At 37.6% G+C, this 1,153,433-nt stretch overlaps 9 protein-coding genes and 3 long non-coding RNA genes across 37 annotated transcripts; 5 read left to right on the top strand and 7 right to left on the bottom strand.

Moving 5' to 3' along the window:
• Positions 1 to 308,883: 308,883 nt before the first annotated feature.
• Positions 308,884 to 722,680, bottom strand: RYR2 (ryanodine receptor 2). Of its 13 annotated transcripts, none has more exons than XR_014317119.1 (107): positions 722,432 to 722,680; positions 711,849 to 711,905; positions 615,759 to 615,878; positions 588,641 to 588,745; positions 569,971 to 569,991; positions 562,014 to 562,028; positions 552,335 to 552,409; positions 551,530 to 551,608; positions 550,192 to 550,304; positions 537,873 to 537,972; positions 534,740 to 534,836; positions 525,892 to 525,966; positions 524,374 to 524,530; positions 519,661 to 519,825; positions 517,640 to 517,761; positions 514,573 to 514,756; positions 513,689 to 513,824; positions 507,364 to 507,459; positions 499,475 to 499,593; positions 498,701 to 498,834; positions 496,782 to 497,023; positions 493,944 to 494,136; positions 492,028 to 492,244; positions 490,184 to 490,288; positions 484,678 to 484,781; positions 477,475 to 477,558; positions 473,057 to 473,216; positions 463,056 to 463,203; positions 456,048 to 456,256; positions 453,865 to 454,039; positions 447,054 to 447,262; positions 445,829 to 446,181; positions 445,257 to 445,371; positions 444,288 to 444,448; positions 443,433 to 443,592; positions 443,074 to 443,160; positions 442,123 to 442,349; positions 440,345 to 441,143; positions 439,562 to 439,762; positions 439,333 to 439,438; positions 436,840 to 436,983; positions 433,779 to 434,052; positions 430,514 to 430,628; positions 429,803 to 429,935; positions 428,540 to 428,643; positions 427,571 to 427,706; positions 426,715 to 426,901; positions 426,123 to 426,228; positions 424,705 to 424,825; positions 423,834 to 424,003; positions 422,613 to 422,833; positions 422,043 to 422,133; positions 421,117 to 421,257; positions 419,364 to 419,527; positions 416,873 to 416,951; positions 416,128 to 416,217; positions 414,859 to 414,996; positions 413,533 to 413,610; positions 412,449 to 412,524; positions 406,884 to 407,010; positions 402,645 to 402,760; positions 401,812 to 401,876; positions 399,581 to 399,702; positions 396,380 to 396,429; positions 390,957 to 391,017; positions 389,752 to 389,990; positions 388,088 to 388,169; positions 386,425 to 386,555; positions 385,500 to 385,820; positions 384,144 to 384,384; positions 383,631 to 383,718; positions 381,892 to 381,984; positions 381,366 to 381,536; positions 380,014 to 380,073; positions 375,617 to 375,751; positions 373,621 to 373,655; positions 371,976 to 372,089; positions 370,247 to 370,343; positions 366,472 to 366,575; positions 365,800 to 365,851; positions 365,599 to 365,652; positions 354,206 to 354,305; positions 353,426 to 353,505; positions 351,310 to 351,386; positions 349,978 to 350,051; positions 340,046 to 340,126; positions 339,286 to 339,374; positions 337,756 to 337,884; positions 335,947 to 336,051; positions 333,870 to 333,951; positions 331,422 to 332,725; positions 330,942 to 331,006; positions 328,759 to 328,906; positions 327,279 to 327,365; positions 326,220 to 326,438; positions 325,581 to 325,711; positions 324,850 to 324,892; positions 322,974 to 323,107; positions 321,592 to 321,652; positions 320,069 to 320,215; positions 319,311 to 319,445; positions 317,010 to 317,166; positions 315,022 to 315,086; positions 313,855 to 313,955; positions 313,017 to 313,068; positions 309,965 to 312,213; positions 308,885 to 309,871 (listed from the first exon to the last, which is right to left on the bottom strand). XR_014317119.1 is itself a non-coding variant. In XM_082756060.1 (106 exons), exons 1-106 carry the CDS (start codon positions 722,477 to 722,479, stop codon positions 312,118 to 312,120), a joined length of 14,958 nt encoding a protein of 4,985 aa, XP_082612186.1. In that variant the 5' UTR covers positions 722,480 to 722,680; the 3' UTR covers positions 308,884 to 312,117. The 13 variants fall into 13 exon arrangements, 11 of the variants coding, with proteins under 11 accessions (XP_082612186.1, XP_082612188.1, XP_082612187.1 ...); XR_014317120.1 differs by having other exon boundaries at positions 309,989 to 312,213; XM_082756060.1 differs by having other exon boundaries at positions 308,884 to 312,213; positions 406,884 to 407,007.
• A 171-nt stretch (positions 722,681 to 722,851) lies between these two features.
• Positions 722,852 to 755,120, top strand: LOC309876727. Of its 2 annotated transcripts, none has more exons than XR_014317245.1 (5): positions 722,852 to 722,933; positions 725,571 to 725,666; positions 730,122 to 730,261; positions 753,593 to 753,688; positions 753,845 to 755,120. It is a non-coding gene; the product is annotated as an uncharacterized lncRNA (long non-coding RNA). The 2 variants fall into 2 exon arrangements; XR_014317246.1 differs by having other exon boundaries at positions 722,901 to 722,943.
• Positions 732,341 to 741,523, bottom strand: LOC309876728. Its single transcript, XR_014317247.1, has 3 exons — positions 741,422 to 741,523; positions 736,751 to 736,868; positions 732,341 to 732,381 (listed from the first exon to the last, which is right to left on the bottom strand). It is a non-coding gene; the product is annotated as an uncharacterized lncRNA (long non-coding RNA).
• On the bottom strand, positions 754,995 to 805,820 carry MTR (5-methyltetrahydrofolate-homocysteine methyltransferase). 7 transcript variants are annotated; one of them, XM_082757365.1, is made up of 33 exons: positions 805,559 to 805,820; positions 795,584 to 795,795; positions 793,592 to 793,681; positions 792,637 to 792,706; positions 791,507 to 791,599; positions 791,309 to 791,415; positions 789,981 to 790,040; positions 789,526 to 789,620; positions 786,081 to 786,181; positions 785,683 to 785,744; positions 784,840 to 784,907; positions 783,701 to 783,777; positions 782,501 to 782,613; positions 781,302 to 781,442; positions 780,459 to 780,644; positions 779,713 to 779,892; positions 778,613 to 778,729; positions 778,357 to 778,497; positions 775,330 to 775,419; positions 774,522 to 774,674; positions 773,819 to 773,926; positions 769,181 to 769,281; positions 767,681 to 767,748; positions 766,711 to 766,831; positions 764,903 to 764,984; positions 764,054 to 764,152; positions 763,177 to 763,252; positions 761,241 to 761,396; positions 760,374 to 760,570; positions 757,784 to 757,984; positions 756,406 to 756,598; positions 755,465 to 755,577; positions 754,995 to 755,338 (listed from the first exon to the last, which is right to left on the bottom strand). In XM_082757365.1, the coding sequence occupies exons 2-33, from the start codon at positions 795,779 to 795,781 to the stop codon at positions 755,252 to 755,254; spliced, it is 3,744 nt and encodes a 1,247-aa protein (XP_082613491.1). In that variant the 5' UTR covers positions 795,782 to 795,795; positions 805,559 to 805,820; the 3' UTR covers positions 754,995 to 755,251. The 7 variants fall into 7 exon arrangements, 4 of the variants coding, with proteins under 4 accessions (XP_082613491.1, XP_082613490.1, XP_082613492.1 ...); XM_082757364.1 differs by lacking the exon at positions 805,559 to 805,820 and adding an exon at positions 800,172 to 800,213; XR_014317242.1 differs by lacking the exons at positions 754,995 to 755,338; positions 755,465 to 755,577; positions 756,406 to 756,598; ... (3 more) ...; positions 764,903 to 764,984; positions 805,559 to 805,820 and adding an exon at positions 800,172 to 800,213.
• An 8,473-nt stretch (positions 805,821 to 814,293) lies between these two features.
• On the bottom strand, positions 814,294 to 884,399 carry ACTN2 (actinin alpha 2). The gene is made up of 21 exons (XM_082755799.1): positions 883,949 to 884,399; positions 861,793 to 861,907; positions 860,534 to 860,653; positions 853,937 to 854,023; positions 852,775 to 852,862; positions 850,658 to 850,736; positions 847,183 to 847,264; positions 843,715 to 843,800; positions 842,192 to 842,284; positions 840,893 to 841,123; positions 839,652 to 839,799; positions 837,848 to 837,998; positions 832,133 to 832,241; positions 831,165 to 831,305; positions 830,613 to 830,795; positions 828,742 to 828,876; positions 828,106 to 828,285; positions 827,016 to 827,162; positions 818,207 to 818,272; positions 817,047 to 817,205; positions 814,294 to 815,660 (listed from the first exon to the last, which is right to left on the bottom strand). The coding sequence occupies exons 1-21, from the start codon at positions 884,081 to 884,083 to the stop codon at positions 815,502 to 815,504; spliced, it is 2,694 nt and encodes an 897-aa protein (XP_082611925.1). The 5' UTR covers positions 884,084 to 884,399; the 3' UTR covers positions 814,294 to 815,501.
• Positions 884,400 to 899,360: 14,961 nt separating this feature from the next.
• On the top strand, positions 899,361 to 939,076 carry HEATR1 (HEAT repeat containing 1). The gene is made up of 45 exons (XM_082757190.1): positions 899,361 to 899,424; positions 899,552 to 899,720; positions 901,840 to 902,056; positions 903,007 to 903,148; positions 903,665 to 903,766; positions 904,350 to 904,490; positions 904,971 to 905,182; positions 906,388 to 906,521; positions 907,372 to 907,480; positions 907,855 to 907,965; positions 908,403 to 908,520; positions 909,719 to 909,826; positions 910,260 to 910,355; positions 911,452 to 911,540; positions 911,851 to 912,062; positions 912,338 to 912,459; positions 912,957 to 913,154; positions 914,343 to 914,526; positions 914,821 to 914,969; positions 917,802 to 917,994; positions 918,502 to 918,674; positions 919,500 to 919,667; positions 920,565 to 920,807; positions 921,533 to 921,664; positions 922,245 to 922,351; positions 923,447 to 923,590; positions 924,378 to 924,496; positions 924,780 to 924,901; positions 926,250 to 926,378; positions 926,825 to 927,055; positions 928,990 to 929,116; positions 929,968 to 930,134; positions 930,692 to 930,738; positions 931,174 to 931,297; positions 932,209 to 932,349; positions 932,564 to 932,853; positions 933,518 to 933,668; positions 933,982 to 934,140; positions 934,907 to 935,041; positions 935,257 to 935,361; positions 935,455 to 935,623; positions 936,356 to 936,510; positions 936,866 to 937,024; positions 937,725 to 937,833; positions 938,241 to 939,076. The coding sequence occupies exons 2-45, from the start codon at positions 899,579 to 899,581 to the stop codon at positions 938,327 to 938,329; spliced, it is 6,474 nt and encodes a 2,157-aa protein (XP_082613316.1). The 5' UTR covers positions 899,361 to 899,424; positions 899,552 to 899,578; the 3' UTR covers positions 938,330 to 939,076.
• Positions 939,077 to 939,203: 127 nt separating this feature from the next.
• On the bottom strand, positions 939,204 to 952,254 carry LGALS8 (galectin 8). 2 transcript variants are annotated; one of them, XM_082757192.1, is made up of 10 exons: positions 952,101 to 952,254; positions 949,728 to 949,865; positions 945,683 to 945,771; positions 944,750 to 944,960; positions 943,980 to 944,096; positions 942,595 to 942,651; positions 942,493 to 942,519; positions 941,391 to 941,479; positions 940,827 to 940,992; positions 939,204 to 940,475 (listed from the first exon to the last, which is right to left on the bottom strand). In XM_082757192.1, the coding sequence occupies exons 2-10, from the start codon at positions 949,767 to 949,769 to the stop codon at positions 940,326 to 940,328; spliced, it is 948 nt and encodes a 315-aa protein (XP_082613318.1). In that variant the 5' UTR covers positions 949,770 to 949,865; positions 952,101 to 952,254; the 3' UTR covers positions 939,204 to 940,325. The 2 variants fall into 2 exon arrangements, with proteins under 2 accessions (XP_082613318.1, XP_082613319.1); XM_082757193.1 differs by lacking the exon at positions 942,595 to 942,651.
• On the top strand, positions 940,391 to 942,486 carry LOC309876637. The gene is made up of 3 exons (XR_014317218.1): positions 940,391 to 940,521; positions 940,790 to 940,898; positions 941,425 to 942,486. It is a non-coding gene; the product is annotated as an uncharacterized lncRNA (long non-coding RNA).
• A 1,314-nt stretch (positions 952,255 to 953,568) lies between the features above and the next one.
• Positions 953,569 to 979,497, bottom strand: EDARADD (EDAR associated via death domain). 5 transcript variants are annotated; one of them, XM_082756766.1, is made up of 7 exons: positions 979,409 to 979,497; positions 978,786 to 978,896; positions 967,258 to 967,316; positions 965,514 to 965,553; positions 962,385 to 962,473; positions 959,301 to 959,346; positions 953,569 to 956,807 (listed from the first exon to the last, which is right to left on the bottom strand). In XM_082756766.1, the coding sequence occupies exons 3-7, from the start codon at positions 967,258 to 967,260 to the stop codon at positions 956,431 to 956,433; spliced, it is 555 nt and encodes a 184-aa protein (XP_082612892.1). In that variant the 5' UTR covers positions 967,261 to 967,316; positions 978,786 to 978,896; positions 979,409 to 979,497; the 3' UTR covers positions 953,569 to 956,430. The 5 variants fall into 5 exon arrangements, with proteins under 5 accessions (XP_082612892.1, XP_082612894.1, XP_082612893.1 ...); XM_082756768.1 differs by lacking the exon at positions 978,786 to 978,896 and having other exon boundaries at positions 979,409 to 979,495; XM_082756767.1 differs by lacking the exons at positions 978,786 to 978,896; positions 979,409 to 979,497 and adding an exon at positions 976,214 to 976,311 and having other exon boundaries at positions 967,258 to 967,319.
• A 360-nt stretch (positions 979,498 to 979,857) lies between these two features.
• ERO1B (endoplasmic reticulum oxidoreductase 1 beta) lies at positions 979,858 to 1,013,948 on the top strand. Its single transcript, XM_082758279.1, has 16 exons — positions 979,858 to 980,024; positions 984,014 to 984,133; positions 987,362 to 987,445; positions 989,725 to 989,766; positions 997,078 to 997,160; positions 999,014 to 999,087; positions 1,001,703 to 1,001,823; positions 1,001,909 to 1,001,955; positions 1,003,049 to 1,003,060; positions 1,004,950 to 1,004,976; positions 1,005,560 to 1,005,652; positions 1,005,815 to 1,006,061; positions 1,006,752 to 1,006,821; positions 1,008,008 to 1,008,094; positions 1,009,357 to 1,009,490; positions 1,010,366 to 1,013,948. Exons 1-16 carry the CDS (start codon positions 979,938 to 979,940, stop codon positions 1,010,424 to 1,010,426), a joined length of 1,389 nt encoding a protein of 462 aa, XP_082614405.1. The 5' UTR covers positions 979,858 to 979,937; the 3' UTR covers positions 1,010,427 to 1,013,948.
• Positions 1,013,949 to 1,016,178: 2,230 nt separating this feature from the next.
• Positions 1,016,179 to 1,040,746, bottom strand: GPR137B (G protein-coupled receptor 137B). The gene is made up of 7 exons (XM_082758280.1): positions 1,040,299 to 1,040,746; positions 1,031,509 to 1,031,558; positions 1,026,334 to 1,026,556; positions 1,022,462 to 1,022,615; positions 1,020,492 to 1,020,616; positions 1,017,833 to 1,017,957; positions 1,016,179 to 1,016,793 (listed from the first exon to the last, which is right to left on the bottom strand). Exons 1-7 carry the CDS (start codon positions 1,040,665 to 1,040,667, stop codon positions 1,016,682 to 1,016,684), a joined length of 1,158 nt encoding a protein of 385 aa, XP_082614406.1. The 5' UTR covers positions 1,040,668 to 1,040,746; the 3' UTR covers positions 1,016,179 to 1,016,681.
• A 21,202-nt stretch (positions 1,040,747 to 1,061,948) lies between these two features.
• Positions 1,061,949 to 1,105,998, top strand: NID1 (nidogen 1). Of its 2 annotated transcripts, XM_082755797.1 has the most exons (20): positions 1,061,949 to 1,062,239; positions 1,066,455 to 1,066,754; positions 1,067,909 to 1,068,138; positions 1,068,719 to 1,069,143; positions 1,070,173 to 1,070,322; positions 1,071,576 to 1,071,827; positions 1,072,919 to 1,073,119; positions 1,074,711 to 1,074,956; positions 1,075,854 to 1,075,997; positions 1,077,348 to 1,077,476; positions 1,080,701 to 1,080,844; positions 1,081,583 to 1,081,705; positions 1,089,030 to 1,089,254; positions 1,089,868 to 1,090,040; positions 1,092,008 to 1,092,134; positions 1,097,086 to 1,097,257; positions 1,098,392 to 1,098,549; positions 1,099,932 to 1,100,055; positions 1,101,218 to 1,101,330; positions 1,102,908 to 1,105,998. In XM_082755797.1, exons 1-20 carry the CDS (start codon positions 1,061,994 to 1,061,996, stop codon positions 1,103,027 to 1,103,029), a joined length of 3,804 nt encoding a protein of 1,267 aa, XP_082611923.1. In that variant the 5' UTR covers positions 1,061,949 to 1,061,993; the 3' UTR covers positions 1,103,030 to 1,105,998. The 2 variants fall into 2 exon arrangements, with proteins under 2 accessions (XP_082611923.1, XP_082611924.1); XM_082755798.1 differs by lacking the exon at positions 1,080,701 to 1,080,844.
• The last annotated feature ends 47,435 nt before the right edge of the window (positions 1,105,999 to 1,153,433 follow it).

Genomic DNA, 1,153,433 nt, shown 5'->3' with positions numbered 1-1,153,433 from the left:
TCATCGATAAATATATTAAAGAGGACCGGCCCCAGCACCGAGCCCTGGGGGACGCCACTAGTGACCAGCCTCCAACTGGATTTTACTCCATTCACCACAACTCTTTAGGCCCGGCTATCCAGCCAGTTTTTAACCCAACGAAGCTTATGCCAGCCCAAGCCAAGAGCAGCCAGTTTCTTGAGGAGAATGCTGTGGGAAACGGTGTCAAAAGCCTTGCTGAAGTCAAGGTAGACCACATCCACAGCCTTTCCCTCATCCACCAAGTGCGTCACTTTGTCATAGAAGGAGATCAGGTTCGTCAAGCAGGACCTGCCTTTCATAAACCCATGCTGACTGGGCCTGATCACCTGCTTGCCCTGCAAGTGCTGCATGATGACACTCAAGATAACCTGCTCCATGAGTTTCCCTGGCACTGAGGTCAAACTGACAGGCCTATAGTTTCCTGGGTCTGCCCTCCAGCCCTTCTTGTAGATGGGCATCACATTTGCTATCTGCCAGTCAACTGGGACCTCCCCTTATAGCCAGGACTGCCGATAAATGATGGAAAGTGGCTTGGCCAGCTCCTCCACCAGTTCTCTCAGTATCCTGGGTTGGATCCCATCCAGCCCCATTGACTTACGTATATCCAAGTGCCATAGCAGGTCGTTAACCATTTCCTCATGGATAGTGAGGGTCACATTCTGCTCCCATCCCCTTCAACCAGTTCAGGGTACTGGGTATCCAGAGAGCAACTGGTTTTGCCGCTAAACACTGAGGCAAAGAAGGCATTAAGCACTTCCACTTTTTCCTCATTTTTTGTAACTAAGTTCCCCCCCCACATCTAGTAAAGGGGGGGAACTTAGTGGCAAGTGGCTGCGAAATGGTGGTGGCATTTCCAATGGGTTTTGAGCACCAGCAGGCAGCCTTTCTCAGGCCTATGACTGCAGTCCAAGTTTTCAGACTGGCTTGAAAATTTCTGCTGCCTTCCATGTGTTAACTCTTATACATAGGGTACAGACAGCTATCTGAGTCTGAATAATTCAAGTACAGAAGAGGAGCAGTTCTCAGAGTTTAGTACTTGGCTTGATTTAGTACTTGGCTTGAGAACTGTAGGAAACTGAGTCTGTTATGCTGTGCTTCTGTTGTGTTTAGAGTTAGGAATTCAACTATAGCTTGGACAACAAGCAGTAAAGCTTGGCTGTGGTAGAAATACAAGAGAAAGAATTTCATTGAATGAGCTACTTTTGTTTTCTCATGGATTTAATTTATTAATTTTTTAGCCATATATCTACATATTTCTATACAAGCAGACAGAAAGAAAATATGGAAAAAGTTTTGCCAGTTCTGATTGCCTGCCCTCTTGCAAAGCTCTCAGCTTACTAGAAGCCAAGAAAGGCAAACTGATATAGGACAGCTAATCCTTTATATGTATATATGCATATATATATATAATGTTTATATATTTATATATATATATAAAATATATATGCATAAGGTCTTTTGGTAACAGGAATGTGACTAACTGATAGTTTCTGTAGTCTGGAATTGTACTGTTATGTACTTTTGTTACATTTTGTTACATTTGTTATGTACTTGTTATGTACCTTGGTTATGTATGATACTGCAATGAAATATCATATGTTGTCCAGTTCCGAAATCTACTGGCAATAAAACTCACAATCTGTGATATTGGTAAGAACCTTTTGTCAATTGATTAACAAGAAATCTCATGAATATCACAGCAGTTAGGAAGCATTAAGAGAATGTCAGCATTATATAATGTTCTCTTTGATTGAAACAGTTTGATACAGCCCTTTAACAGAAAAATGCATAGGCTTAAAAGTCATGGGCAACTGGCACTGTGAGAATCTGCTGCAAAGCCAAATAGCACAAAGGTGGCTAGCAGGAAACGATACATTGAAAGACGACTCTCATTCTTACTCATGCATAAGAGATGAGGAGAGAGAGTTACATAGGAAACTAACATTGTGAAGAAAATAACAGGAATAATGAATCAAAAAGGGGAAAGTAGAAAATAACTAAAAGCATCAACCTAGTGAAATACCTTCAGGATGAATTTTCACTAAGTGTAAAATGGGAAATAATAATAAATATAACTAGATGACATGGAAGTTTTAGCCTGAAAGCCATCCTACATCAAAAAGTAATTATTAAAAAAAATAAATAAATGCTGCATGTCTTCCTATGGCAATAAGCTGTGGCTATTTACACTTTCTTTCAATATTATGCTGAGATTTCTTTCTGAAGACCCCTTAACTCTTACTTGATTTAGCAAAATCTTTATTTTTGAGTATAGATCAGCAGGACCTACTTATCATTCAACTGTACTTAAACTGTACACAACTTTGGAAAAATGAGAAAAGAACATTCAACACTAGTTATTTATGGAAAAAAATCCTGTTATTTCAGGAACATTTTTCATTTACTTTTTCTGTTGATCATTGAAAGATTTGGTATCTTTCATTATTTCAGAGGTTGAAGGTGATGACAGCATAATGTCTCTGAACTCTCCATGGCATTAGATGGCACTATATCCATGTGGTTTATGTCCTGTCCATCTGACAAATAACTGGAGCTGTCTATCATGCTTCACAATTATATAACAGAGGTGGAGATAATTGACAGACAATTCTCTAATGTGGGTGCATTTTATAAGCCCTTATGGATCACAGAGAAATATATACTTCCTGATGGATCTGGTAAATGGTTTAAAATAGCATGAAGGATCAAATTTGGATTCTGCCACATGGTGAATACTAACTTATGTTGACACTGGTTTCTCAAGAAATGTCAGGATACTTCAATTTTGTCAGAATTATTTTCAAAGGCTTTTGGAAGATGATTTGGGAGAAATTACACCAAGTAAATCAAATTGGTATATAAAACTTATCTGAGCGTCTAACAGCTGCAATGCATTACAAAAACAATTTATGTTGAGGATGCAAAATCTTTACAATTATGTTGGCAGGGATAGAAAGACTTAGAATATATTACACTAATGTAAACTAGTCCCTATTGCATATGTTTCATTTCTTTTCCATAAGATACATCCTAATTAGCACAATTATTTGGATTGAAGCAAAACTTGCTTTTATCAACTACCAACTAATGTTTTATAAAGTATGCTACTGACCAATACCGTTTTCACATCAATATTCTTTCTTATTTTTCAGGTAGTCTTTTTATTTTTTGTTTGTTTGTTTGTTTGTTTGTTTTTGTTTGTTTGTTTTTTCACAAGAAAAAATACATTAAATTTGTGTGTGTGATAATAAAAATTTGGGGGTTTCATTCTAACCAATTTAGGTCATGGCTAAACCTGTTTTGTTTGCAGTTCTCCAGAAATAAAGTAAAGGGTTCAATATTATGGTTTAAACCGTAATATTATTAAAGGGTTTAACATTAAAATTATGGAAAGTAGCCAGTATACAAGATGTCTGCTTTAAGAATATGTTTCATAGCACTTAGTTATTCACAAAATAAAGACCTATCAATGTTAATTTCTTTGCTTATAATCTGAGATATTCATTAAATCATCTGCAGGAATGAGGTGAGGTATTCAAGTTAAATTCAAATATTGCTGGAAAGTTAATATTAGAAATACTGGCTAAGAATGTATTTTAAAAGGATCTTTAAATACTTTGAGTTTTTGCCCTCCACCTATGATTAGATGATAGTTTGTTGGTTCCTTTTTTTTTTTTTTTCCTTTTTTTTTTAAGTAGCTGCTTGTATTTCAGAAAAAAAAATACTGAAATTAAGAGGTAATTAACATCCTTATCTATTTAAAGAGACGTTTTTGTCAAGTATTTCTGTTATCACAGCTGTTACTGCTGGTATATGATAACAAGACCTGTTTCTGCAAACTGACACAAACACAGGATTTACTGAATTCACTGAAAAAGCAACATTAAATGGCTTTATGAATTATTTCTTTACATCTAGAGGAATCAATCACCACATAATTCAATTAGTATAATGATTTATATTGGTAGGTTTGAAGATTTATTAGTATTAATGATTAAACACATTTTTTTAAGTGTTAAATAAATCGCTGGAGGAAATTCTACTTTGTTATTTGGGACTTACTGAAATTTTGACAACAGTTCAATGGAATTCTTTACCCCTCTATTTACAATGGAAGTCTCAGTTTTACTACTACAATTCTGTGAAATAATAATTTGTCTAATAATTCCTCAGCTGTTCAGAAAGTAACATTTTGTGCATCTATAAACTCTTCAAATGCAGATAATTTTAGACCACCTGGTGGTGAAAAACAAAGAAAGAAAGAAAAAAAGAAACAAACAAACAAACAAACGAAAAAAAACAGATCCCCCCTTTCCCCCTGAAAGAAAACCCTCACAGGTTGTCTGAAAATGTGAGAGAAAGAATGAAAGACAGATTTTGTTTTGTAATCAGAAAAATAATTATTTCTTTAATGGAAAAAGAAAGGGGGAAAATATCACACTTACTGCCTTCACAGAGGTTCCTACACCCTCAAGCTGGGTGTTAATTTGATAGTGGACATAACTGAAGGATAAAAGCTACTGAAAATGGAGCTGTTTTTGATGGAAGAAGTTTTTGTTCCCAATGGCTAATCCATTTTAGAAATCCCTTGCCCTCATCTGTTCATCTTGCCCATTTCTTATTTTAGAGGTCTCTATTACTCAGTTGTTCCATGTGAGAAGCTACAAGGCATATCAAATTTTTTTTTTTAAGACCATTTTTTCGTAATGTCTAAAAATGTCTATTTATTAAAAAAAAACAAACAACAAAACAAAACAAAAGTTTTCATTTTATTTCATAGAAAACATGATTGTTACTGTCAAATTGAAGGCAGTTTTCAGTAGATGTATTCTCTGAGTCACTGGATTATTTTCATCAGTTTTACTTTGTATTAAGTAGATCAGTTATGTCAAAAGGTTAAAATAATATAGTTTCATCATGTAAGTTTTATGAAATGTTTCAATTAACAGTCTCTGAGACTCTCAGGAGAGTGTCAAAATAAAAAATACAGAGGAATAAAATAGAGCTCTATAGAAATGTGTTCGTATTCAAATGAAGAAATAGAAGAGGTAACATTGAAAATTAAGTTAATCTTTTGTTTCTCACTTTTTTTTTTTTTTTTTTTTTTTTTTTTTTTTTTTACCCCTTTCCCCGAATAGAAAAGAATTACAAGAAAATGTCTAGGTTTTCAGGAGTGGTGTGGAAAACAGTTGACAGGTCTCCTGGTAGCATTACCTGTTTCTCAATAGCTGTTGTTGTTTTTCACACCTGGCTTCTATTGATCTTGTGGGAATCACTGCCATCTTTGTTAAATGTGTTTCCAGTTTCAAGGTTGCAAAGAAAAAAAAAATCTAAATACATGAATAGGTTCAGAAAGGCTTGGGATGAGTCTCTGCATCTGTCTACAATACGTACACCTACTCACTTTTTTTTTTTTTTTTTTTCTGGAAAAGTTCCCAAAATTCAAAATTCAAGAACCATCAGGCTCCATGAATATTTGTGATTGCCAATTATTTAGAAAATTCTGGGATCTCGTTTCTACATTGTTAGTGTTTTGTTTTGTTTTGTTTTTCCATGTTTTTACATTTTAAATACATGAAAAACTTATTTTGAAATATTTACTTTACTTTAGCTTCTTATCCATGACATTTTAGAGAATCTGTTAGTCTAATCAATTCTTAAGTAATATTTGCTCCTTATTTTACTGTGAAAAGAAGAACTTTAGAAAGACTACATAAAAAGTAAAGATAGACAGTTTTCTGAACATCTGCCAATAATCCAGTTTCTAACAAGTAAAGTAACACTCAAGGAAAAAGAATGTTCTTCTAAAGGCATGTACTTGAAATAAATTCATATATGCCTGAGGATTTCTGGAGAAGATATAATCTGTCTGGTCCTCAAAAGTTTTGAATTTTAAAATACTTTTTGTTGCACAAAAGAGAAAGAATTTTTAAATATGCAGTCTGTGATCCTGCAGCTTCCTGAATGAGCTGTATTCTCCACAGAGACCTAACACATTTGTTAGAAAAAGGGTAGCCAGACAACCTTTCCTCCTCACATCCTCTCAGCTATTAGTCAGTGTGTAGACAGGTTCCTTCAGCAACTTATGTTTGACAGATCCTGCCAAGGTGTTTCTCTACCTATTGCAGCTGAGGACCACCAAACACATGCAACCTCTGCATTCAAATAAAATATCTGCTCTGTTGCAAAGAGGAAACCGGGAAGCTGGGCTCATACCTCCCCTTTTCTAAAATAGCTGAGTATTAAAAACATAACAAGGAGTGAGAGATTGTGTCTGAATTCCTTCACGTATACATGAGAACTTTCTTATTCTCCTATAACTCTTACAACACTACTTTCTCACCTTCTATCAAAATGTCACCACCGGTAACACAACAGATACACCACAGTTCTAAACACTTCTGCAGTTACTAACTTCTTAAAAAGTTCTGAATACCCTTCTGTAAGAAGTACATGGAGTTGCAAGCACATACACTTATCCTGTGTATGTGAGTCCCTTATTTGCACATACCTCCTTTTACACTTCCCTTCAAGCCAACTCATTTTTTGTTCCATAGACTTTGTTATTCCCTATTTCTCTTTAATTGAGCTGGCGGTCATCTTCCTCTTAAGCATGATCGGCTGGGAGCATAGCATTCTGCAGTCAGTTGGTATATGCCATTCACATCTACTATTCACACTCGTGTTACCCCTGATCATCCAGACATCTCTGCCATGGCTGGGCTCTGAAAGAACCCCCAAAATTGCCTCATCTTAAAAGAAAACATGAGGGCAGGGACAGTGATTTTTATTTTCCTCTTTGCTTGAATGGACCACTCTTGCCACTTTGTTACTACTGCTTTATCAACATTGATGCTTTCAGAGTAAGTTTTGTGGTTCAGTGACTTACTTCAAATGGGACGTTATAGTTTTTTTTCTGTTTTTCATTTACAATGTAGCCATTACTTAAGTTTTGGTTGCCACCAAATCATTCCACAAACATTAGAAAAGGGAATTCTGTCCTTTCTCTGCTTTTTAATTTATTTTCCAAATGAAAGATAGAGGGTTTCTTATTTTGATAATGGGAAGGGGAAAATGCAATTCTAAAAAATATTACTAAAAAAAAAAATCTATTTGGAAATATCAGCTTTTGTTATAAATGAGGTCTCAACTCAATCTGAATTTAGTAATATTTATAAAAGAAATATTCATAAAAAGTATAACAGCTATAAAAGGTATAAAAGGCAAGTAAAAAGAGCTGGATGTGTGGGGAGTCTTTGCTCCACCAACTCACACACACGAACATCAAACATTTTAAATATATAGAACATTGCTTTTACATACTAAACCCAAGTCTGCCTATACATAGGTACAATCAGGAAAGGTAAAAAACAATCCTTTAAGTTCCATGACTTAACAGTCTCAATTTTCCATTCCTTTTCTTGATTACAAACAGTCTCCATTTTCCATTCCTTTTCTTAATTATAAACAGCGGAGAATTCCAAGGCTAGTCGTGGGAGCAATATGTCTTGCTTTAAGTTGTTAAGCAACTCCGTCTTCAGGCCTTATGTATCCCGTTCTTCCCAGATTGAATAAAAGCACATCCATCTCCTTTTCAAGGCCAACCTAGAAATTCTGTGATTCTGTGATTCTGTGAATCAAAAGGCACATCCACGTCAACAGGGGGCGTAACAGCAAAGGCCTTCGATGGCTGTAGCAGCAGAGGGGCCCATGGCGTAGCAGTCAGATCAGTAAGGGAGCCCGCAGCTCCCTCACTATCTGGCAAACCACACGTTTGTGATTGTGGCTCCACATGGCTCTTCAAGGCCTCAGAGACCGCTCGCCAGGTGCCGAGCAATCCCACTGCAACCTTGTCATTTTTAGTTGCAGAGTCCCACACCTTGACCTCAATTTGGTCCCATATTTTAGGATCGTAAACTGTCCGATTGTTAATAAGGAGAATAAGCTGTAAGGTTACCAGGACAGTCTTTGTTTCTAAGCACGTATGATTCCCCATAATGCGCAACTGCTTACCAGTGAGGGGCAGCGGTGTGTGTGGCTCTGCTTCTCTCAGCTTGAGCTTCTCTCCAGCTCCGGTGCACCTGTTTCCAGAAACTTTCAGTACAAGCTTCTCTGAGCAGTTTGCTGAGTTTGGCCGAACGAGGTGATCAATGTGCCTGTTCCCGTCCTGGTCTCCATTCTGCTAGCCTGTTCCTTTTCATTCCTTCTTTCTGCTTCTTTATTGATGACGTAACTTCATCACATCGCGTTGCCTTTTTTTTTGTCTTGAGGGCAGGCTCCCCTCTTATACCCTTCACCCCACAGCAGTTCTTTTCAAAAACAACTTTTCATTGGTCAAACAACTTTGAATGTAACAACAGCAAACACCCAGAAACTTCCATGCCTTAATGGCTGGAGAACAAGCAACCCTGAGACTGCGTGGAGTCTCCTGAATCATCCTTCTTTGTTCCCTCTAAACTCTTCTACATTCTTGATGGCCTCATCATTAAGAGTCAACTGTTATCATTAACCATGGGGTTTGCCGACCCCCATGGCCACACTCCCACATCTCCCCCTTCTTTATTAATATCAACCATCTTCTCAACATGAATTACCACTCCATATATAACACTTCCCAGGTGCAACTTGCTTTTGTTAAACCTCATCTGGTTTCTTCCTGCCCAGCTCTCCAGCCTGTCCGGGTCTCGCTGAATGGCAGCACAGCCTTCTGGCATGCCAGCCACTCCTCCCAGCTTTGTATCATCAGTGTACTTACTGAGGGTGGACGCTGTTCCCTCATCAGAGTCGATGAAGCTGTCGAACAAGACGGGATCCAGCACCGACCCCTGAGCTTGTCACAGGTCTCCAACTGGTCTCTGCGCCACCGATCACCACCCTTTGAGCTCGGCCAGTCAGCCAGTTCTCAACCCACCTTACTGTCCATTCTTCTGTCCCATGCTTTGTCAGCTTTGTTAGCAGGATATCATTGGAGACAGTAGCAAGAACCTTTCATTTTTGTTGTGTTGTTGTTGCTTGGTTTTGGAGATTCACATCACATTCTGTGATAGAAAAGTTTAGCGCATCAGCATCCCACTGGGAAGACACAAAATGTACTCCCAAAGTCTTTCCCTGTCTCCTTAGTACTGGAGGTGCCTTAACAGGAGAGCAGTCATGGCTGGGCCCCTGCAACACTAGCAAATTCTATGAAAAGTTGCATTCGGCTGAAAAGTAAGTGAATGACATGAACATGATCTCAGTGTTTGAACTAATGAGTTAAATGTCCACTCCTGCAAAAATACTCCAAGAAATAATCCAATATGTTATGTGTAGTTAGGCAATCACAGCTGAAACTGCAACAAAGTGCCAATGTTGAGAAACAAACAACAAAGCCGTTTCCTTCTCTGACAGCGGAACACCTTGCTCAGGGAAGACCCCCATGTGTCGCCTTCAGAAAGCCTTAGACACCCTCCACCTCATGCTCCCATCAGCAGGTTGAAGAAAGTGAGAGGGAGCGGCTGACGGAAGACTGCTCTATCCAGAGTGTGGGGTCTACTGTGAAATTTTCAACTGAAATTGTGTCCATTTCTGAGGATTGTATTTCAAGGAACACACACACCAAGCAGAAAGCATCCAAGGAACCCAGGAAGCGATTCTAAGAACAACCCTTCTTAGGATCAGACTTTTAGAAAACATGGTCTCTAAGGAAAGATTAAACATTGGATGAATGGACTTTAAACATTGGATGAATTTAAACATTGGATGAATGGCTTTAATGTCAAGAGAAGGCAGAACCGAGATGTGGAGAAGGATGCTGCAAATAAAAAGCGAGCAAACTTCTCCCCAGGCCATAGATTTAGGACAAGGAAGAAAGGACTTCAGATGCAGAAAAGGGACTTTAGTTTAGGTGTTACAGTGTGGTGCTTTTACTCGGGTGGGCGGTCGAGTTCACCACGGCCGCTCTCTCACTCCCCCTCCTGAAAGGTAAAGGAAGAGAAAATACGATGCCAAGGGCTCAAGGGCTGAGATAAGGACGGGGAGATCACTCAGTAGGTATCGTGATGGGCAAAGCAGACTAAGAGGACAGAGACAGTAAGATTTTTCCCCCCCAATCCACCCTCTCCCACCTCCTCCCCCCGAGTGGCTCAGGGGAGCGGGGCAATGGGGGCTGAGGTCAGTCTGTAGTACTTTCTCTCCGCCGCTCCTTCTCGGTCACTCTCTGCCCCTGCTCCACTGGGGTCTCCTCCACGGGCTGCAGTGTGGAACCCTGCTCCACCGTGGCACACCATGGGCTGCAGGGGGACAGCCTGTTTCTCTGTGGTCCTCACCACAGGCTGCAGGCTCCGGCGCCTGGAGCACCTCTCCCCCTCCCTCTTCACAGACCTTGGTGTCTGCAAGGCTGTTTCTCATTCCTCCCTCTCTCCCAGCTGGTCTTCCACAGCATTATTTATTTATTTATTTATTTATTTATTTATTTATTTATTTATTTATTTATTTATTTTTGTTTCTTTTAACCATTCTAAAATCTGGCCTCACAGAGGTGCAAACAATAGCACTTCTTGGCCTGGCTGTGGCCAGCAGCGGGCCCTTCTCTAACACGGCGCAGTTTCTGGATTCTTCTCACAGAACCCACCCTGATGGCCCTCCCGTTACCAAAACCTTGACATGTAAACCCAGTACATGAGGCAAGAGAACTCGGAAATGGTTTGAAAGAGATTTATAGCAGCATCACAGAACATGGCACCTCCTAATACACAAAAGACAGCTCTACATGAAATGATCGTTTGGCAGATTGAAAACAAACAGAAGAATGTGCTTCTTCACACGTCAGGCATGAAGCTGTCGGTCTGGCTGCAGACATGGTAGGTGCCAAAAAGCGCCTCATTGTAGAAAACACCAAAAGCTGCACGATGCAGAACTCCTTAGCACTGACTAGAAGAAAACACCAAAAGCTGCACAATGAAAAACTTCTCAGGGCCTGGAATGAGAAAAAAAAAAAAAAAAAAAAAAAAAAAAACACACTAAATGCTAGAAGATGAAGCACTTCTCAGAGGCTGGAAGATGAAAACAACACCAAAAGCGGCATGATGAAGCTCTCATCAAAGAAAACATGGCGAAGAACCCCAAAGGCTGGATGGTGCAGAACTCCTCAGGGCCGAGTAGAAGAAAACACCGCAAGCTGCACGATGAACTCCTCAGGGCAGTAGTGAAGAAAACACCAAAATCTGCAAGATGACTCATTCCTCCGGAGTCCCAAAGTAAAGAGAACCCCAAAAGCTGCACGATGAAGAACTCCTCAGGGACCACAAGGTGAACAAAACACAAAAAGCTCCATGAAGAATTACTCCTCAAAAGCCACAGTGAAGAAAATGCAAAAAAGCTGAATGATGAAGCATTCCTCAGGGGAAACGTGGTGTGAAGAACCCCAAAAGCTGCACAATGAAGGCATCCTCAGTGGAAATGCAGTGAAGGAAACACAAAAAGCTGGACGCAGAAGCACTCCTCAAGTCGCAGTGAAGAAAACACCAAAAGCTGCTCAAGAAAGCACTCCACAGAGGCTGCAGTGGGAAACCACCAAAAGCTGAACGATGCCGAACTGCTCAGGGCTGCCGTGATAAGAACACCGAAAGCTGCACGATGACACCCTCCTGCAGGGTCATGCATTGAACACAACACCGAGAGCTGCACACAGGAGCACTCCTCAGGGGCCGCAAGCAGCCCAAAGGCTGCGCCTCGCCTGTGCGCCACCATTGCCTGAGTGCCACAGCCCCAGCACGCCCAGCACCATGTCACCCACCCTGCCCTGTGACACCTCTGCTCCATCATAGCCAGGCGCCACCCCACTGGCCACCTGCCTTGGCGCCTCTGGGCACAGCCAATAGCGAGCCCGCTGGCACTTGTTGCTAGGCAGCATGGAGCTGTGGCAGCCGATGGGTGCCAGGAGGCCACAGGGTGGGGCTGGCCTCCCAGGGCTGAGGCCTGGCGCGGTGCCTGGCAGGAGCGATGAGGCTTTCCTGACACCACCTCCAGCTCTGCCTCGCCTTGCCCCCGGCCCTCCAAGAGGCACGTTTTGGTGCTAGGAGCACACAAACTGCTCCAGCAAGGTTGTGGCAGCATTGTGCAGGGCACACTGACATTACCCATCAGTAAATCCCTCCTCTGTCCACGGTGACACAGAGTACACTGCCCGCTTAGCTGTGCTGCCCACAGACATGAAATTGGGTCCTCGGTGTCCTGAAAGGGTACAAACCAAAGCCAGTTCTGTTGACACAGCCCACAGGACTAAACTCGCCTAAACCATGCACCGTGAGAATGCCAGTCTCTTTCTTCCTCACCCAAACTGCTCATTGCCATGTAGCTTTTGCATCAGCTTCTTGCAGAACTGCATCTTCAGTGTTCATACAGCTCTGCAAAGCTTCCACTCTGCAAACTTCTGAGTCTGCGGACTGTGGAAGGATCAAGGCCCCACTATGCAACTCGCCATTCGATGTCGTCTTCAAAACCAGGGGTTCTTATTGATGCAAGCCAGGTCAAGAAAGACTGCATCTTCCTCTTTTCAATTGTTAGGGGTAATCCAAGTGTTAGAAGACTGTGGAAACATTGTATTAATGGAGCTGTTACTCCAATAGGTTAAACAGAAGATAGAGAAACCTAGGCATTGTGGGCCTCGTTTCACAGAATTGTAGGGGTTGGAAGGGACCTCCAAAGATCATTGGTTTAACTCCCCTGCCAAAGCAGGTTTCCTAGAGCAGGTTGCACAAGTAGGCATCCAGATGGGGCTTGAATATATGTAGAGAGTCCACAGCCTCCCTGGGAAGCCTGTTCCAGTGCTCCAGTACCCTCAAGGTGAAAAAGTTCTTTCGCGTAGTGGTACGGAACTTCCTGTGCTCCATTTTGTGGCCATTGCCCCTTGTCCTGTCCCCACCGACCACTGAAAAGCGGTTGGCCATATCCCTGTGTCTCCCACACCTCAGGTATTTATACACATTGATAAGATCCCCTCTCAGTCTTCTTTTCTCCAGGCTGAACAGAGCCAGGTCTCTCAGCCTTTCCTTCTAGGGGAGATGCTCCTGTATCCTGTCTGTGAGCTTCCGCTGGACTCTTTTCAGGAGATCCCTGTCTTTTTTGTACCGGGGAGCCCAGAACTGGACACAGTACTCCAGGTGAGGCCTGACCTGGGCAGAATAGAGGGGCAGCATCACCTCCCTCGACCTGCTGTCCACGCTCCTTTTAATGCACCCCAGGATCCCGTTGGCCTTCTTGGCCACCAGGGCACACTGCTGGCTCATGGCCAACCTGTCACCCACCAGGACCCCCAGGTCCTTCTCCACAGAGTTCCTCTCCAGCAGGTCATCCCCCAGCCTGTACTGATACATGCGGTTGTTCCTTCTGTTATAAATGGAGTCTCAACTCAATCTGAATTTAGTAATATTTATAAAAGGAATATTTATAAAAGATATAAAAGGCAAGTAAACAGCACTGGGTGTGCAGGGAGTCTACGCTCCACCAACACACACACACGAACATCAAACATTCTAAATATACAGAACACTGCTTCTACATACTAAACCCGAGTCTGCCTATACATACGTACAATCAGGAAAGGTAACAAACAAACCTTTAAGTTCCACGACTTACTAAACTTGAGTACGCCTATACATAGGTACAATCAGAAAAGGTAACGAACAATCCTTTAAATTCCATGACATAACAGTCTCAATTTTCCATTCCTTTTCTTGATTACAAACAAGTTTCCATTTTCCATTCCTTTTGAACAATATGTCTTGCTTTAAGTTGTTAAGCAACTCCGTCTTCAGGCCTTATGTATCCCGTTCTTCCCAGATTGAATAAAAGCACATCCATCTCCTTTTCAAGGCCAATGAGGCCTGAATCAAAAGGCACATCCAGGTCAACAGGGGGCGTAACAGCAAAGGCCTTCGATGGCTGTAGCAGCAGAGGGGCCCATGGCGTAGCAGTCAGATCAGTAAGGGAGCCCGCAGCTCCCTCACTATCTGGCAAACCACACGTTTGTGATTGTGGCTCCACATGGCTCTTCAAGGCCTCAGAGACCGCTCGCCAGGTGCCGAGCAATCCCACTGCAACCTTGTCATTTTTAGTTGCAGAGTCCCACACCTTGACCTCAATTTGGTCCCATATTTTAGGATCGTAAACTGTCCGATTGTTAATAAGGAGAATAAGCTGTAAGGTTACCAGGACAGTCTTTGTTTCTAAGCATGTATGATTCCCCATAATGAGCAACTGCTTACCAGTGACAGGCAGCTGTGTGAACAGGTCCGCTTCTCTCAGCTTGAGCTTCTCTCCAGCTCCAGTGCGCCTATTTCCAGCGACTTTCAGTACGAACTTCTCTGAGCAGTTTGCTGAGTTTGGCCGAACCTATCTTCATGAGGCAATCAATGTGCCTGTTCCCATCCTGGTCTCCGTTCTGCTAGCCTGTTCCTCTTCACTCCTTTTTCCTGCTTCTTTATTGATCATAACTTCATCACACATCCTGTTGCTTTCCTTTTTTTCCTTTTTTTTCTTTTTTTTTTTTTCCTTTTTTATCTTGAGGGCAGGCTCCCCTCTTATACCCTTCTCTCCACAGCAGTTCTTTTCAAAACAACTTTTCATTGGTCAAACAACTTTGAATGTAACAACAAGAGCAAACACCCAGAAACATCCATGCCTTAACAGCTGGAGAACAAGAGACCAACTGAAGAACAAGAAACCGGAGACTGCATGGAGTCTCCTGAATCACCCTTCTTTGTTCCCTCTAAACTCTTTTATATTCCTGATGGCCTCATCTTTAAGAGTCTAATGTTGTCTCAACCACAGGGCTTTCGAACCCCCATGGCCACATTCCCAAATCTCCCCCTTATTTATTAATATCAACCATTTTCTTGACACGAATTACCACTTCATATATAACAGTGTTGAATCACTGATTTCTCTTCATTTTTTGTGTCTGTCCAGTTTAACTACTAATCAAACTTCTTTTCACTTTTGATAGCTATCACAACAGTTACAAAATACTTTCCACCATTTCCACCAAAGGACATTTTCTGACTTGTAACATTCCACCATTACTGTAGCGGTGAGGAAAGAAATGGGAATTTTATCCCAAGGGATCCTATAACCCTAGCTTCTGTATGCCTTTCTGCCCTTCCAAGAGCTGTTTTCACCACTCTTCTGTCGACAACATGATGAACCTGGCAATGTTGGGCAGAGATTAGATGAACAGATTTTCTTGTAAAGATCCCTGGCTCATGTCAGGGGAATGGTTGGAGATGATCAGAGCTAGCATATTTTTAAAGCCATTAACCTCTGTCTACACTTGGGGACTGACTTCAAGGTAGCTAAACAAACATTTATTTCTTTAATTTTACTGTTTGGGGAAAGACATTTTTGAGTGCTATTTCCTTTTTTTTTTTTTTTTTTTTTCTTTTCCTCTAACCTTTAAAGTAAAAAATGGAGTGCAATGAACATTTTGAACTATGTATTAAAATAGTAAAGATTTTAAAGGGCACCTAACGAGTCAGTGGGAACACTGATATTTAAAAGACTTAAAAGTCACTTCCTTAAAAGAGTGAATAAAAATCCAAAGTTAGAATGTCTATATAATCAATAGCAATCCCCATATACCTTGGGCAGTGTGGTGGTTTTACGTGCTGGACAGCTAAACCCCACAACCGCTCTCTCACTCCCCCTCCTTTAGATGAGGAGGGGGAGAAGTAAAGCAAAGAACAACTCACAGGTTGAGATAAGGATAATTTAATTAAAGGGAAATAATAATAATAATTAAATAAAGATTATTATGAACTAAACAATTTAACTAAAGGGAAATAAAAAGGGAAAGCAGAAAGGGAGGGGGGAAAGGGGAAAATAAAAAGAAGGGAGGAAAACAAACAAAACAAATGAAGGCTATGTGGAAGTGCAGAGGAAAGAAATTACTCTCTACTTCCCACAAATGAGCAATGATTGACCACGTCCTTGAAACAGGGCCTAAACGCACATAGCCAGTGTTTGGGAGGAGGACCGTCATTTTCACAACGAGAGCCCACCCCTCCCCTCTTCTTCCTGTTTCCACCTTTTATTGCTGAGTGTGACATCACATGGTATGGAATATTCCCTTTGGTTGGTTTAGGTCAGCTGCCCTGTTGATGTTTCATTTCTCACTTTTTGCCCACCCCCTAGGAGGGTTAGAGAGAGGCGCAATGCTGTGCCAGCACTGTTCAGCAGTAGACACAACACTGGTGTGGTAACACTGCTGTTTCGACTACAAGTGCAGGGTACAGCACTGTATGGGCTGCTGCAGGGAAAGTTAACCATTCCAACCAGTCCCAGTACAGGCAGTGATGCACTTCTCTAACTGCAATAGTGTGAACAGTTTTAACTATGAACTTCCATAATCCCAAAATGTTATTTATGATATTAAATATAAAATTCTCACTGATTGTTACTTCTCAGAATTGCACCAAGTAATTAAAAAAAAAAAAAAAAGTAAATTCAAATATATCTACTAAATTATGCTTTCACAAATGTGTTCTTATGTTTCAAAACCAATATATGATGAAATGCTTAATTTGCATAAATATATAGATTTTTTTTTCCATAGAAAATAAAAAGGTATAGAGAAGATTGAGAAGAAACTTCCATTCTGCCTTCCCCCATGTGCTCTTTTAGTATGGTAACCGTAATAAAAACTTCAGCAGAACAAAGTTGTAATGCAGTTTGAGTCAAAAGTGAAATCCCCCACGGCTGTATCCTTCTGACCAGTATTAATGCATTTCACTCTGTACATTTGGCTGAATCTATGTAGCAAATTTAGTTAATTTTCTTTGAAAACACTCTCTTTCACTTGAGCAGTAAAACGGGGGTAAAGTCTGACATGTAATTGAGTCTGGCAAACATTCATTTTCACAAAGCTTAAACTGGTGAGCCAACAATTAAGAGATTTCCATCTGTCTACATCCTTCAAAATATTTTCAGATGATTCTGCATGGTACAATTTATAGATGCTGGAAATGTGATCTGTAGTTTTTGAGCACTCAATTTTATAAGTCAATTGCTTACTGGAATGGAAAAGAATTTTCTCATGTGTTTTTAACAGACCTCAGAATAAAAATAGTCACAAATACTGTTTAATACCACAAAAAACTTTGATCCCTGAAATATGTCCAAAGCTATTTCTTAAACTAAATATGCTCAGATGTCATTTGGCTGCAGCAGTAGGTGCAGTAGGGCATCTGCTATTCCTTCTCACCTAAATATTATTTTCTTGCCTTCACAGACTGTGAAATTATTTTGTTTGAAATTATAACATTATTATCAGTGTAAAACCATCTGATGCTTAGCAACACCAGCATCAAACAATTTCATGACCTAAATTGCTCCGTTTGTTGTCACTATAACTGCATCTCTTGAAAGACGTAGATATAGAAGAGCATTCTTTAATTCAATAAATCTATAGTCTTCTTTTTCATAGCAAAACTTAAAAGTAATGACTTTTTTTTTTTTTTTTTTTTTTTAAGCAACCAATATTTAAATTTTTTCCTTCCTGCCAATTCAACAGAAAATCTCTTGGGGACCCTATGTGATGAAACACCACAGGCAGCAGGGACCAAGAGCCTTCCCTGGTGCTGGCATTGATTGCTGCCTGGTGGCCAGGCTCTACGCCCACAGGGCAGAGCCCTTTCCATCTAGCTGCCACTTGGCTCAGCTGTTCTCTCACAGCTTTTTTTGATCCACAGGTAGAAAGAACAGAACAACTTGGCTTCAGTATTAGGTAGGGCATGTCTGACTGGTTTGAACTGTTAAAATAGTGGCTGGGTGGATGAGATGGTATTTACTGCATCCACTTGAATCTTAAAGTCAGTACTTTAAAGTCAGTACTTTACCTTCTAGGGCATCTAAGTAGTCTTTAAAAAGCATGCTGTAATTTTGGTGTTATGTAAACACAAGGATAATAAAAGCTGATAATCACAGAGCTTGTACGAAGCAAAATACCACAGGCACTAATATTCAGACTAGTTTTAAAATCATAAATATCGACATGGGAAAGGTACAAATAACATGTTAACTAAATTTGCAAATGAATTCTGACTGCCACATAGATTCAGATGTTTTTGTGGAGCCATAAATTAACATAGCCTGTTTAAGCTTTTGGAAAAGTCATTGTCTTTCCCTGTTAAGATGCAAAAGTAGGATAAACATGAGAGGGACCAAGAGCACTGTATCCAACAGAAGAAACCAGATTGCCATCCAGGTAGCCTGTTGTGCACTCTTGCGTAGAAATTGGACCATTATTATCAGTTTTGATCAAGGAAAATGGCTAAAAATCCAAATGCACATTGTTTTATTACTTTCTTTTGTGGGTCTTTTAAAATGTAAGCACATCAATTCAAGCCAAGAAGTGCATTGTGGTCCCAATGTGGTCCAATGGCTTAAAGAAGCTGTTAGATGTCCAAGGCCTAAATTGTGATCATAGTTTGTTAGTACACTTAGTTGGAGACAGCTCCAGGCCTCTGCCAAAGGTTGAGAAGGTCTCTTTTCTATTCCTTTATAATTTGTTTTCCCTCTCTTCTCTGGGACTGAGAAATGTCATGGTTTCCAGGCAGCAGCCTGCTCAAGGCTAGAGTGCACATGCATAAATGCAAACTTCTGGTCAGAACCCCAGTTTCAGCCCTAAGCATTTCCCTGCAGATTATTAAATCAGAAACCACTAGTCAGAAACTCTCTTGCTTTCCTAGGATTAATACAGGGAGGGAAGTCTTTCCCTTGTGTTTAAGGCACACCTCTGTGTGTGTATCCTTGTTGCCTAAAGGCAATCCAGCAGTGACAGAGCAGTACACAATTCACCTTGTCATAAAATTGCCATTTTGGACTCAGCTGCCAGAGGTGTTCCCTTGGGTCCTTACAGGCTGCTTCACTGAGACTATATCTGCTGCTCTGCCAAGCACATTTACACAGTATTTTTGTTCTCAGTCTTGTCAGTATTCACCTGCCACTTCACAAATCATCAAATGTTTACTCAGGTACTGCAAAAACAAATTATCATAATTAAATGTAAAGTCAGAGCATTTGTTCTTAACATGTATCAAGCCTGAAGTGTGATGCTTTGGTCTAAAACCTGAGAAAGCCTTGTATGTCTGGAAGCTAGTCATTCTTGCATTACATGAGTTGCTAGAGTAAACCATATTTCTTCCTATGAACTTTGCTCCACATAAGAGTCTTATTTTTGAATTTAAACTCTTAGGCCTCTTCAGAGTAGAGATTTAGTAGGTATCTGAAACTACCAAGTATTTGCCAGCCTCTTACTGTACAAGATCTAATCAAAATTAACATTTTACTATGCTATAATAGGCCTGGTTGCTTGAAACCGGATGCCCTTATCATACAATCATATAATGTCTTGGGTTGGAAGGGAACTCATAGATTCCAACCCACCTGACATAGGTAGGGATGCCATCCTGCCTGATCAGGTTGCTCAGGACCTCATCTAACCTGGTCTTAAACACCGCCAGGGATTGGACACCCACAACCTCTCCGGGCAACCTGTTCCAGTGCCTCACTACCCTCTGAATGAAGAATTTCTTCATAACATGTAATCTAAATCTCTCCTCTTTTAGTTTAAAACCATTTCCCCTTGTCCTGTCATTATCCAACTGAGCAAAGAGCTGCTCCCCATCTTTTTTTATAAGACTTCTTCAAGTACTGAAAGGTTGCAATGAAGTCTCCCGGGAGCCTTCTTTTCTGTAGGCTTAACATCGCCAGCTCTCTCAGCCTTTCTATGTAGGAGAGGTGCTCCAGCCACTTGATCATCTTTGTGGCCCCCCTCTGGACCCACTCTGACAGATCATCATCCTTGCCTTGTGAGCAATGTCCTTTCTGTGGCTCACATTTGGTTTATACAATGGAGCAGCTCGTGATACTTCAATGCAAACACATTCGCTTGAAACTGTTTTTTAAACTGTATTAAGGATTTTTATTTTTTTTAAGATATTCACCTGCGTAGGACCCATATGAAATGCGAGCTTAGAACTGCAGAATCAAATGCACACAAAATGAGGATATGTTTGAGGCATCCAGCAGTACTGTCAACCTGACCATGTTTTTTTCTCCTGTCTGAAATCTGTGCTTTGTTAATATTTTTTTCTAGTAAAATTTATAATTTCTAGTGTACAACACATTTAATATTGTTAAATTTTATTTTGATCCACATTTTTTTTTTTACTTTTTGTGTTCTTCTCTTCTTGTCAATTTGCATTCTAATTTTATTTGGTTCATCTTAAATTCTTTGTATAGAAGTACCAGTCAAACAATGAAAACCAATTGGCTATGAATATTCATTTTTATTGCTTTACAAGTTTATTTCAATATGCTTCATGGATCCTTTGTGTTTGTTTCCCGTGACCATTCATCTGACTCAATTTTATAGGCACAAATGTTTATGTAAAGAGAATTCTGAACTCACTTGAATGAGCACACATTAACAATGCACCCTGAATTTAAAAGCATGAGTGTCAGGAGAACTTGATCACTCATCCAAACAGGGAACAGAAACAAAATCCGAAGTCTGCTGAGAACGACAGACACAGAGAGGAGATAAAACAGCAAGCAAAAGGAAGTGAAAAAATAATGGTAGTTTAGGGCTGAAGGTAACTAATTTCATCTATAAGGGGGGGGTGGGGGGGGGTGGGGAAAAAGATTTAATACATAAAAACCTTATCTATAACAAAAAAACTGTCAGGCTAGTCTCCAGCTAAAAATTAGAATTTCAGGCTAGTAACAGTAACCACTTTTGTGGTAGGTGAAGTTCAAAGCTGACTTTTCAATTTCAGAAGATTTCAGCTATTGCCATTTCACCTTCTGGCTAGAGGTGGAGTACAGAAGCAGTGGGAGCACAGGCTGCAGTCATCCCTTCCAGGAGAAATTTGAGGTAATCTCCCAGCTGGGGATAGCTGCAAAGAGGGTCAGAGCAGAGAACAGTTGGTTCATCTTTTAAATATTTAGATCAGTAATACATGAGGACATTGATAAATATTTGGGAGTAGTCAGATGAGAAACAGAAAAAAAATCTTAGGGGACTGCTTTTTCCTCATATACTGAGGCAGCATCTCTTAATATGGTTGGGAGATGTTGAGTGAAACCAAAGGAGCTGGTCCCCTGATAGGTCTTAAATGAATTCTCTGCCATGACTTTACCTAGATAGACAAATCTGAGAAGTTCTTATAAGAAGGTGGTAAATAAAGAAGTCTTAAAGAATTGTATAATCATTTTCATTCTCTCATCTGAGAAATTTGTTACTAAATCTCTGTATTTCAGTTAGATCATTGCTGAAAGTTTTCTGTTTATACACAAAAAGCTTGTGGCAAAGATTATGTTTTTATGGAGAAGAATTATGTTTCAGTGACTGCTTATTTTCAGAGTTATTGAGTATTGATCTTTCCAGGACTTGGCTGTTAATAACCTAACCTAGGTTTCTCTTTATGCAATATTCTAATATAAAAAGCCAAGAGAAAAGTGTCAGTCTTCTCCCCTATGAAGACAGGCTGAGGGAGGTGGGGTTGTTCAGCCTGGAGAAGAGAAGGCTCTAAGAAGACCTTATAGGGGCCTTCCAGTTGCTAAAGGTGACCTACAGAAAGCTGGGGAGGGACTCTTTGTCAGGGAGTGTAGTGATAGGACAAGAAGTTTTAAACTAAGAAAGGGTAGATTTAGATTAGATATTAGCAAGAAATTCTTTACTATGAAGGTGGTGAGGCACTGGGAACAGGTTGCCCGGAGAAGTTGTGGATGCCCTATCCCCAGAAGTGTACAAGGCCAGGTTGGATGGTGCTTTGAGCAGCCTGGTCTGGTGGGAGGTGTTCCTGCACATGACAGGGGTGTTGGACTTAAACAACATTTAAGTCTCTTCCAACCCAAACCACTCTATGATTCTATGATTTTCTTATTCTGCTTCACTTAAGGTTAAAACACTGCTTCATTAGGAAGATAATTGCACTGAATAATGTATAAAATACCCTGCCCTTGTGATATGCAATGGATTTGCTAAAATAATTATCCTGAGAGAAAAAAAAAAAAAAAAAAAAGAGAGTGTATGGTTGAACAGAGAGAGAAGGGAAACTCAAATATCTCACAAAGAGCTATTAATTCAAGCTGGTAAGCCTTTCATTCAGACTTTAATACACTCATACAATGATAAGCCTGAATGGCAGAAGGGAGTAGCTTGGGACTTCTTAAGCCATTTAAATCATATTTGAAGTAATTTGTTTCAGAGATATGGAAAGTTTTTGTCAATTGCCATTTGGGTCATGAGAATTAAAAAAAAAAAAAAAAAAAAAAGGGAGAGAGAGAGAGAGAGAAGAAAAAAAAAAAAAAAAAAAAAGGAAAAGTATGAATGAAAAGGGTGGAGAGAAAAGAACAATTTCCCAGTCAGAAGAAATCAAATTTTATTACTGCAAGGTCCATTCCTGAGTCATAATTAAAATCTACCAAGCATATAATACGTGTGAAAACACTAAACTACTAAGTGCAGACATCATGGTGTATTTTCCACTTGCCATTATTAGATTAAGACAATTTTCATAGGAAATATAATGTGCATTAAATTACTTAGTGTCATTTTTACCTAAAAATAATAGTAGTGTATTACTGAGACTAATGTTAAATAGCTCATAAACATTAAGCAACATTCTCCCTGTCTTAATATTAGGTATTCCTCTTTTATTTTATACCATTTCTTTTACCATTATTTTCAGTGAAGAATATATGGAATAACAGAAAATCATGTATTCTGTTTCAATGTCTTTTGTAGCTGCAGAAGAAGTGACAGAGGAAGTATTAAAGGTATATGGACTTTTTCACGTCTGTGACCATAATCTGTATCATAAATAACTGCAATAAAACTGATAGTATTTGAGAAGTTTTGATTGTTTGTTTTATGTATGCAAAGCAATGATAATAATAGGCTTCATGAACAATTTATGCAGTTAATAGCACTAGTAGAAAAAGAAACTTCTAGTTTGAATTATCTAGTTTGAATGATATACATTTTTTGAATGTAAAAAAAATATATATTATATATATTATATTATTATATTATTATATTATGTATCATAATATAATGCATTACAGTCATTGAGGATTTCAGGGCATGAATTCAACTCTGGCCAGACACTAGAGTCCTGCAGCCTCCATATTCTGATGTTACTGACCAGGACAGAATACTTCATTATATTTCCCTTCTTCACTGAAGATTTCTGGTTTTGTTTTTGGTGGTGGTGGTGTTTGTTTGTTTGTTTGTTATTTTTATTTTTATTTGTTTTTGGCCTTTTAAGAAATTTACTGGTGAAAACAGGGCAACATTTCTGGTCCAGCCAGGCTTAAACATCACAGTAGTCATAATTATTAATCAGTACCACTTGAAGATATTTATCCACAGAGTCATTCCATTTTCTTTACTTGTGTGTTTTACATCTGCTGGAGGAAATTTTATGCATTTGTAGTTCAACCATAGATTGTAAGGCATGTGTATACTTGCTTTTAACGTTTCGCTTTTTTATCTTTTTTTTTTTATTATTATTTTCACTGTAATTCTGATGACTTAGGTGGAAGTTCTCCTGGCTGAAATAAGATGTTTTTAATCTAGTTTTATCTTGTTCACAGAGTGCTTCTGGGAAGGCAGCATATCATGCTCTTTTTGTATAAACAGCCATGTTCTTTGTACTTCTGCTTAGAAATTAAATTTATAAACTCAAATGCTTTGTTTTCTTAGATTGAAACAGGTCTAGCATGAGACAGCAACATATCAGCATTGCAAATAAATATGGCAATACTTAACTCAGTGGTTTTTCCTTGGAAGAGAATACAGCCACAAGATGTTTCTAGTGCATGGGAATTAAATCCTATGAATCATATGCACTCCATTACTCAGTAATCTTCAGGGATTACTCACTCTGGCACCAAACATGCTTGCTCTACTGGATGCATGTGATCTTCCACTGTCCTTTGGAGGATTCCCTGATTCAGCCCTTTCCAGCAGGCAGCTGGCCACTTCCTTTTCCCAGAACCCTGGGGAAGTTTACAATAGGTCCTCATTTGGCAGGAGAATGAACAGGAAAAGTTAAGTTAGAAGCAGTGCTCTACTGGGAATACTCAGTTTACCGAAAAGAGTAGTGAGTGACTGATAGCTGCCTTGTGGCTTACTCTGTGAAGGTTGTGTTGCTTTATTTGAAAGCTCTGCTTGGGAACTGTGCTTGGCAGAGTTTCTCATTGATTGCTGGTATCAAAGTCCGAACACTCCTGGAAGGTATTGCTGATGAGGCCAAACTGGCATAGCTGAGATAAAGAAAGGATAAAAAAAGAGCCACTGAAATTCAGTTTTATATGACATTTTCCCAAGGTCTTTTTTCTAGAGATCAAACTGTCAATAACAACAACACTGGGTGTCCCTGAGAGAAGTGAGGAAAGCTCCGATCAGTAGATCCTATGGGAGCAAATAATTAGATGCATTTCAACTTCACTCCAGGGATTTATGAGTTTCTGAGAAATTAAGGACAAAAATATGCAGCAGCTGAAAATGTCAGAAAGCAAATTTTTATTCTGTAGTAAATATAGTTCTTCCAACTTGAAGAACAAAAGCAGTAGATAATCCAGGAAACTGAAAGTGCCTGATGCAAGGAAAGGAGGTGCAGGTAATTCAGTGTCTCAGAGGCATGAGGTTAATTTTGGAGACCAGAGAAGGCAATGTTGAATGGCACTCATGAGCTAAAAGTTCAGCCATAGGCTGACCAGACTTGAAGAAACTTTGTGTCTTGCACTTACGTGTGAGGTGTAATTAGGCTTTTACATACTTAAAGAGAAAGCTGATCTTTTGTCCACATGTTAATAGGAAAAACAAAACAAACAAAAAGGAGAGATATGATATATATATTGTGGAAAATAATAATAGCAGTGGAAGGAGTTCTTTCGAAATAAAGTAATCTTGTCTTTTGACTCTTTGGTTACTCACAGAGAGGGAATTCTGACATCATGGCCTGGAAGACCAGCCCTGTCACTGACTGTATGCAAATTTTTACCAGATCCTAGGAGAGTAATTGATCAATGAAGAATGCAGAATAGAAGGAGGGAAGGTCTTCTGTGGGAGAAAAATATTTAGAATATCAGCTGCATCCTGAGTCATTTAAATCCCTTAAAAATATACCTTTCAGTGGCTGCGGCTACTCAGGAACTATACTGTGTAAAGCACATCTGACTTTCAGTCCACCATTCTCTAGTGTTTATAACACAGTGGTATAATGAGCTATATGTGCAAGAAGGAAAAGTGTGTGTGTGGGGCGGGAAGGATGTTGGTGTTCATTTCTCCACAAAGAAAAATTGATATACAAGCTAAAAGACAAACTGATTTGAATTCCATAGTAATACAGTACTGGATGCTAAAAATAAGGCTTTACAGCAACCCAATTACATTGCATCCCTTTTTATCTCTTACGCTCTTTCATACCATTTTCTGGAGAGCATATTTTTTAAACTGTCTTAAAATTAATTCAAAAAAGTCTGTCTCCAAATGAGTAAAATGACAGTACTTTGCCTAGAGGGGAAAAATCATGAAAATGATCTGTCAGTGAAGTTTAATCAAAATTAATATATTGAAACAAATGTTATATGACATCTGATATTTCTAAAATAATTGATTTTCATTTGTTAAATGTAACAGCTTCAGAATTATGATTCACTGCACTTTCCTTTATTATTTTTGAGGACCATGGCCTATACTTAATGGATGTCCATAAATGGCTACCACCAGATTTTAAATATATGATGTGGAAGGGAAAAGCCTCCAAGAAATGTTATATTTGATAGAATAGAGATGAAAAACTTAGTCAAACTATTCATTGGCTGTTTACTTTGAGTAACTTTTGGTACAATATGTGTCTGCAATTATATACTCAAATTCTGAGATATACAAAATTAATAATTTGTTACTGAAACTTTTCAGTGAGGTGACTAAAAAAAATAACCTAAGGATTAATAAGAATTAAACAGCTTTTCCCGAACTTGAGACTTCTGTACCTCTACTTTACGATTTGTTAAAAGCTGTTCAGAGTATGAGCAACCTCTCCTGATTATTAGCCACAAAGCCCTTAGCATCAGAGGAGGGAAGCCAGGGCACAGAGGGGACATAAGGCACATCATTCAAACTGACTTGTATGGAGGCATGTCTTGAGAGACTTCCTAGCTGTCAGCCTTTACCTCACTGATTTGGAAGAAAAAAAAATAAAAAAAGAAAAAAAAGTTGATGTGTACATTCTCCCCTTCTTCCTCATCTGAGCCATGTTTTCCAAAGCAAAAGTTGTGTGTATGCACAACCCAATCAGGAGTCTGGGTTAGGCTGGGCAATGAGCAGATGCAGTCCGCTAAGCCCATGCCAAAGAGGCAAGACCATGTTCCTGGTCCCCAGACCTATGCCCACATAGTAGGAGAGTTTCTCCCCACAACCAGACAGGGAGACTGCAAGGATGTGGTGCTCAGAGAACATTTTTAAAACCTATTGGGCTTAAATAAATTGGGGATAAATCTTATTGTGTTCTGAAGTGGGCATCAGATTTCTGCAAGTAAATGCTTAACATCTTACACTTGCTCACTCTTTTCTAATTAATGATAATTTTTACTGAGTTAAAAGTCCTGAAATTTCATTTTGGAAATCAGAGACCTACCACTATATCCTCACCTCTTCTTGTGACAGTTCATCAGTACAAATCAACTGGAAATGAAATTTAACTGTTACTTGTAAATATTGTAATATTTACAAATTATTTTTTGAGGTCTCATCTTTTCTCTTTCTTCTCTTCTCCACCACCCAGATCTTGTACTCCAGCATTTATTGCTCCTCAGGTGCAGGACCCAGCACTTGGCCTTGTTGAACTTCATGCAGTTGACCTCAGCCCATCGGTGCAGCCTATCCAGATCCTCCTGCAGAGCTTTCCTACCCTCAAGCAGATTGATACACGCACCGAACTTGGTGTCATCTGCGAACTTACTGAGGGTGCACTAGATGCCCTCGTCCAGATCATCGATGAAGATATTAAAGAGGACCGGCCCCAGCACCGAGCCCTGGGGGACGCCACTAGTGACTGGCCTCCAACTGGACTTGGCTCCATTCACCACAACTCTTTGGGCCCGGCTATCCAGCCAGTTTCTAACCCAACGAAGCATGCGCCAGTCCAAGCCAAGAGCAGCCAGTTTCTTGAGGAGAATGCTGTGGGAGACGGTGTCAAAAGCCTTGCTGAAGTCAAGGTAGACCACATCCACAGCCTTTCCCTCATCCACCCAGCGCGTCACTTTGTCATAGAAGGAGATCAGGTTCGTCAAGCAGGACCTGCCTTTCATAAACCCATGCTGACTGGGCCTGATCGCCTGCTTGCCCTGCAAGTGCTGTGTGATGACTCTCAGGAGGATCTGCTCCATGAGCTTTCCTGGCACTGAGGTCAAACTGACAGGCCTGTAGTTTCCCGGGTCTGCCCTCCGGCCCTTCTTGTAGATGGGCATCACATTTGCTAGCCGCCAGTCAACTGGGACCTCCCCCGATAGCCAGGACTGCTAATAAAGGATGGACAGTGGCTTGGCCAGCTCCTCTGCCAGTTCTCTCAGTACCCTTGGGTGGATCCCATCCGGCCCCATCGACTTGTGCACATCCAAGTGCCGTAGCAGGTCACCAACCAGTTCTTCATGGATAGTGAGGGCCACATCCTGCTCCCCAGCCCCTTCCACCAGCTCAGGGTACTGAGTATTCAGAGAACAACCGGTATTGCCGCTAAAGACTGAGGCGAAGAAGGCATTGAGCACCTCCGCCTTTTCCTCATCTCTTGTAACTAAGTTTCCCCCCGCATCCAGTAAAGGATGGAGATTCTCCTTAGTCCTCCTTTTTGTGTTGATGTATTTATAGAAACGTTTTTTGTTATCTTTAACGGCAGTAGCCAGATTGAGCTCCAGATGAGCTTTGGCCATTCTAATTTTGTCCCTGCACAGCCTCGCTACATCCTTAAAGTCCTCCCTAGTGGCCTGCCCACTTTTCCAAAGCTTATAAACCCTCTTTTTCCTCCTAAGATCAAGCCACAATTCTTTGTTGAGCCAGGCTGGTCTTCTTCCCCGCCAGCTCGTCTTTGGGCACGTGGGGACAGACCGTTCCTGCGCCATTAAGATTTCCCTCTTGAAGAGTACCCAGCCTTCCTCGACCCCTCTGCCCTTCAGAACCGCCTCCCAAGGGACTACATCAACTAGTGTCCTGAGCAGCTCAAAGTCAGCCCTCCGAAAGTCCAATACAGCGGTTTTACTGGTCCCCTTCCTGGCCTCTCCAAGAATAGTGAACTCCACCATTGCGTGGTCACTCTGCCCAAGACAGCTCCCAACAATCACATATTCCACCAGTCCTTCTCTGTTTGTGAAGAGAAGGTCTAGCGGGGCACTACCCCTGGTAGGTTCACTAACCAGCTGCGTCAGGAAGCTATCTTCCACGCTCTCCAGAAACCTCCTAGACTGCTTTCTCAGGGCTGTGTTGTGCTTCCAGGATATATCAGGGAAGTTGAAGTCCCCCACGAGTACAAGAGCTGACGATTTTGCAACTTCTGTCAGCTGCCTGTAGAATTCCTCATCCGTCTCCTCATCCTGGTTCGGCGGTCTATAGCAGACCCCGACCAGGACATTAGCCTTGTTGTCCCTGCCGATCCTAACCCAAAGGGACTCGACCTTGTCATTCCCAGCCTCGAGTTCTACAACCTCAAAAGACTCTCTAATATAGAGAGCCACACCACCACCCCTTTGTGCTGCCTGTCCCTTCTAAAAAGCTTATAGCCAGGCATTGCAGCACTCCAGTCATGAGACTGGTCCCACCACGTCTCCGTGATGGCAACCAAGTCGTAGCCTGCCTGCTGCACGATGGCTTCCAGCTCCTCCTGTTTGTTACCCATGCTGCATGCATTGGTGTAGATGCACTTCAGCTGGGCCATTGCCTTATCCTCCGGCCTTGCCATTGTTCCTCCTGGCACAGCCCCAACAATCCTAGCTTCAGCCCCATCCCCCTTCCTACCTAGTTTAAAGCCCTCTCAATGAGCCCTGCCAGCTCCTGGCCCAGGATCCTTTTTCCACTAAAAGATAGGGACCCGTCTGCGGCCACCAGGCCAGGTGCTGAGTAAAGTGCGCCATGATCGAAAAACCCAAGATTTCTGCGTTGGCACCAGCCCCGGAGCCACGTGTTTAACAGGTGGGTTTTCCGTGTCCTCTCTGTACCCCTCCCTGCCACCGTAGGGATGGACTAAAACACCACCTGCACTCCCGCTCCATCCACTAACCAACCCAGCCCCCTAAAGTCTCGTTTGATAGCCTTCAGGCTTCTCTCTTCAATGTTGTCACTGCCCGCCTGGACTATCAAAAGAGGGTAATAGTCAGAGGGGCGTACCAGGTTGGGAAACTTCCTGGCAACGTCCCTGATCCTGGCCCCAGGGAGGCAGCAGACTTCCCTACGCGTAGGGTCAGGCCGACAAATAGGGCCCTCTGTTCCCCTAAGAAGAGAATCTCCAACAACAATAACCCTCCTGTCTTTCTTGGTGGAGGCAGTCCTGAGGCGTGGAGTCGACCTCCTTGCCGTAGGCATCCTCCTGGGAACACTTGCTACCTCTTCCTCAGCTACTGGTCTGTCGAGCTCCAGGACCTCAAACCTATTGTGTAAGGGCACCTGGGAATGCGGGGCCGGAAGGGGAGGGCATCGCCTGCGATGTTGAGCAGGGACCTGTTTCCATTCCTCCTGAACTCCCAGATCCCCTCCCTCTGCCCCACGGCTACAGGGCAGGGGGTCCACCCCCATTTGAGGAGTCTCACCTCGGTACCTCCCCTTGAGACCCTGCAGAGAGTTACTCCACAAGTCTATCTCTCACTCACACTTCCTGATGGCCCTCAACCTCTCCACCTCCTCCTTGAGCTCCGCCACCATGCGGACCAGGTCATCCACCTGCTCGCACCTCACGCACGCAGTTTCTCTGCCTCCCGCCGATGGCAGCAACAGGCTCAGACACTCCCTGCATCCGGTGACCTGAACTGTGGCATTTTTTAACGGGTAGTTGGTCTGGGTGTGTACCAACTTCCTGGAGAGCGCACAGTGCCTGGTGGAGACCATTATCACCTAGCTAACGGCTGTCATTAAGGAGGTGTTCGTGTGGGCGGGGGGAGCGCTATGCCCTTCCTGCGCGAACTGCTGCGCTAACTGCCGCACCACTCCCTTCTGACGCGCCACGCCCTGTTTGCCCGCCCTGTTCGCCGGGCTCCCTAGGGGCAGCTTTTGAATGGCTGGGGAGGGGGCGCTGCTGGCTCCGCCTTCGCCTCGTCAGCCTCCCTCACGAGGGCTGCCGGGTCCTGGCGGCTCCCTCAAGTAGGCTCGATGCCGGAAAAATTAGCCCTGCCTGGCCCGATCCCCCGCTCCGCTGCAGAACGCGTCTGTCCCGGAGCCAATCGCCTCGGCAAATGGCCCTTATGTTATTACTCCCCTTTGGTAGGCCAGCTTAAATTCTTATGGACCCCTTCATCCATTTTTATAGCAGTATGTCCCTAAAAGAGATCACAGATCTCCAGTCTGAAGTCACTCAGACAAGTCAAGTGGAAATTTGCCATTGACTGTAGAAGAACCACAGCTCAAACAAAGGTAACGGGATTTGCAGTACATTTTGTTTTACACGTGATAGATTTAAAAATAAATCCCCTCATTCACCCTGCCTTCCTAGTATTTTCCCATCAGAAACAAACAATACATTTTAAAATGTATATGTATAGTTATTCTTGCCAATACACTCAAGTAGAAGGGGTCTCTAGAGTGACAGAGGTCATTCCCCTGTTATTTTAAACAACTATTTCTTTTTTTTTTTTTTCTCAACACCAATCACGTCTTCTCCTAAACCAGCCAGACTGCCCTTTCTCCTAACCTTCTCTGGATATTTTTTCAAAAATTCATTGCTACCATGTTTAGGGACCTTCTTTAAGATCTCATTTTGCATTTGCCTGGACCAGGTGGTACATTTAATGACTAATTTATTTTAAAACAGAATATCTTTCTATAATAGAAGGCTTGATACAATAGGATTTCTAATTATTTGGCAACTGAAAAGTGACTATTTTTATTGGAAGGCAATGTAAAGATTCAGCCTTTTTATTCCTCAGTTTAGTTTATTTTGGATTAATCAAATTAGCCTAAAGCATGGTGAAAATATAAGGCCCAGGAATAAACCAATATTGAAATCCACAGTTCCAGGTGCAAATAAACACTGAGGTGTACTCTGACTATAGCTTGTGTATGGACCCCTTCTGTGTTTTTTTTCAGAAAGTTTAGAAATACAGAATTCCTCTTTCTATCACATAAAGAATAGCATGATTAAAGATTTTTCATGGTACTATTTTCTTGACAACACGACTATCATAGAATCATAGAATCATTAAGGCTGGAAAAGACCTTCAAGATCATCTGGTTATGCAAAATTTTTAAACAGAAAACACTGTTTTAGCCCTCCCCAACATTGAAAAAGGACGTTCAAGAAGGCAAGGATGTTCAAGATGTCAAGAAGACATCTTAAAAAATGTCTTGTACTTATGCTTATGTACTTATTCTTATGCTCCTTTTAAAGTGATAAAGTGAGGAAAGACAAGAATTTCCTGTTTCAGCATCTTCATATTGCTAAGATAATTTCTATTACATGAGCAACCTGAATATTCATAAAAAACTGTTTATAGACAAATCACTATAGCAAGCTACACACATTGCTCATACTCATAAAACAGGTTATTTTAAGGCTAGGCTTCCTACACTCAAGGAAATCTCCAGATATTTCAAAGACTTTTCATCCAGCCTTCCTAGTCTGCTTTCAGTATTTGATTCCTGGGGCATTAGTTTTGACAGCAGATTTCCTCTCTTTACAGGTCTCTTCCATCTTCACAATGGATGTCAAGACAGATTGTCAGGAGAAGTTAAATTTAAAGGCTTTTCTATCTGCCAAGATTTAGTTGTTTTCTTTTTCTTCTATTATAGTTTGTTTGTCATTTTTGTTATAATAAAAAAAAAAAAAAAAAAAAAAGGAAAAAATCTATGATATTTTTATTGTTCTTATATTTTACTAGTGAGTTCAGGCTGGCTGGGCAGAATTGTCATTCAAGGGAGTTTTACTGGACAGGTAAGCAGAATGAGGATTATGTACATGCAGCTACAGTATTAAGCTGCTATATGTAGAAAATCTTATTCCTGTAGTTTTTTTTTTTTTTTTTTTTTTTTAATATTTCTCATTTAACATTTTTTTCTTGTGTTTGAAACTTCATGAGGAGTAGTCATGGTCAATAAGCGAGAAGGAAAAAATAAGGTCAGTGTGCAAAGAACCGAAAATGTGCCTAGTTCTTGTATTGTAAAAGTGATCTGTATAATTTCTGTACTAGAACTTCACTCTTAAGCATGAATTTCTGCCAAACCATGGGGACATTGCATGCCTCAGTAAATGACTTTAAACCATTCTGGAATGTTGCTAATTTTGTTATAACCAGGAGATTTCTAAGAAAAGCATATTGGTGCACATAGAGAACATAATCATTATCAAAACTACAAGTTTAGTTAAATGATGTTCCTTGTTAAAAAGCAAAGTAACCAATGTAACATTTTAATAGTAAAATGTCTTTATACAATTAAAAATTCACCCTTATTACCGGTCACAGTAAAGACAGTACAGGAGAGAGGTTTCAGAAATTCTAAAGAATTTGTCCAGCTTATCGTTTTTTCTCTATCTACTTTATAATCCATACTTGTACATCCAAATATTTCTTGGTCACAGTAAACCTTTGTTTATTCTGTTGGATTGAGAATTTTTGCCCAAACCACAGAGCACATATTAAAATTCACCTAACAAACATAATTTGTAATGTTTAAAACTTTCCATTTTATTTTACTATAGCACATTTTATGCCACAAAACACTTAAATAAAATTTTATAGAATGACATGTAACAGTAAACAATATTATCTCATCCACAGAGATGGTGCAGCCAGGAGAACTAGCTGTGTAACATGCCACATTCTAGAAATGATTCAGATGAACAGGAGAAAGTTCTGAATGAACACAGGTAACTTTACTCTTTGAAAATGGGCAAGAAAACTTTGCACAAAGAGAGATTGCAAGTGTCTGGTGGAAGAGCCTGAATTATAGATTGCATTTGTACATGTTATGATCCAGAAGCTATTTGGAATTACTCTTCTTTATATATATATTTATGTCTTATACTCTGACTTCAGAAAGCAATTAAGCACACAGATATGCCCATCCCTGACAGGTCTTTTAAGCCTTAAAGACACTGGGACAAATGTATTTGATTTATCTGTAGTGTGTCTTGTGTGATTTAATATTTCTCTTGCATCTCTGGCAGACCATGGACATGTTTGCTGAGCTAGGAATTTAAGTAGGAATATAGCACAGGAGTAGTCAGGGAAGAGATTTTATATGAGCAATTTTCAATGGCAGCCCTTAAAGAATGGGAAAATTATTCCTGGAATTATTGGATGAAGAAAATGTGATAGACAAAGAAAGAGAAGGAAAAAAAAAAAATATATATATATATATATATATATATATTTCAGTTTGGTTTTCCAGATTTGTTTGGTTTGGATCCCATGCTAGGCACAAGAAATATAATCACTTCTCAAGGTGAGAATAGCTCTATAAAATGCTTTCTTTCCCAACCTCCACATTCAAGGATCCCAAAGCTCATTTGGCATCTTCAGAGATAAAGAATGTCATTTTGAAAGACACTAAGGTTTCTCTCAGTTTAGTCAAATACTTTATTACCATTTCTGCACAAATATTATAGACTTATTTCTGAAGAATTAACATCATGTCAGTAAGGTTCATATGCACTGTTTCTGCTGAAAAATCTTTTTTTTTATTTTTTATTTTTTCTTCTCAGAGTGAACAAAGAAAATTAAGTGATGAGCGGAGCTCCCTCTGGATCCATCACATTCTCACAGGCATTTATCTGAATGTACTTAAACAAACTGAGAAAGTACAATGACAATTAAAATATGCTGGATGCCTATTTTTACTGCTATTTTACAGGAAGTAGAAAATAATGTGATACGACTACATTTATTTTTTTAAAATCCACTGAGAAATACCCTGAACTATGAAAATGAAATGGGAATTGCAGCAAGCAAAATTAGAAAGAATCAGATCTTATAATCAGAAGTATAATTACTACAGGGCATTTTATGACAGATCTCATTGTGTGACTTGGACAAAACAAATGGTTCAATTATTTTTGAACTTGATGGATGCCTAAGGAAATATGATATCTAAGCATTTGATATCTAAGATCTATCTAAGCATTTACAAAAGTTTTCAAAGGCTTGCATACCTTTAAAACATACTCCATACACCTAAATCAGTTGTCTTTTTGGTTTCTTGGTTGGTTGGTTGTTGGTTGTTTTTTTTTTTGGTTGGTTGGTTGGTTGTTTTTTTTTAATCATCAGGCTTAGGTATGGAACTTAATTCCAAGAAGCTAACCTGGAATAATTGTTTATAACTCTGGTGTGGATTTGTAAAGACCGAGTAATTGCCCTGTTTTAGATTAAACAGTTTTAAAAATGAAATTACAATGTCCGCACATGGAAGATATGTGCAGACATCTTAAAGATATACTGTTGAACTGAAGCAATTTGGTAGTGAGAATAAAAAACATTCTGGGAACTAGTAGGAAGTTGGTCTCTGTCCTTAGATGGATTTTGTTAGTTAATTGGATACTTCAAATTATGGTCTATCTAATTTCAAAATACAGAATGATGAAGAAAATGTCTTCCTCAGAGCAGCCACAACTAATTTTGTTCACCGAGATTAAATCCAAGTCTTAATTGACATGCCTGTTGGATGCCTATTTGCAGGTGGTGGTGTTATTGCTAAACTTATACCCATTTGTCTTATTAAGCCCATTTGTTTTTCCACAATGATTGTTTGTAGCACCAGTTCTCCAGGTCACATTCAGCATGTGTAGTGATTCCACTCGAGTGGGCAGCCGAGCTCCACCACAACTGCTCTCTCACTCCCCCTCCTCCTAAGAGGAACGGGGAGAAAATACAATGAAAAGGGCTCAAGGGTTGAGATAAGGACAAGGAGATCACGGAGTAATTTTTGTGATGGGCAAAACAGACTCAGCATAGGGAAACAGTAAGATTTATTGCTTATTACTAACAAGCTAGAGAAGTGAGAAACAAAGGAAAGAAACCAAAAGCACCTTCCCCCCCCATCCACCCTCATCCTCCTCTTCGCCCCCGAACAGCGCGGGGGAATGGAGGTTATGGTCTGTCTATAGCGCTTCTTCTCTGTTGCTCCTTCTTGGTCACTCTCAGTCCCCTGTGCTGTGGGGTCCCTCCCACAGGATGCAGTCCTTGATGAACTGATCTGGCGTGGGCTTCCCACAGGCAGCAGCTCTTCCAGAACTGCTCCAGATATGGGTCCATACCACGGGGTCCATCCCTCAGGAGAAAACTGCTCCAACCTGGGTCCCCCATGGGCAGCAGCTCCTGCCAGGTCACCTGCTCCTGCGTGGTCTCCTCTCCACGGGCTACAGGCCCGGAATCTGCTCCGGCAGGGGTCTTCCACAGGCGGCAGCCTCTGTTGGTGCAGGGCCACCTGCTCCACCGTGGTCTCCTCCATGGGCTGCGGTGTGGAACCCTGCTCCACCGTGGTACTCCACGGACTGCAGGGGGACATCCTGCTTCACCATGGTCCTCACCACAGGCCGCAGGGGACTTCTGCTCCGGCATCTGGAGCACCTCTCCCCCTCCTTCTTCACTGACCTTGGCGCCTGCAAGGCCGTTCCTCACTCCTCTCACTCTCCCAGCTGCTGTGCGTGGTACAGAGGTTTTTTTTGTTTGTTTGTTTGTTTTTTCTTGTTTTAAATATGCTCTCACAGAGGCGCAAAACAACATCGCTTATTGGCTTGGCTCTGGTCAGCAGTGGGGCCCTTACCAAACATAGGACAACTTGCAGATCCTTCTTACAGAAGCCATCCCTATGGCCCCCTGCTACCAAAACCTTACCACGTAAACCCACTACAGCATGTAATTTCAGGTCATGGTAATTCAAGAGGCAAAAGACTTACTTATTTCCCCAGAAGATAAATTGTGGGGAAAAATATCCTAAAATATTATGTTAATGCAAGTGGCCCTAGATCTGACCCAGACAATTCTGATACCTGTTAGATCCACATTCTGCTCACTGTTAGCTGATTCCCTCGGGAATTACACAGTCTGCCTTGTCAGCATTTTGTTTAGGATCAAGGTCTGGCTCAAACTTTTCTTTATTTTTCATAAATGGTTCTATTGTTTTCAGCAAGAGCATGGCCTCATTGTATGTTAGATAAATGTTATAAGGGTGAATATATCTGGGGGTCCTGATCTAAAAAAATAATAATAATAAAGATAACATAAATCTTTTCCCAGAGCCACAAATTCATGAATTTCTGTCTGGTTGTGGAAAACAAAAATAAAAAATTGTTGTACCGCATTTACACAATTCCTGAAAAATGACAGGACATTTTGCTGGCTGTGTTGGTACCATCAGTTGAAATAGATAGATAGATAGATAGATAGATAGATAGATAGATAGATAGATAGAATGAGGGAAGAGGAGCAAGTAAAATAATTTTAGATCTAACTATTTTTCCTTAAATCCAGGTGAAAATTAGTGTAATTTCAGTACAACCCTATCCATAATGACAAAGTTAATTACTTAGTTTACTGAGATGCAGATATCTTGTCCCAGAGTTTCCCATCTCACTGGCTGGCTTTGGTGTTTTCCAGACAAGACAAGCAATGGAGATCTTCTGGTTCTGAAGCATTGACTTCCTTTTCCTTTCTCTTTGATATCACCCAGTGTATTGATTGGTAGAATCCTAAAAATCACCTGAGCCAGGCAGGTCCTTGATTTTGCAGAAACAGTGCCAGAGATTTTAATTTTCAAGCTGCAACAATCCTAGACTTTTTGTGTAGGAAACCTATATCAAACCCTTTAATATATTTTTGGAATGTCAGTCTCTATGTTGTACTTGCTTTGATAAGACATTGTGTCCATTCCTTTTGCAGAGTACAGTCATAGTGAAAATTCAGGAGCTTGCGTTTCTTCTTTTCCCTTTTGAATAAAACACATCTTTAAGTCTATCAACTTGTAGGCTTACATTGCTTTAAGTAAGAGTAGACTAGAAATTTAAAACCATATGCTGGATCAGATTCCTTTCAAATAAGGTCAATGCATGGGTTAGTATTGTACTGAATTAGTATGTTATCCTGACCATTAGAATTAGAGTTTGCGTAAAACAATGGGTCAGGCAAATTATGAAAAATTGTCTCTTATTTGAAATAATATGTTCAATGGTGGAAAAAAATATTTATTACAGATGGTTATTCTTCCAGATGAAGAGAAAATTAAAAAAAAAAAAAAAAAAAAAAAAAAAAAAAAAGGAAGTTAAAATAAGGCTGGTTTTGTTGTTCTTTTTCTTGTTTTGTTTATTACAGTTCATATAGAAAAAGGGAGAGTTGAGATGGCTGTGTTAATCCTGATAATCAGAATCAATTTTAAAGTCATCTCCAAATCCATACACACAATCCATGAATACTGATTAAATCTGATCCTTGGCCTCAAATCTATACAGCCCAACAGGTGTGGCTGGTATGCTGGTCATCCTTCCACCTCCTCTCCTCACATCCCACTGCCCTCAGGTGTCCTGGTGAATTGGCTGAATACACAGCCTCACTTGGATGCAGCCGCATGGTTCCCCGTTCATGGTGTCTCAGTCTCCCATAGGCCTCTGTGCCACTGTACAGGGAGCAGTTAGCCTTGAGCCAGCCTCAAGCCTGCAGAGGGCATGTTGGAAAAGGCTGGCAGCCATACTGCAGTCTGGAAGGAGTGACGTGGCCAGGGAAGGAAGGATGGACTTAATATGCTCACTACCTGATGCAGCTAGTGCATTCATAGTGCTGTTTTTAACAGGCAGTTAAAATTGTGCAGTTCTTAAACTGGCATGCACTGACTCTGTCTTCCTCTGAGGTAATGTTTAGCTGAATGGGAATTCAACTATACTAATCCTGTAATTCATTATTCATCAACAGGAGTTAGGCATGCAATTCAGGATATTTGCCATCATGGGGAACTCTGCACAGACAACCTGGAAATGGGACCACAGGACTACACAGGAATCAATTTATTTCCACGCCCAATGGGTTCCCTAACCTGTAATAACATCAACATATAATTAAAATGAACATTATGCTGGAGAGAAATCATGTGATCTAACTTTTTTTTATTTTTTTTTATCATTGACTTCTGTTGCCAAGAATCATTATATTTGATCTGAATTTTGCAAATAATTTTCCTTTGTGTGTGCTTGTTATTATGCTGGTAATCTGCTTTGTTGTTAGAGTGGTTTACTAGTTGGGAACTAATGCAGTGATTTATATTTAAAAAAAATAATAATGTGTGATCAGTTTTTTATTTTCTCTACCAATAAAAATGCAGCTGTTTTCATGACCTTACTCTGAACAAAAAGTTATGACTATTTCTCAAACTTAGTACCTGTTCCTGTAAAAATGTTCCTCATTACAATGAACCTGACTCACAAGTCTTTCATTAGATATCCTACCTGGGCCATTAAAATTATGAATGTTTTCTTATTGTGTTTTAAAATGAATAATTCATATCCTTTGTTAGAACAAACTAGGATGATGAGTAACAGGGAATAAATACACTTATTTTATATATTTTACCATTTACTGGCCATGTGACTTGCTGCCTTATTTTTATTGGTTATGGTGGATTTTTAAAAATACATTGTGAGTATATAAATATATTAATAAATATGCATATATGCATAAGAGATATGTGTATCAAAGAGTTTTGGCATGTTCCTATATACATTTCCTTCCACACACCTACACACACACTTGTTCATGGCACTTTAAGACCTTAAAGGAAATAGCAAACTTGACAATACTTTTGATGAGGGAATAATTGCTTGGAGAAGCTCAACTCTTCTGTGTACTGCTGTTTTCCTGAACTGTGTCACAGCTATATGTATGATTTATATAAATATAAATATATATATATATGTATTTTTTTTTTCCTGCACATACAGTTGCAAATTGAGGTTTCAATTGAGGTTACTAACCTATTGCACACAATGGGTATGAAACATGAGGAACGTATCCTCATGTCTCCTGCTGAACCATGACTATAAGTTATCATGCTTCCTGGTAACTTATTATTAAAAATCAGCGAATACAAAACAGCAAATAATCCATTCAGGGCAGAGAGAAACTGTCCTGCTGTTACTGCTCAAAAATAAATGAATAAACAAATTAGACGTGTAAAAGGTAGAGAGGTTTGAACATGTTGCTGTCACCCAGGCCATCATCAGCTCAGCTCTCTGCTTTGAGATTGTCCCCATCTGCAAGTCCAAGGATCATCACCTAATAAGACATTTCCCAAGTAGAAAAATAACTAAAGTGCTTCTGTGTGTGGCAAACTATGACTTCTTGAGAGGGAAAACTTCACAGGCCACGTGCTTACGATAACCTTAGTCTGGTTCTTCATAATATTTACGGAAACTTAGCAGTTCAACCCTTTCAATTGACTTCAGTTATAATCAAACATTCAATTTTATTAAAGAAAAGGAATAATCACTGCAGGAAAAAAAAAAAAATCTTCATTTGAATCCTAATTTGTACTGCATTACACTACTTGTTGGAAATAAGAGGAGAGGTATGTCTCAGTCAGTTTAACTAACATCATTTATGGCCCACAGGACTGAGAGAAAAAAAATAAGTCCTGGAGGATATAATGGGGTATTAGGGTTTGATGAAACATCTGCTTCCAGCCAAGTTTCCTTGTAACACATCTTTAATTAGCGTGCCATTATTTGTAAATGTTGGCAAACATCCATAAAAAGCCAATTTTGTTTTAAGTTAATTAAGCAGAGATGCTGCTCCCAATGCCCTCATTTCAGAGTACACTGATGCCCATCCCGCTCTGCTCTTCTTCAGTATACCCTCTTATCCTGTGACGCTCATTTGTGAGTCCAGATGGCTTTGCCTTGTGGATAGCATCAAGGGGTGGCACTGTGTGGTCATCAGGAGTTGCCCCATCCCCTCTGTGCTGTCAGCCTCCATCTCCCTTCACACAGTCCTGCAGGAAAAGCAGCACCAGCAGCCTGCACTTCTTGCCTCAGTGTTGGTGAGAGGAGATGTGGCCTGCACTGTGTCCTCTCCCTCTTTCAACCAGTTTAGTCATGCTGCAAACCTTTTCTGTTAAAAGAAAGGATTAGCAGCTGAAGTACAAAGTGTATTTTACTTTTATCTGCTATATTTTCTGGTGGAGCACTCACAGTCCAGGAGATAGAGGGGCGTAGGCCTAGACCCAGCCTGGTGTTGTGGTTCATTCTTACTGAGGAGGCTGAAAGGGGACTGGGGCACACCATGTGTCAGTCACCTGTTTGTGAATACATCCCAGTGTCACACAAGACTAACAAAGAGTTATAGTCATACAGAGGTATGTCTAAACACTGCCATGTTTTCTCTGTATCTGTTCTTCAGCATGGAGAAACTGCTCAGCCAGAGGAGTGAGGCACAATTCCAATACTGCACCAGTGAGGCCCGGGTCTGACTGGAAACTAGACACTGTCTGGGTAACATGGCCTGCCTCTGTCTCTCTGCCTCTCACACTGCTCCATATTTTTTAATCTAGAAAATTGTAGTTGTGAAATTGAAAGTAATTGTGACAAAGTTTGTGGCTGTATGTGTTGGGTCTGTCTGAGCTGGAGTCACCTTTTCCCTGCAGCAGCCCACACAGTGCTGTACTCTGCACTCGTAGCTGGAACAGCACTGATATCACTCCAGTGTTGTGTCTATTGCTGTGTAGTGCTGGCATAGCATCAGGACTCCTTCCAAGCCCCCAAGAGCCAGCAGGCTGGGGGTGGGCAAGTGATGGGGAGGGGACATTGCCAGGGCAGCTGACCTAAACCAACCAAAGGGATATTCCATAACACCTGATGTCACACTCAGCAATAAAAGGGGGGGCTCTCGTGGGGGAGCGGGCTGTTCCTCCTGAACAACCACTACGCGTTTGAGGCCCTGCTTCCCAGGACGCGGCCGAACACCGCTCATTGATGGGAAGTAGAGAATAATTTTTTTTCCCTCTCTCTGTGCTTCCGTGTGGATTGATTGTTTCTTTTGTTTCTTTTTTTCCTCCCCATTCCCTTTCCCTTTAATTAAACCTTTCTCATCTCAAATCTTGAGTTCTCTGTGTTGTATTTTCTCCCCCTTCCTCTTTGAGGAAAGGGGGAGTGAGAGAGTGGTTGTGGTGGAGCTCGGCTGCCCACCTGAGTAAAACCACCACACTGGATTAAATACAGGCAGAAGAAATTTAAAAAGTTTAGCAGGTGATGAAAAAAATAGTTCATATTAGCTGATACCAAACTAGACAGGATAGGATGGAAGCAGCCAAATAAGAACTGCATGCTGCTGTTGATAAACAATCAAGATGTGAGATGTGAGATGTGAGAAATACCAGCATCTGCCTTATGAAATTATAGAATTCATGTATATTCATATGCATATGAGTTCATGTTTGTGTGTATGTACATGTATATGTGTATATATGTAGAGGTATCTACACATTCTATCTCCTTTTTGTCTTCAATGTCTCTATCTCTTTCATTTGGGAAACTGATGCTTCAGTGAAGAATTACATTAATCTCATATTATAACAAATAAAAATCATCTAGTAAGAATCATCCATCCTGCTGACTTTGACATAGATTTCTTGTTGTAACAGAAGTTATTCTTCTCCAGAACTTTTGCTGAATATGGTATTTTGCCATAGTAATAAACAAGTAAGAGGTGATAGGAACCATTCTTTGTTATCTTTGTATCTCTTTCTCCAATTTCCATTTGACAATCCAGTGATGTAGATGCAATATATAAGGTTAATGAAGATTTATTTTATTTGTTTTTAATGGCAATATTTGATAGCCTAATCTGTTCTGTTTGCAACTCTGTTGCATTTTCACTGGCTGATGCTCATTTCATACAAACCTTTTTTGCCATCCACATACAGAGAAAACAGAAGAGATGTTGCAGCCAGAACTCATTTTTGTAATTCACAATAGTTATTTAGCACAGATAATGCCTAGCTGTCTCTATAGATTCAACAGATAAATGAAGCTTTCTTCAGTGAAAGTGAAAACAAATCATGCCTTCCTAGCAGATAATTGATCTTTATTTCCTCTTAGTCTTACTTGCAGACAAAACAGACTTCTTCCAGGCTAACTGAGAGCTAAAATAAAGAGAGAGGTTTCTAGATATTTATCTTAACTGTGCAGTCTGAAGGACCTGAAGAAAAAAAGATAGGTATGTAGAACAAAGGTTAATATTAAAACAAAGTGTTGACATGGAGAATATGCATTTGCAGAGGGGTCCACAATGCATGAGTACAAGCAAAAAAAAAAAAAAAAAAAAATCTTTTCTGCTAAGAAAAGAGAAGAGCTGTTTTTTACTCCTAAGTTTGGTGAAGTCTTTGGTATCTGGTCTGAGTTACTATAACAGTAACTCTGCATGTGAATATCTAATATCTATCCTTCTATATATAGAAAAGTGGAAAAGTTGAATATGCTTGACTGTCTTGGATTTTCCCATAGTTGCTATTACAGATTTTCATTTGTACAAAAAAGTGCTTATGCCAGCAGGGAGGCCATACGATGGTAGTGGAGACTGATTAACACTTCTAAATGGGAACTTTTTAAAGATTATCAGAAAAGTATTAAGAATTGAGAAAAATAGCATACTTGCTGATGGTGCTGTGATATCTCCAAGAATAAGAAAACCTCCTCCACTGAAAGTGGCAGTCTTCTTCAAATCCTCTATCAGGAAGAAATGGTGTGGAAAACTCCATTTGCTTTTCAAAACAAACAGTTTTACTTCTATCCTGAGAGAACACTTCTACAGAGAATTATGAATTTAATGTAAACAGAGCATTATAACTGCAAAACAAGAATAACTTCTTGTGCTGAAACTACAGGAAAAGAAGGTATTAAAAAGTGTTTCATTTGTGTAACCAAATTGTATGTGAATTTTATTTTATTTTTTAGAGATAAATTCTGTTGAAAGTTTAAGAACTTGGATCAGAGAGTCTTTGCAAAGAATACTCAGATCTTTTAAATCCAAACCCATCATATCAGTAGTAAAATGCATAAACAGGGTATTTTAAACCTTGAAAATATTTGCATAATACTATAAATCATATGTACTAAACGGAAATATAAATGTAGGCATGTTATTCCGAGAATCACAGAATCACAGAATTTCTAGGTTGGAAGAGACCTCAAGATCATCGAATCCAACCTCTGACCTAACGCTAGCAGTCCCCACTAAACCATATCCCTAAGCTCTACATCTAAACGTCTTTAAGACTTGGGAACTGCAAAATTAATTACAGTAAGAAAAATGAAAGCAGTAAGTGGTAAAAAATGGGTGGGTTTTGTTTGTTTGTTAGCCTTTTTTGTTTGTTTTTGTTTTTGTTTTTGAAACTACCCTTAGTGTATTCATAGCAGCATATCTGAATGAATGAACAAAACTATAATAAAATATTATTCATATAGTGGACAATTATGAAAGCTAGGTTTTGCATTCCACTATATAATTTTTATGAAGGACTAAGTACTTTAACTTATTACCTTACAAATACTCCAGCAATGGTGTACTGTAGAAAAAGAAGAGAAAGAATATTTTCAACATGGCTATTTGGGGAGTGACATTGTAGAGAAGACCCCCTCTGTGGCTGATGATCTTCTGCTGTCACAGCTGGTTTCTACACAAGAGACAGTGGCCTACCTCCTTTAACCATAGCAAGGTAGACAGCAGGGAGAGCTGCAGCAATAGCTTTCTCCCCTCTCTCACCCCATGCAGATCCAGCAGATCTCCAGCTCACATTAGTATGCAACAGAACATCCTACCAATCTGTATTCACACAGGAAAGCATACTTCAGAGTTCAATTCCAGCACCTAGCTGAGAAAACCCAAGATCCCCTCTTTAATTTGCTGAGTTTTGTAAAATTTGTCCCCTGTCCTCTACAGTTTGGTTGTTAACATATGTCTGAAGGTTGTGGAAGGGGTCAGGAAACTGAGGTAACTCAGGGATAAATTGATGACAACTGAAAGGAAGACCAGAGAGAGCTGGAATAACACCTGAATATTTGAAGCCCAGTGACTGGGAAAGTAACAGGAAGTGCTAATTTCATTGGACTTCTAAGTACCGACCAACTGCTCAAGGGAACAAGAGACTCCCTAAAATAACACAGCAGTAAATTGAACAAGGATTGGTATCAGCCTTAAAATACCAATGTGTAGCTCTGTGGTGGAAACAATAGCTGTAAAATTAATACAAAAGAGTAGTTTTAAAACTTAAGGTAAATCGATTCTGGCAGGGACAGAAGAGATAGGAAACAAAAGTTAAATTATTGTAATATGAAAGAGGTAGAAATTAAACAGAATAAAATATAAATATGAATATTATACAGGATTTAAATTTAGTGCAGATGGAATTTGTGGTAACAAATCCAGGAGAACAGGCCCCAAACCTGTTCTTTACTTGGCTTTCTGTAGAACTATGAGCAGTAACAGGTTTTCCAGATAAAACATTACTACTTCTGTGGATGACCACAGGTACAATCATTTTTATCGAAATATTAGGTATTGATTGGACTTTACCTTACACAATGGACCAGTTGTGCTTCAGATTTTAGAAACCCATGTTTTAAAACCCTGGAAAGTCTCATTCTTTTAGCATGGGAGCTGATGCTGCCAGGATCAAGGTCAGAGCACAGTAAAGCTCAGTCAGGGCAGTGATCTTTAAAAAGTGCCTTCTTGAGTCACAGCCCAGTGAGCAGAGCAGCTTTGCTGCACTCCACCTTCTACATTGTAAGAGAAAGGCTCAGTTCCTTCCAGTCTTTTCTGCTTATCTTCCCTTACAGTGTATCTGAAAAGAACATACTGACAAATTTCATGGTGAAGATTTGAGAAAAGATTTATGGGCCATGAATATTACATAGTATTTTGCTAAGCAAATGGAATAACTAATAGTACAGCAAGTCATTGAAGCTTTAAATGGGCAATGGTTTGCATAAAGCAAATACATCTATCTCTTTGATAAAGAGACACTTCATAGAGTAATATTTTCCCTAATGCATACAAGAGTATGTATCCATATAAAACAAGGTAAATATTCAGTCTTTATTAAATCCAAGCTTCTCAGTTTTGTTCCTCTGTGTTTTGTTTTGTTTTGTTTTAATGTATTTGTTTTAATGAATAAACAGATAGGTATAGAGAAGTGTCACAGTATTCTTAACTGAAATTTGCCTTTTATATTTTGCTTTTACTTCCCTGTGTTGCATTTCCCCAAGCAGAAAAAAAATATGTACACACACACACACACACTTAAACTACAAAAATATCCCTCAGAGTGTTCTTTACAATGGTTTCTTGCTTTTGAGATTACTTTAGAGAATGATAGTTTGCAAATATATTAACAGTTAACATAAGTTCTCTTGTTATGATAACCATCGAGGGATCCATGCAGCTAATATTTCTAGTCATTTTCTAATATCCTGGGGGCAAAAAGAAAACTTTCCTTGGGGATCTATCAGAACAGAAGCCCAGATTAGTTGCACTGTGAGAATGACTTATCTTTCCAAGGCATGGTAACCTCAAGTCCTCATTCAGCTATTCTTAGCCTTTATGTTGAAGCTATCCTATACACTGATTGCCTGAGGAGAGATTTTGGAGAAGCATTGCAGGAGTATTGTAGACTTGGGTTTCTCCAAACTGATTTGATGATTTCTTGCTAAGAAACTTTAACACTTGCAAGTATTTCAACAGAATTAAAATTTCTAAATACTATGCATGAAAGATTGAGCAAAGTTGACTTTTCGTTTGCCAAAACTATGACTAGTTTAAAAATATATATACATATATATATACTATAGTGGTAATGTCCTTGCTCACTCATTATAACATTATGATATTAATGAGATTCTCAGCATGAATAAGGAAGTCAGATTCTGTCAAAACAATTGTATTTGTAAGACTTCGATGTCCCCAATTTCAATGTAGATTCTAAACAAGACATTATTCCAAAAAAAAAAAAAAAAAAGGAATTTATAAAATCACGAATGGTAAAGTACTTTAATATATGCAGGCTTCTTGTAAAAAGCCAGAAATGTAGGGTGGATTGGGTGAAGAAAAAAAAAATAGAGTGAGAACGAAAATAAATCATCTGAGTTGTAAGCATGGCTTATAATGACAGTAGGGTACTTGTAGTCAGGCTTACACAAAAACAAATATGATGGTGCTGAGAAACTTTGAATAACAGAAAGGTTTCTTGGATTATTTTCCAAAGTTAGCTGTAGATCATAATATTGTATATCAAACATTGTGATACTACGTGTTTTCCAGGAAAAAAAATAAAATATATATATATATATGTATATTTATATATATATATATATATATATATATATATAGTCTCTGAAAGGAAAGGATGGATTGTAATTTATATAAATGGGTCTTTTCAGTCACCTCCCCCTTATCAAATACGCAACATATTGATTTTAAAAATTACATGTAAAATTTGAAAAGAATTAAAGAATGAAAGATTACAGAGGAATGTGTCAGATAATTAGCAATTCACAGTGTTCTGAATTTTTTCACTATTTTAGTCTCACCAGATCAGAATATTTTTATTTTAGTCAATTCCAAGCACCAATGAAAGCTTATGGTTTATGCATTTGCATAATATGTGCACACTACAGTTGTCATGGTGGCACACTTAATTGATTCAGTTTTAGTAATGACAGTTAATTTTTATATTCACAGCACTATTGCCACTAATTTTTTTGCCTTATTGCTGAGAACTGAAGCATCTAGTTCATTTGGAGCGTTGGAAAAATCTTATTGCATACACAAGTATAAAATAATTGGCCTATTTGAATGCTAATTACATTTAAGAGTCTTACATCCCTTGATAGAGAAATTCAGCTTCTACCATGGATTGGGAATAAACTTACTGGGATGTGGCTGTGAGTACAAAGAAAGACATCAGCAAAGAAACAAAAGCCATTAACAGATGACAGGAGGCCAGAGAACTAAATAGATTCAGATACTATCAGTATAGTTTCATGGTCTGAAATGGGCTATAACAGAGATATGTTTGCTAATGTACTGCGATCCTGATCTTTTGCTATCTTCAAAGATCAGTAAGAAGTCATTGCAAAAAGGGTATAAACATGTAACAGTATGACAGATACACATCTTACTGTGTCTGGAGTTTAAAAGACAAATATGTTACTTCTGACTTTTCCCTCTTTTCTCATCAGTAAGCTGCTAGAACTTCACTTTGGTTGTTTTCTAATCTTGCTTATTTTTAGGCTCAAGAACTGATGCAGTTTATGCAGCAGTCAGGATGCTGGATGTTTTCTTGTTGAAGAAAGATCTTAGGGTATGCCTTTTAGTCTGATGAGCATCAGCTTGTCTGATATTTTTACTGTTTGTGAAAAACAATATTATTGCAGCAGCCAGTCTCTCAGCAATCACAGAGTACTATCCAAGCTGATGGAAGACTTTAAAAAAGACACCTGAAACTGTTCTCGCCTGTGGCCAAAAGCTTAGAAGAAAAAGTGAATCATTGTTGCAGCATGACCACAGTAAGCTCTGCAGCTAAATGAATTAATCCCCAATTCATTATTATTATTTTTTTTTTTTTCCAGATTTAATGGGAAATACATTTCCTGATCATAGCTGGGCAAGAGAGAAAAATTTCCAGTAAATATATCCAATGATATCTAGAATTCAGAGACCCTAGTTCTAAAGAACTAATCACTCTGAATCTTATGAATGCAAGAGATGATGCTTAGAATTGATACATGATGAGTTTTACTTAGTTCTAAATGAATAAGGTACTTGTGCCAGAAGAGATTCAGCAGGCTTGGGAAAGCAAAGGAGCACAGAGAAAGGTAGATAACTGTTTCTGAAGATGTTTGCTCCTGGAAAGACATCAGCAGAAGCAACATATCTTCAGAGAAGCACTGAGCATTCTCTTTGCTACTGTTTCCTCACCAGACCATTAATAATTGTTGCAATCCCTGACAATGTGATTTATCAGTGGATTAGGTAGTCACAAATGCTTATTTATGACTTATATGCAAACTTATATGAAAAAAAAAATGTAGAAAACAAGTGCAAGCAAAATTATTCTCAAGACTTGAATCTGCACAGAAAACTTGGTGTGAGAAATATAAATGGGTTAGGATAACTTCTTCAGTTACACTTTGACTAAAGGTAGGAGAGGGACAACAAGTGCCAAAAGAACCAAAATGGGAAATATTTTCAGTTAATAAAAATACAGGAGAAAATCTTCTGGAATACACAGCTGTCTCAAACAAACACTTGAGAACCTCAAGCTTGTGTCCTGTAACAGGTACTGTCTAGGCTATCATATTGTCTGGATTCATCCTCTCTCAGCCTCCCTTTTTTGGACAAATAACCTTTTTGTACTACTAGTTTAAATACCTTTTGACACAAGTACTTGAAATTAATCCTGCTAACTCTAATCACACAGCATAATATTCAGAATTGAAGGGGTTGGAAGGGACCTCGAAAGATCAGCAGGTCCAACTCCGCTGCCAAAGCAGGTTCCTTAGAGCAGGCTGCTTAGGTAGGTGTCCAGACAGGCCTTGAATATCTCCAGGGAAGGAGACTCCACAACTTCTCTGGGCAGCCTGTTCCAGTGCTCCATCACCCTCACCATGAATTTCTTTCACATGTTCGTGCGGAACTTCCTGTGCTCAGGTTGGCCAAATCCCTCTGTCTCCCACACCTCAGGTATTTATACACATTGATGAGATCCCCTCTCAGTCTTCTTTTCTCCAGGCTGAACAGACCCAGGTTTCTCAGCCTTTCTTCATAGGGAAGATGCTCCAGGCCCTGTATCATCTTTGTGGCCCTCCTTTGGACTCTTTCAAGGAGACCCCTGTCTTTTTTGTAATGGGGAGCCTAGGACTGGACACAGTAAACAGAAGTGTTTAAACAGAAGGACATCCCATAAGGTTTTTCATTAATTTTTGTCTGGAATAAACAATTTTATGTGTACTATAGAAGAATTTCCTTCCTATATGTACATAATATTTGGGGAATTATACTAAAAAACACAGATAGCCACAGAGAGGGGATAGGATATTGTGCTTTGACTGTGAGCGTATATAGATTTCTGTCTTTTCTGTCAAGTGCAGGAGCTAGTGACAGACAGAAGGGGACTAAAAGACCATCTCTGTCACAGACACAAAGGATTATTCTCCATGATCCTAGGCACTGCATTACAGAATCACAGAATTTTTAGGTTGGAAGAGACCTCAAGATCATCGAGTCCAACCTCTGACCTAACACTAACAGTCCCCACTAAACCATATCCCTAAGCTCTACATCTAAACGTCTTTTAAAGACTTCCAGGGATGGTGACTCCACCACTTCCCTGGGCAGCCTGTTCCAATGTCTAACAACCCTTTCAGTAAAGAAGTTCTTCCTAATATCCAACCTAAAACTCCCCTGGCGCAACTTAAGCCCATTCCCCCTCATCCTGTCACCAGGCATGTGGGAGAATAGACCAACGCCCACCTCGCTACAGCCTCCTTTAAGGTATCTGTAGAGAGCAATAAGATCACCCCTGAGCCTCCTTTTCTCCAGACTGAACAAGCCCAGCTCCCTCAGCCGCTCCTCGTAGGACTTGTTCTCCAGGCCCCTCACCAGCTTCGTCACCCTTCTCTGCACCTGCTCAAGCACCTCGATGTCCTTCTCGTAGCGAGGGGCCCAAAACTGAACACAGTACTCGAGGTGCGGCCTCACCAGAGCCAAGTACATTCTCCCTTACTGTCTTGTTGGCTTTTGTAGCTACAGCTGCAGTCAGGGACAGCTTAACAGTAACAAGGAGTAGTGTACTCTGCATCTATTTATTTATTTATTTATTTTTATACCAAGCTCCCTCTGGGAGCTATCTAGATCTATACCAACACTTATTTTAGGCAGAACTCAATCAATTAATTATATTAAGTACCTAGCGCAAGGTTTTCTTATTGCTCTGAGTAGACTAATCACTAATTCCTTTATTAGCTGCAAAGCTCATGATTTCCACAGTTTTTTCCAGGTCCACTGTTGACAAAAACCATGGTCTGGCAATACCCGAGGTGCAAACTTTAAAGCACTGCACCCTAAGAAAGCCCTAAGGGAAAGGTTCAGTTTGTATAGACAGCAGATGTTACAATTCTGTATCATATTTTCATCTCAGAGACACTGCAGGAGTGACTTCGTAGGTACTGAACTTACTGATCACATTGCTTAGGTTTTCATTTAGAATAGCTACAGTCAGGTACCATGGAGAAAGTAAATGCTGAAAACGAAACCTCCCCCCATCCCAGACACAGATATAGAGACTCGTGATATATTTTTTCTGTTACATTTGTTACTGCAAATCTGAACAAACTATTCTGAGTATTAGGATGAACTTGCTATACTCCCTACAACACTGGAAGACAGAAACTCTCTTGTATAAAATGTTTTTATTCTGTAAGAGAAAGAAACATCTGACCACTTTGCCTTCAACCACTGTGTCATTTAATTACCTGGAGGCAACCTGTTTGCAGACAGCAAAATAAAACAAGATTTGTGCTTTGGCAACAAAACAGCACACTGTCTCATGTGAAATGTAGGCATGTCTCATGGCAGTTTTCCCTAATGCTCTAGAAATCAGAAGAATTCCTAAATATAAATTATGCGGTACTTAGAATCAGTTTGATTCAAAATATTAATTACCTAATTTAAGAGCTGGATCCAAAAATGACTAAAGCCAGTGTGAGTTTACCCATTGAGATTAATCAGGTTTGAGTTAGATTCTAATGTAGCCTCTTTTAATAAATGGCGATTCTTTTTTTTTCTTATTCTTTTTGTTTTCTTCTCTTTATTTTTTTCCTCTGTTTTTTTTTTTTTTTTTTTTTTGTCCCCCACAGAAAAGACAGAAGACAACAATAAGAGAGTGAAGCGTGTAAAAGTAAAAATCTTGTGGTTTTGAGATTTTGTTTTCTTTGTATAATAAGTGACCCAGTTACTCATATATATATCCTTTAAAAAGCCAATGGCTATACAATGGCTATATATATTATATATTTTAATTATATATAACATATATAACCATATATTATATTATATTATATTATATTATATTATATTATATTATATTATATTATATTATATTATATTATATTATATTATATTATATTATATTATATTATATATTTTAATATATAATATTAATATATCATATAACTACACATTATAATATTATATATAATGTTATATTATATTACATATTAATAATATATTTATTAATGTATAATGATACGTATTATATATTATATATTTTACATATTAATTGTATAATATATAATTATATAACATAGTATGATATGATATGATATGATATGATATAATATAATATAATATATATAATTATATATAATATGTAATTATATATTATAATACCATTTAATATTAGAAAGCTTATCAGGGATTTGTAATTTGAGACATGATAGTTTTAAGAAGCATCTGTTACCTCAACAGATGGTAACAATGCAGTAATAATTAACTTTATTCATTAAAGTAATTGATTACCACCAACATTTCTTATGATAATTTGAAAAAAAAAATAATTAGTTGTCCTAATACAGAGTCACAATAATAATTTTAAAATGTCAGGAAAAGTGGCTATGCTATCCAAAAAGAGCATCTCCCTTGTCTCCATTAGTAATTCTAAAATATTGCACACCTGCTCCAAGTGTAAGTCTAACACCATCCCTCCCTTTATGTTTAAGAAATGTTTAGCATTGAAACAAGTGGAAATATATTGCAGTCTGAGAAGGCATAGGTGGCAAGGCCCCTCCTTTCCCTGGAGGAACTTCTGGGGTCTGTCTTTTCAGCAGCTTCTTCCATGCCAGACTGCAGCCTGGGAGGGCTCTGGATACACAGGGGGGTAACACAGAATGGCCTTAGTCCCTCTTCCGTTTTGGGGAAAGCAGCCAGCAAAGTGAGGGAAGAAGATGAGGGCACATTGTTTCCTTCTGTCTAGTGCTGATCATGCATTTCAAGTTGGTGAGAGTTTTTAGGAGATTTAGTTTAGAATTTCTTGAATTTTTAATCCTCATATCACTTAATTGGATAAATGTAGCTACATAACTTCTGGGGAGCGGGTGCTTCAACTGCACTGCATTTGTCCTAGCAGATAAAATAAGTCTCTGAACTTCATTTCTGATCTTATCTTTTCCCTTACATATTACCTCTTATACAAATTAATATCATTCTCTTGTGGTGATCCCAATTAACTTTGTTTAAGAGGCAACTGATAAGAAGAGCCTGTTTCTTTCCTATCAATTCCAGTGTTTAAACTTTCCTTTGGGTTAGGTTTTTAATTTCAGTTTGTCTTTTTTAACTTCTAGCAGCTGTCTCTTGTTTTACCTTTCTCCAAAGAAAGGCACACTAGTGAGTCTGAGCATTTACTGCTTGCTTCAATGTTGGACAGAGATAGTGCCTACATACCTAAAACTCCCCTCATACTGAAGGTAGGGTTTGGGGCTCTCAGACTGTAATATATTGCCAATTGTTTCAATGCTAAATGTCTCTTAAACCAGAGAACAATTTTGATGATGAATTTTTGATTGCTTTGGTTTTGACCAGCCTCTAAAAGAACATAGTAAATTGTTCTTCCTTAATGATCACTGGGATTGTCTAATAAATCTAATGGCTAAATAAAAAGTTTTCTCTAGCTCAGCCTTATAATTCTTACCTGAAACAAGCCACAGACAATTCTAATTAGAGAGACAGAGAAAAGAAAGAGAGGCAAAAAATACAAGACAAACTAGAAAAAATAAAATTAGGGTGTTAGAGGGTGTAGATTTATGCTAGAACATAAATATACATGTATTTTTACAAGGACAAAGAATTTAGATATTAATACAAATTATATTATTACATTGGCAAAGATAGAAAAATCAAGGGTCTTGGAGAAAGAAATCATATTACTGGGAATAGATGTATGCTATACAGAGACATAAAGATGGAGGAAACATTAATATTAAAAAATAAAGATTATTTGAAACAAATGAAGAGACCATTAGAAGAGTTACTTTGCTTTAATAAATCTTAGAAGAGGAAAAAAAAAGAAAAAGAAAAAGAAGTCAGGGCTTCATGTATTTTTAGGTGTTGCTATCCCAGACAAAACTGTGAAAATAAAACCAGAAGAATTAGGAGAAATGCCATTGAATTTTAATGCATGTAAGAAAATAGTTAAGTTAAATCTGCACGTATCATACTGTGGAGAAGAGCAGAAGGATATCTAAGACGAAGTCAGATAGCTCTGGAATTCCAAAACTCAGGTAAGAGAAGTTCAAATTTAGCATTAACCTTATAGAACATAAAATGAATCATAGAATGACTTAGGTTGGAAGGGACCTTAAAGATAATCTAACTCCAACCCCCCTGCCATAGACAGGGATGCCACCCACTAGATCAGGTTGGCCAAGGCCCCATCCATTCCAGCCTTGAACACCTCCAGTGATGGGGAATCTACAGTTTCTCTTGGCAAACTTTTCCAGTGCCTCACAGTCAAGATTTTTTTTTTCACCCTCACAGTGAAGAATTTTTTCCCAGTGTCTATTCTCTTTTAGTTTAAGACCATTCTCCCTTGTTCTATCATTATTTACACAAGTAAAGAGTCCTTCTCTTTTCTTTTTATAAGACCCATTCTTTGGCAGAAAAAAAAAAAAAAAAAAAAAGCAGGTTGTAAGAGTATTAGACAATATTGCATATTAAATGCATTTTTGAGTTAGTTCTAGTTCAGTTAATGTTTCTGGATACAAGTCACATTGTTGAAATAAGTTTAGTCAGTGTCATTTTTTCTAATGTCAGGACAATGTCTCACAAAATACCGTTTAAAGCTTTATCTACATTTATAAGGAATGCAGCAAGTTGTCAGAACAGACCTATAGTGACTTTTACCTTTCTTGGCATATGTATCCTTCCCAAGATTTGTGTAAGGAAAGAGGTACACACACTCTTAACTCAAAACAACCAAAAAGAGAAAAACAGTTTGATATTCCAACTAGAGATCTTTAGGAGAACTCTCATGAAATAAAAGAACTGCTACATTTTGGGACAAGATATTACAACATTAAGTAAATTCAGCAGCATGTTTACAGAACCTTCTTCCTAGCACCACACTGTTCGCCATGGTCCTCACTTCCCTACCTGGCTGGTAGAGATGCCTTGAATAGCTGTGGGAAGCCACCAAAGATGACAAGCACAGGGCTTTGCCTGCAAATTTTGTTTTGTTTTGTTTTGTTTCTTTTCAGGAGCTGTGGGACACTGCCTTTCTAGCTTGTTTGCCATTCCCACCGGTTATCATATACAGCTATCATACAGCCAAAGTGAGAGCTGCAGAAAATCAGCAGCTCTTTATCTCAAGAGCAGCAGAGACAGATGGGCCTCCCTGCCCAAGCTCTCTTTGTCATGAAGCTGACAGGGTAAATGGAACCACAGACCTGAGTCACACACTTCAGGTTTCCTTTTCCATAACCTAAAGTAAATCAGCTAAAAAGAAAGATTAAAAGCATTATTTGTTGATTATACACAAACACATACACTAAAACAGAGCTTTTGTTCCTCAGTGCATTTGCTTGGCAGAAAGGAGGGAACAAATATCACGTGCTCTTATTTCTCTCTTCCTATGTTTCTACTTTCCCACAAGTGGGACCAAACCCCTGCCTCTCCTTGTCTGTATAATGCAAAAAAGGAAAGCATTTTGGTTGAGTTGCCATCTACACTTTCCTTACATTTGCTTCACATGGGTGGGTGTAAGTCACTACTTAAGGCAATGGAGGATCAGGTGTCACTGTAGCACTTAAAGGAATGAACCTCTGAGATGATATTATGGTGTCGTACACCAAAACCATATCAGAAAGGTAGTGAATGTAGGCCTGAATGGAGTGGGTGTAATTCCACTCAAAATCTCATGCAATTAATAGGGCAAGATGCCTAAATTTGACACTGATTTATCTTAGAGGCATTAGCTTGCTTTAAGCCCAGTTTTGTTTGTTGCTTTTCTCTCTGTAATCACTCCTCCTCCTGTGTGACAATGTCTGTCAGGTTGGCTGCCCTGACAGTGAAGCGACAGCCTGCCAGTAAGGCAGCCGCAAGCAGTTAGATAGCCCTTTTGTCACTCTTGGCATCTGACTCAGAACAGTGCAGGCATTAGTTTTTTTGTGAGATTTCAGGAAGGTACAGAGTCCAAGCCTGACATATTCAATATGCCATCTCTCAGCCAAAATAGACAGAACAGGAGCTCTTTTCTAATGTACTGCTGCAAGGGAGTGATTATTTATTTATTTGTTTGTTTGTTTGTTTTCCAGCTGCAACTGTCTCCATAGAAGGGAAGTGGGTGCCAGGTTATTACTTAACACAGTTATTCTCTCTTCTCCTCAAAGTCAGAGCTAAACGTTTGGAAGAACTGACAGCTTGTGCTTTTGTTCTATTTTGGTTTAGATGGTTCTATAATGACCAAGAGAATTTGGCATTTCACTTAAAATTGCTTTTAAATGAAAACAAAAATCAAGGGTCAATCCATGTCTGTATGTTCAACATTTGATAAGAGACATGTAATTTTCTATGCAGTCCAGATGCATATACTCTGAGTGTGCAGTTGATCTTTCCATGCTTTTCAGTGTTGTCTCACTGGAGTGATAGCCCCACAGATTTTGTTAATGAAGGGAAAATAAATTACCCGTGATGAAGACTGGATTTGAGACTCTGCTTCTGTTTTTTCCCTGACTGACAAAACTTTCTAATTTCTGATGAATCTGGCTCATTTCACCATATTAACGTGAAATGAATTTATTATTTTGAATAAATAAGGTAAATGGCATCCTGAAAAGAACATTTGTTTTCTTGTTTCAGAAAGTGATTTTCTAAATATCTGACAGAGTGTTGGAATCCAGAACTAAAATATGATTTGATCTACATAATTTGTAGAGTCATCTGAAAACAAAACATAATAAAAAGTTTATTCTGCAACATTAATTTCATTTTCTAATTTTGAATAAACATTAAAAAACTAAGTAACTTTGATCTGAGTTAATTAAAATATTAAATACATATTCTCCTTCTCTATTACTAGAAGCAACAATTTATGAAAATATTTAAAATGTTTAAGATGAAAATTTTGCACCTTTAAAGCAATGGATTTCAGACAGTTCTTCCATACCTCAGATGCTTTTCTGGAAGATCTATAAGGACATATCTATACCTTTAAGATAATACAAAGGAAACAGATTTCTCTAGTGACCAGTACTAGTTGCATGACAAATTGACAGTAGGTAGCTTTTTCAGCAAGATGTTAGTGAAAGATTTCTCTATGGATCTGAAGTTAAATCTCAGGACTATAGAGAAAAATATATATTAATTCTACATTTAAAAATGCTTAGAAGTTTCTAACAAGCTAATTTGAAATGTTTCTAACTATGGCTAAGAAAATATATTAAAACTTTCAAAAACTTAAAAACATTATTAGTTTTACTCATATAAGCAATACCATCAGGAAGACACAAATTCTTTATAGCTTTGGCTTGTTAGCATTCTGGAACAGAAGTGAACAGAAGCTTGTGAGATGCTGTACAGCATTTTCACATGCCAGCCCTGATGACAGATATAAGAAATGGTCTGGTATCTCACTTGACTTCTGTCTTGTTTTCTTGAGTGCTTAACAAGCTGCTTTAAGAGGCAATATTTTCCAGGTTAGTGGTTTTGACCTTGCTTTTATCCCTTTCTTTTCTTCATTACTGCATGCAGTAATGAATGCAAACCCAAAAGCAGTCTGCATCCCTTCTATTGGATAAAGGTGAGTTTTTTTCAAACACATCCAAAATGCTTACAATAAATATATCCTAACAATTAAATGGGAGAATTAGTTTTTTATTAAGGCCACATGTGAAGTTCTTCTTAATGTGTCTGTCTGAGCAGAGGCTGAAGGGAGTCACCCTACATTTCCTCAGCTCATAAACTGTCTTCCTTTCTCAGGTATTTGCATTATTCTTGATTCTAGCTCCAGATTTCTAATTCTTAAATTGGCTTCTGGCTTTCCAGAATTTCATCCCAACAGGTGAGCTGGATTGTTCATGCCCTGATTCCTTAAGCATTCAGTGAACTACATCTGCAATGATGCCACAGGTAAAATTCACTTAAATGGAATTAAGGTTGTGTCCCCTGAGTTTGGCTCACAGATATATATATATATTATTTTTTTTTAGCAGCTAGTGGCACATAAATGTTAAATTACAAAATGCAACTAATGACTTCTAAGCACAAATGGATCAATATACCCAACATATGAAAAATATAGGAATAAAATTCTATATTAAGTTATTTCACAGGCAGAATCCAAACACTCCTTGAAATGTTTAAAATCTCTCTGGGTAAATGCTTAGCATGCATTTTTCCTAAACTTTATTGCTGTTTTTTTTAACTTTATAATAAACTTTACAATAAACTTTATTGTCTGTTTTTCCTTTTGTCAGTCTCATCAGCTCATTAGAGTGTTCTCTTACCCAGATGCCTGAACATAGCACTATAATCCCACTTTATAAAACTGAAAATGGCTTGGGAGCACACTTAGAGCATGCCACTTAAAATTGGATAAAAACTCCCTGCAATACAACAACTAGAAGTGGAATTTAATTGAGTCTGAATTTCAAATTTAATACATAAGAGCTGTTTTCAATACTAATGGACAGGCAAGAGTACAGAAGCATAAGAATACATGATAGGAGGGTCCCAGATAGGTTAGTTTCTTTAGCAGAACAAGTTCAGAAATCCAGAAGTGAAGTAATCTTGCTAGAAAAGCAAAATAACTTCCTTCTACCTGGTTTAGTTTTATTTGACTCTATTTCTTGCTGTCAACAGACAATCTTAGTTGGATCATTTTAACAGTTTAATAAAAAGCAGATTCAAAAATCTATGCGTTGTCCATGGTGATTATGGTAAAAAGAAGAGGAAAACAAAACAAAACAAAACAAAACAAAATGTCATATGACATGTTTTGCAAGTATTAGAGAATTATGGGCCAAACTGGCATATAGGAACTCTTATTCTCATCTCAGGTCCTTTTTTGTTCATAAACACATTTAAAATCATTTGATTTTTGCATCCTGAACCTGGTGGTGGTTATTTAATAGTAGTTGTATGTAAATGATTTAAAAAAAAAAAAAAAAAAGAACAAACAACAACAACAAAATACCTTAAGCAGGATAGTTACTTAGGAAAGTTAGTGAAGGCTTTTTTAGCTTCAGATAAAAAGACATATAGATTTTTTTTTACAAATACTGTATTTTTCTGGTCTCTTTAATTTAAGGAGTTTCTCAATGAAGGAAGCAATCTGAGTTTGGGACTTTTTTTTTTTTTTTTTTAGTAAATATAATACATTTTCTCTTTATACACAAAATATATCTTTATATGGTACTGATTAATCTATGGATATTTGTGATAATTTGCTATTTGCAACATGTTTTTAAGTGTTTGTGTGTATTAATGCATGTCAAGATTTGACTATATCTTTGAATTCATTTTATGATCAGTGTGTGCTAAATATTTTATTTATGAGGACATTTCCTTTAATTCACAGAAATATTCTCAGTACTAGCTTGATCCCTTGGATTTCTGTGAGCACAGTAAGCCAAAGATCTAAATAAACACTTAAGTTTAGCATCCCCTGCTGTTAAACAGTATGTCTGGATTTTACAAAGAGTTGAAAAAAAGATTTAAAGGATTCAATTTTTTGACTTTCTTTGACTAACTACTACTTGACATAACCACCCACGAGTTCTGTGAGACATGCAAATCCGTATTCTTTAACTTAGGCCCCTCTTTCTGACAACCTTCATGACAACAGCTTCCAGTCAGCTTATAGTAAAAAAAATGGTGACCTGGGCACCAGTCCTGTAAGCTTTTCTGCTGCCTAATTTAGCTTCAGGTTATGCTAGGCAACTGCTAAACTCAAATTGCTATTACGTTTTAGATCTGTGCTACCTTTAAGTACATCTGAACTCTACATCCCTCTTTCAAGTACTAAATGTTTTCAAGTTACCTACAAGTTGCATTTTGGATAACATGCATTCTTTAAGAATGTAACCCTTTTTCATCATCAGGCATCAGGTTTTCAGTTGTTTTTTTGTTTGTTTGTTTGTTTTTATCTTGGGTAGTGCTTTTAGGTGGTTGCTGAATAGTTCAAACAAGCAAATAATAGGTAATCATTATTCCTGCCAAAGTGAATGAAATTTTCAGGGCTCACAAACATTTTTTTGAACAACAATTGTCTAAATATTTCTGAGAAAAGAATAATGTGTCATCCTAAGTAGAGGTCTTATAGAAATTACTTCTTTTACTCATAAAAAACACACATACTATTTTTCTTGTCATAAACCAAAAATTGTCCCAATAGTATCTTGTGCTGAAAATGCTGAAAGTGCATAAAAATTATGTAAACCAGCACTTGAAACTTCTGTTCAAAAATCATGCACAACAGTCAGCATAATTCTAGCAGTAGGTGGAACCCAGCAAACAAAGGCCAGGAGCACAGCCGTAATGTTGTTGACAGAGAGATGAAAATATATGAAAATATATATGACTGTTTGGAACATAGAGTAGAAACATCTGGGTCAGTAATGAGCTTTGAGAAAGCTGAAGAAAAGATAGACATTGCTTTGTGTCGAGCCATGAAGATAGCTTGGATGCTCAGAAAAGGAAGCATAGAAAAACTGATATTCTGGTGAGACTGAGGAAAAAATGCTTTATTAATATATTAGCAGTCTTTTAGGTTGCAGGGATGGAATGCCAAATCTGGAAGTAAACGACTGCTCTGTCAGCAGTGATTTTTCTTCAACAACAGGTAATGGGGAAAAAAGGACTATCTTTGTGTCATCAGAGAGGGAGGAAAGCGTTACTCTAAGTGATCTGATTCCCAGACCAGAACTCTCCATTATGCTTCCTATGAAGGCTAAAATGATAGCCTTGAAAATGATATAAATTAGTTATTTTGGATGACTATTTAGTTGCTCTTTCTGAAGGACTCTCTGTGCTTCCTTGTGGAAGCAAGTAATATAGAATGACCTGCATATCATAATGACAGCAAGTCATTAGCTGGGACTCAGGGACAGTGACTTGTTCTTTAACAATTGAAAGTCACTTTTCTGGAATAAGCTAAGTCACAGAAATTTAGTGGTTTTTTGTTTGTTTCGTTTTTGTTTTGTTTTTGTTTTCACAGAATTTACGGATTAATTTCTAGTATATGAATTATATAACATCTGAAGTAACCATAGGGTCTTGATCTCAATAATAAGGAGGGTTTTTTATACAGTAGAAATACATTCAACTTTCCACCTCACTTTACCACTGAGATGCTATACTATGAATAAAATAGAAAACTAGGATGTAAACACAGCATTCCTGATCAACATCTTTCATGAGTTATGTCATCCAAAATTGGGCACTAAGCTTCAGATAAAGCTATACTTTATATATAAGTATATAAAATTACAACTTATATTACTAATTATACATTATATGTATATTAATAATTATACATAGTGTTTATCCATGTTTATCATGTTTGATTCATGCTCATGTTGTGATCCATTTTTCTCCAAAGACCTTTCCTGTTACACTGCTTTTTATAGCTTGTATTTATGCTACCAATTTTTCATGCTTAAAAAGAAAACTTTAAATTTGCCTTTACTGAATTGCATCTTAATTTTTTCAGGCCATTATTCTACCTTATTTCAGTTCTGCTCCTATAACCCATCCCATTCCAGTTTCATTTTTTTTAGTTACAGCAAGCACTACAAGAATCAGTAGACACTTGTAGAAACTTCAATAGTCAATACATTCTTCTCTTTGACAGCAGGCTAAGTTAAATGTTTCATAAACAACCTCTAATAGTGTCATCTAGACCACAAGCCCCTAGCTTGCTTATAAAAAATCTTCTGTGAAACAGTATCAAATTAAAATTTATAAAATTAACATCTGCTGCTGCTTCTCTACTCATGAATCCTATTCCTTTATTATAATAAGAAGTTAGATTTCTCTGATAGAATTTGTTCTCAGTGAATCCACATTGGCTGTTGATAATCTTTATTTCTTCTAGCTATTCACTCATTTCCATTATTTTTTTGGGAAATGAAATTTAGGTTGTTAATTTACAATAGTTTTTGCAGGTCATGTTTTTCTCTATGTTCTGGAGAAGTGTTATTTTGTTCCTTTTCAGTCACCCAAAGAGGACAACAGTATACGATTAGGGTCATTGTAGCAAACAATTTAAAAATCCCTGTGTTTTATTATTATTATTATTATTATTATTATTATTATTATTATTATTATTATTATTATTATTATTATTATTCCAGGCTAAAGCAATACTTTATAGTCATTAACAGATCATGCATTAGTCGCCCAATTGCAAGTGTTATTCATTTTTTGAAACCTGTGTTGCAATATCTGTTGACCTTCTTGATGCTATTTACCAATACATCTTTCTTTTTAGACGTAGCGTATTTTCCTACAGCATATAATGCACCACATGTTTCTTAAAAGCATTTCCTCTTCTTTCTTATATTACCCCTCCTATTGCCTGTGTTACACCTTTTATGTGGTTTGCTAGCTTTATCTTTTGCCCTGAACTCCCTGATTTTGTCCCTCCATACAATTACTTCATTTTCCCCTTGCAGCTGGCCTAGTTTCTACTTTCTTTAAACTTCGTTCTAGTTCTTGAGGTCCAAGAAGAACCCATTGTTTAACCAGGATTATAGCTCTCACTACAATTTTATCTTTCGTTTACGTTAATTTGTGGTTTGGTTTCTTTGTTTACTTAGATCTTTAGTGGCCTAAAATCCAGCATTTTGGAGATGTCAAAGCTAACATATGCAAAAATGATTTCTAATCAAATCATAGCAGTTACAATAATCACAGGAAATCATGATGCATAAAAGCATCATTTCCAAATCTTAATATATCAATCATAAAATTATTTAGCTAAATGATAAAGTTTTAATAGTATATCTCAAATCATTGTTATTAGCAGTATCACAGAATCACGGAATTGTCTAGGTTAGAAGAGACCTCAAGATCATCGAGTCCAACCTCTGACCTAACACTAACAAGTCCGCCACTAAACCATATCGCTAAGTTCAACATCTAAATGTCTTTTAAAGACCTCCAGGGATGGTGACTCCACCACTTCCCTGGGCAGCCCATTCCAATGCTTAACAACCCTCTCAGTAAAGTTCTTCCTAATATCCAACCTAAAACACCCCTGGCGCAACTCTAGCCCATTCCCCCTCATCCTGTCACCAGGCACATGGGAGAACAGACCAACCCCCACCTCTCTACAGCCTCCTTTAATGTACTTATAAAGAGCGATAAGGTTGGCCCTGAGCCTCCTTTTCTCCAGGCTGAACAAGCCCAGCTCCCTCAGCCGCTCCTCGTAGGACTTGTTCTCCAGGCCCCTCACCAGCTTCGTCGCCTTTCTCTGCACCCGCTCAAGCACCTCGATGTCCTTCTCGTAGCGAGGGGCCCAAAACTGAACACAGTACTTGAGATGCGGCCTCACCAGAGCCGATTACAGGGACACAATCACTTCTTATACAAGAATCACTGCTTCTTATACAAGCCAGGATGCTGTTGGCCTTCATTCACCTGAGCACACTGCTGGCTCATATTTAGCCGATTGTCAACCAATACTCCCAGGTCCTTCTCCTCCAGGCAGCTTTCCAACCACTCCTCTCCCAGCCTGTAGCTCTGCTTGGGATATATAAAAACATGGATATTATAAAGATGTGTAAGCACAATAAGTTCAGCCTTGCTATAAATTATCAATAGTACTATTTTCCTAACAAAATTTTTGGCATCTTCTTGGAATGGAATATATATTGCTACTCTCCAGAAAATATTCAATATTATCTCTGTTCAGAGGGATGTATTCCACAACTATGAATATCATTACAATATTACTCCTGCTATGAACAAGATGATATTTTGGAAGGGACTCTGAATCAATTATAAGACCTATATCACAATCATCATTTCATGTATTTTAATAAAGCCAGGAGTCTTTCCTTGTACCTTTTCCCAGGTACCTCAGTTGTAAAGCCCTGTATATTGGATTCTGAAGATAAATTGGCTAAATTTAAAATAATTAATCTATATTACGGATGACAGGAATTAAGATGTGGTAACCAAATCCAGGAAATTCTTTGGTTATTGCTATAGCTAATAAAGCATAACTTCAAAACAAACAAACAAACAAAAAAACCCCTTATGACTCTAGGACCTCTTAGTGGAACATTTTACTTATGTGCTAAATGCATTAACAAAAATAAGGTATAAATACTGTCAAGTCTTCAGATAAATATTGCCGCTGTACTCTTAGTACATGTATATTGCATTATAAGCAGTTAAAGGCTGCGTTACCAGAATCTGAATAACTTCCACAAAAATAAGGCATTTAATAAAAACTATTTTAGAAAGCTCTCAAAATTTGTCTTGTGGAAGTATTCTTGAAAGGATGTAATGTTTTGTACCAATTGTGATTTCAAGTAGCTGTCTATATACTTCCTGTTAATTCTGCCAAATTAAATTTTAATACTGGGTACTTTAAAATATAGTAAGCCTTGGTAAGCCACGACCCTTTCTTGCATCTCTTTCCACCTGCTAGAAAGGTAACAAATAAGTGAATGAAACAAGCAATGACAAAAACTACATTTTATCTGAACAACAGATATACTGAAGAAGTTGCACCAGAAGAGATTTAATTTTAGATGCATAGTTTAAAGAGATAGGGAAAGAAAAAATCCTAGTTGTGTGTTTTTTGCTTTCCTTTAAACTCTTAGGAAAGCTTGCAAAGGACTGGGGCAACTTTGAGACATTCCTGTGGAGTGAAGCTGGCTTCGGGTGGACGTGGGCAGCTGGCTTCAGTTCTCTGAAGATGGCAGATACAGAGCCAGTGCCAGATTAGTCAGACTGAGAGCTTGTATCCAAAGAAACATAAGGCATAATAGTCTAATATATGACATATAATCACAAATAACTACTGAAGGATCAGGGCCATTTGTAACATCCCCGTAAACTATGAGCTCCTTACTTGGAAGAGAATTGGAAGCAAACTAAGGGAAGAATGACTGTAGGTGCCAGAGAAAGTCTCAGGTACATCAGGATTGAATACAGCCCTCCAAAAACACCATCTTCATAGAAATTGCTCAACATACCTTTGGAATGTAAGGGCTAAATTACGGAATACACTGCCAGAAAAATATATGGGGGGGGGGGGGTCCTTTTGTCAGAGTACAGATACAAATAGGAAAACCATCCTTCAAAGAAAGGATGTGTGAGATGCCCAAATGCTGCATTCAGCTAAGTTCAGAAAACAAGCCGGTTGTTTTCTGAACTTAGAAAATCATTTGATATTCATGAGGAAACACATTTGTAAAGGAAGTATGTGTTGTAATTGCATTTCAGTATTCTTGTACAATATGTTAAAAAGAAAGGGCTGATTTTTAGATAAGATGTCAGAGGTTGTTGATGAAGCTCATCACTCTGAAATAAGAAAAGGTCACAGCAGTACTTCTATTTCATTTGGCTGTAAATCCCAGCACCTAAATTTCATTGAAATAGATCTATTCTTCTTTCTATTACCTATGGCTATATGGCACTTGCCACCTGAGACACTCCAAACAACCCCAACACTACAAGCTCATATTTGCTGCACCCCTGCACAGAGCAGACACATGGACATAGCTACTGGCTGAGGCAGTGCAGAATGGGTGAAGAGTTCATTGCCCAAGGTTCCATGGAAAGCCAAGTGTCATACTTTGTCTCCTTCTATGCTCTGAATGCACTCTCGTTTGCAGCTTTAATTTTCAGCTTTTAAAGTATGACTTATTCTCCAGCAAGCTTCTGAGACAGACCAAGATAGCTGAAGTGCTTTTTGTTACTAATCTTATCTTACTAGTCAAGACTACTCTTAGTCAGGCATTTTTATATTGGCTTTTTGCCTTTTTTTTTTTTTTTGGAAAAAGAAAAAAAAACTTTTATAAAACATGTGAATGTCATGAATGTCCAGTCTGGTACTCCACTTGGCACAGATATGAGTCTTATTTCTTTTCTCAGAGAAAATATGCAAAAAGATGCCCTTTGTATGACTAGGGGACAGAAAGAAGAATAAAGGAAAGAAGGAATTTCAATATGTAGGAGATAAATACAGCTACTCCTTGACCATCTCTTATTTTTTATTAAAAAAGAAAAATTGCCCTTCTTGCAGCTTGACAGGACTGGGATACAAGTGAAAGGAGATACTTTAGAAGTAAATGAAGGGAAGAGTGTAGGGTGTGATAGGCTGTCACTGAGATCTGTAATGGCAGAAGGAAATAAGCTATCAAGATTAGCATCAGGGAAGAAATTGGTGTCGCTGGTAGAAAAGGTATCCTTAGATTGCATTGTTACTGCCTGGCTGACAACAGCATCTTTACTGAACAAGATGTGTTAGCTTTAAGGAAATGACACTATTTAGCAACCACAGACAATCTGCCCAGATCAATTAGTTGAAATGCCAGTGAAGGTCTTTTACAGAGAAAGATGTATGAGAACCTAGTGATTCAATCAGTTAATACTCTCCACTTATTTGCTAGCTGCAAGCAGAGAATAAAATAGAGTTATAAGTATGCTAATGCAGGTAGTCATTTAGGCAAAATAATTGCTGGGCAATATTTTCTCCTTTGTGACCCCCATCTGGACAAAACTCCTTTATGGGTGAGTAGAGAAAGAGTGACTGTGAGCAATTGCATTCTGAACATTATAATTTATTTTCTATAAGCCATGTCATATTTTTTTTAATTAGTACTTTGGTCTTCTGAATGTGATAGAAGAGATCTAGTCACTAGATTGCATACAGCACCAACTGATAGAAAAAAAGAAACCAGCACTTGGCACCCACAGAAAACACTTGTGTGTGCTAAAAAGGAGGTGCTGAGGGAGAAGAAGAAAAAAAAAAAATGTTTGTCGTAAAGAACTTGAACTTACTTGACAGAAAAAGCAATCAGTGGGACTCTTTGTAATATCTTATTCATTACCCAATTTGAAATACCTTAGTCTGCATTCAGCTGAGAAATCTTGCATTTATAATAGATGACTGGTGATGCCCCTGATCATCAAGTACATTCAGCAAAGAGCCATAGGGCCAGAAGGAACTTTTGGTTCATCTATCTTTGTCATAATTATTCTCACCTGGCTGAGGCCTAATGTTTTTCCCACACTGAGTTATAGAAATTATATGAATTTCCATTGTACATGTTTACTTATTTGGAACAGTATCTCTGTATAGGACAATCAGTGTAGGACTAGCTTTGAAAGACAATGCATTTAACACAATTGTTGAACATGGTCTTTCCTGGTAACAGACTTCAGCCCAAGATCCTGTACTGGATATCTCATCCCTTGATCCTGCATATATTTGTCTTATAAAGCACTGAGATAAGCTTATCAAACTTAATAGAAAAACAGCTACTCCTTTCCACCCCGAACCTCTCTCCTTTGATAATCAGAAACCTTATACTCGTTAGCTTAGATTTATTCATGGTCAGACTTTGCTGGTTAGGTTTGTGGTGTTCTATCTCTAGTGACTTAAAAAATAAAAGTATTTTAAAGCTATCAGTTGTTTCCACAAAAAGGGATGGAAAACCAGGCTTGGGTGAATTGGGACAATGACCTTATCTAAAGGCTAAATGATTTCTATCTGGATTGTATTCATACGTATCTCCTCTCCTCATTTTATGCTCACACTTCTTTTTTTTCCAAATCTCTCAGTTCTGAAAATGAAGGAATGGATTGAAATTTTGCAATTACCTGAATATCTTTTTTTATTATATCAGAAATACAGCTCTCTAGAATTAAGTGTCACTGAGGTAAATCGTTGAGAGAATCTAAGGAAAATCATTTAGAGAAAGAAATGATCAAATAATTGTTTTAATAGACATTTTTTCTTAGGTGAAAAAAGAAAACAAACAAGCTGCATATTTAGATGGATAGACAAATAATGTTCTCTCGTTGGTATAATAAAGAGTGAGTAATGTGCCATTTTGGCTCAGCCATTGAACTAGAAAATTTAAAAGCAGATGGAAAATAGAGGAGCTAAAGCTACATAAATCAGTTGTGAAAGAAAAACTTTAAGATATTGCTATTAATCAAGACCACACAATACCTGAATCTGAAATATGATAGGGAGTTTTTTATTGAAATCTCCATATAAATTAACTATTAGCTGTTGCTGTTCCTTTAGTTCATCATGAGAAACATGACGTTATTTTCATTGTATTCAAACCTCAGTTATGAGCGTCTCTGATGTGAGCAATATTTACAGTTTATGCATTTATTGTCCTTTTCTAATTTGTACTTTTATTTAGAGTGATATGCAAGCTTGTGTCATTGTAAACATTCCAGCACAAGGTAAAATATATTTTCAGGCTGCTATGCAGAAGCATAATAATTATGAGCAATCTTTGTTCTTATAAAAATGTCCAATAATCTTGTGATGAATGATCCTCATTTCCTGATAACACAGCTCTTTTAAGGTCACCAAAATAACTTCAAATCTTCAGAAATGAAGGGTATAGCACTGACAAGTAGTAATAAAACCTACACATAGCCAAAAGTCATGATTTAGAGATCTTTGTGAAAGTGTCATAAACAGTGTTCTTGGTCTATAGAATGAAGATTTATCAGCATTTCCTATTCAGTGCATGTATATACAGTAACTGGAAAGTCAGCAACAACTGGAATATCCAGTAGGAGACTCGGCAGAACAATTTATGCTGATATAGCTTGTCTGTGAGTCATATAATACCAAGAAGGTGCCATTGCGTTATTGTACTTCAGAGTCTGAGAAATGGGTGAGATTGGGCTATGGCTGCATTCAGCACAGAAACAATGATATGATGCTTGAATACACGACAGCAGTGAAGCAACTGGTGGTGACAGCAGGGATTTTATAGACCCTTTTTCAGTTTGTCACTAAGGCTGGATTACAACATTTTGATTTTAGCAGTTAGATGTCCAAAACACTGTTCTGCTCTGCCTGGTCTTAGGAGTGATGTGATAAAAGTCTCACTGTTCTTTTTTCCGTTTAGGATTACACTGCTGAAATTAATCATATATGAAGCCTCAATTTAAATCAAGGCAGACCTAACATTGATTTTCTTGGTGAGTTTTAATATTTTTAAAAAATTTTTTTGAAGATCTTAAAATATTTTTTAAAAGGCCTGAGCTTTATTGTGAACAGATATACCTGTTCACAGTACAGCTGAAATCTAAAATGTACACTATAGCATGCCAATTTACCATCTGTATGGGCTGATTACTAATTCTGACCTCTAAGTAGGGCATATATCTGTTGAGGGTTGTGTCTGTCTTACATGATGTGCCTCTCTTCTAGCATACGTTACCAGGCCTAATTTCAGTGAATAATGGAACAGAGAGTGTGAGATGATCAATGGATGTGGACAGGGGACAGAAAAGGGAACACAAAAGCTGCTACATACCTAGAGGAGGTCTCACTCCACACACATCTGGGACATGGTCAGGACACAAAGCCTAGGAACTAGAAAGTTCTTAGCTGAATTTCTTCCTGCTCATTTGTCACACCTGAAAATGTGCTGCATAAATATTTTAAAGAGATCTTGCCTTTTTGTTAATTCTTGTATTGTTGTTATGAAAGTAACTTATACCTGTGAGTATAAGAATAAAATATAAGAAGATTACAATGCCAGTTGTTTTGAGCACTTCTGCTTTCAAGCATGAAATGAGTCAGAATCTAGAAAAGTTCATTTTTCCTAAAGGCAAACTGAGTAGATGAAAGCAGAAAGATGTTTGAAATGGGAATCATTATATGTGTTTTCTAGCCTCCAAGGAGTTGTTTTCATTAAAAACTTCTCTTTATAAAATCAGTATCACACTCAGTCTTATCTGTATCTATCTACAGTGGTGAAATTAGACACGTTACTTCAGTGGATGTTTGTCCTGTCAGCCTCAATACTATCCTGTTCAGGTGAAGAAAGGGGATGTTAATTATATTATATGAAGAATTACCATTATTCCCAATACTCATTTCCAGTGTAAATACTTTGACTATCACTTCATAATGTTTGTTACAGTTCATGCAATTTCTCAACAGCAGAGAAATTACACTTTTATGCTTTCAAGGACTGTCTCAGACATTAAACATTCCATTCCTTTTTTTTTTTTTGAGGGCAGGTGGGCAGGTGGGGGAAAGGACAAGTGTAATTGATATTTTACTCTGAATTACTGCCTAAAGTAAAAACTACTGACTAAAGTATTTGTTTGTAATCACAATTTAAGAGGTAACAAAATTGCAGCTTCTCTCTACATCCCAAAGAAATTTATTTTTATTTTTTTCCCTCTTTTTCTTCAGCTGACAAGCTGACAAAATTTTAACATGAGAGGTGGTGGCTAGCTGCTTTTTTTTTTTTTTTTTTTTTTTTTTCATTATTGTCTAGTGGTTAGGGTACATCTGTAAAGGTATCATGCTTGCTTTCCCAGTGGTGTAACCATTGGATTATTGTATTTGGGTTGTGAACCCAATTCTCTTTTGGGTTGTGAACCCAATTCTCTTTCTTTCATATAAGCAGTTGAGGAGTTTCTGTTAGTTATCTCTTAAAGATATCACCTTGAATAATGCATCAAATAGGTTTGTTTTCCCTGTGAGTGTGAATACTCAGTGCTTTCTGTGCCTTGCTAATGGAGAGATGAGTGGGGTCTGGAGACCATTCAGAGATGCCCAGCTCTCCCTGGGTCTAAGCCCTGGCCTTGCCCTCCTCACCAGTGCTGAGCTATAGATGGTCTGATCCCACTCAGCAGAGATGCTCCTGAAAGTCACCAAGAGACAGCAGCTCTTCCCTGTCTACTAAGTACCACTGAGGATAGTAAGCTGCTAGTAATTTGCTTTGATCTTGAACTCAGGCACACACTAAAATTCTCCATAACTGGTGCAAAGACTGCATGTCTGTGGTTACTTTGTCTTTTGGATGCATCATACACATAGTTGCCTGAAGTCTGCTAGACAGTATTTCCTTAGTGCTGAGGCTTTCATCGTTTTCATCCTTAACCTTCACACCTGCAACAGACTCCATCACAGGCCTGACATACCTCATGCTGTAAGGCCCCGTAATCACACTGTAGCTGGAAAGGTTTTGGCACAAAAGTGTCAGACCTTTGAAGGGACTGTGGTGGAGAACATAGAACAGAGCTCTTCTGACTGCCAGTCGTATACACCTGCCAGTCATATACACATAAGTGTCTGAATTCTCTTATAGCATAGAAATGTCATAAAAAATCAGTGTCCAAAACAAAGTGACAAAGGCCCTGGTGATATATTTGCATCCAGTAATATATTTTTAAAAATGCGTGTATATTTCTGTTCTATTAAAAAAAAAATCAAATATTTTAAGTGCTAACTTTTGCCATTGTCATTACCTCTATAGAAATGTCAAATATTTTAGTAGATACTCTCAAATTTGAAGTCAAGTAAAAGGGTGCTTAACTAGTCTAATTAGCTATAACATACAATATTCACATATGTCAGTAAATAGCCTGTGGATCATGACATCTTCAATTTTGTTTGTGTTAAGCATATACTTGTTATAACCCACTCCTTAAGTAGTATCTTTTGTCCCATAGTGAAGTTACCGATAATGACTGTCTGCAAATGACTGTCTGAGCCTGTAAATGACTGTCATCACATCAATTTTTGGTAGTGGTGTTTAAAATGGTCATAACGCTGTTCCTTCCTTATTACATGTCCTGTGGCATCAGAAGAAGTTAATTACAGCTCAGTATTGGACAACGTTACAGCAAAGCTACATTAAAACTACCCAGGAAGAATGTAGGTCACTGAGGGTACAGTGCCACCACATCTCGTTGGTTTCAGCACATCAGAAGAAATGCTTAGATACTTATTCCTGATTTCTTTGCTACAAATAAAAAAAATTGTATGCTTTTCTTAGTCTTGAAATTGTGAAAATTGGACCAGCAGTGAAAAAAATATATATATTGCATATTATTGCCATTCAGAGAATATTCTGAGAAGTAATCTAGAAAACAAAACAGAAACCTGTGTACTGAATATGCACATATGTTCTCCACAGATAATTGTCATCACTAGCTAATTTAATAGGTCTTCTAGCTAATTTAAATGTCTTCTTTCACCCATTCAACTGTTTTTTCCTCTTGATGTACAATTTTCTCTTTACCATAGAGTTCCAGCAGAAACACTCAACAGCTTTAAAGTATCTTCTGTGTTGTTTTTAATCTTACCCAAAGGAACAATCTACAAGGAAGCTTAGCTGACTTTGCAGGAGACCAGGAAGCAATAAAAACATATTTGCCAAGAAGTACTTGTGTCTTAAAAACTTGGTTTGACCCAGGTGCCTATACTACGGCTATTCTTAAGAGACCATGCAACCTTTAAAAACAGTGGCTGGATAAGTACTTCTAGCTGATGGACAAACGAAAGGGAATTTCAGAATTTTATCTACAGCTCTAAATAAGGTGAGCTGTTTAAGTGAAGTCATTATATACTCACTAGGGAAACACAAAGGAATCGGAATGCCAACAGTTTTGTGCAGAGAGATAAACACTACAGAGATAAAAAGAAAATTTTTTTGCCTTGATCACTTTCCCTTCCCCAATCAAAAAAAGGTATAGGAGAACTTGATTAAATAGAAAGTCTTGATTTAGGGCATATTTTGATTAGGAATTATATATTTGCATATTTTAACAAGATAATAAATAACTGCTTTAAGTAGAAAGATTACATATTTTTCAAACAGATGCTTTTTCTTTATTCCTCATTTACAAACTCTTCCAGACAGTTTGTTCCTGTTAAAGACATGATTAGGTAGACAGAGACATTCGGTCAGCAGGATATTCAAAATAAAATCTTGATCTTTGGTACTGTAGAAAGCAGCAGGTTCTATGTTATACAGAAACACACTGCAAGCAAACAATCTTTATTGGCAAGCAATCCATACCAAGCAGATAGGGCCCTATAGGGCAAAAGTACCATTTGAATGTAGATCTGGAACCTCACCTTCCACGGGTTAAAATCTGCTAGAAACAGAGGAAAAAGCGTTCAGCAATAGTTCTCACTTGTCCTGAGATAAAATATCCATGTATTTGGAGGAAAGTGAAGTACTACTGGACCATTACAAGAGAAACCTTGTTAGCCTTCATCTCAAAAGCTGCACTTGCACTAGTGAGGCCCTACAAAGTATATTTGTTTATAAGGTTATGGGACAGTGACAAAATACCAACTTCTATCTAAGTGTGACAGCTTTGTATTACGTAATTGCTTATGGTAATGAAGGCCTGGGATTGACCTTGATGTAATACTACTTTTAAAGTAGTATAGCTCATCTCCTGATTATTCAAGTTCTTATTTGACTTAGCAGTAGAAAATGATAGTCCAAACTTTTTTTCCATTACCACATCTTGAGAACTGACTCAGCTGACAAAGGCCTTCTACTCCAAAAAGTTCATAAGTCCCAGGTGAATTATTTTCCTTCAAATCCATTTCAAATGTTCTGCTCTTTGCTGTAAGGTGACTTCTCCATGAAGAAGATGGAAATGACATTTTGTTGACTGGTCTGAGTGTAAACACTTGTTTATTACTGATATTTTGAAGAGATTTGAAGCTTGAGTATGTAATCAGTGTGTGCTAATGAACTCTGTTGTCATATTTAGCTCTGTCTACTGGTGTTATGGCCTCCTATTGATGACATCCCAATAATTTTTTGGTTTGTTTATTTGTTTGTTTGGTCAGAAAAATTGTTTTAGAATTGAAGTCTAGAACCATCAGGAGACAAATACTAGCACCCACTCTGTAGGTGTCAGTACGTGTCCCTGTGCTTGGAGGAAGAGACAGGTGGCCTGCATTTGTGGGTGGGTGGATGGGAGGATCTTCCTCTGGCAGGTCTCTGTATGGCACAGGAGGAACTGCCTGGATCCTTGGGGTCACCCTGTCAATGTTCTTTCCATCACAGGACCTCAGCAAGGCAGCCCAAGAAGTTATTGTAATTAAATGTAAAAGTGTGAAACTGCTTAATGAAAACAAATATGTGATTTGGCAATCACCCATCAACTTTCAGGATTCTTGCCAGCTAGAATTTAATGTTTCTAGCAGATGATCTACCTGAACAAGCCTTGACTGCATATTTTCACAGACATGTTAATGGTATCACACCTTTTTTAATACAGCCCAACATACCTTTTGCTCTAAATGACAAGAGACTTCTGTGTTGTACTGAAGCAATACAAGTTGAGCAATACATTCCATTTAGGGCTTTATTGTGTCTTGTATATAGGTAGAGCAAAATATTTTACATGTACACACACATTCTTTAAAAAATTGTCTTTATTATAATTTAAGTACTAGAATTAATTTAATTCCCGGAAACTGAAGCAGTTTACAAGAATTATAATGAAATGAGTTAAACTGGAACTATTTTTTTTTTCCCTTCTGTTACACTAATGAAAATGCAGACCACATTCTTCTGATTTATTTTGTCTATGCACTTACATTTAACAGCCAAATAAATATTAATATAAAATGTTCACCTCACCACATACACACATCCTGTTCTCTGTGTTTATGAAAAGATGCAAAGGTCTTTTATAAAACTTGTGTTGAGACTGTAAACTAGGTCTCCTGTATTTTCACTACTTGTCAGAAGTTCAAATGTTAGGAATTCATAGGAAAATCATGAGAAAAAAAAAAAAATATATATATATATATATATATAGTCCATACTTGTGCCCATATACTGAATACCCTGAATACTGGATGAGAGTCTGCTCCCTGAATCTCTATGGGCACACAAAAACTGAAAAAATAGATGGAAGAAGATAGAGAAAAGAGAAATGATGGCCAGTGATTTCTGTACAACAAATGATTAAATAAAGATTTAGTCTGGTGAAGTAAATACTCCTTTTATAATGATTCTTTCTCACTTTTCTGATTTCTGTGGTCTGCTACTTTTGCATGCGTAGGAATATTATTTTAAAAACACAATCAATAATTAGATATCTCTTGATTGTTCCATACTCATTTATGGAGGTAAAAATTATTAAAACATGCAGTCCAAGAAAAAGATTTGGAATGTTGACACCATTTAAGAAAAGGAAAATGATTAATAATGTAAGCTACATTCCATAATTTTATTGGCATTCCATTATTTTATTATTAATTAGGATATGAAGAACTTGACTGAAACATTAAAAGTCTGTGACAAGTAAACCAAGGAAGACAGAAAGGACTTGAGCCCTCGACATGTGAACTTTATGGACCACCTCAGCAACCTTTCCTCTGCATGAATTTTGGCCTGAGGCAGCTGAGAACAGTTTGGGAGGAACAGCACAAGGCTTTTCCTTGAGGCTAAGAGCCTAAGGACAGCCACCAGTAAACACAGTGAATGGGGGTCTTTCTTGTTTGTAGGTAAAGAACATTTATTTCTATGGTTCCAATTCCCTCAGAACCATGGATGAGCCTTAGCTGTGTTACAATTACTCACTCAGATGTGGCCTGAGAAGCCCTCTCGGGAAAGACCTGCTGCTCCATCTGAAATTGCAGACTCTTTTGTATCCCACAAGTACTACAAGTTAAAAGGGCAGCATACAATGTTAAGTGAAAACAGAAAGAAACTAAGGTTGAGAGAACTCCTCTTTAAGATATCTCTAATCATACCTTGCTGTCAGACTGGACTTTTAGTCAAATCCACAAACAATTACTTTTATTTATCTTCATCCTTTCTTGAGGCCACTAAATGCTTCATGCTTTTTGCAGTGTTGGGGGAAGTTTCTACAGAATGTTATTATGTTAATTTTTCAGACGAAAGATTCCCACCCTAAAATTTAGGCTCAGACATCAGGCTATGGTAACCTTCTGTAAAAAATAGAAGAGATTAGGGAGAAGAGATCCTTCTCCTGTGAGGAGCAGAGATTTCTTCCTTTCCTTCCCACAGATTCATGGTATACAACAAAATCAAGAGCCTTATGAGTCTCCAGGGAGTTAATAAGACATAATACAATTGTATTATGTTAAAAACACACAAACAAAATAAATCATTTATGTGTTGACCATTAATTTATCTTGTGTAGTTTACCTGGAAAATGATCTTAGAAATTCAAGATTTGGTTAGTTCCATACTTTTTTTTTTTTTCTTTTATTTTTTTTCATAAAAAAAGCTCTTCATCTGCCACTCTTCAAATTGATATGATTTTTCAGATGTTATGCACAAGGACGCTTGTAATTAACACTAATGTTGATCTTGCAGATGTTTTTTTATAGTTCTTCCATTCAACAAAATGAGGGTAAGGAAACAAGGAAAAGTCTGTATGCAATAAGTAAAAAAGGAATAGCAAGATATGTAAGGAGAATTTTTTATCTCTTTACTAGATTAGCTGAGACAGAAGAAATCAGAAATTTGAGAGACAGAGGAGAACTTAAGGAAGGAAATATAGACGCCATGTTTTTCTGCTTTTTTTCTGTCTGTCATCTTTGGTACAGGAGGTATAATTTTCTCTACAAATGTTGCTCCTCTACACATGCTTTGATCTGTATGGTTACCATAGAACTACTTTCAAAAATAACAGTGGTTGACTGCTGTAATTTAGAGAAGAAAAGAAATTAGAAAAATAATTAAAAGTTCATTGTCTATATATATATATCCATCTTCTAAGGCTTGACTTATTTTTATGTTTAGAAGGAATTCTCTAAACTCTTACCTGAATGTAATCCCGGGTCTCCAATTGCACCAAAACACTTGTGTGTGTCTTTAGAGGTTATCTTTACTGATGTTCATATTCTTGAAAACTTAAGTGTTTTATAGTCATGCCTTAATCCCAGGTTTGTATATGATGGCAACATAAATTTTAATAAAGAAATTAAAAAACATAGGATTTACTAAGTGCTGAAAACATTTGCTGTGTTTTCTGTGATGCCTTATTTCATTTTTTACATTCTTGACTTCCATGTAAATCTTGCAGTATAAATGGAGCTTTAATAATTAGTTATTGCAAAATGCTATAACAGTAATTTAAAAATCACTCATATAAGAAAGCTAAATTGTAGTCTAAACATGTAGGAAAATCACTTTTGTGAATAAGATAATTACATTATTAGCCAAAGTTTCTTACTTACCAGTGAGAGATTTTTGAAATGTTTATATACTGGTTTGTTTTTTCCAGTAAGGCATTGAAAAAACTTTATAACAACAAATTATATAGTGTGTTAATATCTGCACTGAGATTTTTTTAAAGCAGAATATTATTCTAAGAATCGCTTCCTTGATCTGTCAGTTTTATTGTTCTTTCCTCAAAACCTTCTGTTCTCTAAACATTTACAGTGGCATGAGAAAAAAAAAAAAATATATATATATATTAATGATTTTTTCTGTATATCAAGTCAGGATTTATAACTGTATATCAAGGATTTATAACTGTATATCAAGTCAGGATATATAACAAGTCAGGATTTGTTTGGAGCTGGTGGAACATTTTTTCTCTTCCTTTTTTTTTCCCCCTCCAGTTTCTACAGTATTATATTATGTATAAAAGAGAGGTATTTTCTGATTCACCATTTTTTTTGAGTGTTAGTTTTAGAACTGAGTCTTTTTTTCCACAGTGCAACTTTCTAATAAGCAGGAAGTTTCACATTTTTCACAACAAGACATCAATATATGAGGGACTTCATTTATTTTTATTATATTTATTTTAAAAATGTTAAAGATCAAACACTCCATTCAGAGGTCCAACCAACCAGCACTCTGGTGCTATCAGAATCTTTCTTTCAAGCTAAGGTCTGATATTACTCTTTCTAGACTTTCTAGTCTTTGTGGCTGGCAAAAAGCTTTCAAACACCATTCCGTCACCATATGTTTCACTAATGATGAGACTGATAGACTGGGAAGCAAGTTGTGTGTTTCCCACCTATTTCAGAGGCTCATTGATTCTAAAGTCCAATTACAACCTAGTGACAGCATTGTTGTTGCCTTAGTGATGATTGCTCTAGGAGAGAATCCTGTTGCTCTGAGATGGTGATGGTGCTCTGAGAAGGACACTTGAGTGCCCTTGAAGCTTATTTTTCCCCCCAGATCAGAAAGTAAATTGAAGCATCATGGGACTTCTATTATAATATAAATAATATATTGTAATCTCAGTTTAATTACATGTCCATTCAATGCACATAGGTTATTTTGTAGGAAAACCTATACGTTTATTTTCCAGTCTTCTGTATTTTCAATATTCTTTTTGCAAGTCCTCTAGATTAAAAAAATAAATAAATAAATAAATAAAATAAAGTCTCATATTGATCTCTTTGCAAATAGAGATGAAAATATATACCTCGTATCTAAATATATGGTATTCAGGGCTATTATTCATAAATGTTAAAGGAGAAATCCTTTAGCTTTTGCACTGGTGAGGGAGCACTTGCTTTCCAAGATGCACTTTGCTGAAGAGACACAGTTTGATGTAGAAGTCTCCTGTATCACAGAAATGTTAAATTTTCTGCATAACAGGAAGGTAGAGAGTGCTTGGCTCCACTCCTGCTCTGGCTTCCCCTTCTGATGTTCTAAGCCTCCATTTCATCCATTCTATTACTGGAACATGAATAATCAGTTGCTTATGTTGAAATAGGTTTTCTGGAACCTGTAATCATCCTGATAGGTAAAATCAACTTGTTCCCCTTCAAACACATCAAGTGCTGTGAGCAGGATGGAGAAAATCTCACTGTTCAGCTAAATCACATCCCCAAAACAGGTCATTTGTAAATGAAAGTATGAATTGCTTCTGCTCATTAGAACCAGGTATTTTTTCTCACACATACATATAGACACAATCTTCTGTCACTGATAATTCCATTCCTGTTCCAAACAGCACTGGAAATTCAAACATAGGATGCAGGAACAGTACAGCCATAAATTAAGAAAATTGTCACTGAGTTTCCAACTCATAGTTCATCCAGTCCAATATCCCCTTTTTAGAGGTTAGTACTAAATAACTAATTATGCAGGTAAATATTACATTTACATTACATTTCTTTCATACCACATTACATTTCTTTCTAATCCTACTAGAGTTGCACCTAAGCCTTCAGGCTCGAGGCTTAATATATCTTTGAAAATGTTCTAATATTAACTATTTCATCTCAGGGTAATCTTGCCATCCATTCAGTGTGCCCTTTGGGAGACTAGATAAGCATTAGGCCTTAGCATCTCATCAGTTAAAACTCCCTGGTAAAACTGTTTACTGTAGGGGGACGCAACAAATAAACAAAACCGAAGAACCACTGTAACTCCTATCTGTTTTGCATTGTTCTACTTTTACTTTCTTTCTTCAATTTAAATCAACAGTCTCAGAAAAGAAAAATCAGTGAAAGACTCTTTTACACTGTGCTTCCTTTTCTCTTCTTAAGACTGCTAAAAGTCTTTTTTTTTTTAATTTTATTTTTTTATTATCAACAAGCACCATGTTGATATAGCTCCAGATTTGTCCCCTAAGTATATTGTCACTAGTATATCACATTTAATACATGATTCATAACTATTACAATGAGATTCATTGTACTTATCTACATAAGAACTCACTAACATCATCCTTACCAAATGTATAGCTATTATGTAGGAATAAATAAATTCAGGTGATTGCATAGTGAACACCAGAGATCTTTGACAGGAGTTCTATACCAATTCAAGTATTTTCCATTTGGAGTACTCTTGTTGGAATTGGAAACTATCTGAAAATCTTCAACTCATGTTGTTTTGCAAAATGTATTTGGACATGCCTAAGAATTTGGGGACAGACAAATTGATTGGTGTTGGATAGTTAAATTGTTGGTATTTTGATCACTGGAGTCTAATAGTAGCCTTGATAAGAGCCCCAAAAAATAAATTGTCAACATTTGTTTACATTTTAAAATGTCATAAGAGTAAACAGAGTCAATGTCATATTATTTAATGTATTTTAAGAGCATTTGAAACAGAAAATAAAATGCTGCAAGCATACTTTATTCAAAGGGCTTGCCTTCATTGTAGTAAGGATAAAGCTAGAGGAATGACTTTCAGTTTTTCAGTTGAATTAATATTAAGCAGCTTGAGATCAGAATAATTCCCCATGTATTTGAGGAATAACTTTGTCTGGACTGCATGACAATCAAAAAAAATCACAGAATCACAGATCACAGAATTTCTAGGTTGGAAGAGACCTCAAGATCATCGAGTCCAACCTCTGACCTAACGCTAACAGTCCCCACTAAACCATATCCCTAAGCTCTACATCTGAACATCTTTTGAAGACTTCCAGGGATGGTGACTCCACCACTTCCCTGGGCAGCCTGTTCCAATGCCTCACAACCCTTTCAGTAAAGAAGTTCTTCCTAACATCTAACCTAAAACTCCCCTGGCGCAACCTAAGCCCATTCCCCCTCGTCCCGTCACCAGGCACGTGGGAGAACAGACCAACCCCCACCTCGCTACAGCCTCCCTTGAGGTACCTATAGAGAGCGATAAGGTCGCCCCTGAGCCTCCTCTTCTCCAGGCTGAACAAGCCCAGCTCCCTCAGCCGCTCCTCGTAGGACTTCTTCTCCAGGCCCCTCACCAGCTTCATCGCCCTTCTCTGCACCTGCTCAAGCACCTCAATGTCCTTCTTGTAGCGAGGGGCCCAAAGCTGAACACAGTACTTGAGGTGCGGCCTCACCAGAGCTGAGTACAGGGGGACGATCACCTCCCTAGCCCTGCTGGTCACACTGTTTCTGATACAAGCCAGAATGCCGTTGGCCTTCTTGGCCACCTGAGCACACTGCTGGCTCATATTCAGCTGACTATCCACCATCACTCCCAGGTCCTTCTCTGCCTGGCAGCTCTCCAACCATTCCTCTCCCAGCCTGTAGCTCTGCTTGGGGTTATTGCGCCCCAGGTGCAGGACCCAGCACTTGGCCTTGTTGAACTTCATGCAGTTGACCTCAGCCCATCGGCGCAGCCGATCAACAGTTACCACATCTCAGCACTGTAAGAAAGAGAGAGACAAATTAGAATGACACAGAAGCCTGTATCTGAAAATATCAATCCTGAGTCAGGAAGAAGAAAATTTTAAAATAAAATAAAGTAAAATTAAATAAAGTAAAATAAAGTAAAATAAAATAAAGCAGTAGGACAGATGGAATGTAAGAAAGAGGAAAAAGAATTCTCAGTGGAAGCAATATGAAAGCAAATCTTTAAAGAGAAGGATGAATATCTCATCTTAGGTAGATATAGATCAAATGAATACCAAATTGACCTTATATCAGAGCAGAAGCATCAGAGCCAATGTTTGTAATCCACCCACAGTGTCTTAAATTCTACTGGCAAGAGCATCTGATGCTGGCTCTTTCCTTGCTACAGCCTGGTCAGTGATCAAAGCTTTCATTAAATCCCAGAAGAACACAAAACCCTTCATTTCCACACTTGTGTCATGCTGCCTCTCATCTTCACACCAAAGGGTGTTATGCCTAGGCAGCCAGCATCTCACAAGTTTGTAATAACATGAATAATCCTGCCCATTGTTTAGTCTCTAGACAGGCAGTGAGATGGATGTGATGGAAGAAGTAGAAACGTTGACAAGACCCCTCCAGATTCCAGTGGACAGTGACAGTAGGCAAGAAGGTTTGGGATTTCTTCAATTGCATAAAAGGTACAAAAAGGAAATAATACAGTTAATAATGATATAAGTAGATGCAGGTGAGCATTGCTAAATGTGATAGTGATCTTTGAATGCGTGTGTCTAAAACAGGTAAAAATTGCCAGTAAGTGTTCCAATGCACATAATAGCTGATAGGTGCTGCCTTCCTTTCTGGATTATTAGACACTCTAAAATATATAAATCTGGACATTCATTTTTTATTATGATTGGTATAGAGCTATATGTGTGTTTGATATAGAAAATTAAAAACAGAAGGAAAATACTCCAACTTCATTCTCTCCGTTCCATTGTTGTTTTTTCATAATTGTATGATTCAAGAAATGTTGAGTATCTGACATTTTTATTAAAAATGTATAATATGCAGAAATTATTAATTTGTTAAATAAATAGGGAAAAAAATGTTTACAACCAAAACTATGGAGGAAAAAAAGTGATTGAGGGAAAGAAAATCCACAAAACATGGCAAAAAATTGATTAGAAGAAAATAGTTTTGTTTTTAGAAATAAGTGGAAAGATGATGATTACAAGGCCAGCCAGCAACAGATAAAGGTCCCCAAACACTGAGTTTTGGTGTGGTTCTCCAGTAGACTTAAATGGTGTCATTCCTGACAGGAGCAGCGGAATGAGTGAAAGAGTGAACCACAGTTCTGAATGAACCTCAAACTATAGAACATGTATTGTCTGGCATGTAGCATGACTTTATAGGAACCAGAAAAAGAAGAGTGGACTTGGGAGTTTTGCCTTCAGTTTTCTTACATTTTGTGAGCTTTACTGAGCAAAAGAGAAGACACAACAAAACTGAGAGTGAAAAAAAATATATATATCTATATTGAAGACACAAATTCCACCACCCATATATCTAATCATTAATAAATTAGAAAACTTAGACTCTCAGTTTCAATTTATTTCTTCATGTAACAATATTCAGTGTAATGGGCCAAGCTTGAAAGCCAAACTCCAGTGCATGAGCAGTAAGTGGAATTCTCAGGAGGAACATGTAGGTGAAGTCCTACTCCTCTCCAAATTGGGTGAAACCCTTCCATCTGACTGGCATAAGTCATGCATTTCAAATAGTTCACCTGGTGTTAGTCAGCAACCTACCTCTGCCTCTACTTGATATTCTCTAGGGAAAATCTGCCTTACAAAGCAACTTATTGAAGCTAAATATCATCATCCACTTAAATCTACATAAATAATACAGGACATATAAAATAACTCAAAAGTGTCATTAACAGCGGCACGGAGGTTTGTGATTGAAGTTTCTGGCACCTCTGGAGGTTTCTCTTTGGAAAGTTTAAACAACTTGTTACATATTAAGACCATAGATTTTTCTTCTACTGCAGCAAGTTATTTGTCCTTTTACCCAGTGCACCCATAGCATTATTTTAGGTATGCTCCAAAGAGAAAGCTAGTTTTTATCATTAGGAGCATTTGGGACAAAAAAGAAGGCAGTTACAGGTGTTCAAGACAGGTTCAGTAAAAGATCATAGTAACAACATTTTCTTCTGTAAGTATTCTTCAACACCAGTTTCAAGTCATTCAGTGCTCCCTTATACCAAGGAATCTCAAGATGCTCAAAAAGACTTTTAATCTATTTCATAGGAGAGCTGTATGAAGCACTGACTGTTGAAAGGGAAGGAAAATTTCTGCACATTTGTTTCAAAGAGAATGAAAAAAATAAAACATCCTAACCATCTTTGTACTCAATAAATTCAAGACAAAGGTTGCAGTTTAGGAGAAAGTTAAATGGTTTGAAAAAATAAAAATAAAAAATAAAGATCTATGTCTAAAATCTTAACCACTTCTACAACAAAGTCCTTTCCTTTCAAATAAAGGTTTTTAACTTCTTTGGTGTAGCTCAGCTTTTCAAATTTGTCATAAGCGAAACACAAACTGAAAAGAAAGATATGGAAGGTTAGATCCATAATACCTACTACTCAGTTCTGTGTTCTCAAAAATTCAGCACAGGCACAGGAAAACACTTAGATTCTTATATTTTCTTTATGAATAGCATAAATCTATCAAGTAGAAATTACAGAACTGGTCACAGAGTGTAGAATTAATATTTTATTAGTAAAGATCAATAAGGGAGAAAGAATAAAAAGTAGAGATACCAAAATAAAATCATATATTTTGGAGGCCTCATCCATCAGAAAATTTGCACATGCTTAACATAATCAACATTTCTCTTCAAGAGAATAAACTGCTTCTGCAAGATCATATTACACAATTGTATACAAAGTCCAAAAAAAGTAGTTTCTTTCAGTGAGTCAATATGTATCCTAGATCAGCTGAGAGCAGAGGGTCAAATAAAGAGGTAAGGACACATAGTTAATGCAATTATGTACAATATTACACTTAATCCCATATATTCAATTGTTTTCATCCTATTAGGCAATTATTCATAATAAATTTTGACATGGAGTTTCACCGTCTCCTTTGAGTCAATGATTTATTGTATAAAATGTGTACACATTTTTAACTGTATTAAATCTAATATGCTGTTCCCATTCTACTTTTCTGTAAATATATACTATATATAGAATATATATAGTATATATTTATACTATATATTAATATAGTATACTATATATTAATATAGTATACTATATAAATAAAAAATATATAGTATATATATACACACATATATATTCTAGATATGTTTATATAGAATACATGTATATACAGATACATTTAAGTATGTGTGTGCACTTATATGTACAATATCCATACATATATTTCAAATATATATATTTCAAATGCTTTGCAGACACCACCTTCTTTCAAATAGCTCATGAAATCTCAGTGACTATCACTCTCTGCAAGTGCAAATTTTGGTGTGCAATGAATAATGTTCTGGTCTACCAGAAACTGGCAATACACTTTTCATGGTTTAGGGTAATATTCTATTTATAATATAAACAAACTCTCAAGTATATAAATATATTCTTGGAATTCTTGCCTACATGCTATGCATAATGATAATGAGAATAAGTAGATAGGTGGATGTGACCAGCCCTTCCCAGATATTTCACTCTAGTTGTTTTGATAGTTGCATAGCCAATAAATTCCCTGCTGGTAGTTTTTAGATCTAAGGCAGATGTCACAGCAAATGGATCAAAAGAAAAGAGAAATATTTGAATGTTATAACTAGGGTTTTACTTAATCATCCTAGTTTAACAGACTCATAGCTAACAAAAATATAATCAATTTACAAATTTGCACTGTATGTAAAATCTTTGTGTCAGAAACCCAGATAAAATAATATATATACATATAAAAATAGTTAATGATATCCCATAATTTCTGTATTATTTTCCATCAATGATCTCAGTGCTTTACAAATTAATCCTAGTTTCATCCTGTTCATTTTAAACTTCTCTTCTTCCCTACAGAAGCAAAGATCATGCTGAGCATTACACATACAACAGCAGAAGAACAAATGAAAACCCTGGATCCTTGCAGTCCAAGGCTCTGGTATGTGCTGTATCAATTTTATTCTTTTGTTTCCTGTTTACTAAGTACAGAGAAGTAACTTTCATATGCACATTTAAGCTTTCATTCTCATTCTTACAGATTCCTTATATAATGCTATTAATTGATCCAATTTTGAATTTACTTTAAATGTAACATATGGCCTTTCAAAGGCTACCAAAAACTAGCAAAGTGTTATAAAAAGTGGAAATGAGAATTCAAACTTTACTTTGCATAAGAAAAGTCTTATTTGATTATGAATATTATGCACTGAATTGTAGCTTCAAACATTACTTCACCTGTGGGAAATACAACAAATGTTGCTTTGAATAAATCCAGTTTTGTGAAAAAAAGCATCTTGTATGGGTTTTACTTTTTTTTTTTTTTTTTTCTTTTTTCTTTTTAATGCCAGTGTTACAGCATTTTTTCTTATCTTTTAAAGTACACAGTTCAAGTATATCCACAGCAAAGGACTTGTGCTTCCTTTTGTTTGCTTCAAGCTAAGCATGTCATTTACTATAGTTGGGTGCTCCTTTTTTTGTACTGTACAAAACAGTACTCTAATATTGCTACTTTTTCATAAGATATATATTTTTTTTAAGACAGAGTTTGTAGAAAGTGTAATATAAACATATGTTAGATATTTGGTTTTATTCTAATGGGGATAGATTTAAGAATTACATGTAGATAGCTTCGATAATTTCACTTATAAATGAACACTAGCACAGGTTGCCCAGAGAGGCTGTTGAGTCTCCCTCCTTGAAGATATTCAGAAACTGACTGGACATGGTCCTGGGCAACCTGCTTTCTGTGGCCTTGGTCTTAGAAGAGGGGCTGGACCGTCTCAAGAGATCTCTTTCTACCTCAGGCTTTCTGTGATACTATTTACTCTTGCACAGGTGTCCATGTGTGTTGAAAGTTTCCCTAGTACAGCAGACTCAGTGAGCAGCTTTCCTGTGGCTTTTACAAACGGTGTTGAGAACATTCCAAAAACATCAGCTGGAGGACAGCTGGAGGTAAAGATAATGAGAGCATCCATGTATAGTTTTTACTGCTGAAATCCTCAGTACAACATAAATCCAAAGCATTCATATTTTTCAAAGTGCACGTAATTATACTCTGGATGCTCCACTCATTATACTAGGAGCCTATTTTTGACATCCAGACACCTGATTTGATGATGTCAATACTCTTCTACAAGTTTAAACAGGGCTTCTTACCCTTCTGGAGTCTGTGCTTTCATGCAGCTAACATAAATATATTCCTTACAGTTGAGGAAGTTCCCCCCATGCCCTTTCCATTTAAGAGAATGGCTGAGCATGGAAAGGTTGTAGTAAATCATCCATGAAGCTAATCCATGAGGGATTAAGCCTTCTGTACTACAGTTTACCCTGACACAAAAATTAAGTGACCACTGGGCATGATAAACAGCAGCGTTTCCTGCAGGTTTGAAGGCAATGTACACATAGATGGAGACAGCCACATGATTAAATATTTATAACACAATAGTTCAGAGACCTCACTGAAAATTAAAGGCCTACTATGCTATGAACATGTGCAAATGTATATCTTCTGCTTTGAAATATCCAGTCTATGAAGAGTGCTTTTCTGATGACAGGTTTCAGATTTAAAATATGTATGAAATATGAAATGCAAAATATATCAGAAGCAAATGGCTAATGTTTTCTTGGAGGCTTTTTTGTAAGGATAATCTGCTCATATTAGGATACAGCTTTGTGCATATGTGCAAGCATGTCTTAATAGCTAACATTGCAGCTATAGTGAATAATGGTGAGTAAATCCTTAGAATTTAATGGAACTAGTCCAGACAGGTATTGTTTTAATCAGTAATAGAATTTGCCTGATCATATAAGGATTGTCCAATAAGACATGAGGTTTGCTGTACTGATCAACTCTGTAGATAAATAATTATGAAACATCTGTAAAATTATTGTCATCAAAAGAGCATGTAGCTCAGAGAATGTAGGGAGAGTGGAAATCCTAGATCACACAGCCTGTGCCTTGCATTGCTTTCCATCACACCTCTAGAATGAGGATCCTGGATCGCTCCTGACAGACATTTCTCTAACCTGTTCTTGAAAACCTCTGCTTACAAAGAATTTCCCCAGACACCCTTGTACATTTTCTTAATACCCAAACAAGACTTGATTTGAATGAACTTCAGCTTCATCAGTGAGAGCAATAACGACCTTCTGACACTCAATATAAGAGCATCTTAAACCAGAGTAAAATGAGAAATCTGAATGATAAAAATTCAAAAAGACTTTGTTATTAAGCTGTAGACAGAAATGTTAAACAGGAATAAAAGAAATTAATGATACAGCTGTATGATGCAGAAGCAGTAGTAAAATACACAGATGTGACAAGTGTGCTAGCAGTAGTAAGCTATCAAAAGTGAAAACAAAAATAATCTCCTTCTGAGGGCGTGAAAGGCAGGAGGCAAATGAAGAAATGACTTAGAGGAACGAAAACAAAACACAATCTCCACTTTACTCTCTTAAGGAAAGAATGTAGGTGCCATTTCTTTTCATACAGACATACGCTATTCTCATAGCACGTAGGTGTCTTTGCAGAGGGTTGGCTTCAGTCTTGATTGTCACGTATCTCAATGTGTAAGGGACTGAGTGAAAACCTAGGCTGTCTTGGCTCACTTTGTCTTTTTATTTTTTTGTCTTTTTTTTTTTTTTTTTTTTCCACAATAATCCAAAGACTACATTGGAAAACTTACCAGCAGAAAGGAGTCATAGAATCATAGAATATCTGAGTTGGTAGGGAGCCACAAGTCCAACTCCTGGGTCCCCAAAGGACACCCTCCTCCGCCTCCCCCCAGTAAATAAATAAATAAAAATCAGATCATGTGTCTGACAGCATTGTCCAAACACTGAGCTCTGGCAGGCTCGGTGGCAGACCAATTCCCTGGGAAGCCTGTTCCAGTTCCCAACCACCCTCTTGGTGAAAAAACTTTTCCTAATATCTACAGTCCTTAAATAGCATGAAATCATCAGAGTATATTCAGAGCCAGCTTTTTTTTTTTTTTTTTTTCCTGATGAGGAAAAATCCTCAGCATATTTCACATTCCAGTCTTTGCACTAAGAAAATGGATTATTTTTTTCTTTTCCTCACTTCTATTGATACATAAGATCATTGAAGGTCTACCATTTTGCTACTAAAATATTTACTATTAAATTAAATAGAAGGTACCTTCTTTGTATCAAGGGAAGGGAAGGGAAGGGAAGGGAAGGGAAGGGAAGGGAAGGGAAGGGAAGGGAAGGGAAGGGAAGGGAAGGGAAGGGAAGGGAAGGGAAGGGAAGGGAAGGGAAGGGAAGGGAAGGGAAGGGAAGGGAAGGGAAGGGAAGGGAAGGGAAGGGAAGGGAAGGGAAGGGAAGGGAAGGGAAGGGAAGGGAAGGGAAGGGAAGGGAAGGGAAGGGAAGGGAAGGGAAGAATTCAAAGCAGCTTCATTGGCTGTGCTGATTCATTCTTATATCAGTGACCTACCTGCAACTCCCAAACATTAAGTGTTTTTTAAGGTAAATTGAAAAATTAATATTAGTACTTTACAATGGAAGTAAACACATAAATTTCTACTTATATTAGACTGACGAATTCAGTTTTGCGATGTTTACATTAAAGATAGGTACTTCATATTTTGTCTTACATGATAAGTAAATACAATTCAAAAGGTTCTAATAGATGCTTTAAAATTTTGGCAGAGCAAGACTTTTGCAATATTAAGGTACAGAATTTCACAGAATCACAGAATATTTTAATATGTTAATATTACTGTATTTTAACAAGAATTGTAATTGTTGGCTAAGCAGCAAAAACCATCACAACTGAACTGACATATTGAAATATCTCCTTGAGCTTTTGTCTTCACAGCTTTTTTTTCCAAAATGAACAGCCTAGTTGGTAATCAAAATATTGCAAAGTAATGAGAGTATATTTTGTATATGGTGTTCATCCAATTTTTCCTATTATAGCATTAGTGTAATTAGTGCAGGTCTAGCTCTGTGTTTTCCCATGTTCTGAATGTAATCATTTATGCCATGGAAAACTCGAGTATAAAGACCTGACAAACTGAAGTACACATTTTATATGCCTAAAGGCCTGATTCACATTTAAGGTAAGGTTGCATTAAAGCACTCTGGCAAAATGAGGAACTTTAAAGGTGTTGGAGCCCTTTAATGCATTCACATTTTTCAGGCCTTTCACTTTGCCAGAGTAGATTAACCATGAAACAAAATTGCAGTCAGTTTAAAATATTGAACTTATGCAATTTTGTAAGACTAAATATTTTCTTCCAAACAATAAGCTCCTTTATCTTTTATTAAATTAAAAAGTGGTGAATATTTCCCTGATCATGCAGTTACTACCTTGGTTTTGTTGTTTTCTACTGAAGAATTTTTCATATATATTATGAAGGGATATTTCTTTTAAAGAAATGGACTACATAAAAAAGTGCGTTGTTGTTGTTGTTTTCCTCCCATTGTAACATTTGCATTGAAAATATGAGTTAAGACAGAAGCTTTGAAAATTGAATCTGAGGAGCACTTTGTGGTTTTCTGACAAGAGCTGACAGCAACGTGACACATAGTTCCTCATGTTTCCACCTGGCTCTAATTGATATATCCTTACTCATTATTTGCTTCTGGAAAAAAACTGCAACAAATTAGGCAATACACAGAGGAAAATATGAATCTCAGACCAAACATTTTAGAGCTCCAAAGAGAAAAAATTATCTTTGTAATATTTTTTTTCATTTAAATTATTGCTGTATGTGCTAAAAGATATCCATGCTACTGTTCAGATCACTATTAAAAAGATGATTTGGCTGACCAAGACAGGCTTTCATTCAACAGAGTTCTGAAAAATTTTGGAGAGCCTTCAGCTCCCACTTAGAAATATCTGAATGATTTTAGCACCTCATATGCTCAGTGTCTTTAAGGCTGATGTTTTTTTTAATAACAAAATTTAGTTCATCCATGAGGTCTATCTGAGAATTTAGGGCTGTGAACTTTAAAGCCTGAGCAGTGTTACCATCTAAGTTTCCTCAAGCTAGCTGGCAGCCTGCTGACTATATACACATTCTTCGGTTTCCATAGTAAAACCACATTTGTGGAGATGTCATTATCAAAGATGAGCTATATAATGAGATCAAAATGGAGAAGATAAACATAGCACTATATATCAAGATTAAGAGAATCACTGGAATGCTTTTTCATTTTACAGATTGTACATCTATAGTTGTCTAAAAAAATCCCCTTAACTGTTAGGTATAAGAGATCAGAGGCTATTAAAAAACATCGTAGTGTCTTAAATAGTCAATCTAGTCTTGTGATTGCTCTCTTTCTGGACTACCTCAGCTGAGCAAAACATTTCACAAACTGCCTTATAGCTATTTTAATCTCTATTTCTTTTCAAAATATTAGAAACAGTAAGAGAAATTAATTAATTTCTTTCATGAATGAGCAGTTCAGCTTCATTCTATTCCTGTTTGGAAAGAGATTGTCTGTCTTGGCAAATGATAACTTTCTGATATAAGATTTTAGAGTAATTTATGCAGTTTCAGATATAACAGGTGATGTAGCATATATTTTTTTCAGTTAGATCATTTAATGTCTTACAGTTTCTTGCTAACTCTATACATTGCTTTTCCAGTCCTCTCTGGTCAGAAAGTTTTAATTCTAGTGGGTAAACAAACAAACACATGCACACACACACAAAATAAAAATAAAAAATAATAATAATAATAAACAAACTGAATCATAAAGAGCTAAAGTAACCTGATTTCTTCATTGAGTTTCATATTGATAGATCCAAGGAAGATTTTGCAATATACTAGCAGTAAACTGGAATCCTGTTTATTTTACTGAATCCCAAAAGCGTGCAGTTAGCAATCTGGATAGACAATCTGAACTCAGGAATCTTCTGTCAGTTCTTCAAGGTTTTCAGTGCAACACAATCAGGAGGCAAAAAGGAGCAGAATGTTTTGCAACTGGAGCTTTAGAATTCATAAAAGAAAAGAAAAGAAAAGGTATTTAATGACAGTGTTATCTGCCTCCAGCTGGAGTGCTTCAATAGGTGGTTTGTTGTTTTTCTGTTGTTGTTGGTTGGTTGGTTGGTTTTTCACTCAGCTTGCATCTGCAACCATGTTCTGTTCATAGAAGCTTTTTTGCTTTGACAAGGAGCACTGTAAAGATTTCTTGTTACATTAAAATCATTTATTGTTTCTATTTTTTCCCTTTCTTTTGTTTTAACATGGTTCTTCTTAATCTCAGTAATTACATTATTCCATTTACAAAAGAGATAACACAGAGCATTCTCTTCATAAAGTTCTTCAAGCTTTTTTTCTACTGTAAACATCATAGAAGGTTGTTGCTCTCTGAGCAAGTGCATTTTTTATTTCCTTGAAGTCCTCTGCTATCCTTTTTTTTCTCTTTGTACTGTATTTCTAAACATGGCAAACAGTGCTGCTCGTCATTAGGATTTGTATTATGTAAACAAAATACATAGAAATTTATAAATTATTTCATTTAAAAAATCATATATACCTTGAAATAGTTATGTATACATGTTTTTAATGAATAAGTATATGAAAACACCTAAGTTTCAAAGTTTATTTATTTTTAATTTTTAACACAAAATACATTCCCATGGCATGTATGAGTCATATTTACATGGGTTTTCCTCTTTCCTTGCAAGTTGGAAAGATAATTTTGGAAGTAATGTTCATTAAAATATAGTTGATGAAATGATCTCAAACAGTATTTATTATTCAATCTAAGCCTCTTTAAATGAATCATTTTTTATTTATTCAATGCACTTAAGACTCATTCATGAATTATTCATTACCTGCAGTTGTATTTGAAATACCCATTTTAGGGCTTCTTCTATATAACTCAAAGGCCAACAGGTCCAAATGGCTTAAAATTCTCAGTGGTTTAAATATGAATGGCTTCAATTTTGCAAGACTGAGATCAGGTAAACTTCAGTAAAGTCTAGAGTTAATATTCATTTCATTTTTATAGTTTATGACAGCAAATCAAATAAGTCTGAAAATGGTATGCATGTCCATTCAAACAATTTTTAAATATAAAAGAAGACGTGTTCAGACTAATTTATAGCTTTTGTTGTTGTTGTTTGTTTTCTCCTGCAGTCTTCTTTCATTTTTTGTTCTTTTTCTATGTCATATTAGCAAGGGAGACATAGCAACAGAAATTAAAAAGGGGAAGGCCTGTCTCTATTAAGACTTTGTATCAGTGCCTCATAGTAGAGCATTTATCAGTGGAAGTATAACTAAGTTATAAATATCATTGCTAATACCAGCTGAAATAATAAAATAGAACTACTGCAAATGTCAAGGACAAGACAACCACAGAGCCCAGTTTTCCAATATCATTACACTGAAGAGCTAGCTGGCATACTTTTCTCAGTAGATTATTTAACTTAATTACCCCAAAGTTGCCAGTATGTAGGAGTGCCAGGACTAAGCAGCAGCAGTTTTACTCGTATCACATTTGAAAGTAGTTCTCCGTATGCCCAATATTCTTCCGTAACTGCTTCAAAAAAAAAAAAAAAAAAAAAAAAAAAAAAGAGTGGCTGTTTTTGGCTTTTTTTGTGTGTGTGCACGTGTGTTGTTTTTTGTTTGTTTGTTTGTTTGTTTTAATTTGTTTTGTTTGTTTGTTTTCAGAGGTGGTGTTTTTTTGTTTGTTTTTAATTACTCAGTGCAATTTCCACACTACAGAAAGGAGAACAGATTATAAGCTTCTAGATTAAAACCATTCTTTGACAGAATAGCTTTAACAACATTAACATCATTGAAAAAAAATAAATAAAATCAGACAGTCTTTTGTTCAATATTTTTAAACAACCTGGTAGAGTTGAGCTCTCTTAGGACCATGATGTTTCAGAAGCAAGGTTTCTTAACATGCTTACATCAACATAATTCACAGTGTTTATTTCATTGGAAAGCATATTTTGTATCCTGACTTAACCCATGATGTCTACACAGTTGAACCTATCTCTATAAGACATGCCATAGGAAGTCTTTCTCTAAGAATCTGACATGAGCATTGAACAAATAGTTAGATAACAACTTAGGAGTTGAAAACGGAGCAAAACAGATCCCATGTAATAAATAAGATATGTATTTAAAATGATGGTTAGGACAAATTTGTGTGAGTGATTCTGTGAATAACCAATCATATTCTACCAGATAATAGGCATGGAATATTATTTGTAATGTGAATAATCATGTTTTTGAACATGACACATGAAACTCTTTATCTGTAAATATTATTAGAAGATAGTTTTATCTGTATTGTCAGTTTTAACATCACTATATGTATTTTTTGTAGTTACACAGCATTGTCATGATCCGTAAAGATGAAAGATGTATTTGTCCAGTATTTCTCATGAACATCCAAGGAGACGCAATGTGGTTTCCAGCTTCCTGCTGTACTGCGGAGAAAGAACAGAAGGGGAGAAGTTAGTGATTTTACTAATGACTTATAACAGCAATAAATGCAGTTCTCTATTCACCTGTCAGTTCAGCTCTGAAAGCTAGTAGGTTAGTGGAGATGAGATACTGTTTCTGGAATTGAAATCTGCAAGCACAGAAATAAACGGGGCTCTTCTTCCTTCTCCTTACATTCTGTGTTGGAATTAAATCCAGAGAAAAACAAATTAGCTTTCCCTTAAAGACAATTAACAGAGAATTATAGAGCTCTGGCATATGCTTGTACACCATGGCTCTTGTTTTGCTTTAGAGGCTTTTCCTATAATGAAATAAATGTTTGTTTGTTTGTTTTTATTACTTTTCTTACAACGATATAATCCCTATGGGTGACAATATAAGAAAAACCTCTCTAGATAAATATCATGCTATATATGAAAGGTAGTATGCTATCTCAGAATATGCCAAGAAAAAAATAAAAGAAAAAAAAAGAAAAGAAAAGAAAAAAAAAAAAAAAAAAAAACGGAGCAAGGATTTACATTTCATTGGGAGAAAGAAGGTATGAAAGTTTCACAGAGAGCAATGGAAGTACTTTGCCTAACTCTTGCTTGTCAGACTTGCAACCTCCCGACCACATGATCTGTACTCTTTGATCCACAGCCAAAGTGATCTGACACGGCTGCATAAACTCAACTCAAACACCTGAGAAAACTGCTACCTTTCTGAAGAAGCTGTGAGAAAAGATATAGAGAGGAATCAAGTGAGAGAAGAAAGGTAAAACCACAGGCAAAGATAAGCCAGTCTATGCAAGACTGTCTGTCGCTCGGGGATTTGAGGGGTAAAGTGCTGCCATGAAGAGGTATCCAAAAATTAAAGAGAGACCTAGGGAGCTAGAAGGTGTTGTCAGCAAGCGTGGTGGTGAGCCCATGCCAAGCAGCATCAGCAACTGTGACCCTTCAGCACCTTGTTTGTGTTCCCGGGCTCACATAGGTTTGTTGGCGAAGCTACATGTTACATCTAGCTACTGGTAATAATGCTGGCTGTTAAATTTGTGCTTATCCTACTTGCAGTCTCTTTGTGTATGGTAGGTGTTGCCTCAGCAGAAGGATCAGAAGGAGATCCATGGGTTTTTGCCCATTCAAATGTCTTTCAAGCAGAAGAATGTGTTCTTGTAAAAGCTAACATTTTACTACATTTGAGTCAGGAAGATAATGCTCTGAACCATCCTCATTTCTTTATGAATGATTTACCCCCAAATAGTCCATATCATATTTATTCTGTGTTAGATGCCCCTCCTCCCCCTCCCCCCCCCCCCCAATTTTTTTTCCCTCTTTAAAAACAGGCTGGGAATGGCTGTATGAAGTTAAAGCTTTTAACACTAAGTATTGCTGGTTTTTTTTGCAAATACTGCTGAGTGCTGTTAGAGATGTTCCACTGAGTTTCAGTGGCTTCATTTAAGGTATTTGGAATCAGGAATTATTTACTGCTACCCACATTGATTTTTTTTATGGCATATAGAAATAGTGCTGGAGATGTATTTTCTCTGGCAAATCAGCAAAAATTCTGTGCAACAAAAGGTCCTCTGATTTTCACTTCAAATCATTGGTCAATTGTTTTCAAACTGTACATAATTTCATGTTACTGTAATATTTTTGCACATCCAAACCAATACAGGATGATTTTAGTCTTCTTCCTTTACCAATCATTACATGTGAGTGTTAGAAATTTACCATAATATCACTTACCAATATTTTTTTGCAAAGCTTAAAAAAAATTTAAATTTTTAGAATAGCATATAATTGGTTACCAAACTACTGTATTGAAATTGCTACATTCAGGAAGCATAATGTTGTACTGTGAACATTTTGGTGACCACAAGCACGTCTAAAAATGCCAGGATTGATAATCTCCTACCAGGAGACAGGACATTAAAAAAATCTTTGGATGCTCAATAAAGAAGTAACTCATGCTGCCTGCCTCTAATATAGTTACCTCAGTGAAAAAAAAACTAACAATGTTTACCAATGAAGCTACATTTCTTTCTTTGACAGTCTCATGACTGAAGCCCTCCCCAAGGGAATAGGAGATTTGCACTTAATTCCCTCAGATTTTCCTCCTATGATGTTCATCCCTTGCATGGAGGCATGCATCAGGAGCCAAACATTAACCTCCAAACTGAGCTCCTGTGCTTATGACCATTATTATAATATTGTGGAGAAGTGGCGGGGGAGAAGAGTAAGACTTTAAATCCTACGTCAAGTATTTTTGCAAATAAAAATCTTGTTAAAAAACAAGCAAGGATGTCAAAATACTAGTCTAAAAGGGTGTCTACTGGACCCCCCTTTAAAATAGCAAAATATGTGAAATATACCTAGAATAATACATGCCCATGAAATGTCTTTTGTTCCAGAGAAACCCAGAGTAACACCTGGCAAAAGGAATTGAGATGGATCTATTTATTTCAATATCTGATTGTCAATTTTAATTAATGTTGGAAAGAAACAACAAAATTTCCCTCAAGATTAATCTTGTCCCAACAGGGCAGAGGGCTGTCACAGTAATGAGAGGCACACAACTGAGTGGCACCTGGAAACCATGTAAAGCTTCCACCCAGCATCACAGGAAAAGGCTCCAGAGACAATGGCAAAAATTAATTTTTTGCCATCTTCTGTGCTCACTCTGCAATCAGTGAAGAGTGTGTTTGGATTGTTTCGTTGTGTTTTGTTTTGTCCATTCTTCCCTCTATTTACAAGCTGTAGTGTCAGGATACTGATATGCAGTCATCCTGCATAACTGACACTGAAATTATTTATCTTGAGATTTGAATAGGAAAATAAGAAAATTACTGGGACAGAACTGCTTAGATTGTATGTCCTTTGCCCAATAAATAGTAACAGATGCTCATCTGCAATAAAATAACTTAATTGTTGCATGATATAAAATATACTGGACCACAAGAAAATCTGAGAATTTTTCAGATTTTATTAGGACAATTATCTACATATTTTGCAAAATAAGAATACTCTAGAGAGCAATTTCAGTTACAAGAAATCTTGTAAATTATCACGAAAAAAAAAAAAATATTATGTGCTGTTTCCTCTTCTTTAATGCTTTTTACCCAGTCATAGGGAATTTTAAACAGCTTTTTTTTTTTTTTTTTTTTTTTTTTTTTTGTAAAATCACATAACATGTGGATTTAAATAGCCAATTTCAATATTTTCTGTAAGGTATTAATTGTTACTGAATTCAATAACAGTAACACTGACATTCTGAAGCTGTAAAATTCAGGACATGTTTTGCAGTGAAGGATTGTCAATCAGAGAAAGGAAACAAAGTACAGTGTTCCTAACATCTACCAAGGTTCCTAATTTAGCTGCCATGTTAACAATAGATTTAAAGAAAACTTATTCCCCCAGATTTCTCCTGAATTCTTTATACCTCTCTTGAATAAGATTATGTATTTTCTTCCATTTCCCTGTGCCAACATCCCATTTAGGAAGAGATGTTCATCTTTTTTTATACATGAAATAGTGATTTTTGAAGTGATATTAATGTAGAAATCATCAAATCCTTGCATTTTTATAATTCTTCCTAATAGATATTTATTTAAAGAAAAAATATAAAATAAAATAAAGTAAAATAAAATAAAATAAAATAAAATAAAACAAAACAAAACAAAACAAAACAAAATAAAAAAGTTCATTATTAGTTTGTTTCCAAACTCACATTTGTTGCAGGAAGTGTGCCACATGTGTAGCATGGAGGGAAGATGCACCATTGAAAAGTGCATATGCCCAACAATGGCAGCCCCCAGCAAGGATTTATTTCTCTAATCAGGACAGGAATTGGTTCTTGGTGAAAGGGCCCACATGCATATATACATAGCCCACAGTAATGAAGCCTTAATTTCAAGTGACAGAAGGAGATTTTGAGCATAGAATACATTGGGAATACATAATTTTAATTAATCTCCATTTAGATGCCTCTTGAAGCCAAGGTGACAACTTGTGGACCAGGAATGAGCCTTCCCTTGTGCCACCCTTGGCTGATCCCCTCGTCACTCATGCAAAGAGCAGGCGTCACACCTGGGAATAGCCCTCTCCATCCTGAACACTACACAGTACAGTTGAACAACCATCCAGCCGGAAGAGAGAAAGCATGGGGCAAATTGATAAATTCTTTCATTTTCCAGTCTGCTTTTCTTTGCTGTTTCACTGAGACAATGAACATGACAAACATTGTGCATTTAGGTGTTTGTAACCTGGGAGATTTTGTTAAGATTATAGAGCCCATAAAAGTAACATTTCTACCTACTACCAGCTCTAAGTGAATCTGTCACTACTCATTAAATCAGCTACTTACAGTCAACAAGCCCCTGCTCAGAAGTCCTCACTGGTTACAACCAGTATCAACTTCAAACTAATGTGGTAGAGCCAGCTAGGTAAACTTAGACTGGCACTGGTTACATGCTAGACCCTTTTCTAGCATGATATCCATACATTTTTAGAGGTTGTTCAACTGTTGCAGTAGCAGCCAAAGACTATGCTACAAAATGCTTTCTTCCTGGGACAGATTCTGTTTCTTTTCTAAGCTTCCACAGACATATATGTGCAACCAAATGTAGCCCTTAAACCATATACAAATAAAAATTCATATTAATTTGTTTCTATTTTGTGTGAATTTTAATTATCCTCATCTTCAAATGTCACAAGTTCTCCCCCACAACCAAAATAAAAACAGATTATTTGTTTTTGTTTTTGACAACTACACTAATTACTATGTGCTTTTTAGCAGCCAGAGACACCAGTTACCAGAGAAGTAAGAAGTTTTACATAATAGGTGTATTCAGATTTTTGTGTAGTACTAAAACCAGCTAAACATGCCAAAGCAAAGATCACAGAAGTGGAATGAAGTACTAGTGCTAGGAAGGGCAGTGATAGTATACTATCACTGGATCTCAGGCAAGCTGTCTGGCAAGTGCCTACTTGGTCAAGCCAGACAGTTTGGTTATGATTAATAGGACTATCAGGCCACAGAAAAGAATAAATCACTGCTACACCACTAGGCACTGAACTTGATGAAAAACAGATAAGCTTTTTGTCAGACAATAGGTATTTCTAGAAATCATCTGCTTTCTAGTAGAGCAAGCAAGCCACAGGTCAATACTTACAGTTCACAAGCTGCAGTAGCAAACTGAACATAAGTATATTTGTTTCAAGCCAGGGCAGATTTTGTAAACCAAAACAGTACTTTTCAGCTGAGACAATTCCCAGATGATTCAATGCTTTGTTTTATTTAGTTTATGCAGTAACCTGAGCTTACCCTTTTGGTTAGATCTTTGGAAACAGCAAACTAGCATTCCTGTGTGCCTTATATCAATGATGTGCAATATGATTAACATTGGAGAGCAGTGTACAGTCAGAAGTCAGGACGAGAGTGGGCATGTAGTTTTCTGAATGCCTCTGCAGCTCTGTGAAATCTTTCTTTGAATACATTGATGTTGGATACCAGGTGATATTTCCTTGATCTGATAAATCCAGGGTAATTAATTAATTAATTAATTAAATTTAAGTCCACCACAGTCAGCAACTGTAGATTCCAGTGTAAAAATCTAAATGCCTAGGAAAACCCATAGCTTTTCTCATTGAATTTTATGCTCTATTAAAATTTTGGGAGAGGTATGACTTCCCATCCATCCTGTCTTTTTTTCTTTTTCCCGTCCTAGCAGATCAGCTGGTGCTCTTCAGCTACTTTACTCCAAAGGACCTTCATGATATCACCTTGTCCCAGCAATGAAATAATGAATTCAAGTTCAATAGGGAATGCTACACAAGTGCTGTAGCTGTCTGAGTGTATAGCCTCTGCAGCCACTAGCAGCCACTTCTGCAGGCCTCTTCTGTTCTTCCTCTCTGGTTGTTCCTCCTTTTATTCTCTCCATAAATGAAATTTACTTATTTATTTTTAGCTCACACTGTAGATGCTATGAATCTCCACTCTTCACATCTAGAAAACTACAATGCTGGAGTTTAACAAAAAAAAAAAATCCTCTTGCTATCCATCTGTGACAGGCCAGCAAGAACCATTTATTACATGCATGCATGAAAGGGTTTTCCTAATGATAAAAGAACCTTGGGGGTAAGATAAGTCCTGTGTGCTGACCCCACCACACTTCTGCTTCAGAAGATTCAAATTTTTCCTTCTGCATTTTTAATGAGAGAGGTTAGGAAATTAATCAATAATTTATGATAAAAATATAATGGAATAAATCTCAGCCTCAGCAAAAGCGAAAATCTCAGGACATAAAGAATATTGATGTGTTGTATTTATGCAGAAAACAAATGGGATGAAAAGAAAAGCGAAAGGATACTTTCGAGTTAGTCAGCCACTGACACTTCCATATCACAGGTATATTTCTATCTGTTTAACTTGCATTTTCTGACTAGGTATGAGAACAGCATTGTTAATCTCAATGATCCCAGCCAAACTCTAACTATACAATAGCAAATTATTCCAAGATTGAAATTTATATGCTGTCTGTGTCAAAACTTAAATTTAAAGCTTATTTTCAGAACGGAGAAAGAAGAAATAAAATATTATTCTGTTACATATAAGTCAAACCTGTCTCACACACAATTCACTGTGTTGCTAATCTAAAACAAAGATCTCATACAAAGCATGTATTTTAACATTAACAGAATTAGGATGCTCAATAAGATCTGTCTTGTTTTTACATGTAGGAATCCTGTCTTTTTTCAAAAACTATAAGTTGACACAATTAATTAAAAAAAAATAATCATTTTAGGATTTACATCTGTACTTGAATAGCTAATAGGACAAAATAATAATAATAATAAAAAGATATAATATTATTTAAAGTGAAAAAGAAATAGGCTTTCACACTTCTGCTTTTCTTCTGAGACTGCAACTCTACTGCCACACACTGCCAAAGTGGAATGGTACTTTAGCAAATGCAGTAAATCGTGGCTGAATACAAGCAGCTACCTTCCCTCCTTCCATCCTTCCCCTTCCCCCCCCCCCCCTTTAAATTTCTGAAGAAGAAAGAAGAAATCACAGAGTCCAAGTAGTTAACAGTGCTGTGTGCTACCAGAGTAATGCCCCCCATGTTTCTGTTTCAGTAAATGTACTAACCAGATGTTATTTTCTCTTTGTTTTTCATGTTTCATAAACTATTCCTCCCTAGACTTTTGCCATAAGCCAGACAGGAGGAGTGACTCATATGTTCTGGGATTTAAAAGGTACATTCTGTAAGCATAGTTAGTGAGTCTTACCTGCCAAAAATAAAGTTCCCTGAAGTTTCTTCGGAGATGAGTTGTCCAGTCTCCCTTAATCCCCTAATCTTAATCATGGACTTGGTATTTACAAGTATATTTCTCCTTCATCTGTTTGGTTTTGAAATTCTTTTGAGTTGATGCCAAAGAGAAACTGCCGTATTTTGCCTGCCACCACCAAGGAAGTAAATGGGAAGGAAGTCAATGCCACAGCTATAAATTCTAACCCAGGAAAATCCAGAGATTAATTGAATGAATCCACATATGAAATAGGTGATGAAAAGAAGTGAAACAGTGGTTGTTCAGCATTACTGATTCTGGAGGAAGTACATTTTAAAAGCATTAAATACTATGGTGTCTGCATGCAGGTAATAACCCTTTCCTGCTGGCTCAGAAGCAAACAATCTCAGAATTTCATTTGTTGCAACACTGAGAAAGAGAAAACATTGGGCTTGACCCATCGTTTTTAATGTCCTCTTTCCTGAGCCTTGAAATTCCCCCTTTGAAATATGAAAAGAAAGCTTTCCTGTCATGCACTAGTGCAAAACACTCCAAAAGGTGTTAGCTGAGATAGCTGGGATATAATCGCTTCAGGGCATACTGCATTTCACCCTGTGTAAATTGGCACCCACTTCAGAGTATGAAGATCTGTTGTTTGGTTAGGCGTATGTCTGAGAAGAAACATGTAGCTCTGAGTACAGTCAACAGGGGACCACAAAAGGAATCTCTTAGCAAAGGAACATAAGAAGTATTTTTGCAGGATTGAAAGTAATAAATGTTTGCCATGGGAAAAAGGAAAAGTCATTTGAAGGACAGCATTATCATGTGTTAATTTTTCATCTAATTAGTTGAAAATGTGCTAGTTTTTTTTCACTTTCTTCTATACTGAGGAAAAATTACAATCATGAACAGAATGATTGTAGCAGCAATACATGTTTACACAGGTTCAGAAGGAGGAGAAAACAGAGATTATATGGACAAAAATAACAGCTTATAATTTTAGGATGAGGTCAGTGCAAATGTATTTCTCATGATGTTATATACCCAAATACTCTTTCCCTTAAAACAGACCTGACTACTAAATTGAGTTACAATAAAAGTTCAGCAACAGCAAATATTTTCCTAATTGAGCTCTGGTGGGTATTCACAGCTCATGGAAGGCTCACACATTCATTCACTTCCTTTTTTTTTTTTTTTTTTTTTTTTTTCCAATTAATGTTTCTTTTTTAGAAACTTGGATTGTTCATTTTTTTCCAGAATAGTTGCTTCTGTGTAGCAGGTTGTACAAAGATGCTGTTGTAGAAATCACCAGATTGCTTTGACTTGGTATCCTCTGGAAATCATGAAATGAGAGACACAAACAGGGAAGCATGTTGCTCTGGCAGACTCAGCTACAATCTCATTCCTTTGGACACCACATAGGATGACTCCACAAATGCTAAAACTGAAGTGTATTTTTTGCATGTGCGTATTGGGTTTAAATAGCAAGGGCTTGGTGACAGGGGAGCTGCAGGGGTGGCCTCTGTTAAAAAAGTCCAGAAGCTGCCCCATGTTAGATATGGGCCAGTTTCAGCTGGCTCCAAAAGAGATATGCTGATGGCCAGAGCTGAGCCAGTTCCCTGCACCTCTTGGAGGCAGGAGGTAAGGGAGGGTGGATTGGGGGGAGAGGTGTTTTTAATTTGCTTTTAGCTTCTCACTGTCTAGTCTGATAGTGATAGGCAACAAACCATATTAATATCCCTATGTTTGTCTGTTTTGCCAGTAATGATAATTGGTGAATAGTCCTTATCTCAACCCTTGAGCCCTTTCCATCATATCTTTGTCCTGCTTTTTTCATTGAGGACGGGGAGTGAGAGAGTGATTGTGGTGGAGTTTAGCTGCCCAGCAGGGTAAAACCACCACAATATGAGAAAACATTTGGCCACATCCCCTAAATTTCTCATAAGCAGACTTTAAAGGAAACAATCACAAATATGAATATGGATGTCTAGACATCCATGGGAAGACAACTTACCTGAATTTACGTTCATATTAGAATGTAAAAGCCCACTGAATTTACACATAAGCCCAAACTGGGTGTTTTTCTTGTGTAAATGTTGAATAGCTCCACTTCAGCAAATGGAAGATAATAGATTTACTTTTGTGAAAAGAACAGCATTTTTTATGCCTATTTATATTCAGGATACCATTTTGCAGTTTTCCCTGTAAGCTCAGACTCCGCCATGTGTCAGGTCTTTACTCAGAAGATGAATCCCGTCAACACTGGTTTCAGTTGGGTGGAAATCTGACATAATGAAATATGTAAACTGCCTCTGTTCACGTTTAGATTTGGATACTGTTCAAGTCATGGCATTTGTAAGTTTAAAAGTGTATGTCAAATGTGTAAAGATAGTAGTATAATCCAACCATTACTTAACATTTTGACAGTACCTCCAGTGTGAGAATTAATGCAGCTAAATAAACTACATTAATAAAAGCCAAGAGAGCAAGAACAAAGCTAAGAAAATGCAGCCTTATAGAAATTCTTCACTTTGTTGTGACACAGATTAATTTAGAATATATACCTTCTAGAAAGGGTCTTAAATTTAAGAGGAGTATTAAGTATATTTAAAAACTGTTATTTTCAATTATCTCACAAATACTCCTGGATTATTGCCACAGCATTTGGAAAACTCTCTGTAAAATATCAACTATATTCACACACAAAATGTCATGGGATTTCTGAAAACAGATGATATTCTGTATTTTTACTCTTGGTCCTTGGTTGTTTTTTCTGGCAAGAATTTAGACATTCCTTTACCATCAATTCATAGTAAAGATGAATATGACCTAAAATTTTGAGTGATGGAATAAAATCAAAATTAAGGACAAAGTGTTTTGTCTCTCATCATTAGCTCTCCTGAGAACACCATGAATTCCTCTAAAAGCAACAAGCTACATATTTTTCAAATGCACTGTAAAACATGCCTAAGATTGTCTTTTAGTGTCAGCTGCTTTGGAAGCATAAAGTACCATCAAGCAGAACTCTCCAATAACTCTGTTTTTGTCTTGTCCCATTCTGTCATGACCTTCCCCTACCTGAAAATACATCCCAGTTTCTGCCACAGAACAACCAACCATGTGCTAACTCTGCTGTGCCTCAATTCCACAGCTAAAGGACATAGGATATATTCACTGCTACTGGACTTTACCAAATAGCTTTGCTATGGTGTCTCAGCTCCTTTTCAGGTCAGCATGCTATTCATTCATATCACATTGCTTTGGGCTATCCCTCATTGCAGTGTAGAGACCTGGTTGGAGTAATCCAACACTGAGACAGATTATGACCTTTTTTTTTATTATTATTTTTTTAGCGTTTTCAACCAATTATCATTCATCATTCAAATTTGCTGAAGGGGGATAGTTAAAAAACAAGTAAAGGAGAATGAGAATGTTTGTTATATAAAATGATTTCCTTTACCTGTCAGATAGAGAGAAAAAGCAGACATTACACACCAAATTTAAAACTGTTACTTGGATGTGTTGTTTAAAATGTGGATTCTTCCTAGTACAGACAAATGATAAGCATAACCTTTTGCAACACTACAAGTATAACATGATGGGCAAGCACTGTAGGAGGTCTTCATTTCCTGACTTGTTTTGATTTCTAGAGCATTGTACAAGTGTCCCTTCATCAGCATTTTTATTTATCTATGGTTCCCTTACTAATTCTGGGGAATGTTCTAGTCTGTTCTCTAACAGGTTACATTATGCTTGCTTTGTTCTTCATAGAGCTGCCTGAAATCTGATTTTTTTTTTTCCAGCTATCTTTTCTTGTGCAATGATAATTAGTTGCCTGGCTTAGAAAGAAATAAAAAAAAAAAAAAAAAGCATGATTTCTCTCATCACTTTTTCCTCCTTGGAATCTTTGCCAAAGTGTGACTTTCCAGAAGTATGATACCCCCCAGACCCCATGAATTTGTGTCACTGTTTCCTAACAATTTCAGTATACATTAATAATAGTTCAAAAGTTCACTAAGCTATGTTGGTATTTTCACCTAGGCTAATTCAGATGGTCACAACACATAGTTACAGTACCTGAAAAACAGTGTTTTGTGATACAGCATATGTTTTATACATATTTAAAATAGCACGAACCCAGCCTGACCTGACACGTATTTGAAAATCTGCTGTAACTAATCCTAGTTTTCCACAGGTCTTTGCTGATTATTCTTAGTTCCACTACAATGTTTTAATGCAGTTCTTCATTTTAGATTATTTTCCTCATTTTGCTCTCTTTTCCTTCATTGTTGAATTTGTCAGTAAACTCTCCTCATAGGTAGCACTGCTAATACTAGCTGGCATCAATTTCCTGGTCCACAAGGCCTTACCATGCCTGTCGCTAATAATTCAACTGGTTTGGTTTGATAAGAAAACACTGTCAGCAAACAATGGAGCACTGCAATTGGATTCCACAGATACTGAAATTCTAACTTGTAAATAAATCTGCTAAACGAGTATACTTGCCTTTCTTCTTGTTTCCTTCTTGTATTTTAGGAAATAAGAGATGGCAAGAATGCTTGCAAAATCTGTGTTTCAGTCACTTATTAGGCTAATAACAATCTGAAATTTGCCATTGTTTTTATGGATATTTACACTACAGCACACAAACAGAATGGAAACAAACAATGTGACAAGGATGCTCAATGACTATGCAACCCAACTCAAATACTTGCAACTGTCGCTTCTCATTCAATTTGCAACCCACAAATTATTCTCCCAAAGGTAATCACCTCATTACTGATTTTGTGTGTGTGTGTGTGTGTGTGTGTTAGTGTGTGTGTGTGTGTGACTTCAGAGAGCTCTGGATCAGCTCATTACTGCTTGATAACAGTCAAGGCAAGCGGTAGAATTTATAAAGACTTCAGGTAGGAATTTAAGCAATTAACATTGTATTAGCAGCCTACAAATGTGATTGGAGAAGAATCCCCAAAGATATTCGTTGCTATCAAAATCAATTTTCTCTTTCTTTCAGCTGCATGCAGCTCTTTCTTTCAGCTGCATGTAATAACTTAACCAGAAAGAATGAGAATGAATGCCTTGGTCCCAGAAGGATAAGGTAGGTTGGCCTTTTCCTGTAACAAGGCAAAATGAAAGCACATTTACAACTCTTATATAACCTTCAGAAATGGGAACTTGACTTTCATCATTGTGGTGGTGACAGCTTATATTTGAAGTAGTCCCAGGACAATTTCTTTTTATCCTTCATATTCACAGCTAATCACAGGGAAAAGTTCCTGGCTATTCATTTTCAAATCATGCAATGACTCTGTAACAGTAAACATTCTTGTTAGAATGACTCCGAAAATATTTTTTTCATTCCGTAGAAAATGTTGAGTTACCAGCAGAAAACAATTGAAAGCTCATATATTTTTCTCTGTAACTCATAACTCATGGTACTTTGGTGCCAAACTACTGCCATAACCATTCTTCCCCATCTCTCTTGACAGGCCCATATGATATCTGCTACTGATCAATGTCATCTGCTAAAACAGTGACAACAACAGCAAAAGACCTAATATTTTTTTTACAAAGTTTTCTTCCTTTAATAATTTTGTCTAAATATATTTGGTACAAATTTTGCAGCTGCAAGTTAGGCTAATTCATTGACTTAATGGGGACCCATGTTTCAGGGCAATAACTAGATTCACCTTGAAGACCACTACTAGGTTTTAAGGTAAAGAAGTGGTTTCAAGAAGCTGGAAGTATTGCAAGCAGGGGGCAGGGGCAGAATTCTGTCCTATTTGCTTATATTCTTTGTCCCTGACAAAGGAGCCATTTGACAGCCTGCTGTTAAAATCTACTAACAGCCATTCATCCCCTAGAGAAAAGAGAAGGAAGGGCTGGAGCATTGGTCTGCTCTGGAAGCTGCAGTTATAGATGCAATCCTTTACATTCTCTTTTTGAAAACTTCAGAATATTTTGTTATAAATGAAGTCTCAACTCAATCTGAATTTAGTAATACTTATAAAAGGAATATTCATAAAAAGTATAAAAGGCAAGTATACAGCGCTGGGTGTGTGGGGAGTCTACGCTCCACCAACACACACACACGAACACATTCTAAATATACAGAACATTGCTTTACATAACAAACAATCCTTTAAGTTCCATAAGCATATATGATCCTGAAACATGGAACCAAAGTGATGTCAAGGTGTGGGACTCTGCAACTAGAAACAACAAGGTTGCTGTGGGATTGCTCGGCACCTGGCGAGCCGTCTCTGAGGCCTTAAAGAGCCATGTGGGACCACAGTCAGAAACGTTTGGCTTGCCCCAGATAGTGAGGGAGCTGCGGGCTCCTTTACTGATCCGACTGCTACGCCATGGGCCCTTCTGCTGCTACTGCCATCGCAGGCCTTTGCTGTTACGCCCCCTGCTGACCTGGACGTGCCTTTTGACCCAGGCCCTATTGACCTTGAAAAGTAGATGGATATGCTTTTTTTTCGATCTGGGAAGAACAGGATACATAAGGCCTGAAGACCGAGTTGCTTGACAACTTAAAGCGAGACATATAGTTCAAATGGAATGGAAAATGGAGACTCATTTGTAATCAAGAAAAGGAATGGAAAATGGAGACTGTTATGTCATGGAACTTAAAGGATTGTTTGTTACCTTTTCTGAATGTACATATGTATAGGCATAGTCGAGTTTAGTAAGCCATGGAACTTAAAGGATTGTTTGTTACCTTTCCTGATTGTACGTATGTATAGGCATACTTGGGTTTAGTATGTAAAACAATGTTCTGTATATTTAGAATGTTTGATGTTCGTGTGTGTGTGTTGGTGGAGCATAGACTCCCCGCACACCCAGCGCTGTTTACTTGCCTTTTATACCTTTTAGAAATATTTGTTTTATAAATATTACAAAATTCAGATTGAGTTGAGACCTCATTTGTAACATAGTCTATGGAATTATTTTCCCAGAAATGTTATGAGTACCTTTCTTTCTCTTTGGTTATCTATTTGGCTTGTTACACCACAGCCAGGTTAGGACTGCAAGCTTCTCACAGCAGCTATTTAGTGAAAGCACCATAGTGCTGTCACACTCCTTTCTGGATTCTTCCAAGGTTTTGAAATTAGCTTTGGGTCCTGCCCCCATCCATACCATGTGGTCATCCATACCATGTGGTCATGAGGCTTGAAAAGCCTCACTTTTCAAGTTGCTACTTCAGCAGATTTAATACGGGATTTCCTTGCCTAGAAGTAGAAAAGATATTTTACATCTTCAGATCCATAGAGTGGACAACTCTACTTTGGATTTTGATGCCTGAATTTCCTTTCACATGGGTTTAGTGACAGGGATTTTCATCTGCAGTTTCCACAATCTGAAATCAATTCTCTGAAAAACAAAATTTTCTGTGTCATATGTCTTCTTTATATTTTAATCAGATGAAAGTAAGGATATGTGGATTAAAAAAAAAAAAAAAAAAAAAAAAAAAAAAGAGAGATAGAGAGAAAGAGGAAAAAAAAAGAAAAAAAAAAAAACACCCAATGTAAACATGAAGTTGCACTGGTAGATCCATACCAGTAAAACCTTTCCTTAGCTTCATCCATGACTTACAACCAGACCTTCTTGTGGAGGTAAAAATTCTGGCTCATAGATCTCAAATAGGATTTTCAAGATCTATTCACAGGAGAAGTGCCTTTCTCTAAGGGATAAAATATAAATTTTGGTGTGCCATGTTTTTATTTGCCTTAAATTTCCTGATGAATCCGTAACAGTGAAACTCGAACAGCCTCATCTTCTCTAAAGAAGTAGTTCTGATTTACATAGACATTTTTCAGTTTTTTTTTTCTTTTTGGTACAGAAGATAAAGATAGGCTCACTGACAAGATTAGCATCAAAAGATTCCTCCTTTTGATACAGTTTCAAAAAGGTTTCTATCAAACAGGTATATTTTTTTCTCCAGTGCTTCCTAATTGTCTTGGCATTGTTGAAGAAGGGACACTGACAAGAAATATTACACATTCTCTGGGATGCAATTTTTTCCTGAAGAACCCCAAACAATGCATATTCCTTTAATTTTCAATATCCTGCAGTTGTTGCACTGATATTTCATAGTTTCCTGTCTTCTCCGCCTCTTGGGCATATGACACTGCACTATATCATAGTGCTGTCTAGTGATTTACTCAAAATCATGTGCAGAGAAGGTGTCATAAATCATCAAATGAAAGCAGAACACTGTCTCTGGGAAGAGTTGGGTTACCAAACAACAAGCACACAGTTTTGGGATAATCCTTTATGTTCCTTTCAAAAATATTACCAAGATCTTTAAGATGAAAGTTTCACAGAGTAAAACAACCGTTAGCATTTCATTCTGCCTGTGTTATGTTTTATTGCCATGTATTCCTGAAATAAATGCCAAGTATTCCTGAAATAAATGCAAAATGTTCTGCTTAACATTAAGCATTTTGTCAACTCATTCAAAAGCAGTTTTTTAAAAAATTTCCTATTATATTTTATGCATCTGTAATTTCTCTATTTGTCTTCTCTTTTGCAATTTACTGGTCTTATATTAAGATGTTGGTATAGAAATTCCTGGACAAACAAAAGTTGTCCTTTGACGTCACTTTCACTGCTGAGTGATAATGTACATACAAGGCATGAAAAGAAGCAGTAAGACACATCATTAGCTGCTTGTTATGCAAAAGAGACCCTTGGGTTCTTCACATCCAGACAAGAGAGGCTGGGCTGTAGACTAGGGCCAGGCTTGCTTGCTTGCTAGCTTGCTTCCTTTTCTTTCCTTCCTGTCATAGTTCCTTCTCATCAAGTTGTACGTATGACCGAACATTTTGATGCCAGGAAACTCCCACCTCAACTTCTCTAGAACTGAAGAAACAAGCTGACATTCACAGGTTCCTGTCCCGAAAGAGAGTGCTGTGGTGTCTGGAGCTGGAGAAGGTGCAGCCGTCGAGGATGTAAAGGCAGCAATAGAGCCAGACATGCAGGAGACAGACCAAAAAATGTGGATTGTGAATAGAGAACTGTCGAGCACCCAGGAAGATGTAAGGAAGATGTAAATGAAAATTAACCAGCAAGTGACTCTATTCAGTGAACAGATGTCACTTAGGAACTCTTCTAAGTCTGGTTCAGAAGCAGCCCAAAGAATAATTTGCAAGCTGTCACACATACTTCTATAATATAGGTGTGCTCTGGTAATTTATTTATTTTTTTTTTTTTGGGGGGGGACAAAAAAAACACCAAAACAAATAAACAAAAAGCTATTCAATACATATACAGTGAAGTACAATCAGATGATATTGTTTCTTTCATGGGAAAGAATACCAGCTAATGAAGTTAAAATCAGTCTAGCAGGGAAATTTTTAATCACAACTACAGTCTGGAAGTTTTAAACAACCTGAATTAGAAGTAACACCTATTTTTACCATGAAAAATAAACACAGAAATTCTACTAAAGGAAGAGACTTAATTTCTTTTGCATTTGAATAGAAATGACAGTTCAGTGACAGAAAGTAAGTGGAACAAAATCATTTGACTATGCAGCTGTTTGACTTACATGATTTCAGAGGTGATGCTTTCTGATTTAAAAAATGACAAATAGGAGCTGGCAGGTTTGGGTTGTTTGGATCCAGTTTTTTTTCTCACAGAGACCAGTGTCAGGCACAATTGAACTGTATGAAATGGGATTCTTGGCCAGCTTTTATGTTTGGTCAATTAAAACCTGGATAATGAAGAAAAGTCAATAGCCTCCCAGATATAATTTTATTAACATTGTATTTTTCATTGCAGCATATTATAAACTCTTACCTGAGTAGGCCTGGATACATTCTGTGAATTAAACAGGCATTAGACTGGAACATGGGTAAAGTTTTATTTTCAGAGCAGCATGTTTAGGAGAGTTTTTATATGAGCATATATATTTCTGCTTCTGTGCAAAAGTGTGTGCGAGAGATTTTTTTTTTAAATTATTCTGTGATATAATTACATAAAACTTCATAAAACTTCTTCCACTGCAAATATCTTTGCCAGTTTTAACACTAACCATTAATAGATCAAAAGTCTATGTAGCTTCAGAATCTTGCTACTAAAAAAAAGTAAAAAAAAATAAAATAAAATATTTTTTTAGTAAGAAGTGGAGATACGTTACTCATTTTGCCATTGCTTTGAAAGAGCTGTTAACAGTAAATAGAATAGAGGAAATAAATGATAATTGGGATAGATCTGCCTATATTTTGCTATTTCTCTTATTCTTTATTTGTAACACTAAAGGCAGTTTTATAGCAGCATTATCCTCCTTTCTTAATTTTTGTGTTCCTGCTTCTTCCTAATCTTTAATAATAAAATCCCCATCTGTAGGAAAAAAAAAAAAAAAAAAAAAAAAAAAAAAAGTGAAGAATGTAAGGTTAAAGGAAGAAGATAAAAATACTTTAAATAATGCTGTTATAATGCTGTTTACACTAAAAAAGTCTGCAATGATAATGAAAAATCTTTAGAGAAAATTCAGACTCATTTCAAAACCTGCATAAAGGCCTAATTACAACCATTACAACTATATGGTTACCATTGATCAAATCTGGGTGTATGTCACAACAATGGAGATAGGAGGCAGGGTTGGCTATTTTCCTTAAGGAAAAATCTCTCTTCGGTTTCTGCAGGTGGATTTTACATCAAAAGCAATGAATTTTCTGCCTGTAGCCTATAAAAGGAGCAGATATCATTTAACATGTTGATGCTTGGCTTTCTTCCTTTTTCCTTTAATGCTTTCAACCTGTATTCCTTTTTCAGTAATGCCATTGGGACTGACCTCCTCGCCTCTCTAAATTAAATTCTTCCACAGACCTTCAAATGCCAAAATGAAGAGAAACATGGAGCACTGCAGGGACAGGGGGCAGCACTCCTGAGGTCAGCAGCGTCTCTGGCTTTGGGCTACATCTACAGTTTGGCATCCCTGGAAACCCAAAGGAGTGTTTTGGCAGTAATATGGATGTGAATTTACAGCTAAAGAGATTAATTCCTTGACATCCTCTCTTCAAACTCAGGTGAAAGAGAAATTTCTGTGTCTAGAGTAGCAAGAGCTTCTGTGAAACCATAGCACTAACTGCAAAATTGTTTCATCACTGCTCAAAGGCCTGCAGTGAAGCATATTCACGTGACTTCTCTGTAATAGACCTTTGAGCAGGGACAGGATCAGCCTGTTTTAAGGTTTCTTTAATACTGCTTAGAGGAAATTCCACCATTTACCACATGGAAACTCTTGTGAAATGTCTGGAAGAGCTATAGAGCACAGGCTTGTGAATACTGGAAGGGAAACAAAGAGAAAAAAAGTAAGCTTTATTTAAGAGTTTCTGTTAGATCTCTTTAATATATTGAGGTAACAAATCTAGATAGTACCTCATCATCCAATATTCATAATGCCTGAATTCCACTGTTTAAGACTCCTCTTGGGCTGTGTATGCCACTGACTGTTGGTCTGTATCAGTGCTCACATCCTTCTTCTTGCCCCTTCCTGGATTTAACATGCATAGTTTCTCTCATTTCTTCAACTAAGACTGGTCTTGCAGTGCAAAACACACTAATGAGTCCTACCTTGCAACTTCTTTGTAGTTCCTTTTTTCCTGATTTGATAGCTCTTCTAAGTAATACAGATTATAGTAGCCGCCAATATTCAGCATGGTGAAGAGTATTCCGTGAGAGGGTCCCAGCCTTTACTCTACTATCAGAAATAGAGCCAGCCACTTCCAGTATTGTCAACAATCTTGTGAGTCTTGTTTATCCATTAAGATACACTGTGAAAAGAAGCATTTTTAGAGGAAGTTAAAAATAAAAAAATTTTAAAAATTGTTGTTCAGCAGCCCAACTACTGAAGTACTACATGGAATCATAGAATAAGAACTTGAGATATTTAAACAATATTGGTATATTTTTGGCATCTGAGTCATACAATTTCTTTGTCTGCTTGTCCTTTATGAAAATGAAAGATAACACCCCAACTACAACCCGTGGTCCATTGCTCTTGTATTCTTCCAGGATTCACAAGTGTTTTATTAGGGATATCAGAGGACACATTCCTGCCTATTCCCTTCCATATTGGTTATGACCCATCTGCCTATAAATTTGCCTAATACTTTTTGAAACTCAGATAATATTTTTCCTTTTTTTTGCCCTTCAGGTCAAAAAAATTTGGAAGTCCATTATTCACCATGAAAAAACACCTTGCTTTATATTAGCTATCTTAAGTTAACGATTATATTGCCTACTCCTTAGTTCTTTTACTGTGGGATTTGGTAAGCAGCAGGTCTGCATTTACCTTACCCGTTGCTTTCATGATTTTGAAAACAGAATCACAGAATGGTTGAGGTAGGAAGGGGCCTCCAAAGATCATCTAGTCCAACTCCCCTCCCAAACAGGACCACTTAGAGCACATTGCACAGGATGGCATCCAGGCAGGTTTTAAATATCTCCTGAGAAAGAGACTCCACAACCTCTCTGGACAAACCTCAAACAGGTTTTCATTCCATGGTGGAATTATTAATAATAATTAAAATATTGTTATTAAAATATACATTTTAAATATATAAAATGCATTTGAAATTTAATCAAGTTACCAGAAATGCTGAGGTCTCTCTGAAGAGCTGTGGCATGATATGTTTCTTAGGCCTTTTATTCTCTTTTTGACAGCTTTGTTCTCATACATACTAATATGATCAGGAGGGGTTCCTGCCTCATTCTGCATGTAATTCAGCAAGAAATCATGACTTTTGTTTCAACATTTTGTTCTGTTAATCAGATCAGAAATGAACTCAGAGATTCTTCAGCAGACAGAAAATCAAATTTCTTTTGGAGGTTTTATGTCTGAGGTCTGATACTCTGGATGTTTTCATAAGATAACTTCTCACAGGATAATCCTACATATAAATGCTTTATAGGGTCTCTACATAAAAGCAAACAATCTGAAAGCCTTATAAAATGAATTACCTAATTTATCTTTGAATTTGGAGAATCAGATAAAACTGAGGACACAATGAGCAGTGCTTTGACAGTTGAATGAGAAAGTGATGTCTTCCTTTTTGCATTCCAGAACCATTGGGTCTTTCTGTATGCACAAAGAATAATAGAATCATAGGATGACAGAATGGTTTGGGGTGGAAAGGACCTTAAGAGTTATCTAGTTCCCATATCCCTGCCATGAATAGGAACACCTCCCACTAGACCAGGTTGCTCAGAGCCTAATGCAACATGGCCTTGAACACTTCCAGGGATGGGGCATCCATATCTGGGCAACCTGTTCCAGTGCTCCACCACTCTCTGAGTGAAGAATTTCTTCCAAAGTTCTAATCTGCATCTCCCCTCTTTCAGTTTAAAGGCATTCTCCCTTGTTCTAACATTATCTGACTGAGAATATATTTGACTATCTGAATTAAAGCTTTTTATGTAATTGGTAGTGATAAATCCGTATAAATTTACCTTATCATTTCACAAGACTTCTTTTGTTGCTGGTTTTCCATTTGGTAAGTGATTTTATTGATTTTTTTTTCCCAAAATATTTTCTCTCTACCACATTTTTAGTATTGTCAGTATAATACAATTTAATCAGTGTCCCCCTTACTATTAGCGTCTGTCTCTGTAACTGCAGATACATTATAGTTTCAGGGGCTCTGCTTTTGTAATGCAAAATGTATTCAAGACTGCAGTGCAGTAAAAAGTACTTGGGACTTACCAATAAAAGACTAGCTTACATCTAAAATATGGATACGCATAATTATTTGGAGGAGAAAATTTCATGAAATGAAGGAGAAGATTTCATGAAATATTCTTGTAGAATGTGCTCTAGCCACTTAATCATATCCCAGAAATAAAATTGGTCTTGCTTAGGTCTCTTAGACCTTTGGTTACAGTAAACTACAATCTGCCCTTATGAACTTACAGACCTCGACACTTTATGCCTGATAACTTTGACTCTATAAGGCTTATGGTTTTACCATTCATACTGATCAAAGTGAGCCCAAGGAAATTTAGAATGACTGTCAACCTTTCCCTTTTTAATTTCACAACTTTTATATTCATCACATCTGACAAGAGACTCAAGTTTCATTGGGAAGAACAACACTTCAAACAACAAGCCACTTTTCATATACATTTACTGCAAAGAACGTAAAACACTTTCCTGGTAAATTCAGGTTAATATGTTTCATAACAGCTACAGAAAATTTCCTTTCACCAAATTTTCATTTCACTTTTAGGACAAAAAGAAAATCCTATTCAGTATTAGTATGCAGGTTGTAACTGTTTTTGGTTGGTTGGTTTGTTCCCTTTTTCCTTTCCTGTATAACATTTTAATATTTTTCTGCTTTGTCTTTAAGGTTCTTTTCTTTGCTGCTCACCCAAGGGCAAGCTTTTCCATATGAAGAATTGCAGTGTAACAAGCAGCTGTCAGAAAAGCAAAACAATCAAATAAGCAGACAAACAAAAGCATAGATACTTTTTGTTTCTTCCCCTTAAGCAGACGCTTGTTCTGTGTAAGAACATATCTTATGTCTTTTATCATATCATATCTTTTATCATGTTGCAGCTAATCCTGCCATGAGTATAACAGAGCACTGAGAGAGAAATTCTGTGAGGAATTTACCGCAGGTGCATAAATAACAAACTATCAGCTTAAAGCTTCAGGCAGATAAGTTTAATTACTACATTGTAGTTTATCTAAAGAATTTTGCACTTCATTCTGGCTGTAAGACTGACATATATTGACATAGCTAACCATAAGCCTTCAGTCACAATCCTATGAAGTAGGAGCACCTCACTTTCAAATATCCATGGTGTAATGGCTAAATACAGTTCAGGCTGTAGAAGCAGAAGTTTTTATTGGCTGTGATCTAGGCAATTAGTTCAGCTGTGATAGTTTTGTAAAAAATTGTTTCATTTTAGGCATCATTCAACAACTGAAACAGTATATTCTAGCACAAATTCCTTTTAGTAACATATACTAACTGTAATTAGTAGCTAGTAGTGACTACCTATCAGTGGTATTTTATCTTAAAATTGGGTCAAGTGTTGCTGGGGTAAAATAGACACATAACATTTTGACTTAATGATAGCTGATGGGGCTACTGCTTTCTTGTCAAAAAGAAAACTAAGGTCCCACTGTTACTGACTGCACAATGACACAGTGAGAGAAGACCTTTGCCAGCACCAAGTCCCATGCATCACGGAAGTATTTCTTAAGCCCTCAAAGTCTTATTATTATCTTCATTTCTTGAGTTAGCAAGTATGGACAAAGAGATTAGAATTCTATTCAGGAGATTTTAAATAATTTAATAAAAAGTCTTGTGAATCATAGGACATCAGGTTTCACAGTATGTCCTCAGTTGACCTTAATCCCTTCAACAAGGCTATAATTCACATTGTATGGAGGTAAAGTCATGTTTTGAATGGAATTGCTCCAATACAAGAACCCAGATATCTCAAATTCCAAACCAAAGACACTGGGAAGAATCAGTATGTTTAGTTGATCTTCTTCTTTAATTAGCAAACATAACAGCAAGAACTTTAATTAATTAGTTAACTAACTGCACCTCCCATTGCTGTAGTCAAATTAGTTTTGTCTGCTGGCACTTAGCACATAGCTGGATGTGTACTCTCAGGAACTTGCTTGGTTTGCATCTTAACTTGCTAGGAGGACCTTTATTTGTTCCAGAATAATTTTGCATAAACATTCCAAAATATTTTGCACAGTTTGACGTGCCTAATTCATGCACCAATGGATCTGCATTTTGTTTTTAGTTTGTTTCCTTCTTCCAGAAGTGCTTGGCTCATGGTTTTAAAAGTGGTATCTATAAATGGGGGGGGGGGGGGGAAGTTTTGGCTACTTTGCTTTTTTTTTGGTGATGGTCACTTAAACTGGTCACTTAAATTATGCAGCATTACTTTGTTTTCCTCAATAGATGATTAAAGCTTTTTATATACCTATAATGAATGAGTCACAGACAGAGAGATATGAATACCCATAAAGTTTGTAAAAAAAAAAAAAAAAAAAAAAAAAAGCTCCATGGATAGAAACAAAATCTTATTTATTTGCATGGCTGCTCACAGCAAAGGATAAGTGTTGCTCTTGTGTTCTCTGAACCCTGTTAAGTAATGCCCTCTTCATCACCAACTCACACAGGTGGGAATTTATCTTTTCTGTGCTCCCAACTTTCTGACCAAGTTCCTATACTTCTCAGCAAATTTTATTGATTTTTACATTGTATCAAAACATGTCTAACTCTGCAACCCCTCCTCTTCTAGAAGTTGCATCACTTTTTTGGAATGACTGAGGAAGGTCCAGATTTGACAGATTGTTTGTAACAAACACAAATTTTCTTTGTAGAAAATAAAAAAATCCGTTCTTTTCTAGAGCATCAAGGTGCTCTATTAACTTCGCATAAGTTCCTAATATCTGAAACTCTCCCTGTGACTTTCTTGGGTAGCAGACACAGCTAGAAGTCCTATGGTTTTGCAATAGCCACTTAGTAAATACTCCAAAGAAAATTTACATGGATCTCACAGATTAATGTTTATAAGCCCTTTGAGGAAAGAATTACTTAAATACACAAAAGCATTAGATGGGTAATTATATAAACATTAAATTACACGGCTATATTTAGTATCATCTAATCCTTATATAATAGGTGATTGAGCATTTGTTGCAATTATTTATATTATAAATGCAAAGAAGGTCTTTTTGTAAATAAACCTTTCTATGAAGTGAACACATGAAGAAAACTAATTCTCTTTGGTGAATGGGATCATTTAGCCTGAGGAACAGGTGTTCATCAAAATATTCACTTTATGTCTAACCACTATTGTTTTAGCCCCACTTGTGTTTGGTAAGCCATTGAAGTCAATGCTTCAATTTTCTCTTTCTTTCAATACTTTTCTATTTCTTTCAATATTTTCTCTTACTACCAGGGATTTTTCTTTCTTTCCCTCTATTACAAGGTTAATACTGTTTTTGACATACCTGTTAACAGATGTTGTCACACAAATTCATGTGTTGTGTGGGCCTTAGAAACAGCGGGAAACTCTACTCCTTTCTCCACAGTGGCATAGAGATCACCCAGAAACCAGCAGTTGCACCTGCATTGTCCAGCTCCAGCAAACCTTGGCCCTCTGAGACTAAGTATGACAGAGATGGAGACATATTCACCGAACCTTGGTGCCACACCTCCTCGAGCAGCCTGAACAAATTCTTGCCCAGAAAATCCCCACACCCACCCTACAGGGTAACAGACCCTGCACCACCAGAATCCCCCAACAAAAAGAATCTCCCATAAAGGCTTGCAACACTGGACACTAGCATGGAACAGGTATCTCTGTGCCTCTTTGCTCACACAGTAACTTGTTTCTGTCATATCTCCATCAGATTACCAGTGAAAGACCATTGTTTTCAGCAGTGGTTTCCCCTCCCCAACTTTAATGTGGTTTTCTGTGAAAACAGTCCATCAAGTTCAGTGCCACACCAGCAGCAAACTTATATCTAGAATGGGTTCCCCTGGGGCTTCTGTTTGTCGTTAACGTTTGGGAAGATCCCCATCCCCTGCCCTCAGACCCTATTTTGTGGAATCATTGTTCTCCTTAGGGATTGATATTATGTCTTCCTTCCAGGCGAAAGTTATAACTAAAGGTGAATGTGCTGGGATGTTATTCACAGAGCAAAATGATATTTATAATGTAATGTGGATAAATTTTCAAACTGTCAAAACTTTGAGAAGTTATATTACACATTTTTTAGGTGGATGAAATGAATTTTATCCTCTGGGAAACATTTCAGTGGAAAGAAATAACAGTTTCTATTATATTTTAGGAAAAAAAAAATAAAATCTGATGTTGAAAATAAGTTGAAACAACCACATTTGTATGAGCAACTTTTAAAAAATCTCTAATTGATAACTCATTAATATATTTTAAAAAATGAACTGGAAAAAATGCTTATAACTTGCTCAATAGGGAACATGTAAATAATAAATGATATGGGCTCAAAATAGATTCTTGAGAAACTCATTTATGGAAATCTCAAATAGATGGATTAAGCCATTATAACAAATTAAAAATGTAGAAAAGGTGAGATTAGAACTTCAAGCAGACTTCTAGGCAAGAGAGCTAATCTAAATACTCAATATAATTCTTCACAGATCATGAGTGAAACATAATAGCTCACTTTCAGACTTGTACACTCCAACACATTAATTGCAAAGGGCCCACTCAGGTAGGCTAATATTAATATAAATGAACATTAAAGGATGCTATTTTTAACTATGAAAGTGAATTAGCAGGAACCATTCAGCAGGCACCTCTGCCTCTCTAGTTTTCTATATCTTTACTATTTAGGACACATTCACCCAACATACATCCAAGTTCAGTAGGAGTTTCATTTGTCAAAATGCAAGACCAAATAATCACCAGGGTTTAGAAAAGAAAGACGGATTTGTCTTTTTTTATCTTCTTTATTTTGTCGGTCTGTATGTAAATGGTTAAGTAACATTGAAATGTTTTAAGTATTACACTTCAGACTTTGTTTCCAAATTATATAGATGATTATACTGAAGTGTATGAGGCTGTTTAAAGCATGTGCTGCAAGTGAAGTGAAAGTTACCTTTCAGGTAAATGACTCAAATTCAATTAATTTTAAGAAGAATCAAATGGAGTTACTTTGAGGCTGGTGTTCAGTAGTCATAGAAGAGAGGTGATATTTTTATTTCTGCACGTTCTAGGTGATAAAGCCTCAGTAAAGAGTGAGAAAGTGAGAAATGGAAGATTATATAACAAATGTGAACCCTCATTATATAAAGAATATCTTCCCTATTCATTTGTTTTTAATTCATTTGAAATTGGAGACAAATAGAAAAAGGGAGACAAAGATGGTAAGAGGTAATTTCAGGGCATAATGCAATAAAAGAAGAGAATAAATAAAATTGTTAACAAAATACTTTAGTTTTTGAATATTATTTTAAAATGATGTGAAAAGTTTGAAAATTAGTTTGAAAAGTATACAATTACTGGGATGAATTTGAATAAGTTATTAGGAAGAAGGGAATGAATTATATCAGGACTTCACACTTAATTTTCCTAACATCTGCAGAAGTCCTTAGACATATAGGGGTTTCTCTGCATCTGAAATGAAAGAATTCAGCTAGGGAAATTTCATACTTCCTTTTCAGGAGAGGGGAGAGAGATCCACATACAAAACAGTTTTCAATGTCTTTATATTTATGGATCTCTGTACTAAACAGGCAGGAATGGGTGTATGCTCTTGGTAGAGTTTGCATGTGTATAAAGCTTTTGTAGTCATATGGGATACTTAATAACATGAACTGAAAAAAAAAAAAAAAAAAAAAAAAGTAAAGAGATTGAGAAAAGCAAATAATGACAAATATCTACACTTCAGTGCAAATATGTCTTTGTTGGATGTTGGGGACTCTTGGATGTTCTTTAAAGACACGGGAAATAGAGCAATGTCTATTAAATAAAGGTCATCTATTGACAAAAGAAAAATATAGCTATTTTGCCTAAGGAAAAAAAATAATGACAGGCACAAGTCATTGGGTTGTATATGCAAAACATATGTAGGCATCACAAGCTGCTAATGAGTTACACTCTCTTTTCATCTTTCTTAACTAGCTATAATTACACTTTCCATGTAGAAGATCTGTGGTGTCCAGTCCTTCACATTTATTTTGCTTAAGGTTTTTCCATGAGGATTTCAAATCAAAAGGTCTGACGGAAGAAAATGCCAAGCCAAACTGAGTATGCAAGTAGCAGGTCTGTTGAATTTGAGGGGGAAGTAAGGAGAAAGAATATCACCACTGGCCCCCCTACTCCAGCTGTGACTTGTCTAAGGTCCAGTCTAGTGAACCTTCTCCAAATTTTTTTACTAGATTAGATGGAACTGCAGGAAAGATATGTAGTGTATGCCTTGTTTATGATCTCCAAGTACTGAGGCACTAGCTAGATAATTCTTCAGAGTTAAATAAATTCTGAGTGCACCTTTGAGACCCAGGTGCCCAGAGAGATAGATAGCTGAGCAACATCTGAATGCTTAAAACACTTTGTGGACATGACCTACTTAACACATTTTTGTTACCTTTGTATACATAAGGTAATGCTTTTGTTGACAAGGATTTGATTTTAGCACTTGTCTGAGAGCAAAAACTGACATCCTTTTTATAAGAAGGGTGCCAATGTCCCCTGTAACTGGATGAGCTGAATACTGTGCTCTCAGTACACCTCTCAAAATACCTGGGGGGATGCTCTTCTTTAGGCAGTGGTTCTGATCCCATGTGTATGCCTTTGCCTGGAACCTAAATGAAACCATTTTTCATCAGTGAGGAGGCTTTTTAACACCATGTTAGAGTTTCATAGTGAACTTTCATCAGTGAATGAGTAACTGATGTTTTATGTGGAGCTAGATACCTGCAACATATACATGTATATATGTCAAATACATTCCATTTTTATATCTAAGCAACAGCATTTCCTCATCGTCTGATGTAGTTAGTGTAAGACCTTGGTAACAGCTTTTTTTGTGTGTTTTTTGTTTGTTTGTTTGTTTGTTTGTTTTATTTTACTTCTTTTTTACTTTAAAGAGAGTAACTAGCAACAGTTATAAAAACAGAGAAATATATACACAACAGAAAAGTCAAAGAAAGAAATATAATGTCAGGGTCTTTGTTCTGTTTTCCTAAGAAAATATAGAGTTCTTGCCTGTCTCCCACCCCATAGGAAGTGGCCAAATTGTGTCTTGAAAAGAAGCCAGGCTGCAGAGCAAGGATCCCATACTGCATTATTGCCAACATGATTTTATTATGTTTACTTTTACAAAGATTGATTACTGGCTACAGAACAGAGAAGCAAGGGAAACACAGAATGGCTCTTCAGTCTTTTTACTTTCTGGTGCACTGGTGGACAGAAAAGTTGCTTGTTCTTCTTATTATATCCCTTTATCCCTTATTATAGCAGCTCCAGTTCTCACATCACATTGAATTTTGCAACTCTTCCCATTGATTTTAATTAAACCATTTTAGAGAAATGTTAAGGGAAAAAAAGGAGGAAGAAATGTATCTGATAGATATTTATCTTGTCATTTAATATAAGCAGAAGACACTGATATTTTATTAATCAATGGGGAGTTAAGAATTATATGCAGACCTGCATTTTCAAGGTCTGGAGACTGATATTCTGGAAGAATTTATCCCTCTAAGTGATTAATGAAATAGATAAATGTTCTCCAACCTTTGCACATGACTGTTTATATAATAGTTTATGAAGACTTTTATTACAGAAAGCAAGGAATTTAAGAATTATAACAATGAATTTTCTTCTTACTATATTTCCTTAAAGTAATTTTTCTTGCAACCACAGATGCAAAATCCATACATTTTGAAAAATAGGTATCTGGGGACTTCTTTTAGAAGAGGAAATAGGGAATATTCCCAGAGAAGTTGCTAGCTAACACTGAAAACACACGTGTTGGCATCCTACCAGTAATTTTCTCTCCAAACTAGTTAATGCTCTGGTCAAAATCTATCCATGTTCACCTCTACAGTTACCTGGCATTTTTTGCATGGCTTAAGTGGGAAGCTTGAAAAAATACCGCACTGAAAAACCTCTGCTCACTGGCATTTTTTGGACAAATACAAGTCAGAAATTTTTTGATTACTACTTTGTATAAAATCACTGTCATAAAGCACCACAAAAGGCCATGACCTAAAACCCCTCACACTTCATCCAGATGGAGTTTTCTGAGAAATTATATCAAGTATTTTTATCTGCTTTTGAGGGCAGATGACTAAAACAGAGAAGGGGGTTTTGGAAATTCATCTTTGGAACATACAAACGGATAATAGATGTAATATTTTGCTTAGTCATTTACACATGTAAAACAGGGCATATAGTATGTAAGAGCCATCATGCCCAGATAATACTAATTTGATTAATTTTGTTGTTCTCCACAGTTTTACAGTTCTTAAAAATGTTGTCGTTTAAAAATTAATTAAATAGTGCTAGGAAAGTGATTTTTCTTAACTTGTTTTTTTTTTTTTGTTAAGCGAGCAACATTTGCTGCATTCTTCCAGGTATAAACAAATGGGGAGGAAGTGAGGGATAGCAGATAAACCTCCAACTGTCATCTATTTCTGTATATCAAAAAGTCTCAAAAGCAAAATCAGAGCATAAGCTTCATAGAAACAAGACTAAGAAAATAGGAAGGATCATTCCTTTCATATCTACTCTTCAAGTAGATGTTCTGACAATTCCCTTCACTGTAAGTACTCCCCAGCCTATGCTCTCTCTGAGGTGAAAAGACCACAGATACTCTCACCAACATGGGAAAGAGAAAACAGGGCATTTTTCCCAGAAATATCATCCCCTTCTCAAGCTTCAGGAGGTACTTCTGAGGCTGTAATCGCAACCTGGTAGACAGTGATACTCTCTCCAGCACTGCACCTTTCAAATGTTAATTAACTGATTTTCATAAACTCTTTGTGAAGCAGGAGAAAGTTCTCTCTCTTTTTTTTTTTTTACAGAAGGAGAACTGAGGCACAGCAAGATGCGAGTGATTTGACTAGAGTAAATCTGTAGCATAGCCAGAAATTGAATCCAGACCTTTCAAATTTCAGAGCACCATCCTCAGAGCCTACAACTCCAGTCTGATTTTCTTGGAAATTTATCAGGCATTGTGCCTCTGGTAACCTTGCAGTGTTTCTGCTCTGGTTCACTGCCTCAAAAGCACAACTGAGTCATGAATTGCTATAGTAATTTCATTCAGAGCAAATTCTGTTTTCATGCTGTTTGCATAACTAATATCATGGCAATTTCTTCTCCAGAAAAATAGCAGGGCAGTTAGATTTCTCTTAAATTCACCTGTTAGTCAGCAAACCATCACCTGGTACTGTTAGGCAGTACAGTACTTTTTTGGAACTACTTGTCACAGAAGTTATATGAACACATACTTACAGAAATAATGTAAGTTGGGTAATATTTCCTGATGTTACTGCAAACTCTGCTTCCTAGATTTCCCAGTCTACTCAATGGTATTATATAACAGCAGTGATAAATTACACTGAACTGCACAGGTTCAGTGCCTAAAAACTACTAATGCCATTCTGTTAGTTCTCACATTTTATTTGCTTTTCAAGTTAAATGGAACACTTCATATTAAATTAAGTGCCTTATCTCATGGCCTTCCTTCCAAAAGAATAAATTAACAAATATCTTTTGACTTTTTTTTTTTTTTTTTTTTTTTTAAACAGCTCTTTCGGTTTTACAGTGGAAATTAAAATCACTATTTTCACAGAGACATTAGTAATGGCACAAAGCAGCCAAGTGGCAGAAGCAATGTGTTAAGAGCAATTCACTCACTAATTAAAATATGAAAACTGATCAAAAGGAGTAAACTATAAAACTGAACAGGAATCCTGCAGCAGGACTGCAGATAGAATATTGTTTGTGAGAGCAACATAAAGAGACGTTAACTTTTGAAGAGTAAAAACTCCAGGGTCTGGGGCTGTTGGAACTCACCTGGGTGATTAGAGAGAAACCTGCTGCAAACAAAGCTGAACCTGTAAGAAAAGGAGTTTTACAAGATGTTCTGAATAATCCTCTGCACACTCTGAACAACCTCTCTGAAAAAATATCTACAGACTTGTTGTCCAAAAATCTTTTTTTTTTTTTCCTGAACTCTGAGACACTACACATGACATTTAAACAGAGAAACAGCAAATGTAAAGGCATGTTTCCTTCTTCTAAACAAGCAATCCAGGAGATGATTTGCTATTCAGCTACAGCTATGGCACAGATATCACAACAAGAAGATATCCTTAAGATTCACATAAAGTTTTCTAACTTCATTTCCATTTATTTAGGAAATCAAAAAAATAAAAATAAAATCCAAGAAAGCATCCAGAGCTCATGCTTTAGCAAAGAGAAAGTAATAAAGTTAGAGAAAGAGAAAGTAACATAGGCATAGCAGACAACCTTGTCAAATCTGGACATCACATCCCCAGCACAACAAGGGCACTTAACTCATAGGGATTAGTGCCCAAGTCATTTTGAGTTGGTTATATACCATTTATTATTATAATAAATCTTTTATATAATTACAAAAACAATCTCATAGAAATCAAAATTTAGCCCAACATGACTCAAACAGCTTTTAAAGCTTTACTCCCCTTTCACTGTTCTTTTCTAACTTTTAAGTATAAAACACAGCATGTATAGTGTGCTGCTTTCAAATAATCAGTGCAACTTGAAGTATTTCAATACATTATTTTTTTTCCTGAAAGGGCAGAGCTTATTTCATATTTTTCTGTTATTTTATTTATCCCAATGATCATATTAATATGTTAGGATTTGTTCACCTCTTAGTTTAAATCAAAGAATAAAGATGCAGACAAGTGGAAGAGAAGCAAAGTTCTTTGCCCAGCAGATTCCTCCATGAGACTTTCACTGTAATTCTGTAATTCTTCTAGTAGGCCCAGCTGGCACTTTTTTTTTTTTTTCTTTTTTTAGGAAAAAAAATGTTATAGAACTGTTATAAAACTGAGGAAAGCTGAAACACACACTGAACACAGATAAATTTCAAGAAACACATTTTGTTTCCTCGTTCAAAGTACAAATATATTAACATGGCCTACTAAGGATTTTTTCTAATGCATTGAAAATGTTCTTGTGTCTACTGAAAAGTAAACTTGAAGATTAATGAGATTCAATCTAGAGCTTCATTCAAAACTTACAGAAGTTACTGAGATTTTTGGACTCATCTTTTCATTTCCAGCATCTTTAAAAAAAGCAAGTCCAGAGCAAGTCCAGATGCAAACACATGCCCACATTCTTATTTCCATTTTTGAAAACCCTGTTAAAAAGGCTGATAAGCCTTCAAAAGCTAAACAGTACTGTTTTGATTCAGTTTGATCCTAGTAAGCAGAAATCTGTACAATGATAAGTCCTGAAAATATTTTGGTGTTGTTCAATCAAAGACTTTGAAAACTTTTGAGACCTTTGGAAAATAGTTCCTGTCATGTCCAGCCAGAGCTTGAATGCTATGTCTAACTTTTGTCTCATTTATAAACTGGTATTTACAGAACAGTTGCATAAACAAAGCACTAATTATTTCAAGAAAAATAAAGATGGCATACATTGATTTCAAATCACTAGAAAAATGGCTTCTAAATCTAATTAAATATTATCCATGTAGGTATCCATGGGCATACTTACCCTTACACCTTAGTGGTTATTAGAAAGGAACATTTTTCTAAGAGATTCCTGTAAATGTTTCTTAGAGTATGAACTCTTTAGAGTAAAACTAGGCTCATTAAACCCACTATCCTGTGCTTACAACACAGTTAGCATCACTCTCCTTTTAATCTCCCTAGATGTGGGTTGCACTAATAAAGAAGACAGAGCAACGAGAAATTATTAAGCAGAATTCTGGTGATTTTCTGAATGCATTTATTCTTATAGTCCAGGTGAAGTCGAGCTTCTGAGTCACTGCTAGTATCACCAAGTTTGCTAAACAGAAGTTAATTATTATTTTTGCAATCACACTTGAACCCAGCTCTTTAAACCTGTTTATATGGCATTATTTTCAGAGATGAAAGAGCTATGAAAGCTGTCCACAATTATCACAACACAATGTTTTACTTTGCACCTCATGGCAGCTAGTACCTATTCTCACTCATTCCTTAACACTGGCATTAGGGATCCTGACTGTGACTTTAATTATAACTCTCTAACATCATCCAGGATATTGGCAGCTTCATTGATGGAGCAGTGCGCAACAGTTGCAAAATTGCTTCACAGAGCTCTAACAGTTTTTCCTCTTCAGTTGTTTTTATTATTCCTTAAACTACAGGTGACAAAAGGAAAAGATTCTGTGGCTGGCTCAGTTTACCAAATTTAAAATGAACACCACTTGGAGAAACATTTGAAAAGAAGAGCCAAGTACATACTTGAGGGTATAAAAGGAAATTTTAAGGGTGAAGGGTGCCATTTATTTTTCAATCTCATTCTTTTTAGGACTTCCTCACAATAGTTTCAGAGATTGTATACAGTTTTCTAAACTTTAGGATCAGGTACTAGAAAACTTCCCAAGACATCTGGAAATTAAGGAAAAGCCAGTAACAACCAAAAAGCTGTGTTTCTTCTGAAAGACCATCTTTAGGTAATGAAGAATCTGCATTCTGTAGTAGCTGAAAAGTCTGTTTAGTCTACAGGTGTAATTTCACTTAGCCTAGATTATAATTTACAATCTTATTACACAGGCATTTAGCAAGGAAAAATACTAAATAGCAGTAATATCAAAAATAACATTTCTAAAAATGTAATGCATGATTCCTTCTTTACAATTCATGACTCATTTCTTTGAAAAGAAGAGAAAAATTACATTTTGTTGCCACAACTATCCTTTTTACAATTCATATGGAAAAATTTAAGCTTGCAGAAAGCAAGCTGAGGAAAGTTTTCGTTCTGTGGCACAGCTGTATCTTCACAGCAAATTTATTTTTCTTCTTGATCTTCAAGTTACAGATCTCTTAACTCAGCTGCTGGCACTCCAGTTCACAACTTCTTTGAGCGTAATTTTGGATATGACACATAAAATTTGTTGTGTTATAATAACTTCAAGTCTATTTTATACTTTACTGTGTCAAATCACACATTCCATTATTCAGGAAAAGCATATAGTTTTATCTGGATACTCATACAAGAGCAAGCACAAATAATGCTTGTAATATTTTAGGGTCATGGCCCTCCTGTGTTCTAGAATTATCTTTAGTAATGCACCCTAACCAAACACCTAGTTCTTCAGACCATGGAAGACTGATGAATCAGTCCTTAAAAGCCACCAGTGTCCCTTTCTATGAAGCATTTAATGCAGAAAACCCTAGAAACATGGATGAAGTGGTAAACATATTCCTAGAATTCAAGAGAACATGCCGTGCAAAACCCAAAGGCTATAATGTTAGTTCACTCAAGCCCTGTTTTTGTACTTGTTATTTCAGCTTCTGTGCTACCACTAAGTTATGCGTGTTTTAAATTAATATTTTATTTTCTGAGCTGTCTGTTGGCACAATGCATGCAGTAGCTACTAGTAACATTACTTGACATGAGATAGTAGTGGTTGACAATGTAGTAACCTTAGCACATCTTGACAGAGGAAAAAGTGAAAGAATTTTCGGAAAATATTGCTATGAAAGCAGTAGTATAAAAAGATGTAATTGTATTTGAAAGATTAAAGGTAGAACGTAGTACTTCTCTTGAATGTCATCTGAAGTTGTCCTAATATTAATACTATCTCTCTACCAGTATTTATCATGTGATTAAAGGTTGTAAAATCAGGCTAGAATCCAACAAAAGGATAAAAAAGGATAAAAAAAGAAAAGTCAAAATAATCTAGAGATTATCCTCCTACTCAACATCTGCTGTGGTTGATACCATTCAAAAATGAGTAAATAATTATCTTGTCTCCTAGGAAGGATGACAGAAAGGGAGTGAGCCCATTTGACAAAGAAAATTAGGAATATATAGAGTCAGCACTGCCATTAGTTTAGAACTGACATAAATGGAGCAACCAGTTCCCTAAAGTATCCAATACCAAACAGCTACTAGGTTGACCACAACTGGTAGTTAGTAATTTAGATTTGTATTCAAATTCATCATATTAACTCCATCTGTTACCTTCTAGGTTCAAAAATATCCTGTTTTACTTATGCATATTCTCCTGTAGTTTTTTGAACCTTGGAACTGAATCTAGTGTTTAACAAATACATGCATATGTATCTATGATTCAAGCTGATGTTATAGCTCTAGGCTTGACATAAGAGTGAGTTGAGATCTGGGTTCACATAGGAGTTTTTGTCATATCACTATTTTAATGAAAATCCATGCAGATCTATTTTGTACCCTTCTGGTCTTCACCCCATCACAGGTTATTTTTCACCTTTAATACCCCATTATCATCACAGTTCTGTTTTGTCTATGGTGGTTATCCCACCTTTGGTCTCTCACCTCTAATTTTGTGCTATTTTCACTGGAGGCCTGTCCAGTTTCATCTTAGACACTAACTAACCAATGGGATTCAAACTCCACTCTTTCTTTTAATTTATTTTTATGTTGAAATCTGTAGGGATTCCTCTTCCCCAAAGCACAGAACCAAATCAACATCTGAACCTGTCTGTTGTCCTAGTACCTTCAGAAATGTACTTTATTTAAATATTGCTCTCTCTGATGGTGCCCACAACACCATCTTCCCCAGATTTTCATTCCCTTCTCATGACAACGACTTCTTTAGTGTGGCCTTTAGAAACATTTTTCTGTCTTATTGTTACTTTCTTTGGCAGAAAAAAAAACATCTCATTCTGTCCCCAACATTTTACATTGCATTTTTATCTGTCACCTTAGCCCGATCATCACAAAAAAATTTGTCCCCATCAAATTATGTACTGAAAGAAATTCTTAAATTTTACAATCACCAAAAGAAAATAGCAGACTAAGATATGTCTATGAGAAATAGACAAGCTAGACTTTTTTTTTTTTTTTTTTTTTTTTTTTTCCAGATTTTAAATTAAACTGTTTAGGAACTTGATTTTTATCTTGTTGCAACACATTGATGACTGCCAGGAAAGAGAATAGATAGAAAGATAATCAGCTGGACATACAGGGCAGAATATTTTGAATTTGAGCGATATCAAGCTCTATGTTACACTAGCAATCAGAGTTGGTTGTTGGGGGAGGGAAGAGGGAGGGCAGGTGGAACAGTAGGGGGCTCCGACAGAATAATCTTGTGAATTTAGGCAAGACAATTTAGGAGGCTGCTGTCCCATCTGTCCACCCCATCTTTCTGCCAAATGCCATTGCAATAACAGTAGCAGAAAAAAACACTTTTCCTGTTGACATGTGATCTTTAACCATCAACAAGGCTGAGATCACAGCAGTACAACACACTGGATTGCAATAAGGAAGGCACACAAACACATATGCGTCTTCCTTCCCTTCCAAAATGTCTGGTAAGCAGTGGTTAGGAGGAAGGTTACTAGAGGAAGAGAATTGTTTTAGGCCACAATAGGTGTCTTCTTTCTTGAACTTGACTTAAAATATCATGCCTTCCTTCTCTGTTCTCTGCTAGGCTCAAAGCATCAGTATGTTGTCTGAGTCAGAGGCAGGGATGAGTACAACTAATGAGAAGACCATGCATGCAGTTTCCCAGAATTGTTCACAGTCTGCTGTCCACTGATCTGTACTTAAACATTTTATTTAGGAAGATACAGCATTTTGTGTGCCAGCTTAGAGTGTATTCAGAGATATCTGACCTGAGATGACCCAGGCAAACCTGCACCCTGGCTGAGTCACAGTGTACAGCAATCTGCTGTCAGCCTCCCCAAAGCAAGCAGATACAAGATGCAGTCATCACCAGACTATTAGTACGTAAACTAATTATTTAAGTTATATCTTTTACACTACTTTAAAATGGTAATGACTTGTACACAGTGTTAATTAAACCTAATTTCTTCATGTGTTTGCAGTCATTAGTGCTCGTTGCTGTAGAATCCATTATTTATCTATTAAAACCCTTCTGTTTTTGCCATAGAGTAATTTCAGATGAAAGGTTAATTTTTGCATGTTTAAAGTTCAGAGAGGGAATGTAAGCACTGAAACACATTTCTCCAGTGAGGCAGTGAAGAAATAGCAAATTTTGTTGCATAGCAATGTCCTTTACTCTTTAGACTAGGAATAATATCATGGAATGGAATCCATTGCTCAAGTCATTCTTCTTAGATTATGTGACAAAATCTCCTCTGCACACCCACAGAAAAGCAAAGAGACAACTGAAAAATTTATTGGATGTTAAAGATTCTGATATGGAGCAAGTTTCTCCCTGCCCGACACTAATGTTCAGTTTTGTCTGTGGTCATTACCATCTCACTGAAAAGGATGTGGAAGGAGGGGGGCACCCAGGAAAACCTCAGAGGACACAGGTCCAGCCCTTTCTGTGCCTTTTGACAAGGTGAAGTAACTAAACATCCACCACCACAGGGACTCCTGTCACATAAAATTTCCTCTGGACATTGTCCTTCAGTTACTATCTCCCTGGCTCAACAGATACTTAACTAACCCATTTTCAGTGAAACAGTTTCCACTCAAGATTTCTGCCTCCAAACTTATTTGTCTCAAATTCCTACTCTGACATACCTCCTAGCACTACCAGTCACAGTAGCTACAGAAGATATTGAATTACCCTAGCACAATTAGGACAAACTCATGGGTTGGTTGAACCTGGTAGAAATACCTTGTGTGTTGTTGAGAGCCACAGGCTTCCCACACAGGGATGTAAGAGTGCGGGACAGACCAGTGAGCTGCATAAGGAAAGGTCCTTGGGGGGGGGGGGCGGTAGAGAGGAGAGAATGTGGTGGATCTGACTTCTAAGAACAGAAGCATTATGTTAACCTGACTAGCTCTTCATTTAACCCAGTGGAATAAGCAAATCACCGAGAATGTGAAAAGTGAACTGTCAAGGAAAGTAAATGAAGGTATCTGATAAATGTAATGTTAGAAGAAGTCGTTGCTGCAAAAAGCAAGTCGAGCAATGCAGCTGGAAAGTGAAGTATAGATTTGGTGGTGATTTTGAATAATGTGTTTCTTCTCCAAGCATGTGTCATTTTGAGAAGTCAAAGGGTGTGTTTACACTCAGGGTTCACCTTAGATTCATTTCCTTTGCATCACATGGCACTATCCTCATTCTGCATAGCTCCTCAAACAGGTTATGCAGTTCATATTATGAATTTGAAAACCAAAAGTAGATACTAATGTGTGTTAGTTACAATTGCTGGAATTTCTTTTAAAAGCATTTCTGTTGTTTTGTTTCTGTTTTTGTATTTTTTTTTTGTTTTGCTCTTGTTTATTTGTTTTTACTTTTTTAATTAGTAAAATAATGAACTTATGTAAAATTTCTTTCTTCTGCATTGGCGAATTCAAAAGCTTTTTGATAAATGATGGAAGGGAATACTTTTAATACTATTGCATTTCTACTTTTATCTAGTGCTGTTTACACTAAAGAGATTTTTATCTCTAGACATGCATATAACCTACTGTGTTTGATTTTCAGTGAGAAATTTAACATTACAAACAGTGTTTTGTATAAGGAATACTTAGCAACCATTTTACTTACATGTAATCTAATATATGGTGCCTGAAGATGTTGCAAGTGATTTCCTTGTATGTTTGCTCTGGTAGAAGATAGCAAAATGAAATACATGTTATTAAATACTTGCTATAAAAGTGTTAATAAAAAATACTGACAAATGAAAACCAGTCAAGCTGTCATGTTGTGACATTTCTTGTTGGGAAACATTTTCTTGATAAGGCATATGAGCTTTGACTCCTTTTATTTATCCACTTCTCTGCTTGTATCCATTTTTATGTTTCTATATTACCTATGTGAAAAATGTTCTGACAAATTACAGTTAAAAAAAAAAAAAAAAAGACAACAACAACAAAAAACTGCAAAGCGTCCTGAACCATCACCTTTGCCTAGAAACTGACGAATGTCATTACATTAGTTCTGTGAAATGGGGTTTATTTAAGATACTTAGCACATAGCAAAGATGTTAAATGGTGGATGGGAATCTGTTGTACAACATAGTTACATTTCTTATGAACTTCTGGAATACAGTTAAAGAACCACAACTAAGACAAATCCCGTCTCTGTCCCAAATTCACATGGAAATTAAAAATGAGCTACTCTGAGATTTCAAAACACAGTCTACATTCAATATTTGTGGTGTCAGATTTTTTTTTATCAACTAAATGAGAGGAAGAGGTCATTCTGATGCAGTATTCTGCTTGGATTTGTAACACTGAAATTTAAATATTCACCAAGTTTGAAACCAGCACAATTCCAGATACTCACTATCCCTGTCCAAAGGTTTAGAGCTTTCTCAGTTATTGTTCCAATTAAAAACCATCTTGGTTGTTTGAAATGGAAATCTTATATTTCAGTTTAAATTACACTTGTTCCTTCAAAATATTAACCTAAATAAAAATGATGAAAGAATTTCATAAAGCAAAGTAAAACAACTTGTATGGAGTTAAGCAGGTTATATCTATTTTTTTCCTAAGGAGCTGTTTCTTATTTTTCATTTTCCAAGGTCATGCTGTTCAAATAAAAGTAATATATCTCTAAAATTCAGTCATCTAGCAAAAAAAAAAAAAAATAGTACATACATCTCAGAGTGACAGGTAGATAAAAATATTAGAATCAATTTCAGTATTCTGATAAGTTATGATTAAGCGTAAGTAGCTGGTAATAGTAATCCATAACAACAATTTCAGTGTTCCTGGATTTCTAGTAAAAGAATGCCAGCGCTGACAGTTTTCCTTTGTTGTTCTTCAAAAAACAGATATCATCATTACTATTTACAACTTGAAAAGGCCAACTATAGCACATCAGTGACATCTTATTTCCTTCATCTTATGAATGTGCAGATTTCTAATCTGCACACAACACCAGTAGGTGTTGTCTCAAGAGGAAAACATCTTCAGAAAATGGTACATGTTAAATGGAAGGCATTACTAATATTGGTATCTTTGGAGTTCAAACTTATTTCTACAGCTATGTAAAAGAGCTTGGAAATAAGTAAGACATTTTTTGAATACTTATGTGTCTGTTAAGGTAGGAGTGAATATGCACAGCTGGAGGAAGATGCAAATAGCGCCAAAGAAATAGTTCCATTTAATAGTGGTTTGGGATGGCCAGACTGGTGGAACCTCTGTTCATAAGTGATGAAGGAAGGATGCAAGTTTAGTCTATTAACTACAGAACTATACACCCTAACCTGCTTTTTACTAAGTAGGATGATAGACTGTGCTTAGATGAACATTTACTGAACAGATAGCCTTCAAACTTTTATTCAGATATTTATGTGATGTTAATTCCCTACCATATTTCACTTTTGTATTTGTTGACCTGTATATCTTGACCTGTTATTAGTCAAGAGCTGCATACAGGAAGAGTAGTTTTAATTTTTGTGAGGGGCAGTAGATATAAATGTAAGATATAAATACAACTAGTTTAAGATTGAAGTGATCATAACTAACAACTGTTTTCTTCTATGTTGTTTAGGTTTGGTTACATGTGTTGTTTCAGCATTTTTTCAAACATGCTAACGTATATAAACACAAATAAATAAAATTCTGCAAATTCAAGTCAAACATGCATTTGTTTCCCCTCATATCACCCATACATATCTGTTGATCCATTGTGCAGAAGGAACACAACTTAAAGGAAAGTGTTGGAAAGATTTCCAAGATTTTCAGTAATTGTAATGATGATTAGCAGAAACACAGCAGGTGCATGGGAAAGTAGTCAGCACCATGGCTAGTGGGTCAGGCAACTGTGGGAATAGATTAATTTATCTTTGTATATGAATGCTATTTTTATGTTGTTTTTGGGAGGAGAGTATTTTATTTTAATTTTTTTTAGGAAGCCTCAAGTAAATCAGTAGGCATTCTACAGAATAAATATCACTTGAATAATGTCTTCAGCTGAGATTTTGCTCAGATAAAAATGCTACTGCTTTGTAGCCAGCCTGTGCATAAAATTGCATATCTTACAGCTAAGAAAGTTTTCTTGAGTGTCAGCTTTCTAAATTAGCTTTTACCTTATCTTTTTAAAAACAGTTCTAGTGTTACTAGGGGCACACAAGTCTGAGTGCCCAATTTTTGAAGAGTTAGAGAAGAGTGTAGGAACTAAGAGTAAGGCAACTACAGGAGTGAAGGAAGCCCTATACTTGAGGGATCATAGAATCATAGAATATTCTGAGTTGGAAGGGACCCATAAGGATCATCAAGTCCAACTCCTGGCACCGCACAGGTCTGCCCAAAAGTTTAGACCATGTGACTAAGTGCACAGTCCAATCGCTTTTTAAATTCAGACAGTCTTGGTGCAGTGACTATGTCCCTGGGGAGCCTGTTCCAGTGTACAACCACCCTCTGGGTGAAGAACCTCTTCCAGCCTAAACTTCCCCTGCCTCTGCTTAGCACGATAGAAGAGAAGAAACAATTTATATGCTGGAAACAAAATGGGAACTCCTCAACTGCAACCTCTTCAACATTGTTACTCTTCTATCGCCTAGGAACCACAAAAAACAGTACAGCCCTTTTCTCATTCACTTAATTCATGTCATCTACCGTTCAAACACTGTTAGATACCCACTTATTCCCACTCAGTCTCCAGCTCTCCTCTCATTGTTTTACAAATAGAAAACTAAAGTCTAAGTTGACAAAACTGAAATCACTTCTGCAGATCTTTGGGGTTTCTGTGACTGCTGAGAAAACAGTTCTGTAGTAGCAACAGAAAAATACAGCAAGCTACCTTTTCCCTATAATCCCTGTGGAATAGAGAAAATTATCTTTGAATCTCAAATTAAAAATAAATAAATAAATAAAAAGAACCTGGATAGACCATGAACTTAAAGTACTTCCTTTCTACCTAAAACATGCTTTACTACTCAAGTGCACATTGTCCTGGTTTCAGTTAGGACAGAGTTCAGTTAAGTTTTCTGTCTTAATAAACTGCCTTTGTCTCAACTCACGGGCTTCACTTTCCGATTTCTCTCCCCCATCCCAGAGAGGGAGAGGGGAGGGTGAGCGAACACTATAGCACAGGTTATTCATGACTGTGAAACATGTGCTGCAATCAAGCAAGCCAAACAGTCAAAGCCTCTTTGGTATGGAGGACGATGGCTGAAATATAGAGAGGCCTGGCAGATTGATTACATCACACTCCCTCAAACTGGCAACGGCAAGCGCCATGTGCTTACAATGGTGGAAGCAACCACCGGATGGCTGGAAACATATCCTGTGCCTCATGCCATCACCCGGAACACTATCCTGGGCCTTGAAAAGCAAGTCCTATGGCAACATGGCACCCCAGAAAGAATAGAGTCAGACCATGGAACTCATTTCTGAAACAACCTTATAGACACTTGGGCCAAAGAACATGGTATTGAGTGGGTGTATCACATCCCCTGTCATGCACCAGCATCCGGGAAAGTTGAACAATACAATGGACTGTTAAAGACTACATTGAAAGCAATGGGCGCTGGGACATTCAAAAATTGGGATACGCATGTGACAAAGGCCACCTGGTTAGTCAATACTAGGGGATGTGCCAACTGAGCTGGACCTGCCCAATCAAACCTGTTACGTACTATAGAAGGGGATAAAGTTCCTGTAGTGCATGTAAGAAATATGTTGGGTAAAACAGCCTGGGCTACTTCTGACTCAGGAAAAGGCAAACCCATTCGTGGAATTGCTTTTGCTCAGGGACCTGGATACACTTGGTGGGTGATGCAAAAGAACGGAGAGGTCTGGTGTGTTCCTCAAGGGGATTTAATACTGGGTGAGAATAGCCCATGAATTGAATTTTATCACGGCTGTATGGTGTTTAGCTGCCAGCTGGGTTAAACCACAACAACATTTATAAGTGTAGCAGTTCATTTAGTGTCAGAAAGACTAATTTTGTTTGTGTTTAGGCTGAAGTCCCTCATTCAGACATGCATATCCTCTAAATATCTCCTTATTAGTTAGCAGAGTGACTTAGACTTTTTCAAACAATATGAAATGATTGGATACTCCTGAAAGCTTTAACATCAAGAAATATTTTAATATAGAGTAGATTTTCTTTCAGTGTTCTTATTTCTTGAATTAGCACCCTCAGTAAGGGTCCTAACACGGTCCCCATAAAAACATAGGTATTGGTAAGACCAATTTTCCATTTTCCAGTGGAACAGTAAATAACTAGTAACAAAATCAGTATAACCACATAAATATGAAGCAGTCATTCAACTTAAACCCAAGGAAAGGGTTTTTTTATCCTTCTAGCAGAGAAAAGCTCTGATTTCCATTGTGTTTCAATAGGTATGTGTTGAACATCATTTGGCCAGCAATTCTCAGAACCTGTTTTCTGTGTATAAAGAGAACACAAAACATTATCAATAGATTTACAGAGCTCCCAGACATTTCATGTTTTAAACTTGCATGTACCTGCAGAAAAGCTCAGGGTCCATTGGTCTAACAGAAATACACCTCATTTCTGAGAAGTCAATTTCCAGTCTAACTTTTCTTCTAAAACACACCATATCCCCTGAATTTCTCTAGAAAAAGAAAAGGATAATGGAACTATATTTAAAATCCTTTATGGTTTCAGATTTGTTTTTGTTTTTAAACAAACCATGATTATACCACAGTTGATATTAAAATATTTTTATTGCATTGGACACTACGCGATACTGTCTCTGCCAACTGAATTGTCATCATTTCATTAAGATTTGACTCTTGCCATAATTCCTTCCTTTTCTTCTTGGGTTATTTATTAATAAATGTCCCAATATCTGTTGTCTTCAGGGATAATACAGACATAGAATCACTACTACAGCTGAGGTTGAAACAAGATCAAATTTAGCCTGTCAGCTGGCAAAAGTGTGTTTCAGGTCAGGTCTGAATTAGATCTAAAGTCACAATGGGAACACTTGTCTTTAAAAATAGCAAACCTTTTGTCTGGGTGTGTTTCAAATAAGCCATATTTTAGTTACAAGACACTGAAAAGTTATTTCTTGTCTACTTCTTAAACACATCTAAGTTTAACTCAGATGTGGAAAAAAGTTTAAGAAGTCTGAGTAACTTTTATATATTTTGGGTCATGAGTGCTAGAGAAGAGTGTAGGAATAAATTTAGAAAAGAACACAAACCTACTTATTATATTGGTTTAAACATTTAAAATAATAATAAAATACCTGAAGATAAATGAACACATTTGGATCATTTGTTTTTCCTTAACAGCTCACATTTTTCTGCATTGGTATTCTAGTTGACATTTTTATATTCTTAGGCTCATCAAAAGTAGGCCACCTTCCATTTCTTATCCTAAAGCACAAGCCAATAAAGCATCCATCAATCTAGATGTATTTTTTTCACTCTTAGTCCTCCAGCTCTAGAGACAGTGAAACATTCTCAAAGAGTCTTTTGAAATGAGAGGTGTTTTGTTCCATTTTCCTTTGGCCTTTCCTATTTGTACCCATGCAATTGTCCTTACAATTTGATTAAAGATCTCCAGATCGCTGTTGAAAGTATTAGGGAGGACATCAAAAGTCTTACAAAACTTAAGAGGTATGATGACATCTATTGTGATTCACAAAACCACAGGTTCAGCAGTGTCACAGCTGAATCGCTTTTCTCAGCACTTTTCTCACCTTAGCCATGTTGGCTCTTATATAGCTTTTTTAACTCCCATGTCCAGGCACTTATCAGTGATTTAATTATGTATTTGGTCATTTTCAGAGAATGGACAACAAGATGACTGGGACTTTAAGTTAAATGGAAAGATCATTCTTCATCTAAACACTTTTCTATGGTTAAACGTCACTGCTGACTAATAGTACAGTTTTCCAAACCTTTGGTAGTTAAACTTTGGAGGTGAAGAGTATTAGTCTTCTTTCCTACATGACATTATTATTCCTCTCACAGGTACATTATAGATGTACACACATATACATGTATATGATTTTATGTAGATTTTATGCAGATGAGTATAGTTGGAATGGTGAGTGAATACACTTATTTCCTGTGCAGAAATTCATGAAAAACTTGCAATTAAAGAAATAAAAAAAATAAAAATTCTAACAAAGGCTGTTTAGAATTCATTACAATATTCATATATTCTATCAGTGAGGTTCCCACAAGGGCTTACGCACTACTTGAAGTTTATTAATTGGTTAGAGATTGTTAGTTTTGCAAGGTATAAAGCCATGTTGCATTCTGTTTAGAGGTCTCTGAGCTTGGCTAAGTACTCCTGTGATTTATTTGACAAAACAACAAGTGTTCTCATACAACTTGAAGAGGTCTAGATTTTGGCCAGCAGACATTCCGCTGAATTAATTACTCTATGTATATTAAAATCACAGTAAAACATTTGTGATAGAATTTAAGATATGCAATTCCCTCCTTCCTTGTTTTCAGAAAACATCCTATGTTTCAATGAAAAAAAAAAAAAAAAAAAACTTTTTTCTAATAATTATGCCATTTTTTCCCCTGAGAATTAATGCACTTTTCCATCCCATTTTTGGAGTTTTGATTATACTTTTTTTTTGTGAGAAAAGTCATAGGATATACACCTCAAAGTTCTGACTAGAAAAGTGCATCAGCGATGGAATCAGAACTGGCTCCAGCATGTCTGCCAGGTTAAACAAAATCATTACTGTCCCATTGTACCATCCTCCTTGCAACATCACAGCTAAAGAAGAAACCTGCTCAAGAGACTTGAAAAGGCATGACTTACTGCTCAATGAAAGAAAATGAATTTCAAATATGTCATGAACCATGCTCTAAAACAACCAAAAAACTTCACCAATGAACTTCAGTCAAGTTTTTTCCAACAAAACCATATTGAAATCTGTTGTAATTCACAATACAGCACTTTTATTTGGCGTTAAGGAGTTTTACTGTGTGCTGAGGAACACAGTAAACAACCAGCAAAGCATTTTCACTGAGTTTAAACTAGAAATGATAACTCCATCTTAAAAAAGACTTGTGTATTAGACAAAGTTCTCACACAATGAGAAGTCATTTCCTTGACTAAATTAATTTCTGTAAGTATCAGTAGTATCTGTCATTTAGGCAGGTTCGTTGGTCAAACATTCGTAGGAACTTTGCATTAATCTTAAACTCCATAATCCTTTCAAATTTTCAGTGGCTCAGCAACTGAATTCATATTTGGTTGTGGCACTCACTGAATTCTTACTGAAAGGGGCTAGAGAAATCATGTTTTCGGTAAGGTTTCATTGTTCATCTTAAACATTGCAAATTATAATTTTAAAATACATTTAATAAAAATATTAATAATTTTGTTTCTATGTCTGTTTTTGCATTCAAATCACCATTTTTCACACAGCATATTGGCCATATCTTTAATTCTAAAATAGACTTATCTGAGAATATTTGTGTATTTACAGCTATAAAATAATAGTGATGTAGGATATCACGAATAAAATGACAATATGCAAGGGATTCTTGATGTACATAAAAAAGTAACTAAATATTTTACAGTAAAATATTTTAACTCCATAGGAACTTATATGACATCCTGTTAGAGCTGAAAGGATTTTATTACAAATTAGCTATTCAGATAAAAGAGCATTAGAATAGAAAATTAGAGTACTATAGACCTGGATGGTGTATTCCTAAGTTTCTGAAAGAAACTGATGTTTAGAAAGATTGATGATAGACTTATACTGGAAAACTGTGTATGGTCAAGCATGTAGCAGTATATATTAATAAATTTATTTTTAATTTGATTATAATTTTACTGCGATTTAGTCATTACCTTTGACTTCCATTTGATGGAGTCTGAATTTGTCTGACATTTTTCAGGATAAAAACTACACAGAAAATAATGGTGTGATAAACAATGTATTTTGTGTTACTTTAAAAATAGAAGCAAATAACAGTTCTTATAATCACATAACTGCTGCCTTAAAGGGTGGTTTTCATGCTCATACTTGTTAGGAGAGCCACTTTACAATCCTGTACCAGGTAAATGTGTTTCCAAGTACCCAAAATATTTTATCAAATATGCTTACTTTATTAGTTTGCAACATCAGGTAATCTAAGACCTCTGCATCAGTACTTTATATTAAATCACAGCTTCTGGGAGAACATTTCTTGCATTCAATTTGATATAAGAAAATTCTACCTGAAAGTGAGCATTGGTGAAGCTGGTCTTTCATGTCAATACATTTTATCCTGTGAAAGAAACACATTGTATATGCAAATTCTTTTCTTTGATGTGTATTATTATTTTTAAGCCTCCCCTTTCTGCCCCAAAATGGTCACTTAGAAAATAAATAAATAACAGGAAAACAAAGAGACAAAAAAAAAAAAAAAAAGCTAAAGCTAACAAAAAGAAAAATGCGTGTCTTGTTTCTGAAAAGATTTATACTACAAAAAGACAGTGTTTTATAAGGTTATTTAAATACTTACCCTAAAGCAACATCATCCCATTGTAAAATAGCATAGGCTTATAAACCATAAATTAGTTTTTAACAAGTGTCTTAACTGTGACTTGTAGAAAACAGAGGTTATAACAATATATACAATTTTGCAGTATATAAGCTACTGTTCTAAAATTGCAGATATTTTCCTGAAAAGTGCCAGAACATGGAAAATTCACTGTATACCTACCATTTAGGTGATAAAACTGAGTTCTTATTTAATGCAACCTAATGAAAATACTTCTACAGTTGAGGGTGAAAATTTAGCCTTTTCCATACCTAATGAAAGGATAGTTTGGATTCCAGAGATTGTTTTATTTTTAACCACAAGCTATGTTCTCCATAAAACAAAGCATAGGGTACCTCCCTCCCTATTAAAAATAAATAATCCCTAATTTTTGTAAACAAACAAAAAAAAATAAACTTTTATACAGATTTATGACAATGTAACCTTATTCAAAGTTATTCTAGACAAGAACACCTGCTAAAATGTCATGCAGCCGTGTTCCCAGTATTTTCCACTTTTATTGGTCTCCTAAAACTTTTTGCTTAGAAATTACCTCATGCAAGTTAATAGCTCCATTGATATCATTCTGTATCTAGAAAGTTAGACACGTCTATAATTTAATTTAAAGGTGCAACAAGTATTTGATAAGACCAAGACTCTGATATACAACTCCAGTGAATTAATAAACCTCCCTATTTCTAAATGAGCTTGTCTGAATGCTTAGATAAGGGCAAATTTCAGAGTAAAAACTCTTTCCAAAGAAGTATACTTTAAAGTACACTTTCACAACTGAATGATGAAAAGCTCATAAGGAAAAACAAACAAATAAAAACAGACCACAGTTCACAATAGTTTTGGCTGGCTGCCATTTACTTTTTCCTTATGTCCTGCAGGTGACAGAAGACTTGTAGACAAAGTGAACAGGCAGACTGAGATACTTCTCTAGTTGATCTCATTGTCTTTTATTACCTCAGGTGGAGCAGAAGATAAAGAACCACTCTTAGTAGCACTGGTGTCACAGCTGACTATGGCTCAACAAAAAAGCCTCTTGCACAGGTCCCTTGTGCTACTGAGTGAGAAGTGTGACCATCCCTGGAGGACACTATCAGCTACACTTTTCATTCAGTGCATCATCTTAAAATGTCTGCAATATTTTGTAGAACTGTGAAGAGCCAAACTTGCAGCATATGATGTTTTTCCATATAAAAATGCAAAATAAAGCTTTTAAATTAGAGATGAAAGAAAGTTGATGAAGAAAGTTGGTGAAACATACATGATTAAGGCAAGAGGAGAAAGGAAGAGGAAGTGGTTGTAGTGTCCAGGAGACCCAATTTCTTTCCCTAGTTACTGACTATAAAACTCATCATCAGGTTCACTGGAACATGATATAACAAAGAGAATATTTCAGAAAGCACATTATCATTTTCTGTTGCAGAGAGCAACTATAATTTTCAATGTCAGTGTGAGATAAACATTATTTAGAAGAAAAATGTATCATGCAGACTGCTTCCATGTCATTTTCTATCTCGTTTTCTCCTTATGGCTCTACTTTTCCTATGTAAGATATCCTACATTTTGGACCAGACCATAGATCAGACCATAGATCATTCTGGATTCCAGAAAACAAACAAAAAAACAAATATATTTCAAGATATTTCAATATCTTGAAATTGCCTTTCAAGATTTGTGAAAGTCAATGTCAATTGTCAATGTCAAAAGGGTTTCTACCTTATACCTAATCTAAGTCAACCCTCTTTTAGTTTAGAATCATTACTTCTCATCCTATCAATACACTCTCTGATAGTGCTGCCTCTCCAGTTTTCTCATACGTCCATCCCTTTTAGGTACTGGAAAGATGTTATAAGGTATCCCCAGAGCCTTCTCTTCTCCAGGCTGAACAACCCCAAAAACAATAGTTGGAGGGGATCTAAGACAGTATTTACAGAACAACTGTACTTCTGTAAACTTAAAAAATAATAAAACTGTCCTCTGTTATTGTTTAATTATTCCATATTGTACTAACTCTCCTGTTCAGCTATAATTTGTTTGCCTTGTCTTCCCTACTTGAGTCTGACATTGCTTTTTCTCTGTAGCACAGGACTTCACTATATATTCAGTGTTCACTATCAGCCATAGTTGCAATGGAGATATATTGAATATATAGTTGTTCACACATACATTTATCTTCATAAATCCTTTCGGATTACTCCACAGATCCACATACAAATAATTTATTGGAAACATTTACTCAACATTCACTGATCTTCCACTCAGTAATGCAAGACTTAAAACATAAAAGAAAACAAACACAACATTCTATACCTGTCCTGTGCACCAGTATGTCTTCTGCTCTATAGTCACCACTGTATCTTCTGGACTACAGCCAAATAGAGATCTACAAGGCAATAACTTTAAACAGTGTGTTCAGTGATTTGATGAGGTGACTCATTGAAGATGTTTGAGCATGAAGATGTTTGTCATTAGAAAATTACTGAGTACAAGTAATCTCACAAAATGGGAAAGTACTTCATTATTCACACCTGTTCTCTCACTTCTGTGAGCAGAGGTATCTAAACAGTAGAGTTTTTCTTTCATAAATGTAAGTGCTTGAAGATCAGAAGTTTGCCTTTACTAATCACCCACACCTCCTCATTACTTAGAAGACAGAGGACATGGTGGCTCATCTCAACACAGAGAGAGGAAATAATAGTCCCTTTCCTTTGGTTACATAGAGAGCATAGAGGAATTGGAGTCTGACTTCAGATGTCTTAATAATGTGTTTAAATTAGCCAGAATGAGGCTGGGCCATAAAGTCTTGGTTCATTGTGTGTCCAGAAGTACTGCAACCATGCAGATACAGCAACAAGCATGCCCCTGCCTACAGGCACTTACAGCAAAGATGCAGAAACACCTTCAAGAATCATCTGTACAAATACAAACAATTTAGCCATATCCCCTACATCAACCTGCAGGGAAATAGCAAATGTGCAGATTCACCAGGCGTTTTTAGGAAGACTTACTAGACTTACTAGAAGGAAGGTTCATTTAAAGCATAATAGCTACTGCTCCATACTGCTTTATCTCTACACTGTTGCTCTAGATGGAAAGAATGTGTAAGGCAGTTAATCTAGAATAAGTATATCAGAATAATTCCTTTATAGCTATTTAATATAGCTATAAATACAGTCTTCTAGCTTCTAGTTTTCACAAGGTCTCAAAATACCTTGATTCATGTTATTTATCCTCCTTGTCTCTTTTATATGTATGGAAGTTACCCACATGAACAGGTGAGAACTACTGCACTGTCTCTGCAAAGGCACTGAGGCTACAGCATACCTCCCTATTCAAATGACAGAAAAATAGAACTTTTTCAGAATTTGGTCCATTTCTGCAGGAATTTTTGTGTCCTCTTATCTTATCAGTTTTCATCTTAAAAAAGTAATGAAATAAATAGTCTTGCTCATATTTTGCCTTTTTTGAAAGGACATTTAGAGTTGATGGATTTTGTTGCCAGCTCTACCAAGTCATTTTGAGATGTTAATAGTGATATATTATTACAATAAGCAACAGATTCTGATAACTGCAATCATTTTGTTTCATCAGTGTTCATTTTCACTGTTAGTATCATAGCTCTAGTTCTACATCTAAGTATCAATGAATCCATTTAACTTCCTTTATATAGGTAATTCTCCTAGCTGAGGAATTAAAACTCAGTTTAAGAAAGAGCTTCAGAGACAGCAAGATTTGAGACCATGTAACATTCCATATCTGTTTCTTAACCTTTTCTTCTCTTTTCTTCTAAAAGAGGTGATAAGAATGTGTAACCTATATTCGACACTCCTGTAAATTTTCTGTGAATAAATTGGAATTGTGCAGAAACTGACTTCACAATCCCGTGAGATTTATTAATGATAATTACTCTTAATAAAATAGTATTCCTTGGGAAAGTATCACTGTGAAGACTATGTAATGATCTTACTGCTAAAGCTAGAAAAACAATATTCAAGCTCATGTGGGTTTTATTTTCAGATACATTTATTCAGTTTACAAGTATAAAAGCCAGTTAAAAGTCATGAGTGAATATAAGAAAACAGGTGTGAATTCATCCAGTCTACTTACAGCCTAATTTTATTCAAAAATTCTTAACCTAAAGTAACAGACAAGTCAATGGCTAAAATATGGGGGACATTGTGTGGGAATTTGTGTGTGTGTGTTTTCATTTTTTTCTTTCCAAAGTGCTTAGCATATGTCTAGGTTTCCACTGATTTGAACACATCCTCAGAGTTAAGTTCTTACTCGAGTGCTTCCCTGCACTGAAGCCAAACTGAGGGATATAAAAAACTAATAAAGTGGGAAACTCACAATAATTTGAAATCCATCTAACATGTACTCCTGGAGATTTTGTGAAGCTTTGGTTTAATACCTATGTATTTCTGACACCAATATGGTAGCACCACAGAACATATCTGTGAAAGGTAGGAAAATTAAAGTCTAAGACATGGATCCAGCAATTGAACTATAGTTTATTTCATGCCCCCAGAAAGCCAGATCTAATTTACATGAGCTAGAAAAATAAGAATAGAATGAATTAAAAGTTGAATATGAGACAAAAAGCATTAGAAAATGAGAGTATATGCCAATGATGTTATAATACAAGAAATCCCAGCTTCTTCAAAATGAATATTTTTCTGTGTTTCTTGGTCATCTAACCAAGTCATTTAACCAAGAAGAACCTAGTTGTGTCATAAATGATGGCTGATTTTTAAATATAGTGAATTTATGTTAGTTTATAATAATCTTGGTTTTGTGGCCTACCTTTTCATTCAAAATATTCAATTCTATCTGCTAGGAAAACTGCTGTGATTTGAAATTCTGTCTGTCCAATCTAAAAATATTGAAACAAAAGGAAGGCACATACATCTTCAGCCACTTTAATACCTACTTAAAAGAAATTTTTATTTCAAAACAATATGTTGTCATAATGCTGCTTTACGGTAGGCCAGACATCGTAGATGGCAGACACACTAAATATAATGGCTAGTCTGTGAAGCTTGTGCTTATAATTTAATATCAACATTTTACTTAAGTAGCTGGTCAGCTGCCACAATTAAAGTTTTATAATCTATTTCAATTCCATCCTCATTACGTACTTACTGCTTTCTGAAAGTCTCATCTCACATAGCAGAATTTCACAAATTCAGTTTCTTCTGAAATATTGGAGCTACACTCCAAAGTTGGAACTAAAACTTGTAAAACCTTAATGGACCCTCATGCTCAATAGTTTCTTTCTCAGAAAGCAACCAAAGCAGAGCAGTTGTGTTTCATCATGGGTATCATAAATTTATTTCAGTGAATTATTATTCTGTACTGCACAGGGATTTAGAAACACTCCACTCATCTTTACATAGCCCAGTGCAAAATAATTAAATAAATATTTTTTAAACATTTATTTCCTTACTTTCAAGATAATGGTGGACATCATGATGATAGTGGAACAGAAACATGTAAAAAGACTAAGGCAAGCAGGTTGTGAAAATGAGTAGATGAACAAGAACTAGAAATGGCATGGTATTTTTCCTCTTTTTACGGGGCTAAGAAGACATTTGGGGAGAATCTCTTTTTTTTTTTTTTTTGCAAGGTTAGCTTTAGCATCTCTGGTTGTACGTCTGCCTCACTGCTGCACTCTTACAACACTTAACCTTACCACATTCTTCTATGAATTAGGAAAAACCCTACTGATAATAGACAGAAAATAAGCTACTTCTCATGCAAACATTATAATCTACCACTGCTGTCTGTGCCACCAACTATGTGACAAGCCCTGTGGAGCAGCATCTGCTGCTTGAGACACAGGCTCAGAGTCCATCCTGCACTGCCCTGGCATGCAGCAGTCATTAGCAGCACCTGTGGCAACACCCATGGCTGTGTCATCTTCATAGCAACACTGAATAAAATACTCTAGGAGAGGAAAAAAAGCCACATAAGAACCACCATATGATTTTCACACTACCCAACATACACAGGTAAATGTGAACTGTGTGGGTAAATGAGCTACCCCTGGGGCTGTCTGAGACCTTTAGCGTCCATCTGTAAACGTGACTGGAGGCACAGATATGAAGTTAGTTTCTCTTATCTTTGTAAATTACCTCTGTATGCAAAATTCAGCATCACAAATACTTAGTAGCAATGCTTTTACCCAGCTTGGAGGAGCTCATTTATAACTGGCTTTTATACTTGTGAACTGAATAAATGTATCTGAAAATAAAACCCACATGAGCTTGAATATTGTTTTTCTAGCTTTAGCAGTAAGATCATTACATAGTCTTCACAGTGATACTTTCCCAAGGAATACTATTTTATTAAGAGTAATTATCATTAATAAATCTCACGGGATTGTGAAGTCAGTTTCTGCACAATTCCAATTTATTCACAGAAAATTTACAGGAGTGTCGAATATAGGTTACACATTCTTATCACCTCTTTTAGAAGAAAAGAGAAGAAAAGGTTAAGAAACAGATATGGTCTCAAATCTTGCTGTCTCTGAAGCTCTTTCTTAAACTGAGTTTTAATTCCTCAGCTAGGAGCTCATTTTGTTCCAGAAAACTACTCAAACATGATGCAAAGGAATAAGCATAAAGGAACAAAGTGGGATCACTTTGATTTAAATAGGTATCAACACCAAGTTAAAAAAACACCTTTGACTACAGAATAGTTATTGTAATAGTAAAAGACTGTTCCATAGTGATAGCAATTTATACAAGATTACTATATACCTTACAGCAATTTTATTCTTCCTGTAGATTCAAATGTACTGAAACAGTGCACAATTTTTTAGAAGTCCATGCATATAGAGTCCAGCTCAAAAGAAATGTAAGGTAATCATTTACAAGTATTTTAAACATAAAAAATACCTTCCTCACCACATACTTTCATCAAAATGTTTACAGATTTTTTTCTCTCCACAAAAATAGTGAGTCTTTTCTGCACATTGACTGTATTCAAAAAGGCTTTATGGCCATGTCACTTCCTGCAAATAAATTAAATTCTTGAGCAAGCCAAAAAAATGATTAGCATGAAATAAATATCATGCTGTTCTCTTGATTATAGGAAATCTGAGATAATTCATTTGAGAAGTCTCCCTGTGGGAGTTCAGCATCAAAAATATGTTGAATAGCAGTAAAACAAGATTCTTTTTTGTTCCCCCTAAATATATATCATACTTCCAAAATATATAAGTTTCTCTATCCCTTTTGGTAAGGCATCAAGAATATGTTACTGTACCTCTAAAATAATAATAATAAATGCATAAAAAAAAAAAAAAAAAAAAAAGATTGGCTTCCTTTGCCCTCTTTCTCTCTTGTACATTTTGACTAACCTAATTTAGCATCTGTAATTTATGAGCTTACAGCTTACACCGAAAGATGGAAATCAAGAAGTGTAGGAAAAGCTCCATGTGTCAAAGGTGAATTACACTGTACTGGTTCAGATTTATTCCTCTTCAGCCTTAGAACCAATGAACTCTCTCCATGAGCATCTGTATTTCCATTTTAATCAGAAAATGACCCAGAAGCAGATTCAGGGGCCAGATCTAAACCAGTGGTGTTCCAGGTCTGGTTTAGATTATTCGAATATTCTTGCTAGGCATGATAGCAGGCCTCTGGGATAGGGGAGTGCAGACACACAAAAACTTCCAGAGCTCCTGCTGAACCAGTGTTGAGCCTGGAATAAACAGCAAAAATTGTTGCCTGCCACAAGAACTTGGCTTTTTTATAATTACTTAGTCTGTAAGAGAATTTGTAAGAAAAACATCATAAGATCCTATGCAGTATTCTTTCTTTTTTCATTTTGTGTTATCTTTCTCATAGTCTTTATTGTGAGTTTTATTGTGAACTAGTGAGCAGTATTCAGACTCACGCAGAGAACATTTGTCCACCCCTCCTCCTCAGCTATGTAGCCCTTCTGTCTCTCCCTTGTATTTCAAGCAAAGCAATTTAACTTGAATATGTGAAGTGAGTGTCCATGAGACATAGGAGATCAAGAGGTTTTACAGCCCCATGGCTGAAAGAAACTTTGCTTTACTGGCAACTGAATACTTTCCTGTAGTAAGAGTCAAAGATGCTCTTTAGAAGAAGCTTAGACCTGTCTTTGGGAAGCCTTGAGTAAAGTTAAAAGGTATATGTAGGAGCCCATGTTTTTATGTGTTTTGGTGTCATTGCCTATGCATATAGTAAGTCTTTTTGTATACTAGTAATCTGCATGCACTTCCCAAGTGATCCCAAGTAGTTGTGACATATAAATGTTTTCATGTATACATATGTGTGATTTCTTTCCCCTATCGCCACTTCTAAGCTGTTTTTGAGGTAAGGCAATCTGAGCAGACCCAAGATCAACCTGAGGTTGGCACGCTAGAACTGCAATATTACTTTTTCCTCACCATCTGTTACTGTGATCCAAGGACAGAAATGATGAAGTTAAAGATTTTTTCTCACCATAAAATAAAATAAATCATACATTACATCATAAAAGCAACAACTTTCAGGCACCTTTCATGCTCTTCCTGAGGAAAAACACATTAACTTCATAGCAGCAAGGATACCAGGATATTCAAAAATTCAAAAAGAATAAACAGGTCCAATTTCCCTCCTTCCCTAACTTCTGTTCCAGATTCTGCAGCTGAGCCTGGTCCCCTGGTAACAACTCTAGCACAGATCAAGCTTACCAACAGGGATGTATGATTGGGAAAAAAAAAAAAATAATAAAAAAAAAAGGATAAAAATTAGACATGAGAACACAGCAGAGGTTTTCTTGAACTTATTGTAAAAAAGAAGCCAGAAAGAAAGAAAAGTCCCCACTAAACTGCCTGGAGAATAAACATACTACTATGCATTAATATTCTTCTATTTCAGTTTCTTCCCAATAAGATCTGGATGGCAGTGTGACAGGATGCAACAGAGGACATTATGTTTCTCTTTTTATTACAACCACTACATAGAAATTGGATGGTAAGATAGAAAAAGGAGATAGATATGACTATGAAGAACACAGCTATAAGAAAACAACTTTTGACATAAAACAATAACAATCCCCCCTTATTTATGGTATCAACAATGAATTATCCTTCAGTAATATTGTTACAACAATGGACAATATATCTTGCTTCAGTTATTCACATAATATATCATCTTTTGCTAAGAAATTAAAGTATTTAATAGGAAGTAAGAAAGATGAATAAATGTACTAAGTACAAAGAAAAAAATGCATTGAGCTAAAAAAAAAAAAAAATCAGTGAACTCCAATTCCAGGTGACTTAGATACATTAATTTAAAAGAATCTCAAAAAAAGAAAATACGTTAAAAAATAAAAAATAAATGAATCTAAGCCTTGCTGACACTAGATATTATCATAATGCTAAGCTAACTTGCATTCTATTATACAGATGTGATTATATGAATCATGCTGTGGTGTGGATGCTTTCTGTCCCTCAGACAAGTGGCAGTATTTATGCAATTAAGTGAAAGATAAATAGTAGAGGAGGATAACAAATATGAACTCTGATGGGCTTTATATTTAAAAGAATAAAAAATAAAATAAATAAATAAATAAATGAAAACATTTAAAGCTTTGCTTTAAAACATCCTAAACCCATTATTTCCACCATATTCTAAAATTACTAGTTACATGCTTCAGTTGTATATCCTGAATGTTTCTACAATTCATAGAAATGGCCCAGGTGATTCAAGGCAGGTGTAGCTGCTTGCCAACAGACAACTCACAGGTTACACCTGCACAGGTTTAAGAATAAGATGAATGCAAAAAAAAAAAAAAAAAAATTTCTTCTTCTCCTACTACTTCCACGTGTAGCTTCATGTCATTTTCTGGGCTAATCATAACCTCCTTTTGGTTTCAATCCACTTTTAACTTGGCTGTCAGTGAAATCAGCTCTAGGACCAGCTCCAAGACTGACAAATGTTTCCAGCAGCCTCGTTTGCCGTTGGCAGAAGAATTTCTTGAGTCAGGTTCACTCCAAAGCACTCACAGACTAGAACAGCTCTCATCTGGCACCCAAGATCTGAAATATTCAATGGGTGAATGGGTGGAACCACTTTTCCTTAGGAAACACTTCCTAAGGAAAAAATGACACCATTTGAGCTAATGAAAGAATTGCCAGGCTTTCTCTTTTAAACTTATGTTTATATAAAATATAAGTATATACACAGATAATAAGCTTTTCAGTATATCATATGCTTTCATTCTGTCTGTCTATGTAACTAAAAAATTATTTCAGCAGGAGTTTCAGAGGAAGGTGACAAAAATCTGTGGGAAGAAGATGGAAGCATATTTAAATTTAAGTATGAATATCTAACAAGATTTTTACTGGCAACTTATAATATTTGATAAGAAGGTATAGTTCAGCCATACTAGAAGGACTAAATACTTTGAAACTTACAATTTGAATAATATAAATGAAAGCCCCTCTTTTGGACATAACAGAAATGAATATACTGACCCTGAATTCACATTATTGTAATAGGGTTTGTGATACTGGTTTTCGGGGAAATGGTATTGTCCATTGTCATCCTTAATGTTCAGTCTGCTTATCTCTAGCATACTTTTTGTTTGGAAAAAAAAAAAAAAAGAAAAAGCAATTTTGATTTTTATGTTTTTTACCAAATAGCAGAAATGTTCTTACAGAGACAACAAACTGAATGCCTGCAAGTAAAACAAGAAGTGAGATTTAATGCACCATTGACATACTCCTCAGTTTAGCTCTTTCCTCCATTCCTGATGTAATAGCATCAGGTATATTTTAGATATCTTGCAACTTCACCAAGCTTCCAACATTAAGAGACTGCAAAGCCTACCCACAGCCTCTTCTTCTCCCTCCAACCTCCAACCCCACCAGGATGACTCTGATCAGGGCATGCAAGTGCAGTGCTGCCTGGGTGCACAAGGAGAGGAATACATGGACACTTTGAGACAAATTACAGAAATGTATTTTGAAATCCTTTGTCTGAAAATATACTCTCAGAAAACTGCAAAAGCTGAAAGTTCATGAGAAACAAACCCAAACATAATTTAAAGATGGATGAACAAAATTCATTGTAATCTAGTAATAGTAGAAATATTTTGGCTATGTTAATTCTACTATCCCAGGAAAAAAATAAAAAATAAATAAAAAATAATAATACACTGATGGCTCAGAAGTCAAATGGTCACCTGCCAGCCAGCCTGTTTTGCCACCACAACTGAATTTCTAGCTCTCCCAGCTCAATTGTTTCTAACAAAATGAGATTTATTTATTTATTTTAACTACATGAGGGAACTAATGGGGAAAAACATGAAGCAGGAAATAGGCAGGAATTTTTCAGCAGCCTTCACTGCTGCACATCAAGTGTTTTCTGTTTCTGCAGGAAATTAATGCCCCCCATTTAGTTGTCTCCCTTGAGAACTGCAACACTTGCTTTTCAGGAGCTCTGATAAGGTGATCTTCCAAAGTAAAATGCTCCTGTTGATGTTTCTCTGAAATGCATCAAAAGATAAACAAGCTCTCAGCTCATTTTCACCAGGGCTTAGTATAAAGTCCAACTTCTCTGTCTCCAGCTTCACTATGGGAAAACAAATAAATGGATCCCTCTTAGGCATGAATTTCTGCATACATTGGTACCATAAAAAATGAATTATAAAATGTGAACAAAAAAACTCATGAGTTGTGTACAGCAAAAGGGAACACTAATTTGCATACGTTATGTAGTAATGCCAGTAATAACTCCACTCTGTTTAGTTAAAAATAAGTCCTAATTTTAGATTTTACAAAGCTAATTAATAAGTCGCTGATCAACGCACAGCTGGAAACAAGATCAGCTGCCTTTCATAGCCTGTTTGCTGTGGTCAAGACACTCATTCAAACAAAAACATTTGCATTAATGGCAGTTACACAAGCAACCTCCCCATGGAACCTCTGAAAGCAATTTCTAATGTGTTTTGTTTGTTTTCCAAAGAACTGTTTTATTCCAGCTCTCTCAGGGAGAGCACTTATCAGCTTGTAACGATTTCTAAACATAAGGGCATTCTTTCACATCTGGAATTTGTCTCAGCACTGGTCAGAGATGAAGCCTAGCTAAGTCATATCTCACTCTTCGTAGAATCATAAAACCATAGAACAGCTCAGGTTGGAAGGGACCTTAAAGACCATCTAGTTCCAACCTCCATACTATAGGCAGGGATGTCACCCTCTAGGTCACGTTGCCAGGGTCTCATCCAACCTGGTCTTAAACACCTCCAGGGGAGGGGCATCCACAACTTTTGGTAACATATTCTAGTGCATCACCAGCCTCTGAGTGAAGAACTTCCTCCTAACCACTAATTTAAATCTTTTAGTTTAAAACCATTCCTCCTTGTTCTGACATTATCTGATTGAGAAGAAGGTCTCTCTACATCTTTTTTATAAACCTCCTTTAAATACTGAAAAGCCACAATGAGGGCACTCTGGAGCCTTCTTTTCTTTAGGCTGAATAGTATCAGCTCTCTCAGCCTTTCTTTGTAAAAGAGGTGCTTCAGCCCTCTGATCATCTTTGTAGCCTTCCTCTGGACCTATTCTAACAGGTCAACAATCTTCTTGTGCTGGGGGCCCCAGACCTGGATGCAGTACTCCAAGTGGGACCTCACAAGGGCAGAACAGGTCTCCCTCCACCTGCTGGCCACTCCTTTTTTGGTGCAACCCAGGACATATTTGGTCTTCTGGGCTGCAAGCACATACTGCTGATTTTCACTAATGAGTGAGTACAAAACAAAAAATAAAGCAAAGGATTTAATATTCTGGTCTGCTTGGCCATAAAAATGTCAACCTATATTAGGATCCTTGTTATCCTAGTGTCAACTACAAGAGAGAGAACTGGATTTTCTCAGTTAGTCAGTTTTACAGAATCTGATTTTTAATGGGATCACCTCTTCAATGTCCGTGGTAGATCTTATCTCATCAGGATGGTGCTGTGTACACTACAAAACTGGGTTTATGAACTTTGGAAGTGTCTCTGGAGGCTGAAATACAGAGCCTCATCTCCCACCACAGGAGGAGCAGCGGAGTGGCTGCTCCAATTTCCCTCTTGTACCAATTGTCCCTCTTCCTCTTTCAGTAGGAGCTCCACGAGTCAAAAACAAGGTGTGGGGCTTCACTGTGACCCTTCAAAACTATCATACCTATCAGTAAATCAAAATTTCAGGGACTGGCACACCACTACCATGTAAAACGTAGCACAGAAAGGGCAGAATGACAGCAGAGACTCCGTCCCAAAACAAATTTACCAATTGCAGAGATCAAACTGCTTGCTTTCTGGCAGTAAGTCATGCTTGATTTGCCTCTGGCCACTTGTAGAGAAGGTGAATGACAGCCCCAGGCTTTTCTTGTGGATGGACATTTGTTACAGCAATTATGTTCAAGAGTAGCTTCATTTTAAATAACTAGAAAAGCCTATGAAAAGTCAGTCTGGCATGTCAAATTGGCTGTAGAGGCTGGTGTCAGCTTTGTGATCCTAGACAAAGATTTTTGTATTTTTCCTTTAAAATTAATTATAATTTTTAAAAAATAAAAGCACATGCTGACCCACTTTCCTTTGTAAACTTCTGGCAGCTTTCCATTACTCCAACAACATGAAGCAGCTGTAAACTCTGATGGAGAACCAAACAGCCAGAGCATACTGATAAACCAAATTGCCAGTATTTTGCCATGTTTGTCTGCTCTCAGCAGTGTATTATTAACAATTTGCCAAGGCTTACCCAGTCATAAATACAGAATGCAATCATTCTGCATGTACTGTGGTATGTTTTAATCTTTGATCACATCTGTACCAGGCAAACTATTTTCTTTACTTCACAGGAGTCTTTGAACCTTATATTTGAATTCCACCACCTCCTATATAACTGTGTGATTACTGAAGAAGTATTTGACATTAACAAAATGAACAAAGGTTCAAAATCACAGTTTAGAGCACTTTTTAATTAGCGGGGTCAACGAGATCAATGTTTCAGTAACTTGACACTACTGCTGAAACATAAATATCTGGCAAACAGATTCCTTACATATTTGCATTTATATATACATACATGTATATATATAATCTTCTAAGTGCACATAATAAAACTAGCTTGTGGTTTTCAGAGCTTTCACGGAAATGACTGATGTCTACCTTAGTGGTCACCAAAAAGGGTAGATTATCCAATGTTTTATTCTGCCCAGGAAACATCCAACCTACTTTCATGTGCTCCACTTGTCCATCATTCATTTTGGATACATCTCCTATTCCTCTCTCCTTCTTTCAAGTTTCAGTTATCTACACTTACCTCATCCCTGTCCTTTCTTCCCAGCTCTTTCTGGGCTCTTCCTCTTCCCAGGGCCTCAGGGCCTCCCTTTTCCAGAAACACCAACTGTCTTTTAAGGGGCAGGATTTCATCTGTAATTCTGCTGGCCATTGTCTTCTCACTCAGTACTGTTAGTCCCTGACTGGCCCTGGCCTTCCTGCAGAAAGGAGACATCTCCCTGCCCCACTGAGTAACACTGTGGTTTCCAAATTAACAAGCAAAGAGGGATGTTTAAAAGGGATGTTAATTTTTAATGGGATTTAAGAGAAAAAATGTAACTCCTCAGAGCCACTTTGAAAATATGACCTTGGAACAGTCCAGTAGCTTGAATACACAAAGTTGTTTGACCAGAGTTTCTGGTACAGTCTTATGGCGCTCGACCTCTTCCTTACCCCTCTCTGTAAAGATGGTGTTTAATAATTTAGGGAAAGGCAATCTTACAAGCTCAAGAGATCCTGGCAGGTATTAGAAACAGATTATCTCTCAATTTTCTAACAGGAAAGCAAAGAGCCAAGTAAATGTTTAAAGATCTTAAACTTACTGAAACACACATACCCAGCACCTGCCAGAATAATGTGGGAGAATTTATCCAGGAGGGGTCATGATGGCCAGACATTTTCTTTACTGGCATGGCCCAGGGGGTTTGTGTTGCCAGCCATTTGACAGCTCAGCTGTGGAGCAGCTGGATCCCACCCTGACTTTGTACAGGACAGATGCAAATCACAAAGGAGGCCAAGCACAACTAAGAAATGGAATAATGAGAGTCACTTGCATAATTTCTGAGATAAATAAACCATGGTTTTGGCTAAGTGTGGGGACACTCACACCATTTGAGCATAACCAGCTGGGATCTAGAGACAGCACAGACATGGTTTGCAGTAGGTAACAGAAACCATTCCAGGTTTTTCTTAGCACAGGGGTTTCTCAATCCTCTGGATTTGCCCTCACAGATTTTTTGTAAATCGCTGTTCAAAATCATTGTTTTATGTTTCTTTGTTTGGTTGGTTTTAATTAGATTACCAAAGTATATCAGTTTCCAGTCATAGCACCTCCTCTACTAGACACTGGCACACAGAGAAAAGGGTGGGGGTCTCAGATCATTTTCTCCAGTAGGAACAAGGGTATTAAATCCCACCTAGACCTAGCTCGTTGTGTCACTGACTCAAATTAATTGTTCATCAAAAGCTGGCTATCTGGCATCTATGAGCAATATGTGGAAGTAGCTACTTTTTCACATTTAATCTTTCTAGAGAACACTACCTTGTTCATGGAAATAGTGAGTGGCATGTCCCACATTTTAAGAGTCTTTCCAGATCATATTTCCATTATACCATCAGCATTGGTATGGTATTGGTATTGGTACAACATTTCCTGTAGAGGAAAGAATTATTTTCACAATTAATACTAGAGTAGAAATAAAGAAGTAAAAGAAATTTAAAATGAACAAAAGCAAACAGTAATGCAAATTAAGGATATGTCTTCTCTCTCAGAAGAATCACGTTACCTTTCATCTACGTATCAGATAAACATCTTCCCCAATACCAGACTCATTGCTTGACAAAAATTTTCCAGTTCTTCAAACAAGGGTGAATTTCTTATAGTTCACAACCTATATCTAGTGGCTTGGATTTAGGACTAAATACATTTGATAATAAATAAATAAATAAATAAAGCATTGTAATAATTTCATTCTTTATGTCTCAATACACAGCAATCTGGTAAATTTCCATCCTTGGCGTATCCATGGTATCTGGCTAATGAATATCCAGTGCTTCCTCCCAGTTTTCTATTCAAATTTTAACTACTGATTTAATAAGTTTCATAATACAGTTTTTTTGTATATATCATACTACTTTCATGATGGGTCTGCTATCAGGAAAACCAAAGGTAACCCCAGTTTGTTCTATTATGCTTGGATTTGAGATGTGCAGTGACTCATTTGAGCATCCTTCCTCTTGATTATCATGCAAAATATTGTCTGCAGATACAGGAGAAGGCAGCACAGAGCTCTGAACATCTTCACAAATTTTTGGCTCAATTGTTTTCCTGAGATACACAAGCTAGAATTGTCAGGTGGGATGGGATCCTCACAAAGAGGAAAACAAAGTCTTTACAAGACCTTTAATGTGCAAAGGGTAAGGAAAATCATCTCACGTAAAGATGATGGTTACCTCAAATGTACTTGCAATTAATCATGGAGTGTTGCAATATTGTTTCTGCTCATGGTTATTGAGCCCCAAACCAAATAAATTAATGGATGCAAGATTAAGACTAAACATTTCTCACTCATGAGTGTCTTTGACTGTACCACAGTTAGCACCTTTCTGCGTCCAGCATCCAACAATGACACTTGGTGATGAATTTTGCAAAAAACGTTCAACATCAGCAAAAAGCCAACATGCATTCTGCCTGGGAGGGAACTATAGGAGAAGGGACAAGTAGCTTCAGCATGTAATGGCAGCTGGGAAACTGATGAATCTTTTCAGACCCATGACACTGTCCTCCTTCTTTTCTCCATTCATTCATATTCAAAATGGGAGTAACTTTGAACTGTCCACAAACATCAAAGAATCATTGCAAAATATTTTTCCACTCACTGCACACCAGGTGGATTGTATCTGCAGAATAAGACAGACAGAAAAGCAAGTGCCCTGGTGATTTAAGAGGGTGTGAAATACACGAAGTTTGAGAGAAACTCCCTAAATGTTCTGACAAAGAGCAGGAGTTGGAAACAGACTGCCTGGCTTGCCAAAGAACTGACAGTCCATCACAGAAGCAAAAAATACTTTAATGAACTAATAATTAATGACATAACTCTACCAAAAGCAGAAAGTATAAAACACAAATAATAATTCAAAAAGTGTTCAACAAATCCCAAGTGCAGTTAATGGGAAATTTTTATATTCTCTTCTCTAGCCCACAGCTTGAAAATTTGTTTTCTCTCTCTTTTTTTTTTTTTTTTTTTTTTTGTTTGTTTGTTTGTTTGTTTTCATTCTATAGATTTCACAGCCTTTTTTTCTCCTTTAATTCCTATCCCACTCCTAGGGGAACCTGTCTCTTATCTGCATAGTCTGGTTTTCAAGGCTGGTCTGCATTCCAGGTCACAATAGCTAAATTAAAAATGAATGTTTTTAATGAAAAATTAATGTTTTTAAACTAGTGATTTCCATATAACTATAAGGTTTATCTTCTTTTCATCCCTAAATTCTTGTAGTTTATGAGTATCACCATTTTGCCAACATAGACATGACTTTACACAGACTGAAACTTGTTATTGGCTCACACACTGAAACTTACAGTTAGGACAGAGCTGTAGTGCCCACTTATCACAACACAACACTCCCAAATCTATTTGTTCATGTGCAGGAAGAAAAAGGGAAGCTCACAGATGATGATACATCTGGTGGATTTAGACTGAACAAACAGCAGAGTAATTCATTTAAACAATCTCTAAGCTGCAGATGCATAGGTATTACACAGTAATTATATTTAATTTGATTCAGCCTGGTTTATCAGTTAATTACTCATAAATCCTTCAAAGAAGAGCAATTGCAGAGATATTATCAAAGCAAATAATTTCACAAATTTGTATTCTTTTTCTCTGATTATAGAATATATGGGATGAAACTACTAATCTGATGTCAATTAGCATAACCTCATTTAAATCAGTGGCCTTATGCTCATTTGCATCATTTGAGATTGGAGTAGCTTACATTTAGCAATGCATTAGAACCAGCTACGTGTGGACTAAAAACTTTTTTTTTTTTTTTTTTAATATAATTTCATTTTAGCATGTCTAAATCAGAACATTGCTTCCTGGGTGTATAGATCACAAATCATTATTGAAGCATATAATTGTATTCTTGAGGACAATTTAAACAAGAGTGCTTTTTTGGACACCTTAAAATATAATTGTTCCAGTTTATAAAGGCAATAAATTATAATTGCATTTGCTCTAGTGCCTGGGACTTTGTTAATATTTAGCAGTCATTGAGATATCTCTGCTCTTTTCAGCCTTTACTGATCTGAACTGAATGTTTATACATTGCACTGTATTGTTGGACAAAGCCTGCTGAAATGTTTCATACTTCTAACAAGGCATGCGCAGAATTTAGTAGTGATTATCCAAAAAGAATTTGATATCTTTGGGATAATCTCTTAATTCAGATACTTGCTCAGTGTTTCATATTTCCAAAATGGCTTTATCCTCCCAAGGTTTTTCCAAGAGAGAGGTTTGAGGGAAGTCCTGTGTACTGCAAGGAACATTCAGCACCAGTTTAACATATCAACGCTTTACTTTCCCCATTCAATTGATGGGCTTAAAGAAATACCACACACAGTACCAATAATGTTTGAGCCCAGAGTCATTAATGCTTTCTCCTGAAGAAAGTAGTCTCATTAATATTAAATAGAACTTCCTTTCTTTGCCCTCTGTGACAATGAGTAGTACAAATATAGACATGTTGCAGCAGGCATTTTATTCACCTTGTAAAATCACTATAGCTCAGACTATATTCCAGCAAGATATTTTTTTTCAAACCTAACCAAACTTCAAACCTAACCAAACTTCAAATTTCCAGCCCATGTGAAGATGTGTATTTCAACACTTGTTCTTTGCCTAGAAAACAAACAAACAAACGAACAAAAACATATTGAATAAACTTATCAATATCAATTATTTTCACAGAGTTAAATAATCCAACATTTCTGTTTAAATTATGCTGAAAATCTTCATTTCAAAAGTATTGAGCAAATGAAAGCTTCCAGTTCAATTCAGGGCTGATGAAAAACATTTTGTTTTAATTATGTTAAAATGTGTGACTTAAAATGCAAATTCCCTCATTAAACTCTGTCTTCATAATTGTGCTCATCTTGGAGCATATAACACAACTTTTTTCAGAGGGGAATTCTTCACTGCATCCTGGGCTGTTTAATCCTCCCCAGAGTTTAGCTCACATACACTCCCAAACAACACCATGGGAATTGCTAGGAAATACCATCCCATGTTAAGCATTTTCAATTAACTAACCAATTCAAAGTCTTAGGATCTGAGCTGAAATGAAACATTCTGGTTTATTTTCTCAGAGCACAAAAGCGAAGGCTTCAGCAAAACTGCTATTGTTTTATTTATGTATTTATTTTTTTATTTATTTTTTTATTTTTTTTGAGATAGAATGACACTCTTTACCTTCTTCTTATCTTTACTTGGAGATTAAATTACAAGGAGTGGATGTAACCATACTAAACATTTAAAAATGAATAAATATTTTCCTTTATTTTTCCCAATTCATTATCTTACAGAAGTGAAATGGAAAAGCAATGCCAGTCAGACATGTAATTTCATACAGAAGGTCTTGTATAAATGCTATACTGGAAAAATTGGATCTACATGTATAAGTTAAAGTTGCTTCTATTAACCATATTTTACAGTACCATACTATTTTTTTACAGCTAGTTTTAATTATTTTTTCTTTAAAAAATAACATAATTATCCTTTACTCTTTCATGAGTAGAAGGAAGTGTCCTGGAACACTAATGGATTTCAACACCTTCTATGAACACTGCAGATCAAACAGGTAAGTGGTTTGGTCATGAGAGTCATCTGCCTCCCTAAAAAAAAAATATTTTGTGACATATGGGAAATTAATTGTTATGGTCATACATACAAAGTACATACCAATACCCAGTGAGAGACTGCATCATATTCATCAACACTGCAAATGTCATTAACTAGCATCCTTACCATCACACTGAGCAGAATGAGTCCCATGGATGAAATGGTAGTAAATCTTTACCATGAGAGTTGAACACACTGTTGGTTTTTTGTTTGTTTGTTTGCTTGCTTTGCTTTTTTGTTTTGTTTTTACAGGGGAAAAAAATAAAAAGGATCCAACTCTAATGACTCTAATGTAAACAATCAGAGACTTTCAGGCTATTGTAAAACTTTACAGTTTCCTCTATATAGAGATAATTCTTGCAACACAAGCTGCTCATTCCAGTCATTCCTTAAAAACCTTGCTGGTGCAGGTGACTCTGTTGAATTTACAGTGAGCATAGCTTTTCCAGGACTTATGTGTCCCACAACATTCCAACAGTGCCATTACTCTAGGTATGTAACGTAAATTTGGTGTGTTCTTCAGCAACTGTAGCACATCCCAAATATGCCACATTCACAGAGTACATAGTATAAGTCCGGGATCCACTATTTATGGCATATCAAGAGATTAGCTGCTTGTGTACTGCTTCGGTAGATCACTAAAGTGTTACCAGATATCTTCATTTTTATAATGTGCCCTGTTGGCAGGTATGTTTACAGCAGCTGCAATTTTGTAATCCAACACGTCTTGCTGTCTTCATGCACTCTGACCAATATAGCTTCAAATGCTGTTTTGCACTCCTACCTAAGAAGCCCTCCTACATGCTGGTGCCACTAGCAGACATGTAATGTGCTGGATCTCCAGAGGCTTCAAGGATCTATTTTAGATAAGTAAACGGAAAGGAGTCAGATGAAGGTCCTGTGGAGCTGCAACTATTTCTGCATTCTGCTCAAACTAAAATTATCTAAATTCCAATGAGACTGCTACTATCAATCAGCAAGCAATTCTACATACTGATAAGTGATGCAATTCACCTTCTCAAATGGTGAAAAGGGATGATGTTTGTCTGTAGAGGTCATGCTGTTGTAGCAGTTGATACAATTTTTGACACTGATGATGAATAACATGCAGCATCAGCAAGAGTTATAAAGTGGAATGGAAGATCCTTGAAAACTGGTCAGTCCTAAAGCTCCATACTGCACTTGAAAGCTTTGATTTCTCTGATTAAGTCTTGACTAGCTAAAAAGCAATTGAATTATTTATTCTGTTTTCATTTATGTAATATCATCCATTAGCCTTTTGTTCACATATCTGTAATACTTCACCTCTATTTTGATACAGAGCACTCGGTGTCATGTTAATTCATTGTCATGAGACATTGTTGTTGTGATGTCTGGACCTCCCTTTTCACCAGGGTTTTCATCTGGCCTCTGAGGAAGATGAGAGTTTCAAGACAGTTTACAACACTCCTTAAGGAGCATTTTTTAATCTTGAAGAGGAAAATACTTTTCGACTCCATTATCACAGGTAGAAGCACTGTAGATGATACCTTCTTGATCAATCTGTTTAGATTCCTTTTAAGTATCTCGCTCTGTCTCAAGGAATGTGAGCAGTCTCTAACAAATAATCACTACTTCTAGAAATAGATTTTTTGCCTTCCAAATCTATTTTTCTGTGTTGTTGTTGTTTGCTTATTTTTTTCATCCAGAGATGCTGTAGTATCTATTCCTATATAAAGTAATACAAATTATTTTCAAATTATTTACAAATTTTCCTATATAAAGTAATACAAATAGGTTACTTTAAATAATTTTTTCCCTTAACAAATGCCATGTTTTATGAAATTGCTCAGATTGTTTTTATTTAAAATTAATTTAAATAAATTTCATTTATTTAAAATAAATTTACACATATTGTCAGGTTGTTAAAGCAATCTCAACCATTAACTTTTAAAATGAAAAAAAATAACTTTTTTTTTTGTACTGCAGTTTTCAATTTCTTACATGCAATAGGAGGAAATAACAGGTTTTTTTTTTTCCTAATCCCTCATATTTCTGAAAATAAGTAGATTTGGATGACATTTCAAATTACAAAAGAACCTGCAAATATGTTGAACATTTTCAGAGTTCTTGCTAGCTTTCCTGACAGAAAGAGAGAAAGGAAGAGAGAGGAAAAAACCAACCAAACAAACAAACAAAAAAAAAAAACACACTACCTTTTACACAGATTCATATTTTTATCCCTAATTAAATTGTAGTGGGTACAGAATAATCATGAATCAAAATGCTAAAGAAACAGACAAGTACAGAGCACAGCACTAGAATGAGGACAACACAAGAACTACATGGTAATTTTAAAAAGTCACCCTTCATTTAAATTTAGGTTCCTATTACTCTCTGGACCATGCCTGCAAATCTTTCACTAGCAGTAAAATTCAACATGATTGCTTTACACTCTAGAAACTACTCTTTCATACCTACGTCTCTGATGTTATGGGTCTTATTCTTAAACTATTGGCCTTAAACCCATTTTTTCATTTACTTAAAGTGTTGTGTTGGCATTATGATAAATTAATACTCCTGTGAAAATAACTGTACAAATTCCATAGGATAACATATTTTCTTACTGAATTTCCTCTTTAAGCATTGTCTGTAAGGCAGTGGTAGATTTTCTTTACTCTGCTAGTATCTTCTCAGTTATTTCAACAAGATAAATGAAGCCAGCTACATAAACACAAGGCTCCAAACACACCTTCCTGAGCCTCAGAGAAATTTCCTTTGGTTCAAGTCACTCTGCATTTCACTTTAGGCTCTGTCTGATGTAAAGCTGCCAGAGAAAAGTCCATTGATAGATAGGAGGATGTATAATACCATAAAACATCTTGGAGGAAAACATGCTGTCAAGAAACTGCTGGGAGCAGAGGCTTTATACCCTAAAAAGCTATGGCAGTCATGGGGTGGAGCTCTTTGAGGAGATTTAAGGCTGGTAAAGAGTATGGGTATCATATAAATTAATACCTGAAGGACCCCATGCAAACTGTAGGCTACCTTAGTTGACTCTGATCTCTACAATCTCCCTCTTTTCCCAGTGCAGGGTGAAATGGAGCCAAGTCTTCTATGAGCACCTACTTGATTGTCCTCAGGCCTTCCTTAGTCAAGCCAAAGGCTCCAGCACAAAGACATCAGTCCTTCTTCACCCTCTGAACCTCTCCACCTCTTTAGGTTTATTCTGTTCTTAGTGTTCAGCAAACGTTTGAAAATTTATAGAGCATTACATTTGTTAGGAAAAATTTACAGAGGTTTATTATCTGTGAATTAAGTATGTATATGCTGTACAAGAACAAGACTCCAAAAGTGTAAAGAAAAGACTAGAAATCCATCATTTGATAATCATATATGTTCTCCAAATGATTTGCCTAATATAGTCCATCTGATTGGCCTAATCTAGTCCATCTGTTGCAAAGCACTTTAACAGAGGAAATATATGGTGTAGCATATTGAAAGTATACAGTCTAATATTGTAATTGATAAAATCTATAATCCCTGCTACAGGTTAATATTCTGTTCTGATATTAAAAGTATTGAAATGCTCACTAACATTTAATAGAAAATAAATAAGGAGCAACCTATGGTGCACTGTTCCAATAATTTTGTTGTCTTTTGTAATTGAGATATATATAAAATATATATAAATATATGTATATATTAGATATGTATATATTTATTATGTATATTTATATATTTTATATATTATATAAAATATGTATTATTATATTATTATATAATATTATGTGTTTTATATATTTATATGTATTTATATATTATATATATTTATATGCTTATTATACATAAATATATATGTATATAAAAATGAGATATTTAAAATAATTGCTAGCTACACCTAGATACTACGTAGACTACTACCTAATCACTACTTACTGGTATCAATTAAACAAGCATCAAATGGTGAATTCTACAAAATTCTATTCATTTTATTTCTAAAGTATGCTTCTATGCTTCTAAGAAATGCATTATTTTGTGTGTGTGTGTGTGTGTCCCTTCATTTGTTTCACCCTTTCTCACCTCCTTGCACCAGGTAAGAAAAAAAAAATCCATGTTTGCAGAAGTTACAAGTAATCTTAATATATATTATCATCTATATATATTATCTTCTAGGCAGTTCCACTGAATTAGTGGAAAGTTTTTTAATGTGATGAGCAATGGGAGAACATTGCACCCGGTATTAAGCAGATGCAGCCTGGCAGAGGCCATATTCATATTCATATTCAACTTCATATTCATATCAGCTAAGCTTCTTCTCCTTGTGTATGCAGACTCAAGAATCTGGAAACACATATCAAATGCTTTTCTTAATATGAAACTCCACTTCGATCCCACTGAAGTAGAAGCTTATCTGATCCTTCTTGATCTGCATAACTAGTTTTCTCATGTGGCTTCCCGGCTCTGCAAACATCATCAGTGTTATCATTAGGAGCACAGCCTTTCTCACAGTACTTAGGAACTTGCTTTGCTAAAGTCAGGAAGGGAGGTGCTACAAAAATGGAAAATAGCACAAAATAGGGAAAGTGACTCACAATATATCTAGTTCTTAAAAGATCTTAGATGAAAGAATAGCAATATCACACACTTTCCAGTAACTGAATGAAACCTTTTCTTTAGACTCAAAAGGAATTTATTTCACATAAATTGGCACCCGACTCACCATGCAACAGTGCATCTGCATCTAATATGATCCACCTGATGTCTTTAATGTACTGTGAAAACATACACTTCTCTGTAGAATTTCCAGAGCTATTAAAGTAAATGAAAAAAAAAAAAAAAAAAAAGGAAACAAACAAAAAACGCTTGAGTCTTTCTTCCTGTCTTCCTGATTTTTCTCATGTTACAATGGATGTCTCATTTGGACCTAAGCAATGCAAGTTCAAAGCTACTACTTGGTCCTCTTGTTTTCACGGACAATTGTGTTGAAAGCAAAGGAGTTTTTGATTTATTTTGACTGATATATCAGCAAGGCTAGAATGCAAATAGAGCAGGTAGCTAGATATCATTAAGATGCAGTTAAATACAAAAGCTTCAGTTATATAGTTCCATATAAGTTCATTTCATAAATCTGAATCTATTGTGATTAGTTAACATTTTGTAACAGTATCATAAATTTTCCTGCATTATTTGTTCTAACTGAAATTATGTTCTCTCACCTGAATAATTCACGTGTAGACCTTGAGTTAAATCTGGATAAACCTCTAATGGGAAATTTCCAATGCATTGAAGTCAGGAAAATTCCTGTCACTGTTGCAACAACTTATATCCCATGCCTTCATAAGGAGGCTGATCCATGTAGCCAGCTGGAACAATGATTTCCAAGACTTTGCTCAGATCGCCTCCCTGAGAACAGATTTTTCTCCTTATCTACCCTGTTGTTTGCTCTTGCAAGCAACACAATACCCTAACTTTCACAAATTATTAAGGAATTTGATGTACTTCACAAGTTCTTTGATTTTGCTCTGAATAATTGCAAATTACTACTCTTATGCAATTTAGAACAGATTGCAAATCATTTAAGCATGTGCTTAATTTTAAGCCCAAGCCATTCCCTAAATCTAAAAGAACTACTGAGAGATATAAAATACCCGTTTGAGTGCCTTACACATTTGGGATTTGTGAAGCGCAGAGACATTGTATTTTTGCCTGGCAGGGATGCATAGGGACATACTCATGAGAGTTTGTAATCAACCCATTGACTTCAGTGAAATGGCTAATGCACTAAATTAGGCATCAGCTTGACTTCCTATGTTGAAATGAGGTCAGAGAAATTAAGAGAGATCTCTAGAGCATTTAATTAGAAACCTCCATCTCTAGCAGTGTAACTCTTACAATTAGCTGAGCTACAGTGAAAAAGTCAGAGGCCTTTATCTGTGCTATCCACAGAGGGAACAGAGAGATGGAAGTCTGAGATGTAATCAACAAGCATATGCAATGAACACACAGCTGCTTAGACTCAGGAAGGAAGAAACAGGAGGCCCAAGGATGTGTCTTTTAACTCCCACTCCTCTCAGTCAAAAGTACTTCTGACTCAAATGCAGAAATCAAGTGAACTGGAGATGCAGCCCTTGGAGTCCCATGGCCCCAGCCAGGACAGGTTCCTGACCGCTGCTGATCTCTCTGTAGTCATGCCTGGTACCAAAGAAGCAGACTTTTCTGGCTTCACCCACCTACAAACTCAGCCTGACACAGGAGAGGAAAGGTTTTTTGTGATGCTACTCAAAGCAGGGCCAGGTGACAATAAGATCTGTGTCTATGCAAGCCCTACCACTGCAGCACCTGGTCTGTTCCTAGGCTGCAACACACATGGATCTGCTGAAATGTGCCTATGCATTTTCCTGTGGTTAACTCAGCTGTATCTGTCAGAAAACTGCATAACTTATCAGCACTTTGAAACACCGCAAAATGTAGGAAACACAAAAGTGCCTGCACTTCACAAATTTCTCTGACAAATTCTATCAATCATTCTATTACCTAGGCCTTAAGGATTTGTTGCTAGATAAGAAAGAAAACATCCTACGGTAAAGAGATGAAGATAATGGAGAGAAATATTGCATTTTGTAGCTAAATTCAACTTTCTCTTGCGTAATAGACCTTCCTAAGTCCTTATGGGTTAGAATCAGGCCATGAAAGATATATACTTTCTCCTCTCTTCAGACCCTCTCTTTCAGTCATCAGGAAAGAGCTGCAGATCTGTTCCACCTACAGAGCTGCTCTTTAGTGCTTGGGATAGAGCCAGACTGGAGGAGAGGAGGGGCTGACACCTGCCACATCACCTGTAGAACTTGCTTCAGTGTTCACACCCCAGAGCCCCTCATTTGTTTTCCAGGTGGAGAGCAGAGGGAAGGGAAGGGGAGGGATTCACAGAGGGCCCAGACAGAAACAGGCTTACCAGAATCACTTCATCTTTTCTCTCAATTTTTACTAAACAAACAATTTCTAATACCATTTTTTTTTGCTTAATCAGTGCTATGGGAGTATAATTTTTGTCTGCAATGTCTTTAGATATTGGCACAATTTATAGTGTGGAAAACTAAAGAGTGGACAAGTACTCAAAAGTAACTGAAACCTGTGAAAAAACAGTAATTGTTACATATTTTCATACATATACATAACCATAATAATGAAGGACTGATTTCATATGCTTTGTCTTCAAAGTCACTTGCTTTGCTTAAATCAGAATCTGCAACAGAAGAAAACCAGCTACACTCGTTAACTCGTGACAGCATCATATGCACTTTGTGAAGGAGACCTGAAATTGTTTCTCTATCTTAAATAAATAAATAAAAGATTACATAAGTACAGGATAACATTTTATGACTAATAATAATAATAATGGCTATCTATTATGCTTTGCTTTTCACTAATAGGTATCAGCGTCTGACTTACTTTTCCTGTTTTCCAGAAGAGAAAATAAAGCACAAATGCGGAGTGACTGCCCAGGGTAATCCATCAGGCCGACACAGCTTTGGAAATGAAATCCTGGTTTCCCGAATCCCAGCCCAGTTTGCTGCCCTTAGCAGTAAACGATTGGATATTTGAATATCTTAACCACCAGAGGACAACTTCACCCAATCATTCACACTTCTGTGGAACCAAAGGCTCTCTGGAAAACACAAGTTATGTACAGTTAAGCAGTCTTTGCAGTGTCTGACACTCCCAGTGTTTGCAAAATAATTTTTAATAGAATTCAGTAATGAACTAGAGAGAGAGAAACAGCTGACCACTGTAATTATATTACATAGTAACAAAATTTACCACTCACAATAAATGCTTTCCTATATATTAATATATTTTTGAAGTTTTTACTTTTGAGATTAAGGTATCTAGCTATTCTTTTATAGGCAATATTTTAATTCAATAATAATACTTTAAGTGCAACAACAGATCCAAAAAATGAATCATCTGTGAGAAATACACAAATTAAATCATACATGGGAAAGGCAAGTCTGAGGCTGTTAGAGAAGAGGCTATAACAAGAACATGATTGTGAAGATAACATTTTTGAATCTTTTGGAAAAATCTCTCTCTTCTTCATGAAAAGACAACTTGTAGGCAGATGTTTCCACATTTTGAAAGGCTGAAAATTCAATTACTTTATAGAGTAGTTGCAAGATAACAAAATTATAATCACTGCCTGGACCATTAAATTTGGTAAAGGTGACTGAAATAATCTCAGGGGAACCAAGAGCTTGTTTAGAGCAGGGTTATTAAGAAGCAGTAATTAAGTAACACAGTGGGAGTGTAACTCTAAAGAGAAAACATGTAACAATGACAATTTTGTTACCCTTTTCAATTACTTGTGATTATGCACTTTAGCTTTCTGCAGTAGAAATCCACCACAATTTCTGATCCCCAGAAGCCTGAAACACTACACAGATGTCCTGAGATAGTGCCAGAGTGCCTTTGCTCATCATGAGACCAGCTGGCAAAGTCTGGTCATGTTCACCCTGTTAAACTTGGCCTGAAAGTAGGATGGCCATATCCAGACTGCCTATGGTTAATAGCTTCTCCAATATTCCCAAACTGTCACACAAATTACCTGGCAAACTTGCTAGTCAAACCTGCTAGTCAACCACAACTGTGCATTGGACTTTCTGAACAGTTTAACAGTGCAGACAGCTTACTTCTGCACTGTTACCTGTGCCCATGGCACAGTTGATTTACAAGTCAGGATGAAGCCAATAATGACCTCCTAGAAATAAATAAATAAATAAATAAATCTCTCAGATGCAATAGACAAAGGAAAGCCAGAAGAATGATGCATGGAGAAGGAAGATAGGGCCAAAATTTTTAAGATAGAAAACAGTAAGACAGCAGAACTGTGGCTAAACATAAGCAATGCAGGATGTTTTTTTTCAGAGCAAGAAGAGAAGATGTTACAATAATCAAGTTAGGAAAGGATGCGGGATGGAGCTAGCTGAGAGGATGGAGCAGCATCTGTATTTTAAAGCTATTAGGCAAAGGGAATCTCTGAAATTCAGAGCCAGTCCATGGCAAGGGCTCAGCAGAAGACAACACCAAGGTCCAGGCCTGCACAGGAGATGGAAGGATGGTTCTGGGAAGGGCTGAGTTGGTGTAATGTTTAGCTTTCACATATAGAGTGAAATTCATCTGTACATATTTAGATACCTGAGCAGCTGACAGAGAGCCTCACAGATGTGGAGAACCTGGCAGCCAGCATGGAAGCCACCAAATTAACTTCCAGGTCATCCAGGATATACATGCCTCAGTCAGAAAGGAGCTATAGATGTCAAAAGAGAAGCAGAGATGCTTAAAGAAGCTGCCTAGACACTCCACTAGCCCACAGAAAACTGATAATTATGCCATCCTACTGATCTCTTGCTGAGGCAGAGTGTTAGTACAGTACATTCAAGCTCAGGAAGCCATAGCAGGTGTTAAAATAATTCAGGCTGCTCTATTGGCAAAGGCAGCATTTGAGGTTAGAGGTTGTAGCTGCTGCAGTCCAGCAAAGTCTCTGACCATGGGAGCCATCAGGAGCCCTGAAAAGTATCTGAGCAATGGGCTTAGAGGAGTCCCTCCACCCGGTCATCATCATCTAACAGGGTGTGGGGGAAGGGAACAATCCCTATTGCAATAGTCTAGCCAGGAGGGTATGGTGACCAGAAAAGAGCTTACATAACGTTTAACTACTTTGTCTCATTTGTGGGACCAGCCAAACCAGAAAAATAAATAAATAAATAAATAAATAAAAATAAATAAAAATAACAAATCCCAAACCTGCAATTTCCGGGGAATCCAACTCTTACTAGTTCTAAATGAGTAAATTCAACAATGCCATCTTTTTGGTACATAATTATAGCTACTTTAGTGAATACCTCTTTTTGAACCAGGGGCCAAGTAGCACACTCCCAGACAACTCTTGAAGATGATCTTAGATTTGTCATAGGCCAAGGACCATTTCCATGAGGACATCTAGATACAGCCACTCTGTTTTGAATGATAAGATAATTTATAAGTACAGACATGGACAAAATGTGCCCATCATTTCCAGAGCCAGAGAATAGGTCCTGGGACTCTGCTGGTCCAGCTGTAGCTAAACTCAATGCCTGGAATGAATAAGAGTTTTGCTACCAGAAATTTTGCTGTGTTTCCCAACAGAAGTCTAAAGTACATAAACTGCATATTGGTGGCCAGAAGCATCATCTAGAAGTGTGAAGCAAGTAGAAAAGAGTCGTGATATGATGCATTCAGTTTGCCAACAGCTGACATTTTTTTTTTTTTTTTTTTGTTTTTTTCATGAATACTGTAATACATATGTAAACATTTATGGAAGAAAATGTTATGACATCAAGCTTTGCCTGGCAAAGCACAGTACAATTCAGAATGTGTTATACTGTCTTTCCCCAAACTGTCAGATAAACCCATGGACAGACAGTGTACTGGGGATTTCGTTTGTCAAAAAGAGTTGCTAGGAAAAAAAGATCAAGAAACTCCTGGAAGCTCTTTATGATATGGGGTGTTAAAACAAAACAGCAGGCTTAACAGCTGGATCCTATAAGGGTCTGAGCTGGCAGACAGCATATGACTCCAGTCTTGCTATTATCTTTTCCCTCAGCATGGAGATATAGCCCTCATGCTCTGCTGAACTAGAAGTAACTAAGGGGACTCAGTAATATTTGCTTTTAATACATGTCCCCTTATCTTGATACAGTTGTTTACTGGTTATAGCCACCAATAATGACAATAGTAACTATGGTCTGATGCTGTCAGAACTAAATAAATGTATTTACAAGTATGTATCACTGATGATAATATTTCTGAGGCTGGAAGGTGTTGCAGTGTATATGCACATGTAACATTTAGGATGCTGCTCCTGCTTGTCCTGTCTTTAAACCTCAAAGGGCTCTGCTCTCCCATAGCTATTTTCCATGCAGTTCAGTACCAATCACTCTGTTTTAGAAGAAAAAACAGACAACACTGTGCTTTCATGAACAACTCTGTGCTGCTCTGAAGCATTTCACAGTCTCTATATGCATGTACCTTCTGAAAGAAAAATATGTGTGCTTTTTTTCCCTAAAGAAACATAACCCAATCTGATAGGCAGACATTCAGATCCCATTGATTGCACCATTTCTTTGAGCTTATAAATATCTCCAGCTATGAAATTGGATATTGGTCTGAGCTTCTCTTCAGAAACTGGGTAAAAATAAGAATAACCTGAATTTTACAATAAATAATGTATCATTCATTACACTTCAGGGGGAAAAAAAAAAGTGACTGGTTCAAAAACCTCATGTGTATTGTATGCCTTGGTCTAAGAAAAACACTATTATTCATAGAGTGTTATGAAATAATGGTAATACAGAAGTATTACCATTGGTGGCCAAAGAGGGATTTTTATGGCTCCAAGGCTTATTTATAATATATATTATTTATTGTCCCTATAAAAAGCTTATACCATTACCTTGTCTGATTTTTCTCAAGGTCCAACATAACCATAAATATTTTCTACACTTTAATGTATGTTTGGGATGAAGTTCCTCAAATGAAAACACTACATTATTCTATCAGCATCCTTATGCTCTCCTTGTGCCATGCCTTCCTAGATTCCCCATTGTGCTTGTACTGGGGGGGGGGGGGGAGAAGAGGGAGGTGTTATCACCGAAGAGTGCTTCAGGGACATAAAAGTACAAGTATACTAAGGGAAGCAAATCAGAAGACATACTGGAACACAAGTGCCCACATATGAAAGGAAAAGGCAATGATAAAAAAGTCCTGTATTCTGATTTCATGATTTGATGGGATTTAGTCACCTCCATCTCAGGATACTATGTACCAAAAGATTCTCCTGGCCTTATGCAGGACAGGCTATTTAAGCCTCATTGTATATAATAAATAATAATAATAATAACAATAATAATAATTTCACACTTAAGCTACTTCATGGCTTAATATGTACTTAAATGCACACTGAAGTTTTTAAAGACACAATTCCCTGCTTCAATAACACTTTTTCAGGTGTGGGAGGATAGTACAATAACAATAATACAGAGTTGAAGTATGCTGGCCCAGATTATGTCCAGAATTACATTCCCTAAAAGCCTACTGGCAGGGAAGATAGGGTAAATAACTGTTCACCAGCTGGCAGAGTTTTTTCTTACTATCTGCATTCAAAGCAAAAGTTAGAATAAGGAATCTTAGGCCAACTAATTGCATAGCTGTTAACAGCTCAAGGGCAGCTCCTCTATTAGCCATAAATAAGAGTCAGAACTTTCCATGCATTGAACAGCTTTCTTGCTTAGAAAGGAGTAAAATCCATATACCAGTGTCACAGCAGATGAGCAGACCAACAAATCCATCCCAAGACACCAAAAAAAAAAAAAAAAAAAAAAAAAAAAAAAAAAAAAGTAATAAAAGAGAGAGGACAAAACAATCTAAATTCAGAAACTATGTAATCTCCTTTATGACTCACTGCTATCTTCACAAGCTTGTCTGTTTGTTTCTGGTTATTTATTTCTACTTATGAACAGATATAAGAAAAGCATGAAAATTGCCTGGGAAGAGAGGCCTGCAAAAGGCCAGGTGAGTCACTATGCTTCATTCTCCATGACCATAAGAAATAGTGTCATAGCTTTTAAGTCCATATGGATCAAGATGAGCATTCATTGCCCTCATGTACATAAATGCAACAAATGATATTCATCATCCCCAGCATCAGAGTCAAACCCTCAGTAATCGCAACACACTAAGGGAAGACAGATTCAGAGGCTGAAGTCTGAGTTGCTACCCACAAATGGACAACTCCTGAAGCTGCAAAGTGAGATGAACCATCACCCCCTCCCCCAGGCAGGAGAAAAAAAAATAAAAAAAGAAATCTAATAAAAGAAAATTTATGTGTTCCTGTAGACAGATAATTACTGCTGCTACTGATAGAGAATAAGAATCAATAACAGTGTAGGAACAAGCATTTCAGCATTACTGACAGAGTTGGATTTAGCATGAGCTACAGTCATTACCACCTAATCACTCTCAGCTGCAGAAGAATTATCCTGCAGTGATATTTCTTGGTGCTAGAGCACCCCAGTTTCTTTCTCTTCCTCACTGTTATCAGTCTTACACAGCACCTTGTACTGTAGAAACTCAATGTACTGATCAGAATTCTGACGTCTCTCAGGACTGAATACCAGTTGACATCATGACATCAATAATTACAAGAGATTAAACAGATATCTTCAGACCTAAAGGTGAGTCCCTGGGGGCACAGTCCAATGCGATGCAACAAAGGAAAGCGCATGCACTTCTCACTTACCAGCTGGCTGGTCTCTCCTGAGTTTTCTTACTTTCTGCTTTTCTGCTGGAGAGATTTGAGTACTCCAGGATGCCCCTGGAAGTATTCAGAGTTCCTGCTTTGAATTTCTCCTGGCTCTTCTGGGATATTTGGAGAGACCATCATGCCAGAGAGACTGTACTTTCTCATGAATGAAAATCAGAAGTAACCTACCAAAGCCTAAAGAGATCCAGGTATATTACAGCCGTGTATGGTTGTGGTGTCTTATCCTTCAGCTGGAGAACTCATGCAATTCCATGAACTCCAAGAATCACACCAGCAGTAGGCCAGTAGCATTGGATCTACACTTAAAATATTCTACACACAATATTAATAATAAAATTGTTTTTATTTCTACTTTCCGTGTTTTACTGCATACAGTCTGAGGGTATCCAAGTGGTTTGATTTTTGAATGCATGTATTGAAGTGGGAGGGCCACATTTTTAATGACTTTTAATTCCAGACCTTATTCATGCTGCAATCACAGCCTTAGTAGGATTACAGATGGTGTGGCACCTGTTTGCTGAGTTTGTACCTCAGAGTGTAATAACACTGGTGTCTTGATGCATTCTCACTCATACAGTACACTCTTTCTCAGAACTTCCAAAGAATACAACACATGTAATTCACCTTTAGTTTGTGCAAAATACCCTGAAAGATATGTAGCAAAGATATGCAAATATGGGAAGCAATGCAATGCTGCTGCTGTCTGAAAACAAATAAGCTACCACAATCTTTGTTAAATATTACCTTCTGTTTTGCAAAAATAAAATGTCTCCAGTTTGGGGGTTGCTATGTTGTTGTTGCTTGTTTGTTTGTTTTGAACAAACAACTGTCTCTGAAAATGAAATGTCTCCACAAGCATAAGCACAAAATTTCTTCTAAGTAATCATAGCTAACTTTTTATTAGAGCTTTTTCTCTTCTGCCACATGTGCCCATATACCTGACTCTGACCAGCAGCACTTGGGAGCTGGAGAGAAACACTCTCAAACACAAAAATTGCTTTTTCTTTCAACTCAAGTGGTTGTGATTTGCTTGAACAAAAAAGACTGTCCAGTTCAAAAATAAAAATAAAGAAACACCCAGACACCCTTAGGAGATTTAGAGGAGAGGAAAAGAGACTGCAAAGAAAAAAGTACTTTCTAATTTTAAGGCCCTGGGATTAAAAATAAAATAAAATAATAAAAACAGTTGCTGTGGAGTTGGGGAGGTCCCATTTTTCCCCAAGCACACTACCTGCTGGGTGCATATCCACAGGCATGTTGTCACATGCACTGTGGTGGCAGTTCACACCAGTTAAGATTGCTGCTCAGTCTTTCTGTCCTGAAGCAAAGCCAAGGGGTTCTGGTCTCATTAAGTTTTCCGAAGGATCTGAATTTAGGGATTCTTCAGGGACGGACTCAACCCAAGTTAAAGAAGAGAGGACTCCCAAACTAACACCTAGGCTGCAGCTGCATTGTTTGATGTAGGACTAAGCAATAAACTATAATCAGACTCCCCTTTTTGCATGGTTTCCTGACTAGAGATATGAGTGCACACACACTGTGGAAAAGTACTGGCAGTAAGTAGAACGTGACCAGAGAGCTCTGGGCTTCTGAGCCTGTAACAGCCTGGCCAAGACTGTGTCTGCATTGCCAATTAAACTTGCAATAGGCATGTGCCAGCACCTCTGCTATCAGCAGACGGTTAAATGTGTAAAAAGAGGTGAATCATCCCCAAATAACCTCTTCTTCCATCCAGGCAACTATCCAGGGAAGAAGAAAAAAAAAAAAAAAAAAAAAAAGAAGAGAAAGGATAAGGATAGTAGGCAGTGACAACATGGAGGTTAAATATAATTTAGATGCTACTTTCCATCCCAGTTCCTAAAAACATCCACAAAAAACCTAACACAATAAAACATTCAAATGTTTTATTGTTATACATCTCCCAAGGAAATTTACCCCTAAGACAGTTTAGTCTTTTATTCCCCCACACATAGAATATACATGTATGTAAGAAGTCAGGAGACACTGTAGAACTTATTTCCTTTTTTTTTTTCTTGACCCATTTTACTCACATATAGTCTTAGCTGACCACAGTCTTTGAAAATGCCTCAATGCTGTGATGACATACTGTAATACCAGTAGCATGATAGTCTTACGCTTCCTGGAGTCTTTGCTATGCCCATTAAGGGCAAAAGTTTAAGCACCTCACTTACAAAGGTCAGAGCCCAACTACACCAGACATCAGACTGATACTCTTCTAAATTCATAAAACTGAGACTATAAAAAAGAAGAAAGAAAAAAAGAAAAAAGTATTTTTATAGAGGATGTAAAGTAATAGTATTTACAGAAGACAATGACTGCTGGTGAATAATAAGCAGAAATACTACTAGAAGGAGAAATGTGGTGGGAGGGAGTGTTTTTCTGGGGGGAGAAGGGTCATCCTAGGTGGAATAGGTGACATGACAAAAGATGTAAGACTAGATTAAATGGACTGATGCATGTAAAATATATCAGACGAACAGCTTGTTTGAAATATCATGGTGAATCAGACCACAGTGAGACTATGTGTTCAGGTAGAAACAAAGGGCTGTAGTTAGTGAAAGGAGTGGATGAGAAAAGAGTAAAGACTTGGCAGGACAGGTGTTGGCAGCCAGCAGAATGAAGGCTGCTGACAGAGAAGGCATTTGCAGGCAGGACAAATGATTAGCATTAGGAAGACACTGAGGTATAAATCCATCACAGATTTTCCTTTACATTGTTTTGTATTCCTTCTTTGTAGCATTTGCATTTCATTTACAAAGCTTTTAAGACTTATCAATTCATCTTAGTGGTTTAGTTATTTCTCCCATGAGCGATATATTTCCAAACCTGGTTTATTTGATTTTTCCTGTTTTGCATAATGCATACTAAAGATGAGAAATGGCAGAAGAAGGGATGCTGCCTATAAAAGGAAAGGAGAAAGAGAAGAAAGAGAAAGAGAGACAGAGACAGAGACAGAGACAGAGACAGAGACAGAGACAGAGGAAGAGGAAGAGGAAGAGGAAGAGGAAGAGGAAGAGGAAGAGGAGATGGTGCAAATAGAAAAGGGAGGCAGTTAGTGTCATTGTAAACAGTGAAAAAGAGTGACACCTAGAAAATCTATTTATAACTGTTGTATAAAAGTCTACATGTTCTGAAGTATTTTCAAATAAAGTACCCACCTTTTGGAGAGAAACTCATGCTTAAAAAGCCATTCCATCTCATGTTGTAGAAAATATCAAGAGAGAAGCATGTTTTTTATAAAATATAAGGCCCAGCCTTTCAATTTCCAAGTCAAAGAGAGCAGTTCTCAGACTCTCCCAGTAGTGAAATCAGTCTACTCTTAGTCATTTCAGAACAATCAAAATCTGACTACTGGATAAAAATGCATTAGTAGACATTTATGAAAGTAAATCCAGACAAAAAATCTGTGAACAAATATATTATGTTTCCTTTGTATTCCTGACCACTGCACTTAAATCTCATATTAGTAACAAATACTCCAATTTATTATGTTAAATTTGAAGCTTTATTTTGGCTATCTGGGAAATAATATTTTATTTAACCTGTTTTAGGAACTAGACTCAGAAAGAGAGGAAGAATAGATTTTAACATACATGTTACTTTTCACAGTCCTATTGTCTTTGTCTAATATACAATGTTCTCTTTTCCTCATGTACTCTGAAGATTTTCTGAAGTCCAGACATCTATTTTCAGTTAATATTTTTGTTCCCACATGTAATAAACCTGTGAGTTGGACAAAAACAGATTTTTTTTGACAAATAATTCATTCACAGTTCATAAATAAATGTAATGATATAATTTGTGCTTAATTTAATTTTCTTTTCCACATGACAATTATTCTGCTAAGTATGGTCAAACCTAAGCAAAATTAGCTAATCTAAATGAAAGCAGAAAAACAACATGTTTACCTATTTTGTGTACATTAATAGATTCATGCTTAGCTGAAAGAAAGCTCACAAATACCTGAAAAACTTGAACATGAATGGCAAGGTTGAACTGTATCTACTTTAAAGTAGCGAGGTCTTCATAGGAAAAACTAATTACAAACTTTATATGGCCTTAGTGAGGGAGCTTAATGCAGTACAAGGAGTATAATTACAATTAAAAGTACAGAGTTAACAAATCTAGACTGTGCAGGATATAAAGGAAAATTCGAACAAGAAACAGTATGCTGCCACAGTATTTCCCACAGTGTGCTTGAACATTTCACATAAAAAGGACAAACAGCAGCAGGTAAAGAAGTACACAGGTCTGCAAGCTATAGGAGGAATGTTTTCCAGCTTTTAACAAAAACAAACAAACAAACAAAACAGTATGATGTATCTGGTTAATTGTGTATTTTGCAGATAGCCAATACTTTCTTCACATTTAGTCCTCTGACAAGTTAATGGAAGTTGTGAGCAACATTTGCTACCTGGTCTTTTTTTTACTGGATATCAAAACTGCCAAATCCACATTTAATCCATGTAGTACATGGATTCCCATACAATGAGTACACAGTGTTTTACTTCTCCTAAATTACGTTATAAATAACAGAGATAGTCTTGTTTGAGGATTTATTTTTTCAGGCAGAAAAATATTCACTTTGCATAAAATGGACTCACTCCTAATGCAATTTATCTACTGCCTTTGACAAGTCTGAGGCATTTGATCTAAGTGCCTACCCTTATTTTATTCACATGACAAAGTATACTGTGTCCATAACATCCTCTTTGTTTTTGTTGTTTGTCTTTTCCTTCAGAAAATGTGGAATATGAAAAAAGTGACACATCAATACAAAAAAAAAAAAAAGGAAGAGGATGAAAATTCAAGGAAGAAAATTAAAATCAGAAATTCCAGCAGGGAATAAAAGAAACACATTCTGTTTATCAACATTTTAGAGAAAATCATTTGCCAGTATCCTTTCCCAAACACTCAGTTCAAGTAGGGATCTATACAGTAATATAAACTGCATTTCCAGTTGGTCATGCAGGAAATTCTAATTGTTTTTAAGTATGAAGAAGGTTATTTGGGGAACAAAAAAACAATCCAGTATTTTGGGAATATTTGTTTTTCCAACTATGCCAAAAACAGTATTTGTACCTTTCTATTGGAGGTCTCTAAGGAAATATGGGATACCTACTCTTCTCCCCAGGAATTCCCCAGACTCTAACAGTTCCCAGGCTGCAAATGTCTTAGAAATTTTGCCTTTAACATATATGTTACATTTACAATGTCACTGCTACTTGACACATCTAGTGAATATCACGATATTTCTCTTTCTGACATCACTTGAAAGAGAATCATCTGTGATGCCATATATAAAAATGTTTATAAAATGGTCAAAATTCATTAAGCATGACTGAAAAGAATTTCATGATGTTTGCTTGCATTTATCCAAAAAAGGGAATGAAACACATGATTCTTCATGCTGGTCTAGTTTAAGAGATGCTCCTGAAGATTTCAGAGGAAGTTATGATATTGTACCATATCAAACAGGCTAGGTGTTACTTCCCTGTCACCATCACCTTGGGTACATTAGCATAAGGCATTTCAGTCTGCTCCTACCCAACCCTGGGAATATGAGCTGAGTTTAAACAAAACAAACAAACAAACAAACAAACAAAAAAAAAAAAAAAAAAAAAAAAGGAAGCTCTACCATTCTGAGTGTTTAAATTATCTGTATTACTCTCACAGACCCCCTATATCTTAACACAGTTGTTCCGTACAGTACATTTGACTTCTGTTAGATTTTCACTTAATTATTTGGAACAGGTTTTTCAGAGAACCTGTGGATTCCCCATCCCTGGAAGTATTCTAGGCCAGGCTGAATGGGGTTTGGGCAACCTGATCTAGTGGGATGTGTCTCTTCCCATGGTAGGGGGTTGGAAGTAGATGATCTTTAAAGACCCTTCCAACCCAAACCATTCTATGATTTCTTGACCATGAGAAGCTTTAGCATATTTGAAAATCTTCTGGATAACAGTTAGACTTGGGTCATGTAACAGAAATATTGTGAAAACTATTCTTTTAAAATTCTTTATGTTTTTAATGAAGAAAGATGTATCAGTTTGTTTACGTGATTGTTTACATGAAATGCTGACTGTTTCAGAGACAAAATTATTAACAAAAACAGCTGTTCCATAGTTGAGAACAAAAATAAAATAAAATTAAATTAAATTAAATTAAATTAAATTAAATTAAATTAAATTAAAATACTTATCCCAGATCAGTAATTGATTCCCTTCATAAGTCTTCCCCTTGTATTTTAGAAAAGTCAGACACAGGCTTCTTGCTCAACAGGAAGAAATGAGAGAAAGAAAGGGACTCCAGCATATATAGTATTGAATCATACTGAACTATTTACTACAGTGCTGACATATTCAAGGGTAAGAGTATGGGTGTTATTGTTATTTTTCTATCAGATTTATTAAATGACCTGCGGCATCTTAAAGTATTGTCACTTTCCCATCAGAAGGCAAGGTAGCCCAGTGATACAGTACTGCCAGTGCTAGCCCCTGGCCACAGGCATATACTGAGTTGCAAAAGCCTCAGTCCCAAGGCTTGTCGGCTTTCTCTGTCTGAGCTTGTGATCTGTCTGCAGCTTTGCTGCCATTTGCTTTAGCTGTAAAAACAATTATTCACCTGACAAGGTGGTTCCAAATAACTTGTCTGACTGTTTGTTTTGAAAGGTACAACCATAGTTTTTGTACAGATAACAGCAAAAAATAATTACCCTGTGCAAAATGAAGTATTTCTGACAGAAAGAGAAAATTGTATTGTGAGGAAACACAGGCCTGATGAGGCAGCAGAGGGCTCAAGAAGCAGAGAAACAGCATGAAGAGCACAAGTACAGGATGACTGAAGATATGGCACAGCCTAGCAATGGACAGTCACAGATGCAAATTCATCAGTGGACAGCTGAAGAAATGCAGACCTGAGAAAAACAGTTTTAGAGGGAAAAAAAAAAAAAAAAGAGAGAGAGAGAGACAGGGAGTAACATCTATAAAATTCATAATTTATAATAAAATCTAAACAACATAGATTTACAAAGCAATCATGAAAGAATAAGGTGTAAATGTACTTTAGAAAACATAAAAATGACCGCAAGCAGATCCGAGAGGGAGGAAGAGGAAATCATCAACTCAACACCTTTTTCCTCCCAGCAAGGTTTCAGGTTGCCATTGATTTGCCCTATCCCCCTTTACACACCCTGCCATCAACCTTGGGACACAAAGGGGCAATGGAAATGTGACCATAACACAAGGTAAATAGTTAGATACTAGGAAATATGTGCACAATAATTTAAACTGTTGTGGTCTGTAATGCACGATTACTTTAAATGTTTGTTTTCAACACAAAGATCAGTCTGGACCATAAGCTTATATCCAGGTTATTCCAACCTGGTCTTATGGAAAGCTCAAACTGAAACATTGATCCAAATCAACTGGCACCAAGAATTACAGACAACATCCTATGACTCAACCAGCCATAAACTTCACAGCTCAAGTCTTCACTCCAGCTACTTGAAGTCAGCATTTATGATCTTATGGATATTCACACCAAGCCTGATGAGTATTTGAGCTATTCTATATTTAAAAAAAATAATAATAAAAAAATACTATATCACTTGATAAATCAGTAAAATTATTATTATATTTGGGCTGTGTGTTAGCATGAAAAATAAGAATTCTCTTAATGTTACAGAATATTAGAAAATGTAAGGTTTGCATTGGATTGTATTAAGTAATCACAGATAAAAACTGTCATTTTTCTCTGGCAGAGCAGCCTAGCTTTGAAGGGAACATAAGCCATATGCATTTTCCCATTACCTTTTCAATCTCCTTTAGATAAAGCCTAAACTTTGTTTGCATACTATAATTGAATTGAAGACAAGTCCCTTTCTCATATCAAAACATGTATCTCCTGAGAATAATCAGTGAGCAACCAATTACAAAGATTAGTGTTAGCTCATCTGTTACATGAAATGACTCCTTACAGAAACCCACTGACAGGTACACAACACTCAAGATCAATACAATCTTTCCTGTTCCTCTCCCTCTAATTCCCAAGAGTGCCTAACAAGGACGGATGCTCATTGAAATTGGTTAGTAGAAAAGCCAACAGGATTCAGTTGTGTTCTTTCTTAACAATAATCTTTAGGAAAACAGATATTTCCACGGGGAAGCCTTAAAATACTAATCCTCTTACTACGGAGGAAAACCTCAAGGTCTCCTCTTCCAGCAAAAGTCACATTCACTCACTATTCAAGAAATGCCATCCAGGAATTTTCCTACTGCCTGAGCTTAAGACAACCAACCTGACATTAAAAATGCCAGTCTGGCCAAAAATCAAACCTCAAAAATTTTTTCCACCAGGACAGGGCACTGACAGATGTCTGCTGGCAGCCTACCCAACCAAGCACCGCATGCCCCATGCACACCTAGAGTCCTCACAGGTGGCTGCCAACCCCACACCTCTGATGTCAGGCAGGAGCACCGAGAGGCCCTTCTCACCCTCTCCCTGCAGCTGTGTAAGTATCTGTCATTACAAAGAGAGACTGCATAGCCCCCACCAGCCAGCTCTGAATGCCTTCCAGTTCAAAAAATAACTAATCAGATAACCATTAGGATGGCACAACATTTATACTTAAGAATTGCGTTATAAGCTTCACTGAAGGCTCTTTTGTTTGAGCATCAGGGCACAATTTTGGGCATGGGGCATATTTAGCAGTAAGCTCCAAGTAAGAGCCACAGGTTTGGTTACTTGAGAGATTTCAAGAATGCAAAGCTTGAATAAGAGTAATACCCCAGTAAGACTGAGGAACAGAAGTCCTAATGAGACATAGAGCAAAAAGACAGTGCATCAGGTACTCGTGTAGCAAGATTAACATTGCACAGATATCAATTAGGTCTTCTGCTTAACTATAGACACTTATATAAGCTTGAGAAGCTGTTAATATGATTAACACTTACTAATTTTTTTTAAGGCTGTTTGAGTTTCATAGTTACACGCGGCTTGTAAGTATGAGAGCTGCAGAAGCCAGAGCGGCTCTTTTGGTATCTAACCTTAGGTCTGTTTTCAGGCCTTATACAGAATTACACAGAATTACACAGAATTTCTAGGTTGGAAGAGACCTCAAGGTCATCGAGTCCAACCTCTGACCTAACGCTAACAGTCCCCACTAAACCATTTCCCTAAGCTCTCCATCTAAACGTCTTTTGAAGACTTCCAGGGATGGTGACTCCACCACTTCCCTGGGCAGCCTGTTCCAATGCCTCACAACCCTTTCAGTAAAGAAGTTCTTCCTAAAATCTAACCTAAAACTCCCCTGGCGCAACTTAAGCCCATTCCCCCTCATCCTGTCACCAGGCACTTGGGAGAACAGACCAACCCCCACCTCGCTACAGCCTCCCTTGAGGTACCTATAGAGAGCGATAAGGTTGCTCTTGAGCCTCCTCTTCTCCAGGCTGAACAAGCCCAGCTCCCTCAGCCGCTCCTCGTAGGACTTGTTCTCCAGGCCCCTCACCAGCTTTGTCACCCTTCTCTGCACCCGCTCAAGCACCTCCATGTCCTTCTTGTAGCGAGGGGCCCAAAACTGGACACAGTACTCGAGGTGCGGCCTCACCAGAGCTGAGTACAGGGGGATGATCACCTCCCTAGCCCTGCTGGTCACACTGTTCCTGATACAAGCCAGGATGCCGTTGGCCTTCTTGGCCACCTGAGCACACTGCTGGCTCATATTCAGCCGACTATCCACCATCACTCCCAGGTCCTTCTCTGCCAGGCAGCTCTCCAACCATTCCTCTCCCAGCCTGTAGCTCTGCTTGGGGTTATTGCGCCCCAGGTGCAGGACCCGGCACTTGGCCTTGTTAAACTTCATGCAGTTGACCTCAGCCCATCGGTGCAGCCTATCCAGATCCTCCTGCAGAGCTTTCCTACCCTCAAGAAGATTGACACACGCACCTAACTTGGTGTCATCTGCGAACTTACTGAGGGTGCACTCGATGTCCTCGTCCAGATCATCGATGAAGATATTAAAGAGGACCGGCCCCAGCACCGAGCCCTGGGGGACACCACTAGTGACTGGCCTCCAACTGGACTTGGCTCCATTCACCACGACTCTTTGGGCCCGGCTATCCAGCCAGTTTCTAACCCAACGAAGCGTGCGCCAGTCCAAGCCAAGAGCAGCCAGTTTCTTGAGAAGAATGCTGTGGGAGACGGTGTCAAAAGCCTTGCTGAAGTCAAGGTAGACCACATCCACAGCCTTTCCCTCGTCCACCCAGCGCGTCACTTTGTCATAGAAGGAGATCAAGTTCGTCAAGCAGGACCTGCCTTTCATAAACCCATGCTGACTGGGCCTGATCGCCTGCTTGCCCTGCAAGTGCTGCGTGATGACTCTCAGGAGGATCTGCTCCATGAGTTTCCCTGGCACTGAGGTCAAACTGACAGGCCTGTAGTTTCCCGGGTCTGCCCTCCAGCCCTTCTTGTAGATGGGCGTCACATTTGCTAGCCGCCAGTCAACTGGGACCTCCCCCGATCGCCAGGACTGCTGATAAATGATGGAAAGTGGCTTGGCCAGCTCCTCCGCCAGTTCTCTCAGTACCCTTGGGTGGATCCCATCCGGCCCCATCGACTTGTGCACATCCAAGTGCCGTAGCAGGTCACCAAACATTTCTTCATGGATAGTGAGGGCCACATCCTGCTCCCCATCCCCTTCCACCAGCTCAGGGTACTGAGTATCCAGAGAACAACCGGTATTGCCGCTAAAGACTGAGGCGAAGAAGGCATTGAGCACCTCCGCCTTTTCCTCATCTCTTGTAACTAAGTTTCCCCCCGCATCCAGTAAAGGATGGAGATTCTCCTTAGTCCTCCTTTTTGTGTTGATGTATTTATAGAAACGTTTTTTGTTATCTTTAATGGCAGTAGCCAGATTGAGCTCCAGATGAGCTTTGGCCATTCTAATTTTGTCCCTGCACAGCCTTGCTACATCCTTAAAGTCCTCCCTAGTGGCCTGCCCACTTTTCCAAAGATTATAAACCCTCTTTTTTCTCCTAAGATCAAGCCACAATTCTTTGTTGAGCCAGGCTGGTCTTCTTCCCCGCCAGCTCGTCTTTTTCCCCTAAAAGTTAGAGACCCGTCTGCGGCCATCAGGCCAGGTGCTGAGTAAAGTGCCCCATGATCGAAAAACCCAAGATTTCTGCGTTGGCACCAGCCCCGGAGCCACGTGTTTAACAGGTGGGCTTTCCGTGTCCTCTCTGTACCCCTCCCTGCCACCGTAGGGATGGATGAAAACACCACCTGCACTCCCGCTCCATCCACTAACCGACCCAGCCCCCTAAAGTCTCGTTTGATAGCCTTCAGGCTTCTCTCTTCAATGTTGTCACTGCCCGCCTGGACTATCAAAAGAGGATAATAATCAGAGGGGCGTACCAGGTTGGGAAGCTAAATTAAATAAGCCTTATTGCATTAAAGATCAGTGTGCATAACACATTCATCTGAAAACACATCAGTCCTAACACCAGAGATATTGCAGTCACAGTGATATATGATAAAAAACACCCACTCATTATAGATATACTGGTGCTTTTGTGTTGATGTCATTGCACATAGGCATTTGAAGAGAAATGCAATAGAAGCAGTGAAAATTTTAGAGCACATGAGGACTGCAGATTAATGGAGTTGTGCAAAGAACATGGAAAAAAACAATATAGCATTGTAAGCAGAGACAAATATTCACTGGACAGACTCTTTATTAAGATTTACAAAGACAGTTAAACATCTTCATATCCAAACAGTAGTTGGCGAATAGGTGATTTTAGATTATTTTTAGTATGTTTTAATAATCTCCATAACACTAATTCCATAATCTATAGCTTTAAATATTTAGACAATTCTGGATGAGAAGATTTATTGTATATAAGTTTTGTCATTCTTTTACAATTTAATTATTCATTTCTTTCTTACATCTAGGAACACTGCAATACAAACAATCCTGTGTTGTATCTATCCTATGATCAGATTCCCAAGGCATTTCCTATAGATGGGGATTTTGCCTGTATGATAGATGCCGCACTGCATATTGTTTAATAATCCCTCAATTTATGAAATGACCACTACAACATCGTTCAACTGTGCCTAAATAATTAGTGAACATTTTAGGAGTCAAATAAAACTTACAGAAGACTTTTTTACTCAAAAGTTTGTAACAGTTAAATTTAGATATCTTCTCCTTTCCAATGGCCTTTATCACCATATGAGCACATCTTAAAAATCTTGATCAGAAAGAAAATGTGCAAAGGTCATCCATGATGAAGATTAAATATGCTCAGTAAAATCCTTGGAATTAGTTTCCAAAGCTCAAATGACAGAAAATTCAATGAGGAGTAAAAATAGGAATAGCCTGATTTGTGGTCTGCATTTTAAGGTAAAAATAAAAGGTTCAGTTATAAGCCATACTGAGGGTTTGAGGTTTTTGTTTGTTTGTTTTGTTTGTTTGTTCATTTTTAATCAGGGCAGTCTTGAGCCCTCCACTTCATATCTTTCTGTTTCTTAACCAACGGAAAGAAAATAAAACAACTCAGACCCTGCAGTACAACATTTCATTTCAAATTGACTGTTGATTAACAAGCAGAATACATACACAAAACAGACCAAATGGGCACTACCCTTATTATAGTATTAACTATTTCCCCAGTCCAATTTATTTATACTGAATGAGAATCTATTGATCCTCAAGAGCTGATTAACATGTAAACAAATTAAATGATGAGTTAATTAAAGCAAACACTCTTAAGATTTCCAGATTGCAGTCCCAGGACTATCTAGAATATTCCAAGGGCAGATTTGCTAGTTACAAATTATCTATAAATACAGTTACAAATTTAAATAAAAGAGAGGTTTCCCCAAAGTACGAAAGAAAGAGAGAAAGAGAGAAAGAGAGAAAGGAAGAGAAAGGAAGAGAAAGAAAGAGAAAGGAAGAGAAAGGAAGAGAAAGGAAGAGAAAGGAAGAGAAAGGAAGAGAAAGGAAGAGAAAGGAAGAGAAAGGAAGGAAGGAAGGAAGGAAGGAAGGAAGGAAGGAAGGAAGGAAGGAAGGAAGGAAGGAAGGAAGGAAGGAAGGAAGGAAGGAAGGAAGGAAGGAAGGAAGGAAGATCCAAGTGCCAGATACATAACTGCCGATTATGATTAGTACTTCAAAATTCTGACATTCACCCAGCATTTTGTGTTATTTTAAAAAAAAAATAAACAAACAAAACAGAGCTTAATTAACATGTTTCTGGTTTCTCTAGCACAAAGTGAACCCTGGGGATTATAAAAGAGGAGCATAGTGCCCACCATCATAGAAACATACTGATAGCTATTTAAGAGGTTGCAGGATCTGGCCTAAGACTATTCCCAGAAACAAGTTTAAAATGATCCACGCCTCTGAAAGGAAGCAGCAGAGACAGCCAAATTTTCCTTGCCCCACCAGTTCTAGGGAAGGAAAGCAAAGGTTTCACCTCCAAATAGAGCAGGGTTTACCAGAAAGCATGCACTCCTTTTGGCATTTAGAGCTGCACTCACTTCCCATCATTGTAATTTCCCTCCCTCTCAATTTACAGAAGTCCTAATGAGCATTGGAGGCATTTGGTCACACTCTCTGTTCCATGGTTTCTTTCCAATGCAGTGTTATTTTTGTTACTTTGTTGTTTTTGTTTTGTTTTGTTTTAACTTACAGAAAGGTTTTTCTACATACTATGAAAGATAGAAGAACATTCTGAAATATAATCAAGGACAAGTTGTGTTGCTCTTATCATGCTCTCCAAAGAGCACAGTGCTGGATATCAAAGAGCAATGTGAACATAATTATTTTTAATACTACTAAAAAGTGAAGTGTTTTTCAGTTACCTGTATAAGAAGGAATGTTGGTTTTGTTTTAACTTTTAAAAGTGAATAATTTCAGAATGTAATGTACATTTCAAATTAAACACTTAAAATCTTACTGAGTTTCAGAATTGAAAAATTTCATCCAGGTTTCTTTCCTTCTGCCTACCCCAAAAATTAGATAAAGGCAAAGTGAAGCTCACAAAAACCAAGTATTTATTTCTTTATTAGGAAAATTCCACCTTCTCTCAATGCCATTGCTATTTTCCTTGGAAATCTCATTGTAAATGTCACATAAGTAGCTCTGCTCTGCTGAATGCTGAGCTCTGCAGTGTGGGCTGAACAGCTGAGAATCTTCCCCCACACAGACAGAGGCGTTGATGTCTCATATGCCTGTTTTCATCTGAACCTCCTTATTCCCTGCCTCTCCCTCTCTTGAGCCTTATTAGCAGAACTTTTAGATCAGTTTCAATACTACCTGCCAGAAAAGTTTCTGTATATGTATATTTCTTTATCATTCAGTCTGTCAAAAAAGGAGGCAACACTAAGAACTTCAAGGTTGATTTAAATATTCAAATACATAATGTTTGGAGAAGCTTAAAAGTAGGTAAGAATAGTTAGTTGTCTATGTCTGCTTTACATTTATCATTAAAACAGTGGGTAAGATCCTAAAAGAATAATTGTTGTGGGAAACAACAGAATTAGTCTGACTTAAACAACTAAGGGAAAAATCTTAAATGAGAAGAAAAATAAAAAAGTGTTTTTTTCTAAACAGAGTTATCAAGGAGGTTTCTTTTTGTCCATAGTTATTCAAAACTCTAACAGTAAAGTCTTTATGTATATGTTAACAGTTCTAAGGATATATAATTGGCTTCATTTTTCAGAGATCTCCTTCTAGCACCTCTAGTAAGCACTCAAACCAAAGTCTGGATGTCACACAAACACCACATCTTCCATACAAAAAGCCTGCTCAGAATTTTCCTTCCTAGACCTAACTCATTTCCATAAGTCACATAAATGGCATAAAATTACCAACAGATTTTAATTGTCCAATGCAGTGGCCAGCTGCAAAAAGTAGGAAATATGATTTCTGAAGTGGGTGCTCCACAGAAAAGTGCTGTCATAGAGCAGTTGGGTGCAATGGGTGATGTGTGTGATGGGTGGCAGGGAGTTGTGGTTGGGTGCACCTCAATGCACACAGCCTCTTGTGAGAAGGTTCAGAGGTCATCCATGCCTAAGTGCTCACACTGAATTGTCAAGACAGGAGAGAAAGATGATTCCAATTAGATATTCTATAGTAATAAATAAATAAATAAATATTTGGATGGCAGTAATGTCACCCCAAACCAAGTGCTTTTGCGTGCAGCAGTCACCTGTAAGGCATGTGAAGTCCCAAAGTAAATTCTCAAGCCACGGGCATGTAAGATTAAACCCTGTGGACAGGAATGCCAACCTACATTTCTCGAGAAAAAGTTACATGATGAACCAGCAGGCATCTCTAATAGTGACTGCAAAATCTTGCAGGCTTAACAAGAATGGACTTTTAACAGGGGGACATTTTGCAAATTGCAACAGCCTTGAATCTGTGCCATCTGTGTTTCAGCGCATGAATTCCACAACTTCCCTACCCCATTGTAAAATGACAAGATAAAATGCAAGTTACAGAACAAAGACACTAAATAATCAAAGAGGATGAATTATCCTTTGACCTCTTACGTTTTTTAATTAACCTGTATTGCTAATAGATGACTGGATTATCTCTCTGACAGTACATTATGACAGAAAACAACAATTGCTTTTCTCTATAAGTCACATCATGCGTACTCTGCAGTAACTTATGGCACCGAAGAATATTTCATACAAGAAAGCATTAATGCATTTGCAAATAAATCTTCGGGGATTCCTGGCTTCAGGTTAGAATAGCCTAACTGACCTAAATAAAATCATCAACATGGAAGTTTGATTTGTTTTGGTTCATTTCAGCAATCTAAACTCAGTAATTTGACCTTGCTCACTCCAATCTTAGGCCTCAATAAAAATATAAGAAAAGAATGCAGACAAAATCACTGCTACCACTAATCATGACAAAGATCCTAATCAGAAAAAGTTTGAAAGGCAGATGATTCCCAGCCTAGGGGCCATACGAATCATTAAGAGTTACTGGGCACAAATTTGTTCCTGTCCTGTGGTCGTAGCAACTCTGATCCAAACTACCGTTAGAAGATCCCTGTTTCTCACAGGGAAACATGATGAAGAGGGACATTTTAAAAATTATGTAGGAAACTTGAGAGCTGAAAATGTGAAAATCCAGAGGTAAATTTGCAAAGTGTAATTTAAAGAGGCAGGGTGCAAAGGCCTTCCAGAAAGGCAGACAGACATCAGGTGGCAAGAACATGTTCTCAGAGGACAATTCAAAGCCTGGCAAGTACTTCAGCATTGCTGTAGACAGCCAGGCTATTAACTCCATCAACCTCAGGACTATCACAGTGCAGTTAAATCTTGCTCTATACCAGCCTCTCTCTCCATGTAAACACAGAGGCAAACTCAAGCAGTCAGCATGGCACCAGTATGGTGCAAGCAGCTGCTGGGCTTCCCTGCTGCCAGCCTGCCCAGGTAAGAGCTGGACCAATACCCAGCCCCTGCTGCCTCTGTGCTGATTTGTGGCAAGCAGCTTCCCATCCATACCCACATAAATTTGTCCCTGAGGTTTCACCTGTGCAAAAGCACACTGGGCATTTTCCAGAGCACTCAGCACAAGTGCTACAAGCCCTGAACTACTGTGAGTATACACAGAGAGTTTAATCCCATGATTCTCTGAGCTTTCAAGCCTAGTCAGTAAATAGCAGAAAAATAGGTATTTTATTAATCTTTCTTTGCCATGAGCATACTGAACTGATCAACTGACACTTGTGACAACAATAAAGCTACAGAATTATAAGAACATATGTCCTGGCAATATAAATACAGACATATTGATGAATATTACAAAAAAGCAACCAAATCACATCCAACATATAATGTATCTAAAAATTACAAAGGAAAACACTTATAAGGATTGGACTGAAAGCAGGAAAGTACAAAAACATATTTAAAAAATTGTAATTTGGCAGAGAGAAGAAAGCATTCCCCTCTGGGCATTGTCTACCTGGCACCCAGCCTATGCCATTGCAGATGAGATCAGCTTAACTAATGTGCAGGTTTATGAATAGCTGATAAAATTTGTAATTGTACTGTTTATCATTTTGTTAATCATGTCAGAATCATTAGTTGCTCTTTTCCAAATGAGAGACCTTTTTCTCACAACATTTAAAAACTATTTTTAAATACTTTTAGGCCTAATTATAAATGATAGCCTAATAAATCAGTGTTGAAACTAACTGTAATTAATTCCAGCATCACAGATATGTGAAAATGCCATTTTTGCCTCAGGCTGGTCCTGGTGCCCACCAGCCACAACACAAGGGACTATACATAAACGAATTGCTTCATTACAAAAACTGCACTCTCTGGAAAGTTTGCAAAAGCCTTCTGGCATATATTATATAGAAGAGCATAGAGCTAATTAGTAGAAAAAAAAAAAAAAAGTGACATTATCTTTTCTGATATGGCAGGTCAGCCATTCGGAGGAGATGGATGTCTTGTGAGTTTTCCAAAACCAGTGCAGGACAGAGACAGATTTTCTGCAGTTCATATATTTTTGATTTTTTTTTTCTTAAGACATTAAAATTTCCTATTTCTGCCCTGAATTCATACATTCTATGCTCTATATTGAATTAAAAATATAAAATTACAGTAAACAGGGAAAAGAAGAGCAGAGTTATCTGAAAATAATTCAACAGCTATACAATAAGTAGGCTGAGCTTCTGAACTTGAGAACTATATAATCATTCTTCCAACAGACTTAGTGATAACAGTTCTGGGAAAAGGATGTACATCTTATCTGATATTAACCTTTATGCTGGCAATTTACCATAGACAGTAACTAGAGAGTGAGGTTTTTTTTTGTTTTTGTTTATAATATGCACAAATGTTTTAATACAGATTAAAATACAGATGGCCTTGAGTTAAATTTACCTCCCTATAATTCACAATTAAACAAAAACCTGTCCATAGTAAAACCACATCAGTGCTAGACATGCCCAGACAGAATTCCAAAGGGACAATGGAACTCTTGCAGGTCAGCTGAGGTGAACCTTACAGCAAGTTTTGTGACCCCTGCCATGCAATGACTTGGCATCAGTGAGCTTCCATAGGATATGCTCTGGGAACTACAGACACCAGCATGCACTACTGCAGTTCACAGAGCAACTTCAGTAACTACAGTGTGAGAATCTGTAAATGGGTTCTTGACAATACCAGACACTAAATTGAGATCTGAAAAGTTCTCCAACAGGAAGAATTATGGCCCAGTTAAGAGAGAGACATGAAGGGAAAAAATAGGGGGTCAGCATGGACTTGAATATACAAAAAACTAAAGGCATGTCAGCACAGACTTACAATGAGAATATTCTTGCTCTCCAGTTCACTGAAAACCATCAGTTTACAACACATGCATACCAGCAGAAGATATCGGGGGGGGTGAGGGGGGGTGGGAAGGAGGAGGGAGGTTGTTGCTTTTGGTTGGTTGGTTGGTTTTTGGTTGTTTTTGTTTAAATAAATCATTTTCTGAAATACTTATCCAAAAGTATTAAATTATTTTATTCCTGAGGCTTGTTCCATGACTGTGTTTTAGGAAGAAACATAAGTCTCTGGTCAAAATATACAGTTTATTATAGTGACAAACATCATAGTAGATATACTCTGAAAAATGGTCAGTTCATGCAGTCCATCCTTCCAGTATGCTAGAAAGCCAAAATAAATAAGTCAACAGCTTATTTCAAATAAAATAAAATAAAATAAAATAAAAATCAGTCACTAGTTGTACATCAGTCCCAGCAACATTTTCAAGTCAATGCAGACTAATACATTCGGTCTCCTGAAATCTTTTCCCAAGTTTCACACGGCTGCTTCACCGAATACATTTGTAGGGCTGTGAGAAAAGTGGTTTCTAAGTCCCCAAAGTGAGATATGTAACTTGATGGGGAGGGGATGCCTGCACATTCTGTAGTCTCCCTGTCACTGTCATTAGAAGGATTTTCAGTGTTAGCTTGAATTCACTCTTGTGAACTTCTTCACTCAAGGAATTCAGCAGTCTCTAGCAACTGCAAAGGACTTTAGTCCAAGCATTTTGACCTGCACTTTTCTATAAGACTCCAGAGTCTGGTTACCTATCTAGCAACGGATATCTACAACAAAGACACCCTGCCTTATGAAAATCTGTCCTTTTGTTCCTGCATAGCTCTAGAATTTAAGCTCATTTCAAGATGTGCTTCAGAACAATGATATGTTATCCTTTTTCTCATGAAATCATGGTGTTTATACCTATGATCAAAATTTAAAAAATTTTTTTCTTTTTTAATTTTTCAGAGTAACTACCAGATGAGCAAGTGTTTCACATCCCAGAAGTAATATTAACCGCTTTCCAAGGCTGCATTTTTTGTGTGTAAAGAAGGCTTTACATGAATATTGTTTTTCAGTTGAGCAGTAAATTTGCACATCATCACCATGATTTTTTTCCATGTAAAATGACTTCTACTGAAGAGCAAGATACAATAGAGGACTATTATAGAATGAAAGCTCTTATCCAAAAACACACCATGGAAAAGCAGGAGAGACAGAAAGAGGTATCATGTAAAAACATACATTAGTTCTTAGCATCTGACTGCAGAGCTGTATTTCTGCATGAAATAATCCTCATCTGGTTCAACTATTTTCTCAGGCAGAGGGGAGGGGACTTTAAGGAAATGCAAATTCTACAGAAGATATGCAAAGGCTGGGTAGAAGTGTTGTACTGAGCTAGGAGACATTCAGACATCACCAGAGGAACAGAAGTTGTGTTCCAGATGTCCTCATCAAGAAATTGGCCATGAAAATGTGGTCAGCCCTGCACAATCTGTCACCTACATAAAAAATCCCTCTGTGGCACCCCATAAAATTGCCCGGGTGACTGACACTCAGGACACAACAGGCCCTGATGTCCCTACCCCATGGGAGACCAAAAAACCCATCATCACATGAGCATCAGCTCATGACTTGCTTCACACTTCACCTTTCCACAAGCTCTGTGAGGCTCAGGAGTCCCACACTGTCTTTACACTCAAAAGTCTTACACCCACAACTAACATTTTCATGTCAATAAACTGTTGTTTGCTTAGAAATCAAAACAAAAATGCACTGAAAGTAAAATTGGTAAGTGACATAATGAAGATTTGTGGTAACAAATAAAAATGCTGAGAATATCTGAGAGGAAGAAAAAAAAAATCTGTTTTTGTCTCTGAGTAATATGTTTTCCTTTACTTTTGGCTTAATTTCATGTATCTTATTCTACAGACACTTTCCCCCTGTGTGGACAATCTATTGGTTCCAAAGGACCTTGAGAATCTCTAAGATGGTGATGTTATATCTACTATGCTAAGTGCCACAGAGGCACACAGAATTACCAAAAAGGGAAAAAAAAAAAAAAAAAAAAAAAAAAAAAAAAAAAAAAGGCTACCTGCAATTTAAATTAAAACAATTTTCAGTGTAAAATCTCTGTATTCCATTCCTAATGGTGTAATTTTAACTTTCTCCTGAAAAAAAGGAGTAGGGAATCATGCATTCATGCATTCTCAATATAGATCATATTCTCTACCTAGATCTTTCTTTCACCTGCTCCTTTCTTCAGTTGTATTTGCTGTTCTTTCTCCCAGGAGTCCTGGAGCTACAACTTTGGATTCTGGGGGAGTTAAATATTGCATAACAAGTTAAAACAATCTTTTTAAAAACAAAATGCATGTGAAATCATTAGGACCTCTGTGGGTCTGATTCTCTTCTCTGCTGACTCCAACTGAGCAACTTCTGCTGGTTCCAATGAAATCAGACGCCAGTAGACTATCTCTGTAGGAGATCTTGAGAAGTCATTACTTGGGATATGATTTATTTTTCCCTTGTATGGACTAAATAAAGAAACCTTCTTCCTGCAAATAATTTGCCTGCCTGTACTGAATACACAGGAATTGCCTGTTCCCCCTTGTGGGCTATTAATGTTTGTAATGCTGCCTATATCACAGTGTTTTCATTTGAATAGTACTGAGCTGAGCACAAGGGCTTAATGCTTGTCATAGTATCCCCAGCAGAACTTGACACCTATCCGTGCTTTATTTTTGTGCCTTTTGGCATTTGCAATCAATATTTGTCTTGTTTGTCAGCCTGCTGCCATCAAGTTCATTCATTACAAATCCACCCTGTAAAGAAACATTATGTGACAGGTTTTGCTGTAAGCCTTGCTTGACCTAATAGCAATCCAGCAAAACAGCAGAGCCAGTTTGCTGTAATTTAGATAGGAAGGATGATTCCCCTTCTAATTTAACAAACTTGAAAAAATTAAAATAACACTTTTTTTTTCCTGCTTCAGTTTTCTTTTCTTTCTAGTTCTCATGTACCAGCATGGAAGTGCAAAAACTGTTGCCTAGCTTCTACCTCATACTTTCTTATAAGGGCATTCAAGGAGCATACAACACTGCAAATTTCAAACTTATGACCAGACGTGTATTTGTCCCAAAGCCAAGAGGCACTCTTGTTTGACATTCACCCAACCATCAGATGTTGTTATCTAATGGGTACTCATCTCTCAATGGTAGCAACATGGTTAAGAGGAGGCATAAATACTGGGTCATACTGTCATAAACCACTGAAGAAAGAGGGCAGAACAGAGTCAGCCATCAGACAGATGAACTGCTTGTTCAGACTTGATTTGGCCCATGGACAGAGGTTGAACACCTTTTCTATCATTGTCTGTTCCCACCTTTTCAAGAAAAAAAGATTTATGTTCTCACACATAGCTCACACAAACAAGTTTTAGCCTTTCAGGTTGCCTCCTTAGACTGCTTGAAGAAAGTTTATATGGCTTCCCATCTGCACAGCTATGGGTTAATTGCCTCAGCACAGAGGATGACTCAACTGTTGAAAGTAAAACCATAAAAATGCACTAAATCCTAGGAAGAGAAAGAGGTAGAACTGCAATGGAAAATAATTTAGATACATTTTATTCCATGGAGCCAAATCTTTTGTGGACACAATAAAAAACTGTTAAATCTTTTCAGATATAAGTTACATCTTATAAGTTCCTTAAGAAGTTTACATGTATTCTTATAAAAATAAATAAATAAATAAACAAACACACTATCAGATCCTCACCTACTCTATATCATAACAGAACCAGGATACCACATCTGTCCTTGCTGTAATCTTACATCTTGAAAATCATGCATTCCATCTTCCTCTACCTTATACCCATACACTCAGAGCAGTAGCTGTCTCTCATGTCCTCTTGTTAGTCAGTCTGAATGTTTATCACTCTCACCTGCAAGGCATAACCGTGAATAATCTGTCAGCGAAACCTTTTAGACTAACAAAGCACTCCTGCCTCCAAAAGGTGAAATTTTGCTTTAATAACATGAAACAATACCAAAAGTATCAAAAAGTGATCAGTGGTTACAGAGTGAAAAACATTAGCATAGGTGAATTGGACATATAGCAAACTCAACAATGAATTATATCCCCTTCACCTTCTCCCTTCTTTTCCAGACAGGTGAAAAGATGAAGGACATACAACAAAACAACCTCTTCCTCTTGTAAGAACCAAAATACTCACAATGATGCAGCAAAACTGCAATTCACCCCTGTTAAAAAGCTGCAGAAGTTCATTGTTGTAGACAGAAAGAAAAAGCTAATCCTGAGGACTGGTAAAAACTGTGTATGAAACTGAGTGTACAATGGCTAGAAGCACACAGTAAGAACTTCTACTCTAAGCTTTGGCAATTAGAAATGATAAAAGCAGAAAATTAACTTTGTGTATAGTAGCAAAGCATAGTTAAAAAAAAACAACAACAACAACAACAACAACAACAAAACTTCAGTGTGATGCAGACTTCAAAAAATCAATTCCAGAAGCTATTTCCAATGGTAAAGGAAACCAAGTTTCCCTGGTGAGGGCTCTTCAAGGAAACAACTTACAATTCTTGTCACTTATGAACAGGAAAAAGGAACTGGGAATAGAAAACAAACAAGGCATGTGGAATGAAGAGATGGATAATGGATTTAAATTTTCCCTGAAAACTGGAAGTTTTTCCCATATGATGACATTCTGGTGTCATTTTTCAGTGGAATTTGTGAATGTGAAAAAGAAATAAAATAAGTTTCTGGTTTTATACATCTATGTATTTATTTATGGTTATATTGACCAATTCACAGAAGCAATTACATGTCTGTCATGTACAGTCTATGAGACAAAAGTGAACTGTGCTCACTGACCCTAAAGGTTCCCCCTGTTGTTGTGTTCCTATTGCCTACATCTGTTTTCTTCCACGTATTGTATCACAATGACCCTCAGTGACTACTGAGGTCATATCTGTCAAAAATCAGTTTGGTACAAACTGCTCTAATGTGGTGCCTTTTCTACACTAAGGAAATATTGAATATCCAATTGTATGAAGGTCTGGTGTCTTACCATTCACATTTTCTACTGCATCTAAAGTCAGAGATTTGGCATAACTATTGCTGATGCTAGTGAGCAATGTAGACATACTTAATTTACTCAGAATTTGGGGGAGTTTCTGGAAGGAAAATTAATGCATTCTGCAAGTGGTCTCCAGAACTGGTTGGAGCACACAGCTTCTGGGCCCTTCTTGACCTAAATGTAAGATAAACCCCAGCATACTCAGCTGATGAGGTATTGCTACATATGTCTAGAAGAAAATCTTTAGGCTCAGGGGAATGACAATAATAAATATGGGGTGTTAATAGAATTTGGGCCTGAATCAGGGGTCAGCTGAACAGAGGTTTAAATGTCTTATCTTGAATTTAGGCAGCTGAGCTGGGGTGCCCAAGGTTCGCAATAAAAAACTTTGTATGGACAGAAGATACTTTTTGCCCACAAGTACCTTAAAGTGGGTGGGAATTACTCAGTTCCACACTTCTGTAAATTGGCCAAAGCTCTTCCCATCTCTGCCACTTAGCCTCTTTTTGCTGCAGATTTGTCAAATGGGACACTGGAGACATGGAGGAACCTGAACCAGTTCACTCACTGCCAAGCATGCTGGAGTCAGGCGATAGCCATCCTGGTAAGTAGTTCATGCTGTTAATATACTGAAGGGATTAACTGTGTGGATTCTCACACTCAGGAGTGCTAGGCTTATACCATTAATTAAAAACATTCTTCACTAATGCATAGAGCCCATTACGGTTAAAATTTGAATATTTATTGATCACTGCAATACTTCTGTATTATTTTTATTGCTATTTTTTTCTTTGCAATTATACTCATTAGAGTTATAAAATAAGAATATGACTAAGTAAAACTAGTAACACCAATTCAGCTAATTAAAGTTTAAATTAGTGCTGTCTCCATGTCTTTTGCAGTTATTTATCGCTATAATACCTACAGCAATAAAATCATATTTAATCCATGAATCACACTGGATTATCTAGTAATAATCACAGCAATAAAGGAAAATGATACACAGTGGGAACTTGGTTCTCAGTAACAAACAAGCTATCAGCAATAAAATACTAATGAATAATACACTTCATTACAGCCAAAATATTGCTCCCCATCAAGAGTGCGATCAAATTATACAACATTACTGGCAATGGTATTAGAAAAGTCCAATAATGGATATGAAATTCCAAGTAAAAGGTTGACTCATTATCTGTATGTTGTTATTGCTGAAACATAACCATTTCACCTTTAGAAAGCAGAGCTCTATAACAGCAAGAACAAAAGTCTTCCCTGCATGCAGAAAGGCAAACATAAGCAAAACAGTAGATCATAAGAGTCAGTGTATCATGCTTTTTTTTTTCTCTTCCTTTCATATTTAATTTTTCCTTTAAACTTTGGGGAAAGTCATACTTCTTACAGATTTTTCCTCTCACAATAAAGGCCAGAAAACAAGCCTGCCAGAGATTATACTAATCATCTGGCAACAGAGCCACGTTCTATTTTGTTCATTCTCCAACTAGTCTAATTATTTAGAGGTTTGGGATGAACAATGTTCTACATGTAGCTTCAACTAGATAAGATGAAGGTATCCTGACACCTTATCTCCCACTTTATTGCCCGTAAGTTAGAGTATTTTCAACAAAGAAGAAATTTAAGCCTGTCAGGGCTGAAGTACCTGAATTACTGTGATCCCTCTCTAGCAGGTGAGATCAGTACCTGATTTCAACTGGATACTTCAAGAAACTTGCTGATTACTGCGTATAGTTTTCATTTCATCACTGGTCACCTAAGTCTCCCCATGCACAGCATGAAAGAATAAAACACTTCCACAAGAGTCTCTTTGGTACATCCTTTTGCATGATTTTCCTAGTGACTACTAGCTTTAGACAAATTCCTTACTAAGTATACACCTTAAGATCACCTTTCTGAAGGGCCTAATATTCCAGATGCATTACCCAGTCTAGGCAGTGAACTCCACATGAGCACATAAGGATTAGGCATCTTTCTTTTCTCCATTGAGAAAAAAGCTGCAATGGACCAAAAGACAAAATATAAGGCATTGCTTTCCAACCTGCTATAGCTGACATTTTATGACAAACTAAGAAATGAGCAATGTATCACTTTTTGGACAGCTAGCTAAGCTAGTGATGGAGTAAACTCTGTGCTTATAAGGAGGGTTTGACCTCAATTAATGAATTATACTTCAAGCCACTACAGAACACATCTCCCACTGTGAATTACCAAACTAATGAGATGCAAAAGTGACAAAAACTTAATTATCCCATGAGCTGTGACAATTTTAATGAGGCAAACTGAATACAGTGGAAAACGCAATATCACATTTCTTTCTCTTTTCCTTTGGGAATTACCTTTTTCAGGATTTGGCATGCGAGGAGTGATTCTGCAGATTGTTATACTATTGGGTTATATTCTCTAATCACAGTGTGCATTTGCAGGAAGTTAAATTCAGTGTAACAGAACATAAATGCTGCTCATTAGGAAAATGCCTACTCTGCCCTTCATGTGGGAGTTAAGACGAATTAGCACTGAAACTGCTATGTATATGAAATGCCATTACAGAGCACCTTGGACGCCTGCCCACTGAGGAAACCAGCCTTTGGAAAAGCCTAACTGCATTGACCAATCCACTGACCACAGAGGAACCAAATGTGGTGGCATTCCTTATGTTCTCCAGCTGTATGGAAAGACTTGGGTCATACACCAAACCACAAATTTATAGTTAGTTACATCCTGATTTCCCCTTATTCCTGATGAGTTAGACCAGTCTTTCAATGGGTTTTTGGATGCAGAGGAGATGCTTGTGGTGAAGACTGAATATCAATATACTGAAAAATTGTTACTCAGCATGCTTGGCTAAACCATTTTAATTACAACGTGTCAAGAAAATATGTGTTACTACAGAAAATGATTTATTTGGCAAAACTGAGACTATGTGTGTGAGCTTTGATAAAAGGAAGTTTATCAGGTTCAGCAATGGAAAACCAGGAGTGGATGAAGACAAGATTCAGATCTGTCAGTGAGTTTTTGCTGACTACTGGGACAAATGAGTCTGAATCCCTGCCACAGGTCACTCAAACCCCCCTCAAGACATACATCTGTCTCCTCATTCTAACTCTAGCTTGTGCCAATCTTTACTCAAGGTTTCTATTTTGTTTTTTAAACATGTATGTAAATATATATATATATATATATATCATGTGTTCCCCAGGAAAACAGAGTAGTTTTATGCTTCTTTCCTTTATCAGAAAATTAAAGCAATTTGTAACATAGATTTACTATCTCTGAAGATTTAACAAGCCTTTTGATTGCAGGTTTTCTTTGATATCATTTTTTAAACCTGATCATGTAGACACAATTTATACACAGAAATTTTAAGGTCAAACTCATTTGATCAGATGAATGAATTATTGCATACAAACCAAGAGAAAACTCAGTTGCTGACAGTCATCATTCTGATAGTGGATTTCAGCCCTGTCATCTTTGCTAATGGTTCTAGCAGTACATCACACAAGTGGGCTGATAAATGGCAGATGTTTAGATAAGTATTCCTCTCCTAGAATAAAAGCTTAGCCATTGAACTCAATTAGAAAGGAAAAAATATCCTTAAGTTTCACTCTGCAAAACATAGAAATAAAAATTAAAAATACATCTCATCTAAGGAAAAAGACTTAATTCATTGCTTGATTTCAGTTTTGTGACATTATTGTGGTTTTCCTTAACTATAAAAATAAGGTAATTTAAAAGGTAAAATCCTGAAAGAAAGAAATCAGAAAAATATCAATCAATAAAAATAAATATAATAATAATAATAATAATAATAATAATAATAATAATAATAATAATAATAATAATAATAATAAAGAAATCCAATTCCTTCCATTCAAGACAATCTTGTCTGAACCTTGTGAAACATACAAAGAAAAAGGGTACTTCATAAATTATTTTGCAGTTTCAAGTCAAAGAAGATGCACATCAAAGAGGAAGATCATCCTTAATCTTCACAAATAACTTTTTTAAGTCTGATTATTCATGCTAAAAAAAATCAGTACTTCTTTTGACCCTCCTGAAGCAATAGGGAGAAAGCTTAAAATATGCGCTTTATCAAGAAAGAATTAAAATGTAGTTTTCTTGATCAATTCTCAACTGCTGGGGAATCATAACTGTAACTTGCCAAGGGACATTTTAGAGAGAAATAAAATTGTTCATCAGAATGAAAAAGAAAATTAAAAAAGAAAAAAAGAAAATCATAGAATCTCACCACATTGTATTGTTTCAGAACCAGCAAGTAGGTGACCAGCACCAGCATCTTTCCTGTTACTTGTCCAACTTTCTGGGAAATAAAAACCAGCCCAAGAAGCTAATTGCCCAGAAAGCCAAGCAGCCCTGGTGACAGCTAAGCCAGGCCACCAAGCTGCTTTCTGGCCAGTGGTGCAGGTAGTCAGCAGTGCACAGAAGATGTGGCAGGCACAGGCTGGGCTGGTGCCCTCTGTGTCTGCAGAGGCCCATCCATCTTGAAGCAATGTGGCAGGGGAACACCAAAACTTTCCCATCTCAGTGAGGGGTATAATAAAGTCCAGGAAACAAGGATTGGCCCATCTTCCTGACTGGCTTTATCTGAAAGTTTGGAGAGAACTGAAAAATTGTCATGATGCAATTCAGTTTGGTCAGATTAGTGTTTTTCAGTGATCATTGCTGAAAGGAATTGTAAAGCATTGTAAGGAAAACATGCAGTTTGAGCAGGAAAAAAGGTCACCACAGGCTGCAGTGTTCATATAATACTTTACATAGTTTGGCAGAGATCATGTTCTACATCTGCTGCTTTAACAGTGTCTCTCTAAATGAAAAGAAATACTCCTGATCATGATCACTTGACCTCACTTTGTGATGTGAGTGACATGGTAAGGACCAGTCAGGAGGTACGTGTACTACCATGCCGATATGCATAAGGCAAGCTGGCCACTCTGCTTACTTGGCATCTGAGTTTCATCTTGTCATGAATGTCAGTTCTCAGCTTCCCTGGAAAAGACAAAGAGGGTGAGGAAGAAATAGGAGGGCAGAGGTGTTTATCAAGTAATTTCCTCTTTTTGCAACCCTGGAAGAAAAGCAAGACAAGTAAATTATTTTTACACTGGTGTTGACTGCTGGAGCTCTCCTCCACCCTCCTGAAGCCTTGTCTTTGCCAGGAGCAAAACATCTCCAGGATATATCTGCAGCCTGTCCTCTGGAAGAGCAGTCATGTTGAGCCATGAGAGAAGCAAGAAAGGAATTACAGATCTCTTAGAAATGAAGTCATAATTAATTTATCCCCAGAGTGGAATCTTTATGTTTAGATCACAGTTAGATATTTCAAACTTACAAATGTGATTAATGAAAGTGCAAGTACTCATCAAGCACACAGAAAGGGATAGATTTTGAGTTTATGTAAAAATACAGCATCACCTACAAAGAGACCTATCAGAAAATCTACTCTGAACACTGCACAAGGGCAATACACTAGTTTGTGATGATTATCTTATTTTGAAAAACATTTTTTGTACTATAAAGACCAAAAGTGGCATGCAAGTAATATTACTTTATAACAACAGTTTCTGTTTTATAGGTCCAAGCAGCCTTATTTATTTTCTCTCCCTTTAATCATGTGCTTTCTCTGTGTGAGATACAGACCATCTGCAGATCCTGCCTTTGAGATGTCAGGGGTTTGCAACTGTCTACTTCAGTGGGAGGTTTTTCTCAATTTGCATATGCTGGCATTGGCCTTTCATACAGCCTAAGTAAGTGAGTCCAATTAAGGAGCCTTGCTGTGATCATTAAACACTGGAATTGTTGCAAGTATTTGGGAAATGAGATATGAGGGCTTTCCAGCACGGAGCTTGTCTGAAATGAGAGAGAATATAGTGGCTGAACAGCTTATTTCTAAAAAGGAAAATTTGGTTTATATTTAAAAAATATATACTGAAACTTGATACTTTTTTTTTCTTTTGTCATTTGAAAGAAGTCACCTTTTTTGAAAGACTTTTTCAATGCAATGTGTATTTGTAACACATCGGGAACCAAATACTAGGGACATATTAAAATGAGCTTGACAATATTTTTTGTAAGGCCACTTAAATGCATTACCATATTCTCTAGCATAAAAATACATTTCTAGTGAACATCTAACCCTTGTTGCTATTTGAATTAAATATTCATTACAGCTACTGGGATTAATGACATATTATAAAGATTATTCAGCAATTGTAAGGATTAGATTTATGATATAAAGAAAAGAAATAAAGAAATATAAGATTTTTTCTTGATTGTTCAAGAAAACTAATCTCATGAATGTAATCCATGTTCTCCTGTGACCAGATATAAGTTGCGTTGCTATGGGAGCCATATTTTTACTGTATTTTCAGCACATAGACTCTCTTCAGAAAAAAAAACACAGCAAATTCACATCAAAAACTCTATCTGCACCATGTTTTGGGGCTTATGGAAGGGTATTTAAATTAATCATCAGATATTTAAGTAGATTTTACAGACAAGTTCCAGAGTCAATAAGGCTGTGAAGAATAAAAGATATGGCTATCATTTCTGCAAAAAAAAAAAAAAGCAGAATTTAAGGTATTTAAAGATACAAGACACACACACACACACACACACAAAAAAAAAAAAAAAAAAAAAAAAAAGCATAAGAATTTCAAGCAACACAGAGCTACTCTCAGGCTCCATGAAAGGGATCAATCCATCATGCACAGAATCATATAGAATAAACCTTGCTCAGATTTTAAATTAATTCTAATATTATGTCCTTCTCCATCTACCTACCTCTAGGTAAATAGCATATAAAACAGCATATACATCTATTCAAACTGCTTCTCCCAAGTGGCCATGTATCACCTCTTGTAATGACATCAATAGATCTCACGGAGGATAGTTAAAAATCTCCCTGATGTCACTGTGAGTGATTCACTCTACAGCAAGGATTGGTAGCCAGCTGCCAACTGGCTGCCAAGCTGCTGCTGATTGTTTTAACAGAATAGAAGAGAAAAGAACAGGTTTAGGAGAAATGGTTTAAATAATTCAAGTGTCATGAATACATTTGGCCAATTGGTGACAGTGTAACATATGCCACGTAATAACAGTAGATTGTGATTTGTTGTACAGTAATTGTGATTTGTTGTACAGATTGAGACCCTTGGGACAGTATCCTTGAGTCAGTTTCTGTACCACTTTGCTTTGATGGTACTGAAAGAAAAATTGCACAAAGTGCAGTATATCCTTTTATTGGAGAGTATTTCTAGCCAAGGTAATACTTCAGTAAGTCACTTCAGGTTTTCTGTGTATCTTAGGACATCCTCAAAGTAAATCTAACATAAGCCAAATAGACTCTGGTTATCACCATTCATTTGAGAATCCCAGAAAGCTTTGTGCAGGTGGATTTTGCTTTTAATCACCTGTTATAAGGTGCAAACTAAATGTGGAAATGTGCGCGTGATGTTCCCTCTGAGCCACACCACACTTTAGATACAGCACCCAGCTCTTGTTAAAAGCATAGCCATCACCCTGCTCTGTTCTAACCACTTGAGTTCCTCTCCCTTTCTCTAGACAAATGGCTTGAAGTGTTATCAAAATTATTTACTGGGGGAAATATTCTGTTCTTTCTCACAAAGTTGTGTAAGACACATCTGTGAACTCTGCGAAAGACCAATGTTGTCCTGTATGTCCAACACTGAGACATGATAGATGCTATCACACAGAATCACAGAATTTTCTAGGTTGGAAGAGACCTCAAGATCATCGAGTCCAACCTCTGACCTAACGCTAACAGTCCCCACTAAACCATTTCCCTAAGCTCTCCATCTAAACGTCTTTTGAAGACTTCCAGGGATGGTGACTCCACCACTTCCCTGGGCAGCCTGTTCCAGTGCCTCACAACCCTTTCAGTGAAGAAGTTCTTCCTAACATCTAACCTAAAACTCCCCTGGCTCAACTTAAGCCCATTCCCCCTCGTCCCGTCACCAGGCACGTGGGAGAACAGGCCAACCCCCACCTCGCTACAGCCGGAGCACAAAGCTCCAGATGTAAAATGGCTGACCTCTGGTCTGCAGACTACATGTATGCTTTAAAAACTTGCATCCAGTGGCTTTATGAGACAGAAATAACTTTTTTTATTTTTATTTTTTGGCCATGCTTTAACCTCTGCATGTGCATGAATCCCTTTTTAAAACCTTTTTCTGTCTTTTCTTGTTAAAATAAATAAATGTTTTGGTGCATTCAGCAGTGCACTGAGAAAATAGGAGATTCAAGTATAACAGATGTGTAAATGGTAAAAATGTGTAAATGGTAAAATCATCCAGAGAGGCAAAATCAACTTCCTATGATAAAAGTATTAACTTTGGTGTCATGCCACCACTTCAGCCTGCTCAGTCAAAGAACGTGAATATTTACCACCCTGAAAACTCCTACTTGAGACATATGAAAGGCAGAGCAGTGCTTAATTTCTAGCTCTGCCAACCAGTCAGCATTGTCAAAAACTGCTGTGTTTGTGGGTATAGCGACGCAGAGCCTGAGCTCAGTCAGGTGAACTCAAAATTAGGTGCTTTCAAAATGAGTTTACACATAAATCTTGACTGAATGACATTTTAAGCAAACAAGTCTTATTTATGAACTGGACTTAAGTATATGATCTAAGACAAGATATTCCTCCTTTGGGCAAGAATAAAAAATTAAATGAAAAACCCTTCCTCCTCTTTGATTTTGACAGGAGAGAGGCTTGTCTTTCAGCAGCAGAGGAGTATAGCCAGCTCCTGCAATGCCACAGTCAGGAACAGCACTCATCCAGGTCTGCTGTAACAGGGCAAAGAAAGAACAGGCATGGTTATTCAATGCCTTTATTTTTCAGGCTATATATTGCAACTGATACCAACTTCTAAGATGGTAGATAGCTAAACAACCCAGGCTAACTACAGGGAAGGATTTCAGCATCTTACACAAGAGAAGGAAGTAGCTACAGAAAATAAAATAAAATAAAAATAAAAATAAAAATAATAAAATATTTGCTGAGCTTGAGCACCAGAAACATTGTGAAGACTCATTCTGATCTCTGTCCTGGATAATTCACACTAGATGGGGCAAGAAGAGTGCTATATCTACCAAACCATGATCTGGAGCAGATTTTAAACACTTCCCTCTATCATTCATCTTATTCCCTTTATTTCACCACTCTTCAGCCATGCCAACATGAGAGAGATCTATTTGTGAGATTGCATTGAGAGATATGAGGGAACTGATCAAGATTAAAAATAACTTTTGCTCTTATTGCTCTACTGTGGATTTTCAGAGAAGTTCGCTGATCATGTTTTGATTTTATTTTTATTTAAAAGGTAGGCTACCCAGATATAAATTCAAGTAAAGCAATTCTACTCTCAAGTCAATATAAAATCAAAACACTTTAACAAATTGAACATATTGTTCTTGAAATTGACCTTATATAAATGTCAAGAAAGTAGCTGTCTCACTGTAAATTCCAATTAAAGAATTTGACTATCAGCTTAACACTGAGGCCAAAACTGTTATTCGATGTCTACACTGCAAACTTAGTACCAATTACAATACATCCTGTGTAGATTTCAATTCGCATGCAATAACTAACTTTTTCTTTCCTCTGTCCTGGCCTTCTGGTGATATTATGCTGTTCATTTTGACAAAAGGCTTGTGATAAACACAAGTCTGACAATTCTTACTTACTATAAATTATGGATGACAGCTTCAAGTCCTTAAGCTACAGTAAGCCCTCCAATTAATAAGTTTTTCAACTATGTGCAAGGCTTTTTAAAAATGAAAAATGATTCTAATGAACAACATCTTCTTTATGAAAGATCAATGTCAAAAGCAAGATCCTGTTCTGAGCTACAATGCTGAATGAGAATTATGACTTGCATATTTTGTTCAGTACATACCCTTCCACCCTTCTTTCCTTTCTTCCTTCCTCCTTCCCTCCACATATCAAGGTAGATTTGATCTAGTACATTTCAAATTAGTTCCATTCCATGACCAGGAATTTCTGACCTGATTGTGGGAGCTACACGATCATATCCCATAACAGAGAAGTGTGTGCTGCACTAGGCAGCACTCATCTGCCTAGAAATCCATATGTGCTCTAGTCATTTTCAGTCTAGTCCTACTTAATACATCAATTTAAGAAAAATAAAATAAAATAAAATAAAATAAAATAAATAAAATAAAATAAAATAAAATAAAATAAAATAAAATAAAATAAAATAAAATAAAATAAAATAAAATAAAATAAAATAAAAATACCTGTAAATGTGTGGTGTCCCAAAACAGAAAAGGTCATATTTAATTATTTTTTAACACATTCCTGTGGAAGATGTTGTAATCTCTGATCTGGAAAGAAGTAAAAGGCTACTCTTCACTCTGCATCCCCAAACAGTCACAGGCACTATGATTAGTCTCTGGGTTTCTCTGAATTAAATCCTGCATCCCTCTGCATTTTTCCAGGATAGTAATTCTAATGGAAAAAGTAGTCTTTAATGTGGTGGAAGCCTTTTTCAAATATGTGGGGGATAATAAAAGTCTATACAGCCAGACAGTAAGACTGGATGAGTTGATGGAGAAGTGAGATACAGAAAAATATATAGAAACAATATCAAGCTCAAGAACTCTAAGCTGGGTGAATATTAGGAGAGAAATACATTCACCTTAATCTTTGTTTGGTATCAAATTGTGGCTGATCTTGCATTCTTACATTATGTTCTCATTCAACGGGACTAGGCAATTAAATACTAGTTAAGATTTTGAATACAGCAGCATTGATCTCTATCACTTGGGAATGAGTCAGCAGAGTCTGTTATTCTTATATCAAGACAATGAAACAAACAAGGAAAACTATTTCATTAAAGAACTAATTCTGGCTTGCATTTTAATTGTATGTAGTGGTTCCCTTTAGAAGGTGAGCGCTGACAGAAGAGCAGAACGTTCTTATTCATCTTTCAGTGGTGCTATGAATGACTCTTTGGGGGAGGAAGTGAAATATATGATATATGCAGGGTGCTCTGCTTATTATTGTTACTGATGTTAAATCCTGGTACCTTGAGGAAAAACAGAGAGCAACATAATGCTTAGAAAAAAAAAAAAACAATCCCAAAGGTGACAAAGCAATTTCTGCTTCTGAAACTGTGATATTTTCAACAGAGTAGTTAGATAAACACAGAAGCAGCACACAGTTCTATCAGCCTTCAGGACCTGACATGACCTCTCCTGAGTCACACTAGTGCTTTTAAGATGTTTTAGCTGATTAATTTTAGTTCATTTTCTGGCCACAGGTTCAAAGAAGTGTTAAAAAAGTTTCAACTCCCCTGAGTGCCAAAGTCAGAATAGTATTAAGTCTGCAGTGAGACTTAGGTCAAGGTGAGAAATAAGAAAGGAGACAGATCAAATGACTGATGAAAGGACCAACAAGGACAAGGACAGTTTTCTCTTACATGTGCTATTCAGATTCTGTGGAGGAAATGGAGGGGCAGTGTCGTACAACATGAAGTAGGCTGCAGCTTCCTGAGTGGAAGGGCAAAGTACAGGTCCTGTAGGTTCAACAGTCCCAATTCTCTCAGACTTTCCTCTTTGTCAGATGCTCTAATCTCTTAATCATCTTTCTAACTTTCTGTTGGACTTACTCCAGTATATCTGTGTCTGTCTTGAACTGCAGAGCCCAGAAATTGACCTTGCACTCCAGATGCGTCTCACTAGCACTGAGCAGAAAGGAAGGATCATCTCCCTCATCCTGCTGGCAACACTTTTCCTAAACACAGTGCTGGATACCACTGGATGCCTTTGCCACAAGGGTACATTGCAGGCTCGTAATAACCTTGTTGACCACCAGGACCTCAAGTCCTTTTCTGCAGTTTCTTTCCACCCAGGCAGTGTGTACTGGTGCATGTGATTATTCCTGTCCCAATGCAGAACTGTGTTGAATTGTATGAGGTTCCTCTCAACCCATTTCTCTAACCTGCTGAGATCTCTTTGAATAGCAACACAACCATCTAGTGTATAAGCCACTCCTCCCGTATCATCTGCAAACTTGCTGAGGGTGCGCTCTGTCCCATTACCCACATCGTTGATGAAGATGCTGAATTGCCCTAGAATTCCTGGGGAATATTGCTAGGGCCTCCCAGCTTGTCTTCTTGCTGCTGATCACAGTTCTTTGAGCTCAGCAGTTAAGCCGGTTTTCAATCAACCTCACCGTCTATTTATCTAGGCCATACTTCATTCTTTTTTGTATGAGGATGTTAAGGAACACAGCATCAAAGACCTTGCTAAAGCCAGAATAAACAACATGCATCGCTCACCCTTCAATCAATAACTTTGTCATCTCATTGCTAGAAATCCATCAAGCTGGTCAGGTCAAGATTTCCCATTTTTAAATCCACGACCTTCCCAATGAACTCCTTATCTTCTGACTTTTAGATAAGATTATTTGCACTATTACTTTCCCAGGGTTTGAAGTGAAGCTGACAAGACTGCAGTTTCCCAGATTCTCCTTTTTTGCTCCTTCTGAAGACAGGAATGACTTTTACTTTCTTCCAGGTGTCAGTAACCTCCCCTGATCACTATGACCTTTCAAAGTAAAACAAGAGTGGCCTCATGATTGGCTAACTCGTTCAGCACTCATGGGTACAGTACATACAATCAGGTCACACAGACCTGTGCACATCCATTTTGTTTAAGTGCTATCTAACTTGATCTTCTTCCACCTATAGTAAGTTTTCCTTGCATCTTTTACTGCTGATATACTTCTGGAAGTCTTTCTTTTTGCCATTCACATCCTTCCTCAAATTCAACTGCAGATAGTTTTATCTCTATATGCTGACACAGGTACTCTTGGGTTACTTGTCCTTGCTTCTACATCTTGTATCTTTTTTTTTTTTTTTTTGTCTGATTTTGGTCAGGAGCTCACTGTTCACCCATGCAGGCCATCTTTACTGTTTATCTGCATATGGGGATAATTATTTTATTTTTTTTTTGAGTTTGGAGAAGTCATCCTTGAAAATCAACCCCTCTTGAGGGTTCTCTTGCACTAGTCTTTCTTTTACCATCTCCCTCCCATAAGATTTTTCTGAACGTGTCCCTGAAGAGGCCAAACTCTGCTTTCTTGAAGCCCGGTGTTATGGTCCTCTTTTTCACTCTTTTCCCTCCTCTCAGGATCCTGAATGTACCATTCCATGGTCACTAGACCCAAGGCCACTCACAGCCTTCAAATCCTTTGTTTTCAAGTGTGAGGTCAAGTAGAGCATCTTCCTTTATCCAATTCTGTGTCTCTGTTAGAAAGCGGTCCTCAGCACGCTACAGAAAAGTCCTGTTTTTTGTCCTGCTATGTTGCCCTTCCAATAGATATCAGGGTGGTTAAAGTTCATAATTTGACTGCCATATCTTCCAACTGTTCATTATGTATGAATTTAGGCCTTTTGTTAAGAGAGAGGTGTGTGCCAATTTGTTTTTATAACCGAGTCCTTTTCATTTTGATGATTTCTTTAAGCAGTTTCTCCCACTTAAAAATAATCATCATCATCATCATCATTATCATCTTCCTTCCAAACAAAACCCCTGATGTTAGTTCAGTATATGTTGGAATTAATTTAAAATTTGTTAGGATATAACCAATGAGTATATCTGTTGAGTTGCTCAGGTACGTATTTAGTCACACTAATTGTTTGTAGAGTTTTCTTCTTAAGGCATGACAGCTTCAAGAGGTTAAGCACATAGAAAAAGTAACTTTTGAGTGATTGCTTTTATATTCTCTGATAATTCTCTTTGACTGCTCTGAAGTCTGCATGAATATGACCCAAGAGATTGTTTGAAAATACGGTCAATACTGAAATTTAAATACTAGCAATTAATCTCTGCTGCCTCTTGGATGATACAGAAAACTAACCACATACAGATTTAAAATGTTTTCAATATTAGAATTCAAATATCAGTCAACATTGAAGCAGCAATACTTAGAATTTTCAATTATATTTTTACCAAGCCACTTAGCACTGCAAGTCTATCACATAAATATTTATATTACAGGAAATTGCTATTTTGTACTCCCTGTAAATCTATCTTGCTCCTAATTAAGGACAACCAAAACAGTTTATATATATATATATATATGTATGTATATATATGTATGTATATATATTACAGCTACCAGTCATTCTTCCAGGCTTCGAGGTGTGTTGACTGAGAAGGGATTTCTTGGATTATAATTTTGTACTTTATCATCTACTTGCCAATTAGACCTATAAAGCCTTCACTGGCCCTTAGTTGATGAAGCCTTCACTCAGCCTTAACATAATATTCATCATTCCTCACAACAAGAAGCCTTCTGCCCTCTGCTTCCCTGCACTGTCCCAAGGCTTTTCAGCAGCCAGAGCTTAGAGAGAGGTTCTAACCTCTCTCTAAGACACTAAGGCACTAACTCTGGTAGTCTTATGGCACTTGGAGAATTCAGATGAGAGAAAAACAAAATCAGCATATTAAGTAACAATTCTCTGGCTCCTCTGTTCCATCAAGAAAATATATGAGCTGTCCCTTCTTGTCTTATCTCAGATTTTTTATGGATTTAAAACCTAAATCACACTTACTTTACGCAAGTTACAGAACACAAAAAGAGTGAATGGAATGGAAGAATACAGTCTTGTTTGGATTCATGTTCCTCTTATATTACTTCTAGGCTTTGCCTTTTCCCTAGCTTTTACAAGATTCAAAAATAGAACTAAGTAAAATGAGCACTTACATTTATAGGACAGTCTGTCCTGCCCTTTTCAAGTAGCACATTTGGACTTAAATGTAAAGACTGGTCATTTACTGGTCATTATTCAATAGAAACCATGCATCACTTTCTTTATGTATTAGATTTATATGTACAGTTTAGTACTTTCCATTTGCAACAGGAATGCAGTTTTTTGTAGCCTGCTTAAAGATGTGAAAATGTGAGGTCAGCCAAAGTGTGTTATTTTACATAGTACTTGTATGCATTGAAGTCCAAGTAAACCTGGAGCATAAGGTCAACCTGAACATTGATCCTTGGATTTCTAATGTAAAACCCTAGTGTCAATCAGACAAATATGAGACAGAGCATATTTTGTTTGGACTCCAGTTGCCATCCCAGTCAGATGCAGGTATCTAATAAATCCTGAATGTCTGTATCTGGATGTTTGAATCTTAGCCAAACATTTTGACTCATAGAGAACTTCTCAAGTAACTCTAAACTTTATGTTTAGAAAACTCAACTTCATCCCTTGGTTCAACCCACTACAGCTGGATCTTTTATCGTTGTTTTTTTTTTTTTTTTTTTTTTAATAATTCAGAATTACAAAAATAAATAAAATAAAATATAAAATAAAATATAAAATAAAATATAAAATAAAATATAAAATAAAATATAAAATAAAATATAAAATAAAATATAAAATAAAATATAAAATAAAATATAAAATAAAATATAAAATAAAATATAAAATAAAATAAGAGAATTGCTTAAGGTTTTTAACTTCTTACCTGATATTGTGCAGATATTCAAGGGAAAAAGAATAAAAATATCTTTTCTTGATTGCTGTCTTCTATTTAGAGCCAAGTTTCTGGGAACAAAGCCACACTACTTTATTAGAAGAAGTCATACTCACCCCTTCCAGATTTCAGTTGGAATTTCTCCAGATCACAGCTAAGAACAAACTACGTGAGAGAGAACATGTCAGTTTTTCAAATGATCTTTGGGTGCAAAAAACCCCACAGCATAAATATGGCAAGAAAATAAAAACAGGGGTCTTTTTCACACTGCCATGACAGCTACTTTAACCAGTACATTTATTTTACTGTATCACAGATGAATCTTCTTGTCTCCTGAGTTCATACAGCAGTTTTATTTCCCTGAAGAAAATGAAAGCAGCAGATATATAAGATATCAGGAATTAAAAAAAAAAAAAAAAAAAAAAAAAAAAAAAGGATCCTTTTGCTTCTCAGGACAGAGAAACCACTGCAGAAGAAGAGTCTACAGATCAGCAAGTTAGGCTTGCTGGTCCCCATCATCATTCCAGATACACTTCGTTTCATAAACTGTACTCTCAGACCTTCATTTTCAAGTACATTCAATAAGCTCATAGCTGAAGACTAGAGCGGGAAGACTAGAAAGGAGGTAAACCAGCTCAAAATCCACACTTAAAATTAAAAAATGATTGTCTCACTTCAAGCCTTTCCCTCATTCCTGTTGATTTAAAGTTCGGAGCCGAAATTTCCTTAAGTGGTATATTCTTTATTGCAGTGCTGGATGCATGGGGGATCTTTCCACCTATCGTGCATGTTCGAAGTAACAAACTGTCTCATATTTATACAGCAAAACAATGAATATTCTATTAATGCCTATACATATTCATTACCTAAACCCACCTACTCTCACTTCATATGCTAATTAGCTTATCAGTCCTTGCGCTTGCGCAAAGCCTTCCAAGAATTGTGGGCCAGGGTCTTCGGGATGTGGGCAGTGGTCTTTGGGAGGAAGACCGTAGGTCTTCCTCATGATGCATTTTTCACCTTTTGCTTAAAAAATGCCAGGTAGGATGAATCAGTTGTTTTCCAAGCTGTAGAAACGCTGAGTTGGCTTTTGGTCTAACTGAGGGCCAGCAGATAATGGGATGTCTCAGACATAACAGAAGGTTGACTCAAGTTATCTCAAGGCTCAGCCTGACTGAGGGTCGACAGATAACGGGATGTTTCAATTAACAAGATGCTTCAACATAACAAAAGTTCGACAGATAGCAAGATGGCATCTGTTTTGTTCTCACTAATTTTTAACCACGAGTTTTATTCTATCCTAAAGTGAGTTTATACAATATTACTGTTTATTACACATCTTCACTGACACTAATTTTAAACCTTCGTTTCTAGAGTGGATTCAGGAAAGTCTCCTCAACTGACAGCAGAGTCAGGACAAAAACTACCAAAGCAGTACATGTATTTTGATGTGTTTATTTGACACCTAGGAGATTATATTTGATTCAGAATTTGTGTTTTCTGTTTTTTCTTGGCATGACAGAAACAACTGTGAGCCTACCTATCTATAAGTAGGTCACTGGCATACAGACAGTGCACGCAGCCCAGCGTTTTGTTGTTTTTACTTTGTTATTTTTTACACTAAAACTATGCTACTTCCACCTAGTTATATCAGTAAGAATACTTAAATTTTGTTCCTCAAAGTTAATCATATTCTTAGTTACAGACAGGTAGGTGGAGAAGTTATTGGAATAAAACACTTTGACATTCTGTTTGAAAATGATTGACATTTGTAGAGTTTAATTTAAAAGAAGCTTGAGCAAAATCAGAATAAAAACTAAGTCTATAACCCGTTATGTTGCGTATGCTTGCAGGACCATACATTTACTATAAGCAGAAATAATTGCAAATATGTCCCCAGATTATGAAAAAAAAAAAAAAAAAAAAAAAAAAAAGTACTTCTGCAGGAAGATAAACTGAATTTAAGCTAGACACAGACACAAAGTTAGAACAGTCATTATTTTGTTATACCTTTCAATAAGCAAAATGCACCCTTCCTTAAAAGTAGTAGTAGAAATAATAATAGTATTTCAGACATTGAGAGCATAATGCAATTCCCAAAGCATAAGATCTATCTGGTAATAACCAGCATCATTTAACTTCAGCACAGGCCTTACAGATAGGACAGAGGCTTTGGGAGAGGCACATACCCTGTCAGAGCAGAGTCTGGAGGACAAACAGGTTTAAAGACACTACAGTGGCATAAGATAATGTGTATAAGAAACTAAGTCCTACCATTCCACTTAGCGTAGCCAATTCATTAGGAACAGGTACTTAAAATATACTATCTTCTCTGTGCTTTGCAATAAATAATAAATGATATCGAAAGCCCATTACAAATGAATCAGTGACTTTCCATTGACCTGAAGAGACAGTGAGTAAGTCTCATAAAATGTTACAACAGGCAGTATTTGCTGTATTCTGACATTGTGTCTTTGATTTGTTAGCAGAATATAGTTATTTGTCTGTGTTGTCAGAAATGGTTATTTGTCTGTGTTTCAAGGAGTAATTTCTTCAGTTGAATAATGACTGAACAGCTTTCTACTGTAAAAGAAAGTAGTGTCCTCCAGTGAGGATGCTTTCATTGTCTTGAGAAATGAAAGAAAGTAGGCCAATTTTTTGCAGAAGGGATGGCATGGTAAAAAGAGATAGAGATAGATTATTCTACTACTACTTTTATTTCCCGTAGGTTCCTAGGACAAAATATACTTTAAATTATCTATCTGCCTGTTATATTATTTGGATCGTCAGAGTAAAAGATATCCATGGCTGCAGTGTCATAGACCAATCTTCTGAAAGAAGATTGTGGTTACGACCAATCTTCTGAAACCATTACCTTAGATGATGAGCTTCAAAGATGCACATAAAAGATAGTGAGGGCATATCAAAAATCTCTTTTTATCTAGCAGTTCAAAGAATACGCAGTCTTAATATTTATATTTGTCTTTTTGGACAAGAGTTTTGAAGACATGAGAATAGAAGATTGAAAAACATTGTTACCAGATCAGGTGATCAATTTATGTTAATGAACAAAGCAAATTGACCATATTTAGGTATTTTCACACCTGTGTAAGAATCTTTGACTGAATAAGGATCAGAAAGAACAGCTATTTCACTGTGTCATCATTTAGTATTCACATCTATAACAATAAGCTCTTCTTTGACTGACCTCCTTAAAAACCTTGGTTTTGTTTAATAATGGAAAAATCATTATATATTCCACATAGAAACTAATATAAATTGTGATTTATAAATGACCAGAAAAAGCTTTTTTCACAATAAATAAATAATTAATTTTAAAAACTAATTTTATAAAATATATGTAATAAGTTTTACTCTGGTGCAGTCATCTGCAAATATTATTTTCCTTAAAAGTTGAAAATGTATATATTAAGAAAGGAACCTCTATTAATAGCTCTAATTTTACTAAGAATAGACAACTTCAAACCATTTCTTAATCTAATATTTAAGTCATTGATTTGACAAATGAGTTTCATTGTGCAATGTTTTATAATCTCTGCTAGAACTAACTGGGATTTTCTGTCCTAGAAGAACTGTAATCGATTTTATGCACATACCTGAAAAATGTTTAATACAATTACCATAAGAAAGGCCAGAGAAGAGAAATCATCACCTGGGTTGTTTAATATTCATGAAAAGAAATCACAAAGCAACCTGGAAAACCATAACACCTTATTCAATGTTAGACTTCTGTTCCTTTAGGAACACGGGAATATTTTCTTGGCTGAAAATAAACATTGAAAGTGACCCAGTCAACAGCAGATATTTGAGAGGGAAAAATTGGTAGATGGTATTCTGAAGAAATTCTCTCTGTAAAAAAAAAAATATATATATATATAATAATAATTAAAAAAATCTTATTTCATGTTAACCCAATAAACAGTTTGTAATTAAAGCCTGAAGACTGAGGAATATCTTTTCTGGTTGTGTATTTTGTTCTCGTTACTAAAGCCATGCAATGTAATTATGGGTAATCCATATGAATGTCCATTTCATATTTTACCTTTTTTGAAACTTATTAGGTATGTGGGGTAAATGATATTTTTAGGGAAAAGCAATTGAACAGGTTAGTTATGCAGATCTAAAAAATATATCTTTTAATATTGTCAGTACTGTCATCCTGAAAGTTTATCACTACCAGATGATAGCCTTTTCTTTTTTTTTTCCACTCCTTTTCATCATTATAACTAGTTATCTGTGGATGTCCTCTACTCTTTAAACATTTCTTTTTTTACAAGAATGAAATTAAATATTTATTTAGAATAACATGTTCTTTTTCCAGGCAAGAAAATTATTTTGTTCTTTTTCTGAAAAAAAAAAAAAAAAAGAACAATAAATATACAACCGAGTCTAAGTGCTACTGACCAAGTGGCTGAGAGAGATCAAGCAGAAAGCATCACTGCAAACAGAGATAGACCTTTGATTTTCTAATTTCCTGTGATGCATAAGCTATTATTTTTTCACTGTACTCTCAGGAAAAACAGAAACTCTAGTGAGAAGGAATTTGCCTTTCCTCCCTCTCCTCATATTAATATTGAAGCATCAAATTGAAAAGTCAATACAGAATAACCCACTGGAAAAAAAAAAAAATCTTTTTTTTTTTTTTCCTGCTACTTGTATTGTAGTAAAATCCAAATTCTGAGGCAGATACAGTGTAGCAGATGAGAGAGGTAACATAGGGAAACTGTGTAGAAGTGACTTGCCTGTTCAGAGTCACAGAACATGACAATCATACCCACTTCCAGGGAAACACCACATCAGTAGAACAGGAACAAATGTTTATGCAGGAGGCGCGCGCACACACACACACACACCCTGCACTATCCCTTTCCTGATTCCAAGCCTTCACCCTGTAACAGGACTTTTCATATAAGTGAGGTTTACACTTCACCACACTAGTTATTAAATGAAATCTTCCCTTTTGGAATTCAGACTTGGTCTAGGTAACAGAGATAAGGTACACACAAACAGCCACACTTCAGTTTCAAAGCCCTCACTGCCACTTTAGCCTTTAGTTTGCACAACATGACAACCTGAATTACCATAGACTTCCCTATGGTAAACCTCAGGTCATTCCCTCCTAGGCTGTTTTCCCAACCCTCTTCCTTTTGGGAAGCTTCCTATATGCACACAGTCATCAGTGGAGGAATGAAAATTTAGGGAAAACACTGTGACTGACTTCCAGACTTTCTGTTAATCTGCTCCTGCTTGGCTAAAAGAGTTGTAAAAGGCAATACCTATGCAGAATTTCAGAGTTATAGATTAAACAAATCTCTCTTCAGGTAGAAGACTCTAGCTGAGGTGGCATCAGATGGCGCAATGGATTCCCAGTGGGAAGTGAATTTGCTTTTGCGTGTTTGTGTGTTTGTGTGTTTGTGTTCTGTACGACTTGCTAGGAGAGAAAAAGCAAACAAGAAAAATCAGTTTGAAGATCTGCAGTAATTAACAAAACTCAAATTTCAGAGGAGTTGTGTGGTTTTCCCTTACCTCGTTACATGCAAGCTTTCAGAGAGTAGTGACAACTGTGCACATCAGCAAAGTGATAGTTCATCAGTGAGCAGGGAATTCATTCTTTTTCACTTAAGACCAAGAAAGTCAAAGCAGAAGACTGAGAGGACCCAGGTACTTTTAATGGGAATAAGGCTAGCTAAGAAAATTTTGTTGCAAGAGCTCCTGTAGTGTCAGTGACTACCATTAAACACAAATATTTATGTAAAATGAAATGGTCAGTCCCTCACATATTTATACAGGAGGAAAACACATTATGAGTTGCTTAGTTTTCACAAGACAGACCTACCAAAATCGCTGTCACTGCTTCATGCTAATTGATTGATCTCTGCTGTTATCTTCATTCCAGCTTTATTTCCACAGTCAGCACGTTCCTTTTCAAAAATCTGTCACAGTTTGACAGCTTTTTAAACAAGAAACATATGTTTCAAAATTTCTTAAACAAAGGCAGCAGTTAACTAAAATAGACAATGTGAGGAGAACTGAAAGTAATGGTCTGTAATTGTCCAAGGCAGCTAAGAAACAATTAAAGAGCTTTGACCCCATGAAATTAAGTCATAATCCTTTCCCATTTTATATGCAGTGCTTCATCCACCATGATCAGATGCCACCACAATTCTAATCATTTATTCAAATCTTATCATGAGGCCATTCAAACCATATTTGAAGGTAAAAGAAAAAAAAATAAATAAAAAGAAAGCAAACTTATCCAAAAAGTCAGGTATATAAAGGTCATCTCAGTTTAAATACATGTACTCCTGTGATGACATGGACTTTAAAAGTAGTGTGCAATACCACAGTTCAACTTTGAAACTAAGTGCTAGTTTTATGGCTTTAAAGTCAGCAATGAAGTAGACACCTGTCATCATTGATCTGAAACAAAATTTAAGCTATAATCAACTCCAAAAACTGAGTTTTGTGTCTGATGATAGGTGAACACATAAAATTCAAATGTAAAGTGAGCCAAATTCAAATGAAAATGCTAGAAAATATTTCTAAATTCTGAATTAATTTTGGAAAAAAAAAAATTATGTCCCACAGTGTCATAAAAGAGGACTATACCAATACCAAGTTACTAAGATTAGGTAGCATTAAGTAAATTTTTGAATTACCCGTTTCCCTAAAAAAGAGTATTCTTGTTTACACTTACAAAGTATAAGGTAAAATTCCCTTCCATTATTATTTCTGGTCCACTGATCCTACACAAGCTGTCTTATTCTTTTCACAACACATTGATTCATATAAGCTATAAAAGAAACTTTGATGTTGTAGTGCATCATCAAAGGTCAAAAGAATGCTGGAAAGACTTTCTTTCATCTTCAAAATTTTAATATCCACAAAAGTGGTTCTTTCATATAACACAAAAGTGCAGTAAGTGCAATAAGCATCAGTATTTTGAACTGTGCAGGGGAAAAATAAACTGTTTTACCCTGCCAAGTCTCCCTGGCTATAAATGTTAGCATTTACCCCTCTAAATCAGAAGAGATTACTACTCCAAAATTAAGCCCATTTACTTCACAGTGTAGTAAATACATTGTGAAACAGTATGCATTGTTAAACTAGAGATTGACAGGAAGTGGTTGATACAGGACACAATAATTTAACAGATATATTAAAATAAATAGATAGATAGATAGATAAATCATTACATGGCAATAAAAAGCTCTCTGAGTGAAAGATCTGCTTCATTCCTGATTTTCTACCAAGTATCTGTTGTGTGTTTCAGTAACTGCATGCAAAAAACTTCAGGTCTCCAGAGTGCTGGCCTATTGCCTTTCTTACCCAGGAGAGGTTTTCTTTTTTAATTACTCAACCCTATCCTCATAATCCCTTGATGTGAGCTCAAAGTGTAATCTGCGTAGTTTCAGTTTTCAGTTAACATACGTTGAAGTGTTCTTCATAAAACCTCCAGTGAGCACCATTACATACTTCACCAAGAAAAAAAAAGTCTTCACAGAGTGCACCAGTGCTAACAAAACTGTTCTTTCTGACTCCATTGTCTCACAGCATGATGCCCTGGGGATGCGTTGCTTCCTATAAGGCTCAGCTGGGGTGAAAGCTATAGCTTAAAAGGTTCTTGAGAATGTTAACCACATATAGTAGCACAGGGGCATATTGTGGGCTTTTAAGCACTTTAACCACCTTTTTCCTTGCAGAGTCTTTTTCTTATCTGCATTTGGGCTCTCTATGGTCTGAAAATATCTGGCAAGATGTTTACTAGATGTTCTCTCCTGTTTAGGTGGAAGAACATTGAGGTAAATCACAAATAATTTCAAATCAGTGTGTGTGACACAGACATATCAAGCAACGTTGAATGAACTTCATGGAAAATAGAATCAGAATTTTATGCAGATTCTTCAGTAGAAATGAATATTTCTGTACGCACACACACAAATGAAGTAGGGGTGTACATATTTATACTACTCATCTTTTGACCACTTTCTTCTAATATTTGGTCTGCAAGGGGAAAAAAAAAAAAAAAAAAAAAAAAAAAAAAAAAAAGATTTCTATAGAGAGCAATTCATTCCAAAGACCTAAGTTTAGATCCTGCTCAGCTTCCCAATAGTAAAGATTTATTCTTTCTATTGACCATCTATGGGGACGGAGTGATTAGCCAGACTACTTAGACACTTAGCCAGCAAAAGGATGGTAGGTACAAACACACACAGATCATTTACATTGCTTTGTACATGCTGGATGACAGAGTCAAGGAGCACTGCAGAAACCTGAATGATCCTGAAAATGAGTGACAGAAAAACAGGATGTGATCATAAATTGACACTGTATAATAAACTCTTGCACTAAGAAAGGGAGACCTTAGAAGCTAGCTAGAAGATTTCCTAATAATCTCTTCCCCATTAATCACCCTTGTCATGCAAATTGAATCCGAGTTTATTCTTTCACCTGGGGAACTTCTTCTATGATATCATTGACATAAATAAGAAGGATTTATTGCTTGCAAGCAGACAAAGAAAATTCTAAAACCAAGATGATGCCTTATCAGGCTTTCCCTATTAATACAAACTTCTTATAGAAAGACTCAGTTCTAGAGCGAATTCTCTGAATGCACCTTAAATTAGGTTTCGTTTTATAAATTAGTAGGTCAAGAAACATGCAGGCCTGCCTGGACTAATGGCTGGTAGGACCAGTCCTGTATATTACTGCATGGAAATATTGGATATCAGCTCCCGTACTCTATCTTTGCCCTTGTTGCTACTAAAAATGTCACTTAACATATTTAAGTTGCTACAAAAAGAAAGCTGAAACAATGAAAATATTAAGAAATATTTTTAATTGTTAATTGTCAACAAATATGTTGACAAGGTTACCATCTAATTTATCACTGCAGTTATAAATGACTGGACCCTATCTATTTGCTGTATAGCAGGATATGAAGAATATAATTACTTTCTGCACTTAGTGTTTTCTGGAATTTTAAATTAATGACATAACTGGCAAAGGACTTTATGGCAAGCAGTTAAAACTTAGTTGGTTTACACTCTTTCAGTGAATACTTAGTTGATATATGACTATTAAACCCAAAGGAAAAAAAAAAAAGTGGGTTACAGCTTTATCAATGCTCAATTTAAATTGACTGCTTGATAGTTAGCACTTTCTTTTAATTATTATTATTATTTTGGAGGGCTTGTTTATTTATTTGTTACTGGAGAGATAGACTATTTTTTCTTACAGTTTATTGTCATCCAACTTCTCTAGCACATGTTGTCCCCATAGATTTCTGTGTGTCCCTTTAGAACTCAGAAAAATTCCCTATTCAGGAAGTACTGAAGATTTACTCTGCATTCACTGTGATCTTTCTACACTATTAAGTTCATGACAGCCACGTTTGAAAGAGAAAAACGTTGCACAGACTTCTGGCACAATAAAGAAGATGTGAAAAATCTAAAAGAGGAATGACTGGATAAGAGGCATCTTGGAGAATATTACTCAGTAGAGATTCTGACTTTGGCTTGGAGTTGCTAACTGCCATTATAAATGACAGGAGATCTGTCCCTTGCCAGTGAGAAACTTGAAGCCAAGTCTAGCACCTGAGCAAAAAGCTTCTGTCAGAAGATGGAAAAAGAAAGTGCTTGTAGCATTATTTCAGACTCTCCATGTTCAGAAGATCCTCACCAAACTACCATCAAAATAGAAAACAACAATGTGGTAAGAGTATAATTTTCTCAAAAAAAAAAAAAAAAAAAAAAAAAAAAAAAAAAATCAGTAACTCCTGGTCTCATTTTTCTACATCTCACATATGGCTTCACATTTGCACTTCACACACCTGGTTTGTCTGGTGAAAATCAGCTACTATGTCTACAAGTTTTCTTTCCCTTAAAAAACAAACAAACAAACCTCTCAGGTTTATTCTTTTGTGGAGGGAGAGCTGGACAGCCAAAAAAAAAAAGAAAAAAAGCAGTAGGGTATCATGCAAATCATACAAAGACCCTTTATCTCTAAATCTTATTCTCCTTCCTCACATTGCAGAACTTGCAGAACTTAGAAGAGACCCAAGCTAACATTGTGCCTTATTATTTATTTATATAAAGGTGACATATTTTTCCTTTAGCTTCATTTCTATATTTGAGCTTATAATATTTTAAGTCTCAGGATATTGGTTTAAAAAACACAGGTAAAACTTGACAGCAGAATATCTTTTTTTTTTTTCCTCCCTTCATTACTGTAAGGAATGTTTATGCATCTACATCAGATTCCAGAACCAAAATGCTTTCAGAGGAGGTGAATTTCAATTTCTGAAAAAGTACTTTTCCTGTAGCAGTTTATAATTTCTTTACATGCTCTGTAAAAATTTGCTTTCATGACTTGAGGAGTTCCTCCATTGCTACATGACTGGCTGATACAAAAATTGCACAGCTGTCTCATCTTCTGGAAGAATCTTTCCAATCACCTTTATGTTCTGTGGATTTTGTTCTGTTTTAACTCTTCATATGCCACTGCACATTCTGCCTTTTCTGCTACTAAGATTAGCAGTGATAATCTCTGAAATGGGATTGGGTTATAACTGCTGGACCAGTTTATCTGCTGGGAATAACATAGATTGCTGTAGACCAGTTTTCTCCCAGTGTAATCTCAGCATATCTCAGATCCTGCTAGACTAAAGCACAGAATACCTACCAGTGTAGACTCTCTTCTTTACGACGACCATGCAAAATACCTGCACTACCATGCTGATTATCTAAGATTTTAGTGCTTTTAGGCATTCAAATCACTCACTTCGGCTTTAAGGGAGCCTGAAAACTAAATCCCACAGCATGAAATACTGTAGAGGCACAAGACTTGGAGTACAGGCAACACATGTGAATATGTTCCTCTTCAATATACCATCAGTTTGCTTTCCTGTTTTATTTTACTCCATTATGAGAAAATGTTACTATAAAAATGAATTTTTCTTTCCTAAATACAGTCTGCTTCCTAGCTGTCACAAGAACCAATACTGTAGGCAAATACAGGATTTCTTTTCAGATCTTCAAAAATATTCCTGTCTGTAGGACATTAATCTCTTCATGACTGCAATTAAAAATGTGTCCAACACCACACAGATGTCAGCATACAAAATTTTCCTAAGCAGTGCTATAAGAACAATAGGTTTATCAACACCTCAGCTGTTTCTTTATGAGAATATTGATATAGTTTATTCAATTTGAGGTTAAGAATTTCACACAGAATAATTTTGCCAGATGGCTTATCCTTACTCAAATTATGAATTCAAAGTTTAATTATTCTAGGCTTTGTCATTCACAACACTTACAATTAGGTTTTCTGAAAACTCCTATTGTAGAACTCTGCTTTCAGGTGTTTGTCTTTGCCACATTTTAGTATTAAACCTGGATATCTTCCTTTAGATTAAAATTTTATGAAAAGTTTCAACAGAGATCATTTATGCATTTCTGAGGAAAGTAATGAAAAATAAATAAATTAAAAACTTTCACATTTTTACCTTTAATAATTTTACAGTCCCTCCCTCAGTTTCCCAATTAATTCATTCTCTTCTGCCAGTGGATGGCCTTCAATTATTTCTTCCATGTACCACTTCTTCTGTGTCTGTGTGAAGAAAGAGAGAGGACAGGTGTAAATATTAAAGCCAGGATGTCACAGAATGGGTCTTATTACAAAAATGAAAGAGAGCTTGCGTTTTTTCGTTGTTGTTTTTATCTGAAATACTGTGATTTTAATTCTATGTAAACTTTACCAGATCAAAGAGAAGCACACCTTTTATTAAATTTATATTTTATATTATAAATACTATTAACTGTTTGATTCTCTTCATCACTTCAAGCCATGTAATTTTTAAAGCTATGCATCCTCTCATTGAGAATGAGGGCATGCCAGGGATATCATTCATTTCTGGTTTACCTTCCTAGAGATTTCTTTCCCATCACAGCTGACAGTGTCACATACTATCAAATTTTCCATAGCTGTCTTTTAAACAGCTCTGCTTTTATAAAGACTGTTTTATTCCATAATTTACAAGATATGTTTTTACTTCGAGTTCCTGAATTGCTGTGTTGATATTTATTTCTATAAATTCTCACAGCCAGAATAAGTTGTTTTGGGACGGTGCAGATGAAACTGACAACTCAAAATGAGTTAGTTGTTCCAAGCACATACTAAATGGTACTTGGAATAGGACATTTATTTATTTATTTATTTATTTAAATCCAGGTAGATTTTATGTTTGCAGAAACTGCTTCTTTGGGATTTTTGTGTGTGAGAGACCATTATTTTAATACCAAAATCATATATACATTTTGTAATACTCAAAATTGCTCAAAAACTGCATAAAGAATTTTTTTAATGTAAATATATACAAATGTGTATTCAACTAAAGAAACTGTAGGTAGAGAGAGGTAAAATGTTCTTTTTTAGCCATATGAATTTTATTCATGGTGTACTTTTGCTCTAGTTCTGATTATTGTGCACTAACCAACTTTGAGTATTTAAAATCAATTAGACTAGGTGTTCAAGTCTTGGAGTCCTTCTGTACTTCGCACCTGCACTACAAAATGTGACTTTAGCTAACAAGTTTTAGATAAAGTCTCCTCACTGACTGACATAAGAAGTTTCTGCTTAGTGAACTAGAGAGAATAAAATGCATTGATATCCTTACAAAAGATTCTTTGTGAAGATTAAGGCACAGACATTTCCCATTCACTTATATTTTATCTTTTCTCAGCACCTTGTACAGCAAATTCATGCTCAGATTAAACTAAAGGCAAATTCATTATTTTGTTTATAGTGTCTTGTGCCTCAAGCTAGCCATCAACCTTATTTAAGCATTTGAGAACAACTCAGGGTCTTTTCTGTTCACAAAAGAACTTGTGAGTAGCAGACATTGCCTTTGATTTCTTTGTGTGTGTATTCATGTCCCTGTAGATCATGAGGGAGTCACCACTCTAATGCATAAATAGAATTAAATTAAATCTCTTCCTTACTAAATTATTTGGATTGTCTGACTGGTACAAATCTTGATACTCTGCTTCTCCATATTTGTAGTATGCATGGGTTCCTTTGGAGTACTGCCAAGCCATCCATAAAGGAACACGGATCCTTCATATTTATGCTGTTTCACAAAGACCCGAGGTCAGCCCCCAAGTGCCAGTTATCACCAGCTGTCTTTTAATTCACATCTGCTGAAGTTCAAGTTTCTAATTTCCATTAATTTTCAAAAAGAGAAAGGAACTTGGTTTTGGAAGAGAAGATTGTTTTCAATGAGAGAAAATTAGTCTTTTTGACTGCTCACTGTTTTGGATGTGTCTGGGCTGCCTGATATTTGCAGTAAGCATTCCCCAAGGGACCATAATCCCATAGCACATTCACTGGGGACACAAAAGTAAAAGCAGCAAGACTTAGAGCTGTTATATTAGCTGTTTCCTACTCTCATGCTCTTTCTGACACATGAACCTATTCTCTTACCCTAGACCCGAGGAAGAGAGTTAACACTAGCATAAATGGGCCTGAGTCTCACTTTTTCTTCTTCCAGAACACCAGTTTTGCTTTTGTTAGTAGAGCTACTGGCAATTTGCTCTTACTTGTGATAGGAACCATTATGATTTTCCAAAGAAATCTATCTTATATCTCATAGCTTTTTGGATACTAGTTGTCACAAAAAACATAGAATCATAGAGTAACCTGAGTTGGAATGGACACACAAGAATCAACAACTCCAACTGCTGGCTCCACACAGAACCACTCAAAAATCGAGCCATTTTTCTGAGAACATTGTCTCCTCAGTTTAACTTAAATAAGACAATAAATGAAATATATTTACTTGCTTTGAAACTGACACACTCCTCCATTCACTACATGAGCTTTTCTCTATACTGCCAGCTAATGAGTTTTATTTGCCTCTCAAGTCCCATACACAGAAGAATAAATCAAGATATATTTTTTTAATGCATAATTCAAAAGAACAAGAAGCAGTGATCAACCTGAATAGTAAAGGCTAATCATTATTTTAAAATACAGGCCAAATTTCTCAGTGAGTGTTTTCTCTGGTAATACCAAGGGGTTTCACTTACCTGTGATCTTTGCTCTGATTTCATTATGAGTTCTTCATGAATCTCATATGAAAATAGTAAGATAGAGTAAGAAGATATAAAGGCAGAAGGGCAAGGTGGAGAAGAAATTTGATCAGAAGTGAAAATGAAGAGACTATCTTGACTCTGGTAATCCAAAGAATTAGCTTGAGGGGGAACCTCCGTAATGCACTTGTCTTACAGCTGACTGGGTATTTTATGGAATATATTCAGGGACAGATCACCAGACTAGGAATAAAAAGACTTGGACTACAACAAAGCTAGAAATGAAATTTCAGTCTTGGGTTAATTCTGATATTACAACTTTTGCTTCATCCCGTACAGAAAGAAGTTTTCATTGTAAATCTATTTGGTAGTAGATTAACAGCCAGTTAGTGTTAGGCTGAAATGTTGTCTGGTACTGGCTAAACCATTTGCCTCAATTGTGTAAAACACTAAAAGCCATCCTTAAGTTTCACTGACATGTATTAAAATTTTACAGTCCTTCAGTGCCCTAATACAAACAGTTATACTTGCTTTCCTGAAGTATTGTGACACAATTTCAAAATATAGTCATTTGTGAAAACAGAAGAATAAATTAAATACTTTCATATTTTAAAATAAGAATTTTAATCAAAATATAACAGAATAGTAATGGGGGAATGTAAAAGAACATTTAAACCCAGAAGGGATACAGGTTTGTGTTGGACCTGTTATAAGTCTGATTGAAAAGGGAATGAGGGAGGGCTGAAATGGGAGAGGAGAAAAAATGAAAACTGGAAAGAAATGTGTTTAATTTTCATGTTGCAAAAACACACTATACTGTTCTTTAGTTCTCATTACTGAAGTTGTGAAAAAAAGAAAAAAAACCTTTTCTATCCTCATAGAGCTGTGCAGCCTATATTTTCGAGGGACAGGAGGGGAATCATCAGTGTGGGAAATGAATGAAATAGAGACTAGGTCAGGACAAATGCATAATCATAATAATCAGATGCTTCAGGGATCTAGATTATTTGGGGAGGGACTTCAACACACTTCAAAAAAGCAGACAGTACTGTGACACAGAAGAGGAGATGATGTCTTTCCCCTGAGTCTCAGAAAAGTAGCTAGAAAAATAATAGGCAGGAAATAAGGAAGACCAAAGTCAGAGAAGGGCAGATAGAAATTATACTGAAATGGGAAAAGAAGGAAATGGATCATGGATGTGAGATGCCTGCTAACTAGGGAAAGATCATCAGGGGATCATTTATTCAGTGCTGTTTTGTAGCATAAAAAAAATAATAAAGTCAAGCCAAAATAAAAACAAAAAGTGATCGACCAATGAGTCATATGAGTAGTGCAGAGTAAATAGCATACTATTTCAACATGACCAGGCAAGTATTACTGAGAAATCAGACAGAAGTCAGAGTCAGCACAAGAACATTTGCAGGAACTCCTAGGAGAGGGGATAAATGGAAACAGATATGTCCTGCTCTGAAAGCAAGAAGCTTGCATCAGTTCAGTAGCACTGTTGAAATATCTAGAGGTATGCAATGGAAGATATAAAAAGACACAAGTCTTGAAGTAATAAACCAAGTCACTGATCCATCTTTCAGCTTGATATAGATATATATATATATGTGTATGTATGTAAACATATAAATACTTACAAATATAAACAACTTAATCCCTTATAAATGATAATACTGTGCATGTACTGTGCATGTGCGTAATCAAGCTGCATCTAGATATTCGGTATGCTAAGTAATCATTCTCCTGCATCAGTCAATTAAAGAATTCCTAAGTTCACATTAACATAACATGCACTAACTTCACCCAAGGAACCACTACAGTGCATAACATTAATATGAAAGAATCTAATGGCTCCCCAAGTAGGCATTGTCAGTATATACCCAAAGGGGCCCATTGGAGCTGTTAAAGCACATTGTACCCGAAATCTGTGGATTAAATGCTTGTTTAATAGGCTTCAGCATGGGAGAACATAACAGGTACTGCCCATAATCTCAGTCATCCATGGGTAATGGGAGAAACTAATACACTTCCAGCAGGAATGACAAACCAGATTCAAACTGAGGGAAGCAGCACAGTCATTGTAGCAGTGCCATTAGAAGACCATAACGGGCACAAACATTCCTAGCACAATCTAAATGAGATAACTGGTTTTATTACTCCATAAACTCACAAAGTTATCACAGAGGGAAAAAATCACTTCTGAAAGTGATGGAGAACTTGACAGGAACCCCTATCCTTCTGCTCTATTTTTTTTTGGAATGTGACAACATTATGATTTCATGGGAGAATTTGTACTATTACTTCACATTTCCAAATGTGCAAGGTATTGTGATGGTAGAAGAGATCAAGCTGTATAATTTTCCCCAATACACATACATTTGCATTTGAAACTATGTACACTTTCACTCAGAAGCTCTTTAACTCACAATAATGGTACCAAATATCCATATTTGCCACAGAAAGGAGATGTTATTTCATGGCACATAGAAATGACACACATACTATCATTATCAATAATTTGAGCATCTCTGAAGTATTTAAAAAATTTTACTTTTTCTTGTGACTGTATGGACTCATTACTGCAAAAATAGACTGCACCATCTTATGTTGATGGAAGTACATAATTCTTCTGATACCATTCAGAGAATTGGCTTGAAAAGAAAAAAGGAAAAAAAAGGGGAGGAGGGAGGGAACAGCCCTTCTCCCCAGCAATACTTGGCCTTGATTAAATACACAGGTGATACAAAGCCTAAATAAATCTAACACAATATTGGTATAACTGATCTCAGTCTACTCTAGCAATCTCACTACTAGTAGAATCGTAGAAAATGTTCAAGTGTAATGACCCTGGTCTGGCAACAGCAGGAGAAAAAGACTGCAGAATCAAAAGCATGTTTCTAGAACTCTTTTTGCTCATGAGCTGACTCCTTCAACATTAGCTTTGCTTGTTGCCAAGGACCATGTTTTTAGAGTAATCTACTTAAGGTCTGCCAGCACAGCTATATGAGCTACATAGATAGAATTAATCTTGACTAAAAAGTGTTTTTGTCAACAATGATGTATACCAATCTAGAGAGACAAATACACTATCTCAAGAAAAAAATAGTTGAATCAAATGTTTGTAGTCATTTAAGCTGGAATTGGTGTTTCTTTCCAGAAGGCACTATTAGAAAACAATTTCTTCATTAAGTTCTAGATATCTGCTATTTAATTGCTCTTTTAGACCTTTGACAAGTGTACTTTGGGGAAAGTACTTTGTAGAGAAAGAGGGAACTAAAGAATTTAAGCCAATACACGTTAAATTATTATTTTGACTTCTTGAAATAGTGAAAGCAGTGGATTTATCTCGTTAGATTGATATAAATTATTGTCAGAAAAAGCACTTCTTGGTCAGAATTAATAAAGACCTTTTGTCTATCCCTGATCAAGGTTAAATACATTATAACAAGAAAAATAAAGGAAGATTCATCAGTAGGTTCTTTCCACAGATAATCTACCTTAGACATAAGCACAGCCATAGACTTCAAGCGATTTGCAAATGATAAACATTTTTAAATGTGCATAAATAACTTAGAAGTATGAGTCACATACTTAAAAGACAGTTAGGTGTCTTGGTCCCTCTGACTTCTGGTGAAACTCAGAATATATCTTTTTAAATTAGCAGTATTGAATACAAAAATATCACCTTGGTCAAGCTTAATTCTTCCATGCCTGGCTCTGCCTCTGATCAACACCTGTTTGCAGTCTGGGTACCCTTCATCAGAAATACTTAAGTGAAGCCCTAGTACCTGAAACCCTCTGAAAACCCCTGAAACCTGTCCTTTGCCCAGAAAGATATTGCAACCCCCCTACAAGTAATTATGTGCATATCAACACCTAGAAGTTTTTATAAGAAATACCCTAAGCTGTACCTGAGCAAAAGCCCGTGAGCACAGAGTGCCATGTAGATATGTTAGATGAAGTCTAAGAACAGGATAACCTTGTCCCAGCTATTCTGCATTATGTAAATATAGATATGGTACTGTTTTGACTACAATCCTATTCCAGGGCCATCTTGCATGTCTCTTATTCTGTTATTTGGATAAGCACTGAGAAACAAAACACTTTTAAACTTTCAAATAAAAATGTCACAAGATATGAGAATTTTTTTTTTAAATATATATATTATTGCAGAAAACAAAATGGCTGTCTGAGGCATACTTGACAACTTAGACATGTTCTGTAGCAGTTGAAAGGCACCTCAGCTGGATGGAGAGTTAGGACTTCATAAAAAAGAGAAGCAGCTTTATCTTATGACATAAGGAGAATCCCACAATAGCAACCTCCTCTCAGGGACTCAGAAAGGAGACAATTTCTTAAAAAGATTGCAAAGACTTCACAGTTGCAGAGATAAGAAGCCTCAGTTCTCTTCCCCTCTCAGCCTATCTCAGCCTACATAACTATCACATCTCCACTGGGATACCAGAAGCCAGGTTATCTGTTCAAAAGCAACTACTGAATTTTCTTCAGAAGCATTGTTTAATCTTTATTTTCTGCCTAAAAGCTAACACGTCAAGTCTATCACCACACAAAAACCTACCTGACATCAGTACCGAGACGGACTCCATACTAGCCAAAGGCACAAAAGTGAATGTGTAACTATCATTTCTCTCATGCTGTGAGCAAGGGTTATTTCTTTTGAACTTAAGGTCCCAGCTCAAGTCCTATTAGGGAAGCCAGCTTTACATGTAGTTGAGGCAGAGGTACAGCAAACCTACAGAGCTGCCACTGCTTCAAAGTCCCTAGCAGTTTCCAACATTCTCCCCAGACTAAGACCTGTGGCTATGCTAACACCTGGCTGCCTGTGCAACAGGAATAGGAGAACGCAAAGATAAAAGATAGATTTACCATGCATTGAAAATTGAATAGCTTTCAGAATTTAGGTTCTTTTTAAGGTCTGCAATAACACCAATGGCTCCAGCTCAGAAGAATTCCACTGTTACCAAGTGACAATACAGACATAACCTCATTTGAAAGGGTACAGAAAGAGAAACACAGTCTTTGTACACATATGCCAAGAACTACACAACTATTCTTATTTTACTTCCTCATTCTTTCCCCTGGAAAGAGAAGAGAAAAGGAAGGGAAAAGGAAGAGAAAAGGAAGGGAAAAGAAAGAGATGCTAACTTTCAATATTGATTAGATGCTCTTGCCTACCTTTTCCTGGTCAAAATTCCAAAACGTGGAAAATTTATTTTAGCCATTTTTGTTCTCTCCTCTCCACATTAAGAACTGAGAAGTGATGATATAAAACAAATAAATTACTGGAGAAAACAACAACAACAATAACAAGAGAAAATCTGAATCATTCTCTTTTTCATAATTACCCAGTTGCATGACAGGGAGTATCACAAATTGATTAAAATCATCAAACTTTCATCAATGGTAAACCTTGATCATTAGACATTGAGACCTCAAACCTCCATAAAATTATTTAAGACAAACAGCTAGAAATGCTTTAGGCAGACAAAAAAATGCACAGTTTAATCTTCAGCTCACCTGTAAAAGTTAAATGGCCTGAAATCATAGAATCATAGAATCATTAAGGTGGGAAAAGGCCTTCAAGATCATCTGGTCCTACCATCACCCTACCACCAGTATTACCCACTAAACCATGTCCCTAAGCACCAGGTCCAACCTTTCCTTGAACACTCCCAAAACTGAGTCATCAAACAGGAGCTTTGGGTGCGTGGGAGTAGAAATGTTGTTTTTGCAGAGTTACATTGTTTAGGGGAAAGGAATGTGGCATTGAGGTATGCTTACAGTGATAAGAAAGCTTAGCAGGTGACCTTGTAAAATCAGACTCCTTAGAATAATTAGGTGAAAATCACGGTGTTAAGTCAAGTCAAATAAGTGAAGAAACATTACCTCTTCAAGCAGTAAAAACGTCAAAATAAATCTGAAATTTAACAGGACGGCAACTGAAGGCCATTGTTTGTGAAGCATCAGATAGATTGTGAACCTGGATTACCCACTCAGTGGGGAAACAGGGGAGGGTCCTGTCATCAAAAGGTATATAAACTGTGTTTTGGAACTAGTAGGTGTGCTCTCCTGCTTGTGGGGTGCCTGCCATTGCAACTGTGAATAAATTACTACTTCACTGAGATCCTCCCCTGAGCCTGTTATTGGCTATGGAGTGTTTCTCACAGGTGTAAATACTTATGAAAAATATCAGGTGTTTCATCTGCAGTTTTCATCTTCTCCATGCTCAAAATGGACTGCTAATATTTTTTTCTTCTCATCTTTTGTCTCCATTTTGAATTTGCATTTATGTCTCTGTTGGCAAAATTCACTGTCTTATAAAATGTTTGTACAGTATGCACATGCTAGGGATATAATTGTTTTGGAGATTTGTGCAATAGTAAAACAGCCAAGGCTTGGGCTGAGGCAGGAGGGAGTTCAATCTAGTCCAGATATCCTGCTGTCCCCTTGCTAACTGGGCTCTGCAGGTACAGATTCACTAGGCTGGGATGTGAGGGAGATGATTTTAGCCTTCTGCTGATTTACCCTTTACCCATTACCCCACAGCTCCTTTCCCTTTAGCACAAATTGTCAACATTTGTATTCACAGCACAATCTTACAGCCTCTCACACAGGAGAAGCTCTGTGACTACTCAAGGGGAGCAGAAAAAGAAGGTAGATGGAGTTAAAGAGAAGTAAAGGGACAGTTTTCTTTATCACCAGTTCCCTTGACTATGTGTCCATTAAATAGAACTTTAATAAAACAGCCGAGTACTATACAATAGGGAAGTCTAGGCTTATCAGGGCTTAGATGCAGAGCTGAGGTTATGGGAAATGCCCCTGGCATGTCTGGGCTGGTGGTCTGCCTTACATAGTCCATGCACTAGCTGAGCAAACTCAGTCCTCAGAGTTACTCTGGAAATCCCCCTGTTCCTGCAATTCAGGAAACATTATATGGAGAAATACAACCCTCTTGTGTTGCTCAGTGCTAGAAGGCACTTGTTAATCAACTGTGAACCTTGCCAAATAGCATCTCTTTCCATCTGATTCAGAGGCACAATGAAGCAACAGAAGGATGTTTAAATCCCAATGAGAAAGCATTAAAAAGCTAATAATTTTTATTCTCTTTCTCTCTCTCTCTTTTTAAGTAGAGAATAAGTTGTGGTATAATTTTGAACCCTCTCTTACACAAAACAGAAAAAGCATGTGTAGATTTTTGCCTTAGTAAATGATTGTTACCACTGCCAAAATAGGGACATAACATAATGGCACCCAGACCAGCTGCGAGTGGAGATTTCTGTCCTAGTGTCTGGAAAACTGCCCTGCAAAAAGGGACCTGGGGATATTGGTCAATAGCCAGTTGAGCATGAGCCAGCAGTGTGCTCAGGTGGCCAAGAAGGTCAAGGGCATCATGGATTTTTTTATCAGATATATTGTGGCCAGAAGGACTAGGAAAGTGATTATCCCTCTGTAGTTGGCTCTGGTGAGGCCTCATCTTGAATACTGTGAAGCTGGTGAAGGGTCTAGAGAACAAGGCTTATAAGGAGTGCCTGAGGGAGAGCTGGGATTGCTTATCCTGGAGAATAGACTCAGGGGAGACCTTATCACACTCTACAATTACCTTAAAGAAGGCTATAGTGAGGTGAAGAGCCCTCTTTTCTCCCAAGCACCAAGAGATAAGACAAGAGAAAATGGCCTCAAGTTGCACCAGGGGAGGCTTAGGTTGGATTAGGAAACAATTCTTCACTGAAAGGGTCGTGATGTATTGGAACAGGCAGCCCAGGGAAGTAGTTGAGTCACCAACCCTGGAGGTCTTCAAAAAACATGTAGACATAGAGCTTAGTGATATGGTTTAGTGGTGGACTTGGTAGTGCTAGGTTAAAGGTTGGACTAGATGATGTTAGAGATCTTTTCCAACATAAATAATTCTATGATTCTATTATTCTATTTCATGACATCTTTTATGAAGATGTCATGAAATGCCTAGTAGAGAAATCTAATGGTACAAGCAAATGACAGTTAATTAAAACCAGCATCAAGAGAATCATGTCTCACTAAATGATGTCAGATGGTTGGTACTGAAGCATTTACAGAGAATCAATGGTGTTGCCCCAGCTATGAGATATAAGGCCCTGCTTCTCAACTGCCTTGTAGTTTGTAGGGCTGCTACTGCATGCACAAGGCAAACATGACAAAAAGCAAGTGTGACTTGATCACATTTTATAGTTATAAATGATCAAATATCTGACCCAAGAAGCCTGCCACCACTCCACTTCTGACATGACTGTGTTAAGTGTTTGTTCTGTCTCTGCTGGTTAATTGCAGAAAGAACAGCTTTGCTCTTGAGCACTCTGCCCAGTTGGCATCAGAAGCACAAAAGAGTACAGCAATGTTTGATGATTATCCAGAGACATCATGGCAAGGAGAGTGGAAAGAAAAATCCTGCTACAGTTATTCATCGTAATTGAGAACAGGTAATGAAAACCATATTAAATTCTCAAAGAAGGACAACAAGGCTGCCAGTTTGAAAAAATAAATAAATAAAATCAGAAAGCTCCAGATGGTTGTAACTTCACAGCACCGCATCAGCTATTTGTGACACATAGCCTGCATTAATGTCAAGCTGTCAGAAACACAGTTTGAAATGGCCAACCAGAATCATAAATGTTGTCCTTGAACATACACAGTGATGCGTCAAATATGACCTTAACATTTCCTCTCTTGAGACTGCAATATAGTATGTCAAAATACTGGCATCAAGGTATTTCCTAATTATTGATAAAGTGTTATTCAACCTGTATGCATCAGAAAAACTAACCTTAGTCACAGAATTTATACAATAAATACATACCTCACTATCAATTTTCTTTGTACTCATATTTAGACACTTGTTTTCCTACATATCCCTCTGGCCCACACAAGTTTAATCTATGGTCCTTCTTTTTTACATAGCTTTTCCTTTTTTTTTCACATTTACCTGTACTTTTTACAAAGAAGCAAACAAATGAAAAAAATATAACATTGTTCAAAGAAGTGCAAGACACAGCAACAGAAATTATGCCCAAAATATATTGTCTGAGGATATATGCCAAAGAGGTACCTACAAAATAATTCATCAATTCCTTTGATTCCAGAATGGATCTGCACCTTTAAGAAAATAGTCCATCACAACCCATGAGACAGCTCTGGGTTGTGTCAATCACAGCAGGGGGGTTTGTCAGGAATGATTACCCAAGGGACTAGACAAAAATAAATAAATAAATAAAATTGTCTTTCGATCAGCTTTAAAACAGCGTTTTCTCACATTCATCAAACGATGTAAACAAATAATAAACAATGTGAAATTCTGGTGTATGCCTATGGAATTTCTAAAATGTTTTTAGGATCTTGAAAGAGTGTCAAATAAATATGTTCAGAGAATGAAACTTCACTTAATTCTTCAACAGCAAAATTTTAGAATTAGTAACTCAGTAATATACCAACATGTCGAGGTAAAATGCCCTTAGAAAAAGGTGAAAGCCAGAAGACAGCACATTATCAGTTTCAAGCATTGGACTGTGCCAGGGAGCAGCCTTGGCTGACACTTCCCCACCTGGTTGATGACTGTCTTCCCAGCAGGAGCTTGCACTGGATTTGTGTGCACAGCAATGTCTGTTTCAGTCACTCACTAGCCAAGAAAAATATCTCTCTGTGTGCTTATAGCTGGGGTATGATCCTGTTTGCAAGCTTCCATATCAATGAAAAATGCCCAGATAAGTGTGATCTAAAGAGCTACAGGTTCTAATAGCAACAAATGAACAAAACTCCTCACTTTCAGAAGTCTTATATTTTGTTATACCATGCTATATCAAGGCTACATCCCATTTTTCCTCATATAAAAAGGACTGAATTTTACAGTGTGCTGAGTGGTCTGACTGCAACCCAATAAAGCACTCAAGGGAGTGCTAAGCTTGAATATATATATATATATATAATTAATATATAATGAATAATCTACAAGGGGACTATTTGCATATGCACAGAAAGTAGGTGATTAAGTGCATCTTTTGATGGAGGTGAGTTGGTGAGTTTTTTCACTGCAGACTTGAGTGCATGAAGTTTCTCATTAGTCTCATGAAACCTTTTAGCTTAGAAGGAATACAAAATATGAGAAAAAAAAAACTATAAAGTCTGAAGAAACACATGTAATATGTATTTTTTCTTAGAGCATCTACATCTAGCCACACCTCCATTTTAGTTTCAGTTCTGGTTGGCATCTCTGATACTATAGCAATACAAATACAAATATGGCAGAAATAGAAATTAAAAGAACAATAGCTGACATCAGTCAAATGGGAGTGCCATAGTCACTTGAACCCAAACAGCTAACATGAGGAGGATACAAAGTGTTTACAAAATATTTCCTACAGAAAAATCACTGTGGGGGCAGGATTCAAAATCACATGGTGCTTCCAAATGGGCTTTTTGCTCCACATACTAGAAGGAACACTGGAAGATATATAGGAAAGAATAAATCTGCTTCCATGGGGAATTGACTAGATGACCTGATAGGACATCTGTTTCTATCAGCATTTTGTTCGTTCATTATTTTGTTTCATGTGGCTGTTCTGAATCTTGTGCTGAGCCTAGAACCTGTAATTTACCTTGGGCTTTAAAACACACATACAGACAGACTAAAGAGCAAATCCTTTCAAAGTAATTGGCTCATTTCCAAAGACAACTCCTGGATTTTTAATTCAGTTACCTAAGCTTGTGGAGGACTGCAGCTATGCTACATTGAATGTTCACTGCTTAGCAGAAGAGCTGATGTTTTCTCCAGTCTAGCTTTCTGCAACATATTTGTCTATGTGCATGCAGGCATGCATGAATATATGTAAAAATTGAAAAAAATATATATATTTGTAACTTTAAAGCACTTTAATTGTAAATTTAAAATTCTATGACATTCTATGGCATTTTCTGCATATCCATATCAAATATCAAATCATATCAAAGCAAATATTTTGCCATCAGAAATGCAATATTTGAAAATCAAGAGTAGAGTATAAAAATAAAGGTGAAATATTAAACAGACTAAATTGTAAAGTACATACAGTCTTACTCTGTTAAGAAACATTAACAAATGGTAGCATCAAATAAATATCAACTAAATGAGAAAAATGTCTTTGTTATTCTTTAGCTGCTAGAATTCTTGCAGCTATAATGAAATAAATCTGGAGATTAGATGAAACACTAGCAAGGAAAAACTTTATAAGAATTGAAATGTTAAAGAATATATAAACTTTCAAAATTTCAGATGCTGTCCCTGAAATCTGGCTTCTGTCATTTTTGAACTGTTTTCCACATAGAACACCAGCAGTGTTTTACTGACATCCTATTCATGGTCTTTTACAAGTTAAATTTTTAGAGACGTCCTGCCTTGGAAATCCTACAGTATGTTCACCAGGCTCCTTTTCTATATTTTCCAGCAAGTTAATTTTTGGTGGAGACTGGATCTCTTTTCCTGTATCTGGTTCTTCTCTAAGTATGTGATGGGAATATATCTCCACTTCACTTTATACCTCTGGAATTTAAATTCGTCATCATTCTCCCCTCCATAATCTTTGAGGTCATTCATTAGTCACCTTCTAAACCAAGTGAGATGGTTTATAAAAGATAGATGCGTATTGACTTATCTATTATTGGTTGATTTACACTTTCCACCAGACTGTTAAATTATTGTTCCAATGTTATTATAACAGACTCAGAACTTTGTAGTTCCCTTTTCTTTGTCTCCACTGAATAAACTCAAGCTTCAATTACAACCACAGCAGTTAGAAAAAACAATGGAATTTTAACTGGCTCTTTTACCCATTATTAGGAGCATACATGTATTGTAACATCATGTTTTGTACTAGAGTTAAAATCTTCCTTCAAATAAAATGTATGAATGGAACAAATTTAAAATAAAAATAAAAATTTGAGGATTGTACTCAATTATTTTCAAGTCTCTGCTAGATCTTTTCACTACCATTATATTTGTCTAATGATGATTTCCAAATCAAAAATGATTAAAAAAAAAAACAAAACAAAACAAAACAAAACAAAAAAAACAACAACAAACAACATCTTCTATTGATTCAGTACATACATTTTAATGTAGTTTATTTATCTGATTATGAGGAACTACTGAAGCAATGATTATTTTGAGTGTGCTTAAGATACGTAACTAACATTTTTTTTTATACAATTTTTGTATACTTTCTGAAAAGTCTTTTACTTGAATCACAGACTTCTAGAGTTTGGTGAATTTTAAATGTTTCTAATCATGAATTCAAAGACAAATGTCTGTGTTCTCCTGCAGTAGTTTTTGATTATCTAGCACAGTCTAATTTATGCTTTAAGACATTCTGCTTAGACATAAATATTAGATTATGATGAAATCTCTACAAGGTCTCTAGAATACTAAAATTGCTTATTACAGATAAACAATCCCATGTTGTGAGATGGATTTTTAAAATGATTATATTTTTACTTTGGTTCTGTCACCTTATTTGCCTCTGACATTGAAGTAAATGTGTTGAGCCTGAACTGATTACATGCTGTTTTTATGTCAGTGCAACCTCACCAATCCAAAGTTACTGCAACCTTGCAGCAGCTTTGTTCTATTTCTGCAAAGCAAAATGGCTTCTAACCTTGTTTCAGTGTCTACTTTAGTAGGGTTTACAATTGGCTTGAATGAGAGAGCAGCACAAATACGCACACCAATGACACTGGTGGAGAGACTGCTGATTTACATCAATGTAAATGAAGAGCCATGTCCTTCTTGTTCAAGTATACATATGTAAATTGCTGTGGTATTTTCTTAATCCCTATTTTTAAACACAGTATAATTTTTCACTTTTTCCCTTCTTCACATGCTATAGGCTTTTCCAGTAATAACTTGAGATAGAAATCCTGGTTGCCTAAAATCAAAGTTAAGGGAACAGCTCCAGTTGAACTTACTAGAAATTTCCTCAGAAATGCAACAAACATTCACAAGAAACCTTGGAAATCTTCCCAAAATACCTACAGACATTGTCTTCCTGTAAGACTCCATAGAGTGTGGAAAGCAGAGAATTATTTAAGTTGTTAAATCTGATCTTAATTCTTGGATTGTTTGGATTGCAATTATGAGATATGATATCTAGTGAGCAGGTGACAGCATAAAAGAAAAACTAGAAATTCTGACTATAAAGATATCATTCATATATCTACATTTCATGACTGTCACCCCTGCAAAGTCAGTCAAATAAAGTCAAGGCATTCACATTTCCAGCTCATGAGTGAAGTAGTAATGAGTTCCTGAGGGTTCAGGTAAAAATTGCTTTCATTATACAAAAGGTTGAATTCATTCATTTTTACTTTCTTAGGCCTGTACTGGCTTTAGAGAGCTAGTAGAAATATGTTTTTTTAACCATGAACAGTTTTTGTTGTTGTTGTTGTTGTTGTTGTTGTTGTTTTTTGTCTGAAAAGGAGAAAGGTGACAAGATTTTCAAAGATCTGTTTAAATAAAATATATTTGTTTAATAGATAAAGTTTTGATTGTGATTGATCTTGAATACCAAGGGAAAACTTTTCATGAGAGATCAAGCTGTGTCTGTAAGATAGTTATATAGGGCAAGCAGAGATGAAAGGGAAGAGAGCAAAAGAGAGTCCTTACAACCTTACAATGTCTTGGAAGAAAATCCTAAACCCTAAAATAAAGATCTTACATGGCTTTTTTTCACATCAAACTGAGTGTAGGTGATACTAAAATTTAGGTAGAATGTCCTACAAAATGGATCATTGTGAACAAAAATAAGTGAGTAATGTTAAGAAAATGGAAGAAAATTTTCATTAAAAGGTAGCTACGGTGTTAGAACAAATATTTTTTTTGAGTGCTTTGGTCATTCAGTTCTCTGAACAGCTGTCCAAAACATGTTGATGATGTTGTATTAGTTGAATGTTTCCAGTTTAAGGACAAAAGGACTAGACGATCCTCAGAGACTGTTACTTTACCTTCAGTATTCACATATCAAGGTGTAGTCACATCAACATTTTTTTCTTAAAACAAGAAACACAATGAACTATGCTACACAGCTTTGTGCAGTTATTGAAGGTGCTTGTCATTCTTTCTGTTAATAGCTTAGATGCTGTGTAATACTCAGTTTTAAAAGCCTTTAAACAGAGAATATCCTCTTATTTTGAAGCATACTTGCACAATTTTCATTGTTTGAGTCAGTGTGCAAAAGTCACTAGGTATGTGCAAGTCCCAACTCAAGACACTGAAAATTATGAGTCTTACTTCAGTTGCTGCCCACAGAATAAAAAATAAAATATTAAAAAATTAAAAAAAATAATAAAAAAAAACTATGACACTTTCCTTAAAATCACACTTTCTTTAAAATTCTGAGAACTTCTATACACGTATACCTAACAGTTTATGATGGTCTAGGCTACCTTACTTTATTTATTTGCTAATTTATTTATTTTATTTTATAACTTTTCTGGTCAACTAGAAGACATTTTCAGATAATGTAATGAAATATAATAATGAAATAATATAATGAAATAATGAAATAATATATTAATGAAAAAGAAATAAAGTTCTCCAGATAAAAATATAATTCCAGTAATAAAATATAAAAATATAAGTCCAGTGCTTTACAAATTGGATGTATGTTAACAGAAATATCAGAAGATTTGGCAGCTCCGAAGTATTCACCAAAATTAGTAAAGTAACATAATGGAATTGTGCATTCATTTGTAAACAAGGCAACTGACCTGCAAATTTATGTATGTCATTAGGAGCTGTGATTCATGCTGCAGTTGAACAAATGAACTTTTAGCTAGTTCTATGTGAGATGGATCTTTTTGATAAATCAAATCCTGTAATCTGAAAATTAAAGCATGGTTTATTCATTGTGAACTATAGTCCCTAATGGTGGAAGCTGCTGCAGCCTAATTCACTTATATAGATCTATACCATTTTCCATAATAAAATACACTATTTGACATGTACAACATGACTGCAGCTTGATGTCAGTCGATAAAAGACAAAGCTACAAAGGCATTTGAGGCAGATTGGAGAAAATAATATGATTAGTATGAAACTATTCAAATACTTTCTCAGAGATCTAGATAGGCACAAAGTACACATGCAGAAATAAAGTACAGCAAAGTTAATGACTGCAGAGTAATAATCTGTACATTGACCTTGCTTCTATCATAGTAAATAATTCAAAATAAATAATCATAATCCCAGAGTAACAAAAGTAGAGAATGCTAGATGGCTAGTAACATCTGTTGCATGCCACTTTTTTTTTTACTTTTTTTTTTTTTAAAGTACAGTTCAGCTACAGTTCAACAAATGTCTTCAAATTAAACAGAAAAATGAATGCCAGATTGTGCTAGTTTGTAGGTTTGGCTTAGCAAAATTTTGTTAGCAAAATTTGGCTATTTTGCTAACAGCAACTATGTTAGATTCTGCTTGTCGTCTACCATACAGTGAGAGATATACATCTATTACCAAAAACAAACAAACAAAAAAAACAAAACTGAAACTATACATGTGAGAACAGTAGCCTTATAATAACCAACCAGAAAGATATACATTCCAGTTCCTACTTTTAATACACTTCCCTATTGTCTTTCTATAGAGTTGTTAGCTTGTCATCATAAAATGTTAAAGAAGAGAGGGGGAAAGTGAGGATGGGAAGGAATAAAGGCTAGGGGAAAAGATCTTTTCTATGGGTTTTGGAAATCAACCTACATTTTGATCATAACATGACTCAGAAAACATTTGTGATGTTATCTGTCTTGGAGATTAAAATTGTCTTTTGTTGATTAAATGCTGCTCTAGGGGTGCTGAAGTAACTGTGGCAGTAACATTAAACATTAAGTATATTATTTTTTCACAGCTTGCTCACAGAGTTTATGTTTTAAAACTGAAAATGAATGAATGAAAATGAAATGACTGTTTTAAAAATGAAGCATTTATAAACATATTCAATTGAGCTTGAAAACAAGTTTAGAAAGCTTATCCTCTTATGATAAGTATAATATAATGTACAGAAAATCCCCTCACTATTACATTTCATTAAAAAACAAGAAACCAGGGTGATTTCAGAGCTCACTGAGGATCCTTTGATTATGTAAGTAGTTTTCTTTTCTGCCTGTATGAATTTGCTCTTTTATGGTTCGATCATTGATATACTATGAAAGTCAAGATGCCCAATCAGATACATAATTCATTCATAATTCATATTTTCATAATTACTTCTGATGTATTTGTACATTATATCACATACTTCTGATATATTCGTAATTAATTCTGACATAAATACCATGTAACTCATGAACATGTTCAGAAAGATTTAAAATATCTATTCTGATGTCTGAACAATGAGCAATGTATAAAGGTATAAAACGCCCTTAAGCAACAAAGAAATTAAACTTTATTACATAATTCTTTTACTTCTCATGGAATTCTTTAAGGCTCTAATCTGGGGAGTCACATCGAAGGAAAACTACTGGTCATAACAGGAATCCAATTCACCATTGTATTAGTTTCTATTATTGTCATACACATTTAATTATTCCACAAACTTGGATTGCCTAATGATGTTTCCAGAAATGTTACAGTAATATATGACATATAAAATGGTTGTAGCATTAAGTTACAAAATCTATATACCAATTTCCCAAATTTCTTATTTTAGAATGCATTCAAATCCAGAATTTTGGATCAGAAATGGTGGAAATCAGAGATTTCCGTCATATGTAATACATAATAATGTTTTCTCAGAAGCTCCCCAGCTAGCATAGAATCAATACAAAACACAAAGATACTTAGTGCTACAACACTGAACATGGTGTGATTCACACACATTACAAACTCTTCTGAACAGGTTTCTATGAACTATTCCAGTACCAAACTGTGAGTTTAAAATCTTCATTTATTTTATTGCAGTTATATGAAGTTTTGCAATTTATGTGTTTGTCTAACAGGTGTTAGTGAATAGTTTGCTCACTGATATGAGTATGCTGCAAGGACTTCACATAAAATATAAAACATATGGAATCTAAGCTGTTCAGAAATTGTGAATGTTGGTATTTGCATGGTATAAGCATTATTCTAGAGTCCAAAACAAGGTTAGTAACACTTGAAGTTTCTGAACAATGAAAGTAAAATAAAATTTCACTTTTTGAAGGCTAAAAGCAAGGTTGTGAAAAGACCAAGCTGCCTGTGCCTTGGAAAGGAGAGCTGATATCAAAACCAGGGAGTTCATCCCAAAATGTTGGACTACCTCTTGCAGATGATATGGGAAAAACTGACAGCAGAAGCCATGGTCACAAACACCCTGATTCCTGCTTTACTAGCTCTCCAGACAACTACCAGAAGTTAGCTAGTTAAATTGATGGGAAAAAAATACATAAAATTTAAAATATATATAAATCTATTTTTCAATTCTGTGTGGCCATGCCATAGTAGGAAAGCTTATTTTACCAACTAATCTATTATGAGCAAGGTGGCCTTAATGTTTATTTGGATCTAAGTTACCAAAGAAGAGTATCAGAAATCATCCATATGACTATGGCTTATTTTCTGATGAAGAAAGGTCAACCAAGAAATGGGGCAAGGAAGATAACAAAAATGGCAGTTCATGAAATACCTATAGCTATACTGATTACATATACTGATATATTCCAAATGTGATTCTATTTGCAATAGCACCAGCTTTGTAAAGAAGAGGTGTAGTGTCAAAGCCAATAATCTCTTGATTTCTATTCCTTAAGAGGTCCATCTGACCACTGATGGAAAGGAGGAACTGTGCTCCAAGAGACTGCAATGTGAACCTCTCACTTCCATGGAGATCTGACATAGCAGAAGATTTCTCCACAATTAAGAATAAGAGATATGAAATCATTGCATGGGATGATACTAGCCAGTTCAAAAGTGCAGAGTTCTTCTGGCTAGACAAGGATGTGAAAAGGTATGCCCTCTGCTCAAATGCACACTTATACCAGCAAACAACCCTCAGTGAGAAGTACCGATTCTGCTGAAACTACAAATTTTCTTCCTGACTTGGCAGGAAAGACAGAAATAATTTATCCTAGAAGAGCTGAAACAGCAAAATGCAGCTCTACCCTTCCTCTCAAGCCAAGAGGAGAAAGAATAATGGACAGAACCATTAGTGTTGGCACATAATTGACCACATCCATTAAGGATGCTTTTGAAATCTCAGGCTACTGCCAGACCTCTGTATCCTTCTTTAGCCCTACTGCTATATTTACTTACTAAATAAGGCTCATCAGTCTCTTCATTCTTTTTAAAATAATTAGCTTTTTATGTTTGCTGATGTTCAAAACCAAAAATTAATATAAATCCCACAGTAGAAACATTAATCTGCAGCATTGCTTATAAAGTTTAGTTTAGAAATGTGTTAAGAACTTCCTGAAATTATTTTTATTTTTTGAATACCTAATAAAAAGACATTTTCAATGTGTAAAGAGTATTAATATGTTAATACATTAACAACAATAAAATCTGCTTAATAAACTATATCACTGGGTGTTAACAGCAAAGAAATTGTAGCAATTAAGCATATGTCTGTGGTATACAACTCTGCAATTTTCAATAAACTTTCAAGTACAATAATAAATATCTGTGAGTTACCATACCAAGGAGATCCTCAAATATCTTCTCACTTTTTCATTCAGCAAAATATTCTGTTCCATAGTTGCTACTGGGGATGCATCTCATATAACTAAAATCCAGACTGAAGCTGCTTCAGCAAACTAGAAGATGTGCACTTTCAACATCTCTTCAAATCCAGTACTGGGCTAGTACTTCTAACATATGTAGGTTGTTTCTAAGATTAACTTTCCCACCATCCCACTCACCCACTTTCATTCACCAGATTTCTTGAAATAACTCTTTGGGAAAGTATTTAGTAGAAGAATTGTCATGATTAAAGACAAGTTTACTGCTTAAAAAAAGAATAAATTATTATTATTATAATAAATAAATTTAAAATATAAATAATTATAATAATAATAACTATGCTTTTCATATACCTGTATTTCTTTGGACTTCAGTCCAAATCATTTCATGGAGCTAAAATGTAGTAATAATACTTACCAAAATAGGTTCCAGTCCTTGGGCAGAATTGTTCTCTGCTGTATTTTATTCACTGAACAGGATCTTGGTCTGGGGACACAGTTGCTTTTGTTTAAATGCATTGTATCTTTTCAGTATTTTAAACTCCCTAAAGGCATTCACATAATCCATCACCTGTCTGGACAGGAAGAAAAAATCCTTTCCTGAAAACTAAAGCACAAGCTCATGCTACTTAATTCTGGCAAAGAGAATGTGCTTTCTTCTACATGAATTAAATCACCATTTTAATGATTCCTTTGGATGGAGGAAGTGTTTTACTTCAGTACATTGTGGAAAATTACTGTTTCATATTAACAGCTTCATTGAGAAGACATGCTTGTAATTGTAATTTATAAATTTTATAGGTAGCTATGAATTTTGTTCATTGCTAGTTCTCTGCAGAGACTAGCTATGATGGTAACTAACATTTCTTGAGGGATGAGAATAGTGCTTGGGGAAATCAGAAAATGCTGGAAGTAAGGAGAATGAAGTAACGTTCTCTTTTATGCAAGGAAAAATTGAGCTACTAAGTAATTAGAAAGAGCTAAAAAGTAATTACTACAAAGTAACTGGTTATGATCACATGACAGATGACAGAGGTAGGGAGAGATGACAAATGGCTGGAATTTGAAACCTACATCTCAATAATGAAAAACACATGTCTTTTAAAGGATGATAGAGTGTACATGCCTTCAGAAATCCATCTCAGATGAACAGTGTTTACTAGGGATTGCAAGTAAAATATAGGGACACTTTATTGAAAACTGGCATTTGAGCCTTAATAAATTAAATAATCATCTTATCAAATTGAAAGTAACACTTTTTTCTTCTGGTTCAACTATCCTGTTCTCAAGTTTACCCCTTCTATTCCCAGTGTAGCAAAGAGCAGACAGCAGATTTTTCTTTCATGTAGGTCAAGGAACTGTATTTACAGTACATTCTGCTTACCTATTTATATATTTTCATTACTCATTCCCTTGTAAACTTTCATCTAAAACATTGCTTATAATTTTGTTCCACAAACCCCATTTTTAGCAAACTCATAGTTGACCATACTCAAAATAATGAGACTTTTGGTTTACCCAATACCAACAAAAATGATACACTCTTTCTCATTTCTCAGAATCATAAATGTGTCTTTGCATTAGCCAAGATAATTAGCAAATTTTTCATTTTCTATAACATGTAATCCCTGGACATGCCAGCAATGCTTCCAGTCTGAACCTCTTTCTGTTGGAAAATCCAAAATATTCTTGTTCTAACATGCCCATTACATTCCTCTAATTCAGACTCTGGATCTCAACACCCAGGCTTCTGCCTGGTGTTAATGGAAATGAACAGTTAGCTATTTTTTCTCTGTGTTGCTAAAGATACTTTCTTTTCAATGTCCTATTGATTTCAAGGACATGTTCCTCAACGAATCAGTCCCTCCTCCCACCCATCTGATCTCACTCTCAGGTCAAAGAGCTAAATTTCATCTGCATGTATTGCTTTTCTTCCAAATCCTAACAAGAAGATAGTGACTACTGTTGCCAGCTTTTCCATCTTAGACCACTTAGGAGCAGGAATTCAATTCATCATAATTCAGATGTTGTTGCAGGATCATTGCAAAACACTGTTGAAATAATTAATTTATATTACTCTACATTTAAAGTTGGTATAACCTTTGCTGAGCAGAGCACAGTGAGTCACTGCAGTGCAGACATGCTGAATTTTTATTCTGCCTTCCTTCAGCCACCAGTTTACCTACTCTAAACACTTTTCAGAACTGGAAGGTCTAGCTTTCCATGGAAGCATCACATACCTGTACTTGCCATCTTGTGCAGGCCTAAATGGAAAGTTATATATGGCTTTGGATGGCTACAGTAACAGATACAGTAACAGGTTCTGGCTTCTGTTTCTACCCACAACAAGCAGCTGGAGACATGCCTCATTGCTGGTGAACTGACTATGACCCTGTCCCCTCCACATATTGGAATTATTCTTACTCCAATGGGAGTGAGAATAAAACTTGGAGCTAGAGCTTCCAGCAAAGCTGTAATTAGGAATAATGTATTAGAAATGTTTTCTAATACATATATTCTAATAACTTTATTAAGAATAATTCTAGCCACTGCAAATTTGACAGCTTTAATGGATGCCTTGGATATGCTCATTTCCAGCATAAAAAAATGTAGCACTGAGCTGGATTTTGCTCCCTATCCTGGCCAGGGTGATCAGACAGTCTTTTACTTGTAACACGCCAAGAGTCTAAGGTTAGAAACAGAAACATATCCTCTTCTCCCCAGACAGCCATAACTGGAGCTCATTAGACTAGTGTGAGCAGGTCACATTTGTATTAGGTATCAGTTCTTCATTAAGATTAATAGATTCAAAAGCCAGAAGGGGACAATATTATCTTAAATGCTGACCTTACAAGTAATGCCTGGCCTTTCTCTGAATTCATCCCAGAGTCAATCAGCATGTTTTGACCTTAATTTTTAAAGTTCCAGTGACAAAGAATCCATCAAAAATGTATGTGAGCTTTTCCAATGGTTAAAATCACTTCTTAGCTAAATGCATTGTCTTAATTTGTTTCATTTCTGCTTCCACGTACTGGATTTTTTTAAACTTGTTTGTATACGTGACACCAGTGAGAATTCTCTCAACCACTTTTCCAAAATGGCCTGTGCATTCAGTGACCAAATAAGACAATCCCCCCTGAAAAGCCTCATATATTTAGGTCCTCTAGTAAGTCACTTTTAGGTATACTGTCTTTATTAGTTAGTATCATCATTAGTTAGTATCAGTTAGTATCAATCATTCATGCACTTTCTTGAAAACTCTCTCTCTCTCTCTTTTTTTTTTTCTTTTTTTCTTTTTTTCCTTTTTTTTCCTTTTTTTTTTTTTTTTTTTTTTTTTTTTTTTCCTGGAAATGGTAAAACCAGAGCTAAGAACAGAGTCTGGTAACTTAAACTGTAAAGAGAGCAGACTGTTCTGCTCTGCACTCTGTATACCTGGGTATGACACTTATCACACAGGCCCGCAAATCCATATGGTATTTTTACCATAATTGAAGTTAAGTTTATTTGCCAAACTTAGGCACGTGCTTTGCATGTAAAGAGTTATACAGGACCTTGTGACCAGAATGCAGGCGTGGTGCTAGGTGATGCCCTCAAATGTGACTTCAATCTTGCTTCCACAAGGAGGGAAACTATACTGGATAGAGTAGTGGTATGTTTGGGTATGTACATGATTCCAACTACAGACATGAGGTAAATCCACACCTAAGGAATACCTGGTTTCTTCTACATACAGTAGTGTCTTGTCAAAATTACCAAATAATAAATAAAAAATAAAATAATAATAAAAAAATGGTGGCAGTCAGCAGACTGACAACTGACAAATCTTTGATTAAAAGAAATGGGAAAAAAATGGAAGCATGGTTCTTCCCTCTCTCTAGAAATTGTGGTAAATGTTGATTTCTTCTGTAGTTAAAGTTTAATATGTATATATACTTTATGGTTTTAGGCTATTGGAGAAAAAGAGAAAAGTAGTCCTTGTAATCTGCAATGCATACAAGTAAAAGATATTTTTTATCAAGCCTAAATCAGTTTCTACCTTATGCTGCATTTACCCTTGTTCATCTCTGGAGTGTAATCCTACACAAGTTTTACAGCATGGTTACCCCTCCACCTTTAATATGGTTATTCATCTTTTCTACCAGGATAAGTCCAAAAGGAAATTTGTCTCTCATTCTGTTCACAAAACAGAAATAAATCACATTATAAACATTCCCACAATGTCTTATTCCTTCCAAGAGATTTATCATCTGAAAGATGATTTGATTTTCTACAGCAAATGACTAAGAGCAGAAATCTATAGGCACAACTATTGCCTCCTTCCTCGGGGCCAGTTTGTATTTCATACTCATTCAGATTCACAAAACAAGTCCAAAGGAAAAAACACCATTCTCCTTGCTGTGTAGGAGCTAATTACATCCACAGAATCTACAAGATACTATGAGGATAAAAGGTGGTATTTAAAAACAGTACTGATATTACTACATAAGAACCTTAAACTTTTGTTTTGTTTAAACATAAAACTCAAGTTTTATACTAGTTTATTCTAGTATTTCTTTGATGAAATAATGACATATAAGTTAGTACATAAAAAATGGTTTAACTTACATTAATTTTAGAAAGTGTGTCAAAATGAAAGTTTTTACATGTTTAGTATGTCTAATTTTTCTCTTTCAGAAAAATTAGGAGGTTGTTACTTTAGTATCCAAGCCTAGCTCAGTGTTACTTCACATGTTATGCAGCAGATAGAGCTGGTCTGCTGTATAACCATGCTGTATTTACTAAATAAAGCATTTAAATATTTACTAAATAAAGCGATATGCATTTTTATTATTATTATTACTAGCTATTGTGTATTTTCATACAAATATATTATTATGTTTCTTTTGAAGTTGGATGAGGGGATTGAGTGCACCCTCAGTAAATTCGCAGATGACACCAAGTTAGGTTCATGTGTTGATCTGCTCGAGGGTAGGAAGGCTCTGCAGAGGGATCTGGATAGGCTGGACCAATGGGCTGAGGTCAACTGTATGAAGTTCAACAAGGCCAAGTACTGGGTCCTGCACCAACCTGCAATAACCTGCAATAACCCCAAGCAGAGATACGGGCTGGGAGATGAGTGGTTGGAAAGCTGCCTGGCAGAGAAGGACCTGGTAGTATGGGATAGTCAGCTGAATATGAGCCAGCAGTGTGCTCAGGTGGCCAAGAAGGCCAACAGCATCCTGGCTTATATAAGAAGCATTTTGGCCAGCAGGTCTAGGGAAGTGATTGTCCCCCCATACTCGGTGTGGTGAGGCCGCACCTCAAGTACTGTGTCCAGTTTTGGGCCCCTTGCTACAAGAAGGACATCGAGGTGCTGGAGTGAGTCCAGAGAAGGGCGACCAAGCTGGTGAGGGGTCTGGAGAACAAGTCCTACGAGGAGCGGCTGAGGGAGCTGGGGTCATTCAGCCTGGAGAAAAGGAGGCTCAGGGGCGACCTTATCGCTCTTTATATGGGCTGTGAAGGAGAATGTTATTAAGAGAAACTTGACTGCCTGACATTGCAATAATACAAACAATGATTGCTCCAAGGAAAGGGCTTTCAATAACCATAATTTTTAATTGTATGATTACTCTACCATGAAAGTCTTCTTTTCAAGTAGCTGGGCATAGTCCACATTTCTTTTGCTTTGGCCATGCAGAGTGTAAGCTATATTTTATCAATGAACCCTATAGTAATCCATGTACCCACACGCTGTCAACGGAACTACTTCTGTTGTGGCTTTCTAGGGTCAAAACTTTTGCAAGGATGGGGCAGAAAGGATGGATCAGAGGACCAAATTCTTCCTTATTTTTGTAGCACGTTGATTGATGCACCTAAGGCGTTTCAAAACTGTGACTGAGTACTTGCATTCATCTTTGAATTAAATATTTTCAACAGATGTTTGAGGAGGCCTATTCAGTGAAGAAGCGGTGGGCAAGAAACTGGTATTAATACAAGAATTTCCAACTGGCTGTGAGGGATGATATTTGTCTGACAGTGATCATTATCTCAGTGATCTGGCATGGTTTATCATATTTTAAGTATTATCATACAGCATCCAATGGTAGTTTTTAATGGTACCATTTTTAGTGGTGCCATTTCCTTAATGGTAGTTGTGAATAATAAAGCAGGAGGGAAGACAGCTGAACACCTATGGTGGAAGCCATAGGTGTAGTCTGATTACCAAGATTATAGCTAGACCAGATGCCTTATTTGTCAACACGCATCATATCTACAACAAGCTCTGTCATTTTACCTAAAGCAGCAGAGGATAAACGATAGAGTGTTGTTCAGCAACGACAGCTGAGGATGTGTATTAAGAGTAATTAAAAAGAAACACATCTATACAATCCTTACCAGATTGGAGTTTTTCTTCTCTTTGTGTATGTAAAAGGACTTGAAGACACTTCGGCTAAAAGAGATGAAATCTTTAAGTATCAAACTTTACCATTGTTGCTCTTGTTAATTTTAAATATACAGCCAAAGCCCAGCTAAGTCTCCAGGATAAAAACATCTAGAAATTATTGCAGTATTTTATAAATTATTAACAAAAACAAATGTTACATTAATAAAATATCATCTGTAGGTAATAGACTAATTTTTTTTTTTTTTTTTTTTTTTTTGCACAATAATAACTTTTCACCTTTCTCATCTCCTTAATTTAATTATTGAGGAATCTCTTCATTGTACCAGGTTCACCAAAGGAATACTTTAATCCTGAGACAATTTCCTATCTTTCACATTGTAAAAAGATTTAAATGTCACTGGTCTCTTCTGAATAGCAATCCTACTACAGTTCTGTGTATCATTTGATGCTTCCATAATATTCAGCTAAAAAGGTTCTTGCCTGTATATTTCATTATATTTCTCCCTGCAAGCTTTTATTATCTCAGGGTTGTTCTCTTTATTTTCACTAATGATCCAAGAGTCTAAAAGGCAGATTTAGGAAAAAATATACTCCAAACTTAATAGCTATATTTTGTTTGCTTTGTTTTGGTTTGTTTGTTTGTTTTTACATACTTATACTCTGTTACAGGATTATATGTTACATTAACTGAGGTTAAATAAGGGCAGACAAATGATTCCTGAAATCAAACAGTTTCTTATATATTTCGTTTTCTATTGCTATGCTATATTGCTATATATTTCTGCTGCTTCACGAAGTTGTTTTGCCACCATAATAAATTTGGTTCAAAAGAGCAAAATATCTTCCAGAACTCTACTAAAATCACCAGTATTGTAAAACTGAAACTGATGATACCCAGGGTGAAGTATGCTTTTAGTAATTGCTCTGCACATGGATTGTAGAATGTGTCCATGTAGTTTACATGGACTTGTGATCCTTATTGCCTCACACTTGCGTTTGTGAAGGATACAACAAGCTGCAAAACATTATAGACTATAACATGGACTCTTTCCAGACTTTCAGCTGGTACTCTGATTGTGAATGGTGTACCTCTGTGTGCTGTTAAGAAGTCATACACCACCAGCATGATACCACCAGTAAGCCAGAAGAAATGCAAACACAAAGAGCAGCTCAGCAATGGGCAAAATACACTGGGACAAAAAGGGAGACATATGGTATATGCATCTTTGTTTTCTTTTATTATAGGTAAACTACATTATTATGAACAGTTTTCATAGAGTAAAAAATATTTCTGCAGAAGGATTTGAGCTATAAAAGATTAGCTTTAAAAGTTTCCCTTTTGCATTTAGAATGGTCCTCAAAACTAAATAGTTCTAAGCAACTATTTTAACTATTATTATTATAAAGTGTTTTCCTTCCCCATACATGACTCCTTGTTATCACCTCTATTAGTCTAATATATTCATACATTTTCATCTGCAACTGTGGTAGGAAGGCAAGTAATATTTAAATTAAGTCACTGTGCCATTTTTCCTTACAAAGCCTTTGAACTGAGAGCAACAACAAGTCAAATCCCCATAAGTTTTTCAAGTTCACACCCAAAGCAAGAACAAAGCCAGTCTCTCAGTTTAAAAAATGTGCTTGCACAAGCTAGATGTAATAACCCTGTAAATTTTTGGAAAATCATTTTTTTGATTTGATTACAAGCACCTTTCCCTCTCTGAATTTTCTTATCCCACTTATATATACTTAATTTCAAGAATCTGCATTGCAATGGAGAAACTGCTGGCAAAGGAACAATGCAGTAAATCATACTGCCATAATAGTATAAGCTACATTAAAATTCACAGTGCTTTTTTACAAGGATTTGTAGCAAAGATTTGAGTAACATAAATTCATATGTGTCTGAACTAAATTGGTCTTTATTGTACACTCATCCATTACTGCAGGGGAACAGAGAAGTGCTTAAATAATGCATAAGGATTCCACAACAGGTCAGCACAAAGAATGGATATCATGGTCAGTCAGCTCAACTCAGAAAAATGTCTAGAATTATCATTTTAAATAATAATTTAATTGAGATGACTAGACTGAACCCTATTCTTGAGTGAAAAGAAAAAGAAGAAAAAAAAGTCAATGGTCCTCAATAACATATCTAAAATCCAAATAGCCAATATAAGCAATATGAGTTGCATTAATACAGGCTTGAATTTTCATGAGAATAAATTTACCCTATTACTGTAATACATGCACAGTGCCTATAAGGTTTTTTACCCAGACACTGATTGAACTTGACTTTGCTTGCTTAGAAACTGATCACTAATTCAGCATTGTGAAAATGAAAGAAAATAGGAGAAGACACAAGGAGCAGTCTCATCAAGAAAGCTATATTGTGGTAACATCCTAGTGGTTTTGTGAATTTCATGTAACCCATGATTGTTCAATGCATTTCTCAACTTTTTCTTCCCATTCATTTTTCTTCTGCTTTGTTTTATTCTTTTCAGTTTCTCTTGCTAGCACTTATGGAATAATCTAATAGGAGACAGTTCTGCATGACAGGAGCACAAACTGCACAAAATTTAAATGCAGTCCTGATATAATACCATTCCACAGATTTCAGAAAACTTAGAGAGTCATGTTATACAATGACATTTACAGCTCTTTGCCAAAACATGAAGATCAATATACAAAGTATGGCTTCAAGTACAAATAATTGAAAATGAAGTACAGCACAGAAGTGAAGGTCAGAGGCACTACTGGAAGGCATATACAACTGCATCAAAGGAGCTTGCACAGCAATTAGAATCAGACAAGTGAGTAAGCTAGCTGTCTCCAATAAAGCAATACTTCATATAGGAAAGGAACATAACACGCTTTGTCTACACCATTCATCTAACCAGCATTGTAAATTGTCAGTGAGATCTTTCTTGACTTCTCAGTTTATGTCCTGAAGTGCGAAGTAAAATTTCCCTTATTTTATTCTGAATAATATTGCCAGTAATAAAAGTCTACCATTTTTTCAAAATCCACTGCAAGTATTATTTTGACGACCTGCAGTGGAAATATATTTTAGAGTTTGTGCATTGTGTGAAGAAGATATTACTTTGAAAGATGTTGTGTTTGTTACATGTATATCCACAACTTTGAAGTGTGTCCCTAAGATACATTTCACAGATATGGTTAAATTACATGCATTATACCACTTTTATCCTCTCAGTTCCTGCATCTGAAGCCAAAGTTCTCCAAGACACCTTTGATATTCCAAATTTTGGACAGCTTCAAAGACTGAAAATGTCTCTCTGCCATAGATTTTGACCATTCATTAATACCTATACATAATACTATATATATGTAAAGTGAAAAGGGGAAATAATTCATGTAATTCACATATACCTATTATTAAAGCTGCATGCCTACCTTAACTAGTTTCACACAGCAGAAAGCTGATGTTGCTACCATAACCCCTGTAAAAACATTGATATGATGCTAAGTTAAAACTGTTAACAGCAAATGTAGTCTTCTTTAAAGGTATGTAAAAACAGATTTTGCTGTTGAGTTTGTTGTTGCTAAGAAAAATGCAATACAGGTTTTTACCTTTTTGCGTCCTTCTTTAATGATTACACACTTCCACTGACATACCTTGAGAAGTGAAAATACAGAGTATTAATGGCCTACAAAATATGTAGGGTGACAGCCTTGAAAGAATCACCTCTCTTCCCTGCCCGAGGTCACAGATAAGGATGAGAGACTCTTCACTGAGATTTGCAAAAACCTGCCTACAATATCCATTTGCTTTTCAGTCAGACACATCTGCATTTAAAAAAAAAAAAAAAAAAAAAAAAAAAAAGCAATGGTAATTACGGTCCCTAATATTCTGCAATTTCTATGCAAATTAGACATAGGGTTTCAAGATGTTAGCTGAAAAAGGCCTAAAATTCTTTTAAATTACTAAGTTCCTGTGACACGTGTCATCCTCAATAATCATGAAGAAAACAGTTCCTCTGAAATTCTGCATTTTCACCCTTATTCAGTAGGGGAAATCTTGTTCCTTTTATCTTTTGCATGGTTTATTTCTCCCCCTCCCCATTTTTATTATTTTTTATTAATAAGTGACAACATATAATTAAACATTTCAAAAGCTTAATGCTTATTACTGTTTATAAGAAAAAAAAATGATTAAACAGTCCTCCAATTTCAGAAAGTTTTTAAGAAACTTTGTCTATAGAAACTAAAAAAATAAATAACCACTTACTATTAATATTTCTTACACATTTTGGAGAGACAAATTACATTTTTACACTTCCTATATACACAATTGCCCTTTCTTTAAGCCATTACACTGGGGAAAAGTAGATTTTTTTTCTGATGTCTGAGCAACATAAACAAGATGTTATTTCCACTTGGAAGAATAATAGTGTCTTTGAGTTAGAGTGAAGGGTATATAATAAAATGGATGGTAATTATGGGCTTGAATAGGTCAGGAGTAGCAGAATATTAATGCTTTTATGCTAGAAGTAATTTTTAAGCAGACGGCCATATCTGGAGGCACTCTCTATCACCGTTTCAATCTGTTGAAAGTGCATCTATCATCTGATAAAATTGTGATAATTCCACATGCATGTTTTTTCCCATTTACCCCATAGCAAAGAAGAGACAACTAGTAAATCACATAGAAACCCAGCAGTACTAATGTAACTCCTTAATAATTGCTGACAGTCTGAGGCATTGTTCAAAGGAGACCACACAGTTCTCCTTTGGCATTGAAGTCAGCTAAGTCACCTGCAACAAATATCCATTAATAATAATAATAAATAATAATAATAATTGTGGGAGCACCTGTTTCTAAGTTAGTTGGTGGTAGGATTTCAGAAGATTTAAGTGTAATTAAGTGTATTTCTGCTTTTAAGAAAGGTATTGATATTTCCTGGTTTGAACTGCAGGACATCAGATATATGGGACCAGGAATGCCCTGTAGTGACTTTGAACTCAAGCTGCAAATCAAACACTTAACTTACGTACTCGCAAATAGACTCTTCATCAAGCAAAGTGAGAATCATCAGTCCAACTTACCAAACTGTCTGAGAAAGCTCCACACTCAACACATGCAGGAAAGGTAACTCATACTTTGCGGTTATTGAAAAGTGTCCCACTTAACAGATATTTGTCTGGTACCAGGATACTGAAAATTAGCTTCGATAAAGGTTTGCCAAAGCTAACAATGAAAATGATGAAGGAAAGAAGCAACACCTCTTCCATTTTACCCAGCTCAACTTCTCCAGAAGACAGAAGAAGAATAAGAATATCTATATTCCTAGATATTCCTATAGTGTTTCAAAGCAGAAAACATCTTGAATAATCCTTTGCTGATAATCACAGAATTGTCTAGGTTGGAAGAGACCTCAAGAGACCTCAAAAGACCTCCCAGCCTGTATCTCTGCTTGGGGTTATTGTGCCCCAGGTGCAGGACCCGACACTTGGCCTTGTTGAACTTCATGGAGTTGACCTCAGCCCATCGGTCCAGCCTGTCCAGATCCTCCTGCAGAGCCTTCCTACCCTCGAGCAGATCGACACACGCATCTAACTTGGTGTCATCTGCGAACTTACTGAGGGTGCACTTGATGCCCCCATTCAAATCATCGATAAAGATATTAAAGAGGACTGGCCCCAGTACTGAGCCCTGGGAATGCCACTAGTGACTGGCCTCCAACTGGACTTGACTCCATTCACCACAACTCTTTGGGCCCGGCTATCCAGCCAGTTTCTAACCCAACGAAGCGTGCGCCAGTCCAAGCCAAGAGCAGCCAGTTTCTTGAGGAGAATGCTGTGGGAGACGGTGTCAAAAGCCTTGCTGAAGTCAAGGTAGACCACATCCACAGCCTTTCCCTCATTCACCAAGCGCGTCACTTTGTCATAGAAGGAGATCAGGTTCGTCAAGCAGGACCTGCCTTTCATAAACCCATGCTGACTGGGCCTGATCACCTGCTTGCCCTGTAAGTGCTGCGTGATGACACTCAAGATAATCTGCTCCATGAGTTTCCCTGGCACTCTACCAACCAGTGTCCTGAATAGTTCAAAGTCAGCCCTCCAGAAGTCCAATACAGTGGTTTTACTGGTCCCTTTCCTGGCTTCTCCAAGAATGGAGAACTATACCATTTCACGGTTACTCTGCCCAAGACAGTTTCCAACCACCACATCTCCCACCAGTCTCTGTTTGTGAAGAGGTCTAGTGGGGCACCTCCCATGGTAGGCTCACTAACCAGCTGCATCAGGAAGCTATCTATCACGCTCTCCAGAAACCTCCTAGACTGCTTTCTCTGCGCTATGTTGTGCTTCCAGTATATATCTGGGAAGTTGAAGTCCCCCACAAGAACAAGCACTGACAATTTCGCAACTTTTGTCAGCTGCCTGTAGAACTCCTCGTCAGTCTCATCCTGGTTCAATGGTCTATAACAGACCCCCACCAGGATGCTTGCCTTGTTGGCCTTCCTGCTGATCCTAACCCATAGGGACTCAACCTTATCATTCCCAGCCTCAAGTTCCACGACATCAAAACTCTCTCTGATATAGAAAGCCACACCACCACCCCTTCCATGCTGTCTGTCCCTTCTGAAGAGCCTATAGCCAGACATAGCAGCACTCCAGTCATGAGAGTAGTCCCACCACGTTTCCGTGATGGCAACCAAGTCATAGCCTGCCTGCCGCACGATGGCTTCCAGCTCCTCCTGTTTGTTACCCATGCTGCATGCATTGGTGTAGATGCACTTCAGTTGGGCCACTGCTTTCTCTCCCAGCCTTGCCATTGTTACCCCTGGCACAGCTCTAACAAGCCTTGTTTCAGCCCCATCTCCCTTCTCACCTAGTTTAAAGCCCTCACAGTGAGCCCCACCAGCTCCTGGCCCAGGATCCATTTTCCTTTTCCCCTTAGAGATAGGGACCTGTCTGCGGCCACCAGGCCGGATGCCGAGTAAAGTGCCCCATGGTCAAAAAAACACAAAATTTCTGTGTTGGCACCAGCCTCTGAGCCACGTGTTTATCAGGTGGGCTTTCCGTGTCCTCTCTGTTCCCCTCCCTGCCACGGTAAGGATAGATGAAAACACCACCTGTACTCCCGCTCCAGCCACTAACCGTCCCAGTCCCCTGAAGTCCCGTTTGATGGTCCTCTTCTCTCTTCAATGTCATCACTGCCAGCCTGGACTATTAAAAGAGGATAATAGTCAGAGGGGTGAACCAGGTTGGGAAGCTTTCTGGCAATGTCCCTGACCCTGGCTGTAGGGAGGCAGCAGACTTCCCTATGGGTAGGGTCAGGCCAACAAATAGGTCCCTCTGTTCCCCTGAGAAGGGAGTCGCCCACGAAAATCACCCTTCTTTCTGTCCTGGTAGAGGCAGTCCTGAGGTGTGGAGTTGACTTCCTCACCCTAGTCATCCTCCTGGGTAGACTTACTACCTCTTCCTCATCTACCGGTCTCTCAAACCTGTTGCGTAAGGGCACCTGGGAAGGTGGGGCCGGTGGGGGAGGGCATCACCTGTGATATCAAGCAGGGACCTGTCTCCATTCCTCCTCAACTCCTAGGTCCCCTGCCTCTGCCCAACAGCAACAGGGCAGGGCGTCCACCCCCATTTGGGGTGTCTCACCCCGGTGCCTGTCCTTCAGGCTGCGCAGGGAGTCGCTCCACAAGTCTATCTCACACTCACACTCTCTGATATCCCTCAACCTCTCGACCTCCTCCTTGAGTTCTGTCATGAGGTGGACCAGGTCATCCACCTGTTCGCACCTCACGCACACAGTCTCTTTGCCCCCTGCAGGTGGTAGCAACAGGCTCAGGCACTCCCTGTACCCGGAGACCTGAACTGCCGCAGTTTTGAGTGGGCAGCTTGTCTGGTTGTGTACAGACTTTCTGGAGAGCACACTGTGCCTGGTGTACACCATTTCAGCTGAGCTAGCAGTAGACTGCCATTAGAGGAGGTGTTCATATGGGCGGGGGGGAGTGCTCTGCCCTTCCTGCTCACTCTGCCTGTGCGAACTGCCGCGCCACTCCCTTCTGACGCGCCACACCCTGTTTGCCCATCCGTCCTGATCGCTCGCGCTCCCTAGGGGCAGCCTATGAACAGCCTGGGAGAGGGTGCTGCTGGCTCAACCTATGCCTCCTTCTCGTCTCATTCACCTCCCTCGAGAGGGCTGCCGGGTCCTGGTTGCTCCCTAGAGTGGGCTCAGTGCTGGAAAAACTAGCCCTGCCTATCTAAACCCCCGCTCCGCTGCAGAACGTGTCTGCCCCGGAGCCGATCGCCTCGGCAAGTGGCTGCGAAATGGCAGTGGTGTCCGATTTAAAAGGCCCGCCGCTGACGCTGTTGGCTCCGCCTTCACTGCTGGCTCCGCCTACTCCTCCTTCTCGCCATATTCACTTCCCTCACGAGGGCTGCCGGGTCGTGGTGGCTCCCTTGAGTGGGCTCAGTGCCGGAAAAATGAGCCCTGCCGGTCTGAACCCCCACTCCACTGCAGAACGCGTAACCTTAATGCTTACATGTAAGGTTATATCATTTCTTTTAATTAGCAATCCTAAAAGTTTTTTTCCACTTTTGTTTTTCAATGAGATGCTCTTTCCAGAAAAATATATAAAGTACACACTGATAAAATATCTGATTTCCAATACTCTTCTCTTAAAGAAAAATATCTGCAAGACTAAATTCTGTCCTTTGTTACAAATAGCAAGAACAGCTAATAAATAAATAAATAGCAAGAACAACAAAAAATAGCTGTTATTTCTGTATCAGCTTACTGTACTCATCAAGACAGTTTCAATATTTTAAGTATAAATAATAGGGAAAAACAGATATACCATCAATTCTGTCTCCCAGCACGAGTGCTGTCTACAGAGCTAAAGCTGAAGTCATAAGTAGAACTAAGGAAAAAACTTTCTCATGATAAGTAAATAGTATTATGAGCTGAAACGTTTAATTTCCCACAAGTTTAGTCTTATGCCACTTAAAATGTCTCTACTATCACAATAATGCAGCTTCTACACATATTATGTAGGTCTCCCTCCTATACAGGAACTCAGCCATCTCCCCTGCCCCTTACCCCACTCAGCAATACTTTCAGGTTCTTCTCATCTCCCCAAGTACCAGGAGCGAGAACCAGTAACCTCCTGGGCTGGCACCAGGCAGTATGCCTTACCCCAGTGCCAACTGAACAGAGCAGACCAGGGAAGACTGATAATCTCATTGTCTAGTCCTTTCCTCAATGTGCAGGTGAATTTTCATGGTTGAATTTACCTACCTGTTTTGACACATCTTGTGGAAGCTTGGAAGCTCTCTACCTCTTATTAAATGAAGCAAAGGAGGCTGGAGGGCCATTGAGCTTATTATTTAAGGAGCAACAGAGCCAGCCATCTAGCCTGGCAGACAGAGAGAGGTAAGCAAACAAATGGGCAGAAATCAAAAATAATAAAATAAAATACAATACAATGTAATACAATACAATACAATAAAATCCTTAGGAAAACAAGCTAAATACAAATTTAATTTGATAGACACTTAGATAGATACTTAGTTAGAAAAATAAGATGCAAAACATGAAATCAGATATCCCAAACAGTACAATTATTTAACCTGTCTGGTTTCTAGACAGCTACTACTCCTGGGAAGATATCCAGATCTCAACTAGCAAGGCAAAAAAAAAAACACAAATATACAGAAAACTTCATACTGTAACAATGCTGCCTGGACAGAGGTAACAACAACAAAACAGATAGGGAATTTTTCTTTTCATGACAATCTCTAAGCATGAAGAGGTGATACACTATCTATGCTGTTCATGCTTTATCTGACCTCTTAAAAAAAAATGCGCTCCAAGTCAAATCTGACTTACATTTTCCCATAAGGGTGGGGTACATAAGAAGCTTCATAAATTGACCATCTTCCACTGAGAAAATAAAACATACAAGGTCTGGAAACTGAATAACTATCTTTCAGACCTACAGTTTTTCAGAAAACCATAAAACTTTCCTCATTTCCAAAAAATAAGACTTTTTGAATTATTATAAATTTTCATCAGAAAATCTGGCAAAGGTAGGCAACAAGAAGAAGTGCATTGTTTGGAAGGCGAAAAGGTGATATTTGGTAATTATTTCATGTTCTAATTTTCAGTTCTAGTGGGAAAATGGTATTTTGAGGAATAAACTGAATTATTAAAAAGAGCATATTGATTCATCCTGCCAAAAAGACACAGCAATATTCATTTTTCATTAACAGCTTTTTTTTAATATACTGTGTGATATATCCCAACAAAGGTGTTTATCAAATCAGTGCCAATGTGGGGGAATTTAATAACACAAGCCTCTAGTATCTCAAAGATTACATCCATTTATTATCTAGTATCTCAGCCAATTTGAGTCTCAGTTCCCAAAACAATCTGCCTCCAGCTGTTACACAAATTTGTCCTTGTAAAACATTTTCATGGGTCCTGAAAATTTGTGAAAAATAAGTGAAAAATAGTGTTGTACCACAAGGATAGACACATTGAAGATAAGAGAAAAAAGCACATTTGTTAACACAGGTAAGGTAGGACATTCCTCAACAGCACTCTTATGCATATATTGATATCCTTTAGTTAAGCACATTCTCAAATTCCAATGACTTCTGCAGGTCTTATCATGCTACTTACAGTTAATCATTGCTAAAATATTTTTCAGAACACAAGTGTTTTTAATCAGATGCTATGGTGTTTTACCTGAATCAGGACTGTAGTGCCTCTACATGTTGTTAAACATTAAAGTAAATACTACTGGTCATGACTTTCCATTTTATGAATTTGAAGCTGTGGTAATCAAAATATCAAAAGAAATAATTTCTCCACACCCATCCCTTTCTGGCACTCCTTCTATCCCCAGGGGAAAAATAATAATAATAATAATAATAAAAATCTATAACTTCAAGTGCAGAATTAATGGCTACATGTTTTCAGCTGTTAGAAATTTCAGTAGGTTAAAGAGTTGGTCTAACCATCCGTTGCCAAGATGACTTTCTTTGCTGTTTCCATGCTTTTCTTTTATGTGCATGCATTTTAAAATCAACAGAGTAAATCAAGACTTGGACAGTTTCCCGTGTCTTTAGTTCTTTTATTCTCAACAAGAACTTGACTCAGGTCTTGCAATCCACGGCTATCAGCACTGGCTTTTGCAATAATTCCTGCCTTTGTACTGTTTTGATGTTGTTTTGAACCAATCAGGTTTGGGCATAAGAAGCTGAAGGGCTCCATGAAAGCTTCCTTTTAGGCCAAGTTCATGAGAAAGTAGACAAATTTCAAAAATTACACAATTTCCAGTCCCCTTTGAATGAATACTTTATGGTAGCACTTATGCAGTTGCTCCCTTACCAAACTGAACCTTTCATAGAGGACTTTGAGATTCTGCTGTCTCTACCTTCTGTACGTGCCACAGACTATTTCCCACAGAGCTCAGAAATTCCCCTTCAACTCTGATAACAGCAAGGTGGACCTCCCACCTTTTACATCATTTAGTTAAGAAGCTGATTCCTCTTAATTACAAGCATATCTAGGTTCACCTTTTAATTTGTATTTATTAAAGGGGAAATATATAAAAAGTTAAAATTAAAGCTGACCTTCTATTCTATTCTCTATAATAGAATTTTACTAATTGCAAATACATGCTGATTGCAGCTGGATATAGTCTCCTCCCTCCTTTATATCACACAGTGACACACTGAGTTCACCTTTTTTGCAGCTAGTTGAAGTGTCGATTTTGCACTTTGGGAGGAAGGGTAAAGGGACAAAAAATGTATGTGAAAAGATAGCTCACAGCATGGATTCCTCTTGCTGGCAAGAAAAAATCCCCCAGTCTCCACCAAAAAAAGAGGTCAACATACATATTAATCAAGCTGGGCTCACTGATGATATGGGCAACAGTAAAGGGACATTCAAAAAGGACATTCAAGAAGAGTATCAACAATGAAACAAACAAAAAAGTACCCCAAAAGTCAGTTATAAAGGTGACTGTGATGCGTTGATCTGCTTATGTTTTTGTGCTTATGTTCTGTTGTGGTCCTTGTTTTCACTACTTCTTTGCATTACCTATTGTAGTGCACTCCAATGTTCACATAGTGAGCAACTATAATGTGTTTTGTTTAATCATGTTGGTTCAATGTGCATGTGATGCTCCACGCATCATACTCAGACCTTGCTCCTTACACAGGAGTGTTCACCATGGGCTTTCCAGGGGTCATCCCATATGTCAATATTTTTGCTGCATTTGGAGATTTCAGCTGCAAAGGTACAATTATTTTGTGGGAATAAATCAACTCCATCTCTTAAGGTTTTCTGGCCTGGATTGGCTTTCCAAGGCCATTTTCAGCCAAATTTCACAACTCTTCTCCAAACCACTGCATTTTGGGTGGAAGGACATTTTCTATACCATCCTTTTCTGCAGTAACTAAAATAGTTTAAAAATATTTTCATAGACTGCCTTAGACTGTCACTTAGCTAGAAAGTTTCAGATAAACAGCTAGTCTTTTTAACTTATATACTTTAAAATAATACATGAATGGAATATGTGGAGTACATCTAAGGTTGCTTATTTCTTCTTGTAAGACTCTCTTTCTTTCTCTGAATTTTTGGTCATTAATAACTGTATTTCTTTCCAGAACTGTGGTTAATAGCTTATAAAAATGCTATTGCATTCCATTGTATTGTACTTTTCATCATTCAGTATGAAACCAGTCTCTTACCATGTGTTCAGCTGGTACATTTTTTGTCTTTCAGATTAAGTTTGAAATTAAATTCCAGCAAGTCCTGTTCATTTAAGAATGCATATAGGTATCTTAACTTTTAAAAGAAACATCCAGAGTCTCCTCCTGTATGGGACTTTACAGAACTTCATTTGCCCAGTGTTGAATGGTTTCCTTCTGTGGGAAAAATTTCTATAAAAGTGTTCTGGTTTAAGCATTTTTTTCTGAGCTTCTTTTTCATTTAAAAGTTGGAACTGAGGAATCAATATGTTGTTTGTCTGACTTTTTCCTGTTTATTATTATTAATTATTATTTAAAAAATTTATTCCCAGAGAGTTATGTCAAGCTGCTTCTCCCTTAGAGCAACTAAAATATTCTATTTCAGAAGCAATGACTTGTAGGTGGTATTGTTCATAAGACACTGCTTAGAGCTGGCCAAAATTTTATACAGAATCTTTTTCATCGGCACATGCTGTTATCAGAACAAGACTATTAGGATACCTATATTTCAACATAGATTTCAATAGTTTCTAGTCAAAATTTTCTCCCTATATATGCAGAAAACTTGCCCCAACAAACAAAAAAATGAAATGAAATGAAATGAAATGAAATGAAACAAAACAAAACAAAACAAAACAAAACAAAATAAAATAAAAAATTTCAGTACCATGATTGGGGCTGGGGTTTGCAACTGACTGTCATTTCAGTGGGTTTGCAGCTCTAGCTTGGCACAGACAGAGACTGGTCCTGGATTGCTCTCCTATTCCTCTCCAACATTATAGCCTGACAACATTAGAATGAGTGAACAAAACTTTTTGATCAAAAAAGGTGACAACAGGAAATATCAAAGAAATGATGCAAGGGTTGTATATCCATAGATGCATGCACCAGAAGAAAGCAACTAGTTGTTTCAACACAATTCAATGGCCTTAGTAAAAAATAGAACACTGAAATTAAATGGTACCAGAAATTCACTGGTGAATGACTGAGACTTTAATTGCTATGGCTATTCTGCGTTCAGTATATTCACTGTAACACCTACAAAGCCTTTAGCAATTGTATATATGTAATTGAAAACAAGTTTGTGATCCGGTGCTTTAACTATAACAGTTTAATAATATAACACTGCAATTTAAACATTTCTAAAAAGGATATAAGTACTTTTCCTTAAATACTGATGTTCTTAAGAAGAGTCCCATGGGTAGATATCCTGATATCCTGATAAATTAATGAGAAAATAGGAGACAGTTTTTTGCCTCAATATCTAAACATGATGCTCTGGTAGTTAATTACCATCAAATGCTTTACTGCTTTCCAGAAATTGGTATAAATCTTTTCCTACTGAAATCAATACCAAAGCCCTCCCTTGCCTGCAGGTGGTCAAGGCTTGGAACAAGTGAAAACGTGCAATCAGGTGGTTAGAAAGATTTGGGCTTTGAATACCCGTGGAGTAACTTTTGCTTTAGAATTAACTGAATTAAGGCATCATTTTAACACTCTGAACATGAGCATGAATGTTATGAATGTGTGTGTATGGGAAACAAGGTACTCATCTGTGTTAGCATTATCATCAAAAGATTCATATTAAATAGGATATAAAGTCTTGATACCACAAAGCCCTCTGCAAAGAAGCACCAATGTAACACTGACTGTACTTACTAAACATGAAACAATTTATATTGGTGCCTTTTAGTTCATGTCTTTGCATATGTTGTATGTCTGCACTGAGACTAGTTGCTATATGATATATGGCCCAGCATTAGATATTTAACATTTTCAAGAGGATATTTGAGTGTGGTTTTATGTTTGTTTGTTTGATTGGTTGGTTGGTTATTTTTTGTTTTTGCTTTTTGTTCTGGAAAAAACAAATAGTGACATTCAAAAAGCCTCGGTAAATATTCATTCACAATTTCTCTTTATACTAAATGACTATATCATATTGACAGAAATGCTGAGCTTACCTTAACTGGGGGAAATCAAAGAGATTACCACTGGATAAACGAGAAGAATATTGCATTCAAGAGGATATTTGGCTTTGCAAATCACAGCTTTGAATAGCCAGAATGCATGCATAAAAATATTGTATTTGCATACAAGAGGTAAATGACTCCTTTAGAGTCCTGTCATTTAATTAATGACAATGTCAACTAGTTCCTGCCTAAAGAAATAAAAAGTCAGTAATAACAGAAAATATAAGCTAGATTTGGTTGGAGACAGATGGGTTGAGAAAAGTCAGTGGTGGAAGGAAAATATTTAAAATATGAGGATTACTCTGAGACAGAAGGAACAAACCTTTGGATTTCTGTAAGTATTGATTAGAGATTTCAGACCATGAGAACAAAAACTATTTTTTCCACACTGATGCCAGCCTACCAAAGAAACTAAATAATAATAATAATAAAATTCTATTTTCATAAAAACTAATTAATATTTGGTTTTGAACAAATCACAGTGACCAGGTTATCTGCATTCCTAGCCAAAAAACTAGGGTGTGATAATATGGAACCTTTCTCCTAATCCTTTGGTTTTTTTTTCAGTTTTGGATTCTAAAACATAGAATGGCTTCCAGTAGTTGAATATGTGCCATTATTTCCACCCTGATACAAGCTGATACTGCATTCTAATCCTGAGATACAACAAGCAAATGATAACAATATTAACAGCCTAAATATACTTTTTATCTTGTTACAGTCATTTCCATTCCTAAATTTCCATATAATTCCCATCAAAATAGTTTCAGAGTGAATACCTGGATAACAGATTTTTGCTTCTGAAATTGATGTGTGCAGTTTTACTTTTGGAGCTTAAATAATACTGTTTCAAGTTGCTCTCTCTTTCTAGCATCTCATTATTTACAAGAACTATCAGACACTCAGGAGCTTACTACACATGCCTATCACATCAAAGATAAATTATTCAGTTCATTTCCTAAACTTCAGACAAATATTACCAGCACATTATATATGTGACTAGATACTTGTTCAACAACATGCAAATCTGAAGCCAAAGTTAAGGAAGGTCTCTAACATAGTAAGAAATTAGTATAGGCCTGAAAATTTCCAGACATTTAGGCTACTGCAGTATGACTATTGTGACCATGAGCAGAAAGGATGAAGAAGGATGTACACTACAAGTGGACTGAGGCACCAGCCTCACATGTGGGGCAGCCCCCACATTGTACAGCCACATGGTGCTGCTGGGTTCTGCTTTTGAACCACTGTTTTTCCTAGGCTTTGTGCAGCTTTAGTTCTAGGGAAATCAAACAACAACATATGCATTTAGTCGACAGATGTTTTTTCCTCAAACAGCTCTGCTCATTTTGCACCAGCAACTCAGGTTCATAAGAGTCCTGTTCCCTGCTGCCAGTCCAAGCTCCCTCTCTCGCCAAAGCCTGTGATTTGCTCGACTGAGACAGTGACAAGTCATTTTACTCTTACTTGTAAAGATACAAATGAGGCTGCCAGGTGACATGTCTTTTCAGGCAATCAGCTCCAAGAGTATCACATTTCAGAGGCCATCCTTACCTATTTGGACAGAGGGCTGAAGCCCTCTCAGCTGAGGATGCTCCTTTGCCACAGCAGAGGAGTTTCTCTCCAGGGTGTCATAACTGGACAGTGGACACTTATGGACAGACCTGTACAAGCCCTCCCCAGGAAAGACAGGTTTTCTTCCACCACCTTCAGCACCATCTGGGGAGAAAAGAAACACATCATGCAAAAAGCTTTCACGACCCTGTGAAGCACCAAAAAACTGCACTTGTTTTGGGAGGATTTTCTTTGATTTTTGTTTTTTTGGTGGTGATAAGGTGGTCTATGAGGGCAGGCCAATCTTACCCAGATAAGATCACACAGAAAGGTATAGTGCTGGTGCTGAAGACATAGAAAACATGGGTCTTAGCTGTAATTTCAGGGAAGCTGAGTATGAGAAGACACAGCACATACCTTTTCAGCCTCCTTTGCCCTTACAACTTAAGTGTTGTCATGCCATAGTGAAGTTGGACCAATTATTGCCCAAAGCTTTCTCCAACCTACTTCCACCATCGCCACATTTTCCTCTCTTCATTCACCTTCAGCTTGTTGCTACTTTTCAGTCTGTCTGAACTGAGGTTCTCACCTGGTCCATGTCCTTCTGCCCAGCACCTCCCCAAGATTACCAGCACAGGATAAAAGCCAGAACCTCAAAGCTATAGGCAGAAACATAAATGGTCACTGACAAGTCACAAAAGGAGTGTAACACTGAGAGCTGAGCAGAACTAATTTTAGGGCATAACAAAGAAGTCAAAGAACAAATATCCGAAGAGTTAGAAACAGCTTGTATGTGATGAAAATAAAAAGGAGATAAAAACAACAGTGGAACAGGAACCAGAAAAAAAAAAAAAAAAAAAAAAAAAAAAGTGTTTCTCTCAATTGAGGACACTGTGCTGATCAACACCAAGAAATACATGCCAGTAATCCTTAATTAAGATTTGGTAGAAAAACAAGAGTTGCTTTTCTGGTTTGTCACCCATCATATTTTGCCACTAGATGCAGAAACTGAATGTAAAAGTAACATCTTTTACTTTACAAACTAGGATAAATAAATTAGATTTTTAAAGAGGTGTGTATGCATGTCTGTGTTTTCTGCTTCAGCCTTAATACACAACACATTAATGGAGGCTGCAGCAATTAGGAATAACATGGATGCAACACTTTTGCTTACCTATTCCATATCCTCTAAGCAGCATTTCCACCAAATTCTATCACAGTTTAATCTCTGCCAATTAATATGTTAATGTTAGATAAATTCTCATTGCTAATCCATCTGCCTCTCTGTGCACACATTCTCAATGAAGACAAAGTCTCAATCTAGTTTATGCTTAATCTGTGGTCCTTTTATGAACCTTGTTCGCAAGCCATCTGCACATGTTCTCATGATTTGGCCCCGCTGGAATGAAGGGCATCATGGCAAGCATGGACCATCGTTAGATGACTGGTGTGGTGGATGACCCAGATGACAACAGGACCTGGGCAATGAAGTTAATGGAGGTGGGGAGAGAAGAAAGGGTGAGGCTCATGTGCACATGTAAGATGGGCATTTGGGACAGGAAGGGAACCTCCGATATAGAAATACAGCTGACTTCAATTTCAGATGCAAGGTAGGTGAAGGTACTGGCACAGCTTGAGGAATGAGATGTTACCTGCTTAATCCCTGCAAGGAAAATGAATCCTATACTAATAATTCTAGAAAAGTGTTGTGTTTTGTGTTTTTTATTAGTGTATTTTCTAGTTACGTAGTTTGCTCCAGGGCTTGGCTTAACTTTCCAAGCCAGTTCTATGTTAGCATACAACAGTGATCCACCTGCAAATACAGAATCACATTAATGTGTATCAGATTTGGCCAAAAGTGAATTTCATGCAAAGTACATTTGAAAATTTCCCAAAATGATAGGAAACAAAGAATTAAAAACCTTGAAACACCACATGATTAGACATGTACCATCATGTCTAAAGAAGAAACCTTTTAATTTCTGAAATTTATTTTCAGATATCCTTTTCTCACAAAAATATTTCCACTAGTCTTACTGTCATGCTTTGAGAGTATGGAACATGTTTACATTAGGTTTATCACTGTGTAACTAACAACATTTTCATTTGTCACAAGACTACTAATGTTTATACCCAGTTCAATATTAATTGCAGAAAATACTAGTATTATCCATATTGATATAACAGACCCTATAAAGACTCCTGTTATGAATCAAAAATAATTTCCCTCATGCTTTCTACATTACATTGCATTTTGCTTTGTTCTTTAATAGACTAAATTAAAAACAAAAATAATAAGATACAACAATTGGTTAATAGATCCCACTACCCGAATACCCTACCTTTTAAAAACTCATTGATAAGCAAACGCTTTACAACAGTTTTGTAATTCAAAAAGTGGTCAATTTTACACACTGACATCTGTCAAGCTGTTTTTTTCCCCACCATATTTTGTGTTTTTCCCCTACTACTAAAGTTAAAACAGAAAGATAAAACAGTCTGTTTCAACAACAGAAAGTGTTATGTAACCGAATTAACATCCTTGATGTTTTTTCACTTTATATTTTTGTATACAAACAAACAGGTAGGAGTGCTTGCATATCCAAAGGCAATTGCATCAGTACATCAGGAAGGAATGCCAGTTAAACTATTCAACCATTTTAATTTATATAAATATATATATATATATATATCTGTGATTGTCCCACTCTCGAAGAATAGTTCAAAATAGAACTGGAATTATCATTACTAGAAGAAGAAACCATTCACTGTCCCCTCCCTTGTACCATGAGACTTCATAAAGCCACAGCATAAACTGGTTGAACAGAGGCTAAAATAAGATTTGGCCACTGGGTTATTACAGCCCTGTTTATAAACAATAAATCCACAGAACAAAGGGAATTTAGTTCATCCAGAAAACCTTACAGTCAGGATATATGATCAGTAGCTCCACAAAGACTCAGAACAACTTCCTCAAAATGAAGTGTTTAATCTTTACAAGAGGAATAAAACATATAAAAGAAAATAGATTTAACACAACAAATGCTATAAATGTACTTAATTTACCTAATTTGGTTGGGTTTGTAAGCTAAGACTGATTGTGTCGAGTCTCTTTATCAGACTGTTCCCTCAAATTATACCTAACACACTTCTATCTCAACTCCTCTAAGACTTTCTTTCCCGTTAACATTTCTTTGCTCCAGATTTACAATCAGACTTATTTTCTCTTTTCACCTCCCAAGACCATAAGTCAAACCAGTTCACTGCTCCCAGTATAACGGTTTCAAAGACATCAAGCCCTAAACTAGAGAAGGTGCAAGCTGAAGAAGTGTTGAAAATATTAGACTTTAAGCAAAAACAAGAACTACTTTCTGTAACAGCAACTGTGGTTTCTGCAAAATGCTTGAGGACTTTTAAAATGTATATGTAAGCTGATTATTTTATTGAGTCTTAAATGTCATTTAACATTTACAAAGTCAGCTGTTACAAAGGTAAAATCAAATTTTAATTACACTTTAACAGAAGAGAGACTACAGTAGACCAGCTTTCTGCTATAGAAAAAAAATGTGTTCTTCCATCTGCTTAGCAGTGGTTTCTTCATCTCCATCCATGTGTATATGTCTAGTAGTTACGACATATAGCCATTTTATCTGTTGGGACCTCAAAACACAACCTAACCAAAAAAAAAAAAAAGACAACTGATCTGTCACATTAATATATCAGCAGAAAATTGTTCTTTTATGTGATTTGTAGCAGCTTCTCCAGTTTCCATGCAGCAGCATGCAATGGCAGAGACAAAGGAAATGGACAGCAATATTCTGTTGGGACCCAATGCAAAATCACCAAGTAGGCAAATCCTACAGTGAGAGCAAGTGTAGTGGAATTAAAAGTAATATCTATCAATTGAGACAAGTAGATCTTAAATACATCAATTACCTTGTTCTGCTAGTGGTTTTGTTAGTTTTGTTGTTGTTGTTGTTTTGTTTTGTTTTCAGGGTGCATGGTAACTGGAGTGTTAGAGTTTTCCTTTCCAAATCAGCATGTCTGCCACTTCATGTAATCATAAAGGTAATTCACCTAGCAGGCATTTTCCCAAAACAATCTCATTACAAACTGAAAAGGAGTGTAACCAGAATTGTAACTTAAATAATTTCAGTGCTCTAAAATAATTTCAAATACTTTGCACTTTTCTATAAATACAGTTCAGGGGTTAGACAACTAAGACTAGACAACTTAGACTACTTTTGGTCTCCTTTAGAAATTCTATATCTTCAAAAATGACTACTTCGTGTTAAATCTTCCTGAAGTAAGTATTCCTTTTTTAAGTAGAACTTCATAAAAACTGTGGTTTTTTTCTTTCTTTCTTTTGTTTTGGTTACATTTTAGCACAAACTTACAAAGTCTGGGCCAAAGTTACTCCTACTTAAACAGCACTAAATTCTGCAGAATTAGATGGAAAATGAGTTAAATTAATTGCAACCAAAAGGACAACTGATTCAGTTGTTGAACATATTTCTTACCTTTAATGTTGCCTAAAATTTCCAACATTCCTACATATGACATAGACATATGTAGACATATGACATAGATATTTTTTTCTTCCTTTTGAGTGGAATAATAATGGCCAGAAGTAGGTTGCCCAATGGTGGTTAGGGGTAATTCATTTTGGGGAGTTCAGAAATAAAGGACAAGTAGTCTCGTCATAACTCTAGGGTAAAATACAGTTTTATGTCAAATCTGATCTATTAAAATTTATTAACTTTAAAATCTATCTGAATAATAAAAATCCCAATGTCTTCCAAGGTGTGATAGTGCTTCTTAAAAGTATTAGCTTTAAGTTTATGCTAATATTTTTTGTTGGTGTATATATATATATATATTTGTTGCTTAAACCTGAGAATGTTTTAACAAATTTAACCATCAAGGATGTTTTTCTTCATGGAAAAGGTCTTGTAAACACAGGCTCACCAACATGGGGCCACTGAGGAAAATCAGTCCAAATGAACTAGAGGTGTTCTTTTGTAGGTGTTTATATACACTATGTTAAAGACTAATTCAGAATTAAACTGGCCATAATTAAATTTAGTGTACTTATTTTCAAAGTCAATTCAAGTGAGTAGCATCACAACCACTTGTATTCTGACTTGGATCATGTAGACAGGCATTCAACACCACTTAAATAATCCACTTGGAAAACTAATTAGGCTTAATTTTCCTGGGCATTCTGAAGTAAACATGTTCATAGATGTGTACTGACTATATCCCACCTCACTATTAGATATCAGAGTGAAAATACAAGAATGAAAATCTCTACACGATGTTCTATGACAGGCAAGAATTAGGGACTGATCATTGCAATCAAGATATTAACATCATGCCATGTTCATCCTGTTCTCCTTCAGGAAGACATTCAAAGATAATGGGACTAATTCTATCCATAGGCCAAGTAGGACAGCTTTTAAAATCAGCCAAACACTTAATGCAGAAAAATATTCACACCATCTCAGCTTATTCTGACGCTGCCACAGTGTCATAAGACCAGGGATCCTAGTACTACCTCAGTCACTGAGCAACAAGTGGAGCAGTGAATAACAGCAGTTTCCACAGAAAACTTCTATCATCCTTCCTTGATTTCAGATCTCTGTTCTTGCTCTGCCTCTTCCTTCTCCCTTGGTAGGAGGAGCTCAGCCTAAACATCTCATCCTTGGGGAGGCAACTTTTTGTTCACTTTATTGAGAAGTCTCAAGGAGACATTCTCATTCTCAAATAAGAATGATTTCTGTGGGTCAGCTCCTAGAATGAAAGTAAAGGCAGGTGTGAAAGAAAAGAACACAGCTAATGGTATCATCCATCATAATACAATCATAATACAATTGTCAGTGAAACTGCATTTTGCTAGCCTGAAGTTTATTGAACTCTTTCTTACTATTTCTTTGAGGGTCTTTGAACTAATCTGGTGTGGATTCACCTAGTATACAGGATCCAAATGCAAAATGATGAGCAAAGCTTGTATATAGCAAAATTCAGTTATGTCATTTAAACTTTCTAAAATCTAGTTTGGTGTTTGCTCATTATAACTATTATCCATCATGAACCTGGATTTCTCTAATAAGCATTCCTATGCTGCATTGTCCATTGTGCGTGTTACAGGATTGCTTATCCATTCATGGAATCCTGTAAATTTGAATGATGAGTGCAACAATTAGAAACTAATGGTCTCTTAAATAAACTATGGATTTAAAAATAATAATAATAATTAAATAAATCAGAAATAAAAGCCATCTACTTAAGTAAGTTAAGTTACAGCAGGAAAAAAGTTAAGTCAAGTTACAGCAGGAAAAATTGTGGAGATGGGCAAAACAATTTAATATGTCTATTATGACCTGAGGTAACAAGATTATGAAATCAAGCAGTACCAGAATGCAAGAAAATTGGTGTTTCCAAAAACGACATGGAAATAGGAAAGTGTTTTATTTTGTTTAGTGAAAGTTTGACAGTGCTATGAATCCTAAACTCATATTTTAGATGTCTTTATCCTCAGTGGTATTCTTACATACAAATTTAGGTACTATAAACTTATTAACCAGAGAGTTACAAATTACAGCAGTTCTAAATGTGAAGAATAAATAAGTATCTTTGTCCTGGTTTCAGTTAAGACAGAGTTAATTTTCCTCCTAGTATCTGGTAGGGTACTATGTTTTGGATTAGGATGAGAAGAGTGCTGATAACATGCTGATGTTTTAACTGTTGCAGAGCAGTGCTTACACCAAGCCAAAGATGTTCAGCTTCTCACTCTGTCCTGCCAGCAGGCAGGCTGGGGGTGCAGCAAGAGCTGGGAGGGGACAGATCCAGAACAGTTGACTCAAACTGGCCAAAGGGGTATTCCATACCATCTGATGTCATGCTAAACAATATATAGGGGTAGCTAGCTGGGGGAGGGGGGCTGGACTGCTCGGGGTTAGGCTGGGCATCAGTCAGCAGGTGGTGAGCAGTTGCATAGTGCATCATTTGTTTTGTACATTTTACTATTAGTAGTACTATCATCATCATTATTATTATTATTATTGTTATTATTATTATTATTATTTTTAATAAACTGTCTTCATCTCAACTCACAGGCTTCTCTTTCCCATTTCTCTCACCCATCCCAGAGAGGGAGGGGGGAGGGTGAGCAAATGGCTGTGTGGTGTTTAGCTGCCGGCCGGGTTAAACCACAACAGTCATTTTTGAGAAGCTGAAATGTCCTTGGCTTGGTGTAAGCACTGCTCTGCAACAATTAAAACATCAGCATGTTATCAGCACTCTTCTCATCCTAATCCAAAACATAGTACCCTACCAGATACTAGGAGGAAAATTAACTGTCTTAACTGAAACCAGGACAATCTTGAATAATAAAAGCAAAATATTTTTTTTTCTGATACCAGAGTGCAAATATAATTGATGAAACTGAATGCAGTAACAAAAGGCAGTGTGTATATAAATATATGTATATATACTTAAATACCCAAGTCATTAAAACATCTTTGGTGTTCCATAGGAAAACATTGTTACCCATCCTAGTGGTAGTTTGACTACAATGGGATGCATGCATTTGTTGCATTGGCTGCCATTTTGTTGCTTTTAGATTCCCTCAAACTGAAAAAGTCAGAGCTCAGCAGCCAGAAGAAAGAGTCACAAGTAGTCCAACTCAAAAGTTGGTCTTATTCATCAAAGTACAGGCTTCTTTCAAAATTTAATGTAATATTAATTTGTTTATCTATGGAAAAGGAGCACAAAATCTTTGGAGCTGGTACAGACCAAGAACTTTCTGCAACCAAACAAGCTAGCAATACACAGGCTTGTCACATTTTCAGAAGTGATGAGATGCCTCAGAAAACAGCATCCAAAAGGCACAGATCACAGTTGGAACAGACTTCAGAGTAAATGACACTTCATTATCATAAGTTATGGGCTTAAAAACTAACAGTAAATGAATTTGCTATATAAGAAAAACAGAACAAAACAAAACAATAATAATACTAAAGGCAGATGTAGATCATCATCATTTATACTATGTAACCAGTGTCAAAATGGAAGATGAAAGAAATGTTATATTCTATAAAGAACCAGAATTAAGAAATTGAAGTTATCCAGAACATAACAAGGCAGTTGTCCATAATGATTATAAGATTAAAGACAGAAAGTCAAGAAGGGAATGAGATTTTTCCACAGTATAATTAATTAAAATGGAAGAATAATTATTTCCATCACCCTGAAGAGATGGTAATTGAGTGCATGATATTTCACCAAAGAGAACACATCTGGGTATTCAGAAATTGGCTTATTACCAAACATAATAGGTAATGGCTACATTACATTATGCTACTAAATTTACAACTTTTATATAATAAAATGATTCAAAATGAAACGGATTCATACAGGAAAGTGTTTTAACATGGAATGTTTTAGCAAAACAGAATATCGTCAAAAATTTCAAGAAGCACTGGAGCAAGCACTGACAAGTGGCTGCATTAGAAAGAGTTAATTGATACCTTTTATTGACTAACTCGATCTATATGAAGATTAAAAAATATAAGACAGTCATTTTCACAGTTCTGAAAATTAAATATAGGGGCTCTAGTGTTAAATCAACCAAATTTTAGACTATTTTATACAGTCCAAGGCATTAATGGACAAATAAAACAAAAAGGACAAGTAAATACTTTAAAAGTAAAATATTAAAACTGTATTGGGGTGAGATGAGGGAGGAGAGTGACTGAGACCTGTTAGGAAAGAAAATCTTTTAAGAAAATTTGAGCACCCTTTGAAGAGTCTGGGTCATTTCTCTCAACTGACACCATAACTAGCAGCACCACTGTGAGTCCAGAGCTGGATCCTCACAACAGAACAAGCATAACAGGATGATGTTCATCTACAGCAGTCTACATACCCACATCTTAATTTCCTCATTGATCACAACAATGTTTGTTATCATCAGTAGAAAAACTACAGCCTTGAAAGACCATAATGGCTAATCTATAAGGATTAGGCACATATGTGATTGAATTTGCACATCAGGTTTAGATATGAATTCACCATCAGTGATGGTGGCAGGAGCACTTCCTGGGTCTGTGTGCTGCAGCAGGTGCTCAGCTAGGTGGGCAGCATTCATATAAGATTTTTTAAACAGTTTTTATGCTACCAGCAGAGTGTGAATCACAGTTAAACTGTTTCTAATGGATCAACCTTTGGGACAGGAATCCCAGTGGGATCTGGGATCTGGCTTTTAGAGCACATACAAGTAGTAGTAACACTGTCACCCAGTGAAGAATCAAATTATAGAATAATAATTTCAAACCTCTACAGGAGAAGCTATAACCTAGGAAAATGGTCTTTAGAAATCATTTTTCTAGGAAGACAATGAAATTTTGTTTTTAAAAATCTTAAAATGTTTTAAGAATCATTAACAAGTTTTCATCACCCCAATTGTGTTGGTACATTAAGTTCACAGATTAGAGTTCTTCATTTCTATCAATATGAAATATCAAATGCTATTTGAAGAAATACTAAATAAATATTTCACAGTGAACTAAAACTTATAACAATTTATCTAGGGAAAAAAAAAGAAAAAAAAAAAAAGTGCTATCCCAAATCCCATACCCATAGTGAAATACAGCTATTAATTTATGTGAGGAAAAAAAAAAAAAAAAGCTTTATAGAGTGCTTCCTCTGCAATGTAGCTTTATCAGTTGTATAACTACTATGTTTCCATGGAGACACTTTAAGACTTTAATGACTGAATTTTCTCATGTCCCAGACTAAAATAATTAACTCCAATCATGCCTTTAACTCTTTATCTTTAAAAATGTAATAACATGGGTTTCTAATGCTGAGATGCCTAACATGAAAGTCTTTTTTACATTAAAGATATACACTGTTTAGGTAGTGTGGAAATTAAATGCTAGATTCAGGAGCGCTCTTCAAGTAATGGCTTAAGGATCTTATTACACCAGAAATAGGAACATACATTTTTCTCCTATTGAGGTTAATAAAAGTTATGAATGTGAAATAGAAATTTGGATCTAGGCAGCATCAATTCACATAACACCAATGACATCAGAATGCCATAGGATCAATTAGAGGCAAAATAAGTAAATATGTTGATTAATGTACCACTACAACAATTTCAGTTGTGTAAGAACAAGATCAATATTAGATCTGAGGGTGATAGTTGACAGTAAGCTAAATATCAGTCAGCAGTGTACCCTGGCAGCCAAGAGGGCAAACTGCATTTTTGGGTGCATTAAATATAGCATTGCCAGACAATCAAAATAGATAATTCTCCCACTATATTTACCATTGTTGTGGCCTCATCTTGAATACTGTGCTGTTCTGGTCTCCACAGTATAAAAAGTATGTTAAGATACCTGAATGCATTCAGAATAGGGCAACAAAGCTGGTAAAAGGGCTGGAAAACATCCTTGATGTGGAGAGGCTGAGGATACTTGGGTTGTCCTTGGTTGCAGAATTTCCATTCAGGAAAAATCCCTTCAAGTGAAGCAACCTCTTAACTCCATATCAAGACCATGGCTCATGACAGACTCTCAGAAAATCTCCAGAAGTCTACTAATGGTAAAAAAAAAAAAAAAAAAAAAAAAAAAAAAAAAAAAAAAAAAAAAAAATCAGAATATCAGACTCTTTGAAAAAGATTCACATCGCTCCCTCATATCTAATTCATGATCTGCAGGAAGGTTAATACTAAATTTAGCAGCCTTCAAGCTGCATGGAATTTACTTTGCTTGTTTGACAGAACAGCAGAAATCAAAGGTGTACCTGCAAGTCAAAGCCTAGGTTCATTCCTAGGCAAGGAATTTATAACACTATATGTCTACTTTCTCCTATGTACCTTGGCCTTACTGAAGTCCGAATCAGGCTTAATTTGTTTTTAACTCTTTATTGAATTACAAAAAAATAAAAAGATTCAGTCAGAGGCTTGATAAACTTCTGTCCATTGAAAAAAAATATGTACCAGATATAAGGTAAAATGCACTCTAGTTGAAAACAGAATCAAGTAATTATTACCACTTTAGGTCTACTTTAAGAAAAACGTGATAGCATTTGTTATCTTCATTATTGCACGGCTTTCTTTGTTTTCTCAAGCACCCTGGAAATGATAGTGACTCACACTGTTTTGCAATGCTAAAATAAAATCTCGTCCAACATAACGTGATGAAAAGACACTGTTTTCAACAAAGTTCTAAGAGCTTATTTATAGCTATGGAACTAGATTTGCAACTTGATTACCTTCAGTTAGTTATTTACACCTTTTAAGTTAAAAGAAAAAAAACTGGGCCTATATGGAAAGACTTCTATTCGTTTTTCTCACTTGACAGAAAAAAAACAGTTATCTGAGAGCTAGACCAGCAAAGAGATTTGAGTATCTTTAGTGAGGGTCATGAAACCTAAATCAGATTTATATGCCCCACACAGCCATTCATTGGTTGCTTTATCCTGCAGTTACTTATGTGTCTGACTGTAAATACTAACATGTGGCAATACTACACAAATTAATGCTTTTCTCTTGCATCTGCCCAAGAAAAAAAAAATATATATATATATATATATATACACACACACACATATATTTATACACAAGGCATTTTTTCCTGGTCACAATCTCCTCCAAAGTATAATCTAGTATTTGAGGAAAAGTGGTTCTGGTCTATTTGAGTATTAGAGCATGAAAGGTCTTTTCAAGAGGATGACTAATACTAAACTTGAGATGTTTCCCTCTGTGAGTATATCACATTTTATACAAGTAGTATAGTACAAGCCTTACATAAATTCAACATATATATCAGGTTGCAACATTCTGTTGACAAGACACTTGTGCAAACAAGCAAATGCCACAGACAGAGGAGTGAGTGGATGAGATGTCTTGGTTCTTGCAGACACCTGAGCAGGTACAGAACTTAGTAGCTTAAATTTGGAATTGCACTACATAGTGATGAGCAAAAACAAGTGAGGTTGCTAGCAACTTTCATTCAAAAATACTGTTTACTTCTTGCATGAAAGGCCCCTTAGTCTAGGGAGGCACATGCAGACAAGAATACAACAGCCAATAATCAGAAAGAAAACAAGTGACAATAAAATCTGCTTCCAGATTTATTTTTTTTTTTTGATGCAACATTTCCTATACTAAAAGCATAGGAAATGGAGCCCCCATACTTTTTCTCCTCAGACACCTTAACAACTAGACGGCCCTAGCTTTTGCTTGCTCAAATTAATACCTAAGCATATGGAGCAAGGCTAAAATTCATTACACTGTATGATAAATTTTAAGCTATTAGATCACATGTGGACAGATATTATCTAGACAAACGAAAAACAACTAATAAAACACCTTACTTTAAATCCCCTCTGAATTAGAGAGAGAAGGATATCAGGAAAAATGGATAAACACCATCTCTTTCAGAAACATACACACAAATAAATAGTTCACAAAATCTATCCTTCTGCTATTTCCTTTGGAAAAAAAAAAATAGTTCAGTTGTAACACTAATTTGTATACACAGTAGAAGATGTATAAAAATAAGACATAAAAACACAGATTTTAGTTCATTTTGTGTTTGCCTCTTTGTTCTTCCTAAAGGAACATGAAGGTTTATAAGAAATAGCAAGTAGAGAAGAACGGCACCTTTTTATCATTTGTCTTCCAATTTTTCCCTTAACAAGGCAAGTTTGAAGCAAATTCACAGTAAGACCAGGAGACCTAAAACAAATCACCTAAGCTCTTTAAAATTACACTGAGAAGAATAGAGGAAAAAAAAAAATCTGCTTCTCTGATTTTATCATCAAGATATACAAGATTCCCAAGGCCCAGTAAAAGCCCAGCTGGTTTTAAAATGAAACATTTTTCTATTAGACATTGCTCTGCTCTTTGAAAATAATTGGCAGTGTGTGCAGAAGAATTATTGAAACTGAAATTAGCTATTTTTGATAGAACATCACATCTGTTTGTCTGTCATTCTGGTGATACACTGGGATTGTTGAATAATTTGTTTACAAACAGGGGAACAATCTGTGCTAAAAGTTTTGCAGATGAATAGCTACATCTGGAGCAGAGCAACACTGCATTGACTGTCTCAGAATATCCCAGACATACTGAAATACATCCTTTGCAGATCATTAGTCAACAAGATAGTTTGTCTTCATAGCTCTGTTATAGCTCAAGCTATAATTCACATGCTGACTCTAACTTCAATAACGGTGTTTTTCTTTTATTCTGTTTAAAACTAACAATTCCTGTAGCATTGTATATATATTTCCCAATCTCAGTTTCTACTATCAAGGCTGATTTTTGTGGAAATGTCTGCACATGGGTCTTTGGATGACCTTTGAAGGAAAAAAACTGACTGGAGGAAAATGCCTGACCAGAGAAGTGCTAGTGGGAGATATGAGCTTTAATAAGAAACCTCTGGCATAGATGGAGGAAAGCAAGCATCATCCAGACATGGGGCCTTCACTGCTGAGAGAAAAGAGCATTTATGTGTGGGAAGAAAAATGAAATAAAGCAGTAATTTCAATATATCCTTCCATGTCTAATCATTTCCTAATGTAATAATCTTAAGTGTTACAGCCCATCACTTAGTGTGTCCTCAACAGAAAAGTGTAAAAATATTTTATTATTTCTCCTTGATCCAAAACAGTTTCTTTAAATGGCAGAGCTATTGTTCCATGAAATTAGCAGCAACAGAACTCTTTTCAGCTAAAGTAAAGTTAAAATTAATCCAGGGCCCACTATGCACCTTTATGCATTTAAACAGATTTTGTTAAAATCATTTACCTAACTAGTAAATAGTAAAAATCAAATGATGTTCTGGCTCAATATTAGGAAGAGATACTGCACTCCATTTACTTTCAAATTCTTTTAAATACTGCAGACTTTTATATTTGGCTAAATGCTTTCAGAAATGCTGAAATTTCTACCTCATTCTGTTACCTATTTGCCTCAAGATTTTTGATCAAAAAGAAAGCACTCCTCCTTACAATTAGTCATCATATTCTGAGCTTCAGAGAAGAAATATATTACTATTTCTCTGAAGGTTAGTCAAACACGAAAATGAAAGCAACCTTCCACGCTCATCAAGGTCTCCTAAGGAGGATTCTGTATGGGGTAGGACAGATGGATGTAGGAAAATTCTTCAAGACTTAATTTCAGGAGGAAGTTGTATCACATTTAGAAACATCACTTAAACATATAAAATTCTAAACTTTATTATAAAGATAAATGAAGGTTATTCCTTCAAAAATAGCTTGGAAAAAAAAAAAAAAAAAAAAAAAACAAGAAGAAGAGATGACTGTAATAGGTACATTATTACTTTTATATGAACAAGTCCTTCTTTCAGTTTGTTTTCTTTAGTTTTTGAAATACCTGATAGTTTCCTAGCAAGAACTAGATGGAATTTGAAAGTAGAAAGTAATATATGGGGGTGAAAGTAGTTGATATCTATCAAAAATACTGTGGTAAAGGCATAAAAAAGTGAGCAGAAGTCAAACCCCAGAAAAGTTCCAAATCCCATGGTTTTACAGTACACCATTATTAGTCATCACAGTGTCTAAACACATTCTACCACAGGATATGGTTGGTTTTCTTTACTTCCATATGTCTAGCTACTGTGATTTTACTAATACATTTTTAAAAAGTCTGAGTCCAAGTTCTGTCACTATTGACAGGAATAAAACTTCTGAGCATGAAAGATTCACAAGACAGAAAAGGAAAGGAAAAGAAAAGAAACAAAGGGAGACACTCAAGTGTTCTGAGGATGTGACATTACAAGCTGCTTGATAAACAGGATCACATGAGTTGACAAGAAGAAAATGGCTAGATTCATGACCTGAAGCTTCCAGACTGACTTCGCACAATAAAACATGTACAATAAAAAAGGATTCCTGTCAAATAAAAATTGAGAGAAAACCTCTAAGTCTGTTGAGTAACTAAGTACTGACAAACTAGATGAGCCCTTGTAAGTGCTCAAATAGATAGATAAGCCCTTTCCCCTACTTTCCAAATACAAATATGTGTGAGGTAATGCCATAGATGCTAATGCTTAGCACTGTGCCACTAATCAGCATCCTCATTCCAGAGATGTCACCAGGAATTGGGAAAAAACATACGGTGAAATTTTTGTGCTAAGCTCATTTTGAACATCCAGGAGATCATTATCCTGGCATTGATTTATGCACAACATAAAGCAAGGGCAAAGAGAAGAGCAAACAGGTGTGAGAAAAAGAAAAAACAATACGTCATTCATGTATGTCAACTTGATTCACAGAAAGCGGTACAACTAAGGCAGTTATGAAAAAGTAATTTTACACAAACAACTGACAAGTCTTTCAAATAAAATCCAATAAATTCTCTGGTGGAAGAACATTGCTAGAATAACAGAAATGGAGGTGAAATCACAAACGCCCTGTAAAGTCTAAAAAAAACAAGGTGAAAAGTTTAAGTTACATGTAGGAAGAACACGGGTTTAGCAGTTACAGCTAATATGGATAAAGGTGAGGAAAGATTAGAATTTAACAGGCAGGATGATCTGGAAGACTGTATCCTCAATGAAGCTACTCTGAAGTTCACAAAATATTTTCAAGAACAGACGCCCAGTAGACAGGGCTGCAGGAAGTTACATAGGTAGATGAGGTAGTGCCAGACAGAGATCATCAAGACATCAGTGAGGAGGAGGATAGCTGACCAAAGTAACCTTAGCATAAAATTTGATACCAGAAGCATTGTAGAATTGTCAGCAGCAGAGGACAGAGCTGGAGGACGATTTCAATGGAGGTGGGTGCAGATAAGGAGTCAATCAAGCAGCCAGCCTGGTTTCTGCACATCATGAACACAAACCACAGTATTAACACTCATACAAGCCTTTCTCTTTTTACACAGCTGAAGCCCAAGAGGTTGTGTTCTAGCATCAGACTTTGAGCATCACAGAAGCTCTCTGGGTGCAGAACACTTGTGGAGCAAGTGGCTACATGGACCTTGCAGAAGCCATTCTCTTCATCAACCAGCACAGGCCTGGGAATGTGGAACTCGTCCGTTCTGTCACATTAAAAAAGGATGGGTCCAGCTTGCAGTGTGGACTTCCTAGTGAGTGTAAACTTTAACTCAAAGTTGTCCTTTGAGACTTTGAAGCAAGTAAGGTGATGCTTTATTCATGCAGTAAAATACCTCAAAACTACCATTTCTTTATCAAATAAAAATTAATAGATGGATAGGTAAAGAATAAGACACTTTTTTTTATTTTATTTTATATATTTATATTTTATTTACAAGAAAGAACTAGTAATAAGCTATTGTTACAGACTACTATAATAATTTTAGTGACATTACAGATAATTTTAGCAACATTATAAAACCACTGTTTGCTGTGAAAGAAATGAGATTTACCTCTAGCGCAAATATTGTGGAACTCTACTAAGACAGTTATTCTCCACACTGATGAAATACGCATCAACAAGATTTCATACACACATACATAAAATTGTTAAATGAGAACTATTAAATCAAAAATAAAGTGCTTATTTTTAATTTCAAAAATACTTCAACAGGATGGTAAAAAACTTGCTCTAGTAATACTTTTCTTTGGTGGTAATTAGCAAGAACAAACTGCTACATACCTTAGTAATTATACAGAAAGTAATTATTAGAAAGAAAGCCACAAAAAGTCAGATTCTTATTCAGATTTCTTCAGAAAGCCACTTTTCACCACTATGCCTTTGAAAAGATGATTTGCAGGGGTTTAAGTGCCCTGCCATGTGATTAGACTTAAATAGAGAGCATTTCATAGAATCATAGAATCATAGAATCATAGAATCATAGAATATCCTGAGTTGGAAGGGACCCTTAAGGATCATCAAGTCCAACTCTTGACACCGCACAGGTCTACCCAAAAGTTCAGACCATGTGCCTAAGTTCACAGTCCAATCTCTTCTTAAATTCAGACAGGCTCGGTGCAGTGACCACTTCCCTGGGGAGCCTGTTCCAGTGTGCAACCACCCTCTCTGTGAAGAACCCCCTCCTGACGTCCAGCCTAAATTTCCCCTGCCTCAGCTTAACCCCGTTCCCGCGGGTCCTGTCACTAGTGTTTATGGAGAAAAGGTCTCCTGCCTCTTGACAACCCCTTACGAGGAAGTTGTAGACTGTGATGAGGTCCCCCCTCAGCCTCCTCTTCTCCAGGCTGAACAGGCCCAGTGACCTCAGCCATTCCTCGTACGTCTTCCCCTCAAGGCCTTTCACCATCTTCGTAGCCCTCCTCTGGACACTTTCCAACAGTTTCATGTCCTTTTTATACTGTGGTGCCCAGAACTGCACACAGTACTCGAGGTGAGGCCGCACCAGCGCAGAGTAGAGCGGGACAATCACCTCCCTTGACCTACTAGCGATGCCGTGCTTGATGCACCCCAGGATACGATTGGCCCTCCTGGCTGCCAGGGCACACTGCTGGCTCATATTCAACTTGCTGTCTACCACGACCCCCAGATCCCTCTCTTCTAGGCTGCTCTCCAGCGTCTCATCGCCCAGTCTGTACATGCAGCCAGGGTTTCCCCGTCCCAGGTGCAGGACCCGGCACTTGCTCTTATTGAACTTCATGCGGTTGGTGATCGCCCAGCTCTCCAACCTGTCCAGATCCCTCTGCAAGGCCTTTACGCCCTCATTTGAGTCCACAACTCCTCCAAGTTTGGTGTCATCAGCAAACTTGCTCAAAATACCCTCTATTCCTACATCCAGATCGTTTATAAAAATATTGAAAAGTACCGGCCCTAAAATGGAGCCTTGAGGGACCCCACTGGTGACCGCCCGCCAGCCTGACGCAGCTCCATTTACCATAACCCTTTGGGCCCTGCCCGTTAGCCAATTGCTCACCCATCGTATGATGTTTTTATTTAGCTGTATGGTGGACATTTTGTCCAGTAGGATCCTATGGGAAACCGTGTCAAAAGCCTTGCTGAAGTCCAAAAAAATCACATCAGCTGGTTTCCCTTGGTCCACCATACGGGTGATCTTATCATAAAAGGAAATCAGGTTAGTTAGGCAGGACCTACCCTTCACAAACCCATGCTGGCTGGGACCAATGACTGCTTTGTCCCCCAGGTGCGCCTCAATAAGTCCGAGAACCAACTTCTCCATGATTTTACCAGGCACTGACGTGAGACTGACAGGCCTGTAATTGCTAGGGTCTTCTTTCTGACCCTTCTTGAAAATTGGCACAACATTTGCCAGCTTCCAGTCTACCGTGACCTCTCCAAATTCCCAGGATCGTTGAAAAATAATTGATAGAGGTTCCGCGATGACATCCGCCAGCTCTTTCAGCACCCGGGGATGAATCCCATCCGGACCCATGGACTTGTAGGGATCCAGGTGGAGTAGCAAATCCCGCACACGTTCAGGGTCAGTTGGGAGTTTGTCATCCCCACCGTCCCGGTCCTCCAGCTCAGGGCACCCTGGGTCCCGAAGCCCATCATCGGCATTGAAGACAGAGGCAAAGAAGGTGTTAAGCGTCTCTGCTTTGCCTATGTCATCGTCTGTGAGGAGACCTTCCCTATCAAGGAGCGGCCCTATGTATTCTTTAGTTCTCCTTTTTCCATTTACATATCTAAAAAAAACCTTTTTATTTTCTCTCACAGACACAGCCAGCTTCAACTTTAGCTGTGCTTTGGCCACTCGAACTTTCTCTCTACAAACACGAACAGCATCCCTGTATTCTTTCCATGATGCCTGGCCCTCCTTCCAGTAGCGAAACACTCTCTGTTTCCGCCTAATCTCCATTAGAACATTCCTGGTTAGCCACGCCGGCCTCCTGCCCCGCCTGCCTGACTTGCGATATTTTGGAATTGCCTTATCTTGTGCTTCTAGGAGGCATCGCTTAAAGAGTGACCAGCACTGGTGGACATCGAGGCCTTCAAGAGCAGTTTCCCAGGGGACCTTGCTGACTAGTTCCCTGAGCAGCCTGAAGTCCGCTTTCCCCATATCTAGGGATGAGGTTTTGGTGGCACTTTTCCTTCTGTCACCATAAATTTTGAACTCAACCACTTCATGGTCGCTATGACCGAGGCGGCCACCAATCACCACATCTCCCACCAGACCCTCTCTGTTTTCTAGCAACAGGTCTAGGAGGGCACCTTTCCTAGTTGGCTCCGTTAGCACCTGTACCAAGAAGTTATCATCTAGGTGCTTCATGAACCTTCTGGACTTGCTCGTGTCAGCCGTGTGGCACTCCCAGTTAACGTCCGGCAAGTTGAAGTCCCCCATAAGGACAAGGGGAGTTAATCTCGAGGCCTCTCTTAGTTCTGTAAAGAATAATTTATCGGCGCTATCATCCTGGCCAGGCGGTCTGTAATAGACTCCCACAACGACATCCCCTTTATTCGTTCGTCCCTTGATCCTTATCCAGAGGCTCTCAACTTTGCCATCGCCGACCTGAAGTTCCACACAGTCCAGCCCCTGCTTCACATACATCGCCACCCCACCACCTCGCCTACCCTGCCTGTCCCTCCTGAAGAGCCTGTAACCATCTATCGCAACACCCCAGTCACAGGACTCATCCCACCAGGTTTCGCTTATGCCGATGATGTCGTAGTTGCGGGACTGGGCCAGGACTTCTAGCTCATCTATTTTATTCCTCATACTGCGTGCGTTTGTGTAAAAGCACTTCAGGTGCGTCTCCTTACACTCAGCACCTTGTGGATCTGACCAAAGGACCCCACTGGCACACAGCCCCTCTGATTCTAGCGTACCATCCCTTAGGTCTTCACCGGCGCGCCTGGTTTTAGCCCCTTCCCCCTTCGACTCTAGTTTAAAGCCCTATCTATCAGCCCTGCCAACTCCTGACCTAAGATCCTTACCCCTCTCCGAGAGAGGCGCATCCCATCCGGTGCCATCAGGCCCGGTGTAGCGTAGACCTTCCCATGATCAAAGAAACCGAAATTCTGCCGGTCACACCAGTCTCGAAGCCACGAGTTTATGTGAACAGTACGTCTTTCAGCTTCGATCCCCCCTATCGGAGGGACAGAGGCAAACACCACCTGCGCCCCTGATCCTCTAAGTAGTCGCCCCAAATCCCTAAAGTCTCTTTTGATCGCCTTCGGACTTCTCGTTGCTACTTCATCGCTACCAGCCTGAAAGACCAGTAGCGGGTAGTAGTCAGTGGGCCGTACCAGGCGCTTGACTTTATTGGCAAAGTCTCTCACCCGAGCCCCAGGGAGGCAACAGACTTCTCTGCGGGTTGGGTCCGGTCAGCATATCGGTCCCTCTGTCCCTTTCAGAAGGGAGCCCCCCATAACAATAGCCCTTCTTTCTTTTTTGAAGGATGATGTGGCAATGCGACGTGTAGGTCGCATTGTCTTAGGCGCCCCCTCCAACTGGGACGGGTGTTTGTCTACTTTGTCATTTAGATTGTCTTGCTCTAGTCCTTCATATCGATTATTTAAGGGTAGATGAGAAGGTGAGGTGGGCAGAGAGAGGGCTCGCCTACCACCCCGAATAGGCACCTGCCTCCATTCCCCCCCTTGATCTAGGTCTCCTCCCGCTGCCTGGCCGGAGGAGGGAACCTCCGTCTTCTGCGTAACAGGAGACGCCTGTGCCGTGGCAGTCTCATGAGCCTGCCTCAGAGAGGGTAGAGCGCACCTCCACCAGTCAATTTCCCTCTCTGATTCCCTGATGCTCCTGAGCCTGTTCACCTCCTCCCGGAGCTCCGCTACCTGGTTGAGCAGTTCTTCAACCTGGGCACACCTCCCACAGGCATACCCACCACTGCTGTCGGAGACCGACAGAAGGCTGGGGCACACTCTGCAGCCCAGGACCTGGACGGCTGCGTGTTTCCCCGAGCCCTCCGTCTGAGTAGCCACACTGGCGACCGTGGCTGGAGATGCCTCACAAGATGCGGAGGCCACGGTTTTCTGCCTGGTCGATACCATGGTCAGGTTCTACGCAAGCAGGTTACAAGCACCGAAGGGAGAGGCAGCTGCAACAGAGCGACGATGGGCCCCCCGCTCGCCCTGCCCCCGCGAACTGCCGCGCAAACTGCCACGCCCTTCGACGTGCCACGTCCTGTTCGCCGCGCTCCTGGTCGCTCGTGCTCCCTAGGGGCAACTTTTAAACAGCCTGGGAGGGGGCGTTGCTGGCTCCGCCCTCGCCTCGTCAGCCTCCCTCGCGAGGACAGCCGGGTCCCGGCGGCTCCCCCGAGTGGCCTCGATGCCGGACAAAAAGCCCTGCCCGCCTCGGTCCCCTGCTCCGCTGCAGAACACGTCTGCCCCGGAGCCGATCGCCTCAGCAAATTTCCTTGGTTCCAAATACTTTCTCAATTTTTTGATGTCAGTTAAAAAATTAAAATTTGAAGCAAGAAAATTGAAACCACTCTTTTTAAAAACAATTATTTTTCAGGACAATTTATGTACTTTTCCTTTCTGAAATAAAAATAATATTTTTACTTAATTTTGTGGAGAAAAAACAAAACAAACAACAACAAAAAAAAAAAAACAGTGCTTTGACCAACTTAGGTTTATTTCTCTCCACATCTCCACAATCCTGCTTTATTCCATGTCATTATGTAAGCACACACTGAGATTCTTTTTGCTTGTGTGTAAAATGATTGCAAAAATAAATAAATAAAAAATGAGTGAATTAATGATCATTAAGAAAAAGCAAAAGAACTAATCAAGTAAATCCATGCTTTGGAAAGGTCTATACCAATATCAATGAACAGATCTAAAGTCTATTTTAAGCATATGCAGCTGAGATCCCATTTAATTGTACTACCCTAGCCTCTTCACACTTTGTAAAAGTGAAATTTTCCCAGCCCTTGCCCTTTCCAGACTCTTTATCCTTCTGGTCACTATGGAAACCAAAAGGTTTCTATGATTTTATTTTGTATTTTGTGATTTTGTGTGTTTTAAAAATATAGCCAGATAATTAAATGTGTAACAACCAATTTTTGTGTTGTGGGCAGAAAAAAAAGGGAGGGGGTAAGGGGAGTGAGAGAGAGAGAGAGAGAGAGTAAACCTTTATTATTCGGGGGGGGGGGGGGGGAGGAGAAAAAGGGGGGGAACAGTGCTCCTCCTAACTCTTTCTTTAGGCCTTTACTGTCCGTTTCTAACTTCTCTATGTGCTGTACAAGACAGGAGGTTCAGAGGTGCATTGCTTGTAGCTTGGTAGATAACGTTTTCTATTGTTTACTCTTCCTTGTTCATGCCTTGTCAGTTGACTATCTAGGTGCTTCCGGTTTTGTTGTTATTGTTTTGTTTTGTTTTTCCAAATTTCATATTCAATGCTCCCTTTTCATTTACACTTGCATTAAATGCACTTATATATAAGGAATTGAAACTCAAAAGATGGTATATCAAGATCAGATTCAGCAAAACTAAATATAAAGCATACATTTAGCCTACACCAAAACAAAAGTAAACTCTTTCCTGTCAACTTGCAGAGCTTTTAACGCATTCTGTTATAAAAGCAATCAAAAATCTCATCAAAGAGATGAGATAATCAGTCTGCTATGTCCCTTCTACATTTGACTCTCACATGATTTAACTGACTTCAATATGGCTTAATGAAAAAATAGTCAGAAGCCAAACAGCCCTGCCTGTATCACAGAGATGTCTGTCCTATAGTACTACTCTTCAGTTGCAGTGAGGACCCAGAGGATGTCAACTCCACTCTGAAGTAAACTTGCTGGGAAAATCTTGCCAAAGACCGGGGTCAAAGTGCCCAGCCCTACTCAGTAGGATGAATGCAAACTGTACCAACCTCATGTTGCTCCAGTCCTCCAAGGGTATCCTGACAGATCTTCCATTTTTCACATGTACAAATGGCAATATCTCTTCAGCATGTTACAGAATACAGCCAACAGAAAGCAAATGCCCATATCAGTTCCACAGCTACTGCAAAATATACAACTGAAGAATGAGTCAACATAAAAGTCCTTTTTTTTTTCTTCCATTTAAATAAAGATTGCTTTTTAAAGATGAATGTGCATTTATATCACCAAATTATATCCTTATCTTGCCAGTGGCTATACTCTTCACGCAAATTAAGCCAGGATTTGGCACAATTATAATCAATAATTAAATAGCAAAGATAATTATAGAGCCAATGGGGAATTTACAGAGAGGGTTTGTTACGTTATAAATTGATTTGCATGCGAACAGGAGTTTTATTATGAGGCCTGTGTAGCTTTCAGTAGCAGGCACCTGGAACATGGTCCATGGCTTTCTGCCACCAAATTCTCCCCCCAGAATTTGCACAATTCCAAAGCAGAATGCTTGTTAGGAGCTGAAGAAGGAAAAAACACATAAGTATCTTTACTAACAAGACCAGTTTGCAGCCATGTATCAATTTTAGCACCCCCCACGATGGACAGCAAAATGTAATGAAGCTGGTAAAGCAATGCCGCCTGTCTTTTATTTTGTCAGTGTAAGTCATTCATTCACTATTATCCTAGGTTGTAGATGCCACTTCTAATGAGGCTAATGAACTGTCCACTACATCCCTCTGACATATGCGATACAGCAGCATTAGGAAAAAGTAGATACAAAAAAATATTAAAGTAAATGAATCTGTATATCTGAAGAGTACGGCAGTCATAATGCTTCTTCCTCTTTTCACTACAGTATGTTTGCTGCAGTTTCAGATTTATTGCACATTTCAGATTTCAGTGGCAACATTTTCCAGTTTCTCATGTTATTACAAAATATGTTTTCTTTCCTTTGTAGGTTCTCACACCACATTCATCACTTTAGGATCCATGTGTTTGTATAAATAAGTAAATTACTATTCATTAAACAAAGATTGAATAACAGTGGTTATTAAACATTCTCCTAAACTACTTCTCCTGCTGTTAAAAATGTATTATTTTCAATGAATATTTTCATAAAGGATAAATTCTTGGTTGGTAACTCAGTTTCATTTCCCATAGTGCAGAACAGCAGTAAAAAGACTACTTAAAAGACGCGTAAACTCTGATATCATTGATTATGTGAAAATAAAAAGATAAATGAGCATGGGTATGTTACTATGAATGAAAGTCTTACTGAAATGGTGTAAATTGATTACAGCTGGAAAGCTATTCTGCTGAGAGGGCTGAAGTTCTTTGGTACATTGCTGAACACCACCATGACTTTTCCAGTCTGGCCTGCATCTGGCACTATAGGTATCCTCCCCTCGCTACTCCAGCAACACAGGATGGAGAGCAAAAAGACTAATTTCAAGCAGACCTCTGGTAGAGAAGCAAGCAGGCGTTGCAAGATAGTTCACTTTGTCCATCTGTCTATCAGTGATAAAACACTATATAAACTTTTACAATAAATTTTCACCTTTTACATAGGTGGCAATAGGGCAATTGGGCAAATTTGCCCAGGACTGCACTAAAATGAGCACATCTAAATTGTAAAGCTGAGATAACAATATATGAACATTACACAAAGAAAAAAAAATAAAAACCTTTGAAACAGCTGAGGAGAAACCTAATCAAGCTAGAGCCATCTCTGTTTAAAGGCAATAAATGACTAACATACATGTACAGACACACACACTAACCTAGCTTCTACTGAATTAAGTAGTGGTGTCTAATTTTTCTTCAGTTAGAATCAACGCATGATATATTACCTCTGACCACTGAAATAGAACTCTACTGGTATGTTTATGTTTATAAACTCACTGACAGATAAGGCATCCAAAGAGCCCTACGTCATATTCTCATTTCAAATTATTAGTTGACCTATTTTGTTACAGGAGAAACTTGACACTCTTTCACAGAAGAAATAAAATAATAATAAGATGGGTAAAATAAGCTTCTGCTTGATGAGAGCTGAGGATAAATAAAGTTAACAGAAGCTGATGACTTGACAAACATTCACTCTTTTGAGATTCTGAATATATATGTATAGCACTAGAAATGCAAAACACATGGGCATTTTAAGCCAGAGCAACACAATAAAAAGCATAGAAGAGAATAAACTCTACTATTATAGGATTGTGTTATGGACACAATCCATAACACAAATACTTTTCAGTTACTGCACACATGCAATAGAGTATAATACAGGAAAGTACCATATTTCCTGTATTATTTTTTTCCTGTTTTGAACCATCATTTACAACTGAATTAAAAACCTATGTTGAGACTACAAGTAATTTGTGGATAAACATATGGACTAAAGTGACCATAAAGCACAGACAGAAAAAAAAAATAAAACAAAGTAAAATAAAAATGTCCTTCTCCAGAGGATAGATCACATAATCTAAAGGAAGAGCTCTACAGGTGAAGCCAACTGAGACCACCTGACTCCTATCACCTCCATTAATAGCTAAAAGTTAAGCAATCTTAACTGGTACTGCCAACATGAATAATATTCAGAAAAATTCAGTTAAGTTCCAGGGATTGGACTCCTAGCTTTGGTGTGCAATATTGTAATCTGATTCCAGAAGAGTCTGAAATATTTGAATTACTGTTCCGTTAACATGTTCTGTTCTGTAGCTTGCCACTAAATTACATTTTGATCAGCTCCCACTGAATTCAATATATGCCTGGGGAAAAAACACCTAAAACCTTAAGTCACACTTTATCGAAATCAGATTTTATGCTGATATACATACCATATATACCTTTACATACCAAAATACATTTAAATTTTGTCCCTTATTTTGGCAATTTCTCATACTAATAACTTCGAAATTGGAATAATAATTATACATCTTTCAAATACTTTGATATTCTTAGACAAAAATCTTAATGGAAATAAAAATTCTTAACATTTCTTAACTCTCTTGCCACTGTAAGTATTTTTATTAGTACGACATATCCCCTTAGGAACAATCACCCCTATGTTTCATGGTACATCCAATTAATGCTTTTATTTAACTTACTCAAGCCTGTGAAAAGTATTTTAAGTGGATTCCACACTCACCTACTTGCTATCAACCATAAGGTAGCAAGGTATAATTAGCGTTTATTAAGTGTACATTAAACTTTTCAGAGAATAATTTTATGAGATCCCATAAGGTCATATACTTACTTCAGTCATTAATCTTTTCTTGGAATCTTTAATCAAGCAGTTCTGCCAGAGCCATTAAATAACGTTAGGCCTCGTCTCTTTAATTATTATACAGGCTTTTAGTTTTAAGAACTAAAAAACTATTCAGTGTTACTGAATAGTTTTGGCACGTGAAATTGCTCTGTTTCAAGGTCTGGATGACCCTTAGAATCAGGTTAGCCGAATAAATATAATGTAGATTTTAAAAATTATTTCTGAGTAGGAGCACTGTATGTATTACAATACGAAGGGTTTAGAATTACAATGAAGTACTCATGTCAAGAGGTCAGAAGATGTATACCACATTTCTAATTGATAAATAATAGAAATCAAACACGACATTTAAATTTGATAGACAAAGTTCATAGAGCAGAAGGGTATAAAATGTTTAGTAAAAGAGCCTCAAAATACAGACCAGAAGACTTTTAGGAAAACTTTTATTGGGACTGCTGCATGGCACTTACAAACGAAGCCAGAAAAAGTACATTTTTTATTTAGTTTAATGACACAACTATTCAGATAACATTTAACCTTTCAATTTATTAAGGATCCTCTTAAATTAATCCCAGATTCCTACAGTATACAATACAGTTATACAATATCTTGTCCTTTTTTAAGTACAGGATGTCCAAAGTAGCCCTTATTTCACATGAGGTGCTCAGTGAGAAATGACAACCTCTTTCTAATTATGGATCTGCAAGTGAAATATATAATTTACCTTATCACCTAATTGAACATTAGATTATGGCAAATGAACTGAACAAAGACAGAAAGATCCAAACTATGGCAAATAAATCTGTGATATATTTTTAAAGAAAAAAAAAAAAAGTAAAAGGTTTAAAAATTTGAGGTTTGTGGAAGAAACTAATATTAATAGTGATTTCTAAAAAGAAAATTCTTTCAAGAACTCATAATCAATCACTATGTTAAACTTGTTAACTTGTTCGTTTCCATGTCTGCCACACAATCTGAATGATTACTGCAATATATTCTTAGAAATGAACATTGACATTCATTTTTTCCAAGTGTAGGTGATAAATAGGCATCTCGTTATTAATGTTACTAGCGCATGCGTTCAGTTGTTAATGTTGCCGGTGCAAAATATAAAACATATTCACATTTTAAAATGCTAAGTGTGAAAGTAATGAAGAAAAATTAATCCACATGAATATTTTTAAAATAAAAATTATTTTTGTTGCCTCAGAAATCTGTTGCGATTTTTACAGCTGTCTACACCTGAATGTTAAGAAAAAATGCCAATTAAAAAAAAAAAAAAAAAAAGTTATTTTTGTTATTGTCTTTGGAATTCTGGATTAACTGACACCTAAGATGGAGAATCTACAAAACTGGAGAACCAGATGCTTAGGGAAGAAGTGGCCTCTATGAACATTTGAAGTACTTTAAATGTACTTTAGGCAGACCCACATAAAAACATTTTAATTTCCATCCACTCTACCATGGGCAATAAATCTAGAACAGCCATTGCAGATGTTTCCTCCAAACTTAGGATGATGTTTGCCATGCATTCTGTCAAAATAGACTCATTTTTATGCTGCGGTAATATATTGCTTCTGACAAGATGATAAGGATGCCATTTTGTACCAATCAGGCTGGTGGCTCACAGATTAACATTCAGGATCAACAGTCTCAGAAAGAAATGTGACGCTCAGCACTGAGGTATACACTCCATTTCTTTTCCCCAAGTATACTTTTCAACATTTTTAATTATTGTTGATTTGCTCTAATTACCAAATCATCAAGAAAAATTACTTAGCCAATGATCTTGACTTCATGTTGAAAACAAGAAACTTCAGGTAACAAAACAGCTACATTTGGTCACAACTGTGAAAAAAAGTAGGCAAAAGATACAAATTAAGTGAGATACCATATAGTTTACTGCTTGAAATGATAAAAGTATACAGGTCTTTAGGACAGCACTTGGATTTTGTAACCACTATATGAAGCACAGTAAAGTCTTTTAAGTTTCATACACTTACTTGAGTCAATGACTACAAGTATAAATACTATAGCAATCATGCTTACATATACACACAGACACACACAAAATTAGAGCAAAAAAAATCGTCCTCATAAGCAGTTTCTATTTTAATGTATTAAATAGTAATCTCACTAACACTGTGGGTAGGAGGAGGATTAACAGGGTAACTTCCCTTTGTCAAGCCTTCCATCTTGAATTTTCCTCTGGCACAAGAGGGCAAAGCTCCTCACTCTGATGTGCAAGAGGAGGTCAATACTTCTGCAATCTACCCCAGGTGGTATGGCCAAATCCCCTAGCCACATGGCTGGAGTGCTTCTGTCCACCTGCCAGGGACAGACTCCATCTCACACCATCCACAGCTCTGCTCTGACTGCAACAATAACATGCTGTGAAAGGAAGAACGGGTGAGGGTTACTCTCACACTAGGCTGCTGAGGAAATTTCACACTGCAAAAGGTAAATAGCTGGGGATAGAGAGTGTAAGGATGGAGTAGAAAGGGGAACATTGCTGGCAAGAATATTGATGAAGTCCTGAAGTCCTAGACCGCAGAATGTACTACCAATGAAGTCTTACACCAGACTACACTACCTGCAGTCTACGGTACTGCAGAGGTACCTCTGTGTCTTCCTGATATACACCTCCATGATGGAAATTTGGTAAAAGATGGTACTGTTGTGACTTACACATGGAAATTACAACATGCAATACTGGTGAGAGAGCCCAGAGAAGGCAGGCAGGCCTGGCACTTGGACATGTGCTTTATCCCATGGACAGTACTGTCTTTTCTGAACAGTCTGCTGTGTCTGCCACACTTGAACAGGGAATTCATCTGGTACCGTGAAATAACAGTCAAAATATCCATCAACTAAATATGCAAGAATTAATATGAATGAAAATATGAATGATGCGCATGTAAAACTAAACAAATTAAATAAGTAAAAAAAAAAAAAAAAAAAAAAAAAAAAAAAAACTGCCTTTCAAATGTCAGCTAAAATGTCTTTTCCTTTGGGTTCTCTAAGCAATGTAAGAGGAATTCAGATGGGTCCTCTAATATATGTCAATGGAAAGATCAACTTTGAAGAGAAAGTGTCATCAAAAGAGATGAATTCTTATTCATACCATACGTTTTGAAAACACATAATCAGTCCTTTTGAGGAAATTTGACTGATACTAAATGAAGCACCCTCTCCATGACAATGAAGTTCTCAGGGCAGCCAACACCTATAAATTGTAACCAAAATGTCCCCCAAAGGAACTATACAGAACCCAGGCAGTAAAGAAGAGCAATTTTTCTTTGTCTAAGATACACTCCGTAAGAAGCAAGAGCTGACTGTTCTCAGAGGTACAACCTCAAACAACACAGAAGGGTCACAGACAGTCCTTCACACTGCTCTTTAGCCATTCCCAAAAGGAAAAGGGAAAAGGGAAAAGGGAAAAGGGAAAAGGGAAAAGGGAAAAGGGAAAAGGGAAAAGGGAAAAGGGAAAAAGAAAAGGGAAAGGAAAAGAGAGAAAAAGAGAAGAAAAGGAAAAGAAAGGAAATCCCAGCTTCCAAGTTTCTTGTGGCAACTGGGATGGGTCATGGTGGAGCCAGCAGACAGGACACTAGTGACTAAAGTTCCCATGACAGTTGAGCCAGGTAGGGTATGGAGCTATTGGACTGAAAGCTGATATGCAAACATTTTACAGACCTCTGTGAAAGACTGATTACTTGAATAAAGAAAGATATTTTTGCAACATTTTAGAAGACTCAGAAGTTGAAGTATCTGGAAGGGACTCCAAAGGAACTGGCATTTGTTTTGGTAGTCAGCAATTATTCTATTGGAAATTATTTTTAAAATCATTATAAATGCAAAGGCAACACAGCTAAAAAACTTACATTTGTAGGATTGAGGGAATGACTATCATATAAGGTTTTAGATTTTAGAAAACGTGGTCATCAAATACTTTTAAGTCACGGATTCATAAATAAAAATATAGTCTTACCTTATCCTGGAAAACTGTGGTTTTGTAGAAGACAGAGATGTCATATTGTTCAAGTAGATATACATGTATTCATATTTTCATTAAAATGTTTCAATTAAAGGATTTAAACAAAATCAAACAGCATAACTAAGCCAAACAAATACTCTTTTGGTTATATCTGTAGATAAGTCTAGATAGAGCTATGCTAGAATTCTTCTAACAGTGCATATACTTCTGCTGCCCGTTCTGAGAAAGAAAGGAAAGGAAGGAAGGAAGGAAGGAAGGAAGGAAGGAAGGAAGGAAGGAAGGAAGGAAGGAAGGAAGGAAGGAAGGAAGGAAGGAAGGAAGGAAGGAAGGAAGGAAGGAAGGAAGGAAGGAAGGAAGGAAGGAAGGAAGAAAGAAAGAAAGAAAGAAAGAAAGAAAGAAAGAAAGAAAGAAAGAAAGAAAGAAAGAAAGAAAGAAAGAAAGAAAGAAAGAAAGAAGCTTTTCAAAACCCACAGTTAATGAGGTATGAAGAAATCATCTAGCAGAAAAAGATGTTAGGAATTCAGTGAACTTAGATTGTCAAAAGAAAATTGAGAGATGACTCTTTTGTGGCCATAAAAAACAGGATATGAAATGATGCTTTATATAAGCACAGAAAAAAATACTTTTGTGTTGTTCTTGACAAAGTAAGTAACATTACAAATAACGGTTTAATTTCTATAACTGAGGCTTACTAAGCATTGGAGTAAATAAGGCAAAGTCTGATTTCGTATTCTGCTACCTCCAGCTCAGAAAAATAAGGTTTCTGAGAGAGACATTTTCTTCAAACACAAGTTGTTATAAACAACTGTATAAAATATTCCAGTCTGTGTTATATGTTGGATTTATGCTCTCCTGTTTTTAAAAGCCTATGAAAGTGAATTTAACATTGTCAGGAAGTTCTTCTCATGGACTGAGGTCAGTGTAGTCATACAACTTTCCAAGTCCTCTGTCTCACAGCCTGCTCTCCTTTAAAGCTATCACTGGCCTCCTTAGCTATAAAAGGTTAGGGAAGGTTTCTGCACTTGCAGTCCTGCTTAAACAAAGACATGCAATTGCAGGACCCAGTGAATGCATTAACTAGTCAAGATGGTTAAAGATATTTTAAATATTTGATGAGGAGTGTATACAAAATACAAGGCTTTGAATCTGAATTTTATGATTTTCATGATCATGATTTATAATTTCTGTTATGATTTCATTTTTTTTTCCATCAGGAATGGGGATCTAAGTTCTATGTATAAGAGTTCAAATCTATTCCATACCAAAATATCTGAGTGTATTTTCCAAGAGTATTAAACGTATATTAAATAAGCTTTCATTGCTTTTATACTATATTGTCTTCAATATTCCTGAGTTAAATGAAGAAAATAAAATCAGATAATTTCTAGACTCTTGTTTGTTCTTCCTTACTTTTTCTCAAGTATGAAAGGAATGAAATAGAGGTAAATATGTTTAGTTGGTTTATATGTGAAGCTTCAAGTGAAAGTGCTATATAAATAACTTTACACACAATCAACATTAAAAGAGCAGGAACCATACCATACTCTGTTGGAGACATGCTTTTATTGCAGCTGTGATAACTGCATAACATCACAGAATGTGATAACATTCAAACTTAACTGGTTGTTTGAGGCTATAAGGAATTGAGAATGGTGTTGGATTTTAAATTCCTTTTAAATTTCAGTCTTTCAATCAATCTGTCGTATCTGATATGCATTACATTAATTAGAGTGGAGTGTAAGTTATTCTGAAGTTTTTGTTTAGTATCCACAGAGACTTCAGAAATTTAAAAAAAAAAAAAAATGGCAGAGAAGTATATTATAATGATTACAGTATTTTTATAGTATCTATACCAATTATATCCCCAAGTAATTCAAAGTTCAGGAGAAATTAAAAAAAAAAAAAAGTGAGAAAAAAGCAAATGTTCAGGTGGAAGTTTGGAGTGCCATGTTTCAAGAAGACAGCTGAATAGTCTTGTGATTGACAGAAGCTTCAGTGTAAAAGGCTTAATTACTAACCAAGCAAAAATGAATAAAGGAAAAAAGCTAGTATTTGAAACAATAAAAAATGATGGGAAAAGAAAGAATAAATGTGATGGGAATTCATGAAAATTCACTACAGGTTTTTCAAGAAAAGTAGGTTTCTGAATAGGAACCTTTTTTCCATTTTTGATAGTCAATACATTATTCTTAGAGCAAACAAGCAAAATTCTTAGAGTAATTTTCATGCACTGAAAATCATTAAACAGGAAAAAAATCATAAAATGTCTTTGCAGAACTTGTAAACAATATGAAAGTGTTTCTAATCAGGAAAAGAACAGAGAGAGACTTAGTAAGTACTGTGTAGATATTTAGACCACACAGCTGTATATTGCAATGATTTAGATATTTAGATTGTTGCTGACTTCTTCCATCAAGCTTTAGGTAACATTCATTTTCTGCCCTGCAGCAAAAGAGCTGCTTTTGTTGAGTGATCCATGTGGGATTCATAAATACATTAGTTTAAAATTACTACATCAGGTATGCTAGTGCTGTAATGTAACATAGCTGAGCACTTCACTGTGTAAATCCATTCTGTCCCTACAGATCAATAAGGCAAAGAACCTCATAAGCAGTCAACACTAATATTAGTCATGAGAGAGAAACAAAATTGGTTGCTCAAGAGGTATCATACAAAAAGGCTGTCAACTAAAACCTGAACACCAAAAACACACGTGCTTAGTGCTTATCAGTAACTTTGATCAAGACCTGACCAGGAGCTTCTGGCCCTCCGTATGCTGGGGCCCAAGGCATTTAAATATAAATAAGTAAATAAATTAATAGAAATCCTCTTGTTCATTTATATTTTCCTCACTCATCATTATTTTATATGATGCTGCTTTCCCCTCCCCTCCCCTGCAAAAAAAAAAAAAAAAAAAAAAAAAAATCTTTTCAAATAACGTTCATATTTTAATTTCAGTTTCTTTCTTCTCTCAGTTTTACTTCACACTTTTTTATCCCCCCACCATCAATATGATAGAGGATTGGGAAGATGTTGAAACAGCTTGAAAACTTTCCTTGAAAAACTGGTACAACATCTGGTTGTCTTATATTCTTGTTCTTCAAATTCAAAACAAAAACAAAAAAAAATGTTAGGAAAAGTATCTTTTTGTTGTAAGACAGAAAATTAACAAATAAGTCAACCCAGGAGAATTAATTCAGATCTGCAGTCCTTTGCAGTTTCAGAGTAGGAACAGTTATGCTTTATTTAACAAGCTGGTCTGTGTATATAGTAGCAGTAATAAATATGACAGTGACAAAACTAGAAACAGGCAAATATGATGCAGCTGCATTTACGCTCTATTAGATCTTTGGTTGGGTGTTTCTGAATACTATTACATGCCTACCATTTTTCACCAGAGAGCTGTTTTCTTCAGTAGCTGAGGAAGCATAAAATCTGCTTCACTTGTAAAGCATCAGCCCTGGTTGTCCTCTTATCCAATTTGCAAGAATCAGCAATTGTTTTTAAAATGAATTTCTTTCTGAAATGAGAGGAAAACTTAAATAATGAACAATTGTGTTATGTTCTGCTCTGTAGTGCTAAGGCATTCCTCACCTAATACACCCCATCCCTTTCACTGAGCTCCGAAACACCTACACATCAGGCTCGAGCAGGTCTTCCCCAAGCAGCTTATTGTCCTCAGGCAGCAGGCAGGGGTGCACTGCTGGCTCTCAGCCTGACCAGAAGTTCAAAATCAGGTGGTTCAAAAGTAAGGTTCAAAATCACCTTACTCCAGGGACTTGGAACCACCTGGACTGGACATAAGCAGGGACAAACATACAGGAAGTTCATAGAAGAACAAGAAAGAGAATCTAAATCTCCAGAGACTCAGGTCAGGGCCTAAATAAATATATTTCCCCAACTTGAACATTTTTATTAATGTTTTTATTAAATGCAGTATTGACTGAACTGCATCTTTGGAGGTTAAGCTCAACTGTTTAAAGAAAGATAAAACAAGCCCCACAGCAAATATTCTTTGCTTAAGATGCTACTGCCTTAACAGTAACCAGCAAATACTTCACATGGATGTGATGAAAATACATGTATGAGTGTCATATTTTCTTTCTTTTAATGGAAATATTAAATATCTGATGATTTCCTTTAAAAATAAATAAATAAATAAATAAATAAAAGGACAACAACAACAAAAAACGCACTACAACCCTGGTTTCTGTGTAAGTCCTAAAGCAAAAATCATGTTATTAAAAGGAGCAAGATTACTAAAAATATCCAGTTTCAAATTATATACACGTAATTTATTTATATTTTCATTATGATTATGAATCAGAGACACCTGGCTGTTCTTATGTTATTCTAGCCAGCATCACAGTGTAAAGAAGGAAGTTCTTTGTAGGAAGCATTCACAAAATTTATAGAGAAATCCTTCATTGTTCTTTCAGAAAATAAGGATGTCTCCCCTTATTTCTCACTACCTTAAAAGTTAGAGGTCTGTCCAAAGTACTGTCAGGTATGTGATAGTCTTCTGCTTTTCCAGCTTTATTCCAGCACCTGAACAACAGGGCTGGATTGGTTCAATGGCTTCAAGACATTATTTTGGTAATGAAGACTACAGTTCCCTGTGGATTAATCCTGGTAATAATTCTGTTTTACTTGTGCCTATTACAAGACAGTGAAGCTGAGAAAATCATGTTTATAACTGTAATTCCTCTGTATTATAACTGTAAATCCCCTGAAAGACTGTCAGTCTTCCTGCATTCCTGGAGATTGCACACAGTCATGCACATAACAGAGGCTAAATGTTTCTCAGGTTCCAGGACTGTGACTATGCAGGTCCTGAATTGCTTCATACATATCCATAAGGCATGCCACACAAATTGTGCTTGGTGATATATCTGCCCTCTACCAAATTCAACAATTTCAAAAATTGTTGCAAAACAACTATTTTCCTATTGTATTCTATTTTTATTTTGAAAGTGTCATTTAGGTGACATTTAGTGACACCTAGTTTTAGAGCAATTCATACCATTGTTTTAACGTATCTCAAAAGCTGAGCACATCAGGAGTAGGAAGGAAAAAAGATGCTGAAATTTTACTCCTACACTGAGTGTAACTTAATTAGAACAGAGAGGATTAATCATGAGAGTTTTAAAAGGTTATGTCTGAACTTAACTAGTCATAGAACTCTAAAGCTACACTTCTCTTCCATCTTCTGAAATGAGAATAAATGGGTTTATTTTTAAAGAAAATCTGTTAACATATATTTTTTTCTCTAGCTTGGGAGCTAACAATTGCCAATGTTGTTAAAAAAAATATGTATCTGTCTTTGTTTCATTCTTCTCCTGATTACTCAGCAGACTAGTTACCATGTACCATTACGAAGCATTCTCTTGAGGTGGAAGCAAACTAATATTTGAAATGAACTTATTTTGGAGTATCTCTGAAGAGAATACATATTGGAAAAAAACAACTACTAAATATACATTTTGCATGTTCTTTGGTATAGATGTTTACTCTACCTTATTGATTTCCAGATGATGGCACATGGCATTAATGCATTCATCTTCTTAATAGCAGTGCCAGTTCAAGCCTTTGCTGCCAGACTGAAAAACTTCATTTTATTTACTTCTCTAGTTTACCACTTTTTTTTTTTTTTTTTTTTTTTTTAATGCAAGGTGACACTGAGGAGCTGGTTGTAGGAGGACTGTGAACAGCTTCAGGTTGGCTCTGCTACAAAATATATATATTTTATATAAAAATATAATTTATATATATATATAATGTATATATGTATATATACAATATGTAAAAAAATAAATAAAATTACTATTTCTGTCCAAAAAACAGCTCTACACTTCCTAATAGCCTACTATCCTCATTTCACACTTTATCGGTGCTGTGTGGTACCTACTCCATGGATGCTATCTGAATATAACTCTTGTTGGATTTCCTATGAAAAACTGAACCATTTGCCTGTTAATAGTGATGAAGAAAAGAGATGAGTCTGACAGTTTCCCAAGTCAATGCACGTGTTCTGATACTGTAAAAAAAAAAAAAAAAAAAAAAAAAAAGTGAACACATCTACTTAAACAAAAAAACCCTTGGATTGCAACACTGAAGAAGCAATGGTATAAATGCTGTTTTTAATTCCTATGCCTCAAGTCATTTCAGCTTAAAGAACAAAAAAACGTGAGCAATGCTTACCCAGTCAGTACATATCTTCATAACTGCAGAAATTAAGAATAGCCTTGAGAAATACATTTTGTAGGTTTTAATCTCTTCATTTATATTTTCCATCGCTGCCACATTTTCTATCAATATGGCTTTTGACATGAACTGATTGATGTAATAGATGCAACAGCAGGATGGAAATTTCTGCTTCTCTGAGCTGCTATAAGTATCCAAGATAGGAAAAATTGTTTAAGCAATAAACCTCAGGTTAAAAAAAGAAAAAAAAAAAAAAAAAAAAAAAAAAAAAAAAAAACGTTTAAGGAAAAGTTATACAAGATATAGGAAACCACCATCTATCTATGACTATCATATAAGTAGCTCATCTGGTGAAGCATTCACCTGGTTCCCTCAAATGTTCTCTGTGTTGCACAAGACCTTCTGTTTGATTTCTTCTGCTTAGCAAAAGTATGACCAAATCTCCAAAGTAGCAGGAACATTCCTACACGGTGGGTGCAGCTGTATCACAGAAACTAGAAAACTAGAAATCAACTAAGCCAGTGAGATGACTTTCTTTCATGCTTTTGTGCTAGTAAAGTATTTTGTTCATGAGTGCAGAGTGGTTAAATAGCAGGATATTCTTCCTTTTCTTCAAACCCAGTATGCTATAAAAACATTAATGTTTTCCAGAGGTTAAAAGCAAGCACATTGTGTAAATCTCATACACTAACTGAATATTAATGAAAAATAAATAAATTCTATGTAATGAAACAGCTTGAGAGAACTTATGCAGTAGTAACTTACAGGGACGAGGGAGGGTCTGGATGCTGTGCTGTTCAAGCTGCAAGTGCAGAGCACAACACTGTATGGGCTGCTGTGGGGAAAGTTAACGCCATCCCAGCTAGACCCAGTACACTTTCCTCAGAAACTACTTGCAGATCATCTAGTAAGTAGTCAGCTGATGATATTTTCACCATTACCTACTCTATTCATGATATTATCCCACTGTAACCTTGAATTTCCCTGTCCATGTACAGAATGTACATTTCCCTGTCCAAGTCCTTTAATCAGGCTTTCAGCTCTTTAAGGCTAGAGACAATTGTTTTATTATGAAGTGGTATGGCAACTGACACCATAAGGCCTTCTGACCTGGTTTGGAACTTGAAGCTCACTTACAGCACAAAAATTATTTTTAAAATAAATCATGAAAACCTTAAAAATGAGTCTATGTGTGCCTACAACCAAAGAATTAATTTATAAAAATTCTGGTTTTCAATCTTTCTTATTTGCACAGCTATTTTCAGAAAAGTTTATTAGCCACATATTTCCCAGACATAGTTTAATATCTCAGAAAAATACTAACAGTTCTTAACAGTTCTTAAGTGTTTAACAGGAAACTAAAGTTTGATCACAACAGTGCAGAAACAGAGCTCATTGAAGGTTTCATAACGTGACGCCCATCTACAAGAAGGGCTGGAGGGCAGACCCGGGAAACTACAGGCCTGTCAGTTTGACCTCAGTGCCAGGGAAGCTCATGGAGCAGATCCTCTTGACAGTCATCACGCAGCACTTGCAGGGCAAGCAGGCGATCAGGCCCAGTCAGCATGGGTTTATGAAAGGCAGGTCCTGCTTGATGAACCTGATCTCCTTCTATGACAAAGTGACGCGCTTGGTGGATGAGGGAAAGGCTGTGGATGTGGTCTACCTTGACTTCAGCAAGGCTTTTGACACCGTCTCCCACAGCATTCTCCTCAAGAAACTGGCTGCTCTTGGCTTGGACTGGCGCACGCTTCGTTGGGTTAGAAACTGGCTGGATAGCCGGGCCCAAAGAGTCGTGGTGAATGGAGTCAAGTCCAGTTGGAGGCCAGTCACTAGTGGCATCCCCCAGGGCTCGGTGCTGGGGCCGGTCCTCTTTAATGTCTTCATCGATGATCTGGATGAGGGCATCGAGTGCACCCTCAGTAAGTTTGCGGATGACTCCAAGCTATGCACGTGTGTCGATCTGCTTGAGGGTAGAAAAGCTCTGCAGGAGGATCTGGATAGGCTGCACCGATGGGCTGAGGTCAACTGTATGAAATTCAACAAGGCCAAGTGTCGGGTCCTGCACTTGGGGTGCAACAACCCCAAGCAGAGCTACAGGCTGGGAGATGAGTGGTTGGAGAGCTGCCTGGCAGAGAAGGACCTGGGAGTGATGGTGGACAGTCGGCTGAATATGAGCCAGCAGTGTGCTCAGGTGGCCAAGAAGGCCAACGGCATCCTGCCTTGTATCAGAAACAGTGTGGCCAGCAGGTCTAGGGAGGTGATCATCCCCCTGTACTCGGCTCTGGTGAGGCCACACCTCGAGTACTGTGTTCAGTTTTGGGCCCCTCGCTACAAGAAGGACATCAAGGTGCTTGAGCAGGTGCAGAGAAGGGCGACGAAGCTGGTGAGGGGCCTGGAGAACAAGTCCTACGAGGAGCGGCTGAGGGAGCTGGGCTTGTTCAGCCTGGAGAAAAGGAGGATCTCTACAGATGTAGAGAGCGATAAGGTCACCCCTTAAAGGAGGCTGTAGTGAGGTGGGGGTTGGTCTGTTCTCCCACATGCCTGGTGACAGGATGAGGGGGAATGGGCTAAAGTTGCGCCAGGGGAGTTTTAGGTTGGATGTTAGGAAGAACTTCTTTACCGAAAGGGTTGTTAGGCATTGGAACAGGCTGCCCAGGGAAGTGGTGGAGTCACCATCCCTGGAAGTCTTTAAAAGATGTTTAGACGTAGAGCTTAGGGATATGGTTTAGTGGGGATTGTTAGCATTAGGTCAGAGGTTGGACTCGATGATCTTGAGGTCTCTTCCAACCTAGAAATTCTGTGATTCTGTGATAACTGAATTCCACTTCTCAACAGATAAAACTTTTTTTTTTTTTTCTTTTACTTCAGAACTTTCCATTCTCCCTGGCTTCTTTAGGGTTGTATTTTGTTGTTGGTCTTGTTGGTTTTGTTTTCAGAATGTGTTCAACTCATGCACAGTTTCCCTCTATTCCACCAGCACTGTGTAAGAAACAATTAATTAGAATATTCATACTCATGTCACATCTCAAAATTGTATGATCCAGCATTACAAAGCCAACTTTCAATGTTCTAAAAGTGATTAACATAAAAAAAAAAATACCTCTCCTAAAAGAGAGGTATTTGGTCTCTACAACTGAAAGTTCTACCAAGCAACACAGCAACTACATCTTGTATGCAAACTTGGAGCATTTACACCATGGATTGACAGTAAAGTCCTTTGAATTTTAAAGTTGTGTATTTTTGAGTTTTTTTCCTTTACATTTCAGAAATTTCAAAACTTTTTTTAGGTGAACTTTAGCTCAAGTCTTCCCATTCAGCACCCACACATAGAACTCCAAACCTTTTTAATAGTAAGTCTTCCCATGATCCTCTATATTACTAAAAAACTGTTCTGTTGGCATCAAAAGTAGTCTCACTTTTTGATGTCCATTTGCACAGCAGAATCTGATGCCATTTGGCTGTCAGCGGTCTATAAAAACTGCTGCGAAGGGTCTTCTTTACCATTTAACACAAAGATATTTTTACCTAAATGAGTATCCAAAGCAAAGAAAAATACTATTGTGAAGAAAACTAGATAAATTGCACGGAAATAGTTAAAATGGCATGAAGACTACAGAGAAAACTGTAATCCAGAAAAGACATTAATAGAACAACAACAACAAGACAAAAAATGATGCAGCTGCAAAATAAGCTCACATTAAAAGGACTTTTATGCTTAAATATCTTGTAAGTCTGCCATAAGTGACTGTAGGATGATTTAAATTGAATTCCTATTTGCAGTCACACCTCTATGGTTTATTATGGATTTAGAAAAGCTGAAAACTGAGAGAGACAACTAAATACACAAATAAAAGTGGCCGTGACTTAAGAAGGGTCTTAAGGAGCTACATTTATGAGGATAAATAGTAGATTTTACCAGAGAACATACCCACCTGTGCTCTATGTAAGACAGATGGCTTATCTTTTGACAGAAGATATTCACTACAGTGATACTTGTTTTGGCTAACGAGGAGCAAAAATTACTGTAGAAAATAAATATATATATATATAACAACATGAGAATACTGGTGATTATGTAAGCAAAAAGAAAAATTAGGCACCTCCGAATTTGCAGAATTTTTTTTCAAAGGAGTCAGAAAACCATTCAAGCAAATCATAAAGAAAAAGGTATTCATTAGTAAGAGTCCTGTAAAAGCAGTAACCTAAATACTCAACAACATCTTAAGTAGTATTTTAGAGGCCAAGATGGAAGGCAGTAGTTCTGTAGTAATATGTGGGCCAAGGGTATCACGGTGGCCTCCTGTTTTCTCTTTTCTGTGATTGTCTTAGCAAAAAACGCAGACTTAAGAATTCAGTTTTTTAGTAGAATGAAAGATGGAACAAAGTATTGGAAGAAGGTGTAATACATGTTTCTTCCTTAGCAATTCAGTTCTAAGTGGGATGATATATCAGTGGATAATTCAATTTCCACAAACTAACCACACCTCAAAATACTCTTTCATCTTACTTCACTTTACCATTGCCATTCATTTCTTGGGTTCTTTGCTGATATTAACACAAATAAACTAGGATCAACAGTTCTGGAGTTCTTATCAGCCCTCTTTATGCTTGACCTTCAGAAGTAAACAGCAACAAAGTCTGTGCATTACCTTCAATAAAGGGAAACAGTTCCACCTGTAAATTACACTTTTACTGACATCATCTGTAAATTCAGCTAAAAGCTTACAAAAATATATAATAACATATACAAATATATGTGCAAGTATAACCTTAAATAACCTGTGCATAAGCATTATAATTTATTTTTTTGGGTTGAAAATTGCAGTGTTTTCAAGCAACATACTATTAGCTGCTCTTTTTTTGATAAAGCAGTACAAATAGTGAATTGGTTGACTGTGTTCATATGCTCATACTGCTTATTTTAAGCATAATAAAACACACAAATTCCAAGAAGTTGCATTTGTTTCAGTAAGGTTAGCCATTTAAAATAAAAATTAAGAATTCTTTTTATTTTGTGTAATTCTAAAACAAATTAAACTGTAGTAGCTTGTATACCTCAGTCTGTATTACATAGTAAGTGATTTGCCTTACTAATAATATCCCATTAAAGGCAGACATCAGTGTCAGAAACAGTAAGAAACACAGGAAATACATAATTTTAAAATAGTCCCGTATGATATGTATTCATAGTTTTAATTTCAAAGTGAGTTTATTTTCTTGAATTGAATGTGTTAAGTATTAAAAAAAAAAAAAAAAAACAAAACAAAACAAACAAACAAACAAAAAAACCTCCCAGTAGCAACTTTTTGTGCAGTGAATCAAAGAAGAAAGTCAAGTTTCACGGTGTTTCAGAAACTCCACAGCCATTCCACAGGGGTCAGTACGACCAGGCTCTGAGGGTTTGCTGAAGCCAGTTTCCAGTCACTTTCAGCAGTGAACACTAATCCTGTAAGATTTAATGAACCAATTCTTAGTTGCAGGAAAAACTTTTGGGAAAGGTACTAATAAACTTCATTCAGTAAATGAAGATTTTTCATACCTACAATGAAACGTTTTGTCTCACCATATAATTGCTACGTATCACACTAAAAGAGTGGCTTCACACGTATTTATGACACTCCATACAGGATTTAACAGCACGGATGTCCCAGAATCCTTGTGATTTCTGAAGGCAACAAGGTGAAGTTAAGGCTATGGTTAAAGAAACATGTCACTTTTATATTTGCCCACAAAGTCCATTTGAAATTGCTTTCAAAATAAAGGGATCTTGAAACATCAGTCAGAATCTTTAGCTACCAATTTCTCAACAAAATGTGCAAGACTAAATGAATGTATGAGTGTTTGTCTTTGCCCCATCAGAAAACCATTCTCATGTCATATACCCAAAAAGAAATGTTACTGCAATCTCCAATTTCTAGCCCAAATACACCAAGCAAAAAAAAGGTGGATTCAAACCATCTACATTGTGTCAAACTGAAGAAACAAAGCTAGAATAAATAATCCAAACTGACCGGGGTTGTTTAATACAAATTGGTGCTGCTTTACCCTCTTTTTCCCACCATCACCGGCCTGACCAGCCTCTGGTCCAAATATTGTGGAATTTGGGACAACCGAAACCAGAATCCTCAACAGGATCCCAATTTCAGAGTATCATTATCCATAATCCACTGAACTGAAAGCCTAGCTTTGAATACTGTATACAGTATTTTTAAAGGATTATTCCCTTAGTTATTACTTTTCAAAGGTACAACCGAATACTGACATCAACTTTCTTTTGTGACAAAGATGTGGGCTGTAAGAAAATGAAACAGAGCAGCAGAAGAGCAAGAAGTCCTGTAAGGAGAAAACAAAAAATCCTTGAGCAACTTAATCCTTGCGCAACTTATACAGCAACTTAAGCCTGTTTTGACATGGGTACAATTAACTCAGGGATTAATAAAAAGACTCAATAAGAAACCTCAAATGCTCCCAAAAACACCTGATTTCCATTCTGAATCTCTCTTTTTATTTGTAAAGACTGGCATTACAATTGAAAAGGACTCAAAATGGAGTGACATACACATCATTGGTGTTTCATGATGCAACTGATGGGATCCCTGAATGGATATTGCTTCAGCTTTGATTTTAAAAAATAATTTAACAAGAAAATCTTCAACTCCACTATTGATCACAGGTGGCAGAAATGACAGAAAGGAAAAGAAAAGAAACCCAAACTGCTATCAAATTCATAACATATACATTGTTGGCTGATGACACTTGTTCCAGATGTACAATAAAGCCCACAACACTTTATTACTATGGAAATAATTATTGTGAATGTTTTTTTCATGTTGATCAACTTGCTTTTGAAGGTAGTTTCTTTGATTGTTTTAAACTTGCATAATAAACATGCAATGAAACATTTCTTGTTAAAGTGTTTTTTGCAGTCTTCTTGTCTTCATACAAAGATTTCATAAAGTTGCAGTGTTGTATCAGAGCATTACCAAAATAAGAGCAAAAGCTAAAGAGGAAGGTAAATGTGAAATAAACTTGATGAGAATGACCTAATCTTGTCCTGAGACACTCCAGTCTTAACAAAAAGATGTGCACAATCAAACTCCTTCCTCCCAAACCCACTAAAACCACAAAATAAATATTAACTTGGAAGAAAAAAAAAAAAAAAAAGAAAAAAAGAAAAAAATACAATGTCATCATGCACTCATCTTCTGCATAGCTCAACCCACATATAGTAAGGCACTATTTCCCCACAACTTAGTGTCCACAACAATCTTTTACAGTGCTCTGTGAACTACATATAGTTCCTTCCAGGATGATGAAATAAATAGACTGAATGAGTGTTGCTACCATGTCACCCCATGTGTGATTTTATAGACAAGGGCATCATCTGGCAGTTTCAGAAATAAGCTGTCTCAAGTCTCTTCTTATGTGAGCATGTTATGTATTGGGATTCATCTATTGTGTGTGCAAGTGGTTGGTTTGTTTTCCAGAGTTGCTGTTATTTTTCATTGTTCTTTACTCCATTGTTCTCAAAGCAAATACAGAAGAAAGTAAAAGCACAGTTGGGTCATTAAAAACAGAGCTTTGGTGCTCCATAAAGCACACAGCTTCGGGGATTTAAGAAGTCTATTGGATATTCCCAAAGGAGTTGGGAAATACATGGATGTATTTTCAAGTGGAAATCCTCATCTCTGCTTAGTTGAGCTGGTCTTCATACTGTTTTCGGAAGCAATCACCAGCAGGAAAAAACTCCCAGCACCGTTCTTGATACATTTTCCATACATAGGATTCCTGAAAGAAACAAAATTTAAATAACTTAAATTGATTCAATGAGAAAACATCAAGCATGACTTTTTTTTTTTAATCAGTTTAGAGTAGATTTTACATTTTTGTCACCTAGACAAAAAGCACTAGAAAAAACACACAAAAGATGACCAGATAGTTTAACTGTAATTTCACATCTAGAAGCACCGTAAAGCTCAACTAAAACTGGTATAAACATAAGCAGATTTTTTTCTGTCACAGAAATTTGACTGAATTTCAATATCAGTCATTTAAAAGCATCCATACACATAATGCATTAAAAAATGGATTTCAAAGGACCATTTAAAAAGCAAACAGAAAAGAAACCTCCTGTTAGAATTGTTTTCACAGGTTTCATTTCATATATATACACAAGTGCTTTCATATTGACTTATCTAGAAATGTAAAAATAGATCATATAATTGATGAATCATATTAAATGAGAGAGAGAAAAAAAAATCAACAGGGAAAGACAAGGAATGTTGCTTTCACAGAATGCTTAAATGTTCTGCTTCTCATTATTTTTGCTTATAGTCTGTATTTATATTTTTTGTGTAAGTAATACTTCAAGAATAACAGGTCAGATAACAAAATAGGAAACGTCAGAGAATTGATACTCAATCTAACATTAAACAACCAAAATCCTAAGAACTGTTTAGAATGACAATTAAGTTACTTACGATATAGGATATTATTTATTAGAATACTTAGTTTTGCCAAGACAGAATGATTTTTATTTTAGAACCAATCTCATTTAGTAGATGTTGGCATTCATAGAATTGTTCACATACCTGTCCTGTATGCTCTGTTTCATCTTTATTAATAAGATACATCAGGAAAAACCTACGATCAAATAAAGAGTTATTATGGATACAGTATCTGAAAGCACTATGCAACCCACAGATTGATGAGTATTTCTCAACATGTTGTGTACAAAAATGTGAGAAAATGTTGTTCATGTACTTTCAAGTTCCAGAATTATATTTATGATGATATTCCCAGACTTACAAAATATACTTTCCTCAAAATGTTAACATTCATTCATTGTTCAATGAATAGTATGCCAAAATGCAGAAGATTCAATGTGATTTACAATAAATGAGTACTTCGTTTAAATGAAGATTTTTCTAAGCTATTTGAAAATTGTAATAGACATTTTCATGCCCATAGACACTTAGACATAGAGAGTAGCCATTGATTATTTTTTTTTTTTTAATGAATACAAAATGCTGAATATCATTAAGAAATCAACAATGCTAACTAGCCACGTACCAGATTCCCAGTTTCCATATCCTAGCTCACACAAAATTGGTGTCTCACAACCAAATTGGAAACAACGTATTGAAGTTTGTTCATTCTCTGCTCCTACCTCCACAGAAATGATCTTGCCTCACAAAGTTCAGAACAGTTTTCCTAATAAATGGAAAGCTCAAGCTTTCTTTTTCATGGATTCTAGTCAAAAAAAAAAAAAAAAAAAAGTCTCCTTCTTTTTTTCATTCATTCAGGCAGCATGAATGCACATCAAAGCCAAATGGTACTGACTCATGCTTATGCAATAGAGCTAATCAGGTACTTGCAGAGGCTGCAGGGGTCATGAGTTACCAAGAAGTTCATTTTTACTGTACTTACAAATAATTGGCCAAGTTGTGCTCCTGCAGTGTGTGTGTTTCAAAGCCATGGGGCACTGTATCAAAGTAATCATTTCCTATTCCACAGATAAAGCACTTTGTCTAAAAGAAAAAACACACAACACTTCAACACTATATATAACCCTGCACCCCTTTGAGAACAGCCACCCTATAATGCAACAATTTTCTTCAAAATTGCAATGCATCAACTATAACATGCACTGAACATGGCTTTTCTTTTAATGATTGGGACTGGATGCTTCAGCCAAAACACTTGAATAGAAAATTAACTGCCATCAGAGCAGTTACTGTTCAATAAATAAATAAATAAATCTTCAAGACCTATAGGTGAATAGATATGAGGAGAAAGAATGGCATTGAACATATCAGTCAAAGCTGTCATTTACTCTTCCTTGAACATTAGAAGTAGTACTCATTGTAGCACATGGCAGTATTTACCTCAACTGCTTATTGCGTTCATTCAGCTGAAGTTGAATATGCTTTTAGACTAGATAACATAACACAGCAGTTCTTTCTCAACAGTCTTCTGAATTATTACATTCATACTTAAATGACAGAAGAGAAAACCAGCAAGTTTTCCAGCAAGTACTGGATACTCACACATAGATTAACCAAAGAAAATTACATCTGAGATGAAATGCATCATGACAGTTTTAATAAGTGTTAGAAAACTCTACCAAACAAATCTAAAATAGAGCAGAATATAAGTGCAGACAGTGTTTACGTCCGATGCAAGTAGCAGCTAGCACCTGCCTGTAGCGTGCCTCTTTCCCAGTACAGAGCAAAGAGCAGTAAACATTATCCTGAACCTGGATGCTAGCAGAGTATTCTCTTCATAAAAACTAAGACTAAATAGTCTAAATAGTCTAAAGTCTATTTAATTGTACTAACAGAACTACTTATTTAAGATCTTATAATGCAATAAATAAAACAACAACCAAAAAAAAACTTCTAAGTTACTTTTTCCATCAAATGAACTGAGATGTATGAGTATGATCTCATCCAGGACACTGTATGACATTGGATCCTCTACAGAACTGTGTTTTCCCTTCAATTTAAAAACTATTCACTGGCTGTACTACCCCTTTATTGAACTGGTTTTCTTTTGAGAAAACCTGAAAATGGTTTGGCAACTGGATGTTCTTACCTCCATGTCTTCTTTAACTTGTTCTTGCTGATCTCTTAACTCACCAAAAGCATCAATAATTAAACCTAGGGATCAAGTTAAAATAATAGTTAATGTTCAAGAACTGTGACAAAGATTTGGAAATCCAGAACAACTCTGACAAAGAATATTCAGTTGCAGTCTTGTGTAGAAATAGTAGAAAAGTGATATACCTTCCAACAAATGCAACAACATCCAGATATGTGAAGGAAAATGAGCAACTCAGACAGAACAGCTATCTGTAACATGGTTGTCAGTACCATTTGGAATTACAAAATATAGGATAAGCAGACTTCTGATTTATTTGCAGTATTATTTATTATCCTTAACTCAGCATATAAAGACGTTCCTGGATTTGCAGTAATGGAGGCTTTACCATAGTAAGAACACTACTGTACATTTAACAGTGTTCAGGTATGTATACACAGCAGATGCAAAGAGGCCCAGAGCTGTATGCATCTTCTTTCATTACGGTTGTCATTTAGCTTGAGGTTTGACTGTTAGAGCTCTACAAAAGCAAGGGGCCATTTCAGGGAAAAGATGGCTCAAGATTATAAATTCTTTATGATTCTCCCTTTGGTTACACTAATACAAGCATGGAATAACTCCACAATAACTCCACTAAAACTACTGTGCTGTAAAACCAATGAATACCAGATAAGAATTACTCTCAAGCTTGACAGCTAAGGCTTCTACTCTTTACCCAGTCACAAAAATAAGAAACAAGCAGTAGGAGATAAACTACTTAAGATTATGAAAAATTTTACATCCTCCCCAAATCCTTTAAAACAACTTGTTGCTTGAGTAGGAGTTATAAACAACGTAACAGAAGCTCAGAATTGCCTTCTAAACTTCCTTGTAGGAAGTGAGAAAACATTTTTATAGGCATAAATTTTTTGTTATTTTCCTGTTAGTTGACAAGAGGCAATAATAACAATTCTTTCTAATTATTTCTCTTGCTGATCATTTACGGGAGTCTTTTAGAGGGGACAATGAGAAGATAGAAATGGTAATGACATCAGTATTCTTGTGGCAAGTAGCTTTTTTGTTTCTACACTGATCCAATTGATCCAGTTAGAGCCTGCTGGTTATATGGAATCTAGGAACAGCAGCATATGGATAAAAGCCAGATGGATGTGATTTACTTTCTAAATCTGCTTTTTGATCTGTCCTGGTTGAATCTTGGGCATAAGGTAACTGTAGCACTGAGATCCTGTACTGGGTCTGGCTGGAATGTTAACTTTCCCTGCAGCAGCCCATACAGTGCTGTGCTCTGCACTTGTAGTTGGAACAGCAGTGTTATCACACCAGCATTGTGTCTACAGCTGAGCAGCACTGGCACAGCATCGGGCCTCTCTCTAACCCTCCTAGGGGGTGGGCAAAAAGTGAGAAGAGAAACATCACTAGGGCAGCTGACCTAAACCAACCAAAGGGATATTCCATACTATGTGATGTCACACTCAGCAATAAAAGGTGGAAACAGGAAGAAGAGGTGAGGGGTGGGCTCTCATTGTGAAAACTTCGGTCCTCCTCCCGAACACCGGCTACGTGCGTTGAGGCCTACGTGTTTCAAGGACATGGTCAATCATCGCTCATTTGTGGGAAGCGGAGAGTAATTTCTTTCCTCTGCACTTCCACATAGACTTCATTTGTTTTATTTGTTTGTTTTCCTCCTTTTTTATTTTATTTTCCCTTTCCCCCTCCCTTTTCCCCTTTCCCTTTTTATTTCCCTTTAGTTAAATTTTTTAGTTCATAATAATCTTTAATTATTATTATTATTTCCCTTTAATTAAGTTATCCTTATTCTCAACCCGTGAGTTGTTCTTTGCTTTACTTCTCCCACTCCTCATCCAAAAAGAGGGGGAGTGAGAGAGCGGTTGTGGGGTTTAGCTGCCCAGCACGGTAAAACCACCACAGATCCATGTACGGCTAAATAATGCTTTCAGTCACAGTGGACTACAAATATATACCTTGAATAATGGCAAGCAGGATGACAATCACAAAGAAGAAGAAAGTGATATCAAAGATAATCCGATAGATCTCATATTCATCTCCTGCTGGATCCTCTATTTCATCACCAATTCCTCCACCTGCACGTACTCCAACATACATGTGAAACATGTAGCACTAAAAAAAAAAAAAAAAAAGATACAAAAAAGTTTGTCTGCATCTACGAGTAAAAATATCCATTTTTGCAAATTCAGTAATAGGCAGACACTGGTCTAGCAGAAATACTATGTGAAGTCATCTCTTTCTCCTCCAGTTTACGGATACTTCCGAAAGGGCAGAAATGCTGCTGAGAATCTGAAACTGCAGCATTTCACGTTCTGTCTTTATGGCACAGTTCAAAAAAGATTAATGTTTGACTACCTTGAGCCTACCAGAAAACCGTGATTCAGGTCCAAATGTTTCAGCATACAATAATATGCTAGTAGAAAGTACCATTACCACCTAATCTATTTCCCGTTACTCTAGCTCAAAAGTGAATGACTTGCCCCATCTTTGATGTTTAAAAAAATAAATAAAAATAAAACAAAACACAACACAACAAATACAACCTTTGAGCATGTTTGTTCAGAGGACAGGCTAATGATGGAAACAGTCTACACCAATGCTGCAAAGGGGTACCATAAGTACAGTCATGTGGGGTGATGACAATGCAAAAATTCCAGTTTATCATATAATAGAGGATTATGCTATCAAACTCAGAGTCCTGGAGAAGATTGATTCTTTTTCTTTAAGGACTTTTGCTAACTACAGATACAATTCTCAGTGTATAAAAAGTAGCAGTGACAGTCACAATAGTCATTCCTAAAAGCTAACTATATGAAAGGCCCATTATTTTACTTCTATACTGCTCTTACTCCTATATCCCGTAAGTAAGAAATGTATAATAGTAACATACAATGCTGAATGACCAATGGCTGAGAAATGTAATATTTTTAGAGAAGTTTTTTATTTCACCATTAAAAGTCAATGTTATTTTTCAATTACCGAAAATAAAAATATATTATTAACACCTTTTTTTTTCCATATCACATTGCAAGTCTTACCATTTTTACAGACGACACTTAACATATAGCACATTGTGTATTATTCTATGTGTTATTTTAGCTCACTCCTTTATAATATTTTAGCCATTTTTCATGTATATTTTCATATAAAACAGATGGAATGACTCTTTGCTCAATCAGATGATGACAGGACAAGAGGGAATGGTTTAAACCAGCAGAGGGGAGATTTAGATTAGATATTAGGAGGAAGTTTTTCACTCAGAGGGCAGTGAGGCAATAGAACAGGTTGCCTAGAGAGGTTGTGGATGCCCCATCCCTGGAGGTGTTCAAGACGAGGTTAGATGAGGCCCTGAGCAACCTGATCTAGTGGGTGGCATCACTGCCTATGGCATGGGGGTTGGAACTAGATGATCTCTAAGGTCCCTTCCAACCCGAGCCATTCTAATATTCTATGTAAGTCAGAAGGTCTTAAGGAGGTCTCCAAGTCCAGATTCCTGCTCCATGTATAGTCCACTATAAGTTTAGACAAAGTTACTCAGGGCTTTATACAGTCAGGTTGTTAAATCCTCTCAAGGATGGAGGCTGCACAACCTCTCTGAGAAAGGTGTACCTTTGCCTGGTTCCTCAGGGTGAAAAAATAATTCCTTACATCCAGACAGAATACCTTCTTCCATTCTGTGGTCTCCCGCCATGCACTGCTGTAAAAATCACTGGCTCATTCTTCCCAATAACCTCTCTTTAGACACTGGGGAGCTGCTCTTAAGCTCCCCCCTTCTCGCCTCAAAGCCTTCTCTTCTCCAGGCCAAACAAGCCCGACTCACTTAGGCTCCTCCCAGGGAAAGTACTCCATCGCCTGACCATCTTAAGTGACTCTCCACTGACTATACTCCAGTTCACCAGTGTCTTTCTTGTACTGAAGGTCCCAAACTGGACAAAAATATAGACATGTTAGTCTATAACTGATTGAGCTCAGGTTCACGGCTTTTAGCTAGTTTACACTTTTGCAGAAATTATAGCAAAAAATATTACCACACTTCTCCTATTCCTTTAAAGAAGTGTTTGTGTATTATACGCAGAGTATATCTAGTTCTTAAGGACGTTCACTATATTTGTTCCTTTGCTTTCCCTTACGGTCTTTCTCTTGCAGGCTAATGATACAAATATATGAACAGGAATTACAAAAAGGACAGGGCAAAAACATAATAATTTAAGAAAACAAACAAACAAAAAAAAAATAGAAAGCAAACTAAGACTTACTGTTAACATATCATCACATTTCATGTCTGGCATATCACCATCTTCACTCTTGTTGTAGAACTTGCGAAAAAAATTGAATGCCACTACTGTGTACAAGTATACCACTACTGCCAGTAATCCCACTGTTAGGACAAGCTGGAAGACAAAATTATACATTTATAGCTGCCTTGTTGGAAGGTCTCCTAAGCAGACCAAGGATGTGTGTCGTCTTGTTGTTGTTGTTGTTTTTATCTTCAAAAAAGTGTTAAAAAGGTTCTTTGAAATAGGAAGACCATCAAAGAGGAGGAACACATTACAGGAAACACTGTTCATAGAACAAATTTAAATGGATGAAAAGCCTTCATTATTTTCTCTAGTTAAAATCAGAAGTGCAATGTCAGATTGTGTAACTTCTTACAGAAATGATTTCTTACTATCAGGGAGCTGAGGCTCTCAAACAGCCCTCCAAAAGAAAGAATAACTGGATCTCAGCTGGATCTTTCTTTAGAAGAATCTTGAAAAAAATCTGAACAGAAAGTTTATGGGCAACATAGTAACACAATAACAGCTAGAATCTAAATTTAATGTCATGCATTCTAGTGCCACGTTCTTATGATTATAAATCCTGCTGGCAAATTTTTGCACTAGCACAGCAGCTTTCAGTGGTCAGCTGAATTAAGTCAAGAAGTGCTCTTTCCTGTGCACTCTGTCAGTATAAAAAAAACAAACAAACAAACAAAAAAAAAACACCATAAAGGAAAAGAGGTAACAGTTGATACCTGTTTACCATTGTGGGTCACTGATGACAGGATAGTTCGTAACGTCTTGAACCCCATTGCAATGTCAAGAAGATGAGCAGCAAAGAAAAAATTGTTGTAATGGCCAAGGACTGACATGGTCATGTACCAAGCTAGGTAAAGGAAAGACTACAAGAAAACAAGCACATTACAAAATACATAAATAAATAAATAAACAAACTGAAAAAACTAAGGACTACTATGTCTAACTTAATTCACAACACTAAAGAAAAGCAGAAATTGCTTGAATGTGCTTTTTATTTAAACAGAAATTCATGAAGTTTTTCTTACATAAATTCTGCTTTTGAGAATTTTCTCTGTGCAAGAATATTAAATCTGCAAATGTAGATGTGTTCACATGAAATGTTCAAAATTGACACATCCTAAATTTCAATTTTGAAACAATTCCATTATTTGTTAATGTTTATTATATAAAATCTTCTGATTGGAATGATTTTTTTGTTTATGAATAATTACATTAAAATATTTATAACAATATGGTCAATAACAAACAAAAGGTCTTTGCAAGCAACAGAAGGAATTATATATTACTTCAAACTACTAAAACTACTACTTAAATATTTAATGCTATTTAAGTAGCTTATTATTACTAGAAATATTAATTTAATCTTTTCCTCTACAATTTAATTTATCTGACTTAAAGACAAGTACACACTTACAAGAACAAAATTAGAATTTCCTTTAGAAAAGACCTAATCCTGAATGAACTGACTCTCTACAGGTCATGCTTTCTGTGGACCTGGACAGTTATCGTCCCAAATTCAACCTTCAAGTTCCACCCTTTCTAACTGAAGTCAGTTTCCATTTTCATTCTCCAGCAGTCCTAGTTACAAAATCATTCTTCCCCTACCATATTTTCCACCAGAAAAAGAAGATGACTCAGGAAAGCCACAATTATAATACCACTTAGAATCATAAGATGAGCAATATCTTAAACTGAAGAATATTTTAACGACCTTGTCATTCCTTTTTTTTTTTTTAAGACTAACTTTTTAAAAATGAGTAAAATCATTAGCCTCATTCTGTGTCACATCCCGCTAAGAGTTTCAGTGATACAAATTACAGTAATTCTACACCCATTAACTATGCTGATCTGACTGTGTTCCAGGAGTATTTAAGTGACTGCAGATGTAAAGTTTAAGAACAACATGAAAAATGGCAACTAGAATTTATATAGACAGTTTCCCAATTTTACAGCACTTGCTTATTCCTCCTGAATAAATAACCGTATAAGAAAGGGGTTAAGGGGAGAAAACAGATCGAGGTTCTATAGCCTAGTACCCATGTAACTGGGAAAAGATTTGGTCAATCTCTTTTTAAACTTCTGAGAATTTCTTTATCTATCTATCTGTGTATCTAGTAAGCTACTTGTAATTCAGAATATTTCATATATGTTTGGACACCCTTCAGGCTAAGATGGATATTTTATCTTTTTTTTTTTTTAGAACATGAATGTATGTGTATACATATACTGACAGACTTACATTATCAGTGAAAACAACTCCTAATTTCCACATCTGATACTTAACATCAACAGAGTTTAGCCTGTAAAAGTAAAAAAATCACATTTTATATAAGAATGAAATAGGAAAATACACAACACGAGAGCCTATTGCATACTACAGGAAGTGTATTGTCACAGAAAATGAAGAGGTCACAGTTTATCTATTTCTCCCAAGCTGAAATATATCACAACCTTGTTCTAATTCACACTTTTACTCTGGAACGGACCTGTCTGAAACAAAAGCAGAAAAATAAATGTGTAAGTACTATTTTGGAGACATCAGACATGAAGCTGATCAATATCTACAGTGCAATCACCTATGTATAAGTCACATGAATTTTAGAATCAATGGAGAGAAATAGTGTTTTGAGAATTTGCACCCTGAAATACCAGTTCATCACCATTGGTTATATCATCACATCTTGAGTGATACAATTAGACGGCTTTAAAGACAGACAAAGTAAGGTGAAATGAATGTCTGAGCTTATGTCCTTTGTTCTTCCTCAAGAAAAAATGTAAATTGAAGAGGAAAGTGTATTAAAACCTTTTGCACGGTCAGGAATGACTCAGACCATGATAACTGGGTGATATTTACTGTCTGATCAGGATTGCATGGATGATATTTACAAAATACATACATTGAAGAGAAAACAAAACAAAACAAAAACTTGCAGTATAACAGATAATACTGTCTTCCAATATACTACATTCTTAACAAGAAGGTTACTTGTTCCAGGAGCTTTTGAAAACCTAGGTTATTGAATCTTGTGACAAGGAAAATGAAGACCTTTTAACATCTTTTACATTCTAGGCCAACTGTACCGATTCTTTATACACTTCACATTCATATCATTGCTTATCTTTTCACCAGACTATGGAAATGTCAGATCCTTCAGGATAAATCTATTTACATTTTTTTCTTCTTGAAAGGTGACAAATTTCTCTACCGCATAAGCATCCAACAGCAGCCCTTCTTAATATCCTCTAAATTACCACTACTATGGTTGCTGCAGACGCTTGAGCCTCAGTTGCCTCTTCCATTGACACTGACTGTACTAATGACAGCAGAACCAAGAACAGCAGCTAGGGAGGCAAAGGGACTGAGACGTAAGTTTGACTATGACACCTCTGATAAATAACTCTCATCTTTGTGTATTTCAGATTATTCTCTCAAATACACATGAATTGATTGATCATATATAGCCATTCATAAAAGAAAAGCCATACAGCAAAAAATTCAAAGCCAAATGACAGACCTTGAGTTCTTGATTTTAAACAAAATCAAAATAAATAAATAAATAAAACCACCACCAAACTAAACAAAAACAACAACAAACAAACAAACCAGAAGCAAATGCTTACACAGCAGATAAGGAGCTATCCTTCTTTGGTTTCTTCTTTTCTCGAGCATCACTAAAATCAAGAGCAGCTTTGTCCATTCCTAGTAACTCACTGATTCTGTCACGGCCATAAAACTCACCATATTTATCCATGACCTAAATTTAGGAGGAATAGTCAAGAGAGTCAGCTGGGTATAAGGTTTTTTATTTTCAGAGACAAGTTTAACATGCATGATTTTTTTAATCTGTTTGTTTCCATCTGCCTATCATACTGTTTTTTTCACCTTAATTTCAATCACTTTGACAGAGGCAATAGGGCTCATCAAGGATATGATGCTCTTACTCATTTAATGAAAATAGGAAGAGAAAGGCAACTCAGCAGAAGCAGAATAACTAAATCAATATTGTCACTGAAAAAAAAAAATGTTGAGCTCACACAAGCAGAGATGTTTTAAATATCCTATCTACATGAAAAAATCTGATAAAAGTAAAATTTCTTGAAGGTAGTATTCAACCCTTTCTAGTTAACAAACTAGAACAACAAAGTTTGCTGGTCAATAAAGTTATTTGGCTATGCATTTTGCCTAATCATCTCAATCTGTCCCATCATCTTATAAAGTAATTTTCTAACTCTTTCCTGGGTAAAGGACTCTCTATTCTGTGTGCATGTGTATGTGTGTATGATGGTGTGAAAGCAGTAACTGGATTCAAACCATAGGTTAGGGGGAACTATATGTCCATGGTGCGGTAGAATTGAATGTGTGTGTGTGAGTCTGTGGTCTCTAGCAAAGATCAAGCCAGACTAGCTGGCAAGGGGTTGAAGCTGTCTGGAACTAAGGAGGTGAGTGGGTCTCTTAAGAGTCAGCTTTAGGTGCCAGAGCACAGAGGAGTAAGCTATGGGACACGGGAAATCATCACACAGAATCACAGAATTTCTAGGTTGGAAGAGACCTCAAGATCGTCGAGTCCAACCTCTGACCTAACACTAACAGTCCCCACTAAACCATATCCCTAAGCTCTACATCTAAACGTCTTTTGAAGACTTCCAGGGATGGTGACTCCACCACTTCCCTGGGCAGCCTGTTCCAATGCCTAACAACCCTTTCGGTAAAGAAGTTCTTCCTAACATCCAACCTAAAACTCCCCTGGTGCAACTTTAGCCCATTCCCCCTCATCCCACCAGGCACGTGGGAGAACAGACCAACTCCTACCTCACTACAGCCTCCTTTAAGGTACCTGTAGAGAGCGATAAGGTCGCCCCTGAGCCTCCTTTTCTCCAGGCTGAACAAGCCCAGCTCCCTCAGCCGCTCCTCGTAGGACTTGTTCTCCAGGCCCCTCACCAGCTTTGTCACCCTTCTCTGGACTCGCTCGAGCACCTTGATGTCCTTCTTGTAGCGAGGGGCCCAAAACTGAACACAGTACTTGAGGTGCGGTCTCACCAGAGGGACAGGGGGACAATCACTTCCCTAGACCTGCTGGCCACACTGTTTCTGGTACAAGGCAGGATGCCGTTGGCCTTCTTGGCCACCTGAGCACACTGCTGGCTCATATTCAGCCGACTATCCACCATCACTCCCAGGTCCTTCTCTGCCAGGCAGCTTTCCAACCACTCATCTCCCAGCCTGTAGCTCTGCTTGGGGTTGTTGCACCCCAAGTGCAGGACCCGACACTTGGCCTTGTTGAATTTCATACAGTTGACCTCAGCCCATCAGTGCAGCCTATCCAGATCCTCCTGAAGAGCTTTCCTACCCTTGAGCAGATCAACACACGCACCTAACTTGGTGTCATCTGCAAACTTACTGAGGGTGCACTCGATGCCCTCATCCAGATCATCGATAAAGATATTGGAATTAATATCTATAAAGAATTTCATACATATTTCAAAAAATAAACCTTACCTTTCTTTTCACAAATTTGTCCCAATAGTTGTTTGGAAAAGACCTGAAAAACACAGATGAAAAAAGAGATTACATTTTAGATTATCATGAAGAGTACCTACTAAGATGCCATAAAAATTATATAATAATTTGTTTCTAAGAGGCTCTCTGTTGGTGCTATCTCCAGATAGTCTTTTGGGAAGTTATTGGAATGAAAGTTACCAATTGGCATTGAGCCTATCACATTCTCATGGCTGGGAAAGAGCAGCTGAGCTGATGTTTCTAGTGTTCCAAAGTATCATAGATCATATGATACCAAAGTATCATATCCAAAAGTTCCAAAGTATTAAAGGATCATATAATCCCAAAAGGCAGAGTTAAGGTTCCAAAGAAAAGCTTTCAAGAGACACTAAAAGGATACAAACCACTGTTCACTGTTGAACTGACAGCAATAAACAATCATCACTGCACTTGCTAAAAAAAAAAAAAAAAAAAAAAAAAAAAAAAAAAAAAAGTTCCTTGCAATCTTTTTTTAATATATGGAATATATGGAAAAAAAAAAAAAAAACCTGCAAATGAAGAAGATTAAAACTGATAACAAACACTTGACCAAAATATTTTGTATATCCTTTCTGGAAATATACTCCTCACAACTGTGTATTTCAGACAAGCTGGACCATCAAATGCGTAACTGTGCAGTCTGAAGCATAATTCCTTGCAAAGTTATAGAAACAGAGTAAGCACAAACTCACTGTGTGTTGATTACAAGTCTATCCCATTGCCCTTTAATATCGTCTTCTGAGGGCTGTTCGGTTATATACAGCCCATCAAATTCCAATTTCCTTGCTACTTCCTTTTCCCTCTTAAAAATAACCAGTGGAACCTGCAATTGAAAAAAAAAAAAAAAAAATCAATATATCAGAAATTAGTTAAAATGCTCTGAGATGTCTGAAAATCTATAAGAAAAGATGGTAGTTATGAAAAATTAAATACAAAAACTGAACACATATTAAATAATACTTCAAAAAAATAAAGGACTTGAAAACTGGCCAAGCTGACAAGATCAGTGTCAATACAGACAATCATCGTTCTAGCCATGTGAATGGGCACATTCACTGCTGGCAGTCACAAGAAGCGATACAGGTTATTGCTGTAACTGGCTGACACTGTAACTGTGGAAATACTGAACCTACAGTCCAATGCCAGACCAGGAAATCAGGCCCTGGCCTGTAACCTTCTGAATTCACAAATCACCGAATGGTGTTTCTTTACATGGTTCCTCAACCTGCTTAAGCAAAGTTGCTACAACTTGATTCCAATTTATACCAGTCAAAGGACAAAAATGTTCATAACTAGAAGAAAAAAAAAAAAAACAGTTCAGTTTTTCTTACTTTCAAACAATAATACCCTATGATGCAGAAGAAAGAGATGATTGTGTGTAATATGGCCAAAATCCGCAGCGTGGGCTCCATGTAGCCACTGCTTTCTTCTAGGACATAATGAACTGCAATGACCCTCTGGCTGTCACTCTCCAAGCTGTTCAACTTCATACTTTCTCCAGTAGACACCACAGGAACTTCCTTTTCTTCTGTCACAGCAGAGGTGGAGACCTGTTTAAATCACTTGAATCTTAATATTGCAGGTATATTCCTCTGACAGGAGTTTTACACCACTACAAGTGAAAACAACCCTACCAAGGACAACATAATCATGAGGAAATAACTTTCTGCAGAAAAATATCCACAGGGAATACCTCACACAGTACAATACCTCACCCTTTCACCATGCTACACCAATTTGCGATAGTGTGGATTTTCTTTTACTCTCTTCCCATTGCAAATTTGGGTCATACATATCACCTTGAATTCAAGAAAGAGCATAGACCTTCTGGAAGAAGCCCAGTCAACTCCTGACATTGCCATATGTAATCCTTATCAGCAGGACTCTTCCTGGAACTGATTCAAGTCTGGAAAATCTACTGTTGCATTAACTATAGCAAAGGCCTTGACAAAAATGGTAAGTGATATTCCAGCTAGTTTAAGATGATGCAACTTCCCCTTGCTGTACACATCTTCTCAGGGGAGCAGGATGGCACACAAAAAAAAAAAATAAATAAATATCTCAGCTGACATGTATTAGCTTAAGTTGCCACTGAAGGCTGGGCTTGGCTGAGTCTGTACAGGATAATGGAGCACAAAGGTAAACATTTCACTTTGCTGCATCTCTCACAGCACAGAACTTTGGAAATAGCTATTTGGAAGTCCATTATTACTTCTCAGAAACACATTAGTATCGCTGTTAGATCTCTGAAGTGGCAGACTGAAGAAGGCATTTAATCAGGTTAGGCATGTTAATCATAGGCATGTGAGGCTAGGCACTTTAATCATAGCACAGTGTCCACAAAACCTGAATGCTTTTCATAATGCAAATTAATATTGTGACAAGCTTACCTTATAGAAAAGAAGGATGAAGTTGATGGCAAAAGCAACAAACAATGCCAACATCCTCATGTTATAAAAGTTTCGAGCAAAATAGTTCTGAAAACAAAAATAAAATATAAATATTCCTTGCCTAATAATTATCATTCTTGAAATTAATTATTAAAAATTATTTTAGGAAATAAAATAACCTATATTGCATATTTAATAAATTATCTGAAATATGATGAATGTTTAATCCCAATCTGAAAAAAAATATTTATCCATACTTCACTACAGAACTTGTCACTATTTCAGGCAGATCATTTGATAAATAGAATATCAGACATGCTATTTTTCTTTAGTGGTCTCAAAGTCGGAAGATTGGAAAACTCTGCCTTAAATATTTTTTCATGTTTTCCTGCTTCTTTCTGATTTCAAAACCTTCAAAAATAACAGCGAAAGCACAGAAAATCTCAAGAAAAATCTTATTCCAGTGAGGAAATTCCTACCCAAACCTTATATACTAAGGTTAAAAGTACCCTATCTCTTCCTTACAATTCAGAAACTTTTCCAGCACCTAGTTTCAATGTTTTGTTTTAAATCTTACATGGAAATTCCTCCATTTTCAGCCCTAAACATAGAAGACTATTTGTGAGTTAGTATATGAGATTATTAGAAGAAAAATAAATAAAATTTGAATGGCTGCTACATGATACCCTGACACTGAGTTCAAAAGCAAAACTTAAGCAATTAGTTCCTTTATATTGTCATTGTCATTTTATTCTTTTGCTATGTTACTCATGGTAGATGTAGGCTGACCCTACACAATTATATCTACTAGATCTACAGCAAAAGCCTTTATCTTTTTGCTTTGGATTTCATTCCAGTCTCTCAGAATATGTATGCCTATATATATCTTAGCTAATAAAAACTTGGATTTTAAATAACTCTGCATCTTACTCAGAGCTACCATATGTTACTGAAACACAAATACATTTCTACAATTTTAGCTAGTCTTATTTTCCACATAATTTAAGAAATTTCTCAAATATGAACTTGCTCTTTCATGAAAATCTTAATAAAATGTTTAGATAGAGGAACTTGACTTTTCCCAAAGTGTCTCAGGAAAACAGAAATCCTACAACCTCACAAGCTGCTCTAAAAATTCTTGACTTAATAAATACTTACCTTCACACAAAAACACTAGGCTTTTTTTGCACTGATGGATAGAAATCTTTGAAGGTCTGAATTTTAGCCAATAATTACATTCCTTATTATGTTAATATATGTCTAATATATTATTTTTTGGATTTGTGTGTTTGTATTTTTGCTTGCTTGTTTCCTCCACTAAAAAATTCAATTAAACCTTTGCCTTTATGTCCTATTCATGGATGACTGTGGATTGAATGAGTCTTAGCAGATGCGAATTTGTCTTTTTCATTTTGATAGCATAATGTAATAGTATATATCCCTCCCAATGCACAAACACAGAGTGTAGAGAACAGCTTACCAGAAGCTTTTGTTGATATGCAATTATTTTCTTCCAGAAAGCCGATTCCTGAACTTCCGGTTCTCCATATCTATGAGTATGAAGCTGTCTTAATTTCTGTTTCCCTTTGTCTTCCTTGGCTTTCTCTTCTTTTTCTCCATCCTCTCCTCTTAGGATACAAATGAAGCCAAAATAATAAGTCAAGTTAATAAAATTGACAAAAAAATAATTAAACCACACCCTGCAAGAGGACATTGCAACTTTTCATGAGGCCGAAGTAGTCATAATTCATGAAGTGCACATGTATGAATAACAAGGATAGATATCCATCTTCAGCATAAAGCACTGGAAAGGGTGACAGTCTGGTTAAGTCTACTGATATTTGAACTTAATGATTTGTCAGCCTGAAGTGAGAATTGCTAAGTGGTAGAAGCAGGTAACCAAGAATCTCCCAAACTTTATACCTGCAACTCTGCTTCATAATTGTGCAGCTAACACTGCCAAATGTCTGTACAACTCTCTATATGTCTAAGGGCTCCCCTCCAACCTCATGCACTTGAACTATCTGGTTCAGATACACAAACTGCAGAACACTAGTTCTTCTTGTATTTACAAGCCAAGCCTTAAGTTTTAAATTCTGCATTTCTGTCCAGATGAGGACAACAAAAGCAACCCCTCTAGGAGAAGAGAGAAATATGAAAGCTTGACAGCATTTCAATCTGTGATAATCACCATGCTGCGTAATTACAGAAAGTCATAGCTAGTGGGCTGCCTTCTCCAAGCACAAAATCATAGGAACTGAGAATTATTTTGGAAGTTAATTTGACCTGACAGCCAGATACATGAAAGGATCACAGAAGCCCATTTGATGCCAAAACAGAGTGAGAAGCAACTTATTAGTTACATTATTAATTTCTCTTTATCTATCTACAAACAGAATAACTGATATCCTAAGTTGCTTCATAGTAGAATATACTCAACAAACTTTCACTTGAAAGTTTGTCTTACATTAGAAGTGGCTTCAGGGCAATGCCAGGCACTTCCACTCTTCACAGAGAATACTGGTATCACTGCAACTCACACAGTCAAGCAGAGCAATCAACAGTGAAGTGACCTTCAAAAGTCAGCAAGACTCTCCTTCACAAAGTTGTACTGGCTGCATTAGAAGTTTGCTGTACTAATTAGGAAGAAGAGTTTTTGTTACTGTGTTTTGTTACTGTGGCAAGTGTTATCTCCATATTGCTCTCCTGCAATGACAAACTTGAGACTAAGAGATCCACTTGAAATTTTATCAGTGATATATCAGCCACCATAAAAAATAGGGATGGAGAGTTTTTTTACTGGTTAAATCCAAGTCCTATGTTTTGCTTTTTTATTCTGAGCTAATATCATCAACATTTGATTTTACCATGTCTTAAAAAGACTGAAATGATTATTTATCAATGCTAATGATCCCCATAAAGACATGAGAGGACTCAGTAATTCTTTAAAACTGTAACAGAGTAATAAGGTTATGCAAAATCTAAATAACTCAAAACAGTTCTTATCAAATGGAAAGGGTGAAAGAGTCAGTCTCTACCACTGATAGATAATTAGTCTCTGTAACACAAGCGCTCTTACAATTTTTCCAAGACATTTTCTTCTCGTTTTCATACTTGCCAAAAAAACCTTAAACAAACAGATGAAATTAAGCCCAATGAAAACAGACCAACAAAAGACTTGATTCTCAGAAAACAATGATTTTGCAGATTCAAGATATATTAAAAAGTATACTCAATTCCATCAAAATTTTCAATGAACTCTAGAACCATTGCAGCTATGCCTCTGTAAATAAACTGCCTCTTGGATAAACATGTAAACTCCTAGGACTACCGTCTGAAACTGTTGTTCAGTGAGCTTTTAATACCTGTGGGGAAAGGCAGGAAGTTACATTATGAGTTCTGTGAATTCTAAAATAAACTAAATTGAAATTACGAAGGATGGAGCTGGAAGAGGGGAATTCATAAAATCTCTTAGTGATTTCATGGCATTTCCTTGCAAATGCCTACTGATGAGGAGGATGGATTAAATATATACATACACACACACACACCTTAATAGTGGAATGTGAATGAAAATAAAATTAAAGGAAAAGAAGTATAATAAAGCTGATATTTTAGTGAAACAAACTAATTTGCAGTACCACTAGTTAAAGTTATACATACTCTGCTTTTTCAGGTTCAGATTTTGTTTCCTCCTTCTCTTCCTTTTCATCTTCTTTCATTTGTTCCTACAGATAGTCAGATTAAGGGAAAAAAAAGTGTCTGAGTATTATTATGCAGAACAGAATTAGTTAAAAGGATACACAGACTGTGGAATATTACACTTTTTTCTTTTTTTTAGCTGTTGAAGCTCTGAGAGAAGATGATGCTTCAATATTTATTTATGAAGACACATTTTAGCACTAAATTAGAAGGAAACCAAACTACCACCTACTTAGAGAAGGCTGTGGGAATTGAAGTTTATGATATCAGAGAGGGTATGGTTTAGTGATTATGTGATTCCCTAAAATCATGTCACACACACACACACAAAAAAAAAACAAACACGCAAACATAGATGCAAGCTGTGTTTCAAGACAAAATAGTTAGCATATGAAAAAGATAAACATAGAGCATAAGCATAGAAATAAAAAGTGCAATTACCTGGATTTTTTCCTGTTCCTCAGGCATTGGAGCTAAGGAAGGAGTGCTCAGCAAATCGCTCAAACCAGCGTTTGGATTATGAGGGATCAATTTATACTGTCCACCTTCCCGTTTCAAATCCAAACCAAATATATCTGATAGTAGATCACTCTCATCTGATAAAGTTCTCAAATCTGTCAAGTCTTCTGCAGGCAATGCAGTTTCTGTGGGCTTCCTCTCCCCCTCTTCTCCTTCCCCACGCACCTCATCCTGCGTGGGATCTGGCATATTAGCTAATAGTTCAGCCACCTTGATCTTCTTTGCTCCTTCTACTAGGCTTCCTCCAAGCAGCAAACTGCATATGATGCGAAAGAAGCCACGGAAGACACTACAAGCAAAATGCAGTAAGCCCATCAAAATGCTCCAGTAGGAAGAAAACAAAGCCATAATCATGTCCTTCATGGTCATTTTCTTCACTTTTTTCATCTGTTTCTTCAGGCTTTTCATGCTAAGCATTTTCATAAGAGTCATTAAATTATACTTGAGAGCTACTAATGCTAACTTCATAGTTACAAGAGAGAAGAAACCCATTCCAGGATCCTGCTCCTCAGGCTTATCTTTCTCATTTTCCTCTTTATTAGCTGACCTTTCATTCAGATCTGACTCAGAAATCTGAGCAGCCAGTTGCATTTCAAAGATGGTATCCTCACAGAAATTAACAAAAAGCTCCATCTTTTCTTTCTCCCCACCTTCATTTACAACATCAAATATAAATTGTCTCTTTGACTCTTTTACCTGAGGTTTCTCCCACTGAGTCCGACTTGACTCACTTATTTCAAAATATACTCGTTCAATGCGCTTTGCACTACCCATGATTTCTATGCGTCCAAGGAAAGGCTGAAAGTAATTCAGCACACTCTCTGACAGTTCAAGAAAAGTTTGCAAGCGGGTATCATGGGGCATGTGTTCTGAGAGGTTGGTCAGGAGAACAGCAACATTGAAACCAATGTCTTTGGCAGGTTCATGGAACCGTTTCACAAACTCCTCGTAGTCCAGAGTCTCATTCTCATCAGTTTCAGCACAGGATAGCAGAAACTCAGTTTCAGACTGAGTGTAATGTTTATGGCTTTCCATTGCTTTGTGGAAATCCCTTTTTGAAATTATGCCTTTACCATCTGGGTCATACTCTTTGAATGCATCAGAGGAAGTCAAATCCTTCAGTTTTAAGAACATATCAAAGAACTTCAGAATCATCTCCACATTGTTGGACGATTCCACAAGCATATCAACCATCTGCTTGCCAATAGTTCCATTCACAACATTACCTAGATGTGATGACATGAAATTAGAAATATTGATGGCAGCAAGTATTTTGGCAACGTGTTTAATAATGACTAGTGAAATAATTATACAGTAAGATTGATAAACCACTGGCTCACATAGTTATATGAGGAAAACAGCTGTAAAATCAGGAATCTTTTACTAATAGCACTACCCTAAGACTTGGAAAAAGATGTAAGTGACTGAAATATTTGCCATTAAAGAAATAACTAACAAGCCACAGAGAGGTATATCTGTTATGTTTATTAAAGTACTAAACATGAGACAGTTTTTCAAAAGTGATAATGTAAATTTTACTGTAGTGCAACACAAACAGAGGATGAGTAGGTTCCTGATGGAGCACTGCCTAATACTAATACTAAGAATTACTTTGCTTCTCAGTTACCTCAGTTACCTCAGGTGAGCAAAGCAGCAGCCATCCATGCTACACTGTAATCCAGGTTGCATTTGCTGCCCTCCCAGATAATACATCTCTTTCTCTCTCTGCCCTCTCAAGATAATAAATGTGACGCAATACATGTAGGAAGCATAAAGGAAAATCTTTGGATCATCTATGCTTGTGTATTTCTGTCTTTCTACTATTGATAGTCTATTGTTAATCTGCCAATACGATACCAGAAAGAAGATACATAAATAGCATTATTTCTTGACAATGATCACATTCTCTGGGGAACCATAATTTCCAGTATTAGTCATAAGGAAACTTGAACCTACTCACTAAATAAATCAAAGCCTATTCTTCATGGCTAAGATCATTATAAAAACAAATGCAATATAAAAAAAAAATCTATTAATAAAACGATAGATAAATGTCTCAGTTCTTGGAATTTAGAATTTCAACCTAGAGTTAAAAACAAACAAACAAAAACTTCTCACTTAAGGCAAAAGATAGGCCATATTCACAGAAACAAAGTAAAACCTATGTCACAGCTGGATTTTATGCAATTCTGACATTCAGAAGTAACATAAATGATATCGACTGGACTGTATCAATCTTCCATGCAATTTAAGATCTCACAACTGATACATAAAAATCAAAAACCTAAAGGAAAATGGAACATTAAACACAAAGGTGAAAATGTTGCTAAAGCAATTGCAAAAGAGAATTTCAAATTACACTTTACCTACCTTCCAGCATAGACAGCAACATGACAACCATATCCTTTTGAAGATCCATTAATTCTTTCAGTAATTCAATTTGACTGGAATCCTAAAGAAATGAATACAATATATATAATATCTACTGATTTTTTTGACATTCATATATGTGCATGCAGATTTCACCCTGTAAAAATAAGATTTAAAATTTAAGAAGCTATTAGGATCATAACTGGTAACACAGCAATAAAGCAATAATAAGGTATGTCTGGCTCACAGATGATGCCTCTGTAAAGTTTCATGTCAGCTAAAGCAGTGTTGCTGTTAGTATAATCAAGTTCACAGCCTTGGAAAAAAATAATGGCAGCAGCACACAGAAGACAAAGTGTAACATGCTTCAAAGTGACTGATTTTTATTTATTTTTTTTGGGGGGGCGGGGGGAGAGATGGGACCGGGACTTTTGTTCTGGAAACTTCTGGTTTAAAACAAAGACCAAATACTTTCCTTAAGCAAACCCCAGGTATAGAAAGATGCCATATGACAACATATGACAACATAAATCCATTTAGCCACACTCAACACCTTTGAAAAATGGTATTTGAACACAGTGCAATTAGTATATTCTTGCAATAAGAATAAATTAATAAAACAGCCCAAGTGAGCTCTGGAAGGCCCGAAGAGTCTGAACTCCACACAAGAAAAAGGCACCATCTCAATTTATACACATCTCTATTTGGAGCAGACCACGTTTCTGTCATTACTCAAAACAGTCTAACTCCACTCACTACAATGAACTTTGTTGAGCAAAGCATTTTGGCTCTCTCCAAAGTGGCAGGGTATCATTATTTTCTAGATGTTATAGTTATAAGATTGTAAGAAACCACTCTGCACACAGCTGAGACTAAAATCTTGCCATTATTGTGAAAACAAATCTTACCAATGATCACATCAGATTTATTAATCAACAATTAATTTTATGTATTTTACTTCCTGTCTGTAACTACTTGTATACTAGTTTCCATCTTGCTTTAGTGATTTAGGAAGAAAGCGTAACAGTCACCACTGTGGCCTACCCAATCATTGATTGTTTTTTTCTATTCTGAAAATAACAAAGATGTTCCAAAATGACAATACATGGTACACGGGCTTACAAAGACACCTTAGGAAAAATTCATTGCATCACTTTGAAAATCAACTTTCACTATGATGCTATCTACTGGAAAGTGACACCTATTTATCAGTAACAAATAAGAACCAGAATGGTAGCAGAAAAGTCCACAGATCTAAGTAACTGACCTACTTCTACTGGTAAAGTCCCAAGGGTTGGTAGGAAAACCATTTAAGCAAGACTATCTCCATTTACGCAACACATTCAAAAATACTGACATGTACTTACATATACTTCATATACATTATAAGTAAATAAAAAATCAGGTCTAAAAACTTCATAGCCTTCAGAGTTTTATTACTTAACAACTAAAATGTTTTCAAGATTACGACACTTCTCTGAGAATGTTTAGTTATTTAAAAAAAATCAGGATTATTTTCTACTTTCGATTAAGATGTGTAATATAAGGATAACTGCAATTTTTTAAAAAGTTAAAAAGTTGAAAAACAGACTGCTTAAAGTTAGGATTCTTCCCATCTAACTTTAGCTCTAAAGAGCTGTCTGTGCTAGTTCTCTACACCATATTGTAAGGATAAATTACAATTCTTGTCTATTGAGAGTAGAAAGGGCTTAGATGTCTGCATTGAACTAGGCACCTGAACAGGGAAGAGAGATGCTACATAAAAAGCTTGTGCAAAATTGCAGAAAACATGGAGGCAGAACTTTGATATGAAACACAGGAAATGGATTGCTTTTCTCTGATTTCACGTTATATGATTCATTTTCAACTTCATCGAACCTTGTTATAAGCCTGGTGCTCATGAGCACTTTGACTCTGTAATTTATACCCTCAGCTTTGTTTTATTCTCTCAGCTCTGCCTCTTATTTTTCCTCATACCTCCATTATTAACTGTGGTAATTAGTTATTTAAACATACTAACAAGACACTTTATCATTATTATAAGTTAGCAACTTTACAAACAAAAACTAAAAGATACCTGGGACAGCTTCATCTGCATGTGGGCAAACACATGAAGAAAACCAACTACAGCATCCCATAGCCTGCTGTGTGCCAGACTTTGCTGATTCCCAGTACATGGCCCCTATTGATAAGTCAACAAGAGAAGAAAGGTAGGTTTTATTTGGAAGAAACTTAACAAAAGACAAGTATAAACAATAGAGAAGCATAGTAGGGGGTCTGTCCTTTAAAAACTGCCGTGAAAAGCTAAGCATATACAGATTTTTTTATCTTGCAACACCACTGACCATAAGCAATGCATATTTCTAATAGCCATTCTTTCTGTTTTAGCTGAGTCCCATTTCAGAACCATAAAAAGTACAGCTGTTTGCAACATTAAACTGCAAATGTTAGAGAGGTACAAAATCTTCAAACTGATTCTTCCCTACTTAATACAATAACTCAGGAATTAATTAATATGGGATTGATGCAAAATTGGTATAAGTGATAAGGGACTAAGATTCCTGATTTCTTTTTTTCCCAGTATATTCCACCTGTTCTAGAAAGCAGTGCTAAATAATATTATTCAAAAAATTCCAACTTCAAAAAAGCAGGATTACAAAATATTTTGAAACTTTAGAGAACAGTAAATAAAACAATTACTAGCTAACAATGCTATTTGTGACTTGCCAAATATGTTTACAACAAGCACATGTACACTCGTGACTATAAGCTGCCTTTACTCAGATTTACATGTTCCAATGCTATCACACTTGATCCTCATGAAATAAAATATTATTTTCATAATATACATTTCCAGTTGAAGGAGAACAGTATAATAGACATATAGTCTAACGGGATGCTCTCTAACCTGATTATTATATGTGGAAGCAAATTATAATATTTTTGATGGATTTACATGAGGAATTAATAAGAATTAAATTATGCCTAGTTCTTTAAATAGCATGAAAGAACTGCCATATTGTTATTTTGACAGAATTAATCCCATCTGTAAATAGAATTAAGGCTAATTACTATTTCATGAGGAATACTTCAGTTTTCAGATTCATTGTGCAAATTAATTATCAGTTTGGTATTCAAAAACTTCTAGTCTTATTTTGCAAAAGCAGCATAATAATGATAAAAACACTAAATTACATTCAACACTCCCCTTTACCAATTCTTAATCACACATTAAAAAATACATTAAAAGAATACAACCAAACCTGAAGAAATTTGCTTTCAAAAAAAAAAAAAAAAGAAAAAAAGAAAAGACTTGCTGTTTGTAGAAGACCACAAAGGCAATGGCAACAATTTTAAGATGGCAAAAGCCAAGCAGTTCAGAAATAAACTGAAGCTTTCTTGCAGGACTTGCATTATGAAGCGTATAATATAAACAAGTTACTTTTTTGAATACATTTTCAGATTAGTCATTCAGTGAACTACTCCATTTTTTATTTTCTGCAAGCAACCCAAAGCTGCCTTAGAACACAGAACATTTGATTTCTTCATTAGTCTCTCACTAGTCTTCTTTGAATCCTGCCAGTATGTCTTCTCATTTATCACTGTCTACCCCAAGTACATCTCTACAGTTATCAAATGTAACATGTGACTTGATCAGAATAAAACAAACTCTACCTACTATTCATACAACTAATGGATCAGGGAGTAGTGCCAGCTATACAAAACTTCTTTTTCTACATAAATAAATGCACTAAAATAATTTTGAAGTTTAAACGTACCTATATTATATCCCGATATATATTTTATCTAGCTGTACATTGTCTTTATTACAAAGGTATTATTCATTTTCTTTCAAATCCATAAAATTAGAAATAAACTAACTTACCTGGATATACTCTGTGAGAGTATTGAAAACCTGTTTTGCAACCTGGATGGCTTTGGAAAAATTCCGTTGTCCTTGCTCATCAATAACATCCTTCCCAGAATAATACCAATAGAAATCACTAATGGACTCCTAAAAACAGTTATGAGAAGCACGAAGAGATTATGTAATCAAAATTTCTCTAACCAGTTCTTCATCAAGATCAGAAACATATTAGCTAGGAATACAGTTCTGGAAAGTATTTATTTTATAAAGGTTCTTAAATGATCACAAAAATGTTTTAAACTCCATACAGGTTGTCAAGTGTTACTTCAAGAACTGTATTTTCATCTCACGGGAATCAACAGGAACAATAGTAAACTGAAATAATAAAATAAAATAAAATAAAATAAAATAAAATAAAATAAAATAAAATAAAATAAAATAAAATAAAATAAAATAAAATAAAATAAAATAAAATAAAAATACACAAACCTCCCCCATATACCTTAAAATCAAGATTAAAAAAAAAAAAAAAGATATATAGAGAGACAGACAGAGAGCTAGATCTGTTGGTATCTGCCATATTCTGCATTCTGAACAGGTCTCAATAGTATGGCAATGCTGCATGCTGCTCTTTATACTGTTTGCTTGACACCCAGTCAATAGCAGGAACAAATGTTGCTTTGTGTGCATGATTCTTCTTTCTGTCTTCCTCAAAGGAAACCTTATTAAAGTTTCAACAAAGTAAGCAATGGAATAGAAATTGTATTGTCCCTACAACTTCTACAGAATGTGTAAGGATAAATAGCAACATTGGTAACAACAGCAACTTAAAGAATACTGATTTTAATAGATTGGAATTCTTAGACACCATACATACATGACTAAAGAGAAAATTTAACTAGCTAAATAAAGATTAGACTATTCTTACACTTTACTGCATGCCATCACATGGCTGTGCATCTAGCTGACCAATGTTCAGACTGAATCAGAACATGGATGAAAAAACAGCTGTCTGAATCTCAAGCTGAACAATAGAAAACACTTTTCAGTCACAGGGTAGTCACAGTCAATTACTGGCTAGAGTTTTATGCACTTCCTTAGCATGTCTACTTTCTGCCTGTGCTGGTTGGTTAACAGACTTCACTGAATTTTTGTATACAGTGGTTGATATTAGCCTTTTACACTTCTGCCACTTTTACTCCCATAGGGCAGCATAACAACACTTTAAGAACTGTAACCAGTAGAGAATTACAGACTGTTTTTTCAACAAAATGGATTACAATGAACAAAATAAATGTAATCACAAATACATGTGCTTGTCTGATAAAGCTGAACATTTTATGATAAAGATGAAGTTCAACCTTGCTGTAAACAGAACTTTTATGATAGGAAATGACTTATTCCAGAAGGATATACCAGAGAAATTAAGAAACTCAGAGTTTCCACATAGAACAGTCTAACTTATGATTAAAATAAACTAAAAGTATAATGTTGCATAAATGAAAGTCATTATCATCATTTACTTGATTAGTACAGAAGTTAACCTACCTGAACTCTCAATAAGTAATCCACAGTGGAAATGATAATATTAACAGTTGTGTTGTTACCAGTCTGAGTTCTCAGATAATTTTGAAAATCTAAAAATTCAAATAAAAGTTCAATTTACATTTAAGTGCTAAAGACTTACAAAGTGATTCCTGCAAATTAATTCCAAGGAAAGTATAGCTTAAATAAATGCATTTTTTTTGTTGTTACTTTGTTTTTTCAAAAAAATGTCTTTAGCATGCCGTCTGCATTTTATTGCAGAGATCACATCAGTCCATCAGCAAACCATAAGCCCAAAATTTGATTATGTTTAATAATATGTATTATTATTATGTTTAATGATATACATTTTCCTAAGTGACAGTGAAATCAAGTCTCTTAATTATACAATTGCTGTTTACAAGGTCAGAAATATGTCCAACAACTAATACAATTTTTTCTTTTTTTTTTTCCCTCTCAGTAACTGACTCGAAGTCATAAGCCACATATATTTTCCTATATAGTTTACCTTTCCTAGTCAGGTCAAGACTGAAAACTCATCATTCTGGAAACCCATACCTTTTCTACAATGTTGGAACAGATTAAACAACCTGAGATTTTCATTACAAATAAATATTTTCCTTTCATGTCTAGTCCAGCAGCTACACTATCTTTCATAAAATTTTATAAACACTGCCAAACTTACAGCAGTGAATGTCTTTTATCTTTATAGTTATCTTTAAGTTACCACCACCTTGACTTAGCTGGAAGCCTGCCCACAAACCTGAGTTATGTCCTTCACAAAGTAGTTGAAGAAAGCGGAAGAGATCACAGGTAAACTCATCATCCTGCATCACCTTTTCTCCTGTAGAAAGGCCAGATGGAAGCACAGATTATCACAGGCTGCCAATTAACACCCCACACCCCCTGCAGAAAATCTCCATATTTAATTTTAAAAAAGAGAGAAAAGGAGAGAAAATTTATAGCCACCAATCTATCTGAAGCACATATGACTCATGCTTGGCAGATAGTTATGTTATTTAAAACAATTAAATGATAAAACTTAAATTTTGAGTTATAAATATGGCAGCATGAGCTTGGCAACATTTTAGAAATAATCCACAATTTACATTCTCCTTTAACTTTGCTGGGCATGAATGCTGCATTACATACAAAGGTTAGGATTAGATTAATTTGGTTCTAATTCATCACAAAACAAGGTAATTAAAAATACAGAGAGAGAATTAATTGAACAGTAATGAAAATCATTCCTCAAATAAATTATTAGTTTTTAACATATTTTATTTTAAAATAAATAGCTAAAAAAAAAAAAAAAGATATTTACAGCTATCTGCATTTTCAAGAATCTTTTAGGCTGACATTTCTGAGGATTTATCACCTGCTTACTGATGACACAAAATGTATGTTGGGCTTTCATCTCCCTTGACAAAATAAAGCATTAAACTTATAATGAACTAGAGTATATGCCAACGTGCTTTGCTGAATTAAACCCTTAAGTTCTTTTTTTTTTTTTTTTTTTTTTTTTTTGTGGACAGATAATATCCAGAAGTATGAAGCTTCAAATTATATTCTTGATTCTTCACTTTAAAAGAGTATGCTAAAAAGCCCTCTATTAAAACGTCACTTTTTCAATTATATCAATACATACAGTTAACTTTGTACACTGAACTGCAAAGATGACAAACAACCATTCACCGAGGAAAACAATCACAGTTGGAAAAAAAAAAAAAAGAACAGCTAATAAAATGACAATGGGAAAACAATATAGGTGTATGAAATAATTAAAGATCACCTAGTAAAAGCAAAGAAACTTCCATTTTAGGACTTTGGATAAATATTTAGAGTGCATATGGCAACAAAAATTGAAATTACAAAAACTTGTTTCTTTGAGAACATGCATCTTGTGACTATGTGGCCAAGTGTTATTTGTAGAAAGCATAAGGATAGGACAGAAAAATGTATCAAGATTGCAGAATAATTTGAAAGATTTTTTTTTTTCAATGGGAAGATATTTTAGACTGATACGCGAACTTCCAAATCTTATGTCTATAAAGACAGTATTTTCCAGTGCGTGAACAGAAGGAAACCAGAAGAGTATATAAACTAAAAACAAAACAAAACAAAGAAGCTTTAAAAAAGGTTATAGTCAATAATAATCACATTAAGAATTATTAGAATTGCTATATCAATCGATCACTAATTATAATGTATATTTATAAATTATTATATTACTATTACATTATCACAGCTGGAAGTTTCAATACAGTGGTAGGACTTGGAAGCAAAAGCATTTTCAAAACTAGTACAAATATTTTGAAAGTACATAATTGCACTCTTTCCTGTTACCATCAACAGGTAATGTTACTCAGAACACACATCACTCAAAAATATGCAAATACAACTTATTGTAAAATAGGGACATTAATTCTAATTCCAAATGTGTACTTATCATAGAATCATAAAATTCAGTGTTGGAAAATACCTCCAAGATCACCTGGTCCAACCATCATCCTACTACCAATGTCATCCACTAAACCATGTCCCTAAGCACCATGTCCAACCTTTCCTTAAAACAGAAAGGTCCCAGGAATGGTGATGCCACCACATCCCTGGGCAACCTCTTCCAATGCCTGACTACTGTTTCTGAGAAGAAATGTCTCCTCATTTCCAACCTGAACCTCCCCTGGCTCAACTTGAGGCCATTCCCTCTAGTCCTATCACTAGTTAACCTGTGTGAAGAGGCCAACTCCAAGCTCCCCACACCTTCCCTTTACGTAGTTGTAGACCAATAAGGTCTCCCTGGAGCCTCCTCTTCTCCACACTAAACAACCCCAGTGCCCTCAAGGCATTCCTGGTAGGACTTGTGTTGTAAATTACATTCTGTGACATTTTTTCTCTATCCCAGAAATAATACTATTTATATACTTTTTCATTCAGGTAAAACTGAAAACACCTTCAGCTAATTAGGAATGAAAAAGAAATTACTGTTTTTTACAGTACTGATTAATGTACACATATATATATGCCCAAAAATACAATGTGAGTGAATACAACCAAGAATACAATCAAGAGGTGCCTGTGCACTTAAAAGTATATTATTCAAAACGATATGCAGGTTCAGTCCTGCAAGATACTTTTGTATGTTGCTGGTCAAAGTCCAGAATATAGAATATCCCGCAGGATTATATTATATTTTTCTAACAGTAACTGAACTCTTGGCATGCTTAAAGTTACACTTGGTGTCATGCTTTGTTGATTGAAGTGAATAATTATATTTTGCAAAAACAAGCATTACAGAAAGCCAAATATTTTGTAGCGCCTGTACCATCACACATGCAATGCATGTAACTTGACTACTTAGATGGTAATGCTTTTAAATCACAACTCACACAGAAAATTTGTGAGGTACTACAGCTTGTGAAATCAAGCCCATAAAGGAACCAACCATGTATTTCTTGCATATCAAGTTATCACTAAGTAAAAGCCATTTGTATAGACTACAGCATAAGTTATAGTTTTGTATTTTAAAACCTCTCTTTTCCTTGCCATCATATCAATTAACGTTTCTCAGAACAAGGAAAACAAGTCTCACATTAAAATTATTACACAGATCATAGACTAATCTTCTGGCTTTTAGTACAATCACTGGAATTTAAAAATGTAATAAAATGAAGTCCTACTAGAAAGGTTGGAAGGGTTAATATTGGAAGGGTTTGGGAAGGTCTTTTATTAAGCTCTGCTACTGAGAAATCACAAAATGAATGCAAGTTATTGGACAATTCTGCAAAAATCAAATAGTGTTCAGTATACCATCACACATTAAGTGGAAAGACCTAATCATTTTGAAAATAATATTTATATATAAACTAAATAGTAATTAAACAAAACAAACAAAACATATACACAAAAAATATTTCAAACATCTTGGCCATACTAAGATTTAAAATAATGCTGGTTATTAATTTCTACAGCTGAAGAAAATCTGACAAAAAATAATGTTATTGTCAAGAATTTTATTTTTCAGATGCTACTTTGACAACAACAGGTGGTCCTGTTGGAAACTATAGAACTGAAGTGCAGATTCATTTCTTTCTATAAAATCTGAGAACAACCTTTGCTGCTGTGCACACAAATTCATGCCAGTACAAACAAACATTTATATAGATAATGTACTCACGAGTATGCACACTGTATACGATATGTCGGTTGTCATGACACCGTGCTCTTTAGCTTCTGTTGATATGATGTATATTTTGGCCTCTATTTGCTTAGACATACGTTATAATAGTTAAAATGCTGCCATTGCTCATGCTGTATGGAAATGGTATGGCTACACACATGAAGGATTTATGTGTGTAGTTTTTTGCAAAACTCATAGCTTGTGTTTGTGATGTATTGGAGGAACAGAAGTCTTGTAGAGGAAATGAAAATAAGATTGAATGAAAAATGAAATATATATCTTTTTCCTTGAAAGTGCATGTGTCCAAGTTTAATAATTCTCTCTTTTTTTTGGTTGTTGTTTGTTTGTGTTTATTTATCTCTAATATCCCTAATGGAAAATATCTGAAATCTATTTCTACTCAGAAATATTTGTCTAGCACTACATATCACAGAGATGTACACATATATTCATGATTCATTCATGATTCATTCATGATTCATTCATGAAGAGGGCTCCTTTTTGATGGCAGCTAAGCAAAAGGCAAATAACTCCGTTGTAAAACAACTGAATTTATTCTTATTATAAGACACTGGCAATACTGGGTTGGATTCTGCCTACTGCATGCCTTTCACTTTTCAAGAATCTGATTCAAATAAGAAAAGCACTTGTTTTCTCACTAAGTTATGCTTAACCATCTCTCTGAATTCAAACTGCTTAAATGCCTTCTATAAATGCAAACACTGATTCAAATACAGTTATAAAAAGGATTAAAACACCACTGCAATGTAGCCTACAGTGGATTATACTGAACTTAGAAAACTGTCTCAAGCATGACTATGTTAGTGAAGGACAAGAAATATTTATTGATTTCATGTTATTAATGGCTGAAAATAGCCCTGATATGTACACTTATTCTACCTATTTATTATAAAGCATGTACACCACTCTTAGTCAGTTAAATAACAAGTACTTTTAAGAACTACCATCAGATCAGATTTCATTCTAAAATTAAATTTTAATGAAGTAAGCCTTCTGAGAACTTATGGAGAAACAAAATAATGACATAATATTAAAAAAATAAAAAAATAAAAATAGAGCTTTACTAATAAAAAATCAGTTACTTATAGTATTACTGGGTAAACCAGCAACTTCCTGCTGGTGTATGAAAAAACTAGCTGAAAACTAACTACTGATGTTCAGCTGTGGAGAAATAAAACAAAAAAAATCCCCCCACTCTGGCTTAAAAAGTAGGTTTAAGTGTTAAAATTGTATTATTTCTACATGTGTGACCATGCAACACAAGATAGAACATGTGGGGTATATAGTTAAATTTTGTAACACCCATCTAAAAGATTATAACCTAGACATTCCCCAGCTTGTACTTAAAAGTCCAAATTGTTTTTAAATCATCATTCTCAGTATAATTTCTTGAATCTTTTATCATTGCACAATTACTGTTAAATTATGAATTTAATTCAAAACAAAAAGTGAGGTTTAAATTCCTAAGCTCCATTTGATTACATAAAATAACAACTCTGTTGAGGAAAGATGTATATCTTGCCAGTGTTAACTATGACTTCACTAAAGAAAATGGAATCTTTGCCATCAGTTAGTACTATGGTAGTGAACTACCAATTACTGTTTAAATGTCTTTTCCCTGTCTGAAACCTGGACTCTGAGGGAAGAAATCAATGAGACAAGTTCCATAAGTGACAAAGCACATGACAAAGACTGTCAGCTAAGGGGCAAAAAAAGATCTACTTCTCTCTTTAAATTTCTATTTCCATGTTATTATCTCAAAGATGTCTCTCAAATCCAGTATCAGTTAAATGCGGCTGAGTTTTTTTCTTCTGTGATTCTGGTTAAAATTGGGAGTCTAAAAATAGTTTAAAATTTCAAAATTTTATAGTCCAATACACTAACATTAAGGCTGTTGAAGACATAGTTTTCCAAGAGCAGTATGAACAGTCAATACAAATCCAATCAATGTGAAAGACCGGGACATTAAGTTTGCAGAGAAATGTTCTCTTTAAACAAACAAATGAACAAACAAACAAACAAACAAACAAAACACAGTAAAGTAACAGCATTTCCAGAAAATGGAACTGGAAGTCAGAATGAGTGAGAACTTTGATGCAAAATCTTCCTAATTTTATCAGCTGGCTTCTTCACTTGGAAACTTGGTCACCTTTCCACATAATACAAGCCAAAAATTGGGGATGAGTATGTCTTTTATAGAGAGTTACCTAGTTTAGTTATTTTACAAGTTCTTCAAATTAAAAACGTGGAGAAATACTTTTCATTACAATACTTAAAAGATTTGAAGGGTATTACTGTTTTGGGGAAGGATTTTTTTCTTGAATTATAGCTGAGCTTCAGGGATCTATCCTCATTCTTCTTTTCCTATCTGCAAAATTATCCTGATGTATTTAACCATATTTCACTGAAAACAGCATTTACTGCAAGCTTTTTCATAATGATGTAGAAGGAAGATAGTTTCAAACTATAAGTAATATAGTAAGTATAATATAATTATACTATAAGTATATTAGCAAGTAGGTTCATCGTGATTGTGAAATAAATATGGAAGAAAAATTTGGAAGAAAAATAATTCCATCTCAAAATGCACAGTGTTCTTTATGAAGTCTTTTGTGAAGTCTTAAAAAAAAATTCAAAATATCAGTCTGCCTAGCACTGATATAAACTCTGCCTAGCAAAGATAAGATTATCTAAGCAGAAACTTTTCACATGACATGATAAATAAAGCAAATCTTTTAAAAGAGAAAAACACTGCACTTTCAAGATTATTTTGACCCACAGTGAAATAGCAGAATATGGGTGTTAAATGAAAAAACATCACAAGATAATAAGCATCTCTATGTGTCTTTTGTTTTGAACCCTCTATTTTATTCGTTTTTTTTTTCTTTTTTTTTTTTTTTTTTTTTAAAGGAAACAGAACAATCAAAACAGAATACGTACAGAAGAAACAACATTGAATACATCACAAAAACAAGAAAGAAACATGTTTGCAAAAGAACCATCAATGTTTTTACCAGTGGGGGTTCCAGGGTTTGGAAAGGGAAGGTAGTACCAGTCAGAGGAAAATCAGGAAAAGGCGATTAAAATGTGGACAGCACAAAGAAACAGTTGGAATAGAACAATAAATCTCAAATCCATCTTGACTCAGTGCATGGCCTTCTGCCTATTGCCAAGGTTGACGTGGGACCAGAAACAACCTTTATTGTATAGCACTGCCCTTGATGAAAAGTTGACTTTACTCTCACAAGTGTCAACAGCAGCTTTTCTTCATTTTTGGCAAGAACAGTTTCAGACTTCCGGGTAGTAAAATCAGTTACAGTTATTTATTGATATGCTTCTGCATCAAATTCAGATGACATGAGAAACAGGCCACAGTGCACATTTTATTTGCATCGTGCCATTTGCTCAGGAATCAATAAAATGATCCTCATAGAGGAGTAATTAATTACTCTTAGAGTAAGTATCTCCCCTAAAAAAAAATTAATGGGAAAAAAAAAAAAACAAACAGTTCCATATCTACCATTGCTGCTTCCTTGGAAGTATTTTACATATTCATAGGTTATTCATAGGATTGCAAACAGACATACAATATCATGTATCCCATAAAGTTTAGGATACCTGAAAACTATTCACCACAGAGTTTCCCAAAAGACACACTGGCTGGGCTTTCATAATGCTATCAGGACTTAATACCAGTGACTATCCAACTCTTCTGTAAACTACTTTTCAATTAATTGAAAAAGGTGTGCTTCATAATATAAAATTTATTATTATTATTATTGAAGGTAGTATAATATCAAGAATAAAGTAACACTAACAAGAAAAAGTACAGCCTTTTTTGGTTTGGCTTTGTTTTGTTCTGTTTTCTTGAGTTTCCAATAACTGGATATTAATCTATAAAAAGGTTCTGTTAGTAAATATTATCCCTTTGCATCAAGAAATATTTGACACAGTATGATTACTGTATCTTGATATTGCTGCTGCTTGTCTGTAACAAAGAGAACTAAAACACATGATCTAAAGGTAGAATTCTGTTATCTAATAAATGAAAATTCCACTGAGAAAACAAACAAAAATCCAGATCCCCCACCAATCCACCTCAACATTTGGCTAATGAAAAGCCATCTGCTGTGTTTAAGTGTTTCTGCTGAATGGTATACACATTTTGTATTTTAAATTTTCAGTTCTCACAGTGATAACAACATCTCATGGCAACTGCTCCACCAAAACTTTCCTTTCTGGATTTTAGAGTACTGTAGAGGTATAGGAACCTTAGTACCTCAAGTAGCTTTCAGAGCAAGGAAGAGCCACCTGTAAACATTGATTCTTATAAATCAGAGAAGCACCACACTTTCTGGTATAAACTCCCAGACACATTAGATAAACCTAGCCAGTGGAAAGTTCTCTCCTCACTAACCACCCTCAAATCCTCACTGGATCCACCACTGATTTCCTGTGTTTGCACAAAACAATGCAGCAATAAAGCCACATTCAATGCACAACATAAATACTACAGGAGGAGTACAGCACAAAACTATGTATGTATAGGTAATTTTTTTTTTAAACATTCATCCATTGCAAATACTGGGCTTACTAAAATAAAAAGAAATAATAAAAAAAAGGAAACTAAAGAAAAAAGGAAAAAAAGTTTAAAAAAGCTTGCTGCTCTTACATCTAGTGTGCCAGTTACTGTGCAAATCCTGAGAAAAGGAGGAAGAACAGAGTGGGGAGAGTTGACATGAAAACCAAAAAGTTTGGAATACACAATTACAATAATAATAGTAAAGAACCAGTAGTTTATCAGTAATCTAATGGTGTTCAGGAGCTGTACAGTGCTGACACAAAGCTAACAGCAGGAAAAATAAAGAAAAGGCAGTTGTTTTTAATAATTACCACGCTCATGAGTGATGACTGAGGAAGGGAGGACATTTAGTTCAAAGAAAAGGAAACAGGAAAAAAAAAAAGGAAAAAAAGTTGAGAATTTTTTTTAGCAAACATAAAATATACTTAGTATTGGTTTTGGCAAAATTAGTTTTATACTAGAAGAGAAAGATCAAATAAACAGCAAAACAAAAAAATCCCTCAAATGAGGAAGCATAAAAATACTCTAACATAAGTAGAGTATGCAGTGTTCAAAGAATTATTTATATCTGCATTCAAGATCTGGCTTTTCTAGAAATACAGGCAGCTGGTTAAAATAAAAATGAATCTGTGTCTTGACAGTCCATCCTAAAATTCAGCATTATAAATAGATTTAAATATTTAGTAATTGAAGTATTGTCCAAAAGAGCAAAACATTGTGCAGGATAATTTTCAGTAAAACATCAAAGTAACAGCAAAAATCTTATATGCCAGATAATTTTATCAGTGTTCAATCCACAATCATGTAACCAAAATTTATCCAAATGGGTTCACTATATTTTGTTTACTCACATAAATCTAGCAGGATTTGATTTATAACTTAAACTGTGGGAGCACTTTTAGAGAAACAGCATATATTATCAGCCCTGAAGTAATCCAGTCAAATGTAATAGTTCATGGTTTTGATTTGAGACAAGCAGTTGAATAATCAAGAAATATGCCACATAAAAGAGCTACAGGCACAACAGCCGATGGGATACACAATGTTGCAGGTATGAATTATGAGTGCCAAAATGCAATGATGATTACGCAGTCAAGCTTTTTTACCTTGATTTTAAGATAAAAACATGTTAAAAGATTAGGTCACTGTAGGATTTAAACATAAAAATATACCATAAAAAATATTGAAGGTAAGTGGAGAAAATGTGCTTTGGTAGCTCAGTCAATCACGTAAGAATGAACCTAACAGTTCCAGACAATCACAGGAAGGGAGTCGCAGAACTTACTGTCAGACAGAAGAAAGAAACTGACAGTGAACTGACAACACAGAAGGTAGAAAGCTACATTGGCTCAAAGTCAAAAATGAAGTGTTTTTTTTTTTTGTTGTTTGTTTGTTTTTGTTTTTGTTTTTGTTTTTTTTTAATAATATTTCCCCACAGACAAACAGAAAAAGAGTGTTTCTAAGCAGCAGCTTTCCCAGCAGACTTTTTTTTCCAAACAACAGATACAGCTCTCTTGACCTCTAATATTTAACTTATTGCTTAACTAAATTTCTGGCTTTCATTCTAGCCAAGACAGTTTAAGAAATCAGGTGGGAGCTTTTAATTTCATTTTATGCTGAATCTAGCTGGGGACTTCTGAAATGTTTTACATGCATAAACACTGCTGTTTGTAACTAGAATCTGTTTTCAATTTTGCATGTAATATGGTCTTCACTTCTCCGGAATGTTGGGTAAGGTTCCTTTGAGACATTTCTGAAACTCAACACATGCTAGTAATTTACTACTGACAAGCATGGGCTTTGGTCAGCCAATTAGCTTCAGCCTCTCTATATATATTTAAAGGTTTCTTTCAGATTTGCTTCTACAAAACGTAGAAAAGTTCACAGATTATTTCTGTTAAATTGATATTACCTGATCCCTCTTCGGTCACCATGCCAAGGCCTTCTGCTTTGTTCTGACGTTCGAATGCATTTAGGTCAAGAACACTGCAATGAGAAAAAATTGTATTTGTGCAGTGATTAATGAAAAATGTGCAATATTTCAATTTGTGAAAGACAGAGAAAGATTTGTGATTTCATTTAAGTTTATAATCATACTAGTGTCAAGAAGATACATTTTAGTGGCTTAATATACCTGCCTGCTACAAGATTACAAAATTCAGTGCTACAGACTTAACCTGCTTTTTTGCCCTGCAAACGACAATAGAATTTAGCTCTTTATGATTGATCAAAAAAGTGAACGTATGTGTTTATGATATAAATACTAATTTTCTGGGTTATAAAGAGGCCACATGATTGACTGCTTTCATATTATAGTCAATTTTATCCCAAGCAGCAAGGTCCCTAAAAAACCTATGTCACTATCAGTTCCATTCAGTTTTCCTCCCTCCATGTTCTGAAAAACTGAAGATGCCATAGGGACATCTATGCTGAATTACCTGGACATAAAAAACATGTACCCTTACAGATTTCTATCTGTGAATCTGCATAGTTCTGCCTTTCATTGGTTAGGATGTCAACTTGCCATGGATAACTTTTGTTCATAAGCAAGAAAGTTTACAAAAGTCATATGAATGTTGATTAACTCCAACCTAGCTGAATTTAAAGTGAAACTTCGCTGAAGTCAGTGTTATGAAGAAAGGATATAGCATAGTACCATTGACATAACAGAAGGCTGAGCCTTTAGTCTCAGTCTAGTTTTATGGTTAAATAATGTATTAATGAACATATGCTTTACTCTTAGTGTATTTAAAGAGTTTACATATGATCAACATAAACTGTCAAGAAGCATGAATGGACAAACAAGTCACAGTACCTCCTCAGTTTATTAAATCATGGTTTTCCATTGTACTCTGCAATACTATTAATGCTTCTAACAAATTGTGTTTTCCCAAAATCTTTATGACTACTTAACATTGATCATTAACTTGCTCTCTGCAGTATTACCTCCAGAGTTACAAATTCAGTCCTGAAGAATGCTCCTAACTCTGGAGCTGTTTTCTGGCATATCTCAGAGTAGACACAAATGCCATAAACATTTCCAATAACCAAGGTAGATTGGTTATATGAAGATTTGCATACCATAAGCATCACTTTATCCAACCCAAACTCTAGCAAATTGCAGTGCCCTGGTGCTGTTTGCAAAAGATACGTAGCAATTTTCCAAAGTTTTTTTCCAAAAGTATACGTCCTGCGGAAGAAAACCTAAATACAAAATAAAGAATTTTGACAGATATTTTCTTACCTACAGGACTGCATAAGACCAGCAAGACTCTGAAAGAAACCCACATCTTTCTTATCCTTGAGGTAGTCAAGCATTTTCTGCAGTAAACACAGATTATATACTCAGAGAATTAATCTTTATAGCATTTGTTACTCTAATTTACTTAACGTTAAATAGATTCTAGATTACTAGTGAAGTCGGTGTTTTGAAATATCTCTAATATTTACAGGTTTCATAATAAAGCGTCGCTAAGAAAATTCCAGATATAAAAAAATGAAAAGAATATTTAAAGCTCATGCCTTGACAGAACATCAAGTTCATGTCCTTGACGGAAAAGGACATCTATTTTGGATACTCCTTCCTAAAACATGGGAAAGATAATAACTAAAGTCAACACAGTCAGCAGAATTTAGTGCTTCATATAAATATGATCTTGCCAATATTTGGCCACAAATTTCTATTGACTACTATTTCAGCACCAGATTGGACTTGATATGGCTTCAGCTTGTCATGGGTTATTTTAGCTACAATAGCATGTTAGTAGTCAGGGGAGTATTTTTAAAATTTGTTTTAGCTGTAGTGCAGTGTACATTACCTATCTGATAACAGATTGCAATAACAAGAAGTTATTCAGTGGAGTGAACTTAATGAAGATACATGATGATACTTTTTCATAGGTCCCACATATGAAAAAAAAATCACAGTGGTCAAAGATCAATCTGTGATCAATCTCAGGTGGAATGCTACAATAATTCACTTTGAGAATGATGTAGAATTAATTTTGCAAAAAAAAAAAAAAAAAAAAAAAAAACAAAGAGAATGGGAAAAATAGGTAATAGATAACCTCCAAAAAGAAAAAAGTACAAAAGCAGACAATGTATCATCATAACCCTTAAGATGATAGAAGAGGAACGCCCAGCACGATCAATGGCATACTGATTGCAGCATAGAACTCCAAATGATGATGAATTTTCAAAACCACTTCCACACATCTTCCTCTCCCCACACTACTCATCCCAAGGAAGACTGAGGAGTTCATCTTAGGCCCCAAAGAAAAATTGGAAAGGTGAGGAAAACATCAGAGAAAAGGTACAGAAATGAGGCAACTGTAAAACAGGAATTCTAGCTGAATTATTTGATGCTTTTATGTTACAAAGATGTAACTTAGACTACTGGAATTAGTATTATTGCAACCTAGTAATTGATTCCTGTATTCTTCTCTGAGTTGTTTGACAAATCATTAAAAAAAAAAAAATAAATTGTTGCATTACAAATTCATATTAAATAACTATATACAAATATCATATTTTTCATAAGTCATTTAAATATCATGACACCACAAAGAACTGTTCAAGTAGATACTTTTCTGAACAATATGTGGTTTTTCAGGTCACTTCCTGGAAACATAGCCTCTGAAAATAATATTATTTTCAGCTGCACTCAAATGCTTCATGGTTGCTTAACAGAGGACCTCATCTATTCCCAGTTGTCTGTATTCCTTCAAACCACCCTACAGCAATGTAGTAATGGCAGCTCTGAAACCTTTCATTTCAGGAATCTTCAACTAGTACAAAATGCTGAATGTAGTCTGTACGAGGCACTTCCCTTCATCAGTACAGAATGTTGTCAGAATACCAGAATTGTACTCTGTTTACCACATTTAATTACTTTAATTTTGCAAATCACGTTTAAGTTTTTATCACCATATATATATAAAAGCATTTAAGCTTTTATCACCAAAACTGCCTATGGCATAAGCCAAGGATTTATGTTGTGTAAAAATGTCTTGATGAAAACTGGGGCCATCAATTTTACTCTACTGGCTACAGGACAATGCCAATCTACCCAGAAATTATTTTCTCTCATAGAACAGGAGTTAACAATTTGACATACAGTTTCACCCTTCCAGCTGAGGTGCAAAACATTTCTTTTAGCCTTGTGTTCTGTAGATTAAATATGTGTACAGATAAAAAGTATATCCCTAGAAAACAAAGTATTTTGTGAACTTTCTTCTGATGATAAGATTATGAGTATAAATAGAACTTGAGACTTACTACATAATTCATTACAGTAATAAGGACCATGGTATAAAGTTGTATAGTAACTAGAATGGGTAAAAAATAGATGAGTACTTTACCTGTTGAACAGTAGAATTTCCTCCATTTAAGATGGCAATCCCTAGCTTTAGGGTAGCTGCAACCATTGGCCCCATCTCACCTTAAAATAATTAAAAATACTTTTAGATCATACTTTAATATAAGAATGTTCTATTAACTTATCCATGCAATCACTTAAATGGAAATTTATCAGGAGAGACCTTCCTGTTTCTCATGTAAAACATACTATTTTTCTTTCATGATATCTAGCTTGAGTTAATATCTTTATGAGTGCCTGTGACGTAGTGTAACTAACGTATACACTGCACACAAAACGTAAGACAAGAAGGAATAAGTGATCATAATACAAATGCTGTTTCATTCATAAGATCATCTAACTCTGGATTTAAGGCTGAGTGCACAATTTTAAGTTAGCCTTCACATATAACAATGTATTTCCTCTGCATGCCAGTCTAGACAATTATCTCCTATTTCATATGAAAATAACAATCTAAAGCATTTAGCTACATTATCTGAAGTTGGCTAACAGGAAGCTTTTAAATTGCTACTGTAGAAATAAAGCATAGAAGAGACAATGGAAGCAGCAAATTTTAGAGGAAGATGTCATCTAAGGGACAAAGCATCATTTAAACTTTATTATTACTCTGAATGAGCTGCCAATAATTTTTGAAACTTTGCACGCATTTTGAAAGCAAGCATTACTGTCAAACATTTGTAGATTTTGCACAATAAGAATTGCAATAATTTCAAAGATAGTAAGAAATTAGCTTTAGCGTGTGATCTACACAACAGGATATTACCTTTACTAGCACTGATTGTCTGAAGAACCATCTCAGCAGCACCTCGGTCATGCAGTCTGGCTTGCTGATACAGAAGTTTTTGCTTTTCCATTTCTTTTTCCTGAACAAAAATTCCAGTCATTTAAGATGAGGACTTCAGTTACTATCAATTCTCCAAAGGTTTTTGGTTTTCTCTTAGTATATGGGCTCTATGGCAACATCGTGGACCAATTTAATACAGACAATGCTACTGAACAGATATTTAACATGTTCATGTAATATTCTTCCCCTTCATATTTTTCTTTAATGTGCTTTTAGTAGTTTATCTGAAAAGAGTTATTTCAATTGTAAATTATTAGGTTAGTTCAAAGTCCATGTTCATTATATATATACTCCATATACCAAACTTGCACTTTTGTGCAACAGTTCACACTCTTAATAATCTTCTATAGCGTGACCGTAACTTCATACTGCTCAGTATGTGGCTCTTGACTTGCAAGTTGTTGCTGAATACCAGACTAACAGAAGCATCTCAATTTTTTTTCAAAACTCTTTATTACAATACAAATTGCCCACACTACCGAACGAATATTTGATAGAATGCACTGTGCTTTTATATTTTGCATTCTCTAGCGGCAACAAACAATACTGCATGGCACTGCTTGAGCAATGGTGAAGTTTATTTTTTATAATTTAAACTACTACTGAAAAAAATAAAGAAGAGCGTTAAGAGCAAACATAAAGGCACAGTTAATTCCAGATATGTTTGAACTTTCACAAAATTAATCCAAGTTTGCTGGAGAATTGAGGGTGACTAAGCAGTATAAGTTGAAAAATGGAAGTTGCATAGAGCCCTATGACAGTGAATCCATCAGATGGCGTGGTAAAAAGCTTACTCAAAAGGAACATGACACGATCAGTATCATGTCCATAAACACAACGCCCAAAACATGTATGACCTAAAAGCAGGAACAGCTGCAGCAGAAGTAGCCAGAATGACAGCTTTGCTGCCATAAACTTTCCATCCAAATTACAGAAAAAAGACATTGGAAGATGGAAGAGGTTTAAAAAATGAAGGCTTGCTAAATAGAGGGTATGAATAATAAAGAGAAAATAAAGAGGGGAAAAAGAGAAAAAGAGAAATGTGTGTTCAAATGAATGAAAAAGAAACCTTTAACTGAAAAGCAAACCAACACAGACATTTATGCTGTTACCAGAGAGTTCTCGCCGAGGCTGGCAAATTTGTTTCTTAAATCTTTGATAATATCGTGCTGCGGAAACAAAATTCATCAGGGTTTTTTTTTTCACACTATTAGCTCTCCTGTGGTTAAATTGTATCTTTCTTTTTTCCTTAAATAATGTGACAAATCTAGATGGAGGCATAAAAAAGGAAAAGAAAAAAAAATGGCAGCTTTGCTTTATATTTAGCCATGCTAAGGTTTGAAAGTTTTGCCTTCATGTTTAAACCTCTTCCTGGGAGTTCAACAAAAACAAAACAGACATACACACGTATGCGCGTGCGCGCACACACACACACACACACACCACCATAAAGTTGTGACATCACAGGTTTCATATACCTACAATAAAATATGTTCATTTGCTTCAGATGCCACTGAAAGTTGATCAATGTTTATCATTTAAAACTATTTCCTACCAGTAGTTACTTTTTTGTTTTAGACCCAATGATCTTTCAAGGTGTCTTTCATTGTAAGATCTGTTATTCACAAACCTACCAAGACCTATACTAATTTAATTATACAACATTTTTGATAAGTTCTTAAGAATGCTTATAGCAAGGATGTAGCTGCATAATCTACAGACTAACAAAGTTGGTATGCACAATTCTGGTAATGGTACTACAGAAGAACAGAAGAAACAGGTGTTGCCAATGGGTTAAAGTCAGAAGAGTGACATTTTCCGTGAGAAATCTAGCTGTCTATGTAACTAGTAGCAACATAGACCAAACCAAAACAAAAACCCACATACATTTCTTCTGAAAGCAATCATTCCTTTGGTGATAACTCCCAAAGAGCATGTTGCTTTCTTCAGCTTGACAATGCTTCCTCTCTGTTGCCTTCTCTATGCAACACATATACATGTTAGGCTGGCTTGGAAAGCAGAACAGTATGAATCCTGCTACATGGCACTACCGATGATTAGTGGATCACCCATAACAGAGAAAGTATGCTAAATTATTAGAGCTGCTAGCTGATCAAGGTATCCTTATTTCTGTTAAGGTGTGCTTACTGCTAATGGTTACCTGTGACAACAGGTTGGTTTTCTGCACTTTATTGTACTCGCCAGTTAATTTCAAGAAGCTATGTCAAAATAATTAGCCAGTGACTTGACTTCATAAAACTATCACAACAGGAAGTAAAAAATGTTTCATATGAACTGAAACATTTTAAGTAATTCAACATAAATAAATAAATAAATAAAACAAATAATAAAACCAAATCTATTGTTTCTTCAGTGCTTTTGGGGAAAAGCTGACCATTTAGAAATATATTTACAAATATTCCTACATTACAGATTTTCTCCAGCAAGCTGCTATGATGAAATCTTTTCATCATGCTCTGAAAGCAGAAACTCAAGTATTTTCTACATATACACATGTATATATGCTTATATATATATATATATATATAATAGCAAACAGCCATAGGCTAAAAACAGAAGTTTGGTAAAAGCAACGGAATTTTTTTAAGTACAGATGATTAAATATATGAATAAGGTAATAGGAAAATGTAGAATTTACTAAATTATTAGCAAACAGAATAATTATAGTTAATCTTAAAAGTGAATTTTATAATGAAAGTGTTCTTTGCTATTCTAAAGCCATTTCTCTGCTACCTGCTCTGCCTTCTTCTTCTACGTATTTTTCCATAGTCAAGGAATACTGATGTGCCTCAATACCAGACATATATAAACTTTCTATCATTTGATAATACTACCAAAATATAATTAAATAGAAATGTTTGAAAGTGCTGTCTAAACATCATCAATAAAAATGATAAAAAGGTTCATGAATTAACTACCACATTCTTAAAAACATGCAGTGAGTGACAGCCTGTAAGCAGTTTCTGAATTTCCTCAAAACTACATTTTGAATGCAATAATATTTCACAAGACACTGGTAGACTTCCTGTAGTAGGGTATTTATTAAACATTACTAAGTAAACATATGCTTCTATCTTCTTTATCTTAACTCAATCACTTCATAAATTCAAAAATACTCCTTCCATTCATCTTCATCACTGTTGGTGCTAAGCAAATGATGCTAAAAATAAAATGTAGGTAGGTAAAACATATGCCAAAAGAGCTGTTTTAATTTGATAACAAACATCTTTCTTGGGTATTAGCGTGTGATTTTGTAATGAGGTGAGATGAGAGGAAAGGAAATAATATTCATCTAACTGGTACTCGGGAAAAAAAAAGATAACTGAAGAGGAAAAAGGCATCTTATTCAAATCTTTAACAAATTGCAGACAAGATAGCAAAAAGCTATCATAGGCTTCACAGTATAACAGCTGAAAAGACGAAAAGACATAAGAATGATACCAATTATTCATAAACGTTATTTCTTGTATTCACACTAATATCCAGAGAAAGAAGTATTAGTGTTCTGTTGAGTCTCCCAGTAACAATTGCTTGGGAGAGGAAAAGATTGCTATATCATTAGCTTTTATGACATAACTATCTTACTCCATATCTATAGTCAGCACAAGAATCCATATGGTCACAAGGATTGTTTTTATCAACATAATAGTTCACATTTCCCACCTTGTGAACAATCTATATTCAAAACTTTAGTGTTACATTAGATATGTATTTTGTTTATTGGATACATGGTTATAAAAAAAAAGAGAGAGAGAGAGAGAGACAGAGAGAGTAAGATAAAATAACCAGCCAACCTGAAAATATACTGTACTAAATAAAACACTACTCTGTGTTAAAATAGCATTAAATCTGAGCTACAAATGCACAGTAATAAAGATATCCTGAAAACAAACCTTCACTACACATTTCATTTTGGTTAAAATATCTCCATTTCAGCTTGCAGCAATATCTTTACTGATGTCACTATGTTTACACTGTCATTCAATTATATCTTTTTCTCAAGTAACATTTGTTTCATACTTTACTGACGCCATATTCTTGCCATACTGATATGGAGATCACTCAACCTACTCACTCCTATTCAAGTAGATAGGAATTGACAATGTTACGAATCTATAAAAGGAAAAATATTGTATTTGGGGATTTTCAAATCTAGGCGTTCTCAGTTTTCATTTTTTTCTATGTTAACATAAAGCATAACTAAGAAACTACGCATTTTAAACTGTGTCACCCTTTCTTTGTTTAAAGTTGCACAACAAAGTTGACATATTTGGAATAGGTGAAATAGATGTTTAACTATCGCTATGATTATTTTTAATAAAAATTAATGGAATATTTAGAAGATTCTCCTATGACTTCAATTGAGTTCATTAGCTGGAGCAGAATATCTTACATAGAACAATGATTTGGCAAGATCATTATTTAATTACTGCATCAAAAATAATCAAAGAATCTGAAGAACCTCAATGTTATAAATGATCACTTAATCACTCTAATGTATTTGTTCTTCAAAGCACATCACTCTTTCACCCCAAGACTGCAAAAGGCCTTTATGGATGTCAACCAGCGCTACAGCACTGAAGTAACAAGTGTCAGAAGGAGTAGAAAGGCAGGGCAGATAAATGCCAGGGAGTGCTCTTGAAACACACCATGCTAATGCTGGTAATAAGCAGCTGAAACTATGTAGTGGGTAGAGATGCTGATAAACACAGAAGATGGAAAGCGGCCATAGGATATCATGAAAGACCTTAACAAACAGCCTTAACTAATCATTTATTTGTGTGCTCCCAAACTGAAACCCTGAGAAAATCATGGGTGTATTATCCACTTTGCAGAAAAGAGATTCCCTTGAAGACTTTTGCAATATACTCCCTGTAATAAATTGGAGGTGATGTTATTCATATACCCCAAAACAGCCAATAGGCCAGAAACTGAGAAATAGCCGACCTTATAACAAAGAATGTATTAACTGCTCTGACCCAAATTCAGCGATCCTATAAATGAGATGGTGGAGAATCCAAACACTGCAAACAAGTAGGAGCAAATGACAGGGGAAGGGTTTACTGTCTAGTGGTGGACACCACAAATTCTCTAACTGGATGAAAGAAATTCTTTTCTGCGTATAATCTCTGAGGAAAACAAACAAAACAAAACAAATGTGATTGATGGGAATGGTAGGTGTTAAGGAGGGAACACAGCAAGAAAACAAGAGAAAGAAGGTCCTGAAATAACAAATAGCACAATATCAACAACATAATCACCTACGAAAGAGCACAAGAAATCTACCCTTTTACAGCAACATGTAAAATTCGATCATATCTTACTTAACCACGTGTTTGTGCTTTTGCAGTAGATGTACAAATAACTTATCCTGTAGTTGTGGACAGTATAACCGCAATTTATAGAACTAGTGACATTGTGTGTAAATCCATTTGTGTTTTGAAGTATAAGGCAGGAAAGCTATTCACCCTTGCTATAGCAATTCCCTTGTCTGTCGGGCTGAAGGGAAACCATCTGAAGAGCATTCCTTCAGTAATCCGCAGTGCAGCTGGGCAACAGGCCTCAGCCAGGGTGCAAAACTCTTTTGTTCAGGACATGCTTTAAAAAGCCTCTGGTCCCCCAGCTGATGGAAAGAGCTTTAAAATACTCTGAATTAAAATTAAAATTTTAGCTTAAAAATACTCTGAATTTCAAGGTTTTATTGGAACTTTCTAAGGACACCACTCAGTAAGGCAATACATAAACAGCTCAGAGAGCATAGAAGTGTCCAAATGCTACCACAAGATTAACAGAAAAGAAGGCATTAGACACATGCTGACATCTTCATCAGTGGAAAGGCTATGGACAGATCTTCTAAATCGCCCTGCAGGGTCTCTACTTACATTTTACAAAACTTCATTCTAGCTGTCTAGCTGTCTTGTCCAAAGAAAAATTCTAAATGGATTTCTATTTAACTACTGCGTAATTGTCTATTGGACAACAGTGTTGGAAGCATTTTCAGATATCAATTTCACCTGTAATTTTGATATTAACACACACCATTTGGATGTGCTAAACTCAATTGCTATTAAATGCTACTAAATATTTTAAACAGTAGCAACTACCTGTGCTATCAAATATTACTGGACAAAATTTCATACTTCTGATTTTATCTATTTCACCTATGTGGTACCACAGAGTCTCATAACTCTGGACACTGGCTTCAAGAGACCTGCACTAACTAGCATCCAAAATTTAAGTGAAATTATGGGCAATCACAGAATGAGTATTTTCATTTTGTACCTTTCCTATGTACCTTTTTGTACCTTACCTATAAAGACAGTCTCTAACAAGAAGTCAAACTAAAGATTCATTTGAGGTGTTCCAACCACCAGTTACAAAAGAAAAATAGCTTTGTTAGACATCAGCAAGTTTCAGCATAATGGCTCCTTTACCTATTAAGAAAATCAGTAAAGAAACAATTCTCCACCAGAGAAGCATGTTCAGTCTTCAAGGAAATGTCTTGCAGCATAAAGGTATAAACTTATTCACAGTTCCCTGCCTACGGTTAAAGGGAGATTTAATGTAGCTCTTAATACAGATCTAAATTTGAACTCATTAGTTAAAGGTTCGCAAATGTATTCTCAGAAGAAATGCATACCAAAAAAAAAAAAATCAGAAATAGATTATGAATGTACAGTTTGTAAGTAAACACTACTCTTTCATTATTAGAATAGTTTTTGTGGATGATCTTTATTGAAGTCAGTTTCCGAAATCAGGGTGCAATTCTTAAGTACTTAAAACCAACATTTTATTTCACTTCACATTTTATTTCTATCCCTTTTGGCAGAGATGGGCATCTTTTTGCAGCTCCTCAGAGGCTGGGTTTTGACAAACTTTGCTCATAAAGATATTGGAAGTATTAAAGTAATAAATGAAAAGTTGTATTCATTTCATTAGGCCTTATGGGTAGGAAAAAATAAAGAGAAACATTTTTATACACTGGATTGGAATGTTTAATTTCTAAGAATTGATCATGGTGTCTGACCTTATTTCATATCACTCTTGAAAAGAAATAATCACTGTAAATACACAGTGTAAATACACTCCATTTATGCAGGCTTTGTGACAGTTAAAGGCAATAATGACCACCTCTGATGGGCTAGATCCTCAATTAAGAGCTTTCATTATTTGTAAGTATTGAAACTTGGAAGTATTTCTGGGCCTCAGATTAGTGACAGCACGTCACTTGTCATGTATCCTTTAAAAAAAAAACAATTAATCAATAAAAAGTTCTAAACAAAATTGTTACCAGTACTAGGGAGGATGATAATTGTCAAAGGAAGCTCTTTATTTTTTTTCACAGATTTAACTACTCAACTTTTAATAGATGAGCTAGGTTTGTTTTTGTGGTTTGTTGTTGGTTTTTTTTTGTTTTTTTTTTTTTGAGTCACATGTTTATAACATATTAGTATGCAGCAAACCAGTAGAATTGGTGACTCAAATGCAGAAACCAATTTACATTCAGCTAGCGAAACACTTTGATTGGAAAGAATTTCCTATCAGATATAATCAAGAGGGACACTGACATCCATTCTACAGAGAGTCCATTGAATAACTGTTAAATGGGATAGAAAGTTAACTTAAAGACAAAGAACAAGGAGCAAAGATAACCATAATTCAAAGCAAATACTAGCAGTCAAATGCAGACAGACACATGGTAATGTGCAGACAACTTTACTGTGGGTTTATACTGTGACCTCCCTACTGCCCACATAGTGAACCTGAAAGAGATTATTCATGCAAAAATGAGATTACACTGCATGAAGACTGAACATGAAAATTGCAGATCAAATGCACTCATCATCGTTATCACATTCTAAGCTTGCCCAAAGGTCTCAATTGTTCTGTTTGTGAAAGGATTCAGGACTTCAAACATCACACATTCTTAAAGCCTAGAGGAGCCATAGAGTTTTGTTTCCATTCAGAGTGAACAGTCAGTCTTTTTACATGCATACAGAGCATGGAATAAAAGAGAATTGCCTTCATCATTGTACTTCGAGATAAACAGTCAGAACACACAAAAGCACACACACCCCTGGTATATGCAGTCACATCTTTACAACTGTTCCCTGTCATGCACAAAGGAAGCAATGATTATTTATTGTTGTCTTTTACTCTTTGAAAACACTTCTCAGTCAGCAAAACAGAACAATTTTTATGGAGCATATAGCGGTTAGTACATGGTAACCAGCTAGGCAGAGTGATAGACAAGCAGCATTTGAATAGCTTAAGGGAAGAAACAAAGAAGATAGTATAATATTAGCTTGATTACATACTTGATTTGGGGGGTTTATAGAATGTATTTTGTGTTTGTGTCAATTATACCACCTTTTAAGCAATTCTTTGCAAATCTCATCTTCTAGGATAATGATTTTATAGTATGAAGGTGGGGTAAGAACTGATCTAACTTTTGAAGTAGTAAGAGTGAAGCTGATCCTGAAGTATATCTTCTCCTGCAGTTGTATGGGAACATCTTTATTTCATAAGTTGGATGCTAGTAAGTGCCAGAAAACCCAAAACTAAAACCATCTCAATCTTTTCAATAGAGATACCTACAGTTGTTCCCCATAATGGACTGAACTTTGAAACTACTGCTTGGAGTCTGACCATCAGCTAAATCTGCACATTTCCAATCTCAAGCAAGTCATTTCTACTGAGTCTGGCTTCCATTAGCCACCACACAAATAAATATATTTAAGCACCTCAGAACCAAAAATTAGCTACCCCACACACCACGTATCTCAAAACATCAACCTTGCAGCACTATCAGCAAGCAGGCAGTGTCAACAATGGGAACCAAGACTTCTATGAAATCAGCAGGTATGTAGGTGGATGCTCCAGCTATGGGCACCTTTCAGAAATGGAATGTGAGACTTTCACAGTGACACATGAAAGACTCTAAAAAATTAAGTCAACGATAATTAACACTGTGAAACTTCACAGCAATTGTCACTGGTGGTTTTTTTAGAGAAAGCATCGAACAAATAGGAATCACTTCAGGTACTGAGCTATGGAGTTTCGTTCAAGTACTATGACAGTGAAGGCTAATATCTGAGACCACTCCAAAGGATCTGAAATATAGATAAACTACAATATAACTGACGCTACCACTGTGACAACTACTGGAACAGTTCTGCTAGTATATCAGAAATGCATGCATATCTGCTAAGATGCAGAAAAAAAATCCCTTAAAAGACACCCGAATTAGTTAAATCATTCAATTTAAATTATAACCTGAAAGAAGATAACTTATGCACAAAAAGCAAGAATAGTAGAATAATATGAACAAGCCAAATGACACTCAGTTTTCCCCCAAATGGCAATGCATTTATGTATGAAATTCCATATAAATAATTCTTGGAGCCTTTAGTAAGAGTCTGTGTACAAGAGTTTGTTAGAGAGATGTTATGCTGGAACTAAAACATTAGAAATGTTTTCAAGACCCTTTAGATGAACTTATCCAAGACGTTGGGCCTAAAAGTCACAAAAATAGACCCAGACAAATACACACACACTTTTTTTTTTTTGTTTTACCTTGCTGCGTTGGGATCCTGTGACCTTAAGGAAGGGCAAGGACAAGAAGCAAAATAGGAATAAGAAAAAAAAGTCCAATTTTTTTTTTCTGCAGGTAAGTGTCTGACCAAATACATATACAAAATTGTCTTTTGAAAAGTTAATACATTATTTGAACAGAAGTTTCATAGCTACAGAAAAAAATAATAATGAAATACAAATGAGTAAAATCTCTCAAAAAATATGGTGGAATGCAGAACAAGAAACCCATTATAACTTAGGTAAGGAGCATTAATAAAAACCTTACTGATAACATTTTTCATTCATTTTAATTACTAATTATAAACTTTCATATTTGCAAGTGTAAGTCTTTTAATTATCTAACAAGCATCTGTGGGCTAACTGACAAAAGCTTATGGAAATAAATATGTTTTGATTAGATAATGTCATATATATTGTTCCAAAAATAAAACTTTACAAGGAGCACTGTAATTCGGATTCAAACTTAAGTATTTATCACGAAACAGAATTTTAAATATTAGGTATGTTAGTTGTAATTCAATTGGACTAGAACTTCTGAAGGACTGAAAAGAATTTGGTATTTTTTCTAATTTCTGTATAAGAAATTCCCAAATAAGAAATATATACATGAACAACTCAGTGCTATCTCACACGGCATCTAGAAAATATATGGAACATCTGATATGTACAAAACAATGAGAGTAATATTAAGCATACCTCAAAGCACTGGTCTAAAATCATAGCAGCACAGATATTTTTATATCAAATAAATCAGTATATTTAGACTTTTTTTTTTGAAAAATAATACAAGCATGCATTTCATGTTTCTGTGCTTTAGTAAATATACTAAATATACGTATTAATTGATTTGAAAATATAAGACAGTTTTTAATGCAGTAAATGTAACTACGTATCATCCTTAAAATTTTAACAAGCTAATTCTCTCACTGCCCCTCAGAATGACAAATTTCATGTGACTTTCACATTATTGATGGAAAAAGAGAGAAAGATCCCAGAGCAAATGCATAACAAGGACTTGCATCTCTTACTCTTGCAAAGCAATGCATGCATTTGTGTTTCCTTATGTAGAGACAATCACTAAAAAGTCAGCATTTAATGAACAATAAATACAGCTTTCTTATTCTCAATGTAATAAAAAGCTTAGCAGTGTTGATAAACAGAAGCTAACCTTTTATTAAGAAGTACTATACGTATATATGTTACTGTTAAGAAGTACTCACATATATATCTTCACATATATACGTGAACATAAAAATTCTGAATAAATTGCTAGTACGGAATGTGAATGGCTACTGCAAAAAATCAGCACAATTTCAGTATTTTAACCATGCAAATTAAAGTAGGACTTGATACTTTACAAGATACAGCCTGTTATCAGACTTGCAGAATAAAATGCTACCCAAGACATTTCTCTTCACCAACTAAAAAGTTAAAATCAATCAGATGAACATATAGCATATGTTAAAGTACTCTAAAAATAGTCTTATATTAGGTGACACAACTGTTCTTGTTTTACTGTGAATCTGATGACTCATATTTTGCCAATTCAGCTTCTGACATGCAGTTCACTGGCATAATAAGCTGCAGTAAGCCATGAACCAAGAAACATAAATGTCAGTTAGAAGCTATGAAAAATGTCTAGTATGACAAGAAAAAAAATCCATGAACAAAAAAAAAAAAAAGTACAATCTTACTTCAAAACTTTTCACTTCTTCTTCACCATCATCATCTTCTTCATCATGGCAACTCTGATACCATGCAAAAAAGAAAACATTTACTAATAAGCCCAGAGGAGGCTAAGGCTTAGTTTGTGTTACACAATTTCTCTTGATCTTCATTATTAACATTAATAAAACAGAAAAGATGTAAAAGATCTTTTACATTTAAAAAATTACCTTTGCCATAATGTCAGCATAAGCCATATAGAGAAAATCTTCCTCCAGTTTGCTGGGTAATGGAGAGAGGAAAGGGAAGAGACAGAAGATTAGAGCAATACAAGTAGAATTTGAGCTCCAAAATATTTTTAAGCACGTTAAAAATATTTTAAAGGATTTCTGCACTTATAATTAATTAGAAAAATCTTTTTTTGAAAATGAGGACTAGATTAACTAATACAGACTGAAAAGCAAAGCCAACTACAAACACAGTACACAGAAATAAAAAAATAAAAAGTTCAATCAAAGATAGCAAAGTTAATTTTTATTTTTTTCCTAGAAATATATTTAATAATTAGAATATCACTGTGAATAGGGAACACAGAAGACAGAGACATAGTAAGTCCTGAACACAGACAGGAATATAGCATCCAGGACTGTGACAAAGTGCATAGGCACGTCTTTGTGCCTCTAGAAAACTCATTAAATCTCATTATCAGTCATGTTAAAATGTCTTCACATACTACCACAGGCTAGAGAAGTTCCAGTGTAACTCAAACTCACCATGTTTACATATGCACAGGTTCTGGCCTAGCCTATGGAATCTGACTTAAACAGAGACATGGATATCTTCAAATACAGAAGTAATCTGAAAATCTGCATACACTCTGAAGTCTTTCACACTATCCCTACCATTTTTCAGTTAAGGCTGTTCGACTGAATAGCAGAATAAGTTGATGTAAAGGATCAACTCTTTTAAGGTTTTCATCTTCTTCTGTTGGTTCCTCTCCAGGTTTCTTTAGGGGAAAAAAAATGAAATAAAGATTACTTTTTTTAAAAGTACATTATATTATTTATTATGAAAAATGTTTTACTCTGTGCAATTTATTAAACTTTAAATACTCACATACATAATTCTTGACCTGGACAACCAGGAGGAAACAAATTCCAAGCAAAGTAAGTGATCCTGACTGAGTTTAACCTACACCATGAAGACTTACAAAGATGATACTATATGCAAACCTTTGGATCTCCTCTTCTCAACCCTCTTTTCTCAATTCTGAAAAGACCTTCAGTCTTCTACTCTCGTCATTCAGAATGAGTGGTAATCAGAAGCCATCCTTTCCTTAGGTAGCAAAAACAGTAGCCTGTTTCTCCCTATGTTAACAAGCCTCATCAGCTAAAAATTAAAATCCTTTGTTCCAAGTGCTATGCCAGGTATAATGTTCCCTGAGGAACATAATGTTCCCTGACGAGCATTATACAAACTTGAAGCTCACCAATAGCTTCAGCCAGAATGAGCCATGTCTACCAGTAATGGAGAACTTTAGAATATCAGAATATCAATACCAATAATTTATAAAAATATATCAATCAATAACTTAAACATACACATGAATAGGTTTTCTGTGTTTGTGTTTGTGTTTTTTTTTCATGTGGCTATTTTGCTTTCAGGTTTAGACAGCTGTGGTTAGTTCACTGCAAAAAGAAAATATACTCAGATAACAAGATACCAATCACTGAAGCAATGTTTTGAAAATAATCTACACAAAATTTGTCCTCTGACTTCTTGTCTTTTGCCAAAAGACATTTCAGATCATGAGTTTTTCATACTAGCTGTTCAAAAATTTCCTTCATCCAGACATATTTTTCTACAAAGTATCTTGTAATTCACAGAAAACTTGCTGCATAAGTTATGCACACTCTTCCTTCTCATTTTCACCTAGCAGTATACACTGAAATACTGATGAAAAGAATTGTATGCATTGTTAAAACTGCAGAAGTAATAATAACAATACTACTAATAAAATGCCAGATGTTATCTGTTATCAATAAGAAAGTGTTGGCCACATGACAGGTGTAAAGAGAATGGAGTTTTTTACCAAGAAAAAAGTGTTGTGCTAGCACCAAAAATGTTACTGTATGAATGTTCTTTGAATACGACATTGCATATATGGCCTGTGAAGTCCATTTTTTCAACTCAGTTGTAGCAAACATGACTGGTTGCAGCTGAGAATTCACTTCTACTTGACTTGTATGCATGTCTGTTTCACAAGCTAGTGTACTTCTACAATTTGAAGTGAAAATAGTTATGCTGGCTATGCAAGGTTCACTTCACATTTTTCAATATATGACAATATTTCCAATATAAATGCCAAGATCTGAACAAGGCAAATTATAACTGTAATCAGTAATAACGTTATTACTGCTGGGGGGGAGGAAGATGAGAAGCCTCCCCTGCTCTTCATTTCAATCTCATTGAAGATTTTTATCTTTTTCTTTAATTAAATGTATAGTAGTGCCACTTTTGTATAAAATCCTTATGGATAGAAAATTCAAGAAGCAAACCTGCTTTGGCCCAGTCCTATGCTTAAGAAGATGAAAGCACTCATCCTAAATCCCAGCAAATGCCCCACCACAGGCCTGGATCTGGCAAAGTCAGGAAGGAGAGAGTTTTCACTGAATTTCTTCCTTTAAACTATTTTCACTTAGCAGAAAAGAGAGTTCAAAATTCTCAGTTCCGAAAAAGTAATTACTAAGCCATAGTAATTATGGCTTAGTTACAATTATAATTGTAAACTACAATTATAATTGTAGTTTACTGACTACAGAGAGCTCATGGATATGAAGTCTTGGCTATAGTCTCTGAGCACTGGTTTGTTACAGTATTCTACTCAATACCTGAACAGTTCAGAAATGTCAGGCAATGCTTGAAGCACAGTCCAAGGCTTTTCCTTTCAAGTCTTCCAGATGAGATCTATCACCACAGCCTGGGCTATGATTCCATCTTGGTTGGCCAATAAGTCTTTAATTCCTTATTACACCTTGGTACATTTTCTCTAAGAGGGTCAGAGAACCTTCACCAGCAACATAATAAACACAACACAACAGTCTGAACCTACTGCACAGAGCTGAAGAGTTCACCCTCCAGAGGAGTGCTATAAAGCAGCAAGAATTTAATAGAAATCAATTTAAAAGAGATTTCTGATCACTCTTCTGAATGAAAGGTTTAATACATCCTCAAGAGAGGGCTGGAGACAAACTTATCTGTATTCTTGCAGAGTTACTGAATGTGATGTGAATGCCTGTGGTCCTTTATTAAAAGAAGATAGAGGAGCCAATCCAGTTTGTTTCTGTCTTCCCTAAAGCAGTTTTTCACAAGAAGTTCTACATAAACTTGGAAATGATGCAGCTTCATTGACAAAATATGGAGACAACCCTTTAAGTCAAAGTGTAATCAAATGGCTGTGCTGGGTTCTTCACACATACATGCACACACAAAGAGCTGTGCTGCTCCACATTCCATATACATACACACACACTCTAAACTGCTAAAACGTCAATATTTTCGCAAGGAACATGCATTATTTAAACATTTAAAATGTGCTGGGACATACTAAACTATCAGTTTAAAAGGTTGTACAAAAAGCATTTGTGTACAAGTCTCTTGCTTTTTCATAATGCTTAGACCACAATCAGGTTGTCACAAGAAATGAATTCTACATGTGTGCAGGCAGACAATGAATTTCCATAGTCTGTTTGTGTTGAAATTATTGCTACTGACACTTTTTTTGTTATTTTGATCCTTATTTTCAAAATAGTTCACAACTTGGGCAGTTGGTTTTATGCACAAACTTTGAACAGTTAAAAGCAAATTAACAATTATTGGTTTTGTTTTTTGTTTATTTGTTTTTCCTAATAACAATTTTCTATTTAGCTTTCTTTCCCTGTTGTAGAGAGCTGGCCCTCCTCCCTATAAAAAGTCTGTCTTGGTCCTCCAGGAAGGGAAACATTTCCTACTACAAATATTTTCTGACCTAGTTCTTGCTGAATCCTCATGAAAACCTCCTTTCTGAGAGATGATTATAAAGGTTGAGGACACAAGCCTTACCTGAAAATCAGTCCAAGGACTTATCAAGCTTATGACTAAAGTCTAAAATTTGACTGCTGGGAAAAATCCTCACTTCCCTGACCAACAGTACAAGAAGACCCTTCTGCACGGATAGTCCCAATGAATACCCTTTTCCTGTCTATTTCTGTGAGAGTGATTAATCTTAGACTAGAACCACTCTAGTTTCCCATTCTAACCTTTTGACTTAAATGGCTTTAATGTGGGTTACAATGTCTTCAAATACATAGAAGTTAACTGCAAAGAAAGAAGGGAATAAACCATTTTCCACAGGGCAGCTGCTGAAAGTTATGGCAATGACAGCAACTGGCATGTAATTTAGACAAAAAAGTTTTATAATATGGTTATTGAAGCCCTGAGGCAGATTGCCTAAGGGGATTTTGTAATCTCCGCTTTTTTCTGATTTTTAACAACTGTCAGAGTGACTTGATTATAGCTCACACCTTTTAGTAGAGATAGCTTAGATGATCTCTTATGTACCCCACAGTCTTATAGTTATGATTATATGTTAATGTTAATCCATAATACATTCCCACAACCCTTTGCACACAGACATACTGCTAAATCTTCTATCAGTTTGTCTTCAAAATAGTGTTCTTCTGTCTCAATCCATGATTTATCATAGCCTTGAAGAAAGAGATTGACAGCTCGATGCCTAAGAAAAAGAAAATTAAAAGAAAAGCTTTACATTTATAAGGAGAAAATCTGGTCAAATAGATTTCATTTAGTTTGGAGAAGTGCCCCTACATTACAGCTACTGCTTAAAAGGGAAGCTGAATTTCTACAGCAAAACGAGTCCAAAACATTCTATTAAAACTTATCTTTAGATTCAAATTCTCAAATTGAAACATCACTTTTTGATATGAGTTTCACAAATATTAACGTAATAATGATTTCAGTAACAAATAATAAGTAGAACTTTAAAGAAATTTAAACACTAGTGCAAGATAAAAGCATTTTACCACATTATTTAATTTTATTTTGAATAAGAAATGTTTTCATATAATTTTAATTTCAGTATGATAACAGCAATAGATAGCATTGTATTGTGCTCAAATAATTACATTTTTTGAATGTTCAGGATTAGACTCACACATTTCAAATTATAAACCAACTTTTTCCATGAAATTAAATATCTGGTGAGGCTAGGGGAGAGGGATTAAGCCAATGATGAGGTTTACAGTTTTGTGTGTTTTTTTGTTTAGTTGTTTTTGTTGTTGTTGTTTGTTTCATTAAGAATTCAATACAAAATAGACTGTGTGATAAATATGTCTCTATGAAGAATGTTATCATTATTCCTAATTCTTTAAAACAACTCTCAATTGCACATACTGAAAAGGAAGATAACTGGAATAACTGAATTATTAAATAATATAATTGAAATATATGGGATATTAGTTATGTGCAGGTGATCTATTTGTTATAAGTAAGAAGAGCTACAGATGTAAATATATTGGTTCTATTTTCAACTATCAAGACAGCCTCATTTCAGGATGGTATGACATCTCATGCCTTTGTGCTTAAACTCACCCTACTAACTGTTTTAACAGTAAAAATATGCATGCTTCTGAGAACAAAAGAGAATTATATTATGTTGAATATATCAGATACATGTTCTTGAAATTATTTTCAGCAACTGCATGAAAAAACAGATTCCTTTGCGTTTCTTGAATATTCTTTCCTTCCAAAATCTCAGGACTCACCTGGCTATAGATCCTAGCCTCCTTTAACCAGGAAAGAAGAAAAAGGTGTGAAGCTACAGTATATGCATAATTTCCTAGTAGAAAAAGAACACTCTGCTCTTATCAAAAGTGCAGAGTAAATAGACAAATTTTTAGACAAATAATGTCAATTTATTTCCTCTATATAGAAAATGTAGCATCAAATATTAAAGGTAACTCCCCAGTTCAAGAGCTATACCATATCTTAGGAAGACATTTATCTCCAAAGATGGTACATGACCCCAATATATCCATTTCTAAATTTATCTCCTGTGAAATATGTATACTTTTCAAAAAAGCAAACACACCAGAAAAAACAGGTGGAAAAATGTCAGAAGGAGAGAACCACAAATTTAAAAATGTATTTCTTATTTTTCTTCAGAACATATACTAGAAGAAAGTAATAAGATCTACTAAAAGAAACATACAGTGTACATTACTGCATAGTTTCCCAATTATTGGTTTGCATGTCATTCTTCATTCAGATCTCACCAAATAGAATTGTATGAGCAAAAACACACATTTGTATTCACATTTGTAAATGATAAAACAAATATAGCACTTACCTTGGTAGATTATATAATGGTGCCATTCTAAAGCAGGCAACCACTGCTCTTTTCCTCTGTTTAGACAGCAGCTTATGCCACACTGCTTTTTTGGACCGCTGAGGATGTTCAACCTGTTACATAAAATATATATGGAAAAATAAAGAATATGGCAAAGTCTCCACTGTCTGGGCATAGTAATAATAATAAAAATGTTAGATAACATAAATCAACTGGAAAGATAAGAGAAGAATAAGAAATGGAAAAACATGTTCCAGACAGAGTTCATTCAAGTGGTCAGTCAAATTGTAGAAATCCAATTTAAAAAAAAAAAAGTAAAACTAAAACAAAATTTCCCTTTCCTTTTATGGTATATTTATTTTCTTTGTTTACTTAATCCTACTTCTTAGGTCTTCCAGATGGAGTATTATTATCTTGAAACCATCTGCCAGGAAATCTTATATTTTATTACAAAGAATATCACTCACTCTTCCTTTGGTACACTACTCTTTGCATAGCGTTAAATTGTACACTTTCACAGAGGTGTACATGTACAGGCTCAGAGGGAGTCTTCCTAAATACTATTAAGTGCTTATTTGTAATATTTACCATGACCAGCTACAATGGAAACAAATTAACTTTAAAAGTGAGACACAGGCACAGACTCTTAGTTAGAACTAAATCTCTTCCACGAATCTAAATAGCTACAATGAACATAAGATATTCCAAAATATCTTATTCAGCTACATTTCATAATGTTGCAGATCTGCTTTCAGATTAATTCGCTTTCTGCCTCCTGGCTTTAAAGTAGCATGAGATAAGATTGGGTCTGCTTTATTCTCATATTCTTTCATTTTCCTTTGTTCTACCTTCTACCCTAGTTTCCATCAGAAAATCAGAAGTTATGGTCCAAAAGACCAACAGTACATAGCCTGACTGGCTGGGAACTTTGATTCCAGGCTGTGCTACAGATGATTCCTTTCACATGGTCTATTCACAGTTTTTGCAATTTACTTTACATCTGCTCCATAAAGTTTGATTTGATTTAAGTTACACTACTCCTGTAATGTTGGGATTGTTTGGGACAGGTTGGGGAAGAAGAGTGGTTTGTTTGTTTTTTCAGTGGTTTGTTTTACAGACTACTGGGCTAGTGGAATAATATCCTCTGTCTTCCAGCACCATCAAAAGAAATCTATGGAAGTTAGCATCCCTAATCTGAAAGATTCAGTGATTCTGGCTAGTATTAAAATAAAACATTTTGTCGTAGAATATGAAGTGATGATGATGTTTATGAACAATGAGTATTCAATCCACACATACATGTAGTTATCAAAGAGGACTTCAGCAGTTTATTGAAATACCAAAAATTACTCATAGTTAAACAATAAGCATTTAATTAAACTGACTAAAAATACCGCATTCAGTAAAATTGGAGAATTACACTTGTAAGATTAAATGGCAGTATTCTAAAACACGTTTTTTTTCAAAATATAAAACACAAGTGAAAAAATTTGTTATTGATGAGAAAAGATAGAAAAGTATTCACTGCAAACATATTTACAAACACAAAACAAAGTCAGTGCTAACAATTTAGAAGTCAGACAAATCCAAATGTGAAAGTTAGATAGTTAGTAATGTCTTCAAAAACAAACTCTCTATACTTTCCCAAAAGAAATAGCCTCGGCCTACACAAGCGGATCTCTGAAAATAATGCAAACAAATAAATTAGTTGTGCAAGGAAAGAAAATACAAACAAATAGCTGAAGTACTGATCCTTCCAAGTGCCATAGGGAAAGTGGCCAGAGTATTTGTATATGAAGAACAAAGAACTACTACAGTTTATCACAGAAGCAGTCCCAGTGATTATATATCCATTATTTCTAAAGACACAGAATTACCCATTCAGTGACAGAAGCAAACAGCAAAGCAAAACAAAACAAAACAACAAAAAAAAAAACTATACCTGAGCACTTGCCTATAGAAGAGAAGTGAAGCTGTGGGGCCAAATCCCAAAACAAAAAGTTTCCAAGTACACAGAATAAAAGTAGGCAGCATTTACCTCATTAAAACTATTGACATGAAACATCCATATGGTATTTTGAGGGAAATCCAGGGTATTCTTATTTTTTATTGAGGGTATTTTGAGGTTCGGTGAAATTGATTCTGGAACAGAACTCTTTCTCTAGTAGGCTAACATGATTGCCGTGCTTTTACTACACATTCTATCACTTTTTTATTTGATCTACATGCATTCAGTAGCAGGTAAACTTTAGTGACTTCCTCTTTTTCATCTTCTATTCAACTATGTAAATCTGCTGAATTTGCCAGTCTGCAAGGCTGGTAAACTATATAGAGAAGATGTGTGAGAAAAGAACAACTGGGATATATGTTATTACATATATATTACATCAATATACTGTATTGTATTGATGTATTTACATCAATATACAGTGTATGCAGGATACCAAGATTTCTGAGAGTCACTCAGCAAGCAAGCAAGTACCACAAAGTATATACAAGTACTTCCATATGTCCCTCAGATTCCTACTTGACTGAACCAGTTGCCTCTTCAAAGTATGGAAGCTTCCTTACATGAAAATCTGTGCCAAGCTTCTGAAATCAAAAAATCTAGTAAGAGAGCAAGACAGCCTTGAATTTTTAAGTATTCTTTCAAAAGGGAAAAAACAAAACAAAAAAAAGCAAATTTTATGTGCGATCACTTAACAGTCTATGGTGCAACCAGCAGTGCTTATCTCTGCCACTAGAAATGCCCTTAAGGTTAATATGCTGCTTCTTCAGTATAAAAAACAAAATTAAATTAAAATAAAATAAAAATTAAATTAAAATAAAATAAAAATAAAATAAAAATAATAAAATAAAATAAAATAAAATAAAATAAAATAAAATAAAATAAAATAAAATAAAATAAAATAAAATAAAATAAAATAAAATAGACTTGCAACCACAGAAAAATATCTGAAGTTAAAAATACAGTTCAGTAAGCAAAATGAGAAAATTAAACTTACTAAATAGTCTTTGATTTGTAGGATGTACTAACATAGAATTTTTTAAATGTCAAAATTTAGCAAATTATTTTGTCAATTGGAAATTCTTCTTACATTTTTTCTAATTGGTATACAGTGAATAGAGAAGTCATCTTTCAAGCCATCTCACTGTCCAGCTTCATATAGTTAAAGTGTGCAAATTCTAATCAGATATTCATGTAGCCAGTTTAAGTTTCTTTCTAATTCCATAATTCAAGTATCTCGAATAAAGAAAAAAGGTTGAGAAAATACATTTTTCAGGTTTTTTTGTTTGTTTGTTTGTTTGTTTGTTTGTTTTTTTAAATCACATTTCATGCTCCACGGACAATTTTTTGATCACTTCCTGGTAGATGCAGTGCACCAGAAGGATGCTAAAACATATGTATCACCAGTCCTTTTCCTCATAAATGATTGTTGGAGCTGCTGAAAAAGCATTATATGATTGATATGACCACAAGATATTGGATTAAAAACCAGAAAGGAAAGCATCTGAACAGTAGCCACCAAAAGGAAGAAAAAATAATATAAAGTTAAATTCAACAGATGAAAAGTACAACGGAGAGGCTGAATGCTTTTGTTTACAATAAGAGGCAATGTAATTGAGAAAATATGTCTCACCTGTTCCAGATGAAAAAGTACATTAGCTATATCAAGAACTCTTTCCACTGTCTTCTCTGGATCTGAGGAATCTTCATTCCTGTTTGGTAAATCTTTGTAAAGTGCCATCTGCCATCTAATGGCGGGATCCTCAAGCTGCAGGAGAAAGATTTCACGTGTAACCATGGCAAAATGTACCAAATGTAAGGATAAACAGTTTAATTAGTACAGAAACGGTTTCAAAGGACAACAGAGCATTTTATATTGCTAACCCGTACCTTTACGTGGCTAACCCATAAGGTGTCCACTATGTTGACTAGGAGAACACAGGCAAATAAGACTGATTTGTGCAAGGTTTGTTGAAAGCTTCCAGAGGACTGAAAGTATTACAATCATACAAAGAGCAAATGATCATGGGCCAACAAATGGCACTGGTACCAGTGATGAATATATTATCTGAGGAAAAGTAATGAATATGAGGTAGAAAGAGGCACAACTTTATACACTGACTTTAATTATTATTAAAACAAATAATAATGAAATTGTTGCTTTGTTATGTGTGATTACTTAGCTTTCAGTCATGGAAATTAGTCATGAAAATAAATCTTATCTACATCTGATTTTTTGGATTTAAGCTTTTTCAAAATATTAGAAAATCCTTATTTAACTGATTACTACCTAAAAAAATAAAGGTTAATTTATCAAAAAAAAAAAAAAAAAAAAAAAGTATTTTCTTATTAACCTACAAATTATAAAAAACAGTATGAAGCAAAACATTTTTCTCATTTTTCTCTTTACATTTAATTTTCTCCATTTTGGTGATTTGCGATTCTCAGTTTTACTATTATCCATGTCTTCTTTTTTTTTTTCTTTTTTCGGTTTATTTTGTCTCCCAGTGCTTCTCCTATTCAACACTGATGCAACACACATTGAAAGCACTATTTTTTGTGCCAATAGCACTAAAGACATTTGCAATGTGAAACCCATTTTACTGAGAGCTGTGACCAGTGATCTATTCCTGACTGTGCAATTTAAGTGACACTGGCCTGGATTCCCAGAGCATTTGGGAGCCTAAACCCCATGGATTTGAATAGGGCTTAAACTCAACACTTACTTTTCTAAAACATCTTTGTGAATCCAGATTTCATTTTGTGCCTAGAATGAGACAATAACGCTAATTCACCTCCATAACACATCTTAAAATACACGGTTTACTGAAGTTCCAGGAATAATTATAAACTTACACAGTCGCTCAATAATAGCTTATTATAACCTAGAAAGCCACAATTGGCAGGTTTTTCTTCCACCTTTCGGATTTTCCATTTCTTAACAACTGTCACATCCACAGTCTTTGTGTGAGTATTTGACTGGATCATCATGAATGGATAGTCCACAAAAGACTTTTTATGCACAGGCAGAGATGTCTTTTGATCAGAGGACTCCTCACATTCTATCAAAGTACAGCTTTTTTGTATAGGTAGTTTTCTAAGGGCATGAGTAGTTGACATTTCAAGGTGTGAATTAGCATGGCTGGAAGAAGATTTTGGTGACTTGAGCTTCATCCATGTCAAAATGAATGCAAGTTTCGTCATCAATTTCTTGAAATAAAAGGCTCGGTACTGAGTAACAGCATGCAGGCATGCAAGGAAAGGAAAGACAGAAACAGGGTGAAGACAAATGTAGACAACGGTAGACAAATGCATGAAATAGACGCTGAAACATTTATAGATAAAGATTAAGAAGGATGATTCTTAAACAGTGCAGTTTTCCAAAAACAAAAAATTGAGATAAATCACATATTAGCTCTAGCACAAATGACAGAACACAGTGTCTGTGAAACAAAAGTGGTCAACAGAAAACATCATTTAAAGAAAGAATATTGCTATGGTAATATTGCCGTGCCTGGAAGAAAATCAGACTTTTGATAAAGTGATAGCTTTCCTCTGTTTTGAAAGTCACCTTACACAAACACCATCACAACTAAGTTACATTATTAGCTGGTCACATTAAATAATAATTGAAGACCATTTGTTTTACATTGCTTTTATGTATAACTCCATTGGATAAAAAAGGGTGGTATATGCACAAAATACATTGGTATTATTTTTCCTAGCAGGAAGCATGATTTTTTGACTTTACCTGACATGTACTCGATGTACAGTCACATGATACAGTGACTAAATACTAATGACATCACAGAATCATAAAGTAACCAACTGTAAGTAACTACTAAAGTTAACATTAGACATAACTATAAATTATTAAATTTTAAATTTAGCTCTAATTTGAACTCTGAAATATGTCAGTAATAAATGATTCAAGAAAAGATATATTTCATCAGGAACAAACCACTCAGATAATAAGCCACATAAAGATAATATATGTAACAATAAAATGGAGTTTTGAAGTCTAAAGAATGCTCTATTTTGTCCACAGTTGAGTGCCTACTTTTCACATACAAGTCAAAATCGGAGCTTTTCATAACTAGTGAAGCTAGGATAACATTTCACAATAGTTATTTGTCTTGGTTAGCTAAATCATTCTAATCCATATTAGAATGTCAACTTCCTCTGGAAAATCAATTTACAATGAAGAAAATCCAGAGTCACTCCTGATAAGTTTACAACTTGAAAAAATCAATAAGTACCTTGGATTAGCTAAGATTATTGACTTCTTAATTATTAAGGCACTAGTAATTTCATCAGTTTAAGAAATTTAGAAATACTTTTACTCTCACATTATAAACAAAGGAGGCTGTATGTTGCTGAACAGCAGCCAATTTCTAATTAAATCAAAGGAAATTTCTCAAGAGGAAGCACAGGTAAAGTTATTAAGAAGTATCACTACTCCAAGGCAACAAACCAGTAACAGACAGAAACCTCTTAATAGCACTATGTACAATATAACCCTAAATAAACAAAATAGAAACTGAAGAGGAAACACTTAAAATAGGAGGACAAGTCCTACACAACAGCATGAAATGCCAGGAAGGACTTTACAACTGGGTCACTCATAAAATGGCAATATATACATACTGAAAATGTCAGAATAGAAATACCTATCTTTATCATGAAGTAAATATTGCTCAAGTTCACATATAAAATCACAATACATTTCAGGTTCAGGTGTTCATAGTGTGTGTCACTGCTTAAGTATACCCATATATGTTACCTATGAAACATACCATAGATCTTTATAAATGCTCCGTTCTTCCTAGTATGGAAGAATGCCTGTGTGGATTCTTTTGCTTTACAGTACACAATAATATTCACTATATATAGATAATTATTTCAAGCTCTTTTTTAGGATTTAACCAAATCTTTCATAGTCAGAGGTGAACTTTCCTATGTGTACTCCATTTAATTTAAAGCTATTGGACTTTGATTTGTAATATTTTATGAGGAAAAGCATTAAACATTAGCTTTGCAAAATGATGCATCTTCCTGTGAGCCTCAGAAACCCCAAGCTCCATATAATCTTGCGATAGAGAAAGCAGAAGATAGGAGAAAATCCTGGAAGAACTACCTCACATCCAAACCATTTAAACAAACAAACATATTGCCATGTACATTGCAGTGGAATCTAGACGTCTAGATGATTCTTAAATACTATTTCAGGGAAAAAAAAAAAAAAAAAAAAAAAAAGCCCGATATCCAACTCACTGTTTTTTTGTTTTTCCTTGTCATCAATTAATGACTACGGCAAATCCCTGATGTGAATCAAACTCTTCTGGGGGGGAAGTGTAGGGAGTAGGTAAAGGATAATGCTAGGTAAAGCAAAATCCATGGGTCTGATTGCTTTTTCCTTCAATACGTCATTTTATTCCACTTCCATATTCTGACCTCTTCTTTGCCATTATTCGAAGCATTAAAGAAAACAGTATGGTTACACTAGGCCAGTTCAGGACTTCTCCCCTAAGGCTATTCATCTGGCACTAACTTGAATTCAACTAAAAAAAAAAAAATCTATACTTCTTCCAAAATGCTTTCTTTTCTGTGGGCTGCAAAACAGGGACAAAATATAGCCAAGCAGTGATTTTCTACTTTAGAGTATACAAAAGTGGCAGGTTCCCTTTCCCTCTCACTTCAAACAGATATAAGTTAACACTGAGCATTTTTCAAATTCTACCTCAAACAATCAGAAGGTAGAGTTTAAACAGTGATAGACCACGCTCAGCTTCTTATTGATGGTGCTAATTGGCAGGGATTCAAAAGGTCACAGGATATTTTATATAATACATATATAAACACATTAAAAAAACTCATATTTAACCACTGAAATGAAAAAGTTACTTGACAGATGTGAAAAGGGGATTATGAGTTATCCTAAATAACTGATGCAGGCTATCATTATATGAAATGTGATAACAATGAATTCAACAGAAGAAAGGTCGTGTTTAAAAACTGCACATAAATTACCTTGCCCTGGAGATGAAGATTACTGCGTATGATGTCTCGTACTTCATCCTCAGTATCTTTCTGTCAACAAATTACAAATTATATAAATTAGGTATAGAAAGTAATTAAGAAAACGTATTGTTAATATAAATGTCAAGCTTGGGTTTGGTCCAGATGATGAATAAAACTGACAATGAGGAAGTGAATAAAATTTCTGTGGTAATATATCTTCTTGTGTGAGACCAAAGCTAGCCATATCCAAACTCATAGGAACGAGTTCTGGATACCAACATTCATATTTGTTCACATTAAGTCATTACACTGAATAAAGGTTTGAATTAAAATTATTACCTTACGGATATCTAAGTATATACCCATACAAACACACACGCATACTTTGACCAAATGAAATCAATACCATTAACAGAACTATTTCTTACTTTATAACACAACAGAGAGCATAGCCTTTTCTGATTTGATATCAGCTTCTTTCAGATAACTTTTATTATTTAAAAACATCCAGTTCAGTTGACAAAAGGTCAAATAGCCTGCTAGTTTGTACAAAGCTTCACAGCTTGATGAGGAAGTATATTCCAAATTACAATCACAATGTTGCACTGTGTGTTTATTCCTAGGGAATACTTTTAAAACAGTAAGAACGGGATCCCTACAGAAATTCTTGTACTCACATGGGAAAGATCAAAAAGAATTATTTATGCTACTTGACTGTGAACATAGGAAACAAGTAGTTCTTATATGCATTTCCTAATGAAAGTTTCATAAAATATAACAAACATAATTTAGCATTAAACATTAAGAGAGAGAAATAACTGTTTTTGGTTAAGAATGTCATCTCTATCCATTTACTGATCATTTAGAAAATAAATACGACCAAATTGAAACCTTTTTTTTGCCTTGAAAATGAGAACATGTAGATTGCTATTTACCACTGCCACCCATTGTGCCTTTATTCAACAGAATTATAGTCTTGACTATGAATAATAATTCTATATATTCCCACACTGCAACATTAAAATGAAAAAGATTATAGATCAAATAGAATTAATGTGAATGTTCCACTTCTAATGCTAGCCTTAAGTTTTCATTTTCCAGGCTGAAGACTGGAAAATAACAAGGTCAGACATTCCATCTGGGAAGTAGAAAGGCAGAAGAGTGAAGTCCAGCAACACTTCTAGGATACCGGAATATCTTCTGTTTAGCCCTGCTTATCACGAAATAAAGTTCAGCATTTCCTGAAATTAGCAGATTGCACAGTATGTGTGTCGTGCTGTAAGAACAAAATGGGAAAAAAAATCAAAGAAATTCATTAGTAAAATATTTATTCCTTCTAGAAGTGCAACAAGTGCACCTACCATGCTGAATCGGTTTTTGGCCAGTGCAATTAGTTCTTGATCTCCAGGGGCACAAATATTTAGGCCAATGGGAAGTAATCTCTTCAGTGCTGCCACAATGAGAGAGGTCTGCATAGAGTACCGGTCACCTTTCCGCTTCATCTTCTTCCTCTCTTGGTCAGAAACTGCTGCCTGCAGCATAAAGCAAAGATGGAAAATAAATTAAAAATGAAATTTAAAAAATATATATCCAATATTAAATAGATAGTAGCATTGTCTCTGGCTCGACAATTTCCTTACTGCCTATACAGCTGCATCACTATAAAACAGAATTGCCTTTTTATCATTGCCAGTATTTTGCATCAATATCTTGAGAATCCACTGTGCTTCTTAAATGACTACCTTTTGCTTTTTTTTCAACAGTGCTTTTTCTTCCCATAAAGGGTTAATAAATATAACAATAAATAAATAAATAGCCATTCTTCTCTGGAGTCTTCCCATCAGCTTCCCCTTTGCAAAGAGAAAAATATAAAAATATTTACACTACCTTGGACATCTTAGATTTGGTGTCACTGATAAGGAAAGACATGTTATTGATTTCATTTTGTACCACAAAGTTCTGCTCTTCCCTTTTGAAATTCTGAAACATAGAAAATCTTAGTCAAAAGTGCTTACAGTATATGAGGAATGTATCCAAACAGATCTTACATAAAAATGTAGATGAAATGGAAATTTATAAAATCCACAAAAATAACACAAGGACAGAAAAATAGAATGGATGATCAAACAGCCTTGAATTTCAGCTTTATTTATATTAACTGTCTCAGGATTTTTTTTTTTATTTTTTGTTTTCCTATACTATAGTTTCACGTTTCTCTGGTTATAGAATTACAGAATCATGGAATCATTAAGGCTGGAAAAGTCCTCTAAAACCATCTGGTCCAACCATCCCCTTACCACCACCATTACCGACTAAACCATGTCCCTAAGCACTACAGCCAACCTTTCCTTAAACACCCCCAAGAAAAGCAGCCATGATAAAATCTCCTCTACTTCACTATAAAAATATTGCCTTTACATATAAACCATGCATTTCATCTTTACCTTTATAAACCCCAGTATTATTTTGATACAAGTTTGAATAAAAGACTGATCTTATAAGTGTAACTTACAAGTTACACAAGTAACTTGATGATCTAGTGTCTATTTACTGTACAATGAGTTTTCTGCACATGGGAATGTTTATAATAAATCTTACAGTCCAACTGAAGCACAGCTACACAAATAAGAAGGTATCTTGTTCCCAAAACTTGAAAAAAATGAAGTTATGGCAGAAAAGAAATTTGGTATAGACACAGTCCATAACAAGATCCAATATCTGAAATTGTTTAGTTTCTCTCAATTTTGAGTTTTTCCTTCTTTTTGCTCTAGTATTTGCAGGAATCATACTTTACTTTCACTTTTGCACCATCAGTGATGGTGTCTGATTAAGGGGTCTTACTCCAGACCCCTTGGTTTTTGCATATGAACTACAGAAAACAGACTTGAGAACCAAGCATTCTATATTTAGTAGACGTGGAATTAAGAAGAAATCCTTAACTGGTAAAATTAATCAAATATGAAACAGTATCATCTTGGAAAAATATTTTATTTGGAGAACTACTTTAAGATGTATTTTATACTTCCTTGTTCTTAGAACATCAGCTTCCCTTACTAGCTTTCCTTCATGCAAGCCAGATACAGACCCAGGCTTAATATTTGAATTTTACACCTTTAACATTTATTAAAGAAATAAAAATCTGCACTGCAACACAAATTAAGTCACTATAAGTTGTGCTGTGCCTTTCCTTCAGAAAACTCTCATTCCACTAGTACTGTTGAGTACCTTTTCAAATGAATTTTTATTGTAATTGCCCTTGAGGCTCAAGTACACAGACTGCAATTTAGGAAAAAGTTTTTTCTTTAAATGAAACAACTAACATAGTGTTACTATGCTACAAAACACACAACTCCCACAACTAGGCAGACATTTTAAATGTTTTAAACGTCAAACATGAAAGTCATTAATCACAGAAGTGCAGAATCACAGGGGTTGGAAGAGACCTCTGGTGATCATCGAGTCCAACCCCCCTGCCAAAAGCAGGTTCCCTACAGTTGGTTGAGTTAATGCCTTCTCATCTGCAGTTTCACCTCTGTCAGGAAATATGTTTTCCCAAACACAGTCACTTAATAATTTTCCTGATTAAGAAAACTACCTTAAAATATATTTATCAAGGAATTACTTACATGGGACTTTGACCAGTAAATGAAGACTTCAGCCACCATGCGAAACAATTCCTCAGCTTCACTGTTGGGCTCTTTCAGCCATTTTGCCCTAAAATTCAGTAAAAGGGCAGAAATGCTGATTTCAAAAGTAGTTTTCAACATTTTACATGGATGAAAGCCAACAAAACCAACCACGCTTGTTTTTAATCCTTTCTAGTGGCAGTCACTTTTTGATGTCCTATTTCTAAACCCTTAAAATTACATTAATTGTTTTAATCACATTACCCTTTTACATTAATACTAGTTGTAATCCAATATATTTGGATTGGGCCTTTACTTTTTTTTTTCTGTTTGTTTTTCTTCTCCTCTTCTGAAAAAGGCTCCAGCTTCTCCTAAATTGCAAAGCATCAGTTTGATCAACTTTAAGATTGTCAGGTTGAGTAAAGGCTAATTCAGTGCTAGACGTACTAAGGGATAAGATATAGTATCGACAGGACGATTTTAAGATTTATTCACCTGTTCCTCTCCACATACCTGTTATAGTCCACAAATCTAATCAACAAAGGGTAGAAGGCATAGAGGTCCCGTGCCAAAGTGGTGAACTCATCTAGGATGAGCAGTTCAGCCTCCGACATGTCACCTCTGCCTTCTGCTCTTAGATGTTCTTCATCCGATACAACCACTGCTGCTTTTTTCTTTAGCTTATCCATCAGTGGCAGGAAGTGTGTCTTTAAGAGCTGTGGTTTCGCTTTGCTTATGATGGGCTGGGAAAACACTATTTAAGGCAATCAATATTATAATGTACACCTGGCCACAAAATACAAACAAAAAATTTTATCCTTATCCTCCAGCTTGTGTCTTATTTCTAGACTACAGAGTAAAATCCTGCCCCCATTGAAATCAGCATAAGTTTTGCCAAGAATTAAATGCGGTCAGGATTTCATAGTCAATTCACTTTGTAACTATGACGGCAGAAATCACAATTTAACAGATTAAGCTTGCAAGATCATAAACCTTGCCTCTTCACAGGCATTCTGGCAACATACTGGTATTTGCCTGCATAATTTATTGAGCAATGTGGAAGTTTTGTAATAGTATGTATGGGTGGATACATACATAGCTAAATTAGTGCTCACACAAGTTTTATGAGTCACTTTTTCCTCTTCTGCATGTTGTTTATCAACTTGACTGAAGTAGGACTGGCAAACAATCTCTAGATATTTGTGAACCTACACATATAACCTGTCTGTGTTTGTTACACACTTTAGTACAATGGAAGGCTTGTGCAGACAGAAATTAAACTGATTCAACCATCCACCAACCAGCCATTTGAGCCATCTGAAATTTGTTAGCCCAAGCTTTTTGCAAATCTACTCATAAAAATGAATATGTGAATTAGAACTTCATCTGGGCCATTACAGCAAAACCATTTGTAACATATCCATAGATTACAAAGAATTTTAGGTAATTACAATTTATCCATAGAACACTTTTCATTAACAGCCCTCAGTAGACTACAAATCCAGACTGCTATCGTAAAATAACTACTACAATAAGCATTGAAAAGTCATAAAAAAGCCTAAATGAAAGACTGAAATCACATTATTGTGATTTCACACGTATACAAAATATGTATGTGCATATTCTGGAGGAAAAAGAAATAGTTTAATGTACTTCTTAAATTATTTATTAAGAGATTAAAACACACCACTTATACTACTTTTCCTTTATGCTCAGCAGTTGTAGTTCATCAAATTTGTATTTAAAAACAAGAGTGATATTCTGCTCGACCTTTAACAGGAAAAAAGCAGAGTAATTCAGAGTGTATAAATGGATATATATTCTCAATATATTTACATGTTTATTCATCTATTTGCTTTTACATCTTACCTGCTAACCTCTTCATCCAGGCTCCTTCATCAATACCAAGGTTGTTATAGATGATTTTCAGTATGTTACCCAACAGAGTGTTCATGTGCTCTGATGTCAAGGCTGTACAACACATTTCAGCCTTGTCAGGATTGTTTTCTGGCCCATGCTCCCACCAGTGTGACATGTAGCTACATAGCATAGGCAGGATCACTTCCATTATATGTGGCATTTGTGTGTAACGAATGCCAGACTCTGCCAATTCCACAATTTCTTCCATTAGCTTCACCAAGGAAGGAATATTTGGGCAAACCTCTTCTACGCTAGTAGGCAAATTGAGAACTATTAAGAAAAAAAAAGTCCAAAAATCAATAAACAAAGTCATATATGGAAAATAATTATCTCCAGTTGCTATGCTGTCCCCTCTTTTTTTCTTTTTTTTTTTCTTTTTTTTTTGTTATTTACATTTATACACTTCTAATCAAAGGGGTAAACAAACAAACAACAACAGCAAAAAAAACATGTTTTCGCACCATTTAGTAAAAACTGGCTACAAACAAGCTTCAATAATAAAGCTTTCTATAATGGAAATAATTCCTTTGTGCAAGGTTCAACTATTAAAGAGTATTTCAGAATTTCTTCCAATATGAGCTTTGCAGTTGAGAAAATATTAATACAATGAAACATATCTCCACATGATTCTACATGATACCAAAGCAATATTTTGAGAACAGTATCTCAAAATTAAAACATTGGTATCTTTAAAAATGTAAAATAATCAGTTTTACCAGACCTCGCCCATTCATTTAGGAAAGAATTGTAATTAAGAGATTAAAAGAAAATTCTTGCACTATAATCTGCATGCAAAAATACACATTTACTAGGCAAGCAACATTTCTAGAGAAATCTGTTTTTTCATAAACATCATATGAGGTTCTAGAAATACCTGCTCTCTCTCTTGCATTCTTGGTATTGTAAATTGAGTAGATATTATGTTTGTTCAAATGAGTTTCCAAAAAAGCCACTGGAAAGGCACCTGAGAAGGCAGCCAAGCATTCTCCTAGTGCTGATCGTTGCCTGTGAATTAATAAACATCATTAAATACACAAATCTTTGATGAATACACTCTGGGGTAGTTGTAAATCAGCCTTTATTTTACTCTAAGATGTGCTCATCTCAAGCTAGTACTTTATTAGGATCATCAACACAAGAATAAGTAGTAGAAACTGAAGTGCCACAAACTCTAATAATATATGAATTAAATGTTATGACATAAAATGTCAAAGACAGCCTACTTAGTTGGAAGCAAATGAGGAACATTCATGGAAAACACAAAGTCATCATAATAATGGCTTCTGTTGCATTCCTTTCCTCTCAGCTTTACTGACGTTACAGTTTCTGCTATTGTTACTGAATAGACTGATGTATCAAGAGACCAAATATGACTATTATATTTGAATTACAAAAATTTCCTTTTTCTGAGACATAGTAATAAGCAGACGTTAGCCTGGAAAGAAAGCCAAGTCCTTCACAAAATGTTAAATTGCTAATACTGATTAATAACAATTTTTGCACAAAAATACTGCTCTCATCTCTTCGAACACATGCATCTCTTCAAACATATGACAGCATTTATTTGAGGCCCAAAATTTTTAAATGTGTCAAAATTTTAAAAAGCCCATTTCTATGAAGAAGCAGGTGATCACCTGTCACTTCACTTAGGTCCTTCATGTGACATTTAAAACTGTTAGTTTAGATTTCCAATCCAGCGGCCAGAGCAAATTTTAGGAATGTGACAAATGTTTAGCTAAGCAAGTTGAGCCATGCAGATGACAGAACTCCACGAACAAAGCAAACTGTCAAGTTAAAAAAGGCCTCCAAACTCACAGATCAAAAGATTCATCTTTGGTCTTAAGGTTTATCTCATTTTAGGAACTTATTTTCTTTCTTGATCTAGTTTGTTAACTTCATTTTATTAAATCTAACTTCTTTCTCAGTATTATTTTTCCCACTTGCTCCTCCTTCCTTTTTTTTTTTCTTTTCATTAGGTCATAATCTTTATTAGGTCATAATCTTTTCATTAGGTCATAATCCAGGTATATATCCATTACATACACATAAAAAAAGCATGCTATGTTGCTTTCCACTTGCAATGTTTGTAGGTAACCATACACAATAATTATCGATTATTACATATACCTTCTATGGGACTACCCACGGGGGCTGGAACTAGATGATCTTTAAGGTCCCTTCCAACTCAAGACATTCTATGATTCTATGAACATATTAGTAATAATTACAACCGTAGCCTAACTGAATAGCATATCTTTACAGTTCTCCAGCTGGATCTTAAATAAAGTCGTATCTATTGTCAGACTATTTTATCTGTAATTGTTGTTGAATTAATATATTTTGACAAGTGTATAATATAGCATTTTAAGTATAATACAATAAATGCCTCTGGATTCTGCTTAACACCTAAGCACCTTTTTTCTTTCAAGATACACTTCCAACAACCACCTCTTCCTATATTGCTTTCTGGACTGCATATTCATTAAAGTGAGTATAACTGCAAATAATAAATATAGAGGAACATTTCTTCTTCTTACCGTTCTACATAAATACTCTTGCTGGTTCCCAGAGCATACAAACTGGCCAATATTCTGTAACAGGAGACCTGAACATCTTCCACTAAAGAAAAGAAAATGATAGATATGAAGAAAATAACCTCATTACAATTCTTCTGACAATAACTACATAAATGACATCTATCAAAGACAATCAATAGCAACGTCTCTCTAATACAAAAATAATATTCTGACCCTTCAATGCCATACTTTTTAATCAAAACTTCTACTTGGTTCAATACTAAGTTATCAGCTAAGATTACAGTTGTACTTTATCGTATTTAACTAGTGCACTCACTTTCTGAAATTAATTGCATACCAACTCTTCAATGATACTGTCTAATGGCATAACCTAAGAATTTATTCATTTAATATCTATGTAAAATGTGTCAATGCAACATAGTCTGGCTCTTTACTGCAATGTGATTTTAGTTCTGTTCATCTCCTAGTTCAGTATTTAACAGTAATCTCAGGCACACAACCCACGTTTTTGATCACACCATGGAGTACCCTGTAAACATAGTACTACTCTCAGGTACAAGCACTAGGTCAAGATGCCTGCCATCACAGTAGTACAAATAAGATAATCTTACAAGTAGGCGATTCCAATTGGTAACTTTCTCAGTTTATGAATTCTAAAATTGAGAGTTTGACAACAACATGAGATATGTAGAATAGCTGATTAAGAATATCACATAAGGCTAATTATTCAGTTTCAAAACAGAATATTAGAGAATGAAAAATCACTGAATAAGTGATTTATAATGAAGCAGTGATATATTTAACACCACAGATGACTTCTTTCTGGATACTATCAAAGACTCTTGAATTTTACAGAAATAATTTAATGAGGAAAGTGCATGTTTACGTCTCAACACATTTAAGTCCATCAATATAAAAGCAAATTATTGCAAACAGTTCTCTAATAATTAAATAATTATTTTGGGGGATTCTAAAAAAAAAAAAAAAAAAAAAAAAAAAGTCTATTCTTCCAGATCCTTCTTTAGGTATTGCTATAGCTAGTTAGCTGTACAGAAGCAGAATAATTTAATACATCCTTTAATACTTTAATACATCCTTTAATAATTTAATAATCCTTTAATACAGACTGGACAACAGAATTCTTGTTGAGTTCCTAAACCACATACGATTAAAATTTTGTGTTGGAGAGTACAAAAGTTTTTCCTGAAAAGATTGGGCTTGGAAAAATAAATTACACAATCTGCTACAATCAGAATCTCTACAGAAATGAAGTCTCACATATATCTTAATATCTTATATCCCTTCTTCAGTACCTATTCTTTCAGTTCTTCAGAAACTCCTTACACTTTTCCTTGGGATCTAAGATGCAGCCACCCACATTCCCTGCTAACTGAAACCGAGTCAAGGGGCAGGTATCACAGTATACCCTACAGGGGTACAACCTCAGGTATAGGCAGGGCAAAGACAAATTAACTTAAATGAACTTTTCATACAGGAACAAAACCACAGTGAATCTACGCCACAGAAACCAAAACTGAGAAGACACAGCTGCTTTAGTATTTACAGAAAGTTCACTAAAACCTGCACACTAGAGAAATTATTAATGCTTACTCTTACTATATGACATTATGGATAGTAGCATGACATGTCTAAATAATACATACATATCAAATCTTCCCCAAACTGGTGCTGTCCAATATGCTCAAATAATGAAGATAGCACTGGCAGGAGAGCCACTGTGGTATAATTAATGATTTGTGTAACTCCCTTGGGCTGGTTTCTGCTGTGTGTAAACTGGCCTTGTTTCAGATTTTCCATTGTTTTCTCCAGATCCTCGGCAGCATTGTCCAAAAAAGCTCTCAGTGCCATCTTAACAGACTCCAGACCAGTTTTCATCACAGTCCTGTATATACCATGCAATGAGAATGAAAGAGAATACTCTATTAAACAAGCCTGGAATAAAGTCTAGTTTTGGCTTATATGAAGTATATAACAAAGATCTGAAGAAAATTCTTTCATCTTTGGGGATTATAAAATCTACTCACAGCAGAACAACCTAATGAAAAAAAAAAATGCTTTATAAGAAAATAAGGATATTGTATTTGGTACAATCATTGACAATTTGGTACAATCATTTGGTATTATCATTGACAAAATACAGATCATATTAAAGACAGGGATTAATTTGCCTTCAGAGGAAAAATAAAATGAAATAAATAAATAATGAGGAAGAATGAGAAGTCCTGCAATTCATCATTCTTGAAAAAGAGGAGCCAAATTGGGTTTTGGTTGGTTGGGGGATTTTTCTCTTTTTTTCTCTTTTTTTTTTTTTTTAAAGTCTTCTATAGACTTCACTGTGGCTTAAGTAGCCAACTCAACTTAGAAGTAGTACTGAATTCAACATAAAAGGTGTGAGTTTTTTTCCTCAAATTGGAAACAGAATTAACTTTGCAACAAAGACACTCTGAGACAGGTTCACTGCACCCTATATGCACTTAACTCCTGATTTATTTATTTTTTTATTAGACAGCATAAGCAAAAGAACAAAATATTTCTAATGCTATTGTGGTCTTGAGACTGTCATGTGATGAAAAGCAGATGAGAGTGAAGCCAGCAGTTCCTCGACACCACCACTCTGAACCAAAACTGAAAGCATAAGATAAAAATACTGTTTTTTTTCCAAAAAAAAAAAAAAAACAAAAAAAAAACTTATTTTGTAGCAGAAATTCTTTTCAGCACTATCTTTCTCAAGAACATCTTCCTTAAGTTTTGAAATATTGTAGCCTTACACAGGTTTTCCAAATCTGACTGGATACTGTTCTCTAATAAGTGATTTTCTTTGATCTTCAGAAAATATATTCAGTGTTACCTCGCATCCAAGGTCTGGCCCAGTATGTGAAGACAGTTGACTATTGATGTTGCATCATTTCCTAAATAGGAAGGAAAATTACCAACCAATTAAACTGAGCATTCTTTAAAGCATACCTACACTCTGCCAACCATCTCTGGTTTTAATGAAAGAGTAAATGACATTGCAGAAGAGTAATTCAACTTCTGTGTAATTTTGACAGTCATGTTAAAAAACATGCAGTTTGTTGTCTTAGCCTTGTTTGCACAAATGCACTGACAAGAGGCGGTAAAGCATCTCTCATCAAATAGCTGAGGCAATCAAGAAGGAAGCACTTAAATGTGGGGTTAATTAGAGCTACAGTGTATTGTCTGCTTTTTATTTTAAGTTTTATAAACTTTGTTTTCATTCATTCATGTTTATTTGAACATTTATTTCCCCCCTCTCAGTAAAATGAAAACTGTTTAATTTTCACAAGCTGCTCTTACATACAGTGTCATAAAGAAGTTTAGCTCCCTGATGTTACCAATAGTTTACAAGTACTCATACCAGGATCAAGTGTGGCACTTATGACATAATACCCATCTCCCATTGCAATGACTTTTTTTTCCACACTTAACGTATGTAAAAAGAGAACTTACACACACATCTTGTATGTACATGCACAGCATATGATGTTGCCATATATAAGTCACCTCTAAGTTCACTTTTTAAATCCAGGGCAAATTTAGGGCAAATACATTTCATCCACAGCTTATTTAATTGATTTTTAAAAAACATAAATTGCTGCAAAAATGAAAATAATTTTTCTTACTTCTTTATACTTCCAAAGTTTCTCAATCAAAAATAAATAAATAAAACAGACAATGCTTAAGACAGACTACTGAAAATACCATAGTCTGCATACAGGGTACTATGCTTTATTAATTGTAGATATTTCACTTGAAAATATCAGCAAACATAAAACTTAAAGTAGTGTGTTTCATTGAAATACAGATTTGAAAAGATAAATTGCAATAATGGAGTGGGAAGTTTATTGCAGCACTTTAAATGCTATTCTGTTACCAAAACTGGGGGGTGGGGGTACTGTTGCATTGCAAACACAGTAGATCAAACAAACCTGAACCACAGTTTCTGTGGCTGCCCCTGGCCATGCGGCCTCACCCTCTTTGCATTGGCACTTTTGTGGTAATGCAACGTAATGACCAGATGATGAAGCTGACATGGCCAAAATGAACCATACCAAAAAAAAAAAACCAAAAAACCAAAAAACAAAACTCCACACCTGCTCCTCACCTCCAAAGTTTTCCGTCAGCTCCTTTTTCTGTCAACCCCTATTTTTTCTCCATACTATTTTACTGTCTGGTGACATGAATGCCAGTGTTGGTGAAGAAGAGGGTGAAGAATCATGCTAATGAAAGCAGGGATGGAGTGAAACAATCAAGGCAACCCTGCCTTAGACTGTGGATTGAATTGTCACACAGTGAGTGTATGTGCAGATGCATATATGCTGAAAGCCGCTGTCTACTAAAGAGATGCTCACTCCATTTCCCTGAAAAGTAACCCTGGTGATCTATTTATACCATGTAGATATACGAGCCATATGTTTATGAGGAATCAGGTACTTTCTAAGGTGCAACCAGATGGAAGAGTAAGAATCTAATCCAGTTATTCTGAAAATGAGACAAGATTTAGGCATATCCCCATAGTAGATGCTGCAGTGTTTGTTTTTCCACTGATAATAAAATTTTCATAAATTCTGCTGAGATGTGAAAAATATGTTCTGAAGCAACATTAAAGTACAATGCAAGGTAAGCAATGTCTAAAAGGGCCAACTTCAGTGTCTCACCCCAAAAACAGATTTACATGACTACCTCAATTCAAGGAAGATCAGTAATAGTTATGAATCTGCACCTTATGTTTTTGTATTATTCAGCTTTAAGGTACGATAGCTTTAATGACTGCCCCATGTATTTAAAGTACTATACTTTTCATTTGGAATCATCTAGCTTAAATTTACTGGAAGTTTCTTTGATGACAGAAAACAACTTGCAATTGTGTAGTGATTTTTCAGGATAAATCATTTTGAGAGGTGGGTGTGCATAACTGAATTTTGCCAATTCTGACAGTACAGTGTTTCATGTATTCTGGAAGCTAGCATTGTATATGCAATTTAAAGATACACTTGCCACTTTTCATTTAATGAAAGGAAAAATGAGGCCAACCAGTTAATCCACTTTAAAAGAAACAGAAAAACATTTTTCTTAGTTCTAAATATACACTGAGTTTGGTAATCTGGAAAAACCTTGCTGTTCAACTGATATATCAGAGGAGAATTCGGAGAGCATAATAAATACAGCACACTTCATTCAAGTTTTGCCAGGTATATCACTATAACACTAAAAATGACTTTCAAAAATATCATGAAACTTCTTTCCTGTAATGTCTCCTCTTGTTTATAAATTCAGACAGAATTTCTTATAAAAATCTTTAAAAATGCTATTTGCTCTGAAATAGAGGTTTACGTTCAGTGGAAATTCTGTGTCTTGCTTTTGTTTGATGCCATGCATTTAGTTGTTTTCGCTATGATTCTAAAATATACAAAGAAGGGAAAAAAAAAAAAAAAAAAAAAAAAACTACAAAAAAGGTGTTCTGAATAATTTACTTTAAAATGCCACCAATACGATCTGTAAAAACTTTTAAATTGAACATTTCAAGACTCAGTTCGCTTCCAACCTGAGTACAGGAGTAAATTTCAGAAGTCCATGTTGTTTTTTTAAACTTGAGTCACAAAACCTGAAATTAGGGGGTTTCTAGTAAAACTGGTTTTATTACTATTGCCAATATTTCCGTGGATATACATATTTTAATTAAATAAAAATATCATTTTTATTAAAAATGTTAGTGATTTTCAGATGCCTGAAAGCTATACATAAGACACTGTGATTATAGAAATGAATATGTAGTATATAAAATTCCATTCCATCATGAAAAGAGAGCAGATAAGTACAATTCAACAGGATAAAAAGTTAAACAAGCTGTTCTTTAACGTAACTCTTCATACAACTAAATGTTAAAATAAAACAATGGAGACTGGACATATGCAAATGTTAAAACACAGAAGTTCAAGAGGTTTTAAGGTTAAACATACCCCAAGAGCTAACAGAAGTATTAGGTTGATGGGTGGAGCACTGTTCAGCATGTTTTACAAATGCAGTTGATGCCATGAACAGTACAACTGTATTTAGTTATCTGAAGTCCTCTTCTGATTAGTTTCTCTAAGTTCCCAAAATGAGTGAGCAAAAGCAGGCCACTCTTACTATTAGTCTTATTCAGCTAATTTTTGTTTCAGGTTAGGAGGCACTGCAATACTTATATGGAGATTTTGATAGATAGATATATATTTTTTTATTTCTTGCATACATGGAAAGAATGTCTTACCAGAGATTTAACAGCATAAAAAGTGAATCAAGCTAATCAGGCTCTCTAAAATTATTCACTAAGAACTTTAAAATCCAGCCAACTAATAATAATGACCATAAATCAATCTTATTGATGCAGAAATACAGCTCTCAAACAAACAGTAGATTATTGGGGTCAAAATCTACTTTCAAAATGTAAAGAAATAATAATGTCATGCTGAATAACAGACAATCTTAGATATCAGGTGCAATTAACTGCTTAAATTCACTCTAGAAGACTTTTATGTTTAATTTCCCGTTTTATCAAGACTTACATACAGCTTACACTACAGGACTTTTACTAATGACTTTCACACATGCAGCTGTATCCTCAGAAGTACCATTCAAATTCACAATAAATATAAAACACCTATCTGGAATGTCAATAAAATAGCAAACTCCACACCATCCCAAAAGACTATTATGAAGCAACTCTTGCTCATTTAAGGAACCTCCGAAATGCACAAATAATTAGGCTTCCGCTGTGTTCATAAAGGTTGTCCTCATGAGCATCTTCACCTCTTCTGCATGGGCCTTTGTATTGCTACAAGAAGTACAATTCTTTTGATAGGGTTTTCTAACATGAAATAATTAGCAGACAAGGTAAAGCAAGCTGTAAGGTGACTGACTTGAGTTAGTATGTTCACAGTAACAACCATGCTTTGGAGACCTTGACTCGTAGAAAAAATACAGTATACTTCCCTGTTGGCTTAAAGATTTTGTATTCTCTTAGTTACTGCACACTAGGAAACTTGAATTAAAAACTAAACCATAGATGTGGTGAATACTCATCTGAATCCAAGTGATCTAACTTGTACTACTTGAACCCAACCTAAGAACAGAAACTAAGTAAGCTGTGAGAGGTGGAACAGAAAACATCCCTTCTTTAGTACTCTAGAAGTTACATTGACTCAGATTTTGAACTTGAAATGTTACACATTTTAGAGAAGAAAAAAAAAAGAGAGAAAAAAAAAAAAAAAAAACAGATTCAAAGAGCAACAACTGCAAGTATTACAAAAAAAAAAAAAAAAAAAAAAGTATATGTGAACTACTTCATTCCTTGAAGAAATAACCTTGCTTGACACAAAAATCCACTCAGATCATCCCAAAACACAGTTAAAAGCAACAAATAACTTCCACTCTTTCTTCTCAGTTTAATTGTTTTCATGTTTCTGAACACTACAATGTTGCAGCAAATGAATTCCTTTTCTTCAAATTGAATGAAATATGTTGGAGTTGAGTTAGATGCATGTTCTCTTAATCAAATTCTAATCAGCTAATTACCAAATTAGATATGTTCATCGATGCTGGAGTTTGCAATACATCCATCATAGAAGCTATACATGTGTAGGATGTGCTATTTCCTATCATCATGGCTTAAGAAAAAATTTCAGACTAATGACTGTGCCACGCATTACATAGAGTGTTTAAACTTGACACAGATTTCAAATTGACTTAATTTATGTGATTTTCACGTGGTATAAGACAAATACCCAAACCCTGCTAGATTCACATAATAACAGAAAGTTTGTAGACATGCGTATGTGGAGTCAAGCATATCTGGGAATACTTAAGAATTCCACAGAACATTAATAAGCATTTCAGCCTACTGCATATTTTCCTAAATGATTTTCCAATACAATGTGTAGTTATGATACTCCATTTTTCCCAAATGAATTATAAAAAATAAAAAGATGTGTTTATAAATAACTCAGTGACATTTTTTGGTAGAATCATGAAATCCAGATGTTGGTTAAGACACACAAAAAACAAAACAACATCCCCCACCACCACCTGATTACTACAAAAGCTTTTTATTTCAACTAACAAATTATGTGATCTACCAGCCTAAACAATTAGTGGTCTGTGAAGACCATGCATTTCAGCCATGCAGCATGCAACAAAGCAGTACATAACACAATGCAAAAATGGCAAAGAAAACCAAGTGATGGCCATGCTAATATTTGTCAAGGGTCTTCTTACCAAACAGTGAAATCCTATGCCTGACAAGAACTCCAAGTTTGCAGAACAGGCTGAAGACAAAAGAAAAATAAAAGAGAAGAGAAGGAAAAAGAAAAAAAAGGGGGGGGAGGGGAGGGAGAAAAAAATAACAGCTGATATATGAGCAGGAAAAGCAACATGATGTCACGCAGAAAGAATCAATTATCTGAGCAGAATGTGGGACAGAGTACTAAAGAAAGAGTTTTTAAGTGCATATCCTTAACAAACATGGTTAAATAAGCACATATTATAATTAAAGAAACAAACAAGAAAAAATAAAAATAAAAGCAAAGCTAATTAATATAAAAGCGTCCTATATGAAAACCCACAGGGAAATTACCATTGAAGCTTTAAGAAGTAATATGTGGTCAGTGTGCTATTCAGGACATCACTGACAATTTGAAAACAAAAGGTAAGGAAATCAGATTAATTGAAGTGTTTGATGGTAGATCTTTAACTAATCCAATTTAGATCTTGTCTTAAACACAGTGAGAATTTCTTTTTAAATATGTTTTTTAAAACATGACAACATGAGAAACAATGTAACTCAACATGAAAAATAGCTTCTTATATGGTTTTAAACAAACAAAAATGAATACGATCAATGATTTCATTTCATATGTGTAAATTACTTTTTGTACTGATGAGCAGTGTTCCATTCAGAACAATGAAGAATTAAGTTTTGTGTTAGTTCCTAGAAGCAGGACCACACTGTCCTACCCAAATTGACCTGGCCTCCAAATTTAAGAGAGATTAGTTCAATCTTCATGACCAAATTCAGTCTGAGAATTTTCTACAACAGTGACATAAATTTTGGTGTTTTTTGTTGTGCTGCAAAAACCCGCATCTATTAAAATGACATGAACAATACTATGTCATTTTATTAAACTATTTAATTACTAGGCATATGGACCAGTTAACAATCTCTGATATAAAAGCAAAAGACACATAAGCATGTCTGCATAGTTCATGGATGAGATCTGAGCATGTTGTTCCATTGACAAATGAGAGCATGGTGCCAAATGGAAACATTTATGTCCAGAATTGGAACAGCCAGGTTAATGTGGTGTTGAATCTGCCTTATTAGCCAGTGCACAGTGATCCATTACAGCAACTGCTCTGTTTTAGAAAAGAGTCTGGTTGTACATCTTCAGGGATCTCTGTTCACTTATACCATGAAGCAGGCATATACACTTTATATTCTTTTATAAGGATCCTGGTTCATCCAGTCCAACAGGAAAAGTGGGTATATGGTACTGTCATATAAATGTTATATCCATTCCAATGAAGACATTAAGTAGCTCTCAATCTCTCTCTTCCTCTAACACACAAATGTTACTCAACTGACTGTAACATTCAGCAGATGCTATATTTTCACAAAGTCAGACTGAACCTATTATCTCCGCAGTCAATAGTGTAAATTCAGAGTAAAAAAAAAAAAAGTCCAAATGTCTAGTACTTAGACTCATGTCCAGAAATAATTCTACATAACTGCAGTAATACAAGGACTTGTAAGATGGTATAATGAAGAAGAAATGCAAAAATTCCAATCCGGACGATGTTTACAAATAAATGGAAGATAATGTCACACTATTTCAGGAAGAGGTCTGACCCATATGTTACCATAAAATTGACCTGAATTTAATACACTTGCTGAACACAAAATATTTATTGCATTTCTTGACAGTCACTGCATTAACAATATGCAGAATACTCTTCCATAGTTCAAAAAATGCAAGCTTATCTTCATCAGAAAAAGCAAGCAGACAGAAACTGCCTTTGGTTTGAAGAAAAGCCTACATAAGAGTCACACACAAACATATCTAAAGGGAAAACTCAACAGAAAATCCAAAATTTAACTTTGAAGAATTCTCTACAAATGAGGGAAAAAAATATGTTGGGAATCCCTTAAAATGGCTTCAGAAAATGGATCATATAATGCACTTTCCATTAGCTTGACACTCAAGAAATCAGCTGCACAACAGCACTGGCTATAGTTATCATTTATCCAGGTTTCCTTGCCTGTGTTTTATTGTCATTGGCTGCCTCTTCTAGAAGGCACACAACTCAATTGTTTGACAGCAGGTCTGATCATTTTGCTGGGCTAAAAATTCAGAAATCTCATGCATACTACTGGACAGCATATGTGTAGAAGTCCTGAATCCATGCAGCATGTATGCTGATATTTCCATGTTTGACATATTCTAGAAGTGTGGGATTTATTGATGAGGCTTTACTTAACAACTGCTAAAATACTGTTATCTAGGATATTACAGAAAGAAATACAGCAGCTCATAATGGAAAATAATCTAGATACATGCTCTTTGAAAGGATTTTTTCATTCTTTGAAGAAGACCAGTCAGCCAAACTGCCAGACCAAATCAGTCCATGAAATGACACAAGAGTCGAGGTCATTAGTTACTTATGCTCAATATTGCTGTTAGAAACTCTGCTCAGTATTCATACAATGGCTGTCTCCCTATAGCAGCAATTCTGTTTTGCCTGTTTTGGTACCTAGTAACAGCCATCCATGATACCTGTACTGTGCAGGCATGCAGTTGGTCTTGTTTTAAACTTGTAGTCCACATTACTAAATTGGAAACATGGGTTTCAATTCAATCAAAAGTGAGATTAAGTGAGAACATCTCTTGGAGAGATGGTCTAATAATGGATAACTTCAGAGAAAAGATCAAGGGGATATTTCTGTCATATTACTACCACTGTCACTATTTAGAAAACTGAAGAGCAGAAAGAATGCCACTCGTTTTATTTTTTACAGGAAGCAGCAATAATGATACTGTCTAAAACTCAGTTATTCATTTTTTTTTTCTTTTAAATATAAAATGTTGCAGGAATAATGGTTTCAGTATATACTTATTTCCAGCAGTGGTAGCTGATACACAATTACACATCTTGTGCAACACACAATGCAACAGATGAATTGTTGCACATAAATTAAGTTCCCTGCATGCAAAAAATCAGCACTGCTGACTTTAAAACATCATATAATTGTAACTCTGAACTCTCTTTTCCATTTTACACAATGAATTTTCTCAATGGGAAAAGGAAGTTAATGTTTGTGTTTGGAAAAAAATGCCTGAAACTTCTCACTTTCCAACAATAAACTGCATTGTTTAAAGACATACACATATGCATATAAATGAAAATTATTTTAAATTTTACCTGGTCACCATTTCCTTCTCCTTATTAGAGGCATGGCCTCCACTGCTGAGAGGTCTACTTGCTGCAGACAAGAAATACAGGCGATGATTTTTGAAATACTGATCAATCAAAGGGAGCACAACCTGCAATTACATCAGAAAGAAGTGGTTATCTCAGGGCTTTTTTTGCTATGTTCTGTATTATTTTTTGTAAGTCACAGCTACAGACAAGATTTCAAATGTGTATTCTGTTTCAAATTCCTAGTATTTTTTTTTTAGTGTTTGTCTAGTTCTTATAATTTTTTTCATTATTATTCAAAATACTTAAATTGTCATCAGTTAAGCCAGCAGTTTTTTAAATATATTTTTATTTATTATTTTTTTATATTACCTCTGGGACTTGACCTCTTTTTTTCTTTAGGAGTATAAACCAGAAAATATAATTTAACTTTATCTCACAATTTAATATTTGCCCAATACTACTTACCCAGAAACAACTATTGCTGTTCATGTCTTTCAACATAGGTAGGTTTGAGAATAATTCACCTAGAACTGCCAGCACACTAATGGCATTTAATGTTAATTGCTATCCAGAATTCAAAAAACACCTTCACTGACTTGTCCACAGAAGTTTTCTTATTTACTTCATGTGGTGACCATTACTCAGTACTGCTACAGGTTTCAGCCAGGAAGAGATCCAAAATAAACAGTCAACATGAATCTAAAATTGCTTCCTTTTGGGTGCATGATTCAAAAGAAGGTGACTAATTTCTGAGTCAACAAACTTGGCAAGTATTGCACTATGGAAGTACTTCAAGAGATTACAATTTATTGCAGATATATCAGGTTTAGAAAATGCTGCAAATGCCTACCTTTGCTTATTCACTAATGAATTGAAAAGGTGCTTTGAATATGCAAGCAACATACAAGCTTTTGAATGCCAAAGCTGTAAGTAGATTTTCTTAATTTGTAATACATAAATCCTTCTTGGCATAAGAAGGAGTACTGGGCTCATGGGAACCTCAAAAAGTTCAACAAGGGGAAATGCAAGGTCCCACATCTGCTGAGGAATAACTCCACATAGCGGGGGTTATATATAACCCTTTCACACAGTAAAGGCTGACCACCCTGAAAGCAGCTCTGCTGAGAAAAGCCTGGTGTCCTTGTGGACACCAAGCTGACCATGAGTCGGCAATGAGCCCTCACAGCAAAGAAAGCCAATAGCATCCTGGGCTGAATTAGGTGGAGAGTTGCCAGAAGGTCAAGACAGATGTTTCTTCCCCTCTACTCAGCACCAGTGAGGCCCCACCTGGAGTGTTGTGCCCTCCTGGGCTCATCTGTACAAGAAGGGCATGGACATACTGGAGAGAGTCCGGGGGGTGGGAGGGTACAAATATAATTAAAGGACTGCAGGATCTTTCATATGAGGAGGGGCTGAGGGAGCTGAGATTATTTAGCCTGGGGAAGAAATGGCCTAGGGGCATCTCATTGGTGTAAATAAATATCTAAAAGGAGGGTGTAAAGATGGAGCCAGATTTTTTCCATGACAGGACAAGAGACAAGGGGCACAAACTGAAACACAGGAAGTTCTGTCTGAACATATGAAAACACATTAAAAAAAAAAAAAAATGATGTTGACTGAGCACTGGCACAAGTTGCCCAGACAGATTGTGGAGTCTCCTTGGAGATCTTCAAAAGCCATCTGGACAAGGTCCTGGATAGCCTGATCTAGGTTTGAGCAGTGGGCTTGGATCAGATGACCTCCTTCATCTCTTTCATCCTCAACCATTCTGTGATTCTGTGATGAAGACATCAGTATTGTTTTAAAACAAGGAAAGAGTGACAAGGAAGTCACAAGGAAGGTGACACTGAAAGGTTCATGACTGTATTAATTCCAGTAGCTATTGCTCATATTTAGCTGCCTAAAGAGTGTGGAAGAGAGAAGTCTTCTGAACTAGACAAAACCAGTAAATAGAAAATGTAAGGAGGTTATGAATAACATCACCTGATTAATTTTATATCATGAAGAAAAGGAATAATGACAGTATGAATATAATCCTGTAGGTTTTTTTCATGTCTGTATTTCATCCCTACATTATTTTCAAGCTATTTTTATTGCTACTGCTTCCAATCGTCAAAATAATTATTTAACACAGAAAGCTGTATATATAACAAAAATAATCACATCCACTAACACTTCCTCACTTCAACTACTTACTAGGTTGACAAATAATGAGCAAAGATATACTGTACTTTGGCAAAAAACTTGATTTCTTGTTCATATGGAAAGTGCTCTCCTTTGCCTCTACTGCCACCATCTGCAGAGAGAAGAAAATTTAGCTCACTATTATATATCCCAATTACAGTCTATTCTGCGTTTTTCTTTAAAAGTGTACACTATAAATAAGTAATATTGTTGGTCTTCAGATGTAGATTTAAGATACCACACACAGGAGTTAGAAGCATTTTATGACACTCTTCTGAGAAGAAAAAAAAGAGTCATAGCAAATAAAATGTGCAAAGAAAAATTGTCCAAATAGTCACAGATGTGTAGACATCTCATAGTCTAAAGAGATATGGATACTTATTTGAGATGAAAATCTGATCCTACATGTGTATTTTTCTAGTTATAGGCAACACTTTTGGAAGACTGAACTCTGATTCTACTTTAACACCTTTCTCCTGTAGTTCCCAGGAGAAACAAAATTACCAAATTTTTAATGCATTGTTACAAACATGTTATGTCTGTAAATGCAAATTTTTTTTAAACAACAAATTTACTGGTTAGAACTACCCAAATGAAATTAAACTTGGTTCTCTTCCCCCAGTTGCTATAAAAGTCACATACTATTGAATAATCTGGTACACATAAACCATTTATCCTTTATTCATTACATTTTCATCTGAAGAATGAATATGAATGAAACTAGAATGAATGTGAAATACATAACTCTTTAAAATTCATCATCAACTACAGAAAGCTAAAGGAAAAACTCCTTGTTGAAGACATTTTTATTTTTGGAAACTTTCAGGTTGCTTTTATAATTTCAAACTTCTTAATAAAAGAAAATGAAGGAGTACTATACCAAACTCCAAAATATACTGATGGGCTTCATCCACGTATCTTATAAGTTGCTGAAGGAAACTGTAGGCAAAGCGTTTCTCAATGGAAGGTGTGTCCAATTCCAGGTCCTTAAATCCTCTGAAATAAGAAGCAAATCAATTTTTATGTGTGCAGAAGGAATCAGATTAGTTTTACCTCTCCTGATGCCATTTTCTCTGGTAATACTTAACTGCTTATTCACATAAGAATGGTTCAGTTTAAATTAAGCAGTACTCTTGCAATTATTTACATTTTGAGCCATTTGTTAAGGTGCAATTAAGATTTCCCAGATAGAAAGCTGGCAGAAAAGGTGACTACTCAGATTAATCCAGTATCATTTTAATTTCTTTCCCTTACCTGTAAGGTATTACCACCTTTTAATGTCCTCCATGGATTGATTTTTGACTGAGGGAGTTTTGAAACTACCAAGATACTTTGATTTAAACAAACAAGCCAGAAGTAAATCTAGTCTCCCTCATTATGACTCTTACCTAGAAGTCTGTTTGACTGAAGGCACACTGAATAGCTATGTAGCATTTATGAAAATTTTGGTGGGGGGGAGGAGGGGAACAGAGGGAAAAGAAGTGTTGGAATTGCAATTTGCTTTTCCCACTGTGTTCCATCATAATCTGATACGAAAAGCCTATCTTCTTTCAACTAATCAACTATTAATTTGCAGAGAGCAGTTTCATGATGTAGGCCATTGTCTCCTAGCAATAAACTGCTAATGACGTAAGTGGTTCTGCAGGACCACTCTAATGACTGAACTTAAGGAAGCTATTCTTTACCAGCAAGGTAGTTTGGCACTCCATTGTCAGAACCATGCACATTGCTATTTTGCATGTTAAAAAAGTAAACCTACCAAACATAACTGTCTTTATAGTCTCATTTCTGTTCTAATTAAGAACATTGCTGATGGTAGGGTTCAGAAAGAGAGATTCTACAACTAAAACTGCTTTCTCAGCTGATACTTTTCAGGGTATATATGGGGCTGAAAGAATTTGAGATAAGGACAATAATTGGGAAATATGGACTGGATATTGTTAGAGTGTAATAATTGTGTTGAAAGGTGGTGAAGTGACAAGGGGTGGAGTGTGTAAATTGTCCACCTTTGTTGGTGTTGTGATAATGTTATGTTGATTTTGGTGTGGAGAATTTTTTGTGGATATAAGTGAAATTTGTGATGATTGCAAGGAATGCTGATGAATATATTTTAAAGATAATTAATTCTAAGGTGGGAGCATATACTTCATTAAGGGTATTTGATTAAGGACACTCTCAGTGTAAAAGGTGGTAGTAAGAAGGAAGCCATAAACAGGAACACAAAATGTGGTAGAGAAGGAATAAGGGAGATAATGTCAAAAAAAAACCACTCTCCAGTTAGTCATTGATTGACCATTAGGAAACTAAAGACACAACTTTGGAGAAAGCCGCATGGATTTTGTAACTCTATTTGGGATATCCAAAGGAATCACTGGCACTATGAAAGCTAATGATGGAATGTGAAGGGGAGAGGGAATCAAGGACAATCAAAGCTGGAAATAGACAAAGAAGGAACAGTCACACAAACTGTGGCCAGTCAGTAACAGCCATTCAACTAAACACTCCACCTGATCACCACAGTCTGTCCTGTCTTATTAAATCCTTTCTTAACTATCCCTCTGTGTAACTCACCACATCATTCATACATGTGTGCTGCAAGGAGTAAGTGCCAGGTATTGGCAAGATCAGGAGGACTGAATATTAGGACAGACTGGGGTTCTAAGTGCCCAAGGGCCTGTGGCACCAGCAACTGGAGAGAATGAGGGTCTCAGCACCAATAGTTGGAAAGGAGATAGCTCTTGGTAATGTCTCTACAGGTCCTGCATACTTTGAGCCCAGAGTTCCAACTCAGAAGGGAACTGCTGTGAATGGATTTGGTGCTAGCAACTGGAGTCAGATGGTTGGTGGGTGTTCCTAGCCTGTGGTGTCTGCAACTGGAGTAAGTGGGAGTCTCAGCTCCCAGACACTGGGGCAGGAATGGTGTGTGTCCCAGAAACCAGTCAATGGTAGGAGGATAGTGTCAGTGAGGTGAGAGTGTCAGCAGCAGGGGCTGGAGTGGGACCGTGGGTCACAGCCTATGTGCCTGAGTGCTGGCTGCTTGGGAGGAGTTAAATGATTTTTTTTTCTTCTCTAAACCCAGGGTGCATGAGGGTGCACAAGTGCAATTCACTAGCACACTTCAGGCTGGACTAGACAGTGAGTAGAAGGCCTCATGTCTGAGCAGGTATATCAGATGGTCAGACGATTCAAGGGTAGCCACAAGTGTAAAGTATTTGTGAGAAATGTTCCTGAATCTAGGCATCAGTTCACTTATGAGCATCAAAATGGACTAGCTGGCAAGAAAGAGACCTCTGAAGTGCGTAAGAGAGCTCAACATCCAGGCAAAGGTATTGTACAGACAGAGGCTGTGCTGGTACTCAAAAGATCCATGAATGTGCACATGCTTGTAAACTTGGAGAGAAAGGGAAAGGAGGTGGAATGCTTTCACTACTGAACTTCAACCTTTACCATCTGAAGTGGGGGAGGGAGGCTTGACTGTCTATAATTGTTTTATATGTGAGTTGAAGGCAGCACTTTGTCTGTAGAAGTCTGTGCAGCTGGGCATGTTAGCATTCCTTGTGTGTGTGTAGGTAGCTCTTGGAATCATGCTTAAATTCACAGGCAAGTTACATTCCATAGATTCCCTAGTTACCAGTTCTGAAAATGATCTGGGCACCTAGACTTGGTTAAAGATGAAAGTTAAGGTTTGTAGGGTCATGGAATGAATTAGAATGGTCACAGTCAAATAAAAGACTGGACAGGAAGACATGTATAGCTGTAAGTCAAGTGGTAAGGGGACAAAGGAAAAACATGAAGCAGATGCTTGTTTGTTTAGACAGCACAGTAGACACAGGGGCAGCAGGTACATGGAGTTTATCTTGATAGAAGTATCTGCATTTTACTGGCACAGGAGGATGCAGATAAGGCAGGAACTACTAACCAGATGATCAGTGTGTCCAAGTTAAGAAGTACATTACCATCCCTCTTAGCCTTCCCCTCCTCTAAAAAACAAAAGCCACTTTTCACTTGTGTTTAAGTTAGACAGTAATAAAAAGGATTAGTCCAAAAGGAACATGTAACCTTGAATATAGATGAACAGTCTTTTTTTATTTTGACAGGGGACAAGAAAAATAAACTTTGCTGACATCCATCTTCATACATGCTAGTCCACTGAAGGCAAGTAAATTGTATTATTTTAGCTATCTTGAAAGACTCTACCTAGAATTATTACATATGCTGTGGGACTCTATAAATGGACTGAATTTCATATAAAATTTAAACAAAAGGAAGTGGGCAGATTTCAGGCAGATGTGCTAAGCTAATTAATTCACAATGATTATTTAAATCCATCTCTGTGCTTGTTTCATTCTCTTACTAATATTCATATAAATACAAATCTCAGATATGCTTTCAGTCTTTCCTAGTGATTCATATTTCCTAAGCCATACTGATGAGGCAGACATTAATTTAATTAAAATTTTATTCACAATGTATTTAGTAGGTAAATATATGTCCTATTAAAGCCAAAGGGAATCCTGCAGAGAATGTATGCTAACTGAATTATTCATGCTATTCTGATTATTACATTTATTCACTATTATTACATTTATGCTGCAGACTATATCAGGAAACCTTTTTAAAAACATTGTTTTCATTTCACTTTATTTCAGTAACACTACAAATCAACTCAGTTAAAGAAAGGAGTAGTAGATTTTAGAAATGAAACTTTCTGATCAACACAATTGTCTAGAGATTTCTACAAAGAGGTGTAGGTGTATGACATATGCCTTTAGCCTTAATAGTTCTATCACTTGTAGAACATCAACAAATTTACTAACAGTTGGATGTATGGAGACACAATGGAAAGAAGAGGTATGTTACAATGTTGAGAGGATATACAGAATACACATGCATTCTGAAGAACAATGCTTGCACTTTCTGCAAACCCTAAAAACCATAAAACACTTCTTCCTTACAATGTTCTATATAAAGAAGCTGATCCTTACCCTCAGGTACTGAAACCTTAATATGACCCTTTGGTTTTGTTTGTTTTTAACACAGGGGAAAAAAATAAAAATAAAAAACACTACCAAGGAGTATTAGAAACCTTCTGTGACACTAGTAGTAAACAGAAAATTACCTGGAGACAATATATCCATTAATCTGAAGAAATTTCAGAATATCCTGTGCTTTTTCTCTGTCCTTGGCTTTTTCTTTGGCTGTTAGAGTGTCATAAGGAACAAGAAGAGGGTGGTTGCCTCCTCCTACTATGGAATATAGAAAGAATTAAAACATAGTTACAGTATCTGTTGACACAGTAAGTCCTGATATGCAAAAGCACTATTGTAATAACACATAGCATGCAAGTACAGCACAGCACAGCATAGCAGTAAAACCTAGTCTGAAGTACCAACAACTCATTTTTTGACAAAATTGCCATTTTTTTGTAGCAATTGCCATTGCTACAAAATTTTCAGATATAAACCTTAGACAGGGCTGCATACATAGTTCTAACATGATCAGTTGCTGTAGATACCAGGAAAATATGTTGGACTTAAAAAAAAAAAAAAAAAAAAAAAAAAAAACAAACAGTTGAAGAAGGAAAAAGTGCTTAACTGTTATGAACATGCATTATCATTACAACTTGATTTAATGAAATTAAATATATTTCAATAAATAACACATCATTTCACAAATGAACAAAACCAAGATCTGTCATTCCAACAGAGTTCTGCTTTTATACATTCTGATGAAAGCAAAAATGGTTCATGTAATTTAGCAAGCTATATGTATATCTAAGACCTATGAAAATGATGTAGTTCAATTCAATAGTAATGAATTAAAGTACTAAAGTAAAGTAATGAAAACTAGAGTACATTTTTCAGACAACTGCCAGTCTCATTAAAAGAATATCGCAAAAACAGAGAGGTGAACAGAATAAATTGCACTTGTATCGTTTATAAAAGGTGGTTGTGGTAGCTTCACAGTGATAACTAGCTGAACCAACTGCACTGTTCTCTTTCTCCCCCTCCTCAAAGACAAAGCGGGAGAAAGTATCTTGGAAAAAAGGTCATAGGTTGCGATGTGAACAGTGAGAAACTAAAAGCAAAATAAAAACACCTTCTATTCGCCAGGGGAGTTTTAGGTTAGATGTTAGGAAGAACTTCTTTACTGAAAGGGTTGTTAGGCATTGGAACAGGCTGCCCAGGGAAGTGGTGGAGTCACCATCCCTGAAAGTCTTCAAAAGATGTTTAGATGTAGAGCTTAGGGATATGGTTTAGTGGAGGACTGTTAGTGTTAGGTCAGAGGTTGGACTCGATGAACTTGAGGTCTCTTCCAACCTAGAAGTTCTGTGTCTGTGTCTCTCTCCCCCCCCCTTCCCCCCACCCCCCTTTTTACCCTTTTCTACCTTCTCCCTGAGCAGTGCAGGGCAAAGGGGAATGGGGGCTGCAGTCAGATCCTAAGGCTTCATCATCTGCCACTCCTTCAGTCATTCTGCCCCTGCTCCAGTGTAGGGTCCCTCCCACAGGATGCCACTCCATCTCGAACTGAGCCTGCGTGGGCTGGTCCTGTCTGCTCATAGGCAGCAGGTCTTCAACAACTGCTCCAATATGGGTCTGTACCATGGGGTCCATCTGTCAGGAGCGAACTGCAGATCCCCCAGACCCCCTGCTCCTGCATGGGCTCCTCTCCACAGGCTGCAGCTCCGGCCCGGGGCCTGCTCCTGCGGGGGCTCTCCATGGGCCTCAGCCTCCTCCAGGCCACATTCACCTGCTCCACCAGGGGCTCCTCCACGGGCTGCAGCGTGGAGATCTGCTCCATGTGGGACCCATGGGCTGCAGGGGGACAGGCGGCTCTACCAGGGGCCTCTCCTTGCACAGGCCACGGGGGAACTGCTGCTCCAGTGCCTGGAGCACCTCCTGGCCTCCTTCATTGACTTTGCTGTCTGCAGGGCTGTTTCTCTCTACATTTTCTCACTCCTCACTCTCCCAGCTGCTGTTGCACAGCAGTATTTTCTTAAATACTTAAATCTGCGCTCCCAGAGGCACAGCCAGCGTTGCTCCCTGGCTCGGCTCTGGCCAGCAGTGGGTCCCTTTTGGAACCAGCTGGAGATGGCTCTGTAGAGCAGCTTCTAGGCTCTTCTCACAGAGGCCACCCCTACAACCCCCGCTACCAAAACCTTCCCTAAATCCAATACAGTGATTTATTGATATCTCTCTAAATGTAGATGGCTAACTTGGCAAGAACATAAAGTAGCTATTATTAATATAAATATCTTAGGAAAAACAAACATTATTAGGTCTTCAATTTCTCCCTCATCACAATACATGTATGTGATAATTGCTACAAAACCCCACAGAACGGTAAAGGTAATTATCAAACTTATCTAAGAAAAAAAATATATTACAGTAAGTCTGTAGTAATATTGTAAAAACAAAGGAAAAATTCCCTCAAGAAAATATTGGAGACCTATTCTTTGCTGATTTTGTAAGCAACATAAAATTTTCCATGAGTCCTGAGTCCTTTTCAGTAAATGAAAAATGATAACCTATTGGCAAGTAAATTCTGGGGGGAAGTATAGCCTTTTACATTGAGATTATTCTTACTTTGTTATCACAAATGTGATCTAATTCCACATAGTACAGCTGAAGACAGATATGTAGAAATCCATGCAAGCATATTAAGTATATATGTATCTGTGAAAGTTAGTAAGACTATAACAGATTGTGAATCATAATTAGTACACTTGAATATTCAAGAAGGGGGATGCACTTGTATTTTCAGTTAGCTAACATACTTCCACGAGAAGCCTTAAATGAAAAATATAAGCATTTTCTGCATTTTCCTACATAGTAAAGAGATACAAATCAACAAAATCTAATTGCTATGATAAAGCTACTCCTGTTTGCACTTTACAAATGTTGCAGTAAATGCAACTTATTTTCAGGAAAGCACACAAATGCTTTAAAAGCTCTTATCATCTAACACCACTAAATCTCTACTTGGTTCAACAGAGATAACAGGTATTATCAGACCTCCTCTTTAAGAAGATTAAACTGAGCCAACAATGTAATGAGCCAATAAGAGCTTAATACACTGAAAGCCTCAATTTTTCTTCATTGTTAACCACAGAGCTGTTCTTTTTTATTCTAAGTTATACACACTTGGAAAAGACTTGAAAAAGACCTCTTAAGATTCTCCTAATTTCCAACCTGAACTTTCCCCGGAGCAACTTGAGGCAATTCCCTCTAGTCCTACCACTAATTATCTGCAAGAAGACGGTTACCCACAGCTCCCCACACCTTCCTTTCAGGTAGTTGTAGAGAGCAGTAAGACCTCCCCCGAACTTCCTCTTCCCCAGACTAAACAACCCCAGTGCCCTCAGCTGCTCCTCATAAGACTTGTGTTCCAGACCCTTCATCAGTTTCATAGCCCTTCTCTGGAGACACTCCAGGGCCTTGATGTCTTTCTTGTAGTGAGGGGCCCAAAACTAAACACAATACTTGAGGACTTGAGGTACAACCTCACCAGAGCTGAGTACAGGGGGATGATCACCTCCCTGGTCCTGCTGACTACACTGTTCCTGATACAGGCCAGGATGCTGTTGGCCTTCTTGGTCACCTGGGCACATTTCTCGCTCATGTCAACAGCCTTTCCCTCATCCACTAGGAGGGTTACCTGGCCATAGAAGGAGATGAGTTTGGTCAGGCAAGACTTGCCTTTCACGAACCCACACTGGCTGGGCCTGATCCCCTGGTTGCGTGATTGCACTCAAGATGACACGTTCAATCACCTTTCCTGGCACTGAGGTCAGGCTGACAGGCCTGTAGTTCCCTGGATCCTCCTTATGACCCTTCTTATAAATTGGCATCACATTAGCAAGTCTCAAGTCATCTGAGACCTCTCCAGTTGACCATGACCACTGATAGATGATGGAAAGCATCTCAGCAATCACACCTGCCAGCTCTCTCAGCATCCTCAGGTGGATCCCATCTGGCCCCTCCAACACTTACATACTTCTATCTGCAAAATTTCTGTAAAATTCTAACTGTCACATTAGCTTGTTACAGAAAAGTTATTTTGAACTTCAACAGAAAGTAGTTTTAAATCTGGCTTGTGATGTAAACTATAATTTAATATATTATATTAATATGTAATGTAGTATATAGTATATATGTACATGTTGTATGTAATATAAATAAATAATATCATCAAATAACCTATTTTGACTCCCACTAGTGTTTTAAGTTTAAAGTACTCCACAATTAATTCTGTTTGGTAATGTCTGTATATGTTACCAAAAACATCCAGAATAAATACTCAATAAAAATTTCAAGAAACATTACAAAACTGAAGCTACTTGAAATCACCTGTTCCAATGACACTGAAGTTTGCCTACCTGCTCCCCCACTCTCAATGAAAAAAGCAAAAAAAAAATGGCATGAAAGGTCTCATCACTGAGAATTCTCATGTTTTCATTAGAGAACAGTGGCACATAATAAACTGGAAGACATCTTGCCAACATATTGAAAAAAAATTTTAGAAAAAAAAAGGATAATCCTCCTAAACATACTTGTATACAAAGTCCACACTACTGTTCTGTTCTTTAAAAATGTTTTAAAAGAACGTATTTCAAGACTAGAATATATGCATACACACACATACATGAGGAATAAAACACACTCTTGAAGGCTAGGTTTTGTTCAACTGATAAATGCATTTACATTTCACACCAAGAAATTTCTCAATCAAAAGCCTCTTCTTCATTTGTTATAGCTGCCTCTAGTCATTTCAGTGCTATCTTCCTTTGCATAACACTGTAAATGCTATACAGCACTCTCATTGAACTGCTGCTCAAAGGTAAATCTGTGTTCAGAGCTGCTAAGTATAGTAGATGCATTCAAATATTAGATATTAGATATAGATTCAAATATCCCAGAATTAGTCCATCCTGCAGCTACCTAACCTGAATAAAATTTAAAAGAAAAAGTCTATAAAATTAAAATAAAAACTGTAATAAGGGGAAATATAATTAAAGGTATGGAAATTTATACTGATTTATCAAAGAACCCTTTCAGGTGTAACTACTTTTTCATAAAACTTCAACTACTGTAATTTAGCTAGAAGCTTATGTATAAAAATGCAAGCACACAATAAAAGGAAAAAAAAAATGTGAAATTTGGTGTATAGTGTTAGACTTCAGACCTTTGGATAACACAAAACCCTAACTTCAGTCATTTTCAAATGAAAACTTGCAGTTTCTCCAAATATTATTTCCTCTCTGTGCAAATATAATGTAATGCACAGTGAAAAAATATCTTTAACACATAAATAAAGAAATGTATTTAACTCGGAAGGAACAAGAGTGGCACAATATATCACAAAAATCATCACTTAGATAAGCAGAGATCACAGATCATATTCAATTGTTTACATGGAATCAAGGATCTGCTCTAGGTTTACCCATTTGTCAATTCAAAACACCCTTTTAAATTTACCTGAAATAAAAAGGGACCTCAAATGGAACAGAGTTCAGAGACCACAGGGCAATAGTCTGACATAAAAGCTAGAAGGAAAATGTATTAAGGTATCTTCCTGTATTGCAATGGAATTGGTAAACTACTTCAGCAAGAGATGTTACACTCAATATTATAAAAGCTCAGGTAAACTTCTAGACACTAAAAATATCTAGAGTTTAAATTACCTTTTGCTTCAAGCTCCATTTTCTTTTTCTTTGCCCATATGTTATGGTAGTTTTCAGCCATCATCTCTGCCATAGCCTTAGGAAAATGGAGAGTTCAATGATATGTGCTGCAATGGCCAACTCCCAAGGAAGAATAAATTTCTAGTTGATATGAAATAACTTTTGTGTACTAGCAGTTTCCATACAATTACACTGTAAAGGTTCACCAAAACCAAGAGTTTTTATTAAGAATTATGATATAGCATTTGTTTAGGATGGGTATACATAGGCAGTAATTAGGGACCTGATGCTGTATAGAGAACTGTTAAAACAAAAAAGAAGGAACCACACAGAGAATGTCAGACAGGGACTTCATTCTCAAATCAAGGTGAGCAAGAACCTTGCTAAGGCTCTGACGGCCTTAGTAAACGAAACAAAGGACAGCAGACCGGAGGACTGTGCCAGAATTGTTGGTGGTGGACATAATAGTTAGTAACTACATGGATATTGCCTGGTAGATGTGGATACTCCTTTGTGTAACCACACGGTTAGAAGCACCAACCATTTTACCAGGGACTCCATAGATGCAGACAGTTTTTTAATGAGCAGGAAATTCTGCTCCAGTATGCACAACGAATAAGTATATTCTTATAAAAACTCTTTCAGACTGGTAATCTAGAAACTAAACCCCAAACTTACAAGATAAACCAGAAAAGCTCTCTCCAGCCTCCAACTAGTAAGAACTACTACTGCCTACTACTTCTAGCATGAGACAACTTTTTATACTCTCCCCTCCTGTCCTCCTGACTGTATACTGTATATTTGGAGCTACAGAATTTTCTAGGTTTCATTTTTCATTTCTTTCATGGACCTACAGTAATATACTTCTTTCAAGATAAGAGAAACTTTCAAGCCTTTCAACACGAACCATGTTTTTTTGAAATAACAGAGAATCAAAAAGTAGTGGTGAAAAAGACAAAAAAATAAAAATAAAACTGTATCAAAAGAAATAACAGAAACCACCAAACTTGTTTTCAATAAATTAGGAGAAAATAAAAAATTGCATGGTCAAAAATGTTAGGAATATTAACTATTCCTGACTTACATGTACATCTCTGGAGAGGGTGACATTGCTCATGTCAATTGCTCGAGGACTGTAACCATGGGCTGCATCTACTGAGATCTGAATGACAAACATGCAGAACAACGAAGTTGTTGGAGTTGTACACAAAGTATTTGATATGAAGAAGTTAACATTTACAAGATATTGAAAGTAATGAAAGTACTTAGGAAAAAAAGTGCCTTTAGGGGGCAAAAGGGCCCCCCCTATATAGCCCATCTGAAAATATAGAAAGGGTGGTAAACTTAAGCTACATGTAGGTAAAGGTCTACATTTTTTGTTCCCAAAGACAGAAGTCATCAGACACAAACCCCACACATGTAAATACAAGAAAACATGTTTTAAGATCTGAACTCACCGTGAGTAACGATGTACTAAAGTTATGATTACATCTCTGCATTTACTAGCAATTTTTATCCAAAGAAGATGGTCAAATCCTAGGTCATCTACTTTAAGGTGAATTCAGGCAATAATCAAGCTTACAATTTTTTTCTATTCGAGCCTATTTCTGTATGGAATCTACTGAATATGATACTTGTCTGTTTCCTGTCATCCTCCCAGCTCAGAGAATACCACCAATTTGTCATTCTTTTTTTTACTGAAAAATTTGTCACTGGCTTGGTCATTACATTGAAACAAAAGGTCAGAAAAGGATAATTACCAGAGAGATGCTGGATAGCAAGAAATTAATTTGTATATACACCTGTAACAGAACACATTGCCAGTATTGTTCTACGTTATCTTAACAGCATTTTGATTTAAGAAGGCAATCCTGATGGAAAAAGAAATACTTTTAACATTTTCTGAATTTTGGCCATCTACAGATGCTGCATTAACATTAATATTTGTATTCATTTTCTGTTTTTAAAAAGGACAAAACAAAAATAATTTGCATCTGTACCTTTATTTATTTCTTTACTTATTTACATTAGCTACCTAATTCCAAAAAACATATCTTAATACCCAATATTGATGTGTAATAACCTACCAGATGTAATAATTCAACTAACTTTAAATCAAGTAAAAAAACAAAATCATATTTCAATTTTGTATTTATATATATATATATATTTATTTATTTATTTATTTATTTATGTTTATTAGCTCCTTATTTTGAAACAAGGAAAGAAATTCCAGGTTCAGTGAACAGAAATCTAAACCAATCTTCAGTGTTGTACAATTGCTTGTAAAATATACTTTCATACATTTGGTATGTATTGGAGTATTATTTCATCACTTGTAAAATCAAAGAATGGAGAGCATGTTTTGCATGATTTTTTTTTGCAGTAAATTTACAATAAAGTTACTTACTTGACTGGTTTGAGATATGCGGCGTGTCCGATTATACAGTGCCATAGAATCTCCTTCCCGTGTCCTTTCAATCCGCCATCCCCATGCTAGCATGGTTTTCAGTGATTCTTTGATTGGCCATCGATAAATTTCTTTCTCCTAGAAAAATGCATAGGCAATAATTACATTGTTTTTCTTGTAGCTATACAGAGGAAAAAAAAAAATATATGTATATATATATATATACACACACAGACACACACACAGAGGAAGGGAGGTGTTGGGCTTCTGCTTAGTTACACTGAGATGCAAAGGATTATACTGAAATCACCCCTCATGAAAAAGAGATACTACAATGAAGCAAATAAATCATACAAGATATTTCAGAGTATATTTATCATTTCAGAGGTGGGCAAAATCGTGGCCCTACAGCAAGCTGACTTATCAGGGATAAATAAGAGTGCTAATGGCATGCTCAGATATGAACTCAAAGGTAGAGTGGTTAATTATAAGGAGTAATGTGGCATTTTCTCTGCTTTATGTAACAAAACAATACAATCATAGAATCATTAAAAAGTATACAGAGGAAGAAACCTCTGGAGATCATCTTGCTCAACCTTTTGTTAAAGTCAGATTACCTAACCAAATTCAGTTAGGTTATCTAGACATGCCATGTCATGTCTTGAATATTTCCAGCATATTACTTCCCTGGGCAACCTACTCCAGTGTTTAATCAGGGAGAAGGATTTCCAGAAAGCATTTCTGCTGAAGTAACTTAATCCCACTGCCTTGCCCTGTCACTGTGCATGCCTGTGAATAGAATAACTACATCTTCTCTGTAACTACTATTTAGGTATTAGGAGACTGAGACTAGACCCCCTTGAGCTTTCTTTTCTTTAAATTGAACAAACCCAGTTCCTTCAACCTTGCTTCATTTATCAAGTTTTCCAGTCTCCTAATCTAATCCTGGTGGACCTCTGCTGGAGGAGACCAAAGACAATCTAAGTCTTCACTGAGCATTCCTGGATGACCTTACTGTAAGAATATACCCAGTTTCACCATTCAGACATGAGAGAAAATAGATTGACTGACCCACCTATTGTATAATAAAGCCCTATTGTCTCTATCTGAGATTTTGAGGAAGGCAACTATCTCACACTAGCTGATGCACTCAAAAAAAAAAAAAAAAAGTTTTTTAAAAAAGTGATGTAAGTATTAGGCAATATTTTCACAATGAAAGATACAAACTTTCAATCTCCCAGGATGAACAAGTATGAATAAATTCCTCACCTTTTCAGAGAGTAATTTGTATTGTTTCATTAACGGTTGCACTTTTGCAGATTCAGAGTATGTTTCACCATATGTCCACCCATTGGCAAACTAAAAACAGTAACAAATACAGAGAAAAAAATAGGGAAGAGTGAAAAAGTTCTATTTTTATTTGTACAAAGGAACAGAACAATTATTCTGTAGGTCTGTTCTCTTAAATTTCCTCTCTACTATTTTCTCAGTATTTTCTCAACCAAAATTTATATCCACATACAATGAAATCAATTATAAGAATACCAACGTTTTTAAAAATTAGTGATTTCTTGAAACAACCATTTCAACATATTTAATTTTTATTGATTTCCTTTAGATATCTTTATAGAGCAGAATGCTGTGTTACAGTTGAGGAACAGTTTTTAATACTTGGCACCAGAAACTATCTAAAGGCATAACAATCCAAAGAGTATTTTCCATTAAAAATATAAATTTTAGGTCAATAAAACCTTAAACAATTACCAAGAATATTTAATTAAAAGTCAACAATAAAAATAATGAAATGCTGAAACACTATTTTGAAATATTCATGTGGACTTATAGAAGTCCCACCTCCAAAAAATGTGCTACAAGAAAATGTATATTTATATCTTACCTACATACCAATTTGGAACATAATGAAAAATAATAATATTCATAGTAAAATATGTCTAAGATTAAATGGATACAAATAAATAATCTGATTTAGCTGTAAGAGGAATACAGACTTTACCTTTTCCATTGACCATTTATCATGAGAATGTTCTGCATATTTGTTAATGAAATATTCTAGCTTTTCAGGGATCGTGATGCTGAAAGTGAATGAGAAAAAAAAAAATCCGTTATACCATACATGCTAAAATGTGAATTTTTGTTATGAAGAAAAATTAAATATATATATATATATATATACAACATATACATCCACTCAAAGCATCTTACTGTGCTGGTTTCCTCACTTGCAGTTTGCTCCAAGCCCCAGTTAGAGACAAAATCTGACCTATTTAATGGGTGCTTAATGAGAACCCCAGCTGTCATAAGACTTTCGACACACATGTGTAAGTAAAATTCAAAGATACCCTGTACTCATGCTTTTTGTCATTTATTTCTATTACTAGCATTCATTTTGAGATTTAAGATATAACTATGACCTGTAGCTTCAGAAATGGAGTAATTTAACTCACACAGTCCTCTACAAATTAAGTGTCCTAACAGTTCTTTTTGAAACACATCATGTACTTTACATATTCCTATAAACTTCATTATATACATGAATACTTTAATTTATGAAAACTCAGAAGTTATATACTCAAGGGTTTATTTTCCAACACCCCATTGAATAGCTTAAAAATATAAAAATCCCTACTGAAACCAGAAATAAAAAATACACTAGTCATTGGTTAAGAATGTTTAAGCAGTAAAAGAAAAGTCGCTGTCCTTATTTATCAAACAATCATAGACAGAAACCCCTTCCAAAAATATATTACATATCACTATTTATCTGCATTCTTACAAATGAAGGGGAATAACTGCTTCTTGATCACTTTTAAAATAGCAAACTCTTTCTCCCAGGACAAAGAATTTAGTCAGCAAGTGTTACAGTGCCATCTACTGCAAAGCTGAAGAGTGTGGTTTTTAATCTTCAGTCACAAAGAGAATCACAGAATTGCAGGGGTTGGAAGGGGCCTCCAGAGATCAGCAGGTCTAACCCCCCTGCCAAAGCAGGTTCCCTAGAGGCAGGTTGCACAGGTAGGCATCCAGATGTATCTTGTATATCTCCAGAGAAGGAGACTCCACAACCTCCCTGGGCAGCCTGTGCTCAGTCACCCTCACTGTAATGTAAAATAAAATGATGTCATGTATAGTCAAAGTAACAGTCTGCAAGAGCCTAATAAGGCTGACCAGAAAATATTCACCCATCAGTTCATTAATTTATTTTTTTGTTTGTTTGTTTGGAAGTGTGTATTTTAGAGGGAACTCTTCTGATAGTATAATAACTTGCATTTAGAAATTTCAGAAATACAGTAAGTGGACAAGGACAATTAGGTTATATTATTGATATTATATGAATAGAGTTTAGACTGGTAAGCAGTGGGATGCAGGACTGGCATGTAAAGGAGTATAGGACTGGCTGGAAATGATAATGATTAATGTAGTGCTTTCTTTGTCTTGAATCATCATGGAACTGTTGACTCCTAAGGAAATGAGATGACTGATGATTTTGGTGATGTTAAGTAACATTTTCTGATGTTTTGAATTCATACTTGCTATTTACAATTTTCCCCTGGAAGGATACTAGAAGAAGTCATCTTTGATTAATTAACAGATAGTGTAATACCCTCACTATATTTTGTTAAATCTTCATATATCTTAGATACATCTTAGACAAATTAATTTTAGTGGTGATTGATGTGGGTTCCACATTACAGTCTAGATAATGGCTTCTGCTACCATATTTCAATGTGCACATGTGTACAAACATACTGTATCGAAAGTATCAAACTACTGACAGCATTTTGTTTTCTGAACATTAACACAGACAGAAAGCTCACAAGGGCAATTGAAGCAAATGTTCTACAAGTAGTATTTTCAAGATACAGTGAACAACCACACCACTGTAAGACGCTATTCTATACAAAGGAGAATACGGACCCAACTGTAGTAAAATATGAGGACACAAAAATTCTTTTCTGATACGTGTTCTTTCTAACTAATGTACTTAAAAGAGCATGGTCAGAGTCTGACTGCCTTGAGAGAATGAAGTATTCCTACATCCACATTATTGGTAGTAAAAAGAGACTATATGAATGCACGATCATCATCATTTTCTGCAGGTACAGGCAAAAAAACTGTGTCTTAGCACATGTAAATAATGACAGGGATGATACAGAACTCTCTGCTTCTCCTGTACATAGGAACATGCTATGCTGTCTGTAGCAGATTTAGAAAGGTAACTGGAGAGCTCTATCTGAGGCTGAAAATGCACTAATGTTTATTATGTTTATTATTTGTTTATTATTTGTTATTATTTAATGCTTTTCATTATTTAAAATTAGCAATAAAAAAATAAAATATAAAGTTAAGGTCTCCATTTTATCTAAAAGATGAGAATTCAGAAGAGTCATGATTAAAAGGTCTAACTTCACATCATATCCAGCAACAGACTCCATCCTTCTTTTACACATTCATTATAAAAAACAGTCGCAACAAAAAGAATTCCTTACTTGGATGTATCAACAGGTTGAGGATTAAAGTTTCCTTCTGAATCCATTGAAGACTGTTTTTCCATCATATTTACATAATTTGATTCCATATAGTCTGGAGGTAAGGCCCCTGCAACTGCACTCAAACAAGGCAAAGCCAGTTTGAACAATTCTTGTTCATATTTCTGTGGACCACACAAGGGATATAAAATGAATAGTCAATGGAAGCTACTGACATCATTAGTAAAATTGATACAGCTACATGTGAGAACAAGCAGCCACAGAATGACTTTCTTAGTGCAAAATCGAATTTCTGTTCTGAAAATAAAGGAACATGACTGCACAGAACTTTAGTCTATACTAAAGATATAGCTAGGATCAAGCAAGCCTAGCTCTTGCTGAAGTAAATGGAAAAAGCAGTGATATTACTGGGAGCAACACTAGACATTTTTCAAATGTCTGGTAGGAGAATACAGCACAGGAACATTCATAGCATTTCCCAATACTTAGATTTGAAATGAAACTCATAAAAGTTTAAGCAAGTTGGTTAAAATATTCACAGAAAGAACAATAAATAAATATGAAGGGATACTATTAAACTTTTGTCCACCATAGGGTTGAGCCAAGGGTGATCTAACTACAGCTTATTAAACTAAGGAATATGAATTAGAATTAGCATAGGTCTTTTCCAACAGACCCACAAAGATGATTGAGTCCAGCGGCCTGACCACTTCAGTGCTAATGAAAAGTTAAAGCATACATGTATTATTGAGGGCATTATCCAAATGCCTCTTGAAGATTGACAAGCATGGGGCACATTACAAGAAAGCCTGTTCCAGTGTTACATAACCCTCATGGTAAAGACATTTTTCCTGATGTCCAGTCCTCCTCTGGTGAAGCTTGGAGCTATTCTTACTTCTCCTGTCATTGGTAACTAGGGATAAGACAGGAGAACCTCTCTCTTTGCTTCCCCTCCTCAGGAAGTCACAGAGAATAGTGAGATTGCGCCTCAGCCTCCTTTTCTCCAAACCCGATAAACAAAGTGTCCTCAGCCTCTCCTCATAGGACATGCCTTCCAGTCCTCTTATCAACTTGTTGCCCTCCTGCATTCAAGTATCTTAAAATCCATTTTATACTGCAGAGACCAGAACTGCACACAATATTCAAGGTGAGGTTGTATCAGTGCTAAATATAGCAGGAGAATTATCTCTTTTGACTAGCTTCTGGCTATGCTGTGTTTATGTTTAATGCATCCCAAAATGCAGTTTCTCCTCTTGGCTGCCAGGGCACACCACTGACTCGTGCTGAGCCTACTGTCAATCAACACCCCCAGTCCCTCTCTGCAGAGAGGGAGATGAGTGGCTGGAGAGCAGTCCTGGTTTTTACTTCACAAACTATACTTCCTTAAATCTCCATCTTTCAGCTATGTGCAGATGCTTGAATTTGCCTGTAGGTCTCTGAAATGTAGTTGACCTGTACAGATACACTTCAAGGTTACTTCATTATAAATATATATATATATAGAGAGAGAGAGAGAGAGAGAGAGAGAGAGGGCATTACATAAAGAGCAGACAAAAAGGTATACCTATGTTTAAGCTGAAGATAGAACAGGAAGATTTAAACTAGAAGTCTTCAATTTACTGAAGCCTGTATTTTTCTTTTAAGGTAGATAACACAGGGTTGATATAAGCTAGGTAAAAATAACAGATTACAAAAAAAAGAAGTTGCACAATAAAGCTCTTGTTAGCAGTAGACGGATAGTAATATGAATTACCTTTTGAGACAAAGCATCAAAAATACCCCAGAACAACTTCCTGGATAAATGAAGTTCTTCTTCTGAGGCAGCACCAAAATTACCCCATCCACCTGGCAAACAATAATACTTCCAGCATCTTTCATAATGATTCGTCAGCAACTAAAACAGAAGATATTTCAAAAGCAAATAAAATATAGCTGCCGGGGTTCTGCTGTTCTGGCACTCAACCTATACAGGCACTTCCAGAACAATTTCTAACTTTTATAAAGAAGGCATATTATGTGATTATTCTTTAAACTTGTGGTGGACATACCCACAGTACAAGCAGTTTTTACTTTTTAACAATACAAAAAACATGTGACAAAGGATCATTTTTCCCAACACCACCAGAACCCTGACAGCTCAGATGAAGACAAGAAGTCATTTCCATCAGTATGCTGCTATTCCAAACACTGCTGTTGGTTGGGTAAGATAACAGAATCATGATTTACACTAGTTCCCAATTACTCTTTACGTGTCTGGAAGCTATTCAACAGTAACTACCAGTGAGACCATCTCTTCTCTGAGCTGTGAAATGTGCAATCAACCTACCCTCCTGTCTTCTATTACAATTGGCAGCAAGCTTTATTCCCTACCTTTCTTTCATTACAGACATATTTATTCTTACATTGTTAAAAAACTACAGATTATCAGGGGGTCAAATGAAAAAAACATTATGAAAAAAAAAATTATGAAAAAAACATTAGACACGGACTTCATAATTCTATGTGGATGGATGCAAATTAAACTGATTTCCTGCCAAAAGTGGTAGTTTCTCTCTACCTCTCAGATTATTGCAGAGTGAAAGCAAGGTAACAAAGAAGACAGAGAATATTCTCCATGGAAGTATTTTCTGTTGTATTTTGTTACAAGGAATGTTACTGAAGATTAAAATGGCTATTTACCTTGAGAGGCATCTTTGCATGTTCATTTAATAGGGGAACATCAAATACCAATCTCCTCAGCAAATGCTGCATCATGGAAGGCCTCAGTTGCCTAAAAGCAGATAGAGGATTTCAATATGGTGTACCACCATAGTTGCATGTAAATAATTAATAAATACATTAAGGTAACCTGTCATTTCTACACCATTAAAATTCTTCAGATTCATAGAATCATTCAGGTTTGAAAAGATCTTTAAGATCATCTAGTCCAACCTTTAATATAAATCTTGAAGAGCTCCAGGGATGGTGACTCAACCACTTCCCTGGACAGCCCAAGTAATAAACAAAATTCATTAAGTAATTGTTTTAATTTTTTTAAAAATCTCAGTAATAGCAAAATAACCAAAGATATATAAGCAATTAATAAAGTAGCAAATTGAATACAACCATTGTACTTAAAATGTCACAAACATGGTTCAGCAAAAATTCTTAATTATGCTACTGATGGCACAGTTCTGCATTCTTGTACTATAATTATCATAGGTCACTTTATCTTTTCACATTCCTGTACAGCCAAGAGTATTTTCTTACCCACAAATAGACAGTAAACACTCTTCAATGGAATCTCGCTGAGCTTTGGTAAGAGAGCAGCCCTTTGATAGTCTGTACACCGTATGTAATAAGGAATCAATGAGGGAAGCATGGTGCTCTGTGCCAGCAAAAAGAGGAGCACATCTGGTCAACAGAGGCAAAACTGCTGTGCAAAGGTATCGATTCAGAGCCAAAGCCATATCCGTAGCACTTAAGGCAGCCTACAAATTAAAGGAGACAAAAATTATATTTGTCTTGTCAGTATTGTTACAAAATAAAGATTTTTTTTCTTTTGTAGCAGTTAAAGAGGGAATTTTTCAGAGCACACAAATGCAGATTTGAAACCTACTGGATGCTGAATGCCTAGTTTCCTTTTCTGCTTCTGTAGTCTTCTCACATATGGCACTTTTTATTGTTGTATGAATGACAATATGACAAAAATCATAAAGTTTGACACTAAATGTAGTCTCTCAAAAACAACAGTTTTCAGAATTATATTAAAGAATGTCAAAGTTCTTTAACAAAACACTCTGAAATCAGGTAGTGATACCAGTGAAGTTTGCATTAGCAAAGCTCAGTATGCTGCCATGTTAAAATCAAGCCCAAGTTCAAAGTGCAATAAATCCTCACCCACTCTTTCTTAAATAAAAACATAACTATTAAAAAAAAAGTTTATATAGAAAGTGAGATAGAGAAATCAAAATTCATGTCTTATCCCTCATATAAGCTAAGTCTGATCTTTCTGGACTAAGCCAACTAAGAAAAATTAGATGGAAAGAAGGCTAACAGGAAAAAAAAAAAAAAAAAGCAATTTTTAGAATGCATTAAAATAAAGTTTTTTTCTGAAAAATGAAGTGGGTGCTCCTAACAATTTTGTGGAGATGAACACTTTCTCTAAATCTCTGGGAAGAGGCTCTCAGTTACATATTTCGTTGGCAGCTAATTTGATTTTCATTCCACAGCAAAAGCTCGGAAGGTCTCCTGGGAAAAGACAATGGATCTTTTATGGATATGGTTATCAAAGGCGACTCTTTATGAAGTAAGCATCATGCTGAAGAATCCCTCTTATCTTCAAATATTCTTGAAGCTAAGAAGTAACAGACAGCTCAGCCAGCATTTGAAAAATGCAGAAGACAACATGAAAAAAATAAATAAATGTTTTCCTGAGGAGCAAAAAATGTTTCAGTGTTAATTCAAATAATAAAAGACTTAAACTCTTACTGTATCTAAAGAAGCAGCAGCACGGAGATCTGGCAGAAAGCCAACTTCAAGAAGGTGAAGAAGGAAATCCTGATCCTCAATTCCATAGACCCTGTCAAGGAACAAAACCATGGCTGCCTTGTGATCTGGGCAAAACCCCGCAGACATGTCAGGTTCCACCACAGTTCCATCTAAAAGATAAAAATAAAACTTCAATGACAAGGATCATCCTTCACCAGCAGATCAGGCAGCCACACTACTTCTTGTCAGAGGTTTTAGTCTGTTATATGCAACCATTTTCCCCATGATTTTATTACAGAAAAGCAACATATTTGTAGTTAACTGAAAAAGAGTGCATAAGGCAAATTCTACCCTGATAGATCCCAAAGTCCCTAGATCCCGAAGATCCCAAATTCCCATAGCTCCCACTACTGCAATGAATTCTGTGTAGGCAGAATTCTATGTATGCCACACCTATAACTTCACCATAGTTGCTGAAGAACAACTCTAGTGTCTTAGTAAGATCTGCTAGAAACAATTAATAGGGTTAGAACACCAAAAGCAAGGATTCCATTATTAAGAAAAGAGAATGTTTTTCTTTTTTAATATTTTAGAGGGAGAACAAAAAAAAAAAAAAAAAAAAAAAAAAAAAAAAAAACACAAAGAATGCATTTGCAGATTTCTTCTTAAAGTTTTGACAGATTTTAATAAAATTATATGAATGTGATTTACATCAGTGAATATAAGTGTACACAGAATTATAATGTATATTATAAATGGTTTAATTTCTAGAACATTTTGAAATATTGGGAGAAGTATAGTTATGAATATATGGTCAAATTACAGAACATAACAATTCAGTGGGGAAAAAACAGTACAATAACCATCTTACCTTTAGCTATGGTCGGCATGTGGAAAGGAATACTAATTACGCCCACCAAATCTTCTAGTGGAATCAAAGACCTTAGAATTGACCTGATTCTAATGGCTTCCCCTTTACCAGCATGGATCAACTAAGGAAAAAAATAAATAAAACATTACACAGGTCTTCTTTTTACCTTGTGTGTTCACATTCAGGAAACTTTGCAAAACATAGATACACAAGAATAACTGCTCTCAAACTCACATTATATTTGGTAACATAAATTTCATATAATCTATTTATTTGCTGTGTTCTGGATGCAAATATGCGAAGTCTAGAAATTCAGAGGTTTTGTTTCTAAATAATATTAAGCCCATTTTCAGAATAAAATGTTAGGTAAAATAGCTAAACAAAGCTTTACATGTAGAAAAAAGGAAAGGGGAAGAGGCAGGGGAGGGAAAGAGATAAGACGGGGAAGGGAGGGGAGGGGAGGAATAGACTGAGATTAAAAAAGCTTTTTTTCATTCCTGGTTGAACAACGACACTTTCAACTACCCCATTTTGTTTTGTTCTAAAAAGGCAGTGAATCAGATAGAAAACAAGATGATGCTTTTATTCAAACTAAACACTTACTCGTACATTGAACTTTATGTATGGCTAGCTCTGTCAAGTTATCCATCTCTGCATGAATCTTGTGCTGATCTGTACTGATTAACATTAATTAGGGGCGATTTTGAAGTGAAGTAAGAAACTGTGAATAAGTAAGTGTAATTTTTGAAGAACAGGAAGGTATTGTGATTTTTAAACTGAACAAATATTTTCAAATATTATTAGCTCTTAGGAAATAAGTGGTAAGTGCTCATTTTTTTATAGGGTCTAACTCTAGGTATCTAATACCTAAACCAGTGACATGTTACCTTTCTTTGAGCAGGTTTATCAATATGAATGAAGATTATGAAATATTGACATGAATATCCATGGACAACACTTATTCTTATGTTTTAAAAGAATTTCCTATAATATTTACACATTAATATGAAATTTAAACAGTCTCTAAATAAGTATACAAATAGAGTAAAACCATGGTTTTAAAAAACATTCTCTACACCATCAAAATAAACAGTAAAATTTGAGAAGTTTCATTGACACAGTATCACAATGGACAATCAAATAATATTTTAACAGAATATTGTTAAAAAACAAATTGCCACAGGAAACAGTAATAAGAAAAGGAATGGAGTAATTCCTTTGAAAAACAACTGAAGAGCTCACAGAAATTCTTGGAAATTAGCAAATGAACACATCATGTACATTGTGATACTACATAGACACAATACTGCTTTAATACCCGATAACATATGTTACTGTGAAAAAGCCAAACAGCAGAACACCAAACAATCAGAAAGACTATGGTTTTACTTTTCAATACATGAAGATGTAAAACTTACATGCATTTCAGGGGCACAACGTCCTAAGAGATCAATCAAAGCAGCATAAAAGGTCATGATTGCATTTCCCATATGAATAGTGTCATCTTCTTGTTCTTCCATTTCACTGTAATTTGTTAATTGTTAAAACATTTAAAAGACAAATGAAATAGAAAACAGTGTTTACATCAGCAATAAAGGATAAACTGCTCATGGATGCTATAGCTTATACATGGTGGCTTCATCATAACCAAAGGACTTTTGACAGACTAACACAGAATAAAATCTGTCCATAAGAGACTGCATTATTACATGACATGACATCTGCATTGTTACAATTTATCTGTCTCATTTTGAATCAGAGGACTGAAACTGAATGGACTAAGAACAAACAGAATTCTAAAGAGGATTTAATATCTAGAGAAAGTCACATAAATCGAAAGCACGGGGACAAAACTATTTGGCAGAAGACCAATCTCTATCTACCCTCCACAGAATCATTTGAAAAATCTAGTTGATAATTTATATGTTAAAATAAACAAGTAATTTCATGACTAGGATCATGAAACATAAATAAAAATGATGGTAAAGCAAGCAATTATACTGCACCTACAGAGTTTTACTAGATCCATTACTTGGCGAAGGTCCATCTCTTGTTGGATCTTCTGATATTTTTATTGCTTCCTCCATGGCAGCAAGTAGACCATTGCCTCCTTCTCCTCTTAGAGCTGGACCAAAACATTCTGGTCGACGAATAAGCAGCCTGACAACAACATTTGCATTCTCCTCCACACTCTCTCCTATCACAAAGAACAAATATCAAGATTTAAGTTTATGCCAAGGAGACTTCTGAAACATAATCAGAAAAAGTTACACTAAACTGCAGAGTGTATGCATAAGTAGATACTTTTAATTCCTAACCTGTTTAAATATCACAACAAAATTGTGTAAACACATAGACATATCCCTCTAGTTATTACTGTAATAAAAGTTATGAAATAGAATATGTGATTTAATTAAAAATTATGAAATACAACTGATTTGTATTTAAAAAAATCATATTCAAGTGGGAGTACTAATGAGGAGACCACCATAGCTGCTAAATACAGACTGGACTGCCTAAACCTTAATCGAATGGGTCTTTGGCTCTGTATCTAGCATGAGTTTTATCTTAAAAAGATTTAGGAGTCTTTGCTCCAAAAGTAGAATCTCAAAGGAGATGTGGCCATTTCAATGATTAAAGATGGATGGAAAAAGAGGGCATAGGCTCCTAGGAGCCTATATGATGTATGAAATAGGCATCTAAATTATTATGTGTATTGCTTAATTCTGCTCTTTCTGCTAACTGTTCTGTAAATTTATGGTATCCTATCAGGTTTGCTTGTAACAGTGTTTTAAATGTCCAATTTAATGCTGGTATTTATTCAAACACTAGAGAAAGTTAAAAACCTGAGAAGCTTCTACACTACCATTGCAGAATACAGCAAAACGAAGAAAATCCAAATATCGCTCTCCTTCAACTGGATTCCATCCAATGTCTGGATAGCCTTTAGAAATCAGCAAAGGGCAACTCTGCAATCCACAACCAGCCAAGTAGCGAACCACCTATCAAGCAAGATAAGAGTAAAAAAAAAAGATGCTTACTATGAAAAACAAGAGAAGTGAAGTTTCAAAGGGAAGCCTCCACATATATTGTCTTGGATTTGGCTTCCACATTCTATTATCCCTGACATAACCAAATCAAATTTTAGGTAAATCAAACTCACCTGCACTGGTACAAGAGATCCCAGTTGCAAGATCTAGCATTTGCTCTTGCTGAATTTTGTGAGGCTAGAGTATGATTCTACTGCTGTTTCTCCAGCTTTTTCAAGTTCCTTTGAACATGTGTTCAGGAGGGCACAAAGATGTGCCCTCCAGCACACTGACAGTTCCACACAATTTACTGACAACACACTCCATCCCATCATCCAAGTCATAAAGGAAAACATTAAACAGTACCCAATGGCACTGCATGAGAATGCAATAATTGTGGAGAATTTGTGTTGATGTAATGTGGTGAAGGGATGACAGGTGAAGCATTTGTAAATTGTCCACCTTTGTTTGTGCTGTGACATGATTTTGGTGTGGAGAACTCTTCTTGTTGATGTATGTAAACTTTGTGAAGGTGATGCGATTAATGTATTTTTTATAATAACTTGATTATTTATATAGTTGCATATTAAAAGTACGGCAGTGTAACTGTGCTATATTATACTTACATATATATCAGATATGTATATCAGATTCTGATAGTCTAAACTTTGGGGTTTAAAATTCCCATGCAGTTCTTATCTTGAATCTTCATTATTCCGTTCTACTTCTTGTGAGCCTGAACAAGACAAATCTTCCCCCTTTCTAGATGGTGTATTAAAAATATGCTTGATAAAATAGCTACAAACCTTCTCCAAATCAGGCTCCCTTAAAGCTAGTGCAAGTTCATTGTTATCCATCACAGATGCTGCTGCAACATCTAAAGGAGTTGATCCTCTCATAGAAGGAGAAGCTGTTAAAATAAAATTTAGTTTCAATAATAAATTCATAAAAACTAACAATTTTATAGCAAGTACAATAATAAAAATATTTGGATATTTTAATTATTTAAATTTGTTTAAAATTATTAGTTTTACTAAATTAATGATTTAATACAAATATTTTTACCACTCAGTTTATAATTATCATGAACTCTATGAAATTTGTCTTTAATAGGAAATCAAAACACAATTTAGAAGTTTAGGCTAGAAACAACCTGTCTAACACATTCCTATTCTCATCACATACCTTGTTTTAAGATCTCATTCTTTACAATATTCTTCACTGAGACAAATTTGCTTTCAGTTAAGGGGATTTTTTTAATGTCCAGAAGAATGGCATTTTATCAAATGTACTGAAATAGGAAATAACTTTCATTTTAAAAGATTAGATCATGAGTTGCTTATTTCTTTTAAAATGGCAGTCAATATAGCATCTGAAAAAGCAAAGATTTTCATACTAACACTCCAAATACATTTTACTTGGGCAGTTTCTCTCCAAAATGATTTTTGGTTTATGCTCCTGTCCCATATCTGTACATTAATAAGGACATTTTGATAATAATAATAATAAACCACTATGATGATTATATAAAATACATATTCTGAAATAAAACTACTATATATATATAGTAACACACCAGACTACCTAACATTTTAAGAAAATTAAGAAAGGTTCATCTCCGGGCATCTGGGCATATATATTCAAGCAAATGAGCTCTGTATACTGAATGGTCTACAGAAGAAAACAGTGGAGCAAGTCTCAGCAGTGAGAAAGAAGCCATAATAAAAGGCTGCCAACACTGATCTACCTCTGCATCAAAATCACAATTTTATTCTGTTTCACAAATAAACTACAAAAAAATTCTCCCTTAATGTACAGGCATACACCACAAAGTGTATACTAAATTACTTCAATTTAATGCTACTGTTATGATTTTGTCTGGAGTTAGCAATAGAGTTAATGATTTTATTTTTTTTTTCACTGGGTAAAGCAGAAACTTCAAGACAAGAACATGGAGGTATGCAGAAAAAAACTGGGGAGGGGTTAGGGGGAAAAGAAAGAGGGAAAAATGCAGAAAAATTTAAGACTTTGTTTTTTGTTTAGTCTCATAAGCCACATACATTACTTACCAAGGCCAACACTGCTATTTTCCAACAAATAGCTAAGATGATCAAACATAGCTTTTTGATTCTGCCTGCTGATGCGGCAAAAATAACATAGGAAACGACAGCAATTTGCCACCATTTTGGGGAAAGTGATTTCCTAAAAAGCAAATAAAAGCAAACTAAAGCTCAGGTTTAACAGGCTTAAAACTTGCAAAAAAAAAAAAATATCTGTAACAGCTGTTTAACATACTAATATTTACACATCATATTCATTGCATCTTGGTATCTGTTAGGTTTCACTCTGAATCCAACGGGGCTTTCTCAGCAAGTAAATAGCTCCTTAAGTTCCACATATTAAATTATAAGCTTGAAAACAAGAGCTGGGTTCACCCATAAATTCTAGATTCAAACATGAATGAATGCAAATATTCAGATTTGCAGTGTGATACTGCATCCGTTTTTGTTTCTAAAAAATCCTAAAAATCCCTTTAAAATCCAATAAGCATATGAACTGTTATTCGGATTTTTTTTTTCTTAATAGCATCTGGAATTATTATGCTAATTCTATCTTCTTCTGGAATGGAAAAATGGATTCTTCTAAAAAATTGATCAAATTCATAAATTAGTAAATGGTTGTGGTCTCTGTACCTCCAATGACTGCTCAGCACCTTACAGGACAAAGCTTTGAAAAGCTATATTTTATTTTTTCTGTCTTCTTACAGTAAATTGCTTTACCTTGGATTCTCCTCCACCAAGCACATTTACCATCACTTCCATGACAGTCTCATGCATGCCTAAAGCTCTCATGAGATTTGGATGTTGGTAAAATACTTTGTTATTCATGATGTCTCTAAAGGAAAACAATAAATAAATAAATAAATAAAATTGATTACAGTTTTATGACCAGTTTACCCATTATCTTATTTGCAAAGCTGATTTGCTGTGTAATTCTTTACCACCTAAGTGATTGATCATCATACAATGTGAAGAATTACATTGGGATCTTCTCTACGCTGAGTCTCTCTTGATATCACTCTGCTTAACCTCCCTGTCCCTCCTCTTCCCCACCCATTACAGCTGTTTTACCTTTTTTATGGACATCACAGAAGACCCTGACCTTTCTTTTCCCATATTAAAGTTATTGCCCTAACAAGACAATAACTAAGCAGAGTATAATGATCTTGTAACTTTATTCCAAATCTAAAAATATTTGATTTTGCTTTTGTCAGAAAAACTGCTGCATTAGGTTAAATTTCAATTCAACTAATCAATATTTTCTGAAAAAACATTCTTTACCAAATATTTTCAGCCTTGTGATATTTGACATCTGCTGTCAAGACCAAGAAAAAGTTATTGTAGAGGTGAGTACATAGATCCAGCTACTGTCATCAGGAACTTTAGTTACATAAATGTTAACTTTAGTTCATGAGTTACAGCTCAGAAGGACACTCTCTTCTACATATTTCAGCTGATTAGATTTGCATACTTGAAAGCTACTCCTGAGGATTAAAATGTCCTATTTTATACAGATGTGATATGTCCAATAAAAATGTGTATTTTAAAAAGTAATTACATTTCTAACAACTGTAGCTAGTCATGAAATCGCTTGCAACCCAGGAAAAAATGTGAAAACAATCAAGTCATGGGAGTAAAGGGCTAGCAAGTCACTACAGGAAATACTGTTGTCAACTGTTCAAATTTCACTGTATGTTTTTTATGACGTAAACCTTCTGCAATTAGGAAAACTTCAGCTTTATAAAAGATGTGAAGAGGACCAATTCATCATTGCATAAGCTACAAATCTACAACAATCAGTAGTACAACAGAATGTATACAGTACATCTGATGTAGCTGACAATATCAGTGTCTGATACCCAGTAACCCAGAAAGATTAACTGCTCCTTTTCCCCAAAGCCTCCAACTACCAAAGATGATAAAGGATGTGCCCTGCCTCCAAAAGCTACCCATGACACATAATCCTTCCTGCAATCACCACATGCTATAGAAAATGACCTCAATGGTGACATTCTGCCAAGTCATCCTAAATTCTTATTTGCCTCCAGCAGCTTTCTTTCATAGGAATAACAAAGTACAGAAAGTCAAAATACCAACCTCAGGGGCTGGCCAGCAATACTACGCTATTTGGGAAAGCACATCCACTTTCAGTGTTCTGTGTAACTGCTTTATGAAATGTGTGCATTATGAAATGTCACACTTCCAGAAAAACTCTTAACAGCATTTCTGAGGAAACTGAGTTTTTAAGCAGGAACAAGTGAATCTTCCATTTCTCAGCTGTAAGAAAGGAATGCTTTCCACCCACAGTAAAAAAACTGGCATTTCTAAATAGGTGCTGGAGCCCAGGTTAGTCTATAAAAGACACAAATGGCACAGCTGGGGAACCTACAAGATAAACAAGACTATGATAGAAGCTAGCAAGAAGGGTGTCAAGAACAGGCAGCAAGAACACTTGCTTAACAGAAAATACCTCTTTTTTCCTTACACCAGATTTTCACGTATCACTAGACTGTTACCATTAAATCAGCCTGACTCACAAAATCTTATCTTTTAACTCGTAGCATAAAATTATGCGGAAAAAAAAATGCTAACAAAAAGAAAGCAGAACATGAAATAAAAAACACTCTAAGTTTGGTTCCCCACCCCCTGCCCCAGGCACAACAATGCCAGAATTTAGTAATTACTCACTCATTTTAGTCTTAGCTTAAATGAAACATAACACAAATTTAAAATACGAAGGTGAATATAGAAATAACATTGTTTTCTGTCTGTTGATAGGTGACTTTCCCCTTCGCTAAAGCCTTAGTGTGAGTACACTGAATATTATAACAGCCATGAAAAATTTATTGAACCTGCTGGCAAGCTATGAAGTAGTTCATAATGGTATTGCAAAATTATTTATACGCATTATTTGGATATTTTAAATTTTCAGTAAGTGGGAAAAAAAAAAAAAAAAAAAAAAAAGGAAAAATATATTTTGCACAACAAAAGCTTCTCTTCCTGCATCCCTGGCATTCCTCATGTAACGCTAGCTCTTGTCATCACTATTGTTGATTGGGGATTTCTAAAACATCATAGCTGGTGTTTAATCTCACCAGATATCTCTCAGATGATAACATTCCTTTGAAAAAAAAAAATCCTCTTTGCTTCTAGAGCTGATCATGATTTCTTTACACCATTTTCTCCAACTGCACCTTCTATTATGCTATATTCTAGTCATATAATTAATGAAAGTAAAACTGGATGAACTACTTGATAGTTCAACGAGTACTGGTTACATTCAGTGCAACTGAAAGATGGCATATGTGCAGACACATGTTTATAAAACTCCATTTGCTGACAGCTAGAAGGGTTTGTATGTGTCAACAGCTGCCAGTTCCTGTATTCATATAAAAATGGACAGCAGCGTTGACAGAAATCTTTACAGCAATAGTATTTAAAACATGGCAACAAAATATATTTTTGTAGTATCTTTTAACTTTACATACGGACCTGAGGTTATAGCATGAAGCTGTGTTAGGGGAGGTTGAATATTAGGAAAAGGTTCTTCACTGAGAGGGTGATTGGGCACTGGAATAGGCTCTCAAGGGAAGTGGTCACAGCCTCGAGCCTGCTGGATTTCAAGTATTTGGACAACACTCTGACAACACTCTCAGCATGTGGTTTGATTTTGGGGTGGTTCTGTGTGTAGCCAGGAGTCAGACTTGATGATTCTTGTGGGTCCCTCCCAACTTGGGATACTCTGGGTCTATGTTTACAACTTTTCTCACAAGAAAAGCGTACAGATGTCACTTGCAACTCTCCAAAACAGGTTCATATAATGCTACAAATGCATACAATGCTTACAACTGAAGATACTATACAACTAGTACCAATGTCTGCATTTACACCCATATAGACTATTCACATTCAAACTTCATGCACAATTTTGATAACCATACAACAAATAACAAAAAATATCTGCACGTTCAGAGATGTTATTTACCCTAATCCACGAATCATAAGTTTCTCTTCCTCTTTTCCCATCCTGACACTGAGCAAGGAACGTATTTGGCCGAGGGATGCCAGAAGATTGATTGTGTCTTCCACAGACACACTATTTATAGTATAGGTCTTTGGCAGGGCTCGAACCAAGCCACCAATACCATCATACTGGCGATGAAGCAGTACAAACATGGCCCTGACTAACTCTGGGTCTTCTATTACTGATTCCTGGGCCCAGCGCACCATTGTGTCTGAAATCAACTGTTGAAGAGTAGCTGTGAAGAAAATACATAAATCACACAATTACCATTAATTACTCATATCTCTGCCAGTAGTTCCTCAGAATGCATTATGCAACATGCATTGTAATGAAATCAATTCTCAAGCACTTTTTCTTTAGTGTTCCTTTAGCAGACTGTCAAAGCAAAGCATAATCAGACACATAATCAGACATATAATCAGTATAATAAAAGCAGAAACATCTCAAAACATTTAAAATTAAAATACAGGAAATATATCTAATATCATAAAAAACTATGAAGACATAGAAGATGCTCACAAACTAGACGGACTTATTTCTACATATTATTTTTAAGATTTTTGCAGGAATTCAGCTCTCAGGGTTTTTCTTACATATTATGAAGTGAGAAAAAATGCGCTGTAGCATATATAAATGCTGTATTACTTATTTATGGGTCTAAGCTGTAATATTCCATTTTGTACATTACAAAATTTGAAATAAGAATTGGAATAAATGGAATAATAAATGGAATAAATGGAATAATTCAATTTATTCAATTACCAAACAACAAAGACCTTCAAAAGAAATAAATGAGAAGACTCCAATCAAATAAACGAGAAATCAGTGTTTGCATAATTTGAACTTATAGCTGATGTTCTGACTGGCAACAATTGCAAGGATTTGGGAAAGTTATGTACATTAAAACACAATAAATGTGTAACGACAGTTAAGATTTGAAACCATGCTTTAGAAAAAGTACTCAAGAACTAACTGTACGCAAAGTATTTGATGAGGACAAGTGAATGCTGTTCTTTTTCCTGCCTGAGGGAACTTCAACTGAGGTTTGCAAAACCTTGCCATATCAATCTGGGACCCTCTCAAGATATCCTGGTAGTTATACATTAGAAAATCCTGCCTTTAGTATTCACCTAGCTAATGAATCAATTTATATCCATGTCAAGAAGACAATAAAGGAAGTTTGATAATTCCTGCTAAAGTTCAACAAACTTCGTGACAAATATTCTGGGGTTAAGATGGTTTATGCAGGGCAAACATCAAAAATATTTTCAGATTAGAAATTTATGTTTTGAGTGTAACACGATTTTGAAATAAACTAGGTGTAATTTCAGTCTAAACTCAAACCATAGAAAAGTGAAAGTACTCAAAGAAAGATACTGACCAAGAAAGGACAGGAGTTTAAAGAAAAGACAGTATTTAACAAAGAAGCTTTTTGCTACAATGTAGTAATACAGAGTAAGGGGAAAACATAAAAAGGAGCACTGTATTTCATTATTGTTGTCCAAACACTGCACTATATATATATTTCCATTGTCATACCACATGGCATTTTTTAGAACAGAAACACTTAAAAAATAAGTAAAAGGGTGAAATTTGTTTGGGCTGATACTTCACAAGGTACTAGGACTGAAACAAATAATAACAAAAAGGGACATGGTATTAAGTTTCCTTTGTTCTTTGTGAAGAATCACATAAGCAGGCTGTTTTCTCCTGTTTCACTAAATGCAATACTATACCCCATTTGCCCATGGGTCTGGCTGTATCTTAGTTGCAATGTAGAACCCAAACAGTCTAGTCATCACTGTAATGACTTGTGTGGGCACTTATTGCCTCTGTTGAGTACAGAACTAGTTCCATATAATACTGTCTTTCTACTAAGACAGAAAAGAGACAAATAGGTTTTGTAGAGCTCTAAGCTTACTACAAGAAAAAAAAAAAAAAAAAAAAGAACTAAGATTCACCACCACATCCTGTATAAACCTAGCCTCTAATTATCTCTGTGATAATGAAATAGTTAAAATCTGCAATGCTAGAAAGCATATTTTTATGACAAAAATATTACTTCTTAACACTAAGCAAACACTAATAGCTGGCAGCTAACTGGTCTTCTCATTATATATGCCATGACGAAAACCTTCTCATCCCATAATGTTAATCACTTACATTATGCAACCAAGTTAAAAGTTCAGCCTCCCTAGGAATTCTGCGTAGTCATTGAAGGAAACCAAGTTTCTACCAAAGTCAGAACATATGAATTATATGTCCCAAAATTAGTTCCTGCTAGTAGGGTAGCCAAATATTCAACCAAAAAATCATTCCAGCTAGTAGCGTAGCAGCATCAGAAATTAAGGCATATGAAAGTGCCACCATAATAAAGGCAACATAAATAAATAAATAAAACAGAATTGACAAGTAGAAAAAGTAAAATTCCATAATCTTTTGGTCCCAAGTACAGAACTTGGATGGCACCAGTAATGATTCTTATCAAGATGGAAAGGAAGAATGTTTCAGAAAAATGACAGAGCAACAATCACACTCGTGGATTTCAGGTTGAGTGGGAAGTCTTTCTCCTTGCAAATTAGGACCCAATTGTGCAGTCTTCTTTCAGCTGGCAACCTTCATGCAAATACTGATTTGAAGCTGCTGCAGCTGGTTTTATGAGAAAATTCTCACAATCAGGACTTTGCTACAATTATTGTCTGCAATAACGCCACAAAAAGCAAGAAACATTTTGTAAAAAATATGACTATAAAAAAGGATCTATTGTGAAAAAGACAGTAGAAGTTTTCCACCACATTCACTGGAGAAGCAAATCTGTCTATCAAAAAATCTTCCTATCGTAAAATGTCATTCCAGCTGAGCTTGTTTTAAGTCAGAGCTATAAACTTTAAAATGTACAGATGTTTTACTAAAAATCCACCTAGTTTGGGGTGAGAATATACAAACAACTTCGTCCCCTGCTTTTTTTTGTTGTTGTTATTCGGAATTAGGATACAATATACTGTGATTTAATATTACTTACAGGATGTCTTAGCATCATCATCAACTGGCTTCTCAGCTTGCTTCTTCTTCAGATACGTAACTTTTTCCATAAGGTATAGGAGGCGACCCCTAATGGTTAAATCACTGCTTCCATCCAAGGTTCCATCTTCATCTAGCTCAATTCCTGAAAACAATAATATACACTAAATAGTAAAAGACTAAAATTAAACAAGTTGCAGCCTTATTTTTCATCATGTATGAACAAACAAACCGAACTATATTGTTCTGCTCTATTCTATCTTTTTTATTCTACGTTAAAAAAAAAAAAAAAAAAAAAAAAAAAAAACTTGATATGTAGCATGCTTAACCAGAAATCTGGGACAATTGCAGATCAGGTACATGTGCAAGGCAGGAAACTGCAGACAAAGGATCATGTAATCTTATTAACTTACTGTATAAATTGTGTAGTATGATACATAAAATACGTAGGTAAATATATTCCTGTGCTCAGATCTCTCAGTATGGATGTTTCCATGCTAACGCTGATTACTTCATGACTTGTTTCAGACATATGAAGCCCAGAACTATATATATAATGCCTACTGACACAGTAGAGCTCAAATCATAATAGCAAAGCATATAACATTTTTAGGTAAAACATAACATAGAAGTGAAAGAACTAAAATTACAATAATTTGTAATGACCATCAGAAGAGATCAGCCACCTTCATAATACAGTGACTGTTTCATGTGATGTACTATATAGCAAGTTCTAAAAGTTCAAAGAAAACATGAGAGACTTTACAGAACCTTACAGGTCTTGCTGACACTGAGTATGTGAAAGCTCTAGTCTCCCTGCTCAAAGCAGGTTCAACTAGAGCGGTTGCTCAGGACCACATTCATTCAGATCTTGAATATCTCCTAGGATGGAGGTTCCACAGCCTTTCTGGGTAACCTGTTCCTGAGTTCACATTACACTTACAGTAAAAAAATAAAGGTAAAAAAATAATAATAATAATAATAACTTCGGTTTACACAGAATTTTATTTCATGTCCGGTCTCTCTTCTGCTGTCACTGGATACCACTGCAAAAAGTCTGTCTCAGTCTTCTTTATTTCCCCTGCCCAATAGGCATTACATGCATTAATACAATCTCCTCCACGAGCCTTTTCCTTACATTAATTAACCCCAGCTCTCCCTTCTTCTCATTATGTGAAAGATACTCCAAAAATTTAACCGTCTTCATGGCCCCTCACTGGACCTGCTCCAGTGTGCCTCTGAATCTCTTATACAGAGGAGCCCACCTGTTGGCTGCAAGGGGCCTTCACTGCTACTCGTGTTTACCTTGTCCACCAGAATCTCCACGTCCTTTTCTGCAAAGCTGTTTTCCAGTTTGGCCATGTTTTCAATACACAGACTAATTAATTCTACTCAACTGTAATGTATCTTCTGAATATTATTTTTCTACTTGTATATTATGCAAATTACTAATTCTCCATATAGAAATGAAAAGAAACGGTGACAAAACTAGACCAAGTAAGTCAAAAAGAGTAGAATGATGCTTCAAGACTAAACAAATATGGAAAAAATCAACAGATAGATGAAGCCTCCTCTCCCTTCCAATGTTATTCCTAAATTCTTTAATTCATCTAAGTTTTTTGTCAACTAACAGTTTTCTTGGAATTTTCCATTTTTTTCTCCTTTTTTCATTTAAAATAAAGATACTTAATTTGAAGCATCTTAATGCACCTTTATGAAGTTTGTGAATGATACCAAATTGGGATGGAGCAGAAAACACATTCCAGGGCAAGAAGCTCAGCGGTCTACAGGAATAAGCTGGCAGAAAACTCACGACGTTCAGCAAGGAAAAATACTAAATGTGACAGTAACAGTTGGGTATGAAGTTGTTAAAAAGATTTGCAAAAGAACTCTGAGTGTCATGTTGGACAAAAAGCTTAGCATCAGTCAGCAGTGCGCTCTAGCAGCAAGGAGAGCTAAAAGTATCCTATATTTGCAGAAACAAAGGGAATTGATTATTCACCAGTACTCAGCATTCATGAGACAACATCCAGAATGGTACATGTAGGTTTGGGCTACCCAATACTAGAAACACTTGAAAAACTGCAGGGCATCCAACAAAGGCCCATCAAGATGGATAGTGGCTGGAACACTTGTTCTCTAAGGAGAAGAAGGAATTGGGCTTATTAGCCTGCAGAACAGAAGCTTTCTGGGGGACCTAACAAGAACCTGTGAGAAAGACATCAAGAAAATGCAGCTATGCTTTTTTCTGAGGTGAACAAAATACAACTGTCAAACTTAGGCAGGGTTCTAAACAGACTTAAGGAAAAAAAAAAAAAAAAAAAAAAAACAACTCTTTTTTACTGCAAGCTGCATATTTTTATTTGACAGTATTTACAGTTGACAGTGTAATCTCTAGACTATTTAGCTGCTTTTTATTTCCCTAAAATTATTTAGAAAGACAGCTTCTAATGCTAATGTAATTTAAGTAAAAATATTCAGTAACAGGACTTACCACAGTGTGTCATTAGGTCTTCGTGGAAATCCAAGAGCTGGTCCCGAATTTCTTCAGGACAAGGACAATCATTTTTATCATCCTTAAAGTTCAGCAGCATGTTAATCTTAAAAGAGAGAACACATAGGAAAGACAAATAACACTGATTTCTAAAGGAAAAATCTTGAAATCAAAAGAACTCTGCCACACATCAAGCAAAACAAAATGGTCCATTGTAAGCTGTACCTACCTGCTCCTGAGGTGGTGATCGAAATTCCTTTGTTTTTCTAGCTGTCAAGGCAGCAGACATGTTCAAGGCCTGCATCACCTCATTGTACCGGAAGCGCTGATTCTCTTGAAGCTTGGCCACAAAATCATCTGAAAATGCCACAATGGCTTCTATCCGGTGTCGTACCTGGCAATCACACAGGTACTGGAGTAGATGACACATCTGAGGAACGAGCAACACAGAAGTATGAAGAGTAGGCTAGCCAAGAAGACTCCTCTGCATATTAATGCAAATAAGGATAGATTCCTTACAGAAGCAGTCACTGCCAAACAAACTGAATGAAATCTTTAGTTTAGTCATTTTCATTTTTGTTCATATACCACAGTTTTCATTCATTGCAGTTTTCATTTACTACATCTGAAGTGATTGGCAATACATCCTACACCAGGAATCTCTCTGCAAGATATTTATGTGCCCTGGACATATAAGACTCCAATAAAAATTATGAGACAATGGATTTATTCATTGCTTCTATAGAATTTCTTTTCTGTCTGGATCCACAAACATGAAAAAATTTCATTGAGAAAGTGATTCTATTTCATGAAACGGCTGTTTGATCATCATGAACAAGTTTATGTCATCAGAAATACACTAAATCTTGTTGTTTCCTCCAAGGAAATTACTTCGCTATTAAACCACCATCAGACCTCTGTATTCCTTGACAGGGAAATTACCAGGTGAAGAAAAAGGGATCAAATGGGAACAAATAAATGGGAACAACCACTAACACAGCAATATTGTTACCTGTAGTTTAACAGGTTCAGGAAGTTTCATCTGAAGCAGTCCTTCCTTTGGCACCTGCTCCCCTCTGGTTTCTTCCTCTCCTTCTGACTTGAGCTCCTCCGAACTCAGCTCCTTCTCTGAGAAATCACTTTCATCCTCCTGGCTCATAGCTTCTTTGAAAACCCTGGGCTCAATCAACTGCAAGATGTGTTTCAGATCCCCATTGTGGAAGATTCCCATAATTAGTAGAGTGTAAAAGAGCTTGATGAGAGGGACAAACAGAAATTCTGTAGAACCTCCAACTGGATCCCTGACATGGAGGCTGCCCTCCTGAACAGCTTCAGTTAGCATCTCTATTGTTTTGGCTTTTAGGATTTCAAGAGGGAATTCAGGACTGAACTGAAAGCATTCACTGCTAATGCTTACAAAACTTGGCGAGGAAAACTGCATTCTTGGTCTCAAGGAAGTGCTAAGTCCTATACCAGGAAGGCCATGTTTTTTGTTTTCATCAGGAAACAAGGTAATACTCTTGGTCTCATCTGTCATTGGAACAATAAATTCATTATTCATCATTAACCTGGCAGTTGCATAAGTATTGAGATGGATGTCAATAAGTAAGTCATAATATCCTGCACGTAATAATCCTGGCATATATTTATTCTCAATAGCATATAGGAGCTGAGATTCATCCACATGGCTACACATAGCATGGGCCACTCGGTTGTTCCCTAAAGCACAAACAGCTGAATATAATCGGAGGGTATGGTAGTGAAATTTCAGCAGTTCTTCTTGTTCCGTCAGCTCTAAAATATCAATCGTTCTGCAGAGAAAGAAAAAAAAAAAAAATACAGTAAATTGTTTATCAGTGCGAAAACTTGCTTAAGAGAAGGAATTCAAAATTCTTCCTAAGGATAACATTGGCACAATATCATTTCTAGGGATGGACTTTTTCCTCTTCTCAACTGTCATGTGAGAAACTGTTAACCTAAGAATCAAGGACCAAGAACACAGTTTAATTAGACAAATGTTCAAGTTGCTCCTGAAGTTCAACTTCATCTACATTAAACGGGGAAAGATCAAACTAAATTACTTAAAAAAGAACAACTCTTCATACTACAAACAAGAATTTGGATAAGTGAAAATGATTGTTTTTAAACTAGTAAAAGTTGAGATATTTGTCATTTATTGTTTTTAGAATTGGGGTAGCAAAATGGAAACAGACTAACCAGTTAACCTGCAGAAGGTTAATTTGGGTGGGTTGCTTGGTTTTTTGTTTGTTTGGAACTCTTTCCAAGCATTTAAGTGATCTTAATTTCAGATTTAACATTGGACAAAATGCTGAGACATTTAAGTAACAAGGAAATCTCAAAGACACATTTTTCCAACTGTTTAAATTTAGGAAAATTAAAGTACTGGAATAATTAAATTGGTCACAAGTTTTTAAAAATATCAAAGAAAAACAGATCTTTGCCTACCTTGCAGATTATCTTTAATAATTTATAAACACACTTTACTTTTTTTTTTTTAATTCAAAACCTACATGTACTGTTACAGAGTTTGGAGAGAAACTAGGAGAGGTTGTAAACAAAATAAGAGGATGCAAATTTTTAAACACTGAAAAATAAAATTAGATTAAATTTTAGTATTAGCTAAACCAAAACATATTGCCTTTATTTACATGTGTTATAAATACAGAGATAAAACAGGACAGAGAAGGAGTTGGGTTTCTCTTACAAAAAAGTTTTATTATATAATCCCAATTTAGCCCTGATATACTTTTACACAAAAACAACATTAACCTGTTTTCTTCAGGAATGTGAAGGGCCATGAACTGCAAAGGATTCAGGCACTGTATCATCCAGCCTTGACGTTCACTGATCCGAGAGACATCAACCTTCAAGAAGTGGTTTGGCACTCTGCTCCAAAGCACATGAGTCAGAAACTGGACATGGAGACGTGGAGGACATTGAGACACTGGGTTTTTGTGTTCACTTTTGAATAATCCAGCAGACAATGGCATTACATTCTGGAGAATTCCAACAGAAGAGTCAATCAGTTTCCACATCTTTACCAACCAAGGAATATACAATATGATATTTCTCAATAATTATATTCAACACACAGCACAGTACAACAGAAAATTTTCAGTAGTTTGTACAATCAGCTGGTAACGATATTGGCAGATTAGCAGCAAGAGAGTATTTTCCACTTTTTTGTGGAAAAAAAGCTAAATTTGAAACAGAAACTTGAAAGCAATGTATGTTCTTCTTGGATCAGAGACCTGAACCTGTCTCTTCTTTTACCTCTTTTGATTTGTATGTCATCCATATTTCCAAAGCACAGAAAGCAATTACAGTTCAGTTTTATTGAGTTCATGGTTAAGTGGATCTCAAAACTCTTTTAAGACCCTAACCTAATCTGCAGAGAGATTTGCCTTGCTGACTTGTGATTTCTTTTCATCATGAAGGATGAGATTCAGAAACTTCAATGGGACTTGTAATATCCTCTGTCAATGCTAATCCGTTACAGCACTTTTCATCCAACGTACTGTATTTTAAATACATAAATTAATAATAGAAATAGCAATAGTGCAAACACTTGGAATAAGGAAAATGTTCCAATACCAATAACACATTGCGTGCAAAAATTAGCAAATGCATATATATATATATATATATATATATATATATATATATATATATCTGACACAACATAGTCCTAAACCTGCATAAAACACAACCATAATGTACCTTTATTCTACCCAATTCAAATTGGAAAACATTGGGGCTTGTAGCTTGAGCAAATACAGCAGGAAATAACTTCGTACTAGGTTCAACCTACATAAAAGAAGCAAAAATATTTAATCACCTAAGACAGCAAAACAGTATTACATTTAAAAAAATTTAAAAAAAAAATCTCTGTATAGAAAGCTAGTAAGTGCAAGCCTCTGAATAACACTTCAGAAAATACAAATAGGAGAGGGAAATTACTATTTTAGCAGTGACAATTACTTTTTCTTCCAATCTTGTAACAAACTTTCTAATAAAACGCAATCCAAGGACTCAGTTTTCCTCCTTCCCACTGGAAGGCATCATCAAAGAATACTCACCTGATAGTACGTGCCCAGTTCCTTGCCATTAGCTGTGAAGGTCAGCAGGCCACTGGCAGCATCAATTAAGCAACCAATCTCCAGACCATTATTATTACGTCCTTGTCCAGGGCTCATGCTCTCTCCTGCGCACACCATATAGCAGTTGCTGCGCTTTATACTGAATGTCAAAAGACAAATATATTTATGGATAGTGTGCAAACTTCATGTAGTGGCCTAAAAGAACATTGTACAACTGCAATCAACAGGGTCTTGTGGCTGGAAACAGTAGCATAATCATTGCCAAAATTCAATGAAACTTAGATTTCAGAATTGGAAAAAAAAAAAAATAATAATAAAAGACAAAATATTACAAGTTCAAATCTGTTCTAAAGTTCTGAGAGAGAAAATGAATTTTTTTCATGTTACTATTTTAAACTGCTTAGTGTTAAGCATAACAGAGTTTCTGACATGGATCACTACGTGAAATGGTGAGAGGTGCTGTTGCACTAATTCATGTCTGCTCAAAACCAAAAAAGTTCCAAAAATAATACAAGCTATTTTACTCTACTTTGTACCTGTTTAGAAATCAATAGTTACAGGAACATGGCCTGAATGACTGAAACTACATGAAAAAGCTGAACAATTCTTTTATTTCTCACTGTCTATTCATTAGATTAGACCATTAAACCTGTTTACAAGCAATAAGAGAAAATACTATAAAGGGACCACACTGCCCGTCCTCTTTCTTACTATAACTTTTTTTTTTTAAAATCAACTCAACTACATTAAATAGAATGGATTTGCAGTTTATAAATTATTAGTTGCCTTTGTGAATTATGAAATATGTAACATTTTAGGTAAATTGTAACTAACCTCTCATGAACCTTCCCCTTTTCATCTCCCAGTGTCACTGTGACTGTACGTACTCTCTCCAAGTCAAAGCTTGTGTCATACTGATGAAAGTCAGAGGTAATCCAGCCTACCCAGACATTAGCAGGTTCTTGGCCAGGAAATATTCTCACTGAATAATAATACTGCAAATAAAAAAATATATATATTAAAAAACGTTATTTGCTTTTCCGATATATCAGTTTGATTCGTGATACATTTGTTGCAATCTGAATATATCATCTAAAATAGCATAAGCTTGTTCAAGTGCAATTCATAAACAAAGAAACAAAAGGATTCTAATACTAACCAAAACACAGTCTACAAAAATATGCAAGTTAAAATAAAATAAAAAATGGAAAACAGTACTGATGAAGTATTGTATTTTAGGCTTCCACATCACAGCATCATAGGCTATTTTTGTACTGCAGCTGCAATATTTATACTGTAGGTTACTGTCCGTTTCTAGTATACTAATATCTTTTAGAAAAAGGAAAATATATCTAAAATAGAAGCTTTTTTTTTCTTGTCAGAGAAAAATGCAGAAAAAAAAATTGTATTACATTCACTAGAAACTCCAAGAAATAGATGCTGAATAAAATTAAGATAGATGTGTTCAAATGGCCCTGAACACTTATCTGTTTGCTTAATGCACTTCTTTCTTTTTGTTCCATTATTCTGGAACTATTTATTATTCCTCTTTTGGTGTTGTTAACAGCAGTTTCAAAAACATATTCTACTTAATTTATGACTTTCCATATAGAAATTGTTTTAGATTGACAGTCAAGTCAAACCAAAAGGAACGTAGCAGTCTCAGCTTCAGTAGTGCATGGGTACTGAAGACATTTAAATAAAAAATTTTGCCTGAAAATTAGTTTCTGAAACTCTTACAAGCAAATTCTTGTAGTTATACAAAAGGCAAACAGCTAAAATACAAATCCTATGTTACCATACCGTTGAAGTTTGCATCAAATAATCATAGTCATCCCTATCATCTGCTAGCACATCCTCGGTAAGCCGTGCAGAGTGGCTTGTGCTATAATCTGGCTTTGTCCTCCTGAGCATAAATCTGTAACAAAATAAGTAAAAACAAAATCAGAATCTATACAAAAGGCTCAATAGATTAATATATTAAGTGAACACAGTAGTTTTGTACTAATATTGGTCCTAGAGTACATATCATGTGATGATCACAAAAGCACTCAAAATAAACCAAATAATAGGTTCCCAATGGCTGGAAAAGTGTTTTCAGTTTTCGGCTTAGTTTTAATCTACATCTTGCATATGAAACAACTTAAGGATATGAAGGTTAATTGCCCCTCTTACTGCATTGTATCCAAATTTAGGGCAGAATTAAGGAAAAATCCCTGCAGACCTGACTGGCATTTTCTTCAACCATTTAAAATAAATAAAAATAAAATAAAATAAATAAAAATAAAAATAAAAATAAAAATAAAAATAAAAATAAAAATAAAAATAAAAATAAAAATAAAAATAAAAATAAAAATAAAAAAAGTGCTACTAACCTTTGTTTAAGACGTGAAGGCTTTTCTTGAACATAATCTTTATGGTTATTTAACTCTGATTTTGTGGCATCTTTTTCTCTTTCTGCCCGGTCAGGCACTAGATGACCATGAGCAGTTTTCATTAGAACCTCAAAATCAGAATCAGCATCATAATCCTCCAAATCATTCTTTGGGCCAAAAAGGCCAGTGCCTGGTAACCCTCCTGCAGCTGTTCTGGAGAACACCTCAGCACATTCAATAGGCATACTTAATCGAAAAAACATGACGTCTGTTTTACTGTTCTGTGAACCAAAGGACTTCTGCGTGACCTTCAGGCAGGGGCAGCTGTCTATGGTGCCATCAATTCTCATCACCTATCAAATGTAAAGATGCAGTTGTGTTGAAGCTGATGCTTTGCCCCCTTTTAAACATTCAAGTTATATTTCTAGAATAAGCACCTATGACTTGCAGAGCTTGCAACTGTCAACAGTCAAATGCATTGTAATTATTGTATGGTCATTTTAAGGTGAAATTAATACTATAAGGAGTTCCTTCCTTAAATACAAAACACAAAAGATTGTTATTTCTCATCATAGTTCTTTGCAATACAAGTCTGACACTGCCCAGAACAACACAAAACAACTAACGAAGTATACATGCACAACAAAGAATATAAATCTCTTTAATATTACAATGTGATACACATCAGCTGAAAGAAAGTTCCTATTTCATCAATGTCAGAAAGATTTCGTGGCAGACTTTAAAGGCATGAATTCAAGTTCATCAAGATGCAAAACTGATTGGGACATAAGTGTTCACACAACTGGCTAATAAAAATTTATTAAAATCGAAACCATTGAGTTATGAAAAATCACTTTAGAAAGTGTATACACCAGAACACATGGTATCTATTATGCAGAAATGCACACTTTCTGGAACTCATTTCTAAGCACGTGTCACTCATTGTACCAGGAGCTGTTAAGAGGACATCTTGTAGAGTTTGTCCTGGGGAACCTCATGGTTACACATATGACAGATTTCATGGACAAATAAATACCATCAACCAAAGAACTGCATTATTTTCAACTTCACTGAATGTAACAAATTTGTAATACAAGCAAGGTTTTTCCATAATTGGGTCAACATATCAAATTTTAAAATCTTGTCTAGAAGTACAAAAGCAGAAAGAGAATTTAAAAAGACTCATGGAAGAAGTGTCCAAAAACATCTTAATAGGATTACAAACCTCAATATGTTCATGATTTTGTGGTACTGGTAGAAACTGAGGGAGTCTTTTACTCAGCCAAATGGTGATGTCTCTGTTTGTATTAACAGCAAAGGGTTCGTACCCTTCCTGTAAGCCACAGATAGTGAAAAATTTTAGAGTGCTGACATCTTTTCCAAAGTTCATTCTTCCCACTTGAGATGGGCCCAGGCTGCACACAGGCAGAAATCCTTAAAACAAAATGAAAGAATATGTGGGTTGTGCACCACAAACATCAGAAAAATCTTTCTCTTCCATAAACCAATTAAAAATAATTTTTAAGAAAGACATAAAACGAAACAGTATAAATGCAAGCAGCTATCTATAGCACGTGGCCATTATATGTCAGGAATTACTATATCTCAAATATCGTTCTGGAAATAAAGCTCTCTAATATCCATTAATCTCTTTACAACTTGCAATTCACAGAAATCTAAGAGTAGTTCATGGATTCTGAAAACCAACACTTGGTTAAACTCTGTTAGGTGATAGAGTACTGCCAATTTTACTTCAAGTCTAAAAATTTTTGTTATTTCTCCTAAACTTCCATTAGCTATACAGTATTTTGAGAGAACCTAAAAAATTACTATAAAAGTAATATAGGTCTCATGCACACAGCTATATTAGTGGGAAAAAAATTGACCAACAGCATGCTGCAGATTAAAAAATAATAATAATTAATTTTAAGAGTTCATAAAATAAAATAAAATAATAAACTAATGTGCTACTAACCTCTGTGACTCTGGATAATCAGAATTGACAATATGAGACTGTTGCTTCAATGAACTTACGTTAGCGTTTTTTTGTTTTTTTTGTGTGTGTGTGTGCTTTGTTGTTGTTGTTGTTTTTATTTTTGAATCAGCTTCACATTTGTATGCATCTATATCTGCTTTCCTACTGTTTCTACTGTACAAGAAATTCACTTTTGACTCCTTTGCACTTTTTCCTTTGTTTATTTATCTGTGCTCGGGGTTCAGAATCATGAAGAACTCATCCATTCCACAATTATTCTGGCTGTCCTGGTTTCAGTTAGCACAGAATTAATTTTCTTCCTAGTAGCTGGTGGAATGCTGTGTTTTGGCTTAGAATGAGAAGAGTGCTGATAACACCCCGATGCTTTAATTGTTGCAGAGCAGTGCTTATACTAAGCCAAGGACATCTCAGCCTTTGCTCTGTCCTGCCAACGGGCAGGCTGGGGGGTGCAGTAAGAGCTGGGAGGGGACAGACCCAGGACAGGTGACCCAAACTAGCCAAAGGGGTATTCCATACCATCTGACGTCATGCTAAACAATATATAGGGGTGGCTAGCCGGGGGGAGGGCGCGGGACTGCTCGGGGTTAGGCTGGGCATCGGTCAGCGGGTGGTGAGCAATTGCATTGTGCATCACTTGTTTGTACATACTATTATTACTTTCGTATTATCACCATTGTATCATCATTATTATTATTATTATTATTATTTTCCTGTCTTATTAAACTGTCTTTATCTCAACTCACGGGCTTCACTTTCCATTTCTCTCCCCCGTCCCAGAGAGGGAGGGGGGAGGGTGAGCGAACGGCTGCGTGGTGTTTAGCTGCCAGCCGGGTTAAACCACGACACTGGCTCAGGTGAATATAACAGGTACTGAAGGGTATAAAGACAAAATACAACTAGTTCTTCAACTTCAGGTTGTCCAGATAAAAACAAGGTAGAACATGTTCTATGACATGTTTGTTAGTTCATGACACGTTTGTTAGAGACAAAAGCAAACTTCATGGCACGGCACCATTTACAGGAATGACTGTTCACCAGATAAAAGATCAGTTTTCATTATCTCCTTCACTTTTTTTTTTTTTCTTACAGATACTAAAAATTCATTATCATGTGTGTGTGTACCAGGCATGATACCTTTAAGGCCACAGACTATTTGATAGAAAAGAATAAAGACTATTTTCCAGAATGAAATGGAAAAATCAGATTATACAACACACATAACTGGGAAAGTTACATTTGCTTACATAGATACCATGGTAGACCCCAGCAGCTCTAGTAGACAGAATTTACTAAGCACCCGGCTAACTTAAAGGAGTCCATAAGCTATTGCAAGTGTTTTTAATCAAAGGTAAAAATCGTAATTCTTCTTCAATAACCTTATGAATCTCAACTCATCATTCAAGAACAGTAACAGCCTTCTATAGACATCAAGTTGTTTGAGAAGGGACGTTCACAGAAACAGTTGTGACAGCATGAATCCTCACAATGTTAACCAAAAATTAGGTATGATTTGCTGTAAGCCACACAGGTATATGTAGCCTAAAATATGCACTTTGTCTATCTGAATCATATCACAATTTAATTTCTCATTCTTGTAAAATATTTTCAGATGTTTACAAGACGTATGGCACTCACATTAATAATCTTCAGAAGAACTGTGTTTTACCCATCTCAAAAACGGCATAAAAGAACTGAAAATGGACAACAAGAATGAAACTGCTTTCTTATCAGGAAAATCGAAGACCATAGGATACTTCAGCCACAACAACATCAACTAAAAAAAAATAAAGTATCATAACACCACCACCACCACAATTTATGAGTGACATAGAGAAGATGAACATTAAGTGATTTTTCAATCTCTTTCAAAACAAAAATTGTTATCAAAGATATTGTTTGGTAGCAAGCTTCAAAGCAAAGGGAGGAACATCCAATACACTTCCTATATTTTCTTATTCAGAAATGTTGTTGAATTCTCTGTCACATAGTATTACTTATGCAAAAAGTTTACACACACACACACATCAATGAGCACTTTAAGAATCACTAAAAGAAAATAAAGAAATTCAGAACAAAATTCCTACACAGGAAAAATTCTCTTTGATGTAATTACTCAATCTGGTATTTTCCATCAACTCTGTAACTGTAGCCAATATGTAATCATTATAATAATCTCTCACTGACACAAATTTCATTGATGCTAGAATGGTACAGTACAGGCAGCTAACTCCTGCAAGTAATTATATATAAATTGTTGCTCTGTAGGAACTGAATATACATGTAAATACTATAGTCAGTCTTAAGTATGGAAGCACTAATTTCTTTTCTGGCGAAATTCTGCACTGTTTCACATATGGTATATTTGTCAGTAAGGTTGTTCAGGATTATTCCTTATCTGGTAAAGAAAAATATGGCATCTACTTCTTATAAGGACTGTGCATGTCATGAATAAAAACTAACTTTCAAGCCCCTTCTTTAAATGGGTATCCAGACATTTTAGATATAATACTTTACAGATGGAATGCTGGAAGCTACACAAAATCATGGTTTACACATGATGTGGCTCTTATCTGCAGTTACATTACTGGGCTGCAGAGCAAACTTTTTATTTTAATTTATGAAATAGCAGAAGTGAGAAGAGATCAATACTACCATCAGAAGAATAACCCTCTAGCATTCTCTGTCACATATGGCAAAAGCATAGCACAGTAACACTTCTTATAAGGTTCCCTACTTTTGAGGATACAGGATGAATTTTATGACCCGATTTGTCAAACACTGAGAATAAACAGCTTGTGCTCTCCGTGAGCACTAGTTGATAAAACAAACTTTGGGGTGCACAGTGTACTTGTTCATACTTACAGTGAAAAATTTCCTACACAAATGCATAACAGTACGCAATTACTGTTTAACAATTTTACTTCTGAGAATACATTATTTCACAGGCAAATTAGTCTGTCATAAATCCCAAAGAGCTCCACTTGTTGGCAGTACAACCTAAAATACAGCACGTAAGTCTTATTACTAAATTGGCAGAGCTCCATATTCCCTTTTCACTGTTCCTAAGTGAATTAAAACCTCACAGTCGGACTACAACTTTTAAAGCAGGACGCCAGGCTCTGCCAAATCTTTTATCTGAACTGAGAGGCCTTTTTTGCAGCAGCACATGGCATGCACACAATTCACTGATAGAAGCAATATACAAAAAGGTCTCCATGCTTCTAAACAGAAGCTATTACCAAAAGCTAACTGAACTCAGCCTTAAAAATTTGAAAGCTCTACAAAAGTAAAATTTAATTTGGTTATTTCATATGTGTGTCTGTATACACACACATATATATACACAAACATATATACAGATGCCCCCCAATGAAGTGCACACAGAATACCCATAATATAATTGATATTTGTATCCTGTTGTATTATAAAATCTGAGGTCAAACAGAATATTCCTCTGAAAACAGAATAGATCTTTGAAAGTTATGCTCTTTCCTACAAACAAGACACTAGAAGAAATTAATGTGAATTAAAGGGCTATTGTGAAAAATCTGAATGGCTTGACACTAACATGAAAGTTCTGACATGGCTCAAGGCCTTGGTACTCCATCTCAAACCTGGAACTATTTTAGCAATTTCAGAATCAATAGAGATACTTTTAAAACTGAACTTGCAGCTAGAAATGAATACCATGAAAACTACATCACTGTAATTTCAACAGCTTTGAAATCAATGTAGTGATCAAACAGCTACCTGCAGAATCTCATGAAATTCCAGTTTCTCTCAGAATCCCTCTCTGCTCAGCAGAATTATGCTGCCAAATAGTTGGACAATTGTTATAATTTAACGGCACCAGTATGATTTTGTTCATATATCGCTAACACTATGACAATTCAGTCATCCCTGTCCTTCAGCACATTATCGTAGTATTAAAAAAAATCTGTAGGCAGTAATCTGTAGGCTAGAGAACTGTTGGCAATTGTATCATTTTAAATCAGATCAAGTTTTTCCTAATTTATATGGTACACTAGAAGAAGAAGAAAAATATTATTCTCCCAAAGTATTCCTGAAAGTAAAATACTCAAATACAAATCAAAGTCAAGTGGTTAAAATTCAACCAGGGAAATATCTAATTGATAGCTATAAGATTCATCTTTCCATGGGAATAGGGATCAGTAACCCAAAAGCACCATGTGCGGATTTTATTGTTCAAAATTTTTTTCTCTCCAACACAGATATATTATTTAACAGATGTCTAATACATATGACAAAATGCATACCTACAGAAGAGAAAAATTAAAACTTAATTTTCTTTATATTCAGAAATTTTAATTTCTGAACTAATGGCATATAAAGAAAATCTTTAATCTTTCCTAATCTTCAGTAAAGCATAGCAGTAGCCAGATTCGAGACAACACTAGATGCCTCCTAAACATAGCAGAGGTGCCTGTGAAGGAATTCCTCTAAGTTCTCAGAATGCCATTAACAGAAACAACCTATATTCAGTCACACACTGTTGCTGTATGTTATCCTAATTAGCATGCTCCTGTCCTTGTATCAGTGCAAATTCTTAGGTTCTTTTTAAACACAGAAATCACCTAAGTCACCTGAGACCTCTCAGTCCAATCTGCGCCTTCTGTATTGAAACTCATGAGAGGAACAACAGAGAATACAGCCTTTGACTCTCTTCCCAGATCTGTCAAAAGTATTTTGCAATCTCATAACCTATGGCATCGTGGTAAACTAAAACCTGCTTTAGGACTTGGAAAGCTGAATCAAGAACACCAACAAACTGATACAAAACTCAATCTGCTGGTTCAGAATTTATGGGATCAGGTGTCATTTCTCCTCCAAGAGCTGTAGAAAAATTATAACTGGCTTAAACTTCCCACCATATTCTCTCACTAATTTGGCAGAAATCTGATAGGGTTTCAGTACATGATCTGAATAACGTGTATCATATTGCTTAAGTCATGAATTCACATTCAAGGGCCTATAGACACCCATGCAACATATAGCCAAGAGTCTGATTGCAAAACCTTGTAGCAAATTTAACATCAAACACCCTTCTTCATCCTTACACCTAGCATGGCTCTTTTCCAAAAGCCTGATACTAATCAAATAGAGTAAAAGATAAGGCTTGGTCCTATGGGTCACCCAGAGAAACTAAAGATATCAGCAAAATCTGACAGTGCTGTTGGCTTTCTTAATATATTAGCAAAATTGACAAAAGAAGAAAAACCTTGGTTTTAGGGATTAGGTAAGCTAAATAACACATTGAGTGGCATATGTTCTTCTCTTGATTTTTATCTCCACCATGCTGTGAAAAATGGGACCATCTTCGTGAACGAGTACCCAGACTACCACTACTTATTGTTTGTTACTACACCAATTCATTTACAGCTTATGCAAATACACTGAATATGCCACAATAAATACTCATAGTATAAAATTAATTTACAAAATATTTGCAAAATGAGTGAAAAAAATCAATTTATTTTCAGAACCCCATAAGACTGCTGTTAAATATACTAACATCACTTTTTATTGTGTCTCAAAGAGCTATTACAGATCCACAACACACAGCAAGAACAGAAATTCTGCATTGAAAAAAAAAAAAGAAAAAAAAAAAACTCCACTGAAATTAGTTTTAAAAAAATCTCATTAGGTTTTAAAGCAATTTTCTTTTCCATAGAGGGGCAATTCTCTGTGGCAATACAGAGAGAAACATGGAGATACAAAATCAGGACTGTGTCTTCAATTAAAGAATGTGGATTCAACACTGCATCCTAGAAAGTTATCATAATTAATAATATTTTATGCTGGCTAGGGCCACTAAACTCTAGTGGTTCTTGCCAGTTATGTTGATACTATTTCCTTTCTTCTTTTGAACATATACAGTCTAGCATACTTTAAACTACATCGAGAAAATTGCGCATTTACCATGTCAAGCTAAATAGCTAAATTTTCACTTCCTTTTTTACCTAGAAAGGAGAACTGGAACAAAAAGTATGTTAACAGCACAACATGTTACAGTACTTACCATCACCAACTTCAAAGTCCTTGAATGCAAGTTCTGAACCTGAGTCATCGAGAAGGATTTCACCATTTAAGGTGAACATCATAGTGTGTTCATTCATGTCAACCATACATCCAACAACATCTCCTGCTAGCCATGAGCGGCCAAAATGCTCATTACCCTGATGCCACCGCTGTGCCTGTAAAGGAGTTCAAAGACTTTAAAAGAATAACAGTGACGATGTATGTGTTCATCTCCCTTTCAGTGGTAAAACTAATAATTAGCCCCCTCAATTAACACAACACTAAAATTAAAACTTCCACAGCATATCATTCCAAAACAATGCCTGTGAATACTGCAAGTTAACTTTGAAAATGGAAATCCAACAATTAACTTCCTGCAAGCACTTCTCTCAAATATATTCTAAAACATTGCTACGTGAGCTGACAGGGCAAATTGCTATTTCAACTTTTTAGTAAGAAAGAACATGGCTTATTTTTATGCAGAAGCTGCATGAGAGACTTGTAATGAAAATAACATGCTATCAGTTACAATGTTAAATTGCTGTTTCACAAACTTTTTTTTTTAACAATTGTTTTTGTTCAATCTAGTGGCCTATAAATTCATTGCTTCCAAATAAACTTTATTGTTTCCTTAAACATAATTCTAAAACTCTTGCATACAAAATAAATTAAAATTCTGTCATAACAAATTTTGGAAGGAACAGAATTGTCTGTGGATGGGATGAACTGTATAAGCTTCTGAGAGATACGACAGTAGTTAAGGGCATGATTAATGATTTGTATGACTGACCAAGTCCAAGACTGCAGGGTTTTGGATGGGTAGCCTTAGCTGGGGTCTTGGATTGAAATTCAAATAAATGAACATCTATAAAGAATTATTACAAACATACATACAACAAAACAGTGTTAATAACAAATATGTTCCCAATTCATATATTCCATCACTGCTAGATTTTTATCCTCTTTATCCTTCTTCAAAATCCTACCAAACAAATGAGGCTTTCTGTGCATCCCAAAGGTCAAAAACAAGCTTTTATAGAACTAACCAGAGAACCCACTAAAATATTATACAACAAAATAGCTTTGTGGATTGAGACCTAAAGGTCAAAGTTAAGATGCAGAAAGCAAACTACTACTCAGCTATTTTAGTGAAGACTCTGGTCGTCAATAGTTTACCTAATCCAATTAGGCATTTTATAAAACCAACTTTTCAGTTCTCTTTTTAAAGCATATACTTGTATATCACGAGTTGGAAAAAAATAAAATAAAATAAAAATCCAATAACACGGATAAAATACAGCTAGAAACCTTGACCTGACCAGGAACAGGCAGGCCTACTGTTGGTTTCTGTCAAGTACTCTAATAGTAATAAAGGAAATTAATTCCAACATCAGACATAAGAAATGTACAGTAAAGGTTTTCATTAAGGCAAGAGTCACCAGTAGCCTTAACAGTAATTACATGGTTTGGATAGCAGTTTCACAGGCCTTCACAATGAAATAAAATGTTCCAATGAGTTATTCCATCTATTCTGATAAAAATTAGTAACATAAAAAATACTTGGATTTCCTATATATTCTTAACACTGATGCAATCTGTCAGCACTTAATGTAGAGTTGAATTTCAGCAAAAATTACTGTTTCTATCATAATTAATTTACTCTAAATTGTATGGATTTCCATGAAAAAACAGACATGCTCTTTCAAACTTTTACATTTCCATAAAAAACTTGTATCAACGTTTGCCTCAGACACTCACTGTTAATAATCTTAACCACATTTATTCTCTAATAGGCAATGCTCATAGAGGGAAGAGTAGACCAAAGATTTAAAGGAATTATTAATATTTAATTACAGCTCTGCCAGTATTTACAATTTTGGTAAGTCATTTAGATGTTTAATGGTTTATATAAACTCTAACTGTGCTGTGAAGCTGTGAAAAAAATTGACAAAGAATAGAAAAGAGAAATGACAAGGTCTGCTAATGAATTCCTCAGGTGGCACTGATTTATAGCTTAGGCTTTTGTATTTTTCTCCCTATTCCACCTAGGGCCTCAAAGAGAGAGAAATAATTTCATAGAACACAGATGGAAGAAAAGAAAGTAATTAAGTTGAGGCAATGGCACACAGAATAAGATGCAAAATAAAGTTTCGCAATCACTCATATAATTACAGATAAACATACCTTAAAGCCATCAAAAACAAAAGCTTCATCATCTGAGCCAAGTTCCTGATCTGGCAAGCAACCCGGCCTTGTCCAGCCAACTCTCATGTCTCCTGCTGTAACTGCCTCAAACTCGAAGTACCACTTCCCAGCCTTCACTGCATAAGTCTTCTCTGTGCGGAAGATCCTAAATTTTTCCATTATCCCATTGCATACATCCAATCTTGTTGCTGTGAGGTTTAAAAAATGAACAGGTAAAGAAAAAATAAAAGTAGCATCAAGTACTGTATTCAACTACTGATAAAATCAAGCAGTGAAAACAACAGACAAATACACAGCACTATCTTTAAAGCACACTGAAAAATATTAGGAAGTAATGGAATTGGAATTCTGAAGAATAGATGACCTATTATCACATCAGTAAAGCAATCAAACAGTTAACCCAAATATAAAGCATGAGAGAATATAAGGCATTAATTCACAAGGCTTAAAAGATTGCCTTCCCTTTTTTTTGAAATACGGCATATAGATTTTTGCATTGTATTCCTGAGGCAAGTTAAGATGGATTGTATAACGAAACGTTTTAACAGTGAAACTATGAAAGTTTGCTGCTTGCCAGGTGCTAACATTTGCATGTTATGGAGATGATATCAAGGCTCATCTGGCCCTCCAAGTACAAACCCCTGTTACTCTTCCATGCAGATACAAGTGAAAAAGCCAGGAATGATCTGGGACTTTGCAAGCACTGACTCTAGGGAAAGTGGTCAAGGGCTCAAGTAGTGCCCTCCTTGAGCCAATCAGTGAGGGAGAAAAGAACCTGAAGAAAACAGGTCCCGAGGGTTAACAACGCATTGCACAGCTGGTGTTGACAGCAAGGTTTTAGTTTATACAACAGTAAGACCCTCTTTGAGGGTTAAACATGACTTAGAAGAGATGGGATCCATGAGACTAAACCAGGCAAATATATCTTTGCCAACAACAGGCCAACCTTGCTGGGAGAGCTTTAAACTAGAAATGACAAGGAAGGACATGATTCCTTAGAAAACATCCAAGTAAGCTGAGGATAAGGGTGGCAAGCCAAGGGCACAGAGTGACAAGAACAGAAGGGACGCAGCAGGCAAGAAAACAGAGCTGAACTGGAACCCATTTGTGTGCAAGCATACAAAGGAGAAAGTGCCTGCAGAACAGCTTGATGGGGCTCCTCTGCCTCTTCTGGGGAAGCAGCATGCTTGGGTACCTCTCAAATGACTACACTGATGCATGCAGCATGTTCAATTAAAAATGGGTGCAGTTACAGGGCACTTTATGATGCATATGATGCATAGGCTACTATGGTCTACAGGGGTACTGGAGCCAATGCTGTTTTCCGTTTTCATTACTGACCTGGATGATGGAACAGAGTACACCCACAGTAAGTTCAGAGATGACACAAAACTAGAAAGAGTAGTTGACAGTTGTGCTGTCATTCAGAGGAACCTGGACAGGCTGGAGAACTGGGCTGAAAGGAATCTCACAAAGTTCATCAACGGGAAAAAGTCTGGTACCTAGGGAGGAGTGACCCCCAGAAGCACTTCACACCAGGGCTGACCAACTGGAAAGCAAGTTTCACACAGAATCACACACAGAATTGTCTAGGTTGGAAGAGACCTCAAGATCATTGAGTCCAACCTCTGACCTAACACTAACAAGTCCGCCACTAAACCATATCGCTAAGTTCAACATCTAAACATCTTTTAAAGACCTCCAGGGATGGTGACTCAACCACTTCCCTGGGCAGCCCATTCCAATGCCTAACAACCCTCTCAGTAAAGAAGTTCTTCCTAATAACCAACCTAAAACACCCCTGGCGCAATGTTAGTCCATTCCTCCTTGACCTGTCACCAGGCACGTGGGAGAATAGACCAACCCCCACCTCACTACAGCCTCCTTTAGCGTACTTATAAAGAGCGATAAGGTTGCCCCTGAGCCTCCTCTTCTCCAGGCTGAACAAACCCAGCTCCCTCAGCCGCTCTTCGTAAGACTTGTAAGTTTGCAGAGAAGGACAAGTTGAATATGAGCCAGCATATACCCTTATGGCAAAGAAGGCCAGCAGCATCCTAGGCTCATCAGGAAGAGCTTTGCCAGCAGGTTGAAGGTGATTCCTCCTCTCTGTTTGGGACCATTGAGTCCACATCTGGAGTGCTAGGTCCAGTTCTGGGCTCCCCAGTACAAGAAACATACAGACTTACTGGAACAAGTACAGCACAAAACCATGGCTGCAGCATCCTTCATGAGCAGAGGGTAAGAGGGAGCTGCGACTACTCAGCCCAGAGAATAAAATGCTCAGAGCTATCTTATCAGTATGTACAAATAACTGATGGGAGGGAATGAAGTAGAGACAGCCAGACACAAAGAAGAAGAGGGAGGCAATAGGCACAAAATAAAACACATGAGATTCCATCTGAACACAAGAAAACACTTTTTACTGTGAGGATGGTCCAACACTGGAACAGGTTTCCAGAAAGGCTGTGGATTCACAGTCCTTGGATATATTCAACACCCATCTGGCCATGGTACTGGGTAACCTACTTTAGCTGACCGTGCTTGAGCAGTGAGAGGGGCATCTCAAGAGCTCCCTTCCAACCTCAACAGTTCCATGATTCTGTGAATTGGGCTCCCAGTTATTTAGATTAAAAAAAAAAAAAAAAAAAAAAAAAGACTAAATTCATCCTCCAATCACTTCCAGTCACTATAAAAGTCAGGTGTTTGTCTTTGAGTTGAGATTCCTAAACTATGAGATATCTTTGTTCAACAACAAAAACAACCATGACAAAATAGCCCAAAATAATCTCAAAATAATCTTACTCCTGCTTCAGGAAAAGTGTATTAACTTCTGTCAAGATAAAAGGCAGCAAATCTTGAAAGAATAAAGGTGCCTTAAAAAAGAGCATAAAGAGCATAAAGGTAGTGTTAAAGGCAATGTCTGTAGATAACTGTTCAAGAACAAATCGAAACAAAACAACTGAATAAAACAGTATTTCAAAAATATTATTAGCTAATGAAATGAGAAAAAACAACATGCCAAATACAAATTGTTTTGACTGTTCTCCTTTACTCTCTCTCAAACTGTTGAAGAGAAAGTCAAATGAGACTAGACTTCATAGAGTGCTTTAAGAACTGCCACAGCAGCTTCAAAGTTCAAGAAAATGAGCTTTTTCACTTCTCTTGTCATCCAGTGCAAAAGAGTGTAAAATAAATTAACTGCTGTGTTAAAACAAAAGCTTTCTCAGCCACTGATTAATTTTGTTAATTATCTGTAGCACGATCACATGCTTATCATTGCTTACTATGTTTCATTTCAAAATTATCTTAACTGTAAGTGCAAGTGATTTGTAACAAGCTATTTTAAGAGAGTTTAAGTTAACATTCACATATTGTCAGGTAATTATGAGTAATATATTTTCTCAAAGACCAGTACGGCTTCACTAAGAGATTCAAAGAAGGCTGGAGTTAAACTTTAATACATTAAATTTATTTCTTCTAAAAGTTATCACTGATTCTCTTAAATGATGAAGGAGCAATGGCATAAAAATATTACTAAATCAGTATGGTTTATATAAAACACTTTATCAAAGTATTTTTGTAGATAAAACTGAGTTGCTATTGGGCTTCTTCAGCGGAAGAGGACAAAAAGAAACCTCGAGAGAAAGCCTGAGACAACATTAACATGTTGTTCCCTGTGCTCCATAACAGCAGTAGAGAAGTGATTAGCTTGTGCTTCATATTTCTGCTTTATAACTTTTGTGGAAATTATGAACGAAGATTTTTTTATAATTATCATTTTATTTTATTTTTAAGTGCTTAAGCTTTTTTAAGGGGAGAAAAGCTATGCTGAGACACACACTGCTTTCAGGCATAAAAATACTTCCATCTTTTCCCTTTTTCTTGACAACTAACAATGAAGTTTTGGACTTGGATCTCTACTCTCTGATCCAACTTTCCATCTACCTAGCCCAATGTTCTTGTCAGTATTCCTGTTCTTTTGCTACCACTTGCACTATTTTACTGTGTCATCCCACCATCTTCTGGATCAATCTCTTCTGATACAAATCTACTTTTGTTTCTGTCATTCACAAAAGCACAAATCTTAGATTCATCTGTCTCCAAATCTCCTTTTTTTCCCCTCTCAGTGCACTGAACATACTGGGTTAATATTGATTTATACACAGCTATGTGGCATCCATCTACTTCTACCCATGGAAGATGTTCTCAAATATTGCCAAAAAGCATTTACCCATTAATATTTCTTGAACTACTCATGGTCCTACATGGTGCCTCAGAGACGGCCATTCCTAGCATTCTTTTATACATTTTTTATCCTATCTTGTTTCTGGTTTTCCTTCAATATTGTTGGCTAACAAAGTCTTCCAAGACTTTACTATCAATTCAAACCATAAGGTAGCCTGAAATAACAAAAATTGCATTTAAAAAAAAAAAAAAAAAATATATATATATATATATATATAAAGAAATAATGCTTAGTTGATCTTTCTTCCCTAAGTTCTCTGAACTACTCTATTCTCTAGTATTTTACACAGTTTTCTCTCCATTAATCAGATCACACAACTAAGTATCAATCTGACCCTCTCTCTCAGATTAGGAAAAAGAATGCCTAAAGCACTTCGGATCTTTTCCTACAAATTTGCAAAGTATCAAAGCCTGCTCAGCCTTTGAAAATTCAGTATTACAGTCTTACCACTGCAATTCCTCCTCTTTCTGAATTTCTAATCAGCTCAAATTTTCTTATAAACTCAAACATGTCTGCACCTGTCTGCCCATTAGACTGTGTTAAGAATCTCTCCCTTTTCTGTTTTCTCATCGATAAAACAAGTCAGTATTTCTAACCTTATCTTGAGTAGCCTATAAAATCATGTCCCTCAGAAATTACTATCACACCTCATACCCCAAATGTTTGGCCTTTCTGGACTCAAGCTCAATAAATCTCCTGTAAGCAACTCTGAACTCTCTGCCACATAATCCTTTCATCAGTAGCATTTTCTCTTTAATGGTCTACACAATTAAATCCTCAGTACCTCTTCTATACAGGAGATTGACCACCACAAAGCATGGGAAGTGAGACTACGTTGTCTTTTTAGATTCTAAGTAAACTAAGGCTTTCTAGATTCTAAGCAATCCCTAAGCTACAGCTGCTGTGGGAAACTAATAGCACTTATAGCAAATAATTAAAAAAATGCTGCTATACAGTTCTGTAAATCAATGTTAAAAATACAAGTCATCAATGGAGATGCAGAACACCACTAGATGGCTCTATATCATTTAATAACGGTATGGATTTTGGCTAATGAAAGGGAATATGTGTGATATGATTTATGCATCTCAGAAACTGTAGATGTTCGTGAACTGTTAAACTTAAAATACGTATAAACTACAAAATACGTATAAAACCTGTGGTTGAATGCAATTCTAGTCTTTGTTAGTGGAAGACTAGTTCGTGGGACACTTCTTTAAGTACTTTACTCTGGAAAATTTGCAACAGGATTGATGACACTTTTCAGATGCAAAGATTGCACGTGTTCTTTTAATTTAATTAGTAACTCCATGCACAGAGCTAGCTCAAAGATGCTCTGCATCTTAAGAAAAAATAAATAAATTGATTTTTCTAGCCATTCATTCCTAAGGAAAGACAGGTACATTTGGTTCTCAGAGCTGTAAATGTTGAAAGGGAATTAATATTTTTCAATGGGATCTGGAGAAGATGGTAGAAAAAGAATGTACTTTCTTTCTCTCTCCCTACCATCAGACAGCTCTTTTATCTTCATAGGAGTCAAACACCTCCTGCACCAGCCAACTCACCTTCTCAGAACCATGCAGAAGTCATACTCTCTCTATGCAGTACCTCTTTCCCACAGCAGGAGGGGAGTGGGAAAAATTAATCAGTCTTAAACCCTACAGACTAAACAAAAGCAGATTTAACAGAGACCATGGTGTTTTGCCACTAGCACAATCTACTCTACACAGCAACAGATTATTTTGCCTGTTCAGCAATCCATCCCTGTTACACATTCATGGTATCAGTTTAAAAATGTAGCCACTCATAAAAACTGAATCAAACTATAGATGCTGAAAACACTGCCCTACATATCAATAAAATATTCAGACTAGCAATGGTGCAATTGCAATCAAAACATTGCTAGGAAATGAGTTGAAGTTTAATTACAGTCTACTGAACTTTGAACACCTAAGAAAATAACAGAGGCTTAAATGCTCTAACAGATTGTCTAATTCAACAGTTTTTCAGTTTGAAAACAGAGAGATTTGGTTTATATGCATGTCTTTGAAAATGTCATCTTTTAGTTTTATGTATTTAAATAGAGGATTGTATGCTAACTGCAGAATCTTTCTTTAACTATTTGAAGTTAAAACTGCAAGAACATAAAATTCACTTCTACTGAGCTTACATATATTTTTTCTTAGCAATTTTGCTATTCTGTTGTGAAATAACAATGATAGTACTAATCAAAATATTTTAATTTAAAAATGATTTTGGATTGGGGCACTTCAAATATTTGTGCATATATTTAAAATGCAAGGATACATTTTATTCCCTGGTATAAGACCAAGATGATATATATGTCTTCTTGATTTTTTGTATTTTAGGGTTATGTCTTGTAGCATTCACAATCCTGATTTAAATTATTGAAATTATTTATTCACCTTAAATGTCAAAAACAAGGAAAAAGTAGTGAAAAAAAAAAAGTGTATGAATTACAAAAATTGTAATTACAAAAATGTGACACAAAATGAAACGTTTCAAAATTTTTTCATTCATTTGAGGCTACTGGAGGAGAAAAGGAAACCATAAGGAATGTAAAGTCAAAGGGTTATATAACAACATAATACATATAAAAGGGCCTATTAGTTTTGAAGGTACTCTAACTGTTTAGGTTGTTTTACTGGACCAACAAATCAAGCAGTGAAGTGGAACAGTCTTTTAATTTCGAGAGAGAGCGAGACAACAAAATTGTTTACCATGATCTTGGTCAGGAGCTTCCAGGTTGTAGCCATAGCCTAAAAGGGTACGAACTGCTTCACGAAGGCTGTCTTTGTTTGACTTCTTTGTCCGATCATCCAAAAGAGCATAAGGTACAAGGCGAGGATTTCGTCGATTTTTTACATCCTGTAAAAGTATGAAGAATCGAATTCCGTTTCAGAAGCCATACTTTCTCTTAAAGATAAATTGTGCTGTAGCAATAGTATAAGATTTACTACTTATACCAACTGAAATCATGGAATCATAAACACAGCAAGGATTCTAAAAAGTTGATGTGACCTAGAAACTAGTAACAGTGATCTACTTAAAAAAAAAAAAAAAAAAAAAAAAACGTAATACACAAATAAAGGAATCTGCATAGCTTATGCCCACGTTTCTATCAAATAATTTGCTGAAATTTGATTAAAAATCAATTACTATTATTATTATTAATCAAAGCAAACAACAAGAACACAGACAAACGTGAAGAGTTTGACTGAAAAGTCAAAGGGATGGTCTTTTGTTCACTCTTTATGAAGCAGCTACCACAGGAAGCTAGTGTATAACTAAAGCACAAAGATAACATTGTAGCACAAGTATATAGGTTGGGGTTTTTTGGTTATAGAACTAAACAAGATATAAACAACAACAAACAAGATATAAACAACAACAAAAAGGTCAACAAGATATAAACAAAATGAACAAGAACAAGACACTGCCAATAAAAATATCAATAAACATACTTAATACCAATTAATAAATAATAAAACAGATCATAAATCTATGCCTTTCTATATAAAATACTTTAAAAGTTATTTTTTCCAAAATAAAGGTTCTTGTAAGGATATAACTAATGTGATTATGTGCTGCAGAATTTTTGTAATAGGAAATTAATGTAACCTCACCCACTGAAATTAACACCTTGGTATGCATTGAACTTTGCATTTTAGGTTTATTAATGTTAAATTTATTAGATTTTACTCTAGTCCAAAATTTTCTTATTTTAAAGCATTGTTTAACTGGATTACTTACATGACTTACAAAATTTTAGTAACTAATTGAATTGTTTACTTGTCTACATTTTCTTCTTTTGTCCTGAGAGAAACCATGCAAATAACTCTCCATGTTATTCCTAATATCTCTATTTTTTTTTTAATTATTTTTAAAAATTAGACATATCAAAAACTATTGTTGTTTGGATACAAATTCCAAAGATAGAGGCATTTTGTGTTTAAATTATTAAGAAGTGCAAAAATAGCTTCCATTACTTTAGAAAAGAGCAAATATTTTAGAAAAGTATCTTGCTTTTTTTTTTTTTCATAGCATTGCAGTTCCACTGTTAAGAATGTATGTAGTTTTTACTCTATATGTTTTTGCAGTCAGAAAAGAAATGGCATACCCATTCTGACAAATTCCTGCAGGCACTTTTAATGCAGGGCTATCTGCCTTTGGGCTCATCACAATGAGCAAACACTAAAGTGCAGTTATTAACCAGTGCTTTGTGAAATCTGGTCCTATCAATGAATTTCCTTCTAAAAAAAATAAACTTTACTGGACAGGCATTACCTGTGAGCTAGAATGGCTAACAAAAATATAAAAATAACACATTGCTGGTGACACTAAGTACTATACCATATCAGCTCTAGTTATATTCAGTGGGATGGCCAATGTCAGGGTAAACACAGAAATCATTTGAGGGGCTCTCTTTCCATACTTATTCAAAACACTTTCGAACTGACATTCAGTAGATCTGGAAAAAGGCTGCTACTGAAATGGACCAAAAATGTACTGAAAAAACTGTTACAAGGAATTATTACTTCTTTGATAAAAAGTGAAAAAAATAAAATTATGTGAAAATATTCACATTAACACCAGAGATGAAACACCATGGTTTAAAATTATTTGTCTTCTAAAAGGCATAAAAGGAGAAATATTTTCCTCTGAAATGCTGCTTGTCCAAAAGGACGTGATGAAACATTTTCTTTAAAAAAATGAATCAGAAATAACTGGAATAACAGTTAACTTCTTATAAGAAGTGTAACTTCTCATCCATAATATTAATTACAGTTAGGCTAATGACCTGGTAATTGCATTAACGTACATTAATATATGGGCAATCAGCACGTAACGATATATGATAATATCTAGAATATGAATTCCTTTAGAAATGCATAAGCACACAGTTACAGTATAAAAAAAAAAAGGCATAAAAAATATAAAACAAACTCAGATTTATAGATTACTTAGGTCTAAGTTTATGTAACATTGTGACCTTATTTGCTAATTCACAACTGTGGCTACTTCTTGAAGTATGAATAAGAGTAGGGATTTTTCTTTTAATAGTTTTGTTCTTTATTTCCTGTTATTTGTCTATCTAAATTTTGAATGTTATACTTATTGCTGACTTAAGAACTGTTATTGCTATACTCATCATAAGATTTGGTACTTATAATCTTCCAAACCTCTGCGGTTTAAGCGTAGGAAATCAAAAGAATGTTCCTACACAGAAACCAAGTTTTGCACAGCCACAGTCAAGTCAGTTAGAGAGCTGATTAGCTAAGAGTGGTAATTTTTATTAACTATATTCGCAATTTGTACATAGACTTAATTATTTTTATTCACTACAGAAAAGTTACTGTTTTGAAATGTACTGTGGACTTTTAAGAGATGGAAAACAGCTTGATTTTCTTTATATATTTTTTTTCTCTCCAGAATTTACCAGGTTTGACAGTCTAATGCTTCATCAGAAGACTGTTTTGTATAGTGTTTGTCTGGTAAAGTACTTGTTCACTAAGTCATATGAAATAAAATAAATAAAAAACAACAGAAACCCTTAAGCTTGCTGACAAAATTCTGTTTCAAATGGTTTGAACTGAGTAACACACATGAAGTTTATATAATTGTTTGGTTTTGAATTCAGAACCTATAATATCACAGTAAAAGAAAATAAAGAAAGAAGCCTAGATATTTTATTACACAACTTTGTTTCTATTGAGTACAACACAAACACCACATACGGTTCTTTACAATTGAATTTGGAGTAAAGTAAAAGAAAGCATTGTAGCCAGGAGAAGTCAGTATTACAATATACAATGTATACAACAGATTTAGTTGTATTACAGAAAATAGAATGGTTTGGATTGGAAGGGACCATTAAAGACCATCTGGTCCATCCCTCACCTCCCCCCCCCCACATTAATTACAATTATTGTATTTACAGTAATTGGATTACCACACGTGTAGTTATTTGTAGAGTACATGTGAAATACGTAGTATTAAGTCAACATTGACACCAAGCAAATATAATTCTTAATAGTTGAAAAAAGAACTACAGAAAAATATACCCAAACACACACCAACACTTATCAAGGAACCTTTTAATTACAAGTAATGAATGCTACTACAGAATAATTCACAGAGGAAATACAACGGGAACTATAGAACTGTATTAATTCATTCAGTGAATATGAGTATGTGATACGTAGATAATTCATTTAGTACAAACTGCAGCTTTCATAGACAGATGTCATGGAAGAGTAAGATAGAAAGAGGAATGTCCATAACGTCTACAGCAGCAGAGAATACCAGTCAAACTGTAAGCAACTCTAACAGAATAATCTGTTAAAAGTGTGCATAACAATGTTGTATTCTTCAGAAGTAATTCAGTAAGAACAACAACAAAAAAAAGCCTTATATAAACCTCTGAAAACCATCTGAAATGATAAAGAACAATATAGTTTTCAGAGCTATAAAAGTGATACTGCAAACCTATGTAGTCCTTGGCCTTCCCAAAGCTCTGAGAAGTTCAGGATCACCAGACTACCAGACTAAAAGGAACAAAAAACCACACATAAACACACACACACACACACACACAAAAATAAATAAATAAATAAATAAATAAATAAATAAAAAATAGTGCCTATCAAAGAGAAAGATAGGAAAACACTGAAAAATTAAAACATGGATTAGGAAGAGTGCACGATTGATTATAATAATTTAATGGCATTGTAAGTTTTGTGATCTAAAGTATTAGAGCTGTACAGATACATATTCTATGATTCTATGTAGTACCAAAATGACTTTGTTCTATTAACCAAAGCTGTTAAATGACAAGCATAAAGCCAATGTATTTCACCACATATTCAAGTGAGACAGATGTGCTGATGTTTTCCAAGCTTCATTTGCACCATTATAAACCCCCATTTCACAACTGTGAAAGGATTCTGTTTGCTGCTACGTCTGTGGATCTTGCAAATCCACAAAGATTTTTGAGCAACTGCCACTATAAATGCTACTGGTGAATTTGCCAGCAGTGCTGTCAGAAACTCGGCTCAGTGAGCCAATGTGTGAGGCATATACACTGAGCTGGATCATTTACGTATACCATAAATTTCTCATCTGGTTATCCAGAGGCTTAACTTTTCTATGTTTACCATACCTTTAACCATAAATCATCAATATAAAAAATTATTTCATAAGGTAAAAATAATTCTGAATTCATATTTAGTAGAAAGTCATTTCAAGCTCCTAGAGTCATTAGAATTGGAAAGCACACTACAGTCCTAACAAAGTTAAATTCTTGGCAATGTTAAAAAAACATATACTAAATGTAACCACCCATAGCAGAACTTGTGTTCCTAAACTGGCTTTCTAGCAGTTCGGTTCCATACTCAGAAGTACGTGTATGCTTAGAAGTATGCATACAGGTTCTACCATCTTCACTGAGGATTGTACACATACAGAATGTCTGGCAGAATGTGCTCTTACTGTAAATGGAAGGAATTAACATATCAATATAAAAAATGTAAAATGGAAAAGTGATGTAACAACACTATTTTTTTTTTTTTTTACAAGGACAAGATGCATCTTTCTATATACTTAATGACAAAATAATTGACAAGCTTTAAACTTGTCATTTTTTCCATACATCCGTATTTCCTCTGTCAGAACAGTGCCTCTCTTCATTGCAGCAGAAGACAGTCTGGGAAGACCAACTCCTAATCAAATAGTGATTATTATGCTACAAAATCTTAAAATCTTCAAATTCTACAAAATCTTAACATGTAAGAATCTGGCTTTAATACCACAGACTTATGTGCAATATATGCCAATTAGAACCAACACTGTATGCTAACACGCGAGTTCTGAACATTTTCCACTCTATTGTGAAGCTTTAGTCATGAATGCATCCTTTTATACTTCAATGCTATTTTGCAATTAGCTTGTTATGGAAAAACCCCTTTCAAAAAAACAAGTTTGGTAACTCAGAGAATTATGATAACACATTATGTCAAAATCTATACATGTAGAATACTTTTAAAAGCCCTCTCTCATAGCAGAAATGTGACTTTAATTGACTTACACCAAGGATATATTGCTCCTTTGTCTATATCTATTAGTCTTATCTGTCTTCAATCATTTATCAGTTCCCCAGTTCAGAGAAGACGAACTAGTAGGCAACCATTTTCTCCCTTAAAGGGACACTGTCAAGTACTTTTCATACTGATTTTGTGCTTGTTTTTCCACTTACCCTTGATATTTGATATGTTCTTGTAAGTATAATTTTGTATTTTCCTACCTGTTTTGTTCCTTCTGCTCCTTTCATGGAGCAACAAGCTACTCTGTCCTACTGAAAAATACTTACTTGTTTGTGATCAGTGTCATCACAGCTGTCAACACAGTTCTGGGAACAGGATTTATTAGTTAACTTGTGCTCCCTCTGCTGGCTGGCTGGTTGGCTCTGCAGCAGCAGAACAAAAATACTGTGTATAGTCACGCACAAACAGCAGCGATCACTTGTAAAGAAAAAAATCCTGACAAGCAGTGGTGGATTTAGAGGAAGAAAAAGTGTGGAACATGGAAGGCATTTTCCCAACAGATTATAACAAGAAAAAAAAAAAAAAAAAAAAAAAAGGTTATACATGAACTACTTGACAGTATCCCTTTAATTTTTCATATTTTATAATCCCAAAACCATGAAGCATTCATAATGGAATAGAACTTCTAGATCATCTAATCCATCCTACAGCAATGGTATGATTGCTGTTTATAATGTATTTCCCAGTCGTTACTTCATCTACTTTCAAACCTCTGTAAATTTCTTTCCCTTAGGAAACTATTTCACAGCTCTGTATGATCTGTTTAGAGTATTACACAGCAGAGCACCATGTCACTTTATTACAGTACTGTAACATGTCACAGTAATTTGATGGAATGAAAAAATGTAGCCCATGAAACAAATCCATTGTTGGAGACAAGCAAAAGCACACAGCAGCATGGACAACAGCTAGCAGCTTGCCATATGGTAAGTATGCCAATTGAATGAGAAGCATCTTTGCACTGCACCCAGAAAGGGGCAGCTTGCTCTTCTGCTCTCCTCTTTCAACTCTTAATGAATAGTATTTGTTATCTGAACATTGTATGCACTTTTGGAATTCAGTTGTCTGTCATTTCTACAGAAGAAAATAAAATTCCTTATTTTGAAAAGAGAAAAAGAATTGAATTAAGAGCAAATCAACGTCAACACCCAAAGCGTGCCTTCCACAGGACAAGCTTTTGGTGGTAAAGTTTTCAAGGACATCATCCATCCACTAACCCATAAATGAGACTAATGTAATTTGTCTGCTTAACATGGGGAGTAGAGAATACTGGTAATCTTGCCGATCTGCTTCCTGAAGTTCATGAACATTCCTGAGGTCTCAATGCTCTTTAACAACCTGAATATGTTGAAACCATAACTATGACACTGCTCACTCCACCACTGCATTACATTCTCAACAGCAGTGCACATTCAGCACAAAAAAGTCTTCAGTTGGAATGGATCAGACCCAACAAAATATTTGATTGTTTAAAGCAGAAGTATCCAAAACTACAAATTTGCAACCCCAGTTAAGGGGCTTTCCAACCAAAGTGTATCCAGCTTCATAGCCATTTAAACTTTTTATTTTTAAATTCTCTAGGCTCTTCTTTGCATGCCTATAATTGTCTTTGTCTTGGTAGGGAAGAACTATTCAATATTGATCATATACCTAAGCCCAGTCAAGATTCAGAGAAGGATTTCCTCTAAGCCTCTTTCAGAGGATGACCTGGTAGACAAAACCAGAACCTGATTCATGCTGTCTTCTTTAAGCATCTCACAAAACCGAAAAAAAAAAAAAAAAAAAAAGGGCTTATAATCTTAATTTAGTATTTATTAGGTCCAAGTGATACTGATACTCTCTCTGTACAACAATCAGTCCCTGGCCATCAAAAGGATTTAGATACCTGCACAGTTCAGTAATTACAAGCCTAAAGTGTTCAAAATTATACCTCTATCTTTCACAAATTTTCTCAACAACAGACAATTTGTAGTATCCAAGAGCAGATTTCATTTGCATGTTGAGCTCTGTCATCCAGTGAGCAGTGCAAGGAGTCTAGGAAAGGCCCAAGTTCCAGTCTAGCCTCCAAGACAGTAATTTAAGTCAGAGGATAAAACACAGACAGCTGACTAGTGAGTAGATAAAGTCCTCCTCTTTCTCTCTGCTCTCTTCCAGTGAGCCTCCACAATAGCACAGCATTTTTGGATTCCAATGGTAAAGTCAGTCTTACCTATGTACAGCACTAACAACTTAAGAAAGACTTCATGATTCTTCTGAAATTTAGTTGCAGTGTTTGATTTCAGGTGTTTACGTGCCTTAGTGCATTTGTCTAATGGTTTATTTATTTTTTTTAAACCAAAGCTGTAGCCTGGGAGCAGCTCTGCTATCTTTCAGGGACTATAATAAAACTCATAATTATTTATTATCACATGAAGGCTCTTCAAAAGCGGAATTTTCTACATCAACAGACACATCAAAACATATATACAGACTGTATAAATAACTTGTGTAAATGTAAAGGAGAAATCTTTTTTTCTCCATCACCCACTCCTGTTACATTCTTTTGTTTATTGTTACCAACCTAATAACACTTAAGAAATCTTTTAGCTACCTTTTTCACATTATATCACACTAATTCAGAAAACATGCAATTTAACTGAAAATTCACTCCAACAAATACAGCAAAATTATTTGTGCTTTTTCAAAGATGCACACATACACTGAGTAGGTTAAACTAGACTTAAGATCTAAGAAACCTTATTTACTACATATGTGGGTTTAAATTTTCCCAATGCTACTTAGAAATGTAGCAAACAGATGCATTTGATCCCAGTAATTTCTTAACTTCATCTTAATAAATAAAATCTGTTACTAAAATAAATTTAACTTTTGTTAGTGGTTCTACCAAAGCTGTAAAAATTTTCCTTCATTCATTTCAAATTCTCTGATTGGCAAGGCCCTGTATTGAAAATGTTTGGCTTCTGGGAGGAAAAAAAAAAAATACAGGAGGCGTAGTGTAAATTATTGAGTGCATTCTTTAATATATCAGAAATATTTCTTGGGAGAATCTTGAGACAGACAGACTCTCATTCTAGAGGCAAATTGTGCACTGCCTCCATAAACATAGGATTATAGCAGTGGGTTCAAAAATGAATTAATCTGCTCCCCCTAGCTGGCAACAGAGAAGAAAATCATCACTTCAAAACTTTTCCTGATTAATCAGAAATGTTAACAGCACTTCAAAGGGCCATCTTCTCTTATTTAAGGATGCAGTATTAGGGACAAATTTAGTCCTGTTGTAGGCAGAAAGCTGCACCAAGACTGCGTCTATATAGTAGGGTATATATGTGCCTTCAGTGTCTATATAGTAGGGGATACTATACATATTCCAGTCTGCAAACACAAGAATAGGTTCATAGTGTGCCTAGACCCAAATACAGAATGTAGATTTTTTAAACAGTTTACAAAGTACCTAAATGGTATCTTTATAGTAAGATACTTTAATGGACAATGCTTAAATGCTATATGGAATATAATTAGTTGCATAAATGTATTTTTGCCAGTATGTGATGAGTTGAAGCAAGTAACTTAAAATATATAAAATCATATTTCTTCTATGCAAGAGCTTTGCAAATAGAATGAGCTACAATCCTGTACAAAAACAAAACTTGAAACGTGCTGAACTGAAATACATAACTAGAACTTTTGTCAAAAATGAAAACACTCTTTGTAGGCAGGAAATAAAATGTACCTACAAAACAGTGTTTTTAATTTTTGAAAAAAATAAAAATAAAAAAAAAATGCCCAGCGCAAATCCATGAAAACTCATATTTTCTCCCAGAGGGTGGATTTTCCTAAAATTTCACTGTGATATGCTACCACACACTTATTAACAAAAGATAGGTTTCCCTATATAAAATTCAAAGGTAATCACAAAAAGAATAGAAAATATGACTCCTAAGGGAAAAGTGATACATAGTGGCTGTTTTGAAAAACAACAAATTATTCATTGTAATTACTCTACTGTTTGACTTTAAAAAAAAAAAAAAAAAGAGTGAAAACAAAGACCATGAGTTTTGCTGCTAACAATCCACCATGCTTAATTTTTATTCCACTCCAACACATTCTGACACCTACCATATAGCTTTCCTAATCATTGAAACAAGATAACAAGTAGGACTGGAACTTGGAGACTGGCTTAACTATTCTCAGTTGCTTAATGCCTTTGCCAGAAATATGTTAGTAAAGTACTTGCTAGAGTTTACATTCTATTTTTGCTGTATCAACAAAAACATCCAATTTCTAGGATTGCCAACATTTAAATGATACCCCTACTGAAAGTCAGTGATTACATTTCCTAAAATACTAAAACATTATCTTCCTGTATGCAATTTTCTCATGCTGAGATACAGATAGCATAAAAGAATATACGACCAACTTTTTTCCGCCGCTTATAAAAGAAGACTTGTATTGCTAGAAGATCTAGCAAAAGGATTGCTTTAATTACATATTTTTGCTCTCTTGACTGACAGACATTCATTTGATGCTTATTCCTGCTTTTGTGTACCAATTATTCTCATTTAACTGTGAAATATCTCAATAAATAAGTGCTTTCTTAAGTGACTGAAGTTAGCACTTACCTGCTGGATACCATAGGTCCAGCCTTGCCTGATACGGTCCCTTGCCCACACATTGTGAGCATTCTCTGCTAGTTTATCCACCACAGCTTCTTGAGAGGGGGTCAGTTTGATAAAACTCAGATCCATGGGAGCAGGCTTATACCCACTCAACAACTGGTAGCTGCCAAAGAAACACAGAACTTGCAGTTACTTGTCAGTAAGAAAAATAAATAATAACAGGATCTGCAAAGGAAAGAAGTGACAACTATGTAATAGTCTATAAAAATAATCTGTCTTATAGCATAAAGAATAATAACATACTGACATTTGATTTTTTTTTCAAACTAATTGCACCTTGATCAGGTTAAGTAGCTGTAGTAATGAAAGCTATACCAAATGAGCTGAACTAAAATGTTTCCAAAGTATTTTAGTACTTTCACATATTTAAAGTAGTAGATTAAGATGTGATCTATCTAAATACTTATATGAACACTATTATAATTAACTCTAAGCACTTCACAATAATTATTAGAGTTTAACTACTTCCTACTGATGAAAGAAAATATTTTCTTCCTTTTACATATAGGAATGTGAGACTGAACAGGTTAAATTAATTACTCAAGATCACACATGAAATCTGTTTATTGTAATTTTTTCTTTATAATACCTCATCCCTTAGTTAACCTTTAAATTTTAGAAGCAAATGCTTAAAACTTAAGCATGACTTCTGAAAAGTTCCCTCGTTATTTTTAGCACTCCTAAGAATGAAGTGTATTTTGCATTTATGAAGTTTCTCCCACAGAATTAATTATAGTCATCTCCCACATTGCTTATGACCAAGCTTTCTTCAATAAAGACTGTAACACATATGGTAATTGGTGCAGTATATCAGGACTACAACACTAAGGTGCACCATTGGGATCCACCCACACAAAACAACTCTAGCCCCAGTGTCTTCATAAGATAGAATGTAGGAGTCTTGCCTAGCATTTCTCTGTAAGAGGGAAGGGGATTTGATAGTTTTTCAATCTTTTGGAGTAGTATGCCAAGCATGTTAAAATAATAGTAACAGTACTATAATAATATTGGCAACAACAACGGAAAGTTCTTGGTCTGGTTAGCAGCTGAACTGTGCCCTCAATCAAATTAAAAAAAAAAATAAAAATGATAATACAGATCTGGTTGCAAATCTTTGATTCTTTGCAAGCAGGTTATTATGATTGCAAAGTACAAAACAACTGAATAATCATTCCAGTCCAGCACTTAAAGGTATGTAGAAGCGTAGTGTCTGCTGCTTTATGCGCATCTGGTGCATTGCCTTTTCAATCCAAAAGGGCTAATAAGGGGGGAGCCATAAACAAGAACATACAGAGACATAAACCTGCTAAGAGAGTCAATGATGACAACAAGCCTGGCCAATCTCACTAACTGGCAAGGAGACGAGTGTGAGAGACTATTTTCAGTCAGAGTATCTTGCTAAGGGCATTGCCAAACTGGGAATATAAGGAAAGAAGGAGACAAACACAGAAACAGGAAACCTGACAACATCCAGAAGCAAACCTAGTCACTACTGCTAACTGATGGACTATCAAGGCACTGAAGGCAAAATGGGGCTTTGCAACTCATCAGGATGTAACTTTTATGGTCCGGGATGTTGCACAGTGTCGGTGGGACATGTACCAACTGCTCAGGAAATGTACACGGGAAGATAAAGCAGGAAGAACAATGCAGGGGGTAGACAGAAAGTGGGAGCAATGTGTGTTGGTGACGAGGTGCTGGCCAAGGGCTGCAGAGCTCCTCCGTGAGGCAAGGCCATAGCTGCCCAGTGCCAAACACAGCCGGCTCCTATGGCCCCACGGCAGGTCACAATTGGGCCCAGCTACCACAGATGGGAGCCTAAGGAAAAGTGTAATTAAGAGCGGGTGAAACACTGAATGGCAGTGCATTCTTCCTTGTCACAATCCCCTGCATAACTGTTCTCCTGTGCTTAAAAAGGTAAAATAGCCATAGATATTTCTATGTAAGAGCAAGGTAAAAGGACCAGGTGTCTCAAAAGATGTTCATGTTTTTGTCTCAGAGGATATGTATACTTTATTTCAGGATGTAAACGGCTGTTCATGAAAGATAAGTATCAATGGATCCTTAAAAACAAATATATTCTGTGCGTACAAATTCATGTTCAAAAACTGTCAAGCTGCAGAGAGATGTTACCATTTGCAACAAGTAGCTACAGCCACAGCTCCTGTCTGGTCATCTGCTTGTCTCCACAAATCAGTAAAATGACTGGTCCTATCTTGCTCAGTATCTCTGGCGGTCTTACATTATAAATAGATTTAAAGAAGTAGGTAGAACAATCTGGAATAATTTTCAAGCTGAAAATTTAGCTGCTTTAATAGCACATTATCACTACCATACTGATCTGAAATGGATTTATAACAAGCTTTATGGCATCTTTGCTTGTACTATCACCTAAAGTTTAACAGAGAGTAGTAGAGGTATATTTTTTAATGATTTGAGTACATAGTCTGCTCTCTTGATTAAAGATTTCCAGCAGTCTATGTGAGTTGTTTTACAGGAAAAAAAAGTTAACTTTTTTCTTTTAATTCTGACTTTTTTTTACATACTGTAGAAATACTAAGTATTCAGAATTTCAGAGAGATATTTGCAAAGTAAAGGTTATTTAAGTTTGGATTGTTCAATAACCTAATGTAAAGTTATACCTGGAAAAAACTTTGTAAGAAAAAGAGAATTTACATCAGCAAAAACTGTATTTGCAGTGCACTTTAAACTATTGTTCAAACTGGTCCAAAAAAAGTACCTTTGTGAAGTTATGCTGTATTAGAAACCACAAATTTCTGGCACAAACTTAAGTTAAAAATTTGCTTTTCCCCAATCTGTAACCCATGGGGCTGTGATGCCAAAATTCTGTTAGAGTGACACAAATAGAAACTTGTTTTCTTAGAATTTTACAATATTATTTGTTATGACAGGATGGCAGAAAATAAAAAGGAGTTAAGAAAGACAAGAATATGCACAGTAGAGATGCAGAACTGCTTCGAAAGTAGAGCAGATGAGCTAATTGCATTCAAGTGATATCTATTGCTGTTATTTCTCATAACAGGATAAAGCTTCTGTGTCAGGCAGATGTAAGAACCATTAATACATTATCATGGGAAAGCTGACCAAGTGTTGGGATATGCATCTGTATCACCCACAGGAACAAACACAGGAAGTAAGATCTCTTCTCCCATCAAAACCTTAGATTCTTACACACTACCTCCTGTAACTCTTATGGATAAGGCTACTTAAACTGCAGAAGAACAATCCTTCTTCTCTTCTTCTCTCCAGGATAGTATCCCACACAAATCTCTCCAGGATTGTATCCCACACAAAAAAGCCTTACAAATACACACACATCTTGAAATTGCTTTTTTTTTTTTTTTTTTTTTGTATCCATTGTATATAAGGTATCAAAATTCTGACTTTGTATATATGGTTGGACCTCAGATACCCAAAGTTAAGAGTTTCATTAAGAGTTTCATTAAGAGTTTCAAAGTTAAGAGTTTCAGTGATATTAAGGTAACTCAGCACTGGTGGTACTAGCACTTAGTAGCTCTTAATAATAAGCAAGGAACTTGAATTTCTAATTTAAATTTTGGAATAACAGAAAAATCAGAAGTTTTCTTCTGTGACCTTTACTGTTCTACGCTTATTCACTTTTTAATCTCTTTTATCCTAAGCTAGACAAGCTTAAAAATCATGACCTCAAGCATATAGTGTTGTCATATGCTTATCACCAAGTGTAGTTCCATTGCTTTCAGCTATGTTAATGTTCGCAAATTTTTCATTCCCAAGGAAGAAGCCATGGCACATTGGCTGGACAATGAGAGCTTGTTTCAAAGCTGCAGAAGTGCAGGCTACTATACCAGTCCTAGCAATCTTCTTGCCAACCTTGATCACGCGGGAAGAAACGAGGCAGCTATACTACTTCTGTAGAGGTTGTCACTATATGGCCATTCTATGACTTTCAAAAGGGTTGAAAGTAGCATATAAAAATGTATGGATGAGTTTGTCATAAAAATCCCATGAAAAGTTGCTACAGTAGACTCTAAAAAAAAACTTTGTAATGATGCATTGAAAGCCAGGCATTTCAATATATCACACAAAAACTTTGTCTACACATCAGATCACAAATATCTAAATGTAAAAGTGTAGATGAAGGTATGTGTAAATTTCTTAAAATTCATAGGCATGAATGTATAGTATAAGTATCAGTAAAACCAGCAATATAATATCAAATTATTATAACAACATCCTACCTAACTATATTATACTAATTATACTAGTATACTATTATACTATATTATACTATATTATACTATATTAACTATTATAACTCATCCTACCTAACAAAAAGATGCATTTGAATTTCAACTTACTTCTTTGGAAGTTTCATTTTTTTCACTTTTTCTTCAGCATGTTCATCAGCAATTCCAACATGGCAGCCTAATGCCAGCAGGGTTCTGGAACACAGGAATCAGAGATAAAATTACTGCCAGTATTTCTATACTGAATTGTTCCTAGGTATATAAACAGCACCACACAACAAACAAATGAGACCTATGGGAATGACAACAGTGTAGAACAGAGAGATCAACACCACTTTTTTTTGGTATATGTAATAAGCTTTATGGTGACATTAAGAAAATGCCACAAGATGTTCCTAAACAGTTTAGTAAAAATATGAGTGGACTACTTCAAAATGGAACTATCATATCATTTATTTCTTCTGTGTGGGGCATCAGCTGAAAGATTACCTGCAGTTGAAATATATTTTTCTGCTTCCTATACCTATTTCTATGGCTTATATACCCATTCATACTGCTGTATATCAAAACCTTTTTTCTGCTATGTCATGGTTCTTCTGTTGTGGTTTTGGATAGGATGAAGTTAACATTCTTTGTGAAGTCTTGTGTGATGCTGTGTTTTGGATTTTTGATGAAAATGGTGTTGATAGCACACCAATGTTTTTGTTTGTTGCAGAGCAGCGCTTACACAGAAACAAGGACTTTTCTGCTTCTCCTGCTGCCTTGCCAGAAGGGGGCCTGAGGGTGGGGGGTCAGCTAGGGCAGCTGTCACAAACTGACCAAAGGGGTAATAAAGGCTTGGCAATAGAGGCTTCAGGAGAGGGCGAGGAGGTGGGGGATGGTTGGAGAGATGGCATTTGTCTTTCCAAGAAACCATTAGGCATGATGAGTCCTGCTTTTCTGGAAGTGCCTTAACACCTGCCTGCCAATAGGAAGTAGCAAATGAATTCCTTGCTTTGCTTGTGCGTGCAGCTTTTGCTTTATCTGGTAAACTGTTTTTATCTCAACCCATGAATTCTCACAGTTTTACCTTCCCAATTCTCTCCCCACTCCAGCTAAGGAGAGTGAGTGAGTGACTGCATGCTACTTAGCTGCCTGCCAGGGCTAATCCACAACACTCCTAAACTGAAGAAAGGAGAAAAGGCAGGAAACATCACCTGTTACCTTTAAAATGTGCCTTCTTTAGGCTGTTACTCAGATTTTAATTGTATTTGGATTTTGTTAGGCTACACTACTAAAGAGAGGGTTGACAACAGAATACACTATAAGCATTAGACCAAAACAGCCATCACAATGCTCAGAATGGATGCTACACATCGATCCACTTTCAGACTAGAAACAGGGTGCTGTGGACCACAGGGCTTCTACCACAGAGCCACTGACCTAGGTAAGATATTCTAGCCTGACCCTGTAAGATAAGGCTTATTTCAGAAAACAGTTACTATATGACCTCAAAACAGGGTTGACAATATTAATTAGCTTTCTCATAACTTCAAACTCCCTCCTTTCCATACATTCATGTTATCCAGCAGTGTATTTCTTAAATCTCATTCATCTTGAGGATTTATATCAAGATCCATCTTGATCTGTAACTCATCAATTATTTGTTCCTGCTCTTAATTTCAGTACTGGGTTATCAAGTCTTAGCTTCTTTAACCTAGGTGCACTACTAAAATATTAACAGTAAAATGAAAATAAACACTGGGTAAAAGTTAATAGGACAATTTGGTGTCAGATCAGAAGTTTCTCAAAAGCTGAATTCTTTGACTGGTTACACAAGAGAAATCACACCTGCAAAGCTTGGACTCCAGTCCCAGTTTTAACAATGTTGAAGGAAGCTACAATACAAGGTTTTTATTTGTTCTTGTCTCTATATAAAAACAATATTTTCTGGTCTTTTTCTAACTATATTTATTGCTCTTGAATTGACTGGGAAAAAAATGAGCATAAATACTGCACTAGGCATATATCTCTCGGCAGATGAATCATATGTTTCAAGGAGATTTTTAAAGTGGATTTTTAGTGCTAGCTATGTGAAGTAAGCCCTTTTTTACGGTCTGTGAATCCCAACTTAAAATTACATAGTTAAATCAAACACCAGGAAATCAACATGTGGTGGCTACCTCCTGCAAAACACATAATTTGTTAAAAATGTTCCATGCAGATATATTTCAATTGGCATAAACCATACCTGATTCCCATACAGTTATCACCAGCATAAGCAATAGAACCTGTCTAACAGGGGAAAGCAGTACAGAGGAGCTAAGCCCCACTAACCCTAATTTTCTTTTAATGCAAGACAAGAAATTGAACCCTACTTTATCTCCAGCTGGACAGAGCAAATTCAAGTCAGAGAGTCACAGCAGGATTAAAAGGCATCTGGGCCCCATGAGTCAGATTTTAATCACACCTCTGGTTAACTGTTGAGGCTGAATCATCAATACTGGTGCAACATGAAAGACCCCCGCAGCACTTCAGAGCTAAACAAGAAAACCAGAAGTGCTTAAAGGAGTCTTTTTAATGCAGCCCTTGGCATAATTTTGATACATATAGTTATCACACACACAACTGAGTAAATAGGTAGATATGGGCAATTCAGCCATAAAATAGGAAGCATCAAAACAGAATAAAATATCAAGCTACACAATAAATATAATAATGTGAAGAAACAATATGAGCAAGCATATTTCAGACGAATGACATTTTCAGAGGTAACTCATTCCTGAATCTTGACATATTCACATTTCATATATCATTTTTATACTTCATAAAAATATTCAATCATACTGAAAAATATACCGAGATCTCAAGATATTGAAATATTGCGTCAGATAATGTGACTCAGAACTTTCTTGGTTTTTGCCTCTCATCTAATACAGCTGACAGCAAAATTTGCAACAAACCAACAACAAAAAACAATTACAGTAAAGAGTTAATTCTTGATGCCTTGCAACACCTTCAAGAATGAAGTACACAGTTTGGAGCAAATTTTAATGACTATAGTGTGTAGCTGATTAGAGGAAGTTTTAAAAGAACATTCTCTCTTCTCCACTGCCTGTTGTTGAAGTTGACTGCTAGTAAATATGAAATAGCAAGTAAAGAACCACTAGCTTACAATTCGAGTCATCACAACATGCACTACATCGAGTCATCACAATCATGCATTATTTAGAATGGGTTAGTGGACTAACTTTTTCAACTTTGCAGGCTTGCGGAAACAAAATGACCATGACGCTCATTTCCTAGTCCCTGAACAGTAGACATCTACATGACAAATACAACACGATACTGCAAAATTAGAACTGCATGCTTCAGAAAAACAGGCACTAATACAACAACACGAAGACTAAACTCAGTAAACCATATGAATTTTGAGATTCACAGAAAGCTTTATGTTTTGGATACTATCCATTTAATAAAAAGGCTCTCTCGATATTAAGTTAAAAAAAAATACTAAAATAGAAGAAATCCCTAATTTATATGTTTATACAGCCAAATAGGTTTATACAGTCAGGGCTGGATTATATAACCACTAGTCCTGAACCAGTAATGTTGTAAGGAATACTAAAATTTGTTTAATATTTAGTGAAACATTATGAGTGTACATTTATAAAATAATACTGAGGGTATTATTTTAATGATAAGCCTGAGTCATATTATATAGATTAATCCAGCAAAAGATGCATCTGTAGGAAAAGTTGATGATAGGTTCAAAAATGGAAAAGAAGCAGCTATTCCGGATTCGTAGCACATTAATGTGTTGAAAGGAGCCTAAAAATTTCCTTGTAATTCTAGTACCTTGCTGAAGAAAAATTTGAATTTACTTTCTTGCCTCCAAAGGAGTTCAAGTTCTCTCTGAATGAAATTTATCTCTGAATTATCACATGCATAAAGTCATCTTTATTAATGCTATGTACAAGTGAACGCAACAATATTTTACCATGAAATAAAATTTCAATAGATTGCAAATAGGATTCACTGAAGAATCATATACATATTAGTTTTGAGAACTATTTTTACATGCTGGTAATATAATGGAAAAAATATGTGAGAAAATACTTTGGCTAATAGATTTCCAATGCATTCACGGAAAAGTAAGAATTCACATCTGCTTGACTGACAAAGCTGAGCTAAGAAATTGCCTCTTTGTAAGTCAGATAACTAGATTAATTGAACACACCCATTAACATCCCACTGAAATTTTCTAGCATTCCAACTGGAAAGCTGCCATGAAATTCACACATCTAACAGCCCATCCACAATGCATACTACTGCTTTATGGCAACATGCACAGATACAGAAATAACTTATTGTTAGTCATGTCCGGAAATATCTATCAGTTGGCAAAGTATGCTTCATCAACAGAGAAAATTAAAACTAATTACAGAATCACAGAATCACAGAATTTTCTAGGTTGGAAGAGACCAACCTAGATCATCGAGTCCAACCTCTGACCTAACGCTAACAGTCCCCACTAAACCATTTCCCTAAGCTCTACATCTAAACGTCTTTTGAAGACTTCCAGGGATGGTGACTCCACCACTTCCCTGGGCAGCCTGTTCCAGTGCCTCGCAACCCTTTCAGTGAAGAAGTTCTTCCTAACATCTAACCTAAAACTCCCCTGGCTCAACTTAAGCCCATTCCCCCTCGTCCTGTCACCAGGCACGTGGGAGAACAGGCCAACCCCCACATCACTACAGCCTCCCTTGAAGTACCCATAGAGAGCGATAAGGTCGCCCCGAGCCTCCTCTTCTCCAGGCTGAACAAGCCCAGCTCCCTCAGCCGCTCCTCGTAGGACTTGTTCTCCAGGCCCCTCACCAGCTTTGTCGCCCTTCTCTGCACCCGCTCAAGCACCTCCATGTCCTTCTTGTAGCGAGGGGCCCAAAACTGAACACAGTACTCGAGGTGCGGCCTCACCAGAGCTGAGTACAGGGGGACGATCACCTCCCTAGCCCTGCTGGTCACACTGTTCCTGATACAAGCCAGGATGCCGTTGGCCTTCTTGGCCACCTGAGCACACTGCTGGCTCATATTCAGCCGACTATCCACCATCACTCCCAGGTCCTTCTCTGCCTGGCAGCTTTCCAACCATTCCTCTCCCAGCCTGTAGCTCTGCTTGGGGTTATTGCGCCCCAGGTGCAGGACCCGGCACTTGGCCTTGTTGAACTTCATGCAGTTGACCTCAGCCCATCGGTGCAGCCTATCCAGATCCTCCTGCAGAGCTTTCCTACCCTCAAGCAGATCGACACACGCACCTAACTTGGTGTCATCTGCGAACTTACTGAGGGTGCACTCGATGCCCTCGTCCAGATCATCGATGAAGATATTAAAGAGGACCGGCCCCAGCACCGAGCCCTGGGGGACGCCACTAGTGACTGGCCTCCAACTGGACTTGGCTCCATTCACCACGACTCTTTGGGCCCGGCTATCCAGCCAGTTTCTAACCCAACGAAGCGTGCGCCAGTCCAAGCCAAGAGCAGCCAGTTTCTTGAGGAGAATGCTGTGGGAGACAGTGTCAAAAGCCTTGCTGAAGTCAAGGTAGACCACATCCACAGCCTTTCCCTCGTCCACCCAGCGCGTCACTTTGTCATAGAAGGAGATCAGGTTCGTCAGGCATGACCTGCCTTTCATAAACCCATGCTGACTGGGCCTGATCGCCTGCTTCCCCTGCAAGTGCTGCATGATGACTCTCAGGAGGATCTGCTCCATGAGCTTTCCTGGCACTGAGGTCAAACTGACAGGCCTGTAGTTTCCCGGGTCTGCCCTCCGGCCCTTCTTGTATATGGGTGTCACATTTGCTAGCCGCCAGTCGATTGGGACCTCCCCCGATAGCCAGGACTGCTGATAAATGATGGATAGTGGCTTGGCCAGCTCCTCTGCCAGTTCCCTCAGTACCCTTGGGTGGATCCCATCCGGCCCCATCGACTTGTGCACATCTAAGTGCCGTAGCAGGTCACCAACCAGTTCTTCATGGATAGTGAGGGCCACATCCTGCTCCCCATCCCCTTCCACCAGCTCAGGGTACTGAGTATCCAGAGAACATCCGGTATTGCCGCTAAAGACTGAGGCAAAGAAGGCATTGAGCACCTCCGCCTTTTCCTCATCTCTTGTAACTAAGTTTCCCCTCGCATCCAGTAAAGGATGGAGATTCTCCTTAGTCCTCCTTTTTGTGTTGATGTATTTATAGAAACGTTTTTTGTTATCTTTAACGGCAGTAGCCAGATTGAGCTCCAGATGAGCTTTGGCCTTCCTAATTTTGTCCCTGCACAGCCTCGCTACTTCTTTAAAGTCCTCCTTAGTGGCCTGCCCACTTTTCCAAAGCTTATAAACCCTCTTTTTCCTCCTAAGATCAAGCCACAATTCTCTGTTGAGCCAGGCCGGTCTTCTTCCCCGCCAGCTCGTCTTTGGGCACGTGGGGACAGACCGTTCCTGCGCCATTAAGACTTCCCTCTTGAAGAGCGCCCAGCCTTCCTGGACTCCTCTGCCCTTCAGAACCGCCTCCCAAGGGACTCCACCAACCAGTGTCCTGAGCAGCTCAAAGTCAGCCCTCCGAAAGTCCAATACAGCGGTTTTACTGGTCCCCTTCCTGGCCTCGCCAAGAATAGTGAACTCCACCATTGCGTGGTCACTCTGCCCAAGACAGCTCCCGACAATCACGTCCTCCACCAGTCCTTCTCTGTTTGTGAAGAGAAGGTCTAGCGGGGCACCACCCCTGGTAGGTTCACTAACCAGCTGCGTCAGGAAGCTATCTTCCACACTCTCCAGAAACCTCCTAGACTGCTTTCTCAGGGCTGTGTTGTGCTTCCAGGATATGTCAGGGAAGTTGAACTAAACAATTAAACTAAATGGAAGTAAAACAAACAAGAAATAAAAGAGATTTTTCAAAGTTTGGATCTATTTCTCCTTTCTCCAAGCTAGACAAAATCTGCTGGAGTTTCCATTTCATAATCAGCACTACCACAATAACATAACAATTTATGAAATGAAAAAGAAAGGCTTATCACTATGTATTTGCACTAACATGAGCTAACTTGTGTTACTTACACTCTTTTGTTACTTACACAGGCTAAAACTTCCATAGACATTGAAAGAGAATTTATCAAAGCCATTTTCAGTGCCAACCACATCATTCATTGATGGATCTGACTCTCATTTTCGTGTTACTGCCATCACCCAGCATGAAACACCACATGTCAAATTATAATTCTGGAAACTGCAACTCCTTAGGTTTGAGGAAATGCTTACTGTAAGCTTTAGAAGTTTGAAGCAACTTACTTCAATGTTTCAAGTGACATTTGCAGGTTATAATTTCTCTCCTGCTCTGGCAATTTTGAAAATTCCACTAAGCATGGGTGCTGTCTTTTGTTGTCATCTCTAACCTGAAAAGACAGTAAAGAAATAAATTTAGCATGTCTTAAAAACTAGCTGAAATTTAAAAACAGTTCAAAACACAAAGTACTTCAGTATGATCTCATCAGCATTATGCAAACTGAAAAGCACTTCAAAAACGAAAAAGTCTGTATTTTCAGACTATTTCTCATAGTATAAGCATTCTGTTCAGGTAAGGCAAGATTTGTATTTGCAAGTCGATCTCAAGTGGAACACATGTTGACTTGTACATATCATCATACAAGGGTTCACAACAAATAACGGAATTTCAAAAATAGCTCAATTCATTATGTTTTGACATATAGCCATAAAATAACAACTCATCTTCAGCACAGTGTTTGAAAAATTATGTATCCAATTTCTATAAATAAACTAATCTGAACAGTACTGAAGTAATTAGTGAATATAACAACATACAGAATTAAGGATAAATTTTCCCTACCCTTTAAATTGAGTGAATGTTTCTTTCTTAAAGTTATGTTCAGTGTCATACAAACAGAGTTCAATCATTCAGCAGTCGAAAATAACTGGAACATTAATTTAATTTTACTGTAGCAAGAGACGTCATGAAATCCATAATTTACAGAACCCTACCTTTTATAAACATAAAACTTCAATCCATAACATTTTTAACCAGCACTTCATATACATAGTTTTAGTCTAATACTTGTCATAATTAGGAAGGGCAACATGAGATGCCAAGATAGCTAAGCATTCTACTGCTCTCAGATTTCTATCTTCAACATATTAGAACATATTGCTCAGTCAATAAAATCTAAAAAGACCGTCTTGCAAGAAGGCTTGATTACAAAATATATATATATATATATATATATATAATTTGCAAATATTAGCTTCAAATGAAAATGTTGATACTTGCTTACTCAAGACTACACTTGTACGAAAACACTTTTTCAAAAGAGTTGGAATGTAGGAAAAAAATGGCAAGGGCTGTCATTTTTTTCAATGCCACTTGGTTTTAGAGCTTCAGTTTACTTATTTTCAAAATGCATAAACTTGAAATAAAAGCCAAGGTACTTTCAAGACAATGAACTAAATATAAGGCAGCCACTAATTTGTAAGGAAGGTTTTTTTGTTGTTGTTTTTGTTTTTTTAAACAAAGCTTTTATAACAAGGTTCGAGTGATGGATCTGTGGAGAGAAATAAATCCAAGCATATCTTTTTCCTGACAGCTAGGACGTGCAGAATTATTATTCACTTGACAAACAACAACTGTGTTACTGAAGATGTTATCACCTCTGCAGCTTTCAAGGGAGACAGACAGCCAACAAGATACTGAGAGTTAATCTGTTTCACTTTACCAGGTGCAGGCTGGGGGACACCTCAGCAATTCCACCCACAGGGTGATAGGTAGTGAGGAACAACTTGGCAAAGGAGAGGACATCAAAACCCTATATACATGCTCCTGTGACTTGACTCTCTGATAGCTCTCAAAAAAAAAAAAATAAAAATAAAAATACAGTTCAATAGATCCTGAGAAGAAGCAAGCCTATTCATGTAGTGCCTTGTACTGATGCAAGAGCTGGAAACACCTACAGCTCTCTGGCTGCACATACACAATTAGAGCAGTTAGATTCACTATTACAGCATCTTTGGCTAAGACACAGCAAAGTACCCTAGAAATGAGCGTCTTCCACTTCCACAGAGCTTAAGAATATGAATTATCTACTCTTCTTCAATGACACCAAATTTCTCCTCCATATTACACCTCTTTCACCAGTACTGACCCCATATGATCCAGTGATGAGTTGATGGAACTCAGAACAGAGCTGCTACTTCAGAAGAAGTAGGCTCAACACTTTTTCCTTTGAGAAGTTCAAAAGTGACACAACAAAGCTATCTTTGTATGAAGATAGACAGAAATGTGTTATAGTTGTCTGTTAACTTTCTTCTCTTTGTCTTATGATGACCAGAAGCAGTAAACTGACTTGTTTTCATGGCCACATTACCTTAATTAGCTTCAGAACTATCAGAAGAAGCATGTAGTCATGGGCTCTTTTGTTGTACAACCAGCCAAGTAAATCAAATACATAACATCACAACTAGTCCTATAATCTGTGTGTTCTGTAATTCTCAAAATACTAGATCTGCAGCAGCTCCATGGCTTCAAGCTGTGATGCAACCCACTGTCATGGGGCAGGTTCGCATGGTATTTGATAGAGAGCACAAATATAGCTTCACTCATGAAGGAATTGTCTTAAATATTAAAATAATGTTATATTTCTGAAAGCGTTTATACTATAAAAGTAAATAAATCTCCTTTTACTGTTTGAGTGCTGGTTTTCTTTTCAACATGTTGCTCCGTTTCTGGATGGGGATATAACTGTGATATGTATGGCACGCAGTCTGCATAGAACACAAAGGATACTGACTACCACAGACAGCACAATTCAGCAAATAAGCTGAGTAAAACCAAAGTAGGAGAATAGGCACAGGACTAAAACTGGGTACGCTGTGAAAACATTAGAATGGTCCTCAGCATGATTTTATCTCTAGCTAAATAACTATTTCAAACAATTCCCAGGCATTTTTACAGTATTAAAATCATGCTGCCAGTAAGCAGCATGCAAGTAGTCACAGTGTTGTAGCAGCTGCAGGAACTGAGAGTATGGACACAACCATTCCAAGACACAGGGCATAGCCCCAAGCAGTAGTGGTGTCATAGGGGTTTGGTTTTCATTTTAAAATCATAGAGTCTTAAAATTAACCTATTGATAAAGTTTCTCTAATTTCAAGTCCTGAGTGCTAATTTTACATGAGAACCCACAAAGTGAATATGAACATGGATCATTGTGGCTTAAAGCAGCCAGCAGCTAAGCAACACACAGCCTGATAACTGAAATTTAATTTATATTCATCATACTCTATTCTTGATGGTTTTAGGTTTTTCTGTAACAATAACTAAATTGAACATTACTAGTCTAGTTTATTTAATCTCGCTAAAAAGTCTTCATAACATTTCTGAGTAACACATTTTTTCATTTTCATCTAAGCATACAATAATTATCAAATTGAACAGCAGACAGCTGTTTATGTTTTGGATTCAAGATCATTTACAATCTCGATGGGATATTTTTCTGCATTTGATAATGTTATTTGGACAACTAATACAAGCAATTTAACTGTCAAGCAACTTGATCAAAATCATTAGCAGCTAAAAAGAGATATTTATTTGAGAAGACATTGAAAATATTATTTGCAGATTTCTTTCCAAGACCTAAGGTTATGTGCATCAATAAAATGACACAGTATAGTCTCCAGTAACAAAGACTTCCAATATTAGTTGAATTTTCCCCAGTGACTCTTTTTCATTCTACAGCTACAATATACTTTTTATTATATATTCAACATATTTTGTAGGTTGCCTTCCCAGTCCCTCCCCCCCCCTCCCCCCGCTTTTGTTTGTTTGTTTGTTTCTGAGCCACAGTATAAAGCCTAATGCCTAGCAAATACATTAGCGATGGAACTTGTGACACCTGTCAATTCTTAATTTTTGTATCTGTTTATATAGGGAAGTTTAAGAGAAAAAAAAAAGATATGCAGATGCATCTGATAATTTTGACTTTGGAACCTAAATATCACTCAAATTCACACTTTTAATTAAACCACTAAAACAAACAAAACAAGCAAACTTTTTAAAACTGAAGTCCTCAAAATACATTTTAATTTTGTTATGCTAGCTTGTTACTTTACTTGGTTACAGGTATAAAATACACTAGTAATTGCATAGTATTTACAGCACATATCTTTGGTGATCTGATATAACAGGCATCTAGAAGACGATACAAAATGCAACCTACAGCAGATATATCTTTTGAATATTCTGGAGACACAGCTACATCTGTGGATTCTCTGCTTTTCAGCTTTTAAACATTTTAAACACTGACCTTTAAAGGTGAAAAAACACCACTCCTTTAGAACTACCTACATGCATCTTGCTGTGAATTAAGAAGAAATCTAATTAAGATTAGAGCAGTCATATGTGTACCCCTAAACCAGCTAAATTTGGTTTCATGCCTTGCCTCAGTAACTGCAAAACATCAATTCAGATAAAAAGAATGGGATACAGTGGCTTCAACTGATAAAGTCACACGTGAAAAACCAAGATGATTAAGAAGTCAATCTCCAGGAGATAATTAGCAAGCAGTCATATTTCCAAAGTGAATACATCCAAACACTAAATACAAGTAAATACATCCAACACTAAAGCCAGAGAAAGCAAGCAGAACTTGAAAGATTTAGCACCTTGTTTCATTCTGAACTTAACTACATTTATCACTGCTTAAGTTAATGCTACTCATCTAACTGATTAAGTGAAAATAGTGCTCAAAGTTTCAGTTAGATTCTTGGTGGTAATTATTGGCTAGTAATTATTAGCTGGTATGTACAATTAACAAGTTTTGTCATGTTAATTTAACTTATTTTTGTTTGTGTGTTTGGTGTGGTCAGGAAGGCAACAAAAAAAGTCATCAAATCTGTTCATCAAAGCTTTTTAAGTACTGCAACATGCTACATCAAATACAATTCCTATGCCCAGTTATATATTACCTCCATAGTCTGAACTCTTCAGAAAACCAAAATCTTTAAAAAAAAACAAAACAAAACAAAACAAATGTTCCTATACATCCATACATGTTTTACATCTAGTATCTCTTATATGTTTTTTATGTTCTGAACAAACACCATCTGGTATCCATTAAATAAATAACCTGTTTTTTTTTTTTATTATTTAATTTTATTTTATTTTTATGATTTATTTAAAAATCTAATTGACATAATCGATTGCATTTTGTATCAAAGACAGAAGCCACGTGATTTTTTTTTCTGCCAAGCTCCATGAAAACTAGGAAAGAGATAAGAAAATAGTTATGATGTGAAGCACCTAATATGGACATTAGTCTAAAAAGAAGGAGAGAAGGAAGGAGAAAGGCAAATTTAAAGGCATTTAATAAAGTTGGAAAATAAGAAATACTTATTTTTCATTAATAATTTTTGTGTGGAACTTTTAAGAGAGTTATTACAGTCTGTTCTTGCAAAGAGAACCAAGAATAATGTTTTTTATTTGTTTATTCTACCAAGCAACTGAACTTCTCCCAAGAACAAATAAAAGGTGTAAAATCCACTATGTGCTTTCTGTGCCCTTAGACTGGTGGAAAGTTTCTGCATCAGATAATATTTATACCAGAATTTTGTTTTTGAAATACACAAGCACTATTGGTTTACCCAACTACTTGCAGTGGAAAGGGTCTAAAACCTTAATAATCTTAGAGGGATTGAAAAAAAAAAAAAAAAAAGTCCCATTAGCACTCTGAAGATGATTTGCTAAATAATACTATGTAATTAACAGAAAATTAATTTGGAAGGTACATACTGGTCCATACTGCCAGCCAAGTTCAATCTTATTCATAACCCAAAGTTCATGAATGTTCTCTGCTAATTTTTCTCTAATCCTTTCCAGGTGAGGAGGCAAAACAATCTAAAGAGAAAAGAGAGAAAGAGGCTGTTACAGAGAAGTTGTTTGACAGTGCAACATAGACTTTCATAGCCATCAAAATTTGTATAAACCACATCCCTCAACCAATCCAAAATAATTATTCGGTTCTTACTGATTAAAGTGATACAGAATTCCCAGATTAACAGAAATGCATATGCCCTTACAAATCCTAGAGTTGGACCAGCAAAAGAAAACTGTTTTAATCCCAACCCCTCCAAATGGCACAGAATACATTCCTGGCAGCTAGGTAGAAGCTACCCAAACCAATAGCATTTCTCAGATTAAAAAAAAAAAAGAAAAAAATCTCAACAACTGAAGTAATTTTCTGAAAAACACTTCGGACAAATACAAATGTTTGAGAACTGCACATCAATAAAAAGAGAGAGAGATCATGATGACAGGTGAAAAGTGAAATCAGGATTGCATGTCCTCTATCTCCAAAATTCTAAATCAGATACTCTGTGTCTCAGAAACCAGAGACCTTAAACATACAATGCTGTGAATCCTGATAATGTTACCCTAATTGTTAGCATTACAGAACAATAACTAATGACACATGTAGAACACTGTATTTAGCACATACTGAAATTAAGTAGCATTTTTTTTCTTTCTGATGTGATTTTTTCCAGGCACAAGTTCCTAAATATGGTAAAATGTGACTACGTGGTGTCCAAAACATTGTATTATCTAGAACTCTGCTCAAGTGTAATAAAAACTTATTTTTTATCTGTGTTCAGAGATTGAGCTCTTTGCTACCAGAATTATTGTTCTCTCCCACTACATGGAAAAAAAAAAAAAAAAGAAAAAGAAAAAAGAAAAAAGAAAAAAATACAACTTTACAACTTCAATGCCCACACTGAAGTTTCTGCCCACAATGAGTCAAATGTAACACTCAGTAAGCTGAAAGGACAGTAAACAAATAGGGCTGAAGGTGGTCTAAAGGTCTTAGTGCAAAGCTTTTAGTAATTAAAACTTTTAATTTTAATTAAACTGTAGTAAAAAAAGATATTTTTATAATTAAATAAAGACATTACTATATAAATTATCTTGAGTGCCACAAATTATCTTGAGCTTTACAGTTACCTTAAAGGAGGCTTTAGGTAGGTGGGGATTGGGCTCTTCTCTCAAGCACTAAGTGATAAGACAAGTGGAAACCCCCTCAAGTTGCATCAGGGGATTCAAGTTTGGATATTAGGAAAATTTTCTTCACTGAAAGGGTTGTGAAGCCTATTGAAACAGGCTGCCCAGGGAAGTAGTTGAGTCACCATCCCTGGAGGCCTTCAAAAAATGTATACATGTAGAGCTTAGTGACATGATTTAATGGTGGACTTGGCTGTGCTAGGTTAAAAGGTTGGACTAGATTATTTTAGAGGTCTTTTCCAACCTAAATGATTCTATGATTCTAAGACAGTGGCAACTGTCAAAACAACACACTAAATTCAAATATTCTTTTTCATATACTCTAATATTAAGGCCAAAATATATTCTCCACTACAGTGTTTGTGAATTGAAATAGATGAAATTTTTAGTGAGTGCTATATGGACTTTGTGGTGCCTCTGACTTTTTTCTGGTTTTCAACTTCTAATGACGGAATGTATCAGAAAAAATCTGAGAAAAAATACAAGTTTGAAACAAGCTGTAAATTCAAACAAGTGTGCAATAAGATAGCACTATAATGTCTGTGATTGCATAAGGAAATTTAATCTTTTAGTATCAATACCTGGCTAGTATCCACAGGAACTGGGGTAAAAGCTGCTTGTGAGAGAGAAAGAGTGGGACCCAGTAGGTCTCTTGTGTAGCTGCGATCCTGCTTGTACTCTCGGCTATGCTCCACTTTAAGTTTCTCTTTTGGTAGGACAGCTTCAAAGCAAGGGGCATATCCAGGTGGAGGAAGGAACTTGAACTCTCCATGGCGACCTCCAAGCAAGAAACGTACCCTGTAAAATCATAGTTGATTTAGATAATTGAGATACCTCTGGTGTCAAACCTTGTCAGTATGTCAGTCTAACAACTACTGAATGTTACTGAAAAAAAAGGGAAAAAAGAAAAAAAATGAAAGAAAAAAACACTGCTATAGTTTATTTGCATTAATTACATTTCAACTCTAACTAGTGCTGGAGTAGTAAGTGAAAAGAAAAAGAGGAAAACTAAACTAAGCATTCTTTTTCTTTTACTTAATTTCTGTTTCAATAAAAATATTTTAAATCAGTGATGGGAGGGGGGCAGGGAGGTGGGGGGCTGAGGAGATCAGCTTGCTTGGCATGCCTATGAAATAAGCAGCAGGCTTTTGAGATTCAGAAAGCTGAGATTATAGCCCAGAGTAATCAATCAGGAACCTGTCAACTCTCTATACATTGGGAAATTCTCCATTTGCTCTCATTTCAGAAATGAGCCTGAAAACTCAGCAGAATTTGATTCCTCCTTTTCTCTCACAGAACACTAAACATTTAGGATGCAACACAACAGCTCCCATATTTTCTTCCCCAAATCACATACTTGTCATGTTAGTAGAAACCTAGGGGAAAACATTCTTTTATTCATTACAAAGCGGTGAATTTTTCATAGCTTTTTTGTTCCTAAACAAATTAATAAATGAAATTACATGAAAAAAAATCGTCCTAGAACATTTCAATTCTAAAGGAAAAAAAATAGAAAATCCCTGGCCTTGCAACAGAATTATGTTGTCCCCTCTTAAATATTTGCTGTGTCTCATAAGATTGCTGTCACTCCTATATAGCACATGAATTATATCTGTCAAATATTTATCTCATGAAATAAAGCACGATAAGGCATGCAGAAAAATGGTTCTGCATTTCACAGTATGCATATCTATAGTTTTATCACACTGTATCTTTTGTAACTTCATTGTTCAAGGAAAAGTCTAAAGAAGTGCATTTTGTACCTGGAATAAGATATTAGCTTTTAGTTTCTGTAGTATTTATCAGTTCTTTAATGATCTCTAACCAAGCATCACTTTCTCTCCAGCAGAAATCAGCTTTCAGCCTTTACGTTTGGCAGTTCTGCTGAAGTCAGTCCTTCTGCTGGAATTTCTCACAAACTTTTTTAATATTATAGCCTCAATCTATTGAAAACATGGAAGCAGAAGTCTGGCACCTCAAGTGTCACTTGAAATTTTATAGAAAACCTGTACAACAACCAGAACAGAGATTGACTGAACTCCTGTTAATCCGTCCTGCTAAAAAGAAAGTGTACCACCATTTCTTAAGGTAAATGCAGATAATATATCTTCAAATAACAGTTACCACCTCATAGCAAGTGCCTTTGGGCAAACATTTTTAATATCAGAGAACAGAGACAGAGATAAGTGTTGTGTTTTTTTCCCATACACGTTAAATGCTATCCTGGAAGTGAATGTGCATTGAAGCATCAGCTAAGAAATCATAAAGCTGTTTCTAAGGCCTATCTGCAAACCACCTGAATGCACCTATGAAAAACAACAGATGCACCACCTCTTCAGGACTCCTTTGTAGCTTTCACCACCCAAGAACAGGAGCTGTGCCAAAGAAGCAGATGTCAGAAAGGGAAATGAGAGTGAAGACAGACAGGGAAATAATTTAGCATATTCACATCTACTGAAAACAAGAGACCAGGAAAAAAACTACACTGGATACTAACTTTATTCCTGCAGAGAAGCTCACAACTGGGAAGAAGAGGCCATCTATGTTGAAATTCTCAAACATTCCTTGAACTGGCTGACCATTTATCCGAAAAGAGATGCTGGGAGCGCTCAGATCCAAACAGCAGCTAATAACATCATCAGTTCTTAACAGATGTTGGTTGGGAGAATTTACCGTTCGTGCTACACAACCTGTACAACAATAAAACAGCAATAAAACAGCAATAAAGCACACATGCATTAATTCACAAATTCACCCTATAAAATCCAAGACCCGATTTTAAGCTTGCAATATGGTGAAGAAAAGCACCTAATCACATCTACAAAAACATCAAGCTATTTTAATCATAAAGATTAAGTTACATCTTATATGAGTGAATATAATTACTGATAACCCTTATAAACAGTTAAAACCAGGTAAGTTAGATTTTATTCCTCACAGTCATGTAAAAGTATATTGCAAAACAAATGTAAGTGTGTAATATGGAACCTAGTATACTTAACTAAATAATCTTTCATTATTCAAGATAAGGACAAGTATTGTACTTTCAATTATTTAGGAAAAGCAAGATGTTTCTCGTACCAGAAAATGGTCCAGATCATGGTACCGGATGATACTAAGCAGTTTCATAATCACATCCTAACTTAGTACTTTCCCAGCACATATCAAAGATAGCACCAGTTTTGAAGCATATATATTCATGAAACACTACTTTGAGAAACAGCTTAGCTTTTTTTCTTTTTTTTTTTTTTAAATGTCAAGGGTGACTAAACTTTAAAAGAACTATTAGTGAAAACAGTGGATGCTTCATGTATTCAAGGTGTTCAACTTGAGACTAGATGCCTTTTTAGATGTTAAAATTTAGCCAAATATAGGGGTCATTGGGTTCAATGAAGAACTGACTTTTTAAAAGAAATATGTAATTATCTTTGATTTACACAGTCAGCCCAAATGATTTAAGTCTCTTTCCTGGCCTTAGGCTTTAAAGTTCTATGAGTTTCACTTCTCTATATTAAAGAAGTAATTGCATGACTGAAGAAACAAATGTAAATTAAATGTGATTCTGGCAAAGACTTGTTCCAGAACAGCAGCTCAGTGGTAGGAATTATTGTTGCTATTCATTAATGCAGTAAATACTTCATTCTCCAAAGATTATTTTCAAAATGTTTCAGGGACTTGTCAGCCTGGGATTGTGAAGGCCACGATTTTCAAAATTCAACTATTTAAAGTCCTTCTAAGTTTGAGATGTATGTATTACATTTCCCACTGAAAATGTCAAGGAAAACAATATTTCCAAATCTGTCAGCCACATTTACAACAGAAATTAATATTAAAAACTAAGTATACTAATTTGATCTGACTTTTTTGACTGGGATGGATTATTGACTTAAGAGCCACAAAAATTATTCATTTATTCTGTGACATTTCTGATTTAAGAAGTTTCCATTAGGTAGAAAAATAATTCTGATTTTAAGTAACCTTATGTTTCCTCCCTAAAAGTGAACCTAACTACAAAAGTTATTTGGGTTACCTCAATATTTTCTGTTTTTTCTGTAATAATACTTCATCTGACAAACTCAGTTATGACACATCTTTACTGACACCATTAATTATGCATCATTGTTCCAAAGCAATTTTCACCATACATGAGAGCAAAAGTGGCAGCTATGTTATCAAGATGCCACTCTAGCGGGTATATTATTACTTTGTGATACAATATTCTGCTATTTTGATTGAAGAAGTTTTTTGAAATGTAAAACTCTCTTCTTCCAAGTACCTAGCCACAATGCCTCAAATCTTCAAAGACACTGAATCATACATACAGCTGACTCACTAACAAGTCTCTCTCATCTGTGAAGGGTCTTTAAAAAATAAGCTCGTATGTATACAGTGGCACAACTTGCCAGTCTAACAAGCCTCACCCAGTTTCCTGTCAGTTCTACAGTTTACCAATAATCTCTCAAAATCAAAGGAGACATTTTTTCCTTAACAAAATGAAACTGCAATAGAAATGCTTTTCAAGTTTAGGAATCTCCATGTGTAGAATTACCCATTCATACCAAATGATACCTTGGAATCTTTGCATGTGAGCAAAATCAAGCAAAAAAAAGATGACTCTGATATTGCTAACTCAGTTTGGAGAGAGAATAAGCTATTTGCAGAAACAACAGCAAATACAAAAAGTTTGGATACTCAGTCCTGCTTTTCTAGAATTCACATACAGAAATTTCTATTAACAGATGATCCAGTATGGGTCAATGACATTTAAATACTGAATACACACTAAACACACCATATATCAGGCAGGAATATGATTTTTCAAGTTATGTAATAAACAGTTAATGTATGCAACTAAAGCGTTGACATCGCTACAGAAAAAATATCTAGTTTTAAAACGTATAGCAAAAAGCATAACTATGAATCAGGTCTCTCAGACTGTTCTTCCACTATCACACAGGAATTATAAATACAGACTACAGAATTCTGACTAGGCCAGAATTCATTTTTTGTAATTTGAAGTTTTAAATAAAAATTTTATAATTACTGTAAAAAAAAAAAAAGGCTGAAACATATTATTATTCTGCCTGCATTACTTATTACTTTGTATAAAATAAATTTTTCTATTTGCAATATCAACTTCAAACATATTCTGATGGGACCGTGTTTCTGGATATTCCAAGTGTCAACTGAGACATCCAATTCATTCCTGAAAAACAACCTCACTGGAACTCCAAGTTTAACAACCTTGCTTAAAAAAATATATACATAAAAAATAAAAATAAAAGAGAGAGAGAGAGAAAAGAATAAGAGAAAAAAAAAAAAGTGGAAATACTACCTGACCACAGATGTAGACCATCAAAGCCATAGGAATACAAGTCATCACCAACACCATTTCCTCCCCATTCTGCTCCTCCCCCTGGATATGGTGAGTAGCCTTCTGTTGAAGCCCAGCCCACTCGTAGATGAGTTGATTCTGCAGTCACAAATGGCTCTAGATGGTCCACCATAAGTTCATAGTACCATTTTCTGTACTGGGCAGAGCCTTCACTAATCCCCAAAAAGATATTGGGTCGCATGCTGAAAGAGAAAGCATAAAAGTGGTTATGAAAAACTCAAGAACTCCATGTACTCCTGCAGACTTTTCATTTATCTCAAATTTAATGTTTTACTTTATTTTTTTTTTATTAGAATAATATAGATAAAATTAAAAGCTGCTGACATTTAATCTCCTTAAAATATTTTTTAAAAGTTTGACAGGAGCTATCTTTTAGAAAAAAACATCATTGGTAAATTAGTAGCAAGATCACCCATTAAATCTTTTCTGACTGAACACAGTACCAGCTTAGTCAAGACTTTGTCCAAACTCTATAATTTAATCAATCTAATTATCCAATTTAATCTTTTTAAAATATGAGCTGGCAACAAGAATTTTCTAGTACCCTGAAAAAATACATCAAACTTCAGTACCTTAGAATCCTCCTTTACCAATTATTTGTGGTGAAAGTTATGTAAGTTTTGTTTTCTCTCTAAATGCACTCAATGCTTAATTAGCCTTTCTGACTTTTGTAAAATAATATTTTTCCTTATCACCATAGGAATATAAATGTATTTATTCGTAACTTACTAATACAGAGCAAAAATATGTTAAATACATTAGCTTTTTCTGCAGCTGTATTTGGGAAGGACAGCTGCACCTTACCTTTACAAGATCAAAACTCACCTTGTAAGCTCAATCAGTACCCACACTTAAAATTTCTTCTAACATGGAATTATTCTTATTATACTATCTTTGCATGTATTATATTTGTTGGTGTGTTATTGTGTGTATTGGCAGGGAGGAGAGGGCGTGTCAGATGTGGGTATGAAAAATAAGTATACATTATGAGTGAATGTATTACCTATATGTTTGTTAACTTAATTTCATTTTCAGATTGGGATTTATTTTTACTTCAAAAGGTCTCCTCGTAACATACAATTGTGGATTTTTTTTTTAATGTTTTTCAACATCTAATTAATCCTAAAAAATATAATTCCTATGAATTGTAATTACTATTTCTATGTTTCAACTTTCATTCTCACTTAATTACTGAGACTTTTTTTTAAAGAGACATAAATTTGAGATCGCGGAAGGCCGCATTGAATCTGCACTTGAGGCCAGATTCTTCTGCCTTAGCATACATTTAAACTCTTGTGATATTTCATAAATATTAGTTTGGTGGTTTAAGATGTTACTCACTCCAGCTTGTTATTAACATCAGCTGGAAGGTAACTTTTACAATTTTGCTACCGTGAAGGAGCTCCCCATAAATATCCCATGCAAAATTCACAATATCTGCTTAAGATACTGGTGAAGGTATTTGGTATTAGATTCTTGATTTTGTCCAAAGCTCGATCCTCACAAGATTATAAACATTGGTGGAAGAAGGCAATAAAAAGTACTTGTCGATGATATTTTGAAAGCACAGTTAGATCTAGACAAGAATGTTTGAAAAGACTTCACAATTTCACATATTTAAAGCAGTTGAGATAGAGAGAGGGAGGGTGCACGCAACTTTAGCTTGCAGCAGCTCTTACCCGTATTTTGATTATAACAAATACCACAAACAGTATTTAAAATCGTAATGAGAATAAAATACCTCAATTAAAGTTTTGGATGTAAACAGTTTTCCTCTAGTGGCTATTTTTATTTTTTTTTTAACCACAAGTTTTATTCTATTTTGTTCATACATACAGATTCACTCTTTTTCTCTTTACCTGCTAACATGGTTGACTAGGCGTGTCTGTAATAGCAGATCTCTTCCAGGCAGGAGATTATCACAGATTAGATGTTGATTAGACCGCACAGCTACTCCATGACATACACAGAGAGAACACAAGACATCCAACACCTGGAAAAAAAATAGATTATCTTTTTTTTTTTTTTTTCATGTTTTATAGTCTTCATAATCACACTGAGTTACTTCTGGCAATCTAATGCTGTACATCTTGTTAGTGGAAGATGTGTAAGGGTACAACACCATGAAAGCATCTAGCATAGTCATTTTATTTTACAACAATCCTGAAATTCTCCTAAAAATATTAAGATGTATGCTCCCTGCTTCCCTTGAGGTTTAGGTAGTATCACTGCTTTCATCAAAAAGCAGATAATGTCCACTTTTCCTTCTTCAAACTGCCCATACACTTGTTAGGAAAAGTTTCATTCATAATTATGAACACAGTATTGAATTACTGGAAATCAAACTTCTACACTGAGCAATATCACAGAATCATAGATTATCCTGAGTTGGCAAAGACCCACAAGGATCATTGAGTCCAACTTCTGGGTCTGCACAAGACCACCCAAAAATAAGAATAGATGTCTGAGAGCTTTGTCCAAATGATGCTTGGACTCTGGCAGGTTCAGCTTCCCCGGGAAGCCTGTTCCATTGCCCAGCTGTTCCATTTTTCCAGTTCTTCTCTCAGTGAAGAACTAGTATGTTTTATTTGTTCATGAATGTTCACCTAAATATAGTCTCTCTCTATGCCTACCTTATGGTTTCTTCCGTGTTTATCCAAAAGACAGATGATTGATTTAATATGTCCTTCTTTAATTATGTTTAGAGCTTCGGGGCTTTCCACCAACACACAGTGTAAAACCTCTAGAATTCCTGAAAAAAAATATTCAAAGGATATATCAAAACATAACTACATATAATACTCCCCAATATTTGCTCAGCTACATGCATTAGTTTCAGTAAGACAGTTATGTGCTATAGAAAACCAAAACAAGATTGATATGGTACTTCTGGATTTCCCCAAATAAGTGAATGAAATAAAAATCAGAAAGGAAAGGAGAAAAACCTGTAAATTACTTGAAAATTTTACTAATAAACATGTGATTATCAATGCTCAAAGATTCGAACTGTGTAAAACATTGGTTTTCAATGGCTCCAAAAAGTGAAGACTTCACATTACATACATATTACATCAATCAAATATTCTCTCCATATTTACAGTTTTATGTTTCTCATCTTAGAAAATCACATGAACTACTAATACCACTAATGAAATCATATACCTCTTATTTAAAGAAAAAAGGAAAATTCCCAGTCTCCTGGCCCACTATGTATCATTTTATTTGTAACAGCTGTGCTGGGAGCCAACAGTGATGTTTTTGAAATAGCAAACAAACAAAAATGAACATGAAACTAAAATGCACAAGGACGTAAGAACCACTAAATCACCAGTTGCCTCCCAATTACATGCAATTCCCATCCTAATAAAGCAGCAGTCATTGCCATCAAGAATCATTAGATTTAAAATTGTTCCCTGCAATTGGGCAGTAAAACAGGCTCCTACATGTGATAGATCATCACTTGTTTTGGGAGATTCCATATTTGGCAAAGGCAAGTATGAAGCATGCAGTTCACTATTTTTGTACTATTCTCAATGAGAAAAGTCAAGAGTACTGAGGGAGAGCTGAGAAGCAATCTTAAACCTCGAGTTATGGAATTCCAGTTCATGCTGCACATCTGATATTATTGTTTCCTTATCCCTGTATTCAAGCCATGGCTCCAAACACTCAGCTTAACCCTTGCAAAACAACATCTGTAGCAAAAGTCTTCTACTCTTTGCCACATCTTTACCAAAAGAAAAATACAGCACTGCAGACTCCATGGTATGAAAAGAAGCATCAGACAAAAACACTCCATCAGTTAGAGTACTCTGGTCTTTCCACAATCCCAGATAAGGAAGAGATCACCAGCCCAACAGCTGAATAAGAGCAGGTCCAGCTATGGAGAAAAAGTTCCAAAGAACTACTAGCTGAACACAAAGCTCTTACTCACAGTGCACAAGACAGTGTGATGACACAGAAATGTTAGATTAGAAACATACACTGGTCAGCTGCCTCCCTTTCACGTTAACACTACAGATTTGATCTAAAGCTTAGAGAGGGGCAAGTGCATTTCTGATCCATTTCCACTAGTTTTGAATAAATCACCAAGTGAAGTGTGCATTATCAATAAATGACTGATAATACTTAAGAATTTCAAGATTGTGGGACATCCATATCAGTGTCCTCAGTAGTCGAAATACAGAACAGGTGTTAGATTAAAAAAGCAAACAAAACATGACAAAGCAGGTCAAACTGCCAATTGCCACAAAAATATATCTCTAGTTTTCTTTATTTTTAGCTTTCAATTTTTTAACAATTAAGAAAAATCAAAATACAGATTTAAGGAAAAAAAAAATACATACTTTGATTTATCACAGGAATTATTTTTCTTCATTTTATTAATTCCTGATTAACTGATCATAAAGCCTCTCACAAAACAAAAATATAAACTTAAAGCTATAAGTTAATCGAACAAACAAGTGTGTGTATATATATATATTTTTTTTTCTTCTAAATATGAAATGCATGCCTATGCAATGAATAATGAAATGCAATGAAAAAGTAGTACTATGAAAAAATACAGATTGATATTAAAACCATTATTTATAAGGAATATAAATGGCCAGGAATCACATGTCTCTTCTATTGTCTTCATAGGATCAGCAGAAAATCCCACCTAGAGGATCTCTCAAGTATCTCACTGAGCAAAGGAATTCTGAGCAACTTTAACAATTTATTACATCAATAACATACCTATCCACGGATACATGTTTGCAGACTAATGATGTCTTCCATTTCTGTACACCAGCAAAGATGAAAACACATTCAGTTCATGAATTTTTTCTTTTTAATATTTCTAAATTCAAACCAACTTGTATCATACATACTTGTATTCAAATCAAGGAACAGCTCTACTAAAAACAACAACAGAAAGACCAATGCATCCAAAGAAAATGGACCTATCAAAGAACAACTGTACTGGGTCTCACTGGAGTGAGAGAGCGGTTGTGGTGTTTAGCTGCCCAGCACGGTAAAACCACCACAACAATCAATAAAAAATTCTCTTATAAGAGAATACTGGGATGAGCAGAATTCTCACAGAGGAATAAAAATAAGAATGTTATGAACAAACATATATCAAGAAAGATTTTTATTTTTTTTTTTAATCTTTCAGTTTGCTGTTTCCCATTCTTGACAAGACCAAGTTACTCTGTCGGAAGAGACAATGATTATTTTTAAATTACTTGCTATTAGAAGGGTATTTTTATTTTTATTTCACAAGAAAATCTGAACTAAAGTAATGACTGGAATTGCTGGTGATTACATTCAGACATCACTTGTTAATCACGGATAACCTATAGAACCTTTTTGTCCCAATACTACTTGGTAATTTTTCTTTGGGATCTGCATGAAGATATGCTGTCATCACTAATAAAGCATACAGATTACTCAAAGACTGAAGTGTAGTAAAGGCAGAGGATAAACAACAAATAAAGTGAAAATTTGATATATCTCATACACAGGTTTCAAACAAAATGTCTTTCAATAGGCTTGAAGACACACATATGAAAACACAGAACACAGGAAACCCTGCACAGACATAGTAAGCAATTTTCCTATTCTGAGCAGTGACTCTGAATAAAGACATATCCATGCAATATGATATTGATATGTATATTGAGCTAGATATGAACTCTCTAAGTCATTCTGTAGCCCTGAAGATATAAGCAGAGTTTCACTACTACAGTAGATATACAGTAGATGTATATCACTAGAATGTCACATTAACAGTATTGATTAAAAGGACAAAGACCTAAGAGTCATGAGAGCTAAATGACTAGATGATCTGCAGCAACATTCAGGACCACAGTCCATCACCCCTGCTAACAAGGCAGGGGTCACTTGAACACCTCCCTACCTAGGGAAGTAAGAGAAGTAGTACAAAAGGATCCTCAATCTAGGGAGGTAATCTGTAACAAGATCAACAGCTTTGTTGTGTGCCACAGCGATCTAGGAATGCAAGGAGATCAATTCATTCAAAATGTGGTAAGGTATCCCACCTCTCATTGTGTCACTGAAACGCACTGTTAACAATAAAAATAGTAATTCAATATGAAACAATACCACGTAACATAAGTGTGGTAGCCATAACCTTGGAATTTTTACATTAGTGTAGATAGCTTCATAATAACAATTTTGTCTTAAAATAGTGCATTGTATTTGTTTTCTAATTTTAAACTTTTCAATAATGGAAGTATAATTACTTTTAAGGTGTAAAACACTCAAGAAAAAAATGTTATCAACTAAACTCAACTGCCACAGTGACTTCAACAGTTACTGCAGCATCTGAATGCTGATCATAAAACACATTTTGTTCTAAGAGCAAATTCCCCGTATTTCAGAAAAGAAAATAAATATATACATATATATATATATATATAAATGTACAATGATGGTTTGGTTGGACTAATTCACTTTTAGATTTGTCTATGTAGCTGGACCTGCTCCAATTTCACTGAAGTTGCAAAACGCAATCAAGCAGAAAGTGTTTGAATAGAATACAAATGTCACAAACATATACAGAGTTTATGATAAACTTACTATCTCATCATAAACATTTAGCTTTTAATTTTTAAAACATGATTTAAACCTTATGACAAATTAAAATAAAAATAGGAATCATGTAACAGCATTTTAAACTGTTGTAAAGAATTTCATATTGTACCTCTAAAAGCTGAGTGCAAAATTTTGAATTATATTGGAAAATCTTAATTATGAGAGTTTGAAAAGTAAAATTAGGTCTCTTAGGAAATAATTTAACTGTGAAGCAGCTAGGGAAATACATTGAAAATAAGCAGGTTGCAGTCAAATCCCATGCACCTGCATAATTGTGAGAACATTTTTCTTATATGAGTGCTCTCATTACTAAAGGTGGGCTAAAGTGGAAGAAAGATCAACCCTGTGATTTTGCCAATTTTTAAATGTTTGGTTCTGTTTAAATTCTGTTACTCAATTATTTATGAAAGCAAGAAAATCAATACAATTACAGAGCACGTTTCCCTAACAATACTGTAAATCAGCATGATTGTTCAATTACAGTATCTCTTTCACTAGGTTCTCTACACAATACACTAGTGATAGGGACAATGATCAGCAAATCTCTGACTAGACACCAGTGCTATGAGCAGCTAACTCTGTGTCACCAGTTGGGAACAAAAGATGTAGTCTCATACGTTCCTGTTCCCACATAAATTGAGCAGCTCATGAATTCAGAGCACAAACACACCAAGGCTGAAACAAATCAGGTGGACATCCTGAGTAAGAAGTAAAAGCATAGTAAAAGAACCCCCACCTTGGAGGCATAATTCTGCAGGGGAAAAAAAAAAAATAGTTTACAGAAGCAAACGAACTACAAAATTGAGAGCATAAAAACATTCAGCACGGGATATGTCTCAGGTACAGATAGGAGTGATATTTCTGAGCTGAAAAAATAGTTTAAAAATATTCCACACTGATTAGGAGTAGGATAAATGTTAATATAGAAACCCAACATCCTAGCTAGATTAGATAATATTACAAGCCACAGATAAATTAGTGGATATATCCAAAAAAAAAATCTAATTTTCTCTACTATCCATTCCCTGGAAATATCTCACCAAAAGCTGTTCTTTCTAGGTTATCTATTACCTACAGGATATGTAAAATGATTAGAAATGAGAAGTTTGATGGAAATCATCATTTCTGAAGTCCTGTTATAGCTGAAGTCCTGAATATGTGTGCCAGTGTTAAACTATTTTGTACATTAATAAAGTAACTGCAGTAATTTTGCTGATGAATTCTGTTTTTCCAAATAGAAAGCTTCAGTCAGAGTATCGCAGGTTCCCTTTCCTAAAAATCATGCAGGTGTAGAAGAAACCCTGCAAATTAAGAATTCCAAAATTTGCAGAACTATTTATTTAGGATTTATTGGTCATTTAGAATTTATTTAGGTCATTAGGATTTATTTGTTATTTATTTGGGAAATAAATAATGCTCTGCCTGCAACTCCTGCATAGCAGAACTGAATGTGGGGTGAGGCTAGTTGAGAAAGGAGTACAAACAATAGATGAGAAAAATGACTGTACATATCACACTTCTTACTGTCAATGTGAAATGCTAAAATAATGAAGGTACAAGTCAAATTCCCTGGCCACAAGGAGCTCCAATTTAAGGATGACTCTCCCTAATTGTAATTCTTAGGACAAGTCTGGCATCAACTGAATATTTTTATTGAAAGGAAGATTATTATGTTCCTTCCAGTTCACAAAACAGCACGAGCACTAAAATAAGAAGATAATGGAAAAAACGCAAATATGCAATCAGGAAGGTGGTTATTATATTGCTTTCACTACTGTTTTAACTATGCTGCCCATTGGTCTTCCTGCCTTGTGAAATTACTGTAGCATAATTACAGAAAATAATATTTAAAAGACTTCCAAAAGGTCATCTTTCAACAAAACAGTAACTAATATTGTATATTAAACAGAACAGTCATAACAGCAACTGGAGAATATTTCTTAATCTGCAGTTGGAAATGTCTCCAGTAGGGTAACAGCAGAGAACAGAAGAGGAGATGGAGGGAAAATGATATGCATTAATAGTAATGACAAAGCAAAGCACATGTGAAATACAGAGAGCTAAAACTTAAAACGCAGCAATCAGTAAATATGGAATGTTGTTTAAATCTGTTTCTGTGGATTGAATATACATTCCATGTGCTATTATTAATAGTTAGCTCTTGAAATCCACCTCCATATCTACACCCTCTGTGAAAAGACAAACATGAATCAGAACAGGAACATCAAAGAATAGCTGACAAGAGATATCAAGTACAGTAGCTAGAACCAGGCAATAAAAAAGAGACAGGTTGAAATACGTCTCTATGTGGTGTTACAGTAAAACTATCATAACCTGTAATACAAAAGATTTTATTAAATTGCTTGGACTATTATTGGGTATTGAGGATTAATACAAGTTATATAGGACATTACAAATAGTTACACTGTTATGTTCTCATTGTCAAATCACAAAGAAAAAATACCAACAGTGTGAGATTAAAAGTAAATAAATAAAAATTGAGATGGAGATTCCCTGTGGTAGTGCAAGCACTACAAAATTGTTTTCAGCTTCATGGTTACTATGTTTCTCACAGGATTCTTTTGACTTAAAACAGCATTTTCTCAACTTTCTCTAGAAAGTTGAGAAAATATATTTCTTTTAAATATTTAGCAGTTTTTGCTAGTAGTTCAACTTTAGATCTTTTATAATGGTAAGAAAATATAGGTATGCTAATAATAGATTATGTTAATGACTAACATAAAGAAATTGAAACTTCTCAAGACATTACTTTTTTTTTTTTTAATGTTAACATTTCTGAGCATTTAGTGTAAAACTTCTCTAATTTGCATAATTTATATTTTTTATTCCCCTCTGCTTTTTGTTACAACAAGGAATAATTTGCAAGGCAAATGTCTTATTGGGTATAAGAGATGAATTTAGACTTTTAGCTCCAACTTTTTCAATTTACCTGTCTAGTGCATGTGAGAAATGAACTTTTCTGTAAGGTGCATTCTGTACCATTTGTTTTTTATTTCAGCTATTTCATAGTATTTTTATGTCCTGTAGTTCACTTAATTGGCAAATCAAACATTAAAAATCTCACCATGTCTTATGTTTATGTTCTGTTATTGCTGTAACCTACAGAACTCCAAGAAGCGTTACATTGAAAAGTACAAAATCTAGAACACAGACTTTACACTATGCATGCTTTTCAATCTAATAAATAATTTTACTAATCTTGAAAAACAAGACAGGAGGCAAAAATAAATACGTAGATAAATAAAGACCCACAAAAACAAAAAAAGCAGGCAGAAGTGACATTTCTTAACAGCATTACATTGCTTTCTGATCTGTAATATAACCACCAGCATGAAAAGCATGCTTGGGAAAGAGTCAAAAATCAGTCTTAAGTGTCCAAAAGAACAGCTGTATATCTTTACGTAAGGGAAAAAAAAAAAAAAGTTACTATTTATATCAGTAAAATGGGGCAAGAGACTCAAATATCAGCCACAAAATCTGATCCTTCTCTAGATCCTTCACCACCTTTGCAACTGTCCTTTGGTCACTCTTAATTGTTTTATGTCCTTCTTATACTGTGATGCCGAAAACCACATACAGTGTTCGAGGTAAGGCCACACCACCACAAGACAATCTCTTTCCTCAACTGGCTGGCCATGCCCTGCCTGATGAACCCCAGGCTACAACTGACTCTTTGGGCTCCCAGGGCACTCTATTGACTCATGCTGTTGACCAAAACACCCCACCTCCCTTTCTGCAGGGCAGAATATGTTTTATATAATATATATATATTTGATTAATATATTTGCTCTCCCATAAGAAGAATAGCAATTCTTCATCATAATTACCCTAAATAATTATATTACCAATTTTAAAAGAATTAAAAACTGGGAAAATAAGGAAGATAAAATATTAAAAATCATACCAGAAGAGGCTTCCAGTCTTTCTAATCTGCTGATCAACCAATCAAGAGATCCAGAAAACTGAGCACAGTTTTTACGATTCCCTCGAATCAGAGCCGCTATTAGAAAAACAGAGGAAAAAAAATCACAATTATAATTAAAAAAATCCCTGTCTTTCAAGTAAGGATTCAGTAAACTACATTCTTATTCCTTAATTATTGAGTTCTTCATATTAAATTTAAATAACAAAAATGATGGTTAGATTTACACATTAAAATACTCTCAGCATCTAAATAAACTTTAATGTATTTGAAATGTTTTGGTTTTACATTCATCTCAATAATCCCCGCAGAATAACCTAAATGATGTAGAGAAGCCATTATTGTTATCACAAAAGTCAGCTGCTACTCTAGAAATAAGTTCTTTTAACCAGTATTCATGTAACAATAGGGAATATTAGAAGAGAATAACATAGAGGATGATAACTTTTTTCAAGAAGGCTAAAACCAAAACAAGACAGATGTCCAGAAACTGTTTATCATACTTTTTACATGGCTGTAAGGAAAAGGTGACTGACTTGGAACAGTTCCACCTTCAAGCTCTGAGCTGAAGATTGAAGTAGACGATGCATGCATTGACTTCGTGGGTATAACTGACCAGAAATCTCACTGAACACTGTAGACACACAATGCCTGCCCCATCCTGGAATACATGCATTTACTTGGATTTGCATACAAACAAGCTCTCAGAGAAGCATCTGTTCTGCTCAGAAAACAGCGAGTCACTAACATTTGTTCGATACATGGAGCAATGCAAACTGCTCTTCATAAGAACAGTCTTCTTATTTATTTATTTATAATAAAGAATGCAATCTGTTGTATGTCCAAACGTGGTATTTTTCACAAAACTAATCATGTATTTATTTTCACAGTACCAAAAATAAGAGCCAGAAATTATAGTCCTCCAAATTTATGACTCCAGCAAGGGAGAAAAAAAAAAAAAAAAAAGGGGGGGGGGAGTGAAAAATTGAATTTGAGATTTCTTAATTTCAATGAAAATTTCTAATTTCTTCAACAGCATGAAAATTTATTTCCAAGTGAGACACCAAGAACCAGAAGAGGAATCTTTTATAATTTGCTATCCTAACTCCATAACCTGTGTGCTAACCAGCCTTTCACTTCTATTCTCTTAATTCATTTTCTCAAGTGTTGGACCATGCCACGACTCAAAAATTGCTTTCTAATAAGATGTGTTGCAATATCAGTTTGTAAGTATTAGAATACCATCTAAATAACTTGCTAACATGTTTAATGAGTCATGTTTAATGTCAGCAATTCAGCAAGATTCATTCATTACTTTGCATTTATGCATAAAATACTACATTTGAGGACCTGACATTCTGGCACACAAAACAGCAATACGCTGAAATAATCAAGCCACTGTTTTAGTAAGATAATATATATATATATATATATATCAAATCTATAACATGAATTCTAACATAAGGAATTAAAATCATGACAATAGTTATTTGAAGATAGTTCTTTGGAAATCGTAAGAGGAGGAACACATTGTTAAAAGACATGATTAGAGCTAAGGAACACCTGTTTCTGTATGCATTTTTTTTATTGGATTATAAGCAAGCCACATAATCATCTCACTGTGCTTCAAGTACCCACATAAAATGAAGACAATAATAGTTCACTTCTTCACATGGCATCAATAAAGTTAACTTCAGTAGCAGTAACAAGTCACAGATGGTTTCATAAATGCAGCTACACATAAGTTTGTAAAAGGTTAGTACTCAGTGGTTGAAGTGTGGTTAGAATGCATTAAACAAGGCATACAACACTGAGAACAAATTAATGTTCAACAGGTGATCTCCCTGTCCCCCTCGCCACTGAGAACAAAACTAGTGTCCAGTTTAAAGGGAGAAAAAAAGAAAAATACGAAAACAGGATGTGGCCAGTCAGATGTTGAAGTCACATCATTATGCATACTATTGCACATTCTTGGTGATACAAAAGATTCCAATACAAGTTCAGTCACAGTATGTACTTGTAATAGAGGAGGGACAGATGCCTTAAGAGATATAAGGCAAGCACTTCTATATGCTATAGCATCCAGTCTCAACGCCCTGTAAATTGCAGTAGATATGTCACAAACAATGTCAACACATGACAAAAGCCACCAATTGTAACATCACTGCTTACTTTTATTTATGTGCAGACTAAAAGGCAAAGCACTGCTTGCTGAAGCAAAGGAGAGCAAGCAATATCAATTTGTCATCCATGCAATTACTGTACAGCTTCAACATTACTCATAACAGAGCTACAGACAAATTCATTCTAGCCAGATCAAGGCCAGGCTTCTCAGTTAAGGAAGTAATGTAAAAGGGGATTGAGAGGGTTGGAAAGTCAAGAAAAGCTTGAGCACTGTTCTCCCCAGTACAAGTCCAGGGAAACAATCGATATTTTGTATAGGACATATACCTCTCTTTAAGAGGTATTATCTGGTCTTGTCAGTTGGAAATTTCAGACTTTTATGAAAATGATTTAGCAATCAAGCCACTAGTTCCTCCAGCCTGTGCCTAATTTAACATTTTGAAAAACAAACTACATGTTACTTCAACAAACAAAACTTCAACACTCCCCTCCATCTATGAATAAATAACACAAGCACAGACTTTTGTATTCCATCTATGCTCTAAAAAGTCACCATCTGATTTGAGACTTTAATTCTCTGGACATACGTAGTCTAGATACTTTAAAATTTTCATAATTCCTGCCAAAACTTCTTTAATTTATTCTTACTAACTAAACGACCAATAGTATACACAAAATAATCACCTTAAAGCCTGAAGTAAATTCACTTTACTTAGTGGGCATATATGGGCTGAAAGATAAATTAAGATACACAGTTTTTAGTATTGTTCCTCCTGGATGATCTTTTTATCCCAGCATGTTTGCTCTTCCAGCAAACAAACAAACAACAAAAAAAAAAAACACAAAACGTAATGTCACAGTTTCAAGCATTCATACAGGTATTAAGGTGAGCAAAGTCAGAAGCAGGTGTGATAAGAAGCTCACCCTACGATTTAGTTTATTTTCAAACATCTTTTCCAAATTTTAACTGTTAAAGATAAAATTTGCTATCCTTTCTGCCTGCAATTGGTTGAGCTACCTTCAGAATATTCAGACTAAACAATATGGTTGCTTACAAGCATGAAAATAGCCAATGCTGTACAATGCTGTTTGTTTGGCTTTTTTTGTTTTGAATGTTGTAAAAACAGCAAGAAACATTCATTTTCTGTAACAGACCATAGTGTTCTAATGACAGACAGACATTTGCAAAGGTAAGTGAAAGATGAAGCTGTAACAAAAAAAAAAAAAAAAACAAACATGAGAAATACTTATTCCAGCTTGAAATACGCAAGACAAAGATGAGCCAACATTTGAGGGGAGTGAGAAGGAAAAAAAAAAAAAAAAAAAAAGGGTGTGTGGAGGGAGGGGAGAAAGGATCTGGACACTCCACTCGAGAACCTATAATATAATTTGTTATCCCAAGTTGTAACATTTCTATATCATCAAATATCATAAATCCCATGGCAAAAACTTATGTCCACCTCTGAAACAGTACTTCACATACAATGTGAAGCAAATGACATGAGTGCATCATCATCCTTACAAATTCCTAACATCAGCTGAAATCAGAGCAGCCTGAAGTTTGAAGTTCCAGTCCTGCTTTTGACCCACATGCCGACTCACTGGACTTCTCACTACCTCGCACATTACAGAACTGGGGTGTACAGAGGATGTATTTTAGCTTACAACTATATATATAAAAGAGAAAAAAAAAAAAAAAAAAAAAAAAAAAAGGAAATTAAATAGAAATCCATTAAGATTACCCTATAACGTTCAGAAAATCTATCAATCCAAAGTTCACAAATGTCACTTTTGGTCACCCTTGCAACCTAAACTGAAATACCTTGTGAATACGCATCATGCTACAATCTTCAACTACACAGAGGTGTGGTAGACCTCCTAGGTTTAATTCCTAGACCAGAATTACAGCCAAAGTAACCAACTTCTACCATAACAGGAATGGTGACAGTCAATGTGCAGCTAGCTCTTCCCATGTTCCTTTCTCTGGGAACAAAACAGAAGGCATCTTCGTATCTCAATAACATTTACTGCTTATATTTCCTCTGTCAGAAAAAGCAGTGGGACAGACAGAAGCACCCTACTGGTATATCAAGGAGTACGTAGCATATACTGATAATTTTTCAGCCCAAGACAATTTTCTTCTTGAAGAACAAAAGATGTTGGACCTACTTTGACTATGGAAAAGTTTTGTAACAGTATTATGTAGAGAAATCCCGCTTCAATTTCCTCACTTTGCTATTGAGTAGTAAGGAGATAGAAAGATGGTTTGTAAAGTAAGTACACAAAAAAAAAAAATCTTGTCATTAGGTCAGACAGATTTCACCTTCACCACTTTTCAATGAGGTATATAATTTAAATTTCATTTTCTGTGCCTGTGTATTTGAAGGGATGGCAGTTTTCAGTATGCCTTACACACATGAAATATCGCTGGATATTCTGGAGAGAAAAAAAGAAGGAAAAAGCAGAACCCACATCTCTTAATTTGGAAATCAAAATTATACGAGTATTTTTATCTAAATTTCTCTGTATCTCTTCCTGTCAGTGAATGGGAGATAATACCTTCTATTTGTCTTATCACAGAAGTGTTTCCAAGAACACTTATTAATAGCTCTAATTATTCAGACAATTTTAATCATAAATGGAACAAAAGAACTGCTATAGCTTTGTTTCCCAAACATGATTTAAAAGGCTCACAATGAACAAGACTCAATGCCACACACTGTGGAACAAAGAGAAAACTGAGTATTATAAGTACCAATAATAAATGAATACTAAATAAGAGTAGGTCCTACAGAAAAACTAGTATGCGATCATATTTCACAATGCACACCTCCAAAAGAGCTAATTAATAGCGCACACAGTACATTCACCTGGGCACTGCCAACTCACTTCATTTTACAAACTAAGTATTCAGTTGCGGAGTTTTAAATGGAGTTGATATATAACAAAATAATACTTGCATAACTTTGCAATACCACATTTTTCAGGAGTGACATCTTATGAGTATAAATGATACATCAAATGCCTTCTGTTTTATTAAAAAGTAAGATAACAATCCTGCATAAGGACTTGGTCCAAACTCAAGCTTTTGCCAAAATGTGCATGTTTAAAGGAAAGCAGGCCCACACGTTAGAATTGACATGTAACATACAGATATCATTATAGGCATATGTATAGGCCTGAACAAAGCTTGCTTAATGCTGGGGACACATTAAGGTCCTCAATCACTTAAGGTCAGTGTTAATACTATTTAGGCTTAATTATGGCACTGAGAAAACCTGATGACAGAAGAGCAAGGAATTGACAAATGATCTCTTAGGAAGTAAAATTTCATTTTGTAGACAACAACTTAACAGAAGTGAATTATGCTGGCAGCTATAGCAGTGGATTAATAACCCTAAAATAATGAATCATAGCAGAACATAAATAACATATCCAATTCAAATTGGTAAGCAAACGTATCGGGTGATCAAATACTTCTACCTGAATAGAAATTTGATCAGGACCCAACTTACACTTAGAGAATATACTATGAGATTCTTATAGAATATTCTGTGATATTTTCAGTGACTGCAAGTGGATAATATTATATTACATCTAAAAGCCAGCAACCTTTCCACGGCACACTGTATCTTAATATAATGTTGGAGTCACTATTGGTCATTGCTGGCAAATAAGAAGTATCTTGGTTATAGGAGCCTTAGATTCAGTTTGCAGTTCTGCAGAAAACATGTGAAAAACTAGAAACTTTAAAAAAAAAAAAAAATGACCACAATGCCACAGCTCCTTAACACAAGAATGACACATTGACATATATTTGGATTACTCATTTTTGAGCAGCATACAATATACTTTAGCAACACAATGACATAAAAAAGTAGTCAATCCTTTAGTTGAAGAAACACATTATTTATCAAAATAAACATTATTGTCAAAAAGAAAACTGATTATTTGAATGTTTTCAGTGAATTGTTATTCTTAACTACAGGCAAGGACCTGAAAATACAAAAAATCCTTGGGTTTTGTAGGTTAGCAATCTATTTTATTCAGACATATTTGTTTAATTTCTATCCTAAATTTCTACACAGTGGAAAATCTCTTATGCTAAAACAGATACAAGTTTCTTTTCATCTGATTGTTATTTTTAGCTAAGAGAATCTAAGTAATCCACAATATTTCTTACCTAGTAATTCATACAAAGAATTCAGAATAGATTTCCATGCTTCTCCAGCTTCCCTCCCAGCTACATCTGCAAAATGAGCAGCACTGCTGTATACATTCAAGCGATCAATACATTCGAGAACAAGGTTGATCATACCCTAAAAACAGAAAGGCTCAGATTATCAGAGGAAAATCAAGCAAAGAAAGAAAGAATGAAACAACAACAACAAAACACCATGGCACAAATAAGTAAGATTTTCAGAAATCTAAGCAAATAAAGAGCCAACCAATAAAGTCAGGGTATGTAAAACATAATAATATATTTGTGGAGTCAGACAAGTGGAATCAAACAAGCAATCCCTATGGAAAAGGTTTTCTAAAAAAACAGCACTGATACTGAATTTACCATATGGGGTGGTCAAAATAAGAAATAAACAGTATTCCTTGCATTCTACTCCAGGAGACATTTAGGCATCTGACTAATTACAGGCAACCATCAGTACCAGAGAAATAACAGAGAATATTAGACAAAATACTTATTAAACTGTATACTTATTAAACTGTAACATTCTCCTGTATCAAGAAATGAAGCTATAAAAAGAATAAATTAATTCACATAAAAGGAGTAAATTATAGTCAGAATTCAGAGCATATGAACATATGAGCATATGAGATATGAGCATATCTAACTTTTTTTTTTTAACAACAAAAAAAAAAGGCCTTAAATGTATTTCCTTAAATATATAGGAAAATCAACAGATCTTAAGAGATTATAAACATAGCAAATATTTTGACTCCTATAGAACAAAAACCACTGGAAGCATACCCTCTATTAGACACACACACACCATGAAAGAATACTTGCAGATAAAATGGTGCAAATAAAAGAGTAAAACAGTTAACTACCTCTTCCTGGAAGAGGTTCTGGCGATTCTTCAGTGCTCGGAGCCTGTTTTGTTTGTCTTCATGCTCTAAATGTTCATCAGGAGGATGAAAATAGCCAATCAAGTCTTGAAGGCTCAGACTGACTGACTCAATAGGTAAATCTACTGCGGAAGACTTCACTTTCTTGCTGAGAGCATCAAGGCCCCTGGAGTAAGATGCAAAGTCTCTTGGGTACTGGGAAAGCATTTATTTTACCTTTTTAACTTTGTTAGATTAAAAGCAAACTTTGTTTAGATTTCAAAGCTCAAATCATTTTCTGATAACTACATAACTATTTAACAATCATTTATGTCTGCCCAATTCTTCCCTTAATGATCCACCCTTCACTTCCCACACAACCCTAGCAAACAACCACAGCATCATCACCATTCTCATTCAGTCATTCTCATGACTGGAAGTATCACAAATGTTGTTTCCAGAAAACAAGTTTTCTCACTCTACCTATTCATTTACCTATGCATTTAGCAATTTCAGAGGTAGAACAAAAGATGAAGGTAAAGACAAAATACAGTAAACCTCCCAAGCATGTCCCTAACCTGCCCTTAAGCCATCTTCAGTGCTGGAAGATCCAGTTCTCCCAGACAGTCCATCCCAGCACTTCACTAGCCTTTTTGTTTCCTTGATAAAGAACAAAAGCTTGGCCTTGCCCATTGTCTCCTAGGAAGAGAAGGCAGGCTATTCTCCATGTTGCACCTACCCTTTGCAAAACTGAATCCCAGACAAACCCTGCAATCCAATTTCCCCTCACTGCTGTGCTCTCCAGACCGCTGTTGTGTTTTTTTTCTCCTCTATTTAAACCTCACATGTTTTTGAACTGTAGCCACTGCAGCTGAAATTTTACCAACACTGTGCAGTAAATGGAAGGCAAGAGCTTTCCCCTGAGGTCCCTGGGGAAGGCAGTGGCTGAGCAGGGGGGCTGCCCCAATACAGCAGGAGGCCCACCAGAACCTTCTGGAAGAAGAAGGAGGGGCTGCACATGACACAAAAATGGGGTTACTGGGGACTTGCAGATCCACCAGCCATCCTCAGGGGAAAGGGAAAGAAAACACACTACTGAATATGTCAAATAAACTCCACAGTTGGCATGAGGTGGCACTGGTCAAGGAGCAGCCCTGAAAAAAAAACAGCCAATCCTGGCAGCACACAGTGGGGAGAGCAAGAGGTGGGGGTTTTCTTGACACTCCAGATTTCAGTTTGGATGCATTCTCAATTTTGCTTTTGTACAAGGTTTCTCTTGCTAGTTTGTGCTCAAGTGAAACCTAGCTACAGAGCAACAATTCACCAGTGCTTCTTTATGACAACCTAAAGACTGCTGAGCTTCAGCTGGCATAAGAGACTGCCACACTTAGAAGTACTCCCCCAGCCTCACTGGGTTATCATCCCCATTTCTTGTGTTGGAGGCACTAAAGGATCCTGGCAACCTGACCCACAACTGGGTTGGTTTTGGAGGGAGATTGTTTCTTTTGATGTTTGCTTTTGTTGTTGTTTTGCTTTTTAAACGGGTATGTTGCCCCCATATTTTCATCTCAAATATTGAACTAGGGCTGAAAGACTTCTAGATTTAGGAAGCATTATAAATTTAGTAGGAGTGTTTACTGATTAATAATAAAAATCTGTTAGAGTAAGTAGAGTAATACAATATTTCAAAAGAGCTGCAGAAGTTATCTTAAATAACCTCTTTTTTTTTTTTTTAATGTGCATGTTGTCTGAAGTTGTCAGCAATTTTTCTACTGACTTGACATGAAAGAACTGGGCTATACATTTACTGAATAATTTCAACCCTTTCTAATTCAGCTTTTTCCTCTTCTAGTAACATTCTGCCAAAATAAATTTGTTAAACTCTACCTTGAATTCTCTATGTACTTTGTATAAATTTTTACTGTAATTTAGCAGTACCTTGATTTGTGAAACCTTATCATTAAATTGCCTTTCTCTGTCTTTATCTTTTATGGCATCCGTAGAAGCTCTTAAGAAAATGCGTTATTTACAAAGAAATCTAGTTCTTGTATTTCTAGTAGGTAGCTCTTCTAACATTTTTTTTTTCTGTTATTTATGTATCTGGGTAAATGCTTTTCAACAAATTGACACGTCTGTATCTTCAAACGTGCACTGATGTGGGACATGGTTTCTTTAGGTCACCATGTCCCACACTGTCTTGTCTTTGAAAAATGAGTTCCTATGAAACGCTTATTATTAAATATATTCGTATCACATATTTTTTTTCTTAATGCCAACAACACTGATGAGTGTTGCATTTTTTCAATTACTCAAGTCACAAAACATTTGAGAATTAGCATTTTATTGATATTACTTATAAGTTTGGAGTAGGAAAATAAATGCAAATTTCATAGATCTTGCAGTATTCTGAGCAGGCTAAAACACAATAAAACAAAACATTCCACATTACCAAATATTAAAGAAACAAGTAGCATTAAGAGGAAATGAATAAGAAAAGTGTAAGAGGAGGGTAGAAACAAGGCATAACATCATAGATGTAAGAAAACTGGCTTGAGACTTTGAACTTCAGCATATGTGCCATGTATTGGTTTGCAGTTGCACAGTTATCTCATTCGTCCAGACAAAGTTACCAGGTTTTTTAAGATACAGTGCTTAGTTTTTGTTGTTGTTGTTGTTGTTGTTGTTTTGTTGTTGTTTTTGTTGTTGTTGTTGTTGTTTGTTTTATATATATATAGAACTATATTTCGAAAAGAAAGAGCTAAATGATTCACCGCGTGGCCTACAGGGAATTTTGGTGAGTATAATGTCCCCTTTGTGATTTGTTTCCATTTTCAGTATGTTTAAACATTTTAATCAAATTTAAACAATAAAGAAAAGAAATTGGACAATACTTCTTAAGATACTTCTTTTTCGGTAAAGAATTGTCATAAAGTTCAACTTGAGAAGTACTCATCTGTTTTGTTATGTTTTTCTGAAGATGTAACAGTGCTCTGTTGTATTACTAGTCACTCTGAATACACCAAAAGAGAAAAATAAGAAAAGGAATAAAAATAACATTTTAAAGGCGCACCTTATAAACCTGTTGAAAAGGAAGACTGTACTACGAATGACACGTGCTGTGCGGGATTCTTCATGCTGAGATCTGGACAATGTTAAACCATCATCCATGTGACCTTCATGGTGCATTATTGCCTGCAAAACAAAAATAAGAAGCCATCATGCAAAATTAAACTTGATTCACAAATAAGAAGTATGAAAATTCACACAGTAAGTCAGGGAAGGAAATGAAGAAGTCATATTAAAAATATGGGAGATTTAATTGAAAACAGATAATCTGTATTTTACTTCCTTATGTTCAAAGACACACTTGTACAGAGCCAGCAGGTCCAGAGCCACAATAATCCCAAAGCCACAGCTTCTGTTAACAATATACTTTATAAATATGTGTGTGCATGTGTTTATATATATATATATATTTGTACATATGCAAACATTTACATATACATAAATACATTCATATATATAAAAATCAAAAGACTAAAAGGGTTGGTTTGTGAGACTTTTTTGTTCACCTTAAAAACTCTTCTGTTACACAGAAGGAGATCCCTCAAGGACAGACAAGATATTAAAAAAAAAAAAAAAAAAAAGATGGCATTCTTTACTAGCCCAACAGTATTACTGTCATCAGTTCTGACTATGCCTCAAGTCAGAAACTAGAATTATTTTAAACAATAACTATATAAATTATTATTATAAATTATATGTATATAAAACAATGTATCCTAAATGTATATTATTTTTATATAAAATATTTAAAGAATACATAAATGTAGGTGTGTGTAGGTAGATTATACACACAAATTATATATATGTGTGTGTGTGTATGTATGTATATATATATATATATATATATAAAGTTATAAGGCATAAACTTCTAAGTATACTAGATCTTACTCCAGCTTTATGCTTCTGGCATGTAGAACAGTCATGGAAAATACTACACGGTGGATAAACACTACGTTATCTCTGGTAAGAATTGTAACGTCTCCTTATTTTATTTTCATAAAAGAATGCAAAAATATTTTTTTCCTTGCTGAGAAATTTTCTTGCAAAGTTTACAGAATCACAGAATTTTCCAGGTTGGAAGAGACCTCAAGATCATCGAGTCCAACCTCTGACCTAATGCTAACAATCCCCACTAAACCATATCCGTAAGCTCTACATCTAAACGTCTTTTAAAGACTTCCAGGGATGGTGACTCCACCACTTCCCTGGGCAGCCTGTTCCAGTGTCTAACAACCCTTTCAGTAAAGAAGTTCTTCCTAACATCCAACCTAAAACTCCCCTGGTGCAACTTTAGCCCATTCCCTGTCACCAGGCACGTGGGAGAACAGACCAACCCCCACCTCACTACAGCCTCCTTTAAGGTATCTGTAGAGAGCAATAAGGTCGCCCCTGAGCCTCCTTTTCTCCAGGCTGAACAAGCCCAGCTCCCTCAGCCGCTCCTCGTAGGACTTGTTCTCCAGGCCCCTCACCAGCTTTGTCACCCTTCTGTTGAACATTTACAATAAACACTAGGACTAACGCAGCTTCTGGAAGATGAGAGAATCTTTATCCTGCTTTATTATCTTAAGATAATACTAGTCTGCTTGATCATGGTTGGTATTTGGGACTTGAAACCAACACTGAGCATTCTACCACAGAAGGTAATACACTCAGAACATGAAAAGAGAAGACTTTAAATTAAATGTCCCCTCTTTCCAAACTGCAGCACACTGAAGAAAGAAACGTTAACATATAATACAGGCTATTACTTGTATTTTAGTTTTCCATTAACTGTGTCCAGATTTATCAGTTTGTGGGTTAATATCTATAGGCAAGTAGATATGTAGATGTTCAGCTTTCAGTTTGGGACTTAAGTGTATCACATGAATTTGGCTTTCAGTATGCAACTGAAAAGCCTTTACACTGAAACAAATAAATGCTTAAAATATTTTAAAACTAGAAATTAGCTGTTTCCTGTAGTTCTCTTCACTTTCCCTCTCTGCCTTATCAGACTGTGATTGAATGAAATGCTGTTTACAGTCTTACCTTGCGCTGCACAGAACCCATTCTTACAGACTTTGCATCAGCGGACTGGTACGTGAGCCACAAGCCAGTGTCTACATGTTGTATGAAGCATATTGAATCTCCGTATTTAATTTCAGGTGCTCCCATTCCATCCACCTCTTTTCTTGTCCCTATGTCCAACTTTTCCTAAATGAGGCCAAAAAATATGAGAACAATTACTGACATTAGTATTTGCATCAAATATTGAATACTCGGCAGTTTTCAAGTATAGGATCTATAAGAGTATGTAAGAGTTTTCTTCAGTGAAACAATTAAAAGTTAGTGGAAGTATAACATCTAGTTAAATATTTAGGGAAAAGATAGTGATACAGATCCCATTTGCATAAAAACATGGCTCATTATACTAGGAGAGTGTATTCATTTCACCTGCCTGGGAAAGAACTTTTATCTTAATTGACAGTCCATGTCATTACTGAGACATAAAGCTTACAAAACAGTAACAAATACATTGAATTCTCTAGCTGAATCAAGCACTAAACTCCAGCAGGTTTTTTTCCTCCTTTTCTCTTCTTTTCTTTTCTCTTTTTCCTTCGTACTGGGAAAGATGAACACCTCCCTGCAATTTATCTCCACCTGTCAAAGAAAGACTGTCTTTAGCCTGCCACTGTATATTAGCCTATTACTGCCTAACAATAGGTTCAGTATTTCCCAAGAAAATAAAACCATTTCACACTGGTCTGTTGACATGCTGTAAAAGAAGAATGTCATGCCCATGCATCAATACAACTGATGTCCTATAGAGACGGCAGGTATTTCAGAAGTATCTAGCTCTTACAAGAACAAACTGCTTTCCCACACACATCAGTTTATAAGACAAACATTCTATGCATCCAGGTTCATGACAGATCTCTTTAATCTCTCCCAGAGCATATGGCTCAACTTGATATAAATCTTGTCTGCCTGGACTAGTTGTAAAAACCACAGTTAAGTATGGACAAAAATGCATTGCAAAGGATTTATAGCATCTTCTTAACATTAAGAAGGGCGTTAACATAGCTATTTCCAAAACTTCTCAAGGGGTTTTGACCTTCACTGCAGGCTGGGTCTACCACCCATTCCTGAGGCTGTAACACCAGCTCCAGTTTAATCAAGAATCTTCTCCACTGAGTGTAACCAAAAACCTTGGTTAGTTCTGATTCACGTGATTGAGACATAAATGTAAAAACTACACACAATTCTTATGGGTGAAAGGGAATACATCATTATTATTGCAGTTGAAACTGAGACCACAGGAATAGTGCAGTTGCTGTTTCATTCACCCTTTCACATTTTCAACAGAGCAGAGACACTTACTGGTGCAGTAACTGCAGTATTCTGCTTCTTTAATTGCTCACCCATACCCAGACAAGAAGCTGCTTAATTTTAATTTTTAAAAAGAGTATTTACACCATACACATGTACCATGAAAAGCTGGGGATACAGTTGCACCATAAAATATGGCAGAGACTGGGCTTTTGAAATAAAAACATAAACTCTAATTTATCAAAGGAATTAAAAAAATATATATTAAATAAAGCGAAATAGTTTTCATAATAAATAGTTATCATGCTACAATTAGGAATGCATTTTGAAGAACTTAAAAGAAAAATAAGATAAATTAATATTCAGTTGGAACTGTTATTATAATTTTTCATAACTAAGCTCCCAGAGATATGTTCATCAATCCAGATTGTTAAACTGTTCTAGGATACATATGTTAATTTCACTATCTTGTAAACATCTCACCTCTGTAAATGCTTAAAGTCTTATTAAAATCCTGTTCATTGATAGATGGTAATAACTGATTTATTAGTAAATCTGATGCCAATTAGCAAGTTACTATGTGCTTCTATTTAATTACCAATTCATTATTTTGTTCACATTTTCTCCAAATGTTGTATTAAATTGTTTCAAGAGCAAGCACAAATAACCTTAACACGTAGCAAATAAAAGCAGCTGGAAACTGAAAAGCTACTTACAGTAGAACATTACACACAAATAATGATGTAGGAAAAAAAATATAGATTAGGTCCTGCTATCACAGGAGGGACAGCCTGATTTCAGGTCCAGTGTTTTGAATCATCTTCATAACCAGAAGGTAACGTGAGCCTGTGTGAAAGTGTTGTGTTTCTACACCTTAAGGTTATTATTTTTTCTAATGTCTTCTCCCAACCAACTTCTTAAGATGTGATGATGTGAATTCACAAATTATCTCATAAAACACTGTGAACATTATTAGGAATTCTTAATTTTTAAATAATATTCTGTACTTCCTTATATCTACTAAGTATAACAGAAATTGAAGGGGTTTGATATTGCAAAGTTCATTCCACATTAAATTTATTCATGTTAAAATTATTTAGAAAAGAAATTGCAGTGCCAAACAAAATCTCTATCGTTGCTTATATACATGTAAGTAGACTGACAACTCTGCATGTAAGGTTTAGAGCCATGAGTGAGCCCCTTCAGTCACATTCAGTTGAGCTCTTTCCTGCAAGATAAAGAGTACAGCCAGGAAAGGATATGGTAAAAGGGAGATTGAATGTAGGTGAGAAAATGGAAAGCTAGTGGATCGTGTAGGGACAGCAGGCATCAGAGGAATCTTTTGGGAGCCTCAAGTCATTCAGCTATTGTGGGGAGTGAACAGAAACCAGAAGTGCTTATATATGGGAAGATTTGAGTGGAGTGCTGGATTCATGCCAATAAACAGCAGATATTTGAGAAAGTACGTATTATGAATCCACCTAGTTATCTACTTTAAAAAAGTTCATCATTGAAAATCAGGATCTAAAAAAAAAAAGAAAAAAAAAGACTAAAATAACAATGTTATAATTCAATAATTGTATATTGGTATGGACATCACATGGTGCATGTTTCCAGCCCACTACACTCTTACATTAACCTGTCATTACAAAAGCACCTGCAATGTCCTTCCATAGGATATTTCTAAATAAAAGCTTCTGTTTTGTTTGCGGTCTAGTCCCATTCTCAGACCATCAACTTTTTATACACAAATAAAGATCAAAACCCTTCTTTCGTTACACTGAAACATAAAAAGAAGCAATTATTAGCAACAGTCTGCAAACTGCCTTAGTGATGCAAAGCAGTAAGAATACACTGGAAATGAACAGATTTATTGAACAATGTTCCAGATTTTCTCCAGAAGGACATGCTTGTTATAAACATAGTTTTTATTTCATGCATACAAGAATAAAGGCCAATTCCCCCATATTTTTGTAGGCTAAATGGGCAAAATCATTTTTACATGATTTTATCTTAATGTCAAACAAAATTATTCTATTAAGCCTAGCCTTAAATGTGTTATTTTGCTCAAATATTTCTCTACATGTATAATTCCTTTCAATTTCCAGAAAAGGATTCAAGTGATTAAGGCTTGTCCTTTCAATTTTATCTTTTGTCATCTGACCCAACCTATACCTTCTGTGGCACACTTTCAGGACTGACTGACATTCTAGCAGATCTCACTGACTGGAAAGAGCAAATTCATGACCGCTTTTTAAGCTGACATTAATGTATTTCCTATGAAATTTTTTACAAAGAAACAGGTGATGACATAAAAATACAAGCCACAGATTTTTTAAAAACATTATTTATCTCATTCAGCTGAAAAGATGGTGGAGAGGAAAAGTGGATTGTATATATAAATATTTTTCAATTAGGTAAAGTGCCTTATTTCAGTGCAAAGGTGATATTAAATTATTATTATTTTTTTTTTTTTAATCAAAGAAAGCTATCAGTATTTAGCAAATGCAAAAGAAATAAATCTACAGAACGTAATCACTGCAAACTTGAATCTGCAAAACAATTATATGTTTGGGGCAATAAATTGGAGAAATCTGTGGATATCGCATGCTCTGTAAAGACAGACAGAAGTAAAAAAAAAAAAAAAAAAAACAAACACAAACAAAAAAAACCCTCCAAATTTCAATTGCCTGAATGCTTAATTTAATTATCATATAATGATAATTATTAGAGGGCATTATTATCCCTCTAATTATGCCCCCTTAATGAGGGCATAAAACACCATTCGCTGAAAAAAAGGAAAATGAAAAAAGAGAAAAAAACTTAGCTCTTCAAAATATTCTTGTCTTCTGAGTGCTCTTTGTCTTGTGATATCTTTACGCTTTCACATTTCTTTATTTTGCTGAATTTAAAGAATTTTAACTTGTAAGAAGTTTCTGATATACTTATTTTTTAACTTCTACATCAGAATGTTGTGTTTTGGGTAGGAAAGAAAAAAAAAGAGAGAGAGAGATGTGTATGTGTGTGTTCACATATGTTACTTTGAGTACCTGGGAAAAGTATTCTGCTCTGGATATGGCATTACTGAAAACTTGAGCTTTCTGGTTCTCTCACACTTAATTTTTAAATGCAGCACTGGCAAACTACTGTGTTTAGTAAGTTTAGTAAGTCTCTTGCAAATAATACAGTTAAAAATAAGAGTAAATGTTGACAATTTACATTTCTTCTGAATCTTCAGATTTAGAGGGGATACATTGTCAGTATTTGCTCTGCAAACGTGAAAGCTCCTTTTCAACTGGCAATTGAAATGATCATCTTCTAGTTATTCTTCTGTCTTTCTTCTAGTTGTTAATTATACTCGGTTCTTTTTTTAATCAGTGAAAAGAGATTGGAATTATTACCAGTTATGATTATGCTTCACTGATTCCATACCTTGGAAGAACGAAAACAGAACGCCGTGGATTTTACATCTGCTTTCTCTTTATCTGTAAGAAGAAGACTCTTGTCATCCAGGAGACTTAAATATTTTCCTGTTGTTATATGCCTTAATCTGAATGGCTGTCCCCATCTTATGTGGCTGCCACTCCACCTAAGAAAGTTCAGAGGAAATGTTTTGGTTTTTTAGAACAAGATACAGAATTTAACTCTTGAGGAGGATATTCTAAAGCACATTATATTACTAAAAAGTCAGTAGAAGTGTAAAATTACACATATTGTCAAGTCATGAACCTCAACTACTGTATTGTGTCTGGAAAAAAAACATCAGTTCTCCATCTTTCATATCATGGGCCATTCTGAGGAGCTACCTTTTCTCTAGTCTGATTCAATTTGGACCTGTGGACCCTAAAAAAAATAAAATAATAAATGTACTGCAATTGAGCCATGTTCCTAGTTCATGTCTGTACAACAGGAAAAAGAACAATTTGTGTGCGCTTAGATGAAAAGCCTTCTGAGCAGCAAGTAGGTGGTCAAACCATTTCTGACTAATTATATTCCTTTTCTGCAACATGAGAATACACATTCCTGTCACTTTACAGGAAAGCAAGCCATGCTACATGATAGTATCTGGTGTTCCATGGTAAGCCATCCAGGAGGCAAGCATGAACAGAATCAATATTATATTTGCCTGTCATTTCAGGAAGGACTCGTCCTGATGGAAGGTTTCCTGTAGGGATATATGAATAGTCATGTGCCTGCAGTTTGTCAGTGAATGTATACAGCCATTTGAATACCGTACAAGAAAATACGTAGGTGATGGAGTGAGTGTTATTCTTGGGACTTGTTTTATATTATTTTTTTCTGGGAAGAAAGTTATGTTCTGGAAAGAAAGATTACTACTATCATTGCTTAGTCATTATGCCTGTTCCTCTCACAATTTCTCTCAGTCACGTGTGTTAAAATATTTATACACTTCAAAGGTTTTTATACAGTGCCTGTCAAACTGAAACACATGACAGTCTTAATAGAAACCTGCAATTTCTCAAATTCCCACATTCTTCTGGCACCACAGTTTACTAGGGAAGTTTTTGTTGTTGTTGTTGGTTGGTTGGTTGGTTGGCAGGTTGTTTTTTAAATTTTTAAACTTTTGCCTTGCAAGACATTCAAATGGCTTAAACAAGTTTGAGGTGGCACGTGTATATTATATAATTAGAAAGGTTTTTCTTTAGAATGTCATACACATGTATAAAACCAGAAAATCATGAGATCACCAATAGCTATGGCAACTTAAAATTTAAAAAAAAACAACATATGTACTGGAAAAGCTGCAATATAAACACATGCTTTCTATGGTAAGTTATTTTTTTGTTAAAATGATATACCACTTTTTGAGGAAGATTTAGTATTATCAATCCAGGTATACAGCTATCAATAGGATTTTGTAGAAACCCTGTTACTGTACTAAAAGCACCCTGTTGAACTGACTTCTTTTCTGAGGGAGGTTTTACTTACGCAACTCTTAGAGTCTCTAATCGCCAAAGAGAACGTGCATGAATTGAGACAGCACCACCTTCGTAATGGACAGTTCTGAAAACCAAGCAAAGACACATACTGAATGTTCAGCTTTGTTGTAAAAAAATCATTGTATTTGCTTTACAATTGAACTACATCTCTCATTTTAAGGCATCCAAGATAATTACTGCAATTGTCACATTCTCAAGTTTATCATATTCAAAATTAGCTCTTATCAATTAAGCCTTCAGACCTAGTTATTCAATTTTTATTTGAGTTGTCTTTGGCATCCATTATTGTGATACCTTTAAAAATGAGATTTATATGGTGTTCTCTTAGACATCTTTCTTACAGTAATTTTTTTTAAGGATGGAGATTGCAGGAAAAGACAAACAAACAAACAAAGATAATTACAATATTTATAGCTTCTAACAGAAAAAAAAATATCAAAAGATAAGGATTTGTGATCACTGTATACTGTTTACAAGAAAGGTAGCAATTTCTAAGAACTTCCACTGTGAAAATAACTATAAAATTTATTGCATTGAATTATGAAGAATCACCTGTTTGGTGTTGTATTTGATTTGATATCATAGCACCCAAGGTTTCACAAGCACAGTCTTCACACATCTCACAAGTTAACAGCTTCCTATTTCCAAATTTGATATATAACTACCCATCTAGTTCTTTGCATATATCCAGAAATGAGTGTTTTTTAAAAAACAGTGAACCTAAAAAAGTTTTTTTTTTTTTCCATTATTCTAAACATAGATATACAATACATAGTAGATCCGTTCAGATCCACAAAATAGATCACCAAAAGCACTGCATTAGGTAAATTGGCTTCTCTTTAGACCAAGCACTGAGGAGTCTTGTGGGTATTAAGTGCTGGCACTCCAAACTTAGACAGCCCTTCTTTGTACTGCTTCCTGCAGTACAAAGTACTTTTTGCAGTACCTTTATTGCTGCCCTAAACCACTGCCAGAATTTTAAAACCTAGGCCCTTACTTTGGGAAAATGAAAAAAGGATTCACGTATGCAAAGGAATGCTGTCACTATCTTTATCAGATCAAGCATGCAAGGAAACACTCGCAAGTGTATGGCCCAGTTTTACAAATCCTGGAATAGTTTAAGGATCAAGTAAACATTGTGATCTTCAACCAAGATGTGACACTGCCAAAAACAGACAGAGGCTTAACTTTAGAGAATATCAATGCTGAGATTTGGGGCATTTCCCATTGTTGGTTAGAAAGATTTTTCTTTTTAATAGTCAGGCACCTACTTAGGAACATAATAGGATTTAGCTTCCAAAGCCCTCCTGTAGATGTAATCCAGAGGCACTGATTGCTTAGTACAGAGGAAAAAAAAAAAAAAAAAAAAAAAAAAAAAAAAACAAACACTGAAAGACATCGTTCAAAACCAAAATAGTAAGTTAGAGTATACTCCTCTGTATAGTCAAAATACTAAATAAATATTCCTCACTACAGAATCATTCACACTCAATATTCATGAGTCATGCATAAATATAACCATTAGCATGTTCCGTGTGTGAAGAAAGAGTTCTAGGTGCATATATAAATATGTTCAAAGTCTTCCCCTGGATTTCATGGACAGTATTTTCTCCACTTATCTTAGTCATTTGCTGGAGTGGTTATCTGCTAATAGCAGCTGACAAGTATTAGCAAGCCTCTCTATTTCTTTCACAGAAGGGAACAAAACTCAAAGTCAATCTTATCTTTTGTTGAAATTGACCTTCACTAATACAGTAAAATGCAAATGATAATCTTGTATTCATCTGCTTCGTTATTCAGACACTCTCTTCTCTGCTGGCATTTGTTTAATTTTTTGTTCTACAACTAACAGACTGGGTTGGGTTTGTAAAATCAAAATAACTAGATCAGATATCATCCATTTTTTTATGATTACATTCTGGCTTACGTCTATATGCACCTCACTGACAAAAAAGCATTCAGAATTCTTGCACTCACGTAATACAGGATTTTACAATTCTATTCAGCAGTTTTCCAGTCATTAAATATACAAGAAACCAGGTATTATACTATCAAATTAATTTTAAAGCAAAGGCTTAAATTAATCAGAGTATTTCACTTTTGAGTTGATACCTTGTTACTTTTCAGGGATTAGTTTTTCTCACATTGGAAACAGAAGCTGTCACCAATTTCTACAAGTACTTTTTTGAAGTGAGCTTTGGATTATACATAGCAGTGGGATCACTGTAATTTAAAACGTCTAAAAAAACTCCCATTATGAACTTAAAAGAATGGTTTCTCATGGATGAAGTAGTTTCCTTTTATGTGACTGTCCATTCATTATTTTGTCTGTTCTTTCAAAGGGTAGATATCTGTCTTGGAATGGTAATGTAAAACAACAACAACAAAAAAAAGGGGTAGGGGGAGACACATAAGGGAAGAAATCCTAAATACAAACTTTTAATTTGTTTACCAAAAAGAAGGAAAATAAATAAATAAATAAATAAATAACACAAGCAACCAAAAAAAAAAACAACACCACAGATCCTGGGATTGTCTCTTATATCCATATGAATAAAGGGATACAGTAGCAACATGGTGTGCTACAGCAATCTAGAGAGGTATTAAAAAAGCTGTAGGGCTATGGATCAAGGATCCCTACAAGGAAGTAAAAGCAAAAGCCCAAAGACTGGGGTCAAGGATGGAGCTCCAAGACTTTTTATAGGCAAGACAGAAAATACATGCTTAAAAAACAAAACAAAACAAAACAAAAAAGCACTCCATCACAAAGCACTAGAATCTAAAAATCTGGCCTTTAGCTCTTTAGCTAGATATTATTTTCTTTATGGAAAATGTGGAAGTTAGGTTTGCGTGAAAGATCTCATCTTTTAGTCACCTGGTCATGTTGCCCGACAGCACCTGAGTAAACTCGTAACCTAGAAACCTTCATCCCTTTTTATTTTGTCTGAGAAATCTAAGGTTCACTTTTTACTCCTTTAATTGAAATGAATGTAGTAAACTGCTCGGAGAGTGTTCAAATCAACTTCCTTAGCAATTGATCTGTATAAAAACATTATTTGATAGGATGCACCTAGTTTATTTTTATATACTCTATGCAACATCTCTGGGCTAAAAAGGAAGTATGGTTTATAACATTTTAATCCTTTCTGAAACTGGCACTATTAAGCCATAGATATTGATATTACTAGTCAAATGAGACATTGCTTTTAATGACATGTGAATAACCAAAAAAAAAAAATAAATAATTCTCTTTGACAATCAGAGTAATCAAAGATTTACAATGATATGTTGGAGAAAATAAACTGTCAGGTTGCAAAGTGCACAGAAGATGCATGCACATATCTTGCCAAACAGTAGAGAAGGCCTGTGAATTACAAAAGCTTAGTATGAAATTATAAATAATGTAAATGCATGAGGAATGGAAAAATAAAAGCAGAAAAACAGAGGACAACAAGAGCTACAATGAGTCAGTCTTCCCCTAAAAAGCTCAAGATAATTTGTACCTTCTTAGCCACACCCATAACACTAATACTTAATGTTTTCTTCCTCTTCTTTCCAAAATACTTTATTTCCTCAATCTATGTTTATGGACTAAGGATAATAAATTTCTTCCTGGCTATGATGTTAATCCATTTAATCCCCCTTAACGTCAAGAGTCAAAGGAGCAGGAACTCGCCAATGCTTCATAGGGCCACAATCAGAGCTGCAATTACTGCACCATGGACAGCGCACACTGGGCAGAACTAGCACTCCTTGAGATACCAACTCAATTGGGGAAGAATTTTTCATTCAATTGAGATTACAAATACACAAGCAAAGTCTCAAAATAGTAATTTGCAAAGGGTACCAAAAGAAAAAAGCGCCACAATTTCTGCAGGAAAAAAAAAAAGGCCAATGAAAGCAAAGACTGTTTCAAGGGATTTCAGACTGCTGGATAATTATACACAATCTTCCCCACCCCCAGAAAAAGAAGCATTAAAAACGGTTAAGAAATTTCTCATATTCAAAACGGGAGGAGAAGAGTGGAAAAGACTACATAGTAGTTTGGTTTCAAGAAACAAAAAATGCACAACAAGGAAACGCTTGGGGTCTGCCTCAATCTCCAGACGCAATTCACACACCACTTTTATGTGTGTTTTAAATGATGGGAGCCAGGCCACAAATCATGAGGAAAGAAAAGAAGTCAAGATAAAGACATGCTCCCAGCTACTGTGCTGTCACAGAAGTATCCCCTGGCTTTGAAGATAAACAGTATCAAAGCAACAGGCAAGAACAGCAAGCTGATTATACCATGTTTTCACTTGCATATCTACAACTATATCGATTTTTAATCTACCTAGAAATGTTTCTGAAATCTCAATCAAAGAGCTACAGAAACAACACTGCAAAGTTTAGGTCTAGCTTGCTATAGAAGACTAATGCATTTTAAATAATAAAAACACAATTTAAAGATTCTACACACAAGGCTTTAAGCACTGTCCTTAAACAAGCAACATACTTATTTAGAATTAGAACATACAGCAAACAGTATTTAATTCAGTGAAATTGTACATATATATATATGTACAATACTTAACCTTATGCTTGTTCTCTTTTTGTACCTCATCAGGGTCAGAATTAATGAAAACTGCCAGGGTCATGCCCAGACTCCCTGTAGTGTTTTAAAAACAATACCACTATTTCTTTTCTAGTGTAATATCAAGTAAACAAAATATCATCACATCAATATATCTACTTGCACTGCTTCCAACCAGAATGTTTTCTAATTATGAAGCTAACTAAGCCTAGCAAGTTCAGGCAAATCTACTTAAAACTGCTTCCCAAAGGAAAAAATACATTTCTGGGCAGAGAGAAGATCCTCCAGCATAGTGGTGAACATGCCACTATAATTACTAAAACCTATATTAAGATTTCTGATCCTACCTACTTCTTTTTGAGGGGCAAACAAGTTCAGGCAGTCAAAAAAAATTTCTTTTACTATTTTTCTTGAATTGTTACTTGCAAGAAACTATTTAAATCAGTCCTCTGAATCTTCCATTCCACAAATGCTTGAAGTTTTAAAATATTTATAGTTCACAGATGTAATCTTTGAATAATAGGTTACTGGCATTACATCAAAAGCCAAATATCACTGCATAAAATGTAGTGTTATCAGAGACAACTGAAGATTTTTCAGAAATTTTGATAAAATTCAGTAGGAGAGTAACATCAGAATGCTTCTTTCAGGTACCAGCTTCACTGATGCATACTGAAGTGCACCAAAACACTTGGCAATTAGCCCAGGCACTTTGCCTCATCATATGCTGCGATCTGCTGTTGTCGTTGCAGAAGGCACACACTACAGACAACACTCTACAGCTGCCTGCATGAGGAAAAAGGCAAGAAAGAGCCACTGCCACAGCAGCAACTCCATAAAAGCTCCCCCTCCTTCCAGAACTGAGGTAGCAAAGTGAGAGGACAGCATAGGACTGGGGTGGACTGTGCATTCAAGAAACAATGCAACAACTATCCAGTACAGGCCAAAGGAGACTTCTGGATGTCACTTATCTGAGGGAGGGAATAAAATCATCCTTCATCCTTCTAAGTCCATCCAAGCATTAGAATTGGATGCCCAGGGAAATGGTGGAGTCCCCATCCCTGGATGTATTCAGGAAACATGCTGACATAGCACTAAGGGGTATGGTATGGGACTCAGTAGGCCATGTTGATGGTTGGACTTGCTGATCTTGGTGGTCTTTTCCTAACCTAGATGATTCTATGATTCTAACAAGCCTATTATCTTGGGCAAATACTTTCTTTGCCTATGTCAGAAGTTGGCCATGAACATTACTCTTTTTTCCACTGCTAATTGTGTAGCTATATCTTACCATTCAATTACCAGGTCCCTCTTCCAAAAACACAGTGATTTCACCCTACCTTCCAGTGATCATGGTAGCACAATGTAAGAACTACCTGGGGGGACACACCAGCTCATCAATTAAGTGAGGAAACAAAGTACACCTTCAAAACAAATTGTGAGACATGAGAGATAACTTTATATGTTTTTTATAGGATTATATCTTCCACTGTACTAGGCCTCTTCCTGTGCAGATTTGGATGACCTTGCCTTGGAGGAAGATTTGTTATGCCCTGTAATCATTAATACACTATTTGCATTGTCACTGTATTGCAGGTCCCAGCTGTGCTAGACGCTGTTCCATAAGAGTATAAACAGCTTGAGAATATGTGTTTCATTTTGGACTTCTGGTAATCTCTGGAACACTTTTATACTCAAATTTATGTAACTGTATCAATGCTCTAAGAATAGAGGAAAACAGCAGTTAATTTTAGAAACTGCCTAGGAGGATCCTTCACATCAAAACAATTTATCCATTCCAGGATTAGATACCAGGTTACATGATAGAATAAAACTGCTATTTTAGGGCTGTCTGATCTCTTACTTATTTGAAAAGGCATGAGAGAAGGCCTTTGCAGAAAAATAAAAATGAGATATGGGAATTAGTGAGTCAACAGACGTGGCACTTCTTAGTGTTCCTTCACACTGGCATTCTGCAGAGCTGAGCTGCTCTTTGGGTATACATGTACACTGAAACAAAACAAGCCAAGCACTGACACAGAAATCTATCACCAGACTATTTTGAAAGGCAATGAAAGGCTAACATGGAATTATTGCACTCCAAATATACCATACTTTAGCATGCCTTTTGTGCAAAAGTTGTGAACTTAAAATGAAAGATAAATAATTTATCTTAAAATTTTCTACCTAAATAATTTATGTTAAAATTTTCTACCTGTTAAAATTACCCATATTCTTAACATCATTCTACCAGCAGTTAAATACTACCCATCAAAATAAGGTATGCATCCACCCTGAAAATTTAGCGGTGTAACCAAAAGAAGGTGTAATATATGCTTTTAGATGTTATTTTGAATAGGCAAGAGTCCTAACTAATAGATATAGAAAGAGAATTTTAAAGCAATAACTAAATTTATTACCAAATTAGGGAGGAGAAAATGTGGGACATAGAATGCTCCATAAAATTAGAAGTAATCATAGATTTATGTTTATAAGTAAAAAACATTTATAACGCTTAAAAAAAAAAAAAAAAAAAAAAAAAAAAGGAGAATATGGATAAAAGAAATCAAACTATCAAACTTATTTTCAATCTGTGAAATAAAGCTCCTGAAGAACTGAAGAACTCCAGAATATCAAATCTGGCGTTTATGAGACACTGAGAGGCAATGCTTCTTGGCAATGCTCTCAGTAAAAAGTATAAGGATATGTTGGTCCTATTTGTTGTGTACTAACTCTGCTTTCTTTGGGGAATTATGGAGCTAGGGGAAAAGGCAAACAGTGTAGAGAGAAGAATGGTCTGTTTTAAGGCACTGATCTGTAGTCTACGAAATGGAACCACAAAGATGCAACATCTGATTGCACAAGAAGAAAAAGTGAATTTTTTCCTACCTACCAACTCACTATTTTATTGTGCTTTCTGTATGTTACTCTTCTTGTAAAGAGATACTTTTTTGTGTGTTCTTAAATTTTTAAGTTCATTACTGAAGTGCCTAAACATTCTACAGATCTGCAATTACACTGCAATTACGAACTCTGAAGGCGATTTTTGCAGGATTTGAACTGAAATATGAGCAAACACTATACAATCCTATTGATTTATCTTATTCCCAGTGTCACTTCTGGGGTGAGGATAGAAATAGTAGCAAAAAATTCCAAGCTATAATGGATTTATTACAAAGTAATTAAAACTATGTAATACTAAGTATGTAAATTATGTAAATACATAAATTGTTAATATGTAAAACTAAAGCTTCAGAGTTTTGAAATAGCTTCTATTTTTTAAGAGTAGTTTTCTCTAAAACAAACAAAAAGCCAGGAAGCTGTCAAAAAATAATATGTGAAACCACTGAAGCTTGATCATTAATATTTAAAAATTCATAGAATAATTTTACATTTTTTTTATGTCAGTTTCCAATCTGATTTTTATCTTTATAAGGTATAGCATGAAAAATACTTAATACCTTTCTATTTGCGAACTGAGAAAGTTTATTGGAAATGAATAGTTCTTAAAATAAACAGAACTTTCTTTATTATAGAAGTGCAGCTAGTTAATACACGTATGCTGGATTGTCAAGTACACCTGAGATCAATTAGTAGCCAGATTAGTAGCCTTGAAGGACTCAGCAGTAATCTCAACGTACCATGTTCTGAGCTGTTCTATGTGATACAGAAAAAAAAAAAAAAAAAAAAAAACCACTGTATAGATTATAGATCATAATAAAAAATCAAAAAACACAGTAAGATTACTAATAACAGAAGTAATAAATGATGAGAAATAAAACAAAGGTGAAATAGTTTTGTATACTACATTCATAACCACAATAACAGGGTTAACATGCAGTTTAATACATCAGAACAAGACAATTATTAACATAACAGATACAAAGGTTAGTGGCACTTGTTCTCCTAGATTTGATTTTAAGCTAAGAAGTAAGGAAAAAAAAAAAAAAGAAATGTTAAATTCAAACGTTCAGTATTCAGCACCTACACACACAGCTAAGTGCATTTTGTTTCATGGTGCTGGACCAAATCCACTTCCAATACATACTACTATTTTACAAATGTAAAGACTTAATTAGTACAAAAAAATCACAAATCACAAAACCAAGACATTCACGTCCAAAGTTCATCTCAAAAACATTCCTTCATATGAGCAATAATACATCTCATAAGAATATCCTTCCAAAATATATACTATCAGTGACATTCAATATTGAATCAGTAATACCTATTTTTATTCTATTCTAGACTGGAAACCTACCTTCTTTGTTCTTCTCCATGTTCACCTGAAGGGACTGTCAAGCATTCATCCATGTGACCATGCAACAACCTCAGAACATCCCCTCCTATCAGATATCCTGGAATGAAGACAGAAAAATGAAGTGAATCGGGTTGATTTTTTCTTGTTTTTGTTTTGTTTTTCTGTTTAAATTTCTTTTAAAAGAGGGCCAGAGGAAGGGGAAGATATCCCATGTCCCGAGGAGCCAAGTGAGAAGAGTTCCAAGTCAGCAAGTAGGAAACAGCAGATGAGGAGAAAGAGCCACCAACAAGAGACCGCACAGAGATAGTGCAACTCAAAAAAAGACTTATCCAACTAAAACTATGAAGCACTTCCCTCCCAGAACACAAAGTGGGAGACACCTCTTCCATTTCACCAACTCATTTTTGGCTTTTATTTAAGCTAAGGATTCCAATTTATATACTAACAATACACGGATGCATTTGTTCATTAATTATAAAATTCTTTTTCGTGTCTTTTGAACTGTTCTGTCAGAAAAGCTGGGAAGATCCACTCAAAACTCTGCTTGACTTAAGATTTCCAAAATACAAATATTTTTTATTTGGGATCCAAAGAAATAACTCCTATACATACTCCACCACCACTGCACATGCAAATCTAAAGCCAAACACTTGTCTCTCCAGCATACAGGGACAGATACAAATTCCTATTGTAACAAAAACGTTTAAAAATATTATTGGAATAATATTTGGAAACTATTTCTTTATTAGCAAGTTGTAAGTAATCTATGCAGTAAGACATCTGTTCAGGAAAACGCTCTTGAATGTCCAACATTCATACTGTATACATTTCACGGGTTTATTTTGATGCTGCTATATACTCAGGAAATCTTTTTTAGGATATATTTTTTAATATCTTTGAAATCAGTTTCAGATTAGTATTTATGTGGCTAACTTCAGCACTGCATTTTTCAACTTTGAGATGTTCTGCCTGAGTAGCTATTTTGTTTTTCTTTTGTTTTGTCCCCCTCATTTATTTCACAGAACAAAATTAGCAAAATTACTTGATCTGACTCTAAAGTTCTTTTTGCCTTAGTTAACTGACTTCTGTGTAAAACAGTTTTGCTGAAATGTACATTAAAAAAAATCATTTTCTTCTATCTACCTCCCCTCAACATCTTAATTCATTTTATGGACTATTTATCCACCACTTTCACTTTAAAGTAATTTCACTTAACTAGAGTGGTTCACAAGTCCTGCAAAGATAAATGTGTTTTACTGTCTGTGAAAATACGTAGAACAGTAAAAGCCTGAACACATTTTTAATGGGAAGTTTTGATTAAGAGAAGGTATTACAGCACTTGTTGATCTGTTATGCTTATCTTTTCTTTACGAGGATGACAAAGCATTTATCAGATAGTAACAATTTATTTTCCTCTTCCCCCATTTTGATGTAATTTTCTCTAGTTTGGTTAGTTTTACTGAAGCGTATAGAATACGGTCATACACACTAAGCATCATATTCACATTCCCTTCACAAGACATATTCTTCTTTCCATGCCCTTGCAAACAGACTGTTTTCCATGTGACCCTCATCAGTGTTTTTTTACTTCAACATCTAGTTTTCAGCATTTTGTTATTTACTCCCAGTTCTCTTTTTCCCAAGTACTACCTCACTGCACATCCTTTGTTTTCCTCTCTGTCCATGTATTGAGTTCTTGTCTTTACTTTCTCAGACACATCATGCCAATTTATTGGCCACCTACTATCTCCCAACTTCAGATCCAAATTTTCTGTATTCTGATCTCTTTCTGTATTCTTTCTCTATACCTGCTATCTAGAAGGCCACATGTGAGACTGTGCCTGAAAAAGACTGTGCCTGAAAACAGAGCAAAGAGGTTTTTAGCACAAATCTAGCCTGGACACAGCAATCCTAAACTGCAAATGCTCAGAAATCTCTGCTCAGCTGTGTTGGGTCTGTCTGAGCTGGAGTCACCTTTTCCCTGCAGCAGCCCACACAGTGTTGTACTCTGCACTCATAGCTGCAACAGCACTGATATCACTCCAGTGTTGCGTCTATTGCTGCGTAGTGCTGGCACAGTATCAGGACTCCTTCCAAGCCCCCAAGAGCCAGCAGGCTGGGGGTGGGCAAGTGATGGGGAGGGGACATTGCTGGGGCAGCTGACCTAAACCAACCAAAGGGATATTCTACCTGATAGGGTGGGGATATAAAAAGGGATATAACACCTGATGTCACACTCAGCAATAAAAGGGGGGGCTCTCGTGGGGGAGGGGGCTGTTCCTCCTGAACAACCACTACGTGTTTTGAGGCCCTGCTTCCCAGAACATGGCTGAACACCGCTAGTTGATGGGAAGTAGAGAATTATTTATTTTTTTCCCTCTCTCTGTGTTTCCGCGTGGACTGATTTTTTCTTCTGTTTCTTTTTTTTCCTCCCCATTCCCTTTCCTTTTAATTAAACCTTTCACATCTCAAACCTCGAGTTCTCTGTGTTGTATTTTCTCCCCCTTCCTCTTTGAGGAGAGGGGGAGTGAGAGAGCAGTTGTGGTGGAGCTCGGCTGCCCACCTGAGTAAAACCACCACATCAGCTTAAATCCTTGGTGTAAATGGGGAAATTTATCTAATAAGTTTTCTCAGATTTTTTGTTGTTTTTAACATGACCTCAGTCTCTTTAAGATTCATCATTTGGCTAGACTTTGTAACTCTGCAAGAGGTAACATGCTGATACAAAAAGACCTTCAGTCATATACAAATAATTGGAGTTATTCAACACATGAGAATTTTGTCATACCAAACAGCATTTTTTTTTTACTCAATCTCAGGAAATTATACCCAAGATTGCATAAATAATTTAAACCAGGATCAAAAGACTTCTATTTTTAAAAGGTTTAAATATTAACATAACTTCAGTAAAATCAGATTTGAGTTAGCTATTCAGTACGTAGAAACAATGATGTAGAAAATCATCAATATGTCTTCCAGCATAATTCTCCCACTCTGTTTTCAGAATATTTGTTTTTAAATATTCAATCTAACAAATAAAATAAGGGAAATACCACTCCCATACTTCAGTCATATTTGGCAATTATTTCATCTACCATCAATCTTTCGATAATTAAAGTTGAGTCAATCTTACCTTGGGCAACTTCACTTCCTGAACTGATTGGTGCTACACTCCAGAGTGTTTGCTGGAAGGCTGCATCAACATGTAAGCTACCATTGCCATAAGAGAGATGCTAAAAAAAAGAAGGAGAAAGACTTTGGGGTTAATTAAAAATCTCATTGCAATATGCAACAATAATACCAATTTTTCTCTTTGTTCTTTCATACCTAAATTGTTTCTTTTGTAAAAGCAATCACAAAGTCAGACCTGTGTACTCCTGCAGACAGTGGAAATAAAACTAGAATACTAATACAGCATATTTGCCTCAAAGAAACAGAAATGATACAGAATGGTCAAATCTTTAGGGTCTTAGACAATTGCAAGCATTCTGAAGAACTGATCATTAAATGCTGCAGGGATTTACACTGGTGTTCTTCCTTTTGTATCCAATGAGATTTTCCACGGTGTTAGAATACTGGGATGTGATATTGATCTATATTTCAGGTGTAACTCAACACCTAATTATTTCTTGGCCACTGGCTTCCTAACGATGTCATCAGATCACAGAAAACAAGTAATCAAGTCATTGACTTTGTAAGACACATGTGGGAGTTTCCAAAATATATTTTTTTCTTGCACAAAGTTTTCATGATACAAGCAAATCCATAAAATATCTGTACCTGAAAGATTTATTTACTGCCTATGAATGCAACAGGTGTTCTGCTTTTTCTCTGTTAATACCAGAATGGCACTTCTTTCTGGTGAGTGTCTCAGATGGGTGAGTGTCTCAGATGCTTTATCTTCTCAGAATTCTTTTTTTGTTTGTTTTGTTGCTGTTTTTGTGTATTTTCCAGCTTGTGCAATAACATTTTTGTTTCAGAAATTCTAATCTCAAGGCATATTAAACATCACATCCATACAAAAACCTTTGTCCCACACTGTTATTTCTATTGATATACCATAAATACAAAACAAGATATAATAAAGATTATAGGATTATAAAATTATAGAACTACATGTTATAAATCAGCAGCTGCTTTGTAGTATACCATTTATCCTATCAGGTTATAACTTTTCAAGTGTAGTAACATTTAGACATATCAAAAAAGTTACTGGATAGTAACTGGGCTTATATAGTAGTATTAATCTCTACTTCTGAATGTTGTGAACAGCATTCACACCTTTGGGGTAAAATTATTAACACCACAGACAACAAAAATAGTAATGGATGTTAGAAAGAGGTAGATTCCCAGCAACATGGATAGAGTCCTTGTGTTTTCCTGGCTGCATATATTCTAGCTGCATTGTGGTACAAGAAATAGTGCATCAGCTTATTTAAGTGGCTCCCACAACAGTTAGTGACATACAAAAGTCATTTTTTTCCTACAGCACCAGTGTCATTCAGCACGTCATAGAGGATATTCAGTGAATAAACAACCACTTTCACACTATGGCAAATACATAACTTAGTCAATGGCAGACCAGGCTGTAAGATTACAAACCCCATTACACCTCAAGTCCCATTCCTGCCCTCATGGCCATAATTTTATTGTTGAGTTTCCTCTAACTGAGATCACTGCACAGATTCCAATTGGGGACAGGATAATTCAGCCAGAAAAACCAAGCAGGGAATTTACTTTTTGTGAACAGATCGTTCAGGGCAGGCAAAAGAGGAAGAGGATAACCACCCTGTCATTTAGATGCCATCAACAGCAGTTCTTGGAACTGTGTGTTTTGTACATATTAATGAACTTATTTTTACACACAATGGTACCAATTGAATTAGCGTTCCATTTTATAGATAGAACATGGAACAAAAATTCTTTGCTAACATCTCTCTTCAGAACACCTATTGTTTTTTTTTATTAGTTCTTTTGACTCCAGTTGCAACTCTGATTATAAACCAGATGTCTCAAGTTGAGCCACCAAAGAATCATATCTATTAAAAGTTTTGAATAAATGACTTAATTCAATACATGGTTATAGAGTGGAGAGTATATATCTGCAGTCCTCTTCTTTCTCTCACATCCCTGTATTTCCAGCTGAACCCTTCAATTTACAAATGAAGGCATGAAAAGATTCCATAACCTATGAAGTTCTAAATTAATTCCCTGAACATCATTTGCAGCAAACAATAAAATGAAACTTTGACACCCCAGAGAATGTAGTTTGTCAACGGATAATCAAGTATTCAACTAGGCAAAAGGGGAGAGGAGAGGAGAAGGGAGGGGACCAGAGGGGAGGAGAGAAGCAATCTTAATCCTGGTATTGTCTAACTGTTTGGTGCTGGGATTTCACAATCCCAATGTTGTTTTAAAGAAATCTGCTGCCTGACTACTTTATTCAGAGCTTATCTGCTTGGTTTTGTACTTTAAGCAGAATAAAACCATCAAAATGAAATATGAATTCTGTACCACTACATTCATGACACGGACATGACACTCAAACTGAGCAGCCTCTGTACCTAGCAGCAGCTTGCTATTATCCATGAAGACTGTGTAGGGCATGTCTTCCAGTTACGAATGAACATTTGCAATGCAGAAATACTTGGGGTTTGGTCATCCTGCTATTTCTAACCCTGTGATAGGTCTTAATTTGTTATAGAGAGGTTCTTCAGCTTCCTGTCTCACCCCAATATTATTCTTTCCGCTCTGGTGTCCCGGCTTAACCAAAAAGCTAGATTTGCCTACCCTGCTGATAAAACAATAATCACCTAAAATAGCATTTAATCGTGTTTTCTAAGCATGTTTCAGAATTAAATTGCAGTATTTTATGAATACAACTAAACACTACAGTCTAGATGCAGTTTTCAAGGATAAACTCCAAGACTAAAATAAGTACCATAGGTTTTCAACAGAAACAACCATCATGCCATAAGCTCCATATTACTCTGCAAAAAAGTGACACAGTCACATCTCTGTTCTCAAGTCCTCAAGAACACTGAATATTCAAGTTCACTAAAGAACTAAGGAATTGGAAGGTTATTTCCACAAGAACCCTTCAGTAGTGATTGCAGCAGCATAGCTGCATTTACAATAGTTGCAGATAACAAGATGATGCATTCTACATTTCACAATCAGTCTCCACCAAAGGCATGCACAGATGCTACAGATAAAGATGCAGACTGTAATTTGGAAAGACATAGTGTTTCAATGTATACATACACTTTACCCCAGAAAGAATATATAGTTATATATAAATATATAAATATGGCTCTAGAGAAAGAGAGAGAGAGCACCTAGTGTTTCTGCTCAGCAAAATGTGCACATGTGAGAAGAGAAAAACAAAGACAGCAAAGCTTTTGATTTGGGCTTCTTCTTAACTATTATGTGTCAATACTGACATCTCACCTAACAGTATTTATTTCTATCTGTACTTTACATTATGATGTCTCTGACTTCATTATTAACCACTTCTAAATGAAATACTAACAAAAGCAATAATACGGAAAGCTGCTTTTCTGGCACAATTTGAGAACTAAGCACAGGGCAGAGCACTTCCCAGAATGCCTAACTACTGCACACAACAGCAGCAAAAACCACACTGCTTCAAAAGAGTTAGTAACAGCTGGTGCAGAGATGGAGGCCACATGCATGCAGTCACAGAGATGATCCAATTCAGTCTATTTCTTTTCTGTACTCACAGGGTCTGATAGCCCTTGCTGTTCTCCATTTCTCTCTGGCTTAAAGTGACTTCAGTGATCAGGACAGAAAATAAGTGTCATGTCATTTAGGCATGTATCCTCAGTGGCCTAAGAACCTCTTAGATGCTCTAAGTCTTGAACAGGCACCTTTCTCATAGTAGGTACACAAATGGTAATGCAGGCAGAGTGGGGGGGGAGCACTTCATACGTATCTCTATTTTTTCTTACTCAGCCTGAGATCAGGCAAAGCAAAACAGAAAGGCATCCACACCAGGGATATTGATATCTTGGGAAAGAAGTCAAAAACTACATAGCTGTATCTGTAACAAAACAAATGAGAAAAAAAAAAAAAAAAAAAAAGGAAAAGAAAAAAATATATACCCTCTTTTTATTAGAAAAGGAGAAATGTGTTGCTTCAAACAAAAATAAAGAAGGATTAGCAAACTTCAGCAAAAATCAAAAGGTTGAAATGATGCACTCTCTAGAATATAAAGCACGTTATCTTCCTACTTATTGGGTATCTTGTTTATTAAAATTTATTACCTGAGTCAGCGATGGAAAAAATATTACATAAGTAACTCTGAGTATTATACCAATGATGTCAAAATAAATAAAAGTATTCAGTCACATTAGAGTGTTAATGGAAAGAACTACAAGCAATTAAATAGCATCTGTGTAAAATATTCATGCCATTAGTTTTTTGTGTTTATGTCTAACAGAGACAAGACACATTTATTGAAACATCTATTTTATACTTTTTAAAAGTTTGAACAAATATAGGTAAAATTACACTGCAAAAAGAAATGGTTATCTAAATTTTGAGTTAAAGGAGGCAGACCACAGGAAATTTAAGATGGATTTAAAGCTCTAAAAAATCCCGTTTTCTTTGCATTTCTCTGTAGTCTTTTAAACAGTTGGCTGACAGATCTGCAAGCAGAGAGAACTTTTCCTTTGATATAGAAAGAATTGCCAGCACTAGACCAACCCTTTCCAGCCTCTCGACTCAGCATAAAGGTATCATCAACAAACAGAGAGGAGCAGCTAGAGCACACAGATACACAGAAATTTCCATTACAAACCAGCCACCATGTATCATCTAATCCAGTATCACACAGCAGACAGCAGACAATTCCAGATGCGTGGCACGAAAGCATAAGAATCTCAGAAAGGATAGATGAGGGTAGTCAGCATTCTCCCTCTTTATATTAGCTCTCCTTCTGAGCTATCACCATTAAAAGCCTGAAGCACATCAGCTACTATGCTCCAAATTATTATCATTTATTACGATTAGACACAAGTGTTTTAATTAACAAAACATAAATTTTGCAGAAGCAAGCATCAAAAGTTAGGAAATATCAAAGTAGCCTATCGAAACTGAATGGCTTCTGGTGTATGCATCATATTACAGTCTTCAATGGCATGAGCTTGTGTGATTATTTTTTTCTCCACAAGTGTGTGTGTTGTATTTAGGCATATAAAGGGGCTCACTTCATGAACAGCTGCTGAATGTTTTGTTTTCTCTTCAATCTTCAATCTGCAGCCTCATGCTTTGTTTAGTATAGTCAATTCTTCAAAGCTTTGAAAAGAGGATTATTAATTTCCTCATAGGCATTTCTCTTGCTACAATCAATTACAGCATTTCACAAAATGCAACAAAAACTAATGAAATCATTTTCTCAAAACCCCAAAGGAGTAGCACGATAGCGTCATTTTCCAGAGAGGAATAGACACACACTAAGAAGTTTTCATTAACCTAGGATGCCCCAAGCTGAGGTCACAAAAAAAGTTTATTCCCATGGTAAACTGCATTATGTGTAGTCTTAATGTTTAAGGCACAACCTCCATTCACCTGAGTCGCAGATATCAAGACTAACAGACTCTGGGACCTCAACCTCAAGAAGAAGGAGGATAACCTAGAGCCACAACTCAGGTAACCAGCTGGTATGGAAAAAAGATTCAGCGACCACTTGAAATCAAGCCTGGTATAAAAGATGATCTACTCAGCAAATTCCACAGCAAAGTGTGATAGAGAATCTGAAGCTCCAGGAAAATGTTTAACTAAGGATTGCAATGCCCACCCTCCACCTGCAATTACCACCTTGACATTTCATCTTCAAAGTTATTTTGTTCGACAGCCTCTCTGCTGCTCAGCCCTGACACAGCCTTTGAACTTCTATCATCAGCACTAAAACAGCATTCCATAGAAAGATAGCGGGGGTGTATATTTAAGAGATTTCATAGCATATATTAGTGTTGTGGTTTTTTTTTTTTTTTTTGCGTTTTCTAACACCTACAATTTTATGAAAGTTTAAGAATATTATTTTTATAGTATACTTTGTACATAATTTTCCTACTTAAAAAAAAAAAAAAAGCAAAAAAAAGAAAAAACAGTTACAGTAGGTGGCATTACACTGACACCCACATGAATGAGATGAACTAACCCTTAAAAGTACTTGTTAGGTTCATGCCACCTAAACTCAAAGAAAGTTACCAGCAGGAGTGGGTTGCCTGCATTACCATGGATGGCAGCTATGTTGTAATACTGTAAAACAGTGGGTTTCCTAAATAATCTCTGAAGGCAGCTATCTAGCTTAATTGTTCCAGATCTCTCCCACTCTTTTCTTCTACAATTTTTTGTCCCAATCCCATATATCTCAGTTAGACAATGCAGGTACAGCCTACTTTACCACCGATAATTAATATTTCCTTTTGCTTCAAAAAGTTTTTCTCAAACCTACAAAGCCTAAACCTGACCTTTTGGCTTTTCTCACGTTCACCCTTCTGCTTCTTACATCAGCCAGCATCAGGAACTCACTACAACTCCTATCTCAATTTCTCTCTCACTTCTCAACCCCAGAAGTTCCCGTCTGGACCTTTGTCCAGCCATTGGACTCTCCCCAGCCACCCCACTGATTCTCTGCAGATCTCTCATGTTGCTCTTCATTCCAAGTCCCACCCCACTGGTTCTTCTTACAATTCTTCCTGACAAAATGGTGCAAGTTTTCTGCCCCAGATTTCTAATACAGCTTTAACCAGCAGGTGCCCAGTCCTCTCTTTTCACCAACTTCTTTGTCCCACATTAGTTCCTTTCTGCTCACCTTCCTTCAGCTGCACATCTCTTCAGCCAGTCACCAAGTCCTGACCAGTTTCCCTTCTTCCCACTTCAGTTCCAGGCTCTTACACCTGCTACATCACTTGGCTTTTGCTCCTTCTACCTTCTGATAGCTTCCTTCTCCATGCTTGTGGAGATGGCAGCAGATCCCTGGCAGCACATGAAACATCATGTTCTCATCTGTCAATACAGTGCCTGACTTCATTCCTGCCTTGACTACCCATTACAAGCTGGTTTCACCACTGCTGGGGTGTATTTAAGTATTTCCTGTGGATGGTGTATAAACAGTTTCTTAACAGACAGCAGCTGCAAGAGGTCTGGATTATGCAGAATAGGCAAAGTCATCAGACTTTTAGCTACTCAAAGAATAAACTGCAGCACTTCAGAATGTTTCTTCATTAAGCGGGATGGGGAGGTTGTCTTTTTTTTTTCAGTCATCAAAAAGTGCATCTGTGATATCAAGACCACTCTTTCTAATCTGCTGCTCAACATTTTCATAAAATTTTGATTAATTTTCTTAATGAGGTGATTATTTTTTCTTCCAAGTCTTCAGGCTTAGTGACTTCTGACCTCTTCTAGATGAACCCAAAAAAATATCTCAGATTGATACAAAAAGTATCAATATAATATCAAAATACAGAAAGTGATGCTTCTCTTTCTACAAAGTGAATTTTGACGTTATAAGCACTTGATTATAAGCACTTAGAAGTAGCATTTTGTAAGGTGTAACTGCTTGACGACCTTAATAATAGGGAAGGTCTACCAGCCTCCTTAATAACATTTCAAATTGTATAAAGACTCAGTGTGAACTGCATTATGATCAGTTTAACAGAGCAGCTCAACAGTAACTTTATTCCACTAATTTCAGGTTTGTTTATGCAGATTCAAAAGATTTGGAAAAATATATTTTATAACTAGAAATAAATGATGTAACTGTGCACTCACACATAACAAAGCAAAGTCCAACTAATGAGTTTCATTCTCTTAGGGAAAAAGAGAAATGCCTGGAGGTGTGGGGGGCAGAAACTACACACTGCTGTGTTCCCTAGTCCCATTGCACCACTGACAAATTGTTCAGGTATTTCCTTGTGAGAAGGAGCTATCCCAAGTCTCTGGTAATAAAAATAAGAATTAAAACTAAGAGCTGATAAAAAAATACATGTTGTTAAAAGAGTACTTGGAGGGAGTGCTTTTCCAACACTCAGGAACCTGTCTATCTGTCCAGGACAGGTGACAGATATCAGCTCCACCTTTCAAGTCATTTGTTCTAATTTAGAAGATAGAATTTTTAATGAGAACTTGGTCATCATTTAACCACGAAAAAGACATTTGAGGAAAAGCTTCCACTTCAAAGGAAATAAGAGTATAAGTTTCCAGTATAAAAAAATAATAAAAGTTCTTATAAGTTAAAGAGAGGTAAGTCTCAAGTCTTTTTCTTATAGTGTATGCTTGCATAACACAGCTGCAGATCAGCATGAGTCAGGACAGCAACTACATACATAGTACAGTGCAGAAATGGTTGCCTCATACTGAAACCTCTGCATTGCAAATTCAAAGTTTAATTTTTTTCCTCTCTCCTGAGTTGTCAGCTTGAATAACACTGACCTCATTGCCACTAATTTTCATTTTGATCTTCATTATGCATTTTGTACTTCATTTTCATGTCTAAGGAATTTTTCATGAATGATGTTTAAAAGAGTAAAGCCTCTGGATAACAGTACTTTCATGAATTTGACAGAAATTATAATTAATTCAATTTCTAAACTATTTTAAATTGGCAATTTTGAAAGCTATCGTGGTATGTAGTTAACAGTAGGCATAGGCAAACCTCAGTGCAGCAGTACACGCTAAATGTCTGAGACAGGGAAAGCTGCAGGAAATAAAAGAAACAGAGCAACTCTGTCTTTAACTTAAATGGTGGCAGTATTTATAGCAGAACATCTCTCTGCTCCACTCTATGAGGGCTGAGCAGAGCCAAGTTTTCCTCTCCGAAGGATCTGGCAATAGCACAGCTCACATATTACATAATTCCACAAGCACTTATATAAGTGCCTTTCCCCAGAAATGTTACACAGTAAAATGAGCATCTAACATCCCATTGTATAAGCAGGGATAATGAGGATGAGAGTAACGGAGTGACTTGTCCAGGAATATTATTGTGAGTTAACAAATAGCCAACAACCGCATCTCCAGACTTTTAGTTTACTGTCACAACACTAGTCTTCCTATCAGTTTCACAGTTGTTCACTGGAATAAAAGGACAACTCTACAGAACAAAAAGAATAAATAAACTGAGTTGTCTCAAAGGCTTTTTTTTGATGGGAAGAGAAACTGAAGGAAAGTCCTGATGTTTTCTCAATACTTAGTGGTGGTTGCCAGCCAGATTAGGTCTAAACACTAAGTTGCTGACCACACCAAGACCATGAAGTTGCAAAGTCAATAAAAGAAAAAAAAATAAAAATAAAAAATAAAAGTAATCCAGCTACAATCAGGCAACTAGAAGATTAGGCTAAGAAGCTGATATAGTTCTGCTGCTCCCCCTGTATTATACAAATTAAGCTAAGTTCTGACTACATTTTGAAAAATACTATTTTCATGCCCTGTTAATTAAATCTATTCATCTGTTATTTTCACATGCACATCCTTGCACCAAGATTATTAACCTTTTTGTTTTAATTTGAAGGTACCTGTTGAAGTGGCTTGAAAACAGAAAGAAATATTGGAATATAAAAAGGTGACATTACAATGCTATTCCTTGTAGCACTGTGATACACAAGGTTTGATATAAAACCTACCTTTTCTTAAGTTTTTAATTGTAAGTACAAAATGTATATAAATGTAACCCTCAGAATCCTGTCAAACTTCACTGTCTGTCAAAAGTTTTATCTGAGCAGCTCCTCAAACTTAGAAAAAATGCTTTTTAATTTCAGTAGAGCCTACTTGGTCTCACTGTCAAGGTCAATTCATAAAAATAACTTATCTCCCCAGTGTCGGAGCTATTGTGAAAGGTATCAGTTGCTACATTCCTTTAAATGTTACAGAAAATAAGGTCTATACCAGGGCACTGCACTCTGAATAAAAATACTGTGATTACTTTGTAAAAGACTTTTTGTTGTTGTTGTTTCCATACACTTTTACAGCATTTCAAGTGGACACTGTAGAAAAGAGAATTTTGGTGTATATATGTTGTGCCAGGGAGTCAGTTTTCTTTAAATTTGGTACAGATTAAGTGTGACTTTATTGGCATGGGTTACATTTTTCTGAACTACATGCCCAAAATACTAAGGTTTTTTTGTTTGTTTGTTTGTTTGTTTGTTTGTTTTTGTTTTGTGTGTGTGTGTGTGTGTGTTTCAAAGCACAGTGAAGATTTTTAGGAAACAGCATTGGAGCTACATTGGAGTTATCCAATGTCACAGGAAAGAAAAGAAAAATAAAAAATAAAAATTAAAAAAAAAAAAAAGGAAAAAAAAAAAAAAAGACTACAAGGCTATCGTGACAAGCCATTGAACCAGTATTTCAGCTCACAATTATTACAGCGGAGAACTGAGAACTGTAGATCTATGGCACATCCTCTGAAGGTATTTTGTAATGGATCAGTTTTAATAGTTTAAGATGGAGAGACAGTTTTCATGAAAAGTATTCACTCACTGGTAACTGGGTATTTCAGTCTTTATCAACTTTTTGAATTTTCATGTAAGTACTGTTGCTTTATTTACAGTGCTAATATAATTACTGAGTAGGTAGTAAAAAGACAAATATTTTGATGATTGTGAAGACGTGTATTTCATCAGCTCTTAATATAGCCTGGAAACACATCCATTTATAAAAATGCGGGGGTGAGTGCCTGTAAGAGCAAAATTAATTTTGCTCAGTCCTCCCTCCTTCTTACTATCAAATCAAAAAATAATTGAAATAGGCTTAATAACTATTCATTAAAATCTTGCTCTAAACCATTTTAAGACTGTAATACAGAGATTAAAATATCAAGAACATAGATTTGTCTAGTTTCTCACTACAGAGAAAATATAATTTGAACGTGTTGGTATTTTGCATGGAAGATGCGGTATACACATTAACACCATGGGAGTCATTAAAATTTACTGTGTTGAAGGAAATCAGTCTCTGCAGTCAGCATCATGTCTCCATGTATAAAAGTACATATGTCAGCCTTGAGAATTAACAGCTGAGACACATACTCTAATTAATAAGATAATAAGGCTGAGCTGATTTACTAATTAGAGGGTAGAGAGTATCAGTACCTACATAGAGAAATTATTTAGAACAAAATTCAACTCCAGCAACTCAATTCAGCAATTCAATAAATTTCAAAAGAAACTTAATCTCTTTAAATAAAAAATCTCTTTAAATAAAAAAATTACAGTAATTAACTTTCTCGTTAATACTGTCCACAGAAAGTTACTTTTCCAGTAATCCTAATTGCAATTCTCATAGAAGTAGTTATTAAAAATAGTTTTAAAATATAAAGATCATCTAAAAGTTCTCACAATTTCCACTTATGAAAATAACTCACTAAATGAGTGACAGTGCTTCTGAGTTAAAATTATATTAAATTAAATCCTCATTTTCTATGTCATTCCAAAGAAGGGAAAACATTTTTTATTTTATCAAAAAGAGAAAACAACTTCACAACATAAAAATTAAGGAAAGACTATACAATAAATTTTCTTGCTATAGGTAGGGCTGAAACAATTCTCTTGACAAAGTTAAAAACATGTTATCGTAAAAGATTTTTTTTTCAGTTGTAGCTACATTTGCTGAATCACTGGGTCTGATTTTTACAGAACCTTCCAGCAGACTGGCATTCTTCCTATTTTCATCTTATTTTGTTGTGGTTTTGTTTGTTTGTTTGTTTTAGATAGAATAGTTCACACTTTTGCAACCCCAAGAATACACCAAAAATAAATCATTTTAAAGTGCTGAAGAGTTTCATTAGAGAACAATTGACAGATGCTTTGATGAGTAAGAAGTAGTTATTTAAACAAGTGATAAAAAGCAGCTACCCCATAAAGTTTTTTTTAATACTTTAGCTATATTTAAATATTAATTCAGGTAATAATTTAAGTAGTTTAATTATATTTAAATATATTTAATTATATTTAAATATATTTAATTATGATGTATCAGTAGCAGTATATACTATACTATTCATAATCCTAAGGAAAAAATGGACCTTTTTTATGACCATAAAATACTATATTCTTGAATTAAATATTCCAAAATTTTGGTATGTAGTTTTAATTCATTTAGCATAGTACTGCTAGCCTCAGAACACTAAGACCATAAACATTTCAGTTATGCAATTTGGCAGACTCTTCTATTTAATTCTTTTCTTCATTAGTAATTTTTTAACTTCTATTCCATTATTTAAATGAACATAACTTAGATCAGTCACATGTCAGTGTCATACTTTGCAGATCTTCAAAGCCTTGTTTTGCAAAATGGTATTAAACACCAGTTTAAACACTTTAATCTATACTTTTGTGGAGCTGGAAACGCAATCCAGGCTTTAGTATAATACTTTTATTAACTGTTTTTCTGTAGAGAAGACACTGTTCAGACATTCTTGTAGAACTTACCAGGTATCTTTCTGAAGAGACACTGACTAAAATAAGATCATCTCCAACACGTACTTTTTCTCCTTCTGATCGCTGCTTGGAAGCAGGATGGATGGTCCACCAGCATGCCTCACCTGTATTGTGATTAAATAATAAGAGAGAAAGAAATTAGAAAGAAAGTGTCTAAGAGTATTGCCATTACTTTTAAAGTTATCTCAGTCAAAGTTTTGACCCATTTTTCAGATGGGTAAAACTAGCGTCCATGTGTTTTCTGTAAGTAGTATCAACCCTGCATCAGCATCCTGCCAGAAACTTAGAAGGAAATAGTTTCTGGCAGAAACTATGTAGAAGTCAGCAAGACCTCTGTAACAGAATTCCAGAGTTGAGCAAAGAGGAGACTGTGTTTTCAAGGCAACCTGGTCCAGGCTGCTCTTGCTAAAGAAGTTTCCTGTCACTGTTGTGCCATGTTCTGGGCAAGAAATTGAAAAATGTTCCTCTCAGAATTAGAATCATAGAATCACATAATATCCCGAGTTGGAAGGGACCCATAAGAATCATCGAGTCCAACTCCTGGCACCACACAGGTCTACCCAGAATTTTAGACCATGTGACTGTGCACAGTTCAAACACTTCTTAAGCTCTGACAGGCCTGGTGCAGTGACTACTAGGACAAAGACCTGGAAAAAAAAAACACACATTATTTACTTATTAATACTGTCCTAAAGGTCTCATAAATCCAAACTGAATTACGTTCTTGCACTCCTAGTGACATTTATTGACTGTAATCCCCTAGAATATTTTAAAGTACTGAAGTCAAAAAATTTGTTCCCATGATAAACATGTTTTCAGATATACTTCTTGCAGGGAAGGTATGCTTTTAAAAAAATAATAATTTATCTTGCAACCACTCAAGTTTTTCTATTACTGTCGTCAATCTTGGCTATAGCAGTGCTTTAAAAAACAAGTAAACTTCTTGTTTCTAATTAAACAAATTGACCAAACTGATGACATCGTAAAAACCTGTATCACTCTTAAAAATATTTAAAAAAAAATCCAAATTGTCAGCAGTTCTAAAACATTAATAGAATCTTTATTTAAAATAATAAACTTTTTTTTTTTTTCAGCAGAAGTTTCCTACTGGAATGACAACATTGGAATGACAATTCCTTCGAAATGAGAACTATTAGAAAATGTGAAAATAAGATATTGAAACTGTAAAAGATGGGAATATTAGCTTTTGTTTCTTTAGTCCTTAAAATACTTTTAAATTTTATATGATTTATATGTTTTTTATAGTTCTCTGTTCTGATTTTTAAACTGAAAGTATTTTTCATTACATTGTCTTACACTAGTTTTTACCTGTTGTATCCTCTTGCAATCCTACATCAAATGCCAGTTTATCCATTGAAGATCTAGATGTAGACAGGCAGCATAGATACTAAAAGAAAAAAAGCATGCATCACTTTTTCCACTCATAATCCACTAGAATATAAAAAGCAATCAGCCTGCTAACATAATAGTGATTCTTAAATTATACCCATTAGTTAATACCAAGAACATAAATGCCTGCTAAACTGAATGGTACTCAAGGAGTCTTGGCTAAGATCTGAAGTTCTCAGACTTTATGCAGGTTATATTTCCACTCAAATGAGAATAGCAAGGATGGAAATAAGGGAGCTGGTTACATCAAACGTAGCTCCATGAAGCCTCACCCAGTTAAGCAGTTTCAAACCAATATTCTTCTGACAACTGAAGTGTAATGCCTCTGTCCAAAATATGTGCACGAAGGAATTTCCTTTCCCACTCAGTTTCCAAGATATGTTCAGGTTGCAAGCCAGATGCCAGCAGCAGATTCAGTCCCAGCTTATGCAATATGCAATATCCAAGGTAAAAGCAATGGGAAATTACCAATTCAGCATAGACTGACAAGCAGAGAACTCATCACTATGGAGCCAGACTTAGTTTCACCACTTTACGCAGAAATGAGTAGCTTCATTTCATATTTCCAAGCATCTACCCTTCACATCAGAGACATTTTACCATTGGTTCATGGAAATTTTTGTGAATAAGTCTCCCAATACCAGAAAATGACAATGGCCAAGGTACTTTCTAACAATTTTCACACAGTAAACAAATGTTTGCTGCTCCAGCTCCTGTTACATACCATGCCACTATAGGAATGGCGCAGCAGGATTGCATGCCCGTAGAGTAGTGTTCGATGACCACCACCTTGTGCAGACTGAAAGATAAAAAGAAATTATATACTGGCATGTTAGAATAAAATGAGACCTTTTGCAAAATAAATAAATAAAAATGAAAGATCAATTTAAAAAAAAAAAAAAAGTCAATCTCTGGACAATCCGTATTTGCCTCATTACAGAGAAGAGTATTTCTTGATAAAATGCTGTTTCAGGGATTAGTTCAAGATAGCTTTATGAATGTGTTCTCCTTAGTTTTGATTAGCTCCAAATATATCGAGCTTTAGTCAGAATACAAGTCCCTGGGACAGATTTTACATAGAATCTGGAGAAGTGATTCTAGATGTTCTTGACTTTTTCTATTAGAAGTCCTCAATTAACAGATGATAGAAAATGCTTTCTTTGTAACAAGTCACCATTTTGGTATAAAATACACTGTAAAAACTTGAATCCTTTTTCCTTTGGCTGAAAGCAGAATGCTTCTAGAGAACAGCAGCTCTCTACACCCTTACATATTGTTAAATCTCTCCTTATCACCTCATTTTCCCCTCTAAAATACATGCTTTTCTATACAGGAGGTATTCCAAAGGAGATTCTGAAGTATTGTCCCTGCTTTTTATGAAAATATTAATGATCTATCAACCACAGTTAAGAACATCAGTCTCCAGACTGCTTGGCCCCTACTGTTTAAATACTATCAGAACTCTTTCTCTACCAGGCCAGGTAACTGATCAAAGTCATCCAAGCTAACTCAAGAGAATTTGGGGGGTTCCGAAAATTTGGAAATCATGCCCAAGTAGACATTCCTCTTGAGAAATGCAGTATTTTTTATTTTTTTCTCAAACAAATTTAGGTAATAAAAAATACTTTTATCACAAGAAACCTTTTTTTTCCCCCACAATTATTTTAATTACAGTTCTTATCTACAATCAGTTTAACCTCTAATGAAAGAATAATCTTGTTAACTACAAGCAACCTTTCAGCTTCTGCAGATTTATGAATTCTTTAACCTGAGATGCAGCTGACTGACACTGTTCAGAAGCAGATATTGGCTGACAAGACACTGCCAAGGTCTGAAGTCCACATTTCTATGATAGAACACTGCAAGCAACATTATGCATATCATGGTCTTCAAGCAGCATCCATTAAGACCTGTTTCTAAATCTATACATGTGACAACTCTGTAAGCAGTATTATTCTTTCTAATATGACTCCTAAGCTAACTTCTTATATACAGCTTTGATACCCTTTCTTTTATCATAGTAGACTGACCTTCTGCTTGACTGGAGCACCAGAATCATTACAGAATAAATTGGAAACAGTCATACTATACTACCTCTGTGGCAGCTTCATTTCAGTGCTGGAGATCAATTTCAGTGAATAGCTATGCTGATGACCCACAATTTACTGATCGTCCTTCCTTAACTTTTATCCATTAGCATAATATTTGTTGATCTTTGATTTACTTGGTCAAGGGAGAAAGAAAAAAAAAAAAAAAAGAAAAAAAGGAATGGGTTGTGAAAAAGCAAGCCAGTTAAAATAAATAAATAAATAAAAAATAAAAGAGCACTTATAAGAAACTGCCAGGAGTTTATGGTTTTTATTCTTACTGAGAAGAGAGCATCTTGATGGACAAAAAGTATACTTTGACTTTCAACAAACTACAATGACAGTTGAAATGCCAAGAGGCCCATTCAATAATCTCTCTGGATGACTGAATGACATGAATTTTTATTAAGAAGGAATATACGTCAGTGTCTTTGTCACAGGCACAGTCTTGACAGTAAGACTTGAAGATTTCTCTTTGAACAACCATTACTACCACTGCTTTTTCCACAAGCAGTGGAAGTAATGTCTTGAAAGGACCAAGACATTTGATAATGTCAGGCTCGTTGTGCCAAACACGAATGCTGCATGTCTGCTACCCATCACATAGGGAAATGGCAAAAAAACGTTTACCAACATTTTGGATTTGCTTAATCAACAGCGGGCGTAGCTAACCAACGAATAAAGTCACGAAAATGGACAAAAACCTGAAATTTCAGTAATCATTTTGTCCAAATTATTCTGTGCCACAAGCCATAGCTTTGATATCATACATACAGACTTGGCTGCTTGTTGTATGAAAGATGAGAGGCACAGTATGATCAAGAAAAATCACAGCTGTGTTAGCTTGCTCTTGTTTTGGCCATGCTGATTTACCTGCTACACAGGAGACCATATTTTGGCACACAGGAGAAAGGTTGCCTCAAACAAGTCAGTTAATGGGGGATCAGCAAATTGTTTTTTGTTTTAGTCCTCTTGCAAAATGTCTATCTAAACAAAATTATTTTGCCTCTCCCCTCTGTACCCACCTCCTCCCCACCCCACCCCCACCCCCAAAAAAACCAGCTTCTATTTCTGTTTTTTGGACAGATAGCAGAAAGTTGTAAAAATTTTTCAATCTTCTACTTAAACATTTCTGAGAGACAATTATAATCAAGCCAGCTGCATGGAGTGAAAGTGGAAAGAAATGAAATACAGAAAAATACAGGCCAGAATACAAGAGCAAGATGGGACTATAAAACTGTCTTCCATTTTGGAACTTGCCTTCCAGGATACACACCTACTCACACATCAATTTCTTCTTTTAAAGGCTCATTTTGTAATCATTTAATATTCAGCTTTTATTTTTATGCCAGCAACTGTGTAGTTAGTAGTTGTTGGGCCACAGCTGCCAACTGAGTCTTTGATTTTCATAATACATTCCTACGCAGAATTTTGCAGAGAATTCAGAATTTCCTGTCTAAACTGTGAATAAAATAAAATAAAATAAAATAAAATAAAATAAAATAAAATAAAATAAAATAAAATAAAATAAAATAAAATAAAATAAAATAAAATATAAACAATTGGAATTCTACAGGAGAGATGAAATGTTCCAGAATGAAGAATGACAAAACTCTCAGGCATATGGTTTAATTTGTAGATGGACCTGTGTGGAGCCAGGAGTGGTACTTGATGATCCTTGTGGGTCTCTTCCATTTCAAGATATTCTATAATTCAATGAAGTGTGCCACTAATGTTTTAGCAAGTTTGTAGTATTATTCAGATGATAACATTTCAGAAAACACTGCAAACAGGATGTGCTGAAAGCCAATAAATTATATTTTTGTGAACACTTCGTTTAAAAAGTTATCGAATCTCTTAAAAAAAAATACATTCAAATATTTTGACTTTCACCTGCAACAGTGGATTAATTTCTTTCATGTTTACGAAACACCTCTTAAAAGTATCCTGCACAGACTACTGAACATTTTTATTGTACTATAAAACAGCACTGAGGTATGGTAATTCAAATGATGCTATAGTCAGTAAAATGTTTTTAATTTCCAAAGTTCAGAGTCATTTTTGAGTTTGATAATATGTTCCTCAAATAAAACCAGGATGGAGAAAACATACTTGAGTTCAAAGAATGAATCCACTGAAGTTCTACAGACTATGCCATTCAGGACCATCAATCATATGAATGCAATGCTGTTTTCTATATTTTATCCTCCAGAAACTTGAGATTTACAGTAGGGCTCAAAAGACTTGCAGAATTTGTAAACACTATATAAATTGAGATGGAAAGCAGAATACATGTATACCAATTCACACTGCTTGTGTGAACTGTGCTTGTGTGGCCAGTTCACACTGCCCATGTCCAGTCTAATATTTCTGCAGCTGGAATGCAAGATTAATTTGGAGTCATCTCATTATTTAAATGCTATTGCTGAAGCAAAGGTAATTTGGAATACAACCACAAGCTACTGAAGCTTAAGAGATCAGCATACAAAATTTTTAAACAGATTTCAAGTTCAACACATTGTTAAAGATGGGAATAAGAATAGACTACAAAGAACTGAGTTGATTAAAGTCTTTTAATCTGATATAAGGAGTGTTATCTTGAAACAAAAATTTTAAAATGAGATAATTATTTTCCTTGTTTTCTCTTCCTAATACACATAAGATTAAAATGCTAAAAAGAACTTAAAAATCACAACATTCAAGCTATCTAGCAAAATGTGAAAATGGTGGAAGCACCATCACATGACATTTATAATTGGTTTGAACAAAAAATTATGTATTTTAATGTGTGTACCAATCCTGCTGTAAGATGTCATACATATCCAACAAAACCTGTGACACTAAAAATCTGTTTTGGAGCCATTTGTGCTTCTGGTAATCTCACTTGTGTTGAGAACTCTTAATGACTATTGAATACCCTTGGCATCCAAGGAGATTTTGAGTCAAATAGCCATTCGCTTTCCATTCTTTTCAAGAGAGTAGCCTTATTTCCACTAAGTAAAAGATTTATTACAACAGTGAGCACATGACTGCACACCAGTATTATATTTTTCTTTGTTGACCTTTCTCCACAGGTGTACACAATCTCAAAACATAAAGAAAAAAAAAAAAAAAAAAAGGATTCAGGGATATACCAGCGAAAGACAAAAATATGAAAGTGCATACTACAACAGGATAGTTATTTCAGTGTTTTGTGCATGTGCAGACAAAGCTTTCATGACATTGCCACTTTGCCACTACTCGGAACTATAATGTTTCAATAATCACCATCGCAGTTGCATTTAGGATGTAGCAGTTCAGACAATTCTAGTCACCCACAAAAGCAATTTTAACATACCACCAAGTAGTGAACGTGTCACAACAAAACAAGAATTTAAGTATGCTCTCTAGAAAATCATACAAGGTAACACAGTGAGTTTTTACAAATGATGTAGTAGCTTTTCCTGCCTGCCAGATCTCATTTCATGATGAACCTATGGCGAGAATCGCACATGCTGTAGGGAAAATAGCAGTACAAAAACTAGATTGTAAGCAACTATAGTTTTGATGGGGTTAAAAATATTCAGATCAATTGAAACAATAAGCTACAAAATATCAGTAGTAAATCCTTAAAAATGCAATCCATATAATTGACAGTAGTGGTAAATATCAAACATTTCCTTACCCTAGTATTTCCTCTGTGCCCTAGACCTAGCCACAGGAAACACTAGTCCAAATGGCCTAGATGGATCTTAGGACCACTCAATATTGCTCTGAATGGGTTTCTAAAAATACTACACAAACATTTTCATGGCACTGAAATTTTATTACAGCTGAGAGCAGTTGTACAGTAAAAGAAATAATGTGTTCCCTACTTTTCTACAAAAATCTTCCAAGGCAAATACTGCAAGATAAAGTTAAAAGTTTCAAATATGGCTTATCATGGTTATTTCATGTGTATCCTATAGTAAAACAATGTCTTTAAAGCACCGAGTGCTTATACTTCATTAAAATGGAACAAGTCTCTGAAACAAACCCAAAGTGTGCACTTCATTTCCAAAGACAATTGGGAAATCAACTCTGCATTGAATGCATTCTTGTGACAAACTTAAAATGCCAACATCATCTTAAAACTGCAACACGTAATAATGGAACTATGACTTCAAACATATCAACTTAGAATTTAAAATGAAGATCTTGTTGACTTGTTTTTAAACATCTACCTGACAAGTTTGGATGAGGGAAAAAGCTAATCATTTCTAATGATTACGGCTATGTAGAACTAAAAGCAGATGCTGGAGACAATAGCATATCAAACAGAAGACACCTATACTTCCATAAAAACATTTGCAAATATCAGTGTGAAAGTATTATTATCCACCAAGAGAGTGTTCTAAGATTCATGAAGCTGTGCAGTTTATTTCTATACAAACATTTATACTGTTATTAAAACTATACAATGAGGAAACAAATATTCTCTTCAAATCCAGACATGAGATTTAATTGCATAAATAGACACATATAAGTAAACACAGAATATCATACAATTTCATGTTTTGAACCCTTTGGGGAGTTGTTTGAAAAGAAATAAGACCACAAAAATAAACCAATAAAAAGACTTATTGATCATCCTGCATCCACTTCTCAAATTCCCTTCACTTCAAATTCAGTTGCTACAGCATCCACTTCCCTTCCTTAGCACTCCCTTTGGGGCTGTCATATTTTTCACTCATGACTAGTCATTACATTCTGAAATTGTGTTTTGATCTATTAGCAAGATAACACAAATTGTAAATGTGAGTGCAATCACAAGTATTGCTTAGAAAAAAATCATCTACCATGAATTCTGAGAAAAAAATATGTTAGGCCCTGGATTATGCTATTCCTGGTCAGAATCTACCAATGTCCAGAGATCTAAGGATGTTGACATCGAAGCCTTTTTCCAAGAGGCTGATAAAACTGTAATAATAATAAGGAGACGAACACAAGTATTTGACCTGAAGTGGTTCTCTAGAAAGAAAACTGAGTGTTTGTATGAGAAACATTTGCTTTGTTTATAAATCATTCTTTGGGGATTCCTACATTGAAGCAAATTAAAGGCTGCCGTTTAGTAGCACGCAAGATAGAAAGAAAAACACTGGAGAACTGTGGAATAAATTTATCTTGCAAGCTTTTGAGTCCTTACTCACGTGAAGGAAAACTTCCATGGTAGAATTAGCAATGAGGTGACTGAAACTGGAAGGAGAGCGAAAGGAACTGGAAGGAACGGAAGGGAAAGAGGTGGGATGTCTCATGCTTTAAAAGCATTTCAATGTGGTTTTACACACAGATGTTTACATGGTGTTCCAACCATTTCTGTAAAGAGGGGGATGCTCAAAACAATGCTTCCATAATAATGTTAAAAATATTCATTCCATTATTAATATACATTTTTTCACCTGCTGTACACAAATTTTATCTGAAAACAGCAGTAAAGATGCAATCCTGCAAAGCTGACTTGAATTGGAGACCACCAAAGATTAATGTTCTATGAGACCTCCTACTCCCCACAATTATATCAGCGTCTAACATTTTTCATGCTGAGCCCAGCATGATGACTTATGATAGCTTCCTTCTAATACTAGGCAACAGCGAGCTAGAGAACACAGGAAGGCTCCTTCTCAATACCAGCATGCTCAGTAATAGCTTACAGATAGATAAAAGAGCTGCTTGATGATGAAATGCAAAGACTTGGGTTAATTTTGCCTAAGGAAGCTAAACAGTCAGTGGAAAGAAAAAAGCACTTTGGGCAGTAATTCAACCCACCTAAAATATGAGTCACACACAATACCTGCACTTCTGCTTGTGGTTTCACTGGAAAATTAGGATATCTGTATCTCCAGGTCAGGCACTTCAGTTTTGTGGGATGAATGCTCATCAAAAAGTCCAGAAAACTGTAAGCAGTGATGAATTCAGAATGTGTAGGAACAGTCTGAGTCAATGCAGAACTCGTGAAGTAACCTCAGAGCAGAGATAGAGGGCTTGAGAGAATTTTCTTTCTAAAGTAGCAACAACCAGACACAGAGGTCCCGAATTCCTCTACCTTAAAACCTAAAATGGTAATGACACCCTTCTGTAATTACCATCCTCTTCGGGCTGCCATTTCCAGTGGCTGGCACCAAACCCACAGCATATAGTTGCTTAGAATTTAAAGATGCAAAGTGAATCGATTCACTGACATGCAGCATTGTGGTAATATATTCCTTCACCTCTCCCATATCCAGTAACAGCAACATTGAAGGGCAAATTCAAAACAGTCTATAACCTCTTCCCTTGCCTCACTGTAGCCTATACAGCATACTCAAATGGCATAACAAGAAGTTTAACCTACGAAGATATTATATGTATTCTAGTCTTTACACTTTCTTTTAAAATCACTACTTAGTCAGGCTACTTTTATTCATGGAATTCACTGCAGAACACTAAGTACTGCAAAAATTCAGGTAAGAGGATTAGCATAACTGATAGCTCTGCTGGTACCTGCTCTTCAATATGGATGGCCACTGTGACAAACAAAATAAACAAAACCAAAAAACACCCCGCAGCTCTTTTATTAACATGGTCAGCACTTACCTCCTATTTTATGTGTTGCTCCAAGCCAAAGAACAGAAAAAGGAGCTAAGCTAAGCTATAGGTTTCCAAACTATGTCTTGCTTTCAAAGCCACAGTACAATGTGTAACTAGACTTCACATAAATATCACCTGAATAAATCAATTGCCATTAAAAACCATGAGCACGTCTTACTCAGTTAAGAACACAGAGATATTTTACTATATGTATTAAAAAGATTAGAATAATTGGTCATGACGACAAACATTTCTGCCAGCACCATGCTAAATGATCCCAGTTTCAATAATATTGACTTGCTGGAAGGAAGAATAAACAGCCACGTAATAAGAAACACTTCAGATATACCTTGTGATTAATATTTTCAACACTACATTTATATTTCCCTTCCCCGGTAATGGGGAACTTCACATTAATGAGAAGCAGCTATAACAGTGAAAATAAATCAAAAATAAATAATATTGATCATCTGTTTCCAACTCTCTATGTAAAACAAACATTTATATTTATGGTTGAGGTAATACTGCCATTAAAAACTCATATTTTCAAGCATTTAGAGCAATTTGGGGAAAAATTATCCAAGAGGATAAAATTTATCGATTCTTCCCTAGCCTAGTGAAGATTTCCCACCTCCTCCTCCTCCACAGAGGAGATGGAAGAAATTAATAAAAATCTGCCTGGCTATTTTAGAGCTAAGTAAGTGGAGGAGAGAGGCATTTTTCACAGGTTAAGGACTGTGCAAAATCTTTTTCTGTTACTGTATGATACGAGGAATGTGAGTCATCCTTGTCACTTGAGAAAGAAACTCACAGATAAAGAATAAGACAGACAGCCAAGTGGGAGGAAAAGATGGATCAGCAGAGGAGTCACATTAAGAAAACTCCTCTGACGTCATTAAATTCAGCCCTTAAAATAGCACTGTTTATCTAGCCCTGAACTCCTCCCTGGTGGAGAGTGACAATGAAGCAAGCAAGATCATACCACAGAACCGCAGGCTCCTAGGGATGAAAATCAGTAAGAAAATCATTTCAGAAGATGAACTGGGAACAGACTTTGATAGTTAAAGGCAAAAATAAAAAGTAGATAACCAACACATCTTGGCTAAATCATAGCCAACTATTACAAATGTCAATTATTCAGAATGCTTGGGAAGTTCTCCAAATAGCTTGCCATAGTGAAAGGGAAAACAAAACAAAAGGATGCAGAGAAGCAGAGATACTGCTCATTGACCTGAGGCAGTGAAGTGCCAATGAGACTCAACCCAAGGGCTGCCCACTTGCCCCCACTGAGGCACCATCACAACAGTAGTGCTGTTACAGCAGCAGCAGAGAGATGTCCCCCACTTTGCAAAATGCCCATGTGTTTTACTGGAACTTCTGCTATTTATTCATTGACTCCAGATTTCACATTTACCAGACAGTGCTGCATTCTCACTGAAAAGGCAAGAATGAACTGAGAATTACAGGTGCTGGCCCAGTGTCCTGTCTCCACTGACACAAGTGCCTGCCTTTGGTGCATCATGACCTAAATAAACCAGAACCTCGATGCAACCTAGAGCCACTGTGTTTTCTAAATCCCTATTAAAAAAAAATTAAAAAAAAAAAAAAATCAGTGTTCTATTTCAGTGAAGGCAAGTTTGATGTTGATGTTAAAAATAAATAAAAATAAGGAAATAAATGAAATTATAGGAATTCACAGAAAGTACAATACTAAATATTTAACTTGCTTACCTTCATCATAAATTTCTGTAGAGCGATGACAGAGGGGGAAAAAAAGAGAAAATGTGAAATGAATATTTGCTTTCAGGTGCTTAAAAATGGGATTTGTTTTCCTTAAAATAGTGAGTGGGATACACAGAACTACAAACCACATTTAAAAGGATCATTTATCATTGCAATTAGCATAATTATAGCTTGTGCTAGAAAGCAAAACAGCTGCTCAGAACAAGGCTTCAATTTTTATGCATAATCTCAGATTTTTTACTTTAAATTATATATCACATAAAATACTTATTGCTTAAAGATAAAACACAGTACAGGTAAAATAGATGCCATACCTGACTATCTTTAACTACTTGCTCTGCAGATTGTTTCTAAGTTCAATTAAAGTTATAAAGTCTGGCATTCAAAGTGCAGTCTGAAGAACAACACTAGCATTGTGCTAATTTATCATATCTAAATGCAAATTAAGTTAATAAAATGAAAACACTAGTAGTATTTCATGCAGTGAATTAAAAACAATGAAGTGCCACATTACTGATGTCAGAGAATTATGGAAATTTTGAGGTTAATTTTCATAGAGGTGCTTAAGAATAGTTTTGTCTTAAGAATAGCAGTTTTGTGTTAGGTTACATGCAGTGACCTGATTTGCTCTTCAAGAGGTCTAAAGCCACCCTTTCCTCTTTTGAGTTCGTGTTTTGATTGCTGAAATGTTGAAGCTAGGGACTGAAGTCCAGCAGCAAACCTCTATGCCATGTAAAAAGAGTCTAACTGGATAGTCTCCAGGCAAGACTGGGTGCTTTCATTTCATACATGCTTTAAACACAGAAAAACAGAAGCATCTATTCTCAGAGATACACAAGATATTTTAGATGATAAATAAATAAATAATATGATGTAACCTACTGAGGTCAAAATGTTCTTCTCTTCTGGAAAGTCTTCTAGTTTTATTTAGTATTTAAACATTTGGAAACAAATTGAGCAAAACTAAAGATCAGGCACCTTGTCCACTACTCCCCTAAAGCGTTTACTTAAAATATGTGCATAGATCAGCAGTGTGATCATTTTGTCATTATTATTTATTCCACTTCCTATCCCAATATTTTGTTTGCTTTTACTGGGTGGCTCCAGAAGCTAACCATAACTCTTTGTTCAGCTGTCTACAGTGCTCTGTGTGCATAAATTCATTAATAAAGAAACCAGTTAATTACATAATTAATTCTAATATAATCTTTCCTCTATCCATCAATACTGAATATCACTTGCCAAAATGTTCTCTGTTTATCAAGGAGATTATATCCATCAAAGACTTCAGGCTCTTCTGACTGCCATTCATCTACGAAAATTTACTCTGAGAACTGCATAACCACACTGCTTTTTCATGTGACGAGTACATTAACCAACAGTCCCTCTGTGGATCTGCTGGTTCTCATTTTGATCATTTATTTTAACCACTTGTTTTATAGCCTCTTAACTAGCTTCAGATTAATGTAAATAATTTATCTCTTCCCCAATAACTCAAATTACACAGCAGGCTCTTACACTGGATTTTTTGAAAAGCCAGAATTAACAACTCTTTCTGTTGACATATTAAATGAACTGTATCAAACAAAAGAAAACCACTATTCATCTGTTTGCTGCTGCAATGTTGCATTTTTTAGAGTTACTCTGATTCCTTAATAATTTTGAAGATGATTTACATGTCATTCTAAGAGACAGAAAATGCCATGAACAGTTCCCCCAAGCCAGAAACCTTGAAAGATAACAGTGGGTGAGGGAACTCTGAACACGTATCCACTCATTTACCTACTGCCTCAAAACCACCAGGGGGAAAAATACTCTCAAAGTTAACTGTTAGTGTAAGAATGCTTTCTCTTCACAGCAAACACTTAAATGCAACTTATCACTGTGAAAGTGAAGAGAATGCTCCTGCAAAGCTTCAGGCCAAGTTTGAGAAGCTACATGGCATGAATTGGGATGGTCCCAGCTGCCTGGCTACAGTCAAATACACAAGAGGGGGTTTCAGATACTCTTGTCACTCCCTTTTGCAAGAAAGTTCCCCCCCTATTTTTAAATCAATTCCCTTCTTAGGTAAGGAAGAATGCTCCCTTTCAAAACCATTAACTTATAGACTGGGGGAAAAAAAATGACCCCTAAAGCAAAAAAGGCAGAAATTATGCACTTTAGGTGTGCAACAGGCTGTTACACAAAGCACTGCTCTAACTCATCCTGTGCAAAGAACCTTCTGATCCTCCACACTTGCTCCCTGTACCTCAGGATGCCTATGCACATACATTCCTGGATGAACATTTGCAATTCAGAATATGTACTTGAAAATTAAACAGACAGATCTATAACTTGAAATTTATTAATGTCATTCTAACACCCATCACTCCTGAAAGGTTTTGTTCATGAAAGATTGATAGCAAAGTGTTAAAGTGATACAGACTGATACAGTCACTAAGTACCATAAAGTACAATAAATAAAACAAATGATTGTTGTCCACTATTCACCTACTTGGCTAAAAGTAAAAGAAGAGATCAAATTGTCACGATCTATTATTTTAGTTATACACAAAGCTACTGCTCCATCTGTGGAGCTGCACAGGTGACAGCAGAGCTTGGTCATCTTTATGTATGAAACTCTACTTGCTGCACATCCTTACAAATGGTATTGATGTATGTACTATCCAGTATGACATGCTATAAAAAAAACTAAGTCTTAGAGTTATTAAGGAAGAGATTTATTTGTGCTAAGTAGATTTCTACTAGTTGTGTAGACTTACTTTACAGTCAAGGAAGAGAGGCATTTCTAGAATGTGATTCATCTGATTTATGAAGCTGGCATTTTCTTTAGGATGGGACCAACTACACAGGAGAAGCTTCTGATTCTCGTCCTTGCTACAGCTATGAGTCGAAATAACTTGCTAATCCTACACTGTCTACATTGAGAATGCCTAAAGCAATTCCTATGTCTGAAGAGATAACCAATTCTGAACTAAGTACAGAACACTTACACTGTATCAAACACTGAAATTGAAGAATCCACTGGAGGCTCTCTACTGAGCATTTAGAGGCCAAGAAGCAATGCAATAATTAGAATTCTGATGTATTTCTGGGCTACAAATAAAAGGCTCTGTGTGAAATCTCATCCTACTGAAATCAAAGCAAGTCTGATGACTGAAAGTACCGAAGACATCATTTCACCTCTAGAATTCACTTGTTCAAGAAAGCAGAAAGTGTTGTGAGTTTTACGTGTGCCTGTTTCACTGACATTAAAATCTTCTCTTCTCAAAAGTTATCCTGAGAGGTAGGACTGATAATTGAAGGCAACTGAAAACTGTATAATCATATTCAACTGATTTTAAGTCTTCAGCTGCATATACTATTTGATGTTTTGGAGTCAAATGCCTGTGTGAGTGCTCAGCATCACATGAATACCATCTCTGCAAAGGAATTAAACTCTCAATATTCAGCAGCAGGATTACCTCCATGATATGGACCATGACTTTAAAAAAAAAAAAAAAAAAAAAAAAAAAAAAAAAACGAAAAAAAAAAGAAACAAAGATAGAGACAGAGAAGATCATATTGAAAAAGATTCTGATACTTATGCCTTTGCAAGATTTTATATTAGACAATTAAATTTTAGGCACATAACATCCATCATTCTATCCATCATCCTAACCATTCTCACTCTAATAGAAACAAATAAATAAAAAGCTATTAAAGGCTTATTCAAGGGCACTAAGGATGTGCTGTTAATGCAAATATTTACAGCTGTTGGCGACTCTTGTATGATTTGGCTCTTTAGAGGACTTATGGTTAGCACTTCTAACTTATATTAATTTCATCTTCATTCTTGGGCTCTCTGGCTAGAAGAAAAGAGCAAAAGAGCAATAATATTTAATCTTGAATTTTTGAAAGAAAAGCCCCTGAGACTAGTTTTGAAAACCTCAATTTAGAGTATGCCTTTTGTATATCTGAAGTATGCTGTTCATACTATTCTTGTAGAAATTTGCTTACAAAGAAATGTCAAATCTTTACAAAAAAATATTAAAAATATGGAAAACGAGTAAACAAAGTAGACATTTTGCTGCAATTCACAGTACTACACTGCTTGAAATTCTCAGATCTGTAATATGGGCTGCAGAAGAAATGCCAAGTAAATCCTAATACACAGCTAGAAATTCTACTATTGTATTAAAAGAGTAGAAATTATTTAGGCTGTAGGATCAAATATTTTTGTGTAATCAGCATATTTTCCTACTTCAAAAATATGATAGCCGTATTTAAGTAAAATAATTCAGTTTTAACAGAAAATCTCAAAAAATATTTTTGACTCATTAGATAATTAATTTAATGATTGAAGGTCACAATGATTACAAAGCATGGATGTGCAATGAATTACTTTAAATGGTACAGAAGACATGTTATAGCAACTATTACTTTCCGATGAAGCTTTGTTTTGTGATTCTCTCAAAACTCTACAACAATCCCAGCTTGCTTCCTCTACTCAAAATCTACTTAGTAGTTACTGCTATAGTTATCCAGTCCACATTGTCCTCAAAGCCAGAACTTAGAATCATAAAATATTTAGTTCTTTTCAATCCAGAATTCTTTTCAATGAAACAATTCTGAAAAGTGTCCTCAAAGAGTGTTTTCTTATTCTGCAAGTTTCTCTTTTCCAAAGAAACTGAAATTTCCTTATACTAGGGGCATAAACAGCTAATACAATAGCTACTTGAGGAAAAAAAAAAAGAAAAAGATTAACCATTACCTCCATCAGAAGAGGTTCCTCTGTCTCTTTATTTAAAATCCTACAGTGATATAGTTAACACAGCTTTGCCAAAATAATTCACCAACCATATGTAGGCAAATGTGTAAAAAGGCCAGGTTTTGGAAACCATAGATGCCCTAGAAAATTGATATTCCTTATGTTGAACTCTGTTAGAGTGATAAGCATTTCTTTTTGAAGTCAAGACAAATTCAGGTGCTTTTATGAGAATAGAAGTCCTTTAAAAATCAAGCCTTAAAAGTAAACACCACCTACTCTAAAAATCTGGACAGTTCCTGAACATTTCAAGCTAATACCAATTGTTGCTAATTCACAACAACAGACATTTTAAAATTCTTTAACCTATTTCGTAAAGATATTAAAAGAGAAAAAAAATAAAGGCAGGATGAAAGGAATTCCATTTGCTATGCATTATTCAAATTCAGCTTATTTTACTACTGCTATTTCCTCTGTAAATAAAATACATTCAGTGTCTTCTAACCTTCAGTTTAAATTCTGTAGCTCTCTCTGATCAAATGTGTCATCCCCACCCTGATAGTTTCACTAAAAGCAGAAAAGCCCTTTTTCAAATATGTAACAGAGGCATGACAGAAAAGATAAACCCTACTTCCATTAGATTTTATGTTTTGCAAGGTATCTGAAACTAATCTGTTTGATTCAGTACTGAAGCAGACCTACAGTCCTCACAGTCACACCTGTCAAGATACAAAAGGAAAAAACCAAAGGTTCAAGGAATATCTCAAGTCCACTTAGTTATTACCTAGCTTCAATGCCCTTCTTCTTACAGCATAATAAAGGCTTGGGGACAAAATTACAAGATTCATAGTAATTGAAGAGAGGCACAGCTGAACTGGAGTAATTCATTCTAAAAATTTTACCAGCAGACTTTACAGGTTGGAACTGCTCAGAAGTCAATGAGTATACCTTCTTCTTTGAACTGTGTGAAACTGCTTGCAGAAAGTTCAGTTATTAATTTGATCACTACTATGGCATGAAGTTTGTATAATTTGGCTCCGAGCTTGGGCTTCAAGGTGTCCACACATATGTAGACATAAGTGAAAAGACTTGCATTAACCACTGCATTCTACACTGGAAGATGACTTACGGAGAGATACATGTATTAAAATGAGGCACCTGGCCTCATTGACCATGTATCAGCTGTTATACCAGCTGTGCAATAGACAGCTTTCAGCTGCAGTCTAATAACTGCTTTTAAAATGCACCTTTCAGTTTTGTATGTCCCTGTAAGGCATTCTGGATTAATTCAGCGTGTACATCTGCAATCCACCATGGGAACCCTCTAGAATTACAAAGAGGACTAAGAGATGCCTTACAGAGCAAACGAGGGCTCACCTGAGATGGAAGAATTTAATATCTGAGGCAATGCCAGCACCCAGTTCAGCACCATCACATAGGAATCTGCCTGGATTATTTAATTGGTCTACTAAGAAGAGTCTTTAGCTCATGTAAGTCACAAAGAAGCATTTAGCTCTGCTGTCATGGAAAACATTCCATTTCAACATGGTATAAGGACCCGCTTCTGTGAAGCAGCCTTTCCAAAACAGAAGATTGTGATGTTATGAATTCTGGGGAAAAAAAAATAATAATAATAATTTAAAAAAGCAGATCCAACCTGTATTTATGCAAGTAACATTGTATTTTCCAAGTACATACTCTTTGAATACTTCAGTTTAAAAAAAAAATAATAATAAAAAAAAATAAAAGATGCTATGTAAGAGTGTAACCAGTAAACTCCTGGCTCACATTTTTTCACACTTCATGGAGTATGCAGCCAGGTGCCTGTATAATACTCAACTTCCTTATTATTGCTGTTTTTTCCTCTACAGTAAAATTGTTAATAAGACCCACAGACTCCGAAGATTTAGAACCAAGCTCTCTTACTTGTAATTAAAAGGTTGAATGAGAAGACAACCTGACCATTACTATAGTTTAAAAAGCATTCCAAATCAAACCATGTTGTTTTTCAAAAATATAAGATTCACATGATACAGATAATGCCATCATACTGATACAATGAACTGAAATTAACACAACAGTTGCTCATTTATAAATATTATAAGAATTTTTGTATGTAATTATATGTATTTATCTCACATATATATATAGTCCTAGCATAGATAATTGGTGATATGTGAGAAGAAAGTGTACTGAAAAGCTTAAGCCACCTTTTTAAAAAATGTACTTACCTATAGGACTCTCAAGCAAGCTCTAACTTGAGCTTGTTACTATATGTTACATATATTTGTAACTATAAACATGTAGTAATCACAGATTCAAGTTCTATAAAGTCTAGCTGAAATAAATCGAGACCAGCATTCTAGCATTGTCATTGTCCATACTCCAAATGACATCTCAATGGTTTCTGGTCACGTGTAGTGCAAACTAGATACTAAGAAATGGCAGAGGCCTTTAATGGTCCAAGCTTTCAGAGAGGCTTCTAACTTTTTTTTTTTTTTTTTTTTTTTTTAATGTGAACAAACAATTCTACACACACCTTTAAGACCACTAACTCATACATATGCTGATGTTACAGATTATGTTGGAAAAAGACATATGCAAACATGTCCGATATGGGGAAGTTATACCAGATGCCCACACAAATATGCATGGTATACACAGACACATCAGGAAAGGCCTTGGCAAAACATCTAGCAGAGAGCTGTGCTTTGACATTACTTGCTAAGATCTATGAACAACTTTTTTTATTCTGTAGCAGCTGTTCTCCATCTTTAAAGATTTAATATATATATTTGTAGCAGCTAGATAGAGCATTACACATTATTTATCAGTATTAATTATCTTATTGTCATGCATTTTAGGATTACATTGTCTATACTGGAAAAGACAAGGTGGGTTACAGAATGGAGTTATAACACTAGACAGCAAGGCTCAAAACTGAGAGGCAAGAATCAGAAGTGTGCACTGCACAATTCTAAGATCAAATTAAAAGAGATAAAAGTCATTGTGGCAGCATGAAATTTGGTATTGAATTTCAGGAATGACCAGATCCTACAAGGCCATGCATTTGCCTCCTTTTTTTGAGCCAAGCAAGATAAACATTCATGAGCACACAGGGTATAAAAACAGACAAATTAGACTCAGTGGCAACATGAAACATTTGGGATCAAGTGAATAAAAGACAGAATCACATACCCATTTTTCCACATCAACTAGCTGTAGAAAGAAAAAGCAAGAAATCAGTAAATCTCTTTCTTTAAATATAGCATATCAAAGTTTATTTTGAATTTAACATTTCACTTTTTCAGAAATGTATCCAGCGTGAAAGAAAATACATGAGTAGAAGTTATTCTTTTGGCATTCCCTCTTTAAAATGTCAATACCTCACTTTTTCCTCTTTATTTTATGGAAAGTGCTTCAAATTCTGGAAGTTCAAAACGTCCATCTAAATATCAGACAATAGACAGCAAACAAAGACTGATGCTGAATTAACTGCACATTGTATTCTGTGCTAACTGGTCAAAAATACAGAACACAGATTCACACAAAACATATACCCATTTTCTCTTGAGTAAAGCTACGCCCTTGGTGAATATTTTTCATTTTTTTCATTCTAAAAGATTTAATGGTGGCTGCCCAATATTTGTCAGTGTAATGAATGCTAGAAGTATGAAATCTAAAATTAGGGGATAGCTGTCAAACCCAGACCCTACACAGCCTGCAGCATTAGAAAATACCTTGCACACGAACAGAGAACAAAACATCAAAACATCGTTCTTTTTTCCTATGGGGAATGACAGAGAATGACTCTGAAAGCTTAAGATTTTGTGTTAATAAAACTGTCTTAAGGCTCATTAAGTAAACTGAAACTGATTTTAAACTACCCTATCTAAAAATCTTTGCACCATTATATAGTCTCAGCCAGGATAAACAGAACTATAACAATTCAGCTACTAGAAAGGCTAGTATGGCACTAACTATTAAAAACTTAGCTGGCACATCTGAAGTAGATTGGTCTCTAGATTTAGCACAGGAAACATTGCAGCATATCAAGCCTTCTGTGGTTTTACTGCAGGTAGACACTGACCTTTCCTTAGCAGATGCCATATACAAATTTAGCAATGTTAGAAATGGCTCAGGATTCAAATTAGGATTAAATAAAAAATAGGATTTATTAAAAGAATATAAAACATTCCTCACAGCAATAATTTAAGAAGGTAGCTTAGTGCAAATTATAAGCAATTTTCAAAACCAGCATTATTTAGATTTCAGCTTACTTCTGAAACTATTATAATTCAAAGCAACATAGCAGGTTATCACCTACTAAAATAATTTTATTTGAAGTAAATTTCCTCATTTTTTCAATAAGTTTTTCAATTAAAATTGAGTTTTATATTTCATATAGTTAAAAATATTTATATTTTGTTAGGTCCTGTTAGCACACAAAGTTTAGAGAATACCATGTGACCTGCCAGCTAATTAACGTAGTAACTAACATGATGAACTTTTAAGCATTTGTTAACTTGACAATTGCTACCTCTCTTCTGAGATTTAGACTGTATTTAGATTTATAATACAAATTCTTTGAGTTTTATTATCAACTTCAGCTGCAGGTATCTCTTCTAGAAAACACCTGGAGATTTAAAATTGATGCAATATAATAATAAAAGATATAAGATATTTATAAGTTAGAAAAACAGGCAATGGTCTAAAGCATAATACACACTATGCAACTATGATGGCTTTAAAAAGGAATGAGAAATAGCCAAGTTAGATTCATGTACCTCATTTATTTATTAGCTTGGTTTTGATTGACCTTTTGTTCAAATTCCACATGCACTAAGAACATAACATCACAAACAATTTGACCGTGTGACAATGCTAGAAAGACCTGCATTAATTCATGTTTTATTGTCTTGCCTTGAGAAGTTCTCTTACTGTCACAAAATTTAAACGAACAGGGCAGCCACAATTGGTTTCAGAAAGAATCCACTCAAAGCTCAATGTGCATTACGACTTGCACAACCAATTGCCTTACAAATGTTGAACTATTTATTTTAATGGATACCAGGTAGCTTCAAGAGTCAAGCATTGTCAAGTATTGATAAATTGTATATACTAGATCTGAATTTTTATATCCATCTTCAAAGGGAAGTATCAACAAGCTTTGGTGAGAGGGCTAGAAACAAAACACAGAAAAAAAAAAAAAAAAAAAAAAAACAACTAACCGTCCATTCTACCAAAACACATCTGGTCACCTCCCTCTTGGGAGTAGTTCATGCTCCTTAGATTTGGAATTACCTGTTCTCACTGTGAATGGCTCCACTTAGGCTTTATTGACCTGTTGACTTGTTAGGAGGGATAGATCTTGCAACTGGTCTTGGAAGGTCTGAACTTCAAAATAGCTGAGGGAATGGCAGGAGGGGATTGCCAGTCACTTCCTGAAGTTCTCTCTCACCGTGCTATCTTAAACTATCATGCCATCATTAACTGTAAAAAGCACATTACTGCCTTGTGCCAATAAATCCAAAGCCATAGAATTCAGCAACTATTCCTCTTATGGCTAATCTTCTCTCCTGATCACTAAGATCATATTGTTTGAAAAAATAAAATGTTTAGGTATGCATGTACTAATTTTTGTCTTCTTTTTCATCTTTACAGTATCTCCTTCAGTAGAGGAAGCTGGATCCATCTTAAAGCATATATACCTCAAATACAGTATGCTGTTTTATAACATTTCTTCCACATGAATTTGGGTACTCAGACTTCCCCAGATGAAAAAACAATACACTGGATGAGATTAGATATCAAAATTTAGAGGATTCATTGCCATCTGACAGTTCTGAATAGAGAAAATTATTATCCTGCTATGAGAACATCAGAGTTACCAAAAGAGTGAAAGATATAAGGTCTTTATAATTTACTAAGTGACTGTGGGCAACTCATATTGCTACAATTAATCATTTTACAAAAAGCTACCAAATTCTATTCAAATATCACACTCCACACCAGACAGCAGTGCTTCATGATTACTGAAATGGTATGGGACCCATACCATAGTATAGATAGTACTATAAGGAGAAAAACTGTATTCTAGTATTCCGACATAACATCAAAAGCAGCATTTAGAATTACAAAACAATTTATCTTCTTGAACTAGGTGTGAGTATAATGCTATCATCTTAATACTTCCCATAAAATATCATGTAACTGCACAAAGAAGCCCTCCATGAAGAACACGCAGTCATGATTTAACCTTTGGCTGTAATGCTAATCCAGAAACTTTGGAGAGTGATCTGCATTTTCTGACTTCTCTTCAGAACTATGTAAGAGCTCCAATTTTTCCTGACAAGGGTACACGTTAAATTCATTTAATCCAAACTGAGAACTGGTTTTCTGATAAATTTTTAACTGTGAGTTGTGGATACCCAACATTACATTAACCAAACATAAAAGCCAGTTAAAACAGAAGGAATGTAGTTCTCTTCCCTCTCTTTTCTACTGTCATAAGGAGCCATAAACAAGATGGAGAGAAATAAAGAGGGACTTTTCCATCATTATGAGGCACCATACACAAACTCATTCATTTATTTATTTATTTTACATTTTGACATGACACAAGCTTACATGCACTGAACATGGAGAACAAGTCCTACGAGGAGCGGCTGAGGGAGCTGGGTTTGTTCAGCCTGGAGAAAAGGAGGCTCAGGGGCGACCTTACTGTTCTCTACAGATACCTTAAAGGAGGCTGTAGAGAGGTGGGGGTTGGTCTGTTCTCCCACGTGCCTGGTGACGGGATGAGGGGGAATGGGCTTAAGTTGCGCCAGGGGAGTTTTAGGTTGGATGTTAGGAAGAACTTCTTTACCGAAAGGGTTGTTAGACATTGGAACAGGCTGCCCAGGGAAGTGGTGGAGTCACCATCCCTGAAAGTCTTCAAAAGACGTTTAGATGTAGAGCTTAGGGATATGGTTTAGTGGGGACTGTTGCCATTAGGTCAGAGGTTGGACTCGATGATCTTGAGGTCTCTTCCAACCTAGAAATTCTGTGATTCTGTGAACATGCACTAATATAGCAACATTCATTACCAGTACGCAGCATTGGAAAGTAAGCTACTTGAAGCTGTGAAGAACAGCCTACCATTTCTAATTCTGGCTTCTATATTCTGTTTTCTTTCATCTGACTGAGCAGCACGCAAAAACATAAGGACTTTTGTTCCACACCATATAGGAGAATCTTAGCTGAGTAGAGCTAATTACATTATCTACAGTTATTTATGACAGCTGTAACAGATACATTGTCATGATCTATGGGATTGAGACCTGAAATCTCAGTGAAGCAATGCATTCCAGCTAGTGCATGTTGTGTCTTCTTCTATGCTTATACTAATTTTTCTGGGCAGAAACAGGAAAGTCTTATGAGAAAAATATGCTTTGGTGTTTGTTTTTTTTTGTTTGTTTGTTTGTTTGTTTTTTCCACTTTATTTCTCAGCTGTGGAAACAGAACTTGTAGGAAAACCTCAGTCTAGTTCTAAGAAAGGTGGGAATAACTGGAATTGAACTACAGAGATTTCAAATAGAAATGATCTTTGCTTATGTTACAACACTTAACTATTTTCAGGGCCCACCTTGATTTCCTGAATTTAATATTCAACAAGGTAACTGATGATGTGTCTTCTCTTCCAGTCCAGGATTTAAGGTATTTGTCTACAAAACTCAAAAAGCTTTACCTGTGTGTCTGTTTGATTTAGGTCCTTCTCTGTATGCAGCCTTTATCAGAAAGTTAACTGTGAAGAGAGAAAATAATTTCTCCTTCTCACAGAGTCACTTTCTACTGACCATCATCCTGGAAATAAAACCTTGAGCACATTAGAGGTCCAATGGTTATAGTAACACCAGAATAAGGCCTGCCATATACCTCCAAACCAGAAACTTCTCTGCGATGACAAAATGTTTGCCTTTATGGCATAGATCCTCATTCCAAATACAATACACTCAAAAGAAAAATATATGTATCAGGCTGGAAATATTTGCTTGTCACAGTTCTGTGATATGAAATAGATAATGATTTTATTCCTATCATTGCCTTTCCCTGAGGATATCCATAATGCAAAAATACTTTGCCTGCACTCCTTGATTTTTTCCAGTACTTACACTTGATCAAAGGGTAGCTGATCAAAGCCAAGTCTTATTCCTTTTGTGCTTTACTTGAAATGGCCTGCTAACAATCATGTCTGATACTAAATAAGGTGCACTGAGGAGAAAATGACAGTATTTGCTTTATTTGAAAAAGTTGTGCACTTTTTTTTTTTTTGTATTTCCTGTACTCCTGTTAGTACTGTGGAATCGCTAAAATATCTGAGAAAAATCAGGATTTTATGTAGAATAAACCTCTAAATTACATCTTCTTGTCACAGAGCTTTTTACTTGTAGCTTATTTGTACATCTGCATGATGAGCCACAAAGGCTCACACTGCATGAAATGCTTTAATCTCCACTTCTTTCTCTCTTTTCTATCTCTTCTTTTTCTTCTTTCTTTGCAGTAAGAAACATTTACATTATGCAAATTCAAAGTTTAGAAGGGCGAATTTTGCAATAAGGACAACATTGGTTGCTGGACATAACAGCTCCATCTCTCTTCATGACACACCACTGACTATGGAGGACTTATTCAAAGAATTTCTGAAGAAAATTACTGTCGCAGAGTTTTGTAACTCCAGTGAGTTATGCCTGGTACTTGTTGACAACCATTAACCTAATAAAAAACAATCAAACTGTAGAAATAAGAAGCCATAATTCACATGCTTGGCTCAAAACTTTGATCAAAAAAATAATTATTGTCTCACTGCACCTATAACTTGTCAAAAGAGAAAACATTATAGTCAGTGCTAGGAAATGAAAAGAGCCAAAACCCCTGGCTCACTTCTGACTCCTCCTAGACAGGAGGGTCTCCTAGCAAACCTTAAAACCTTAGTCCATCATATTTAAAACAACTGTTGTCAGCTTTCAGATACTGCATTAACTAGGCTACTGAACTGTGAACCAGAGAGCTTAAATTGTCACGAGTGCATTTAACTCCCAATCTTCAGCATTTTTTAAGAACATACCTTAAGAACTTGACTTATTCGTTAATTAATACTTATTAAGAGAAAAGGAGCGTTACATTTTTCCATTGGCATGGAAATGGGATGGATTTGCACATACACACAGCTGAGAAAATGAAAAGCTGCCAGCTCTGTGTGTTAGTTATCTTGTTGATTACTAATACAAAGTAATTAATGAACTCAGAGCTCCGCAGTTGGAGATGGATGATCTGTATTCAAAAATCCACCAGCCACAGTTATACTCCTGAACTACAGTGCCTCCTGTCCCTTTCTGCAGCACAGGAAACCTATACAGCTCTGTGTGAGGAAACACAGGTTTTCCCTGTTCCTTAGGAACATACCAAAAAAAAGAAAAAGAAGAAAGAAAAAAAAAAAAAAGAGAGAATTACAGATACAAGACACTTGCATGTGATGATTGCTTCATACAATACCTTTTGGATCTGTGGAAGCAGATTGTATTCTGCTCCCTTCAGCAAAGACTATCCCACACATTAAATTAGACAGCAGTTTGCTGGTCAGTGGTATGGAAAAATAGTTTTATTAAAACAAGGCACCAGAAGAAGTGATTAATCAGCCATGACTGTATGATTAGATGGGAGTTAATGAGCTCATGATGCAATTTAGCTGGAACTCTGCCCTAACTGATGGGTATTCAAAGAAAACATTTTTGTGAAAAATGAAGCTGTCAAATATTGGAGTAGAGGTTGTGAAATGAAAATTTTTCACCTTACAGAAACAGTTTAGATTAGAATGCACACATGATGTGCACAACCAAATGCTTGCATTCTGTTAATAAGGTCTGACATGGATTTAATGAATGCACAAATCTGAAAAACTCAGCAGTAATTACAATGCTATGTAATACAGCATTATATATCCACAAAATAGCTAAGACATTTCACTACAAGTTAATAGATGTATTTGTTTTATTGTTATTTTCTCATAATGCCCTGAATTTATTTATTTTTATCTTTTTTTTTTTTTTTTTTTTTTTTTTTCAGTGCTCCTGTAGTGTAGTGACATTTCGATCTGGAACTGGATTTTGGAAACAAAAGAGAAAAATAAAGAAAGAAGAAGAGAGACAGGCACGCTGTGACATCTAGAGCAAAACAATGACATTCTGAAACTAATGCTACTAACGGAGGAAAGAAGTCAGATGCTAGTGTCAGTAACCAGCCTGTAAGCTGATCATTCAGCTCTGTTCAAAAGTTAAGGTTTTCTGTCAGCAACAATAAAGAGACAAATGCATGAAAACTATCAAACTGACAGATGTGAAAAAATATGTAGCAGATCAAAAGTAACAGCATAAATGAAGGACATAAAATCTATGAAAATAATTTGAGAAAAAATAAAGAATAAGAAAAAAATATTCCAATGCTAAAGAAACAGATATCCATCTTTTGTTACTGCATCTTGAAATCAGTACAAAATCAGTGCATCAGATTTATATTTTGAAGACAATTATTCCAATGTGTACCATTCTATATACTAAATGCCAGCTGAAACATTCATAGAGGCAACAGAAGTTGGTTATGCCAAGCTGAAGAAAGCTAGGCATTTAGTTACAGGCTTAGATATTCACTTAAAGATAAGTGAATGTCATGTCTCTATCTCTCCCTTTAATCATCACCATCCTGGCCTCCTGTTCAGGAAGCACTTTCCAAATTCCAGTGACAGTAGCGTTCCTTCACATGCAGGGTCACACTGCCTCATGTTTTCTCTCTGAATCTGACCTCTTGATTAATCTAATCTTGCCCACAGTCTGGACTGATCCAATAAACCAAAAGCAAAACAGTAAAATGATAGAAAAGAAAAAAAATCCGCTCAGAATTAAGGACTTAAAGGACTGAAAGTTTCCTTCATGAGATGCAGTTAAATCTAAAGTAGATAGATTAAAAAAAAGGAGATTACTAAATTTCTAGTTGTTTAAAATACACACAGAATAATAATGAGATAAAGAATTTAGGAAATGCATCTCACTGTACTCAAAACAGTGGCTATATCTGTAGCCTCCAAATCCTCAGGAGGTTTGCATTTCAAATTATAAGAGAGTCCCTAAGCACTTTCTTATCTACAAAAGATTTCAAAGTGGCCTGTGCTAAAGGACTCTCTGAACAAGAGAATCTACTGAAAAAAGGCTAGGTTAAAAAGAAAAAAAAAAATAGTCAGAAATTATTTCCTAAGTGTTTTAGAACATAAGAGATTTTTTTGTGCTTCATTGAAAAACTGTCAAGTAGAAATGACTGAGCTATTAAATGGCCTAAAGGGATACCTTTAATGTATTAAATTTGTCTAGTGTTTTACAGAAAAATCCTTAAACAACCTATGAAAGTGATTAGGATTTCACTGAAAGAGAAAAGGAAAAAAAAAAAAAAAAAAAGTAGGAAAAGCCACTGGAATTTCAAAAGAAATCTCAATAGAAAGTCTACTACATACACAATTTTCTCCTCTCAACGCATGCCACCATATTTATGAGTTGAGAATGGACTAGGTAGGTGTGTGTCTCACCCTTATATGCTATTACTGCAGGAACCACATTTCCTATATCCTCAGTGTGGAAGTGCTATATAAGGCTCTGCAATATCAAGCTTGGATATAGAGAATGTAGGGTTACAACAAGCAAATGACTGGGTTAGTTGTAGTGTTCACTGCCTGAAATATGTAAAAAAAAGATTCAAAGAAAGGTGTTAGTACCTTCCAGAATGCAATTATGACACAACCAATGTACCAGTCTTGTGTGCTGTGAAAAAACAGGACAAATTTTCCTATCTGAATGCAAGTGCAAGTCAAAAATGTTGATACCAAGCTCAATTAATTTAGCTTGTTAATTTAACGTGTGTCCTCCCACGTTAAACAGGAACATTTAGAACTTTTTTCCTGGACCTTACTAAATATGAAGGAGACTACAGAATGCTCATCACTTTCCAAGGACAGAATACATTCTTTGGAAAACACCAAATATTCAACATAGTATTTCATGAATTTAGGGAATTATGAAAGTAACTGGGACAAGAAGGCTTCTGAAATGAATTCAATGATTCTTGATACCAAGACACATAGACTGATTTCTGTGTAAAAAGCTTTAAAATGATTTTGGCTTTTTTTAAGGCCCTGAATTTACAAATACAGGAGGAGGGCAAAAAAAAAAAAAAAGAAAAAAAAAAAAAAGTCATTTCACTGTGGATTAAGCATTAAGTCAGTTTGCCTCAAATTTTCACTGGGACACTTGATTAGTAGAATTTCAAACACCTACACAACACCATTCCTAGAAAAAAGAATAGTCATTCATTTGATATAGTTTAGATAGTACTTAGAATACTTAGAATAAATAATCTGCTATGTACTTGTTCAAGAATGGTTGATTCCAGTTTCAAGCCAGAGAACAGACTCATCACTACAATCTGTGGGATCACAGCTAAAAGGGAACTGCAGTCTTTCTCCCAGACAGAGGCTAATGCTGGCTGCTTAATATTTTCCTCTGAAGATCTGCAAATCCACCGAGTTCCTTCTTTAAAATTAAGGCTTTTTATTTCACACATTGCCAAGGAGAAGGAATATGAAACCTTATCTGAAATTCCTCCCAACAGTCAAAGGATCCATCAGTTACTGACATTAAAATCTGGACAAATGTACAAGTTGTTTTGAAGTAGAGCTATACACTGTAAACTGCTTTTAAGCTAACAAATTAACACCACCTGGAAATGGAATTTACAGAACATAAAAGTACCCAGTTAATTAAAACACTCATTTGCTCAATGACCAACACTTAACACCAAGTTACCAACTTACGACATTGAACAAGATATTCTGTAATAAATACTGTGAAAAAAAGTGGGATTGCTACATTTTTTTATTTTTTTCCCCACTCTGTATATATACTTACCTTCTATCCCAATTTTTTTTTTTTTTTGGAAGAATATTCTTTCAAGATAACTAAGTGCTCTGTATATTTATTGACAGATTGTCAGCTACCAAAGGCTGCTTCAGGATAGGTAGCTCTAGGCACTGCCATAATTGAAAACACATTTCACACCAACAGGTGTATCCACGAAAAAGAAACATTAAGTACAGAAATCTCATACTATTTTAAAGGTCTTCAGAACCTAAATGAATTAGGTCAAAAGCAAACGACAGCACCCAACTGAACAGAAGTTAGGTTTACTGCTTGTACTGCTTGCAGCCTGAAACCATAATTCTTGTTCTTTTTAAGTCTTTTCGTCCTACCTGTGTCAAAGAATGCTATTTCCATAAAGAAGAGTAAGAAGAGAGCTTTTCTTATCATCACTTAAAAACGGGGAAATAAAATAAAATAAAATAAAATAAAATAAAATAAAATAAAATAAAATAAAATAAAATAAAATAAAATAAAATAAAATAAAATAAAATAAAAAAGTCATCTATTTATTCATAGAGAAAAATACAATTATTTGAAGGAGCAAATGGCAATGTACTGTCCACCAGCAAAGTCTGGAAAAAGGAAAACAGTTTGGGAAAAAAGGGCCAATCCTCAAAGCTCAGCGAATATCATGTCTGTCAAAAAAGCCAGTTATGCTTCAGGATCACAGACCTTATACAAACATCAAATGAGGAGATAATGCCTCACCTTCTCACTTACTGTGATGGTAGTACTCTAAAAGCACAGATTTAAATTTTAATTTGAAAACTGATCCACAGATAAGTGCACTGAGCTCAGGAAGAGTTAAATACAGCATACTCCCTCTTTTTAAGTTAAATATATAAATCTATTTTTTTTATGTATAGATAGATAGATAGATAGATAGATAGATAGATAGATAGATAGATATTTAAACAGACATGCTTTTGAAGGGGAAGGACTCAATTCAGACTGCCTGAAGGAACTCAGCAGGAGCTTTCAGTGCAGCTGAGATCCTGCAGACACTCCAAAAGGGAGCCCACTGGTGTGGGACCCACAGCCAACCATGCAGACAAAATGCTGCCCAGCAGGGCCCTTCCCAGCCAGGGCTGCCCAGGAGCCAGCACTCCTGCCGCTCAGTGGGACAAGTCCCTGCCCACAGAATGACCTCGGTAATGCCCCAGTGCTCAGAGCTAAAATCCAGACCAGAGGCTCAGTGATCCTGACACGCTGACATAAGGTCTCGGTTATAGTACCCATTGAGTTTTGGGCTCGTCCAGAGCTCTACTGCTCAGAGAGGTGTGCTAAGCTGGAGTAGATGAGCTTGCCATCCAAAAAGGTAGGATGCTGCCTCTGTGAGCCATGGACTCTGAGCCTCTGCTGGGCCATGGACTCCGAGCCTCTGCTGGGCCATATCCCTGTGCAGGTTATCAGTCAGGCATCTCACAGCCAGAGGCAGAACCTCTGCCTCTGCAGGCACAACTGCTCCCAGTTCTCCATCTGCTCTGTTCAGCTATATCCCTGGTCCTTAAAACTTTTTATTTCTTTCATTTTTTCTTTCACCCACCTCAAACTCCATAGCTGTTTGTATCCTTGTAAGTAAATTAAAAACGGTTATTTTTTTATATGATCAGAGAGAAACAAAATGAAATCTCCACGTTAACCACTTAGAGGGGTATAAATCTCAAGTTACAGTAGTACTTAGATACTTCAAAAATGTTGACATATTCACCTGCTTTGATGGCTTTTGGCTTTACCATTGCTACTGCAACAAATCATTTATTTGATGGCTCACCTTCGTACCTTCCAAGGCACAAGCCATACCTTCCCAGCAAAACAACGTTGAGCTGAACCCCAGTCATCAAGGGGTGACTGGGCATCACATCACTTTTCTACAGACTAACAGGTAGCTGCAAAATAATGCCTATTCTCACTGGACCTGACATTTTTGCAAATATGATATTGCATTCACCAGTAATGCAGTCACCATGGAGTCAAATTTCCTACTGCCATGGGGAGATGCAAGCATATGGGTGCAGATGAATCCTCATGCTTAGAGTGGCTTTCCAGAACATTTCAGTGACAACTACCCAGGAAATGACACAGGTTTAGTACCAATTTGGAAACCTTTTTCATATGTAGCATGAGATGTTTACATAGCGTTATAAACAATCTCAAAAATATTGTTTAATTATTATTTCCACTCTAAATATAATGGCACAAACAAAAATTTAATTTATTTGATTTAAGGTCATGGGTTTATACAAATACTTATATTACAGCTGTGTGCACTGCAAAAAAAGAGGAAAATATGATGTCTGAGTGTCATGCTATCCAGGGCCTGCCCCAGCTGTGAGCACATCTGGGATATTAATGAAAGGTTGTTCTTTATATGATGAGTTACACTAGAGTACTATCATACAAGGACTACATACAACCATGAATGATTCATATTTCAAAATCGTTTTTTCCTAAGCCAAAGGTATCGAGTGTTTGCATTTTCAAAAGAATTACACTAATTTCTACCCCCCCAAAAAAATGTTAATAATTACACAAACAGTAACAAGACAGAAAGTGACAAGTCACCAATATAACCTTAATTTCAATCCATTCACTTCTCTCATGACATAGCCTTCCACAGTGGAAGTACAGTATGTTCATTTTATGTTCAACCTTTTCAACTTGAACTATGTATAATGCAACATATAGAACACTTACTGTTTTATTTCATCCTATAGCTCAGTAAGCATCCATTGTACTGAATATTAATTTTAAAAACAGTTCTAAAGACATAATGAATGAATGTCATCATTTTTAGTGTTGATTGCTGTAATAGTAATCTCACAGATATTAATTCAATTTTCACAATACCCCATTTAATACATCAATACATTGAAGAATCTGAAGCATGGATCTACTAAAATCAAAATTCACACAAGCCTGGGAGTTGAGTTGAAGACACACAGAACTCAACTTTTAACATGATTTTACATTCTGTGTATAACTTCCATCAGCTACAGGTAAATCTCTAAGACCTCAGTACCTGCACAAGTCAGTCCTGAAGTATCAAAACATTCAAAACCAGGAATAATAAAATGAGCAGGTGCAATCAGTATGCTGGACAGTGATTACTCAGCTAGACTGGTGTGGTTAAAAACTCAGTATTGTCGATTGCTTTGGAGAAACATCCAATAACATTAAGAATGTGACTGGTTTAAGACACTTTTATAGCTTTAAATAGGATTGTGTAGCAAAACAGACAATCTTCAGTGCTCTAGAACAGCAATCAAACGTGAGGATTTTGAAGGCTTATCTTTTTATTTTATCTAAATCCAGTTTAGTATACCACTTTCAATTGCTGTAACAAATGAGCTGTGTGGTTGCAAAGACAAATTTAACCGTTCCATTTACAATTTCTCCATGCTTCAATTTTGCTTAAAAAACAACAAATACAAACAAACAAACAAAAATCCACCTCTTCCAGGACTTCATAGAGAATCCTTACTGAATGACATCAGTATGTTGCCATTTTTTTTATGGTAACTAGATAGAGATTATAGATGGCAAGGGAATAATACCTATGGAATTGACATAGGTATTATCTTATGGGGGTCCAGTTCTCCTCATGTCCAAGCCCATTGCAACGCTGCCCATATGTTCCAATAAAATTAGTTTGCACATCAGCTTTCTGCTTTCAGGACCAGCATTCATCTTCAGCTGGAAGAAAGTACCAAAAGCATCAAACAGAAGTCCACTTCCAGACTGGACTTCCACTTTTCCCTTTAATTAAATGTCCTTATTGCAGCCTTCTTCAATACATCATTCTTCCCTTCCTCTCCCTTTGAGGAGGGGATTAAGAGAGTGGTTGTGGTGGGGTTTAGTCATCTGTCACTGTGAAATCACCACAGCAGCATACACTGGTAGAAAAGCACCACTACTGTGCAAATACTGGGGAAACAAAAAGCAAAAAAATACACACAGAAGTGCTCAGTAGGCAAAGTGGCAACTAAGATCAATCTGTAGGAAACTAGCAGAGGATTTAACACTGTTTTATTTTTTATAAATGTAAAGAAAAATCAAGCATATTAAGTAAAATACGAGCTAATTTTTTTCTACGTTATGAAGTCTAGGAAGATGAATGGCAAAAAAAAATTTAAAAAAAAAAAGACTATCCGAGCTTGTTCTAATAGACAGTGCATGGTGTTATTCAAAATGCAGAAATTGTAATTACTTATAAATTCACTTTCTTGCTACAGATGACATGTGAAGAGATCCTTGCTTATTTCAGTAAGGTTTTCCTATTCAGCTGGCAAAAAGCTGTAATTTGATGCAAATAGCCAGAGAAGCAACTGAGAGAAATCCCCCCGGCATCATACAGGATAGATGAGTATGGTGTACCTCTCCTACAAGAGTCATTAAAACACCATTCCAACAGATGCGTGCTATATACCAATGACTGCAGCTGATTGCTACTAGCGAGCAACTCATGGGGCATGAAGCATAGCCCTTATGAGAGGAATTGAACTTTCCACCCATTTTGATGTTAAAACTGCAAAAAGCTCTAGTAGTCTCATGCTTCTCTGTAAATGCCTGAACAAGAAATGCCCACACACACACCTTGCACTGGCAGCACTCATCATAGAGCGGCAAGAAGAGCTCCAGAAGCTCTCACCAGGATGGGTCTCTCCTGCTCTGTGTACTCCTGGTGAAATTGGATTTTGCTGTGGCTGGATGGTACAACAAGAAAACTGGGATTGCTTGGCACCCATTTGTATTCTGGTAGACCAAAGTGAAGTGCTTTAACACTGCTGGCAGAAATACTTAGAGCTTCTCTGAAAGAACAAGCTTACCAAGATTTCTCAACCACTTCAATGAAAACATGCAGTTAACAACAATTGTCTGCATGGGATATAACATCTCTCATGCACGGAAAGATGCACAACACACAGGAAGGTGAAAGCAAGTCACATACTATGCACATACACATAATCCCTATTCATTAGGGTATGGCATTTAACATACAACCTGGAAGCTTCAAATTTCAATGACCTCATTTACAATTATTACAATTATTGTAATGAACATAATTATCAGCACTATAAAAGATATCACAAGGCAAAAGACAAGTATGCTATTTATACCATAAGACCATTGGATGTATTTCAGAAAACCCCAAGCAAAGCAAGTGTAACTTCACAAATCACAAGCTCCTAGTCATTTCAAAAGAAAAGCATATTTTTGTTGTAGGCAAATAGAAGATGCATAAATTTGTGCTCATTCACTTACAGTAAAATGTTCTTTAAATCCAAGCTAATATAATTTCCTCTATCTAGTCACTGTTCCCCAAATTCTTTAGATCTCTTTGAAGTTTGCTTGATGACGATTTCAAAAAGTTTTGGACAAATAAGTCTAAATCATTTCCTCAGGCAACTGAGGTTAAGAAAACACTTGATGTTTTCCAATGTCAAATATGTCTAGTTACCTCTTCTAAATGCTAAAGCAGTGCTACAACAGTCATACAATAGAACTGTGACTTGGTAAAAATTTTGTGGAAGCTGGCATTTCTCTCTGCAACTTATCCAAAATCAGCCAAAAGATTAAATAATAATAATATTTTTTAAAATAACCTATATACACAATATTTTGAAGTAAAATAAATAAATAAAGAAGGTAATTCCTCAATATACAAATAGGACTGTCTGAGGAAAATACAGGAAAATAATTTTTGCTCTCATAAAACATTTGACACTGGAAATAATGCACTATGTACAGCTCTGTTGTCTTCCAAAAAAAAAAAAAAAAAAAAAAAAGAAGAGAGAGAGTTGTTTAAAACAGATCTGAAAGACAAAAAAAAATTATTAATCCCTTTCTCTCAAGCAAAATGTGGCAGCTTCCTTCCTGAATACCTGTGGCACCTCTCCTGAGCAAGCAGCTGCAATGCAGAAGGCACACCAGCACCAGAGCAGCCGATGGCACTGTAAAACAGCTGAATTCACCTTGTTTTCCTCTTACAGGGGAATGTTAGGCCCCTTTCTCTTACCAAATTCCTATCCCTGATTCTAATATTGCAGAATATTACTGAATATATTGCAGAATGTTACTGAATATAAGAGTACTAATGTACAGATGGCCAGGCTTCATTTCCTAAGAAAATTAGCGGAAAATTTCCAGGGATTGATTTGATTATGGCATCTCAGCATTTTCACAAAGAGAATACTAAATAATAAAAAGTTATTGAATCTAGTAAAGGAATAATTGATTTTAAAAAAATAATCAGAATTTAATAAAAAAATCAGAAGCAAAACACAGTTACAACATTTTGTGGTAAATATTCCCAGACAAACTCTTTGGGAAAGCTATGGAATTACTTTTTCAGGATCAAAGGCAACAGTGGAAAATGAGTGAAATTGTATAAGAAAGAATGTGTAGTGCTATGCTGCTAAAGATTTCTTCTAGTCATAGGCACTGAGTGGTTACTTTGTGCTCTGATTTTTTATCATAGCCTTTAAAACACATTGCTTTACTCTGGCAGGTTATTAAAACACTGGAATCCATAGGTTTATTCTTCTCTATAAAATTTCACTCATTTTCCACTGTTGCCTTTGATACTGGCATTTAGTTGGTTCAGGGGAGAGAAGTATACTCAACTAGATGGATCACTAACCTCATGAAATATGGAAATTCTCATTTTGGGATTCTTGCGCTAAAACAAGCATTTATTTCAGAGGTAAATCTTGCACATTTAATACACACTAATCAAGAATTAAAAAGAAATCCAGTTAGTGCACACAGATATTCTTTCTTAAACACAAAGAAAGCTGTTTAGTATTCTGACTCAAGACAGAATGAGATTTTGTTCTTATTACTCAACCATTTCATTACTGCTGACTTACCTGTTTTATAGGAACAATACCTACTATATAAAGATTGTATTCAGCATTAAAAACAGCAGCCTTAATGATTTCTAATGTAACAAAAAGTAAGGGAAGACTGAAAAGACCTTCCTTTTCAGGATTCTCTCCATTAGAAAACTGAGCTCATACTGAATCCAGTTTATAATAAAAAATTTTCAAGGAGTTGCTATACTTTCTTCTCCTAAATGAAAGAAATGAGTGTTGTTCTAAATAAAAATAAAATTAAAAAAAAAAAAAAGATACAGTGCTTCAGATGTATGCACAAATTACCTCTTCTCATAAAAGTAACCACAACAGTCATCAAATACAAAAGCTAATATGAAGCTGCCTATGTAAGCACCTAACATATGAAAAATGTGTCAATAAATTCAAAGACAATCTTTATACATTTTCAATAAAAACTACATACCAAACATCAGTTCTGTTAATTTATCAGCAAGTTCACAATGAGACGTTTTAGTACTATTATTCCTGGCTTCCAGAGACTTACTAGAAAGAAAAATAATGGCACTGACAATTATTTGCCTTTGTCAATTTACAAGCCACTATTTATAAGATTATTCTTCTCTAATACCAATATATCAGTATGCAAGAGACATGCAGGCAGATTGCTAATGAATTGCACAGAAACCAGGCAAAATCTGCAGTAGCAACCTATTCATTATTCAGTGAACACCAACTATCTGGGTTAGCATATCCATAGCTCTGCACCTTCTACTAATGCTGAGATTTAATAGGTATTGAGAGCACAGTAAACTACTCTGTAAAAAGGTAACAACTGAAGACATTCAGAGACTTCACTTTATCTTTCTTCTATGTGTCTCAGAAGATCTGTAAGTACAGAGCACTGTATATCAGTACAACTGCCATTTACAAACTAAAAAGAGAGGGAACACCTCTTCTCTTGGATGTGCTTCTCATTCTCCTCTTGTTGGAGTTGGTCCTTGCAGAGGAACAATTCTCAAGGACAGCACACACGTTGGATCATCCATGGGATGATGTTCTTGGACTTCATTTCCCAAACACTATTTTAAGTCTCAGTGTGTGGCATTTTATGGGACTAACTACTGTATGTTAGTTTAAAGTTTGCTTTCCCAAGGCATTCCCACAAATACCAGAGGCAAGCTGCTCTCCTGCCAGCTTTCATAAGTGACAGAGCTATGGTTAACCTCTCCTTCTGTTTTATCTGTATAAATTCCTGTTCCTATAGCCTGACCTCCCATCTCACTCTTCCCTACTTAGTGTTTACAGGATTTGGGTCAGAACACAGCATTTCTGTTAACTCTACAGTGTGTATATATGATACACTAAACTACATCATATCAAATCAAATTAATTACATGACAGAGAATATAAATTACACTACTAGGATTTATATGTAAACAGCTATATGTTAGTCATACAGAATTATCGTTATTCCTATATCCTTCATCCTCTAGAGTACAAAAAAATGCTAGTTTTCATATTTCTTTTCCACCAAGACTCATTATTACTCAATTTCCACCTCTGAAGTTGAGTTACATGACTTTTTATCTCAGACTACATAGAACAATGTCATTATTTACAGAGAAAAAACAGCACACACCTAAGTCATTTTAAGACTACCTGACAGTCTCATTTGATACAGTCAGTAAGAAAACTTAGCTGTTCTAAACAAGTGATCCAGCTTCATATATCACAATGAGATCATATATCACAATGAGATAATGAGATCTCAAATTAAACCAGTCCCATAGCTCTATAAAGATCTGCAGCACATTGAAGTTATTGAGTATTTATACCCCCTACTTGTGAGTGTTAGTGCAAGCTACAAATGTTTAGAATTTCTCAAAAGCAGACCATTCCTGCAGTGAAGAAGGAAACTTATATGTAAGCAATTCACTATGCCATAAGCTTGTGCCAGTCATGAAAACTGTGGTACAGTAGGGGGAAAAAAAATGCATTTGCAAGATGAAAAGTGATGATCTAATAACTCACCCCTTCTGCCTTTTCCTCTGTGTTAGCCAGCATTTCCTGGAGGGCTCGTACTGACAGAGACTGCTCCAGCACGAAGGTACAGATGGACAAATCAGGTGGCACATTCTAGGTAGAAGAAAAAAGTGAGATCTCATTAGAAACAAGTCTGCTGAATATCACTTTCCAAAGATCCAAAAGATCTGCTATGTCCTTGAGGCTATGAAAGCCCATCACATCCTGGGCTGCAACACATCAAGGGATGCAATTCTTCCTCTCTGATCTCATTTATGAGCTCACTCTTCTGGTGCTGGTCCCAGATGGGACCTCCCAATTCAAAGCAGACAGCAGTGAGCTGCAGCGAGTTCAGCAGAGGGTCACCATGATGGACTGGGCTGGAACACCCACCCCATAGGAGAGGCAGGGGAGCTGAGCTCCATCAGCCTGGATGGAGGAGGGAAAGGAGAGAGGGATCTTGCAGTTCTTTGCCAACCTACTGGTGATAACAAGGAAAATGGAGCCAGACTCTTCTTGGAGGTTCTCCATGAAAGGAAAAGGAGCAGCAATGCAAGTTGTCCCAAATCAAATTACAGGTAGATATTAGGGGGAAAAAATCACCTTGAGAGTAGACAAAACTATCAAAGGCCACCAAAAGAAGCAATGTAACCTCCATCTTCAGAGATATTCAAAACTTGACTGGGAAAGCCCTAAAAGCAACCTCAACTAACTTCAGAGCTCAAATAATTATCCATTTTACACTCCTCAGCTTAGAAGGTGGCCTGTTCTGATCATTGGGCAGGGAAGTAGTTGAGTCACTATCCCTGGAGGTCTTTAAACGACATTTAGATGTAGAGCTTAGTGATATGGTTTAGTGGAGGACTGGTTAGTGTTAGATCAGAGGTTGGACTAGGTGATCTTGGAGGTCTCTTCCAACCCAGATGATTCTGTGACCTCCCTGAGGTCCCTTTCAACCCAATTTTTCGCTTGATTACAGAAGCAAGACACTATTATTACTGTATAATGGAAGTAAAGATAGGAAAACCCATATGCTTCTGTCTTTAGAAACCGTTTAGATGACAGACAATAAAGCACACAAATCACAACCTAGACAGCAGCAGAAATTAAAGACAATGTAACAGTGAAAATAATAAAGAATTCAAATACTACTTGCAAACTAATATTTCTTTTTCATGAAATAATTATTTTACTTGATTCCCTTCTAATGGCAATTCTGCAAATTCTTTTTGTCTGCTGTCTTGCCTATTACAACTTCCTTTTTGCAGACTTTGAGCTTCTCTTTTTCTTACTGTAAACATGCTTCTCTCAGGTTTCCCAAATCACTAGTTATACACAACATCTAAGGATACATCTATACATCTAAGGATAGGGTATCTTCTTTGAGCTTTGTCTAACAAACTGTTGTTTGCTCTTATATCTGAGACACATGCAAATATTTTGACTAGTTAAAAAGAAAATGAATAAAGGCCACCAACTCTGGAGTATGTCCCATCACAAAGTACTCATTATGAACCTACTTGGAAATGGCAAAAACAGAAGTTGCAGCTCATTATTACTGATCACTGTCTATAGACATGATCCTGACTATGTAGAAATACTGCTATTTAAGGAAACTCTGAGCCACGACTCTTTGTAATGCACGCATATTTTTATTGTACTAAGAAAACGAATCTCTGAGGGCATTCCAACTGAATTAGTAGACAGTTTGCCATGCTCCAACATTCCTTAAACTTCCAAAAGTCAAAAAAGATGCTATTACAACTGAAAAGTAGAATATATAAACTTAATTGTACAAATCTGCAATTTCTTTTAGCTAGCTATTCCTACATGTGCACCTCTGTTCACTCTTGATTTTTCTGATTGCCAGACTCTAAGGGAGTCTTGTTCACAATACCAATTATCATCAATCAGAAACCTGTAAATTATTTTTTCTCATTAATATGCTTTAGCTTTACATTTATTCTCATATTCCTTCTCAGATACTGAAGGGCTTGGACATTATGCTCAGATTGTGAAGGAAACAGAAGTCGGGCTTTAGGTTCCTGGTAGTATCAAGGCTTATGATCATCATCCTTATGATGGTCTCCAGGTCAAGATTAATTTTTCTGTAGCAGAAGCATAAGGCAGGGATTGTCAAGACCGAGACACCTTTGCAGCCTTGTGGGGCTGTATGCTTCACCATATTCTATTTTAACTAGGCTAAAACAAGAGAGTCTTGTAAAAATAAATACTTAACTTGTCATTATTGAAAAAAAATAATAATCATTGAGCTATTGAAAAGCTAATCTTCCAGACAATCATAGAAATTGGCAATAAAATTCAAACAGGCTTGTAATAGCAACATCTATGTTACAGGTAACAAAAGAAAATTAGGCTGTACGTGGGGATCTTGTGTTAACAGAAGAAAATGCAACTCCTACACACCTTTTCTTGCCTCCAGAACCTCTTTCACATTCTTTGGGTTTTCATTCTCGTGATAGTTGCATATTTTAGCTTACAAATACTTTTTACTAAATATTTTTCTTTCTTTTTTTTTTTTTTATTATTATTTTTACACCACGAATGCTTTACTGCAAAAGCTGTAAACATGTACAGTTTGAAGAGGCCTCTTCCAAGGCCTCGAGCATTACATTGTAAAAGGTAGCTTCCAAACCATTCCATTCTTTTTTCATTTTTTTTTAAATTAGTTTAATTACAGTACCTCACATTTCAAACAGCTTCTTAAATTGCTTTTCATTGCTCCTAACATTACAGTAATTCACGTGTTAAGTAACTAGATGTTTCATTACCTTCCACAATTTATATTTAAGTTTAAAAAAATAAATGCTACTTAACATTTTATCCAGAGGAAAAAACATGCAAAACACTTTTAATGCTTTTAATGGAGTTATTTATTTATTCAATGATACTTACACATAAAATATTTTTAAGCTAACTTTTCTAGGAATCAGGCCTCTACATACTTGTCAATGTTCTTGTCACCATTTTTCTTCAGTAGTTATTAGACACTATAACAGGCCTTTCAATGCAAGCATTAAGCCAACAGACAACTCATTAGGATCTCTTCAAAGCATCCTTATTACATAAGCACTGCCCTAATACCATGTTTTAAAAAGTGGAAAAGAGACCACTTTTCCAGATTGCAGATTGTAAGGTGTTTTTCCTGCACACAAGTACAGTTTTCCATTACAGAAAGTCTCCCAGAAATGAGCCATCCAACAGCCCAGCTAACCCCAAGTTCTCCGCAGTGAGGGCTGACTGACAAGCAAGATTGATCAAAACAGAAAAAGATGCTCCCTGCATTGCTCAGAAATAGTCAAGACCATATTTTCTGTAAGTGTTTGGTTATAATCAAACATTTCATTTCACAAATTCACTATAAACAATGTTCCTACTGCTATTAGTGTTATTTAAAACAAGATTTTTTGGTGGCAGAATATGTATTTCACATACCATTTTGTAAGCTTTCAAAACTTTTATTACTAAAACTTTCCTACAGCTTATATGCTCTAAAAGACAGAAAAATCCTGCATCCAGGATCCAACCAACATAACCAGGTTATTCCTCCTTCATCAGTTCCATTCTCCTTCACATTCAAGAAAGTAATGAGCTTTTTCTTCTCTTCCCATTAAATCTGAGGAATGAAGTCCCAGAGAACATTTTGCAACTACTCTCCTAGCAGGTAACATGCACTTTGAGCAGCTAGAGAGTAATAAAGGAAAAGTGTATGAAATCGTTTTGTTTTAGTGAAGTGAAAGAGGCACCTTCCTTTTAGAGTCTAGCAAGATGTTAGAGCCATTTTTTTTCCCCAGGCAACAAGCAATGCCTCATCTCATTGCATGCATGCCCAGACACTCAGTGGCCCTTGGAGAATTATGCATTTCCTCTGAGAGCTGAACAACAACACATCTACCGATGCTTGCAATGAGCGTGTTAATCAGACTCTTCCTCTCTGGCAGTTTCTCTCCCACATCACGTAACAAAGATCCCACATAACAACGATCCAACAAGCATGGTTGCATTCTGTATACAATAATTGCATATTGGTAATATAGGTGGGACCACATGCAGGAAAGCCAACATATTTAGCTCAGGAAGTTACAACTCTCATTTGGAATATGAGCTTTTAGGCTGACATACAGAGACTGAAAGTTTCTTTTCTGAGCAGCCCTTTTCAAAAACTAATGATTCCAGGTAATTTTTAAACCCTTTTTAAGTATACCAAAGAATCATATAGAGTGTTTTTCTGTCACTTCAAGGTACGAAACAAAAATGAGGAAGGAAAAACACAGAATCTTTGACAGTCTTAAGATTATTTGCCTTCTTTTTATCTCACAGGAAGATGGAAGATATAAAATAAAGGCATGCTGTGGCATATGGCAGCCTAACATTCCCTATAGATAAAATAATCTTCATACAAATCATGTAGTTTTTAGTGTTCAGTCTTAAAAGTGACCACATATTCTTGGAGCTGCAATGGGAACCTCAAGCAACCAGTTTGCAATAACAGGCTTTTCTCAGGACAAGTCAGATGTTTAGACTTGAAATACTTTAATGATTGTTTGATAGACTATAAATACACTATTAAATTACAAAGAGTTTTAAAACATTTTGCTACATGTCTAACAACTACCCACTAATGTATTTTTAATGAATACAAAAAAAACAATCTGTAACTAGCTGGAAATTTTCAGCAGTTTAATGATAATAAGTAATCATTAATTTGCAGTAGAACACAATTTAAACCAAAACAGATGACCAGACAAAAGAAGATGATATAGATAGATAATAGATAAAAATAAACATATTGATAATCATCTAACTTCCTTGCCACCAATTTTTATTGCATTCATCTTTGTTGCAGTAACTTCCTAAACAAAGGCAGAGAAAAACAGTTCATATTCCAAGAGGGTTTGGGTGTTTGTTCTGTTTTGTGACAGAGAATATAAAGAGGTCCTTGAACAAGGAATTTGTATCAATTCTCTTAAATCCAAACAATCAGTGGGAAATCCTGATAAAGGATTGTAGAAATAAAAAAATATTTTCAAAATTATCTTCATTTTTGTAAAATCAATCACATTTTAATGATATTTAATGTACAATATACCTGGTAATTTCAAAAGGGTTGGAACTCCAATATTTCTCAGAGTCACTGGTTGTTTAGATCTGATTAGATTTAAACTAGAACATACAAGTTTGCCTAGACAATCTAGTCAGTCATAATTATAACTCAATATTCTAGCAGCTTGACAACAAAGTGTACGTAATAAACAAACTAGAAACTGTATTTTAAATTTTAGAAGATTCAGTACTCCTGGGAGAAAAATCACTACTGGCAACTGTTTCTATTGATCCTTCATCATCGTGTGTTACAGCATCTTACAGTCAGCAAAATTAGAAAAACTAAAATAATTCTCACAGGAAATTTTTAAAGCTTATATATTACTGAAGTAATTACTGGATTATTTAGAAAAAAAATAGATTTATTCTTCCTCACATTTCAAACCATATTTATTGTGTTCACTAATTTTCTGTACTAATATTTGCATAATAAATTATGCATTACGCTGTGGGAGGAAGATTTGCAAATTAGATAATCATACCCTTTATTAAAAAGGTGTTTTGAGCAACGCTTTTGAAAAGCTATTTTAAAGTATTTGTAACTGTAGTACAATCCACAACTGAATCATAGATCCTGGATGCATTCATGACACTCTTCCAGTTTTCACTGAATTATTATTTACAAGCATATCATACCCCAGTATGATGACAAACCAAAAGGCTGACTTTAAAAATGTAGTCTCTCTGTTATCACTCTGAGGATCACACAGTGCTAACAACCATTATCCATGATCTGCTCATATAATATGATGTACATAATCCTGCAAATTTAAACTGAATTTCTGCCTCAAATATTAGTACGGAACCAAAGAATAATAAATCTCATCAGCAAACACAATTCCATCCCTAAGAATAAACAGCTTTACCTCAGCTTTCTTTCTTTCCTAGTTATTTGCAAACTTCCTAGCTGTTTTTCTAGGCTCACAGCTATTTTTATTTTTCCTCTACTCAAATTGCTCATGAAATGGATTTTCAGGTATTTCATCTCTAGCTGTATATGAAATATTCACAGATCATAGCCTAAGAAATAAAATAAAATAATAAAATAAAATAAAATAAATAAAATAAAATAAAATAAAATAAATAAAATAAAATAAAATAAAATAAAATAAAATAAAATAAAATAAAATAAAATAAAATAACTATCTAAGTGGCCTGATTTACACAGCATCCACAGTTTGTATCAGTCAAAAATGACAGTGGGTGTTCATAACTTTTTTCAAACTAGTACATTTATTAAACACCTAAGTTTGAGAATTCCAGTGGGAGGATTCAAAAAATTTAATTTTAGAACAGAATTCAAACAAAACATCTGTACACCTATTTGGTGGAGCAGCCTGAATGAAACTGAGTCCATCACCTATTTTTAAGCTACATTTACATTTATACATTTCAGCCTTTTTATTCTTTTCACTTAAATAAGATTGTGGTTGGCAACAGTGATGAAACACACAGTATTACCATGTAAAAGCATCCATATCTAGGACTTCATACTGAAGGCACAGCTTTCCATGTTTTCAACCTTGCTAAAAAGAAGAACCCAGTACATGGCTCTGATGACAAGTCCTGTCAGCCAAATGGGATGAATCATATTCACCAAATCCCCCCAAAGGGAAGACAGAGAATAAATTAGGGGTCTTAGAGCTTCAGATTTTCAACAGAGGACGTCTCAATAACAGTGCCACACTCCTGCATATTTCACTAATATCAGACCATGAAGGTCGCCTGACCACCCCCCTACATAAAGCTTGCTTTCAGATGATGTCAGTCTGAAGCTTTAACTTTCTGTATCTGGCATCTGCAGAAGACTGAACATTTTAGGATATTCAATCCAAACCAGTTGTTTCCATCAAAACCAGAGAAGCTTTCAACTTTCGATTCTTCTACATCATGAAGATGAAACCAGAACAGAGTCTGAAATAATAAAGCAAGGTAGAAGAAGGCTGACACCAGGAAAAATGGCTACTGGTACAACCCAGGTCAGATTCAAATTCATTGCAATCAATTCACATTCAAAGCCTAGAACACCAGCCAATCCAGCTGTTCCTTTAAATCATATTGGTTGACTATGCCACTACATGCTAAGCATGTATTTTAACCTATCTTGTGAACATAACCTAAACAACTGATTAACTTTTTTAAAAGGATTCTCTTCTTGTGGTCACATATTTGTCATATTTGTGGCTCCCCTATTTTGTTCACACTTTGAAGTGTAGAATTCTCTTATAAAAGTATAGGACTGGAAAAACTGAATAGTGAAAAAAAATGCTTTCTTTTAACATTTTTTAATGCCTCACAAGGCACTACTATGGGGATTTTTAGCCCCATATGAGTTAACAGTGAAGACCGAAATTCTCCCCTACTCTTACTTCTAGATAATGAATATCATCTGCCAGTCACAGTGCTACAGCTCATTGGCAAAGAAGTGGTACCTGAAAGTTAAACTGTACAAGCTGAAGATACAACATTTGGAGCAAAGCTACTTTTGGGGCTTTTTCTTTCTGACACTCCTTAAAAATCTTCAAGAAATCTATTTCTACTAATGGCTTTGGTACATAACTACAATTATATTCTTTTCTTCTATGTTTGTACACATAATTAAAATTTTATATTGTATTTTTTCTTTTTGTTTGGTCTTTGGAAAAAACTTTGTTCCGAAGACCCTTCAAGGGTCATGAGACTATTATTAACAGAGCAGATCAGAAACTACAACTTTCAAGCAGTTAGGATGGTATTAAATTTACTTTCTTTATAGATTTAGGGTGTCATACACTCTCTCTCTAAAAAGTAAGAATATTTTTCCCCTGCTGTTCCTTCTGGTCTTCTTTCTAACTACACGCAAGTCCAACATATCTACATTACTAAGATTTGCATCACTTTATTATCTGTTCTCTGAAAATTTAAAATCTCTTTACAATAAAATAAAAATGACACTGTGGAAAGAGCATGATACCTACATTTCAGCCTCATTGGATAAACAAGGTCAATCAACTCAATAGCCATTACGTGTACTGCTTATAGATGGAAGCTTAGATGAACATTACTGAATGGTATATCACCATAATGCAGTGTAAATGTATTAATTTAAAGGTAATTAAGAAAATGCCATGCTAATCTATAAATTATTTTTTTTTTAATCTTATAGGACCAACAGTACTACAGAGGTTCTAGGCATACATCCAACTTATACAAAGAGGTTTTTTTTAACTTCATGCTGATCCTGCAAACTTGACCTTATTATGCTAAACTTATGTGTACTACTCAAAACCATTCTGCTCTTTTTATTCTTAGAGATTATTTTGTATTTGTAGCTACTGCAAGGAATAATAGAAAAATCTAGGGTAGTGTCATTTGGGACTGTATTATGGCTTTAGAAACTGATTCTTACAGCATCAAAGAGATGATTTCATAAAATAATATTTTGTACCTTCTGGAAAGCATAGCAGACACCCATCAGTAAAATCTTCCCAGTCTCTGATCAAATTTATTAATAAATCATGCATGTTACAACAAACACCTTTCAAAGTAGGAAAACTGGAATTTTCTGCATCAAACACATAGGGTTGGTGTGTAAGTAACAGACATGGCCTGACCTGTCACAGTGGAACTTATAGCATATAAAATTCCCAGTAAATTTCCAACCCTTCCAGAATGCACCAACTCTAATGACAAATTCATGCACTTAACTGTGAACATGGAACAATGCCTGAGAGAAGTAATTATTTATCTCATATGCTAATACATACAAAACATAACTACACATACCAAATTTTTAACTTCAAAGGATTTTATCATAATTTTCCAACTACTAAGCCTTCCTTTTAATCCTTTTCCTTTTTATTAATACTCAGCTTCTGTAACTCAGAAAACAGCTGTTGCTGGAAAGGGGGCTGGGCAGTTATGCTGGGTCATCTCTGACTTGTCCTTAAAAGAAGGAAAGGAGATGCATCATCAACTCTCCCCTGAGCAATACAGCTTTAAAAAAAGCATACACAACTATCAAAATCCTTCTAAGATGGAACAGGCTGCCCAGGGAAGTGGTGGAGTCACCATCCCTGGAAGTCTTCAAAAGACGTTTAGATGTAGAGCACAGTGATATGGTTTAGTGGGGACTGCTAGCGTTAGGTCAGAGGTTGGACTCGATGATCTTGAGGTCTCTTCCAACCTAGAAATTCTGTGAAAGCACTTAGGCATTTACAATACTAAATGGAACAGGCTTTATTGGACCAGGGAAGTGGTTGAGTCACCATCCCTGGAGGTCTTCAAAAACATGTAGATGTAAAGCTTAGTGACAATGTTTAATGGTGGACTTGGCAGTCCTAGGGTAAAGGTTTGGACCAGATTGTCTTAGATGTCTTTTCTAACCTAAATGATTCTATAAATAAATTCCATATTAACTGTCAATATTTTCTACACATGTAAAATAAAACGGTTTTTGTAACTACAATGAACAATGCGTTTATTCTGTTTTGAGTCCACAACTAATGTGCTTAATTCAATTCAATAAAAATTATTTAAAACAAATGAAATGCAACTGCCCACAGAATTTTCTGTCCATGGTCTAAAATTTTGGGTAGACATGTAAGATTTTGTAAGATATTTCTGATAAAATTTTGGGTAGACCCTTTTAGGGTAGACCTAAAAAGAATTGAAAACTATATAGCCAATTTATGAAGATGAAAAGCATATCATATTTGAGTTCTTTAATTGACTTTGGCCCTCTTGTTTTTTTATATTAGTTACAGGTAATACATACATTTTGATACAGGCTGGGTGTAATGTTCCTGAGATTATTTTCATATGATTTACTGTATTCAAAATAATAATTACATCAAAAATCATTCATTTATCTTAACCGTTTACATATTCACTCCTGAAATATGAAGCAAGTCTATTAGATTAGTATATTGAAATTTGTTCACTCAAAAAATAGTATCTTTAGTCAAGAAACTCTTCCAGTCTTAGATAAACTCCAGCAGGTATTTGTGTCAAGAACAGAAAGATAGTGAGACAGAACAGAGAGACTGACACAGCAGGACCATCTGCTAGGAAATTCTTCATGGATTTAGGGATATACATTGCCCACAGTTCTATTAGTAACACATACACATGAAAAAAAAAAAGTAATAATACTTTCAAATGTAAAAATCTAAAATCTCATCATGTGTATTCAGAAACTGTGGTTTATCTGTAAACTTTCAAATATATGAAGACTTTGCTTGAATGTGCACAGTGTAAAAAAAAAATAAGTGCTTATTTTACAATATACCTTTCTATTAACTACAAAATAGAGAAGCTTGGGAGACCAATCAGTGATGATTTGTTCCATTTCTTAAAGACACAAATCTTGACCGTTTTTGGTTTCAGGTGCCAAAACATTGTTACCAATGCTGTTAAGCAAACAACTGCATTTGCTAAATGGAACTCTGCTTTAAAGGAGACTGCCTACCATCTGGCACCACGCCAGCACAGAGAGCTGTCCCAAAGCCCTGTCTAGACAGAAATAGCCATGTGCACTTCCCAGGAAACAAGACACCCACCCCAAAAGTGAATTATGCAAGAGGTAACAAAGCAAGAGGTATAAACATTCAGACACTCTCAAGGAGATGGAAAATTATGTAGGCTTTTACACTTTTCCTGCTACTCTTGAATACACTCTCAGGACAGAGTATAACAAGAAGTTCACAGATACCGCCCCTATGTACAACTACCTCATCCACTTGGATCAATCACTGACCTGCAGTGCCCTCCTTTACCATATTCAAATCCTCCCTTTTCAAAATTTCACATTTTGACACTGAAAAAGATGTTGACTCCAGAATTAAGACCTGCACAGATAATTATTAAACACAACCACCTATTACATTCTAAATGTCATTAATTTGATTTCACCACTATTTCAACTTTCACCTCTGTTTTGTACCAATGTATTTTGTTTCCAAAAAAAAATCTTAATTCTTGCACATTTTCTAAAATAAAAATAACTTTTTTTTTCTTAAGTAGCCTACCTTTTCTAAAGAAATATTTTAAAAAAATAATAAAAATCATGAGAATTGTTCTGTGTTTGTGTCAAAAAAAAAAAAAAAAAAAAGAGTTTTACTGGAAACTCTAAGTTCAGTCAACTTCCATGATGGCTGGAACACCTCTGCTTTGAAGAAAGACAGAGATGGGGTTGTTCAGCCTGAAGAAGAGAAGACTTTGGGGAAACCTTATAGGGGCCTTCCAGTAGCTAAAGCGGAGTTATAGAATGATGGCGAGGGACTTTTTACTCAGGCAGATAATAATAGGACAAGGGAGAATGGTTTCAAACTAAAAGAAGAGAGATTTAGTTTAGATGTTTCTAAAAAATTCTTCCTTCAGAGGATGGTGAGGCACTGGAACAGGTTCCCCAGGGAAATTGTGGATGCTCTGTCCCTGGAGGAATTCAAGGATGGGGCTTTGGGCAACCTGGTCTGGTGGGAGGCGTCCCTGTCTATGGCATGGAGTTGGAACTGGGTGATCTTTACATTCCCTTCCAACCCAAACCATTCTACGATTCGGTAATAAATAACATGGAAACACACGCACTGGGAAACAATTCTATTGCCATTTTGAGTTTATAAAGGGAGATATTTATAGCCATTAATCTGTACACTTACTTAAAACTGTATCAGCCAATAAAGGTCAAATTAATTGTTAGTTAATGGTTGTTGGTAATACTGACCAAATCATGTCACATACAGCACTAAGTATATTCAATTTTATTCTTACATTAGCTAAGCATACTAGGCATAGTTCTCATTTAAAATAAGAGCTCATTGCAATTGTCTTCATTTATACTGAACTTTTTATATTGTCTAACCCATATAACACAGCCAAAGTATAAATAAAGGTCTTGCTACTGTGTTATGTAGACACTTAGTGAACACTGACTAGCTCGCTTTTTGCATTCTAATGAAAATTCATTAGGCATCACTCTTCAACAAAAACATTCGTATCTCATGACATGCATTTCCAGAAAAGTAAAAAGCAAATCATTTTGCAATGAGGTATGACCTACGTAAAGCTCAATTGAATAAATTTAGTCTAATGTGATCTCATATGCATTACTACCTTCCTGAAAGTGTTTCCCTTTTCTTGACCACCCTTTACACACCTTTTCATCTAAAGTTAGCATATATTTAGCTCGTTTTACAGAAGTTAATGTATCAGAATAAAAGGCAAGTGCCAAAGTCATTTAATATCAAATCACTAAGATGATTTCTGGCACCTGATTCTTACTTTTACCATTAACAAGTCATATTTTCCAACCTACAGAAGAATTGCCATGTTTTATGTTCAAATAACAAGCATGAAAGAAAAAAGCTGGGGGGAGGAGGGGTGCACATGGACATTGGCATAAGAACATTTAGGCAATAAGGAAAGAAAGCAATTTCTATAAAACCTGAATGAAAGGGAAAGTGGGAAAGCAATTCAGGATTTCTATATCTCCCACTAAAAGCAACTTACATCTTTTCTCCCAAATAAACAATTTGTAATAGCACCTCTTGTAGGTTGTGCTCAAGTGAGGCACAATACATAACCAATAAGCAATGTTGTTCCCAAAGATGCCCACACATTTTTCCATAGCAGTTTATTTTCTCTTCCAGCTTTTAATTTTCTTTCAACACCAGTATCTGAAATGGAACTCACACTATTCTAAATTACTCTAGTTGAAGGTGGGAAACCAAAAACAGATGGAGTCAGAACTGGTACTGAAACGTAACCAGTACTCAGGCAAGAAGTTCAACTGAATTTTCAATTAATTTAGCAGTGCTTTTACAGTTTCTGTATGTTAAAAAGCTAACAATGCTGAAGAGAGAAGAGAAGGATAACTCCAAAATGATAATAAAAACATAGAGAGCAGTAAAATTAAAATACTCTGCCTGTAAGGGGTGATTTCTATTACACATCCATTAGGCACTTCCTCCAGTGCATCAGTACTACACTGCATCAGTAACCATAAATAAGGGTTTGTATATTTGAGTTCTAATGAAGTGTTTTCAAATAAGTTACTCTAGTTATAAACACAAGCATTAATATTTAATAGAAGTATGGCTGTACTACAGGTGCTCTTAAATGGTTAACAGCATCTGTCTTTCTCTTTCATGGTTTTGATAAGACAACTTTTGATGAGATAGCCCCTGGCATGCAAGAATAGAATTAAGCTCATTTCATTTCTATATGCATGGTTAATCACAGTTACAGCTGAGGTTGTTTTATACACACTGGGTGCTCAAATGATTTCTTGGCAGATCCTTTCATAATTCATATTGCACCGAGTAGAGTATCTGTTTGCTTCCTAAGACCTCTGTTCATCCTCCTCATGCAATACCCATGCTCTGCCTTTTTCTTTTTAACTAGTCCTCACACAGTAATCAAGATGTCACAGAGCTTTGGCATTTTCCTTCAAATAGAAATAACTTGTCCCTTCTGTGTAATAATCAATACACACCTTGGTCATTTAAAGCATCCTAAACTATCTTAACTAATTAATCTAATATTACCTAAAGCTATTTGAATGCTGGCTTTATTGATTTTGATTCACATTTCCCTTGGTAATTGCCTTATTTATCACTGGGGCAAACATTCAACTGTGAAACTGGAACTGGTCAATATTTAGAGAAACGCCAAGAAAAGTTGAAATTCCTAACTCTCTGTTATAATTAAAAGACATTCAGATGTGGGACAGGGGTAGAGTTTACAGTACAGTTAAGGAAAGACCGTATTAGGCTCTTGAAATCAGCCCAGATACATTCATCTCCTATGCTTATTTTAAAGGCATTTAAAAATCCAGTTCTCATGGAAAGGCAATGTTTTAATGGCTTATATCTTTATAAATATGTCAAGAAAAGAGTACAGATACCTGGAACATGGAACAAGCTTCCCACTCCTTAATATATTCTTTATATTTGATTGGGAGAGAAGAGAGAACTGAGGTGTTAAAGCCCCAAACCACTAATTAGTATTCATGAGATCTCACTATATTTACAAAATTATCTCTTTCTTTAAGACAAAAACTTTCTCACGCTCTGTTAAGCAGAAGATTTGCTTCAGCCCCTTCCAACTCAAACAGCAGTCTGAAGGCAGCCCTGAAGTAGGCACACACAACCCTGCTTTACAAAATCCTTGCAGAGAGGCAAGGTAAATGTCCTTTTGACTTATAAATAGTATTTGAAAGTTCATCATTAGTTGTTTCCCACAGCATTATGCCCATCCTCCAGGTTTTGCAGATGTGTCGGTTCCCATAACAGAAAAAAGGTTGGAGAAGTCATTGTGGTTCATATATCAACTGCATATCCATTTATATCCACAGGCTTTTAAAGGAACAGCAAACTTTCAGAAATGGTCCTGGGAAATGAAGTAAACAACCAGGAAAAGCTTTGATCCTCTGCGTTTTTGCATACTGTTGAAGAACAAAAGTATTTTTTTCACCATCAGGCCTTCATTTTAATACTAAACAAAGCAACTTTACTTTTTCTTGTGAATCCAAAGTTATGCCTGTATTTATATATACCAACAGCCCTACCAGCATTAGGAGAGTTACTAAAAACAACTGGCATTTTCTTAGCATAGTATTTGGTTTTCAAGCACAGATACACATAATATCTGTATCTTCAACGTTCCAACCATTTCCACTCACTCAGTTTCAACCTTCCAAACTGGATTATAAACTAACACCCTGAATTGGATGCTGCAATTGCTCTCATTATGATAGCAAGTTATGGTACTTGTTGATGAGAAAGGACATGTCTTTCTCCTCATTTTTCATGGGGAAGTCACATGGGAGGAAAAAAAAATCACCACCCAAAAGATAAAAGTTTTATTAAGTCTTATGTAAAGAAGATGTTTTGCCACTCTTTTGTTTGTTTCATTTCAGATGTAATTGGGATTACTTACCTCAAAAAAAATATATAGAACACATTCATTAATAGCTACAGTTTCTTCATCCTAATTTTAGGGCTAGGATTATTCACAGGAATCTGCTGAGATTGATTTAGCCCAAACAGCACTTAAAAAAACTGAATACAAAATAACAATCACGTGATTTCAAGTCTTGCACATGGCTGCACAGCTGGTTTGACACTGCTACTTTATACAACATTTTCTTAAGTGTTTGAAACAAGTATTTGTCCTTTGGTGTGTTCTTAGCTCAGAACCTGTTTCAGGATCTCAGATTCTCAGACACTTACCAGCCTAATTAATATGAAAATGATTGATTTTTAGCTACCCTGATATTACTATTGAGATACTTGCTGCTATAAGCCCATCAGAGAAAGTATTTATAAAATTGAGCTCTGGAAGTAGTAGCAAAATACACCAATGTATAACCCTGTTACCTGACCAGCAATGCAAGGCAATGCATCAAGCCAGGAGATACTGGGGTTGTGCTCATGTTAGAACCATTAACTATGCAATAGTATGAGGGCAGTGTTTTGAACAGAATGTTCAAAATGCAAACAAATAAAACCATCATGCAATAATACCACATCTCTTCTTTAATAGGAACAGTTCTAAAATGGATAGGACTCCGAAGGTAAATCACAGCAAACTGATAGGTTTTCAGCAGCTTGCAGAACACTCACTAAACCAATTATAGGATTGCACACCGCATATCTGACCTTCTTACATCATGTTGCTATTTTCACAGCAGTATCACAGATGAGATTTTCCAGCATAGTATCTGTTTAATATTTTAATTTTTAAACAATGAGAAGTCTGTACAGTTAGTAGAAATATGTAAAGGAAAACAGATTTAATAGAAAATATTAATTAAATAGAAAATTTAGTTCTTCATTTACTTTGTACCATAAGTTGAATTCCATACATCTGTTCCATTAAATAACAGATACATATGTGTGTGTGCATATATATATTAGACTGGAGAAGTTATAATTCATGATTTTTTTCCTAAATTACAAAAGTTATACAGCTTTGGTTTACATATCTTGATTAGATGGCCTACATTCTGAATGGTATGAAAGATAAAACATGAATATTAAAAATAAAATGATCATTGATTAGCTGATAACAGATATGCACATATGCAGAATCACAGAAAGATTTGGTTGGAAGGGACCTTAATGTTCATCTAACTCCACCCCCCTGCCATGGGCAGGGACACCTCCCACCAGACCAGGTTGCCCAAAGCCCCATCCAACATGGCCTTGAACACTCTCAGGGATTGGGCATCCACAATTTCTCTGGGCAGCCTGATCCAGGGCCTCACCATCCTCTGAGTAAATTTCTTCCTAACATCTAATCTAAACCTACTCTCTTTCAGTTTAAAGCCATTCCCCCTTGTCCTCCCTGACAAAGAGCTTCCCCAGCTTTTCAGTAGGGTACCCTTTAGGTACTGGAAAGCCACTGTAAGTTCTCCCCAGAGCCTTCTCTTCTTCAGGCTGAACAACCCCAACTCCCTCAGCCTGTCTTCAACACATATCAGATATACTACTGTTTCATATAGTGCCATTACTTGGAGTACTATCATCATCTAATACTTAACTATAAAATTATTTGGATTGTGTCTTTCAGCTCCCAGGTTGCATGTCATGCACCCTACTAGCATATTTATGCATTTGGCACTTTCCTTTGAAGGTTCCTTTTTGAATGCTTTATTGATAACAATCTTCAATATTTCCAAAATATAATTTGTCAAAAAAAAATCACAAATACCCAATACATATTAAGTCATATAAGAAGTGCTTGTGGATTTTAATTCACTAATACTAAGCATACAGAATTATCCCTGTCAAACAAAGAATTATTGATATTAAAGAATTATTGATAGATGTACTCAAAAGTACCCAGAGAAATGACATATAGTAATATCATGCTTTTAAATATCAAGTAAGTGATTGTGACTGAATAAGAAAATTTCACAGTTCTGAAGTTATATAGGAAAAACATTTATTTATTTTTAGTAGTAAGTAGTGCCTCACTAAGCTAAAAATCTATGCTTCTCTCTGACAACACTATATCTGATAACGAACATTTCTGTAAGATCAGAACAACTCATTCCTGTATGTATTTCAAATTCCATGTATCTGCTGCAAGAGAATATTCAATCTGAACAATGAGAAAATAATATTTCCTAAATAAAACATAGAATCATGGAATATCCCAAGTTGGAAGGGACCCGATAAGGATTATGTAGTCCAACTCCTGGCACCGCACAGGTCTACCCAAAAGTTTAGACTATGTGACTAAGTGCACAGTCCAAACCCTTTTAAATTCAGACAGGTTTGGTGCAGTGACTACTTCCCTAGGGAGCCTGTTCCAGTGTGTGACCACCCCCTCAGCGAAGAACCTCTTCCTGATGTCTAGCCTAAACATCCCCTGCCTCAGCTTGACACCGTTCCCGCAGGTCCTATCACTGGTGATTTAGGAGAATAGGTGGGCACCTGCCCCTCCACTCCCCCTCGTGAGGAAGTTGTAGACCGCAATGAGGTCTCCCCTCAGCCTCCTCTTCTCCAGTCTGGCCAAGAACAGGCCAAGTGACCTCAGCCACTCCTCATACATCTTCCCTTCCAGGCCCTTCACCATCTTCGTTGCCCTCCTCTGGACACTCTCCAACAATGTAATGTCCTTTTTGTACTGTGATGCCCAGAACTGCACACAATACTTGAGGTGAGGCTGCACCAGTGCAGAGTAGAGTGGGACAATCACCTCCCTTGACTGACTAGCAATGCTGTGCTTGATGCACCCCAGGATACTGTTGGCCCTCCTGGCTGCCTGGGCACACTGCTGGCTCATGTTCAACTTGCTGTCAACCATAGCCCCCAGATCTCTCTCCTCTAAATGGTACACTATGATGATGTATCTAAGGGAGCCTGTGTCAAAACAGGCAAACTAAAATGATTGTCTTTGCACATGTGATCCTACAATCAGATTTGCTTTATGGAAAGTTTCATACTAGTTTTCTCTCCTTATTCAGGCACTACAGCTGAGGATCTTATTAAAAAAATAATCAGAATCATCCATGATATCAGAGAAAAGACAGCTCTAGGAATTCAGTTCAACTAATTGCAACTCTTCAAACAGCCATCTCTAGATGTCAGGTAAAATTAATGCTGATAAGGCTCACCCAGCTGCAGGGCACCTCTGGCATGATGGAGGGAGTACACAAGGAATAAGGCAGAAACTGAGACATTCAACACAACCTGCTGTTTTTCTAACAGTCTTTCTTTACTAAATCTGTATTAAGCTTCGTATCTAAAACCCAGCGATGTACCACGCTGCTTAAAATTAAAACACTGCAACTCAAAATAAGCCATTTTTGGTCCACGAACATTGCTGTATATAGATCCTAATTTAAATTTTACACATATAAAGACAAACATATCCATGCATAAAATGTCTATGCTACTAATACGAGGAATTGCAACTACCACTGGCAATGGTATGACAAGGTGGTCAGCATGTAGCAAAAACAGTTCAAAGAGTAATAAAAATTTCACAGAATAATACAATCACTAGATAACACCCTTATACTTGATTTTGATCCCCACTAAAAACTTGTTACAGAAAAAAGCTTTCCAGAAAGAACTCTAAACTTGTTCCACAGTCATTTTAAATTCTTTACTTTCAATCTTAAGAAGTTTGTGCAACCAAGTCCCAAGAATCAAAGCCAGGTCCAGTAGATATGGCTACACAACTATACTTAGGTTCAGGATTTGTACAAGAGTTAAAAGGAGTATCTAAATTATATAATTAAATATAATATTTACTATTATATAAATTACATATTACTTAAAACTACAAATAGATGTAGTGAAACACATTACGTTTTTATTTATTTGGCTTTCATAAAGAATCACTTTACTTGGAAAGAATGATTCGGCAAACAAAATCCTGTCCAATTTATGTGTACAAAAGCTTCCTCTACCTATGTACATAACGTAGGGCAAGTCATGTGTAAGTATGCATAAATTTATTACAAGCACTTCCTTTAGACTATTAAAATCAACTATCTTAGTGAACGTCTGCTAAATGGAGTTCTCAGAACATGAGATTACATGAGATTAACTGTCATTTTTGCCATTAAATATGAACACGTATTTTGGCAACACAACACAAAGATAATTTAAAAGGCCTTTCAAGTGTAGCTACAAAATCTTGCAAAAGCCTTGACAGTCTTGAATTTTATTTATTTATTTATGTATTTATTTATTTTGGAAGGAAGCAATAGAAGCATTAAGCATAAAAAAGAGGAACTATAAAAAAAATATCTAGTGTATGGCAAATTCCCAGAATGATCCATAGCAAACACAAGCAGACAGTGCAGATTCACTTCATCAGTGTGAATCTAATTTAAAAATACTTAGTATTTTATTATATCCGTAACTGCTGGAAAAGCATCTACTTGCATCCATACACTAATGGACACTGTTTGTTGTTTTTGTTTTTTTTTTTTTGAATATATATACACATTTGGATATGCACAATCAAAACCAGCACAGTTACTGTTTCTCATCAGAAGTCAGATATTTCATCTTGTCCACTGAGAACATGCTTAAGCATTTGCTGTATGAGACAAAAGAAGAAAGCAATCCTAGCCTTCAGATCTTGTGCTTTTGAAGACAAGATGGGTTTTCTCCCAGAGGCAATCATGGTACAAGATTTAAGACCAGCGCCTCTGCTGCCACAGTTGATACCTTTCTCTAGACATGTTCATATGGAATTGGACTGCTGACATGGAAATTTCTAGTGTAAATAATAGAGAAACATACTCGCTTGTAACCCTGTCTGAACAAGGTGACAAACCTTCTCCAGCCTCCTTTCCCACCATTCCCTTCCTCTCTTGCAGCACAGCCACCAAGCCAGTTCATGCTGGTTCAACTACTTGCTAAAAACAAAGAGACAGAAAAAGCACAAAGTAAAACCTCAAGGAATTGTTATTTGGCAGTCCACGAAACAATTTGCCAGAGCACAGTGCCATCAGGTTTCATTTTCTGTCCTTTCAAATAACAGTTGTATCCAGGAGTGTCGCTGATGTGTGTGTCTTTGGACCATGGAGCAGGACAGCCCCAGCTAACAGCACCAAACCTGCAGTACCCTTCCTAGTGCAGCAACTATGACCTGCCACAGCAGAAAAGTAACCCTCCACAAGAGGAAACAGTTATCAAAACCCTACCCTTATATGAAGTTCTTTCTTACTTCAGAAATTGAGTGAATAAGGTATAGCAAAATAAGCTCTTGGACTCTCCTCTCAGCATTGTAACATGTTATATATAATGTGATTCACATCTCAGCTGGAAGTTCAAGCCACAGAATCACACTTTGTACCCTGCTCAAAAAAAAAAAAAAAAAAAAGTAGATCTTCAGAATTCCTCACTATGTTAACCTTCCCTCTCTCAAGTTGAAATGTCTGAGAACTCAAGAGAAAGTAATAGTCTTCTTTAATGATGTAAGGTAGTTAAAGTAGTTCAAGTTCCACAGATTTAAGGTATGTGAGTTTATCGCCTGCCATAAAAAACAAGTGGAAAAAACACCTCATGCCAGTGGAAAGCTGTAACTGTGTAGCAGTAACTGTGCAGCAGTTCACAAGCTATCAAAACCACATTTGTGACTTCCCCAGAGCTGAGTATTTTTCATTCTGTACCATGGACCAGAATAATTTAGTCTGATAACGATTTGATTTTGGGGTGGTCCTGTGCAGAGTAAAAATTTGAACTCAGTGGTCCTTGTGGGGCCCTTTCAGCTCTATGATTCTAATTTTCAGGAGCTGTTAAAATACAGCTCCAACTTGTTTCCTTTTCAGGAAACATTATTCAGATCTAAAGAAAAATTAATTTTTCTGCCGTTAAAGATAACAAAAAACGTTTCTATAAATACATCAACACAAAAAGGAGGACTAAGGAGAATCTCCATCCTTTACTGGATGCGGGGGGAAACTTAGTTACAAGAGATGAGGAAAAGGCGGAGGTGCTCAATGCCTTCTTTGCCTCAGTCTTTAGCGGCAATACCGGATGTTCTCTGGATACTCAGTACCCTGAGCTGGTGGAAGGGGATGGGGAGCAGGATGTGGCCCTCACTATCCATGAAGAACTGGTTGGTGACCTGCTACGGCACTTAGATGTGCACAAGTCGATGGGGCCGGATGGGATCCACCCAAGGGTACTGAGGGAACTGGCAGAGGAGCTGGCCCAGCCACTGTCCATCATTTATCAACAGTCCTGGCTATCGGGGGAGGTCCCAATCGACTGGTGGCTAGCAAACGTGACGCCCATCTACAAGAAGGGCCGGAGGGCAGACCTGGGAAACTACAGGCCTGTCAGTTTGACCTCAGTGCCAGGAAAGCTCATGGAGCAGATCCTCCTGAGAGTCATCATGCAGCACTTGCAGGGGAAGCAGGCGATCAGGCCCAGTCAGCATGGCTTTATGAAAGGCAGGTCATGCCTGACGAACCTGATCTCCTTCTATGACAGAGTGACGCGCTGGGTGGATGAGGGAAAGGCTGTGGATGTGGTCTACCTTGACTTCAGCAAGGCTTTTGACACCGTCTCCCACAGCATTCTTCTCAAGAAACTGGCTGCTCTTGGCTTGGACTGGCGCACGCTTTGTTGGGTTAGAAACTGGCTGGATAGCCGGGCCCAAAGAGTCGTGGTGAATGGAGCCAAGTCCAGTTGGAGGCCAGTCACTAGTGGCGTCCCCCAGGGCTCGGTGCTGGGGCCAGTCCTCTTTAATATCTTCATCGATGATCTGGACGAGGGCATCGAGTGCACCCTCAGTAAGTTCGCAGATGACACCAAGTTAGGTGCGTGTGTCGATCTGCTTGAGGGTAGGAAAGCTCTGCAGGAGGATCTGGATAGGCTGCACCGATGGGCTGAGGTCAACTGCATGAAGTTTAACAAGGCCAAGTGCCGGGTCCTCCACCTGGGGTGCAATAACCCCAAGCAGAGCTACAGGCTGGGAGAGGAATGGTTGGAAAGCTGCCAGGCAGAGAAGGACCTGGGAGTGATGGTGGATAGTCGGCTGAATATGAGCCAGCAGTGTGCTCAGGTGGCCAAGAAGGCCAACGGCATCCTGGCTTGTATCAGGAACAGCGTGACCAGCAGGGCTAGGGAGGTGATCGTCCCCCTGTACTCAGCTCTGGTGAGGCCGCACCTCGAGTACTGTGTTCAGTTTTGGGCCCCTCGCTACAAGAAGGACATCGAGGTGCTTGAGCGGGTGCAGAGAAGGGCGACAAAGCTGGTGAGGGGCCTGGAGAACAAGTCCTACGAGGAGCGGCTGAGGGAGCTGGGCTTGTTCAGCCTGGAGAAGAGGAGGCTCAGGGGTGACCTTATCGCTCTTTTTAGGTACCTCAAGGGAGGCTGTAGCGAGGTGGGGGTTGGCCTGTTCTCCCACGTGCCTGGTGACAGGACGAGGGGGAATGGGCTTAAGTTGAGCCAGGGGAGTTTCAGGTTAGATGTTAGGAAGAACTTCTTCACTGAAAGGGTTGTGAGGCATTGGAACAGGCTGCCCAGGGAAGTGGTGGAGTCACCATCCCTGGAAGTCTTCAAAAGACGCTTAGATGTAGAGCTTAGGGATATGGTTTAGTGGAGGGCTGTTAGCGTTAGGTTGGAGGTTGGACTCGATGACTTTGTGGTCTCTTCCAACCTAGAAAATTCTGTGATTCTGTAATTCAATGGCAAAAAGCGCATTCTCTTAATGAATGGACTAGCAATCTCTTTACATATAAAAAGAAACAATCTAATTTTAAAATATAAAGAAATAGATTTCAGTAGCCATTGAGTTGACTACTCATATATCTTGTGTTACTAAAAGGAATGGTCTTGCATACAGATTTAAAAGTACAACTCTAGTAAAACAAAATCACCTACAGACCATCATCAAAACAGAGGTTCATATTTTTGGCCCTTTTTCTGATACTAAAATCTTTTCTTCTGTTAAAGCTATAACATTTCTTAATCAAAAAAGACCTGCAGGATGAATAATGGGATGAGATGTGGAAACTAAGCATTTTAAAGTTTGTCTTCAGATTGTCTTGTGGTTTTTTTTTTTGTTTGTTTGTTTGTTTGTTTTATCCTTGTTGTTGGTGCTTATTGAATCTTAAAGTTTTGATGGTTGATGTGTTTTACATTCCTAAGACATTTGGAAAGTGTAATCTATACATAGAACAACATCTCTTTTGAGATACATCTCCTTTGAAATTTATAGAGATTAAAAAATAATCATTTTTCACTTGACCTACTTCACATTTTTGGATGACATTCACATATTTATCTTGTATTAGCACTGTTTTACACTTAGAACTGTCTATTAATAAAATTACATGCAATTTAGGAATGACATCTTATTTATTTGTTATTTTGTTCTTGAATATACACAATGATCTGGAGGAATTGGATTATGTGCTCTGAGCAACATCTGGGAAGTTGCTATACATTTGAAAGATAAACAGCAATTACAAGGTAAGTGTAGCAAATACTCTTACTTGCCTTCCAACATTAAAAAAAAAAAAGAAAAAAGAAAAAAAGAATATAACAGAGTTAGGATAAAATGCTAAGTAGCTTTTATCCCATTATCAGCAAAAGCTAGAAAATATTCCCTGGTAGAACTCAAAAGAACAGCTACAAAGACACATCCCTGATTTTTCCAGGGCTAGCACTGCCACTAATCAAGAATCTCACCACTCTGTGTCCTTCACAGCTGCAATCCAATCCACTGACTTCATTTCAGATCACAAATGCATTTGCTATACAAAGTCCCAGTACCACCTGACCCAGTCTGGGGTCTGACTACCATGTCTCTCTTGTGCCAGAGACCACCTGGCACTGCTCTCCAGGTGTGGCCTCACTAGTGCTGAACAGAGAGGAAGGATCACCTCCCTCAGCCTGCTGGCAGCACTCTTCCTAATGCAGTCCTGGATATCCTTGCTCTCTGTGGCAAAGGCTTGCATTCAACTTCCATGTCCATGAGGTCATGGCATCTGAACTCACAGCTGGTCCTGCTTTGGGAAAGAGGCTCCTTTAGAGACCTCCTTGACATCATTTCCAGCCTTCTACAATCCCTTATTCACATATCAATCAACCTTCTTCCTGCAAGATAAACCTTCAAATAAACCTTCTTCCTGCAAGAATGACCAAATCAATGTACAAAAATATTCCCAAACTTCCAAGTATAACTGTAGATTGAAATATAATTCTACAAGACACCGTTGTGAGGTAAGATGTATTTCTTCTCAGAAAAACTCCCATACCATATTCAATAGCAAAAGACGTCTCTCCATTTGCTCTAATGGAAAGAAATCAACCTGAAGCCTAAAAACAAGCTGTAAAGTAGCTCCAAACATAAGTGAATTATTTAAAAATTAATATTAAAAAAAATAATAAAATTTATTGCTTGCTTATTTAAAAAGCAAGCAACACATTATGAGGGTACACCAAAATAAATAAATAAATAGTAGACCCACAGAGCTAAGAAACAGTTTTGAAGTGTGAGCACTGGAGAGGAACTCATTATCAGGGGTGCACTGGTGCATTGATAGGACAAGGAGTAATGGTTTTAAACTAAAATGAGAGATTTAAATTAGATATTAGGAAGAAATTCTTCACTCCGAGGGTAGTGAGGCACTGGAACAGGTTGCCCAGAGAAGCTGTAGATGCCCCATCCCCGGAGTGCTCAAGGCCAGGTTGGATGGGGCTTTGAGCAACCCGGTCTGGTGGGAGGTGTCCCTGCCCCTGGCAGGAACAGGTGGAAGGGGGAGGTGGAAGTAGGTGATCTTAGGGTCCTTTCCAACCCAAACCGTTCTCTGATTCTGTGTCTTATGTGTCTACATAAACTGATAATGCTTATTAAAGTGTTTATTAATTTAGCCCAACTGTCATCATCCACCTTTTGTTAGTATGCTCTTTTCAAAATCTCCAGTTTTCAAATGCTAAGGGAATCTATACAGCCATCCACAGAGACACTTGCGTTGTAAACTTGAACAGAAGCAAACTTCATTAAGCAATTTCCATAATGTGTCTGCCAGTGCTATTGTTGTAATGGGATGAGAACAGTCAGTAGTTGCCTAAGTATTCCATCAGTATATATCTTCAGTGTGACTGTTATTTTTGTAGTATGAATTATTCAATGATCCTAGGGCAAGAAATTGCATGTGAAAAGACATACTAATAAAGCATCAGATACATCCCCAGAAGCCACATCCTGAAGGATGTTTAAGAAAAGCAGGGGATTGTATAAGGGACTCTGAAGAATATAAGCCCAGGATGATAGCTGAGTTCTATTACTGATGTTTGACCTATTATTAGTGCTTGGTACCTTACCCTTGATACCTGGCTGTAATTAGGATGCAACATTACTGTTTGCATTAAAGTGTACCACAACCCCATTACAAATCAAGAACAGTCTTAAGGACACCAGAGAAATTTTTTAGCTGTCTCAGAAAACTCTTCTGGAACCTCTTTTGAATTACCATATGCCTCTTGTAATGTTATCTGTACTGTCTCTTAAATAATGCAACAGTAAAATTGTATGGTCACAGAAATTAGAAAAAAAAAATATATATATATATATATTTATTCCCATTTACCAAATCCTTAAAGTAAACTTGACTGCAATTTATGGCTCCCTCAGTATTAGCATCTCCAAATTACTTTAAATGAGCTCATCCTACGAACTGTCAGTTTTAAAAATTAAAAAATGTTTGAGCTGCATGGGTTTTTTTTTGCTTGCCTTTTCCCCCAAGCTCATGAACAATGAGTAGAATAAATATTACTTCACCAAACATCCAGAAAGGGCTGCATCAACAAGCAAGCATAGGAAACTGATATGAAATTTACACTGTATTCCTTAAAGACAAGAACATTCAAGCATTTTATATAGTGTGAGAGAGACCGTAGATTTAATATCCAAGCTTACCGAGTGATAATAAATTCATTAAATAGATTTTTCTGACCTTACAGGTGATTAGCACTGCAACCACTTCCATCCCAGCACATCTTTATTGTTAAAAATATTCACTTAAAACAGAGTGGCACGGATAAATTCATCAAAATCACTGCTATTATAATGAATCATTAATATCCTAGTGAAAAATTTATTGTGATGAATAATACATTCAAAATGATGAGATAGAAAATGAAGCATTACTCTGCAATGTACCAGAGAATCAAAGGGATGTTATACATGTTGGCAAGTTAAAAAATATCATTTTCAGAACTAAATCTTTCTAGATATCTTTCCAGATACTTTAAATTTATTTCATTTTCTCACCAAACATATTGTAGTCGAACAAATATCATATATGTTAAACAACATTCTTCCTTTCATATAAATCCAAAGCCCAGGTACATGCACTGCTCTTCTCACAAAACCCATTTTGCCTTCAGAAGCCACATTTTTGTATTCTGCGGCGTTTAATTCAGCATATGTAATTGTGAAATATAGCTCCTTGTTCAAAACAAATAGCAAAATTATTTTTTCAAACTACTGCATCTATTACATATAGAGCAGAGTTAGCAGGATTAGAAAATGTACTGATTAGATGAGCTGACTTTGCTACTTGCATCGTTACTGTGCTAGGTTAAGGAATTAGAAGGATTTAAAATGATAATCATGTCACTGTAAAAGGCATAGAATAAAAATTTACCGCATGTAAAATAAAAACTCTCCTTCCTGTGACTTAAAAAACAGAATAATCAAAAAAGTCTTTGCATTGCAGTACACAAAAGTTGCACTGCAGCTTACTGCCACAGAGTTCTGACAATCACAAAAACAAGCACATTACTGAGATGGACTTGTGCAGCTAGTTAACTTTTAAAGGCAGCCCAAAACAGAAAGCACAGCACTAGAGTTCGGGCAAAAGGCCATGACAAAAGGACAATTACATTTAGAAGGGGAATTAAATATTTGTCATACAAGTGACAGATTTATTTTGTCCATTCTCCTAGACAGATATGTGTGTATTACATCATAGCAGGGAATATTATAACTATATACTTGCTTCAGACAGGACATTTTAAATAGTCAGTGGTACCTTAGAATTTGATGTGGATTCCAAAAAGCAAAGCCTGTTGCCAAATCCTTCTGCAGCAAGACACAGTTTCTGTTGCTCCTTGTGAACTGTTGCAGTGCACTGCAGAACCACTTCATCATCCTAACAAAAAAAAAAAAAAAAAAAAAGAGAAACAAAAACAGAACAGTGGTTATGCTTCTGGCTCAAGACTTAGGGAAACATCTACAAAGTCATTGCTAAAATCAGAAACAGTTATCCATGAACACAAGCAGAACTGAATCTCAGCATAATTTTTATTCTTTGAGTTAAGAAAGTGGGCAAATCAATGAAAATAATTATAATTCCTACATATATGCTCCTCCTGTTTCTTTATAACAAAAATCAGCATGCATGAGATACAGATGTTGTGGGACTAAATCCTTGCAGTAACATAATCAAAGGGAGATGTTGTAAAATAAATAAATAAATAAATGAAAGAACAGATGCAGATCTCTATTTAAATCCCAGTTCTACAAAGTAGCATACAATGTGCAGAATCCCTTGGAAGAAACATGTTTTTTAAAGCACAAAAGGATTATTTCGTAACCTTAATTACACTTGATTTTTTTTTTTTTTTAAAAAAAAAGGTAAACAATAAGAGCATTAGATTGAAGCTACACAAACATTGTCTTCCACTTCCTATCCCTTTTTCCTAAACAATCCCACTGTCAGAAGGGAATCCCCAGTAACCGTGTCACCACCATACATTGTGTTAGCATTGTTTAAAAAAGGGTCACTGGAGAAGATTCCAGCATTGTACTTTCACAGACAGATGCAGACAACAGAGTAAGACTCTTTAAACTAAATTTCTACCAGTTTAATTAATTATGTTCTACCACTGCACACTGATTTTAGAGCAAGTCTGAAAAAGAATTCTACATATCCCATCTACACAAATCACTCTGTGCCAACAGCTTCAAAAATATGCTAGTTTTAGGTAAAGTCCCTGACATACTTAATTTTAGTTAATCATCTAATGCACCATATCCTTCTCTGCTCAAGATGACTGCAAGCCAATTATGCACTATCACCAAGCACACATATATTATGTAGATGCTGATTGCTGGAGGATTAAGAAAAAGAATATAGCAGCTGCTAGATTTCCCGAGACACAAACTTTCTCAATTCATTTTGCAAACATTTTCTGTTATTTTGCTGCACAGCAGAGTACATGGCTTATTTTGTTAAATAAATAGCTCACAAATGAAGACTGATTTCTAACAAAATGCTTACTGATTAATGGAAACCAATAGTGTTGGGGAACTTTTCATTCTCGTCAAGGTGGCGTTGATGAAATTGGCACAGAAGGGGTAAGAAAGGTGTGATACCACTGTCAGATTATGTTAAGGGTGATTACAGAGAATGGCATATTTACTCAGCTCTAAGTTACTCTGCATTTCAATGCACATCATTAGAGAGGACCTCAACATACATTCTTAGAGAAGAATTCAATATAAACTCTGCCTTGGATTTAGTCTTCCAAAATTTACTGACTACATGTTCAGAGGATTCCTATACACACAAATTTTAATCATGTTGCAGAATTATATTAAGACATATAATTCCATTCTGTTTCTTTAGAGAAAGAACTAAGTGGGTAAGCATCTGAGCCATGTCTTTCTAAACTTGTTTCCAAACCAGCTAACCTTACCTAACTCCAGTATTAGAAGAGCTAAAAATGTGCAACTTCCACATTTGAAGTCACAGCCTCCAGAGACTTTCACTGAAGGCCACTTTCCTCTCACGTGAAGAAAGCTACACCATGCTTCGTATCAAACATGTACTAGAGAAAAATATTTTTCAAATACTCTTACACCTTGAATTACAAAATGTCTCAAACTGCTCTATTTCGTCATCTTAACTCCTGAGCATTTTCACATCCATGTTATGCAGATGAATTTTAGATCATTACAATTTTTTCTGTCAGTCACTGTCAGATGTAAACTGATTAAAGTAATTTACGCCTCAAGGGGCTATAACTGCAGCCTTCAAAAGGTAAGACTATATATTATTATGTAAGCAGATACATTCCTGTCTACCTCTTTCCTACCTCTCCTCATCCAACTCTGAAAATGCAGGGGTCAACTCAACACAAAGGTGATGACAGGAATAGCATCATCTTTTAAACATCTCTGTCAAATGTTGAGCTACTTAGCACCACAGTGAACTAAAAGGAGCTGAAACAAAGCAATTCCACGAAGCCAGCTCCAAGCACAGATGTTTGCTTCCAAAATATAATCACTTGTAGTAACTTTTGACCCATTGGAAACTGAACTTCCAAACAAACCATGTTTTAAGACATGAAATTCTTAAGAAATTCTTTTCTACATACTCTCAATATTAGATGCCTAGCCAAAACAAGAAAATCAGTTACTGGTCTTTGTAATTGGTCAATGTAACAAAAATGTTAATAAGCAATGGTGTGTGCCTGCCATACTCAATGAAATTATGTTAACACCTATTCAATTTAAGTAAAATCTGATTAAAAACAGTATCTGTACTCTGCCATAACAGACAAAGTTGTATTCAATTTCCACTTCATATTCAAAACAAACATAACAGATTATATGAAATGTAGTATTGACCTAAAAAAACTCCAGAAGAGTTTGGATGGAAAAGCAATAGCACAGACCTAAAATCCCTGCAGACATTTGCAGGGAATGCCAGATAGCTCTGTTACTCTCCTTTTGCTGAATAATCATCACTTCAACACACACCTGCCAGTTTCCTCCATGAAAATTTGAAAATTTGTTATTATTTCCATCCCAATTCACTATCACCATAGCAGCCTTTATGACTAAGTTCAAAGATGCTGCTTTGTCTTTTTTTTTCTTTCCAGTTTTCAGATACAGAAAAGTACTGAGATTAAGGGAAATTAGGTGCCAGTAACAAAAAAATCTGTGCACAAAGTGGTGCTGCCATTTATTATCAAATGTGGAAGACATTCACTGTAACAGCAGCTGAGCCCAGCATCAGATATATCTGCACTTACTGCAAGTAAGAGTAAATCCATGTTGAAAAGCTGCCCATTTAGTGTAGACATGTTAGTGGATGGCTTGTCCATCTGCCCTCATTCATTCTCCAGGTCATGGTTTGAACTTCCTCGTAACACTCTAGGGAATCAGGCAGTAAGGGTCATCTCTGCTCCACAAGCAGCAGGAGAGGAGCAAAGACAATGCTGTCTACCCACAAGAACAGAACAAGCTCAAGGGAGAGCAGAATCATTTCTTAGACTTCTAACCTGATGATCTGAGTCAGAAATCTCCCAAGCTTTCTTCTCCCAAGCACCATCTCCTCCCTCCATTACCTTGGAGTAATCCATTAATCTCAATAAATCCTGCAGTGTCAGCCAGCACACCAATTCATAGTTTTAGAGATATCATATCTTCCAGCAAAAAGATATTTTGCTTTGTATTATGTCCGATATCTGCATTGACTCAAACAGCTTCAGCTTTTGATATCACACAACTGCATTTATCATTTTGATACTTATAGAAGCATTTAAAAAAAAATAGGCAGATGTTATCTATTTTACAAAGCCCTATTTGTTTTTTAAACATGCAATTTTGAAAAGCAAAGACTGTTACTGAACAAAGAACAGCTCCTAGCAGATTCTTAATTATATCTATTCATTATGGGCTACATAATTATTTTCATGAAACATATATACTTACAGAAACTAAACAAGTAATGGAATGGTTTAGCAAAGAAACCAGTAAAATAATAATAATAATAACAACAACAACAAAAATAACAATGAAAAATTATCAGCATCACAACATTTTCTACAGCTAAAAATGTTCCCTAAAACCAAACCAGCAACAACCTGCTGCTGGCAAAGTGCCTGCTCAGAACTGCATTCCAGAAGACCAAACTACGGAGGGAAGAGCACAGGGTTGCTGTCAATGTACAATATTAAAACATCAAGTACTCAAAGCTCCTTAATAACACTTACTTTCATTTCCAGTGGTTATTTGACTTGTTTGTAAAATCTATTCAAATATCCTAAGATTACATGACATGTTTACTACCCAGTCAAGGATAAGGTTAGTTTCTTGTGACACACAGCATGCCCTTGTATTTATAACCAGTATGTTTTGACTAGGTATATCTTTCCAGGACTGGCAAATTCAAGTTATGACTGAACAAAGAAATACATACTTCCTTGTAATACACAGTGTGACTCTTTGCCCCCTGAAAGCCTGAAAATTTATACCTCCTGTGTAAAGTCAGTTCTGACTAATCCTTAACCTTCTCGATATGTCAGTTCTATTAAAGGACCAAAACTGGCTGACTGGATTGTAACAGGAAGGCTTCATCTACAGCACTAGAGCTGCTAGCTATACAGATGTAGGTGTGGTTTTGATGGTGGAATTTTTGCATTTTAAGCATTTCTTTCAGAACCTGCTAAGTTTGGGGGGGGGGGCTGTTTGTTTGTTTTTCCCTTCTTCACATTCTAGTACCTTAAACTTTCAATAATTATGCATGTTTTTTAAACTTCTGAATTCTGTGCTTCAGCTCATTATGTCATAACCTTGACATTTATCTTTTTGCTTCCACTTCAGGATAAAAACAGGCAACAGTTTTCAGCTATTTTACATGATTTTTTATATTTTATAGTTTACTCCCTCACAGAAAACACAGGAGGCAGAACATGAGCTATTACTAACCTAAATAATTTGTTGTACTCTTTGTAATCTGTCCATAATAATTAACTAGTATGTCCACATAATTACGTCACAAAGACTTAACACTGACCATGTGATTTTACTGCCCTGTGAGAGTATACCAACTCTGAAATAGCATACAGACCACTGAATGTCACATTTGCAAAATTTAGAGGTTAAAAATGGTAAATTATGCTAGTACACTCAAACTTTCTTCTCCTGCTGTTTTATATGACAAATGCTGCAGTTAGTGGAATATTTCCATCGACTTACATACGCTATAAATCAGGATCTCAGCACAGACTTTACTAGCTCAGTCTTTAATAGCTTCCTCAGCCTCCACATATGCACTGTTCTGCTTCACTGCATTCCATTTACTGTTCAGCTGTGCAACGAGCATAGGTGCCACATATCCTTTAAAAATAGGTTACAAACAGAAATTAAGCCTGTACAAACTGCTTACTGCCTAAGAAAACTGCAGAATATTTCTTGATTTACAAACTTTACTTCAGCCTTGTTGGTATAAGCACTAGATTAAAGAGTAGAGTAGCCATCTGTAAGGCCTATAGGCCATCAAGTACACAATTACTTCCACAATTACTGGCAACGATATACCAGTGGGATCCACTAATTCATCCTCTAAAATGACCCTTGTGATCTGTCCTACAGAAAAAAAAAATAAATTGTTTAATGCTAGGCATCTGAATAAAACACACCAACCAGGCAACCTTCAGTGCTGATGGGAGCTCTAATCCTAATTGCCTAAGAGCCTCATTCTCTGTGTGCTTTGGAAGAAGGTAGAAAGCAACAATGCAAAAGTAATGCATTGAGATGGAGCTTTTCCTTCTTCAAATCCCTGCTGACAACAAACAGAAGCCTGGATGAATAGGATTCATTAAATACTACGTACATAATGTGCAAGAACCATGTTCAACAATGATTAAATATCTTGTCAACAATCCCATGGGAAATACCAACAAAACAAATACTCAAAGCCTAATGATACTTACTTTAACTACTAATTCTATTATTGACTGACCAACCAGTGTCATCAAACAGCTACCAAGCTCTACTTTGAAATACCATCCAACCAGGGAGGCTACCCTAGAATTCCTGATGACTGAATGCAAAGGAAGCCTATGACAGAGGGAAGAAATGGGCCCAAAATTTGATTAGTATATCAGACCTTAAATCACAACTCTATAACGTTCTTGGTGGCAGATGACCAAGTGTTGCAATAGTTAATAGTACAAACAATAATAGTAACCTCCTCAGCCATCAAGAATTAGTGCTCCCGCTCTGTAAGGGAGCGCAACCCTTAGGAACTGAAAACAGCTTCAGCAGAGTGCTCATCCCTTGGGTAGGGAGACAGGATAAAAAGCAGTGATAAGACAACATTGCTATAGAGAAGGATCTGGTGGTTATGGTGAAGTGAATGCTGAGCATCAGTCAACAACACCAGGCATCTGTATAGAAACCAAAATCTCATTTAATCAGAAGAGGGCAAGTGAATACAATAGTAGTGATCCTCTGATTCTTAGACTTCACACTTAGGAATGGTAAGGCTTCAGCTGAAGCGAACAGGTCATTTTGACCCTTAGTTTCAAAAACAAGTAGGAAGAAATTTTCTGCGGACAGCAAAGCATTTTCACTGACCAGTTTAGAAACTTCATCATTACAAGACTCTTAAAATAGTGCAAGAGGATCTAGGCATAGCTAAACTTGCCTTAGGATGAGAGGGAAGAACAGATTTTGTAGTCACATTATGCTAATTAGTCTGGACACATTTTATGGTACATACTTTAGTTTTATCCTGTAGGAGGAGTAATTTCATAAGAATTCAACATTATTCTAACGGAAGTATCCTTTGGGACAGAAAACGCCATGCAAAATAGATGGAGTTCTAGAGGACCAGACCAGATGGCAGCTCTTGCTACAGTATTGGGAAGTGGGCTGCTAGTACAACCACTGCTTTATTTCCTTCTCCTTCCCTGAAAAGCTCTTACTTAGTCATCAAAATTATTTTGCCAAATTACAGCAAAGTCATGCTGATCTGCAGTACTAAAGACATGTGGCAGTTTAAAGAAATATTTAAAAATCTTGAGTCACGTAGATATTCATCACTTGTCAGAAAAAAAAGTTTTCACTATCGAATGATACAAAGAGCCTGTCAGAAAGAAATCTCTATCTACAAGGAAAAACGAAAAAAAAACCTGTCATGTGCACCACTTAATTGAGTGATGCTGTATGGCAGAGCAGAGCTTTTCCAGGACTTTCACATCAACACTGAGCAGAGAAACTCAGGCACAGGCCCTTGGCTTCTGCAGGCACCAGAGAGCAATGAAACACTCCATCAGAAGGCAGAGGTCCAGATCTGAATGAGTGGCTCCAGCACACTCAGGTACCAAGAGCACCTGCTATGCTCTGCAAATTACTTTGTCAAGAAAGAAAAAAAAAGAAAGAGTTTTATTTGAGCACTGTAGAGATAAACTAGGTATCTGTACCCTTCAGTTGTGCATGCTAAACACCTGCTCAAATGCTCAACCCACTAGTGGTGTCACAAGTGCACACAACACTGAAACAATTTATTGTCTGCATGCAACGTCAAAGCTTCCTCTTCTGGCTCTTGATTCCACTGAGTCGGCATCAAATGGTGCCACAACTGCTTTCAGCTTTGTGCGCACATGTGCTAGTGTGTTTGCTTTGGATTGAGTTCTACTAAAAATACGTCTGTAAATGAACATATTTCCAGTTGAGATGACTCACATTTATTATTTCTCACTGATTAGCTCTGTGGTCCTACAATCCTAAAAAATGCCAAGTTCAGCTGTCAGTGCCTAATAATAATTTTATCTGTCTGTAATGGTAGTTAACAGTGGATAACTCTGCATCTGACACAGTTGATGGAAGGGGGGGGGAGGAGGAACATCTGCAATAAAGTATGCTTATCAAATTAAACAGAACAGCTGGTGGGCTGATGTCAGCTTCTTAAAAGCTCCAGTGTGTCAGATTTATCTGTGATGCAACTCCACTTATTTTAGGAATTTGGTAAGAATGCTATTATGTTACACCCTCACTCACTTGTTCCAGGATACATCTATTCTGCAATCGAAGGCATAATTACAGCACAGGACGTATCTATGCTATATATGATCCCGCTAGTGTGAATAACAGTAAAGACAGAGATGAGAGCATGCTAGAAAAGGTGTCCACAAGATTCTGCAGGCAAACACAAGAACGTTATATCTATGACGTGAGCCAGGCACTTATCAAGCCAACTTTAAACAATGCCAACTTATCTCATAACCCTACGGTGCTCAGTCCAGTATCTAAAACTGCTATAACAACTGAAGGTTTTCAGTTTTCCAACATTTTTCTGAGAAATAATTCACTCATCTCAGATATAAAACAGTGGCACGTGTTAAAACAGTTTGTTCAAGGTCCTACAATACTTAGACTCAAACTGAACATACTCCTTTTGGTGTGTTCCTCCTGTCCCATTCACAGGCTCCCCAGAGCAAGGAGGTTTTGACAACACAGTTCTCTCACAGATGAGACCCTCTTATGCATGGTGTGAATGCCTCCCCTCTGCATCATCACTTCATGCAATACAGGAAAAAAATTCGGCAGCCCTCCGTCTTCTGTGTTGTGAGCAGATTCAGGAGGCTGTCAGTAATACCACCATCTGCTTGAGTTTGCAAATTCAATCCTAGATCACTTTCTCTTCCCTTAATCCTTTTTCAGCACTATTTCTTGAATCATTCCACTTCAGTGCTCTGCCTGCCACACTGATATTTCACAGCTGCCCAATCAATCATACAAATTTTCCTCTAATCCCCAACCAAAAAGATTCACCAGCCACCGTGTTGTTTTTGTCTTTCTGAAGCAAGGTTAAAGATTTATTCTAATCTCTTCTAATGCTCTGCCAATATATTTCATTCTAAAGCTGCTCTAACTTACGAGATTCACCCTTTCACTTCACACATTCCCCATGCAACGCTTTCTTGTCACTATGAGAAGTCTACCACCTTCCTGAATTCTTGCTTCTTAGACTATTTAATTCCATTTTGAAAAATTTTCTCAGGCTGCTGTTCACAACCTTTTTTTCTGAGCATTTGTGATTTATGATTTATTCTTTTCTGTAGACCATTAATGAAAGTTTTAAGATCTGATACAGTATCCTCCCATGAACAACTCCAGAATGGGTGTTACCAATTTTGAATCTCTACTCAGTTTAAAATATCATAAAAGGGCCCTCAAATTGTACCTCCTTTCTTCACTTCACCCCACTGTTCCAGCTTTGAAATGATGGTCTGAAACTGCATCATGTTATGAAATCCCAGGCAATCACTACTCTGAAAAGACAGTTCCTAGACACCTTCACTACTAAGTGTAAAGGAGTTTTTGACCCTCCCATTAAAGAGACTGGCTATCCCTCCATGAAACAAACAATATGCAATCTACCCCACCATTGGTGAGTTGCTGGTCTTCCACATTCCTCTCTCCTTAACCTGCCCTCACGTATATATTTCTCAAAACATCAATAATGTACAAAATAAAGACTGCAACAGTCTTAGAACGCTGAATCACAAACTTGGTTTCAAAACCACTACAAGCCAAAGGACCTAGACATCAGAAAATTATCATATTCCATAGTGACATTGCAGTTGAGGGGAAGAACACAAAATTGCAAGAAACAGCAGATGGATTTTGTTCCTAGATCTCCACTAAGCTTTTACACATTACTCAAGTTACCTGTTACTCACATTACCCTGTGTTCAAGTGCCTTTTCCATACCTTTTCGGCTTGATTTGTTTAGACTACAAATTCTCCCTGGCAAGATTATTTTGATTTCCCTTTCTAAATGAATCACATCATTAATAATTTCAAGACTGCATACACACTTTAAAAGGAATAAAAGCTTATACATAGCATGGAACTCTTTTTTATATCAAGGGTGTCTTTAAGCAAAAACTACAGAGAATCTCAGGAGAACTGTCCAGTGATCAAGTCCCACAGACTCCAAAGAAGGCACATATCAATTTTGGCTCAAAAAATAAAAAAAAATAAAATAAAAAAAAAAAAAGCCTCCATGAGCACAAAACACACAAATGAGGGAAAAACACACACGCACACACACACCACCAACAGCTGGAAATCTGCTTGGTGGCTTCACCTGAAGGATCTTGGGAATGGCAGCAATGTATGGGTCTGGTACTGGGATCAATAGGCTGCTGGTGGCCCATAGTTGATACATCTTCCCTGTGCTTAGCAGAAGTGTCATCAGGTTCATTTACCTCATATCATTTTAACAAGAACACATCTAGAGGGCAGAAGTGTTTTCCAAATGGAGCAGATGCATCCAGGCAAGGTGCTACAATCCCAAAATACTTTGTCAGGTGTCAAATGTTATAGCTGGCTCCTGAGCATGAGGTTACTGAAACTGAAGAGTTATTCTTGGCAACTCCTAAAAAGCTGTTGAATTTTAGGGGGATTGCAGGGGGCTGAATCTACAGCAGCCTGAAATATAAGCACATCTCTAAATAAACATCAGTATACTGAGTATCAAAACACCTGAACAGGTTTTATCCTGACTGCATTATTTTCTCCCCAAACAGATCATATGAAACACTGAATTTTGTATCTTACACTGTTGCTGCCTGCAGGGTCTGCCAACATTCAAATTTCTGCTGCAGAGTTTAGATCCAGGCCATCAAGCAGACACATATCCATGGCTTATGGTGAACAGGCGATATCCTTCTGTACTTTACCAAGTGTTGCAGCTGGCTACCACTCAGTCAGTGCTTGACAATATCAAAAAAAAGCCTCCTCCTGAATAAAGATATATAAAAATGTGTAGCAATTGCAGCAGTTGTTGCTTTGTCATTCTCTTTGTACTCTTTTTCATAGACTGAAAAATAACCGTATAAAAAGATGAAAATCTACAGCACAGTAGCAATATGGGTTGGTCTAAAGATTTCTGCATAGCAAAGCACAGCACACTGCAGCAGATTTGGTTACTAAAGAATCTATGCAGATATTAACAGAAGAGTAAGTAGATCCTGATGAACTCTTTGCCAAGCCTGTCTTTTGAAATAAAAACATCTAGTTTACTAATTTTTTTTTTCTTTATCCCAGCTTGAAGGGTACTCTTTATTTTTAATAATTTCCCTTGAGTCTTGCTGCAGAGTTTAACAGTCAGGGAGAAGCCGAGATTCAACCAGCATACTGCATATTGCAGCAACTGCTAACCAAGAAAAAAAAAAATCAGGAAATTTTCAGACAGAGAGTAAAATGGCTTTCTGTGACCAGGTTCTCACACCAGCAGGTAATTCTTCACAGATTTTAATCAGGTGCAATGACAGAAGGCTGCAGTGAACTGACAGTCCCAAAAATACACTACGAAGCAAGTGCAAAAATATCCTTCTAGCTTATATACGTCACAGCATAACATTCAGCCTAATTTTTATTTCCTGTCTCTTACCCAGAATTCACCAGCTATCAAAAATGAACACAATGGAAAATTATCACCACAAATAATGAAACAGCAGGAATATCTTTCAACTGCTTTTTTTCATCAGCTTTTTTTTTTTTTTAAGTTATTCACAAGCACAAACTCAAACATTATAAACCACAAATTCATATTAGTATTCTCTTTTGTTCATCTATCTATATATTTCAGATGACACAGAATAAAGGTGTGATTCACTTTTCTCCCAACTAAGAAAAAGGTCAAAACCAAAATCAACAAAATCTTGTCCTGCTTATATATACAGTGGAATTCTTCTGTCTGTATTGCATTAAAACAAAAAAACAAACAAACGAGAAGGTACATTTTCTCCAACAAACAACATGGATGTTAGCTAATCACAGATGAAAATACAAATTCTCAAATATCGATTTCATGATCATATGTTAATCTTATTTTCCCCACTCTTATTGACAAGAAATTTTGCCACCACTTCCATTGTACTTTGAGAGTACTGAGACGCTGGAGTATCATGTTATCATACAAGCTGCATTTTAAAATTTTCATGAACAACCAACTAGAAGGTCTGCAAGAAATCTGTCCTAATTGCTACAGATCAAAATTAAAATTATTATTCCCAATATGAAGCTATACCTACAGCCTGTTTTTCACAGGCTGCTACTTATCAAGTGCCACTCCTACTAAAAGTTATTTCATTGTTAATTATTTAATCATTATTTCATTATTTTCATTGTAAATTGAAGAAGTCTGAGAAAAATACAATAACATTTTAACGTGGGGTTCAGAATAATAGTTTCAACTCATGCCATATTATTTTGCTAATTTTACGCATAGGTTCCATAACTGAAGAGCTGTATTTTAACAAATACCTTTTAAATTTAATGTGTCTGAATCATGGCACTTGATTAAATTAGCTTGCTTAATTTTTACATAGAATATCAGTTTGCATTACCGTTTTTCATTCCTTCATGCATGTCAACTGATGGCTAACACGGGCTGTTAGACTGACACAGGTTGATTTATAGTCTCAAAAAAGCCTTCACAGTTGCTTCAAACATACTACATGCACATAACTTCATTTTGGATCATTACAATACTTTAACACTTGCCTTCTAAATTCACTAATTTTAGTGTTAAACAAATTTTAAGTACAGCAGCATAGATAGGCAGATAACCATCTACATATTCTAAAGAGGCTAGGAAACACAAACTCTTATTTGGATTTATGGCTGTACTGAATCCCTTTGGCGCACTAAGTTCCTGTACACCATTTAGATTCAGATCCATCACACCAAACTTAAGACTTTTAAAAGTTACTCATGTGAGTATATTTAGACACCTTCTAAGTCTTTAGCTATTTATTCACATCTACTCAGTCTAAATTCCTGTTACAGCCAATGGTGGGAGACTGGTTTTCCAGAAAGTGAGGCACCATTTTGTGAAATCAGTATTTTGGACAGACATTATGAACTGCCCTCTGCAGGTATTTCTTCATTTCCTTGTGCTCTATAATAATCAGCTTAGGCTGGGACAACCACCACATAAATGGTCCAGTTAAAGTGAGATGAATCCCAGGATCAGCATGCTCATAGCAGCTTCTCCAATCGTAAAGGTGCCACAGAGAAGCCCACATCTTTCTGCAAACTGTCCTGTGTTTTAGGTGAAGCAGCAGTGAAGACTAAATCAAAATAGCTCAGGGCATCAAATTTAAAGAAATTGAAGCAAGCTTTTCATGATTATTGAAATTACAGCTATGTCCTAAATGGCAACAAACAAATCATACACTCTGTGGAATGGGGCTTCACATTCCTTTGCTGTCCTGTGCCTAGCCAAATTACATACAAACTGAGGAAAGGAGCACACCTTGGAATATTAATTTCAGTCCAAAATATGTGCAAAGCTCCATATTCAAAACAAACCCTCGGCTGGTTACTCCAGTTCAAATCACAACCTGATAGACCCCAAGTCCTCAATCACAAGACGGGTTTCCCCCCAGTCCCTGTACTAACTTCCATGTGTGTGCGTACAGTATCTTCTGTCCCCAAATTGATTATGGATAGCAGATATTCATCATGATGACAACAGGAACAAACCCTGAGGCAACCCTAGAGACCTCAGCCAGCACAAGCTGTGAGCCAAACGTCTCTTCACTGCTCCACCAGGTGCTCCAAAGCACTGAAATGGAGCAAAAAAATCTGAAAAACTCAGAGAAGAAAGCATGTGCTGGTAAAGCCTTGGCAGTCTGGCTTCCATGCAGCTGGCTCTCCCAGGAAGAGCAATGGGATCACTGCAGTCAAGCTTTAGACATCTGTGTGTCAGACAGTGCATTTCAGCTCTATTTATGGTCAGAAAAAAGGACCTGTTCAGGAATTGTCTTGAGTACACTAAAGTTATATGACTACCTCAGTTGTAGACTTTTAGATCAGATGAATTATAGCCTAAGCAGCAGACTAATAAGTCACTAGTGCAACAAGAAGAAAAAAATAGCAACTGAAATAGCTAGCAAAATTATTACGATGGTTCTCATTTTAGGTCAGTATTGTCGTAGAATATCCTGAGCAGGAAGGAACCCACACAGATCATCAAGTCCAACTGCTGGCTCCACAAGCAAATACGTAAAAATCCAACCATATGTCTTCAGAACATTGTCCAAACACTTCTTGAACTCCAGCAGCCTTGGTGCTGTGACCACTGTGCTGGGAAGCCTGTTCCAGTGCCCAACCTCTCTCTCAGCACCTGCCCCTCTGCTCCCCCTTGGTGATGAAGCTGTAGGCCGCCATGAGGCCTCTCCTCAGTCTTCTCTTCCCTAGGATGAACAAACCAAGGGACATCAGCTGCTCCTCATATGTTTTCCCCTCTAAACTTTTCACCACCTTTATAGCCCTCCTTTCGAGGCTGCCTAATAATTTTATGTCCTTCCTATACTGTAGTGCTGAAAGTTACACACAGTACTTGAGGTAAGGCCACACCAGCACAAAGCAGACCAGGACAATCCTTTCCCTCAGCCATCTGGCAATGCCCTGCTTGATGTACCCAGTGTACTGATGGCCCTATGGGCTGCAAGGGCACACCACTGCCTCGTATTCTTCACACTGTTGAACAGAACCCCCAACTCCCTTTCTGTGGAGCTGCTCTGCAGCCTCTCATCCCCCCAGCCTGAACATATAGCCAGGGCTGCCCTGTCTCAGGTGCAGAACTTAACAAGGCACTTGCTCTTGTTAAGCTTCTTGTGGTTGGTGATTGCCCAGCTCTCTAACTTGACAAGATCTCTTGGCAAGGCTTCTATACCCTCGGCAGAATCAAAAGCTCCTCTTAATTTAGTACCATCTGCAAACTTACTGAGTATGTATTCAAGTTCTGAATCCAGATCATTCAAAGAAAAAAAGAAAAAAAGAAAAAAAAAAAAAGAAAAAAAAGAGAGAATTGCCTCTAAAATGGAGCCCTGGGAAACCCCACTAGTAAGTGGTGGTGTAGTCGTCATGTCCAGTTTTGGGGGGTAAATGTAATTTAATAGACCTAAGAAACAAAGTACAGGTCAGAAATTACTAATTCATACAGCAACTACATCAGCAGAAAAACATATTTAAGTAAAAAAAAAAAAAAAAAAAAAAAAAAAAAAAAAAAATCTGCTAAGCCCTAAGCATGATAGAACGTGTTGCTGGCATTATAGCATATAGGCCAGCCATAGAACAAGATCTACACATACATACATACACACACAGACATGCATATGTCAGTAACAAATCAGTATTACTGGTTGTTAGCAGTTAAAATTCAAAGTTTCTGGTTGTATTTAGCCTCCAGTCCAGTCCCCTATAATTCATCTTAATTAACAGTTAGACATAAAAAGTTTGCCATTTCACCATATCCTGTCATAAATTTTAAGAGTATTTATGGTTACAAAGAGATTTCCAAAACCCTTGTTGAGCAGGCAATTGATCTCAATGCTGCAGATGTAAAATAAAATGAAAAAAAAAAAAAAAAAAAGTCTCCTTGAAAAGCAAGATATATAGATACAGGTGGATAACTTGAACCATGAACTTCGCTTACATAAATATATCACATTATCTGCTTCAATACTGACTGGTCATTTTAGGTTCATCTTAAATCCCACTTTTACTATAAAACTAGAATGATGGTGAAAATCAACAAAAGCTACGGAATGAAAAGCCTCTCAGTGCTTTACCACTGAAAAGAATACAGCAGCCAAGAGTTAAACCCATTTAATGCAGAAGGGTGCTTGCACAGCATAGACAATTGCAATGAACTAGGCTCAGTACTTCAGAAAGGAATTGCTGCGATAGTTGCTTGTGAAACTACAAGTTAATCAACAACATCAACAACATAGTACCCTGCTTCAGGTAACTCTTCCATGAAGAATGGAAGAAAAATTTGACATCACCAAATAAGAATCATATTGTTTTTCTTTTTTTTTTCTTTTTTTTTTTTTAACCCTCTCAAGACATTTAAACATTTATCTGTTATAAAAATCTCTGTAAAATAAACAAAGAAAACCCAAAAGACTCACACCCAGTGAACCACCATAGAAGACAGAACAAGTTCAGTTGTTAAAAGTACAAATGCCTGGTAATAAAAACATCGGTACAGGTTCAATACAGCAGACAGACACTTAATAATTATTCAACTAAGTATTCCATGGAGAACCAGATTATCTGCCCAGAGCCAAGTCTTTTAAGCAATTCTTACAGAGATTCTTTAAGTGATAAGTGCCTAGTGAAACAAAAATGGATCCACACCATTTGATGGGGACATTTTCTCCTCTACTTCAAATTCTCCACCATTGAAAGAGTAAATCCTCATGTACTTGTCTCCCCAATATCATTGATTCCAAGGTTGTTCACTTCACCACTTCCATAATAATAATCTGAATCACAAGATCGTATTGCTTTTCATAGCAGTTATTGCAGTTGAGGATGCATGCCTTCAGTATTTGCATTTTAGTTGTTTCAGAACAATTCAGTTTGAAGCTGAAATGGTGAAGCTCAGTCTTTACTCTAAGACAAACTCTTAAGGATTTTTAATAAAATTCTCTACATCCCTTTCTATCTTCCTTCTCTCTAAGCAAGAGCAATTTCTTTCAATACCTCCAATAGCTGACATCAAAATGTTAACATTGATCATTCAGTATCAATCTTTGTACTCAGAACTAAACAATGAAAAAAAAACAAAACACCTTTAATTTCAAGATTCTAAATCAAGGCAAACTTTAAATATAAATATTAAAAAAGTAAAAGAAATCTCATCTAGACAGAGATGTATAGATAACATGATTCAAGAAATCACTGGAGAGCTGGGAGAGTTCCCATATTCCATCTCAGCACTTTCCTAATGACTAAGACCTGAAAGCCTGAAATCTTTTACACACACTTAGAAACTAAGAAATTAAGACACATACACATGCAGCGATAAGAACACAAAAGTAGAATCCCAAACTGAAAAGAAAAAAAAATAATAATAAAGTGCACATATGTCCCAGCTCTCATTTTTGCCTTTCTCAAGAAATACTTACATTAATAATACACCATTGTAAGACTGATTATATTTACTTTTGTGACATGCTGAGAGCTTTCTGGAAGGTGCTGCTTTTGGCATAAATACATAGCACTGTATCATACCACTTATGGTTGGCAGAACCTAGCAAAACCAGACTTAAATTCTTACTAAAATAGGTAATACTATATTGAAGGCAGGTGTGTCCTAATAAGTCACATTTTACTATAAAAAGGTATTATAAAAACATGTTTATTTTAGCAGCCTAGAAAATCTCTTCTAGTGACTGCATCTGTTCAATTCACCCAGATGGGCTTACACATCTGTTAGGTTCCATTTAGCAGCTTGAAAAATGAGAGCAAAATCAACAACAGAAACAAAATCTTAAGAGATTCTGAGGTCTCTTTGTGACTCATGGCCTGTACACAGCCAAACTATATTAGTTTGCCTTTCAGTGGTAGACATTGTTTTGTCAAATAAAATATAATCATGCTGAAAGAAATATCAATATACACTGGAGGTATCAGATCTGCACCAGAAATTAATAGGGGTTTTGTGGATGTAGAGCTGTTATTTGTGGCTAAAAGCTAATTTGGCTTACAAGAAACATAATCATGCACAAATACCACAGCTCTTTAAGTTACTACAAAGCAGATGGAGTTTTGATTTGATTTGGTTGGTTTTTGATGTGTTTCAGTTAAGTTGGTGTTGGTGGGGACAGTGAGCCTTCAGCATTCAAGCTCCCTCTAATTTTTACAATTTAATATGCTACCTAAACTTTCATCATGGGTATTTAGCTTCTCAACATAGTATTCTTCTAGTAACATCTATGCAAATACAGGATGCTTTCAAAATTCTTCTACTGTATACCTCTTTGGCTTGATTATAAGCAAAGTATTTTCTTTAAAATAATTATTTAGACTCCTTTTTTTCGTCTCCTTGAAAACATAAAAGTCCGTGTTCTTGCCGTTATCTCCAAATTGCAAGTTTTTCCAGCCTTTTCTCTCATGTTCCTACCCTTCTATTCTGAAGTCATGAAACAATATGGGAAAAGCACAAGTACTGAATCTAGAGGTTTCAAGACAGGGGAAAACACAATCAGACCAACAGCATTTATCAAGAACAGAGCTAAGCATTTGCAATTTGAATTAGATGCACATTTAATTGTAGCATGATCTGGATAGGCTGCACCGATGGGCTGAGGTCAACTGCATGAAGTTCAACAAGGCCAAGTGCCGGGTCCTCCACCTGGGGTGCAATAACCCCAAGCAGAGCTACAGGCTGGGAGATGAGTGGTTGGAGAGCTGCCAGGCAGAGAAGGACCTGGGAGTGATGGTTGATAGTTGGCTGAATATGAGCCAGCAGTGTGCTCAGGTGGCCAAGAAGGCCAACAGCATCCTGGCTTGCATAAGAAACGGTGTGGTCAGCAGGGCTAGGGAGGTGATCGTACCCCTGTACTCAGCTCTGGTGAGGCCGCGCCTCGAGTACTGTGTTCAGCTTTGGGCCCCTCGCTACAAGAAGGACATCAAGGTGCTGGAGTGAGTCCAGAGAAGGGCGACGAAGCTGGTGAGGGGCCTGGAGAACAAGTCCTACGAGGAGCGGCTGAGGGAGCTGGGCTTGTTCAGCCTGGAGAAAAGGAGGCTCAGGGGTGACCTTATTGCTCTTTACAGATACCTTAAAGGAGGCTGTAGAGAGGTGGGGGTTGGTCTGTTCTCCCACGTGCCTGGTGACAGGACGAGGGGGAATGGGCTAAAGTTGCACCAGGGGAGTTTTAGGTTAGATGTTAGGAAGAACTTCTTTACCGAAAGGGTTGTTAGACACTGGAACAGGCTGCCCAGGGAAGTGGTGGAGTCACCATCCCTGGAAGTCTTTAAAAGACATTTAGATGTAGAGCTTACGGATATGGTTTAGTGGGGATTGTTAGCATTAGGTCAGAGGTTGGACTCGATGATCTTGAGGTCTCTTCCAACCTAGAAATTCTGTGTGATTCTATGATGATCTAAAAGGAAATAGAGCTTACAAACTCTCTTAGAATCACAAGGGCAATAGGAATACAGGTTCTTATAAAGCATATGCTAAGAAATAATAAAATAGTGTTGAATACCCTTGCTTGAAATGGATTGGCTCTGTACAACACTTGCTGCAAAGCTTAATGACTCTAAAGATACCAAATTTTTGTTTTGCCCTTTGTTGATGTGTTTTATATGTTTCTGTACTTGTTACAAACTTATCTATAAGCATCAATTCACCTGCCATTTCAAAACAGATAACACCTGGGTTGATCTTACTGCACCAGGACTCCAAATTTTTGTTACTACACAGTAAAATGTCTGCATTCCTGCTTTTGGTATCTCTTCATGCTTATAATCCGCATGAAAAAACACCAAAACCTTGCTGTCTCCAGCACAGTCACAGAAGGCAATACCGTGATTTTCTTTACCTCATAACTTGTGTGTCAGGCTTGAATTTCTCTCTTGCTACTCAGATATCCCAGCTGAGGCTCAGTACTCAGTGAAGAGTAAAGTCCTCAGAAAGAGTAAAGACACCACTCATTCTCAGTAATGTTTCTCTGCCACTCTTTTCCTTATTATTATTTGTGCACCAACCAATTTCTCTAAACTAGTTCCATCTTAGTTAGCAAACTACTCCTCTTGCCTTCACCAGTACCTTCTCTCCTCCAACACCTGTGTTGTTAGGATGCAAATATAAGAAGGATTACCCTAAACTTTTGCTTTGATCATATTGCATATACCCCATTGATTTTCCTTGTGCTTTCCCAGACACTGCAAATATCAGGTACTTTCCCTGCTTTTGGGCACAGCTCATGGAGAACTATGACAGAGACACTGCCCAGCTCTCTGTTCCATACGTGATCAAGTGGCCAGCTGCAGTTACCAGGCAACTTTGCCATGCAGTTTCATTGATGTGGCAAATCTGCACCTAAATTTGTGACATAGCTGCGCAGTGTGTGCCACCTGAGACACTCAACTGCTAGCTCCTTATCTAGCAACAGTAATATACACAGAAACAGACAGACCAGAGGAAGACTCCATGTAATGCCAATCTGTATGTATACCCTCATTCTGTTATTAATCAGAGATGATGTTATTAGTTAGAAATGCAGTACCTAGTTAAAAAGGGTTATTGGAGAAAGGAGAGGGATGAATGAGGATTCAAAAAAAAGGGCTGAACAGCAATTGATATGGAAATCACTTCTACATTCAAGGAAAGTTTATATACTTTCACACTTTCTTCATGTTTTGTGGGGTTGTTTGTTCATTTGGCTTTGTGTGTGTTGTTTTTAAAGGAAAACTACACACAGTTCAAAAACCTCTTGCATCAAGGCTTTATCTGTAACTCACATCTTTAACATTTACTGGAAACCTTTTGTATTAAAAAGCAAATGTAAATGCCTAATACCTATTTAAAAATAAGAGCTTATGTACAAACATAGCACAAGCATTTTATTTAATGTTATTACTGGTTCCCATCTAAAAACCTTTTACAGTTCAGAACATTTATATTAACTTTCTAAGAGTGTTTAAGCAACTTCCCTGGCAAAGCCAGAAAACAAGGTACTCAAGCTACTTCTCCAAGAACCATTATGAACAAGTGAGATGCCTTTCATGGGGATTAGGATCCTTAAGAATCACGCAAGTTTTAAATAGATATTTAAATGTGAAAGTAAATATTTACATAAAACAGGCTGGTTTATGCTTATGTAAAATTCCTATCAGAACTCTAACTAAACATGAGGAAACACATCCAAAAATGGAGAAAGGCCTAGACTTCTAAATTGCTAAGATATTTAGGTAGCTTTCTCCAAAAGAAGCTAGCCATCAACTTCTTGCAGCATGCATTCCAGAGTGGAAGATGTTTGCCAAAAGTCTTGATCTCAGATCTCAGCCCAATGAGACTATAAAATCACCATTTAAACTGAGACAAATTCTCAGACATTTCTGAAGGACACAGGAGGAAACTACATGAGCACTATGTTACCTGCCCCTCAGCTTCACAAGCACGCCTTGCTCAAAATCCTCACTGCATCTCAGATTACCTCTCCTCTTTAAGACAGCAAGGACATGGGGCAATACAGACACCACACGGCAAAGCACTAGCAGCACAGCTTGGAAGAGCCTTATGGTTTTGACACCAACTGCAAGGGAAAGGCAGCTGGAAGACCAGCAAATGAGGTCTATTTATTTTTTCTATGCAATGAGTATAGTGTGATATTAAAACCATGTAAAAATTTATGATAAGAAGTTTCCCAGCCAAAAACAAAGTAGTCACTTTAGCAAGGTCTTCCTGGGAAGGAGACAAAGTGACAACAGATTTCATGTTAGGTTTATATTTGCTACTTTCCCTTTCTTAAGACAGGGCTTGGAGGGAAAGGGATCTTCATTTTGTTCTGTATGGCTTTATGTTTGTTTGCTTTTTTTTGCTTTGTTTTCGAGATAATTGGTTAAATGTTATCTCTGCTTTAATACAATTTACTTAGGATCATATTTTCCCATTTCTAATCAGCTGACCAGAATTTACCCAAGATAAATCATTGATGATTCACCTATTGTTATGCTAAACTCTTTGCTGATCTATACATAATTTTGGTGCTGGGTTTTCTTTTTCCTTTTTTTTTTTTTTCCTTTCTTTCTTCTTATGATATTCAGAAATAGGATACACTGTTTAATCTGAAAATATATCCCACTCTTGTCTTATTTACTCCAAATCCTAAAGCCAGAAGCTCTCGCTAATGTAATTAACAAAAAATGCTCTCTACAGACTACATTAAAGAAACTGTAAAACTACAGATTTCTTGCTCAAAGTGCAAGGAGACAGTCCTTCTATTCTTTTCAGTAATCATGGTGTTGAGCTGTGGTGTCTTTACCTTGCTGGGCAGCTGAACTCCACCACAAACACTCTCTCACTGCCCCTGCTAAAAGAAAGACGGAGAGAAAATACAATGGAAAATGCTCAAGGGTTGAGACAAGGACAGGGAGATCGCTCACCAGTTATCATCACAGGCAAAACACACTCAGCATAGGGAGATTAGTATGATTTACTGCTTATCACCAGCAGACTAGAACAATGAGAAACTAAAAGCAAACTAAGAACACGTTCACCCCATCTACCCTTCTTTTACCTCCTGCCTCTGAGTGGTGCAGGAGAATGGGGAATGTGGGCTATGGTCAGTCCCTGACGCTTCATCTCTGCTGCTCCTTTACAGTCACTCTATGCCCCTGCTCCATGTGGGGTCCCTCCCACAGGATGCCGTCCTTCCTGAACTACGTGGGCTTCCCACAAGCAGCAGCCCTTTAAGAACTAAGAACTGTTCCAATATGGGTTCATACCATGGTTTCCATCTATCAGGAGCAAACTGCACCAATATGGGTCCATACCATGGTCCATACGAACCATCAGGAGCAAACTGCTCCAGCACAGGTCCCCCATGGGCAGCAGCTCCCCCTAAACCCCCTGCTCCTGCGTGGGCTCCTCTCCACAGGCTGCAGCTCCGGCCCAGGGCCTGCTCCTGTGGGGGCTCTCCATGGGCTGCAGCCTCCTCCAGGCCACATCCACCTGCTCCACCGGGGGCTCCTCCATGGGGGTCTGCAGCATGGAGATCTGCTCCATGTGGGCTCCATGGGCTGCAGGGGGACAGCCTGCTCCACCAGGCACCACTTATGCTGGGTGCCTGGAGCACCTCGTGCTCTCCTTCTGCACTCACCTTGGGATCTGCAGGGTCGCTTCTCACTCCTCACTCTCCCAGCTTCTGTTGTGCAAATTTTTTTTTCCCCTTTCTTAAATTGCTCTCCCAGAGGCCCAACAAGTGTCACTCCCTGGCTTGGCTCTGGCCAGTGGCAGGTACCTTTTGGAGCTGGCTCTGATCTGACATGGGGCAGCTGCTATGCTCTACTTACAGAGGCCACCTCTACTGACCCACCCCTGCTACCAAACCCTTGCCACATAAACTCAATGTATATTTTGCTCATTTTTAATCCTAAAGTTCCCTAAAACAAATTTTAAAAGAGAAATCTTAAAAGAGAAATACATATTAAAATCTGGACTGTTTTCATAATCCACATCTATTTTAAAAAAAAAATTGCCTTTCAAAAACCTATACATCATTTTCTTTCTTGCATAAAAGTTATAGTTTTTAATGTAAGTAGAAATGCTTGATGAAAAAAAAAAAAAAAAAAAAAAAAGTATTTTTTAGCAGATAGCCATTTTTGGTTGAAAACTGTCTTCACAGATACTTTCAATGAGTTCTTATATTATTATATCTATAAAACTGACCTCCACTTGAAAGAAAAAAAAAAATCATTTTCCATCTGGTTCTCAAGTACTAGAGATGATTCATTTTTGCCTCTCCACTGCTGCTATCTTTTTTGGCATACATTCCTATGCACATGCCCGATTTAGCAAACCTCTCTGATCTCAGAAAAAGACTACTGGGTTTAGATGTGCCATTTTTGCAAATTTTTACCTGTTACAGTGTAAGTTCACATTTAGTGAAAGCATATATAGTGAGTTGGATTGTTTAATTTGCAGCTGTGAACAGTACAAGAGCATTTCCTATTGTTGCTGTCATCCATTGGCTGACTGTCCCACAAATATTCCTTATATGCTTTAAAGGAAGATATTTCCATGAGCTTTATTAACTATTGCAGTCCTTGATGGGATGAATAGCCATCAGATATTAGAGAAGAAAGGCACCTTCCTCCATGCTTCTGCTCATATGGAGACACTGAATACATCACATTGCCATCTATGGACAGGTTTAAACTCAAGATCTGAATCCCACACCACTCACACTGTGAACCAGGATGGGGAACGTTTTAGTTGTGGAGGACCAGCCCTCTGAGGCACCCTTAGTAGACTCACATTATGATGTGTCTCGGCAGTATCAAGTAATAATTGTATTATGACGTATCTCAGCAGTATCAAGTAATAATTGGAGACCATATTAAGATTTTCCTTACTCACAGCTAAACTTGTAAAGAAAGCACTTCATTCTGAGTCTTGAGTCCATGCCAGGTTAGGCATGAACACAAGCAGTTTCAACACCTCACTTCTGCACCCTTCAGCAGTTAGTGAAACATATGTCCTTCTTTCAGCACAGTGAGGACATTTTGAAGTTCAGACCAGAACCAGCACTGCTGGCAAGGACACAGCCAAATGCACCTGGCGATCTCAGAGGAACAACCACACTGAATGCAAAGGGCTTTAGCAAGTAGCGCTGCTCTGAGCAGCAGGAAGATGAATGCAAGCCAGTCACCTTGTCCATTCTCTGCCTATCAACAGTTTAATAAAGCTGCATGCTCGGATAATACTACGGCCTACATGTTATGATCACAAACATCAAATAGATACTTCCGTTTATATTTGAATCTCTGAGTACAAACTTCTATGGCACAAAATGAATGAATATTAAAAATTAGGATTAAGTCCTTTCTATTGGCACTGAGAACTTGTTGAGGTCTCCAATTTATTCCATTACTAGGGTACGCTTATTTGATTTTTTTTCAAAGTCAAAAAAATGGAAATACAGAGAAAAGCTACATCAGTGGTAAGTTGTGACATGAAAGAAAGCACTTTATCATACTAAATTAGTTAATGCTTTAATATGATAGGTGAAATCTGAAGCAGTACATAAACAATTTGTAAAATTACTGGAATACAGGAATTAAAGAAGTAAACAAGAAAGATGCACACTATTGAGAAAACAAAAATATAATTGAGCCACAACCACACAGCTCTCAAAGCTCAGCCCCTGATAAATTTGTTTCCATCGATAATAAAGAATATGACAAACTAGAATTAAATCATTTAAATTATTGCATAATAACAAGATCACTAGTGTTTTGTTGAGACTGTCCCTGAGTTGGAAGTGACTTGTCTGTACTGTGATCTTGTACTTAAATGGAGATGGTAATATAAATCAGCAGTTGAAGAGCTTGTCTTTTCTGAAGTCTTTCTAAGAGATCAATACTAGAATCAGTACTAAGAAGATATCTAAGTACTAGAATCAAGCTCTCTCACTGCTAAGAGATCCAAACCAAGAATCCTACATCTGTTTTGGCAATGTGCTGTAACTATGCAGGGATGTGATCAAACTAAACAGAAAAATCTGAGGAAGACTTGAGCTGATATTAGCAACACTAATGTACGACCTTTATTTGCAGTAGTCTCTCAGTAAGGAAGGGGAGGATGACCATCACATGTCACCACATAAAAGGGGAAATGCAGCGTTTTCAGGAGGGAGAAGACACTTAATCCCACTCTTGCAGTATTTACATGAGTTGCAAGTCAATTATGTGAGCACAATACTGGACTTCATGTCAGCAGCTCCGTCTACTGCAAACCACTGATGGGCCTGTCCTTTCACACACTGACACTAGTGCCAGCAGAAAGATGCACTGCTTGCATTGTTAAGTACGTTGTGTTAAACAGAAAGACATTACTCTGCAAGCTACAAACCGCTGGAGGAATCTTCTGGGCAAGTACCATGACACGCTGGCATGTTTGCTCTCCAGATTTACAGCTTACTGATTACAGCTTACTCTCCCCACTTACAGCTGCCTGCCTCTTGTTATATTTTAGGAGCTCAAAAACTGTAAGTACCACTGGGTTTCAAAATCCAGCTTTGCAAATGTTTTTGTCTATATCAAGTTATAAACTGCTATAAACATTGAAAGGGAAGTACAGATGAGCCTTTCCTTTTTAACTGCTTGAAGACACATGGACCAACTGAGATAAAGTCAGAGGCAGGGAGAAGCTCCCATGCTTATTGAAAACTGGTGAGATGCAAGTCTCATCAGGCCACTCAGTCTGTTGATGCACTATTTTCTCTCATTAAACCAAATCCCTAGGTCATCCCAAAGACACTCTTCACAAGAAACACAAAACCAAGTTATAGAATTTTAGAATGGCTTGGGTTGGAAGGGACTTTAGAGATCACCTGCCATGGGCAGGGATACCTTCTACTAGACCAGATTGCTCAAAGCCCCATCCAACCTGGCCTTGAACACTTCCAGAAATGGGGCATCCATAACTTCTCTGGGCAATCTTTGTTTCTATGAAGACTGAAGAGAGATATGCCTCTGCCACAGCACTGCAGAGACCATCCTGTTGACATGTCATTACTGCAGCCAGCTTTGCAGTAACACGTTAGTAACAGGCCTGGAGAAAGAGATGGAGTTCAGAATACAGTGTGTTTTGAAAGAATCTAAACCATAGGCATTACTATAGATGTGTGTCCATAGACAGTAAATGATGTCTGTCTTCTGATGCTTGTTTTATGGGCCACAAAAGAAAGAAAAATAAAAATAATAATAATAAAAAAAAAGTTAAGAGAACTGCTCTCCCAGAAATAGTATCCACATCTCCAAACAACAGCATTACAGCTGCCTACTGGATTGGCAGACCCTACAAAGAGGCCAGTGACCAAATATGCAACTCCTGTGGTATCTGCAGACCAGGCAGTCAGCCAGTGCTGAGGCTCCTGGTGGGCAGGAACACCATGACAAAGCTGGCACCAACATTTCCAGGTTTTCTGGTCCTAGTTCTGTGGGTCAGTCAATTGCTTCAGTCTCTGTAATTTTACACAGTAATTCTCACACGAACATCAGCTATATGATTGTAACGAATAATCTACATTAAGAACATTTTCATCACATTAATTTTCTGTTTCTCCTGTTTCAGTATATACTGCCAGAATACAGGATGGACTTCTAGGATTAAAGGAAATAGCATACAAATATGCTGAAAGTACCGTTCTCACATCCTTCCAACTCACTTCCTACAGCACTTACTATTTAAGGCTCAAAAAATTATCTGCAAGTTCCAAAACTGCCCCCTTTGCAAATCTGCATCTATTGCCACTTATTTAGACTGAAGACAAAATGGTCACAGAAACAACAGCAACTTCCTCAGTCATGGTACTTCCCTTGGAGTCTGTTCACTTCAAACTACTATAGTTGAAATAATCCCTTTTATATTTTAACCAAAATTATGTAGTCCTCAGGGAAGCAATGTTTAAAAGAAAATCCATAAAACCTTCATTGTTGAGTCACTAGCATGAGAAACACATGAGCAAGATTAACAAACTACTTTCTTCCTAGAAAGAAGATATAAAGGAAAAAACTGAGGGTACAGCAGAAGAAACAGTAGTATAATCTAACAGTGTAAAATAACCACAACACTTGGAAGCTTTACAATATTTGTCTATGTGACCATTGTCCCACAACTACAGCCATTTATCACAAAGACAGATTAGCAAGCTACAGTTACCATATATCCTAGTGCCCTGACCAAAGGATGCTACAGACCCACCTAAAATCAAGGATCCTCCAAGACAACACAATTGACACCCTTTTGCAAAGCATGAAAGGAAGAAACAACTAAGATACTAAGAATATTTCAAGTGAGGGAAACAGATCAAGGAAATACAGGAAGGGGAGAATATTTTTGTGTTTGCTGTCTAGTCTGTTCCAATCCAATCACAAAATAGGACATACACAATTAAGCAAGTTACGAAACACTTTCAAGCATGCTAGTACCAACTCTTAGGGTTCAGTGTAATAAAAGATTATGGAGAAATAATTTATAAATTTGTTCCATAAAGCCATGAAAGCAAAACAATCATCTAAACAGTTTTCTGATAAATTTAGCACTTGAGAGTTGCTCAACAAACTCAGACAAAGGCTTATTGATTCATTGGGGCAAAAGACTAAAGTTAATAAATTTTTTTTTTTTCCTCCATCGTTTCTGTCTTGCAGCACTAAGGAGATTAGAGTAAAATTTTAATGGCAAACTGTATGTCTTCTGTGATAGAAAACACACAAATATATGCACAACCTTACTAATGGCCTAAAAATGACGTTGAGTCAATATAAATGTTTTTGATTCAGCATTTCATTTTCTATCCCTCCACTCACAGAAGAAATCACAACTCCTTCTGCTTGAAATGAAAGTGCCTAACTCATTCTAACTACCATGCAAACTTAATATTAAACGGTTAATACTTAACTGCCAAAAAACAGACAACCCTGAGAAATCAAAATACTATCCATCAGCCAAAAAACCGGCAAAGAGAAATTAGAACATGGAAACATAAAGGCCAAGTATGGATTAAAACTGAAAGTATCTCTGAAAAATATAAACACTATTTTTAAAACAGTACAGATAAAAGAACTGAGACAGACTTGGAGAGAAAATAATTCTGGTTCTTCGGAAAACAATGCAACAGGGATTTCTCATCTACGGGTCTAAGGAGAAAAGCCACAGTATTCAACAGACAAACTCACAAGAAAATCATCATGTAGGGTGATGGCCCTGGACTTCAACTTTTGGTGTGGGAGCCTCTCTTTTCTAGATAAAATTAGCAGATTAGCAGATTCATCGGTTTAAAAGTAGTTAGGATCAGTTTAAAACTAGTTAGGAGATTAAAGCTGCCTTCTTTTTTCTTTTCTTTTTTCTTTTTTTTTTTAAAGTGGTCCCAACTCCTTACAAGACAGTGGCCTATCAGTGGGATCACATAAACGATGCTTTAATAATTAGACACAGTTAAAAAAAAATCATATGAAGAACAATTGCTTAGGCAAACATCTGTGTTATTTAAGCAACAAACTGAGTAATAACAGTAACACAAAAAGTATTCTTCTCTTTAATATGTGTAACAGTCTAAAGAAGTTCAATATGCCAACCAAATAGTCCATCCAGTAGCTTACTTAAACAGTGGGGTTGTTGTCAACAATTCAAGACTGTTCCAGAATAATTTGTTTTTAATATACAGAATTCTTCTGAGTAAATCTGGAAAAAAAAAAAAAAAAAAAAAAAAAAAAAGGTACCTCCAGAGGTCTGGATCCAAAATAGCATTCATCTCTTTAGCATTTACATAACTTCAAATCAATGGGAAGTTAGCCAAAAAGTTTAGCAGTCTGGACTGTGACTAGCCACAGATGGGGCCAAGGGGTCCAAAGGGAAACAGGAAACAGAAAAGTCAATAAGCAAACTTCAGCTCTATTAAAGTATGCACTCAGTCCCACATCCACATGAGATCTCGTCATCTCTGCCTCCCTATTCCCAGTACGGGGGTTCTTCCTCTCTTCTCTGAAGTAATTGTGGTCAACAGTTCTATGTCCAGGTGGAGGCTGGTGATGAGTGATGTCCCTCAGGGGTCCATTTGAGGACTGCTGCTGTTTAATATCTTTGACAATGGCAGACAAGGGGATCCAGCGCACCCTCAGCAAGTCTGCAGATAACACCAAGCTGAGTGGTGCAGTCAATGCAACAGAAGGAAGAGAAGCTTGAGATGTGGGCCCATGCAAACCTAATGAGACTGGGAAGAACTCATTGAAAGCAGAACTTGAAGACTCATTGCCCTGCAGAGAAGGACCAGGGGATTCTGGTGGACAACAAGCTCAATATGAGGCAGCAGTTGAAGGCCAGCTGCATCCCAGGTTGCATCAAAGGAGGAGTGGCCAGCAGGTCAAGGGAGGTCAAGGGAGGTGACTGTCCCACTCCACTCTGCCCTCCTGAGGCCCCAGTAGATTAGACATTAGGAAGAAATTATTTACTATGAAGGTGGTGAGGCACTGGCACAGGCTGCTCAGAGAAGTTGTGGATGCCCCATCCCTGGAAGTGTTCAAGGCCAGGCTGGACAGGGCACTAGGCAACCTGGTGTGGTGGGAGGTGTCCCTGCCCACAGCAGGAGGGTTGGAACCAGGTGATATTTAAGGTCCCTTCCAACCCAAACCATTCTGTGATTCTACAAATTAGAGAGGAAAGGAATAAACAAAAACCATGTACTCTGACAGTTGCTCAACAAACAGAACTAACCTAGACTTCAAATGTTTTTCACTTGTGGTTTCAGACACAGCATAGCAAAATCAAATCTCTTACCTTTAAGCTAGCAAAGCCATCATAATAATAATAGGCTCTAATTTGTAATATAATTTCCAAGTCATTACTAATGCAGATAAAATGTTCACTGTTCATGATAGCCCAGCTGTAAGGTCTTTATTAAATATATATATTTTAAGTAATAAACTTATTGAATTAAAATTTAAACCTGAAATTTAAATGTAGTGAAGCAGATATACTGAAATACACCTGGAGCTCACTTGTAAAACAGGACAGAACTGGATTAAATTGTTTGTAATAACGAATACAGACAACAAATTCTATGATGGTTTTCAATATTCTGAACCATGCAAGATTTTTTTCTAGGAAAGTGAAGAAAGCAGGTTTGGTTTTTGTTTGTTTGTTTGTTAGTTTCCTTTAGTAAGCCAACTTTTTTTTCCCTCTAATCTCTTAGAGAAACCATAACCAAACTCATAACTGGTAAACTACACGGAAGGTATATGAAACTCCCTCACTCCTTACCTAATCTGAAAAGGACAAGTATTTTAGTATTTAAATTCCTATACATTCATATTTCTGTTTTTTAGATTTGACTTTAACGTATGCTCAGAATGAAGTATATTTTCTGAAGGATACTTTCTTCATCTTCTGACAGATATTTTGGCTTAAGAAAAAGATTTAATTTCTATTAATTCTCAGCTTAGTAGAAATATACAACTGACTCATTATGCAGCTTGTCCCCTCCCCCCCCCCAAAAAAAAAAAATCTATTCAAATAATTCCTTTACCATTTCCAATAATAATACAAAGCATTAAATAAAGTGATGGAATTAGTGATATGGCAAAGAAACAACATTACAACATTTCAATATCAGAAGATATCAGCATATGTCAGCAAAAAATAAAAGCAATTATATGAGTTTTTAAAAAATGCAAATGTACTGAATCAGAACAAGTGATGTTGGCATAGGTTAAAAATGCTCCCTGAATTCAAAGTATCAAGATTTATAAGAAAAGAATAAATTTTAAATATTCAAAAGATCAGATTTATGACAACCTTAATATTAGGCTAAACTAATCCTTCAATGCAATAACAGAGCTATCTCATTTTATATGAATAGTTAATGCAAAAGAACATGAGAAATATACTCAAAGGCACAGACATCTTTTATACCATGATCACTTTCATTTGTCATTGTTCCAATTTCATTTACTGTGAGACCATAAAATATACATTAATATAGGTTTACTGTACAAGTATGTATGATATACAATAAGCAATACCTGTCTTGTCTCTTGTGTATTTTAATTTAGCACTCTTCGCCATATATATATATATATATATATATATATGAAGTCTAGCAGAATGCTGCAGCAGTAGCAGTGCTTGTTTTGGGCTAAGAGTTCATATCATAGCATCCCCTGGTACTGAGGAGGCTCCTGAATTATGGGAATTTGCCATAATAGGCAAATGCTTGTGGTGGAAAAGGGGGAGAGAAAAACATTAACGTTGGAAAAGACCTCCAAGATCATCTGGTCCAACCATCACCCTACTACCAATATCACTTCACTAAACCATGGCCCTATGTACCTGTCCTGGTTTCAGTTAGAACAGAATTAATTTTCTTCCTAGTAGCTGGTGGAATGCTGTGTTTTGGCTTAGGATGAGAAGAGTGCTGATAACACCCCGATGTTTTAATTGTTGCAGAGCAGTGCTTATACCAAGCCAAGGACATCTCAGCCTTTCACTCTGTCCTGCCAACAGGCAGGCTGGGGGTGCAGTAAGAGCTGGGAGGGGACAGACCCAGGACAGGTGACCCAAACTAGCCAAAGGGGTATTCCATACCATCTGACGTCATGCTAAACAATATATAGGGGTGGCTAGCCGGGGAGGGGGCCGGACTGCTCGGGGTTAGGCTGGGCATCGGTCAGCGGGTGGTGAGCAATTGCATTGTGCATCACTTGTTTGTACATATTATTATTACTTTCCTATTATCACCATTGTATTATTATTATTATTATTATTGTTATTATTATTTTGTTATTATTATTTTCCTGTCTTATTAAACTGTCTTTATCTCAACTCACGGGCTTCGCTTTCCATTTCTCTCCCCCATCCCAGAGAGGGAGGGGGGAGGGTGAGCGAACGGCTGCGTGGTGTTTAGCTGCCGGCCGGGTTAAACCACGACAGTACCATGCCCAGCCTTTCCTTGAACACCCCCAGGGATGATGACACCACCACCTCCCTGAACAAACCCATTCCAAAGCCTAACTGCTCTTTCTGAGAAGAAATGTCTCCTCATTTCCAACCTGATCTTCCCCTGGCACAACTTAAGGCCATTCCCTCTACTCCTATCACTAGTTACCTGTGAGAAGAGGCTGACCCCCATCGGCAATGCCAACTGACCAGCACATGCAATAGTGAAGAACAGCGTATGAGCAAAACTTATAAACGCTTCAATAACAATATTAGAAGCCTAAAAATATGTTTGCTATATATTTATATATATTTGCTATATATTTGCTATAGTAAATGTTTGCTATATTTACTATGTAGTAAATATAGATTGCAGAAATTGAATGTCAGCTATCAAATGACAATCTCAACACAGGAGGTGCCAAAGAAACATGATGAAAGGAATAATATCAGTGTGATATAAAATTGCCAAGCCTTTCAGCAATGACAGAACAGTATTTGCAGAATATTTGGAATGGCATTGTGCATAAAGGATAATACAAAATCCAAGTGGTTAAAAATACCTTTGGGGAAAAAAAAAAAAAAGAAAAAAAAAGAAAAGAAAAAAAAAAAAAAGAAAAAAGAAAAAAAAAACTCTTGCCAATGCCATTTGCAAGTAATGAAACAACAAACAGCAGTATTGAGACCATAATACCAACTTACATGAACAATTATTTTAATCAGGAAAATCTATTTGAGATAAAATATAGTCAAGACATGCAGAAACAGCACATTTCAGCTGCCCATATGTTGTTGTCTGTACTAACGTCACGTGAGCACAAGATGCAGGAATTCTGCAGTGACTGGCTCCTATGAGAAGTAGCCCTGGAACCCCCAGGAAGAGATGCTGTGTTGGCGGTCCTCGTAAGTGGAGCAGAAGACTTGAATCAATTTACAAGCAGAAGAACTGATCTTAAAATGTAATCACAACACAACTAGGATTTAAAACTTAGAAAAAGATGGAGCATGCCAGTAAATCCAGCATAAGATAACCATTTTCAAGAAGGAACATGACATAGGAATGGTACAAGTTGTCAAAACAAACAAACAACAACAAAGAAATGCAGTGATCCAAAAATGAAGATATCCACCAGACCACAGGCTGTTCAAGAGCCACTGTGTTAGATGCACAGATAAAACTGCCCACCACAGACCTAAACAAAAACAAAGCAAGCAGATAGAGACCTTTTTAGGTCAATAGAAAAGTAAGGAGAATCTCAGAGAAAAGGTCAAAAAAGAAAAAGCTTGTCGTAACAATAAGAAGAAAGCATACAAATCATGACACATCAAAAGTACTGGAAATCAAAGGGAAGAGTGGGAAGAATCTGAAGAAATCCTTGCAAAGTACACAACAGATAGAAGGAAGTGCTTCTCTCAACTTTATTTTGTTGTTTTATTTTGTGTGTTTTTTGTTTTGTTTTTTAAACAGTCTAGTCTATAGTTATCTTCTGGAATTTCTCATGGGGTGTTGTAGAGGTAGATGTATCTGTGGGAACAAATGAGGATTACAGAAACTGGTGGTCTGTAGTTTCTCCACAGACAGATGCTAAAGAGAATATCCGTGGATACCCCCTCTAGCAACCCCAACAAAACAACTGGATAACAGGGGCAACCAACCGCAGAAAGCATCCAGGCTCACATACTGTCCTGAAATAACATCTGCTGCTGCCACTGTCAGAACAGAAGGCTAGATGGACCACTGGTCTGACCCAGTACAGCACTTCTTACATGTATGTTATTATATTCTTGGGGGGAGGAATGGAAGTTTAGAGGCCACAGTTACTATGTTTAGAGTATAAAGTTAACCAGAAGGGAACAGCCAGTCCCTGAAAATCATGCTTCTACAAGAGGTTTCCCTTTATCACCTAGGTTTTGCAAATGGTTCTAGACATATTTCTTTCTTACCTTCAGCACTTTTTTACTTTTTCACTCTATGGTGGTAGACAAGCTGTGGGAGATCACTGTCAGCAAGAACAGAACAAACTGGACAGGGAAATGATATCATGAAAATAAAAGCAATAGAATTCAAAAACATGATATACAACTAGAAAAGCATGTATACATTACTTAAAGTTAATTTTTCCATGAATAATCTATCTACTAGATGTTTGATATGCAGTTGTATTTGGGAAAAGAAAGGCTGTTCCTGAGACATTTTCAAAACAAGGACTGATCTGACACTAGGAACATATTTGTAGCCTAAGTCATTCTTAGTAATAAAAATAAAGACCTTTGCTTGCTTGCATAATATATATTTTTCAAATTAATATTTTCTTTTAGAAGGTCAGTGATGTTCCCAGACAAAGTATTTCTCCCCAAGAGGAACTATTTCCAGTGGCAAGCATTAAAATTATTCTCATGAAGTTAGCATTATACTTATGTAACTAATGCGAAATCAGATGGCCCAGTTAAATGAACAGACACTCCTCTAGATGCTGCATTGCTTCAAAATTAGCACTGATCTTCCTGCTCTTGAAAGGTGACAGACACTCATGATGAAAAAAATTCATCTCCCACTGTAGTGTTCACTCCTTTCCTGGACAGCCACAGCCACAGCAGTGAGGGGATCACAAAAATAATTTGTGTGCATTATCTCCCTTTGCTGTTTGCTTGCTTACATCTTGCTTGACTTCAGAATCCATCTTAACTTATGCATGGGACAAAAACACATACCAGGAGCTGGAGGGTGTGCAGGGAAGGATTTTAATTTTAGGACCATGTTATTACAGCCCTTATTCACCAAAAATAAGAAATAGAGAGCTCCAGTCTAGCTGTTCCTATATTACTAACTTAACTTCGTTGTTCTCTCACTTGTTCCCTCTGTGAGCAAATTGGTGGAAAAACAGCATAGTAATTACTCTCCCTCTCGTCCCCAAAACCAAGCATGCAGCAAAATCTCCCAGTACAAACTTGTCCTACAGCCAGAAGGAAGCGAAAAAGAACTTGTGTCCTGGCTTCACCAGGCTCCTTGTCAAGGTTAAGATGGAAGCTGCCTTTCAGTCCTGACCAAGCAACAAACTTCAACAGACAAGAAACACAGCTGCAACCCATAGAGACGTGACAACTATCTTTAATCAACTTTATGCTAGTCTCATCCACTACTGAGATAAAGTAACAGGAAAAAATGGAATTTGCTCTATTTTACCAAACCCCTATCACAGGAAAAGGGAGTGGATGCCCATCAACTCTAAAATATTACAGTTAACTGGAACAGGAAATGTACTTAAAAAGAAGTGTTGGCTTTCTAGCTAAGCAATGGACTATATATTTTCTCCTTTCTGTACTTCAGCAAATATTCTAATCTCTGTTTCTTATGCCTAAAAATGAGGATAAGAATATGGTATTTCTACACATCATAACACTGTTGTCCGTGTAAATTCATTGAACATTTTTTAAAAGTAACACTACAGTAAACAGGACCACAACAAGGCTATCCATAACTTACAAAAAAAAAAAAAAAAACAACTCAAAACTTAGGACTACATTTCACATCTCCCAACTCAACCAACAGTAAACATGGGCAACTAATAAATAAATAAAATAAATAAATAAAATAAATAAAATAAAGTATAATGAGGGACAGAAAGGATATAGAGTAACTCAATTCATTATCTTCCTTTATTCTGGCAATCTTTAGCTTTGGGACTTTGTGATACAAACCTAGTAAATTTTCTCAGTCATTCTGTACAGGGAATAATATTAGAATAATGATTGCAGATCTATTAAAATTAGATTGCAGATTTAATGTTAAGTCTGTTTAGACACATTGCAATCTGTAAGGCTTTGGTCATGGATCGACACTATCCATTTGCAAATTCTAGGAACTAAAATTATCACATAGTACCCTTCTTGGCTTATCCCTGGTGATTCATTCCTTAACAGGCTCCTTGGCTTTTACTGGTGTTGTGTTATGTTTTTATCAGAAGTTTTTCAGCTGTTCTGGCAGTATTCAGTGACAATCTAGTGCAGTATAGGGTTGCCCTAGATTTACAAAAGGCCCCAAGTAGATTGCCTCCCTGGCAGTGTAAGCACCAAGACCTGCCTCTTGGATCATGAAGACAGAATCCTAAAACTGCTCTCACTGTGAATTTGCAGAGAAGTATTGGTCAGCACAGCTTAGAAGTCACAAACCCACTTTGTGGCAGAGCAAGTGTCATTGCCTCAGAGACAGAGGTAACAAAATTTTGTGTGATTCAAGTCCCTGAGTGCATAATTATCTGAGTGCCTCACAAATGATTTCAAAATATCGCCTTTAAACCACTGTTGTGAAGAACTATTAGTGCTAGTAGTAGTAGTCAGTGTGGGAAATCAAGAGACCTGCATGAAGCATTAAAAGTCTATGGCCAAGCCAATAATGTGATAAGAGATTTTCAGAAATTATGGCTAGTGCCTAAACTACACTTTCTCTCATACAACACTAAAACCAATTTCTAAGTCCTATAAATATAGGTCCTTGAAGGAGAAGCTTATTGTATCGGAAGAAAAGCTGCAAGGGATTTCCTGGGACAATGAATAAGTCCCCTTCTATTGCAGATACCATATCATGTCATTCCCTTGAATTCCCTCCATCTTAAGTGCACCTGCTTTCTCTTAACACTGATCTGAAACGCTGATCTGAACTGGGAGGCTGCTCAAAAATTTTGATGGTTAGGAAATTAATTTTGATTTCTGCCCTATATTTCTTTTTATCCAATGCAGATGTTCACATATCAAACAGTTTGAGCTTCAATAATTTTTTTTTCCCCCTTCCTAATGTATTAATCCTCTCAGAGCAATTAAACTTCCTTTTGCCCTAGATGAAGAAAGCCACTGTCTTCTCTTTTACCTCATAAAATAAGTTCTCCATCACATTGTTTTCTGCCTATGCTCTGTTTTGATTTCATTTTTCCTGAAAAAACGTTTTGCTAGCAGTTTGCACAACAGCCTTAATATTCATCTATTGGGAGATAAATAGTCTGAATGGAACATATACAACACATGATTTACAGCTTAAAAACTGCAAAATAGATCAGTTTTAATTGCAAATGATCTTCAAGATTTCTATCTTCTGATTTTATGAAGTAATGAAATCTTTGTCACAATATGTAATATTATTCTCTAACTTAAAAGCTATGTGAATAACTTTAATGGCGCAGTTAATACTTTTCTGCTTTGGAATACTTGGATGAATCTATAATCAGATTTGTAAACCTGAGAAGAAGTAAGAGATTCGGCTGCAAGGACTGTGACAAAACAACACAGGCACTATTTTTAAACGGAAGTTTTTAGGAAGCATAGGTTTTATCCCCTCTCTTCTCAAATACCTGCATTTTTCTACTACAGAACTGAAAGCACTGTTTTCCCTCTACTACAAAATGCAACCTGAATAAGTTCTTTCAGCACTACTCATATATCAATAACATGAGAAATAATGTGTTTTGTTTTGTTTTGTTTTTCTTTCAAGATAATCAAAATCCCAAGAAATAACACTTTTCAGCACATCAGTCTTGTATCTTAGAGACTTCAAACTGTCTGATTACTAACTCAAACATTTCATTTTTACCTATTCCTTCACCACATCTAAAACAACCTCCAGAAGTTGTTACCTCTCAAGCTGCTTCATTTCTGCTCTGCCTCCCTTCCCAATATTTCTTGGAAGAAAAAAAAATGATTTCCTTAACACATTTTCTAGCATCAGTTACAATGATGAGTAGTATATTTTTTAAATAAATGGTCTCCTGACACAGTCTCATTTTATACCAAAAGTTATCTCATATAATGTGATACTGATGGATGAGCTTTCGGAGAAGAACAGACTTGACTATATTATAGGAATATTTTTCACCTTATCTACAGAGAAAATATGGAATATCTTCTGTCTGGCATGTAAGTCTCCACCAATCCACAACCTTTCATGTTTTTGGCACCCCACGTTAGTCTAGTATTATTATATTTTTTCCAAGGCTACATAAGAGACATAGAGTATTAAACAAACCTGGAGAGCATTATTCATAAATCCTGCATTCCATCTTAACAGAAAAGTGACTGCAGAACAGCATTTGCTGAATACTCCCCACAGTGATGTTTTTTAAAGGATGGGGGGAACAAACAATATCTGCTAGTATGACATATGTTATGGATCTATGGAAACCAAATTAATTCACTGGAAAAATATCCAGGGTAGAAGCTAGATTCAAAATATCCTATTTCTTTCTAAATATTATGATTTTTCACTGGATTGTTTTCTTAATTAATATGCATAAAAGATTTCAAAAATAATACCAGAATGCTAAAGTAGAAAATTATTGTATTTCATGGAGAAAAAAAAAATATATGTATATATACATATATATTTTTAAAAAGCCAACAATAGCACATTCTCTGCCCTCTGTAGCTACAGACATGCATAAGTCATACAAGTAAGAAGTAAAAATCTACTAGGTATTATAATTTCGTTTGTTCATAAATTATGTATTTCACTTCAGTGTTGAATTGTGAGACAGTGCAAAGCTTTCACTAGACAATACAAGAAAAACTAACACTGGCTGGGCTGTACTTAGCAAATCAAAATACAGTCATCTCTTCAGAAGAAATGTGCATTGATTGAAAGAAACTCACACCATCTTTCAAGAAGATTTAGAGTAAATATTTAACCTCTTAAACATCAACAGTAAATAACAGCATACAACAGCACACAAGTTGAAGGAATATTGTTTTATCCTTGGCCACAGTTGGTACCCTGTTGTAGTAAAAGAAAAAAAAAAAAAAAAAAAGAGAGAGAGAGAGAGAGAGAGGGATAAATAAGATTCCAGCAGATACCCAAAAAAATGGCTATTAATAAAGTAATTAATAAAAGTATTAATGTTGCTACATGAAATTACATACAACTAAGATACAAATTTGTTGTAATTCTATAGTGAGGTATTGTATCAACTTTGATGTGGTGAAATAAATGAAAGCCACTATTTCAGAACAATTTTCAAACTCCTAATGTTCCAGTAGAGTTATGGATATAATTCCATCTGGGGAGAAAGAGGAACACAAGAACTTCAGATATCATGCCTTTTGAAGATACTAAGTACTGAATTACACCAACAGGAGAAGTATATGTTCAGTACTTCTGGAGATAAGTACAAGCAAGCAAACAAAATAGAGCACAAAATCTAAGAATACTATTTTGAAAATACTTTTCTTTGCTTAGTATTGAAAAGGAGTGGTGATTAGACCTCTGATCTGCGCTGAAAAGCATTAATCTGTCTCATTCTCTAGGAAACCTTCGCAGATCTTTCCACAGACTACAGCAAGCCACTCTTTTACCTTCAGGACAGCTTCAATAGGCCTCATTCTGGGTGTACTGACAGGCTGAATCGGTTTATATAGTACTTAACCCACTAGACTAAACACACGCAACTGAATGTAAAGGGATTGCACGTGTATGTGCAGCAGCTGTATGGAGCTGTGGACAAGGAGCGCCATTACTGAACAGCCCCACGCCACCCATAGCACCAACCCCACAGCCTCTTCAGAGGGCAGTGCTGCTGCCTCCCTCTGCTAGCTTTCGGAGGCTGCCAGCCTGCTTCTGGGCACCATGCCCTCAGAGCCCTTCTCTCAGAGGGTATTTTAAGTTCTGCACAGCATACTTCAGGACTATAAAACATATCAAATATTTACCTAAAGTATCAACATAATGGAAATGTGATTGTTTTCCTTGAGTTATTTGACAGCTGAAAAGTCTAAGTAACAGCAGAACCTAGCAAGGCTTATATTTTCTGATACAACTGGTTTCTTCAGAAGTAGGCTCATTTAGGCTAAACTCTTTCATTTAAAACCTGACTTCAGTGAACAAATAAAAAGGACTCTGATGAGATCTTGCTTTTACTCCTTCTTTGTGCTTAAAATTAACTACCATAGTTAAACCTGATTAGCACTCCCAATAGTAATCTTAGCTGAGATGCCAATGTGTTAAAAGAAACAAACAAGTAAACAAAACAAACAACAAGCAACAACGACAACAAAACACCAACCACCATGAAAATGATTTCTCATGTCATGTGATTCCTCAGCAGAAGAGCCAAGGCACAGGAATTAAGGAGAAAAAAAAATCCTATACACACTGTAGGATGTTCACACAGACTGTCAATTAGGATAACTTCCTGAAGCCTTTCACAAAAACAAAATTCACTTCAAAAAAACAGGTAGATGATCATGGAAGTTTTACCTCTACCAATAAATACATAACAGACTAGCTTGTAGTGTACAGCCAATAAAGAGAATACTAATCAAGAAATATTAGCTACTGGCTATCACTTTTTGCTTCTAGTACGCAACACTTGTGCCTTCTAGTTTGTTCCAGGAAAGAATATCTGTCCAGAATTATTTTACAACAAAGCAGAGAGCTGTCACTATTCAGCTGTCGAAGAAGATCCTGAATAAAAACCATGTCAAGACCTTAAAAATAAAACTATTAGACAGAGGTAGTGAACAAGCATCAAGTCAAATTTGATATCACTGAGGTGCTAAAAGAAAAAGCCATGAAAGATGGAAAAGCATCACATCTCCATCTATATCAAACACATTTCCCTATCCCAATCTTAAAGATTTGTCCTTATGCTGTTCACCTCAAACAGCAGTATGGAGCACTGGTAATTTGTATGCAAATTGCTCTATATTAAAACAAATCTAAAAACTAATGTTCTAACATTATATAACTAGCACTTACATAAATGTTTCAACTTGACTGGTGCTTCAAAAAGAAAATACAATCATCAAAAGTGGGTGTGCAGTTAAAGGCAATACCATTATGTACAGCTGTAAAATGGAGAAACTGAGAAAGAAAGTCATTTGTCCAAGACCTGAGAAGTGGCCAGTTTTTACTAGAAAATTCAATTTAAGTTGAGCTATACAACTTTAAAAAAAAAAAAAAAAACTTTCATAAAAGGCCATGATTGAACTGTAAACATATAATAACATTCTGATGCAGTGCTGTGTGTTTTCAACTCACATTGTGCTACCAGGTATAAGCTTTGTTTCTTTGAGCTTATCACACTAGCACAGGAAGAATCAGAAATCTTTCCTCTTAAAGACCAAGGCAGACAGAATTTTATTATTTTTTTTGACAGTCTTGCTTTTCAACACAAGATGACACAGCAAAATGTGTATTTCTTTACTCACACAGCAGAAAAATAAAAGTGAGGAGCTGATGCAAGAATAAGGGGACTAACAGTTTTATTAAATTCCTAAGATTTCATTCCTATATGTTTAATTATTGATGAAAAAATAAACAAATTAAAAAGCACTGGAGACTTTGCATAGACTTACAAATAGGTTAAGCTGTGATAGTATTTCATTCTTACACTTCTGCAACTACCAGAGACAGGGATGTTGTAAAACTGAGATAAACATATCTTAAATATATCCTGTACTGACAAGGATATGATTTATTTACGGGATTAACTTTAATTTTTAAACATTAAAAGAATTTGCTTTTGTCTAGGTAAAATATCAGCCATGCAGTTCTAGGATTTTACAGCTATCTTTGCTATTTTAGTATAAATGCCACCCACCATGCACAGGAATAGCATAGATTATATTAACAAGAAATAACGTAATCAGATTGTCATCTAGTTAATCATATACAGGAATTGAACGCTGTGGTGTTCAGCTACACAAGTGCTTTTATACCTATAAAAACACATTTAAGCAGTGTTCTAGAGTTAGATGGTAACCACCCCCAACAGCAGGTGCCTTACTCTGACTCTGACCTTTGCCCCTTAATTTTAGTGGCAAAATAAACTATTTACTGCAAAGTAACATGGTATCAGAATATATGCTCCCAAGCCCCATCTTATCCAAAGATAACTTCATATTTTTTTCTGTCCTAAGCTTTGTTTTCAACAACATAGATGTCAGATATACATGGTTATATAAATGGTTACTCCTTTAAGTTAGATTAAGAATAAAATAAAATAAAACATTTTCTAATAAAACTTTCTACTGCATTAGACTTTTGCTAGCCTTGTGACACATCTCTCTGTATCCCTGAAAGCATGTTGCAATCTTACAAAAATCATCTCATTTGGAACATGCTTGCTTTGCAGCACATCCTTTGGTGTGACTTGCAATAAGGCAATATTCAACATGGCACCATCAAACCACCTAAAACTCACTTCAGTCTAGACAGCACCACCACTACTCTAATGGCCATCCTACTCCAGAACAGGTTGTTGTTTTTTGACCTGAATTACGTTTTACTCATCACTGGAAATAACTGCTATGTTACAATTAGTCTTTCAGCCCAGCTTTCAGCAAAGTCTTTCCTACACAAAACATAAAAGTCAATAACAAAACATAATGATATTAGGCTGCTGGCACATGGAGATCCCTATCACACTAACATTGTTTCCTAGTACTTCCTTGTCTTTACTTGCCCATTGTTTCTTTTCCTATTTTTAAACTTAGACCTCTTTGGTACAAGGACCATCCTCTTGTTCTCTATTTGTATTACTCCTGAAATACCAAGTCCTGGCTTATAACAAATGCAACTAGAAAAGAAGGTTTAATACCAGAAGTGGCAGCACCAGAACACACAAGTCTTGGAGTAAAACTTTATAGAAATGGTCTACCCCCTAAAACAAATAATGAAGATTTTAAATTAAATTTAAAATGCTGGGATAAGAACTGTGAAGGTTACATGCCCTACCCCAATTTTACCGAAATGGATGAAATTCATACTGAAGGCTGCCACAATGTAGATACTGACATCTGAGTTAGATGTCGCTCTCCTTCTGGTCAGAACAAGGAAAACAGGCCCTTGTGGGATGCAATTCATCTGTTTTCAGTGACTGCATCAGAATGGGACTAATCCCACACACCCACTGTGATTGGTGATTTTTCAGAGGAATAATAACAACATTTAGTAGGCAGATTACAAAATTTCATTTTAATATGTAAACACTCCCTAAAGATCAGTGCATACTCACACTGTTCTTTAAATTTAAAACAATCAATTCTTTATTGTAACATATATCACAAATAGAAATCTGTCAACCTCTCAGGGGCTTAGAGAGCTTAAAAGTACTATTAACTTTTAAAAGAAGAAAAATAAGAGTAGCTAAAAAATAGTTAGCAGGCAAAGAAGCTTTCTGATTCCTCGTTAAAGTAAACAAAATCTTGAAAATCAAATTCTCAATTCTCTTTTAGCCTGCACCCTCAAATGCAACCACAAACTGGCCCCAAAACACAGAAAAATGCTATTACTTTCAGGTAAGGTCAACACCATGTCAACCTACATGCCCCTGCTTATTTAATAGAGGTGCTCCAGGAAAACCACTTTCCTCACCTTCCATGTACTCAGGACTGAAGAAATTTATCAACTGTAATTAAAGCGGAGTTAGTATACTATTCAGTCTAAATATCAGAATAACAGTAGCTAATGTATTTTATTAAGGTTATTTCTTCTCTCTAAAATAAATAAGATCTTGCATAGAGGATTGATGTTCAAGATCCCTTACTTTTGGCCTCCTACTCCAATGCAAGCAGCTAAAAGAGCCACAAAGGCAACTAGGAATTTCAGGCTGACTCTGCCAAAGCATTTAGTCTAAGCAGAAGTGGTTGTGCACGTATTGTCATTTGCCTTAATGTTAACCTATGTGTCTCCCTAAAACATACTAACTCGAACTATGACTAATTGGATCTTACAAATGGTATACATTTTGGAAGTTTGGAAAACTCTACATGCATTTAAAGTAAATTTAACAATGATAGTGTTGACAATTGCAAGGGATTTACAGTTTATTTCTGCAATAGATGATTATTTCCAAGAACAGAAGGTTGAAAGCATTACTCTCTTCCCCACCCTGCCAGCTATTTCTAAATCTCAACCAAAGCCTAGCATTGGCACTGAAGAATAGGATTTTCATGAGCACCTAAATGACTTGATTTTGTGCTCCTAAATCCACTGATCATTTTGAAAAAATCCTGTCTCCTTCTGCCCTCCCCCTCAACAGATTAATTATTTTCTATGTAGGTAGCTGCACAAAAGTCATACATGTATATGCCAAGCTTACATTATATACCCTGAGCTGTTTCTGGATAGCCTCCTCCTGGAGTGAAAATTTAGTAATCAAGAATCTGTTCTAGTGAAAAGTTCATTCAGCTAACGTATGAGGTAGATCAGTTGTTTAATTTCTCATCACTTGATAAAGGATGTGACTTCCAAGAGAGTCACGTTCAACATGTCTTTATAATTCTATAAATCAGGGTCTCCAAATGGAAGCTGTTACAAAAACGAGCTTAGAAACTAGTGCACTGGCTAATGTAAAAACAGCATTTCTTTCACATACCCATTTCATTCACAAGCTAAATCCTTGCTGATGCCCTTTAAGATATACCTAATAGATATTCTAAGTACATCTAAGTATTCTTAGTATATCTAAAGTATACCTTTTTTAATAACTATGTTATTACAAAAACGCTAGATAAATGAGTTTAAAACTTAAAGAAGGAATTTATCTCTGGAATTTATCCCTTTTCTTTTGAGATATTTCATCTGTGACTCTTATTAGGTCTCAAGAAGGGAAGGGAAGGGAAGGGAAGGGAAGGGAAGGGAAGGGAAGGGAAGGGAAGGGAAGGGAAGGGAAGGGAAGGGAAGGGAAGGGAAGGGAAGGGAAGGGAAGGGAAGGGAAGGGAAGGGAAGGGAAGGGAAGGGAAGGGAAGGGAAGGGAAGGGAAGGGAAGGGAAGGGAAGGGAAGAAGAAAAAAAAAAAAAACTTTTGTGTTTTATCATTTTCCCTGACAAGAAACATAGGGTAGTGGACAGAAGGGAAGCATTTTTTCTTTTCTCCTAAATATTGTCAATATTTCTGTTAGCAGCTACTCATAATAGCTTTTCAAATACAAAGTAGAATGTCTTTTTGCAAAGATCTCTTTGTCTCATAGTCATTTGAGAAGTAGGTAAGGAAGAATAGATACTAAGTATACAGATTATACCAAAATAACCTAGCATAAAATATTGGTTTCAAGACAGTCCTGTCAGTCACGAACAGAAATGAGAAAAGTAAGTTAAAGAAGGTATGCCAACAAAATTAAAAAATAATAATAATAAAATAATGTTTACAATTTGCCTTTGGGTATATTTCCTGCGAAATCCAGAGATAATACTATCAATTATTTTCCCTCAATTTACATCTGCTACATATTATGTACTATATCTACTGTACCTTCTCAAAGTGCAGCTTCTTTTCTCTAGGCATTTCTGGGTAAGCAGCATTTCAATACAAGGATGCTAAATTTTACTCCAAGCAGTTGAGCACACACAGTTCGCAATTCACTCCTTGTGAGCTGTTATGTCACTGTCGTATCAGCAGCTACATCTCTCACCAGCCATACCTGTTCAAGAGCCAAGAAGTCTTTAGCAGGACATGTTACCACCTAGCATAGCTAGAGTATCTTTTTTGGGCTTAGGAGGAAATTCACATACATATCATGCACCCAGGTTTCTTTATCTGGCCTCCTTCTTACTTCACCAGATTCAAAGGCTCAGGCAGGCCCGTGACACCTGGATTAAAAATCCTCAGCAACTGTCAGAAGTTTTGCTTAGTCAAGACATTGAACCCAAACCAATTTTTAACTTCAGAAGGTCTTGGCATTGGAAATTTCATATGTTAAGCTTATGCTTGTATATGTTGTTGTATATGTGTACTGTATGTATACACGTATGTTAAGCTTAAGCTTGTCAAAAGTAAAAATGAAGTGTTACAAGGAGTTGTAATCTTAAAATAATAATAATAATAAACTCATTTTATCCTCCTTTAGTACAAAACCCTACTAAACTAAATTGATCAGCTATCACTAATACTGGAAGCAGAAATACGCAGGAAATCAAAAAGCTAGTTCTGATTCTGAAGAACTCCAAACTGCTCTTCCATTAACCTGAACATTGCAGACATGCAACTTGATTTACCATCGTATTACTCCAGTTGGAGGTATGTTCATTTGGCACCAGTTTGATGCAAAGGAAAATCAGGTTCATTTCACACACATTGATTCAAGTTTCAGAAGGCAGGAACTCAACTGGTAACAATGCACTCCTAAGAGAGTAAAAAGAAAAAAAAAAAAAAAAAAGTAGCAATAGGCAAGTCATTGCTCCATTATGTCTTTTCTGAAGAAGATCAATACCTTTGAGAAATGGAATTAGAAACAATTAATATAAAACAGAGATTTTTAATAGTTTTGACTGAATTGGTTTCAATACAAAATTTTGCTTCTTCAGATAATTTTGTCTCTTGTAGGCTTTAAAAAGACATTGCAGGAACTGAGCAGATATGAAATAGAACTACAGGCAGTTTACCTGAGGTTCACAATTTCTCAAATTAATTTTAAAACTTCATTTTTAATCAAATAATCATTTTTGTTTCAAAATAATTAGTAAAACAAGTGCTTTGAAGCATATAGAACAATGACACCTATCCAGTTACACCATTTTGTAGACAGCACTACAGCAAGAAAGGAAACAAGATGCATCATCACTGATTCTACACTGTAAAGCTCATGCTGACACTTTCCGTATAGACAGTCCCAACGTATTCATTGGCACACAAAAGATCAACATGTTGTTCCTCAACAGCACAGATAAAGAACTGAGACCTTCATTAACCAGTCTAAGCATGCTACCATCAGCATTTCTGTACTACAGAGAGAGTATTTCAGAAGTGCTTGAAGTGGATCAGTGAGTATTGAGGTTCTGGCTGGGATGGAATTAGATTTTCTTCCTAGTAGCATGGATGGTGCTGTGTTTCGGATTTGTGAGTGAAACTGTGCCCCCAGTGTTTCAGCTTCTGCTGAATGCTGCTTGTGTAGTATATCTCACTCCATCCCTTATCTGTTATTGTTGAGAACGATGTTGAATGATATGGAATATCCCTTTGGTTAGTTCAGTAACGTTGTATCCCCTCCCAGGCTCTTGGCCACCCCTAACCTCATCTCTGGGGCTCAGTCTTTCCACAGCAGCTTTATTTGGAGACTGGCTGGGCATTTGCTGCTGAGAGGTGGTGAGTGACTGGTTTGCATACAAATTTATTGGTTTTGCTCTTGCAAATCATCCCATTCTGGGTGGGGAGCATGCAAACAGCTGGGTGAGCACTTAGTTGCTGGCCCAGGTCAGCACCCCTAAGTTATATTTGCTGTTCATGAAACTGTCTCACTCTTTTTACATTCCAGACATGTCCAGATGTATTGCATCTGCAGATGCACCAATAGTGAAAGGTGTACATGTGCCTCAGATGCTCCGTTTTCAAGGAATTGCTATTTTTAAATTTACAATGCATTAACTTTCCATGAATCTTCACCTTATGTTAAGCAACATATCAAGAGTGGTATCTGATCAGCCTTCTCCGTGTTGAATTAGTTTGCATAACTCACCTGAGCCTTTTTTTAAAATGCAATCCTACTAATGGATGTTCATGCAAAGCGTTTTAACTTCAGTATTATAGTTGTCAAGAGAGAAAGGTGCTTAAAACAGTGCCAGATTGCCTTTATATATATCATGCAAATTGATTGCATTTGAAGGTCTGTCATCATGACAGTCATTTCATATCCTTGCATGAACTTCTTTCATTAACACTTTTGAAATGGCAACAACAGCAAATCAGTCTTACTAGAACAACTGTTTTTCTGTATAATCATCTAATAATCAACTTTTTAAACATTTCTTATTTGTTCCTTTATCAGTTTCTGTGTACTAGATAATCTTCTTTACAAATCTAACTAAAACAAAGAATTACACGGTTTGAATCATAAAGAGACCCTCACCTGTGTTTCTGTTAACTTTCATTTACCATCACACTAAGTCTCCCAGGCTAGTTTAATCCTTCTGAAGATCCAAACAAGCTCTGTTTTTATTTATCTGAATTACAAATTTGTGAATAATACATGCCATCTTATTCAGTTCATCTTCTCATAAGGTTTATGCATTTACCTCATTCCAATAAAAAGAAATCAAGATCATATTAAGACAATCTTCTTACTTGAATGTAATCTATTTTTCGCAGATGATTCACAACAGGTAGCAAAGTAAATACTATATCCAGTTTGCATTTATCCTTTATTTCAAAGCATTTGGTATTTGACAGCTATTTTATTTTTAACAAAGACTAGATTTTATTGTGGAAGATAGAAACTTGTTACAGAGTAACCTTCATAAAATCACGAGCAAACACTGAATCTCCTGCAATGTATTTTAAACAACTCTTGTTCAGACAAATTGGCCCAGAATCATTCATTAGCATGTCTTTAAAAATAATTAATGTTTTTTTTATATGTATTCTATAATTCTAACTTGAAAGTCACCATACTAAGTCCTTGAGCAATTTTTTATCTACACCTCTGAATTTTTAAGCAACTTTCTATGGATTTTATATACATATTTGACAGCACAAAGAAAGACAAGATATGTAACATGCAGGAGCCAACAATTTACAGGGAATTTGGATTTCAACTCTTCCCCTCTGAACTGGTCTCTCCCATTCTTAAAGGCTTGATCGACTCAAATGTATACACTACCCACTCTTACTGAACTTCACCTTCTCCACAAGGATGTTATTCATGGGGAGAGGTGAGAAAAGCTTACAGATGCTTTCGTTAACCTAAAAAATTCCTTCCCTCCAGTTTCCTTATCATTAAAAAAAACAGCACATCACAGGAGTCCCAAATCCCCACTGAGACTTCCTAATCTTCTACACTATTCAATCAGATGACTCTCAAAATACCATACAGTGACTTAAAAAAAAAAAAAAAAAAAAAAAAAAAAAAGCAGTAAGCAATCACAAAAGCTGTTCAGATTAAACACAGAGAAAGGAAAAATACAGTTCCTTAAAGTACAAATGACTTCCATAGAACTTCTTGTTCAGATTTTCTGAAATTGAAGTGCATATATATTAAATACTATTCAGAAGAATTTCACTATATTTATCCATATTTCAGATGGATATATAGTCCTATATTGGTTCAATTATCAGAATTAGGACAACTAACATTTTAGATCAAAGATTATGTTTCTGTTCACATCAAAGATTAGAGGCAATTTGGGACAGTGTTTAGTCAGCCTTGTTTTATGTTCTGTGCTAACCTGAAGGTTAGACAACAAAATTACAACAGTTCCTCCTGGCCATATAGTCTTGACACCCCAAAATATGTTATACTGAGCCTTTTGCTCTGTTATTGTTCATTATGATGCTGTCATGCCTTCTGGATACAGATTTTGAAAGCAATAAATCTCAGAAGCTGGAAAGCTGAGAAAGAGAAATTGAGCAAAAAGTCTCAGCTAATAATTAAAAATATACCTCCTGAAGTAGCAAACAAGTATCTATAATATTGCTAACTTTCTTTAAAAACTATGACGGAAAAAAAAGTCCCCTATTTACTGTATAAATTGAAATGATTACTGAAATCTACTTTTTTTCATATATTACACTTTTAATCAGACATGATAGTAATAATCTCTAAGAATATTTCTTCCGAAAGAAACAGCATTCTCTTTGAAGATATACATTGTAAAAGGGGATATACACAGGGCATATGCATCTTAATAAATTCCTTTATTTAAAGTAATCCAGTTCTGTTTCCAGATCTTCCCAAGTTTCACATGGTTGAATAGACCTCTACAGACCATCTTTTGACTTTTTCACACTGTGCTCACCAGCGCTTTGAACAAATGAAATTTAAATTTAAGTAGAGTACCACACAATGCCACAGTCCCCATTGGATTTAACTAGCACAATCTTGTTCCTTTACAGGCTACATTCTTGACTTCAGGAAACCTGTACCTGGATGGAATAGATGCCATCTGCTAGCAATGAAAACTAGCATAGGGGACCCCAAATGAACTCACCAACGTGAATGAATCCAACTGTTGGATTTGAATGAATCCTCTGTTGGATTGATTATTGCTATTATTATTATATGTATCCACAGACTGTGCATGACTAACTACCCACATGCCACTTTTCCCAATACATATATATACACAAAAGTGCTGGGATTCACTGACTCTTTCCATCTCCATTTTATTATCTTAGCAATTTCACAAAAAAAGATTACAAGAACAGAACTCATGTTTCTTATGCAAGGAGGGCACTGTAAGCAAAGAGCTGTTTGTGTTCACAGAGTTAAGTTTGCAACAAAAGTTAATCTCACAGATGTTAAAGTTAGGGATAGATTTTAAAAGAGTATCAAGTATACCTTTAGTAATAGTCATCTCTCTGGCCATTATCATTTATACTATGTTTCTGACCACGCAGCAGGATTTTATCAAGTATTTAATGGAACTCTTTCAGTTGAATAGATCAAGAGTCTGTGTAACATTCTCAGCTAGAAATAGCCATGCAATAAATTTCACTAAGCTTTAACAGCATGAACCAACCTAAGAGATTTTTCTATCAGGTTCCTTCTGATATATCAGAATGGGCATAATCAAGGTATAAGGTTGGTGGACATAATTATGTCCAAAAAAAACCAAAATCATCAACAAGAAATCTAATTACTAAACATATGAATTTTTTTTTTTAATTTACATAAATTCTACCCATAGCTTTTATAGTAATTCATATAAAGAACACCACAAGAAAAAAATTAAAGTTATAATAAAATAGCAATTGGACAATGTTCAAGGGCAGCCATGGAAAAAAATCATAGAATAAATTAGATTGGAAAAGACCTCTAAGACCATCTGGTCCAGCCTTTAACCTCACACTGCCAAGTTCACCATTAAACCATGTCACTGGAATCCTAATATTCAGCAAGGAGCTACAGTTTCAAGATTTATTTCTTGAATCTGAAATATAATTCGGAAAGTCTATGGTTGCTACAGATTTTACTGCAGGTACTGTTCACTTGATCTGATTCTGCTAGCAAAATACAAATATTTACAACACAATGAGACAAACAAGAATATATATATATATATATATTAAGTTTCACTTCTCTTCTTATTCCAACAGAAGCACTAGGATCAAATTTTCCAAAAGCTCTATTTTTTTTAATGTCTGTTCAGAAATCAAGTCTTTTAAATTCCTGCTTTCTGCTGAAGCAGCACAACACTGCTAAGAAAGGGCTCTATCTGCAAAAGTCCTTATGCAACTCCGAGCCTCCTCCACGCTGCCAAGAACCACCTGAAAGGAACACTGATGGCTCCACACATTGTGGCAAAGCACCCAGTCAAAGAGTTCAGGCTATAACAAGATGAATATTTGTTAAGAGGCACCCTGAGGCAGCAGGACCCAGATCTTGCTGACAAGCTATATATCACATTAAGTTGCAAGCAGGCTGTTTTGGGCTCTGACCCTATCTGCATCTTTTGGGAGAGCCAAAAAGAGGAAAGAAGAGATGCTTCTTTGGAGAGGCACAGAAGTGCTGAGGCAAAGCTTGTAACAGCGCCAGCAGGTGCTTTGTGTTACCAGTTCTCATTTCAAAACTAAGACGCAGTTTTTCTAAATAGGACTACAGAAAGAAGACACCCCTCTGCCTGCACACCATCAAATGTTATACAAATAAGGAACATCCAGAAAGAGTCAGAATCTCTTAGCTTACAGACCATACCAGTATTCCAGCTAACTACATCTAATTACTATCCTATATGGCTATAGCCGGAAGCAAAAGCCACGGCCTCACGGAAGGCAATTCCAGACAATTACTCAGCAGAGAAGAAAGGGACAAATTAACTTCAGATCCAGCGCTATCCATATTCTAGGAGCTGGCTATTTAAAATTAGAGTGATTTGTATTATCTTTATTATAAGTGTTATTTCAGCCTTTGGGTAGAAAATGATGAAAAGCAATGGGAATTCATAGCACATTCAAAACACAAGAACAAAAGGAAAGAATAAAGGATTCACTTCTTTCAGTTTCATTTACAAACACAGCAATTCTGTAGCAACACTGCATCTTTAATGCTCTCAGCTGTGACACTCAAGCCAGTAATTGTTGATTCTAGTGCACTAAGGAAAAAGGGAGAAATGAAATTGTATAAGATCACTTAAATATTTCAGAGATTGCAGGCTGTTTTTTTAGTTTACGTAAATAATTATGGTTAAAACTATTTGTCAAGCCTTGTTACAGTAATTGGGCTATTAAAACACTGCTTAAAACCATCAAATAATAATCTTCTTAATTAGCTTTCTTCTTTGTACATCTTTCCAGAGCAGTGTAATAGAGAAAAATGCTATTTAATGGTATATAATGCAAAAATTATTTCATGGCAACAGATATCTCATAAAGGTTGGAAGTATCATGAAAATTCAAGAAGTTTAGTCGACAGCCTTGCTACTGAACCTGGATTAAAGTTGCAAGGAGCTGGGGAAGGTAAGAGAATTTCCAAAATCCTACCTTTTATTTTCTAACACGGACAACATGCATGAAAAATTGTCTATTTAGTCACGGACCAAAAAGCCCTTTCATACATTGTGCATCTCTAACTTAATCTGGAAGTTATAACATTGCTCATTTCTGCTGCCTTTATTCTTTGAACTGCGGCAGCGGAACGAAGCTTGGTTTATCAGAGCAAAGCTCCCTGAAGACTTCACAATGCAGACTGCATCATCCGCAGCCTATTATCACTGCAGCCATTTGACACAAATACACTCGGATGCTGAATGCTCACTGTGGGCTTTGGATATGGTCATATGCCCTCTAGAAGGCAAAATGGGAGGAAAACAAGACAAAACGCAGGTTTTCCTTAGCTGCTTACTGCAAGCATACAGGAAAAGTAGTCAGCTCCCAGTGACAAAAACATTCATATGCATATTGCAAAATGATATAACCAAATATTGATGAATAGAAGAATGATGTAAGTGTAGCTTTTATTGCAATTAGATACAGTTAAGAAAAATATTTAAGCATTATCCCCACTAGCACAGCTATTCATATGCAGATTTGTACAAGAAAAGTATTTTCTAGGAGTGAGACGGCACACTAGCAAGTGATTAAAAGCAATAATGCAATTAGTAACTTAATGAATGTAAGGTAACTAGTTTCTCATTGTATTTCTAATACTGTTTTCTGGTGTTACTTTTTTCCTCTGAACAATTACAGTTATTTTAGTAAACATTACTAAATACTACAGATAACCAATTCTATAAAGCACTGCTTGCCAAAAACGATTTTGCCTACAAGTCAGCTGAAAGATTACTATAAACTGCAACACATTTTAAAACAGGAATTTGATGTTAGAAGTCTATTTAAAGGAAAAATAAACGGGGGGGGGGGTGGGGGGGGGGAAGCAAAATAGCTATATAAAACTATTATAACTACACATCACAAAATCAGGTTCATATACTGGAAAGAGTTACTGTCAGATTATGGCAATATCCAGGACATCCCAATTATACTTTACAAACATCAATTTATGAACACTTTCTCCAACAAAACAAAGTCCTTCAGTAAGGCACCAATATGTCTAGTGCTGAGAGACATGTTATTTCTTTCTGACAGCCAAACAGAAGAAGAATCCCTCTTCAAAAAGCTGGCCATCTAAATTAGGTACCATTCCACAGATACGTACAAAACACTAGGGAGATTATATACCATGACGCAGGACAAGAACAAGATTAACTTGCATAAATTATATGGCTCAATAAAAGGCTATTTAATTTATTAACTCCTTATGACTTGCATCTTATGGTAAGAGCAAGTGTATACCTCTAAGCAGGAATGCTGAAAGAAGAGGAAGGAGTCCTGCAGCAACTTCCAATAAAGGCCCCACAAAGGTTTATGAAGGAACTTGCACAAATGCAGTTTGAGCAGGACCACACAAGTCCCTGGTGCATCAAGTCAAGCACACCTGAGCCTCCAAAGCATCAAGATGGGTAATACTTGAGGATGTAGGAATGAAATAAGATAAGAGACATGAAGTTAAAGGACTGAAAATTAGAAAAACTGTTTAAGTTGCAAGACTGAAACTCGTGTTGTCCCAATTTATTATACATAACTACATGCAACTTACTTAACTACCAGAAGGTTTGTGTCTTTTATGTGAAATAGTACAACACTACTCACATCATTAAGGTAGTGTAATCACATTAATGTAATTATCTATGGTAAAGTAATTAATTATATAAAATTATATAAATGTCATTTATCTCTGGTACTTTAAAAATAATTTATACTGCAATAAACACCTTACTATCACCTTAAATGTACACTTGGAAAGGCATGAATACAACACAGGAAAACTAGGGCACACGTAGTAAATGGCTATTTAACTTTCAAGGAAAAATACTATTTCTTTTTCAAGAAAATTTCCTTACCTATGTGTACATAAACACAGTTTCCAAACCAATACAGTGTAAAATGCAACATGCAACTTGTTTCCTGCTAACTGCTTTGATTTTGTTTTTTGTTTGTTTGTTGTTGTTTTTTAATGATTAGAGCTGAAAAGCTCTTGGCAAGTGCTAACTACCAAAATAAAAATAAATCTAGTATTGGGAAAGGCACCACAAAAATTACAGACTAAAAGTCATGCAATTTTTACCTCAATTTAGGTAGGAGCTGAAATATTGCTGAGGGAAGTATCTCAGAGGATTTTAAGAGCATTTAAATTTTATTTCTGCTCTATTACAAAGACTGTGAAAGAAGGCATGTAAAGTGATTTCTACTTTCATTCCATTTAGTCACCTACCCTTGTTAAGTTATGCAAAGACCAACTTTTTTTTTTTTAGGATAGTCACAGTGTCTGAACATTCAAATTGAAATAGGCCTGAGTCTACAAGAAGATGCAGAACTCTTATTTTACACAGATTTCCAAAGGTGCTTGGTTCCTGCATGAGCATAAGAAGAATGCAAATAAAAATAAAAAGTTCTGCAAGTTAAAGTATTTTGGGAAATCTTTTCTAAATATATGTGAAGGAGCATTTGTTGGCTGTTGAACATCCTGAAAAGGTTGACCAATATATACACAAGTTACACAGCTTTGCTGTGATGAAGCTATGACTGTCTAAGAACAAGATGAGGGAGACTTCTAGGATGAAAGAAAAACAGACAAAGAGGGTGCTGTATGCACAATATCTTCTCTTTTTTCCCTGCTTACTTTACTAGGGCCAATATAATCATTAAATCTCCTCTCAACTTTGCTGAATTTACTTGCCATGTAAAATATCTGCATGCTGCAGTTAATTATTTTACATTATACAGTATTCTGTTTGCAGCTGTAGTTAATGTTCATTTATTTTGTTTACTACAGCGGAGCCGGGTCTTTTATATTTTATAAAGAGAGAACAGGAACATCTTCTGCATACTTCTCTAAAGCATCATTTACTTTGTCAATGGCTTTACAAAATCATCGATTTCCAATTATGTTTTCACAGAAAACAAAATTATACTTTGGAAGAAAAAAAAAAATCTTCTTCTATTGGCTACATTAAGCTGCATAGTTTCGTATAGTTATAAGAAAGCTAAGTTAATAAGTAATCTAGCCTCCGACTTCTTTCCAGAAGATCCATCAATCCTTATTTCAGAAATTGTTAGAGGTTAATTTGACCATTTGGACATGTCTCTTGTACTATGGAAACTCATTAGGCAGAGTCTGGCCAATTAGATCAGACACATTCTTATTTATCCATGCCCTAATTCTCACACACATGTATTCACTGTGCTGTACATCCAACCTTGGGGGAGGAAGAATGCATAAAGAAATTCACTGCAGCACTGTGCAGCACATGAAGTTTCTAAAGGATACAGACTCCTCATCCAAGTTCAAGTAGTTAAAATCTCCCAGCTCAAGAGCGGGCAGCTATTGGCTGGAGAACCATGCCTCAGAGAGTATTTCACAAGAGAGTTTTCACAAGTTGTCTGAAATATTGTCAAAGATGATACTGTTCAACAATTAGAGATTCTGGATCAAGATCTCACTGCATGAGGCACAGCAGAGAATGAACTCAGTCCCAGAAGGCTCAAATCTGCATTTCAGATGGAACAAACACACAGATGGAGGTGAGCTGGGCTGGAAAGATGAACAGATCAAAGGGATGTATAAAAGAAAAGCACTTTCAGTGCATATCCACCCCCTCCCAAAGCTTAAGGGTAAACACACACAACTCATTTTCAAACTGTCAAAACATGCAACTAGCAGAACACAATTTTTCCACTAAAATACAGTTTTGTATTAATTTAGTGGAAAACAAGGTCCTAAAATAATAAATAACAGCACCTGAAAACTTTGATTTTACTTGAAAAATCTCTCCACATCCCTTGGGAAAGCTGAAGAGACTTCCCACCCACTCTGCCCTGAGACACCCAGGTGACTTGCCTCCCCCCACTGCCTGCCTCACTCCCCTGGACCACACAGATTCCTTAAGTTTCTGAGCCCTCCTGCTGCCCCCTTTGCATCCAAGCTGCCAGGCTGGCAGCCTTCCTGCCTTCTGCTATTCTCTGCCTCTTCCTGTCTCCCAGGCTGCCAGAGTCACCAGACTACCAACCAAGCGTGGTGCCACTTGGTCTTGTTCTGCTGTCTGCCTGGCTTTACAGCAGGGCACTCAGACTCTCTGAAATTTGTCCTCAGTTCTTCTGAACCCAGCTGGAACTCAAATTTCATCTCATGGTACGAGCACTGTCTTCTCTCCTCATCATGGAAAATCCCAGCTCCAACACAGCTCTGCCCATCTTGCTGATATGTGAAGGAAAGAAAACATTCAGGTACTTATCCTGTTTTACATGCTTCTGAAACACTGGAGAAGTGTTTATACAAATACAGAAATAATGCTTTAATTCCCACGCTCCAGGCACCTGACACTGACAGTCACTGCTATGTTCCAGTCTGCAGTCTGCTTACGAGCATCCTGTGAGCGCGGGCAAGATGTACAGGGTCTCTGCATCTTGCCAACGTGACCTAACACTAGAGGAAGAGCTGTCTCGTCACTGGCCCCTGTGGTCAGAAACAGCCTTGTTCTGGCATCCCTGATCCTTATCCTCACTGTCCCTTGACTCCTTTGAATACCTGAAAAACAGCTTTTCTGAGTTGTCTACTTCTGTGTTCATGCTAACTCTGTGCAGGGCAATCCTCTTTGATTTAACATCTTTTTCCTTCTTTCCTCCAAATGAAAAATTTTCATTTATCTTTAATTGCATTCTGGAAACACTGCTCATCAGTACAAGTTTATACATTAAATATAAGCCTACAGAAATTTCTTAGAACCTGCCCACACATCTACTAGATTTTCCCATATGAACGAAAATGCTAAAGAAAAAAGCATCTGCAAAAGAAGGTTTCTGATATCTAATAGTCCAACAGTCATGGAAGTAAAAAGAACATCTCTCTCCCCACCTAAGAAACAGCAGTGAGAGTAGCAGTTGGAGTACACAGTACAGAGAAACTGAGTTGAGTCTCTAGGAAAAAATGAAGAAATACAAGCCTTCTACCTCTTCTGTTTGTTTGATTTTTTTTTTTTTTTTTTTTTGGTTTCAGTTTTTTGTTCTGTTTTGTTTGTTTTGTTTTGCTTTGCAGCAGCTGCTTCTTTAATCACACCTACAACATTTCAACCTAATGCTCTTCTCCAAGGTATATCCTTTTTGTTTCTTCTTACCCCACTACCTTGTAGTTAATCTAGAGAAGATTATACCTTGCCTACATTGCTTGTAAATTTTAATCCTTTGCTGTGCAATACTGGGGAAAGGAGCTTATGATGAAGTTTTCTTAGCGCAATGGAAAAGCAGTCTGCTCAGAGGTAGGTGGTTTCCTTAGCAAAGGAAACCCATCAGATTTCACAGGCTAAAAGTAAAGCCTGTCCACCAACCTTCAACCACTTCTGGCATGAAGGATATGGGGCAGCAGTAATAGCCAGCAGGATTAATGATACTGCAGATGGCAGATTTCACCCTGAATCAACAAAGATCTAATGCCCCAGAATAGCTTCAGGGAATTCTGAGCACTTAGATTTCATTAAAAAAAATGACACTGCTGCTAAGATTTGCATCGTCTCACAACAGGCATCATATGTCATCTTTGATCAGAGAAGAAACACCAGTCTTAAATAATATTTGGGTAAAAACTCCTGCTAGCGAATACATTAGGTTGTCACCTCACTCCACTGCCACAGCCCTTAAGAACCAAGGAAAATAACTGCATGAGGGTTGTTAGAGTTTTATATAGGAATAATTTGCACTCATGCCACACGAACTTAAAGCCAGAGCTAACAATTACATGTACAAAGGTAGAAGCAAACCAAAACCCTGTTACCTTTTAAGGACTAATGGCATCCTTGTTAATAGGTAAAGAGTTACCAGTTTCTTACAGCATACAGAGTCACTTATTGACCTCTTATCTCCTGAAGCCCACCTTAAAGATTCACTCTGATGAAGCTCATGGAGAGCAATACAGCACAGGTAGGAACAATATTGCTGGTAGAAAGAGTAGAAGAGACCGTTCTCTCTGCATTGTAATGCTGGAAAATCCTTGTATTGCATAATCCATTCTACAAGCTTATATAAGAATGTGTAAGGTAAGTAACTAGCTGTTAATAAATGTTATTTGAAAATGTCACAGTATTTTTTTTTATCATTAAAGAAGATTCCTACCTACAAACTTGACAGTTTATCTGTTTAAACAAGGTAGCAACCTTAGATAAACTCATCCTAATAAAATGCTCACACACAGTGTTGACAATACAATCTGTGTAGATCCACAGACAGAACACCAAATTGTTCAGCTGATCTGTAAAAGAATAGAGAAAATACTCTTCACATTTACTCTATGTAGTTCCATGTATTCAAAAGTACTTTGTAAAGACTAGGTCTATGCCTTTCCACTTCACTTTTATACAATTAAAAACAATTAAATATCTTTACAGCCTTTAGTGAATAACAAATTATCAGGACACATCCTCATTTATATATCAGTGCCTAGCAGATTAACTGGTACCTTCACAAAGACTAGCATAGTTCTTTCACAAATATAGAAAATCTGAAAATCTTTTGCTAACTACTGTTACTTTCTAAATGTATATATATATATATATATATATATATTATTAAAAGGAAGATCATTATTCACAGGCAATATTACAAATGAATTCCTAGCTTTGGGTTATTACACAGTATTAATAGTTATGTGTCTACTAGAAATACCTTAAACTGACTAATATCCTGCACTCATTCACTTTCTTCATAGAATCATAGAACAGCCTGGGTTGAAAAGGACCTTAGAGGTCATCTAATTTCAACTCCTCTGCTCTGGGCAGGGTTGCCAACCACTAGAGCAGGCTGCCCAGAGCAGAGTACATCCCATTGCTGGTTGATACTCAGCCCCACTGAATAGGTGCTTTACATGCCTTGTGCTGGTTTTGCAAAAATAAATAAATAAATAAACCATCCAATTTGAAATATTTGTTCTGTATCTACAGTGCATGTGCAACCGTCTGAGTGTAGTTCAAGATTTATTCTTGTTATTTTTATCATTACTAAAAAAAGAGATGCAATTTTCTCTGAACATGCAGCACAGTATTTTTCCCCCACTTCAAATAAGTACATCTATTTTTTCCAACTGTGAAACTTTCAACTGTGAGAAACCATTTACACTCTGGTCTAGAGCAAAAGGAAAATAATTGAAGTCATCATCCTGAACACACTGACAAATTGAATATTACTGAAACTGCAGTCAAGAAATTGCCAGATTGAGTCACAAGATACAAATTCAAGACTAAAAGTTTCAAGTAAATGAACCATTTGGAAGGAAAAAGAAATAAAGAAAAAAAAAAGAAAAAGAAAAAAAAAACAGCAATTAAATTAATACTAAGATCTATCATGTAAGTCAATTTTTATTGCATTAGAGCAACCACCTTGATTAACAGCTTTAGAATGAAATGTAACAAAAAAGTAATAACAACTATGGGTTTAAATCAATTGTGCAACACTACACATTGAGGAAAAACAATCCTGCTGACCCCGCAAGGGATCAACTCAATCCTCTCAATCCTGAAGTGCAAATAACTTTTAAATTATTGTTTTTATCATTACCTTGACTAACATACTCAATAAGGCAAATGGGAACCAGGGGAACAGTCCACTCTTGAGAATTCCCCTGCATGATCTGTGCAGTAATTTTAAACCCAGCTACTTTAAATTGGTATTAACAAAAAATGGGAACTTCACTGAAGTGTTACTGACTTTTTGTTGCTCTACATATACTGCACTTCAGTTCTAAGAACATTTCTTTTTTTTTTTTTTCCTCAGATCATCATACAAAGTAGAAGATAATGGCAAATTTTCAATGTTATCTTCAGAATTCTGACTTCAAGTCTGTTAAAAAAAAAAGAAAAACAACTGTGTTTGTTGCAGTGTTGTACTGCCATTCCTACTTTCCATTATTTTTACTGATCTCTAGCCAGTTTCAAGTTTTGATTTATGTTTCTGAAGGCAATGCAACAAAGAGTACAATCACCTGAGGACTACTATTAAGCAGACCAAGAGGCTTTCCATTCTTTTTTCTTTCTTGAAAAAAGTTTTGTTCTAGTCAAGCATTTTCACTAGCCTGCCTGCATTTTCCTAATAGGATAAATATTCCTGTCTCATGTGGTCAAAACCTGAATACTGAGAAAAGAATATTACACCATTTTGAATGACATCACACAACACAGCAAAGGCTGTGGAATCACTAAGCAGTCTCTATGGTGGAGACTCTATGTTACTTTTCATTCTCAAAAGAATTCCTCACTTCTTATTCTGGGATGGCTTCTTCCTACTTACTTATTCAGTCTGTCACCTTTTTCTATTGCTTCCTCTTCTAACCCTGCACCTCATCCAAAGGATTTTCCTTTTCTCCAATCCCCTCAACATTCTCTTGTCTTTTTTTTTTTAGCCTTCAGCTTGCTTCTCATCTGTCTCACCAATGATCTCTAACGTCTTACTTTTTCCTCTTCTCTTTTCCCTTTTTATTTTACTAACTGCTGACAGCATCATGTGTTCAATGGTGTCCAAAATTCAGAGATCATGAAGCCATAGGAAGGAGTCTGGATGTCTGAGTCCCCATGAAGTGATCTTCTAGCTCTTTCATTCCTCGGCTGCAGTGAGAGGCTGATAAAAGTAAGAATGTCTGATGTGATCCTCTATGGACTGGACCAGTCAATTATCTAATGATTTCAAGTGAATTCACCTGCATGGTTTTACATTTTGTCCCTCAGAAATTCTTCTGTTCTTCCTCTGTTAATATTTTAACTACTATGTACAGACCACCATATAATTACGTGCATCTTTATCATACCTCTATCATTTTCCTGGGTTATTCAAGTAAGTTCTCTCATGCTAGGCAAGTAATTTAGATCTCAAATAGTAAAAATTTTGCTATAGTCTTATTTTATGCCCTTCTCTAGATCTTTACACTACCATCATGCACATGAACATCAAGTCAAACAGTTGCTTTCTTCCAATGTTTTTGCTGCTGCCTTGAAGGATTTAGGACATAGGTCCCTATGTATCATAAAACCAGCTGCATAAGCACACAAACACATGACCTGTTTGTTACTGCATTTGCAGTCGTTGTATAAATCTGTGCTGTGGGGCTTTAATTCAAGCTGCATTTTATTACTGAACGCAAATGTGGCCAAGGGGATGCTTACTTTTCCCTTTATATTTTAAAGGGACTAATCCAAGGCTCTCTCTTATTCAAGTGGTAATTTCATAATCCTCAAATGACCTGACAGCTTTACTGCTTCACCTGACGCACATTCTGAAGTGCCACATGGCATAAACTTCTCAAAATGTCCCACACTAAAGTAAAGCAATTTCTATTTGGAAGATGTAGCAATTCAGATGTTAATTTAGGGCAAGAAAACACTCTCAGGAAGACCTTGGAAATAGTTTCATCATTCTGAGGGAAAAACATTCTGTGAACCAAGTGTTCAGTGACCAAGGGTTATGCTTCTTATTACAATTTTCAGTATAAACATCTCTCTAATTAATGGTGACAAACTACAAGACCCTAATTTGCCAGATGCTGAAAACCTTGCCAAAAGTTGTTTCTACTTTCGTCTGTGTGTTGCAGAATGCACAGACCAAGTCCAAATGCAAGTCTATATGTTATGCAAATGTGTCTCTGTTAAAGTTACATAATGCATTTACAAAAAGCATATCACGTAGAGCGTTATACAGCTTTCCAAAGCTAAAGAAGCCATGAATGCTAAATCCCTTACTGCTCCCTCTTTAGAGTAAAGAAAGTACAAATTTAATGTGTTAAAATTGGTTTATTATTACTCTATTTTACAGGCTTTTTTTAATACAAAAGGAGACCATTCTCTCAAGAATCTTGGATATAATCCACTGAACCTACAGAAGTTTAGATACAGATGAGATATCTCAGTTTCCTGTAATTGTAAACTAAAGCATATGGTATAACTTGATCATTTTTTAACAACTTTACCATGTCTTGATGCTCACCATTGTTTAACATCTTTTGATACTGTGATATACCAATACAAAGTTTTTTGGTTTTGTTTTGTGGTGTGTGTTTGTTGTTGTTTTTTTTTGTTTGTTTTTTTGTTTGTTTTTTTTTTAAAAAAAAAAGGCAAATGTCCTTCTCATTCAGCTGTACTGATTTTTCCTGTGTCAAGAGTGTGGCTAATGTTAAGCAAAACTCATGTATAATAATAACTTTAAGCACACTGTAAATGTATACTGTGTAGACATTTATCTGTGCATTGGTAACACCCTGATTTCAGTGGAGTTCCAGAATATTACAAGTAAAGAAGAAACAGGGGGCTCTGATGAGGATAGGAAGGAACTGGCAATACTCTTAAGGGAGGCAATCCCAAACTAGCCTGTTTTACACTCTCAAGAAGCCTTGCCTCTCCAGCAGGGATGCAGCAAGCTGAAAGATGCTGATAGTACTTGCCAATACAGTTACAAAGACAGACAGCAATCAATCCAGTCCTACATGGCAAAAAGAGAGGGGCAAGGAAGTATAAGATTTTCTAAGTCAACAGTCATTTTGTCTGGAACAGGAAAAGAGGTAGATTTGAAAGAAAAAGCATCAAACTGGTCCAGTGAACCTGATGCTGGTCAAATTCTGAGCTTGATTCTCTTTCCAGGTTTAGACTCTGCAGGTCACAGATTGACTCTCTCTGCTCAAGAGAACAGTGCTTGTGCTGCAATAGCACCAAGGAAGCATTCATGCCAGAAAGCAAGTTTAAGCTTGGGAAGTAGCAAAAATGAGAGTAGTAAGCTGATGATTCCTCCACCACATTAAGACACTCAAAAAGAATAAAAAGCAGAAATGTAACATGTAAATGTATGCCATATTTATGTGGATATATATGAGAACCTACCACACAGTGTGTGGAACACGAAACTGTTTAACTGAAGAAACACTTTGAATGCTAAGTATAAACATCTCTGATGAGATCGTTCATCACAGAAATACCATACACTTTATGCCAAGAGATGATTTTGCTGTTTCCAAAGACTGTGCTTTGCTTCTTAGAAGTGCTTGGCCTTCAGAGACCCAGTATATACTGAATTTCAGAGTGAAATGTTGCTTGTGAGGCTTTCAAGTTATAATGTTCTCTCCTATATATCCTAAGTCAACATGGAGGGAGCAGAAACAGCTCGTATCATCTTCGAGGACAGAGAAGGTTCTGATATGAGATTTTCATTAGAAATCTTCCACTATAACCTGCTGAAAAGAAATTCAATCCATCTGAGAATAATAAAGGACAAGGCTCTCTGTCAGACTGGCAGATGAAATTGCCTTAATTAAGACTATATACAACCTAGCCAACAGGTGGCAATTGTTAACATACGTGATTGTGCATTTCCACCAGCAAGGTTTCAAAGCAGTACAGAGTGATGGGGGAGAAGGGGCAGGACATAGACACAACACATTTGGGAAACTAAATAATAGTACAGAAATCCACATGAATGGAAATAGTATAGAATAAACCTCTATAATGGCTGACCTCTCAAAAGAGGACAGAAGAAGAGCCAGGAAGAACCAATTTAAACCTGCATACACTCAGGGAGGGAGGAGTGTGTGGTTACTGTCACAGCAGCTTTTGAGACACATATCGGGCTGACCAGCTTTAAGACAAAATGCTTCACAAACCATCCCAATAAGTGAGCATGTCCCACAGCTGCACCAGGCCCAAGTACCTCTTTCCTGCCACTGCTAGCCAGAGTTGTTCTTCCACTGGCATCGCACAGGCCCCACTTTCCATTTCTGCTGCCAAGTGGCCACCAAACATGACACTGTGACAGCAGCATGCTGACACACATTTCATAAAATCTCACCACCAAGTTCAATTTACGTTTATCTAATTAAAGGGAAATGCAGATCTATCAAGGGGAAGTGGAAGAACTGCTACACTGCACGTAAGAAGTAAGCCATATGCTAGGGCCTGACATTTGCAGAAGCCATGGTATAAAACACATATTTGCTAGCCCAACAATGTAGCCCAGTGCTTCAGACCATGCAACCACCTGATCATACATTCCCATAATCCTGAGTGTTACCAGATGCATGAGGTCTTAGACACTGCCAAAGAAAAAAATGTTATGAGAGAAAAGGCGACATCAGACTGGAAAGACAGTGGAAATACAATGTACAAATATCTGAACTATTCATCTGATACACTCCTAACATAGTAGAAAAAAGGAAGAAAACATCTATCCTGTGCTTCCCATCACACCCCCAAGCAGCTAACAACGTATCGATCTTCCATTACCACAATTGCAATGGGTGTAATTCAGAGGAAAATAGGCAGTGCCTTTACATTAGTAAAGTAGAACAGTTCTGACATGTCACACACTAAGCACATGTAGCGACCAAGTATGTTTGTTGTGAGGACCTGACAGTTTCAATTTACATAGTCCAGAGGGGGGAGGGGGGGGAATAGGAAATTAAGGAAAATTAGGAAATTAGGGAAAAATTAGGAAATTAAAATATTAACTAACAGTTAAAAATCCATGGAGAAAATGAAAACTACTCTCAATCTCCATACTTCTTTTACTTCTATTACTGCCTATATCCAGAAAACGAACTGCCACTATTTTACAGTGCTTGTATCACAAAGATATTTCAAGGCTTAGCGTAAATTCAGCAATATTCAGTTCTGCTTTTGTACTTACTGTAAGGACACAGGGTCTTTTAAAACAGACAAATGCCACCCATGCATTCAGGAACATCCTTAACACAAAACGACCATAACCTTTCCTGGTATTTCTCATGGCTCAGTGTTATTCTGAATCTTAACACCCCATTATCTTGAGCAAAGTTTAGTTCACCACTCAGATGGTATTCCTCTAGTAAACGGAGATAAACTCTAGCATGCCTGCTATTTGTGAGCCTGGAAATTCTCTAGAACCACTTTCTATTTTTACAACACATTCTTTAGATGGAAAGTTCTGGTATGCTGTCATTTTTTGCCCAATGAAAGGCAGTATCCAGCACGTTTTGACTGTCATGAGCAACCATGCTTTTTTTTTTTTTTTTTTTTTTTTTTCTCTCATTTGTGACAATGTGGTCAGGGAATATAGTGCATATATTGCTAGATCATATATTGCTCCTGGCTATAGGCTGGGGAGAATAACTGGAGAAGAAAAAAAAAAAAAAAAAATCAAACATGGTGATTTACTTAGAGGAAAAATACTACTAGAAGAACTTGAACATTAAACTCCTTGAAGAGACTGAAAAACTACTAATATTAGTTCTTGCCTATGGGTACCTCATGTATTTTGAATAACAATGAGCAAATTCTATTCTGTTTAGCTAGATACAGCTAGTATCAGCACTCTGGTTGTAGATCCTGCCTATCTGAGGAAGAGTAATTACACTGCAGCTTTAACCTAATGAACTCATGGAAAAGCAAACCACTTCAAAAAGAACCGCAAAACCCCCATACCCTTCTGGAAAAATGCAGTTCTGATAAGGCAAACCATCTGAAGATGTAGTCTTTACCTCTATCAAAATCTTCTACTTTTGGAGCCATTGAAATTGTTTATTAAAACAAAAGAAGAAACAAAAACAAAGCATTTTAGAGTGACATGCTGACACACATACACACAACTTACACACATGTCAGTATCTCATTGGAGAAATAAATCAATTATAAAAGTACCTCTTTGTCCCTGCCCTTTTCCCCCTGTTCCTCCCCCAGAAAATATTAATCAGAAAATACCAGCCTCAGATTACAGCCTTGGCTGACTTAAATATTTTAATCACCACTAAGTTTACACACATAAAACCCTGCATTCTGCTTCAAGCTTGCCTGCCCATAATTTACCCTGCTCAGTGTCATTTCCAGAAGTGATAAGATTATTTTACTGCACAAAAGCAGTGTTGCATGAAGATATTACTGCTGTCTTGTCTCTGACCGCTATTATCTTTATTGAAACCTGATGTAAAAAAAAAAGGAATGAATTTTGCAAATAATCCATAAATAATTTCATGATGGGATTTGAAAAAGCAGCATATTACTGAAAGCAGATAATGGCCAGATAGTGACTTTATGCTATTATTTTAGACCTAAGGCTGGATGAAGTAATGCATCACTGAAAATAACTGTCTACCATAGTTTTCTAGGCTTTTATGTGACTTCAGGAGCTAAAAAATAAATATTATATCTCTGTAACACCATTTGAACAGATGCAAACTGCAGAAACAAAAGTTTGCAGATCTAGTTGGTTAACAGCTTTATTGTATTGCGGAAAAAAAGTAGAGCTCTCATTAGCCTGCCATTGTTTTCTGTTCTGAAAGAAACGAGCAATATAATTTGGATGTAATCACACTGCAATCATTTCAGCATTTCTCTTCTTGTTTTTTTATCCCTATGGTACATAAGTCATTAAGAGTGTAAATCCATTAACATTTGCTTTTTGCAAATCAGCAAGAAGCTTCCTCTCAGAATAGAACTGTCTGTTAGGCTCTGCAAAGATGTTCTTCTGCTACTGCAATGAGATTTTAAGGGGAAAACACTACTTTCTTGAGACCTCAATTCAAGAAAGCATAGAAGCATATCCTAGCTTAAATACCATAAATCTACTGAGCCTTAAGTAAGATTCTAAGTGTTTTCTGAATCAGGAACTAAGGCTGATAAAGAAAACATTGTTTTAAACATATTTGATGACAGAAAAAAAACTACGGTATCTTTCATAGATATCTCAGAGAAACACTGACCTACTCAAATTGTTTTGAAAAATCAGACACTAAAAATATGAAACCAGGAATTTAATCTCCATTTTGGAAATCCTTGGTTGGCAATGTTAGATTACAAAGTTCATCAACACCAGCAGTGAACTTTTTTTTTTTTAATGACAAAAAAAACAACTCACTATATGGTCTTTATATCTGAAAGACACCTACGCTGTATTAAAACAATGGAAAGCCACCTAGTTTCATTTTCAAAACAGCAGAGAAAAAGGATTTAAATCTGTTAACACAAAAACATTGAAAGATCTTTTCCTTGTCTCAGAAAAAATACATGACCTGAAATATTTTATATATGTGCTAGAATGCTCAGAACTAACAGCTGTTTGGTATAGTCTCATTCTTGATTGGGATACTTGTATGAAATGACCTTTTGAATTCCCTTCTGACACATCTGTGAAAAAAAAAAAAAAAAAAAAAAAAGAAATGAAGGAACTCTTCATGTTTAAGCTTAATTTTCTGTTCAGTATCCACAGTATTTATAATATATATTTATTTTTTTTAAATCAAATTTATCTTCTTGCCATAGTACTTTGGAAGATCAAAATACATCTACTTAAGAATTAAGAAACATTCCTTTCCAAGTTGTACAGGGTTTTTGTTGGTTTGTTTAGTATCATTTTTTTCAGGAGTGGACATACAGATCAAAAATGGCAAAAGAGAGCCCTACAATCCTTTCATAAGATAACTGGATAGAAGCTGCAGAGTTAGCATACATCTAGAACAGCAACTTTTAAAGGCATAAAAAAAAAAAGAAAAAAGTATATATATGGTGTGTTGGTTTTGCCAAGACAGATTTCTTTTGACCCTCCTCACTCTGCTTTGTTCCTCTTCCTCCATCCTTGTGTATTTTTCCTGTCTGTTTACATCTTTGTCTTCCACATCACCTATATTGATTTTTCTTTCCAAAAGTTGCTTTAGCTCTTCCTGCTCCTTTCACACTTTCACAGAATGCTTTGGGTTGGAAGGGACCTTAAAGATCCAACCTAAATCTCTCCTCTTTCAGTTTAAAGCCATTCTCTCTTCTTGTCCCATCCCTACACCCCCTGACAAAGAGTCCCTCCCCAGCTTTCCAGTAGGCCCCCTTTAGGTACTGGAAGGCTGCTGGGAGGTCTCCCCAGAGCCTTACTTTATTCAGGCTGAACAACCCCAACTCCCTCAGCCTGTCTTCATCAGAGAGGTGCTCCAGCTCTCTGATCCTCCTTGTGGCCCTCTGTGGTGCTTTTACACAGGTGGACAGCCAAGCTCCACCAAAACCGCTCTCTCACTCCCCCTCCTCCTAAGAGGAACGGGGAGAAAATACAATGAAAAGGGCACAAGGGTTGAGATAAGGATAAGGAGTTCGCACAGTAATTATCATGATGGGCAAAACAGACTCAGCATAGGGAGATAGTAAGATTTATTACCTATTACTAACAAGCTAGAGAAGCGAGAAACAAAGGAAAGAAACCAAAAACACCTTCCCCCCAATCCACCCTCTTCCACCTCCTCCCCCCAAGCAGCACAGGGGAATGGGGGTTATGGTCAGTCTACAGCGCTTCTTCTCCGCCACTCCTTCATGGTCACCCTCATCCTGTGTGTTGTGGGGTCCCTCCCATGTGATGCAGTCCTTGATGAACTGATCCAGCATGGGCAGCAGCTCTTCCAGAACTACTCCAGATATGGGTCCGTACCACGGGGTCCATCCCTCAGGAGAAAACTGCTCCAACCTGGCTCCCCCACGGGCAGCAGCTCCTGCCAGGTCACCTGTTCCTGAGTGGTCTCCTCTCCACGGGCTACAGGTCCGGCCCGGAATCTGCTCCGGCAGGGGTCTTCCACAGGCCACAGCCTCCATTGGTGCAGGTCCACCTGCTCCAACGTGGTCTCCTCCACGGGCTGCAGCGTGGAACCCTGCTCCACCGTGGTACTCCATGGGCTGCAGGGGGACATCCTGCTTCACCATGGTCCTCACCACAGACCACAGGGGACTTCTGCTCCGGCACCTGGAGCACCTCTCCCCCTTCTTCTTCACTGACCTTGGCGCCTGCAAGGCTGTTTCTCACTTCTATCACTCTCCCAGCTGCTGTGTGGCGCAGCGTTTTTTTCTCTTTCTTAAATATACTCTCACAGAGGCATAAACATCGCGTATTGGCTTGGCTCTGGTCAGCAGTGGGGCCCTTACCTAACATGGGGCAGCTTCTAGATTCTTCTCACAGAAGCCACTTGCTACCAAAACCTGGCCATGTAAACTCACTACACCCTCCTCTTGACTCGCTCTAATAGATCCACATCCTTCTTATGTCGGTGGCCCCAGAGCTGAATGCAGTACTCCAGGCAGAGAATTTAGTCACAGTTCTCTCCCTTTACCCTCTCATATCTCTTTACTTTGTTCGTTCTCTCTAGTATATTTCTCATCCTATTTCCTGCCCCAGCACTGGTCTACTTCCTTGGTTACTCTTTTTTCATTAATTCAATTTCTTCTAACCCCGCACCCACCAGCCCTGTACAAAATCCTTGGCATATAAATGGAATTGTATATTCTTCTTCCACACTTCTCTCCCTCTGTGTCAGTTGGCTGTTATATGTGATTTGAAAAAGTTAAAGGCTTTCAAACCAGTGCTAACTTCTGCACCGCAGTTTTGCTAAAGCACTACTAGAATTATCCATGGCAATTATATTCCAACTCAAGCTTTAACAGCATCAATGAAGAAAAACTTCTCATAAGAATGAGACATGAACACCTCCTTAACTCTTAATCAATAATGCATTAGATTTCTGTTAACAAACAGAATTAAAATGTATCATTCACTTGATTCTGTTCATTTAATACATATTTATTTAAAAAGTTAATTATCTGAATTTAAATATAATTTTAACTAGAGGCTACATTATGGCTTAAGAGAGTGCTAGAACAGTTCTTTTTAATACCTGGAGTAGTGGAAATAATTCTTCCTGTTGATTAAGAAGAAATATTAGCTGGTCCACAGTCATCTTCACACAACCGTCTGAGGAAATTCTCACCTGAGAACATGCAGACACTGTATGTTCATTCATCCTAGGTGGGTTCATCAATCTAATGATGCTCTCATATTTGTTTGCATATACTGTCTGCAACACTAGTTTTGCTGGTAACTTTAATAATGATATTGACATTAATGGAAACATACTTTTAAAAAAGGGGAACAGTTTTTCACAAGACACCATAAGAAGATATGAGGTATAGTCTTCCAGTCTGTTGCAGAACTCAACAGAAGCTGTATAAATACATCATGTCATTTCAGTAATTGCATTATTCTCATGAAATCTTTATGCCACAATAAACTACTTTGCACAGTATAACCCAAGTTTCTAAGTAAAGAAGATTAGTAAGTTAGAAGACGGTTTACTTTCCATGTACAAAGACACACTAAAAGTTGCATTCAACTGACTTATAGTTGAAATAAATGATCAGCATTACATTGTTCCTTCATATCTTTGTAATTTACTTGTTATTATTTTAAAAATAAATAAGAAAACAACTTTTTTTTTCTAATAATAGTCTCCAATAAACTGTTACTTGTTATAAATAATGATTAAAAAAAAAAAAAATCACATCCCAGATGTAATTCACTGGGATGTTAAATTTCCTTGCAAACATACCAGGGAGAAAGCAATTAATTTTAAACCTAATCTGTTACATCAGGCAAACATGGATAAATCGCAACATTGTATAAAATTAAAATCATCACCTCATCAGGTAACAAGGGTGGAAAAAAATAGTTTCAATTGTTCTTCAATAGCCAATGCAGTGTCCGACACAATCTGACATCCTATTTTACATCCATACTGCTCCAAGTACTAGCTAGACCCCCACTCTGTTACTGAAATTTCTTGCTTCCTAGGGCTTGCAGTGAGATTACTACTGCTTTTCAGCATCAATCGTGGTGACAAATTTGTAATAGCTGTCTACACTTTAGTTTGCATATTTTTGAAGTTTGAAATCAGAATGTAGAAACAGACCCAAACATGCAATAGATTTATCAAAAGAAACATACTGAATTGGCAAATAAATACTGAAACATACTGAATTGGCAAATAAAGACATGCACAGCAAATTTAACTTACATTAACGATATATATGTATCTTTAAAAAAAAGAAAAAAACTTTTTTTTTTTTAAATATAACTCAATGATTATCTGCTGACTTTAGAAACCCAACAGCACCTTGATTTAAGTGGGATCATTCTCCTATTACATATTAGGAAGCAAAAATATTCCTCCTTACATCCCCAGTGCAGGCAAAGCCATGCCAGTCAGCATGGTAGATCCCAACTCCCATTTTGTCCTGAAAAGGGGAACACAGTAGGTTGCTTGATATCACAAAGCCTTTCTCCATCTGGAGTTTCTTTTTCCTGGAAAAATCTGCTCTTAAATACTTCAACATCCTGTTTGAGACTTCAAATATCGTACAGGCATCAATGAAAGAGAAGAATAGCTGTGGTTTTTTTTTTGTTGGTGGTGGTGGTATTTATTTGTTCTTAAATATGGGTGCTAATTTGGAATAACAAACTGAAAATAATTGATCTAATCAAAAATTATTCAACTAATTAAAAGTTTACCAATAAAAAGTTTGCTGAAACTAAGTAACCTGGAACTGTTCCTCCATCTGAATAATAAGCACTAACAACTTTCTTAAGTACAAGTTAGTTGAAAAGAATTTTTTTTCCTCCATCTTTTAAGTAAATTTTCTACAATGTAAAACTTGAAAAATTCCAAAACTTTAGGCAGAATATCCATTTTATAATTCTTTATATCCTTATTTCTAAAATCAGCATATGAATAGGCAAGAATCAAATACCATATTCTAAATCAAATAAATCATTATTATCAAAAATCAACTACTTTTGTACAGCTATGATCTTAGGATTTTTTATCTATTTCCAAACCATTTTTTCCAGAAATAGGTGAAAAGGGGGTAAATTCTATCCTCAAGTTCAAAAACGGAAGTGTTCTTCACCTTGATATTTGTAAAATGTAATAAGCAAGAGGAACTGAATGCTATTTACAATATAAATGTTAAACCTCCACTTAAAAGCACATTTTTATTCAACTCATTTTGGAGACAAGGCAGACAACATTAGAGTGATCAATGACATCCATTCCATGTTTTTCTTGTCTGTTCATGTTCCTGATATTTATTTTCAAGTGGCATGCAATTTTAGACTAACATAACTTCAATATGTGATGTAATGGGTGAGATAAATTTTTGAAGAAATAAATGGCTAGATGCATGATTAATATTCACATCACTATGCAAATACATACTTTAACTCAATCCCATTGCAATAGGATCATCTAAGAAATATATAAGAAATTCTAATTTTTCGCCATTTTTGCAGGACTTAAATCTGTAAGTGTTCAAGTCTACATGTATGCCTCCTGAATGAGTTGAAATACAAAGGGTCTTTCCTGCTTTTTTTCTACCTTCTACTTATTCTCATGTGAAATCCTCTTTTGGGATGACCATTTTGTTCAGCCTTACTAGACAGATTCAAAACAAAAACAAACAAAACAAAACAAAAAAAAACATGGAAGGGGTTGAGATGAAAACTTATGACTTCCCGGTGAAGTAGAACACATGCAAATAATATACTGCCTGCCTGCCAGAATGTAAGGGCTGCTTCAGCACCCACTAATATATACATCAGTGCTTCTGCTTCAATACACGCCCTGCTATGTTATATATTCCCTCTGTATTACTGAAAGCAGCAGCATTTCTCTTCCTTTCTGTCCCCCTTTGCAAGTGGGTAAATCAATACAAGCAACTGAAGGGGTTACTCACATTTTGTGTGGAATATTACCTTTCATTTGTTGCAAGGTCTAGGAAAGTAATTATAGAAATGAATAGGTATCACAGGATAATCCTTTCCACTGAATAGCTGTATCAGTGATAAGACTCCTGACAAACTCATGTATCCAGAATTTCTCTGATATGTGGTAAGACCTGCCCTTGTCCAAACCAATCATGCAATAAAGACACAAACCCAGCTGTATTTCCTAATTTATGGTATAAGAGCTCTGAGGTTACCTGAAGGCTAGAAGAAAACTTACTCATGCTTCAGTATCACAAACAAAATGATGGCAAGTAAAATCATTCCAGAGAGCCATGGGTACAATTTTCTAATAATGAAAAATTAGTCATATTTCATCACAATATTTATTCTTAAGAAAAAGGATAACTATTTCTAGTGTGAGAATCTCAGATTTTAATAAGCAGTAAAAATTCAACATCCAGTTTACTGTTTTAAGTTCGTGACCATTTTTGGATGCCATCCTAAGGAATGTTATGCAAGTGTCTTACTTTCTGATTGAATCTCTTTAATAACCGTAACTACAAAACAAATGTATTTATCTGAAATCAATATGTAAGCAACACAAAAATGCAGTAACAATAAGAAGACTATCTTAAAATATCGGTGGTCTGCTCATTTGCTTGATTGTCTGGAAATACAATGTTGTCCAGGAAAAAAAAAAAAAAAGACAAAAAAGAAACCAGAAGAATCACAATTTCCTAATTCTAAGCATCACACATAAAAGATAAAAATCAAGCTCTTGTTTAATGAAATCAGTCACACAGATTACCTATTTTTTGATAAGTTCAGCAGCACAGAAATCAGGTCAAACAGAAGCTACCTAAAAAAATTTAAGTAGAAAATAAAACCAGCTTCTTTAAGTACTTAAGTTCTTATAAGACATCCTGCAGATCTTTCTGCTGCTAGCTGCAGCAGCAGCTTTTCTCGTTCATTCCTCTCCTGCTGCCTGGTTAGTCAGCTAGATTCAAACCCAGAGCAGAGATGGGCAATAAATGCAGGGTCTTGCTACTTCTATAAGAAGGATGAGCTAATTTCCAGCACCTGAGAGCATGAAAGAACAGAGCAGAAAATCCAATTCTCTCCATAAAACACCACCATGAATAACAGGGAGTTTTGCTTTTACAATTTTTCTAGTGTTGACCAGAATGTGGCAATTTTATTTTTTTTTGTAGTGTAAAAGCACCATCTGAACAAGTAAAGCAACAGTTCAGTAAAAAGTTTCTTAATTTGTTTGATTTCTTCATTATTTCTTCAACAAAGCAACCTACCTCAGTTATCAATCTCACAAATGATTTCATCCCTCTTAACTCTAGCTCCCTTTGCGATAACCTGTAACTTGTCCTTAGTTCTCCTTTATTATGATTACCACATCCTTACCTTTAATATTAATTAATATCTTTTATCCATTTTATGCAGTCCAAAATGTGAATTGCACACTCTAAAGACTGATTACTAGACATTTTTAAACTTCCTTTCAAATGAATCTCCTAGTGCAAAGGGGCTTGCACCTTCCACTGAGGTTCCTAGCATTAACCATATTAGAGACCATAATTCACTCCATTCCAGATGGCAAGTGTCCCAGTGACAGCCAGAGTTCTTTTAACCAACACACTAGGGTGAATATAACAATACTCTTGAGAAAAGTTTTCTGTAAAATATTGAGAAGATGGCAGATTGGACAGGAGATTTTAAGACTAACTTTTTTCCATGAATCAATTTGGAAGATTTATAGCTGCTATTGAAAGCAAGCTCTCTGGAGACAGGAAATTTCTAAAGACTTCTTGCTAGAGGCGATCAAAATAGCCAAGAGTCGCTGAAAAAATATTCATTAAATCTACAGTTTCTTCTATGTTGCCCTGGCTTTCTTTTACCATGGTACTCTTACAGAGTAAATAGAACAGTAACTTTTGAATTTGAGAGTAGTCCAATTATGTTATTTCATACACCTAGGAAGAAGACCTAAGATCACAGAATCACAGAATCATCTAGGTTGGAAGAGACCTCCACCTAGTCCAACCTTTGTCCTAACACTATCAAGTCCTCCACTAAACCAAATCACTAAACTCTACATCTAAACTTCTTTTAAAGACCTCCAGTAAGACTTCCCTGGGCAGCCTATTCCAATGCCTTTCAGTAAGGAAGTTCTTCTCAATTACAGATATACACAATTATATTGGTGTATATAATTGATATACACCAATCTCACTGCTCATGAATTCAGTCGTATCATGGAATCATTAAGGTTGGAAGAGAGCTTCAGAATCATCTGGTCCAACCATATACAGAAGGCAAAAAGATGAACCATGCTGAACCATGCTTTGTCAGAGAAAATAAACTTCTGCATGCTTTTAAATTATGGTGGATTTCATAATAACTAGAGCAAGTTATACTTTTGCTGCAAATAATTATGCAGTCCCTGCATCATTCTCAGAAGTAGGTTTTATTCTAATGTTTTCTAAGAAGTGTTAAAATGGCTGAATAAAAATGAATATTTCAAAACTTTTTGTTAGTGTCTGGCATTACTAACATACATAAAGAAAATGATCAGTTTTACTCCTAGCGCAAATGGGGATAAAAACTACATAAAGATTATAGAGGAGAATACATTTGCTAGTTTATGGAGCAACAGAACTCCAGAAATGGATGCAAAACTATGTTGTGTCCTAAGTAATTTCAGGTGTGGAACAACAGAAACACTAGGTGAACTCTTTTAGTGTTTGTGTGGGAGTTGTCTGCATTCTCTTCTAGCGGTGCTTACAGTCTTTCTGTTCAGTTAAGTGCATTTGGGGATCTGAGTAAGTGAGATGGAATTGAAGACTTCAGGTCTTTGATCTGTGATATGCTTTTTCCTTTCAAGACGACTGCCTAAGAAATATATATATATATGTATATGTATTTTTTCCCCAAGTTTTTTAAATAATAATTTCTGTTGGATTTACATTCCCAATACTCTAGTAAAGCCAACTATCTTTACATATTCTAGCAACATTTATGCTGAACGACAGTCAGTCTTAGAGTTGTGCTTTCTATATTGTTATCTTTCAGGGGCAACCTTATTGCACTCTACAAGTACCTTAAACCAGGTTGTAGGGAGATGGGGATTGGTCTATTCTTCCACGTGCCTGGAGATAGGATGAGGGGGAATGGGCTATAGTTGTGCCAGGGGAGGTTTAGGTTGGATATTGAGAAGAACTTCCTTACTGAAAGGCATTGGAATAGGCTGCCCAGGGAAGTCTTACTGGAGGTCTTTAAAAGAAGTTTAGATGTAGAGTTTAGTGATTTGGTTTAGTGGAGGACTTGATAGTGTTAGGACAAAGGTTGGACTAGGTGGAGGTCTCTTCCAACCTAGATGATTCTGTGATTCTGTGATCAAGTTTTTCACAATGCATACTCAATAGAATAAGACTATCTATGAAAAGATGGTCCACAGTTGCTCTGCATTACACAGAAGCTGTGGAACAGCAACAGCTGTGGACGAGCCCTGAGGGCAGTGGTTTGAAACTACCACTGCCCAGGCAAAGTCTCGGAGCAGTCAGCACTTGGACTTCCTGTTGTACCTGTGTCTTACATAGCTGTCCATCTGACTTTTCAAAGCAACAAGAAAAAATAAAAATTTGAAGTTGAAAAGATACAGTCCAAATGTTTGCCTTTTTTTTTTCTTAAGAAACAGGTCAATAAATTTAATATTCCAGATCTCATGGATGATTAAGCAAACTATTGGGTTTTGTTTACATGAGAAACTTCATTTTCTTTGAGTAGATGCAAATGTAGCTTCTGCTATCATAAAAATGTACTTTAAATTACAAGTCTACAATGTATTTTCATTTTGGCAATATGGAAAAAAAATCATTTACTTACACATTTTTTCACATGCTCACTTGATACTATGGATCAATTTATTATAATGCTGCCTGCCAGAATAACTTAAAAGGCAAATTATTGCAGCTCCCAGGCAAGTTTCATAGACATGCAGACAGAAAGCCAAGTTTATCAGTGTGCTTCTTCATACATTCTCAGAGGGTTTTGCAACTGAACTAAATGCCATGTGTATCACATTCATGTAGGATGGGAATACTGCATTTTTCTTTTTGACATAGTGAATTTGTGATTCTTCTGCTAAGGAAGAAGTTTACAACTTTAGAAGTTCTGAGTTTAAAGGCAGAGAAAGCTCAAACCAATCTCACTGCTCATGAATTCAGTCGTATCATGGAATCATTAAGGTTGGAAGAGAGCTTCAGAATCATCTGGTCCAACCATTACCCTACTACCATTATCACCCCACTAACCATGTCCCTAAGCACCACCTCTCCTTGAACACCCCCAAGGACGGTGACTCCACCGCCTCCCTGGGCAACCCGTTCCAATGCCTGACCACTCTCTGAGAAGAAACGTCTCCTAATTTCTAAACTAAACCTCTCCTGGCACAACTTGAGGCCATTCCCTCTAGTCCTATCATTACTTACCTGTGAGAAGAGGCTGACCCCCAGCTCCCCATACCTTCCTTTCAGGTAGTTGTAGAAAGCAATAAGAACTCCCCTGAGCCTCCTCTTCTCCACATTAAATAATCCCAGTGCCCTCAGCTGCTTCCTCACAGAACTTGTGTTTCAGACCCTTCACCAACTTCACATAACCCTTCCCTGGACGTGTTCTAGGGCCTCCATGTCCTTCTTCTACTGATGGGCCCAAAGCTGAACACAGTACTCAAGGTATGGCCTCACCAGAGCAGAGTATAGGGGGGGATGATCAGCTGCCTGGCCCTGCTGGCTACACTATTCCTGATTCAAGCCAGGATGCCATTGGCCTTCTTGGCCACCAGAGCACACTGCTGGCTCATGCTCAGGTGAGAATGAATCAGTACCCCCAGATCCTTTTCCTTTGCACAGATTTCAAGGCCCTCTCCCAGCAGCTGGAAGACTGAGGAGTGAGAACCAGCCCTGCAGACCCCCAGGTCAGAGCAGGAGGACGGCAGGAGGACATCAGGCAGCCAGCAGAAGTTCCCTTGCAGCTCATGGAGAGGCCCCTGGTGGAGCCGGCTGTCCCCCTGCAGCCCATGGGTCCCACATGGAGCCAATCTCCACGCTGCAGCCCGTGGAGGAGCCCCCGGTGGAGCAGGTGGATGTGGCCTGGAGGAGGCTGAGGCCCGTGGAGAGCCCCCGCAGGAGCAGGCCCCGGGCCGGAGCTGCAGCCTGTGGAGAGGAGCCCATGCAGGAGCAGGGGGTCTGGGGGAGGGGGAGGGGATGCCACCCATGGGGGTGCTCATGTTATGCAAATGCAGGCCCTCCCGAACAATCACTGTGTATATTCAGGCCCTGCTACCCAAGATGTGGCCAAACATTGCCTGCCAATGGGAAGTAGAGAATGATAGTTTTCACTCTTTGCTTCTGTGCAGCCTTTGCCCCCACTCCCCCTCTTTTTTTTTTTTTCCCTTTAATTTGTTTATCCTTACCTCAACCTGTGAGTTGTTTTTTTGTTTGTTTGTTTGTTTGTTTGGTGTTTTTTTGTTGTTGTTTTTGTTGTTGGTTAGTTGGTTGTTCTTTAAGTCAAGGCCCTAAAATTAAATATTTCAAAATCCTACTTTTCAATTAATCAGTCAGACATGATGCCATGCTGAAGGCAGACAAGTAAAAGAAAAATGCTCAACTGAGCAACTGGTTGGTCAGGAATTAACAGAAATATCATTTGTTTTATTAGTCTACATTTCTTACAGATAGGCAATAATAAGACAAAACATAAACACCTAACATTATTTAAATAACAATTTTGTTGTTGATGTTATAAGAACAAATCTCGTGAAGTGCAACTCAGGTTACCAGTGGCACCCATGCAAATTCCTTCAGCATTTTCAGAAAATGATGTTACAGCCACATGGGATCATAATGCCATTAATAGTTTGATATTCTCAAGTGCTCTTCTGAATATGAGCCAAGTTTTTGAATCAAATCTGGACTCTACCCTTGTACTTCTGCCTCTTCTATTTGTTTCACTAGGGGACTCAGTGGAAAATCCAATCTCCTGGTTTAACATTTCTCAGTAGGTGGAGAAGAAACACCATCTTCATTTATGTCAGTGTCTGACCTGGCAAACTCTAACAATACAGCTAGCTGCACTGAAAATGGCAACCTGACTTTAGAAGGAAAATAGGTCTAGATTTTTATCCAGCTTCGGTGAGAAGAAGCCATATGACGCATATCCTTCACTAAAACCTGCTGCAAACAGTGCTAGACAACACTGGCTTGTTGCTTAAGCAAACAAAGACTCCTTCCAATAAAGAGAGACATCTTTGTTTCCTCAGATAGAAGAAGCACTTACCATCGCATGTTTAAGTTTAACCTAGAAGGCTCAGAACAACAGTTGTTGACAACTGAAGCAGCAAAGAGACAGAAGACACTTCAAGCATGGCAAAGATCAATCACATCTCAAGAAACAGCAAAGGGGTGCCAGGCTATTTCTAATGCTTTTGAAAATTTGAAGTTGTTTATGAAGGTATTGTCAGTTTTAAAATGTAACTAAGAGACTAAGGATTTCTTATTTCAATGCATCTCTTGTAGGATTGTAGAAGCAAGAAGCATGGTATTACTGCTTTTATTGGTACTGCCTGTGACAATGACATGCTGTTAGCAGCATGCTCTCAAGCCCTAATATCTGTCCTAATCACACAGGAAAGTGACAGAAATTGAAATGTTAAAGATAAATCAAGGACAGGATACCCAGGAAGATGACCACAGCAACAGGTACAATTTTGATTGTACAAGATGCCTTTATATTACCATAATTTCAATTCACTTCTCAAACCCTAGGTCATCTTAATTGAACAGTCAAAAAGCAAATGCTGTAATGATATGCATATTTTAAGTCATAACAATTGTACACATTCATGTGCAGGCACCTTATTTTAAGCTGTTCCATTGAGAAAGATTCCATATATATTCCTTCCCCTGGAGAGGGGGAAGGAATATATTTATATATTCCCATATATATATTTATATTCCCTATATATTTATATTCCCAGCTGACACAAGCAAGAATTACTAATTCACTCCACGTATCTTCACATTGATACGAACTACATGATATGACCATTATGGAAGCAACAGCAGAAGACCAAAGTCCAATATAAATGCATTTATGAAGTCACTCACGTAAGAAGAGCCTTAAGATTTAATAACAACACAACTGTACAGTGCAAGATAAACTCTGATAAGCACTCTGATTTTCTATTTGTGCCCCTAGAAATTTAATCGAGCCAGTTTCCTCTCCTCCTCTGTGATTTCCCCCATTAATACACACTGTTACATACACTCTGCACATCACATAACAGCAGCACTGCATTCAAGCTTGCTTGTAATATTACAAATTAAGATAAACCACGTGCTTTTATTCTAAATCTAGTCTTCCACTGACCTGTAGGACAAATACCTTTTGACTTGTTTGTACCAGCACGAAACAAAGTCATGTGAATGAAACAGAATTTGTTTAGTCATACAACCAAAATATCATCAGTCCACAGGTGAGGTTTTTTGCTTTTTTAAAAAAAGTATTATTATGCTGCTTAACCCAAGCTACTGTGTTTAAATAGAAACCTGCAAAAATACCCATGTGCTGTACACTAATACAAAAACTATTCATTATCCTGTATTTCTACTGAAATACGTAAAGAATAATTGACTCATTCTTAGCCAGGTAAACAAAAAATGTAAACAACACAAGATATGTAAACCAACAACAACAACAAAAAAAGCACATTACTCCCACTGACTACAGGTCAAAATTAATTATCAGTAATTAAACATCTAAAACATTAAAACAATTCATCAGTGTTCCTTACCTGAGAATTGATATTTAAAAAAAAAAAAAAAGTAAACATGGAAATAAAGCATTACTGAATTATTTGATGAAACTGATAAGTTAGTTGACTCACTAAAAGAAGTTACAGGGAAAAAAAAGAAAAAAGAAGAAATAAAATCTGACTCCAAAAAGCAGGGATGGTTATAAAGAAGAAACTACCTCTACAACAAAATCCCAAGGTAGAAAATATTTACTGTAAGCATGTGAGATGTGTATATAATAGAGGATATAGGAAACTAGTATGTCTATTTGAATATAATCTATGGTGAATCCACTAGATAGGAAAAAATCACCTATACAAAGATAAGAAATTTTACCTGAGAAAGATACAAGCTTGACTGCAATCATATCAGACAGGACTGCAAGCATTTATACTGTGCTGTTATCTTTTGGTAATTAGACATCACAAGAGGATGAAACAAGGAAAAATGCCAAAGAAGAAAAGAATACATTGGTTTTTAACTGTGAGGGTAACTGGCCACATGAATTTATTGTCAAAGGTAATTACTAATTGATAATGCTCAGGGTTTGGTTTTCCAAGAGACACTACTTAGCTTGACTGTACATTACTTGACTTTCTGTAATCAATTCACACACATAACATATATCCTCCAAATTCATTGAACGTTTGACATCAGGTACATAGGAAGATCTCTTGCTGAGCACTAGAATCACTGGGCAAAACCTTGGTTTGAGGTAGCAAAGGAGGCAAGACCAAAGTGGGCTTGTAGAGCCTCAGTAGCCACAGCCTAATCTGTTGTGTCACAGTTCAAAGACAGGTGCTATGACACTTTCAGGAAAAGTGAAGAAATAAGACAGGAAGTGTTCATGTCATGAGACAATGCACATAGTTCAGGGAGTGCAGAAATGGCAAATCATGTCTACCTCCATCACTGTAGACAATTCATATGTTTAGGATTTAACTAAAAAAAAAAAAAAAAAAAAAAAAAAAAAAAGGAGTAGATACAGCTGTTGGCAGAAGTCAGTGAGAGGTTTAACTAGCAGGTAGTTCTGAGAGTATCTTCCTCACGGAGCAGACAGCCCAGCAAAAGTCTTCTCAGTGCAAAACGGTTTCTGAGGTACAAAAGGAAATATCAGAGTCTAGCTATGCAATCTGGAGATACTTAGCCCAGTTCAGAGTAGCATGTCAAAGCCCGCCTGAACTATTATATCATGCTAGTTTAAAGTAAAACTACTGAACCATACTGAATAGGACAAGCATGATCAAAACAGAAAGAGATCATTAAAGACTAAGTTTGTATAGAGACATGACTTACCTCCCATTGTTCATTTACTGCACACTCTTCCCATCAGTTCAAAAAGGACAATGCAATTGATACTTGGTGGCTTCTTCAAATTAAAAATAATAATAATGGATAGCAATGACATCAGGAAGGCCCTTTCTCACATATTTCTACTAGACAGACTGGTGGGCAAGGACACCAGAAGCAGAACACAGCAAAAAAGCAACCAGTAAGAATTTCTAGGGAAGCTGATAGAGGCTGAGTTCATTACAATCCCCATTCCACTAGGTTCACCCTACTATGTGAACTACGTTATTTACTAGATAAACAACCTACAGGAATGGTTTCACATGAGAAACGGTATATTTTTCTTTACTATTAAAAGCTATTTCCTCGAAATCATCACTGCTTGATAGCCATTTTGTCCTTGATCAAATGGCACAGCTCATTATTTTTCCACAGAAGCAGCAGCACTTTAATGCTGAATTCATGCCTCTCCTCTTGAAAACTAGCCAAACCTCTAAATACTGCAGACACCATTTGGGAATGAAGTATTTATTTCTTATCTTCACTTATTGTTTAAATGGAGCAGTAATGCAAATGCATCGTTCTCCCTATTACTCTGATGGCATGAAAAGAATATCGGGCGGGGGGGGTTGGAAGAAGTACTTGTGATCCCTCAGGGAGGCATACGTTCCCACTTAAGACAAATACACACCTCAGTGGCTGAAAAAAACAAGCGGGGTAAAAAAGGCTGGGAGAACCTCTGATACACTTGTACATTTTGTTCTTTGACCTACTTCTTTGTGTGAACAGCCATATATAATAAGGACAAAGATAATGATAAATCTGTTTTGTTGTCAGGGCACAATAAATTTGTATTTATTAATTTACTCATTTTTAGAACTCAAACACTCAAAAATCACAATCTCTACCACAAGGCCAAAATTCATTTTTTCTCCTCGCATACTCATGTGTTTCCTTGCACCTAAATTTTAATTTAAAAAAAAAATGTTCTCTACTTGTCTGTGAATACTGCTTTTGAGAATGGAATGGAGGTCCTCTGGGAAAACTTAATTTTAAATTTTATACAAGAAAAAGAACCTATTGCCAAACTTTAAAAGTGTGTCTTCCTTAATGTCATAAATACAATGAACACCAAATTTTACTTTATTTCCTCCTGAAATTTGGAATATTTTCAGACAACTCTGCATTTTTCACTTCTGTCTCCGATGTTCTCCAAGTGTTAAATGCCATTACCAAAATGCAGGAATTGGTGACCTCCCCTTCAGAACACCAGCAGCCCGAAGATCTTTGCTGCTTGGTTGCCATTCAGTGCATCCTCCTGCTTACAGGCACCGTCACATGCAGTGCACAGCTACCAACAAACCCAGCTGTTGTTTTCTCTCTTCTCTAAATCTTTGCAGGGGGTGTTACAAACCACGTCTGCTTCCTGGTTGGGAAGCGAGGAGTAGCAGGTGTAATGCTGGTTTGTTTGCTACTTGAGGAAATTCCCCTCATCACTTTATCTTTCTAGCCCTGGACCGGGAGCTTCGGGAAGATCCTGCCTTTGAATATTTGACTAGGAGGAAGCGAATTTATTATCATAATTGATTTTAAGCATATTGAGAGGCAGTAACTATTAATTTTTGTTTGTTTTTATTGGAATTCTTATTTCTTATTATCAAATTCAAGCCAGAAGCCGACTTGTAATATTAATCAATTCAGCAGTCTTTGATGCCTAAACAAAATCCACTTTATGGTAAAAAGTTGAACTGTAAAAATTAAATTAAAAATACCCATACTGCTTCAATTGTTTCCAAATTGTGACTGTTTGAACAGCCTCTAAGATTTACTGTTTGAACACCGGCACTTAATAGTTGATATTTTTCTGCACTCAGACAAAGAAAAGGCACCTGTAATTGCTAAGTACCATTACTAGGGGGAAAAAAAGTAGTAGACAGGATGCATATGAAATTTTACTGTCCTACCATTAAAACACTTAGACTGTAAGTTTGTCCTCCACCCTGATTAAGGGGTGAGCACTTAGCCATGGTGTACCACGACTGCCTGTCCCTTCAGAGTACTGCACAACCCACCACCTACTCACTATTTGCTCACCTACACACGAAGGCCAAGGTTTGAATCACTCCTCGTCCTGCCAATTCTCACAACACAGCCATGCTGGGGGATGGATCCCATCTCCTTCACTGGAAAATAAGCAGCCTGTGGCAGTATGAATACCACTCACTGTAGGTCCATCAGGCTGCAGCCTTACCCACAATCACCTGATCACAGTTGCTGTTGACACAGCTTCAGGATTCAACCACAGCTCAGCCCCATCAGACTCAAATAAATGAGAAGATATATTTTATTGAACAGCAACATTACAAAGGGGCAGAGGAGAAGGTCAGAAACTAGAGCCTCAACAAAACATACCAGCACCTGGTCCATATCCTTTTCCTCAAGGCCCTTCACCCCAACCCCATCGTCTCCCTCCAACTGAGAAGGAGCCAGTGCATCCCATCACCATGGATGCTAGACCTCCCTGCCTAGGCTGTCAAGGCCAAGATCAGCCTCTGTGCCTCTCCCAACAATACTTCCATGGACTGCACAATACTGAGCCCAGCACATGAACCCCTGTCAAGATGCTGAGACCAAACCACTCAGCACTGAATCAATGAGGAAGAAGATTTCAACATGAAAACACAATAAGCAAGTTGCAATGATATCATTTCAGGTGAAAATCAAGAGTATGCATGACAGTGTTTCTAATGCCCCAAATATCTTCCCCAATAACCGTGGCTAGTAACAAGCATGCTGCTGCTGCTCGAAGAGTTGGGAGGTTTGCAGAATGCAGATGCAGCTCTTTGGACCCCTGATTACAAAATACAAGATCTGCAACTCTAAGTCCTTCCACCAAAGTGCAAATTAAGAATCTAGAAAAGGGGAAGGTGGATAGGGAATGTAAAGGTGTAAAAGAAATGTATGAAGAACCCATTACTTGTGAAAAAGCTTTTTCTTCAAACATTGTCCATATTGTATAGCTGGCTAACTGTAAAAAAGAAAAAGCAATTTTTTTTAAGAATTGAAAACATGTCTGGTTGGGGTTTTTTGTTTGCTTGTTTTTAATGCTGTTCCTTTAGTAGAAGCCTACAAACCAAAAATTACTACTGTAGTTGCAAATACACACAGTAATATTTCGGTTATGATTCACTGCCTTTTCCAGTACCACAACTAGGAATCATCAATTGAAAGTTGCACACAGCAGCTTCAAAACAATAAGCAACACTTTATGCACCATCCACTCCAGCTATGGAGCTCAATTTACTACCAAATTCAGTGTCACCATTCCTGAGTCTAATTCTCAGAGTCACAAATCACTACAGGCTGATAGTGTATAGCAGAAGCAGACAAAAATATATTCTTGTTCTCTTTCCTTCGTATCTTTTATTGACTGCTTCTGGAGAAACAATAGTGACTAAAATGAACCCCTTTGTCTTCAGTTATTACTTCCATTATTTTTATGCAATCTATAGTATATACATAAATACAACATATAAAAGCACAACAATCAAGGATAAAAGTAGTCTAGCTTCCTTCACTGGGAGCAATGATACAGAGTAAAGTGGAATGTAAACAAATTTTTAAAATGTGTTACATTAGCAAGAGCTGAAGTCATAGAATAACTTTTCTTTTAAGACAACAAGCACTGCTTCAGCCTGCTATTTGTATTTCCCAAGCTAGATGAACCTGTGACATTAAATCATAAACTCTAAGTGCATTCTTGTATAATCTCTTTTAACTGTTCCTTTTTAATCATTATTTGCGTATTTTAAGACCATAGAGGAGAAAACAAAGCATATATGCATGAATGTGACACAGGACCTGACAAAAATAAAAAAATAAGTCACCTCTAAATTAGTGAGAGCATCCAGATACAGTTTTTATTACTATTTTTACGGTATCTTTCCATCACCTGAAGTGAACTAAATACTTGGGTAATCTTATGTAAAGCATTTTAACTGTGAGTCATCTGTAAATATGCTCTTGCATACTAAATCAGATGAAAACAGTTGGTACTTCAGGCTGAGTGACATCTCCATTTTGCTCAAATCTTCAAATTCCATCTTCATATGGTATTTCTGCTCATTTTAGAAACAGTGCATTACAGGTTGCACATCATTGTTTCCAGTTGACTTTTTGTCAACCACCACAAATCTGCATTCAAATTTCAGGTGAGTTGTTAAGTACAGGGAAAACAGCAGTCTTGGTTCTCACTGGGACCTTACCACAATGATAAAGGGACATTTCAATCTTCTATTCTTCTTCCAGCTTAGTAATACCTTACATGACATCTGTGTACTACCTTGGCAAAGGGGAAAAAAAAAAAGATTATATATATATATATATATATATTATATATACTTTTATATTATATATATATTTTTATATATTATACATATTATATATAATATATATATATTTATATATTTTAATATTATATACACACACACACATATATATATATAGAGAGAGAGAGAAAAGCATTATTTCACTGTACTGAAACAAAATTGGAAAATCTTGATCTATGCAAAAATTACTCAAGGTAGCTTCCACAAAGAAGGAACTCCATTGTGTTAAACCATCATAAATGTTTTTTCTTACTCAAATTTCCAACTATAAATTCACTGCTTTAAAAAAATATATAATTCATTTTATTTGGCTACAGTATTTTTTTATTAAATGAATAAAATAATAGAAAATGAATAAAATAAAATGAATTCCCACTCTTTCCACAGAATAGATATTCATAACAGAATAAACAGATTTAAGGAATGAATCACCCCCACTCAGAATATTTCATCCAGAATTTCCTACAGTAATAATTACACATTGAAACCCAGAACGGTAGTCCAGCTAAGTACAGTAACTTAGAATTTCACTTCTAGAGTACAAAATAACAGTTTAATTTATACTAGTATTAAACACTCTTCCTTTTCATCATAGAAAAACACTCTTCCTTTTCATCATAGAAGCTTTCTTGACTGAGGTTGTCAAGTATTGTAAGTATTTCAAATTAACCAGGCATCCACCATTTAGAACTTCCGATTCTGTAACTCCAATGTTTTTTCCAACCATGTTGTTATTAACAGTATTATACATTCTGTACAGACATTTTTTCACAAATTCTTGGTAAACACCATCCAGTAATTAGCAAATAAAGTCACCTTTTTTTGTCCAGTCTTCTGCCTACCAGGCCTTGAATCTGTGCACTGACATGCAGTATCCTCCCACATAACATCCATAATACACGTCCTCATCTTCAATGGAACAGCTAAGTCTCTACATCCTAAATCATCACAAGTCCAGAGTAGCACAGAAAGGACCCTAAGAGATCCTGTGTCCCTAGACACACTACTTCATTTCCCTGTCCCTTCATCTCTTCTCAGCGTTTCTCCATCTTGTGTATTTGGAGTCTATGTGCTTTCAGGCAGGAACTCGCTGTGCATTTGTACAGCAACATAGCAGGGCCCTTGCCTCAGCTGAGCCCTCTGGACACTGTGTAATGCAAACAATCAATAATAATAATAGATTTTGTCCCTTGGTTCCTCTTGTATTCAACAGCCGTGATCTCTCTTCTGATAACCAAATGCATATTTTAATAGCTCAGGTTTTGTTTCAGAACCAATAACATCTACACTCCCCCTCTCCTCAGACCTAGAACACCTTACACAGTTCTGCATGACACAGTAATTAGATCTTTCTTCAAAACCTATCTCCAAATTCATCCCCTTTGTGTGGTCTTCCACTGCTTATCCAAGGTAACTTAATGCAATTTCAAACTCATAGATTAAGGAATTAAGAAGCAAACATAAAAGTTTCAGAATTAAAATATCGATGTGACATGGAAAAACACATATTTTATGCGTATGTATTGATTTCACTCTTACCATATTACAGTGTGACAAGAAGCACCAGTTTCTAGGCAGGTTGGATCCTTCACTGCAGTTTGGGACATCCAATAGTGGTTTAAGTTATTTCAAGAGACTAGTACTAGCATTAAACACAGGAATATGCTCAGAAAGATACCCATGTACTTTTACCTGGACTCATAAACATGCACAGAAGCAGCTAAGAGTCCAACAAGAGCAGAGCTCTTTTGGTGAGACAAGCACCAAACCAAATGTCTTCTGCCAGCATCAGTCATCACCAGGCTCTGTGCATCAGTCACTTAAATACTGCAGCACCTATTGCTGGATGGAAAATACAAGTCTTCATCATGTAGCCATCCCTAACTGGACTTTTTAAGAGCTCCCCTTAGCTCTTAAGGGGAAAGTGAAAAAAATCAAAGAAAAATTGTGCCATTTTGTGTACAGAAACTATAATTCAAGCAAAGCTAAGTAAAATTTGTGTTAAGCCATAAGATTATGGGGCAAGGTTTGTGTTAATATGTGTTAAGTGATGACTTTATGTGGTAAGGTTTGGTAGCAGGGGCTGCAGGGGTGACCTCTGTGAAAAGAGCCCAGCAGCTGCCCCATGCTGGCTAAGAGCCAGCTACACACAGCTCCAAAAGGGGCCTGTTGCTGGCCAAAGCTGAGCCAGTGAGCAACAGTGGATGTCCTCTGGGACAGCATACTTAAGGAAAAAATAAAATAAAAAAAAAATGCTGTGCAACAGCAGCTGGGAGAGTGAGGAGTGAGAACCAGCCCTGCAGACCCCCAAGGTAGGTGCAGAAGGACGGCAAGAGGTGCTCCAGGCACAGAGCAGCAGTTCCCCTGCGGCTCATGGAGAGGCCCCTGGTGGAGCCGGCTGTCCCCCTGCAGCCCATGGGTCCCACATGGAGCCGATCTCCACGCTGCAGCCCCCCCCCGGTGGAGCAGGTGGATGTGGCCTGGAGGAGGCTGCAGCCCATGGAGGGCCCCTGCAGGAGCAGGCCCTGGGCCGGAGCTGCAGCCCACGGAGAGGAGCCCACGCAGCAGCAGGGGGCCTGGGGGAAGCTGCCACCCATGGGGGACCCGTGCTGGCGCAGTTTGCTCCTGATGGATGGACGCCATGTTATGGACCCACGTGGGAACAGTTCTTGAAGAGCTGCTGCCTATAGGCAGCCCAGACAGAATCAGTTCGGGAAGGATAGCATAAGGGAGGGACCCCAGGTGGAGATGGGGCAGATAATGACCATGAAGGAGTGGGGGAGACAAAGCATTAGGGACTGACCGCAGCCCTCATTCCCCTGCACCGCTTGGGTGGAGGAGGTAAAGGAGGGTGAATGGGGGAAAGGCAGTTTTAGTTTGCCTTCAGTTTCCTACTGTTCTAGTCTGCTAGTGATAGGCAGTAAATCATATTAATCTCCCTATGATGAGTCTGTTTTGCCTGTGACAATAACTGATGAGTGATCTCCCTGACCTTATCTCAACCCTAGAGCCCTTTCTCCCCCTCTTAATTTGAGGAGAGGGAGTGAGAACATGGTTGTGGTCGAATTCAGCTGCCCACCAGGGTAGAACCGCCACACACAGGTTATCTACACTAGCATGTCATATCACTACCACTCAGTTGCTATCACCAAGGCAGCACATAAAAAAAGATTAAAACATCTGAAGATACATTTTTAGACTGCTGAAGAGGCTGCTTTGTATTCAACATACAGAAAGCTAGAAATGTTCTTCAGACAGCTTTCCCATGCATCCTTTATAGGATGTATTTCTATGCAACCATGTAAACACTCTAGACATTCCTTCTCAAAAAGCTCTTCAGCATTTCTTTGTCCCAAATCAAAGCTGACTTGAACATTACAAGGTTTATATCTGTAGTGGGTTTACGTGGCAAGGTTTTGGTAGCAGGGGGCTATAGGGGTGGTTTCTGTGAGAAAGATCTAGAAGCTGCCCCATGTTTGGGAAGGGCCCCATTGTTTTCCAGAGCTGAGCCAATAAGCGATGTTGTTTGCGCCTCTGTGAGAGCATATTTAAGACAGGGAAAAAAACGCTACGCCAGACAGCAGCCAGGAGTGAGAGAACAGCCTTGCACATGCCAAGGTCAGTGTAGAGGGAGGGGGAGAGGTGCTCCAGGCGCCGGAGCAGAAGTCCCCTGCGGCCTGTGGTGAGGACCATGGTGAAGCAGGATGTCCCCCTGCAGCCCATGGAGTACCACGGTGGAGCAGGGTTCCACACTGCAGCCCGTGGAGGAGACCACGGTGGAACAGGTGGCCCTGCACCGACGGAGGCTGCCGCCTGTGGAAGACCCCTGCCGGAGCAGATTCCGGGCCGGACCTGTAGCCCGTGGAGAGGAGACCACTCAGGAACAGGTGACCTGGCAGGAGCTGCTGCCCGTGGGGGAGCCAGGTTGGAGCAGTTTTCTCCTGAGGGATGGACCCCGTGGTACGGACCCATATCTGGAGCAGTTCTGAAAGAGCTGCTGCCTGTGGGAAGCCCACGCCGGATCAGTTCATCAAGGACTGCATCCCGTGGGTGGGACCCCACAGCACAGGGGACAAGAGTGACCGAGAAGGAGCAGCAGAGAAGAAGTGCTGTAGACTGACCATAACCCCCATTCCCCCGTTCCCCTGCGCTGCTCGGGGGGAGGAGGTGGAAGAGGGTGGATGGGGGGGAAGGTGCTTTTGGTTTGCTTTTTCCTTTGTTTTCTCACTTCTCTCGCTTGTTAGTAATAGGCAATAAATCTTACTATCTCCTTATGCCGAGTCTGTTTTGCCCGTTACAATAATTATTGCGTGATTTTCTCGTCCTTATCTCAATCCTTGAGCCCTTTTCACATATTTTCTCCCCATTCCTCTTTGAGGAGGGGGAGTGAGAGAGCGGCTGTGGTGGAGCTCGGCTGCCCACTTTAGCGGAACCACGACAATATCTTGTTTACAAAAATGTTCAGAAATTCATCTCGAGAGATGACCATCAAATCAATTGTGCTTTCTAAACACCCTGATAGCAATTACAGATTTTACATTTAATTCCATTTAAAGAACTTTTCATAAACTACTTTTTCCTCACATTGAGCTCTCCTCTGAAGTGATATGTATAGCAGCTACTAGGCACCATTCTTAAAATTTTATTTCTTTAAATTTAAAGCAGGGTAATACAGCTCTACATTCTTCACAGCAAATGAGCACATACAGAACAGATAAAGAAAAGAGAAATATTGATGAAAAGGTAGCCTTTAACATTAGACTTGCCAAAGAAGTTTGAAGGTAGCTTTCTAATGAGAAAGAAATGTTTCTATTTGCATTTCATGTTGTTTCTGGAAAATAGCATAGGTCAAAAAGGGTTAGATGGCATTTCTGTAAGACCCACCTCCATTTTATGATCTTTTCTAAATTAAATATCTTGCCTGGCCCCAATAAGACTATCATCAGAGCATTTTCCAAGACAAAAAGGAAGTCGTTTTCAAAAGATCCTTCAGTCCTTCAGCAACAAAAAGCTTGAATCCTTAATACTTGATCCACAGTTGAACTTTACAATCTCCCTGTAGCAAAACACAGTGATACTTACTTTTTCCACTGTTGCCTGGACCTCACTGTCATGCAAGCCTTCCCATCAGATTTGAAGGAAAAGATAAACCATTTTCTGTCAAGGCTCCTAACAAGATCCACACACATCCACATGTAATCTGTTAATAAATGGTTGTTTTTTTTTTCCTCATCTTTTTATCATGTGCTGGATCCTATTGATTTCTTGAATACTGGAAAATATGTTCTTTAAAAAAAAAAAAAAAATCTATATTCAAGTGAAATAGCTAGGAACAGATGTAAAAAGTTTCTTCTGTTCTACAGTTCTCTTCAAGGGGGAAAGAAATATATATATACATGTATACATAAAATATTTATAAAATCTATGCTATATATATAATATACATAATTATACATATAATATATATACATATATATATATATATAAATAAAATGTAAGCACACACTTTTTCATTCTTGATCTTACAAGGGTCAAGATTATAAAATTGCGTGATTCATCTTCTTTGGATAGCCTGATTGACAACAACAAAACCACGTCAGCTGAGCTGTGTGGCTAATGCACTGAAAGGTACCAGAGCAATGCAGCAGAATTTCTAATGCCTCAAGTCTGAAAAGGAAGAAAAACATAGTTCATGAAAACCTTTCAGGAGGTTCAGCAGGTTGATAGTTCCCTTAAGCAACTTTAGTAATGTGCTTAAAAATATATATATAAATAAATAAAATATAACAACAACAACAAAAACTTAAACACTTCCCCATAGGAAGTCTTCTTTTTAAAACAACCCCAGAGAGAAGGATTCCACACTGAAAGCTGTACCACAGTTCCATACCTGTTATGTTGATTAATCAAGTGGGAAAAATACTGATATCAGCTAATCTTTAATCAAACTCTTTGTGTCCCCTGGATCATCTCTGAATCTTGTAAGAGCAGTTTCTTTCAGCCTCCAGTCAGTTCATGAGCATCACATTGTGATACTTCAACTACAATGACACCTTCAATTGACATATCCTTGCCCTTAAACAGGACTAAATTTCTGACGATCACGATGGACTTTGTACACATTTTCAGCTACAAAGACTTTCTCTATGCAATTACTAACATTCTGTAGCCTGAGGCTTATCATGATTCACTGGATTTTGTATTCTGTTTGCCTATACTACTTGCTAAATACTTTTTGAATGTACAGCATGTAAAAAAAATTTACTCTTACCACAAATGACTGAATCTGAAAATATATTATGCAAACATCATCTACAAGAGCTAAGAGTTATCCTAGCTATATGGGATATTAAAACACTAAGTAACAGAAGTTGCACAACCAAAACCTAGTGAACATCATGGACTGACCACACTTCCTCATTTGAATTCTCATTTACACCCAGTGAAAAAGCTAATCCTTGGCCACCAGTAGGTGTGAACTCCGAATTTGCTGGTACCACTGAAGTAAACAGCTCAAATTTCCAGCTGAACCAGCCAAAAAATCGACAGTTACTGTGAGAGAACTGCCCTCCATAGACCAGAGGGTTTCATGGTAGTAACACAAACCATTCCAGGCCATCCTTCTCTTGTACTAGCATCTAATATCTTAGCAGCAAGGAAGAGCCAACAGAGAAGGAATTTCTTCTGGGAGTCAGTACCAAACCTGCATAGCCTGATTCTGATCTCTCTGTTTTGTATCTTGCAAGTTTGGAAGTAGTGATGAAAGTCTCTTTCATAACATCGTTTCCCTTACCTCATAAGGAGTGGAAGGAATAGGTGTTCTGGGCTACCTTCCAGATCAGAAGTATCCACGTCTATCCAAATTATTTTTGTTCTCTGACCCAAACACTGACATAGCTTTCAACAATATGTCTCCAGTCTTACAAAATGTATTTATGATTTTACTGTATTTTGCCACCTTACTGAGAAACGTTAATTACAAAATAGAGGTTGCGTTCCACCCTGAGGGGAGGGGAGGAGAAAAAAAAAAAAAAAAAAAAAAAAAAAAAACACTTTCATAGGACAAAGAGAAACTACTGCTACTGTTTTCATGGAAAAAAAACGGTTCTCTGCAAAAAAAGAAAAACAAGTCACAAGAATCTTACGTAACTGTTATGTAACATATAAAAGTGATGTCCATCTCTTCTGTATTAAAAATTTCAAAATAATTCTTTATCCATAGCCATGGAAAAAAGTGTGATAAAGCATTTTATTTATTAATCATAAAACTACAGTGAGTGTAAGATTATTACAATAATGTAAGTTCTTTAGGATATAAACATTTTTAATATAAGAACATATTCTATATAACAGAACACTGAATCCAAATTAAAGAAATACATTAACCTTGACTTCAGCATGAGTTGCACAAAGGACAAAACAATGCACACCAGTAGATCAGTTTTAAAAGAGGACAAGCAGCTGTTTATAACATTTTTCCCAACATGTCCTCTTCTGAACATAGAACTACCATCATACAGGGAGGACAGTTTTTGAAAGAATTTACAAATTGAAAGTTGGGTTAGATTCCAGATATGGGTTAGTTTAGACAAAAATATATAGAGATGTATAGATACACAAATCCCTAAAAGGTCTAGAACAGACACAAATCAGCAACAAGATACACAGAAGTGAGATGCAAACAATGTGTGCTTTCAAGCAGTCAATATTTATTGTTTCCTTATTTTTATTCTGATTCACATTAATTTCAATGCTTAAAGAAAAAAGAAGTTAGTTACACAACATCTTACATTAACATAATCATGAGAACATGCTGTATACATCATTTGAAACTGAAAATTTTGAAAAATTTTGAAGGCTATTTGAAAATAATTTGAAATTATTTTCCGATAACAAAGAAACCTCTGGACAACTGGAAAACCACATATAGAATACAAAATATGCAAGGGTGCACAGAAAGTTTGGTTCCATTTATGGAAAATGCAATAAATATAGTGAATTTTCAGCTTATTTCAGCAGACCTTTCCATTAAAGCCTGTCAATTTTACTGTAAGCCAAGAGTCAAGGAGACAGACTACACCAAGCAGAAAAACAGGAGTAGAAGCAAAAAGACCTTCTCCTGTTATACCTATATGTTTTTTACTATACATTCTGAGTACAAAGTATGCTATTCTGATCAGATCACTGGGAGAAAAAAAAAAAAAAAAAAGGTAGACATTTCACCATTAACATGCTCTTTTGAATGAACCTGAAAGTGTACCTAATTTTTGCAATTTCACCATTGCCATAGCTAATGCAGTCGTCTGAAAGAGCAACACTGCACAGTGAGAGCTCAGTTCCAGGAAGTGCTAATCTAATATCCCTAAAATTGGCTTTAATTAGGCTTACAGACAACAAATAAATCACAGGAGATCCCAAGATCTCTCAGAAACCCTTTGTGACAAAATAGTTGCTTACCTTGAAGTATAACTGAAACTTTCTTTATTAACTAAACAAAAGCAACTGTACTCACTTAAAAGTAAAAGCTTCAAGACAAGTCAGGTCTCCAATCTTACAATACAGACCAGGAAAAAAAAAGTGTTTTTTTTTTTTTTTGTGTTGTTGTTGTTGTTGTTTTTTGTTTTGCTTTAATTTTTAAAAAGTGAGAAGAAAAAAAGATACAAAGAAAGATAGGGGACTGGAAGAGTAAAAGGAATAAGAAAAGTAAGCATTTTGTACATATCAAATACCTAAAAACCAGTACTCCCTCACAGTATGTATGACATCCTGAGTAATTTAAACAGTATACATAACCTCAAACTCAAATTAGAGTTGACTTGGAATTCCATAGAAGACATAAAAATTATGCTGGACACAGTAAAAGTGCACTGCTAACACAAATTAAGGATACTACTCTGCAAGAGCAATATTTCATTCATTAATGAAGAATTAATGAAGACTTCAGGAGATTTGCAGAATAAGAAACATCTAGCTTTCTTCTCAGATAGCAACAGATTATCACCTTTGTTGCATTGGACAAGCAGGTACATCTCCATGGCAAAGTTGGAATGGTTTACCAGCATTTAGATGTAAACACTTTGAAGCACAATTAGTGAAGCATACACATTTTAAAGCTAATTGTGTGAAAAGAAGGTCACACATTTTGGGGGCATAAATGAGATAAACATTAACTGTGCTTAAAATTGTAGACAAAGAGCATACAAGATGATATGTGCTCAAGTCTAGAGGAAGAGGCTTGGCATTATCACCAGCGAGAGCAGAACCAGACTTAAAAGAAACATATAGCCATATAGCCATATAGACCCCCCTGAAGTCCTGGGCAAGCAAATTGGTTCATAAATTGTTTAATGATACAGAGTAGATTATTTTGCTAAACATCTGACTAAAATCAATTGATTTCCATTACACTTGCAGTAGAACTTAAGCAACAGGTAATACAGCCATGTTTATATTGGAAGCAGTCTTTGTAATGCGGCACTTGGTTTTAAGCTTATGGTACAAATACATTTTTTGGCCAGAAGTATTTTCTTCTGCACTTTTACTAATGAAATAGCCTTTAACAACCTGATATACCAACCTGCCTGTTTTATGCATTTCTTTCACTTAAACAGTTTATTATTCCTTCAGCAGGGAAAATGAGATCCAGCTAGAAATTTTGAAAGGAATATCAGGATTTTCTTCAGCTGATTACTGTATTTAAAGCATGCAACATAGCTACAAACCCATTTCAGTCCCAGAACTGTTCATTTCTCTGCACCTCCCAATAAACCAAATTACTAGGCTATAACTACTAATAGCAAGCCATAACTTTTGAATAAGAACTTACTACAACAAAGCGCGCTTCCCAAGTTCTAGATGTGGTTCCAATTGTCAAACTGTAATTCTGTAACAGACATAAATCATCATAAAAAAAATCTCACTCACTGATATGAAATCACATAGATACATAAAGAATTTTGTTAGCGTTAACACTCCCACAGTTCACTACCCAATTGAACTCATTCTTTCATTGAATGCGTGTTCCAACCCATGTTAGTTAATTCTGCTAGTAAACCAAAAGTGAAGCAAGGCCTTCCTATGTAAACAGAAATGCAGGTGCCATGCATGGAAACAAATCTCTCCCATCAAGTTCTGAAGCCTGAGCATTTCTCACACACTATATTAGTAGGATTACTTTACAGGATTAGAGCTTTAGGAAAACTGATACAGCATCTCTCCACTAACCCTTTCCTCAGAGTCAACAGAATACACCCCTGTGCAGAAGGCCAGAGTAAATGATTCCTTAAGCCAGGACTTCTAGAGAGCAGTGACTTACCAAGTCTGAGGGGCATCCCCCGAAACAAATCGGTTTGGAAGGGAAGAATAGTCACTGATGCTTGTTTAAATAAAAAAAAAAAAAAATGCAGAACAGAGCACAGAATAAAAACACAGGTAAAACAGAAAATATATAGTTCTGCTTCACTAACAGATCTAAAGAAGTAACTAAGAAGTAAATAAGGAAAGAAAAAATTTAGAGACTGCAGCTGCAATTGCAGCAGACACATAAGTTATAAGCTAAAATTCAGCTAGAAATCTCAGAATAAAAAAGAAGAGCTATACATTACTTCTGACAATTAGAACAATCAAAAAAGTGATGCCTGTAACATTCTCAATAAAATATACCAACATTGCAGCCTGACGTATCTTATTCATCTACTGATTATCAGTATATTATGACTGCTGGGGGCAACAGGGGGAGGAGGAGGGGAACAGAACTAGATGATCTTCAAGGCCCCTTCGAACCTAAACCATTCTATGATTCAAACAGGTATGACAATTCCTAAATTAAAGTAAACATCTCCATTCTCAGCTGGCTGCAGTCAATAAAGATGTGTAAGTTCTCCAGTACTTAAAACTGCAGCTATACAGTGCTTTTTGTGTATTTTTTTAGCTGCATTTCTCCTAGAAAAAGAAATATATATATTTCTCTTCATCTTTAAGAACACAAAAAGCTTACAACATAATTCTTATTTTTCTCCTTCATTATCAAAAAAAAAAAAAAAAAAAAAAAAAAAAAAAAACCTACATGAACCTAAACTCAGAGTTAAAATTTCTAGTCATAAACATCTGTTTTATTCTGGAGAAAAGCCAGGCACCAAGGTATACCTCTCAAGAGGATGACAAAACTCAGTATGAGATTTGACATCCCTCCCTCACACATCCCTCCTTTTCTCATCAAATGCTGTACAGCTAAAATTAAGGATTTTTGAGCTGAAGGACTCCAAAAGCATCAGATGTTATCAATCTACTTGTTTACCTACTTGGTAAACTTGATGTGACATTTTTAATATAGTTATTTTCCTGTTCTGTAAGAGGAAAAAAAAAAAAAAAAAAAAAAAGACCTTGTCCTTGCCATTTGTCATATCAAGACAACAAGGAAAAAAAATAAAAAAGAAACAAATTCCAAGTTTAAGAGCCACCTTCAGGAAAACATCCTTCTACCAGTTTGAACGTTTAAATTAATAAATAAAGACAGTAGCAAGTTCTGCCACAGACTTAGGTTGAAGTGTGTCAAACTGTATCAGGAAGAGCAATCAAACCCAATACCAGAAGACAGAGAGGTCTCAGCAGCTACGATAATAAAAAGGAAAAACAAGAGAGATCAAACGAAAAATGCTGGACTCAGAGGTTGAAAGTTCCAAGAAAAGCAACTGCAAATTAACCAGTGTATAGCTTACTGAATATAGTACTCTCGTGTGAGACACCGCTAATGCAATTCTGATGTGGACTTGGAGGCATAACACCACACATAATATCTTGGAACTATCCAAAATACAAGAGCATTTCCTCCATAGGATTGCAGGAAACTTCTATATCAAAATGAAATCTACATCATGTTTCTACAAGAATTTTTGTCAGTGCAAAATGGAGTTGTTGTTGTTGTTGTTTTATTTTAAAACAATGCTGAGAAGCTAAGCAAAGCTTCCACTAAATCACAATATGTCTCAAATGTGTCTGTTCAAACCTATAGTTGCATTACATATCATTGGGCCCTGGGAGTAGCAGCATATCTGAAGAACGCTTACCTGACAAGTAACATCAAACATCACTGTTATTAGGAAGGAAAAAAAAACAGAGAGAAAGGTTTCTTTCACAAGTGAATACACAACTAGTTAGTGAAGCTCAGGCTTACTAAGAAGTGAGCACAGCATAAAGGTATGCTGCCATGGAAGTAGGTGGAAGCTCCTGCTAGTCTTTGTTAGAAAACTGGGATGATCTTTTCTGTGATGATGTTGCAGGCAGTGGCTGCTCTTGTAGAGCCACTTGTTCAGTGGTTGCTCTACTGAACAAGTCCTACGAGGAGCAGCTGAGGGAGCTGGGCTTGTTCAGCCTGGAGAAGAGGAGGCTCAGGGGCGACCTTATCGCTCTCTATAGGTACCTCAAGGGAGGCTGTAGCGAGGTGGGGGTTGGTCTGTTCTCCCACGTGCCTGGTGACAGGACGAGGGGGAATGGGCTAAAGTTGAGCCAGGGGAGTTTTAGGTTAGATGTTAGGAAGAACTTCTTTACTGAAAGGGTTGTGAGGCATTGGAACAGGCTGCCCAGGGAAGTGGTGGAGTCACCATCCCTGGAAGTCTTCAAAAGACGTTTAGATGTAGAGCTTAGGGATATGGTTTAGTGGGGACTGCTAGTGTTAGGTCAGAGGTTGGACTCGATGATCTTGAGGTCTCTTCCAACCTAGAAATTCTGTGATTCTCTTAAGTTGTTCTGTTTATTGGCAGTGACAATAAAGAAATATCATTGCTGTTCCCCTGATGGGCACAGAATATTGCAGTAGCTCTGCATTGCTATGGTTGCCTTTAAAAGGCTTCAGCTGTTACCTAAACTAGTCCCTTCGTGCCTTTTCTCATTTACTGACGTGCATCAGGCATCCCCTTCAAGGGGTCTTCCAGAGTGGGGCACAAAGCACAGCAAGACATGGCTTTCAGTATCATACACTTGCAGAATGTAGTATAGGTCTTATAATTATTGTAGGATTTTGACAAGAGACAGAGAATTATGCCAGGCTATGCTATTCTTGTTTTGCTATTGGGAGAATTTCCAGGGTATAAACTGCATAAATAATTCAAGTGCTCTCTTCTCACTTCCTTCTGACCACGGTTAAGATTTAAAATGGGTGTTTTCAAGATGCCTGAAAGATGAAATAACAGGTTTCACATTTTCAGCTTTCATTAAGAGAAAATACATTACTCTTAGGTTGTTATTTTATTTGCCACATGCCATGAAAGCATCTTTTAAAGCTTCTTAATCTAAGGAAGCAGTGACAAGATACGATGACTGAAAAATCTGCCCTTTTTTTTTTTTGTTGTTGTTGTTTAATTTTCTTCAGAAATATCATATCCTCTTCCTACTACTTGTGGATAACATTAATTTTACTTCAAGAATTCATGTTATAAATGCAAATGCATACAAACAAAGGAAAAGTTAACCCAAATTAAATAGCTCTTTGCAATGCATATGCATAACTTTGGACAAAAGTTATGGTTTGTTAAAAAGTTAAGGTGTCTGGATTATGTACTTCAATAACAACTGTTTCTATTCACCTACGCTCAATGCTTGGGGAGAAAATTCAAACCAAGTAGCTCAATCAAGCCAGAGCCCAGCTTCTGATAGTCTTATCTCATACATCAGTAGTAAACTCTCTCTTGAGATACAGAACTTTCTTGCACTTTTGTTCAAAGATGAAGTCGAAAATGGTATTAATGGGAAAACATTACTCATTTGCCCCTAGTGGTTATTTGTCTTGAGAATTTATTCTTTTGAGGAAGTGTCCCCTTGCAATCAATAGCAAAATTCTTGTTTATGATGTATAAAAGAGAAAGCCCCTGACCAATACAAAACAGAGAATTCCTGCAATTTTATTTCCACTTTAGAGGGACAGCCATCTCCAGATATTAATAGAGCTTGATTTCCCAGAAATGCTGCACTAGAAGATCCATCCGATAGACAACAATGAAAGTCTCCTAACAACGTTGTAACTAGAAGCAATTCCAATCAGAATACTGAATCTTTCCAGAGTTTTGTGGTTTTCAGAAGCAAACTGACATTTACACGGTAAAAACTATTAGGCACACATTTGTAGTCAGTCTGCCTGCAAACAAAGTCAGGAGATGAAAACCTGGTTCCTCTGAAGTCAATAGTTCTGCCTTTGGCGGGATCCAAGTTTCACTCATGAGACCTCAAACAGCACTTCATTACCCTATGTGACCAGGGGAACCATTACAAACATAAGCCATCTTAAGCCATCTTTTTTTAAACAAGTGGTTGTAAAATAAAAAAAATACTTGTTCATTTGACTAATGTATTTATTTTAGACATTCTTATCAGTACCTAATAGATGTGTGGTACATATTTACAACAGCAGGGCTTCATTCTGAGACTTCTCCATAGCATTACAAGTAACTGTTTGATAATGACTAAAGAGATATTCTTTTTGTGCACAGATTAAGAAAAAAAATGTTTGGACAATATAGCAAGTACATTGCTGACTTCCTTAATCTTAATCAACCACAGTTCAAACCACAACAACCACGAAGAAAAATTTAAACTTCTTTCATCATCCTTATAAAATGTGTCCATTTACCAGTTCAACAAAGGTTATTTATGTACTAGTACCGTGACACAAAAAAGGAACAAATTTATGTCACTTACGTTTTATCAGGAAAAATAGGAAAGCCCAGCACCTACACACACAGATAGTTTCTAACTTCTCTTTTGCTGTCCACACATAACAAAGTCTACTTTTAGAGCCAATTCAGTAAATTTAATCAACAGTTTAGAAAACAAAACCAAAACTCAGTTTTAATACATAACACCTGTAAGTTAAAAAAAAAAAAAAAAAAAAAAAAAAAAATCAGGAGGAAAAGATCTCCGTATTTTTAGTTTAATTCATGTACTTCGTGGATGCAGCCCACTTTCATTATTCTCCCATATGGTCACTTGCCTATCTTTTATCTTGACTCAGAGAAATATTTCAACACACCCTTATCTTTGCACAAGAACTGGTGTACTTTCCTGAATTAGAAGCATCACGCGCATTTTCCACACAGCTATATAAAAGGAAAGCCACCTTTAAAATACACATATAATAATGTAGCATTATAGTAAAGAAGTCCAAGGCAGATGTAGCTCTTGAAATTGTGCTAAGTCTTCGGTCAGAAGTTAATCCGTGTTTATAATGGAATTCTCTCCTTAGCTCAAGTTCCTGTGATAGATTTTCCTTGGGCCTTCATGATGCTAAGCAGCACCATCCATTATAACACTTTCAGGCACTGAAAGGAAGAGGAGTTCTCTATGCATCAAAACACAAGCCAGCTAACTCTAGCAAGAAACTTGTCTCTCTGGTGGACCAGCTGCTTGCTATGGAGCTTCCTCATGTGTCCCATACAGACAACCTCCAGATGCAAAACACCAGACAAGACAGTACACAGAGCAAACAACTGATTTTATCCAGTGATAATCACTCTAAGGGTGGTATAGAATGTTTGTCTAACAATTTAGGAATTAAAACATTGATATGCAAAATATTCACACAATTCTCAAATAAGAAATGGACTAAGTGTCCTAGCTAAAATGCATTCACTACACACAGTCTGTCCAGTTCAATTCCAAAACAGAATTTGAGAGTGGATTCAGTATCCATACTGCAGTGCAGTGCCTTAGAGAGGCAAGTACAGACACTGCAATGGCAGCCACACCATCTCTCACATGAGCTGTTAAACAGTGGTCTCTTGTGCCAGTCCCTGGTGAATCTTCAGAAGTCACACACAGACAGTTACAAGGAATAGCTTTCAACATAAACAAAGGCTAGCCAAATCGTCTTTCAATGTTTTTGCCTTCTAAGATCGTTCCTAATATCCAAGGCTGGTTTTGTGCATTTTTCTCAGTGCACATTGGCAGCTGCATTTGTACATTTGATGACTGCAGCTAACAGAATCAAAGGTATTACATATTATGATTTAAAAAAATACTTTAAAGATAAACAGTAACTGAAAAGCACTGTAGAGGAAAAAAAAATAATTTCTATTCTATTTCACCAAGAGATACACATAGAAACAAATCCTCTCATGTTTCATTTCTTATCATCTTAAAATAATCTTAAGATCCGGTTTGTCCAGCTTCTTTCTTTGTCCTGTAGTTCCATCTTCATTCATGATAGCACCTAAGTATGTGATTGTTAATCATATTTGAAGTGGCAGTCCTTGTTTAAATGCTTTTATAAGGAGGAATATCTGCAACAGAAGTGACTCTGGAATCACAGAATTTCCGTCCTTCAAACACAACTACATTTGAACCACATTCTTCATTTCAGAGCGAAGAAAAATTCTCTGCCACAAACTCCATTCTTTTATCATCTGAAGTACAAAATCCTAGCACTGAGTTAGCAAAATCTTCTGCACATCAAACCTAAACAACATTTAACTTCATTTAGAAGTACATTTCCAGTGTTGGAAAGTATCCTTCCAATTTCCTCTGACAGTCATAGTCGTACTCAGAACAATTAAGTCCATGTACAAGATAATGCAGCACAGAACACACTCACACAAGCAAGAGACCTTATTAAACAAATAGGGGGGCGGAGCAGGGAGCACAGAACAACATCAGCATTCTAATTAATAGGAAAGAAAAGGAAAGAAAAGGAAAGAAAAGGAAAGAAAAGGAAAGAAAAGGAAAGAAAAGGAAAGAAAAGGAAAGAAAAGGAAAGAAAAGGAAAGAAAAGGAAAGAAAAGGAAAGAAAAGGAAAGAAAAGGAAAGAAAAGGAAAGAAAAGGAAAGAAAAGGAAAGAAAAGGAAAGAAAAGGAAAGAAAAGGAAAGAAAAGGAAAGAAAAGGAAAGAAAAGGAAAGAAAAGGAAAGAAAAGGAAAGAAAAGGAAAGAAAAGGAAAGAAAAGGAAAGAAAAGGAAAGAAAAGGAAAGAAAAAAAAAAAGAGACAGTGACTTCAAAGAACCTGTGGAAAATGTGCTGCTCACACTGACTGCTTCTGATTTCTGACAGGCACGTTAGCCTCCACTGTCTTACAGGACAGTGAGAAAGACCATAACCCCATCAGACTTACTTCAGTGTGTCTTGATGGTGTCACCTACCATAAACATCTTAAAGAAGACCTGTCTCTGATGCAAGGAACTCCACAGCTCCAGGAAAACAGATGTACTGGCATCAGGAACATCCTGAGATCTAATAGCTGAATTGCAACATCTCATCACTCATTGGTACATAATTGCTTCCAAAACTCAGCCATCTTTAACCAGTGTAAAGGATACCCCTAGGCAGTATTTTGTTGAAATACTGCTACTGTTTCAACCCTATCCTCCACAACACCCCTCCACACAAAGGCCTTTATGTGCGTACTGAACCACAAAAGTCAGTCCTTGAACGTACACATTATGAAAGGAGCCTATGCATTTAGGCAAATACATTTTCTGTTCTCCTGTGGAGCTCTGAATTATTTTCCCTTTTGATAAATTATATATCCTGAAACAAAAGAAAAGAAGTAAACTAGTCATTTCCCTGTTAACTATAAACAGTTTTTGTTATTCAACATAAAGAATAAACAATTAAAGTTTATTTTGTACACATCTTTCTCCTTTGTAATATTAAATAAATAAATAAATAAATAAATCCTCTACAGGGAGGTGGCGATCCTCCAGACATACAACTAATAAAACCAAAAGCAGGATACTTGCTCCTCTTCACTCCCCTTGCAACTCATGCATGCCTTTAGTGGGAGGTCAGGGGAATGCAAATCCAAGCCTAAAAATGGGTACATGTAACATAAGGGTACCTCCACCTGCCATATTCAGCAAAGTAATGAGGAGACCACTGTCTGTGGAGACGTCTATAATTCACAGGACTATATAAAACCTCCTGGAGAAGGGCTGAATTCCAGTCTGTCTGGGTTTGTCTCGATCAATATAGGAACTGACACCTCCAGAAACCCAGGGCATTAACAGGTTATGTTCACTTTTCAGAAGTGACATATCAAACCATTCCCAACTGAAACAGACATTCACCCTAGCAGCAAATTTGTAGGAGCAAATGCATGATGTCACCTTATTATTAATAAAATAATAATCATCATCATCATCTTCATAAGATAAACAGCACCAAGAGAAGAGGAATTGTTGGGTGAAACAGGAACGTGTGTAGAGGAAAGAAAAAGACACAGACACACACAAAAGAAAATTAGCAATCAACATGTAAATTACAAACATAAATGCAGTTTAATAGCTAACTGCAAAGAAAGGCATCTTTTTATTGAAGAAAATTTAATCTCTCTTTAAACATAAAAAAAAAAAAAATACACTGTGCTTAAATTCCAGGGCAAACTCTAAAGACAGCTACAGTAATTTTGCAACATCAGAAAGAGAACCTGAATTTTCATGAAGTTTATCCAGAGCTATCAAAAGACAGAAAATACTGTCTATATGTAGTGGGCCTACAGATGTCATGATTAAGGTATTCAGAGCACAGAAAGCTTTTTTGCTTGCATAAGGTGTTCTTTGAAAAGTTCTATTTTAACTACCAAAACATTCATGAATCCATCTGTCCCTAATTACTGTTTCAAAAATAAATAACTCAGCAGAGAAACTGCAGCAATTATCAGCTAACAGTTGATTTCGAGTGCTTTCTATCAATGCCATCCAGAAATTTACACATACCTAATAGCTTTACAGAAAGCTAATCCAAACTTTCTAAGGACAGAAGGAAGACTACACAGGTTACATCTTAAAGCAACTGACTTCTCCAAGCAACGTTCATAACTCCAACAAAAGAGAAGTAAAAAACTCACTACTTACAAATAACTACACATTTAAGTTTCACTACTTCATGCAAAAATGTTATTTATTTTTATTATTATTATTATTTTATTTCACTACACAAAAAGCCTTCCCTGTGCCTCAGTTTACCCTGTTCAAGGTCATTTTTCCACCAGTACGACATCCTAAAAAAACGTCCAGGATGGTCTAAGGCTATGTTTGCCAGATCTCTGCTAAGCCTGACGCACATTATCAGGAGGGTTGTTTTTACATAATGTGTTGCTGCTGTCAGGTGCTGTGGTGTAACACTCTGTCTGTGCAGAGCAGTATTAGCATGCTCCCTGCTTCTCTTTCCCTATTAAGCATTCAGATAACAGCACTTCCATGAGCTACGCTTAACATTCAAACCTGCAGTAAGCCTGCCTGTGATGGTACAAGTCTCCCAGAAATGTTCACCAGCAAAAGGACTAACAATAAAACTCATAAATTGAATGGCACATTTTCCTTCAAAGAAGTATTTTGTTTTGCCTTTAGGTGTTATAAAATGCTACAATACAAGTCAAATAATGCTGAGAGGGGAAAAAAAAAGTCAACAATTTTCATGCTAGTGTTGCATAACAGCTGTATTCCCTGCCTAACCAGACCTTCCAAGAACTCAAAATATTTTAACAGGAAATTTATCTATTATCTCCCAGTTTCTGATTGAAATAAAGCTAGGACCACCAAGATCCAGGATTCATAATGCTGCCAACAGCAGATGAAGTGTTTCACATACGTTATCTACATGGTTTGCTTCCCCCTCCTTTCTATGCATTTTCTTACAAGACATATATCATGAACATTTTCTAAGTCAGACTGCACTAAATAAAAAGGAAAATGAGCTGTACCACATGGTCTCAGTGTCTCTATATCATCCTATCAAACATCTCAGCAATTTTTCCAAAAGCTGTGACAGGGCGTGCGTACAGCACCATGCAAATATGCCCATCTACAAAACTTGCTGGGGCTGTGCGTACAAGCGGCACTTGGGAGATGGCCCAGCAGGTAAATAAAAGCGTCGCTAGAAGACAAATAACCTCGAGAAGCGTAAAAAGCGGCAGTCCCGACGTATTAATTAAACTCGGGGAAGAAGTGCTCTAGCGCTTGACGTGCTCGGGACTGAAGAAGACAGGCGTACAGAAGGGATGCCCACACCAGAAAAGGGGTTAGTCCGTGCTCAGCGAGGAGGGCGCCCCGCAAGTTAGCGGAAACCTTGCTGCGGAGCGGGTTGCGAGGGGAGAGGCCACTCTTTTTTTTTAATATATAAAACCTGTTTTCACACGAGGAGCGCGACCGCAGCCTGAAGCCGGGGACTCCCCGCAGTAGGAGCGGCGGATACCTGCGGGCAGGCGGCGGGGGAGCCCTGCCCGCCCCCCACCACCCCCGGGCCGCCCCCGCACCGCGGCACCGCCGCTCCCCGCTCCCCAACCCCACTAACCCCCCCCCCGGGGGGGGCAGCTCGGAGCCCCCCACACCCGGCAGCATCCCCCCTAGCCCCCCCGGGTCCCGGTGCCCTCTCAGGGCAAATCCCGGGCGTCGCCCAGCGCGGAGGAGGGGGATGCAGGCGCGGCGCTTACAGTTCGCAGGAACTGGATCTCGTCCTCGCCCTCGCCCCCCTCGGCCATGGCTCCCCCGCTCTGTCTTTCTGCCGGGCGGCGGCGGTGGCTGCCGGTGAGGAGGAGGAGGCGGCCGAAGGCTGGCCGCCCTACCGGGCTGGGGCAAGTGCGGAGATGGCGGAGGCGGCAGCCCCAGCCCGGCCCCGGCTGCGAGCGGGGTGCGGGTGCCCGCCCGCCTGCAGCAGGTTGGCGAGGCTCGGCACGGCTCGGAGCGGCTCGGCCGCCTCAGTGCCAGTGCCTGGCACAGGGGGAGGGGGATGCGATTAACGGCGGGGGGGGGAGGGCGGAGCTCCCGGCCCCCCCGCTGCTGCAGGTGATCCGCAGCCCGCAAACCCGCCGCCCCGCAAACCCGCCGCCCAGCGCCCCTTGCTGGCTGATCCGCGGAGAGGCGGCCCGGGGACGGACGGACGGACGGACGGACGGATAGATAGACAGACAGACGGAAGGACGGACGGACGGACGGGTATATGGATGTGAGGATAATGGATGGATGGATGGATGGATGGATGGATGGACGGACGGACGGACGGACAGCACACCCAACTATATCCCCAGGGGTTCACCTCAGGCATCTGCCACCCAACCCAGCAGCCATTGCATAGCACAAAGCAAAGGGAAGCAGGGTGGTGGCGGCCATGTGGCACATGCCTCAGTGCCTCACATAGCTCCAGGTCTGGCTCTGAGGGCTGTGGCTGGAGTCCCACACGCCTCCAGCATCTGCAGAATGGGGCAATGGGGAAACAGGTGGCCTGGGCCTGCCAATGTTGGAGAGATGCCCTGAGAGAGGGGGATGTGAACCACTCTATGGGCAGCTTGCACGAGCCAGGGGCTCATATGGGAGAAGAGACAGGTGGGCTACATGGCTGCACAACATGGCATCGCAGTCTGTTGGCCTCTAAATATCATGCGAGTGCTCTTAATCCAGGGTGAAGGAGAGGCTTTACAACTGACCTTACTCAAAGGATAGCTAGCATGTTTGCCATGGGGTAGAGCAGAGGGTTACCATGGAATAGCTCATCTCCAGTGAGTGTTCCTAAATTACGAAGGACACGTTATTTCTAGAAGTGAGGAAGCCAGGCCTCCAGCAGAGAGATGTTTGGCAGCCTCCAAGAGCTGCAAGACTTCTAATATCAGTAGTGCTCTGGAATAAATACATAGTGGGAAGGCTCTGCTAATACGATACAGTGGTCATGAGGTGAGGACAGTAGAGTATCTTAAGAAATAATGCAGTGAACATTGTATCATTGACAGTAACACATGTGAAGGGTGTGTATATGCAGAAGGCTCTTGAAGGACCAAAACACGTAAACATAACAAAATCTCAACAATTTTGTTAAACAGAGTATGTGGCTAGCATAACAAGACATGATGGTAACTAAGTGATTCTTGAGAAGCCATATCCATAGTCTTTTACAGTATTCAAGGGCATTGTGAAAAAAGTTTTATTAAAGCTTGTTAAGAGATCTTATCATTACTCCCAGAAGTAGATAAACTGTTCTTCTGACAGACTGGCAAGTGCAAGGGCAGCCAAGATCCATAAGGTCTGTAGAACAAGTAACGTATGAGTATTTAATACAGAGGTTCTACAGATGAACTCCAGAGTTAGGGCAGATTAAGCATTTCCTCACTGTTTTCAGCTACTGATGGCTTCAAGAGATTTTTACCTCTCAAGCTTATTTCCAACTGAAAATATTTTTTCTAAATATGATAAAAAAGTGAAATAAATGCTTTTCATATTGCTACAGTATTCATACCTCTTAAGTATCCCTTCCTCCAAATTATTGACTGAAAGATCAACTGAAAGTACTTGAAATGTACTTCTGCTAGGAAAGATGCGCTGAATAAGTAACATTTTGATTATGCTTTATCCCATGTACAGAACAAGTCAGTTTAACACAGCAATTCACAAATACATTTGACAGGCATGTAGAAGTCAGCTCACATCGTTTTACTTTCCATCCTGGTCTGAAGGCAAGTGGTGGCTTAGATGCCTGCCCAATTTGCTGAATGTGAGGCAAGGATGTTATAAGGAAAAGAAAGAAAAATCTATAAATAGTTCACTATAATATCAGTGACTGAAACATTTTGTACAGTTTTCAGTACAATAGTATGACATAATGAAAGTTGTTCTGAGAACTGTGGAAACAAAGATACAAGGTTTCCTATAGATTTGTAGCTTGTAATTACACTCCTTGATGTTTAGCACGATGCAAACTCCAGCCAAAGTTTCTTCATGTTAGAGCAGCAATATTTCTCAAATATTCAGATTTGATGGTGTCTAATTAGTGAACTGTGTGCTACAGTTTTTCTGGCATAAGATAATACTCTAATTTCTTTACCCAAGCATCCCTTTCCATGAAATAGCTAGAAGCTAATGCATGTGACACTATCAGCCCTCTGTCACATTTGTTGGACTTTCTCAGTTAGTTAAAAGGTATGCAATAACAGAGAGAAACCACACATGGGTAGGTAATTTAATTTGCATAAGAAACAAAGTTAAAAGTAGTAAAGATAAAAGATCATTTTAATAACTTTCTGAACAGTGTGAAAAAGACCTGATGTCATTGAAATGAGAGCTTTTTGTTAGATTATTCTTCAAGAACTAATATTCATATGTCCATACACAGACTATTATATGCATACATGTACGCAATGAATATTTCATACAGTTACAAAGTATGCATAGAGTATAAAATCAGTGCACACACAAAAAGGCCAAAAAAAATAAATTCCTTAGCCATGGAGGTAGGTTTGACTTGTTCTGTGTTACCTCACCCACACCACTCAGCTACAATGTATGTGCTTCTTCTTTTTCCACTCAAAATGTGACGCCTTACTCTACCCATGTGGAAAGATGAGAAATGTTTTTACAATAAATTTCTGTACATGATGTGTAGCCTGCTGTTCCCCATGTAGTGCTCGCTTTGTTGCCTTGTTCTCACTGTGTTTCTCTCACAACCCCATTCAAAGTTTACCCCATTCAAAATCTCAGTGCATGTTTGTAATTATCACTATGACACATCGTGCATGTCGGTGCATTTTGCTTCTAGGGTTTCTTGCCCCTCTATAACATGCCTTTACCAGTCTTCACTGAAAACAGGTTTCTTGGAGTGATGCAGAGCCAGTATAGCAGCACCAGTGCAACAGTGCCTCTGAGATACCCCAGCAAGATTCTCAAAATAATGTAGACAATATTGTAAGTATTTTATCACTTTAATTTCATAAATTGTAATCATCTACATTAGGAAACTTAATACTGTGTTAGGAGAAAATGCATAGATAGGTTTGTATGCACCCACTCAAATAATAATTTACATAAAACAAACATTGTCTGCTGTCTGAAATAATAGCAAGTACCATGAACATCAAGTATACAGTACCATAAAGGTACCTCCCAAGTGTTTCTTACTTTTCCATCTCTACTAGAATATATCACCATGCTAACTTTGTCTTCCTAGAAGCACAGAATAAGGCAATGCCAATGGGAATGAAATGGTACTGTCCTTTCTTCCTCACACTGTTCTTTGTTACAGCATGTCAGACTTTTACGTCACCACCAGCCAGATACCAATCTTGTCTGAACGCATTATTCTAAATTGTGTAAAACTAAAAGGACTGCATCTTCTATCACGTCATAAATGAGCACCACTGTGGTCAATGAAATAGATGCAGTGTAAAATCTGTGCCAGTTTAGGTTCCAACTGTGACAAGGAAAATGAATAAAATGAGTAAACTTGATTCCCAACTGAATTTAAAATGTGATTTCATTGCAGATTAGTAGAGGTTAAGGAAGCATAATTATAACTAAGACCACCTAGTTATATGCCTATCATGATTTCCCCAGAGTTCAATAATATACTGCATTTTTCTTCAGTAGTGCTCATCCTGAACACATAAAATATATAAATGTTAACTGCATGTCTGTCATTAAGTACACATCCCATACTCTAGAAAATCACTTCGCAAACAACCATTCACATAAGCATACAATGACAGTGAAGCTTTTTCTGTTTTATGAGAACTTCAGTTATAAGAAAATACAAAGACAAGCCCAAAATTAAGCCACTGTCTAATTACAGGAAAAATCTCCCCCAAAGTTGCGTTTTGCATTTGAACGCAAACAGTCATTTTCTGAGACCTTTTCTGTTACTTTTCTTTCTGTCATCAGCTGAACCTGGTGAGCTCTTTCCTAAGTGTAGTCTGGAACATGGCAGTGACCAAGCATGAAAATTTATACTTTTCCCCCTAAACCAAGAAATTATCAGTACCTGGAGCATCCTTCTTGGCAAAGCTCAAAGCTTTTAGCTTCTCTTTCCATTATTGTGTGCAGGGTTATTACCATGAAGGAGGAGCTATGGGTCTTCTTAGATCTTGGGGAATAATAGTTTGCTTGGTTTTCATGTTCCTGTCTCCTTGGAGTTTTTATTGCTTTTTTAATCTTCTTCTAATGTACTTTCCAATAAATTCACTGGAAACTATTGTGAGGCGTAAACTTGGAAAAATAAATATTTTTTGAAGGGGACTTTTTTTCCTTTTGTTTGTCTGCAGGCATTACTATATCACGTTTCAAAATATTATCAGTATACATTAAAAGTGCACACAACACACCATCCTCAAAACAGATTTTCCTGGTTGCCCAGGTCTTCTTACAAATTATGTCTTTATGTAACTATACATTCTCAAAACTGGAATTTCATATTTGTGTAGCCAATGAGGAGGGTCATTTTTTAATAATAATTGATATTAATCATGTGTCAGTCTCTCAAAAATCCATGTAAAGCATTGGAGGTGAACAGGTTTTTAAGGTGCTTCAACATGTTTTCAAGTAAGCACTTAGATATTCAGCGTTTCTGATTTATTCTGAACAAGTTCATATTTGAGTACCTAAATAACCCTTGAATAAAGGTGGGGAAATCTCTTCTTCTTCATTTTAATATCCAAGAACCTTTATGAATGCAAATAATTAAGAGATTGGACAAGCTCAAAACAGACTCATTTCAAATGGTAGGGGTTTTTTTTTTCACATTTTTGCTTTCAAAAAATGGAGTTTGAGTGATACAGCAGACTCACAGTTTGTTCTGGGGAGATGAAGAACAATTATTCCATGGCTGCTGAGACAACTATTTGTACACAGGGGGAAGAAGGGCCAAGGGAAACAGCACGAACACTGGGAACAGCAGGAAACTTCTGCTAAGAGAAAATGAATTCTCTGCATTATTGGTATTAATCAGACACTGGCTACCAAAGGTGGAAGTTGTTGGCAAGTTTTTAGAAATAACCAATAATTTTTGTGTCTTCAGAGAAAATGAAAAGAATATTACTTGCACGGGGATATATTTAAATTACTCAAAATGATTATAAGTTAGTGACAAAAAGGAATTGGTAATCACCACAAAACTCACTTGGAATGACCACTCTCCAATTTAATATCCTTTATGTCAGCAGTTGAAATGTATTTTTCTCATAGACATTATGGGAGGTGATGATGTTAGCAGAAGCCTGGAGAAGCTGCTAGAAAAAAGAGGCAAGAAAAGGGAGGTACTGGAAGAAGGAAAGGAGGAAACTTTAAAGGACTTTCAATTGTTAAGATTAAACCTGTGAGCTACAAAATCATTGGATTAATAGAATTTTTACTTTTCAGCTGCCATTTCTTCAAATGTATCATAACAAATTCCAATACTTGAATATTTACACACTTTAAGACAGAAAACACTACCACAAATTGAAACTTAAAACTTGGATTCATAACTAGGCCTAATGCAAACATCTCATTTGAACTGTGACTATGACAACACAAGTGCAGGATTACAACTGTTACTAGGTGAACTGTTCACTGTGGTCAAATGATTAATTTGGCTTTTATGAGCCCCCTCTCCCCCAAAAAATGTGCAAACTGTTTTACTGATATATTTGTTAGTCATAATTGTCAGAAAAAATCTGGCCATAATTTTGAGAAATGTACACTTGGCTTTTACCTTAGAATACTTGCATGTCTGTGGTGTCACATAAAAGGGGGTATTGTTTTGACTTCCTCACTGGGTGACAAAGTCAGAAGGGTGAGCATTAAATACGATACGTAAGCACAAGTAACCTTGTTCACGTGCCAGAGCAGATAACTGGGGAAAAAAATAGATGTTCCTTACATACTGACAGGAAAAATCTGTCATGAGGATACTTTTTCCCACCATCATTTTCACTGACCAGCAAAAACACAGGTTCCCAGGTTTCACAGTTAATTATCAATTTCTTAAATGTAAGATTATTACATGGGGTAAAAGATTTGTTTTTCTTTGTAATTATGATGAGTTGATTCCAGAATTCATTGCAGACTTCCTCTAAGTCATTCTAACGTCCCCTGCGTGAGCTATTTTGCCTGGAAGGGCATGCATGAGCTATAATTTCCTTTTGACATTAAAAGCCACGAATCTAAACACAACTGCAGTAATGCAGAGGAAAAAATGTTTGGCTCTTAACTCAAGATTAGTCTCTGAAGCCATTAAGAAGTGAAAGCTCCATGGAGGCAACAGAACCCAAACCACTGAGATTACATTCCAGTCACAACAAGTACTTAACTGCTGTAGATACAGTATCTGGACAAGGCTATATAGTAAATAACCAACATTCAATTGTCCATTTCACTAATACAATTTTAAAAAATATATTCATTAACAAAATTATAAGAGATAAATAAATAGTTTTATTTATTGACAAAAAATATTTAATATAAATGGGTAGGAGAATTCCTTAACTGGAGACTTGTATCACATACTAAGAACAAAGCAAGATATTAACAGTACTTATAATTTTCTTGTTTGAGTACAAGATTTATATTTACTATGGTTCAGTTATTTTTATAATTAAAAAGAAAATTGTATCCTCATCTCTGTGAGGAAACTATTATTACTTATTTTGTTTAGGCACTTAGTATCTCATCCCTTAGCAATAATAAATCACCTCACCTCTAGAAACTGGAAAGTGCATTTCTAATTGCTTACTGAATAAAATGGGAAAAGCTGGATGCATCTGAAGCAAAATCTATAGAGCAAAATACTCGGTATTCTGAGAGGAGGGAAGTATTTAGGGCTTCCTGTTGTTAAAGACTTCAGTTTGCCACACTAAACTGGATCTAGAATCTGTGAAGACCAGCTTCTGGTCACCTTCCATAACAATAAAAGAACTGTTGTAAACAGGAACCATATAGTTCTCCCATCCTTTCTAATAGTAAGTATTTGATTGTGGCTGACTGCCTGTTTCAAAATATTTGTTAAGAGGAATACCTGTTATTACAGATCATGTACAAAATTATCTTTTAATCTCATTTAAAATTCAAGTATTCAATAATTGTTAAGCTCAAGAACACAGTACTCATTCATTGTTACAAAAATATTTTGTACCTCTTAATTGGATTGTTTTGTACCATCACTAAGATCCCAGATATGTCTATTTAGTACCTTAAGAAAGGTTCACAATTTTCTGGAGTAATTGTTCCCTCCAGACATTACTCTTCTGTTCAATCCTCCCTCCCAGTTCATGGGTTCTGTTCTGATTCAAGTCGCTAAGACTGATGCCATAGTCAAAGTTCCTTTATGTTTTCCAGAATATGGGACTTTATAAACCAATTGAAACACTCATCCATTCTTCTCATGTACAGGGGTGTACCAACAAGTGATCAGTGCAGAAAAGAGCTGGATTGTTTTCTCCTTGCATCATCCAGGATTCTTAACTCAGGTGCTCCTGCTTCCCAGGTTCATCTGACAGCAGAGAATAAATTCATATCCACTAAAACAATAAGTGAGTATTTATTAATTCCCATCTTGATTTTTGCCTTTTTTTTAATTTGATCTTTAAAATCTATGATGATATGGCAGTATCTTTCTTTTCACTCCTTTTAGAGCACAGCTCTTTTTCTAGTACTTAAACATTGTGCAGCCTGTTAAATGTTTACATTACAATGCACTGTTTGCTTAATAATGCAGCAAAAAGTCACATAAAAGCTATATCATGAAGTAACTATTGAAAAATGTTGTCAGTAAGTCACTGTGAGCAGAATGGTTTTGCTTCATTAAAACCTAGAGAACCATACCTACTGTAGTTAAGATCATCTTGTCTTTAAGGTTGACAAGGCTGTCTCGATAGCTTTGGAGATTTTATTAGCCTGTTTCAGTAGGGCTAACCTCCTAGTAACCAGAGTGTGAACAGGCCAACTCAGGGCAGGATGGCACAGGCTGAGTAGAGATATTGTTCTCCAACCACGGGAAGAGTGGAGCACCATCCAGCTTCAACGTGTCACCCACTTAGAAATGAGAGGTTTGGAAAATTTCCACATTTCATTTCAAGGCAGACATGGTTTCAGTTTAAACACTCAGCTTTGCTTTAAAGCAGAACCCCCAGGCTTTTCTGCATATTGTAAATGTGGATTTTAATTGTTCAATTAACATTTGCTTTTTTAACAATACATCATGATTTCTGGCATTAACAGCAGCTATGCAGCTCAGCTTTCTTTGACAACTTTGCCTAATCTGCTTATTGAACTTTATTTTAAATGCTTGATTCCATGCTTGCCTCTTAGCAAGTGTAGTCATTGACACCAGCAAAATGTGGGTGTAAAGCTCTCCCACGACAGAGCAATAACATTTTACACCCACATTACCCAGATGTATATCACTACAATGCAGCAGAGAACAAGGATTTTATGTTTTGGAACAATATTAGCAGATTTTGAGCTGACTGCTACAGGAAACTTAAAACAAGCTCATAAACAATTAACAACAGGACACATTCAGGTTTGTGCTGATTTAGCAGAAGGCAACAGTTTATTTGTTGTTCATCTCTTGTCCTGCTAACAAGAACAGATAATTTGCTAATATATTTTAGTCCCTGCCTAGTGATCCTAAAGCATAACCAGAGAATCACAGAATATCCCAAGTTGGAAGGAACCCACAAGGATCATTGAGTTCAACTCCAGGGTCCCCAAAGGACCACCCAAAAAATCAAACCATGTGTCTGAGAGCATTGCCCAAAAGCTTCTTGAACTCCGGCAGGCTCAATGCCATGGCCACTGCCATGAGGAGCCTGTCCCAGTGCCTGACCACCCTCTTGGTGAAGAAACTGTTCCTGACATCCAGCCTGACCCTCCCCTGACAGAGCTTCAAGCCATTTATGCTTGAATAATGCTTGAATATGCTTGAATAACGTTCTTCACTGATCTTACAAAACAGAATAGGTATATGGAAGGATAGAACTATCAGTGCAACTACAGCAGCACCAAATGCACTCTCCACTGAATTAAACTTTTGGGATGAGAGAACCAATACTGCTTTACCTCTCCTGCAGAAAAGTGCATCTATTACAAGACATGAAGACAAGCTCCCATTTGGGCCACAAAGCAGACCTTACTTATTTTGAGTTAAAGCCATGTAGGAGCCTAAAGAAGTGAACCACTTAATTTTTGCTCTCATCAGGTAATATTAGTTCTAAAATTGCTATTCTCTGTAGTGATACTGCTATTGCTCACCTCAGGCTAGCCCCCCAGCTGATAGGAGCAGTGGTTGTTGGGATCCTCAGTTGTATTTCAATGTCATGTGGCTGCAGGGGAAAGAACTGTGACCGCTCTGTACAGTGGCTCCTCCACTTTGGATCTGCTTTCAGAATTCATAAATACAATTGTTCAAAGGCAAGATAAAACATTCAAATGACACATTAATCCTAGCAAAGGAAAAGAAGCACAAAGCAGGGCATTAATGAGTCTTGACATAAAGCTTTGTCATTCAAGTAGCCGCATACATAGTTCTGCACTTCCTCTCCCCTCAAGTGCGATCTCCTGTTGTCCTTTTAATGTTTTTGCAAGATATCTCAGTTCTGCTGCAATTGCAGGTTCCCACAGTCCTTGAAGCTCATTATCTTCACTACTGCTGAAAGAAAGAAACAACACAGGAACTAAATATATACTGAATCTCAAGAAGGCAGCTATTTGCAGTGATACTTCTATGCATTTATTTTCCCTTGCAGTGCTTGCATAACCACCCCCTCTGAGCTCTGCCCATTGTGTACAAATGCAGCTGAAAAGTACTATCTGGTCCACTTCAAGTGGCACAGAAAGCTAGTTTTATCCACAGAGCAGTGCTTATTTGTTTTACCACATATGGCACAATACACAACTTTATTTTTTGCCAACTTAAAAGCAGAACCCTGAAATTTATGTAGCATGCTTTTGCCCATGCACCAAATGGTGTGGAAAGCAGTCATGCTTTATATCTGCTCCATTTTGAAAACCCATATTAGAGGAGCTTCCTGCAGATGGCAAACATCTTGGTCTCTGATTAGGGCTGGGAGAAAGTTGTTATAAGCAAATTTCACTTCTCCCTTCTATATTTGCTGATATTCAAAGCAACTGTTCTTGCTAGTCAGAGATAAAATGTTAACTACTGCTGTTCACAGTAAGTTTTGAGGATTTCAGGGTAGAACTCCAGTCAGACAGATGTCCTCATGGTTGGAACATTCCCCAAAAGGTCAAGAGAACTTGACTCTCTCAAATAACCAGGTAAGGAAGTGTATCACTTTGTATAGAAAAAATGAGTCAAAAGTGTTTAGTTGAGCATGGTAATGTAAAGGACTTGTATTAAGAGGTTTATCATGTCAATTTGGTTTCACAGTAGAAATACCATTAAAATGGTTTGATTTTTTTCTTAAATAAGTAGAAAAAAGTTAAAGCACATTAAACACATTTTTCATCTTCCATTGCTACAGTCATTAGAGAGAGCTTTCATAAGGGAAAGCCCTTCTACTTTGTCTTAAAGAGGGCAGTAAGTGTTCCTTTGGGACAAAATGATAGCTAGTTGAAATTGGTACTAGTCTTTAAAGCAAACCAAACAGAGAGAAGGGGAGAAAAGTACAGAAAATATGAAGAAAAAGAGCTGCTATTTTGGTGCATCTTACTTTCAACTCTCACTTGCACCTGGAAAACAACAGGCCCAGTACAGGGTCTTATCAACCACTCCAAAACCTGGCAAACTCCTAGCAGTGTCTGATGATTACAATGCTGCTTTTAGCTGCCCTTTTAGTCATGGGTTCATAGCAGTGAAACAAGACATGCCACAGTCTTAATCAGCTAAGTCACACCTCCTAGGAGAACACAGACACACAGAGGTCAGAAAAGGACCTCTAAGAAGAGCGTAGGAAGGAAAATGGACATGAGATAGGAGGTGATGGTGAAACTCAACTGTTGTCCATTATTTATATTCCAATTGATGTCATGGATTTAGCCTAACTTACGGGGATGATAATACCCTTCCTTCTTCCTAGCAGTGCATGGACAAGACATCTGTCAGGATTGGATGATAACAGTCCAGTCTCAAATGTGCCTTCATTTAATTTCAGCATTTGTGGACCCAAAGAATCAGTGGAAGAGAAAAGACAGTGGCTTTACCCAACACATGTTTTAGAAAGAGAAAACAGTCAGTCATGTTTTGATTTGTTTTCACACAGTGGAGTATTTTATATATTCTACTTCTTCATCATTAGAAAGAAAAAAAAGAAAAAAGAAAAAAAAAGTCAGTCTTGTTCAGACAAGCCAAAAGCAAGCAGATCATTGGAATTTTACTAGAGGAAAGATTTCAGCACAAGCAGAGATAACTGTGTCATTTCCCTAAACCTTGCAAGAGTAAGTACCTGCATTTTTCACAGAAGTAGAAAAACCCTAGTTTTCTGTTTTTTCAGATTTGTCCAGTAGCATACAAAAGCCAATAGTTAAAAGTCCAACAGGATGTACCCTTGATTTAATCTTGATCTTACCGGATCTTGACATAGTAAAGACTAGATCTAGAGATAATAAAGATTTCTAGTCACCCCAGTATTGCTATCAGTTGCAGTTTCTATACTGTTTTGTTGAGGTTCATTTGTTCAACTTTTAAAAGGTTCAACTTTCTTCAGGATATTACTTCACCACCCAGAAACTAATTGTCTCTTACAATTTTTTAAAACTAGTTATCAAGCTGAAATTATTTTGCCTTATTAATTTCTTTATTAATTCTTCTTAGTATGATAACAAATTTTTCTTTTAAGCATGCATTATTCAAGATATTACTACTGAATTTTTGGCAGAATACATATTAGAATTTTGTTGTTATACAAAGGACCTCCTCCTCCTCCTCTTATTCTCCTAGATGACTTTGAGATGATAAAGCTACCAAAGGGGAACTTGTGTAGAACGAAAAATGCAACAGAAAAAATACATGAATCAACTGATGTGCACAGCCCATGCCCCAGCAACTGGATGGCCTCACTAAGCATGTGTCTATTTTTATTTCAGCAGCTATATAAATATATAAGCCCCGTCTTTTTGACCAGAGTGTGAATCACAGAAACTACATGCTCCTGAAAAAGCCTTCTCTCACTACATTTAATGGAATACATCCAAAGTAGATTTCTCAGTGAGACTATGCTCCCATCTGCAGTGACATTAGCAGTAAAAAATACCTCTTCATATGCTTGCTGCCCATTTTCTAAAATGAAACAAAACTCAGTATGTGACCAGAAAAAGAAAAGCAAGGCAGAAAAAAAAGGCAATGCCATAGCTACCTACAGGGACAGAGCAGCAAGTCACATCCATGGGGTGAAGCAAGGTGCTATGTGAGGAAATAAAGCAGTCAGGCCTGCACTGAGCTGCTTTGAGAACCATGCTGGACTGCACAACTGTTCACAGAGAAGTACAGAGGGTAAGGAAAGCGACACTGTTCATGGATACCCTATATGCCAGGAAATTGGTTTTGCATGCCCCCCCAAATATAGTGCTCAGGCTACGAAACTCCATTACAGCCAATTTAAATACATGTTGATTGTAAGTTGGGAGTATATAGATGTACAGGGAAGTGTAACAGTACCACTGAAGATAGCCAGGGCTGTAAGGGGAACAGTTAGCACAGTACACTCCACAAGAACACTGCTACATAAGAACAGTAAAAGATAAACACCCCAATCTCTTTGCCAGCAGTCAGGCCCTGAGGAGGTGAGAGGAGATGAAGATTTGCTTTATGATCCAAATTCTGTTGGTATTTTTTTCAGTTTGACCCTGAACAGCCATAGAAAACTTTCTGTTCAAGCATCTGATGCTTCTTGGTATCACTATGGATAGCAATTCAACCATAACCAAATACATATCTCTCAATTATCTGACAACAATGCCTTAGATGAAGGTCTGCAATTTAAAATAGGGAGGGAGAGGGAATTGTTCTCCTGGTTACAGAAAGCCATCAGTGCAACACCCAGGAACATACCCAGGAACATCCAGAAGGATGCACAGCATCCTACGTTTGCACAGCACCTCATCTACTTCCAGTGGGGAGTGATAGTGCCATCCCATGGGAGCAAGATCAGACGCATCCATGGGCATTACTCTGATTCAACATGTCCTGAGATGCCCCAGTGAGATATATGCCCCCTGCAGTAACATAGCAACACCTTCCACCATTATTATTATTTTACCAGGAGCAGACTGCTCATCTTGGCCAATGACCTGGCATCTCACCCCCATTTGCTGCTTACTCCAGCTTTGATTTTCCTTGAGTGCAGATAGAACGTCTAGTTATTCTGGTTTGCATGTGAAAACCACAGAAAGAAGAGGTTTGCTCTACAGTTTGCATTAAAAGTTATGATTTGCTGTTTAACTTACAGTTTCGAGAGTATATCCAAGACCTGGAATATGAACAGTAAATCCCTTTAGTGTCAGCCATCACTTTCTCTCATTCCTTGATTTGCCAGAGAAGAAAAATGTCTTCTGACAAGAAAGTCTTAAGAAACCTTATATAAGAAAGCTTTGTAAAAAATCACATTTGTGCCTTGTGCTTATGTTCTTGTGCATCTGGTCCAATTGAAAGCAATGCATCAATAGCCTCATGTGATAGTATTTAAAAGTAGTAAGCATGGGAGTAAATTCCTTAGCTTTGTATGTTATTGAATCTAATGCACCAAGGTCTGATTCTAAAAGGGTGTCTCCTGCAATAGTTAATGCAGATATTTGAGCATTGCCATGCAAGTTCTGAGCAACCCTTCTGTTTTACATAACATTTCCCTTCAACACTATAGTATTCAAGCATTTCTGAAATGAGCAATGAGCTCTTGACTGGTATCTGTCACACTCAGTTCATTTGAGAGAATTAACACTCTCTACTGGAAAAATGGAACATGCAATTGTTCAGAATGGGTTTGACATTTTTTAAATGGCATTGAATTAAACAGCATTGAAGAGAGTGAGCGTGCCATGCACTCGGACTGAGAAATCATTACCTTTGTATCAGATCCTGTCTCCTGGAAAATTCATTTCAGAGGATCAGATGTGTTCACTGAACATCAAAGCTTTAGAAACAGTGCTAGTCTCTTAAGGTGATATCCTAGGGAAAAATCACTGCAAAGAACAAAACATTTTTATAAGTTAGGTAAGTGCTTGCTCCATTGGATCAAAGATGAAATTTGAAAAAAACAGTTTATATTGGCCATGAAGTTAAGCAGTGCTTTATACAGTTATACAGTGCTTTATACAAACCAGGAGGAAGTCCCTTGCCCCCCAAAAAACTCTCATGCTCTTAGTGTTTGTATCAAAAGAAGTGACGCCAGTTTGATGCTTAAGTAATCCTTCAAGCAAAGGACATTTAACAACAGGAAGACATGATACTGGGTCCTACAACACATACCAAAACAGTGAAGAACAGCAGTGTTACAGAGACACCAGAACAGCAGGAGAAATAAAATTGCCTGGAAAAAGGTTAGACAATATCTGAGAACAAGGTCATCTCAGAAACTGAGATGTGAACACAAATTTTGCTTGCTGAAGGGGTTTCATTGTACAGATGGTTAGTACTTCTGTGTCCCAAAGAGTGTATGCGTATACTGTACATGCTAGGTTCTGCTCAATAAAAAGTGTTTGTTTTTTTTTTCTACCTCCATTAACAGCCCACTTTTCGGTAAGAAAATTAAATTTTAAGATATTTGAGCTTACACAGCCCAGTCTCAGGTGCAAGAACTATAGCCAAAATGTAGCTCTCAGCTGTGCTCTTGCCTTCCCTTAGAGCTCTGACTAGGTAAGGAGCTGTAAAATTTCTTTCAGATGACTAGAAAGTTTATATATTTTGTGTGCCTCCTGGCTGGTACTATTCTCCAGATACCCATACACATATTTAGGGGTAGTGGTAAACATAAATCTCAAGAGATGAAATCTAAAAGTCTGTTATGCTAACTGATGGAAAGATTCCTTCTTGGTCTGGCTCTGTTGGCTTTTCTTTCCCTTTCTGTGTTACATAAAACAGCCTTATAGGTCTGATTCCATTTAGTTGTCACTTAGAGTGGATATTTTTAGTCCATAAATTTCAACACTATCTTGAAACAGTGTTAAGCTAAGGACATCCAGTGATATGAGTGAGTGTAACTTGACCCTGTTTTTCTAAACAACACAGATGCTGATAGTATTAATCTCTCTTTCTATACCTATGTTTTCAAACTGAAATCTTCAAGCAGAAAGTAATTCAGTAACCACTGTCCCTGGGTAATTATCAGACACCAGAATCCACTGTAAAGAAGATGCCAGGCTTCTCAGACATTCTGAAGAAATCCAGATTTGGAAACCCTCTGTACTAAATGGTGTTCTTGTCCACTAGTAATTCTGTCTTCTTCCCAGACAGAATTCTTTTTTCTCATGTTGTCATGCAATTTTTTAACTTTAGTCAGGAGAAAATTTCACATTAACCCTGTAACAACAGAAAGATGCATTTAAAAGAATCACAATAAATACACTAATGCTATTCAGACGTAGGATGATCTTTATTAAGATGCTGGAAAGCCTAAGAAAGGATGAATATTGACAAAAACAAGATTTTCACCTGTTGTACTCTTTTTCACCTTAAGGAAAGAAAATTTCATTCAGTTAAAAGAAACCTTTGGATACAATATAGCCCTAATTCCTTCAGTAATATTACATGTATTCAGTATTTAAATGACCAGTTTATCAAGAACACAAAGGCCTAATTTCAGAACTGGATGGCAGGTGGATATGCAATTAGCAGCCTACAGGGAACTGAATGCTGAACCTACTTAAATGACTGTTGTGATAAAGAAGTTTGACTGTCCCGTTTCTTTCCTTTTTGGACTTTTTCTACCCTTACAGTATCTCAGTACTTCTACCTACTTAATAAGATTTCTTGATATACAATGTCAATTTGTACCTTCTAGGGCTGTCACTCTAAAGTTTTCTATACATGACATTTACATACTTTTAGTATTTTATACCAGTTACTGTTTCAGACTGCCCACTTTGTTCTCCCACTCAATTCTGTACTGATTCATTATTCCAGTTTAAATTTTACCAGCAAATTTTTAGCTTTTTCCATCCTTAACTTTATTTCTTATGGTCAACCATACACATACATACTGCTGAATGCTAGAAAATCCATTTTTGTACTTGGCTTACAGCAACAATTCTTTTTATTTAATAATGTATTTTTGGTGACTGGTTTCATGTTTTCAAAGTCATTTTAGGAATCATTTTATTAGGAGCAGTAACTTATCACAAACTGAATCAGCAACCCTGTTTCTCTAAAATTGAGAAAGTGGCTGGCTATGCACCCAGCTTTGAGATTGAATCCCCTCTAGTTAGCCTTCAGAAACATTTTCCTAATCTGCTTGAATACCCCAGAAAGTGACACTTGATCAATGTCAAAATTCAAAGAGGGATGCCAAGGTCCCCAGGCATCTCACTGTCTGAATGGAAAAAAAAAAAAAAAAAAAAAAAAAACACACACACACTAAAATCAGAAACTTATTTGAATGGAAGGAAGCCTCTAAAATCCAGATTTTCCAAAACAGAAAACCTGTTCTACTATAGATAACAACATAAATTTAAGATAACAAAGTTGGCCAGAATATTACAATTTTATTCTGTTCTAGCCAGATATGGAAACAAACTCAATTGATTTTTACAGGTTTATTTTTTCCTAATTAACTTGGGCCAAAGTAAGGTCTCAGTGTCTGATATGCTGTTTCCTAGTTTAAACACATAGTACCTTGGTGTTCAGGCCTGGTTTTAAAGATGCTTAGACTTCAATGTTTGCTAAAGACAGCACAATCAAAGAAATGCATTCACCAAGACTGAACTCTAGATTTGCTTGGATTTTATATGATATCTGTACCTTCACAACTTCTGATGAATAATTGCACAGTGGAAAGTCATTGCAAATCTAAATTCTTACAGAAAAAAATGATTACTTTAGTTCTCAAAAGTTAGCTTAAGAATGTGAAGTCTTCTCATAGCAGCTTTTTTTTTAAAAAAAAAAAAAAAAAAAAAAAAACTTCTAATATCTTCATAAATCTAAGTATTTGATGGTCTCAGAGTGACCCTAAACAGATTTTGATGACTGAGAAAGCTAGTGAGCAAGCACTAGTGTAATTTGCTGGCCCTGCCTTACTTTCAAGTTACAAAAAATAAATTGCAGAACTGAACTGGCAGGGAAAATGTTAAGCTGGAGATTTTCAGCTGTGTCTTTGTCTGCAAGCACATAAAATGAATCATATTATGCATAGTCCTCTGCATTTCTGAGACAAAGTCATGCACCAACTAAAGATAGATTTTAATCCTACAACCTATGTGAGTTTCTAAGGAAGATGATGTAATTCAAGGAGGAGGTAATGGTATAATGCAGAATTAACTGGATAAGGTTCGACAGCCTGTAGAAGAGATGAGAGTAAACAATTTTAATAGTGTCTTCTGAGCTTAAAAAACACAAAAGCCTTGCTTTGCTTTTTTTGAAAGCTGATCATCAAGACTGCAGTGCTTTTTGACATTTTTGGATAAGTCCAAAACTAATACAAGAAAAGAAAAAAGAAAAAAGAAAAAAAAAAAAAAAAAAAAAGCTACACTAATTTTCAAAAGAGAAAACTTGCTAAAACTTTTGAAAAAATAAAATGTTGAAAAATTGGCCTCACACTAACCTTAGGGAATATGTATACTGCCAAGACTTTTCACACATACCCGTTTGCATGTTCTTACTGCACTTGTATTTTCCTAACTCTTATTGTACCCATCATAGTGGCAATGCTCATGTAAACTTGTTTTGCAGCAGCTTAGTCTTTATCTGATCTTCGCAGCTTGAAGGACTGGGAGTGCTTCTCTGTTTACTTCTCTGCTGCAGAGCCACAGTCTCTTCCAGCACACCAAAACTATTAGAATGATGAATTATCCATTCCTTTTGTTCCCAGATACAACCATCTTGGTTACTTGTATGACTAAATATTTGTTGTCATCTCACATTCGTAAGTATTCTACTGTGGCTGAAAGTGGCAAAACAACAACACATAAATCACAAGTTTTACTTTTCCATTCCATACACCACAGCCCAATAAAAAAAACATGATAGCCTGAAGAAGCTGAAAAGGAACACAGACCTTACAGCTCTGTGTTTGAGAGAGCAAATGCAGGTATTTACCAGACCACTGAAATGCTGTGAAGACCTTTTATAACAATTACTTGCTTAGAGCTTTTACTGTGTCATTTCTATTATGTCGAATGGAAGAGCAGTTGAGCTGCTGCCCTGAATCTCTCTCTGAGGAAGGATTTTTGTCTCTACAGACCATACAGGGAACCTCGCGCAGCTATGTTCCTAAATCAGGTGCCCGAACATACACAGTGTGACTGCTCTTGTGAGTAGGGTAACGAACTTACACCCACAACCAAGACAGCCTTTTTGCCATTTGAAGCAGAGTGCACTCTCCCAGGCAGGCTTGTTTCATGCACTGGCAGCATTCTGCATTCAGCTGAAATCCATGTGAGCAACATGGATCTGACAGAAAGTGCCATACAGTTGTTGCCTTACACAGCCAGCTGGGAGGCCAAAAATTGCACTCTCATGCTGATACACCACCCTGGTGCTACAGTAGGGTCACAGAGCCCCAAAGGAAAGTGTCTGCACTTACCCGGTCATGCCAGCTCACACAGCCTCCAAGAATGGGGCACCTCCAGGGTAATGTTACTGCGCTGTCAAACTCCTTCTCCCAGAAAAGCTGCCCAAGCTCTCAGCTCTGCTGCCAACGTGTGACTACATGCTGGGGTAACTGTAGGCTGTGGGATGGGCAAGCTCAGACCCTACAGTGGTGTGAAGGAGATGAAGCTACAGGAGAGGGGACTGTAGGATTCAGGGCCAAGGACTGATGTTTTACAAGGGGCTTAGGGGTCTCCAGGGATCTGTTGTACAGGGTTGCAGTAGACCCAGCAGCAACTGTATGCCCCAGCTTCCCTCTAGGCCTTGGCTGTATTCCAGCCCCAGGGACCTCCTTTGGGGAGCTTCCATGGCAAGGCAATGTCTGAACGGGAGGTGCTGCATGCCCCTGCCAGCCCTATGGGGCGAGGAGGAGAGTTGGATGATGGTGCACATGGCACAGTGCGCAGCCTCAGTACTGCCCTGCTGTCATCTCTCTCTTCCCCAGGGCCTGCCTTCAGCCTCACCTCCTTGGTATCCCTGGGAGCCCTTCTGCACAAGGAAGAGGAGAGGAGTCCTTGCACCTCGCAGGACTCAGGCAGCAGGGACACAAACCCACCAAGACCTATCTTGTAGCACTCAGCAGCAGCAGGAAGGGCAAGAAACCCTGGCTCAGGGAAGGAAGGTCCTCACAGCACTCCCAATTTCTTCCACTCTCCAGGTGCAAATTCAAACTAAAGCTCTCCCTCCCCTCCTTTTTAACCTCTGTCCCCTCCCTCTAAGGATTTCTTTCGTTCCTACACTGCAGTTAGTATTGATGATAACTCTCTGATACAGTCTGTCAGGACCCTAATAAAGTGAGGTTTAAGCATGAAACAATTCAGAAGTCAGTGACCTCGACTTGCACCAAATTTAATAATTTTTATTTTTTTAAAAACCATTTAAAAATGTCTTCTCCTTTCCCTGCTACTGGGGGAGAGTGGGTGGAAGCTGTGTGAGGTGGCTGGCTCTGTGCTGCGTCCCAAGTGCGCTATTTAGGGCTCGTTCTCATCGTTCTGGCAAGTTATTCTGCAGCTTAAATTTGTGAAATTTGTCTCCACGGTAGGGAGCTTTTGGTTCACTCGTGGCAAGTGAACAGAGACATATTGTGGTGTAGCATTCCTAAATTAGCCTGCCAAAGATAGGTACTATTAGGATAAAATAAGGAAAAAATTGAGCACTTTCTTGTCTAAAATTAGGCAAAGTGTTCACAGAGCCATTCCAAAGCATGATCCCCATTCTAAGCTTCAGATTTTGACCATATTGTCTGACTTCAATTTCACTGGGTGATTCTTGCACAGTAATTGCCAATGAAAAGATTGGTATCTTTTAGTAAATTAGTTGTATGCTAGAAAACTCTTACTATTTTAGCATTTGGTGACTGGTTCAAGTAATTACCCTAGCTGTAAAAAAAAAAAAAAAAAAAAAAAGGTGGAAAAAAAGTTCCTGTGAAAGTCACTATGCTCGTGAACTCTTTACATTCAGGCAGGGCTTTGCTATAGATCTCATCAGGAAGTCTTTCTTCCCACTGGAGGGTAGTTTGTAAATTTTTGAATTTTCTTTTGGCATTTCCTCCTTCAAACAATTCAGCACTACTGAAACCTCTTGCTTTCAGTGCTTAGAATAAGCAGAATGTGACAAAGGTCTGAGAACCTAAAATACTCATATACACACTATTTATTGCTGTTATACTTCATATTTACCACAGGTATTTTTACTGTGCTTTTTAATTCACTGCAATGTCATAACCAGAAACACAGTCCTTAGGTGTCGGTGTTTCAACACTCAATAAACATACTCAAAGGGCAATAATCATGGTATAAATCAATTACCTTTTTAGTCAAATAAAAGTCTACATCTGAACTGTGGACTTTTCAGCTAGATCTCATTACCAGACCTTTTAAGCAAACATTTCTAATAGCTTAACACATCACCAACAAGCCGGGAATATGAACGTTTGCAGGGTAACTTAGGTGTCCTCTCAGTGTCATTATACCTTCAGGGTTAAATAAATTTCAGTGAATAAAAATGTTTAAATAAATAAAAATAAATTCCAAATATTTCAGCAAAATAAAATTAGTCCTCACACCTTGGCCACCTTCCTCTCTGCATCTATCTTTTATATGGTTAACTCATAGCAAGCAGCCATAGAGTAAAGCAAGACCAGGTTATTTTTCAGCTGCTCTGGCTTTCTAGGCAGAGCAGGGAGAGGGTTTGCCCTGCAGCATGGGGGCACCTGCTCACAGCCACAGGCACCGGCATCAGCAGGGGTGAGAGCTGAGGCTGGGGACAGAGCCAGCCAACGGCAGCACCAGTAGGTCGCTGGCAGGCTCCCTTTTGCACAACCTGCTGTGCATTAGTGTAGTCTAAATAAGCATTTGGCAAGCCTCACATCACCTCATACAAGAGCATCTCCTTCCTTAACGTCATTAATTCTGTGCTAAATACATCTCATTCCAAGTAGGAACAATCAGGAAGGCAAAATTCTGGAGGGGATGGCACAGAGGAGCCTCCAGAGTTTGGCTAGACCTTACCAAAACCATTCCAGTGCTTTCAATAGGATTACCACTGTGCAATGGAAATGAGAAAAATGGGATTATAAGTAGTCAAAAAACACAAATCTGAATGTGACCTGAGTCAACTCATTACCATGTTAGGTTATACTAGGAGTATATCAATTCATCTTCAAGCTCCTATAGTTTGTCTTCATTACTGAACACTACAATTGCAGGACAATCTTCCTCATATTTCCATTGTAAGCTATGGTCTTGCAGTAGACAAGTATGTACTCGATTTTAAGTTATAAAATATAAGCAGCTTTAAAAAATGAAGAATGTAGTGAACTCTTATGGTAATAAGATCACACATGGAAATTAAAATATGCAGTTTCAGTACCTGAGCATACCTCAGAACAAGAGAGCTTGGGAACACAGAACTCAAATGGCATTTTCTGAAATAACTAGAATAATCTAAAGGTACAGCTGAGCAGATAACAGTTCAGGGGATATTCGTAGAAGATGCTAAGATGCCTGTACTCACAGTTTCCATACAGATAAATAAAAACCTTTATTTGTAGTCAGCTAGAAAAGGAATTAAACTGTTTATCTGACTACCCATGCAATGTTACATGCATTTATTAGTCTGTTTACCCTCTGATGCTAAGCAGTTTCTCAAACATGTACCTGACAATGCAGCATGTTCTGTAAATTTGCAGTACCTTTTGCAACATCAAAGATGATGAAGGAAACAAAAAATAGAGTTGCTATCAGTGGAAACCAAATCTTTTTAGTTTATGGATGACAGGAAATCTTCCATAAGGACCTTGGTAATTAAAATGTCAACCAAGTTAGATTGTTCTTCCTGTGTGAATGACATCTCTTGTTAATTATCCATTCTTTATATGGCACTTGGATCCTTCAGACAATCAAACGTAGCAAGGCTAAGTTCACTCTCCAGTAGAAAAGTGAATCATCCTAATTAACGTTTGTTTCAAGAGGCTAGTACTGTCCAGTCCACAAGCAACAGAGTACCCCCGCTCTCCCAAAGCACGTGAAAACTTGTAAACCACGCTTAGCTATTCTCTAAGGGCATAGAATATAAAAGCTGTAAACTTTCAAGCTAAACAAAGGATTCTCACTTTTTATGAAGAATATTTATATTGATCAACACAAGCATTGGTGAGTAATTAGACTGCTCCTCTAGCTCTCCCTCATGGAGCACACAGCTATGCTTGTAGAAAGGCACACCTCCTAAACGCATATGTAGAAATTGCAGTCAGGTTGTCCAGATTAAGCAGAGGTATTTCAACTTTTGTCATTTTGACAACACTAGGCAACTATAATATACCTGAACCATAAGGCGACTCCTCCAAAGCTGATAGTCCAAAAGCAACCACTCCTTTTGTAGCCTTGCTCTTTTCACATTGTGCCTACACAGTACTTACCTCATCTGATCATATAAATGCTGTCCTGTTATCTTTCTGACGGCACAAAACATTTTATGCTTATACATCATTTTTCCCTCAAGAAGTCACTTCTTATTATTATCACGCCTTTGGAAATACAACATGCTTGACTATGCTTTATGTCTGGTAATCTAACATCCACTGTTCGTGAATTCTAGGATTAAAGAAATATGTAGCAGATTTCAGATTGTGGGATCAGGAATAATTCCACTGGCTAATAAAATACAACCTGCAGTACAGTATATCTGGCTCCTGCAGAGTAACTGGGTACCTGTCTTAAGCAATGTTTCACTTCACTGAGAAAGGCCAGTTTGGTTACTCTCTACTAACAGAATGTATTATAAAGCCAGGCCAATTGCTTTCTGAAATGGATCAGGTTTACATTACAAATTATAGCACAGCCTATGTTTGAGCTTTGATTAAAGGAGCAAAAAGATTATACAGACTACATGAATATTTAATTAATGAGTTGTATTCATTGGCTTAACAGGGCCCTTTTTGGGGCTCAAATTGGAACACAAATTGGTGCCTGGCAAGACAGCTTAAGTGCCTTGTCACAGCGTTACCCAGCTGCTGAGTCCCCATTCCTTCCAGCAGTGACATGTCTCCATGCACCACACTATCCCAGTTGCTTCTGCACGCAGAACTTGCACAACTGCTGCAGCACCTCTCTGTCAGCAGCTAGGGAGGAATCCCAAAAGTAAAATTCTTGCAAGCTGTTAGGAAGAGGCAATCTGCTTCTGTGCTGACAATTCTGGATTCACAGCAAATCAGTAGAGAGGTCATCTGGGAAAAATGGACTTCACTGATCTCTAGCTGTCAGGCAGGGCAGGTTTAAACTGTACATCTGTGCAAACCTGCCTCTCTTCCCTATGGTCAGACATACAGCCACACCGAGTCTGAACACACCAGGAACTGTATCCTGCAGTCAGTGTTGAGCCCATTTCCCCTTGCAGCAGCAAACACGTGGCAAACATGCACCGAGCCAGTCTCTGGGGGCTCCTGCTAGGACAGCCCAAGGCTGGAGGCCACAGCGAAGAGCTGAGGAGAGGCTGGGCTCCAGATGGCTCCACAGCATGGCCACCCAGGCATTGCACCATACACTGCAGCCAGCAACATGGTCCTTGCTCGGCAGGTACCCCAGGCTTTTAGCTGTATCTGACCTGCACCTAACGCTGCGCTATTCAAACAGCCCAGTTCTGCAGCTGGGATGGGGGTGTGCTTTAAACATGGCCTCATAGTTAGCAGGAGCAGATCAGGAATACCTTCTATAACATGTACCCATGCCAAGATGGCTGTTGAATTTCATGGGTATTACACAGCCACAGGTGAAAACCATAACAGCTGATGAAAACATTAGTTGGACTGAAATATCACAGGCTAGTCAGGAAACTAACATTTGAAGTTATAGGCATAGGAAAGGAGTGAGGGAAAAAACAATGAGCAGGCAGCATTCCCTTAACAGCTATAATTCTAATATTTACATCAAAACATTGAATGTTAATTAATGGTTTTCACACAATATCCATCAAGCAAGACGCACACACTACAGCACAGAAAAAACCTCCATTGCAAATATTAAAAAGTTTGTGATGGTTGTGACAGAAATAGACATACAAAGTGCCTCAGTTTCTTCCTCAGAGGAAATAGTCATGATGCTGCACACACCAACTTTCCTATGTAAAATGTCTTTCAGGGAGAAAAGCAAAAACACAGGTTTCTTCTTAAATTAACTGTTTTGGATTGTGCATGGCTTCTCAAACTTACTAATGCTAAGGGCTGCATTTAAATTTAATGCCAGTCTCATGTTCAATTTCCTCCAAACCCATAATAATTATTAGCTTTGCAGTAAATAAAGTACTTCTTACATCGGGAAGGGACAGAAAAGCAATCCATGCCTTTCCAGCAATTAGTGAATACAAGCTTTGAATATTAAGACACCTTTTTCCAAAAGGGCTCCCTGTAACTCAGCTGCATAGAGATGAACACTTGGGTTGTTCCCTTGCTTGCTTGGTCTCCTTCGTCTTCCAATGCCTTCAAGTCCCCAGGCAGTGAAGGAGTAGGACACAAGCTCTGTGCAAGAAGCCACATGCCCAGTGGCTCCATCAAGAGCTGCCTGGGCTCTGCTGCTTCTCATCCCCCTCCAAGGGCTGTGGAGATGGAACTGTTACGTGCCACAGCTACCTTACCAGGGCCTGGGCTGGGCAAGGGTGTTGTGTCAATTTCCCACTTGAACTGTGAAACCAGCCAGTAGCCAGGAAGTTGTTTTATCATCCTTTACCATCACACTTCATGAAGAAAAACAGCAGCTAATAAAGGCCAAGACACACAGTGGGTGGATGGATCAGAAAGACTCCCACAGACAATACAGCCTGACTGCAAAGCACGGCCTCCTCACAAGTGCTGGCATTTGCAACAGAAGGTAGCAAAACAATACATCTGACTTCCAGACTTCTTGGCAAATAAGCATGGGTGGAAAAGAAGGACTGTAATAGGCTGGAAGCTAAGTAAAAACTCCAGTGGCAAGAATGGAAGTAGCAGCAAAAAAATGATGAGCAGACTGCCTAGTTGTAACAAAGTGTACAGCCATTAAAAGTACCATGAGAAAATTAAAGAACTTGCTTATAAGCAAGGCATATTGTACTTACATATCAAGAGACAACAGTATAAAAGATGTGACAATACTGTGATTTTGCTGATATTCATAGAATTACATAAAATACATGTTTAGGAGGAAATTTAGCAAAGAGGAGCTCCTTTTTCAAAAAGGCCAAGTGAAACTACGACAGCATACAGAAAGCATAATGCATCTTTCACATAAGCATCAAAGACAAAGTGCAAATATCTCACTAAAACAAATAGTGTTTTAAAATCACAAGAGGCTTGGAATCATTAAAATGTTTTTTGTAGCAATATGTTAACTGCTGGCATTTGCCTATCCTTGTCTGCTGCATCAGGCACCTTTACACGCTCAATCATTCAGACTGCAATACAGAATCAATACCCAGGCTGCTGATTTTGTTCAGCTATGTCCCTCATATGTCCCTGAGATGGATGCTTACAATTGATCATACTGGACCCGTGACTGAAAAGCTCATCTCGTCTTGGCTTGATAGGCTACCATTTTCTGTCAGCCAAGTGTTTCAGAATGAAGCTAAAAATTACTTTCATAGTCCCAGCCATCTATCTCAATGAAGCTGAGCTACTGAAGGAGGTTTAAAAGCACATCCTGTTAATCCTCAAGTGTTTTTGACATGATTTGAACACTGAATTTTCCTTCCAGATTATTGCATTAGGGCTGATCAAAGTTGTGTTTGAGCTAAGCAGCATTTTTTCCATGGGCTTTAGTAGCAGCTGGATCAGACACTAGAACTGCTTCTAAGAGGCACTCACTTCAACTCCCAGGCAGTGATTATGACAGCAGACATATGCTAATCAAGAACTGAGAATAAAACAGTACCATAAAAACTCCTTTCACTCTACTCCCTCCTCCAACTTACTTGGAGCTGTAAGAAAATGCAGGCTAATTGAACCAGTTCATTGAGTGGTAAAAAATGCATCAGTAACTGGAGACTTTGTGGGGAAGAACAAGTATTTTAAAGTTCAAGAAATTGCAATGTTGATCTCCAGTGTGGTGCTTTAAAATCTTTTTGAAAAATAATGCTGGAAGTGCACATCAAAATCTTCAACAGAATCCATGTCAGACACTTCTTGGAGAATAACAAGGATATGGATGCGGCAGCAGGATTCTGTTGTGGGAGAAACTATCAAAAGATGAGGCAAAGCATGAAAAAATACTGTTGATCCAACAACTGAAAGTCTAAAATCTTCTTATAGCCTTAGCTGACTGCTGCTTCCAGTTTTACAGCTTCTTCACCTAATGTTTAACTGAAGAAGACAGCATTCAGTAAATACACAGTACACTCTTACATCATATTAAGTTCCCAGTGTCTTGCTTCAGTGCTTCTCAATTTATGTGTATAGACAGTACTGTAACAAATAAATTAAAGCTTTTATTCCTTTAGCTGCTCTGAGATTTGAGGAACAACATTTGAGGAAGAGGAACAACAAAATTTGATGAAGAAAGTTAAAATTTAAAAAAAAAAAATCAAATGCTTACATATATTTCCTAAATGAAGTATGCAAAGATGATCACTGTTTTCTAAGCAGCAAACTTCTTGACTAATGAAGTTGTTCTGCAAAACCTTGACTGAGTAAAAGTGTCAGATCAGGTGTTGATAATTAACTCTCATCTTGTGAGCCTTAGAGAATATATTTGCTATACAACAGTATTCTGAAGAAAGCCATCTCTTCAGTTACAGAAAAACTTATGAAAGCCAAAAATATAGTAGCGAATAGTTACTGCAAAGCCTCATTATAAAAGCCTGATTAAATGGAGAACCTTGTATCTAGCAAAGCATGAGGACTCCTCAGTAATGGTTTCTTGAAATAAAAACAGCTGAACACAGACAAGATTAAGACAACAGTTGAAAACACATCCTAATCAACGACAATAGCCACAGTATACCGTTTACCGATGTATGTCTAAAGAACAATTTACTAAGTAAGTCTTGGCCATACAGTGCAGCTTTTTTTCCTCTTACCACCTGTACCACTACTGCCCTAATACAGGGAAAGATACATACATATTTGTTCTCACAAGGTTGTAACAGAAACAAAAGTGTAGGAGTCTACCAACCACAGAGAACTGACACCTTTTTAGACCTCACATTTTTACTCCACTTGTGAAGCTCTACCTAGATTTCCCCAGTTGATGGACAGATTGAAAGTAATGAAGTTGTCCACTTCCTGGGAAGAGAACATTTGGCAAGAACCTTGATGAAATTCAGCAACAAGAAAAAGTAATATGCACTTTGTTAAAAAAAAAAAAAAAAGGAAACACACATAGACAAGATATGCTGCTCACAGGACATCAGAGTGCTGAGTTACATCTTCACACCTGTATTGTGAGGTAGGAGAAGAGAGAAAGAGTACAGACTAAGTACATGAAAATAATCAAATAAGAACAAAACATCCCATGAAGCTACACTCCCACACAGGAAAAAGAAAAACTGATCTGCAAACACCCTGAGTAAAGAAAACAACAAAAAATCCAAGATATATGGACACCTAGATCAGACAAATATTGCACTGAGGTCTACAAGCAGAGCTGATGCTCAATACTGCACTGAGGTCTACAAGCAGATACAGAGCTGATGCAGAGTTTTAACATCTTTGAAATTCCTGGGAAAAGAAGGATGTTTGATTTTCCATGTATCACAACATTTTGCCAGACAGTGAACAGCAGCATTAATTGAAAACAGTCAAAAACTTTCACCTAAGTAAGGATTCCAACAACTCCCAAGAGGTGGTTTTGTTGGTAGTGGTGTGCTTGTTTGTTTGTTTTTTCATCTTTTTTCAACAGCTTGCATCTTACTCCTAGCAGTAAGTTGACTACAAGATAAGTATTGTTTCCTCCTTTTTCTCTCTCTCACACACACAAAAATGTAACTTATTAATCCTAAACATGCATTAGATTAATGAAAACTTGTTAAGACTCTTCCTCAAATTGCATTTCTAATATTCTGATAGTAGATATAAGGTATGGGCTATAGCCTTTATTTTAATTTAAAGTAAAATAAATACTGAGAACTGTATTTTTAAGAGACACGTTTGCCATACCTCTGGCTCAACCTTCTATTCCCTATCTAGAGGAGTACCTGTTCTTTTGAAATTAAATTATGCTCTGTGAATACTACCCCGCTAGCTTCTTTTGTTGCTTTGTTGTTTTGTTATAACATCAATAGATAGGTAAATTCTTTTCACCTACTTTTTTTAAAAAGCATTTGCTTATAACATCAACAGATAGATAAATAATTACCTGAAAAATTACCTGAAGAGTTCTCACCATTAAAATATTTTAAATGGCATTGGCTTTATTACTGTTGTGGATTTAAAATAAATAAATAAATAAATAAAAAGTACTGGCAAAGAATGCAGTTAATATATTTTGGTTTTGCTACATAGATGAAAGCAACCATGTAAATGAAGATGCAGCTAATATGTTGGAAATTGCGTAACATCTTGTAGCCTTGCCCTTAGCCACTATAAATGGCTAACACACATAATACAAGGCCCCTGTAGGCACAGCTACTAGCCCCAATTATTATTTATATCCAGTGCTTGCCAGTCAGAAATTCCTCTTCCTGGAACAGATAACTGGTTCAGACTTCAAAAGAGACTTATTTAAAACCTTTTACAATTCCATTTTGATGGAGCCTGCAGAGAACCCTGACTGAGAAAATATTGACATCCAGAGCAAGGGGGATTGCTGGAGGAAAAAGCAGGAAAAGGATACTGATTTGACAACGAAGTAGAAAAGAACCGAGATAAGCCTGAACTTCCACACTGCCTCCACTTACTTCATGATCCTTCTGTAGGAATGGATGGCAGAGACCACCCTGGTGTAAGAACACACCCTGGTAGCCTGATCAGGAGCATTAGGGAGAGCCATACTGGTGCAATAGCAGTCAGGCAGCAATTCCTGAAAATAGGACCTTTAATTTCCCAGCTTCCAAGGTAGCTTCAGGTCAGCAAAGATAATTACTAGATTGCTTTTAAACATCCCAGTTCAAGCTGGATCAAAAATCCAAAATGCCAAGTTTGGTAATCTCAGCTGAGTTCTACTTGCACAGCTATTTTTATCAGGCATGTGGCATGGGCAAAAACCTCAGGATATTCAGCCATGGTGGTATTAATAGAACAAAAGAACATGGAGGCTCACTGCATTGGGTTTTTGGTTCTATGTTTAGCTGGATGGTATACAAATTATGTGTGAAAGCAGGATAAACATGTTTTTATTCAGTTCACAGTATATTTCCATTTGAAAACTGGCACCTACACAGGCCTGACAATCAAATGAAATGACATTGCAGGGGGACTGAACAGGCTACGCCATGCCAAGGATATGATAATTGAGAGCATAGGAAAAATTTCTCTAGTGACTGAAAACACGTGCTGCGGCCTCTGTATGGAACAACGCTCCTGAAGTAATTAATGAAGCTATTTCTTTTCTTGCTCTTCAAATGCTTCTACAACACTATATCCATTTTTTTTATGACATGTTCATACAAATCAGCCAATATTTCAAACAGTATTTCATAAAAGCCAGTCACAGGTATTAGTAAACTAGCCCCTTTCTGAAAAGCAAAACTTCTAAAAGTTAATATTCTGCCCTCAAGAGACTCATTATTACTCTCAGATTCTGGATACCACTTGTGTTTTAAGGACTTCAGAGAAAAAATTAACTGAGTAAGTGAACCAAGGTTCACATTGTTTAACAAGGAAGCAGAAAACTCGAATTTCAACAGAAAGCAGTGGAAAATTCTCAAATACACCAAGTACCCTCACACCCGCCCAGGTAAACTAAACTACAGAAACTGAAATCCAGTCTTCCCATGAGTAGCAGCAGCACTGAAATAGGTATCCATAATCTTACCGTAGCTTTTCAATATAGTTTGATGTATGTGAACATCTTAACTGGTAGAACTGTGAAACCTTTTCCTTTGTAATTTACCTTTGGTCTTCAGCTAAGAGACTGAAGATATGTCTTACTCAAAATGTCAAGTGACAATTTAAAGAAACCGTCCCAGTTAAAAACATTTGCACAACAACAAAGAATAATTATTCCAAATATTTTCTTAGAATGACACATTTTGCAGGCAAAGATAAAGATTTTTCTCAGTGTATGACACCATGTGTGAAGGCACAAATTAACTGCATGCCATTTGAAACCCACTGCTTGTATGCAAGGTAACACACCACTGGGTTATACAGCAGTGCACCTATTTGCTCTGTCAGTTTAATTCTACTAAAGCTGTACTCACTCAGCTAGGTGCAATTGATTTCAGGAAAACAAACAAACTCAAGCTGTACAAGCCAAACTCTGACCTCATTCACACATTCACAGTGTGAATTTCAGACTAATAAGGCACTCTTCTTCTAACTATAAAGTGGTAGAGAGGAGATATTCCAAACATAAAATTAAATGAACCAAAGGTGCGAGTATGAAAAAGAAAGCAAAGAGTATTTCAATTTTTACAGGCTACATACTTCAAGATCAGATTTTCCTTTGTATTACTTTTTTTTTTTTTTTTTTTTTAATAGTATTTTGGCAGTCTGAAAGAGCATTCTACTGAGGAACAGCAACTCAGCAACAAGAATCAAGCTGATGAACAGGACATATCTTAAACCCCGTAATATGTAATAAGATTATTTTTCTTTTATATGTCATTAAAGGATAGGAGATTCTAAAGCATCTAAGAACACACTTACTCAACTACTTTAAGCACCCTGTAAGAGCTTTTATACTTTTCGATTCTTAGTAAAATATGCATATTAGTTTTGGCTTTTTTTCAGATTACAGTCCATTCTATTGCCACTCAAAGAATTCAGAAAGGATAACACCATTGACAGCTTAACCTTTATTAAACTGTTGATACAAGGTAATTCTTTTAGCATAAAGTCAGATGACATTACAAAAATTATGTAACTATTAATGGATTACAGATAGAACATTGGTCTTTTCTTTACAATTAGAGACCAGAAAAAATGGATTTTCATGACATAATATTTTATGAAATTTGCATTTAAATAATACATGAGGCACTTTTAGGGGATTATGAACAGCTATGAACAATTAGCTCACTTAGATTTGGAAAATAAACCTACAGTATTAACTGTTACTGATGGTAGTGTTGCTATTATTTGCTTTTAAAATACAGGTTAAAATAAGCTTAAGTTTGTACACTGGTCAGCTCCAAGCTTTCTGTCTCTCTGTTAATAGTAGCAGTTGTGCTTCTGTCATACTTTTCACATACAAAAGTTTAAATATGAATTAATCCTCACAACAAAACAGGTAGGAAGAAAGGTATCGTTACACTTTACACAGAGTAGAAATGGACTGTAGCCAGATGAAAGTAAGCATGAGTTTTCTAGGGGGACACATCTCATTTATGTTTTATCATAATACAGCATCCCTGATATTGTTCCACCACATTATATCTTTTGATAGTTTTAACTACAGTCATCATCACATAGTAAATTAAAGACCTGAATTATTATTTGGAGAGAAAAACATTATGTACAAGCCCTAAATATGGAGCAGACAGTTGTTTATTTTTTTTTTTATAAAAAAGATCCGTTTGTACATTGGTTGTTCTTGGTCACTCAGTTTAAAATTTTTCCTGACTTCACAGAAAAAAATTGCATCATATTTCTGTATGACCTTGACTTGCTAAAACACATTCAAATAACAGAAGACGAACTCTGTTCAACATGTCCACAGCCAATGGGACAAATACTAGGCCCTCATTTCAAAGCCTTCCTAAAGACAGGAGGGGTGTGCAACTTCCACATCTCACCCTACAACTAGTTGCTCAGCTAGAGTATTTGTGCAAAAAATACAAATAAAAGCATATTGCTATGATTAAGAGACCTGCAATGCATTCATGGTCCCAAGTACATGGCATACCTGAAATATATGTTCCTTGATCAAAAATTAGAAACAATCAGATGAAATACTGGATACTGGATGGCAGAAAACCTCTCAGTAGGATTTTCTTGTTGGATTTTTGTTCATTTGGTTTGTTGGTTTGATATTTTTTCTTTTCTTTTCTTTTTTTTTTTTTTTGATCAGACCAGTGACAAAAACAAACCATTTCCAACAAATACTAAGGGCAGCGATGAAAGGTAATAGATGCCACTTCATTCTTCCTTCTAGCAAGTGGACCATTAGAAGAAAATGCTTGCCCACGTCTCCCACAGTTATTCAGTATCATATCCCAGAATGGGTCCCAGCCATTTCTCCACCTCTGCCACGGACAATTTTTTTCTCAGTGCATAATCTTCAACCTGAGAAGAGACATGATGACAATTCATAAACTCCAGCTTTTACTGTTGACATAAAAAATTTGGATCACCTGGTCACAAGTTGTTTTTGAATGCTATAACACTAGCACAATGGACAGTGCAAGTTACCTGATCTTTACATATCTTGCCAACAGCAAAATATTTGGATTTGGGATTGGAAAAGTAGAGGCCAGAAACTGCAGAAGCAGGTGTCATTGCTAGTGATTCAGTTAAACCAATTCCTGGAAAAGAGAATGAAAAAATGAAAGCATTCTTGTTCTCTGAACTGATAAGCTTGAATTCAAAGTCTTTTTTTTGTTGGGCAACTTCAAACAAAATCAAAACAAAAACAACAACAACAACAAAAACAAGAAAACAAAAAACAAGAAACTTTCAGATGAACTAAAAACATAAAACTATTTTTCATTTGTTATCTATTCCGAAGAAAATACATACAGCTTCAAATAAATTGCAGACTTTCATTACAGCATTACTGTAGAGCAACGGTATAGTTTGTTTTCAAAAAAAAAAGTCTTGGACATTTTGGAAAATGGTTAACTAGAGCTTTTGAAGCACCAGAAGGTATTTTGGAATTGTGGAGCTAGAAGTGGAATGTCCAACACACAAAATATCAGAGAAAGACATACAATTTCTTTCTTTTTTTTTTTTTTTTTTTTTTTTTTTTTAAGTTACCATCTCAAAGTTTCTGTAGTCCAGGAAACAAATCGCTGAATTGGTTTTTATTTTATTTATATCTGGAATGTCTTCTTGCAGCCATAAGGATGGTAGAGTTTTTCTCTCAGTGTAGCAAAACTCTGTTTGCATGCAATCTGCTAATTAGGATTTTGCTAATTCCTTCAGCAAAAGCACTGGCAGTATTTTGAAATTTTTTTTCTTGAATGAGGAAAAATAAAAACAACAATGAAAAGGCAAAGACAGCAATTCCCAGAACTACTTCAGTTCAATTTTTTATGCAGCTCTGCATACCCCAATTCATTGTTTTGTTGGCATTACAATCATTAATTCACACAAATGCTGCTTAAGAATCTTATTAAGGTTGATCCAGTTACCTGTTGTTTCCTCGATGTTTGCAAGTTTCCACATGGTCTGTTTTTCTGTATGGTCAGGCTGGCTTGGATACCCAGGAGCAGGGCGAATTCCATCATATTTAATTCTGCGTAGGTCACAGAGATCTAGCTGCTCGGCACTACAGTAAGCCCAAAATTCCTTTCGAACCCTTTCATGAAGCTCCTCAGCAAATGCCTTGGGATATAGTGCAATTTTTATTATTTTTTTTAAGGGTCATCATAGCACAGTTGAGAAATTTGATTGCATTAAAATTCACATACAGTACTTATTTTTGTAATTCTGATGTTTTAATCTCTTATTGGTAGATGGCAGCGGTTTTTGATGATCCTCCTTTAAAATCCTATGTAAACAAAGAGGTAAGCTAGAGCGATAACTAGAGAAGATAAAGTTAATTTAGTTATGGTAGTGATACATCATTAGAGCACCAAAGACAACAGTCTTGATTATTTTTGGTATCTGCTCCAGGTCTAGCCGTGGAAGGCCACATCCTTCTGGCATCCGTGCTATTATCAGATGCAAATAAGGGCTACTGCTCTTTTTCAGCAGAGGATCTTCCTCCAACTGAAAGTAGGTGACAGTTGTTTTTTTGTTTGTTTGTTTTGTTTTGTTTTTTAATAAACCTACTTTTACAGCTAACACTACTGTCAGCAACAGTTGCCTTCAGGAGAAATTTCTACTTCAGTAAATATCTTTGGATGGCATCAAATAATAATTTCCACAACTCTTATGGGTTAAAATATACAACTAGAGCTAATCACATTTGCTCTAAAGTTCCTGTAAATTTTATAGTGGTTACTGATGTGTGAACATGGAGGCAAGCAGACAGATGTAGCGTAGGACAAGGGACAGGACTTTCTAAACCACTTCAGTTAGGGCTTTAAGAGCACGTCTGCCTAAGCCTAAGGCACATTAAGTCAAAAGACTTGTACATGTACACTGCACCCATGTGCATGTTTACCATTAAAGCAGAAGGCATGTTGATGCTATGTCAAGCAATTCAAAAATGTAATTGGTTGGTCTTACCTGGGTCAAAACTTACATTCTCATGTAGATAAAGCACAGTTTAAAAATAGTTTTAATAGTGTTGTTTTAAAATGTACTAAATTGTATTAAATCAAAACTCTCACACACAGCTCAGAGCTGCTTTCGCACTTGGTACATATGGACAGCAGACTCCCCACTGTCTCTGAAGAGGACTCACCTCTCAAGAGAGGTCCCGTAGAACCAGTTCACTTCCAGATTTAATGCAGAGCATACATTAAAGGCAACAGTCTAAGCTTATGCTAAAACTTGACACAGCAAGTTGTCAAACAAACTTAGTACACAGAAAATTTGCAAGAAAACGACAAAACCTCGTACCTCTGCCAACCGATCTCCAAGCGCCTTTACCATTATGATGTTGTACTCATCATCCTGTTTCCTATATTCATTGCACAACTCATCTACACCAAAGCAGGCCACAGCAAACAGGCCTAAGTAGTCACAAATGCCAGAATCCAGCGGTGCTATGAAATCAGAAAGACAGTAATATGGATCTGTGCAGGCAGAGTCTTTTTCAGCCTAAAATAAAAAGAGAAAATAATGCAATAAATCAGAACATTAAAAAAAAAAAAGAGTGTACTCGATCTAAACCAGTATTTTTGATCTTTTTTTCTTGATCTAAACCAAGACTATAGGGCTTGAGACATTTCTAACACCTATCTAGTCTTTGAGCCATGACAGCTCTCCTGTCCTTAAATTAGACAGAAAAAACATCTCTGTTCCTCTGAGGGTGTTTGGATCACTAAAAAAAAAAACAAATGTCAAAGCAGAGAGATGCTGTGTTGAGCAGATATAGAGAGATGTTCTGGTTCTATTTACAGCTAGTGAGATTTAACAGCTTATTCTGCAATGTATTACAAAATAGGGAACGGTCTTGTGCCAGCCACTGGGGAAGAAGACAAATTTTCCATCTCTTACAGTCAGATTGTACATTTGTTAACAAAACTGCTGGTTGATAGTTTGCATCCCAATTATGCAAACTGCAGAATTCTTCAGCAACTCCCACTATGGAATGCCCGTGAGAGTTTATAAACATTCACAGTTTCTTATCCTATAAACCATGTGCTCAGTAGTCCAGAAAAAAAAACATGTCTAGGTTTACGCTATCTACATACAAATTGAAACAAAATTCATCCATCATTACCAGTAAACTGAATCCCAAACAAGGTTCAAAGGGGTTTATAGGAAGTTAACACGGGGAGTAGAATATATTCCACTTGCAAATGTATCCAGCTTACAAATAAAGTTATTTCATGGCTATCACTTGGCTGAAAAATCCTCTCCTGGTTTTCTTATTCTGTGACACTGTTTCAGTGTTTAACAATGCTTTAAACTAATTTCCAACTGCAGTTTCATAAAAATTATAAATATAAATACAAAAAAAAAAAAAAAAAAAAACACAACAGAATTCCTGAAAAACAAAGATGTATGTTCAACAGTTTCTATAGATTACTGGATTACAGAAAGTACCATAAAACTGAAGAAATATTTTTCTGCCTATGTATATGACCTCTATATTAACATTAAGGTTCTTTTGTAATGATCATAGCTAAAGAAAACCCTAAACATATCTACAACTTTTAGATTTTCATCACACGCTTAATGGTGCCAACATCATGGAGAGAACTCTGTGTTCTGAAAAGAAGGTTTTATATAACAAACAGAAGACAGTTATTCTCTTCTATTATGCTCTGGTGAAGCCTTTGCTGAATTACTATGTATGCTAGACTGAAAGACATGTAGCTAAAATAGAGTCCAAAAGAATGGTACCCACAATAATACTCTTAATCTTTGAGAAAAGCCTGACTAAATTGGGAACATATGAAGAAAAAAAGAATGAGGAAAATAACAGTGTTCCAATATGTAAAAAAAAATATGAAAAAAAAAAAATCAAATAACACAGTCTTCTTGGGAAAGCATTGGGAAAAGGCCAGGAAAAGAAAGTGTAGTAAACTTGATTTACATGGGATATCAAAATGTTTAACTAGTTAGTAAGGCCCTGGAACAGCCCTCCTTGAACATTTGTGAATACCATTTATATAAATATCTGCCATAGGCTGTCTACTAGATCCACCTCCTTGCAATAGATTATCTATTCCAAAAGCTGGAATAAACTTAAAGCCATGTGTTTCTTAGTACAATTTTGCAATATTGGCACAAGACTGTCCTCATAGAAGACTGTACTCCAGGAATTTAGGTGTTTGTTAGATTTGTTTCTCCAATGTTTGATGACTGCATACATGAACTATAAAGACACCAAATTGGAATGTTGGGAAGAAGTAGTAGAATATGTTGAAAATGTTCGATCTATCAAAATAAATGCAAGCGTATATATGATTAAAGCATAAACACTTAAAGTAGTTATTCTTACAAGCAGAATTAGCAGCAAACTAATTCTAAACTGCCTCTTCATCGAGAGGAATTTTACGTAAGTTGCCAGAAACATTTATCTTCACTGAGCATTATTTTGCTAGTATTATAACTAAAGGTATTTTTAACCTTCAACACATCCAAGCAGAATGCCTCATTAAAAGCAGAATCCAGGGATATTATTAAAGAACTAAGGCTCATTAGATGATTCTAACTTAGCGCACAGAATTTGTGACGAAAACATACAGCACAGTGCTTTCAGATGGCTAAAGTATTAAAACGAGGACAGAAAACACACCGTTATCTAAAGCTGTCAAATACATAAAACATTCTGTACTACTGCAATACAAAATACTACAAATACTACAAGAACCTGGGTCATCACTAATAAAACCATGTTATTAGTGAAAGAAATGGCAGGATGACTGCAGACAGATTACAACAACTATTTTCTGCACAGATTTTATTAGGACGCTTGTGCTCTATTCTTGCAATTCAGAAAAAAAATCACTATTTAACAAGTGTTCTGTCATTGTACCTGTTGCCTCAGGCCATGAAATTTTGCTATCGGTTCCGAAGATCCCACTGCCTCTTCTACAGCATATAAATAGATATCATCTTGAACACTTTGAGCTGGCCAGAATCCAACCACACCCCTGCCTTGTAATTTCTTTTGATTGATCAACATTTTCAGCAGATTTTGAGCATCGTTATAAACTCTCTTTGCTTCTTCACCTATCAAAAAAAAAGAGAACCCTTTAGAAAAGACGTGCTTTCACAACCAGTTTAAACAGGTTTAAAAATTGCTGAAGATTGGTTCCTTTTCCAGGTAATTTTTTGATGACTGCAACAATGTGTCAGCTACAGCATAGACAATAGCAGTACAATTATGTGTATACAGCTGTAAAAATATACATCTTAAAACAATTGTTAGAGCCAGCACCATTCCAGTAGAGGCAGAGGATGCAGAATGAAGTGAGCAACAGGGAAAATGTGTGTGCACCTCATTACCACAGTGCAGCCAATCCAGAACATTTATTTCTGCGTCACACCTGCAGTTTCATCACGTATTTCAACACCTACTAAAGTTCAGTATCAAAGAGACAGAGCCTTCTTGACATCTTCACCCTTAACAGGAACACGTGTTAATTGCTCTGTCACCATTTTCTGTCATTAAAACACTGCCCTGTATTTTGTAGGTTAATTCTAAATATGATTAAGCACTCTTTCTGCCTCACGTGCCAATATGCCAGTAAGTGTTGTTTTACACAAATGATTTCAGTGACATTTAAGTTTACATGTATTTTTACCACTCCTGTGTATATCAAACCATTCAGAATCTTAATGCAGCATGACAGGTCTGTTAAGATTATCTGCATGCAGTAAATGCAAATTCAATACTTACCTACAGTTTTATCATTAAAGACTTTAGGGAAACCCCGGTTGGGATACTTTCCCCTAAGTTGCCAGACATCAAAGAAAGGCTTCCAGTCAATGTATTCTACTAGCCTCTTCAGGTCATAATCTTCAAAGACTTTTGTACCAATGAATTTTGGTTTAACTGTAGGAATCAAAAGTACAATCTTTCATGAAGGAATTATTTAATACTGCTCTTATACGTATAGCATAACTGATGCTCAGTAGCTTCCATCACTACAACTGAGCTCTTCCCAAGTAATTTTTAGTGCCCTATCCTTCCCAAGTCATACCATACTTTACAGTTATTACATGGATTTTTAAAAAAGCATAAAAAGCCAAAACAAAAAATGCAAGGCCTTCTGTTCTTTCCTATAAATTAATCCTTACTCACTACTGGACTTCTTAGCATATTTCATCAAACAAAATACTCGATCTAAGACCGTAACCAACCTATCCTTACCTACCAGATTTTATGGGCACATGCCATTCATAATTTTAAATCCCACTTTTTATACGCAAACATATTATGTCCTATGGTGTTGTAAATAGCTCTGTTGATTACTATGAAATTTGAAAGAGCTTTTGCAACCACCACACACTTGTTCAGATGCATAGACACAAGTGAAAGAGAGAGATGGATCTTTTATGATGTATCCACAAGCTTTGTACTTGTCTACGCTGTTCACTACTTCATAACGTGACCTTTATCAAAACGAGCTACTGAAAATTAGCATCTTCTTGAGTCTTTGTACTGGTTTTCACTGGGATAGAGCTGATTTTCCTTGTAATGACCAATATGGTGCTATATTCTAGGTTTGTGACCAAAACAGTGTTGGCAACACACCTATGTTTTAGCTATTGCTGTACAGCACTTACAGGGCACCAAGGCCTTCTCTGTTTCTCATGCTGCCCTGCCAGAAAGTTGGCTGGGGTGCCCAAGAAGTTGGGAAAGACACAGCCAGGACAGCTGACCCTATATGACTAAACAAATTTTCCACAGTGTATGACATCAAGCTCAGTAATAAAAGTCGGGGTAATGAGGAAGGGGAGACATCCTGAATTATGGTGTTTGCAGTTGCAAGCAACCGTTCTATGTGATAAAGCTCTGCTTTCGTGGCAGTGGTTGAACATCTGCCTTCTGATGGGAAGCAGAAAATGAATTCTTTATTTGCTTTGCTTGCACACCATTTTTGCTTTACCTGTTAAATTGCCTTCATCTCAACCCACAAGTTTTCTCACTTTTATCCTTCAGATTCTCTTCCCCATCCCACTTGGTACAAGCGAGCAAGCAGCTGACTAGGTCTTAGCTGCCTACTAAGGGGTTAACACACCCCTTGTAAACGAAGTGACAGAAAGCAGTCAAGTGTTAATGCCACTACAGGATGCAACTTCTTGGGGAATGCCATTTGTAATTCTAGTGTTTAGTATTAAAAATAAAACTGGTAGAGAAACTGGTAGCGGGATGGGCAGAAAATGATTTGTACCTCTTTTTCCTTTAAAATGTAAGGGGGAATTGAATACACATGCTGTGTCACAACTTGCATTGCCTGAATGTGGTACATAATGTTTGCATATGAGCCAGTCCAACATTATTTTAGAAAGGGTGCATTAGATTCATATTTCATTGTATGGTATTATGGGAAATTCTGTTTTAGATTTTTTTTTCCAACTTGCTATTAAGTCTTTTTGTTGTTTGTTTTTTTTGAATACTATGAAAAATATAAAGTTGAGACAGGACAGCAAGATTGAACAAAAAAAGTCTGCTCAAACAGACACAAGTTTATTCAAATTGTTACACTATTTCTAACACAGTGCTACTGAAGTCTGAAGTTTAATGAAGCTTTATCAATTTATGTATTATTCAATGTATATATAAAATAAATAAAAATTAAAGACACAGTAAAATCAACAACTAAACTGACCTGGTTTGTGTCCTGATAACCAGTCATTATGGAAACCTTTTCTCCTAGCTTGCTGTAGAGACAAGTATCTTCTTTCCTGTATGAACATTAAGGTTACTTTTATAAAACGACTTATCTTTCAGACAAACTGTAACTATCATAGTGATTATACAGTTTTATTCAAAGATGTCTTCAGGTCAATTCTGACAAAAAATGTATTTTCAGTTCCACCAACTCCCAGCTGAATTCACTGCAAACCTCACTGATCTCATCTTGGTTTACTGGTTCCCTATGCAAAAATGGTCTTAAACTTGCATGGACCAAGTGTTTCTGTTTCTTTACAAGACAACCTCAGAAGCATCAGACATGCTTCTACTAACAGCTTACTACTGTTAATTTGTGCCATCAACTTCTGCATTTCATTCCTTCCTTCTCTTCACTCTCCTAAAATTGCAGCCCCAGCTCTCTACTTTGACATTGCTCAGATCCCTAACCAAAACAACACAAACACAATAGGAAAATTTGGTAGTGAGAAATACTCAGAATACAGCATGGCATCACCAAAAGCAACCAGTGCTACTTCAGTTACCTTAGTGTATTTTCCTGTTTTAAGCTACTACCCTAGGAGCGCACCAGTCTCCTTTAGACTGGTTAAACTGATGTGACTGCCAGCCCCAAGGAGATGTCCTAGATACCACTGACTGTCCATTGAGGACAATACAGAATTTGCCAACTGTATGTTAGAGCCATGAAGAATTTTCCCTTACAGGTCAGAAATTTTTTTTCATAATCAACACAAGTATACCTCAAGGTCTTCATAAAGAGTTGAAACTCAGAGTTAGTAATAATACAAGTACTAGCCACTCCAAACAAGAAGCTAAATTAATTATATTTGTACCTTGAGAGACTCATAGTGTTCTTGTCTAATTTCTTCATATTCCTCTAATATTTCTTCAAAGAAATCATCCTTTACACTTTCATCTAAGAGCTGAGAGCACTGAAAAAAAGAAACGAGAATGCACTAAGTACATATTGTAAGATATTATAGTAATGACACAGTGAGAATTTCAGACTAAGCTATCTGTCTTTAATAATCTAGTTTCCATTAACCTTACACAATTACACTTGACAATACTAAATTGTCTTACCACTGAACTGCAAACTAGATTCAAAATATATTTAAGAGTATGATTATTAGCAAGAATAATGTCCTCCTACACAGTTAGCACTAGCAGAGCCCAGCATGAGGATACTCCAAGATCCTAGAGGCTGAAGTCAGAGAAATAACACAGCTCACCCTACTTCTTTCCAGCATGTGTTTTCCCCACTAAGACTACTCATTTGTTTAACAGAAAGCATCTATTCCAAAAAACACCAGTCAGCCATTTCATAGTACTGTTTTCCTGTTGCCATATCACTAACTGCAGCAATATACCCAAAACAGAGAGAACAGCAGATCACATCTAACTACACCACTCCTCATTTTAAAACATCTCAGAACTACAGTCAAGGACTCAGAGTGAATCATTCCACCATCACTAGAGAAATTGGCATGTAAATAAAGGTATCCAATGACAATAAGTGGATTAAGTTTGATGAGATAACCCGGCAGCAGCAAAAAATTTGCTGAAGTGACAGTAGTTTAGAAATTGGTCTTTGCAGTGCCTCTCCAGTTTTCTGCCATAATATTGAATCTTAAGAGGAAAGGATGAGAGGCGCAACAGAAAAGTAGGAAATTAGAACTTACAACCACAACACTCTTGGATGCATCCAGGACATGAATTACAGGTGCACTATATCGGGGGGCAATTTTAACAGCTGTGTGTGTTCTTAAATGAAAAAGAAAGAGATTGAGCATTTCACAACTGAATCAAAAACAAACAAAAAAATACAAAATGCCCAGTGAAAAAAATCCTGACTTAATGCATAATCCAGATCTTCAAAACAAGAAAGCATCCATCTGCTATGCAGGGATGATTAAGCACAGATTTTTAATAATAGGTACACAAACTCTTTACTTCAGAGTATCAGAATGCTTCATAAGTAATGTGCCAACTTATATTGTCTCACCAGCTGACAAAGTCATTAACTAGTTAGTCTGAATATCAAAAATTTCAAAGAGAATATTCCAAACTAGGCTAACAAAAACTGTAATTATATATATATATTTATATTTTTATATATATATATATATATATAATCTTTTTTGCTTAGCTTTTCCTCTCCCACACCCTACCTTTTCGATCCGTGAATTAACGTTAATGTAACGCAGTGATGATTGCTTAAATTTCCATGATACTGTACTTCAGAACCTGAGGCTCTGTCTACTCACCTGAAGAAGGAATTCTGCCAGGTGTCAATAAATAGAATAAATTTGCAACTTCTAGGTCAGCCAATTCATTTGCATAAAAAACTCCCAATTAATTTAACATATACTCATATTCCAATCCTACTCATTGAAATACTCAGGATCACTTTTGTATAATAGTACTTAGCTGTTCAAATTAAAGTTAGCAGTCCTGAACTGAGGCCTAAGTGCCTTTTTTTCCTTCAGGTGGTGTCAGATGTTTAAAACACTTGAACATCAAAGTTACTGATGACTACGCAACAGCCATGTAACCAACTGTCCTGGATTACCTTAATTTGTTGGTGCATTTCTGATCTTTATTAAAAAAAAGATACTGTATCTTCAACTTTGATAGGAGCAGACAAAAGAAACGGCATAGTCCTACAGTGGTACTGTATCCTTTTTTTTTTTCTTTTAGTCTATTACCATAATAATACCATTACCATTATTTGTCAGCATCTGAATTTAACAGTATAGTAATAACAGAAACATAATTATAGTAAGATAAGATGAAACTTCACTGTGTAGATTCTATATTCAGAATCCAGTCTCTCTTTCAAAATAATCTAATTTTCCACCTTTTCAAGTATGTATGGTCTACTCATTATAAATGTCTTCCCATTTCAGAGAATAAATGCAGTTGTTTCTTCCTTATCAAGCTCTAACATACACAACCTTTCAGAATGCACACAAAGTTAAACTTAAAACTGTGCAAGTAAAATTAAATATATATTACCAGTGCAATCTTCCATAAAGAATCCTTTTACTTGACGTGTTTTGTAGAAGCTGTGTGCATCTGGGCATATGCACAAGTACACATTTATGCAGAGTTCAAATGAATAAAATTATTTCTGAATACAAGGTATGTATATATATAATAAAATTATTCCCATATTCAAAACAAAATTTCTGCTGGCAGCTACATTTATCTCTACAAATAAATTTTACAAAATTGTTTAATAATGTTAATTTGACAATAATTCTGAATCTGCAATGCCCTACAGACACGAAAATTATATGAAGAAAGGGCTCCCCTACACCCTTCACTTAGAATAAAGTCCCAAACATTCACTCTCAAGTAAACACATACCAGTATACGTGTTGAGGGAAAAGGAGGGAAAAGGAAGAAAGAAATGGTCATAGGTTTCTCTCCCTAGTTAGCACTATTTTCATACACATTCCCCATCTTCCCAATTGATATATCTTACTTAGAAGTAGTTGCTCCTCCAATCAGCAAAGGAATCTTTATTGCCAATCTCTCCATTTCCTTGGCGACAAAAATCATTTCATCCAAAGAAGGGGTGATGAGACCAGACAGGCCAATTATATCTATTGCAAATTTACAAACATATACACAAAATGTTTAGTAAATCCATTCTAGCATTACATACAAATTACTACAGGAAGCATTTAATTTCTAACTTCACGCATCAGACAAAAAAAAATAATGAAATAGAAAGCATGGTAATCTCTAATCTAGAAGCCAGGTTTCACTTAATTAGAAAGTAAAAGCTTTCTAAGAACGAAGGTTGATTCTGAATCCTCAGTTTAAGACATTTCTCAAACAGTCTTCACAGCTGCTGGACACCTACTGCTCTAGTTTCACAATAAATATACAATGCTTCTGATTAGCAAACTTTAAACCTCAGAAGATCAGCACAGAAATTATAACATTTGCTCTTTGAAACAGCAAATGCTTTCAAACTTCACCACCTCTGATCCATACAAATATTTTCCAAAACGCAATAGACTGTTTCACAGAAACTATAGCTTGGTTCAGAAAGAAAGTTCATTTTTTATTAGAACAATACATTTTGTTTTTCACACTCCTTGCTTTAGCAGGCTGAATGCCAAGTTCTTCTACTGATTTAAAATCCAACACAAAGTTAGTTAACCTTTCCAAGTTTCCATTTATCCATCTGTAAAACAAGTACTAAAATATCTCTCCTGGAGTTGTCCTTTTAATGCAGGTTTTCAGTTCCTTGGGCTAAGTTTCACAGAAATGCTAAATACTAAATACTTGCTTCTGTTAACACAAAAATTTTCATTTACTTGAAGGTAGTCTGACCAAACCACTGACAGCATAGAAATGCAATGAGTAGCCAAAAAAAAAAAAAAAAAAAGCAAGTGGGGTTTAAAATTAAATAAGCCAGGAGTACTAATGAAATCTCTCTATACCTGCTTTGTTCTCAACAGCAGCTCTCAATATCTTATCACATGGAGTCATGACTCCTAAATCAATAACTCTGTGAAAAGAAGTGAGATGACACAAGATTCTTTAAAAAAGTAGTCAAATAGTTCTATTAAAGGGCAAACATATTGCTCTTACAATAAATGGCTAACCTAATATTGAAATTAAAATTGAGATTGTGTTTCTCTCAAGACCTCAACTGGGAATTGCAATATAAGAAACACCTGTGGGTCTGGAAAAAATTTCAATACAGAGTTCCAGATGACACAGTTGATAAGAAAATTCAAGTGCAAGAGGGTGGTTTTGGTTTTGAGTAATTTTTTTTCATTTGAAGTCATTCAGGCAATACTAAAAGGTTTTGTGGATATCATACCTTATGTCAGGAACATAAACTGATTCACATCAAGTTTCTTTTGTCTTACTAAAGCCTGTATTTTATGAAATGAGACACTGCACTTCCCTTGCTAGTGCTCTATTCCTATTAGCCCTAGCTAATAGGTTAATTAATAGGTTAAGTAATAGGTTAAGGTTGATTGGGTTTGTTTTTGTTTTTTTCCAAGTGAGCCATGCCAGCCTTCTGGCTTCATTCAGTCTCACTCATGACCATGGCGACAGAAAGCACCATGGCTTCAGTTCACTATGTTTAAAAAAAAATAAAAGCTCAAGAAAGCAGATGAATGTACTACATATACACAACACCGGTACTGGCTTCAGCCATTTGTGTTTTAAAACAAGAGACAATTTGGCTCTTTTTTAAAGAACAAGTTACAGACAAGTCAAAAACAAAACAAAATGAATGAGTGATAAGACAGTTCCAAAGCATTCAGTTCTGCACAACATTTGACAGACACTTGACAAAAGACTCATGGAAACGACCATTCATTCCAACACTGCTGTCAACCCTGCATTACGTATATTAGGACTTGAAAGCACTGGCTTGTCTTGAAGTCCCAACTTTTGAAACACAGAATTAGGATTAGAATCTCATCTCTTAATTACAAAAACATACCACCATGAGTTTAAAACCTTGTAGTTAACAAACAGCTTGAAAAACATACTAAGAGGTTCATCAGAATGTTACAAGACTTGCTTTTTCCCAACACACCGCAAAGCACACAGGCAGTCTTGCTTAATACAGTTATCCTGTGTGTTTTTTTCCAGGTATTAATCTTCTATGTTTAAGACATTAAACTTATATTTAACTAATATTACGTGCAAAAACTTATGCTCTGACCTATATTTGAGTTCAATTGTTTTCATCTCAGATGCCAGTTTATTAGGGCATTACAAAAAGATGTTATATTCCCTCTTGCCTCCACATTAGTAATAGGTGGTATGATCCGCATTTCCTACTACAACTAGGGTAACAGGCCAGTTCCCAGTAAATGCCCACCTCTATTATCATCACAGCTGCAGCCAGCCTAGTATATGAGTAAGTTAGCCTTAATACGGTTATGTTCCCAGCTACCTAGTTTTAGTCTCTTTACCTGAAGTTGTTGCAGCCCAGAACAACTCCCACAATGTTCTTGCCGATATCATGTACATCGCCTTTCACAGTTGCTAGTACTATTGTACCATTGTAAGGATCCTGAAAGTTGAGCAAATAGCACACAAGTTAAATTACTCATAAGCCTCAGCATTCCCTCGGGATCAGCAGAGGTAATATATCCAATATTAAAAGCTATCTTAAAAGATGCAGGTAATAAAAATTCACACAAGAAATACTCATGCAATTCAAGCGCACGCTATTCAAATACATTTAAAAAAACAGCAAAACCATGAAAAAAACACATCTGAATAGCACTCTGTGTAGTGCAATAACTGAACTCCTCTATTCCTCACCAATAAACAGTTTAAATATTTAGAACAATAGGGTAATGAAGGTTCACGATCACATGCCTGGTCATGCATCAAATGTAATCTTCCAATGCAACACTGAGAGGAACGACAGGAATTAGGAAAAGCAAAAGAGATTAATTTTTTATGCAACAAAAATAGCAAGGAACACATTTCAATGTGCTCATCAGGCTATTTCAGACTGCCCAAGCTGAACAAACAAGCTGGAAAAACAATCTTGAAGAAGGGAAGGTGCACCACCACAGATTGATCCTAGGTCAGACAGCATTCAGCCCTGACAAAGAGGCCCTGCCAGCAGCACAAAGGCCAATCTTCTCTACAGCAATTCTCCAGCAGGACAAGGCCCTTCGTGATAGGCTTTTAGTGGTGTCGTTAGTGTTGCCATTTGGAGCAGCTCCATTTTATCACAATACCACATTTGAGTTGGTGCGGGATGAGACCCAAGTAACAGACTACCTGAGTTGTGAGTTGCACAGAATTTAATTCAAGTGGAAACCTGAGCACTTTGGGTTTTCAAACTACCACTTTTCCAGTCAGTACCTCATCTCCTTGGCAGGCAGATGGCAGAACTGGGGAAGAAGACCCTTCTACAAAGCATGTTATATTCATTGACACTATCAGATAGCTCTCTACTTCATGACTCTACATTGCCTTCTGTAATTGCCATTTTCTGGGGGAAAAAATACCTTTACATATTACCAAGAGTGATATCAGCATTTCCCATGGTCCTAATACATTTGTTAGGACCCTGGAAATTCTCACCAATGCTGCTGTTTACTAAACATTATTTACTATCCTCTGCCCAGTGTTCCTGTTTTACAAAAGACCACGAAACCGAGAAAGCAAAAGGGATGCAAGTCAGCCATCCCTGTGCAATGAAAAATGTTACATCTCAAAATAAATTTCTAGAATGTGAGAGAAAACTAGAGACATTAATGAAGGGCTGAAAGATGAAAAAAAAAAGCTGCCCCCAATAACAACTGATAATTTAACTATCAATTTATACATAAGCAAAAAAAAAAAAGGGGGGGGGGGAGGATTTATACAGAAGAGGGAAAATGCGTGCTGAGCAGCAAACAACATGGGCCAGAGCACACAGTATTTTAAATAAACCATATTTAGGGCACACTGTGATTTCAGTTGTCTCAAGCAAGGAGGTCCTCAAGTTCTGGGCATACATCCAAAGGGCTTCTTTTTTTTATCTTGATAGAGATCCACAGCCACAGCTATTTATCCTCAAATGTAACTATCAACACTTTGCATTTCCTGGCAGTCTTGGACTAAAACTGTCTTGGAGGTTACAGTAGTCTGGGTAACATCAGACAGATCAGCTACCAGAGTCTGCAAATCATTTTCCTCTGAGTCCACATCTAAATTTGGGGATAAATACAGCTGATTCTTCTCTCTCGCCAGTTTTCTCTGCGGTGACAAAAACATTCACAGAGGAAGACCAAACCCTTCCTCAACACAAGGTGGAGAAAGCAGAGGACGGAGGCCCTACTTTTTTCCTTCCTGCCCTCTTCAGTCTCACACAATACCTCACCATCATCTCTTGCTATAGTTTTGAGGACCTCTCAGATTCCACTTCCCATTTTTTAGCCAGAGGACTAAGTACCACAGTAAGTCCTAATCCCCTGCCCATGGAGGCAATAGGGTAATGATTTTCACTGACTTCAAATATCCCCAGAACAAGCCAGAAGGTGCCAAGTACCAGCATTGTCATCTGCATTAAAATAAAGAACAGCACGAGCAGGAGAGAGATGACGCATAGAAAAGTGACTCATGACAACAGAGAACAGATCTGCTTGATGTATTAGAGAGAAGACACCATCTTTACATCCAGAAAAGAGACTAGGCATTCTCCTTCCATTGAAAATAGTCAGGATTGATTATCAGGTCATTTTTCTTTCTAAAATGCTAGTTGTATTCATTACATTCATGTTTGACAAGCATTCAGCAGATCCACAGCAAATGGGAAGATATACTGTAAAATGATTTCAACAGAGGAATTAGGAACCATTCAAAAATCCACAGAAAGAAAGCCAAAGAAAACACATAAATATCCCCTATTCTCTAGACTCTGACTTTTTTTTTTTTTTTTGTGCTAAATACCAGATTATGATAAAAGGTATTGCCTCTGAGAACTCATGAAGACAATGTAATGTTCCACAGGACTAGAGAGGAGTTACTGCACATTAAACATAAATCTCATAGTCTGACAAAGTCAAGAGTGGACGAAAAATATTTAACAACCAAAACTGAACCTATCACATAAATACAGTAAAGCAGAGATTAGTATTTGAAGAATGGATTTTGTTCATTTCTTCTGAACTCATTTCTACCGCATACAATCTTGTTAGTACAGAAAAACAAGGGATGTCCTGTATCTTTGTGTTCCAATGCTCCTATCACATACTCCATTAATCAGATTTGGAAGAAATTACTTCAAGTATATGTACAGGTAGATGATGAAACTTTTCTCACAGAGGAATCGCCACCAGTCGGCTGTCAAAAAGTAAACACCATGAAGGAATCTGAATCTGAAAATCATTTGGTATTTTCAACAGCAACCTAAAATTAAAAAAATGTTATGCATTGGATAATATATGGATGATATTAAGGGAGGGGAGAGACTATGTGGAAGAATAGAAGGATAGTAGGATTCAAGATCAACTTGACAAATTGAATAAGCATTCGAAAAGCAGTAGGAATTCATTAATAGGGCTGCCAAGCACAGCATATAGGAAAGAAAAAAAGAAAGAAAATGTAAAATGGGGAATACTTGATAAAACAATGTAAATACAAGACTTATTACAGGGCAAAAATTATCTTACAAGTCAATACAGAAACCAAAAGGCCCAGTGCTGCAGAATGTCAGATACTTGGGCACTAGTAAGGCCTCAGCTAGAAACAGGGCTGGCTGGATGCCCTCCTGAAGCTTCTCCATGTAGTAAGTCACTGAAAAAAGCTCTTAAATTTCAGAGGTAATATACTGTTATGCTTCAATACCATTACATTTTCTTCCTACCACAATCTAACTTAAGTATCTTTTCACTGAAATTTAAGCCCCATTTACTCTTGATAGAATGCAGAAAACTTTACCACTGTATTTTCTGCAGGTATGAATATGAATATGAAATATGAATATGAATATGAAATATGAATATGAAAACTAGAATATGAAAACTATATGGTAAGTCTGAAGGCAAACAAATACAACCAAACTCCCACACTTTCATTGCAGATTACATTGTCTACACTTCTGATCATTCTTAATGCTCTTTTCCAAGACCCTTTCATTAGTTCATGCATTTTCCTTGAGTACGACTTTCAAGATGGAATGCTGCTGACCCTTGTCCTATCAATGGGCTTAGTGCTGGATGGAGCGGAGAAATCACTGTGTATTACACACATTTATAAGTTCTAGGTTGTTATTTTATGTTTTTTTTGTTTGTTTGTTTTGTTTCCCAGTCATAAGACACTGAAGATTTATATGCTATTCATAACAACTACAACCCTCTCTAGGAAGCTACTACCTACTCAGTTATGAACAGTCTTTTATTTGTGTCATTTGTATATTTCTGTTTCTATGTTATTTCTTGCATATCTCCTGTACTGTAGTACAAGTGATATTCAGAAACTGGGGGAAAAAAATCATGTATGAAAAGACGACTATATTCAGATCCTGTTTTTCGTAAAACATTTGTCACCAACCACTTGGTCACAGCTACACATACAATGAGAATACTATTCTATCATAACAAAAGGTCTTGCAACATATCTATTAAAAAAAAAAGAATTTGGTTTGTTTAGCTGGGAGAATGTTCAGGGGAAAGAGCTGGAAAAAGAGAAACACACTAAAAGGCTCTGAACATTCAAAAGTGAGTTCTAGAGTTTACCAAGGGCAAATGGCATCAGTTGGCATAATTTGCTACAATCCATGTTAAAAATGTTATAAATAAATAATACTACAATTATATGTCTACAAAAGCACAAAAAGTTAAGTAAGACCAGAATCAAGGGCCTACAAAAGCTTTTAGCATCATGAAACTTCTGACAACAGGTTAGGCACACACTAAGCAAAGTTTCACAAAATGCGCACTTCGTACATTTCAGACTAACTACAATATTAAGCCCAAATTGGCAGTTTCCATATGACTGGATCAACTTTTCAGCATAAAAGCTGAATAAATACCATTAGCAAAAAATAATTTCAATTTTTGTCACGGCATGCTACAAAAGAGTTACTGCATAAAGGACTGTCTTGCCTCTTGTTCTGTGCTGCCCTGTTCAGCTCTCTTTTCCTCTCTTTCTTTTTCCATATAGGGAATAAGGTGGCCAACTGCTTTCTTCATAACTCGAGCAGATTTTATCACCTGCACAGATAAATGGAGGAGGAAAGAAACAGCAATAAAGATCAGATATAGGAATAATCTAAAGTTCCTCATAGCTTTCTTTTAAACCCATTCAAACAATCAACAAAACTTCATTTGTAAACCCAGATCCCAGCTTTACGGGGCATTCTTTAGCAACAGACTGCTGGCCCTATTGGGTTAATGGCCTACATATGACACTTGCTTTCACAATGCAGTCCTTTGGATCACTCACAACTGAATGAAAAGCTACTAACAGGCCCAGACTTAGAAGGTACTACCCAGAGCAGCCTGATGGTAATCAAGTGAGTTTAGATTTTTTTTTTCTTCGTTTGCTCTTTTCATGCATCTAGATTTAAAACTACATTTCAAATAAAGCAAAAACACTGAGAGAGAAAGGAAAGAAATATATAAAACTATATAAAGAAATTCAAGTTCCAAAGTACAGAAGAAATGAGGCCACTTCCTAACACTGTCAGAATTTTCACAATTCGAGAGCTGTATCTGAAAACGACAGACAACATAGAATGCTTTGGCTACATTTTGCAATGTTAGTTTTTGCCAAATCAGAAAGTACATCACGTCATGTTGTCTTTACCTGAGGCAGAAACATCTTCCCAGCACCAAAAAGATCACCAACAATTTTCATGCCATTCATCAAAGGTCCTTCAATTATATTTAGAGGCCTAGGATATTTTTCCTGATTTAATCTCGCTTCTTCTGTATCTGCAGTGACATACTTCTCAATGCCCTGGGGGGGGAGGAAAGTAAAAGCTTTCATCTTTCTAAAAATACAACTTATATTCTTATATTTAGTTGTCTTCATGCTGAAAAAAAAATCACAATCAATATACACACAGATAACTTTAGATATTACTACTCTAAGAATACCTCTAATCTGTATTTAAAATAGGTTTTCTTGAGAAACAAAAAAACATAGTTTTAAGGAACAAAGTTATTTAAATCAATAGTCCCCAGTATAAGTGGGTCTGTTTGTTTTTCAACTATGTCATAACAGAATTACGCATTTACACAAGGACAGCTCCCTCAGCACTTATGTTACCCAGTGCAATACCATTAAAAAACAAAATACAACACCAAAAAAAAAAACACCATACAGTACACTGGAAAATAAAAACAACATGAACAACATGTTCCACCAACACTATGAGAAAAAAATACTAAGGGTCAAAGACTTCATTCAGCTTATGAAGCTTAAAGGAAAATCACCACAACTCTCTGTTAATATATTTAATTAATGTATTTAATTAGTAAAGTGTTCATTATTAATATATTTTTTAAAAAGAATAGCAGCAGAGGAATTTTTAAGCCAAGGGTGTCTATTATAGTTTAAGAGCTGGAATTATACACCTGTTTGGGCAGGACAATTTTCTGCACAGATTCACCTTTATGAGAGCATATTCCAGCCTCTCCTCCACGGAGCTTTTCCGCCATTCATCAGTATGTATCACTTTCCTTCCTCCTTGGGCATGATTCTGAAAAGAAAAAGATAACCATAGGAGCTTGCCAACACAATTACAACTATGGGCTTTAGTTTCAGAAAAATTAAGGTAATTAAGTACTGATTCACAAAATAATTTGAGATTATTCTAAAGGTTTTTGAGTGTGTTTTTTTTTATATATATATACATGCAAATCACATTGCAAACACATGTGATGTACTGCAGACACTTAGTAGGTCTATATCACAGAGAGTACTTATTTCAGTGAAGACATAAACAAGAAAAAAAAGAGGGAGAAGTTCTAATAATTTTCACACTTAAAAATGATGAAATGACTAATCCTCAGGGTTTTACTTCTGGGAACATAATTTAAATTGATTTCTGGCCCACACACTACACTCGATTTTAAAATTCTAATTAATTTGGCACTAATTCAGTTACTGCTGGAGTAGGTTATATTATTCCTTATCACAGATGTTTTCAGTCAGAAGGCCTATGGAACTACCGTTTGTCTTGCACGCAGACAGGCTCAAACCCTCTCACATACTCTCTTTGCCGCATACTCCCCATCTCCCTTCTCCTTTGCTATGAATGCAAAGGCCAAAAGGCCTTCACAATGCAAGAAAGCTCACAAGCACCCACCCCAGGAAGGCTCATGGAAAAGTACACTATCCATTACTTGAACCACCACACTTCAGACAAGTCATTTATTTTTGTCCCTCATTTATCATGTAATCTAATGCCTTTCATTCCCAATGAACCTCCTATACTTTTGAGTACTCACCTGTACCTTTTAAAGATAAAGCTATGAGGAAAAAAGTCATGGAAACTAGATCTCACTCATTAGAACAGAAATCTGAACAAGTCTTCAATTATACAAATGTTAGCCAACTTCACAGCTTCTCATTACCATGCCTAATTCCACTTGTAGGTCTCGCTTTTAAAAAGACAATGAAAGAAGGAATGTGTTGACCACAGAGATGGTAGAGTCTATATCTTCAGGTGCAATAAAAAGCCAACTGAACACATCCCTGAGCAACCTGCTCTTTCTGACTCTGCTCTGAGCAGGGGCATTGAACTAAAGGATCTCCAGAAGCCCCTTCCCACTTCAGCCCTTCTGTGAAAAGGTATGAAGTACTCCTGAACCTCTGGACACAGTCTTCAGGAAGGGAACCATTCCAAACCGAAAAGAACCCATGGAACTATAAGGCAGTCAGTTCAGGGACCAGACCACAGTGGCAAACACTATATGCAGACCATTAAAAACAAGATGATTATATTGCATGCTGAGGATGAAAAAAAGCCAAAAAAAAAAAAAAAAAAAAGGCTTTAGAAGTACAACTACCACTGCCATAAATGGGATGATGTTCGAGATTAAAAGACATATTCCATAGAGTGTGTATCTGCAAACTTCAGACAAAAATTCATCTCCTAAATTCACAAAGATTAAGTTCTTCACTCTCCCAAAATACCTAGTATTCAAGCGACTGGCAAGGTACATTACTATCACCTGAAGGAACAAGGAGGGCACTTTAATAGAGGTGCAATACTTGAAATGGGACTGCACATTGTATATTCCTTGTGCAGAATAAAATAAAAACAACTTACAAACTTACTGAATAATGAGTGCACTTTTGTACTAAAAACTACTTTCTTTTGTAAAGAAAGCCTTTAGGCAAAAGAACTTAGAGCCATTCCGTTTCACTAAATCAGAGAAAAATCTGAATAAATATTTTGAAATATGCCTCCTTATGGAATAATACGCCTCATTAGCTCTAAGTGACCACCTATTTGGCCACTCACATTTCTCCAGAGCTGAGATGAAACCTAGTCAGGATGCTTACTTTCAGTGAAACCCTGAAAGTTGCAGGTTTTGCTAGGATTTTAACTTTTAATAGAGCTTTTGAAAGTGTTCTGAATCAAGAGTCTCTTTTGAAAAGATTCCAATATTTGGAACATTAACAATGGCTACCCGAACTTCTAGACCTATGAGTCTATTCACATCTCAAATTTCATGCTCCACTTAGATTCACATTCTGCTTTCTGTGAAAACACTGCTTAAGCATTCCTTTTCTCTTGTAGTTCTTCTTCATGTAACTCTGTCTACTGTAATGGTAAAACTCTTCTACAGACAAGATCTCTCACAGGTGAATTATGAGCACCATACAAAATAGCCTAAGCACAAGGGATAGGGAGAGTCTTCTTGCACTGGTTTTCAAAATGCTGCCCTTGTTCCTAAATATCAGGCACCACCATAGTACAAATTACAAACCAGAAATACAGAAATAATACTACTACAAAATACAAAACAAGTGGATATTGCACACTTAAACCTAAGAATCCATCTCACACTCAAGAGATTTTTGCTGCAGGTTCAGTTCAGAACAGGATTTAGCCAGTCATCTTATGGTTGATAACCTGGAAACCTTCAGGTGTGTAACCTGTGTCTTTTGCCACCACCACCGCAACAGGATTTCAAAAACATTTGACAGCAGATCCCCACTTTGACTTGAAATATGTAAACTGGAAGCCAGGAACTTCACCTTTTATATATACTCCAAGCAAGCCATCACCACGAGAGAGAGGGATCTACTCTTTGCCTCCCACAGCGCAATTGCCTATTATGCTTCATCTCCAAGATTTGATTTGGTTGTTTGGGTTGGCCTATTCTCATTTTGTTTCTTTTACTTTTATTAAGAGAACCCCTATGCAACTTCTCCTGAAGCATCAGAACTATGTTCCAGGATCTTCTGGGGCAGCTGCAAAACTGGACGGGTTCAATCCATTAGAGATCACATTTTATTCTGTATTAATAACTAACCACTTGTAGTATTATTAGTAACTTCCAACACCCACCTTTAGATTGACACACGTGCATTTCATAGGCTGTTCCTCCCTATCATCAACAGGGAGGTGTTAAAGCCCAGGTGCTAAGCTAACAACTCTCCAAGTCTTAAAATTTGAAGTTACCTGAGCATAATGTAAAAGTTTCTCTGTCGCATCAGGATCTTTGTTCCAGATTAAATTCTCACATAGCTGTAGCAACTCCTTGTGGATATCATCATATACTGGCAGATTCCCAGCATTCACAATTCCCATGTCCATGCCATACTGGAAAAAACAAAACACAAAGACAACCACTATACAGGATCCCCTAAACAGGACTGTCAGATATGGCACTCCATTGGCCAAGCACAAACGTACAAAGGCCAAACATGTATCATACCTTAATTGCATGGTAAAGGAACACTCCGTGCATTGCTTCACGAATGGCATCCATTCCTCGAAAGGAGAAAGACAGATTGGAAAGACCTCCACTTATCTTAGCTCCTGGCAGTGTTTCCTGTGAGTGTTGCACACAAATTTTAGAAAAGGGCTTTCCAAAAAGAAAACTTAAGCAAAGCATTCAGCCCTGAGCAGTGATGAATTGGCTATACACCCCTTCTCTCCTTCTTATTCCACATCCTTCTAATTATTTAAAATCATGAAAAACAATTCAAAATTCTGTAGAAAAAGCTACAAATACAAGGAACGATGCATCCTAGATGTATGTAAACAACTAGTATGGGTCCCATGGTCATTGGTGCTGTTCTAAACGTATAGGTCCTCCCCTCGCAGGATTCCAGATGTTCCCCCTGCAGATTCATTGTGGGCCTTCCATCTCCCAAACATGCCCCTCCTCTGGATACAGGAGCAACCTACCTGCCTGCTCCCATGACTCAGGAGCAGGCAACAGCTGAGCTGCTAACCTCAAGAGTGCATATTTCCATCCTAAAGTCCTGTGGTGATAAGATATCCAGTGCAGATGTTCAAGCCCCAGACTGCTACTAACAGAGCATCTCCAGATCAACTAAGTCGCCTTGTGAAATGCAACAGTAACGCTTACTTAGCTGTGTTCAGGTGTCTTCGTTGCTGTCTTCATTGCTGTTCCTCCTTACAAGTATTTTAGTTAAATAAAAGGTCAGGTTATAGCACAAACCCAACCACAGTAACTGAAATTACGTTAATTTAAAAGGACAGCTTTCACAAGCCTTCGAAGAGGTCCTTTTGGCCATAACACTGAATGTGACTGTAACCTCATTTAATTGATATAGTATATTTACATCAGAGTTAGCAGGTTGAAAAATATTTATACAACTACTCAAAGCTCTACTGGAAACACAGCAATACTGGGAAATGTCTGCACTTCAGAGGAAAAGTCCCCTTGATAATTTAAAAGGCCTATTATTTTACTGCAATGCTTTGTTGGTGGTGGTAGTCTTTGTTTGCTTTCCTTTTAAATAATCCCAATAAAATTCTTGGAGTTAAAGTAAACTTACAACTCACTTTTATGACTTTAGTAGCATTGATAAAATTAATAGCATATAGGTTATGTTCTTCCATTCCAGTCCCTATGGTCAAAATATTAGGGTCGAATATTATATCATTTGGATTGAAGCACACTTTTTCCACAAGTAGGTGATAAGCTCTGGAACAGATTGCAATCTTAGTTTCTGTTTCTGTTGCCTGGTAAAGAAAAAGAATTCTGACGTGTAAGTTACACAAAAAATAAAGCCCCCAGAAATTATGTACAATTCCACCAAATCAAAACTGAGGAATCCCAGTCTGAACATCATGAATGATGAAAAAGATCATATGCAATAATTTTGTATTAAAAACACCACTTCCACCACACATGTATTTGGAGTTTTGATTCAACTCTAAAAATACTTTTGTTCCTCAACATCCCACCATCCTATGCAAAGTTTTAATATGCATTTTTTGAAAGAACTAAATGAATTCACAGAAGTTCCACTTACATGCAAAACTGTTTCTGGACTAAAAAAAATATCTTTTATCAAGGAGGAAATAGTTCAACACGTCCGAATAGCAAGAGAGACACTCTTGTGCTAGCAGAGCTATACTTGGAGCAGAACTTGAATTCCTCAAACATGAGAGCAGTACAAGGAATGATTACATATCAGGGTCAAAACTATTGCTAAGACTATATATAGACCTCTTTAAATCACCTGTGCCAATGAAACAAAGCATTACACTCTAGAAGAAAATGATCTCCTTTAACAAATGCTCACCTGACCCACTTCATCAAAAGCCATGACAACCACAGCTGCTCCATACAACTTAATTTTCCTTGCTTTCTCCAGAAAGTCTTCTTCACCTTCCTTCAGACTGATGCTGTTTACAATGCATTTTCCTTGGCAACACTTCAAACCTGCCTCAATCACTGAAAAATTTGACGAATCAATGCATAATGGCACCTGTAAAGAACAGAGAAGTGAGCAGAGGGATACACACAAGTTATGAGTTAAGCATTCCACATGTTGCTTGCCCATTTGGACATAAAAATGCAAACAACATTTAGCATTATTTATGAATAAAAAGCCTTTCAGATGTTTTTTCTGTAGATTCACTTTGCTTTAAACTCAAAACCCAGAGCAAATTTAACTCACAAGTTCCTATGGCAATTCCATTACCTATCATAGAGACCTCTGTTTCTCCCCATACTATCTTGGATTTCTGGATGAGATGCTCACTTTCAGAGAGTGCACTCTGCAGAACCATCTTTTAAAGACAGCCTATATCAACAGTAATTCTAAGTTTTGTCTTAATACGGTTATGCACTGCCAATATACAGATATGGCTCATAACTGCTGCAAAAGGAACCTATATTCAGTTTTTCTAACCAATGAAAAAGAATAACAAAATTAGCTGAAATCAGGTACAGACTGTTAAAATCTCTGTTCCCTCCAACAGCCTTCTCTACTACAATACCTTTTCCCCATTAGGTAACATCTACATTTGCTTGTTAAGCATCTGAACTGGTTACTAAATAAATCAGTTTCAAAACTTCTGAAAGGCAGTTTCCAACTCAATAAGGTGTTCCTTTTTGTGCTTTGGAAGGACTCAGTTACAACCTTTGCAATATCAGGTTCTGAAGAGATCAAGTTACAAAATCTGGTCATTGCGGCAGGACCATCCAGCATCCCATCATCCATATTGATGTCAAGAATCTGGGCCCCCATCTCAACTTGCATTTTGGCTACACTCAGGGCTTCCTAAAGAAGAGATTCAAAACAAACAAAAAAATCAGTCAGCAGAAAACAGCCTAGTCATTCTCACATAACATTTTACCTCTCCAAAATAACTGTGTAGCCCTACAAAGCATCAAAATAAACATTTGAAAGTTCATAGGACAGTCCTTAAAAGCATATAGAAATGGTTCGTGATGTATGGCAATGTACAAAAGTTGTTAGTACAGCACAACTGATAATTACTTTATTCACAAAAATATGACACCATAGATCTAGCATGACTGATTTTTGACAGCTGGTCATACACATAAATAAAAGAGCTAAGATTTGCACAGTAACAAGGACTTGTGATTGCCATCATTACAGGAAAACAGTTTCTGTGATGGTATGAAATAAGGGTCTGGCGTCACAAGCTATGTGCTTTTATAACACAGAGTACTTTATTTCTGGAAATTGTTTGGTATTTTTTCCAGCTGCAGAATAATCATCAAGTACTAAGAAACTAAAGCTCTCCCTCCAGACCAAGTAATTATTTAACACCCATATCTGCTAACTTTCTCTTTTTTGTCCCTCTGTCAACTGACAAGACAAAAAAAAAAAAAAAAAAGGGTTTTAGTTGCTCATGGTTGCAAACAACCTGCCTCGCCTTTAAAGCTTTCTTTATTTGAGAAGTCAATATAGGTCTTGTCTCATGACCTGCAAGTGCGGGTCCTCACAAAAGAGTCAGACTTCCTAACAAATAAAGGCTTTAATTTTGACTGCATCAACAGCAGAGTATGCTTTAGGACATAATCTCAAGTAACTGAGAATCTCCTCCTAGATACAGCACAGATTAGGACAATTTCTAAACCACTATACATTGTGTAACTTAATTTAAAATAAAAAGTCATGTTTCCTGTAACACCTATCAAAAAAGCCCTTGTGAAACTATTATTACACATTTGTTAGGAGCTGTGAGAAAATAAGCTCTCTTTTTCTTAATCTTGTAGAATAATGCTTTTTGCTAGCAAAACTACTAACACAATGAAATGGAGCAATGAAAAAATAGCACTATCTGTTAAGATTATTGTTAAAAAGCATACTTCATAGTTGCCTGCCATGATGAGTTTAGCAAACTTCCTTGATCCTGCAACATTACAGCGTTCACCGATATTAACAAAGTTGGTATATGGCCCAATCCTGAATGGCTCCAGACCTTAAAAAGATTTTTTGAACATTTTTGTAAAAACAGAAAACAGAATAAAGCACCTTTAAAGTTGTGAAATAGAAGTCTCTATTACTTTATTACTCTACTTTAAGAATAGTGATTCTTCAGCACACCCGGTCGCTTGAGTAACTAGCAATGAGATGCAATGAAACAATTTCCAACACACGCCAAATGTTTTTATGCTTCCTTGGTAAGGGTCAATGATTGACCCAACTGGCAAAACATAACTACTAAATTTGTCCAATTAAAATGACACAAAGCTACAGTTCTCTACACATCTATGTGCAAGCACATACAAACCTTCTTCTCAATTTCCAACTATGTTATCTCATCACTACCACCACCAGAGAAAGAGCCCACTGACCTGACTGACAAACAAGGCATACCTGAGTTCTGAGAAACCAGCCAAGCAGGACCCTCAGGCAGCAGGCAACTCAGAGGCAAACGAACCTTATAGTAGAACAGAGTGGACTACAGTATGAAATTATGAGTCAACCATGATTTAAGTAGTTTATGCTAAACTGACTTGAGAAAGAAATACCAGCCAAAAAAGAAGGAACTGCTTTACTTGCAGACTTAAAGGAAGGCCTGACTTAATAACATACAGATCCAGACTTAGCTAAAGCAAAAGATGTTCTAGATCTAGATGTGTTTCTGGAACACTATACCAGTACAACTGTATCCACATCTAAGGTAACACAGGGCAGCTGTCTCACAGCAGGTGAACAAACATCTCTTCCCAGCTCTGCCATCAATTGCAGTGAAATCACCTGATCCCTGTGCTTAACTCTCCCCCAGCACAAAGTAAGGATAAAGATACTCAACCACTACAAAGTATTTGAGATTTGTTGAGTAAAATATGCTAGTTCTGTTATATTACACAAGATGTAAAAAAAGTGTTCCACTAATCCTTCAGCCAAATAAGATTTTGATAAACTTACACATTAATAAGTTTGCTGGATTCAGGTAGAACCAGAAACTCATAATACCATTCTGATCAGCAGAAAAGAGTAAATAAATTTATAAAAGAAGGCTGCGTGAGGTATAAAGCTCAACCTGTTACACTCTGTTTTACCTGATAGCAGCATATATCCTTCAGAGAAAGAAGGTGGAACACGAGGTTTACATGATCTCACAGCTTCAGCAATCTTCCTGTGTTACAGAAAGAGCAAAGTAAAGAGGAAAGTTTTTGATCAAAATTAAATTACTCCGAACAAGATTCAAACGTAACATAGCAGACATATACCTACATAACCAATTTAGCCCCATAGCAGACAAGACTAGTTAGCACTTTGCGTGGCCAAAACCGAAAACATATTCCTAGAAGACTGTAGCTATTTGCAGGAACATACACGAATGAAGACTTATCAAATAGAGAATGCAAGATATTATGTAAATGGGATACTCGATGGATATGAGTACCAGTCCTCAACCACACTGACTTACCATATTCCTAATTACCAAGCTGTGCAATTGCTGTTTGCAGCAAAAGAAAAAAACAAAGAGCAAGCATTGTTCTTTGCTGAGATGCTCTTCTCAGATGCTGGAATGACTCACAATGTTCGTGAGCTATTATCTTTCTCTTTGCTCCACTCACGAGTGACACATACTGTCCTCTCTACACGCTCACATACCACCTCTCCCCAGTTTGTATCACAATGAAAATAAACCATAAGGGCCCCTTCTCTTTTAAGCCTAGGTAAAAAAGGAAATTTTTTCCACTGACCTACTTCTACTGAGAAAGTTGCAAAACACTCCTTCAGGCCAGGACTAACAACAGCTGTATAGTGTTCCCAGATCTCTTGCTTAGACATTCCCCGAATGCACCTCCATACTTCTCTTTCTTCTACCATCAAAGGAAACTTTAAGTTTTACCTTGTTGCTAAGATTGCCAGAAAAGGGAAAAATGCAAAGAGTAAGGAAGCAGAGATGGCAAGTCTACCCTATCCAATGGTAAATAGGGAGGAATACTTCTGAAACAAACAATTTTGACAATAAAACAGCATAGGCATAATACTTGTTTGAACCAAGCCTCTACTTCAAGATACACACAACTGTGAAAGCCAGGTTATTTCTACTCCATATGTTGCTGCTATTTTTGTTCAAGTGATCCATCTTTTCAGAAAACTTTAAGATAAACCATGGAATATCGCTCCACAGAAGCAGCATGTAATTTCCTTCCCAGTGCACTCTAAGTTTTAGCTCATTAGGTACCTGATATGTGCTGGTGTAGTACCACAACAACCTCCAACTACATTGACCAAACCATCCAGTGCAAAACTCTGTAAAAGGGAGGGAAATAAAGTATTTCATTTTTTTAATAAAGCCACCTGAAATATATATTCTCTGTATGGTTAACAATTCAGGGCATCACAAGAAAAATAGTTTAAGAAGCAAGTACTATTTCTTCTCTTTAGGATTTGTTTTGAGATGTGGATACTTACCTAAGGCCGATCGGCAATTCCAATACCTTATTTCGGGAAACTACATTTGAAGCTGGCCTATTTTATACTAAAGCCCTAGATGAAAACCTGGATGAGTATCAAAGACCAGTCATACTGTAGTATAAAAGGGAATTAGCATCCAGCAGACACTGTGTTCTTGCTAATACAATACAACACCAGCCACACAGTTCTGTCTTGTACAGATCAAGTAGCACTTGGAAGAACACCTTGCACTGGAACACCACCAGCTTCAGCCATTCTACACAAACAACTCTAAAATCCCAGGGTCATAAAAACTGCTCAATTGTTTTATTTTTTTTGAACTATTTCCAAACAGGAAAATAACAATGTAAGAGTGTAAATGAGTAATATCCACAGATCAAGCTACAGGAAAGCTACCTAAGTGTAGGACACCAAAGTAATTAAGGTTTTCAGAGTTTCTTAAGTAGCTTTTCCTAACGTGGTATCTCAAAAGCAAATTCAGCAAAATGTCTAAAAACAATCCAAATGACATGTAGAGCCACCTCAGCAAAAGAAACACAGTACTGTAACACATACAAGCAACGAGTTCCTGTATATGTCACGTGACACATTCGCAAGGAATATTTCGTACCTTTATGTGCTTGGCAGTCACTTCTGGAGTTTCATCATAACCACCAAAAGTATTAGGAAGACCTTGAAAAATAATTTTCCTTGTATTATGATTTGTTAAAGCCCACAAGAAGAGTTAAATTACATGAAAGTCAAAAAGTAGCTACATTTGGAAGAGGACTACAATGCCTCATCACCTTTGCAATCATTACTCAATACATTATTAATTACGCAAGAGAACATTCTGGGTTCACTGTCACAGAACACCAGTCACTTTCAGCAGTTTATAAAATGCTTAATCTCATGTTCATGTAGCAATAACCACCTTTTCAAGGTAGTTCAGCTCTTATTTCTGATGAGATGGAATGGTTATTATATTTCTTCTGCCCATAAGCATAGGAATACGCACACACAACACACCTGCATTAGGGTAACAGATGACATAGGCTTCTGTACATTTTCCAATTGTTTCAATGAATGGTCGCATTTCAACTGCTCCTAAAGCACAATTTAAGCCGATGCTGTAAAATATTTTTTAAGTTATTTTCAGATTAAAAACATCAGACAAAATGACACACAAAAAAACAGAAGAATCTTAGTGGTAGATAGATCAGTTAACTCCCACAGTTATCCGTAATACAACCAACCTAATCTCCCTTTTCTTTTATCACCATCAACAGAGCAAACCTGTGCTAAAAGATAACCCTCAGGGAGAAAAGTGCAAGGGGGACTGGATTGAATTGAATTGGGAGCAGAAAATCAAAATTTTGGTTCAAAATCCATGAGAAAATTCTGAAAAGCATTCTGAAAGCAACTGCAGCAACAATGTAATTATTTCCTAAGTGCAAAAGAGAACACATGCAATGAGAATGACAGACTAAAAAGCAACCTTGTTCTACAGGCAGAAGTAAGAAAAAGGTTAGAAGAGCAAGGATTACTTCAAGCCACTAACTCACAATTTTCATTAAAAATTATACATAAATAAGTCAACCTTGGAAGACACGGAACGCATTTCTCAAGACACCAAAAAGCAGCACTAAGTTTGGGCAACTGATTTTGCTCAACATATCATCTCACATCGTTCTTTTCGGTGGTGCCCAGCGGGAGGATGAGAAACAATGGGCACAAACAGAAGCATAGGAAGTTCCATCTGAATATGAGAGGGCACTTCTTTACTGTGAGGGTGACAGAGCACTGGCACAGGCTGCCCAGAGAGGTTCTGGAGTCTCCTCCTTTGGAAATATTCAAAACCCGCCTGGATGTCATCCTGTGCAACGTGCACTACTTGACCCTGCTTGGCAGGGGCATTGGACTAGATGATCTTCAGAGGTCCCTTCCAACCTTGATCATTCTGTGATTAGTGACTTAGACAGTACTACAGTAGAAGTCTTTCTGCATGAATAAACCTCTTACAATTTTACCACTATACAAGTTACAATCATGATTTCTTTCATTCAGCCACAGATAAGAAAAACGTAACTTCTACTTGAAATGTCTACATTGATATTAAAAATGAAAATTTCCCTTCCACATAGCATGTAGGAGATCTTCCACATGTGCCTCCTGATATCTCTGCACCATTCTAAAACATGTCTTAGGAACACTGCAAAACTGAAAAGGTGTTCACAGTGCTGCTGGAAGATGTTAAAAAAAAAAAAAAAAAAAAAAAAAAAAAGATACCCCAGAAAGAGGAATAGACATGTTTCCCAACTAAGTGAGCCCAAGGCTGCCTCAGTGGTAGCTCAGGTTATGAAGTGTACACATGCCCACTCAGTTTTCCAGAGGTCAAAGCAATAAAGCCCTGCACAGGACTGGGAGCACAAAATCATTTTGACTTTTTCTGCCTCCAAGGAGCAGGCAGGGGCTTGATAACTTCACAGGTAATAGCAGTGAATATTTGCAGCCTGATTCACTTGTGGGACAGAATGGCAAATCTTTGAAATCTGAAGGACTCACAGCATGATCCAAAACCAGGGCCTTGAGTACCATAGAGCCACATTTCTGCAACAAACGATACAGAAATTCCTTCTTCCAACAGCGTAAGTTTCTTTGGTCAGTTGTGGCCCTGAACCAGCCTGCCCATATGCTGTGACTACTGCCATAATGTAATAACCAGCACAACCTCATCCTGAGCACTGCCTCCCTCCCTGTCCCATTTCTTCACGTAAGTCATGCATCCGATCCTGTGAAAGCTGAGACTGCAGAGTGCCCTTGGAACCTGAATAAACACAACACCAGGACCCTGAACTCAAAATATGCCTTCTTAACACTACCACAGTAGAAGTAATCACAGATCTGAAATAATGCAAAGGAAACCCATTCCATATCTGAGCATCCTTTGCAGAAAGCTGCTGCGCACACATCCTGCAGCATTTACTAGGTACAGTTGACATATTTCTCAGCTACTACCATCAACTGGACGCAGAGTGCAGATGTTTTAGGTGGGCCCAAAACCAAACTGATTTAAGGACAACACACCATCCTAAACAGCAAATACAAAACCCTAATGGAAACCAGGGAATGAGTATAACATGATCCCTAGGATACCACTACTGATCAGCTTTTTCCTCAACCCTGAAGTCACTCTATACCAATCTGGCAACAGGAGCAATTAAATGCAATCTGCTCCCACAACTAAGAGCCTTCTGCCACAGTGCTGCGCAGTAGCCTTTGTGTACATGAGAAACAGGCCCTAAGCATTCAGACACATAAGATAGCTTTTATGAAATATGGTTTAATAAATTCTTAATTTCTGCTCCAGTGCCCTTCTCTCCACTTCAGAGAGAAGAGAGTTACGAGCAAGCTTATCTGAGACAGACTCATGCCAAATACAGATCACTAGGCTGTAAGGCTGAGTGAAGGAGTCAACTACCACCCTGTTCCAAGAGGCTCCATATGTTACTTCTGGAGCACCGTCTGGTCTGGGAAAGTGGAGCCTCAAGGGCAGTCAGAAAAGCTGTGAATGCAGTCTTCTGCTTTTGTATTACTGAGATGACAGATTGCGCATTTTCACCAGAATTTTGTTGTAAAAACAAACAATGGCTCATCACAATGTGCATGTTAGCATGCATGGCTAACTGTGTATTAAATATTTTAAGTTAAAATATTTTAGGAAAAACATATATATTTCCAGTGTTATTTTTGTGTGAAGAAACAACCTGAAAGAAGTGATAAAGAGGGAAGAGGAAATAAGGAGGAAGTAGAAAAGGGCACAGAGCCATAGAACAATAGAGGAACAGGGAATGGTATTCAAATTAACAGGCAAGACCTTGCACAATGACCAAAATCTGCTATAGTATGCATTCTCACATATCTTAATCTCATTTTTTTTCCTCCCTACTCTACAGAAAAGAACACAAGTAAACAGAGGCATCATGATCTCTCAAAATAACAACGCACATCTTTGAAAAAAACACTCAGGTAACCTACGCGATTTGTAACAGTTCAGTAAAAAGAACACTGGGATGAAATCTTATTATTTGTTTGTTCAATTCACCCTGAAACATTTTGAGCTGACACTGCTTCCCTCTGAGAGATGTAAGCCTTGTGCATACCAGGAATTAGGTCCTTGCAGAATCCGAGATAGTAAAAGATGTCAAACGACAGTTTCAGATTTTTTTTAAAATGCTTTGTGATTTCAGGGCTATAGCAAACAAAACCCCAGAACTATTTTTATAGCTATGTTTTAAAAAACACATTTGGAAACATAATTTCTGCTAGAGGAACCATAACTGAACACCTTGGCAATACATGTAACTAAACACAACCACAGTTAGTGTAACTTCCATTTTGCCAGGAACAAGGGGTTAAAACAAAACAATCACATTCTACAAATTACTTACTACAGAAAGATACATTTCCTTACCAAAGTGGCTTACTGTGGGAAACACTAATGACAAATGCCTCTCCTGTCTGGCCTGAGAGGGTGCGCCCACTCTTATCTACAATGGTTCCAGAAACCTAAATATTAAATGAACGTTGAGAAAGGAACAGAATTAAATTAACAGTAAAAGCAAGATTTTAAAGGCTGAACTACTAAAAATCCAAACAAATGGACCTGTGGTACACTCAAAGCAATGAGACAAAACTCAAGCAGAGTTAGGCTTTAGTTTCGACAAGCTGAACACAGCTAAAGCTGATTTCATAAAGCTCTATACCTAAGCATTTCTCTACTCAAAATTGTGAAAAAAAATACTTTTCCAAAACATTGATTTTTTTCATTTCAAGCTGAATTTCAAAAGGGCTTACTAAACTACCATCTCCATCGGGTTCACAAATCTAGCTTAAGTATATGTAAAATATTAAATAATATATACTTACAAATATGGGTCGGGGAGCGTATTCTTCCTCAAACAACTTGTGGAGTGCAAAAAGAGCTGCCTACAGAAGAGTAAGTTAAAAAAAAAAAAAAACAGCAGTTTTGGGGAGTTCTTTTTTATCTGGGTTTATTTTTATTTATTTTTTTACTTATTTTTATGGATGTTTATGCAAGTTGCTACCTCAAATTGCCTGCAAGATCTCACTACAGTCAAGATGTTTTTCCTCTTTCTTCTAATAGCTTCTAGATTTTCAAACGTGTTTTGGTAACAAATAGAAAAGTACCACCATGGGGTAACCAAGTAAGACTTTTCTGAACTCCAAATCACATCAGCATGTACTTCTCCCTCCTGTCTGCCCCACAATCCCCATCCCAGACACAGTTATGCGTACTATACACGTTCACATCTCCTGCATCCGTCTAGACACACAATCTGCAAAAAATTTTAACCACCGCAAATTTTAACAGTAAGAACTGTTATCACAACCCTTGAAGGTCCTGAAAAATTCCTGCCTCCTTTGGGTAAGGATGTCGCATGTGAATATGAACTTTCCTCAGTACAATGTTAAGCCTATAGGATCCTAAAACAAAACTCCATGATGACTGATTAAATCTGCAAAGAATGAGTCATGCCACCGCATGTGTTAATCAGCCTGTGGCAAAAGCTTGAAGAAATGCTATATGCAAATCCAGCCTGACTTTTCCACATAAAATTGCAAGACAGTTTTAAGTCCCCTAACAACTCCATCACTGCACTGAGCAATTTTGAGAAAAATAACAACGTTATCACAACCAGGTGAACTCTGGCATATTTCAATATTTTATGCCTCTTATTTTATCCTTCTAACCCTCTACTCCCAATTTTTCTTTTCTAAAGTTGATGACAAAGTGTTAGAGATCTCTCCAAATAAACACATTTTAATAGGACTGTCTCACAAGCCTTCCCACTCCCGCAATCAGATACACTGGACACTCCCTCCGGTGTGCACCACAAGCATCCTTTGGACAGACATGCTTACACTGAAAATTCATCAGATGCATTTGGAGATGTTTTGCAATACAGCAGAGCTTCTGGGAATAAGAGGACAGCTGGCACAGACAGCCAGAGAGATATTAACAGTAAACACTAAAAGGCAAAAGAAAAACTCTGGAAAAGGCTGTTTGATAATTAAAACCGTTTCCTTACTTTCTATGTGTTAGCTGTTGACTGAACAGTCTTTTCACATATTTAATAAGCAGTAGCTAATACCTCTTTCAAATACAATGTTTAACTTGTTTAGGGTGGTACGCCAAATACTTATATAACTGATTTTTTTTCTCGGAGTCTCACCTTGGCGTTGGCTGTATCAAATATGGTTTCTACTAACATGATATCAACTCCTCCATCCAACAGTCCTTTGGCTTGTTCGGTATAGGCTTCAACCAGTTCATCAAAAGCTATAAAACAGGAATGATGTTAACTTCATGTGGAGCTCTCTCTTTCAATCTATCACCTAAGTTAAGGAACTTAATGGTTATCAATACTTACTTACGTTCCTGTAATCTGGTCTCTCCACAGAGGGTGACACAGAAAGTGTCCTGTTTGTTGGCCCCATGGATCCAGCAACATATCGCCTAATTCCTGTACCAACATGAGGTTGGGAGAAAAAAGAGGGAAAAAAGATACACCTTAGTTCCAGTTTTACAATGACAGACAGCTCGACGTAAAAACAAACAAACAAACAAACAAAACCCTCCAATGACACCAAGACATGCATATCATTCAGGGATCAAGAGCTATCAAACTGTTCTCAAATTGGGAGTTTGATTACCACCTAAGATTACAGCACAGCTGACTTTTTTGTTTTAATTCTATACAACAAGATGTTCAATGCATACATATGAGACAGACAAACATCTATGAAAAAGGCAATTGCAAGCTATTAACTCAATTTTTGAAAATAACCTTTGCCTCTGACATCAGAAGCTTCACTCAATTACTTCAAATGCATAGCATGGAATTATCATGGCATTTTTCTCTAGATAAAATTAATATTTCAAATCTTACATTTTTACTGTATATGATGAATCACAACAGTAAGGTGTTCAACTGGACAGAAGAACTGCTAGCTCTAAATACAGCTTAATATATTTGGTAATAATGTACAGAGGACTTTGCTTGTCTTTGAAAGACAGCAGTAGAAATGAGCTATAATCCTTTCACATGAAGCCCTGAAGGGCTAAACATTTAGAGGTGATGGTCAGAAACTAAGCACTTTCCAGTAGTTCTTAAAGTTGAACCAGTTATACTAGGAGTAACTGGTAATCCGCATTCACGTACAATCAGCTGTCCTAATTCTGTAGTACAAAGAGTTGAACCTTACAAACCTAAGTAACTTGTAAACTGCTGCATTTGTCTTCTCTAAAACAAATTTGGAAGATGTCTATCACTTGCAGCCTAAAACACCCAGGCACAGGACGGATGCAGAATGTGCTAAGGACCAGATCCTCGGAACATGCTGAGATTATCATGATATGAACAGTGATACAACATTGTTACTATGTCTAAAATGAAGGGTTTCCCTATCTGTAAGCTATGTCCATGCCCCTGGTTAGCAACATTTCAAAGACTGTAACAAGACCACAACTGAACAAGAAATCAAAATAAAGACCGCTTACCTGTCTGAGCAGTTACATCATCTGCTGCTTTTCTAGCCACCTCTGCAGAGACTCTGTTTAATCGATATACCTAGAACAACACCAGAAAGTTACCAACAAACCCAGAGTTCAACACAGTGTAACACATCCTAAAAGAAACACAACACCTCCATTCCAAAGCCTGCAGTACACTCCGAAGGCTCCTAAGATGCACAAACACATACAAGTACTATTAGAAAGCCTCAAAAAAAAAAAAAAAAAAAACAGCTTTATACATCTCGGCAAAAGCATTACATGGCTGGTCTTATCCCACATATGCCTCAGCCTAAAGCTGCTAATCAGAACATTTAATTCTGTAAGGTACTAATTAAATCCTACTGAGTCAACAGAAGCTGGAGAACAGGACTTTGAGGATAAAATTAACCTACTTTTAAACTCACTTTTTATTCTAGTAGCATATTTCCAAGTATTTTCTTTCACATACCCCTCAAATTTTCCAAACACCACAAAGCACAGAATAGGTATGATAAATGCAAACTTGAAAGCAATTCTACATAACACCAGCACAATCCTACCCTGCTTGTGACAGACCTCCAGGCCATAAAGTCAACTACACAGATAGTAATGAGGACAAAAAAAAAAAAAAAAGCATTTCCTTTGTGGCTCTTGGTACATTGGCAGCACTGAAGCACAACAGAACTGAGAAGTTCTGTGAGTGTTCAGACAAAATCTAGGACAGACAATTATGGCCTGTGCTTCCATCAACAAGGGGTACGGCTGTCACACATAGCAAGCATAATTGTCTTCCTTATATTGTCTGCTGCAGCAGAAATGAGCTATGACCCTATCACCTGGCTCGAGAGACAGAATGCAGTAAATAAACAGTCTCAAAAGACCCTGTGACTAAGTTAATCTTGTCTGCTAAGACGAAAATCTTTAATAACTTTTTAATGTGTAAATAGTTTAGAATTCTTACCAAATGCTCAAGGCCATAGTCAGCTTGTGCAACTCGGGTGCTGCTGAAAGTGTTCGTTTCAATGATGTCAGCACCTGACAGCAAGTATTCCTGCAAGACATAACAGAGAAAAAAAGATCTCCAAGACCTCCAGAAATGAGATTTGGAGTGAAGACAAAGGCAACCCAATTATTTTGTCTCACTCGGTTGAAGAAAATGTCACAAATCATCTCCTAATTCAAAGCACATCAGGTTCTGAAGTCCTTACTCAAAGTTTAAGGCACAGGATCAAAGCAATAGAAGCGTTCCATACAACCACCTTCTAGAGTTTTAGTGTCAGCCACACTTTCTATTAAGAGGTGACATTTATTGAGTTCCTTCTGTCACTGACTTCAGCACCTAAAGCACATCCCAGATTTTGACACAGGGACATGGTAGGGAGTTGTCCAATTGGATCAGCAAGCAAGGGCTGCTGTGGACAGACTCAGAATAAGGCAGGAGTTAAACAACAACAGAGAATTACTAAATGTATATATTATAAAGGGAACTGTATGGCACAAGAGCACACTGGGACAGAATGCAAGCTTAGAAGAATTATGCTTAGCACAGATCACATTTAAAGTTTAACTACTGGCCCAGATTCACAAAATAATCAAGTGTTCATCTCCAGTTTGGCTGTCTAATTTCCCACTGAAGTAAAGTGAAATCAATGCAAACTGAAATACTTTTGCATATTCTAGTCTGCATTTTATAACCTCTCTTAAGTGACACAAATATTATCCCTCCAAACATTTCTGAAACACTCACACATTTAAGGCATTACAGAAGGTATATGAAAGTGGTTAGTGCCATTCTGTGTATTTGGCAGTCTTTATTTCAAAGCACTTAAAACTGGCCATTGTTGGACAGATGATAACAGGTTATCTCTGATTTGACTTAATGTATTCAATCTCAAGTCACATAACTATTAGTCCAATAATTCTGTAAAACTGAGCTGTTAAACCATCTTATCAGATTAATAGTTCAAGCCCAGCAGCCTACACAAATTCCAAAGTTTACAATCACTACAGCTCAGTGGACAGTCTAGGAATATTTCTTCCTAAAATGCTTATAGGTGAAAGATGCTGATTTGTTTCAACTCGTCTTTCGTAAAATCCAGTTAGTTAAAATCCATCCATTAACTGATGTTTAGAATATAAATATAAAAATTTAGAGTACATATGAAGTTTTACAAAAGTAAGCCAATTATTAGTCTAAGCAATGAAATACAAATCTTTTAAATAAATGACTGGTGAAAAAAAAACACTTATGTAAGGCTTCAACTGAATATCAACAAGTAGCAGTCTATTCAAATGTTCCCATTATTACAGTTAAAACCTAGAAATATCTGGAACGCAATAACTAAAAGGTTTAAGTTTTGTTTTGTAAGATTTTGTTGTTTATTTTTACATCTAACTGAAGTTATGAAAACAATAAAATCTGTTTACAAACTCCTCATGATCAACCCTAAACTGTTTTATTCTCTGGGCCACACATCAATGTTCTAGGGAATAAAACACAGAAGCATATATACTCATTAGGAAACATACTCATTCCCTAAGGGAAGGCAGCCTTCAGGCTGCCACATTTAACAGCTCTTTAATACGCAATTATAGAAACACGCACCTAGAATTCAGATTTGTCCTACTTAGATGCATTGTAACTATTGGCTAAGGATGAGAAAAAAAGAATAAGGAAATAAGTCAGAATCTACAATTAATAGAAATGCATTGGGACATATATCAAAAAGGAAATTAAAAGAACACTGCCTGGATGACATAAGAAACAAAGACATGAATGATGTGCTTACGGAACCAGAACAGTCAAGTCTGTTCATTCTTATTCGCATAGCTACCTAGCATTTGCTTCCCTATCCCCAAAAGACTCAGGAGAGCCAGTAGTGCATGGAATAGAAGAGGGGAGCGCAAAGACCAAATTCTCCTTCCTTTTGTCAAGAGAGGCAGAACCACCTACCTTGTGTATGTCACAGATTATATCAGGCTGAGTTATGCTGAGAAGGTCGTTATTGCCTTTCAGAGGCTTGGAATGGTCTTTAAATTCATGCCCTCGGAAATCTTCTTCTGACAGGGCATGTTGCTGGATCATGGTACCCATGCCTCCATCCAAAATCATTATCCGTTCCTGCAGAACTGATTCAATTTCATCCTCCATGCTTTTCTGGGTATCTGCCATTAGAAAATAAACCCAATATTTAAGCAGCTTTGAAATTCTCCTTCTATACGCTTGAGCAAATTGAGATCTTCCTATTTAAGAAACGGAATAAAGTAACTAATCCTCTACTTAAATCAAACAGTAATTGGTTTACTTCACCTAGAGCTCCAACCACATATGTCAGGTAACAGCTGCACCTGTCTAAATAGAACTAGACACAATTGGTCCTCTACCTAAGTAGTCACCTGCAGAAACAACAGTATCAGAAGTTCACAAGGACATACACAAAGCTCTTTATATGAACTACTTTCCAACACTAACAAGAGTGATAATTTCCACTACAATGACATGCAAACAACGATGCAGAACCGCCTCTTGGTACCAGACACTGTACTGCAAGTGGTACCCAAGTGCCAACCAGAAACTGGAGAACTCCACTTGCAAAAATCCTACTTTAATTACTTAATAAAGCAGAAGCAGACTGCTTTATAAACACACTGTGCACACAGCAATGATACGTAAAGAAATAAACCGAGCAAGCAAACTCAATTCTTCAGCTGAGTCCCAAGTTCACTAAACAGCTACAGGACCTCTTCCTAGTTTTAGGATAGTAAATAATGATTTTGCACTTCTGTTAGTGACCAAATGCCAAGATACACCGCCAGGTAAGAGCCAGGCACTACTCCCTTTTGTACAAATGCAGCAAGATCTCCTGCTCTGCAGCAACGCCAGAATAAAACTTACCTGGCAAATCACATGCTGATTATAAGATACCGGACAGGACATGTCTAACAATGACTGAAGTAGAAAACAATAGAAATTCCAGAGGTATTTTTAGTAACGAAGATGCAGTATTCTAGTGCCTTAAGATCTAAATGAAAGCCCAACCCAAACAGAAAACAAAAATCCAAAACCATAATCCAAGATATTAAATGATAAAAGCCAACATATCTCCCCCTTGGAAAAGCAAGAGTACATAATCCTACTTTTCCTCTTTAGACTGCATATACAATCATCTCTGACATATTAATATGAACATAGCAAAATAATTAAGTACCTCCTCTTTTATCAAAACACCTGTCTACAAGAGTGGACCTCCAGTAATCTTTCTACAAGCATGTAGATGAGCGAGGTGGTATTCTTCATTTACCTTCAACTCAGCTAGTGCTTGCTCCCTGAGTAAATACCCATTTTGCATTTTGGTTATGCACTATTATTGTTAAAAAAAAAAAAAAAAAAGCACAAAAATGAACTTACAAATCATTACAATTTACAGACAAAAGTACTTAATTATCATTGGGAACTTCTTAACTGATTTGACTTTTTGTTTCTGCATTCTTGCCATGCCATGCAACTTGTTTTGACATCGTTATTATTAAAAATAAAAATAAAAATAAAAATAAAAATAAAAATAAAAATAAAAATAAAAATAAAAATAAAAATAAAAATAAAAATAAAAATAATGCTGTAGAGAAGATGAGGCCTAGGGTAAGGTGGTCAGGTATTACAAAGTTGCATTTATACCAACACTCTGGGAGAACAGCTCTCAATCAGATTTAGCCTTCCAAACAAAAGAAGCCAAACAAAATTTCTAAATAAATTTTGCTCCACAACAAGTATGAAGCATTTGAAGGGAGATTAAAATAAAAAGGAAGAAAGTCGCCCTCATTTCAAGTTGAGGGCTTTAGCATCAACAGGCAGGCTCAGTGGGTTCTTATACAAGAGCCTTAAACCTCCTTGTATTAAACCATCAAATTATTCACGAAAATAAAACCAATCCTTGAGCTAAAGCTTTTCAAAAGACCCAAATGCTAACCTTAAAGCATGCCTGCTCTGCAGACTGGCGTGAAGCGTAACTCACAGGCTTTGAGCACACACACAGGTGAGAGCTGGCTCTAGCTCTAACGCAGCCCCGAGGTCACCACGTGGCACGGAGATCACCACAGCCAAGCCAGCAGCATCCTCTCACTACCGCTCCTGCTTCCCTCAGGCTCGTGACCCTTCTATTTACTCACTTTTCGCCCACGCTCACATCCGCACCCAGAAGCAAACATTCACTTACAGCCATCTGCTTGGTGTTAAACTCTGCACCTTGGGCAGCCTGCCTTGCTTTCTCTCCAGCTCACCTACTGGACGGGTGTCACCTCAAGGTCCCGTCCCACCCACAGCCACACAGCAGGTTTCTGCCTAACCTCCGCTCCCGAGGCCGCGGTGAGCCGTATCCTGAAGCAGCTTTCAGAATCTGTCCTTCTTCAGCAGCAGCTTGGTGAGGCTGCAGGAAATGGGGTGGGAATCATAAAGGTAGCTGCTAGTACCAGAAGCAGACTGCTTTATAAACACACTGTGCATCTCCACGTCCACCAAAATCCCTTTTCCTCATCCTTGCTAAGGGTAGCACGTGACTCTTCTTCCATGAGGAAGCCTACACCACTTTAAGATATGCCCTGCCACACTGTCAATGCTGTTTTCAAGTTGGAAATAAAGACTGTAGACAAGTCCAGAGAACTCAGAAATCGGGCAGGCTCCATTCATAAAGCCATGCTAGAAGGCAATGAACTCTGTCCCTTGGAGAAAAGCAAGGCTGGGGACTGGGAGTCTGCAGTGCCAAACCAAGTACTGCCCTTCCCAGTCCACATTCAACTCCCTTAACTTCCCTCTCCAGAAGAAGCAGGATGCAAGAGTTTGCTACGTAATACATGAAAAAAAAATGTTTGAAGAAATCCCTCAGCAGAGGAAATTAGGCCAGCTTTTTTTTTTCTTCTTCTTCTGTTTACAAACTCTGTTCCTACCTCAACTTTTTATCAACAAAAGTTGATAAAAAAATTAATTCATAAAGATCTCTGGTGAGCCTTGGGAAACCAGGTCCCTTCTCCATTCAGATGAGTCCAGGAGAAAAATCATCTCCATAGCTCTAACAGAAATAGTAGCAATGCAACAGTGGTAACAGGGCCCAGGGCAAATTAATTTTACACCCTACTGAAACAAAATATAGAAGATACAGAGCTCTTGGGCTGGGACTAGCTTAGCAGATCACACCAAGACAGAACAAAAGTGAACCCTTTTTGAAAGGGAACGCAGAATTAAAAAAAAAAAAAATCCTAATATCCTAATCCTCCTTCACTTCCCCAAAGTAAATGATGCTCTGGATTGAGATCATATGAGCAGGGGAATTACTAGCTGAGAAATGAGATCACCTAAACCAAGTTCTAACATTTCTAAATGTTACAAGTAACTTGGCCCAGCACTCAAGATGCCCCTCTGGTACAGCCATCCAGCCTTACAGCCATTCAACAACCATAAACTCTACCATTTTCACTGTGGCAGCTCAACAGCTCAGAGGATGAAAACAAAAAGTATATCCACCTCCTTTTCCCAATCCAACCCATATACAACCGTTAATGCATATAACGAGGGATAAATACGTGATCTCCTTCCCATATGAAACAGGACTTCAAAGCTTGCAATTTGATTTAAAAAAAAAAAAAAACGTTTCCTGATGCTTGCATGCATTCTCAAGTTTATTTATTTATTTTATTATTTTTATTTATGCGCTTCTGTTAAAAGTGTATTAGTGCAAAATCATCTGGTCATACAAGGCCCTGGAAAGGAATAAAGGATTACAAACTGCTTCCGAAGCCTTTAATAAAGGATCAACCAAGCTTCAACAGTATTACACGCTGTATTTCACCACACGCTTGTGAAAGAATACAAAATGAGGGATGACAAGGAGCGACTGGCACTCAAAGCAGCCCACCTGCTAGGCTGGGCAGGCTCTGCCCCTCGCAGCAAGGGGGCCACTCCTCCTTGCACAAGGCAGCCCAGCTCAGCAGCCTTGCCTCGCACCAGCTGCAGGCACAACTTCCTCCATCACTCAGAAAAAAAAAAGAAATAGCGGGCAGTATGAAATCAAGCAGGAGTAGCAGCAGCTATAAAGGATGCTCCCGCTATCAACCTGTCAGACAGCTGGTGATAGCCGTGTAATTTCTTGCTGTTTAACTAAACCTCGTGCGGCTGGGTGCTGCCTGGCAGCATTAGGAGTTTCAGGAAGCGCAGCAACAGGCGGGCCCTCGGCAGCACCCCCGCCACGCTGCGTTACCCTGCGGGTCCGAACAGAGCAGTACTGCACCTCAGGAACCGCGCTGCCCCCTCCCACACGTTCTGCGGTGTCGCGTCTCTTCAAGACCACTCACCCACACCTCCCGCAGCTGAACGCTTTGATAACTGATAACGTGGCCGCCGAAACGCAGCCCAGCCCCGGGAGCAGCGTGCTCGGGCTCTGCGGCATGCCCTGCTGCTGAGCGGGGCCGGGGGAGGCCCTCACCCACCCCATCCTGCCACCGCTCCCCTCCCTCCTCCTCCCCCCCCTTGCCCCGCCGCTCGCTGCCGTTACCCGGCGGCTCCGCGCCCGCCTGCCTGGGAGGCGCCATCTTGCCTCGGGGGCGGCCCCTCCGCCGCCCGGCGTCACCCCCCTGCCGCGCCAGCCCCGCCCCGAGCGCCCGCGGGGAGCGCGTGGCGCCGCCGTTACGGCCGTTGTGTTCGGCAGCCGGTCCGACGCCGGCCCGTGGCGTGCGAGTCACAGTGCAAAAGAATCACAGAACCGTGAGGGGTGGGAACGACCTCCGAGAGAATCTGGTCCAACCATCGCCCTGCTGCCAATACCACCCCACTAACCATGTCCCTAAGCGCTACATCCAACTTTTCCTTGAACACCCCCAGGGACGGTGACACCACCACCTCCCTGGGCAACCCGTCCCAGTGCCTGGCTGCTCTTTCTGAGGAGAAATGTCTCCTCATTTCCAACCCGAACCTCCCCTGGTGCGACTCGAGGCCATTCTCTCTAGTCCTATCACTGGTTACCTGTGAGAACAGGAAGGCCCCCAGCTCCTCACACCTTCCTTTCAGGCAGTTGCACAGAGCCATTCAGCCTCCCCTGAGCCTCCTCCAGACTAAACAACCCCAGTTCCCTCAGCCACTCCTCCCAGGACTTCAGATACTATGTGAAGATGCACAGGACACTTAATTCTGTGTTACTGGAAAGAACTGAATTTGCTTCCCTCCTTCAGGCATCTGAGCCTTAGTTACATGTAATAATTTTGAAGCCTTTTATTAGCTGAGAGTATGTTGCTAAGTGTGCCATACTTACAATGGACCCTGCATTTTCACTGGAAATTTTAAGGGAACTCAAAATTAATTAAGAGCCATTACTGTAGATGAATCCTCTAGGCTAAATGTTTACTCTTGAATTTTGTTTTGAGACAGAAAAGTAGTTGGTTACAACCCCTTTGAGTCCACTGCGATCTAGAAAGCTATAATCAACTCTCACTTCAGCTGATACTGATGCAAGTATATATAAAATGTATTTTATGATTAAATGATATGTCTAATTCAGCTTCAGAAGAAATACAGCCTACAAATCAACCAGAGTAATCCAACTTCTGTTGCAGAGGCCATGCTCTGGTTTTGAATGCAAGATGTCAGTGGAGACCAGAGCTGGCCTCTTGGTGCACTGTTCCAGTGGTCAGCACAAGCTCTTGCTGCAAAAATATTTCCCAAAATTCGAGTATATGTTGTTAATGATCTGGAAACTTACACACTCTGAAAGCCTAACATGAAAGGTAGAATACACTAAACATATGCAAAAGTCATTTAGTCCTAGAGACTGGTTAATTTTATCACTTTAACACCGAATTTGCATGTATTTTAGAGATGGGCAACATTTTAAGAACCATTCGTTAAGGGATATCAGTGCTGTGCATTTCCTTTTCAACTTTCTACAACTTCCAGCCTTTTTATCATGCCGTACAAAGCTATGAATTTTTTCTCTGGCAACAATTCAGGTTAAAAAGCTCACTGTCTCCACAGCTGCTTTGTGGCGACAGATCTTTGCACCACAGATCAGCACGTCCTTGCGTGTGCTGATGCAGTTGTTTGTGTAACTGCGCTGCAAAGTAGGTCAGTGGAAAAAAAGAAGCTGAAGGTTTGAAGGTGCTTCTGAAAAGGATCATTTCACATTATCCCGTTTACTCTGCAGATTCACAACCAGTTGGAGCCAGTTGGACAGTGCACTGCTGTGAAGAGGCGGTCCCAAATTCCACCCTGCTCCATCCTCATATTTCCATCCCTGTTCCTGTGCAGGCTCTAGCCCGCACCCAGAATTCTTCCTTAAAGGTCATTTTTCAGTGAAAACAGTTCTCTGGTCCAATTTGTCTGCAGCTGTATGGCCTCCAGAGCTGATGTAAGGTCAGTAGCAGGAAGAGAGGGCAGCAGCACCACAGCCTCAGATTGTTTTTAATTTGTTTTCGAAGCCTGAGCAACACAGACAACTGAGCGAACACAACCAAGGCAAGATATTCTCCAGAGGCTTGAGGGAAGAGCAGTGAGTGGCCAAGGGCAGTGATTACCGAGCCAGATTGCCCAACAAAGGAGCAGTAACAAGGAACTTTAGCCTTAATATGATTTGCAGCGTTTGTTAGGATATTTTGTGTCCCTTTTCTCAGCTTCATTTCAATGATTACTGTACCCATCAATGTGAAGTACCTGCATGTGTCTGTACCTGCACACCTGCAGTTACAAAGATTTTTCTCAGCTATTTCTGTGAGAAGTTCTAATACGCAGTGTGTTTGCAGGAAACCTTCAAAAACTTGCAGTAAGAATGCCCTTAAGCTTGAAGAGTGCTTTTCCTTTGTCTTATGGAGTGTTCTTATTTTGTTGAATTAGGCTGTCAAAATACTGTTCCCTTTCTTACATTGAGAGTAACACCAAGAGCAATTTAGTCACTGGAATGATGGCATAAAGGAGAGGAGAACATCAAGGTGCCATCATTCCCATGTCTGAGAAACCTCGCATCCTATTCCAGTACACTCTTTTTGGGAGCTGGCCAGGAGCTCTGTGGGTGGTCAAATGAAACCTAAATTCTGTGTCTTCTTCTGAATTTGTTGAGACTTGTAGTATTTGGTGGTAACCTATACACTGGTTTAGGAAGCTGCTTGTTCACCAGATGTGATCTAAGGAGTGCAGGGGCAATCATAATCCTAGCCATTATGTATTGCGAGTGTCATTTTGCAAATTTAAGAATAGCAAAAACTAGATATAACATTAAATGTTTGGTTTATAAAAGTGCTTACGTTCTCAAATATTTTACCTGAAGTCAGTTCTGCACCAAAGCCCTAGTTTTCCTGATTTATTGGGATGAACTTTCAGCGTATAAATACAAAATACAGTGTATGTCCTCCAAAAATAGCGTGCTACCGTAAAGTAAGCAACTTCTATGGATAGTCTGTAGAATACTTTTTTTCAAATGGGGAAACATTGTCACGTGTGTAGTGGTCACATAGAAAATCCAGGTAATGAATAAGACTCAAATACATCAGCATAATACATAAAAATACATAACAGTTAGAAGAGTTTGAGAGGTTGATGTAGTTTGACAATCAGTAAGATTCATAAATCATCAGAAAAAATTTTGAAGCCATAGGTCAGGGTCCTAGAGCAAGTAGTAATATCATATAATCATGGCCTTTGTAGTGTCTTCTGAGAGCATGCTGATACCTGAAACATCACTTTTCCAGTCTGGCAAGTACATTCAAAATCTCCATGTTACCAGTATTAAAAAGCCAAAATACTCTCCTAGCCATCCCAGCACCTATCTGCATGAAAGGAAATATTTTCACACATATCAATGATTAACTAAATGGAAAAGACTTGAAGTTACGATTACAAAGTTGTATTGCATCATGGTTTTTCACAAAAATTGCTTCCTATGCCATCTTGACACCAACGGTAGAAAAAAGGTAACACTGTTGGGAGGTAGCACTCTTTAAGCATCTGTTTTCACACACAGTATCATACATGCAAGCATCTGTCAGTGTGCTGAGCATCCTGGTTTCTCACAGTTGTTAGAAGTAGTACTTCAATTAAGCTAACATCTTCCTGATTGCAACAGGATTGAGCTCAAAATTCAATATCCCTACCAAAATCCTTTATATTCTTATACTATTCTTATATTCTTTATTATTATTCTTATATTCTTTATATTCTTATTCTTATATTCTTATATAGATATACATGTATCCTTAGTAAAAATAAAATCTTTAAGTCAGGTCAAGTTTTGGTATTTCCAGTATACTTGAAGGTATTTTCAAATTACCATTTTCCCAACCTCATCCTGCACACAGCTAAACTCTTACTGATCTTTTAGAAACAAGCAGTGTTTGAAACAAAGCTTTTTTTTTTTTTTTTTTTTCCTCCAGTGCCAAGGATCTGATTCACCAGTTTGTTATTCTACTTACGCACAGGTTTTCAAATTTTATACTTACCTTGTGTGTTGGTAAGATCAAACACTGATTCTCAGCATGCTCTTTTAGTATTTGAGCATGTATTTTAGATACCTCTACAATATTCATTAAAAAATATGCCTTTCATTCCTACATTATCTGCCTTTATTCCTATGACCTGTAGCTCCAATGAGCTATTCACATAATTAATTCTCATTTTAAAAAGTGGGATTATTTCTGTTAATAAAGAACAGTCATGCTTCACAGGATTATATCCAAGTGAAGCATTCAAACCAACATGCAGAATTCAGAAAGCAAAAACAACTTAATCTGATTTCAGAGCACAGCTCTTGGCACTCTATTCTGTAAAGTTACTTAAGACTTTTGCTATTTTGCTGCTGCTGGATTCATGCCCTATTTTGGATGACTAAGTTACACTAGAGTTGTTTTTTATTTTTGGAATCTCCTCTGTGCTCAATAATTACAATTTCAATTTAATAATTAATTTCCTAGTCCCCACAACTTAGTGACTTTAATGGCCCAAATATAAATGATTTGCTGCATTTAGGTCAAGTTCTGATGTTAACATTCCTACTGCAGGATCAAAATATTACCAGAAATGAAAAGAAAGCTGATTGTTTCAAGACCAATTCTGTGCACACTCCAAATGCCTATTAAATTTATGCAGTTTAGAGGAATATCAACACATTTGTTCTGCTTACCATAGGACAGATTTTGGACTTCACTACTTTAAGAAAAGCGCAAAGTCTCCATCACTCTGAAGAAACTAGCATTCTGAATTGAACTGAATTGAATATAATCTTTACATCTCTTTACAGAATCTGAGTTGATCAGGAAGTATATAAATGCCTAAAAGGCCTGAAATGGAGGCATGAAGAGGACTGGGAATTTAATAGGGGTGTAGCCTTACAGATTTTCCATGCTGCTGTGCAAGGCTGTGTTGACTGCTTTCAACTTGGTACAGGTTTCATATGATTATGAAATTTTGCAGCTATCTTAAAAGCTTCAGTATGCACCTTTCAGACATCCACATCAGGTCAATAGAAGAGAGAGACAGAACCACTGCAGGCTTACCAGCTGCCCCTTGCCAGGATGAAGGATGGAGGGAAAGGGCCAGCGTGTACTTCGGGTCACATGCAACTAGATGCGTCACCTGCTGATCATCGAGCTCGGAGAGTTAGAAAGCATTTTGCTGTGGATGAGTGTGAGATTCTCAGCTTCTTTTTCCCCATTAGCATGGCCTGGCGAAGTCAGAACTGCACTGGCCCTGCCCAGTGCAGGATGAGACCTGCCCTGGATCGTTCTGGGCTGCTCATGGAAATGGGTTTCTGAAGGTAATTGCTGTTCCCTTACTTCCTAACAGAGCTTCCTCCCAACATTGCCAGACACCCTCAAGCTACATGGCTAGCACAAGCAATTTATGAAGCCTTCCACTGAACAGACAGAGAATATCTCAGGAGCCAGTCTGGGCTGCAGGACTCACCCTGTGAAGGGGGACTTCAAGGACTTGGCGCCAGGGTAGGTTCAGCTGTAGACAGAAGCTGCAGTCACAGTTGCAGGTGGCAGCCAGCAGAGGTTAACTAAAGTCCTGTGTGCTCCAATGTCCAGTTCGCATCACGTCCGAGGGAGCAGGCACTCGCTGTGCTGCTTCCCTGTGCTGCACTGAAGTGGTCACAGAAAATGGAGCAGGTTACAAGGGTTAATTGCTGAGCAGATGCAGGCTGTCAGGTAGCTCTGTGACAAGGTGCATGAGTAGAAAGCAAGTGAGTGTCAGGGAACAGGCAAGCAGGCTGCTCTGTCAGGGGAGGCAAGCCAGGAGCCAAGGGTGAGGGCAAGGCAAGCAGGAGCTGTAACCTCACAGGCAAGGACAAGGTCCTGCAGTACCCAAACAAAAAAGAAGCAGGTCCAGTGACCCTAGCAGGTTCAGCCAACAATCCAGTGAGCACGAGAGTGCCAGTCTGTAGTCATGAGACAGGGCCGAGGTCAAGCCAGGAAGTCTCAAAGACAAACAAGACATGGCATACACACAACATGGATTAAGCAAGGAGCAAGGATGAGGACCTGAGCTTAAATACATGCTCAGGGCATGTATTTACCTCCAGCAGGCAGGAGGTAGAAGCCTGAGGTGTGGCTGTTCAGGGCAGCTGGAGCCTGCTAATGTATTTAGGGTCAAACAGACTAGCATGGACATAGAGGCCCAAGCACTGGAGGGAGGCTAAGCACAAGCCCTAGGTATACTCTGCTGCCTGTGCACCATAGATGGGATCACACTCAACCTGACAAGCGCGGTAGTTTGTGTTCAACAGCTTGAGATCATTGAAAATGCTTCTAATAAGGGGGACTGTGGGAAAGTTTGGCCATGTAGGAAAGACAACATGGGAAAGTTTGGCCGATAGGAATGACAATGGAACAATAACAGCCAAGTAACGCGGCCATGTGCATCCTGCACTGGTAGAGCAGACAAAGCATGGTGGGACAGAAAGAAGGGACATCTGCATGCCATGAAAGATATGAGTGGCATTACAGAGCATTAGGAAGTGCTCCCAGCTCTCAGTCATTACTCCATTTGAGTGAGAGCACAACCTCTATTAATGTAGTTTTCTTTCATTGAACATCAAGCTTTTAAATATTTTCTGCAAGGGAATCCTGTGTAAAATACTTTGAAAGACCAGTGCCCTACTTGGCTTCCTCTGACTTAAGCAGACAAACAATCCTGCATGTTATCAACTGTTAAAAAAGCACGTTTGTAGTCAATTCTCTAAAGGACTTTGAAACTGCACGGTTTATTCAATTGTTTTGAAGTCTAATTTGTTAGGTTTCAACATTTTATCCCTTTGTGAAAACTGCTTATGATCACAGACATAACAGTGACATTTGCTTTACCCTTTCTACAGGGGATCAGGATATCCTCTTACATCAAAGTGGTTTGAGGCAATGCTATCCCTGCTCATCCCATGTGTTCAATTAACTCTAGGTAGGAGGGCAGAAACAGAGAGGAGAGCAGGATGCTCATGAAGTCAGGATCAGGAAGATGAGTGACAAGGATTTGAGTCCCAGACATGAGCTAGAAAACAAGTTTAAGAAACCAGTTCTAGAAATATGAACCATTCTAAAGAACTGCTTTTGCTGGAAATACCAACAATGAATAAATATATATTTTAAAAATCAAAATCATAAATGAAAGAAATGAAGGAATACTCACTGGTAACATTTGTTCTAAATTGAATCCAAGCTTCAAAAATTAAATTGTGAGAAACAAGAAGCCTCTTGCATCTGCAAGCAGTAACCACAGCATGAACAAGAGACACTGACAGGGAACACTGCTCTAGGGCAAGACATTCCTTTGTTATTTGATTGGTGATATGAATTTACATTAAAACAGGTGTGAGGGAGCAGCCAAGCACATACACTTGTCACCCTAAAGGCCTAATATTTACACCTGGTGGTTATGTACATCAGTCAGGTCTTGTTCTCTGGCTAGTTTTCCATGTGGCTGTAAAAGTTTTTTTTCTGTGGCCTGTGGTCTACAATAATTGCCTTTGATTTTTTTTTTTTTTCTTGATATTTCTTTTTGTCTGGTAAAACTAGAAGATTTACTTATGCATTTTAACACTTGAAAAGACTTCAATGTATTAAGCAGCCTAAGATCCCCTGACAACTCCTCATAAGTCTCTGTTAGCACTGTGACATCCCATCTAGCATTTCCTTTGTACATTTCCCGACTGGTCTTTAGATTAGGAGCAGTCTTTATACACTGTACAGCACCCCGTGTAATAGAGTTGCTGTTGATGACTTGAGCTCGTAAGTACCATCAGAGGACTACAAGAGAAAGTAGATCTGAGACTGCCCACAGTCTCACTGGGTTTTCTAGCATGTGAAAATATTTTGTATTTCCCTCCCATTCTCCCTTCTGTATGCACTTCTACTTGTATGCAGGCAAGTATATTGGGAGCATGTAGAGCCATCAGCAAGGTATAAGGAGGGTACAAACTGGCAGGTAGCATGAATCAGGCTCAATTCTCCTCTCCCCTCTTTGCTGTGGAGGGCTAAACTACCTGCAAGCACCTGGATTTTGGTGTCAGAAAGTGCTGGTGGAATAGTTTCTGGCTCATGCCTTCATTTTCCACACAGTGCACTAATGTCTTTCCATCTATAGCTGGTGGCTGGCAAGGCATACTGACATTCCTGGCCATTGAAGGGTGTAATTTAGAGAGTACAGCAGTAGCAGATAAACCTAAAGATACTTTATAAAACCAAAGGGAATATTACCTCATTTATTGCCTTGGAACAAAACAAGAATGGCTGTGTTCTGATCAAGTAGAAATAAAGTGCCTCCCTTCAAAATCAGATTCAAGGAAACCTTGAGATCATTAAACTAGATTTAAGTTAATGTCTCCAGTCAGGAACATTTAAGCTCTAAAGGACAGCTGTTGGAAGCGGGGAAAGGGTGTTCAGAAAAAGTCTGGTGGCTGGGTTAGAAAGGAAAGCTCTCTGCAAATAGACAGTAAAAGCTTGCAGGAAGAATGATGCCTTTTCAGAAAAGGCAAACAACTGGCCTCTGATAAGGACAATCCTGTCTGTAGAGTAACACAGCAGTTAAATGCCACCATATAGAAAGTGGAAATTACTCTGAGTTAGGTGTTGACATGAGGAGCTATTCAAAAGGATGCTGGCAGAATATCTATTCCTCTATAGCTATCCCAGTCAATTGTCCTCTGCAAATAGACACTGGGCCATCCATGTTCTTGGTCTGGCTTGGAGAAGCAATGTTTCTTATGAAAAGCCCAAGCTCCCAAATAAGAAGAGCCAAAGGGCAGTCAGCTGGGATCAGTCATAAAGGAATGTTTTTAATTGCTCTTTCTGAAATAAAATGAAAAAGCAAGTTTCTTATTATTGATGGAAGAAAATGTCTGACATAAGCATAACCAATATATTTAATTTGGAGTGTTCACAAGGCCAGTGGGGGTGGATGACAGAAATGTAGATCATTATGGGGAAGAATGAAAACTATAAAAAATGTTTTTTCATTAATTTCTGTTTACATTTGTGTTTTCCACAAGTACAAGTTTAACTTCTTACAAATGCATGTGCAACTATATTCAAATGAAAAATGGAAAAAAAAAAAAAAATACATGCTAAATAACATAACAATACCTGTACATTTATATATACATACATATATATATATAACTATTAATGTTTCAGCCACTTCCTCCACAAGTCACTTCAGATAATTACACGGATTTCGTTTCCAAGCGGCTGGACTGTTTTCTGGCCTTTACAGGTGCTCTCCAGCTTGCTGTGGAAATTAGGCTTTGTCACCTTCAGTTAGTAAACAACAAAGCTAAAAGTTATAACTGCCACAGACTGTTGTCTCTAGAAGATGAACAACCAACAGCAAGACTGTTATGCAACATGCTGCATGATATTAAATTCTGTATCTTTGGTTTAATCACAGTGTCAGTAGATAGGACCTCAGGCATTTCATGTCTGACAGCACTGTGTCTGTCACACCTATTCAGGATGGTTACGCAGGCATACACCAGTCACCATGGGGTATCTGGTTTTCAGTTAAATAATCAGGCTTGACTGGGCTAGGTTTCTGTGTTTTTTGATGGTGATGGTGGTGGGTTTTATCTCACAGGAGATAGGATTTCCTCTCTCTTGGATTACGTGAAGAAAACAGGATTATAAATTCTGACAGGATAAACATAATGAGATAAATGAAAGCAAAGACTTTGAGAAAGAGTTTGTAAAAAGATAAAAGCACAAACAGTAAACCTTTACTCCTTTTTTTTTTTTTTTTTTTTTTTTTTTTTTTTTTTTTCCTAAAGAAACATATCCAATAGCCTGCTGAGAATTTATAGGAATAGCAGGTCCTCCTGAGTGAAAGTATAGAAGAGTTCTCAGAGAAGATACTACTATAGCAGAAAACCAGAATAAATCTTTGCCATCAGTGTGCACTGTTCCACAAGTTCCTGACCCACAAATTACTGGCAGCTGGGAGAGTGCTCTGGGCACACTGGGCTGCCTTGCTTCTACACACTTCCATTGTGCCTGCTATCGGTAACTGATGGAGCCAGGATAATAGTCTGAACAAGATGTTTGATACAGTCATGCTATGTTTGATTGGTTTGGGTTTGGTTGGTTGTTTTTTAATGGTATTAATTTGATCTGGCTATATTAATGGCTAAGTTCCAGCCAAGGCAAGACTTGCTGGCAATTTATGCAAACATTTTTTTCCTGTGTTCTTGCCAGCAGACTAGCGAAAACCTGAGAGAGGACACCCTGACTGTGGTGCCACTAGAGTTCTTCTATACCTGAGCTCCTGACACAAGGAGCATTTACTCAGTTTGAAGGCTGAAGCTCAGGAAAGCACATTTGAGAACCACTCCTTCTGAGGAAAGCACTTGAGAGCATCTTTCAATTTAAGCATTAAAAGATATCTTGTAGGGAAGAAAGTTTCCATGAATTGGGGCCAGATAGAACAGCCAGGTTTTTAAAACAAAACAGAGAAGAGTAAGCAGATGAGGGATGGAGGGGTGTTAAAATAGCCTCAGGACAGTCATCTAATATATTTCATTTCCAAGTAATTGAAGTAATACACCAATAATCAAGTTTGTGCAACACACTACTACAGATGCTAATGAAATTTCCAAAAGCCTAGCAAATTGGCAATTTATTTTGAAGATTGGAATATGAAATCCTAGTCAAGCTCACATGTGGAAATGACTGGACTTGTCTGTTAATGTAGTTATCCTGCTTTATGAGGGAAATGAGTGGTATTCCTAGTACTGTATCAATATTTGCTGTGTGCACATAAACATTCATTTGTTGGAATAATAAAGAACTTCTAGTGAAAGCATGTGGTTGGGTCCCTAATTCCACAGGACTACAATCACTTCAAGATAATGTAAATACAGACTGCTGTTGGAAGGGATAATCTCTCCTTCTTAGTACACTGAATATATTCCCAGCCAGCACAGTAACCAGAACAGGGAACTGTTCTATTTATAAATAAATAGGATCATGGAAAAAGTGGAGATTGACTTGTCCTTTGTGGTGGCAGCCCACACCTTGGCTTAAAATTAGAAAGGAATCACATGTTTTAAAAAGAGAGAGCAAAATAAAATGAAATCCAGTTTAGGACAATCAGCTTTTCTATATTAAAATATTTGGTCTGAAACAAGTCGATTCCTATCAGAATATGCCAACAGCTGTCTGTGGCACAGACTACCCCGATGTAGCAGCTCCACAGATAAATTTCTTCATGAAGCAGAAGGTAGACTGACACACAAGCAAGCAAGCGCACAGGTTGTTAAACATAAAACCTGAGGAAGAGGGCACAGGGAAGGAACAGATATTTCAGTTATTCTGAAACCTAGTGAATGTTTACAAAGAGAGAAACAGCTTAGAGACCAGTAAGGTTAAAGCAACACTAGCAATGGTCATACTGTAAAATTATAGTAGGTTTTGCATATTTGAGTATTTTCGGCATCTCAGGGGATATTTTTCTGTTTCTGAGTTTTTGGGGTGCTTTTTGTGCAATGTCCTGACATGTTCATACCACAACAGCACTACCTCCTCTGGCACTCTCTCCAGAAGTAGCCAATGGGAAGATTTTTCATATATAAAATCTGACAAAATACAATTGTCCAGACTGCTGATTAGTTTTCCCTGGTTAGAAATATGTTAATCAGGAATTCAAAGCCAAGGCATATTGTACTGAACTTTTACTGTGGCAAACTTACAGCTGCTTCAAAGTCATTTTCTATTAGAACACAACCTGAGAGCCAGATCTTTTATTTAATCATTCTTACTATGTGCTTAAGATATGGAAATGATACACATGCCTTCTTGTCTGACTGAGCTCATCCTTATTTCTAAGTATTTGTCATACAGATGATTCCCAGCATTCAGTGTCTATATCGAACCTTCATTGACTTTGTTCCTTACTTCTTTTGAAGAATGACCTCAGGTGTGTTCCTGTCTTCAAAGTCTAGAACTCCATCCTGCACCAAGATGTACAGTCCCACTGAAGAAGATGAGGATTTGGATTTGGCAAAGTTAAGCCATGAATGTCCTTCAAAGCAGTGTCACCTGATAGCTAAGTAATTAATTAGTAATTAACTCTCATCTAAGTATTATTAGAGATGTTTGTAAAAGCACAGCAAAAAATACTGACACTACTATCAATGTTGGAGGCATGCTTGTAAGGCACTGTTCACATACTAGCAACTATCAAGCAACTACTGCCTTACAGAATTACTCCAAACTACAATTCATTTAAGCTGAACAAACAAACAACAACAACAACAAAAAAACACCCGTGCTTACCATCCAAATCCAACTGCTAATATAAAGTATTTTCCTCCTTTGTCAAGAATGCTACTGTTTCGGATAACTTCTACAGACACCAGGAACAACCTGAATGAAAGAGTATGGCCTTCTCCACGAATGGAGTATGTTCTGATGGAAATACAAGCCACTAGCTGCTTCTCTCATTTAAGCCTTTTGTGGCCAGTAGGTAAGAAATAAACTTCTGGAAACTCTATTTATGAAGAAAGGAGGTATGAAGATAGCACAGAGCTGACAACACTGTTCTCAACCTGCATCAGCACCTTTGTGAAGAACAGAAAAACTGACTGAAGATGATCACTGGAAAATCAAGATAATTCTGGCAGGAAGATTTTCAAAAATCTGTTGTATCTATCTGAAGTCACACAAGACTTCAGTTTTACAGTCATTAAAGCAACTTAAAACCTTATTTTCTTTCTGAATTTTACCTTATCCTATAACCTTCATTCACATGATTGTCAAAATAATGCTGTACCTTCTCCTATTGAACCTTGATCTGACACCCATGACTGGTGTATTCATTACCTTGGGCCCAATTACTACTACATGTTGTCATAAAAAAACTAGTTCGCTGCCAGAATGGTGTAGACAGAAAACATAATTGAAACCACTGATTTCCAATGTGAACAGACTGATTATACAGAAAAAATGCAAGTGCCAGTTACTAAAAATTGAGCTTTAGAGGAAAAGGAAATGTCTCTAGCATGCCCAGTGCCCTACAATTTGATCACAGAATATTTTAAAGACCTTTAAAGACTGCTTCAGGATAAAATAACGCAGTTTATTTATTTACCTAGTTACCCTAGAAATAGGTGATGCTGGCAGAAAGAACTTGATGATTGTTTTTTGTTTTTATTTTTACATGAAATAAATTATTAAATATGAAATAACATTTTAGGCAAGTACGGATGGGTAATTAATCCTTTCAGATGTCTGCCACTGGTTTTGTTTGCTCTAGAAATTAGAAACCTGATATGGGAATGGAAAAAGTACTTTACAGAATTCTTCTTCTCATGGTGCTAAGAACATTATCTCTCACCCACTTTGATCAACAGAACATTTAGCTAAAGGATGAGTTTCAAAGTCTTTTTTATATTATCAGAAATAGGAAGGATATCACAATCAGACTCCTACCAGTAAAATTTAGCAGATAGAGACCATAAATGGCACCCAAAAGGATTGTGAAATGTAAACTGCCTTTGTGCCAATTTTTAGCATAATCTCGCCTGTAGCACTGAGATTTTGCTTTTGTGCTCTGCTTGCAAGTTCAATGTCTTTCTTCTGGTTGCATTAAACTGTAACAATGAGAGATATAGAGATTTATTTAATAGGATTCAGCCTGCCCAGCAGTCATTTGGCTGGAAGTGAAATTGGTACACAAGGTGGGGGAGAAGAGTTATTTGTTGCCCATCTCCTCTAGGATTGTTTTGAAATTGCTCACACCACATGCACCTTACCTTGCAGGAAGCAAAGGCCAATGAAAGCGTTATTGTGTACTTAACACCTGCTTTTTTGTATAAGAGGAAAAAGAGAGATACAGAAAGGTTAAGGCCAACATTTTCAAAAGTATTAGTGTCCACATCTCATTGAAAACAATCTGAACTAAGAGTCTAATACGCTCTGGACATGTGCCAGGTGACTCGAGTGGAAACACTGTACCATTCACTCTGAGCTCCACGTCGCTTCATGAGGCGTGAGCTGTCCCTCCAGCACACAGCACCTGTTGTTCATGCAAACATAATGTACAGAAACGCATGACATTTTTTGAACTTTCTGTAGACAAACCTCCTTTAATGTTCAGATGTATTTCAAATTCTTAGAGGGAAACACTAGATGATTGTCAATGACAGAAGTCTCATAAGGTTTTGAAAAGCAGACTTTATTTAATAGGCACATCATTGCTTTAATAGCACTGGGCTGCAGAGCTCACTTCACCATTTGTAAATGGTTTTCTTTGATTACATTGCATTTCCTCAGTGACAGTAGGCTCAAGTAAAAAAGTTACTGCTTTTTTATTTTATTTCTCAAGATGGAAAAAAAAAAAAAAAACAGTAGAACAAACAGTTCCCAAGAGCATAATACAGACCAAACTGCCTGTGAACCAGCAGAAGTCAAGACAAATTGTAATTTGAGCACTGAACAGTTAAAGCTGCAAGACAACCATGCTACATTTGCTCAGATGGGATTTTGCATTATTCAGGATGGAGATGAATGTTACCCACTAATATAACAAGGGACTGGCTTTCTTATACTGAGAAACAAACATTGTCCAACACAGACAAGAAAGAGGGTTTCAAAACAAAACAGCTCACATAAAATTAGCTTCCTTGTTATTTCTGATTATAAAAGTTGTACTCCCTCATCTGTAAAAGTTAAAGGCTTCAAAGTACTGCTAACATAACTCTAAACCTGCAATTTAATCAGCTTTTTTTCCCCTACATTTACAATTCTTTGTGATATTGGAAAACCATCTCTAAGAGACAAAGACATAGCATTCCGGATTGTTTTAGTAATTAAGTAGTTTACTTCTTTTATATATTTCTTCCCTGAAAAACTTCATTTTAATATGTTATTAAATTTCACCAGCAGAAGCATATAAAATCAGAAATCATAAGAGGAAAATAACATTGCTCTATGAAAGAAAAAAAGCATGACTTTAACATAGTTTTATGAACATCGTAAAAGAAGCACAAAGGGCATTGAAACATTCTGAAAATGGAGAAATATTTTGTGAGTCTAAATAATTGGAAGTTTCAATGTTCTTAGGCCTTACATTCTATCTTCTTAAGGGATATTTCCAAAGTCAGTATCTTGCCTTTTTTTTTTTTTTTTTTTAATATTTTCTTGCATTGTATAGGACAGACAACCTAAAACCAACAATGCAGTAATCTAGCGTGCTGCACACATTAATATACACTAGTTGCTTTAGTAATAGCACTTTACACTGAAGATACCTACTGCATTTGTAAAACTCATTTTTAAATCAGCTTGTCAAACCTTTTGAGAAGCAATCTGGGCAATCAGGTGGGTATTTTTTGTGTTTGCTATGAATACAGCCAATTACAGAATCAGAGGTCACTTTCTCCATACAGTGCTGATGAAAATGAGGTGTAATCCAGAGCCCCAGGAACAGAACCTGGGCCAGTGTATGGAGGCATTCTCTTGATGCAGTACTGAGCCTGCTCAGGAGGCAGCTCTCGACGTAACTCATCTGCGAGGATGTAAGGCTGTGAGGGGGGAAATGATTGACAAATTCAGTATGTATTCTTCAAAGACATAAAATACATTCATTTTCTGTAACTGCAGCTAATACACTTGGATGTCCTGCTCATTTTCCTGAAAACAAACGTTCCCCTTGATAAACTCCACCCTTAATAATGAAGGAGATAATCCTACACCAACAAACTGATTAGGTTAAAATCCAGTCTCAGGATATGTACCTGTGTGCGTTAGCAATGGATCACTGTGCAGCAGTGGGTAGACGGCTACTGCTACAGGAGTTCATCCATGGGTAGCTAGTTCAGTATCCCTAGAGTGCCTCACTGCCCCTTCTGCAGTGACAGGGCAGACACACTGTCAGCTAGATCCTGGTAGCTTCAACACCCTAATATATTTATAATGAAAGATGCACTATTGCTATTAATGGCTTGCATTTATGATATGAAGAATACACTCTGAAAACACTAATAGACTTAGCATTGTTAAAAATAGCAACATAAAGAAAATTGTATTTTCCTGAGACCTTGGCTTTCATCTTCCACATGAATTCCTACTGAGAACACGTCTGGAATTCAAAATGAGGTCCACAGTAACTGTGATGACTACTGCAAACATGTCCTGAGTTCAGAATGTGGTCCTTAATAACTGAGATCACAAAATCAATACAAACAGTCAGAATGAGAAAATCAATAGAGCGAGCTTGGGCAAATAGACCCATACTGCTGTGATCTCTTCTTTCTCAATAGCACAGGATTGGTTTCCTGGCAGATGAGGCCCTGACTCCTCCAGAGGCTACTGTGTTGCCATTGTCCTCCCTTTCATCTTCTTAACACAGCTCACTCAGCAGTGGATCTGGCTGTTGGGAGGAGAGCATTCCAAACTCAGGAGCCTCCTCCATGTACCCGTGGAGGAACAGGGGAAGCTTCCTCCTAGGATGGGGCAATGCCACATTGCATCACCTTGTTGCATGAGATGTCAGGTCACAACCTGGCTCACAACTGGGTGTAAGCTTGTGCAATTGACCCAGGCTGTGTTCCAGAGGGCCAAATTCTGCACTGAAACATCCAGACAACATCATGAAAGGCAGAATGAGTTCCCCTTTAATGAAGGCTGCTGTGTGGAAACAGCTTGATGTACAATATAACCATTATATGGACAAACTGTTTGCCTAAGATTTCATTCTCTAAGATGTCTATTTTTGTTATCTCTGTGTGACAATACAAGCCTTGAATTCTGCACACATTTCAGCTAAGAGTGTTGGTTCCATACGAGGAACTCTTATGAACCCAAAACAAAGCTTCATAATTACTGAAAAGCTTGTATAAGACTTTCAGTAAATAAGAGCTAAACAGGAGAGCTATTTAATCCTTACAGCCAGAAGCACAATGACTGACCTTATCTGAAGCCAGGATTCTGAAGGAAGCTATCACTTGCTCAGCTGTGTCTGTATCTGCTGTTTCTCTGGTCATGAAGTCAATGAAGGATTGGAAAGTAACAGTTCCTTGTCCATTGGGGTCAACCAGAGACATGATCCGGGCAAACTCAGCTTCACCCTTTCAGAGAATTAAAAAATAATAAAAAAAATAAAAAAAAAAAAAAAAAAAAGAAAAAGGTCACTGTAATATCAGTCTCTGAAATCCCATGAAGCCCATGTCCACATGCCCAGTAGGGACCAGTGGTCATAGTCTTTAAAGCATTTTACTGACTTAGGAACACAAATGTCACAGTCAGTGAAATCTGGGATCTTAAATGACTACCTCTCTTTTGTAGAACAGCCATGGTGCCTCTGAAAAAGATATTCTTTGTCCTAAATACACAGCACATACCTTTAAATTAGCTTTCTGTAACTTCCCCCCTGTGCCATTCTCTCTCAGTGCCTGTTAACCTTGTTTTAACCCTTCATTTTTCACCACCTCCTAAAACCAATAATAACCCCATGATAATTTAGGTACTGCACAGGAACGTGGAAAAATACCCCAAGAAGGTACACGCAGACTCACTAAACAAAGAACTGAGGGAAAAAATTCTAAAAATGTCATGCCAAATACAGGAGAGTTCAACTTTGGCTGATTTCTCCCCCCCCCCCCCCCCCTAAAAAGAATGAACTGGTATGTATGGATGAGGGGATTTTTTGTTTTTTTTTTTTGAAAAATGAGGGCAAAGAGTGCAACACCCAAACCTAGTTCATGAGAATAATAAGAAGTGAAAAACATCAAACTTGTCCTTCCTCATGCAGATAAAAAATTTAATTTTACATAGAAAAGAAAGAAAAAATAAAGATTTAATGACTGTTAAATTCAACTTTGAAAATTTCCTTATAATTCAAAGAGCAATACAGCTGACCATAGAATATGGTTCTCAAGTGCCTAGTTTTACTTTTAACTTCCTTTTTAACCATTTGAAAACACAGAAAAAGCAAACAAACAAGGAACTAATATCTCTAGTGTAAATTACATTATTAGTATTCTGCCAGTCTAAATAAGGTTTAGTGTTGCTGGGTTAATGTCACAAGCTGTAAGCAAAATCAATTGCCATTGTTTCGTAAAATTCATACCAAATCATAACCCATTGAAATCAGGCAAGCTCTGAAATCATCGTGGTCCATCAGTCCATTCTTCCTCTATTGACCAAAACAATGTAAGGAACATAGGAAGGGAAGGTGTGAAGCATCCAAGGTCATTTTCAGTGATGATGAGTATAGACCATTGGGAAATTGGATCCAGTGTATGAACAGTATTCATTGATATTGCCCAAGCAGATCACCAGAATCATCAGCAGTTTTAGAGGAGGAAGAAGTAGCTAACATATTACACACAGGAAACAGACATTTTCATCACAAGGTGAAAGGTCAGGGGAGAGAGAAGGGAGAGGTCAAAAATACAGAGGAGACAACCAGAGAAGACAAAGAAAAGAGCAAGGAGAAAAGTTTGTTACTAAACTAGTCAAAATGAGGAGATGCACAAGCTGCCTCCCTGATACACAAAATCTTTTCAGTTCTCTGCAAAGGACAGTGTAGTGACTAGAAGTGTTGTTAAAAACAGACAAAATAGAGTATCACTGACTATTTAAAACACTCCACCTCCAAGGTACATGATAAGAGCTGCCTGCTGATATATAGGAAATAAACACATGGATTTTCTGTCTTCCGACTACTCTTCAAGCTCTATACTACAACAAAGAGATGAGCGCACTGACTTAAAGGACGGCACTTACAAAACTTAGAAGAAAGTCACTGGAAGACCTTATATAGAAGGAGGTTGCTTATTTTACAGGCAACAACATGTGTCATTCCTGGCTCAGAGGTAAATAAACAGTAAATGGCATGACAGTAATAAGGTAAAGAAATTTGTCCTCTGTTTTGTGGTATAATACAGTGGCTGTGAGAAGACTGATCATTCTAAATAAGGAGAGAGCAGAAGAGAGCTTGTGTTGAGTCTGAGGAAAGGAAAATGAGAAGTCTGGGTGCAAGAAGCATAGAAGTTTCCCACAGTTGTCTCATCAAGTGAAAGAAGCAACCTGAAAAATCTTTGAATGCAGAATGCAGAGTCCAAGAAATGTGGTTCCAAGGTATGCTGAGAGTCCTTCTAATCCAGCTGCCTTCCCAGGGGCAGAATCTTTTTACAGCATTGTGCTGAATACACTGGTGTTTAACTCCAAAATTGGCAATTATTATATTGGCCTATCTGAAAACAAAACAATATCAGTTTCCTCTACCTGCAGATCATTTCCAACCTGTCCTAGACTGATGAGGCAGGCTTTAAATTCATCAGAGTGTAGATTGCCAGATTCATCCTAGCATCCCATCAAGGTCATGCATTTGGAAGGTGAAAGGAAAAAGGAAAAAATCACAGATCAGGTTAGTTGGTTAGTAAAGAACATTCTACTCTTTTATGAATAACCATATGTTTATATAAATTCATGGAAACATAATGTCAACTTATTGCAATTAATTACCTAAAATGTGTACAACGTTTTTAGTTTCATGCTTTAGTTTTTCACTTGGTACAAGAGGTCCTTATTTCAACTACATTGTTCACAAATTTGTGAACAGGCGCTTTTTAACATTTATGCTGATACGATGGTTTTCATTCTATTGTACTACCATTATATTGTACTACCATTTGCTATCTCCTTTTTACATTGCTGTACAACAGTCTATTCAAGATTCAGTAAACAGATCACTGAATCTGTTCAAACACTTTTTCCCTGCGCAATCACTGTTACTTCTCTCTTGATCTGATAATATTACGTAACAACTGAACATGTGTTTCAAATGAAAGAGAGAACTACAAAACAATTGACTTTTCCCTAGATCCCAAAGAAATGATACATCTTATTTTCTGTTCTTTAATGATCTGTACAGTATACAGATCTATACAGATCTATATATAAAAATTAATATAACAAATATAATTCTAGCTCCTAATTCCATCACCACAAATTCCATCATTGCTTTGAACCAATTAATTTTTCTATTTTGCAGGTCAAGAAATTTACACTAATTCTTAAAAACAGACTGGTTCTTCTCTTGTTGCTCATACGAAATGTGCCCTATCTGCCATGTACTTCAGATTGAGTTACCATGTATATAACTACAAAGATGTTCCCAAGCTGAAAAATTTTGCCTTTATTGATTTGACAGATTGACAGTTTGCAGAAGATCCAAGGTTTTCTGTCTGCTTTTTACAGGGAGTGGGTTTGCCTGGTGGATGAATAACTTACTTTTGAAAATTTCTGTGTAGTTATGCATAACTGAAATTTTAAGAGTTTTAACAAATGCACTGAGCTTATTTAACCAATGAATAGGATTAAGTGATGGTTAACTTCATGACACCATGCATTTTTGACATATCATGCTGTGATTATACTGACTCCCTCTACATCAATCCCCACCAGCTCCACGAAGGGAAGATGAAAAATAACAGTGAGAAGTCAGTGATGAGAGATAAAGCAAAGCTACACATTTGGAACAGCATTTAGTTGAAAGCCACAACCACAGTGATTTTTCTTTTAACATCTCTATTTTATGGGATGATTCGTGCTATAAAGCATTCAAAATGGCTTGTTTTATCATTTGCTGAAAATGTTAATCTATGCTGACTTGAAACTCTGCAAACCCATCCTGAGGACAGGCAATGGGAGCAAGTCACACCAGGAGTGAAGTCAGCTCATTTTATCTTCTTTCTAAAGCCATAGAAATTACTGTGTAACTACAAACAAAATAATATAAAAATGGGGACTAAGAGCCAACTCCTGTTCCTCTTCCTCTCCCCCCCCACAGGATTTGGTAGGGGAATATTAGATATTTAAGTACACTGGGGGTGTTCACTGTATGTGTAAGCATCCTAACCAGCCATACATGGCAGCTGTAGTCATGCAACAAGTAGAAGAGGGCAGCCAGGAGTGAAAGGGAGGCTAGCATATCTACCAAAGCAACCATTTTCTCTAGGAATGCGATAGTTGCACTGAAGCTCACATACAGCATCTGCCTTTGGGATTCCCCAATAGAAGTAGTCATGCCATGTGCAGGCTCTCACTTTCTTGTAGCTAATTTATTTTAATCTTTATCATCTACAGCATAAAAAAAAAAATCTTTGCCAAATACTGGAGTTGCATCAGATACAACGATATTTTGCAATTAAGTCATAAATCAAATCCATATAATGGCTTGCTCAGTGGAAAATGGTTCTTTGCATTGTTTACACACCAGCACTGAAATTAGTTTTTTTAAGCATATAAATAATTGGCTCATTTATCTTTTCCTACAGACATGAAGTAAAACACTGAAACCTTCATTATTAGCCTCCAGAAAACTTTTCCTTCCCCTATATGACCTTTATGTGGCCTTATATAAAAAAGTGTGCTTCTGAGTCAAAGAAATACATTCTCAAATATGTGCCTTGGTTTCCTGAGTGCTAACTGACCTGATCATAGGGTTCATTTACTAGGGTGCTGTTGTTTTTCTGTTAGTGAAATATATCGTGGCAGGATGCTCTTGTTCTGCATGCAGAGCTCCTTGTTAAAACCTGTAGTTTGCACAAAAATCAACAATAGCATACATTAACAGCCAGTAGGATATCGCTTGCAAAGCAGCTGCAGATCTTTTATCCCATACTTCATGATCTTACTTAGAATGTACTAAATATACTGAATCTGAAAAAGGAATCTGTATGAAAAGATTTGAAAACCAGTGACTGGCAACATGTCTATGTCAATGTCCCAATTTGCCTGCATACCATAATGCAGCTATTCACCATTTTAAACACTTCTAAACTGCTATGATTCAGACATGGTGTCCCATTTTCTCTTTTTTCCTCTATGCAATCACAGTGAGGAAGGAAATATACCAGCTTTGCTAAAGATTTACATTTATACCTACAACTAGGCTGTGCCTTCAGGCATAGCCTCCAGCAAGGAATAGTGGGTAAGGAGCAACATCCTCAGGAATAATGTCTTGGGTACCAGCATGCATACATGTCTGTTGGGAAGAGAAGCCCCTGGCAGGCTGCCCCTTGCCCCAAAAGAAATAGTGTATTTACCACCTCCCTTTAATAAAGATGACTTGTAATGCTTTTTGTGTTAGCACGAATGTGCTGGTGGATGCACTGAAAAAAATGCAAACTCTTCCCACCCTTGTAATTTTTATATGCACTTATATCCACTTACTCAGTGCAATTTGGGAGTCTGAGGCATGTAGCCTCAAACAAAAGCTTGGAAAGTACGGAATAGTTTTCTTTCAAATATTCAAGGTGGAGAAGCCATTTAAAATAATAACTTAGCTCTCTTTCAAAGACCTAACAATGGTAGAATTAAGCCTCATAATTGATTACAAACTATATTTTTATGTATGTGTGTTTATGTGTGTGTGTGTGTGTGTATACACACATGCACATATATATTCTTCCTGGAGTGGAAGAAAGTTGTTAGGTTTATGTGTACCAAGACACATTCTTTAAAATGGAGAAGGGAGCTACTCTGCACATTAGTACTCTACTGACATCCTCAACATACCCTAAGAGTTCAACATTAAGATGTTTCTTAAACTGAAGAAATACCACAGAAGTCAGAGCTATAGCAGGCATAAATGATTCTGTTGTGCTTATGCATTTAAAGCCTACTGGTCAAGGGCAGCATTAATTTTTCAAATCTTTTTTGGCTATTCATCACTGTGAATTGCAGACTAATTCTTCCAGTGTATTTTTTAAACTATGTCAGGCATTCAGAAATGCTCCTATGAGCAACAGAATTATTACATATATTGCTAAATGATTTTTTCCTTCTTACATGAAGAAGTCAGTACTTTTATGTTAGTGCCTATGTTCAGATGATCCAGTTTCCTCTTCATTTCTATTTAAGATAATCAAGACCATAAAAGAATACATTACTGCCCTCTCTATCTAAATTTCAAATTTAGAGTCTTCATTATTTAGTGTAGCCAGAAGTATCCCTGAAGCACCCTGGGTTGTCTTTGTTCACTGATGCTAAACATTCAAGTGTGCAAGGACAGGGAAGATATAAACATGAAAAACAAGCCTGCCTCTCTCAAACATTTTTGTTCAATGTCTCCTAGTCTGTGTAGATCAAGTCGCATCTGCCCTTTAAATTACAGTGTAATTTAATCAGCATAAGCTTTTCTTTTATCAGTGTTTCTGCTATCTGTCCCCTGCAGAAAGCCTGGCTTGAGGGCTGAGTGGTTTTAGATCTTACTGTTTTCCTTTCTTAAACTTGCATTGTGCTTCTAAGAATGTAATTGCTGTACTGTGACTATACTGAAGTCCTCCTGGACTGATTTCCCATCTCTGATGGAAGGAGTGTGCTAAAGGGGGTATTTGCAAAATTGTTTTTCTCTTAATGTGATCCTTCCAGGCCTATTTTTAAGGCCTTTGAATTATATCTGATATTGGGACAGATAGGGTGTGCAGCTAAACTTGCAGTCCAGGCCCAGGATGTTGAGGCCCTAGAAGCTACTGGAGAATCTTGCACTTCTGACTCAGCTGCAACAGAAGCAAGGGCAGAAGGAGCACTGCATTATATACTGCATTATATACTATGCATTATATAGAAGGAGCACTCATTATAACCTAAAGAAGTGGGCAGACATGGGTAGGCAATGATCTAGGAGCTGAGAGGCCCTTCTGTGTTGTACGTTATTGTCATGGCCCATCTCCAGCCTGAATCACAGAATCACAGAATTTCCTAGGTTGGAAGAGACCTCAAGGTCATCGAGTCCAACCTCCAACCTAACGCTAACAGCCCTCCACTAAACCATATCCCTAAGCTCTACATCTAAACGTCTTTTGAAGACTTCCAGGGATGGTGACTCCACCACTTCCCTGGGCAGCCTGTTCCAGTGCCTCACAACCCTTTCAGTGAAGAAGTTCTTCCTAACATCTAACCTAAAACTCCCCTGGCTCAACTTAAACCCATTCCCCCTCGTCCTGTCACCAGGCACGTGGGAGAACAGGCCAACCCCCACCTCGCTACAGCCTCCCTTGAGGTACCTAAAAAGAGCGATAAGGTCACCCCTGAGCCTCCTCTTCTCCAGGCTGAACAAGCCCAGCTCCCTCAGCCGCTCCTCGTAGGACTTGTTCTCCAGGCCCCTCACCAGCTTCGTCGCCCTTCTCTGCACCCGCTCAAGCACCTCGATGTCCTTCTTGTAGCGAGGGGCCCAAAACTGAACACAGTACTCAAGGTGCGGCCTCACCAGAGCTGAGTACAGGGGGACAATCACCTCCCTAGCCCTGCTGGTCACACTGTTCCTAATACAAGCCAGGATGCCGTTGGCCTTCTTGGCCACCTGAGCACACTGCTGGCTCATATTCAGCCGACTATCAACCATCACTCCCAGGTCCTTCTCTGCCTGGCAGCTTTCCAACCATTCCTCTCCCAGTCTGTAGCTCTGCTTGGGGTTATTGCGCCCCAGGTGCAGGACCCGGCACTTGGCCTTGTTAAACTTCATGCAGTTGACCTCAGCCCATCGGTGCAGCCTATCCAGATCCTCCTGCAGAGCTTTCCTACCCTCAAGCAGATCGACACACGCACCTAACTTGGTGTCATCTGCGAACTTACTGAGGGTGCACTCGATGCCCTCGTCCAGATCATCGATGAAGATATTAAAGAGGACCGGCCCCAGCACCGAGCCCTGGGGGACGCCACTAGTGACTGGCCTCCAACTGGACTTGGCTCCATTCACCACGACTCTTTGGGCCCGGCTATCCAGCCAGTTTCTAACCCAACGAAGCGTGCGCCAGTCCAAGCCAAGAGCAGCCAGTTTCTTGAGGAGAATGCTGTGGGAAACAGTGTCAAAAGCCTTGCTGAAGTCAAGGTAGACCACATCCACAGCCTTTCCCTCATCCACCCAGCGCGTCACTCTGTCATAGAAGGAGATCAGGTTCGTCAGGCATGACCTGCCTTTCATAAAGCCATGCTGACTGGGCCTGATCGCCTGCTTCCCCTTCAAGTGCTGCATGATGACTCTCAGGAGGATCTGCTCCATGAGCTTTCCTGGCACTGAGGTCAAACTGACAGGCCTGTAGTTTCCCAGGTCTGCCCTCCGGCCCTTCTTGTAGATGGGCGTCACGTTTGCTAGCCGCAAGCCTGCCTGTGGCTATGTGATACACAGGCCCTTCCAATGCCTTTGCTCCATTGGACTCTTTGGTATCTCAAAGTCCTTCTATTTCTGCAAAGCCTGAAGATCCCTAACACTAGGGCTGGTTGATGTAGGAATTAGCTTCTTCCTTCAAGACCTTCTGGGGCACCAAGAGACGCCAAGAGTGGCTCCTCATTGACTGAACCAGCCTTGCTGCCAGCATGGCAGACAACTTACCTATGAACTACAAAGATATAAGAATGCTAGAAATGGCTATCCAGCGTAACATATACTAGGATTCAGTCACCTCACTTCCTTATCTTTAGGAAGCTGTCGTATCTTAAATACTCTGAAATACTTCCATGTAATTTATCCAAGCCTAGATAAATTCGCTTTTAATAGCTCTAACTGCTCAGTCATCTGCTCTTCTGCATTGGGAAAGCCATTTAGTATGCTACTTCCCAAGCCAAGGAAGTTCTCTCTGCTTCTGTAGTGGTATCTTCTGCTTCCTCAGCAAATACAAAAAGGAATTACACTGCAGTAGAATAACATTATACGGAAAGTAACATTTTCCATAAAATCTCTTCCTGATTCCTGTGTAGCTAGCCTTTTCTATACTTGTGTGTTCCTTCAAAAAGCAGAGGCTTGGGAATTCTGCTTTTCATCCTAAACAGTTAAGTATATTCTAAAGAATACTTAGCAAACTGTAACTGTCAGCATCCAATACACATGAAGTATAATTCCAGGTATGGGTAACCATTCTGGATAGAGCTGGACAAACAAGAAGTTAGTGAAAATCAAGTAGCACTTTGCTAGAGCCTGAAATAATTTGAAAGAGCTGACACACAAAATAATAGAATATAAATTAGGGGATAAGCAGAGTCTGATAACTACAGGAATTTATATTGAGATAAAGACAACAGCCTAGTCCTGCACTGCGGTAATCTTTTTTTTTCAGAATTTGAAATGTGAATTCAGTTTTGAAGGTGGGTACCTGTGAGTAGAGACCCAGCAGAGCTAATTCATGTACAGATGGTTCTCCAACCAGGAATGTGAGAACCCTGTCTGCATGTATATTGCTACTGTTTCTATAAGTAGATCTTTTTAATCCTCTATCCATGAGTACTACATAAATCATGGAAGGAGCTAAGTTTCTTCACAGAAGTGTCTTAATTCCTACTTTCTTATTCACCTCTGATTAAATAAATGAAATGCACAGCCTCTTACTTCCCACTTACAGCCAGGAAAATAAAGGGTTTTCTTTGACAGCTATCTGTGCCCTAACTGTATTCCCCACAAATACACTTCTATGGTGACAAATTGCAATTCAAAGAAAAAAACATACTGTAATCAAGATTACAGCTATATTTAATGAGGTGGAAGCCAATGGCAAGTGCATACAATGTGCTGCACTGCCTTAAAATAAAAGGGCACATTATTTTCCATAACAGTGCATCCAGTCTTGCCTGTTATTTGAATGGATCCTCAACAATACTACCAGAACTATAATTTTGCATTACATTTAAAGAGTATAAATCAATCTTTAAAGTGTCTGTACAATGCTATAATTTCATAAGGCTGTAAATTATTTGTTAACTGATCTTTACTGCTGTTTTTTTTTTTTAAAAAAAAAAATCTGTTTTTTTTTTTTAAAAATAAAAAACTACTTTTACTGAGTTCGCAGATTTTTAAGAGGCTTACATATGGAATGGAAAGAAACTTGCTTTTGGGAACAATGACTATTGCTAAATGAGAAAAAGCAGGAGTACTGTACCCTGTCAAAATGATTGAATGATGCTCTGAAGTCATTCATTTGTTCTTGGGTGATACCCTTGGCATCTCTTGTGAGGATCTGAGTCTCAACCTCATTGATAGTTCGAGCAATGGTGGTAAGTAGGAGCTCCCATCCAACACGGATGTGCTACAATAGAGAAAACACTGGTTTATTAAAGAATAATATATATTTTTCTAATGCTATGAAAAGTACAGTAAGCAAAACAAAACAACAAAAAAAAACAGCTCTAAATATTTCTGTGATACCTTTTCCATACCACTAACTGTACATTATGACCAAGGACCATTAAAAATAAAAATGGTCTTCAAGAAAATATGGAACTGGTTTCTAAATAGGTACTTCTTTACTAAAAGTGCGTTTATTCTGGACTACAAGACTTGGACTTTGCTATTTTCCATAACCTGAGTTGGTCAGAGGTAGGTATTCAAACAACACTGTTTCCAGTATTACCAGTTTCAGCTATATTACTACATTCTGTAAATTAGTAAACTCACAGGTCACTTTACAAATATCAAAAGTTTTCTTTAAAACCGAGGAGTCTCTCATGTGTTCAACACGTGTCATCCTACACATCATCAGCACTGGGACCTTCACTGACAATCTGTAAATTCTCAAACCCTTCATGAGTTTGTCATAAAGAGAAACATTGCTTTGTCATAGAAAAACAAAATGTAAAAACTACAACAAAAAACCTGGTGTTTATCTGAAGAAAAACAAAACAAGTCATGATGAGCTAAATTTTAATTTTTAACTTTTTGCTTACATTAACTTAGAAGAGAAATCAAGCCAATAAGCCTTTATGTTTCACCTTTCTTAGGCCTAGGAAGGGTTCTTGGAAATATCTTATGCCTCAGTCATGGAAACAGCTCTCACACAGCACTAGGCCATTCTCAGCCTAGTATGGGCAAGTGACAAAAAAACAGCGTTTTTTTAAAATAAGTCTAATAAGATCATCAGAAAGTCTGCCAAATTCCATCCTCCATTGTAGTCTCTTCAAATCAGGGAAGGCAGTTATATGATAGAAGAGGCCAAAATGAACTAACAAGTACAAAATGGAGTAAATGCCTACCTCCATAGTATAGTTGGTGTGCTTATTGTCAAACACCAAGGCTTCTTGTATAAGCTGATGATCTCCTTCCAGTTTGTCAATGTTGTGTTTATAGTTAATGATATTTTGCTCATATTGCTTCAGCTGATTCATCTGGTCCTCCAAAGGCCCTGTCATTTCAATAGAGCTGCGGGCAATTTCCTGTCAAAAGAAAGAGAGACACCCCCCCACCCCACAAAATATAAGTTTCAGATTTTCTGATTTGACTCACATTCACCTAAGTATGTAATATTATCAGACTAAGAAGCAATAGTAATAAAACCTTCATACAAAGATGACAAACTTTACTTTTTCTTCTAAAATGTGCTACATTTATTTCTGAAATCAGTACTGAAGTTCCAGTGATCCCACTATCTTTCTTTTAAGAGCAGAAGCAAAATAGTTGATAAGTGATAAATTTTTCAAAGCTACATGCCCTACTAACCATTAGGATACCACTTGTACAACCTTACGCTATTAAAAACCATCTTAACAGGTGCTAAATTGTTCATGCTGGTAAACTGTCATGGAGATTGCTGATGTCCTGTGCATACAACAAAGACAATAAATGATATAACACTTCATTCATCAGCTTTTGCATGAGCATCTGATGCTCACCTCCATCTTGGTCTGGATCCATGGCCCAATGACATTGGCCTGAGCAGCAAACTGGCGACGCAGGCGCTCGTTGGCATGCTGGCGGGCTAATTCCTCCTGCAAGGATTGATCCCTCTGAGGCACCAGCTGCTTCACCTGTTAGAATGGGAAAGCACTAAGTGTGAGTAGGCATGATTGAATCCTTTTAAAACAAATGAGCTCACAGTTATTAATTTTCTTATTAGTCTGAAGGTTGGTATCAGGATAAGCCAGAAAAATGATTACTGTTCTATTTACCCATTCTGTGCTAATATAAGAAATTGCTACTATGGTCTTGGGCGGCCTGACCAGAGAGACTAGCACACAGGGAGAAGAAATTCTCACCTCTGACTGGATTCAAGTTCAAGGTGATCATTTAACTTGAACTGTTACTAGAGCGGTTATTTTGATTTTTTCTGTAAACAGAGGTACTATTCAATTTCTATGTAATAGCTCTAAGAATAATCAGTGAAAAATATTTCATTCAAGCAGAGCCATTAGGATAGGTTAGCACAACACATGCTCTGCCCCTCATGTATACCTGAAGGCATCTAATACACTGCAAATGCTTTTTTGGCTTATACTGGATTTCACAGGGACATTCTGAATTTGGTCAATACCTCTGTTTTTTTTTATAACCCATTGAGACTGTGTCCTTGTCCATGTAAGCTTACGTAATTGGTAAATTCATATATTCTAAACATTCATTCACCTTCAGCATATTATTTGACTTTATTCCAAAGAAAATAAAGCTTAAGTGATTGCTCTAAGAGCCTCTCTTTAATCCCTCTCCAGTGTTTTTAAGGTAACAGCCAATTTCAATCTAACTGGACAGAACATGGTCCCAAAGAGGCTAGATTTACAACTTTTGTGAGAAGCAGGAGCTGAATAGAAAAGACACTGCTTATACTGAGAAAATGAAATGCAATTTCTGTTCTTCTGGAGGGCACACACTGGCCAGCCACCAGCTCTGTAAAAGCAACATGTGCTTTTCTTGCCTCACCAAGAAGCCAAAATAAGTCATAGGTAAAACTGAGTGATGGGAGCAGGGGATACTGTGAAGTGAGCCTACCAAACATGAGAGAGCATAAGATACTGTAGAAAGTTCCAAAGAATTTTAGAGTAGAGTAGTAATTAAAGTAGTAATTAAAAGGGCATAGTAGAGGGACACAGAGAATATGAATAGTCACATGCCAGTAGGAAAATATAAGTGGCACCAGAGGAGGAGTGAGGTATAGGATACAATTTATAGAAAGACAGCTTCATTAACATTACTGATCACAGAAAAAGGTGTTTATTTAAATACAGATCCAGACTGTGACAATTTCAAAATGAAACCTCTTAAAGTTCTGCTGTTGACTTAGAATAGAAATGGTCTCCAGAGCTGGGCTCTTGTTCTCAGTGTAACTATATGCCCATATGATTGAAGAAAAGAACTGTAATTCTGTGTCATAATTAACACAAAATCAGTGAAATATTTTATATTATGAAAGCTAACATAACCTTCTACTACTTCTTCCATCTCAACATCAGCTTTTCAAACAATCTATTCATTTTACTGTATCTAATAGATGCAAATTGTGTTTAATTGCATTTAATATGCTCCTAGTGTATTAGATAACCTAATTTTATGCTACCACCTCTTTCTCCTCTCCATATTATTAAATACATTTATGAAGAGATTTTTAATTTGTGCCAGTTCCACCAGTTTTTAACCAGTGATTGGCTCATTCTGGCATCTGATGAGCTAGAAAAAAAAATACAGATCTATTGTTAAGTTCTCTGAATATTCTCAGTATTCATAAACCAAAATACTATGTTACAATGTCCTTTATGCATTTAGCATACATTACCTTTTCCCACTTGGTACGAATCTCTTCCACAGTAACAGTGCTGTAAGGATTGCTTGCACTTATTCTCATGCTGTAACTCTGAATAACTTTTTCAACTTCATTCTGGATTGACAGTATGGCCTGTCTTTCACCATCTGCCTCTGGCAAAGTAGCTTTAAATTGATCATGTGCAGAGATTAAACTCTAAAATCAGAAACAGAGAGGGAGAGCATGAAAACAGTAATGTTTCTTCCAACATCAGGAGGATCTGCTGTAAATAAGCACAGCTCTTCTTCCAACTCCCAAACACCCTGTCTGCATGTATCTGTAGATACATAATACGTGTAGATACATTCATGAAAAAGCCTTCATTGACTTTATCAAGACTATTGTTTCTTTCATGATCTCAAGAGTACTTTCATACCAATCATGAAAGAACTTATAGTACAGCAGATGTCGCCTATCACAAAGAAAATGTCCAGACAGAATATTTTTGTTCTACTCTCCAAGAAAGAAAAACTTCCTTTCCTGCCTTTCCTATGACTGTAAGCCACAAACTAGTCAATCATTTACCTGTATTTCCTCTATGCTATGAACAATAAACATGTCCTGTAGGTCTTCCATAGCACCTTCCATCCAGTTGTTGAAAGGAGCAGCTCTTTTGGCAAACTCCAGGTGAAGCTGATCAATTGTTTCAAGCAATTTCTCCGTCCTCTGTATAGGTTGGGAAAGATACATTCCTTTGTTACTAGAGCCAAGACCTAACTCTACACACACACACACACTCGCAAAGTCATGTCTCATCTTTTCAAAAGCAATCGATTATATCGTTGACTGATTTCACCACCTATTTGAAAGTAATAGAACTAATTACATTAAAGATACTTTTCATATCAAACATTAAAAAGGGATGTATGCCTTTCAAGAGTAACATTAGATGACTTGTTTTTTCCCACCACTACTATTTTAAGTATTTTGTTACTGGACTCTATCTGCAAATCCATTAAAATCTGCTGATCTTGCTTTAGTAATTTCTTGTAAATATAGAAAGAAAGAGTTAGACATAGGTTTTCCACCTTTCCATGCATATGTGTGACTACCCTTTTCTTAAGCAAAAAGGCTTTGGAAATACATGTATATCTCAGTGCTTTCAAATACCCACTACCAAAAAATTCACTGAGTGCTGACGACTATCCCATGTCTCACCTGATGAAGCTCCGACAAGCATGAAAAGGTAAGCGCCTAATGTGTTTTATTATCCTTGCTGGACATCAAATTCCCAAAGAGCGGTACTATAAACGACATGCCATTTGTTGCTGCTTTAGAACTGTCCTTGTCAGCTAAGCACTGTCAGATATGGTCTGAGCAATTCAAATTTATTTGAAAATGAAACCACAGCAAATTGAAATGGAGATCTGATGAAAGGGTTTACTGCTGTTTGGATTACAAAATGGATGCTCAATGGTACTATGTCCAGGTCACAAACAAATGGTTCCTTCCCCCACTCCCTCAGCTGAACTCCTAATCGTTATTTGGCTTACCTCCAGTGCCTCTCTCCGTTTCTGAGTAAGTGTTCCCAAGCTGTCCCATTGGTCACATATCTTTTGGCATCGATCATTGACACTTGCAGCATCATGGTAGTCCAGTTCACTAAGAAAGAACGAAGACAAAAGTCTGTGTAACTTTCTGAGAGACAGGAGCAGTTGCAATGTGCAGTCTTCCACTGGCCCTCAGTAATTTAACCCTCTTTTTTTTGCAATATTTCTCCTCCAGGTAAGCAACTGATGCAGTATAGACAAGCGTGTTCTACACATTCAGTATTTCAAGAAGCACAGCATGGAAACAGGATTGACTTCCTTTGTTGTTAGAAAAATCCATTATCCATTTGTGATGTCCAGGTATTAAAGACAATTAAGGTTTGTAACGATCATTGTTTCAGCTTTTCTTGTTGCACAAGCACCTTGATCTCCTGAAGACCAGAATGTTTCAGACTGAGGCTTCATCAAGTTCCTTGATACGTTTCAGGAACTTTATCAAGTTCCTGAAGATTGGAATGGTGTTAAGCTAAATGGCCTGAAATACATTAGTTTCATCTGAAAAAAATCCATACTAATACACTGTGAAATAATTTAACTGAGAAACAGATTTCAGGTTGCGTCCAAGGCATAATCCGTCTCTAACATGGGCTACCCAGACATGGGGCACTGAGAACAGTTTTCATCCTTCTCTCCAGAAACTCCTTACAGAGTTACACCCTAGAAATGGATTGTTCAGAACACAGAAATATCCAGACACAGGTGTACCAGCAGTGCAAATCAGTTCACCCAAAAGGAATGTAGCAGTTAGCATTGCTCTTTCACCAGTTTAATATGCTTGTATTATCCTGACAGAAAATGACTTACAATACTGACTGGAGTAACTTTTTAAGCCCTGTCCTGAGATTCTGCACCGAGTCTGTTTCAAACTGAGTTTTGGATCTCAATGACAGATAATCCCCTTGGTTCTGCTGCAGTCATAATAAAATGCATGTGTTTGGCACTTCAGAAGTTCACTTTTATCAGCCTATCATCATTCACTGAATTTAGCTCTTGGCTGCTCCTTGAGGACATTTTGCACAGTAGTGAGCATTGCAGAGATTGTGATTATGTGACAGCATGGCAATATGAAGCTAAGATTTACTCTGAGGCTTGAACAAGACATTAAATGCAGATATAATTTGTTCCCTCCTTTTGAACATCTTTCTCTAGGCAATTGGCAAGAGGAATGTACAGATCACTTCCCTCCAGTAACTTTGGGAATCACAGAGGACAAAATGAGAACAGAGGTAGTTTTCCTCTGTGAAGATACACTGGAGGCCAGGGCCAGCACACATCCTTCCTCCTCTAAGCTCAGTAGGAACAATATGCTTAGGGATAAAGCTGAGAAATATCTAAACCATTCTGTTTAAAAGAGGCTTCACATGTGCTGCTATCAATTGACCATTGAAACTAAGAAATGGTAAAACAAGTAAAAATAAAATGCCATAACAAAAAAAAAAAAAAAAAAAAAGACAAGGAAAGAAGAAGAAGAAAAACTAAAATTGTAAAGTAAAAGAAGTGTTATGTATAAGGAGAAAGCTGCCAGAAAACCATAAAACACAATAACTCCTTAATTTGAAAACTTGATTCTTTCTTCCTTTGGAGCAAGCCTTTTTGTTAGCCTTCAAGGGATGCAACAAAAGCCATCTATTAGTTAAGAAATTTTAAGTCAGGTGCATGGAGATTTGGATGAAACAGGCTAAGACATATTTATTGCTAAGACTTTTTGGCTGGACCTAATTTTTTTGCATTATAGAGTATTGAGACTATTAGATGATATTCCTGTGTGAACTGTGAGCTCATCGGTAGCGCACTAAGTGGATGGGATGTGGAGATTTGTATTCTGGTCTCTTCTGGCATACTTAACCTAATATACCAGAATACGGACAGGATGTTTTTCTTGATACTCCCAGTCACATTACTGAGAGTACAGCAAGTTTTATTTTTGCTTCAATGGATCACTTAACTCCTTTTGTCGATTAGGATAAGGGCAGGTGTCCTTCCATGCAAGTGAGGGACTGATTGTACCAGCTCTGTTCAAAGTCCTGGAAGGTAATGTGCAACGTTCCTCCACCAGCTCTGCCAGGGAGGTTCAGTCATTCCCCATAAGATCTCTGCTATCCTATTTCTTCCTGGGATATGTGCTGTGGACAAATAGGTAGGAGAATAACATTATCAAAACAACTTTTAAAAAGGGCACCAGCGGGTAAAAAAAAAAAAATCATAAGCTACGTAATGCCACTGAGTGGCATTAGTCAGTTTAGCTCCACTGCCTTTCTGGGCATGCTGTAGTTTACTTCCAATAAGTGTATTATTATATGCATCAAAAAACACTGTTCTGTTTGAAGCAGGAGCAGAGGAAGAAATAACTTATAGAAGATTGTTTACATGGAAATATGACACAGGCTTCCATTTCTTTTCATGTTAATTTTTGTGTCTCTTTCAATACCGAAGGTATAAAGAGACTGGATTTCATATTCTGTAAAAAGAAGTTTTGCTTATCAACCATAAACAAAGCACTGCTGCATGTGTTACAGAACTACTGAAAATGGTCATTTCTATTTGTTCAGTAATTTGAAATCTACAGTGTTTGGAATTTAAAAATCCTGAAGCTGTTCTTATTTATCTTACAACTAATTAAGTCTTATATTTAAAGAATTAAAAATTTAGTCAGATTTTGTCCTGATCCAGAGAAGCGTTTATGTATGAGCTCACTTCAGGAATAGTGATAGTGTCACAAAAATAACCTGCTGAGCAACACGCTTTAGCACTGCTTTAGAACCAGGCTCATGTTAATCATGTACGTAAGCACAATTTGAGCCCAGGTTTCCAGAAGCAAAAAGACACTCCAAATCAGTATGCACTCCAGACAGTGGTCTTCTTGGCTGAAAATAAGTTGCTATACTAGAAGTCCTGGATATGCAAGAAACTGCATTCCAAAAATTTTATCTTGATGATTGAAAATGTTGAAACAAGCACACAGGACCATAAGTGAATTCAGCACTTTGTATTATAGCTCACTCCAGTTCTGTTTAGCATTCGTTATGTCATAAATGGGAAATCCCATTTTAGAAATCCCTGACTCTTTTTCCAGTTTCATACTGAGTGCCAACCAACTCTTGTCATGCTTCACTGCCAGGGATTTCCATGTCTATACAGTCTAGAATACAACAGTCCTGCAGCAGCTTCCTGGCTGCAATCTCCTGCTTGTATAGACACAAATGCTTTATCACACCAATCAACAATCTTTTAGCAACTTTAGCTCATGGTGGACTTTGTTGCTGCCACAGAAAATACCGGACAGGAAACTGTAACTGGTACAGTTCAAGGTCACACAGCAATTGTTCTACTTGGAAATAGCAATTTTAGACAGCTATGAGATGTCTAAAACAAAACATGGAGGTGTCCTGACTTGAAATTTAGACACGGATGATGAGGATTCCTCATCAGTGGATCCAGTGAACAACAAAAAAAAAAAAAAAGATACCCACATTGACTTCAATAAGCTTTGGATCATGTGCCAATGAATGTTTCTTAGCATTCAAACACTGCTTAATCTTTCAATGAAAAAATATGACTGGAGAAAGAAAAAAGTGTTTTGCTCCTTCGTTTCAATGGCTGTCTGAAGAACTATGGATAAATACTTAAAATCAACATTTAAACAGAAGCTTCCCATTTGCTTGCAGCTAATAATAAAATGTGACATTTGTAACCTTTCATGCACTGCTCTCCAGAAGCACTAAGACTTACTGAGCCGCTGAGTCTCAGTGAAAAAACAGGCACTGATAGCCCCATTGTACAGATAACAGGAGAAGTCCAAGTAGAGCATCTCTAAAAGCAACGGGTTTTCAGCACCTTTGCCGTCCAGGCCACAAATATCTTGTTTAACTTCACACAGCAAATTACTGAAACAACTGAGAGGAGACAACCCTAAAATAGACAGGATACAGTGTTCACTGGCCTCAACAGAGGTAAAGGACACAGGGTTCAAAATGCTAGTAAGCAGATGCTGTGCTATGTATACTACATTCCCAAGGTTTCTTAACACTTGCAAAGTTGATGCTGAATTAACAATGATTAGGCATTTCTCCAGTGCAGAAGGATATTAAATTCTGTAGTATAGAAAGAACAAATAACTACAACAGAGATCAGGGCATGTCAGAAGGTGTTTCATAAACTGACATACTCAGTGAAATCAGCATCTTCTGCGTTTTTCAGACTTCTTACATACTAAAAGACAGCTTTTCCTCTATCCACTGTACTTATTTTTCCTCCCTTAAACAATCTTGAAAAATAGCTTTTTTTTTTCCTCTAAATCCATTTTAATTATGCATTTAGTGAAAGTGCTGCTGCTACCAGGTATGAACTACATTTTTAGATAGCACTTCGATTTTTTAATTGTTAATGAATGCAGAGCTGTTTATGAGTTACGGTCCTTTAGAAAGTAAAAAGAGGACATGCTTTTAACACTTGCTTTTTGAGTAGTAGATGTTTTGCCTGTTCAAGAAGTCGAGAAACTGAAACTTGGAGGCTTGAAGCCAAGGGCAGGAATCTGGGAATTTTGATGCTGGCTCCTCTTTCAACAGCTAACGCACATTTGTTCCCGTTGGCTTTGCAGATTTATACTGTGGGTGAGCAATGAATTTAATTATGTGCCAAACGCTGAAATCAGGAGTAGTGCCACTGTTTTACAGTACAAAACCACTGCAATTAACTGCGTAAGATCATAAAAATCAAACATACACATGTTGGTGTATACACCAAAATGACTTTACCAGAACAGGGACATCTGTATATAACATTACAGTACTGTCAGTATGGGCAGATCTTTGCTGACAAAACTGCTTCACTTAGGTGAATTAACAGCCTTCCCGCAAAGAAAAGCAAACTCTACCAGTAAAGATGGAGTCTAACCAGAGTAACTACACCAACATTCAAGACTTCTGTTGCCATAAGGGTGTCTGTCAGGCAGGCCCCTGGCCTACCTAGCTGATGTCAACAATAATTAAATGTGTTGTTCTCAGCTTTATGTTTTCTTGGGACATAGTATGCTGAGTGTGCAAGTATTGGTCCTGTAGCTAAGCTGCTGGAACTGTGGGTGAAAACTGCACTTGTACAGAAGAGGTTGTGTGCTTGGTTGCTTGTATGATGCTGGAGTATACTAGAATAATGAATCTTCAGAAAATTCAGTGTATGACCCACTACTACTGGTATATAAAAGATAATTTAGGGATGTGAAGCCTTTTTAAAGGACTGATATACCTATGGGAAAATATCAGATCTCAACATGAAGATGCCTGATTGGTAATTTAGGTAAAATAAAATTATTTTCTAAGCTAAAAAATCAACCTCTCAGCAAACCATATGAACTGCAAAATAGACACCTCCAGCATTCCCATCAACACACAATGGACTCATCAGCAGAGCTAATGCTAAAAAATTACTGTTAAGTCAATTTGAAAATGACTGTTTTCAAATACTTTAGTCAGTTGAATATCTATATTTGGCTGGGGGTACAGGAGAGATGAGGGAAAGGTCTCAGGGACCGGCACAGATAATATACTTATGAAGCTATCTCTGGAATTCTTACGTTGGTACCTATGACACTATCAAATTCATTGGAAAGAGTTTATCGCAAAGTTAAATGTCAGCAGCTGCAAGCCTTTAAATGGAACATACTTCAGCTCCTGGGCAATGGCAGCGATCTGTTCCACCCTGTCCTGGTGAGCAGCCAAATCACTCTCAAAAGCTTCATGTTTCCTTAACATGGCACGGACTTCTGTCAGAGAAGCAGATTCATAATCCTTCTGAAGTAAGATCTGCTCTTTGCCTGAAAGAGAAAATTAAAATATTAGTGTTTTTGTTTTGTTTTGTTTTTCTGAAAGAATTATAAACTGTTAAAACAGTTGCAAATTTAGTCAACTTTTTTCACTGAGAATCATCAAAATTACATGTATAAGATGAAATCCCAGCCCAACAGAAATGAGTGGCAACTCTTCAGCAGAATGGTGTTAATTAGGAATTAATATTTTTAAAGATCTCTCAGTAATTCCTTGATTCTTGCACAGGATGATTATACTTATCTAAAATAGTTAGTATTACATTACTCAAGAAACTGTCATAAAATGGTATATTAGCAAAAAAAAAAAAAAAAAAAAAAAAAAAAAACAGGGCTCTAAACTGTTCTGATAAGTCTTTTAAAGCACGTTACTGACCTATAAAACCAAAAATCACACTGCTATGTTCAGCTTCACTCTTACCAATGAAATGTTATTCTTTTTTGTGTTCTGCTTTCAATGCATTATTTGTTTCAGCACTTTCCAACCAAAATTAAGATGTGTGGCTGTCTTTCAAATCAATTATTGAATTTTAAATGGAAAATGCCAGCCTAGTTACAAAAAGCTAGAAAAACTGAAATACTGGTCTCCAGTAGCTCCTGGATTAGACAACTGAATCTATACAGCCTCTACAATTGTAGCTCACCACACAAAATTACACATCTCTGCAGATTCTAGAGCCAGAAGGAGCTCCTGTTTCACATGCTACATACCAGCTTATGTGAAGTTTTCCCTGTATAACAACCATAACATGTCACCATGAGTAGATGATCAGAAAATAGGCTCTCAGGGCTGACAAGCACTGTAGTTTCCTTTCAAGTATCTGCTTGGTAGCAGACACTGTTGTGTATGCTTCCAGCAACTGTGTTATTGGATGGACTCTGCTTTACTTTCACAGTGTGTGTGAAAAGATTCCGGCTGGAAGAAGTCAGAAGCATGGCAGAAGCAGGAAAACTGTTGTCAGGGCAAACAACAGGATGGTAGAGTATATCTACGTGTAATGGCTTTCACAGAGCTTTACAAGGGTGTTGTAAAATACATGGTCCTGTAGCTGTTACAACTACACGTAACATTAGGCTACCGTTAAAAAACAGAACTATAAACAGGGTGTAATCTGGGGTATGGAACAAAGCAAAAATGAGTCCATTATCACGTAGTTCATGTGGGCTATTCAAAACCATCATGACGGTCAAATGATGACCAACTCATAATAACTCTTAATAATTTCACATTTAACAAGCCATAGATACCAATTTATTTTTAAGCTTAAACTGGAAAACTGAATTTTTGTCTTCACTGCAATCCTGACTGAATCACTGGTGCACAAATACAAAGGAATGCATTAACAGTTCCGGCCTTGATTCAACTCTGGATATTTTTGTTAAGTTTGACTGATTACCTTGGTGGAAAATAACATGATTTTTATATTCACATTTCATTAGCAACATGCCTACAAGTTAGGACCATGACTGAATGTAACACAACCTGAAATTTTATCTGTTATTATTTTAGTTTTCTAAACTAAAACTTATAAAAAACTTAAAACACAAAAACTTATGCCAGTTTTTAGCTGGCAAATATCCAGCATTGACAGTTCAACCTTGAACATTAAAATATCAAAAATGTTAAAAACCATATCTGCCCACCATATGCCCATTGTTCATGAGTGGAAGCCTTCTGTCTAAATTTCTCAGCCAAGTGTTCAAGTCTTTCCAGTCTTCGTATTTCATTCAGCAGCCACTCTTCATAGCCTTTCTCAGCTTGTTCAAGTCTCTGCCAAGCGCCGGCAATATCCTGTACAGAGAATACATGAGAGAGATAGAATGAAACTATTATCTTTCTAAACAAATTTCCAGATTTCTGATTCGCTCACAATTTTGCTCCAAAAAGAGAAGTTTCTATGTCCAGATTTTGCCAAATCACGGAATCATAGAAAATATTAGTTGTCAGGCAGCTCTGGAAATCAGGTTTTCCAAACAACTGCTCCTCACAAAGCATCCTGGTCAAGTAGGTTCATGGAAGGACCCTCTATATGAATGGCTTTCAAGTATAACTGTTTGTCTTTGTGACACATTGCTTTTACCTTCCATTTTACAAAGTACTTGTCCTTTTATGAGGTACCTAATCTGTTATCAAAATAAATGTGCTTTGCTCTCAGAAGCCGACAATAACAAAACAATTAGTATCATGAGGATTTGATGCATATTTTATTTGGAATACAAATTCGTTTCATTTTCTGTGGTGCACAAAGTTCTGTGAGCTTTCTTAGAAATCCGAAGGCATGAGTAGGAAACTGAAGTGACAGGCCCCTTATTTTCTGAGTAAGGGGTGTGGACAATGGCAGTCAATCTTTGCAGGTCATGCAACATCTGTTTATTGAATCTGACCAACCAAAACACAGTGTTAGAACACAGTACATGAACAGGTTTGCTGTATTCCACAGGAAAAATTCTGACCCACAGTCAGACTATTCTTGTCTTCACAGGCATTAGAAAAATATAAAATTGAATTTTTAAAAGTATAAAAAATCTGAAATGTTTATTGAGCAATAGCTGTTTCTGTAAGTCTCATAAGAAAAATATCTGTGAAACCAGTGTGTGTTTTGTTTAAGTAAACAAATATTCCCAAAGAAAGCTCTGTATTGCTCCTTGTCTCAGGACAATTTGCTACCAGCATAAGTCTTCAAAGAGTGAGGAGGAGCATACTTAAGGGAAAGGATGATTTCAGAATGAAAGGGAATGTGTTAAAGAGTGGTTTGATATTGAGAAAGTGGAATAAACTGAAGTTTCTGAGGATGACTTAAAATAGCAATTCAACCTTCATATTGAAATTTTTGTGAGAATATTGATAAAAAGGAGAATGGAATATTAATGCCTTTTTTACTTACTGAAACCATTTTTCCCTCTGATGGCATGAAAGCTGGTCGATTGCTGATTCTCAATTTTGTCTGCAGGGTGTTGAAGTTGATCTCCAGTTGACATTTCTCTTGGACTTTGGGAGGTTTGTGTTTGCGGCGGTAGTCCCGGAAATCTTCTAATTTCTTCTGCATTGCCTGCATTGTTTTTTCTGGGGTCCTGTTTTCCAGCCAAGGAATTGTCCGGCGAATCCATTCTAAAAGCTTTCAAACCAACACAAACAATTGAAATAAAGGTAATGGAAGAGCAACCAAAACAAGATAAAATTGAATGCACAAATCCCAATTGTGTTTGCTCCATCTTATTATTCTTGGGTTCAGTTGGTATCAGTGCCTTAATGGCAAGTCACAAGGTTTGCAAAACTGAACAATATTGTGAGATAACTTCTTAAAAACAAAATAAACTCCAAACCTAATTTTCTCAGATATTATAAATATTCCTGGAAATACCCTGATTTTTACAAATAAGAACATGCATGTAAGGTGACTCTAGCTAATTATGACCCATGTTAGCCAATATCCCTGGCCACTTTCAAAAAGGTATTAATTGGTCTTGATGTCTCAAGTAGTCACAGTTGAGAATGGAGATTAGGATGGATGCCAGTCCAGCAACTCAGGTCATATAAAAATCTTTACACAGAATTCCGTTAGTACCAATCCAGCACTACTGTCTTTGTGTCTACAATCTCAGTATGTTTTGCAGGTTGTGCATTTATAAAGACAAAGAGGCTTTCACGTGCACATTAAATATCTGCACTTTTGACTCAACAAATTCGCCATATACCAAGAAAAGATAAGGAAGACCTGATTCAAAAAGTCTGCAGTATACTTTGTGAAGCAAAGCCATCTCACCTATGTTTTGAAAAAACAACAAATTTCTGGTAATAGTCAGGAACAATGCAAGCAGTGTGCCCCTTTCTTTATTAATCTGCTACCTGTGTTCACGGGTACTTTGTGAATACCCTGAGACACCCTGTCCAAACGCAGCTTTCAGCACACATTCAGCAGGCTTGTTCAGAATAAGAGGATCCTGTGTTTTCTATATGTGGTCAAGAATGAGCTACCCTTAGAGATTACAGAGACAGCAAGTCTAGTTCTAAGGCAGACTGATGAAAAGTCCTCAGAACACCCCCTTCTGGGCACAGTAACAAGAGTGAATGACTTGCTAGAGGTAATACAGTAAGTCTGTGGCAAAGGAGTGACCTGAACCTTTCAGCTTTCAGTATTTCATGAATAAAATTATTGCCAAGTTACAGACAAAGCAGTCTTTACCTCACTTGCTAGTCTCTCATACTCTTCCATCAACCTCTCATTTTCCTGATTCACGGCAAGCACCTTACAGATCCGGTTTGCTGCAGTCTCAGCCTATAAAACAGAGCAAATAAACAGGATGTACTCATAAACATTCTGAGAAAGGTACAAGTTTGGAGAAAGAAAGAGAATGTGTCTGCTGCAAATAAAAGTCATGTTGTTTTATAGTTGTTGATTTGTGCTCCTAGGTACACCTTTACCCTCCTGTTCTCACAGATTCCAATGGCCTCAGTGAGGCAGATTGGCACAGAAGTCATTTTGTCAAACAATTAAACCTTACAAGGGGTAATTTCACAATGCCATTATAGTTTTCTCATAAATCTTTTATTCTCAAAAGCAATTTAGACCATTCTTAAAGTTATCTTATTAGGTTAATTCTTCTAATCATGCTCAAAAGGTATTAGGTTTGTTAGCCACACTCTGAAGATACTCCTGTGATTCAGGAGTATGGTCCTGAACTATCTATATCTGCACATCACATGCACACATATTCTTGAAAATATATACAGCTTAACCACTCATAGCAAATCTTTTCTTGGATCCCGTCAAACTTATTTGTGAAAGCACTGTAGCTCTGCATGTTTAAAATTGATATTAATAGTTTGACATGATAGGTTTATATGTCCCTACAAATGTGAGTCTGAAATACAACCAGTCAACTAAAAATTCATGTTACAAATAGTATTTGGAACTCCCTCTTTTGCATTAATAGCAAAACATGCACACCCAGAAGGAAGAGTGCAAAACAGCATAGCTGTGTTGTGATAAGCTGCATGGGGCCTACTAGGTGGGAAGGAAAATTGAATTCTGAGGATGAAGGAAAAATCAACTACTTTAAGACATTTTTTCTTCCCCACAAAAGCTGGGTTGTGTCCATTTGGAGGCTTGAAATGTAAGAAGCAGAGCAGTAGAAAGTGCCTTGTTTGTGAGAATACCATCCTGCTGATGTTCTTGCCTCTTATACTAATACTTTGATCCACAAATAATTCTGCTGGTTTCTGTGGGAACCAGGTGCAAATACTACTTTGGACGACTTCTGTGCCTCTCTACATCTTTAAGCAACTTTAAAAATCCAGCCCTAAATTGCCAGTCAGAATTAGTAAGTCTAGAATAGCCTCAATCTCCAAAAGTCATCGTTCTTTTATGCAGCAAAAGCATAAGGTGTTGTTATAGCAACAAACAATTCTTTTTCACAATATCTTCAAATACATTTTTTCTGAAATAGTCTTTACAATCGCATAATAGACACCCAACATTAGAATCATGAAGACCTATTAGAATAAACAAGTTCAATTTGCTACAACATTTAACTAAAATAGATTCAAGTGTTGATTAAAAACAAGTATTAGTACTCAAGTAATACTTGCAATTGTTAATTAAAACAGCAAAGTACTAAATTAGTGTTTGTTTGTTCTGTAATATAAACTAGCAGAAATGTGAAACAATCAAAAACACAGCAACCTGAAGGGACAGTTGATTAATACCTGCTCTGCTCCAGCAAAAGCATGGTAGAAGCAGGACACATATGTCATGATAGCTCTCTCATCAGGTTTGGGAGTGTTCACAATATCTACAAGGTTGGGGAGAAATGAAAATAAAAAAAAAAGAGATACGAGGAGTAGAAAATAGGATAAATAAATAAAAGCACAACATAGTTGTCACTGCGATTGGTTTTTTGTCCATGTTTTCTTGTCTCTGTACTCTAGGAACTATACAAAGCTGAAATAAATAGTGTTAGATTGATGGGTGCTGACAGAAAAAAAAAAATCCATACACTAGAAATTCAACATAAGCTCTTACAAAGATGTGATTTTTTTTTTTAATAAGTCTGATCTTGCACTGTCATGAAGAGAATTACTTTAGTTTTAAACAGACTACCTGTATAAGAACTAGCATGCAAATCTCTGATGATTTAGAATTCATTTTTTTTGATTAACAGACACGAAAGGCACTTTTTTTTTTTTTTTTTTTTTTGATTAACACACAAGAATGGCAGGCTAGATTTTGATCTGAGGAGATTCTCTGGAAGTTGCACATGTATCAATTTTAAATTTTAACATTATATATCATTAATCTTTATATTACTAATGCCTAAAGTATGTCCATTTCTATGATTTGCCTTGCTTTTTCTACTATTACTTCTTTTCATTAGAACGTGATTTCAGAGCTCTTTTGAGATGTCTGTGTATTTTCCTGCTTTGCACAGTAGAAATGTTGTATGTCACTGATTGTACTTACCATTAAGCATTTAACATTTTAAAAAAACAATCCTGAAAGCATAAGAGAAGGATTCATTTTCTGAGCATCTGTTTTGACAATTTTGACAACTGTAACAGGAATAATATCCAGCAGGGAGAAAAAGATGGTATTATGCTATTAAAACTGCTTTTTCACTGTGAGCTAGATTTCATCTTGCATTTTAAAGGTGCTTCTAATCAATGCACAAAAGTTCAATCAAAGGACATTCAATAATGTCCTAACAAGATCAGTAACCAGTTGTCAAAAACCTACTGGATATTATTACTAAACACACACAAAGATGAGACAGGAAGTTTTGCTTCTACAAAACAAGTGGAAAGACTACTACTACTGGCTCTACAAAGACAGTGCCTCAAAGAGAAAATCAGCCAACAGAAAATGAGCTCAGCTCTAAGATGCTGTTCTAGTAACTAGTGAGGAAAAGAGAAGAGGAAAAACTGCTGAAAGAAACAACAACACAGAAGGTGAAAGATGAGATCTGATCCATCTACAACCTCACCTTCTGAGCACCAGCAAATGCATGGTAGTAACAGGAAACATAAGTCATAATGGTTCTTTCATCAGGTCTGGTTGTGTTTACTACATCTGTGTAGAGAGAAGAGGGTTTACTGCTCAGCAATTCTCATAAGGTACTTCCATCAGTTTATGCTGATGATGTCACCTCAGTGCTGCAAGGATTAAAAATAAATATACCACCATTCAGTTTGCATCTGTTTACTGGTATCAGTGCAAAGATACATAAGCTTTAGGAATCAAAAATGGAGAAGATAATAGTCTCCCAAAATGGTAAAACATCTGAAGATGGAGACTGTACAGAAAGGTATTACCATGTTCTAGTTGGTAGAGACTTCCAGAGCTGATGGTGCGGCTGGCAGATCTACTGGGTTCAGTTTTACTGTTAGTCCAGAACAACTTCATCTAAATCACTACAATCAATCCGAGTTAAACACAGCCACTGACAATCACAAAGTAAGAGTATATACTGCTTATATTAGCAGAAGGTCCTTTTGATTGTCAGAGTACTGACGAATACTGGAAAACTGTAGAACTCCTGTAGTCCAGAAATACATTTTGTGCTAAGAATAGTTTGGACAGTAACAGTTCTGCAATCCCTGAGCCAGTCCATTTTGTTAATAGTAGAAATCACAGAACAATTTGACTTGATTGACTGATAACTTTGACCCTACTACAGCAGGAAAGATTAAAAGTAAAGAGAGGGTATGATTGAAGTGCAAGTGTATTGTTGTAAACAGATCTTTCTGGATACTTGACAGACAAAAGCAGAAAAAGTTGTTTTCACAGCAGTCATGGTTGAGTGATGAATAACGCTAGTGCAAGCTACAAAGATGCCTGCCAACATGGGAGTGGGAAGATATTGGTGTGAAAAGACCTGGGAATTAGATGATGACTTTTAATATTAAAAGAGAGATTTTCTAACTTCAGGACTGATATATTTACTGATTTTGAATCTCCATCACATAGTTCTGAACAAAACTTGGCATTTCCACTGAAAACACAAGAAAAAAAAAAGTGATGGCAAATATACAGAGTGTGTTAGAAGAAGCAAGATTTCATTCCCCCTTCTCCTGCTAAGACGAGAATAGAAAGATGAGGGCTAGAATATGCAGGAAATCTTACGGCAGGGGGGAGGTTTCTTACGTGGTATATGAAGAGAAAAATGAGTGAAAGAAGAACGATGTATGTTCAATAGTGAGGAGAAAGCATCTCTGTTTATTCCTTGCACAATGTTTCATAGTAAGATAATTAAATGGTGCTTGAAAGGGTAATTGCAATTCAAAAAATTGAAACAGTTAGTTTTGAAACATGAAGGTGAAACCAAGTAAAACATTCAATTAAGAGGATATAACTTGGATTTTCAAAATCATCCTGTATTGGTCTAACCTTCCTACCAAAGACTTCAAGGGAAGTGGACGAGATGCGTTTGCATGCTTTGGATAGCCATTGCTCTACTGACGTGCCACCAGACCTGAGTCTGTATATGTGGAGAAGAATACCTTGAACTAGGGTATGTAAATTCCAGTATTTTGGCATCAGTTCTGCCTATTGTACAAAAGGTTGGTTATCTTGAAGAAATATTTCCTTATGATTTGTGAACAGATTCTGAAGATTATTGGAAAAACCAAACACGAAATCATTTGTTAAAATGGATCCCTGAAAAAGGCTTATAATTAAACAAACAAAATGCTTCCCTCAACCTAGCTCTTTCATAAACAGCATGTTATTAGTAGCGTATTTTGAATTGTACCTCTATTTCTTTCTGGCCCTCTCATTTTAACATTTAACATTTAAAAAAGTGAACATGCTTTAAGCTGCTAACAGATGTATTTTACTTTATTAAACTTAATTTTTAACTTCTTATAGGCAAAGATTATCTTTCAATCATCTATTTGAACTTCAGTTGTCACACTGGGGCCATGTGCTAAGGTTGAATATCATCCAAAAGTGATAGCAAATACGAACAGTAACAAAGAATAAGGAATGAAGATAGAGCAGAATTATCCAATACATGGGAAACAAGAAGGAAAAATTTGTTTAAAAACAAAGTGGAAAGAAGTTACTCCATGACTATTCATGTGGAAGGAATGCTGAAAATTTGCTAGACACAAAACAACAGAATTTTTACTGTCTCCTGATGATGAGTGATACAAACTTCAGTATAATATGACTCTCACCTTCTGCATCCAACATCTTTGGGATATCCAAATGTTTTTCAGCGATTTCCATGGCAAGGTTGATATTTCCTATGGGGTCATCCTGAATTAAAGAAGAAAATATTACTAGTCAAAAATATATTTTTTTTCTTTGAAGCAAGACTACTACAGTAGGTACACTAAAACTTACTCTGATTTTCCCAACTATAAACTGGAGTCACAACTACTGTTCTTCAAATAGCAGTGGGGTATGTGAACTTTTGGTATACCTAGTGCTCTACTTTCAAATAAAAACAATAAGCCACTAGGACTCTGCTGTAAACACATTCGGGGGGTGGGGGGAAGGGAACATAGATAAAATATGCAGCGTACACTCATAAAAGGCTAATTCTGAATGAAGTACTGCAGTAATACATACAGTCAAGGCCACTGATTCAGTAGGCTATAGACCATTCATCACAAAGTTAGTCCTGCACACTTTTATACTTAGTAAAACTTATATTACAGTGATATGAATTCACTGAGCTAACAAGTTCTCTGTTTGTTGGGTGAATGCATGAGGAGAGAAAAGCACAGGCACAGTTAACCAGAAGGCTCAAAACCTCTCACTTTTGACTTGGAGAGCCAAATATGTAAGACTTCTGTTTGGTGAAATTTAGAGCTAGTGAAAATTAAGAGTTTCCTCTTGTTTTGAGATTTTGGATTTTGTGTTTTGAAGGAAAAAAAAAAGGGCAGCAGTACACAAAAATCAGACAAAGAGCACATATTTCATTTCATATGCCACAGACAGCTGTTGCTGACAATGGAAGACCACATCAGATTAGGGCTGCTCTTAAATCAGCCTTCTAATATCAGCTTGCAATGAAAACGCCCTATGGGAAATGGCTGTTTGTGCCATTAATGCTTCTTATTTTCAAGTATTAACAAACTGCTAAATGATGGTAGCCATCACAAACAAAGCCAATGCATACAGAGACTGCCCACGAAAACAGGGTAGAAGAGAAAAGTTGGAGAAGCAAGAGGGGACTGAAAAAAGTTACCAGGTTTTCTCGAGGGAACTTCCAGGGCTTCTGTTTGAATGCAAAGACATGCTCCGACATGCTCATTGTCTCAGACATGCTTCTTTTGTTACTTTGAAATGAACTTAGTAAGATTACTTACTACGGAATGAGAGCAAGTACTTAAGTTTCACAGAAGACTGTTCTCCACATGCATATATAGGTAAGGTATCATAAGTATTAATACCCTTACAATTTGGTTAAAATAGAATACAAAGTCTCTAAACTTAAGTTCTCACTTCATCATCATTTAGCAGTTTTGTGCATTGTTGACATTAAGAGGAACTTAAAATGTGGACAATACCTAAAATCCATTAATTTATTTTTGCTACCATTACACCATGTGTAATATAACATTTACTAAATGTGTACACATTTAGTAAATTTAGATGTGTACACATCCTACTTAAATTAAATGGGAGAAAAATATACTAAATTTAAGCAAGATCTAGTGACTTGGTTAAATCACTTTGCTTACAAATGAGTGATGTGGACTTCCTATTTGTTTGCTTGGTACTAAGCCCATAAGTAACAGTGCTCCACTGGTAAAGGATTTTATTTAAATCAGTATTTAAATAGGCATTATTTACAACATCTTCTGGAGATCCCCATCACCCGTCTTTTTAAACAAAACTACAAGCCACAGTAACTAAAAATGTCTGCTACAGCTAGAGAAATACCTCATCTAACTTGTCATAGTCAAGAAGATCAGGCCTGTGTCTATGAATAAGGGCGCTGAAAGCAAGGCCATCTTTCCAGCTACAAATTCACACAGAGCACATTGGTGAGAAAAAGAAAAGACACCATGCATGAGATAAGAAATCAAGAAACAAGACACCAAGACAGCTGTTAATGTAACCAAAATGAATAGTCAATCAAACACAGACAGGTCAGAAAAGCATGATCTATTTTAAGACTTTTCTACATGTGCTTTACGTGCCACAGCTCAGCCTCAATTTGAAACCTGACCTGTTCTATTTTGGAAAACTCTAAGAGGGAAATAGTAATGCTGAAGCAGATCTGCTTACGTGCTATTCCCTTCTCTTAGTGCTCATGTATAGACTGGTTATACCATGAAGGTTTTTTTTTTTGTGTGTGTGTGAGAGTATATATACACGTATATATATATTTTATTAGTGTGCCACTTTTCAAAGTGCAAACTCAATTAGACTAACTTCTGTTTGGGCCATACTTGAGCACACAGACAGGTATGTTAGTTATTCCGTGAATCCGTTCATCCATAGGAAAGGATGTATATAGAGAATAACCTGGTGTTGACAGTTCATATTTTGTCCTTTTGTTCATATCTGCAGATGTCTTAACAACAGCCTAAATTAGTTGGTTTAGGAATAAGTTCATTTAGTTTTCATCACAACTTGGGGGTCTCCAGTATAAATTTAACAAAGCAAAGGTTTCAAATTTTCTCATTTCATTCTGTCATCTTTTCCTTCACCACAGGCTTTTTGATAACAGCTGATTCCACTAGTAAAATCAATTTGTAATGGAGGGGAATGGAATGGAAAATACTGTCCATGATTTACCAATCTCTCTCATCAATGAAAAGTTGTCACTCAACAAATTAAAACCATGGTTACATGATTAAGTTTCACTGGGGTTTATGAGAGACCTCAAGATACATTCATTCCAGAGGAATAAAAAATGCACGGTATGCATGTGTTGAGAGAGAGATGAAACATTCCACTTTCTTTCCAGGTTTTATTCTTCAGTAACAGTTAACAGTACACAGAAATTCTAAGATTATTACATGTTCCGCATTACTTTCCCTGAAATCCAAGCAGCGGTTATCTTTTAGAACACGTACATTTTACCAGGTACAAAAATGGTTTTGTAATCCCCATGTGGTGCTACCTAAGGAAGTTAGGATATCAATTTGATTGGCACTTGACTGCAAGTATAGGTAGAAATACAATGAAATACCAAAGTAAGAATTGGTAAATATTTTCTATGTAAGCCTAATAATTATATAGTCCTAATTACCAAGGACAGTCTTTGTTCTAAAAAATATTAGGATTAATAATCTTGTCATTGTTTACTGTTCTGCAGTCTATGTAATCCTTTACACCAGATATAAAACAGGATGGACCATTTTATGTCTATGTATCATTTGTGAATGGAGAATTCCATTGCATCTGATTTTACATCCATATTGTGCAGCATAAAAGACTTCATCAACTGCCTGGCTGCTGAGGAATGGGTTATTTGCAATTAAATGCTTAAGACATTGTAGTAGGAAGGAAAGAAGGACACAGGGCAGTCACAGGATCCTTTCCTCCACATAACATGTTCTGGAGGGAGCACAGAAAGCCTGTTAGAATTAGTATGCACTCCTCAGCTTGTCTTATAGAAAACATGCTAAGCAAACCACAAGTGGACCAAATCACTGCAGGACAGCATGCTGTACCATCCAGACTGATGACCTTATTTAGCTTGGAGTAGTCAATAAGATCAGGTCGGTGTCTGTGGATAAGTGCACATAATCCAAGGCCATCTTTCCAGCTTTACAACAAAAAATAGAATGGAAAAGAAGTCGTTAATAAAGTCATGGCATTTTATAGTTTGGTTCTTGCTCAAGGCTTAAAATCAAGCAGGAACCCTCCTGTTAAATCCTGATAATTATGTTCTGTCAACTTTCATCCTTCTAAGCTTTTGTTACTATACTCTTTCTCCTGTAATATGTAACTTATTCTAAGGTACATACACGTTTAAGGATTCCATAATACTTTCTAGGCAATGTACATTATGTACAACAAACCCTGATTTGAATTGCTTCATTTGTGCAATGCTCCAGGATAGCTTGAATCAGACATTCAAGAAAGTGCATGATTTCCTATCAAACCACGTTTGTGAAAAAAAAAAAATAAAAGAATAAGCCTGCAATACTTGAATTTACTTAAGTAATTGACTTTTTCTTTGTTATTTCAGACAATTCTAATGACACAACTACATCATGCTCATAGAAGTATGAAGTCACAAATCAGCTTAGTTTACTTAGAACACTTCATACATATGACAGGTCAGACCTGAGCTCTGACACTTGAGTGTGACTTCTTGTCTTCTACCTTTCAAGGCAAGAAAAGGAAACGAATGGATCTGTGAATGTCATCTATTTGAAAAGATTATGATAGGTTCCTTTCATCCAGAAGCAATTATTCTTAAAGATACTTTATGCAAACAGATCACTGGGTTTGAGGTCATATCCTTGGCAGTAATTGTATGATAATAAGGGTGTTAGACTGTTAGAATCCCTGTCATCGAGATGTCTGGGTAAATCATTCAAATAACAGAACCATCTCCAATAAAAAATGTAACTGAGCAGAATTTATATATATTGTATAATATTCATTCAGAATGTAAAACTGAATCAAAATGAACACCAAAATAGCAAGAAGCATTTTCCATAAGGTATAGACTAAAATGGTCTGGACAGCCCATTTTAAAGTAGATCTATAAAAGCCAATAAACCCTAACATCAATCAAAGTATTTCTGTTCAAGATGTTTTTTTCCATACCATGTATCAGAACCAGCATATGTATTGATAAACATTAAAATTCTGACACTGAGATTTATGATATTCCCTGTGTCCATATAAACCTGTCCTGAAATACACCAGCTACACTATATATATGCTATATTTAAGGAAAGTAACACATTACAAACTTCAGCTCACTTAAAGGCAATAAAGAGACCGTAAGTCAAACAGTTCTTTTTATCTGTATGTGTGAACTGCATCTTCTCTACCGCTATATGTGCTTTAGGTGTTTCACATAAAGAATGAATTCAGAACATCAAAACATTGCAATACAGAGCTCCTGTAAGTACTACAAGGGCTTCAGGGAAGGCAAAATCCCATGGCTGAACAGTGCAAATGGCAAGTCATGTAGTTTAATGAGATTGATCACCCGCAGAGCTATAGGAACTAGCTGGGAGAAATGCCAAAAGCAGGCAGCCTGCATATGGCCTAGAGCATCCTTTATAGGTCTTACTAAAGGCACAGAACCACAGGGCAAGAGCTTCACTAAATTTTCCACCTTAGGTAATGATCCTGATTCTGAAAATGAGCATGTTTAAAGTGCTACTGTGGTGTACTGAGTATATTTTTGGCTCTTTATTTATAATTATGTTACAAAATAATAAAGACTGATTCATCATAGTGAGGTATCTGCAAGCTTAACACATTGGTATTTTGCCAAGAACAGTCTATAACTACAGTGCCTCTCAACTGAAAGCAATTTTTTGCCAAGTCCCTATGCTTAGGTATCCCCATATACCAAGGACCTCTAATAGGATTATATGTTAATTCTGTGTGGAGTAGCGATTTTTTTCTTTTAAGTAGCAACTACGTAAACAATGGTAAATAATGCAGAAGACTAACCAAAGGAAGACTCTGAAGACAGATCATAAGAATTTGAAAAAAGCCTAGGTTAGCAGTGAAGAGGGAAATTCTGCTGTCAAATCTACCTACACAACTGTGGGAAAAATTTTGACCTAACATACTTTAGAAAGCTTCTACCCTGTGAAACAATGGAAGTTTACCTAAGATGGAAATTCTGAATGTTCACATTTCTGTAAGGAGCAGTTTTTCTTTGACACCACAGCAGCAGGCCTTCCTTGGCAGAGGTCTCTGTAAGACACCAGGGAGTTAAAAAGAAAAATGTTATAAGTGCTCAAGTAATTCTTTTCTTGTCATCTTAAATGTGGTCAGCCATCTGAAACTGGTTAGCATAAGCTAACATTTAATCCTAAAAGATAGCCATGAAAGTGAAGTAATGGGGCTCCATTAGGACACGGACATCAGCTCAACTGGAACAACTCAGATGTAGTTCCATTCTGCACATTTTTATCTGGGACATTAGAAGTTTAAGAAATTACATTAGTGGGACAACAGAATGTATACTTGGGGAATAATACTGAATACAAATGAAACAGAACTAAACATAAAAGATTTTGTTGGTGCTTACATGGAATACACTTGTGGTCTCAGTCCATTTGCTTATTGGGAGGTATAAATGCTGAAGAAATGCCTTCATTATTTGCACCCTGTAGGCATCTGAGTGCCTAAGTAAAGGACTGAAAAGATCAAAAAGACCAAACCACTAGGTCCACAGTTAATGTTTCACAGATTATGGGCAGGACAGCCTGAAAATCTTGAATTGGCTCTATTGTTGTTGCAAATTGAGATTAGTTTCTAGAATTCTAGACTTTTCTCAGCCCAGACTAGATTTAAAGAGTATTGTAACTGCAATGCACTTTTTGGAGCCAGTATCCAAGTGAAAATTAAGGAAAAAAAATCTGAAGCAGTGAGAAAAGAGAAGTGATAGAAAGAAGAGGCATGTAAACAGATAATATTTAGGAAGAAGGATAGAAACGGAAAGACTAGAAAAGTATGTTGGAAATAGGACAACCATACAGGGTACATCATAGTTTCAGGCTACTGATACTCAGGAACATAGACATGTTTCTATCTCTATAACTGAAGGACATGCCTGGAACTTCTCCGTTTATAAAGCTGGCTTGAGGTCTCTGTCAGGAATTAGATTTTCCCTCCAGAAATGGATTTTGGCACAAGGTAGGGAACTTGCAGTATTGCTTTCTGTGAAAAAATTACTTAATACATTCATCTCACTTGTATACAATCTACATAAAAACGTCTTTAAACAAATTTCTTAATTACCTAACATAGTTGAATTACTCTTACCTTCCACTGAAATATCCTGAATAGCAAAGCGAAGGATGATAGTCCAGATCATACCCAGTGTCATTTTCACATTGCCATCAACAATTTCTAAGGTGAAAAAATACATAACAGTATTTTTAAGAGAAAACAGAAAACACATTCTAACCATATATTTGTATAAATAATACATCATATCTAATAAATACATTACATTTCTACAATAACTTGTTATTTACAATAATTCGTTATTTACACAGAGTTTACTTGGGTTCATTTTTCAACAAATGGATGCTTCTGCTACCCAGGCAGTAGAACTGAAGATTACTGAGATTAAGGTCTGTTTAGCTCTTCCATGCTAAAAGGCTATTCTCCAGCTAGTTGTTAACTGTCTCAAAAATTTACCTTCTGGACTGACTTTTGTTGACATTGCCTGAGGGAAACTATATATTTAAAGTTTGAATAATATCAGCCTTGCTGCTCCCAAATATGAAAGGATTGGGGAAAAAATGCTTTTATACTAAATTGTAAGAAACTACAGGATATTAGCAGTTTTAAGTTGGAATTGAGAATTTATCAAGGAGATGTAGGAATTTTTAAATGACTTGGAAATCTACAACAGATTTTTTTTTTATTTCTTCTTTTTTTAAAATAAAACAAAATTCAAAAGTCCCTTCTCCCTTTTGAGAGTTCTACACTTGATGCCAACATGGGCTAGATATGAAGAACAGCTCAAGACACAGCACTTCCTGAGACTAAGCAACATGGCTTCCTGACAAGCAGTTCAAAAACATGACCAAGAGGTTGTACATGTCCTACAGCTTTGATGCCTGTGCATGTTCATGCATCATTAATACAGAACGAGGTTTTTCACCTCTGGGTTTTCAATTCATTTCAAGACTGCTTGAGTCTACGTACAACACAAAGTGCCATATACTTCACATATACAGGCAAGCCTCTTCCAAAGCCAATCCAGTGCTCCTACATTGTCTGTAATACTAGCAGTGATACCGCTTCAACACCAGAAAATGTACTGCCAGAGGACTTGGGTGTTGTGATAATGTTAAAACAATCTGCAAAGTATGGTGAGAGATTCAGAAGAACATAGTAAGACTATAAAGAAGGTCCAGCACTAGAAGGGGAGGAGGTGGGAGGATGAGAGAGGGGAACTGCAGGCTGCCTTTCCAGTCACCTCACACCAAATGAGCAGCGGGAAAGGGAAGGCACCAGCTGCTCTCCCACTTGAAAGTCACCTCCAGCCCCCCTCAAGAAATGAAGCAGCTGTGGCTGCCTGTGGGCCCACTGGTGTTCTCCTGGGGAGAACAGAAACGGAGGGAGCAGAAAGAATTTCCTCAATTTAACATCAAATGCCAAAGGAGGTGCCAGCAGGAAATGGATTCACTCTGCTACTTTAAAGTTGCCTGAATCCAGGGGCAACTTTTACAGAACAAGGCAGCTGCTAGCCCCAGGACTTGAGATACATGCTAATTTGCAGTAGTATGTGACACAAGTTGTCATTTGAACCTATGGAATTAACAAGTGTGGTAGGAGGTATCTCACCCATTGCTACTCTATACTAACTTTGTTAGTGTGATAACCCAGCTTTATAGATGAATGGCTATTTTTCTGCATTCCCCTTTGTATTCTACATCCATTTTACATAATTCTTACCTCACTTTGTCTTCCATGCATTATTACTATCTCATTTGCCCTGAAATACCTGAAGTGTCTTTAAATCCCACAACTTACATTTTTCAGCCAAAGACCACCAAGTGGCAATTAGGGCATGTAGCTACTTCTTTCCCTTCTCATCTTCACAGTCATGTATTTCATTGCATTTTGATCAGCTGTAGATGTCTCATAAGTATATACAGTACAGAAGAATTTTTTGAAATGTAAAATAGATGAATTTAAATACTCAGTAGGCATTGCTGATTGTCAGACAATCAATTCATGGATTTGCATAATCACTACATTGTTGTTTTGATATACATATCCAAATTTACATACACACAGTAAAAAAACAAGAGAGGGAACTTTCAGTGTTGTGCATGAAGAGAGTTTTCAAGCTCTTTGCCAGCTTTGATCTGTCATCATCTACCGCTAAAATAAGATACAAAAAAAAAAAAAAAGTATAGAAGACAAGGAAAAATATCTAAACAGAAGGAAAACAAAGTTTCTAAATGCTGAAAAATATCAGTGGTGAAAAATTCCTGATTCATTCCTATGATTTTCCTCTACAGGCCAATAGAAGATTTCTTGATTATTTTCTTCACATTGCCTGTTTGATCTAGCAGAAATACATGTATAGCTCCTACATGTCACATAGACAAAGCTACAACTGACCTATGAAAACAGGAAAGAAGAGAAGAGGACAAAGATGACACAATAAAAAACTGCCAAGGGATAAAACTAAGCAAAGAAATGTGGCAAGGTCCCAGTGTTTTGATTGTGATTTTATTTTTTTTTTAAATTCTTCTTTGCTGTTAGGGTGTACTTTATTTATTTATTTGTTCTAACCTTTTTGAAGCAGATTTACAGATCATTTGGTCTTCAGTATCTCTCCCCCTCCCCAAAAAAGCAAGCCAGAACTGTTTCCTCCTCACAGCATATTTAACTTTTACGGTATTCCATATCTTAGCTCTTTGCGTTCAGGATGCAATTACCTTGCAAATGGAGTCATTGCATTTTAATTTTTTTATTTGGAAAACATCTAACTTGTGGACTATGAATGGCTCATAAGGATTACTTTCATGTCTTTAGCTTTAGCTTCTTGACTCTCTAGCCCCATTTCTATCACCAATGGAGCGCGATGTAGTTAAATTGGGCTTCTGCTCAATATCACAGTTAAAGGTGGTCACCTCTCCCTGTCCATTTCACAAACTACCCAAGGAAGTCAGCCTTCAGAACACTAACAATGGCTTGTAAAGAACATTACTGGTGCCTTAAAAATATTAAATTGAACTTTGTGCTGATGTCCCCCAGGAATCACTATTTCATCTTTGTTTTGAGGCCCCATTTTAAATGGCAGTCGGACCCTTTGAGACTACATGCTCTTCACCACACAGTATTTTAGATAACAACACGTGATCTTGACCAGGTTTAGATACAAAACTTTCATGCTTTGCAAATTAAAAAGTATTCCAAGTACCCATGTAACTCAGAGAATGCCAAAACAGATGGGTGCAAAAAAGCCCACATGGCCCATTCTAACACATATAGACAGAAAGTTAAGGGGTTAAGAATGTTGATAACAATACACTCTTAGGAAGCCTGCGCTCTCCCTCCTTACTGGCATATATTTCCATCTTCATATGATAACGACTATCCAGTCAATAATGCTGAAAAATGCAACAAAATTAAGAAGAGGTGAAGCCTGTTTTAAATCCGTATCAGGTTACTGTTCCAGGCCCCAGGACTGCTACAATAACAGTTGTCAGCCCAAGTGGTGGTAGGGTAGGGCTGAGAAGTGTGGGAGGAGGTATGCAGGACAAAGGGGCACAGGGACTTTTTAAACAGGTACTGGTGCCAGAGGTCCTACACTGTGAAATTATATCCAGTCAAAGTAATATTACATCGCTGCATCAGCACAGCATTGTGCCTTAGATAACTGTAATAGAGGGAACGTGGTAAACTTAACAGGGCACTAAGCATGTCTGGGCATAGCTGGACTTCTGTTCAGCCTGTTTAGAGTAGGAGGGGAAGGCACACGAATCTATCTGCTCCTGCCCACATGGATGTAATCTAATGTGTGTTAGTAGCCATACTTGAGATAGTGCTATGTCTTACAATGACAGGTTCCTCTATGCTTGTAAACTATGATAGTAACTGGGTATTTTCAACTGTGCTTCCATCCAAGATTTTAAAATATTTTTTAAATGCTAATGAAGGAAGGTTTACTCCTAATCCCCTCATTTTACAGATCAATAATTCCAGAAACAGGCAATAAAAGCCTGCAGCCCAGCCAAGAACACCCCTTAATCTTCTCACTTACTATGGCCTGTTGTTATATGCAGCACGCAATATTGAGGGCATGGATGGGCATCACCTTCCAGCAACAGGCTGAGCACCTGTAATAGGTTACCGCCTCTTGTCACTGCCTCCCTTCCAGAGAGAATTACTTAATTTGACAGAGCATCTAAGTTCACTGCAGTTGCTGCCAAGGGGAGCAGCAGAGTTAGCTTGAACTGTTTTAATGACTGATCTGAGATACCCCAGGTGTTTTGCCTTCAGATGATACAGGAAGTGCTCACAAGCTGCCCTCTACTCTGAATGCCCTGCCAGTGACAAACAGCAATAAACAGAGCAAAATGAGGGAGATGGAAGTGCAGAGGGTTGGCCTGCTCCTTTCAGCAGCAGGTATGACCTGTTGTATCTCAGCTTAAATGCTCCAACCTTGCCTGAGGAACCTAGGAGTGAAAACACTTGCCCATTGTGCAAATTGAGATCAGAAAGAATGACCTCTCTGTCCCACAAGATCCTCCTTTTGCTACACTCTTGTTTTCTGACAGAAAGGGTTGGAGTCCCAGCATGACAGCACAGTAACTACCATTCATTTGCTCAAGACTGTGTACTCTCAGTATTTCTGCACCAGCTATCAGACAGACTCCCGTATGTTTGATCTTCATTTCCACACACAAACTGTCTCTCCAGTACCCTCTGCTGTCTGCCTAATGACATGTCGCTCTCAGAATACCCTTTAATTGCAGAGAGTTTCAGGGCAGTGGCATATTTTTCCAACCTGCTTCATTTAATTGAGCAAAGGGCCCAGCTGCCCCTCATTGCCTGTACAACTGATGGAGGGGCAGGGAACTCTGAGACTCAGTAGAGCTCTTCTGAGATCTGAAGTGCCTTTGGGATTCACCTTATCTCCCCTCCCCTGTACTAATTTCTGTTGGGACGCAGTCAATTTTCTGGATTTGTGATGAAAATAGCGTTAATAACACACTGATGTTTTAGTTGTTGCAGATCAGCGCTTACACAGAATCAAGGTCTTCTCTGATCCTCATACTGCCCAGGAAGCAAGTAGGCTGAGGATACACAAGAAGCTAGGAGGAGACACAGCCAGGACAGCTGACCCCAACTGATCAAAGGGATATTCTATACCATATGGTATCATGCTCAGCAATAAAAGCTAGGAGGAAAAGCAGAGGAAGGGAGGACATTCAGAGTTATGGTGCTTGTCTTTCCAACTAACTGTTATGAGTGATGAAGTCCTGATTTCCTGGAAATGGCTAAACATCTGCCTGCCAATGGGAATTAGGGAACAAATTCCTTGTTTTGCTTTGCTTTCACATGCAGCTTTTACTTTACCTTTTAAACTGTCTTTATCGCACCTCACAAATTTTCTCACTGTTATCTTTTTTATTCCCTTTCCCATCCCACTAGTTGGGAGTGAATGACTGTGGGGCTTGGCTACCTACAGGGTTTAAACCATAACACCCACTAATGATATATTCAAAAAAAAAAAAAAAAAAAAAAAAAAAAAAGTCCCTGTTATGTGCCTATAGATAGATAGATGGATTTGGACTCAGATGGCCCACCCACTTCAGTCTCATATGAATTAAGAGTGAGTCCAAACATGTTCTGCCCAGAGAACACTGATTTCTTTTGGAGTTCTAGATCTAGAGCCATAATGTATTTGGTGAATGATACTTGAGGAAGCAACTAGACTAGGTTAAACTGCTGTAGAATCACCACACAGTGATGTTTTTTTTTCCATTATTTCTACAGATACCCCTATCCCATCTAATAAACACTCCTCCAGCCACAGTTACAATCAGCTTCCTGAGATGAAGGTTTGAAAGCCAGAATAAGCCTGGGGAAATCAGACAGCAGGAAGAAAAGGCTCATAAATTTATCTAAAAAGGCCTAGAAATGTGAATAGAACACAGCTCATGCTTCTCACTGTGATACTGAGGTTACAGCCAGTGTTTTGCTCTAAGGTCACATAAGAGGTTGCCCCCAGAATGGACAGAAAATCATTGAAGCTATGAAGTCTATGAAGTCAACAGTAGTTGAATATTGTGCTATCCCCATCACTCCTTTGTATTGCAATGGATGTTCAAAGCATTGTACAAATATCTCAATAAATGAGATAGTTCTAGACAGACTTTTGTTCTTTTTATACCATCATTTGAATCTCATGGGAAACATAGGTTTACTTGCAGTGAGAGCCTTTCTTTTGCTCAGTCTACATTTATCAGCATTTAATTAGCCAAATACATGTTTTTATTTTACTGCCTGAAAAACTGAACAACAACAACAAAGCAATAACCTTATTAAATAACATCCCAACCCACTTTCTTCATGTGTTCAGTCTCTCCCCAGCTGGCATAATTTCTTTTGATCACTCCCTTAACTCTGCATCTGAATGTTAGAAGCACAGCTGCCATGCGCAGTCAGTCTCATAACAAAATGGAGGTAGGTCCAAGCCACCTGGCAGTGATATCAGCCTTCATCTTGTCTGAAAAATCTCTCTTAAAGGTAAAAAAAAGATCCCAGATTGGATAAAGCATACCCTAGAATCCAACCTCATTTCTAACATTTATTTTTAATACCTGGAACTTAAGTCAGGTGTACCATCTCTGAGGGTACGTTGTAATAAGCTCTGATACATACCTTCTGCACCAATTGACACCAGTTTCACTCCTTTGCTAGCGATATAATCCAGAGCTTTGTTGACGTTAGCAATTTTATGGAAGCGCATCTTCCCTCTGTCCGGTTTCGGTAGTCTTTCCCCTACAGGATAACAAATTTATTGTGTTTATTGTTTTATACACTTGACTACACATACTCAAGTGATCATAACTCAAGAGTGAATGTGCCCTGTACACTGTCTAAAAGTTAGCATTTATTTTAGCAGGTATTTTTCTGAAAGAATGTCAAATGGCTTTGAACGAAACCCTGAAGGGAAAATTCAAATATCAAAGCACCTTACTTACATCTTTCTGATAAAATAGTAAAACCAGAGTAAAATTTTTATGCGTGGCCTAAATAACTGGAAGATACGTGAGTGCTTCCTGGTTCTAGACTTCTGGTTCACTGCTATTGTCCACTTTAGAGTACCTGAATATTAAGAAGCTGGGATATTCTCATCACCATTACCTGCTGAACTGTAATGAGAAGCTGGATAATATCCAGCAGATCAGCCACAGCATCCTTCCAAATCTGACCGAGACCGATGGCTTTTCACACCTTATTCAGTACAGCAGAACAGCTAATTTCAGAGCAAAGGCTGATGCGTTTGGATGAATTTACCTTCTCAAATGATTATGAAAAAGAATAATTTCAGGAAACATACTCTCCATTCCATGAAAAATCATCTTTTTAAGATATTCTTCCCTACTGAAATCTCCTGGAAAAATGCAAACTGTTCTCCATAAGAAATCTTTTTTCCCTTTTTCACCTTTATTTTGTGTCTAAAACTTGAGCTGAATGCTTGAGTGCCCCTTCCCATTCAGGGGCATTTGGGGTGTACTTTGGGGACTGCCCCTCTGAACAACAGAGAAAAAAAAAGTAAATCAAAACTTTTATACAAAAAGTGAAATAAAGTAGATCTGTAACCTATTTTACTTGTTAGAGGACTGAAACTAGGTCCTCACAGTTTATGGCTGGTCCAACAGCACTGTGATATAAGTGATACACTGATACACTGTGAAGCCCTAGAACACGAGCACAGAACCCTAGAGCAGAAAACTTTGTAGATAAGGAAAAAGCAGAGTTATTTTTTTTTACTCCCTTTTGTTTTAGTGTGTCTCATCTCTCATTTTTAAACCCACTTATAATTTATGTTCACTATTATAAATTGTTAACAAATACTGTTCTTTTAAGAATGTTTCAGTTAGCATGCTGTAAATACATAGCAAACTTTAACAAACCTGAGATAACTTCCAAGAGCAGCATCAGTTTGAGGCCATTCCTGAAGTCCTCCTCAATGTTCTCAATCTGTGTGCCTGCTTTCCTGAGGTGGGAATTGCACCACGCTGTAAATGTCTGTAATAGCAATTAAACAAACAAACTTATCAACATGGCTTTTTCCCCAAAAAACTTCTAAGCCATCTGAGCAAATGCTGCATCAGTGACTGCCACAGCTGCCTAACAAATGTGGATGTTCTTTTTTGAAACAGACAGATGAAGATACTTAAGTTCATAGGGTAAAAATGGTCATAAATGCAACCATGAGCATTTCTCTCCCAGTGGAGAACAACCAAGTCTGCTTTTACTTGTAAAGATGAAAAGCAGAAGAAAATTCATTGCTCTATAGAGATCATATGCACATAAACTTTTGCATGAATGAAATCATAACAGGGATCATTATAAAATTTAGTAGTTAAAATTCATCTGTTTTCAAATATTTGTTATACCTCAACCTTCTGAAAAATTCTCCTTGCTTTTCAGTGAGTGTTAAGATATATAAAGCAAGTTCATATTTACTAGGTATTTAACTCTAGGTATAAAATAAGGCCACACATTTTAGTGTTAGACTTCAGATACTTAAAACTGTCAGATATTTAGAATTCCCTTTCTTTTGCTATTTCAAATGTGTAATAGTTTTAAGATCTTTTAAAGTAACAAGTTTAACAACTAAAATATATCCTAAATCCTCATTTTCATTGTAAAATTTCCTTTGGCCTTCTTTTTTCTCCCCTGCTGCTTAGATTATTTAACTTTTGATCTCTCAGTATTAGAACAGGAAAGGACAACAGATGAAGGCATAAACTTTTCTTGGATCTATGTCATGTAAACATTGGACAAATTTCATACTTTCAGAAGATACAGATTGAATTTTCAGACATGGTCTATTCTTAAAAATGCAACATTCTGTCGGAGAATAACATTTTGATTGTTGTAGGCTTTGATTCAATTTATGTAAAGAATTCCTGCATCTTGCTGGTCTTTTGTCTCAGAGCTCCTGAAGTGATAAAGAATAGCTTGCAGGACATTTGAATTATTCTGGTACCTGCAGCTTCATCTCTGAATATTTTTTTCTTCAGTATCCTTATCTTTATGCCACTTAGAGGATCAGTTGTGACCAAAATGCAGATTTTTTTCCCCCAGTGTGATGGAAAATATGGTCACTTTGTGTGGCACTGAGTTATGGACATAATACAGGGCATACTAAATATCCTGGGGAGGTGGCCAATCGTAACAGAGGTGTGGCTGCAGAGTGCCATTTCAAAATATCCCCAGTAAGCCTTTTGGGATCACCATGACAGAAGAATGAACACTAACTGCAGGAGGGAAAGAATTGATTGTCATGGTTGGTGCAGAAAAATAAGTGTATTTATCAGAAGCTAAAAGTTGAAAGAAGCACTTCCTCTCGTCCTAGAAAACAGCAGCAAACTTTCACTTTCTTTTTAACTTCATTGAACTTTGTTTTTTTATCAACTTTTCCTGTCCAACTGAAAGAAAGAAGAAGCTCTATGGATCTGGTGAAATTGTGCAGTGAAATAGCAAATTCTAGATACTGAAAAAAGGAGGAGAGAGAAGACTACTGGAAGTGGTTCTAAGCAGTGGTCCTGTTGACCTGCAGAGGATGAGTTGCAGGCAGTGGCATAAGAAAGTAGCTCTGTGTGCAGACATAGATAAGTTCAGCTGCAGCATCTCTGCAAATAAAACTGTTTTAATAAAGGGATGTTAGCTTGAAAAGCAGTCATTCTGGAAGAAAAAACATAGCTCATTTTAAAATAACTAGCTTCCCTGAACTCATGGGAGACCTGAAACTGAAGCATGTTATGCATCACAACAGGCACAACAGACACTAGGAACTTCCACCCTCAGGGCTGGATATGATGGAGTCTTAGGATGGTATTCAGTTTGGATCATTATAGGGCTAGGATCTAGTTTCTAAGACTAATTTGTCTGCCTTGAGCTGTATCTTGTTCTACTGATATGTATCTAAAAGGCTTAACACCCTAAGTCATTTGCAAATACTATAAATTATAACAAGCATTCTTTGAAGGAACAATATTATTGTAATATGTGAAAAAGCTGAAAGCACTCAAGGGCAAATGTACATGAGCTTTAAACAATAATTTGGCAATAAATATTAGAAAGCTGAACCAGTAAATGAATGAGCCTTTCATGAATTGCTTAAGTGATGGACATGCACTTATCCGCAGATGCTATTGCCATTTGTAGAACCGTTCCTAGCACACGATGCTAAACTAAATGGGGAATTTGGAAGAAAACCACAGACATTTCCATCTCTTCTTTGAGACATTTATAGTGAACATTTTGAACTTGTACCAATTCTAGTAAATGAGTTTTCCCTGTTTTTCATTTCATTCAGAGTTTAAGGCAATGATCCCACCAGTTAAGTGGTCTTAAAATATGAATCTGATTCCTACTGTGAAAGACTTAATTCACATTTTCTTAAGAAGAAATGGAATCAGGCAATTCTTAGCTCATATACGGATATATAAATACATGCATAAAAGCAAAGTAGAATCTTGTCCACCTCTAATCTCACTGCAGTCTTTTGCTACTTTGTACTTTGCTACTATAGCAGACAATTCAACTTCCTGGATTCCGCACTGATAGATACAGAACACAAGTTTTATACAAAAATCCCAAGGTTTTCCCATAATTTAAATACTCTCTCTTGAAAACAGACATTTTTATGGCACTGAATTTGCTGAGAGACAAAGAGAGTTACAAAAGCTCACTGAATCTTGGTGGAAAAACTAAAAACATCCTTGATGTTCCAGCACTCAGTGCTGCTCTCTAATCGCCAGATAACACCTCTTCTCTTCTGATCTGCGCACCTTCTTTCCTCAATATTGTTAATTTTATGAAGACACTAAGCAACCAACGTTGCTATGATACAAATAAGATGCTACTATTGCTGAGTCAAGTTAATCTCTAAAAAGTTTGATGTCAGTCACTTGATTTATGGGCTGCCTTTTTATATCGGCAGGTTATTTACAATTATTTCCACCAATATTGGCGTTTACCATTTGAACTGCAGCATTCTGACTGATAAACTTGGAGTTACCTGCCATGCCTCCATTCATGAGGAAAATTAAGTTCTGCTGAAGCACTCTACTCTACATGGATTCTTTATTTAGACTTCTTGTGTTTAGTTAGTCTAAATTTTATCTTCTATATGTAGAATAAGAGATCTAGATCTTCTATCTAAAAGACAGTTTCTCCTGGTTTTCTGTTTTACCAGTGCACTTCTGTTCATGAAATGCTGCTATCACTTTCTGAGAGCTGTCTTGTGCCTCACACAAAGTGTAACTGCAGGACGTATTCCTCCGAATGTAGCTTCATAGTTTGGGGCCTTCCAAATTGGCTTACTTTCCTAGGACTAAACATGGTTATAGGAATACTACTTAAGGAATTGTTTACTATTTGTTTCAGTGGACTCACTGATACGTTAAAGCTAATGCAAAATTTCACTTGTAAATTTTAACACTTTCCACAACTCACATTTTATTTAACACCTCATCCTTCCATTCTCATTGTGATACCACTTGTTCAAAGCCTAAATTCTCACTGCTTGGTTTTAACTAACATTTCTATTAATAGTCATTATGAAACAATTCAAAGCACGTGTAAGTTCTGGAGATCAAGATACAGCCAGCATACAGTACCATGTAAATTTGTAATCCACTGGGATTTAAAAGCTATTAAATGACTTAGACAAAGCAAATTCCTTTTTCTGGTGAACTGTACAGCACATTTCAGAGTATCAGATTGCTCAGAGAAATAAGGCAGGACTGAAGGCACCAAGTTGAATACCAAGAGTGATAAGTACCTAGAAAGCTAGACATTTCTTTTTAGAATTTATTTACCATAGGTGACTCTACAAAAGACACAACAAATAAACAAAACCTCTCCACATCTATTACTACTAGAGAAATTTGGCTGACATTCTTGGATAAATGCATCAGAGGTAGGGAGGCAGGAAGTCAAATAATGTGCAGTCCCCCGGGTACATTTCTCTTAATGCACTATAACTCTGTCATGGGTATATTTTGGAAAACCTAACTCCAGAAAAGGGAGTACAGTTTATGTTCTATGCCCAACTATCCTCCCTGTGAACCACCAATATCATGTTCTCCATAATCTGGATTCATAGAACTCTGACTGTAAGAATGTATTTGAGAAAAACAAACTTACCTGTTAATTTCCTCAGGACACTTAATTTTACAAGCCCTTGACAACTAGAATTGTAATCAAGGACAATTGATTGTCCTTGATGGATCCTAAGATGTCCCAAGATAGCCTTAATTAACTATCAGTTGGCTGCAGCTAATGACAAGAAATAACAGGGCATGCCTGCTCTGCAATACAACTATTGCTATACATGTACAATGAAGGACATGCTTTGACAGAAAAAGTGATACCTCTGAAAGCTCAACAGTCCTACACTCCTGAGAAAGTCCATGTGCTTTCTATGTGGGCATAATGGCAATTACTCTTTTGATACTGCTTCAAAGCCAGGAAATCAGGAAGATACTATTACAAGTTTCATATGTGCCGGTGATAAAGATTACTAAATAAAGAATATTGATTATTGGATAAAGAATATTGAGCCAGCACTATTTACCACCCTCTCCAGTACTGTTACCCATGAGTGGTGCATAAGACAGCATATGGTGAAAGTAAAAGGTAAATTTCTAGCTCAGCACTGACAGTGAGTCTAAAATGTACATCACCAAAACAACCATATAATTTTCATGAGGATGTGCACAGGAGGTACCCTCTACAAGTTAAGGAAGATTTATTTACTTGCACTCAAAAGAGAAATCGCTTAGTGAATCTGGCCCAAAAAAAAGTGTTGGAGGCTCATGTCATATTTAGTACACACATCTCATAACAAAGCTTAATACTACCTTTCACTCTTTCTAACTCAAATAAATTTGTCTGCTCTAATATTTACACGTTTTAAAACTAATAATGATTTCTTCATGTCTGCTTGTCTGACCCCTACCAGAAAGGCTACCGGCCTGAATAAGTCATTTGGGTTTTGTGTGTCTAGCCTTTCTGCAACACCTCCATAAGAATATATAGAAAATTCCAACATATGAAACTTCTGAAAAATACTGAATCAACGGGAAACGTAATAATTCCTGTATCTGTTAAATAAAGAAGAAGCACGACTCATTTTAAGGGAACCTTAAATTCTAATACCCAAAGCAGAAGACCACATCTGGCAAAAATTAATTTCAATTGTAAGCATTCAATATATCTGTGTGTATATACGTGCGTATGTGTGCTGTCCTGTATTATCTCAGTCTAATAGGGTTGCTTCTTAAAACTCTTTTCTACAGCCCTTGTCCTAGAGTATTTTTCCTCTCTTCTTGCACTAGCTGGGGGGCTTCATTACTTCCAGCCTAAATGGGATGCAGTGATTCACCCTGTAGTTATATGGAACATTACTGTCCTCTGAGTACATGGCAAGGGTGTTAAAGAGAGCTCTGTCAGAACATTCCCTCAGACAAGACTGAGGTTTCCCCTTGAAGAACTGCCCATCTGTCTGTCACCCATGTTTTAAAATGTAAGTCATGATCCTGCAACATGATCTCCTAGCTCCTGTGTCCACACGGCATTCTAATGACTTCAGGATCAGGGATCCCTGGGCTTGAGATAGTCTGTGCTGGCCCTCATTCTGTTAACTATTTAATTCTGTTCCCAAAAGAGGAGAATGAAGGTGCAAAACAGCAGAAAATCATACAGCCTTGATACACCGGCTTGATGTAAACCGATGACTACATATGGCATCTGCTTTATGTTCCTAAAACATCTAGAACAGCTGCGCTATTTATATTTAGTGTACAAGCATATTTTTATGAACTGAAAATAAAATCTTACATCTTTCTTGGTTTGAATTAACTGTCCCCTTATTTTTATTTCCCACTGCAACAGAAGCCCAAATGCATCATTGCATGTTAGTAAAATAACCAGTGACTACAACAGGAGAGGTGGTTCACCAAACTTGTCAATCATGGTACTCTTGGTAGGTAAAGTGTGGTTTTAGCACTAAACACACCAGAGCACAGCAACAACCTAAATGAAGTACAGTGAAGAACAACATCAAGGATAAGGTGGCGGAAATGTTTAGCATGTTCCAAAAGTTCATTAAAAGGAAACCCTCAAACCATAGGTGGTATGTCATAGCCAAATTCCCAGAAACAACAGAGAGCATATCATGGAGCCATTTCACAAAGGAAGTTAGTAGAAGCTCCACCACTAGGCGCCCAAACCTGAAGTTGGGGAAAGCCCTCCCTGCTTCAGCACCTCCCTTTGTACAGCTGAACAGATGGCACCAGAGATGATATGCTGGTGTACTCTCCACTACCAGTGGATCAGCTCCAGATACTAAAAGGGACATCACCCCAGCTCCTTGATTTTCTCATTCATAGCAGACATTGTCAAAGGGATGCCTTCATCACACAGAAGACAGCGCAAGACATGAGGGTATTCTTCAGCATTTTGTTTGCATGGAACAGCCTGGGGAAACCTCAGTCCTTACAAAGCAGGTGGCCTAATCCTGTGTGAGTCTAGGGTTTCCTGTAAAATATGTGACCCCCTCCCAGCACTGAATGACTGCATGTCTGTTTTACAGTGCTTGTTATTAAAAAATAAAAACAAATAAACAAACAGAGCAAGTAAATATCCCTTCAAGAATAATTTGACAAGGCTGAACCTTGAGAAACGTTAAGATTGAACTTTTTGTTACAAATAGATACTACATCTTTCTTGCAGAGGGGACAACGGAGAAAGGTTAAATTGCCCCAGTGGTACAAACAGAAGAAAACTCATGAGGTACAAGATGTAAGGGAAATTCAGTATGGGTCGCTGCATGCACTGTTCTCATATCATCCTTTTTTCTGAATGGAAAACCAGGAAGGATGAAAGTAAAGAAGACGAGGTTTCATGAGGCCTCTGCAGGAGGCAAAACAGCTAAAATATTCCAAGGTTTAATAGGAACGGGCAGAAAATATCTTCACTAGATTACCTGAGATGGCTGGAAAAGACAGAGCTTTGAGGCACATAAGCCTTAACATGCGAGACAGAAACATTAGTCTTAAACATGAGAATTCAGATAAGTCTTCAGAGAATTCATGATTTCACCAGACCATTGGTATAATGCTACTGATGCTCTATTTCCTGCAGGAAGCTCCTTCCTTTTTAATTGCTGTTGATGAAACCATTTATTTAAGTTTTACAGCAGCAGGCACCTAAATGTTCCAAGCATGTGACTTTTCAAACTACACACAACACCATAGAGTTGCCCACTTGTGTATTTTTATTTTTAGCGAGTCTGAGAGAAGTTTACTACTACTAGTGGTGAGTAATGGCTCACTATTAATTGGCTTTATTTGCTCATTTAGATGACAGAAGAGAGCGTATGCTTATGATGTTTGAATATGACAGCAAAATGCTGGGTCTGTTAGCATGCCTTACGACACGACTACAGTTCAAACTAATCAACAAATACATGACATGACTTGAAGAAAGCTGGATGCAGATTAACAAGAGGTCTGAAGTAGTCCTCCAGTAATAAATAAGTGCAAAAACCAGGATGGAGAACTACTGGCAGGACAGTAACATTGAAGAAAATGATCTGGGAATAAAAGCGGATCACTACCAGACCCGATTCAAAAGTGTCACAATGTTACAAAAGGCAAATGCAATACTGGAATGTCTAAACAGGGGAATGGTGCATCAATATATTATATTTAGGTTTATATGTATTTAGGTTCCCAACCTAAATGATTCTATGATTCTTTTGATATCTGCAGTATTTCTTCCACTCTGTTCAGTGCTGGAGAGGGATTAGCTAGAATACTGTCCCCTCTTTTGGGCACAAAACTCAAGAAGAACATGGACCAGTTGGAGAGAAGCCACCAAACAGTCATGAAAGTCATCAAATTCTAGAAAGCTTAACATATGAGAAATATAGAACCATTGGGACAGTTTAATCATGATAAGTTTGTAATGAGACTAATGCTTGTCTCAACCATTTACAAAATCACAACAGATAGAAGATCAGTTCTCTACGTTCACTGAAGGTAGCAAGGAGCTATGAGCTTAAACAAGAATGAGGAACATTTAGATCACTTTTTAACTCTATGAGCAGTAAAGCACTGGAAGAGATTGGCTGGGGAAACATGTAATCCTTCTTCTTGGAGATCAACAAGAACAAGTTGAATAAACATGTCAAGAACAGTATGAGCATATTTGCTTCTGTCTGAAAGTGAAAGAATGGACTAAATGCCTTCCCAAATTCTCCCAGTCATATTTTCTATGGTGTTCATGGAAGATTCCCATCGTAACTGACATGTACACTACAGCCTGGAAAAGAAATAATTGGCAAGACTATTTTTCCTTCCAGATTCTGTGGTAGAGAGGCCCTAAAACTTATATATGCATATTACCCAAAGACTGCAACATAACTCATTCAGCAGAAGATCTGACAGTTAGCTGTAAACCTCTTTTCTGTCAGGGTGTTCTTTCTGCCATGATCCTCCCTTCCCTCTCCTACTTTATGACCCCATAATTTCCCTTAGGAAAGAGAAATAGAACACTAGGGAAGCTTTGCCAGGGATATTAGAGGAAAAGACAGTAGAAGGATGAAGACAGAGGATAATAAAGAAACAGAGCTGAAGAAATGTAACAGGATAGCAAGAAAGTAGATTCAAATTTAGTAGGCAGGAGAGTGTTCACGGAAAGTTAAACAGAATGCAAATTAAAATGAAAGTGGATGCAATGGCATGTTCTATGTCATTGCAAATGTGTACATATATTTCTCAAGATCCGTACTATAATCCTGGGGAAGATATTTTGACATTTGTGCTTTCTTCCCAACCTTGCCACACCCTTTAAGTTATTTAAGACAGGAATTTTTAAAAACATGTATTGGTCTAAATAGAAAGCATTTTATGATACATGATTCCTCATGTAGGACCAAAGGCCACTTAACAACAATAGGAACAGATGTTAGCCATACCTGGGTACTTTTAAGTATCCCACATCTGTATTCAAGGATAATTCGAATGATATACACTCCATATCCCACAACACTATTGTGGGGAAAATTCACTGTAGTTTTTGAGGTGCTCAAATACTACCCTGAAAAAAAAAGTCCAATAAAGAAATAATAGAAAATTTAGAAAGTTGAAAAAGCTACAAATATCTTGTAAACAACTGTGAGTTAAGCAAGATCAGAACCTACCATGAACACATGGAGAACAACACAAAATATTTACCAACAACTTCAGCATCTGTTCTCAGTCATCCAAATTTAATTATATATTAAAAAAAAAAATCAAAGCCAGCTGTTTTGCATAAACTAATTACCTGCTACTGTAAATCTAGTTGCATGCCAGTTATTTTTCCCTCCTTAAACTCATAGTGAATTATGAAATGTACCAGCCGTTTAGGTATGGAGAAAATAAAACGCCCAGGAAACCGTTAAGAATAGCAATGACTGTGAATAACCTCAAAGATGCAATTCGAGAACTCATTTTTACAAATAGAAATTGTTTTAGCTTTCACCTCTAGAACGAAAAGTCACTGCCCCAGTCTCTCACTAATAAGACCAGTTTTGGACATCCCCGATGAAGCTGCCATTTCTGGTGGTATAAGTGATGGGGACACCTGTCTGCTTGAGAGCTAAACTGGGATTACAACTCATCTCATAGACACTATGCATGTGTTAGCAACCTTGTCACTTATTCACCTGGCCTGATTTCAAAATAGTGACCTAAAAGTGAAAGGTTCCCCCCAGCCATGCAATTGCAACCAATAAATTAAAAGTCCATCTTCAGGACAAGACTATTTTTCATCATGTGTTAGGGTATAGTAGCTAATAGAATATTGTATGTAGACAGCTTTGCAATACTGAAAGACTTTTAATTAATGTTTTCACCACCTTGCTAAGTAGTGACAAAGGGCAGGGGTTTTGCAGGCAGCTTTCTCTTGGAGGGGAATAACTGTTTTTGCAGTTCAGTTTGTTTATTCACATCATATGCATGAATCTTTAAAAAAAAAAAAAGATGGTCACAAATTCTATTCAGGTGACACCCTCTTTGATAAGCCTTTGTCCACAAGTCACATTCTACTGTCCTATAGCAGCTTTATATAATTTATTCTTGCTAGATAGTGTAAGAGGGAGCAAATCCCTTTCTGTTTTGCAATGATCTTAGCTTTCCATCTTCCCTCCTACTTCATTAACAATACGTATCATGTAATTTACAGTTACATACTACTTTCCTAATGACTCTGTTCTCTCTGCCTTCTATGTAAAGCAACAGCTTTGTTAGTATAAGATAATATCTCCTGTTGACCCTTGTCAACTGGAATTAATACCTCAGTATTTTTTGGATTACATACCATTATTTGATGCATTAAAATGTTCGAGGTACAAGATTAGCACTACAGAATAGAAAATAAAGGGTATGATCTGTGAAGTTCTCAAATTACTAACAGATATCTGAGTTACACTGTTCCCATATTAAGTTGCTTTCTCTAATGAGAGTGAAATGAAAGTCAGTGAGTAAAGACACTGAAAAATTCAGCGTTTCAGTCCTTGTTCATCCAAAGCTTTTCGTACAACTTCTTTCAAGTAGTCAAACCTCTGTATGCCTCTGTCCAATATCCTTACATGACAGTAAAGGTAAAATGTAAACATCCCCACAGACTGAGAGTTCCAATTGCAGCATTAAGAGGGCTCTGTTCACCCCTAATACTGGTCGTGCAATGTCTTACAGTCCTACGTATATTTTGAAAATTTAAAATACTGTAGTAAGTGAAAGAACTTTTACTTCACAAGCCTCAAAAATCAAATCCCATTGAAATAATAGCTGTGAAGCAAGCACATTCTGAACCACAGAATTAAGCAAGAGTAAAGCAAGACAAAAAGGCACAAAAGGACTAATGGAACAGCACAAGTGGAAATTTTTGTATAATCTACTTTTGGCTAGTGGCTTTTACTTTTTTTTCATATATTGATATTGTATTCCCATTGGAGAAAAAAAATTACGTGCATGATCTCTTTCAGTAGGCCATACTGTTCTAGCATTTAATAATCAACAAAACATGGTAGATTTTTTTTATATGCAACACTGCCACATTTTTCACCTCAAAATGTCCCCTAATGAAATGAGCAGAAATAGAGAACCCACAAAGATCTACGCCTTGATAGAGACACGGTACTCACACTCAGCCTGACCAGGAGCGTTCAGAATCCCAGCTGAACCTGAGGACAGTATTTTTCTGTAATATTGTAGTCTAACCTTAGAGCATGCAAGCCAGTCCCTGTTCCAATACACTGCACTTTGCAGAGCTTGAATTTACACTATAAAAACAAGTAATTCTACATTGCAAGTTGGAGTAGTGCAGCTATACTAGCTAGTATCTTACACAGTACTTGTGATCACAAAGTGCTTTACACCATGAAGCTCTTTGCAACCCATAGCTCCAAACAAACCAGTTCAGAATCAACTGTCAAAGCACTATATCTCTCAGTACACTGCAACATGTTGAGTGCAGCAAAGAAATATTGTACCATTTTGTTTTATAAAAGCTTTGATAGACTATCACCCATGTAATAAAGATTGCAACTTTGAATTTATATAAAAATATATATTTATATCTCAAAAACTGCTGTCCATCAGGAGAAAAGGAATTCACAGTGAAAATGCCAACAGGCTTGAAGGGAAGTGTTTCAGCAATGATAAAAAGGTTGAAGACAGCCAATTTTCTGGGGTTTATCTCCTTCTATATTCTTTTTCCAACTGTATGACTGGCCGCATCTTTGCTATCAGAGAATAAAAGCATAATCTCTGTTACATTTGCCACTACTGGCAAATTTAGAAAATGGAATATAGGTAATCCAAAAAGCGTCACAACTACTGTGATGGATCTGCAAGGGACAAAACTACAGGCGAAGCACACGCCTTTTATATTGCTTGAAGCTTTCTCTGAAGTATATTAAGCAATGAAAACACATCACCACTGCCCTATCAGTGCAAACGAACCTTCTTATGAGACTGTATTTCCTATTCTCCATTCAAGTCTCAGGTCCTTCTTCTACCATCTGTGCCCTATAGTCCTCTCAGTTTCTTAAAGATTTCCTGAACTATCACAGATAGTGCTGGCTAACATTTTTATTTCAGTAGACACATATTTAAATGATCAAATGCAATCTAGAATGAGATGAAAGAAACATTCTCACATTATAGTATGGAAGGAAGTAAAGATATGTCCTCTGGAAATAGAAGGATTAATTAAAGTAGGCTAATCCAGGATTTAGTTGACTGGATTTCCAAATGTCTTTCCCTTGCTTTCTCTGTTGATTTCCTTCACTATGCTATCTTTATCCATTAATTATATACCACGTTGCCAGGTGAGTAAGTAAATCATAAATAAATCCATCATAAATTGGTCAACACAGTCAATTTGAGGGGGATGAAAGTATGTTCTTATACAATTAATCAGCTTTCTTTAGAGCATTTCCGTAAACATAAAAATGTCTTCTGTATTTTTGATGAAATTAAAACAGATTCTGAAAGGTTTTCAATTGCACACACATCTTTGTTTTAAGGCCCTGACACCAAAATAGGATGGCGAAAAGTCACAGTCAGACCCCAAGATATTTACACAGTAAATTATGTCTCTGCACTGTCTTATGTGGCAGATTTGAAGACCACCAGATTGAATTTCACTTTTAGCCTACACTAAAGTCTCAGTTGACGCTCTTACAGAGGAAGAAAAACCTTGTGCTTTAATTCCCAATTACACAACAAAAAGCTCCTCTCTAGCCTGTGTGCCAAGTTACTAGACACTAGAACCACATTGGGACTTGTGCTTGGTCATGGAAGTGAAGGTCACAGGCTACAGGAAAGCAAGCAACCTTCAGCCTCACATAGTGATTAGTTTGTTTTTTAATACCTATGCCAGCTACACGATATGTGCATGATACATAATACATGTATATACATGTATGGCTATAACTGCTTGTGAGGCTTCCCTGCAAACTACATTACTGAAATGATTTGTCTTTAAGAAGTGGTGAGAACCAGGGGAATAGGGTTACTTCAAATTATTTCAATGATATAGCAGAATATAGAAGATCATTGCACCAACAAACAGAAGAGATTAAGTCCACAGAAAAGAGTAGTGTCAAGGGTGGACAGATGCTTCACCAAAGAAAATGCATGGTGGAACTACACCCCAGAGTACAGCTGGAAACAGATTTGGACTACAGATATTGTTCGTAAACTAAAGAACCCCATTTAGGTGAAACAACACCCCAAAGCTACACAATCATTTATGTAATTTTTTATTTGCATTTAATGCAACAGAGTACCAGTTTTCTTTTAGTCTCATATGCACGCATGCAATGTCATAATTCTTGCTGCAGTGAAAAGCAAATTTGCAACCGAGATTACATGTGAGTTTAAAAAAAAAATAAATCCCTTAAGGCTAAGCCTTTCTGGGAGTGCCAAAATAGTGGAATGACTTTCAGAGGTGCAAAATAAGACTGCAGTTCCTTCTAACGTCATTGGAAATGCCTGGGTGTTCAACACCTATAAAAATATGAGCGTTTCCTTAGATGCTTAAGGAGTAATCACGGGTGTTATTTTTAGACTAGGGTAGTCACTTTCTGCAGGCTCCTGCTATGGTAGTGGAGAGGAGCAACAATGTTCTAGGAAGCAGTTCAGAGTACAAGCCACGTGCTCTGAGTTAGGTTCTGCTAGTTGTTATCAATGTAATGGATGGATGGACTGCTTTTGCTTACAGTTTCTGTGGGTTTTGTTTGTTTGTTTGATGTGTTTGTTTTTTTAAAGAAAGAAACACAACGGGTATTACATTTCAAGTTGAAGAGATTCTGACAGTTAAGAGCAGGTGGGAAGAAGCATTTGAAGTAAACAGAATATCTTATTCACACATGGTACAATTAACACTTAATACTTTACTTCTTTAAAGCCTCCACACAAGTAACACAACCTTATTTTGGAGATATATGGACCAAGCGATATGCCCTTATAACTCAGAAGCAGGGAAAACTGGGAGTGGCAGCACCCATTTTTGCACTAAGAACATAAAATCAGGACTACTTTTGTCACCTGGGTACATGTGTGGGAATTCAAGGTCCAAATGTAAAAACAAAATAAACATCATTAGGTAGACAACTGGTAGCTTCTGCTTCCCCCTGGATAGGCCCTCTGAAGAATGAAATGTATTTCTACAAGCTACTATTTCAAGTAAGCACTTCATAAAAGGTGAACATTGTATTTCAAAGTCTTCCACCTCTACTTTTGTTCCAGCATTTACAATAACAGAGGAAAATCGTTATTGCAATAGCACCTGCCCTGTTATCCTCTCACACCAGTGGTTTGAGGATTACGAGGACCACGCTATCTCAGTTTGTATTGAAGAGGTACTTGTAGTGCCTGCAGGAAGAGCTCCTAAAGAACATGTACGGAAACAGTCACAGAGGATTATCATTACATCGTATTTGCAGGTTAAATGATGTGGAAAGAGCTGACTTCTATTCTTTAAAGATATGTCTAATTTTATTAGATAGAAAAAAGAGCATTGTATAGCACTGGTGAAGATTATGATCACCTCCATGCTTCAGTCTCTCAACACGTGATATATTTAAATCCACCAAATCCAGTAATATTACAAGGACATATGTCACACACTGTTATGAGAGTGAAATGGAGTGCCCAATGTAAGTACATTTTCCTACTGGTATCAGCTGAGAGGAAAAATATATAGCCATGTAAGATGTATTCACTCAGCAATATTTCACTACTCACAACAGAGGAACAGCACGTCAGTTACACATTGTTCATCTGGGCATTAAGAGCTCAGAAAATATTTTATTCAGCAGTAAAACTATCCAAAATGACTCAACTTTGCCAACTATATAAACGCTTTTATATTTGTTTGCTTGCAAGTACGTAAAATAACGTTCAGGTGGGACCTCTTTTTACTTGGACAAAGCTAAGCAGCACAAAATTCTTACCTAATTCTATATCACTTTCACAAGTGAAATGTCACCGATAATGTCCACCTGCATTTAGATGCATAATCAAATGCATTCTCCCATGAGCAGGCTCTGTAGTATGATTTCTGAAACACTACCAATATCTATATAGTTCTCACAAGTAAAGAAAATCCTGTTGTTCAGCTTCAGTGAAATTAAATCAGTGCAATACAGAAATGACTACCTAAACATCAGTACACAGGTCTGAATTTGTGCAACAGTGATTAAATTTACGTTAGGCATTTGGTACCTGATTTTTCCATTACTGTGATGAAACCCCTTTGTCTTACTTGTAAGACAGACGATATGTTCTGGTGGAGGATTTTGAACTGTGTTGCCCCATTGGCAAACAGCAGACAAAGTTCAGCTTGCAAAGCTGTCTTAGTTTGAAGGCTGAGAACCCTCAGTGTCTTCCTAGCAAATGCCTCCCGTATCTCTCTACACAGCTCTCCAATGACCCAAACACAGATCCAGAGCAAAAGATGCAGACCTTCCTCCTCCAAGAGATTATTGCAAAGTCCACCGCTTAACACGCAGCTTTCCTCTAGCCCTTAAGCACCTTGGTTGCAGCTTATGGAAACCCACTTAGATCCACACTTTCTTCCAATCCTTATTGTCTTACTAATAGGATTAGGGTATCGGCAGACATTTCACCATACAAATTTCAGGGGAAGCTGCGCTGCATATCTGAGTGTATGTAGGAAGGTGGTAGGATTTGTTTCATGTTAAAAAATGTTTCTTATCAGACAGGAAAAGAGTTGGGGTTGCTCAGCCTAGAGAAGAGAAGGCTTTGGGGAGACCTTATAAAAGCCCTCACCTACAATAAAGATGGAGAAGGACCAGGGACCGTAGAGATAGGACAAGGGGGAATGGCTTCAAAATGAAAAAGGGTAGATTTAGATTAGACATTAGGAATAAATTCTTTACTATGAGGGTGGTAAGGCCCTGGAACAGGCTGCCCAGAGAAGCTCTGTGTGCCCCATCCCTGGAAGTGTTTAAGGCCAGATTGACTGGTGCTTTGGGCAACCTGCTCTGGTGGGAGGTGTCCCTGCCCATGGCACAAGGTTGGAACCAGGTGATCTTTAAGGTCCCTTCCAACTCAAACCATTCTGTGGTTCTGTTCTTCTACGACTTCTTTTCAGAACCATATAGTTCTGTTTCTGGCAGATATAGACAAATGGGTGTCAACACTGAGGAGGCTGTTTGAGTTTAAACAGAAAAAAATAGAGTAATACTTTGATTCCTCACATTTGGTATTGATAAAGAAACCCTTCCCATTCTAAAAATCTACCTCCATAATCATTTCTTAATATGTGAATTTCAGAATAGCTTTACTTGCATTTTCCTCCATATATAAGCACCACCTTATTCAGGTCCCTCTCAGCTGCATGCTTCATTGATAGTTTGCAAGATCGAATATGAAGCACCTTGACAAAATATGATCATTCCACTATCCTTTCAGCATGTTCTTCTCAAACACCATTCCATGCAAGTAACATCAGCAAGAGGAATTAAACATGTTACTATTTTAAATAGCACTAATCTCTAAGAGGCCAATCACACAGAGCAAGGGGTAAACTCATCCTATATTTCTACACAGAGTCCGTGTACCCTCATTGCAACTCTCCATAGGACTAGAAACACTGAAAATTTGTATCCTTCTGTTGCATCAGTGCCAAATATTGTGGGCAATTATAACCGTAGGATATGCTAAAAAAATGAAGACACACTGATAGCAAAAATGGAGTCTGTCCATTGACTACCAAGTTGTGAGTCAGACCCTATATGGGGCCATCTACCACTGAGAAGGTCATTTAAAGAGCACCCAGGATTTAAAAGGAGACAACAAATGTTTTGTGCACGTGTGTGTTCTTAATATTAGAGTTTTGGGCACTCGTTTAAAAAGAAAGTTCTTGATGCAAATGGAGGAGAAGCATTTGGCCTTGGAGTGCTGAAATAGTGTTATCAAAAGGCATACACTCTGCACCTATACTGGCAAATAGCATTTGAAAGCACTTCGTACTTCTATAGAAGACAGCTAAAATGCTGACTGAATACTAAGAAAAAATAAAGTAGAGTCTAAAAAGGCAAAATTGTTTGCTATTCTAACTTTAAGTATCATTAGAAAGTTCTGCATTTCAACCTGCAGAAATTGTAAGACACCTACATCATGTTAATTCTGTGGAAAAAAGGTAAGGAAAGCAAAGAACTGCAGGATTGGACTCAGCATATCGTCTTTTATCCACAAAATAAAACTCTGCTTCCAACACCAGTACATGGTAGATTTTCTTCCAAACAAATGAAATCTCCAGCTGAAATTAGTTCTGAAGCTACTCAATCCAGTGTCCCAATCTTCCTAAGAAATATTCAACTGGGATTCCACACAGGTAAAAAGTGCCACCTCACTGAAAAAAACTCAAAAGATGGACTATGTCTCTATGTGCTATGAAGCTTCAATCCCAAGGCTAATTATTTGAGGAAAGAATTTAGTACAGTCTGAAAAAAAAAAAAAAAAAAAAAAAAAAACACACCACTGATTATTTCCATAGAATCTAAAAATAGAATTTTGCGCCAGGGGAGTTTTAGGTTAGATGTTAGGAAGAACTTCTTTACTGAAAGGGTTGTGAGGCATTGGAACAGGCTGCCCAGGGAAGTGGTGGAGTCACCATCCCTAGAAGTCTTCAAAAGAGGTTTAGATGGAGAGCTTAGGGATATGGTTTAGTGGGGACTGCTAGCGTTAGGTCAGAGGTTGGACTCGATGATCTTGAGGTCTCTTCCAACCTAGAAATTCTGTAAAAAAAAAAAAAAAAAAAAAAAAAAAAAATCCAGGCTGGATTACCCTCTACACACTGTAGATATTGCCATATTCTCCATGGCAATTATTTCAGCCCCGAGCCTGTAAATCCATGAGGAGTGGTTCTAGAGTACTGAACTTTCCTGGTGGCATCCAGCCTCTCCTGCCAATGTTTTTATGCCTCACATTTCTTTTTCATTCATTCAAGCTTGATCATTTCTCTCCTATTCCTGTATGAAGAATGAAGACATTTGCCTCTACTAGTTATCTGTCTTCTCATTCACCAGTACACTTTCCTTCAGGAAGAGGTTTCTGATAAGAAACGTATTTAGATTCCATCCATAGAAGACCACACAGACTTCAGAGTGAATCCGGGACACTGACTGTAACTCTATTTATAGACACTGAAGTCAGACTGAACACAAGGTCAATTTCTCTTTGAGGCTACAGTGAACCTCTCTAATCAGCTGAACTTAATGAAGTTGTGCCAACACAAGGAAAAGAAGCATTTTGTCCATAATACATAGTCCTGGGTCTCTTCTTCCAATGAATTTGCCATAGTTGTGGCTTCTAAATGTATACATATATCTATATATATAGTGGGGTTTTTTGGTGTGTTTTTTGGGGGGGAGTTGGTGTTTTATTTTCAAGGACAACAGGAGTTGTATTGCCAGCCAAAGGAGGTAAAGCAGGTAAATCCTTATAGGTCACACTGAAAACGTAAATGAAAGAAAAAGTACTGTTTAACAACCACTCGCTAGTTGGCAGCTCAGACATGCTGCAAACAATACAGTATATTTGCATTTTAAGTACAGTTGTTCTAGGTTTCCAAAGCTAAGGGATATTGTATTTCCCTATGTTAAAGTTATACTGAAATACAGGTTAGTGACAATTAAAAGGTTTGCAGAATTTGTCAAACTTTTTTTTTTTTTTTTTCAAGGTAAGAGAGAAATATAACATGGAGAGAAGAAATAACATATTTTAAGTCTTCCACGAGGAAATAACATTATTTTTTTAATTCCAGTCCAGCACAGTAGGGACTGAAAGACCACTCTGACATACCATAAAGCCAACTACTTCTATCAGTTGTTTAGAAATCACTACTCTTGCCCTCTTTTTTTTAACCAGTAAGAAAACTGGTTAAAAAGGTGTAAGGAGGTTAACTGACTTAGTCTAAGGTTACAGAGTCAAGAAGACCATCCCACCACCTCTGGCCAGTCAGACTTAACTTTCTGATTTCTGTGTAGTACTGAAGAAACAAGGGGCCACTGGCAAAGATCTTTCAACTGCTGTTTATGCACATGTGGCCAATGGAAGTGTACTGGGTCAAGCAGTAGGCTTCAGAAGTTTCCAGTCTCATGGTTTCCATCCACATGCTCAAAAGGCTGTAGTTCTCTAGTTAGTTCCTACTGAAGGTAGCACATCCATCCAAAATACAATGAAGACAAACTATTTTTTTTGTTTAGTCTTTCTTTAAAATTTGCTATCTGAAGTTTCCAACCATATGATCTTAAGTTTTTAGTAATAGTGTCTAATGCAGCAAACGGTCAAATTGCTGTATTATCTTCATTTCTCGATTTGACACGGGCTAATTATTACCCTAACCAAAGTATTTTATTTGGTGTTAACATTCAGAGAGACAAAGCTAAGCTACTAGTGAGCCTTCTTTCATATAAGTATACTTCATATTTATTCTGACACCTGCAGCCACCAAGGAGACTGGATTACAGCAGACCATAATACTCTATGAACCATGGTTATAATTAGGTGTCACATCCATTGTAATCCTATGGACGTCATCATGTGTTACCAGCATCTGTTGACAGATCTCATACCAGGCATATCACTGAAATGGCAAGTCTGGAGAGGGCAGCCCACAATAGAAACAATGGCATTTATTTTTGGTGTGTTCCAAGACTGTCTAATAGAAAATATACACTGCCAACTGCCAGGGCTCCACTGAGATCACTTTTCTATATTATATTACCAGTTTGAACAGAGATCAGTGCCCATGTATCTGCAATCTTTTCCCAATAAACAAGATAATAAAGAACGTAATTCCTGCAACTGTCTTTAGAAAAAGAAGCCTTGAAATCTTAAAAAGTTTATCAGGACCTTTACATAAGACTACTTATTTTTCACATCATAGTAAATTCAGACTCCTTTCCAAGGCAAGGAATGAGGATCCCCCTCCTAAATTTTACTTATACGTGGCAACAATTATTAAAAACAAGCACTGGGGACAAGCAACATAAAGCAGCAAAGGCACTACCTATCTCTCTATTCTATGAAGGAAAGCTTTCATTTGTCAATGGGGAAAGGATACTTTCTGCTGAAGCACTGTGTTTGGAGAAATGGAGACAAAGACTTTGCAGTAGGGTCTTATATCAACTACTCCCTGCTCTTCTGTAAAAGTCAAGAGATTTACTGCAAACAAAAGAAAGCCTACAGAATTCAAATTCTCTTATTATTTATCTGCATTCTAGGAAAATTACATTAGAATACTGACTACCCTGTAACCTGTCCATTATTTAGTTTGAAAATGCAGCGTTTTCTGAAACGCTGGACAATTGAATCCTCATTATATGTAATCACAATGCGTTACTGCTGAGCAATTTCAAAAGATTAAAACTGACATCACTTTCATCCTCATTTATAAAATATCAAAATAAATACAAATTCACCATCTAAAGAGTGTAAAAGTAAAATGGACATCACTATTGATGTATAATAATTGGTGAGGAGTTGCAGCAGCTGGTAGATCAAGAAAAATGAACTTCAACCTAACCCTGAACTTTTCACACTATACTTGTACACCAGAATCTTAATAGGTGTGAATACAGGAAAATGAAATGCACAAACTCAAAGCAGGAGGAAAGCTACAAGTGAACACTGAGAGGAAAATATTGGCTCTGCTAATTTTAATGGAAAAGCAAACACATTGGCAACCAACAATTCTAACAGCTCTTACTTCTATGGTCATATAGAATCCATGACTGTAACAGTGGGCCATATTGTCTTCAAATATATTTTTTGCAACTGTATTTTCTTGATTTCTGGATTTGACATGGGCTAAATATTACTGTAACCAAATTCCACAGAACTTTTTAACTTCTACTTGAATTTTTGGAGTGAGCTGCTCACCTATAGCAAAAACACATACCACCTTAGTTTAGAGCTCTGTTTCGTTCTCTCCCTCCCTTTTTTTCTTTCTTGCAACCAGCGGATAACCTTTTAATCCCAGATCTGTCAACTGTGACTTCAACATCACCTTTTACATTAGGAAGTACTAAATCCTTTATTGTATTTCACATCTCTCTTCCACGTGCTGTTTAAAACTCAGTCTTCTGAAATTAGATCTTTCAGAAATTACTAGAGTACCAAACCATTGACAAGTATATTGATAAGAGTTATAATCTGTGCCTATGCTCAGAAATAGCTCAGAAATAGGGCATAGGTAGTGCTTGGTGACATAATAGTTTTCCTATACCTAAAAGATGAGAAGTATTTCCTCTACAACAATGTATTCCAAGGAGTTTACAGATCTGTTTTTCACCCAGACAGTGAATGGCATGTGATTAACCTAGCTCATTAAATACACTTATCCATACCTATCCTGAATAAATTTCTAGGCAATATCTTCTTTGTAAGATCAGTCAGTTGCATTCAACAGTAAGTTCTAATAGGAGCTGAGCAGCCAGATCATGGTTTTGAAAGCGATCTCTCAGTCTCTCTCAGAAATACTGCAAGAAAACTTCTTTTTGCACAAATTTTAACAATTTCACGAAGCACCCTGGCTACAATTGCAATTTACACTTTTTGAGAAGCACTCAGGCACATACATCAATTCAGAAACTGCTTTCTGAAAGGAAGACCCAGGAAGTGCAGTTAAAAATCACTGGAATCTCTATCAACAACTAATATGTAAATGTAGAGGTACTGACAAAATATTGCTAGTACAATGTCAAAAAGACACATCTGACTCTTGTTAATCAGTGTCATCTTACACGTTTCAATTCAGAATCCAAAAATGGTGTGCTTTTTCCTCAAAATATGATATAATATATAACATATATGCTTTATACAATGGAAAATACACACTCTCTTCTAAAATAAGAAGCCCTTACTGCACAACCCTGCAATTCCAAATGTAGCATGGCTACATGAGAGGCCATAATTCCACAGAGATGCACATATACAGACACACATGACTTTATTTCCAGACCTTCCTTTGCTGTTTCTCCCATGCTGGGTCCAGGAGCAGGTCCCTGTCCCATTCTTCTTCTTGGGTCATGTACTCATCTTCTTCATAGTTGTAGGTATACTGCATGTTTGTTTCTATCTGGTTCATGCTGTTCATTCTACCCAGGGATCAGCTTCAACTGCTGTGGCTTCTACTACAGTTAAATACAGATATATTAAAGTTTAGTTTAGTCGCTGATGGGTTGTAGGTAGCAGTGTTGAATTTTTTTTCTTTTTCTTTTCCAAGGAGACAGGGCGTGAATAGCGATGAGTCTTGCCGAGAGCAGAGGCTGAAACTGCCAGGTAGGCACTGACCGGTGGTGCCCCTTCTTCCTTCCCTCTGTCTCCCTCTCCTCCTTCCCTTCCCTTCCCTTCCTTCCCTTCCCTCCCTCGCTCGCTCGCTCTCTGTGCTGCTGCAGCTCCCTGCGGCTGACCCCCCGGAGAAGCCCGGCGCTGCCCATGGCCGCGGGTTATTATCGCCGCGGGGCTGTCACGTGGCCCCGCCGGCTGCCCCCCTCCCTCCCGCAGGCGCCGAGGGGGCAGCGAGAGGGGAGGGCGGGCCGGGGAGCTCGCCAGCGCAACCGCTCTGACCAAAAAGATACCGCCCGCCCGTCTGCCTAAGGAGAGTTTTTTAAAATCTACTTACTTGTATTTCTCCAGGCTCGCGTATGGTTTGTTAATGTAGCACAACGTGGTTTGTCATCCGTCCGTGGCGACCCTTCAGTCACTTGTCACTGTCCTCTTCAGATTATGGGCACCAGAGCCAACGCAGAAGAGGACACCCGGGCGATGAGACAATGGCATTGGAGATCAGGTCTGGAGTTCAAGGAGAAAGTATGCATCACAACTGAGAAAAGCAACGTGGCTTCTTTTTTTTTTTTTTTTTTTTTTTTGTCCAGGACATGCCTGGTGCACCTCAAAAGCAGACACGTATAAGGGCACAGCAAGGTCTGCAGAACCAGTGACTTTAAAAAGTTTGACAGCAACCACACACCTGTGCTTTGCACAAAGTGAAATCTGACAAGATAGCACTGGGATCAGGCATATTGGCAACCATATTCCCTATCTCCTGTGTCATTTTATGTCAGTTGTCCTAGTGACAATGTTTCCCGAGGAACTGGCAAGTTTATTGTGTTCAGCTAGGTTGTCAGTAATGCCTGCACCCATCGGCCAAGGTCATCCTCTCTACGGGTGTCCATACTGGATACAATTTCAACCTTATAAAGAAAAAATGGTCACCAAAGCTGAGCTTTCAGAAGCCATGCCAAAGCCAGACACAAGAGAGAACTGTGTTCAGTAAAGGCAACTACAGGTGCCTAAACCAATGTGAATGAATAATCAGGATAAGTAACAGCTAGAGAGCCTATGTCCTACACTCTCTACTACTATTTAAAGCTCTGCTTTCTGCCAAGTTGCCTTCTATCCTGCAAGTCCATGAAATATAGATGACCATACATACAAACTGTTCATATCTACCCATCAGTTCAAAAAAAAATCATAAATGTAACACGAGGATGGAAAATTTGAATTCAGAAGAGGTTTCTAGCACAAATGTTTCATGCAGTCAAATCAAGCTTAACTTCCTAAATTTGATCGACCTACCACAAGATAAATAGTCTAAAAATAAAAATCCAGGTCTAAGAAGCAAAATCAGAAATACACGCTTTTCACCTGCTCAATACAAATATTCTCAGGGTTGCTATAGTATTTCCATTTAAAATGATACAAACGGTGATGAATGCTGAGCACAGATGAACACTTTCTTAGGAAACTCTCAGCCCATGTCTAAAATAGTGATTACATTAAAAAAAAAAAAAAAGTGTATGGAGGAACACATTATGCCTATGCTGATGTAATTTGTGTGTTTTATTCATTTGCTGGCCCTCGTCATATAACACGGTCCAGAGTGCCTGGGTCATGAAATAAAAACTGAGGCATTGTGATGACAATATCTGATGACACTGCAGATTAATGCTGGAATCAGATCCATGTCTAGATTTCTGTAAATCAAAGGAAAATCTACCCTCATTTTCTAAGATTTTGAAAGAAGGATGTATTTTTTTTTTCTTAAATTATAACTGAATTTGCTCAAAACATAGCTGGTCACTGCTGAAACATTATGTCCATTTTTTCGTGTTTCATGTAATTAAGTAAACTTAGCACTTTAATAACAAAGCTGACCAAAATGTCATCATTGTTCCAAGGAACTAACACACAGAACCACAGAATCTCTATGATATTCTAAGAGAACAATAAATAAATAAATAAATAAATAAATAAATAAAACCCTCAAGTTGATTCCAAACAGGAATAAACTCAAATTTTTATGTGAGGGGCAAATATTTCAAAATCCACTTTTTATGTTATGTTAGTTCAATTTAGATGAAAAAATATTTCAGAATGAAAGAAGTTAACATTTTTTCATATTGAAAATGTCAAAATAATGGGCTTCAACCTTACCAATGTGCATTTTGAGAGAGATGAGCATTTTAACTGTTAAACAGGAAGCTAAATGTAACATCCTGATTTTAAAAGAACTGTCTATTTTGATGGTATCTGACCTGTTTTAGGTTCTCTAAATAACTGCTTACTGACCCTTAATCAGACAGCATGAGTAGGCAGGGAAGATATTTATAGATGAAGCATTAGGAGGAGTATCTGGTATTTTGTTTACTACTTTAATTTAATTTTATAAACGAACTGTGCAGATGGTAATGAGAAGCATATGAATGGAGGGCTATAGTGGAAAGAGAGCCAAAATGGAATTGTGACGACAAATCTGAAGTGCAAAGAGAGCTGACTCTTCCAGATCACCTAGAGAAAAGGAAAGCTGAGCCCAGCAGAGCAGTATGAGTCAAGCAGACATGGAGGGGCAGCAGTGTGCTCAATCAGCTTATTCCCACATCAGAGGTAGGTTAAGACTAACCCCACTAAAGCTGGCAGAGTAGCACAGCTAGAAACTGTGTATCCTTAAGAAGAGAGGAAATAAAACGAAAACAGAAATATACAAGCTGAGCAGAAGTCCTAAGAAGAGAAAGAGGAAGAAACAAGGTGACCCACATACATATAGAACTTTAAGCTGATGTGGCACTTGAGATCACACAGGTGTATTTGAGCAAGAAATAACACTATTTACAATATGTTAAGACAAAAAGAATATTCACATTTTCCAAACATATTAAAAAAAATAATGTGGTTCTGGAAGATCAAAAGAAATAGTGCAGAATAGTCAACTTTTTATCTTTTATTTGACAAGAGGTATGCAATTGTAGTTCATGCTAACATAAATGCCAGTAAAGGCTTACCCAGGAGAATGCTTACCCCCCAAACAATACCATGACCACAAGATATGATTTGCACTTTCCACATAAGAGGAGCACCAAGAAAGCCAGAACTTTACAAATAGGAGCAGCAGGTCTGTGAGTGAACTCATTCAGTATTTCTTATCACAGTTCCAGCTTACCAAGGATCTTTGAAACTAATATAATCTAAGCAAAAGCCTCCTGGCACATATTACTTTAAGCTCCTTGAGAAACACAGGGCTTTTCTAACTACCTTTAGTTAGCACGGTTCTCACTTCTGTGTCACCCTTTATCACCTTTTTTAATTAAATAGAAATTATCTCATGGTTTATTTTTAACATCCATTTGCTCCCCAAAAACCTGTCATATCATTCTTTCAAGAAATCACCCCTCCATATCTTCAGTGTTCATCAGACTTCCAATTCCTTTGACCTATTTCTTATTCTTCCCTCTTAAACTCTCAGAAAATCCAACTTTTTAATAGAACTTCAAAAATGCTGAAAATTTCAGTGATGTTTTTCCAGATTATTCTTCTATTTGAACTTGGAGATTTAGAATAAGAAATAAGCCAGATTTCTCTACTTAAATAATCATCTGTGAAATAATCAGCTGATGTGGAAGTGATCACCATTAGTCTTCACTTTTAACATTTCTGTATAGGAACACAACAGACCACCATCTGCCAAAATTGTCTCAGAAAGGCCACAGGAAAATAAAGGACCTTATGAGAGCTCCATAAATCAGAAGACTTTAAGCAATCACCTTTCCATATGCACAGCTTGTTTATCTGTGAAAAAGAACAGTAGGATGATTTTTCAGGGAAGAAGTCAATGAAACCAAAAAATTCAAAGTGACTGTTCACTTACTTAAACTGCTAACAGAAGCTTAAGAGGGATCAAAAAGCCCTTTTATTTTCAAAGCATGCCATAACTCTCTCAGAACATCACTTTGCTTGCAGCAGGTATCCACTACTTTAAAGCTTAACCAGAAAATGAACTACAGACCATCAAGATTGGGCCAAAATATTGGATTCTGTTAAAAATGATGTATGAATTTCCCAAATAAATCTAAACAGAAAAGGACAAGTGTTATAAGATGTGTTTATTTATGGGAGTTTGGGAGAAACAAGACTTTTTTTCTCCATTGCAATAAACACAAGCCTCTTTCATTTCAGAAAAAAAAAAAAAAAAAAGTTACTGTTCATTCATGTGTCTTTACATATTTAATTTAAATTCACTTCCTATTCCTGGAATGAACACATACAGAAGGAAGGGATGGAAGAGAGCAAAGAAACATACATACAGGAACCAAAATTCTGATTCTGCCTGAGTTAAGGCAAAGCAGCACTGTGAACACAGCTCTCCCACATCTTGCACCAAGAGACACAGGCTTTGACTCTGAAAAAATCCAATATTAACTATACAAACAGTAAGTATGTACCATATATATGTATTTTAAAAGTACGCTCCTTCAAGTGACCGGTTTGGAAACACAAATGGAGAAAGAGAAAAAAAATGCATTGCTGACTTCATAGAAACAACTGCCGTCGTCAAAAGATCTCAACGTGCTTCATCAACTATATATAGAAACAACTTACTCTGCCCCTGAAATTCAGCCGTGGATGAAGTGTAGCAAGAAGCATTTATAGGACAGACAAATACTACCAAAGCATAGCTTGGGCTTCAGGACTATGGAGAAAATGCTGACTACACTGAGATCACTGGCTGTTGCCAACCCTTTGTGCAGAAGGAAAATCACGGGGCTGAGACACTGGATGATCCACACCAACTGAAGATGCCCTATGTAACCTTCAGCAAGTCACTTCAAGTAAATTTTTCCTAAAAAGCTAGGTGTTGACCCATTAGACTGTTCTCAGTGATATAAAGAGAAACAAGCTTATTGTGCTGCACCCTTCCATCTCTAAAACATAGTCAAAGTTTCCTTTGGTTTTCAATGTCCACCTAGAACAGAGATTGTTTGGAGCAGAGGCCTTCTATCTCTAAAAGCCCTGATCAGCCCACAGAACAATTAAAATTACAGCGTGCTTTACCTACTCCAGCTCCATCTCTGTCTCACAGGTCTGTGTGTAGCCTGCAAACATGCCTGGTGGTATACTAGTACGCCAGGCTTGCTCAGGCATTCAGGGTCCCTCATACTCTGGAGGGGATGTCCCTATCATTCCTAAAGCCATGCCTGCAGCCTTGTAGTCTGCAGAGCAGGTGGTCCTGGTTCTCAGGAAACACTAGGTAAGCAGGAAACATTTAAAATCTGGTCTCTGCCACAGTATCACTGCACTAGTATGTAGTAATACGTGCTACATAATAGCAGTCATAAACTCAGATGTGAGCACAGAAAGATACAGCAGGGCAGTGGGCAAACCCTCTAGCAATGGCTGCTGCCACACTGCACTTACTCAAGATCACACCTTTTGAGAATAAGAGCCCTCAGCGCTTAAATTCCCACACATCTCTATTAAATACTTCAGAAAACAACATGATACCTCAACTTCCTAATCATTTCAGCTTGCTTCTTGAGGACACCTCTGTTGTTTAATGGTTCTTGTCTGAATAGGTGCAACTCACAGAAACAGAATAAATCGTGAGCTAAACAAAATCAGAAGTTTTGACAGACTGTTTGCAAAGATTAAAAAATGTAACATCATATGAAAAACTGGGAAATGTATATGGCAATTTATAAGCACACTGCAGTCAGCCTGTTAGCAGACTGAAGTTGTAGAGCAATATGCAGTTACAACGTAATACACACGGTAACAGGTGGGGAAACTACAAATAGTGCTGGCATAGGATTGGAAAAAATGGTGAGACAGAGCCAGGATTTTAAAAATGGTTCAGTGATGAGAGTGTAAGGAGCAGGACTGTGAGTATAGCATGGCCTATTACAAACCTTCAGAAGAGCCGTCATGTGTTCTGAGAACCCTGGCTGTGCTCCTGTTTTATGTTGGCTTAGCCTTACCACACAAAGATACAAAGCAAGGAAGAAACTGGGGGCCTAAGGCAATGCTAAAGCCTGCAACTGGCTACACAGTTTGTACTTCATGAATAGAACCAGCTCAAAAAAAAAAAAAAAAAAAAAAACATTAGTCAGCCTGTGTGACCCAGGACTGATTTACTTCAGACATTTTTTTATCTTTTTTGTAAATGTAACATTATTCAGCAATAGTTTTGGTCACAGTAAGAAAGGAGAACACAGATGTATGCATGAGATAAGGAATACAGAGACAACATGCCTTTATTTATCTAAAAACAAAGGCTGTTAACTAAGTCAGAGTTTCCAGACAACAGTTATCTAGGGGGCACAGAGAAGATCTGGCAGGTTTTAAATCACTGAGGTATGAGGTAGAGATTATGGGCACAGGATATGGGCACTAGATATCAAACATTGCTGTGTTCTAATCTCAGCATTTGTACAGATTCACTGAATGACCTTAGAGAAGTTGCATTCTCTGTGCCCTCATTTCTCCTTCCAGATACACCGACATAATTTTATTAACATCTATGAAATTAAAATAATACACTCAAGAAGACAACTTGTTTGAACAAATTGCTAGTCTGTAAAAATTAGTACTAACTACTTATTGTTCATTCTACAGGAGTGACACAAAGATCAGTAAAAGGGGCAAATTCAGCCCTGTATAAGGCAACATTGGGCTTAACCTGAATTACTGTCAAACAGAGACAACACAGTCTTTTTGCAACACACATTGTGCAAGTTTTTCTTTTCCAGAACTCTTGTCCTGGCATCCTGTCCAACAAAGCTTTTCTCTGACGCTTAAGGTATATTAAGAATCAGCACGGAGAAAATGAGCAGTGTTCCTGCTGTGCCTGACGTTAAAGCAAGGCCTGTGTTTTCCAATTCCTGTTCCGAAGACAATTGTTCTTTTTCCAGCTATGATCTCTCTCACTAACTTTGGCCATATTCTCATCTCAGGAGCAACGGGTATCAGTTTTGGACAACATACTTTCCAGTTCAAGACTGGTTGTTCTTGAAATCTACCAGCAGCAATCCACTCATGCTGATGACTCTTGTCTATTCTCAATGTCTGGATGAGGATGAGTCACTTGTTTCTTCATTGGCTCATCTCTCTCCCTGTGAAACTTCAGGCCACCATTTGTAAAGAAGAAGTATTTGCATGCTTCTTCACTTTGAAGACAGTTCATTTATAGGATAAATGTAGCAGAGTTGTGGTAATATGTGATCTAGATCTCTGTTGTGCCCTGTAGTTAGATCTAAAATAGCTGTTAACTTCCTGAATTTCTTAACTGAACTGAAACTGCTTTTTTTCCCAACTCAGATGCTGTTCTGGGTATTTTCCCAGTTCATATGATAATAGTTAATACAGGCAGAGTCAGAAACTAGAACAAAGATGATCCCTATAGGCTGTAAGTCTCCACATATATTTGTAGTACGAACTCTGAAATACATTGTTTTAGTTGAGAAAGGCTGAACACATCTTCCTCTGGCCTCTTTACCCCTGATGAAAGCATTCAGCAAAAAGATGATTTTGCAGTTCATGGATGGATTGAACTGCATGGATCAAAGTTCATCCATGAAATGGATGTATTCAAATATACCTCGGGCTTCTGTAGGGGAAACCACTGAGTCGTGAATGAGCTTCTAGAACACCAAGAAACTTTTTCATTCATTCCTCATGGCTCAGCAACCCCCCTTACACCTCCTTCATAGGTCACCCTGCTACACAGATGATCTATGGAAAATGAGACTGGTGGGACAAAACAAGCCCTGTAAACCCAGGGGCTGATTTTGTACTGGTAAGTAGTGGAAGTCAGGAGTCATAGAATGCACTTTCAATTGCAGGAGAAAATGTTTAAAACAATGCATAATGGAAATATCAGGCAAATGTAAGACTCTACAACTGGGAGCATGTACCTCACTTTTCTTTCTGTAGACCAATAATGATAACAATAAAGTGTAAGGATACATATGAAAATTGAATACCCTATGGATTTGGAATACTCAAAGTAGAAATACAGTGATAACCAGAGATGAAAATAATTTATTTTATATTTGGGAAACATGCTTCAACTGCATGCAACAGACCTCTACTGAATAAAAAAAGAGAAATCATAATGCTGTGGAACTCTGCTTATGTAACACAGTAAACAAAGCAGTATTTCTGGAGAAAAGGAGTTTGTGACTATGCAATTAAAGCTTGCATTGTGAAACTTACAAAGTGGATGAATTAAGATTGCTTAGAAAACTTCAATTCTGCCATAGCCCACAATTAATTGACTTGTAATCTTATTTATTTTTGTTAGTTTGTTTTAAGACATCTGTTCTATAACTGATTATAAATACTTTATAAATTAAGAAATTAAAAATAAATTCTGAATTGGAAGACAGCTCATACAAAATGTTAACAAAAGTAATAAAGGTTTCCAGTGCACCTTAACAATAATAAGACCATTACAGCTTCTGCTCAAGAAAGTTTATGTTCCACACACTAAAAGGTAAAAGCTTTCTGTTTACATTCCCCAAAGGCAGGGGAAGTTAATCCAGATTTACTACAACAGGCCAACAACAAGAGTTGTTCTGTTTCTTTGCATCTTAGACCTGTCTGTTGTGGATTCACACACAACAGTCTTGAAATCTTTTACATTGACACAGACAGAATAGACACATTTGGAAGTTGAAATTAGTCATAAATGGTTTAAAATGCTTTGCTCCCCCTCTATAGACTGAAGCAAGGCACATACATCACTGAACTGTTGCAATTAGTAGGTATTACAAACCAAAAGGGTCCTATCACAGGTAAAGTATGAAGGTAAGATTCTGAAGTGGAACCTCTTCTATACAGTATTTGAGAGCATCACAGCAGGAACTGCTTTGTCTCTGGTTGCCAGGCTTAATTCAAAGAGGTGTATCAGCAACAGTGTCAGAATCACCCGATTCTCAGAGCCACACACTCCCCTTCACTAGATGCTCAATGCCAGGCTGTCTTCCTACCCCCTAAGTGCCTCTCAAGCTTTCTGCAGAAATAGTACCCTCCTCTCAGTGTGTCCAAGGAATCACCTCTGATGTCACTGGATCTCCAAGTCTCTCTCAAGTAGTTCCTCTGCAAAGAGCTCTCTTCAGTGGAATACACAATACATGCAGAATGCTAGAGAGCAAGAAACGCACTGGAGAAAACACTGACATAACCTTCCACCAGTAACAGTTACTAGCTGTTATCAAGAACATTTCCATTTGTCAAGTCTATTTTGTGGAAGGGAGCACCAAGGCTTTACATCATCTCAAGACAGCAAGGCCACTATTTTAGGTCTGACAACATGGCATCTCTAGCAAGTTCCCAGATTTAGAAATCTAGGCTTATCAGTAAAACTCAGTTGCATGCCCTTGCCACCTAAATCAAATGCACTATTTCTTCAAAGAACAGTTAGTTTTCTCTCCACCAGGGATCCCCAAAGCACATAATAGCATGAACAGTTTCCAAGGCACAATGAAAGCAAATATAAAACCCAAACATCTTTTAAAACTGTACTGAAACACAATGAAATTTTAAGTTTTTTTTTGTGTGTGTGTGATTGTGATATACTTTGTATAATGCAGTATCACAAGAACACACTTTTTAATATTCTTTAGATATTATAGTATTAATCTCTCTAATACATATATGCATGCATATGTTTAAAGGAAGTTGTTCAGTTGTTCCCAGTGTTCATAATGCCACTGAGCTAGGCATTACATGAACACGTAATTCATTCCTATGTAAAGACATGTAAAATAAATTTCAGAAAATAAATAAAAAACATGTAATTGAATATAAGCACACAGCAAAATCAGCAGATTTATCTTCCACCTTCTGCCATTGAATGTGAATCATATTGGCTTTTGACATTATCATCTAAAATTGCAAGCTCATTCTAGTTTAAACCACATATTCCACCAGGTATGAAAAAGGCATGACTGGCAGTGACTGAGGTAAATGAAGAAATGAAAGTGGCACTAGCTTCAAGGGCCAGCCTGACAACAGGCTTAAAGGTATTTAGTGTGTCTGGACAGGAACAACACTATTTCTCCTTCAGGGAGAAAGATATGATTCATCTCAGCATTTAAAAAAAAATAAAACCACACAACCAAAAGAACAGCAACTGGCTGGCCTGCCAAGTAAATAGCAATTTGAACAGCTGCAGGTCAGGAATGGGTAGCTGCACCATATGAGATCTGCTGTTATTCCTACACTTGCCATTTGCTTGAATAACAGAGGCAACAGAGAGAGGAGGTAGCAAGACAGCATACTGCAGTAAGAAAAGCACACTGCATTAAGAAGCATGCTTCTTATCGATCACATTTTCCTTCTTTCAACCTTCAGTTAAGTTTCTCTTTCATCATTTATAGCCCTGCTATGAAAGATGAGGCACGTCTAGTACACAGCAGTCCCCTTATTGCCTATTACATCCAAGTCCCAAAAAACCACACTCCCATTACCAAGTTTTCCTGACACATTAAACACCACAACTCACAAGTACCACAGAGTAGCTCCATGGCACCTACTCTCTCCATAGATTGTCTAGCAAAGGCATCTTTTCATAACAGTAAGCAGCTAATGTACACACAAAGAATACCTTTTCTCAGCCTAATAAATAACAAATCATCACAAAGAACTATCATAGTCACAGCAATCATGAGAGGCAGTTGCCTATTTTTCACTGCAACAATTGAGCGTTCATTGAAATCCAACTTTCTAACTGATTTTTTTACAATACACAAATATCAAAAATATAATAATCCACCTGTAGTTCAGCAATAGAAGAACTGATTTTTCCTTTTTTTTTTTTTTGTTATCTCTACTATCCCTGATGTTTTAGGAATAAACTAGGCCTATCATGTAGGAATACAGAGTTATGAAGACAGCCCTTGCCTACTGTTTTCAAGCCAATGCTTTCTCTGCATGTGCCTAGCCGAAGCACCTTTTTTTTATTATTATTATTTATTTATGGTTTATTTCTTCTTCTCTAGAATAAATATTTAAAAGCTTCCTTTACAATAATTTTTGATTAGAAGCACGGAGTTTGTAGTACTGTGTCATAAAACCTTTAATACAGTAAAGTCTCCAAAATAGCCCCTTCTCCACCCCATCCAGAGGGTTTCTATTTATTTTTAGATCTGGAATGCAGCTACACATGAGAATTTATGGCTGGGGGAAGCTGCAATAGATTTTCCAAGAAAAGCCAGGGAAACATGATACTGACTGCCACAGTGGTCAGTAAGTCGATGATGTGCTTGATATAGTGCCTAGCAAGCAAGTTTCTCCCAGCCATTCAGTTCAACTGAAAAATTATTTTCCTTTCAGTCCTGTTTCACCTATTAGTACTGCCATTTTCTGCAACCTCAAGCACCATTGAATTATGCTTGTTTCTGCCTCCAGTTCCACCAGCTGCACTCCTGTAGAACTCCACTGTCCTCATGAGTTACTCCTGAGTTTCCCTAAAGTAAGCATAAAAGGTAAGTCTGTAGCTGAGGAGTAGAAGATAGGGAAGATAAATCTCAACTTTCTAGTTTTATGTATTTGCATTCCTAGATGGTACAGTAACTCCAATCTCTGTTTCTAACAAAAGCCAAGCCAAGAGAACAATGGACTCAAGGCCTATCAAGGTATACGCTGCACAAAGGCACTGTCTGATCATTGCATAACAAAGTCCAGATGCAAAGGGTGACTGCTGCATTTTTACAGAGAGCAGAAAGAAATTAAAATAGAGAAAAATAAGTTACTAGATCCCTAAAGTATACAATAAAGCACTGTTCTTCCCTTCTTCCTGACAATTACAGGAACTCCATAAAATCAGAGACCACAGATACCTGCCTATAAATGATAATCTCCAAAAAGGAGCAGATATGTATATGAATTAAGAACAAAGATGTACATTGGCTCAGAGTAGCAAATTTAACTGCACAGCCTCCAAAATTACAGAACATTAGCACACCTCCTGAAACCCACAGCAAAACAAAAGGCATCTCCTGACAACAAGCTTACATTGGCTTAGAAAATGTCCAATCCACTTCTAGAATATGGATTCATTTACAGCTCTGCATACATATACCCCCACTAACCACACACATTTGTTAACACCTACTTCTGCTTCAAAAGCTGGAGAACTTGATACTTACTGTAAGGACATTAAAGACTCCTGTGACTACTCTAGAAAAGTTTTAATATTACTTCATCATGTTGTAATCAGATTGTATTTTGGATGTCAAGTATTTTCACATTCCCTATTACCAATGGCATGGGGAAATGTCAGTAAACTTACCAAGACTATTAGCAAGCAATAGCAAAGTGGATGAACAGTGGCTCTCTTCCAACTCCTTCAAAACTGTTTTAATAAATGATCCAAAATCATGGTGGATCATCAGATTACAGGAGGTGGTGTAAGAAGGAAAAAGAATCATCTTAGGAAATGAATTAATAAACTCTTGAGAATAATACAAACACTGGCCAAGCCCATAACTTTGCATGTCAACTGTACAGGCGATACTCAATTCCTGACCTTCATTTTGATACGTTACTATTGTATTCTACTGAACAGTTCTTGTTTTGTATCAGAAGTGATTCTCTTCTCCACTTTAGCTCAAACTCCTCCCTGCCTGTGGCCTACATAAGAAACCAAACCAGCCGATGCATTCTAGGAGCGCACCTAGCAGGAAGTTAGCCTACAGGGCAGAACAAGATCCAGTCGGCGTAAAACCTCTGAAATGTATATAGTGTGCACAGAAGTTCCTCAGCACTATTTCTTTCCACAAATTTCTTCCTACTGGGCTGCATTACTTACTGAGGTCGATATAGCTCTCTCTCCATCATTTTTTTTCCAAATATAAATTAGTATGTGAAAATTCACATTCTAAGACTGATAAATCTTCAGCAGACAATCCAACGTGTGTCAAACTCGGTTTAAAAGCAACCATCAACAGAGACAACCCTAGCTGCAGTATGGCCACAAGAATTCCACCTACACAGAGTAGCAATGTGACAATGCAGGCACTGGGAATCTGAGGGGACTGGATGAAACAGGCTTGATTTTAAGTTCAGAAAAGCATCACTTTGCAGTTCAGTGTACATCTCCAGAGCTTAATGCACATAAATAGAAATTGGAACAAGTCTCTGAGATAGTCAGCTTCACCACTGAGGAATTACAGTGCTAGCTAAGCATAGCTCTTAACAGGCATTCTGTTCTTGTATTTTTCCTATGGAACAGGTTTTTGAAATTAAATCAAAACCAAGTATTTTTCCTTCTCTAGAAAGATACTTTTTGCAGCTCTCTACAAGGAGAATACAGTGGGATAGGAATTCTGGAAACCTGAACACAGTTCAGTATTTTCAACTTCCAGTTTATCTCTCTGGCTAGAGAGTTATTAGCAATTATTTTGCTATATAATGACTGATTTTAATTAGGTAACTATAATATAGTACTTTTTTTAGAAACTGGTTTCTGGCCTTTGGAAAGTCTACATATTTTAATAACATTTGATATTTTTAGATATAGAAACATGAATATTTATAGCAGTTTGAACTATACTAAAAATAAGGTTGCAAAAGGCTTCATGAAGGAAAAAGATGCACAAAAGTCATGGGGAATTTGAACAAGTGCAATAAATTGGCATCTTGGTTTGCTTCACCCGTAGCAAGCTCATTTGCTAGATGGTCAGAATCTAGGCATTAGAACAATCAGAAAAATAGTAGTAATCCTCTAAATCAGTAAAATCCTCCAAATACCTTAACACTATTTTAATTGTGGTGGTATCAACCTTTAACAGCTAAGCAATTATCTTTACAACCAAATACCGTCAGAAGTAACACAAAAATATGTAGTTAATACACTCTCACTGACAAAGCACCAGTAAATATAACCAGGCACAAAACCAGATATCCTACTTTGTTTCCTCTCCCTGCTCCCGCTCCTACAAAGGTGTGCATACATTTAATTTAATAAAAGCATACTGTCTTGCTGAAATCAGTAGACACTTGTAATGGATAAATTTAAGCACATAAATAATTCTCTGCAAAACTAAATCTACATCCATTTTATTTTGTATTTCTACTGCACGCTAAATCACTGCCAAACAAGGCGGTTTTACTGGAAACAAATTTGTTATTTCTGTTGTAGCTATAAAGCTTCTTGACAATATATGGAATAATTGTACATATCTGGTGGTGGAATTGTTATATTTGACATCTTGCCCATCAGCTCATATTAACTGAAATTAGTTTTATTTCTGCTTTTTTCCAGGTTGCTCCTGGATCGCCAAAACCTACATTCTCTTTCTGGCTTCGTTCACTTGCTTCAAGGTGCAAAACACCATGGCCCTAAATGCAAACAGGTGGGTGACACCATACTCTTTAATCTTAGGAATTTGTTTGTAACCTGAAGGCAGCCAAACGTATGGAACTTCCACCCTCACAGATGCACCAAATCTGGCCAGACAAACCTCTGAGCAACTGATGGAATCACAGAATCATTACTGTTGGAAAAGACCTTCACGATCATCTGGTCCGGACTTCACCCTACCACCAATGTCACTCACTAAACCATGTCCCTCAGTGCCAGGTCCAACCTTTCCTTGAACACCTCCAGGATGGTGACTCCACCACCTCCCTGGGCAACCCATTCCAATGCCAACTTGCTCCATTCCAGCTTGCCTTGAGCTGGCCCTGCTCTGGGGCTAGACCAGGTGATTTTCAGAGAGCCCCTCCAGCCTACGTTACCCTGGGGTTCTGCTCTGGGACCTCACCCACATGCACCAAAGGAGCTTTCAGCACCTTTTAAAAGCTCAGGCTTAGAACCTGGATATAGAACAACCCCAGCTCTGCGCACCGTTACAGCGAGGGCATACCAGCCCTGCCCAAAGAGCTTCACACCCACACTGGCCAGCAAGACCCCCCTCTACCCCTCACAGCCACCGCACGCTGCCGTTAGTCACGCGCACGCGCCTCCAACGGCCGCCAACGGCAGCTCCCGGCACGCGCAGGGGGCGGGGTCACTCCACCCCTCCCGCGGGCGGGCAGACGGGCGAGGGGCGTGGCCCGGCCGGCGGGAGGCGGGGCTTCCTCTTCCGCTGCCGCCGCTGTTTCCGGGTTAGCGGCGCGCGGTGCGGCGCACGTGGGGGCCCGGCGCGCGGCCAGGTGGGCGCGGGGCGGCGGGACCGGGCTGGGGGGTGGGGGTCTCCATGGTAACCGCGGCCCGGCGGCCATTACGGGGCCGTTACGGGGCCGGTGTGAGCCGCGGCCTGCCGCCGTTGCCTCCCGTTAGGTGTCCGCGGAGGGGAGCGTCCGAGCCATGACGTCCCTGGCCGAGCAGCTGCGGCGGCTCGCCCTGCCGCAGAGCGACCCCAGCCTCCTGAGCCGCGCCGAGGCGGCGTCGCTGCTGTTCGACTGCAAGGAGGCGGCTGCCGTCGACAGGGACACCTTCTTCGCCATCGGTGAGCTGGGGGCTTCGCGCGGCTGGCGCGTTAAAAATCGGTTATCCGGACGGGCGGGGAGGGCGTGTCCTTAGCCACGGAGGGGCCAAAGGAGTCACTCAGGGTGTAGCTCAGGTAGGCAGCGTAGGGGGATGCTTGGACCAGGTGGTCTTGAGGGGCTTTTCCAACCGTAATGGTTCTGTGATCCTCCGGTTAGCAGCAGAATTGCGGGATGGGTCACGCTGGAGCACATCTCAGGGCCCGTGAGGTGACTGGGGACAGTCAGCGTGGTGTTACCGCAGATCAGTCACGCCTGCCTGGTACAGCAAGGAGTGAGCGGTGCTCGCCATTTATCTAGCCTTAGCAAGGCTTTTCACGCTGTCTCCCACAACATTTCTGTGACTAGTTTCAGACATTCCAGTCTGTACAGGAGGCAGCTACATGGGTGAAAAACTGGTTGGGTGATCCGGCTCAGGTATCCTGCAGCAGGACCCAGGGGAGTGCTGGGGGGCAGCAAGCTGTGTCTTGCTGGAAAAGATGGCCAGCAGCATTCCGAGCTGTGCTGTCACAGGTACACCTGGTGGCTTGAGGGGCATGATATTCCCTCTTCACTCAGTGCTTGTTAGGTGACTTCTAGAAGACTGTCCAGTTTTGCCTCCATCCCCAGCATAAGATGTTCGTCAAACTGGGGTGAGTTCATTGCAGAGGACACAAGGTACTAAAGGGCTGGAGAACTTGCCTGAAAAGGGGAGGAAGGATAATCTGGCTTAATTGTAGAGAAGAGAAGACTTTCATGGGTCTGCTAGCAGCCTGCAAATACCTATGAGGAGATGTTAATAAGATGGGTCATGTTCTTCAGAGAAATGCATGGCAGGAGAACAGGAGACAGTAAGTGTAAGTTAAAACAGCAGAGATTCAGCGTGGGTGTATCGAAAAGCCTTTTCATCACATCAAGCAGTTTAACAGGAGACTGCCATCCATCCTTCTGAAAATCACAACTGGATAATTCCATGGGCTACCTGGACTGATATGGGAGCTAGTATTGCTTTGAGCAGGGCCTTAGACTAGAGATCTCCCAAGGTCCCTTGCAACCTGAATTAATCTAGGATTTCATGAAAATGTACTGACACCCTACTCTTTGGTAACATTATGACCACAAATAATGGAAAATAGAAAAAGCCTTTTCTGTGTTGGCACATGTCAGGCCCCTTATGCGCATCAGTTCCCATTTTTGAATATATATTTACCCAAGAATGTGCTTTTTGCATAGCCTTCAATCTGTATAAACTCATGTAAAATAATGAAACAATTCTTATCATTCTGTATGGAATATTGTATTTTAATTTATTCAAAGAAGTACCTTTGCTTACTTCAGATATATAAAAATCATAGACTAGTTTTGCCTGGAAGGGACCTCTGAACGTCATCTGCTACTAGTCTGACTGATCAGAGGGTCAATTAGCTCAGGCTTATGTTTGACTGAGTTTGAGGATAGAGGTACTGTGGACTCTGATCCAGTGTTGGACCTCTGATCTGTGTTTGACCATCACTGTGTTAAAAAAAAAAAAAAAAAAATCCGTATATTGACGTGGAATTTCCTGTGTTCCAGCATGCATCTGTTCCCTCCAATCTGAATTTCTTTCAAGTGAGTAGTTAGACACTGGAACAGACTCTAACGAGGTGGTTGATACCTTTCCTTATTTAAGAGGATAGCAGTCCTAATGAAAAGTTTTAATTCTTAGTTATCCTCAAAGTAGTCAGACTACTGACCTCGATGATCTTCGTAGGTCCCTTCCAATTGGAATAACTGTCATCCTATTCTGTCCTTCCATTGTGCATCTCAGAGTCTGGCTCCATCTCCTTGATAACCTATGCTATGCCATTAAGTAGAAGCTGACAGCAGTAAGATTTGCTTTTGGTGATCTCATCTCATTTCAACCCAGTTCTCAGCCTTTACTTTGTATGTCATTTTTTAGTCCCCAGACCATCGTCACGGTCCTCTGCTGGATTCACATTTGTACATCAATGTTTTCCTTTAAGTGAAGAGCTCAAAATTGTACCCAGTGCCAGTGAGGACGTAGCTGGATAGGACTGGTAATTACAGCTGTTGCATTTAAAGCATTTTTTTTTTTCCCTGCAGGATGCACTGGATTAGAAGAGTTGATGGGGATTGACCCTTCTTTTGAAGTGTTCCAATCCAGCTTGTTTAGTCCCATGTCCAAAGGCCTGGAACGCAGTGTTCAGAGTAAAGCAGTAAATCAGCAGCTGAATCAGAATATTTCATTGTTCCTCATTCACCTGTCCCCCTACTTTATGCTTAAGCCAGCACAGAAGTGCCTTGAATGGCTTATTCACAGGTAATCCACTGAATATCATACATGTATAGATAAGGTTTCTAGAAATGCAAGAAATTTCTTTCCTTATAAGAATAATTTTTATAATTATACCACATCTTTCTGGAACAAAGGTTGAAAGGTTAAAATTATATATTTATATTTATAAAGATATCAATTTGGGCTTAGATTTTATGGGGCTGTGCATTATATGTGCCAATTATATTTTTGTCTTTTGAGAAATTTCCCTGAAAATTTTCAGTATACCATGATGATCTGTATAAATATTTGTTTACCAGGATTTCACTAAATTTGTACAGCTCTAACCATCTTACAGAGGACCTAGAGAGGCTTTTCTGTAATATGTTTTGAGATAATGTGCTGTGTAAAATAGCAAACTGTCAATATAAACTGTGAACTGTAAAACATGCCCTTGTTTTATATCAAGAGCTAAGTAGCCTTATTACAAGGTAATGTAAGAAGGTGTGAAGAAAAAATGAACCAAGTATTTTCAATAAGTGCTCTCGTCCTTATATAAATTGACCTATCCAGATACAGAAAGTGTAATGTTTCATATCATGAAACAGTGAGTGGGCAGTTGCTGTTGATACATTTTAATCGTGATTTCTTTTTAATATATTGTACAGAAATTTGTACTACATTATTGTAGATTTTGATTTCATATTAACAGTCTGTACAAAAGAAACTAAAGTTCTAGTTTATGTCAACTAGGGACCTAAAATCATTGAGAGAGAGGTAAAAAATTGTTTCTTTCCTGTCTTCCTACATATGGCTAGTGGCCTTTTTTTGGATTCTGGATGGGAAGCGGACCATATGTCTGCCTCAGTGTGATAGTCTTCTCTGGTCTTGCTTAAAAGGAAGCAAACCAGGTGTTCTGAGAAGAACATGGCTGAGTCTTTGTTTTGACCTTCAAGTAAATTTTTAACTGTATGTATTTATTTGTTTCTATTTAGATTTCACATCCACCTCTACAATCAAGATAGTTTGATTGGTTGTGTTCTGCCATATCATGAGACTAAACTATTTGTGAGAGTTATTCAGCTTTTAAATATAAAAAGCCCAACTCATAAATGGCACTGGCTGGATCCAATAAGGGTAAAGTACTTAAAAGATGCAAGTTGGGAGCAACATGAGGAACTTTATTAATAATATCCTGACTCTGTTAGTAGATCTCTGAATATGGTCCACCTGTTCGTGTGGTTGCTTGTAGGATTGTACAGAAATATCTAATTGCAAGAATGGAGCTTGAACTCCCACCTGTTGTTTCTGCTATCTTTCTTTAAATACAATGATAAAAAGCTTCAATCATAATTACTTTTGTTTTGACGAAGTTAGTGTGTGCTTTTAAGGTCTAAGTATTTGCAACTGCTAGGAAGTATGTCAATTACTAAAATATTTGTTTATTTGAATATACATTATACGTAATGCTATTCAGCATCTGTCTTAATGTAAAAATTCCAGAGAGGTGTATGGGTTTCTATTACTTATTTTCAATTTCAATGGTGTTAACCAATTGGTAGGCTTAATTTAAAGAGGTAAATGCTAATATTTACTTTGGGAGCTTTGCTTTATCCTAGAGTGTGCTAATTTTACTCTCTTTATCATGGAAAGAAACCTGGCGTCCCGCTGGCAAGGGGTACTCTCATTACACACTGCTACAAAGACCTGGATTTCATGGATTTCATCTGTAGACTGGTGGCAAAATCAGTGAAGGTTGTTTTTTTCATTCTAGAACGTTAGTGTGTTGTCACTTGTTTGTTCCCATCTTTCTTTATGTACAGTATTATGCCATTTACTAATATTTTGATTCATATATCATATAGTAAAAGGACTCATTTACTGGCAAGCCATATGAACATGTCTTATTATTTACATAGATTACAATTTGTAAAAATTCAGGTGAGAAGTAGCAGAGAACCACTAAGCCAGGACAAAACAGTTTGGCACTACTGTATTACTTAAAGATACTGTGCTGTTTAAAAGTACTTCATTGTCTTAATTGCTTTTATAAACTCATTTGTCCTACTGGTTTGTAACTTTGAATTTTGATATCTCTTTTGGGGATTGTCATGGATGTTTTAAATGTATGATTTCAAATATTAATGAGAATTTAAAAGGGGAAGGGGACAGTAAACTGGCAAAGTTTTCTGCTGGGGGAGGTGATGCCTTTGGTTGCATCAACAGGAGTTAGTGGAACTTGCATGCTGGATTTCTGAGATCATACTCTTTTTTGGGAAACGATATGAGTGTTTCCACTTTTTCTGATATCTCAACAACTTCATCTTCTCTTATCCAGGTCTTCTCCGAGTTACCTGGCAACTCTGCTCAATTGAGAGTTCTTCTTGCATTTTATGCTTCCACCATTGTATCAGCTCTTGGAGCCGCAGAGAATATAACAGACAGCATAGTCTCCATGCTGCTCCCTTACATCCAAAAGGTACCTGAAGTTTTATTTTCCTACTTGTGTGATGAACTGTACTGTGTTCTGCCATCATGCTTTCTGCAGCTAACTGTTGGGAGGGTTTGAAGCGTTAGGCACATGAAGGTCCATGACTAATAATGCTTTCTCATGCCTTTAAAGAGCACTTTTAAGAACTTTATTTCCTGCTCTGCATGAAGAATGAAACTGTGAGAAATAGATACACAATTTGACTGAGCCTCTTTGGTTTAGAAACTTAGTGTGCTAAACAATGAGGAAATGGAGTTAGAGTAATCAACCTGCTTTAATATTACCTATTTGCGCCAGCATGTGGGATCGCTGCTCTGTTAAAAAGCAGAGAACTTAACACCTCGAGAAAAAGCTGGTGTAATTGCATGGATGTCAAGATGAAAATGATATGTATGTTAATTTACCTTTTTTTTTTAAAAAAAAAAAAATTTGCATGTGTCAAAATTACAACTTTTTCTCTTTTACTAGGGCTTGAAATCCTCTATACAGGACTACAGAGCTGCAACATACATGATAATCTGCCAGATGACAGTGAAAGTGACAGTGGAGATCTCCTTGGTGCATTCCTTGATGTTGCAGATAAGCAAAACGTTATCTAAAGTGCCCTCATTAGCCAGGGAAGGGGTAGCATGTTTGAACCTACTTCTACAAACTCAGGAAGGAGACAATCTTGGGAAAAAGTAAGTCTACATGAACTGAGTTTCCTCCTTTTAAAAGCTCAAGCTGCACTTTGATAGTATGAATGTTTTCATCCTTCTCATTAAAAGGAAACCTCCCTATCAGAATTGTTGATAGTGTGTCAAAGGGTTCAGAGGTTTATTTGGCTTGCTTTGAAAATTTTTGTGGCCGCTACAGCTGAGGAGTCTCAGTCGTATGAGTTTGTCATTTGGTCCCCCTCCTGCCACTTCCCTCAGTAAGGGATTGCTGTCCATGTGCAAAACTGAAGCCTGTCAGAAAGAGACTTCCTTGAAGGTGGGAGTCTTGGAAAAGAAATTAGCATAATAATTGTAGTGCAAATTTGGGGTTATTTAAAGAGCTTGGAAAAAAAGTAGTTTTGCCCCTTCCATGGAAGAACTTTTAAGTTAATATCATCTTACAGCTGAAGTGCTTCTATAGCACTACTGCTTTGGTCCTAGAAGTCTTGTATTCTTCTGGATGTCCATGTGGTATTTCATTTCTTTCAGTCTTGTTTGCCCCGCAACAGTTAGTGCTGTTGCATGCAGCTGAACATGGTGATTGGAATCCTGCATGCTACAAGGAGTTTGGTTGCTGGTAGAAAAATTAACATGGGTATTCCAGTAGAATAAGTCTCTGCTGGGATAAACACAGCAATTACCTTCCAGATATTTGGAAGCAGTCTTTGAAGAGGAAAACAGGTTAAAAACAAAGGTGCAGGAAGCTAAGAACAGGCATGCTTCTTGTATCATGCTGCATCCAGGCAGGTGGATATAAAGGGAGACAAGATGAGAGGAACTTATTAGTAGGAAGCAATTTACTTCTCTCTGAGGATCTCCTGTCATTAAGCTTGTACTTCTCTTCCCTTCTTTTCACTCTATGCAATGTGAGGATCTCTCTTCATGCAATCCATACAATTACTTTATCTCATACAACCAACTTCTCAAAAGCATAAAGATATTCACTGTGCCTTTGCAGCAGCTGTGCTCAGTGTGACTGGCAGCTCTGTTTTCTTCTTGGGCGTTAAATGCGCCAGTAAAACTGGCAACAAGAAAGTGGTATCCTTTCAGTCTTTGCAGCATTTACTTATATTGAGGCTGTTACCCAGTACTGAAAATTGAATCCTTAGGATATTTTGCAAGTATTGGTAACCCAGATGAGCTTACATTTGTTTTTTTTGTTCCTTTTTTTTCCCTGTCCTGTTGTGCAGGCCGTTTAATTATCTGTGCGACAACCCAGAACTGGTAACGCTTTTGCAAGGCCTTTCAGAAGGCTATGATATCTCTCCTCTTCTGCGTTACTTGTTGCCTCACCTTGTTTGCAGTATCATGAAATATGATGCAGGTAAGTTGGCACATATATTTAAAACTTTGAGTCTTATAGACAGAGAGCTATGCTAAATGTCTTAGCTGTGCTGTTTTCATTTTGTTTCTGCTCTTAAAACTGTACCAATACACATGAAGATGTGGTTGAGCTTCAGTGTGTGTTGCTTTTTGTTTTTCAATGTTCTATGGAGGATGCTATTTTAGGCATTGTTATACCTATGTCACTTTGATTTAGATGTTGATTTTCAATATGCAGCAGTAACTTAATTTTGATATACTACATTTCTTACTCTTAGAGAAGTACTGTAATATTGCAAAGTCCATGATTTGAGTCCATACATAAATCAATTTTAGGTAGATTACATGTAATGCATATATAGTTTAAGTGGTAGAGATCTGTGTTTACCCAGTAAATTAAATGTGCCTGGAAATGTTCGTGGATAACAAGGCTGACTGGTATGCAAGGTATGACTGGTATGTGTCTGTACCATCAAGTCTGCTTGTGCTGTGGACTGTTTTAACTGCCAAATCATGGTTGGGAAAGCTCTTTAGTTGAAAGCGTCGAGATTGACACCAAGGAGTGCTCTAGCAAGTTGCTGGCATAGGTTTGGTAGCAGATCTGGAACACTCCATAGCATACTTGAGTTTATTGACAGCAATGCAGCCTTTGGCACTTCAGTGACGTTGGTGTAATGCATTGCTAGAAGCACACTGAGAGTGTATGTGAGTTATCAGTGAACATTGTTGTCTTCAAGTTGTGTGCTTGGCTCATCAGATGATGCTGCCTGTACCAGCTACTGGTTTTAGTCAGGATGGGGAGGTTATGTTCAAGCTATTGTTCATCTGCTATTATTACTCATTCTTCTTAGAGGAACAAGAAGAATCTGAGGAGAGAGATGATCATATTTACATCAGACATCTTGAAGCTATTCTTCAGAGTATACCACTGGAAAAAGATTTAGATCACCTATTGGCTTCGTGAGTTAACATAGATCTGTTTTTGTTTTTTCTGCAGTACTTCAGTCATTTCTGGTTTAATAACAATGAATTGCTGACAATCCTGACAATGCTGTTACCATTATATGAGCATCCCTTTTAGTGTCATGTTTATTTGGGTTTACAAATTAACTCCAAACTTAGGTATTGAAACTGAAATGTTCACTAATCCGAAAGAGTCACGATTTTAGCACTTGTGGGAATATTTATGGGACAGAGTGAAACATAAGGCCAGGAGCAAATCTGCAATAAGTAATGCATATTAATTCTATCCTGTTCAGCAGTATGTTTTATAACATTTATGAAAACTGGTTTGACCTAAAAATGGTGGCTTTTTCTTTTATTTGTAATTTTAGCAAATTTCTTGAAGGGTTTATCTCCTATGGTTCAGAGATTGAATCTAATCCCACCAAAATGGATGCAATCAGTCAAAAGCTGCTTCCTCTTATCAGACTTCTTGAGAGAAAGTAAGTTCCATTTTCCTATGACATATATACAGCCTGTAGGCTGATAAGGTCAGCTATGATCTTGGTTTATTGCGTGTCATAACCACAATAATCTTGCTGAAAAAATACAGTAGAAGTAACTGACTCTTAATTTTTGTCTAAATTTTATTTTGCTGATCTAACTTTGTTTTGTCAACACTGTCATACCTGGGCACAGGCCTACTGGCTTTGCATGGCTTCTTGCTGTTTGACGTTACCTTTTCTGCTCATTATTTACCCTAGTGGGCTGCATGTCATCTGAGTTAAGACATAAAGACTGATTGCCTTTGCAAAGCTTCTTAAAATAGCTGGTTCAGAAAAGTGCATTCAGCTTCCTTGTATTTCCTTGTATTTCTCTCGGAAATACTTGCTCTTCTATAATGCTCTGTGGAAAATGTTGGAGTTTTGTCTGTTGGCAGGTATCCTAAAGCATTAGATGCTGTGTTGGAGGAGCATCTGGAAGGTGCTACAGATCAGGCTGACCAAAATCTTTTTCATCAATTTATTTCTCTGTCACAAAGCTGTGGCAAATACAAGGTAGGTGGAAGCTTAATTCCTGATCCTAGTTCTTACCTGGTTATACTAACAGAAGGTTGATGTGCCAAAGGTCTGCTCTCTGTTCCTTCCTCTCCCTCTACCTCCTCCACCTGTCCACCCCCTCCTCCCCCCCCCCCAAAAAAAAAAAAAAGCAAAAAAAAAAACACTTAAGTGCAATGATGAGTTGATCAAAAATGTGATAAAACCAGAAGCTATCAGATCTTTTAAGTTCATGTTTATTATGAGCAGTCACGGGTGTGAGTTTTTCTCATCATTAAAATTTACGCACTTCCACCTGCACCTGATTGCTCTTATGGTAACTTTTTTCCTTATGAACGTGGCCAGTGCACAGAGTGTACTGTTTGATAACAATGTGGTGCTGCCCATCAAGGTCTGATCTTACTTAAAGAGCTTGTCAGTGCCATGCAAGTCTGTTTGGGGTAAGCTGACAAACATTAACAGAGTTAAGAGAAGGTTGTTGTGTTGTTTTTATGAATGCTTACAGTGAGTAAGGTGGAAGAATATAGTGTTCAGAGTTCTGCGCAGTTTCTGAAGAGTAAGTCAAACTCAGAGAAACAGAATAAGCACTAGTGCAACAAATTAGTTTAAGGATTTTTTGAGTTATTTTATATCACTAAGAGGTGGTTAGTATTGTGAGAGAGACTGAAATCACTTAGGAAAAGATGGTAACCTATATAATGAAGAACTTTGTGAATTTTTGTACTGATTTCCTGAAGGCATGGATTCTGTGACTGAGTAGCAAGTGGGTTAAGAGAGAAACAGAAAAAAGGCATGCAGAATGAAGCCATGTGACTTTCTTCTAGCCTTTAACGTTCAAAAGATAAGTGCAGGCAATTGTACTGGCAGGGGTACCTTTTTAACAGTTTCTATCTATGGTCTGTCACATTGACATTGTCACCAGAGCTTTCTCAGAATCCTTAGATAAGTGTAACGTTTTTCTAGGACGGAAAGGTATCTGTGCTTTACTGTACTTTTCAAGTCGTGTTCCAAAAACTGTCTGCCAAAGTGAGGAAGAACAAATTTGAAACTGTTATACAACATCTTTGTCCTGCTGTTGACACTTTTTTGGTCAAGGTTTCTCATCTGAAAAAATGCTGAAAGAATCTCTTCCAGTACCCTGACATATACTTAAAGTATTTTTAACATGTGGTGAGTGACTCTGAAATCTGTATTTCAGTTTCTGGAAGACTCTGATACCTCCCTTCTGCTTAGTTTGAATCATCCTCAGCCAGCTGTGCGAGTCCTGGCTCTTCAGCATTTGAAAGATGTTATCAAAACATCAAAGGTTTGTGTCCTGAATCTCTCACTTACAGAATGTACTTAGCGTATGAAATCTTCTAAAAGTTGTTTGACAGAAATATCAGTTGAAGATAAGTGATACGTAAAACTATTCAGAAATGTCATTTTGACAGTTTTTCATGGTGATTTCAGGAGGTTCCTGTCAGCATTGCAGCATTGTCCCTTGTTCTGGAGTCTGGATGTAGTTCTTTTTTACTAAGCTGCTTGTAGACTAAAACCAAATCTAGGTTAATGGTTATTTTTATTTTTACTTTTATTGTTGAAAGTTAGACTGTTATTATTGTGGTTCAATTTCAATAATTTTACCACTTGTACTAGGATTCAAATATTTCATTATAGCCTATAAATTGTGCTAAAAACCTTTTTTTTTTTTTTTTTTTTTTTTTTGTTCCGTTTCTTTTTTCTCTGATTTTCTTCAGGAAGGCTTTGATCAGTCTTTCATAGAAGAATCAATTTTTGAGCGCCTCAAGGATGACAACAGAGATGTTGTGATGTCTGCTTTCAGTGCTTTGGAGGTAGGTGTATTTCTTTTGATAAGTCAGGTGAGGTTTTTATCTGGTTCTGAATATGTGTCTGGAATGTATTCTTTTTAATTGCTTTTCTATTTATCTCTTTGGTATATAGCTTTTGTCCTTTATTGTTCTTCTTGTACTCCTCTCTTTGTTGTATGGTTTTGTTGGCTTTTGTCCTTTAACAGGATGAAGTAGCACAAATTAGGAGGCTATTGTTTACCTGTCACAGGTACCCCTCTACTGCAACTTTCTGTTTCCTCATCTTTCCCAAAGTGTCTGTAGTTAGCCTGATTTTATTTATATGTTGTTTAGTAGATACTAAAGCATATTTTAAGCTTTGATTATAAAGTGTGCCTTCTGATTATCCTGTATATATCTCTGTAAAAATGATAGCCATGTCATCTGCCTTTTGTGTGGAAAATGGTGCAATGACAAGTCATTACACTAGTGAGAAGTGCTCAGCTGAGTTTTTCCATATGGGAGTCATTTGATCAGTTCATAGTAGCCAAGTTCTAAACGCCAGCTCGGGTTTATTGGATGGGACTCTGGTATGCATTGTACTGATTGTTTCCAACTAGGGTAACGGTCTGTCTTCATTGCTTCTGCTAGTAGTAGTGGAGAATATTATTAGCAGTAATATAATTGGTCTTGTGTGTTCATTCATTCTCAATCACTAAAAGATAGCAATCGAAGCATTTGAGTGATTATCTTTAAACTTCAGTGTCTTTTGTTGATGTGCCTTTTATTTTTGTAATACAGATGCTGCATAAAGTGAAAGCAATTGTTACTCAATTACCAAGTGTTTTGCTTTTTGTGTGTTTATCAATTTTACAAAGTATTTCTGCATTCAATAAATTCTTTGTACATTAGATTTCAAGGGAGCACACTGGGCAGTCTTATAACATTTGTTTACCCCAATGATATTTTTATTGTGTAATCATCAACAAAATGATGATTATTTAGTTATTATTAAGAGTTCAATTAGTGTTGTTTGATCCATGTTTCTTCTTGATATAATAAATACATTTTCCACTGTGAAGAGTAATTTATTTTTTTTATCTTATTATACTTACATTTCTCTCTCTTGATTACTTTCCAGATTTTCAGGAAACAAGTCAATCCAGAAGTGGTGGTATCAAGTCTTTTGAATATTTTCCAGAGAGCTGATCTTTCAAAGGATGGAAAGTGGTATGTTTCTGTCTTTTTTTTCAGACTACTTTTTCTCTGCATAAATGAAATTCAAAAGTAACTCCCAATAATATTTCAAAAACTATTTTTTCACTTTAAATACTTTTTCTTAGGTTGTATATATATGCTGAGTTATAGGAGAAATTTTCATTATTTGTGTACCATTTCCAGTGAGTTCCCTATTTGTTCTCAATGCTACTTGAATTCTGGAGGGGAAAAAGTAAACCATGGAAAATGGAGAAAAAAACAAAGACATGTAGCAGACATGCTAGAGCAATGATTTATCAAGATCACTTTTTTTCTTTTTTAGGTACAAGGTTCTGGAGCGAGCAGTAGAGATTTTAGTCAAAGAGGAGATTTTGAAAGAGAAAAAGGAACTACTGGATGAAGTGGTAATGCAGTTGTTACCGTTTATGGTAATCACTAATGCCAATTCAAAATCTTCAGAATGGAAAATGGCCATTTGTCTGTCAGAATCTGATCTCTGCTCCTTACACCCTTTACTGAAAGGCTGGCCAGAAGGTAATGTATTAATTGTACCTAATTTGATGACATTAAGTTATGACAATGTAGCACTTCATGCTTACTGAACCTTAACAGTAATTGAGAGAGTGGCTGTCATTAATAAGCTATTATACTAAGAGCGCAAATAAAATTGTTTAAAAAGCTCTTTGAAAGAATAAAGTTGTATAGTATTTTACCGACTGTTTATAAATATTACTGAGCAGCCAGTGAGATTTGTATACCTGTGTTCTCTGATTTACTCTTTTTTTTTTTTTTTTTTTCCATTGGAATAGCTCTTCAAGCAGCAATTAAATCTAGCAAGCCTGCAGAACTGATTGGAGCAATCAACAAGGAAATGATTCTGTTGTTTTCTAAAAACATGACTTCAGGGGACCCTTCCCTATTATTGCAAACAGTATGTGCGCCATGTTTCTCTAACCTTAATTTCCAAGTGGTAATTAGTAGAAAAGATGTTGAACTTCATATGTGTTGTTCATAGTATTATTATGTCATTACCAAGCTGCTACGGAAAGTATGCATATTGCATCTAAGAAAAAAAAAAAACAGTACAAGAGAGATAAAAGACATTTCTGTTTTAATATAAGGAAAAGAAGAAGTGAAGCCATTACCTATTTGTAGAAATTATTGGTGTAACCAAATTGCAGGAATTTTAGGTTTCCTGGAACAAAAAAAAATAAAATAAATAAAAGTACCTATGGATAGTTCATAGACACAGATGCGTGTGTGTTCCTAGGTTCCAAAGGGTACCATTATAGCAGACAGTAATGTGTTACCAATGATAGCAGGTAATAAGGATTTAATTAGACATGCAAATGAAACGCTATATAGTCATAGCTAAGTCTCACTATCTCACAGACTTTTTGTTGTTTTTCATGCCCTTCCATTTCCAAGGTTGATGATCTGATACTTGTTGCTGAAACAGAATCTGACAACGTGAAACAGAAAGTAACTGCTCATATAATTGGTTCCGTGCTTGTTCAGTGCTGCTGCGGTTCACAGATGAAGGAATGTTATTTTTCAGTGGCTATCAGAGTCTTCCGATTCTTGGATGAAAAAATACGAAATCTCAAATCTTGTCATCCTGCAGAGGTGAGATGTAAACAGTTAGGAGAGGGCAATTTCTTTGTAATGGAGAAATGTCTTCCATCAGAGGAACAGGCAGCTTACAAGCCTTGAGGAGGACTGAAAATCTTACCTTTGTTTCTTTTCAAAGCTGCGTAGTTGGCAACAGTAATCAAAGTTGCCGCTAAGAATTTCTCTTTTATTTTACCGCTTTGGTGAGTCCATGTTAAAAAAAATTAAGAACTGCAGTGCTTTAGCCTAACATCCCACCAAGTAATTCAGTGTGTCAGTACTTTGAGCTTGGCACCAAGTTTGGGGCATTTTTGCCAGCTACCTTGTGGCATCATGTGTTATTGTTGAGCTTAGGAATGCCAAATTTTTCAGTTGTTGAGTAAAAAGTTTGGTGACTTGTTCAATATGGGAAAGAAGGACATACAGCTAAGTATAAAAAAGAGCTTATATTAATTTCAGCTTCATGCAAGTCTTTGGAACAATATTGAAAGTGTTGCTCCTTGGTATATTGCACAGCTCCATAAGCAGTTGTATTGACATTTGTTGGGAGATGACACAGGTACAAGGAGGAGCCATCAGGCAGGAATGATGTTCAGAAGAGTATTTCTGCATCTTTCTGCTTTTATTGTTTTGCTTTATTTTTAAGCATATTTCCCATATAGGTTTGTTGTTCTTATTGTTGTTTATTTATTTAACAATGTTAAGAGTTCGTTTTTTTTCTTGTGTAAGAAACCTAGGTGAGCAGGGCTGTATTTACTTGTGTGCACTTCCTTGCATACATCTGTAGCAATACATGGTAATTGTCTATTCTTACTTCAGATGATTCCATCAAAGGGTTTTTATTTATAAAAGTATCTGAAAGATATGGATTATGTTTCCCAAACAGAGCTAGATGAAAGGATGAAACTGAACGTCCACAGAATGCTCTAACTCTTCATCTCTTTGAAGAAATATTTTAGGTGGAATTTTATTGTACCCTTTTGTTACTTTGCTTATGTATACTCTTAATCATGGCTTTAAGAGCAATTAGAAATTTTTAAACTGCAGATGCAAGTTTAAATGTAAAATGAGAATTGTAATTCACTTCATAATGATACCTGTTTTGAGGTTAGGAATGTAAAATCGCTGAACTTTAGTGCTAGATTCTGTCTTCAGTTGGATGAGATTATGACACTGTATGTTTCAATAAATTTTTGTTCACAGGAAACTCCCTCAAATTGGTCTATTGAAACAACACAGGGAAGTTTGGTGCCAATGGACTTGTTAACTGCATATATAGAAAAGCTCGATAATGACCAGACTGTTGATGCAGAGGAGTCTGCTATGTTTGTGTTTTTATTGAAAAGTTTTATTCATCACCTAAAACCTCCTCCATCCTTTCCAAAAGGTGGGTGTTAATGTTTTGAGTTTAATCTATTATACAACAATTTGAAGTTAAGGAAAGCGGGGAGTTTTTGTGTGTTGGTTTGCATGCTTTAGAGGTTTTTGGAAACAAGCAAACCTTGCTGTCCTAATCTTCTTCCACTGTTGATATTGTGTGGAGATCTGTAAAGATGTCTTGTGACCATGAAATCAGTAAAATGTATTGTCTTACTTCAAATAAAGGTGTTTATTTTCTTTTTGTTCCTGAAGTTTTTCATATGTATCCACTGTGACTGATTTATAACTTTTTTTTTCTTAGAACAAACTTGGTGGAATCCTGAATCTTTGAATCAAGATAGCCAAAACTACCTGCACCTCCTTTTGGGGCTATTTGACCTTCTTGTCTGTGGAGCTAGTGAGGGAGGCAATGTTGTTCAGTACAGAGCATTGATGAATCTCTTACTTAAGGTATTATTTTCATACTTATTTTCTTAATTATTGTTCTGAGTTACTATTCATCAAATGTTATGCAGAAATACAAAATTTTAGAGAAAGGTGAGAAAAACTGAGTATTGATCATGGAATACTGCTTGTGCCTCTGCTAGTGCTATGAGCAAACATGAGTTTAAGCTTCAACTGGTTAGTTGACCTTAACTGAATGTGGTAGGAAACTAGAGTAAAAATCAATAAATGTTGAGGCAAATCAATAAAAGTTGAGGCAAAGCTAGAGCTTCTGGTACTACCTGAGAGCAAAGCAAATGGTTACTCTGAAATTTGTTAGCTTTTAAGATTAAAAAATTAAAGAACTTCTGGAACACAGTGCATGTTTAGAAGGGAGATGAATGAAAAGATGGTAGGAGAGACTACAGAAAGTTTGTGGGATGAGGTTAGTGATGTCTTTAGTATTTTTAGTAATAATTTGCTTCTTTCACTTCTGAAGTACTGCTTACCTCTGATTTTGAGGGTGGATAGTTTGAAAAAGATAAGAATTATTAATTATTTTTGCCTGCTCCAGAGTAGTTAGTATAACTAGAAGCTAGATCTTGGTGGAATCCTAGAAAAGAGAGTAGGCTAGAGTATATCATAAGCTCTATCATTTGTTCCTGCAAGCTATGTTCAGTCTTCAGGATGCTGAGTGGGCACTCCTGTTTGATGAATAGAGATCTCTTAGGATTCCAAAGAGCATTTTACAGACAGAAAAAGTGCTACCTATTGCCAGAGTGTATGGTAAATAAGTGATTGTTAATTGATTTGGGAGACTATTAGAAGATAATGTAACTGCTTCAATATTAGAAATTATCCTCGTTGAACTTCAGACAGGAGCAAGGCTGAGATAATTGGATGTAGATGTGTGAAAAACTGAATTGAATCTTGTGGAGCAACTACTTGTTGAAGAGGTAGGGGGATGGAGACAGGACTGGGGAGATTATCTGGCCTGTATCTGAGATGGTCAGTGATCCGTGTATGATTCAGGGTTTGTTTATTTTGGTTTGTGCTCTATTATTGTAATGTCTATACATCAAATCCAGGACAAATTCTAAAAATAACATTTAGTGTGAATATTCAACACAGAAAGCTGTGCCACACAGTGAAGTTAAATGCTCAGTCCTAAGACAGTAGCTGATAGAATTCTGAAAAATCTTTCAGTTTATACAAGTGATGAAAAAAACAGGCATTACTTCCTTAGAGCACTTCTAAGACGAGGGAAAGGCTGTGGATGTGGTCTACCTTGACTTCAGCAAGGCTTTTGACACCGTCTCCCACAGCATTCTCCTCAAGAAACTGGCTGCTCTTGGCTTGGACTGGCGCACGCTTCGTTGGGTTAGAAACTGGCTGGATAGCCGGGCCCAAAGAGTCGTGGTGAATGGAGCCAAGTCCAGTTGGAGGCCAGTCACTAGTGGCGTCCCCCAGGGCTCGGTGCTGGGGCCGGTCCTCTTTAATATCTTCATTGATGATCTGGATGAGGGCATCGAGTGCACCCTCAGTAAGTTCACAGATGACACCAAGTTAGGTGTGTGTGTCGATCTGCTCGAGGGTAGGAAAGCTCTGCAGGAGGATCTGGATAGGCTGCACCGATGGGCTGAGGTCAACTGCATGAAGTTCAACAAGGCCAAGTGTCGGGTCCTGCACCTGGGGCGCAATAACCCCAAGCAGAGCTACAGACTGGGAGAGGAATGGTTGGAGAGCTGCCAGGCAGAGAAGGACCTGGGAGTGATGGTGGATAGTCGGCTGAATATGAGCCAGCAGTGTGCTCAGGTGGCCAAGAAGGCCAACAGCATCCTGGCTTGTATCAGGAACAGTGTGACCAGCAGGACTAGGGAGGTGATCGTCCCCCTGTACTCAGCTCTGGTGAGGCCGCACCTCGAGTACTGTGTTCAGTTTTGGGCCCCTCGCTACAAGAAGGACATGGAGGTGCTCGAGCGGGTGCAGAGAAGGGCGACGAAGCTGGTGAGGGGCCTGGAGAAGAAGTCCTACGAGGAGCGGCTGAGGGAGCTGGGCTTGTTCAGCCTGGAGAAGAGGAGGCTCAGGGGCGACCTTATCGCTCTCTATAGGTACCTCAAGGGAGGCTGTAGCGAGGTGGGGGTTGGTCTGTTCTCCCACGTGCCTGGTGACAGGACGAGGGGGAATGGGCTTAAGTTGAGCCAGGGGAGTTTTAGGTTAGATGTTAGGAAGAACTTCTTTACTGAAAGGGTTGTGAGGCATTGGAACAGGCTGCCCAGGGAAGTGGTGGAGTCACCATCCCTGGAAGTCTTCAAAAGACGTTTAGATGGAGAGCTTAGGGATATGGTTTAGTGGGGACTGCTAGTGTTAGGTCAGAGGTTGGACTCGATGATCTTGAGGTCTCTTCCAACCTAGAAATTCTGTGATTCTGTGATTCTGTAATATAAACATGACTGCCACTCAAAAGAGAAGATGAAAGTTCTTAATTTTGCTCTATTTTGCATATAACCATTTTCATGCTCAGTTAACACATTATAAAAATGTTCATACGGATGTGGATTTGGTCTGCAATGAAGGAAACATATACTTTATTTGTGTACCTATAGATTATGTGTTGTCTGTTCAACTAAATAAGCAGTTTGTCGAGAAACACATGGACTTTTTTATGTATGCAAGTATTGTCATCAGAATAAGCTCGGTAACGTTTTCTTCCCAAAAGAACACTGTTTCTGACTCTAGTTTTCTCCTGTGTGCTTCTTCGGTTTGGGTGGTTTATCTGATGTGAGTAGTGGTTTGCCAAATCAAGGCTGTCCTGACCAACTGTTCTTTTTTTCTTTTTCTCTTTTATTTACATGTAAGGTACATGTAAAGGATTCAGAAGTTCTCTTCAAATTCTTTTCAATTTTATGGACTTACAGCTTTAACCTTTCAAATCATCTGAATTATGAAGTCAATGCAATGCTGCAGACTCGAGCTTTATATATTGGCTATGCAGTGCTTGTATCTCAGACATACCAAAAGAAGAAACAGCTACTATCACCACCATCTCCAGGTGAAATAGAATCTATTCATCTCTTAACTTGAGGCTTAATGACAGTATGTTTTAATTTCATATCATTTTTCTCTATTTCATACCGTGGAGGGTTATCTCTAATAATTTATGTTTAGCTGTACTAGGCTGAGATAGATCTTCTTGCTGATTCACTGCTGCAGTTGGTAGCCCAATTTTGGAAGCAGTTGAAACAGCTTTTATTGTTGTACTTTTTTTAATTTTTTTTAAATCTTAAAGGTTTTAAAAACCAAGGTCCTATGCTGAATAAGTCAGTTATAGCATCTTTCTTTCTGTGCATTATAAACATGTGGAAGGGCAACAGTGAAGGAATTCAGAGCCACGAATATGTGAGGTTCATGTTGTCTTTGTGTAGTCTAGATGTTTATAGTGAAAAGAGATGACTTTTAAATTCTAAATTAATTTTGATGCCTCCTCAGGACAGATACAGTAAAATTCTGACCATGGAATTCTGCTGTCTTTTCCTCCTTTCCCTCACTCTTTTTACAGTGGTGATATCTCTGCTCGTTAATTTGGGTAGTCCTGTGAGCGAAGTTCGAAGGGCTGCTCTCAATTGCTTCCACTCCTTGAGCAGGGTGAAGGAGTCTTTATTTCACCCTATTTTTCAGCATCTGGTGCAAAAGACAGAAGAGATCATATCTGACCCTACATACATAACACAGGTATTTGTGCTGTTAAGGTGTGCTTTGATACAAGTTCTGTTAGCTGCTGTGAGCTGTGATGTAAGGTAATTGGGTTAGGGAGTACTTAAATAAACCGGACATGCTTATGTCCATGGGGCCAGACGGGTTGACCCACAATGCTGAGGGAGCTGGCTCATGGCACTGCAAGGCCATTCTTAATTATCATAAGAAGAAAAAAAAAAAGGTCACAGCAATTGGGAGATGTTCCCCAAACCTGAAAGCAAGCAAATATCACTTCTATCTTCAGGAAGTGTGAGAAGGATGAGGCAGAAAACTACAGAATGGTCAGCCTCACATCAGTCCCTAGGAAGGTGATGGGGAGGAGCAAGCATTGATTTATGAAGGGGGAAGTCGTGTTTGACCAACCTGATAGCCTTTTATGATAAAGAGAAGAGCTTTGTAGACAAAGGGAAAACAGTGGATGTTTACCTTGACTTTAGAAAGGCTTTTGACACTGTCCCACGTAACATTCTCATAGACAAGGGAGGTACACTGAAAAATGGCGGAACAGCCAGCATGGGATGTTGTGATCTGTGGCACAATGTGCCCTGGGAGGCAGGTCCCTAGCAGGATTCCCCAGCTGTCAATACTGGGGCCAGTACTGTTCAGTGCCATCATTAATGATCTGGATGATGGAACAGAGTATACCCACAGCAAATTGAGATACCAACTCATGGTTTATTTGCAGGTAAACAATTCAGTTTATATCTGGATTGCATTATTACAAAAGCAGTGAATAAATGTTGTTTTAAGGCACTTTTACTGTAGGGAAAGAACTTTATTTTCACTTTGTTACTGAACTAGATCATGGCAACCCTATTTGAGGAGCTTGAGACACAACCAAAACAGAAATCCCAGAAGAAAAAAATGTCAGAAGCTTTGGAAAGCATACTCGAATGTGTACAAAACCCTCTTTGCCCATCATATGTCGCAAGAAGCTTAATGAAAATTCTTCACGAAGTCCATGGTGAGGTGAGTCCAGCCATTATAGTTTTACACTTGTTCTGTCAGTATTGCACTTAAATGAAAAGCAGAAATCATGTCATTTAATAGTAATGCTGTTAAGTAACTTCATAATTTATAGATTGTTAAGCATTAAGTTGACACTTCGATAGTAAGCAGTCATGCTGCAAAATATGATTTAATGAAACACAAAATATTTTCATACTCCATCCAGGAATGTATGGGATACTGTGCTGGAGTTGTTAAGGAAACTCCTTAAGGTTACTGAAAAGCTTCAGAAGAAGGTTCTTCCAGAAGAAATTGATTGTCTTGGCTAGGTATCTGTGAATAGAGTTTTCTGTACAGAATTGTAACATAATAGGAAGTACTATTTATTTAAGTAGTTTTATGTGTACATACTAACCTCATTTTATCCTAGTATACTCAGAATTCCTATTCTCTGAGTGATGGAAAATACAAGAGTTTATTGTTCAAAAAATGAATGAAGTTACGAGTTTTTGTGGTTTTTTTTCAGTTGTATGTTTCTTGAAAGGATTGTTCGTTGTATAGAGGATGAGTGTTCTTGCCCCGTGCTCAGGTTTTGTAGGAGACAGTAGTCATAAATAATTAAAAAAAAAAAAAAAAAAAAAAAAAAAAAAAAAAAGCCTTCCTTACTTTAAAAACATGAAATACTACCTACCCATCAAAGGAGAAATAGAACAGTAGCTGATGAGGAGGTACTTGTGGTAACATGACAGTAAGTCTTGTATTTTTCTTCTTTAATAGCTGTTGCATAAAGTACAGTAGGAAATGTGGTACTAGAGAGGGAACAGATGTTGCAGTAAAATGAAGCTGCACTACTGGAAGCTTGTTAAAACAAGAATGAATAAAAAGCAAACTGTTCTTACAAATTTTCTCTGTTTGCAGATAATTCTTTCTCACCTCTTGCCTGCACTAGACCGGTTGCTTGAGAAGGTCTCGAAGGAACCTGAGACAATGTTAAAAGATGAAGCTGTTTTCCTGCATCTCATACTTGGGAAGTTTAATGAACATTCAGCAACCCTCTTGTGCAAGAATCAGCAGAGTTTGGATTTATTTATTAAAAGTCTACATGCTGCCAAGAAAATCTATGAAGAAATTCCACCTTTCCAAATTACAGCACTTGGGCAGGTATGGTTTTCTAAAAGATTTTTAATTTGCTTTTGTGCTTACAGCAAATAGCAGTGTGTAGAATTGTGTATGCAAGGAGTCCGTAGTTTTTGCCTTTTCTTTCATTACAATTTTTCAAGGTCTCCACAGAATCTTTGAAACAGCTAAACAGGCTGCAAAGCTCTCTTAAACTTCTTAAACTTCACAGAAGGAGAAGTCACTGCTTGCTTCTTATCATTGTATTTGCATGCAGGTAGATACCTGTGTGATTGCCTGCAGGTACTGCTGTTCCACTGTTCTTTTCTTTGTTAGTTGTTCAGGATCTTTACTTTCTGCTTTTCTTCTGAGGAAAATATGTTAAGAAAATACAGTAGGTGACAAATAGTCTCATTTGCAGGAGGCTACAAATTCATGCTTTCTAATAGTCCAATACTTTAAAAATGAATAAATAAATAGAAGTCTAGCAACAGGAGGTATGTTCTCACCATCAGGCAAGGCATTTAGAAAAATTTTAGGAACCAATATGTCTGATGGCTATTTCAGAAGTATGTGCTTTATATCTAAGGATTTTAGCTGTATCCAAATAGCTAGTTAGTATGTACATTTTTACTATGTATGTTCATATACATTTGTATGTTTGTCTGGGTGTGTCATACATAATCTGACATATACCCAATGTCAATTTCTTGTGATTTTGTTACTTTCTTAGAGTAAACATCTCTCTCCTTTCTTTTTCCCCTTTGTAGATTACTAAACCATTCTTTGCAGCTGTGTCAGACGGGATGGTGCAACAGAAGCTATTAAAAGTATTGTTTGACTTACTGCTAAACTGTAAGAACCCACTTTGTGCTCAGACAATTAGCAGTGTGTTTAAAGGGGTAAGTGGCAAACTCCAGAACACAGAAATATGTTCAAATGTTTTGCAGTGGTAGCATGCTGCTACACTGATTATTTATGTTCATTGTTTGTATGTAAGGAATTAGAAACTATTTGTCATATAGTTGCGTTAGTGGCATAAAAAGTTAAATGACTGCACCTTCTAAAAGAAGGTGTTTCTGTAGAAGCCATGCATCAGTTATTTGTTATTCTGTTAATGAATTCAGTAAAAGTCACTTCTTTCTGCTACATTGGTTTCAATTTTCTGGGTAAAAACTGGTTTTGTTTTGTTTTTTAAACTGTTATTAGAAGACTTTTCCTGAAATACATTCATTGTAGCTGTCATATAGCAATTTATTATTTTACTTGCACTTGAAATCACTTCCTCATTTTATTTGCTGCAAGAACTACATTTAGGACAGGCATTCAGAAATTAAGCTGATAAGACTTAAATAGATGGATTGTACACCCATATGTGCATGAAAGGGATGTGTTCAAAAAAAAACAAACAGCTGGAGGGGTCATAGATGTGTGGCGTGACACATTGTTCATGTGTAATTGAAGTATTGTTTTTTGTTTCAGATTTCGGTGTGTGCTGAGCAGATTGTCACAGAACTCGAGCCACCTGAGAAAACCAGAAATCTGACCACCGTTCAGCAAACTAGAAGGCAGAAAATGCAGCAACAGAAGTAAAATAACTAGAAATATAAAAATATTTTCTGTACAGTTTGAAAACACCTTTCATTTAGTACATTTCATAATTGGTATTGAAAGCACGACTATCTTTTTCTTAATTTTCTGTGTGTTAAAATAACTCTGAGCTATTTTCAGCAGCAGAAAAACAACCCATGTTGCTGTTTTAGAACAGATTAGTCCTAATTAAAAAAAAAAAATCCTCTTGTAGAACTTCTGATGTTGGCTTTTGGTTTTGTAGGTATTAAACTTTATTGGTAAAAAAAAAAAAAAAAAAAAAAATCGTATGGACAGCTTACTGTACACATGGCTAACCTAACGATGTACTTCCAAGTGTTGCTGTTAGTCAGCTGCAATAAGGTATTTTCTTTTAGTTAAAATGGAAATACAACCAAATTTTCAAGTCTTCATCTTGTTTCTTCTTCCTGTTCTCATAAGGAAGAAGCTGTTCCGTACACTGTACTTTTTTTTTTTTTTTTTTTTTTATCATCAGCTGTTGGACACTGTTGAAACAGGATTTTGGGTTGGTTTTCTTGGCATGACCTAGAATAACAGTTCTTATGTAAGAACATACATAAGAACTTGCTTTAGTTCACTTGACATTTTTTAATGATCTTGACTCATTAGATTGATCCATCAGAGTTTATGTACACACGTACATAGATACGTGTCCATTGCACTCATACTCAGTGGTTAGACAAATAGTAGTTCAGAAGGTGCAAGTTTCCTGAATGACAAGCAGATCAGAATTTTGGCAATTATTTAATAATAGTCATTTATTTTTTTCCTCACAGCAGTCTGCTTCATCATGTAGACTTCGTATACACAGAAGTTGTGCTATGCTTGCTTATTTTTTCGAGTTCAGTCTGGTTTTAATTTAATTGTTTAAAATGTTTTGCTGTTTCAATCAAAAGTCCACATATTGCCACCTCCCAGGAGAAGCAGTAAAGGATATTATTTGAAAGAAATACTTTTCTTTTTTACTTACATATCTGTTCCCTGAAACACTGTAATATTTACTGTAGTATTTTATTTGCAATTGTATATCCTGATCGTATATCCTGATTATATGTCCTGTCTTACCTTTCTAGAAAGCCACAAGATGCAGAATTGGCACCAGAAATGAGCCACTTCAGCTGGCAGAGGGTTATGCTCATTCTGGAATTACTGCAGCATAAGAAGAAACTGAAACGTCCACAGGCACTTGTGCCTGCACTTTTTAACCTGCTGAGCCGGTAATTTTGCCTCTCTAAAACATGAGTCTTTGAGCATGCTCTTCTGCATCAGATATTGTAAAGCATTAAAATGTGGGCTGCTTTCTCTCTGCTTCATTTCCAGGTTCTGTAGCTTGTTTTTTTTTGTGGTTTTTTTTTTTTTTTCCTCTACTTCTTCTACTTCTTTTAGGTAAATCAGATATATATCAGATATATATATATCTATTTATATCAGGTTTATAAATCTGATATAAATAGATTTATATAAATCTGATATAAATAGATTTATATCAGATATAAATAGGAAGGGAATGGGAGGTAAAACAATGTGGTGAGCTCCTTGAGATGGTTATCTGTTATCTAGCTTTTTATGTGAAGACTTTGTTTCTCAGGTTCTTGGGAGTGTTAAGAAGGATGACACCTGTGGTAAAACTGACACAAATGACAGGACTTACCTTTTGCAGAACTATTATAAAATACCTTGAGCTTTAAAATTCCTCCCAAAACATTGTAGAACTGCCTTCAACCAGTGGAACCTGAGAGAAGTATTGCTCTTCATGTCAACCCTATATTCAGGCAGTTACTAAAGGTTGTTTTGTGTGTTGTTTGTTTGTTTGTTTTTGCTTATGTCTTTGTGTAGACTGGCAATCGTATGTCAGGCTATCATCTGATACTCCTTATAGCACTTTGATAAATGTCTTTTATTAGACAAGCTGATGTGTTTGAAACCAAAAAAGAAGAGAGACTTATAAATGAAAGCACTTACCTTCTTTTTCAATCTCTCTTCAATTTCTTCCTGAATGTATAGGTGTCTGGAACCTCAGGCATCGGAAGAAGAAAATATGGAATATACAAAGCAGTTGATCCTCAGCTGCCTGCTAAACGTCTGTCAGAAATTGTCTTCAGATGGTAGCAAAGTACCAGCAGGTAAAAATTGCAGACTTATTTCTTGGTACTCTCACCAGTACAGTCTCTAGCTTTTTTCTTTTTTGAGTCTGCATTGTGTTGAAGAGAGATAGCTTACCCTGTAATGTATACAAGCTCGTCCTACTAATTGTGGGATTTTGTTGTTGTTTGTGTGTTTTGTTTTTTTTTGTTAGATCCTTTAGGTATGGTCTGCAAATTGAAGCCATTGCTTGAGTGTACTCAAGTTTATTCCTGCATAATTTACCATTAGGGTATATATTAATTAACTTTTTTTTGCTTGCAGATGTCCTTGATAAAGAAAAATTCAATGTGGAACTGATAGTTCAGTGCATCAGGGTATCTAAAATGCCCCAGACACATCATCATGCACTGCTTCTCCTTGGTGCCGTTGCTGGCATGTTTCCTGTAAGTAGTACCTGAAGATACAGAGTTTTTCTATTGGAAGAACTTTCCTAAAAGGAGCAAGAGGCAAAATTTACAAGTTCTCTGATGTTTTAGGGTCTTCTACTTTGTTTTAAAACAAACCTCTGTATTGATAGTTTGGTCATGTATCATTTATGATTTGCAACGAAGAGGGTTAGAAATGGAAAGAGCTTTCTAACAACAGCTCTGCCTCACCTTTAAATTCTCTGTTCTGGTACATTGTTTCTTCTTTCTCTTCCTTTTCTATGAAGGAGAGAGCATCCAACCCAGTAATATATGTATTCTTACAAGTTTGTATCTCATACAATGAGAAATGTAGTTGATGATGCAATCAGGTTTGCTCTGATTTTAATTGACCATAAGCAGGTCTTCTCTTCTATGGATTGAAATTTGACAGTACTCTTTGAAGTACAATTCTTTTGCTCTGGAATTGTGAAAGCAGCAAAATGTACACAAATGTATCAAACTCAATTTGCATCTTTATCTTTACCTGAGTGCTTTCTCCACACATTTGGAGTGCTACTTTTTCCCCCAGAGTCAAAAGAGATGTTCTTGACAAACTTTTGGAGGGTTTGAGTTCGTTTTTTTTTATTTTGGTGATTATTTTTCTTTGTCACCATCTTACTACTATCACCTACTGTAGAGCTAAGCTTTTATTACACATTAATATTCACTGTGACAGGGTTTTCAATTTCAGTATAAAGACAAATATTTGGTAAAAGTCTTATCTTTCTCTTTATATCTATAACGCTGCTTTAGGTCACTAAACCTAAATGACAAACGTAGCCATATCTGGGACAAAATCTAGGAATCTAATTCTTGAGCCAAGTGACACAACTAATTCAGCACTCTCGAAGTAATATTGTGATTACAATCTAGCCAAAAAAGGCCGAAATGTTAATATCAGTACTGCTGCTTTCTATTGTATCACTGTACATGTTTCAGAAATATAAAGGAGGGGGGCTGTGTAAGAGCTGGAAATCTCCTGAAGGCTGGTTTTGCTTGTCATACTACTGTAGCACTGGGTTGAAGAATGCAGAGCATATGATGAAACTCAACTGTCAGTTTCCACTCTTCAGTTATTTGCTTGGAAGTCAATCTCGTTCTCTAAGTAGTATTTAGAACTGTAACAATAACATATAGTGTCCCTTAAGACTACTTGATATGTTAAAAATAAGTTTAGTGGCAATTTTGGGAACATAGCAATGATTCTCATTTTCTTATATAGGAATCTAGTGATGTTTGTGGTAGTGAGAGATGCCTTAAGGTACAATGTACTGTGCAACTCTGTTTAAAAAACAAACTAATCTCATCTGTCTTTTTATTCCAGGATAAAGTTCTCCATAACATTATGCCCATTTTTACATTCATGGGAGCAAACGTCTTGCGTCTGGATGATACTTACACATTTCAAGTAATAAATAAGACAGTGCAGATGGTTATTCCTGCTCTTATACAGGTAAATTTGTCTATACAATGAAAAGCAGTAGAATAAATGGTTTGGAATATTGGTAATAGAATATGTTTGTATCCAATTCTAAGATTACTTTTAAGTAGCTAGATAATAAATGATATATAATAAATATGTTAACAAACTACTCATCCAATCAACTGAATTTATCAAAACTATTGCTTTTTTTAATCGTACAAGCAACTGCACTTCGTAAAAGGTTTAGGAAAATAGTACCACAGTTGTACCTAAAGCGGATCTAAAACATACTTTGTGTTCTAGTTTTTTACCATAGAGACAGCAGGCAAGTTCAATACTATAACAAAATTTCTTTCAGTTTATACTTGTGGCAATACTGGTATCAGACAAACAGCACTTTCTCTCACCTGCTGGATTTACAGGAAAGAACTTGTTTGTGATAATCTGTTTGAACTGCTGTACCTGTACTTAAATAGGCTGAAGACAGCGACTTGTCAGAGTCCTCAGGAAGTGTGGAAGAGGTGGTGATAAAAATCATTCGTGTGTTTGTGGATGCCTTGCCCCACGTGCCGGAGCACCGCCGCCTGCCCATCCTGACCCAGCTGATAACTACAGTGGGAGGAGACAGGTTCCTCTGGGTTCTCCTGGTGCTGCTATTTGAGCAGTACGTCACCAAAACTGTGACTGCAACATCAAGCACAGACAAGGTTAGACTAGTGGGGTTGACCTTTTCCTCAAAGACTGATCTCCTTTCTGTTCGTAGTCATTCCTTTAAGAAGGTGCAAGATAAGGCCTTATTTTACTCTAAAAGAAATAGTGAGCTCTGAGCTTGTACTTTAGCAGAACCTGGTGGTGATGTTGACTACATTTTGCATGGCAGATACGAAATATTTTTGTCCTTGAGCCTGGACATACTGTCAGATCATATTGTACAGCAGTACTTGACTTGAAAAGCTGATAGTCAAATGATGTAGTTCTTTAAAAAACATTTAACTGTGTTGAAACATAATTTTGGTCTTCCAACTATCAAGGTAAGAATTCTCTTATGCCCGAAATACGTAGAAGCTGTTGCTGCTTTAGTGTTGGCAGGCCCTGGCATTAGGTGAAAACATTGCTTATAGGTAAAACAAAAGGGATTACTAAAAGAACACAGGTGAGAAGATATGGTCTTTGCTATAATCTCTTGCTCGAGGTGCAGAAATCAGTGTTTCTATGCCTGCCTTGTAAAGCACTAGGAGCCCTGTGGTCAACTGAGTCAGCATGGTGAGCTGGAGGCTTTGGTTGGTTTAGGGCTGTGCCTTTGGACAAGAGCCAGAGCAGATCCAAGGAAAGCAGCAGTTTAGGTTCAGCCCTCTTGGCAAACAGCAGTCATGGGGGCACAGTTCTGGGCCAGAAGGCAAGCATGTCCCATGCAGCCTCCTTGCAGCAGTGAGTAACAGACGGGTTTCACCCTGGCCAGGAGCCTGGAGCAGCCTCCTAGCAGCTGAGGCGCCTTGCTTCTTCATTGGGCTTCATTTTCTAGTTACAGCCTTTCAGTCAAGTCTAAAATCATTCATGGCCTTTCTTTGTGAGTATTCCTGTATATAATGATTTCTCATTACAATCAGAATTGACATGTAATGCCGTTTTGTGAGGTTGAGCCCCAAATGCTACGCTGTTTCTAGGTGGCTCCAGTCTTCTAAGTTAGCTGCCAGGCAGTTCTCTGATGTTTCTGCTGGAAGCCCTTTGACTTTGGATCCATTTTACTTTTGTATGTCTGTCTAAAGTTTGGATGTGATTTAAAGTTTAGGTGGTATATATCATTTTCACCACTTGATAAGATGAGGGGCAATGGCCTCAAGTTGCACCAGGGGAGGTTTAGGTTGGATATTAGGAAAAATTTCTTTACTGAAAGGGTTGTGCAGCATTGGAACAGGCTGCCTAGGGAATTGGTTGAGCCACCATCCCCAGAAGTCTTCAAGGAACGTGTAGATGTAGAACTTAGTAGCATGGCTTACTGGTGGACTTGTCAGTACTAGGTTAAAGGTTGGACTAGATGATCTTAGAGGTCTTTTCCAACTTGAATGATTCTATGTATGGAAAGATAACCCCCCATACTCTTCACAAATTACTGCTTTTCTGATTGATTAGAGGACATTTTTTATGTTAAATGTATGAAAGCTGCTAAAAATGTGGGAAAGAGCTAATTTCATGATACGGATAAGTATTTCTGAGCACTCTTACTTTTGTCTTATTTGACAAAATATCTGAGTAGTATGGGATACTACTCAGGTGTGCCAGTCCTGGCTGTCCTGTAGGATATCTTGAGTTATTCTTTTCATCAGGGTATGAAATGGCTAGAGACACCCCTAATGAAATGTGGATTATTTCACCATTACCTCACTAGCTGAGGTTTAGGGCAAATAGCCTATGCCAGAAGGTGAGGTTATTCCTGATGCTGTTTAGTAGATGGAGTGAGATGATATTTTCTCTCCCCACCCTCAGGAACTCTTAGATTCTCTCTGAGGCTTGCTGCTGTTGCCCCAGTGCTAACCCTGGCAGTATGCAGCTCCCCATGGCATGTTCACAAACTGACTGAGGAGTTTGAGGTCTTATTTTAATTCTTGAAATAAACGTTTCTCTCCTTTTAAACTATAAACAGGATGCTGTGCTGGAAGCAGACACAGAATTTTGGATTTCCATCTGTTGCGAATTTAATATACATTCACAGTTCCAGAGCATGATGAAAATAATCCACTACTTGACAGAGCTGCCAGAGAACAAAGAAGGTAACTGCAAAACAGAACAGCAAAAGTACATGAACCTCCCTTTACTCTTCTAGATAGAAACTGGGGGATACAGAATTGCCCTAATGATTTATTCCTCCCTGCCTTTTATAAAATGGTTAAGATATGTGATTACTTCTTTTTTGATGTACATTAATTATAGATTGGAGTGCTTAGAATCAAACAGCACTCCTCATTTAGAAGGTCCATTGAATCATTTAATTGAAATAAATAGCTGTTACTCATAGCAGATGAGATGACAGGGACTATCTGTTGGGGGAGTTGTTTGTACTTTGTTTGCTTTTGTTTTTTAAGGTTTCTTTTTTTTTTCTTCTACAATGTAGTGAAGCATTAACTAATTAATATGTTTTAATACTTTTCCAGTCTGTTATTTCAAAGAGCATTGAGAGGGAGGGTGTGGCTGGTTGTTTCTTTTCAAGAAAGGACTAGGTGGATTTGATGTTCAAATAAATTTTCTTAGCCAGGAAGGGCCTGGTAGTGACAGTGAAAGCACTTTTTCCAAGTATGTCACACAGTGTCTGTGGTCCTTCCTCTCAAGTCTTTCATGTTTGTAGCCAGTGTGCTATAGCTTTAGCTTCATGAAGATCCTTAACATAAAAACTGATCAGAAGCAAGGGCAGTGAAATGGCACTGCTGTTTTTGAGGCTATTGAAACAGAAAAATTATCTTTGTGGTTTTTTTGGTTGTTTTTTTTGGAACTTTGACATTATTTTGGATACAGCAGAATGATTGTCCTCAATAGCCACTTGACTGTAATTACACTTTTTCTGTAATCAGAAATCAAATGTCTTATTTTCATGTCTGCAAATTTGTTTTGGGAATGTTTTCAACAGATGATCCTGGCCCAAAAAAATCAAGAACATGCAAGACAAAGCTGAAAAATCAGGATGGGCAGCTTTTTAATGTGGAGTCTCACTCAGGCAAACAACTTCGACATTTCAAGTTCTTGTCAGTCTCCTTCATGTCACAACTTTTAACTTCTCAGAGTTTGGTGAAAAAGGTAATTACACTTAAACTGATCTGATTAAGTAACTGTGCCGTATGTAATAGATGAGGTTTAATTTGCTTTTTAGTATGATTTTATACTCAAAGAGGATGAAAGAATGTGCCATCCAGTATATCTTGCTGACACCTTTATTTACACAGCTTTGAAACCTTCCAGTAATGTTCATTATTTTATAATAGTGCCTTTCCAGATAGACTCAGTTTGTGCAATTGATGATTAGGTTAAAAAGAGAAATTCAGGCCCCAGTGAATTCCCACTGGCTTTATGGAGTCTGGGATTTCACTCAGTTTGTATAATCCAAGTTTGGAGTGAGACTCATACTATTAACTCCAAAAAAAATATATATTAATGTTAAAAATCTGGCTGTGGATCTAGCTGGAAGTGGTTTCCAGTATTTTGACTGAACATCATCTACCAACATGAAATGTTTGTTTGCTACTGTGACTGTACTGCATAAGGGTCTCAGATATTCTTCTATAACAATGCTAAATTGAAAATGTGAGGAACTGAAAATTTTCACAGTTAGCATTTTTATTCTCTTTCTAAACCAGATAGTTGAATGTGAAGAAACAGAAGAGCTACAGAAGTTGGAACAGAGGTATGCTTTATATCTGCTCCACTCCTATTTCTAGCCTTTATTGTAACCGGGGAATGTTTTTTTTGTAAGTGTAGTCCCATCAGAGTATTTTTTTTCCCAAATGTTTTCCAAGGATACTTTTAATATCCTCAGCAATGAGCAGTATTTATTATACACAAGTTACTTTTTTTACTTGGTCATAAATATGTTGCTGTTAGGATGAAATCTTTAAAATTATTCTAGATTTTTTAGCAAAATATATTGCTTCAATCGTAGGGAAATATATATATATGTGTATGTGTACATATATATATGTATATATATAGTCTCTCTAGTAGGTGTTTCATTTTCCTTTTTTGTTGCCGTTTTGTTTGTGAAATGCTATGCATTGTAGGAACCAAGTTGACTACTTTAGTGTCATTGTTACTTACTAAAAGATTCTTGCTTCCTGTCTAGGCTACTAGAAGATGTTCTTCACTATATAAACACTGTGGCATCCTCAGTGGAAGGAAATGCAGACAAGCCAACAGCCAAATTTTGGAGGGTTCTTCTTGGCAAGTCCTATGAAATGATGGATAAAGTAGGTCTCGTCTCATTGGCACTCTTGTTAACAGTGGGACATTCCTGCTTTATTTATTAATGCAATTAATAACCAATGTAGGATTTATTTTTTTTTCTGAATTAATCTTTATTGATTAATTAATCTTTATTAATTATTCTTTACCTGCTGCCTCATTGTTTGAGTTCTTCTAGCACTTTCAACAACTACATCTAACAGCTTAGACAGAACAAGCAGAAAAAAAAAGTCTGGAATGCTTTTTTCCTCTAGTGTGTGTTCTGCTGGCTGGAAGCAGTTGTTTCAGTAACCATGTGGTGGAGAACAGTGGCTTTTGGCAGCATTACTCCATGTTAAATCATTTTATGAGTTCACTAATGCTTATGGAGCTGCTATGTATTTCTATGTGGAATTTAGATGGAGAAAAATTGTTATGATTTTCTTTCTGATCTTTTTCTGATCAGAAGTGTACTTGTGGAATTGGATTGACTGTCTAGTAACATCAGTGGTGCTGTGAATCATAAGTCTTTTCAGTCTCTGTATGAACAGGTGGTATTATTTCTTTTGCCTGTGAAGCACATTCCAGTTTTCATGTTGTTTTTGCACAAGGCACCATTATAAGTATTTTAAGGGAAGGAAGGATAACTAACCAGTGTAGGCATGAGAAAAATGAAATTGCTGAGAAAATATTGAAACTAGTGGGTATTGGTTGGTTAGCAGCCAGCAAACATACATTAAGTACTATAACTGGAACCTCCTTTGGATTTTTTTGCCTGCCTCAGATACAGCATGGCTGGCCTATCCTCTCTTCTTTGATCCTGAAACCCGTGGGGAAAGCTGAGACGAATTCTGCCTGTCTTTATGGTGTTGTTAATGCTGTGTTTTATGGTGGTGTTAAGCCTTTATGGTGTTGTTTTATTTGTGATCTCTTGCAGGTCAACGCCTTACTGCCAACAGAAACCTTCATCCCTGTAATTAGGGGACTCATGACAAATCAGCTGCCATCTGTGAGACGTAAGGCAATGGACCTTTTGAACAATAAGGTACAGCAGCGCACAAGGTGGCAGAAGAGCCAGGTGAGGCTAAGTCATTAAACTCCGTTCTTTAGCAGAAATAAAGAGAGAGAGTGATGTAGAAGTGGTTTGCTCTGTGTAGGAATGTCAAGTATCAGTGTCCTCTGTCAGGCAGCTTTTGAGAGGGGTGGTTAGATGTAGGCTGCCTGCCCAGTTACCTTGCAGAGTCTGGGTTTCTAATTGTGTCCTTCAAGCGTTTGTTCTTTTGTCCTCCCAGATCCGGCAGCTCTTGGAGCTAGTTCCTGAGCTCATCGCAATTGTGCAGTGCAAAAGAAAGGAAGAGGAGGAGGAGCAAGCCATCAACAGGCAAACTGCTTTGTTCAGCCTCAAACTACTCTGCAAAGGTTTTGGCACAGAAAATCCCATGCCATTTATACCCGTTTTGAAAACTGCCATTGATCTGATTTCTTCAGAGAAGGAGGAAAAGAATGTGATGGGAAGTGCTTTCCTCTGCATAGCTGAGGTCACCTGTACGCTGAAGGCCCAAACAATCCCTCAGCTCCCAAGGTATTGTTGGATTCTTTTTGATAGAATCAGCAGCAGGAGAAAGTAATTATAATGAAAGGCATTACTGAAAGAAGGAATGCTGATGAAGGCTAAGTGGACAGTCTGACCATTTTTTTTTGTGTGTAGACAAGAATCGAGGTGTTTGTAGTGCTTCAAGTGCTATAGAACTGAGAAGCTAGTCGGCAAATTGCAGGAGACTTTTATAATTGGTACAGGTCATTATGGAACTGTGTGCTGCCCTGAAGGGAGATGCAGTCCTTATGGCTATAGAAAGTCAGACTTTTTTTCTTTTTACTGTAGAGTAGGTTGTAGTTAAAAACATGAGAACCAGTGCAGTGGGAAACACCGCGTGTTGCATTCTTTTATTCTGCCTATTCAGGAAGAATTCATGTATCTAACCTGTTGCTTTTAAGACTGTTTTATCTAATTACAAATATAAATTTCTCATCGTCATTAAATATTTCATCTAAATCTGTTCTTCATTATCCCTGGAAAAAAAATACAGCAGAAAAGCCCAGAATACTGAGTTTTCCCAAGTACACATGTAAAAATTCATGTGAAAATAGTCCCTGCAGGCCTAAAGGCAGGATTTTATGTGACTCGAAATGTTCCTCCAAATAATCAGTGGTTTCACCTCTCCGTATTTTTGCTTGCTTATTCACAGGCTGATGCCAGCACTATTGAAGACTTTAAAAAATAAGAAGGAGCTCATCTCCAATGAGATTTACTTGTTAAGTGCCGTGACTGCTCTGCTGAAGGTTGCAGAAACATTACCACACTTCCTTAGTCCTTATCTCATGGATTGTTTGCTGCAGGTGAGCCATCTGACTCCTGCAGATATGAAGGACTCCTACAGAATCTGCCCAGTGCAACAGCCCTAGTAGGGCAATTCTGACCTTCTGCCACTGATGTGGGCGTTTTTTCAGGGTTTGGTCTTCTGAAGACAGTGAAGCTCTGCACACAGACATCCTACTGTAATGTGTCCCAAGTGGTACATACAGCAAAATTCCAGTCTGACATTTGTAACAGACAACTATTATAAAATTTATAATAGTAATAATAATAATTCTTGAGTTAGGCAACTAAAACAACTTAAAGAACTTCATTTTTTTCTGGATTTCCTGATAGGTTGTCCGCCTGGAGAGGATTGTGGTTGAATTTGGTCCTTCTTCCCAGATAAGTGTACGTGTAACATCATTGAAAAGTATCCTAGCTACAAAGCTTGCTCCCAGAATACTCGTGCCTGCAGTTACTAAGTGCTACAGTGAAGTGGCAAATAACCGAAAGGTGAGAATTCTTTCATTCATTTGCATTGTAACTACAAATACGCTTTTCTTTTGTGGTGGGTTGACCCTGTCTGGCAGGTAAGCCCCCAACCAGTCACTTGCTCACCTTCCTGTTGTGGGATGGGGGAAAAAATTGAAAGTGAGAAGAAAAAAAAAAAGGGGGGTTAAAAATAAAAAAATAAAGGAGGTTAATAGAGAAGGAAGAAAAAAAAAGTAGTACAGAAACAGTCACTTGCCCCCAGCAGACAGATGTCTGGTCAGTCTCCAAGAAATGGCTGCCTTGGAGAAACTCTCCCCTCGTTTTATTGCTGAGCGTGATGTTACATGGTACGAAATACTGTGTTGGTCAGTTTGGGTCAACTGACCCAGCTGTGTCCCCTCCCAGCCTCTTGCCCACCTCCACCCTATTTACTAGGGCAGCGGAGTGAGAAACAGAGAACATCTTGACACTGTACAGTCACTGTTTAGCAACAGCTAAAACACTGGTGCATTATCAACACTTTTTTGATCACAAATCTAAAACACAGCATCATATGGACTGCTGTCCATTAACTCCATCCCAGCCATGACCAGTACAATCTTAAATTATCTCTTTTCTTTTATACTGCAAAAGTGAGTCAGGAAAACGTACAGCAAAAAAGTTCAGTTATTCTCTAGTATTTTCACGAGTAAATGTGAGAAGTGCAAAATCAGGTTCCCTTGTCAAGTTTCTCAGTTACTGTCAGTGTCACAGTTGTCTTTGTCTTGCTTTGCTTTTGTTCTGGCAGAACTGTGTGGGTCCCCTGATGAACATCCTGAAGGAGCACATTGTCGTTATGGAGAAGGATCACCTCATCTCCCATCAGTCTGAGCTGACAGCATTTTTCATGACAGCCCTGGACTTCCGCACAGAGCATGCCCAGGTAGCGTGTTTAGGGGAACAAACAGGCAGCTCAATTTCTCATGCTAATTCTATCAGTTATTTTTTGGGTATCAAATATTCTGTTCTGAAATTGTTCAAGGGGTTAGAAAATATTATGGTTAGGTACTTAGCCTGAAACAGAGAGAACTAAAACTTGCTTTGGAAGTTCAGATTCTTACATTTCAAATTTAGAATCATGTTTTTTAATTTTTACAGGATGATTTGGAGGAAGTTGGTAAGACAGAGACATACATTATTGACTGTCTAATAAGTATGGTTATGAAACTTTCTGAGGCTTCCTTCAGACCCCTCTTCTTCAAGGTAAGGAATTTAATGGTAATTCATCTGCACCAGCATCTTTGTATTCTCCAGTGCGCACACACAGGAATAAGCTAATTTGCATTTCACTTTCAGCTCTTTGATTGGTCCAAAACAGAGAGTACCCTAAAAGATAGGCTCCTGACATTCCATCGGTTAGCAGATTGCATTGCAGACAAGCTCAAGGGTCTCTTCACCCTGTTTGCTGGTCACTTAGTGAAGCCGTTTGCTGAAACACTGAACCAGCTCAACGTTTCAAAAACTGGTAAGTTTTAAGTTACTAACTACAGAGAAACGTTGACAGGCTAATTACAACTGCTGAAAGTTTCATCTTACAGCAATGTATTTCACAGCACATACCCCTCACTGCTCTCTCTCTTCTTTCTCTCATAAATAAGACATCTTTCTTATTCTGATGGAATCAAGGGATAATTTCCATCCATAGGCTCTGGACTGCCAGTACAAAGCTGAGACCACATGAAAACTTCCAGTGTCAGTCCTTGTGAGTTCCATGAGACTGAAATTGTGTGGAAAGAAGGTGACTTGCTTCTGGCAGTTGCCTGTCCTTACATATTTTTTCCATTCACTGACTTACCTGATGTGCCAACCTACTACTACCTGATGCATTCAGACTGTGCTTTCTTGGCAAAAACAGATACTATTTCTTTTGTATGGGAACTACTTCCCTATTGTATTTGTAGTGAGCTGCACAAATTCTTCATAGCCACAGGGATAGCGATGAACTTTCTGATAGCCTGTGACTATTCCCTTTTATCCCCAGCTGATTGTGAATTGCAGCAGCGGACCGGCTAGGGCATTAGCTAAAAGTCAGATAACATACAGCATCTACTTTATTACTCTGACTGACAACTACATAATTGATGTGCAGTACATCCCTCAGCTGTATTCACAACTAACAGCATTTCTAGCTTGTAGAGAAGTTGAGTATTTCCCATTTTTGTAAACTTTGTGTTTTCCCTCCTGTATTGATATATAGATGAAGCTTTCTTTGATTCTGAGAACAGCACCGAAAAGAGCTGCTTACTGTTGCAGTTTACCATGGACTGTCTGCATAAGCTCTTCCTGTATGACACCCAGAAGTTCCTGAGTAAGGAAAGAGCAGAAACCTTGATGATGCCTCTGGTTGATCAGGTATTGACAAACATAGAAAAGCAATTCATATCAAATATTTTTTCCATATGAGGATTTCTTTTAAAACTATCAATCCTCTCCTTTCACAGAAAGGGGAGAATTAATTCATTCTTTCAGCTACAGACAGTATTAACTGCTTCACCTGACGCTTTAGTTTACTGATTCTTTTATCATCTTTCTAAACTTCTTTACTCCACAAGGTTCATGCACATTACTCAACTCGTGCAGACCACTGCCCTCCCGCTAATGATCTTTGACCCATCTCCTGAGTACCTGAAAGCCTATGCTAGAAGCAGCATTTTTAGCTGGGTTTATCTGATCCTGGATCTGTCTGACAAGCATTTTGTTTCCACAGCTAGAAAATATGCTTGGAGGAGATGAGAAGTTCCAGGAAAGAGTGACAGCACACCTGGTACCCTGCCTAGCGCAGTTTTCAGTGGCAATGGCAGATGATTCTCTTTGGAAACCACTGAATTACCACATCCTGCTGAAAATGAGGCATACCTCTTCTAAGGTTGGGAGTTAATACAATCTGAACTGTTTTTTCTTTGTTGCATTAGAAAATGTTAAGTGTCCCAAAAATAGAAGTGGATTAGCTAACTCACTGTTAAAATACTAGCTTCTAAAGTTAGGATACTAGACCACTGATGTTTTACTACTCTACCACCAAGTTCCCAAGATGCATGCAATGCATCCGTCTGTTTTTCCTCTAAGCCATTAATTTTCTACAAGTAGATGTCTTCCATACTGTTGATTTTATTTTTTCGTTTGTTTGTTTGTTTTAGATTTGGTATTTGTTTGAATAGGAGCTAACCTGTTTGTACGTAAAGAAAAGGGTGCTTTAGAAAGTGTAAGATAGTTACTTATCAACTTTCAGACCTGTTTAATGTATAGAGCCTTGTCATGACCTATTTGACTGGTTACAAGTATTCAGGGGGAGTATATTTTTAAAGTAACTTAATATCTGGATTAAGATAGAGTAAAATAAAAAGGTAGTTGCAAGAAGCAGGTTATGTTGCTAGCAGTTAGCTGATAGAACAGTCTTTAAATTCCCTTTCCAATGCCACTCTGTTCCACTGTTTCAGCAGGACTTAACCCAGTACAAGTAAAAAAAAAAAAAAAAAAAAAAACTCCCCCTGAACACTTTGCTTCAGTAAGGAAAGCTAGTTTAAAAGTTACGCGTGTTTTAGGAGATTTTTCTTCTTTTGTTTTAGGTCCGCTTTGCAGCTCTGCTTGCTTTGCTAGAAGTTGCAGAGAAACTCAAGGAGAACTACCTGGTCCTGCTACCAGAATCTATTCCATTCTTAGCTGAGCTTATGGAAGGTAATACTCTTAAAATGGTCTTAGTGAAGGCAGACAAATGCCTATAAGCTAAAAGAACAAAGGCCACATAATTCAAAGATTCAGACAATATAATTGCTATAAATAATAAGAATTCATATATGATAGCTTCAGCTGTGCAGGATGGAAACTGAAATGGGTTGTATCCAAAACCCTCCTAATGTTCACCTAAATGACGGTAGCTTCTTCATTGTTCCATCCTGTGCGCACCCTCCCAGGCTGCGTATTTTAGATCAGTGGTACAGTATAAATAACTTGCGTAAGTCCTGAGTTGATGACAAAGGATTTTTGAACAGTAATTTCATACCTGGCATTTGAAGACAGTTCCAGCCTTGAGGATATCTTTGTAATAACTATTTATTTACTTCCTGCTTTGTTTCTTTTTCTAGATGAATGTGAAGAAGTTGAACAACAGTGTCAGAAAACAATTCAGCAACTGGAAGTCATTTTGGGAGAACCACTCCAAAGCTACTTCTAAGTTTATCCCCTTTGTTCTCACGTGTTGTCTGAATTGTTTTAACTACACCCATGCCATGCATTACAGGCAAATTGTCATACTAATTTTTATCAGATTTAAGATCTTAATTTTTTTTATTAAAAATATTGTATAAATCTGGCTTTATCATTTCTGGATCGGCTGGAAACTGGGGTTCATTTTATGCCATCACTTGATGGCATAAAACTTTCCTTAACTTGCTTTTCTCTGAACATTACAAATGAAGCGAGCTAAATTCAAGTTCTGATAGCTGAGCACAGAGTGACAACATGAAAGACTGCCCACAAACCCCGCTGTGCTGGGTTTCTGCAGTTCCTGTCTTAGTATAGAGGGTGTGCTGCTACAACATAAACGTGATACTTACTGGACGCATGCACAGCAATCCTGAGAATGTGCTTTTCTGTTATTTTTATGCACGTGAGAAATGAAGTCATTAAAGATTCTGAAAAGGAAGTAGCTACAAGATAGTCTAGAAAGAAGACAACTATATTCAGGTCAAACAATAACAATGTCCACATGAGAACACCTTGCTCAGCTTTTAGGTAAAGGCAAGGATGCCCAGGTGGTAAAATTGCCATAACGAAGTAGGAGCTGCCTCCAGGCTCCTCTGTTAAAAAGAATCAGCCAACTGCATTTATCGCTAGGGGATATGCACAGCACAACAGCGGCCTGAAGGCTGTGCCATACGAGTGGCACCGGCAAGGCCTAGGCCTACCTGGCTTAACTGCAGTTCACTAACTCCTTAATGGGGAAATGGTCCTCTAATCAGGTTCAGCTTGGAGATACTTACTATCCTGCAAGTACAATGAAACAAAATAGGCCAAAAAAAAGCAACTTAGCTACACTTAGAGAAAAGCATGGTTCATAAACATGTTTATTTATGCTTTTTATACGTTTAACATGGTAGTTAAACAGGCTTTTAGGGTACATCTTATCCTTGAAACTGCTTTGCTCTTTTAGCAGCTGTTAAGGTAAATAGGAACAGCCCTTGGGCATGTAGTAACAGCCAGTAGCAACTTATTTTTTAAAAAAGTACATAAAAATTAAGACTGACAGTTGTAAAGAAAACTGATGGAATAGAAACAACTTTTTTCAAATAGCATTTGAATACAAGACCAGAAAACAACTCATTCACTATTCTACTGACCAGAAGCCAAGTCTCAGCTCAGCTGAAACCGTGCCTGGAATACCTGGGTTCACATGTTTTAAAACGAAAGCCAGATACATCTGCTTCAGTCCCTGAGCAATCTCATCACAGCTGGGAGCCAGTTCAGATCAAATAAACTTTCAAAAGTTCTCCCAATCAGAACTAGCTAAATCACTTCCATTTGTTTTACTTTGGAGAACTAAAAGCTAGAAATGCTGCCAAATGTTTGATTTAAGCCATCTATAAGCAGGAGTTGACATAACTGTGAGTGTCACAGAAGGTACGACTGCAGCAGCAGCCTAATCAATTTCCTCCTTGCCTTTCGTGAGAACTGATGGCTCAACTGTCTGCTTAATCCAGCCCTGTTAAAAAGGTTATTATCACTAATATAAATTAAGAAGCAGAACAGAGTACTTCATAATTCTATTTTCTATGACTGATCAATATCCCTTTAGGGGTGGATAATCATATCTTCATATCCTACTAAACTCTAGTTTCTACTTTACTGAATGTATGTTATTAAGGAATGACTAGTAGTAGTTAATCATACTGAGCACAATTGTTAAGACAGTATGATGCAGTATTTTCATATTGCTAAGTTCAGTAATACACGTGATTTATCTGAGCACACTGATTTAACTTGCCAGGATACTGTAAACTATTGGAGAAGTTAGTTATTCTCACAGCAGCTCTGGAACTCACCCAACTCAAGAGAGACTGATACAGAAGCCCACATAGATAAAGGCAGGCTCAGCATGAGTCAGCACCAGTTTGTACTTGACAGAAAAGCTGTCACTGGAATATATTTAATCCTTTTAGTACTAATTAGAACTACCAGCTCCTCACATCTAACAATTGAACATCTCCTGTGACTTCCAGCAGGTCGATCTTTTCCAGTTGTTTAAAACGATGCTTGTATTCCAGAATGTGAACACCATTAACAGCAACTTTGAACTGGTGGGCATCACAGAATATGATCAGCTGAAAAAAGAGAAGAGGAACAGTTAAGTTCCTAGCTTGAACTTGGGTGAGCCCTGCTTCTGTTACAAAAAGTCCTTCGTGCAAAAGGAGCGTTTTAAAAAAATGTGGAACTTCGTCCTACGCTGAAATCTTGCAACTACTTATAAGAAAACAGGAATAGACGGCTGTCATTAAAACCAAGTCAGATCTTTGCTTCCTATGGTCCTATTTAACCCTAACATTCTCAAAAATTGGAAATGCAAGAACAGCACTCTTACTTAAACAGTATTAGCAGCATAACATTTAAGCGCTAACACAAACTCTTATTTTGGCAGAATTCTAAGTCTGATGCTGTGTTTCAGTTCATCTTACCTCAAAGTACATCCCTGGACTGAAAGGGAAATTGGTAACTTCCCTTTCTTCTTCTCCCCAGCTGTCACGAAGGTAAGAGTTTCTCACAAAAACTTTATTCTTCATTCGGGGATTCAGATGCAGTGCTATGTCCTTTGACTCACTTGATTTCAGATTTATTGCAAAGCTGGAAGATATTTTTTAAAACTTTACTACACCAACAGTTTATAAACATGATCAAGTATTCCGTGCTATTTACCAAGACTTTAGCCAATTGTGCTTGCATGCCATGCACAATGGAAATCCAGAACAGACATGCAACCTTGTGAAGGATGCAGATTAAGCAGGAAAGACAATCAGGTTTTACCTTGATTTTTCTCAGTGGAGCTGTTCAAAAGAACAGCCCTTTCTAAAACAACATCCTGCGGGTTCCTAAGAAAACCACACTAGCTTCAGATGATTCCAGATGCAAAGTTGCGAGTAAGGATACACTGAGGCAATGGAAAAGCCTACAAATTCTCAAAAGCAGCTCAGTTAATAGCAAAACAAAACAAAACAAAATAATAAAAAATCACTAACACTTACCTCTTTGGGTTTTTATTCATTTCTCCTTTAATAGCAATGGTGCATCCCGGACGAAGTGCAGAATCAAGTTTCCCAATGTAAGGAACACCCTGGAAGTTCATCAGCAGTGAAAAACTTGACTGTGACTTACTTTTTTCAACATACAAGCTGAGCTTTACTATGGCAAGAAGAAATTTGGCCTACAGTTTCCAGTTTGCACTCACAGCTCAGCTTTTTTCTACTAATACAATCTGGGATACTGAAACTGTAGTGAAAAAGTTATATGGAGATGAACGTATCGATGTCATTTTTATTTTTTTTTTTTTAACTAGAAACTTGGGTTCAAAATAAGCATTATTTACTGCTATTTCTGCTACTATACATGCCTTAATCCAGAGTCATGCCACTTGTAAGCACCAAAAAAGTGTCTTGAGGAAACCTAAGCTTGATCTGGCACCAGACACTCCACTGTACAACTTAATGCATTTGAGAGTTGCCAACTGGTTTGAGTAAATGTATAATAAGCAGCATGAAACTCTGCACTGATTTAAATTTGCATCACACAGTCGTTCAGGTACAGACACACTGAACTCTCCTCTCCGATAGCTTGTTATGCTTTAAAAAATAAGACTCACACTAGATGAAGTACACGCAGTGTAAGCATGGCTCCATCACCATGAGGAAGATATAGCCAGACAAGTTCTAAGATACACCCATTAACATAAGGCCACCTGGCTTAATACAACTGCAGAATGCTTTTAACACAAGCTTGTTTTGCAGGTAAAGTCATGAAAACTAAGCATGCGTATTTGAACAAATAAGCATCACATCTTATTTTGATGTGATTTGGTCCTTTAAAGCTTCAGGTACCCCACTTTTTATTCCTCTGTTCATGGCTGTGGATGCCGTGTTTATCTCTTTGGGTTTTCTGTATCCCTTAACAAATAGCCTCATGTTTACTAGCAGCAAGAAAGAGGATTGATCTCTATAAAACCTCACTGCTGATCATTTCCCAGTAGATTCTCAAGTCCTATGTACTGTGCATATTTTTTCCTCAATAACTGAGAAGTTTTTATTTCTTTTTTTTTTCCACATTTGCTGTAAGTCTACTCGAGATACTTACAAATTGTGAACCATCTGGCATCTCCCCCTAGAAAAGAAAACAAACCTAATTAACTAGTTTTTCAGACAACCGGGAGACTCAGTCTTCTACAAACATACGTACATTTTCTGTGCTTATCTTTGTTATTCCTAGAGATGATGGCTGTGAGCCTTGTACAGACTGCAGAAAAAGAGATATTTAGAGATATAAAGAGATATTTAGATGTCATTGCTAGCACCACAGAACATAAAGGTGTGTTAGAAATGTAACAGATCTGTGCTGCTTTGAAGTTTAAATTGTTAACATAGAAACCTAGGGCTATGGTGACGAAAAAGACAGCCAAACCCCTACAAACCAAGGAAAAGTCCTGAAAATCAATTGCTGAAAGACAAATTGAGTTTTCCAAACACTACCTCATTACAGTTTGAATCTTTATCTTACAGTTGGAGCACTCTTAACCCTTAGCATCTGAGGATATCCACTCAGCTTTCCTCACCAGGGTAAGAGCATCAGCAGGGCAGGTCACCCAGAGATGGGGCAGAGGGGGGCCTTAGGATTCTAGGCAGCTGTCCCTTCCTGCTGTGTATCGTATGAACAACATGGCCATGCGCAGATAAAATTCCTGCCTCGCTCTGGCAGACTGATCTTCATCTTGTTTATTTCAATATAACCTCCCTCTTCCTCCTCAGAAGAGTACACACTGGAAGTAAAGACAAAAAAGAAACAACCACCCTACTCCCCTCCTTTCTTCCCCAGAGGATTCAGCATCTGCAACCAGAGACTAAAGCAAGTCTCCTTTGTTTTGTGCTTGGGACAGAAATCAACCTATGGCACCTCCTTGCCCCCAAGCAATTCCTGAAGTCAGTCCTCCACAACAGGATTCAGATAGCTTTGAAGCACCATTCCTGCAGCAACATATCCAAGGCCAAGTGACAGGGCCCATAAAAAAAGTCTGTACACATGCTTTACAAGCAATCAGCGAGTAGACACATCTTTAAAGCTTGGACCCTATTTAGTCCAGGCCCAGATCTCCACCTTCCTTCAAAACAGTTTATTAGTCTGCTGCTCTGAGTCAAACCTGATATTTAGCAGCAAGAGACCTGAGCTTTGCCCACAGCGTAGTGATGACTGAGCAGAGGAGACAGAATATTGCACAGAAGCAGGTAGGCTGCCTCAGTGACTGGCAGGAAGGAAGAAGAGTCAAGGGACAAGCGAAGGGACAAGTCTTTTACGTTCTGTACCTCCCTGGTTATTTACCACCTTCTGTTTCTGCTCTCTCACCCTTTCACATCAGAAGGCTCTCACCCTCTGCATGGGGAGAAAACAAACTGTTCAATTCCTCTCTATTGGTTTACTTTCTCCAGCAGAGTTAGGAGCTGAGAGGAAAGAGCGGGGAGGAAGTGCCTTGTTACCGAAGTTAGACTGTGTAGATGCCTTTTTTTTTTTTAATTGTAGTTTAGTAAGACAAAGAAATGGAATCTTGACAGTCAGCTGTCTATAAAACTTACATTAGAAACAAACTCTATACTTTTGATGTGCACTTTGCCATATATTCCCAGAGTATCTATTCTTTGAAGGCTAATTCTGTGATTGTAGAGCAGCAAGTGCTTCTTGTTTACAGTCACCTAAAGGGACAGGGAAAAAAATAGGAAAATGACATTAAACACCATCCATGTATCAAACTGTATGCATGCAGCTGGTTTACGGTGCTTTGTTACAGGAGCTGGGAATGTCCTGGAAACTTCAGAGCAACTAAGTTCAGATCATCTACATGTATGAATCAGCTTCTTTCCATTACTGTGAGGGAGATTTATTTGATTTATTTACCTTTCACACCCTTTGTTTTTATTCTCTGACCGCTTATGAATGTGGTTTTACCAACCTAACAGAATCTGTTATTGCAGTCTAACAGAGCAAGAGAACTACATCGCACTTGTTTCCTCCAAGAGGGAGGAAATACTGTCCTACACTACTCACAAAACAGGTTTACTGTTATGGTCAGCCCTTGCAGGTAAGTATGGGAAGGTGGAATAGCCATTAGCTGTGCCAGACAGTTACTTGTCTACTCATGCGGCTTTGAAGGGAACCATGCAAAATGAGAGGTCTGATCTGCTTATCACCTATTTAAAAAAAGCTTGTAATCTTTTGTGTAATCAGACTGTACCTACAAAACAGAAACCACGACTTCCAATTATACTGTATGTATGCAAAATGCCTCACATTTATTGGTCTGACAACTGGCCAATAAGGCCCCTTGAGTTGAACAACGCAAACTCACCTGGAATTTATCCTTTAAAATCATGATGGCAACCTCAAATGACTTCCCTTTTTCAAAAGGCATCTCATAGGTGATCTCTTCCCAGCCCCATTTTTCCCTCTCCAGTGTGTTGCAAACAATGCAGCCAGACCTTTTGAAGCGAGGGTTGAAATGAAAGGCCACATCAGCTCGAGGCTTTATACTACTGCCACACTGTAAATCCACCTGGAACCTAAACATAAAAAATAAGACAAACCACACTCAGCTCAGTCTGTCAAGAAATGACCTACAAGTTCAATACACTTGTGTTTTACTGCTGAACCCCAGAACATGCAGATGGAATGAGCTATTGGATAAGGAAAAAAATATATTCATCCAACTTCTGTGTATTTATGAAAAGTTTTCACAATTTGCAATGAATTACAGTATTTAAGCATTTACTCAATGCTTATCAATCATATCACCTGAGCTCCTCACCTACTACCTTCACCACCTTCCCTCCCATCTTCTTCAGCAGAATAACTGAATGCACCTTGGGCCACATCAGGAAGTCAGAGAACAGAAACTACATACTTGGTGTGAGCACTAGTTCACACCTCCTCACCCCAGGTGTAAGCTAATTCCTTCAAGGGAGACATTTAGTTATCACTTTTGTTAGTCTCAGGTAACCTCCTCAGATAAACAGATATATGCTATGACAGGGAAAAAATGCCAAAGCAGGCAAAGCAAAAACAGAGGAAAGAGGATCAGCAGAAAGCAAAAATCAGTTTATCCTCCAGTGTTCATCACAGAACTTTCATTAATCACTTAATTCGCTGTATTCACCGTGACACAATCACAAGGATTTAAGTGAAGCCTTTGTTTACTATCCCAAATAGGTTCCCTAGAAACAGTTTGTTCATTACATGCTTGTTCACCTGGTGACATTTCAAGAAGTGATACTGTAGTCACTACCTGTCTGCATCATCAGGAACGCTCCCATGTATCACAATCAGCTCTCCAGGTACGAGGCCACCAAGAATTGTCCCAACATACGGAATGACCTGGAAGAAGGAAAAAAAAGATAGAAATAACATTTTGTGATGGAGGCAAAATATATAGCTTTTAAAATCATATTCTAATACTCAATTAAGTGGTGCACTAGCATATTAAAAGAAAGACAACCAGCACCTCATTTAAAAGAAACGCTGGAAATGCATTACATACCTGCCACAACAGAAAGATAGAAAACAGATTTTCATCATTGCAGACCAAGCTTCTCAGATAAAAATAAAATAAATAGTTACAGCCTTCATTCTAGCTCTAAAAAGAATAATGACAATATTTTATTGCCTCATTTTTAATAAAAGGAGATTCACTTCAAACCAGGTCATTGCCAAGGGAATGACAACAGTCAGCCCTTTGCTGGTAGCTGGAGGAACCTTCCACTAGATTTTAACACCAGACTAGAGCAGCTGTCTTTTCGCTCATTCTTACTCCCTTGTGAAAAACAGCGATGGGAAAAAAAAAAAAAAAAAAAGGCAACTATGGCAGAGAGCAGAGTTGCATCTGAATACGAACAGCACAACATATACTACAAAATATCCTAATGAGCTGGGAACAGCAAGGTGCACTGAACTAACTCTGCTCAGGGGTCATAGTCTTTAGGATACCAGCAGCACACAATCTATCTCAAAGCCTACCCTATTTCCTCATCCTTATCAATAGCTTGGGAAGGTCACACATGTACATTATGCTGAACTGAAATGGCAACATGGTAGTAGTTGTTAAACCAGTTATGGGGACACGTCAGCTAAAATAAAAGCCTCAAACACCCCAAAATGGCTCCACAGCGAAGGTTTAGACATGCTGACGGGAGCCCTACCTTGACCACCAGCTGGAGCACCCAGAATTTATGGGAGGAAAGGGAGCACCATAACAGAAAACCGTGGAAGATGACAGGAGACTTTTCTGAGAGGAAAGATCTAAGACTGCATTCTTTCCATCCAAAAGGATGCATTTAATAGAAAAGAATGTTGACCACCCATTCTTGAGAAGCTCAGACATGGAATCTGCATGGCCATAATAGAGCAGTTCCTGGGTGTAATACTACAGGCTTAACGAGGTTCTGTCATCATAGGACATGCCTGTCATTTCTTCATGTCTCAAGATTCTTGCCAATTTTTCCTCACCTGTTAAGAGCAATGCCTGCAATACCAAAGGATCTATCATCACCCCAGCGTTCTTACAAACCTCCCGAAGTTTCCTTTGAAGCCAACTGGACAACATCAACACAGTTTGGGATGTCTCAAAGATCAAGTTGCTTCCAAAATCTGCCAGTTTTCATAAACGAAACAACAGATTACAGATAACACAACTTTCATCCACCTCGCTGGGTAGCTGACAGCTGTCCCATCACACAGGGCATCACATTTCTTGCCAGATGGATTTGTGGAATAATTGCTGAAGGTGACTTGTTGAGACTGTGTGTCCACATCCTAAGAGAAGGTTCAGCACTGAGGAAAATTCCAGGGTGGGGTGCAGCAGATATGCAAGGAATCTGTTCCATGATGCTCCCCCTGGCAACACAGCCTGCAACCTTAGGTATTGGCAATGCCAGGGGAGCTTGGTGTGCTGACTCTGAGAGAAACAGCATGGAGGCTAGAGCAGAGTGAAGAAAGACACCACGGCCAGGCTCTCTGCTATCACCACAGGGAGGGGGAACTGGATGGTACGATGGAACTAATAGGTTACATGTCCAACCCCCAGTCAAACTGATAACCAATTCATGTCCTCTGGGTGACCTTTGCTCATTATAATCCCATTATAGTGCCAAAACACACCTCCATCCCAAAGGTTACCTGCCTCCAAGGTGCAACCACCTCTCGCTAAGTATATGCTCTGAATTTCCCTAAGACTATAACATTAAAGCAAAAGAGAAAATTTTATAGCAATCACAATGTAGACACATGTGACTAGAGTCACTCAAGCTCCACCTACAAGTAAGAAAATGGCATAAAAATGGCTTGAGAGGAACAATGTTAGGGAAGACAGCATCACAGACAAGTCAGGAGGACATCGCTGACCTCTGGGATCAGTTGATGGGCTGAACCTCTCTTCCCTACCCTGCAGGGATGCCTAGTTGGTAATACCCTCGGTTATACCCAGTGCTTCCCCAGATAACCTAACACTCCCTATGGAGTTGTTTCACAAGTTACCTTATATGTAGTTGGTTGCGTTACTCACGTCCTTGGTATTTGCATGTGCTTTGCAAACTGTGTATTTATCACCTGCAATCCAAAAGAACCTGTACTTCTGTTGCTTCAATAAATGCCACCAGTCATTAATCTACCAGACTGAAGGTGTATCGTGCTATTTTGGCATCCATGATCATGGTAATTCAGCATACTGAATGTCACCAGGCTTATAGTGCTGAATTGGGCATCACTCAGAATCTAAGCCCAGCCATCCCCAGCCCCTCTGATATCTGAGTGCAAGCTGGAATGTGAAGGGGTTTAGGTCCTGTCAAACTTCTTTACCTGTTATTGCAACAGGGTTGAGTAAAAGGCATAAAGGGGAAAGCAGGATTTTCTGGATGATTCAAAACAGTCCATTAGTGAAGAAATACGCCTAAGATAAGAATTCATTAAAAAAGCTCTTCAGTTTTGCAACTTAAGGAATGATTTGTTCAAACAGTGAAATAGTCACAGCGCTACTAAGCGCATCTGGTGGCTTCACACAGGTACACATTCAGCCAAACAGCACGTCTGAAGCTAGAGCTCAGTGAGCATCACACATGCAACAGCTCACACAGTCCATCAGTGACAGAACCAGCCAGTTAAAGAGACTTTGTACAAACAGCAAAGTAGTATGACCCATATATGAAGAACAGACAATTAGGTCCTGTTTCAAGTTTGCTGTCACGGGCACAGTCCATTTTGTTCATCTCCCCGCTTGCACTACAAACCCCTTCCTACTTCTTTCCCTTCAGCTTGTTCAGAAGAAGCAGAGGAGGTTTGGAGACACCTTGGTGTCTCTAGCTCAACGCCTTCCTCAAAGCAAGGTCAGCTAGAGAGGGCTGCTCAGGACCTTGCCCAAAGGCTGTCCGGAGATCATCTACACAATCTGTCCCACCTCTGTCTCCACATTCCAATGCAAAATGATCACTCTTATTTCCATCCTAGGCTCTTGACCACTAAGCCCTAGTTTTATCCCTCTGAATTCTCCAGCCTGGTCTTGTTACCCATCACACTCATCAGTCCCCTTGCAGGCATCCAGTTCTGATGAAGTGTTCCTCTTTTCCTTACACTGAGAATTTCACCTATACATCTCCTAAACCTCCTCTTCACACCTCCTTTCCACCTCCACCAAAATCCCCATCTGTAACTTCCATCCTCCCCTTGCTTTTGCAATTCAGTCCTTCCAGCTTCTAGTTCATCTCCACACAGCCTTCCTTCCTCTCCAAACTGGATTACTGCTGGACTTGATGATGACCTTTTACAACATAAATGATTGTGTGATTCTTGTAAGGAAGGCTGAATCTACTCCCCCATCATCCGTTAAGTCTGTCCACTTTGCTAGCAACAAGCAAGCAGCAGGACCGAACAATCAGACACTCTGAAGGCACTGGACTGTATCAATGACAAGCTATAACAGACATGGAAGTTCTGTGCAGGTGTGTGGTACAGTACTCTCCACAGAGATTCTTTGCAGACTTTGGTATTTCTGACAGAACGTTAAAATGCTATCTCCTGTAGACTCAAAAGAACTACATTTTTAAAGACACAGTGAAAAGTATGCTGGCTTGATGCCACTGTCCCAGAGCATGAGGATACTAGAGAAATACGAGAGAATATCAGAGCCGTCCCTGAGGTTCTTCCTCAAATACCTGAGCAACACCAACAGCTCTCAGTAACACACCTCACTGTACAAAAGAGCAGGAGTGTTTGCTAACTACTGGCATAAAACAGCAAAATCCTATTTCCTGAGGGAGAAGTTGGTGACATAGTTGCAGAGTTACCGGGTTAATGATTGTCTTCTGCGGCCCATCCAAGGACATCATCTTCCCTCCTCCAGTTTAAGTCTGTCAGTCCTGTGGCGATCACTGTCAGAGCGTATTTAGAGGTCCGCTGATCTGGCTGCACCAAAGCAGGAATCCCTTTGAAAAGCCAAAACTTTTAATTAGAAAGAAACAAAGTGACACTACAGGAAGTAAAACCCTCCAAGGTATAATGTTAAAATCTATAAGAAAAAATGCAACTGTATTTCCAAGAAATTTGATGGAGTTTCCAAATATCAAAGTTAGAAGCTTGGTTAAAGACAAAACATGCTACCCTAGGAAGGGACAGTGCACATAAATACACGTTTTTATCAGATGCTTCCTGGTCATGTATATTGAGGCAGAATCCCACGTAAATACCATTATTGCACAGGGCAACACTGATAACTCGGTGACCGTCAACTGTCCATTTGCAGCTGACACCTGCCTGTAGACTGCGAAAAGACACAAAGCACAAACACATTTTCCTGAAGTAAACAGCCATTTCTCTTTCTTTTACCAATTCCTGTGCTATTCCCAGGTTGCTCAAGGGCAACCAGCCCTAGTGGCTGAACTTGCTTTTTCCAGTTTTATCTTACATACAGATAAGGGATACCAGCCAAAGACACAGCAGGGAAGCACAGAGTGTTTTCTGCTTCTTCCTCCAACACACACAATCCCTGAACTCCACAAATAACTACAGAAGTCTACAAAACCTGCATTAAATGCACAGAACTAAAAGGAAAAAAAAAGAAAAAAAAAAAAAAAACATTTTATGAGTATATCCAGCTACACTGTAATTTCTTCATCAAGTCTTCTAACGAAGTGACCAAAATTCATGGGCCAATTCCAAAACTGCTAGGCAATTATTTCTTGCATATTCTGGAGAAATACCTTATGGTAGCAAGCCAACTGGGTGGTGAAAAGTGGCAGGCAAAAAAAAAAAAAGATAAAGGAGATGTTTTTAGTATTGTCATTGTGTGAAAATTGCTAGCCACATAAAAAGTAAATAAAAAGTCTGTGCTCTATTCCACAGAGACCTGGGATGAACCTTCTGCAATGATTCAGCAGCGCAGACCACTGCAACATCTGGCTAGTCCTGTGGGCGACGTGGGCCAGTAATTCTCCTTATGATGAGGGTCTAGAGTGCATTTAGGAAAACACAAGGTGTTATACGCCCAGCGTACACCATGCAAATGTTTTGCACCTTTTGATGTGCCCCATGGGATACCATTGTCAATTCACAACAGGAACGTGCCAAAGCAGGCAACTTCCAGTACTTTCATTTTTAAAATTAGGAACTCAAGATCACAATAAGCAAGAATTCTGACTACAGCATTGACAAGTCTAATAGCAGACCAAAGAAACAAAACCCAGACCTACAGACCTGCGCCCTGCAGCCTGCTTACCAAGCTTCCCCTGGTGCGTGACTGAGATCGGCACCTTACCAAACGAGGGTATGGGACAGGACCATATCTAGGATCTAGCAGCACACGCCTGAGCTCTTCTGCCCACCCTTGTTGCTCCTGGCAGACCAGGGGCACTGTGGCAAAGCGATTTGTTTGTATGTTTTATGGAAAGGGTCGCAGTAATGAGGGGAAGCTGCGAGTCAGGCTGTGTTTGGCCACGCAGGTTTTGGGTAAGGAAGCACAGGGCTCTGCTGTAACTTTCTGTCGCAGAACCGCTGTCAGCGAACGTGAGGGGGTCTGATTTTTTGGGCTGTCCTTTGGGGATCCAGGAGTTGGACTCGATGATCCTTGTGGGTCCCTTCCCACTCGGGTATTCTATAATTCTATGATGCCAAATTTTAAGTCTGCAACACTAAGATATGGTTCCTCAACTACGCGTTCAGAATCGAAACAGCTATGTATTACTGCCCTGATATCTCACACTGCACAGTTCAGGAAAAGGAAAGAAAAAAAAAAAAAAAAAAAAAATGGAAACAGCAAGGGCGGCAGCTATTATGCTATGGCTCTATGACCCACAGAAAACGCCTTCCTCTAGAGAAGTCCGTGGGGACTTGGTAACTGGGGCTGGATCCCGTCCTACGGCAGACATGGCTTCCGGCGGGGAGGGAGCAAAGAAGCGAGCAGGGCACCGCCGGGTGCCTGCAGGCAGCGAAACCCAGCCCAGCCGCGCCGCCGTCCCCGGGCTGCAGCCCCCGGAGCCGCGGGGCGCCCGGCAGCCGCCTCCCCGGCACCCCAACCCCAAACCCCGGCCGCTACCGCCTCGGGGCGCCCCGGCGAGCCCCGTCCCCCCCACCACGGCCGGACAGACGGACAAACAGACGGACAAACAGACGGACAGACGCGTGGGGACCCCCAGCCCTCAGCCCACCCCTGGCTCCCGACTCACCCGGCGCCTAGCAGCGAGCTGACGCCGCCGCGCTGCCACCGGCCGCGGCCGCCATTTCGCGCCCGCCCCCCGGCGTCACCGCCCCGCGGCCCGGCCCAACGGCTTCAACGCCTTCCGCCCGCTCCCAGCGCCCGGCCGCGGCGGGGCGGGGGCGGCTCTGAGGGCGGCGGTCAGGAGGGTGCTCGGGCACGACAGCCGTGCCGCAGCACAGCCACCTGCTGGGAGGGCACACCGGGCTGTCAAGATGTGAAGGACTCGTTCATAAAGGGCTCGCGTAAAAGATGGCTTGGGGAAAGGTGCCTTTCAGTCACACGGGGCTCCGAGAGAAGACCGAGAACTAGCAGCTGCAATAGCTAGCAAAAAGCCTGCTGTTATTACTGTCCTGAACTGACGACTTACAAGATATCTGAAATGTTGTGAATAACTATTCACTTCTCCTTCAAGGGCGGAAGGCCATGATATGCTGTAAAAAAAATACAGTAGTAGGCTGATCTCTAAATTAGTATAAACGCCATGAATTTGCTTTGACCTTCCTTACACAACTCTGCTGTTAACTTTCAACTCTGTCTGACCACACGTCAATAGTGTTACCCTCAGGTACACTACCATAAGGCCCAATTTACATTTTTTCCACTTGCTTACAGCTTGACTTGCATCTGTGGGAGGCAGTCAGCCCCAGACAGGGAAAAGGTCTCTGGCACTCAGTTCCCAGCCTGAGCTGCAGCTCTGCTGCTCAGTAGCGCTTCAGGAATAAGCGAGTTTTGAGTTTCTGTACAAATACTTCCATGCAAGCGCCCTGGGCCACACTGACTACCCTGCCCTTTATAGTAGGCTTCCAAAGGACAGCCCCAAACCCATAAAAGGCAGCTGGATACTGTCAGTCCGATTTTTCAGGGATGCCCCATATATAGTTGGCCTCACAGCAAAACTAAATGCTCCTGCAATGCTGCTGAAGAACAGTCAGTAAGCTATCTCTTAGATAAAGCTGCAGAAACTAAGGACTATAGTATAGTTTGGACATCTTCATGAAGCTAAAATGGGTGGAAAAGTCCACTGATTATCCTGCAGGCACAGAGATGGCAGCCAAAAAATTGCAATCCCTGAAAGAACAGCAGGTCTAACGTGGGAATAGAAGAAATATAATGGAACAAAACTGATAGTCTAGCAGAGCTTTTACAATGTCCACGTGATTCTCTAACCTTTGTTATCAGATTAATTATTAACTCAGGAAGAGTCCACCCAGTGTAGGTTCTACACCTCTCTGTAGTTTGTAACTCTATTACGAGTTTTCTAGATAAATGGCCTTGTTCATCGTCTTATCACAATATATTCTTCTTTTTCCCATATGAAAAATAAGTGCATCTTCCTTTCTTCAACAGCACTATCTGCTGCAATCATTGGTGCTGTAAGAAGCTATGGATCTTGCATATGAGATATTCTTATACAGCACAACTAATTGACAATTAGTTGTTCTAAGTAGTAGATAGTTAGTTAAGGTAGTTGTTCTAAGTAGTTCCAAGGTGGCTGGTGAGAAGGAAAACAGCTGTTTTCCTAGCTGCAAGGAATAAAAACAAATACAATAAAATTGAAAATGGATAATCTGTATTTCTTCTAAATATAGTGTACATTAAATCAGAAGATATAAGAATACTTAAATTGAACACTCAGAACCCGGTATCTTGTAAATAGAAACAAAACTAAAAAAAAAAAAAAAAAAAGTGTACACCTCAACTCATGCCATACAAAAAGGAAAAAAATATTTCAAGTATACAAATTAGTAATCCAGTGTATAATGAAGATTAAGGCTAACATTTTCAACCTTCAGTGCTGAATTTACATGGAAACCACATATGAACTCTCAAAAGCAGCTTTGTTTTTATGATGAATCGTTGGAACTGATATTGATTTTTCAAGAGCTTCAGGGGATAAGAATTCTTTTCCATTAAACAACAGTGTTTCTTCAAAACCTTAAAAATCTTAGCCAGAAAACAGGAAAAGGGGTATTTCAGCAGGACTTTTTGATTCAGAAATGCCACTGCATTGTTTTGTGTTCCCATTGTGAGTCGTCATGTGAGGGCTCCAGCCAGGCTTCTTGCTGGACTGGATTTACCACAGCAAAGCATAGTGCACCACCACACACGTACAGCTATGGTGTGTTACAGTAGAGAAAAGCTGTTGGCACACATACCAGCACTCATCACTCAGAAGAACAACTTAACACACAGACACATGATCCTCAATCATCCATGTGGTAGGCCCAAGCTATGGGGATTATGCTGGACAAGCTGCACATGAGCTATTTGCACGTACACAGTGGATGCCGCTATATGAGCTGAAAATAGCAGAGAGCCCAGCCACAGCAGTACCCCTCAAAGCTGATTCTAAAGCCCCTAACTAAAGATAGAAAACGAGATACAAAAGTTTGAGTTCACAGACCTCTATCAGGAAACCTCTGTTCACAGAAGAGGAACGTGAGACATTTGAACTGCAGCTCCTACGTGAATGAGCAATACAACTTCCGCCTTAAAATATGACTAGAAAACTTACTGTTCTGAAGAGCTGCAGCTTTTCTGAGGGAAGATTTTAAAAAGTTGATAAAACTACAGTCTTCTACAAGGTTTAAAAAATAATAATAAATAATCAAATCTCAAATTTAGGGCACTTATTTCACTTTGAAACTACACCTTCAGTTTCTTGAACTCATTGCAGTAAAGCTAATTTGTATCATCCCCAGCACTAGCGCCTGAAATTGAAAATGTTAGTCTTTACATTTAGCTCTGCTGTAACCACATCCCTCAGTATCTACAGTATAATATTAGCAGAGGTCCCTTTTCACTCTCTTATAGAAACTCAGAATGCAACCTTACTTAGACTTCCCTCGGCTTTGCTACCAATTCTTAATTGGTCGTTTCTACTTGAGAGAAGTAAGCAGTGCATCAACCTGTACCTCATTCTAGTTTTGCCCAACATCTTGAAACACTGTTCACCATTGCTTTGGTATCTACACCTATGAAAATATTAGTATTGTCTACTTTATACAACCTATGATATAACTGATTTTTCAGGAGTTTTTTTTTTTTTTTAAAAAAAAAAAAAAAGACATTAGAAAACAGAAGAACAGTAGGAAGACAAACAGTTTCTAAAAATATTTTGAATGTAAACAGTGTAATTCAGAGTATCAAAATCCCTTGAGATACATCAGTCTAAACCCATAGAGTGCTTTAATAACCATCCACATAGGCTGTAGGTGAATCCACCTGTCAATTTCCCACTAGAGTGGCTTTAATCAGTACATAAACTTGTGCTAGGTTCATGCAAGTGTGCAACTACTTTGGTATAGGACAGAAAGTAGGTCAGCCCACAGGAGGACTCTGAAGAAACCACAGTTCAAAAACAGAAAAGTTATATTCAAAACTAAGGATATGCTGTTGGTGAGGCATTTGCTGTCACCTCACACTGCAAAAGGAGAGACATCTGAGACAAACAGATAAGAATACTCGAAGTTTCTTCAAAACTATGAAAACTAATTTTAAATGTCAAATATTTTAATTATGTTTTGTTTTCTTCTTCTTCTGTGGTTGTTGTTTGTGTTTTTTAATCCCTAAATTTATGGTCTGGAAAGTCTCTCTGAATCGCATTTCTCATAGCAAATATACGCCCTATAATGTATGAGTATACATTTACTTCAATGTCTAGTCTTGTTCGTAAAAGAGATCCAAAACTTAATTTTACCACCTGAATGTGATGTTCAAACATTGAATTAATTCAAATATGCAAATCCAAACTGCTACTTGGAACACTAAAGTGTTCCTGTGCCAAAAACAGTGTCATAAGGCTTAAAAAAAGAGGGAAAAAAAAAAAGAAGAAAAGAACAACAAAAAAAAAGAACAAAAAAAAGAACAACAGGAAAAAAAAAAAAAAAAAAACACCCTCTCATCTTCTAACAGGTAAAACACACAAAAGTTGTGGAAGGGCTGCCAGAAAGGCAGACTTGCCTTCTAATTGGGGCTTCCCCAGTAGCAACAACACACAACTGACATGGTTTGCAACTGCTGCAGTAAAACCGGTGGTCTAGGTTTTTCATTCTTCTGTTCCTTAGGAAGCATTTGCAGACTCAAGAACACAACCTGCATTATTCCATCCACTTCTGAAAGGTTATCTTTGCAGCCCTGAGGGCACAGACCATACATATGTGTATACAGTACATAAAGCTTACACGGTATACAAACTGTCCATGCAGTTTCTGCCTCTCTCTCACAAGGGAAGCTTCCCATCTACTGGTGGCAGCTAGTCCCAACATTTCACAAGCAGTGACTAAACCTTCTTTGACCTACAAGTCATTCTGGTAACTTCTGTTTCCTCGCTTGGGCCATTCCTCCTCCACCCATTTCAGCAGCACTTTCACAACATCAATTCTCTTATAAAATTTACAGAGCTCAATCAGCTGCTCCACAGTCCTGTCGCTATTCCGTAGCAAGAACTCCAGGGTAGGACTCTGGGGCTTCTGTTCAAGGAAACACAATTCATCATAAGTCATCCCCCACTTGCTTGCTAAGTTTCTCCAGTTTTTCACAGTTGGATGGCAGGGATCCAGCTTTAGCCTCACTGTGTACAACAAGTCCTCATCATTGAGCATGTCGCTGATGGTTGGTGCACGAAATAAGCACAAGGAGCAGGTGCCATTTTCTTTGCAGCTTTTCTTGAGATCTGCAGTTAAAACCATTACGTGAAGAGAAGTTAGGATTTGTTGCTGTGGTTTTACCAAGAACAAATGTAAAAGCACAAATGTTTGAAGAGCATTACGTTTCACAGAATCATTTCTGAAAAAGTCAGAATAGTGGCATATTAATGCCCTTCCTTACGAAATTAACTTTCTAAAACTTCTCTTGGCTACGTTCATGGGCTATAATCAAAAGGACATTATTTTTGGAAGCATCATATTTATCCTCTTACAGAAAAGATGTGCAGTTCCTTCTAGCGTAAGCTGGGATATTCCATTTTTCTTTTTTGGGAACTACCTTGCATCCTTCAATCTGCCATAACCCCTACATACATCACCAAAAGGAGCATGTGCACATTACATCTTGTATAGATATGTTGCAGGATCAAGGCAAAGGTTTTGCATTTCTGAGCTGCTGCTTTCATAACAATATGAAATATGTACACCAGGAGAATCTTTACATGACTACAAAGTAGAAGTATTTTGTTTTCCTTTGTTTCGCAAGGGCTCTTAGAATAAAAGTTGCCCCTGTTATATCAAGCAAGCCTATTTTAAATGTACATTATAGAAGGAAGTAAAGAGCATACTCCTCCACATGTAGAAAAATAAGATTATCGAGTTGCTGGAAGTAGGTGGTGATATGTTCCAAACTCTACATGAAATATCAAAAACTGCCATTTAGAGGTTTCCTCCACACAGTATCTGCCCAGTGCCAAGAACAATGCCGTACCATCAGACTGTACTATGTATTATGTATTAATAACCTGTAAAAGCATATAGAAAACAGTTCTAGCTATGGTTCCAGTTAAATACTAACACCTTTAGCACTGCAGTAAGTCTAGGGCGTTGTTTCAGCATTTCGGCTGCAGATATGACACTAAACAGCACTTTTTGAAGGCAGGGAGAATTTGATTTGTCCAAAAAGTAATGGATAATGGATGCAGCCTAGAAGCACTTCCTAAAACTTTTGCCCTCTGGCCTCATTGTAGAGCATGAAATAGGGAAGTAAGTATAATCTTACTTAGGATGAAACTCTCTGAAAAAGGAAAGCTCCAACAATAAAACTGATATAAATGAAAAGATTGGTTAGAAACAATCAGAGTGTTTTGGTGTCAAATGACTGTGAATAAATAAATCAGTGACTCTGATGTAGAAGTGCTGGATCAGTGCCAGTTCAAGGGACCTGAACTGTATCCCTAGGAAAGGGCAAACCTGGCAGTCAGTGCTGCCTACTCTTACAGATAACAGCATATGTTATTAACTTTTTTTTTTTTTTCCATTTGCAGTAATTATTGTAAGATTGTGTGTAAATTCCAGAAAGACCTTCAGAAAGTGACTTTTTATGCCGAATACTGGTGCTGATGAAAGCAACTGAGCTGAATGTAGCTTCTGCGTGCACTTTGTTTGTTTGTTTGTTTCTAAGGGAAGAACAGGCTACTGTTATTTTTGTAATGCTGCTCATCAGCTTGCTTTCTGAAGTAGGCCATAGAAAACTTCTTAAGTTTTCAACAAGTTAGGACATGCCGCAACAACACTGCTGCAGACAAATAACTTCATACAAACGCTTAGATTCCCTTTTAAAGGGAAGCGTGTTCTGGTAACATCTTTGCTCACAGGCCTCACAGCTGTCCTCTAAGAAATGTATATATTAGGCATTCTGCTCTTCTTGTGCACTCTAAACTCTTGCTGAAGTGAGACAAAACTTGCTCACTTCACTCATAGCAGGATTTACTTACACCAACGAGGCAAAATGAATGTAATCCAAAGTTCTGGCTGAGCTCAAAGGGCAGGAGAACGCCCTGTCTAATTTCATTTTATTTTGCTTTGCAAGGATGCCAGAGTATGTTTTATCCTCCAACAGAAGAAAGGAAGAAAGGGTAAAGAAAGCAAAGGGCTCAACTATAGGTAAACAAAATTAAACCAACCTGCTTCTTGTAGATACCTGCTTCTGGTACTTGCTGTACTAGATTATCAATAGGGCTATACAGAATCCTGGTTTTCTAAAATGCTTTGCATTTGGTTAAAATGATGACCTACCTACCTAATTCCATTATCTTAATGTTACATGACACGAGAACCTTCTTAACCAAATGTTGATTTACAGTTCTTCGCTGTTAAATCAACTGGGGCGTATATTGGCCACCACCCCTCAGTCTGCCTCCAGCTAAGCTGAAACCCCTGTGGGATAAGCCCCCACAGCCAGCTTCTGCTCTCTCCAAATAGCTGTTTACAGATTTCTTTCCAAAGTGGATGTACTAGATGCAGTTGGACAGCCTAACTTACATATTTTGTATGGTTTGCATTACTGATCACCACCACCTTTAAAACAGAGGTAGATGTAAATGACACTGGTAATGAAATGAGCACAAGCATTGATTATCCAGGAAGTTCTAGGTTATGATGAATAGCAGTTTTTAATAAAGTCCTCTCAAAGAAAATATAGGAATAAAATATGTAGAAAAGTAAAGCTGATATATTACCTGAAAGGGATTCATCAGTATGGTTTTGCGTGTCTTTGTTTTCTGGCTACAAAGCAGAGAATAAATATAAATCAAAACAACATATTTGAACATCAGGATAACTATTTGGCTAATTTATAAGTGGCAGGAGATTACTTAGAAGAATCCCAAGCTACCTGTCAGACAGGGAACATATCTGGTATGAGAAATTACAGACAATCTGCAGACTTTTCAGGCAGCATTTTTATGATTTTGTCTCACAAAACAGCCTGGATTGTTTTATCTACTGAAGAATGTCATCCTTATTAATCATATGCTATGGGGTTACATCTTTTGAACAATATGCTCCTACTCCCTCTTTCCTCCTGTCCACATTTTTCACCTTTGTTTAGTTTTCCTTATTTGACTGTTGTTAACACCAATTACAGCCCTTGCTGTTTGAAAAATTATAGTCTGGGCACTTACCAATTCTTACAAGGTGACCTTGCTGCACACAGTTATGAAATACTACTAATACTGTACACTTGAAAAATAGCTTTTTTTTTTTTTTTTGCTGACATACGTACAAAGCTGTTCAATAATTAATGTAGTTTGATTAAAAAGATTTAAAAGTTTTATAACAAGAAACCTGAGACCTTTGCCTGTAACATGCAACAGTGAGGGAATGCTTCATTGATCTAGTATAAGTGGAGAAGCTCTTTAACAAACTTCTTTACATATATAGAAATTTTTCTGGACAGCAGGTGGGCTTGAACATTTCTGCTGGCTCACATCTAACCGTCCTCTTGTTTGAAGCAAACATTCCCTCAGGGGCTTTTTGTCCACAAATTAAACACAGCAAAAATACTCAGCAGCTTGAGACTGCAACACATGTTTTAACACTTCAATTCTTCTATATAGAAACCAACATCTAAAAACTGGAAGGCCAGCACCTTGATCCTAGGACTGCAGGAAACTGCAGCTGCCCGTACTTAAACTATGCGGGTGTGGAACCAGATGAAATAGCTTTCTTCTATTGAGGATTTAAAGATGAAAGCAGAAGGGGATTTTCCCCTTAGATAACTGCAATAAAGCATTTTGATTTTTGTATTGCATCATTCTTTCAAAACTATCACAGCAAGCTTCTTAGCGTTTTGCAAGCTGTGCATGCAAACACAAGACCACTGTGTAACACCAGTCTATTCCTACCCACTAAATCTTCTGTACTAAGAAATCCACTAAGAATATAGGTCATTTCAGCTGATGTAGAGAAACATACATATATACAGAATCCAATGATCAAGAAGGCACGTTATCCCCAAAATATTTAAAGACTTTGTCAGGAAAGGAAAAATGTGCATGTTGTTTTCAGCATTTCTCTTCCCTGGAAACTGCAAGGACATGCGTGCAACATCAAATCATCCCACAATGACTGATTTCTGCTTAGAAGAGATCTGAGGTTGCACATGTCGCTTGCAACAGCACCATCCTTGCCATTATCTTCTAGAAGTCTGCTTTTCCAGTGACACCACGTAAGCTTTCCATGGACAGAGGTTTTTAAATTCATGATCTTGGCCTTTTTGCCACGTGAGCACCCAAAGTTCAAGAAAAATTTGATACAAAAATCCTAATTATAGCCATTGTCTCCATTTCCTCTAATTCTTTAAAAGTAGAACAGTATTGAGTCTTGAGGAGCAAATCCCCATAAAGGTAAGTTACTGGGAGAACAAGCAGTTGCCCATCACAGATCAGCCTTCTCAGCTCTCTGTTTAAAGAGGAACAAACAAAATCAAAGGGGAAAAAAAAAAAAAAAAAAAAAAAAAAGGAAAAGTGGTAGGTATTTTTCACTTAGTTTACAATAGCTCAGTTGCTGTTCTGAGCTTCAATAACTTTTTCCAGACTATGAATTCATGCAGGTTCCAAGTTCATGGTGAAAGCTAATACCTAAATGCCTCTTGGAGATGCCATTATACTCATGTCTCATGACAAAAATAACAGGAGTGGCTAGTACTGCAGCAAGTACAAAGAAATACTTTGGATACTTACCTGTGCCATTCTTATGTTTCCAAAATTGGTATTTGTACTGATCAGTTACTATCCACTTTTGTCAAGCCAAATGCACTCAGGTTTACTCATGATTATTATCTTGTAATGTAATTGCAATACGACAATGTATTGTCACTGTCCATAAAATGAAAGTATTAGGCAAGAGTATTTTTTGCCTACAATTAAAACTCAATCAACTTCTACAGGTTTAATCAAAGCTATAAGCCTATGTACAGTCTGAAGGTAAGCAGAATTTTTTCCAGCTCTGTAGAACTACTAATAGCCTAGTATGCTGAATTATCTTTATAGTAACTCTAAGTGGGCAACAAATGCTCTCTTCTTGATGATGGGAATGAAACAGTTACCTCCATCATCTGTGAAATGCATACCAAACCCATGTTTGTTTGATGAAAGTCAGCTGGGACTCTGGCATAAGGAACTCCTTTTAATTCTTGTTCTCGCTGGGCATTGCTCATTCATTTCTCTTCTCCAAGTTTTCTGCTCAACCCAAAGAGAATCAATTTGAAATTCAGCAAATAACATTCACCTGAAAGATGGTAACCATGGAGCATCACGGTAACCATGGGGGTCACTCAGCACTGCCTACCCTATGGCAACGTAAGACTTTACACTCGATGGAGGTTATTTCCACTACGGATAGAGCAGTGTCCCAAAGTCAGAGCAGAACAATCAAACGCCTCCCTAGGACAAGACACAAGGAGTCCAAAACCCAGGATTCATCTTCCTTTACTTATTCTCTGCTCTGGCTCTATTTTCAGCAGGGAAGAGGGAGAGCATGCAAGACAAAGCCTTGACTCTGCATTGGCTCTTCTTCAGAGCATCTATATGCTAATGAAAGCCTAGTTAAACTACAAAGCAAACATTAATAATTATTTAGCCTTTCTTTTACTTTTCTCCTCAAAAGCTCGTTTCATTGAACTCCGGAAAAAGAAGCCTATTTCTGGTCAATTTTACTGAGTAATTCCATGCGCTCCACATACAGTCTGAAAACATATTCATTTGTTAACATTTAATTAACAGCAATAACTTAGTTTACATACATATATCATTTTTTCTTACCTGTTGGACTAGGCCAGTATCTGATGTAAGACTCCTGATGTTCACAGATGCGATTTCCAGTGTCACTTGATCTGTGAGGTATTCCTCATCTAAGACAAAGATTGTGAAAAACTGGTCTTCCAAACAAATACAAACTTAAATAGTAAGATTATCAAACACTCATTATAGGTGTCCAGCGTACAAAATTTAATTCCACATCATGATCAATCACTAGGAGATGCAGGATCAAAAAGCCCAAACCAGTAAAATGGCAGTGACCACAAGAGTCACGCAGTCCATGACTGTGTGAAGAAAAACAACCCTTGCAGAGATCAAATATTAGTGTATTAGTGCTTAAAAAACAATCGCCATACTGTTTTTGAGGCAAGAGTTATATTCTTTCAGAAAGCTGACCAGGAATAGTACCAAGAGAATATTAACTGAGCCGATACATCATAGCAGACTTAAGAAGACTTCCAAGTCAGTATAATCCTTTTTGCTTTGCTTTTCTCATCACCAGTGTAATGATCACTGTTGAAATATGTACTACATAAATGTGTATTTTTTCTTCTGCCCCTTTGTGAATTAGGCTCATCCTACTTATCCCTACAACACAGGAGTTTCCTGAAACACTAAAATAATCTGTTTCAAAGTGCATTTATCACCTGCCTTGGTAGTCCATTGAAAAACACAACATTCCTCAATACTACACAAACTGATTACCTTTCAAGTTTCATTTCAGCCCTCAAAATGGGATACAAGGGATGCATAAACCTTCTGTGAACCTCATGAAAACATATACTTTCACTCTGCGTGATTAATAAGGGCCTCGTTATCAAACCATCCGCACAAATCCCATGGGTCAGGTGCTGACTAACCATTAAGAGGAGCTTGAAAGAGGTTATATTCTACACATATCTGAACACTCCATGGTGGAGACTGCATCTGTAGTACATTTCTTCTTGCTGTTTAAGAGGTGTGATCTCATGGAAGTACTGCTATTACTTTTATGAATTGTCAGGTAACAGAAAGAAGACGCATTTCCTTATCTCACTCAAGAAATTCATCTGAATCAAAGAAGTCAACCTTACACTCGTGAGGAAAAAAAAAAAAAAAAAGAAACACTGGTTCTCCTCTTTTTTTTTTTTTCTTTTATAAGACTGTTGAAATTAAAAGCCAAATAGCATTCCACTGCCAGCAGGGTAAATGTTTAATAAGCACCACCTTTTTTCTTCACAACCATAGGTCTAGAGACAACAAACAAAATTCCCCAGAAGTCTGGTTGAAAAAGCTAACTATTGGCATCAAAATTCCACTTTGTTTGTGTGGAAACACTACGTGCTGAATTTGTTCAGGATTTGAGTGGAAGAAGAATTATAGTCAAAGCATAACATAAACATTAAGCCTAATTCTGCAAGATGAGAAGGCCACTCAACTCACCTTTAATTCATCATCAGTAGAGGGTGCTAAGACCTTGGGTAAGTTTGGTCCCCAAATGGTCCCTTGACTGAGTAAAAAAGGAACAAAACTGTCCCCCCCACTCCTCAAGGCCAACGTACTGTTTATTCAACCATTAAATCTGAAGCAAACAGAATTTTGTGTTACACAGAATCAAGCCTGCACATCTGTGATATTTTTTAGCACACAGGCTCATATTTCTCAGTCTTTATTTTTATAGAAATAGTTATGAAAATACTTTCTCATTGAGCAAACTGAGAAGGTATCACTTATACTACTATATAGCACTGTCATACAAGTTTCAAAATTCATGGTAAAGAAGACATACTTTGAAAAATAAAGTCAAGAAAAAAATAATTAAGAAAAAATAGATTCTGGAAATGAACAGAGTATTAAGAGAGATTTTTAACACTTCCTACTCTAAAGAGGAAATATCAAGCTGTATTAGTACTCACATCTATTTAAGCTATGTTAGTATTTACATCTCTTTACACTTGGCAAGAGTGTAAATTAAAAAACTATAAATACACCAAGTCCACCTCCTTCCTACAAAAAGCACTGAAGTCTCCACTCCCTTTCAGCTTTCCTTTTTAAATTAGATGCATTCACAACACACAATGTTGGATTTTAAACAAGCATGGCAATATTAGAAATTTAGGAATTTATCTAATTAATTCTCAGGGGGACCTAATGTCATGGTGGAATTAAGAATATGTCATGGAAAAGAAGATTACAGAGAAATTTCTTTAATGTTAGTGAACCGTTTTGAAGGAACAAACCAGCTAACTGTAATTAAACAGGAAGTAGTTTATAATTTCAAATTAGTTTTCATCCCACATTCTACTTCTCCACTGAGCACTTTGAGAAGATGCTCATTTTCTCTGGCTGGCTCCCTTAAGCCCCCAAAATAACCTTCTAACCTTTCTTTAACCCCAGTGGTATATTGCCCACGCTTCCCAGCAGTTTCCATTGTGACTAGCTTCTGCCTTGTTTCTTGTGTCTGCCCCAGCACAGACGTGCTGTGCAATGCAGTGTGCAGAACACTTCAGCTGCACAGTAATAATTAAATGCAATCCAGCCAATGGCAAAGACAGGGATAACAAAAAACAACACGTGTCAAGGAATCTATAAAAGGGATATTGACACAGTCTAAAGTATTTGACTTGAGTGCGATACAGAACCTGCACAGGACGTGAAGGTTCCAGACTGGATGGTATTCATACCTGCTGCTCAAGGTAAAAAGTGGCATAAAGAGTTAACTGGTTATAGGGCTGGGGATGCAATTGGAAGCAAGAGAACTCCAAGGTATTTCTGGATTACATTTCCAATAATCTGAAAGCACTGGTAATCTCTTCAAAGCCATGTTTTAACATTGTTGTATCTCTACCCTCTGTTCTCTGAACACCATGTTTTTGGTGGCACCACTATATTTTCCTTGCATGTTGAGTCCCTATCTTCTTAAGATAGTTGTGACTTTTAGATCACAACCAAACTGGGGCAGAAAAATTCAGAACCTGTAATATATACCCCGGTAATCTTAAAATATAGAAGATGACACATTACATTTAGAATATAAACGTCTAGGAAAAAATAAGAGTATTTCAATCCTCTGGATAACACTGATGATGTTAGTGTGTATAACAACACAGATCTACAACACATAACCTAAAAGACAAAATTCACACTGATTACCTTTAGGTACTCCTGTGTCTTGGACGGGATACTTTTCAGTCTGTCACAAAAAGACAAGAGACACAAATGTTTGTTATCTTGAATGTAATTCTGCTGGAGAAACAGCGTATAAAAACTGCGTAATTATAGTTGTATCTCTAAAATTGCTACTAGCTGATCTATCTACAGTCAGATAGAGTAATGTGCTTCTTATACAGAAATTGAGATACTACCACTGCTACTGATTACTGCATGCAAAAGTAAAAGTAATAGCTTTCAGGTTCGCTACAGTATTTTTAAAGGTATTACAGTTCAGTGAAGAAGCAGAGATTGGAAAAGGAATTTTGCATTTAAACAGCAAGATAGCAATCTAGAAAAAAAAATGCAAATGAGGAGTAACAGAGACTATTTCAAAAGCTCTTTAACAGACATAAACCTCTATTAAAATGTTACTGCACTGAAGGAAAAAGAATCTCATTCCCTTCTGCTCTAAAATTAAAAAGATGATTAAGATGCAAAAGAAAACTATTGTTTCTGAGTCTAAGGAGATAGCTACTGATTTCCAGGCATCTGTTATAACTTGCTACTAAGCCTAAAATCCACCTCCTTCCCTGTGACCCCTATCTTTACATAAAAATAGGTGAAACATTTCATAGAAGTTGATAACCAAGCATTCAGATTAAAGACATATTAATTTAAGGGGGTAAGGATAAACAAACTTTCATCTGTTTTCAAACTTTTCCCCACCTTTTAAATATTCCCCTTAACAAAAATAAAATAAAATAAAAAAACAGCTTCTAACTTAGTCAACCCACAAAACCGGTCACAAAAGCCTGTATATTTTTGCAAAAGCCTGCTAATACACATCCATGCACACAGACTGCAATAATGGATCCCAGGGAAGGACCAGCATTTAAAGCACCAGTGAAATTTTCGAAGTTTCTTGCTGATTCCCTGCTGAAAAGCTTCAAAATGAGAAGAAAGCACCAAGGGAAAGCAATAGCTTGTTCAGTCATCATCCATAAAATAAACCAGAACATTTGAATCTGTTTATATAATTCCATTAGAGAACAGTCTTCTCTTGGGTACACAGCACTGTTACTCAGAGGAAGTAATCCATAGCAACTTCAGAAAGAACTCCTCTTACAAAACTTTTCAGAATTTCATATTCCCTTTATCTGATGTAGTCCTTGTTCCAGCATAATATTGCTGGAACGACAGCTTATAATACGACAAAGGTTTGCCATAAATGGTGTTACTCTGTGAGCAAGCACTAGAGAGCACTGTTTGGTCTCTCCCTAGATTTACCCATGTCTGCTCTAAGGCACCAGCTTTTGGTTTAATCTTTCCATCACCTGAACTCATCAGACAAAATAGGTACAGGAAGAAATAATAGCTTAATACAATTTACATTTTAAACCTTAGCTGGGTTTTCTTCCAATCCATATAGACAGAAGAAGGTCAGCACCAATCTTTCTCTTCTTTTATTAAATGAAAAAAAAATGGTAGTCATAGCCTCTCTAAAGGCTAACCAATGGACAGCTCAGCTCATACCACCAAACTCAGCTCATACACCTATTCCCATTTTTTTAATTCACATTTTAAATGTACAGGGTTAGTAAGTTAACACAATTATACAGGTAAGCAAAACCCTATATATATTTACACACATGGTTAGAGTTTCTTAAATATTTTACTGATTTCTGTATTGCAAAACTGTAGAGAACTATAATGATTTTAACTTTGTTAGAGCAGAAACACATACCATTGTTATGGAAAGAGTGCTTGGATCTGTATCCTCTACTGGCTCTTTTGCTCCGTGATCTGCTGGAAATAAGTAAGATTTATCAATGCATAATCCTCAAAATATTTCTGTCTGGAAATTCATATTTTGCTTATTTGTCTGACCAAGGCAAAGCATAGCTACACTGCCATTACATGCATTATGTCAAGCTTCATTTACACAAGAAAACATGACAAGGTAGAAAACATCACACACACTAGCACAGGGATGAGAAACTACGTGCAACAGGGAAATCCAACTCAAAGCTAACAAAAGATAGACTGAAATGAAAATTCCAAATTATTTTTAGTAAAAATAAATAAGTAATTCACAAGGCAATTCAGCAGTAAAGAGTTAAACCCAACAAATCTGCTAAAAGGTAAGTTTCATTCTCCAAGTGGCAGCACTCCATTTTTTTCCTTAAAGGGATAATTCAAACAGTAAACATATCCACTGCCCCATTTGAGGTAAACATCAATTATTTTTATACAATTGAATCATAAACTTCAATTATATTAACATCAAAAACATATAAAAATAAATCTTCAAAGCACTTGCAGGTGAATCATTAACTGTCAACCCCTCTACGCTGATGTCTAAATTGACAAATAATAGTGATATAGTGACCAAAATCAGAGAGAACCTGAAACAAATCTCATACACAAGCCAGGATTCACAACAGCACTCCTTCATTTAGCACCTTCATCTCCTTCCCTCACAGAAGATCTGTTCTGTTGCTAAGTATCATGTTTTCAAAAACTATGAAAAGCATTTTAAGTGATGTAATAGGATTTTCACTCCATTTTTGTCACTCTCACTCCTATACTCACCACAATGCTTTCAGCCTCAACCAGAAAGATGTGTTTTAGATCAACATTCAGTGATTATCTTTTTCAGCTCACAAACACAGAAATTAAAATGCACAGTATAAACACTGAGCCCCCAAATAGCACTGAAGTTACACAGACCCTACTTTAACTCAAATTTAGCAGTTCTACAAGTCTGGAGCACATCCTCTGTACAAACATGCGTTAAACATTTTTAAAAGGCATTTTTAAAAGGCATCTATTAAATCTATAAGCACGCTGCAGCACAAAGTTTAGCATGCAAAACACATGCCAAAGAGGAAACCAAACCAACCCAAAATGCCATACTGCTGTCACACATGCCCTGTTAGGGATTAAGTCCCTGCTCCAGCAGCATGGCATTAACACGTCGTTCTGCATGAAGCCTGCCCTGATAGCAGGGGCCAGCACAAACAGCCGTAAGCTTCCCACGTTGAATGTAGGGAGGGTGAGAGTCAGACGGGGACAGGAGTCTGACAATAAGCTGGAGTAAGGTGCTGCTGGAGTTGGGCCAAAAGCAGAGGATTCAGGTAGGAACTGTGTGCTGGGGAGCTGCGGAGGAAGCTGAGGAAAAGAGAACAGCTGAGAGACCCACCCTGAAAAGGAGAATGGAAAAAGGCATGGGGGCATGGAGAGCCAAGCAAAGCCAAAGACATCCAAAGTCTCACTGTTCCTTCTACTGTCTGTGAAGACCCAACAAGTCCCTTATCATCAGTTTACTCTGGAGGCCTCACAGCTAGCTATTCCTTACAAGTTTTTGGATGAAATTAAAAAGAAAAAAAAAAAAAAAGCCTACAATCAAAAAACACTTTCTTTTGCCCTCATAATTTAAGGGGAACCTTAATGTAGATGGAAGCAGACTCCCCGAAAGGTCAATGCCCTGGTGAACCTCAGTGGCTCCTGTAACTACAGAAAGCTTCCTTCCCTATCTGCCATTGCACCTCTGAGATACAGCCAAGGTAGACTGCAACACCACTAAATATTACTTTCCATGATTCAGAGGGAAGCACCGAGCGAATGGGTGAAGGTCTGAGAATACAGGGATTTGGAATGAGGCCCTGGCAGACCCCAGGGTGACCCTACAAGAGGTGGTAAGGTGCTGGGTGGTGCCTTTAACTGACTCCTGCTTCCTAGGTCTCACTCAGAAACACACCAAGTGCAATACTGACTTGCACCTTTCTTGCTTATCCATCTTGGAAAATATTTTAAAAACTGTATTGCTTTCCCTATGACTCAATTCCTTCCCTCTTGTTTTTCTAGCTCTTTATGAAGAACTCTAAGTTCCCTGTTTTTTTTTTTAGGTTGCAGAGCACTACCAGTTTCCAACATTTTCTACAGGTGGCATGAACACATATGAGGATTTGTACCTATGAATAAATGCTCTGTATGCTGGCTGCAGGTGAGTCACCACGGTCTTGTTGACCACTGGTAGTTGGTGGATAATTAGAGAACCACAGACTTAATGTTTAATTCTGAATAAGGCAATTAAAATGCCGTGTCCCCTCTCTCCTTCCCACACTTATCTCCAACGGTAGCCTGCAACTCATTTCATACAGCTAGATGCAGGTGCACAGAACAGCAGGGAGGAAAGTTCTCTGTTTATCTCGAATGTAAAATATCCATGGTTTTGCATGTTGAAAGGCTGACAAGAAATAAAGATATCAGCTGACTATATCAGCAGGCCACCTGATTTCAGTTACCTTGACAACTTAACGTCATTTTCTGGGATCCTTCAAAAAAATCACTATCACCATTCTCCCCGCTGACAGCATTCAGCCACTGGTGTGCATTTACCTCCCCACAATTCACACGTAAATCAACCCAGATGCACACAGGTCAGGTTCAGTGGTTGCTCCCAGCACCTGATGCCAGCTGCCCAGCAGCTGTTGGGGCTCTTCTGCCCGAGCCTGTCCAGCGCAAGCAGCCTACAACGGGAGCAGCCAGCTTGGGCCCGTCAGCACGGTTTGTTCAGTACTGCTACCCTAACAGGGACGCAGCGCTGTGCACTGAGAGTGGTGTGAACAGCGTGTCAGTTTTATTCACACACCTGCAAATTTCCAACCCTATGTCTGCTCTTTGTCTGCACATGGGAAGGAAGCCTGAAGGCAAGTTTCTGAGACCCTAGAATTCTGACCTTTAAGCAGAAGGAGGCTCACAAAGCACCACATAGTGGATACAACATTTCCCCGCTACGTTTTTTTCCCTGCAACATAACCTGGACACCACCAGCAGCGAGCAAAGAACTTAAGGCCTACCTTCGTTCTGTGAGCCAACCATACCCATGGAAGATTTCTTCCACACCAACACAGGACACACATGTCTGAAGTACAACTCAAACAAAGCAATCACCCCAGCTTGAGATGAGCCCTTTGATTAAACACAAATCAACAACCGCGTTTTGACAGCAAGCACATTAATTTCAGATTTGAGTAAGAAGAGGAAAGACAGCAAGTCGTATTAGAATATTCAGTTCTCTGAAAAAAATCTAAAGTGTGTGCAGCAAGCTTGTAAGCTTGAGCGTTTTTGTTTACCCGTAACTACTCAAAACTCTGTTGCTGCATGAGCGGACAGGTAAGTTAAAACGGGCAGGCCTGAGAAAAGGCATGAGACACCTGAGAGAAGGCACTCCGAAGTTGCAAGTGCCATTAGCCATGCAAGTTAAGAAGTGTTGCCTTGCTAACCACCCACTTTGGGATCTCAAAAAAAAAAAAAAAAAAAAGAGAGAGAGAGAAAGATAAAGAAAGGCTTTTTAAGGCGCTGCTAGCAAGCCCGACTAACACCCTAAACGCCGGCGCAGGCTTGACAAGACAAGTTGCACTAAATCACACCAGCGCGGCCCATGAGAAATTATTCCCGAGCTTAATGAGCGTGCGTGGGGGGAAGGGAGCAGCCGACAGCCCCTCGACTTTTTGTTTTTTCAATCCCCGCCGGGCCGGGCTCCCCTCGGGGCTGCGGAGCGCGGCGGTGCCCGGCTCGGGGCACGGCACCGCACGGCCCGAGCCTCGCTCCGCGGCCCGCAGCGCCCGCGGCGACCCCGAGCGGCCGCAGGGGCAGGGAGCGGCCGCGGGGGGGCCGCCGCCGCCCGCCCCAGCCCGCCCCGCTCCCGTCCCGTCCGCGCCGTCGCTGCTCACCCGGGGGCAGCGGGTCCCGCGGCGCGGCCATGGGGGCGCAGCACGAGGAGCGAGCGGCGCCCGCCGACGTGCCCGGAACCGCCGCCCCGCGCCGCGCCGCCCCCTTCCTGCCGCAGGTAGGCGCCGGGCGGCCCGGGAGGCGCTCGGAGGAGGAGCGGGGAGACCCCGGCTCGCCGGGACGGGGCCGAGGAGCCCCGGCGCAGAGCGCGCCGGGTGTGGCGGGCAGCCGGAGGCCGGCCTCTTGCACCACGGGCGCCTCCGACACCCGGCTGATGCCCAGTGCTTTGATGGCAGCGCTTTAGGTCCCCACCGCCACCGCTGCCACATTCTCTCGCTTAGGGCTTCCCTACGCTTACAGTAATACAAATTGCTTAAGTGGGGCCCATGCATAAAATTAGGTTCTAAGTAAGAAAGATCAGGTAGTTCAATACTGTACAATACACACAAAATAAACCAGCAAATCTGACCAAATCGGTCAGCATGTCATTATGCAGGCTACATGTGCATCTTAGCTACCTTCCTGTCATCAGTGAGGTCACTTCACAGGTGAATCACAGAACCATCAGGGTTGGAAAAGCCCTCCAAGCTCACCTGGTCCCACCATCACCCCACCACCAATACCATCCCACTAACCATGTCCCCAAGCACCATGTCCAGCCTTTCCTTGAACACCCCCAGGCACGGTGACTCCACCACCTCCCTGGGCAACCCGTCCCAGTGCCTGGCTGCTCTTTCTGAGGAGAAATGTCTCCTCATTGCCAACCTGAACCTCCCCTGGCGCAACTTGAGGCCATTCCCTCTAGTGCTATCACTAGTTACCTGTGAGAGGAGGCCTGCCCCCAGCTCCTCACACCTTCCTTTCAGGTACCTGCAGAGAGCAATGAGGTCTGCCCTGAGCCTTCTCTTCTCCAGACTAAACACCCCCCCATTCCCTCAGCCGCTCCTCACAGGACTTGTGCTCCAGGCCCTTCACCAGTTTTGTTGCTCTTTTCTGGACATTCTCCAGGGCCTCAATGTTCTTCATGTAGTGAGGGGCCAAAACTGAACACAGTACTCAAGGTGCAGCATCAATAGAGCAGAATTTCACCTCTGGCAACCAGCTCATGCTGGAGGAACTACAAGTAGCCTTGGTCGGGAAAGCATTGCAAATTGAGTGTTCCTGCACAGTTCATTTTCTATCTCATGCATTTTACAACTCAAAAAAAAACAAACAAAAAAAAAAAAAAGTGATAATGATTAAGTTGCTCTTATATTCAGAATATAAATTAAAACAGCAGCTCATTCTGCTCTCTGGATTTTTGCTAATACCTGGAATTTTTGTTTTCAATAATTCTGTTAATTGTGAAATCGTGAATTCTCAGGAAAGAAGTTTTTGTGAGGATAACTTTTATGGCCTGACATAAATGGAGTTTTTGCCTTTGAGTCTTACACATATGCAAACGCATACAAATCTTTCTCTGCATATAGATACCCTAATTTGCAAAGTAGAGCTAACAGATCACTGACAATTCTGTCATTCATAATAGGTAAAAAAGACACCAGAGAAACTTTTGTTTTAGGTCTAGCATTTAAGTTTGGCTGTTCACTGTACGGATTGACTGACTGCTATGTTAATACTGAAACTCATTCCCAAAGGGAGGCATTTCTTATGTTGAAAGAGTATCCCTGAGCCTAATTAGAAATAAAATTGCTGATTCTGTATGTCGCCCTGGATTTCCTTAGAGAGGCAATGTTTTTGGTGATGGATAATTAGTTTGACACTGAGCAGAAAAAGTGTGCCTACCAACAGAGATCTGCAGAAATGCTGGAGTAACAATTGGAGCCGCTCCTGAAATTGTAAGCAATGACAAATCCACAGCAGAGCTAAGAATTCTCTGGGTTTTAAACTTGTCAAGCTTAGGCCTCAATAAAATGAGTGCCATATCTGCCCTGATGACCTGCATATATATATATATTGTCGCTGTGTGCTGTTTGAAGACCTCTGGTCTTAACCCCAGAAGCAGATATGCTCTGTGACTACTAACACAATCCAGGAATGTGTGTATAAACTATATAAAAATGTATCCATTAACATCCTTCAAAATATCCCTAGGGTAGTGTTGTTACATAGGCAGCTGTAAACTAGGGAAACGTGTTAATGATTGGTGTGAGGTGCTAAGCCAGGTTTTACCAACAACGTGGCACATATAGTTATAACTTACACCCTGAAATCTTCCCACATTAGTATTCAGGAATGATTTTATTAAACAATAACAATAATTCTATAAGAAAAACACCTGTACAAGCAGTCAAAACTGTCTAATGCTGTTAAAAATCATGTGTTTGTTGTTGTTTGATTTTTTTAAGTGTATCCGTAAATCAGATTAGCTTTTCAATTAGATTTTTTTTAAAGTTATTTGTAAAGCACTCTTGAAAATAATGGAATATGGTAATAGAGGCCAATATTCTAGACAACATTACTGCCTCAAAACCTAATCATAATTTAACATTTTTTACTTACTACTTAAGGAAGATTCTGCAATTACAAGTAAATATCTCTAATGCACTGTCAACAGTACAGATTCATTTGGCTGTTACATGCCTGTTCTTGTATCATACTTTAATGAGATACACAAAGATCTTTGCTACTTAACTAAATGACCAGTCAAGAAAAACAGAAACTATTTTTAAAAAACAAATACAGCCATATCACACACACACACACAAAAAAAAAAAAAAAAAAAAAAAAAAAACAGTAAGATAACTATAAGCAATAGCATTCTCTAAAACAGCGAATTAGCTCTCTAACCATTTTTTTTTTTTTATTAAGGACAACCTATATCTTATCTTGCTGCAACCCTGTAAGCTGCTAAATTCAGTGCAATTAACGATAACGTAAAGAGTTCAGGGTTTTGTAAATTTACACTCAAATATGAAATGAATATTACTAAATTGTTTTTACAAACCAAGGCTACACATGCCTCTCATCCCTTCCCCAGCCCTAAAGCAAACAAAACTTTGATGAGGACAAAACTTTTCCCAAAGGTCTTCAAATCATCTGGTAATCTAACAGATTGCCAGTTCGCTTAGTGTTTGAAATAACAACTCACATTCACAAAGGGGTTTCTTGTCTTCTGAGCACAAGATTGCAATGAAATTTTTTTTCCACCCATGGAGAATATATCCCTGTCCAGTAAAATATTACTGCGAACTCCTCCCCCCCGAAAATGTTAAAAAAAAAATTCTAACTGATCCTCAATGGTTTTTTTGTTTTGTTTTGTTTTGCTTTGCCACATCACTAACATAATGAAATGATAATCTTCCCCTCACTGAGAGGGATTGCTAATAATTAGTATATTGCTAATAATTGCTAATGATGTTAGCTGTGGGCCTGCCAGTACTGTGAGGCAACCTTCTTTACTCTTCTTCATTTGCTTTGTACATGTCAATAATCTTTAAGGGAGTTTTTATTAAGTAGCATACTTCTGTTTCAACATAAATTTGTCAGCTCTAGCATATTTCAGTAGAGTTAGGAAACGTATCCTGGCATTTTCTTTCCCAGGTATCCCTCTATAACTTTCAATTGTCAGCAGCTTCAATACGTTGCTAGACCAGTTTGTTAAAATTCTCAGGCTGTTTTGGAGTAGGAATAATTAACCAGCAGCTAAAAAGTTAAAATTACTTCCTTTGCCAGTGATTGTATTGGTCTGTTCTTTTACAGTTGCACAGGAATGTTACAATTTAGACATTTACTTGACAGCAACAGCAGTATATGGAGAGAAGATAAGGAATGACGTACCTAGACCACCTTATGTAAGCCTACAGATAATCTGTTTGCCTTACAGGCCTGCACAATACAGGAATGTTCCCACCACTCCGGAGGCTGTGCTGCATCCAAGTCAAACACGAGCCACAGAAACAGTCAAACTTTGCTTTCTCTGGATGAAAATATTGAAAGTGAGCGTAATATGACTGGCTTAGGCTGCAGTTTACCCCCTCTGAAGGGGCATGAGCTTCCTGCCTGGCTGCTCCGTTTTTATGGAACATACAATAATTGAGTTGACACCCATGCCTCACCATCAGGTTTGTTGACAGATAAGCAGGGACACAAAGTACATAAATCTTGGGGTGTTTTTGGAAACCAGATTACTTACGTTCATCTGCACCTGCTATATTCAGAAGTTTGACATAGTAGAGTCATCTCTTTAATACTCCTTCTTCAGAAATGACAGGTGCTACAGGAATGACAGTAAGCCACCAGAGACTACTTTACATCTACAATTTTGACTGAGGTGATGCTGTCATACATGACAAAAAGCACTTTGTAAGCATTCAGCAGTAATACATTCATAGGAAGCATAGGAATCAAGGTACAGGTGCATAGCTAAGATGTGTAGTTAATTTTTCCATCACCTACAAAAACCTTCTTTTAAGCATGCTCCCTTTTATATTTTGCTATTTTTTATTTTTATTTAATTATTTTTTCCCCTTTTCTTATACTTATTGTGAAGATACTGCTGTATGCTATTTTTATATTAGGAATTTCCCTTTTTATCACTGTATTACATTGGACCTACACTGTTTCATCCATTTACAGGCTGTAGTCATTTCTCTTGTTTATTTAGACATCCATGGGTACTTTGAAAAATTATTTGCAACAACAGACACCAGTAGGTGTGAACAGGATACAGAATCACAGAATGGTTTGGGTTGGAAGGGACCTTAAAGACCACCTGGTTCCAGCCCCTGTCATGGGAAGGGACACCTCCCACCAGACCAGGTTACCCAAAGCCTCATCCAGCCTGGCCTTGAACACCTCCAGGGATGGGGAATCTGCATCTTCTCTGCAAAGAGATATAAAAACTTGTAGTAGGCTTAATGACACAGCTGGAAAAAAAACAGGTTTTCAGGTGTACAGCTGTAGTGGTCCTAATGGACCACAGAACTCACACGCCCCACATCTTGTCTGCTTTTTGTACTTACATCAGATGTTTTACCAGAAGTTGTTGCCTTACTGTATCCTCAGATCTTCATAGTTAGCCTACCGTAAGATACTCCATTGCCCAACAGACACTGCGCTCTCACTGCTGGTGTTTGCCAGACATGAACAGGAATTTGTGACGTATTGATTCCTCTGGTTTACTTTTGCTAATTTTAGAAATGAGTCATTCAAATGTTAATTTGGAAAAATAAATAAGTAAAGGCAAAAGTTTCAAGGGCAAAAAAATTCCAGAAAGCCATGTGTCAGGTTACTGAAATCTAGTTCACGTACTTGGCAAAGCAGCTGTGATTTACCCAGCTTCTCATAAGGTGAAATGTGCCTGTTCGCTCACTTAAGTCTAATAATTTCTAAGATATGCTTTTACATGGCAGATGACCACACACAAATTCTGTGTACAACCAGAGTGCATGAGCTCAATTCAGGCAAATAAAATCTGACCAAAAGGGACCAAGTGAACTAGCAGAAAAAAAGTGGCAGAACTTCATCAGTACCAGTTCCCACTGTGCCCTCCCTGAAAACCATAAGCAAGCTTGGCCAGGGAGGCCGTGTAATTGCAGATCTGTTGCATCCATTATAAGGCTTCCTGTTACTCTCTCTCTGTGTACCCAGATCTCTGTCCGCTCTAGAGAACTGTGTTGTGATGGAGAAGAGGTGACTGATGTATGTTATTTAACTCTTATTTACTACTACAGAGTAACGTTTTCAGTTCCTGTATTTTTCGCAGACAGAAAGAAAATAGTAGAGCTTGCAAAGAAAACATTTTTACCAGCAATGCATGTTGCGAAATCACAGAAGATGCTTGTTCTTATGCTAAGCAACACACATGTGCCTTGAAAAATTAAATATATAGTCCAGACTCTCTCCATGAACCCAGCATGCTATAAGCTATTTGGATAGAAGGCATGATCAACCGTCTCCCCAGCAAGGCCTGTTCTCAGCCCCTACTAAAATACTGTAACATCATGGCAAGTTTCTTTAAAGGAAAGGAGCTTAGCACATATGCCCAGTTTTGTAACATTGTTTGCAATCATAATACCATTTCTCCTGCAGATGTTTCCTGAAACTGATTTCACAAAAAAATTCTGTTAGGATTTTTTTTTCCATGCTTCATTACTCTACCAAAATAACATTCAAAGGTTGAAATCAACACAAAAACAAAAGAATATACGCTAGAGTTTAGAAAATAGTAGTAAGCAAAATTCAGCTGATACAGTAAATACATATGCAAATAAGTTTTTTTTTTTGTCTTAAAATTACTCTGTAAGGAATTCATTTTGTTTTTGTCTTACAATTACTCTTTGTACACTTCTACGGCCCACGCTTTTTACTGCTGATACTGCAGTCAAAAACTAAACTGTTACCAACTTTCAACACAAGCAGGATTAGACTGTTGGAGGTGAAGAAATAAAGTATTTTCAGTAACTCACATAAAATGTTCTGAACTAACAACTGAGTGAACTTGGAAAATACAGGAGTTTACATCTAATTTGCATAGTCCTATATATAGTGCAGGTGTGTGGCAGTTGCAAGCACTTTGTACTTCTAATGTGTGTTTTTTTTCTGTTTTATTACTTATTAAAATTGTGCCTATAAAACCTATAAAATGAAAGCCTATACAGTAAATTCACCTGGATCTACCAAACAGAAACCGTACCTTTGCGAGAAATACAAACTACTTGCAATAAGTCATGGAATAGCAACAGTGTGAGCCAGTTGTGGCCACGTAAACATCAGCATTAGCTCTTCCGCCATTTTTTCTCAAATATCTAGCAAATATATTGGTCACTGTTGCTGAAAGTAGACAGAGATTATAATTTTATCCTTTCCAAATTGTATGTTACATCTTGTCTCAGTGACCAAACTATAAAACTACTGCCTACTTCATTTCACGTTCTCTGGAATTCGTAACTATCAGACCTTCACCTTTTCAACCCATTTTCAGCAATGCAAAAAACCATGACATACTGGTACTTAAGGATAAAGATAATGGAAAACTATTTTGAATTTGTAATTAAATGTAAATAACCACAGCCAATTTAAAAACTTGCTCACAAAAATAGTTTCCCTGACCTTAGTGCTTGTCTCCATACTCCAGTAAAGGAATATTATCCTTTAATAGAGCGAATATGAGACAAACCTGGGTTAACGGATGGATGAAAAATAGAATCCTAGTTCCAGCAACCTTGCACATGAAATCAGGGGAATACTCATGTTTCTCCACAAAAATACAAACTTTTGCAAGCCTGCAAGTCAACTACAGCCATGCAGATAACTGTTGGGAACCAAAGGTTGATTGTTTCTGAGCTTTTTTTTTTTTTTTTTTCAAAAAAGCACTTAAAAGGAACTGAAAAGAAGCAGCAGTAAGTTTTAGATCAGTTCCCATACCTATTGGAAAAGCTTCACAAATTCAACTGATGCAATATAATAGCTTTCAACCTCTCAGCTGCCAACCAGTATGCCCTAAGGAACCAGTAAATACTTAATAAATAATAAAATAGAATTAGCTGATCTATCAGTAAGCAGACACTGGAAGGGATGGTCCTATGGTCCTACCCTCTCTTCCTCTCTGGATGCGTGACCTGGCCTCTTCCCCTGATCAGACTGAGTGATGGAGCAGCCATAGCGCGTGTCAGCTCAGCGGGCTGCTCTGGCAGAAAACTATCCCTGAAAAATAAATAAATAAAACAGTTCAAGTACCTTGTGAATTGATTTACCATGCAGCTTCAGGATTGCTATGGGATGGGGAACAAGGAAGAGAGGGAGTTGGAGGACTGCCTCTTGAGGCCACTCAGGATTTCCTTAGCCCAGCTGTGAGGTGAACCTACACCTGGAAGGTCCTGTGGGCTTCCACTTCCTACACAGGAGCCTGTGCCTACGCTTCTATTTTTGTCTACAACTGAAATTAAAAAGACATTGAAGCCAGTGAATGACTACCGCAAAGCTTTTTCATTAGCTACAGATAAGAAAATGAGACGAGGTAAGGTAAATAAACTCTTATTTCCCGACTTCCAGGAGGGAATATAAATATTCCCTACTTCGTAATACAAACGGCTTCTTATTCAGAAGCCCCGCTCAGAGAAACGGCTTAACCTGAGGAAAAATAAATGAATAAATAAATAAATAAATAAATAAATAAATAAATAAAGCCCCGCTCCTGATCACTCGCCCCCGTTCACCTGCGAGGCGCCAGGCGAGCGGGCTGCCCCTGGCCGGGCCGCCACCTCCTGCCACGCAGCGGCCGGGGCTAGGGAGCCGCTAACGGCCGCCAACCGCCGCCTGCGCCCCCCTCACACACACACGCAGTAGGAGCGGCCGCGGCCGCAGCAGCAGCAGCCGGCGCCCGCCCGCCCGCCGCTTGTTTTGGAGGCGCGCGTGGTCCGCTCCCATTGGACTGCGACGGGAGGAGGGGCAGCAGCAGCACCAGTAGGAGCAGCAGCAGGAGGAGGAGGAGTACCAGCGGGAGGGCGCCGCGCGCGCGCAGACTACATGTCCCGGCATGCGGCGCGGCGGGCTGGCAGCCGGGCGGCCGCGCGGGCGGCGGGTGCTGCGCGAAGGGACGGCGCGCGCTCGGGCTGAGGCGAGCGCGGCGCCCCCGCCCGACGGCTCTGGGCAGGGAGGAGGAGGAGACGGAGACGGAGACGGAGACGCCGCCGCTTCGCCGAGCCTCGCCCGCTTCGTGCGGCCGGGCGGAGCGGCGGGAGCAGCATGAGCAGCGGCGGCGGGGCCGGGCGGAGCGGGGCGGCGCTGCGGCTGCTGGCGGCGCTCGGCTGCGTCCTCGCGGCGGAGGCCCAGGTGGGAGCCGCGGCGGGGGGAGCGGGGCGGCCGGGGGGGGGGGGGGGGGGGGCGATCGGCGGCGGGCGATCGGCGGCAGGGGGCTCGGGCACGGCCCGCGGCCTCCGGGCAGCGCCGTCCTCAGGCAGCCGGCGGGGAGCGGCAGCCCCGTGTCGGGGAGGGAGGGAGGGAGGGGAGGGGAGGGGAGGGGGGGCTGCGGCTCGGCCCCGGGCGTCGCGGTGAGCACGTGGAGCGGAGCGCCCCTGCGGCCCCCGGGTGTTGTTTTTATTGCGTCTTCTGAAGTTGATGTGCGGGGTGGAGGCTGACGGCCCGAGGCGGGGAGTAACCGAGCTCAGGAACCCCACGGTTTGGGGTTATAACCTGAAGCTGTCCGAGGCTTCAGAAAAAAAACCCTTGCCTAACAGTTATCCCAGCATAACGAGACGCTGGCTGAACTGGAGCTCCTAACGCAGGTGTTAGGCTGTCGTGGCTTTCTCGCAGCCCTTGGCAGAGGGGTGGCTGTTTGTAGGACTGTTATTACCCTGTGCTGAGAGCTTGAACAGCCACGGCTCGACTTGCCCCGAGGAAAGATAAGCTGCCCATTAGCCCTTGGGGTTGTGTTACCTGCAGTTCTTCTCTTGTTCTGCAGCCCTGGCAGAGTGAAACGTTGAGGAGCAAAGCGGTGTCCCTGGTGGTCTTCTAATTGTTGGAGCAATTAAAGTGCAGCAACCTTATAGCACTAATAAGGTGGTTGGTGTAAATATGCTGCTTGTTAGTATATGCACTTGTTCGGGTTGCTGATAACGTTGAAGTGCTGAGTACACTTCTTTGCCGGCCTTTCATAAGGAGAAATTGATGCAGGTTAAACGCCGACCTTTTTGTGTGAAAGCTTAGTTTATCTTGGAGCAGTTTGACATGTCCAACACAGCTGATACTTGTACAAAAACTAAACTAAGTTTAATGATACATGGGAATGCTTTGATAAGCATATTGGGAATAAGGAATAGAAACTAGTCTGTGTCTGACTTTGATCACACTTATGTTAGACTAATGCTCCTAGAGTTTATCGTAAAGTTCAAAGTAATTGACAAATGAAAAGGAAGCCTGATACTTGGTGGTGGTAACTTCTAGTACAGTTCAGAAGTTGTGCTAACTTATAGTAGAGTTTGGCTGTGTATTTGTGGTTTAAGTTAACTAGTGCAGCTCAGCTCAAAAAGGCAAAAAATGAGTGGCGTGGATAGCAAAGTAGGTCGTTCAATAGGTAGTGTTAACTGTGAAATATGTTGTCCTTATTTTCATATCTTCACATTGAAAATTCACTGGGGGATCTGGGTGCTGACAAACAGAGCAGTTTCATGCATTTTCTTAGTGGTCTGTCATTAAGCACTGAAGACTTTACTGGCACTAATGACAAGGGCGGCTGGAGTCAGCATGCCATGAACTGACGCTGCTCCTGTGCAGTATTGGCTTTTCATATGGGCTGTCAAAGGACTTCATAAATTGTATTTTGGTACAGATACAGCATTGTTTAATTTTAGAACGTGCCTTCCAAGGAAACATCTTTTTTTTTTTTTCTTTTTTTTTTTTTTCCAGTTTTATGTATTCAGGGAGCCAACTGCTTCAGTTTTGTAAAGCTTATGAGAATGAAATTGAGAGTTTTGCTTGCTTGCTCTTGCTACCCTATATTAGTTTTTCTCTTAAAAAATTTGAGCCCTCTTCTAGTTTGGGGGGTAGATTATTTTTGGCACTGCTTATTTTTCTGAGTAAAATGCACTACATTGTGAAAGGTGTTCCTAGAATGAAAGTGTTATCAGAGACATCTGGCAAAGGTGTAACTTCAATTAGTTTGTTATCTTGGTTAAATAAAGGACTGCAGCTTTATTTTCCGTGGGTATTTGATACTGCTTGTAAGTACAGCTTGTTGATTTGGATCGCTTTCCCCCAGAGCGGCATTTTTGGTTTTGCAAAGATGGTCTAAATATTTTTATAAGCAGTGGGAGGCAAGCATCAGAATTATTTCCTACTCTTCATCTTTAAGTCCAAAGAAAATTTCTCAGCTCCTCCTCACTCTGCTTTCATCTTAATACGTTACTGTTCTTTACGTAGCTACTCTGTTATATAGTTGAATAATATGTGAGCAAAATGTTGAGTTACCTTTCTGCCTTTTTGTATTTTAGCAGAATGTGCGAACTGTTTGTTAGTGGTAAGGTGTTACTTTCTCTATGTGTGATTGATACAAAAACTTGAGTTTTGCAATGAAATCATAAATTTAAAGTGCATGGATGTTTTACTTCTGTAAATGTTGATAATAACTTCTGTATTCTTGCTTAGAACTTGGCAGTCATGTGGGTTGTGAGGTCTTTAGGCTTTTTAAAAGCCTGTTAATGAATACAGTCTTCCAGAGCTGTTTGCCCAGGTTTGAAGTTAAATAACATTAACAAAAGCAAGTGTAACAGCATGGAAGACTTTAGGGTGAAGTTGCTTCCCTTAATTGTGTTTTACTTCATTACCATAACTACCCTGCAGAATTGCGACAGCCTATTTAGTGTGTCAGGGAAAGTAAGATCTATGTAAGGGGAATTTCCTACTAGAATGCTTTATTGCCATAACCTCGCTGTATTCTCTTGGGTGGTGAGGAGTCCACTTCCTGGGCTTCCTTTCTTCTTCATAAGAGCGGAAGCCTACAGTTTGATTTCTGGTGACTTTTTTTTATATCAAGCTTGGTTATATAACGGTATCGTTGCTGTAAAGTAGTGGAGTGATTTATCATGCATAAAACAGATTAGAAGATTTCATAACCTCATCTCATCTAGCTGTGAAATCTATGGAGAAAAAAACACAATGTTTTTCTTCTCCTTTCGCACGCAGCCTTTTAGTACTGAGAAGTTCTAAGCCTACACAAGATACAAAATATGCGAGCTTTCCTATTTTATTTGCTTTCTAGGCCATCAGTTATGCTGACAAATTTCACATCTGGCTGAAGAATAATAGTAGTTAGCAGCAGTGCTTGATTCCATCCATTTAGATATGGACTAAAGCCTTCAAACATAAGCTTGAAAGGCCTTTCAAGGGTGCTTCTATTTGGTGAAGAAGCTGAGGAGTAGTTGAGATTTCATTCAATTTATGTCACAAATGTTCACAGAATCACGTTTTCACTGTTCTCGTCTCTCGTTAAGGTGCTGTCAGGGTCTTAGCAAAACTGTTGCCATAGCTTAGTCTGCTCAGTTGTTGGGGCCTCTCTTGGCTACTTGTGCACTGCTACTTCCTCTCCTGTGCTGGCAGCGCTTGGGCTGCCTCGGCACTTGTGCGCGCTTTCTTGCAGGGACAGTCTTGGGCTAGTTCAGTGCCAGCAAGCTTGTGGTCCTGGCACAGGAGGGATGGAGCCTGGGAAGTTCAGGCTTAATTTCACAATAGGTTTACAGCCTTGTAATATTAGGAAAAACAAGTGCAGACACCTGCATTTGTTTGTAGAATTTAACTGTGAAGTTACTAACTTCTTAGGCAGAAAAGTACCGATGCCTCTTTCTCCCATACTGCTAAAGAAACTATCTAGAATTTTTTGTACTTTTAAGAAGAAATGAAAAAAATAGGATAACAGTGCATAGTTGTGTTTTTGGGGGAATTCTTCTGTTGCATGCTCATTAGTTGAATACTTGGTTTGCAATTCTGTGCTAAGATAACGTGTATTTGTAGTTTGGAAAATCTTGCTGTTTGTTCTGCAGAACGTTCTATACGTTGAATCTGTAAAAACAAATTTCAGGGCTGGAAATGGTAGTCTAACATTGATTCAGAGTTGTGTTTGAAGGTGGACTTAAGCTAAAAAGTGCAAAGGTCTGTTATTTCCCAATTTTGGGTGTGTAAAGTATGTTACATAATGAGAAATATATTTTTTGTTATGGAATTTCATTTTGCTGCTATTTCTTTTGACTTATCTTTTTTAGAGGATTTTTCCACAGTTAATGCTGCATTTCTTGATTAAAAAACAATACAATGTTTGTTTTTTTTTATAGCTCACAGGAGTCCTAGATGATTGCTTATGTGATATAGAAAGCATCGATGACTTCAATACGTTCAAGATCTTCCCCAAAATACAGAAACTGCAAGAACGTGATTACTTCAGATATTACAAGGTACAATTAGTGACTTTTTTCCTGAATAATTTAAATGAAATCCATAAAATACAGGGAAGATTACTGAGCAAACCAACTTGGCTGCATTAAGTTGTCTTTTAGAAATGTAGAGTTCTTTCATTTGGTTATAGCAGGCTTTCAGTCCCTGGAATTTATACTGGTAGGAGGTCCTGTGTTTGCTCTGTTAATCCTGGAGTCCGTGACAGCAAATCTACTGCTTTCATTCAGCGTGTAAGTGGTAATTTTCAAGGCAATGTCTTTGGACGGCTACATCTGGGAAAGGGTTGTATATTGGTAGCTTTTTGACAGCATGCAGCACTTGTCTTCGAAGTAACTTGTATAATTGGAAATTAAAATATTACAATTATTTCTTTTTCTTACCAGCTTAGTTCTGATGTCAGTGTTTGCCATCTAGAGAGCTTTTATTTATTTGAAAAAGAGGAACAAATACTTTTCAAATGGTCTGTGATACCACTCACGTCCTTCAACAATTGTTTTCTCTCTGTTAGACTCTGATGAGTGAAATAAGACTCTTATTTTCAGATATGTTTAGCTTGAAAATGAGGTTACATTTTGTGTGAGCTTATCAGATGGTTACCTGCCACTGGAGAGAAAAAAAAAAAAAGATTCCTCTTCAGAGCAGGCCATCTCTGTTCCTTTGCTTTTATATCTTGGCCTTGTCTGACTGTGTGTTATGCCAGTGCTTCCCTTTAACCTGGTCAATTTTTCAGGATTTTTTTTGTTTGTTTTTTGGTTTTTTGTTTTCAGGATGCAGTAAGTTATTTACTTGGTCTGGTATCAGACAAATATTTAAGTTAATGTAAGGTGGGGTTATAAATGTGAGACAGGAGAAGCACTAGAGTCTTCCCTGTGTAGTCTGAGCAAGCAATAATATGTAACTTCATCCTGAATTTCCTCCTGCTACATGACGCAGTTCTAACTTGAGTTTTCAGGAGAAGCAAGGTATGTGCGACCTGAGGGCGAATATCACTTGGTTCTGTTCATTAGTTTCTCTAGAGGCAACAGGAAGATTGAACTCAAAGAGAGGGCTAGCATGTATACAAGGTTTTGTACAAACTATACAATAGTAATTTCGTCCTGCAAATTGAGGTTTTATCTTAATTTTAATAGGAGTCTGCGGATCACAGTTTGTTATAATCCTACCTCATCTTTCATACAGTTTTGATTTCATCCAAATGACTGTATGCTTGAGTGTACAAACAGTAGTTAATGCTTACAATTTTCCTGCATGACAGGAACCAAACCAATACAAATTATTTTGGAATCTGTATTATTAATTCACCCTCAGTGGATACGTATATTCTTCCAGTGGGTAGAGAACTGAGACAGCAAAATGCAGTGTGTTAACCTATAGAGCTGGGGGATAGTCAGGAGTTGAAGTTTTTTTTGCATTGCTGATATTGCTAACAGGAAGATGCAAGGTCCAAGTAACTAAGCAGTATCTGTGCTCACACACAAAGCACACTTGTGAGCCCAACTGAGGTTGTACAGTCTTTGTACTTTAATCAATACCGATTATGCACTGACTCCATAGCACTTCCTTGATTCTGTGCAGGGACAAAAAACCTGCTGCTTATTCAGAAGGGAACAGATAAAAAACTTTCCAATTTATTCAGCTTGATTTTCTGACAAATTCTTCTCTAGAATTAGTAAATATTGTGTAGCAATGGGTGGACTGCACACCGGCCCTCGTGGCTGCTTAAGTGTGTTAGGGTTTACTTTGAAGAAGGTTGTATCCTAACAGTATTAGCTGGTTTGGGTGTGCTTTTTTGGTAGAAATTGGTGTGAGGGCATGTTTTGTGTAGCAGCTCTTACTGGGGTGGTAGTGATGAGATACAACAGGAATGCTGTTACAGTGTACGACTCCATTTGATGTACATCTTGTATAAGTCTTTTCTTGTGAGCTAGCATATGGATTAGTTTTCTGGCTTAAGATGTATAGACCTAAATAATAATTGTGAGCATGTTTTTAAATCTTAAGTTTGTGTTGAAATTGTTCAAGGACTTGATGCTGTCCTTGGAGTATTAGGCTTAATTTTACAGTGCATTTTATTAGAACTCTTGCTGTGTCCAACTGTGGACTCAAAAGTTTCAAATATAAAGTAATAACCTCCAATCATTTAAGCAGGTTATTTGATATAAGTAGTGACTTCAGTTTAATGTCTTTGAATAATACTTATAAACTGAAGGAAACTAGTACAGACTTTGCTAAAGGAAAACTGAGAAACAATAGTTTTACTTTGAGAGTTGTAAAAGTGTGTCTTCATTTTTATCCAAAAATGTTGATAGCTTCTGAGGATAATTGTGTTGTATTTTACTTGTAATTTTAGATTTCAAAGATGGTGTATTTCCACAGTGTTTCTGGTTGATCGTGCAAGAAAACTTTAAGTATGTAGTCTTCAGTGTAGGAACAATGAGGTCCAAGTGTGTGTTACCGTGTGTGTGTGTGTGTGTGTGGCTAATGCAAAATAAAACTTTTTTTTGAACTGACTTTCATATTGGCAATCAGCATGAAATGTAATCGCAAAGTGTTTGAGTCTCTTGCTATGTAGTAGATTCTAGTATGTGTGTTATTCTGCCATTTAATAACAAATAGGAGCATTGACAAGAAAACATGACTGGATTTGCTGGTAATGTTTCTGAAGTGGTTTCTCTTAGTTATTTATACTTGTACAACATCAGCTCTTTAAGTCCATTAATATTTTGATACCCATTATTCCTTGACTAGAGCAATGAAGTGTAGTAGTGATTTGTCCATTTTTTACTGCTTGGAATCTGAAATCCTCCAAGCATTTAATTTAAACCATAAACTTCTGTACTAGTTCCTGTCTTCCATGAAATATATTTCCTTGATCAGTTTAGTACAAATACAACTAAGTGCAGCCATTTTATAGCTGTATGTGTCTGGTTTGCCTTCTTTTTAGCATTTTGTTTACTGCTTTTTTAAGTTACATTAACTGACAGATTTAATTTGGGCTTTACTATTCTGTGTTTGTGTCCACTTGGTACCATTATTAACAACTCCAATGCACCAAGCTTCAGCTCTGAGGGAGAGTAGTTCAACGTATGTTTTTATATGTCAGTACTAAATTTAACCGTTTTCTTTATATCTTTTTTAATTTGAAAGGACTTGATAGTGGGAGTTCTCTGTTTTAAAATTTGCTTTAAATAATACTGATTGTAACCTTTTGTTTTTTGTGTGTTTAGGTCAATCTGAAGAGACCGTGCCCATTCTGGGCTGACGATGGCCATTGTTCTATCAAAGATTGTCATGTAGAGCCTTGTCCTGAGGTATGGATCAAATAACATAAAATAGGAAAGGGTCATTTGACTAAGCAGGTTCCTTATTTTCAGTGAGTAATGCTGTATGCTCTACTTTTCCACTATAGTAAACTTAAGATCTTTGTAATAACATACTTTATAGTTCTAATGGTAAGTAGATACGGTTCTATTATTTCCTCTCATTTAGAATAAATCTATTTTCCAGCCAGGCTGTATAATGTCCTCGAGGAAATGGTAGCACTGAATGTAAGTGCTTTTAGGGCCATTAGGACCATTTTAGGGCCGGTACTTTTCAATATTTTTATAAACGATCTGGATGTAGGAATAGAGGGTATTTTGAGCAAGTTTGCTGATGACACCAAACTTGGAGGAGTTGTGGACTCGAATGAGAGCGTAAAGGCCTTACAGAGGGATCTGGACAGGTTGGAGAGCTGGTCGATCACCAACCGCATGAAGTTCAATAAGAGCAAGTGCCGGGTCCTGCACCTGGGACGGGGAAACCCTGGCTGCATGTACAGACTGGGCGATGAGACGCTGGAGAGCAGCCTAGAAGAGAGGGATCTGGGGGTCGTGGTAGACAGCAAGTTGAATATGAGCCAGCAGTGTGCCCTGGCAGCCAGGAGGGCCAATCGTGTCCTGGGGTGCATCAAGCACGGCATCGCTAGTAGGTCAAGGGAGGTGATTGTCCCGCTCTACTCTGCGCTGGTGCGGCCTCACCTCGAGTACTGTGTGCAGTTCTGGGCACCACAGTATAAAAAGGACATGAAACTGTTGGAGAGTGTCCAGAGGAGGGCTACGAAGATGGTGAAAGGCCTGGAGGGGAAGACGTACGAGGAACGGCTGAGGTCACTGGGCCTGTTCAGCCTGGAGAAGAGGAGGCTGAGGGGAGACCTCATCACAGTCTACAACTTCCTCGTAAGGGGGTGTCGAGAGGCAGGAGACCTTTTCCCCATTAACACCAGTGACAGGACCCGCGGGAACGGGGTTAAGCTGAGGCAGGGGAAATTTAGGCTGGACGTCAGGAGGGGGTTCTTCACAGAGAGGGTGGTTGCACACTGGAACAGGCTCCCCAGGGAAGTGGTCACTGCACCGAGCCTGTCTGAGTTTAAGAAGAGATTGGACTGTGCACTTAGGCACATGGTCTGAACTTTTGGGTAGACCTGTGCGGTGTCAAGAGTTGGACTTGATGATCCTTAAGGGTCCCTTCCAACTCAGGATATTCTATGATTCTAAGTGAAGTGCTATAATAATTATTAGTATGTCAGCAATTATAGCGATGTATTCCCATCCATGTGTAGCTTGATTCAGCTCTCTGATAAAATCAAGAGTATCTTAGACAAAATCTGTCACTGATACATTAATTCTTTCAAAATAAACACAGCTGTGAAATAGGTAACTTACCTGGGGGGAGAGAAAATGATTCCTAGAGGTAGTCATCTCATTTTCTAATATTTAGAGACTGGGGGTAGGTGTGATTAAGGTTCTTATGTATACCAAGTCCCAACAATATATTTGTAGTATTGAGGTCTTTGTTTCCTTGGATTTACCATGTCTTCTATGCAGTGACTTACAACATGCATTCAGTGAGCAGTGATGCAAAGCAATAAGTGGTAGAACTGCATGATTTCATAAACTGCAAGTCACTTCTAATGTTTAATGTCACTTTTTTGACATTTCACGTCTGAGACTAGAGCCTACAGTAGTTGGCACTCTGTTGTCACCCAAATTATTGATTGGGGCAGGTATATAATGTACGCCTTGCGTTTTCAGAAGGCATAAGAGACAAGGGTTGGTTCTTAGCCTGTTTGGAAATCATGCATCTTCAGTCAAAAGGTAGTCTGTCCTTGACTTGTGAGAAATGTCAAATTGTTTTTGGCAGACTTTTAACTATTCTGAAGTATATACTGATTCTTTAACTATACCAAGGCTCGTTTATAAGGCTGATCTATACTTATAATCAGTCATCAGCTAACAAAATTCATATTAGTTCAGAATTTTTACTAACAAATCTAGTTAAATTTAAGTAAAAGGGTGACAAAACTATTTTGAAAGAATAAATATAATCAAAGTAGTCTAAGGTCTTAATCATTTTACCACTAACATAAATAACTCTTAAGTCTGTCAAAGATGTAGTACTGTTTTGAATAAATCCAAGGAAGGAAAGGAACAATCTAATTATGTAAAACAAGTATGGTTTGGCCTCCTGTAAATCTAGGAATTAAATATTTCTATATCAAGCATGATTGTTTCTAGGAGCAGTATAAAAACTGAATTATCTTTGTTTTTAGAGTAAAATACCTGTTGGAATTAAAGCTGGGAGCTCTAATAAGGTAAGTAGTCCTTTATTTTTCTAAGTTCCATCTCATTTGTTGTAATATTAACATTACAGTAGATGTTTGGCTTTTTATTGCAAATCTTCAGTCTTGGCGTCATGATGCAACTGTTAACATAACAGTTCCTGTGTGCAGCTTTGCATTTTCTGTTGTACGAGTAACAGTGTTCCTGATGTTGCTGGTACCGTTGCGCCGTTCTGAGTCTTTAACAGCTTGAGACTCGGTACAGACAGAATCAGTGAATGACCAGGGACAGCGACGCATGGCCACCAAATGCCTGATACAAAATTCTGTGCTCCTTCCTGAGTATAGGCCACCCTCTGTGAAGGTATAAGCTGAGATGAATAGCAATGCAGTCTTTTTGTAAGAATCATATCTAAACACTACCTGTAATATTTTAAAAAAGGTGAACATTTATATGTAGTTTTGATGCATCTAATCTTGAACAGCTCATGAGCCTTAAGTTGATGTAGGCTTAAGTCATCTGTGCCAGCTTAAGTAGTCAGTCTGTGCTGTTGGTTTTTGCTTTTGTCCAAACCAACCTTCGCAGGCCATCAAGTGATCTTAGCACAGCCAAGAAAGTGAAAGAGGTATATACACCTAGAAGAGAGGTCAGAGCAGAAAGACAAAACTCCCATTCCCAAATCCCAAACACAGTGCCAAGAAAAAAGGTTTTAGCAGTTGATTGGATAAGAGTATCTATGAGGCCCAAATAAGAGATCTTACTGTTGAGTGCCTGGTGTGGTTTAACCCCGCTGGCAGCTAAGCACCACACAGCTGTTGCCTCACCCCACTCACCTCTGATGGGATGGGGAGAGAATCAGGAGAGGAAAAAAAGTAAAACCTCAAGGGTTGAGATGAGACACTAATAGGACAGAAAAGGAAGAGGAGGAGGATGCTGATGATGATAACGTACAAAGCAAGTAATGCCCAATGTGATTGCTTGCCACCTGCTGACTGATGCCCAGCCTGTTCCCAAGCAGCAGTCCTTGCCACCCCATATTAATTGCTCAGCATGACACCATGCTATGGGATATCCCTTTGTCTGGGTTGGGTCAGCTGTCCTGGTTCTGTCTCCTCCCAGCTCCTCATGCACCCACAGCCTCCTTGCTGGCAGGGCAGTGAGAAGCTGAAAAGTCCTTGCCTTACTGTAATCACTGCTCTGCAACAACTAAAACTTCACTGTGTTATCAGCATTATTCTTACCCTAAATCCAAAGCATAGCACTATGCCAGCTACTAGGAGGAAAACTAACTCTATTCCATCCAAAACCAGGATAGTGCCATGGCTCTGTTGTAGGTTCATACTTATTCTTGCTTAACTCTGTCTCCATCCTTCCCAGCACTTTTCACCTCACTGGACAGCCAGCCATAGTTACTGTGTATTTCACCTCAGTGTAACTTACAATATCATAAATGATGGTTGGTATTAGGTTTAAACTGTATTCCACAAAAGATCACCAAAGGTAGCTGAGAGCTATCATGGAGTAATTTGTGTCTTGATCAGTGTAACAAGTCTGTCCAAGCTTTAGCTCAAGAGGAAGTCTCATTTCCTGTTTACATGTATCTAGTGGCAAGCTCGCTCTGAAGTGTGCCCATTCTCTTAAAGGCTTCCGGTGGCCAGAGAAAAACTCCCGGCTCTTTGACATGACTGAATGTGTTTCAGCATATGCAGTAGTTGTACTGGGAAAACTTTAGTACTTTCTCTGGATAGAAGACCTAGAGTTTTAGCTGGCAAGTCTTTTCATTGACTCTGATCTTTTCCAAATGTAAGAAAGTAAAGTTTCTTTTCTTCCAAGTAAAGAAACTGACTACTGAAATATCGTAATGACTCTTACAGGCATTTTAACTTCATCTCTTCTAAAACTTAGTCTTTAAAGATTCTTTAAGTACATGTTTGAGCCTTCTGATTAATCCTGAGAGCCATAATTAAGATGTTAATTAGTAACTAAAGAGTAATGGTGGTCTTAAGATACTACTTCACATAATGATGTTGAGTTGGACTTAAGGAAACATCAGCCACTTTTTTCTCTACAATAAAGGAAGAGTGAAAACTTCTTCAGGGAGCTATCATTTGCTGGTATATGTGCTACAGTTGTTTCATCTGAATTGCCTTGCAGGCTGTTACAAGCAGCTACAGTACTGGAAGTATGGCAATTCTGCCACTTTAATCAGTAGTAGAACCAAGGGGTTTACATCTGCTACTTGTCTGCAGGAAAGATGACACCAGGACTGGCAGAAATCTTATGCCATTTTCATACATCTTTTGGTTAAGTTAAAATTCCTTCCTCAAGCCAATTAAAAATTGGGAATCTCCTGTACAATCTCCTTTAATATCCCTTTTAAGGAAGCATCAAACTCATCTTGGTATGGATAACTTCTTTCAAGGACTATACAAATACTGGCTTGGTCCATTTGAGAAAGTCCTGTGTCTTGTAGATTATCCTTAAAACACTATTTTAAAGAAAGTGGTTTTCCTCGGGGGACATACTTGTCCAATTCCTCTCTTTTGTCCTGATGTGCCTTAGAAAGGTGAAACCATCTGAAGACATCTTTAAATAATGCAAGTTATACTCTTGGATAGATAAACCCAGGGTAGAATTCTGTGGAGAAGTCTTCTGTGACTTCAGTGCTGGGCTTCTGCACAGTTTCCTATTGTGCATTTCTCCTAACGTAGAGGAGCTGCTAAACTTGTAGCTGTATCTCACACTTCTGTGGCTTTTTGCCTTGTTCTAGGCAGAAGTTTTTTTTGCCAAGGGTTTTTTGTTGGTGGTTAGTCCGGGGTTTTTTGTTCTTTTGTTTTTATTTTGTGGTTTCTTAATTACTGCGGGGAGAACAGTTCTGCATTTGGAAGATCAGCTAGGCACAAAGACCAGCGTTACGCTGGTACAGCATCTTCACAGAAGTCCAGTTAGCAACAGAGAATCTCTTCTTAAATTATTGGCACCAATGTAAGCTTCAGATGGTGCTGGAAAGTCACAGAGTAGTTTCACTTTCTATAGTTTTACTTCAGTTGAATAGTGAAAACATTTTTGGGTAGTAGGCTGGTGGCATAACACCGGTAGGTAGCTAAGCACCAGCATACCGCTGTTGTGTTCCTGTTCTTCAGAGGACAGGGCAAGAAACTATCTCAACCAGTCTCTTTATTTTTTCTTGATAAGGGTAGGGAAATCCCAGGAGAACTACCATTTTGGGCAAGACAGGCTCAACTTGGGGAAGATCAGTTTATTGCCAATTGATAACAGATGAGTGAGAACTAAATGTAAACTAAAAATGTTTTGTTCCTCTGCCTGAGCTGCACGGGGGAGTGAGGGTTGCAGACAATCCATAACACTTGGTTGTTGCTGCTCCTTCCTCCTCACTCTCTGCCCCCACTCCAGTATGGGATCCCTTCTACAGGATGCCCTCCTTCCTGAACTGATCGTATGTGGGCTTCCTGTTAGCTGCAGTTCTTCAAAAACCACTGTAGCATGAGTCCGTACCACAGGGTGCAGTCCTTCAGGCATGAGCTGCTCTGCCACAGGCTCCTCTCCACAGGCTGCAGCTCCAGCCCAGGGCCTGCTCCTGCGGGGGCTCTCCATGGGCCGCAGCCTCCTCCAGGCCACATCCAGCTCCACTGGGGGCTCCTCTACCCATGGGGGAGCTGCAGTGTGGAGATCTGCTCCATGTGGGACCCGTGGGCTGCAGGGGGACAGCCTGCTCTACCAGGGGCCTCTCCACAGGCCACAGGGGAACTGCAGCTGCCTGCCTGCAGCACCTCCTGCCCTCCTTCTGCACTGACCTGGGGGTCTGCAGGGCTGCTTCTCACTCTTCACTCTCCCAGCTGCTGTTGCAAAGCGGTTGTTTTTCCCCTTAAATCTGCATTCAGAGAGGCCCAACCAGTGTCACTCACTAGCTCAGCTCTGGCCAGCGGTGGGTCTTTGGTCTAAGAGCAAAGGAGGTTGCATATCTGTTGTTTTTAAGCACTGGAGAATTGTGAAGCCTGGAAACGCTTCAGACTTGAACGTTCATCTCAGTGTTATTTCATCAGCAGTATCTGTTTCGTTCATTCTAGGTCAGGTGTATTCTCTGTTAACATTTTTCCATTTAACAACCGTTGATGTGAAAGAATGAGCCTCACACCTAGCAAACTCAAGAAAATTGAGCAAGAAACTCTGTCTAGTATAAATACATGTGGGCAAGTTCCCTAACAATGTCTAAATGACTTCTTAGTCTCCTTCACTACTTTGGTATTCAGTAGGTTTTGCGGTTTGTAACTTATTTCATAGCAGTACATATGGTGCTCTATTTTGGATTCATGACTAAAGCTGTGTGGATAACAAAACAGTTTTTTAGCTATTGCTGATCAGTGCTTGCAGGCCATTGAGATCTTCCCTGTTTATCGCTTTGCTTTTCTGTCTGTCCCCCAGGAGAACAGGTTAGGGGTGGCCAAGAGGCTGGGAGGGGATGCAGCTGGGATGGCTGACCTGAACTAACCAAAGAGATAAACAACATGCTCAGTATGACATAGTTCGGGTACGCAGGCAGACTGTCCAAAAGACCTGTTTCTGACTGGGCTTCGGTCTGTTTCTTGGAGTTGGCAAGTAAACTGCCTTTGCATGACTTTGTATTTATTTGTTTTCTGCTCTATCCCTCTGTAATCTGCCTTTATCTCAAGCCACTAGTCCACATCTTTGCTCATCCAACTCTTTCTTCCCCATCTTGGCAGGGGAAGGGAGAGGGGCAGTGAGCAAGTGACCAGTGGATGCTTAGTTGCTGGCCAGTGTCAACCCACTGCATTCCTCTGAATTTCATTGCAACAGATTTTCATAACATCATTCATTTTTGTGTGTGTACTTGGACTCCTTTTCCATATGTACAAGTGAGTGGAAGGGCCTGTTAGTCATCTGTCCTACAACAAAAGTATAGGTTTGTTTTGCTCTGTTGGACCACGTGGTTGCTTGATGTGAGAGCTAATATGAAACCTGTAAAAACACTCTGTAAAATGAATGTTGTCGGTAGGCTTTCATCTCGTTCCTCAAAGTAAGCCTTCTGTCCTTAGTGGATAACACAGGGCATCACATGCAAGGTTTTTTATAATCCTTCTTTCGGTGGTTGTTGTAGACAACTTCTGGAGTGTGCAGAGGGACTGCAAGCTGTATAGACATGAAAGTAACTGGCTAATGTGCACAATAGCTAGTTTGGACTAGCAAGCTTTTAGGCTAAGCATTAATATTGGTGTGATGAGGTATCTAATAAGTTCTGCTTGCCTGGTAGCTGTCAGGTGGGGAGGTGCTAACCTCCCTTACTTCTTGGTGTGGGGTGCTCAGTTGCAATATTCTGATGTTTTCAATAATGATTTCATACCTTTTCAAGTGATTCAAGAGCTTTTGTTCTTAAATCCATGAGCTGCTGCATATCTACATCTCAAGGATCTTACCTCTGTTGGCAGTCTTACTTTCATGTTGCTTGGCTCCAGTCTACACATTTACTTATGGCTTTCTCACAAACTTCACCGTTTACTCAAAAGTTTGAGGCAAGGTTATGCAGGTGTGCCTTGCCAAATCTGGAACGTGGATCACAGATAGCTCAGCCTTTTTGGAGGAGGCTACCTGTTTATTCCCATGTCCCTTTGTCTTTGACAAATACTCCCTTTTTGGAAGGGAGGAGTTAACTCTTCCTTCAGATGACACAAGCCTTGAACCTGGAAGATGGGCATTTATGTTATCCATGTACAGAGCCCTCAAGGAAAAAGGGCACTTAACAACCCCTTCAGGCTTCTCTTCAGTAACAGCATTCCAGTTGCGTTGGGCAGAATTACCACTGTATTCAAAGATAAAAACTATGACCATCTTAAGAAGAAAAACAGCATAGTAAAAGACTTTTCTATTGTATATAGCCTATTAAATATTTTAGTTTAAGTTTCGTAAAATGTTAACTCATTTAGAGTTGAATAAATCCTTTTATCACTAAGTACAAAATGTAGTGTGAAGACCTTGCCAGTGTTGAATTTCTGTGATTAGCATTTTTAGGGGTAGTGACGGTTTCAAGGGGTAGCAAGTGTAATTTTAAAGTTGTCCTGCCTATTTGTCTAAACAATTTTAATTTATTTTTTTTTTAAGAAATACCATGGTATACGCATTGCAGGTAAAAAAAAAAAAAAAAAAAAAGAAAAAAAAAAAAAGAAATCCTGCAGCTTTTTCTAAATATGTGTGGGAAATAACTGGAGTATGACATCTTGACCACAAATCCATCCTCAAAAAAATAAAAAGAAGCTATCCTCTTTCTTTAAAACTCCTGTTATTACAATTATTGTTTGCTGTTTCTGAAGGGTTGACTGAAGTCTTTAATTTCTGGTTTTAGTTTGGATAGTAATCCTTCCTGCCAGTAAGTATATGCCCCAGAGTAAGAGAAGCCAGCAGTTCAGCTTTACAAAAAGATAACAGTTGCCTAACATCAAATCACTTTCCATATTTCTTAAAGGCTGTGATAAGGTAAAAATCTGTGTAAACCAAAGGCTCAGTCTGCAAAACAAACAAAAGAGGAAATTGGGTTTGTTTATCTTTTAGGAGGGTGCTGATACTGTATTATGTTGTAAAACAGTTAGAAGGGTTTTTTGAGCTATAAGCTGACAAGCTAACAGATTTCCTGGTGACATCTATATATTACTGTAGAATAAAGGAATTTAATTTAATTCTTCTATTAGCAGAACAATAAGGAAAACAGCTTCTATTTCACTGGATTATGTTTAAAAAAAAAGGCACCTTAGAATTGGCATTCAGCTTAAAGACTTCAGTCTTAGCTTTGAAACAACCAGTTTGAGTCCAGATCAAAAGACCTCGCTTCCAGACCTATGTGTTATCTAAATCATTCTAGTGAATAAGATTAAATAAAACATGATGGGGAAAGCGGCCAAAACTGATAAACTTTCCCACAGGAATGATGGACAAACCTTGTGTTTAGCAAGCATAATCATACCCCAAGTTAAGTTTACAGCTATCCCATTGCTTGTATTCCAAAGTCAGTTTGCAAGAATGTAAACAAGTATCAGAAATATTTCAGAACTCTATTTAGAAAAAAAAAAAAATCCGACACATTTACCTGAATTTTCTGTGGCAGTTGAAAGTACAGGGTGAAAATAGACTGACAAAAATAAGTTGGGGGGGGGGGGGAGGAGAAAAAGTGTTCCACAGTTACTTGCCACTTCCAGAATATACGGATTTTTCCCTGATACTGTCAGATTCAATGCTAAGCTTAGAAATACTTCTCACATCACCTGCTTTCAATAAATTTTAGTTCACTTATATGTTGAATGTAACCTTTTTTACAGTACTCAAAAGCAGCAAATCATTCCAAAGAATTGGAAGACTGTGAGCAAGCTAACAAACTGGGAGCAGTTAACAGTACCTTAAGGTATGCTGTGATTTATAACAGTAGTATAAAAATAGTAACAAAGGGGTGTTCCTTTTTGTCTGTCTTGTTTTTGTTCTTCATTCTTCCATAGCCCATTAAAAAGTAAATGTGAAATGATGCAAGAACATCTGAAGGTAAAAGTGTTAAGTAGGCTCATTACTTTTTTTTTTTTTTTTTAAGTATACTATGATTTTATTTGAAATCTTGCAGCATCAAAAGATGAAGAAAGTTTGCAAATGAATGTATTTTTTCTGCATTTTACAAGTATCAACCGTCTTTGTTCTTGATGACTGTGATGAATTAAGGAGTTCTGTCCTGCTCTGTCCCTCTGTTACACTGACATGCCTGTTTGTGATCATTCAGTGAACCAGATCAGGGAGCTTGCGAATTATTTCTGTTGGCAAAGTTATTTTTAGCTTCCATCAATTCCCTGATCTTGCTTATTGCATGGCACAGTCATGCTTGGGTGGGAAGAACTCTTCAGGACAGTGTTGCCCCTACGTAAGAAAGAGGAGAACAGCACTTAGAAAAACTTACAGTTGATTAGATGCCTCACATTTAAGAAGTAGCAATAGAAAAATCAGTTTTTCACTGTTGTTGGAAAGGTGTGGCACCTTTGGCCATAGATTTCAGCAGTTCTACCTGATGAAAATGTAGAGACTTCCCTGCCTAGAAACAAAATGGGACTGCAATTTGAAGAGGGGGGAGGCAAATGCTACTGCTTGATATGTAGTATCTTAAACCAAACTGGGTAGAGCATTTGTCCAGGTGTTTTGGGGGAAATAAGCCATTAACACTCTTCCACTTCTGTAAGATGAAAGAATGAGGATGAGTACGTGTACAGAAAGCTAAAGAGAAGGCCTTGTATCAGATTAAGGCAGTTGATTAAAGCTGGCAGAGGTCAGATAAAGGATCCTCCAAGTGAAGGAAGAGTTTTTGTTTTGTAGGCAAACCTCCCAATTCTATACCTAGAAGTGCAAAATGCTCATGGTCGAGGGTTATTTTCCTTTATAAACTGTGTTTCCTGTGGCTATCAAATCTCGTGTGCCCATAGTTACTGGAGAAGGACATCGGGGAAGTTTTAAGTTTTGAGTTGGCAGAAGGTTAAACATGTATCTAGTTAAAGGTTTGCATCTGTAGAATTGAGCTAGTACTAATCTGGCCAAATGAAATAGGCTATTTTCAGTATTTCCAGGGACTTTACTGGAGCAGACTTCCCGTTTTAATGTTGCTTACATTTTACTGTCAGTAGTGTGGCATTGGTAGTCCTGTGCTGCACATATGTGTAGAAGGAAACATTCAGCTTGTGGCACTGTTTGTGTTTCATAGTGAGAGAACTTCAAAGTACTTCAAATTGCTAGGGTGAGCAGAGTAATGTTGTTTAAAAGACTTACATCATTCTTAAAGTAGTTTAGCCTGGAACAGGCCTTTAGAAGTCCAGCCTCCTACTCAGAAGCAAGGTTAAGTATTGTAGACCGCTCTGGAAGTACGGGTTAAGAAAATAAGATCATCTTTTTTTCCTGAACTGACAGCTGTTGAAGTACTTGAGAAAGTGTTAAAAATGTGGTATGGAATTATTTTACCAAGTTTTTACTGAAGGGAGCGAAGTCACTGCCTGTGTAGTTTGTTCAAATAATGATGGTGAAATCTGTCTTGGTATCTGACATGAAATTGACTTTTAAAAGTTGATTCCTCTGTGCAGCTAATGGTAATGCCATGTATTCTAGTGTGCCAGATAAAGTAATTTGGATTTCAATTCCAAGTTAATTACTGTGTTGATTGTGTCTTTGAGTAGCTCTTGTTGTCCTTGTTTATTTAAAAGTTTAAAACCAAATGTATTTTCTTCCCCTCAGTAACCAAAGTAAGGAGGCTTTCATTGACTGGGCAAGATACGATGATTCACAGGATCATTTTTGTGAACTTGATGGTAAAATATTTAAGCTTTTTCAGAGTGTTTGTTTTATTTACTGTCTCTTAACAACACAGAATATTATAGCTGCTCTACCAATAACCATTTTTTAAAGGTTTTAATTTTGTGGTAAGCAGGCATGTGACAGTTCATATCATCTTACACACAGAGAATGCAGTTTGTACAAGGAGCACTTAGTAGTCTACATTTATTGTTACCTCCTGCTACTAAATGGACAAGAGACTTTTACAGAAATAAACAACTTAAATGGGAGGGATTTTGCCTTTTTATAAAAAAAAAAAAAAAAAAAGATGCTTATACAGGAGAAGTATCTGGCACAAATCTAAGACAAATACTTGCACTTGATTCAGCTTCTTACTGCCATATTATTCTTGCTACTGTTCTGTCATCTATGCTTGGGCTGATAATGTCCTTCCAGCCTTGCTGTTTCAAACAATTTCTGCACTAAATTCACCCTTATTTGTAAAGACTTATGTGTTAACACATTAGGATTCTAAATTGTCTTCCCTCTGCTCCACATGTGAGTCCTTTTATTTGCATGTAATGTTCAAAGCTTAAAGGAGTATTTTTCAGATAAACACATAAACAGATAAATTGTCATGTTCAAGGAAGGCTGCTAAAAGCATTTTTATTAAATACCTTAGTAAGTTTTCTATGTTGTTAAGACGCAAGGTATTGTGCAAGACATTTTAATCTGCCTTTAGATTAAAACCTGGTGTTACCTGAGAAAGTAGCTGTAGTGGACTTACCAGTTGCGGTTCTTTGAGCACTAGTACTGCATCTTATATGTGCAATTTTCTGTATGAAAATTTTCTGTTTCTGTAATACTTGGTGAGCGTTACTGTAGATCTGAGCTGTTCTGTGCAATATGCTGCTGCTTAAGCAATAAGCTGTGCAATCCCTACTGTCTTCAGGCTGCACACTCATATTTTTAAGAGGACTCAGTTGGGAAAGGTATAGTTAAGGAGCATTTCTTTTAGTAGTAATATTAGCTTAAGTAGTTCTGGTACCATCTCCCTACTTTGTGTCCTTCTGAAAGATGATGTGCTACCCTCAACTGCGTGCTTCCAGTGCCTTTTTTGCAGTGGCTGTGGCATGCTTCTCACTGCATGGTAAGCTGATTGCAATTTAGTTGAATACCAGGAAAGCTGACATCTCCCTTCCATCTCCCAGACTGCTGGGGTGAACTGGCTTGTTAGATGAGTCCCTGAGCTGGTGCAGGGAGAGGTGAGAGAGAGGATAACTGCACTGGGAGTGACAGGGAGGAGGGAGAAACTGTTTTTTTCTTCATTACCTCTCTTCCTGGTGACATCAGAGCCCTTAATTCATTCAGCTGTAGCACAAAGCTGTATCTTCAGTTTTACTTCTTACTAATGTTTTGTTGGGTTTAATGATCGAGTAGATAAGGGAGGTGATCTAGCTGGAAAAAAAAATGCTTAATCTAGGTCAGTTTTCTATCTTTCTGTTGTGCTGCCCCACAGACTCAGTTGTATGTGGATAATGAGAACAAAGCAGAGAGCTGAAGTGACCAGGAAGTGTAGGAACTGCTTGGGTTAGCCATGTTGTCAAAGAAATCAAGTTGTAATTTGACGTTATTCCATCTGGCACTCACTGTGTTCTTGTCTGTCTCTTTTCTTTGTTTTTGCTGCTACTGCTGAAGTGATGCTTAACTGCTCGTGTGGAATCATCTCTTCAGAGCAGTTTCCATTCTTTCTTTGTCTTTTTTTTCAACATCTGAGGAAATGCTCAATTGCACTGCTTGGGCTATTCCCATAAATAAGTCTACGGACTTCTGCCTTGCATTGTATGCAGGTCTTAAGCATGATTTGTTATTGACCTGGAATTTCAAAGAGAAGGAGAGGGAGCGCTTCCTGCTTTTTACTGAGTGTAATTGGAAAACTTAGTCCAGTTTATTATTCTTACACTATATAAATAGAGTTTTCAAGCAGAAAGAGTGTTGTTTAGCTATTTACTTTGGGTGTGTTGCCAGAATTTGAAGCGAGATGAGAGATGAGAATGCAACTTGTTGAAATGCTGTTTAAATACTGTTTTATGTTGTAACCAACTCTGTGTCCTGGGGTATGCTGAGTTTGTTCAATTAAGCACTAGGATTCGTACTTTGCGCCAGCATACAAGCTTATGTGAGGAATAAGTGATTTAGCTAATAAATAAATCTTCCAGGTATTAAGGAGCTCCCTCAGCAGCATACCCATTTCGAAAAAGCAACTCTTCTCTCCCCTTCTTTGCACTGAATACTGCTGAATGATTAAATCCTGAGTTTGAAGCCTGTTTAAAACAAAACACTGTTTATGTCCAAGTATATGTCAGGAGAATACACTGCAGGAGAAGTGTTTATGGCAGAGTTGAAGAAGCTACTTAAAAGTATTCAGACATTGTGGAAATTTTGGTGGCATAAGAGACTGTGGAATAGATTCTGTTCTTTGGGGTTTTCTGCTTAGTGAGTATATTGCTATATTTCTGTGTGCATAGCATTTAGAATCCAGCTGGAGAAATAATAGTAGACCTCTTATTTATATGTAGTCCTGTGGCTTTTTATTTAAGTATTTTTAAAATGATCAGTTGGAAACCTTTTGTTACATATTCTTATTTAGATGAGAGGTCTCCAGATGCACAGTACGTGGATTTGCTGCTGAACCCAGAACGTTACACTGGCTACAAAGGGCCCTCTGCTTGGAGAGTGTGGAACAGCATCTATGAAGAAAACTGCTTCAAGTAATCAGGAGGGAGAAGCCTATTCTTATACCTGTGCTTCAATTTAGCTTAAAACTGATTTTGTGCTTTCTAATTTATTTTCTAGGCCTCGATCTGTCTATCGCCCTTTAAATCCACTGGCACCTAGTAGGGGTGGGTTTTTTCTATTTTATTTTTAATGTGATTTTTAACATAGTGACTGCAGTATAAGTGATAAAAATAATAGTCTTCAGTCTTTAGGTGTGCTTTCTGATTTTTAAATTTCCTGTGTAGAGGCAGTTGTCAACTTTGAATATCTAGACTTAGGTTTGTGATACTTGATTACATATGCACTTACTTTGAAGCATTTGAAAGCACAGCCAATATCATAGGGCTTATTAAGCAACAGGCTTATCGTCAGGGGAGCAGACTTGACAATTCAAGTATATCTAAAGCTATTCAATAGAGAAGTCACAGTAGTGACTTTCTAGTGTAGGTGGGAAGGACTTTGAATTCAACACAACTTTCACCACAACTGTTTTTTTTCCTTGTCTTTTTTTCCTAGAGTATTTAATTTAACCCCTTTAACTCATAGTCATCCTAGTATAATGTAGCTGTATGTTTTCCATAAACAAAGTCTATTAAAAGTGTGCAAATGATTGCATTGTCTTAAGAAAGAGTGGATACTTAGGAAGGCTCAGGTATTTGGTTTTTTAAAAATAAGCCAAATACTTGAGTTTTATATTTTCAAATTAAAACTGAGAACTATAACAGTATGTTCTAAGTGAATCGGCTTTCCCCTGTCCCCCTACCAGATATGAGAAGCTCAAAAGGGATTTTGGTAATCACAAATAGTGAGGTAATACATTAGTGGTATATACAACTAAAAAGAATTGAAAGATTGAAAGAGTAGCTCATAGATTAGAATTTTTGGTAGAAGAGCAGTGGTCAGATCCTTGAATAATGTGAACTGAAGAACGAGACTACTGTCTGTCTGAAGCTTAAAAATGGCCTTCAGGAACGTATAAATCAACTGGTACTAAGTGTTTAAATTTAGTGACTTTCTTTATTATAAAGTGTCTAGTCTCAGGTTGTCTTGAGGAGGAAGAAGAGGATGGAAAGTAGATAATGCTTTCTGGGAGATTAAATAAGTTTCTTGCACTTTTTCAGTTTTTATAGTAAAGCCTGTGTTTCATTACTGCTTTGCTGTGGAAATGATGTTTTTAATGCTCATGGATTTTTATTTCTTCCACCTCTACCCCTCCAGGAGGAGATGATGGTAAGTCATCTTATTTTGCTTGACTTGCAGCAATTAAGCAAGCATTGTACAGTTGTGAACTTTTGATTTATTTGCATTACTGCTGTAGTATTAGAGGCCAGGGACATTTTGTTTTTATGAAGAGAATCAGTTATTCAGAAAATGTTTTTATTGGGACAATTCCTTCAGGTCAAGTAGGGGAAGGGGTGAATAGGAACAAAATCGAGTTGTGTTATTGGTTCTTATCTTTCTAACGGTTGTTGTGATAATACTGTTCGCAAGATAAGTGGAGATGTATAAAGGATTCTTGGGTCTCCTCCAGAAGAGCCCTATTGATATTGATGTCAGATCCCCTAAAAGAAGATGGACAGGAGTTCATTTGCTTTTTTACCAGGAAGATGGGGAGAAGCTGAGGCGATAAAGCACTTGGTCTGTTTACAGTGAGATACTCTTTTTGGTTACTCAGATCTCTCAGGTAAAAAGCTCTAATCCTACTGGAAACCTTCAGGCAGTAGCAGTTAAGGTAAAGGTTACCAGTTATGATGCGGAGGAAAGATGGAAGTGCTAGTTTAAAAAAAAAAAAAAAAAAAGCTAGTTAAAAAGAAAGCTAATTAATAGAGGCAATAATATAAAAGCAGAAAACTGTTCTGGTGTCTTGTTTATATGCCAATTACTAGTGATTTCCTGTGACCTGTTGAACCAAAGAAGCTCTCTTTTGTGTCCATACAAGTAATGCTTATAGAGAAGATGCTTTATGGGTTAGGATTAAAGAAGTAGGTAGGATATTTTCCCCCACCTTATGTTTCAAAGACATGAATTAATTACTTATTGCGCATAACAGAGAAGGATTTGTAGGAAGTCATTGTGAAATCACTACAGGGTTTTCTTCTGCTTTTGATAGTGACTTTCCAGAGAATCATTGTTTAGAGGTAGTAATGAACGTTTTACTTCTGTCTGATGGAATGAGTAATGTTCACTGTTTCTATTAAGTGTTAAAAGGCTGATAGTGCTTTAAAGCACTACCTTGATGGTAATGCTTATCAATTAGTATACAGTTGCTTTTTGTGCTAATTTAAATTTTTCAGCTGGTTTTGCTCAGCAGATCTTTTTTCTTAAATTGCAAGGCTTTAGAGCTTGTGTTACTATTTGTACAAAGTTTGACAGATTGATTAGATGTCTTGTGAGATGACAGAATTCCATACCTTTGTCTTAAGTGTTTCTCTGCTTGAATATGAGCACAGGGATTGATTGCCTTTGGTTGTCATTAACCATGTCCAAAGCAGAAAAGTAGTGCATAAAGGGTACTGTTACTGACATGAAGCTGCATCTACTGAAACTCAGTAGTAGCATAATGTCTTTGTAGGTTTAGTCTAAGAGTATGTCTAGTAAAGAACTGGTATAACCAACAGTAAGTTTGGTAGTGAGGTATTTGACTTAGGACCCTTACCCATTCTGCTAAACCTAGGGAATCTAGGCTGGTGTCTGTTGGAAACCAAGATTTAGTAGTTTCTTTGCTCTTGGAAATGTTCTTAGTGACTTAAAAATACACGATCATAGATGGATGCAGGGAATGTAAACTAGATGCCTTTCCACAGATACTCTTATTTGCTCAATTATACGCTTTCATCATATCTTCAACCACTAGTGCATATAATTGTGCTTATACTTGCTGTTGAATGCCCTCACTAGTACCTTAGTTACACTTATTCTTGTATTTCTCTTATTCTGACCCCAACAGATTTAAACTAACCTCAAAGTTTAGCCATTTTGGTGCTTATTCTCACTTTAATAGTTAAATTATTTAGCTTTATGTCCAGATGATAGCTAATATTAGTACACATAGTAATGTAAAGGTACTGTAATGATAAAAAATAATACTCTTAATTTAACTATATATTATCTATTTACAGGAGAATCTTTCTACACATGGCTAGAAGGTAATCCTCGTGGGATGGGGTTAATATAATTTAAATTCACTAGAAATAAAGCATTAGAATTTTTACTCTCCAAATCTTGTTCATAGTGTAACTGTTTCCCAGTGCCATGAAGCGTTGTGGTTTTGATTTCTTCCTGAAAGAACACATCTCTGATTCAATGATAGATTTAATTCTGTCTAGGATGGGTCACAGTATAGGTCTGGTTTCCAGACTGTCAAAATTAAAGACTATTTCAAATCTATTGTTCAAACAATATAAGCATCTTACTTCTGCGTGCCAATTTATCTGTGCTAATTGACCAGATGGTTATTTGACTGCATTTATTAGAACACAAACATCAAATAAATGTTAAATGTCATTCTTGGTGGTACTTTATGTACAAAAATAAGAGGTGTACTTTCCCTATGATGGATATAGGTACTTACTAGATGTACTGATAGAAATAATGATAAAGTGCTGTGACTGTAACTCTTTAAAGTTAAATGGTGAAGGCATGTCACTGAGGCATGTCAAGATACATTAATTTTAATACATCATTTCCAGTACTTAGTTTGGGATTTGCTTTTCTCTTTTTCCTCAACAGGTCTTTGCCTTGAGAAAAGAGTGTTCTATAAACTCATTTCTGGGCTTCATGCTAGCATCAACTTGCATCTGTGTGCCAATTATCTTCTTGAAGGTAATTTTAAGACTGGGTAAAGTTGATGAATGGAATACTACGTCTGTATCCTGTATTTATTTTCTTTCTGAAATAATTTTGTGTATACTTGGTTCTTGTCTGTTTTGTTCTATTTTCCAAATATGATCTTAAGCTCCATCCCTCCTTTTTTCTTCTATGTAGAAACGTGGGGGAAGCCTAGCTGGGGACCGAATGTGAAAGAGTTCACTCGCCGCTTTGACCCTATTGAAACAAAAGGAGAAGGACCAAGAAGGCTTAAAAATTTATATTTCTTGTATTTGATAGAGCTACGTGCTTTATCAAAGGTTGCACCGTACTTTGAGCGTTCAGTTGTTGACCTTTACACTGGGAACGGCCATGAGGATGCTGAATCTAAAGCTCTCTTACTAGAAATCTTCAGGGATACAAAGTAAGGCATGAGGTTTTTTATCAGTACCTTGAAATTCTTAGTTATGCTCTCCACTGAGAATAGATGACTTCTTTAAAATGGGGTGGAGAAAATCACCACCCTTAGCTACTCCCCATTTGTGGCTTTTTTCTGATTCTTCAGTGTAAGATGCATGATCTGTTTTGAAAAGGAAAATGCTACATATATTCTTTTAATGTTTTAGTGACTAATCCCGTGTTTTTCATATGCTTATCCTTCTTCCTTCTGGTGGTCCTGTAAGGCTCTCTAGTCCAATTCCTTTGCTTATCTTCTCACTATTTTTTGTGGTCAGTTGTGTGCTGCATGGCTTCATCTGTTGCCTCTAGTCACAGTCATAGTCATGTTAGGTATTTGAGATGTGGTCAGACAACTGATCAACTGAAAGGCAAATAGTAAGACAATCTCAATTTGTATTAGAAAGAAGTCCTGATCAATGGAGATCAAGAACATTCTCCAGAAAATTGGAACAGTTTTCAGGCTATAGTGATTGAATGGTAAAGTCAATACTGTTTAGTAAATTTTTGAATAGCAACCATTTGAAGGATATCTTTGAAATGGAACAAGTAGGAACTCAGGAAAGCATTTTACACTGTAACGTACATTACGCTGTATTGACGGTACACTGTATTTCACACTGGGGTTGTTGAGTTCTTTGTATTTTGTCTTTATTAGGTCCTTCCATATGCACTTTGATGAAAAGTCCATGTTTGCTGGAGATAAAAAAGGAGCCAAGTCATTAAAGGTGAAGCTGCTTCTCTAATAAACATCCAAAATATCCATTTTGGAATTATGTTGCGTTATTTTAGAAAAACCTCTCTCAGCAGCATGCTTATGGCAGGTAGACTAGAGAAGACAGGGATGACATCTTACAGAATTGTAACTGAGGCTTCTTAATCTCCTTTACAATAAATGAATTCAAGGTGTTATTCCAAGTCAAGCAGATGAAATGGGACTGTGCTGTGAGGTAAATGAGTTGATATGGTATTAGTAATGCAAGCAAATAGTTATTTAAATAGTGTCAGCTTCACATAGGCATTCCCTCCAATAATAAAGTGATGTTAGGTAAAAAACAAAACAAAACAAAAAAAACAGGTGGGTAATCTATGCACATTTTGGTGAATTAGAATATGAACTTAACATTACAAAAGTATAGTTCTCTGACACAAGATCCTAATGCAAATGCTGTTACTATCTAGAAAATATCAGTGTTATTCAGATTATGTGCTGGAACTCCACAACTGGAGTGTGGCTAATAGCAATAAAGGTCTGTTAAAAAATATTAGTAAGTATTCAAATACTTATTTCAGTAGTAGCATTGGATTTTTTTTTTTTATGATCAGTATTAGGAAGAATGCTTTTTGAAAGGTGGTACCAGTAGTTTATCAGCCCTGCTAGTGTTTTTCTGACCTTAAATGTCAGAAAAGGTAACATTAGGTACCATTAGGTAACATTAATTAGTTCTGTACTGTAATTGCTTCCACCCTGACTGAAGCTGCAAAGCAACAATCTGCCTGTAGTTTTGAGTAGGAAATGCCTTTTGTGAATTGTCATTTTTTTGCCTTGTTGTCCAAAATGTAGGTTGGTTCAAAAAGGGTTTGAATAACTTAATGGAATTAAAATTGGACATTGACACACACAATACTTACAGCTCAGAAACTTTTGAGCAAGTTGATTATGTTCCGTACGCTGTTTCCAGCGCTATTCTGCATGTCCTATGTTTTTGTTTTTCAAGGCATCAACTATTAGCAAATGCTTGGAAACAAAACTCTGGGTATATGTGGACGTTTATTATAACCTGACCCTGTATGGTAGTGAGTTTGTTCAATTTTAGTAGCAGAGGATTGATATTCTAGTGGTAATAAATGACTCTTTGTAAAGCTAAGAGATACTTTAAATTAACCTTTTTAAACTTTGTTTTTAACTGCTAGGAAGAGTTCAGATTGCATTTCAAGAACATATCCCGCATAATGGATTGTGTTGGATGTGATAAATGCAGGCTGTGGGGCAAACTGCAGGTACAGTTTAGGTCCTTGATATCCTTACCTCTATATTAAAAAATAAACATACGTTGTTTTTGATGTTTTTGTTGAATATCATTTAATTTTAGTCAACAGCTGTCTGTATTCTCAAACATTACTTTTTGGTTTAGAGCAGATAATTCAATGCAAAATCTTGTAGAATCACCTGTGGGAAGCCGTAATGGAAATACTCCACTTGCTTAATGAGCTTTAACTCCATAAATTGAGGCATAAGAAAAACAAGTAATTCAGATTTTCACCGCTATAAAATACTGCAAGATGCACAGTAAAGCTGACAACTGAAAACCAGTCTGTTTCTGGAGACGTGTCTTTATTTTATTGAGAACAAGTTTTTAACCCTTAAGGGTAATATTAACTGTAGTCTGAGAACAGTTGGTAATTCCGGGTGCCTACTATATGGTAATGTTGTATAGCATTAAGTATATTAGGGTTCAGTTCTCTTATAATTTCCTAGCACAGAAAATGTGGTGGTCTCTGCTAAATTTCTGGAGTTCTGCCTATTCTCTACCAGTTGATACTTCTGATCTATTACCACTTTTTCTTCTCGTGCAAAATGAAAGAGGGATGGATTTCCTTTTCCTTGTAGCCAATCTCAACCACTGTCAAAATCCAGTCATTTCCTCAACCTGATTAAAAGGGGGAACAAGATTAGCTGCTTCTGATACAGTTTCAGACCCAATTTTATATCAAAAAAAAACAACAACAACAACAAAAAAAACACCCAACACATAGAATGTCTGCCACTGGGACTGGAGATGGAGGAAGTAAAAAAAAAAAAAAAAAAAAAAAAGTGACACCTCATTACAAAAACCTAGCTTGACCTGGAAGAGGGGGGAAGAGAAGGAAAGGGGAAGCCTGATCTGACAGATCCCACAACAGTGAGGCATCTAATACAGTGGGGAAGGGATGGAGGTGTTGTGACAGTCATGGTTTTGTATGCCTCTGGTGTGGCTAGGAAGAAAAGAGATGGGAAAGGAAGAGGTTAAAACCATAAGGATTTAGAGTTAGTATACCTGAGGAAACAAATATTCTTAAATAAGTGAATGAACTTGGTGTGCAGTTGATGGTATGTGTTTGCATTGGTGTCCTGGATTGTATATAGCTATTTGTGTTGAGACAGTGTCAGTATAAAATAATTAGTACTACGTTTTGGGTGCAACGGTAGTTAACATTTTAATGGTTTTCTAAGTTGAAAAGAGTGACCTTATTGGCATTAAAACATTTGGATTTTCTTGTAGACTCAAGGCTTAGGAACTGCTCTGAAGATTTTATTTTCTGAGAAAGAAATACAGAACCTTCCTGAGAATAGCCCGTCAAAAGGTTTTCAACTCACGCGTCAAGAAATAGTTGCTCTTGTAAATGCCTTTGGAAGGTAAGGTTTTGTAATTTGTGTATTTTTTATTTTTTTAAGTAAAATTTCAGTGTCAACACTCAAGGTCTGTAGAAAAGGCATGTAGATGTAGCTCTTAAAGGTTGAATTATTCTCAGTGAGTGATACTGATAAACTCAGTACCATCAAACAGAGTGTGGGGTACTGATTATTAACCTTGGTTGTTATTTTGTTTTGGGACCCAACTCAGCCTGTATCTCAAATCTCATGAATTCCATAAGGCTCTTAAACAATCTTAAGCATTAGACTGTCTCCTGCTTCTTGAACAATAACTACAGCTCTTCTAGAAGTATACTTTATATTTCTGTTTTAAATATTTTTCCTCCTTTTCAGGTATAAATATTTGAGGGTTTCTTTTTTTTTCAATGCTGTCATTTAGCCCTTATGCTTTGGGATTTTGGGGTGTGATGTAATTGTTTTTGTTAAAACTTAATGTTGATTTATTTTGGAGGGAACAACAAAAACTTTACCTCTTCAAATGGTGAAGTAAAACTTAACAGCTTTAAAAGACTTGTAGAATTTGTCATGTGCATCATGCTAATTCATCTGATCTTGAACATAATTATTCCTGTTTAAAAGAATTCACTTTATATTACCTCTGGTTAGATCTTGAATAAAATCAGGACTATTTAAAATATGTCCAAACTTTAATCCCTGTAACATGTTAAATGTAATGGAGAGACTAATAGTAGATCTCTCGAGGGGAAAGTAGTATCGTAAGTATTAACATCTGGAACAGAATTGTGTGGTGCTTTTTCTATTGGAAAAAAAAGCTCCCACGGAAGACAGTGGTTTGCACTTCTTGTCACAGTTGACCTACTAACACTTGGTGGTTTTTTTTTTGTTTTGTTTTGCAGGCTTTCCACAAGTATAAAAGAGTTGCAGAATTTTAAAGTTTTATTGCAACGAACTAGGTAATGAAGGCCTTTGCACAAACCATTAGTGAAGACCATTTACAGGACTGCATTGAGCAGAAGGAACTGATCCTTACAGGACTCGTATGAACTGATGAAAAGTAAAATCAAATACCAACTTGAATATTTATGTTTAAACTAGGAATGGTTGTTGATTAGAAAAGATATTTATGAATGAAGTATATAGTTTTTAAATGTGTAAATTATGCCAATCTGTTTAATTTTTTTAAGTTCTCTGCTCACAGTTCTATTGTACTGACACATCATAAATTTTCTTTATTTTCTTGTCTTTGAGACAGTTGTTTTATATGAAAACACAGGTACCTCGATCCTGACTTGGCCTGTCCTAAGTGAGGTGGTTCACCCCTCACCTCTCCCCAGTACTGAGCTTCAGTAAGTTCTGAGGACTGAGTATGCTGATTCTGGCTGTCTAAAAGTAAAACCAGAAAAGGAAATAGGGCTCTTGTTGAGTTCTGTTGTTTTACTGTAATTATGAAACTTTTAAAAATAGGTAATTTACTGAACAGAAAATTTTACTTTGTACCAAGCTCCTTTGTAATATACTGATATCAATGTTTTTTTTTTCTTTACATGCTTTTCATAAATTCTTTTTTTTTTTTTTTTTTTTTTTTAAATGACCACCTTCTCTCTGATACAGCACAGTTGTAAGTGACTCTTCTTCAGCCCCTTTGCTACCTACATGCACTTCAGGGGTGAGAGGGAAGGGCATGGAGAGATGGCTAGTGGAGCATTGCTAGTCTGTCAGTCAGGTTTGCATCTAGTCCATTTTATCTTCTGGATGGTAGTTACAAATTCAGTCTCCAGAAATTGTCCTTTTAATGTCTAAGTTATTAAAAATAGCACATCTTGCTCTTTGAGCAGTGGAATTAGATCTGCTTGTAATGGTTTATGTTTTAGTGGTGTATTAAAAGGTCAGTGCAAAAAGAAGAAACTTTTTTATAGTCACTTTAAAAAAAAAAAAAGGCTTTTTAAAATTCATAATCATACTGACATTTAATATCACATACTCTATCTATGCAATCCCTAACTGTACCTTCTTAAAAAGGATATTCAGCATAATAAAACGGGTATGTTAATAATGTAACTTTCATAAAATATGAAATTACTTGTGTAATCGCAGTCCACAAATGTCAATGATAATTTATCATTGACCAAGACATAATTCAGAAGCAGTACTACTGATTAGTAGTAACCAAATGTTGGTTTAAATTTAAAATGAAGTAATTTTGTTTTTTTAAAGCCAGCGTATTTCAAAGTATAGTTAGGAGTTACGAATGTAGGAAGTGCTGGTACAGTGTAGATACCTTTTTTTGTTATTTAAAAAAAAAAAAAAAAATCAGCAAATTAAGTGCTCTTAAACATTTTTCACTCTACCAGATCTTCAGTGACCTGTTTATATAATTTATTGTAACAATACTGGCTTCCATAATGTGGTCCTTTACAGCAGAGATTTTCCTGGAAGATGGAATATACTCTGTCCTTCATTTCTAGACAAGCCTCAAATTTCTACCAGGCTGGAAATGAGAGACTATTTTGCTGGCACTTATTATAAGAGTACCATTTCCTGAGAAAGTAAACCCTCTTGAGTCAAACTGGGGTAAGCTAAATGAAAGAAAAAAAATTGGTAGTTGCACAAATTGGCAACTGCCCAGTCTGTAGTTCCTATATAAGCCAGTAGATAAAATCAGTGTGGTGTTAGAGAAAGGTAACGCCAGCCTGGGGACGTTATGTTCTGACCCAGCAGCCTCTCGTGCTTTTGTGGGCACCCATGTCTGAGCAAGTCACCATGGGCTGCCTTTCTGGTTAGAGGAGGAGAGCAGCTGATTTCCAGGTGGATTTGCCTGACCTTTTCTAAGGTTGGTATCTGTAGTATCTGTATACTCTAGGATACCATAATTTGCACCCTGGAGTTTCTTTTCTTTATTCAACTGAAATGAAAATCTAGGTCTTTGCTTTAATGTGAACAGCCATGTTTGGTCAAACGAGTTATGTATGCCCTGAGTATCGAAGTCTTCTGAGTTATATATATATATTGAAGGAATGTATTTTTTTCAGCTGGTCATTTATTTCTTCCATTTCGGGTTGACCTGCAAGGGCTAGAACCTGTAGGCTCACTCGTGTGAAGAATCCTTTACAGCTAAGTTTAACTGTAATATATATCATAGTGCCTAAAGCTTTAGGCAGGATTTTCTAGCTAAAAAAAAGTCTACAACACACCAGGAAGGACATGAGTCTAGAACAGTTTTTCCTTTCCCCTTCACCTTGCTTTTTGGGGAAAGTGAATTGCTTCCAACCTTCTGGGGATGCAGTTTATTCTTTTCTTCCACCTGTGCCTGGCTAAAATCCATGGACACTGAAGCAGCATCACATGCTAGTGTCATGCACTTGTTTATGGGACAGGTGAGAGATTCAGACATACAGATCCTGCCCATCTGCTCTGTAAAGATTTCATTGGCATAATCCAGCAAGGTTCTTACCATTGGGTGAGGACTAAGAGATGGGAAGTTTTTCTTCTCTTCCTTTTTGTCATGATAAAAACAGGAGTGCAACTGAACCAGGTAGTTCTGTGTACAGAGAGGTTCTGTTGCATTTGAAGGTACATTGCACTTGGTGATCAAATACGGAAGGCATTTCACTTCACTGTTGTAGAAATACAAGATCTTTTCCTGTTACAAATCTAGTTGAAACAAGTTTCCTGTCACCTATCTTTTTTTACAGTATTTGATGTACATTCTGTGACTATGCTGCCTATGAGGTTTTGCCACGTGAGTTGGATGACATAGGTCTTTATATGTTAAATTAAGTTTCGGAAAATTACAGATCTGTTTTTATACTAAAGAATAAGGTTAGTTACACTGTCCCTGAGCTGTAAACTATTTTAAATTCCAGCCTATTGGAGATCAGCTTGTCAACATTGTCTGCCATTCATTTCAGAGTTAAATTACGCTTCCTTGTACAAATGACACAATGATTGTAATCACAGAGGTAGCAAGATGACAAAGACGAATGTTTCATCATTCTGAAGTCATGAGGACTTGAGTGAAACGTTAAAAGACTTGGTCCAAACTGCATAGGCAACACGTAGGGCACTGTTGCTGAACAACTTGCTCCTAAGTGCCAGAGAAGGAAGATGAGAATGCAGTTTTAAAACAGTGAAGTATACAGATTATGTGAGCTGGAATAATAAGTGTGTTACTACTTCAGCTGGTGATTTGTGCTATATGTCATTGTATATGCATGAAAAACTGTGCCACACTTTCTAGAGTTGTATTTTGATGATTGGGTCACCTTTATATGACCTTGCTTTGTGCTTTCCTGGGAAATTACCTGTAATATGTTGTAAATAATCTAGATGGTTACGTTTATAAACTAGCAATCTGGCAATTCATCACTTTACAATTCCTTCCTATATCTAGCCTATTAAAATGTAATATTTATTAAAATCAAAATCCATGTTGGAACTGCTTACTGAGACCTAAACACTTCTGAATCTTTGCTATGTTTGAATCTATAAAATACAAATTAAAGTATTTTCTGCTATATTTTTTGTGAATGCAATTTTTTCAACTACACTTTAGAAATCATGCAGTGTAAATTGTTTCAGTCATTTAAGCATAAGATGATGAGCAAGATTCCATTATCACTAATTCAGTTTAAAAGTTAAATGTAACTTCTGGATTTTCATAGGAAGGCTGTTGCATATCTGGTGCTATTGACAGTGCACTGCCATACACCAGTGCATCAGAAATCCGTGTGGCAGAATTAAAATGTCTCTGTATGAATATGGCTAAATTTAGCCACTGGCTAAGTCCCACTGTATTAAGAGGCAAAAAGCTTATTTTGAAAGGAAGTTCAGTCTGTCCTGTCCCTTTCTCAACATAGCTTGTAAAAACTTCTATAATTACCTTTTTATGGCTGTTAACACAGTGGGGCTCTTCACGTGAAATTATTACCCCTAGAAGGCTTCCTCAGCTTCGTTTCATTCCATGCATGTATTTAACAAATTACATTACTACCTATTTGGTTGTTGATATATATACCCATTTTGTCTTTGGTTGACCTGGGTAAGTACCTGTTATACCAATGATAATTCAGTGACTTAGTTACTGACCTCTGAAATTTTCATCTAAATCTGTTGTATTTGAGAGTATTTCATTTGTTACTGTGGCTATAGTAACTTGTAATTCCACGTTTTATACATACAGCCACATAGGGATTAAGCTTGTTTTAAGGGCAGAATTCTCCTAATTAAATTTTTGCAGAGCAGCTGTATCTGCTGTGAAGAAAATGCAAATCCTGCAGATTTTCTTCACACTTAGAAAGAGTTTCAAGTAGTTTTGTTCCAACATGATAGAACTCCACAGGGTTCCCATTCCAATCTGACATAACAACCACCTTTGGAGAAATTTAAAGTTTTTAATGTAACCAGGAGTGCTTATGATTCCCAGGTGAAAACAGTAAGACAGTAAGAATGTGCTCACACCAACCTGGAAGAGATACTGCAGTGGGAAGTGGTACCTGCTTGTCCACCAGCAGAGCAGTTTACTGTTTGTCTCAGAGAGAAGGCAGGCACCATATATGCTTTAAGAACAGCTGTTTTGTCCTTTAATAAACCAATGCAGGATTAATTCATTGACAGCAACTGTAGCACAGAGGTGGTGGTTGTGTTTTTGGTTTGAGACATGACTTCAGATCAATGTCCCTGCAGATGCTGGGGCAGGTGAGGCAGAGTGCCCTCATAGGAGGGGAGGTGCCCTGTGGGGCTGAGCACTGCGTTGAAGCGAAGGGTGCTTGATAGAAACTTCCTGGCTTTGAATTCAGAGGCTTCAACTCAAGCCTGGATTTCTTTGGAAGGATTTTTTCCCTTTCCCAGTCATCTTGGGGGCAGAATCTTACACTTCTGTGTAAAATTCTTTGTTCAGAGTATTAAAAAATTAGCATTTAATCTTTATGAACATTTTCAGTCAGGAAATGCGCTAAAGACTAGCATTACCTCATTTAAAGTTTATAAAACAGCAGTTCAACGTTGGTACTGCAGCTGATTATATTGTGCCTTCTGGTTTTCCCTAAAATTTCTATTATCTCCCCTTTGTGGGTAAGACTTGTGCTATAGGTTTGCTATGTTTGTGGTTAATTTCTCCTTCCCCTAGCTGCTGCTACTGGCAGCTTTGTTCCAGATTTTCAGGTAGTCTCTCAAGCTGCTTTCTAACAGGGCCATGAGCTTCAGGATGTCAGTGCACCTTGCAGTGCTCCTTTCTCCAACGGAACAAAAATCGTATCTAACAATACCACAGAGTTCAGATCGATGCCTTATAAATAACATGTTTTATCAAACCAGTGATAACTCTTCCTATCTAGAAGACAGGAGGAGGACTAGACTTACCATATTAAAATAAGGAATACTACATGTATCCATCTCTCTGCTCATTGACTAGGCATTTGAATCACTTTTCTACATAAAGTACCTAGAAAGGATTGACAAAAATGATCACATAGCTTTAACTTTTCGGACTTAGAGGTGTTCAGCCTGTTTCACAGTTCAAAATGCCCAAACCAGAGCAGATGACTCTCTCTTCCATTCCAAGACTGTTTCTATGGCTGCTAAGATACAATTTCTCTATTTTTAGAGGAATGCCGTGTTTTGAGATCATAACTAGTGCATAAATATTATTAGCCTCCAACTATCTTGCCACATTGAGTAAGCAGTGATGATGCAGAGTAAATTGTGCTCCAAGAATGTAGTAATAACTTGAAGAGACAATATTTAATGGAGTTGACATTTTTCCCTTACAGGCTGTTACGTGCATGTAAGAATCCCTACTGTCATGCGTTTGAGCAACCTTTTCATGTGTTTACAGTATATTCATCATAATCACATATTTCTAACCTAATACAGTGTAAAAATAAAAATACTTAGAAAATAATTGCCGTTTACCTTCATGAAATTTGCTCCTTTAAAATGAGCATAAAATGATTAAATTATACCCTAACAACTCTATTCAAAGCCAAAAATATCATGGCTTAGAACAAGGCATTAATTAAACAGTCTTCAAAGTCTAAATCATTAGCTTACACTTTTCCTTAACCTGTGAAAAGCTTGTGGCAAAGACAAGTTCTTCATTTATCTGTGCATAGAACACTTCTAAAAACCAAAGCGTGACGAAGAATTGCTAAGCTTTGTTTTTCAGAACATCTGTTTTAATATTGGAATGTCCTGGAATGCTGTAGGTGACTGAAGTTATATGGGGCTTGGCCGCTCTGTGTCCAATGCTGCCTCTTGCTGGAGGGATCCGATGTAAGCCATGAAGCTGTTGTTCTGATGGCCCCAGTCATAGTAGTCTGGAGAGAAGCTTAAAAAAGAAAACAGGAATTAGTGACTGGCAGGGTGGTTGTGTAAATGCCTGGCTAGTTACTTTGTGCAAAATGCAGTTCCACGGGTGCACTTCTCACACTGAAGTGCAAAATAAAACCACAGCCATTTAGGCTGTGACTTCAGGCTGCAGTTTGTTTCTTATCTGGCAAATGTTTCAGCCCAAGCATTCTTGACTCATTACCTGTTTCTTGATTCTTCTAGTTCACTGAAGATTCTACCTTTTCTGCTTTGCTAATCCAGAGCATGGTTGACAATCTTAGTGCTGTGCTGTTAGTGCTTCTACTCCATGCTGAGTCCTATCGCTGCTATGGACTGTCAGTGACAGAGCTAAACCTCCTGTGTCTGTGCACAAGGGGCCTGGATTTGGGCAGCAGCTCTGGCGTACTGGCTTTACTCCCATGAGTAGCGTGAGGCTAAACAACCCCAACTCAGCCTTTCTTCATCAGAGAGGCGCTCCAGCCTTGTGGCCTCCTCTGGACTTTCTCTAACAGATCACTGTCCTTCCTGCGCTGGGCACCCCAGAGCTGCACGCAGTGCTCCAGGTGGGGCCTCATGAGGGCAGAGCAGAAGAGGACAATCACCTCCCGCGCCCTGCTGGCCACCCTGCTTTTGATGCAGCCCCCGACACAGTTGGCCTTCTGGGCTACAGGCACACGCTGCTGGCTGATGTCAAGCTTTTCATCCACCAGAACCTGCAAGTCTGCAGGACTGCTCTCAATGAGTTCTCCCAGTCTGTGCTCCTGTCTGGGGTTGCCCCAACCCAGGTGCAGCGCCTTGCACTTGGACACACTTACACAAGGACACACCTCTTGTGTCCTTGTAGTCTCTGTGGGGCCCTTGGATCCCTACAGTCATTCAGTGCCGCCACATCAGCTTTCCCCTTTGCTTCCTCCCTGCCCCTTATCATTTAAGCAACAATTGGAGCTTGACAATCTACGTTATTCTGCAGTGTGTGGCTTCCTTCTCCTCCAGCTGTTTCTGCTATGGGAATCCAGCTACTACCTGTTGTATCTTACCTGCCCTGGGCTCCCTGTGGTGCAATATTCCACGCCAGATCATCATCGCTGTCATATCTGCGAGGGTTGTCAAAGAAATAAGATCTGGGATTGAAGCCATGGCTTGGGACCATTCCTGCATTGGCCTGAAGGAAGGGAAACAAACCTCAGTCAGTACAACACATAAACTGCTTGCTGCCTCTCTTCTAGAAGGTGCCACTGGAAATTTACTTCCCGGCTTCCAAGATAAAATAGGTAATTTTCAGTTTGCTGTAGACAATAGAAATATTTTCATATTTTCTGTATTTTTCTCTACTACCATAGTGATAGTCTTGTGATCTTAACAGTTTTTCCTCTTCCTGCCTTGCAGCTAACAGATATGACCCATTTCTGAAACTACCCTTCAGGATGTGTTCAGCCTGTCAGCTGAATTTTCTGTCCTGGATGCTTTATGCTTTTAGCCAGTTGGCTTGAAGTGAGCAGTAGGAAGGCAGCTGAGGAACCGCAGGACGTTAAAGAATCTGAGGAGATTTGGTTGTAGCCCCTGTCCCTGTTTGTAACCCTCCGCCTGCAGTTCCCTCCCTTGCCTCAGGAACTGATCACGCTGAACCTTGGCACCCTGCTTCACGAAACCACAGCTGAAAGGCTCCCTGGGACTGTCCTCAGCAATGTCAGTATCTACTCAGTGCTGTGAGGACCAAAGTCCAAGGAAATGTCCCTCACTAAAATAGGGAATGGGGTGTACCTGTAACACCCTCATTTACAAAACACTTTGCCTTTATTTCCCTATGAATCAAAATGGAAAGTGCACGAGATTCGAAAGGTCCATATGATTCTGAAGCCAGTGTGTAGGGACATCTAGGACCCAGCTGAGCCTCTTTGACTCATCCACTGCTCGTCTCTCCAGGGAACAGGACTCCTTGCACCCATGGATAAGCCAGGATGATGTCTTCTCCTTGGCCTTCAATAGGAGAGCAGTTTAACCTCCCAGTGTATTTTAGATGTTAAATAATTTCAATATAAATGAACTAAAAATAGGTCAATTTCTGTCATTTCTCCATTTCCAACATTGGTCTTGCTGAAGCTACAGCAAGGCAGAGGACCAAGCACTGCAGTTACCCCATGGCAGCACCAAAGCACGCAGGCAACTTGCGTGATCCAGGCTGGATCAGTCACACGGAGCTTTACATTTGAGCAATGCTGAAGGCAGGCTGCCTTCACTCAAGCTTTTTGTTTCTGAAGTCCTGAATGAAGTGTAAAAAACAAACCACAACCGTTCATTGGCAAGTTTCCTTATCACAAATAAAGTACATTTTGGATTTCTGATAAATCGAAGTTGTTAAGATTTATGTTTTTAACATAAAAAAAAAAGAGGGTTTGTTTTAATTCCAATCCCATGCTTTCTGGGCAAGTATTTTCTGCCAAGGACCATTTTCTAATACTTTATTGCTCTAATAGTCTACTGACCACGTTAGACTAAAGTCCTGTGGCCCTTGGTCTCCCTCTTGTGGCATATTTGCATTGAAGTTCAGTCTTGCCTTGCTACACAGCCTCTTCGGTTTTTCTTTCTAACATCATTTGCAGTTCTTTCTCTAGTCACTTTGTAGAAGAGCAACAGCAAAACTAAAACATTTAATTTCTTTTCTTTGCAGTTATCCTGGCTGACTCCTAAGCAGGAGTTGATCCGATCTTTTCCTTTTTTTTTTTTTTTTCCTTTTTTTTTGGTGATGTACGCACTGGCTAACTGGTAGGTTTCTAGCAGGAAATCAGTATCGCAGATGAACACTAAGAAGAGTTTTATTTAAGTGGAGGTTCATTACTTCCTCACTCAGTTTGGCATTATTATTATCTCTGAAATCTGTGTGTGCGGATAAAAATCATGGTGTCCTCTAAAAAAAACACAACACAAAAACAAACAAACAAACAAAAAAACATATGAATTGCTTCTCTTATATGTGAATTTACCATTTATGTCTTCCTTGGGGTAGCTGACTGGATTGGCCCTATAGAAACATTACCTTAGTGATCCTAGTCCAAGGCTGATATTCCCCATGTACCTGTCAGCCAGCATATCCTACACTAACCTGGGAATGCTGCCTACAGCTATTAAATGATAGTCCATCTATTAATTGCCTAGACATTAAGAGTACTTAGAGGGGGTTACCCTTACAACTCACACCTTATTCCCTGCTCTGCTGAAATAGCAAACAAAAATGGTAGTAGCGCTTACTGTGGCTATTGGCTTTTGACATGGAAACAATTCAGCAGGCACAAAGCTTGAAGAGTTCAATATATTTCATATATGCCATTGAACAGTTAGCAGAGAATGACTTTTACTGTGTAATGAAAGATACCAGGTTTGAATAACAAGCCGACTTCTTTTTCACTGACTCTAGTATGGTGCCATATCAACCCAAAAGGAACATGTCCCTAAATTTAAGACTACTGTTTCTTAAGGTAAATTGCCCAAGAAATATCCTTTCTTCTTGGTAAATATGATGAGATTTTCTCATGAAACTTTAGCATAACAAAGTGGTAAGCTTGAGTTGCTTTTATTCTGCTGAGGACACCTTGAAAAAGATAAGTCAAAACATAAAGAAGCAAAAGTTCCTTCAGAAACTGAGCCCTCCACACCTGCCAGGACATCATGCTATCAAATGTATTAACAGATTTCACTCACTAGATCTTTTGTAGGGTTTCGGACACGGAAGAAATACACCACCAAGGAAGTAGGCAAGAGCTCCCAGATGAAAAGGATCACTCCAAACACTATGTAACCTGCATCTCCCAGCTGACATTTCAGATCTGCCTGTTGAAAAGTCAAAGAGAAAAATGTTCACAAACAAAAACTGCGGCTTGCTTAGAAGGTACAAGAGGCAACATGTCTTCTTATGAAGACCTATACTTAAGTGGCTGAACAACATGGCCAGAAACTATATCCAGTAAAGCTGGATTAACCTGGTTAATTATTAAAGGCATATTAAAAAGAAAAAAAAAAATCAATATTCTATGTTGCCGGGTACATGCTTTCCCTTTCCTTCTACCTCCTCTCCTCTCTCTTTCTCATGCCTCTATCTTTGCTTCAGGAAAATCAAAGTTCAGTGGCCGCTTGCCAGGCTAGGCTCTTAGACTGGGAAGAAAGGGATAAAACTGACATAATGAGAAACTAGTCCTTTCCCAGCTGAGAATAACACATGAAGGAACACTCAATGCCCAGGTCTTCAAGGGCATTGCTGGCAATGTGACCTTTAAAATTCATGCTTGGATCCCCTCAAATTGGTGCATGTTTTTAGCTTGAATAACCGTGCAGTTACTCTAGCATTAGCTTTGAACTCCTCTCTAGATTTAATTCCACTGTTCACCACAGCTGCAGAGGGCAAATCTTGTCTTTTTGTGTGTTTTCTACAGAAGAAATAAGGGTAATGTTTGTGACAGGTGAGCTGAGGCAGTGCCACAAGCCTAAAGCATTTCACTCAGCTCCCTAGCACCAACCACGGCCTCCAGGTGGGAAACTGGACCCAATACTCTGGCCATAGATTTCCCGTCCTTGCAAGGGGTCAGCAGCATCTGCTGCAGGCCCCAGTGACAGGGGAGTAAAAGTTGGATTCAGGAGGTGAATCACAGCCTAGTGCCCTTCCATCTGAAACTTGTGTCTTCTAATTACACAGAGTGGTACCACCTAGCTGCTCTCCTCTTAACCACACAGCAGCAGGGGAGATTAGTGATTCCCTGACAAACCCTGCTCAAATAACTCTTAATGAGAACCTCTGGGCAATCTTCCCCTGCTGTTTACCTACATCTTATTTACAATTTTATCTACTACTCAACAAAAAAATGATAATGGCTCCAGGTTTGCTAGCCTAGCCTGGTACTATGAGGTGCTTGCATGTCTGGGAACACGGCTTCTGCTCAGCAAGTGCTTGCTGGGGTGGTGGGGCAGCGTCATGTGTCTGGGATTTTGGGGCCAAAAAATATTTAGTCATGGTCCAGACCCAGGCCTTCCATTTTGCTGAGCCTTGACAGAGCTGGAAAACTACTGGGACCTACCTATATGCTTCAGAGTAGAGAAAGGAATTGGATGCCCACATTTCACAAAATTCAAAGAATCACCTGCTTATTTCCTTCAGTGTTTTTACCACTCCTAGTTTTCAACCTGAATTGTCATTTAATCGTTGTCTTAATTAAAAGTTGAAAGGAATCATAGTCTGAACCTAAAACTACAGACGGTATCACGCTACTGACAGAATTATGGTAAATAACTCCACAGCACTAGAAGGCAATGGGAGAATTGACAATTACTTTAGAACTTGGCATTTCAGTGGAATCAAGCACTATTTTTCTCCTGTAACCACAGTACTTTCTTTCTAATGAACAAAACACCTGTGTTTTTTTTAATAAAATGATTTTTTTTAATAAAATCAAAGTAAATAAAATACACGATATAAAAGGATAATTTAATTAAGTTTTTCTTTCAGTGCTGTTTTTTTCCCTCCTTTCTTCATATTCCTAGAGCAAAACAATTCTAGTGCATCAAATAAAAGAAAAAAAAAGCAATAGAATTTTAATATATTATTGCCTCTTGCCATATCATTTAGGAAATCAGCCGTCACATGCAGAATGAGTTTTTCTCATTAGCAAATATTTTCATACTTGCCTGATCTGATACGTTGTACCAATCATAATCAAAAGAATTGACTTTCTTGGTTTGGGAAAATGATAAGATGAACAAATTGTAACAGGCTCGTGAGGTATAAAGTAGTATAACAGTCACTCCTATACTTGTCACCTGACACACAGATGAGCCCTGGAAGAGAATTAAACATAGGTTATTATTTGTATGGGAAGTTGACAAGAACATCACTTTGCATGGACTTCAGGGGGTTGTCACACTACTTTGCCTAAGGAGATTGACTTTCCTTCTTTCATCAGCACATCCTATACGATGTGTATTCCTATATTTTACCAGCATGGTGGTTTCCAGGGAATGGTAGCAATTCCAGCCCCTGCCAAGATGGGCTGTGACTAACTCCTGTGACTGTTGTACAAGTACTATTTTCACAGCAATGACAGTACATGAGAACAACACTTGATATCAGATGGAGCAGGAGAATTCAGCTTCCAGCTGTGCACTAGCTATTGAGCATCCTATATCAGGTGCTGACTACTAGTATGATGCAACCTTACATCTTTTTATAACTGCTTGCTGTGCACCTATTTCCCCTTCCAAGTACTGAGCAGATCATAGGAGTCAGCAGTAAAATACAGCCCACAGAGGAACAGAACATCCTGCCTTACCTAAAGTCAACATGGAGGAGACAACGAGGAAGCACAGCCTACGGGCAGAGTGAACATGGCAGGGCAAGCTGGGAGTGGGACACTGGCACAAGGGAAGCAATGAGACTGCAAGTGTGGATTTGAGATAGCTCCTGAGTCCTAGAGAAGGAAATGGTTGGAGAAGGGGACAGAGCCTCATCCAGTGTGAGGAAAAAGTGTGACATGACATCCCGGCCACTTGATGCAGGGGGCTGAGGGAGCAGCACAGGAGTTGCTGCAGCAGCACCAACTTCCAAAGGTAGGAATCAAGGAGCCATGGCTACAGGGAGCAGTGTGAGACTGAGTGTGGAGGCAGCAGATGTACCAAAAGGGGACTGCCTCTGAAGGAAGAAACTCGATGTAAATTCTGTGCAGTCAGCTCTGCAATACTGCTTTTCACAGCCGAAAGAGGAATGCTATAGAGAACCATGCTGCAGGGGAGCAAAACACCTTGCAGCCATTTGCTTCACTAGCCCTGCCCTCCCTCTCCTGGCAGAGACCCACACCATGCAGATGGGCTCCTCTAATCCATCTGGGACAGATGAGCCAAGAGGGAAGCTGCTCCTCCCATCACAGGACCCCTCGCGGCAGTGCAGGGACAGGCGGGCCTGCACCCTGTCCCCTCCACCCAAACTCTGCTTCCACACCTGCAGCCCAGGAGCAGAGCACCGGAGAGCACAGAGATAACACAACCAGCTGCTGGAGCATCAGGAAAGTCACCGAGTCACCACGTCCTGAATCCCTGAGCTTCAGGGCCCCTCTGTGCTGTGCTGGCAGCTGCTGTCCTGCGGCTCTGCCAGCCAAGCTCCTTGGCCTGGGTCATCCCTGAGGAGAGTCAATTAAAAGGAGCTCAGGGACTTGTCAGAAAAGCCTGCAGGAAACGAGCTTGTGTGTTTTCCCAGCAAAAAACACCGATTCAGAGACCAGTCAAGCTCAGGGGTGTTACAAAATCCCCAGCGCGGTCAGTCTCTCTGACTGACTTCCCGCTCCAAATGCTGCCGACCAGGCCACAACCTGCAGCCATGTCGGGGGCGAGCCAGGAGCCTGCTCTGTGTGGGAACAGGACCCGGGCACCCGGCACAAGGCGGTGAAAGCTGTGGCGAGACGAGCGAGCAGGAAATGCCAGAAAGAGGAAACGTTTGCTGGGCACTTCTCTGTTCTCCTCCTGCACGAGCAGCGGCGCTGCCATGGAAACCGAGGGTGAGCGAGCCGAGGGGCACGTACCTCAGTACCTCAGCCCCTTCGGTGGCAGCGTTCAAAAACAGAAGTGAAGAGCAGAATGGGGTTGGCATTTCCCTGTACTAGTTTCCCCACAGGGCTGTCATTCTTAAATAACTTTGCTTTCTTTAAGAGCTGAATGTGCTGCAGCTTTAGCAAACTCTGCCACCAAGTGCAAAGAAGGGGATCAAATTGTCCTGTTCTCCCTGCCCGTCAGATACGTGTGGTGGCTTGGGGAAGGGAGATTGCAGAGATAGGAGCAGAGCCAGAAGGCGTCTCTGTAGAAGAGGGGGCAGCCCCAGGCTGGCAGTGCCCCAGCACAGGAAGCCTCTGGCCAGCACAGAACCGTCCCGAGTCAGCCCCTCACACCTCACGGCGGGGCCGCGCACCTCCCTGCTGCTGCCCAACCTGTGGCCGGAGAGCCAGGTCCGTCCCCATGCCACATCAGGAAGGTGGATGCAGCATCTCCACCAGCAATTTCACCCCTGGTCGGAAGGCAGAAGGGAGATACAAATAAAAGGCTGCTGGTAGCAATCCCTATCTACACACGCCCCAGACATTATCTCTGATGATACTTCTATCGTATCACCATGAAGAACAATTTTTTCTTCTTTAGCTAGTTTTTTCAGCACAGCAGTAGCAGATTAAACCAGGATGTTTTTTCACCGCTGGCTCCAGCCTTCTGTATCCTGCAATATGTGCAGTGAAATCCTACTGGAGGTCCCCAGAGGGACTCCCACCTCAGGTCAGCAGAAAAGAGCAAAGCTCTTTAATTCTCATTTCAACATTCAGACTTTGATGGCTCAGTGTCCTGTCTTTTCCTCTTTGCAGCACTGCTGCAGTTTGTTTGTTTTTTTTGTGAAATAGCTTAAAGTAAAGAAGATCGGGTTCCCAGCAGAAGGAGGAAACGGAACAAAGTAATCTACCAAAGCCTCTTGTAGGTTAACACGGCTTTGTTACAGAGATTTACGCTTCTGTGATTTGCAGCAGTAGAAAAACTTTTCTTCCTAGTAAAAATAATCCATTGCCCATGCCCTTTGGTCAGCAAATGACAGACTCGAAAGAAACAAAACAAACTAAGCCGTGTTTTTGAATCTTTTGTTCAGCCATGAACTCTCAGTTGTTGTGCAGTATCGCCAGATTTGATTAAAGAGGAAAAGTGTTCCTTTCATCTGATTAACTAAATGGAGAGATGGATTTTATTGTAAGATTTTCTAACTAGCAGCTGAAACTTACGTTTTTGGAAGGTTTGTTGTGGTAATGCTCTAGTGGTTAAACTAATTTACTTTAAGATGTAACCATGTACTGTGAATACAAGTGTCATTATGTATAGGTACAAAACATCATCACTGATTTTATGACAAACACTGCTAGCTTTTATCACATGATGTCACCTATGAAACCAGCCCTTTGACCAAAGCTGTGAACCTAATGAAAATTCTTGAAAGAACATTTTGCAGAGTGATAGGACATTTTTCCTCCTTCTCCCCACCTGGATGAATTTCTAATGCATTAAGTCTTCTAAAACACATTCTTACTATCTGTAGGACAGTATGCAAAGTTATAAAGGGAGATTCATATTCCTATTTCTGACTTACAATCAGCAAGCTGCTACCTTAAACGTTTAAAATAATCAATCAATAATTTGACAAGCTGAAGGATCCTAAAGTACCTCTATGTACCAGTACAGAAATGAAGTGGTCATCAGACATGGTTCTGGAGAAAGCAGTATCCATCTGAAGAACATCTGAGAAACTCCAGCCAGTAGATCTATAAACTCTGTCCTAAAGACAGGTATTTTGGGGTTTCTGCTGTTAGCCAAAAGCACCCTTGCTTAGTATTTAATTAATTTATTGAGCAGGATGGACAAGTGTAAGCTATGAAGTCTAAGGCCTCTAGTTCTTGGGGGATCAACTGAGTTTTGTGCCTTCACTTCGCACTGCCCACATCTCTCAGAAGGTACTTTAAAAGGAACTGAAAATGTACCTTACCTTGGACTCCAAGTAAATGTTGGCTAAAGACATCTTGGAAATCTTATACAGGCAGATGGAGAGTGAAACAGCGCACAGCACAAACAACGTGTCATTAATTGCCACCCGGACAGAGACAATGACTTTTCTCTCTGAGTTCTGTGTCCTCACCAATACTGCACATGTTAAATTCACCAAGAGGAAGAGGAGACTTATGAAAAGAGAAGCCAGGTAGAGGGGCAACCTGGGAGAGTGAGGAGAAAACAGTTTTAGCGACATTGTTCAGCAAGTGTCAGTCATGAGATGGAAGTTGCACTCTGAGCACTGAAAGCCACACTTGGGCTGCCAGGCTGACGGAGTGAGCAGCCACCCAAGGCAAAATCAAAGTACTCTGGACCACTGGAGAGATGAACACAGCTTATTTCAAACCTTTTTTTTTTGAAGTTATAGAACAAGCAGTAGGTAAAGAAACTAATGTCAGGCAACAAAACTTGGAAAAGTGTTTGCAGCAGAAATAGTGGCACAGTTCTTACAAATCATTTAAATACATGTCTTAAGGCATGCACTTCACATACAGCACAAACCCTCTGACTATTTGCTGACAGGAGAAACCTCACAAAAGGTCAAGTTGGTTGGAATGGGCTGGTGTTGATCCTGGTTTTACTACATCATCACTGCTGTGAAAAACATCACTGCCAGTCTTTGTAGACAGATTTCACATTAAATTAGGGAAATGTCTAACTGTAGGAAATCTCTGAGTTATTGGTTCCCCAGCATCTTTTTCTGTCCCTTTTCCTAAATATCTTGGTTATGGGAAGCCTCTTGAGAGAAATTTAAATATGCACATCGATTATGGGTTGACATTTTGCCATCTATGCCAGGCAAAGGGTTTGTTTGCACAACCACGGGAGCAGAGCTGGAACAGGAATGTGGCAGGAGCCTAGCAGTTGGACTGGTTTTCCCCATTTGTATTTTTTCCTACCTACCCAGCAGTGATACCTGCAGTGTAAGTATACCATATAGTCAAGGAAGGCTGCTTCTCTTTACTCCTACACACAGCTGCAGAGTTTTTCATTTAAAGAAAAAAAAAAAAAAAAAAAAAGGAATAAAAAGAAGCATGTTTCCATTTTAAGTGTTTGCTTACTTCATTATCATTGTTGACCGAGGCAATTTCTGATAAGGTTTATAATCTACAGTCACAGAACATAAGGTTTTGCTCACAGCCCTTCATGCCTGCTGAGAATCTTGAATTTGGCTGATAGCAAACATACAGATTGTCTCTGAAGAATCAAATTTGTATTGTTCAAAAGTACTTTTGCCCAGTGATGATAATTCTCTTTCACATGTTCATATTGTTTTGGGATGGCACCAACCCAGCCACAAAACACAAGCGTAGCTGGCTTCTTTTCAGAGGGCAGGAAAGGAAAGGGTACACCTTTGAGACCTTTTAGATGTGTAACAGGGAGAACTGAAAGCCTGTAATTCTCTGCTTGTGTTTATGAATCAATGCCCTTCTTCCCAGCTATATCTGGCAGTGAGCTAGTCTGCTGTCTTTTCCTTGCCAGTCATGGAAATTCCCTCTGGGGGGGGAAGATTGTGCTCATTCATAATCTTCCAGGGCAGGGCTCTGCTCTTAGGATACACAAGGGCAGCTCCTGTAAACCTCACAGTCCTGAAGCTTCTCCTCTCTCACACGGCTTCCTTTGGAGAATGCAGCTCCTGGTTGAAGTGGTGGAACCTTTACAGATTTTATTAATATTCCCAAAGTCTTTATGTTATGGTCAGGTGTCTTCCTTTCCTTGCCCTCCCACAGCCTATTTGCTCCCCCCCCCACCCGTATGGTTCCCCCATTGCAGCGCAAGTAAGATACATCTGTGGGTTTGGGGCTGAGGAGGAAAGATATGCACTGACACACTGCCTATGTGTGGAACAGTAAGTACGTGCAGTCTTTGTGCTCTGCTTAGTCAGAGGGACCTTCTGCTTCAGCCTGCATGCCCCAGATGCTGGCTCACAAACAGCAAAGCTTCCAGACCGTGCTCCTCCTTGACAGGTTTTAGCCAAAAAAACACCACCAGCAAAGCACTGTCATGCTCTCATGCCCACACACTGCTATATGTACCAGTGTGAGCTGTCATGGCCCGTCAGTTGTGCAGCTCTTCACATAATGAGCTTCCATCCCCCTTATTAACATGATGTGGCTGGGGAAGCGGCTGCCTGTTCTGACAAAGGAAGCATTGTTGCTGAACCTCTGAATAAGCACTGATGGAGATGGAGGCTGTGTCTCTCTGGGCAGTTTTAGGGTCTCTGCAGCTGCAGAAAACATTACAGCCTCACTTAAAGGCAGAATGCGCCCCTACATTTCAACTATATGGGCACCTAGAAGGAAAGAATAAGCTTTTTTTTTTTTTTCAGAACAGAGAAAGCTGGACAGGAGAGGTGCTTCCACATTACACCAGCAACTGTTCAAACAGCCTGTTGTGCATAATCCCCATGCTGAGGCCAGTCCCTAAAGCGGAGCTGTGCGTAATCTGGCTTGGCCAGGGAAGGCACATGTCAGGTTGTTCTCTTTTTTCTGTGTCAGGCTGGATGCACCTCTGAAGTTTTTCTTTAAGCTTAACACCAAATTTCAGCTGAATGCCGTGAATTCTGCCTTGTTTAATGAGAAAATCTGGGTGAAACTACTACATTCTGTATGTGGTTTCCTCAGAAACCATACAGCGTCTGAGGTTTGTGTGTACAACACATGCACACACAGCACAGCAAGCCTCATTCAAACCCAGGGACTGTAAGAACTCTCCAAGCCCAGGGAGATGCAGAAGGAGGTTGTTTAAATACAAAGCTGGGCTAGTACAGGCTTGGCCGTGAGATCTTTTGCCACAGTGACTAATATCATGAAGGCTATGCTGAGTAAAATTTACTTAAGATTACAGCTCTCTGATAGGATTTCATCAATTTTTCCCTTATCTGAAATGATTCTGATTTCTGAGACCTTTGTCAATATACAGACTGCATCCCCACCTCTCTGCTGACTTTCGCATGTTGCCCTTATCCATTCCTGCTGTGCTGCAGAAATGACATCAGGCAATATGGTCTGGCACTTATTAAAAAAATGTGAAAAAGTCAAAAATAAAATAAAAAAAAAAATCAAATTCAGTAACTGTTGACTCCACCCCTGTATGAAGGCCCAAATCATCCGTCTTTCACTAGCCTGTTATGATTAAGATAGAGGACCTCTGCTGCAGGTGTGCGTGTATTTACACCACTTCAGCTGCCCTCTATAAGAAAGGAAATGAGGTCGGCTTCATTTATTTGGCTCTTTTACACAGGCTAACCACATTCATGCTAATCGCTCTAGATATTAAAACAAGATACTACTGTGGTCCTTTAACAAGAGGGCTGAATAAGAAGCAAAAGGCTAGACCAGATCCAAGAGTGACCTGTGTTAGAAATGCAGAGGGCAAGAGTCGGGGCAGGCGTTGATCTGTTGAGAGCAGAGCAGTCTGTACATGAGAAACACTGCCCACAATAATGCGGTCACTTCATGGACACTGAACAAATAACACAAGTTCAGAAGCTCCCTTTGCTTGAAGAAATAACTTTTTGTGCTTTTTTTCATGAATAAAGCCTTGCCACAAACACTAGTAACAGACAAGGTTCAAAGTCTCTCTCTCACCTTTAAAGACAGCCAGGAACATGTTCACAGTTTCCCTATACCAGCAGAACCTACAGCTCAGGTGTTGTGCAAAGCCTTCCTCCTTACTCCTCCTGGCTATGTGTGCCATCAGCGACAGGCTCTGTCACTTGCTGGGGGCTGGCTGGTGTGTGCTGTGCTTGTCTGCCAGCCCATACTCCTGGATTTCCTTCCCACAGAAACCAGAGCCCAAAGGGGGATGTAGGTATTTGTATGCCGCAGCGTTCACCAGGGAGCATCTGGCTCTTGCCCCTTGAGGTTTGGGAGGCAGCCAAGGTATGCACACAGACCCACTAGCTTGGAAGCGTTCCTGGGGCCACCAAAACAGACGCAGCCTTCTCTGTTCTCACCCTCACTGTTCCTGCATCAGCTGCTCCTCAGCATGGAGTCCCCATCCCTCAGTCAGCATCCACACCTTGCCTGTCTCATACCTCACTGCTCACCAGTCCATGCACTGCTCACCCCAAGTCTGCTCTCGTTGTCCTGCCATTCTGCCAAACATGTCTTGCACATCTCTGTCTCTCATGCACTTGCACTGGGTGATCGCTGCTCCAGCTGTGTCAAAACCCAGCCAGATAATGCACTGTGCAGAGCAAGGACAGTATTAATGTCTGACCTGTTGATACAGTTCCATGTTCTCCTGATCAGTCAGCAAATAAGGGGTCAGATTTCAATTGCAAATTACTCTGCTTTCCCATCCTGACTTCAAACTGTAAACCTTTGTTTAGAAAGGAGACAACCTCTCTTGCTCTCTCACCCTAACTAAACAACATTGCCCCTGATTGAAGGTTTTAGGAATTGCCACAGTGAACATCAATTTTCTGAGCTCTTCCTCAGCTTTCTGGTCATTTATGCCTTTCAGAAAGCTTTCAGGGAGCTTCTGACAATCCCTCCTGCTCAAACAAGACCCCAAACGGATCTCACCACCTAAATGCAGAGCTACCATAGCCTCAACATTATGGAGTTGTGGAAAGCTATCTGTGAGCTCCCAAACACATCATCACGTTGAATCCGTTCTCTCTAGCTCCTTCCCTTCATAACACTTGTCTCAGCTTCCCGAAACTTTGGAGTCTTTTATTACCACTGACCTCATTTCTGGGCTGAGAAATAACCAGTCTCACTCTTTCCTGTGAAAATGAATACACCACCCTGCTACCTTTACCAAAGTGCTGGATCTGGATTCACCTAACATACAAAGCTTTTATTTAAGAACACATAGGCGAAACAAATTTTGTAGACAAATCACCAGGGTCAACGTATTCTGCTTGTATTTGAAATAGTTGCCTTTGAAATATGTGAATGGCTGAAAACGTTGCTTGTGTTGGGAAATGACACAGACTTTGAAAAGTCAGAGGAAGAAGCTGGCCTCAGAACCATCATCGTAAACACTGGGATTTAAATATGAGTAGCAGAGATATGAGCACCACAAATGATCAGAGATGTAGCGTTTCTCAAAGTACATGGCTACTTTTCTTTACCATAACAAATATTTGCACAGTTCTTACCTGTATTTCAGTAGCTCTGGGGAATATTTTGATTTAGCCTTGAAAATCACCTGCAAAGCAGAAAAATATTGCATCAGACCTAGAATACACATGAGTAAAGAAAAACACTGCAATCCACAGGAATCCTGCCTCACACGTCACGTGAAATGTAATGCTAGGTTTCTTCACACAATAGATTTGCATTTATGGCTTATCTGAGGCAGGCAAGCTATAAACAAAGTATTAAAACCACTCAGCAAGAGATTATGATGCACTTGTACACAAATTGTATCCACCATTATTTTTACTTATTCTGGTTTGGGAATAAGGTTTTATACCAGCTTTTATACAAGAGCCAGTATAATCAAAGAGGTAAGTAATTATTAGGCTCTTACACGTCCTATCAGTACGTCTCTCACACGCACCAGCTCATGCTGGCTTTTGGGGTCAGATGCTCTGTTCATATCAAAAGCTCACCGTAGTGCCCTGGCCTGAAATCAGATATGTAAGGTTGTATATCTACGTTGCGTTGACAAAAGGATGCCATCAAGACCCAAAGGAATTGGTTTACTCTGAGGTTTACTTGGCTTCTACTGACTCACTGACAGAGCAGTAAGTATTTTTACAGAGAGAGCTCAGGCAAATCAATTACCTTGCTGAAACAGGAGAGACAAAATACTGACACATTTTCCACAATGTAGGTAGGTGGTATCAGTCACAGGTGTTTAACCACCATCAGGAATTATACAAGAATATATTAGCATATTTTGTATCTTGTTTATTAAAAGCAAATCTAGGTAAGTACCACTGCGTTTTCGTAAGCTATCACAGTTACTAAACACACTCAGTTTATAAAAATTTATAAAGGTTCATTTAAGCTCAGCAACCAACACTGAAGCCCACTGGTTGCTGAAATTACCAAAAATCATGCTGCATGACTTTCTGTGGGCTGCTGCCTAACTGATTCCTTCTCAAGTCACCCTGCCTTATCCATTTAATTTGGTTTTGCATGCCCTGTAGTGTAGCTTGCATAATATTTGCTGTGATTATCATGCTTCCCCCAGGAAACAGGAATGACATGATCACTGTGTGTGTACAGGCATGTGTCTGGCCTGTCAAGCTGTTTATCTGTCCCCCCACTAATCTCAAAATACTCTGGTCAGAGAGCTGACTGCAAAATAAGAGTCAAAGACATGATCCTTCTATCACCCTCCTGAAAACCAATGACCCAACAGAAGTAAGGGACCCTCTAAGTGCATCTGATGTGAGGAGAATCCTGCCTAATGACCCCACATCACAAGGTACGAGAGGCTGCACATAGCAAAGCACCACAAGAAGTGCCCCAGTCATAGAAGCAGCCCCGGTCACAGCTCAAAGTCAAGCATGAGACACAGATCTGGAGAAAATCAGGCTTTGCTTGTTCCAGTGCTCCTGGAACAACTTGTCATTTAACTGCTATTCACCACAAGCAGCTGCCTTGACTTGGAAATTATTTTTATGACACATCGGTCTGCTTGGGACTAGCTGAACCAGCAGAGAGGACTGAGCCTTTCAGTAGGCCTTAGAAAAATAACAGCTGAGAATAAAATTGAAACGCCGGGGGAGGGAAACCTCTAAAAATATTCCGCGACCATTGGCACTGTTTTCAAGTAGTTAACATCTCTGGCAGTATCCCTTATAGAAGATTTGGGGGATTCATTCTCTAAATTCCTAGATCATCAATTCTCACAGGAATTCAGGAACATGTTTTATGTTGTTTTACCTATTTGCTACCTAGCGGAGAGGTATGACAGGCTTGTGAGATTTCTGTGTTCCTGTGGCGCACAGAGAGGAGCTGTCAGTCTTTTAGAGAAGAGTTGGGGTTCAAAATCCTTTCTGTATGTGTTCTGTACTAGGTATGTTACCTCCCCTGTTTATTCTGGAAAACACCGTGGGCAAGTGGGGAGGGAGCAGATTCCTGAGCTCACTGAAATTAAACAAGAAAAACTTGTCTCTAGGGCCATTCCACAGTCCTCGGCTGTGCTGAGCAGCACTTACTCACCCATGCTGTACCGTTAATTTGGACAGGAGGAGCACTGAACAGAGGTGTTCAGAGCCTGTGCAAAGAACTGCACGAGACAATTCCCAGTGGGCAATGAGTCGTGCTGGGTCCACAAAGCATTGGGAGGTTCACAAGTTCCTGAATGCCATCTCCTGTGCTTCCCCAGAAAGGATCCATCCACCCCTACACTGTCACCGAGTGCTACTTTCACATCAAGCAGCCCAGGGCTGTCCTGCTCAGCAAAGGCTCCGTGGCTAACTTATCAAAAGCCAAGCGTGGCGTTCCTGCTGCCGATAAAATGCACGGCAACATCTCCAGGTGTGAGGCTGCTGGAGCAGCCGTGTCGTTGTGATCCCGCATTTGGTGGAGCTGTCCCAGCAGGCAAATGCTTCTGGATTCTTTCAGAGCAAAATGACCATTAAGAAAGAAGATTGATACTAAGCATAAAATGGATGCTACATAGAATGAAAGCTTTAGTACAAGAACCGGCATTCGTACAAAGTCACTGCTAAACAGGAACACAGGCGGCCACGTTCTGCCACCTTGGCTTATCCTGATGGTGCTTTATTTCATGAGGAACTTTACTGGAAGTGGTATGACTGTCAGTGAATAAAGGGCTGTTCAGTGGCAGTAGGGATGTCTGAAGCTGATCTGCATATACCTCAGATGTGTGGGTGCAGCTCTTTGCATTTAGCACTCATTTCACTCAAGAGCACGCTGGAAGAAAAGACTGTTGCTCAATGGCCCCTCCCCGCAACAGTGTTGAGAAAGCTTCCAGTCAGTATCTGAGTCATCTCAGCAAGTCTTCCAGCAAACCAGAGCAAACCAGGCTTTTCCTATGAACAGACTAAGCAGCAAGCAGAAGGCAAACTTTTAAAAAGAGGCCTTTCAGAGATCCCCAGGATAAATAGGAACCAGGGAAACTCAGTGCAATTCCTTGCTGATTTTCCAATGTCCAAAGGGCTACTTTTCCTTCTTATTTTTTCCCCTTTCACTTTTTTTTTTTTTTTTTTTTTTTTTTTTTTTTTTTTTTTTAAGGAGAAATACCTTGTTTTGACTCCTTCTTTTTTTTCTGAAGGATTGGAAACCTCAAATGAGATTCTCACACTCCCTCCTCTACTCCCCTGAGGTGTATGTCTGGCATATAGAAGGGCAGCAGTACAAAAGGACTCCAAAAAAGCCCTTAATACAGCCAGGGAAAATTCCTCTGTTGCAACAAGTGATGTAAACAGCTGACCTTAAAGGCATTCTACCAGCCCCCAGCAGCAGAGCCGGGGATGGCACAGGAGTCCCTCAGCAGCTTGGCTGCAGGGAGCTCTGTGGAGCTGCTGGGCAGGCAGGCAGGGCAAGGCTGCTGAGGCTTCAGGGGGTTCCAGCTATGGGTAATGGAAGCAACGTCAGGAACCGCTCTGGGCCTGTAAATATCAATGAAGCAGGTGTCAAAGCCAAGTTACACGCTCCCAGAACAAAAGAAGCACTAAAATAAAATCTCACTGGAGCAATTCTCAGTTCGCGCTGATTTAGCTGAGCTGATGGGAACACTGGCACAAACCTCCCGCATACCTCCAGGTCTGGCTGATCAGTTCACTTTTCCAGGAGCCTCAGCTCACCACAAAGCCTCAGGTATGTGCTAAGTGCTTGCATATGTCTCAAGCCGGCCCTCCGCAGAGGAATGAAGTTCAGCTTTATTTACCAGTCCTCGTTTCAAAGAACTATACGTGGAGCACAGCGTGTTCTTTCCCCTCCCAGTCCTTTTCACCGCTGCCCCTCTCTCCCTCTGTCACTGTGCAAACTTCTTTGCACCCTGAAAATAGGCCACAGCCTCATGCAGGCCCAGAGCCCCTCACCGCCAGTGCGTACACCCTTCCTCTGCCGTGTATTTTGCAGTCCCACCTTGCTTTTTCTCTCCTTATTCATTCTTTCATGTTAAATGTTCCTGCATTTGGATCAGCTCCCCCCAAACATGCCAAGTTCTCCCTCTACTCCCTAAACCCTACCTGCTTTGTAAAGCCTCCTGACACCAGCAACAAGACCCCTGCCAGTCAGCCTGAGGTGCGCTGGCAGAAACAAGGGACGGGCACCATCGTGGGGCTGGCAGCCACAGCAAGCTCTCTGCACTTTCCTATCCAATTACCATCCAAACCAAACGACGCCGTTCTCCATGTCAGATGCTGAGAGCCAGCCAGTCTGCAGTTCCAGTTTGTCTCCTACGGATCCAAAGGGTAATGTTTTAAGCCAAACATATTTGCTGACGCTTCACCATCTCGAGTTGGACTCTTGTAGCTCTGTGTACATCTGAAGCATGCTGCAAATAGCAAGCTTTATAACATACAGTGTATTCATATTTATCAAACAATAAATGTTCCTCCTAAATAAAAAGCCCTCTCTGTTCTCTCACCGGTGGTATCACTGTCAAAGTCCTGTCCAGAGGAATTAGAGCATAAGAAGCCCCCTTCATTTCCCTCACAGATAACTCGTGCCCCGGTTCCACAGATACGGGCAGCCTCTCCGACAGCCTCATGCAGGTTTTACCCCACCCTGCCAGGCACTTCCAGAACGGCTTGCTCCTCTCCGAACTGCCTTACTCTGCACAATTTCTCCTCATTTGAAAGTCCCTGATGTTATCAGCCCTGCCTGGGAGGCAGGGTAAGCTCCTCCATCTGAGTGCCAGAGAAAAGGGAAGATGGTTACGGAGGAGGAAGGAGAGGAAAATCCAGCTACCAGCCCTCCTCCAGCTGTACAGCCCCACAGCTCTTTAGCTCAGCACCACCTGCTAGCTCTAGGTCCTGGAGAAGTTCCCAACCTAATGGTTAAACCCGCAGCCCACCAAGTGGCTCAGTGTGCCTGGCCACAGGGGAGGACTGGGATTTCCAGCATCACCGATGGCTCACAGCCTTTGACCTTGACCTTGTGTTTTGAGCCTGTAACCCTCCATGCTAGCCTGCCTCCTTCATTTGTATCCTGCTCCCCAGGAAAATGTAAAGAAGAAACAGAACAAAGTGAAGCGAGCCCTTCTCTGCTCACCTCCATACCAAAAAAGACAACTTGTTATTTTATTTCCCACAGCCTCCTTAAACTTCTGCCCAGGGCACTGAGCGTAAAGCCTGAGGACTCATCTCAGCCTCCTCCTGTCAGGGGCAGGGAAGAATGGGAGCTTTGGCCAGGCAGGACGTAAATAAAAGAGTGCTCGAGTCCTGGGATCCTCTCTGGCTGAATTCAGCTGAAGTGGAAAATACGGTATTTGCCCATGTGCAGCCTTTGCTTTATTAAGCAGCCAAAATACACCCGTGGGAGGTGCAGGTGTGAGGCAAATGTATCCGTGGGCTTTTCGGTCTCTGCCGGTGGAAATGCACTCTTCAGCTCTATCTGATGGGTCGGGGATGGATCTCAGCTCCACAGGAGATTTACTTCAATCATTTCTAAGGAGACAGAGGGTTATCCTGAGAGGGTAGTTAGCAGTATTTCTCTCCTTTAGAAGACAGGAGGATGAATACAGACATTATAAGCTAATAAATTCTAATAAATTTGTGTTTCTCATTAGAAAATCACATGTATTTGCTGCAGTGTGTGATTTCTGAGCGCAGGTAATATTACACAAGCCTTTTCTACAGCACCGTTTTTATTCTGCCATCAAGACCATGGCGAAGGACCCTGAACTTGGCTCTCAACCCAAAGAATAGCTCTCAGCTCTCAGGAGTTGTTCTGAATCAAAACTACTTTGATTGTAGCTTGTCTTTTGGCTACAGGTCCCCTGGTTTAGCAACCTGCCCAGCGCATTGGCTTCCCCTGTATCTGCTGATGGTGCTGCCCAGGGGTGGGAATAACCCCCGCTGTGCTGACGCCATCTTGGCTTATTTGTCTTCCTAGGCATAAGAAGCAGTCCAAATGTGTGTCCTCGTTGCTTTGGGATACCTATTAAAAAGAGAATAGTTGTGGCTAACTTTCTGTCAAGTTCAAAGGTGCTCATTATTCTAAAGAATGCCCTCGGGCACTTGCCAAATGAGTTTCTCTGTTGGGCCAGAAGCATTTGCAATCTTTTTGGAATCACTTTTTCTTCTCACCTCTGCGTCTCCAGGTTTTCTCTGCAATGCCACATTTAGAAATGCTGGGTGCTGGGCAGCAGGTAAACACCTGCAAAGTCCTGAGACCCATGAGGTCTCTCCCTGTCCCCTGTCCCCATACCACATGTAGAACACTTCTTTTTCTTGAAGCTAAGCATCAGTTAAATAGCATGGTTTTTATGCAACAAGACACAGCTGCAGACTTTTCTTTCCTTCCTTCTAGAGAAAAAAGGGTAAATGTTGCTTCTGAACAGGTCTGTGAAGTTATAAGGTATTACTGAAAACAAAATTCTCTCTCCCCACCCCTTTCACACTAGTTCTTGCTTGCCTACTGTGGAAAGCTAGATGCACATTAAACATACAGTCTTAAGAAGATGCTGAATTTCAAGCCAAACCACCTTTTAATGTTTAGAAATAGAGAATTAATAACAGTGAATTAAAAATATGTGCACTGATTCTGTGCCCTACATTATATCTCTACAGTGGCTGTGCTTAGATTTCTTAAGGCTTTGTTTTGGCTAGGGAGATATTTGAGATAAGATTTCAATGGGAGCAACCAGCTCTAAAGCAAACAACGCTGCTCATAATGTGCCAGTCTACAGCGGCTCACAGTCTTTAAAGATTATGACACATAGCACAAACTCCGAACGGCAAAGCAAATAATGTTTCCAAAGCTTCACAACAGCACTTCAAGACAGGTAACTATTAGCTGTTTTTTTTTTTTTTATACGGGGGCTCAGAGGAAGATTGTGAGGACTCACGGTGACAAAGCAGAAATCGTGTCAAAGGCAGAACCAACAGCCTTAGCATTTTGTGTGTTTCCAACTAGTGCCTCATACCTCCTTAGTAATATCAGGCAGCATTGACAAAAATTAGTTAAAAGCACATATCCGTGCGTTCCGTGTGCTCCCTTTTCACTTCTTCCATCGACAAGAGGAATCGGTTGCTCACTGCAATCAGCCACTCAGAGCTGGCACCCTATGCACGGAGCGCAGCCGCCGTGCGTGCTCTGGGCTCCCCTCAGCTTTGGCTGCTCTTGGGTGAGAGCCAAGATGCTGCAGTCTGCCTCCAGACCTCCACCGCAGCCCTACCTGCGTGTCTGAGGGAAGAACCTCACTCAGGGCTATGGTTTAGTCCTGTGATGGTGACGGGCTGCGTGATGATGGACGTTTGCCCCTGGGGAGCTGCACCGCTCTCAAATGCCATGGGATAAAGCATAGGTCACTACATGCCTGAGCCAGATTTGGGCAGCATGCAGATGAAAGGTTCCTGTAATCCTTTAATGCATCTCAAGTCCTGGGGAGCGAGCGGGCGAGTTACAGGCATTTCAGCCCCTGAATCCAGAAAAGCAAACTTAAGTGCACAACTGTGTACGTGGTTCTAAGTATGTAATACCCACTGCGACTCAAGTGATCCTCTTACAGCTTTCATGCTTCCAATCCCCACATTTTCAGCTCTGGGAGAGCAGCTCTCACAAGCAGCCCGATCTCGACAGCCTGGCTGTTCAGGACTCACAGGCCTGTATCACTACAGAGCCCCGGTAAGCACTGCAGGCACTACAGAAGCATCCAAACCCGGGCACTGAGCTGGTCCCACGAGGGGCACACAGCAACATGCAGAACATCCTGAGCGCTGCCTGGGGGTGCTCCAGGGCTGGCTGGTGCTACCCTGGCCAAGCCACCTGTGCCCTGGAAAAGCTGCCTCTGACAAGGGTCAGCTGAGGGCAGGCTGGGCTTCCTGCTCCTGGCACGGTAGTGGGATTGAGGAGATACTGATCCCAACCCCTGCTCTCCTGCGAGCTTCTTGTGAGATCTCAGGCGAGCCCAGCAGCCTTTCTGTGCCTCAGCATGCCAACATCCCGTCCTGCAGCCCAGTGACCAGATACCCAAGCTCACCATAAATACTTCCAAGCAAATCTAACTGCAGCAACACGGAGCTCTGTGCACCCTAATTTACCTGGCTTCCTAGCTGTCTGTAGCAGACATATTCTCAAGGCAACCTAATGATACAGGGAGACTGTTCCCTTCACCCCCCTACATGGCTAATTCACCTTTACATCACGGTGTCCTTGAAACAGAGGGTGTATGTACCTCTGTACAGCAGCTAGCACTTACCAGGGCCCAGACTCACTGCTATTTGTAATACAGATCATTGTAAGCATGGGAGCCGGCAGCAGGGCTCGATCTACACTTTCAGTTGTTGATACACAGCACAGAAATCTCACTGAGAAACATTTTAATCAACTTATGAAAAAAATGAGGGGGGGGGGGGGCTGCCTGCAAAATTACAAATTACAATTCTGGTAGCACACGGATATCAAGGTCTGCTAAGCCAGGAGGCTTATGAGGTTTAATAACAGCACTAAGAACAATAATAAAGAATAATAACAGAACGGCATTTTGGTTATCCAGCCTTCAAGCCCTCCAGCTCTCCTGTACGTTTTTTTCCTACCTTTATATCAAATGACACCTATTTAATGGGCAGTAGATATATTATTTGCCATTCCTGAAATGATCACTTTAGGCTCCCGTCTCACTGTAAACTGATCACTTGCACAGAGATCAAAAGTTAAAATTCCCAGCTAAATAACTTGAAATTTGCTTTTTGCCTTGCCAAAGCACATTAGGAAATTACATCTTTCGCACAAATCTTACAAAACAATGCTTTATCATTCTGTCATATTTAATCAACCAAATATCTGTTGCTTACCTGTGTGAAGTAAAGATTCATCAGGGTCAGGGTAAAAAACTGGAGGCAGACTGGGAAGCAATAGAGGAGCCAGAAGATGAAGGGGCTGAGAGAATTTGCTGTGACAAAGTCTTTGAAGTAAAATGAAAAGAGCACAGTCCTAAGAGAGGCCCAAAACAAGCACAGAAACAGAAAGACAGTCTGGTAACTGAACCTCTTGTGCCTGTAGTGCAGGACCAGCCAGAGCTGAACGTAGATGAACACAAAAAGAAGTGAATAAAAAACAGTATATACAATGGTCAGGCCCAACTTCACATACGGAGGGACAGCTGGCGTCAGGGTCGGCGGAAGGGTGTCATTTTTCAGTGGGTCCCACTCAGGGGCCTCCATTTGATATCTGGAATCGTCAGAATTATTTATTAAGTTTGGCTGCCGCTGCTGCCTCCTCCTCCTGCTCCTTTCATCTTCCTACAGCATAGGAATCAAGAAAATGAAAGAAAACAAGCTGCACTTCCTCTTTGGCAGCTCACTGTGGGCTGGTAGCACATGATCACAATTCAGAATGATTCATTAGGACTGCCTTTGTCAGCAATTGGCAGGGAACAGCTCAGAAAGCTGCCCTTTGCTGATGTCTGTGCACGAATCTCTACCATCCTTAGGAAAGAAAGAAATGCACCAGCCCTTAAGTGGTTTACTGATGATTATTTTTCTACAGAAAATAATCTGGATTTTAAATTATTTAAGTAATGTTCTATTTTCTGCAAGAAGCAGGTACCGAGCATTTTCCCAGTGACAGCCACATGCTGTCTTTGTAGGATTTTTTGCCTTGTTTCACATTTAACGAGTACTTAATTTAGCTGCATTTTATTAGGAGTAATTTTAAGCACCTTAACCTCCTCATGAGATTCAAACTACTGTAATAACCTCTAACAGTTCAGCTCTGCATTGCAGAAACCTTGGTGTTTATAGCAAAATGCAAAATTTGCACGGCTTATCTAACACATCTAATATCTTATTTTTCTTCTAACAAAAGACTTTTAGTTAGAACGGGGAAAAAAAGCACGTAAGGCTTCCAAATATGCTGTGTATGGGAACAAATAAAACCCCCTAAATACCCAAATTCACCAAAGCATACATGCAGCTACAGGTTCTTTTCTTCTTGGTTGTTGCCTATTTGTGCCATCGCTGTGGCAACAGCTGACCAGACACGCCTTCTCCCAAGCATGCAGATGTGCCCTTGGGATTAAGTCTATAAATTAATAGGTGCTATTGCAGCCTGCTGGGTTTGACTCATGGGGTGAGAAGCGAGAACTGAAACTTAGTGGTTTAGATCTTTGCAGCATGGTGGAAATGCTTAACGTATCTCTAGGTCATGTATAGCGTCATAGACAAGTGAATAACAAGTTTTCATGAGAGATAACCACACGGCAGCAGGAGCACTGCCATGATCTGTCCTGTGCTAGCATTATAGTAAGTTGACTGCAAGAACTGCTTTGTTACCTGGAACAATCCCCATGGAGAACCCCGGTTAAAAAAAGATTTCTTCAGTGAAAGAGTCCACACAGAAAAGGCTAACACCATGTTCGGGGCAGGGTAGGGCGACGCTGATACTGGCACAGAGTACTAACTAAGGCAATTATTTAAATTATTCATGCCTCGCCATAACAGGGATTGAAAACTAGTATTTTGTTGAAAAAGGCAATTATTATAATTGTGCTTATTAATATAAATACAGTGTATATAAATTTGGATAATGCCTTTTTTAAGTGAAGCCCATCCTGCCCTAAAAATACCCATACCGGCCACTTAAAACTATGCCCCAAAATCCATGCTTGGGTACTGAAATACATGTATAAGTGGTTTGATTTTAAAGGTGCCAAGCAAACTCAGCTCCCATTGACTGGGAGGAGATCTGTGGGTTCGCACTGCTTCTGTAACTCAGGCCACGTCTCCTAAGGTGCCTGGACATGACATTAAGAAGCTTACCGGGAGCAGGCAGCTCTGGGAATGCTGGATGAGCAGCCCATGGGAGCAGGGTGGTGCACAGCCCCGGGTGGCTCTGTCGGATGAACTAAATACAGAAACACACAGACACGCAGTGAGGGATGGGAAAGAGGAGTGAGGATAAGAAATGTCAAAACACTAAGAATCATATACATATACAGAGATATGTTATAGCTTGCATGGAAGGAGAATTTTATGACTTCAGCATAAATAACTTAGACTTTGTTTTAAATTAGCACCTGTTCCTAGATCCTGTATATTTCCCAGGAAAAAATAAAAAATAAACCTGACTCAATAGCAGGGTAGAACACAGAAAACTGAGCAGTTACTGAAAGAAGTTTGTTAGCGAAGCTGTCTGTACTTGGACTATCACATTCATTAGGCAAAGATGGGTAAGATAAATGGCCTGGACAGGAGTTTAGACAATAGGTACAGCAAACAGAATAAGTACAATAAAAACTATTTCAATACATACTACAGAAGGCTCTGTCTCCCAGACCAGGAAAACGTCTCCCCTAGATGGATACATGCTTCCTTCTAGAGGACAAGGAAAACCTCTTCCAAGCCTTTCCCAGTCCCACTAATAGGCCTGCCGTATACATTCCTTGCTCTCCACAACCCCAGTGCACACACACTATCTAGAGTCCAGAGTACAGTGATAATAAATGCAGTGGGTTACACACCACCTCTCTGCTCTCAGCACAAACTTTCTGATTATGCTTGTGGCTAACTAACCTGTGTCGGCCATGAGCCCGCTATAGCTTTTTATCAGTGACTTATAACAACAGTTCAAGCTTGTGCTATAAGACTTTAACCTGCTAAATGAGGGTGAAGGCTTCCATGATGTGACATCAGCAAAACCACAAGGATTTGCTAATTGCCACGTGCCCAAAATATCCTATAAAATGTGCAGAGAAGCAGAAGTCCATTTCTACCCAACAAAGTTTTCCTTTAGTCCCCCTGTGGGTATGATTGCCAGCTCACGACTCATGGCCAGCATGCTGAAAGCAAAGAGAGCTGCTGCTCCCTTGGTCGGGTGTTCAGAGGGACTGCAAAGAACAGTGGTTGCACAGATGGCATCACAGATTTGTGGCCTGGCCAGTAAGTCTACAAAGGTTGGCTGGGAAACTCTGCATCGCAGTGTTATGAGAAACTGAACAGACCAAACTTCCCGCGCAGATCTCCGGCTCAGCTACTGCTTGGTCTTCATCATGCTCCTGCTGTCTAGGGATGTTGGGAAACTCCAGAGGATTTGTTTGTGTTACTGTTTTCTTTCGAAGGGTCAGTGTCCAAGGGAATAAACTTGAGTGGAACTTGAGGGCTCCAAAAGTTGCTTAGCTAGGCTGTCACACTGCTATTTGACCTGAAATGATCAAAAGAAGATAACGTAAAGTATCTCAAGCTGAAGTGCTGCCCTGCTCCTGAACAGAGAGGTCTAGGGTTTTCATCTTTCATGTCACTTGAACTTAAAGAATTTGCTGGCAAGACTGTAAATGAATCAGTGTGTGCTGCTCTGCACCCAAAGACTCTCACTATCTAGTGTATACTTTTAAAAGTGTTTTAGAAAGGAGCACTTCTAGGAAATCAAAAAATAAAAAATAAAAATTGTAATTTTACATTTTGTTAGATCCTGAACTGTTTTCATATTTGATTCTCTAGCATACCAGTTCAGAGAGTTTGTCCTCAGTTATACTGAGAGGCTTTTCATCCTTTCAGGGTTTCCTGATTTCTTGGATTCTGTTTCTTACAATAGCTGGTTCTTGTGGTTTGAATCTTGAGCACTGAGTAAAGAATCTACTCCATGAACAAGTGGGACAGAAACCTGCTGTCGAACAAGATCAGTCAACCAGCTGATGAACAGTGGGAGTATTAGGGCTTAGAGAAAAGGTAAAGATCCTGTGGATTTCATGTTGATTTCATTCACCTGAATTTGCCACAACACTTAAAAGTCCTCTTTCTTATTCTGTGTCCCACAGGAATACCAGCCCACATCTTTGCAGTTCACCGACTTCATTTTTTCCCTAGTTCTGGCTAAATAACTACTTGGAAAGGCAAATTCCTCTGAAGCCTTTAGTAGTGTGGCTATTAGGCTGGGCAAATTTAACTATTTTGCATAAGCACACACCTTCTGTGTCTAATACTAAGGTCACTGCAATTTGGTACACATCATGACAAGACACCAGCTTTCCTGATGAGAGAAGGTGGCCAGGATGCTGAAAAGAATGAACATTCCTTTGTAACAGGTTCGGGAATCTGATTTAACTCCAGGGTAGGTACCTCAGCTGGAGCCTGCTCAACACAATGGATGAATTAACCAGGAAATCCTGAAAATGTAATTTATCATTTGTCCCTGGATTCCAAAAACCTGGCATTGGAAGCTTTTTTGAATGCTACTGCATTGCAGAGCATGATTACTTAGGTTTGGAAAATGCTGCCGATGGGATACTTCCGTCCTTCGCTCACTGTGGGCTTATCTCCAAGTCATGGCCTACGTCACCGCCTTTGGGATCCAGCATCTCTGTGCCATTCAGCATTTAGCAACTCTGACAAAAAGCAAATAGAGGGCTGGGAACCGGTGCTCTCAAGGGAAAAAATGTCCTTTCATTGTTGAGCTTTCTCCATGCTGGGGCATGCTAGATATCGTTATTAATCCTGACACAGACCTCATATTCAAAACATGGCTAAATAAAGCCCTCATAATAAATCAGGATTTATTATTCTAATCTCATTTAGGTCATATAGTGGCGTACAACAGTACAAATGTAGGGCCCTAACCTATAATCCTTAAGGCAGCCAAAGCTTCCACTGGCTTCAAATAAAGTAAAGCCTATGCATTACCAAAGGTAGGACTTCAGCCTCACACACTAAACAGAGTAATAAAAGTAGCTCAAAAGAAAAAAATGGTTTGATAACTTCAGTCAATACTTGACCAGAAGAAAATTTTCTAGAATTAAATGTTACTCAGTGGAAGACGGAAGCAGACAGATTCTGTGAACCAGAAATATGAGAACTTCTGAGCTTCTGAGTCTGTTTCATTTTGAAGTTTTGGCTCTATTAGATAGTTATAAACTGATTTCAGGCTCTTCTGCAGACTTCCCCATTGCACAATGTGCAATAAGAGCAGATCCAAGCTTGAAGATGTGGTCTGCATTCCAGACTTGAAAGAAGTCTTGAAAACCCTGAAATTTCTGTCCATGTTGCACGTTCCTCGGAGCTTAAAAGAAGACTCAGCAATCTGCAGATCTGAGATTATAAATCACTGAAAAGAATTTCTTGCTTTTCACTGTTTAAATAGGTCTTTATGGTCTTCAGCTTCCTGGATGCCTCGATAACTCAGACAGATACTTTAAATCAACGTTAGCTCAAGTAGTATATACCCTCCTCTCTGCTGGCCTTCACTGCTTCCTCTACCTTAGGGTTTATCCCATTCTGTGCACCCTTTCCCACCCCCACAGGAAAAAACCCTTACAAGAGGAACTAAAGCAGCTGAGTATCTCTTCGGTGGGAATCCCCTTAGATATTTCAGTCAGCTGGGTATGAGCTGACTGGAAAAGGGACTGTATGTACACTGAAAAAAGAGGGAGGTGGATTGAGTGCTAAGGATCACTTGCTCCAGTGTCTGCCATTTTGTATCATCTACCACGCATCCTGGCAGGGAATGTTTTTTCTCTTCATAGGAACCTTGAGAAGGAAAGCCCATTTAAACAGGGATGGTTTTAGCCACAACCAGTAAAGGAAATTAATTTATTTTCTTTCCTTGGCTTCTAATACTCCGACAATATGAAGCATCTGTCTCACAGCTAATAAAGACCCACATGTTAGAGATCACCTGCTTCAGCCCTGATTATCTTGTAGTTCAAACAGCTTAAGTCCAGCTGTGGAAGAAAAGGTACTGAATCTTGCTGAATGTGTGTAGGAGAAACTGTTCAGCTGTAGCACTGGCTTTGGAATAGTGATGAAGACTTTCTTGTTGATGAGAGGCCTGCAGAACTCCAGTCTGGCCTTTCTGGGATATAAAAATATATATATTTTTTATACATGTGTAGGGCAGGAAGGGGCAACCAGTCTGTCTGGAAGCAAGGATCGTGTCTGGGATTTCAAGGTGATGTAGCTCTATAGCGAACTCCTGAACTACAGGTCAAGCCTACCGCTCAGGGATGGATTCCTGAAGGATGAGGTTTCTGTGATTACCAGTGAATCTGTTCTTAAGACATCTGCAAGAACCTGAGAGACCAATGTAACTTCAAAGCTAAGACCAAAGAGTAAACAGACCTTCACAACAAATGCGCATTCAACATCTAACACAGAGGACTTGGCCAACAGCACCCCTCCTTGCTCCATATGCATGTATGTTTTGCGTGCTGTATTGCGTGTTTGTAGGTAGGCATTCGTGCTATTGCCGTCCTGCCACAAGCTGGCTTGCCCAGGCCACTGGCCATTTGCTCCTCAGGGGGTTCAATGCAGAGGAATGTAGGAGAGCTAGGGTGATGTGAGGAGGGCTCCTACAGCCCCCCGGCCAAGCTGTGCCCTCACCCTCTCCATCAGCGGGGAGGTGAAGGCAGCCTGGGACCCCTCAGCTTGGGCCACCAGCTGAGCTTCCATTTGCCACAATGCAGGGAGCTTGGGCCACCAGCTGAGCTTCCATTTGCCACTGCCTCCCCCTGCCCACCCACTCAGGGAGAAGCCTCAGGTGCAGGGCCGTGTGTGGGGAAGCTGGAGACATGAAGGGGCTGAAGGGGAGCAGTGAGCACACAGCCAGCGGACTCCTCTTTGCTACCGCCACCAAAATGGCGGCGCCGCCCGGGCACCGCCGCGGCACCATGGCGCCTCCCAGCGAGACAGGGCGGCGTGGCCGGGCTGCGGGCTCTGCTCGAGGCTGGGCAGCGCTCCGTGAGAGGAAAACGAGGAACAGCAGCAGCGAATCGATGGCTTTAAATTCCTCTCGTGCTTATTTATTTTATTTTTTTTATCTGTGCTCAGGCACTGCGTGGCAAGCATCACAGCTTGGGCTGAAAAATGACGGCAGAGCCCGAGCCCCGTGGGCTCTCCTCACCCCCCTCAGCAGCCGGGCTGACCAGAAAGAGATCACAGTTCTCTTCTTTCCTCTGGCTTTGCGTGTCTCGAGAACATCTGTTCTTTTTATTATTATTTCGTATTGCCTGTGAAGATGTCTGTTTTCTGCATAAAATTCTCCTGGAGGAGACAGAAGACGTTACACAGCTTCATGTCCTTAAGCTCGCTGCGTTCAGACGGGCAGCTTCCTGTTAGACCAGCAGCTTTTCCAGATTTACTTTTTGTTGCAAAGCAGTGATCAAAATAACCCCCTTTTTTGTTCTTTTTACTTCTAAAGGAATTTATGTGTTCATAAACCGTGACTCAGGGGCAGAAATTGAGCTGTATCTCATCCTCTTTAACATCATTAAAATATGTGAAAAATAGTCACCAGTAGCTTATTTAACAAAATGTTGCTTTTGTTTGGGGAAAAGGTCAAGAATATATCATATGTTTCTAAATGGAACTACTTCTGCTTTTAACAGTAAAAAGAAAAGAGGATCACTTCATGAGTTTAACGATTGTGCAGACTGTTTATGTTTGTTTATACTGCGACAGAGCTTTGAATGCATTAAACTTCAAATGCCCCAGCTGGAAAATTTGGCTTAGTGGATGGAACAGAGCAGAGGACTGTAGAAGTGTGGAAAGAGAGAATAGTGAAAGAAAGATAAAAGGAGACTTTGAACAAATAGAGCTGCAGATGTTACTGCAGGAACTACATCAAAGAAAAACTCTGCTTGAAGAAAGTACTATGCAGATCCCTTAACTTTGGGGAGCTTTTGACCATGAGCCAGCACTGTGCCCTCGTGGCCAAGAGGGCCAATGGGATCCTGGCATGCATTAAAAGGAGTGTGGCCAGCAGGTCAAGGGAGGTGATCCTCCCCTTCTACTCTGCCCTGGTCAGGCCTCACCTGGAGTACTGTGTCCAGTTCTGGGCTCCCCGGTACAAAAAAGACAGGGATCTCCTGGAAAGAGTCCAAAGATGATATGGGGCCTGGAGCCATATGAGCCTTATGAGGAAAGGCTGAGAGACCTGGGTCTGTTGAGCCTGGTGAAAATAAGACTAAGAGGGGATCTCATCAATGTGTATAAATACCCAAGCTGTGGGAGACAGAGGGATTTAGCCAACCTCTTTTCAGTGGTTTGTGAGGACAGGACAAGGGGTAATGGCCACAAGAGAGAGCCCAGGAAGTTCTGCACCAACATGCGAAAGAACTTTTTCATGGTGAGGGTGACAGAGCACTGGGACAAGCTGCCCAGGGAGGTTGTGGAGTCTCCTTCTCTGGAGATATTCAAGGCCTGTCTGGACGCCTACCATGGCAGCCTGCTCTAAGGAACCTGCTTTGGCAGGGGTTGGACTCGATGATCTTTCGAGATCCCTTCCAACCCCTTCAATTCTGTGATTCTGTAGTTTCCCCAAAAACTCTCATAAGCAAGTTGCTTGAAGATACCAACACAGTAACAACTTTGTCTTTTTCACTTCTTTTAATAAGCCTGTGTCCGCATAAGTTTATTATATTAAATAAGCATCTTTACAGAACAATAATAAGGTAACTTCAAAATTTAGGAAAGATTGTAATTAAGGTGTCACTGCAAACTTAATTTGAACACCTTTGCAAGTGTTTTTTCAGTGTTTTTTTTTTTTTTTTTTTTTTTTTTTTTTTTTTTTTTTAGCAACTCATTCCCCCAGGCTCCTCACTTCCTTCAGAGGACAGAGTGGAGAGTGTAATAAGTGTTCTGGGTTGTTTCAAAGTGATGTGGCTGTTTGTAGGGTGTAAGATACATGAGAATTGGGGTTTGGTGAAACAAGGGCTCGCATAAGGGCACATCAGGTCTTTGTAACTACAGGCTGTTTGGGATTTTTGGCCTGAGCATCATCAAGAGGATTTTAGTAAGCACAGGATGAAGAGAGCTGGTGAGCTTTGCAGAGAGAGGGTAGAAGCTGTCCAGTGCTACATACATGCTGTGAAAGGAGAAAGGACAGAATGATTGAACAGCTGGGATGGAGGGCAGGGAGTAGGTATTTACCCTGGACGTACTTCTGTCACCTCCAGCTGTGCCGGTTGTAGTTTATTTTGGAGCAAAATCCAGTATAATACAAGGGCAGATTTCCAATCCTCTTATAGAATGGACAGCATGCAGTAAGAAGGCATCAATCATTTTTGCTGTTAAAACATTTTAAGAGATGTGTTCCTGTATGCAGCTGTGTTTCCTCGTAACTATGCCATGCAGAGGATGTTTCATCACAACTTCTATTTTTTGTTTTATTTTTCATGTTTTGATGGCTCAGATTAAAAAAAGAAAAGGACTAAATCTCAGGCAAATGTAGTACGGCCATATGATAAATTAATAGAAAAATATATATTTTTTTAAAATATATAAATACCTTAATGAAAGAAACTGAGCAGCCAAATTTAATTCTGATGAATCTGTATGAAACATTTTGAGATATGCATCCCCTTGTTCACTAATTTAAATGAGAGAAAAGCATTAAAGAGTCCTTTATCAGTGGGATAGTTGACAAAGCTAGAATCAAAAGTGACTTTAGCTAACTGATACAGCTTGCTGGGATAGTCATATTGGACTGCTTGTCTGCAGTTGTTCCACAGGTTGCTGACATCAGGTGTGCATTACATATGTCATGCTAAGTATTGATTTTTTGAGAAGAAAATACATATTAAATATGTAGTCAGATCAGGAACTAGTTTAGGTAGACGATTATTTTTGAAATAATCCTTCAAACAAAATGGACCTTTTGTTTATCTTCTGACTAGTATCCTCTTTGGAAGACAAACACCTCTACACCTAAAAGATGCTCAGAGCATGGAATGATATGTATCAAAGAAGAACCTAGTGACATCTTTTCACATCCTTGCTACTACATTTTTTCCAAACTTGGCAATATATATAGGCTTGGGTAGGCATTTACTATTACATAGCTCTCCTGATACACAAAGCACAAAGGTTTCCTGACTTGTTTTTTTTTCCATATCTGCATGTGTCTTTATTATAGTGTACCACCATATATTGCTACACAAAATCAAGTTTTTAGATCAGTAATTCAGTGAGATCAGCACAGAAGAAACAAATTATAATGTGCTTAATCATCGAGAGTCACTAATTACTTCTGGATAAAATTAAAGGAAAATTATGCAAACTGTCGTACACCCTGTCTTCTTTGTGTGCAGTGAGGAGAGAAGTTGCTTAGATTGTTCTGGTATTGTTTGAATTTTACACATATCTATTGGTCAAAAAATTTGGAAAAAGGAAAAAAAAATATGATGATAATACCTGTAATTTAACTTTTCATTACAATCTCCCAAATAAAGTTGATACTGTAATTAAAGCTCTAGTTAACATTCACCTGTTTGGGAAATTTACCTTTTCATATATGGAAGCAGAATCTGTACTGTAATTACGTGCTCATTCTGTGCTTGAGCTTTCACATTGCTGCTCCTGCCTTTAAATGATGTATGCGTATAGTGACTGGAGGCAGCTGCAGCCGCTTACAAAGGAAATGAGTGATTGCTGTGTTTAGTAAAAAGCACATCTAGATTTAACAAAAGCACATCTAGATTTAACATCTCTAGATTTAACATAAGAGGTCTAGCAGCAGCTCCCAGCATCCTGTTTACTGCAGGTGCCTTTATGGCAGGGACCAGCTGAGGGTGCTGCTGCTACTTCTCTGTCCTGCAGCGTGCTGAAAAGGAGCTGAGAGCAGCGCTGTGCTGGGACAAAAGGTGTGCTGGTGTAGTTTTGCCTTTCTCCTTCCACCATATCCTTGCAAACTCCTACCCCCCACAGCGTCGACAGCCTGCCAAGTAACTAACTGGTGGCAGTGAGCACCATCTCCAGCCTGAAAGACAGGCTCTAATAGCTGTGGTGCCATGGAGCAGGAAGGGAACATCTCGGTTGTGAGTGTGGAGCTGAGCTAAGTAACCATGGTCCTGCTGCAGTAGTGTGTTGCCAGCTCTCTTGTTAGCTCCTTGCTGCAGGGTAGCCTCAATGCTGGCCTGGTGACAGAAAGTGAGGCCGTGGGCTCAGACAGGGGATGCTAAGTGCCACCAAAAGATTCTGCAAAATGACAATGGGAAGATAAGTGAGTCAGCCACCTGCTGCAGGGCTTGCCAAGGCAGCATAAAAGGTATCTCGTATAATGTACGAGGAAGTTCAGGCAGTCCTGGAGGTCTTTATGGAGGACAGGGGCCAGGATGCAGCTGCTATGCACAACAAATACCATGACAAGATGGGGGCTGTGCTCTCAAGCACCAAGCCTGCGCCCTGTACAGATTTGGATAAGCTTATCCCAACAAGCTGAGCATCTGTGTCTAGTACATGGGGCCATTGAGAAAGAATTTGCAGTATCAAAAAGCTGCGTGGTAGGAGTCAGTTGTTTGTCTCATTTTCAAAGTCTGTCTTGAAACTATAGCAGAGAGGTTTTCATTGACCACTGGACTCAGTCTGTCATGCTAGCAGTTTGCATTTGTCTGAGCCCTGTTTCTGTTTCGAAGCATTTCTGCAGAGCTGCACAACAGGGGTTACCTCCTTTAGCATAAGTGTTGGCTGCATAGAAGTATCTTTTGTGGGGAGCTTTTGCTTCCCTCGTGGTAGCTGTAGCTGCTTGACTGCTTTCAAGCAATCCCAGTGCTAACTTTGAAAAGCCACCTTTTGGAGGCTGCAAGGCATACAGTGTTAAAAGTATCATATATGGGTAGCCTGTGTGTATTGAATAGCATATGCTTGGAGCATTTCTTGGATGACTTAACAGATGTTGGACCTCTGTCAGGGAAAAACCTTCTGAGCCCTCAGCATCTGCTTCACTGTCTTCAGTTTGCCAGATATCCTAAAGAAAAACCCTGCAATGCCAGGAACCATTTAACACTCACAGAATGGTGTCTGAAGACAGAAGGAAATGAAATGAAATTATATGATTTGCTCTTTGGACCAGCACCAGTGCCTGTCTTGTGCCTAGGGGGAGCCAAGGATGCCTGTTCTCCTTTTTCAAACATCCGTGCTTACTACTGAGTAGCAGCATTTCTTCCTTCATGCTCAGCAACACTCATTTTGAGAATTCATTCTTCTTAGCTGAGCTTTACTGGAGATAAGTGAGACCTTCAGTCAAAGGAGAGATTTATTTATTTATTTATTTATTTATTTTTGTGCAGGGTGTGAAGACCAGCAGGACCACCAAACCTTGGGTTTCATTTTGTAGGACTGGGAGCATATGCATTGTTTAGGAGCACTCCACTTCTTGCTTGTTTGTCTGCAGGATTGGATAGCCCATGTTTTTTATTTCTGCTTGCTGTTAGTATGGAATCAGCCTTCTTAAAGTGAATGACATAATATGCATGCACAAACCCTGGTGATATCAGGTTTTATCTTTGTATCCTCTGACTCAAAAGGCTCAGGTTCTCTTTCTCTTTCCCACCTTCCTACTCCATCCTCATTTGACTCCTCTTCAAAATCCATTCTGTCCCTACCCTGGTTTGTTCCTTCTCAATTGAAAACAGACATCCTCCTCAAAGTAAGGAGTGAGGCTGCTGAGGCCAGTGGAAGTCCAGCAGGCTTCTTCTCAGCTCCGTGTCTGGCTCCAGCACAACTAGCAGCAGCTGAAAGCAGCTGGTTCACATGCTGGGAGTAACAGCTCAGCTACTCTGCTGAAGCAATGCATGCGACAGCTGGTTATATCTGGTACCAGAGGGGAAAAACACGTTCTGTAAAAATGGGCTATTTGGAAATGGCAAACGTCCTGTCCTTAGATGAGGCTGAAAAAATTGGTGGGATTTCAGTTTAGGTCAGGAACTGAGAAAACTGAATAGCATGCTGTAGGAAATGTTCAGAAATCTTAGTAACCAGAAAAAGTTATCAGAGTAAGTGGCAGTGAAATAATAAGGGTAATGTACCTAAATTATCCTATATGTGTAATACATACGATGCTAAATATAAGCCCCAAGTTTGCAAATGCTCAAGCAGGAATTCTTCCAAGTTTTTGAGAACACTTAGATGTATGAAGTGTGTAGGGCATGCTGGCAAGTATGTGAAAATGAGCGTTAGCAAAGAAGACAACAAGGTTAATTTTTGTCATAGTTTGCCATGTAAAATGGGTGTGATGTCATGGGGGCTTTAAAGGTGAGGTGTTATTCAGGAGAGAATTGTTCCTAGCAGAAGTTTGTCTTTAGTCTAATGCTGCATCTTTGTACTTTGCTGTCTTTGGACAGATGGGTATTTGAAAAATACTGCGCTGTCAGGGGTGATTTGCTGCTGCTGTTGTGTTAAATCAGCCTGTTTGTTTTACGTTACTCTGAAGCATATTTCCTGTTTTCAAAGTTAGGTCACAATTTATGGAGATCAGAAACAGCTTGTAGGTATTTAAGACCAACCTTTTAATTCCTCCACTACATAACATGGAAACTATTGCAAAAACTTCATGTCTTTCTGTGCTTGCTGAGCTATAATTTATCAGCCATATACCCCTCTAGTAAGGCTGAACATGTCAGCCAGCAACCCAATTCTTCATTACCTATTCAACTTAAAAAAACTGACTCTAAATTTTACTTGTGATATTTATTTTTTTGTCCATTTCTGCCATGTGGTAGCACCTTGAATATCTGAAGTTGGTGAGCTTTCCAGAAGCTCCTGAGCATTAAGAATAATGACAGAGTTCCACTCTCTGGATACCCACAGAGACCATTATTAGTTAAAATTGGCATTTGCCTTGAGAAGAAACACAATCTGCTCCGCTTCAGAAAGCTGCTTCTGGTTGTCAGGAAATCTCTGCTGAGTTTCCTGCCTGTCGTCTGATTTGCCAGGTGGACAAATTCCCTTGGTGCTTTCATTTTTCTGTCTATGAAGTGGAATAATAATGTTTCTTAAGTCAGCAGGAGAGGTTTTGAGACTTGACACAGTAGTACGTAGTAATGAGGAGTGCTGTTGGGACCGTGATTGCTGGATGAAAACCTGCTTTGTACTTTAGTGCTGCTGCAGGGAATAAGCTGCAGAAAATACTTACATTTTGGATGGGGCAAAGTCCTGTGCTGTGTACGTAAATGACTGAATTGTATTCACTAACATGGAAGAAGCAGAGGGCAGCAGATTTCCCTCAGGAAGAACACAATGCGCTTGTTTGTTCAAAGGCTGTGGCTCATTCTGCACAACTTAGAATCCCTGCTCAGATGATGAAAATGTAAAAATCAGTACATCCACGGAAATCAGTTATTTTATTAAAATCTGTGTCTATGGTAATACACATTTCTTCCACGTTGTTTGTTTCCAATAATTGTGTTTCCAAATATTTTCACAATGTTTAAGATCTGTCCACACAGCTCTCTCAATGGCAGTCTCGTGTTGTATTTAATGGCTCTAGAGATGGGTGGGATTGATAGACTGGTTCATCATTTTAAGAGACAAGTGCATTAAACACATTTGATGCATTTACAACAATAGTTGTATTTAATGAGTAACTAGAGAATTAAGAACCAGATATAGATCATTTTATTTTAGGTAATACTTTTTCCATCCTAAGTCACTTCCTTTAGTTTAGTGATTTCACTTGTAACTAAAAACTACCCATGCTGGCAAAAGTGGGGTTTGAAAGATCTGTGACGCTGGAAAACATTCAAATATTTTTCATGCAGGAAGTTTGAGAGAATCGTAAAAGATTTTGCAATTAAAGGGAAACAGGCATGAGTTTCTCTGAGAAAGAACTCGAGGAATGAGAACTGGTCAATGAGCCATAAAGCGGGTCAGCCCTAAGATCCCAAAAGGTTAATAAAAGCCTGTTCTGGAAAAAGACGAGGAAGGAAACTAAGAAGAACATACCAGTACAGAGTTGAAGGCTCTTGTGGAGAGTAGGTGAAGGAGGAGGATGTTACGGTAGGTTCAGACAGCTCACAGGGTGTTAAAAAGGAGAGAAGACAAGACAGAAATTGATTAGATAGAAGTCCAGTCCTGAGCAACAAAACCAATTAATTACTTGAAAAATGTCTTGGTAAACTTTTTTTTTTTTTTTTTTTCTTTTCTCCCCTATTGTAAGAGTATTGCTGCCCCTAGAAAAATTTAAAATATGCCTCTGAGAAGGAGGCTCCAGATACACAGGTACATCTATAGTGCTAAATGAGAGGGGACCAGGATCTCTCTTAGCACTGGGTCTGTGAGTATCCGAACTGCTTGAATGTTAGCTGATTTCCTGCCTGCTCCCAGTGGCTCTTTCCCAGACAAAGCACAGGAGCAGCCTGCAGACAGTTTGCTCCAAGGACCAGCCTCAAAAGGCAGTCACACACAAGCCAAGACCAGGCTTTGTTCTTGGCCCTAAGCAATCTTCCAAAGCTTTGCAGTTTCAAATACCTGCACATCCCCTCATGTGGCATACCCTCAGTTTCGTGCTGTAACTAAACCACTTGTGTATAATCGTTCTCTTTATCTTTGACAGCATGTACTGGAAAAAAAAAATCCAAAAAATATTTGTTGTTTCCTAGGACTACAGTAACTCAGCAGAGCTCACAGGCCAAATGCTAAGCAGTGTGGACATGGCCACTGAGATCTCAGGGTTAGCAGTCTGGACACAATCCAGCCCTTGCTATGTGGCCTTAGGGATCACACCCTGTCTTTCTTTTAATTGGGAGCATAGACTACACACAGGGGCTGTTCTCAGCAGCCTCTTGCAGAGAAAAAAAAAAAAAAAAAGAGCTCCCGCTTTTGCTCCTATCCCGTCACTCCTCTGATGAATAAGTTATTGCATCAACCCTAGCGCTTGCACATACTGCCTCTTTTCCCAGGGGCAACATGATTGTTTCTGTGCAGAGCTGCTTTAGCGCAGATCCTCATGTTTTATTGTTGCTCTGTGACAAAGCTAGTGGTACATCCTAGGCTGAACACTCAACTTTGTTTGGGAAGAAATGAGTGGGCCACTGTTTATATTAGTCTGCAGATTCCAAGCGAACAGCAATGTAAGTTCTTAGGTCAGCTGCAATTCATGGAATTACTCCTGGTTTTTGGATCTGGACTGTTTCAGGCCAGAGGATAATTCACAGGCTTTATGCAGTTAAAAAAAAAAAAAAGAGAGAGAGAGAGAGAGAGACAAACACTCTTTCAGCATTACAGATGTGCGGCATACTACAGCCTACTCCAGGTATTATGTCCAACTGATTTTAAACATTTTATCTACAAGCATAAAAACTAGGCTTTTAGGTTAAAAATGCATAGTAAATTCTTGAATTTACAAGCAACCTCATTTGAAGAAATGTTAATCCCTAGTGTTCGATCTGGCCAAGCATGGGTTTAATTAGGGAACTGTTGTTCTTCATCTGTGCAGGGCTTTCACAACTGTTCTACATGTAAAGATGAACCACAATCTAATCTTAATTAATAAGAATAGGTGCTAACTTTATTTTTTTTTCCCTTTTCCAGTCCTGTTGTAAAAAACAGTGATGAAAATGATTGGCCTCTGCTGCCCCACAGCGTCATTTACCCGTTGTGAAAGTTGGTTTCTCTGTTTTATTCACAGCTACTCAAGGTAATATGCTCTCCTTGGTGAGTTTCACTGGCTTATGTAATGGATTCCACTTCAAAAAATCAGTTTCCAAAATAAGTCCTTTTCCTTCTACAAGATATCATCTGATCATGCTAGGGAAAAATTTATTAAGTGTCCTAATTAGCCTGCCATGGCTGTTTAGACTCACCTGAGAAATCATGTCTATTTTTTTTTTTCTTTTTTTTTTTTTTTTTCCTAATTGTAATTGTTATAAATTGTGTTTTCTCAGAGGCAGAGGGTCTAGGCATGGAGGCTGGATGCTCTACAGACACAATGAGCAGGGTGTGAGATAATAGTTTGGCTGTCACGGGGAACTCTGTGCCAGAGTTTCAGACTTTATTAGCCCTTTTCAGTGTTCATGGAAAAGTTAAGGCTGAGCTTCTATACTAATAATTTGTAATTGAATTTCTAGCTACCACTAGCCCTCTCTTTCCTTCTCGATAGTCATCTAGAGGCTTTGCTGCAGGGACTCAGTGCAACACCTTTTTTGTATCCCACGTACAACCGAAATTCGCATTCACTGCAGTGAAATTCTGGATGCCCCAGGAAAACAGAAAGCAAAATTTAGCAATGCTAAATTGGTTTGGGTGCGTGTTTAATCTTAAGTGGTGGTTTAGCAAGAAACGCATTAAATGCAACCTCATCACCAGGCTACAGGATGTATTTTCCCCATGTTTGCTCTCTCTGCTCTGAAGTCTGACACAATAAGATGTAAGTGAGGCAGAGGAGCTATGTCTTAAGTCTCAGAGTAGACAGGAGATAAAGGATACCTTTTCCATATCTGTCTTCCTGTCCCAGTCAAATTGCTTTTCCATATTCTATTCCCATTGTTTAAAAACAATGTTCCTTTATATTGTAATCATTTATCTATTTATTTATTTCACATATATAAGGAATGGGTCATACCTTTTGTCTTCCCACCTCCTATGTGGTTTTAAAAGTTTGAAGTCAGTTCTTAGTGTCTGTCTGGAGACTTTTGTTGCACAAAGCTAAAACTTTTAGATAGCAACAAAATAGTAAGACTTGGAATAGTTAGTGCTGTGCTCAAAATGTATATAGAAGACCAGCTATGTACCTGCTTTCCCCATTCCAACTCTATTACTACAAAGAAGTTGTAGTATTTTTCCTGGATGAGAAACTCCATTCTTGAAAGACTTGAGGCTATAGGCTGTAAAAAGGATTTTTTGATAAAATACCAAAACCAAAATGATAAAGAGTGTCATATTTTTCATGTGGTACGTGACAGATGGGAGAATTGTGAGGCTGTTATTTTTACATAGCTAATTTCTGTGACACTGGTATTTTTCTTTTCCATTTTCCATCTTGTTTTTCCTAGGCTGTAGACAGGGATGAAGGGAAGTGTTCCTGCAACTGCGTAAGCATAACATCTCTGTGTAACCTCCTCCATGGTAATTTGTTTCTGTCCCTTTTTGATACAGCTATCACTTCTAAGACTAATAAGACATACAAGTGGAAGGAGGTAACCCTAGAAATGTAAGCAGTCTCCCCAAACAGTGGACTCAGGAAATAGCTGGGAGATATTTCTTCTCCCTTGCTTTGCCCCTGCTGCAGGCAGTGCCCAGTGTTACTGCTGCCCACTGTTACATCCCAGCAATCTCTCTCTTCTGTAATGACCAGGTCACTGTTGCACATCCCCATTGCTGCCCAGCTGTTCTCCAGCACAGGATATGAATTCCCAAGGAAGTTGTCCTTTTCTTGCCCTGAAAGATTACCACGTGAGAGAAACAGGGCAGTTCACAATCTTTTGTACCCTGCACTGATGCAGAGGGCCAGCCACGTTCATCTCTTCTCAAGATCGTCTAACACTGCTTCAAAACCAGTCTCCTTCTGTAGACAGTTCTGCTGCAAAATATCCTATTTGGAAATTGTTCCTAAATCTTGTGACCTCCGTAATGATACAGGCTCATTTAGAGGGAAACTCTTAATGTTCCACTCTACTGAACAACAAACATTAAGTGCCAGGATGGAGTGATTTAAATTCCTGATGCTCACTCCACGATCTTCCTGCAAGCTTTGCCTTTGCTTGTGACCTTCTGATTCCCATGACCTTCTCTCTCAAAAAATGCTTCTTCTCAGCAGACCTCGGTCCTCTCCTTTCCTGTCATTATCCCAAATGCTCAGTTCTTCCCAGCTTATTACCACATGGTTACTCTCTCTTTTGATGATCTATCTGCTGGAATGCTTCCTCATCTTTGGACAGCTGACGGTCATCATGAGCAGCCCAGGTCATCACTTTCCTTCTTCCAACCAAGCCAGCAAGGAGTACCCTCCAGCTCCCCTTTTCTATTCAAGAAAGTGGGGAGAAGGTTGGGATTGTCAGGAGGATCACACAAAAAACATGTCTGTAGTCCTGTTTTCTACATCTCCTCATGTGTAGGCAGTGGAAATTTTCAAATATACACGCGTGAATACCTGTGAGCTATTTCAGTACCATATCAACACAAAAACTCAAGGAAAAAATCTGAGAGGCTATCTTGTCCCAGGATCAAATACAGAATTATTTCTTACAGTAATCCAATCAATCTGGAATAAGACTACTTAAAGCTTTCTGTAATTCTGCTTCCACTATGTGTAATCTCTGATTTTTCCAAAACTGGACCCCATGGTAAGGAAACTTTTTCTGCTATTTGGTTTTGTGGTGTCTTTTGGTCATTTTAATCCTTGGTTGTCTGTATTCCTTAAACACACTGATCCAATTCCTCCCTCTGTTTGGTAGCACCCTTCAGATACTTGAATGGAAGATGCTTCATATCTTTGATGGCAGATGGAAATCAAATCTCCTCCCTGTAATCATTTAGGCATGTGCAAAGTTCAGCTCTTTAATAATGCTTTATATGCTGCTCCCTCTGGTCCTCTGATCTTTTTAAATGTCTTGCTCAGAGTTCTCTCCCGTAGTGCACTTCTCGTGAGATCTCTGATCTTGCAAGCAGTCTCTGGAAAAGCAGTGTTATCACCTCCCTGTAGAAAAGGTCACTTACATCCCAGTAACTCAGTAAAACCTGCTCCTGTCTTGTACTTGATCTCTGGGGGCCACATTGCTTTGTAAACTGTTGCCATGTCTGATTTGTTACCCATTGAAAAGGCAATATTCTTGGCATTTAATATTTGGAAGATTTTGCATGGTAATATCCTGGAGATAGCTGGTATTATGACAGTTTGCCTCTGAATATATTTCTTCCCATTTAAAATCTTATAAAAGTATTTTGCATTCTATGTTCTGCTTGGCATTAGAAATTAACATCTCCCAAGTAATTACAACATACGTAAACATGCTACTCTACCCCTTTTTCAGGTCATTATTGAAGATGCTAGGAAAGACAGCTTAAATAATTTTTTTGGCTGAGAACTAACAGTTCTCATTACTCACCACTGTGGGAGCAACATTGTAAACAAGGTAAACTTATTCAACAGAAACACTGCAATCCTCTTAACCCCAAAACAGACTAAACAATCACAATGTCCTGACTCATGGACAGAGGATTTACCATAACATTGCTATTACTCTGTTTTAAATATCCAGATGTATACGTTTAACTCTCCAGCCTTCAAATCAATTTCAGATTTACTACAAGAAGTTTCTGGCTTCCCAGTGATCCTCATCTTCCAAATTCTGGATGTAGTACTAGGAAATCATAGAGATCTGGCAGGAAAATGTTATCCTCAGATTTTTTTTCATATACATGTATATGCTTTTATCTTTCTCTGGCTCAGGTTGACTTTTGTGTCAAAGAATGTGGCTATGGAAAACTTCAAGCTTAACAGAAATGACATTTTTATGTTGTGAGTGTATATATGGGGGTGTTTTAGGGTTTGATTTAGGTTTTCTCTTTGTTGTGGAGCTGTGTTCCACAAACACATCTTGTCCTTACCTTCTGTAGGTTTGGAAGTAGCCTTATGCTGAATAGAGGAGGTTAGAAAGAAAGGGTGATTTTTGGTGAAGGCATTCCATCGTATTTGAGTGTGCACACTTAACGTGGGCAAGGAGCTGTTGCTGTTACTGGTTACTGTTTAATGGGCTGTGAAAATACGGGGAGAAGGTGCAGGTGAAAGTACAAAGTGAGCTCAGTTGTGTGGAGGGAGGGCTTCTCTTCCCAGACCTCCAGGCTACGTGTGTCTCAGTGGCTGCTTTTGCTGAAACGTAGAAATCAGGTGGACAGGGTTGCTAATGATAATAATGTTCGTTACATACCCAAATGTATTTCTACCTTTTAGGAAAGCATGGTTATAGCACTTCCCCGCGTGTCTTGTGATCTTGTAACTCACCAAATGTGAACGGTAGTTTCTTACCAAAAAGCTTTATCTGTGAGATTCTGGGAAAACGGGTGAAATCGGATGAGACTGACTGGGGAAAAGGAGAGAACTGGAAGGAGCAGGTGTTTAGAGACAAGTAAGAAGTCATGTAAAAGGCATGTGAGTAGGGTTTCAGCTGCCTCCCCTCAGGCGATTCTCTACTATAGGTATTCCGTGGAAATAGCACAGCATACGCTTCTCTGGACAAGATTTAATGATTTAAAGATTTAATTTGAATTAATTATTAACAATTCAATTCAAATTATTTAATTTGAATTAATGATTAAAGTTTTAATTTGAAGATTTAAAGATGTAATTAAAGATTTAAAACACTGGTGTTTTCTATAAATGTCTTTGCTTGGAACCTTTAGGAAAAAACATGAAATTTATCCATTCTTCAGCTGATTCTGGGTGTTTCCTGCTGGCAGGAAAGTAGGAAGAGACTGCAGGCAGAGAAGTAGGAAGGTGTAGTCAGGGGCTGTTTGCTGCTCTGCATGTAGGTTCCTATGCACCTCATCCTCAGCGAAGTTCCTTTTCCAGGCTGGTCCGTGGGGTTTACTTGACAGCCGGTGACGCTGTGGCGTTGACAGGATGACTTCACGAAAGACCTTTGGGCGTACTTTTGGGTTATCATCATTATTTCCCCTGCCGATAACCCCCCCGGCGTCGAGCCGCCCCCACACGGCGCTGCCTCCGTCCCCCCTCACACCACTTCTCCCCGCCTCAGCCCTCAGCCCGCCCCCCGCTGCCCGCCCCGCCCGCTGCCCGCGCTTATAGCGGCGGGGCCGCGCCGCTGCCGCCTCCCCGGCAGCCGCCAGCCATGGGTCCCGCACCGCCCTGCCCGCCCTGCGCGCTGCTGGCCCTGGCCGCGGCCATGGCGCTGCCCGCCCCGCTCCTTCTCGCCCCGGCCCCGCAGCCCCAGCCCCGTGCCGAGCCGCTGCTGCTGCTGCCCCACGGCCCGGGGCACGGCGACGCGGCGCTGCAGCACGGCGACGACTCGCGCTCGGCGGCGCTGGAGCTGAGCCGGGCGCTGCGCTTCTACGGGGCGGCCGTGCGCGCCCTACACGTGAGTGCGGGGTGCGGGGGGAGCCCGGCGGCGGGGTGTGGGGTTTTAGGTTGCAGCCCAGCCCGCTGGGCAGAGGAATTGACGCGCTGGAGGGGTGGCTGCTGGGGCGCATCTTCGCGGAGCTGCTTGGGAAGCTTCGCACCTTGCAGTGCCTTTCGCGCTGCGGCTGCAGGTGTGCAGCGTGGCTCCCCCGTGCTGGGGAGCGCCGAAGCCGTGCTCCTGCTCCTTGTCCGCACTGTCCCTACCTATTTAAGTCCCGAAATCCCAGCAGAAAGCCAAAACGCTGAGGGATGTCTACGTGTGAAGAGGCAGGCAGAGGTAACCGGTAGGAAGAGGAACCCAGCCGTCGGTTTGAGCCTTTCGGTCATTGTCTTGTCTTGTGCCTGGTCACTGATTAGCCAGCCCAAGTCAGAAATGCCCTTTTAGAGGCACAGACAGAGCCTTGCCAGATAGCGGGCTGTGTGTCCTGTCACTGAGGGGCGAGATAGCGAGTAACGTGCCCGATAAGGGACTGAGGGGGACAGTAGGTTGGGTAGCACCACGAGGTTTCTCAAGCTTAATGCTCTCGTTACTGGCCCGTGCCATAAAACTACAGTGATTTGAGGCTAGTGCTGGTCTGGGACAATGTAGAGGCACTTCCAGAATCAATCCTAGGGCTTCTTCAAGCCTGGTTAGTGAGGAAAGACAATTCTCAGATTGGCCAAGTCTGGTAATAAATGGTGTTTGATATCAGTCTACCTAATACCAAGAGGTTTTTGTGTTGCATTTAATCTGTCACAAGGATTGTGAAACAGAAGCATGGCACAAAGTGTATGGGAACAAAGTATATGCATTAAAGGAATGTACTGAGCAGTCTTAAATGCACCTTCACAAGGTACCCATTTATTGTATGTTGGCAGGGAGTCAGTACAAGCTCTATGATGTTATTTGGTAAGCAAAATTTACTCAGTTATGTAGTGGATAGTAAATATTACCAAGCTTTTAAATTAACACATGGTATCAAAATATATTACGTATATGCAGTACATAAAATAACTTCTGCATCAGATTTTGAGTTGTTGTGATGAAATATGTATTTCCATAAGGTTCATCAGGAGTATGGAACAAGCTAATTCTAATTTTTGAGCACATGATTTTTGCAAGTTTCATCAGTCAGTTGAAAAATCATGTGGGTTTTTCTCTCTTTTTCCAGTAGTTGGGAAGCTGAGTTGTTTGAATTAGGTCTACTTATGAAAGAGAAGGCAAGGACTCTTGAGGAATGATTCTTTATCATCAACTTGTCATAAAATCCCTAGCAACATAACTTTTTCTTTTCATAGCCAGGAGAGAGAACTCTCATTTAATACAAATTCAAACATTAGACTGTCACATACAATAACCTTCTGAAGACATTTCAAGGAAAATAAGGTGTTTTCCTATGCAAGGTTTATAACGCTGGAACCTATCAGTAGCCCATACTGATCTATTTGTTTTAGTGACCCTGCTATGAAGACTTTTTCGGTTTACACTAGAGCTTGCTGATGTGGAAAAGTTAGAGGAGTGGAGACATCTTCATTTGGGGGAAGGATCAGAGTCTGTTAACTCAGGATAGGTCCAATTTAACTGGTAACTATTAGCATACTGATTTAATAATCTTTCATCTTTATATTAGAAAACTGTGCCGTTATAGGTCAACAGGCACTTACACAAATAAATTCAGTTGTTAAACTCTTTTTTTCTTCAGAAATATTCACGTCCTTAAAATGCCTAGCAACTGGCCAGGGGGAAAAAAATACTTCATTTGCCTGTAAGTTTGACTTGTATTATCCTTTTTTTTTTTTTCTGTCAGTAGAAGCACTTAGTTACTTTTTAGCTCCTTCTCCTCACTTAGTTTTTCAAGATAGGACCATAACAGAGTGTGTGACTTGTTCTGTGACAGACTATGAATATATGTTAACTATGTGTGTAATCCAGAAGTTGGACATGCTAAAAATACATCCGTGTTAGTTCCTGTCAATTTAAATAGAATTATACCCTAAAAGGGAAGATGTACAGTACAGTTGGTCTTTAGACAACACCCACCTGATGCTTTTCTCCTTTTCCTTTCCCATTTGACAGGAACGATGCTTTAATGAAACCCAGTTTACTCTCAATTACTTCTCTGTATTTTGGGGTTCATGCTTTAAGCTGCCAGTGTGAGATTAAAAGGAACGGGGTAAAGTTAAATCATGATACTTGCTATCTGTATACATATGTGTATGTATTATTAAACCTGAAAACAAAAAGCATTTTTAGTAACGATTGATGTTCTTTCTCTATACTAAAATCTCTTCACAAAGTGCTCAGTTGGTGTATTTATTTTCACTTAATAGCTTGCAAATGTTTTCTTGGTGATAGAGTACTAGCAACCAAACAGTCCCTTAACATTTATAACCGAACCATCTAATTTATAAACTACAAACATAGAATGAAAATGGCTGGCATTTCTGCATCCCCTTAATTAAATTACTTGTCACACTAAAGTCTTAGCAAGATATAAAATGAGTAGTCAGATGCACATCCCTAATGGATGAAAAGAGAGAGACCAAATGTTAAGTCATTTCTTTTAGCCGCTACTTTGTTCTGTAGTATTACCTAGTCCTGATCGTGTTTTCTCACATTGGTATTTTAATCTTTGCCATACATGGGGGACCATGCAGGCTTAAAGTCTGCACACACCAAATCTGACTGAGAGTGTGGAATTTGTTTGAAATATTTTGAATGCAAGTCATCTCTCACAGGATGATTTAGAGTGGGAGTAGGAACGCTTGTGTGCAAAAGCCATAAGCAAGAAGGAAAAGAAATACTTTGACTTGATGCTAAATTCGTACTTCAAAGATGCAAAAATGTCTTAGCAAGCAGATTAGACTGGGGGGTTTCATTCTGGAGGAGAAATTAAACTAGGGGAGAGACTGGGTAGGATTTGGCCCTATGTCCCAGTACAAAAACTGGGAGCATAAAATGAAGTGGGGAGCCAGACTGAAAACAAACAAAAACAGGAGAGACCTCGGGGTATGAGTCAGGGATTGCTTTTTAAAGGATTTTGCGTATGCTTAAAGTTTAGTGATGTCGTAGGGAAGACTTAACAAACACTTGAAGGAGATCCACTGAGGATGAGTAAACAGTCAAACCACAGGGAACAGGGAATCCCTTGAGCTGCACGTGGATGGAGGCTGGCTGGAGAAGAGTGGGCTTTGTGTTCTGCTGAACCCAAAGGTGTTGTATTGCAGGTACAGCAGGGGGCACAGCCTGCTGGGCTAGATGGCCCTGAGATCTGGGTCACTGTGGCCATCTGCACATTCTTCCAAGTTTTCATAAAGATTGTGTAACACTGTGGATGTCTTGACCATGTGAGAAGATCCAGTGGTGGCTTCTTCTTCTTGGACATGAAGGAATCCTTGCAAGTGAGATAAAGCTGCGAGAGGCAGCTGGTGTAGTTTCAAGGCTTGTGGTGCCAATTTTGGGACCTCTGCCTATTTGTGAGCCATCAGCATGTGAGGTAGTAGCCATGGGGTCAGAAGTGTCTGGCTGCCTGCAGGCAGTCTGGTGTGCCCTCTTGCTGGGGAGTCGAGCACTTGGAAATGCGTGGCTGATTGATACAGGGCCATACAGGTCTGGAAGAAGGGCCAGAGGCAGAGGTGGTTGCCTGCAAGTCATCACCTCACTGACTAGCTACATCTCGCTGAGCTAGTAGATATGCATCCAGGTAAGAATCTAGTTCACTGCTTAACCAAAAAAGTAACAGTTGGCTTCATCTTTACCATGCCTGGTAATGCTATTGTAAAACTGTTCTGTGAGAATGACAGCTAAAAAGGAGATGAGCTTTTGGTCATCAGCGAGGGTCTGCACGCAATGCACAACAGGCTCATGGTGGTGTTGCACTGGGTTTTGGTCTGAGAAAGACTTGGGAACTTGTGAAATGTGGTGGATGTGGATGTCTGTGTTAGAAGAGGCAATAAGGATCTGAAATGTAAATGCCCCAAATCTTTTTTTCTAGAGAGAAAAGGTTGGTCAATCTGTAGAGTAGACTTGTTTTTTAAAAAGGAAGCTTGCAAAATTTAATTGCTTTACAAATACAAGGCTGACTTCTGACCATTTCTTTTAGAAATGGAATGAAAATATTGTGATCTAGAACACATAAGTGTGGGAGACAGGCATATGAACAGTATTCATCTTAAAATTTCTACTTTTTATTAGGTTGCCACTAATGGGATTATCGCAGTGAATGAACCTTCAAATGAGGAAAAATATCTTGGTCAATTCCCTGTCAGTTTTGGAGCTATTGCTCCGTTTATGGCGGATCTGGATACAACAGATGGACGTGGAAATGTGTATTACAGAGAAGATTCATCCTCAGAGGTCTTGAAACTTGCATCAGACTACATCAAAAGGGGGTTTCCTGAGACCACTTTCGAACCCAGCAGTGTTGTTATTGTTACCTGGAAGCTCGTGGCTCCTTACCAGGGACCTGGAGAAGATCCTTCTTTGGAAGAAAAGGTGAATGTTTATCAGAGCTTTGAGCCAAGGTGAACACATGTTCAGTTGATGTGTAACACCATAACCTGTTGTTTTGAAGGCTCAAATTCCTTGTATTTCTTTGTTGAAAAGGCTGTAACAAAATAGGAGTTTCCACAATTTTTTCCTGTTTTTTTTTTTTTTATAGTATTTTATTCATTCAGAGGAAAATGGTTGAATCTTAATAGCTGATTTCTTTGCATTCCCTGATGTTCCCATACCAAATGCTAAGCGTGATGCAATAACTGAAATAGTTGCGTATGTCCTGCCCTCCACCTGTGGAATACAATCCATGTGGCTTGAATTGTTCAACAGACTGTTAAGTCAGTTTGATATCAAACTATCTAAAATCTGATAAGGACTAATAAGAACTTCAAACTGTGAATCCACTTCTCCACAAGGAGAGTTGACCTTGCATTAACAAAAAGCCCATACTTTGTAGCAACTGTTGAATGAAGAAGCAGTTAGAGGTTACTTTTTGTATTATTTGCAATCCATTTCCCTTTCCTTTTTGCTTTTTAAGTCCTATTAGATACTATCTTATGAAGATTTCTGGTGTTTGTACCTTCATGTGCTATAATTATCCTAATTGATGAGCCTGTTCACGATGTATGAAGTTGAGAACATTACCGCAACTTAGCAGGTCGTCTTTTATCAAAGATGAATTTTTTGCACCTAGCTTGACACAGCCATTGTTTTCACAGTAACGATTCTGCACTGGTATATTAATGAATAGCTGATGTCTGAGGTACTGTATGGATGGCTCCTACAGTGTGTAGGAGTGTTCCTGCAGCAACATGCAAGTTCAACTCTTCTTTAAATACTCTGTTTACAAATATACTCATGCCACTTTACTACATCTTTTTATTTAATCTAGCCCATTGTCTTTTATTTTAAGGAGACAGCTACTTCCTTAATGATTTAACTTCTCTCTTTCTGTTTAATATTTATGCACGCTAAATGTAAAACTGCCTGAGCAAAATATAAGTTTGCATAATATTGATTTTTTTCCTAGTAATACATGATGCATTTATTATGTGTTATGGAAATTCAGATTTTGACTTTGTATTTAAAAAGAAAAAAGTCATTCTATTTTCTGTTTTTTTTTTTTTTTTTTTTTCCCCCCTCCCCCACAGAGAAACACATTCCAGGCTGTTTTAGCCTCATCCGATTCCAGTTCCTATGCTATTTTCCTTTACCCAGAAGACAGTTTGCAGTTCTATAGTACATACTCCAAGAATGATGATGGGAAGATTCCTGCTACGGTTGGCTTTAGTCAAGCCTCCACAAACTACTACTTCTGGGAAAAGGCGGGATCCTACAATATCATCGCTAATGATGAAGACAGCATTAGAAACTTGCACAAGTATGCTTTTTTAAAGTTATCAAGAAAACCTCCAGGATTTCCACGTTTTTTCTTAATTGTAGCATGAGTCAATGAGAAATAAGTTCCATTTAGCCATTGCTTATAAAATTGCAAAGTCTGCCACTGATAAATATTCATTCTCTTGAAGAATATAGGGACAGTGGTGTAATTTTCAAATGGTCATGGAGTTCCGTTGTCAGTGCTAGGGGCTGCTTTTTACTTAGCTCTTCTGAAGATAGGACCACTTAAGACTAACTCTTTATATTCTTTCATGGGCGGTCTCTTTGGGGGAATTGAAAAAAGTGAACAAGAAGGAAAGGGAGTAGGTTAGGAAGTTCTAACAAGTGTTAGCAAGACCTTTGTGACTCAAATATGTCCTTCTGTTTCCACCTCTTTGGAGTCAAGAAGAGAGCTTTGAGTGCGGAGAAAAAAATGCTATCCAAACTGCCAGTGCAATTTGATAATGTAATTCAACAGTTTGTCTTGATATTTCTTAGTGAAGTATTACATTTTGTGTAGCATAAAAATACCACAACTTGCACTTGACCATTCTGATTTGGCATACACTTCTCTTTGATAGAAGCAGCAATGCTGGGAAGAAAGGAGTCTGGGTGTTTGAGATTGGTAGCTCGTTTGACAGTATTGTGCCCGCCAAGATCAGCAATGTTCTGGAGAGCCTAGAGTCCAGTGAACAAGACCAGGAGATGACATCAAAACCATTTATGTCAGACTATGGCTCCACTGAAATAAGACAACAGTATGTCACCAGCAGTATGGACAGTACAGAAGAGGATCAGCATGTGACTTACAGCGTTCCTCAGTTAGCTGCAGAAGACTTTGTCACTTCATACCAAGATGTAACAGGAACACCTTCAACTGAGTCTTTTTATAGTCATCAAGATTTCCCAACAGCAAAAGCTCCACCTCGCCAGTTCCCGGCCCAGCGGTTCCCCCCGCAGGAACCCCAGGTCATAGATGTGGAAGAATTTGATGAAACTGGTATCGGTAAGGTCTTCTGTACAGCTTGGTTCCTGCTAAGTTGGATAGGCTGTTGGATAGGCTTCAGAAAATCTGGGCACTTTAAAGAAGCTTGCATTACTTGTTGAGGCAGTTAACCCTGGATGTCACCTCAGAATCATATCCTGCCAGTCTAGTGAGCTAATCCTGCAGCCAGGCTCACAGGAGAGCAAGTTTACAGTGCCTGTGAAACTGGAATTTCTCCTAAGGAGAGCTTCCCGTAAGGCTAGTGGTATTCCTAAGGTTGACACATAATTTGTGGAACTGATTTCTCCATGTCTTTTGGCCAGGACTATTGTTAAAGGTATGAGCTGAATTTATTAGCTGCATTAAGCGGCTGTTCCTGTTAAAGATCTTATGGGTTCTATTGAAATCTGGTTGTGTTTTTTTTTCCTTTCCTGGATGTGTTACTTGAATACAGGTGATTTAATAAAGGTTGGGAATTTTACTGCTGTAAAAATAATTGGCTAAAAATATTGGCTCAAGTTTTACAAGGCTAGTATTAGCAATTCTAACTTCTAAGGAGTTGTTTATAGAAAGTTCAAAACAGTGTAACTGACTACCCAGATGTTGTTTCAAGAAGCAGATGTGAGCATTTCTTTGTGAAATAATGGGTTCAACCAACTGGGATTAGTGTGTGTGTGGTGCAGGCTCCTAGGTATTGTACTGATATTTTGTTCTGAGGTTGGAAAGGTTTGCTTTTCCTGTGGTTTGGAAGCAATGGCAGGTAAAATACTGTGTGTTTAGTTTCACCAAGACAGCTTAACTGCGTAGATCCAGTGAATTCAATAGAACTAAACATCTGAAACACTGATGTTTTCTGGAAAACAGTGGACTGTTACTTGCATATTCAAACATTAGGAAAAAAATGAATTATAATTGATTGTTTTCCCCGAAGACAAAATGTGAAGAAAACCCCTCATTAAATGGTGTAGTGATGCTTTGAAACCGAAGCAGGGGCATGTGAATACTATAGTAATTGCAAAAAGAATGAGTGTCTGGTCTTATTTTCTGCAGTGTTCCGCTACCACACAGATGTCCAACAGACCTGTGCTAACAATCGCCACCAGTGCTCTGTTCATGCTATTTGCAGAGATTACCCCAATGGATTTTGTTGCAGTTGCATTGCTGGTTACAAAGGAAACGGCAGACAATGTGTAGCAGAAGGTAACTTTTTTTGAAAATTGGGTGCATATGAGGCAATTGCATGTGGCATGCTTGAATGAGGTAACCTATTTTCAAAAGTTAAAAAAAGACATGGTTAAATGTTTCTTGAAAAGCTTACCACTAGAGATGTTTTAAAAAGTATTTTAAGTGAGCTATGCTTTCTAAGATGGTGTTTTCATTTCTAAACAGAGCAAATCATTTTAGGTGGTTAAGTATACGAATTATGCATTTTATGATGACTTTCTAGCAATTTCTTATATAACTGACATAATTTAATAGATAGCACAGCATCCAGTGTTACTGCTTGAAGTAGCTGTGAAGTTCCAGCGTTTCATAACCTGATTTGATCCCCGCTCTAGAAATGGATGGTCTAAAGGGGATGAACAAATGAGCTCTGATCATCAAAGTGAAGAGCATGGCTCCTCTTTGTCTGACTCTTAAGCTCCTTTACTAAGGGGCTAATCTGCCAGATTTTTGTTAGATACCCATTTAAACTTTGTTCCTGTGTAGGATCCATAAAGGAATTTCTTATGTACACACTTGTAATCCTCATAGTGACTTGACTCAGAGTATAGATGCATGTCAACAACTGAAATAGCTGACTGCAAACTTTGTGTTGTATAAGGCAAGAAAGTAAAACCTACTACTCAGTTTCCAGTTCATAAAACTGAGTTTTCCAGAAGGAAGAAAAAAAAAAAGCATCTGATGGTAATGCAACTTGAATTTGAGCATATTTAGGATACTGTATATAGTATAAAAGTGGTAAATCAAAGTAACTACTCTAAGACACAGTCTCAAAACAAATTTTATCTGAAAGTCAGTAGTCAGATGACTCTGAACACCTAGGGGTGTCAGCCTTCTAGATAGCATGGAAAGAGCAAATTTACTTTCACTAGAAATTGATATGAAGTGTGATATTCAAGTGAAAAAGTGAAGTGCCACTTACTGTCAAAGATACTGCAACAGCAGAGTCTGTTTGTGGAGTTGTCCTTGGAGGAAAAACTGTTAATGAGGGTAAAGGGCATCTCTTTAGGCAATTTGGGCTGGTTAGTAATCTGTATAGTGACAATGCACTTGTAAGCAAACTGACATACTGCTTCTGTGCAGTTTCCTGTCATTTGAATTCGGTGAGCATTTGTTTGCCATTCATTTTGACGGTAGTATCTTTGAACATAGCACATGCTCTGAACTCATTCCTTGCAGAGTATTTGAGAACTGTCATTTTGTTCTGATGCCTTGCATTGATTTGCCAGGTTCCCCTCAGAGAGTCAATGGGAAAGTCAAAGGAAGAATCTTTGTAGGAAATAACCCCGTGCCAGTTACGTTTGAGAACACTGATCTTCACTCCTACGTTGTGATGAACCAAGGACGTGCCTACACTGCTATCAGCACTATCCCAGAGACCTTGGGGTATTCTTTATTGCCTCTTGCCTCTATTGGAGGTATAATAGGATGGATGTTTGCTGTGGAACAGCAAGGATATAAAAATGGATTCAGCGTTACTGGTAACTTTTAATTTAAAATATTTATTCCTCTGTCTTGAGTTAAGAAATGTGTATCTAGAAGCAATATAGGATGAAAATCTATTTATACTGAGCTGAAAATTGGTTGCTTTATAAACGTCTTGTTTAGATATTGGCCATTTCATTTTACAACTTGTGCACAAGCATGTAGGTCTCTTGGAGAAGAATGGATTGGCCAGTTCCTGTACAAGAAAGATTATTAAAAAGTATCTCATTTTTGGCACTAAAGTGTAACAAGCTGCTGGAAAAAAAAACACCTGCCCCTACATGTATGTGAAGTCCAATATTAGTTGCTTGATTGTGCCAATGAAGCAAAACACAATGAAAATCTGACCTAGTGAAGGTCTAAATTTCTTAATGGAAGCAAATGCTACATGAGAGGCAAATGGTTTTGCTAACTTGAAGGAAACCCCAGCTCACAATTACAGCTTTTCATAAGTGTCCAAGGCCTTATCTACTTGTTTGTGCACATGAATTCAAGCTGTAGGTCCAATCTGTTCTCGAAGAACATGTGTTTCTTTTTTAAATTTTATCCTTTACAGCCCTGCACCATGAACTTAACTTATTATTTGGGGATTATTTTTTTTGATATTGTGTACTTGAAGTTTGTTCCATAATTTACAACATACATTTTACTTGGTTTTGATTTAGAAACAGATGTGTGGGATTTTATTTTTAACTGACTGTGTTCCTAATGGATATATTCTCTAAAATGTACAACTCATATACTACTTTAACTGATAGGATAAGACAGAATATTTTTAGCTTTGTCTGAACATGTGTTTGGTTGTTTGGTTGATTTTCATTCTCCTGTTTTGTTTTTTTTTTGTTTTGTTTTTAATGCTTCATTGGGATTACTTGCAGTTTAGCATGTTCTGTGTTTAAGAAGTGAAAGTTTCAGGTATCAATATACTTCTGGAAGTTATTTCTGTAGGGACCCAAAACATTAATTGTGCCACATAAAAGCTTGCTTGCAGAAAATAGTTATTTTTATTATCTGGTACAAGAGGTTATGGCAAATAGAAGCCTTTGGAAGCCAGTGCAAAGTAGCCTGACTGATACTGTTTCTATAGGTGGCGAGTTTACACGGCAAACAGAAGTTACTTTTCTTGGCAATAATGAGAAGCTGGTTATAAAGCAGAAATTCAGTGGAATTGATGAGCATGGTCACCTTACTATCAGCACAGAAATGGAGGGCAGAATACCTGAGATCCCCTCTGGTGCATCAGTTCATATTGAACCATACACTGAACTCTATCACACTTCTAGTTCTGGTAAGTTTTCCTAAGAAGGAAATGATATGTAAGTGCACATTTCTCATTGTGGAGAGTAAGACAATCTGGAAAACATGATTTTATTACCTTCTTAAAGGGTGTGCTTATGACCTTTATTTACAGAAAGTTGCTTTTTACCTCTTAGGAGTGGGTCCCAAAAGAAGGTGGATTTTGAGTGCGACAATGAAAATATTTTTCATATTTTTATTGGGAAAAAAAAATGAATTTAACTTTGAACTGTTGTTTGCACTGATGTTCCCTTTTTTAATTGTTCTTATTTTTATACTGCCAATGACAGTCACACCAATTGCAAAGCTTCTTGTAGGGTCCACAGCTCTCCAGTAGGAGCCAAACTGGTATACCTATTAGTAGACATTTGTAGTAATGTTGTCATTAAATGGGCTTTGCTCTTGTCTAATGAGACCATGCAAACCAGTAATTTACCAGTATGTATCGGTTAAACTACACTTCAATAACCATGCCTCCTGCTAGTAACAAGCATTGGTCAGTATTATTTGAGCTGAATTTAAACAACTGACCAGGAAGTTAGGAGGCTCTTAATTCCCTTAGCAGTTTTCTCCATTGTCTCTTCAGTACTTCTTACTTCCTTCTGTAAGACTCTGAGATTTGGTAAGAGATCCATTCATTTCACCATTTACATTGGGATAATCCTTTCTTTATTATGGATGTCTCAACCCAGCAAAAACAAAGCGAGGTTGTAGCCAGACAACCCAGACTCAAAAGAGCAGTAAAGGGCTTTAGGTACCACATACTGCTTCCCAAGTGCATCTGGATATTAGAGAGACAGCGCTTTGCTCCGATGGTACTTGCACACTTTGATTGCTAGAGATAGCTGAAAGTGGTGTAGTTAAATCATTGCTGCACTGTGTCTGCTGGTGCCTGGCATTGGTATCCAGTGCAGAGCCCCTATTGCTGCTTTGCCTGGGAGGAGGCATCTTTCAGGCTGGGTTTAATTTACCAGCAACCAAATAGCTGTCCTTCTGCTGTCCTATGGCATATCTGATGGACCATTATTTAAACAGCAGAAACCCAGCTTTTGCCAACTGTTGTAAATGGATTGATATAGTGCTGTCTGTTTGAAGACTAGTGGAATTCAAAGGAACTTTCTGTAGGTGGGATGATCTGCAAGCCTAGATCTGCTTTGAAGAATAATGGTCAGAATTTTTCACAATATGGAAAACTGCTGTGGAGTGTACAAGGGCTCTCAGACATGTCATCTTCAGGACTGTCAAAATCTAAGACCAGTGGATGTCAATGAACTTAAAGTGGGTGTAGTGTGGTGCTGGTGATGAGGCTCTTCTTCTTGGCTTATAGATCCATTATGCAGGTTCATCTAAAGAAACTTTTGAGTTTTCTGAGTTAATTTTTCATTTCATTACCTGGCAGCCCACAAAATGAAATTCTATTTTTAATTACGTCAAGACAAATTATATGTCTTGTCCCTGAATGCTGCACTGAGAACAGAACAAACCTCATCAAGTACCTATTCCTTTGTACGGGAATATGTCCAGATGCTATTTGGGCAGACCATTTGTGATTTCTGATCAGTGTTCTTGTTGCCATTCTGCAGTGATCACTTCCTCATCCACCAGAGAGTACACAGTGACAGAGCCAGAAAGGGATGGGGTTGCTTCCACATACACAGGTGCCTATCAGTGGCGACAGACCATCTCCTTTGACGAATGCATTCATGATGAGTCCTTACATGCTACTTCTGCTACTCAGCAGCTCTCAGTGGACAGTGTATTTGTCCTGTATAACAGAGATGAGCAAATTCTGCGATACGCTATGAGTAATTCCATTGGCCCAATCAGTGGTATGTATGAATTAAAAATCTTTTTTCCCTCTATTGTGAGTAATTAAAAGCATGCTTTTACGTTGTTTTAGCCTGCATTAGTTGGGCATTAATGAATTAAATTATTTGCGTTAGTCACCAGATCTGGGCCCATCAACTAAGAATAGAAATGGGACTGTTGAAAGTTTGTGTTTTTTACTTGGGGAATGCTATTTAAGTAATTATCTGGTTTTGAAATTGAGTGGAGTGTGCATCTAATTCCTTGAAATACTCTCAAAATACTAGCTTGAATCTATTGCTGCTTAGATACATGGGATGTCATTTTTCCTTAGCTAATGCGTAGTTCTTCTCTTAATGATTTTTTATATTGTCAGAATAAAGGTTAAAAGAGGGGAGTAATATCTACCATTTAAAAAAAAAAATTTCTGTAGTTTATCTTGAAACAAGGCACATTAGTTGTAAGGTAGGTAGAAAGCCTATGAAATGTACTTTCTAGAACAGTCCAAGTGTGTATGTGCTAATATCAGGAGAAAAAAAAGGAGATATTTGTAAATGCGTGTCAGATAAGTACAGAAAGGAGTATGCTCACTTTTGTTTGTTCCAAAAATAAAGTTCTACTAACTTAAGTGAACAAAACAATATGTTAATCACACTTTGGGTCTAGGCTAGTGGCTGGAAGAAGTATTTAAAAAAAAAAAAAAAAAAGACTCAACAGTCCTTTGCAGAAGTTACAAGGAATACAGGTGTTACTGTTGTTTGAGATTTCATGTCCTGCATATCTCCTGCAAGTCTCCTTCTTAGTGCAAAACATGCTTTTTTCTTGTTTAATGTATGCTAAAAGCAAACTCCTTCTGGGCCTTATGTGAGTCTTATTATTTGGGTAGTGTTCTTATGTCTGAATGTGATCTTTCTTGTCAGATGGTTCTGCTGATATTAACCGGAATCCCTGCTACACGGGTACCCATAATTGTGACACCAATGCAATATGTCGTCCAGGAACTGGAAATCGTTTCTTCTGTGAATGTTCAATTGGCTTCCGTGGAGATGGAAACGTTTGTTATGGTAACAGAATATTTTAATTTCAAAATGACAGCTAACATAGAATTTGGTTAGCTTGGAACTTATAGACCCTTGGTTTAAGGGGTTAGAATGAACTGAACTAAGAGGCTGGTTTGGGGAGCAATTGGTTAGAGGGATGCTGGGGTAACTGATCTATCTGATTAATTAAGTTTGTGTAATTAAATGATACATTTATTGACTGTTTTGGAGAATCAAACCTGGGTATGTTTTGTTAGCTTACAAAGCATCTTATGTAGTTACTCTTTTCATAAAACTTGTGGGAACTTAGCTGTGAGAAATGTACTGTTCTACAAAGTCTGGTTAAAATAAGTCAGCTAAGTTAGAAGTTCTTGAGGGCAATGAGGAATTGCATGTGTAACATGCATACAGAGCACAGGTGCATGGAGCCCATTGAAATAATCTTTTTTAAGATATGCTTTGAAAATTCCTTCTGTCCAAGTCTTTAGGATTCAGGGCTGAAATGCTTGAAGATGCATTATCTTTGTCTTTCTCTTTAGCGAAGATTTTCTCTCGCTACTGTGTGTAGCGTTTCTGCTGCCTAAGATCTCTTTGTAACATTTGATGGGTTTTTGAGATGCTTTGTAAGAGCTGCTGAAAAAGTTGAAAGCTCCATGTCTTTACTTGATTATCTTCTTGTCAATGAAACATGTTGTTAGGTTGACAGTTACATTGCTTTGCAGTATGAAGTTTCCTTTTCCATATTTCAATCTATTTTGCATGCCCCAGGTCATAGTAGAAACTTCAGAGAGGCCTCCTGCTTACTTTAAAAAATTGATTTTTTCCAGACATGCTCTTAAGTTGAACTAAACTCCAGTTGGTGACTTAGGCTGTGCAGTTCAATAAAATCTTAGGTCACTTTAGCTTCTGAACTTGTGATCTCTACCTCTTTTACGTGTATGTATATTAATATAAGTAAACAGGGAGCTTTTGGAGTTAATTGAAAGCTTCTGGCATATAAACCAGTTACTGTATATAAGGTCAAAACCACATATTTTAGATCAAATGTAAAGGTTATATCCCCAGTTTTAGTTTACTCCATATTTTAACTTAATAGTGCACATCAATTTTTTATTTGCCATTTTCTGTCTTTAAGAATAACCTGCAAGCTCTTTTTAATGAGTTAGGTTTCAATATATGGATAACTACAGGAGTCTTTCCTAAAGTTCTGCTCGCCAAGTAGTTATCACTGCTACTGGTCACCTTGTAGCCTGTGTTTTATTTCACAGTGTTTCTGATCTTCTGGCCTTCCTCTTACTACTCCACTATAGAATCTCTTTTGGTATCAGTATTAAATGCGTATTTGTAATAATGTGAATCCTTACAATATTCTAGATGTTGATGAATGTTCAGAGCAACCAGCTCTGTGTGGCAGCAATGCAGTTTGCAATAACCAGCCAGGAACGTACCGATGTGAGTGTGTAGACGGATACCAGTTTGCAGCAGATGGGCAGACTTGTGTTGGTGAGTTTCAAATTTCTTAAAAACACTGATTTAAAACACTGGTTTTCAGGCTGTGATTTGTCTCACAGAAACAGAATGCACCTTGTAGGATACATGTTGGCTTCTAACATGGATTGAATTTAGGGGTTTGTTCTGCAGTTAGTAACTACAATCCATTAGGTAACTGAAGAAGGTGCCTGAAGTATTTTCTTTCCATCTCATAAAAATTCCCCAATCAAAATGTTTCCAAATGGAAAATTTATGGAATGCTTCTGTCTTTTTTGTACTGTGACTTAGTTGTAGATTTTACATAGAACTAAAATTCCAATTTGTAAAAGAACAAATTGAAGTGAGCAGTTACTAATTTGTCTTTATTTCAGTGTCTCACTCTCAACACGAGGTACTGCTTTTTCTGCACCATGGCTGTAAATTATTTTCTATTGTCTTGCACCTTTTGCTTTTTTGGATTTGAAGTTTTGTTTCTTTGTTAAAGCTAATGGTCAATAATATTTTCTGTCTCTTTTTGGTCTCCATACCTGATATCAAGGGACAAACCATTGCATCTTAAAGAAAAACTACATGTTCTCTTATCATTGGTTGTGCTGATCCAAACTTCTCTAGGCAACTTGTTCCAGTGCCTCATGACCCTCATAGGAGATAATTTCTTATTATCTAACCTAAATCTATCCTTTTTTAGTTTAAAACCATTACCCCTTGTCCTGTCACTACATTCCCTAACAGAGTTCCTCCCCAGTTTTCCTGCAGGTCCTCTTTAGGTACTGGAAGGCCGCTGTAAGGTCTCTCCAGAGCCTTCTCTTCTCCAGGCTGAAAAACCCCAACTCCCTCAGCCTATCCTTATTGTTTCAGCTGCTCCAGCCCTTTGATCTTCTTGGTCTCCTCTGGATTTGTTCTAATGCTTCCATGTCCTCCTTGTGCTGGGGGCCCCAGAGCTGAATGCAGGGCTCCATATGGGGTCTCGAGAGCAGAGCAGAGGGGGAGAATCACTTTCCTTGACCTGCTGGCCATGCTACTTTTGATGCAGCCCAGGATACGGTTGGCTTTCAGGGCTGCAAGCACACATTGCTGGCTCATGTCAAGGTTCTCATCAACCAACACCCCCAGGTCCTTCTTGTCAGGGCTGGTCTCAATCCGTTCTCTGCCAAGCCTGTATTTGTGTTTGGGATTGCCTGGGTCCAGATGCAGGACCTTGTGCTTGGCCGTGTTGAACTTTATGAGGTTCTCACAGGCACACTCTCAAGCCTGTCCAGGTCCCTTCCCTCCAGCATGCTGACTGCACCACACAGCTTGGTGTCATTGGCAAACTTGGTGAGGGTGCACTGTCCCACTGACCATGTCGTTGACAGAGAAACTAAACAATGCAAGTCCCCAAACCAATCCCCTGAGGAACAACACTGCTCATTACTGATCTCCACTTGCACATGGAGCTGTTGACCATAACTCTGAGTGCAGCCATCCAGCCAGTCACAAGCCCTATTTATTTGTCCAGTGGGAATTACCATTCCAGTCCACTCAGTGTACATGGAGCCTATCCTTTTCCTGCAGAACAGGTGGAAAAAAGTAACTTTCCACAACACAGGAAGGGATGGGGTCAGATATAGAAGTGCAGCTTTATATTCTTTCCATTATAATCACTGATACCCTATAGGCACCTTAACCTGAAATTGAATGTTCTTTCCTCCAGCCATGGCCTTGCTGATTTCACTCTACCACTTTTCCATGAAGCTGATGTGTCACGCTTGTAACAAGTGCCAAGTGGCTCCTTACCCAGCTTGAAGGACTTCAGTGTGATCCCTTCCTTCAATTGAAAAACTTTGCACCCATAAGATCGAGGGGGGGAGGATGATCTGTTGTTTCCCAACAGAGTGAAAATAAATGCCATGGTAATCTTGTTCCCCTGTCTATGGGTTTACAGCCTGTGGACAACCTGAACCTCAGAAAAGGCAACAGCTACCCTCTTTGTAGCTGTGTGGCTTGCTCTGGGCTACCCACTCTGCCTCGGCTTTTCTGGAATAGCAGCTTTTTCATACCAGCTGTGTGACTCACTGAAAAGCTTAAGGAGAGTTGTATGTGAATCCTGTCCTATTTTCCCACCGAGGAATAGGAGGACTTAGGGACTCCCTAGAAATTCTAGCTCTAAAACTTAAGCATTTAAAATGCTTAATTCTAAAGAAATTACTTCATCAAGTAGAACAGATAGAAATTATTCTAACAATGGTGTCATCTCCTCCAGAGAAATGAAGAAAATGCCTGTTTTCAGATCTGGCTATGATGGCATATATTTTTTTTAATTTTTTTTTCCCCTGCCAGTACTGTGGTAGTTTCCATATGTGTTCTGTGATGAAAGGAGCACTGTGGAGTGTGGTGTTGGTCCCCTGTAAGTTCCTAGGAAGAATTGCATAAAGAAAGCCTTGGTGAACTCTGTTACAGCAGCTGGAAGTCTGTTCCTAGATGTGCACGCTGCAAACTTGTGTACTTCACATATATAAATGTATACAACATTTTTGTAGTATTTTGCCTCTTTATTTTTTTTAAATGTCATGGTTTCTTTTCCTCTTCTTAGACATAAGAGAGCTGCTGAAACTCTGCCTTACCTGGAGTATATTTTGATAAGTGTTATAGTGCCTTCACAGTCACGGCTGCCAACGTTGAGAAAGCTGTGGAAAGCTGCAGGACTGGCCCCAGCTGCCCCAGTTGGTCAAAATCTCTCTAATAGTTGACAAATGTGTTTATCTCTTATTAAATGAGTCACGGCTCCTATCCGTAGCCAAGTGATGACAGCCCTGGGTCAATGCTAGGTTAGTGTTGCAGGATATCTAATAATTCCCAGCGCAGTGAACTGGCTACTCAGCTAACATGTGAGGTGCCTTTGTGAGATTCCTTACATTTCTTCAGCGAGGACTCCTGTTTATAAACAAAACTGGCATGGATTTTAGGATCTATGGCTGTGGTAGCCTTTCTCCCCTGCTCCCCATTAACAAGCATTTATGAGGTGCTAGAAGACACTATGTCACTTATGAAACATTAATAAGGTTTAACATCAGCGAAAGGGAAGGTCTTGGGGGGGGGAAAACAACAACAGCCCCCAAAGCAAAACTCAGTTTCCTTGTCTCCTTTCTATTCTCTGTGCTTTCACAGCTGTTCTTCTCTCTCTACAAATGTATTACAAGCTTCAGCCTTGTGGAGGAAAATTCAAACTTTCACTCTCTTGTACGTCTAACCTGCAGCTGTTGAATATGCCGTAAACCACTGTCAGACAGGCACGCATGGTTGCGACATTCCTCAGCGTGCTCAGTGTGTGTACACAGGTGGCTCTGCCTACATCTGCACGTGCCTCCCTGGCTTCTCTGGAGACGGGCGTGCCTGTGAGGGTGGGTAGCACCATTTGTTGTGTTTTCTTGCACTTCATTGCACAACTTGGCTGGTCACTGCAATCTCCTATAGTTACTTCTGATTTACAATAGGAAAGTTTGTAGCTTGAGTCCTGCAGGCAAGCACCAAAAGATCTTCTTTTCTCCCTGCACTTTTGAATTCACTCTTCAATATTTGTACTGCGGGTAGTCTGAGATGAGGTAGCTGCAATTTTTGCGGCAGCTGCAGTTAGGAGATGAGATCCTCATCTGCTGGAGTTGTTTGAACTGTATTGGTTTATGTTACTAAGAGGGAATCACATAGTGCTGAGAACTCAGTCTGCGAAAATGTTATTCCATGCTTCATGTCAATTGGAGTGTAGTGGGAGAGCAGCCTTACCTAAAAACATTGGAAACCTTGCTGGCCAAATCCTACCTCTTTTGCTATGTTTTTTAGTCTTTTCCTTGAGAAACATGGAGAAAGAAACATATTTAATACTGTGTGAATTAACAGTGCCAATTCCCCATCAGAGTAGCATGGTAGAGGGATTTCCCGGAAGGCAGAATCTAAAATATATGCATGCTTTTTTCCTCTTTGCATTTCTGTATTCTTCCAAAGGTCTGTAATTCTAGTTGTATGTCCTAAAATAGAAGCCTGAAACTAATAAGCCAGATTTGCACTTTAATTCCTCACTCTGACTTGTAAGCTACCTTTCATCATGAGGTGTGTTTATCTAAGACTGATATTTTATGTTACAGATACAGACGAATGTCAACAGGGCCGCTGTCATCCTGATGCTTTCTGCTACAACACTCCTGGGTCCTTCAGCTGCCAGTGTAAGGCAGGTTATCGTGGGGATGGTTTCCAGTGTGTATTAGGAGGTAAAATTTTACAGTTCTTGAAAGTTGGACTGGGAATATAATTGGGAAATTGGAGGTTATATGATCATTTGACTTCTCTATAGAACAAATTGTCTCACCGAGGACTTTGTTCTTTCTCAAGTTTCTCAAGTCTCTCAGGTTCTGAATTGCATCAAGTTTGTGCTGAAGTCTGTATCTTGACTATTATCACTTTTCTTGCTCAGCATCCTGTTTCAGGTTTTGTTTGTCTACCTCAAGCAATTCTCAGCCCAAAGCTGGTGCTATCTTTAGAAGTTGCCTTATGTGATGGTTTGACAACAGATTGACTTTGTTTTGCATACACAGTCATCTATCATAAAACATGGAGCTGTTGGTAGTGTAAATTCTTTGCAGCATTACAGGAGAAAAGTGAAGGATGAGATGAACGTATCTGCAATTCACTGAGATCTAGATGCCTACATTCAGAGTATAGCCAGTGAGAGTCCAGAAAGACTAACTCCAGTTTCGAGCTCTTAAATGTTTCTGTACTTAGCCAGTTCTGTATTTAGCAGAAGGTTCTTTATCCTTCCACACTTCTGTTCTTGCATTGTGGTTTGGGTCTTGAAGTACATAACTCCTGATCTTGTAGGCATGCTAGAATGTATGTATTTAGTAAGGAACTGTAAAGCACAATGTAGCATTGTGAGAGTTGCTTTAATTCAAAAGCATGACAAAGATCAGTGACAGTACTCATTTTTTGCACAATGTTGAGTGCTTTCATCCAGGAAATACATAAAGCCTACCATCTGAGTACACTTGAACCCACTTCCCTGCTTTTGAGATTGTTGGTGTTGGGATAAAGACCACCCTGCACCTCTGCATAGACTGAAACTCAAAATGTGCAGCCAAGAGTAAAAATGGCACGTAGCCAAAGGGGGGAAAAAAAAAATACAAAAAACAGTATGACTGAGGAAGGAGAATCTGTCTTTATAAATCAGCTTCTGTACTGTGTCTTAATGATGTCCAAAGTATTTGATTCAAAGTTTTTTTGTTTTTTTTTTTTTAAATGATTGATGTGCTGCCTTAAAAGTGCTTGTCTGCATGACACAGTATCACTATCTGATGTGTTGCTGAAACTTATTTTCCTTTTGCTACTGTCTTCCCTAATTTGAAGTTCTGACACTTCTGCATGGTATGATACTAATGCCTTTAAACAAAAAGGCAAAGGGTAACTTATATAGGAGAGACAAAAAAAATCACAAGGTGATTCCTGGTTTTAGATCATATTTGCATGGCTTTATCGTGCACTCAACAGAATGTGTTATGTCAAACTATCCGATGTTTGTAGACTTGCCTGTCATAGGTAAATTGTAGGAGGTTTTGCACAGTTTAATTCTGAAGCTCAAGCTTTTGCAACTGTACATGAGCTTTTCAATATTATTTTCAACGTACTTTTGATGCATGAATGCCCATACATATTTTTGTTCTAGTGCTAGATGAACGTAGAACTACTCTGTTTCTGACCTATGTTAAAACATTTAGCAACGAACTTGCTGATAAAAAAAAAAACAGGATTTTTACTCCTAGAGGAGAAACTTGATGTGAGTAGCTTGAAGCAAATTCAAACCTTGGAGCTTCCAGTTCTTCAAGAACAATTGCAGAGGCAGAAATACTGTGTTCATGTCTGGCACATTCCCCTTTGTAGCTGAGGCCAGTATTTTTGGGTGGTGATGCCCTTGAACAAGCTGCCCAGAGAAGCTGTGGATGCCCCATCCCTTGAAGTACTCAAGGCCAGGCTGCATGGGGCTTTGGGCAACTTCATCTGGTGGGAGGTGTCCCTGCCCCTGGCAGGGGGGATGGAATTAGATGATCTTTAATGTCCCTTCCAACCCAAACCATTCTGTGATTCGGTAGGCTGTTACTTGAATTCAACCATTTAGCTCTACTACCAGGGCATATTTAATTTTTTCTGAGTGTACATGATAGCATACTTGTATTGTTGGTTTTTTGTTTATTTGTTTCGGGAAAAACACCTTTTCACAGTGTGTCTACTAAACTGCTAATTAGAGTCTAGTATTTTTGTAGTAACTTGTTGTTATTACTCTTTATCCTGGATGCTTCTTGATTTTTTCCCATACTCAACACAAATGTAGCTTGAATGGGGATGTCTCAAAGTCCTGGATTTAATGATAACAAAAAAAAAATGTTTTGGAGAGTATAGTTGTGTCTACTGTTCTAGTGGGTGGGGATCGGCCAGGTTTTGTTAATTGGTTAATATTGTTTTTATTTTTTAATGTGGTTTTGTACTACCAGTAGAAGACGTGCTTTAGAAACACTTGGATCAATTAGTTCTGTTCATGAAATTCTCTGAGCAGGAGTAAAAAACAAAAAACAAACAAACAAAAAAAAACCAACAAAAAAAACCCACAACCAACCAAAACAAACAAAACCAAGCAAAACAAAACAAAAAAACCACCCTCCCCCCAATTTTATAGATAAGTCTCATTTTTGCTGAACCCTGACTAAGGGACGGAGCATCTGTGTTGCCTTGCTGGCCTGTAGCAATGGCAGTGTTTGTAACAAAGTTAGCTACTCCTCCCTTCTTTGAAAGTTAATAGAACAATAGCTGCCCTTGGGATGTCATTTATTGCTAAAACTTTAGTGCTTTTAAAATGGGTATATCCAAATGCTAATCACTGCCAGTAGTTAGAACCAAAATACTTTCTGAAGCCTAGCAAAAAACAGCTTAGTTTACTTTAGTACCCAATTTGTAAAGTAAGTTGCTTCAGGATGGAGATTGCGGAAGAGAATCCATTGTATTCAGATGTTATTAGAGAGCTTTCCTTCCCTTTTTACCCACTAGGGTTTTGATCTTATTAGCCTCAGTCAAGTCACTGAAGTCTTTCCTGGTGATTAACAGCATGGAAAGTTTCATTCATCCAAATACGGTTCTTTTTCCTGTCCTTTTCTGAACAACGTGTACAATTGTTTGCTTTTATGGTGTCTTTATTATTACGTGGAACCTTACCACTGAGAACAGCACCTCTTGTAGCAAGCAGGCTTAACAAGTAAAATGGATTTGAGTTGCATGTGAGTGGATGTGGTAGGAGTAAACCAGCAGGTTAATGAAAGAGTTAATGATGCTGGAATGCCCCGCTGCTCACAGCTATTAAGAATGTCTGCACTTCATTATTTCCTCACGCTTCATTTTTCCATTTCAAAAACCAGATGTCTGAGTGTTTTTACCCCTGCAGACCCCAGACACTGTTTACTAAACAGACACAAGTCTAGATTATTGGACTGGGGGTCTGACCATTAAGAGACATTCAGTGGTCCGCTGCACACCATCTGTTTCACACGAGAAATGCACTTACAGGGCAGCACTGGAAGTGAAGGATTGCAATGCAAAGTGAATGGACAAAGGGAAGTGTGTTTTGTTTTTCCTCTTCCTTTTCTGGCAATGTCTGAGAACAGCAGTTAATAGTGCCAGCATAACTCTTTGTGATATGTGGGGAATAAAGTGATCCGCATGAGAAATAAACAAGTACTCTTTGGTTGCACACTGGTCACAGTTTTAAATCACTTTTCTGCCTTTAGCTTGTGAGTGAAAACCTGTATGAGTAGTTATATCAGATCTTGAAAAATTTCTGAATGCTAATTGAATTTAATATAGCATACCGGAGTCCCTGCCAACCCCTCCCTACAGAGTGGAAGGGAAGAAGACCCATATGTCCCTGTTTCTCATCCTATTTTCTCAGCCTCCATCTTTTTTTTTTTTTAAAAAGTCCATAAGTTATCTTCTGCAGTGCTGCTACGAGATCTTTCCTTTATAACCAAAAGAGACTTTGAATGTTTGCATATGCCTTTTTTTTTTTTTTTTTTTTTTTGCTTATGTTGGGAAAGTGTAGTCGCATGTTTTTCATATGGTCCACTTTCAGTATCTGTGCTATTTCCAGTTCATTTTTTCTAGTTCCATGATATTCTTCAGTGACTTTTAAATTATGTGTTGCTAGTGGCAGTTGATAAAAAACAACTGGAAAAAAATGCTGAAAACATTAAATTGTAGTTTTATTTTCCTGAGAAAGGGTATTCATTTAGCTTGAATTCAGGATGTGCACCCTTTCATGTATCTAGTGTGACTTTTTGTGGTCCATGGAGCATCACTTCTTCAGCAGCCTTTCTTCTCTGTTCTGCACTACAGCTTCTCTCCTCAGAGCTCCCTTCTGTGCACTGCTTCAATTTTTCACTATCCATTCCAACTCTGGGTACCAGAGTTGGACCCACTATTCCTTGAATCATTTTATTAATCCCACGTAGAGTAATAACTTTGCTTCTCTATACCTGCATGGTGTTCCCTGTGTATATGCTGAATTCTTATTTATATACCCCATCACAACCCCAACAGGACTTAGCTCAGTGTTCATGCTGAGTTGCTTATCTACTGTCAGCTTTCATGGGTTGTCATTTTTCCAAGACAAGCCTCTCTATCTTTAGAGGATGATGTACGCAGTGTCTCCCAAGAAGAGTAACTTTCCATTTGACTGTGAACCCACTTGTTGATTTTACTGAGCTCAGTTGACCTAGTGAGGAGGTCACAGAACCTTGAAATAGGCATGCTTCATTTTCCAGCTGCTACAAACAGGTGTGGTAGTAGACGTAATGGCACAGTTTACAGCAGTTAAGCATTATTTGATCTTAGTTCTTAGTGCAGTTAAAGGAAATCTTCCTCCTGTAAGAGTCAAGAGACCAGAGAACTCTTCTAGTGTTAGTTGTTCTGGATCACTGAAGAGTCTTGACTAGATGAAATATTACTGTATGGATATTAAAGGAGGAGCTCTAAGGAACCTTCTCATGGAGGCTGGTGCACTGAAGGAAAGGAAACTTACTAGCCCTGTCTGTGTCTGAAAGCTGGCTTACAAAGTACCCCTTGTATGACCAAAATATGTGCCAATTCTTGCTGTATGTTTTGTCTAACTTGTGTTGTTAGGTTGACAAAGCATTATTTACTCTGTGACTCTCATCTTTCAGACTGCAATATAGCTAGCCTCATTTCAGACAGTTAATTAACACAACTTAAAGCTTGCAAAATTAAGCCATCTTCTGTTTTTTAAGCACTCTGAATGAAATGTATGACTGAGTAAGCATTATGAGTAGATTATTGCAACCAGCTGGCACGTCTGGATTTTTAGAAAGAATAAATAATATACTCTGCCTTCTAGAAACAGGGTTCTGATTTTGGAAACTAATTTGGTTGACTAATCTCTTTTCTTTGGTGGAGCTAATTGCATAACCAAGGCGTTTGTGAGATTGGTTTTGATCATTCCAATATGAACACGCTTCAAAGCTTCCATCAGTATTCCTGCATAAAGTCTTTAGATTGAAATGTGAGCATTGTTTTGAAATTTGAGCAGGCATTGGTATTTCATGTTCCCAATAACTTCAGTATATTTTGTGTGTAACAGTTGGGTCCAAGCTGGGAGCACATATGGTCCTTTGTATAGTTTATATTTGTTAGCTCCTTTTCATAAAGTTAATCTAGTCTGGTAATTTTTAAAAAATAATAATCTGTTTGAGTTTCTCTAATTCTGGGAGTTTGGGACAGGAAGGAAAACTGACCAGCTTCTACATTAGCTTTTGTATCCCACTGAGGAGGAACTCCTAGTGTCTCGAAGGATGGCACGAATGAATTGCAGAACAGAAGCAGGGAGGGTCAGTTTACCAATACCCTGTATTCCCCCTGCTTTCTCTCAGGAATGGTGCATGTAATTAGATTAAAAATAAAAATAAAAATAAAAATAATGTTGTGACAAAAGTATCATACTGGAATCAACATTTCTTTTACCTGCATGGTATTTTGAGTTCTATAAACAACATTTGAGATAATGGAGTTTTTCTTTCAGTGTTTGATTTTGTAGGTTGACTCAAGGCCCTTCACCACCCACACTAAAGCTGAGGCCAAATATTTTATTTGCTTGGACTGAGCTGTTCTCCAGACATTTGTATTGCTTTAATTGTGTCCAGGTGCATGAAACTCCTCCAAAGCTTTTGCTTGCATAACTGGTTATAATAATTTAAAAAATATTCCCCCCCTTTATTTTTTGATATTTGTGTGACTGTTACACCATGATAGTTGGTAGGCACATGGGATTAGATTCTAGGTCAGCTGTGCTAGGTCTTGGCTGTCCACCAGGCAATGTAAAAACGAGAGTGTAATATTCAACCTCTTCATCAGACAGACTGTGGTAAGTATTTCTAGCTGTCTGTAGAAATCACTGACAGCAGGAAGATACTCCCCAGAATAACAAGTCTTTCCCATTGTGCAGGACTCCTTTATGAGTCTCAAGTGTAAGGTAAAAGTGACCCAGATTTCATTGTGCAGAGAAGGAAAAATGTTATTTTTATGGCATTCTCTTAATTTCACTATGCTGTTTCATATTTGAAAGGATATGTTGATCTAGATGACATTCCCTATTGCATGACAGATAATACCAAGGAGATGTATTTTTCAGTACAGACTGCTTAGTAAACTTGAAAACAAAAGAAATGTATCCCTTTATCTCCTGATAAACTGGAAAGTTAGTAGTCTTCTGTAACCTCTGTAGCAATACACAAGCGTTTGGTGTGGCCACTGCATATCACGTTTATCTGTATGCATGTATGTATGTATGCATAGTATTCCTGTTTTCAGTATAGCCTCACTTCCGTGCTTTACCAGGCACTGGGCAAACTGTTCCTGCAGTTCCTCACTTAGGTCTAAAATATCAAATGAGGGCTCAAACGCGATGCCTCAGCTTTAAAAACCTATTATGCATCAGAGCAAAGAGTTGACTTGCTTCCTAGGCTCCATAGAGAACTCAGCATCTGCCTTGTGTCCTAATTTTCTTTGGTGCCTCTGAGGGGAAACTCAACTTTTAGCATTACCAAAAAAAAAAAACTTTACCCACTGTATGGTCTGGCTAATTGCTCACATTTTAAGGCCCACGGGTGTTTGCCAAACAAGTAGACTTTGGGGGGCCCCAAGTCGAACACAATGTTCTTGCTAATGCGCTGCTAGGAAAAAAACAGAAGCTGGAGAACATTGTCTGTGACCTTTCAATGTAGGAAGCTGCAGGGGAGCTCCTTGTTCTGTTTTAAATTACACAGTGAAAGATATTTGAAATGATGTGAAGTTAAGGCAAATGTGTTAAATTTACATAGGACAGACTCTCTGAAGGTGCACTGAAGGTATATGCCTTTAAAGTTTGTAATAATGTTCCTCCAGTGGTGAGAATACTCATGTTATAAGCCGTCAATGCATAGTAACTGTTAGTGGAACAGAGTTATTAGTTAAAACAGAAATATTCACCAGTCTGTTTTCTCTCCACAGGAGTGGAAAAGACCAGATGTCAGCATGAGCAAGAAGCAGCTCTTGCAAGCGGAGGCGCCTACTTCCAACGAGAGATGAGAGTGGCTCAGTTTGTTCCTCAGTGTGATGAGCATGGCAATTACCTGCCCACTCAGTGCCATTCCAGCACTGGATATTGCTGGTGTGTGGACAGGGATGGAAATGAGATTGATGGCACCAGGAGTGGCCCAGGAGTTCAACCACCATGTAAGTGGCTGAAGCACTTGTCTTTTGTGTCTCTCTCTGTTGAAGTGCACAGTCTCCAAATATGGGGCCCCTGAGATATAGCACTGACTTGGAGCATTGCAGACTTCTGTTGTCCCAGCCCTTTGACAACTCCAGCATATGCTTTTCCTTCAGCCAGGGCATCTGGACAACTGTGGTGAGCCTCTGATTAAGAAGATGGTTTTCTGACTTTTTTTTTGTGCCTTGAAACTGTGAGAGGCCTCTCTATAGTTTCTACCCTCAGGGAGCTGTGGCAGCTCTGGGTGTGTGGTAACTGGCTGTTGTTTCAGGAAATGAAAGATGTTCTTTCTTACATCTTCCTCACTTCAACTGCAAAATAAGATTTTGAACATTTGATGGAACAAGCAATTACAGAGTTGAACATGAAATGACCTTTTATGTCAATTGCTCCTTCTCTGTCAGCCAAAGGAAAAAAATGAGAAGCTCTCTGCATCTGATTATAGTTATTAGTGTCTACTTATAGGGCTGTTTCCTTCTAAGAAGCCTGGCTGTAATTGTATCTGAAAATAACAAGAGGCCTTGTTATGCTGTACAAGCTCATTTTTTCCCATCTGCTTCTTTCTCTATCAACAAGGTCTGAGCACAGCTGCTCCCCCTATTGTTATTGGGCCCTCTGTTCGACCAGACACGATACCTCTGCCTCCAGGAACACACTTGCTCTTCGCCCAAAGTGGGAAAATTGAGCATGTTCCACTAGAGGGAAACAACATGAAGAAAAATGGTGCAAAAGCACTCTTGCATATTCCAGTAAGTATCCTACTATAAAATTCCACGTTTCTTGGAAGAGCTGCAGCAAAGATCAAAGGGATTGTTTGTCTTTTATGTCATTTGATAATTGAAGTTCCAAATTCAGTTTTTATTCTTCATTAGAATTACAGTATTGTCTCACTTTGCCACTGAAAATCCATGACCTGACTACTCAGAAAAAATGAGCTATAGAAAAAAATATTTGCCTTTAAAGAATAGATCATAAGATAAAAATGTAATATTTGTGATCTTATATGTTTCCAACAGCTCATGATATAAACACTCCTACCCTTACACTTTCATTGGCTTTCTATTCATTTCTGGCTGTGGTATAAAAATGCAGATCTACAAAAGCAGTATATGGAGTTTTCCTCTTACTCCCTCAAAATTTTGTCATAAGTCTTAATCTCTTCATGTTCTCAGCATTCTTGGCTACAGATACATAATTTTTTTTCTTGTTTCCTTTTCCATGTGCAGCCCCAGTGGGTGGTAAATCCTTTTCCCACAATTCTTACTACTGTCTTGAGAATCATTTTTCCTTGAAAATGAATCCCTGATGTTGAGAATGTATCTTTTCCATCACCTGTGACATGCACAAACTCTTTCCGCTTCCAATTTCATCACATTAATTTATTTTGCCTGAAGCCTGGGATTTCTATTTTCATTCTAGTATTAGTGTATTTATAAATGATAACAACACCAGGTAGCATGCTGGCCTGATAGATGAGATACTGACTAAATTACCCAGATTCAGTTAAGTACACAGTACCACAAACTCTGCTGTGATGTAACGGCAAAATCAAGCTTTTGTCACTTGTCCACAGCACTGTTGCAGCAATGCTTTAAAGAAAATACTGTGGATAGTTAAGCTGATATAGAGAAACAATTCTGAATCCTTGTCAGCTAGTCTTGTTACTTACTTGGTCTGGCTTAAATGGTGTAATTAGAACCATCATCAGGAAAGAGCTTCCAAAAGACAAGATGTAACTATTCATTAAAACTTCAATTAAACACTCGATTTCTGCATGCGGTATTGTCTTTGTTTTGTGCTATCTCAGTATTTGGGAAGTGACAGTGTGGAGACATTTAGACTATTTAGTACCCTACAGTAATATTGTAGGCTCAAAAATATGTCCATCTCTGTTCTAATGCATGTTTTTGGACCATCTTTGTAAGAAGTTGCTGATCCTTTTAGTTTTCCATCCAATGAATGAGAGTCTTAAGTCTTCTTTAATAAAAAAGAAATCAACTCAGAAATCCATACAAAATTAGTGTTTTATCCAGAAAATGCCATTCATTTGTTTGGAGAAGAGTTTCCACTCTGAACTCAAACTTCAGCCCTACCTTTTCCTGCCCAGAAAATTGCTTCCTTGTCCCTGAGCATATTTATTCCAACAGAGTGATTGATTTATAGAGTTTTTCATTCAACTATTTTTTATTTTAAGAACTCACTTTGCTATAACTTTATACCAATTAATGCTTTGTAAGTAAATGCTAAAATGGAGCCATTGTGCATGGATTAATGAATATACAGAACAGCAGTCAGATTTGATAAAGTCATTGTTCTGTCCTTGAAGGGAAAGGATGAGAGGGGAAAAAAGCAGATGAGGAATAACAAAGTAAGATATTATCATGAATTTTCTTCTGCATATCCATTTTAAGAAATTACTGAAGTAAGACCAACAGGTCAGTATTAATATCTACAGTGCTTCATTGGAGTAAGAGAACAGTGAATGGTGACTGCTAGTTAGAAGGAACTTGAAACTAAAAGTATTATTCTAAGTTACACTATGATGACTACCCATACTGTCCTTTTATTTTTTTTTTTGCCTGTCTTCCCCATCTCTCACCTCTTTCCAAGAATTTTTTTTTTTAGGCTTGAGACTTTGACCTGTTGGCAAATACTTTTGTTGTCGTTGTTTGTTTTGTTTAGCATAAGCTGACCTAATTTTCATGTTGACCAACAGGACAAAGTTGTTATTGGAGTTGCTTATGATTGCATGGACAAGATGGTTTATTGGACAGACATCAGTGGCCCTTCGATCAGCAGAGCTAGCCTGCATGGTGGGGAGCCAACAACCATCATCAAAACAGGTAACAGGACTAACTTCTTTGTCTTGCTACCTCCTAGTAATGGTATTAAAGACACAAGTTTAATAATCTATAATTCGCAGTTGTTGCCTGAGCTGTAGCATCACAAGTGAGTGCTATTTTGATAAAAACAATAACCAGAAAGCCTGGCTAATGTAAAAAAAAAAAAAAAAAAATATTTATTTATATATATATATATATATATATATATATAAAATCCATTTCCTGTGCAGTAGCACTTCATTGCCGTTTCACTATTGAGATAAGTGAGAAGTCTGATCTCCTTATATAAACTAAGTTTAAGCCCAAAAGTGCAGAAGAGCAGGCTGGAACATATGGGTAGACTAAGCTCTGATTGCTGTAAATAGAGACATTATTCATGCTTACAATGATGCAATGCCTACAACATGTAAATACATGAAGGAAAAAGCATAAATAAACATGATGTTAACAGTTGATTTAGGGTTTTGCTGGTTTTAACGTAGGGTAGTCATGCCTTACATAACTATGAAAGCTTTTCAACAGTCAGTGGTTGTGCAAATAAAGGTGATTCAGTAAGTATAATGTAGCTGGATTTTCAAAATGCTTTGTGAGGTTCTTTGCAAAGGACCTACCAATAGGCTTGTTCGGAGAACAGAGGGATGGTTCTCTGCTGGACTGACAGCTTCTTGTTGACTGAGCAAAAGACAGTAACAAGGGTAGCAGTAAATGGCTGGTGCTTACAATGGAACTGAGTTATCATTAAAACCTAGGGCATGTGCTGGGGCCAATCCCTGTTGTTTAATGCATTTGTGATTTGAAATGGAGAATGATGGATTGTCAGCTTTCTGTTGAATGAATGCAATCAAAACTAAAGCCTACTAAAGAGTTGCAGAAAGATTTCATAATAATTTGGTATGTTCACATTGAATACTATCTGTGGGTATCACTCTGATTTCGTTCTGGCAAGCAAGGTAGGTAATATTTTGGCTGTCTGAGATTTGAATTTGTATAGGCATTTTTTCTCCTTCACTCTGCCCGTCACCTGTCTGTTGTGCTGGGGAGTAATGGGTGGGTAGGGAGGCTGAAGAGGAGAACCCCTGCTCTCTCTGTTCCTGGGCTTGGAGATTGAACAGCTGAAAGGTGGCTAGAAACTGTTTCAGCTGTGAGTTTTCTTGTCTTCCAGTTAAGTTGTGAAGTAAGAATGAGTAAAATTAGTCTCATTCAGTTCTCACCCTTGGAGTTGCTCAGGGCTTTAAGAATTGGGCTAGAGAGTAATGTGGGGTTGGTGCTTTTACAGCTTATGTCCTGTTATTGTATTTTTCCCTCAGGTCTCTGTTGCTCAATGCAGTTTGTGTTTGTTTTCATTAGAAATGTAAGCCTGACCATCTACAATACAAAAACTTTTCTTAAAAGAAAAGGGCTAAGGGAAAGGACAGGTTTGGGGAATCACACACACACACCAAAAACAAAACAAAAAACAGCAAAAATAGCTAGCAGCACTATTTGCATGCACGTATCCTCAGAATTGTAGAACACCTGTAAAGTCAAGTCACTGGAGGAGGTGGCCCTTGCTTTTGATCCTTTTTACCTGTTGTCACTAAAACTTAGGAAATTGACTTAGCAAAATGGTCAAGCAGTTTTAAAGCTTCACAATAATCTTGCTTTGGTTTTCTTTATCTGTTTAAGTATCTCTATCTGGAGTATGTGCTTCAGAATAGCCAGTTTGCTGGGGCTCCATTCAGGCCCTCAGGGGCAGTGGAGAGGGGGGAGCAGCTAGGATCTTCCCATTGCTCTGGGAAGGGATAAAGGAGGGCTTAAAGCCATCCCTAACCACAGTAGCAACTATGGTATTTCTGTACAACTTGGTGGCTGAGGTATTTGTAGGACTTCTTTTTCATCCCAACACGTTCAATCTAAATGGGATTTTAATCCATAGTGCAAGCATGTGCTTGTATAAATACAGATTCAGTGGGGCAAGGATTTCCAAATTCCACTGTTCAAATATTTCCTCAGATTCTGTACTCTTAAAAAGTGAGGGAAATTGCTATTGCTAAAGATTTTGTATAGATATAAATTGGTCTATCTAACGAGAGAGTGTGTGCATGCATTGAAAGTCTTGCAGTGTATACAATATTTTAGCAACATTTGTGAAGATTGAGTTGAAAATCTTACTAAGTAATTCAAAGTGCTTACAACATGATGCCATGTGGAAACTTCATTTTTTAAATCTGCTACAAATAATATTGTGTGTGTAAAGACATCTCGTGATTTCTGTTGTCCTGTTGTCCCCATAGGATGTGTGTGGCATTCCTGAAGAGATGTTGAACACTGCTGCTCTTTACTTTCTGTGTGAAATGTTAACTGCATCAGAACAATATAAGGCTGAATATTCAGTATTTCAGTATCTCTATGCTATCCAAAACTCAAACTTTAAAATTTCAGGAAATGGGAAAAATTCGTCTCTCTCAGAAAACTCATGAGTCTTGTCATAAACTGTTTTGTTTTGATATTTGTCTTTTTCCTCAGGAGAGCTACAGCTGCTTGCTGCGTTCTTCTGTTCGTGTGTATTTTTGTGGAATGCACTTTTATTTTTTTTATTTTTTTTAAGTTCTTGCAATCCAAGTGGAGTTGCTTTGCAGAAACATGTTTTATTGTGACACTCCATCCAGTTCTCATCTATTCCTGCAGCTGTATAGCCTTTGGAGGCTTTCTGAGCTCTGCAGCTGTGTAGGCAGGTCAGGAAATAGAGCTTCCCTCTTTGTAGTAATTGCCTAAATTTTATCAGCTGTATGTGTCTGTCTGTTTCCCAGGGGTAGAGCCTGTGACTGTATCAGGCCTGATGACAATAGTGCAGGAACATATTTGTGCCTCTTGAAAGACTATATCTTAATTAATCTTTTCCAGCTCTTCAGCAATGAACATACATCCAAAATGATGTGTTCAGACTAAGTTTAATCCACCCTGGTGAGAGAGGAGAGGCTGTTTAGTCTGCTGTGTAACTTAATTCACAGAAAAGTTGTATTTCTGTCTGGAGTTCTGGACCAAATGCCTTTTTTCCAGTAAGGCAGTTTGTGTTGGGATCTGTTTATTTCATGGCTATCAGCAAGTAAACCTGAGCATTAATAGAAGGCTAACTTGCCACATACCCTCATTCCAGTACATTCAAATGATGTGTGGATCCGCATTTGAAAAAAATTTGACAGATGGCTGGTATGAAGGGCCACTGCCTATTCTGGGGAGTGATCATGTGCAATTCTTTATTTCTTTTGGAACTGAAATTGGACTAAAATTGATTTGTACCTGTCTTTGGCTTCACTACATCCTGTACAACCTGCCTACTCTTTTTCAGTGAACCTTGAAGAGTATAAAGCGGCTTTTCAACAGTGGCCGAATTAAACCTCCAAGTGCCATGTATTTATTCTCCATCCTTCAAGTGGGTTAGAAATTACTAATGCTAAAGGAGTAGGTCATTATCTGTTATTTCCTGTTGCTTTTGGAACAACTAACTGTCCAAGAAAATCTGTGCACATACAGTTCTGAAACATGTTCCAAAAAGGGTTGCTGTGTAAAAAAACAAAGAACTGGATCTGAATTCCATCAGTTAGCTAATATCATTATCTCTAGTCCTTTGAGCTTGGTTATCTCTGTGTATTGTTTTGGCTACACTTTGTATGAAATCTAGTTCTCAGAGGAGTGCTACATATGCCAGTATCAAAGAAGGGGGAATATTAAAAGTTATAAAAATCTATTCCAGATCCTGACTTGCTAAGGAGGGTAGAGTAAGTTGTATTCTAGCCCAATGTAATGTAAGACACGAAGCATAAGTGAGTCTTAACAATTCAGGTTATCTGTGCTGTAACCCTGCCTGAAATCCATGGCTTTTATAAAGGAGGTGCTCACAAGAAGGGAAACATGGGCCAGGGGAGGCTTGGGGGAAAAGCTATCAAGCTGGGAATTCCCTCTCTCTGCTTTAATGCAAGTCAAACTGCTTTACTTGTTCTTATGTAATGAGAAAGCCAAAGCCCAAAGGTGCAAGGATGGGAAAGGAAGCACCAACGCTCGGAGAGTGAAGGGGACCTTGCTGGAGGTGGGAAGGAAGGTATTTGAGAAGGCAGGAATCTACTGTGAAAGGTGTAGAGCTCTAGGCTGTAGAATGTTTCTGTTTACTGCTTATCAATGGTCTTGCTTGTTTGGTCAAACCATTTGCTTCATAAGGCCTCACTAATGCAAATACTCTTTTCTTGCCCACCTAACAGCCCTCAAGTCTTGGTATAGAGCTTGTTGTTCCCCTGCACAGGAGGCTAAGGTGTTAAACCTGACCAGTAAAACACCACTGGGTGTTGAAACTCTACTGTTCTGAAGAGAAGGCTGACTGGCAAGACTGTTAATGTTAGACTGCAGTTTCTTCTAGCTAGCACTTGGGCACTGTGGCGCTAATCAGAGGGGTGTGCAGCTCTCATGGTGTAACCTAGCTGCATTAGCTGTTGTATTAACCTAGTAAATCAGCACTCAGAGTGCAAGAAATGAAGAGCTGGGGAAGCTGCTGCCTAGCTGTTACGCTATTTTGCCATGCCTGCACCAATGAGGCACTGCAGTGCCCCAGCCACTGAAGATCAGTTGCAGTTCAGGGCAACGTTCTTAAAAATCCATGTCCAGTAGTAACATAAGTCATCTTTGTTGTGTTTATTGGCACTGCATTTGCTGTCTTTCTCTGATTACAGATTGATCTTTTATTTATACATCAGACACATCTCCAAGGGCTCTGTGTTTATAAAAGTTCTGTGTATTTAAACTTCATAAGGCAAAATTCATATTCCTCTTCCAACTGATGTGAAGTGGCTTTTGTTGGACCACAGCCAGAAAACTGAAAGAAAACTTCTCTGTTAGGAGCTGAGAATGCTTATGAGGCCAATGCTGTATATTGGTACAAAACATAATGTCTAGGCTTGATTTTTTTTCTGTTGTCTTGCAGACTTGGGAAGTCCTGAGGGGATAGCTGTAGATCATCTGGGTCGCAACATCTTCTGGACTGACTCTCAGCTGGACAGAATAGAAGTGGCTAGGCTGGATGGGCGCCAGCGTCGCATCCTTTTTGACACTGGCCTGGTGAACCCCAGAGCAATTGTTGTGGATCCTGTGAGAGGGTATGGATGCCTTTTCTAAATATACATGCAAAGCTTGGTTTTATAGAATAGATTTATGCATTTATGTATTTAACAGTAGTGTATGCTCTGTGTCCATGTATTAGGCGGTCTGTAGACAATAATAGGACTATAGTTTTTTAAAATAACAAACAAAAATGGAACAACCTACTTGTGTCCTGTGTAGTAGGCTTGAAATAAACTTCTAAAATGCCCACTAGGTAATGCCGTGATACTTTGAGAGATTTGTCCAATACATGTTAAAATCAACATTTCCTATATGTCACATAATTGTGGGATGAGAACGTCTGTGCATATGCATCAAGTGACAGCAGAGTAAGGAAAAAGAAACACACTTCATAGCGTGAAGGAAGAGGAGAGGCACAAGCATAATGAGACTGAGGGGGGACCTGTTCCATGCAGAAACCTCCTGACAGCATGGGGCTCTGGGATCTGGCTTATGTCTCAAAGCAGATTTTGTGGGTGGGTTTAGGGGTTAAAAAAAAAAGCAAAGGTGCTTGCCTTGAGAGACCCTGTAAATTTTCAGATTTAGAAAGCACATTCAAGGAAAAAAAAATCACTGATACTTTATTATTAGTGATCAGTGGTTAGCGATTTTTTAACGACCTTCTCTGGGGTTCTCCCCTGACCATAGTCTGCTATGATCACTTCCATTGCATACCGCTTGGTGTGCTGACAAGAAAAATGTAATTCTGAATGAATTCCACGGATGTGTGCCAAATGCTGCTGCTGTTTAACTTGAGCAGGCATGACGGCTGGTGAGCAGCAGAGGTAGGGATGTATAGTTTGACCAGTCCACAGAACTGTTTCAGTAGAGGTGGTTTTGCCTGGTATCTTGCATGTATTCTATTGCACACATTGTTTAGGTAAAAAATATAGAAAAAACAGTTCGCCATGTGTGTGTTTGTCTGTCTTTGTTTTTAATGGAAGTATAACATTTGATATATCTTCACTGTTCTTCTGTTGCTTCTATATCCAATGGCAGTGTGGTCCTTCCTATGGATTTAACTAATGGGGATCATGGTGTTATTTCAGTGTTCTTACTGTTTTCCTTGATTACAACAATCCTTTGAGATCAGTCACTGTCTTAATTTTTGCCTTTTTCTTCCTCTTAAGAAACTTGTACTGGACTGACTGGAACAGAGAAGCTCCTAAAATTGAAACCTCATACATGGATGGCACAAACAGAAGAATTCTTGTTAAGGATGATCTGGGATTACCAAACGGGCTCACATTTGATCCTTATTCCTCAATGCTGTGTTGGGTAGATGCAGGTAAATAGGTGTCAAATCTATCTTCGTAATAGTAGTATAATAACTAATCCTGAAAAGATGCCCAACCAATTAATGCTTATAGCTCTTTAGGAAAAGTCTTAAATTTCATACCTTGCTTTTTGGCTTTAATAATCTTGCTTTATTTGTTCATATGACCACTGAGTTCACATTAGAGACTGTGTAAGCTGGAAGATTTAAATTCTGAACAGATTTTCCAGGGATGCAGCAGGTTTATATCTGTGTGCCTTGCACGTAGCTTTATGTTTAGATAGTATTTAGGTCTTTGGGGAAGTTTTGGTTTCATAGATAATAGTTTAAGACCAGAAAAGAACACTGATCTGTCTAATCTACAGAACATTATTTTGGCATTATTGTTCTAAGCCCTGTAACCTGTTGTAAGGTAAAGTCTGGCTTATATTTGACTGAAGCAAGCCTTGAAAAAGCAATTCATACTGTATTTAGAGATCAAGAGATGAAATTCTGTCATTGACACATTGCTGGTTTCCTGCCAGTGTCTTAACTGTTCAAAAAAAAAAAAAGCATACTTCTAATCCTCATTTGAACTGTTCTTTTTTTCGCCATCCTGCTGTCTTTGCCACTGTAGATTCTGCCAGAGATCTCTTCCTATGGATGTCCTTTTATACTTCAAGTCACCTTTCAAGTTACTGATAAATTAAAAAGATCAAGCTCTCTCTTTCACTGTAAGAGACTTTCTCCAGCCTTCATGTTTCTCCTTTTGCTGTATTTCTTTTTTCCTTTCTCCTTCTTTTGTTCTCAGATTAGTCTCTTATCGCCTTTTCTCTTAAACACCCGTAGTGGGTTTCAAAATTAGGTTCTCTAGCCATGTTTCCAAGGTGCGTAGTAGACTTAGAGCTAGACCTTTAAACACCCTATTTGCATTGATAAGTTGGATGTTCCTCCTGCAGTATTGTCTTTGTGGCCCAATCCATCAAGCTTTTTGGGAACATGTTTACCAAAGTGTACTTGAAAAATGCCTTCTAGAGGATGTGGAACCTGACTAGTGGCTGAAGGATCCCTCCAGAATGGAGGAGACCTTCTGTCAGCTTCTACCCCAGCCTGAGTATGCTGGTTTCAGTACCAAGGGTTTCAACATGTGAGCAAAGCCGTAGCTGCACTGGATGTTAGTGTTTCAGTAAGTTAGGTGCTGTGCTAATTACATTAGCACTAGGGTACTTTGCCATCCAGTCTTTGGCACGTGTGGAGATCTGGCGTGGGAAAGGCTTTGACTAAGCAGCAGACCGAAAGACTTCCAGGAAGTTTTATTCTGTTTGTGCTTGCATGCTTACACTTAGCCTTTATCCCCTCTGAGAGCTCTCTTGGTCTTGTTTTTTGAATAAACTAAATTGTTTCACTATATGCAGGTACAAAAAGACTGGAATGCATGAACCCTAATCAGTTTGGTCGACGAAAGATTGTTGAAGGAATTCAGTATCCTTTCAGTGTTACAAGCTATGGGAAGAATTTATACTACACGGACTGGCGCAGGTATGTTATCTGCTAAAGGAATTATGGAATGCTTTATTCTGTTCTCCTGTCTCATAGGAACTGAAGTATTTGCTGCATTTTTCATGTGTGACCTCTCACACATTTTTCTTTTTTCCTCCTGGCAATAGCTGTTGCAGGGCGGAGTAAATCTGCAGAGTTGACCTATTGATGTTGCCAGTTAACTGGGTTTTCTTTTTTCAGCACATTGGTTTGTCCTCTAAGAAAATGCTTTTAGAACTGAACATTTTTGGGAAAGGAGTGGGAGTTAACATGTTTTCCTTATGGCTGTACTTGCAGCATTGTAGAGGGCAGAAATTATTCACTCAAGGCCTTCTATGCTCAATGTTATCTGACTGTTCAACCAGAAATAAGAAGGCACTTTTACTGTCTTGGTGGCACACTCTTTGTTGCAAGTGAACTAAAACATTGAAATATGATTGAGATTTTATAGTTTATATATTTAAAATACATGTACTGGATGTTTTTCTGGAAATATATAGTATTTTCATTTGATGTAAATAGTTACTTGGACTTACCTGCAAACTTCTATATAACTGAGTCTGTTAATTGCAGCAAAAAGAGCTATTAATGTGCTTAATTATTTCCAAGCTGGAACCTAATAGCTGGCAAATGCTATTCTGGATATATGGAGATATATATATATATATATATATATGGATATATATGTATTCTGGATATCTCATATGGATATATGAGAAACTGTGTTGCAGTTCTGTCAGCTGAGTGCACTTTTGTTTCTAGGAAAAAAAGAAATTACTTAGGACCGGCTGTATTCCTTTCAGATAAAATGCTTCACCTGAAACACAGTAATGTCCGTAATTATTGTGTGTAGTATCTATGTAGTCTATGTCACAGAAGATATCAGAGGGGCAGAATATGTAATATGTCAAAACTACTAGCAGATGTGCCCCTGTGTTGGAAGTACCTCCAATAATAGTAAGCTGGCTCCTTGCTGCTAAATCTTTTTGCTGCCTAGCATGAGGGCTATATATATACTTGAGTTGTCCATGAAAGTTAAGGTCTTGGTGGAATTTTATTCTGGCATCACTTCCTACTAGTCAAAATGAGGCACTTCCAGATTTTTCTTTTTTTGTTTTGTTTTTCCCTGTACTTATACATTCATTTCTCTTGTATGTGGCAGGGATGCTGTTGTAGCAGTGGATCGCATGGTTTCGACAGAAAATGATAACTTCCAGCCTCACAAGCGCTCCCGCCTCTATGGAATCACCACAGCCTTTGCTCAGTGCCCAGGAGGTAATTCACATTTTTTTTCCAGCTGTGCAGCACCTTAGCCTGTAAACGAGCTTAGTAGCAGCTCTCACGGAAAGGCTTCCAACTGATATAGATGGTTATTTAAATCTAGTTATTGCTTAGATTTGTGTCTTCTGAGTTACTGAAAATCACATATGTATGTGTTGTTTTTATAGAAGCAGTTATTGTGGTTGCCATATCAAACCAGAATAGGGAGAGAAAGGGCCTGTTCTTTCCTGTATGGAAGGACAGGTGTATGATCAAAATGAAAATCTGATATGGCAAAAGCTGCTATCTTGTCATCATCGAAATTGAATGCTATATTTGTACTTAGAGCTTATTTACTTTAAAAAAAAAAAAAAAAAAAAACACAACTTTGAACTATAGAATATAAACTTTGAACTATAGAAATATCATGGTCTTTCGTCCTTAAGAAGATTGGTAATTTTAAAATGAGACTGTTCAGAAAACAGCAGGTGGTAGAGTGGGTGGACTGGTCTTTCTGTACTGTTGAATGTTAAGTTTTTTCAGCTACTCTATTGAAAATGCCCTTGTGAAGCGTAGAAGAGAAGTTGATAACCTTGAAATAACAATTTGTTCTTTGGGAAGCAATACCACAGTTCAGTTATGTTCTTCTTATCAAATCACAGTTAGGAGATGAGTTTACCTTTTATTATTATGATGTGGCTAGAATTACAGGAGGTGTGGTATTTTAATTTCAAGCCTAAAAAAAAAAACTTGAGATAGTTTCTACTCAAGTTACTCAACATGTATAGAAAAAAATGTAACTTAATTGCATCCATGGTTCAGAGCATTAAAAATGCATATGAATATCATAACTAAGAAACCAGTTATTTTATTACTAGTTAATACTATTAATTATGTGGTTGACTAATTATTAGCTATTGGTTAATTATTAACAAGTTAATAGTTCCATAGTAATAGGCACTGTGTAGCAAAATAACACTGTGTGCACTAACTAAATGCATATAATGGTAGTAACCTTGGCATCACTTCTGTCTCATCAGTCTATTTCAAGTGCTTTTCCTCCTTCTTTGACTCATACCTTTGCCCTCAAAATCCACTCCGTGTAGATCTTTCGTTTTACCCTCAACATTAATGCATTCCTCCCCATACCCCCAATATTATTTTGTTTTCATAAATCATTCCTCAATGTTTTTGTACTGGGTGCTCTCCAGGAGTGATATCCTGTGGCCTTTTAGATTTGGTCTTCATGTGTTGCGTTTCCCCTGTTTCTTCGCTCATCCTCTCTTCATTCTAATGTCTGTGATCACTCAGCCAATTTATGAAGTACGTTTCAGAAACAGGCTGTTTTTTTCATGTTGCCTCTCCTGCTCTGTCCTTATATCTGAACCTTTATTTGAGGGGAATATCAGAAGCAAACACAGGGGATATGATGAATTCCATTTCCCCAAAGCATAGTTTTGTTTCACTCTGTCTTGTTCTGACTTGTTTTCCAGTGCAGTCACAAAATCTACACTTTCTCTGTACATGTGTTTTGGATTTTTTGTGGGTTTGTTAATGCTGTTCTTCAACATTTTACGTCTCTTCTCTTTCAGGACACAATTACTGCTCAGTGAATAATGGTGGTTGTACTCACCTCTGCCTGGCTACCCCAGGAGGCCGTACTTGCCGCTGCCCTGACAACACAGTTGGAGTGGATTGTATAGAAAGAAACTGAGCATTAAAACAAGCTTTCTAGTGGCAGGCACTTTTTGGAAATGTGCTGTAAAAAATTTAGTTCTATAAATACAATCAGGCCCTAAAGATAAATGCTGCATGCTGTTGACAGCAAGCAACAATGTACGTATGCAGACACACACAGGCAATGACTGTTTTGTAGCAGTTAGGCAAGACAGAGCTAGTCAGCTTGGGTCCAGCTCAATCTTATTCCCTGTAATACTACCTTCGTGCTTTTAAATTTAAATGTGGGTGCCTTAGTTGCACCTGTGCTGGGCTAGGAGGAAGTGTGCCTTGAGAAAATTGAAGTACTGAATATAGAATGGAGGGTGGTGTGATTCTGAGACTGGGTTGTACCTTGAAGCATGCAGAGGTTATCTGCACAGTGGTATGGTGTGCTTAGCCCTTCACATACATGACTGGGCTCTATCTTTAGCAGAGAAGCAGCCAGGGGTCCCAAGGATGAATAGATGTGGGTGGGAACACCCAGTAATAGCACAGATTTAATGCCTAACTCCATTCATTCCCACTACTAGTCTTTACACTTTCAAAACTTGAATCTAAATTTTTGATTCTTGTGTTACAGAAATACTTTATCCACATGCTGCAAGGGTAGTTCTCACTAACCTCATGATCCCTTTCCACAGCATGTGATTCTTGATAGTCAGCACTGCTCAGTGGATGTATTTGAAGTTTTTGCTGGATTTTGAGAGATTTATTTTAATTCTGTCTGATGTGGATTCTGGAGTAGTTTCCTAAAATCCACTAAACAAACTTTAGACATAGATCTTGATTTATGATAGTTCATCAAAGAATGGATGTTGATTCATTTGGAGGTGTTTGTTTTTCTTAAAGAGAGAAAGTCATATATGTTTCCTGAGAAGTTTAAAAATAATGTTTTTATGTTTGAGTCTATAAGCCTGAGAATGATCTTAGAACTTCTTCGTAGCTATCCTTCTTCTTAAGCAAATCACATCATGCCTTGTCATAGGCGATGTGAAACATGAAAGTTAAAAATCTGGTTTCCAGAAAGGTCAGTTGTGTCTTAGTGCTCAAAAGACAAAAAGCTATGTCCCATTTGTGTGCCAGTGTTCAGTAACAGCAAAAAGGTATGTTGAAAGTCTAAGGAAAGTTGTAGCATGTTTTCAACATCACAAAAGAGTTTGGAGATGAGAGGCAAAATTAAAATCCATATTCTTAATGTCAAAGTCGCAGTACAAAGCTAAGAGTGAAGCGTATCTTCTACAGTTTGTGTTGGGAAGGAAGCTTATGTGCAAGCCTACTTCTATCAGCACACATTTCACAATAATGTTGTGATCTGAGCAGTAAGCTATTAACACCCCTGTTTCCTCACTCCTTCAGACACTACAGTTAAGCTTCCTAGAGAGCCACAGTCTTAACTGTGGCATCTTCCTCTTTAATTGTATATTTATCATAAAATAGCAATGTAAACATTTTAAAGATTTTTTGTATAACTTTTTATAACTTTTAATTCATTTTACTCGTACACTTAATCAGGAATGTCTTACTGTAAATATCAAAAATGTGTTGAAATGAAGGTGCTTGATAATTCTTTCTCCAGAATTGTTCACATATCTGGTGAAATATTAAAGTTTACACTCTGTACAGCTATCTACAGTACAGTCAATAAAAATGTTTGGTTTTTTAATTTTCTGTTTTAAAAAAAAAGTCCTCCCTGCAGAAGGAATATGATACGTGGTGTCTCAAATCTCTTTTCCTATAGATTGTTGATGATGCAACTGTATAGGGGAGAAAGTGCTGTTGGGAATTTTTGTATTTTAAAGCCAGTAGGATACTTTTAGTGCTCTCGCATTAGTTTTGCATAAAAGAACATACAATTTCCTCTGTTTTGTGACTTGGATGACACAGATGTTTTACTGGTTGTTATCTTTGTTGGGTAAACATAAGTTGAACACAATTCAGTTACACCATATGTCACTCTTCTGTATTAGTGGAAATACAGGGCAGGGAGTAGAGAAAGTGAGGGCCAGAATTTATCCTTCTTTTCAGAGATGCCCTGTGTGCAGAGTTTGAGAATGATGGGGGTGCTTTGTTGCTGCAGGCTGCATGTGTGTGGCTACAGGTGTGCTGTGCCTGCAAGGCAAGTAGAAAGCTAGGCCATGGGGCCTGCTGGAGGTGGTGATGCTGAGGTTTAAACTCTTAACGCTTTTACTGCTATGGTATGTCAGCGCCAGGGTCAAGTCTGGGTGCAGTGGTGAAGACCAGTGATGGCCAGGCAAGTCCATAATGAAGGCCTGCAGTCAAGCTGGTGATTAGGTTTGTTGGCCAGGGTCTGGATCAATAGCGTGCATGGCTCAAGCAAGGCTCAGGGTGAGAGCCTCAGCTAAAAAGCAGCAGCTGAAGAGCAGCCTCGAAGGGAAGGAGGCTGCCCTCAGTGAGGCCTCCCAGCAGAGCTGTTTGAGGACAAGCCTCTGCTGAGGTTGCTTTGCGCTTTCTTCATACATCCTGACAGCCAGCTGGCCTTGTGCAAGCAGCTGAGCTGCTAGTGGTGGGAGTGTGCTCTGGGTCATGACACTGACATTTCTTTATTCCTTTAAATGTTTGCGTTCTCAATGAATCTTGCTAAATCTTTGGCCTCTGAAGTGTTCTGTGGTATTGAGTTCCTCATTTTAGTTACAGTCGGGGGAAGAATCTCAAGCTTTGAGATTTGGTATTGGCCATTTCAGGGGATCTGTCTTGTGTCTATCATATTTTTTTTAGTTAAATGCTCACAAGTATTTTGAATGGGACATAGCAGATGTGATTTTTCTGTTTTGTCTCTCAAAGCATAGACAGTTAATGGCATCTTTTTTATAACATGGGGCTTTCTCATGCTGAGCCAGATCTAATTCATTTACCTGGTTCCTATCCTGATTGCTGTTTATTAGTGTCTGACTGTTGTAGTCTTGCTCAGGCACAAGCATATTTCAGTTATATTTTACACTGTGCTTTGGGTTTAAAAGTTATTGGAAAATGGGATTTCTTTAATTATTAAAAATAAGTTGTTATAAAAAGCTGGGATTGGTAATCATGTCAGTCTTGCTGTGGTGTTTGAAGAAATTATTACATGTAATTACAATTCACATTGGCTACAAAAAAACAGAAATCCACAAGTTTTTCTGGGAAGGTGAACAACTCCTTCAGTGGTTGAATGAAAGACAAAATACTACAGACTTCTGCAGAGAAGTTTTTTGAAATGCTTCTGTTCAGATCTTCCATCACACATAAGATATTAAATGGTGACACCATTAGTAGTGTTTAGCAATGATGTAAAAAGTTGCAAGCTGAAAGTAGTATTGACTCCCTGATGAACTGATGGGGTGGTTCAGCCACCTTTGCATCTGAAGGGAGTGTAAAAAGAAGTTACTCACTTGTTAACTTCTGAAGAACTCTTTCCTCATGTTTAAAGTCCAGTGTGGCTTGCTGAAACCCAACATCCTGTCCAGTATTGTTCCAAGCTGGCGAACTGCTTACTGTGCAGTTCTCCAGCTGCACAATTTTGTCACAACATATTACATTTTTAACTTGTGGGCATATAATTAAGAATGACAGATGATTAGTGGGGAATAAGGGCCCCTCGATGACAGTGTCACAATTCATCAGTTTAACCTATGGTTAAATGGAAAAGTATTTGTTGTGTAGGATTTCCCAGTGTATTGCTTGGAGATCTTGCTGAAGAAAAAAACAGGTTGTGAAACACATGGTTATAGAGAATACAGTTGTGAGACACCCCCTGCTTGGTCTGTCTGTAAGTACTGAATATTATGTCCAGTATCCAAATCCCCAACTGGGGATCTGGCAGCAGTTTGTTCATTAAGAGACTGAGTCACCTTGATTTAAATTCTGCTGCATATGAAATCTGTCCTTTATCCGATAAATGAGTTTAGGATAGTCTGTCATTAAAATAGGGGAAAGATGTGAATATTTTTTTCCTACAAATATAAATATTGAGGACTCTGGAGCTTTGCTTAACTAACGAGATGTTCAGCTGGCAGTGCAGTGAGTGGGCTTCCTGCTGCTTTGTGGCAAAGCAGGAGGAGCTGCAGTAACATTTGCTGCTCCTCTTTTGGGGGGGGAGCATTCTGGAGTTGATGCATGGCAGAAAGCTGCTAGTCTCACAATTACTCAAACGGTGTATTTCAGCCTCTGGCTTCTTTGTTTTAAGCATGCACCAAAGCCAATTCAGTTTGTGGTCCCTTTGCTCTGGGCAGGCAGTGTTTCCTGCACAGTGGGGTATCCAGAACACACACAGGGCAAACAGGGTAGTTGTGTAACGCAGGGCCTGCAACAGGAGAGTACAGATGTTGGTGGGGCGTGCCTTGTGGCAGCTGTGGGTTGGACCCAGGAACTTGTGTAGCAGTGCTGGGGATGGCAATGGAAATCTTCCCAGGAGCTGAGTGTAGAGTTATGGAGAAAGCACAACTGTGGTGACAGGCAACTGAAGGAGAGACAGATTCTGAGGCAGTGGATGGTGATGTGTGGGAAGCTTGGGAGGTGGGAGGAGCAATTAGCATGAAGGTTGTAATGCCTTTGTGGTCAGTACACTGCAGGGGGTAGGGCAAGGGATATGAAGCCACAGAATCACTGAGTTACAGCAGATGTTAGGAACCTTTTAAGTCTCTTCTCCTAGTACCAGAATTTCCCACTGACCACAGCACTCTCTTTGGCCACTGCAGGCTAAACTCTGAGATCTCACATCCAATTCTGCTTGAACACGAAACTTGAGAGCTCAAGGTTCTGTTCTCCTCGCCTCTCTTCCCTGCTTTATGCAGAGGAGAAACCTGAGCAGACGGCAGAAAAGAGCCCAAGCTACAAATCACTGGTCTGTCCCCAAGCTTCAGAGACACCTCCCACTAGACCAGGTTGCCCAAAGCCCCATCCAGCCTTCCCTTGAACATCTCCAGGGATGGGGCATCCACTTCTCCAGGCAACCTGTAAGCCTGCAACCTGATGATGTGTTTGTAAGCATGAGATTTTCTCATGTGGTGTATTAGAGGTGGATTAGTGGTTGTTAAGCACTGAGTAGATGTATCTCGTGTATTTTTAAGTGATTGCACTTTAATCATGTATCTGAGAAGCATGTTGTCCTTTCAAACATGAAGACTTATGGAGAACTGGCAAACCACACAGCTTTTTTTTTTTTTTTTTTTTTTTTTTTTGGAAACAAAATAGCTTTCTAGGTTCTTGGCTTCCAAATGGCAGTGCAACCATGTCACTGACTTCTTCAAAACAATGAGAGAGTGATGTGCTGCAATTGGTGTCTGTGTTAACCTAGAAACCTTGTAACTCACTTTTCACAGTGACATGCCACATAGACATTTTTAGCTGACCTTAACCTGAAGAACCAGCACTTCTTTATTTTGTTTCAGTCCAAGTCCTGGCATATCTCCAAGCACCCAGCTGATATGGGTGAAGTCTGGTATGGCCTCTGTAGCAGTTAATCAAAATGCGTTTGGTGCAATGCATCTTCTCCAGGTAGACACATCTGTGCTCTGCCATGGCAGGAACAACTTCCAGCAGTGTCAGAGGGCCGTGCTTCACTCCAGCTGTCCGTGACTTACACTCCTCTGTCTGATAGATTTTACTGACATAGATTATATGGATGTAGGAGTCTGGACTTTGCCAGGAAAGATGTTTTGAATGTTAACCATAGATTAAGACAAAGAGGAGGAAATTGTTTCTCTCAAGGGAAATGCTGCCAGAGATTGATGTGCTCCCTGTGAAATCTCAGTCCCCACTGGGTGTTCCCTGGAATCCAAACTGTGAATGCAAGTTGGCAGTACTTACATTTGCCCGACCAGTTCTTAGCTTGTCTGCTGGATTGTCATCTCTCAGGGGCAGCCATTAGAGTCTGAAAACCTATGTAAATTACACATTTGTCCTGGTACAGTATTTTACTACTAGTGAAGCAAGAAAATTTAGGCTCATTTGTTCTTTAGTGCTCTGAGAAATCTATGCTCTTACAGTTGCGCAATTTGTACTTTTCATTTTCAGCTTGATTTTTACTTGAATGAAGAATTGCAGAGGGAAGAGCAGCATGTTCTTGTATAAAAAAACTCCTTAAGACATTGCCTAATGAGCTACAAATGTACAACAGTTAGGGAACACATTTAAAAATTTATTCAAAGATTTTATCAGGAACAGTGTTTTCTCCTAAAGCCTCAAATCTTACGCACATGACCCCTAATAACCTTGACTCTAGAAGTCAAATAAAAAAATTTAACACACAGAATTTTCCCCCCAAAATTTATATTCAGTATATTTAAACTGGAAGGAACCTCAGCAGTGTGTCAAGTCCAAAGCCCTGCTCAAAGCCTGACCAACTTCCCTGCAGGAGCAGATTGCTCATGATCTTGTCTGATTGACTCCCAAAATCTTCTAAATATGAAGGTGCTGCCTTCTCTTTGGGCAGCATCTCAGTACTGACCCATTTCAGTGCTGAAGTCCTGAAGCCCAGCATTTCCTCAGAAGATTAATAGGCCAAGAAGGATCTTCATCTAGCAGATCTACGTTAGATTGAAATCAAGTTAGGATTGGTGCTAACACATGAAAGGGAGCCTTGTGAAACACATTTAAATTAAAGATTCTGTCTCTTTGAAGACTTAACAAGGTATAACGCAAACATAATGATTAATATAGCAATCTAAAATACAATGCTGAATGTGGAAATAAACAGTCGTGTGTAGTGGAAGGCTATGTGAGAGATAGGGTCTCATTTTCTGTATCTGCCTGGATTTCAGATTGTGCATTGGTTGTTCTGAGTTGCTCCTGGTCCCACGTGCTGGTGAGATGCTTAAGACAGTCAGTCCAGTTACAGGATATCATTCAGGAGCAAATTACAGCTGAATGCAATACACCTTCAGGCAACTCACCAAATTTAAGCCTTGATGTCAAGGTATGTCATCAAGTAGGGTAATACAAACAATGTTTTCAATTTTAAGTGCTCTATGATATCATTAGTTAAACTGCAGTTAGGTGGTTATTTATCATCCTCAGGTTAGCCACGGTGGTGTATGTGGATTAGGTATCATTTTGTTAATACAAAATTGCCAGGTATCACTTAAGTTACAGTAATTTCTGATTCAGCATGTCCGTCGGCCAGGTAAAGTTACTGATTCTGAAGCAAAAGCCTTCAAGTAGGGTTTCTTTAAGTGCTTGTCCATCTTCATAGTTTGAGAGGCTTCCCAGTGTTGAGCAAGAGAAGATCAATTGTTCTTTGTATCTTGGGACTGGTGTGCTGACTGAAACTCCAAGATGCATCCAGATGCAGCTGCCTCAGATAAAAAGGACTGGGCATCGGAGCAGGTTTTTTAGGTTCTTTGTAATTGCCTGGGTCCTGTAGCCCTGTTACTTTGCTGGGTAGTCTCCTGACAACTCACTTGGGTCTAATTCCAGTCTTTTGTATCAAAACAAACAAGTAAAATCAAGGTAATTCTGCAGAAAATGTGAACTGCTTCAAATTACGCTGTTTGCCAAGCAAGGCAGAACACAGCTGTTGGGTGTTTTAGAGTACGTGAACAGTTTTAAACCCAAGGTCCGTAGGAGAAGGACTGCATGTAATCTGACTGACATCCCTCGTGGTGGGCACATGGCTTTGTAATGCTCCTACAGGATAAGTCTCTAATTTCTGCTTGTCTGTGCAGGTATCACTTACAGAAAACATGACAGAGAGCTCTTCTAAATTGCAGTCAAGCTGCCCTGAAGTCATGGGTTTCATCTCCAACTTGAGCTTCATTTACAAGCAGCATGGGTAGCTCTAATCACCTGCCCTTATCTATCACTAGAGCTGATCAAAAGGTCTCAAGCTAATTCTTGTTTTTGTTCCGCTATAAATCACTCCTTTCCCTGCTGTGACACTGAAGTAATTTGTTGTTGTTTTCTTGTGTTGGTACCATGCACGCTTCTGGAGACTTACCATGCCAGTAGCACAACTCAGCTGGAGTCACATTTTTTTAGCCATTTTACTGCAGATTTCTGTATAGATCAGCTGTAATGCCCTTTTTTCCATTGCTCCTTCCTCATTTTCCTTGCGGGCATTGTTTATATTCTTGCTAAATAAGGACTTTGAAGTGCCTTAATTCAGTTCACAGAGTTACCGTGCCCTTGTTGCTTTGGTAGTGAACGACTGAGGCCCCCTGGTGCCTGCTGTGTTAGCAGCTGGGGGCAGAGTGAAGCATTGCGTGTTTTCCATGCTTGTCCTCGTGTTTAATTATATGGGTAAACGAGAAGTAAAGCAGGAGAAAATGCTTCTTCCCAGTGCACATTGGTGCCTGGATCCTACATTTTTGAATAATTGAATTTTATAGTTTTATTTTTTATAGTGTTATTCGACTATTTTTCTTCAGTGTTCTCTTACTGTCTGTGCCGTGCATTTTTCCTCACATAATAATGGCTTTACTATAGCTCTCAAATGAGAGATACAAGACCACATATAAAGCTGCTTAACACACAGGAAGGGTTTCATTATTTTCCACACCGGCTTTCTTAATCTTTATTGCGTCCTCGGTTGAACAGTGGTGATGGTGTTTGTTCCCTGGATTTCTCCTTTCCATTTCCCCCTTACTTTTAAAAGGGACATTTTGCATTGTTTCAGTCCTGGCTAGCCTTTTTTTATTCGCAGTTAGGGGCTGTGTAGTTTCTTGCTTCTGTTTATGCAAGAATCCACATCAAAGACTTCATCATTCCCAGTTTAGAAGATCATACGGAGATCAAAAATAAGACTTGAAAAGCCAAATCTCCCTGGAAAAAGGCTTACGCAAAATATCAGCAAAAGCTGTAAGAGCAAGCATTCAGCAGTTTTGGATGTTTTTTGATTCATGCAGGTGTGGTGATGTAACTGGACACCAGCTAGTGGCACAAGGTCAAAAATAATCTGATTACAGCCATATGTTGATCCATGCTTTGAAGTTTATTCAAGTGTTTATGGTGGGCAAAATGTTGAGTTGTCTTGCTGAGGGTCTTTTGTGATCAGAACAAAAATGTATTACTTGTAGTGATTCACAAATTAATGAAATTACAAGTCAGCTTCTTGCCAAATCATCTGTCAGTAGTGTGCTACCACCCCCAGTGCGTTTAGCATTTGAAATGGTTTTCCAATGCATGCCACCAATTGGTATCTTGCTTAGGAGTAGTCTGAAATGTAAAATTCAGTAATGTATTTGAAATTAGCTATTTTCTAGCGCTGTGTGTGTGTGTGAGGGGTAGTTTGTGTTTTGTTTGCTCTGTTTGTCTGCTCTGATCTAAAAGCATGGTCTCTTTCGATGTTAAGTGCTTAAGAACAACATGGCAAGGAAAGTATGTCTTAATATTTGCAACACAGGTTTCCCCTAATGTTTTCTTAGAACTCGATGTATTCAGCTGTTCTGGAGAGTGCACTGTCTAAGAAGGCAAAAGTTCAGTGCTTGTGTTTGTGGCTGTTTATACAAACAAAAGTTGTTGAGCCATTTAGTACCATTTCCCCCTTTTTTGCTAATAAGGTATTACTTTTTTTTTTTTTTTTTTTTTTTTTTTGCTTCTTGTTACTGCACTGCAAGCAGGATGTTAATAGATTCATTTTGTGCTGGCTATACAGCCTGACTGATGACTAGTTGGAGGCTCTTGGCTGATAGTATGGCTTCCTTGTGTTCCTCTCTTCCCAGTAGAATAAAGGTGAATTTAAAAATTAAAAACAAACCTCAAGCTTAATTATATGGAGTTGTTTTATATTGTTAGTAGACACTAAAGCTGAGGGCAGTGCTATGTCCTTTCTTATCCTGAAGTCTGCAAGGACTTTTAGACAAGAATAAATAATTGTCAAAAGAAGGTAAAACTAAACAGTGAAAAACTTGAAATTCATGACCCTCTTCTCTAAAACCCATATTTCTTTCAAACATAGGAAGGTGATCAAGATTTTGCATCTTGCTCCCTGGAGCTGTTTTCTCAACACCAATAGATCACCACCTGTTATCAGTGTATTTCAGTTCCTTGCTGCATCTTATGACAAACATTCACTTCAGGACATTGGCATTCAAGACAAGGTTGCTGTTTAAAAGCCCAACGATCTTAAACTGGCATCTAATATCAGTGCTGCTGACAACAAAAAAGACCTGTCTGATAAAAAACAGACCAGCTGCTAGTGTACATCATCCAAATGTGAAAGTGGCGTTCAAAAAGTGTGAATTCCAGTGCAATGCATTAACTTCAGAGAGGGGCTGAAATCCAACACTTGACAGCTGGATCTCGTTCTCCTTTATGAAAAGACCCTTATAGTTAGCTTTAGGCTATGCACAGAAAGCTCGGCATGAATCTCTGTCTCAACGTGTGTTTTAACAGGCAGGCTGTACACACAATGTATAAAGAGATGAGGGGTCTTGCCCCCAAAGTCGTACATCAGAAAACCCAGTAGATACTTCTTGCCTTTTCCAGTAGCTCTGATGAACCACATGAAAAGTTGGGATCCACGTAACTCCTGGAGTAAACTTGAAATCTTTATTAAATATCATAGCTTACACCCATCTTTACTCAAAGCACCTGAAAATACAACCTCTGGGAACAGCTCTGGGGAAAGTAAACAAACGGGTAAAAAAATAAAAAATAAAAAAAAATGTCCAGGAATCCCAGTTTACCTCTGTTATTGGGCTGCAGTTACCAGGATGCATGTGGGAAGGACCTGGTTTTGAAGAGGAGCTCAGCAGTACACCAGTGGGGGATTTAGTGGTTTGCGAGAGGAAGGTTTTTCTGGGGTAACATGGGAGGGTGGGTGAAAGCTCTGGAAGAGAAATAAAGAATTGGCCTTTTGCTAGGGCAGAACTAGCCTGTAAAAGTTCTTTTGGAAGAAAGGACAAGAAATTGGTACCAGAGACAACAAGAGGGGGTTAAACCTGAGGGTAGTGAGAGGAAGAATCAAGAGGAGTACCTGTGACAGTTCAGGCAACCCAGAAGGGCCATGTAGATCAGCAAGGAGGAGGTGAGGTGCCAAAGCATGGAGTTAACAGGTTTGGATGACAAGTTTGACAGAATTAATTATGACCTTGAGAGATGATATGGCTGGATGGAGGGAGCAGTTGGCAGGGCGACGGGGGAGGCTTCAGAAGAGAGATGGGTGTTGTGTCCTGACCCTGCAGGACACAGGTCCACAACTGGTGTTTTGTTTTCTTTGTGAAAGTCTGCAGAGGTGGAGGTGTTGTAGCAGGCAGGGCTAAGCACTGTGAGATTACCTGAATGCAGCAGTAAAAATCACATAAGCATCACTAAAGGAAGTTAGTGGAAGAGTTGTACAATAGGAGGATCAAAAGGCTTAAAAGATCATGTATTTAGTGGCCATGGAACAAAGACATAAGTAATAGGTTTGATTTAGCATCTTAAGTAGTTTGATATAATCCAGAATAAGTGACAGAGAAAACTATCTGCTAATGTGTTTAGGATGCTTTGTAATTCAGGTCAATACGGAATTTGAGATGTTAAATGGCTTTCTCTTCTTCATTCCTGTACAACCCATCTCTGGGAACTTGAAAAGGATTTACCTTCCTGTGAACTGGATCCCACAAATGGAAACATTCTTACACAGCCTGCATATGCAAAGGCAGTCTCAGCTTCAGAAATACTTCACATAAAGAACTCCTGAACAATTCTTGTCCCGTAGTTCTCTTCAATCCCCAACTAGTGGGCTGTGATCCCTGGAGAAGGGGAATTAAAAGAAGAAAAATGGCAGAGTTGTGAAATCAGCTGAAAGACAATGTCAAGCACTTGTGCAAAGAATTCTCTACTTCTTCCCTTCCAAGGAAGGCTGAGGTTAGAGCGCAGCACTATTTGATGTTTTTACCACATATTTTAGCTGGTGGGAGAGTTAACATTTCTTTCATGTTTCTAGTCTTAAAATCTTATATCTAGTAAAGAAAAAGGAGAGAGTGAATTTTAATCAAAGAGGAAATACTTAAAGCCAGAACACAGTTGCCTTATCAGCAGCAAATGGCAGAGCTGTGCAACTGTGTGTATTCACGCTGACAAATCAAGGGGGCAGAATCTGATATCATGTCTTGTATTGGTGAGACACTTTTTTTTTTTTTTTCAGAATAGTCTTAATGTCTGCATTTTGGGACGGAAATAAGGGTAATTTCTCATGTACCTCCTAATTTCTGGTTTCTCAGCGTCTGCATAGCATCAGAATAAGGCATAGCATCCTTAAATCTTCAGAAATTGATAATGGTTAAAACGTTACAGTGACTTTTACTTAGTATGTTTCCCATGCCTTCTGGAGTAAGGCCTAAAAAGAAGCGAAGTAGGGCTGCTTTTGAGAGAACTATGTTACATGAGAAGCCTTTCTTTCAGATGTTGATATTTCTTAGTGTCTGCTTTTGCTCTGGTGGTTATGATCTTTCTGTGAAGTTTGAGTTATGGCAAAAGAATATCCAAGGACTTTATTGCAGATTGTTAACTTCTTCCATTTTGGGTGCTCTTCCTTTGCAAAGCATCAGGAGATGGTCAATTATTTAAAGGTAGAGTAATTTCCCTGTAAAAATAAATAAATAAATAAAAATTAAGAGCTTGACTTTACAGGAACAATAGCATCGTTATCTCATTGTATAAGTCTAGCAGGCTCCATGGATATTTGGGAAGAAATGTGGGGGGAAAAAAAGAGAGGGGGGTAGTGATCACTGTTCTTAAAAATATTTTTTTTTTCTCAGGTATTTTGTCGTAATCATAGTATAATGGTAAACTTCCTTGTGTAAATGACCTCTGAAAGCAGTGTTACCAGAAACTGTTCTGGTGCTCCATGTAAGTACTGAGCTCTGGCAGGGCACAAGGGACACACTTTGTACCTCTTGCATTTTTCAGATTTGCGTTCTTAAATTCATGCAGAAAGCCATAAGCAGTTTTCTGTGTCTTAACCACTGCCTTGATGTTAAAGTGATACTTTTTATGCAGACAACCTTCTGGTGCAAGCAACTCCGATGCGTTTGGTTAATATGCAGGTGTGTCCAATATCTCTGCTAATCTTGCAGATCCCTAATGATTACTGGAAGGGCAACTGCAGAAGGCATAATAACAGAGACAAAGCAATCCAGTGATGTGAGATTAAAAGCTGACTCTGCACAAGTCTGTGTGTGCGTACAGATATGTCTGTTGTGCAGGGCTTTAGTTGTATTGATTGGGTGTGTTACACTTTTCTGGAGCATTTGGGATCAGTGCAAGGTCATAATGTGTCTTGCTTCTTTTGTTCTTTGCTATCCCAGTTTAAGGGAAAGAAGAAATGGCCCTCTGATGAGATGAGGTGGTAGTGGACTGATACAGGCCAGGAAGAGGGTGTTGAAGGCCCCCCACATTAACCAGCCAGGGCAAATAGACTGTGCCACATCCGTGGTAGCTACAAGTCAAAAAGATGCCCTAGCTGTTTGTTCCACCACTGGTGTATGCACAGCCAGTACTTTAGGATAACTATACAATGACTAAACGCAGCTTTTCAAAGTTGGTCTATCTAGTTTTACCTGCTAGATTCCCTGGCAGAACTAATTATAGCCCAATTAACTGTTAGCAGGTAAGTTCGTGAGCCAGGGCGCTTCCTGAGCTGGTGTTGCTGGTTTGGGTTTTGCAGGTGGTTGCTTAAGGTCCACCTCTGCAGCTCTCTAAGGAAAGGACTGATGGTTTGCAAAGGCAGAGCTCTCTAAGGGGTGGGCAGCCAATTTACGAAAAAGCAATATTGAGAAATTAAATTGCTTTTCCTGGTGGCCAAGTGGAGGAGCAGCATCAGCGAGAAAACCTGCGTGAGCCATGCCCAGACACAACACAAGCAATGGCACTTCCCGAGGCTTCACCTTGAAACCCTCGGATGAAGATGAGATGTTTGAGGACCTTGCGTGGTCACAGAGCACACCGTGGCGGTGTGGCTGGGAGCAGAATTTACCACTAGGTGGTAGTGTATCAACACAGCATGGCTTGCTTCCCCGGCTGGGAGTGAGTCCCGAGGCAGGGGCAGGACCTGCAACTGCAGAACTTGTGCCTTGGTGCTTACACTGTGAAGGGACGTCACTTTGCAAGTTCCCAGCAAAACCTGTGGTGATTGGGGATTTTAAAGACAGCACCAGGAAGTACAAAAGGTCCAGAAAGTCGTGTGTTAGCAGAAGATGGAACAAAAGGATGGACAACGAGCTCTGGGAGTGAGGCCCTGTGCCTCCCATGCAATAAAAGAGCAAAACAGACAGAAATGAGGTGTGATCTGTCCAAACGTGATGAGATGTACCCCTTGGGATGGCATTGTGCCAAATACATTTCTGGGCTACTAGAGAACAGCTTTTCAAGGAAGCAGCTATCCTTTTGTTAAATTCTCTTAGAGCTTGTAGGTGCTAACGTGTTACTGAGATGTATCTGCATTGAGGCATCTAGGTCCTGTGCAATCTTCAGTGTATGGGTCCCAGGGGAGCACTGTGCTTCTCAGCAAATCTTCTGAAAAAGCCGCAATGAAATCAAATTAAGTTAGAGAATTTGTATCAGTAAAATATACTGGGGGGGGGGGGGGGAAGCAGTAAAAAAAGCAGTAAAATGCACCAACTGCTGTCACTTCCTTGAAGAAAGGCATGATGAATGCCAATGGTCAGGTTCAGCTTGAGAGATTCAGGCATTGCAGGTGGAGAGAAACTAAGATCTGAAATAACCTCAGTGCTGCTCTGTACTGGCAGCAGCCAGCAGTGACATTTAGGGCTGGTCAGCTCATGAATGGGTTCCCTCTGGAAACAATTAGAGCAAAGCAACGTGTTGTGAAAATGCTAATTCCAACAAAATGTGCAACAAAAAAACCAACAAGCTGATTTTTTTCCTCTAGCATGCTATCTTACCCAGCAGTCAGACCATCTGCCTGATGGGTGACTGGGACCCACCACCATGCCAGGCACTCGGTGTCTCAGGTCACCAGTGTCCCCACAGCTGTGGTCACGCAGAGCACCGTGGAGCCATCAGACCTGCCTGGGTGAGAAGGTCCAGCTCTGTAATTCATCTGGCACTGAATCCTTGCAAAAATTATTTTTCGCATGGATAAACCTTCTATCTTCATTTGTTCCAGTTCAGAATAAAATAAATCTAAAATCTTCCATGGGAGAGGGATTGTGGTGACTGCCCAGCATAGGAAGCTGTTGCAATGAATTCTGTTCCACTTCAGGCTGCCTCGGCTTTTCAGGTCTCCTAAGATTTTGGCTGTATTCCTCCATCAGGCAGGGATCATTGACAGGATGTTGAAATAGCTGTGCCAACTGAATGGGAATATAGTTCAAAAAAGAAAACATTTGAAAAAGTCTCCTACAAGATCATCATTGGTCCTTTAGCCAGCAGCTGAACAGCACTGAGATAGCTGCACTAACTTTTTTTTTTTTCCCCATTCCAGCATTTCTGTTTCTCTGACAAGGAGAGGTTCCAGATTTCTGCCGTGGTACTGTATTAGTACTATATTCCTGATTTAAGAGATTGGTCATTTAGAGGAGTTCTGAACATTTGTCTGGTAGCTCGGTACTTGGAGGGGTCTCCTAAAACACGGAGCCCAGTTGTCTGCTGTTACAGGCAGCTTTGTCTTATTATCCCTTAAACAGATTTATCAAGTTTCATCTTAAAACTGATTAGGCTGCTTTTGCAGCCAAAGTTTCTGCCTGGAAGTCTGTTCCAGAGAATTACCTTATTGACGGGTAGAAATAATCATCTAAATCCAGTCTAAATTCGTATGTGGCTGGTTCACAGCCACATGTCCTTGTGCCGATGTTATCCCATTGCTTAAATCCCTCTTTTCTCCCTCTTTGTGTTTCTTTCCAGTATGTGTCCAGGAAATGATCATGTGCCTTCTCAGACGTTAGAGGAAACAAACAATAGTAATAGCTGTCTGTCTCCTCTTGTAAGACACCCTTACATTCCTGACATCCTTCTCTGCATCCATTCCAGCATGTATTCATTTTTCTTTAGTGTGGTATTCATTTTTCTTTAGTGTGGGGTACCAGGATGCTCTTCCCTGTTCTGGACAAGCCTCATCCAGGCAGTGCCTCACTCAGTGGCATTCCTGTGCAGGGCTTTCTGCAAGATTGCTGCAGTGTGGCAATAGTCCCATCATCTGTCATCCCAGATGTGCCCAGCCCAGCTCAGCTGAGTGTCCTATGTCATTGCATCCCTTCCGCTGAAAAAGCGAGTGTGTGTGGGGGGGGAATTAAAACTACTGGGACTAACGGAGAGGAAAATCAGCTTCAGCCATCTTCCCTTAGACAGGCCACGTCAGACAGTCCTTCAAGCAGTGCGAGTATAGACTCTGTAATTTCTGAATTGGTTAAGCCATAATAAGAGGGTGTTTTTTCCTTATTAAATGTTTCTATATCCCTGTCCTATAAATATAGTCACAAAATACTAGGTGCGGCCAGTGCAATATTTCTGATAGGACTTGGAGTTATTCCAGTTTGGCCAGATAATGTCTGATCTCAGTGCTTTCCCAGGTAACTTTGAGGTATATGGACGGGGTAAGCAGTAATAAATATAGCAAAGCATCTGAGATTCCTGCTATCCACTGCTGAACTAAACTTTTGTTCAGGAATCTTTTTAAATTGAGACACTTAAGGTCCACTAATGTTATTTATAGGAAATAACTAGTTCTGAATTGTAACCCAGCCTGCTCTGTCCAGGGAATTTCCTGGAATAGGGAAAATGCTCTTCTGTACTTGCAGGGTTTTGAGTCGGTGCCAGACGGAAAGTGTGGAGCTCTAGCTCATGACCAGTGCTGGGAATACTCTAAGGGATGTATACATCCACTGCTTTTTTGAGTTTAATCAACAGATATAAACTGTAATAATGTTGGAATTGTTTCTCATTTACACTGTCAGAATGTGTGGATATAGGAAAGACTCCAAAGAGTTTGGATAAAACAGAAAGCAAATAGTGTATTTAGTTTGGGTCATTGTTTTTTTTTTTTTTTTTTTTTTTTTTCAAGCTTGCATGGCTAAGCCTAAAAAGCCTAAAGTGACCATCAGCAGAAGGTAGCACCCACAGTAATCCTAGTCCTTGACTGTGTTTCCTGTTCCATTTATGTACTGAGTTCCAGTTTTTGTTGCATTTCCTTTCTGAATTGTTTTGCTACCGGTAAAGATAAAACTGTTGGAAAGATAAAACTGTCCAGAAATTAAAGCTCACGACAACTTACTAGAACAGTGTGAATATTTTTAATGGGTATTGAGCCAGTCACTCTGTCCTGTTGCCTTGCTCTGCTCAAGGAGCTCTGCTTTGCATGTGTGAGCCCACACAGCCTAAAGGGCAAGCTGTACTGGACACAGGTGTGTAGTTGCATCTTCCTCTGATACAGTTCAATAAAAGTACAGAAAAGGAGGGACTGCACAAAACAACTGGTGGGCCCTGAGAAACATTAGCCTGCAAAAAAATCATATGATCCCTATGCCCCATCTCCCCTTTTGGTTTACTTAGGAAGGGATTTCTTGATTATGAGGCACGTAAATAACTGGTAATCCAGGGAAGTTCTGCTGCCAATCCCACAGTTTTATTCTGAGATTAGGTGTTCCACTTGAGGTTTTCACTGGGTGTTTTCCCTCTCTGATCTCTGAAGTCCTTTTCCTTTTGTTTGCTTAAATCTTTTTCTTGGAATAAGAAAGCAAAAGCTATTACTATTTGTTTGCTCTGTCTCTACTTCTCAGTGGTAGAAATTGCAAAGCAAGAGTTGGTGTTCTCTACTGCAGGTCTCTGAGTAAAGAATTAAAGGCTCTTGTTTGTCACAGAGCCTCTGCCATTGCTGATGCTGGGACAGAAAGCTCAGTCCTCACGTATGAGGCTTATGTCCACATGAGGATTTGTTTACTCAGTTCTTGACTAAATTGCAATCCAACTCACGCTTTAAAAGGCCCCTAAATAACACATGTAATTAAGTCTTTGCAGTCAGGACAGATAGTGTAGTTATAAACTTGTTTTCCAGCCATGTTCAATTTTCAGGCCAACAGGTGCTTTAAGCTATGGAGTACAGCACATAAGCATTACCCCCTTGTAAGAACAGTGGAACGGAAAGGAGGTTTTATAACATCAAATTTTATGTTTCTCATCTGTTCAAGTTCTGCTGAACCATCGTATCTGATAGTGTTGTGTGGTTTTTTTTTTGTTGTTTTTGTTTTTGTTTTTTTTAATGCGGGTCCAAGGGTGAAATTCAGCCCTTGGGGCCCTTTTAGTTATTTTGTTGTTCTTGTGCGTAAAGGGACAGAAGAGGTCCTAACTGCTGCATGTTCTTATGAGGCACTGAAGGTTAAATTAGCATGCGTTTTACAATACAGGTTTTACCCGAAAATATCTTTCAAGGTGAAGGTGCTATTCAGGCTCTTTATTTCTTCACGTTCAGAGTTAGTGGAAAGTACCAAACCGTCTCATTTAGACTGACAGTTGTTCTACTTCCTGAACTGGAGATGGTGAAACAGCGGCAGGTGTTTATAAAAACCTCTTCTGTGAGCTCGTTATAATATATGCAATAATTAGCTCTCCTGGGGACGTACTTCCAAGCAGTCTGTCTGAGTGACTCACGCTGACTTCAGTGGGAGCTTCATGCAGGGAATTGGGTCCTTTTATAGAAGAGAGGGAAAGAAAAGAACTGTTGTTTTTAAGAAGGCAACTTGAATCCACAGATAGAGCTGGCTATTTTTATGTCACTCTCCCGTTGAATTCTGCCTGGTCTTGATGTTATTTCAGCTGCTCTTTCCTCCCACCTCTCCTGGGGTGTTTGATTTCCTCAGGCATTACAGCCCTTGTTTTCCCTTTAGGTGCATCATCCTAATGATACTTTAGGCATATCCCTACTGATGGTAGCACCCCCCAGAAATATCAGAACATAACTGGTTTTATTTTCGGAGAAGCTTTTGTTTTCTCTTTTTGTCACCCCAGTAGAATGTACCAGCTCCGAATTTTCTGTCCACTTCACCTGCACCTGCTTTACATCACTACCTCTGCGATAGCTTCAGCAGATCAAATCCCGACATATAGTGGCGTGGGAGAACTGACTGCTTCTTTGTATTTTCTTTGAGCTTTAGCTGTCTTGCTTACAGAGTGCAGCTTGTGAGCCTGACATTTCGTGCATTGTATAAGCTACAGATGAGTCAAAGTCAACAATTCATGGGAATCTTTCCAGTAACTTCAGTGGGCTTTGACTTAAGCCTTGGGTGCCCTTGACTAAAACAGATGGCCTGTCGGCAGGCAGGCGGGCAGCCTATGGACGTCATTTTCGGCTGTATGATGTCATTGACTCTGATTTACGCCAGTTGTTAGTGAACAATGCTGCCCACACGTGCAAAGCCTCTCCTGTGAGTTGCTGTACTGAGTTCAGTCCAGCAGCTGCTTTGCTCGGCTGTTCTGCTCCTGACAGTGGGGGCTGGAGATGAACCAGAAGCAATGGGTGGGTGTGGGGTAACTCATTTCTATAATGATTTTCTCTTGAACATCAAACACTGGGGCTAGTTTAATCCCTATAGCATGGTTTAATCCCTAAAGCACAGAGTTTCTTGACCTTTTCACATTTCAGTATTAAAACCATCACCTTGGAGGTGTTGAAATTGGCTGTCATTTGTGCAGAGTCAAAATGGGAATATTAATGTCAGCTTCAAAGGCAGTACAGCATGATCCTGTTCACCCACAACACAGTGTTTCTGGAGTCATTCTGTGGCATAGGGCAGAAGCCAACAACATATACTTCAGGGCACTGGAAAACCTTTAAGTGTTATGGAAATACCACCAGATAGTTCCTGTCTGTGTAGAAGAAAAAAGGTTCATGTTATTAAGGTCTCACCCTGAAAGCTGTCAGATGATAAACTGCACAGCAATCTCTCTTGTACCTTTGAAGCAAGAAGGGAGGGTAAATCCTACGAAGGCCCATACCTCCAGGCAGTCTACAGACGCAGCTGTTGATTGTTTCTTTGAGGAGATTTGCCATGATCATTTCCTTTTTGCTTTCATTTTCTACTTGCTTCTTCTCCAGAAGAATTCTGAAGAGGGTGATAAATCTCAGCCTGGACAGCTGAGGGCCTCTTTGCTCTTGCTCTGTCTCCTGGTCATTCCTTTTGAAGCTCTGACCCCCAGCTCAGCCTGATGGAAAACTCTCAGAGAAACCCAGAACTTCCTTATTCCTATACCTGACAAGGATCAGAAAACTTTTCTGTTCTGTATTCTAAACTGTGGTGTTGCAGGTAATTTATTGAGCTTGTAATTTTCAGTGAGAATGAAACGGGAACTTTCAGTCCAAAAAAACACCAGCAGCTGTTGTTGGTCAATGTACAGCATTCATGAATGAAAAGTATCTTAAGTTTCTAAAACTGGATGGATTTATCAAACTAAAACGGACCATGGTAATGAGCACTGAAAACAATTTCTAGTTTAAGAAAACATTCATTGTGATCAACTAATTTCATATTGTTTCTTCTTTAACGAGCACCTGCGTGAGGAACTCTTACTGCTTATCCTTTATCAGGCTCACACTTTAATTTTCTTCTTACAGCATAGAATGGGTGAGAATCCTTCTTTTCTATGGTGCAAACCTAATCTCCAAATCAACAAAGATGATTCATAAGCTTTACCCTCTGATCTGGCCAGGTCAGCCACTGCCAGCAGCTTCATCTCTGCTGGCAGCCAGCTCCCCTGCAGCTCTCTGAGCAGCTAGAAATGCAGACTGATGGTGGTGCACCACACAGTCTTACTGATGATGGGGGAAGAGGGATCTGTGTGGGTGTAACTTTTCTACTTTCCTCCTCGGGCTCCTTGCCTAGAGCCCTTGCTAACATCAGAGAAGCAGCTTATCTCCCTCTAGTCCAGTTGACTCTGAGTATCATGCCTTGGAGGAATTTCTGTTTGAGAGCTTCCAGTGGGCGTTACTAAATCCTGATCATTTCAGGTTTGCACTTAAGCTGTTGTTGGTTTTGTTGGTTTTGTTTTTTTCCCCAGTGTGGTGAGTAGCTATGTCCTGTAGTACCAGGGCTGCTTTTGCATTTTCCTTTAACTTTGCTCAGGGTAAGGATGTGAAATCTGCATGTAAATGTTTGTCTGGTTCTTCTGTAAGATCAGATATGAAATATATACATAAAATGACTAGTCAGTTGCATGTTCCACGTGACTCGGTCTTTTTATGTAGCTACTCAGGAGAATCTTCTTGTCTATTAACTTGAACACATAATATTGACCCTGTTGGGTCAATAGGAGCAGTTCAGGTTTCTAATAAAGGAATTAATTTTTTTAGCCTATGCAACTTTTCACCTTATCAATTTTTCCAAGGTATTTGTAATTCTGTAATAAACTGTGAGCTGCTATAAAGAAACTCGGGATTTAAGTCACCATCATGTTTAGATAGATAATTCTTCAGAGATCCTGATGTACTTTTAATATTTAAAAGAAATCAGGTAATGTTTATCTTGTACTATGTCAAATATCAACAGATTGCTTATTACTTTTAGGGAAGAAAACAGTTAATGTTTCTTGGGTGGTTTAATGGGTATTTTTTACTAACCAAAGCTACTTAGGATAGGAGTTTGCAAGTAGAATCACAATTTTATTTTTATTTTCCTTAGTGGAAATGAAGAGAGAGCACAAAACCACGTATTTTTTGAACAAAACACATAGCACGTCTATTTGCAGATATGCTGTCAGTTGTATTATATGTATGTGATAATGGCATACTGAATTGCATCGTGTTTCTTCTCGTTATCTATGTATGTCATTACAAATTTGTCTCTATACCACATGGGACAACATCTTTCTTGAGTAGTATTGTGTCTTGCTGGTTACTGAAACTTTAGGATTTCTCATGCAGTACTTCAAATCTGGTTTACTGCTTCTTATCTTAAAAAAAAAAATTACATTTCCTATGATATCCATCTTTAAACCTCAGTGTGAAAAGTGCTTTGCATGCAAGTCTGCTTGCAGATAGTCAGAAAATGTCAGTGGTGATGTACACAATAACAGGGCAAAAAGGAAGAGGAAGAAAAGAGTTACACTTTGTGAACGCACAGCTCTTTATTTCAAAAAAAGGTTATGGGGGATTTCTTCAGAAATATGCTTTTGTCTCAAGGTACTGTTTACTAATAGTGGGTGGTAGAGGCCAGCTATGTAGGATGTGCACTGTTCCTGCTTCAGAGTGAAATACTCTTTCATCTGCTTCCTGTTCTGGCTCAAGACAAGTTGTCTCATGGATAGCCCAGCCCTGCATTCCCAATAGTAGAGATAAAGAGTGAAGAAGAAAAGGGTTGTTGTCCACTCTCTTGTTGTTCAATGATGCAAAAAGAGTTAGTAGTTAATGTGCAGATGTGCATGCCACAAAAACATTACGGCCAGAAGAAAATTGCACAATCAACTCTGCTGAGCTAGAGGAGGCTTGTCACTTGCCAACAGAGCAGCCCCTTGATATGCCTTGAGGGCACCTCCATTGCCGTGCTCTTCTCTGCTCATCCTTCTCTTGCATCTTTTGACTCTGCATTCGTAGAAGAGAGATTTTGGTATCCAACTTCAGAAAAAGCAATTGGGCCAAACTCTGTATGAAAACTATCAAAATTACTTTTTTTCCTTGCAGAAAAATATGTATTCCATCCAACATCTATACAGTAATTAAGGCATGTGAAGCTCCACCTACCAGCTAGTTGTCCCATGTGCTTTTGGACTTCTTTAGTGATGTTCATACAGCTCCTGCAGGACAGTCAGAAGTGCAGCTGAGACCTTTGCAACCTACCTGCTTTCTGCACACTTGGTTGTCTCTCAGGTAACTGGAGGCGGCCTTGCCTGTCAGCCAGCAGAACTGCTGACCTGCACAGCAGGACCTTTGCCATGTAGGAACCTGAAGTGCCCTGGCCATGCCCACAGATTTACCATTTCTGCTGCATGGGTTTGAACACCTGTTTACTGAAACCGAAGGGGTTCAGGGACAAAGCGCTATCTCATGTACATCTGTACTTCTCCATGGGAACACCCCTATCCAAGACCTGACAAATAACAGCCTGTTTAGCCCTTGTGACCTGCTCAGAACCAGTTTGAGTCTACCTTCTCCCAGCAGCCCAGCTAAGTAGAGCTCTGGGGTTGTGGTTATGGGTGCAAAATGTAGCACACGTGGAAGCAGTGCCTTCCACAATTTTTGAAGGATTTGCTTGTGTTATTACTGCATTTGTAGCTTTTCTTTTTCTCTACATTTCCATGTATGGCAGAGAGGTTGAAGAAGCATTCTCCTCCCTGAGGCCAAAGCCTCTGTGTGCTTTCACCAGAATAAAGAAACATGGATTTCTAGCGGCCTGACATTTGTCTGGTTGAGAAGAGACAGATCGCAATGCTTAGAAGTCAGTGGTGTATACCGAGACAGACTGCACGATAACTTTAAGTGATGTTCATGCTGAAATCACACATAGAAGCCATTCATTTTAGAAGTGAGTCAAGTTCTCCTAATGCATGGCAGGTTATATACGGTGCTGAAGGTCATACATCACAAGGCTTTCCTCTTCTGCAGCCGTGTGTATAATATTTTAGTTCCAGTACAACTTTGAAAGAGATTCTTTTATAAAGCAGGAATACAAAACTGCAGTCACTTCACACATAAAGGAAATAGTAGAATGAGGTTATTATTCTTTCTTAAATGTTGCAGTTACATAACTCTATTTGTAGTGATCTGTCCACATCCAATAGTTTAATAGCATTAGCTACTCTGAGAATTTAACCAATTCTATTTTCTGAGATCTCTTTCATTTGATTTAATAGTGCTCAGTATGTTATGCGTAACATGTTTAATAGTATCATCTGTTTTGAAATGAATAAAATTCAAAGCACTAGTAACTCCCTGTCAATAAAAATCAGAGTCCAAAGTCTGTGAATAAAGAAAATACTTTCTATGGAATAAAGGAAGAGAAAGAAGTAGTATTAAGCTTTAATAAAATACTTGTACTGTGCATTTCATGCTTGAGAGTAGAAGCTCATTGATAGGCACTGGAGTGCTTGCTTTCATTGAAGCACTGATTCAAATAAACTGCTATCCAAGCAAATTTTTCTTGAGTTAGCTTGTAAAATGTGAGTGGCAACCCAATAAGATTTTGGAGCTGCACAGAGTTACGCTGCAGAGTGGCTAAGACTGAATTCTCACATTACAAACACTTGATGCCAATACTGTCTTAATATATTCCCTGCTGCAGCTGATTAAGCTGTTTGTGTGATGGGACGTTAAATTGTGCCTGGCAGAACTTGTACTGGTGACATGGCTTCACCTGCTGCTGTGGAGGAAGGGATGATTATCCGGGTGTAGGAACCTCTTCAGCTGGATCTTCTGGTGATGGAGTGGTGTGCAGGAACCACAGCCTGATGGCTGGGTGAGGACACGCTGGAGGGCGATCGCAAAATGAACTTCCCTACGCTGTGCTCTCAGTCTGCCTCTGCCCTGGCAGAGAGACCTCTACCAGCATATCAGTACCTTTGCTTCTCACTGCTCCCTCTAGAGTTAGCCCCTCTATTCCTCTGTCTTGTGTGAAACCTCAGGATCTTGGGTCTCCCAGGTTCAATGTTTTTTTAAAAACTGTGGCTCTTCAGAAGTTCAGGTGGTGCAGCAGCAGAGCCTTTCCTCCTGGGGCTGACAGCAGGAGGCAAACAGAATGACTCACATCTGACCAACTTCTGCTCTCTGCAGAATCTGAATCAACCAAGTGAAATAAAGTGAGTGGCTTCCTGTTCAGCTGGTACACAGAAAGGAAGAATTGTGTCCATTACTCATGCGGGGCTGAAAGGAACAATTTATAGTCAAAGGTCTTCCTATCTAATCAGCAACCTATCTAGGCTGATAAAATCTTGTGCTCACAGTCTTTCCCATGTTGTCTTTTTTACTTTATGCTGTACAATGTAGCAGTCTCCAGGAAAGATTACACCATTGCAGGCTTGCAGCTCTGAGGCAGGTGTTCATTTGTTGCTTCAATCAGTGGAAACTGCTCTGTGCTTTCTTTTTTACTAAAATGCTCTGGTTTTCCTTCCTTCTTGTCAGGTGGCATATTACAATGTTCTAGGGGATATACTAAAATGTTCTGTACACTAATGTGTACTAAATGTAGTGAAGGGCTAATGAATAGAAAATCTTGCATTTCAGAAATGATAAAACACTTATTGTCAGAAGAAAGAACACATTATTTGTGCAAACGGGGAAAGAACATCTCATTGTGCCCAACTTTGTCTCCCATTCATATTGCATTTTCTGGTTTGGTTTGATTTTGTTTCTGCATAGACCTTTTTCATTTAATTCATAGATATTTGTCATTTGGTATATTTCAAGGCCCTGCTGAACTTTTTCATCAGATAGCTAGAAAAGTGTTCATTCACCTCATGAACACCCAGTGCTGCTTCTAGCTTTGGCACAGGACGTGCGGATGGAACTGAGGAAGCTCTTCAAGAGCCCAAATCTCTGTTCATTTGTCTGTGACTAGCAGAGTAAAATCTGGATTTCCAGTGAATCATTTACAGCAGAAAGACCACCCTACATATGGGGTTAGCAGAGCCACGCATCTTTTGGTTTGCTGGATACAAACACAAAGAAGGGGGGCTTCAGGTGCCTTACCTTGACATGTAGCCCTCTCTCTTCCCATGTTTTATTGTTTTTGTTTCAAGACCGTTTTGGTTCACATCTCCTCATGCTTCCACAGTGGAGAAAAAGACAGACATTACTGCCTCAGTTTGCTGCATTCTCCTGCAGAGACTGAGACAGCATGCTTAGAGACATCTTTGATAAAGATGAAGAAATCCAGCGTCAGCACACCTTCTGCCTGGAATCACGAAGTCTTGGCGTGACTGAAGCGGTTGTTCATGTCTGAGATGGGATGTCCTGGATCTGCGATGCACCATCTCCAGAGCCAGCTTCAGCAGAGGAATAACTCTGAGAAAGATCATGATCTTGCCTGGTGGAAATGTCTTTGGGACCATTCCTTCTCTTACTGAGAGCTGCTTTCTGGAGATGAGCTGCCTTGCGTTGTCCTACTGTGAATACTATCTAAACAGTTTGATATTCTACAAACTGCTTGGTTTTAGAAAATGGCTTTTCTATTGCCTAGATTTCTTCTCAGTATCTTAGCAGGATCTTTGGCTAAGTTCTGCTTTATTTGTCCTCCCGGGGACCTGAGTTCAAAGTTCACTGCAAGGTGCTGCGGTTAGCACACGTGCATTATTAGACAAGGATGCTAAATCTGCCAGGAACAGAAAGGTCAATAGTGCTCACAGGTATTTCTGTTCTCTGTTTGGAAAGAAACCAAATAATATTCAGCTCTCATATTCTCATTCCAGAAATAGTTTGGGATTTGCTTTTTTTTATACAGAAACTACTACGATACCATTTTTCAGCCTGTCAAATGAGTAATTTACAACCAAACTTTAAAAACAAACCAACAAACAGATTGACAAACTCTCTGAGCCTCTGATGTCAGTACATAATGAATTTGATAATATTGGAGAAATGTCAACACAAGCTTGTTTTTAAAAGCCACAGTCCCCAGCTCCAGGGACAAAACATTGCTCTTTTGACTGCCAAAGCATTGTCCTTTCTGTCTTCTGTTTGACCAATGAGGAATGAATGGATATGTCTTCTCTCTGAGAGCTGTCACAGAAGGCCAGTGGTTAGGACTGTGATTTTGGAACTCATCTGCCATTCGAAGATGTTTACTGGATTCCAACCTTGCTCATTGATTAGGGATGCTTGGAGTAAATGTGACTCACCAGCTATATGGTCTTGCCTGAAGAGCTGGGACTGCAGAATTTTTCAGTGGTCGATCTCCAGTTAATACTAAGGGATGGCATGAAAATGATGTCCTGGAAACTGTGATCATCTAGGGGGAGGGAAGGTAGACTTGGATCACGTTATGGTGACTCATGCTCCCTCTGGAACAGGCATGAAATCTACATCCTGCACAGCTAAGACATTAAAGCTATCACAGCATGAACAGATCACTTCTAAAACGATGTTAGAAGCAGTATGCTATCAACATTGTGTGATTTGCACTATAGCTGGCTTCTGGTTTTGGGCTTCACATTGTCATGTTTCCTTACCAGCAGTGAACAGAGAAATTGAATCGGTCACCCGTTTTGCAAGGGAAAATGAGTGAAATTCACAATCGCTCAAAGGATCTCAGATTTGATACCTTCTTGGCCAAAAAATCCTCTCATTCTAGGTAGTTGCACAGGAGTTATAACAGCACCTGGTTCTCTGCAGAAGTAGTGGCATAGGAGCTGATGTCTGAAGACAACACAGGAAATTGAAATCAGTGTAGTTATTGGTTATCTTTTCATGGAGAGCAAGAAGGGAGTAGTTAAAGATGTACTGTTTTCCTATACATTTAACTCTTAACTAAGTAATTGGAGCATAGGATGGCATGTGCTTGCATGCATGTATTTACTGTGGATGGAAAACCTGCCAATGTTTGCATCCCCTTGAAATCAACCTTATGTCTCCCCTTGTCTTCAGGGGCAACAGAGGCAAAATCTGCAAATCCTATCTGCTAATTATAAAAGAAACAAAGAATTGCAGTATGCAGTAAAACCTGATATGGCTGTGATTCAGGAAAGCACTCAGTGCTCTCTGTCAGGGAAGTAAATCACATAGCAGCAAGGGACGTTCCCTGTTCCAGATGCCCCTCAGGAAAACCAAGCACAATTTTAACGGTGCAGGTTTATGTATGCTGTGCCTTCATGAAACTTTCCCATCTCTGAGCTGTTGTTTTTTAATCCCCCAAAATGTGCTGCTTCTTTCTTGTAATATGTTGCAGTGTGCATTTGTTTCCACAGCTGAGCACTGAACCTCCCCCAAGAAGGCAACAGCTGTTGTGAATGTCTAATCAGATTGCCCAACTAATTAGCAGGTTAAAATGGACTTGCATGTTTTATTCCCTCTCCTTGTGATTTCAGTGACTGATGCTGTTAATGAACTCTTAATGAGGAAGGATGTTATATAAATGTTGGGTAAACATTTTTCGTCTTTCATTTTCCAGGCAGAGCCCACAATTAATATATACCATGCATAGAGTCATAGCTTCATTTAACTCCTCTCAACTTGCCCACTTTACACTGAAATGAATATTTCCTCCTCATTTTACGTGTCTTGTTGTGTTAGATGTACCATGCTGATCTAAAAAAGGCAAATTCTGTGGGTGTCCAGAGTTGTTGTCAGAGTCAGACACTGCACGCTTGCAAGACATGCTTCCACGCAACGCCTTTGGTTTGAAGAAATGTGTAAAATGATCTCACTTATCCTTTCAAAAGTGGTTTCTAACCCATTTCCTTGCAAATAAGCCATTGAAAATGCAATCGTCCCATTAAAGCTGACAATCTATTACTCATTTATTTTTCCGATAGGGTCTCATTCTATTCATGGTGTGGTCACAAGTAATCAGGGAATAACTGTGCCATCTGTAAGGAATTTTTAAATTTGGTTGGAAAACATTACTTTTTATAATAATTACTCGGGATCATTTCTCAACATTAACTTTGAAAGAATAGTGATTTTTTTCAAGAGTTTCCTCTTGAAAAAAAAATGTGATTTTTAAATATAATAGTTATAAATATAATAATAATATAACCCATTGTTATAAATATAATGTTATATTTACAAAGCAATAATAAGAGGTTGAAATCTTCTCAAAGCTTTTCTCTGATAATCTCTGCCAACCAGTACTGGTGAGTAGGAAAAAGAATTTCAGAGAAAAAATCTTGCATATTTTGAAAGCACAACCAAATGTTTAACAATTTGAAATGTAAATGAACTTAATATCTTCAAGACTTTGCAACTTCTAAGGAAATGTATATTTATGGTAAATTCTCATCTTTTAGAAAATGGACATGTGTCATCAGCTATCTTTCTTGTGGAAAATTCCTGCTGTATTGTGTGTAATGTCAGCAAGCCTCAGAATACAGAGGATCATTTATCTCCCATTTACTGGAGGGAGGAAGGCTGCTTAAAGCTTCTCTCTATATAAATAGCAGGGCCCTGCAAACCAGGAATCAGTCTCCCTATTAAAAAAAAAAAAAAAAAAAAGACATTTGCTTAAAAACAGTGTTTCTGTAAATACTTAATATTCATTTCTCTTTTAGCTTTCTGTTTTCTGAGACTTTAGGGCTTTCATTTTCCATGCTTTGATGTGCAACTCTGAGGATATGAGTAATTTTCAAAAGGGAAGTGGAGTTTCTTCATTGACCACATGAATGCAAGAGCTGGGCTTTTATGAAAGATAATCCAATATTATGAAATTAGTGATAGTGTGGCTCAGAAGACAGCTTTAGAGCATGAAAAGTACTGGAAAGGACAGGGTGAAGGGAAGCTAAATAATTCCAAGCACTGGTATCACATCCCAACATTTGTGTAGTGCACCCAGCGTTCAGCTTAATGGTTCCTCTTTCTTGCAGGCCCTAAGCAAATGTTTTCCTAAATGCGTCACTTCAGGCATGATCGGCTTGGCTCAGGTGTCTTGCTGGACAGAGATTTAGCTTATTTACAAAAGGCAAGCCTATCTGTCAGTTTTTATCCACTTATTCTCCTCAAAACTTTTTTTAGTCTTTTAGATAAAGATTTGGTACTTACATATCCTGAGCTCTACTGCTAAAGTTATATTTTCTTGAAGCATGCTCTTGGTATGACAGTGCTGAGTACGTGTACTAACAAAGATACACGTGCTTCTGACCAGCGTGCAGGGGCCAGAGTTCTGGATCAGAGAGGGAAAGAGCTTTTCCTTTCTTTTGGAAGTGATGTCCCCACTGTTGCCATTGCAAATGTTGGAACGGTTCCTCTGTGACACAGTAGGTAAGCCTTGCCAGTCTGTTAGCCAAGTTGTTTAGCATGGACTTTGGTTAACCTACATTTAAATTAAACTTTTTCTTGGAAAACCTAGGTGTTTGTTTTCTGTTATTGCTACGTTTGTGGTTAATATCTTGACATCTACATTATAATAATGGATAAATAAAGAATTGTATTAATATGGATTTTTGTTTGGCACCAGCAAGCTATATTACGACTCCGCCAACAGCCGAAGCAGCCAGATGTGTGGGTACGTGCGTGGTTTTTCAACCACATAGGCTTTTGCACAATAAATCCATTAGTGCTGATTGCTTCCCTTTCTCTAAAAGGCTCTGCTTTTTCACTTCATTTTGCTATCTCTAACTGTAATTCAGCAAATGGCCTTTAGTGAAAACCTGAGAGAAGGACATGAGTGAATTATATAATTTAATGCATTAGTCACAAAATAGCAGATGGATTTGTTAAGGGTGAGTCACAGCTTTATTGCCTGCGTCTTCTAGATGTAAAATGGATCTTTGTGGCTTTTTTGCCTCTAACCTTACTTATTCTTTTCTGTTCTGAATGCTAAATACCTGCTCAGTGTTATGGCTAGGAAGACACACCATATGAATGAGGCGCCAGCTTTCTCTCTAGGTTCCGTATATATTTTTAATTGCATGTGCTCATTTTACTACCTGTGAAACCTCACTGTTGGTTGCTTTTTTTTTTTTTTTTTTTTTTTTTTTTTTTTTCAAAGCAAGTCGTAAATACAGCTTCAACACCCATTATACTTAAAGCACACAGGGTCTTGCTTGGCACTTTCTACCAGGCCTCAGGGTGCTGGGCGCGCAGGCCGCTGGTGGTGCAAGGGCAGGAAACGGGGGTGACACCTCCTGCCGGGGGCAGGCCACTCACACAGGGCGAGAGCTCTCTTGAAGGGATAATTTCAGTTTCCGAATTATTAATTGTTGTATGGTGGTGTCTCGCTTTGGGCTTGGCATGGAGCCCGCAGCTGAAAAGTCAAGTCTTTCTCACACCAGTTCTGCATGACCTCGGTGTATGGCAGCTGGAGGAAGAAGTGATTTCCCCGTGCCCCACACTGTGTTTGTGCATTTACCCAAGTGTTTGGACATTTCTCAGCACCCGAAGTTGCACGTTGTGACTAGGCAGTTGCAACACCTGCCAGAGGCCTTCCTTCCTCTCCGCATCCCTCCCTCGGCCCTGGTACCCCTCCTGCCCCCAGGACCTTCCCCAGGCCCAGGGGCTTGGTGGCACAGGGGCAGAGGAGGAGGAAGGGAGGAAGAAGACTTTTGTGCTGAGCTCCTTCTCAGGGAAGAAGTTGTTACAGTTTCTTCTCAAGATCCCAGCCTGTTTACAGTCTCTCCAATTAAACCCTAAAGCAAGAGACAAAGTACCTTCTTTATAGGATAGGTCCAACAGATCCTTCAAGACCAGTCTGTGAGTCAAGCTCTTACTCATTGCTGGGGACATGCCAAGGAGTCTGTTTTTAAGGCACTTACCTTCTGGGCAAGCAGTGCTATCAGAAATAATTGTAGTGATGCAGCTCCCTCTTCACAACAAACCAGCATTTGTTATGTCCCTGAACATAGCTGGCAGTGCCCTTTGATTAGAGGGCCAGGGCAAAATTCAGATTGTCTAAAGCTGCAGGAGCAGCCATGCAGCATGCTTTGCTTTTCCCAGATCCATCCTGCTGTTTTCTGTCCCTCTGTGTGCCTCCTGGTAAGCATCCTTGCCTCCTATGCTTTGTCCTTTCAAAATTTTAACTTCTGAAATTACTCCTCAGCTAGTGGACCTTCTGTTGTCTTCACCAGAAAAGAGTGTTTTTCTCTCAGGAAAAGAGCCCCTTCAGCTCCTGGCAGGCCATTTCATACCGACCTGCCCCATGTACTGTTTGCCCACAGTTCATTTTCTTCAGTAAAGGCTAGTGATTAAATACTTTGCTGCCTCTCCCTTGCCAGCAGCACATTGCAAGCTGGAGAAGCACAAACATAGTTCATAAAAACACCACGCAAAGCTCCTCATTCCTCACAGAGTTTATGTCAGGGTACAAAAGAGCTGCCCAAGGCCTCTTGTAGTTTTGCATAAAGCAGTAAGTTAAGTATTTCTAGTTTGTGTGTGCAAATGGAAAAGCATTTTCACAGTCTGCATCCTTGAAGCGCAGAACCTGGTTTACTGAGGGGAAGAATGTCACCTCTTATGCTCAATGCGCTTCATGGTCTTTGTGAGGACTTTGTAAAGAGTGATCCTATTAATGGTTAACCAAGTCGGTAACAAGACTGGGAAAATTGTTAATGATATATTTCACGGAGAGCACAGTTGGAGCAACTTGTAAAGTTATGCGTGATGCCATATGCGCACACAGGCAGGAGCGGGCAGGGTGCCACAAGCAGTGTGTGAGGCCTCCTGACCCACCACACAAGTGACACAGGCAAGGCAGCATCGCTTGGAGTGACTCCTTCCAAAAATGGTGTTATATAAGAACAAAATTCACTTTGGATGTAGCAGGTTTGATTTTTTCCTTGCCTGCCCACACTTGTGGTGGGAGTACCAGCATGTGCTAGAGAGCCCTGGACTCTGGGACACCTGGGTCTGCATGGGGCTGTGTTGACCAGACACTTCTGTTATGCAAACTCTAAATCTATTGACAACAGGCCAAGAAAATAACTGGTTTGCACTAGGATGTGGCCCTACGGTGTGGTAATTATCTCCATTTCAGCCTCACCTCTGAAGAAGATGGCTGCTTTGGTTATGGTCACTGCGTAGGTGCTGGTGGCTGAATATTAACACCCGCTTTGTCCCCTGCCTTTGCAGCAGTAAGGCAGTCAGCTTCTCAGAGCCAGCCACAGTGTGTGCTGTGCTTGTGCTGGCCCTGTCAGTCTGTGTGTGGTAGCAGTGTTTGTGCTAATACGGGTCCTGTCTTGGCAGGCTTGAGGTCAGAGAGACCACTGAACCCCTGTGTGTGCCCTCTTCTGCAGGAGGGGAAGGGCAGGCACTGGCTCCTGTCTTGGTGCCAGTCTGCGGGCTGCTGATGGCCTGGTCCCCAGAGGCCTTCACATCTCCAGCCCGGGCACCAGATCGCCCTGGTGCTTTGGGCTCCCAGGAGCCAGAGATGCAAGCAGGTCATCACCTACAGGGTCTTCTCCCTTTCCTGGAACAATTTGCTTGTTCTCCTCATACAGTAATCATGGAGTGTGGCAGGCTAAAGGAAAGTAGTTCACACTTCCATTTTTTAAATACTTTCAGAGCCTTTTATTTTTTTTTCTTTTTAATTCTGAAGGAGGATCACTTGACTTCCAAAGTACATTTTTAAAACAATATGACTTCTGTGACCATCCTCCATCTACTGGATTTATATAAATAGCTTCAATAAAAAAATCATGAAAGGATTAGTAATAACACGCAAATCATCATCTTTAAGGGTATCCGTCTCTTCTCTCTCATATTATGAACTGCAGATTTGCTGGATAGCTTCCCTTTGCATTAAGAAGACTCGGTATTGTTGCTTGGCTTTCTGCCACTTTTAATTGCTTAACTCCTTTAGATAATTAGCAGCTCTTCTGTTTATTAAGTTTGTGTCAGTTTAATAAGGCACCTCCACTGGGCGCTATTAAATCTATCTCCCTTGAGCTGTGCTACTCCTTGGTGACTGGCTTCTCCCATCTATGCAATTGCATTTAGGGGATGTGAAATCTCAAGCAACTCATCCTGAAGCGTAGCACATGGCCAGTGCTACAACTTTGTCACAGATCAGGGGAAAGGAGTGTCCTAACCAGAGGCTGACCTGCCAGCCCACTTCTTCCACAGGTGAGCCCAGACCTGATGGTGACTCCTGTGGAGGTGGATGACCATCCCACAGAACATGCTGGAGGCTTTGCATGGCCCCAGGGACCTGCTGGCACCACAGCAAGTTCTGCTTAGAGAGCCCAAGCCTGAGAGAGGTGTACAGACATAAGTACCTTGAGAACAACTGACATAAAAGTGCCAAACTTTTGGTAAGCTACTTGTGTGTGAAGAGTATCAAAGTGACTAAAGAACATGATATGAGTCCTGTGATGGCAGGACAGCACAGCATGACAAATTATTTTTGCCTCGTATTATGCTCTGTTTGGTCTGTTAGTCTGATCATACTGAGTCTGTCATGCACACAGCTGCTATGGAAGTGCGTATGTAAATATTCACTTAAATAAACACATCAGCTTTGATAAATGCACCTCTGCTCAATGAACCTGGCCAGCTAATATAAATCAGTATATTATTAAAAACAGAGACGATAAGTGGAACTTCTTCCTCTGTGTGTGTAGCAGATGCCACTATATTTATGACCTTTGCCCTGTTAGTAATCTCTATAGCATACACTAGCCATATAGGCTAACACCTATAGGGGTTAGCCTATATATATATAGGGCTGCACCATGGAGATGGAGAAAAAGAGGTTTTCATTAGGACATTTATTCTTGAAAATGAGAATTTAATCCTCAAACAAAACAGAGAAGGCCTTGGAATTAATCAGCAATGTTTCAGAGGCTGGAGTGCCCAGGACCTCTATTTATCTGCCACAGAAAAGCCACTGGCTGCATGGCCAGAGCTCACCATTACAAAGTGATGGAGCAGCACTGAAATCTCTCAGCTTCCATGGAAATTACCTGAAACGGAAAGTGCCAAGTACTTTCTGAGAGTTACTTGACTCTCTGCAAGCTGAAGCTCTAACATGTTGTCATTTATTTATCTTTCATTTGCATGCCAGCCATGCTGCTGAATGGAGCCTGGTGCTTCTTTATACTAAGGCCTCTCTGAACCACTTCAGTGTTCATATCTGGTGACGACACCTCAGTCTGAATGAGGATGCACCTGTGTAGCGTCTGTGCAGCTCGAGTTATTCTGAATCCCTCTGAAAGGTTGGGGCCAAACCAGCACATACTGCTCCTTTGCTGGGGGCTGTCAGGTAAATGTACTGGCAAAAGTGACCAACAAGAACTTACAAATAAAATCTGCTAAAGGGGGAAAGAGGCAAAGAGAGCAAGCAGACCTTATTACCTACATAATGTAAATGATCCCTGACATTCTTAGGTTCCCTTTAGAAAACTGAATCCTTCCACAAGAATGGATGTAAGGCTTACAATATCTGATACCACAAACAGGAAAGTTTGGAAACTGACTCTCAGGATCTGCGCTCACTGGAGCCTGGCTAACGCTTTGTGTCTTTGCTATGTTTACTTGATCTACAGTTCAAATTACAGCTCAGCAACTGACCACATAACATGATAAAAGAGAAGTTTGTCCCTACCTGACATGGCCTTTGTATCTGATGTGCCTCATATCTCTCCGGGTAAATTGGCTCAGCTTGACTTGAATAAAAACCAAAATAAATAATTTTCAAATCTTCTACCCATTCAAGATCTGTCTTCACTTACACTGGGTCTACTTCCGTTTTCCTTTCATTTTCTATGCACATTTGCAAAAAGGGTTTCTTTTTACTCACATTTCAGGGAGGTTTTTTTCATACACAGGTTTTAGATAAGCTCACTAGCAGGCAAGTGCGTAGCACAGAAAAATGCATATGATTTAACCGATGAGTCACATGCAACAAATAATGAATTATGGATGGTAGAACTCAAAAGAGAAGTCACAAGGCTTATGCAGCATTTAAATCCTGTTTACAACTCCAAATGAGGTCACTTTGATTCAGGTCCTTATATATTTGCTTACAGGCCGGATTCCTAGGAGCCAGACAGGGATGTCACCAGTTTCCCTCTGGCAGTTCCTGCTCTCTGTATCTCATTCTTCAGCCTATTAAAAAAAAAAAAAAAAAAAAAAAAAAGAGGCACAAGAGACACAGAATCAATAAATGTCCTTTAGCTGAAGTGTGAAGAGCTGCCACTGGCCATCCAACATGCTGCATGTCACCAGAGCTGCCAGGTTTTGCTACAGCTGCTGAAAGACAGTACAGAGGACAAGGTGGGTGCAGATGGGTGCTGGTGAGAGGAGAACTGAGTGCCTCCCCCAGGCCTTGCCATCTGTGGGGCCAAATGAGGCACACTGGAAGCGCCACTTAATGCTGTGTGTGTCTTGTGGTTAAGCATGCAGCTTTACTTTCCAAAAGCTTCCGTTTGGTGTTTCTCATAATTGTAACAAGTGTTAAAATCACACGTCTTAAATTCGTTTGTGGGCACGAGCAGACAAAACATGCATCACACTTTGATTAGTTGCAGAAGGGTCAGGCCCAGAAAAAAATCACCGCAGAATGAATTGTATCTCTGCTTTGTAAGCTGAGCTATATCTTTATATGTATATAACAATTGGTCGAAATATGTTGTTGCTTGCACCTTCTGGCACAGTAATTTGTATGATACTGATCTAATACAATCTTGCTCTTCAGGGTCATGCTGATTGACATCTGCTCTGCACCTAGCAGCCTCTGTCTCTCTGGCACCCGCAGCAGAGCTGGCTGCTGCAGGGACTGCATTTAAGCTGTAGCAGCTGGAGGGAAGCCAGCTGACGTCCTTGCATGGGATCTGCGTCCCTGGTCACCTCCTCTGCAGATCAACCGGCAAGACAAACTCTTTACTATCCATTCAACCCTGTCCCTTCATTTCCAGCCAGCTTCACTTGTCTCTTCTTCCATTTGTTCTTCTCCTGTGGTTTGCCATTGTGGTTTGCCTTTGTTTCCCACAGCTCTTCCTTTCCTGCCCCAAGAAAACTGTAATGTTTTCTTGCCTCCTCACTCCCCCTTCTTTTTACCAGTGGATATATGTGCAGTGCAAGGCCCTTGGAGCAAAGGCTGTTAGGAGTTTCTGCACTGCCACCACACAAAGGTCCCTTTCCAATCTGAACCCTCTTTGTGTTGCTTAAACATCCCTATGTGTGGACGGCAGTGTCCCCCCTCCCACATGGAGGTAATAAATTTGTGATTTTGACTGTTGGAGACGCTGTCTGAAGGCCCAGCTGAAATCAGAGCTCACAGGTGTATATATAAGAGCTGTTGGGTTATGAGCACCTTCTTCACACAGCAGCCATTTCTGTGACTACTCCCTTGAGTCTTCCCCCTCCTTTTCCCACACTGCAGCTCTCCTGCAGCTCCATACTTCTCCATCCTATGCCTCGCTAGCCAGTGGAGCAAGGATCTCCTGGATCTCTTGCCCAAGCTGGGTGATGGCCACAGGCACGATCTCCTCATGCTCCTGAGTCTGGTGATGCAGCAGTGGCATGGGAGGAGTAGGACAAGCCACCCTGTTTCTCACCAGCAAGCAGAGCTGTCCCAGACTGGTGGCCTCCTTCTGCTTGGGTTTATGAAGCTGTTGCCTTCCCAGCCCAGGGGCGAGGGAGCTGCCTGCCTCTTCCAGCAGCCCCGGCTGGCCCAGCCTGTTGGAGCACTGCTTTTGGGGCAACGTCTCCAGCCTTCTGGGGCAAGACTCAGGCTCAGGTGAGACTCCCCAGGCTTGCCTTGGGAGCCTAGTGTCATCCAGCACTGAAGCAATTTGGAGACTCTCCCAGGACTGAGCCGGTGCTGAGCAGTACAGTGAGGAGAAAAGAGGGATCCTAATTTTCCTGGTTACAATATTCTTGCTAATGTGCTGGAGTTTGGGGGCCTTATGGCAAAGAAAAACACTGGGAATGTCTCCATGAGTGATTGTCCCAAAGGGCTGATGCTCACATAGAAAAGGCAGAAGGACCCCTCCTTCCCTGAGACCATTCCCAGAGCATCCTTCAGTCCTTCTCAGGGGCAGTGCACAGACTTGTTTTCCCTCCCCTGTAGGCAGCTGCCTGGCTCTCAGCCACTTCCCCTCCCTCCATGCCAGGAGATGAGGTTTTTTGAGGGGCCACTGGAACCTCCGCTCCTAACCAGCCAACAACTGGGGCAGCAACCTTTTCCCCTTGTTGCTATGAGGGATACAGTGTGGGCCCTAAGCCAGCCATACACCTCTGCCATAGGGTTGATTGTTATGGTTCCCACCCTCCTGGGGCAGCCTCTCCTCCCTGAGCTGCCCACGCAGCCTGCTGCAGGCCCTGCCTCGGGTGGCAGGCCGGACGGCCATTGTGGTGCGGGCTACCACAAACACCAGTGCAGAGTCAGGCCTGGTGCTGCTCAGAAAGGCAGGCACTGCCGTATGCAAGCCGTGCTTTACTAGTAGCACTTGCTTTTATTCACTTCACTATGTCACTCAGCCTCTGGCCTTCATGGGTAGTTTAGGGAAATGAATGCTTCTGGTCAGTGCTGACCCCTTCTTATTTGGAGACAAATGTCATGCTGGAAAATGCATGGGTAGTTAGCTGACAGAAAGGGAACAAAGGCAAAGCATTTCTCTGTTACACAGGATGAGTTCTTGTTGCAAATGGTGCGATTATAATGAGCTTGAGCCCAATTCATTACCTCTGTTTAAAAAAATCGCACACCTTCAGAGATAATGATCTTTAAATTTTAATTCCGTTTCTAAGTGACTTGGTTTGACCTGTTTTGCCAGAAATAGTAATCCTGCTCATGAATACCATCTGCCCATTCAAACCATTCATGTACCAAATAATATATTTGAGGCTGGAGCTTACAGCTTTAGCTGTCACATGATATACAGTCCCATGCCTCTTAATCAGAGCATCAAGTGATTTATTCAATGTGCTTTTTTATTTCCTGCCACAGCCTGCCTTCTCCAAAGTTTCCAACAGCTTGCGGCAGCCAGCACTCACTCTCAGGGCTGGCTGCTTTCTGACGAGCAGGGCTGTCACAGACTGAAGCCCTTTCTGCTTCAGCTTCCCGTGTTCATTTCTGTAATGTATTTGGGAACCATCTTTTTTTGTATTTACATGACCATGACCTCAAAATGGCATCTGATAGGTGAGCCATGTGCCAATCAGTATGCCACTGGATGCTTATCCCAAGCAAGATAAGTTATTTACTTATATATATTATTTACTTAAAACTAAATAATATTTGTTTATATGCATATTGTTCACTCATTTAGTCAAATTTTCTGCTGGAAATGTAACTAGACCTAGATACCCCAAATGTGATCCAATCATGAGATTTGAAATCTGATTTTTTTTTTTTTTATATCACAGATGCTTCTGAGCTTTTGCAGGTCTGTTGAAAGAACAACTTAAAGACCTAGTCAAGAAACAATTGAACCAACAACAGAGGAATATTACAGAAAGTATTAAAAAAAAAATTGTGATTGAAATGTTTGTTTAGTATAGGAGGGTGTGCAGTGATCTATTCCCTAAATTTCATATTGGTGGTGGTTAAGCCTTATTCACAAGATTCGCCTGTTACATGCAACTGCTGCTTGATGCCAGGAGGGAATCCTGCATGGTAATGTATGTTTCAGTATAGGTCTGTGAGCCAAACCTTGGAGGGCAATGGCTCTCAGGAAAATTGTAGCAAGGGCATAAAGGGAAGTTAGATCACTAACCTATATTCAGCCTTCTTCTAGGCATGAAGGATGGATAATGTGTAGGGAAGAGGACACCATGACGCATTTCCATGGAGACATGTCCCCCTACACATGGGAGGTCTTGGTTTGACTGATCAGATTAACAACAGGCAATGATAATTTACTGCGTTGTCTCCAAAGAGCTTTCTGGATAGATCCTGTGTACAAACAACATTTCCCCAGCGTTGATCACAACCTGGGCTGTCTTCATCATCCCTGACACTGATTTCTGTGGTAGAAGCACACAGATGGTTCCACAGACCTGTAACATCTGGTCCACAGTGAAAGAATTACAGGCTTGCCCTTTCCCTCCAATCACTAATATGCACATTTCTGCCTTTTATTTCTGCATTATAGGCCTTTCTTGTCAGACCAAAGTGGTTTGTTTGTGAAAACTTTGCTTGTAAAATCAAGGGCCTTGCCACATTAAAGATTTGTCTTTGTGGGCAGAGATCTTGAAACCATTTTTTGTATCTTAGAAGTTCTTACAGTCCTGTAGGCTAAGGAAGAATGTCATCCTGTCTTTCCTAAGGTGAACAGAGACTAAAGCTGCCAAGGAAAACTTTGAAAAACTGATCTCCTGAATTGCAGCCTGTGACAACAGTCATGACCATCCTTCCTCCTATTTTAGTAATAAAAGTAGAAAAAATAAAAAGGAAAAAAAATGAAAGAAATGAAGCAAAAATGTACCTCTTTCACTGTAAATTAATTAAATATTAAGTTTAAAGATGCAGGTTGTTTCTTGTATTTGTTGTAGATCAGGGTGAAGATAAGGAATGGAATTCTCTTAGCATCTCCTTTCAGAATGGGTCTCTCCCTGAAGGTGCACACTTTGATTCTGGCCATTTTAGAGAAATGACAGCCTCCGTATGTGACTGAGTTGCACTCTTTCTCTTACAGTCCTACGAGCAGAACTAAGAACTGTCACACTATACACAGGGTCAGGGAAGGCTGTTGTGAGAGCAGTAGAGCATACAGCAGAGGATACCTGTCCTAGCCTTTGCTGACTCTTCAGTGATATTCTGCATTTATGTGTTTTAGGCAGAGTATTGCATTGGCACTGAAGAAACAGAGCCCTCCGGGATGAGTCATTTGTGTATCCTGTGATTGTGGTTTTGTATATCAGCCTGCCAAGATAAAGATTAGCATTCTTGAAAGAAGGACTGAAAATTGTTGTATGTTGCAGCTGAATCAGCATCGGCTGTCTACATTGGTATTATCTTCTATTTTTTTGTAATCTTCCTCATCCATATCTTGGAGATTTTGTCTTAACACAAACAGACATCTAGCTTTCTCAAAAGGCCTAGTATTGACATCACTGGCCAGGACAATATTGGTGGTACAGAGGTGGCACTTTTTGTGACATCTGAAACATGTGTTCAGCACGCGGATGTGTTAAAGCAGCTGTTATGCAAAGTGCATGCCACAGGAGAGAGCCTCCGGTCTCCAATGCTACCTTGTGAAAATCTGTATTCAGGAACTCACCTGTCAGGTCAGCACTACTGGGAGCAAAACCGACCTCACTTGTGCACAGCAAGCACTCAGATGCAAGCATCCTTCTTCTGTGTCCACAGTGTTCACATCCATTCTGTTTATAGCTGTAGTGACTTGGACACCAGCTGCAGCGACTTGAAGCAGCAGCCTCTTCTTTTCTCATGGGAGCCCTGTTGTACAGGGTGAGGTGACAGAGTACTGTTATATCTGCTGGGCTACTCCACTCAGTCCCCCAGTGCCAGCAACAGTTTTAAGTCATTTTCTCTACCAAAGGATGAAGGTGAATGATCAGCTTTCATTCTCTTTCATTCTGGTCACAAAGAGTTGAGAGACAGCTGAGGTGGTTACAGGACACCCCAGAACTGTGTAGGGAGAGCCAGAGACTTGAAGATGGCTCCCCAAATTCATATTGTTGTTAGATACCTTTGAATGGCAGTCTAGTGGGATGGATCCATGCTGTGCTTGAAACAGGTCTTTGTGACCTCTTTTAGATTCAGACTCTGATTATAAACTGTTGTTCCCTAGTCCCAAAATGAAGAATAGCAACTGCAGAAGTGCTGGATGAGGAGATGAGTGTATCTGTGCCCCTACGAGGAGCTTGGCAGTGCCACACCACAGCTCCACCATTTGACAAGAAGCACAGCAGTGAGGCCACCCTGAAACATGTGCCAGGCACTTCTGCGACGTGTTGACACAGAGGTGAATGGAACACCAGAGCAGATAGACGAGCAATTCAAGAAACCTCTACAGGAGCTTAAAACATGAGCTTAATCCCCCCCAGCAAACCCTAGAGAACCAGAACTGACACCGATCCGTGGTAATGCAGATGTTACAGGGCTGTTGTGGAAAACGCTATGACATGAATACCGCATGACCGGACAAATTACATACCATAATGGTCTGTGTACTCTCTTTTCACTGAACTACACTGATGTTATTGTTACTGTCTTAGCTGAGAGTCTTCCTGAACATATACAACAAATTTTGAGATGAAGTACTTTTGTCCACTTGTGTAATCATGCATAATTTTACTTGTGTTTTCAGCTAACTCTTACTAGGATGACTGGTTTTTGTGCTGAAGAAGATGGCCGAATTAATTTATATTTACTATTAATTGGCATCTGATATCAAGCTTTCCTCAGAAGAGGAGCTGGAATGCATGAGCTAAGTAAAAGTTATTTAGAGCTATAATCATAGTAGCACCAAAAGTATAATGCCACAGTCAAGAAATCATTACAGAGACGATCCAGCAGCTTGCCAGGTAGTGGTGACTGTATAATGTGATATTTGCAATGACTGCATGTAAAGGAAAATATTAATGGACTCCTCTGATGAAAGATCAAGTTTATATTTCAGTCAAAGCATAGACTTACATGCAGTGTAAACCAAAATCATTTGTAAGTGTAATGAATATACTTGTAGGAAACCCAAGCATTTTCAGTAATAAAGATAGCCGGTAAAATACCTAGTGCAATAACAACTGATGAGCTATGTGATATTTTATATCTTCTTAATGTTTTGGAAGATAGTCATAGCTTCATTCAAATTTAGCAATACAGACTTCTTCCTTCTCCCCCCCCCCCCCATTTGTTGCCAGCATAAAATAGTTTAAAAGCAACTCCTAAATACCATGGGCTATGAGGTATGCACAACCCTAAGCTGAGATAACAAGAACATCCTGCAACTAAAAAAGGAAAGAACAATCTTCTGTGCATCAGGAATAACAAAAGGCGTGGGAGTCATGATCATTATATTCAGCCATGCAGCCACTCACTAAGTGCTAATCAATAGAGACAGATTTAGAAACCAATGTAAGTCATTTCCAGTAACAGAAGTAAGCAGAGGGCTCAGAAATGGCATAGCAACCAGACTGTTCTGCCTGAAGGAAGCCATTTCCATCAATCCGACTCCATCGCCATCAGCTGTGACACATACAGGCCATGTACATGGTGTCACTTCAGTGCTGAGTGTGTGCAGCATGTAGGCTTTTCTGTTCCCAAATTGCATGTACTGGCAATCTGGTCTGAGCACAAGTGTCTTGTTTAAAATCGTGATCATGGTAGGACTTATGTCTTATCTGAACATGAGCCAGGAAGTGACAAACTGATTTAGTACAAACTGGTTTTGTACAGCACGAACTAAGACCTGAAAGCCTGATGCTCTTGTATTCTGCCAGAAGAGCATTTCCAGACCTTAAGGTACTGAGGACTGCCTTCACCAGGTGATTGTGTCGGTCTCCCAGGCTGTTGGGCACACACAGAGTGAGCAGGAGCTGAACACCACCCTGCCTTTGGCCTTCTGCACCCCTGCTCCTGTATCATCTCCCTTTGTGCATGACTTTCTCATGCCTTTTTATTGATACTAAACTTCCTCCTGCTTAAATCTGTCAAGGTCACTTTGCAGTTATAGCCCTTAGGCTGTAACAAAAGGGAACAAGAGGTTTTTAAAGGGCTGGCCACTGTGACCGTAGGGATTCTGGTAGGGCACACAGCTTAGGGGTTATGAAAGCTGAAGAAAAGTGGCACATGTAAACAGATCATCAACTTTATGTGAAAAATCATTTAAATGCTCAACAAGACTATAGCTTGGAATCTATATGCCACACATTCCTGTAATAGGGTGTGTTTGTGTGCATAGCGTGTGCTGTGATGGAGCACTGTCTGTGGCTAGAGCCTCCAGATGTTTAAAGCAGTACAAGCAATCGTCACTCAGCTCGAGTGTGTGCAATTTCACCGCACTGTTGCCATTCACCAGAAGAAAAAAGAAAAAAAAAAAAAGAATCCTGAGGATGTTGTCATAGCATGGACTCTCTGCTGGTTATCACTAGACAGTTTCTGAACATGCCTGCATGCTTTCAGGGCCTCTTTTGGGGGAGACGGAAGCATGTACTCAAGCAGTTGGTGTGTAGTGTAAGTTTGCCCATAACATGTACACATGTGTGGGTTCAAATTGAGCCTAGAAGAAGCAAGGATGGGTTGCATCTAGCCTAGCTTCAGTCAGTATAGGACAGCTCCCTAGGCTCTTTCTATAGTCAGTGGAGAGAGAGGGAGAGGAGCATTTTCAGGGGCCAGTTCGTCCCATTTATGCTGCAAACCTCTTTTAGGACAGAGTAACTTTGTCTTTTCGTTCCTATCTGTCCCCACTGGCCACATAGGAATGGTGTTTTAGATTGTGCATCTAATTTACGGGGGAATGAATTTAGATCAGACAAATCTCATGCCTAGGGATTACTGCAGATTTCCAATTTCTAAGAAAAACTCTAAAGAGCCATCATTCTTTTCATAAATCCTTAGGCATTATGACAGATTTGTCAGTCATTTTATGACAGGAAGAAACTACAGCAATAATGAAGGGATTATTTTAGGTTTCTGTGTCAGACTCCAAATTCTGCTATAGTATTTCATTGCCTCCTGTGCCAGGTTTTGTCTCCCTGAAACTGAGAAGAAGCTTTCTGTTGGTATAAGTACAAGAAGTACATTTATGCCTGGAGACTTTCCAAGAACTTTCCAAAATTGAGAAGTCAAATTAAATAGTGATTACATGTTTCCATCAACATTGCACTGACGGTGAGCTGTATTCTCTTCCTTTATACAAACTGCTACAGGCACAGAGAGTGTGTGAGTTCCCCCTCAGACAACCATATATTTGGAGTGACCCCTCTAAAACTAAGGTGGTGTGGACCTGCTGACTGTAGATGCAGAATCCAGCACCATACAACTGCACATAGCCTGCATGGAGGTTATTCAGAGAATACACGGTAAGGTTTGCTTTCATGGTTAGGCTTGTGAGGCTGAAATCAGAAGGGATGGTGCTGCCCTTCATGTTGCAGGTGCATGCCCCCCTCCCTTGTGCTGACACAATATTTGTGACTAGGCCATCAAACAGGTCAGCAAGCTGATCTGGTTGAAAACTTGCCCTGGAAAAGCAGCAGATCGTTTTTCAGCTGGGTCAGTGGGCTGATCCAGCCAGATGCAAGACCAGATGAGAACCAGCACTCCCTTCCTAGCACTCAGTCTCAGCACCCTGAGATGTAGGTGTGACTGCAGGACGTAGAAAAATGAACCTACCCAGCAAATATTAGAGGCAAATCCCAAGACCATATTGCACTGACAGGAGAAATCGTAAGAGGTAATTCAGCGTATCGAGACCAATGGGTAAATTGACCTGGTAATATGTGGCAGCGGAGCTCAAGGAAGCAGTCTAAAAGACTGACTCTGTGAGACAAACAAACATTGCATGGGCACCTCTCAGCTAAGGGCTTGGAAAATCGCACAGGAAGCGAGGGACTGCTGCCCACCTCTGTGCTCCAGCGGTGCTTTTAGCACCTGGCAGCTGTCATCATGGTCACAGAGCAAAGCCAGAGCAATGTCTGCAAGAGGTCATGGCTTTGGGTCTCTTCCCCTTTAGCTGAAAATAGCAAGCCAGTGTTAGCCACAAAAGAGTTGGTTGGTGCCTATGCAACTGTATGCACTCATCTGGTATTTTAGAACAAACATAATTTCTTTATTATGACTAGCAGAAAGGGGTCCTGGCCTTCCTATTCTTGCAGATGTTATGGAAAAAAGGTATCTAAAATTACAGGCTCAGAGATGCAGCTGCAGATTTTGAGTTGCATGGTTTGATGACCCTTTTATTTTCTTTAATTAGAGAAATAGCATCAACTGGAAATGAGAAACTTTTATTTGAAAATCAGTTCAGGTTTGCTCATTGAAAGCTTTTTGGCAAAACTGGACAGAGTTTTGAGTTCTTCAGACAGTCTTCTCAGTTCATGAATTTTGCCTTAAGGCTGAACTGTTCCCTTTTGATATGCCTGTATGCAGTACTCAGGTGAACACAATAGAATGGCATATTGGAAAGCTTTTAGCCTCTTGCACCACTTAGCACAATCTTTGTAGCTGTCTGCATTTTTTTATTCATTGCCCCGCACCACTGATAGTAAAAGCCTGGATGTGTTTCTTTTAATCTTTCTTTGCTTTATTTATTTATTATTATTATTATTATTATTTTGACCCAAGCAAAAGCAAAACAAAGCAATCTCCAAACTCCAAACGTCTGCAGAAAAGGCTGCTTATGTGAAGCTGAAATGGAGCCAGAGCACAGCAGCAAGGAAGCTGTGATTTCATCCCGCAGAAACTCCAAGGCTTCACTGCAGCAGCCTGTGCAGATGCAGCATCACTCTGACTGGGTCTGTATCCAAGGCTAGCAGAGGAGTCCCCAGAAGGAGGATACTCGTGTAACACTGTGCCACTGCCCCCTTGCTTTGTAGCTCCAGCTCTCTGAGGAAACCAGGTATGCCCTGCAGGTTTTTAAATAGCTTTTATTCCCTGGAGTAATGCCTAATTTCCAAGGGAAGGGTGAGCTGCATAGAGAAGGGGCAGATCGATGACAGAGAGAGGTGTCCAAGGAGGGCCATTCCCTCATGTCTTGTGCCAGGGTGTCCTGTGGGACAAGGCGCAGGAAAAGCAGCCTGAGGGGAGGTGGGAGGGCACTGCTATGGGTGCTTTCTGGAGAGTTTTGCAGCCCAGTGGTGCGGATCCTGAGAGGCCCCACATCTGGCACGAGGACCAAAGAGCCCAGGGTGAGTGAGTACCAGCTGCTGCGCGTATTGTGGTGCTTGTCTGGGACAGGTCAGAAGCAGGGAGTGATGTCTGTACCTGGGGGTTGTGTGCCAGCTCCTGTGTCAGGTCAGCACTGAGGGGAGCACTGGTGGGGAGGGTCTGGGGAGGTGTGGGGGGGGCTGGGGAAACACTGAAGATTGTAGCAAACCCTTTTACACCAGCATGACTCCAGGGTGACTCTGCTGAAAGCAGTAAACGCTGACAAAACCGTGAACGGGATTTGGCCTTATCATCAGAAAATGAGAAGATTTGGCAGAGGGCCTGGAGGGGTGCTGGGAGCTAGTCTCTGGTTCCATAAATGCGTATGTTTCCAAAAAAAAGTCAGTGCTGGTTGCTGGATATGTGTCTGAAGCCTTCCAAGCGTGAATCACCTTTCATGTGGAACAAAGAAACTGTTGCACTTCAGACAGCCACCCTACTGAATTATTTAATGCAACTAAATACCTGCAGAGCTCCGCCGTGTTACGTAAACCTGCAAAACTGGCTCAATTCCTTGCCTCGAATCAATGTCATGCTCTCTTTCTGTAAGCTACTTCATGGCATCAAACGAATGACTTGGAGTAATTCTGGAGACGTTTGGAGAAGGAATAGAAAACACAGGCAAGTGTGAAGGGGAATGGGCACGTTCCTGTCAGGATAGCCCAGGCTGCTGCAGAGGTTGCTGCTCGTGGGGAAGTGAGAGCATCTGAAATTTAGCTTTGTGGCCTGCAGTGTCTCCAGGGCTAGCATCTGTCCGAGAATGCTAATCTGGAGAAAGTGCCTCCTACAGAAAGGCAGAAAGGCACAAAGGCTGAGCGTTGTCACAGGGGCTGCTTCCTGAGCCATGTTTGTTCCAGGACAGACAAAGCAGGCCCTGTGTGCTGTCCATGCTGGCTCTAGTGCACCCCGTTGCTTTCCCTGCATCATCATTCCTCTTGCCAAATTCATCTCCTGTGCCAAAGCTGAAGGTAGTGTTAAGTACCAACAGGGAACTGTCTGTGTAAACATTGAGCATCTACCTTTGCTGATTTTCCTCAGATTTCACCTCAGCTTTGCTGGCTCAGCTCAGGAGCTCATCCTTTGCCTGTTTATTTACTGTAGAATGGGGACTGGGCTGTAGACATTGTTACTGACACATGACAATGTGCAACTGTATGAGGTGATGATCTGGTGTGGCTCATACATTTGGGAGCCATGAGAAAGTGCAAATTAAAGTGCTGTATATATGTATTCATCCTCTCATATTATTTGCATTTCTCATTTGGCTTCTCTCAGTCCTTGTAGTGTGAATTACTCTAACTTCAATCATTCCTGTAGAAATTGATTTCAATCAAATTTTCTTATATCATTCAAACTCACCACACTAAAGGCATTTCACTTCTAATTCAGTGATTAGCAATTTACCTCAAGTGTTTTAAAGTAAACTTTAGACTGGAGGAATTCCTTCCAAGTAGCAAAGCCAAGGCTGGTCAAGCTAGACTTGCTGATTCATAGAGACTACACATAGCACAAATGTAGGGATCATGCAGTGTGCTACAGCCAGGCTCTCCACTACCTGCTCATCTCTTCTGCAAACTGCAACAAGAACCACCAGTAAAGACATCCTGATGTCAGCTTTGTGCTGGCCAGGAATTACTGCAGTGACGAGTCAGGCACCACTGGGAATGCAGTCCTGCTTGGAGCAGGCAAGCCTGAGCAACAAGAGAAGGTTTCCCAGAGCTTCTGTGCTTTCAGATCTTTTTCGAACCATGTAACCTAATTTATTTTTGCCTTTGTGCTCTACCCATTAAATAATGTTTTCGTTTTCTCCTCTCTGGTCTTTCTATTCCACTAGGGTCAGCTAGTCAAAAATGAATTACCCAGGCATGAAACATGACCAGCCTGGCTTTGTGTATCCTTGAATTTGCTCTACAGCTACTTCCTCCAACATTCATCTGGAAGTGCATCAACTCACAGGCTGCTTCTCATGATAAACATACTGTATGTTACCCACATTTAAACTAGCATGTTGTCCTAATGAATCTCTCAGACAATTCACTCATTCCCCAAGTGCAAAACTACTTTACCATTTTTCTCACTCTTTCAGATTTTTTACAATAGCATAGGAAAAAGTGGAGTATGGTGCTTCCTTGGGAAAACAGGCCAATATTCATCCTCTGCAAATCTGAGCTAAGATATCCTTTCCAAAAACCTCTCTGATTTAAGATGGTGGTTTCAAGCCATCTCATATATTGTATGTATCACTCCACAGTTTTTATTAGTGGCTTTTTTTTATATACCATTAAAACACAGATAGATTTTCCTAGACAGGTAAATAGGCATTAGAAAAAAAAGAGCGAATATGATTGTAGAAATGGCCCACAAAATCCGTGCCTTACATTGCCTTTGTAATGTTTTCAGCTGAAACTTTGATGACAAGAGTAGACGGTGGCTTACGAAATGTAGTGGGTACCTAGGAAGTTCTGGAATAAGACATTGGCCCATTGACCCCTAAAATTTTTGAACCACTGATTTTAATCCACTGCCTGTGAACATTAACACCACATACTGAAGCATATGGGTACTGATGCTACCTGTGCAGGTATCAGCAGTGCGGACTTGTTCTGTTGTTCAAGAGAATAAGAGGAAAATGCCATTTATTGTCTTGTATCTTGCTTGGTTCCCATGTTAGTACCACCTGCATGTTTGCAGAGGAGGGAGAATTATAGCAGAATGCTACAATTTAGGAAGAATTCTGCTGAAAAACCTTACAGATTCAAGAGAGATTCAGATGATGCTTGTAAAATAAAGGGAGTCAGCAGTGAATTACTGTTGATACAAAGAACTAGACTTGATTTAAAGTTATTGAAGCATGAACTGGGGTCATGTTACTCACTTTAATAGAGCTGCTGCAAATTTATATTGACGTACATGAATTCAGAATCAATTCCCTCATGCATAGTATTTTATGGTAAAACACAGATTTCAAACTGAACAGCAGGCATGCTGCCATATCAGCAGGAGCTTTAATTATCGTAATTAAAGAAAATCCACATATCTGAAAGATAGGTTGCACTTTCAAGCATTCTAGAGAGAACATTAATGTTCTGATAAAATCTTTAATTTCATTTACTTACCTTTCTCAACATATTTTTATTATTATTACTATTATTCCATATAGTTTATAATCTTTTTATAGCATGTACGTGAGAGCCGTTTCAGGGCATTTCAATATAGGCTATGACCATCTTCTCTTCCAAAGACTGCAACAGATGCCTTGCAAAAATCACTCATGTATTCAAGTGTGGTGACCAGTTCTTATCTGAAAACTCATAGTTTCAGTAAAGGTTAAGTTATCAGTCCAAAATGCTTATATTCCTGGAATACCAAAGCTGATATCCAGGGGTGTGTTGATGTATTGTTGTACTTCTGATCTGGCCGTCTTCCTTTCCATTGCTGCTGCTTAAATTCTGCCATACACCACGGCAATGTACAGGCTGCCTCATTTCTCTGGTCTCCCTGAGAAAACCAAAGACAACGTGCAACTCTGAGCGTCCTGCTGGCTCTACGCGGTGCCTGCTGACAGGGAAAGCTGGTCAGCAACCCTGAGCCTTGGAGATACCGATGGGCACGAGCTTTGTGGCATGGCAGAAGCCTCTGCCAGAGCAGCAACCAGCTGCTGCCAGCACGGCGGAGGGACACATAGGCATGGTTCTGCACGACAGATAAAGCAGCGCTCTCTCTGCTTTCTGGTAAACAGGAAGCTCTGGTGGAGAGGTAGCGAAGACTTCTCTTTCTTCGGGGCCGCAGGAAGCGCAGGGGCTTCACGCAGACGTTTGGGAGTTTGCGCCCAGCGCAGGGCACCCTCCTCCTCCTTGTGCCCTGCGCCGCTGCTGCCCTTCTCTGGGCGCAAACCCCCGGCTGTCGGTGTGAAGCGGTCGCCTCGGGTACATCGTGTACATGTACGCTGCGGCAGGCGGGCCGTGGGGCCGGGTGCCTGCAGGGTAACCCTGGTGGGCACCGCGACCCGAGCACTACGCGACCAACTGGGGCACCACGGGGGGCGTGGCCTAAGGGATACTGGGCGTGGCCTAAGGGATACTGGGCGTGGCCTAAGGGATACTGGGCGTGGCCAATGCCTCAAGCCCC

The sequence above is a fragment of the Aythya marila genome (assembly GCF_965140915.1).
Source record: "Aythya marila genome assembly, chromosome: 3".
NCBI lineage: Eukaryota > Metazoa > Chordata > Aves > Anseriformes > Anatidae > Aythya > Aythya marila.
The sequence above is the reverse complement of the archived record's forward strand: the minus strand, read 5'-3'. Positions and strand labels throughout refer to the sequence as shown.

What these genes read in the sequence shown, in the direction of transcription:
- LGALS8 (XM_082757192.1), bottom strand. Translation starts at nt 949,769, where the DNA reads ATGATGTCCTTGGATGGGCCGCAGAAGACAATCATTAACCCG. An exon ending in GTTCCTGATGATGCAGACAG is followed by an intron (nt 944,961 to 945,682) that starts GTAGTGACTACA and finishes TTTTATGTTTAG; the next exon opens with GTTCCAGGTGGATTTACAGT. An exon ending in TGCCAGATGGTTCACAATTT is followed by an intron (nt 941,480 to 942,492) that starts GTAAGTATCTCG and finishes ATGAACTTCCAG; the next exon opens with GGTGTTCCTTACATTGGGAA.
- ERO1B (XM_082758279.1), top strand. Translation starts at nt 979,938, where the DNA reads ATGAGCAGCGGCGGCGGGGCCGGGCGGAGCGGGGCGGCGCTGCGGCTG. An exon ending in TCCTCGCGGCGGAGGCCCAG is followed by an intron (nt 980,025 to 984,013) that starts GTGGGAGCCGCG and finishes TTTTTTTTATAG; the next exon opens with CTCACAGGAGTCCTAGATGA. An exon ending in GGCTGTGGGGCAAACTGCAG is followed by an intron (nt 1,008,095 to 1,009,356) that starts GTACAGTTTAGG and finishes ATTTTCTTGTAG; the next exon opens with ACTCAAGGCTTAGGAACTGC.
- ACTN2 (XM_082755799.1), bottom strand. Translation starts at nt 884,083, where the DNA reads ATGAACAGCATGAACCAGATAGAAACAAACATGCAGTATACCTACAAC. An exon ending in ATTCAGAATTTCCATCTTAG is followed by an intron (nt 850,737 to 852,774) that starts GTAAACTTCCAT and finishes TTTGTTGTAAAG; the next exon opens with CTGGAAAGATGGCCTTGGAT. An exon ending in AAAGATGTTGGATGCAGAAG is followed by an intron (nt 843,801 to 847,182) that starts GTGAGAGTCATA and finishes CCAACCTTGTAG; the next exon opens with ATATTGTGAACACTCCCAAA.
- HEATR1 (XM_082757190.1), top strand. Translation starts at nt 899,579, where the DNA reads ATGACGTCCCTGGCCGAGCAGCTGCGGCGGCTCGCCCTGCCGCAGAGC. An exon ending in ATCAGACTTCTTGAGAGAAA is followed by an intron (nt 907,966 to 908,402) that starts GTAAGTTCCATT and finishes GTCTGTTGGCAG; the next exon opens with GTATCCTAAAGCATTAGATG. An exon ending in TCATGGATTGTTTGCTGCAG is followed by an intron (nt 933,669 to 933,981) that starts GTGAGCCATCTG and finishes ATTTCCTGATAG; the next exon opens with GTTGTCCGCCTGGAGAGGAT.
- GPR137B (XM_082758280.1), bottom strand. Translation starts at nt 1,040,667, where the DNA reads ATGGAGGCCCCTGAGTGGGACCCACTGAAAAATGACACCCTTCCGCCG. An exon ending in TGAATCTTTACTTCACACAG is followed by an intron (nt 1,031,559 to 1,040,298) that starts GTAAGCAACAGA and finishes TCTGCTTTGCAG; the next exon opens with GTGATTTTCAAGGCTAAATC. An exon ending in CAACGTATCAGATCAGGCAA is followed by an intron (nt 1,020,617 to 1,022,461) that starts GTATGAAAATAT and finishes TTCAACAGGCAG; the next exon opens with ATCTGAAATGTCAGCTGGGA.
- RYR2 (XM_082756055.1), bottom strand. Translation starts at nt 722,479, where the DNA reads ATGGCCGAGGGGGGCGAGGGCGAGGACGAGATCCAGTTCCTGCGAACT. An exon ending in ATCTTCATCTCCAGGGCAAG is followed by an intron (nt 375,752 to 380,013) that starts GTAATTTATGTG and finishes TTTCTCCTGCAG; the next exon opens with CTTGAGGATCCCGCCATTAG. An exon ending in CACAACTTGGCCAATTATTT is followed by an intron (nt 313,069 to 313,854) that starts GTAAGTACAGTA and finishes ATTTGATCGTAG; the next exon opens with GTTTTTCCTGATGTATCTTA.
- NID1 (XM_082755797.1), top strand. Translation starts at nt 1,061,994, where the DNA reads ATGGGTCCCGCACCGCCCTGCCCGCCCTGCGCGCTGCTGGCCCTGGCC. An exon ending in CGGCCGTGCGCGCCCTACAC is followed by an intron (nt 1,062,240 to 1,066,454) that starts GTGAGTGCGGGG and finishes ACTTTTTATTAG; the next exon opens with GTTGCCACTAATGGGATTAT. An exon ending in CTATCACACTTCTAGTTCTG is followed by an intron (nt 1,073,120 to 1,074,710) that starts GTAAGTTTTCCT and finishes GCCATTCTGCAG; the next exon opens with TGATCACTTCCTCATCCACC.
- MTR (XM_082757364.1), bottom strand. Translation starts at nt 800,208, where the DNA reads ATGGCGCCTCCCAGGCAGGCGGGCGCGGAGCCGCCGG. An exon ending in TGATGTAACTGCTCAGACAG is followed by an intron (nt 791,600 to 792,636) that starts GTAAGCGGTCTT and finishes ATGTTGGTACAG; the next exon opens with GAATTAGGCGATATGTTGCT. An exon ending in GTTATCAGGACACAAACCAG is followed by an intron (nt 761,397 to 763,176) that starts GTCAGTTTAGTT and finishes TGATTCCTACAG; the next exon opens with TTAAACCAAAATTCATTGGT.
- EDARADD (XM_082756764.1), bottom strand. Translation starts at nt 971,282, where the DNA reads ATGGCCGCGCCGCGGGACCCGCTGCCCCCGG. An exon ending in GCACTCTTTCCATAACAATG is followed by an intron (nt 965,554 to 967,257) that starts GTATGTGTTTCT and finishes TTTTTGTGACAG; the next exon opens with ACTGAAAAGTATCCCGTCCA. An exon ending in TACTGATGAATCCCTTTCAG is followed by an intron (nt 956,808 to 959,300) that starts GTAATATATCAG and finishes TTTTAACTGCAG; the next exon opens with ATCTCAAGAAAAGCTGCAAA.